At 45.8% G+C, this 1153433-nt stretch overlaps 3 protein-coding genes and 1 pseudogene across 4 annotated transcripts; 1 reads left to right on the top strand and 3 right to left on the bottom strand.

Moving 5' to 3' along the window:
• Positions 1-73337: 73337 nt before the first annotated feature.
• On the bottom strand, positions 73338-82408 carry LOC144827141 (uncharacterized). Its single transcript, XM_078685562.1, has 2 exons — positions 81999-82408; positions 73338-76140 (listed from the first exon to the last, which is right to left on the bottom strand). Exon 2 carries the CDS (start codon positions 75504-75506, stop codon positions 73836-73838), a length of 1671 nt encoding a protein of 556 aa, XP_078541688.1. The 5' UTR covers positions 75507-76140; positions 81999-82408; the 3' UTR covers positions 73338-73835.
• Positions 82409-273624: 191216 nt separating this feature from the next.
• Positions 273625-932486, bottom strand: TAF2 (TATA-box binding protein associated factor 2). Of its 2 annotated transcripts, XM_078686838.1 has the most exons (27): positions 932263-932486; positions 907518-907572; positions 888953-889113; positions 885027-885145; positions 867566-867707; positions 859045-859276; positions 853354-853538; positions 830651-830764; positions 819355-819454; positions 801039-801118; positions 762443-762578; positions 760979-761133; positions 746884-746998; positions 710425-710534; positions 672832-672897; positions 659117-659369; positions 622844-622984; positions 553100-553210; positions 510012-510205; positions 501371-501510; positions 427950-428019; positions 389168-389277; positions 383752-383978; positions 337109-337216; positions 322160-322265; positions 317658-317816; positions 273625-275128 (listed from the first exon to the last, which is right to left on the bottom strand). In XM_078686838.1, exons 1-27 carry the CDS (start codon positions 932337-932339, stop codon positions 274854-274856), a joined length of 3741 nt encoding a protein of 1246 aa, XP_078542964.1. In that variant the 5' UTR covers positions 932340-932486; the 3' UTR covers positions 273625-274853. The 2 variants fall into 2 exon arrangements, with proteins under 2 accessions (XP_078542964.1, XP_078542965.1); XM_078686839.1 differs by lacking the exon at positions 317658-317816 and having other exon boundaries at positions 274708-275128.
• LOC144828562 (cyclin-dependent kinase 4 pseudogene) lies at positions 304224-304913 on the top strand (annotated as a pseudogene).
• An 86987-nt stretch (positions 932487-1019473) lies between the features above and the next one.
• On the bottom strand, positions 1019474-1135726 carry DSCC1 (DNA replication and sister chromatid cohesion 1). The gene is made up of 9 exons (XM_078685560.1): positions 1135453-1135726; positions 1123741-1123909; positions 1094141-1094275; positions 1080067-1080157; positions 1074466-1074604; positions 1050669-1050721; positions 1039070-1039227; positions 1028712-1028860; positions 1019474-1020226 (listed from the first exon to the last, which is right to left on the bottom strand). The coding sequence occupies exons 1-9, from the start codon at positions 1135626-1135628 to the stop codon at positions 1020118-1020120; spliced, it is 1179 nt and encodes a 392-aa protein (XP_078541686.1). The 5' UTR covers positions 1135629-1135726; the 3' UTR covers positions 1019474-1020117.
• Between the last annotated feature and the right edge of the window lie 17707 nt (positions 1135727-1153433).

Genomic DNA, 1153433 nt, shown 5'->3' with positions numbered 1-1153433 from the left:
TAAGTGTTTTTATCACTCTCTCCTGGGTTTTGGGGATTTCTGTGGGCAGCGTGTGGCTTTATTGTTTAGCGCTGTTGTTTTTCGACCCCCTACAGGTCCCCTGATTGTCGCGGGACGCTTTGGCGCTCCTCACGCGATTTATTGTCCCAGTGGAGTGCGGTGTGCCTCAGGCGCCGCTAGGGGGCAGTGTTCTCTCTGCCTGCAGGCGCGCTATAATTCGCGTTTTTAACGCGTTTTTTACCGCGTTTGCGCAGCTTCAGCGCTGTCCCTGGCCACCCAATGCTGACACCCTGCGGGGTCGTAATTTAGGGTTTCCCTCCATTTTGACGCCCAGAGTGGGTTGTATTTTGTTACTGAACACCCTGGAAGGGTCGTAATTGGCGCTAGTGTGTAGCGCAAGGGGACGCTTTGCTGGGTGGTGCCCTAGTACATAGAGGGCTGTTGCGTTCCCTGGGCTAGTCCCGAAATTCGTGCCTCTGTGCCGCCATATCCTCTGGGTTGCCCAGTCCCACAGTGTGCCCTCTGGGGTTGTAAACAGCTGCGCCGTACCTCCCTTCTGTAGAGCTCAACTTACCTCAGTATGCAGGGGGAGTCAGGCCAGTACACGGAGGAAGACCCTCTAAATTGTACCCCCTGGGATGATGACTTTTACCAGGCGGTGGATGATTCCATCTACAAGGCGGTAGATCAGGCGATTGTGCCCCTGGAGCAACGCCTGACGGTGCGTTTGGACGAGGCGTACGCAAAAATTGCGGCCCTCATCCCGGCGCCTGCCCCGGCATTGGATCCTTCCCCGTCAGCGGTTCCCCCCCACCTAAGAAACCTTGTACTGAGGGGATTGATCCGGTGGCCTTGGATAGGGTTAGGAACGCCTTTAAGGCGCTTGAGGATCCTCTACCCACCCCCTCCCTACCGGTGGGTGCTCCACCTCCTACTCCCCGCACGATGTCCCCGGAGCCCCAGCAGGATGATGATTCTCCGGACTCGGAGGAAGAGGCCTGCTCTTCTAGGTCGTGGCTCCCTTCCCAGCCGTCCACCTCTGCGGCCCCTTCGGACATGTTGGACCCGGACGATATTGTCCACCCACGGTCCTCAGAATGGGTCCCGGGGGATGAGGTTGCTCTCTATGTGGCGAACCGTCTCCGGAAACCGGTAGACAAAGATGTCCGTAGCCGCCTTAGGGCGGAGTGCCCCCGCCCTTCCTTGGAAGGGAAAGTGGCAATGACCCCGGACATTGACCCGAAAATGGCCACTTTCCTCGCTAAGTTTGTTAAAGATCCCCGGAAGGGTATTGACCGGTCCTGGCGTACTTGCCAGGACAAGCTTTTGGACGCAGTAGGCCCCATGACCAAAATCCTCGACATGGCAGAAGAGGCCAAGGTGTCGGGGGATCTCATCTCTCCGGAAGTCTTGTCTAATTGGGCACAACGCGCCATTATTTTCCTTGGCAATGCAAACTGTGCCCTCTCTACAGAGAGGAGGAGGTCACTGCTGATTAAAATTGACCCTAAGTTGGGTGACCTCGCCTCTTCGGAGGCTGGCGCGGTGGCGCAAGGCGGTTTGTTTGGGGATCTTTTTATTCAGGAGCTCGGAAAATTTGTGGCTACGTTTACGTCATTGGACCGGGCCCAGTCCAATATCAAGAAGGTTTTTGCCCCTCGGGTTTTTGATGGGGCCGGACGAGGCAGGGGCCGCTCGTTCGGTCGAGGCAACCCCTCCGACAGAGGGCAAGGCTCTGGACGCGGGCATGGTCAAGAACACAGCTCCCGCTTCAATAATTTTTACCCCACGAGAGGTCAGAAGTTCCGGGGACGTGGGGTCTACCGAGGTCAGCATCAGGGTGGACGAGGTGAGTGTGCTACCCTCTGCGAGTTTGCGGGTAGTGGGGCACCTGGCGCAGTTTCTCCCAGCATGGCTTTCCCTTACCAAGGACGCCTGGGTACTACAGACAGTTCAGGGCTTCCAGTTGGAGTTCCATGGCCGTCCGCGGCAGCCCCAGCGTCCTCGTCCCCTTACTTTTTCTCAGCGCAATGCAGAATTGGTGCGCGACGAGGTTTCCGCCCTCCTTCACAAAGGGGCGATTTGCTGCGCGTGCGAGCCCCCGGACGGCTTCCTCAGCAACATATTTTTGGTCGATAAGGTCGATGGAGGCCGCCGTCCGGTTATCAATCTAAAGGAGTTCAACGAGTGGCTGGTCTACCGCCACTTCAAAATGGAGGGAATCCACCTCCTGAGGGATGTGCTGCGTCCGTCCGACTGGATGGCCAGGCTCGACTTAAAAGACGCCTATCTGGCGGTCCTGATTTTCCCTCCGCACCATCGCTTCCTGCAGTTCAGGTGGGACGGGCAGGTCTACGAGTTCACCACGCTGCCCTTCGGGCTCTCCTCAGCGCCGTGGTGTTTCACAAAGGTGCTGCGCCCGGCAGTAGAAGCCTTGCGGGCGCGCGGTGTCCGAATGATAGTGTACTTGGACGCTATGCTCTTCATGGACCAGTGTCCGAAGCGCTTAACATCCCAGCTGCAGTTCGCGGTGGACTTACTGCAGGGTCTAGGATTCGTTATCAACGAGAAGAAGTCTCTGCTAGTCCCGGCTCAGTGCGCAACCTTTCTCGGGTTCAGCATCGACTCGGTTTCAGCCTCCTTGAGGCTTCCTGCGCGGAAGATGTCGAAGATTCGAACGAGTTGCGCCAGACCCTGGCAAAGCCTCTGATATCCTTACGTCATCTGGCATGGGTAGTGGGCCTGTTGTCGTCTTCGATTCAGGCCATCTTCCCGGGCCCGCTTCATTACTGGGCCATGCAGCGGTTGAAAGCGTATCACCTTAGGAAAGGTCTGACGTACTCGCAGTTAATTCCGCTGTCGGAAGTAGTGAGGGACGAAATGCGATGGTGGCTGACGCACATGGAGGCCTGGAATGGTCGTGCGATATTTGGCTCGCCCCTGGGGTGCCAGGTGCGGAGAATTCTCCACGGGCGGCGCCTGGTCTGCCCTCGAGCAGTCATTGCATATCAACTGTTTGGAGTTGCTGGCCGGTTCCTTCGCGGTACAGTGTTGGACCAAGGACCGGGTCCAGTCGTGTGTCCTTCTACGGATGGACAACGTGTCCGCGGTCCGCTATATCAACCATCTGGGTGGGACCAGATCCAAGATGTTGGCGGATCTCGCGCGGGACTTTTGGCACTTCTGCCTAGACCATCAGGTCTCGGTCACGGCGGAGTATTTGCCGGGCCATCAGAACGAGGTGGCCGACTGGCACTCCCGGCACCTCCTAGATGCCAGCGTATGGAAGCTGGACCCGCGGGTGTTTTCCCAGCTCATGGACCGTTGGGGTCTGTTTTCGGTGGACTTGTTCGCCTCCAGGCTGGACCACCAGTTGCCGAGGTATTTCAGTTGGCGCCCGGACCCGTCGGCGGAGGCGACCGATGCGTTCCTCTAGGACTGGTCAGGAGAGCAGGGTTATGCGTTCCCTCCATTCTCAATGATAACGCGAGTGTCAGCGTTGCTGCGCCGTCAGTCAGCGCAAGTCGTGATGATCACGCCATGGTGGAGGTCTCAAGTGTGGTTTCCAGTTCTTCTGGAACTTTCCTGGGATTCTCCAATCCTACTCCCCCACTCTCCTCACATTCTCCTGAATCCGGACGGGAATCCCCACCGGCTAGTTCAGGAGGGCTCGTTGAGACTGATGGCATGGCGGATCTCCGGCGTCGCTGGTCTCTCCCAGGTCTTTCGGGAAAGGCAGAGGATCTACTCTCTAAGGCCTGGGCGGACAGCACCACCAGGAGATACCGTTCAGCGTGGCATAGGTGGCGTCGCTGGTGTCTGCGACGGAGTTTCAATCCCGTGGGGGCGGATGTAGTCCATGTCCTTAATTTCCTGGCCTCCTTGGCGGAGGAAGGTTTAGCCTACAGGTCTATCAATACCTTCCGCTCAGCCATCTCGGCGGGACACGACCTGGTTCAGGGTTCCCCGATTGGTGAGCATCCGTTGGTCTGCAGACTGTTGAGGGGGATTCGCCTCTCGCTGCCGCCTGAGCCACGGTATTCCGTCCTATGGGACGTGAACAGGGTTCTGAACTGATTTCTTTCTTGGCAGCCAAACAGGTTTTTGTCTCGCAAAGAGCGTACGGCTAAGTTAGCTATGCTACTATGCTTGATTTCCTGCAGGAGAGTCTCCGATGTGCGAGCACTTGATGTTACAGCCCGGGTATTTTCCCCGGAGGGTGTGTCCTTTACAGTGAGCAGGAGAACTAAAACCCTTACGAGGGTTATTTCTTATCCGGCCTTCCCGGATTCCCCCAAGCTGTGTGTGGTGCAGTGCCTCCGTGCATATGAGGATATGGCTGATGATACTCGCCCTTCAGGTGAGAGGCAACTTCTTATTGCCCTACGGAAACCGTACAAGGCTGTTTCTTCCCCGACAATCGCCAGATGGGTGCGTTGGGTTATGCAGGAGGCGGGGATTGATACGAAAAAATTTGGTGCTCACTCAGCGCGTGGCGCTATGGCCTCGAAGGCTTTTACCCTAGGAGCTAGGTTGGAGGACCTGATGAGAGCTGTGGATTGGTCCGTGGATTCCACGTTCAAGAGGTTCTATTTTAAGCCAGTAACAGAAGTGGCTCGGCTGGTTGTCGACAAGCTTTGAACTGGCATAATCCGAAGCCTCTGGTCCTGCCATAGAATGAGAATTTGCCTAGCTTTAGTGCTGGTAAGTTCCAATTCTATTAAGGACTCGGAGGCCAGGATTATCCCTCCCAATGACTTCCTCGAAGTGGACCCTCCCCGTACTGAATGTAAGTAACCTGTTCACGGGAATTCAAATGTTGGTAATGCTTTTGATCTGTATGCATTCAGTGTCACGTACCTTGCTATTCTCGAGACGATCGGAGTCTGACTGTGAGGTTTCTTGCAGGGAATGATGGTCCAAAACAGGATGCGTGAGTCTGCCAGAACATGGGCTTCGCGCGAAGAAAGAGGAAGAGGAAGGAGCCGCAATGCATTATGGGTGCTGCCGGAGCGTGGACACTAAAGAAGGACTTATGTTTCAAGTTCCTGTTTTTTCCCTGGTGTTCATGGGAAAAGTAGTTTTTGTATGTTTTTCTTGCTGCTGTTGAAAATAAAGTTAAGAAAGGAAGGCATAATCCTCGCCTCCGAGTCCTTAATAGAATTGGAACTTACCAGCACTAAAGCTAGGCAAATTCTCATTCCTGAAATGTTTACTTTACCTCATGGAATGTTGATCCTTGATGCCTAGTGTATCTATGCTCATTTTACGTCAGGCACTGCTCCTTCTTGCCCTAATGAAGTTCTCCCCATATGGTAAATGAAATGTTTATTGCTGGGCAATGCAGCATTTAATTTCCTTGAATGAAATGGTTATGCGTAGTTAATGAGGAAGTGCTGAGCCCTACTTGAAGCGATTGCTGACGGGTTCACTCCTGCATAAAGACATGGTTCTTCTTGCTCAATGAATTGGGTGTCCCCATTTAATGGAATGTTTATTTCTGCCTCAAGGATATGCTCATTTATCGTAGGCAGTGTTTATTATTGCCTTGATGAAATGCTCTGCAAATGTTTAATGAAAAGTTCTCTTGCCTCATGAGAGGTTGCCTGATTTTCCCTAAAGTGTGTAGGCCTGCAAAGGAAGTTGTTGACTCCTGATTAAGGAAATGTTTTTTTATTCTCACCCGATGAAAAGTTTTCATTCCTATCTAATGTCCAGGTTGTTCCTGCCAAGGAGTTTACTGAAATGTTCACCCTTGCTTAGTGAGAAGCTAATTGAGTTGCCTACTGAACATGTTACTCACCGGAAGACCTGTGGTCTCTTGCTACAGATATGCTCATCCATGCCTGATGAGCTGGTTGTCCATGCTAATTCTTTCAGGAAATGTTCTACTCTGGTTTAAGCCATGCTGATTTCTAATGCAATGAAATGTTTCTTGTGAAGTAATGGAATGCTAATTCTCTAATGAAATGTTATTGCAACACGCTACATTGATATTGAACTGCTTCCTTTACTCCCCTCTGATGTAATGCTTTATTGAGTAATTGATACTGTGATTTTCCACTCCTGAACCTTGATCTGAGATAAAAGTTGATCTTTTTAATCAAAACTCACTGGAGTGGCGTCAGTCATTGCGTGTGCGTTTATTGTCTCTACTGTTTAGTCACTTAACACCTAAGCTTTTGGGTGCCTACCTGCTCGTGCCAGGCTACCCCCCGGGGAACTGGTGACCCCAGTTCCTACACCCTGCTACTCATTTAATTACCAAGATAAATGTATCCTACTGCTTAGTAAGCAACAGAGTGGCCCTCATGTCAGACAACATCTTGCTTCAGCTTTATGATGTCAGCTTCTTAGGCAACAGGATGGCCCTCATGTCAGACAACATTCTAGCTTTGGCTTTATGATGTCAGAACACAAATGGACCAATCGTCTTTGCTAAAGCTGACCACACAGGAGAATGAGATTTCAGAAGTTATGCAGTAGGTTACTATCTGTATCTGTGATTGAAGGCCAAGTAGGAGGGAGAATGGTAAAGGACCCTAAACCACTCAAAGCATAGAGGACTTTTTGAAAGTGGGACGAGGATACAAAAACAGCGATTATCCTTAACAACAATCCATCTTGAGTATCAGAGTCCAACATACAGAGTGCAGGGGACGAGGTTAAATGAGCTTCCTTCAGTGAGAATGTAACACTATCGTTCTAAAGTGTGATAATGCATTTCAGCCTCAAAGGCAGCAATTTCATCAAATGGAACATTGCTTGCACCAGGACCTAAAGCAGGCTTTAGTAGCGTTGCAGGCAGTCAGTCTTTTATTAACTATCATGACCAACACAATGGGAACCATTTTACTACCATCTTAACAAATATATTGAGGGGCAGGCTCCAACCAGTAGGTAGTGAGGACATTCAAATGCCGTGAATGTCTTTTTAATGCCTAATGGAGCGATTGTGAGTTTTACTTACCATATAAATTGGTAAAATGATGCTGTATGCCGGAAGACTTGCTTTTTTTTTTCTTCAGTCTCGGCCATGCAGTGAAATTCTGTTGTGAAACACTGCCAAGGCTGGTCATTCAGTATAATCTGCAGATGGAAAAGTCCACTGTTAGCATATTTACTATAAGCAATACGAATAATCTTGATTTGTATAAAGGGTAAACAGATTAATACTATGGAGTCTGTATAATTGAGAAAATCAACAGCTCATTAGAAAATCCAATCCCAATTTTTGCATTTAACCTCCCATACGTCTCTGAATCCCACTCCTCACTTGCCAACACTCTCTAAACAACTGTGGCACGTACATTAGGACATAGATAAAAAGATCTCTTTGCCAGCCAAGTGGCAGAGTACCCTTCTCACTTCATTTGTTTTAGGATATGGTACACCAATAGCAATTCAGCCAGCTGATAAGTTGAGAGAGGATGGGTTATGCTACAGTTAATGGGAATAATAAAAACTATGAATGACTCATTTACCATCATCATTCTAGCCAATTCCCACCAGTTCAGCAATAGCAAAGTTGGGACTTATGCTCAAAACGTACGTTCAATCAAATTTAGAAGTCTCAAAAAATGCCCACATTTCTTTCATCTTACCATCTTAGTTTTCAGTTGGCCATCCTGTTCACCCTGCTACTCATTTAATTACCAAGATAAATGTATCCTACTGCTTAGTAAGCAAGAGTGGCCCTCATGTCAGACAACATTCTAGCTTTAGCTTTATGATGTCAGAACACAAATGGACCAATCGTCTTTGTTAAAGCTGACCACACAGGAGGATGAGATTTCAGAAGATATGCAGTAGGTTACTATCTGTATCTGTGATTGGAGGCCAAGTAGGAGGGAGAATGACAAAGGACTCTGAACCACTCACAGCATAGGGGCCTTTTTGAAAGTGGGACGAGGATACAAAAACAGCGATTATCCTTAACAACAATCCATCTTGAGTATCAGAGTCCAACATACAGACTGCAGGGGACGAGGTTAAATGAGCTTCCTTCTGTGAGAATGTAACACTATCGTTCTAAAGTGTGATAGTGCATTTCAGCCTCAAAGGCAGCAATTTCCTCAAATGGAACATTGCTAGCACCAGGATCTAAAGCAGGCTTTAGTAGCGTTGGAGGCAGTCAGTCTTTTAATAACTATCATGACCAACACAATGTGATGCATATGACTTCAATCTTAACAATTATATTCAGGCGCAGGCTCCAACCAGTATGTAGTGAGGCCATTCAAATGCTGTGAACGTCTTTTTAATGTCTAAAGGAACATTTGTGAGTTTTACTGACCATATTAATTGGTAAAATGATGCCGTATGCTGGAAGACTTGCTTTTTTTCTCTTCAGTCTCGGCCTTGCAGTGAAATTCTGTTGTAAAACACTGCCACTGCTGGTCATTCAGTATAATCTGCAGATGGAAAAGTCCACTGTTAGCACGTTTACTATAAGCAATACGAAAAATCTTGATTTTTATATAGGGTAAACAGATCAATACTATGGAATCTGTATAATTAAGAAAATCAACAGCTCATTAGACAATCCAATACCAATTTGTGTATTTAACCTCCCATACCTCTCTTAATCCCACACCTCATTTGCCAACACTCTTTAAACAACTGTAGCATGTACATTAGGACATAGATAAATAGATCTCTTTGTCAGCCAAGTGGCAGCGTACCCTTCTCACTTAATTTGTTTTAGGATATGGTACACCAGTACCAATTCAGCCAGCTGATAAGTTGAGAGAGGAAGGGTTATGCTACTACAGTTAATGGGAATAATAAAAAGTATGAGTGGCTCATTTACCATCGTCATTTTAGCCAGTTCCCACCAGTTCAGCAATAGCAAAATTGAGAGTTATGCTCAAAACGTACCTTCAGTCAAATTTAGAAGTCTTAAAAATGGCCAGATTTCTTTAATCTTACCATCTTAGTTTTTAGTTGGCCATCCTGTCTACCCTGCTACTCATTTAATTAACAAGACAAATGTATCCTACTGTGTAGTAAGCAACAGAGTGGCCCTCATGTCAGACAACATCTTGCTTCAGCTTTATGATGTCAGCTTGCTAGGCAACAGGATGGCCCTTATGTCAGACAACATTCTAGCTTTATCTTTATGATATCAGAACACAACTGGACCAATCGTCTTTGTTAAAGCTGACCACACAGGAGGATGAGATTTCAGAATTGATGCAGTAGGTTACTATCTGTATCTGTGATTGCAGGCCAAGTAGGAGTGAGAATGGCAAAGGACTCTGAACACCTCAAAGCATAGGGGCCTTTTTGAAAGTGGGACAAGGATACAAAAAGAGTGATTAGCCTTAACAACAATCCATCTTGAGTATCAGAGTCCAACATACAGACTGCAGGGGACGAGGTTAAATGAGCTTCCTTCAGTGACAATGTAACAGTATCGTTCTAAAGTGTGATAATGCATTTCAGCCTCAAAGGCAGCAATTTCCTCAAATGGAACATTGCTTGCACCAGGACCTAAAGCAGGCTTTAGTAGCGTTGCAGGCAGTCAGTCTTTTATTAACTATCATGACCAACACAATGTGATGCATATTACTACCATCTTAATAATTATATTCAGGGGCAGGCTCCAAACAGTAGGTAGTGAGGCCATTCAAATGCTGTGAACGTCTTTTTAATGCCTAATGGAACGATTGTGAGTTTTACTTACCATATAAATTGGTAAAATTATACTGTATGCCGGAAGACTTTTTTTTTTTTTTTTTTTCAGTCTCGGCCATGCATTGAAATTCTGTTGTGAAACACTGCCACTGCTGGTCATTCAGTATAATCTGCAGATGGAAAAGTCCATTGTTAGCACATTTACTATAAGCAACACGAAAAATCTTGATTTTTATAAAGGGTAAACAGATCAATACTATGGAGTCTGTATAATTAGAAAAATCAACAGCTCATTAGAAAATCCAATCCCAATTTGTGTATTTAACCTCCCATACTTCTCTGAATCCCACACCTCATTTGCCAACACTCTTTAAACAACTGTAGCATGTACATTAGGACATAGATAAATAAATCTCTTTGCCAGCCAAGTGGCAGCGTACCCTTCTCACTTCATTTGTTTTAGGATATGGTACACCAGTAGCAATTCAGCCAGATGATAAGTTGAGAGAGGAAGGGTTATGCTACAGTTAATGGGAATAATAAAAAATATGAGTGGCTCATTTACCATCGTCATTTTAGCCAATTCCCACCAGTTCAGCAATAGCAAAGTTGGGTCTTATGCTCAAAACGTACATTCAGTCAAATTTAGAAGTCTACAAAAATTCCCACATTTCTTTCATCTCACCACCTTAGTTTTCAGTTGGGCATCCTGTCTACCCTGCTACTCATTTAATTAACAAGATAAACGTATCCTACTCGTTAGTAAGCAACAGAGTGGCCCTCATGTCAGACAACATCTCGCTTCAGCTTTATGATGTCAGCTTGCTAGGCAACAGGATGGCCCTTATGTGAGACAACATTCTAGCTTTATCTTTATGATGTCAGAACACAACTGGACCAATCGTCTTTGTTAAAGCTGACCACACAGGAGGATGAGATTTCAGAAGTTATGCAGTAGGTTACTCTCTATATCTGTAATTGAAGGCCAAGTAGGAGGGAGAATGGTAAAGGACTCTAAACCACTCAAAGCATAGAGGCCTTTTTGAAAGTGGGACGAGGATACAAAAACAGTGATTATCCTTAACAACAATCCATCTTGAGTATCAGAGTCCAACATACAGAGTGCAGGGGACGAGGTTAAATGAGCTTCCTTCAGTGAGAATGTAACACTATCGTTCTAAAGTGTGATAATGCATTTCAGCCTCAAAGGCAGCAATTTCCTCAAATGGAACATTACTTGCACCAGGACCTAAAGCAGGCTTTAGTACCGTTGCAGGCAGTCAGTCTTTCATTAACTATCATGACCAACACAATGTGAACCATATTACTACCATCTTAACAATAATATTGAGGGGCAGGCTCCAACCAGTCTTTTTAATGCCTAATGCAGCGATTGTGAGTTTTACTTACCATATAAATTGGTAAAATGATGCTGTATGCCGGAAGACTTGCTTTATTTTTCTTCAGTCTCGGCCATGCAGTGAAATTCTGTTGTGAAACACTGCCAAGGCTGGTCATTCAGTATAATCTGCAGATGGAAAAGTCCACTGTTAGCACATTTACTATAAGCAATACGAATAATCATGATTTGTATAAAGGGTAAACAGATTTATACTATGGAGTCTGTATAATTGAGAAAATCAACAGCTCATTAGAAAATCCAATCCCAATTTGTGTATTTAACCTCCCATACGTCTCTGAATCCCACTCCTCAGTTGCCAACACTCTCTAAACAACTGTAACATGTACATTAGGACATAGATAAATAAATCTCTTTGCCAGCCAAGTGGCAGCTTACCCTTCTCACTTCATTTGTTTTAGGATATGGTACACCAGTAATAATTCAGCCAGCTGATAAGTTGAGAGAGGAAGGGTTATGCTACAGTTAATGGGAATAATAAAAAATATGAGTGGCTCATTTACCATCGTCATTTTAGCCAGCTCCCACCAGTTCAGCAATAGCAAAATTGAGACTTATGCTCAAAACGTACGTTCAGTCAAATTTAGAAGTCTCAAAAATGGCCACATTTCTTTAATCTTACCATCTAAGTTTTCAGTTGGCAATCCTGTCTACCCTGCTACTCATTTAATTAACAAGATAAATGTATCCTAGTGCTTAGTAAGCAACAGAGTGGCCCTCATGTCAGACAACATCTTGCTTCAGCTTTATGATGTCAGCTTGCTAGGCAACAGGATGGCCCTTATGTCAGACAACATTCTAGCTTTATCTTTATGATGTCAGAACACAACTGGACCAATCGTCTTTGTTAAAGCTGACCACAAGGAGGATGTGATTTCAGAATTTATGCAGTAGGTTACTATCTGTATCTGTGATTGCAGGGCAAGTAGGAGGGAGAATGGCAAAGGACTCTGAACTACTCAAAGCATAGGGGACTTTTTGAAAGTGGGACGAGGATACAAAAACAGTTATTATCCTTAACAACAATCCACCTTGAGTATCAGAGTCCAACATACAGACTGAATGGGAAGAGGTTAAATGAGCTTCCTTCTGTGAGAATGTAACACTATCATTCAAAAGTGTGATAGTGCATTTCAGCCTCAAAGGCAGCAATTTCCTCAAATGGAACATTGCTAGCACCAGGATCTAAAGCAGGCTTTAGTAGCGTTGGAGGCAGCCAGTCTTTTATTAACTATCATGACCAACACAATTTGATGCATATTACTTCAATCTTAAGAATTATATTCAGGCGCAGGCTCCAACCAGTAGGTAGTGACGCCATTTAAATGCTGTGAACGTCTTTTTAATGTCTAATGGAACGATTGTGGGTTTTACCTATCATATAAATTGGTAAAATCATGCCATATGCCGGAAGACTTGCTTTTTTTTCTTCAGTCTCTGCAATGCAGTGAAATTATGTTGTGAAACACTGCCACTGCTGGTCATTCAGTATAATCTGCAGATGGAAAAGTCCACTGCTAGCACATTTACTATAAGCAATACGAAAAATCTTGATTTTTATAAAGGGTAAACAGATCAATACTATGGAGTCTGTATAATTGAGGAAATCAACAGCTCATTAGAAAATCCAATCCCAATATGTGTATTTAACCACCCATACGTCTCTGAATCCCACACCTCATTTGCCAACACTCTTTAAACAACTGTAGCATGTACATTAGGACATAGATAAATAGATGTCTTTGCCAGCCAAGTGGCAACGTACCCTTATCACTTCATTTGTTTTAGGATATGGTACACCAGTAGCAATTCAGCCAGCTGATTTATTGAGAGAGGAAGGGTTATGTTAAAGTTTATGGGAATAATAAAAAATATGAGTGGCTCATTTACCATCGTCATTTTAGCCAGTTCCCACCAGTTCAGCAATAGGAAAATTGAGACTTATGCTCAAAACATACGTTCAGTCAAATTTCGAAGTCTCTAATAATGGCCAAATTTCTTTAATCTTAATTTCTTTAATCTTACCATCTTAGTTTTCAGTTGGCCATCCTGTCTACCCTGCTACTCATTTAATTACCAAGATAAATGTATCCTACTGCTTAGTAAGCAACAGAGTGGCTCTCATGTCAGACAACATCTTGCTTCAGCTTTATGATGTCAGAACACAACTGGACCAATCGTCTTTGTTAAAGCTGACTACACAGGAGGATGAGATTTCAGAAGTTATGCAGTAGGTTACTATCTGTATCTGTGATTCCAGGCCAAGTAAGAGGGAGAATGGCAAAGGACTCTGAACCACTCAAAGCATAGGGGACTTTTTGAAAGTGGGACGAGGATACAAAAACAGTGATTATCCTTAACAACAATCCATCTTGAGTATCAGAGTCCAACATACAGACTGCAGGGGACCAGGTTAAATGAGCTTCCTTCAGTGAGAATGTAACACTATTGTTCTAAAGTGTGATAATGCATTTCAGCCTCAAAGGCAGCAATTTCCTCAAATGGAAGATTGCTTGCACCAGGACCTAAAGCAGGCTTTAGTAGCGTTGCAGGCAGTCAGTCTTTTATTAACTATCATGACCAACACAATGTGATCCATATTACTACCATCTTAACAATTATATTGAGGGGCAGGTTCCAACCAGTAGGTAGTGAGGCCATTCAAATGCTGTGAATGCATTTTTAATGCCTAATGGAGCGATTGTGAGTTTTACTTACCAAATAAATTGGTAAAATTATGCTGTATGCCGGAAGACTTGCTTTTTTTTTCTTCAGTCTCGGCCATGCAGTGAAATTCTGTTGTGAAACACTGCCAAGGCTGGTCATTCAGTATAAACTGCAGATGGAAAAGTCCACTGTTAGTACATTTACTATAAGCAATACGAATAATCTTGATTTTTATAAAGGGTAAACAGATCAATACTATGGAGTCTGTATAATTGAGACAATCAACAGCTCATTAGAAAATCCAATCCCAATTTGTGCATTTAACCTCCCATATGTCTCTGAATCCCACTCCTCATTTGCCAACACTCTCTAAACAACTGTGGCATGTACATTAGGACATAGATAAAAAGATCTATTTGCCAGCCAAGTGGCAGAGTACCCTTCTCACTTCATTTGTTTTAGGATATGGTACACCAATAGCAATTAAGCCAGCTGATAAGTTGAGAGAGGATGAGTTATGCTACAGTTAATGGGAATAATAAAAACTATGAATGACTCATTTACCATCAACATTCTAGCCAATTCCCACCAGTTCAGAAATAGCAAAGTTGAGACTTATGCTCAAAACGTATGTTCAATCAAATTTAGAAGTCTCAAAAAATTGCCACATTTCTTTCATCTTACCATCTTAGTTTTCAGTTGGCCATCCTGTTCACCCTGCTACTCATTTAATAACCAAGATAAATGTATCCTACTGCTTAGTAAGCAACACAGTGGCCCTCATGTCAGATAACATTCTAGCTTTAGCTTTATGATGTCAGAACACAAATGGACCATTCGTCTTTGCTAAAGCTTACCACGCAGGAGGATGAGAGTTCAGAAGTTATACAGTAGGTTACTATCTGTATCTGTGATTGAAGGCCAAGTAGGAGGGAGAATGGAAAGGACTCTGAACCACTCACAGCATAGGGGCGATTTTGAAAGTGGGACGAGGATACAAAAACAGCAATTATCTTTAACAACAATCCATCTTGAGTATCAGAGTCCAACATACAGACTGCAGGGTAGTAGGTTGAATGAGCTTCCTTCTGTGAGAATTTAACACTATCGTTCTAAAGTGTGATAGTGAATTTCAGCCTCAAAGGCAGCAATTTCCTCAAATGGAACATTCCTAGCACCAGGATCTAAAGCAGGCTTTAGTAGCGTTGGAGGCAGTCAGTCTTTTAATAACTATCATGACCAACACAATGTGATGCATATGACTTCAATCTTAACAATTATATTGAGGGGCAGGCTCCAACCAGTAGGTAGTGAGGCCATTCAAATGCTGTGAACGTCTTTTTAATGCCTAATGGAACAATTGTGAGTTTTACTCACCATATAAATTGGTAAAATGATGCCGTATGCCGGAAGACTTTTTTTTTTTTTTCTTCAGTCTCGGCCATGCAGTGAAATTCTGTTGTGAAACACTGCCACTGCTGGTCATTCAGTATAATCTGCAGATGGAAAAGTCCACTGCTAGCACATTTACTATAAGCAATACGAAACATCTTGATTTTTATAAAGGGTAAACAGATCAATACTATGGAGTCTGTATAATTGAGAAAATCCACAGCTCATTAGAAAATCCAATCCCAATTTCTGTATTTAACCACCCATACTTCTCTGAATCCCACACCTCATTTGCCAACTCTCTTTAAACAACTGTAGCATGTACATTAGGACATAGATAAATAGATGTCTTTGCCAGCCAAGTGGCAGCGTACCCTTCTCACTTCATTTGTTTTAGGATATGGTACACCAGTAGCAATTCAGCCAGCTGATAAGTTGAGAGAGGAAGGGTTATGCTACAGTTAATGGGAATAAAAAAAATATATGAGTGGCTCTTTTACCATCGTCATTTTAGCCAGTTCCCACCAGTTCAGCAATAGCAAAATTGAGACATGCTCAAAACGTACGTTCAGTCAAATTTAGAAGTCTCAAATAATGGCCAAATTTCTTTAATCTTACCATCTTAGTTTTCAGTTGCACATCCTGTCTACCCTGCTACTCAATTAATTACCAAGATAAATGTATCCTACTGCTTAGTAAGCAACAGAGTGGCCCTCATGTCAGACAACATCTTGCTTCAGTTTAATGATATCAGCTTGCTAGGCAACAGGATGGTCCTTATGTCAGACAACATTCTAGCTTTATCTTTATGATGTCAGAACACAACTGGACCAATCGTCTTTGTTAAAGCTGACCACACAGGAGGATGAGATTTAAGAAGTTATGCAGTAGGTTACTATCTGTATCTGTGATTTCAGGCCAAGTAGGAGGGAGAATGGCAAAGGACTCTGAACCACTCAAAGCATAGGGGACTTTTTTAAAGTGGGACGAGGATACAAAAAACAGTGATTATCCTTAACAACAATCCATCTTGAGTATCAGAGTCACACATACAGACTGCATGGGAAGATGTTAAATGAGCTTCCTTCTGTGAGAATGTAACACTATCGTTCTAAAGTGTGATAGTGCATTTCAGCCTCAAAGGCAGCAATTTTCTCAAATGGAACACTGCTAGCACCAGGATCTAAAGCAGGCTTTAGTAGCGTTGGAGGCAGTCAGTCTTTTATTAACTATCATGACCAACACAATGTGATGCATATTACTTCAATCTTAACATTTATATTCAGGTGCAGGCTCCAACCAGTAGGTAGTGAGGCCATTCAAATGCTGTGAACGTCTTTTTAATGCCTAATGGAGCGAATCTGAGTTTTACTTACCATATACATTGGTAAAATGATGCTGAATGCCGGAAAACTTGCTTTTTTTTTTTTCAGTCTCGGCCATGCAGTGAAATTCTGTTGTGAAACACTGCCAAGGCTGGTCATTCAGTATAATCTGCAGATGGAAAGTCCACTGTTAGCACATTTACTATAAGCAATCCCAATAATCTTGATTTGTATAAAGGGTAAACAGATCAATACTATGGAGTCTGTATAATTCAGAAAATCAACAGCTCATTAGAAAATTCAATTTCAATTTGTGCATTTAACCTCCCATACGTCTCTGAATCCCACTCCTCATTTGCCAACACTCTCTAAACAACTGTGGCACGTACATTAGGACATTGATAAAAAGATCTCTTTGCCAGCCAAGTGGCAGAGTACCCTTCTCACTGCATTTATTTTAGGATATGGTACACCAATAGCAATTAAGCCAGCTGATAAGTTGAGAGAGGATGGGTTATGCTACAGTTAATTGGAATAATAAAAACTATGAATGACTCATTTACCATCATCATTCTAGCCAATTCCCACCAGTTCAGCAATAGCAAAACTGAGACTTATGCTCAAAACGTACGTTCAATCAAATTTAGAAGTCTCAAAAAATGCCCACATTTCTTTCATCTTACCATCTTAGTTTTCAGTTGGCCATCCTGTTCACCCTGCTACTCATTTAATTACCGAGATAAATGTATCCTACTGCTTAGTAAGCAACAGAGTGGCCCTCATGTCAGACAACATCTTGGTTCAGCTTTATGATGTCAGCTTCTTAGGCAACAGGATGGCCCTCATGTCAGACAACATTCTAGCTTTAGCTTTATGATGTCAGAACACAAATGGACCAATCGTCTTTGTTAAAGCTGACCACAAAGGAGGATGAGATTTCAGAAGTTATGCAGTAGGTTACTATCTGTATCTGTGATTGAAGGCCAAGTATGAGGGAGAATGGTAAAGGACTCTGAACCATTCACAGCATAGGGGCCTTTTTGAAAGTGGGACGAGCATACAAAAACAGCAATTATCTTTAACAACAATCCATCTTGAGTATCAGAGTCCAACATACAGACTGCAGGGGAAGAGGTTAAATGAGCTTCCTTCTGTGAGAATGTAACACTATCGTTCTAAAGTGTGATAGTGCATTTCAGCCTCAAAGGCAGCAATTTCCTAAAATGGAACATTGCTAGCACCAGGATCTAATGCAGGCTTTAGTAGCATTGGAGGCAGTCAGTCTTTTATTAACTATCATGACCAACACAATGTGATGCATATGACTTCAATCTTAACAATTATATTCAGGCCCAGGCTCCAACCAGTAGGTAGTGAGGCCATTCAAATGCCGTGAACGTCTTTTTAATGTTTAATGGAACAATTGTGAGTTTTACTTACCATATAAATTGGTAAAATTATGCCGTATGCCGGAAGACTTGCTTTTTTTTCCTTCAGTCTCGGCCATGCAGTGAAATTCTGTTGTAAAACACTGCCACTACTGGTCATTCAGTATAATCTGCAGATGGAAAAGTCCACTGTTAGCACGTTTACTATAAGCAATACGAATAATCCTGATTTTTATAAAGGGTAAACAGATCAATACTATGGAGTCTGTATAATTAAGAAAATCAACAGCTCATTAGACAATCCAATCCCAATTTGTGTATTTAACCTCCCATACTTCTCTGAATCCCACCTCATTTGCCAACACTCTCTAAACAACTATAGCACGTACATTAGGACAAAGATAATTAGATCTCTTTGCCAGCCAAGTGGCAGCGTACCCTTCTCACTTCATTTGCTTTTGGATATGGTACACCAATAGCAATTAAGCCAGCTGAAAAGTTGAGAGAGGATGGGTTATGCTACAGTTAATGGGAATAATAAAAACTATAAATGACTCATTTACCATCATCATTCTAGCCAATTCCCACCAGTTCAGCAGTAGCAAAGTTGAGACTTATGCTCAAAACGTACGTTCAATCAAATTTAGAAGTCTCAAAAAATGCCCACATGTCTTTCATCTTACCATCTTAGTTTTCAGTTGGCCATCCTGTCTACCCTGCTACTCATTTAATTACCAAAATAAATGTATCCTACTGCTTAGTAAGCATAAGAGTGGCCCTCATGTCAGACAACATCTTGCTTCAGCTTTATGATGTCAGCTTCTTAGGCAACAGGATGGCCCTCATGTCAGACAACATTCTAGCTTTAGCTTTATGATGTCAGAATACAAATGGACCAATCGTCTTTGTTAAAGCTGACCACACAAGAGGATGAGATTTCAGAAGTTATGCAGTAATTTTTACTATCTGTATCTGTGATTGCAGGCCAAGTAGGAGTGAGAATAGCAAAGGACTCTAAACCACTCAAAGCATAGAGGCCTTTTTGAAAGTGGGATGAGGATACAAAAACAGTGATTATCCTTAACAACAATCCATCTTGAGTATCAGAGTCCAACATACAGACTGCAGGGGACAAGGTTAAATGAGCTTCCTTCAGTGAGAATGTAACACTATCGTTCTAAAGTGTGATAATGCATTTGAGCCTCAAAGGCAGCAATATCCTCAAATGGAACATTGCTTGCACCAGGACCTAAAGCAGGCTTTAGTAGCATTGCAGGCAGTCAGTCTTTTATTAACTATCATGACCAACACAATGTGATCCATATTACTACCATCTTAACAATTATATTGAGGGGCAGGCTCCAACCAGTAGGTAGTGAGGCCATTCAAATGCTGTGAACGTCTCTTTAATGCCTAATGGAGCGATTGTGAGTTTTACTTACCATATAAATTGGTAAAATGATGCCGTATGACGGAAGACTTGCTTTTTTTTTCTTCAGTCTCGGCCATGCAGTGAAATTCTGTTGTAAAACACTGCCACTGCTGGTCATTCAGTATAATCTGCAGATGGAAAAGTCCACTGTTAGCACGTTTACTATAAGCAATACGAAAAATCTTGATTTTTATAAAGGGTAAAATGATCAATACTATGGAGTCTGTATAATTAAGAAAATCAACAGCTCATTAGACAATCCAATACCAATTTGTGTATTTAACCTCCCATACTTCTCTGAATCCCACACCTCATTTGCCAACACTCTTTAAACAACTGTAGCATGTACATTAGGACATAGATAAATAGATCTCTTTGCCAGACAAGTGGCAACGTACCCTTCTCACTTCATTTGTTTTAGGATATGGTACACCAGTAGCAATTCAGCCAGCTGATAAATTGAGAGAGGAAGGGTTATGTTAAAGTTTATGGGAATAATAAAAAATATGAGTGGCTCATTTACCATCGTCATTTTAGCCAGTTCCCACCAGTTCAGCAATAGGAAAATTGAGACTTATGCTCAAAACGTACGTTCAGTCAAATTTTGAAGTCTCAAATAATGGCCAAATTTCTTTAATCTTAATTTCTTTAATCTTACCATCTTTTTCAGTTGGCCATCCTGTCTACCCTGCTACTCATTTAATTACCAAGATAAATGTATCCTACTGCTTAGTAAGCAACAGAGTGGCCCTCATGTCAGACAACATCTTGCTTCAGCTTTATGATGTCAGCTTGCTAGGCAACAGGATGGTCAGACAACTTTCTAGCTTTATCTTTATGATGTCAGAACACAACTGGACCAATCGTCTATGTTAAAGCTGACTCCACAGGAGGATGAGATTTCAGAAGTTATGCAGTAGGTTACTATCTGTATCTGTGATTGCAGGCCAAGTAAGAGGGAGAATGGCAAAGGACTCTGAACCACTCAAAGCATAGGGGACTTTTTGAAAGTGGGACGAGGATACAAAAACAGTGATTATCCTTAACAACAATCCATCTCGAGTATCAGAGTCCAACATACAGACTGCAGGGGACCAGGTTAAATGAGCTTCCTTCAGTGAGAATGTAACACTATTGTTCTAAAGTGTGATAATGCATTTCAGCCTCAAAGGCAGCAATTTCCTCAAATGGAACATTGCTTGCACCAGGACCTAAAGCAGGCTTTAGTAGCGTTGCAGGCAGTCAGTCTTTTATTAACTATCATGACCAACACAATGTGATCCATATTACTACCATCTTAACAATTATATTGAGGGGCAGGCTCCAACCAGTAGGTAGTGAGGCCATTCAAATGCTGTGAACGTCTTTTTAATGCCTAATGGAGCGATTGTGAGTTTTACTTACCATATAGATTGGTAAAATGATGCTGTATGCCGGAAGACTTGCTTTCTTTTTTTCATTCTCGGCCATGCAGTGAAATTCTGTTGTGAAACAATGCCAAGGCTGGTCATTCAGTATAATCTGCAGATGGAAAATTCCACTGCTAGCACATTTACTATAAGCAATACGAAAAATCTTGATTTTTATAAAGGGTAAACTGATCAATACTATGGAGTCTGTATAATTGAGAAAATAAAAGCTCATTGGAAAATCCAATGCCAATTTGTGTATTTAACCTCCCATACTTCTCTAAATCCCACACTTCATTTCCCAACACTCTCTAAACAACTGTAGCACGTACATTAGGACATAGATAAATAGATCTCTTTGCCAGCCAAGTGGAAGTGTACCCTTCTCACTTCATTTGTTTTAGGATATGGTACACCAATAGCAATTAAGCCCACTGATAAGTTGAGAGAGGAAGGGTTAAGCTACAGTAATGGGAACAATGACAACTGTGAATGGCTCATTTACCATCGTCATTTTAGCCAATTCCCACCAGTTTAGCAATAGCAAAGTTGAGACTTATGCTCACAATGTTCGTTCAGTCAAATTTATCAACAAATGCCAACATTTCTTTCATTTTACCATCTCAGTTTTCAGTTGGGCATCCTCTCTACCCTGCTAGTCATTTAATTACCAAGATAAATGTATCCTACTGCTTAGTAAGCAGCAGAGTGACTCTCATGTCAGACAACATCTTGGTTCAGCTTTATGATGTCAGCTTGCTAGGCAACAGGATGGCCCCCATGTCAGACAACATTCTAGCTTTATCTTTATGATGTCAGAACACAACTGAACCAATCGTCTTTGTTAAAGCAGACCACACAGGAGGATGAGACTTCAGAAGTTATCCAGTAGGTTACTGTATGTATCTGTGATTGCAGGCCAAGTGTCAGGATCTGAACAGGTCAGCGCCTGCCTAAACTACAATTCCCATGGGCAGCGGGCTTAGAACTATGGTTCCCATGATCCTTTGCTCATCAGGATATAGCCAGGCAAGAACCAGGAAATAGTGCTCGTGATTTTGGCTGTGTTTGGGAAGGAGCCCGTCGGCTCCTCTATCTCCGTGGTACCTGTGGCGCTCGCCCTTCGAAATCATCCCTGAGAAGTTCTGAAATTCTGCGCTGCGAGGAACAGATGGGTATCGTAGTAAGCGCGCGCTATTGATTGTTTGTCCATTGACCTTTGACTGGAAGCTTTCTTGTAAGCGCCCCTTATTGAAGAGCCTCGCGGCTGCGAGGAGATTACTCTATGGTTAAGGCTCTCTTTGAAGGGAGTTATTAATTTTGTCTATGCAATTCCCGGCTGGGGGTTGTTCTTCATTTATTCAAGTGATGGATAGCAGGGGGAGTTTTCTCCGCTATGCCGGCATGAAAGGATATTCGTCTGGATACGGGCTCATTCTTGTTGTGGATTACAAATGCTAAAGCGGATGCTGGTAGTGAGGTTTAACTACAGCATGCCGTGTTTAGTGACTTACTGGATGTAAATGTAAATGTAAATGTAAATGTAAATGTAAATGTAGTATACTTGTAAAGCGCACAGCTGCCCCAGCAACGGGGCGTCCCGGCGCTGTATAACTCTGGGGAACCCGTCCTGGCTTTCCCTGTGGGATGGTCCCTGCTGGGAGTCCCCAAGGTGGAGCCAGGCATCCCCGGAATTGGTGGGGCCGTTGTGGAGATTAGGCAAGCTAATGCCCAGAGTTGCCGAGTGTGATCCCTGATTAGAGTAAGCACCGAAGCGAGAATTATCGAGTCCGCTGACCAAGGTCCACGACCCTGCCGCGTCGGGAATCGAACCCTGGTCCCGGGCCGACTTCTGCTCTCGGGTCTGCTGCCTCTAACCAGTGAGCCACACTACTCCACTAGAGAGGTTATCTGGAACCTGGTTTTGTTTCTCTAGCAGAGGAGGAGTCTGCTACTGATCTAACTGAGATGCCTTATGTTTGCAATACATAGGCAAAGAACTGCACATTTTAGATTACGTTTTTTTTGTCCTTTGGAGCTTCCCAATTCAGGAGTTTTTATTTCACAGGGTATGTGTATATTCGCTTCCATTACATAGGACGCTCTTTGTTTGTGGTGGCATTAAACATTTATGTGCTTCTTGTGTTGTACAGGGGGACAGGAGTGAAGACACTACTTATGAAGAGGCACATGCTGTAATTGTACAAGGTGAATCTGCTTGGGCATTATTAGCGAGAATGTAATGAGAGTAGCATTTATAACTTTATTAATACATTGTGCCTTTCTGTTGCAGCTTCATTTCCCCTGCTGTCCCACCCTTCTATTCGTTCCTTTCGGGTTTTTTCCCCTTTTGGGGTTTTCCCCTCACCGTATCCCCTAAACACCCTGTGTATATACGTTCAGGGTGTTTGGGAGGTCCGGAGGTGGAGCATTTCTGCTGCATGTGGATCCTGCGGAGTGCAACCGTGACACCAAGTAGGAGGGAGAGTGGCAAAGGACTCTGAACCACTCAAAGCATAGGGGCCTTTTTGAAAGTGGGACGAGGATACAAAAACAGTGATTATTCTCAACAACAATCCATCTTGAGTATCAGAGTCCAACATACAGACTGCAGGGGAAGAGGTTAAATGAGCTTCCTACTGTGAGAATGTAACTCTGTTGTTCTAAAGTGAGATAGTGCATGTTAGACCTAGGGAATCCTAGACTACATAGGGTAGCCTGGCACAGAGGGGAAACAGCTAACCTCCAAGGCTTTTGTGTAGTACTTACAGAACCCACTCACAGTAACTCAATGTCTTACCGCTAAAATAAATGACGCCACACCAATATAGAAAAATATGGACTGCTTTATAAAAATTTCTATGTACCTTAGCAGTATCAAATTTCTGTTCATTAAACAGCTCTGAATTTGTTTATCAGCGTCTGCACAATTTTTGTACAGCATCAATTATTCAACACATTACTGTTAGATTGTGGAACAATACTTTTTAACACCAATTCATAGGATTCCAACTAGTCTAAAGAAAGAATCCGGTTCCTTCAGGTTTTAATTCCTTAGCTTAACTCAGTAGATTAAGGTTCACCAATTTCACTGGGATGTCTCTATTAGCAGTTGTTTACCACACAGATTTTCTCAGCTTGTTTAAATACTGTACACTGGCAATAACATTTCCTTCTGTCTAGCTTACTCGGTTGAGTTAACCAATCTAGTTACCCAGAAAAGTGCCAACCTTTACACTTCCATTTTCCTCCCTCCTTCTCCTTGTTCACGAGGGTTTCCCCCTCCCAATGGCTTCCCTGAATCACGCTATTGACCAGCCAGTGGTTGCCCTAGTTTGTTCAAGTTTTCAATGTCACAGGCTCATTTACGCTTGGTCCAGCTTAACACTCGCTGGTGCACTCCCTGCTGCACAGAGTTCCTTTGCCTTGTTTGCCCACCAGGTTCCGTGGCGCAGGCTTCCCGTCCCTTGCCTGCCCCGGTTCCCTGCTTACTTGTTGAAAGGGAGTCTGTAAGCTCCAGTTCACCGTTCGCTGTCACCAGCGCTGCTGATCCACATCCACTCCCCTCTCAGGCCAAACCGCTCCTTCACAAGGCCTGGGGGAAGGGGAGGACGCTCTCGCTGACGACGCGCTGACTGCACCTCACCTCAGCTCTTCTCAGCGGTGCCGCAGCCAGGCTTGCCGTAGTCCCGCACTTCCGCCTCTGCGCGGGAGATTAGTGTCTCCTCTGCAGCGGCGCCGTCTGCCTCAGGACGCTGACAGGTGCTCCTCCGGACCCGCCCGCTAGCAGGATACACTCCGCTGTTGCTCTGCCCCTCTCTCCTGGGGGTAGTGACTCCCTCGCCCTAAGTCCTGCGCAAGACTGGGCTGCCAATCTCTCCCTTACTCCTCAATCCCGCTCCACACTCAGGCTCACACCTCGGGCAGCTCTTGTCGGGACAGCGCCTCACAGCCTGCAAGAGGTTAGTGAACACTACGGGGGTTTCAGAATGGGAGGTTCCTCAGTCCTGACGAGGGTTGTGAAACTTCCTCAGATCTCGGGGCTCGTTGTCTCTATCGGGTCCCGGCAGTTCCCCCTGCCCAGCCCACCAGTAGACTTGTGAGATTACCCTCGAGTTAAGGGGTGGATTTTAGAAACTCGCGTGGACCTTATGCCCAACTTAAACGAGTGTAAGACAGTGGGGCCAGGTCCCTGGTTAGTGGGTCGGTGGCAGTAGTAAGGCAGCAAACCCTAAGAAAGGAAGTCAACCCTCTGTGCGTCCTAGCCCTCTAGCGCCACAGCCTGAACTCCAACTGCTCTCCGGTCACTCCTAGTCACCTCTCTACTCTACAAAATGGCCGCCCTGGCCACTGGCCTTTTATAACCTGGCCTCAGACCACTGGAACCTGCTAGAAGATTCCAGAACTTTCCCTATACAGTCCAATGGGTCTTTCTCACTGAAGTGTCCGTTATGGCAGTTGCTGGACACCATTTTAGGTCTCAAGGTTTTCTCTCAATTTTGATGAGGAAGGCTAGGCCTCACAAAGTAAGGAAAAAGAATAGCGTCAAGGAACACCTAGCCCCCCCCCGTCAACATTAAAAATTCCTGGTGAATAATAAAAGTAAGGAAAACACGGGGAGGTCAAGGGTGACAAAATAAATAATAAGTGTGAGGGAACTCACAGGGGCAGACAGGTCTAACACGCGTCCCCCCCAGCTGAAAGTGGGGAGAGCTACCCAACCCCTTGGGAGTTCTCAGCACTAAGGCGGAAATACCTAGAGAGACCGTCTGCATTGGCATGGTTCACTCCAGGCCGACGTTCCACCCGGAAGTCCATTCCCTGTAGGGAGATGGACCATCTTAACAACTTGGGATTCTCCCCCTTCATTTGCATCAGCCAACGAAGGGGCCGGTGGTCGGTCTGAACCAGGAAGTGCGAGCCAAATAGGTATGGACGCAACTTCTTCAGAGCCCAAACCACCGCAAAGGCTTCCCGCTCTATAGTACTCCACCTCTGTTCCCTGGGGAGTAGTTGATAGAGCGGTAATTTCTTCTGGTAGTTTCTCAATGTAAAACCTCCATGCTACCTCTAATTTACCGCTCAAAAGGTGTTGGGCCCTTCACACCATGTATTACCTTCAGGAGACTTTAAATAAAGATGAACAGTCAAAATACAATTATTATTGTAAGCCAAAAAAGAGAGTTGTTGATTATTTTAAAGGGTTTTATTTTCTAGTCAAAAAGTTAATTTTTCTCTGACCCTTTATTCATTAGTAAAATATCAATCAGGTTACAGAATTTGGAAAACAGGAAAAATATCAATAATACAGAACACATTACAGTCTGCATATAAGCATTACATGTAGTTATGAAAATGTGGCGCAAAATTTCAGTCACAATTCTTAAAGAGATTCTAAGAAAAATAGTCTTGCAAAGCTAATCCAAAATAGTTGGCAAAAATCTCCCATAAAGAGAAATAAATGCATAAATCAAATAAATCTTTTTAGACCTAATTAATTAGTCAATGCATAAACTTAAAGTTTAGCATCTAATTCAAACCTGATCCACTGCACTCTCTGTCTGTCTGTGTCGAAAAGAGGAAAGCAGCCCCTCCTTCACAGGCCTCAAAGGAATGTGGCCTGAAGTGCCAAGATATGACGTGGGAGCATGAAACCTCCCCCTGAATCTCCTCGGACGCACCTCTGCCCCTTCAGCAATCTCCCGGGACGTTTCTCGTACCTAACCCATAGGATGTCTGGCCTAATCTGTTCCTTCTCTCAAGGGCTCACACACCCCTAATGAGCCTAGAAGCCAGCTGAGCTGAGATAGCCAGCCCCCATCCAGAGAGGACAGTATTTATACCCTAATTATTGGCAGATTACACAAAGATGTAGCATCTTTCAGGAGAACCTTACGTGATTGGTCAGTCATGATGGCATGACTTCTCACTCCCCCTGACTCATTCTAAAAACCTGACCTCACCAGTTTTAACAAAAGAAGCGCAAATGACTTAATACATTTTATATGTTTGCAACATTTACTAGGAAAAATGTTTCATTCTAATTCATCCTTCCTTCCACAGCGTAGTCAGATGGACACTTTTAACTAACACTGGTACATTGGCAGAATCACAAGAATGTATAGTTCAAGCTGTCCTTGACTGCTTTAGGAAAGCTGCCACAGCCTGCGCATGCTCCCTTCTCATTAAATTGCAAGCCATAGCCTTGATGGATTCACAGGCAGCCATGTTTTGTGTAGGCCCCAAAAATAAAACAAACACAAAGATAATATTAATTTCATGTAAATCAGTCCATTATGTTTCCCACGTGCATTATTAATTCACACATATTATAAAAAGAGGTGTTATTAACTGAAAATGTTTATCAAAATATTCAACAAGTCAAAGTCTATTAAGACAGGAATAATAAATCTAGATTACATGGATGAGCTGGGAAGAGAGAAACACATTCTATTAATCTTCAAAGCTAAAAAGGCCACTTTTCTCTACACTGTAAACCACATGTTAATTCAGCAAAAGCATTTTCAGACTGAAGTGAATAGGCCTCACTTTCATGTTTTTCATGTGCCATGTTTTTAACCTGCACCAAAATGTGCGTGGTAATTTAAATGCAGCCTGTCTGAAGCACAAAAAATAAAACAATGCATGACTGCAGATGAAATCTGCTCCATCAAATCCACCCTTCTGATGATTCAAATCATAATAAAATGATTTATAATTCATCACACATATTTAATTTCACAAGTGACAGTATTTATTTTTTATTTATTTTTTAATTGCAAAAGCTGAGCATATAACAATGTTACTTCTATTTCTAAGGCAAACACAAGTTTGGTCTGTAATCAGATCATATATAGCCAAGCTCAAATGTAGATCTGTAAGTAGCTTCTTGGAACAGTTAGTCTTCTTTAAAATAAATAACTAAAATAATAAAAAAAGGAATTTAACAGGACAGTTTCAGCATTTCTTTGCTCATTTGTCATCAGCTTGTCATTAGTATGGCTCATACTTTCCATGCAAATTGGACTACTTAGGTGCTGAGAAACTCTGACAGAGCACCATCAATCCTTTGCACTTTTTTCAACCAAGGCCTTTCACTCTTATTTTCACTTTGATCAGATTCAGATGTTTCACCACAGCATCTCTCAGATCAAAGCCGTTGCACCATCCATTATGCAGATCTTGTGTAGCAGCTGCAATCTGGTGAGAAACTGCACACTGTACATCAACCAGACCTACACAGCAATGGCTAGTGTTCTCCTCAGTGTTTTCCACAAGTGCATTTGCATATGCATTTTCAAGCCACTTTAGTGTTGCTAAAACACAGTCTTTTGCCAAAGGTAACTCAGTGCTGCCATTGTGTTGCTTTAGTATGCTTGACACTTCAGGCAGATAGCTACAATCCATTCCTTGTCCAATCTGTTGTTCTGCACTTATTATCTTTAAGCCCACATTATGATCTGATTTCAGAGAAACTGGCAATCTATACCTGGGCATCAGTCTTTGCAATAACACATTTGCCACTATGCAGTTGTCATTTCTCTCAAAAGCAGTTCTGATACAACCCTGTTGTGCTGCTTCAAAAACATTTTCTTGAGCCTCTTTTAATTCAACTGTGAAGATTCCATTGAATGTATATGCTAACAGAACACAATTTTGTGCAACTGAATTAGCATTTCTCTTTCCCATGACAACAGTGACTCCTAATTGAGCAGATATACTGCATGTTATGGTAAGGGCAAACAATTTTGAATTTTGGGCTGGGGTAATTACTAAAAGCCATGAAGCTTTGACAACATCATGTATAAGGAGCACAGCATGTGCTGCTTTTAATGTGTCACCTTTCAAACATGGGCCATCTTCAAAATGGACATTGTTGGGCTGACTCAGACGTTCATCTTTAAAGTCTGAATTTGGCTTTATGCATATTTTCATGATATTTAGACACTCATATTCAGTTTCATCATAATCCAATTCATTTGCTGACATTTCTGTGAAGTTAGGGCCAAAGGTCATTGGGCAATACATCACAGACCTTTGAACACAGTCATCTTTTTCAATAGGCAATGAGAGAGCGCAGCCCTCCCTCTCACTGCAAATTAGTGTATTTTCTTTCAAATAAACTTTCATTCCTAGTGCTGGGGCGCGACATTTTTCTCTTTCAACTCTAGGAATGCTTTTGTGCAGTTGTTGTCCAATGGAAGCGGATCAGACACACCTGAGTGTGTCAGCCTCAGTAAAGGCTTAGCCACTAGGGAAAGGTTTAGTAACCACTCTCTACAGCAGCTAACCATTCCCAAAAATTTCCTGACTTCTTTCTGAATTTGAGGTGGATTCATCTTGGAAATTATTTCCACCTTCTCTGGTGACACCTTTCTACCTCCCTTTCCAATTTTGTGTCCCAGATATTCATCTTCTTTTTGATAGTACTCCTGACTATTCTCATGCAATGGCACTGTGACATGAACTTGGCAAAAATCAATAAAAGTAAGCCATTCTTCAGCACATGGAATGTGAAAAAATATATTGGCTGGATTCGGTACCACAGGACAACATGGAAAGAATATGCTTTTAATCTCCTGCACTATTCTGTTCTTTTCATTTATTTTCTGTGAACCTATGATCAGAAAGTTACACAAACTTCCAATCAGTTCCATCAAAAATCTTTTTATTGGTAAAATTCCTGCAACTGATTGTGTTCCTGAATACATGTCATCTGGTTCAAATTTTAATAAGACATGTTCTGTACATTTTATTAATCTGGCATCCTTCTCTGTGAACTCTCTTATTTCTGTGTTAATTATTTTTTCCAAATCAGAAGGTAATTTTTCAACTGTCTTTTCTGAAAACAATGCTACAACTGTCTCTTTTTGGGCCATTTTAAAATGTACATCCTCATCAGGAATCTGAAAAATAGCATTAACTGGTGTACAGTAATCTGAGCTGCTTAATTTGCAAAATAATTGTTTTCCTGCTATGCCTGAGTCACAGACAACAGTTTTGCAGTTTTCCTCAAATGGGCCTATTTTTGGTGCACATTTTTCTAAAACTGGGTTTGTAATTTCTTTCTTTAAAACTCCTGCAACTAAATCTGGACTTTCCACTGCCTTCACAATGGACTTGGTAAATTCTGAATTGTGAGTGTTAAAACTCTCATTTGAAAACAGAGCAACCTGTTGAACTGGGTTCTGATGTTGTCTCTGGAAATAATTCACATTGGCTCTGGACAACTTATTTAAATTCATGTTGGCATTTTCCATATTTTGTGGGACCATCTGTGCTTGAAAAATTCCTGCCATAGGTACCTGTTTCTGAACTGACATTTGCATTTGCTTAACTGGCATATTTTGCATCTGCAATACTCCATGTTTTTGTGCATCATGTTTAAATTTATTTTCCTTCATCCAATGCTCAAATCTGTTATAAAGATGGCAAAAGGACACATTTTCCAGCAGTACAACATCCATACCTGAATTTGCACTAACCAAAACACCTTTACTTCCATCTTGTGTTCTTTTAATCTGTACCCAATCAACATCCTTTGCTGGCACTCTGCCCTTCAGGAAAATAATCACTGCTATATTTTCCTCCATAACAACAGAAAATGATGGTGCATTCATGCTAACCCTTTTCATTTCACTTGGCCTTTCCACAACTTTAGATTCAAACCACAATTTAGTCTGCATGGCAATGTAAAAGAACATATCCAAATTAATGCACAACTCTTTTAAAAAGTCATCAAATCCATCAACTTGTGGGTACCACAGCACAATTCTGTCTCTCAATTGTGGGAATGTGTTCAGAAATGCTGCAAGTTCACTTTTATTCTGTGGCATATGAACATGCACTTCTCCCACCATTTCTCTCAATGAGTAAGCAAAAGCTTCTCCCTCATTCTGCTTATTATTTTTCTCAATTATATCTGGTGGCTTCTTTTTCTTATCCATTTTCCTTGCTAGATCTGGTGGTTTCTTTTTCTTCTCATGTTTTCTTGCCCACTTGTCTCCTAATTTCTCAAGCTCATTGCATTTAAAACCATATTTTATTTCTGCAATGTGCAAATGCATTCCTGAAGAACACATTTTGTCATTTGCTTCCTCATCCATGTGTACCCTAAAACTTTTCTGAAATGGAAAACTTCCTGAAACATCAGTTTCATATTTTTGGGCCAAATCTGTCAGTCCATTATGTGTAGTTAATGCACATGCAGCTGTTACCTTACTCAGGAAAATTAATTCTTTTTCCTGACACTGGTTCACATTTTCATTATTTAAACAGCAAGGACTGTTAATTTCTTCATGTTCAAATGTTGAATGTAAAACACTAAGCTGTTTCTCTTTTTCAGGGCCTGTGTTAATATGTTCCCCCATGTTTTCTATCTTTTTAATCACTGCTGCTTCCTCAAAGCAGGTTTGAAAAATCCCATTTTCAATTACATTCATTTTATCCTGGGCTGCAGATGTTGTAAATACCATTTTTCTCTCACCTTTCAGTGCTTGGGGTAATTTCTGTTCAATAATCTCTGTATTCTGAGTTTCTGAAATAAACCCTGCCATAATCACTTTTTCTGCAGCTCTTTTAACCTTTTCAGTAGGGACCATATTAATTGGGACAGTCATAATTTTTCTAGGCATTATCTGTGCATCTGCAGTTTGCAATTCTTGAACTGAATCAGTGATATTTGAAGCAGTAACACCTGGAGGTATCACTGACAGTACTGAATCAACAGGTAGTGGGTCAATATAAAATGTCTGCACAGTTCTCTCAGTCTGTATTTCTCTCTGTTCAACAGAAGCAGTAGCCCCTGTAGTATTTACTGGTTCATTATTTTCAGTCTTTTTCATGGGAACCACATAAAGTGGTGGACACTCAGTTAACAATTCATCCATTATTTCATCCCCTGAATTATTATTTATTTGAGAGTCTTTTTCATCACTAATTTTCATCTCCTGCATCTGGTGCTTTACCTTTTTATCCTCACTTGCTTTTTCTCTTGCTGTCTTTTCCCACAAGCTTAAGGCCTCAAATTGTGCAGCTTTAGATGGTGTCTTTATTTCACATAACACTTCCCTTAATTTGTCAATAATTTGCAATTCAAAAGTACCATCTTTTGGAAACCTCAAAGCACCTTCTTTTTCAGTAATCTTGCACCATTGGTGAACCCACATACATGTGTTTTGTCCCAAACTGGTAGACATAAAATGCACAGGTGTTCCTTCAGGAGCATCACCAATAAAAAACACATTTTTCACTTTACCTCCTAACAGCTTCTTTAAACCTTCAAACAATTTCATTTTTGCAATAGTTCAATGCAATTTTTTTCTCCAAAGCTGTCAGTCTCAATTTTAGTCAGTTTTACTCCTACCACTGACCCTCCACAAAATCTTACTTCAATATTTCTCTTAATCAATAACTCTGTTAGTAACAACATAAATACATTCGCTACTCTGTCTGTTGTGCTAAATAAAGGATAGATTTATATTCACTGCGAGTAACACATTCCGCTTACCCTTCACAAAGTAAGACTTTCCGTTTACTCTTCAAACACTACAGGTAAATCCCTTCTGCTTACCTTTCACTCAAGCTCAGAAGAACCTGCTACCCATTTGGACTTATCCTTCAGGATATATCTTAGGCCAAAGTTTCACCAGCGAACCCTTTTGCTGTCAATCAAGCTCAGAAGAACCTGCTACTCCTTCGGTGTGACCCTTTCTAGGTGATATCAGACCAAAGTTTCACCAGCGAACTCTTTGCTATTAATCACTCAAACAGAAAATAGTCCCTAATGTAACACTGCCAGCCCTACCTAGCTTCTCAGTGTTATTCCAACAGACGAGTAACCTCAGTGCAGTGTGGCTTCCATTTACCACCCGCTATTCCTTCCCGGGATTCCACAGGTGTGCATACCTGCGTGTTCCAAACAACATAGAACAAGATACTAACTTAACATGAAGAGTTAAAACATGTAATCAATAACCAAAAAAGTATGTCCTATGAAATTACCAATATAATCAATAACACCATCAATTCAAAATGAGCCAAATGTAACCAACAATAAAAACTTAATATTTTCAACACTTCAAAAATACATGCTAGCATATTAACAACATTTCACAACCCTATTGATACTCACGCCACTTCTTGCATCACCTGCCAGTACTGCTTTGCCAGTCTTCAGGTTCTGAGCATTGGAGTCAGGAATCAGGACTTGGACATTTATCTAACTTGGGCAATTATTTTACTTCCCTCTTAAGGTCAATGATCCATTAGTTGAGTAGTTGATGGTGAAAGCAATAATCACTAATCACCAAACTAATCAATAATGACCATCCTCTGATTACCAAAAACTGATGGAGCGGTAATTTCTCCTGGTAGTTTCTCAATGTAAAACCTCCATGCTACCTCTAATTTACCGCTCAAAAGGTGTTGGGCCCTTCACACCATGTATTACCTTCAGGAGACTTTAAATAAAGATGAACAGTCAAAATACAATTATTATTGTAAGCCAAAAAAGAGAGTTGTTGATTATTTTAAAGGGTTTTATTTTCTAGTCAGAAAGTTAATTTTTCTCTGACCCTTTATTCATTAGTAAAATATCAATCAGGTTACAGAATTTGAATTTGGAAAACAGGAAAAATATCAATAATACAGAACACATTACAGTCTGCATATAAGCATTACATGTAGTTATGAAAATGTGGCGCAAAATTTCAGTCACAATTCTTAAAGAGTTTCTAAGAAAAATAGTCTTGCAAAGCTAATCAATAATTAAATAGTTGGCAAAAATCTCCCATAAAGAGAAATAAATGCATAAATCAAATAAATCTTTTTAGACCTAATTAATTAGTCAAAGCATAAACTTAAAGTTTAGCATCTAATTCTATCCTGATCCACTGCACTCTCTGTCTGTCTGTGTCTAAAAGAGGAAAGCAGCCCCTCCTTCACAGGCCTCAAAGGAATGTGGCCTGAAGTGCCAAGATATGACGTGGAAGCATGAAACCTCCCTCTGAATCTCCTCGGACGCACCTCTGCCCCTTCAGCAATCTCCCGGGACGTTTCTCGTACCTAACCCATAGGATGTCTGGCCTAATCTGTTCCTTCTCTCAAGGGCTCACACACCCCTAATGAGCCTAGAAGCCAGCTGAGCTGAGATAGCCAGCCCCCATCCAGAGAGGACAGTATTTATACCCTAATTATTGGCAGATTACACAAAGATGTAGCATCTTTCAGGAGAACCTTACGTGATTGGTCAGTCATGATGGCATGAGTTCTCACTCCCCCTGACTCATTCTAAAAACCTGACTTCACCAGTTTTAACAAAAGAAGCGCAAATGACTTAATACATTTTATATGTTTGCAACATTTACTAGGAAAAATGTTTCATTCTAATTCATCCTTCCTTCCACAGCGTAGTCAGATGGACACTTTTAACTAACACTGGTACATTGGCAGAATCACAAGAATGTATAGTTCAAGCTGTCCTTGACTCCTTTAGGAAAGCTGCCACAGCCTGCGCATGCTCCCTTCTCATTAAATTGCAAGCCATAGCCTTGATGGATTCACAGGCAGCCATGTTTTGTGTAGGCCCTAAAAATAAAACAAACACAAAGATAATATTAATTTCATGTAAATCAGTCCATTATGTTTCCGACGTGCATTATTAATTCACACACATTATAAAAAGAGGTGTTATTAACTGAAAATGTTTATCAAAATATGCAACAAGTCAAAGTCTATTAAGACAGGAATAATAAATCTAGATTACATGGATGAGCTGGGAAGAGAGAAACACATTCTATTAATCTTCAAAGCTAAAAAGGCCACTTTTCTCTACACTGTAAACCACATGTTAATTCAGCAAAAGCATTTTCAGACTGAAGTGAATAGGCCTCACTTTCATGTTTTTCATGTGCCATGTTTTTAACCTGCACCAAAATGTGCGTGGCAATTTAAATGCAGCCTGTCTGAAGCACAAAAAATAAAACAATGCATGACCGCAGATGAAATCTGCTCCATCATAGTCTCCTGGATTGGAAGACCACGGGTTGATCCAAGCCCTCATCATTTAGTTGCGATAACACCACCCCAATGCCATGTTCTGATGCATCTGTTTGGACAATGAACTCTCTGGAAAAATCAGGTGCCCTAATTATTGGAGCAGTACACAATGCTTGTTTCAAAGTCACAAAGGCTCGCTGACAAGCCTCCGTCCAAACTACCCGTCGGGGTTGTTTCTTAGAAGTAAGTTCAGTGAGAGGGGCCACAATGGTGCCATACCCCTTCACGAAGCGACGGTAGTATCCAGTGAGGCCCAGGAAGGCTCGGACCTCAGTTTGAGTCTTGGGGGGCTCCCAGGCCATGATAGCCTCGATCTTTGCTTGGAGGGGCTGCACCGTTCCCCTGCCCACCAAGTGGCCTAGGTACACCACCGACCCCTGCCCAATCTGACACTTGCTGGCCTTGATTGTCAAGCCAGCCTGCTTCAGGGCCTGGAGAACAGCTTGCAAATGTTGCAAATGGTCCTCCCAACTGCTACTGAATACAGCAATGTCATCCAGATAAGCAGCAGAGAAAGCCTCCATTCCAGAGAGGACCTTGTTCACCAGCCGCTGAAAAGTGGCAGGAGCGTTCTTGAGCCCGAAGGGCATCACACAGAACTGGTAGTGACCCTCAGGCGTGGAGAAGGCTGACCTTTCCTTTGCTCCATCAGTAAGGGAAATCTGCCAGTACCCTGAAGTGAGGTCAAAGGTACTCAAGTATTGGGCAGCTCCCAGCCGGTCAATGAGTTCATCCGCCCTTGGGATCGGATGCGCATCAGTCTTTGTTACTGAATTCAGCCCTCGGTAATCCACTCAGAACCTCAATTCGGGTGTGGCGCCCGGCGGGGCAGCTTTTGGTACCAAAACCACCGGACTGGACCAAGGGCTACTAGAAGGTTCGATCACTCCTAGCTCCAGCATCTTAGCGACTTCGCTATGGATGCTGGCCTTCACCTTGTCTGACAGCCGGTAGATCTTAGACTTCACAGGTGGGCTGTCTCCTGTGTCCACATCATGGGTACACAGGTGGGTTCTTCCCGGGACAAGGGAGAACAGTGAGGAAAATTGCTCCAGGATCTGGCGGCAATCTCTTTGCTGTTCAGGAGTCAGGGATGGTGAGAGATTCACTCCCTCCACCGACCCATCCTTTTCTTGAGACGAGAAAAGATCAGGGAGAGGTTCGCTTTCCTCTTCCTCTGCTCCATCGGTCACCATCATTAAGACAACCTCGGGCCTCTCATGGTGTGGCTTGAGGCAATTGGCATGAAGCACCCGGTGGGGCTGTCTCGGGGTCTTAAGGTCCACCAAGTATGTGGCCTTACCCTTTTTCTCCAATACCTCAAAAGGGCCTGTCCAACGATCCTGGAGGGCATTTAGCTCTCCAGGTTCCATCACCCACACTTTTTGTCCAGGCTCCAGTTCCACTGGGTGAGCATTGTGGTCATACCACTCCTTCATTACTGCTTGGCTGGCTTCCAAGTTGTCAGAAGCTTGCTTCCACAACTTGGCCATTTGGCTCCGGAAGGCCAGCATGTAGCTCACCACGTCCTGGGGAAGCTTCCTGGGAGTCTTTTCCCATCCGTCCTTCACCAGGTTGAGAGGACCCCGTACAGGGTGCCCATACAGAAGTTCGAAGGGGCTGAAGCCCACTCCCTTCTGTGGCACTTCCCTGTAGGAAAACAAGAGACAGGGTAGGAGGACATCCCATTTCCTCCGCAGGCTCTCAGGCAGACTTCTTATCATGCCTTTCAAGGTCTTATTAAACCTTTCCACAAGACCATTGGTCTGTGGGTGATAAGGAGTGGTAAACCGGTAGGTAACACCACACTCCTTCCACATAGCCCGCATGTAAGCTGATAGGAAGTTGGTCCCCCTGTCGGACACAACCTCCTTGGGGAAACCCACTCGGGTGAAGATCCCCATCAGGGCCCTTGCCACTGCAGGTGCAGTGATGGTCCTCAGAGGAATTGCCTCTGGGTACCTTGTGGCATGATCCACTAGAACCAGGATGAACCTGTGACCAGCTGAAGTCGGTGGATCTAATGGCCCTACAATGACGATGCCCACCCTTTCAAAGGGGGTGCTAACGACTGGAAGTGGTTCCAGGGGAGCTTTCAGCTTCACCCCTGTTTTCCCACTGGCTTGGCAAGACACACACGTCCGACAGTAGGTATCAGACGCCACTCTCATCCGAGGCCAGTAAAAGTGGGGGACAAGCCGGGCAAAGGTCTTGTCCTGTCCCAAGTGACCTGCCAAGGGTATCTCGTGAGCCAGTTCTAGAAGAAAGGCTCTAAAACATTGAGGGACCACCAAGGCCCTGGAGGAACCATGTCCGGGTGCCTTGGGCTCACTGTAGAGGAGTCCTTCCTCCCAGTAAATCTGGTAGTTCCCTACAACGTTCCCTGCTGCCTGGGCTTTGGCCTGTTGCCGCAGCCCCTCAAGAGTAGGACACTCCTTCTGAGCTTTGCAGAATTCCTCCCTGGAAGGACCTCCCTCCACATGCCACTCAGCGGGGATGGGTAGGTTCTCCAAGGAAATAACATTCTCCTCCGTGGACTCCAGATCCACCTCCGCAGGTGGCCTATCTATCTCACGAGGTAGAGATGTTGTGGCAGGTTCCTCCTGCCTACTGTCCTTCTCTTCTCTGGCAGCTGGCTGGGCCATTGTTCCAGGCTCCAGCGTAAGCGAACTCCCCCTCCGGGTAGTCGTGGACCTTGTGCTGACACAGGCCCAGTCAGGTGTACCCAGCATCTCAGAATGAGTGCGGTATTCCACCTCCCTCCAAGCATTGTGCTCCATGTCATTTCCTAACAGGCAATCAACAGGCACGGCAGGGCTTACGGCAACTCGAAGTGAACCTGCAACCCCTCCCCACTCAAAGGGTACCTCGGCCACGGGATAGTGGCCCAATCTGCTGTCAGCCATCACAGCAGGATGGAGTACATTTGGAATTACCTGCTCTGGAGACACCAGATTACTTCTCACCATAGTCATACTGGCTCCTGTGTCTCTCAGAGCCTCCCCTCTATGGCCATTGATGGTGACCCATTGCTCATACTTTGTAGTATTTGATGGCAATTGGGTCTTTGGAACCATCTCCTTATCTCCCAGGGACACTAAAGTGACACCCGCCCGCTCCCCTCCCTTACCCAAGGGCATCTCCTCCCCGAGCACTACACTAGTTATTCCCGGGGCTTTTCCTCCAGTGGGAGGGGGTGGTCTTTTTGGGCATCTCACATCTCCTTTATAGTGTCCCACACCACCACACTCGAAGCAATGGGCAACCCTTGGCTGCTGGCTTTGGCCAGGATTAGGGTTTCGGGGTGGGTTAGCCTTAGGGATGAATCCTCTGCCCCTTCCCTGAGAAGTATTTTGTGGACCTTTTGAGAACTCCCTCTTATTATCTCCCCCCTCTTTCTTCTGGGGGGCGCCCTGTCCAGACTTCTGGGAATCCCCTCCAGTCCCCTTCGAGGACACCCGGGTACTAGCCCAGATGTCCGCCTCCTCAGCAAGCTTCCTGGGGCTGGTCAGCTTGCTGTCCACCAGGTGTTGACGCAGCTTGGGAAAACATTTCTCGAGTAGGTGTTCCTTGAGTATGAGGTCATATAAACCTTCATAGTCCCCTACCTCGCTGCCTTTCACCCAACCCTCCAAGGCTTTTTTTGCATAATCCAAGAAATCCACCCAATTTTGTGTGCTTAATTTGTGACTCCCCCTAAACTTCTGACGGTATTTTTCCGGGGTTAGCCCAAACTTTTTCAACAGCGCCACTTTCATTGTAGGGTAGTGGGTTTGCTCATCCCGCTCCAGGGCCAACAATGTATCCCTGCCAGCAGGTGGCATGTATTTATACAGCCCACCCCCCAGTGGGTTTCCAAGATCCCATGGGCCCTTAAGGAGACCTCATAGGCGGCTAGCCACTTGGCAATATCATCACCTGGGGTGTAACTAGCAATGACATCCTTGGGCAAATAGGGTCTGGGTTCTCTGGTGATCTCTTTGTTTTCGCTACCACCATTGTTAGGATTGGGGGACCCTAATGTTAAGGCTTTAAGGTAAAGCTCCTTTAGTGTGAGTTCGTGGGCCAACCTCCTGCCCTCCTTTTCCATTTCTAATCTAGCTAACTCCAATTTCAGTCTCCTCTCTTCCCTCCTGTCCTCCAGCTCGGCTTCAGTAAGGCTCCTCACTGAGACACTGCTGCCCTCCCTTGAAAGTGACCTGGGACCTGTCAGAAGATTCCCCCCTTCAGTTTGGTACAGCAGGCCTGCCCCAAGGACAGTGTCTCTATCACTCTCTTCTGTTTCCTGTTCCTCCTCTGGGTGAGCTTCCACCCATGCCCTCAAGCTTGTCTGCAACTCGCTTTTCTTGGCACCTTTCTTGAAGAACACCCCCTGTCGTTGACACCACTCTCTAAGTTGGGCCACAGTGTAGGTCTCTATCTCTTCAAGGTTCAATTCCATTTTTCAAAAGGGTTTCAAATGGGCACTCAGGAGAGAACTTAAGAAGTGTAATTTGAGGACAACCTCCACCCACCACCAGGAGTAAATTTGGAAAATCAAAATATAAATTAGGAGACCGCTTGGAGAAAACTCCAGGTGTGGGCCCGTGGTAAGCACTGCGTTACTACTAAGTGAGTGTAAGCACAAATCCGTTATCCCACCGCTGAAACACCAATTATGTTAGACCTAGGGAATCCTAGACTACATAGGGTAGCCTGGCACAGAGGGGAAACAGCTAACCTCCAAGGCTTTTGTGTAGTACTTACAGAACCCACTCACAGTAACTCAATGTCTTACCGCTAAAATAAATGACGCCACACCAATATAGAAAAATATGGACTGCTTTATAAAAATTTCTATGTACCTTAGCAGTATCAAATTTCTGTTCATTAAACAGCTCCGAATTTGTTTATCAGCGTATGCACAATTTTTGTACAGCATCAATTATTCAACACATTACTGTTAGATTGTGGAACAATACTTTTTAACACCAATTCATAGGATTCCAACTAGTCTAAAGAAAGAATCCGGTTCCTTCAGATTTTAAATTCCTTAGCTTAACTCAGTAGATTAAGGTTCCCCAATTTCACTGGGATGTCTCTATTAGCAGTTGTTTACCACACAGATTTTCTCAGTTTGTTTAAATACTGTACACTGGCAATAACATTTCCCACATAGGCAGGGCAGATTAAACTGGCATCAGGTTACTGGGGGACTTCTGTCTAGCTTACTCGGTTGAGTTAACCAATCTAGTTACCCAGAAAAGTGCCAACCTTTACACTTCCGTTTTCCTCCCTCCTTCTCCTTGTTCACGAGGGTTACCCCCTCCCAATGGCTTCCCTGAATCACGATATTGACCAGCCAGTGGTTGCCCTAGTTTGTTCAAGTTTTCAATGTCACAGGCTCATTTACGCTTGGTCCAGCTTAACACTCGCTGGTGCACTCCCTGCTGCACAGAGTTCCTTTGCCTTGTTTGCCCACCAGGTTCCGTGGCGCAGGCTTCCCGTCCCTTGCCAGCCCCGGTTCCCTGCTTACTTGTTGAAAGGGAGTCTGTAAGCTCCAGTTCACCGTTCGCTGTCACCAGCGCTGCTGATCCGCATCCACTCCCCTCTCAGGCCAAACCGCTCCTTCACAAGGCCTGGGGGAAGGGGAGGACGCTCTCGCTGACGACGCGCTGACTGCACCTCACCTCAGCTCTTCTCAGCGGTGCCGCAGCCAGGCTTGCCGTAGTCCCGCACTTCCGCCTCTGCGCGGGAGATTAGTGTCTCCTCTGCAGCGGCGCCGTCTGCCTCAGGACGCTGACAGGTGCTCCTCCGGACCCGCCCGCTAGCAGGATACACTCCGCTGTTCCTCTGCCCCTCTCTCCTGGGGGTAGTGACTCCCTCGCCCTAAGTCCTGCGCAAGACTGGGCTGCCAATCTCTCCCTTACTCCTCAATCCCGCTCCACACTCAGGCTCACACTTCGGGCAGCTCTTGTCAGGACAGCGCCTCACAGCCTGCAAGAGGTTAGTGAACACTACGGGGGTTTCAGAATGGGAGGTTCTCAGTCCTGACGAGAGTGGTGAAACTTCCTCAGATCTCGGGGCTCGTTGTCTCTATCGGGTCCCGGCAGTTCCCCCTGCCCAGCCCACCAGTAGACTTGTGAGATTACCCTCGAGTTAAGGGGTGGATTTTAGAAACTCGCGTGGACCTTATGCCCAACTTAAACGAGTGTAAGACAGTGGGGCCAGGTCCCTGGTTAGTGGGTCGGTGGCAGCAGTAAGGCAGCAAACCCTAAGAAAGGAAGTCAACCCTCTGTGCGTCCTAGCCCTCTAGCGCCACAGCCTGAACTTCAACTGCTCTCCGGTCACTCCTAGTCACCTCTCTACTCTACAAAATGGCCGCCCTGGCCACTGGCCTTTTATAACCTGGCCTCAGACCACTGGAACCTGCTAGAGGGTTCCAGAACTTTCCCTATACAGTCCAATGGGTCTTTCTCACTGAAGTGTCCGTTATGGCAGTTGCTGGACACCATTTTAGGTCTCAAGGTTTTCTCTCAATTTTGATGAGGAAGGCTAGGCCTCACAAAGTAAGGAAAAAGAATAGCGTCAAGGAACACCTAGCCCCCCCCGTCAACATTAAAAATTCCTGGTGAATAATAAAAGTATGGAAAACACGAGGAGGTCAAGGGTGACAAAATAAATAATAAGTGTGAGGGAACTCACTGGGGCAGACAGGTCTAACAGTGCATTTCAGCATCAAAGGCAGCAATTTCTTCAAATGGAACATTGCTAGCACCAGGATCTAAGGCAGGCTTTAGTAGCGTTGGAGGAAGTCAGCCTTTAATAAACTATCATGACCAACACAATGTGATCCATATTACTTCCATCTTGACAATTATATACAGGTACAGGCTCCTACCAGAAGGAAGTGAGGTTGTTCAAATGCTATGAACGTCTTTTTATTGCCTAATGGAACGATTGTGAGTTTTACTTACCATATAAATTGGTAAAATGATGCTGTGTGCCGGAAGACTTGCTTTTTTTATCTTTTTCTTCAGTCTCGGCAATGCAGTGAAATTCTGTTGTGAACACTGCCACTGCTGGTCATTCAGTATTGTCTGCAGATGGAAAAGTCCACTGTTAGCACATTTACTATAAGCAATACGAAAAATCTTGATTTTTATAAAGGGTAAACTGATGAATACTATGGAGTCTGTAAAATTGAGAAAATAACAGCTCATTAGAAAATCCAATCCCAATTTGTGTATTTAACCTCCCATACTTCTCTAAATCCCTCACTTTATTTCAAGACACTCTCTAAACAACTGTAGCACGTACATTAGGACATAGATAAATAGATCTCTTTGCCAGCCAAGTGGCAGTGTACCCTTCTCACTTCATTTGTTTTAGGATATGGTACACCAATAGCAATTAAGCCCGCTGATAAGTTGAGAGAGGAAGGGTTAAGCTACAGTTAATGGGAACAATAAAAACTGCGAATGGCTCATTTAGCACCGTCATTTTAGCCGATTCCCACCAGTTCAGCAATAGCAAGGTTGAGACTTATGCTCAAAATGTACGTTCAGTCAAATTTAGAAGTCTCAAAAAATGCCAACATTTGTTCATTTTACCATCTTAGTTTTCAGTTGGGCATCCTCTCTACCCTGCTACTTATTTAATTACCAAGATAAATGTATCCTACTGCTTAGTAAGCAGCAGAGTGGCTCTCATGTCAGACAACATCTTGCTTCAGCTTTATGATGTCAGTTTGCTAGGCAACAGGATGGCCCTCATGTCAGACAACATTCTAGCTTTAGCTTTATGATGTCAGAACACAACTGGACCAATCGTCCTTTTTAAAGCAGACCACACAGGAGGATGAGATTTCAGAAGTTATGCAGTAGGTTACTGTATGTATCTGTGATTGCAGGCCAAGTAGGAGGGAGAATAGTAAAGGACTCTGAACCACTCATAGCATAGGGGCCTTTTTGAAAGTGGGACGAGGATACAAAAACAGTGATTATTCTCAACAACAATCCATCTTGAGTATCAGAGTCCAAATTACAGACTGCAGGGGAAAAGGTTAAATGAGCTTCCTTCTGTGAGAATGTAACACTATTGTTCTAAAGTGAGATAGTGCATTTCAGCCTCAAAGGGAGCAATTTCTTCAAATGGAACATTGCTAGCACCAGGATCTAAGGCAGGCTTTAGTAGCGTTGGAGGCAGTCAGCCTTTAATAAACTATAATGACCAACACAATGTGATCCATATTACTTCCATCTTGACAATTATATACAGGCACAGGCTCCCACCAGAAGGTAGTGAGGCCATTCAGATGCTGTGAACGTCTTTTTATTTCCTAATGGAACGATTGTGAGTTTTACTTACCATATAAATTGGTAAAATGATGCTGTGTGCCGGAAGACTTGCTTTTTTATTTTTTCTTCAGTCTGCAATGCAGTGACATTCTGTTGTGAACACTGCCACTGCTGGTCATTCAGTATAGTCTGCAGATGGAAAAGTCCACTGTTAGCACATTTACTATAAGCAATACAAAAAATCTTGATTTTTATAAAGGGTAAACTGATCAATACTATGGAGTCTGTATAATTGAGAAAATAACAGCTCATTAGAAAATCCAATCCCAATTTGTGTATTTAACCTCCCATACTTCTCTAAATCCCACACTTCATTTCCCAACACTCTCTAAACAACTGTAGCACGTACATTAGGACATAGATAAATAGATCTCTTTGCCAGCCAAGTGGCAGTGTACCCTTCTCACTTCATTTGTTTTAGGATATGGTACACCAATAGCAAGTAAGCCCGCTGATAAGTTGAGAGAGGAAGGGTTAAGCTACAGTTAATGGGAACAATAAAAACTGTGAGTGGCTCATTTACCATAGTCATTTTAGCCAATTCCCACCAGTTCAGCAATAGCAAAGTTGAGACTTATGCTCAAAACCTGCGTTCAGTCAAATTTAGAAGTCTCAAAAAATGCCCACATTTCTTTCATTTTACCATCTTAGTTTTCAGTTGGGCATCCTCTCTACCCTGCTACTCATTTAATTACCAATATAAATGTATCCTACTGCTTAGTAAGCAGCAGAGTGGCTCTCATGTCAGACAACATCTTGCTTCAGCTTTATGATGTCAGCTTGCTAGGCAACAGGATGGCCCTCATGTCAGACAACATTCTAGCTTTAGCTTTATGATGTCAGAACACCACAGGACCAATCGTCCTTGTGGAAGCTGACCACACAGGAGGATGAGATTTCAGAAGTTATGCAGTAGGTTACTATCTGTATCTGTGATTGCAGGGCAAGTAGGTGGGGGAATGGTAAAGGACTCTGAGTCTGAACCACTCAAAGCATAGGGGAATTTTTGAAAGTGGGACAGGGATACAAAAACAATGATTATCCTTAACAACAATCCATCTTGAGCATCAAAGTCCAACATACAGACTGCAGGGGACAAGGATAAATGAGCTTTCTTCTGTGAGAATGTAACACTATCATTCTAAAGTGAGATAGTGCATTTCAACCTCAAAGGCAGCAATTTCCTCAAATGGAACATTGCTAGCACCAGGATCTAAAGCAGGCTTTAGTAGCGTTGGAGGCAGTCAGTGTTTTATTAACTATCATGACCAACACAATGTGATCCATGTTACTTCCATCTTGACAATTATATTCAGGCACAGGCTTCCACTAGAAGGTAGTGAGGCCATTCAAATACTGTGAACGTCTTTTTAATGCCTAATGGAATAATTGTGAGTTTTACTAACCATATAAATGTGTAAAATGAGGCCTTATGCCGGAAGACTTGCTTTTTTTTCTTCAGTCTCGGCAATGCAGTGAAATTCTGTTGTGAAACGCTGCCACTGCTGGTCATTCAGTATAATCTACAGATGGAAAAGTCCACTGTTACCACATTTACTATAAGGAATACGAACAATCTTGATTTTTATAAAGGGTAAACAGATCATTACAATGGAGTCTGTATAATTGAGAAAATCAACAGCTCATTAGAAAATCCAAGCCCAAGTTGTGTATTTAACCTCCCATACTTCTCTGAATCCCACACCTCATTTGCCAACACTCTCTAAACAACTGTAGCACGTACATTAGGACATACATAAATAAATCTCTTTGCCAGCCAAGTGGCAGCGTATCTTTCTCACTTCATTTGTTTTAGGATATGGTACACCAGTAGCAATTAAGCCAGCTGATAAGTTGAGAGAGGATGGGTTATGCTACAGTTAATGGGAATAATAAAAACTATGAATGGCTCATTTACCATCGTCATTTTAGACAATTCCTACCAGTTCAGCAATAGCAAAGTTAGGACTTATGCTCAAAACGTACGTTCAGTCAAATTTAGAAGTCTCAAAAAAGCCCACATTTCTTTCATTTTACCATCTTAGTTTTCATTTGGGCATCCTCTCTACCCTGCTACTCATTTAATTACCAAGATAAATGTATCCTACTGCTTAGTAAGCAGCAGAGTGGCTCTCATGTCAGGCAACATCTTGCTTCCGCTTCATGATGTCAGCGTGCTAGGCAACAGGATGACCCTCATGTCAGACAACATTCTAGCTTTAGCTTTCTGATGTCAGAACACAACTGGACCAATCGTCTTTGTTAAAGCTTACCACACAGGAGGATGCGATTTCAGTAGTTATGCAGTAGGTTCCAATCTGTATTTGTGATTGCAGGGCAAGTAGGAGGGGGAATGGTAAAGGACTGTGAACCACTCAAAGCATGGGGGCCTTTTTGAAAGTGGGACGGGGATACAAAAACAGTGATAATACTTAACAACAATCTATCTTGAGTATCAGAGTCCAACATGTAGACTGCAGGGAAAGAAGTTAAATGAGCTTCCTTCCATGAGAATGTAACACTATCGATCTAAAGTGTGAAAGTATATTTCAACATCAAAGGCAGCAATTTCCTCAAATGGAACATTGCTAGCACCAGGATCTAAAGCAGGCTTTAGTAGCGTTGGAGGCAGTCAGTCTTTTATTAACTATCATGACCAACACAATGTGATCTATATTAGTTCCATCTTAACAATTATATTCAGGCGCAGGCTCCAACCAGTAGGTAGTGAGGCCATTCAAATGCTGTGAACGTCTTTTTAATGCCTAATGGAACGATTGTGAGTTTTACTTACCATATAAATTGGTAAAATGTTGCCGTATGCCGGAAGATTTGCTTCTTTTTTTTTTTTCTTCAGTCTCGGCAATGCATTGAAATTCTATTGTGAAACACTGCCACTGCTGGTCATTCAGAAACCGATTGCAGTGCAAGCGATTCTTTGGACAACCTAGGTTGGTTTCACCCGAACAGGAATATTTAAACCACCACCCCGGATGGGACGTCACTGCCGGTGACACTCAAGTTCCGGATTGGGGTAGCGACGGACTAGGTAAGAGGTGTTCTCGGCTCCATGCTTTTGACAGCCGCTAGGTTAGCCCGAGATTTGCCTGACTTTTTACCTGCAATTAGATCGGTTTGCCTGTTCGGGTGAAACCAACCTAGGTTGTCCAAAAAATCGCTTGCACTCCAACTGGTTTTGTTTTTATCTCTCTTAAGGTAACGCCTATACTTCATTGTTTTAAATGTGGATACTGATGCTTTGACTTCTTTTCCAATGTACTGTTTAACCAAAGAGTGTTGCAGTTGCTAAAGCATGCTCGGGTGACACTGCTTTAGATTTCCTGAGCAATACTTTGTTATGATGATTCCTATGCGGTACCTGCCGCCTCTAAGGTACACTGTTTCATCACTTTATAAGTTATCTGCACACACCCAGGCAGTACTACGTAAGGTGTTCTGTCCAACAAACCACATGTGTCTGGTCCACTGTTTTACTTTACAGTAATGCTTCCCCCAAACAGCAGTGTGTGTGAGCATTTTTCTTGATAAAACCAGTATTGACGCTTGGTTTTCTGTCATCCCATCCTAGTTGCACCCCTCATTAGAAACAACTTTTTAAATAATTTTTACTTATTTTTGGCAAATCGGCTCTTTACAAGAGCGTATGTTTTTAGCATCAGTATGTTAAAGATTATCACATGGGTTAGTTTACTTCTTTCCCACTTTTTTACAAAGCATTGCCTCACGCCCTGAGCGGTTGCCAGGAGAGGTGAGTCACTCCAGATTTGTAACGGGTAAGAAAAATTCTTGATAATGTGGTCCACACAGTATAGAGGACCTTGTCTAGCGTACATTCTAACTTTCATGTGCTGTTAGCCTACATTTATTGTTTGGACCAATGTCCAGATGTCTTTGTTTTCCAACAGGAGTGTAACACCTATGCCTTGGTGCCATCATATGTTGAGTACAGGTATATGGTTGTATCGTTCATATTTATTCCTTCTTTTCACTATTCATGTGCAGTAGCTACATCTAGGTCCTGAAGAAAGCCGTGGTTTGAGATGGCTGAAACATGTCGACCATACCATTAGTGCGCTCACACATTTATTGAGGGCGCCTTCTGCATGTTTTTACCCTTTGACACCATAGGAAATCGAATAAACATAATTTTCCTCTGGTAATCAATTTTAATTCACTCATCACTGCACTGCACTATACAGTCACTTTACTGTGCTATGCTTCATCACTCTCAGTTCTAACTTTGGATCCTATTTCCACACATCCACGAACTCCTACTCTGTTACAGCAAAGAGGTTTTACTCATTGGCTGCACCAGTATGCAGCCGACAAGAGATACACAAATGATGAAGCACATCACTTCAGTGACTGATGGGAATCTATCTTTCTAAATTGTGATCTTTTCCATTTGTGGTCACCTCCTGTTTTGATGCAATTCTGTTTGCGGGTCTTAACTTTAAAAATATTTTCCTTACCAAGACCCACGGATTTGTTGTTGTTGCTATATTCGAATAGGGGATTTATTCAGGCAGGTCTTTAAATATCCATTGGACCCTCTTCTCTCTATCTGGTTTTGTATTGTTCTTGAGCAGCTGTGGCTGCGGGTCCGTTTGTTACACACGGCACATTACTAAATGTGGACCGTTTTGACGCTCTAGTTGTTTAATCACTCTTTATTTTATTTTTACCTTTCTTCTTCCCTTCTTTTGATTATTGTAGGTTGCTACCTAACATTATACCATGACAGAATTCACAGGTCTGTCATTTGATGATGACATGGCCAGATCCATCCTGGACACCACTCGCAGTATCATTGATTCTACAACTACTATTGGGGCAGGTGTTGATGAGTGGGCCAAACTCTTGATTCTCAAGAAATCACACACCCGAACAAGCATACATGGCGCAATAATGACGGAATATCTCCGTTTGAACTGTTCCCCTACAGGCTTAATTGTCACCAATGCCCATAGGCTGTTCCTAGATGATAAACAATTTCTCAAGGACTGGTCTTTGAAAGCTTGGCGATGCACTAGAGACTGGTTAATCTTGATTATTAGTACTGCAAAACGCATAGCCAATGCCATTTTAATTGAAATTCAGATATTAGAGGGTCAAATTAAAACACTGACCAATGTATCTTTCAAGAAAAATCTAGATGAAAATAATAAATCAAATAAAGAATTCAAGGATGGTATCCTCTTGACTAAGATCGAGAAATTCAAAAAAGATTTGGCTCGCTTTTCACTAGAAAAAATCTATCCGTACACCCATGAAAGCTATGTACCACCAGAGTTTAATAAGGAAGATAGGAGATATGGCTCTAACTATTCATCATCAGGGTTAGAAGCCTGGTCTAGTGACTAGGAATCTGCTGAGCAGCCAGCATCAAGACCTCGAGGAAGGGGTGGTAATAACAGGAGACAGTGGAGAAGTCATCAACAAGCTCAGTGGTGGTCGCCAGAACCGTGGCAGTACCCGAATACGCCATTTCACCCCCAAATGGCCCGTTTAACCCACCTCCTCAATTATTTTAGACTCAGCCTTTTTTAGGACAGGGCCGAGGCCAATCCCGAGGCAGGAGAAGAGGGCAACAGGCCCAAGTGCATTGGAGTCCCCCTACGTCTCCACACAGCTTACGCAGTATGAAGAAGGTTCTGCCAGTGGCGGGCCCGAGCAGCGATTAGTGGTTAATCTGAGCAAACATGAGTTGACAGAGATTGAAGAAACGGTCCTCAACAGGGGTTTAGGATTTGTTCCCACTAATACTGGTGATCCTTTTCTCATCCAATGCGAGCTAGCGAACATTTTTAGTAAAATAAGATTCAATTTTTTTTCAAAAATCAGGCAGGTGATGACTTTCAGCCTCCTGTTGAAGTCATAGACAGTGGGTAAAAACCTCAATCCACCTTCAGTCCTCCCTGTCACGCAGCGCCTGATCAAGTTTTAACCTTTGAAAAAGCTGTTACCTATGATGTTTCTAATCTTAGTACAACATCAAAGAGTCATTACCACAATTTCCCGGCGATTGAGAAACAAGCATTAGACCCTCTGGCTAGAGATTCTACTATCACCAGAAAGCCCGCCGACAAGGGCGGGGCTATTGTCATTTTGGACAATGCTAACTATCGGAATGAATGCTTCAGGCAACTAACGGATGCTAGGTCTTCTCGGAAACTGTCCACAGATCCAACAGTCAGACTTACTAGAGAGATCACTGAGCTAGTCGAAGAAGGAAGGTCGGAGGGATGGGTGTCATCTCAGGAGGCTAATTATTTGTTAACATCTCATCCTGTGATGCCATATTTTTACGTGTTACCCAAGGTAAACAACCTTTACCACGAAGTTTTTACCACGCGGTACCTTTACCATGCGGCCGTTACAACGCAAGTCGTTACTACGACTTGCGCTGGAGGGCGCTGTGGGATAAGGAATTTTATAAATTTATATTCCAACACCTTCCCTACTGTTACGGGGACTGGTGTTGGAATATAAAATTATAAAATCCTAAATCCGCGCCCTCCAACGCAAGTCGTGGTAACGATTTGCGTTGTAGCGGCCGCGTGGTAAAGGTATGCGTTGTTACAACCTGCGTTGTAACAACGTACATCCGTTACCCAAGGTACACAAGCCCCAGCGCCCAACCCCCGGCCGACCCATTATCTCTGGGATAGGCTCACTCCTTGTAAATGTAAATGTAAATGTAGTGCTTATATAGCGCACATATCACCCCCGAAGGGATCTCAAGGCACTGTACACATACCGCTGTGGAACCCTTCCTGGCCTTTCCCTGTGAAGTGCCCACTCCTGGGCACCCCAAAGGTGAAGCCAGGCACCCTAGCGCTGTTGGGGCCATTGTGGAGATTAAGCAAGCTATTGCCCAGAGTTGCAGAGTGGGACCCATGCTTAGAATAGGAACCGAGGCGAGAATTATCTGTTCCGGGGAAATTGAGCCCAAGACCCGCCGAGGCAGGAATTGAACCCTGGTCTGGGCCAGACCTCTGCATCAGGGTATGCCACTCTAACCATTGAGCCACACTTCTCCACTCCTTGAGCCTTTGTCCACATTTGTGGACCATTTTTTGAGACCTCTGGTCAAGACTATGCCGACCTATTTACAAGACACAAAGAATGTCCTACAGCTATTGTCCCAGATAGATTTTAATGGGGAAACGGATTTTCTCGTCAGTTTTGACGTTGGATCCCTTTACACTTGTAGTCCCTAGCTTGAAACATTAGATGCGGTCAGGACACTTCTTGACGCTAGACCCAGCACCACAAGTACACCAGTTCCTTTTATTATGGAATGCGCCAGGCTGGCAATGACTGAAATTTTTTTCAAATTTGAAGATCATTTATACCTGCAAACATCTGGTACCTCGATGGGGAGTGTCTTTGCCCCCAGCCTGGTCAATCTCTACGGCCATCTTTTTGAACAGAACTGTGTACTTGTGGAGACCAATCCTTTCCGTAGCCACTTGATAGAGTGGGAACGTTATATTGACGATATATTCGTCATATGGAGAGGAGACCTGGACTCCCTTGGTCATTTCCACAGCTGGCTGAATGGACAGAACAACTATTTGAATTTTACGATCGATGCTAGTAAGACCAACCTACCATTCCTTGACCTCTGCATTTTTCCATCATGTAGGGGTCTTGAAAGTGAACTCTACAAAAAAGCCGATGGCAAGAAATTCACTGCTGACTTATGACAGCTTTCACCCCAAATCTTTACGTGGAGGGTTACCATTTGCTCAGTTCTTCCGTCTTCGGAGAAATTGTTCTACCAGTGAAGACTTCAGGAAATATGCCAGCGTGCTTTCCCAGAATCTTCTAGCCAGGAAATATCCCCAAAAATTGGTACGACAATCCTACAAGAGAGCCTCAAATAACAACCATGAAGCCCTTATAGATCCCTCGTTGCCAAAACCACCACTCACACGATTTACCTGTGTCAATACATTCAATACTCAATCTAATCAAATTCAAAAAATTGTGCGCCGACACTGGCGCATTCTGAATGTTGGTAGCAACAAAGAAGATACACAAAGTTCCCCGGGAGGACTGGGTGGAAAGGGACGTGTGTGTAGTGTAGAAGGAAAATAACCAAGAGGGAAGGGGGAGGGGGAATTCCCTCTTGGGAACTAGAACCCTCACACACCCAGCAAGCTAGGTGTCATGCTTCATCATATGGGTCCTGGTCCTCGTCAGACTGGCGCTGCAATGTCTGACGGGCACCCGCGAAGGGGCTCTTTAGCGGAGATCTTTTGTTCCAGCCATGTGGTGCATGCGTGTGAGAGGGTAGGTGAAAGTGTAGTCGTGGATAGGTGGTGGTTAATTAAAAAAGGTGGGTTAGTCCACAAGGAACTTTATTAATGTGGTTAACTCCCTTGATTAAAAATGGTGGGAGGAGAGATAGACGCCACGAGTATACGCGGCGAAGATATCTGCAACTCTCAGTTTAGGTCGACATGTTTCTTGCTAATCTAGCAATTCCTCAGGACCTTAGTGCTAGTACTACACAGTGAATGAAAACCTTTTAGTTATACAACCTTTTGTCTCAAGGTCTGTAGTGGGACAGGCCAACTGGTCCTGCCTGGAGTAATGCAACCCTAAGCGAATCCCTAAGATGCCTTGCAGTCTGCTCTGTGGGACCTGCACAGAAGAGTCAGGGATCCATGCGGTGCAAGGTCACTGCCTGCAAACCTACACCCACGCGTAATCCGGGAGGGATCTGGAGCGACTGGTCCCACAGAGCAGACTGCGAGGCATCTTAGGGATTCGCTTACTATTAGTGCGCTCACACATTTATTGATGGCGCCTTCTGCACGTTTTTACCCTTTGACACCATAGGATATCCAATAAACATAATTTTCCTCTGGTAATCAATTTTAATTCACTTATCTCTGCACTGCACTATACAGTCACTTTACTGTGCTATGCTCCATCACTCTCAGTTCTAACTTTGGATCCTATTTCCACACATCCATGAGCTCCTCCTCTGTTACAGCAAAGATGTTTTGCTCATTGGCTACACCAGTATGCAGCGGACAAGAGATACCCAAATGATGAAGCACATCACTTCGGTGACTGATGGGAATCTATCTTCCTAAATTGTGATCTTTTCCATTTGTGCCCACCTCCTGTTTTGATGCAATTCTGTTTGCGGGTCTAAACTTTAAAAATATTTTCCTTACCAAGACCCGCGGATTCGTTGTTGTTGCTATATTCGAATAGGGGATTTATCCGCGCAGGTCTTTAAATATCCCTTGGACCCTCTACTCTCTATCTGGTTTTGTATCGTCTTAAAGACATGCCTTTTTTTGTGGGTCTGGTGTGTGTTGGTAATGCAATGCACCCTGCAGACCTTTTTGGGGCCTGTGAATTTTCGTATTTGCATTTTGTTGCATTAAAAGGGCAGAGCAGTGTGCTTTGGCATGCATCCTATGCCTGGATTTTATAGGCCTTTTGTCAGCTCCTGGTGTTTCCCAGGTCCCCTGCTTGTTGCTTGTGATTTTTTGAGAGTCCATGTGGCTGGTGGCCTTTCTTTGTGTTGGGTATGCTCAGACGTGAGTCCCTTGCTCACTTTGCCACTGGATTCAAGCAAGCCGGGCTGAAGACGGCTGGAATGCCAGAAACCAGTCCTCGGAAGCTTGTTTCCGGTCTAAAGAACGGTGATGGATCAAACCCAGATCTTTTGACTGGGTGTGAGTGTTTGATTGGCTCAGATGCTCCGTCCATCACCACCCCCTTTTGTACCGCTTTGGCCGCCATAAGTGCGGCAGGGTATGCTCAGACGTGAGTCCCTTGCTCACTTTGCCACTGGATTCAAGCAAGCCAGGCTGAAGACGGCTGGAATGCCAGAAACCGGTCCTCGGAAGCTTGTTTCCGGTCCAGGGAAGGCATGGCTTGGCAATTCGGGCTTGACTGTTCCCATGAGGCACAGGGTCAGACTGATTTGCATATAGCCATGTCTGAACTGGGGAGGTAGAGTGGGCTAAAGAACGGTGATGGATCAAACCCAGATCTTTTGACTGGGTGTGAGTGTTTGATTGGCTCAGATGCTCCGTCCATCACCACCCCCTTTTGTACCGCTCCTGACGTAGGGGCATTTCAGGAAATCGAGCTTCCTGCAGACAAAGTGGAGCAAACCATTGTTTTGGAAGATCTATTGTCTTCCAGACCATCAGCAAGGAAAAGGAGGCTTAGTCCATCATCTTCTTCAAGACCCGCTTCTGATGACCGTGATGCCACTTGGCAGCCACCAGCGCAGTCTGAGAGTTATGCACGCCACAAGGCAATGCTTCTGAAAAGGAAGGTTCCTGAAAACCTTACAGTTATGGAGGTAGATGTAGAACAGGGGATGATTTTGATGTAGAGGACGAGCCTGTCATCACGCACATCACTCCCGCCCCAAAGGGAATGGAGACCAACATTCTCACCTTATCCAGAAAGGCTGCTACTGAGCGGGATGGAGCACGGATACCACTAACGCAGGTTACACCACCACGACCTCCAGCTGCCATATTTTCCAAGGCCCGGCAGGGACCTACATCCAGCTCAACCATCTCAGTAGGTCGTAGTAGTAAAAGTCACAGTGTAGCTGCACAGAGTCACATTCCAAGCACACCTTCCAGTTAATCTGGTATTGAAAGTGGCACATCCAGCACTGCCAGAAAGTTCTCCTCCCCAGTTTGGGACTTCTTTTCTGTTAGCACCAAGGAGGAGAACGTTGCAATATGCTCAATTTGTCGCACAGGTGTGCTGCGCGGTAAGCTTGCTACAAACTATGGTACCGGAGGCCAAGCAAGTCTTCTCAGAATATACCACACTATTGTGTGGGAGAATCACCTACTTCAGTTAAAACAAAGTAGAAAAACTAAACCCATTGAAGTTGGTCAGGAAGAATCAGGGGATGATATTATTGCGGTGGAAGGTGAAGGAGAGGGGGGCATTTCTAGCCCTGTCCCCAGTAGTGTAGTGGTACCACCCACATCTTCCTCAGTAACATCTGAGTGGCACCGTAGTAAGAGCCATACTCAGAGTCAGGCTGAGACACCAAGGCGTCCGAATACCGCAATGAGACAAACTGCATCGTTGACCCTAAGTGGGTCAATGAAAACAACAGCACCACAAAGGAAAGTAATCCAGCCTACCATTGAGAGCATGCTTAGGTTGGAGGGGCAGTTCCAAAGCAACCACCCAACGGCAAAGCTCGCTAAAATGTTAGCACTGGACCTTCTCCCTTTTTCATTTGTGGAAGGGGTGGGTTTCGCCATAAGTGTGGCAGGGTATGCTCAGACGTGAGTCCCTTGCTCACTTGGCCACTGGATTCAAGATAGCCTGGCTGATGAGGATTATGAATCCGAAACCGGTCCCAGGATGCTTGTTCCGGTCCGGGGAAGACATGGCTTGGCAGTTCGGGCTGGACTGTTCCCATAAGGCACAGGGTCAGACTGATTTGCATATGGCCATGTCTGAACTGGGGTGGCTGAGTGAGCTAAAGAATGGTGATGGATTAAACCCAGATCAGTTGACTGGGGGTGAGTGTTTGATTTGCTCAAACGCTCCGTCCATCATCCCCTTTTGTATCGCTTTATTCGCCCTAAGTGTGGCAGGGTATGCTCAGACGTGAGTCCCTTGCTCACTTGGCCACTGGATTCAAGATAGCCTGGCTGATGAGGATTATGAATCCGAAACCGGTCCCAGGATGCTTGTTCCGGTCCAGGGAAGACATGGCTTGGCAGTTCGGGCTGGACTGTTCCCATAAGGCACAGGGTCAGACTGATTTGCATATGGCCATGTCTGAACTGGGGTGGCTGAGTGAGCTAAAGAATGGTGATGGATTAAACCCAGATCAGTTGACTGGGGGTGAGTGTTTGATTTGCTCAAACGCTCCGTCCATCATCCCCTTTTGTATCGCTTTATTCGCCCTAAGTGGGGCAGGGTATGCTCAGACGTGAGTCCCTTGCTCACTTGGCCACTGGATTCAAGATAGCCTGGCTGATGAGGATTATGAATCCGAAACCGGTCCCAGGATGCTTGTTCCGGTTCAGGGAAGACATGGCTTGGCAGTTCGGGCTGGACTGTTCCCATAAGGCACAGGGTCAGACTGATTTGCATATGGCCATGTCTGAACTGGGGTGGCTGAGTGAGCTAAAGAATGGTGATGGATTAAACCCAGATCAGTTGACTGGGGGTGAGTGTTTGATTTGCTCAAACGCTCCGTCCATCATCCCCTTTTGTATCGCTTTATTAGCCCTAAGTGTGGCAGGGTATGCTCAGACGTGAGTCCCTTGCTCACTTGGCCACTGGATTCAAGATAGCCTGGCTGATGAGGATTATGAATCCGAAACCGGTCCCAGGATGCTTGTTCCGGTCCAGGGAAGACATGGCTTGGCAGTTCGGGCTGGACTGTTCCCATAAGGCACAGGGTCAGACTGATTTGCATATGGCCATGTCTGAACTGGGGTGGCTGAGTGAGCTAAAGAATGGTGATGGATTAAACCCAGATTAGTTGACTGGGGGTGAGTGCTTGATTTGCTCAAACGCTCCGTCCATCATCCCCTTTTGTATCGCTTTATTCGCCCTAAGTGTGGCAGGGTATGCTCAGACGTGAGTCCCTTGCTCACTTGGCCACTGGATTCAAGATAGCCTGGCTGATGAGGATTATGAATCCGAAACCGGTCCCAGGATGCTTGTTCCGGTCCAGGGAAGACATGGCTTGGCAGTTCGGGCTGGACTGTTCCCATAAGGCACAGGGTCAGACTGATTTGCATATGGCCATGTCTGAACTGGGGTGGCTGAGTGAGCTAAAGAATGGGGATGGATTAAACCCAGATCAGTTGACTGGGGGTGAGTGTTTGATTTGCTCAAACGCTCCGTCCATCATCCCCTTTTGTAAGGCTGAAGGAACTGGCAGGCTCAGGCCTGAGTCACTCCAGCTGCAGCAATTCAGGTTTACCGCCGGTCCCCAGCCCTCCCCCAGTGTCGTCGAGGATGGACAGTGAGTCCTACAACTCACAGGCAGACATCACCATGCTGCGATCTCCAAATCATTAGCCATATCACGCTGTGCAATTAGCGGGACACCGTGCAGTAGCCGCATGCCTGTTTTGCCATATTTGCACACAAGCTTGAATACACACCTCCTGCCAGCACCCAATGAGCACCATAATACAAGCCGTCAGTCTGGCAAGCGCCTGAGGTAAGAAGGGGGGGGGGGCACACAAACAAAGGGGGAATGTTAGGGGGATGAAGGGGGACATCAGATAAACGTGTCTGTTGTACCTCAGACAGCAGGCTCCGCAGCTCCTTCTCCCGGGGCACTGCAGTATTCAGTCTCCAGTGCAGCTCCTGAATGTAATGCAGGACTGTATAGGTGACGGGAGATGAGCACTGCCGAAGACATGGCACGTAGCAGGGCTAAAGGGCTGCTTAGCGGTGGGGCTGTTGAGGCTGCCACATCACCAGTGTCTCTCACTCCTCTCGGTCTTCCTTGGCTGCGGTAATGAATAATTGAATTCGACAAGGAGCTGACAGTACACAGTCTGTGGCTCGGGCTAGTGTGAGCTGCAGTAGGCAGCGCGATGCTGAGATCGCCAAGCTTGAATTTGGCGCCGCCTGCATAGTTTTCAACAAACTCAACTCCGGCTGGCAGCAGGATGTGACATCCTCCCTGCGGCGCCAAGACACAGTATAATGAATTATTTCTGCTACATTGTAGCAGTGAGTGTTAGCCTTCAGGCGAGCTCCAAGCCTGCCTGCGCCCACCACGGTAGGCGCGCTGCGAGCTGCCACACTTTTAGGCAGCCTTCAGTACAGTGAAAGATGCTGACACGCTGACTATGCATATGCCTGACAATTCATTTCAGTGCGGTAATGCGGAGCACCACACTGAAATGCGTTAGTCTAACGCCTGATTGGTGGTACTTGGAAGGACTAAAACCATTTGTCTCCGAGCCATGCAATTTCTGTCATCAGCACTACTCCCTTTTTCCACAAGAGCAGTTAAGCATGAATGGCAAAATATCCTAGTTTGCAAATGTTTGCTATATAATTCTGGTTCTGCACTATGTACAGCATAATGCATCATCTGCTGCAGAATTTGACGATTTTAACTAATAAATCGTTTGTAGCTCAAATGGATCAAATGTTGCTAAAATATGGGAATTGTGTTTCTGCAAAGTGGACGGCCCTTTGCAAAGGTTGACTGATCACCTTTGTCACTGCTGGATTTATATGTTACACTTGTACTACTACTAATAAGGCAAGATTTTTCCAGGTCCCAGATCGTACCTTAGGGGTCCCCCTATACTTTTTCTGTGACTCTAACATTTTTCCAGAGACTGTTAGCGTCGGTAAAAATGATAAAGTATCATAAAATATATTGCATTACATTCCAGCCTCTTTTTTGCTGCATAATTTAGTTAACACTGTGGCATAATTTTGTCCTCCATTGGTGCATAATTCCAGTGGCCCCAAAGCAGGCAGCACATATTAAAAGTGCTTGAGCATGAAGCAGAGCGACTGTGAAGATTGTGAACTTAGTTTGGTGTGCTTGCAAATCATTTATTGTCGACCCCTGGTGAGTTACAGCTACTACTGCTGAAACAGGGCCAACGGAGGGACCAATGGGTGAGGCGGACGGCCTCCAGGGCCATGGCGGAATGAGCGCTGGTGGAGCACTGTGCAACAATGTTTGTTGGTGCCCTCTCAATGGCTCCCTCCGCCACTGATTCCCTCACTACCACCCTTTACCAGTGTCTCCATAACCATACTCTCGCTCAGATGAATTTAAATTGATTTACAGCGCCGCTCATACCAGTGAAGGGTGGCAGAGCACTTTTCATCACACTTCTGACACAGAGACAATTATTCATATGTGTGTAAATCTTTGTATAGGAAATGTTACATAAGACAAAGGACTACAATGTGTAGGAGTGACATGACATCCATACTAGTAGGCAGTATAGTTTAATAGTGATTGGTTTGGAGAAGCACATTGAAATTAGAATGTAATATTATGATTGCGGGTTCTCTAATAACCAGAATTTATTTCTATTCAAATTAACTCTTTTTGCAACAATAAGGTAATCAGACTGGGGAAAACATGAACGTTAATTGCTTACTGTTCTATTTTAGGATTTTGACATATAAACTGCAAGCATCAAAAGGATCTCACTGACAAAAGCAGTAACCCACTGACCCATTTACATTATGTGCACTTTATGATCTGCATGGTACATGTTATTGGCAGCAGGCACATTAATCCTCTGAGCTACCTTTCCATGAGTCAAAACTTCCACTTGACAAAACTCCAGCTATCTCTAGGAAGAACATTAATCACCGGAGTTATCATGACATTTTTATTGTTGCCTAAAATTGCTAGCGGCCAGGCCTGCCCAGCGCTGTTCATTAATATTCTATCTCTGACGCATAGCATTTTAAATTTGAAGACGCAGTTGCATGCTCATATGTTAGACAATTTTAGCGTACAGGTGCTGCCTCATTGGCAGTGTACTTAAATTGCAGTATTGTCAGAGGGGCGCTAGAATACTGGACAAATGCACTTTAACGCTGTGATGTGGACACTAGCATTAAAATGCGGTAGTCGAAAGCCTGGTGCGGCCCTACCCTAACCCAGCCCTGAAACTGCATTTGTTAAAGTTTTCATGTTAATCGCAGCGCCCATCATGAGCTGAAATTAACATGAAAACTTGAACAAACGCACACAATCAACCCACAGCCCAGCTCTATTAAGAAAACAAATGCAGCAACATAGCTGTCAAGGTTTCAAATTGACATGTGGGACGGTTTCAAACCTGCCTTAACAACATTCACTTGGATCTGTTCGTGAGAAAATGCACCGTCTTTTCACTTTTTTAAGCAAGTTTGGAGTGATATTTGGCGCTGCACCCACACGCGCGGTCTGGTTACTGGCGCACATAGCCTTGGCTGCGGCGCACATAGACCTTACACTGCCGCACACAGAGGGAAAATATTAGAGGGAACATTGCCTACTACTGGCTGAACCCCCAGAGTTTGAGGATGAGCTATACTTCCCTGTCAATTAGACTTGCACTTATTGTCTTCCACCCTTTTTTTCCTTTATTTGTGTGTCTGTCGTTCCAGTTACAAATTTTGAATCACAACAAATCCATTACCACCATCTTCTACTCTTCTTATTTCAATATACAAGTTTCAGGTGTCTGCATTTAACAGTACAGTCCTCCAAATCCAGCACCTCCGCTCCATCATACTGAATCTCCCGCCTAAATCCATTGCCCTCATGATGATTGGATGATGGAAAATAGAAGAAAAAATAAAAACTTTCCTAGTCCCGCCAAAAGAAGTGGAACATGATGACTACTATAGCTATCCTCCTTTCAGAGCCGAGAGAGACTGCCCATGAACTGAAAATGAGATGGAACAGGTAATGATTGATGCCATGCATTGGACGCAGAGTCGCAGAATGAGTAATTTTGTTGTTGTTTGATGTGCATGAAGTTATGTCATTGTGCACTAATCATCTTTCTACAGTACACACTAAACGTAACTCAAGGTGAATTTTCCCCTTCTTGCAAATAAGAAATTTGTACGTCTACTGCAGCTTGATACATTGCTTTTGATTGAATAGAGGAAGGGGACTCAATCTGCGCACTGAGTATGACAACAGCACCGTCCATGATGATGATGGTGAAAAAGAGGGCCAGTTAACTTACGATGAGAAGGAACAGGTAATGAAAATGAATGGCATGCATTGGACACCTGACTCTGAGCGATTGGCATTTGGGTTTTTGTTGTTTGTTGTGCACGAAGTGAAGTCAAAGTGTACTAGTAGTCTTACTGTACACACTAAAGAGTGACTCAAGTCAATAATAGTTCTACTCTTGTTGTGTAATAACAAAATGTTACTTCTACTGCAGGCCGACATTCACAGTCAGTCAGTACAAGTATCGGAGATGATTGACGGAATAATAACAAGTCAGGAGGATATTTCATGAGTGGCATAAAAGCCTAAAGGTAAACACGTCAACAACAACCACAGCAGACCCAAATGTCTGTGTAGAAGTGGAGTCGAGTGTAGCGGTGGTATGACTGCGGTGCTTTTAATTAACTAACTTAAATTGTAAAATGCTATGTTTGGAATGGATATGTGCTTTGCCTTTGCCTTTGTCCATCTCTTTAAAAAAAAAAGTACTCTCAACGCAGGATGTGCTAAGCAACATGCCGTCAGGCCTGTCACTGTGGGCCTGCTCTGGCCTGTTGTTGTTGAAGGTCGATGCTGGAAACAGACTAGAGTAGAGATGATGCATACATGCCGCCTCGGAAAGTGTTCTTGTTGCACTACACCATAACTTGTGCATTTGTTTCAACTTTGTTTATCAATATCCCCTTTGTGTTTCCATCTACAATTACAGGCCGGGCCTTGCCCTATACATGGGAAAACATTACAATGCACACTTATCACTTACCAATAAATCAACATTTTTTTCCAGGCGGGCAGTGGCGATTGGCGACACCCAAGATTGATGGACAAGAGGACCAAGAGGAATGCCGAGATGCAAATCCAGTCCACATTTTTGACCAGGATAACACAGTAACAGTATCAACTTTCTTCTTCTTTTAAATAATTTCATTCATTTTTTTGTCTACAATCTTTACAACAGTGTGTTCTTGTTGTTGTTGTTATCATTAGGTTTGCTCTCTGTTTATGGTTCATCTCTACCAATATTTAAAAATTCTATTTGCTATTTGTAAAAGTATTAAGCCCGGAACAACAGAACAAGAAGTGTATGTAATCCGGGTCTCCTTATCAATCATCATCATGCATGCATTTGCTTTTTCTCCCTTAACATATTGATATGGATATGGTAGTCTTCAAAGATTGTTGTGTGTTTTTCCATGCGTGCCAAAAGCACTGCCCGCCCTCAATGCTAAAAATACATGTTGTGCTTTTCCAAGCACAACGTGACAGGCCCTGCGCAGAGCCTGCCACGTTGTGCTTTGAAAGGCAGGGGGGTACCATAGCATAGGTACCCTCCATGAGGGCCTGCAACGGGCACCCCAAGCATACTCCCCATGCCTTTCCATGGCGGCAATGCCGCCAAGGAAAGGCATTCCAAAATGCAGATTATATAGCTTAGCATAGCATATTGAAACTTTTTCTGCCCGGCCGACATGTCGACTGTGTGGAAAATCGGTGGACGGTTTCTATCTGCCGCGGACCCCCCAGCCATTGTAATATGACGGGGGTCTTTTCTACAGGGATGGTGGGAGGATTGCCCCTGCGGGGTCGGCGGTGACTACCACCGGCCCGGCGGGGGCAATCCGCCCGCCATCCTAATGGGGCCCTAAGTCTCAACAGTATAGTATACATACACTACACCCTTGCAGTGAGTGTAATGTCAACAATAGTTAAGGATTATGAATCTAACTTACCACCGCCCGCCACTGGTGCTGGCACTCCCCCTACCTCTCCATCGGTATCATCAGCAACTGCCGCATCCTCTCCCTCCGTGTCGCCTTGGCTGGCCCCGGCAATGGTGGTCGTGGGTAGTGCGCCTTGAAAACATCACACATTTTTTAGGCGTCATATACACCTCCCCCCATTGGTCAGTAGCAAGATTGAAAAATTAGTTAATAGTATAAAACATACATCACTAGTACAAATCAGGTAGTAGTTGAGTAGACACTAGTAGTTATATATGGTCCCTAGGGTCATTCTAGCCTTTGCTTAGTTAGCCAGAGCCATGCAACCATTTTACCTTTGTGTCTTTTATTTTTGCACATGTCACGTTACCTTGCAGCTTGTTGTATAAGACACCTTTGAGCCCACATGACCTCACACTGCTACTGTCTAAGCGCTGCGTACAAGCGGTCAACCAAAACATTAACAAGCCACTTTTTTATGAAGTTCTGGTGTACTGATAGTCCATATTGGTTATCCATAAATGCTGCACTTTTTGGCACGGCTGAGAAATGCTTGCAATATACTAACGCGCACCATTTCATTTTTCGCATTACAGACGGAAGATTCCCTTCTAGGAACCAGAGCTTTGCAGAGTTTATGATGAAACAAGTAGCAGTACTAGGTTCTTCTAAGGTGAGGGGTCCCTTCACTCAGAGATCTTCATTTATAAATTTATATAAAGTAAATTCCTACCTAGGGGATGGTGGTGCTTCCACCACTGTTCAGTTATCATGATTTAATTCCCAACTATAAGTAAGTATAACAATGTTTATTGTTTTAATGTTATTGATTTACCTGTTGGTGCTGCATTACAATAGAACAACGTACAGAGCTTGTCAATAAACATTTTGAACTTACATAGACTTGGTGGTATTTGGTGTGGACTTACATGAGTGAGCAAATTAAAGTAAGGGTGTGCAAGACATGTGCATTGCTTCCACGACTGAGAGGTTGGGTGTGTCATGTTATGTTCTGGGGTTGTCTACTTGTTGGGTATCTTGGGGGAGGGTTAGGAGAGCTAATAGTTATGACAAGACACTACTATAACTAGTCAGGCAGGGGATTGTGCTGGGTTCTGAACTTCTGATTGAGGTGTGTGAGGAAGGTCCAACCTACCATCACCAACATCCTATTTTCTTGTGCAAAGGTCTGTATGCGCAAAATCCCTACAACAGTAGTAGTATGTCCTATCATATCAAAATAGTAATAAATCTGCTTGGGCATTTGTTGGTGTGATTTGTCAAGGCCTCAAGATTAACAAAGACTCAAGATCAATAAGACTAGAAGTAGAACAAGAGGATGACCCAAAGGACTGGACTCAATGGCTAGAGCTACTGTTGAGTTTTATTTACAACCTTTTAAATAAATAGTGGACAAATGGGCAAGCTTAGCTACTACAGTACAGGCAGACTTATAGTAGTAGTAGTACAGAGAGTCATCAGAGCAGAGGCAGGGATAACAAGATTTTTGGAACAGTACAGATCGAAGGATAGTTGTTGGTAAAAAATTGCATTAGGAAACTGAAACAATAGTTTAGGAAACATGTGGTGCAGTAAAAGTTCTGGAATAAGGATTATAATTAAAAACAAGAAGACTTACTAGGGCCAGCAGAGGAGCCCTCGTTGGTGTCCTCCTGGTGTTGTTCTCCCACTGACTGTGTCCCACTCCCTGTCTGCCTGCCCCTGGGTGCTGAACAGGAAAGATATAAGAAAGAGACAAACATTGATGGATGGTGTCAAACAAATAATATATTTTTGAAGAACGGTCAAAAAACACTTATGTAAACAACCATTGCAATAACTAAATTGGCCGATCTCATCTGGTCAACAAGTAGTATCGGGGGATTCGCGGATCGACTACCTACTATTTATCAACACTAATCCAGTCTTCCATTCTGATTGCAGAATACTAACTAAGCATAAGTACGACGTACCACCCGACTTAGCCCACCTATTCCAGGCGTGCCAATTGTACATTAAGTATGCATTTCCACTTCTTTTAGTCCTCAACAATGCATATGGTCAAATGGAGGACACATGACTACATTTTTTGTATACACCAAATTTTGGGTTGATTGATTGATGCTGATGTTCTGCTAGTGCTAAGCCTATTACCACCACTCATTGAACAAAGTAGAAAAGGTTCTAATAAAGACTGGGTACTGGCAGCACATGACGTAACTGAGGGGGCATCACGCTTACACTAAAAAATTACCAACTCATACAAAGTAACTAAACCCAAGTATCAATCCGCCCATATCTCTTAGTGACAGGACAAAGTAAAGACTAGAGTCACTATAGCATTACGTAACTTAATTTCTCTAAAATAAACTCTTACATAATCACGCTAAGCGAGCGCAAACGCAAAGTTACAAACTAGTAAGATTAGTAGTAGCACAGAGGAGCACCTGTGTCATAACAATCACAGAAGACTTTTAAAGATAATTAACCTGGATGTAAGCAGCAGCATTCTAGCTGGTTGGAAGAAAAAAAGATATTCGCAATATATTACACAGAGCAGAAGAACAGACACAAAGTAGTAATAATTAAATAGTTACTCACCAAGACCCGGGACCTCCACTCCTGGCAGGTCCAGCAGGTCCTGCTCACGGTCCAGGATGTCGGACCACCGGTGCGTCAACTGCGCCTGGGTGTGCCGGACCCCAGAGCAGCAGAACACTGCCCGATGCACATTCCCCCAGCGCTGTCGACGCTCCCGGAACCCGTACCCGGACCCAGGCCTGCCACCTGCTGCCGAGGTTGAGGAGAGGTGGAGCTGCACAAAGAAGATGAGTGCAGCCAACTCCACCTCCCCAAATAAGGTCGCGGCTCTGGCTGCGGCGAGCCCTACCCTTCGGCATGGTTCTGGGGAGAGAGAGAGACGGGGCGGGAAAGAAAAGGTAATAGAATTTAAAAAGTAAGTAAAGGAAATAGCAGGCAATGGAAAGAGAGTGAAAAAGTAGCTAAAAAACACAAAAAAGTAGACAAAAATCAAAAATATAGAAGCAGGAAAATAGTTAGAGAGCTAAGAAATAAAAAGATCAAAAAAAGGTGACTTGAAACAAAGGACTGTAAAGATTATAGGGAAGATTAAAAATCAGGCCCCAGACCATGCAATAGAGTGAAAAACAAGATGGCTGCGCCCATTGCGACCACGTGCGCAAGTTCGAGCAATAGTTTCACCCCGAGCACGCAAAAAGCGCCGCGGGCAAGTAAAAGTGTCCTGGAACAGAAAATACGTACCGCGAATGGGCGCGAGCATGCATTTCGCGACCCGGAACAGGAAGTAACCATCGCAGGCGGGCGGGACAAGTAAAAACAAGATGGCCGCGCCCATGAGCCACCGCATGGGTAAATTGGCGAGCCGTGATCACGCAGAAAATACCGCGAATGGGCGGGAAAAAAACATCCGCGTCCTCACAATAGACTCCAGGGAACAGCAGACCTGTTCACCAAACAACCATCTTTAAAGTAAGGACTCTGTGACCTGAAGAACCGCTAAGCCTGCCCCGGTTCTACCTCTGCATCCAAAGTCTCCGGCCCAAACCCAAATGGTGCACCACTTCCAGCAAGATTTCCCAGTGCTCTAGAGCCCCAGTCCACAATGAGCTGACCTCTCCTGGACTCCTCAACATCGCCTGCCGCCTCTGTACAGAGACCCCATCAACCACAACCTTCTCCAAAAAGCTGTTTTTGACACCGAAAGGCTACCCTGCACCAGTCTGTCCTGGGCCTTGGTGAAGAGGACAAAAGGTTCACCTACATCCCCGAACATCACAATTTATCTCTGCAGCAGTTGGTTTCATGTGATCGGCCTCCTACCCTGAGCCTGAAGCTCTTGTTCAATTTGCCGATTTTTCATTGCATTGGGCACAAAATGCCCTGTTGGCACCCAACACCCGGCCGCCCCTGTGCTACTGGTGGTGTAGTATTGGTGCTGCCTTGGGGCCCATCCAGTGCTTGCTTCAACCCCTTGAGACTGGCCCCAAAGCTGCTGCCAGTTGCATGTATGCAGCTTCTGACTGATTGCCCCCAATCCTCATTGATTCGCATTAGGTGCCCTACCTCAATTTGAACCCAGCATCTGGCTGCCCTTGTGCTGCTGATGGTGCTGAACTGAACCTTGCCCAATACTGACCTTAACTTCTGAAGAATGGTCTTGTATGTCACTGTTATCCCTATGTATTCTAAGAGTTTTCTTCCTCCCATAGGTTAAAACTGCAAAGTCTGAAAATTGCACTGTTTCCATTTTTGAAACTGAAAAGTATTTCTTTTGAAAAAACCTATTTGCGGATGGCGAAGTTATGTGGTTCTACAAAATAAATATAACCAAGTTTTATTTTTATAAATTGGTCTGGGATTTATTTATTGAGTGTGTGCCTCACTTATTGCCTCTGTGTGTACAAAAAATGCTTAACTCTATCCTCTATATGCCTAACTGCTCGTCCACACTACCACAAAAGAGAACAATAGTATTATCTAATTTAGCCCCTGTAAAGCCTCTGGGGATCAACTGGACTCCCTGCACACTATACCTCTGTTTGGTAGAGTATATGGCAAGCCAGCTTCCTACATTGGTGGCCCAGTGGTGGGGTACTGTACAGTGGACAGTACATTTGCTGGACCACAGGAATAAATCCCAAAATTGCCTGTCGTTAAATTGATCGTTACAAACTGACTATTTTTTCAAATATTACATAAATTGTCAGTACCCTGGTTAGGTCCCTTTTAGCACAAATGTTTTGAAAGTCAAAACCTTATTGTACTTAGGAAACCATTGTTAGTTTTTTCCCCCTCCCAAAGAAGGTTCCCAACTTAGTAAAAATAATGAGTACCAAAAATAGTACTCTAGAGGACCTGGCAGATGTGGAGAAACTTGACCTCACACATTACCTGTCCTAGTCAATGAAGCAACTTTGAGGCTTGTGTAAAAACCTATGGCCACAAGACTGGTTCAACCCCTAACAAAGCTCAGCTCCAGGATCTTTTGACAGAGTATGACAAAGAGCACCCAGAGGATGACTCTGATCTTACAGAAGATGAAAACACTGGCACTGGGAGTGACAGCGTGACACCCCAAAACAGAGAATCACCCTCAGATGAAGAGCTTGTTCTGGAAAGACTAGCCAGGATGACAGCTCTAGTAACCTAACTTCTAGCTAAAGAAAGACAGAGGAAAAAAGATGGGCCTAGGATCCATCTCTTGGAGCCGCACAATCACAAATAGAGAGAGAGTAGATTTTTTAACACTAAAATCCCCAAAGGGATTGACCTCAAAATTCTTTGAGGGTGATGATATCACCAAGTGGTTCATTGCTTTTGAGGGGGCCTGTCTTAGCAGACAGGTCCTCAGGAAGTTGTGGAGTGCTACCCTGTGGGAAATGGTCCCAGTAAATTTCAGGGATATACTCCTGACACTCAATGAGAAAGAGGCTGAATCATGTGACCTCATGCTGGGCACCATAATTGAGGGCTTTGGATTGACCACTGAGGAGTATAGGAAAAATTTCAGGGAGTCTAGAAAAACCCAGAGCCAGAACTGGGTAGATTTTGTAGACTACTCGGTGAAACCACTATGAGGTTGGTTAGAAGGTAACAATGTGCATGGTTATGATGGACTTTATAATTTGATATTGAAAGAACATATATTAAGTAATTGTGTGTAGGAAAAGTTACATCAATACCTATGTCAGGATTCTTGCCACATCTCACCTCCCTTGACTATCACAATAATAGCTAGCTGCAGCTGTTGTTCTCCAGTTTGTTTGAAAAGGGTTAATAGCAGGGTGTCAACTAAGGAGGGGCAAGATGGCGTCTGATTAGCTGCCACTGCTGCTAGCTCTGCCGGTCCGACCCTCAAATTAAGGTCTAAAGCTCTGATTTAGCTCCAAAATTGCATCAAGATACATATAAAGTCCAGTATAATACATGGAGCAGCTGCAGTACCTGCATTTCGTGGTGGCGATTCCTGGGCAAAAAGAGCGAGCTACGGTGCACGCGAAGAGAAAGCACTTTCCCTGGTCATCGGCAGTCCCGACTCGCTCCGCTCCTGCATCTTCGACTTTCGCTGCTCTGCGGCAGGATTCTCTGGTGACGCGCTCCTTGAAGATACTATCGGCTATCCACAGAATACTGTTGATTGCGAGGGAAACAACACCGACCCGTAGGAGATGCGGCGCTCTCCGTAAGGTATCCAGGGTGCGGAGGATACATTGTAGCCTACACACAGAAGTGAAACAAGTAAGGATGACAGGGCGGGGGCGAAATCAATGAAAAGTAAAAGCGTACTGGCAGCCCCTGTAGGAAATGAACGAGCGCAACCTAATCCAGCAATAGCAGAAACTCGCCAGAAACGCCCTGATACTCGGGGGGCAAAAATCAGGGAGCATGGTGAAAAAACTGATTCTACAGAAAAAAACTGACCGGACTGTTAAGCAGAAAAGAGTACAAATAAAGAATATCAAAGGTGCTGATACTGGCCAGCCCTCCAGAGTGCTCAAACTGGTCAACCACTTATCTCTAATATTTTTCCTCCAGTTGATGGGAAAATGCATAATATGATGGCGGGGGCTGTGGCTGAAACCGAGGCTTTGACTGTTCAAACTGGTGTTATTGAGGCTGCTGCTCCCTTCAACAATGCACTAGAGATCAACACCCCTATTTTTCAATCAAGCACAGCTACCAGCCTTGGGTTGGTTCAGGAAGAGATCATCCATAAACTCCCAATCTCTTGCACCATAGACGGTTCACAAAATCTTAATAATCCTGTAGCTGAGAAAGCAGATACATTACATAAGGAGTTGGTGACTCCTGGTGAAAATGACAAGGCAAAAATCCATGGCCCCCGCGGAAAACGCCTGATAACATGAATACATTTTATTCACTCATGGATGAATCAGAAATATCAGACGCAAGTGTATCCGCCTCTAGCGAAGGAGGGAGTTATAATTGGGACAGCAGCACAGAGCATCCACAAGAGCTACCACACAAAAAAAATCCAGAGGAGGAAATCCAATCGACATAAGAAGTGTGAGACCCCAGAACAGGGTAGCACAACAGATCTCAGATGAGATCATTCTGCATCACAATTATCAGCTCTGATTGAACCAACGGTGTGCTCAAGGGAGAATCACACTCCTTCAGGAAGTTTGGACAATGGAGCAGCTGATCCCAAGAGTGAACCTACTTTGGCAGTAGTAATGCAATCTATTAAGAGCTTCCAAAAGGAGGTCAAACTATACAGCCGAAGATCGCACCTCGCCACGCAAAAGCTTCAAGGCACCGTAAGGAAAGTGGGCAAGACTTGTGTAGAAATTGCAGACAGAATGGCCTTGGTTGAAATACAGACTGAAAATCTTGAGAAAGATTTTGCCATTTTAAAAACGCAAGGAGGTGAACATGGTGGCATAGTTTAAGATCTTATGCTTAAAGTCGAGGAGCAAGAGAACAGATTAAGACATAATAACCTACATTTTCTCTGTATCCCGGAGGGAGCGCAGGGGAACAATCCCAAGACTTTTATGGTCACACACTTCAAGGGAGCTTTCCCGGACCTACACTCCTGGGATTGGGACAAGGCAATACAATTTGTACATCCCTTCCCACAAACACCATCCAAACGACCTAACTCCTCTTCGCAATATCCACGAGCTATATTACTATATTTTGGAAATTTCACTTTATGATCTTGCAAGGCCAGCAAACAAGAAAGAATTTAATGGCATTAACTTTTTCATATGGCCTGATTTCGCACATGCCACTTGGAGCGTAGATCGAGGATGAGACAACTTTTTATGCCATTTCAACAACTTGGTGCTACTGTGTATCTCCAGAATCCTCATATTCAAGGGATCCACACGCAGTTTCACATCTGAAATTCAGGCACAAACATACTTAAGTGAGATTACAGAACGTACATAAGACACAGCTAATGACCTAAGACTTAAAAACAAGCTCTAATTGTATTAATGCAGAGTTTGACACTCTCTATAGCTCCTGGCTCTATTATCTTATCTTTCTTCCTCTCTCAAAAAGTATATAACAACATTGTTTTTGAATTTTTTTTCTGATTAACTAGGAGAGGGATGGTTTTTGTGTTGGAACATTTATAAACAGTAATTGTCACTACTTAGAAATTTACAAATTGGTCAGGGTGGTATTGTAGAGGGATAGTGATGGCTGAGAGATTGGACAGGGGAGAGGCGAGGGGACACAACTGCTCAGATGCCCTCATCCTGGCTCAGCATGCGCCGGGTAACCTCAGTGGTAGGTGGTGGGAGGGAGGTGGGTTGTCAGGGGGAGTGGTTTAGGGTTAAGGGGGGAAGGGGTTGGCACTAGAGGGCTTTGTTTTAAGATGTCTGGCCTTCCTTAATTCAGTCGAAATTGACATCATTAACAAGTAAATTGCATATAGCAACAATTAATATTTGTGGCCTCAATGATCTTAAAAACAAATTCCTGGATGCCATGATGCAAAGGATGCACCACTACATCCGGTTCCCCAGCACACAGGCAAAGATGGACTTTTATCAGAAAGCACAGTTCCCACATGTATAGGGTGCATTGATGAGACCCACATACCAATCTGCCCCCACTGCTACTGAGTACATCTACCATAACTGCAAATCAACACATTCCATCAACGTACAGGTCATATGTGATGCGTCCCACATCATTACTGACATTGTAGCAAAATTTCCAGGGAGCACGCATGATTCCTACATCGTCAGGAACAGTGGGATGAATGGGGGTGAATTTGGAGAAGGATATCTGCTAGGTAAATAAATGTGACACACACTGATGTCTACCTTTGATGTATCTGTTGCTGACTGCGAATAATCTTTCTTCCTTTAACACCTAGGTGATAGCGCATATGCGGTGCGAGCATTTATCCTGACTCCATACCTCAACCCATCTACCCCAAGTGAAAGGCAATTCAATGCTGCACATAAATCAATGCGGAATGTGGTGGAGCCTACATTCGGACTCCTCAAAAGCAGGTTCCGTTGAATCCACAAAAGTGGAGGCGCACAGCAGTATCGCCCTGTGACCTGCTGCAAAATAATAGCAACATGTACCATGCTGCTTAACCTGGCTACAAGAAAAGGAACACCTGTTGAACTGACTGAATCAGAGGAAGAGGGAGAGGATTTGTCCACAGCCACAGCACAGGAGTCGCAGCAGCACCAGATGGGAGACACAGATGGGCTGAGATCACACACAACTATTTCTGAGTAAGTAATGAGACAAAGCCAGTAACTGCAATAGAGTGACGTTGTTTAATTGTCCTTCAGTCAGGCAATAGGACAGCACACCGCCACACCATGATGGCCTCACAGTGCCTCAACAACCACAACTTGGCATAGAAATTCCCCATACAATGTTCATAATCCCATCATTATGTCAGATGGGTTACTACACCCATCTACCAATGCTAGGCGATGCCTGGTTTATTTTCTGTGCCCACGTGCAGCACAGCTGGGTTCACTAGACACGCTGTCCTCCCTAGCGGTCTGTCCTGTGTCTGGCCATGCCTCCCACTGCGCCTCTTGGACTCCTGTAGTAGGGGAGTGATGCTGCTGCTGCTTGTTGCCTCCTCACTTTCCCTCCCATCCCCCGGATCCTGTGGCAGCGATTTGCGAGGTCTGCAGCACCTCCAGGGCACTGGTGACTGTGACCAATCCCCTTGTGGCATCACAGCTGGCCTTGGCCATCTCCAGCTGCATTGCCACTGAGCGCCTGCTGAGTACATGGGTGGCATTGCATAGCTGGTTCACTGCCTTGGTGTACCCTTCCAACCTCTGTCTGTCCCTGCGCCTTACCCCAAGTTCGATTTCCATCTTGCTGCATAACAGCCTAACAGCCTCTGACATGTCTCGCATGCCCTCAGCCACGGTGTTGTTGAGGCAGTGTACGGCCTCCTTCATGCTGCGCATGTGCTTGTTGTTTGCCAACATCTGGTGTTGCATTGCCCTCATTGTTTTGCCTTGCAGGTGCTGCACTTTCAGCATCTTCCCCTCCAGACTTGCAAAGACACTGGACTCCTCTACCTCAGGACTCTGTGCCCTTGGTCGGCGTCTTCAGGCACCTATGTTGCCAAGCTCCATGGGGGACTGTGTTCCTGCTGTGTGTTCATCCTCATCCTGCGGGGTCTATTGGGCTCCCATGCTCTCCTCCTCCGAGCCCTCCATCTCCTGGAGGTTAGCCACTGTGTGCCTCCTGGCTCTCGGTGGTGGTGGTGGTGTGACCTCTGCAGGTGACAGGACATCCTCCTCCAGTGTGTTGGGCTCCCTGGTTGCCTCATCTGTCTCCCCTCCTGTGATGTGTCACTTGTGGATACAGAATGTCAATTTACTCACATGTGTAGCAGCATTTGCCTTATAATAAATTAATGACCGCTAATCTAAATGTCTGGCCCTGCTTGCTTATCTAATGATATGTATGACATGCATTTGGGTTCAGTGGACTGACTGCTATGCTATTAGTTGATTGGGACTACATCTCCCATGATGCATTGCTGGATATTTTGGGCCAAGCATGGACTGGAGTTGGTTTCATGCAGGGCAATTGGGGATTGGGGTTAGGGAGAGGGGCACAGCATGCTGTGCATGCTTCTTACCTTGTCTGTTGGCTCCAGTGGCCGAACTGTCCACGTCTCCAATGCCAATGATGCTCTCCGGCTGGAGGGTGGACTCCACCATTTGTTCCAATGCAGTCGGTGCAGGCACTGTTGATGTTCCCCCACCTGTTTTTCTGGCTTGTTTGAGCCTGTCAGCCACCCTCAACTTGGCACGTTCCTGAGATCGTACCAGCGCTTCTTAAGTACCTCTATCGAGCGCTGGGTCACGCCGATGGCATTGATTTTCTGCTGGATCACGAGCCATATTTTCCATTTATGGGATTCGGGGACGTGCAGTGATTTTTTCCGAAAGAACTGGTCGTGATCCTTCACCACTTCCTCAATCAGTACCTCCAACTCCCTCTCACTGAACTTATGTTTCCTCTTCCTCTCTCCAGCATCCTATCTCTTCTCCTGGGTGTCCATGGTATCTTTGGTGGGTCAGCAAGGTGGTTGCTGGGTAGCTCCTGGGGTTTTGCTTCAGCTCCCTGCCTCTCCCACAGCTTCAGAATCAGTGTAACTGCATGGGTGTGGCCACTCCTGGTTGTGAGGTCATCAGGAAGCACAGGATTGGCTGATTCAAAGATGTGCAATTTTTGAAATACCGGATTCGCTAAATACCGAAACGGTAATAAGGAATCGCTGATGTTGAATCGGTAATAAGGATTCGGTATTTATTTTAGCGGGTATTACCGAATCGCTATCGCTCCCTACATCGGGAATTGCGAGTTCTTAATAGCGATTTGGTAAAAATCGCTATTAAGAACTCGCAATTTGGGTTTTACCTACATATGGCCCTAGATTTTATATTAGTGTCGAAGTGGATTTCTTCTACCTCGCCCAGGTATGCTCACAAAGGATGACCAGCAGTCGGAGGTAACTGTAACATAAAAAGATTTTATTGCGCTCGAGCGGGTACACCACCTCACAGCACCATGTGGCTATGAGAGAAGTGGACAACTTACAAAGGCATAGACAGCCTTATATACTTTTTGTCCTGGAATAAGCGTAGGTGGGAATGGATATACAAATCAGCAACTGCCAAGGATGATTAATGATCCCAGGACGGACCCACGTACTAGTCGGGACCAGTCACTCTGGAAATATGTATATTTGGCATTCAGAACGCAAATATAAAGATTACTCACTAAACCCCATCAGTCATCAATAATCTTGTGATACACAGAATAAAGCAGAACTATGCATAACTTGTGCCAAGTATAAACATAGGCGGGCCTGTGGTTACAGAGTCAGGCGCTCACTTGATTACTCATCCGGATATGGAACAAAAGGTTATGTCTCTTGTGTCAACAGTAATTTGTCACCATCAGCAGTGTTTAGTTAACTGTAATACATTGGCAGTAGTTAGATAGGAAAGTTAAACAAATGAGTCATTGACCTTTAAGCAATGCACCCTGCTCTACTTGTGTGTCATAAAGCAAAGTACAAACATATGCTCTGGGGTCAATCGATGTCTCAACATTTCTTTGTGCAGATGAAGCGGCCACGTTATATGTGCTGAAGTGGAAGGCTAGAGAAGATTAACACAAAATGGTTGCTGGAAAACACAAAATGGAGGGGCTTTCGTCCACCATAAAAACTGTATTTTCACAATCGACCCTTTGGACGCAAGGTCCAACATTTTGCTGCGGCCTAATGCACATGTTCATAGATAGGCCGGCTGTTACTATAGTGGGCTTCATTGCGCTCATTAACATAATCAACCGTATTGGTATCAGTGGGGCTGTTATCCGAGATATCGATATCCATCAACTGCTGAGTTACAATATCCCTCATTATAAGTGCGTTGGTCACTGTCACAGGGGGCATCGGGGGTGGTTTAAGCATTCGCCCCAAACACTGGCAGCACATGGGCAGACAATTAATGAGAACACAGCACCCAATCACCACGAGGAAGATAGTCACTAGAAACATCCCTATCTTCCAGCCCCAAGCAGATAAAGCATTCCAAAAGGAACCTACAGGATCCCAGGGGCCAACGTCACTATGGGCCTGAGCTCCTATATCATATAGCCTCTTGACAGCTTCTCTAACTGATGTAGATGAGTCAGGAACGTATGTGCAGCAGGAGGACCCGATCACCCTACAGACTCCACCCCGTTCTGCTAACATCATGTCTGGCCCAACCCTGTTCTGAAGGGCAACGAGTCTAAGAGCTTTCAGCTCAACTGTGATGTTCTCAATTACACCTGCGGTCTCCTCTATAGTCGCCTCTAATAGACGGGACAACCTACGTATGTTTCTGGAATTTATGGCAGGGCCATACCAAGGAACAAAGGCCTTTAGCACATCACCAGCTATCTCACCCACTGTATCTCCTTGATCAACACTCCTCCTGCCCCTTAGAGTTCTGGATGCTCTATTCACTTCTGCAGTACTTTTTACAGACAATGCTGGTGTTACAAGACCCAGGTGGCAGCAGCCACCCCAGTTCACTGGCAGCCAAATGTAGGCCCTGGAACCACAAATGAAATAGACTGAGTCACCAACATAAAGTGGAACAGTTATTTCCTGGGAAGACACTTCAAATGTCATATTGCAATTGGTACTATTCCCCATGTTGGCGGTACCGTTGCTCCTAATACATATACTCCCAAGTACACTACGCTGCCTCATTTTCAAAAAGGGTATCTCTCTGGTGTCCCTATGGAGCGGAGGTGTGCTATCATTCTTTACCAAAGACAGTGGGGTGAATATATTTGAAAATGGGAATGTTGCATTGGGCAAAATAACTTCAGAGCAATTCCCTGACTGGAGAATGTCTTTATCATAATGGGTATACAAGGAGGTAGTTGATGTTCTGGTGGTAGAACGGGAAGTTACTAAGCTACTGAAAACTCTTATTAACTCAACCTTCAGCATTGCAATGTGTAATGCATAACAGGACGCTTCAAATGGTAGGGGTACTTGGAGAAGGGGTATACCTTCATCTACATAAGCTGGGAATTGCATACAGATCCAACAATTATTTTTATCAATGACTTGATGGGTCTGATGAAGTAGGGTAAGGAAAGAATTGTGACGCATCTCCTCTCTGTGATCCATATCCTCTGGTGGTACTGTAACTGAGGGGACAAAGTCAGAGGGAAGCTCTGATGGGAGCGGGGCTGTTTTTGCAATAGGATGGTAGAGCTCTAGGAGATATAATAATCCAATGACCAAAGACATTATGCAAAATAACATACAAAATATGCATAGTTTGGAGTACCAGCGCCCCTTCTTGTTCAATCTAAGGGTGGAATATGTATCCTCCATCTCTAGTAAAGGAAGGTGTTTTGTTGTTCTTCCAAACAAATATACCATTCGAAATACTTCGGATTTTGAAATATACAATCTCACAAGTGCGGCAGTTCAACAGTGTTCGTTATAGGCCTCACTGTTACAGACCTTGCAATTGGTAGTATTAATACAAAGAATTTTTGTTTTTGACCTCACACCCTCTCCTCCTATGGGTCGCTGGGCCTCGGAGGTATTTCTTTACTTTCTTTTCTTTTCAGCTCAGAGTCGGCAGTGTCCTTATTTTACTAACCTCACTGCACAAGTTAGTCCTTCAAAGTTGGCACTATTCAGTGCGGCAGTTGGTGCTTGCTCCGTCCTAAGCACTCTTCAATTTCCTTGGGCGTAGATTGTATCCTGATGCAGCTGGTTGATCATTGATGCGTGCAGGAGTGCAGTCACCAGTCCTTCGGTCAGAACGGTCCTCTTCCGGGGGCAGCTCTGGCCAGAATGGTGGTGCTCTCTTCACGTTTGAAAGATGAATCCAGTTTTTGTGTCCGTCACATCGAACCGCCGTCTGTGTGACTAACAAAACTTGCGCTGGCCCTTTCCACCTGGGCTGTAGGCTGTTCTTCCTCACAAAGTTTTTGGTCAGGACCCAGTCCCCGGGCCTGATATCATGCCCTTCTCCTTCCAGAGGCGGGGACCAAGTGTCTCTGACCTGTTGGCGAATGGTAGACAGGGCAGAAGTTAGTTCTTTACAATAATCCAATAAAGCAGAATGCGTCAATTCTTGCAACTTTGGTGGAGAGGCAAACCCATATACATTTTCTGGTTTCCCCATAACGAGCTCATATGGAGAGAGTCTGTTTTTGGATGTAACAGTTGTCCTCATAGAGAACAAGGCTAAGGGCAAGGCATCTACCCAACTGAGAGTGCTTGATGCACATATTTTTTGCAGTTTATTTTTCAATGTAGCGTTGCAGCGCTCCACAAGCCCTGCCGCTTTTGGATGATACACTGAATGGAACTTTTGTTGCACCCCTAATCCTTGACATACTAGATCCATTATTTTATTCGAAAAATGTACCCCGTTGTCAGACCAGAGGCTTCTGGCCAAGCCATAGCGTGAGAAATACTCTTTCAACAACATCTTGGCTGTGCTTAATGCGGTGTTGTCTTTCAAGGGGAATGCCTCCACCCAATTACTGAAGCTACATATAACAACCAAAACATATCTTTTGCCGTTGGCAGGGGGCATTTCTATGTAATCCATCTGAAGGCATTCAAAGGGGTACTCTGGCAATCTGAAATGACCCGGTGGTACTTGTATCCCTTTTCCTACATTATGAAGGGCACAGGTCATACAGTTCTTGGATAGTTTTACAGCTGTCTTCCTAATATTTTTGTTGACCCATATCTTTTCAATGGTATTTGTCATTCCATCAGCCCCCAAGTGTGCAGGACCATGAACCATGTGAAGCATGGGTAGGAGAAAACTGTCGGGCAGGACCCACTTCTTCAAAGGTCCCACTGTATGCATCCAAGCCCCGAAATGTGTGTCAAAATAATATCCTTCCTTAACCCACTGCTTCTTTTCATCTTCACTTGCAAAATCTTGAATATCTTTTATCTCTTTGTATGGGTCAATGTTTGTCTCCTCTTCTTTAGTTTGTGACACTACATATGTTAAGGTGTACTCATTCAACGCAGTGTGTTTTGCTATTTCATCAGCAAAAGCATTTCCCTGACCTACATGGTCTGTAATTTTCTTGTGTGCACTACACTTCATGATGGCCAATTTAGTTGGTAATGCAAGAGCATTTAGTAGTCTTGTGATCAAGGTGCCGTGCTGTATTTTCGCACCTCCAGATGTGATGTACCCTCTTTCGGCCCACAAACGGCCGAAGTTATGTGCCACCCCCCAGGCGTATTGGCTGTCGGTGTAAATGTTTACGGCTAACTTCTCTGAGAGCTCACATGCTCTAGTTAGAGCAATCAACTCGGCTGCCTGAGCAGACATCTGTTCTATTTTACATGTTTCAACAACTGTCTTATTTGTTGTGATTGCATAGGCTGCAGAGGTAGTTCCATCTGGTCTCTTTAGACAAGAGCCATCCACAAATAGTGTTCCATCGACATTTTGCATAGGTGTGTCTGCCAAATCTACTCGACCTTTTGTTTCAGTTTCAGTAACAATCACGCAATCATGTTGTACTTCATCCTGCTCCAAAGGGAGAGGCATCAGAGTAGCTGGGTTTATGGTGTTACACCTCTGCAAGGTCACGTTAGTGGCCATTAGTATTAGCTCATACTGAGTCAACCTGGCATTAGTTAAATGTTGAGTTTTGGTTTTGTTCAGCAGTATGTCTACTGAATGAGGTACGTAAACCACAACTGGATGTCCAAGTACAATAGAGTCTGCCTGTCTTACTGCAGAAGCCGCCGCAGCAACATTTCTGAGGCAGTTCGGTAGACCTCTTGCTACCGGATCCAATGTTGAGGAAAAATAGGCACATGGTCTATTCTTCTCTCCATTTTTCTGGGTTAGTATAGCCATTGCGCATCCTTCTTTCTCATGTACGAACAATGCAAAGTTCTTAGTGTAATCTGGTGTGCCCAAAGCAGGTGCATTGCATAAAGCAGTTTTCAAAGCCACAAAGCTATCTTGATGCTCTTGATCCCAAGGAACAGGATCTTCCACATCTTTGTGAGTCAAGGACAGTAATGGTTTGGCCAGATAAGAGAAATTTGGTACCCATTGCCTACAAAAGGAGACCATTCCAAGAAATGCACGCACATCTTTTTGTGTTCTAGGTCTGGGAATGTTCTGCACTGTTTGTATTCTGTCAGATGATAATCTCCTCCCACCTTTCGACAGGAGATGACCTAAGTAGGTTACCTCCTGTTGACAGTACTGTAGCTTAGCTGGCGAAACCTTGTGTCCATGCGAAGCAAGAAAAGTTAGAATAGCATGCGTAGCTTGCTTACAAATTTCATTTGTTTCAGCTGTTAACAGTAAGTCGTCCACATATTGCAGTAATACTGTACCTGGTGGTAAAGCACAGTCATCTAGTTGTCTTTTTAATGCCTGACTATAGATGCTAGGGCTTTCTGTATACCCCTGGGGAACCCGACAGAATTTATACGATCGCCCTTGGAAACTGAAACTGAACAAATACTGGCTGTCTGGGTGTATGGGGATACTGAAGAAGGCGTTCTTCAGATCTATGACAGTAAACCACTGGGCTGAAGGTGGTACAGATGAAAACATTGCTGTAATGTCGGGTACAACAGGGTATTGTGGTTCCACTATTTTATTTATGGCTCTCAAATCAACAATCATCCTATATTTGACCTGTCCTGTTCCATCATCACGTTTAACCACAGGTACAATTGGACTGTTACAGGGACTGCTTGTAACTTCTTGTATTATCTTCTGTTGCAATAAGTCTGAGATAACTAATTTCAGACCTTCCTCACCTTCTTTTGATATTTTGTACTGGGGGATGCGAGGTAGTCTGACATTTGGCTTTACTGTAATATGCACTGGCTCAATATCCATTTTCCCTACATCGTTTGGTCCATGTGCCCATAAATTTGGATCAATATCTCGCAGTTCAGGTGGAATGTGATTTTTATCTGTAACCATGTATTGTCTAGACACTTTTTGTTTCTTACAAGTTAAGTAAACACCATCTGGTGTACAGTATATAGTAGCATGCATCATTTTCAAAGCTTTTAAACCAAGCAAATTTAGGGAACATTTCTCTGTTAGTACAAATGGCATACTCCCTGTTATAGGACCAATTGTGAAATCCAGTGGTCGCGAAATGGGGCTTGTAACAACAGCATTTGAAAATCCCACCGACTTATCTAATCTTCCCGAGAGAGGAACATGGGGGAGCAAGCAGTGGGAAATCGATGTATTAGTGGCACCAGTATCTAGAAGAAATTTCCTCTCTTCACCTTCAACTACCATTTTTACATATGGGCCTGAAGAATCCACTGGTATCTGCACTCGCTCCCTGTCCTCTCCTGGGCATCCCTATTGTGTCCAGTCCTCATTGTCATCATATTGTGCATAATCTTGAGTGAAGTACGCATTATTTCTATTGTCAAAATAGTTTGTCTGTTCAGCGTCACTGTAATTTCTTTGCTGTCCTCTACCTCTCCCTCTGTCTACACGGGGAGTTGAGTTTCCCCTGTAAGTGTTCGCATTATTTCTCATAGCTTGACCCTGGCCCTGTAACAAAGGGCACTCATTCCTCCAATGTCCCTCCTGGTAGCAGTTAGCACATTGATTGTATCCTAACCCTGCTCTCTGTTGCGCCGGAGCTGAAGCAGCTCGACCAACCCCACGACTACGTCCACCTGCCCTCTGAAAATTTGTACGTCCTCTTGTCCTTCCTCTGTCAGGAAAAGCTTGCTGCATTAAAGCTTTAGTCTTTAATTCCTTCATTTGCTTATCCTTCTTTCCCTTTTCTGAATTTCTCTTATTCTCATAATAGCAAGCCATTGTCAATAACTCAGCTGGGTCTTTAGCAGTCCATGTACTTTCGTATGTCTTTATTCTGTCCGATAAGTCAGGTAAAATGTTACTAACGAACTGGTTAGTGAAAATGCGCTTTCCTTGTACTGTCTGAATGTCTTGTCCACTGTGTCCTTTAAAAATGTCTTCTATTCTGCTAAAAAAATCAGTCACTTCCTCTCCCTCTTTCTGTCTACATGCAGTCATTTTATCCCAGTCTACTTTTTGTCTTGGCAGAATTTCCTGCATGCGTGCTATAATGTGTCCAGGTAAATCTTTTAAGTCTTGTGGCACATCCTCTCCTGCTCCTCTACCAGTATCCGCAGCTGCTATGGCTGCCCAGTTAATGTGTGCCGAATTATGATCCCTAACGGGGCGCCATAATTCCTGCGGTACCAAAAAATCGAACAGAAGGTCAACATCTTTCAATATCATGGGCGTCAAACTAAGAGCAGATTCAAGGTGTTCATAAAACACTTTCGGATTACTTCTAGGATCAGGCAACTCTTTCTTTAGGGCCAATAGATCAGCCCTCGTCCATGGGGTGTGCACATATTGTCGGATGGCGGGGCGAGCTCCACCCCTTGGATCAGGGATTGGGTGCACTTCTCTCATAGGGAAAGCTGAGGTATCATGCTCGTGTTCTGGACCAAAATGCTGGTTGATATGTTGACCGGTGGCGGTATACATAATAAAATCTAACTCTTTGTGGTAGTGATAACAGGCCTTAAACGCATCTTCACATTCTGTGTCTGTTAATATAGATTGTTCGCTCTGCCTCCATAATTTGTGTAACCACACTGGTATTCTGAAAGAAACGGTACTGTTCTCTAGCAAGAGTTCACAGTATTCAAGCAATCTAGTCGCCATACTATTAATAACAAGATTTCTAGCTCTCAGTTCCCTCATTCCTTCAAACGTTTCCCAGGCTCCTGTTTTTGTTTCTTCCCCAAGGTCCATCCATTTGTATGCCATCTTTTTTATAGTTTCCCTTTCTTTAAAGCCTAATCGGGTGTGTCTAATGTTTGTGTCTGGTGTTCGTCTACTCGTCATTGGTGATGTAAACCAAGGGGAATTCGGCCAAATGTTCCCTCTTTGTGCATTTACTGCGGGGGAATCACTCTGTGAAGCAAGTGGTGTCATTGGTGCTGGTAGTGTCTTGCTGGAAAGTGCTGGAGCAGACGGTGTTGCTGGGATGTTTCCTACAGATCCATGTGTGCCCTGCGAATTATTAGTAGGAGAGACTGTTTGTTGGGCTGTTTGTTGGGCCTGAGCTGGTGCAGCAGGGGCGGATGCTTGTTGGGCCGGTACAACGGGAGGGTGCACAGGCTGTGCTTGTGGTGGGGCAACAATGTTAAGCTGTTGGCCTCCAATTCCCGGACCTGGTGGGGGAGCCGGTATTTGGGCAATATTATATGGGGGAGGTTTGTCTAACAAGTCCTCTAATACCTCATCAAGAGGAGGGCAATTCCTTTGGTCTACTGCGACAAAGCATTTTTCTGTTTTCATCCTAAATTCTCTGTCATGCTGTTCTATATTCTCACTTATCTTCATATTATTATAATCTGCCACTTTGGCCGTAGTTGTTTTATTCTTTTCTCTCTCTCTATCTTGTTTTTGTTTCATGTTCCTAGTTCTAGCATATTTCTCCCATGTTTGAAATGCTTCAAACATAGCAGGTCGGACTTTTCGTTCCATCATACATTGCTGTAAATACTGTAACTTGGCTAAATCAAAGGTACCATCAATAGGAAACTGTAATTCTTTATCCTTTTTTGTGTAATCATGCCATATTCTATTGTATAAATTCACGGATATTCCTTTTTTTATCATTAATACCCAACCTGGACTATCTTCCATAGGGGCGGGGACGCTTTCGTCCAACCGGTGACCTGAATTTATACAACAGAACGTTTTAGAAATGCATTTCTTCATTGTTCCTATTATTTTTAGTTATAACTATTCTTTTACTGTTTTACCCACAACTTATTAAAACCTTTGGTTAACCAAACTTGTTTTTAACAAAACATGCAACAGAACAATCTCACCAATCTGTGGTGTGTCCTTGAATCGTCCGACTGTTGGTCTTCGGACAACACGTCTGTTTCAGAAGGGATCAGCTCGTGGACTTCTGCCGGGGAATCCTGTGTCAAGAGGCCAGTCGGGACTTCAGATGGCAGCTGCTGCGGAGAAACGCTGTCTCCTTCGTGCAGGGGGCCCCTACGATCATTCGGTCCTCAGTCGCACCTCTCAACCACGGACTCAGTTAGCCGTTGGATGTCCCACGGAGAAGTCCCTTCGTGGTCGCCAATTTGTCGAAGTGGATTTCTTCTACCTCGCCCAGGTATGCTCACAAAGGAAGACCAGCAGTCGGAGGTAACTGTAACATAAAAAGATTTTATTGCGCTCGAGCGGGTACACCACCTCACAGCACCATGTGGCTATGAGAGAAGTGGACAACTTACAAAGTCATAGACAGCCTTATATACTTTTTGTGCTGGAATAAGCGTAGGTGGGAATGGATATACAAATCAGCAACTGCCAAGGATGATTAATGATCCCAGGACGGACCCACGTACTAGTCGGGACCAGTCACTCTGGAAATATGTATATTTGGCATGCAGAACGCAAATATAAAGATTACTCACTAAACCCCATCAGTCATCAATAATCTTGTGATACACAGAATAAAGCAGAACTATGCATAACTTGTGCCAAGTATAAACATAGGCGGGCCTGTGGTTACAGAGTCAGGCGCTCACTTGATTACTCATCCGGATATGGAACAAAAGGTTATGTCTCTTGTGTCAACAGTAATTTGTCACCATCAGCAGTGTTTAGTTAACTGTAATACATTGGCAGTAGTTATATAGGAAAGTTAAACAAATGAGTCATTGACCTTTAAGCAATGCACCCTGCTCTACATGTGTGTCATAAAGCAAAGTACAAACATATGCTCTGGGGTCAATCGATGTCTCAACATTTCTTTGTGCAGATGAAGCGGCCACGTTATATGTGCTGAAGTGGAAGGCTAGAGAAGATTAACACAAAATGGTTGCTGTAAAACACAAAATGGAGGGGCTTTCGTCCACCATAAAAACTGTATTTTCACATTAGCATCGCATACTATTCTTCAGGCCCGCTCAATCAAGAAAGGACCACGAATATTGGCAGATCACTAGAACTCAAAGGGTTAGTGCCTAGAAATATGGCTAAGACTAATTGGAGTTTTGAACGAGCGCCACTTCTTAATGAGGAATACTGTGAATGTATGAGGAAGTTGATCCCCCAATTTTTTAAGGAGAACATAGGGAGGGTTGGGCTAGATATAGTCTGGGACACGCTGAAAGCAGGAATACGGGGAGAGACACTTAGTTTTTCACTGGCTATGAATAAGGAAAGGCAACGTCTGCTTAATGATATGCAGTGCAGCTTGGCTGCCACAGAGGAAGATTTGATTTTAGCGCTCCAGAATGGGGGAAATGCCTTTAGAAGCACATATAAAAGTGATGGTAGCCACGTCGGCTATTCTTGAGATAATAGCAAAAATAGCTGCAGATAGATTAGCAGTGTGGAGTGAGAAGGCTAATGAGTGCATCACCTCACAACTAGAGCTAGACAAAAAACAACGCAGAACATAATAGCTGAAATCAATGATCCTATGAGAGGGAGAGCCTGATCCAGAGGGAATTCGCAATGTGTTCTATTCATATTACCAAACACTATATCATGAAGGTACTCCTGGCCACTCTGGAGATGTTATTTCATATCTTAATCAAGTTCCAGGAGTACAATTTTCCCAAGAGGATCAACAACAACTTCAGGAACTTCCCCAATGGGTGGACATTTTGCTATGTATTAACAGCCTTCTGAGTGGTAAAGCCACAGGCTTAGACAGCATACCCTTAGAGTTTTATAGGAAATTCGCTCCACAGTTGAAAGATTGTATGTTACAACTATTTTTACATGTGTTCAAAGGGGAAAGGCCATATTCTTGGACACAAACCAAAATTATAGTTTTTCCTAAAAAAACATAGGACACCATTGGAACCTGGCTCTTATCGTCCTATTACCTTGATTAACACCAAAAGTAAGATTTATTCCAAAATCCTTGCTGCTTAGCTGCTGTCATTCACAAGGTTGCTTCACCCCGACAGCATGGTTTTATACCTGGACGTGGCACGATTGACCATATTAGAAGAGTCATCTCATTATTTGATGCTGCTAACATCTCTGGAGATCCAGCAGCACTTATATTGCTGGATGCCGAAAAGGCCTTTGACAGGGTCTCCTGTTTTTTTTATTTTTATGGGAGACCCAGGCAAGGGTCGGAATAGGCAAGGGATTTATACAGGTCTTTCAGATGCTGTATTTTCGCCCTAGTGCAAGACTTTTTTAAATGGAGCTCTCACAGACTCATTTGAAATAACTAGAGGTACTCAACAGGGTTACCCAAGCTCGCCGCTGTTGTTTGCACTATATATAGATCCCTTTTTACGACAACTCGAAAACTACAGTATTATTAGACCTATCGAATCTCAGGGCTGGAAAACTAAAACTTTGGCATACGCGGACGATATTGCTATTGTTACCCCTGATCCAGAAACAGCTATAGTTGAGATTGAAGCGGAAGTGGCGAGATTCGGGCAGCTCTCGGGGTATTCCCTTAATAGCACTAAAACCCTAATTGTTTGCAATAATATCAGCCTGGCTAATGATACAAGGCAGGTAGAAAAGGCAACATACCTCTGAGTTGATATCATGGCAAATGTCGATAAAATTGTTAATTGTAATATTGATCCTTTGATTGCTAAAACTAAAATCGAACTAACCAGATTATATAATTTACACATGTCGATTATCAGAAGAACTAATATAATTAAAATGCTTTTTTCCCCTACATTTTTGTATTTTTTAAGGGCAAACCCGGTAGAATTTACCACTATTTGTTTGAAAAAAATGGAAGATTTATTTTCTCGTTTTATTTGGGCATATGAAAAGCCCAGAAGAACATATACATTTTTATCCATGCCAAGAGAAAGGGGAGGCTTTGCCTTACCAAATATAAGACTATGGGCCCGATGTAGGTAAATATGAAATACCGATTCCTAAATACCGAATTTTACCGATTCGGTATTTAGGAATGGGTATTTCATATGTAGCTAAAAATTCAGTAAAAAATACTTAATCGGTAAAATTTGTTATTATCGAACCGGTAATACCAATTCGGTAATAAGGAATCACCTTCCCATTCATTCCTATGGGCCTGGAAGCCCATAGGAATGAATGGGAAGCCATTCACTATACCCTAAGGGCATATGGCACTGAGAAAAATGCAAAAAATTGCTTTATTTAAGGTGTTCGGTATTTACCACCAACTTGTAGTTGGTGGTAAATAACGAATCCTGATAGCAAAAATGCACTCACTTGAGTGCCACCTACATAGCTTTTAAGGATTCGGTAAATTACCGGATCCTTAAAACCTGCCTCCTACATTAGAAAAGGCTAAATACCGGTCGATAACGGGATAATTACCGATTTTTGGCTGTTACCGACCGGTATTTAGCTACCTACATATGGCCCTATATTACTGGGCCACTACTTTATTATTTAACTTAACCCTTATATGTGATAAGCCAAGAGATAATATAATGGATGAAATACCAACACCTATAGAACTTATTATGGTAAAAGATGCATGGGGGTGGGTCTGGAGATTTCTGAATGATAGCCATTACAAGAAGGTCCGTTTTAAATCATTATTAGGCGGGCAAAGAATTATGAAACTAGTTCAGAAACTGTTAGATCTGGGCCGCCTGAATCACTACACACCGATCAGAAATATTCCTAATTTACCAGAAATTTTTAAAGATCCTATCATTAAAAGATGGTGGGATGCAGAGTTATCCAAGCTTGGTGATTTCTATTCTCTAACCGATATAGTCAGCTTCGACAATCTTAAGGAGATATATAATTTCGGAGGGATTTCTCCAATTATCTAGAAAATTGAAGATTTTCTAAATAAAAAGGGTGGGGGCCCTATTGGTTTCACCCACAATCATATTATACATAGGTTACGAAAAAATAGTCCGCTTTCTATTGGGAACGTCTAGAATTTTTTTAATTCACTGATGCTGGATGATATGGAGGCGCGTCAAATAAAATGGAAGGCAGAGATAGGAATCCAGGAAAATTTCTTTTTTGACTCAGCCGATTTAGCATGGAAGAACCTAATTCCAGCTCGGCTTCAGGCACAATATTATGAATCCTGTTTTTCACTCTACTACACCCCAAAAAAGATTTCTATATAGGGGACAGGAAAGGGGACTCAATGCCCCCGATGTGCATTATTTCAAGTGGAGTTAAATCATATGATTGCTTCTTGTAATGCTTTAAGTAGTTTAAAGTAAGAAATCTCAAATTTTTTAAGGAGGCGCTAGGGGCTGACTATCTTCTTTCCCCGTCTTTGATCGGACTTGGGTTGGACCCACAATTACAAGGGAAGCCGGGGGAAACACTTGTGTTTATTGGCATGGCGATATTACGCTTATGCTGGCTTTGGCTTGGTTGGACCCAACCCCCTTGGATTTCACCAATGGCTGTCTCGCTTATTGGCAAATTACAAATTTGAGACAGCCATCTATGCAAAAAGGAGACTGTGGGCCAGATATAAAGGCTTAAGTATTTGGGCACCACTGACCAGATGGCTCGAGAAGAATGAGTAAATCTCAAAGTTTTTTTTTTAAACTATAAGGTAACTGACTGAAGCCAACTCCTTGTGGGTGGGGAGGGTGGGTTTTAGACTGGAAAGGGAGGGGAGTGGGATAAGTAAAAAAAAAAAGAAAATGTGCATAATGTCTATACTTTTTTCCTCTTTCTATTTTCTTGTCTGTTTTTGTGTTTAACTAGCAATGAATTGTAATAATTGGATATTTAATAGTCAATTATGCACTAATAAAAATTTTTTTTTTTAAAAGAAAAGGGTTAACAGCTTTTACAAATATTTTGCCATGCATATGCAAGGTCCGATTTCAGGCACCACAGAGACATCCAGAAAATCCACCAGAATAAGCATCAAGCCACCGGCATAGAGGACCTCAACAAGAACCTTCCGGAAGACAGCCCTCATCACATTTTCCCCCTTCACCTGTTCCTTGCTATAAGCAATTAGAATGTGACCTTTATGAACATTCTAAAACACCTTCTTAAAGACAGCCTCATCAAATTAATCATACGCACCCGTTCCTTACAATAAGAAATTAGAATGTGACCTTTGGGAATATTCTAAAACACCTTCTAGATGACAGCCTCATCAAGTTAATCATTTGTACCTACTCCTTGCTATAAGTAATTAGAACAAGACCTTTGTGAACATTCTAAAGCACCTTCTAGAAGGCAGCCTCCTCAAGTTAATTATTTGCACTTTCTTCTTGTTACAAATAATTAGAATGTGACCTCCTGAATGTTCTAAAGCAGCTTTATTTAAAGACTGTCCACACTCCTCCCCTTCGCTTAGCCTCCTTATCTGCCACTTACATGTTTCCTAGCTTCCAGGACTGTGTCTTGCCAGCTTCCTTGATCCTCCCGCTACGATATCACTACAAAGAATATTCTGCATTAGTCTTGCACCTGGATGGAAAAAGAGAACAAGAAGAAAAGGAGAGACGCATTAACAGACTCAATTTTACTACACGTGAGCTCAGTTGCAAAATAGTGCGGCAAACAAAGGTAACCAGTGTTTTTATTCAACTTGTACATACTGTTGCCAGAGCTCTACCAGAGAGGTCATGGGTGAAGTTAACCCCTTCCAAATTTGCCTGTGGGTTTGATGCTGAAATCATACTCACTACAGTTTCAAAAATTGTGATAAAGAAGCCTCTGCGGACAATGTAAACGAAAACAAACAAACAACAAAACTATTTTGTTGAGTAGACAAGTCACAGCATCTTTGACTCTACACGCTTTCTAGATCCCAAACTCCTTGCCCCAGGGAGTTGCCACCGGAGCAATGTCTTCTCCTGTAAACCGAGGTTAAATCGATTCAGGAACTAGCATTGCTGCCGCATTGGAATAATCTGGGATCCAGGTTGTTGGCTTATGACAGAAGGCTAAGCTACAAACCTAACATTCCTTTAGGGTGGCACCATGACCAGTCATGACCAAATATTCATGGGTGATCTAGCACGTGCCTTATTAGGGGACCTCAATGACGCTAACAATCGGTCTGAATTAATGCAGAAGTTGCAACTAGATCTTCATAGGATAAAAGCAGAAAATGCAACACTTAAGGAAGAGTTGCAACAAGAGAGGACTCATTTCACACAATGGAGGTATACTAAGCCCAAAGATAGTCACCAAGTTTTGACCCAGCCTGTGTTTGAAGAACCATATCAGAGAAGGGCGTTTACAACTACTGACCAGAATCTGCATGTTTCTATCTCTACACCCAATCCTCTGCACTTATATCACTACTTTTAATCAACTGGTTGCAGAAACGCTCTGGCCAGAAGAGAAAATAACATCCTTATTCTATTGAGGGTTAAGAGATGACCTTAAAGATTCCCTCTCGCACATAGTTGATCTGCCGGAAGATGGTGCAGAATTTGTTGATCGTGAGGTTAAGCTAGTTCTTTGATTGGGCGAGTGAAAGGGTGAACGACCCCGTGGTGACACCAGAGTAATTGTTCTCAAAACTGAGAGGAAGGATATTATTTATTTATTTTAGTGTTTTATAGAGCGCGAACTTGACCCGTTAGGGTATCAGAGCGCTTTACCGAGCCAAAAGTCATACAAGAGGCATGATAAAACAAGAGTATACTGTACATTCAGCGGGGGGGGGAGATTTACAAGAGGAATGGGAGTTACAGGGATAGACAATATTATAATTGCTGAAGACTGGCCCCTGGTTTCTTGGTGGCCCGAGGTTGAAGGAGGATAGCAATAGCCTCTGAGGTGGTTGTGGGACGGGGTTAGCCGAGGAATTTACCCATGAAGAAGGATTTAGCCTCCTTTTTGAAGCGTGCCAGAGAGGGGATTCTTCTAATGGCGGGTGGGAAGGAGTTCCATATTCTTGGTGCAGCCCCAGTGAACGCCCGATTATAGGTTGTTTTCTTTCGAAAGCGTGCAGGCTGGAGAAGGAGGGCATTGGCCGAACGTGAGTTTCTGCTACCTCAGGATATCACAAGTTTCTGTGTAAGATACACGGGGGCGTTTGAGTGTAGGGCCTTGTGCGTGATGCATGCCAGCTTGAGTTGAATTCTGGCCTCGAGAGGAAGCCAGTTCAATGCTTTCAGATGAAGAGTGGTGTGATCAAATTTCCTAGTGCCAGTGAATAGCCTGGTGGCTGCATTGAGGCAGGCTTTCAAGGGTGCTAGGGAGATCTTGGGTAGACTAGAGAGGGTGGAACAGACATATTCCAGCCTAGAGATGACTAGTGCTTGGACTGCAAGTTTTAGGTCGGGAGCGTCAAGAAATGGTTTCAGTTTCCATAGGTAGCTCTGGTGGAATCTGGCCGATTTGGCCATTGAGTTGATGTGGTCTCGCATGTTTAGGTTGTGACCCAAGGTTATTCCCAGAGATTTGGCCGAGTCTACAATGGTCGGGGGACAATTTAAGGCTGTGATGGCCTTGATCCATGTCTGGATCTCAGAGTTGCTTTTTGGTGGGGAGATTAGAAGGAACTCAGTTTTCTTTGCATTGAGTTTAAGTTGGTTGGAAGAGAGCCATTGGACGGTCAGCTTCAGGGCCTCATTCAGGGAGAGAATCTCCTTGAGAGATGAGATTTTTATGTAGATCTGAGTGTCGTCGGATTACATTTGGTAGGAGATATTTGCGGTGCGAAGGACTTCGGTAAGGGTTTCTAAATAAAGGTTGAAAAGGGTGGGGGATAACGTTGATCCTTGGGGGACTCCAACCGTGACCAAGGAGGGAGCGGACAGGTTACCATTGATTAGGAATCTTTGAGACCGGTTTTGGGAAAGGATCTAAACCAGTCAAGGACAGGGCCATCTAATCCCATCCTAAGTTTGAGGCGTTCTAGTAGCATCACGTGGTCGACCATGTTGTAGGCCGAGGATAGATCTAGGAGGATTAGCAGGCAGGTTTTGTCTTGGTAAAGGGCTTGTAGGGCATCTTCGACGATGTGGAGCATGGTGGTTTCAGTGTTGTGGCCAGGTCGGAAGCCAGATTGGCAGTCATCGAGTAGGTGGAAGTTGTTGATGTGGTGACTTAGCTGCAGTTGCACACACTTCTTCAGCACTTTAGCTAAGAGAGGAATGTTGGAAATTGGTCTAAAATTGTCTGGGGAGGCTGGATCCAGCGACAGCTTTTCAGAATGGGAAGGACTTGGCCCGCTTTCAGAGAGTCAGGGATTGATCCCTGCCGGAGAGAGGCGTTAATTATCGCGGTCCAGCTAGGAATAATAGATTGGGCGGCAGACACCAGACAGTTTGAGGGGAGCGGGTCGTTGAAATGGTTCTTCGGGTTTAAGGTGGAAAGGATTTTGGCGACAGAGTCGACGTCGTAGAGTGAGAAGTCGGTCCAGTGTGCTTGATTCTTAGGTGAGGCCTGTGGAGGCATGGGGGAGGAGGCGGAAGGTCAGGGTTCTGTAGCGGAAGTGAGGCAGAGCTAAGTTCATTACCTAAAGTTTTGATTTTGTTAGCGAAAAACAAGGAGAATTCATCGGAAGTGATGAGAGGCTTGGGGTTTTCTTTCGATGTTTTGGCCAATTTGTTCGATTGGTGTTTGACCTACTCAAAGAGTTTGCGTGGTTTGTTCTGGGCATTACCTAGTTCCGCTCTAAAGAACTCTTTTTTTGAGTTTAGGATGTTCTTGTTGTATGTGTTTCTGGCCTGGCGGAGAAGTTTTAGGTGAGCGGCTGAGGGTTGCTGTCTCCAGATTATTTCCGCTTGTCGGAGGGATCTCCTCTCATTGTTGAAGAAACCAGTGAACCATGGGTTTCTATCTTTGACTTGAATTCTTTTTAGTTTAAGAGGGGCTAGGTCATCTAGAATGTTTGACATAGTTGCAGAGTAGTGATCATTGAAGTCACTGACCGATGTGATATGTGGGGGGAGGGGAGGTCAGATTTGCAGCGGACCTCAAGTTCCTTGCGGTCCAGGTTTTTGGTGTCTCTGACCCAGCCTTTGAGAAGCACCGGTTGTGGTGTTCTTATCTTGTGGGTGCCGGGGAGGAGGAATGCAATGGCATGGTGGTCAGACCAGTCACAGGGGTCTATGGAGATAAGCTTGACGGTTGCCTCCTTCGAAATGATCCAGTCAAAAGTGGCCCCTTTGGAATGGGTTGGGAGTGAACAAGCTTGTGTCAGGGCTTGGTCGGCCAAGAGGTCTTTAATGGCGTTGACATGAGGATCCTTGGGATCGTTCCAATGTAGGTTGAAATCTCCTAGGAAAATATCTTTGGCGTTGGAGGAGCTCTTTGCTGTGAGAATTTCCATGAGGTGGTCAGTGAAGGAGTCGTTGGTACCTGGGGGGTGGTAAAAGATGTGGAGGTTGCATAGTTGGGTGCTGTAACTGCGAATTGAGAGGGCTAGGTATTAGGTATTCGCAACAATCGGTGGTATCCGCCAGAAGCTCAGTGACAAGGAGGTTAGAGCGATAGATGCAGGCGATGCCACCACCTTTCTTGTTATGTTGTCTGTCCAGCCTCGCAATGTTATAGTTGGGGGGGACTAAGAGGTCTAGGCATGGGGATGAGGAATCATTAAGCCATGATTCTGTTAGAATGGCTAAGTCGGATTTATTGTTGAGGATGAGAGCAGCGATATCGGCGGCATGCTTTACTGCCGAGCGGCAGTTAATTAGGATACCAGTCGGGGGGAGGGAGGCAGTGTCGGGCATTGGGGCAGCCAGGTGCACATGCGCTAGATTGCTTCTGATCACCCTTCTGTTACAGAGGGGAGCTGACCTGCAAGGGTTTATAGCGATCGTGCGGATGGGATGTTCAGCACTCACGTCTGATAGAAGTCTGATAGAAGTCCACTATCTAATGAGGAAAAGGAAAGTTGCCGCAAATTAAGCCTCAAGTCTTTATTGTGGCAAAACTGGTCATTTCACATGGGAATGTTCTGCAAAAACAAAAAGGGCTAAGGCTGCGGCTAGTGTAGAGGTCCATCAAGAACAGGGAAAACGGAGAGGAGGAGCCTAACCGACAACCATGATGGCCGCCTGATTCCTCGGCTCCGCCGACCCTCTCACCTTTCTCCCGTTTTCCGCTCTATCCTGTTGCCTATCCTCCTATTGAGTAACGTCGGCGGTACCGGGAGGCGACCCCGGATCTATTGGTGTGTTTTCTTGCTCGATCCCGGCAGTGAGAATACTGGAACGTCTCCGCCTCCTCCTGGCGCTGCGCGGCTGTGGCCGGGTCTTTGATCTCGGACTGGGGCCGGCCCTGCTCATAATAACAGCCACCATTACCGGCGGATCGGACACGGCGGCGTAAGGCTCGTCCTGCTCCCTGCAACCTGCTTCATCGCTTCACGGGCTCGCGCGCCACTGATGCGGGGAACACATTGTATCGTGTCCTTCACCCGGAGACGTCTTTGCTGGATACTTTGTCTCTCAACGAGCTGGGCTGGGCGCCATCTTACAGCCTGCTCTCCTTTCCTGGGACAGCGGACCCTGGGCTGCTACCGACGACACTGCTGTCTGCCCACATCACGCTGATACTTTGTGCACATGGAGTGTGCTTCCCCTGTGCCTCAAGCCTGGTTGTGCCATGGCTCGTGTCTGCGCGGTGCCCAGCTGCCTGCGAAGGGTGTTGGTGGACGGCTTATGGGACAGTGCTGCATTTGTTCGCCTTGCGTGCAGAAGACTGCTGAATCCTCTCTCCCCGATGCACCAGTGCTGATCGGTGACGTTTTGGGCTCCCTAGTTGCTCTGAGAGCGGCTCTACGTACTGCTGCCCGTGGGTTGGGCGACCGGCTAGATGTGATTTCACCTGCGACACCATTGCTTGATCATGGATGCCTCCGGGAGCAGGACACTCTGCCGCACTCTGCTTCTGCCTTCTGTTGTTCCTCCTCTCGGGCTGCTATCGGCACGCTGAGGGTGCGAGATCCTGCTATTTTTGAGGTGCCGGCTGTACTATCCTTGGGGCGAACTAAAGTTTCCGGAGATGCGATGTGGCTGGAGCCGCGCAGCCGGGCGCCATGTCTAGCTGCCCTTCCTGAGGTCCTTGGCACGACTTGCTTCCCCATCCTGACGCGGCTCCTATTGACTGGGCTTGTCGATTCTGGAGGATCTTTGTTGTACACTGTTCCTTCTTGTGCCACTGATATCTACATGGCTGTGTATCGGATGGACTTTCCTGGTCGTCCCCCCACTCGGATCTGGATACGTGGCTCGCTCGCCTCCTTCAAGATGTCCACCATGAGGCTGGACTATGTCGCTGCTTCGCATCGCAGGGGGCAGGGTTGAGTGTGCCTCCCATCCTGTCAGGACTGTTCTCACTTGTACTGCTGGGACACTGATGGACTGCCGGGGATATCGACCATGGGTATTGTATTGGTCGCGGGGTCTGGGATCGGGCGGCCGGAGTGATAAGTGATGGTAGTTTTGAGAATATCCGCTGGCCCTCCTCTGGTCTTCTGTGTATTATGTTTTTTCTTTTTCTTCTCTTCTTCCCTTTTCTGTTCTAAATTTCGGGTTCGGTTTGTGGGCGACAGGCACGTTGCTAGGGGGGGGTAGGCCGTAGCCTCTGCATACGTGCAGGGTGGGGGGTTGGGGGTAGGGATTTTGTTTAAGTTTCAGTTTCTATGGGCCTTATTTCTTTCGTCTTTTCTTGGTTCCTTTTTCTTTTTCTTCCTTTGGGTCAGTCAGGTGCTTCGGGGTAGTGATACCTATTCTCTCCGCTGTTGATACTGTCACTTTCGTGGATTTGGGTGTACTGAGTCCGTGGGGCGGGCGATGGCCAACATGTACTGTTTTATTGTGCAACTATCCTGATGATTATTATCCTTTGTTGCTTTTAATTTCTCTCCCTCGTTTTGTTGCTAACTCGCTGGCTCGTTGCCTGCCCTTTGCTTTCGGTGGATTGAATGCATCTGATCCTTCTTATCTACAAAACTTTTAAAAATTAACCTGATTCCTCCTGTCCCTAGCGGTCCCGTCTTATTTGAGTCACGTCTTGGACACTTATCGTATGGGTTTTCTTTGGGACTGCTGGGTTGATCTATTCTTACTTTTTGTGCTGCTGACTGCTTTCGAGGCCGGCCTGTATGGTTGTGGGCCCGTATTTGTACGCTTACTATGCACAATAAAGGTTTAAAAAAAAAAAAAAAAAAAGAACAGGGAAAACTAAGGCTCTCGACCAGAAGGGAGATCATCTCGTCGAGAGAAACCGTACAGATCTCACAATATCTGACCAAAGTAGGAACACGAATTCCATGGCATCTGACTATCCGAGTCAGAGTAATCCTCTCCTTACAGCAGAGGCACATAATATCTATGCTTATTGACTCAGGGACTACAGAAAATGTATTTAATCTGACCCTAGCTGCTAAGCTCAGGCTCACAAAAGTTCCCAAAGAAAAACCTGAGGCTGTGTGAGCAGTATATGGTTCAGAGTTTTCTGAGCTAATTTATTTTCAGACAGAGGCTCTAACCCTATTGATGGCATTCCAGATCGGTTGGTGGTGTGAGGAGAGGAGAACCGCACATAGCTTAGGTCAATGAGAACATCTCTCAGACCCGAGGGAGTTCAAGACAGCTAATTAAGTATCCACTACTGATGGACCATACTTTTGGATACGTTACCCCTGCTACTGTATAAGCCTGATCCTTATGGAGGACGTGAATGACCGACTGATCAGAGGAAGACTATAATCTCAGGTGTGTGTCCTCTACTTTAGAAAAAAACCTTATACAATCCTAGGAAATGCCATGAGACATTATCATTGCCCTGACGAAGCCCTGTTTAGGGTGAAACACCTTGGCTGCACGTGTAATGGACTGAAATTATTAAAGAAGAATTTTGTACATTAGTGAAGACTCAAGAACTTTCCTTCTGATACATGACTGTTTATGCCTGTTGCCTCTCTTTCTATTGTTTATTGTCTAGTATATTATATGGTCTACAAGCAGCAGAGCTTAGAGGTGGGCAATAGTCTATACAAAAATTGATTTGCTGAAGTATACTGAAGTAACTAATTGGGCTGTGCGGCTTTAAAATCCTTGGCTGCTTTTTTTGATAGTTTAGAACAATGGGCATACTGAACGACTTGTCTTTGATCTAATAGAGACTCCCACCTTTGGGGTAATTTTTGAGTACCTTGGCTAGAACACCATAATCAAAAAATTGATTGATACACTGCACCGTAACCTGGGACTCACCATTGTGCACTACTACCTGCAACCAAGAGGTTCCAGAGGTGTGATACCTCTGCATTGCTCCTTGGTCCAAGGAACAGAAAACCTTAAACTACCCAAAGAATACCAGGACTCTCAAGATGCTTTTGACCCTGTGAAAGCCACCCAACTGCCCCCACAGAGAGGCTTTGATTGCTGCATAGATCTCCTCTCAGGAGCAACACTGCCCTGCAGTAGAGTTTACGCATTGACAGAACCTGAAACTCAAAATCTATGCAAATAGCTGGATGAACTACTAGAGATAAGTTTTATACACCACTCCACGTCACCTGTGTCTTCCCCACTCTTCTTTGAACCCAAGAAAAAGGGGAGTTGAGGGTATGTGTGGATTATAGGGCAGTCAATAAGGTGACTATTAGGATCAGAAAATCCACTATTTACATGGAAGCTTACCACTTAATCTGTGTACGTGAAGTCGATGAATGGGAAACCACTTTTAGGATTAAGTTTGTTTGCGTATGATGTCGTGCCCTTCAGGCTATGTAATGCTCCTGCAGAATTTCAATATTTCATTAACGAGGTCTTGAGGGAGTTTTTGATTGTTTGTGCAATCGTCTACACAGATGACATTCTGATTTACTCAAATTCAGAACAAGAACATGTACAGCATGTGCGTGCCATCTTGCAGCTCCCTAAGCAAAACACTCTCTTCACTAAATTAGACAAATGTTCCTTCCATATACAGTCAGTAGAGATTCTGGGGTATCAATTATCTTTGACAGGCATCACTGTGGACCCCAAAAAGGTAGAAGCCATTACCAATTGGCCAACTCCAACAAATGTCAAGGAAATTCAACAGATACTTGGCTTTACCAATTTTCATCTTTGTTTCATCCTGTACTTTTCAGAGATAGTGGAGCCCATAATATAGCTGGTAAAACAGGGCAACCATTGTGTTGTCTCTAGAAGCCAATCAGGCATTGTGACTGTTAAAAACTAAATTCACCACTGCACCCATCCTTCAGCATCCCAATCCAGGCCAACCCTATTTTGTCGAAGCCGATGCTTTGCAGGTAGCCGTAGGAGGAATTTAACTCAAAAGAACCCAAGAACTGGCCACATGCATCCAATAGCCTTTTATTCCAAAGAATGTCTACCAGCGGAACAAAACTATACGGTGGCTGAAAGAGAACTTCTAGCCATCAAACTGGTGTTCACTGAATGAAGGCATTACCTACAAGGGGCTAAATATACAGTTACAATATTGTCAGGTCATAACATTGTACAATTCTTTAGCTCCGTTAGGGCTCTCAGCCCCCCAACCCATCAAATGCAATGGCTGCATTTCTTTAGTAGGTTCGATTTCATCATCACCTATCCCCCAAGGACCAAGCAGTTAAAGTCTGATGTTCTTTCTAGACTAGGGTATGCTCACTCTTCCCATTACACATCAGACTCCCCTACTATCATTCCACCAGAAAAGATAGTCACAGTCAGCAAGAGTGATACCTTTTTGGCAGCCTTACACGAAGAACAAAAAAACTAAAGGCCAAAGAATGGATCAAAATACCTAACCATTTATTCACAGACAAGCTGTTTCTTCATGTTCAGAAATTGAACATCCCTACTATAGAAGTAAGACGTCAGTTAATTCAATGGAATCACGACACATCATTAGCAGGGCACCCAGGTATAAAAAAAGCCTAAGTAATTGTCAAAAAACCTTCTGGTGGAACAACATGTCGAAGGATATTCAAGAATGCATATCTGGTTGCCCAACTTGTGCATGAAACAAGAACACTCACACTGCATCTGCAGGCTTAGTACAGTCTCTGCCTATCCCCCCAATTCCCTAGCACACCATTAGTCTGGATTTTATTTCTAACCTTCCAGCAAGCAATACCTTCACCCTCCATTTTAGTAGTTGTTGACATGTTATCAAAAATAGCACATTTCACCCCCTTCAAAAAGATACCCAGCGCCACAGAATTTAGTCAAATATTCATTGATCATATCGTAAGACTGCATGGTCTACCGACTGAAATCATCTCAGATTGCAGGGTTCAATCATATCTATAGGGGAGAAGAGTTAGCCTAATGGATAGGGCGGTCAACCTTAAATCTGGGGAATTGGGTACGAGTCTCGGCAATGACCCTGAACATCCTGCGATTCTGGGCGAATCACTTAATCTCCTCGTGCCTAACAAAAATGTAATGTGTCCTCATGTAATGCAATCGGTGCTATGTAAAACGCTGTGATACCCGATTCGGGTCAAGTTCGCGCTCTTTTAAACTTTGTGAAATAAAAAATTAAAAATTAAATTTAAATTTAAATTTTGGTGAGCACTCTGCATTAAGTTAGGAATAGAGGTAGCCTTGTCATCTGTCTTCCAGCCACACACTGAGAGACAAACTGAACGGGTCAACCAATCTCTAGAAACTACACTAAGATGCTTACTATCCACATACACAGGACAATGGGATCAGGCTGTACCCCTAGCTCAATTCACTTATAATAACAGCACACACTCAGCCACAAAATACACACCCTTCTTCTTCATGTCAGAACAACATCCTCGGGCCCTTCCCATTGATATATCAGGAGTTTCTACTATGCTACGTTCAGTCACAGAAAGATTAGAACAACTGTATGAGATTCAAAAACACACTAGGACAAGTTTAGAAAAAGCCAAATAGGTTATGAAGGCACAAGCTGACAAGCATAGAACCCCAGCACCTATATGCAAGGAAGGAAACAGGGTATGGCTATCAACATGACACCTACAACTAGAAGGCCCAAGGAAACTACTACCACATTTTATAGGTCCTTATGGCATTATCAAGATAAATAATCCTTTCACCGTCAAGCTACAGCTTCCCCCTGATTACACTATCCACCCAGTGTTTCATGTTTCACTGATCAAGCCATACCACCCCGCCACACGAAAAGATACCCGGCTTTCACAAGCACAGGAGCGATTTGTACGGTGCTCACTCATTAGATTTTCAGAGCCGTTCGTGGGCACCTTGAGATTTGCTAGTCAAACGCATGCTCGTGCAAGATTTTGCGGTTCCCAACACGTCATTCGGGCAAGGCAGCTACTTCCTGTGAATGTTTTCTGCTGTATGCGATCCCAAATGCGCAGGATCTACTGCGAGTGCAATCTGGGGAATATTCTCTCCTCAAGAGGCATCAAAATCTTCCCTAAATGATGATTTTGAGTTACAAATCTCCTTGAATGTCCTTTGGCATCGGTTTATTTTGTGCGTGGAGTCCTTTCTTTTTTTCCTTTTTCCCAACTGGAAGGAAGTGTCCCAGAGTCTCCAAATTCATGTTCCTGTCCAGCAAGCTCCTCCCAGTACTTTGTCCATCTCCTGGTCACTTTTCATTTGGATTTGGTGCTAGAAGGATCACTCTTTATGTCTGCTGCATATACCACTGGATTTAAAGACTTTGTTTTTGAGATTTCACAAGTAGGTTGAAAAACTGGTGTTTTTTGCTTGATAGAGATTATGTACCTGGATTTATTTGTACTTTTAATCAATTTATAAAATGTATTGTGGTAGGTGACCAGCAGTGTCAGTAGGGGCCTAGTTATTTCTTTGTAAGTCATTCTTCTTCTTTATAAAGGGAAAATATTGCACAGTTCACTACATTTTATCCATGTATTTTTACTAAATATGCAAAATTGATTTAATTCACTTTGTGGCCTAGTCTCCCAATCAGCCAGTAGGCCCAGTGCTAGTCATGAGTGCATGAAACAACTGTTTCTGTGGAGTCTGTTGAATTGAAACATCATTTAGGCCATGGATGGATTTGGATTAAAATATAAAATGTGGGGTTTTTGGCAGGTATTTCACGTTTCTTTTCTTCCTGCAAACACTGTTTAGGTGGGGTAATGCCTTTGGAGGATGTGTATTGTTGTAAATATTTTTAGCCCTGTTAATTTTCTGTTTTGCCAGTGCTGAATTAATGCTGTGTTCCCTGTGTTACCAATGCCTAATTTGTCTGGTATGTGTGTGTGTTTGCCATAGGCTACCATTTGGCTTTGTTTCCCATGTTGCCAGGGGTTTTTTGAATAGTCAGTGTCCATAGGCCTGCATGCATGTGTTCTTTGTTTTCCAGGCCACCTGCTTACCATTGTGACCATGTGGCTGGTGGCCATTTTGTGTAGGTAGCCAGTGTGCTTTTGCCATAGGCCTACATGTGTTCTTGTTGTGTCCATGCCTCCTTGCTTGCTGTTTGACCATGTGGTTGCTGGCCATTTTGTGTAGGCAGCCAGTGTGCTTTTGCCATGGGCCTGCATGTGTTCTTTGTTTTCCCAGGCCTCCTGCTTGTTGTTTCTTGTGACCATGTGGCTGGTGGTCATTTTGTGTAGCCAGCCAGAGTGTTTTTGCCATAGGCCTGCATGTGTTCTTTGTTTATGTCAACAAAAAAAAAAACTTGAAGGTCTGAATTTAGCTGAGTAATAAAGACTATCACCGAACGCGACACACTGGGAGTACAGTGCATCAACTACCACATGGTGGAGAGACACTTACGATACTGATATAAGTCCTATCAGCCCACCCATGTGGCGGAGCCTCATCATGTAGGACGTCTTGAACTAGGTCTGTGTGCACAAGCCCTGATGTATTGGCTTTGTATCACTAGGCCATAGTTCAGAGGATAGAAGTGTCCTCACCACTGGCGGTGCTGATGAAATGCAGTGCAGTGAAAAATGAAAAGTAAGTGGTGTTTTAAAATGACGGTCAAGGCAAATGGACAAATTTAATAATATTCACCTGGACGTCAGGTTAAAAAACAGTGTAGAGACAGTGTGAAAAAATCACTGTCAACTTTGCTTGGAAATCATTAAGGCCAACATGTTTCTGCCATTATGTGGAAATTCACCGGCATTCTTCAGGGCCAAGCTAACTAGTATGCTACTGCAAAATACACTATTGGAAGTGACAAAAATTCAAACGTGATTAGATGAAATCCCACAGACAATAGTTTGTCTGTAAGTAGTGAGAAAATGGTCAAGAGGACCATCCTACCGTATCCTCTTTATCGATGCGAATGTGGAGGATGCTATCCCTGTAGAAATCAGAGAGAGAAAGAATTTTTTGCTATGTCAAAGTACAGTCATGTAAGTTAAACTCACTTTAATAAAAGCACAATGAAATGAAAGTTGTAAAAACACAAGTGTGCAACAACATGATAGTCAGAAAAACTCAGCTTTGCCAATCATTACTATGATGGCCACAATCTTCTATATGCGCTCTAACGGCCGCAATCAGATAATCTGTGAATTTATAGAAAGTAATTTTAAATAAACTTACCCAACTGTGTGTGGGAAGATAGCCTCACCTCACCCGGCAACGGCTCGGAGAATGAGGCCCCGCTCTAAACATATAAACAGGGACACTTTCAAAGGCATGATAAATGTCACAACCAATGTCTTTATATATTTTTTCTTAAAACTCGGTTTTCTAAATTGCCCACCGAGCCCGCTGCGCAGTGGAAACCAAGGTGGTCACACTCAATGCTCAGAACTCTGAAAACGATCCTATAGCATGTCTAGACTAGTTATTGCCCCTACATAAAATGATGCAATACCCTCGGATATAAATGACAGCCTCTCTCAATAGCAAGCGTGTAAGTGCTAATGGGGGCTCCTCTAAATCCTGGTGATTATTTGAAAAAGGTCTACACTAAGACTCTAAGTATCTGCTACTGAAGCTCGAAATCTTGACACGCTGATAAGTTAAAAACAGCGCTACTGCTCCCAGAATCACGAAAATAACATAAGGTACGTGTAGCAAGCTCTCTTACCTATCCGTCGGTACCTCTCGGCGTGGTCCAAAGCCGAAGAGGAGGCACCGAAGGTAGGGATAGGCAGCGTCTTTATACCGCCGCTGATTGGAGGATTCTTTGTTTATGGCCATGCCTTCTTGCTGGTTGTTGTTGTTTTTTAATTGTTTAATTGTTGTTCATGTGATTTTCTTCTTTTGTAAAGGAAAAATGTTGCACAGTTTAGTACATTTTCTCTCTGTTTTTAATACATTTGTTGTATTCTTTTAATGCACTATATGACCTAGTCTGCCAATGGAATGGGCCTTCCAGCCAGTAGGCCTAGTGCTAGCCGTGGGTGCATGAAAAACAACTATTTCTGTTGTGTCTGTTAAATTGAAACATCATCTAAGCAATGGATGGCATTGGATTAAAATACAAAAAGTGTTTTTTGTGGTATTTCTTGTTTTTTTTCCTGCTGACAGTATATAGGCGGGGTAATGCCTTTAGAGGATGTGTGCTGTAAAATGTTTTAGCCCTGTTGATTTTCGTTTTTGGTACTGCAGAATTGATGCTATCTAACTATGCCTCCTGTGTGTGTTTGCCAAAGTCCACCATTTGCCTACGTTCCCCATGCCATATGGGCAGGCCCTTTTGAATATTCAGTGCCCATAGGCAGGCATGTGTTCATTGTTTTCCAGGCCTCCGGCTTCTTGTTGCCATGTGGCTGACATACAGTTTACGTAGGTAGTCAGTGTGTTTTTACCATACGGCTGCATATGTTATTTGTGGTAATGCCTTCTTGCTGGTTGTTGTGACCAAGGACCATGTGGCCAGTGGCCATTTTGTGTAGCCAACCAGTGAGCTTTCCCCATAGCCCTGCATGTGTTGTTTTTAGTTTTTGCCCCATACCTTCTTGCTTGTTGTTGCTTGAGACCACCTGGAGGACGGCCATTTTGTGTAGCCAGCCACTGTGCTTTTGCCATAGACCGGCATGTCTTTTCTTTCTTTCCTTGCCTTCTATTTCAGTGTTGTTGTTTCTGACCACGTAACAATGGCAGGCAGCCATTTTGTTCATCTAGCCGGTGTGGCCCTTGCCATATGCTTGCATGGATGTTTGAGCATTGAGATAGCAGTGTAATAAATTATTATTATTATATATTGGAGGATAACTTCAGGTATTTATACATTTTTTATTTTAATGTTTTCAATTTTAGTGTTTATTTTTTATTTTATTTTATTGTAAAAAGAATTGTTACACTTTTTGCATTTTAATTTTTTGAATATTTTTTATTTTTGTAAGCCATTTTCATAACATCTGCCATCAATGAATCAACCCCATGTTGCTATAGGTGCAAGCAGCATTCATTGCCTAAGGATTATTCCATTGTTATTTGTCATCTGCACCTCCCTGAGTGCCACATCCCACATGATGCACATAAAGCAAACAGTTAAATCGGTATGTTGTTGGTGCTCTTTCTTATCATTCCTGAGTGTACTGTCACCATGAAAGTTTATGTAGGTGTGGTCTTCTATTTTGCGAATGCATACACTATATTGTTAATTATTTATAATAGAATAACCAGTGGCCACAATAAATGATATTGTTTGCCTGTACAACTAATTAAACTGCAATAATGCCACTTTTCGTTGATGTCCTTTTTGCTTCTTTCCTTTTAGATGCACAAGAGAAAACATCAACCACAGTATTGCCAGAGAGATGGCCTGTGCCCGACGTGATGCGTGACCCACACATCACACAGACATATCTCTTGTGAAGCTAAGTGCCACTGCTAACTGACAGCTTCAAGAAGATGGCACCAAAGAAAGGTGCCAGCAAGAAAGTGGCCAGTGAGAGGAAGAAGGAGCTTACCACCACTGGTATGTTGACCCAGACCTTTTGGGGTAAAAAAAAACTGACAACAAAAAACACAACGTGGAGGAGGGTCTAGAGGGGAAACAAGTTTAAAGACCAAAAGTACACCCTATACCCCTAATCTAACTCACAATATACACAAAAGGGGGTGCTACTGGTCTAGAAAGGCTAGAGAGTGTCTGCTTTCTTATGAGGAGTGTGTGTACAGACTGAGAAAAGGAGAGATAGGAAAACCCATCAGCCCACCCATTGGCGGAACTTCATCATCTGGATTTTAAAGATGCAAACTGGTATCCACTAAGGCACTCACTCTCATTATTGTGAGTAGACCCTAGAAACAGATCCACCAGTGATGAGGGACCAGCGAGCAGTTGTCGTAAGAGCTGTGGGAAAAAGTTGCAGTGCTCAAAAGAATATGGATATGTGCTAATGAAGGGAATAGTGTATTAAAATTGACTAGCATGGTGCCTAAGAACAGACTTTATTATGGCGGTCACCATGATGACAAGGTTAAAAAACAGAGTGTGGATAGTGTTACAACAAATATTACTATCTAGGTGGTGAGGTTAACTGGTCGACATGTTTCAGCCTACAAAAGGCTTTCTTCAGGACCTCTGGTAACAACACTACTGCAACTGTGATCAAAGTGTAATAAGGACTACATACCAAGAATAAATACCATGAATAAATACCCTACCATCTGGCAATGTCTTGATTGGTAGGCTCAAGAATCATGATTGTGAAACTCCTCTCCTGAAACACAAAGTATGTATAGACATGTGAAAGCAACATGTATGATGCAAACAGAAGACAACCAAAGAGACATTCCTCATACTTTATTTTATCAAATAGGCGCTCACCCAGAATTTACTCGGGAGTGGCCTCACCTCGCCTGGTATAGATCCATTTCACAAGGATATCCCCTGTTGTCAAGAAGGTTTAAAAAGGACCGCAGTTGACATTCGAGGATATTTTGTCTTGTAGCCTTGCCTTGTCGCTCTCCACGGAGCACTCATGGAGGCTTTTCATTAACTACCCATGCAGCAACGTCTGGCTCTATGCCCAGGGTCCTTTAGACTCTTGTTCACGCACGGGGTACTATTTCTATGTACTTTGCCGTACAAATTTAGTTGCTAGCATATTGCATTATTTACTATTTTGCCCTACATCGTGGTGATACTCTTACAAACCCACTGATATTGAGAAATGCTGAACCATGGTGACAAACTGAGCGAAAAGTCTATACAAGCGTTATCTTTTTTACAAAGCTATGTGGCAACCTGATCTATGCTTGTGGCCCTAGTTATTTGTTTTCCAAAAATTGTTTTTCCAAAAATAGATTCTTTAAATTGTTAATCATCATTTGACCAGGCTAGCTGAGAACTGCGGTCCTTTTTAAACCTTCTTGACAACAGGGGATATCCTTGTGAAATGGATCTATTCCATGACAGTGATCCAATTGGTATCGTTTGTTTCCATTTCTGTAGAGCGGGGCCTCATTACCTGAGCGAGTGCCAGGCGAGGTGAGGCCACTCCCGAGTAAATTCTGGGTGAGTGCCTATTTGATAAAATAAAGTATGAGGAATGTCTCTTTGGCTGTCTTATGTTTGCATCATACATGTTGCTTTCACGTGTCTGTACATATTTTGTGCTTCAGGAGAGGAGTTTCACAATCATGATTCTTGAGCCTACCAATCAAGACATTGCCAGATGGTAGGGTATTTATTCATGGTATTTATTCATGGTATGTAGTCCTTATTACACTTTGATCACAGTTGCAGTAGTGTTGTTACCAGAGGTCCTGAAGAAAGCCTTTTGTAGGCTGAAACCTGTCGACCAGTTAACCATACCACCTAGATAGTAATATTGTTGTAACACTATCCACGCTCTGTTTTTTAACCTTGTCATCATGGTGACCGCCATAATAAAGTCCGTTCTTAGGCACCATGCTAGTCAATTTTAATACACTATTCCCTTCATTAGCACATATCCATATTCTTTTGAGCACTGCAACTTTTTCCCACAGCTCTTATGACAACTGCTCGCTGGTCCCTCATCACTGGTGGATCCGTTTCTAGGGTCTACTCACAATAATGAGAGTGAGTGCCTTAGTGGATACCAGTTTGCGCCTTTAAAATCCAGATGATGAAGTTCTGCCAATGGGTGGGCTGATGGGTTTTCCTATCTCTCATTTTCTCAGTCTGTACACACACTCCTCATAAGAAAGCAGACACTCTCTAGCCTTTCTAGACCAGTAGCACCCCCTTTTGTGTATATTGTAAAAAAACAGCCTGCTGCTCCAGCCTCTGGAGAGTCAGATGGGAGCAGCAACCCCACCTCTGTGGACATTCCCCAACCTAGGGCCAAACCCATGTCTGTCACAGAGGAAGACAGTATACTCACTGCAACGAGCAGTGATGGTGAAATTGACTTATCTCTATCACAAAGTAGTACCTAATTGTTGCAGGAAACTCAGAGAAGTGCACAACATCAGCTGAAACCACCAATAGTAGTTCCTCCCTAAGTAGGAGCAGTTTCAGAAGATCCATTGTCTTCCAGATCTCCAGCTAGAAAAAGGAGGGTTAGTGCATCAACTTTTTCTCCAAGCCCCCTTCTGATGATCTAGTCACCACTTGGATCCTGCCTCCGTCTGAGAGTGAGGCATGCCATGAGACGAGGTTAGGGAAAAGGAAGGTTCCTGAAAGCCTTAGAGTTATGGAGGCAGATGTAGAAGAGGAAGATGACATTGAGCCAGTCATCATGGATGTTAGCTCAGCCCCAGTGAAGACCGATGTCACGCAATACCAACTTGCTGGGAGGGATATGGCACCACAGATACCACCAACACTGCCAGCTGCCATATTTTCCAAGTCCCCGCAGCAACCTATATCCACAACCACCTCAGTAGAAGTAGGTACTGCAGTGAGTCAAACGTCAAAACGCCCACCTACTGCTAGTTCATCTGACATTGGCAGTGGCACAAGTGTCAGAAAGTTTACCTGCCCAATTTGGGACTTCTTTACGGTTAGCAAGAAGGAGGTGAACTTTGCAATAGCTCCATTTGCGGAGCAAGTGTTAGTCAGGGTAAGCTTGGTACAATCTATGGTGCAGGGGGCCAAACAACCCATTTGAGAAAGCACCATATGATCCAGTGGGAGGTGCACCTTAGGGGCCAAAAAACTGCAAGTGGTGTTGATGAAGGGGGGAGGTAGAGCAGGTAATCTATTCCAATGATTGTGGAAGGTGAAGAAGAGGAAGACATTTTCATTATGCAAAGCAGCTCTCTCCCCAGCAGTGTAGTAGTATCACCCACATCAGCAACATCACAACGGCACAAGACTCAGGTTGAGACACCAATGCAAGAGAGAGACAATGACTGCCCTGCTGAAACACACATTGAGCATACCATTGTCTGCTCTCAGGAAGTCACCTGCACCAGTGACATCAGAAAAAAAATTTAGGTTACTATTCCTGGCATGTTTAGGCAGGTGAGTTGGTATGAACGGAACCACCCAACGGCATGTTTGTAGAACTTGAAGCTGGCTAAAATGTTAGCGCTGGACCTACTCCCTTTTTTTTCGTGGAAGGGTTGGGTTTTCTTGAATTTGTGGCAGCTATCTGCCCAAAATGGAAGGTTCCTAGTCAGTCCTATTTTGCCAGAAATGCTGTTCCAGCGCTACATCACGATGTGCTAGAATTGCTTGGACAAGCTTTGCAGCAAAGTGCTGTTCACACTATCCACCTTACGACAGACAAGTGGACCAGTTGCCAAGTCACTGATTACATGTGCATCACTGCACACTGAATCTCTTTTGTGGGGGATAGAGAAAAGATATCTGCAGGTGTTGGCACTGCTAAGATTTTTAATGCAGCTCGGGAGCATGCACCAATGGCCATTTTGCCATGGAGAAATCCCATACTGCTACAAACATTTTTGCTGACTTTAGCAACAAGGTCTTCGAATGGGTGCGACCAAGAGGGCTTAACATTGGATGTGTTAAGACAGAAAATGGCAGTAATATAGTTAAAGTCATGGTCGATGATGGCTATTTCAGGATCCTGTGTTTGGCACACCGCATCAGCATCATTGTACAGGACTTTTTTCAAAAAATAAGACCAAGTAAGCAGCTTAATGTCCTCCTGCAGAAGAATCTGCGCTCATTTCAGCCATTCATATAAAGCCCGGAAACAGTTGCTGGTCATTCAGCGTGATAATAGAATGCTAGTTAAAGCACTCATACAGGAGTTGCCAACACTTTGGAATTCAACTTATTACATGCTTGAACACCTGTTTAAGCAGTACAGACCGAACAATGAATATGCCATGAAAGAGGGGATGCAACTGTGAAAAGCATGATCATTGAGATGGACCAAAGGGGCCTAGTCAAATGCCTGACAGATGCTGCTTCCTTTTGAGGTGTTCACACAGGAAGTCAGCAAGGAGGACAGTACCATTGGCCAAGCTATCTCGCTGATGCACATGTTACAGGAGCAGCTAAAGGAGGTATATGCAATGTACACAGGTGTGGAGGTAAAAAGATGCATACGAGTTGGTGGAGAGCTTAGTCCTTCACTTATCTGTCAATGCCAGGGTGAAAAGAGACATTGTGTCATCCAAACATTACATCTGTGTCACAATTCTTGATCCATGGTACAAACCATTACTGTCCACTTGCATTCCTTTTTCAGATGGGGATGTTACAAAATACAAAACATGGATAGCTGAGCAAGCCAGTGAGCTTTAAAAATAATGGCCGGGAATTAGAGGCCCACTCCTCCAGGGCACAGGTTCTGCAGGGCAGCCTTCAAGTTCAGAGCTTGAGGGTAGTGCTGTTGGCTCACAGCAGTCAAAACCAACAAGAACACCATCAACAACAAAAACAGGAGCATCAGTCCCAAAATCTGCAACTGATTTTTCTACTGGCAGGGCCTAAGTCCAGTGCAGAGGCGAAAGTAAAAGAGGTTGTGCAAGGTAGAGCACCAATGACCATTGAGCGGATGGTCCAGGCCTATCTGGATGACCTAACAGAGGTCTGCCTTGATCAAAACCCATTGGTGTATTGGTATAGGAAGAGGCGCCAGTGGCCAGTGCTCAGCAGGCTGGCAATAAACTACATGGCTTGCCCGGTAGCCAGTGTCTCTGCTGTGCAGGTTTTCAGTGCTGCTGGTGCCGTTGTCATAGTGAGAAGGACCAGACTCTACCCCCAAAACGTGGAGAGATTACCCATGTTTAAAATGAATCAGCACTTTATACAACTGGATTACTCCATACCTGAAGTACAACAGAAAGAAGATGAGCAATACTCAGGTCATGGAAGTAGTGTGTTAGATGATCTTCTTTTGGAGAAACAAGCAGAGTTTGAGGAAGAACTCTATTTCCCCGACCACTAGGCCTGAGGCAACATCCATAGAACTTTCTCTATCAGCCTATATCACTGATCTGCTTTCTTTCTTTGATGCAACAAAAAAGATATAGCCAGAGCAACATTAGTTAATGTTATTTGTTTGTGTCTGCTTGACACATTCAGCCCCACTGTCTTACTTTTAGACGCATTTTATTGCCAGATTGGAGTTGCAATAGTGTGCAGTGAAGAAGTACCCCCCACCCTACCCATTTCCCTCAAGGACATTGGATGGAGAGATACAAACAAATGTTGCCTGCCTCAAACCCTGGGCCTATACTGTCTATCATTTCCTAGTTTAATATTACCCTAACCAGGCTGCCCCACATTATTTGATTTAGACTGGCCAATGTCTGCTTCATGAACAATGAATCTACAATGTACCACGGTCACGGTAGCCATGCCTGAATAAGAAGAGCTGGCAAATTGTCATGGTTACGAGTGCATGAGGCTTCCGCATGCACACAAAGCGTGAACACAGCTTCGCGATGCAGGGTGGGTTGGCGGTCTAGCTGCGGTGGCCGGAAGCGGACGACACCTTCCACAGCACTTCCGGTTGCAGCGCTTATCAGCTGGCAACCTCCGCTGTTTGGTGCTTTGGATTAACGCCGTTGCCCTCCTCCTGGTAACTGATCCTCCGCGGATGTCGCCGGTGCTCTAGCGCTCATCGCGCTGGTGTGCCAGACTTTCGGACGAACAGCAGTTGTTCCAGCATTCTGCACATACGAGACTGCCAGTACGTGAAGGCTGTTTATTTCCCCCTCTGATTGCCTTGTTCGTCCGATTCCTGGAAACCGGTGTACAGGTACAGTTGGCTCTTAATTATTATTTGTATAGGAGCGCTGGTTATGTATTTTGGTCAATATTATTATTTGTGCAGGAGCGCTGGTTTTTGGTTTTGTTTTTCTCCTAAATCAGTTGTGCAGGAGCGCTAGTACTTGTTTTGGACCCCAAAGGCCGGAGCACTTCCACGGGTACTTCCAGGTGCAAGACTACTCCCCGGTGCTTGTCCTAGCTGCCATATTGATGACTTCCTTAGTGAGGCATACGGGGTAACCAAACTGTCCTGTTTGTGTTAAGTATCCCTTAGGGCAGGAGGTGTATTGGGGTGCATCTTTAGTAATAGCTTCCCCTGTCTTTACATTTCAGACCGCATGTCCTGAGGGTTTACAAGGACGTAGCAAGGTCCTTTGTCTGGGTCACAGGAAGTCCCCTCTTCTTCCGGTCTCCGGCTTCTACCCCCGGTCCCATCTCCACCCTGGTCGGTATTCATGCATCCACTAGGGTAAGGTAGGATAGGCGGTGGTGGTTCATGTCACCCCTGCGAGATCGCCTCACAAGTATAAGGTAAGATTTGTGGGACTCTGACATAAATGCTGAGCAATTGTTGTTTGCGAGCATGTTGAGATGATTCATGTGGTGGCAGGCAGTGACACTGGGTGATTGTTTATCTGTAACTAATATGCTTAAATGTGTTTGTGATGAATTGGAATGTTGGTGGCCTACCAACGGCTGATCACTTTTTCCCTGACGGTGAATTTTCCTTCCCCCTTTGAGAAATAGCGAGATTTCTACACCGGGTCCACTCCACACTGTTTTGTTGAATTGTTTTCTGCTTTATAGTTCATACTCCTCAAAAAGTCAGACCGACCAGTCAATTTACAACAGCTAATACTAACACAAATCTAGTCTACACAAAAAATTACTCAATGTTCCTCTTGTTGTGCAACAGCAAAATTGTCCTACAGGTCGATCTATTACATTTGAGCTGGGTGGGACACAGCCAGTATAGAGTTGGATACCTTACCCGAAGTCAGGAGGATCAAGAATGATGGAATGACTCAGGGCATGGGCATGACTACTTTGAGAACTGCCACCAGAAGAAGGAGTTTTCAACTTCACTGAACCCAAACGATTTGGTGATGACTTTAAAGTGGCCTAAACAGGCCTTTCCAACTCTGTGGAGTGGTGGTGCGGGGTGACAGTGGTGCGTTGATTTGACTTGATTGGGAAAATGCAATGTTGCTGGGTGTGTGTGCTCACTGCTGTCTGGCTCAAATTTGAGGCTAAGTGGTGGTTGGATGGGGGGCTTGTTGTTAAAGGTAACAGGAAACAGACATTTAGTCATGAATGATCATCACATTATGCATGTGCTGTTAGGTTACACATTATTGTTATGATTCATAATGATGAATTGATGATCATTATGACAGTTGCGAGTTTGATCAGCCAGATACTGATAGTTACATGCAGCCACTTTTTTGTGAGTTTTGTTTGCTGTAAAATTGCCCATAGGTAATTGTTCATACACCACGCGTAAATGAATGAGGGCAAACAAGACTATTCTTCTCTTCTCTCTTGCACTACCTCTAAGTCTTCCCGGTGCACTCCTTATGAAGTTTAACTTCTTTCTTTCTTTCTTTCTTTCACCTTGATTCTACAATATCATTTTTGTTTTCCAATCCACAGGCCTCCCTACCCTGCGCCACACTGGAAATGCAACATAACACTTATGCTTAACTTACCGGACAGCATCCGCCAGGTACCCACAATTGACAGAAAGTCCAAGAGGAATGCAGATACAACTACCAATATGGCAATACAGTATATTTTTTTCTTTTAATAGAACTGTGTGTGTTGTTCACTTGGATTCCTCCATAATTTGTAATATATTTGCTGTCTTTCAAAGCTAGGTAACACGGGACATTTAAATATATAATATAACGTGGGTCTCTCTGGGGACAGACAGACAATTTGGTTTTGTTTGCATTTAAGTTACCTATACTCATCCCTTCATTTCCTTTTCCTCCCAAAACAGATTTATGATGGTTAGCTACTCATTGCCAAGATGATTGTTGACCTTGTGAAGTGTTTGTCTTTGTCAAACCTTTCCCCAAATCCATCCTTCCCATCCATTCATCAAAAACCCCTAACCCTCTCCCCCCCCCGGCTGTATGATTTATTTAGGTTTGGCTTAATTTACACCATCAATGGTTCACACACTTGGTGGAGTGGATTTGGTGAAAGCAACACTAACTCAGTGCAGGATCTTCAATTTTACTACTACTACTTAAGCAATAGTCCACGCTGGCCCCAGTTACCCACCCACGCATAAAAGTGGTTGATATTTTACTTATAGAAGAACATCATTCATCAGTATCATCATTCAGGCATTGTGTGTTGCGTAAAAACTTAACCAACAATAACCATGTTTTCCAGACTTTAAGTCCTCTTCCTAACGAATCACATTGCAAGACTAAGAGTGGTCAATATAGTTGCAGACTACAGAGACTAGGAGAATAGTAGGCCAAAAGTACCACATAGGAATGGACATACCTAATTGTTGTTACACACTATCAGCACATTTTTTAAATAGGTTGTGCTAAAAGGCAAACTTCAAAAAGTAAAACACCCCCAAGACCTTAATTAGTCATTAAAGGCATAAATAAAGAATTTGTAATTTTTTTCTAGACAAACAAAAAATGCACCCCTTCCACCCACCCCAACAACCCTCTCCCCACAACAGATGAAATATCCCCATCCCCACCCATGGTGCACAAAAAAGAAAGTTCAGACACCCCGATGGCAAATCCTGCCTCTCCACCCACAACAACAAACAAGTCTCACCCACCAACATAAAAGTTATAAAAGGGGCAGAGAGAACTAAACACAGCGCAAGATCTCTAGGTGCCAGTCCATTCTTCTCTGCATGGCATCCATGCGTGCAAGCCTTGACAAGATGGAGCAGGGTAGGGTGCAGTCTGAGACTGAGATGGGACAGTAGCCTAGGTGGTTGGATGTCATGCAGCTGCCTGCAGTCTGTGATGCCAATGTTTTGGTTAGGATTGGGAAGCTGGAGGTGCTCGGACCTGGCTGGGGCCCTGGGCCACTGCCTCCTCCTACTCATGGGCCACCAGCCACTGGTATGCTGGCCATATTCCCTCCAGCTTCTGCTGCTGCAGCCGGGCTGCTCTATCCTGGCGAGATAGACGATGTTGACCAGGAGTAGCAAGAGAGAAAAAAAACAAATTGTAAACAACGCTCTGTCACTCTGTGCCAAATACTTTTTAAAATTATGTAGTGGGTGGCGCAGTAGCAGTATATTGATGTACCCCTAGAGCCATTAGATTTAATTAAAGTCACAGCTACGATTACCCATTGTTATAAAACTAAAGGCAAATATTAAAAGCCCCTACTGTCTGAAAGGAATTAAGGCAGAATAAACACAGTAACATGCAAATTTCATAAAACTGCTATATTTCTTTTCTTTTGAAGGATTTCCTACTAAAGTGCTTAGATGGTTTGGGGCTTCAAGAATTAGGCCCATTTACTATTGAATGGTCTAGTTAGCTACTATAATGGCTCAGACAACTTGAATTTTCTTTTAGCATCTCTAGTCTGACCTTTTCCATTTGTACATTTTTTATAGGAGCCCACTACAAACTGTCCAAAGTGATTGGACCTTTTTCTCATTCTCTGCGAGGTTTGGGAAGCCATTCTGTGAGGTTTGGGAAGCCTGTTGGATCTTGGGTCAAGGTATTTAGATTTTATCTTAATAGCTAATCATACAATCTGTCAACAGTGATTGCTAAACAAGAATCCTTGTGTTGCTAAGTGCATGATAATTTTGTGAGGACGTAAACGGTGGGAAAAGCAATGCACTGCAGTTCAGTCAGTAAAAGGATGAAGGACTTGGATATAGCTTTGGCACGTTAGTCACAGACTATCCCATCCACAGGAGTTAATCAAATTACATTATCCATTCAGCATTGTATTGTTCTTCTAGTAATCTTAATCTTCACACCTGGCTTTGAAATGCAAAATTTAGGCTTTACAATCTCCCATGCACTCTTTCGCTATAAAAAAATAGTCCTCATTATCCAAGCATAGCTCCTATCAAACCTTTTACCAACATCCATTTGCCCAGACATGCATCCTTACTTTCACCCATTCCATTCACCCATCCTGCTTTGCCTTAACTCACTTAAGCATTCCTTAGTTTCAGCCATTCTTCACCGAGCCATGCAGATTGATTCACATCATCACCCAACTAGCATCATTCCTTTCACACACATTTCCTTTCACTCATATATTACATACATCATAGCACCCATCCTTTCTCCTTCCATCCTGTTTTGTCTTTCCCATCAACCCGTCAGTCTTAAAGTTAATTTATAAACCTTTGTCTGCTGAGTTGCAGATAAAAAAGGATATCATAACTACTTAACTCCCACTGTATCTGCTAAAATGGGGTGCTGTTCATGAGTCAATCAACACCCTCTCAGTGAGTGTATTTCTATTTGTCAATAATCAAGCAGTGTGACTTACCACTACCCGCCCCTGCTGCCGCTGCGCCCCCCCTCACTTCTGACTGCTGCAGCTGCATCCCCCCACTGGTGCCACCGTCCCTAGCACTGGTGGTCTGTGCTGCTAGAAAAAAACATTACACAGTAATAATTTGAGATGCCAGATACGCCTCCCCGGTTTTTTTTAAGCAAAATATAACCACAAAACAAAACATCACTACAGTTTGGTTGCAGTTTCTTAATCTCAAAATGCAAAACATCACTTTGGGCATTTTGTAAGGGTGGGCGGTAATCTCTGCTCAGCTGGCGGAGTTCACAGAGTTTTTGACATTCCACACTCCGCTTGGAGAGTAGAGTTTGGCAAAAACTCCATCCACGCCATGTAGAGTAGATTACCGGCACCAACCACTACTTGCCTGTCCTCATAACAGTTGCGTATTGTGCAAGTCCCTACCTCCTTCCACTCCATGTGCCTAGCTGTAAAATACCCACTCTTTACAGTCACTAAACCAATTAACATGAGAGTGTATAGTGGGCATTGTGTTGTCTGTCTTCCGGAATACTCTCCTGCAGCAGCATTTTGCACTTGCTACAAGGAGCTTGAAATGTGTTGTGCACGCTTCCTCCAACTCTCGCCGAATAAGCAGCCGGTGTACTCCAGCTTCGACTGGACTCCTACTTCGCAAAGACACACAGAGGAGAGGGAGTCTGAGTCAACCCCAAAGAGGGCGGTGTTCACCAGCTCCTGTGCGTGGCCCTGCTTACGAGGCCGTAAGCTGCATGGTGCCCCAACACACACTGACGGTGGGCAGAGGAGCGCACAGGGGAGAGTCACAGGGCTGCAGGTAGCCAGAAAGGCATGGGGACACCGCACCTTGCAGGTGAGTGACCCACGGCATGATTTTCTGTGCGGAAACCCAGCTTTTCTCCAAGTTGTTCTGGGTTCATTCATATTTCTTAAAAATCAGACAGTGGCCCTTCCTGAGGAAACAGATGCCAGGGAGTTACACTGAAAGTCGCCCTAGGCGATCACATGGAACAAACACACAGTGGCAGAAACACATACGCACACGTGGGGCCACAGCTCCTCTCCCAGCCTTGTGTACGCACAGAGCAGGTGACCATGGCTGTTTTGGGGATTTTGGGGATTTTTATTGTCCTACACTCCCTCCACATCACTGGGTCACTACTGTTTTTACCGAGGGTAAGATCCTCCTGGTGGAGGCTGCATACCGAAAAATCCGATGATTATGCACACACGTGTCAGAAGAGCGGAGAATCAAGATATACCGCTTACCACGCTACCCTACACGTGCATGAGGGTTTAATTTTGGAGACACCGTTGTTCGATCTCCTGCATACCCTGGTTCACGCAGGACAAGTGATCCCTCCCTCTTGATTAATTGTAATTACCCAAGGAAACTGAGGGATCAGTACTTTCCTTCTCCCCCCTCCATTTGATTAGCATATTCTAAGCAGCGCACAGCTGTGGGAGAATTCTAAGACCTAGACTCTCCGGTAAACCTTACCAGATTGAGCCTATTGCCTTGGCACGAACCAACCATGGCTGAAAACTTCGGATTAAGCTACACAACCGAAGAGATCGACGCCATACTAGCAAAACCTCCACGTTTTTTGGACAGTGACCTCACTCAGACTCTAGCAAGCACCACAGACTGGGATGAATTGACCGAAATAAAAAAGGAACAAGTAAGAACTGCCGTCCACGGTATTATCATGACGGAATACCTAAGGGTAAATGCAGCTCCCAGAGGCCTCTGGGTTACTAATGCCCCACGTATCTTTCTGAAAGACCTGGCCTTTAGAAAAGACTGGTCGGCCATATCCTGGAAGTGTACAAGGGACTACTTAGTCCTAATAATCAAGACAGCATCAAGACTAACAGATGAACTTACTGTTAAAATTCAAATCCTTGAAACAAAACTGAACAATACGGTGAATGTAACCATCTATAAGAAAAGGCTTGAAGAGATCAATAAAGAAATGGACGACACTCAAGAATATCTCACGCAGACCAAGCTACAAAAATTAGCAAAAGAACTGAAGAGGTTTTCACTTGAACGCATCCACCCTTATAGTAATAAGGACCACAAATTTAATGACAATACATCAAACTATGGGTCAACCAGTGGGTCCTCGGTTGATGGATCAGACCAGAGTGGAGATGATTCTCCCAATTACAATAGAGGAAGACCACAAAACAGGAGGAACAATCGACGAGGCAGGAGCACATGGCGTCCTCCATTCTTCCAAGTAGACCACCAAGGAATTCCTTTCCAACCCTTCAACCCACATTTTCAAGGTTGGATGAACCCCTTCTTCGCGGGACCCCCGCCCATGAATCACCAAGGACCCCAACAACAAGGACAACATTTTCCATCCAGGGTTCCTTTTTTAGGGAGGGGCCAACCACAACAACGAGGAAAGAACCGAGGTGTAACCTGGTCGGACCAGACCCGACAGGTCCAAACGAGGAGTGTGACAAAAGCCAACACTGTTCCCTCATCGTAAATCTGACCGACAAGGTCTTAACCAAGGAACAGGAGGATGTCCTTAATAAAGGTCTAGGATTCGTCCCTACCCCAAAAACAGACGTCTTCAAAATAAAATGTGAACTGGCAGAATTCTGCCGAACCTTAAAACTAAAAGCCTTTTTTAAGGACCAACCGAAGTACATCCCCGAGGGAGATACCTCATTGAGGAACAAGTCCACTTTTTGCCCTTTACCCTCTCAAGTTCCGATTGAAATCGCAACCTTTGAGCAAGCCATTATGAGAGAAGTAGATGATTTATCATCCGACCAACGGAAACCGTTTCACAATGTAACGAGAGCTGAACAGACAGCGTTGGACGAATTAAAGAACGACGGCCAAATCATTATAAAACCAGCCGATAAAGGAGGAGGGGTAGTACTCTTGTCTGCAGAAGGTTATGACAAGCAGTGTCTTGATCTCCTCTCAGATGAGAAATTCTACAAAAAACTATCCATCGATCCCACCCCGAGGCTACAGAGAGAAATACAAATGATGATCGAAGAGGCAGAAGCTCATGACTGGCTTTCCAAAAAAGAAGCTGAATTTCTAGTAGCAAAGAACCCTAAAATTCCTTACTTCTACTCATTGCCAAAAATTCATAAGGCCCGAATGCCACCTCCGGGACGACCTATAGTGTCAGGCATTGGGTCAGTTTTAGAGCCTCTCTCACAGTTTGCTGATCATTACCTCAAACCATTGGTCCAGAGTACACCCACCTACTTAAAAGATACGCGACACCTTCTGAACCTACTCAAAGATGTCGAATATTCACCTGACACCATGATGCTTGTAGGACTTGATGTGGAAAGTCTCTACACAAGTCTACCACAACGAGAGACCTTAGATATGCTTGAACAAATTCTTTTTGAGAAGGACTGGATATACAAAACCCCTAGACACTTCGTCTTGGAATGTTGCCGCATGGCGTTGACAGAGAATCATTTTCTATACAAAGAGACACTATACCTACAACGCCATGGGACATCGATGGGCAGCACCTTTGCCCCGAGTGTGGCCGGGTTATATGTAAGCACCTTTGAGGGCATTCATATACACACAGAAACAAACCCTTATATTCGTCATATACTGCTTTGGAAGCGGTATATTGACGACATCCTGCTAATCTGGGCAGGCAGTGAGGAGGATCTAAAAGATTTCCACGCATGGCTGAACACAAAAGACAACTGTCTGAAGTTCACTTACAGTGCAGATAGAAAAAGCCTAGACTTCCTGGACATTACAATATATGCAGAAGACGGGCATCTACAAACACGCACCTTTTTCAAACAAACAGCTAAGAACAGTCTCCTCTCCTTCAAGAGCTTTCATCCTCGCCCTCTGAGGGAAAATCTTCCCTACAGCCAGTTCCTCAGATTGCGGAGGAACTGCAGCAAGAACACCGAATATCGGGCGCAAGCACAAGATCTTTGCACTAAACTCCAACATCGAGACTACCCAAGACGAGTGGTAAATAAATGCAAAAAAAGAGCCCAGCACCAGAACAGAGAAGGCCTTCTAGAGACCTTCCCAAAAACAGAACCTGAAGATCTCACTACCTGTGTCACGACCTACAGTCCAGTAACTGACAAAGTCAAAAAAATTGTGAATAAGAATTGGAGGATCCTCACCTCTGGCGCTCTTTCTTGGCCAAAACCGAGATTCGCCAACAGGCGTTGTAGGAACCTAAAAGACATCCTGGTGCACACGAGACCACCTGTAATAAAACGAGGACAACAATCCAACTTGTGGGGAAACCCCCCCATTATTGGACACTATCCCTGCGGTTCTTGCTCAGTGTGTAAATTGACCCAACCAACAAAGGAGTTACAACTACTTCCAAATCTTAAATGGAGAATGCTCAGACACACAAACTGCAACACGAGCCATGTAATTTACATGATCACCTGCCCCTGCCAACTGCACTACATTGGCATGACCTGCAGAAAAGCCAAACAAAGGATCGTTGAGCACAAGAGCAATGTTAAATGTAAAAAAAACACAACCAAGATGGCTAGTCATTTTTTGGAGAAAAACCATACAGTGGACGACCTCAGTTGGGTCATCCTAGAAACACTGGATACTAAGGACAGCAACGCAGAAAGAATCCTCTTTGAAAAAGAGCAACGTTGGGTCCACCGTCTGGGGACAGATACCAGGGGGCTGAATGATAATATCCCGTGGCTGAGTGTGTTGAAATAAGACTGCCTACCATGAGGCATATTCCACAATGTAAGATACCCCCAGGCTGTACTGTGAAGAAAAAACATCAGAGATGAATTATGTACCAAATGTGAGCATATTCCGAATGAGAGACACCCCCAAACTGCTTTGCGTAAAAAAAACACCAGAGATGATTTGTGCACCAAATGCTAACAAACTGCTCGCCACAAAATTCACTAATTTGTCAAAACTGTACAACTGACCACCATGATTTGGACCAGTGGTTCATTTCGCATTTTTCATTTTTCATTTTTTATTTATTTTTTCCGATTCATTTTCCAATTTTTGAAATAATAAGCGTGACCCCAAGAAGAGCGCCACTAAGAACACTATTAACCATCTCTCCAATACGAATAACGTAGGCTGTATTGTGAGGAACATCTAAGATGAATTCTGTACCCTTTTACTACCTAATTCACCAATCAATTGACTACCACGATTTGAAAAAATAATTTCTAAATTATTTAGCTTTTAAAAATTTTTTTATTATTATTTCAAAATCAAAACATTTTTTCCCAATATCCTTTTTTGGATCAGTAACTATGCCTTAAAACAAAGCGGCATGAAGAACAATATTCTCAGAGTTACAACTTTGTAAACACGCAGGACGACGAAGTCCTCTTTCTATTTCCATGAAAACAGCAGAAATACCGACCCGGAAGCTCAGCACTGTTACTTCCGGGTCGCAAGAGGCAGCAGAAGCGCAACGCGAAGCGCGAGGACAGGAGCTTTAGGTATTGCCACGAGACCCTTCTGTAACCAAAACCGCAAGTATACTGAGCCCGGCCTCACGCTAACAGTGCGTTATTCCTTCTGTTTAGCCCCCTCGAAGCCCTTGCCACACCCGAAGGAGGTGTAACTAATATATATCTCATGTATGATTTTGGCGCGTAGGGCGCACAGAGCACATCGGCATGATTGTTTTTCTCACCACGTGAAGCAACCATCATTAGCCCCAACATAGTAACAAACTGGATATATTTTCACGAATGAGTTATCTTGCATGTGATGTGTGAACAACAATGGCCACATATCTTGATTCACCACCATAGTCATTCTAGTGGACAGGTATTATCTTACTGTCATGGCATTTGCATATAAGTATATATGCCCCGGTTACAACGGAAGGAGGTGTAACTATTGTTTATTCCAGGTATGAATTTGACGCACAGAGCACGGCGGTATGAAAGATTTTCACTACGCGGGGCAATCGATTTCATATTAGAAATTGCACTTATGAATGAGCATTGCCTGCATGCCACATGACAAACAATTACCACTTATGACTTATCACGATAGTCTTCTGAGTGGTGGGGTTTTCTAGACCCTACAAATTTGCATATAAGTATGATTCATTGTCTATGAACCACTTTTTGCATGCATTAGCCTGTTGGAGAAAGAGAGAGTTGACACTGCCAATTACTGGGGGTTACGAAGTATTGCTATTTTAAGTTGCAACAATCTGCATTGATTAGTAGTGAATTCACTACATTATGTGTCTCCCTTACCCTTTTTGTGTATTTGTGTATGTCTGTGTATGTCTCTTATCATTATGTCTGAACTATAGGTACATCGTGACCTCGAGAACCAAGAAACAGGTTGAGAATTTCCCTTTTTCTACACACCTGCTTGCTATAAATATAATAGTCTAGCATCACTATCACCTTTCACCACGGGTCCTGAAGAAAGCCCTAAAGTCCGATTCACGGCATAGAGGGCTGAAACATGTTGGCCATTTTAAATTATTTTGAATGCTAGTGCGTCCTGAAAACTTAACTTTTTCAACAGAGCGCACATTATTGGAGCATTCCCCTAATGGGATCCACCCGAACCCAGATTTAATAAAAGTCCGTTTACTGGGTCTCCGGGAGATTTTTATTGTCCTACACTCCCTCCACATCACTGGGTCACTACTGTTTTTACCGAGGGTAAGATCCTCCTGGTGGAGGCTGCATACCGAAAAACCCGATGATTATGCACACACGTGTCAGAAGAGCGGAGAATCAAGATATACCGCTTACCACGCTACCCTACACGTGCATGAGGGTTTAATTTTGGAGACACCGTTGTTCGATCTCCTGCGTACCCTGGTTCACGCAGGACAAGTGATCCCTCCCTCTTGATTAATTGTCATGGCTGTAACTCGCCTCGTCGACCCCCTCAAAAAACAGTGAAACTAATTTGATAAAACAGCATATTAAGCATGCACTCATGTCATGAGTGTCGCTAACCTGGTGGTTCTGGAGCAGCAGTAATTGCCCTTGTAATGTGTTTAAAGAGGCTTTACCATGCAGAGAAGCCTTGCTCCCAGGGACTTTCAAATCAGGGTGGGCAAGTGAAGCAACTCCGTCCGCTCATGAAACTCTGTGGAACTCCACTGAGTTTTTATGCTACTCTACGGAAGTCCGCGGAGTGCAACTCCGTGAGCTCCTCCCACTCGTAGCATTTTGTTGGTTGGCAATCATTGAAAAGCAAGGTAGTCAAGCAAAACAAAAACTTTCTGCAATTATGGAGGGCAGAGCTACAATAAATCTGAGTTACTGAAGCGCAATTAAGTGGTTTAATAATTGGTCAATGAAGGAGATGTTGTCTTACTTGGCAATTGCAAACGGTGTTACACATTCTTCGCGAAGACATCAGAGGTGAGTAACAAAATGTGTGTGTGCCAGTGGAGAATATTCCTCATTGCCTATGTTGTGTTCCTTCCAGAGTCATTCAGCCATCCAGGAGTTGTATTCTCAGTTGATGGCTTGATGGGAGGAGACTGTCTGAGAGACTGAACTACAATTTCCATGATTCCTGCTGAACTGGAAGTATAAAAGCAGCTTCGGCGTTCAGCACGTTGCAGATTATTCTTGCCAGATCTCTGAAGCAGAGCTGCTGTGCATTTGTATCGGAGTAAAGTAAAGTAAAGTCCACATTTGTAAAGCGCACAATCACCCGTAAGGGTCTCTAGGCGCTGGGGGCCGTCGGGAAGATTAAGCGAGCTATTGCCCAGAGTCACATGGTGCTGGGCTAACCTGCCGCCGGAGCCGGGGATCGAACCGTGGTCCCCAGATTCCAGCGTCATTCGCCCTGGCCGCGGCGCCCTTCTTGTGGGTAAGAGTTCAGTGCACAAATCAAAGCTTGGATTGTGGAAACAGTGGCTGAGACAAGGTTACTCTCTAATCACCGCTAGGCTTTGTCCATTTAAACAAAGTGGACATTTATTTCTGTGTTGGGAAGGTGTTCCCAAAAACATATTTGTGGTGAAGTATTTGCCAGTGTTATTCCTAAGACAATTCATGGTTCTGTGAGTATTCTTCACCTTACCCAGATAACTTGTTTGTATCTGAGAACTTTGGTATTTGGGGGAGAGAAACAGCTGTCAATTGTACCAAAGAAAACACCAAACAACAGTGTGAAAGGATCATGGCTTCCCTGCAATATTTTGTAGACTTTCAGTGTATCTATTTTGTTACTGAGATAAAAAAAAGTCTTAAGGAACTTATGAACTTTACAAAAGGAAGTTGTGGTTATGAAAATGAATAATCACCAACTCAATGATTGCTATGACAGGTTTCTGTTACCGATTTGAACATTTATTAGTTCTTTTGTACTCTCTTTTCAATATCCTAACAGGGCATCATTTGAGTCCTTGTTGGTTCAATCCCTGTGAGGCTTGTCTTCTTGTTCTATTTGGTAGGTATTCATGATTATGGGAATGGTGAGGGAAATAATCCAGTACAAGTTTAGGTAGATACATTGTATTTTTATATTACTGTATTACTGTGAGGAAAGAGGATAGCGGTATACTTGGACTCTTGTCCTTGGACACAAGGTTATCCAGAGTTATTTTCTTTGGCAGATAAAAAAATTACATATACTAGTATTGAAGAATTTTGATGATCTTTAATCATTCAACATATATATATGACAAGCTCATATGTTCTTTTACAGATCTCCTTCCCTGCTGCTCCCTTCCCCTCCTTCCCTCACTTGATCACCTTAATAATCTGTGCTATTATAGCAATCGGATTTAAGGCTATCAAGAGGTGGACCACTTTGAGCAGTGAGCCGATCCTGAGGGACTTGATTATTGAGAGTCAACAGAATAATTTGCCCACAAATTATAACCCTCCTTTTCGGTTAGCTGTCTAAATGGCCACTCTAGATGATGTACGAGCAGCTTTAGCAGTGGTACAACAGGAAGTTACCTCCTCTAGGGGAGACAGCAGCACTACAAGCTGGGATGGATAGGATGCAAATAAATCCTTTTTATGCAAGTGATGGGAGAGGCCTAGTGGAGGCTACAGCTCAAATACCTCCTTTTATGGTAGAAGTTCCTCCGCCAATTGCGTTAGCCGCCCCCAAGAGATTCAATGGGGATGTTACTAAGGTACAGGTGTTTTTTACACAAATCTTATTGCAGTTTACATGCCGTCCCCAAGCCTTTCCTACCAATCAAGCTAGAGTAGCTTTTATGATATCTTATTTAAATGGAGATGCTGCTCAATGGGTAGTACCAATGGTCGGATGTGATGATCCTTTGTTGTATGACTGGGACGGATTACGTCAGGAATTTGAAAAAAATCTGTTTGATCGGCGAACCGTGACGTTCTCAGCAGACAGAGAACTGCTAGAGTTGGAACAAGGTAATAAAGAGTTAGTTGTATATTTGAATACATTGCAACGCTTACTATCAGAAACCAATTGGCTTGAAGAAAAATGAGCAGCTCTTTGTTAGCTAGGATTGCAAGATGAACTTGGGGGCGTGGCTGACCCGCGAACATGGCAGACGTTGTCTAGAGGAGCACCAAGCCCGGGCACATTATCCTGTTGTGTTGCCACTCACAGGAGCCCATCGGCGTCTGCTCAGAGGAGCAGTGCAGCTGCGAGACACGGCCAGATGCACCACTAGATCGCATGGCAGCCCCAGCTGGCGCGGAGCGAGATCTACGACGTAAGGCCTAATCGGCGGCTACATCGAGCTGGGGGGATGCGGCCGGCAGCCCTGCAGGACTGAGCGAGCCCGTGCAAATGTATGAAGTGAGAGCGCACTGTGGGAGGTAAAGCCCCTGCTGCCTGGCCAAGACCCGCAGGAGGGTGGTGGTATACTCCAATGACCCCAGGGATAATGTCCGGTGGCTAGATCCTTGTGGTCCTTTTCCAAGATAGCCCTAGACTTCGGAGCACTGCAGCGCGCGTCCGGTGCCCTAAACAGTGATTGTGGTACCTTCAAGGAGGCCCGATACCAGCTGAGCTGGACTCTGGTGGTGACCGGCGTGGACGAGCCGACTCCCACAGCGGAGAAGAGAGGCCTGGATGGGGCCCACCGGGGCCAGTTCTTCCAACTGCGAAGTGGGAGTTCAGTCCTAGAGACACTGCACAACACCCGCCACCCGCTCTGGCACCGCAGACCGAGCCGACTGGCATCGAGATTTGTAAACAGCCACAGCTGAATTATCAACCCTTTTTGAGAACATCGGTCGCAGGAAAGGGATACATTGGGGTACCATGGGGCACCCCAAAGGGAAGTTACCGGCGGCGGCCACCAGTAGCACATAACAAACAGAAGACCCAGAACGCAGCGCGATTCCACCCTCACTTACTTCTATACCACCCACAAACGAGGAGACCCGCCCCGGACAAACTCTATCTAATACTGCAAGAGGTCAGGGAATCCGGAAAGGCCATCGAGCAACAGATCGGCACTCTCCCAACCGGCTTCACCCTTCTCAAAGTGGATCATACTAAACTGGCAGACACAGTGAAAGCCCACAGTCTGGCACTGGTTGAGGTCCAGCACAAGGAACACACATTGAAAATCCAACAATTGCGGAAACAGGTCACAGGCTTACAGGACAGAGTATAGGATGCAGAAGGTAGGGCCAGACGAAACAAGGTGCGTGTCATAGAACTTCCGGAACGCAGCGAGGGCCCCAATGCTGCAAACTACTTGGAGCAGTGGTTCCAAGATCATGTGGCCCATGATGGACTATTGGACTATTTGTTTGTGGAAAGAGCCCACAGTATACCTACAGGGAGACCCAAAGCAGGTGCTCCACCGCGACCATTGATAGCTAGGGTCCTAAACTATAGGGACTGTGACGTACTACTCCCGAAAGCATGAGAACAGTCTCAGATGCGCTTTGAAAATTACCAAATATCATTGTATCTGAATTATACCCTTATGGCCCAGCGACAAAGGTCCTCCTTCATGACTGTAAAACAAAAAGCTAAAAGTCATGAATCTTAATTATGCCCTCCTGTTCCCTGCCTGCCTGAAAATCATATATGACCAAAAGACATACTTCTTCGAGAGCCCCGAAGATGTAGAGAATGGATCGAGATCATGGATCCGACCTCGTTTCAGGGGACCGCCTCCCAGAGCCTACCTAATAGACCCAGGCATACACAGGGCAGGCGGTCGCACCGCAACATGAAGTCAGCCCACAAATCACAGTCACACAGCCCAACAGAGGACTAAGTGCAATGGAGCAAGGATATAGCCTTTGCAACAGCGACCACGTTCAGAGACCGTGCACTCCATACAGCCTCTGTATCCTCGGATGGCAGCACAGTTAGATCGGATTCTGAGAGTAGCCTGACTTTGTTTCCCACAGTGACGCCCCAGACTGCGGATGGCTTACTGGACTAATGCAAAGCAAGAACAACTATCCTGATTGCTCAGATGAACGTTAAGCTTGCGGGCTGTGATATACAATTCACCGACATAACACATATCCTTTCTCTGTGAACTAAATGGCAGTGTATCAATATGTTTATTAGTCCTGGGCACCTATGAGCTCATATGTATGTATGTATGTATTTGCATACTTATATAGCGCTACACTGTCACCCAGAGGGTATCCTGGCGCTTTGACTCAGCATAGCCGAAACCACCGATGCAGAAATCACACTGCTCTTGGAAACAGGTGGGTTTTCAAACCTCTCTTAAAGGTTAGAAATTCACCCTGACTCCTCAGCAATATCGGGAGAGAATTCCAAAGTCTAGCAGCCGCAAAACTAAACGACCAACCTCCCATCCTTATCATCTGGACTCTGGGAACCGTCACCAGACATGCAGAGGAAGAGCGTAGGCTCCGAGAGGTAGAGTACCATGAAAATAAGTTCTGCAGCAAAACTGGACCCTGTCCATGCAAGGCTCTAAAAACCAGACAGGATGCTTTAAAAAGGATCCGTTGATGAACAGGCAGCCAGTGTAGATCCAATAGTGCCGTGGTGGAAGAGGCAGTGCGCGGGCGAGAAAGTGCCAGCTTGGCTGCCATATTTTGTACCCGCTGCAACTTGCCCACCAGCGTTCTAGGCGCCTCCAGAAGCAGTGCATTGCAATAATCCAGTCTGCTTAGGATGATACCCCGCACTACCTCTGGCCTAGCCTGCGCTGGGAGCAATGGTAGGACTTTACGTAGCATCCGAAGCAGCATCATACAGGTGGCTACGGTTTTATTAACGAAAATGTCCAGTTGCAGATTGGGGCCAAACATGACCGCCAAATTACGAGCAGACTCTGCTGCAGTCACTGCCCCAGAAAAAGAGGAAGGCCAGAAATCATCTGGCAGTGAGCGCAGGACGCGATCATTGGAGCAGTGCAGCACCTCCGTTTTTGACCCATTAAACTGGAGGGAGTTGGAACGAAGCCAATCCGCTGTAGCTGTCATACAGCGGTGAAATGTCTCTAAGGAGACGGCGTCTTTGCCCTCCAGAGAAAAGACCAATTGGGTTTCATCGGCGTAGTTAAACACCGAAATACCGAAGGAGCTTATCAATTGGATCAGAGGGCGGAGGTACAGATTGAATAATATAGGACTGATGGCCTTGCCCTGGGGCACCCCCTGCCCAACTTTCCGCACATCCGACCAAAAAGGTGGCAATGCCACCACCTGCTGCCTGTTGTTGAGATACGAGACTAACCAGTCCCTTGCCAACCCCGTGACCCCGATCTCCTCCAGCCTCCCGATAAGGGTGGAGTGGCTGACCGTGTCGAACGGGGCCGACATGTCGAGCAGCACTAGAAAGGCTGCCCGACCCGTGTCGACCCGCGAACGAAGATTGTCCAGCACGACCACCAGCGCAGACTCCGTCCCATGCGCTGGCCGGAAACCAAACTGGGCCACATCCAACCAAGTGTTATCCTCTAAGAATCTGGATAGAGATCGGGTAACCAGCTTCTCCATGATCTTAACCGGGAAAGGGAGCAAGGAAATGGGCCTGTAATTTGACAAGCAGGTGGGATCGAGTGTGGGTTTCTTCAGGAGGGGTGAGACCACTGCCAACTTCCAACTCTCCGGGACAGTCGCGGTGACAAACGACTGATGACAGATGGAATACAGTGGATGAAAAAGTTCTTTCTGGAACAATTTCCAGAATTTATGCGGGAGTGGATCCAGCGGCGAGCCTGATGACACAGTCTGCGCCAGTTTGCAAAACTCATCAAAAGGAGGAAGAGAAAAACGACTCAGCTGGGGTCGACTGGGAGGTTAATCCGGAGCTCCCAGACTGAGGGGGGAGCGACTCAGCTGGGGTCGACTGGAAGGTTCTTCCAGAGCTCACAGACTAAGGGGGGAACAACTCAGCTGGGGTCGACTGGAAGGTTCTTCCGGAGCTCCCAAACTGAGAGGAGAGCAACTCAGCTGGGGTCGACTGGAAGGTGCTTCCGGAGCTCCCAGACTGGGAGGGGAGCAACTCAGCTGGGGACGACTGGAAGGTGCTTCCGGAGCTCCCAGACTGAGAGAAAAACAACTCAGCTGGGGTCGACTGGAAGATTCATTCGAAGCTCCCAACTGGGAACAGCATGGAGGATCCTCTGGAGTACCCGACTAAATAGATTATCCGATGAAGCTGACATAGGCGGGGCCGATCCAGCAAGTCCGCTCAGGATAGTGGCGATCTTATCCTCAAAGGCGGCTGCCAGAGAGTCGCATAAGGCCTGTGAGACTGGAATATTATTCATGGCACCAGTCGGGTGGGAAAGATCGTTCACAATCTTAAACAAGGTCTGTGACTTGTTGGTCGCCTGATTCAGCATATCCTCCAGGTAGACCGCTTTTGCACACTTGATCTGTGCTTTATATTCCTGTAGTGCCAGCCTAAAGGTAACTTTCGCTGCATCTAAATAGTGCTTCCTCCAGGCCCTCTCTGCCCGCTTGCATCTCAGCTTCAGTTGCAAGAGGTCGTTGGTATACCAAGGCATAGCTCGGTTCTGTCTGTCCCTTGATCTGCGCAGTGGGGCCACCTTGTCCAAGGAGTTGGATATTTGCCGACACAGGCTGGCGTAGCTTTCATCAACACTACCTCCCAGTATAAATCCTTCAGGGAGTAGAGTAGGCAGAACTGGAGATTTTAGGAGTCTAGACCAAGGTCTGCCCATTTTGGTGTGTCTCAGCCCTGTATCACTCGAAGAAATCGCCGGTAGATAGAGATAGAAGGAAACAAGTGCGTGATCCGTCCAGCATTGGGGCATGATGTCATTCATCACTACCTGCTGAGCGTCAGCAAAAACCAGGTCCAGGACGTGACCCTTCAAATGAGTAGCAGAAAGGACCAGCTGTTGCAACTGGATATTGCTACAGGCCTGGCAGAGATCATTATAGGCAGTATCCAAAGGCCCATTCGGCCACAGATTAAAATCTCCCAGAACTAGCAGTCTGGTATGGGAGTTAGAGAGGTCATAGATGAGATCAATAAATTCCGAGAGATGTTGGTGGTACATTACCCGGCGGTCTATAGCAGAGAACCCCTGAATGTAACATTCTCTCCTGCCCTTTAAAGGAGAAGCCCATGAGCTCAAAGCCCGGTACCTCCTTGATCTCTAACTGCGAGAGTGCTAAGGTTTCCCTGAAGATGAATCCTATTCCGCCCCCTCTGTTCTTCAAGCGAGGAGTATGCCTAATTTTATAACCCGAAGGGCAGGCCAAACCCAGTTCTACCTCACTGTCCGCCCGTGTCCAGGTTTCCGTGAGGAAAAGCACATCCAGTCCACAGGACTCAATGAGAAGAACAATCTCCGTATGGTGCTTGCAAAGGGACCGTACGTTGAGTAAGCCACATGAAAGCTGCTCCGGCTTATCAGTAAGAATATCCTGCTGAGTACAGGGTGTCTGGTGTGGCCTAAACTGCAAAGGTTCTGCCCTAAAATAGACTATGTGTGGAATGATCGGAAGGGCAGAATAGCAGGCCCTAGGCGCGTCCGTTGCGCGAACGGGCGCAAACGGGCTTACCTCTGGCGCACCTCCGGCACGCCTACGTCGCGCCCGCTGCGCGCCAACATATATAAGTAGCTACAGAATCATGGGTGGCATGAGCAACTGCCCCTATTTGAGAACGCACTAAGTAAATGCAGCACAGTTACACATGTTGTGTGTTTTTTTTGTTTGGTCCGGCATAGTTCACTGACCGGGCTTTGCAATAGCAATTCGGGGGAGGGTTGGGGTTCTGGCACAAAATTGTTGTCCTGTTATGGATTGTGGCCTCTCTTTAATACCTGGAATGTCTACCTTATCTTCACTGTGCAACATACATGCTCAACTCATATAATATAATCACATGGAATGTTCGGGGTCTAGGGTCCATACAGAAGTGTCAGAGATCACGCACAATTACTCAGGTGCAAGGGGCAGATAGTGTTTATGTAAGAAACACACCTCACAGAATCAGAAGCAGAGAAAATGCGTACGAAATGAAGGGACAAATCTTCTCTACCAACTACTCTGCCTTTGCCAGGGGAACAATGACATGGATCAGACACAGGGTACCATTCATAGAAGTAGAGCGGCGTACGGACATGCAGGGAAGATACATACTCATACATGTAACACTTGATGGCGCACACATTGTATTAGGTAACATATACGCCCCTAACTTTGATCAGGACAAATTTGTTGCAGGGCTCAGTCAGACACTAACGGGATGGGAAGTATACATGTGGATCATTGGGGGGAATTGCAATGCAGTCATGGATGTAGTGCTTAATCGCTCACATCCTCCCCTGCATGGAGTGGGAACAGTCAAACAAGCAGAGGCCCTTTGTAGATTGATTGATGGGTGGGCCCTAAGTGATGTGTGGAGACTAAGGTATTCATCAAATAAAGAGTATTCCTTTTATTCTCCAGTCCATCAACTTCACACGAGAATTGATAGAATTCTATGCTCACTAACAATGGCTGCACAATTGACCCATACCACATACTTAGCTAAGACCTTCTCAAACCACAACCCTCAAGAAATTACCCTCACCTGGGCAGAATTCCCACCCCTGTATCCACATGGTAGCTATGGCCTCAAATGTTAGAAGATGCTGTGTTCCGCACTACCCTGGCTAACACTATCAGGCATTACTTTGCAGAGAATAGTAACACTGCGTCTTCCATCTCAGTCGAATGGGATGCGTTCAAGACAGTTATCCAGGGTACTGTGATTAGCACTACGGTGGGCGCCAGACAAGAAATACGCAAAAACTTAATAGCGGTCGAGAACAAGATGAAGGGACTAGAACAGGAGGCAACGAACGATCCAGAAAACAGGCCCCCCTACAAGAGGCACACATCCAACATGCGGAATTACTGGATTCTCTTAGAGTTACAGACCATAGGGCATACACCCAACTAAAACCTACAGACTCAGACAAATCTTTAACATTGCTAGCCAAAATATTAAGGGACGCCCCCGACCATTATAGTTAACGAAATTACAACACCTAGGGTAGACACAGTTATTACTCAAAAGGATATAAACAAAGCCTTTAGCCTGTATTATGCTGCATTATATGACAAACCACATCTAATAGACGACAGCCGCATAGACGTGTTCCTAGATAACTTACCCTACCCACAGCTCACTACAGACTCCCAGAAGGCATTGGCAGGCTCTATCACTAAAGCCGAAATAAAAGCGGCTATCAGAGGGCTCCCACGGAACAAAGCGCCAGGGCTGGATGAGTTTTTCGATACTTACGCGGAGGCCTTAATTCCCAAATTGGAGACTCTGTTCAATAGATCACTAGAACTAGGCCACCTTTCCCTAACCACAAAGCAGGCGTTAATCGCCTCACTCTCTAAACCGGTGAAGGACAGGTCAGACATGACTGGTTACCGGCCATTATCTTTACTAGCGACAGAGTATAAAATACTAAGCAAAATACTTGCAACTGGGCTCCTTCCATATTTAAATAAGCTCAACCATATAGATCAAATCGAGTTCCTACCAGCACGCAGCACATCCTTAAACATAAGGAGACTGCATCATATCATGTCAACAACCCCGGAACACTGTTATTTATACTTGCGCTGGAACCGCTGGCACTCAGGTTACGCACAGAGGCTCACCAACTTGGAGTCCTGATAGGTGACTCCACACACCTGATATATACCTACACGGACGACATAATAATATATGTGCGGTACCTCCTGGGATCGCTAGACCCCATCCCTGACATCTTCTGTTGGTTTGAACCCATATCGGCCCTCGCCATTAACGCTGCAAAATCTAATGCTTTCTTTTTCCGAGAAGGTACCCGCCCAAATGAGGTTAACTTAGGGCCATACCCCCTCGAAGTGGCACAGCACACTTTCAAAAATCTTGGTATACACATATACCGGTCCTGCATGGACATGCGAGAGGGTAACCTTACCAGGGCAATTAGGTCAATACTCTCTAATGTCACTTTCTGGACTATGCTACCTCTCTCTGCAATGGGCCGGGTGGCAATATCAGAAATGGTGGTCCTACCAATGCTTCTATATTACTTTACCAAGTTGCTGATTGTAGTACCTCCCGCTACTGTCAGAATTTTAGACACTATACTCTCAGATCTAATTTGGGGGGCCGGGAGGTTAGAGTAAGCCTTAAAAAACTACAGTTGGGGACCAACAAAAGAGGACTAGGGGTACTCAAACTCAGAGCATATTATTTTGCGAGTCAGCAGCAATGGCTGTCCTACTGGACAGCTGGCTGCAACTTACAGGAGATAGACTACAGAGCGTGTGAGGTTAACCAAGGTACTTTACATACATTACTACTACCACAAAGTAAAATCCCCCCCAAACCTGCCACTCCTGCTGAGTATGGCACTTCTGTGCTGGAAGGCAGTGTTACAATACACGTCACAATGCCACCCTTATGCAGGGAACATCCCACTAGTAGGAATCTGACTTTTCAGTGGTGGGCTCACAAAGCACAGGATAGGGGCCTGGTTAGATGAAGGGGTTGATATAATAGGGGACTTATTCAACAATATAATTTTAATGGACCACAAGAACTTTGTGCGGGAAACAGTTGTGCCAGGTTTACTTGTACATAGTACATGCTGCACTATTACAATACGTCAGGAAGCACTAGGCCCCCCCCAGAGAAACAAACCCCAACTCACGAATTGGTCAATGGGGAGGGGACGACATCTTATAAAATGATATAGGTAGGGATATGAGTACACGCTGCAGTAAAGCTAACAGACCTACGAGCCAAGTGGATGGAGGATATCGGGTGGGAGCTCTCAGACAAGGAATGGGCTGGAATTCTAGAGTATCCCAAAAAAGTGACTCAAAAACGCAAAGTTTAAATTCATACAAAGTATGGTACTCCACAGTGCCTATTTCACACCACAGCGACTGCAGCGGATGTTCCCAACTGCACAACATCATTGCCCTCACTGCCAAATGGACACAGCCGACATAAATCATATGCTATGGACATGCCCTTGCTTGAGAATGTTTTGGGAATCCGTTCGGCTAAACATATTGACAGTTACACAAATACACATGGAGGACACATTAGAGGAGTGTATTCTTGGGCTACGTAAACGTTCGACCAAACAGAAGGTACAGCTCAGATTCATGGATCTTGCCCTGATCCTAGCCAAACATTCCATAACTATTTGATGGAAGTCATTGAAACTCCCTACTGGATACACCTGGCAAAGTGAAAGGCTCCGTTGGGGTAGCTGAGAGTGCTGCGCTGCGATGGGAGGAGGCCAGGGGATTACGGAAAAATTTGATATCCATGGAATGGGATATTTTGCTGGAGGCCGTCAAAGGTGTAGCCTTGGATCCCATAGCTAGTACCCCGAACGCCTAACAGTCCATAACATAGTTGTAACACACAGACACACAGTTAATGACAGGTAGGAGTGACCGCCACAATCACTAAAATTATAGAACATTGATTGTTTAAATAGGACGGAAGAACATACACACAAACAACAGAAGTGGCCAGAGTGGAAGGGGGGATAGATGGGGTTTGTTTGCTAACAGATGTGTTAAACATGTACAAAATGCTTAATGAAGACATGGTACTGAGCAAATGTGAGACAAATGATGACTGTGATGCAGACGCTAATGGAGGTAATGGAATGTACCACAATGCTGAATATTATAACATGCATTATTAACGATTGATTCCATTGAATGGATAATCCTACCAAATGTTTAATGAAAATCAATAAAGTTTGTTTTAAAAAAAAGGATTGTGAGATGAACTTAAAGATGAGATAGTGCAAATAGATCCCCAACCCGACAACTGCACAGAGTTAATGAATCTAACACTGATATGAGATCATCGTCTGAGTGACCATAGAGAAGATAGAAGAAAGAGTGATAGGAGTGCACCACGATTAGAGAAACAGCGCAATGTGGGAGTGGGGTCAAGCTTCTTATGCAAGAAGAAAGAGAGCAAAGAAGGAAGAATGGTCTTTGTTTATATTGTGGAAAAATGGTCTACTATTTAAAACAATGTATGATAAAACCAAAGAATAGGGTAGGGTGGTCTAAGGTACCTGCAGTCAGTACAGACAAAAAATCGGAAAACTAGAATGCTCAAGGAAGGTGAAAGGGAGTACCTTGAGCAGTAATGATATCCCTTCTTTAATGGAGATAAACCAAGGATCAAGAGAACATTTCTTTCGAGCCATTAATTGACAGACTCATAAAGGATGGCAATCAATACAAGCCATGATTGATTCAGGAGCCACAGGAATGTTCATGGATGAAGAAATCACAAAATAATTACAATTGACAGTACTAAAAAAGGAAGATCCTGAACATCTGTTAGCGGTAGATGGGAGGGAACTCACCTCGTCCTATCAGATGCAACACTGGTTTGCTTTCTGTCAAAAGTAAAGAGAACCATGTAGGGACAATGCAATTCAATATCATCAAAGCACTTCAATATGGGGTAATATTTAGGTCACCTTGGTTGAAACTACACAATCCCACCATTGATTGGGCAGAACAAACAATCAGGTGTATCTCTCCTTTTTGTCAAGAGCATTGTATGAAACAAATAAACTCAGTACAAACATTAGCTATGGACATAGCATAGCTACAGATGTGGAGAAAGACACCACTTTACTGTCTCAGTATTTAGAATACCTAGATGTGTTTAGTGAGCAACAGGCAGAGAATATTACCTTCTCATAGACCATATGACTGACAGATAGACTTGGTTCCAGGAGCTGTGGTATCATGCGGAAAAATCTATGCTCTCACGGAACCCGAAAATGACCTAGGCCTGGGCATCAATTCCGTTCCGCTCGCGGAAATTGCATTAATTTGACATTTTCACGTTCCGCGAAAACCGCGAAAATGTAAACATTTCCGCAATCCGCATCTTACCGGAAATCTTTGTCTTGCTCGCGCTGTAAAAAAATACATTCTAGCGCGCGCGCGATCGTCTTACCTGAATCCCCGCGTTCGCCGCCAAGTTTTTCCGATCCGGTCACGTTCTCCACGAGATGTTGGATTGTGGTAGCCATTTTGCACTATCTCTCGAGAGTTCGCGGCCGCATTAACGTCATTCGTCGCACGATCACATCATTTGTCGCGCGATCACGTCTTTCTTCTCGCGATCCTGCACCGCGAGAGTATGAGATGATTGAGTTCTCGAACACGTCATTCTCCACCGCGAGCGAGAGCGTGAGGACGCCAACACGTCGTATCGAACGCGACAAGGAGCGAGAGAACCCAAACACGTATTTTCCAATGCAACAGTGAGCGAGAGAACGCGATCAAGTCATTTTGGACGCGCCGGCGAAAGTAATGTGAAGCTCGAGTACTCGAACATGTGACATTTTCAATTTGGAGAAGAATATCAGATCTAGCAGCATGAAACTTTCTGGAAATGATGATTTGGATGAAAAAAACTCCTCAGATTGACATTTGCCTGTTCTTTTTTGTGCAAGGGGTCCTTTTTTAAAAAGTTGGGGAGAGGGAGGAAGTGCCACAGAATCTCCAACTTCCTGTTCCTGTCCAGCAGGCTCCTCCCAGTGCCTTGTCCATCTCCTGGTCATTCTGCCTTTGGATTTTGAGCTGGAAAGATCACTCTTTTTGTCTGCTGCATCATTGCAATTGGATTTGAGGATTTTTGATTTGGATATTTTACAAGTAAGTGGTTGTTGTGTCTGTTTGATTGAGGGCATTGCAGTTGTTGCAACTACAATTTAATATTGGTAACTATCATTCCTTTTTTGTAAATGTTGTGGGTAGTAGTAGTCAGTAGTAGACCAGAGCTAGTCATGGCCTCATGGGTGTGTGCATGATGAAGCAACTGTTCCTTTGGTGTTTTTTTAATGTATTTCATTTTCAAGCATGATTTAGGGCCTGGATGGCATTTGATTGAGTAGGGGATGGGTTTTTTGGGGTGGACTTTCTATTGTTGGGCATGGCCTTGTGTCTGGTGGCCATTTAGAAGCCTAGGCCTGCAAGCTTGTCTGGCCTTGTCTGCCAACAGGCCTGCTTTTATCAAGTAGGCTCAGAGCAGGTAGCCATAGCTTTATTAATCAAGTGTTTCTGTGTGTGGTCTGTTGAATTTAGACATCATTTAGGGCATGGATGGCACTGGATTGAGTTGGGAAGTGTGTTTTTTTGGGGTGGGCTTTCTGATGTTGTTGGGCCTGGCCATGTGGCTGGTGGCCATTTTGAAGCCTAGGCCTGCAAGCTTGTCTGGCCTTGTCTGCCAACAGGCCTGCTTTTATCAAGTAGGCTCAGAGCAGGTAGCCATAGCTTTATTAATCAAGTGTTTCTGTGTGTGGTCTGTTGAATTTAGACAACATTTAGGGCATGGATGGCACTGGATTGAGTTGGGAAGTGTGTTTTTTTGGGGTGGGCTTTCTGATGTTGTTGGGCCTGGCCATGTGGCTGGTGGCCATTTTGAAGCCTAGGCCTGCAAGCTTGTCTGGTCTTGTCTGCCAACAGGCCTGCTTTCATGCAGTCGGCTCAGAGCAGGTAGCCACAGCGTTATTAATCATGTGTTTCTGTGTGTGGTCTGTTGAATTTAGACATCATTTAGGCCATGGATAGCACTGTATTGAGGTGGGAAGTGTGTTTTTTTGGGGATGGGCTTTCGGATGTTGTTGGGCCAGGCCAGGTGGTTGGTGGCCATTTTGAAGCCTAGGCCTGCAAGCTTGTCTGGCCTTGTCTGCCAACAGGCCTGCTTTCATGCAGTAGGCTCAGAGCAGGTAGCCACAGCTTTATTAATCATGTGTCTCTGTGTGTGGTCTGTTGAATTTAGACATCATTTAGGGCATGGATAGCACTGTATTGAGGTGGGAAGTGTTTTTTTTTTGGGGTGGGCTCTCTGATGTTGTTGGTCCTGGCCATGTGGCTGGTGGCCATTTTGAAGCCTAGGCCTGCAAGCATGTCTGGCCTTGTCTGCCAACAGGCCTGGATCATCCAGTAGGCTCAGAGCAGGTAGCCACATCTTTATTATTCAAGTGTTTCTGTGTGTGGTCTGTTGAATTTAGACATCATTAGGGCATGGATGGCACTGGATTGAGGTGGGAAGTGTGTTTTTTTTGGGGTGGGCTTTCTGATGTTGTTGGGCCTGGCCATGTGGCTGGTGGCCATTTTGAAGCCTAGGCCTGCAAGATTGTCTGGCCTTGTCTGCCAACAGGCCTGCTTTCATCCAGTAGGCTCAGAGCAGGTAGCCACAGCGTTTTTAATCAAGTGTTTCTGTGTGTGGTCCGTTGAATTTAGACATCCTTTGGCGCACGGATGGCACTGGATTGAGGTGGGAAGTGTGTTCTTTTGGGGTGGGCTTTATGATTTTTTTTGGGCCTGGCCATGTGGCTGGTGGCAATTTTGAAGCCTAGGCCTGCAAGCCTGTCTGGCCTTGTCTGCCAACAGACCTGCTTTCATTCAATAGGCTCAGAGCAGGTAGGCACAGCGTTATTAATCAAGTGTTTCTGTGTGTGGTCTGTTGAATTTATACATCATTTAGGGCACGGATGGCACTGGATTGAGTTGGGAAGTGTGTTTTCTTGGGGTGGGCTTTCTGGTGTTGTTGGGCCTGGCCATGTGGCTGGTGGCCATTTTGAAGCATAGGCCTGCAAGCTTGTCTGGCCTTGTCTGCCAACAGGTCTGCTTTCATCCAGTAGGCTCAGAGCAGGTAGCCACAGCTTTATTAATCAAGTGTTTCTTTGTGTGGTCTGTTGAATTTATACATCATTTAGGGCATGGATGGCACTGGATTGAGTGGGGTAGTGTGTTTTTGGGGATGGGCTTTCTGATGTTGTTGGGCCTGGCCAAGTGGCTGGTGGCCATTTTGAATCCTAGGCCTGCAAGCTTGCCTGGCCTTGTCTGCCAACAGGCCTGCTTTCATCCAGTAGGCTCAGAGCAGGTAGCCACAGCTTTATTAATCAAGTGTTTCTGTGTGTGGTCTGTTGAATTTAGAAATCATTTAGGGCATGGATGGCACTGTATTGAGGTGGGAAGTGTGTTTTTTGGGGTGGGCTTTCTGATGTTGTCGGGCCTGGTCATGGGGCTGGTGACCATTTTGAAGCCTAGGCCTGCAAGTTTGTCTGGCCTTGTCGGCCAACAGGCCTGCTTTCATCCAGTAGGCTCAGAGCAGGTAGCCACAGCTTTATTAATCAAGTGTTTCTGTGTGTGGTCCGTTGAATTTAGACATCATTTAGGGCATGGATGGCACTGGATTGAGTTGGGAAGTGTGTTTTTTGGGGTGGGCTTTCTGATGTTGTTGGGCCTGGCCATGTGGCTGGTGGCCATTTTGAAGCCTAGGCCTGCAAGCTTGTCTGGCCTTGTCTGCCAAGAAGCCTGCTTTCATCCAGTAGGCCCAGAGCAGGTAGCCACAGGTTTATGAATCAAGTGTTTCTGTGTGTGGTCTTTTGAATTTAGACATCATTTAGGGCATGGATGGCACTGGATTGAGGTGGGAAGTGTGTTTTCTTGGGGTGGGCTTTCTGATGTTGTTGTGTCTGGCCATGTGGCTGGTGGCCATTTTGAAGCCTAGGCCTGCAAGCTTGTCTGGCCTTGTCTGCCAACAGGCCTGGATCATCCAGTAGGCTCAGAGCAGGTGGCCACATCTTTATTATTCAAGTGTTTCTGTGTATGGTCTGTTGAATTTAGACATCATTAGGGCATGGATGGCACTGGATTGAGGTGGGAAGTGTGTTTTTTTTGGGGTGGGCTTTCGGATGTAGTTGGGCCTGGCGATGTGGCTGGTGGCCTTTTTGAAGCCTAGGCCTGCAAGCTTGTCTGGCCTTGTCTGCCAACAAGCCTGCTTTCATCCAGTAGGCCCAGAGCAGGTAGCCACAGGTTTATGAATCAAGTGTTTCTGTGTGTGGTCTGTTGAATTTAGACATCATTTAGGGCATGGATGGCACTGGATTGAGGTGGGAAGTGTGTTTTTTTGGGGTGGGCTTTCTGATGTTGTTGTGCCTGGCCATGTGGCTGGTGGCCATTTTGAAGCCTAGGCCTGCAAGCTTGTCTGGCCTTGTCTGCCAACAAGCCTGCTTTCATCCAGTAGGCCCAGAGCAGGTAGCCACAGGTTTATGAATCAAGTGTTTCTGTGTGTGGTCTGTTGAATTTAGACATCATTTAGGGCATGGATGGCACTGGATTGAGGTGGGAAGTGTGTTTTTTGGGGTGGGCTTTCTGATGTTGTTGTGCCTGGCCATGTGGCTGGTGGCCATTTTGAAGCCTAGGCCTGCAAGCTTGTCTGGCCTTGTCTGCCAACAGGCCTGCTTTCATGCAGTAGGCTCAGAGCAGGTAGCCACAGGTTTATGAATCAAGTGTTTCTGTGTGTGGTCTGTTGAATTTAGACATCATTAGGGCATGGATGGCACAGGATTGAGGTGGGAAGTGTGTTTTTTTTGGGGTGGGCTTTCAGATGTAGTTGGGCCTGGCGATGTGGCTGGTCGCCATTTTGAAGCCTAGGCCTGCAAGCTTGTCTGGCCTTGTCTGCCAACAAGCCTGCTTTCATCCAGTAGGCCCAGAGCAGGTAGCCACAGGTTTATGAATCAAGTGTTTCGGTGTGTGGTCTGTTGAATTTAGACATCATTTAGGGCATGGATGGCACTGGATTGAGGTGGGAAGTGTGTTTTTTTGGGGTGGGCTTTCTGATGTTGTTGTGCCTGGCCATGTGGCTGGTGGCCATTTTGAAGCCTAGGCCTGCAAGCTTGTCTGGCCTTGTCTGCCAACAGGCCTGCTTTCATACAGTAGTCTCAGAGCAGGTAGTCACAGCTTTATTAATCAAGTGTTTCTGTGTGTGGTCTGTTGAATTTAGACATCATTTAGGGCATGGATGGCACTGTATTAAGGTGGGAAGTGTGTTGTCTTGGAGTGGGCTTTCTGATGTTGTTGGGCCTGGCCGTGTGGTTGGTGGCCCTTTTGAAGCCTAGACCTGCAAGATTGTCTGGCCTTGTCTGCCAACAGGCCTGCTTTCATCCAGTAGGCTTAGAGCAGGTAGCCACAGCGTTATTAATCAAGTGTTTCTGTGTGTGGTCTGTTGAATTTATACATCATTTAGGGCACGGATGGCACTGGATTGAGTTGGGAAGTGTGTTTTTTTGGGGTGGGCTTTCTGGTGTTGTTGGGCCTGGCCATGTGGCTGGTGGCCATTTTGAAGCCTAGGCCTGCAAGCTTGTCTGGCCTTGTCTGCCAACAGGCCTGCTTTCAACCAGTAGGCTCAGAGCAGGTAGCCACAGCTTTATTAATCAAGTGTTTCTGTGTGTGGTCTGTTGAATTTAGAAATCATTTAGGGCATGGATGGCACTGTATTGAGGTGGGAAGTGTGTTTCTTTGGGGTGGGCTTTCTGATGTTGTTGGGCCTGGCCATGTGGCTGGTGGCCATTTTGAAGCCTAGGCCCGCAAGCTAGTCTGGCCTAGTGTGCCAACAGGCCTGCTTTCATCCAGTAGGCTCAAAGCAGGTAGCCACAGCTTTATTAATCAAGTGTTTCTGTGTGTGGGCTGTTGAATTTAGACATCATTTAGGGCATGGATGGCACTGGATTGAGGTGGGAAGTGTGTTTTTTTGGGGTGGGCTTTCTGATGTTGTTGGGCCTGGTCATGTGGCTGGTGACCATTTTGAAGCCTAGGCCTGCAAGTTTGTCTGGCCTTGTCTGCCAACAGGCCTGCTTTCATCCAGTAGGCTCAGAGCAGGTAGCCACAGCTTTATTAATCAAGTGTTTCTGTGTGTGGTCCGTTGAATTTAGACATCATTTAGGGCATGGATGGCACTGGATTGAGTTGGGAAGTGTGTTTTTTGGGGTGGGCTTTCTGATGTTGTTGGGCCTGGCCATGTGGCTGGTGGCCATTTTGAAGCCTAGGCCTGCAAGCTTGTCTGGCCTTGTCTGCCAACAGGCCTGCTTTCATCCAGTAGGCCCAGAGCAGGTAGCCACAGGTTTATGAATCAAGTGTTTCTGTGTGTGGTCATTTGAATTTAGACATCATTTAGGGCATGGATGGCACTGGATTGAGGTGGGAAGTGTGTTTTCTTGGGGTGGGCTTTCTGATGTTGTTGTGTCTGGCCATGTGGCTGGTGGCCATTTTGAAGCCTAGGCCTGCAAGCTTGTCTGGCCTTGTCTGCCAACTGGCCTGGATCATCCAGTAGGCTCAGAGCAGGTGGCCACATCTTTATTATTCAAGTGTTTCTGTGTGTGGTCTGTTGAATTTAGACATCATTAGGGCATGGATGGCACTGGATTGAGGTGGGAAGTGTGTTTTTTTTGGGGTGGGCTTTCGGATGTAGTTGGGCCTGGCGATGTGGCTGGTGGCCTTTTTGAAGCCTAGGCCTGCAAGCTTGTCTGGCCTTGTCTGCCAACAAGCCTGCTTTCATCCAGTAGGCCCAGAGCAGGTAGCCACAGGTTTATGAATCAAGTGTTTCTGTGTGTGGTCTGTTGAATTTAGACATCATTTAGGGCATGGATGGCACTGGATTGAGGTGGGAAGTGTGTTTTTTTGGGGTGGGCTTTCTGATATTGTTGTGCCTGGCCATGTGGCTGGTGGCCATTTTGAAGCCTAGGCCTGCAAGCTTGTCTGGCCTTGTCTGCCAACAAGCCTGCTTTCATCCAGTAGGCCCAGAGCAGGTAGACACAGGTTTATGAATCAGGTGTTTCTGTGTGTGGTCTGTTGAATTTAGACATCATTTAGGGCATGGATGGCACTGGATTGAGGTGGGAAGTGTGTTTTTTGGGGTGGGCTTTCTGATGTTGTTGTGCCTGGCCATGTGGCTGGTGGCCATTTTGAAGCCTAGGCCTGCAAGCTTGTCTGGCCTTGTCTGCCAACAGGCCTGCTTTCATGCAGTAGGCTCAGAGCAGGTAGCCACATGTTTATGAATCAAGTGTTTCTGTGTGTGGTCTGTTGAATTTAGACATCATTAGGGCATGGATGGCACAGGATTGAGGTGGAAAGTGTGTTTTTTTTGGGGTGGGCTTTCAGATGTAGTTGGGCCTGGCGATGTGGCTGGTCGCCATTTTGAAGCCTAGGCCTGCAAGCTTGTCTGGCCTTGTCTGCCAACAAGCCTGCTTTCATCCAGTAGGCCCAGAGCAGGTAGCCACAGGTTTATGAATCAAGTGTTTCGGTGTGTGCGGTGAATTTAGACATCATTTAGGGCATGGATGGCACTGTATTAAGGTGGGAAGTGTGTTGTCTTGGAGTGGGCTTTCTGATGTTGTTGGGCCTGGCCGTGTGGTTGGTGGCCCTTTTGAAGCCTAGACCTGCAAGATTGTCTGGCCTTGTCTGCCAACAGGCCTGCTTTCATCCAGTAGGCTTAGAGCAGGTAGCCACAGCGTTATTAATCAAGTGTTTCTGTGTGTGGTCCGTTGAATTTAGACATCCTTTGGCGCACGGATGGCACTGGATTGAGGTGGGAAGTGTGTTCTTTTGGGGTGGGCTTTATGTTTTTTTTTGGGCCTGGCCATGTGGCTGGTGGCAATTTTGAAGCCTAGGCCTGCAAGCCTGTCTGGCCTTGTCTGCCAACAGACCTGCTTTCATTCAATAGGCTCAGAGCAGGTAGCCACAGCGTTATTAATCAAGTGTTTCTGTATGTGGTCTGTTGAATTTATACATCATTTAGGGCACGGATGGCACTGGATTGAGTTGGGAAGTGTGTTTTTTTGGGGTGGGCTTTCTGGTGTTGTTGGGCCTGGCCATGTGGCTGGTGGCCATTTTGAAGCCTAGGCCTGCAAGCTTGTCTGGCCTTGTCTGCCAACAGGCCTGCTTTCATCCAGTAGGCTCAGAGCAGGTAGCCACAGCTTTATTAATCAAGTGTTTCTTTGTGTGGTCTGTTGAATTTATACATCATTTAGGGCATGGATGGCACTGGATTGAGTGGGGAAGTGTGTTTTTGGGGATGGGCTTTCTGATGTTGTTGGGCCTGGCCAAGTGGCTGGTGGCCATTTTGAAGCCTAGGCCTGCAAGCTTGCCTGGCCTTGTCTGCCAACAGGCCTGCTTTCATCCAGTAGGCTCAGAGCAGGTAGCCACAGCTTTATTAATCAAGTGTTTCTGTGTGTGGTCTGTTGAATTTAGAAATCATTTAGGGCATGGATGGCACTGTATTGAGGTGGGAAGTGTGTTTCTTTGGGGTGGGCTTTCTGATGTTGTTGGGCCTGGCCATGTGGCTGGTGGCCATTTTGAAGCCTAGGCCCGCAAGCTAGTCTGGCCTAGTGTGCCAACAGGCCTGCTTTCATCCAGTAGGCTCAAAGCAGGTAGCCACAGCTTTATTAATCAAGTGTTTCTGTGTGTGGGCTGTTGAATTTAGACATCATTTAGGGCATGGATGGCACTGTATTGAGGTGGGAAGTGTGTTTTTTTGGGGTGGGCTTTCTGATGTTGTTGGGCCTGGTCATGTGGCTGGTGACCATTTTGAAGCCTAGGCCTGCAAGTTTGTCTGGCCTTGTCTGCCAACAGGCCTGCTTTCATCCAGTAGGCTCAGAGCAGGTAGCCACAGCTTTATTAATCAAGTGTTTCTGTGTGTGGTCCGTTGAATTTAGACATCATTTAGGGCATGGATGGCACTGGATTGAGTTGGGAAGTGTGTTTTCTGGGGTGGGCTTTCTGATGTTGTTGGGCCTGGCCATGTGGCTGGTGGCCATTTTGAAGCCTAGGCCTGCAAGCTTGTCTGGCCTTGTCTGCCAACAGGCCTGCTTTCATCCAGTAGGCTCAGAGCAGGTAGCCACAGCTTTATGAATCAAGTGTTTCTGTGTATGGTCTGTTGAATTTAGACATCATTTAGGGCATGGATGGCACTGGATTGAGGTGGGAAGTGTGTTTTTTGGGGTGGGCTTTCCGATGTTGTTGTGCCTGGCCATGTGGCTGGTGGCCATTTTGAAGCCTAGGCCTGCAAGCTTGTCTGGCCTTGTCTGCCAACAGGCCTGCTTTCATCCAGTAGTCTCAGAGCAGGTAGCCACAGCTTTATTAATCAAGTGTTTCTGTGTGTGGTCTGTTGAATTTAGACATCCATTAGGGCATGGATGGCACTGGATTGAGGTGGGAAGTGTGTTCTTTTGGGGTGGGCTTTATGATTTTGTTGGGCCTGGCTAAGTGGCTGGTGGCCATTTTGAAGCCTAGGCCTGCAAGCTTGTCTGGCCTTGTCTGCCAACAGGCCTGCTTTCATACAGTAGGCTCAGAGCAGGTAGCCACAGCTTTATTAATCAAGGGTTTCTGTGTGTGGTCTGTTGAATTTTTACATCATTTAGAGCACGGATGGTACTGGATTGAGTTGGGAAGTGTGTTTTTTTGGGGTGGGCTTTCTGGTGTTGTTGGGCCTGGCATGTGGCTGGTGGCCTTTCTTTGTGTTGGGAGTTAGTAGTGTCCTGCTTTTGGCATATAGGCCTGCATGGTTTTCCTATTGGCTTACTGCTTCCATCCATCCACCCCCTTTGCCAGCAGCAGCTCCATGAATGATGTGATGCTCTAAGAATGTAATGGCAAATAGGGTCCACCCCACTTCCATTACATTTTTAATTTGGTGGTTCCTATTCTCTTTCCTATCCTTCCTGAGAGTGTAGTGTGTGTAAACACAGGAGTATAACATAGCCCCTGTCTCAGAAATGGCTAGACTATATCTTTTGTACAGTAGTAAGTAATTTAACCACACAACAACAAATACAACATTTCACTGATGTTCTTCTCCTGGCTTATTTGCTTTTATGTGCACAAAAAGCCAGAGGAGGAGGTGTCATCATCATCACCCGTTGTACTGCCAGCCAGACAAAAGTCCTGCTGCGCATCACGTCCACGTGTGAACACAACTTGTTGTGCATCTGCATCCTGCCTGACATCTGCAGAAGATGGCCCCAAAGAAAGGTACCAGGTCCAGTACCAAGAAAGTTGCTGGTGAGAAGAAGGAACAGAAAAAGGAAGTGCCATTAACCAAGACTGGTGTGCCGGCCAATGTTTTTTTGGGAGCAAAAATGTACGCCTGCAGCAGCAATGCCCAGGAACCAAGCTGGGAGCAGCGCGTCCGCACCAGCGGTCCAACCCCACCAACCTAGGCCCAAGCCCTTGGGTGTCGCAGAGGTAGCCAGTCTACTAACAAGCAGCGATGTTGAAATGTCATCTTCGCAAAGTAGTACACAATCAACGCAGGCAACTCAGCAGATAAGTGTGCAGCAGCAACAACAACAACAACAGCAGCAGCAGCAGCTGCAACAACAGCAGCAGCTGCAAGAACAACAGCAGCTGCAAGAACAACAGCAGCAGCCGCAAGAACAACAGCAGCAGCAGCCGCAAGGACAACAACAGCCGCAAGAACAACAACAGCAGCAGCCGCAAGAACAACAACGATTCAGAAAAGGGGGTGGTGATGAACAGAGTGTCTGAATTAAGCAGACCACTCTTACCCAGTCCAAAGATCAGGGCTTGATCCATCACCGTTATTTATCTCACTGCCCCATCCCAGCTCAGAACCTGGCTATATGCAAATTAGTCTGTCCCTGGCCCAGTGCATCATGGGAACAGGGCAGACCAAACTACCAAGCCAATTCTTCACCAGAAAGGAGACAAGCTACCGGGGACCGGTTTCTGGCATTTCAGCCTCTTCGGCCCGGCTTGCTTGAATCCTGATGGAGCAGTGAGAAAGGGACTCATGTCTGAGTATACCCTGCCACACCTATAGTGGCCAAAAACGATTCAGAAAAGGGGGTGGTGATGAACAGAGTGTCTGAATTAAGCAGACCACTCTTACCCAGTCCAAAGATCAGGGCTTGATCCATCACCGTTATTTATCTCACTGCCCCATCCCAGCTCAGAACCTGGCTATATGCAAATTAGTCTGTCCCTGGCCCAGTGCATCATGGGAACAGGGCAGACCAAACTACCAAGCCAATTCTTCACCAGAAAGGAGACAAGCTACCGGGGACCGGTTTCTGGCATTTCAGCCTCTTCGGCCCGGCTTGCTTGAATCCTGATGGAGCAGTGAGAAAGGGACTCATGTCTGAGTATACCCTGCCACACCTATAGTGGCCAAAAACGATTCAGAAAAGGGGGTGGTGATGAACAGAGTGTCTGAATTAAGCAGACCACTCTTACCCAGTCCAAAGATCAGGGCTTGATCCATCACCGTTATTTATCTCACTGCCCCATCCCAGCTCAGAACCTGGCTATATGCAAATTAGTCTGTCCCTGGCCCAGTGCATCATGGGAACAGGGCAGACCAAACTACCAAGCCAATTCTTCACCAGAAAGGAGACAAGCTACCGGGGACCGGTTTCTGGCATTTCAGCCTCTTCGGCCCGGCTTGCTTGAATCCTGATGGAGCAGTGAGAAAGGGACTCATGTCTGAGTATACCCTGCCACACCTATAGTGGCCAAAAACGATTCAGAAAAGGGTGTGGTGATGAACAGAGTGTCTGAATTAAGCAGACCACTCTTACCCAGTCCAAAGATCAGGGCTTGATCCATCACCGTTATTTATCTCACTGCCCCATCCCAGCTCAGAACCTGGCTATATGCAAATTAGTCTGTCCCTGGCCCAGTGCATCATGGGAACAGGGCAGACCAAACTACCAAGCCAATTCTTCACCAGAAAGGAGACAAGCTACCGGGGACCGGTTTCTGGCATTTCAGCCTCTTCGGCCCGGCTTGCTTGAATCCTGATGGAGCAGTGAGAAAGGGACTCATGTCTGAGTATACCCTGCCACACCTATAGTGGCCAAAAACGATTCAGAAAAGGGGGTGGTGATGAACAGAGTGTCTGAATTAAGCAGACCACTCTTACCCAGTCCAAAGATCAGGGCTTGATCCATCACCGTTATTTATCTCACTGCCCCATCCCAGCTCAGAACCTGGCTATATGCAAATTAGTCTGTCCCTGGCCCAGTGCTTCATGGGAACAGGGCAGACCAAACTACCAAGCCAATTCTTCACCAGAAAGGAGACAAGCTACCGGGGACCGGTTTCTGGCATTTCAGCCTCTTCGGCCCGGCTTGCTTGAATCCTGATGGAGCAGTGAGAAAGGGACTCATGTCTGAGTATACCCTGCCACACCTATAGTGGCCAAAAACGATTCAGAAAAGGGGGTGGTGATGAACAGAGTGTCTGAATTAAGCAGACCACTCTTACCCAGTCCAAAGATCAGGGCTTGATCCATCACCGTTATTTATCTCACTGCCCCATCCCAGCTCAGAACCTGGCTATATGCAAATTAGTCTGTCCCTGGCCCAGTGCATCATGGGAACAGGGCAGACCAAACTACCAAGCCAATTCTTCACCAGAAAGGAGACAAGCTACCGGGGACCGGTTTCTGGCATTTCAGCCTCTTCGGCCCGGCTTGCTTGAATCCTGATGGAGCAGTGAGAAAGGGACTCATGTCTGAGTATACCCTGCCACACCTATAGTGGCCAAAAACGATTCAGAAAAGGGGGTGGTGATGAACAGAGTGTCTGAATTAAGCAAACCACTCTTACCCAGTCCAAAGATCAGGGCTTGATCCATCACCGTTATTTATCTCACTGCCCCATCCCAGCTCAGAACCTGGCTATATGCAAATTAGTCTGTCCCTGGCCCAGTGCATCATGGGAACAGGGCAGACCAAACTACCAAGCCAATTCTTCACCAGAAAGGAGACAAGCTGCCGGGGACCGGTTTCTGGCATTTCAGCCTCTTCGGCCCGGCTTGCTTGAATCCTGATGGAGCAGTGAGAAAGGGACTCATGTCTGAGTATACCCTGCCACACCTATAGTGGCCAAAAACGATTCAGAAAAGGGGGTGGTGATGAACAGAGTGTCTGAATTAAGCAGACCACTCTTACCCAGTCCAAAGATCAGGGCTTGATCCATCACCGTTATTTATCTCACTGCCCCATCCCAGCTCAGAACCTGGCTATATGCAAATTAGTCTGTCCCTGGCCCAGTGCATCATGGGAACAGGGCAGACCAAACTACCAAGCCAATTCTTCACCAGAAAGGAGACAAGCTACCGGGGACCGGTTTCTGGCATTTCAGCCTCTTCGGCCCGGCTTGCTTGAATCCTGATGGAGCAGTGAGAAAGGGACTCATGTCTGAGTATACCCTGCCACACCTATAGTGGCCAAAAACGATTCAGAAAAGGGGGTGGTGATGAACATAGTGTCTGAATTAAGCAGACCACTCTTACCCAGTCCAAAGATCAGGGCTTGATCCATCACCGTTATTTATCTCACTGCCCCATCCCAGCTCAGAACCTGGCTATATGCAAATTAGTCTGTCCCTGGCCCAGTGCATCATGGGAACAGGGCAGACCAAACTACCAAGCCAATTCTTCACCAGAAAGGAGACAAGCTAAGCGTGGAAGGGTATACTCAGATGTGAGTCCCTTGCTCATTGCACCATCAGGATTCAAGCAAGCCGGGCCGAAGACGCCTGAAATGGCAGAAACCGGTCCCCGGAAGCTTGTTTCCTTCCCAGTGTAAGAATTGGCTTCTGTAGTCTGGTCTGCCCTGTTCCCATGATGCACTGGGCCAGGGACAGACTAATTTGCATACAGCCAGGTTCTGAAACTGGGATGGTGCAATGAGCTAAAAAACGGTGTTGGATCTAGCCCTGATCTCTCGACTGGGTGAGAGTACTCTGCTTAATTCAGAGACTCTGTCCATCACCACCCCTTGTTGTAAATAAGCAAGAACAACAACAGCAGCAGCCGCAAGAACAACAGCAGCAGCCGCAAGAACAACAGCAGCAGCCGCAAGAACAGCCCACAATAGTAGTTGTTGCTCCTGACGTAGGGGCATTTCAGGATATCCAGATTCCTGCACACAAAGTGGAGCAAACCATTGTTTCGGAAGATCTATTGTCTTCCAGACCACCAGCAAGGAAAAGGAGGCTTAGTCCATCATCTTCTTCTTCAAGCATCGCTTCTGATGACCGTGATGCCACTTGGAAGCCAACAGCTCAGTCTGAGAGTGATACAAGCCACAAGACAATGCTTCTGAAATGGAAGGTTCCCGAACAACTTACAGTTATGGAGGTAGATGTAGAAGAGGGGGGTGATGTTGATGAAGAGGACGAGCCAGTCATCACGCACATCACTCCCGCCCCAAAGGGGATAGAGACCAACATTCTCACCCTATCCAGACAGGCTGCTACTGAGCAGGATGTAGCACAGATTCCCTATACACTATGAAATAATCTCTGGACTGACCTATCTAATTTCAAAAGTTGGTATATCTCAAACAACCGTTTTTCTTCCAGGACAAAGCCCAACTTTATCAATATATGCAAAAAACAAAATTGGGGACGGTACCCTTGGACTATATCTGAATAACATCCCCATTGTGGGCCCTTTGGAACTCGGTTGTCTGTTTGTTCACTTTTCTAGATCCTTTGTGCATAGTATGTAAGAGATTGTATGTATGAGTAGAATGATTGGTGAGAGTGGCACGGGTGAATGAATAAAGCTGTTATATTTAGCTTTCTTTTATTATTGAATGTCTTGGTGGGGGTGCTATATGAAATGTTGTACTGTAATCTTATTTTGTAATGACCTTTTTTCCTTTTTTGAATACAGAAATGATAAAATGTTTATTGTTGCTTTTGTATGTGTAACAAATTTAAAAAATAACAGAAAAATGGCTTTTTGAAATGAATTATAAATTAAGAGAAATAAATGACAAATAAAGCCTAAATGAAAATTATTGTTTTTTGCATATATGGATAAAGTTGTGCTTTGTCCTGGAAGAAAAACGGTTGTTTGAGATATACCAACTTTTGAAATTAGATAGGTCAGTCCAGAGGTTATTTCATAGTGTATACTTCCTCCCCTCCTCCTCCTCTAGACCTAAGAGAAATATTTATTGGGGGTACCCTTAGCTGTAAAAGTTTTTTGTAGCACGGATGCCACCAACGCAGGTTATACCACCACGACCTCCAGCTGCCATATTTTCCTAGGCCCGGTAGGGACCTACATCCAGCTTACCCATCTGAGACGGTAGTAGTAGTAAAAGTCACAGTATATCTGCACAGAGTCACATTCCAAGCACACCCTCCAGTTCATCTGGTATTGAAAGTGGCACATCCAGCAGTGCCAGAACGTTCTCCTCCCCAGTTTGGGACTTCTTTTCTGTTAGCACCAAGGAGGAGAACATTGCAATATGCTCAATTTGTCGCTCAGGTGTTTGGCGCGGTAAGCTTGGTACAAACTATGGTACCAGAAGCCAAGCAAGTCATCTCAGAATACACCACACTATTGTGTGGGAGAATCACCTACTTAATTTAAAAGAAAGTAGAAAAACTCAACCCATTGAAGTTGATCAGGAAGAATCAGGGGATGATATTATTGCGGTGGAAGGTGGAGCAGGGGGCATTTCTAGCCCTGTCCCCAGTAGTGTAGTGGTACAGCCCACATCCTCCTCAGTAACATCTGAGTGGCACCGCAGTAAGAGCCATACTCAGAGTCAGGCTGAGACACCAAGGCGTCTGAGTACTGCAATGAAACAAACTGCGTCGTTGAGCCTAAGTGGGTTAATGAAAACAACAGCATCACAAAGGAAAGTAATCTAGCCTACCATTGAGAGCATGCTTAGGTTGGAGGGGCAGTTCCAACGCAACCACCCAACGGCACTGTTGTACAATGCAAAGCTCGCTAAAATGTTAGCACTGGACCTTCTCCCTTTTTCATTTGTGGAAGAGGTGGGTTTCCTTGAATTTGTGTCAGCCATCTGCCCTAAATGGAAGGTTCCCAGCCGTTCCTATTTCACAAGAATTGCTGTTCCGGCACTACATCATGATGTGCTGGAATTGGTTGGACAAGCTTTGCAGCAGAGTGCTGTTCACAATATCCACCTGACTACAGACATGTGGACCAGTTGCCAAGCCACAGATTACATGTGCATCACTGCACACTGGGTCTCTTTTGTGGGGGTTAGAGATAAGCTATCTGAACGAAGTGCTGTTGACACAGCTGAGATTTTTAAAGCTATTCGGAAACATGCAACTGTAGCCATGTTCGCCATGGAGAAATCTCATAGTGCTGTAAACATTTTGCAAGAGTTTTGCAGCAAGGTTTCTGAATGGCTGCGCCCAAGAGAGCTTACTATTGGTTTTGTTGCCACAGATAATGGCAGTAATGTACTTAAGGCCATGGATCTTGGTTCCTATTTCAGGGTTCCTTGTTTGGTGCACTGCTTAAACATTATAGTTCAAGACTTTCTGAAAAAAGAACCCATAGTCAGCAACTTACTGAGCATCTGCCGAAGAATATGCACTCATTTAAGCCATTCTTTTAAAGTCATTCAACTTGAATATAGGATGCCAGTCAAAGCACTCATCCAGGAGGTGGCAACACGTTGGAACTCAACGTATTACACGCTTGATCGTCTGTTTGAGCAGTACAGGTCAATCAATGAATATGTCATGCAAAGAGGGGATGCTACTGTGAAAGGCATGACCCTTCAGATGGAGCAATGGAGTCTAGTTAAATGCCTGACTGAGATGCTTCGTCCTTTTGAGGTCTTCACAAGTGAAGTCAGGAAGGACGACTGTACAATGGGCCAAGCTATCCCATTATTGCAAGTGCTAGAGCAGAAGAAGGTGTCTGAATTATACAAAGGTGTAGAGGATAAAAAGGAAGCCTTTGACTTAGTGGAGAGCTTAGCCCGTCGCTTAGCTGAAAATACAAGGATAGGAAATAAAATGTTGTCACAAGAACATTACATTTCTGCCACAATTCTGGATCCACGGACAAAATTGGGACTGAAGACATTCTATCCTTTTTCAGAGATTCATGTTGCCCGCTACAAAACTTGGAAAGCTGAGGCAGCGAATAAGTTGAAAAATGAATGGCTGTTAATTAAAAGCCCGCAAGATCAACCCACAAGAAGTACTGCAGAAGGGCATGCAGCATCAAGTGCAACTTTGGAGGCTGAGGGCAGTGCGTTTGGATCACAACACTCACCATCACTATCAACAACAGCAACAATAAATGGATCATCATTAGGCCCAGTAGAATCGTTAGGCGATTGGCATTTACAGTTAGGCATTAATAAGCGCAGTGCTGATGCACAGAGAAAAGAGCCCGAAAGGTTAGCAGCAGCACCCCTGAACATTGAGCGGATGGTCCAGGCCTATCTGGACGACCCAACAGATGTGTACATTGATCAAAACCCATTGCAGTATTAGTATAGGAAAAGGTCTGAATGGCCACTGCTCAGCAGGCTGGCGATAAGCTATCTGGCTTGCCCAGTCGCAAGTGTCTCTTCCGAACGGGTTTTCAGTGCTGCTAGTTCCATCGTAACAGTGAGAAGGACCAGTCTCTCGCCAAAAAACGTGGAGAGGTTAACAATGATCAAAATGAATCAGAACTTCATACCACCGACTTACACAATACATGAAGCAAGGGAGGAAGATTAGGAGGACAGCGGAAGTAGTGTGTCACATGATGATTACCTACTACTGGCTGAACCCCCAGAGTTTGAGAACGAACTATACTTCCATGACATTTAGGCTTGCACTTACTGTCTTTCTCCCTTTTTTATTCCTTTGTTTAGTGTGTCTGTCGTTCCGGTTACAAACTTGTGAATCACAACAAATCCATTCAATTACCATCGTCTTCTACTCTTCTTATTTCAATATACAACTTTCAGGTGTCTGCATTTGAAAGGACAGTCCTCCGAATCCAGCTCCTCCGCTCCATCATACTGAATCTCCCGCCTAAATCCATTGCCCTCATGATGATTGGATGATGGAAAATAGAAGAAAAAATAAAAACTTTCCTAGTCCCGCCAAAAGAAGTGGAACGTGATGACTACTATAGCTATCCTCCTTTCAGAGCCAAGAGAGACTGCCCATGAAAATGAGATGGAACAGGTAATGATGATTGATGCCATGCATTGGACGCAGAGTCACAGACTGAGTGATTTTGTTGTTGTTTGTTGTGCATGAAGTTATGTCATTGTGCACTAATCATCTTTCTACAGTACACACTAAACGTAACTCAAGGTGAATTTTCCCCTTCTTGCAAACAAGAAATTTGTACTTCTACTGCAGCTTGATACATTGCTCTTGATTGAATACAGGAAGGGGACTCAATCTGCGTACTGAGTATGACAACAGCACTGTCCATGATGATGATGGCGAAAAAGACAGCCCGTAAACTTAAGATGAGAAGGAACAGGTAATGAAAATGAATGGCATGCATTGGACACCTGACTCTGAGCGATTGGTGTTTTTGTTGTTTGTTTGTTGTGCACAAAGTGAAGTCAAAGTGTACTAGTAGTCCTACTGTACACACTAAAGAGTGACTCAAGTCAATAATAGTTCTACTCTTGTTGTGTAATAACAACATTTTACTTGTACTGCAGGCCGACCTTCACAGTCAGTCAGCTCAAGTATCGGAGATGATTGATGGAATAATAACAAGCTAGGAGGACGTTTCATGCGTGGCATAAAAGCCTAAAGGTAAACAAGTCAACAACAACCACAGCAGACCCAAATGTCTGTGTAGAAGTGGAGTCGAGTGTAGCGGTGAGATGACTGCGGTGCTTTAAATGAACTAACTTAAATTGTAAAATGCTATGTTTGGAATGGATATGTGCTTTGCCTTTGTCCAACTGTGGAAAAGTAAATTTTGTCATGTTCTGTGTCCCTACGTGTCATCCATCATATGTTATGTGTGCATGACCAATATGCATATGTTATTCCCCATGTCTGATTAATGACGCAATTACAGTTGTGTCCACCTCTAGTATGCCAGTTTCCAGTCCTCGTGAATAATACGAATATCAGGCCTATGTAAAGCTACGTTGCCACGTTTCTCAGTGTGCACGTTATTCCATTATAAAGTCCCCGTTTCTAGGCCTCAAAAGGGCCTGGACATCAGATTCAGCTCCTGTCTCCTGAAGCCTCGCTGAGGAGCGATCCAGCCCCCACCTGTATCCTCGACCTTTCACTTACTTCCTGCCTCGCAGTGCCCGGTGCAGCTTGGCTCTGCCTCTGAGTCTGCCAAGACTATGTTATAGTTCCAGTTATCAGTTCAGTCCTCCTTCTCTGCATTCCTAAGCTACTGAACTGCATCAATAGTTTCCGTCATTGTCTAGCCTTCTCGTCTCCACGTTAGAGAAATACTGCATTTAATGGTCATTTAATATTCTTCATCACGCACTACATGTAGAATAATGCATGGTCCAGTCTTAGAGTCAGTTAGCTTTTCCCCTCATGACTTCTAGTTTATATCAACATGTTCCCTAAACATCAGATACTAGATAGGGTTTAGGTACATGTCGCTCCGACCCTCCAGACTTTAGTCTCTGCTCCTAGCACAGAGTTCATAGCCCCCAGCTTCTCCTAGTGACACGTCATTGCCAGTTTGCGCGCACCATCAGGTTAGAGGTCCCGGCTCCTTAGGTAGCCCCCCCAATGTTTCCGCCCCATTCATGACATATTCTGTTACGTCTGCACCACATGTCTATGTATACGCCCAGTTACACCTACTTTTACTCTTATCTTTCGCGACTGCTACGCGTCACGCCTTCTGCTCCACCCACTGCTACGCCTACTGCAATGTAATGCTATGTGTTTGCGTTTTGTATATAAGCTCATGTATTGTTATTAAAAGTTAGCGCGCGCTCATCCCAGACCCAGCCCCAGCAGCTGCTGGGCCCCTGTCGTCCTGCTGGGCCCCTGTCGTCCTGCTGGGCCCCTGTCGTCCTGCTGGGCCCCTGTCGTCCTGCTGGGCCCCTGTCGTCCTGCTGGGCCCCTGTTCCTATGCAGGTTGTCCTGTTCCTGTCCTTATGCTGTATTAAACCTGCAAAACTCCTACTACCTCGAATCTTGACTCTTATTTATTGAGCTATCTGTTATGATATATGTCTAGTCAAAAATAGGGTATTATTTATTTATTTACCACATAATGGCGCCCGAACAGGGACTTGCCCTTTCCCCACGCGTCGGTGAAGCCACGCCGACCCCCTGACCCTCTTCAGCCGTGACGGAACCATACCGGCCACGTGCAGATATTTCTGCTTCAAGTATCCCTCAGGCCCACGGAGGAGACGGAGGAGGCGGTCCAGCATCCAAACGAGACGGTGGAGGAACGCGGCGAGTCCCGACCAGAGCCCAAGCCAAGAGTCCAAGGTCCGAGGTATCCGGAGGCCCACCCGTAACTGAAGTCCGAAGTTCGTCGTCCGTCGTCGTAGCAGTCCAGTCCAGTCCAAGGCCTTTCCGTTCTTGCTGCCCAGTGAGTACCATTGCTGGGGTAGTATCTAGACAGGGTCAATCTAAATTGACTCTGGTCCGTGGGTTGGTGGTACCCAGGCCCACTAACGAAGTGTTCACCTAGGTGGATACGGGTCTTGATGCGTCCCTTTATGGGACCGGTATGTTCCGTACTGTTTCAGCAGTGCATCCAGTAACTCTAGTCTGTTCCGTTCTCGAGAAATTCTTGTGTTTCTGTTCTTAGTATTCCAGGTAATATTTCTGTCCGAACTGTAATGTTATGATGTTGTTCAATGTATTTCCAATGTCGTGGTATGCCTGAATTGTTTTCCCAATTGTTATTGTTCCTCGTCTATTGTATTGTGTTCCGATTCAAGTTTACAATGTCTCTCTTTTCGAGATTACGTCAGTTAAAAACTAGAAAGGGTTTGTTAGAAGAAGCAGTTCCTGTTCCGCCTAGGGACAGTCCAGGTCACTTTATGTATCAGAAACATGGCATAAGCGCCATATTGTATCTAGATTTATGGGTAGATTATACCAAACAGTTAGAAGAAAAGTATAGATGGCCCGTATCGGGTACATGGGATGCCGAATGCATCATGCGAGTAGAAGAAGCATTATGGAAAAAGAAAGCCAGACAGTCACAGAAAGATGCCATCGAGTTATGGCGCAAAGAAGCTCATAAAAGAACCGAAAAAGAAATCAGAAAGTCAGAACTAAGTAGAGAATCCCAAGAACGAGCCCAAGAAAGAGAATTAATCGAGATAGGTGAACGAGTTAGAACTGAGCAATCAGACAGACAGAGGCATGCCCTTATTAAGGGTATGTATCCTCTTCTTGCTGAGGGCTTGCCAAAAGCGACCCCAGAGGCATCCAGTAATTTCCCGCCACCATTAGTTCCGACCAAGCTACGTCACAAACAGACCGCAGCTGATATTTTTATTTCGTCCTATCTGGACGACACAGTCCCCGAATATGCAAATCCTGTTCACGCTCCGCCCGTCCCTGTAAATCAGGTAATTCCTGCTCCTCCAGACACCGGGGTGCCCTTAACAGCCCCCCCGGGTCAGCCCGCCATACAAGTCCAGCCCACGTTACAATTACCGACCCTGCCAGGACGAAAAGCATCAGTTGATGATTCTAGTTTAGGGGCCGCAGGGGGAGGTCTTCCTCAAACCCCGCCGCCATACAAGCGTTTATCAGCACTCGAATTACATGCTCAAGCATCACAGCGTACTCCTAAAAGTAATAAGTCTGTTGCAGAAATCAGGCAAACCCTTGGCGAATGTGTCTATGACCCAGTCCCAGGCGAATTTAATATGGTTTTATATTCCGTACGCATAAGGAGAGGGACCGAGTATCTAGTCACCCTGCCGAATATGAAAGAAGATCTAGACAGAATATATCGTTTCATCCGTACAGGGGATGATCCAGAAAGTATTAGTGATGCCATGTCTCAAAGGAAAGCCGAGATTCAACGCATGATATTAAAGTTCTTAATTAACTGTCTAATAAGAGAACAAGATTACCCGTCTAAAGATCCAGCCGAAATGAAAATCCTGACAAAGTGGAGTGATAATATAGCCGAAGGAAAGCACAATACCATTAGTGCCATGGAAAGTATGTACAAGAAAATCCGTAGAGAAATAATAAAGATACACGAACAGCGTAAAACAGCACAAGTAAGCAAGAAAGAAAGTACCTCTGACCCTGAAGAGGAAGACGACGAGAATACTGCCAGAATAGCGTATGTAGGGAAACCTAGATTTCCAGATCGCCATTTACGTCTAGAACCCAAGTCTACTTTCCATCATCCAGCACCAGAACAAGGTTCCCTAGAACAAGTATTTCAAGCTACCGATCACATTCTGAAATCACGAATCGGTTACAGTGAGTTAAGTACTATGCATGAACAAGAACTAGTCCGATCAGCAGTCCGATGGATTACTGATTCTACCACTTTTCCAGACGAAATAGTGGCACAAATGTTTCTGAAATTGCCCCCAGCCGAGCAGCGACTGGTGGGTATGTATATGATTCAGCACCTCATTACTTTGTATGAGGGTCAGCACTCTGATCCAGGTCCGTTACATGATATCCTGAACGAGTTACTCCAGTACAAATGGAGAGGTCTAGGTACCGATTTAATTAGTGTCATTCTAGAACAGCGTCACAAATATAGAACATTCTTGAACCCGCATTTTGTTCATGTCTCACCCCCAGAAAGTAAATCATTCTACATAGACAGACAGAATCCGTTACGAGAAGTCCACCCAGTTAAAGGAACGGGTGGCGAAATGCAGCGAGTGTTTGTATACACTCCAATCACAAAGATGGAACTCCTTGAAATGAAGAAATTAATTCCCTGTCATGACAAAGATCCAGCAGGGTTCCATAGAGAATTAAAAGACATGCTCCGTATGGGAGAATACACTTACCCAGATATCATTAAAATGTTAAAGGTCCTGTTGCCCGCAGGGGTGTATGAAAAGCTAAAGGAAAAAGAATGGGAGGTGGGAGAGAAAAAGATCGATTGGACAGTTCTAGAAGCTGAAGACAAGGCACGAGTACCAGGTACCGGTCTTGGAGATAAATGTAAAGAATTACCAGAATTATTGATTCAAGTTTTACCCAGATTATTGACAACTAGAAAAGAAGACTGGGATGCAATCTCAGCCTGTAAACAGAAACAAGATGAAGATATTAGTGATTTTTATTCTAGATTTGAAAAATGTTTCAGTATCAACAGTGGTCTCAAGACAAGCAGTGAGTCATACCCTCACCTTTTTGTTACTAAATTAGTCGAGAATTCAAGTCCACCAATTAAAAACCGAGTTTTGAAAGTCGAAAGCACCTGGCAAGCTAATACTCCGTCCCAGATGCTCCAGATGCTCCAGTACCACCAGAATAGAATCAGGGAAGAGCAAGAACACGAAAGAAAACGTATGAAAGACACGAAAATGAAAGTGCTAGTTGCACAATCTGTTCCTCAAGACAGTCAGAAGAGGGGTCCGAATCAAGCCAGTCATCCTGCAGCTCCCGTTAAAGGGAACTGCAATTATTGTAAACAGCCAGGTCATTTTATAAATGAGTGTGCAGTTCTGAAACACAACATAGCTACTGGTAAGACTAAAGAAAGACCACGTCCGCCTAGACAAGAACAAGTTTCACAGACTCCTCAGTCACAGAATGCACCACAGACAGTTACAGTACCGCAGCCTATCGCTGCAACACAGCATGTTACATCGCAGATGTACCAGTATGCACAGTCTGAGTATCCAGAGTACCAGTCATATTCATGAAACAGCCTAGAGAGGGAGGTAGGCTTGCCTCTCATCGAGATACCTGTAGATCAAGAAGGTCCCTATGTTCACAGTCAAGTATTAGGGAAAGACAGAAAGTTTTTGATTGATACAGGGGCAAGTAGGACCACAATTAGTCACGCCGAAGTTCCAGGGGCTCCGCTCTCAGGCTCAAGAAATGTTTCCCTTGGATTTTCAGGAAAGCCTATCGTTAATGAGATTTCAAAGCCAGTTACTCTAGAAGTAGGTCCATTGTCCCGCACTACTGATCTGTTACTTACTAAGTCATGTCCAGAAAACCTATTAGGCATTAAAACACTGAAAGAGTTAGGTGCAGTTATATGTTGTTCCCCAGAGGGAATACGTCTGTTCCTACGTGACTTTAAGGGTCACTATGTATTACGAGATTTTGATTCCAGACTGTCTAATGTCCCGCAACATTTATGGGCGCAAGGTCCAACTGATGTAGGTTACATGCAAATCACACCCTATCGTGTGACTCTCAAACCAGGTGTAGTGTTACCACGAATCAGGCAGTATAGATTGCCACCCGAGGCTGTAGCAGCCTTATCCAAAATTATTGACGAGCTCATCGCTCAAGGAGTAGTTGTAGAAACTGATTCCAATGTATGTAATTCTCCGATCATTCCGGTCATGAAACGTACTGATCCTAATGCACCCCCAGTATATCGATTAGTGATTGACTTACGAGAGCTTAATAAATGTATTATTCCGCAGTACCCAGTTGTCCCAGACATCTCTTCCCTATTGACAGCCATTGATTCCGAAGCCACGTTCTTTACAGTAATCGACCTCAAGAATGCATTTTTTAGTGTTCCAATTCATCCAGACAGCCAGTTTCTTTTCGGATTTTGTTTAAATGGAAGGAGCTATATGTTTACACGCGCTCCTCAAGGTTTCACAGAAAGCCCTAGTATTTACAGTCAAGCACTTAAGAGACAACTAGATAATATTCACATGCCAACTGACACTGCCCTGCTCCAGTATGTCGATGATCTACTGATCACAGCCCGTTCTGAACGTGACTGCGAGCGAGCGTCACTCACGGTTTTGTATTTCCTAGCCGAGATGGGGCACAAGGTGTCACCTTCGAAGCTTCAATTCTGTGTCCAGCAAGTGGTATACTTAGGACACTTACTGTCCAAGAGGGGTAGGCAGTTGACACCAGACCGTATCCAGTTGATAGCGAGTTTTCCCCAGCCCAGGACCCAGAAGGAGGTACGTGCCTTTATCGGCCTTACTTCTTATTGTAGACAATGGATTCCCCAGTATGCATTCCTAGCCAAGCCACTGATACAGTTAACGACACAGGAGGCAGCCGTATCGACTGTCCTCCCTTGGACATCTGAACATACACTTAGTTTCAACGAGTTAAAGAAAGCTTTATGTCAAGCTCCAGTTCTAGCAACACCGAACTACAGTAAGCCTTTTACACTTTTCGTTACTGAACGCGAAGGTACAGCATTATCTGTTCTCACACAAGATCAAGCAGGACAATACAAGCCCTGTGCTTATTTTTCGAGCACACTAGATCCAGTCGCCCAGGCGTTGCCTGCGTGCCTCAAGTCAGTTGCAGCCACAGCACTAGCTATCAGACAAAGTGATTCCATAGTTTTAGGACACTCCTTGACAGTACAAGTCCCACATTCAGTAGAAGTTCTTTTAAACCGAACACAAACTCAGCACTTGACAATTGCACGTTTAACAGGTTATGAATTGACACTGTTTCAGCCACACATAGATATTAGACGCTGCAACATCCTGAATCCTGCTACACTGTTACCATCAGTTAGTTTAAATTCTGCCACACACGACTGTGTGGAAGTAGTCAACATTACGACAAAGCCAAGACAAGATCTGACAGATATTCCGTTACCAGATCCCGACCTGACACTTTATGTGGATGGTTCATGTATGAGAACTAGTACAGGAGAACTAGTCGCCGCGTATGCAGTGACTACTGACACCGAAGTTATTGAAACACACCGTATTGATACCCTGTCCGCTCAAGCAGCAGAGCTAGTTGCTCTGACACAAGCCTGTATACACGCCAAGAACCTGAAAGTTAATGTTTACACAGATTCACGTTACGCATTTGGAGTTGTACACGACTTCGGAGTGCTCTGGCAGGAGAGAGGTTTCATGACTTCTCATGGAACCAAGATTCAGCATGGTCTCCTCATTCAAGCTCTGTTAGATGCCATACATTTACCGACATCCATTGCTATCATGAAATGCAAAGCACATACGAAAGTTACTGACATTATTTCCCAAGGTAATGATCTAGCAGATCGCACAGCCAAGCTTACAGCACAGACTCCAGACATTCCAGTTAACCTGACACATACTCCAGATCCGATTACATGTATGACAGTTAAGGACCCCACTGAAGATGTCATAGATATCCAGTTACATGCTACTCCTGAAGAAATCAAGAAATGGTCTGAACAAGGAGGGGTCCAGACAGATCAAGGATGGTTAACAAAGGGTAGAGCCACATGGTTTCTCCCCGACTCTATGGTTCAAGTCATCATTAATACCGCACATAGTCCAGCACATTTAGGAGAAAAAGCTATGTTAGACAGTATCCAGAACATTTGGTTCAACAAGCATTTACGAGCTGCAGCCAAGCAGAAAGTCCGTGCCTGTATGATATGTTGTCAGTTTAATCCAGGTAAAAGTGTCCCGGTGGAACAAGGTGGTTTCCAGCCTCCTGACCACCCTTTTGAAGTCCTCCAGATGGATTATATTCAGATGGAGCGATGTCGAGGTTTCAAGTATGTCCTTGTAGTTGTATGCGCTTTGTCCAGATGGACAGAAGCATATCCAGTCCCAGATTACACAGCCGCGACCACTGCCAAGCAGTTGGTTCGTGAATTCTTCCCTCGATATGGACTCCCTAGAGTCGTATATTCTGATAACGGTCAGCCATTCTCATCTGAGTTGATGAAGCACGTTTCCCTGTTGTTAGGGTACCAGTGGAAGTTCCATTGTGTACGCCATCCTGAAGCAGCCGGTCTAGTCGAGAGACATAATCAGACTCTGAAAATTCGAATTGCAAAAATATGTAAAGATAAGGGTGTGGACTGGCTAGTAGCTCTGCCAGTCGCTTTGTTTTATATGCGCATGGTCGCACATTCCAGATCAGGTCTGTCCCCGTATGAGGTCGTATTCGGCCGCCCCCCTAACATGTGGGGTACTCCTAGACCCCGAAGTATTACTGATGTTTCATGTAATATGCTGACAGATTACCTAGCTTCCTTGATGTCTGCCCTCAACTCATGTCGTTCACAGGTTGCTGCCGCATTTCCAGACAATACCGAGGTGGCACCGCATGAAATCGTTCCAGGTTCCATGGTGATGGTCCGTAACTTTGACAGATCAAGTCCGCTGGAGCCTCGATGGAAAGAGCCCCGTCAGGTCCTCCTCACCACCCGTACAGCCGTGAAATTGGAAGGACGCCGCGGCTGGGTGCATCTTTCGCACGTCAAGAAATTCTACGGATTGAAGCCGGTCTCTAAAAACATTTTCCAGGATATCAAGACTTGTCAAAACATTGTTCCTAAGGACTGTCCCGCAAATGACATTGATACAACCCCTCCCTTGGTAGAGAAAACTCCGCAGCAGGAGTATAAGCAAAAACTCCGGTCTAGTAAAATAAGTCAGTCAGTTTGATTGTATAAGTCCTCCCCTAGGTGAAACGGTTAGACTGTTTCTGACATGTATAAAATAGACCCCCATAGTGAGAGAGCCAGTCAAAACTCAATCAAATGTATCGTTTTTCTAAGTTTCATATTGTTTCTCAGCATTATGATTTCCTGCACTAGTTACGCAATTTTCCTGTGTTTTCCAGTTCTTCATGTAAATAAGCCTGCTAATGCTACAGCAGAACACACGTTTAGTGATCTGCCTCCTCACGAATATTCATACCGCCTCGCTATGCGTAATAACTCATTTATCCGTATGTTACATTATTCACACCAGACCAGCAATGCCACTAATTGTTGGGTGTGTGGTCGACTCCCCCCTTTCCAGATACCGAAGGGAGTTCTGCCACTTTTTCCTTATCCGTTCTCACATAATGGTTCGTGTGGAGCATGGTCCACGTTAACGTCATCCTCAACAGATATGTCTTTTCTTAACAGCACATGTTTCCCAGACAAGCAAGGTCTTCCCCACAGAACCGGTTTAGATCTAGAAAATGAAGTGTATAATTTAGGTAACTATTCTTCGAATTTTATGGTCCTGAATGTTCAGTCTGATACTACTCCAGATTTACCCGCTATTTCAGTACTACCAGTCAAAGGCGAATTATGTGTCCGAAATAAGGGTTCCGTACACGTAGGACATAGTGATTGTACTACTATTATCAAGTATAGTGACAGTGGGAAATCTATTTTTAAAGCTTCACGTCATTCTTATTTTGTTTGTGGTCAAACTGCATATGTTCGTCTGCCCCTCGATTGGGAGGGAACCTGTTACATTGCTTTCCTACTGCCACCTGTTTTTCTAGCCCCACCTGACTACCATAGGAATTCCTTCCTAGTACATACTAGACACAAGAGAAATCTCCCGATTGTCGACTATACTGAAACTGCTGCAGAGCAATTCATTGATATTGATAAAGGTGTGTTCCCTTATTTAGGTACAGTTGTAAACAGTAAGCTAATTCGTAGATTAACAAGAACCCTTGAAGCTGTAGTAGATGAGACTGCCTCTGCTCTAGGTAACTTAACTGAAGAGCAATCTGCTATAAGGTTTGTCGTTTTACAGAATCGTCTCGTCCTTGACGTCATACTGGCCGATAGGGGCGGGGCCTGTAGAGTCATCGGATCTAGTTGCTGCATTTTCATTCCAAATAACGCGCCGTCTGTTTATTCAGCTATAACCAGACTTCATAAAATTGCCCATCTGTTACACCAGAATCCAGGCACCTGGACATGGTCCGGTTGGTTCTGGAATATAATTTCCGCATGGGGATGGAAAGTCCTGTCCTTTCTAGGTATCGCAGTAGCGATCATATTCAGCTGCTGCCTCTGTATACAATGTGGCCCTGCGATTTGCGGCATGTGTGCTACCTCTTGTATTCCTAGTCCCAAGCCCCGTTCTAAATCTCGTTCCAAGATAATTCGAGACGAGCAAATGATACTATATGAAATGATAGATGGTATCATGAATATTGATGTTTCCTGATGGAAACGTAGTGACAAGGAGGGAATGTGGAAAAGTAAATTTTGTCATGTTCTGTGTCCCTACGTGTCATCCATCATATGTTATGTGTGCATGACCAATATGCATATGTTATTCCCCATGTCTGATTAATGACGCAATTACAGTTGTGTCCACCTCTAGTATGCCAGTTTCCAGTCCTCGTGAATAATACGAATATCAGGCCTATGTAAAGCTACGTTGCCACGTTTCTCAGTGTGCACGTTATTCCATTATAAAGTCCCCGTTTCTAGGCCTCAAAAGGGCCTGGACATCAGATTCAGCTCCTGTCTCCTGAAGCCTCGCTGAGGAGCGATCCAGCCCCCACCTGTATCCTCGACCTTTCACTTACTTCCTGCCTCGCAGTGCCCGGTGCAGCTTGGCTCTGCCTCTGAGTCTGCCAAGACTATGTTATAGTTCCAGTTATCAGTTCAGTCCTCCTTCTCTGCATTCCTAAGCTACTGAACTGCATCAATAGTTTCCGTCATTGTCTAGCCTTCTCGTCTCCACGTTAGAGAAATACTGCATTTAATGGTCATTTAATATTCTTCATCACGCACTACATGTAGAATAATGCATGGTCCAGTCTTAGAGTCAGTTAGCTTTTCCCCTCATGACTTCTAGTTTATATCAACATGTTCCCTAAACATCAGATACTAGATAGGGTTTAGGTACATGTCGCTCCGACCCTCCAGACTTTAGTCTCTGCTCCTAGCACAGAGTTCATAGCCCCCAGCTTCTCCTAGTGACACGTCATTGCCAGTTTGCGCGCACCATCAGGTTAGAGGTCCCGGCTCCTTAGGTAGCCCCCCCAATGTTTCCGCCCCATTCATGACATATTCTGTTACGTCTGCACCACATGTCTATGTATACGCCCAGTTACACCTACTTTTACTCTTATCTTTCGCGACTGCTACGCGTCACGCCTTCTGCTCCACCCACTGCTACGCCTACTGCAATGTAATGCTATGTGTTTGCGTTTTGTATATAAGCTCATGTATTGTTATTAAAAGTTAGCGCGCGCTCATCCCAGACCCAGCCCCAGCAGCTGCTGGGCCCCTGTCGTCCTGCTGGGCCCCTGTCGTCCTGCTGGGCCCCTGTCGTCCTGCTGGGCCCCTGTCGTCCTGCTGGGCCCCTGTCGTCCTGCTGGGCCCCTGTTCCTATGCAGGTTGTCCTGTTCCTGTCCTTATGCTGTATTAAACCTGCAAAACTCCTACTACCTCGAATCTTGACTCTTATTTATTGAGCTATCTGTTATGATATATGTCTAGTCAAAAATAGGGTATTATTTATTTATTTACCACACAACTCTTTAAAAAAAAATACTCTAAACGGAGGATGTGCTAAGCAACGTGCCGTCAGGCCTGTTACTGTGGGCCTGCTCTGTCCTGTTGTTGTTGAAGGTCAATGCTGGAAACAGACTAGAGTAGAAATGATGCATACATGCCGCCTCGGAAAGTGTTCTTGTGTTGCACTATGACTACACCATAACTTGTGCATTTGTTTCAACTTTGTTTCTCAATATCCCCTTTGTGGTTCCATCTACAATTACAGGCCTAGCCTTGCCCTATACTTGGGAAAACATTACAATGCACACTTACCTTACCAATAAATCTACATTTTTTTCCAGGTGGGCAGTGGCGACTAGCGACACCCAAGATTGATGGACGAGAGGACCAAGAGGAATGCCGAGATGCAAATCCAGTCCACATTTTTTACCAGGACAACACAGTAACAGTATCAACTTTCACCTTCTTTTAAATAATTTGATTAATTTTTTTGTCTACAATCTTTACAACAGTGTGTTCTTGTAGTTGTTATTATTATCATTAGGTTTGCTCTCTGTTTATGATTCATCCCTACCAATATTTAAAAATTCTATTTGCTATCTGTAAAAGTATTAAGCCCGGAACAATAGAACAAGAAGTGTATGTAATCCGGGTCTCCTTATCAATCATCATCATGCATGTATTTCCTTTTTCTCCCTTAACATATTGATATAGATATGGTAGTCTTCAAAGATTGTTGTGCGTTTGTCCATGCGTACTGTTTTTCACTGTCAAACCTTCCCCCAAACCCCCTTCCCATCCATTCAACAAACCCTAACCCTCTTCCCCCGGGCTGTGTGGCTTATAGAGGTGTGACTAAATTAAATGTACACCAATAATTAATCACACGCTTGCTGGGGCGGATGTGGCGAAAGCAACAGTACTTCAATTTCAAGGCAGAGCGATGATCTTCTTCTGCTTGCCCACCCATGAGCAGTATATTTTAGAGGTGATTTTTATTTAATAAAGGAACATATACCTCAGCATTGATTGGATTTGTTGGCATTTCTCATACACAGCACTAACTGTTACGCTGTAGGCCTAGTCAAGTGACTCCACACAACTATAGTTTTTGTAACTCTGTCTAGTAAGCTATCCCCACCACCATTATGTTTTGTTGTAAAATATTTAGCATATTATTGTTGCTCGGTAAGTTCTGTACTGTACTTCATTCTACTACTCCTCAGACAGTCTCTCAAAGGCAACTGTCTTTTTCTTTTTTTGCAAATGCTGCTGCCCTGCCAGTGTCTACTATTACTACTACCACCACCACCCCAATCATGGCATGTTAGAAAAGAAAAAGGAAACCATCTTCACCATGCAGCCATGGCTGTGCCTAAATTAAACATCAAGCAAAGGTAAGAGAAGTTTGGGGGAGGCATAATTAATAATGGACATGTTTTCAATTAATTCACACACCCCTTTGAGTCCAGATAAAGAATGCATAGACTAGAAGAGAGAGACAAAATACTGGTAGGACAACTCAATCAGTGAGGGGCGTCGCATTTATCTGCTTGTGTCTTACACAGTCAGCCAATTATTTAAATCAAACACTGGCTATGGGCGGACCTGCACCAGCAAGGAAACAGTGTGATGTAAAACAGTAACCCCACCAACAAAACATTAACAACATTGCATGTATAGTATAAATATAGATTTAATTTACCGTAACAAAAATAAACTATGTAAAACGGAAAACAACAAAAGCTGACCCACCCCCCCTCCCTAACCCCAAACAATTTCCGTAAGAAGTTGAAGTCCAAGGGCCAGATGTAGGTCACCAACTACCGGTCGGAAACGGCCGATTTCGGCCGTTACCGACCGGTAATTGGTTTTCGAGATGTAGGGGCCAATATTTTACAGATTCGGTAAATTTACCGAAACGGTAAATTTACCGAATCTGTAAAATACCGAATCGGTAATTTTACCGATTCGGTAAAACCCAGATGTAGGTAGCACTGTTTACAGTGCTACAGGCCTTCAGAATTCGGTATTTTACCACCCAATCCAATTGGGTGGTAAAATACCGAATTCAGGTGTGCATGCACATCTGTGCATGCACACCTGTGACACGCATGTGTGCCATGTGACACACAGACAAGCCCTTAGGGCATGTCTGTGTGTCACATGGCACACATGCCTTTATTTGGTGTGCTAGAGGGTGTCAAAGTGACACCCCCTGCACCCTTGCTGAAATCGGTATTTACCAAATCTGTAAATACCGATTTGGTAATGCCTATTGAGTCCTATGGGCTTTGAAGCCCATAGGAATCAATGGGCATTACCGAATCGGTATTTACAGAATCGGTAAATACCGAATCTTAACGATTCGGTATTTACCGAATCTGAAATACCTACATCTCCCCCCCTCTATTTTACCACTTCTTAAATACCGAATCGGTATGATTCGGTATTTAAGAAGTGGTAAAATAAAATTACCTACATCTGGCCCCAAATGTCCAAAAATCCCCAATGCCCAATTCCCACCCACCCAAACAAGAATTAAAAAAGGAGCAGAACTAAGACAGGGACTGGCGGTGGAATTGGAGGACGACACGCATTTGCTCCTCTAACCGGCGGACACGGGACTTGAGAGTACGGTAGCAGGAGCAACAGTCGTGTGGGGCACCAGAGATGGTGTTGCGGCTAGGGCGGTGGGCGGCCGCCAGACGGTGGTGCCGTACCGCTGGAGGGCGGTGGCTGGGGCCCGGAGCACTGGAGGGGGCTTCAAGTGTTGCAGCAGTCTCTTCCTCCTCCTCTGCCAAAACAACCAGCCGCCGGTATTCTCGCTGTATTGCCTCCAGTTTCCGGCGCCGTGACTTGGCGGCCAACTCCTTCCTATCAACCTTGGAAGGAGTAACTGTATATCAAAAAGAAACAAGACAATTGTAAAATATACTCTTAGAAAAACAGTAAGACAGTAAGTTATAATTATACACATAGTGGCACAGTACATAACATTTATTAAATCTCGCCCGTTCTTCCTTCCACCCGTCTTTCACTTATTAGTTGAACACCAGGTGATCTGATCTGACTTTTAGTCTTCTACATAAAATTTTCAAAGCGGAGTTGAAATCACAGATAGATGAGGCCATTGGTTACTTAATACTCCCACACTATGCCAATTAAAGGGTGTCTTCTTCACTCTTCAAACGTTCACAACAACTCTTACTTACTTAGGACATCAGATGGCAGGCGGACTTTGTCTGCCCGCCATCCTCACGCTAAAAAGGGACCACCCGCCATACAGGCGGGGGTCCCGTGGGGACAATTAGGATGTGCCCGCCACTGTGGCGGGTGCATCCCATATTTTTAACACAAGCACAACGCAACATGCCCCGTACCATAGCATAGGTAGGAACCCTCAATGGGGGCCCGCAACGGGCACCCCAAGCATACTCCACATGCCTTTCCATGGCGGCAATGCCGCCATGGAAAGGCATTCCAAAAGGCAGATTATATGGCTGGCGGTGTGCTCAGACACCGCCACCATATTGAAACCTTTTCCGCCCGGTCGACATGTCAACTGTGTGGAAAATCAGCGGACGGTTTCTATCCGCCGCGAACGCCCAGCCATTGTAATTTGGCGGGGGTCTTTTCTACAGGGATGGCGGGAGGTTTGCCCCTGCGGGGTCGGTGGTGACTACCGCCGGCCCGGCGGGGGCAACCCTTGCAGTGAGTGTAATGTCAACAATAGTTAAGGATTATGAATCTAACTTACCACCACCCGCCACTGGTGCTGGCCCCCCCCCTACCGCTCCATCGGTATCCTCGGCAACTGCCGCATCCTCTCCCTCCGTGTCGCCTTGGCTGGCCCCAGCAATGGTGGTCGTGGGTAGTGCGCCTAGAAAACATTACACATTTTTTAGGCTTCATATACACCTCCCCCCATTAGTCAGTAGCAAGATTGCAAAAATTAGTTAATAGTATATAACATACATCACTAGTACAAATCAGGTAGTAGTCGAGTAGACACTAGTAGTTATATATGGTCCCTAGGGTCATTCTAGCCTTTGCTTAGTTAGCCCGAGCCAAGCAACCATTTTACCTTTGTGTCTTTTATTTTTGCACATGTGACGTTACTCTGAGCCCACATGACCTCACACTGCTACCAAAACATTAACAAGCCACTTTTTTATGAAGTTCTGGTGTACTGTTAGTCCATATTGGTTATCCATAAATGCTACACTTTTTGGCACGGCTGAGAAATGCTTGCAATATACTAACGCGGGAAACATCCTTTACAACGCAACTTTTACCACGCAGTGCTATTACAACAAAGGTTTTACAACAAAAACCATTACAGCGCATTGCGCTGGGGGGTGCTCTAGGATAGGGAATAGATTTAATTTACTATCCAACACCTTCCCTAGTGTCCACGTGGACTGGAGTTGGAATAGTAAATTAAACTATTCACTATCCAGCACCCCAAAGCGCTATGTGTTGTAATGGCATGCATTGTAAAAACTGCGTTGTAACAGCATGCGTGGTAAAAGCATGCGTTGTAACGTCATACATCCTACTAACGCGCACCATTTCATTTTTCGCATTACAGAAGGAAGATTCCCTTCTACGAACCAGAGCTTTGCAGAGCTTATGATGCAACAACTACCAGTACTAGGTTCTTCTAAGGTGAGGGGTCCCTTCACTCAGAGATCTTCAGTTATAAATTTATATAAACTAAATTCCTACCTAGGGGGTGGTGGTGCATCCACCACTGTTCAGTTATCATGATTTAATTAACAACTGTAAGTAAGTGTAACAATGTTTATGTTAATGTACAGAGCTTGTCAATAAACATTTTGAACTTACAAAGACTTGGTGGTATTTGGTGTGGACTTACACGAGTGAGCAAATGAAAGGAAGCATGTGATTGCTGCCACAATTGAGAGGTTGGGTGTGTTATGTTCTGGATTGTCTACTTGTTGGTATCTTGGGGAGATGGCTCGGAGAGCTAATAGTTATGACAAGACACTACTATAACTAGTCGGGCAGGGGATTGTGGTGGGTTCTGAACTTCTGATTGAGGTGTGTGAGGAAGGTCCAACCTACCATCACCAACATCCTATTTTCTTGTGCAAAGGTCTGTATGCGCAAAATCCCTACAACAGTAGTAGTATGTCCTATCATATCAAAATAGTAATAAATCTGCTTGGGCATTTGTTGGTGTGATTTGTCAAGGCCTCAAGATTAACAAAGACTCAAGATCAATAAGACTAGAAGTAGAACAAGAGGATGACCCAAAGGACTGGACTCAATGGCTAGAGCTACTGTTGAGTTTTATTTACAACCTTTTAAATAAATAGTGGACAAATGGGCAAGCTTATCTACTACAGTACAGACAGACTGATAGTAGTAGTAGTACAGAGAGTCATCATAGCAGAGGCAGGTATAACAAGATTTCGAAACAGTAAAGGTCGAAGGATAATTGTTGGTAAAAAATAGCATAAGGAAACTGAAACAATAGTTCGGGAATAATATGGTGCGGTAAAAGTTATGGAATAAGAATTATTATTAAAAACAAGAAGACTTACTAGGGCCAGCAGAGGAGCCCTCGGTGGTGTTGTCCTGGTGTTGTGGTTCTCCTGCCGACTGAGTCCCACTCCCTGTCTGTGTCTGCCTGCCCCTGGGTGCTGAACAGGAAAGATATAAGAAAGAGACAAACATTGATGGATGGTGTCAAACAAAATATTTTTAAAGAACGGTCAAAAAACACTTATTTAAACAACAATTGCAATAACTAAATTGACCGATCTCATCTGGTCAACAAATAGTATCGGTGGATTCGCGATCGACTACTTCCTATTTATCAACACTAATCCACTCTTCCATTCTGATTCCAGAATACTAACTAAGCATAAGTACGACGCACCACCCGACCTAGCCCATCTATTCCAGGCATGCCAATTGTACATTAAGTATGCATTTCCACTTCTTTTAGTCCTCAACAATGCATATGGTCAAATGGAGGACACATAACCACATTTGTTGTATACACCAAATTTTGGGTTGATTGATTGATGCTGATGTTCTGCTAGTGCTAAGCCTATTACCACCACTCATTGAGCAAACTAGAAAAGGTTCTAATAAAGACTGGGGTACCAGCAGCACGTGATGTAACTGAGGGAGCATCACGCATACCACTAAAAAAATTACAAAGTAACTAAACATAAGTATCAATCTGCCCCTATCTCTTAGTGACAGGACAAAGTAAGGACTAGAGTCAGTATAGCATTACCTAACTTAATTTCTCTAAAATAAACTCTTACATAATCACGCTAAGTGAGCGCAAATGCAAAGTTGCAAACAAGTAAGATTAGTAGTAGCGCAGACCTGTGTCATAACAATCACAGAAGACTTGTAAACCTAATTAACCTGGAATGTAGGCAGCAACATTCTAGCTGGTTGGAAGAAAAAAAGATATTCGCAATATATAACACAGAGCAGAAGAACAGACACAAAGTAGTAATAATTGAATAGTTACTCACCAAGACCCGGGACCTCCACTCGTAGCAGGTCCAGCAGGTCCTGCTCATGGTCCAGGATGTCGGACCACCAGTGCGTCAACTGCGCCTGGGTGCGCCGGACCCCAGAGCAGCGGAACACTGTCCGGCGCACCTTCCCCCAGCACTGTCGATGCTCTCAGAGCTCTTACCCGGACCCAGGCCTGCCACCTGCTGCGAGGGTAGAGGGGAGGTGGCGCTGCACAAAGAAGATAAGTGCAGCCAACTCCACCTCCCCAAATAAGGCCCGTGCCTGCTCCCCTTGTGGGTGCCGCCTTCCGCAAGGAAGGCAGTTGCGGCTCTGGCTGTGGCGAGCCCTACCCTTTGGCATGGTTCTGGGGAGAGAGAGACGGGGCGGGAAAGAAAAGGTAATAAAATGTAACAAGCATTGGAAATGCAATAGGTCTCGCATTAGGAAAGTTTGAGCGATTGGTATTGTAAATGACACTTTTTATTTATGTGTTGGTTTTGAAAATAGCAAAATTAATAGCTTTGTCAGTTACAATGTCAATAGTTTTAACTTTCGCAAATGTGACACCTATAGCATTTGTAATGCAATGTGTGTTGTATTTACGTGACTTAGATGTATTGATATTACAAATAACAATGGCTTTTAATTTTGTAAATAATTAATACTCAAATAAAATGTATTGTAATTTATAATGGCAATAGCTTAAACGTTTGTAAATAACTTTTGTGAAGATTATGTTCAGTGTATTTTATTGTGACGAAAATCCAAGAACATTGCATTTGCACCTACACACACACAGAGCCACACACGCACACACACACACACATACACACATATAGATGTGGTGGTGGTGGATCTGGGGGATATGGTGGTGGTGGATGTGGTGGTGGTGGTGATGGTGGATGTGGTGGTGATGGTGGTGGATGTGGGGGTGGATGTGGTGGTGGATGTGGTGGTGGTGGATGTGGTGAAAGTGGTGGTGGATGTGGTGGTGGATGTGGTGGATGTGGTGGTGGAAGTGATGGTGGGTGTGGTGGATGCGGTGGCGGATGCGGTGGTGGATGAGGTGGTGGATGTGGTGGCGGTGGTGGATGTGGTGGTGGTGGTGGATGGGGTGGTGGTGGTGGATGTGGTGGTGCATGCGGTGGTGGTGCATGCGGTGGTGGTGGAAGTGGTGGTGGATGTGTTGGATATGGTGTTGGATGTGGTGTTGGATGTGGTGGTGGATGTGGTGGATGTGGATGTGGTGGTGGATGTGGTGGTGGATGTGGTGGTGGTGGGTGTGGTGGATGTGGTGGTGGATGAGGTGGTGGATGCGGTGTTGGTGCATGTGGTGGATGTGGTTGTGCATGTGGTGGATGTGGTGGTGGATGTGGCAGTGGATGACATGGTGGATGTCATGGTGGATGTGGTGGTGGATGTGGTGGTGGATGCGGTGGTGGATGCGGTGGATGTGGATGCGGTGGATGTGGTGGTGGTGGATGTGGTGGTGGTGGATCCGGTGGATGTGGTGGTGGTGGATCAGGTGGATGCGGTGGTGGTGGATGCGGTGGTGGTGGAAGTGGTGGTGGATGTGGTGTTGGTGCATGTGGTGGATGTGGTTGTGCATGTGGTGGATGTGGTGGTGGATGTGGCAGTGGATGACATGGTGGATGTCATGGTGGATGTGGTGGTGGATGTGGTGGTGGATGCGGTGGTGGATGCGGTGGATGTGGATGCGGTGGATGTGGTGGTGGTGGATGTGGTGGTGGTGGATCCGGTGGATGTGGTGGTGGTGGATCAGGTGGATGCGGTGGTGGTGGATGCGGTGGTGGTGGATGCAGTGGATGTGGTGGTGGATGTGGTGGTGGTGGATGTGGTGGTGGTGGGTGTGGTGGATGTGGTGGTGGATGTGGTGGTGGATGCGGTGGTGGTGCATGTAGTGGATGTGGTGGTGGTGGATATGGCGGTGGATGTGGCGGTGGATGTCATGGTGGATGTGGAGGTGATGGTGGATGTGGTGGTGGATGTGGATGGTGGATGCGGTGTTGGATGTGGTGGTGGATGTGGTGGTGGTGGATGCTGTGGTGGTGGATGCGGTGGTGGTGGAAGTGGTGGTGGATGTGTTGGATGTGGTGGTTGATGTGGTGGTGGATGTGGTGGTGGATGTGGTGGATGTGGTGGATGTGGTGGTGGTTGATGCGGTGGTGGATGTGGTGGTGGTGGATGTGGTGGTGGATGTGGTGGTGGATGTGGTGGTGGATGCGGTGGTGGTGCATGTGGTGGTGGTGCATGTGGTGGATTTGGTGGTGGTGGATGTGGCGGTGGATGTCATGGGGGATGTGGAGGTGATGGTGGATGTGGTGGTGGATGTGGATGGTGGATGTGGATGGTGGATGTGGTGGTGGATGTGGTGGTGGATGTGGTGGTGGTGGATGCGGTGGATGTGGTGATGGTGGATGCGGTGGTGGTGGTGGATGCGGTGGTGGTGGAAGTGGTGGTGGATGTGTTGGATGTGGTGTTGGATGTGGTGTTGGATGTGGTGGTGGATGTGGTGGTGGATGTGGTGGTGGATGTGGTGGTGGTGGATGTGGTGGTGGATGTGGTGGTGGATGTGGTGGTGGATGCGGTGGTGGTGGATGCGGTGGATGTGGTGGTGGTGTATGCGGTGGTGGTGGAATCCGGTGGCAGTGGAAGTGGTGGTGGATGTGGTGGTGGATGTGGTGGATGTGGTGGTGGTGGATGCGGTGGATGTGGTGGTGGATGTGGTGGTGGTGGGTGTGGTGGATGTGGTGGTGGATGTGGTGGTGGATGTGGTGGTGGTGGCGGATGTGGCGTGGATGGCGTGGTGGATGTGGTGGTGGATGTGGTGGTGGATGCGGTGGTGGATGTGGTGGTGGATGCGGTGGATGCGGTGGATGCGGTGGATGTGGTGGTGGTGGATGCGGTGGTGGTGGATGCAGTGGTGGTGGATGCGGTGGCAGTGGAAGTGGTGGTGGATGTGGTGGATGTGGTGGTGGTGGATGCGGTGGATGTGGTGGTGGATGTGGTGGTGGATGCAGTGGTGGTGCATGTAGTGGATGTGGTGGATGTGGTGGTGGATGTGGCGGTGGATGTCATGGTGGATGTGGAGGTGATGGTGGATGTGGTGGTGGATGTGGTGGTGATGGTGGATGTGGTGGTGATGGTGGATGTGGTGGTGGATGTGGTGAATGTGGTGGTGGATGGGGTGGTGGTGGTGGATGGGGTGGGGGTGGTGGATGTAGTGGTGGTGGGTGTGGTGGATGTGGTGGTGGAGGTGATGGTGGATGTGGTGGTGGATGCGGTGGATGTGATGGTGGTGGATGTGGTGGGTGTGGTGGAGGTGATGGTGGATGTGGTGGATGTGGTGGTGGTGGATGTGGTGGTGGATGTGGTGGATGTGGTGGTGGATGTGGTGGTGGATGTGGTGGATGTGGATGTGGTGGTGGATGTGGTGGTGGATGTGGTGGTGGTGGGTGTGGTGGATGTGGTGGTGGATGTGGTGGTGGATGCGGTGTTGGTGCATGTGGTGGATGTGGTTGTGCATGTGGTGGATGTGGTGGTGGATGTGGCGGTGGATGACATGGTGGATGTCATGGTGGATGTGGTGGTGGATGCGGTGGTGGATGCGGTGGATGTGGTGGTGGTGGATCCGGTGGATGTGGTGGTGGTGGATCGGGTGGATGTGGTGGTGGTGGATGCGGTGGTGGTGGAAGTGGTGGTGGATGTGTTGGATGTGGTGGTGGATGTGGTGGTGGTGGATGATGTGGTGGTGGTGGATGCAGTGGATGTGGTGGTGGATGTGGTGGTGGTGGATGTGGTGGTGGTGGATGTGGTGGTGGTGGATGTGGTGGTGGTGGGTGTGGTGGATGTGGTGGTGGATGCGGTGGTGGTGCATGTAGTGGATGTGGTGGTGGTGGATGTGGCGGTGGATGTGGCGGTGGATGTCATGGTGGATGTGGAGGTGATGGTGGATGTGGTGGTGGATGTGGATGGTGGATGCGGTGTTGGATGTGGTGGTGGATGTGGTGGATGCGGTGGTGGTGGATGCGGTGGTGGTGGAAGTGGTGGTGGATGTGTTGGATGTGGTGGTTGATGTGGTGGTGGATGTGGTGGATGTGGTGGATGCGGTGGTGGTTGATGCGGTGGATGTGGTGGTGGATGTGGTGGTGGTGGATGTGGTGGTGGATGTGGTGGTGGTGCATGTGGTGGATGTGGTGGTGGTGCATTTGGTGGATTTGGTGGTGGTGGATGTGGTGGTGGATGTGGCGGTGGATGTCATGGGGGATGTGGAGGTGATGGTGGATGTGGTGGTGGATGTAGATGGTGGATGTGGATGGTGGATGTGGTGGTGGATGTGGTGGTGGATGTGGTGGTGGTGGATGCGGTGGATGTGGTGATGGTGGATGCGGTGGTGGTGGTGGATGCGGTGGTGGTGGAAGTGGTGGTGGATGTGTTGGATGTGGTGTTGGATGTGGTGGTGGATGTGGTGGTGGATGTGGTGGTGGATGTGGTGGTGGTGGATGTGGTGGTGGATGTGGTGGTGGATGTGGTGGTGGATGTGGTGGTGGATGCGGTGGTGGTGGATGCGGTGGTGGTGGATGCGGTGGTGGTGGATGCGGTGGATGTGGTGGTGGTGGATGCGGTGGTGGTGGATGCGGTGGCAGTGGAAGTGGTGGTGGATGTGGTGGATGTGGTGGTGGTGGATGCGGTGGATGTGGTGGTGGATGTGGTGGTGGTGGGTGTGGTGGATGTGGTGGTGGATGTGGTGGTGGATGTGGTGGTGGATGCGGTGGTGGCGGATGTGGCGGTGGATGTGGCGGTGGATGTCATGGTGGATGTGGTGGTGGATGTGGTGGTGGATGCGGTGGTGGATGTGGTGGTGGATGCGGTGGATGCGGTGGATGCGGTGGATGCGGTGGTGGTGGATGCGGTGGTGGTGGATGCGGTGGCAGTGGAAGTGGTGGTGGATGTGGTGGTGGATGTGGTGGATGTGGTGGATGCGGTGGATGTGGTGGTGGATGTGGTGGTGGTGGGTGTGGTGGATGTGGTGGTGGATGTGGTGGTGGATGCGGTGGTGGTGCATGTAGTGGATGTGGTGGATGTGGTGGTGGATGTGGCGGTGGATGTCATGGTGGATGTGGAGGTGATGGTGGATGTGGTGGTGATGGTGGATGTGGTAGTGATGGTGGATGTGGTGGTGGATGTGGTGGATGTGGTGGTGGATGGGGTGGTGGTGGTGGATGGGGTGGTGGTGGTGGATGTAGTGGTGGTGGGTGTGGTGGATGTGGTGGTGGAGGTGGTGGTGGATGCGGTGGATGTGGTGGTGGTGGATGTGGTGGGTGTGGTGGATGTGGTGGTGGAGGTGATGGTGGATGTGGTGGTGGATGCGGTGGATGTGGTGGTGGTGGATGTGGTGGTGGTGGATGTGGTGGTGGATGTGGTGGATGCGGTGGTGGTGGATGTGGTGGTGGTGGGTGTGGTGGATATGGTGGATGTGGTGGTGGATGTGGTGATGGATGCGGTGGTGGTGCATGTGGTGGATGTGGTGGTGGTGGATGTGGTGGATGTGGTGGTGGATGTGGTGGTGGATGTCATGGTGGATGTGGAGGTGATGGTGGATGTGGTGGTGGAGATGGTGGATGTGGTGGTGGATGTGGTGGTGGTGGATGCAGTGGATGTGGTGATGGTGGATGTGGTGGTGGATGCGGTGGTGGATGGGGTGGTGGTGGTGGATGGGGTGGTGAATGTAGTGGTGGTGGGTGTGGTGGATGTGGTGGTGGTGGGTGTGGTGGATGTAGTGGTGGATGTGGTGGTGGATGTGGCGTGGATGTGGCGGTGAATGTGGCGGTGAATGTGGCAGTGGATGTGGCAGTGGATGTGGCAGTGGATGTGGCGGTGGATGTGGTGGTGGATGTGGTGGTGGATGTGGTGGTGGATGTGGTGGTGGATGTGATGGCGGATGTGGTGGTGGTGGTGGTGATGGATGCGGTGGATGTGGTGGTGGTGGATGTGGTGGTGGAAGTGGTGGTGGATGTGGTGGTGGATGTGGTGGTGGATGTGGTTGGTGGATGTGGTTGGTGGATGCGGTGGTGGTGGATGTGGTTGGTGGATGCGGTGGTGGTGCATGTGGTAGATGTGGTGGTGGTGGATGTGGTGGTGAAAGTGGTGGTGGATGTGGTGGTGGATTTGGTGGATGTGGTGGTGGTGGATGCGGTGGATGTGGTGGTGGATGCGGTGGATGTGGTAGTGGATGTGGTGGATGTGGTGGTGGTGGATGTGGTGGTGGTGGATGTGGTGGTGGATGTGGTGGTGGATGTGGCGGTGGATGTCATGGTGGATGTGGAGGTGATGGTGGATGTGGTGGTGGATGCGGTGGATGTGGATGCGGTGGATGTGGTGGTGGTGGATGCGGTGGTGGTGGATGCGGTGGTGGAAGTGGTGGTGGATGTGGTGGTGGATGTCATGGTGGATGTGGAGGTGATGGTGGAGGTGATGGTGGATGTGGTGGTGGATGTGGTGGTGGATGTGGTGGTGGATGTGGAGGTGGATGTGGAGGTGGATGTGGATGTGGTGGTGGTGGTGGATGTGGTGGATGTGGTGGTGGTGGATGCGGTGGTGATGGTGGATGCAGTGGTGGATGGGGTGGTGGTGGATGGGGTGGTGGATGTGGTGGTGGTGGGTGTGGTGGATGTGGCAGTGGATGTGGCAGTGGATGTGATGGTGGATGTGGTGGTGGATGTGGTGGTGGATGTGGTGGTGGATGTGGTGGTGGATGTGGTGGTGGATGTGGAGGTGGATGTGGAGGTGATGGTGGATGTGGTGGTGGATGCGGTGGATGTGGTGGTGGTGGACGTAGTGGTGGTGGACGTAGTGGTGGTGGATGTGGTGGTGGTGGACACGGTGGTGGTTGTCGTAGACTTGTTGGTGGTGGATGTGGTGGCTACCTACTCTGTCAATAGCCTTTCCTTTGACCTGGTACAAAATATATTATTGTACTATGGTCTTGAGTATGTGCAGTTTTCTATCATATTACAAAGAGAAAAATAATGGCGTTACTCTATATTTTGCACCAGTGCAATTATTTCTAATATGGCAATGGGCGCATACGTTATTAAACTACACGCTGCCGGGGGGCGTGGCTAGCCAGGCAGCGAAATGGCCGCTCTGTGAGTGAGCTCCGCCAGCTGCATCATCTAATCCTGCATTAATCCTGCTTCTTGAACTTGTGGGCCCCTGCTCTATATGTGGGTCGGCAGCGGACACCCAGCGGATCCTGCCACAGTAGTTTGGAGCACGCAGAGCGCCGGGGGAGCAGAGCTGTCGCCGCTGGCGGATCGGCCGGACTGCGTGACTTCTAAGACCCACTGCTGCGGAGCCGGACCCCGGACGCCGCGGCCCACCGCAGCCCGCGGCTCGTGAGGCGTCTGGAGGACCTGCGGAACGCGGCGCGGAAACCTGCCATCGGAGGAGCCGCTGTCTCGGAGCGCGCCGGTGAGTCCCCGCTGCCCTGGGTAAGGGATCTGGGGCACAACTTACCCCGCGGGCGTGGGTGGCCTGACGATCTCCCCCTGGGCGGTGAACTTTGACGGGGCTCCTAAGACGGGTCGGCCATTTCGCCGGAGCCGGCGCGCACGGGACGGCGCCGCTGGTGATCTGCTCGGCGGTCGCGGCCCGGACCTGCCTCTGCCGATTGTGGAAGGAGAGGTGCGGAGAGGATCTGTGGGGGGGGCGGAAGCCCACCAGAGCCCCCCCGCATGCACGCCCTGCACATAGAGCGGACATTCTGGCTCCGTGAACCGAGGCTCGGCACTACACCGCACCTAAGACATTCACATATAGCCCGCGGCAATCTGGTGCCTGGATCGGTGCCCCTGCCACTGGCCCAGGCGGTTCAGCGGGCCGCACTCGGTGCTGCGCTGCCGCGCTGACGAGTTGGATGGTCCCGCCATTTTGTGATCGAGGAGCATACTGTGTTGCACACTTCGGGAGGTGAGAGCCCTGCGGAGCTGCGCGACGGGGATCTGGGGAGCCAGTCTGTCCAGACTACATATACACCCCCGACCTCTGCTAATACTGATACGGCACCCCACCAGGCAGTGCAAATAAAGCCCGCGCGGTCTCGCGGCGTGAGCGACCCGCCGAGTGCCACACCGAGTACACAGACATGGGGAAAAATGAAGCTAGGCAGCCCAAGATCAGTTTTCAGAACAAACGCCAAACTAAACAGTCTACCGCTGAGACGGATGGGGGCAAATCGTCGTCGCAAGGGGCTCCGGCAGACATTGACTTTGGGGCGCTCATAATGGAAGTCAGATCTAGCCTGAAAAGCATTGACACCAAATTAGATGCCATGTCCTCGCAACTGGAATCGGTAAAGACCAAAGTGGATGCCCATAAAACCAGACTGGATTGCTTAGAGAACAGGCAAACCGAATGCTGCGAATTTCAACAACAGGCCAAGAAACATATCACGAACCTTGAAAGGGAACTGGAGACTCTGCGAGCTAAGTCGGACGATTTGGAAGCGCGTTCCCATAGGTCTAATATTCGCATTACGGGAATTCCGGAAACGGCGAACACTGGCAAAATGGAAGTGTTTGTGGCGGACCTACTGCACGAACTCTTTGACCCGGCCCTCTCGTCAGTCTTCACGATCGAAAGGGCACATAGGTCACTTGGTAAGAAACCACCGGTGGGTGCACCGCCTCGTCCTATTCTAGCTAAACTGTTGAATTTTCAAGACAGGGACCAGATACTGCGCCTAGCCAGAGAGAGGGGAAAGATCACTCACAAAGGAAACAACATCTCCTTTTATCCAGACTTTACCCCCCTGGTGCAAGCGGCCCGAAAGGAATTCATGTCGGCCAAAAAACTGTTGATGCAGGCTGGTGTACAATATTCTTTGTTATAGCCGGCGAAACTAAAGATCATCCATGACAACACCACGCACTTCTTCACAGATGCGCAGTCCGCACTAAAGTTTGCAAAACACATCAGCGGCCCAGGGGCGCGGCGGAAGACGCCCAGACTGGAGGAAGGATCTGCGCAACTCAGCGACAATGACTAAATGAGCTGCTGATGCAAGAACTGTGCTGTAACTTTCTAGCTTCCTTCGCGCCTTGCATAGGGTGCTCTGTTGCCCCCGGCGCCATCTATGGTTGTGCTTGCTTTGGTTAAGTGAGGGGTGGGATCCGGCGGGGTCCCTATTACACATCTGCAGCTACTTGAGCCCTGCACCCTTCATATGTTTTGCTGAGGTGCTGATGTTCGACCCTGGGGTGGGGGTACCCTCTGGGTTCAGGAGTTTTCTACTTGCATACAGCCACCCTGTTAACACAGGGGTGTAAGCCGGGAGCACCACGCCCCCATGGGGTGTCTCCCACTGTTTCTGATGTTGGTTTTTCACCACGCTATGCGTGTCTTTCTATGGGGTAAGTCACAACCTGATTGGGGGGTTGGTGAGGGCGGGGGGAGGAGGGGGGTGTTTGAAGGTTTGTTGTTTCTGGTTCTGGAATGGTGCATTGTGAACTGTCATATATCTTCCTTTTTGCGCAAGGGATCACTGTGTGTATTTTGTGCGGGTTTTAGACGAACTACAGGGGTAGGAGCGGCGGGAATCCTGATACTTCTACGAAACTTCCGTAATGGGAGGGGTTAAACTGTGGACCTGGAATATTCGGGGACTTGGGGACTATAAGAAAGCTCAGTTGATGCATAGTGCGCTAGCCAGACATCATGTGGACATTTGTTTTCTACAGGAAACTCACATTAACACAACCCCGTCGCCCAGATTGAAGCATTCTAGGTGGTCACATGTATACTCCGCCATTTATTCTAACTATGCAAGGGGGGTGGCTATACTTGTACGCAGAGGGTTGGATTGGCGTGAACACGCCTGTGTGCTGGATAAAGATGGACGATATGTTTTAGTACATGGCTCGTTGCAGGGGCGACTGGTAATACTGGCTGCCATTTATGGTCCGAATGTGGATGATCCAGACTTCTTTAGGAACGTCTGGGCAAAAATTGCATTGCTAGATTGCCAATTGATTGTTGTGGGAGGCGACTTTAATGTTGTGTTGGATGATGACATGGATCGGAGAGGTGTGAGTAGGCCCACGCATGCTAGAGCGCGCCAGGCTGTACTTGATGTGATGAGGGAGGGGTTGCTGTCTGATGTGTGGAGAGTTCGGCATCCGGGGGAGAAAGTGGGGACTTGTTTCACATGCCATCAAGCTGCGTGGTCCCGCCTGAACTTCTGGCTTGTGTCGCCTGAGGTGGCGACGTGGGTGACGGAGGTCGACATCCAAGCTAGATCACTCTCAGATCACGCCCCGTGCATGATGGAGCTGTGCGTTCCCAATACCACGAATAGGGCATTCACATGGCGCCTGCCCCCTAACGCCCTGACAGATCTAGTGTTCACTGAGGAAATCCGGGCGGATATTGTCAAATATTTTGCGGAAAATGAGGGTTCAGCTTCCTCAGTGGCCATTGTATGGGATGCCTTCAAAGCGGTTATCCGGGGCCAATGTATAGCGAGGCAGGCGGGGGTGTTGCGTTCAATTCGTCGGACACTGGCCCAGCTGGAATGTGAGCTGAAAGATCTAGACCGGGCCTTTTGCCAGGACCCGACTTTGGAGGTTGCTGGCCGCTTAAAAGCCAAACTGCTTGCCTTTGATGAGGAGGCACAACGAGAAGTGAGGTTCCTAGGGAGACAGGCCGAGGCCCACAGATATGGAGAAGGGGACAGGCCTAGTAGGACCCTAGCTAGGTTGATAGCACCTCGTAAGCAGACACACTACATCCACACTATTCACAACAGTGAGGGGTCCCTAGTTGTAGGCCAGGAGGCAGTACTACACGCCTTCACTGACTTCTACACATCCCTCTACACTTCTAGACAACCCAATACCCCTGCCTCCCTAGACAGTTTCCTGGATTCTATTGCCCTGGTGTGGTTTAACGACCACCACAGACAGTATATGGACCTCCCCGTGACCGTTCAAGACATAATTCAGGTAATCAAGAGCATGCCAGCTAACAAAGCCCCTGGCCCTGACGGCCTGACAACGACCTTTTATAAGATGTATGCGGAGGAATTGGCGCCGAAACTACACTCTGTGTTTGTTGAGGCCCTTGAACTGAACTCCCTCCCGGACTCGATGCGTGAAGCCTTAATTATCACACTGTTGAAGCCTGACAAGGACGAACTGTTCCTGGACTCCTATCGGCCCCTCTCCCTAATAAATGTGGATGCTAAAATCTATGCCAAAATCATTGCAGACAAGCTACAGCCGATGTTGCCACTCATCGCACTCCCTGACCAGTCCGGGTTTATCCCTGGCCGTGCCACGTCGCACAACCTCAGGACCATCTTCTCTGTCCTACACTATCTGCACCCCTCTGTTTAGGCTGCTGTGGTGTTCCTTGACGCCACCAAGGCGTTCGACTTCTTGGAGTGGCCCTACTTGTTCAGGATTCTGGGTAGGATGGGCTTCAGCCGAAACTTTATGACTCTCATTAAACTACTGTATGATGCGCCCAGGGCTAGGGTGAGTGTGAATGGCCTCGTATCTAAACCTTTTGCCATCTCTAGAGGAACCAGACAGGGATGCCCGCTGTCTCCCCTCCTTTTTGCTATTGCAATGGAGCCGCTAGCGGCCAGGGTTCGACAGCACCATACAGCGAGGGGGATTGGATTAAGCTCTCGTAGTCTGCTGATCTCGTTGTATGTAGACGATGTGACCCTATACATCATCAACCCCGCAGATAACATGAATCCATTGCTCCGCGAATTCGTGCGATTTGAGGGCCTGGCGGGAGTGTCGATAAATTGGTCAAAATCTGTTGCATTTCCTCTAACTGACGCGACCAGTAGGCCGCCCTCGGACTATCCCCTGCGTTGGGAAACTGACGCTGTTAAATATCTGGGAATCTGGATCAGTCAGGACGTACAGGAGTTGTGGTCCCTTAACTTTGGCAGAGCAGTGGACTGGCTAGAGGGGAAGGTAGAAGTCTGGAACAGGCTTCCTCTCTCCCTGGTGGCGAGGATAGCACTGGCAAAAATGGTGATCCTCCCCAAATTTTTGTATCTGTTCGTCAATATTCCGCTGCCCATGACGGCGCACTTTCACGCGCGCGTCCGATCCCTGCTTCTGAGGCTGGTGTGGGTCGGAGGACAGGCAAGAACTTCCTGGGCTCTACTCACGCTCCCTTTACGGCAGGGCGGACTTGGGGCACCCGACTTGAGGTTATATTCGCTGTGTGCGCAGGCGCAATTTTTGCATTTCTGGGTCTTACCCCACCCCTTACCAACCGCATGTGGCGGTGGAATTGGCCGCCGTGGCCCCGTCGCCGTTACGCGTGGCGCTCTATGGTAAAGTCTCGCGCCCTTCAAAAGATGTGGACACTGTAGAGATGATCCGCTGGTCCTGGCGCGAATTGCGAAATAGAGCGGGGCTTTCCATGCTCTATGCGCCGGCAATCCCCTTGCGGGGCAACCCGATGTTACCTTGCTTGTGTGCCAGGGGAGACGCCCTCACAATCCGTGGGAGACGTGTGAATACCTTCGCGGATATATATCCTAATGGAACTTTCGGGGAATTGGGCGCTAGCACCGACGGCCACCCGGAATCCTTTGCTGATGCGCTTTTGTACCACTCCCTTAGAGAATCTTGTAAGAAGCTATGGCCCCAGTTTCCCGAGGAACCGCCGAAACTGGATGCCCTACAAAATCTACTCTCGAGACCCTCCCCCAAGAAACTGGTGTCTAGACTATACAATTGCATGCAAGAGCAGGCCCCGATAACTGTACCTACAGCCAGGCAGGCTTGGACTGCTGATCTGGTCAATCCTTTGACCGATGAGGTGTGGGAATACTGCTGTAACCAACTCACGGCGCTGTCTCCGAATTATCGATTGCGGCTAGTCCATTTTAAGTTCTTGCACCGGTACTACCGCACGCCGGTGCTGCTGCACCGCATGGGCATCCGGACCGATGCATCGTGCTGGAAGTGTGGCGGGGCTGATGCGTCCTTCCTCCATGTGGCATGGAGCTGCCCTAGAATGGGCGAGTACTGGTCGGACATCTTTACTGCCATTAACCAAATACTGCACAGAACTGATACACCTTCTCCGCTTCTGGGCTTGCTAGGATATGTTAGAGACACGGAACCCTGTGATAGACAACTGCATGCTTTGCTGCTCCTCTACGCCAAACGACAAGTGTCATTACACTGGGGCCGAAGAGCTTTGCCCTCATTCACCGCGTGGGTTAAAGATGTGACGTATGGTCATGCACAACTCACCCATTACTGGGAGACGATGCCAACCGCCTCCAGGCCTAACGACATTTGGGAGCCCTTCCTACAATGGACTAGGGAGCGTGCGGGCTCGGACGCTTCCGGTGACTCACCTGACGTGGGAATTTCTGATGATATGGGGTAGGGTGTTGAGGCCGAGTGCGCGATATCGCTGGTCTTGTAGCTCCTGCCTGTGCAGATTTGCTTTGGGACTGCGATATGCTCTACGACTGCCTTCATTTGAGAATTCCCAATGTTAGGCTGCCTTGACATTACTTCCCCCTCTAAGGCCATGCGACCCTCTGTTTTACTCTGCTCCCCCTCCCCCCCCCCTCTCCCTGCGGGAGAGACCTCGCGGTCATCCCGCCTCTGCCCCTGCCACTGGTTATAGTCCTTTTACAGTTGCCCAGCGCGAGAGAGCACGGCCCTATGTGTGCGTGAGGTGATGTGTGTTTGATATTACAGATCTGCACCAAAAGTTCATTGTTCTTCTTTTCTTTGTTTGTTGGGGTGGGATGGGTGAAAACAGTGCCCGTGGACATATTTCTTCAAGCTGCCGTTTCACCAGGCTACGGCTTGTTGCTCTCTACAGAGCACCGGGGCAGCACTGAGAACTTGAGATCCGTTTGGTTGTCTACGGCGCTGGGAAAAAGAAATGTGAGACCATTTACCATGCTATTGTTACACTGATTGGGTACATGCCCTCAACTGTATTACATGTTTCTTCTGAAGGTCACATGGCCTGATTTGTTGTGAGATCCTTCATGCTTTAATGCTTTCCAAGTGGCATTTGCCTGCATAGCGGCCTGCCCCCGGGTTGTTGGCGTGACGCAGTGTAACTTTTATTTTTGTGTATAATAAATGTCTTACGCCAAAAAAAAACAAAAAAAAAAAACTACACGCTGCCAAAGTAATCGGGTGAATTTGATTGTAGAAGAAGCAAATCGGATTTATGACGAGCAAAAATCTTGTAGAAAACAGGTACGAGTAAAACACGTGGAGCATCAACTTGACCACCAGATGGCGCTACATCGTGCCCGGTTTTAAGAAACATTCGAGTCAAACAAACTAGTAGAAGAAACAAGCATTCCTCGGTGGCGGCGTGGTTGTAAAGCAAGCCCTGCAGATTGCAGGGATCTGAACAGACTAATAATGTCTATGTAAATAAACAAAAAATATACATGACTATGCATGCAATTTATACCTGACCACAAGCTCATGCTCCCGTTGTAATGTATGGACCATGAGACATACTTGCATAACATACCTACACTCACTTTCCAAACTCTACCTCTGTAGAATGTAAGGAATGCATGCCAAGCTTATATGTGGCTGAACGTGCCTTCCTGTAATGTAACTGATGCTTATGTAAAGTGCCCACCTCTGTATCGAGTTTATGCTAGATAAAACAGCAAAGGGAAACAAGACGGAGGGCATTGCTGTGGGGAGGGGGGAGGAGAGATGCGACATGGGGCGGAGCGGGGAGAGCGGCGATGAGGGTGTGAAGCAGCAGGGGCCTTTGAAGTGAAGCTAAGCTTCACTTCAAAGGAGTGGGAGGAGTGCTGCTGGGGAACAGATGGCGATTTGATGATGTGCACGCGCATTTTGGGTCAATGCGCTTGCGCATTGACCTAAAAGCGCACGGGCACAGCATCAAATCGCCAGTCTAGGTAAACCTTGTTTAAGCCCCTATAGTCTCGCTCAATGCGCATGCGCATTGAGAGGCGAGACCTAAAAAGTAAGTAAAGGAAATAGCAGGGAATAGAAAAAGAGTGAGAAAGTAGCTAAAAAACTCAAAAAAAGTAGACAAAAACCAAAAATATTGAAACAGGAAAATAGTTAGAGAATTAATAAATAAAAAAGATCATAAAAAGTGGCTGGAAACAAAGGATTGCAAAGATACAGGGAGGTTTCAAAATCAGGCCCCAGAACCATGCAATAGAGTGAAAAACAAGATGGCCGCACCCATTGCGACCACGTGCTCAAGTTCGTACAATATTTTCCCCCCGAGCACGCAAAAAGCGGCGCGAACAAGTAAAAGCTTTCCCGAACAGGAAATACGTTCCGCGAACGGGCGCGAGCATGCCTTGCGCGACCCTGAACAGGAAGTAAGCAACGCGGGCGGGCGGGACAAGTGAAAACAAGATGGCCGCGCCCACGAGCAACCGCATGGGTAAGTTGGCGGGCCACGATCGCGCAGAAAATATCGCAAACGGGAGGGGAAAAAACTTCCGCGTCTTAGCGATATTTCCGCGTGATCGCGGAGATTTTTTACATTTTCATGATAGTTTGCGAAAGCAGATTTCACAAATTCCGCCCACCCCTAAAATGAACACCTAAAACAATACATCAAGAAATATCCAGCAAATGCGTTCATATGCCCTTCTAAGTCACCTGTTTCGTCAGCACTATTCTTTATACTCAAGGCGAATGGCGAATGAAGAATGTGTATTTTTTGAGCTCTTAACATTAAAACTGTAAAAAAAAACGTTATCGACGCCCGCTGATCCCAGTGTTAATGGAGCAGGTTAGAAATGCAGTGGTATACACTAAACTAGATCTCAAAGAGCATATCATTTGGTGAGAATGTCGGACCACCAGTGCGTCAACTGCGCCTGGGTGCGCCGGACCCCAGAGCAGCGGAACACTGTCCGGCGCACCTTCCCCCAGCAATGTCGATGCTCTCAGAGCCCCTACCCGGACCCAGGCCTGCCACCTGCTGCGAGGGTAGAGGGGAGGTGGCGCTGCACAAAGAAGGTAAGTGCAGCCAACTCCACCTCCCCAAATAAGGCCCGTGCCTGCTCCCCTTGTGGGTGCCGCCTTCCGCAAGGAAGGCAGTTGCGGCTCTGGCTGTGGCGAGCCCTACCCTTTGGCATGGTTCTGGGGAGAGAGAGACGGGGCGGGAAAGAAAAGGTAATAAAATTTAACAAGCATTGGAAATGCAATAGGTCTCGCATTAGGAAAGTTTGAGCGATTGGTATTGTAAATGACACTTTTTATTTATGTGTTGGTTTTGAAAATAGCAACATTAATAGCTTTGTCAGTTACAATGTCAATAGTTTTAACTTTCGCAAATGTGACACCTAAAGCATTTGTAATGCAATGTGTGTTGTATTTACGTGACTTAGATGTATTGATATTACAAATAACAATGGCTTTTAATTTTGTAAATAATTAATACTTAAATAAAATGTATTGTAATTTATAATGGCAATAGCTTAAACGTTTGTAAATAACTTTTGTGAAGATTATGTTCAGTGTATTTTATTGTGACGAAAATCCAAGAACATTGCATTTGCACCTACACACACACAGAGCCACACACACACACACACACACACACACACATATAGATGTGGTGGTGGTGGATCTGGGGGATATGGTGGTGGTGGATGTGGTGGTGGTGGTGATGGTGGATGTGGTGGTGATGGTGGTGGATGTGGGGGTGGATGTGGTGGTGGTGGATGTGGTGGTGGTGGAGGTTGTGGTGGATGTGGTGGAGGTGTATGTGGTGGTGGTGGATGTGGTGAAAGTGTTGGTGGATGTGGTGGTGGATGTGGTGGTGGAAGTGATGGTGGATGTGGTGGTGGAAGTGATGGTGGGTGTGGTGGATGCGGTGGTGGATGCGGTGGTGGATGAGGTGGTGGATGTGGTGGCGGTGGTGGATGTGGTGGTGGTGGTGGATGGGGTGGTGGTGGTGGTGGTGGTGGATGTGGTGGTGGTGCATGCGGTGGTGGTGGAAGTGGTGGTGGATGTGTTGGATGTGGTGTTGGATGTGGTGGTGGAAGTGGTGGATGTGGTGGTGGATGTGGTGGTGGATGTGGTGGATGTGGATGTGGTGGTGGATGTGGTGGTGGATGTGGTGGTGGTGGGTGTGGTGGATGTGGTGGTGGATGTGGTGGTGGATGCGGTGTTGGTGCATGTGGTGGATGTGGTTGTGCATGTGGTGGATGTGGTGGTGGATGTGGCGGTGGATGACATGGTGGATGTCATGGTGGATGTGGTGGTGGATGTGGTGGTGGATGTGGTGGTGGTGGATGATGTGGTGGTGGTGGATGCAGTGGATGTGGTGGTGGATGTGGTGGTGGTGGATGTGGTGGTGGTGGGTGTGGTGGATGTGGTGGTGGATGTGGTGGTGGATGCGGTGGTGGATGCGGTGGTGGTGCATGTAGTGCATGTGGTGGTGGTGGATATTGGCGGTGGATGTGGCGTTGGATGTCATGGTGGATGTGGAGGTGATGGTGGATGTGGTGGTGGATGTGGATGCGGTGGTGGTGGATGCGGTGGTGGTGGAAGTGGTGGTGGATGTGTTGGATGTGGTGGTTGATGTGGTGGTGGATGTGGTGGATGTGGTGGATGCGGTGGTGGTTGATGCGGTGGATGTGGTGGTGGTGGATGTGGTGGATGTGGTGGTGGATGTGGTGGTGGATGTGGTGGTGGATGCGGTGGTGGTGCATGTGGTGGATGTGGTGGTGGTGCATGTGGTGGATTTGGTGGTGGTGGATGTGGTGGTGGATGTGGCGGTGGATGTCATGGGGGATGTGGAGGTGATGGGGGATGTGGTGGTGGATGTGGATGGTGGATGTGGATGGTGGATGTGGTGGTGGATGTGGTGGTGGATGTGGTGGTGGTGGATGCGGTGGATGTGGTGATGGTGGATGCGGTGGTGGTGGTGGATGCGGTGGAAGTGGTGGTGGATGTGTTGGATGTGGTGTTGGATGTGGTGGTGGATGTGGTGGTGGATGTGGTGGTGGATGTGGTGGTGGATGTGGTGGTGGATGTGTTGGTGGATGCGGTGGTGGTGGATGCGGTGGTGGTGGATGCGGTGGTGGTGGATGCGGTGGTGGTGGATGCGGTGGATGTGGTGGTGGTGGATGTGGTGGTGGTGGATGCGGTGGTGGTGGATGCGGTGGCAGTGGAAGTGGTGGTGGATGTGGTGGTGGATGTGGTGGATGTGGTGGTGGTGGATGCTGTGGATGTGGTGGTGGATGTGGTGGTGGTGGGTGTGGTGGATGTGGTGGTGGATGTGGTGGTGGATGTGGTGGTGGATGCGGTGGTGGCGGATGTGGCGGTGGATGTGGCGGTGGATGTCATGGTGGATGTGGTGGTGGATGTGGTGGTGGATGCGGTGGTGGATGTGGTGGTGGATGTGGTGGTGGATGTGGTGGTGGATGCGGTGGATGTGGTGGATGCGGTGGATGTGGTGGTGGTGGATGCAGTGGTGGTGGATGCGGTGGTGGTGGATGCGGTGGCAGTGGAAGTGGTGGTGGATGTGGTGGTGGATGTGGTGGATGTGGTGGTGGTGGATGCGGTGGATGTGGTGGTGGATGTGGTGGGTGTGGTGGATGTGGTGGTGGATGTGGTGGTGGATGCGGTGGTGGTGCATGTAGTGGATGTGGTGGATGTGGTGGTGGATGTGGCGGTGGATGTCATGGTGGATGTGGAGGTGATGGTGGATGTGGTGGTGGATGTGGTGGTGATGGTGGATGTGGTGGTGATGGTGGATGTGGTGGTGGATGTGGTGGATGTGGTGGTGGTGGTGGATGTAGTGGTGGTGGGTGTGGTGGGTGTGGTGGATGTGGTGGTGGAGGTGATGGTGGATGTGGTGGTGGATGCGGTGGATGTGGTGGTGGTGGATGTGGTGGTGGTGGATGTGGTGGGTGTGGTGGATGTGGTGGTGGAGGTGATGGTGGATGTGGTGGTGGATGCGGTGGATGTGGTGGTGGTGGATGTGGTGGTGGTGGATGTGGTGGTGGTGGGTGTGGTGGATGTGGTGGATGTGGTGGTGGATGTGGTGATGGATGCGGTGGTGGTGCATGTGGTGGATGTGGTGGTGGTGGATGTGGTGGTGGATGTGGTGGTGGATGTCATGGTGGATGTGGAGGTGATGGTGGATGTGGTGGTGGAGATGGTGGATGTGGTGGTGGTGGTGGATGCAGTGGATGTGGTGATGGTGGATGTGGTGGTGGATGCGGTGGTGGATGGGGTGGTGGTGGTAGATGGGGTGGTGAATGTAGTGGTGGTGGGTGTGGTGGATGTGGTGGTGGTGGGTGTGGTGAATGTAGTGGTGGATGTGGCGTGGATGTGGCGGTGGATGTGGCGGTGGATGTGGCGGTGGATGTGGCAGTGGATGTGGCGGTGGATGTGGTGGTGGATGTGGTGGTGGATGTGGTGGTGGATGTGGTGGTGGATGTGGTGGTGGATGTGATGGCGGATGTGATGGCGGATGTGGTGGTGGTGGTGATGGATGCGGTGGATGTGCTGGTGGTGGATGTGGTGGTGGAAGTGGTGGTGGATGTGGTGGTGGATGTGGTGGTGGATGTGGTTGGTGGATGCGGTGGTGGTGCATGTGGTAGATGTGGTGGTGGTGGATGTGGTGGTGGAAGTGGTGGTGGATGTGCATGTGGTGGTGGATGTGGTGGTGGATGTGGTGGTGGTGGATGCGGTGGATGTGGTGGTGGATGTGGTGGATGTGGTGGTGGTGGATGTGGTGGTGGTGGATGTGGTGGTGGATGTGGCGGTGGATGTCATGGTGGATGTGGAGGTGATGGTGGATGTGGTGGTGGATGCGGTGGATGTGGATGCGGTGGATGTGGTGGTGGTGGATGCGGTGGTGGTGGATGCGGTGGTAGTGGTGGAAGTGGTGGTGGATGTGGTGGTGGATGTCATGGTGGATGTGGAGGTGATGGTGGATGTGGTGGTGGATGTGGTGGTGGATGTGGTGGTGGATGTGGTGGTGGATGTGGTGGTGGATGTGGTGGTGGATGTGGAGGTGGATGTGGAGGTGGATGTGGTGGTGGTGGTGGTGGTGGATGCAGTGGATGTGGTGGTGGTGGATGCGGTGGTGATGGTGGATGCGGTGGTGGATGGGGTGGTGGTGGATGGGGTGGTGGATGTGGTGGTGGTGGGTGTGGTGGATGTGGCAGTGGATGTGGCGGTGGATGTGATGGTGGATGTGATGGTGGATGTGGTGGTGGATGTGGTGGTGGATGTGGTGGTGGATGTGGTGGTGGATGTGGTGGTGGATGTGGAGGTGGATGTGGAGGTGATGGTGGATGTGGTGGTGGATGCGGTGGATGTGGTGGTGGTGGACGTAGTGGTGGTGGACGTAGTGGTGGTGGACGTAGTGGTGGTGGATGTGGTGGTGGTGGACACGGTGGTGGTTGTCATGGACTTGTTGGTGGTGGATGTGGTGGCTACCTACTCTGTCAATAGCCTTTCCTTTGACCTGGTACAAAATATATTATTGTACTATGGTCTTGAGTATGTGCAGTTTTCTATCATATTACAAAGAGAAAAATAATGGCGTTACTCTATATTTTGCACCAGTGCAATTATTTCTAATATGGCAATGGGCGCATACGTTATTAAACTACACGCTGCCAAAGTAATCGGGTGAATTTGATTGTAGAAGAAGCAAATCGGATTTATGACGAGCAAAAATCTTGTAGAAAACAGGTACGAGTAAAACACGTGGAGCATCAACTTGACCACCAGATGGCGCTACATCGTGCCCGGTTTTAAGAAACATTCGAGTCAAACAAACTAGTAGAAGAAACAAGCATTCCTCGGTGGCGGCGTGGTTGTAAAGCAAGCCCTGCAGATTGCAGGGATCTGAACAGACTAATAATGTCTATGTAAATAAACAAAAAATATACATGACTATGCATGCAATTTATACCTGACAACAAGCTCATGCTCCCGTTGTAATGTATGGACCGTGCAACTACATGAGACATACTTGCATAACATACCTACACTCACTTTCCAAACTCTACCTCTGTAGAATGTAAGGAATGCATGCCAAGCTTATATGTGGCTGAATGTGCCTTCCTGTAATGTAACTGATGCTTATGTAAAGCGCCCACCTCTGTATCGAGTTTATGCTAGATAAAACAGCAAAGGGAAACAAGACGGAGGGCATTGCTGTGGGGAGGGGGGAGGAGAGATGCGACATGGGGCGGAGCGGGGAGAGCGGCGATGAGGGTGTGAAGCAGCAGGGGCCTTTGAAGTGAAGCTAAGCTTCACTTCAAAGGAGTGGGAGGAGTGCTGCTGGGGAACAGATGGCGATTTGATGATGTGCACGCGCATTTTGGGTCAATGCGCTTGCGCATTGACCTAAAAGCGCACGGGCACAGCATCAAATCGCCAGTCTAGGTAAACCTTGTTTAAGCCCCTATAGTCTCGCTCAATGCGCATGCGCATTGAGAGGCGAGACCTAAAAAGTAAGTAAAGGAAATAGCAGGGAATAGAAAAAGAGTGAGAAAGTAGCTAAAAAACTCAAAAAAAGTAGACAAAAACCAAAAATATTGAAACAGGAAAATAGTTAGAGAATTAATAAATAAAAAAGATCATAAAAAGTGGCTGGAAACAAAGGATTGCAAAGATACAGGGAGGTTTCAAAATCAGGCCCCAGAACCATGCAATAGAGTGAAAAACAGGATGGCCGCACCCATTGCGACCACGTGCTCAAGTTCGTACAATATTTTCCCCCCCGAGCACGCAAAAAGCGGCGCGAACAAGTAAAAGCTTTCCCGAACAGGAAATACGTTCCGCGAACGGGCGCGAGCATGCCTTGCGCGACCCTGAACAGGAAGTAAGCAACGCGGGCGGGCGGGACAAGTGAAAACAAGATGGCCGCGCCCACGAGCAACCGCATGGGTAAGTTGGCGGGCCACGATCGCGCAGAAAATATCGCAAACGGGAGGGGAAAAAACTTCTGCGTCTTAGCGATATTTCCACGTGATCGCGGAGATTTTTTACATTTTCGTGATAGTTTGCGAAAGCAGATTTCACAAATTCCGCCCACCCCTAAAATGAACACCTAAAACAATACATCAAGAAATATCCAGCAAATGCGTTCATATGCCCTTCTAAGTCACCTGTTTCGTCAGCACTATTCTTTATACTCAAGGCGAATGGCGAATGAAGAATGTGTATTTTTTGAGCTCTTAACATTAAAACTGTAAAAAAAAACGTTATCGACGCCCGCTGATCCCAGTGTTAATGGAGCAGGTTAGAAATGCAGTGGTATACACTAAACTAGATCTCAAAGAGCATATCATTTGGTGAGAATGAGAAGACGGGATGAGTAGAAATCAGCATTATGGACATGTTATGGCCTTTATGAGTATACAGTATACCTTTTGGATTGTGCATTCCAATTCTTTCTCAACAATGTCCTACGAGAATACTTGGATGTGTTTGTAGTCGTGTACATAGATGACATCCTTATCTACTTAAACTTGATTGCAATTCATTCACGTCATGCATGTCTAGTGTTGCAAGCTTTGAAAGACAACAGTCTATATTGCAAACTGAGTAAGTGCAAATTCCATGTGTTTAAGGTGGAGTTTTTGGGAGTAATGTTGTCTGCATCTGGTCAGGAAATGGCAGAATGAAAGATCCAAGCTGTTAGTGAATGGACAATACCCGAGAATGTGAAGGACATCCAATGCTTTTTGGGCTTTTCTAATTTCTATCGGAGATACATAAATCAGTTTTCTAACATAGTGGCTCCTCTTACTCGTTTACTGAGAAACAATGTGCCTTTTATTTGGTCTGATGAAATGAATCAGCCATTCACCTAGCTAAAAGGAGCCTTTACTACGGCTCCTATTTTGGCGCATCCAAATACTGAGTTGCCCTTTATCGTTTAAGCAGACGCATCAGATATTGCAATTGGGGCTATTCTGTCTCAAAGCGATGAGTGAACTGGTCAAATGCACCCTAGGGCCTCCGTGTCTAAGAAACTGAATGAATCTGAAACAAGATATACCACTGCGGAAAAAGAACTCTTGACTATCAAAGATGCTTTCAGTGAATGAAGGCACTACTTAATGGGGGCACAACATACCATCACTGTATATTCAGACCACCGAAATCTGCAGTTTATGAGAGCTACTAGGCATCTATCTCCTAGATAGTTATGGTGGATGTTGGTTTTTGAAGAGTATGATGTTGTGGTGACCTACAGACCAGGCATGGAGAACAGAAAAGCAGATGCTCTTAAAAGGCAAGAAACCATGCAAGAGACTTCAGAGTCGACCCCTATATACATAATAAAACCAACTCGTATTTGGTGCATTACAAACAGATGCCTTTTTACAGAACATATTCAAAGAGGTCAGTTCTAACAATTGGAAGGAGTGGTTAAATCAACATCCTGAATGGCAGATAAAATGAGGTCTTCCTATGTGTGGGAAGAAATGGTTGATTCCTAACAAAGAAGAAAAAATGGAGGTGTTTCATTGGAGTCATGAGATACCCAGTGCAGGACATAATGGAGTGGAGAAAACACTAGATAGAGTATTACGACTATTTTGGTGGCGCACGATACGTGAAGACATACCTGTTAGAATACTCGAATGAGCTATGTGTGCAAAAGCTAAATCAGATCACAGGAAAGCACAGGGACTATTACAACCTTTGCCTCCTCCTGAGAAACCATGGGAGATGATATTTCTGAACTTTATCATTGGGTTACCTACTGATAAGGGTTGTTCAGTTATTCTAGTGGTGGTCAATGGTCTGACAAAACTAGGCCACTTTATCGTCTGTACTCAGGTTCCCACGGCTGGACAGTTGGCACAAATACTATGATCCATATAGTTAGATTGCATAGGTTACCTAGAATAATGGTGTCCGATAGGGAATCACATTTTACGGCTCATTTTTGGAAGGTGTGGTGCAAGGCATTACATATTACCTCCTTCAAGTTTACCAGCGTTCATCCTCAAACTGATGGACAGACTGAGAGACTGAATCAAACTCTAAAACAGTATCTTCACTGTTTTGTTGATATAAACACAAACTCTTGGGTGGGTTTCCTCAAGGTATCTGAAAATGCGTATAACAGTGCAAAACATAGCTCCGCGAACATAGCCCCCTTCTATAGCACTTATGTGTTCCATCCACGTTTCATAGATTTTTGGCATCCAGAATCTATGGAAAGTGTTCCTGAAGTAAACAAAAGAGTATCACACATATATCAGACCTTGAAGCAAACACAAGAAAATATGAATCACGGTAAAGAAAGGTATAAAAGCTATTAGGACAAGACTAGAAGATCAGGACCTCTATATCGTGTGGGTAACATGGTATGGTTATCAACTAGAAACATCCGCTTCAAGTGGTATAGCGTGTTCAACCCTCATTTTATTGGACCATACAAAATCCGTAGAAGGGGGAATCCTGTAGCAGTGAAGTTAGCATTACCTAAATCATTCAGAATCCATCCTGTTTTTCACATATCCTTGATTAAACCATCTTGGGTTAAGATAAGGTCGGCACCAGCCACGATTGTGGTTGAAAATGAGACCGAGAATGAAGTAAGAAAAATATTTGATTCTAAGTTAAGGGGAACTAAATTGTGGTATCTCATTTCTTGGAAAGGAAATAGTGTTGAGTATAATTTATGGGAGCCTGTGGAAAATGTGCATGCTCCAAGATTGTTACGGTTGTTCCATGCAACAAATCCAGGTAAACCTGGTCTGGACACGCCACCTCCGGGAAGCAAGTAACAAAACGTTTGTGTACCAGTGGAGAATGTTCCTCGTTGCCCATGTTGTGTTCCTCCCAGATTCATTCAGCCAAGCAGGAGTTGTATTCTGTTCGTATCTGAAATCTTTGGTATTTGGGGGAGAGAAACAGCTGTGAATTGTACCAAAGAAAACACCAAACAGTGTGAAAGGATTGTGGCTTCCCGCATTATTTTGATAGACTTTCAGTGTATCGATTTTGTTTCTGAGATAAAAAAGTCCTAAGGAACTTATGAACTTTATAAAAGGAAGTTGAGTTATGAAAATAATCACTGATTCCTTGATTGCTATGACACAAATCTGTTACCCATTGGAGCTTTTATTAGTTCTTTTGTATTCTCTTTTTGATATCCTAACAGAACATCATTTGAGTCCTGGTTGGTTCAATCCCTGTAAGGCTTGTCTTCTTGTTCTATTTGGTAGGTATTCATGATTGTGGGATTGGTGAAGGAAATCTACCAGTACAAGTTTAGGTAGATAAATTGCATTTTTGTATTACAGTATTACTCTGAGGAAAGAGGATCGTGGAGTACTTGGACTCTTGTCCTTGGACACAAGGTTATCCAGGGTTATTTTCTTTTGCAGGTAAAAGTGACATATACTAGTATAGGAGAATTTTGATGATCTTTAATCATTGAACAAATATATATAACAAGGTCATATGTTATGTTGTACAGATCTCGTTCCCTGCTGTTCCCTTCCCTTCCTTCCCTCACTTGATTACCTTAATAATCTCTGCTATTATAGCAATCGGATTTAAGGCTATCAAGAGGTGAACCACTTTGAGCAGCAAGCTGATCCCGAGGGACTTGATTATTGAGACTCAACAAACGGGCCGTCCTTATCATCACACTTCCAAGTTCCAACCATGCTGCACGGTCATTATCTGCTGGTATACCATTACCATTACCAAACAGGCACAACACTGGGGGGGGGTCGAATATGACCATGGCCACTCCCTTGTTTTACAGTACTATTTGAACATCAGCAAGAAAAAGAAAGCCTTCTCAACAAACATGCCTAAAATACCTTAACTGCATAGAGTCTTCAGACAGCAGTCTACCCTGCCACCTGTCTATAAAGGAAAAAGGGAAATCTTACTGACAAAGCAGAAGAAAAAGGAAGCTACAGACTACTACAGAGAGTTTTGAAGTCAGGTTAAGTACAGAAACTTGAAATATAGAGAAAATAAATTAAGTAATAAGTAGGATAATGTAGGGATAAGAAGGATTTAGGAAACAGCTCAAAGTGGAGTTGGAAAAAATTAGAAGATAGACACAGTAAAAAGGAAAAAACATATTGTAAATGTGGAGCAGTAAAAGAAGAAACAGGAAAAGACAGGAACATAAATACTATTAACAGGAGGACTTACTGGGACCAGCAGAGCCATCTGTGCTCTAGAGGAACCCCCATCTCCCTCACCCACCTGCATCGCGGGAGTGATACTCACAACTGTATCCCTCCTGCCCCTGGATGCCGATGTAAGAAATAAACAAAATAAAATGTAAAAAAGATTAGTGGTACAGTTAATCTCCCCCAAAAACATTTGACCGGGAGAGGCAAATGCAGTAACATTTGGTGTAACGTTTATAAATAAGATCTCCTCTCATATTACTTTTGTGCACCTATTCCTGAACCTACCCTATTCTAAATTTCCTAAACTACATTGGAACTACTAATAAAATACAATGATTGATCTTTGCTTCTCATCTCATTCTGAATCTCAGTCTCAACCTTTGACGAGTTACCTCAGTGTGTATTTCTTTTCAATGCATAAATGCTGATGCGTGTAAAGTTACCAGCTACTAATACTTTCTATACATCACTGGAAACCCCCCACTCCCACTACCACTACCACAAAACCTCAGCATCATCCTGGACTCCTCGCTCACCATGAATCACCGGATCAAAGCTGTCTCATCATCCTGCTTACACACGTTGTACCTGCTCCAAAAAATCAAGTGGATTCTCCTTGTGTCCAGAAAGACTGTCTCCCATGCACAAATCAGCAGCAGAATCGACTACGACAACGTGCTCTACTCTGGTATCACCCAGAAATTACTCAAGAAACTGCTAAACATTCAAAACGCCTCCGCTAGACTCATCTTCAACATCCCCAACCGCAGTCACATCATCTGCCATCTGAGAGACCTCCACTGGCTCCCAGTCAACAAAAGAATCACCTTCAAGCTCCTCACACACACCTACAAAGCCATATACAATGCAGGGCCTGCGTACCTCAACTACTGCCTCCACGCATTCCATGCATCCACCAGAGACCTCTGCTCCGCCTAACTCGCTTTGGCTACCGTCCTATATATCCACAAGACCACAGCTGGTGGAAGATCCTTCTCCTACCTTGCAGCAAAGACATGGAACACCTTGCCTCTCCTCAAGCAATCACCATCACTGCCTGAATTCAGTAAGGACCTCAAGACCTGGCTCTTCGACTGAACCACAGCGCCTTAGATGGACCAACAGCTCTCCCTGGCACCTTGAGACCCTAGCGGGTGAGTAGTCGCGCTTTACATCATCACTTGGGAGTTGGGACTGTACACGCTACAAAAATAAAGGCACGGAAAAGTGAAAGAAGAATGGACTAGCTCACTAATTAACACACCACTATCTCACTGACAGGACAGAGGAGCCACTCAATGACTTCTTAAATAAACAGTGCAAGTGAGAATAACAACACAACAAGGATTAGGTAGTGCAGCAGAGCACCTGTCTACTCTAGGATGATCATATAATATTTGTAACATAAACTTAACTTACCTGCTTGTGAACAGTATGCTTGCTAATTGGAAAAAATATTAGCATTGATAGAACACAAAAAATAAATAATTATTACTCACCAAGCCCTGCAACCTCCACACCCAGCAGGTAGCGCGGGTCCTGGTCCCGTTCCAAGATGTCTGCCCACTAGTGCGTTATCTGGCGAAGGGTGCACGTGATGCACAAACAGGGGCGACCCGCCTGGCGCAACCTCCCCCAGCGTTGCTTCCATTCAGGCAGGGTGTAGCCTCTGTCAGGCCTGCTGCCAGGGTTGAGGGGAGGTGGAGCTGCACGTAAAATACCAGTGCTGCCACCTCCACCTCAGTGAACAGTACACAGGGCTACACCCCTTCTTTGTATGGCCTATCGCAAGGTAGGCGGCTGCTGCTGATGGTTCGGGGGACCTGGTGCTGCCACTCCCCTGCTCTGCCTTGGTGCTGTGTTGCGGAAGAGAAGAAAGTAGAAGAATGAGAAAGAAGAAAGGAAGAACAAAGAAAATAAAGAAAATAATTGATCTAAACATAACATACAAAAACACAAAGACACAGGGTAAGGATATAATTAAAATGAGGGGTCGTAAGGTTTTAAATGGGTAGGATTAAGAAGATGTGAAGTAAATTTAAAAATAGGCCCAGCACCATAAACAGATCAAAAACCAAGATGGCCGTGCCCATGTGAACCCCATGGTGCTGTTCGCGTGTGATTTCGAACTTAAGAACGCACGTCACATTTGACGGAAAACACAACACGAACAGGCGCGGCAAACAACTCCGCCCGCTCACTGAATCCGCGTAGCTTGGAGAGTTTTTTAACCACATTGGGGAACTCCGTGAACTCTGCCCACCCCTAGTTATGACCCTTCAGAGAGTTCCTGGGAAGCGGCCTTCTCGGTTCATGCCCCCGTGTCTGGTGAGACGATTTAATGTCCTCCATCCCACCAAACCACGACCTGTTAGACTGCCTTTGGGAGGGGTGGCTGTCAGGATTCCTGCCACAGCTCACCTCTCCTGACAATCACAATAATATCTAGCTGCAGCTCGTGTTCCCCAGTTTGTTTGAAAAGGCTTAATCGCTTTTACAAATGTTTTACCATGCATATGCAAAGTCAGCTTTTAGGCGCCACGGAAACATCCAGAAAATCCACCAAATAAGCCTCAAGCAACAGGCTGATGGACTCAACGTGAACCCTCGGGAAGACAGCCCTCATCAAATGAATCCCCTGCACCTGTTCCTTGCTATAAGCAATTAGAATGTGACCTTTGTGAACATTCTAAAACACCTTCTAGAAGACAGCCTCATCAAGTTAATTATCTGCTCCTGTTCCTTGTTACAAACAATTAGACTCTGACCTTTATGAATGTTCTAAAGCAGTCTTTTATAAATATTGTCCACAGTTATCCCCTTTGCTTAGTCTCTTCCAGCAGTGGCCTACTGCATAGGCATGGGGACTATGCCCCCCTGGTTGGTAACAAGAATGATAATCTCTAACACCAGCCATCTTTATTTTCTCAAATATGTATGTGCATCGCTGCACAAAACAGTGCCTGGCTGACACTCTGACTCTCATAATGCGAGCGTCAGGCAACAGGACACATTTTGCAGTCACCTGCGCAAGTGCACAAGTGTCAGAAAATGTATATTTGCTTTTTTTCACAGAGGGCCTTATCTCTCATCATCCCAGTCCTTCCATTCAAACGGATCTCTAGGATCCACCCCACATGACGTGCAGCAGCATATTGTTTTCCAAGCAGTCCCAGGCACTCTGGGCCTCATCCCTTTACTGCCTGGGGTTTCATGCCACTCATTGCTGCCTCAGACCTGTTCTCTCTGCCCTTCCCATGTTGTCACAGGGTATGGAGGGGTCATCAGACATCACTGATCTCAAGGCATTCTGTGATGACATTGGAAAGGGTAGGTGTACAGATTTACACTAGAGTTTGTTCCGGCTGGGTTGCTGTAAAGAAATGTGCGAGGCCTTAGGGGAGAGTGGAAGTTTGGAGCAGGAGTACTGAATGACGGAGGGGCCTTAATCAAGTACAGGCATCTGTCAACAATGCAAGGAGTCTGCACTGTTGAGCCTTCTTTAGTGTTTTTTAATAATTTTCTTTTGATTTCCCTGTTCTTGCTTTTTTGTGCTCGTTTCCGCCTTCGTTTGTGCATTTTTTTGTATCCTTTCTCTCCATTTCTCTCTTTCTCTGTTACCATGTGCTTTGTTTTTATTTCCTGCCAATTATCTTTTTCTCGTTTGCCCTGCCTTCTCTTCATATTTCCTAATTATACTTTTAGTCTGGTGCCTTGTAATTACTACACTCAGGTCTGTGTGCATGTATAGAGAGGTTTCAGGGACCTCCTGATCCATCTGAGTGCAACAGCCAGACTATAATGCCTAGGATCCGACAATTTGGTTAAGTGGGAAGCCAGGATTGACCCTTGGTTTTCTTCTGTTACATTGAGGAGTTAAGCCACTAGATAGATAGTTCTATCACTGCCCTATTTTACAATGAAAGTATTTTTTTTGTCTCCCTCTCATGGCACATGAGATTAGAGTAGTAGGCAGGTGCCACATGAAGGCATTGCTCATTTTGGGCTCAAGGTCCCAAAGGACCCCAAACTTAGCCAGAGCCAGGCAGTTGGCGCGAGTTCTCAATGGCTCTCCCACTTCTACCTGTCAAATTTGGAGGTTGAAAAGTTATAAATTCTGCACAATATTTTTCAAGTTTTCCTTTAAAAATACCCATAACAAAAGTGCTTTCTGGATTATTTATTATAGACATTTTGCTAGAAAATGCACAATCTTGCATCACTTTTAAAAAAAAGTTCTCAGGGGGAAAACCTTGTGAACTCTCTTAGAAAATTTCAAGCTTGCTCGCATGTGTTCCAAAGTTCATTAATTGCCCTTAAACCCCACTAGTTTCAAATTCCACCAGCCACCACTGGCCTTTTCACCTGCCAGTTACCTATTTCCTGGCTTCTAGGACCAGCTCTTTTGATCCTCCCACTTTGACCTCACCGCAAAGAACGTCCAGTATTAGTCTAGCACCTGGATGGAAAAAAGAAGAAGAAAAAAAGATGCATTAACAGACTTTATTTTTACTACATGCTGAGCTCAGTCGCAACATCGTGCTGCAAACAAATGTAATCAGTGTTTTTGTTCAACTTGTAAATGCTGTTGGCAGGGCTCTGCCAGGGATGACTTGGGTGAAACTAACCCCATCCAAATTAGCTTGTCGGTTTGGTGCTGAAATCATACTCACTACAGTTTCGAAAATGTTGATAAAAGAGTCTCTACGGACAATCTAAATGAAAACATAACAACATAAAAATTAAAGGTTGGTTGGCATTTGAAAAACTTTCACGAGGTGACACCTTAAGAGATAGAGTTAATAATAGACTAAAGCTTTATTATTTGTTGGTTTATAGGTACCATATCGGCTGGTACAATTCATCAGACTGGTGTGAATGCCTGCTTCAGTGTTGCTGTTAAGTAGACGAGCCACAGCATTCTTCACTTTACATGCTCTCTCTATCCCAACCCTCTTCCCCTGGGATTTGCCACCAGAGGAGTGTTTCATCCTTTAAACTGAGGGCACGTCTCAGGAGGATTCGGGAACTAGCGTCACCATCCCATTGCAATCATCTGGGATCCAGGTAGGTGGCTTATAACAACCTAGTAGACCTGGGGCCAGTCTCTCCCCAAGAGTTGGAGAAGAAAGCTGATCAAAGGGTAAGAACCAGAGTGTTGAAAACTAGATATGGTGGGGGTGATCAAAAGAATGAGGCCAAAAAGATTCCCCCAGAAGAAGAAATGGGTTACTCTGAAAACAATAAAAGTAAGGAGTCCCCTGTAGCCCCCCAAAACTCCGTCCATGAGGTGGCCCACAGACACTTCACAAACTAACAATGTGTACCAGGGTGAGAACAGGGCCCCCAAGAAGGCTTGTCGCCTTAACTATAACAGGACAGGACACCTAGCCAGGTGCCTTTGCTGTCCTAGAAACCAAACCCCTAGTATAACTCCAAGGGTTGCCAGTGTAGTCTTTGACAGTGGTTCCTCAGATGAGGAAGTCCATATCCTCTAAATGGAAAGTGGGCCCAAAGGTGAGTTGGAGATTCCAGAGGAGAGTAGACACTTACACCACCTACTGGTGAATAGAATCTCAGCCAGTTCCCTGAGATATATCTGTGCCTGTCACACTGTTTTGCATGACAGGCTGGTACTCTCCAACCAGTATGTCCCAGGTGAGACAAAAAGAGTAAGGTCTATCCCAGGAGCAGTCACTATCAGGCCCATGGCTGTAGTTCCTCTAGAAATAACTAGGTTCCTTAGTTGGAGAAGGGTGGTAGTCAGTAAAGACCTCCCCTCTTGACTGTCTTCTTGGGAATTACCACCCAGATGTTTTTATGAGCCAACATGAGGTACTGGTCCAGTGCCTCACCCAAGGATTCTGGGGGTGGGTGAACCTACAGCTAGTGCAGGTTAACCCCAAAACAGATTAGGAAAGGTAGACAACTGTTAGCCACAGTCCCAGTGGCAAATGAGATTCTAAACCAGTAGGGGAGAACTCCAAAGTTGGCACTGGTGAAACCCTACTTGCCCACAAAAAGTCTGTGACTAGTCAGGCAATTGTCCAGCCTGAGCTTGTGGCTATACAGCTGACAGAAAAGAGAGTGGAAGTAGGGTGATCACTACCAGAGTGGTGACCCCCCACTCTAAAACAGCAGACAGGCAACCTGAACCCAAAGAAACCTGTAAGTTAGCAACTTCACCTGTCAATAAAGAGCTAAATGTGTGGTTCTGGTTACTGACAACTGTCAGTGGCCTCTGCTGGGTGTTAGTCTTTATGGCTGCCCTGTCATTGGCCTGGTGGTCTGACCCCATGCCAAATTGTAAGTTAGGCCCCCGGGCCCTGTTGGTCATGGTGGGGTTACTCAAGCTGTGGGTCCCCTCTTTGGGTAAGCTGGGTGATGCCCAGGCTAAGTTCGAATTTGCAGAGGTGAACACGTCTGATCCCAAACTAAAAAGAGTTGGTAAAGACACTTAAGAGTTAGAAAATGAGCATTGTAGGTTAGGACCTGAAACTGTTGAGGTATGCCAGCTCCCCAAGTGGACTGACCTGGACAGAAGGATTCTAAGCAGAGTAGGTCCTTTAACATTCAAACTATTTCCTCTGCTCTTCCTCACCTGACAGATAAGGAAGAATCGCCCAACTTTGACTGTAGAGTACTGGGACCCTGCTAACCAAGTTCCATGCACCAGTGTTATTTCCCTAAAACTATACCACAATTGGCACCACTTCATTTACCCCTATAAGTCCCTAGTAAGTGGTAGCCTTGGTACCTAGGGCATGGGTACTGAAGAGGGTCCTCTGGGGCTGACACCTTGGTTGTGCCACACTAAGGGACTCCTTACCAAGCACATGCACATAGCCACTTAGGCTGGCATATCTTGGTGCAGACAAAACTGAAGAGTCAACATGACACACATCCTTGCATGCCATGCCCATAGACACTGTATGCGATATAGGTATGACACCCCTCTAGCAGGCCCTAGCCCTAAGGCAAGGTGCACTATATCTCCTATGAGGGTATATCTGCCTGCGCAGATATGCCCCTGCAATATCCTTGTCGATTATGGACATTGTAAGTAACCAGGGAAGCCATAGTAAGTACATTGGCTGGACACTTGTCATTACGAGTTCCCCATCTCCATGATGGCTTCACTGAAATGTGGGATGTTTGGTACCAAACATCTCGGCTTAATAAACCTTCACTGATTCCAGTGTCAGATTTGTTAAAAAGTACACACAGAGGACCCCTTTAGAAGGGTCCCCTGGAACCTACCAAGCTTCAGTTTAGTCATCAACTGGCCTGAGGCAGCCTGCTACCACCAGCCAGTGTTCTGGCCTCATGGGGAAAGTGCCTGTGCTCTCTAAGGCTGAGAGCAATGTCTTTCCTGGTGGAGGTATTCACACCTCACCCCTGGTCAGGAAGAGCCATCCGTGGCGTGGAACTTCAAAGGCCTTGATGCCTTTATAATGTGTCCCACCTCTCATATTAGAGGGAGCAGGCACCCTGCCTATCCTCACCCCCTTTTTGGTAGGATGACAGATGGGAAAACTTAAAAAAAATAGGAGGTGTGCCCCCATCGGTCAACTCCACCCCTCAGGTGCTGGAGGCGAGGTGAAGTACTCTTTTCAGTGCCCACCGTCTTGAAGATGGTGTGACTTATCTAATCATGGCAAGTTCTATTTCCCCCTCCCACAGGAGGTGGGCATGATAGAAGGTGTAGACACCCCAGATAAGGGGGCCCATTGGCCACTAACTATCACTCCCTTTAACACCCCTTCATCTAGTATTTAGGTGGCATCCCCAGACCCTGAACGCCAGTTCCTGATGACCCAAGCAGAGCCGACATACAGAGTCACACCAGCAGAGAAGACTGCAGACACCAACTGACTTGGCCCCAGCCCTACAAGCCTGTCTGCAGCCCTCAATGAACCTGCACCAATAGACGCCCCGTCCTGCAGCCCAGCTACCTCCAAAGTCTTGGGAGGACTACCCGCCTCAAAAAAAGATCGAGACTCCCAAAAACAACGTAACAGTTCACCAAGCAACCATCTTTAAAGTACAGACTATGCGACCTGAAGAACCGTGAAGTCTGCCCCGGTGCCACCTCTGCATCAGACGCCTCCAGCTCGAGTCAAAGTGTTCCCCCTGTTCCAGCAAGGTTCCCCAGCACTAAAGAGCCCAAGACCACCATGAGCTGACCTCTCCTGAACTCCTCCATGTAGCCTGCCGCCTCTACACGGAGATCCCCCTCAACCGCAACCTACTTCGGTAAGCCATTTACAACACCAAAAGGCACCCCTGTACCCATCCATCCTGGACCTTAGTGAAGAGGACAAAAGGTGTCCCTACGACCCGAGCATCACAACTTACCTCTGCAGCTGTAGGTTTCTTGTGACCAGCCTCCTGGCCTGAGCCTGCAGCCCTTGTTCAATTTAGCCATTCTCTACTGTCTTGCATTGGGCACACGACTTGGTGTTGGCACTCTGCAGCTGACTGCCCCTGTGCTGCTGGTGGTGTAGAGTTGATGCCGCCTTGGGCCCCATCCAGTGCTTGCTTCAACCCCTGGAGACTGAACCCCCAAACCGCTACTACTTATCTGCAAGCAGCCTCTGACCAATTGCCCCAATCCCTTTTGATTTGCATTGGGCACCCAACCTCGATTTTGTACTCAGCACTGGCCGCCCGTGTGCCGCAGGTGGGGCACTGTTGGTGCTGAACTCAATCTTGCCCAATAACTTCTGACGACTGGTCTTGTAAGTCAATGTCATCCCTATTTATGCTGAATATTTTCTTCCTACCAAAAGTTAAAATTGCAAAGTCTGAAAATTTGAGTTTTGAAACTGAAAAGTAAATCCTTTGAAAAATGTATTTGCCCATGACAAAGTTATGTGGTTCTACAAAAGAAATCTAACCAAGTATTATTTTTATAGATTGGTTTTAGGATGCATTCATTGAGTGACTTTTTCATTAATTACCAATGTGTGTACAACAAATGCTTAACACTACCCTCTGATAAGCCTAACTGCTCGCCCACACTACCACAAAAGAGAGCATTATTATTTTCTACTTTAGCCTCTGTAAAGTCTCTGGGGATGCACTGGACTCTCTACACACCATAGGTCTCTTTAGTCTAGTATATGGAGAGACAACTTTCTACAGTGATGAATTTCCAGCACAGGACCATATAGCGGAATATATGGTCCACTGTCCCAGTCTTCTCCTTAAAGCCCACCCGGAAACGTGATACAAAATTCTGATCTGCGATCCACTCATGAATCCATATTAAGAGCTGGCGACAAAAGATCTTCTAACTGCAATCTATTAGGCTAATGGGCTTATAATTTTCAGGAGTGTCTTTCTGTCCTTGTTTGTGGATGGGGACTATTATTGCACCTCGCCTTGTTTCTGGGATTTCCTTCCCATGAGAAACAGCATTTGTTAGCATGTTCAAGTATTAGGCTCCAAGTTGAATAAAACCACATGAATGCTAACCCTGCCTGGGCTTCTCTCTTTTTTCATATAAAGGAGAGCATTACTAGTTTTGTCTAAAGTGAATGTTAATAGACGATCCTCCATATTGAGGTTCATATGGCTTGGAATCTGAGAAATAGACATATAGTGAGACAGCCACTTGCACCCTCACTATATAAAGTCTAAAAGTGCTCAACCCAGAGTTCTGCTGGGAAAAACACTTAAGGGGTAGAGTTACCACATCACTTTCCCATCACAACCAACCTCCAAAATGTTCTATAGTCATGTTTCCACAAGGAGTCTGGCTTCTGCAACCATTGAGATTTCTCTCAATCTTTTTGGCTTTGTCCAGACAGTACTTGTAAGTCCTTCTTGCCAAGATTATTTCAGGGTTGGAGCCTGACTTGAGTACATTTACAAAGTTCCCCTTAGTCGTCCAACAAACAGATGAGAACCAAAGGTAAGAAGTGGGTCTAGCTTGTGCCTTCCTGATCTGCTTGGTGAATAGAAGCTTTAAGGTTCCTAATATCTCCTCATGATTAATAACAAATTTGGGCCCACTCCCCATATGGTGTAAGGTTGGGTCAAAAGAATCACATTTATTGACTAGTGCCTTGTAAATGTCAGCCTTAATGCATTCATTTTTACCAATAATAGCCCACTTTATGTTCCTGAGGTTGTTTTTCAATTTCAAAAGAATTACAAATGGAGCAATATTATCTTCAGGAGTCTTCCCAAAGAAGTCCGTGCTAAACTCAGCGAGGATCGCATTATGATCGCTGTCTGTCCTGCTGACAACTATCATATCGACCATTAGTGACCAAAGCCTCAGGTCTAATATTGGATGCAAGCTCATGGATGGCCCATTCGATATCTTACTTGGCCATTAAGGTTGAGAATGGGTCAAGTGGTTCAAATTACATTTTGTATTCACCCCCTATGACCCTAGGCCAAGAGTGGTGCAAAGAATTCTCAACCAGGTGGTGCAATATGTGTACAGTCAGTGAGTCCATATCATTGTAGACAACGCATACATAGATGTTTAACAACACCAGGGTTCTCATTACGATGTCGGGCGGAAAGTATCCGCCCGACACCGTCTTGGAAGCGGGATCCGATCGACTGTCCCGGTTCACACACGGTCTAGGGAATTCCGAATGTTGGATGGAGGCTTTACACCCGACATCGTAATGAGGCCCCATATAATTATGCAAGCAGGGACTGTTATTAATAATGCGGGTACCTATTATATCTTTTAGGCCTGTTTCGATCACCTTAACCCTGTAGTCACACAAGTTTTACAGTCAGATGATTAAACTCCCCGAAACTCGAGCTGATGTAGCTGGAATGGCTTTAGCACAAAAGGTTAGGTAACCAGGCCTGTACACCGGCTCAGTGGCCCATGTTACTTGCAGTAAGATAATTTGGTGGCCACATATAAATTCACCCCATTCGGGATCACAGAACTTGACTTGCAGGCCAGCCAAATTCCATGATATAAGTTTGACTGTGGTTCCTGACGGTTCAGTTTAATAACAGGAGTTAGCGACAGGACAATGTGTGGAAGACTTGTACTGGCAGATGTGTTAAATGTAACTAAAGTGTTGATGGAAGCATTGGTAAAATCATTCATATTTGTGTTCTGCGTAGGTATATGGCAATGCGTAGGTACATGCTCAATCGTGTGACGTATTGGCTCACGGTTGGTGGAAGTATTCTGGGTCGGAGGCTCATGGAGTCAATCTACATTCAATGTAGCCAACGAACCAGCGCCTATCATCTCCTAATCCCGTTGTTGCACCTGTGGGTCCAAACCTGGAGTTAGTTACTTGGAAGAAGGTCACAGGAGGATTGATTTTGATGCGTATTTTGGTGGCATCATGTAAAGGGGTTCAACTCCACGGCAATTAGACCTCATTTATTTTATTGCTGAGAAATCTGGTTACTACTATAGCGTGTAGCTACTACAATGTCCTCCCTAATTATTGACTGGCAGTTCCGAACTTTGCGGGCCCAGTGGATAACTTTGTTCATAAGAGATTGACTGCTCTCTATTTGACCTTCAATTAATTTAGGGATGTTTATCAGGAAGATCTTATATCCCTGGTGGTTGCTTAACCTACCCTCCCTTTTTGCTAGGAGGCCAGGAGTCTCCCCCTTTCCTTGCTAGTTGATTACCCAATTTGGTCTGACCTGTCCCCCTAGTGTTGACTAATGAGAGGCGGAAGCACATGTGTTGGCTGTGTTGTGTGTCTAGCTGATTGGTTTTAATTTCCTTCCTATTATTAACGTCCACTTGTCTTGTACTCACGTTGCCACTCCTTGTGGGGGGTTTAGCGATAATATATGCATCATGGTTGGACATAGGGATCTCACAGGATTGATATGGGGACTTGAACCTTGGGGTTGTATTGCGATCACGTTAACATTTTGGAGTGGGTCAAACCTCCTCTACCCCCCGGTTTCTAACTAGCAGGACAGTTAGCTTTTCCACCTTTTCCATGAGTATCTGGAGCGCTTTCCTATTTTTCCTATTTTGCCTATTTCTCTCTTTAAAAGCCACAGCTGAGCAGCAGCGTTAGTGACATAGGCATCAGGGGTTACACCAATCTCTTTGGCAATGAAACTTGCATCATTCACTGATCGAGCCCCCTCACTTGGCTGAAGTGCCGCAAACCTATTGGAAGAAACAACATTAACCAAAAATGGGACCAGGCAAATTTCTTCCTGCTCTAGCGGTAAAATGGTTTTGACATTCTTGGGGTTAGGCGGCATCCCACTAACAGTGGTGGGAGTTGGATTTACTGCAGGGGGACTCCAATTCAGCCCTGAGCCATTCTTAAAACAAGACTTAATGCTTTTGGTCTGTGGCTTGTTAAGTGCAGGTTCAGTCCCTCTATCTTCTTTGCACAGCAGCCCTTTTACTTCCTCAATTGGCCCCTCTATTTCTTCTAGGGTGCAATTCGACCCTCATGCTTTGCCTGCTTTTTGGCCTTCTCCAAATCCCCTGCTTTGTCTGAGGCTTTTCATTTCCACATTTGCCCCAGGTGTGCAAAAGAGAAGGTGGGCTATTGGGCCCCAGACCCAGACTGGGGAAAATTCAAGCAATACTCCCATCACAGTTAAACAACACGTTAAAAAGAAACAGGTAAAGGAGGTAAAACACAGTCCACAAGCAGCAGCAGCAAATGCAACCGTCAAAAAGGCTACCTTGCATACAGCTACAGGAGCTACAGCTACCAGAGTTCAGAGACCTATTAATAGAGTACTATTACATCGTATTACATCCTGTAAAGTCCAAAGCTACTATATAAGAGCAAGGGAAGGAGTTAGCTGGATACCACCACAATAATTAAAGCACCCCAGCCCAGCCTGGACCTATTGAGCATGACCACACAACTTCAGGAGGTACAGGATGTGTAGACAGATGAAACTACTAAGTAGAGGATCCTTTGTATACAGAACTTACCTCTTCCCCTGGTCACTATTGATGACCACCGCCACTTTCACAAACACTGTAACCCCAATGTCTTTCAGTGTCCTTTCAATGCCTCTTTCACACATCCACAGTCCTTACAAGGAGATCACAAACCTCTGTTGCCCAATTATTTATTTCCATGAGGAATTCAATCTCTGCACTGGTGCATACATTTTCTACAAACTTTACCTCAGGCCACTTGGAATGGTGGTCTATAAGGACTATTATGAACCTCATCTCACCTCATAATTTCACCAATGATCCCACAATGTCTAACCCCACCTTTTGCCATGTACATTCCGCCCATTGTTTTGGTTGAATAGGTGGAATCTGGGTTTTGCAATTTTTATCGGCAACTTTGCATACATCACACTGTCTTACAAACCAATCAACATCTATCCCCGGCCACCCGTAGTATTCTTGCATTTGATTTTTTAATGCAGTCATGTCCCATGTGCCCGCGAAGACAGTTCTACAGTTTCACTTGTGGGATACATTTTTCATTACGAAACAGGAAATCCTCATTCAAGGATAATGCAGATGCAACCTGGGCAAAGGAACCTTGAATACTTGGCTACCCTTCCACAAGGTACATTTTGACCATATTGAGTTCAACATCCTTAGAATAGTCACTAATCCACATATCTTCATTGTCAATGCTTGCATTACCTCCACATACATCACTTACACTAGCCAACCCATCAAAATCCTCCTCCTCATTCATTTTGCCTCTTCCATCACAATGGGGTACCCTCGAGAGAAAATCTGCCGCTTTTTTCAATCGACCTGACACATAACTAATATCGAATGCATAATCCTGTTACTTGGAGGACAACCTGGCAAAACGGACAGTAGAATTTCTTCCACCTCCTGGAGACAAAATTGGTATAAAGGGCTTGTGATCTGTCACAATTGCAAAACAATTTCCCCACCCAAAATGACTAAAGTGAATTCTAGCCCGCACACATGCTAACAACTCATGTTCAATAACGGAATACTTGTGTTCCGCTTCATTTAATGTCCTAGGAGCATACGCTACCACACATTTAGATCTACCTGCTCCTTGCAACAACACAGCACCTAGCCTAAAAGCACTTGCAGCCAATGATATCACACTCTTCTGTCATCCTTGATCAGTTTGCCACATATACTCGCAATCTTTGCATAACAACGTCCTCAGCAGTTCCATCACAGTGGCAAAATCTTTCACAAATCTCTCATAGTGTTCACACAGCATGATAAAGGAATTCCGTTTCTCTTTATCATCAGGTGCTGGTGCGTGTGTGTTTGATAGCATCCACAAGACTCTCTTTGTGTACCACTCCTTTGGCAGATATTGTATGTCCCAAGTAATCCACTTGGGACTCAAACACTTTACATTTGTCAACCCATAAAACAAGACCTTTCTTGTACAGTCTCCTGCAAATCTCTTGCAGAACTCCAAAGTGCCTTTCCCCTATTTTGGCGAACACCAAGATATTGTCCTGCCAGTCTAAAGGGTGCCAGTCTAAAGGGTATCCTTTTGAACTGGTACACATCACAGGGTGTGATAAAAGCCATCAAATATTTTGACCTTTTTGCCATATTTATCTGATGATAGGCACTAAGTAAGTCTAAAGTAAAAAACCCTGTGGCACCATTGAGCATAGAAAGCAGGTCCTTTATATTTGGCAGAAAATGCCTGTGAACGATGATGTTTTCATTAACTACCCTCAAGTCTATGCAGTACCAGAGTTTGCCATTATTTTTCTTGGCCAAAACCAAAGGGGAAATCCAATCTGCTGTTTCTATCTCCTCGATGACGTCTTCTTTTACCATATGATCGAAAAGATCTTGCAATTCTATTCTTACACTGAATAGCACCATCCTCGCCTTTTTTTAACTGGTTCAGCACCACTTTTAAATGTATTTCATGTTCATACCCTTGCAACTTTCCCAATTCCTCACTAAATACTTCAGGAAAAGAGGGAACTATCTTTTCTTTAGCTTGTAGTTCAGGTACCACCAGTACCGGATCCAGAGCATTAGGATCGAGTTTAATGCCCCAAATAACCTATGAAATTAATGCGTCATCCATCAAAAGTGACCACTAAAGCATCAAGTTTTAACAAAGGTTCCTTCTTATTTTTGAATTTGGTTACAAAGTATGCCTGGGATGTTATAGTGAACAGAGAATCACAGTCTATCATAACAGACAACTCCGTCCCCAACACTTGCAGATTGCACATAGGTGGTTTAATAGGTTCATTCTTGTCTTTGCTGTTTTTTCCATGCACCATTAGCACCACGTTTTTCTCTGCAACATCATTGTCATCAATTTGAAGTTCTCTCAATGATGTGCCTACTGATACCAGCGCAATACAATGTTTGGGTTGTCTTTTCATATCTCTGCGCATCTTTGAAAAGGGACCTTGCTATTGAACGTTTTGCATTCTTTGATAAGTGCAGGACAATGTCTTAAAGATGAAAATAGTTGGGATCACTACATCTAAAGCAGTAGGTCTTGCTGTCCTTGCGCCCACATTTATCACTCTAATTTTTCTCATACTTTCCTGTAACTGCACAAACTTCATTCTCTTTTTGACTGAGTTGAGTTTCATTTACTTCCTTTACCTAGTTCATGGACTGTTCTATGGCTCTGGCTGCAACCATCACTTCATCCATGGGGGGATCCCCCATGATCTACAAACCTTCTTGGATATGTGTATTGTTAGTGTTAACCATGAATTGATCAGGTATCCTTTACTTGGGTGTGTTTCCAAAATTACATGTGTTAGATTAACTTCTCAGTGTAGTTAGAAATTCATCAATAGATTCTTCTCCTTTCTGTCTCCTCGTATACAAGTGACATTTCTCAAGTGTAGCACTAATAGGGGGCTTAAAGCGAACACCTAGTCTCAAAAGTGCTTCATCAAAATCATTTAATGCCTCAAGGGCCTTGGCTTGGACGCCGATGAGGACGGTCACGAGCTCTGCGCCGACCTCACAGCTTATCCTGCATGGAGAGTCGAGCTGGCTCTTCTGTGACCCTGGGAGGGTTCTTCCAGATGCGGGAGGCTGCACTGCACGAATTGGGTGCATTAATATTGCCTGAGCCAAGCCGAGCTGCGAAATTAAGAGGTGGAAGACCCGACCTGCGTGGAAAGAAAATGGCACCGACTCCATGGATCGCATTATGGGGAGTACCTGAGGAAGGCGTAGTTGCCCTGGAGGGACGAGGGCTCTCCCCCCTTGAGCGCGACAAGTGCCGGGCACCTGCGGCGAGATCCTGGCCCCCCCGTACACAGTGAGAAGAGTGCAGCGGTTACTGGCGGCGCGGCTCCCGGGGGGAACCAGGAGTGTCCGGCTGCAATGTCGCAGTAAGTTACTGGTGGAGGAGAAGCAAGGAGGACCGCGCCTTGTCCGGTCTATCGCTGAAGAAGACGGGTGGTGGTCCCGACATCGGTGGCCTGTGAGCGACAACTGCACTTACATCAGTGGTGAGACAGGCCCCCTGAGCTCGGCCGTGGCAGGCGGACTAAGCCACTATCTGATTATTTGGCCGCGAGTGGGAATCTGGCCCTGCCTGCGGTAAAACCCTGTTCTGCCCCACGGACTGAGGCGGGTACCTGCAGCGGGATCCTGCCCCCCTGTGCACTGAGGAGGGAGTGGCGGTTCCTGACAGTGCGGCCCCTGGCGAGGATATTGGAAACACGTGGCTGCCATAGTGCAGAGAGTAACCGGTGGCAGAGAGGCGTTTGACTGTAGCAGGCAGAATCAGCTGCTGCCTAATTACTGGACCGCGGATAGGGGTCCGGCCCTGCCTGCTGAGGGGCCCAGCTCTACACCACACTCTGGGGCAAGCAGAGAAGGCTGTGACGTGACACTGGGGGGCCCTGCCCTAATGAACTCAGGGTGAAGTGGGGCTGCCTGCAATTTGGCCAACAGACAGAGGTGTGAACTTGCCGGACACACCAGCTTGGGTGGCCTACTGTGGCGGAGCTGTTTGGAGGCTAAGGACTGACCTCCGGGGCAAGCGGTGGGGGCTGGATGCAGTGCGGCCCCCGGCTGGTGGCGCATGAGTGGACTGAAGTAATCTGTGGTGCCTTGGGTTGGAGGGGTGAACGGCTGGGTGCGCCGTGGTGATTGCGGGAGCGGTGACGCTGGTGGGCAGGAGTGGTCACCCCCTGTGGCTTGAAGCGGCTTCGGGTCCTGGATTGAGACACTCGCTCCGTGGATGACTGTTGGACCCCCTCCCGTCGAAGCTGGCTTTGTAGACTGGAGAACCCGCAGGACTATCTCCAGCGGGGGGTTAATGACAAGGCCGCAGTGGTCCAGATGGGCCTGTTGGTCCCTTGCCTGGCGGCTAGAGGTTTCGCCTGAGAGAAGACTGTCCAGTTGGGATGCCTACAGGAAGTAGAGATGGGTGAGGATACTGGGAACGTTGTGGACGGCGAGGGCCGATGACTCGGAGAACCCATACTTCCAACTAACGGGGGACCCACGTCACCAGATTATAGGAGGTGCTGGATTGTGAGACCAGGACTGGGGGCCAAGTCATCTGACACCCATGGGGAAGCCTTCGGCCTACGGGGAAGGGGCTCCCTGGGAACTGGAGGATGAGGCAGTGGAGTAGCGGAAGCGAGATGTTGTTGAAGCGCCCCAGAGGGGTTGATGCAACAGCAGGTGGATCAGATCCTTCGAGCAATTACGGGCACAAAAGAGGCACTCCAACAAGACATTGCTCAGGTGTCGCTGGGACTGGGACTCCTACGGGCTGATCATGTGATGCTGGCCGACCAAGGGAAGCAAGCTGAGGCTACCTTGGAGGTCTTAGAACCGGCTCAGAAAGTAATGGATGCTAAGATGGGGGAAGTCACTCGCAGGCTCTAAGTCCTGGAAAAGAGGGCCGGAGATGCCGAAGGGCGTAATAGACGGAACAACTTCAGGGTAGTGGGCCTTCCGGAAGGAGTGGAAGGGGACAGCATGATAGACTACCTGGAACAGTGGTTGCGCACTGACGTTTTCCCTGAGGGCCTTACGCCATTTTACACCCTTGAGATGGCGCACAGGGTGCCTGTCCACCCGTTGGCACCTGGGAGACCACCTAGGCCTGTGGTGGCCTGCCTGCTTCATTATAAAGATAGGGATCTACTGCTTCATAAAGCACACACCGCAGGCCCATACAGAGTGGACAATAATATTGTGTCACTGTTCCCGGATTTTACTTTTGATGCACAGCACCATCGAGCCTCGTTTCTGGAGCTCAAGAAGGCCCTCCGAGACGAAGGCATTCAATACTCCCTGATGTTCCCGGCGAGCTTGCGAGTGACTTTAGATGGCAAAACGTTCTTCCATAACGACCCCGATGAAGCATGGAGCTGGTTGGAAACCTACCAGGCGGAGACGGATGGAGGGAAAAAAGCCTAACGGCTAAGGCGCTCGACCTCGGACCTGGGGATCTGGGTTCGAGTCTTGGTAACGACGCCAAACATCCTGTGATTCCGGGCAAATCACTTAATCTCCCCATGCCTTACAAAAATGAATGTGTGTCCTCATGTAACATAACTGGTGCTATGTAAAGCGCTCTGAAACCTGATTCAGTTCGGGTCAAGTTCGCGCTATATAAAACTCTGCAAAAAAAACAAAAAACGACAGCGGTGGCACCGTGACCGCACTGTACGAGGCGTACCAGAAGACAGTATACTGTGACACAGAAGCCTTCCACGACACAGACAGAGAGAGAGAGCTCGGCGGCCCTGCAGGCCGTGACAGAGATCTCACAGGCGAGTGGCACTACGCTGCTGAGAGTGACCGACTCGGAAAAGGGGTCGGCGGGGACGGATTCTGATGGAACAGACGCGGGGAGTGTCACTCCAGGGACGGCGGAACAGATTGTTGATGCTTGACTTTATACACTGTCTCAAGTGGCTAGTAAGAGGGGTCAAATGGTCCTGGCAAAGTAGCCTTAGGGCAGGGGTGATTGGGTGAGCCTCAGAGGTTCGGTGGGCATGGGTGAGATGACATACGCACTGTGCAGTTAGCCATCTGTCTGGGGGCCCTCCTGCCTTTTTGTTATAGTGGGGTTTGGCGTCTGGATGCAGTGAGGCTGCGGGCCAGATCTTCTTGGCATTAGAGCTCCCCCTCTAGTTTCACTCTTAGAGTGAATCCCTGGTAGCTACCAGAGAGACTGTTAGTGGATAGTTTGGATGTGAACTAGCTGTTTAGAGCTTGTTCTGGGAAGGGGGAGGTGGGGACAATTTTGGGGTTGTTTTTGGGCTAGTTAGAGCCACTGGTGTGCCAATGCCGGGAGTACAGTTATGGAATAGAGATAATACGCACTATGGGGACATCACCTGAGTTCAAATGTATTACGTGGAATGTACGGGTAATGCATACAATGTTGAGACGCCACAGGGTCCATGCTTATTTAGTGCATAGGGGGGTACAGATAGCTTGTCTCCAAGAAACCCATATGGACCGAGTTGAACGCTAGGCATTGCAGCGCCGGTGGAGGGGGCAGTTTTTTTACATAACGTATTCTGCTTTTGCTAGGGGTGCATTGATTTGGGTGAGGGCGGGGGTTCCCTTCCAGCCGACTCAGCAGATAGTGGAACCTGAAGGGAGGTTTGTGGCTGTTATGGGGAAGTTGGATGGGAGGGATATGGCATTGTGCAGTGTGTATGCCCCTAATGTGGAACAGATAGCCTTTTTTGCTTGGTTATCAGGGAGACTGGTGTAATTCCTGACCTGTTCAGTGATCCTGGGGGGCGATTTCAACTCAGTCACAGATACTGAGATGGATAGGTCACATCCATCTCTACCCCAGGCACCCATACATAAGCTCTCAAAACTCCGGAGGGATTGGCAGGCAGAGTGGGGGCTGATAGATACGTGGCGGGTGCAGCACATGGGCGAGCAGGACTATTCTTATTTTTCTGCTCTACATGCCTTGCATGTGAGGCTGGATGCGGTGTTGTGTTCCCCGGACTTCCATGCGCTGGTCCGCCATAGTGAGTACCTGGCAAGGACAATGTTGGATCATAATCCGCTACTCTTGGTGCTGAGGTGGTCTCGGGGAAGGCCTGAAATCCCTTCCTGGCGATTACGCCCAGAGGCTTTGGAAGACCCGGGGTTTCGCACAGAGGTACAGGAGGGTATAGAGCATTATTTCCTTGAGAATGAAGGGACGGCATCGATCCTAGCCCTAGAGTGGGATGCCTTTAAAGTGGTGGTGCGGGCTTATGTATTGCTAAAGCAGCATGAGTGCGGAGAAAGCTTTTGCAAGATATAGAGCGGGAGGAACAGCGGCTGCATCAAGCAGAGAGGGCCCACTCTGAGTATCCGGGGACACAGGCCTTAGCTGCAAGAGAGGGTGTGGCGACGCAGGTAGAAAGGTTGCACTGCTTTGACCCCAAGGAGTATTTGGTGCGGACACACTCGGAGATAAGGTGGGTTCCCTCTTGGCATGGCTGGCCAATCCGGCTCCGCGGGGCACGCCCATCCTGGCTTTGGCCACTCCAGCGGGCGTACTGGAATATACCCAACAAGGGATTAACAAGATGTTCTTGGCATTCTATGCGGACCTGTACGAGAGTAAGTTGCGAGATGTAGGTGATGGATTAGATGAGTTCTTGGCTGAGGTACGACTGCTGCGCCTTGGGGACAACCAGGGGGATATGTTGAGGCAGGAAATCACAGTGGGGGAAATATGTAGTGCAATAAAACATATTGGGCGTAAGAAAACCCCGGGAGCAGATGGTCTACCGATTGAATTCTACTCAACATATGTCGTTATTCTGGCCCCCAAATTGCTGGCGGTCTATCGGGAAGCCTGGGACTTGGGGAGACTGCCAGATTCCACTAGCGAGGCTATCATTATCCCGTTGTCGAAACCGGGTAAGGACGCATTGTCTAGGTCAGCCTACCGCCCTCTATCAATGTTCACGACTACAAGATTTTGAGTAGGATTCTGGCGACCCGGCTTATATAGGACGAAACTGGTCCATTCTGACCAGGCGTGTTTTATTCAAAGGCGCAATACTGCGTCTAATGTACAACGCCTTTTGCGGACTTTGGGCGAGGACCATAGTGAGTCCCCTGCTGCAGTGGTTCTCTCAGTTGACATTGAGAAGACGTTTGACAGCCTAGCGTGGCCGCATTTATATCGGATCCTACGCAAATTCGGACTGGGGGATACCTTTGTAGGGTGGACAGAACTCCTCTATAAGTCCAAAGCTACTATATAAGAGCAAGGGAAGGAGTTAGCTGGATACCACCACAATAATTAAAGCACCCCAGCCCAGCCTGGACCTATTGAGCATGACCACACAACTTCAGGAGGTACAGGATGTGTAGACAGATGAAACTACTAAGTAGAGGATCCTTTGTATACAGAACTTACCTCTTCCCCTGGTCACTATTGATGACCACCGCCACTTTCACAAACACTGTAACCCCAATGTCTTTCAGTGTCCTTTCAATGCCTCTTTCACACATCCACAGTCCTTACAAGGAGATCACAAACCTCTGTTGCCCAATTATTTATTTCCATGAGGAATTCAATCTCTGCACTGGTGCATACATTTTCTACAAACTTTACCTCAGGCCACTTGGAATGGTGGTCTATAAGGACTATTATGAACCTCATCTCACCTCATAATTTCACCAATGATCCCACAATGTCTAACCCCACCTTTTGCCATGTACATTCCGCCCATTGTTTTGGTTGAATAGGTGGAATCTGGGTTTTGCAATTTTTATCGGCAACTTTGCATACATCACACTGTCTTACAAACCAATCAACATCTATCCCCGGCCACCCGTAGTATTCTTGCATTTGATTTTTTAATGCAGTCATGTCCCATGTGCCCGCGAAGACAGTTCTACAGTTTCACTTGTGGGATACATTTTTCATTACGAAACAGGAATTCCTCATTCAAGGATAATGCAGATGCAACCTGGGCAAAGGAACCTTGAATACTTGGCTACCCTTCCACAAGGTACATTTTGACCATATTGAGTTCAACATCCTTAGAATAGTCACTAATCCACATATCTTCATTGTCAATGCTTGCATTACCTCCACATACATCACTTACACTAGCCAACCCATCAAAATCCTCCTCCTCATTCATTTTGCCTCTTCCATCACAATGGGGTACCCTCGAGAGAAAATCTGCCGCTTTTTTCAATCGACCTGACACATAACTAATATCGAATGCATAATCCTGTTACTTGGAGGACAACCTGGCAAAACGGACAGTAGAATTTCTTCCACCTCCTGGAGACAAAATTGGTATAAAGGGCTTGTGATCTGTCACAATTGCAAAACAATTTCCCCACCCAAAATGACTAAAGTGAATTCTAGCCCGCACACATGCTAACAACTCATGTTCAATAACGGAATACTTGTGTTCCGCTTCTATTAATGTCCTAGGAGCATACGCTACCACACATTTAGATCTACCTGCTCCTTGCAACAACACAGCACCTAGCCTAAAAGCACTTGCAGCCAATGATATCACACTCTTCTGTCATCCTTGATCAGTTTGCCACATATACTCGCAATCTTTGCATAACAACGTCCTCAGCAGTTCCATCACAGTGGCAAAATCTTTCACAAATCTCTCATAGTGTTCACACAGCATGATAAAGGAATTCCGTTTCTCTTTATCATCAGGTGCTGGTGCGTGTGTGTTTGATAGCATCCACAAGACTCTCTTTGTGTACCACTCCTTTGGCAGATATTGTATGTCCCAAGTAATCCACTTGGGACTCAAACACTTTACATTTGTCAACCCATAAAACAAGACCTTTCTTGTACAGTCTCCTGCAAATCTCTTGCAGAACTCCAAAGTGCCTTTCCCCTATTTTGGCGAACACCAAGATATTGTCCTGCCAGTCTAAAGGGTGCCAGTCTAAAGGGTATCCTTTTGAACTGGTACACATCACAGGGTGTGATAAAAGCCATCAAATACTTTGACCTTTTTGCCATATTTATCTGATGATAGGCACTAAGTAAGTCTAAAGTAAAAAACCCTGTGGCACCATTGAGCATAGAAAGCAGGTCCTTTATATTTGGCAGAAAATGCCTGTGAACGATGATGTTTTCATTAACTACCCTCAAGTCTATGCAGTACCAGAGTTTGCCATTATTTTTCTTGGCCAAAACCAAAGGGGAAATCCAATCTGCTGTTTCTATCTCCTCGATGACGTCTTCTTTTACCATATGATCGAAAAGATCTTGCAATTCTATTCTTACACTGAATAGCACCATCCTCGCCTTTTTTTAACTGGTTCAGCACCACTTTTAAATGTATTTCATGTTCATACCCTTGCAACTTTCCCAATTCCTCACTAAATACTTCAGGAAAAGAGGGAACTATCTTTTCTTTAGCTTGTAGTTCAGGTACCACCAGTACCGGATCCAGAGCATTAGGATCGAGTTTAATGCCCCAAATAACCTATGAAATTAATGCGTCATCCATCAAAAGTGACCACTAAAGCATCAAGTTTTAACAAAGGTTCCTTCTTATTTTTGAATTTGGTTACAAAGTATGCCTGGGATGTTATAGTGAACAGAGAATCACAGTCTATCATAACAGACAACTCCGTCCCCAACACTTGCAGATTGCACATAGGTGGTTTAATAGGTTCATTCTTGTCTTTGCTGTTTTTTCCATGCACCATTAGCACCACGTTTTTCTCTGCAACATCATTGTCATCAATTTGAAGTTCTCTCAATGATGTGCCTACTGATACCAGCGCAATACAATGTTTGGGTGGTCTTTTCATATCTCTGCGCATCTTTGAAAAGGGACCTTGCTATTGAACGTTTTGCATTCTTTGATAAGTGCAGGACAATGTCTTAAAGATGAAAATAGTTGGGATCACTACATCTAAAGCAGTAGGTCTTGCTGTCCTTGCGCCCACATTTATCACTCTAATTTTTCTCATACTTTCCTGTAACTGCACAAACTTCATTCTCTTTTTGACTGAGTTGAGTTTCATTTACTTCCTTTACCTAGTTCATGGACTGTTCTATGGCTCTGGCTGCAACCATCACTTCATCCATGGGGGGATCCCCCATGATCTACAAACCTTCTTGGATATGTGTATTGTTAGTGTTAACCATGAATTGATCAGGTATCCTTTACTTGGGTGTGTTTCCAAAATTACATGTGTTAGATTAACTTCTCAGTGTAGTTAGAAATTCATCAATAGATTCTCCTCCTTTCTGTCTCCTCGTATACAAGTGACATTTCTCAAGTGTAGCACTAATAGGGGGCTTAAAGCGAACACCTAGTCTCAAAAGTGCTTCATCAAAATCATTTAATGCCTCAAGGGCCTTGGCTTGGACGCCGATGAGGACGGTCACGAGCTCTGCGCCGACCTCACAGCTTATCCTGCATGGAGAGTCGAGCTGGCTCTTCTGTGACCCTGGGAGGGTTCTTCCAGATGCGGGAGGCTGCACTGCACGAATTGGGTGCATTAATATTGCCTGAGCCAAGCCGAGCTGCGAAATTAAGAGGTGGAAGACCCGACCTGCGTGGAAAGAAAATGGCACCGACTCCATGGATCGCATTATGGGGAGTACCTGAGGAAGGTGTAGTTGCCCTGGAGGGACGAGGGCTCTCCCCCCTTGAGCGCGACAAGTGCCGGGCACCTGCGGCGAGATCCTGGCCCCCCGTACACAGTGAGAAGAGTGCAGCGGTTACTGGCGGCGCGGCTCCCGGGGGGAACCAGGAGTGTCCGGCTGCAATGTCGCAGTAAGTTCCTGGTGGAGGAGAAGCAAGAAGGACCGCGCCTTGTCCGGTCTATCGCTGAAGAAGACGGGTGGTGGTCCCGACATCGGTGGCCTGTGAGCGACAACTGCACTTACATCAGTGGTGAGACAGGCCCCCTGAGCTCGGCCGTGGCAGGCGGACTAAGCCACTATCTGATTATTTGGCCGCGAGTGGGAATCTGGCCCTGCCTGCGGTAAAACCCTGTTCTGCCCCACGGACTGAGGCGGGTACCTGCAGCGGGATCCTGCCCCCCTGTGCACTGAGGAGGGAGTGGCGGTTCCTGACAGTGCGGCCCCTGGCGAGGATATTGGAAACACGTGGCTGCCATAGTGCAGAGAGTAACCGGTGGCAGAGAGGCGTTTGACTGTAGCAGGCAGAATCAGCTGCTGCCTAATTACTGGACCGCGGATAGGGGTCCGGCCCTGCCTGCTGAGGGGCCCAGCTCTACACCACACTCTGGGGCAAGCAGAGAAGGCTGTGACGTGACACTGGGGGGCCCTGCCCTAATGAACTCAGGGTGAAGTGGGGCTGCCTGCAATTTGGCCAACAGACAGAGGTGTGAACTTGCCGGACACACCAGCTTGGGTGGCCTACTGTGGCGGAGCTGTTTGGAGGCTAAGGACTGACCTCCGGGGCAAGCGGTGGGGGCTGGATGCAGTGCGGCCCCCGGCTGGTGGCGCATGAGTGGACTGAAGTAATCTGTGGTGCCTTGGGTTGGAGGGGTGAACGGCTGGGTGCGCCGTGGTGATTGCGGGAGCGGTGACGCTGGTGGGCAGGAGTGGTCACCCCCTGTGGCTTGAAGCGGCTTCGGGTCCTGGATTGAGACACTCGCTCCGTGGATGACTGTTGGACCCCCCTCCCGTCGAAGCTGGCTTTATAGACTGGAGAACCCGCAGGACTATCTCCAGCGGGGGGTTAATGACAAGGCCGCAGTGGTCCAGATGGGCCTGTTGGTCCCTTGCCTGGCGGCTAGAGGTTTCGCCTGAGAGAAGACTGTCCAGTTGGGATGCCTACAGGAAGTAGAGATGGGTGAGGATACTGGGAACGTTGTGGACGGCGAGGGCCGATGACTCGGAGAACCCATACTTCCAACTAACGGGGGACCCACGTCACCAGATTATAGGAGGTGCTGGATTGTGAGACCAGGACTGGGGGCCAAGTCATCTGACACCCATGGGGAAGCCTTCGGCCTACGGGGAAGGGGCTCCCCGGGAACTGGAGGATGAGGCAGTGGAGTAGCGGAAGCGAGATGTGGTTGAAGCGCCCCAGAGGGGTTGATGCAACAGCAGGTGGATCAGATCCTTCGAGCAATTACGGGCACAAAAGAGGCACTCCAACAAGACATTGCTCAGGTGTCGCTGGGACTGGGACTCCTACGGGCTGATCATGTGATGCTGGCCGACCAAGGGAAGCAAGCTGAGGCTACCTTGGAGGTCTTAGAACCGGCTCAGAAAGTAATGGATGCTAAGATGGGGGAAGTCACTCGCAGGCTCTAAGTCCTGGAAAAGAGGGCCGGAGATGCCGAAGGGCGTAATAGACGGAACAACTTCAGGGTAGTGGGCCTTCCGGAAGGAGTGGAAGGGGACAGCATGATAGACTACCTGGAACAGTGGTTGCGCACTGACGTTTTCCCTGAGGGCCTTACGCCATTTTACACCCTTGAGATGGCGCACAGGGTGCCTGTCCACCCGTTGGCACCTGGGAGACCACCTAGGCCTGTGGTGGCCTGCCTGCTTCATTATAAAGATAGGGATCTACTGCTTCATAAAGCACACACCGCAGGCCCATACAGAGTGGACAATAATATTGTGTCACTGTTCCCGGATTTTACTTTTGATGCACAGCACCATCGAGCCTCGTTTCTGGAGCTCAAGAAGGCCCTCCGAGACGAAGGCATTCAATACTCCCTGATGTTCCCGGCGAGCTTGCGAGTGACTTTAGATGGCAAAACGTTCTTCCATAACGACCCCGATGAAGCATGGAGCTGGTTGGAAACCTACCAGGCGGAGACGGATGGAGGGAAAAAAGCCTAACGGCTAAGGCGCTCGACCTCGGACCTGGGGATCTGGGTTCGAGTCTTGGTAACGACGCCAAACATCCTGTGATTCCGGGCAAATCACTTAATCTCCCCATGCCTAACAAAAATGAATGTGTGTCCTCATGTAACATAACTGGTGCTATGTAAAGCGCTCTGAAACCTGATTCAGTTTGGGTCAAGTTCGCGCTATATAAAACTCTGCAAAAAAAAAAAAAAAAACGACAGCGGTGGCACCGTGACCTCACTGTACGAGGCGTACCAGAAGACGGTATACTGTGACACAGAAGCCTTCCACGACACAGACAGAGAGAGAGAGCTCGGCGGCCCTGCAGGCCGTGACAGAGATCTCACAGGCGAGTGGCACTACGCTGCTGAGAGTGACCGACTCGGAAAAGGGGTCGGCGGGGACGGATTCTGATGGAACAGACGCGGGGAGTGTCACTCCAGGGACGGCGGAACAGATCGTTGATGCTTGACTTTATACACTGTCTCAAGTGGCTAGTAAGAGGGGTCAAATGGTCCTGGCAAAGTAGCCTTAGGGCAGGGGTGATTGGGTGAGACTCAGAGGTTCGGTGGGCATGGGTGAGATGACATACGCACTGTGCAGTTAGCCATCTGTCTGGGGGCCCTCCTGCCTTTTTGTTATAGTGGGGTTTGGCGTCTGGATGCAGTGAGGCTGCGGGCCAGATCTTCTTGGCGTTAGAGCTCCCCCTCTAGTTTCACTCTTAGAGTGAATCCCTGGTAGCTACCAGAGAGACTGTTAGTGGATAGTTTGGATGTGAACTAGCTGTTTAGAGCTTGTTCTGGGAAGGGGGAGGTGGGGACAATTTTGGGGTTGTTTTTGGGCTAGTTAGAGCCACTGGTGTGCCAATGCCGGGAGTACAGTTATGGAATAGAGATAATACGCACTATGGGGACATCACCTGAGTTCAAATGTATTACGTGGAATGTACGGGTAATGCATACAATGTTGAGACGCCACAGGGTCCATGCTTATTTAGTGCATAGGGGGGTACAGATAGCTTGTCTCCAAGAAACCCATATGGACCGAGTTGAACGCTAGGCATTGCAGCGCCGGTGGAGGGGGCAGTTTTTTTACATAACGTATTCTGCTTTTGCTAGGGGTGCATTGATTTGGGTGAGGGCGGGGGTTCCCTTCCAGCCGACTCAGCAGATAGTGGAACCTGAAGGGAGGTTTGTGGCTGTTATGGGGAAGTTGGATGGGAGGGATATGGCATTGTGCAGTGTGTATGCCCCTAATGTGGAACAGATAGCCTTTTTTGCTTGGTTATCAGGGAGACTGGTGTAATTCCTGACCTGTTCAGTGATCCTGGGGGGCGATTTCAACTCAGTCACAGATACTGAGATGGATAGGTCACATCCATCTCTACCCCAGGCACCCATACATAAGCTCTCAAAACTCCGGAGGGATTGGCAGGCAGAGTGGGGGCTGATAGATACGTGGCGGGTGCAGCACATGGGCGAGCAGGACTATTCTTATTTTTCTGCTCTACATGCCTTGCATGTGAGGCTGGATGCGGTGTTGTGTTCCCCGGACTTCCATGCGCTGGTCCGCCATAGTGAGTACCTGGCAAGGACAATGTTGGATCATAATCCGCTACTCTTGGTGCTGAGGTGGTCTCGGGGAAGGCCTGAAATTCCTTCCTGGCGATTACGCCCAGAGGCTTTGGAAGACCCGGGGTTTCGCACAGAGGTACAGGAGGGTATAGAGCATTATTTCCTTGAGAATGAAGGGACGGCATCGATCCTAGCCCTAGAGTGGGATGCCTTTAAAGTGGTGGTGCGGGCTTATGTATTGCTAAAGCAGCATGAGTGCGGAGAAAGCTTTTGCAAGATATAGAGCGGGAGGAACAGCGGCTGCATCAAGCAGAGAGGGCCCACTCTGAGTATCCGGGGACACAGGCCTTAGCTGCAAGAGAGGGTGTGGCGACGCAGGTAGAAAGGTTGCACTGCTTTGACCCCAAGGAGTATTTGGTGCGGACACACTCGGAGATAAGGTGGGTTCCCTCTTGGCATGGCTGGCCAATCCGGCTCCGCGGGGCACGCCCATCCTGGCTTTGGCCACTCCAGCGGGCGTACTGGAATATACCCAACAAGGGATTAACAAGATGTTCTTGGCATTCTATGCGGACCTGTACGAGAGTAAGTTGCGAGATGTAGGTGATGGATTAGATGAGTTCTTGGCTGAGGTACGACTGCTGCGCCTTGGGGACAACCAGGGGGATATGTTGAGGCAGGAAATCACAGTGGGGGAAATATGTAGTGCAATAAAACATATTGGGCGTAAGAAAACCCCGGGAGCAGATGGTCTACCGATTGAATTCTACTCAACATATGTCGTTATTCTGGCCCCCAAATTGCTGGCGGTCTATCGGGAAGCCTGGGACTTGGGGAGACTGCCAGATTCCACTAGCGAGGCTATCATTATCCCGTTGTCGAAACCGGGTAAGGACGCATTGTCTAGGTCAGCCTACCGCCCTCTATCAATGTTCACGACTACAAGATTTTGAGTAGGATTCTGGCGACCCGGCTTATATAGGACGAAACTGGTCCATTCTGACCAGGCGTGTTTTATTCAAAGGCGCAATACTGCGTCTAATGTACAACGCCTTTTGCGGACTTTGGGCGAGGACCATAGTGAGTCCCCTGCTGCAGTGGTTCTCTCAGTTGACATTGAGAAGACGTTTGACAGCCTAGCGTGGCCGTATTTATATCGGATCCTACGCAAATTCGGACTGGGGGATACCTTTGTAGGGTGGACAGAACTCCTCTATAAGTCGACGACGTCTCGGGTGCGGACGGGTGTGACGATCTCATCAGCCTGCCAGGTGGGGCGGGGCACCCGTCAGGGATGTCCGCTCTCTCCGTTATTTGCCCTAGCCATTCAGCCTCTGGCTTCCCATGCCCGGTTGGGGACGCATTATCCAGGTTTGTACCTCCACGGGGACATGCAGTTTATCTCCCTTTATGTGGATGACTTGTTGATTTTTCTCGCAAACTCGGTTACGGCTTTGGAGGGCGCGCAACACTTGCTACAAGTGTTTGGGCAGTACTCGGGCTGAGGGTGAACTGAGCAAAGACCTGCTTGTTTCCAGTGACACCGGCTGTGCTGAACCCGTCGCAGGTGGCGGGTATCCATTGGGAGCCCCACTGTTTGCCTTATTTAGGCACCAACATTTATCACACCCCTGATGATTTGTTGGAGAATAATTTGGGCCAGGCCATGCGCGGACTTAGGGGCAGTTTCGCATTTTGGAGTACGTTGCTGCTATCGGTAGCGGGTCAGGTGGCGCTCCTGAAGATGGTGGCACTCCTGCGCTTATTGTATTATTTTTGGACGTTGCCGATCAGGGTGCTGGGCTCAGTCTTCCGACAGCCCCACTCTATGGCTGTAGGATTTATCTAGGGGTCGGGCAGACGGTGGGTTGCGATGGCTACAATGATACGTCCGAGAGCTGACGGGGGACTGACAGTACCGGACTTCAAATGGTACTATTTAGCAGCGCAATTGCAGTGGCTCACCCAAGCTGTGGCTCGGGAGTTCCAGGGCCCGGATGGCCCTGAAGGGCGATGGATCCCAGGCTATATCTTGTCCTTTATAGTGCTTCAACAGAAGATGCGTCTTGAACCGCTCCCTGCTGAAGAGAGGATGCTGCGGTTGTGCTGGAATCGGAGCCAACGTAGTGCTGGAGTCACTCGCTCGTATGCTCCAGCGATACCGCTGGGTATCTGCACGGCCTTCCCACATGGCGGGGATTGGACGGCACTAGCTAACTGGGAAGACATGGGAATACAAATGCTAGGAGACCTCTATGAAATTGAAACCCTGTTGCCATTTCAGGCCCTTCAACATAAATACGACTTCCTGCGAGGGGATTATTTGCTGCATTCAGGGTTTATTTCGGCAATACAGCTCTATTGGGGGATGGGTCTGTCAGAACCGCAGGCCTCAATGATATGCCAATAGGTGGTAATGGCAGCGGGAACTGTTAAGGCCATTACGTGCCTTTACAGACGAATGCTGCCTGAGGCCCTGGAGCCATTGAGCACGTTGCAGGGGAAGTGGGAAGTGGACCTTGGCAAGGAAATTCCAGAAAAACCATGAGCCCAGTTGGTCAGAAGAGCTTGGAAGAGCACGAGGAATGCTAGATTCCAATTGGTACAGTTCTATGTCCTGCATAGGGCGTACTTGACACCAGCCAAGCTTAATCAATATTTCAGTGCGGCGGCCGCGCAATGCCCGAGATGTAGTTTGGAGGTTGCCGACTTCCAGCATATGATGTGGGGATGTACGAGTTTGGGAACATACTGGAAGGATGTGCTGGAACTACTGTGCAGTACAACTGATCGCACAATAGAACTGGACCTGGGCACTTGTTCGCTGCACTGGTTCCCGCATACAGCTAAAACGAAAGTGACAAGTACATTTATAGATCTGGGCCTCGTATTAGCCAAGAGGGAAATCACTATGCATTGGAAGTCAGCGAGGGGGCCAGGTGTGGGGAGATGGCTGGTGGAATTGGTCAAGTGGGCACCATGCAAAGGTATGCTTTGGCTACAGCAGGCCCTACGTACTAATAATTACGAGGCACAGGAGGCGGCAAGGGCGTGGGAGGCCTTAGTTTCAATATTACAGGCTCCAGAACCAGGTTTGGAGGAGGGTTCGGACTTGGAGTGTAGAAAATTGAAACCTTCTCAGGGGCCCCACTGCTACTTGGTCCTTTTAAACCAACAAAGAAAAAATTTGCACAGAAGCTGAAATATAAAAGAGCATCTTTATTAACCTCAAATGAGTGAGACTACGTCACACAGAAGCCTTAGCAACTGAATGAGGCAGTCTCAGGAGTGCAGAAAACAGAGGCCTTATATATGCTTAGGGTTACATAGTCATCATAAGACCAAGGGGCAGTCCTGGCACATGTAAGCATGCAAAAATGACAAAGATGGGCATACAAGATCTGCCTGCTCAACAAAGTGGGAGGAGAGTTATTTCTCCATACAGCAGCAAAAATAGCCTGACAGTTATACTAGAGAAGCAGGTGCATTCTACTAACTAGGCCCTTCTGGGCATGTGCGAAGGTGGAAGATGCTAAATATAGTTTGTTTCTAGGCAGATTACAAGAGCAGTCAACACTGAGGGAGGACAGAGCACATGGCGAGCACGTGGCAGCATATGGCAAGCAAGATGGCTGCCAGAAATACAAAATGGCTTTCAGCTCATGCTAACAAATCCCTCCAATATTTTACAGGAGGACCGGCAGGATATAGCTGGCACTTTAGCACAAGGAGAGTGACCCAGGGTGCGATCAGTGGGACAAATGGTGATCTTTAATGGAAAATGATGCCCTGTACTGTATTACTGTTGTTCACAATTGCTATTGTATTGGATTCTGATACACCTTAATTGCTTAACAACCGTGCTCTTGAGGCACAAAGGTGGCGGGGGACACACTGAGAAGCAGCTTGTGATATATTAGATTGTCATCTATCCGTTTGTTACTGCACTGCTTCTCAATGACGTTGGTTGTTTGAAAATCAATAAAAAAAATTAAAACAAATCTAATTCATTTAATGGCTCATCTTCATTCCCATTCAAACTTTAGACAAGGACCTGAAGACTTCTTGTCCTTCAGACCCTAAACAATGTAAAAGGATACTTTTCCCCTTATAGCTGGCATTCTTATTCCCATCAATTGACTTTAAATATGCTAAAACCTCCTCCTTCCATTGTTCCAGGGTATAGATGGTTTACGTTTTATTAGTAAAAACTTTAAAGGAGCATCTAACTGCATGTTCATACTTCCTTTGTTTCTAATAACAGAAATAAATAGAGACCCTACAGTAGATGAAAGATATGTATATGAACAGCGCTCAGCAGTATTCATATGATAACTCAAGATGAGTATTCATTTTGTTTGTTACTAAACACTGATAAGTGGTGTTTTCTTCATACAGTTCGAATTGTCCCTCTGCAATGTTTACACTTTTTCAATCTTGCCGCTAAAAATAGTGCATCATTTATGTTGATTGTTTTTAAGTATAAAAATAAGAACTAACATGGCGCACCTCAGATTGAAAAAGGCAGTGTTACTGCCGAAACGTGTCTCTCTGTTGTTCCAGTGCCCTGTGTAACCTGACTGAATAAATAGAATGCAATACCCTGACTCCGAGTGCGATTCCATTTCTCAAGAAGGAGTTTGGGGAGAGTTTTCAGAAACACATTTCTGAATAAACCATCGTCTATGATAGTACTACTCTGAGTGATCGCTTTATTTAACCAGTGTATGGAGAAAACGTCCGGTGCGCTCCACCGGCTACAGCGATCCTCTGACAAGGGGAGACGAAAGGAGCACCATCAAAATATGGCGTGAGGAGCTGAATTCAAACCCTGGGATCGATTTTACAAAGAAAACGCTGCACTCCTAGATATCCAATATTTCAGGATTTATTCTGTAGTGATTCACCAACGCATTTCAGCTCTCCCTAGATCTGCTACAGCAAGGCAGGGAGGCATGGGTGGGGCTGTAAAGAATCTGCAGCTAGATAGAGTCTCTACCAGAAAATGCGTTACCAAAGGTAAGTAACTTTTTCATCTGATAGAGAGTTCTAGCTGCAGATTCCTTACCTTTGAATAAGATACCCGAGTCATACCATCCTAGCGGTGGGTTGGGGACTCTTGACCTAGACTAAGAAGTCTTGCAGGACTGAACGGGCAAAGTGCCTGTCCCTGCGCACTTGACCATCAAGGCAATGATGTTTTGCGAACGTGTGCAATGATGCCCATGTTGCCGCCTGACAGATGTCTTTAACTGGGACACCCCCGAGCCAAGGACGTAGTCGCAGCCTTTCCCCTGGTGGAGTGGGCCCTTAATCCCTCAGGGGGCTGCTTCTTCACTAAGGCGTAACAGATTTTAATTCAGAGAATGACCCAGTAAGAGATGGTCCTTTTCTGCACTGCCCTTCCCTTAATCGCTCCCACATACTCCACAAAGAGTTGGTCATCCACCCGGAACTCTTCTGTGCGGTCAAGGTAGAATGACAACGCTCTTGGGTTCAGTCAATGGAGACGCTCCTCTTCCTTAGAGGGATGTGGGGGAGCGAAGTAGGTGGGCAAAGTGATGGACTGACCCAGATGGAATGAGGTCCCAATCTTTGGCAAAAAAGATTCCAGGGTGTGAAGTACCACCTTTTCTGGAAAGGACATAAGATAAATGTAAATGTCGGAATTTGTAAAGCGCACAGCTACCTCCACCGGAGGTGTCCCTGCGCTGTCCGTATACCGCTTAGGAACCCTTCCTGGCTTTCCTGGGAAATGTCCACTCCTGGGCACCCCCCAGGTGCAGCCAGGCATCCCAGCCCTTTTGGGGCCGTTGTGGAGACTAAGCAAGCTATTGCCCAGAGTTGCAGCGTGGGACCCATGATCAGAACAGGCACTGAGGCGAGAATATCCAGTCAGGGGAATTAATGAGCCGGAGACCCGCCGAGGCGGGAATCGAACCCTGGTCCCTGGCCAGAGCTCTCCATCAAGGTCTGCCTGCTCTAACCATTGAGCCACACTTCTCCACAAGATAATGAGGTGAGCTGGATAATGCCTGCAATTCACTCACCCTCAGGGCCGATGTAATCGCCACCAAGAAAGCTGTTTTGATGGTTAACAGCCAGAGGGGACAATAGTGCAAAGGCTCAAAGGGAGAACACATTAGGTAAGCGAGGACCAAATTAAGGTCTCACTGTGGCATAACAAAGGGCGTGGGTGGAAACAAGTGAGTCAGCCCTTTTATAAATCTATTTGCAATAGGAGACTTTAAGAGAGAGGGCTGGTCTGGCAGCCACAAAAAAGCAGACAGAGCAGAATGGTAAACCTTGATAGTTCCCAAAGTAGAGCCCTGCTGGGCAAGGGTTAGCATGAATAAAAGGACAGTAGAAAGAGAGGCAGAAAGAATGTCAATAGACCTTTCTGCACAGTATAAAACAAATTTCTGCCAACGGCAGGCATATACCGTCATAGTGGAAGGCTGCCTGCCCGCCAGAAAAACATTACAGACTTCGGGAGGAAGGCCAAAAGCTATCAATTGTCACCGGTCAATATCCAAGCATGTAGGCGCAGAGTTGACAGGTTCGGGGGGAGAACCCTCCCCTGCTCAAAATCTTTGGATACCAGACTCTCCTTGCCCAGTCTGGTGCCACAAGAATTACTGAAACTGGGATGGTGCAATGAGCTAAAAAACGGTGTTGGATCTAGCCCTGATCTCTTGACTGGGTGAGAGTATTCTGCTTAATTCAGAGACTCTGTCCATCACCACCCCTTGTTGTAAATTACAAGAATTACTTGGACCTGGTCGCTCCTGATCTTCATAACCTTGGGCAGGAGTGGTAAGGGCAAAAAGGCATACAACAGGCCTGAGCTCCACTCGCACCAAAACGTGTCGCCAAGCGATAGCCGCCTTGGAGGCTCCAGCGTGCAGTACTGCTGAAATTGCACGTTCTCTTAGGATGCGAACAAATCTTACCAAGGTTCTCCCCACTGCTGAAAGAGACCTTGCGCCACCTCCGATTGGAGATGCATTTGTGATCCTGAGGGCATTGAGGGCTGAGATCATCCGCCCTGGTGTTCAGAGAACCTGCCAGGTGTTGAACCTCCAGGGATATTCCCTGCTGTTCCAGCCATGTCCAGAGATGTAGGGCCTCTCGACAAAGGGTCCACGACCCCACCCCACCCTGCTTGTTGCAGTACCACATGGCGGTGGTGTTGTCCATGAACACCTGCACCAGCTTCTCCTTCACAGAGGGAAGATATACTTTCAATGCCAACCAAATCGCTCGGAGCTCCAACAAGTTTATGTGGAGACCCGTCTCCGCCGGAGACCTCTCTCATGTGGCCGCTTCACCCCAAAAGTGACGCATCCGTCACAACTGTGAAATCTGGTTGGGGAAGGGAGAGAGGTCTGCCGCAGACTCAATTGCAGTTTGTTAACCATCAATGCAGATCCTTCGCAGTTCCTTCTGAGATCTGAACCACATCAGTGAGATTTCCCCAATGCTGTGCCCATTGGAACTTTAAGTCCCACTGCAGAGCATGCATATACCACCTGGCGTGTCATACCAACAGGATACAGGAGGCCATGAGACCCAACAGCCTCAGAGTCAACCTCACCGAAATCCAGGAAGAGGCTGAAATATCAGAATCATAACCTGAATATCCTGGACTCACTGCTTTGGAGGATAAGCCCGAAATTCCACAGTAGCCAGAACAGCTCTGATGAAAGGGAGTGTCTGAGAAGGAGTAAGCACATTTATAGAGACCCCCAGCAAATACAGGAGGCTCGCTGTAGTCTGAAGGTGGAGGACGACTGCCTGGGGCGAAGACGCCTTCTACAGCCAGTCGTATGAGAGGATCAGGGGTCCCTCTTCGCATTCTGCATGGTGGCCTTATCATTTTATGTTACACCACTGGGAATGATCGGTCTCCATTAGGGTCCAGGTGATCCTAGAACACCAGTCTGCCGATCCCACTGCAGTCTTAAAAAGGTGCAGTGTATTCCCACATTACAAAACCTCCAATAGTTGAGGAAGAAATTACAGTGTTTGCTTGTAATATGCAGTAATCAGGGTTCTGTGGCTCCTTCTTGCCCTGGACACGGTACCTATGCACCAGCTGCTCCCTGGTATCTCTTGTCTTCTGCTTCCCAGGGTACCTGTCCTATCACTCCTCACACCAACATCTCTAACACTCTCCCAAAATATTCAATCTCTGTAAAACAGATCAAAGCCTCACAGCCGATATGCTGCAGCTCAAAATTCAACCATTTAGAGGTGTTACAGCCGACACATAGGTTTGCTGTATTGCCTGTTTTACGCAGGCCTCACTGGCAGAACAATTTGTAAAATCACCCAAGGCCGATATTGTTTCCCCTTTCACACTTAAAACAGCAAAAAAATAAGACAATGCACTTCTAAATGTGTTCACAGTTGCACATTTATATGCGAATGATAATGGAAGTTAACAAAATCAGAAAAGGAATGGTTTAAATGAAAACAAATATCTTTAACATTAAGTTGTATTGCTGGGTCGTGGTATGTACCTTCTTTGATCTCTAAAATCAAACGCAAAGCACGATCTGATCAGGCGCAACAGGATGGTGTTCCAAACAGCAGTAAAACATATTTCTGCGGCTGACATCGAGCATATGGAAATCTAAATTACCCCATCCAATCAGGAGAGAATAAATTCTTGTGCTGCGTATTCTGTCAAGGTTTTATTCCAAACTCCCAGGATCAGTACGTTGCTCAAATGGGTCCACCTCTCCATCGCCCCACTCTCTGATGCTATAATAGCACAGAGGGTTGGAGTGATTAAGCGAGGGAAGGAAAGGAAGGGGACAGCAGGGAGGGAGACCTAAAACACAAGAAACAAAATATAATAGACTGTCCTGCTTTCACCATAACAATCTGTCCAAAACACAATTCTGGAAACCAATGAATTAATTACCTGTAAAGGAAAACAACACAAAGCCTTGTAAACATTTGTTGCTTCAGATGCCTTGTCGTCTGAAGGCTCTCTAGAGATAAGAAAACACCAATAAGCATGTGGTGAAACAATTCACATTAAGATTCACTCAATTCACTCATTCGTTACCTACCACGATAAGGAATTGATCTGGTGTCACAGGGGAGGTTGAGCACACGACACACACACCTTATCCCCTGCTACAAAGGGAAACATAAGAACAAACATAAAGTAGTGTCAACATCATTATTTCACTGTTAATTTCCATAGAGGCATTGGTTTCATACCCTTCACGATGTTGACTGTTTCAGCACAGCCCAATATCCAAGTGACCCAATAAAAGGCAAAAAGTCAGGAAATCAGTCTTCCACTACCAGCAGAATGAAGCACTCCATGCACTTATTGACTAACAAGTGTAGCAACCATAAATGTCAAGAAAGTTCTGCCCAAAGAATTTCAAGGAGGCTTGATATCTTTACCAAGCTTTATGAATTTCAGGAATGGTGACAGAGTCACCCTTACCGCCCTTGCAGTGTAGAAGAGTTTCAGCATCTCTGCTAAACTTGATTGAGCTCCTGCTCTGGTCCAACTCGGAATACGCAGAAAAGGAAGTGACACAGTCACCCGGTATTTGTCCTTCCGGGTGTTGCGTCAGTGCGTGCACATGTTTCTCAACGTTGCAGGAATGCCGGGAATTGTAGTTCGGAGCGAGGTGCATGTATGCAATATTGCCCTCGCACAGATTGTTTGGCACTAATGTTCAGGGAAGCATGAGACACCACTCGTGATCGGCCAAGTACTGCCGACTGAGACTGTCCATGCGAACATTCAGCTCTCTGGCCAAATGATTCGCAATAACACAAATCTGATGGTCATGAGCCCAAGACCAGAGTTGTAGAGCCTCCCTGCAGAGACGATACGACCCTACTCCATCCTGTTTGTTGATTTACCACATTGCGGTAGTGACCACGAAGTAAAGGAAGGAAAGCCGTGAGGGCCAAACCTATTGCCCGCAATTCCAGAAGATTGATGTGAAACAATCTTTCCTGTGGAGACCAAAGGCCTTTGACCTCCAGATCTCCCAGATGAGCTCCCCACCCTAGAGTGGAGTCATTCGTTATCACTGTGACCACCGTAAAAGGAGGTTGAAACGGCTTCCCTCGAGACAGGTTGTCCGAAACACTCCACCATAACAGCCCCGCTGCAGTGTCTGTAGAGATTCTGACCACCTCCTTGAGATCGCCATTCTGTTGAAACCACTGCCTGCGGAGGCACCATTGGAGGGCCCTTATGTGTCAGTGTGCATGGTTGACCAACAGTATGCAGGAAGCAAACAGACCGAGCAGGCGCAAGACCATCAGGACTGGAAAAGCTGCTCCATTCTGAAACAGTGGAATCCTAGCCTGGATGTCTTGAATCCTCTGCAGAGGTGGGAAGGCACAACTCACAGTAGTGTCCAGTACTGCCCCTATGAACAGGTTGTGCTGAGAGGGCACCAGGTGGGATTTGGGTCCGTTTATCAAAAAAAAAACAACAACAGATGCGTTGTTACTTGAAAATGATGCAGCGCCAACTCCAGCGACTTTGCTTTAAGCAGCCAGTCGCCCAGATAGGGAAAGACAAGAATCCCCGATCTTCTTAGATGTGCTGCTACCACCGCCATCACCTTTGTAAAGACCCGTGGTGTAGAAATAAGACCAAATGAAAGTACCACAAGCTGGTAGAACTGTAAAACAGAGATGCTTCCGATGCGACTTCAGGATGGGTATGTGAAAATACGCATCCTGCAAATCGATCTACACCATCCAGTCTTCCTACTGCAATGCCAGAAGAACCGGAGCCAGGGTCAACATCTTGAACTTCTCCTGCCGGAGGTAAAAATTCAAGACCCTGAGGTCTAGGATCGGCCTCAATCGACCGTCCTTTTTGTGAATCAGGAAGTACTGGGAGTAGCATCCCTGACCCCTTTCCTTCTCAGGAACCACCTTTATCGCACCATTCTGCAGCATAGATAGAACCTCATGTTGTAGAAGCAAAAGGTGGTCCTCTGAGCACCAACCCTGGCTATGGGGGAAAGGAGGGGGAAACTCCGGAATGAAGGGCATATCCACTTTCTACAAGATCCAATACCCAGAGATCTGAGGTAACAGACCTCCAATTTCAGAGCAAATAGGACACCCGCCCTCCCACGGAACCAACATGTTCTAGGATGGAAGAACTAAAGCGGCTTCCCCGCAGTATCAGTTGGAGGGGCGGGAGAGGAGGAGGAGGAGACTTGCTGCTGTGCTGTGCCTCGCAGACAACCTCTACCTTTTCCTCTGTACAACCTATACAGAGGGTTCGCCTGTTGCTGCTGTTGTGACTGCTGCTGTTGTTTGGCTCGAAAGAAAGAAGTCCTGCCAAACCCACGAAATCTACGGTACCCAAAACCTCTGGGTTGGGACTGAAGACACAACGATCTTGCTGTGGCTCTTCTATATTTAAAGCGCTGTAGCGCAGAGTCAGATTTGACACCAAAAAGACGAGAGCCATTAAAAGGCAAGTCCAATAGGGAGGCCTGTGCATCAGATGAGAACCCATACCCCCTTAGCCAAGCATTCCTCCCGGTTGCCACGAAGAACCCTTAACTCTGGTGACAGAGTCCGCCATATCAAGTCCTGACTGAATGACCTGACGGGCAGCAGCTTGGGTGTCCGATAGAACTTTTGCAAAATGGCCCTGAACATCCTACGGAAGCTTGGGGAGCACCTCCTTTGGGGAGTCCATTAGAGCGTCGATATAGCGACTCAGCAGACATGTTGCATTTGATGATTTCATAGCCATATTGGCCAAAGAAAACACCTTCTTTGCCGACTACTCCATCCTCTTGGATTGTCTGTCTGCAGGCGTAGATGGGAAAGAGCCTGCAGACTGTTTAGTAGAGCACCATGCCTGGACTACTAAACTCTCAGAAGATGGGTGAGCGGAAAGGAAAGCAAGGGTCTGCAGGAGCCACCTTATATCTCCTTGATAGTGATCTGGACACCGCAGGGGCAGTCATTGGCTTCTGCCACACCTCTAAAATGGGCTCAAAGCCTCACTAAAGGGAAGCAGAGATTCCGAAGCAGAATTTGATACTGCTGTTAAAATACTGGATTGAAGCTCTGCAGTAGGTAACAGCAAATCCAGTAGATTCGCTGCCATCCTTATTATTGAGTGATAAGAGGAAACCTCCTGCGATGATAGGCCTTTTTGTGAGAAAAGCTCCCATTCAGGAGATGTGTCCAATCTACTAGCCTCCTGCAGCCCCTCAATGGGTCAACAATCTCACCCTCTTCAACCTGCTGCTCCTAATATTCTTCCTCCTCCAGCTGCCTCTGTGCCTAACGTCTGTATTTCATTCTAGGGACCAGCGTCGGCAGCGCCATATGCAGTGCCGGTGACTTTGGGACCGGCGTCGATGGAGGCTCCACAGGAATAGTTGAAGGCACCAGACGAGGTAGTTTCGGCGCTGGACTGGAGCCAGATGGCGCCCGAGAATACCCTTTCAACTGCGCTCTTCCCTCCGGGGATTGCACCGGTGCGGAGTAACTCGGCGTCCGAAGAGGCCAACTGCCTGGAGCCATTGGCATAAAAGGTGCCTTTGTGAAGTGAGGTGGCAAAACTTCAAGGGAGTATGAAAGCGGTACGTCCCATGCGGCCAACCAGCGCACTAGCAGGGTTAGCCGCTCTGGCAAACATCGCATTCAGGAAATTCGAAGGTTCTGTACCTGGAGCTTTAAAGGATGGATATCTTGAATCCGGTACCGCCAGTTCAGAGACCACTGGAGGAGGCAGTCTAATTGGCTGTGGTTGCGGTACCAGAGACACTGGAACCCGGGATGGAGTGGCTGGAGGTGAAGACGTCACTTCTCTGGGTGGCAGTGAGACTCTCAAAGCCGGAGACTGTGCCGGAGTCACCTGAGACGAAGGGGAAGGAAAGACTTCATCCTTGGGGTTATGTTGAGGCACCGGATACCCAGACTTTGGTGTTTCATCCTTCTACAACTTACGTCTGGATACATGGGGTCGCTTTTTTGTGCTTCCTCAACAAATTTGAAGTATGCAGAATCGGTAACTTGGACTTGGATCTCGACCTCCTACAGCTCTTTTATGCTTTTTCGCCCTGGCCATTAACAGCTTGGCCTCCCTCTCTTTCAAGGCCTTCGGATTCATGCACCTGCATGACAACTTCCCCTCGACATTATGGTTCGACGAGGCACCAAAACAATCCTCATGGAGGTCAGTAATTTACAAATGACCCCCACATTCCCTGCACAGTTTAAAACCAGACTTCTTCTAGGTAGCCATGATCACTGCTACAATTACAGAAAAAACCTGCAACAAAGAAACTCCAGAAATGGAGAGCTATGGAAAAAAATGTTACGCATCGACGTCACAGAAAAAAGTGAACTGACATCAGCACGCTGACCAGGTGTTCGTATGGCTCCAATGACGTCATGCAGAGTCGCATGAGGAGCTGTTCCATTGTGACGTCCTCATCGATGGAGAGCTATGGAGAACAGTTTCCGTGGAATGCTGCACAAAGGGGGATTAAAAGGGGGATTCAAAAGGTGAGGAAGCCACAGGCAGATTTATCCATCAGAAGCACAAGTTACTACTTGTGTAATGGTATATCTGCAAGAGACATTATTTAGTGATAGATTCCTTACCTTAAAATATCCCCAGACGTCAGACTGGAACCGGAAATTTTTTCGTCAGCAGTACCCCTGCGCATCGGTAGGTGGTGTCGTGCAGCTTCACGTCCATCACTGGCATCGTAAGTGCCGAGATGACATCACGGAGACTACTTAGTCACCACCCATGCGCGCTGACGTCAGTTCTGTACACGACTTTACGCGCCAGGAACGCAGAGCTATGCAAGAAACTGCCCACTGGTGCCATGAAACTAGAGCCCTGAATGGGATGACCTTAACCGTAGAAATCAGTTTGCAGAAAGGGGAGGATGGGTGGGGCGGTAAGGAATCTATCACTAACTAATGTCTCTTACAGATATATCATTACACAAGTAGTAACTTGTGCATCTGAAAGAGACACATTAGTGATAGATTCCTTACCTTAGACTAGATACCCCAGTAATACCAACCCCGGTGGTGGGTCTGCGAATAAGATTACACCAGAAAGTCACAGAGAACAGAACGGCCAAAGAAGCCGTCTCTCTGGACTTGACTGTCAAGGCAGTAATGCTTGGTAAACATGTGCAGCGAAGCCCACATAGCTGCCTGACAAATGTCCTGCAAGGGAACGTCGTGTCCCAAGGCAGTAGTGGCCGCCGTCTCCCTGGTAGAATGGGCACACAGCCCCACAGGAGGCTCCTTCTTAACCAACGAGTAACACGCTTTGATGCACAGAACGACCCACCAAGAGATGGTTCGTCAGTGCACGGCCCGACTTGCCAAGAAAGAGCTGGTCATCCACCCGGAACTGTTGTGTGCACTTCAGATAGAACAAGAGCGTACGTTTTGGTTCCAGACCGTAGAGCCTCTCTTCTTCTTTTGAAGAATGCCGAGGCGGAAAGAAGGTGGGCAAAGTGATGGTCTGCCCGATGTGGAAGGGCGTGACAACCTTTGGCAAGAAAGAAGGACGGGTCCTTAAAATCACCTTGTCCGGATGAACAGAAAGGAAAGGAGGTTTAGAAGAAAGAGCCTGGAGCTCACTCACTCTTCTGGCAGAGGTGATAGCTACCAGGAAAGCCGTCTTTAAAGTGAGAAGACGTAAACGACAGTTATGAAGGGGCTCAAAATGAGCGCACATCAGATAGGTCAAGACAAGATTTAAGTCTGATTGAGGCATTATGAAAGGCACAGGAGGAAACGTGTGTGTAATGCCTTTCAGAAAACGGTTAACAACCGGGCACTTACAGAGAGAAGGCTGATCTGGAAGCCTTAGAAAGGCGGAGATGGCCGAAAGATAACCTTTGATAGTACCCAGAGCAGAGCACTGCTGGGCCAAGGATAATAGGAACAGAAGGACCTCAGAAAGAGGGGCAGAAAGGGGATCCACAGCCTTTGCTGGGCACCATGCCACAAATTTGTTCCACCTGCAGGCGTATACTGTCTTAGTGGAGGGACGCCTGGCTGCCAGAATGACATCATAGACTTCCAGAGGAAGATCGAAAGCTGTCAACTGTTGCCACTCAATCTCCACGCATGGAGGTGGAGGCTAGATAGTTTCGGGTGGAGGGGCATCCTCTGCTGCTGCGGCAGAACATCCTCCCGAAGAGGCAGTCAGATCGGGGGATCGATAGCCATGCTGAGTAGCTCGGGATACCAGTATCTTTGTGCCAATCCGGAGACATAAGGATGACTTGGGCCCGTTCACACCGAATCTTCTTCAGCACTCTGGGCAGAAGTGTTATAAGCGGAAAGGCGTACAACAGACCGCAGCTCCACTCGTGACAAAAAGCGTCGCTGAGCGAGTGCCGCCTTGGAAATTCCAACGTGCAGAATTGATGACATTGCACGTTCTCTTTGGTGTCGAATAGATCTAACCAAGGCTCTCCCCACTGCAGAAAGAGACCTTGCACCACGTCCGAGTTCAGATGCCATTCGTGATCCATCAAGCACCGGCGGTTGAGTTTGTCCGCCCAGGCGTTCAGAGAACCTTCCAGGTGTTGAACCACCAAGGTAATGCCTCGATGTTCCAGCCATGTCTAGAGGCGCAGAGCCTCCTGACATAGGGTTCATGACCCCACTCTGCCCTGTTTGTTGCAATACCACATGGCGGTGGTGTTGTCCGTGAACCCCTGCACTACACTTCCCCGGACAGAGGAAAGGAATGCCTTCAGTGCAAGTCGGATCGCCCGAAGCTCGAAAAGATTGATATAGAGCTGGGACTGCCGGAGACCAGAGGCCTCTGATCTATGCCTCTCCCAAGTGGCTTCCCCATCCCAGGAGTAACGTATCCGTCACCACTGTGTGCTCCGGTTGGGGAAGGGAGAGGGATTTGCCATTGACCCAATCGCGATTCGTGAGCCACCACTGCAATTGTCGTGCAGCGCCCTCTGAGATCTGGACATGATCGGACAGGTTGCCCTGATGCTGTGCCCACTGGAACTTCAGGTCCCACTGCAGAGCCCACATATGCCACCTGGCATGTTGCACAAGCAGGATGCAGGAGGCCATCAGTCCCGGGAGCCGGAGGGTCATCCTGACTGAAACCCGGGATAGAGGCTGACCCGGACTCGCTGCTCTGGAGGATAAACTGTGTCGAATCCAGAACCGCTACGATGAAGGGGAGCTTCTGAGAGGGACTCAGGTGCGACTTCAACACGTTGATGGAAAATCCCAGCAAATGGAGGAGGTCGGCCATAGTCTGAAGGTGGGTGATGACTGCCTAGGGTGAGCCCGCCTTCAACAACCAGTCGTCGAGGTAGGGGAAGACTGATACCCCTGACCTGCGCAGATGAGCTGCCACCACCGCTTTCGTGAACACCCGAGTGGCGCTAGTAAGGCCGAAGGTGAGAACGGCAAACAGAAAATGCTCCTGGCCTACCGTGAACCGCAGGTACCACCGGTGGGCCGGCAGGACGGGGACTTTTATTAAAACAATAAATGTAAACGAAACTCAATTATAACTATATTAGAAGCAACTAGAAAAATAACTTTAACAACAAACAATATTATAAACAAATTGTTAAATGGACTCCAAAAGATGTCCGATTGGTAATCTGCAAAACAAAAAAGAAAATTAGAGTTTAGAATTATGTAGATGTGAGTAAATGAGCTGAAGCATTACAGGTTTTGGTAACTCTACGGTTTTACGTGCGCAGTGTGCCTCGTACATTTCAGTTCTGTTATAGTGCCGCGTTCAAGTGGTGTCTATATGGAAGTGCCTACTGCGTTACTGACGCCCGTTATGCCGACTTATTTCGAATGCATTGCTATGAAGGCTTTGTAGATCTAGGCCTCTGTGCTTACCGTTGTATAAACCTTGCGGCCAAACACTTCAGGCAGTTGAATTCACAACTTATTTTCAACAATTCTTCTACACGTCCAAGCAGACAGCAGTGTCTATAAGTTTAAGAGAGAAAGAGAAATGATGTCACAGAGAGTGAGAGAGAAAAAGAGAGAGAAAACAACATTAAAACTGTCGCAGAGTCTGGAGTTGAGATTTTTTCTTGAAAAGTCAGACGTAGATTTACAAGCTCCTTGCGTCACTGTACCCATGTTAAAAGTGACTCAAAAGTGGCGTAATAAGGTTGTGGATCTGTTTGTCAGACTGTTGTAACCTATCTGTTGTCACTGCTCGGAGGTAATTATAGATTTTACAGAGAAGCTGCTGTACACTACGTACTCTGGGCCATATTATCAAGCCTGGGCGATAAAATTATTGCCACTTTATCGGCAGGAAACTGCCGCTAAAGTGGCGATAATGGGCTTGATAATATGCTCTATGGAATTCCAATCGAAGCTTATGTTAGATGTCCTTCACATCTAACATGAGCTTCGATTGGAATTCCATAGAGCATATTATCAAGCCCATTATCGCCACTTTAGCGGCAGTTTCCTGCCGATAAAGTGGCGATAATTTTATCGCCCAGGCTTGATAATATGGCACTCTCTGCTTTCACAAATAAAGGGAACACTACAGTTTTACGAGTGCAGTGTACCTGGTACATTTGACTTGTTATAGTGCCGCGTTCAAGTGGTGTCTATATGGAAGTGCCTACTGCGTTACTGACACAAAAGTGGCATAACAGGGTTGTAAATATGCCGACTTATTTGTAATGCATTGCTATGAAGGCATTGTATATGTAGGCTGCTGTGCTTACCTTGCATAAACAGTGCGGTCACCGGAGTTCACCACTCGACTTGAACTCTGTTTCTATACGTCAAAGTATATTCAATACGTTGCAGAGAATTCCATTGCTGGTGCTCGATAGGCTGTGATTGCTTCTGAAGGATGTTTGGTGAAGGAAACAAAAGGACATTTTGATTAGTCATCGTAAACTGAGTTGCGAAACTACTGTCAAAAGTGAATTTTAATGTGGGTTCTTAATATTCCGTACTTAGACTGTTGCAGCTCTTTGAGTCGCAGAGTTTGGAGTTGAGAGTTTTTCTTGAAAAGTCAGACGCAGATTTACAAGCTCCTTGCGTTACTTTACCCATGTTAAAAGTGACTCAAAGTGGTGTTATAAGCTTGTGGATCTTTTTGTCAGACTGTTGTAACCTATCTGTTGTTACTGCTCGGAGGTAATTATACATTTCTACACAGTGAAGCTGCTGCAGAATACTTAGTCTTTCCTTTCACAAATAATTTGTTGTTGTTTCGGAAACAAAGGGCCATTTTATCAACCAAGGGCGATATATTATCGCCGCTTTTATCGGCAGGAAACTGCCGATAAAGCAGCTCTAATGGGCTTGGTAGTATGCCCTTGTAAATTCCTATAGCAGCCCAGGTTAACACAAGAACCTGGGGTGCTATGGGAATTCACAAGGGCATATTATCAAGCCCATTATCGTCGCTTTATCGGCAGTTTCCTGCCGATAAAACAGTGATAATTTGAACACCGGTCCTTGATAATATGCCCCTGTTTGTATTGTGAATATATTCCGGACATTTCAGCGATCATAAAAACGTTACTGCTATTGGGGGGAAAAAAAGTAAATTAATACATTATATAGGAGTGCGTTCGTCTAAAATATTAAGTCACATTTTTGTATGTAGTCAGCTACAACCCTTTGACTCCTTCTGATGCGTACTCAAGTGTCACTGCTCACCTTTTGTGGAAACGAGTTTCTTCATGATGTAGTCACGATCTCCAACAAAGAAGTCTCATATGTGTTGCCGAGTCATGATACCTCTATGGCTCACGACATACTCGTGCTCCTATCATCATCATCATCACAGGTTCTTCACCCACTCAGTGCTTCGGGCACTACTAACTCAGTGACCAAAGAGGCCACTCATGTAGTAGTGTGCCCTTTATTCAGTGCTTTGGGAACAACTCTAAAATGGCGTACAACATGTGCGCTCCGTCTTTTTTATACATAGGGTCATGTGTGTAGTGACGGATACGCTGAATGGGTGTGGTGTGTGTGTATACCGGCCATGAGGGAGTGTGTGTGTCGATCTGACAACTAGACCTGCAACTAAGAAATCACTACAATGGAAGTTTGGGCCTTGTACTTTTGTTTTGTTTCCTGGTAGCGTAAGAGTGGCCTTCTTTTTTCTATGTGACGTTATCGAGTCACCATTTATGTGACCTATTTTGTGACGCATTTTATTGTACAATGCGTTTCAAAAACTAGTTGTGGTAGGGTGTTTTTAAATTAAACTGTGAACTCTGGTTATGAGTTTGTTGAGTGTAGAAGTATATATATATTTTTTCTATTTTGTATTCTATCATAATTGTGCTGACTTTTCTGCTTTAGCGTGCAGTACTATATTATTTTATAAAATGTATAACAAACTGTTGGAATCATGTTTGAAATTAGAATGGAAGCATGTAAGCTGCTCTCTGTGAGGAATAGCAATGTCGGCTCCCGTAGGAAGTGGGGAGCCGGCTTGGATCGTGGAGGCCTTGCGGCTGTTCCCACGGTCCGCAACGTTAGATTTGATCCCCGGGGATGGGGTCCTCGGGAATTATAGAAAATTAGTGATAAAGGCTATTTTTTTTCATGGTAGATTTTTCGTACGTGTACCAAGCACGTATGGACGATGTACAGCTGGAATATTGGAAGTCGTCCGGTAAGCGTACCTAAGCAAGAAAAATTAAAATTATTTTAGATATTTATGAAGTGTATTTGTTTATGTGTTGTGTGGCTCTAAAAAGAACCGTTGTGTTTATTGGGAGATTTTAGTACCTACAAGTAAGTACAGATGCCGAGTCTTAAGTTTATGAGGAAGACTCTTTTCCCCTCATCTGTAAAATGTACACCATCTCTTCTATAGATGCCATGCATATTGAAACGCAGATTGTTGTAATTGGACCCCATTCGATAGTCTCGGAGAAAGGCAGAAACAGATTTATTCACATGTTTCCTAGCTTTTTCAATCTGTTGACAATAGTGGTTGGACCAGTTCCATTCCTGCCTTTGGCATATATTAGAATATACAAAGGCAGTTTTGGGGAACAGTGTCATCAATTGTGCACAGGTGTCCTTCATAAGCATTTCCAGACCTACCCCAGTCAAAGTGCCTAGGTCATTGCCACCACAGTGCACAATTATGAGGTCAAGGTGTTGGAGATGCAAAAATGATTTCACCAATGGCATCAATTGGTTTTACTTTAACCCTCTCTGTCCAATCCATTTAATGTCTACATTTGGTAAACGTGGGTCTTTGTGAATTCCTTTCCGTTTTGCGTACCTTTGACTCCAGAAAATATAGCTGTGTCCCACAATCCACACTGTAAGCATCTTGAAGAGAGGTCTAGATGCACTCTGAAGGTCTCTGTAAATGAAGTGGCAGTTTGAAAAGTGAGTTTTTTTCTAAAATGGTGGACAACATGCAATTTTGAAAAAAGAAAAGGATTGATTAGTTGTTCGAGAATATCCTGCACTAAGCTACAATGAATGTTTCTGTGTTTTAAAAGGCTGATTTTTATTGGTTAAGAAAAAGTGTTAGCAAAGAACGTTACTTAAGATAAGCTGGTATATTCTCAAGTCAAGCATACTTGCTGTTTTAATTTGCAACAATGTATAATGAACTTTTCACCTGTGTGCTGAGTTAGGTGTTCCCTGAAGTGTTTCTATGGTAACTGGCAGATTGTGGAATGGAGAAAGGGTTGAAAGTTTTGTCAGTTGGAAAGGGTGCAAAAGTTCAAGCAATATAAATGTGTGTTTCGTTTTGAATTTAATATGGGAATAAATGTGATTTTTTATTTATTCGTATATGTGTGTAGATTGATCGGAAAAGTTTGCTATTTGCTATTGGACTTCCTGATCCAGTAGGACTGCTTAGGGGGATTTACAATGATGTCCAAGTTCAAAATCTTTGATGGCCTTTCTTGAGCCTTTGATGGCCCTAGGGAGCACAGTCTTCGAAGGTCGGCTCTTGTAGTGTTATAGGGTGCCTATTCCTGGGTGTCTGCTGTTTGCTATGGTTGGGCGAGAGTTCTCTTTGAAGTAGGAAAGCAGATTGTTTTTCGTCTGAGAGAGCAGTATGTAAGCTGGTTTCTCTGACCAAAAGCAATTCCGGCTCCCGAATGATGCAGGGAGCCGGCTGGTACCGGGGAGGATTTGGGGCTCTCCCTACGGTCTTGAACGTTATATTTGAGCCTCGGTGGATGGGGTGTCCGGTGATTGTAAAAAATGAGTGATATATGCTATTTTTTTTATGGTATATTTATTGTGCGCGTACAGAGCGAATTTTGAAAGTTGTTCCATAAGCGTACGTAAGCAAGAAAAATTAATTAAAAATAAATATTTTACAGATATCTATCAAGTTTATGTGTTTATATCTTTGTTGCCTCTAATGAGACCTTTTTGCTTTATTGGTACCTATAAGTAAGTGCTTATGCATAGTCTAAATTTGTTGAGGAGCAGTGTTTTATACAGTGCTAAACTTTTGACCTCTGTTGACAGTTGACTTTTGCATGATCTGTTGGGGGTAGGGTGGAAAGTTATGTCAGTTGGAAAGGTTTGGAATGTTAAACCAATAGAAATGTGTGTTTTGTTTTGAATTAATGTGTAAAGGATTTTAATTGCTTATTTATATGTACGTATGTGTGAAATGAGGGAAAATGTTCCATTTGACGGTTCTGCTGCAAACACTGAACTAGAGAGATTCTGTATAAGAATATCCACTGTGTGAGTGGTATTCTTCTTAATTTACAATTACATTTGAAAGGTGAGTTGATAAGTTGTATGGGAGTGTGTGCGTACATTAAGGAATTATGGGGTATATCAAGATAGGCGATAATATTATTGCCGCTTTATGGGTAGAAAACTGCCGATAAAGCAGCGATAATGTTATCGCCTGTCTTGATAATATGCCCCTATATTCGTCTGTTGTTAAACGTTTTATAGTAGTAAATGTGTTTTACTATAATGCATGCTGTTATGTTTTTTTGTTTAATATCAGTTTGTGCGTCTCTGTACATTAAGGGATTATGGGTCATATTATCAATAAAGGGCGATACATTATCGCCGGTTTTATCGGCAGGAAACTGCCGGTAAAGCGGTGATAATGGCCTTGATAATATATCCTTGTCAATTCCCATAGAAGCTCAGGTTATGGTGTTAACCTGGGATTCTATGGGAATTCACAAGGATATATTATCGAGACCATTATCGTCGCTTTAGCGGTAGTTTCATGCCGATAAAAGCGGCGATAATGTATCGCCCTTTACTGATAATATGGCACTGACGGGCATATTATCAAGGACCGGTGTTAAAATTATCGACTTTTTATGGGCAGGAAACTGCCGATAAAACGGCGAAAATGGGCTTGATAATACGCCCTTGTTAATTACAAGTAAAATCATAGCGATATCTAAAGATAGAGTCTGACACGCGTACCAAAAACCGTACAATTACGAGGACGAGCTGCATGCTGATTGGATGTCAACTGTCTGTGAAAACTGCAAACCAGGAAGTGTTGGCAGCCATTTTGTTTGTCGCTAGAAGCGAGTCACAAGAAAACAGTAAAACAAAGTTGAGAAATAAGGAAAGGGGGCAGGATAGAAATATCCTGACTCTCTAGGCTTGCTCAGGGGGTCGTACATGGATCTTTAGGCTCAATTTTAACTTTTTTTAAATAAAAAATCGCGGCGTACACGTATGGTACTCATACGCGGTGGAAAAGGTAAAAAAATAAACTAGAAGTACGTTTTATTCATTAGGTCTCGGAGGCCAAATTCCGGGGGCAATTTTTAGAGCTATATTTCTATGACAGTTTGTAAAACTTTCCGTTTTTTTTTCCTGCATCAGTTGTACTCTCTACGCATGCGCAGCCTTGTTTGCAAGTGCACTTTTTTTCTTTTTCTTCAAGTTCGCCAAGCAAACCTCTCCTGATTTTAGGTATTAAATTTGGCGCTTTCTTTTCCCGGGTCGTGTGTTTCATCCGGTGCTATACTTTTGTAATATATTAATAAACATATTGTATGTATATGCATTTGAAATGTAGTGTCGAGGCACTAAACGTTGATTACATACTCCGTCCAACCGCCATTTTAGTAGTTTTCCTCCGTTATTTTTAATATACCCTATACTTTCATTTTACTCTGCGCATATTTTCTCTGTGATCGATGAGATTTCCTGCCACAGACACCACGGTGTTTGTCCTTGGCCTCCGATCTTATCAGACTTGGTCACACGTATACCTAGAAACTAATTTGAAGGAAGTAAGCCGCAGCCATTACAACGCGTGTTCGTCAACAAAAAAACATTATTAAGATTATGCGTTTATCATGCGTGGTAAATGCATACTAGTTGTAAAAGCATGTGTGGTAAAGCAATATGTTTGCTAATGGTTTTGTGGTGATGATCACGCGTGCTTATGAACCGAGTCTGGGCGTGGTGGAGTCTAGGGCACCAGGCGAAGGGCCACGCAGCTCCATTCATACAATATAGAAGTAATATAGGATTTTTAAAAGTAAAAAAAAAATGATTTCATAATTATCCTAGATTAGGTCTTCTGTTAGTATGTTCATTAAATACATGAACATATGTTTTTAAACAATTAAAAACATTCCTGTCTTTCGCGCACGGGCGCGTACATGACGTCACACGGAAGCTTTGATGCGACGCGTAATGTCAAAGCGTATTCGTAGCGTATGCTGAGAATGATTAGCAGTACAAACTATGGTGCGATCACTCTCTCACTGTCAAATCAGAGCACAGGGCGCGCTATGAGAATGGTTAGAAGTGGTCACTCATTGGAGATCCAATTCAGGTGTGTGGCTTATCCACAGTATCATAACGTTATTTTTTAACCTGTTTAAGTTTGACGTTTGCATAAAATACTATGCTGTAGGCAGATATGGATGTTTAGGCAGTGCTTAGCTCCATGAAGCTTGGTTATTACCATTTACATATAGGTGCCTGAGGGAGGGAAAAGAAGTCTATGTGAATGGCGAGGATTGCACAATATCATCATAACAAAGAGGGGAGAGAGAGATAAAAGTGGATTCGATCTCCCTAGGCAGTATTTCATAAACAAAACAGAATCCACTTAAGAGTTACAGTGGCCCCTACAATGGTGGGGAGCACTCAGTGTTTTTTAAAATACCCCTCACACACCAAAAGGACCCTTAGTGTCATGCTTCATCATCGGGGTCTTCGCACCCCTCTACGGGATGCGGCGTGCTACTACCCACGGCTACGTGGGAGCACTATATACACAGACTATGTGTGGTGTGTGTAGGGTGGTGATTTTATGTGAGTAGTGGGGTCTGGAAGTAATAAGTGATTATTAAAAAATACCTGGCCGTGGGAAAAAGAAAACATTTTTAATATGTCCCCGGCTAGTATTGTTAAAATCGGAGTGGTGTGAGGTTAGTAATGTATAGTGATGTACATTAACCTCGCTATTGCGTCGACATGTTTCGGAGTCTAAAACTCCTTCTTCAGGACGGGGTTGCGCAAATCCCTACCTTACTCCCATGAGATAAAAAAGTGTATTATACAGAAAAGTGAAAGGGACTATTTGTACCTAATTCACAATGTATTCTTAGTTTCTCGCCCAGTTGGCGTTGCTGTAAAGAAAAAGGAGGGAATAATGTATTGTAATTATTATTCACAAAACTATTCACGGTTCTCCTGGCAAAGTGTCCACAGCAAAGTGATGGGAAGCCGATATCAAGACAAAGTTTGCCATACTATTAGTGATCGTGCCCCCTGTAAAAAAGAAACAAGGACAGGACAAACAACACACAAAACAAAAAGCACACGCTTCTATATTAACTTTCTTCCATGGTATTTTAGTTTTTTGCGAGGGTCAATGAATATTAGAGGTCTGCTTAGTTGGTTCTTACTTATTGTTTGAGCTTGATAAACCTCATGAGCCTCCTAGCGTTCTTGGGGGTTCAATCGGGCCATTATGCAACCTGTGGGCAAACAAGGATTTAGGCTCAAGGTTTTTACTTACAGGGTTCTGTTGATACCATCTTCCTTGTCGGTTAGTTACTCACGATTACTGAAAGTCGGGTCTGTCTCCCTCCCCTCGATGCGGCTCTACTGGAATGGGTTCCTGAGCGGGTCGCGCCCTTTATATATCTGAAGACTGTGATTGATTGCCAATCTAACGGTAATTGAGAAGGCGGAAGGGTCCGGTATCGTGCCCAAACATGGGCATGCCGGTAATTGTTTAGCTCCATGCGTGGTGAGGAGCTGTGGATTCCTCTGCGCGCATGCGCGATCGTGATTTCCAGAGATCGTGTTTCAGCGCATGCGCATAGCCGGAATATTCTGGGTGCGCATGCGCGGTTGTTGAAGGGGGACGTCTTGATTTGCGGTGATCGCGCTTCAAGGGCAATTAGTTTCGAAACATCAAGGATTTATTCTTAGAGCTATTGTGATCCAGTAAACACAATTTGGGAAAAACTCGCTCGTTTTACCAAAGGTGACAAAAAAACGATAAAAAACGATTTTGACAAATTGAAAATCGAGGTCTTAAAGATTAGTGAAATAATCTATAAATATAATGGGCATGTGGGGGTGTGATAGCCACTGGGGTGCAAAGATGTGATTGGCAAACCAGTGGCAAAGGGTTGTTGCCGCCCACGGAAGTTATGGATTCATTATGCAGTATGTAGAAAGGGATGGCGGTCAAAAGGGGTTCAGGGTAATTGCCCCCAAGGAATTTCATTGTTGAGGCCATTCTTGTTTGTACCCAGACGGAACACCCATCTCTGTTCCTTCTCGAATAATCCTACTTCAGATTGCAGTTGTTCAACTATTGTCCAGTTGAGGTCATTGACACAATGTTCAGCCTGCAGAAAATGAGCTGCCATTTTTGTGGTGCTCTTTTTGCACCTAATATTGCTTTTGTGTTCATTTATTCTTATTTTGGCTGCTCTGGTGGTCATTCCGATATACTCAAGGCTACAGGGACATGTTATCAGGTACACTACATTCTTACTGTTGCAGTTGGTGAATCTGCGTTGTTCCCATTTGCTACCATTCCTAAAGGTCAGTTCTTGACTTTTCTTGGTGAGGTGGCAACTGCTAATATATGTTGTTGTATTTTGTGAAGAGGCAGTGAGAATAAGTATTCATGGTTGTGTGTGAGTACTGCCTTCAATTAACAATGCAGACAGTAGCGTTCACAATTCAGATCGAGTTGCTATTGTAGATGATGCAGTCCTGTAAGAGAAGAGATTGCTGTAGTGCGCTCTGTCTGCACCACTCATTCGCATCATTGCAGGCTCTGCACATGGTCTTTGTGGTTTCACGCATTGAAAACTGTGGCGCTCAAGTCAATGCTATGTGGCTGTGGGCCCTTGTGAACTCTCTCTCTGGCCTATACTGCCGACAGCAGTGTTCACAATTGAGATCGAGTCGTTATTGTAGATGAGGTAGTCCTGTAGGAAAAGACATTTCTCCAGTGCGTACTGTCTGCACCATGTATACGTATCATTGCAGGCTCCGTACACCCTTTTTTGTTGCTTCGCTTACGACAAACTGGGCAGCTCAAGACACCTTACGTAGCTGTGGGTCCTTGCTGACCGCTCTCTGTGGCTTACAGTGCCAACAGCAGTGTTCACAATTCAGATTGAGTCGCTATTGCAGATGATGCAGTGTTGATAGCAATAGATATTGCTCCTAGTACGGCCCGCCTGCAGCACGCATCATTGCTGGCTGTGCACATGCTGATTGCTTTTGATGTGGCTATGTGAGTGCACTAGAACTGATGGAGCATTTATGATATAATCTTTTTGTGTATTATTTCAGATCTTTTGATTGTCTGTCAGTATACCACAAGTTGTGGTTCTTTTACGATAGAATTATTTCTGTATTATTTTACATCTACTGTCTCTACCTTACTGCAGTACAAATTATTGATTCTGTTAATATTGAATCTCTGTGTGTGATCCAATGATTACTGTTGTAGTTGATGCTAACATCAACCATTCCCTGAGGGTTGGTTTACACGCACCCCACACGCATCCAGCACAGACGTCACTGGATGTGACCCTGATAAAAAGGAGTCGAGCGCACGTGCCCATACCCACTTCCACTATCTATCTGTGTCCGTGTGTGCATTATGTATGCATGATACTGTCTCTGGGCGTACTATATTACGTATGCGTATGCAATCATGTTACCTCTGGTATTGGAGACAATTTTAGTAATGTAACTTTTAGGTGTATGGCTATCACAGGTGAAAGGCTACTTTACAGAGCATGAATATTGATGAAGATGATGGTTGCATGTTGTGTGTAGTGTAAGATATGTGTCTATTGCAAAAAGTTTAGAACAAAGCTCTCTAAGCAGAAGTGTGTCTCATGAAATGCAGTACAGATATTGACTAAAATGGGTGGCGTTTTCGAACTGTTACAATGGGAAATGTTATGAACTAATGAAATGCTTTTTTTTATGGTCACATGGCAATCGCGCACCCAGGTCACAATGAGACCGCACCCGATGTGATTTTGAGAAAATATATTTGCTATAATATAAGTTTATTTTAGGTAGGCTATTAAAACGTACCTCTTTCCTCTAATATAGTTTATTCTGCCGCTGCTATGTTGAGCTTTCTACCGTTGCAATCAGTTCTATCTCTCTGTTGTTGGAAGCGCCGGGACGCCCCTTTGCTGGGGCAGCTGAGAGCTATATAAGCCTCTATAACATAACATATTACAGTTAGAAAGCTATTAATGTTTAAAATATTTTTATTTATCACTTGCTCTCATATACACTTTAAAGTTATTTAGATATGGTTTTAAAATAAAAAGAAAATGAGGGAATGGCTTTTGCGGCGTGACACCATACGTCTATGACGTAACACAGATCGTGACAGCGTGCATTCGTCCCATTTGCAACTTGGAGCAGGTGCCACCCCAATATGTACAAGACGTAACGCGCCGCTTGGTAGTGCGTACCGGTCGCATACCACAGTAGCAGCTGGTGCGACCTTATACGTACATGTTGTTACGCGGGACGCAGTGTCACAAACCCGTCGGATACGAAATGCGCATCATTTAAATCTGGTGGATAGGATTTGCATGCTGATCGAGCTTGGTAGACTACCGGTACGGGACTGTAGTTTTCTCAACAACAAAAAAGATATACATATTTTGTGGGGAAGATATAAAAGATTACATAATTTCTAAAGTTTAAAAAAATATATATATTCACTAAAAAAACCATAGGTGTTACACACGTTCTAGATAGGAATTAGCATTTAAAAAACCTTGGAAATTCACTGAAAAAAACATAGGTTTCACACGTTATAGTTGGCTGGACATTTCACTCATACAAAACCATTAAAATTCCCCCTTTATAGTTAGTTCAGCTAACTATAACTCGCGTGCGTGCCCACAATGCACTGCTGATGACATCACATATTACATCACTCATGACATGGCCAGTGACATCACTCATGACATCACTGATGACATCTCAAATGATATCCCTGATGACATCACTGATGATATCATCCACTGAATGTGTGTCTTAGTGAAAAATAAATATTTTTTATATATGTATATCTAAAGGTTGTTGGAAAAATAAATGGGTAAATAAATGTCTAAATGTTTTTTTTTGTAAAAATGATTGCATAACTGACTTATTAAGCGTATCTTAGTGAATACAGGTATTAGCGACTAATGTTTAAATATGTAAATATCTGTATCAGTGTCTCACTTTGTCTATAAGTGGCTGGATGGGTTGGTGAGTAGCTACATGAGTGTCTATAAGAGTTATTAGTTGGCTTTTTGAGTATCAGTTTGAGTGTCTGTATAGTTCGGTGGGGAGTATTACTTAGCGCATAGATGCATGAATGAGTGACTCACTGTATGTGTTTTGAAGACAGCATATGTGCAGGACTGTATGGGTGGATGAGTGTGTGCATGGGTGTGTTAGTGAGTGAATGACTGTCTCAATAGTATCTTTATGAGTAACTACATATGTTTTAATCTACTATATGTGAGTATTGATGTATATAAGTGATTATATGTGAGTGTGACAGAATGGAAGAGTTCCTGTATAAATAAGTATGTATTTCTATAAATGATTGTTTAAGAGAGTAAGTATGTCTACGTTTCTGTAAAAGTAAGTGTAGTGGTGTGTGTATAGCTGTTTTTGTAAGTAAATGGATGTTTGATAGTTGATTTGCATGTGTGAGTATGTGTGTGAGTAACTGTATGGATGAGTATCGGTGTGTAACAGGATGTATAGGTGTATGACTACATATGAGTGAGTACATGTATGAGTGACTATATAGAACTGTTGGTGAATGAGTGGATGTGTATGTAGATGGTGGAATTACTGAACAGGTTGTTGTAACTGGTATTGGTATCTCCATTCTTTTCAAAATTGTAGTTTCTATTTTTGAATGTATGTATCAAAGGTTATATTATGGTGAGAGGAGGTCTGCCACTCTTTCACAAGGATGATGTCATCAGTGATTTCATCAGTGATATCATTTGAGATGTCATCAGTGATGTCACTGACCATGTCATGAGTGATGTAATATGTGACGCCATCAGCAGTGCATTGCAGGCACGCGAGTCATAGTTAGCTGAACTAACTATAACGGGGGAATTTCAATGGTTTTGTATGAGTGAAATGTACAGCTTACTATAACGTGTGGTTTTTTCAGTGAATTTCCAAGGTTTTTTAAATGCTAATTCCTAACTATAACGGGTGTGAAACCTATGTTTTTTTCAGTGAATTTGCAATGTTTTTTTAAATGCTAATTCCTAACTATTACGTGGCTGAAACCTAAGGTTTTTTGAATGAATATATATATATATGCACTGGAAAACTAAACACCCACTTCCTTTACAAAGAAATGGGAAGATTGCATCTCTGCAACCTCTCTAATTTTTCACCTTAGTCATCTTCCGCTCAATCAACACAACAACCACAAATACACACACCTACTTGCTACCATTCTTGGCTGAGCTTATCAATTATTCTTCTTTAATTCAAATTCAAAGTGCAGGCCCTTTATTGAGCCTTCTTGGTAACTACTACCCGGGAATAGCAGTGGGTAATTTGCACACTTCCGTCCTTTCTTGCATCTTTTCTACCACACACTGGGGCAGGTTTACAAGCCCCTTGCGCCACTTTTGCATCATTTTTCCCACGAGCTTGTAAATCTGCCCAACTGTGTGCACTAACTTTCTTCCTTAGATGTGGTACTAGTTTCTCTTGCTCCCACTGCGGAATACAACACCCTATCTGTGTAAAGACCTGGAAATTCAAAGATCCACTTCACTGACAATGCAGTGGGTAGTTTGCGTCTCTCCAGCCTTTCTTATTTTTCACGTTTTTCATCTTCCACTCAATCTACACATTATCCACACATACACACATCTAATTGCTGCATTCCTTAGCTGTGATTATCAATTATTCTTCTATTTTATATTCATATTCAAAGTGCAAGCCCTTTATCGAGCCTTTTTGTTGTAACTACTATTCCAGGAATTCTGCTCATACACAGACCTGTGCATAAAGACTTAGGACCTCAGTGAATTACGGTGTACCAAAACCCACCTTATTACACAAACCCCCTACCAGACTAGCAATCAGTGACTCATTGGTTCTTCGCCCTAGAGCAAAAACACCAATGACTAGTCAACCCAGAACATGCGACTTAGATTACATGAAGTTAAGTGGATAACAAGAGGACTCTTTCATTATAGTCTTACACCAGTCCAAAACAAGATGTAAATAAAGACATGTGCAACTTTGAAATGTTTATTTCTAACGCCATAATCTCATGCACAGTACCTTAGATAATATAACCAAACATATTACCAGAAACAAGGTTGTCAGCATTGTTACTATTCTATGAAATACAAACGGAAAAAGCATCCTATAATGTTAAAGGTAAACACATTTAAAATATACCTAAATTTCACCCTCCCTACCTAGCAGATTAGTTTATAACTACAGAAAGTCTCATAGGATTACATGGGCAGACTCATACCTCTGGTACTCAGCAGTAGTGGATCACATTCAGTGCTCCACAAACTGTCAAGATACGAATGTTCTCCAACTGTGTGTAACTTTTCCTCCACAATGCATTATGAAACGCGCAAGTATCAAAGGTGGCCACAGCTGCATATGTGTTATATCTCGAAGGTGCGAGGATCATTCTGAATAACAGACACAGTATTCAAGATAACCTTGATGCTCCATGCTCTCACTATACACACAAAACTAGCGAGGCAGTTTACAAATCTAGCATACCAAATTATTCTCATATAAAGCAAAATACTCAGTGTTCTCTAAACAATATCACAAGTACGTGTCGTGTGCAAAGCAGAGCAGGAACGCAAAAATAGCGTGTAAGCTTCTAATAAACCCATGCTAACTTAACAGGGTGTGAGTGCAAGTCTCAGCCCCACGGCACCCTTCCTTGATCGAAGCACGTGATGTAAACGTGGGCAAATTAGGAACGCAGAGTCCAAGCCTAAAAAGCAGAGTCAAGTTCACATTTCCCAAAAAAAAGTTATTCGCTCTTTGATAGAAAGCAGTAGCTAAATAATAAAGAATACGTAGAAAAATCAGAGTCTTAATCCAACAGCGTGTAAGCACAGTATGCAGCAACAGCCTCCAACAGGAAGTCATTGTACTCATCTGAAAACATTTCAGCCATCCAATTCAATAGTGGGAATGAACATACATGTTCCTCAACGACCGGAGCCTCTATCACCATCGGAGGGAAACTCGGGTCATCTTCAATGTAACTTTGTGCCAAGAACTCAAGCGCCGCTGCAAAAACATTCCAACGTCCCATTATTCCATGTATCGCTGCTAAGGCCATAATCCCGCCGCCAGAACAGAATTACAGAAAACTCTACAATAAATAAATCAAAACAATTCGAATTGGGATTTCATCTGTTCACAGTCTACACTATTCACTGTTCCTTTGTACTTGCAAGATGAATTTGGTCATTTTGATAAACCTATAACTCATCTAAAAAAGGTTCTTCAAGCAAGTATACTATAGCCTTATAGCCTGCCATGGCAGGCTATACCTGCTATTAAAGGCCCTCTACAGAGTTAAAGGCCCGAGCCGAAGGCGAGGGCCTTTAACAAGGGAGAGGGATTTTAATAGCCGGTATAACCCAGCTACGAAGGGCTATACGGCTATTAGAACATTTTGCCACTAGAGGGTAGAATGTTCTAACAAATAAAGCAAAGCCTTAAGGGAGCGCGAGGGGATTGGAATCTCCTCAGGCTCCCTGAAGCCTTTGTTCACAGCCAGAGCTGTGAACAAAGAAACATTGCAATGTTGCAGCTCCAGGCTTATACCAGCCGTTATAAGTCTGGAGCTACTCCATTGTTTTGCAATCGAGCTCCCAACATTCCAATGTTCTAATAAAACAATATTGTGCATATTTCAATAGGCGTTGTAGTTACTTATCTACTGGATTCTGTAACTAAACAAGCACCACTCGATCTGAATTGTGAACCCTGCTAACCGCAGTGTAGGCCAGAGGCAGTGGTCATTAACACCTCACAGCCACGTACCGTTGTATTCGAAAGCACGGAGTTGGTTGCACCTGATCAGAGGGGGTACAAAGGAATCATCACAAACTTTAACTTATGACATCCTCAATAATAGAATCAAGACCCCATTTCACTGTTCGGACCTGCTGTACCGCACTATACTCCACGGACTAGTTTCAACCAAGCCCAATAATCATGTGCAGCAGTTAGCAATGGAAGCACAAAGTGTGAAGCACCTCAACAGACGAAGTTCTGAGAAAAGCAAGCAGCAGGTAATATCGGACATAGTCCATTATGGGATCAAGACACCGTTCCACTGTTGGGACCTAGAGTGTGTTGCAGCAGGTCGAAGAGAATACCTTCATCTCCACTCTCAGATGCAGTTCTAACACGGTCCATTGTGGGATCAAGACACCAATCCACTGTTGGGACCTAGAAATGCTTGCACCTCATCGGAGGGGGTACACAGAAATCATCACAAACTTTAACTTCTGACATCCTCAATCATAGAATTAAGACCCTGTTTCACGGTTTGGAACTGCTGTACAGCGGTGTATTCCAGCGAAAGCAGTCAACTTAGTCCAATAATCATGTGCAGCAGTTAACTACAGAAGCACAGAGTGTGATGCACCTCAACAGAGGGAGTTCTGTGAAAACCAAGCAACAAGTAATATCGGACATTGTCCATTGTGGGATCAAGACACCGTTCCACTGTTGGGACCAAGAGCTTCTTGCATCTAGTCGAAGGAAGTACATTCATCTCCACTCTCAGATGCAGTTCTAACATCGTCCATTGAGGGATTAAGACACCGTTCCACTGTGGGGACCTAGAGTTGGCTGCGCCTCATCAGAGGGGGTACACAAAAATCATCACACACTTTAACTTCTGACATCTTCAATCATAGAATTAAGACCTCGTATCACTGTTCGAACCTGCTGTACCACTGTGTAGTCCAGCGACTGCAGTAAACCATGCCCATTAATCATGGGCAACAGTTAACTACGGAAGCACAGAGTGTGATGCACCTCAACAGAGGGAGTTCTGTGAAAACCAAGCAACAAGTAATATCGGACATTGTCCATTGTGGGATCAAGACACCGTTCTACTGTTGGGACCAAGAGCTTCTTGCACCCAGTCGAAGGAAGTACCTTCATCTCCACTCTCAGATCTAGTTCTAACATCGTCCATTGAGGGATCAAGACACCGTTCCACTGTTGGGACCTAGAGTTGGTTGCACCTGATCGGAGTGGGTACACACAAATAATCACAGACTTTAACTTCCGATATCCTCATGCGTATAATCAAGACCCCGTTTCACTGTTCAGACCTGCTATACCGCGGTGTAGTCCAGCGACTGTAGTCAACCAAGCCCAATAATCATGTGCAACAGGTAACTACGGAAGCATGAAGTCTAATGCACCTTACTGGAGGGAGCTCTGTGAAAACCAAGCAGAAGTTAATATCAGACATCTTCCATTGTGGGATCAAGACACCGCTCCACTGTTGGGACCTAGAGTTGGTTGCACCTGGTCAAAGAGAGTACCTTCATCTCCACTCTCAGATACAGTTCTAGCATCACCCACTGTGGTATCAAAACACTGTTCCACTGTTGGTACCTGTTGGACTACTGTGTTAGTAGTATACAGAGCACTCCACACTCCTGGGCCTCAGGCTGGGAGCTGTGTGCCTGTTTCGCGGTAGCCAGCGTTAATCTCAAGAGCCTTCCGAGGTCGCAGATCTCGGCCCAGGAGCTTACGCCAGCACATGATGGGCCCTCTTTCACATACGGCTGTGACAAAAGGTGAACTGTGTGGCATATATGCGTTGAAGCGGTCATGACAGTTTCTGGATACCAGCACACTGAAAGCATCTTTCACGCAGCCAACTTCGCTCACGGCATCAGCCTTGTGGCAGTATAAACTGCGCAGAACTGGCAGACACGTTCGCCAATCTGGAAGAGAACCACACCCAGAGAAACGTGCCTCTTCTTCATACTCCTACACTACCCTTGCGTACGCTGAGCCAGCCCGCTTCCCTAAACATTTTGGGGGGGGGGTGGGGGGGGGGGAGTCACGTACGTGCTACTATTCCGTAATCTTTCCTACTGACTATACTATCATGGTTACATCCACTGTCCACATCACTCAATAGACCATCATTGTATGTTGACATGTACATGTCTGTGCTCTGCATACTAACGTCTGTCCGGCACATCCCCTCAAGACTTCGCATTGTATACTTTTATGACCGAGAATTACTTGCCACCTTCGCACATACTTTGCTCCCATCTCTCCCTGCATTCTAGATTGTGTGGCAGAGGTGCCATGCCATGTTTGGTTTGTGTACAAAGCTAGCCATGGTTCCCACAGTACGTAGTGTTGTGTCTGCTAGGTGTACATTTAGTTTGTCATGTTGAATACGATTATATAAAGTAGCGCGTTTATTTCCGAGCAGTGGTTTCTCCCATTTACATATCGCTGTGTTAAAGAGAATCCATGGGTTTTTCTCACAGGTGAAAACTGCAAACACAATGGCAGTCATTCATTACTATCCAAGAATGTCCAACTACACGGCGCTTCTAAGCTTACAGCCCCCAATCTTGCGTCCTTTCTTAAAAGGACGCCAACTCCCACAATTAGATCAACATTCACACAGCTTTCTAACGGCAGTTATCTGTTTCTCAATAACATGCACTCCTACGGAATGTGAGCTGGCATACCGCATGTCCTTACTGTTTCAAACCGAATAACTTCCTGTGGCAATGTCTATTCCCACCCACACAAACTAACTCCCAAACTTCAACTTGGCCTTCAATCCCTAGTTTGAAAACTGAGTTCATGAAACAAACCAAACTAAAAGCGCTTTTGTTCAGAACAGATGTCTCCCTCACTTCTGCGAAAGAAATTTATCAACTGCAGATACCACGAACTTCAAGTAAAATACACTCCCTTTTAAATATGAATCGCCAATTACACTTTGTGCATCGTTACACAATTTTCAACACATCTCACACTCAAGGTCTGGCACACTTTTTTAACACAGTTTCCTATGGCCTTCTAACATGCTTTCAAACTGTTCTTCTTTTAATACCAAACTTCATTCATTCTATCATCTATGGAATAACAGGAACAGTGGCCATAATTCTCGCTCTCTTTGCCGCCATCTTACTACTAATTCTGCTTGTAAAAAATGGATACGCTCTCTGTGGTAACAACTATGTCCGACAGAATACGCCTCTACGCCGAGCTAAATTACTAAAAAAAATTGAAAAACTTTTCGGCTACCTGCCTCTATGATCGGAGCTAGCTATCGGAGACAACATAACATTTATCTACACTTATGCAATATGCGTACAACCATCGTTTGATTGCAAAACTTGCCCATTCGACTGGTGAATGGATCTATGCCTTGCCAACATCCCAACAATCGCTCCCGATATCCAGCAGGTAATGCAGTATCTTAAAACCATGAACATGATTGTTCTGGCAGTGAAGCAATGGTGAATGCAATGCACAAAGGTATCGTTGCGTAATGGGATTTCTGCGCAGCCGCGAAAGATCTCCTGCAACGTGCGACCTTTCACAACATCGCAAATTGCCTCCCTATTCAAATTGCCACTCAAACATTCGAGGAACATTACTGTCCCTTCGAGGATATGAATTGGATCGCTACACTTTTTTCAGACCATGGCAACAATAGCCTCTTGGAACATTACGCATCTCAAACCACTGAAGCACTCCTGGACTGCAATCTCCAAGACTTGTAAGAAACTCACGTTAGTCTTGGATGGATTTTTTCCATCTTTTTTTACTTTCCTTTACATTTTTTATAATATACTTCAATCCTACATCTTTGATTTAATAACTTTCTAGGTATACTCAGACATTTGAACTCTATCTTCATTATTGCCCTTCCGTCTCCACTCAAACCAGGGATCGGTGATGTATGGCCTATGTAAATACGCTATTTACTTGCTAAATTAGCCTAAACCCGACACCCATTTAGAAACCATGTCTATTCTTTGTGCACACGCCTCTCTGCCTGCCTGTTATTCACGAAGCCCTTTCACACAAATTTACTCATACTCAGCCTCTGCTCACAACCGGACGATAAAAATGAAAAAAGACGACTTTGTTTAGGAACTGGTTGGACCTGTGTGGTAATTGTATCCTACCTTCATTTTCATTATACAATCTAGTCATTCATGTCTAATAGCTATTTTGTATGTCACATAGAACTGTAACATATAATGTGGAATTCACTGATACAGGAGCTTCGATTTGACTACATCAGAAGCGGTTGGACTTTCTCTCAGCTCGATACCTTAGCTCTCTACACTAGAATGTTTTTTTGAAACAGCTGAAGACAATAATGTATGGTTTCACTAGAAAGATACCGAATGTGCTTCTCAGAAGCGCAATGTTTGTATTCATCCTCAAAGTTCCAATGTGGGTAGAACTAGTATCAATTCTGACACGCACCACATTGAATTTACTGTACAACAGATTGCTGACTGTTCTACTGTTGATAATTTTGTGTTACAAAGAAACACTGCCAGGGTACCTAAAAAGTTTGATGATTACATTTTGCAAATGTTTGTTTTTCTTTCTTTTTCTTAAAGGATACATGTGGTAATCGTATCTTACCTTTCTTTTCCTTATAGAATTTAGAGTCATTCAAGTGTAATAGCCATTGTTTATGTCACATGGAACTGTAACCTGTAACATGGAATTCACTGATGCAGGAGCTTACGTTTGAAAACAGCAGAAGTGGTTCAACTTTGCATCAGCTGGTTGCCCTAGTACTTGCACCTTTGGGTCCAATTATGGCACTTAAATAAAGACACTTTCTATATAATTTTAAAACTCCTTCCCTTTATTACACACATCCACTTTCTTAGACACACCTCATTTCACTATTTGTCTTCTGTGCCATTGCAACATTTTGCATTATATTCTTCACGATTATTTCTTAATTCCTGCTTGCTAAAACACTTCATTCCAGTCTTCAGACCGGTAGGGGTGAGTAGTTCGCTTCCCACTCCCTGTATAGTATAAACGTATACTAACAGTACTTACACAGGTATGCTACTGCGTCCAGTATCCTACAGCGCCCACAGCACATCACTTTACAGCAATAAACTCACAACTTACACTCACAGTTTCATTCCCGAGTCTTCAGACCGGTACCAGTGAGTAGTTTGCTTCCCACTCCCGCTATACTCTAAACTCATACTAACACCACCTTTACAGATATGCTACAACAGCCAGTATGCTATAGCGCCCAGAGCACATCAGTTTACAGCACTCAGCTCACAGTTTAGGCGCACAATTTCATCCCCGAGTTTACCGGTACCTCACCTCTGTACCATCTCACTCACAGGCAAAACAGCACTTTCACACCGATAAGGGTAAATACTTTGCTTCTGCCAGAATACTACAAAGCACTCAGCTCACAGTCTAGGCAGATGCTTTCATCCCGAGTGTACCGACACCTCACCTCCGCACCATCTCACAGTAGGCAAAACAGCACTTTCACACCGGTAGGGCTAAATACTTCGCTTCCCCCAGTATGCTACAGCGCACAGAGCACATCAGTTTACAGCACTCAGCTCGCGGATTAGACGCACGCTTTCATCCCAGAGTGTACCGGCCCCTCACCTTAGCACCATCTCACAGTGGGCAAAACAGCACTTTCAGACCGGTAGGGGTAAATACTTCGCATCGGCCAGTATGCTACAGCGCCCACAGCACATCAGTTTACAGCACTCAGCTCACAGGTTAAGCACAAGCTTTCATCCCCGACTTTACTGGTAAATCACCTCAACACCATCTCACTCTAGGCAAAACAGCACTTTCACACCGGTAGGGGTAAATACTTTGCTTCGGCCAGTATGCTACAGCGCCCAAAGCACATCAGTTTACAGCACTCAGCTCATGGTTTACATGCACGCTTTCATCCCCGAGTGTACCTGCACCTCACCTCAGCACCATCTCACAGTGGGCAAAACAGAACTTTCACACGGTAAGGGTTAAATACTTCCCTCCACACCCCCCTCTATACCACACCCTAAACACCCCACAGAGGTTACAGTGCTCCTACCCTCCTCTTTCCCACTTTTTTTGCCCTTTTTTCCACTTACTCGCTTTAACAGAATCACAAAATGGCAGCCAACACTTCCTAGTTGCAACCGCTCGCAGCCAATCAGCCGCAAGCTCGTGCTCGTAACGCCTCAGCCAATCAGATGGCAGAATTCCCAAATAACGATATCTGTAAATTTCAATATTTCTCAAAAACTACTGAACAGATTTACACCAAATAAACAAAAGCGTGCTTTCTAGACCAAGACCCTTCTCCCTGCCAAATTTGGGGTAATTCCGTTCACCAGTTTGACCTGTTTCCTATGGAAATTAACATGGAGAAAACACGTTTTGGGACCCCCATTTTTCTCTGCCCCCCCTTGACGAATCACCCCCATACTTTCAACATAGGAGCTGCTATGAACAAAGAATTAGTTTTGAAAATGTAATGAAGATTCATTAAACGACGCCAAAGTTATAAGCAAAACAAAAAATGCTCTTCCTATGGAAACTCGGTCCTAACTAGAACTACCTACTGGCGACCGATATACCGATATATATATATATATATATATATATCAAATACAACCTCATCACCTGTAATCAGGGGTGTGTACAATTCCTCTGTAATTGACGGACTGTTGATAGTATATGCAAAAGAGTAACATACAACGATCTACAATGTAAAGGTTGGTACAAAAAAAGGACTCAGGGATTCAAACCATAAAATACTGTATATACTGACAAATTAGATCATTGTCTCAAATTATGTCATTTCTTAAATGCATATGATGCATGCTTACCCGTGTTACACGAGGATAAGACCTCACCTCACCTCACCTGGCCGCGGCTCAGGAAAAAGGAAGCACCTCTCTGTGAAAAAATGTAGGAAAAGAGCAAGCCATGGTCACAATTCCATGCTTTTCACTATATCTCTATTCCTCTCTAGTATAGCAGGAGCACCGTGTACACAGACAGACATAGGAACACAGGTCTGTTTAAAAACCATACATAAACTTGCTCATATAATATCCATACTTATCCCCTGATCTATAATGGGGATCACAATATTGTTATATGTATGTTTTGAGAGTGAGAACCTGCACCGTCCATCATAGCTACCGTGACTGACAGCCCTCACCCCTACTCATATTCTCATATTTAACATGTGTCTCTACATATATATTTCAGGTAAAAGATAACTCCAATTCAGCCCGAAATAAAAGTGGACTCACTGGCTGTTTTTTCAAGGACATTCTGACATTATTGTCTAATCGTGGATCAAGCCATGATCGCTGTACATAATCATCGCAATCCAACCTTCCTTCTTTGTGCCTCAATGTTTATTCAATAGCTCAGCAGTGGAGCCAACTCCTGTCATATTACGCCTTGTGGCTTCAAAACCATGGGTGTATACTGCATCCACTCAGAGCTAGTAGTAGTCAGTAGTAACCTACACAACATTTGAAATTTGTCCATCGTCAAACAACAAGAAGACTACTCTGGGCTCAGTGCTACTATACGTGACGTGTTATGCTGTCCGTGAACCATGGAGCTAATATCAACCGGCTCAGAACTCCCGCACTCTGCCAAAGACTTCACTTCCATGATACCAAAGATCGTGCGGATGCTTTAATTTTAGAAAACATTTTAATTTAAGAACGTACCCACATATCAACAGGACGAGCTTACGGATGTGCTTACCTGTCCGTCAGTACCTCAGGCGGTCCAATGAGCTGTCTGGTGAGGTAACAATCGTCAGGAAACACCATCTTTAAAAAGATAGTTTGCATACCTACGTCACATGCAGTGTTTGCAAAACGCTCGATCACATGGGTGGTCAAATCTAAGGATCATGGGAATTGTAGTTAAGACAGTATATTTGCCGTTGTTCTGCTATTCGACGATGGAAATAGAAAAAAGCCTTATTTCTCTATAAAAACTGATAGTTTAAAAAATGAATCACGCTAATAATGCCCCGGAATATCATTACCCTGGAATATTTTAAACACCGACTCACTAAATATGTGACATACCTCGGGCCGCGCTTATCCAATAACTATTATAGGCATTACCCAATCAAGATCATAGGCATTACAAATACCAGGACATAAATGCATAAAACGAGAGGCAACAACCCAGGGGTTCATATCTCCTCTTACCTCATAAGCCAGCTGGCAAAGTTATTTCTGGCTCTCCTATAGGACTATATTCCCCATAACATCAAGTGCTACTCATTTTTTCCAAACATATGCTCTTTTTATCAAAGGAGCTATTTTTCTTATATCTTTCTTATATCTCAAGTCACTGCATTGACCTCTTGTCAATGATGCTGGATCGCTTCCGCATGTTAGGTGTATTGCTACTAGAAAGGCATATGTTACTCTTGCCTGTTTCTGGGCCTCATCTTCTTAATGATTATCCAAAATCATATGCCCCATATATCCTGCTAATCTTACAGCCTGGTTAAGGGGTCGTTTATGTTTGTATTGACCTCTTATCATTAATGCTGGATCGCTTCAGCACATCATTAGATGTATTGCTACTAGAAAAGCATGTATTATTCTTGCCTATCTCTGGGGTTCGTCTTATTTCTTATTAATGCCCTAAGTCATAAGCCTCATATAGCCTACTAATCTTACAGCCTGGTTCTGGGGTTGTTTGTATTTGAATTATCTCACATATCATTAGTATGTCCGTGTATCTATCCTAAGGGTACCACTAATAAAATCATCATAGCTTAAATCTTGTCTCATCATGTGAATGTCTTTGCCAAACAACTGGGGGGACATATTCCTGCGTGTTCGGTGTATATATATCTCATAACTTAAGGCAAAATGTAGCCCGTATCACATTTCATCCACAGTGGAAACCTTATCTCAAGACTGCATATTTAATTACCACATGAAATGAAATGAATTCTTACTTGTATAGCGCAGTTATACCCTGAGGTGTCTTGGCGCTGTACGCATACCGCTGTGGAACCCTTCCTGGCTTTTCCCTGTGAAATGCCCACTCCTGGGCACCCCCAAGGTGAAGCCAGGCATCCCAGCGCTGTTGGGGCCTTTGTAAAGATTAAGCAAGCTATTGCCCAGAGTTGCAGAGTGGGACCCATGATTAGAATAGGCATCGAGGCGAGAATTATCAGGTCTGAGGAAATTGAGCCCAAGACCCGCCGAGGCGGGAATTGAACCCTGGTCCCGGGCCAGACCTCTGCATCAGGGTCTGCCGCTTTAACTAATGAGCCACACTTCTCCGCAAGGCAGGTTTGACTCACAATATAACCCAAGGTATTGCGTCGTTCAGTCCTGATTTATCTCTCTGTAATTTAAAAACCCATTTCTGTTCTTTGACAAGTAGAAACCTAGAGATGTCTGTGACATCTTCATGAATGAACGGTTGTCCTAGTACAGTCCATCTGAAATCATCCGGACGATGGTTCATTTCAAGGAAATGACTTGTCAATCTAGTTGCCTGTTTTTTACATCTCACCATGCTTTTGTGCTCAAGAATTCTCAATTTTACCCTACGAGTGGTCATGCCCACATATTTTTAATTATATGGACATGTAATCAGGTAAATGAGTTTGTCACTATTGCAGTTGGTAAACTTTTTTGTAATAGCAATAATTTTGTGGTCCTGAAGAAGGCATAGGATAAGCATGTCCGTTTATGCTGAAACATGTTGACCCTTCACATTCAGACAGTCATTTGTTGAAAACTGTCATTTGCACTGTTTTTAGGTTTGATCTTTGAGAGATATTAATAACAGTTTTTATCTCTCAGCGGTCAATTTTAATTCACTACTTCACGGTATTTTTGCACTGCACCTAGTACTCCCACACAAATCGATTACTCACATCTGTAGGTCCAAATATATAGTGTTTTATTGCTATCATTGGCATAGCTTTGAAAAAAACATCTGCGAGCTCCCCTTTCCTTTTAGAAGGGTTGCAGCCTTTAGGGCCACTAGTGTGACACTAGGAGGAGACCCAGATGATGAAGCATGTCACCATTGGTGAGTGATGGGAATCCGTCCTTTTATAGGATTTTTCCTGCTGTAGTATGCAAGAGGTGAGTGCTGAAGGGTCTGCCTTTAACGCTCGTTTTTACTGTGTTTTTACTTTCCTTTTAAAACTATTTGCTGCTAATTGCTAAATCCTCTTGAGAAATACATTGCTGCTATTTTCCATCTATTCGCACTTTGCACTGGGAACGGGACTCTCAGTTGGGCTCTTCTTTACATATACTGCCACAATTTTAATATTGAAATGAAATGTTAATGTTTATACGCTTGCTGTATTTTTAACTTTTCTGGTGCCCTCGGTCCGCGGCGGTTATTCCGATTGTGCGGAAGGGCTTCCAAGACACTCCTCCCCACCTCAGGTGTTCCGGTGGGAGGAGCATAGCGCGTTGATCTCCTTCCGGTCAGCAATAAATTCCACATACTGAACCGGACGCGCCGCTGGCGCGCCTAAGATAAGCCCGCTGCGCCCGTCCGCGTCCGGAACGCGGCCACGGCCAGATATGCTGCCGGTCATGGACAAAACTATTGTTACTCTGGTGAGGAATTAAGGGTTTTTAATATGCCGGCTAGTGATTGCCATCATCATCTCCACCCAGACAAAATAACAGGCTTTGCATCCTGCATAAATTGTCATTTTGAATATAGTTTAGATGCCAATACTATCTCTATTCCTGGCAATATCCACAAAATTAATCCAAAGTAGGATCTTAGACATTTCTGTTGCAGATTGTTGAATGTTAGGTAACTAGGAAAACATGCCATGCATATTTATGATTTAGTTCTGAATCTTAATCTAGATGGCCTTTTTGTCACGGAAACATGGCTAAAAGAATGGTCTAACCCTGATATTGTTCAGTCTCTCCCCTCAGGTTATACCATGTCCAGAAGAGACAGACCTGTAAGGAGGGGGGAGGTCTAGCAATTATTCACAAGGACTCCATAAAATGCTTAACATTTGATATCCCGGAGATTAAGGGGGCTGAAAGTCTGGGCTTTTGCTTCCAACTATCCAGCACAGTGTTTTTTGCAGGAGCCCTGGTCTACCGGCCCCCAGGGGCAAGCTCTGACTTTGTAGATACCCTTGCTGATAGTCTTAGTGCCCTGATTGTCAGATATTCGAACTTTACAATACTAGGGGACTTTAACCTCTACTTAGAAACAAATAACTCTCCAACCTCTTAAAAAAAATGTGGAATCCATAAAAACACTAGGAAGAAAGCGGTTGATAACTGACCCTACACATGAGGCTGGACATACCCTTGATGGAATCTGTACAAATATTACCAAACTTACAGTGGATGCCCCTACCACACTTACATGGTCTGACCATAAGTATATCCCTTTTAGGATTGCATAGTACTTCTCATGCAGCCAAACAAAAGCCAGAGCCACGTTTTAAAACTAATAGGAAATGGAACAAAATGTTATCAAATCCTAATCTTCATATGTTGGCAGAATTAAGTAAACCCACACTAACAGGAGATCCGGTTATCGATACAGGCATCTTCAATGACTGGCTGACCATGTTAGCCAACAAAATGGTCCCAGTGGTCACATGTAGTAGAGCCTCTCAGGGGAAAACCTCCGCCCCATGGTTCACCCCTCAGCCTAAAGAGCTACAAGGCAAATGCAGGAATCTTGAGCGTAAATGAGGGTGCAATATAACAATAATGATCTCACTATCTTCAGAACAGCACTGAAAGAATATCATAGGATGATCAAATACGAAAAGAAACTTAATTATACTAATCTTATCAAGCAGGCATCGTTTGATCAAAAAATGATCTTTAAAATTGTTCAATCTTTCACCCATCCTAAGATTTTTAACCAGGAAATTCCCCCATCACAACAACTATGTGATCAGATAGCGGAATATTTCGATAACCAGATCAGTGACCTTAAAAAGGATTTCACAACAGATACCCCATTTACTGAAGAGTTAAATCATAATCCAGAAAATAGACAGTTGTTGATTCATTTTAATGAGATCACCCTTGAACAGTCCAGACAGGTCATCTTAACAAATAAATCTGGCTCGCCAGGCGATCCCTGCCCCCCAAAGTTCTACATGTGCTGATCGATACTGTTAATCTCATGATTAATCAGATTATCAACTCTTCATTTAGACAGGCAGTAGTACCAGACAGTTGGAAAGTTGCTTCGGTTAAACCTCTTCAAAAGAAACATCTTGCGGACACTACCACTCTGACTAAACTTAGACCTATTTCATTATTGCCATGTTTAAGCAAGATAACGGAGAAACTTGTAAATAAGAAAGTAAATGACTTCCTGTTATTAAACAATGTGCTACATCCCAGGCAATCAGGTTTCAGGGCTGGGTTTTCAACAGAATCAGCGCTGCTACACACTGCGGAGACGCTAAAAATCGCATTGGATCAGGGAAAGATGGCAGTGCTGATTCTGTTGGACCTCTCAGCCGCATTCGATACTGTCTCCCATGGCGCCTTGGATAAACAGTTGGGAAGAGTAGGGTTTTCACAGAGGGCACTGGCTTGGCTAACATCATTTTTGGAAAACAGAAGACAATCAGTTACACTCAGCAACTATACTTCAACAGAGAAGCAGCTGCACTCGGGTGTGCCTCAGGGCTCGATTCTGAGCCCTGCACTTTTTAACATTTATATGGTGCCCCTGCTAGAGCTAATATCATCTTTTGACATCGAGACTGGATCTTACGCTGACGATACACAGCTCATTCTTATCCTGGACAAAGAATCAACAGCAGCCGAAGAAAATTTCCAACACTGTCTTTCGGCTGTCTTCTAATGGATGAAGACCAACCACCTAAAATGTAACAGCCAAAAGACGGAGATTCTGCTGTTCGTAAAATGTAACATCTTCTCACCCAAAATGTGGTGGCCAACAGACACAGCCCCACTCCCTAATACGGTGGACACTGCAAAACATTTAGGAGTACGTTTTGATACCTCCCTTTCTTTTCACCAGCAGGCTCTGTCAGTTGCAGGACCTTGTTTTTATTGGATAAAAACTTTGAAAACATTTCTTGATCTCCTGCCTGCCATTCCTCGCAAGTCCGTGGCAGTGGCTACGATCCTATCGCAATTGGATTACTGCAACAGTCTCTATGCAGGCATAAATAAGAGTAATCTAAAAAAGCTGCAGACTGTTCAAAATACAGCTGCCCGAATGGTATTGAATTTACCAAAGGGGTCCTCTGCCTCTGAGGCTCTTCGGATCCTCCACTGGTTACCTATACACAAGTGAATTATCTTTAAAATCCTTGTGATCACCTTTAGAGCTGTAAAACAAAATGGCCCCAAGTATCTCAGGTCCAGATTGAAAGTCTATGTACCAGCTCGCACCTTGAGATCCCCTAAGGAAAATCGGCTAGTACCCCCCCATTTCCGTTTGAAGTCCAGAGGAGGAAAATTCATGGCTGTACTAGGGACAAATGCCTGGAACTGTTTACCTACGTACTTGAGACTAACACAGACTGAATCTATCTTTAAGAAAAAATTGAAAACCTGGATCTTCACAGTTCCAGATAGACTGGCCCTTTCTCTCACATAATTTCACAGCGACATTGGAGACCACACTCCTCTGACACCCACCCCTAGCGCCAATATGCTCCATTGGAGTGAAAGCCTGCACTTTATAAATGCTATCATTCATTCAAGAGTTTTATAGGTTAATGGTTACGGTTTTAGGTCTAAGGACCTCTTGCAAAGGTTCATGGACTGAAATATGGTGCTTAGGTGGCCCGGATATTGTAGGCTATGTTTGTGTAAAATATAGCCCTTCCCTAATTACAGTGATGACCCATGTATCTGTGTTTATTTGGGTTCCAAGCAGGTTGGGGAGAGAAAGTTTTATTCCAAATGGGGATAAGTAGGCCTCATGAGATGGAGCAGAGTAGAGTGGCTTTTCCAGAACAGAGGAACATGCTTGCTGTTCCCCCCTAAGGTGTCTCCTATTTGCTAGCCTGCATCCTGAAGAGGAGGAAGCACTGTGTTCTTGGGCTAAAAAGAACTCACCTGCCTCAACAGAATGGAAGGTCTTTTCCGGCTTGAAAAGAAAAAGAGGACAGGCTGGCACTGCTTTGATGGCACTTACTATTTAGTTGCACTTATCTTGTATTACTGGAAGACATCATCCGTGGTGGGATCACAAAAGTTATTTGCATATAAAGGAAGACTACTGACATTATCCTGGGCCACTGGATTCTGGTCTGAGGACTTGAACCGTGATGACTGCTGCATGGAAGGAACAGTGTTTGGGGCCCTGGTGGACTTATCAATGAGGACTCTAGTGATCAGCAGTTTCTGTTCTGTAGATTGTTTGCATGCAATAAGCATGAATGGGTACTCTTTATGGGCAACCCAGGATGCAGGGAGGCACATCAGATAAACTCATGCCACAGTTGGAGAGTGTAGAGGCCATAATAGCACTGCCTGGAAGATGATTTTTACATTAATCTCCACACACTTCCAAAAAGCCATCATTACAAGACATTGGGGTTTTCAACATTATACAGAATGTTCTGTTGTGATCCGGCATTCAGTTACCTGAAAATCCCAGGTTCTCCTTGACCTAATTGAGGACTTAGGGCTCTATAACCATGGCTGGTCATATTTGGAGAGTAACTAAAGCCTCAAAGGTATAAATGTGGGGTGTGACAAGAGGGCCTAAAAGGTGGTTCTACAGAGAAATCAGCTACCATGAATGACCAGTAGTTAGAGCTGGGATTGAGATTAAGGCTGGTACATTAATCAGAGGTGGAAGGGATGTGGTGCTGTAGGGTGATCTTCAGCCCTCATGGAGCTGCAGCTTGCAAATGTAACACCCAGTTGGAGATTTGAACTAGAGGGTTCAACAAAGCGTAAGTTCTTGACCCTTAACGATACACTGTTCCTGGGTAATTCATGCCTTCTAACTGGACCTTGATAAGTCATCATGTACTTTGGGGGTGAGAGGAATAGATGTCTTTGTGACCAAGTGCTTTCATCTGTCCTGGAGTTTCTCGCATCACTTGTGTACAGCGAGTAAGGGTGACCTCCAAGAGATTGGCTCTCTACCTCATCGAGGCAGTGGTAAATGGGTGCTGTGTACCATGCCCGGTAGCCTAAGATGTGAACATATCTCCTGTCTTTACTTCTTAGTGATCTGCTTTCAATAACGGTGCATCCTGGCTCTGCATGTAAGTCAGGCAATTTTGGAGGGTCCCCACACCAGTGGTAGCACACAGAGGGGAGGTGCCTCTTGTCTTTTTCACAGACAAAAGGATAAGAAATTATGCAGGTAAACTGCTAATATCAGAAAGTCCATGGCATGAAGCCGGAGTGTTGCAGCATAAGCCAGCCAAAGGAAGAAGGAGATAGGAGGCAGAAATAAAACCATATAAAAGGCGCAAACCCTCTGGCAGGAATCCAAAAGCTAGGGCAACGCCTGCCTCAAATGTTCTGGATGCAAGACAAGCAGTTTTCTGATTCAAAATGGAATTTGCAAGGTTGAGCACACAGAAGTGGGGTGTCTCTTGTATGGCACAAGCATTTGTACATGGAATAACCGTGCAAAATTCTGAATTTTAAAGAGGTATAGATGCAGTTTCTGGTCCTGCCACGAAGGGGCAAGGATACCCACCAGTTAAGCATGGGTAAGAGCCATGACATATGAGACATAGGGCAATCTGACTTATTTCTTACATACTTTAGATGTACGATTAACAACGAATGTGACATTTTTCAAACATAAAAAGACAAAGGAATGTACATATAAAAATTATTTAATAAACATGTTTCCTTGAATGCAATTACTAAAATGTTGCACCATCAAAGTAAGATACATAGGATACCACAATAGAGAAGTTTTATTAATGTTTTTTTCTGAACAGTTAACAAGGTTATCAACACAAATTACAGGTAGAAAAGTAAAAAAAAATTGCATCTCAACAGCACTTTCAGAAAGAGGGTTGATCAAAACAAAGATCTTAAACAAAAAGCATCAGCCCTATTGTATGCCTAATTCACCACCATCACAGAACTGCAAACAAAACCATCTTGCCATGAGAAGATAAAATCAGCGCAAATTTTTAAATAACATACAATAACACAAGTAAAAATAGCATTAACTTAAAAAGAAAATTGTAACAAATCAGGGGCAGTGTCTTACAAAGCCAATGTAAATTTAGAACACTGTTGTTAAAATTGTGTGAAGTCAGCACAGTTGTCATACAACACTTACAATTTCAAATACCTTTGGACTCAATAAAGACAAAAGGACTCAGCAAATCGATGATTTTATCTAGCGGCAGTGTTAGACTGCACACCATCTAACTTAGTAAAGATTCTGGTAATCCAAATTTAACCAGAGTACCATTTGAAGATAATACAGGTCTGCTTACATCAGTAATGTTCATTGTGTAAACATGTGGATTTAGTGGAAAAATACACCATTTTCCTCAGCTTCTAAACACACGTTATTTTATGTTACAGGTTTTAAAGAGAATAGCAATCTCAGTAATTGCTACATTACTGCAAAAAACATTTACTGTGCATAGAAGTATATCTTTAATTAAAAAACAAAATATCCATAAAAATGGCTTGCAATTTTTAAAAAATTCAAGAAAACTCTTTACTGATTTTTGACTTGCATGGCAAAAGTTGTAATGGTAAAAACAAAAAGAATCGCAGAAGTTCTCAATCTTCTCATACCTTCCATGTTGATGCAACCAGTTTCGTCAGAGATTGCACTCACCACCCTCAGGCAACGGATCTTTCTCAGGGCGTTTACAGTACATTTGACTCAGGCAGCATGTATGCCTCACAGTTCTGCACGTCGGCTGCCTCCATCCATGAAGAACGGTCTACCTCCCATTAAAAATGAAAGGATGACACAGATGAAACCGTGGAGCGCAGCAGAGCAGTTACCAAAACACGAGCCCCAGGACACGACTTCAAATACATTCCAGACAATCAGAAGACTGTAGAAACACTTTCTAAAGTCCTGTCAGAGTTTAAAGTAATCAATTCTTCGGAAGCCTAGCTCGAGCCCTTCGCCCGAGCAGCAGCGGGATTCCCCTCAGTCTGACAACGAAGGAGAACGGATGGAACGCCCGCTGGCAGGACTGTTGGTGAAGGTGAAAGGCTCACGCTCCTTCTCCTTGCTTTCGTGCTTGTGCTTGTGTTTATGCTTGTGCTTGTGCTTCTTCTTTTTCTTTTTGTGCTCATGGTGGTGGTGATGGTGGTGGTGGTGGTGGTCACTGTGCTTGGATGAGTTTAGTTCCTTGCCGAAGAGCGGGTGGGGACTGAAGGGGACTGGAAGCATGTGCAGATCCAGAGATGACTGGTCTTTTCCTGGGAGGAAAAAAAAAGCAAAATATTAGAAAAGAGAATGTTTTATACGTGTTGGCCATACAGAAATCACATACTCTCCCTTTATAAACTAAAAACCGGTATCTATTCTACCAGGTGTATTATTTCAACATGAATTGTTTCCAAACTACATTCTAGTTTACATCATAGCTGTGCGTGTTTGGGTTTTCGGTATGGAAACATTGAACAAGGACAAAGCACATAGATGGAAAAGCAAATGGAAAATAAAACCGTGTCTGCGAAGGCATCTATAGCTGGTTTAAAAAATGCATATCCTCCAAAACATTGTAAATCTGCTACCTGGTCGTATGATTCAAAACAAAAACACCAGCAAGAGTGCTAATGTTTTCTCGTATGAACGCTAGAAAGTATTGACAGGGCCAATGAAATTATCCGGCAGAAGAGGGCCAAATTATGAGGCAAGGTTGAGCAAATTATGTGGCAAGAAAAGCCATATTATGTGGCACAATATGGCACATTTTGTAATAGTATTACTTTGCTATTTTGTCATTTTTAGGTCTCGGCCTGGGCAGCGCAAGCGCTGTCTCTTCGATACATGCTGTATCTAGTACATGGACTTCAAGCATCTTCCATGTTTCTATTGGCTCCTTTTAATGTCCTTTGCACATGACTGCTTCTGATTGGTGAATATGGTAAATTTGTCCCGGCTTTTGCTGTTTTGGACCCTACGAGCATACATAGGTTTTTCCATTTTTTTAAAATGTATTTTCCTTTGTGGCACTATTTTCTTTTTTGTTTGTCTCAAGCGCTTGCTCCCACCTGGGCAGTGGAGAGCACTCATAGGAGGCTGCCGGGAGATTCCAGATGCCTCACTTGTTTTTACTGTTTCCTGTGTCTTTGACTTTTGTCTTCATTTCCATCTGCGACATTCCAGATGCCTTGTTTTTATTGTTTCCTGCATGTCTTTAGCGCTTCTTTACAGTTCCATCCAAGATACACGCACAGGAGACTCCGGGGAGATTCCTGATACCTAGCTGTCATTGTTTCCTGTGGGTCTTTGGTGCTTCTTTACATTGCCATCTACCATGGACGTATAGGAGGCTGTGGTTCTCCATTGCTATTTGTCACACTGAGAGCCTTTCTATCAAAGACAGACTGCACTATAATTTTCCTCAGAGATAGACTGCAATCAGTCATAGAGCTCAGCGGCAAAGAGTGGCACAATGCAACAAAGCTAGTTTATGACACAGCTGGTTTTATTTTACCTTCACTTAATGCTTATTTAGAGCGTTAAATGGGACCCAAAAACCTAGTAGTAAGAAAGAATCATGATATTTAATTCCTGTGAGAAATAAAATAGGAGCTTGCAGGTTCATACAGGATTGTGGGTATGCAGATATTTCACACAGGATTGTGGGACTGGAGACATTATTTCCTTCACAGCTTAAATTGAGGTGGCTCCCCCCTTCCTTCATTATCTCCACAACCAGTGGCTCCTCTTAATATCTCTCATACATGGCAGGGTTGGAGGAGCCCGGGTACAGCGGCTCTTTAAGGATTGCTGTGTTCAATGTTATGCCAGAAAAGGGCCATATCTGTTGCGGAACTCTCATCTTTCTCGCGCAGAAAAATTTGTGCATTTGTTTACTTGAAGGTTCGCATCATGCCACTTAACCATGAGCCCTGCAATATAAATACATGTTCTATTTCCAGAAACAATTAAAATTGTAATGAATGAGAACAAAAAATAACACCTTGTCACTCTCCAGGAATAGCAATAATTTTATTTTTCTGCTCATTCGAGTTATAGAATAAGCACAAGAGGCAGTGACTGGATGTCCCTGTCTTAAGCGTGTGAGGGTGCAGTACTGCAAGTCATTACTAGATGTCCCTGTAGAGTCAGCAGTACAAGGTGCAGTGCAGGAGGCCATTACTACATGTCCATGCAGAGTCTGCAGCACAAGGTGCAGTATGAAGTAGTATTCCCACAATAAAATGTAACACTGGCATACATTTTATCAAAGTATTCCTAAAGCTTAGTTGTTAAAAATGTGCTGCATGGCTACACTTTCTTTCTTTTAAAGTCGCTGCTTGTTTGGTTTACATCTTCCCTTGGTAGTCAAATATATTGCAATTTACAAGGCCAAATGAAAAAATGTGAGACCTATTGCATTTCTGATGCCTGTTAAACTTGGCAACACTGTCTGGGCCTTGGCTGTCCAAGTCTAACACCCAAATAGAGCAATAAGCAACAGAAAGGTAAAAAGTCCAGCTATGCGAGGGGCCTCTCACTGTGACGCGACACGTGTTGCTGCATTTTTAATAACTTTTAAATCGAGCTAGAAAGAAATAGTTTTTTGATAAAATCTGCAGGTTATTCGTCAGATGGATTAAGTGGCAAAACTTTCATTGTGCATAAATCGCTGCAAACGAACAATCGGATAATTCCAGTGGCCCTGCGTATAGATAAAAAACACAATTTGTAAGTCACACCCCGCAGGCTTCACCTCCACCCCGGGTACGCACCACTGAGCACTACTTATAGCATAGGAAAGCAGTGGGGTACCAGCGCACAGACACTGTGCTTCCGTCATACACACACTACATGGTCTTCTTCTGAAGTGGTTGCTGGAGACCAGTCGAGGTGGGCAGATAAAACAGTGACTGTTATCCACCGGCAGCTGTGCCAGTGTACAGTAATACCTGCACACAATGAGCTACTCATTGCTGTGCAATTCCACTTCCACATCAATTGTATTTAACCTCCATAACTGTCATTCATAAGGTACTTTTGAAAATTATCAATCCTGGCCAAGTAATGGTATTTTCTTACTAACCTAGTATGGCAGTTAAAGAAGACCAAGAGAGACACTGTGGTAAATACATGTTTTTTCAACCTGTTCTCTTATTTTCAGCACTATTAAATGAGCATGTGTGCTTCAGCTTATGTACTGGTATTCGTTTCGATGATTTTACACCAACACATTTTTGCAAAACTGTCTTAATGCATAAAACTGACTGGCATACTTTAATCATAAAAATGACTGAATGGCTGCATGAATGAATGACATGATTTCTAAAGGACAACGGCAACTCCAAGGAGTGTCCTGGAGCTAACAAAGCAAGGAACTAGCAATAGTGAGGCAGGCTAGCAATATGAAAACAGACACATTTGTAATCGTTTTCTGATATGCAACTCATCGTCAGTATGACAGAATGCCGGAGGAAGATGGCTCCAAGCCTTGGTTGCCAAGAAAAAAGAAAAAGATCACCTTCCCCTTCTGGAAAGTCACATCCTAGGAATCTAAATAAACGTGCATCAGATCTCAAAGTTCTAGATGGAGTTGAAGACTGGAGTCGGTTAGACAGATCATTTGGACCAGAAATAAGAACTCTGGTGCTAAGGGTTTTTGCCTGAGCCCCACATATGAACCACAAAGCACATGGCTTTGCCCAGGCGTAATGGTAATTTAAAGTACACTAAAGGTCCTCAGCAATTTAGAAATAATGTCGGAGCTGCTGTAAAGATTTAGATACCCGATTGTGTCCTATTAGTAAGAGTTGGTTGGTCTGCCAAACGTAACATGTGCAAATATCCGCACTTAATGCTTCCCACTGCTCTTGTAGACTCAAACATAACTGTCTGCCCAGGTAGGTGGTATTGCCAAAGACAAGCACTCCATGACTGACTATTTTCACTTTGTGTACAGATTTTCTTGGGATTATGTATACGGGCAGCTGTCTTGGAAACCTCCAACATAATATCCACACCCTCGTTTCCCAATGATGCCACATTTCACTGACGCTTTGACAATGTTGCAGTGCTGTCTCGTGAAGACGCGTTCCACACGTCTTTGGCTATATGTACATAGAGAGTTGTACAGTCGCAACCCACCTGATGAATGCCCAATGGGTGAATAGAATGCAACTGATGGGGAAAATCTTGTTTCCCATAACTGAAACAATGCAGCCAGCACAAGGCTAAAGGAAAGCCATTTTTACCGCAAACTGATCTGCTGCAGAATTGCTATATGGCCTAGTTTTATGATGCATCTTGAATTTGTGTTTCTTAATTAATTTTGGGAGGTATAACAAATTCAAGATTGGACAGAAACTTTCTCCCAGTCAGAACCTGGACAAACTGTTGTAAAATCCTTGCCCCAGTTCCAACCTATAACCTCCACCACTCCCTTGGCCATGAGCTTTCCCATAGTACACCTTCCAAGTGTAATTAAAGAAGAGGTAAAGTTGTGAAAGAAGAAGATGGCTGCTGGCACTGGCTGTCTCAAGATTACTCTTCCAATTGCAAAAAACAATGCTGCTGTTAGAAAAGCTTTAATTAATTAATCGTAACTGATGCGTACTAAAATTCTAATTTGCAGTATTGTTAACTTGCCTTGTAGATTGCTCTGCTTAAACCTCTTAATATCTATTGGCAACCAAAGGGCATTTGGTTTTCCTATACGTCCGTAGGGAACCTGTTGAACTCATCAAGATGTGGCATCTTATAGAGACTCCTGTGCACATGAATGCGAGAAATTACCCCCTGGGGACATATTTTGTGCAAAGACTAGGCTTAGAGGCGGGGGTCCATCATTCACCAACTACATAAAGGAACTATAAACATATTATGGTAGGCTGTTCTTGACCAAGTACACCTAGGTAACAAACAATTTGACATGTCAAGACAGGTGTTAGGAAATAAATATGACTTCATTTTAGACATTGCTGGGACCGCAAAGCTGGCTGGACCTAAATGAGAAGAAAGACATATGATATAGGTAAGAGCAGGGCTCTGTCTCCTTGCCAAATGACCGGGACGGCGGATGCAGAGAAGGGGTTTTCCGATACAGCAGAAGTGTTGTGTATTAACAAAGTTCTGCTACGTGACCTGATGGTACAAAATTACTACAAGGGCATTAGAATTTTCTTCTGCGGGGGAAACTGTTGATCTGATCCAAGCCGTCAGCTGGTTTTGGGACTATTGGTGAATAGGACAGCTGCTTGTTGAAGGCAACAGTGATGAATAACAAAATCTTCCTTCAAGAGATTCATCCAAAAAACGGGTGCTTTGCTTTTCTAAATACCATCTCATTTTCTTGGGCTATTCTGAGTAAATATTTGTCATCTTCTCTGTGAACATCGTCTTCATTGTTCCTAAAATTGTAGTGCCCCGAAGAAGAATCAAGAAAAAGTCCAAATCTGCCCTATTTCTGTGGAGAACATTTTCTGCATGGGCTCATTTTTCAAGACCCCAAAAGTATTGTGTTCACAGTTTAACAGAGCTTTGAGCGCAAGCTGGTCTGAAACCTTTTGCGCTGTTACTGTGCAACTACTTCCTGTTTTGATATTCCATGCTGGCTGTATGAAAACCCTGTAATGTCTCGTTGGAGCTTGACTGAAGGTAAATATCTTGGCTTTCGGATGGATAGTTTTAACTGCAGATTCCTCACCTTTAGAATAGATATCACATCAGTATCTCCCCCTTGGTGGGTCTATGGAGTGACTCAATCAATCAATCTATGTTCTGCTACAGAGTGACTACTCACCCGTGAGGGTTTCAAGGCGCTGGGTGGAGGATGGCTCTGCGGTTCAGTTGAAGAACCAGGTCTTGAGGTCCTTCGTCAATTGCGATGAAGGTTAGGGGTAGCTACAAGGGATTTCGTTTGTTTCTTAATTTTGTAAAATTCTTAGGTTAGTTGTCAAAGATCTAACCCCAATGTGTCCATAGGACAACACTCAAGCTCTTGTATGCTTAAAGCAATCAATACCAAGCAGAAGAATGGGAAACAAAAAACAAAAAACAAACACACGGAAAAGTAATTTTCTAAAAAAGCTATTGTATTGAATAAATCAGCAAATTAATATACGGGGATAAAAAGAACAAATCAATGTTAGCAAAAATTTTATGGACAGAAGTTTGTACAAATCAACATGTCAGTTCATAACAACTCATCAGCTCCCTTGATTGGTGAAAGATAACCAAGTCCAGTAATGTGCGATGGTTAGCTTTTGATGCAGATGAATTGCTTTGGAGTTGATGATGGAGTCAACGGTTCGGTCGGTTACCGATCCAGTGACAGAACACGCCGACCAACTAAGAATTGCATTTATCCTGCCTATCTCTGCTGGATTGAACTCGGATACAAAAGCTCCGTACCAACTCGGAATCACTAGAGATCAGAGCCCACCGGTGAGATCTCGACAAGCGACTCGCCTTCTCTGAACAACTTCCACATACGTGCATAGGGGCACCTTTTGCAAAAACAATTTCTGTCCTGATGATGGTCTTATAGACTTCAGCTAACAAGACCGAAACGTTGACTCCATCATCAACTCCAAAACAATTCATCTCCATCAAAAGCTAACCATCGCACATTACTGGACTTGGTTATCTTTCACCAATCAAGGGAGCTAATGAGTTGGTATGAACTGACATGTGGATTTGTACAAACTTTTGTCTATAACATCTTTGCTAACATTGATTTGTTCTTTTTATCCCCGTATATTAATTTGCTGATTTATTCAATACAATACCTTTTTTTGAAAATTACTTTTCTGTGTGTTTGTTTTTTGTTTCCTATTCTTCTGCTTGGTATTGATTGCTTTAGGCATACAAGAGCTTGAGTGTTGTCCTATGGACACATTGGGGTTAGATCTTTGACAACTAACCTAAGAATTTTACAAAATTAAGAAACAAACAAAATCCCTTGTAGCTACCCCTAACCTTCATTGTTTACTGCCCAAGCCTACAAGGGTCAACTGGGTTACCCATCTCTCTTCTACTTCCTCAATTGCAGCAGTGATGGTGATTGCCTGATGTGCAGACGCAGGGAGTTCCAGGTCTTCGCAGCCAGGTAGGAGAAGTATTATCTTCCAGCCGTGGTCTTGCGGATCTTTGGGATGGTGGCAGTGGCCAGTTGTGTGGAGCGGAGATGCCTGTAGGTACGGTGTTGTGGAGGGCTTTGTAGGCGTGTGTGAGAAGCTTGAGGGTGATTGTCTTGTTGACAGAAAGACAGTAAAGGTCTCTCAGGTGGCCAATGATGTGGTTGTGGTGTGGGATGTTCAGGATGAGTCTGTTGGAGGCGTCCTGGATGGTCTGCAGTTTTTAAGGTCGTTTCTGAGTGGTGCTGGCATAGAGTGCATTGCAGCAGACGAGCGCATGGGTGACCGTTTTCCTGGACTTGGTGGGGATCCACTTGAAAATCTTATGAAGCAGGCGTAGCGTGTGGAAGCAGGAGGATGAAACAACATTTATTTGGCAGTTCATTGATAATGAGGAGTCCTGGATGATGTTGAGGTTTCATGCATGGTTCGTGGGTGTGGTGAGATTCCGAGCACTGCCGCCCCCAAGAGTCGTCCCAGGCTGAAGGGGAGGAGCCCAGAATGAGGACTACAGACTTGTCTGAATTAAAATTTTGGAAGTTGTCCTTCATTCAGGTGGTGAATGCCTTCATCCCATCGTGGAAGTTGCTCTTGGCAGATGTGGGTTTGTCTGCGAAGGAGAGGATCAGCTGGATGTCGTCAGTGTAGGAGACGATATTGAGCCTATGGCTTCTGACGAGGGCTGCAAGCGGGGCCATGTAGATGTTGAAGAGGGTGAGGCTCAGGGAGGATCCCTGAGGCACTCCATAGGTTATCTCTGTGGCTTCTGAGTTGAACAGTGGAAATCTGACTCTGCATTCAGCTGGTGAGGAAGGAGCAGATCCATTTTAGGGCTTTGTTGCAGTTGCTGGCGTTGTGGAGTCTTGCACAGAGTCTTACTCAGATCAAAACATCCTGTATTATTGTATGGTCAAAATGCCCTTCGTGTCAGACATGGCTGTCAAGGTGGTAGTGCTATGGGTATATATGCAAAGATGACCACATTGCCGCCTGGCGGATATCCAGGACAGGTACTCTGTGTGCCAATGCAGTGGTAGCAGCCTTGCCTCTGGTGCAATCAGCTCTCAACTCTTTTGGCGGTTGCTTCTTGGCCACAATGCAGCAGGTCTTAATACAGAGCACTATCAATCTGGACAAAGTCAGTTTCTGCATTGCCTTTATTCGCTCCAGAGAACCCGACAAAGAGCTGATCGTCTACGCAATGGCATTTGGTACAATCAATGTAAAAGCTGAATACTCTCTTGGGGCCAAAGGATGGAGTTCTTCCTCCTCTTCGAAGTAATGAGGTGGGGCAAACAACATCTGGAGAATAATGGACTGTCTGACATGGAAGGAAGTTACAGCTACCAGAAGAAAGGCTGGTTTAGTCCTCAGCACTAGTTTGTCCAGGAAAGAAGGTGGTGTAGGGCAGCTGGACTGACACGCAAATTGCTGAAGTTATCCAGATGAAAAAGACAATTTTCAGGGTGAAGAGATGTAGGAAACAGCTGTGCAATGGCTCAAAAGAAGAACACATAAGGAAAGTAGGGACCAAATTAAGGTCCCACTATAGAATCACAAAGGTTTAGGGGGAAACATTTGGGTCAAGCATTGGAGAAAATGCTTCACAACAGGTGATTTGAAAAAGAACGGTTGGTAGGTAAACGCAAAAGGCCGAAAGGGCTGATAATTTAATTACAACAGTTCCCACTGCAAGTGTTTTCTGAGCCAAAGACGGAACAAACAGTAACACATCTGACAGTTTAGCTTGCAATGGGTTTGTGTTACGTGAATTACAACAAATTGCTGTGCATGAATTTGAAGGGGCTACACATAAGCAAAGCCAGGACCGAATTAAGATCTCCACAGTGGCATCATAAATAGTTTAGTAGGGAACAGGTGTCAAAACTTTAGTAAAATACATCTCAGCAGGTGATTTAAACAAGGACAGCTGGCCTGGCAAATAACCTTCAAAAGTGCACACTGCAAGCCTTTACTAGGGCAAGGAAAACACAAACATAAATTCATCCATGAGTTTGGCCTTTAAGGAGCCTCTTTTGCATACCCTGTACCAGGCCACAAGTTTGTCCCAGTGCCTGGCATGGATGGACTTTGTAGAAGGGCGCCTAGACGCTAGGAGGATATCCTCAACCTCAAGTAGCAAATCCTGATTTGATGATTGACGCTCAATTTCCATACATGGAATGTAGATTGTGCAGGTATGGCGGCAAACCCCCACAGTGGTAACCTGAATACAGGACAAAGGCTCAAGCCCAGAAATTCCAGGTAGCAATCTCCCCTGGCCCAGTACATCGCCACTAGGGTGACTTGAGTCCTGATGGTCCCGATCTTCTGAACTCAGGACAGGCGAGGGAATGGTAGAAAAGTGTACAAGACTCCTGTGCTCCACCCTAGCCTGAATATGTCTCCTAGAGAGAGTGTTCTTGGAAACTCCAATAAGCAGAATTCTTAACACTGCATGTCCTTAATGCAGTGAAAAGATCAAGTCAGTGCACACTCCACTGTCGGAAGATGTCCTGAGCCACCTTTGTGATCAACTAGTGACGGAGGTGTTTAAAGTTTCCGCCAGGAGGTTTACAATCAGGAGAAAACCCTGAAGCTCGAGCCATCTACAGATGTGCAGCCCCTCTTAGTACAGGACACCACGCCGCCCTTCTTTTTGCACTACCACCTGGTTGTGATGCTGGCTGTGGGAAACTGCACTGGTCTTCTCATTATGGATGACAGGAAAGCCGTCAACACCAGGTGGAAGGCCCGTAGCACCAAAGGATTTATGTGGGGCCAGGTTTATACCAGAGAACAGTCTTCTGAGCGCCACGTTTCCCAGATGTCCTCTCCAGCCCAGAAGGGGGACATCTGTCACCACCATCAGCTGTGTGTGCGGAAGGGAGAGGGGCCTGTCGCTGATCAGGGGATCAGGTAGCAGTCTAGCACCCACCACTATAGATCTTGTGCAGTCTTCTCTGAAACCTGGATGAAATATGGCAGGTTTCCTTAGTGCTGGACCCACTGAGACTTCAGATCTCACTAAAGAGCCCGCATATGCCACCTGGCACAGTGGACAAGCAGGATCCATGAAGCCAATAGATCAAGAAGCCTCAGAGCTGCTCTTACTTACTAGGGTGCATGACTAAGTCCGAAACATCAGGATCATAGCCAGCCTGAAGTCGTTAGGGAGGAAAGGCCGTTAACTTCACAATGTTCAGAAGAGCTCCTATAAAAGGGAGTCTCTGTAAAGGTGTGACTTTCACTGGTTGTTCGAGAACCACAAAGATGTCACAATCTTCGCGGTCATTTGGAGATGGTCTACAAATGACTGTGGCAAGCCAACTTTCAACAACCAGTCACCGAAGTAGGGGAAAACTGGTATCCCCAACCTCCAAAGAAGTGTAGCGTCTACTACCTTCACTTTTGTGATCACTTGAGGGGAGCGATATTAATTGACGCCTTGACCCCTTCCCGACAGACAGTGGAGGAATGGGTCGAGCCTAGTTTCAAGTTATTATGTTTCTTCTTAGATTTGGACTTACCGGACGACTTTGACTGAGAAAAGGATCTGTTGCAGGTGTGGCCTTGAGTGCGAAAATGAGCCCAAACCCTCAGCTTGGAGCGGCAGTCACACAAGGTCCGTGACTTCTTTCAGCATTCAGCGACATACAACATTGACTCATCGTCCTGGATAGCCTTTAGATGCATTAGGGAACAATTACTGAACTCAAAGTGGTGCTCTGATCCCAAACACCAGAAGCAAACCTCATGCATGTCCATCACTGAAATCTGTTTACGACAGGCACATCACAGTTGAAACCCTGCAGTCTTCGTGGGAACATCATTAACTTCCATACCGGAAATGAATTTTAGAAGGAATTTGTCAGCTGATGAATAAGGAGCAGAGCTCCGGATCTGCGTACGGAGGCACAGCAAGAACAAAACTGACATTCGATCACAGGGGTGGCGTTTGTATGCAGATCGGCTATGTCACTTCCAGGACAGAACAAAGCCAGCGCAGAGCTGCAGGGCGACAACTAACAACACACAGGAGAAATGCTGTGAGAAATTCTTGATCCAGTCTGACGCATGGGGAAGATTTTAAAGATGAGGAATCTGTGACTGGAAGTATCCATCAGAAGTGAGTCAATGGAGTGTAGCTTTTACTAAAACATCTGCTTGAGTTGTGTAGAAAGTTCCTAGTGGCTAGTCACATCCTAGGCATAGGCTAACCTGCAATTTCAAGGAAGCTTAGACACCTCTAGCATCGTATAGCATTAGCGCTTCGCCTTATTCCCGCATTGATAGAGAGTAGGAGTAGTACATAGGCGTAACATGCAGTTCTTTGCACACTATAGGCATTTGCACTTTAACCAGGGTAAAATCTAATTAATGACTTGTTTGCCATATGTTGTATGTCCACACAGAGCCCAGTCTGTATAACTAAGGAACTATAAATATTCTTGGCACTTTATAGCATTTACACCTTATCTAAGTCGAGATCCCGACATGAGTTGTTCTTTACACCTAGCCTGGAAGTTAAAAAAAAGAATAATGTTTTAACCCCTTCAGCGCTAATGACAAGGGTAACTCGTCATGGACTTTCCATTGATTTCAATGGAAAGTCAATGGACCTCGCACACACCCCTTAGCAGCCAAGTGGTTAATACTTTTAATGTTCAAATTGGAAAATTATCTACCTGTTTGAAAAAAAGCCTAGCTTTTATACACTGAATATGTATAAAACGACTGCCTAAAGAAATGATTACTGAACTGGTGGCATTTCTCTTTTCTGAATGTCTACTTGTTTTTACTGTGTATCTTTTATGGTTTTATAAACCGAATAAGGATTTTTTTAATTGATATGCCACCCCCACTTATTGCTTGGTATATGATGTGATTTCGACTGAAAGTGCACTGAGCTCCTGCTAACCAGTGCCAGAACTCTTTCTCAAAAATGTGCATTTGTTTACCCAATTGGCAATACCTTTAGTATCCTCTGTAAGTCTCTAGTAAATGGTACCCATGGTACCTATGTCTTGAGATACCAAAGAGGGTCAAAAAGGGCTGCAGCACAAATTCTGCCACCCTAAGGGACCCCTCCTCAAGCTCATGCAAACTGCCACAGTAGGCTGCGTGTCTTGGTGCAGACAAAATTGAAAATACGACATAGCACACAGCTTGTGTGCCTCGCCTGCAGACACTACATGCGTAATAGGTTAGTCACCCCTACAGCAGGCCATACAGCTCTAAGGCAGGGTGCACTACACTACATGTGAGGGCATGACTGCATGAGCAGATATGCCCAGTGCTGGTTAGTTCCATTACTGCCAGTACAAGTGAACAGGCAAGGCGATTTTAAAGTATGAGCTAGACACTGGTGAAAACAAGTTCTGCAGCTACATGAAGACTTCACTGAAAATAGGGATGCTTGGCATCAAATGTCTTGTATGCATAAACCCATACCAATGCCAGTGTCGGATTTGGTAATATGTGCACACAGAGGGCACCTTGGAGGTGCCCCCGGAAAACCTATCAGGTGAGGGCCTTTGCTCTAGGGTGGTCAGAAACCAAGCCTGCTCAGGCCCCCTCCCACAGGATGACCTGCAGATTAACATTCCAAGGCAGGGAAGCCTCAAAGGGCCCCCGCCTTTGGTATACAAATCTGGTTTCTATCACAGGAGAGAAACCAACCCGCTTTGTACATTGCCATTTGGTCAGATAGGCGTGTCTACCCTCAGGCTAGTGCCACCCCTAAGTTGGGCTATCTGAAGTCGAGTCGCCTTTTCAAAGTTATCTAAAGCACGAAAAGGACAACTGACAGTCATAGCTCGAGCACCAAGATCTGGTCGGGTGTTGCAGATGGTCGTTGCTGGAGCTTCACTTTGGTGGTGACCTTGGTCTGATGTTGCTGTAGTGCAAAATACAGATCTTGCATTGCCGGTCATTGCTGACGGTCGCTGTAGCATCAAGAGTCAGTTCACTGTAGCTTCACATTGCCAGTTGTTGAGGGTGGCCGAGTTTCAGCACGACGGGCCTGTTGGCAGTAGAGAAGAGACAAAACTTTAGGATTTCTCCTTGCTTTAATAGGAGTGCACTCTGATGCCAGCCATGGGGTCCGGGACCTGAGTGGCGCCTCTTGGGGATCAGGAACTCACTCTAGCTGAGGCCAGCAAGTAACAGGCAGATCCAGTTGCAGCAGATCAGCTGGGCAGTTGCAGTAAGGCCTCTGCAGCTTGGTGAGTCCCTGTAGCTCAGAACAAAAGGACAGGCAACTACCCTTTGGAGTCACGTAGGTCTTCCTGTGAACAAGGGGGTGATCCAGTTCTTCTGCAAAGCAGGCCCCAAGCAGGACAGTTCTCTTGAAGTCCGAGCAGGCCGCTAGCAGCAGGGCAGTCCCTTGGGGAATAAGGCAGTCCTTTTGGAGTCTTACACAGGTGCAGGAGTGTACTGACGAGTTGGTCTGAGGGACCAATATTGATACCTTGTGCCAGTGGGGGGAAACATCTAGGTTACCTCCACATTTGGTTCTTGAAACTTCTGTTTGAGTGCTGTAACTTTTCAGACACTCACCCCAAGTCACAGATCTGGGTTGAATCCATCATCCTTCTTTAGCTCACTTTGCCACCTCAGTTCAGACTCAGCAATATGAAAATCAGTCTTGGCCCTGTGCCTCTTGGGAACAGTCCAGCCCAAACTGCCAAGCAGGGTCTTCCCTGGACTGGAAAAAAGCATCCTGGGACCGGTTTCAGGGTAACACCCCTCATCAGCCAGTCTAGCTTGAATCCAGTGGCAAAGTGAGCAAGGGACCCAAGTCTGGGCATACCCTGCCAATTTGGGGCGAACAATATACACACAAGGAAATGATGGACAGAGCGCAGCAACTTTTCAGACACTCACCCCCAGTCACAGATCTGGGTTGAATCAATCATCGTTCTTTAGCTCACTTTGCCACCCCAGTTCAGACCCAGCTATATGCAAATAAGTCTTGGCCCTGTGCCTCATGGGAACAATCCAGCCCAAAATGCCAAGCAAGGTCTTCTCTGGAGCAGAAACATGCATCCTGGGGCCGGTTTAGGGGTAACACCCCTCATCAGCCAGGTGAGCTTTAATCCAGTGGCAAAGTGAGCAAGGGATCCTGTCAACACTTAGTCCCCCTTTGTCTCAGGGTCTAGAAGAAATATACAAAGGCCAACAGCCAACTATTCACAGGCATGTGACCCAGGACACAGGCTGTAGTCACCAAATGGTTAGGACAAGAAAATGCCAACTTTCTAAAAGTGGAATTTTCAGAATGAGGACTTAAAATCTGACTTTACCATTAAAGAAGATTTCATAATACAATTCTTGTGAGATTAAACATGACATTTCTGCCTGTTCCCAATCAAAAGTTAGCACTTATTAAATGTACTAAGGTAACTCAATATCCTATAGGTGAGGTAGGCCTCACAGTAGTGAAGAACAAGTTCCTTACATTCGGTAACGATGTATCTGTAAGAGACATAGGTTAGTTATAGATTCCTTTCCTTAGAATATCCCCCAGGCGACTGGATCTGGTGATTTTTTCTTAGCAGTACCCCTGTGCGTCGGTAGGTGGCGTTGGTAGACTACGCGTCCGTCGTGGGCATTGTGGTCGCTGGGATGATGTTGCGGTGCCTACTTAGATGCTACCCCTCACACTGACGTCAGTTCTGACACGACTTTCACGCCAGAAGCGCAGAGCCATGAAAGACACTGACCACTGGTGCGTCACAACTAGGGCCTTGTAAGGGAGTGCCTATCCCTAGAAATCAGTTCACAGAGCGGGGAGGGTGGGTGGGGCGGTAAGGAATCTATAACTAACCTATGTCTCTCACAGATAAATTGTTTCCGAAGGTAAGTAACATGTTCATCTGAAAGTGACAGTTAGTTATTGATTCCTTACCTTAGAATAGGTACACCAGCAATACCAACCCCGGAGGAGGGTCTGCAAACCAAGTTCACACCAGAAAGTCCTGGAGAATAGAGCGGGCAAAATTGCTGTCCCTCCAGACTTGACTATTCAGGAAGTAATGTCTGGTGAATGTGTGCATAGATGCCCACGTTGCTGCCTGGCAGATGTCCATGAGTGGAACTCCACGTGATAAAGCAGCAGTTGCTGCCGTAGCCCTATTGGAATAAGCACGCAGCCCCACTTGAGGTTCCTTTTTGGCTAAAGCGAAACTCATTTTTATACAAAGGACAACCCATCTTGAGATGGCACACTTTTGGACAGCCCAACCTTTTTTGGCACCCACGTAGCCAACAAAATGTTGATCCTCCACCCAGAAGTCTATTGTGTGGTCAAGGTAGGACTGCCCATGTTTTGGGTCCTGAAGGTGGAGTCTCTCCTCCTCCTTGGAAGGGTGCGGAGGTAAGAAAAAGGTGGGGTGAGTGATAGTCAGTCCTAAGTGAAAAGGTGTAACTACTTTAGGAAGGAACGAGGGTCTTGTCCTAAGCACCACTTTGGCCGGATGCACACTGAAGAATTGGGGCTTAGAAGAAAGAGCCTGAAGCTCACTCACTCTGCGAGCAGAGGTGATGGCAACAAGAAAGGCAGTCTTCAGAGTGAGGAGCCTGCGAGGACAGTTGTGAAGAGGCTCGAAAGGAGAACACATAATGTAAGTCAAGACAAGGTTCAAGTCCCACTGCGGCATTATGAAAGGAGATGGAGGAAAGATGTGAATAATGCCCTTAAAGAATCTATTTACAATAGGGGACTTGAATAAAGAGGGCTGATCTGGTAGCCGAAGGAAAGCAGAAATGGCTGCCCGATAGCCTTTAAGAGTGCTCAGAGCAGAGCCCTGCTGGGCTAAAGAGAAAATGAACCAGAGAACCTCAGAAAGAGGGGCAGAGAGGGGATCCACAGTCTTTGCTGTGCACCATGCAACAAACTTGTTCCATCGACAGGCATAAACAGACTTCATGGAGGGACGCCTGGCTGGCCAAGATGACGTTACAGACTTTAGGCGGAAAGTCAAAAGCTGTCAACTGTCGCCGCTCAATCTCCACTCAATCATGGTCACGCTCCAGACACCAAAGGCACACGAGGTGCGGGTCCTTCACAGACATCAGTTTCTGACATGCCTCGCAGGGTTTGAAACCGGTCCAACAATGGGGCATCCCTCGAGCAGCTCAAGTCGAGGACTCAAAAAGAACCATATGTATGCTTTTCTATTGCATCCTACTTATGTATGGCTTTAACAGCTAGGAGATGGGCTGCCTTGTAATTTTATTTTATTTGGACTAGGCGTTTTTGCTTATTATATTATGAATTGGATTAAGCTAGTATGTATTAAGAGGGTTTTTAGCTTCAGTTCTTACCTATGGCTTTTATTTTTATTTATCTGTTGGAATTGTAATGTATTATTGAATATGTATTTTATGACGTACTGTACTGTTATGATCTTATTCTTTAAGATCGAATAAAGTTAATTAATTGAATTGACTCAAAAAGAAGTCGACAAAAAGTCGTAAAAAAAGCTTCATCAAAAAGTGACTAAAGGGCTCTCTCCAGATCTGTGCTAGGCTGGCGCGGAAAAAGAAATAACGGACGTCAGCGTGCAGGAGAGGTGTCTAAATAGGAGCCGCAATGTCTTCCCGGCAACCACAATGCCGACGAAGGACACCAAGTCGACCGACATCACCTACTGACGCGCAGGGGTACTGCTAAGAAAAAATCTCCAGATCCAGACCGACGCATGGGGGAAATTCTAAGGTAAGGAATCTATAACTAACTGTCTCTTTCAGATAAAAGAATTTTAGAACTGCACCCAGCTCTATGGCATTTCAGAGCCAATCCTAGGCTCTGAAATGAGACTTTGGCTTGGTAGAGGAGGAGGAAGATGAGCCTGTAGTTTGCAGGTTAGTTGGTCCACTGAGGGTTTCTTGATGGGGGTTATGATGTCTGAGAAAGTAGCAGCTTAGAGGCTGAGAATGGGTGTAAGGGCTAGGCAGATGGTGTGAGCTCTTTGGCGAAGATGTAGAGCAGACACAGATCCAACAGAGTTTCTGATGGATGATGTTGGCTGTCTAGCAGGTCAGTGCAGGCTCCAGGGTGTTTTTGTCGTTGGCGTGTAGGACTTCGAGGGTGGAAAGGAGGTCCGGTGGCAGGAGGATTTGGGAGAGGACAACTTGCTCTAGATGGTGTTTATTTTATTTGTGAGGTAGTGCAAGTGTTGTGTGCAGGGCTCCTGGAATACGGTGAAGGCCATGAAGCTGATTGGTAGGGACATGAATTCCTTCATAATGGTGAAGATTTCTTTGGAGGTATTAGAGTTAATTTGGATCCTTTCAGTGAGGACTAGGGTCTTGGAGGTTTTGAGGTGCTGGTGGTAGATCAAGAGAGATGTGGAGTGGCACCACTGTCATTCTAGATGCTTGCAGTGAAGTTTAGTGCGCTGGAGATCCTCACTGTACCAGCCTGCTTGCAGCTTAGATCAGAGAGTAGGGGTGGTTCTTAGGGGAACCAAGGAGTCTACGAAAGAGGTAATCCACCTGTTGAAGTTGATGTTGGAACATACTAGGGCGGCGGGGTTGGGGGGGTGTCTGGGACCGGAGCACAGAGATCCAGATGTCCTCTGGGATTTTGTTCTATTGGCATCGGTTCGTCTAGGTGTAGGCGGTTATGGGCTGGCTGACCAGGTGCAGGGTGAAGCAAATGAGGAAGTGGTCCATCCAGGTGAGTAGAGTAGGCTTGTCTACCTTGATTCTGGGATAATTGGTGAAAATGGGGTGAGGAGGTGTTCGGCCACTTTAGTGGGGTCATTCCTTCGCTGGGTGAGTCCTAAGATGCTGAGATATTTCAGGAGAGTGGTGGAGTTGGGGTTGTTCTGGTTTTCTAGGTGGACACTGAGGTCACTGAGTAGGATGGAGTTGGATGTAGGGTCCAGAGGGGGATGAGGTCAGCGAGAATAGAGATGAATTTTGATCTGGGTGAGGGGTTCTCCCAGGGTTGCGGTGCTCAAGGTACTGATTTAAAAAGCCATGTTTTCTAGCTGACAGCTTGTCTGAGCAAAGGTGGTGGAGCAGTTGAGGTCCTTTTAGTAGATGATGGCAAGTCCACCTCTGGGTTTGTTGGATCCGTCTTGTCTTGCGATACTCTACCTGGGGAATCTGCTGCTGCATCCAAGATTCTGTGAGAAATAATAGGTCTGAGGAGAAGTCGAGCATGTGGTTCCAGACTTCTAGCATGTTTGGGGAGGGAGCAGGTGTTCAGGAGTATGCAGTTGTGGTTGGGGTGTATGCTGTGCGAGGTAGCAGTGTGCTTGTGTGGTTATGTCTGCAGTGTGCTGAGGTGCTGGATGGTGGTGGGTAAGGGTTAGAGTGGGGCAGCAAAACCTGAAGGTGGGGAAGGAGAACACACCTTCTGTCTGCATTGGGGATGTCCTTGGGCACAGTGTGGATCGGGCATCTGGGGTTGAGCGAGCACATGGTTTCAGTTGCAGTGGATGGGTAGTCAGTGGACAAGAGGTCCTCGCGCTGAGCACGGACAGGCACAGATAAGCTTGCATTTGGTGTGCTTTCAATGTGCCAGCGGTAAGTCTACTTTGGCTGCCATTAATAAGGCTTCTGTGAGGGAGGAGGCTAAAAGACTAGTAGAGAGCTCTATTATATGCCGACGACGCGGTGATCTTAGCCCGAATCCCAGTCCAACTCCAACAGATTTTGAACAAGTATTGCTCATTTATGGCCAGCCTGAGTCTCAAAGTAAACATAAAAAAGACGTACGTGATGCATGCTGGCATAAAGCGAAAAAAAAACAAGAGTATCTACGTGGATAATTTACCCCTTGAAAGAACGGAGACATATCCCTATTTAGGGATTTTAATTGACGAGGCGTTTAAGTGGAGGGAAGCAGTCAACTCTCGTAAATTAGCATTTTTAAGGGCTGTTGGCGCACTGAAGGCTTTTGCGCTTCGGCTAGGTAAAAGACCTCCGGCAGAAATGCTAAAAATATATAACGCAAAATGTCTCAGTATTGCGACCTATGGAGCAGGGGTCTGAGGGGGTGGGGCAAATGTAGATCAGCTTCAAAAAATGGAAAACTCTTTCCTAAGGTTCTTGCTGGCAGTCCCAAAAAGTACCATGACATATGGTTGTCATCTTGAACTTGGTTTGGATTATGTTTCAGACATTATTAAAATCCAACCGGTCATGCTGTGGCGAAGGATCTGGGCAACGGAACAATGTCATCTCACGAGAACTATTGTCCAAGACTGCTTGAAACTCGACAACATGAGAAAGATTAGATGGCTGGATTACGTTAAGACATTTCTTGCAGACATTGGATATGCAAGATTTTTTGACGACCCCCCCTCAGTAATAGACCTCTCAAAAAAAGATTTAAAAACAGTTTGTTTGTCTCATTTGTCCCAAATGCGTTTACTAAGTGAGATAGGGAAACCAACTGTGCAGCAATGTTTATTAATACAATTTGTTCCCACCATCCAACCGTACCTACAGTTTAATTTAAATTACTATGGAAAGTTTTTGTTGACCCGTTTTAGGTTCAACATGTTTCATCGTATGATTTCTTTTCCCGCTCAAAATGACTGGTCTCCCAATCTATCCCCTTGCCCTTGCGATTCAACATCCTCACAATCTACTATTCATGTTCTTCTTTTCTGTAAATTGTATGTTTCACCACGTAGACCTTGTATAATACCACTTTTGAAGGTTCTGAAGATGCGTCAATGTCGTCCAGCTTATCTGGCCTTGCAGTTTTTGGAAAATGAACTTATGGCAAAATCTATAGTACATTTTCTTAAATTTTGTGTCAGACATCGAACAAATTTGTGAAAAATGGACCGAATTGTTCAACGTGCATAAGAATACTGGTAAAGAAAAGCTTTTAATTATTTGAAACTTAAAAACTTTGAATGTTTCATCCTTTTAACAAGTTTTTTATGAACTTTTATGGTCTTTCAAAAATAATGGAAAACCGAATAAAGATGATTTGATTTGATTTGATTTGACTAGTAGAGAGAATAGAGGCGTAAGAGTCTGAGTGGCACAAAAGTTGAGACAGTAAGAGGTAGAAATGAAGGGCAGGAGGCAGAGGCACAAACAGAGAGATAGGAATTGTAAAAATACTGCAGACAACAAAGGGTAGTAGATGAGAAGAGACATAAGAGGTACAAGAAAGAGTCAGTGAGAAGCAAGATAAGAGAGAAGCATTATGATGGAAAAACTAGGAACAGTGAAAGGGACAAAAGAGGCGGTAAGAGGAGTAAAAGGCACAAACTGAGAAACATCAGGAGTCAAAATGTGGCACAGAAGTGGGCAGATACATTGCAGTACCAAAAGGGAGAGGAGTCTTGGTTGTGGAACTCACACAGGGGGTGGGGAGCTGAAGCACTACCCAAAGATAAGGATCACGCAATCAGGCAAGTGTCAGGTAACCCTCCTTCAATAAAAAGATACATTGATCTTTCAATCCTAGTAGAGACTCTTCCTAATTTTTGCCTGGCAAAAGATGCCCCTGGAAATAACACAGAGGATTCTGAGAGCCCCCAAAACAACGGAGGAATGGAATAACTAGTAAATTATAATAGGGTAACTTTGCTTGAGATCGTGGCTGAATGGTCTCTGAAAGTCTCCGCTCTTTTGTGTAATCACAGGGTAATAGCAGAATGCTTGTTGTGGGATGTGGGATGCTTGTTGTGGGATGTGGTATGGCTTCCTAGAGCATCGCAACCCAAGCCTACATTATAGCTGGATTGCAAGCAAAGCAATGGACATCTGGGCTTCTATGACCAGTATTTCGAACATCATGATTTACATCCCAACTGATGTCCATTGACAATAAGAAAAATTTCACACCAGCCAGTGAAGGGTAAAGGATTTAAGTAATGGTGGGATGTAAACAGTAGGATATTAGCAGATTGTAATCAAGGAGGCTAAATCAGGTCTTTTGAATTCTGAAAAATGGCTTTAGTGATGGCAGAAATGCAGCAAAACATTAAAGAATTTGGGTAACCCAATAAACCCTTGTAGGCTTGGGCAGTATACAGTACAGGGTGAGGATTGTCTACAGGAAATTTTATTTGTACACTAGTTCAGTTTATTTGTTAGCATAAGTCATAGAGTTTGTTATCAGCAATCTAACTCAAATGTATCCATAGGATAACAGAGATATGTATTCATATTGATCACAAAGAAAAGAGAAGAAGCACACGGGAGATCCTATTTGTATGAAAATATATTATATTTTATATATCAGAAATCAATTCAAGGGGATATATCAAGTAGTTAATTATAAGCAAAATGTCATGAACAGATGTATAAAACAAATCAGCAAATCAGTTCATAACAAAAAATCAGCTCCTATAAATGAAAAAGAGTAACTGAGACCAATAATGAACAAAAGTTACTCTTAAGAACATAAATTGCTTGGGAGAAGATGAAGAGGTCGACGTTTCGGTCTTTGTTGCAGTTGTCTGTAAGACCATCATCAGGACAATTGTGTATTGCAGAGGAAGCCCCTTAAAGAATTGTGATGGAGGTGGAATTGCTAAGTTCATATAGCTAATGGGTGGAGATACGTAACCGCAGAGATCTGCAGACTTCTTGAAGACAGTATTAATTAATTCGGGCCAGCGATCCAGCACCAATGAAGGAAAGCTCTTCAAGTAGAAAGTTGTCCGTATAAATTCACGGCTTCAACAGCACACCGATAGCGATCCAGCAACCAGAAGCGTTTTCGGGAATGCAGCAAGAGATTCTGATATCAACAACTGCTCCACTGAGCATTGCACCTAGTTAACAGGGCTGCTGAAATGCATGAAAATAGTCAACGCATCGGTTTACAGTAAGCTGCTGTAAACATTCACCATTAAAAAATATTGCCTCCATGAACTTAACTTCACACAGTTGCACTACGTTTAAATTTTTTTCTTTCTCTCCTTTATTTCATTCTCTCTCTGCCTTTCTTTCCGACTTTTTTGTTGTGTTTCTGTTTTCCTTGTTTTTCCCCTTGATTTCATCTTGCTCACCTTTCCAAATGTAATATCCTCTTATTTGTCCTCCTTTATCTCATTTCCTTTGCTTACTCCTTTCCTTTTCTTCCTTTTCCTTCTTTCCTTTTTTCCTTTTTTATTTTCTGTTACTCCTCTCGCACATAGTCTTTTCTACCTTTTCAGTCTTTCTTTTTGTCTTTCTGCCCCTTTCTTTCTTCTAATGTCCTTCTCATTTTCTATCTCATCCTTTTTCTTCCTCTAATCTTTTCTACCTTTTCTCTTTCTTTCGCCCTCCACATCTAGCTTTCTTTGCTTCCTTTATTCCTTTCTCCCTTCATTGCTCTATTCCCTACTTCCTGTCTCCATTCCTCTATTCTTTCCTCTCTCTGCATTAATTTCTCTTTCCCTTCCTCCCTGTTTTTTTTATCGTGCTTTTTTCCCAACTTCCCTTTCTTCTGCAAGTGCGACACTGCTTGTCTATTCTTTCCTCTCTCTGCATTAATTTCTCTTTCCCTTCCTCCCTGCTTTTTTATCGTGCTTTTTTCCCAACTTCCCTTTCTTCTGCAAGTGCGACACTGCTTGAAGTCTGAAATTTCAGGAGACATCATCACCCTAATAGTATATTCTCAAATGCATTTTAGAAAAAGTTAAAAACAAAAGGAAACTGGATATGTGTTTCAAGGGTGGGTGAAAAAGCACTGATATCAACACGCACAAAAGCGCTTTATATGGCTCCATGACAACATGTCCTAAGACTGTTCTAGAGCTGGAGCCCTGCAGTGCCACCTGTTCTGTTGGTGCTAGGGAGCAACTGCAATTTCCCAATCTAATTTGGAGGATGAGAAGGATTCATGAGGTAAGTAATCTGCTAGTAGCAGTATCTATCAGAAAAAGTTTAACCACAACAATGTTAGAGTAAATGCCAAAAAAGAGTTGAACGATGTAAAATCACAGCTGTTTCAGAGACTATGACTCCCTGTGCTGATGGTGCCCTCAATTATCCAGATGTACAACAATACATGATGCCACTCACCCACCTTGTGACCAGAGGGACAGATTAATAGACTAAGAGATTTTCATTACTGAATAACCTTATCCTGCACATAGTTATATGAACACATGGATCTCTAGTATGCCAAGGCTCAAGAGACCTGTCCTCAGCCCATGCGAATACTGCAACCTTTTTAGTCAACTTCTCTCATCCCAGGATAAAATATTCAATAGGAAATAGTGCCTGCCACCTTCAGAACCATATCCCTAAAGTTAAACAATATTAATAGGTATACACAGACAAAACTTCAGCGGCGGGCTGTTAATGCTGCACCTCAATCCAAATACATCAAAATAGGTGTCCCCTGCACAATTCTTCCGGCACTTGCCGCTGTTAGGTGCCACTGAGAACCAGATAAAAACAATTCAACAATAGGAAGGCGCACCAGGAAAGAAGTTCATGTTTAATCTGATTGTTCCATCATCTTCTTTATTATAAATATATAGTATATAAGTTAAAATCCAGCCAACGGGTTGCGTTCCATGTTACAAAGGAACTTCATCAGAGCTCAAGAGCAATGTTGTGTGGAATTCATGTATGCCATTTGTGGTACAATATCACCACCTATTAGGAAACACTCTTCTTCTTATGTTCAATGGAACAAAACGCGTTGGCTGGCTTTTAATTTATATGGTATATATTACTAATAGAGAAGATGATGGAAAAATCTGATTAAACATGGGCTTCTTTACTGGTGTACCTTCTTATTGTTGAAAAAATATTAATAGGTATACCTATGATAAACACCAATGCAAAGAAAATACATCTGGGGGAAGACAATGATCAAGTTCTCTAACAGCTGCCATTCCCGGAGCTCACTGGCAGTTTTTGCTTGTTGTGTGGTGGGCAAAGCGCACAAGAAAAAAAACTCAGGAAGGTCCTGACAAGACGATAAAATATGTAGAATGAATCACTGTCTTGAGTATTCTATCATTCAGATTGGTAAAGATGTTTTGGGGGAATTTTAACAATTCAACAACAAACTGATTTTCTTCTGGGTTGAGAGTTTCATTTGCTTTGACAACAGAATCCCAATTGCTCAAAGTAGGTAGCTGGTTCAGTGACTAATGACAATTAAAGTTATTGCGCAAATTCAATTGCCCATATGCATTCCTTTTCACGGACATCAGGAGGGCTGTCTTCAAGCTAAGCAGGTAGCCGCAAATCTCTACTATGCATCACAAGTAACTGTGTCAAAGTATCAACAGGAAGACCTGCTATCTTGCTGTCCAATTGTGGATAGAAAAGCTCTTTCCTGTAAGGAGACACCTACCAAGTGTAGTTCCAGCATCCTATATAATCCTATATATCCTATATAATCTTTCTTGATTGAACTCAAAAAGGTCCTGGATTCTCTTCTGTTATTCTTTAATACAAAAAATTACTTTGAGTGTAAGCAGATAACCATGGGAATGATGGGGACATGTGGGACAACAGAAGGAGGGAGGAAATACTGCTTCTCTAAACCGACCCTTTTGCTGAAGTGAATATGGCTTTGTTTCTGGATTTTTAAAATCTTTTGTTGTAGGTTTCGTAAACCAATCACAAAATCAAACTTCAGCAAGAAACAGTTGCTCTAGAGGGAGCCAAAGACAAGGCTTACTTTTCCCATCAATGTATAAGCTTAAATATTAAGAGCACATTGAGAAGCACATAGGAACATCCAGATCTGGGCCCCATACCGAATAGCAAACCGCTCCACACTCTCAAGCACACCTCTCAAAGACGTATCCAGGATCACGCTTCCAGGCCATGTCGACCTGTGTGACGTGCATTTGCGAGGTCTGAATGGCATCTCCCCAGGACTTATTGAGTGGGTAGCATTTAACGTGGTGATAAGGGAGCGGGGGGTGTCCATAGATACTACAACGGGCGCAAGGTCTCCAAGAATTACAGCATGTTTAAACATGGTTGGGACCACTTGAACATGCGGCAGCACATGACCCCACACAACTAGGAGAACTTTAGAACACTAGAATAGAACATGTTGAGCTCCTAAAGTAGCTGAGGCTCCTTGACCATAAATCATATACACAGAGGATGCACTTCGAGGGAGATAGTGCAGGAACATTACTGTCTCGCATGATATGTCAACCAATGTCTCCTACCCCGATCCGGAAAGTTGTATATACTTCTGGGGTATCCTATACCACACAGGTGGACATAAATTAGGCTTTCCGCTCCTACTATAATGAGCTCTACAGATCCCGACCCACCCCACCTGTCCCAGATAGGGATGCTTTCCAGAGCAATCTGAGACCCCCCTGGATCACGCTGACGGAGTGTGAGACAGTAGAAGCTCCTCTGGGGAATTACAGAACGCCATAAAGGAGATGGCACACCATAAAACGCCTGGCATGGACAGCTTGCCCATCAAAATTGACTCTACCTTTACCTCCCAACTGGTTCCGAAACTTGAAAAAATAAGTAGTGCTTCCATGGAGGCAGGAACATTGCCTCCGACCACCAAACAAGCCCTTGTCACCTCCCGGCTTAAGTCTAGCTGAGCCTCTGATGATCTGTCCTCGTATAGACCACTCTCCCTTCAAACTATTTAATATAAAATTCTTAGCAAAGTATTGGCATGCAGATTACTCCCTTTGCTTTCAGGCCTGATCCATGTAGATCAATGTGGCTTTATCCCATGCCAGAGGACATCACTTAATATTAGACAACTATATTGGGTAATGGAAACAGCACACAATATCTTCCCCAACGCCAGATGTCCGTCTTTGGATACCCAACAGGGTTTTGATTGGGAGTATATGTTTACAGTTCTGCAGATCTACAATATACCTCAGTCTTTATTAACTGTGTTAAACTATTACATGCAGTTCCCACTGCAAGGGCCAAAACAGGTGCATACATCACCGTGGAGTACACAATAGGTAGAGGTACACTCCAGGGATGCCCATTATCAACGTTGTTGTTCAGTCTAACTATGGAGCCTCTGGCACAATAACGTCGGCAGGAGGCCTTGTTAGAGGCCCCCAGGCACATGCAAACTCCTTATACGCCAACAACATGCTTGTCAATACCCATAACCTGAATTATGGATCTTACGCCGATCACTGCGGTCATTCGGGGGCCTTGTCCGGCCTCCAAATCAACCATGCAAAATCTTATGCATTCTCCTCTCAGGACACTATCCAGCATGACACCACTGACATGAGTGCGCAGACCGTACCACTTGTACAACATACATTCCGCTATTTAGGCATTCAGGTCTATAGCTCTCCTACTGACTTATTAGAAGGGAACCTACTTAAGGCTATTTTCGCGCTAGGGCGCATGCAAAGTTTTTGGTCACACTACCCCTGTTGGTGACAGGCCACCTAGCCCTTTAAAAAATGGTTATACAGCCCAAATTGCTTAATTATTTTGTTAATCTACCAGTACTTATTCAATGGCGCCCTCGATTCCCTCTTACTGGACCTAATTTGGGGCCCAGGTAGATGGCGTGTTAGCCTTAAAAAAAATCACAAACTACCTACGGACGGTGGCGGACTGGGAGCCCCTGACTTTCGGTCTTAATGTTTTGCTGTCCAATTGCAATGGCTCTTCCCCTGGCTTGAGGGATACATTTACAGGAAATCGGCTATGGACACCCTACATTGTACACTGGTCAGTTACATAAACTGCTGCTGCCAGGAGTTGCACGCTCCCCTGCACTTCCTCTACTTCGTACCACACAAAACACTATGTCTTATGCCGCGAATGTGCCTTTGTACGGACTGCCTACCCCACTGGGCACTCACGTTGGCGAGATTGGCACCGTGGGAGGCGGTGGGGGTTACCATCGTTGGTGATATCTTTGAAGACGGCCTGCTTTTGAGCCATCAGGACTTTATACAACTCCACGGGCTGCCTGTGACTCTCTTCATTACATACGTAAACATTATACGCTATGTCCGTAAACACTGGTCACCGATGGTCTCGGAGCTCACAATACATGCATTTATTCAAGCCGTAAACGATATGAGAACTGGTACACACTTAGTCAAATGGCTCTTTATGGGCTCCCACTTGCACGTTTCACTTATTCCCCTGAGGACTCAATGGGAAACAGACCTTGGCCGCATACTCCATTACAAGGAAAGGAGTTTTTCTGTAGAAAATCCAAGTTTAATACCCCACAACACGCGGTTCAAGTTCATCCAGTTTTCACTTTCACTGTTGCACAGGGACACCCTCCAAATTACACAAGATCTTCCCTACACTCCCATCCGTGTGCCCATCCAGTGACACTGAGGAAGCAAACTTATTACATATGTTGTGGTTATTACCCATACAGCTCCCTTATTGTGAGGAAGTTAGAGAATTCCTTGAGTCTCTTACAGGATGAATACACTAGGCACAGTGGAGCACTGTATATTAGGACTCTACCCTAAACCCAAATCATTAAAGAATGAAACACGCTTTGTGGACTTGGCGCTTCTTCTGGCCAAGCGGCAGATCACACACCGCATGAAGACGTCAACTGCGCCATTGATGGCTAGTTGGCGAGATGAGATCTGGTGATGGAACTCTGCTGAAAGCAAAGCACATCGCTACGCAGGGAAGAATACCGAGTGCTGCGCAAACAGCTCGTAGTCATGGAATGGAATGCAGTGTTGGAGCTCTACAGGGCTCAAGGAGAAGACATTGACTGTTGGGCTGCTGTTGATTGTTGGCTGCCCAGATCCGATCTTCCACTCCTAGCGTTTCCCATGCCCAACAACATTGACAAGTTGTATATTTGCCTTGACTATTCCAACACAGGGACCCGCACTACTCTAATTGTGTAACTACATCATGACCACTGTTCCCTGTAAGGTGAACGAGCGTGCACCTCTGACCCCAGAGCACGCAGTGCTGTGTGTGCAACGCGCACACAAAGAACACCCCACAAGAGAGTTTGTGCAGCTGCTTTTAACAGGCAAGCGGCACACAAAATGGCCATTTCCTGGTTGAGGAGGAAGATGCCACAGTGAAGAGGACACAAAGGAGCTGCAGGTAAGTGTGTCTCTTGAGGCTCGTTGGATTATGGAGGGCAAGCATTCACCAGCAATTGGCTCTTGCGCTTGCTGCATTCTTTTGTTTAAAGAGCGTGGCTGCGGTTAGATTATGTGCTTTTGTTTAAGTATTCATGTTGATTACAACGCCAGTCACGAGCTACAATTAACATGAAAACTTTCACAAAAGCTCACAATCTGCCCCGCAGCCGGGCTTTAGTGACAAACGAAATTCAGCAAGTCTACAAACACGGCGTGAGCTTTCAGAATCCCCTGAACGCACACACTGTGTTTGTAGTCTTGCTACTTTTCTTTTCTTAATAGAGCGGGGCAGCAGGGTGATTGTGTGCATTTGTTAAAGTTTACATGTTAATTGCAGCTCATTATGGGTGCTGCGATTAAACATGAAAACTTTAACAAAGGCACAAAATTACCCTGCATCCCAGCTCTATCAAGAATAGAAATGCAACAACATAGCTGCCAAGGTTTCATATTGCTATGTAGGACGTTTTTATAATTTTAGTGTACAGTGTACAAATTACCAGGCACTTTTAAATTGACATATTTTTCCCTTTCTCGCTCATCATCCAGGTTCACAGTATCATCTGCATCAAAAGATATACACACAGGTTCTATCACAAATATGAAATGGGGGATCCAATCTGACTGAAAACTTATAAAGCTCTCAGCTGGATACATACAGTGTACTGTACGAAAATTTCAATCAGAGATATGTGGTAAGGTCCTGATCCACATGCTCAAACACCAACGTCACCTTGGTTTCTCGGTCTGTTCGGGCTGTGGCACAAACATCCATTAACCTGACAATATTGGGGTGGTCAAAATGCTCCAGGCGCTTCAGCAGAGCCACCTCTCGTACTGTTGAAAGGGGAAGTCCATTTTCATTAGTCTGAACGCGAACATTTTTCAGTGCAACAAACTTCCCACTCTACAGGTCTCGGGCCTTGTACACCACGCCATAGGCAACAACTCCAATTTCCGCCACAGGTTCATACTTTGCTTGGACTTCCTTCGCCATGCTGACCCTTGTGAACGCGAGACCTCCACAGCTGGACCCCTTTAGCTGGTCAGTAGGCAATCTTCCTTTTATTGAGAGGAGAGGCTGCTCGCAGCCATTTCCATCGCATGGCTGGTTCCCCTCTGCCTCTCCTCTTCTTCTACCTACCTGGATAAAGCACCAGCACTAGGGCTGCCTCAGGATACTATTAAGGATCTAATGAGGCAGTTCCTCAGCGGTCTGGATTTTCTGCACTCAAACTGCATTGTGCATCGTGATCTGAAGCCAGAGAATATCCTGGTTACCAGCAGCGGGCAAGTGAAGCTGGCGGACTTTGGGCTGGCTCGAATCTACAGCTGTCAGATGGCTCTCACTCCTGTGGTGGTCACTCTATGGTACAGAGCACCTGAAGTACTGCTCCAGGCAACATATGCAACCCCAGTGCACATGTGGAGTGTGGGCTGTATATTTGCCGAGATGTTCCGACGGAAACTCTATTCTGCGGGAACTCCGAGGTGGACCAGTTGGGCAAGATTTTTTATATGATTGGATTGCCTCCAGAGGAGGATTGGTCAGCAGATGTGAATTTACCACGATGTGCCTTTATGCCACAAGCATTTCAACCTGTAGAAAAGTTTGTGTCAGAAATTGACAAGACGGGTGCTCAGTTACTTCTGGACATGCTGACCTTTAACCCTCACAAACGGATATCGGCTTTCAAAGCTCTTCGTCACTCTTACTTAATGGACCGGAGCTCCACTTGTTCCAAAGACAGCACCTCTGATCTGTCAGGTGCCTGGTCCCAAAATGGAGACTGAGGAACGGATGTTACATTGCACAAAGAAGTACAGCCTCGCCTAACCATACCCCGACCTTTTAGAATGCCTGCAGCGAGATGATCTCAGTTTTTCTTCACATCAATACTGATGTAATTTTTATGAGTTTTAAAGGATAGCTTCTCCCGGTTGTGCCTGCAGCCACACATAGTGTAGGAACCTGGGGACCCTCTATTATGAATATAGCAGAAACACCCCAAACTCGTTTTCGGGTTGTGCTTTTAAGCAGAAAAGTTGTTCCTGGTGAAAATGGATCGCGATTCCAAGCACCTGTCCATTCCTACTTAGACCCTTTTATGGTGGAATATAGGATCAACAACCTGTCCTGCATTTACAGAGTTTCAGTACAGGTAAATCTATAGGACTGGAGCTGGAATTCCTATGCAGTTGTAAAGGCATGTTTGGGAGCTCAAAAAAAGGAGTTTCGGATTGCGTGTTTTTAGACTGCACATCCGGTCTCGGCCAGTCACGTTTAGATGCTGAGAAACCTTGAGATTACTGTAGAGGAGCTAAATCGTCATTATTTCGTGAAAGGGGATTCTTGGCACGTGGGGGGGTCGTGTTCCATTTTCACCAAGAACGGTGTTTATTTTTCTCATTAAAAAAATAATTCCTGTCAAAAAGATTGGGATTATTTCCTACTTTTACATTCACCTGAGGTCAGGGCAACGTTCTATTTATCTGGTAAAAGGAAGTTTTACAGTGGTGGAGATGGCCTTTCATTTACATTTTCTATGCTGCCTCATCCACGTGTCATAGCCAGTGCTTTTGGATGAGGCTGTTTTCTATTTTGTTGACTCTAAATAGGCACTGCCATAGGAAATTACATTGTTACGACTGGAGCGCACAAGAAAGTACTGTGAGCATAACGAGGAGTTACTACTGTATATCCCTGAATTCTCCGCACCAAATGCCCCTCAAATGGACAATATTGCCTGAAGGTCATACGTCCCGTGCACTGCGAAATAATTCAGCCTGGTTTCACCTTTACAAGGTGGCCTTGAACTTGGATCAGAAGTTTATATTGTATCAAGGATACCATTGGTTACAGCAATTGTACCCTCGTCACTGCCTTGGAGAAATGTTATGCATCATGCTAAATGCACAAGATTGGACTGGTTTCACTACACCTCTGCTCAAAGCGCTCTTCTCTTTCACAGGGTTTACTTTGTGTTGAAGTTGATCGTGTCTGTGGACAATGGTTTCACCAAGAGTCTTTTATGAAGATGTGGGAGCCTCCTGAGAAAACAAATAGCAAGATGTCCAGGATCAGGGATTGCAATCTTTCTACGTAGAATTATGCAAAACTAGTTCTTAATAAATTGTTTTCCTGCTTTAGTTACAAAAAAAAAGAGATATGTGGTAAATGTATGTAGATGCTATTGATTCATGGTTGCAATTTTACACCTTTACAGTGTAATTATGAGCAGGGCTTTAAGTGGGATGACAAAATTGGGGGGGGGCCTCTATGGCCAACAAAATTAAGGGCATGGCCTGAACTCTGCCTATCAAGGAATGTTGAATAGACCTGAAAAATGCATGAAGTAATACGTCAGCTTACAATTTTAGACCTACCCTGCTGTACACCACGGTGTAGATGAAAAAATTAGTGAGTCCTCTCTGGGTGCGAGCTCTTGGGGGCTCAGGGAGAGGTGGCAGTAATTGATCTGACTTTGCAATTAATGCCTACAGGGCAGTATAATCACAGATGGCACCAGCAGTTCCCACATGGTGCTACTAGCATCCTTTCAAAAGTAGGCCTGAGGTTTCTCTGCATGGACAGTACATGTTCCTGTGCACCTGCACCCTAGCCTTTGAGGTGACGTTAAAAACAAGAATAGATTATTTTGCTTAAAGTGCTGAATCAGTATCATGTCTGACCTTTACACCAAATTAAAATGTTGACAAGGGGTTGGTATTTGTGTCATAAAGACGTGATAATTTTGGGATAATAAATAGGTTTGTTGCAATCTGGTAAAGCATTTAAGACTAAGGAGGGAATATTGTGTGATCTGTCATTGCAATGATGGATACAAATGACAATCAAGTTTTAGGCACAGAATTATTCCATCAATGACTGACTATACATTATTAAGAAATCCTTTCTTTGGGAGTATTTTGTTACCACTTCATACCACTCATCCCACAAGCCTGGCCATGGACAGGTTGTGAAGTGTGAAATAAACAGAACTAACAGATCAGGAGTTTTACAAACCAGCTGCAGGCTTCATGCAGTTGAATGTGTCTCTTTACCAAACCACAGCGCTGCAAAGACACCGGCATGCAGTGAGTAGCCAGTGTGTCATGGCCTAAACACAGAGCCCGATAGGGACCCATCTCAGCACCTGCTTTTTTGAACTACCGGGGCTGAGCACCTGCAAGACCGGGCCCACTTAAAGCCCTGATTATGCTGGTGGCGCCCGGTGGGACAATGTCTGTTGGCGTGCCCAGTGACCAACTCTGCCACCCTTTAACAGTGCCCTCAAGTCTCCATAACCGCTCTCTCTGATGAATTTATTTTGTTTAGTAGCGCCACTCATACCAGTGTAAGGTGTAAGCACTTTACATCACATGACATTACACAGAGACACTAAATCATAGTGTGTAAATCAATGAATAGTATATGTTACACCAGACAGAGAACTACAAGGTGTAGGAGTCACAAGTCATGCATACTGGTAGACAGTATAGTTTAAAAGTGCTTGGCCTGAAGAAGCCCACACTGAGAATTTAAAACGTAACACCATGGTGGGGGGTTGGTTTTACTAATAAGAATTGATTTCTACCTAAGTGAAACCTTTTTGCAACATTAGGATAATGAAAGACTGAGGGGAAAAATCATAATGCTCTAATCTATACCTTGCAGTTTGTATGCAGTTCTTTGTTGCTACTTAATAGCTCACTGTTCTATATTAGGATTTAAACTCATAAACAGCAAGTTACAAAAGGGGCTCTCTCACTGAAGCAGTAAAGAACGGACCAATTTACATTGTATGCAATTTCTGATCTGCATTGTTCACCTGCTTTGCATCAGGCATCTTAACCTCCAGCGCTACTTTATGATGATGAATTAAAAATTCCACTAGACAAAACTTCAATCTCTCAGTAGCAGGTCCATCAATCCCCAGAGTTATCTTGATATTTTTAAGTTTGCCCAGGTGCGGTGCGTCCATTGGGGCGTAGCCCCACTAAGCCCCATGGACCTACCGCGTCGTCACTAAAAGCCAAATACAAATATTTAAAAAAATTGCGCTATCTGCCGGCCGGGAAACCGGGAGACACCCGACTTTCCCGGAGTGTGCAGGGGGCGGGGGATGGGCCTGCTGCAGCTGCGCAAGTGTATTTTTGGGCACAAACATGCCCGCGCATGCGCAGATCGTTCTCCTGTGAATTCCCCCTTGAAGAGAGGACCAGGGGGCGGGCCGCAGCCCCCGGGTTACACAGGGCGACTGGGCGAGGAGTCATGGTGCCCCCCCAGCCAATCCTGGCACTGCATACAGCGCCAGGATTGGCTGGTCAATACATAGCCCGGGTACATAACCCCCTGTCTGGGGGGGCAGAGCTCTCTCTCCCTCCCTCGTACTGCGGCCTCTGTATGGGGTTTGATTGAAGATTTGACCTCTGACCTGACCGGACCCAGGAATACCACAAGTACCGAAGGAACCGCTCGGCCAGGGAGACCCGGCGTTCACACTCAACTCAGGTATGATCAGAATTCAGAGTGCTAGGATACGGCCCCGCCGAACCCCATCACCGCCACATAAATAATGAATGTGCACTATGGTGCTCCTGCCTCTTGTGTGGGCCTATTTCATGGAACAGTGGTCGGGAAAAGTAAGGACTCAAGTTTGGAGCACAAAAGTTAGCACTGTTCTGCCTCGACAATAAAGCGACCTCTTAGCAGTCACAAAGCGTGCCCGTGGCTCCTTCGCCGTGTCTGCCAATGCAGAGAGCGGCGAGGCGTGTCACGGGAGGTGCATAAACATAACATAACATAACATAACATAACATAAACATAAATTCGCTAAGTCCTCAGCATCTCAGGCACCACCTCACACTGCAGAGTACAGCCTCCTAAGTCCATGCAGCATCAGACGCTGCCCTCTTTAGTGACTATCAGCGCATTACAAAATGAGCTCGCATGGGAGAAAGCGGGGATTCCCATTTTGGTGTGTAGTTCAGTTGTAGAAATGTATACATGACTTTGGGCTCAATATGTATGTTCCGATTTTGGTGTGAAGTTGTAAAAATGTATACATGACTTTGGTGTGAATATGTACCTTCAAAACTTCAGGGCCACACCAAAGGGGAGAGGATGTGGTCTGACGGTTAGTGGGGCTGACTTTGGTGCTGGGAAACCAGGTTCGAGCCTCTTATCGAGCCATAAAAATGTATACATGACTTACTTTGGTGTTAAATAAATAGATATTTTAAAAAACAAATAAAAATGATGTTCCGACTAAGGTGTGAAATTGGTGTCGAATAAATACATGTTTTAAAAACAATTAATATTAATCATGTATCATTGGTGCTGGAGTACAAGGTTCGAGACTGGTATTGAACACTGACAAGCTGTGTGCAAGTTATATGGTCATAAAAATACATGAATGATGGATGGATGATGGGTGGATGGGTGGGTGGATGCATGAATGGATGTAGGATGAATGATGGGTGGATGGGTGGATGGATGGATGCATGCATGAATGGATGGGTGGATGCATGAATGAATGATGGATGCAGGATGGATGGGTGGATGGATGCAGGATGGATGCTGGATGGGTGCAGGATGGATGGGTGGATGGATGGATGGGTGGGTGGATGGGTGGATGCATGAATGGATGCAGGTTGGATGATGGGTGGGTGGATGGATGGGTGGGAGGATGCATGAATGAATGATGGATGCAGGATGGATGGGTGCATGAATGAATGATGGATGCAGGATGGATGGGTGGATGCATGAATGATGGATGCAGGATGGATGGGTGGATGGGTGGATGGGTGGATGGATGGATGGGTGGATGGATGGATGCATGAATGATGGATGCAGGATGGATGGATGGATGGGTGGATGGATGCATGAATGAATGATGGCTGCAGGATGGATGGGTGGATGCATGAATGAATGATGGATGCAGGATGGATGCAGAATTGGTGGATGGATGGGTGGATGCATGAATGAATGATGGATGCAGGATGGATGCTGGGTGGGTAGATGCATGAATGATGGATGCAGGATGGATGCAGAATGGATGGGTGGATGGATGGGTGGATGCATGAATGAATGATGTATGGATGCAGGATGGGTGGGTGGGTGGATGCATGAATGATGTATGGATGGATGCAAGGTGGTTCGGGCTCGCTCGCTGCGGTGCAATATGCAAATTAGTTTACGCCCACCACTTTCAAATGTCACCAGCCGCCCCTGTGTTTGCCTGAAAATTGTTGGTGGCAAGGAATGCGGCAGCTGATGCTTTTAAAACTGTATTGTACCTTATGACCCTTCTCGTGGCACTGCATGTGTGGAAATGCATTGTCTTCACTTTTTTAAAGAAAAGTTTGGAGTGATATTTGGCGCTGCACGCACACACGCGGTTTGGTTACAGGCGCACATAGCCTTGGCTGCAGCGCACACAGGGCTTACACTGCCGCACACAGAGGAATAAAATTAGAGGGGACATTGGTCATGACGCACGTTTCTTTTCTTTGAGCGGGTTTTTTTTGGGGGGGGGGGGTGTTTTGAAAAAAACGTGTTATATCTAGTTTTGCATTGCCAACTACATTCTCATAATGCGTATTTAATTAAACTATCTATCTTCTCTGCTGCGTACAGACACGCTATGTATATGTTAACTGTACTTATGATACGGATAATTCCCAATGTTCCTGAGTGTCATTGTAATAAAATCTGATAAATGACTTGTTCTTGGCTGATCAAACAATAAAATGCATTTACATTAAAGAAAACTACAGTGATTACCTGGATAAAGATCCCCCAGCAGTTTGCATCCCCCCGGCTTGCCATCTCGCCATGAACATACGCTTGTCTATGTCAAGAAGGCTGGTAGCCACCAGATCGACAACCGCCGGGAGAAGGGGGTTTGCACAGTACCATCCGGATCACACTTTCCTACACCCTTACTACCATACAGACCACATGCAGGCTCGATGACTCTAGCTGCAGTCCTGCCGTCAAATTAACTGCCAGGCTGTCTGCCCCAGGGTCTTCTACCAACAATCTCTGCTCCCAGTTTTCGTCCACTGTGCACCAAGCAACCATGTGTTGAAGCTGCGCCATGAGGTAATAGAGCTCGAGGTACGGAAGTCCCAATCCACCAAGGTCAAGGTCTCTCTTCAGAACCCGAAGCTCCTTGGTATCCAGCACGGCATGTTCTGCAGGGCAAACAAACATCCACCACCACCATTTTTGCAAGTGCCACTAGGCCAGCTATAGATAACGGCAGTTTATTTCAAAACATCAGCGATCCCCTCAAGCCCTTGAGGGCGCTCCTTATGTTGTAGTCATATTGTTTATCCGGTGTGTGGGCCACCAGTATGCCCAAGCAGTGGCACTTGTCCAGTTCCCACCGTACCTCTAGCGCTGGAAGGAAATCCCGCAATTTATCCTTCAGTCTGGCCAGCGGGAAAGCCAGTTACTTGTCCGTATTGATTTATAAGCTAGAGACCCTCTCATATCTCTGCAACTCCTGCATTAATAGCGGCACAGCCACATCAGGACTGCACAGATATGAAAGAGCATCATTGGTGTGCACACATGTTCCAAATCACATCTTCCAGTCATCCAGCGCAACATGTAGGTGTTCCGCCACTGGTTCCTTAGCTAGCACAAATAGGAGAGATGAGAGGGGACATACCTAGTGAGTACTCTGCTCAATATCCCAATTTTACGAGGTACATCCTCCCAACTGGACTAGAGCATTCAGCCCTATGTATAATAGTTGGACCCAACCTAAGAACTTGGGGCCAAACCCAGTTTGATTAAGACTGCCCGTGAATAGTCCCAGTATACTGTATCAAACGCCTTTTCAATATCTAAAGCTATCAGCACTACAACTTCCTTTGTCCCCTGCACCGAACTCATGATATCCGTCAACCGTCTGTTATTGATTAGGGTGCTTCCAGCCAAAATAAACCTGCACTGATCCTCGTGAATCAAGGAGCTCACCACACCCTTCATCTATTTGCCAGCACCATAGCCAACACTTTAACATCTGTCTTCATCATAGACAAAGGGCGGTATGCAACCAGGCACGGATTTCAATCCGGTTTTGGGAGCATTACCATGACTGCCTCACACATGGTTGGTGGGAGTGCCCCCCCCCCATCTCCAGCTTCCAGGAATACTTGCAGTAGTGTGTCTGCTATGATTCCCATAAATGTATATATTAACATTCAGAGGGCAGGCCATCCAGTCCTGGTGAGTTTCCCATGGTCATATCCTTTATGAATTCATGATTTCTTCCCTTGACAAGTCCCTCTCCAACGTCTCTAGCTGATCTCCTGTGATTCTGGGCAGTCGCAGCAGCCCTCAAAACTCCTCTAACCTTTTAGGCGGGCCCTTTCCCCAGTCTGTACAAAGTGGTCCGGTGGTGCCTAAGAACAGTGATGAGGGCAGTCTGGGTTGTCGCCCTTTCCCCCTCGCCATCTTCCGGCACAATGATGGAACCAGAAGGTCATTCCCGACGCAGCTGCCAGGCTAACAGTTTTCCTGGCTTCTCTCCCTCCTTATGAGGCAGCTGTCTGTAATCCTTCTTTGTGAATATGTCGTGTCTCCCCTACTTTGCACCAGGCTTCCAGTTCAGCATTTCCACCACCTTCCGGCGGATCCTAACGCTGAAGCTGTGCCAATTCCTTTGCCTTGTGATGCTTCCGAGGCAACGACTGAAGAGTCAGGGCAGCACCAAATGGGTCTGCCAGGTCCAAATGTAGTCCATTAGGACCCGGGAGGGGTCCTATAAGTAACGGCCCAGATGCTCAACTTTCTGCCAAGTCCACCTAGCGAGCGGGACAGCAAGATCCTGTCAAGCCTGCTATAAATATTGTGAGTAGAGGAGTGAAAGGCTCTCCATAGATCTACACAGTCCAACTGCGACATGACCCTTGTCCTGGAGCTCGTCATACCAGATTTAGTGTGGAATCTCGGGGTGAGAGATCCAGCTCTCCATCTAGGATGCGGTTAAAATCGCCCACCCAGATTAAAAGAACGCCTTGACATCGCAGTTTGGTGCGTGGACATTAAGGAGAGATCCATCTCTACTGTCTAACTGTCTTGACTTGTCAGCAATAGATATCTGACCTCTACATCAGCATGGGTTTCCTGAAATCTAAAGGGAACTCCTGGAACTTCTTTCAGAGCTTCTTCGCCTCTGCCAACATCAAATGGGTATCTTGGAGGAGTGCAATGCCCACCTTGTACCGACTCACGTAAGTATGAACCCTATACCCCTCGTCAAATATGTTATTTAAACAATATTCTGTAACCAACTCACCCCCACCTCTCCTGGATAAACACCCCCAAAAACATGTGCGTGCTTTTTACCCATAAGCAGAGCCACAATTTGATCCACCTTAAACACTCCCTTCAACTAGTGACATGACCCCTTTCCTCTTGATTCCACCCTGAACCAGCTGGCAGAACCCACCACCAGCTGAAACTAATAAGAAAAAATAACAAAATGTGAGAGCTACCCAGGTGCCTTTGCTCTTGTCCCGGGCTAAAAAAGCTCTGACTAGAGTGTGAAGAGCAGGTGATCCTGGAAATCCCACCAAAGAGCTCATTATTGCACCTGTTGGCTACTCAAAGTTCACAGGTGCAGCAACAATAGATAGGAGGGCAACAGAAAATAGATATAGATGGTAGGTAGAGCACAGACAACAAAGATGATGCATGTTACGTCCCCCCACTCCAGTTGAATACCCTTGTCTTCTAATACCCGCTGCAGTATACTCCTCTTTTTGGTCAGTATGCAGCCTCTCTCACACCAGCAGCTCTCCCCCCACACTTGAACATTCCCCTTCCCAACCGTCATGTATTCTTGCCTGCCAGGTGGGCAGACCACAGCTCAACATTACTCTTCTTGGCCCTAGGCAGTATAAGCCATCAATCAATGGAGGGACAGGGAAGAGACCCCCGTCTGGGCTCGACACAGTCTGATTGTCCTCAACCTCCATTTTCTACTCTCTTGGGTGGCAGGCTGTGTAGATTCTCTCTGTTCTGATCCATCTGTTCCTGCCCAGGTCTCCATCTATTCCCACACCTCCTCGAGTCGTTCAAAAAAGTGGGCATGTCCGCCGTGTAGCATCTTGAGCTTGGCAGGGTATAGTAACATATATTTCACATGAGACTGCGCAGATTCTGTTTTACTAACAGGTAGGATCAACATTTTTCCTGCACTCTGTGTGCATAGTCCAGAAAAATCCTAATAGTTTGGACCCCAATCGGGATCTCCATGATTGCGGGCCCACTTATGTAAATCATCATTGTCAGTGTACTTGATTAGCTTCACAACAATCGTACTCAGGCCCCCCCCAGAGGGGATGCGGGACCAGTGCTCTGTGGTCTCTCTTGGTGACAAAAAAGGGCAAAAATAGATCCGGATCCATTACTACTTTAAGCCATTTCTCCAAGAAAGCTTTGGGCGTATTCCCCTCCCTTCACTCTAGGAAACTCAGAAATCGGAGGTAACACCTCCGTGCTAGGACCTCAACTTCCTCTACTCGGGAATCCTAGAATTGCACCTTTCCTGACAGCAAGCAGATTGTAGTCTTTAGGTCGCGCACCTCCTTAGTCTGGATCTCCACTTTTTTCCTCATTCTCTGGTGAGCAGTCTGAAACTTTCCACAATTCTGCTCAGAGCATGTCCATATCGAGAGTTCACTTTTTGCTCCAGCGTCTGCTTTGATCATTCAATAGCGGCCAAAATTTGGGTGCCAGCAGGTTCCAGCTGAGTCGGGAGGCTGTTCATTCTAATGATGGGCCGTGCCCTTAGCTGCTCCCGTAAATTCGTGCATGCATGTCTGCTACGTCTAATTGGCACTCTGATCACACCCCATCGAAAAGCCCAATGTCAAGCACAGTCTCCCTGATGACACAAAATCTTCCACCTCAGGACACCAGGGAGGAACGTACCTGTGCTCGTATGTCGCGATATGTCCAGTAAGGCCTGCATCGCTCCATATCGGGCTGAAGCCATTCTTCCCCTCTAGACTGGTGTCAGCATACAGTTCTCAGTGCAAGAGCTCAAAAACATCAGCTCCCAGTTGTCTCTGCATAGAGGTTCCCACTCCCTGCGGTCCACTTAGTAAGATTTAGTGGGCCTGTCCAGTTCACCAGCCAGAGACTGTCACTAGAGAAGGAGGCCACTAATGAGGTGAGAGTCTCAATCAAGGAAGCTTCCACCGCACCCAGCCCAAAGTGTGGCTCCCCAATCAGTCTACTTCTCGGTTACAGCTGGCAGCCGCTTCGCCATGTGTATTCCTCATTTCAGAAGCTGGCTGCTCCTCGCCACCTGCACTGCAGATCCACTAGAATCTAATGCAGCCACTGCGGCCTTGGTCCAAGGCACTCCCCTCTGCTTCCGCCGTCAGGGGATACCGGAAGGCCGCTCTCCCGTTCACCTGCCCGCAAAGTCGCAGCACAAATCCACAGCATCAGGGGCCATCTTGAGGGAGCATGGGGCGTGTTAGCTCTGGGGTCACAGCATTACTCGGCACTGGGCCCAGCTCGGGAGGCGCTCAACACTGCAATGACTTTGTGGGCCATACCAGGCTCATCGGGAGGGCAGGAGGGGAGCTCCACACTTCTCATCAGTCCACAGTGGGCGGCCTGGAGCCCAGGCCACCTGCATCTCACTATCAGCCAACATCTCGTTTTTTAACTGGGGCCCAGCTCTCCACTTAGAGAGCCCATCGGGAACCCAGCATCCCACACCAGCACTTCTCCAGCCTCTTTGGGGCTCCTCCAACCTCTGCAGGACATCAACCTGCAGCGGGGGACCTGGATGTTAACGGATTACAGAGGGAGTGGGGGGGAGGGTCTATGGAGCTTTCACCTAAAGCGTGCCTTCAGTCATCTTACTTGGCCACGCCCCTGTCTTGGTTGTTAATAGCAGGCTTCATCCCTTTAGTGAATGTGCTATGCCAATCTGTTTGGACTGATTTTGCTTTGATCAAACCGGAAGATAGAAATAGTGGAAACTGTTCCATTCAGGGAAAGGATAAGGAATTGTGAAGTCAACTGATCATTGACTGCTGTGGCCCTTGAGAGGACAGCACCTGAATATTGTCCTGCCTGGTATTTCCTGGTTTTCTAGTGCACTTGTTTGGCTGAGTCCTTTCCAGAGCTGAACCATATTATGCCAATCCTGTCAAAAGACCTTTAAGATAACAGTAGAAATGGATTGAAATGTTTGTTTTTGTAATGTTAAGTTGATAATAATACATATAATTTTACTTTATCCATTCCGACTTCTGCTCTAAAGGTGGGGTGGAAGTGAAAGCCATCTGACAGAGACAAAGTCACTAGAAAGAAACTGACCACGGAGAAGATAAAGTCAAATTGCAAAGAGAACATTTTAGCCTAGCCATGTTTAAAAGAGTAGATAGTAGTTGTCAGTCAGCAGCATGCAAGTCTACTGCAGAGAATGCAATACCATTATTTGGCAATGAAAAGTGTAGTAGTTAAAACACATAGTCAAAGAAAGACAAGTACATTGTAGTTGTTGCAGGTGCTGTATCCACCAACGTTTGGTCTCTGGAGGTAAGGAAGATTCAAAATGGAAAGGATCCATCATCTTTGTTATTTATTTGGTGTCATGCAGTCACCACACAAGTGGACACTTGTCTCTCAATTTCAGTTGATGAGTATCTTTTAAAATCAGAAATTCAAGAGATAAAAAAGTGGCTGATATTGACTACAGTGTCAAGAAATTTAAATGCGTATAGAGCCATCAGTGAGAAGATTTTGAGGTTGGCTGTACAAGATTTTTTGAGGTTTTACCTTATACTTATTGAAAAATATATTCCTAACAGCAAACAGTATAATGTCTTGATGGTTGAAGAGCGCTTCAATACAACTATTAACTAAAATTAATCTATTTTGGTGGTAAAATAAGCACATCCCCAATCAGAAGTAAAGAACACAGCATTCTGAATGAGAAGGAACGGTAAGCGTAGGCATTTGATCCTATAGCTCCTCATTTCACAACCGAAGGGGAAAAGACCACAAGCTCTTCTTATTTTCTCAGCCATGATATCTGGTCTCTGCAACTCTATGTTAATAGTAATAAATGTCTTTATGCTTTGCAGTTATGGGTAGTGCTTCTTGCATGGCTTCTGAAGTACAAAAAAAGAGAGAGAACGTCTAAAAACCTAGCAGTTTCCCGGGATATCCCTGTAGAAGCAGAAAATAGTACTGAGAGTATTATGAGCAAGTGCCAGAGGACAGGAGCATATTGACAGCTTTAGGACTGGAAACCAAAAAGATCACTACTTATGACTTTAAGAAGCTATTGAAGTGAAACGTACTTCTGAATGTTGCAGAATCCTCTGCCTGCAGCCAGGAGATTATTGAAACAGCATGAAACTAATTTATAACCCAACATGTAACAATTCATTTGTGACGCTGGGAGTGGGGGCATTAGGGTTATCTTTTTATAACATCCTGTTTTCTCAGTTCAACCTGGCAGACTAGTTATAGGTCTCCTGGAGCAGAATTAAAAAGAGAAATAATTTGGACTTGTATAATTTACTGATATCACATATTCAACTTCTCTGACTCTTACCACGTTCACCTTGCGGTGTAGACTTTCCAATCCTGTTTAGAAGGTTCATGTAAGCAGTTTCTGATGCACCTTGAATTTGACATGAAAGTAAAGGCAGATCTCGGCTTAGCAGTTTCTTTTGGAAATCTGAAGACGGGAGGGTGGAGCTATCCCGTTGGTCTAGATAAGTTAGGGCAAATAAAAAGAGATACTGTTTTTCATGTGTGAAACCTGAATGTACATGATTTCAGGGGCTGAAATGCGTTTTCCAGACTTGCTTAAAAATGAATAGAGAACCTGTAAGATGTATTATTTTTCATGTTTTATCATTCATTTGATTACAAGAAAGAATACATACTACACAAATGCAGAGATAGCAGCTATGTTGACAATGTGTTTTGGACTTCCAGAATGTAATTGATGAGGGCAAAGAAAAGGACATACATAAGACTATACTTTTGTCATGTATTGATTGCAGTACAATATGCACATTTACAAATCACCACAGACTTGTTTTTGACACTAGCCAGGTGTCCTTACGCTACTTAACTCATTTTCAAACAGTTCAAATTTGTATTTTTTCTTTATGAGGTTTGTTCTTTCCACACCATACTTATATAAGATGTCGGTTCTTCACAATAACTGCCCATCATGTGTGCTAAAATTAAGCTAATAGCTGCAGCTCTAACAAACAAAAGGTTGAGATTTGTATCAAGCAATACTCTCATTTGCCTACTAAAATTTTTAATGATCTCCCTCTGATACTAGATGGGCTGGGGAAACATGGTAAAGTAAGTAAAGTAGCTGCAGTTATGACTAGTGCTGCTACCGTGATTGACACTTACCCTCCAACCCACTGATCAGAAAAGTTATAAAGAGAAATAATTGGAGAAGAAAGCATTTTGTGATTTTTAACAAAGAAGAAACTATTAGTTTAGCGTCTGGGCTCGGATTTGTGGAAATCAAGTCTACAAAAACAGCAACTGCGTATTTCCAGATAATATTGTTCAGTACTGCAAAGACAAAAAGTTGCTGGCCTTTCCCAAAGAAGGGAATTTTCATGTGCAAAAGTAAAACCATGGAAAAAATAATCAATACCATTGCAAGGGCTGGCACCAACCCACTGACCTTCAAAAGACACCTTCAAATGTTTACAGTTTTTAATATTTTCTTCAATGCAGTTGAAGCACAATTCAACCTAATGCCCTGTCCCTCTACCCCAATCAAGATGACGCCTTGGGACCTTCCATGCTGGTGAAAAATTATGTCTATAATATAAAGGTAACAATCTTCACAGGGGTGCGTCTCCAAGCTCTATCAGCCACATGCACTTAAGAGTCAGATCCCATTTGAATTTTGTCAAGCTGAAAAAATCTATAAAGAGACTGTTGGTAGTCACCTTTCACCATTAGGTAACATCGATTTTGTAAAAATTCCATTGACTTGCTAAATCCATTTCTTCTAGCTTTATTTTACCGTTGAATATTTTGTGATGCCATTTTTTTTTATTTAATATACTCAGTTGGTCCTACATTTGTAATTTATCAAATGTATTGCTTATTTGAATAGCTCATCTTTACACGCACAGTATCTCTTGACCTTCGACTTTGCTGCTAAGAGGCGACACAAGGACATTTATACACTACTTCAGATTATCACGGCATATAAATGTTTTTTGTCTGTACTCTCTGAGCTTGGCTAGTCAATTTGGTACACTTGCCAAAAGGTAGCCTAAAATACTAACAGGTAAATGCAACTATTTCATTGGGCACGTTCGCTGAATTAGAGCAATGTGACCATTCATATCCGAGATAATTTTTCTTAAACTGTCAAGTGTTGAAAAGCTAAAGATCTTAACATGGCTGCAACGTACACATAGTGACTAGGAGAAGGAAACTCATCTCCACCCACTGTATTTCTTGCCATAGCCATAATTAAAGAATTGTTGGTTGTAAAGGAGTAAAATATGGATGGACACACATGCAAGAAAAGCAAGGACGCTTTAGTAGATATTTCAATACATCAAAATGTATGTTGGACCGTTCACCGATAATAAGCATGTGTTTAATACCAAGTACATTTACATGGAAGTTGCCTTTTAGAGTTTGGTCGACATAACAATTGCCTTCCTAAAAAGTGATCGCTAAAGAACCTTATATTTGAGTACTGTAGTTTTGAGAATCATATGACTATTATTGGCTGAAAGCTGAGGAATAAATTAATATTTTATGGCAAAAATTTTGAGTATTTTGGGACTAGGAATATAGTTTATAACTGTTACACACTTGGGCAATATCACTGTTTATAACTATACTACACGGGAAAATCTGTAAATGTTGTAAATGTTGTTAACACGCAAGGAGAAGTTTCTTCTAAAGCGATCAGCACAATCAGGGTATATCCTAGCTGCTGGTTAGTTGTTCCTGCACAGATAGGGAAAAGGAGCAGGAAAAGGTGGGTGTAAAAGCAAACAACAAGATTACTTGCCTCTGTATGCCAATTACATTTGCTACTATAACATGATCCCTTGACTTAAAAAGGCTTCAAAAACACTCAAACACATAATTCTCCAAACATTAACAGTATGGAAGAAGATTTCCCAATATGCTGGGGATCATTTTCACATAAGAGAACAAGAACATAGCAATTGGTATGAGTCAGCATTTACAAAGAAATTATGACCTGGAGTAACACCCACTGCGAGCTTTAACCCAGAATTAATAAGAGCTCATATTTTGTAAGGCCCACTCCTTTTAATTTGTTTAAAATATGTCAGAAACCAGCAAGGACTGTATGATTCTGATATTCTTTTGTACTCCTGCAGTTTTATGTAACTGTAAAATGCTTGTTAGTTCATCGGATGATGTTTTAAGAACCCTAGGATAGCTGCCTATGGGCCAACTTAAGGTGTGCATTTCTAAACATCATTTTCTTGAAACACAGGCTTTCTGAAGTATACATTTCTATATCATTGCGCAGTTCTCTATATCATTGCACAGTTGGGTGGTGCTAAGAAAGATGGATTTCCATTTCCAGCAGTAGAGCCAGAAGGAATGATTAAAACATTTTCAATGAGCACACAGGCCTTTTCAGGAATGTGTATTGAGAGTAGAAAGGACAAGCTAGTTGGCCAACTTTCTAAACTGACATAAACATCATAAAAAAAGATGCACTGAGGTAGGGGCAGCCAATCAAAAATCTACAGGAAGATAAGATCTCTTTCTGTTTTTGCAATGCACCAGTCTGTGTGGACTGTTGTCCTTGTAGAGTTTTCTATAGAAGTGTAGGCTGTACGCAGCTGTGAATTCTACTAAAAGAGAGATATTTTGTGGACAAGTCATTGAAGAAGGTAGTAATCTAACAGAGGTTCCACAATTCTCAATTGCTAGTTAATATAGCTACGTTGCCTACATTGGTGGATTCTGTGCCCTTAATGTACAGATATGTGCTTTAATTAAAATCAGGCCCTTACCTTGGTAAGTGTGTGTTTCTTAGTCATATGTTTGCAGCAGTAAGTGAGGAGGACTTTTTTCTGTTCTATTAAGTTTCAGTGATATGGCGGTGAATTAATTGGAAAGTTTGGGGCAAGGATGTGTTGCCTTGTTATGTTTTTTCTTTTTTTAAATTACTCAAGATGTGGGCTTCCTCCTAGCTTGAGTGCCTCCAGAACGAACATGACAGTGTTAGACTACATGCTTATGCATAGAGGGACAACAATTTACAAAAATACTAAATGATACTCAGTATGCAGAACCCACAGCCTGGGGTCAGGAATGGGCTCCTAAACATTCCAGTGGTTAGTAAGCCTGTATAACTTTTTGAATCCAGGTATTACTTGTCCAGAAAAAATAGAACTCATTCTAAAACCTCTGCTGGGACTGAAAAGTAGTGCACAAAGTGCAAGTATATAAAGATTCTCTGTTTAGAACCTTACTGCTAGACTCTCGTCGCTTTGAGGAGTACACATTTAATATGTTATCTGAGAAATAGAATTAGAGTATCAAGCAGACCGTACTTGATCTCTTGTATGCTTCATACAATATAGAATATATTCACACTTATTGCCCTAAAAACATTATAGGGATTTTAACCGGAGGAGTTTCGCTGAAAGGTAAATCTGACATTATTTTTGCCATCCCCTAGACATTTTAGAATTCAAGAATAACATGTAAAAAACGTACAAACATTACAAATTATAGGTGAAAAAAAAAAACTATGTTTAATGGATCACAACATGTAAGATGAAACAAGCAGTGTGTTGAGTTTGCATAACACATTACAAGCATGTCCCTTTGTATGATATAGCAGTATAGGTTTATTAGAAAAGTTTAACATTGTACCACAAACTAACATTCTGCAATTGTTGAACAATGTGCTATATTCCTTCTCCTTCATACTAGTCTATTGTGTTTCTCTAAGCCACCCTGTTGCTAGTTTGCATCAATAAACGAGACATTTAATTTACAAAATACATATGGGCTTGTCTGGCTATCAAAGATAAATGACTACCTAAGGGTACTTACCTGGGGTCTGCGGTCTTTCTGGAATATTCAGATGATGGTAGATAAAAGCTTGACTGTCATGAACAGTATCCATGTCAATCTCCTCTTCTTCTTGAGAGTTTGAAAACTAAGAAACACAAGTTAGAAAAGTGAATTTGTAAATTTAATAAAGAGATTTTCGCCGACAGACTTCACTTTCTATTCAGAATGGGGAGATTATTTTTCAGCAAAAATGTGAAAAACAGAAAAATCTCCCATACTTTCTCTGCAAATCTTGCTATTGTCCTTGTCAATTTCCAATAAAAAGCAATGTAAGAGAAGACAAGCATTGGAAATGCAATAGGTCTCGCAGCATTAGAGTTAGTGCTTTTAGAATTGTTTATGGGTTTTTGTGTAAATCTTTAGCATTTTTGTTTCCTGTAGCCAATGCTAAAGAATAAAAAAAAAAAGCCATAAACATTTCTAAAAGCTCTAACTCAAATGCTCCGAGACCTATTGCACTGTGTGAGGGTGAGGGGTTGAGGGTGAGTGAGGGTGAGTGAGGGTGAGGGTGGGTGAGGGTGAGTGAGGGTGTGAACGTTCTAATGTGATTAATAGTGGCTTATTCTATCAAAACTGAATTGATAAGTGGTTGAGTAGGTCTGTTAAAGTGATGCAAAACCCAGCCGCTCCCCTCTAGGGGTGTTATTTGGAGGACTAAGACTGACCCTGTATTCTACAAAGTAAGCCTGCCTAGTTGGGTAGACTCATAGTATTGTTACTAGAGATACAGACCGCTTTTAATGCAAGGACCTGCAACACTCTATGCTTTTTTTAGTAACTTTTGATCTATTTGATTGGGAAACACATTTTATTTGCAGATTTTACCAAATATGTATCTAGTGAAGGATTGTATGCCATAATTATGCGGAAAACGCCACATCTCCTAATTACTGTGGCCCTGATGGTAGGGTGGCTAGTCTTTGCCGAGGCTCGACTCATGGCCTGCAGGTCACTGCTTTTGTCGGTGGCTTGAGTGATGGCTTGAGTGATCGCTCGAGGGGATTGCTGGCTTGCCTTCATTGGAGGGTTTCTGACCGGTTAAGTGTAGTGCAGTGCACATCCTGTGATTGTCCCGTCAAGCTTGTATTGCTTGAGTGGTAGTTGCTGATCTTGCATTGCCTCTGGTTCTTGAGGCAGAACAGTGTTTTGCGCAGGATTACACGTTTTGCACGTGGGGAGGCTGGGGTGCATCGGCGTTATAGCACATCTCCGTATAGAACGGTGTATTAAGTATTTCTGTTGACTAGATAAAATGCCCTCCCCAGTACAAAGCATTTTTATCTGCATTATTTTGGGTGGGTACGTACTGTTTTGGTGGAGTGCTTCGGCTGTGTTGATTACGCATCAGGCTTCGCCCTCCTTGGAAGACATTGCATTGGCCCAACCACCACCCCTGCATAGGACACCACATGCAGCACGCTGCGTGGGGGCGGTCTCCTTGACAGGTGTTGACCAAGTTCGGTCTGTATTGTGCAGCACCGCCCCCTCCCTCCCGCGCACACACATGGATGCCCCCTACCCACAGAGGTGTGTGATGTTTGCCTCGAACACAGAATGTACTGGCACTCGCTGGCTGCCTGAACACCCGGGGGGGATGGGGGGAGAATCCATTGGCATGGCAACCGGGGAGGTGGAAGGGGGCATGACTCAAGAGAAAACACAGGGTGGCTGCCATGTTTTGCAACAAACAGTACGATTGCCAAGACGCTGGCTGAGACCGAAGCCTGTTCTAAGAAGCGCATGCAAGCCCTGAAATAAATCACCTGAGCACGTGCGATTTACGATTTTAATGTCTTATTTTTGCTTAGCACTCGCTTTTAGTTTAGACTCTCCTACATACCTGGTGCGACCTGTCCCTTTCCAGGGCGCTGCGCGCGGGGAGCATGATTCGTTGGGGTCCGAAAACCGGACCAGATGTGTTTGCTGAATGTCTGCCTGTTCGTCAAGGCGCTTTCAGCTGTTAGAAGCCCCGTTTGTTACAAACGAGACGCTGTTGTCAGTCTGATTTTAACCGATGCGCCTCCGGTGCTTGCCAGGGTCGTGTCGTCTAGTCTTTTGTTGCAAGAGCTGAAGAGCATCTTAAAACTGTTCGGTTACTGAGTTCTGGCGGCCACAGTGAGAACATCGCTGAAATTGTGTGTCCGTAACTTTGCAAGAAGTGAACTTTGTTTGCCAAGAGAGAACCGAAAAGTGCCCTGGAGTGGAGGAGGGGGGAGGAGAGTAGGGGAGGCACGGCCTAGCGGCCGTGCAATCAAGTAGTGAGGGGGCGGAGCTGGGGGAGGCTGTGGAAGAGAGTAGGCAAGGCGACACGGCGGGAGGGGGCGGAGCGGGTAAACAAAGACGGACATGCACGCGCCCGTGACTTTTAAGGTCAATGCGCATGCGCATAAGCTTAATGCGCATGCGCATTGACCTTAAAAGTCACGGGCACTGCAAGGAATCGCCACGATTCCTTGCAGTGTGGATAAAGAGTGGATAACTCGCAATACTCTCGCCTTGCTCGATGCGCATGCGCATCGACAGGCGAGACCTAAAAAACACTGCCACCTCAAACAGATCTTCTTGAGGAGAATCGAGTCTGTGTACTGATGAACAGAGGGGGAACTATAACCGTAATACAACTGAAACAATGAAGTTATCTGAAAGTCTATTTCTTGAATGATTGAATAAGCACACAGCTAACAAACATGGTTTCTTTAGGTCATGTTCAGGATGACAACATTTTGTCTTGCTCAGCTAATGCAACAAAATGTGAGAGGCATCAAGAGCTCTGCTTTGTGTCCATTTGTATCATTAATGAGGAAAAACAAAGGATTTCAGCAAAAACATAAAAATATAGCCATGCTTTAAATATGTATCAGGGCCACATGTATCTTTAAGGAGGAATTGTTGAAGTGTTCCACAGAAGACACTTTGCCAATAATCAGCTTGTACTATGTTTTACCAGGCAAACAAAATGTCTTTTTAAAGTTCTGGCGAGTTAGTGATCAGGGAAATGACAATACATTTTTGGGGAGAGCAGAAAAGATGAGTGGTTGAATGATGAAATAACAAGTTAAGTAATTAGAAACAAGTTTTGATAAACGTGAGGTGAAACTTTATTTCTTTGCAGGTGGTGGGATAGGTGGAGGATGGGGTGATTGTGAGAAAGTGCCATCTTTCTTGCATGGTTAGCCCCCACTTTTTGCTCAATTGCTGATGTACTTTGACTGAGTGTGCCCTGGGTTCCTGCCAATCAGGTACCCAGAGCCTGTGTTCCTTCCCTAAAACTGCATTGAAGCCTAAACCCAATTGGCATATCTGGATACAGGTCAGCCCCTGGTACATGGTACCCTAGGTACCCAGTGCACTGTGACCAGAGAAGGCCCCTAAGGGCTGCAGCACTTATTGTGCCATCCTTAGAGGCCCTGTACCCTGACACACACACACACGCTGCCTTTGCAGGCTGAGGGTCTTGGTGCAGAACTAAACATAGAGTCGACATGGCACACATCCCTGTATGCCATGCCCACACACACACACACTGCCCTGGCATACCTCAGTCACCCCTCTAGCTGGGTGCCATATGTCAGTGGTGTGGGCACAGGTGCATGAGCCCTGTGCCCCTACAGTACCCAGGGACATTCCTGGGCACTGTAAGTGCAGTGATTCAATTAAGAGTATATGGTGCTGGGAGGTTGTCATTACGAACTCCACAGCATCATAATGGCTACACTGATGACTGAGAAGTTTTGTATCAAACGTCTCAGCACATTAAACCCGCACTGATGCCAGTGTGGGATTTAATGCCAAATGCACGACAGAGGGCATCTTAGAGATGCCCCCTGAAACCTAACCAACTCCCAGTGTCCTGACTGCGTGGCTATCGAGGCTGCCACCACCAGATATGTTTCTGGACCCCTGGGTCAAGAGCTTGCCACTCTCAGGGGCCTGAAACAATGCACATCCTGGGACGAGGTGCCAAGTCTCCTCCTCCAGGATGGGCAGGGGAAACCTCAAAGGCATGCCGCCTTTTAGGAGCCACTTGCTGTACTCAGCAACTGGTCCCCGCCGGTTCTGACCCCCACTCTGGCGGGAAGATAGGCAGGAAACCCTAAGTAAGGAAAGGGAGTGTGCCAACCTCTGCCAACCCCAGCCCTCAGGTGGGAAAGGCGAGGTGAAGCAAAACTCCAGGCTCTCGCCATTGTGAGGATGGGGAGCCCTACCCAATCAGACCTAGGCTCCTGCCCACTCCTACTAGAGAGTGGCAGGATAGGGGGTGTACTCACCCCAGGAAAGGGACCCATTGGTCCCTGTCCTTGCCCTACCAGTAATGCCCCTAAATTTAGTATTTAGGGGCTCCCTGAACCTTCCTTCCTCAGATCCCGATTTTGAAACAAGAAGAACAAGAAGAAAGAAGACCTGCTGTGCAGCTGCTAACAATAGGAGGACACCAACTGACTTGTCCCCAGCCCTACCGGCCTGTTGATCCTTGAAAGTGCTCCTGCTAAACTCCGGCGTACCCATCGGTCAGCAACCTCGAAAACCCCAGAGGACCTGACTGCCTTGCTCATCTAAAGAGTGGGACTCCCACGAGCAGTGGTTCTGCTCAAACAGCAACAACCCCTGGTGCCACCAGGAACCGCAAATCCAGCACACTCTGCACCCGCCGAGCCCGGCCTGTGCCTAAGTGAACAAAGACCACGAGGACGTCCCCCTGGCGATTGTGACCACAAATCCAGTGCTCAAGGACCCTCCCCAAGGCTCCTAACAATGCCTGCAGCCTCACAACAAGGGACCCCTCCAACCACGACCAGCTAAGGGTAAGATTTCAAGACACCCAAAGACACCCCAGCACCCGGCGCCCCACGGCCCCCTGTGCCCAACTCCTGGGTGGCTACCTAACCTCCAGCTTCCCAACTTACCTCTCGAAGTGGTGGTCACACCTGAAGAACCTCTGTCCCTGAGTCTGCAGCCTTTGTTCAACATCCAGCTTTCCTATTGAAATAAATTGGGCGCCCGATGGCCTAAAAGCACCCTGCACCCAGCCGCTCGAGTGCCACTGGAAGTGCAGCAACTATCCTATCTTACTTCCCCACTTGCCCTGTGTAAGTGACCAGGAGCTCAGCTCCCACAGCTGTGTGGTCTGCCTGCTAGCAGCCACCAACCAAAGGCCCCCTATCCTCCATAGGATAACATTGGGCCTACCCACTCTGCACCCGGCTGCCCCTGTGCCGCTGAGGGTGTAACAACTGTACTTACCTGGCCCTAGGAGACCCCGGAGTCTACCCCCAGAACCTTAACTCTGCCACCCGAGTACTCACCCAAAGACCGATAACTTGATTTTCTCCATAGGGTAACATTGGCTGGGTTTCACTCAGAATTTCCTCTAAGTGTCCAGTTTTGCAACTTTGAACTATTTTGTGTTTAACTTGTGCTGCATATTGCAACAACTGTAACTATTGCATTCTAAAGTCTATTGCTATTTGAAAGTATTCAATTGCAACATCTCATTCTGAGAAAGTATTTATGAGACCTACTCTGGTTCTAAAGTACGAGTTACTTACCTTCGGTAACGATGTATCTGGTAGAGACGATTCTAGCCGCAGATTCCTTAACATAGAATTATCCCCAGGCGTGAGACTGGATCCGGAAAACTTTTTGCCGCAGCATCCCTGCGCGCCAGGGGGACGGCATCACGCGACTCCGCCCATGCGTCGTCCGCGTACGTGACGTCAGGGAGGTCTCGTAAGTCCCACCCCGGCGCGCCTACGTCAGTTTTCTTCTGAGAACTTTTACGCACCACAACGAGGAGCCAACAGAGAAACTGTTGAAGCATGGAAGCATTGTGAAGCGGCGAACCCCAAGGACTCAGCCGAGTGCCACAAACAAGAGGTGGCCCTAGCCAACACACATAAGGTGTTAAGGGCCCGCAGGGCAGCGCTTGTCGAGGCGAACATGTTGCGCCCCCAAGAGTCCAGCCAGAGGGCCTCTCGGGACGGTGGAGTAAACTGAGGCGGCAGGGAGGGAAAAGCAGTCCATAAAAGTGGTCTTGAGGCAGAGGGGTGGAGGGAAAGACACGCCGGGTCACGCGGCGCTGGAAGGTGCCGTTGCAGAAGGTGTGGCGGCATCGGATCCCCTGAGGTGGGGCGCCTCCAAGCCCCCATCAGGGAAGAAAGGAGCGTACCCTCAAAGGGAAGCAATAGCTCCCTCCCACCAGATCCCTGGAGGAGAACCTCCAAGAGATGGTCCGCCGGGAAATGAGCAACCGGTTCCCCCATGCGCAGAATACCCACAGCCGTGGACACTGTGGGGGCGAAGGCCGCACCCGCCTCCGTAGGTGGCGGAGAAAGCAGCTCCTCAGTAGGCAACGGCTGTAAACTAAGGCGGCCGTCTCCGAAGCCAAGAGGGGCGGGCAAAGGCCAGACCTGGAAGTCAGAAGGAACCAAAGAGTGGGGGGCCTGTCGCTCCTCCGGTGAACACCTGGGCCTCGGGAATGGCGAGAAGCCGCCCTTCGATGACGCCGGTGAATAAGCCACCATGGCAGTCTGTCTCTGGAGAGGATGACACCAGTAGGCACCCAACCTCCGGAGAAGAGGGAGCGTCCGAAGACAAATCCGTGACTCGATGCCTGTCTGGAGCCATAGAGTCCGCCGCCTGAGGCAGGACGTCAGCACCATCCTGCGCCGAAGGAGACACCGGATAGGGCTCCTCCAAGCCACACCGTGCCGGGAACCAGAGCGGAGCCGGAGCCAAAGTTGCCAAGGAACGGTGCAGGAACGACGCCGACTAGACCTCCGACGAGGCAGCCGCCTGCGTGAAGGGACGAGAGGGGCCCTTAGGAGGACAAGAGTCCCTGTCCAGCCTTGACCCAGAGTGGGACGAGGAGGGTCCACCAACCCCTGTGGCAATCCCAGTCCAGCAGACGCCGGCGCCTTGGCGGCATCAGCTCAGCCGTGGACAAGGCCCACTCCTGTCCAGAGGGCCGAGCGGGGCTCGGGGATGCGACTTGAGCCCGGGCGACCTGCTGCGACACCACAGGGACTCCCACGGGAGTTTGCGGCGAGGCAGAGGAGCCGCGGTCCGAAGGAGGGACCCCCAAAGGGCCACACCCCAACAGCACCACATCCTCCAAACCTGGAGCCGAACCAGTCAGCGCGAGGCCGGAGCCGCCGGCGACGCCGCAGAGGGCCCAGCGCAAAGCAAGGGATCCGCTGACGCCCCAGGAGGGGAAGGAGGAGGAGACGCCAGCGAGGCCTGCAAAGCCGCCGCATATGTCTCCATCTGGACTCTCGACGCCCCTTCACCACAAAACGGTGAATAGGAGGCCAAACAACAGCCCCCGGGACCAGCTGCAACACTTACCCACCGTCGAGCGACGCTCTCGCAACATCAGAGGGATGAGGACGCCGACGACAGCCGTTTCTGAAACCGTCTGCCGAGGCTGATAGAGGGGATGAAGCCGACCTTGAGAGACGCGCCAAGAGTATTTTCATTCGGCGCTCCCGTCGCGACTTCGGCTTCAACTGTTGGCACGCCTCACAATCAGTGGTGCCATGATCCTCCCCCAAACACCACATGCAAATGAGGGGAAGGTTTGTCGCCGACATAAGACGCCCACACGACATGCAGGTCTTGAAGCTTGAAGGCATTAGCACACTGTTTCACCAAAGGATATCACAATGATGAAAGAAAAAGGGGCCCAAACAGGCCCGAACAGAGACCGGAGACGCGTTGCACATGGAAAAGGAAAAAACTGACGTAGGCGCGCCGGGGTGGGACTTATGTGACCTCACTGACGCCACATACGCGGACGGCGCATGGGCGGAGTCGCGTGATGCCGGTTCCCCTCGGCGTGCAGGGATGCTGTGGCAAAAAGTTTTCCAGATCCAGTCTCACGCCTGGGGATAATTCTACTTTAAGGAATCTGCGGCTAGTAGTCTCTATCAGATATAATGTAACTATATATTTTTATATACAAAACAATTGGCCTAGAGTTCAGTTCTTGAGTGTATGAGACCATTTGCTGACTGAGTGTGGACAACAAATGCTTTACACTGTCCTCTGATACTGCCTTACTGCTCGACCAAGCTACCGCTTTAGAGAGTAAGGTTATATCTAACTTTAGCCTTTGCCATACCACTGTGGACTCTGTGCACACTGAACCTTACCTTGGTGCAGTATATACAGAGCCACTTTCTTACAGTGATTTCCAGCCAAACAGAACCAAAGTGATGCAGTGCTTTTAGTTACAGCTGAGAAAGCTACAGAGGCTCTCATGTCAGTAGTCAACATGATCAGATGTTGAGAGGGTAGCAGGATCTTCTGGTACAACTCTGTATGACTGAAAGAAGTAAGATATCTTTCTATTTTCATATTTTTAGAAGGTTATGGACTGGCTCCCTATCAACCCAGAAAAAAGTTGATGCAAGTAAACACACACATACAAACCTAATCTAAAACATAAGAAATGGGGGCGTGGCCAAGATGGCGACCGAGTAGGACGTGCCTGCTTGTTGCTCCGTCTTGCCAACAGGGCCCGTGGACACAGCCTTGAGCAGCGGGGCGGCAGTGTCGTATAATAGCCCTCAAGCGGTGGCCCATACCGGAGGCTACCCAGCAAGGTGCGGGAAAGGAAGGAAGTGATTGGTGTCCGCCGGTGAAGACAGGAAGAGGCGCAGCGCGCTGAGACCGGACCGCGGGAGCTCCAGTGAGCATACCCACTCACTTAGAGAGGCATGCCAGCTACTGGAAATCGACGAGGATACTGCAGTAAGTCCAACACGTTCTGAAAGAGCTCCTGAGGGCTACGGCAGGAACAGGTGGGGGGTGGCCGGATCCGGTCGTGTCGTGCACCGACTGGACCCAGAGACTATGGCAAAAGAAAGACAGCCGGTCCTAGCCACCCTGGGAGAAGATTCCGCCGGCAAGGCTTGAACACAACCATCTCCCATTTGCATGCTGTCCCTTGCGCCAATATGGTCACTGCGGCCCGGGGCAGACACCGCTTGGTGTCCGTGGGCCCAGGGGAGGCGGTACGTACCGGGCCACTTCGACCCTCTTGCCGTGGCCCTGACCGCCCAGGACATTACGACTGTATTATTATGTTGTTTGTTGGTTAATTTTTGATTTCTAGGGGGTTTCTCTCTCCTGCGCTCCCCGAAAGAATATGTTTGTACTGCTCTCCTGCTGCCCACTCGGCCCTTATAGAAGTACGCCCCACTCCGCTGCCACAATGCCTCTATCATTCTCTCTACAAGGCATCTTCACAGTAGCACACCACACGGGATCTGATGCCCCAGACATTTAAGATACTCACCCTGAACGTTAAAGGACTTAATAATCCAGTGAAATGCTAAGCCGTACTTTCCTACCTAGAGAATACCGGTGTGTATATCTGCCTCCTCCAGGAGACCCTCCTCCTCCCGGATTCGCTCCGAAGCATTTCCTCAGCAACTATTCTCCTCTCTTTCCACTAAATCTGCGGGAGTACCTATACTGATATCAGCCTCCTTTCTGGGAAAATTGGACCCTAAACAAGCTGAACTCAAAGGGAGATTATTAGCGCACTCCTTCCAGGTGGGCTCGCACTATCTCACTATTGGAACTATCTACGTCCCAAACGATAAACAAGAGAAATTCATTCAGTCAGCGGTAGCGGAGGTCGGCCTTTCCCCCGTCAGATTGTTAGTGATAGGAGGGGACCTGAACCTGACATTCGACAACGCCCTAGACAGATCAGTCCTACGACATGGGCAGACAGGGGCGCTATCTGGATGGGGATGGGGGAGGGGGGTGGTGACAGACCCTGAAGAGCGCTGGACTGACGGACATCTGCAGAGATGTGCACCCCACTGCCAGGGAATACACATTTTACCCCCAAACTCATAAAACCTATGCCAGAATAGATGACCTCCTAGGCACCCCCACCTTCAGATCGTGTGTCACACAGGTGGATATACTCCCCCGCACTCTGTCAGACCATTCGGTCACGAAGGTCGATTGTACACTGCCTGCTGCAAACTTACCCCCCACCCCACCCCTGGTGCCTGCGAGACACACTGATGTACCGCCCGAGGTGGTAGAGAGAATCACTAAAACCATAAAGTATTACTTACAGATAAATTACACCCTGAGACTTCAACTGCAGCCCTGTGCGACACCTTGAAGGCGGTAGTAAGAGGGGAATTCATAGCTGTCGCAGCTTCCGATAATAAACTGTGCAAGGAGAAGAGGCACCTTATTATGGCTCAAGTGCAAGAACTACAGCGTGTGCATCAGAGAACCGGAGCCCCGATGGTCTGGAGGAAGCTAGAGGTGGCACGCATTCAGCTGGCTGCGCTAGATATGGATAGAGCAGAATAAGCAGCGCTTAGGCTAAGACACACCTTTTATGCGCAAGGTGACAGAAGTGGAAGATTATTTGCTAATAGATTGAGAATGCAGAGACATGCAGGCTGTATTGCTTCGTTCTATGCATCCAATGGGGCGCTATGTGAGTCCGACCAGCTGATCACAGACGCCTTCCATCAATACTACGCAGAACTATACGGGGAACAGAAACTACTGGACAGGACACCCTCCAGGTACTTGCCGGGGGTGGCCACAGCCCAAACTGACGCCTGACCATGCTGACACCCTAGAATCTCCCATTCAACCTGAGGAGGTCATCACGGCTATTGCAAGGCAGAAGCTATTAAAATCTCCTGGAGCGGATGGGTTCACAGCCCTTTTTTACAGAACGTTCTGTCAGGTTCTGACGACAGCTCTCACTAGAGTGTTTAACGCTATTAGGACATCCTTGCAGATCCCACAATCCATGTTAGTGGCCTCAGTAGTGGTGATCCCAAAGCCAGGGAAGGACAAGAGACTGTTCCTCTTATAGACCGATCTCTTTACTCAACACAGATTTAAAATTATTCACCGGAATCTTGGCAAGTCGTCTGTCCCCTCTCCTTTCAGGTCTGATTGATCCTGATCTGGTGGGATCTAGAGACTGCTGCACATACTAGATGAAGCAAAACCATAAGGCGGGGAGTTTCCACAACGAGCACATGCTGCTTTCTGAGGGCGCTGAGAAAGCGCTTGACAGAGTTCACTGGCTCTATTTAAAAGATACCCTGGTCCACTTTGGGTGCCCCAACAGATATATAAACTGGGTGTTCAGTCGTTACACAAAGCCGACGGCTTCTGTCAGAGCGAATGGCTACCCTTCCTCTCCTTTTCCGATCCCTAGAGGGACCAGACAGGGGTGTCCTCTTTCCCCTCTATTGTTCGCCCTCTATATGGAGCCTATGGCTCAGAGAGTGCGAGATGACCCACATATCAAAGGAGTGGCCTTCAGAGGAGATAGGCATACCCTAAGTGTGTACGCCAATGACGTGATCGCCTCGCTGGAGGTCCGCCAGGTGTCCCTTCCAGCGTTTTTGGACGAGCTAAAGCGGTTCCCCAAGCCGCAGGCTTCAAAATAAACATTCAGGAATCACAGGCCCTTCCTTGGCCTTTCACTTAAAGCCTCTACGTAAGAGAACCTTTGCGAGACATTTCTCATCCAATGGGTGCAGGCCGAAATTCCATACCTGGGAATTAAGCTTGCTGCTTCTCCACAACACACTGTATTGCTGAATTACACCGCACTGCAACTGCAGATATAGGCACACCTTAGTTGTTGGAAATCATACAAGCTTTCCTGGATGGGCCGCATAGCGGCGATAAAAATGACAATACTACTCAAAATCGTATTTCTTTTCCAGACAATGTCGTTAGAGCCCCCACCAGGTATCATCCACTCTCTTCAACAAGATATAGAGTGGTTTATCTGGACCGCTAAGAGACCCCGGATGCACCGGGAACTAAGCTACAGGCCCCCAGGGGAGGAGGGCCTGGGGATTCCAAACCTTCAGAATGACTTTTACGCAGCTCAGATATGATCTTTTGTAGAATGGTCCCGTTCTGAATCTGAAAAGCACTGGCTATTCATGGATAAGGCACAAGCCGGGGTGCCCCTATTGAGAATTCTCTTTCTTCCTAGGCAAGCGTGTCCCCCAAACCTTTATCTATCACTGGTTACACTGACTCCCTTAGCGGTGTGGGACAAGGTAGCTGGAAAAAAGGCCTTCACAACGTCCCCATCTCCTCTGAAGCCCATAGTAGCTACCCCAGATTTCTCACCCGGGATGGGCATGAAAATCTTCCATGAGTGGACTAGAGAGGGAAGTAGGTCCATTGGGCATTTCTACGACGACCACGGGCCCCTTACATTTGAGGGCATTTGCCAACAACAGGGCCTCCCGGAGAATGACCGATATAGATACCAATAAATTAGGCATTGGGTAATGCAACCAAGTATTCGCCCACAAGCACAGCGCCACCTGACAGCCTATGAGAAGTGGCTTCTAGCCTAATTATCCGATACCCTCCTAATTACGGAACTTTATAATTTGTTGAAGCTCCCTCCAGCAACTGTTAAATCCCGCAGTCAGCGAAGATGGGAACACGAGTTGGGCCGGGAATTAACAATGCAAGAGTAGGAAGATATCTATTATAGAGCTTGACACACAGCTAGAAATGTAGTTGGTGTTGATACAGCCATCAAAATTGCCACCTATTGGTATCTCACGACTGTTGGGCTCCACAAGTGGAATCCAACTAGGGACCCCCTCTGCTTGCGGAGTTGTGGGGCTCAAAGAACCTTGATGCCTATCCTATGGGACTGCCCGAACTTAGCAGGGTACTGGTATCAGGTTATCAGCGAGAGAGATGTATGCTTTGATATACAACTTCCTCGCTTTCCGGCCTGCACCCTCCTAGGACTACCCAAAGCCCTTATGTTCCCCCTTAAATCTTGCAGAGGCCGACAGATAGGCCTGGCTCTTGGGGCTACCTTAAAACATATCCTAGCGTTATGGGGCACGACCCACCCTCCCACACATACTGGATGGCTACATCACATATGGCATGTCTTAGGCATGGAGCGCATCTCTCTATCACTTGCTAATCAGGGGGCTTCATTCCCGGATCTATGGAAACCATACATAAAAATGCTCTCTGCAGAGTTGAACAAACTCACATGCCCCAAGTGTCTACGAATTTTAAGGCTCACGAATCAGGGATTGCAGAGACTTACACTGATGGGAGGGGAGTAGGACAGAGGTCAGGGGGTAAGGGAGAGGGGTTCAGTTTGGGGGGGTGGGGGAATGTTATGTTTCTGTTTCACGCTTAAACAATTATTTGCCTTGATGTGCATCAGTAGATCCAAGATGTTTGGTTTTTGCTGTACAAATGTGTTTTAAGAATTCAATAAATAGATTATAAACCTAAAACATAAGAAATACGTAAAGGGATGAGGGGGCATTGAACAGGAATCATTCGTACACAATACACAGAAGAAGTGTTAGAGGAAAAAAGTGATGGACAAAGTGCACAAACCTTGCAGAGTAGCTGAATACAAATATTAACGTTACAAATGCAGCATTCCAAGAAATAATGACATTTTAAAAGGTAATATATAAAATTAAACCAATGTGCTAAGCAAGCCACATGGACTCCATCTGACAGCAGTACAGTGTATGTAATCTTCTTTATGGCTATGTCATTGAAAAAAGCTAGACTAGCGGAAAAGGTGAGAGCATCTGAATGGTAGTCTAAACACAAACTACTAAAGGGAAGAAAAAATGAAAGGTAAAGTAATTAAAATATTGTGCCTCAGCGTCAAACAACACATGAAATGTTGATTTAAAATAAAGCTGGCAATCTTTAAAAGTCCCTCAACTTATGCTCATTGGTAAACCATGGCAAACTTAACATAAGATAGTTGGGAACTATCATGGCCGAAGAGCCTTATAGAGATGGGTTCAGATGAGGTATCCAGCCTTTATTTTAAGCTGTAACAAGATCTGGAATTACACAATGATTGGAAAGCATGTTACACTCCCTCAACAGTGGTCAAGTTTAGGTCAAACATTGCAGATACTGTGGCCAACAGGAAGCAACTCAATTGGAATGGGAGTGTTCATGGTAGGGGATGATGATGAAATTGAACAGGTAGGCTCCAAAAGCAACCAGGAGTAAGCAGGCCCTTCCACTCCCATCCTTTGGATCAGCAGAGCATGATGCTCTTATTGAAGATAAACAGAAGTACGTAGGATGAAATGAAATGCCACAGAATGTATGTGTAATGGGAGAAGAAGAGTGTATATGGCTGTTTAGTTTGGCGGTTTTCGAATCTGAACTATTGTGATGTCAAGAATTTGTTGTGTTTGAACCTTTAAAAAAGGTTCTTGAGAAAACAAAGAAGAGCATTAAGGATGCTGTATAAATAATATTCCACAAACAACCCAAAATATAACAGACTGTAATGCCTACAGCTTTAAAATGAACATCATGTTAGATTTTGATTTGGAAATCATTATCTGAGGCTCTCACAGTAAGCATTTAATATGATATTTTAAATCATTAAGCTGTGTTGCTCCTCAATGACAAAGAAAACTACAGCAATGTTCCCATGCTTATTATATTTGATCAGTTTAATGAACTTCATCCACAAATGTGTTCTATTTTCTATGTCTACATAAATTTTTGCTGAGCTTCAAAATGGACCGTAGGTCAAACAAAATCCACAGAAATTCGGTTCTATAATGCACCAGTTTAAAGTATTAGAGTTGTTTAAATTGAGTAAAACACATTGACAAAAGGATTCCTGAGTCAGATGAATCTGTTGTAGTAGGGAAGAAACCGATCTCAAAATCCAAGTTTGAGGAAGGAAAGGAGAGGGTTTGCGTTTGAAAAAATATAATCAGAAAAGATCAAGTCTGTCTGGATTCTGGAAAAATGTCAACTTAAATGTAAATATGTCTTTACAATAATTGTATGTGGACTAAAGTCTAATGCTGCATAAGAAACACTGATTTTAGGTTTGATATTACTGCTGTCATAATGTTTCTCCGCTACCTGACCAGGTTCCACTGGGGATCCAAGTGGAGACTCAGCTTTTCTTTTCACCCCTTGCTGATGGATGGGTACAGCTGATGGTGCATCTTTGCCAAATGGATCATCATCCTTAAACAGAAAAAGCATGGTCAGAATCTTACATAAAATAATATTACACTGCACTTTCATATAATGAAAATTACCACTATTTTTCAAATCCTGGAGACATGATCATCAAATGCAGCACACAGAACGTTTGACCACACTGAGCATTGTATGTGAAGTATGGAGAACATTTGATTTGACTTTACTTTGCATTATAAATGTGGCAAATTTCAGGAAATGGCAACAAAAAATGTGACATGATCACAAATTGTGATCTGAACTGGTGCAGCCTTGGAAACAGAGAAAAAAGAATCAACACCTTTAGAAACAAGCATTTACAATGCAACGGTCTCGCCTTTGCAAAAGTTAGAGCTATTGGAATTGTAAATGAATTTTCTTTTATTTATGTGTTGGTTTGGAAAACAGATAAATACATGGCATTGTAAATGCCAATGCCAATAGCTTAATCTCTCGCAAATGCGAGACCTATTGCTTTTGCACCCACACGCACACACACACAGAGAGCCACACGCACACACACAGAGAGCCACACACACACTCACACATATAGATGTGGTGGTGGTGGATCGTGTGGATGTGGTGGTGTTGGATGTGGTGGCGGTGGATGTGGTGGTGTTGGATGTGGTGGCGGTGGATGTGGTGGTGGATGCGGTGGTGGACGTGGTGGTGGTGGATGTTGTGGTGGTGGATGTGGTGGTGGTGCATGTGGTGGTGGTGCATGTGGTGGATGTGGTGGTGGTGGATGTGGTGGTGGTGGATGTGGTGGTGGTGGATGCAGAGCAGTGGCGCCGCCTTTCTGTTTGAAGTCAGGAAGCGCCATCGATTTCTGCTCCTTTACACGCTTCATGGCACACAAACTCTAGTATTGAGACCAGTATCTCGGTTAAGTTGGCGACGTGAACTGCTGGCCAACAAATTAAAGAGATCCCTTGACTTAGGGTGAACAGGCGTCCCAGATTTGCCAGGACGGTCCCGTTTTTTCACCAGCTGTCAGGGCAGATTTCAAGAAATGTAGCTCATGTCCCTGTTTTTTTTAGAGAGGGTCGAATGAAAACGGCGTGAGGTGCTTTTTTACTTTTTACAAAGCAGGGTTAGTTAGCAGTTGTTTCAAGACAGCAATGTAATTAACAGGCATGCTACTGGGTTTAAAAAAATGCATTTTATGTATATTCTAACTGCCTGTTCTGTAATTCTTGGCTGAGGAGCGCTGTGCGCTAACTTGAAGTAAAATTGTAATTCTTCTTCTATTTTTGTGAAATGGCCCGGTATTTGGCTTTAAAATTCCGGTCACCCTAATTTTATGTATGTTCTTACTGCCTGTTCTGTAATTCTCTGCTGAGGAGCGCTGTCAATCTGTGTGCTCCCTTGAAGGCCAAAAGAGGAGGTGCTCAGAAAAGTTCAGAAATGCTGCTGGTCACCCCAGAATGCAAAGACAAGCACTTCTAGGGCGGTAAAGAAACGGGGCGTTGCGGCCTGCCCTGGAAAACCAGGCTGGGGATCCAATTACATTTCATTTGGGACTGAACGATGACATAGTTTTTGTTGACTTAAAGTGCCACCGCGCTGTTTACCTCCTCTTTGGAGCACAGCGGCGCAGCTAATGAACAAGTCAACAGGACTGTTTACCTTCAGCCTCTCGCGCCTTTACATTTAAGTACATTCATCCTGTGTATTCCACCCGCTCGTCCAATATAGTTTTTTCCTCCCTCCCGCCGCCTGACAGAACGTGCCTTCTTTGCTTGTCACTTGAGGCCTGACCTTACTACACTCAGCCTAGTAGCAGGAAAAACTAGTTAAATTCTCATTGCACTAATAACCAGTACATGAAAAGGCCCATTGCTCCACAATTATTGGTAGTTTTACTAGCCAACACGTTTATTTAAGTAGTCCATTTTGCATGCTTCCACTAGGCCATATGGGATCCTTTGTGCACCACTGACCGTGATAACACTAACTCTCCAAGGTTATACTAATCGAGCACTGCGATGGCTGCAAACACCAGGCATGCCACCAGTAACGGTGGACAGCACGTATCAGCCCTCATTCAATTTAACAAAATATGCATTCTTCATTCAGAGCTGCTGCTTTCAGAATGCAGTGGCTCTCACTACGCATTTGTGATGAAGGACAACAGACGAGGAGCTCTGATTGTGCCAAACAGTTCAGAAGCAGAACAGTGAGTGCTGAGTGGTAGAAAAGACTAAGATTTACAGTGGCACTGGGGCCTATGAGAAGATGTGCGCACAGCACACCAACTATGAAAAACTTTTACATGCCAACCAGGGAACCCTAGGCATGTCTTTTTGTTTACATTGACACCCAATTACTCTTATACCACTGCTCAAGTCCAGGGGTGTAGTAATACAGGACCGAGTCATAGGAGGAATACAGAGCAGACTAGGGCAGGTCTCAGCCTCTAAGCACCACAGTGGGAGAACTGAGAGCAATTGTGAACCAGCAGAGATTTAAGGATTTTAGCCAAAAGAAAGTGTACGTGTGGTGACTACGAAAGGTGCGAGAAGCAGGGTCCTCATTCTACAAGTTTGTGTGCGTCGTGTACTAATGCTCCACTACTAAGGCAGAGGTGCACAACAGTGCTACAGAGGGACTAGGGGGTACATGACATGGCTGGGTTGCTTGTCAGTGAAAGAAAGAGTGTGCAGCGCACGACTGGCGAGAATGACGCTGCTCTAATGTAGTGCAAAACAGTTGTACAGTTGTACTCCAGTGCTACATAAAGTGGTGGGTGGCTGTACTACACTCGGGGTGTCCAGTGGCGCTAGAACTGTGTACTTCAGTGCTCTAGAGGGGAGAAAGGGCAGCTATAATGAGAATGCAGCTTGCAGGGTAGCTTGGAACTGGTGCGGGGTGCACAGCAGCTCTAAGGTGCACAACAGTGCTGTAGATCGGTGCACTCATATCTGAAGTACTCGTGTGCACGGCATGGCTTCCGTGGAGGGTTAACTTCTAGACCCACTAATGTATTTATGCGCTAGAATATTTTAAAAAATAACAGAAAAGCATTGTTGGTGCATAGTTTGGCTTTCAGACGGTCCAAAAGAACAATATCTGTATGTACTTTTTGTTTTATATATTAATGCGATCTAATTGTCGTTGATTGAGATGGATGTTTGCACTCGGTCTCCCTAGCAGGCGCTATGAACTTCATATTGTGTTAGACAACTGAAATATGAATAAAAGAGATCCGTTTTGAATTCTATGAATGTGCGTGAAATAAGCATCAAAACATAAGGATAATAACGTCCTCTAATTCCAAAGCTGGGAATCAGTAGAGTTTTCGCAGAGGCTACTAGAATTCAAGCCATAAAAGGGATGTTTGCGTTAATCACTCGGAATGTTCTGGATGCCATTCACAGACGAGGAACCACGAAACGCTCCCTAAAACCTCCAAAGAGTGGAAAAATGTGTCACCTGGACAAATATACAACGAATGGTGGGATTATGTCACATTTGAACATTAAAACGCACGGAAAAGCCAATTTTAAATGTGAAATATAAATTTAAGCAAAGTTTTCAATGTGTGAATGGGCGTATGTTTGGTGGGCAAGGCATCTGAACAGTTTTCATAAAATGGAGATCAGATTGGGCGTGAGAAGAATTCTGGCGTCCTTAAAAATCTGGCAAGCAAGACCGCCAGCATCGACAAGAGTTTCTCATGTCGATGTAGAGCATGACTTTGATATTTCAGTAGCGCATATAAATTGAACAAGAAGGCGATGAGATTGCCAGATGTATTAAATCAAACCATTTCTCTAAATGGATTGTAGCATTTATAGACCCTGCTACCGAAACTCGTCTTCTCTTGTTTCCCTCGGAAACAACGGTGGGTGTTTTTTTCAATAAATAGATGTCCCATTGTAGTTGGTTGAGCGTCTCTTCCCTTGAGTGCAGCCCCTGGCAGAGCTTTGTGTTTGCCATCTTATAATTAGTTACACATCACGTCAGTTCTAGGTGTTGGCAGTTGGAGCGCGTGCCGCCTATTTTCCCACCGCGTGTGCCACCGCTCTGCGTATATTTTGCAGCTCAGCTGACCAGGAAGGGAGGAGAAAGGGGGCAGGAGTTTGCTGCCTTGATTACGGAGTTCTGTAAACAATACTGTGCTCGGACAAAAAACACAGACTACGGTTTACGGCTGAGCGCATTATAGGTCGACCATCGTAGGACAGTTCCATTCATAAACAAGTTCCCCCTCTGTACCTGGGCCGGGCTGCGCTGTGTGGAGTGGAGGCAGAGTCTGCTCACGCTGCCTGCACGCGCCAGTCGGCCCTCTGATTGGTTAATAAGGAACACCAATCAGAGAGCTGACTTGAGCGTGCAGGCAGCGTGATGAGGGGCTGCTCTCTGCCGATGATGTCAGGGAGAGAAAGAACACCAAAACCCCCCCCCCCGAATCCCGTCTTGAACTGAGTGACGCCCCTCTCCTCCAATGGCTGGCCTCCGTTTAGGAAGCCAACCAATGGAGAAGAGGGGCGGGTTCAAGCCCCCACACTGTCAACATAAGATCTTTCGTTGCAACTGCGCAAGCGCAGCCTACGCAGGTCTCGACCTAAAAACTATTTAGTTGTAAGAAGTTTCTGTTTTCATTAAGGACACACATTTCTACTTAAACACAAGTGTGAGGTGCCCTAAACACAAACACACATGACACAATGTATCACTGCACTGGGTTATTTAACAAAAACTGCTGCAGACATTACTCTATAGAATGAATATTTAACACAGTACAAACATAAGTATTTTACTGAACTAGAGAACCAGTTACTTACCTTCTGTAACGCCTTAACTGGTAGCGACTATCTAGCCACAGATTCCTTACTTTACAATTATCCCCAGGTGTAAGACTGGAGCCGGAAATTGTTCGTGAGCGGTCCACATGCATGCCAGTAGGTGGTGTAGTTCACACTCCGCGGGCCTTTGTAAGTGCAGAAGTGATGTGTGAGGTGCCTATATAGGCGCATCCCCGGGAGACTGACGTCAGTTTCTTTTTGCGACTTGCCACGCCAGGAGCACGGAGCCTCTAAGAACACTGACCACTGGTGTGTAAAACTAGGGCCCCGAAAAGGAGAACAGTCCTGTCCCTAGCAATCTGTTCGCATAGAAGAAAGGATTGGTGGGTCAGTAAGGAATCTGGGGCTAGATGCAGACTCTACCAGATAAGGCGTTACCAAAGGTAAGTAACTTGTTCTTCTGATATAGGGCCTTATTATGAGTTTGGCGGTCTTGGAGCGGCCTGCCACACCAGCGCACCGCTACAAACCCGCCGCACAAGTTACTACTTGTGTAACAATATATCTGTAAGAGACATTAGTTAATGATAGATTCCTTACCTTAGAATATCCCCAGGCGTCAGACTGGATCCGGAAATTCTTTGCATAGCAGTAACCATGCACGTCGGTAGGCGTCGTCGGTGCCGTGATGACGTCGTCGGAGTACTTAGACGCCGCGTCCGCGTGCTGACGTCAGTTCTTATACACAGCTTTTCCGCGCCAGAAATGCAGAGCCATGATAAAAACCAACACTGGTGCCATGAAACTAGGGCCCTGAAAGGGGATGACCTTAACCCTAGATATCGGTTCGCAGAACGGGGAGGATGGGTGGGGCGGTAAGGAATCTATCACTAACTAATGTCTCTTACAGATATATCGTTGCACAAGTAGTAACTTGAGCATCTGAAAGAGACACGTTAGTGATAGATTCCTTACCTTAGAATAGATACCCCAGCAATACCAACCCCGGTGGTGGGTCTGCGAACCAATAATCACACCAGAAAGTCCTGGAGGACGGAACGGCCAAAGAAGCCATCCCTCCGGACTTGGCTGTCCAGGCAGTAGTGTCTTGCGAACGTGTGCAGCGAGGCCCACATAGCTGCCTGACAAATGTCCTGCAAGGGGACTCCCCGGCCCAGGGCAGTAGTAGTCGCCGTGGCCCGAGTGGAATGGGCCCTCAGCCCAACAGGAGGTTCCTTTTTAGCCAAGGAGTAGCATGCCTGGATGCACAACACGATCCACCGGGAGATGGTCTGTTTGTGCACCGCCCATCCCTTCTTAGCGCCCACGTAACCAACAAAGAGTTGGTCATCCACCCGGAGCTGGCGTGTGCGATCCAGATAGTATGAGAGCGCACGTTTTGGGTCCAGACGGTGGATGGGATGCGGAGGCGGAAAGAAGGTGGGCAAGGTGATGGACTGCCCGATGTGGAAGGCTGTGACTACCTTGGGCAGGAAAGAGGGTCTTGTCCGCAACACAACCTTGTCCGGATGGACAGAAAGGAAAGGAGGTTTGGAAGAAAGAGCCTGGAGCTCACTCACTCTCCTGGCAGAGGTGATGGCAACCAGGAAAGCAGTCTTCAGAGTAAGAAGGCGGAGAGGACAGTTATGAAGCGGCTCAAAGGGAGCGCACATCAGATAAGTAAGTACAAGTTTCAAGTCCCACTGAGGCATCACGAATGGAGCAGGAGGGAACATGTGTGTGATGCCCTTCAAAAACCTATTTACAATAGGGGACTTGAACAAAGATGGCTGATCAGGTATCCTTAAGAAGGCAGAAAGGGCAGAAAGGTAGCCCTTGATAGTGCCCAGAGCAGAGCCCTGCTGGGCAAGAGAAAGAAGGAAGAGGAGAACCTCAGAAAGGGGGGCAGAGAGTGGATCCATAGCCTTTGCTGTGCACCATGCCACAAATCAGTTCCACCTGCAGGCGTATACCGACTTTGTGGAGGGACACCTGGCTGCCAGAATTACATTACAGACTTCAGGAGGCAAGTCAAATGGCCTCAACTGTCGCCGCTCAATCTCCAAGCATGGAGGAGGAGAATGGAAAGGTTCGGGTGGAGGACCGTCCCCTGCTGCTGCGACAGAAGGTCCTCCCGAAGAGGCAGACGAATAGGGGGATCGACAGACATGCTGAGTAGCTCTGGATACCAATATCTTCGTGCCCAGTCCGGAGCCACAAGGATAACCTGGGCCCGGTCACGCCTGATCTTCTTCAGCACTCTGGGCAGAAGTGGTATAGGCGGAAAGGCGTACAATAGACCGCAACTCCACTCGCGACGAAAAGCGTCTCCGAGCGAGTGCCGCCTTGGAAATTCCAACGCGCAGAACTGATAACATTGCGCGTTCTCTTCTGTGGCGAATAGATCTAACCAAGGCTCTCCCCACTGCTGAAAGAGGCCTTGCGCCACGTCCGAGTTCAGACGCCATTCGTGATCCATCATGCACCGACGGCTAAGTTTGTCCGCCCTGGCGTTGAGAGAACCTGCCAGGTGTTGAACCACCAGGGTCACGCCCTGATGTTCCAGCCACTGCCAGAGGCGCAGAGCCTCCTGGCAGAGAGTCCACGACCCCACCCCACCCTGTTTGTTGCAGTACCACATGGCGGTGGTGTTGTCCGTGAACACCTGCACTACACTCCCCCAGACAGAGGGGAGGAATGCCTTCAGTGCAAGTCGGATCGCCCGCAGCTCCAGAAGATTGATGTGGAGCTGGGACTCCGCCGGAGACCAGAGGCCTCTGATCCCTGCCTCTCCCATGTGGCCCCCCCAGCCCTGGAGGGACGTGTCCGTCACAACTACGTGCTCCCGCTGGGGTAGGGAGAGGGATCTGACGCAGACCCAATCGCGGTCCGTGAGACACCACTGCAACTGTCTTGCAGTGCCCTTCGAGATCAAGACATGGTCGGACAAGTTGCCCTGATGCTGGGCCCACTGAAACTTCTGGTCCCACTGCAGAGCCCGTATCCGCCACCGGGCGTGATGCACCAGAAGGATGCAGGAGGCCATCAGCCCCAGAAGCCGCAGCGTCAACCTGACCGTAACGCGAGATAAAGGCTGAAAGATCGGAATCAGAGCCTGAATATCCCGAACCCGCTGTTCGGAAGGATAAATCCGAAACTGCGCCGAATCTAGAACCGCTCCGATGAAGAGGAGCTTCTGAGAGGGACAAATGTGTGACTTCGGGACATTGATGGAGAACCCCAGCAGGTGCAGGAGGTCGGCCGTAGTCTGGAGGTGGCTGACGACTGTCTGGGGCGAGCCCGCCTTCAACAACCAGTCGTCGAGGTAGGGGAAGACTGAAACCCCTAACCGGCGCAGATGAGCAGCGACCACCGCCATCACTTTCGTGAACACCCGTGGGGAACTGGTAAGGCCGAAGGGGAGCACGGTAACACCGGTGGGCCGGCAGGACGGGGATGTGAAAATAAGCGTCCTGCAAGTCCAACGCTACCATCCAGTCTCCAGGGTCTAGGGCAGCTAAGACCTGAGCCAATGTCAGCATCTTGAACTTCTCCTTCCGGAGGAAGCCGTTGACGTTCCGTAGGTCCAAGATAGGGCGTAGGCCCCCTTTGCCCTTCTTGAGTACCAGAAAGTAGTGGGAGTAACAACCACACCCTACTTATGGCCCAGGAACGCGCTCGATGGCCCCCTTGGCCAAGAGGGCCTTAACTTCCTCCTGTAGAAGTCTCAAGTGATCCCCCGACACGCGGTGGCACTGCGGTGGCATGGCTGGAGGGGACGTCTCGAAGGGACGATTTTGCAGCACCCACCTGTCCGAAGTGACAGTGCGCCATTGGTGGTGGCGATGGCGAACCCTGCCCCACGCTAGCGTCACATGGGCCTGAAAGCGCGGACTAGGAGGGTTTTGAGGCGGATGCTGCAGGGGTAGGTGTGAACTGGCCTCGCCGTAGTCCCCGACCGCCGCCACGGCGGTTTCCATGTCCGCGCTGGATGGTAGTCTGCGGCCCGTGGCTGGCAGAACGTGTGGGGGCGCCCCTTCCTTGGCCACGAAAGGAGCGAAAGGCAGCAGTTTGCTGGCGCGGGGCAGAGAGGCCCAAGGACTTGGCCGTAGCCCTGGAGTCCTTAAAGCACTCAAGTGCATGGTCTGCCTTGTCGCCAAAGAGGCGACGGCCATCGAACGGCATGTCCATAAGTGGGTTTTGGACATCAGCCGATTAGTTGGCAGATCTCAACCAGGCGTGGTGACGAATCGCCACCGTCGTTGCCATCGCTCTGCCCAGTGAGTCAGTAGTGTCCAGCCCACACCGGATGGAATAACGCGCCGCATCTCGACCCTCCACAAGGGCTTGGCCGAGTTTAGCCCGGACCTCCACCGGGCATTCTGGCAGCACGTCTGCGACCGTATCCCACAGAGAGTGGGTGTAGCGGCCCAAGAGGCATGCGGTATAGACTGACCGCAATCCTAAACTTAGGGAGGAGAATACTCTCTTTCCGTATTGCTCGTACCACCTGGATTCCCGGTCGGGGGGATCCGACGGGAATGCGGTCTGGGAATTAGAGGCCTGGATGACCAGGCTCTCGGGAGTGGGGTGGGTAGACAGAAAGCAAGGGTCGCCCGGAGCCGGGCGGAGGCGCCAGGCCACGTTCCTATCCACAGGCTGACCTGTGGCGGGCTTGGACCAAGTGCCCAGAAGAATGTCTGATAGGGCCTCATTAAACGGCAGCAGAGGCTCGGCCGAGCTTGCCTGCGGTTTAAGGACCTCAGTGAGGAGGTTAGTCCTCACGGCCGCGATGGGGAGTTCAAAGCCCAAGGCCTTGGCCACCCTCATCAGCACCACGCTATAGGCAGCCCCCTCCTCCGTAGCCACGCTAGGAGGGGAGACAAAACCAGTGTCGGGCGAAGTGTCCAGACCACTGGCATCCCCAAGCTCTCCTGTCCAGTCCGTAGAATACTGACACTCGCGTGCCAGAGGGTCCTCAGACCCCTCCCAGTCCCCCTCGTCACCCATCGCCTGGTATTCAGGCTCAAAGGATGGGGTCCGGTCATAGAAATAGAAATCTCCCATCGGTGTCGAGAGCGGTGCCGCTCCGACGCCGGACCCAAACCCGAACCGAGGGCAGGACCAGGGACGGCGTCGTCCTGGGACGGCGCCGGGGGCGACACCCTTGGGGCCTGCGCCGGCGAGGTCGTGAGGTCGACCGGCGGCGACCCGGATCCAGTGGGGCCCTGCGGCATCGGGACCGAAGTCGCCGAAAGCGCCGGGGCCGGAGCACCCGGCCTGTGTGGGGACCCAGTCAGGACCGCTTGGCCCAAAGGCGCCGCGGTACCCGACAGAGGAGCGAGCGACCTCATGGCCATGAGGAAGTCATCAATCTCCCCCGGCGTCGTGTTCTGCCCAGGGACTGGCGGGTAAGGAGCAGGCTGCGACACCTGCGGCTCCAGCGGAGCCGCGTGGGCGGTGTCGCCCGAACTCCCGGCCACGTCGGGGGGAGTCGGAAGAGCGATGACGTCTCTTTGACTTCTTGTGCTTACCTGAGGAGCCCGAACACCGTGGACGACTCCCGAAGCCATGGTGACCGGTCCCTCGACCTCCTCGCGGACCGGGACCTCGAGCGGCGAGGGCCGACTGCCGGAGCTCGAGTCGCTTGCGGGACCGGTCCCGCCTAGCCTTAGACGTCAGGGCTCGACAGTCGGAGCAGGCCTTGTCGTCGTGGTCGAGGCCTAGGCAATGAAGACACCGACGATGGGGGTCGGTCACAGTCGGCGCAGGGTTTGAACCCGGGCATCCCTACCGGCACCGTCGGAGTCATACAGACTTCGAAGCAGATCAAAAATGACCGAAAAAGTTTAGTCAAAAATAGACTAAGGGTACCACTTTTTCTGGATCAGCGCTTGCTGGCGCGGAAAAAAGAAGAACTGACGTCAGCACGCGGAGGCGGCGTCTAAGTACTCCGACGACGTCATCACGGCGCCCACGACGGAGGCGAAGCCGCGGACGACGCCTACTGACGCGCATGGGTACTGCTACGCAAAAAAATTCCGGATCCAGTCTGGCGCCTGGGGATATTGTAAGGTAAGGAATCTATCACTAACGTGTCTCTTTCAGATAAACCCATATTGTGACCGCCTGCCGGATTCCGAATAAAATCCAGGTTGGGCAGTCCGGTGCGGCTGACCCAGGGCAGTGTGGTGCTAAGGCTCATACGTTCGATTTAGTAAGGCACGGCAACGGGACGTCATTGCAAGCACCTGCACAGCATGGACTGTTAAATCCATGCCCTGCAGGAAATAGGGGTGAATGTACCCTTTGGCACAGAGGCAACAGGGAGCCCTGCAGAGACCCCTTAGTTTCCTCACCGCCACACTTTTCATTGCAGTCGGACCGCCATGAAAATTGTGGCAGTGAGGAAACTGCCACCGCCAGCTTACCAGCCTCACACCTTTGTAAGACCACCATGAATTGCGGAATCCCTGGTGGTAGCAGTGGGTCTGTGGCGGTTTGACTGCCAAAGTCGAAATATGGTGGGTGGAACCGCCACTCTGGCGGTCCATGGACCAGCATCATGACTACGGTGGTCCAATGGACCACCATAGTCATAGTAAGGCCCAGAGACAGATTAGGATAGATACCCAAGCAATACCACCCTGGAGGTGGGTCTGCAAAACTATTTCATACTAGAAAGTCCTTCAGGAACGAATAAGCAAAGTGACCAGGCAGTAATGCTTTGTGAACGTGTGTATAGAAGCCGACGTTGCCGCCTGGCAGATATCTAGGACCGGAACTCTAAGTGCCAACATAGTAGTCACATCCTTCACTCTGGTTGAATGAGCACACCAACCCTCTAGGAGTTCCTTCTTGGCCAATCAGTAATAGATCTTAATGCAGAGAACGGTCCATCAAGAGATGGTCCATTTCTGCATGGTCTTTCCCTTCTTTGCTCCAACAAACCGCACGAAGAGTTGGTCATCCACCAGGAGCTCTGTCATGCGGTCAAGGTAGAACGACAATGCTCTTTTTGAGACCAGTCGGTGAAGTCGCTCTTCTTCCTTAGGAGGATGTGGCAGAGTGTAAAAGTAGGCAGGGTGATAGACTGCTCTACATGAAAAGGAGTGGCAGCTTTCTGCATAAAAGAAGCTCAAACGCGAAGAACCAGCATTTCTGTGTAGATGTTCAGATAAGGAGGATTGAATGACAAAGCCTGACGCTCACTGACTCTCCTGACAGATGTGAATGCACCTGAGAGGACCATTGTGCAATGGCTCAAAGGGAGAGCAAATCAGAAAAGTTAAGACCGTATTACAGTCTCACTGAGGCATGATTGAGGGCGAAGGTGGAAACGTGTTGCAAACCTTTCAAGAACCTATTTACAACAGGGGATTTGAAGAGGGATGGCTGATCAGACAACCACGAGAATTTTGAAATGGCAGAAAGATGGTCCTTTAGGGTGCCCGAGAGCAGAGCCCTGCTGGCAAGAGAAAGGGTAAGGAGAAGGACCTGAGAGAGGGGAGCAAAAAGAGGGTCAGCCTGTTTCTCTGCACACCATGCCACAAACGTGCCCCAATGGCAGGCGTATACAGTCTCAATGGAGGGACACCTAGCTGCTAAAATGACAGTGCAGACTTCAGCCAGAATGTAGAAAGCTGTCAACTGTTGCCGCAGGCGGAGCGTTGACAGGTTCTGATGGAGAACCCCCCCCTGATGCTGCAACAGAAGATCCTCCCAAAAGGGCAGCCTGATCGAAGGACCGATTGCCATGCTCAACAGCTTGGGATACCATTTACGTCAAACCCAATCCGGAGCCACAAGGATGATTTGGGACAGGTCGTTCCTAATCTTCTCGAGAACTCTGGGCAGGAGTAGTATGAACAGAAAGACGTACAGGAGGCCTGAGCTCCACTCGAGACAAAAAGCATCTCAGAAAGAGATCCACCTTGTAAACTCCAGTGTGTCGAACTGCTGACATTTCATGTTCTTGGCGGTGACAAACAGATCTTACACCAAGTCTCTCCCCACTGCTGAAAGATACCTTGCACCACCTTCAGAAGGAGAAACCATTTGTGATTTGCTAGGCATCTTTGGCTGAGTTTGTCAGCCCTGGCGTTCTGAGATCCCACCAGGTGCAGAACCACCAGGGATATGCCCTGATGTTCCAGCCACGTCCAGAGATGCAGAGGCTCTTGACAGAGGGTCCTGACCCTAACTCACCCTGTTTGTTGCAGTTCCACAAAGCGGTGGTGTTGTCTATGAACACCTGCACTAGCCTTTCCTTGATTGAGGGAAGAAAGGCTTTCAATGCCAGTCTGATCGCCCAGAGATCGAGGAGGTTGATGTGGAGTCTGGATTTTATCAGAGACCAGAGTCCTCTAATCTCCACCTCTCCCATATGGCCGCCTCATCCTTGGAGTGACAAATTTGTCACCACCGTCAGATCTGGTTGGGGAAGGGAGAGTGTTCGGCCGCTGACCCAACTGCGGTTCGTGAGCCACCACTGCAGATCTTTTACAGTTCCCTCTGAGATATGGACCATGTCAGAGAGGTTCCCCAGGAACCTTAAGTCCCACTGCAGAGCCCATATATGCCAGTAAACATGAGTCACAATCTGGATTCAGGAGGCCATGAGGCCGAGCAGCTTCAGAGTCAGTCTCATCCAGAATAGAAGCTGAAACATCAATATCATAGCCTGAATATCCGGGACTCGCCATTCAGGAGGATAGGCCCAAAACTGCACAGTACCCAGAACAGGTCTGATGAAAGGGAGAATCTGACAGGAAGTCAGATGTGACCTCAGCATGTTGATAGTGAACTGCAGCAAGTGCAGAGAGCCTGCCGTAGTCTGGAGGTCGGAGATGACAGCCTGGTGCGAGCCCACCTTCAACAGCCAGTCGTCGAGATCAGGGAAGACTAGCACCCTTGATCTCAGATGAGCTGCAACCACCGCCTTCACCTTGGTGAACACCTGAGGGGCGCTGGTAAGGCCAAAAGGAAGAAAGGCAAACTGAAAGTGCTTGCAGGTGGTGCCTGTGGGCAGGCAGGATGGGAATGTGTAAGTATGCATCCTGCAAGTACAACACTACCATCAAGCCTCCCAGGTCCAGGGCAGACAGGACTTAGGCGAGTGTGAGCATTTCAACTTTCTCCTTCTTGATGAAGAAATTGAGAGGGCGCAGGTCTAGGATAGGTTGAAGCCCCCGTCCTTCTTGAACACCAGAAGGTAGCAGTAATAACAACCACAATCTACTTCTGGTGTTGCCACCTGCTCTATGGCTCCCTTGGCTAAGAGAGCCGTTATGTCCTGGAGAGCAAGGGAAGATGGTCCTCCGTCAGCCTGTCCCAAGTCGGTGGCATGGGTGGAGGAGCAGTCACCAGGGGAGGGAGTAACCCCTTCTGTCAATCTAAAGAATCCTGCCTCCCAACGGGTGCTCATGATGGTAAGAAGGCAAATTAAGGGGTTTGGAGGCTGCGGCCTATGTGGGAGTGGTGAACTGTCCCGACCGCTGGCTGCCCGACCCACGGGGTCTGTGGGTACCATTTCCTCTGCCACGCAAAGGCTGGGAAGCTTGTGTGCCGTGATGGCTGGGCTGATAAAGACATGGCTGGACGCCCCTTCAATGGCCACAAAAGGAGTGAAAGGCAGCCTGGAGTTGGCGTGGGCCATGGAAAGGTCTAAGGACCGATGAGCAGACCTTGTCTCCAAAAAGAGAGCTATCAAATTGCATGTCGATATGCTACGCTTGGACATCCCCAGAAAAGCCAGTTGTTCTCAGCCAGGCATAGCACTGTAAGGCGACCAATGAAGAAACCGCCCTGCCTAGCGAGTGAGTTGTGTCCAGCCCATATTGAATCGTGAACTTCGCTGCATTTCTCCCATCAAACCTACTTCTGGAAAGTATGGCCTGGGCCTCCTCTGGGACCATGGACAGCACCGGCGCAACAAAATCCCACAGGGCATGGGAGTAATGTCCCAAAAGGCATGAAGTGTTCACAGACTGCAGTGCCAGGCTGGTGGAAGAAAACATTTTCTTTCCTAAGATGTTCAGGCTCTTGGATTCCCTATCAAGTGGAGTATTAGGGAAACCACCAGGATTTACAAGGGAGGTGGAGGTTTGGACCATCAAGCTCTCTGGGGTAGTGTGTTGCTTGAAGAAGTTGTGGTCCTCTGGGGCAGGGCAATGGTAGCAGGCAATCATCCTGTTCATAGGAGCCCCTGTGCAGAGAGATGTCCAGTCCGCTTGTGTCCGCCAATTTCTCACACCAGTCCAAGTTGTGGCCTAGGAGCTGGTGTTCAAGGTCCAGCGACCCCTTCGAATCCTCCCCAAGTCTCAGCCCATAATAATAGGGCTGGGAGGACTCAGGCCTGGAAGGTATGGCTCCATTCAGCACCAGAGTCGGACGCCTCTCTGGCTCCGTCTCGGAGTTGGGGATGAGAATTGGGACTACGCTGCCGGAGGCTTCAGGAGTGTCAACATCGGGACTGGCACCAGGGAAGGCCGAGGTAGTACGACCATCATCAGTCCAGATCCCCTGTGGATTCAAGGGTCCTGACTGGAGCTGGAACTGCCGGTGTAGAACCAGTGGGGGGCCTCCTGAACCCAAGTGGCTGTAGAAGCACAAGCAGGCCGCCCAAATAGGAGTTGCATGGCTTAACAGAACGCACAAAGTTGGGCGGCGTTGCTCTATTTCCCTGAAAATCGGGGAGGCGAGGAGTCGGCCTCAAATGACAACACTCCCTCGTCTAGTTGGATGACTTACACAGCAGACAAAGTCGAAGACCTCTTCGACTTCTTATTCTTCTTGGGGAACTTACCCAAAGATGTCTTGGAGGGCGACAAGGATCTTGGGCGCTCATCGGGTGGCAAGTAGCTTGAGGAAGCAGAGCCTCAAAGCCCAGGGGTGCATGGCGCAGCAGTCGATGTAGGTTGACGCTTCGTGGTCACACTCAAGTCACCAGAAACAAACATGGTGCGTGTCCGAAATCTGCTGATGACAGGCACCGCAGGGCTTTAAGCCGGCCTTCCCAGTTGACATCCTGCCACACCAGGAGAAAAATCTCAAAATAGCTTCATCAAAAAGACGAAAAAGGTCCGTCAAAAATTGACTGGGGGTAGCTCTCTCCAGATCTGCAGTGACTGGCAAGTGAAGAAAATAACTAACGTCAGCACGCTGCTCTGGCTCCTATATATCGCACTAGAGTTCTGGCACAGACGACGCCACGCAGAGCCGAAAGACGCCACCTCCCGGTACGCAGGGGTACTGCTGATAAAAATATTCCGGATCCAGTCTGACGCCTGGATGTATTCTAAAATAAAGAATCTGCGAAGAGAAGTTCCTATCAGATCTCAAATGTAAGCAATTTTATCTTTAGTATTTTTTAGAGCAAAAGGTGATAGGGCAATCCAAAATACTGTCAGTGTAGTGTTTTTCTTTAAAACATTAAGTGTTTCCTCTGTTTTTCCAGATATATTCAACTTTCTGCAAATTCCTTATCTTTTGAGATCCCTCCAGAAAGTAGACTAGATTCAGAAATCTTCAGTTGAAATGGGCACCAGAGTCCCTGCATCTCCATGATAAAGGTGCTACTTGACAGTGGAGAGGACATATTCACTATATATCTAAATGAAACCACATTTACCACTTTAACTAGGCCTCCAACAATTTCCCCACATCATAGCAATAGCAACTGGAGAGCGGTGGAATGAATAATGCAATAGCATCCCAGAGAAAAGGGAGGTGAGTGGAAACCTATATGTGGGGGATGTATCAACCAGAAAACAATATACATACCTTCCCACAAAGTTTTAAAATGTGAAATGTTCAGGCTATAACTGTGACTCATAAGTATGTCATTATAAGGCTGTTTTGTGTACATATGCTTAGAAATTATGACTGCTAACGCTCAAGAAATGCCAATGTCCCAGTGATAAAGGGATTATGAATTTACAGATCTATCATTTGTGATATGTAATGCCATCAATGATGTTATTGCGATTGGTAGGTTTAGGATATATTTACACTGCCAACTAGAACTGGAAAATTTCATAGGGTTTGGGGTTTTGAATTCTAACAATATCCTTCCTTTGAAGTGAAATTTTCCCAGTGGTATAAGGTCTTACAATGTAGGTTGATATATGGCTTTAGGCAACCATTGCATTTCTGAAGCATTTTTCTATGAATTCCATCCTTTTTGCAATTTTATTGATGGAACCGGATGCTGTGTCCTGTATGTTGCACCAACTGGGAATATACTTTGAGCACGTCATATGACCACTGTATTCCAGGTCAAACACAGAAAGTTCTGGCTATTGTAAACCTTGCATAAAGGTTCTGCCAGCTGCATGCGACATCCACAAATGGTAAAGAAAAGGTATGGCGTGCTGAAGAAAAACATTTTTTTAGCTACAGATACCTATCCAGTTGCAGATGAACTTTAGATTGGAATTCCTGGTAGGAATTAGGAGTGACTTTGAGCCAATGGAGACGACGTGAATCATCAGTGTCATTATAAAGTCTACAGCCGGGCTGAGAATGACCTAGAATTAAAGGTATAATGTAAACAATTAACAGCAATGGCGAAAAGGACGCACTCTGAGGTAAACTGCAGGTAAGTTGAGAACTGGCAGAAGTGAAAGGGCTGAGCTGGACTTCATGTGTGCGAATCCCTCATGAAGTTAGATAACCAGTTTAGAGCCAGAACTGGAAGGCCTGACACTCAAGATGGTCCAACAAAACTCGCATGGTCGACCGTATCAAAGGCAGCAGAGAGGTCGGGAGGACCGAAGCTGTGACCCAACCAACATCGGCCTCTAGCCTTAATCATCAATTAATAACAGCATCACTACTTCGGTACTGTGGTCTGAGCGAAAACCAGCTTGCAGCGGGTGTAAGGAGTTAGAGGCATGAAAATAAATATGCAGCTCCTGGGCGACATATGTTCCCAGAATTTTGTCCGAGGGGGAAAGGAGAGAAATGGGGCAGAAATTCTTCAAAAATGTAAGAGGTGGTACAGTCATATTCGTAATTGAGGCACACGAATATCGGCAGACAGAGGTATTCTATTCATGGATAAACTTTCCAGCAGCAAACGCTGTCACAAAGAGTTCCACTATTATAAAATAGAGGAACCACCGGATGAGTACACTCCTTTCGAGGAGGTGGAAATACCATTAAAATACCAAGAGCACCTGCTCTGGTTTAAAGGCGCCCTAAAACATAATGATCACATCACCAGGCTCGGTCCACTAGGTAGACCAGGAGCAACGTGGCCGGTTCTAGCGAGCTACACACCACATCCAGACATTGAAAAAATGTCAATACCAGAACTTTTAGTACAGCTAAAACAACTGATTAAAATACATAGACAATTAGTCCAATATGTAATGCGGACTTCAACAGTCCAACCAGCTATTAAAATTCCACAGCTGACCCCTCATCAGGGGAACACAAATAAAATAACACCACAGAACATACAGTCCTGTCTAGGCAAAGTACCCATTAAACGGGAACAAATTCCATTCTGGTTAGCACAGAAAATCACTCAAATAGAGGCAGTATTTCCAGATACTACCCCTACTGAGAAACACAGAATTCTGACTATCTGCCTTCCAATGGGGATCGTTCCACATGTGGAGGACTGTGACACTTGGGGCACAGTCTTTGCTTCCATCTACACAAAAACACATGGTGTTCCGTCCATGGCGGTAATACCAGATGTGCTAAAACAGATTCAAAATGAATACGGTCCAGAGCCTGCTTTAACTCTGGGTATGAAATTACTGAAAGACTTCAAGCAGGTCTCAGCTTTATTGTTATCCAACATAAAAGGAGAAGCAGCATCTGTGGCGATCCGCCAAAAGTTGAAAGAAACAGATATAGCAGAACAACCATTTGAACTTGCCAGAATCATAGAAAAATCCTATGAAGAACTAGGAAGAGATAGTTTGGGTGGGAAACCAGTGAAACCCCAACTAACTGAAAATCCTGAAAAGGTATTTATTAAAAATAATCTGAACACTCCAAAAAAGAGCTGGGATGGAAATAAACAAACCACTCCCAAAGAAAAAAGATTCCAGTCCAGAGGAAGGTCTCCTCGGCGGAGAGAAAGATCTCCGGACCAAGGACACAAGTCTCCCCAGAGGGAGCCCTCTGAGAAAAAGTACAACCTTAGAAATAGGGATAATTTGAAGAAACCTGATAGATATCAAGATATTGATACACGTCCCTCTCGATCTTTTCAGACTTCCTCGCAGAAATCGGAAAGAAGAGGACGGTCAGAACAAAGGGAAGAGCACTTGAAGTCCAAAGACAAGGAGCCTGCTCATCAAAGTAAAAAGTTACAATTTCCAAAGAAGAAGGTAGCCAGTATTAAAGTAATCAAACATGCCGAGGATCCTGAGGACACAGCTGAAAAACGGAGAGTGGGCTCAGACAATGCTAGACAGCGCAGCAGAAGTGAGCATAGCTCGCAAGATCCTGATGAATCATCTGGAGACAGTGGACACGAATGAATATATTCAGGTGGAAAGTGCAGATATCAGAATTAGCAAACCTCATAAAATATACGAAATAACATTACGTATAGAGGGAGATAAGACTAGGAAAATAAGGGGTCTATTTTGGGATAAACTCTCCAAAGGCTATGACATCCTTTTAGCTGAAAAAGACTGGCCACTGGAGTTTGTCAGGGAGTGCCCTCATGGCGAAGAAATGATTATGCCTGCCTTCTCAAATCACATTCCAATTCATAAAAAATATACACTTGCAAGAAAGTGGGCAGTAGCCCAAGCTCCTGCATTATATAAAAACCATGTGGGATGGGATGAGGACTCTTTTCCTCACAAAATCCAGTTAAAATCTCAACCAACTGCACAAAGGCAGTACCCAATTAAGCAAGAAGCAAAAAAACAGGTCAGGGAGATCTTAGATCAACTTAAATACCAGGGGGTGATTGAAACATGCACCTCACAAATGAACAATCCTTTGTTTCCTGTCTCCAAACCAGATGATTCATATCGTCTAGTTTTGGACTACAGACACCTTAACTCATGTTGCAAAACTTTTGCAGTACAAAACTCACACAGTGCAGCACTAATGAATAGCATAGTGCGCAAAAAATACAAAACAACATTAGACATCTCTAATGGATTCTTTTGTCAAAATATAGCACCTGAAAGCAGATATTTGACCGCTTTCTCAATAAATGGCTCGCAGAAAAGTTTCTGTCGTTTGCCACAGGGGTTCAAGAACAGCCCAGGATTATTCTCAGCGAGAGTAACAGAGTTACTACAAATATATGATGATGAGGCATTATCTTATGTCGATGACATCTATCTAACAGATGATGACTTGGATACTCACTTGAAAAGAGTGAACACCATAATACTTGGGTTCGCAGCAGAGGGTTACAAATTCAAGTTCAAGAAGTCAAGAATTGCCCATCTAACTGTCCTGTTTTTAGGATATGAATTATCAAGTGAAGGCAAAAGCCTGGCAGACAATTTCCTAGAGAAATGTGCCGTAATCCAAGCACCAAGAACGCTGAAAAACTTACAATCAATTCTAGGTTTCCTGAATTTCGGTAGAACTTACATTCTAAATTATGCAGAGAGAATTAAACCTCTCTATGACCTAATAAAACCAGATTTTAAAACAATCAATTGGACTAAAAAACACAGAAATTTTGAGATCATTACAAACAGACATGTTAACTAAAACAAAATTGCAAACACGTGATAACACACGCAACCTTGTGATTCGGGTCATCCCAGGAAGATGCGGATTCACATACCTAACCTCTAATGAGGGAGAAACGGTACCAATAGCATACAAATCACACTTGTACACAGAAGCTGAAAAAACATTCAGCATTAAGAAAAACATTGTTCATGCGGTTCAAACGGCTGTAGCAAGAGAAAGAGACCAAGCTGACGGCAGACGGATTACAGTCAGAACAGCAGAATCAGCCTTTGAGGCATTAACAAGCCCATGTAATTTACCTACTATGGCATTAAATCCAAAATGGATACAATGGGAAAATTCTTTTGCTACAGACAGAGTGAAATACTACTTTGACCCGGAAATGAAAAAATTAAAAAATCTAGAATATGAAAGAGAATATCCTCTGCCAACCGACATTCTGCCCATACGACAGTACGCCTGTGTAATATATACAGAAGGACATGCACAACCCTCGGTTTGGGGAAGCAGGCCTATAACGCCACATGCGAAATTGTTAAATACGTGTGGCGCGGAGGTAAATTGAGACCTCTGGTAACTAAAACACATTCAGTGGAAAATAATTCAGAACAACAAACTGAAATAATAGCGTTAAAAATGGCACTAGATAATGCCGATCGCAAATTCCCGACACTAATAGTGTGCGAATCATATTACTGCGTCAAATCATACAATAAAGATTTGCAGAACTGGGTTCAAAACGGTTACAAAGATGACACAGGTGCCACAATAAAGCAAAAATCGCTTTGGGAATAAGTAGTTCTTTTGCAGAAAGAACTACCAAAGACTCACGTGATACATTCATTGAGTCATCAGCGTGATGGCGTTCACGCTGCAGGGAATTCATTGGCTGAGACAGCCACAGCGGAAGCAACTAAATCGCCTCCCGTAGCTACAAAAAAGCGTTCAGGAAAATACGTTGACGGGGAAACAATGCTGGCGGTGAAAACGTCATCAAAAGGCGACTGCTCAGCGCTACCCATCACCTATCCACTCAATTATACATACATAATCGATGCAAACTCCGTTCCTTTTGCTCAAATCCCTGGAGTGGGGGATAGAGTAATTCCAAACACGAACAGGAGAGGCTTGTTAATAGCAGACGCACATATGGGTGAGGGTCTTAGACACCTCAAGCTTAAAGATTCTCTGGAAGAATTGCAATCCACATACTGGTGGCCAGGAATGAGCCTGCAACATCCCATATTTGCAAAAAACTGTCCAAACTGCAACAGACATCGCAGTGGCGACCGAGACGGTGTTTTACCATGGCGTTTTGCTCAAGACGGGATTAAACAATAAATATATAAAACCCAGTATGATTAATGCGTCAAATTAACATATAGAGACTATCATCACTTAAAATGTAGACCCCAGCTCTCGGCTGACGTCTGAACTGTTATAAAAAGATTTGCGAGTCTATAATGGCATATACGCATGGGGCATGCTACATTCTGACCATTACCCTGCTTTTAGCTCTCGAGCTTATGGGGGGGCATGGCCAGCATGGGCATTGCATTGCGGGACTCTTATCACTTCCTTCCTGAGGGAAACGGGATGGTGTAAAGAAAAAAACCAAGGCATAGAGCAATCTATAACAGTAAAGGTATTAGGTTCGGGAGCTGGGTGGGTCAAACATTTAATAAGTGTCCAACGTAGTCTTAATAATCTGCCAAGAAATTCTCTGAGAGGTCTCAGTCCGTACGAACTATTGTTTGGGACTAGAATGTTAATCCAGGACCTCGATACTCAAACTTCAGTGTTTAAAGAAAAATGCTTTGATATCAAAGATCGTTTGGCTATTTTACGGGACTTAAATGAAACAAGAAAAGACCTGAGCAACATAAAGTTGAAACAACAGCCAACAGTCACTGAAGAAAAACCACCTGTCCCAGCAAGGCCTGTCTGGATTCCAAAAATCGGGGATCTGGTCAGAGAGAAGATCGCGGTAAAGAAGGAATTTGGGCCTTCTTACAGAAAAGCAGTACCTGTCTTAGCTATCAACGGAACAAGATCAGTTGTATTACCGGCCCTTGCTGTTAAAAAGGAGAACCGATTTGTATCAATCGACCTGGTTAAACCACAATCATGTGGCCGATAATAAGTAGTAGGCCGAGTGGACTCCCAAGAAATAGCAGAACACCAAAGTTTGCTACAAACACAGAGGTTCAAACTGAGAGACTAATCACATTTGATAAACCTACAGTGAATCAACAAGGACTATGCAACAAAGCCATGGAACTTAAACCTCTTGAAACCCAAATCCAAATCTTACATCAAGAAACACCAGTCTACAATGATGTAACCACAGACTATGCCAATGAAACAAAGAAAATTCTAAAAACAAAAAGGAATCCAGAAGCAATTGAAACAACTGACAGAACAGCATCAGGCTACTTCATCAACTTCGATGATTTTTCTGAGGATCAAAGCGAACCTGAGGAACAGCCGACAACATCAAAGACTTTTAAAGACAAAGCAAAAGAACTCTTTCATCAACTACAAGAAACCTATCTGATTTCTCCATGGATTGAATTTTGGGTGGCACAAGGTGTATTTATCCTCATACTTTGGCTCATCCTGGTACTATACTTGGGTCATTTCATTGAGGGAAAATATGTTACAATGGACACAGCAAGTCAGAAAATCAACTTGGTCCTAAAACCACACAAGTCTTCACACATCGAGAAAAGAGAACTTTCTTCAGTAAACTTCACAGCCAATCCTATACCCGGTGGAGTAGCATGGGACAAAACTGATTACGAAATCTATGGCCCTGTCGAGCTCCTGAAGTATCCTCATCAATTCAAGATTTCACTAAGTGACTTTGTAAAATCAAGCACATTCGCTGATGATTGGGACTTTGAAAGTATTAATGATATGATGTCAGATCTAGTGATGTCAGCTAAATTTACAGAACATGATTATTTACAGGGTTCATCTAATTATGACCAGATGTACTGTTACAACCACTATGGTAACCATTATCTGCATAAATCTGCTCAACCTAGAAATGTTTTTAATTATAACCAATGGGAACATTGTGCAACTCCACCAAAACATTTTATGAAAAATTTCCATATTTCTCAGGGTTTAACACGAGTAATGCAGAAACGTTTTATTTCAAACTGTTAAATAAGACAGGAATGAAAACCATGCTCACAAATACAAAATTAATCTATTCAGAGACATTTTTTGACAAAATGAACACATTCGGTTTTGATTTCTGGAACAATAACATTGAAACAAAAACAATCTGGGGTACAAAAGATTGGCAGGTCAAAGGTATAGAATCATTATTTAGAGCCTGCATGATCCCAGAACAAATTATATTCTTGAATGACACAATTCAACAAACAACCTGTTTTGGCCTAGCCAAAATTAAAGACTTAAACAAACCGTCTATTCCAAAGCCAACACCTGACAGTAATAGCACTACAGATGTTGAGATAGACGTATCCCATATTTTTAACCAAAACAGAACACATCCTGATTGGAAAAAATGGTTGATCTGGCCCACAGACACGAATAACTGTCAAGATAGATTCCTGAAAAAAAAACAGGGGTTCACAATAACCAGGCCAGACCCTAGATACTCCCAGAGACAACATCCAGGGATTGTAACTACATACAGTGTAGGGAAACTCTGCCTCGAATGAATACGAACATCCACACTGGCAGAAATTAAGCAACACTTGACTTTACTTAAAGAAGGTGCTGACTTGCGTGATTTCATTATGGGACCACGCAAACAGCGTCAAAAACGTTTCATAACGGCCTCTATATATGCAGCTTACAACGAAGCTTGGAAAGTAACTCAAATTGAAACAGCAGAGAAAATACGGGAAATTGACCGTGTTAATTTGGAAAAATCACTTTCTGTTGTGGACAATGGGTTAATGACTCTGTCTTCCAGAATATATTCACTGGACAGTATTGTATCATCTGCAATCGATATAATAGAGCAAGACTTACTGATGTTACAACACGGTCAGTCTCAATTGCGTTCTATTGTACAGCTTGGCTGGACGTTACAAAATCTGCGTTCAGGCTACGTGCCTTGGCGTTTAATCAACACAACGTCATTATTCGGTATCTTTAACCTTACTGATACACAAATCAAAGCAGTCCTGGGAATAATTCCCAATTTCGTCCATTCTGACTTTGGCGGAATTCCAACCCTGTTGGGACTCGTAGCAGGCATCTTATTTTTGCTACTCCTGCTTCATTATGGCAAGCCATGTCACAGACAAGACTCCAGCAACAATGGAAGAAACGATCCTAGCTATACGCTACCGGGACCGCATAACTAAAGTCCTTGGATTAGCCCGGCTACGAGATCTGAATATGACCTGGTTTCTTTCGTTCCGTCTCATATGGCAGAATTGTGTCTTACCTGTATTAAGATGCATGCTGTGCGGTGAGGAATGCGTGTTGGACACATGTCTTACACTACAATCAGAAGTACCATTGGATGCAGATACTTTGTTGGGTCCAGTAAAGGCTCATGCATTGTGCTGTCCCCAGCGGCTACCTATCCTGATGACGGCATTCGTGGAGACTTCACCACTACGATTAAAGGGTAGTGAAGTACAGGATGAAAGCAGCATCAACCAGGTACGGCCTTCTGTAAGCAATACTGATCAAAACATCACTGAAAGCGAACATGCGCACGACTGCATGGTAGCGACATTTTCCAACTTGGTCGAACTTTCACCTGAAGCGGTAAACAGTTTTTTTAAAAATCTGTCTGAAATGATGTTTTCACCAGAACAGAGAGAGTGACTTTAAACAAACGTGCACACAGCGTTCCCTGAACTCTGAATTTGGCCTTCAGTTTTAGAAACAAACAAACTGAAAACATTTTTTTTTTCTTCACTGAAAACGAGAACTTTTTTCCAAAACCCAAAATATTTACCTTTTGGCACTTATCTTCTGTTTAAATTAGAACTATTCCTAGAGAACAGAGCTTCTATTTTAGGAACTCTAGAGACAATAATTTACCTCAGCCTCTAGCACATATACAAGTAACTGTATTTATATGTGATGAAGTGGTCTCGCACTTTTTCTTCTGTATTAAGAGCCATTTCATGTGTTATTTTCGCAAATCATTCATGCTGATATAAATTGTGCATCGCCTTTTTTGAATGATTACACTGCTTGAATGCATACAGTACCTATACTCATTTTCGTGTATTTCGAATATGCCTATTTTTCAAATGCAAAAAATGTATTTTGGGGTGGTTCGGTATACACATGCACTATTAGTTATGTTTACTATTGATTAGGTTAGTAAATATGGACATGAATTCGTGGAGTGGGTGTAGTGTGTTTATATAGGGACCTGTATCGATACTCCAATTTCTGACCCTTGTCCGGTTATAAATCACTAATATCCATACAACGGCACAGAAACCAGTTTCATAAATCAGTCATAGCGCATGCTGTCACATTAAGCAAGCACTATTCCTCCAGCCCCCTAGAAAGCACACCGAGTTCTCTAAACAAACCAAGCCTCCAGCAAACCTGGGAAATCCCCGCTGCTATTGTTTTGATTTCGTTCGAGAACTCCTGCAAAGAATGTAAGAACGACCAGTTCTTAATTGACGTCTTATGTCCATCCTTGCGTCAAACCCGGCACCTCTCAGGTATAAATATACCGACACTGCCCTAAGTAAAGACACGGTGGTGATGAGCTTGGAGCAGCGACTACTTGCCGGAGAGCCCAGCTGATGCGAGAGCCCACGGACGCTGCCCCTCCCCTTTTGACGCGCTGAGGAAGACGCTGTCTTTTCTCTTGCCGAGAAATCCAGCCTCCAGCGTTTCCAGCCCACCTTCGCGGGTGACTGGAATATCGAGTCCTGAGAAAGAGATACCAGCCCTCCTGCCTTCTAAATCCCAGGTACTGAACTGACTAACCACTTACAGAGAATTCTTGAGTCAGACTCTTGGCAAAACAAACTTAACTTAAACTGCTACTTACTTACTCCCTCCTATGTATTAGGCTTAGGTCAGGTACACCAGGGTAGGCGTAGTTAGAAGCACCAGTTGAGTACGATTAGTCAATGTATATATGTATGTATATCTTTTATCCATTTTAAAGTAACATATGGCTAAGAAACCATATCAATGCTTTTACAGTATTATTTTATAATCCTGCTCTTACTGTATGCATTTTACTTAACCATCAGTATTACAATTGTAGCAATTCATTTCTCTTGTATGAGAAAATAGACTGATCAATAAATAACACCTTTTATTGAAAACGCCCGTCTCTTCTTTTCTCTACAATCTGGTGAAACTAAGTATGCACGTATTGACTGAGTAAAATAGCTGTCTTTTGTTTTCACACAACTCTAGAGATACACTCTTGATCAGGGAGAGCAAAGTTGTCATGTTCTATGGTTGTCAGAAACTAAATCCCTTCTTGTCTATCCAGGGAGGTTAAAATCCTCCTCGCCTATTCGAGAAAGTTTCTAGTGAACTCTGAGCTAGCTGGCACACAAAACTTAAGTCTAATATCGTCAGTAGAAGACCTAGTTAACCTCTGTCCTACGTCTATACTATTGAAGATATTATTCCAATGCGCAGAGCCCATTGGGAATATAGGAACTACACTACAGGACCAGCAGCCAACAGCATCACAGTCCTAATCAAAGGACTTGAATGCATAGTAAGCACACAGAATACACACAAGGGCAACTCGCCCCAACAGAAGAACAACTCCCAAATCCAGATCAACTCACAGATCACTGAGGGGAAGAAGAAGGAGGAGGAGGCCGAAGCCCCACCAAGAACCTCTGAATGGCCGAATCCGCAGGGAGTGGAACAAAAGAGCGCCATCGAAAGGAAGGTCCACCAGCCGTTCTCGAACGTTCTCCAGGAACACACTGTCCTGAAGCCAGGCATGCTGACGAAAGGAGACCGAAGAAGCCATGGCACGACCAAGCACCTCCGAGATGCCCAGAGCGGAGCGAAAAATAAAAGCAGCCAGCTCCCGGCAATCCAATACATGGTGCAGCAGATCAATACAGGCACCCTCCTGAGAAGCGGCAGACATAAGAGAATCCGCCGAGTCCCACAAGCAAGAAGTGGCACTAGCTAAAACACACAGAGTGTTAAGGGCCCTCATAGCCGCACTGCTGGAGGCGAACATATTGCGCCCCCAGGAGTCAAGCCAGCGGGCCTCCAGCGACAGGGGAGACAACAGCGGTGGCAGAGAGGGGAAGGCATTCTGCAAAAGGGGGCCTCTGGTAAAAGGGTGGAGGGAAAGACACACAGAATCACGTGGCGCAGGATGGTGGCAGTGAAGAAGGTGTTGGGGCACCAGGTCCCCCGTGGCGGGGTGGCCCCAAGACCCCAGAAGAGAAGAATGGAGCGAACCCTCGAAGAGAAGCAGCAGCTCCCTACCACCAGAACCCTGATGGAGGACTTCCATGAGATGATACATGGGGAAATGGGCAGCTGAATCACCCATGGGCAAGATTCCCACAGCCGTGGAAACAGCGCGAGCAAAGGCAGCACCTGCCTCTGTAGGGCCCTGGGGGGAGAAAGCAGCTCCTCAGTAGGTGACGGCTGCAAGCTAAGGCGGCCGTCCCCCAAACCAACCTGAGGAAGGAAGGGCCAGGTCCGGAAAGGAGGAAGAGGGATCGAGTAGTGGGGGACCTGCGGCGCCTCCGGCGAAGACCGTGGCGGAGGCGAGGAGCCGTCCTTAGATGACGTCCGGGAAAAAGCCACGACTCAGCGGCCCATCTCCGGCGAGGATGAGACCAGAAAGCGCTGAACCTCTGGAGAAGAGGAGGGGTTCGAAGACGAGTCAACGACCCGACATCGGCCTGGCGCCGTGGAGTCCGCAATCTGACGCAGGACATCATCGTCGTCGTCTTCCTCCTGGGGAGACGCCGGAATGACCTCCGGCAGAGCGCACGGCGCAGGAGACCGGGGCTGGACCGGGGCGGCGAGGGAACGGCGCCGGAAAGGCACCGACCCGACCTCCGACGAGGCAGCCGCCTGCGTGGAGGGGTGAGATGGACCCGGGGAGGGACGAGGGGTCCCCCGCCAGCCTCGGCCCGTAACGGGACGAGAAGGGCCCTCCGCCAGCCCCTGTGGCGCCGCCAGGGCCAGCATCCGCCTGCGCCTAAGTAGTACCACCTCGGACGAGGCCACCGCCTGTCCTGAGGGCCGAGGGGGGGGGGAGAGGGGCCATGGTCCGAAGGAGGGACCCCCGAAGGGCCGCACTCCATGGCATCACATTCTCGGAACCTGTCGGCACTGAAGCCACCGCGGAGGGCCCCACACATGGCAAGGGATCTGCAGACGTCCCAGGAGGGGAAGGAGGAGGAGGGGGAGAAGCCAGCGAGGGCGCAAGGCCGCCACATACGTCTCCATCTGGGCTGCAGACGCCCCCACACCAGGAAACGGCGGATAGGTGGGCGACACGCGGGACGCACCACCCGCGGAGAGCCCGGGCCCCCAACAGGCCGGGAACCAGCCCTCGGGCACATACTGCGACACTTACCAACAGGGGAGCGACGCTCTTGCGGCCTGGGAGAAGGACGATGTCGAAGACGGAGGTGGTGAACCCTGAAACCCTCCGCAGGGGCCGGACGTGGCGACTCCGCCGAGCTGGACATCCGGCGCTCCCGCAGGGACTTCGGTTTCATCTGCTGGCACGCCTCACAATCAGTGCAGTCGTGGTGTTCTCCCAAACACCACATGCAGATGGGGTGAGGATCCGTAGCCGACATCTGGTGTGCACAAGACGAGCACGTCTTAAAGCCCGAAGGCATTCGCACACTGTTCAGACACACACGCAACAAGCGAAAGGAAAAAAGGGCCCGAAACAGACCAGGAGCACGATCCTGATCCGCGTTGCACGCGGAAAAGGAAAAAACTGACGTAGGCGCGCCGGGGAGGGACTTATGCACTACGCTGACGTCACGTAATAGGACATCAGGGCGGAGACGCGTGATGCCGTCCCCCCGGAGCGCAGGGATGCTGGGCAAAAACATTTCCGGATCCAGTCACACGCCTGGAGATAATACTACATTAAGGAATTTGTGGCTAGTAGTCTCTATCAGATAGGGGATCCACAGCCTATGCTGTGCACCATGCCACAAATGTGTTCCATCTACAGGAGTATACCATTTTAGTGGAGGGTTGCCTGCCTGCCAAGATAACATTACAAACTTCGGGAGGAAGGTGGAAAGATGTCAACTGGCGCTGCTCAATCTCTACACAAGGAGGTGGAGGCTGGACAGGTTCGGGTGGAGGGCCGTCCCCTGCTGCTGCGACAGAAGATCCTCCCAAAGAGGCAGTCTGAACGGAGGATTGATGGCCATGTTCAAGAGCTCAGGATACCAGACTCGTTGTGCCCAGTCCGGAGCCACAAGAATGACTTGGGCCCGGTCGCACTTGATCTTCTTCAGCACTCTGGGTAGAAGTAGTATAGGCAGAAAAGCGTATAGAAGACCACAATTCCACTCGCGATGAAAAGCGTTGATGAGCGAGTGCCGGCTTTGAAAGTCCAATGTGCAGAACTGCTGACATACGTGTTTTATTCGGTGTTGAACAGATCTAACCAAGGCTCTCCGAACAGCTGAAAGAGTCCTAGAACCACCTCCGAGTGAAGACGCCATTTGTGATCCATCATGCACCGGCAGCTGAGTTAGTCAGCCCTGGCGTTCAGAGAACCCATCAGGTGTTGAACCACCAGGGACATACCGTGATGTTCCAGCCATGTCCAAAGACGAAGCGTCTCTTGACACAGGGTCCACGACCCCACCCACCCTGTTTGTTGCAGTACCACTTGGCGGTGATGTTGTCTGTGAACACCTGCACTACCCTTCCTTTGACATAAGGAAGGAATACCTTCAGTGCCAGACAGATCGCCCGGAGCTCCAGAAGATTGATGTGGAGCCCAGACTCCGTCGGAGGCCAGAGGCCTCTGATCTCTGCCTCTCCCATGTGGCTGCCTCATCCCAGGAGTGATGCATCTGTCACCACTGTTTGGGGAAGGGAGGGTGATCTGCCGTTGACCCAATTCTGGTACGTTAGCCACTACTGCAATTGGTGTGCAGTGCCCTCCGAGATCTGGACACAATCAGAAAGATTCCCCTGATGTTGCACCAACTGGAACTTCAGGTCCCACTGCAGAGCCCGCATATGCCACCTGACATGGTCCACCAGCAGGAGGCCATGAGGCCCAGCAGCCTCAAGGTCATTCTCACTAAAACCTGGAATGGAGGCTGAAACATCAGTATCATAGCTCGAATATCACAGACTTTCTGCTCGGGAGGAAGCCCGAAACTGCGCTGTATCCAGAACTGCTCAGTTGAAAAGGAGCTTCTGAGAGGTATTCAGATGTGACTTCGGCACGTTGATAGTGAACCCCAGTGAGTGAAAGAGGTCCGCCGTAGTCTGGAGATAGGAAACGCCAGCCTGGGGCGAGCCGTCTTCAACAGCCAGTCATCAAGATAGGGGGAGGACTGGAACCCCTGATCTGGGCAGATGAGCTGCGACCACCGCCATCAATTTTGTGAACATCCGAGGGGCGCTTGTAAGGCCAAAGTGGAGCACGATAAACTGAAAATGCTCGTCATGGACGCAACACCACAGCATAGGAGGCTCCCTCCTCCATGGCCATGGTAGGGGGAGAAAGCATACCAAGGTCTGGGGAGGTATCCAGACCACCGGCCTCACACCACTCTTCTCTCCAGTCTGGCTCTTGAAGCTGGTCTGCCAGAGGGTCAACAGAACCCTCCCAGTCCTTCTCATCCTCTTCTAGCAGCCATTTGGGATGATAAGGAATACCAGGGTAGAACAGTTGTACAAAAGTGCCAGTCCTGGCGTCTGTCGATGCTTATCCGGCTCTGTGTCCAAATCGAGGGGGAGGCTGGGGTCGACGCCGGACGGGGACCCAACCGGCGTCGGAGGTGGCGGAGGTGTCGTCAGAAGGATCAGCACCGGGGGAGGTGTCGTGAGGTTGACTGGCACCGATCCAAATCCAGGCCTGGATCCCTGGGGACCCTGCGGCGTCGGGACCAGAGCCAACGGCATCGAAGGCCTCAAGCTCCCAGCAGAGTCCTCGGGGCCCTAAGACGCACCAGTGGAGTCGGGCTGCCCAAAGGTGGAATTGAGGGCTTCATAAAAGGCACAAAGCTGGGCAGGGGATGCTCCGGCTCCCGGAAAGGGAGGGAAGCACGGAGTCGTCCCAACATCCCCCGTTGCGTCGGCCGATGGACGGGGAGAAAGCGAAGAGCGACGGTGCTTCTTTGCCTTCTTGTGCTTCGACTTACCCGATGACGAAGACTTCAAGGAGGAATGATGGTGGTGACTCCGCGACCGGTCCCACAACCTCCCTCGCGACCAGGACCTTGAGCGGAGTGGAGCCGACTGCCCGGCCTCCAGAAGCTTTCAGGATCGCTCCCGCAAACACTTTGGGTTCATGGCCAGACGCTCGGACCACGACTTCGGGTCATGGTTGCGCTCCAGGCACCAGTGGCACACGAGGTGGGATTCTGTCACCGATATCAAATTGTTTTTTTTTACAGTCTCTTATATAGCGCAAACTTGACCCGGTATCGGGTATCAGAGCGCTTTACATAGCACCAGTTGCATTACATGAGGACACATTCATTTTTGTTAAGCGCGGGGAGATTAAGTGATTTTCTCAGAATCAAAGGATGTTCAGCGCCATTGCCGAGACTCAAACCCGGTTCTGCAGATTCGGGGTCGACCGCCCTAGCCGTTAGGCCAACTCCTCTCCCAGGTTTGAAGCCGGTCCAACGATGGGACAGCCCTACGTGCACCAGACGTCGAACAACTGGAAAAAGATGTCGACAAAAGTTGAAAAAGAGTTAGTCAAAAAATGACTAAGGGTACCACTCTCTCAGGATCTGCGCTGGCTAGCGCGGAAAAAGAAGGAATTGACATCGGCGCTCACGGGCGGTGTCTAAGTAGATACTGCAACGTCATCCTGGCGATCACAACGTCGACGATAAACGCGGAATCGACTGACGCCACCTACCGATGCGCAGGGTACTGCTAAGGAAAAAATTCTCTGGATCCAGTCTGACACCTGAGGGTAAATCTAAGGTAGGGAATCTATAACTAATAGTCTCTTTCAGATCAGTAGTTCAAGTAATGGGTCAACAACTTCTTCAGACAAGGCTAGCATGGAGGTCGGAGAGCAGAGATCTTTAGAGGATCCTGAATCTACCTTATGCATACGAGAGATGAGTGTGTCATTCTGTAGTGAAGAGAAGTGGACCAGGGGTTAAATATTCCAGTCACTAATCCCCTCTATTACATCCATCTGATGGAGAAAGGAATTAACGGTAATGCGTTGCTTAATTAGATTGGCTTGATCAATGACAAAAGTATTTAAGGAGTCACACAGTTCCTCGGAAGGCTCCAATTCCAGCCAGAGTGATTCTCTTAGAGCTGGATAGTTCTTTAAGTTTTTTAAAGAATCCTTTTGTTTGTTAGCGGCTTCTTTTATATGGGTACTAAAAATAGTGGACTTCATATTAAAGTAACAATTATTTAGAATTCCTCATGCCCTATTTAAATAATTGTAGTTTTGTCATATGATGTAAGTGATAATTTCGTTTCTGACCCAAGCACGAAATCAAGAGACAAGTGTGTTGGGATATAAAAATAATGCAACTTATACCACCTGTTGCAGTTCGGATCTCATCAAGCTGTGTAACAAACAAAATATATTATTAATGCAAGATTTTATGTAAAACATAAGGGTTTGAAGGGTACCTTCGTTCATGCTCTTTGGGCACTACATACAGAAAAGGCCAAGCAGGGCATCACCTTCACCATGCAATCAATGGAGAATGCAGGTAGGATGCCCTGTGCACACAATATACAAATGCGGCACCCACAATTCAAATTTTATGTCAATATCATGTGGGCATGTATAAAGGGAAGGATCTGTGGTCATGCTCTAGCATGGTTCATTTACTAGTATTTTCCAGACAGGCAAGCCTGGTGTCCAAGAGAACCTTCTGGATTATACATTGATCCTTTGACAGGGTATGAATGGCTAGGATACCATAATATATTTCGCCAGGGTTTTGTTGGTTTATTTTGTTATACTAGTGCCAAATAATTATTTCTCAAGTGCTCTTTTGTGGATCGGGGGGCCTTGTGTAGGTGCAAAAGAAGATGACCCCAGAAAAGAGAACTTAGGCCCATTCGACTTTCACCAGACTAGGTTCAAAGCCCAACCCATGAAGGCTTATTTAAATATTAGAATCATTACATAAAGCAAAAAGTCAGATCAAATCAAAATGGAAATAAAAGCATGTTTTCAGTCTGTATTCTAATTATAAAGGCAGAACCAAATCCTATCTAGCACAGGGCAAATAAAGTATAACTCTACTCTGTTCAAAGGCAAGGGAAAAATCCTGAAAAACATCCAAGTATCGAGTACATAAACAGACTAATGTGGAGTCTGTTCTCTAATGAAAGCCAAGAAGGTCTCAGGAAACATTCCAAAAACAGCATGCTACATAGTTTTTCAAACAGAGAAATCGCACTGTTGGCATGTGAAATAAATAATACAACACAATATCTAATGGTAAGGGTAAACACATCAGATGGTAAATGACTTTTGCACTACTACTAATTAATAACCCTGTATTGTGAAAACAAAGGCACATTTGAAATTACACACACAACCTCTGCCAGCCAGAGAAAGTAGCCTTGTAAAGAAAGATACAGTCCGGTCAGCTCCTTCCTCCAGAATGCATTTTAACGATGCAAGTAAAAACAGGAAAGTAAAACTGCTTGAATTAAGAGTATTTTACAAAATGCTGAAGGACACATTTTTATCTCAAACTGCTAAGAGAGAAACAAGAAACTATGCTAAAATATGCAATGTACAACAAATGCAAATACATTGGAGGCATGACTAGGCCTGTCTGATTTAAAAGCATATTACGTCAAATACTGTTCAATTAAATTATTTGTTACCAGCTAATGTTAATTAAGCACAATTTATTTATTAATTCTAAATTAAATTCTGCAGTTTTCACAGATCCTAGTTTGGATCCGCGGAACCAAAATGGTTGCCAGAACAAAAGTAGCCAGCTCATTGCAGCCACAGCATAGATCTACACAATTGTTAGCATTTTTCTTCTGCAAATATTTCAAAATCGTTAGAACACATGTATATCTAATAAAAAAAGGATTGCAAGTTCTGTAAGCGCTGCATTTTGTTTAACTATGGTGTCATTCTGCTTTTGTGCAGTCTTTGACAACAAATTCTCTACGTGTTTTAATGTGAGATACCGTTTTAGGACACCTGAGAACTCCTAATGACCAATTAAGACAAAACTTACCAGAATTAAACTTTAGTGGAGCATCTTTCTTAGGAACGTTTTGTGCGGATTGGTCAAAGAGGGTCAAAGTTAAGCAACTGAAAAAATGATTCAACCTCAACTACAAAGTGTTGTTGGTGGCTGCGTATGTTACTTACATTTGCTAAAACTTTATGTAACCGCAGATTCCTTAATTTGTGAATTCCCCCGCACACAGGCACCAGGCTGGATCTGGAAACGTTCGCAGCAATTCCCTCATGTTTCGGCAGGTGGCGTTGTGCGGCTCCACGTCGGGTATGTCCCAGACATGATGTTGAGGCCGGTGTATCTGTGCCACCTCTGTGTGCTGACGTACGTTTCTTTCTGATCTGGGACTGCGCTGGCAGAAGCAGAGCCACTGAAATCAGAATATGGAAGTGTGCAGACTTTCAGATTTGGATCTTGTTAATGGGTGAGGAATCTGTGGTTAGAGTCTCTACCAGAAAAGGTAACTTGTTCTTCTGACAGAGAATTTTAACCGGAGGAGAGGCATAAAAAGAAGACAAGGTAATAGATTGCTCTATGTGGAAAGGCGTGATTATCTTGGGCAGGAATGCCGCTTTTGTTCAGATGACCAATTTATCCAGAAAGGAAGTGCCTGGTGAAAGTAATGACAATGCCTCGAGTTCACTCATTCACCTGGCTGATGTTATGGGTTGAACTATTCCGTTTTGAAGGTAAGCATATCTCAGAAGACAGAAAACAGCCTTTACCACGCAGTCTTTCCCACAAAGTGCCTTTATCGTGTGAGAAGGGCACTTTACCAAGCTCCCCTGTGTATCGGTTCAAAGGGAGTTAACATTAGGTAAGTGAGAATCAAATTAAGGTCCCATTGCAGCATCACAAATGGTATTGGCGGGAACATGTGGTTGAAAACCTTCAGAAAAAGCATCACAACAGGTGACTAGGAGGGATGGGTGATTGGGTAAACGTAAGAAGTGCGAAAGGAAACCGTTAACTGTTAAAACAGCAAGACAGAATAGAAGAATACGTGGTTACTTTACACTGAGGGTTGAATCTTTTGGGAGGAACACCAGACAACAAACTTATCCCAGCGTCCTAACAGAGAGATTTGGTAGAAAGGTAGAACTCCGTCAACTATCACCGCTCAATCTCCATGAATAAAGGTGTAGGTTGTGCTAGCTTGGGTGGAAGACTCTACCCTGCTGCTGCAACAGGAGTTCCTCCTGAAGGGGCAGCCAAATCAAAGGACATATGTTCATGGCCAGCAGTTCCCGGAGAGAGGTTGGGGCTTATGGAGGTGTAAAAGAGTCCCAATCCCCATTGCTGTTGGTTGGCGTCTCCGAGGGATGACTGCTTTGGTAACTCCAACGTGCAATTGTTTAGACATTGCACTTCTCTATTGTGGCAAATAAACTTAGTCCGTGTTCTCCCCATTCCTGGAAGATACCCTGTGCCACCTTTGAGTAGAACTGTCATTCGTGATCCGCTAGGCAATGTTTGCTGAGTTCATCCACCATGGTGTTTAAAGAGCCCACAATGTGCTGGACAATCAGGGAGATATCCTGAGAGTTCAGCCACTTCGAGAGGCGCTGGACCTTTTGGGTACAGGACCTACGACCCCACTCCCCCTTGTTTGTTGCAATGCCACATAGTGGTCATGCTGTTCCTGAGAACCTGTATCATTGTCTCTTGATGGTCGCGAGGAACACTTTTACTGACAAGCAAATCGCTTGCAGCTCCAACAAGTTGAGATGAGGGCAAGCCTCAGATGGAGACCAAAGTACTCTGACCTCCTCCGCTCCTAGATGAACTCCCCAGCCCAGCAAAGATGCATCTGTTATGACTATTAGCCCCAGGTGGGTTAGGGAGAGAGGTGTGCCGTCAGCCCAATCGCAGTTGAGTAACTGCCACTGGAAATCATTCACAGTATCCTTCAACGCCTGGATGTACTCTGAAAGGCCCCTTTGGTGTTGAGTCCACTGGGACTTCAGATCCCACTGCAGTGCCCGCATGTGCCACCTGGTGTGGTGCGTGACCAGGATGCAGGAGGCCAAGAGGACCAGAAGCATCAGATCCTGTCTTACTAAGACCTAGGCCAAGGGTAGAAACATCAGGATTAAAGCCTGAATGTCCTGGACTCGTTGAGGCAGAGGGATGTCTCGGAAAAGCACCATGTCCACCATGGATCCAGCAAATGGGAGCTGTTGTGAAGGAGTCAGGTGGGAAAATGAGAACAGCCCAGTGATGTTTACAGGAAGGCTGTCAGCCAGTTGTAAAGGAATAGGAAGACTAGTATTAACAACCTCTGCAGATGGTCCGCGATCGTCACCATCACCTTTGTGAACACTGAGGTGCTCTGTTAAGGCCAAAGGGGGGCCAATGAACTGAAAGTGCTCTTGGTCTACCTGAAACCACAGGTAATGTCTGCGGGACTGTAGGACAGGGAGGCGAAAAATGTGTCTTGCTAGTCCAGCATTACCATCCAGTCTCCGAGATCCAGGGCAGACAGAACTGGGGCCAGGGGGAGCATTGTGAACTTCACATAAGTTGTTCAGAGAGAAAAGTTCTAGGATGGGGCAGAGGTCCTGATCTTTCTTCAACACCAGAAAGTAAAGAAAGTAGCAGCCAGTCCCGATCTCTGATGTGGGCACCCTCTTTATTGCTCCCTTGGCCATGAGAGCTTGAACTTCTCCATGGACTACGGACAAGTGGTCCTCCTGGAGGTGTTGTGGTTCAGGTGGCATGGAGTACGGTAGGACAGAGAGGGTAAGCAGTATCTGTTTCACATGATCTGGAGTACCCACTGATCGGACGTAATCCCCACCAGCTGGGAAGGTGAAAAGGTTGATCCTGGGCCTCCCAGAAGAAATTAAGGTAGATTTGCAGTGACTGTACGGGGAGGGGAGTGGCTGGGTTTTGGGTATCTTGTTGCTGCTGGGGTCTAGGATGCTGTCGGCCAGGACCTCTGAAGTGCATATCGTCTATGCCTCTGAAAGGGTCACTGTTGTCGGGGGAACTGCTGGACTGGCAGAGCTAAGCAGAGAGAGTGGGGGTTGTCCTTACTCTCCTGAAATCTTTCAATGACCAAGTCTGCCTTTGCTCAGAACAGCCTAGAGCCATCTAAAGGGATGTCCATGAGGGACTGATGAACATCGGTTGAGAACCCCATTGAGTGAATCTAGGTTTGGTGCCTAAGAACCACTCTGATGCTAACTGCCCTACACAGGCAGTCGGTATTGTCCAGACCAGATTTAATTCAGTATTTTGCAGCACACTTTCAGACTAAAATAAGCCTCTGCAAGGTTGGTCTGGGACGACTGACAAGATGTCCAACACTCTGTCCCATAAAGCATTTGTTGATAGAGTCACTCTTCCGAGGTTATTATATTATTTTGGGACCTTGTCGATCTGGACACTGGCAAAATACTTCACACAGCTCTGATCGCTGATCATCGGCTTTATCTGGGGCACTGGTAGATGTAGGGTGGCGCTCGCTACACCTATGCGTTGAAGAGCAGAGGGTGGTCTAGTGGTCCCTGACTACGAGACCTATTTGGCAACACAATTTCAATGGCTCACACTGTGGATAGCGAACGCCACCAGGGGGGAAGACGAGTGCAGGGAGGAATTCGGGATCATATTGCTACTATCCCGCATTATCCTGCGGCTCCCTATCAAAGACACAAGCATAAAACTAGAACTTAGCACAGCACGAAAATGCTGGAACAGGAAAATGCTGGAAAAGATATCTGCGTCGGACAAACTCTACATGCCCCTATGCGCCGGAAATCCCCGTACTTATGTGCAGAGCCCTGCCCTATGGAGGTACCTGGCAGAGGCTGGGGACTTCAGCGGAACAGGGGTTGGCTAGCATAGGAGACCTATATGAGGAGAGAGCCATGATCCAATTTAATGATCTACAAGCTTGCTATGATCTACCCGGGGGAGATTTCCTACTGTATACAGCCCTCACTGCAGGTATCCGGAAACATTGGGGAGGGGGCCTCAGGGAACCAAAGACATCACTTGGCTGCCAGTACGTGGTAATGGCGGCAGGTACATTTAAAGGAGTAACATGCCTATATAGGCGCATGACGCTAGAAGCATTCCTTCCCCTGTCTGACCGGAAAAAGGGAAACTGATCTGGGGTAGGCCATTCCGGAAAAGTCATGGGGAGAATTGGTGGAGAGAGCCTGGAAGAGTACCCGGAATGCAAGATTCCAGTTAGTGCACTTCCATATTTTACATAGAGCATACCTTACTCCAGAGAAGCTCCATAAGTACTTCCCTGCCCACTCAGCAGCCTGCCCGAGGTGTAATGCGGAAAGCGCAGATTTGAAACATATGCTCTGGGATTGTGCGTTTTTAGAAAGCTATTGAGAAGATCTGACGGCGCTACTATCTGATCTGACAGACCGAGAGTTAGACCCGACCTTACAACACTGCATTTCACACGAGTTTCCCCACACCTGAAAGAACAAAGTTACTAGCACATTTTTAGATTTGGGTCTTCTTCTGGCCAAGAGAAACATAACCATGCATTGGAAGGCGAAACAGAGTCCAAGCATAGCACGGTGGAAAGCAGGGTTCCTTGAATGGGCCAAATGTGAAGGAGTGGCCAGGTTACAAATAGGAGTGAGAAGGCCCTTGAAGGGGCAAGAGCTTGGGAAGCACTTGCTGTAGCACTCAAATCCCCTGAAGACATTGCAGAAGATGCCTCCATAGGGGACCCCACAGTGGTCACAGACTAGAGCGTGGACAGTAACAGGAATATCAGGGACTGAAGCCTCACTGCCAGAGATGACTTTATATTCCCAAGCTGGATCGAGGTCCATCACAGCACTATCCCATTCAATGTTGAAGCCCCACTGAATAAGTTGGGCTACTGTACTTTAACAATTTGGCCTTAAGTGACACGCCTGCGGGGTGGGAAGGGTGGGGGCAGTTGGGGAAGGTTGTTTTTGCAGCTTATAAAAATACACATCATGTTTGAGTAGACAGGAATGGTTCGAAGCCATGGATACTATATGTTGCCACACTTGTATCTCAAATAATCTGAATGTAACTCTCCTGTGGCAGGGGCGGGATGCTTTGTCCCCATACTTGGTGTATGTATGCAAAATCAATAAAATCTGTTAAAAAAATAAAAATCAAGCATTTGTTGATAAAGTGTAAGTAAGGGCTGGAAGCGGAGAACATTCATTCCCTGTCAGAAGAAGTGGTTTAGAAAGAATTGGGGTTCAGGAGGGTGGCAGAAGCAGGCCTGTGCCACATCAGTATTAGTCTATCAACTGATGAGCAAAATCCTGGTTTGGTCCAGGAGCCCACCAGCATATCAGTCAGGGCCCCATTAAAGGGGATTAGAGGCTCATGGCTGGCTTATGCTGGGTTGAGGACCCCAGTTAGCATGCTCGTGTTTACTTCTTGAGTGATCAAAGTAAGGTCTAGCACCTCAGTCACTCTTCAAATTACTGTTGCAATGGAGGCCGACTCTATAGTAGCCTAGTGTTAGGTGAAGACAGACCAATGTCTGGCTAAGTGTCCAGACCCCTGGCATCCTGGAAGTCATCAAATATGTTGCCCATACTGGTTATCACCATCATAGTCAGTATCCTCCAGTGTCATATTGTGGGGAATACATGTCTGGTTCAGCATATTGTTGAATCATGGGCAGCGGCCATAGGTTTCTGAGTCCAGAACTATTGCTGCCATTCCTGGCATCTGTGACATTGGTACTGGCATCGATACCCGAGGCGGTGGGGTCGTTTGTAATGTCGAAAGTGGTGTTGAGTGTGGTGCTGAAGGTGGATTCGAGGGTGGCACCTGAGCTGGCAGTGCTGAAACCAAGGAAGAAGTTGACCTCTGCGTGAGGTCAAGGAAAATAGTAGGTGTTGAGAAAGGATTCGCAGGCAGTAACTGGGCTGGTGGCCCCCTCTGATCCATGGGGACCAGAGCCCCCCCCACCCCCCGCCAGAGAGATCCGGGACAGCACCAAAAATGTCTTCCATGGCTACCTTCAGTTGCTTTAGATACTGTGGCATCTAAGTCCCTTTGAAAAAGGGACAAAGCTGGACTGCTCCACTCATCTTCTCCACATGAGTGGAGCAACTCCTCTGACTCGAGGTGCCTGGAGCATCGCATGACTCCGAGTGGTGGGTGTGGTGGGACGAAGAGGACCCATTCTTCGGATGTTTGTTTTTGGTGTGACTTTTTGGACTTTCCTGGGCCCTGTGATCTCAATGATGACTGATGACAGGAGCGGCCTTCGGAGCACATCTGTGCTCTCAATTTTGACTGGGACTGCTGTGCCCCCGGGTTTGACTGTGGGTTCTTTCTTGATCAACGAAGTTCGGTGACAGTGAGTTTGCCATAACAGTTGCAGATGGCTTTCTTATTCATCTTGGCTACGATGTGTACTGAGCAATGCGGTAGTGTGAATTATGGTGTTCAATGTGTGCTGCACATGATAACTGGTGAATTTATAAGCTTTTCAATTTTGTGATCGCTTAATAACTACCGACCATTAATTGTGTTATTTTCCAATGAATCTGAAAGTTTTTTATGTTATGTACCACAACCCCATGGAAATGCCCATTCCGCTCTGTGTGCTTGTCAAAACCAACAGAAACCTAGCCCTCATAAAATATCTGCCAAAGTTCGTGGAGATACATCAAACAGTGTGAAGTGCTGTAAGGAAATCAGTGACATGGAACTTACAGTGATCAAAAAAGAACAAATCACGTACAAGCTTTATTTAAAATTATGCACCTTCTTCGCTATCTCTGATCTGGCAAACTTCCCTCACCCGATCCTCCGGGTTTTAATCACTCACATCCAGGATTGTGGCGTTCTTCTGGGCGGGGCGGTTGGAGGGGATCAGTGTCACAATGGGTGGCCTCTACCTCTGCAAGAAAGTCCTCCTTTGACGGAGCCGTGGAATGACTGACATTTATAGGTGTTACCTCGCTGCATACCTGGTACTGATTAAATGAGGGGTTTACCAGAGATTGGGACGACCCCGCTTACCGCGCTGAGTTACACCTCATGAGCCTTGAGGATCTCCTCGGTTTCCTCTATGATAGCCGGATACCGGATGCTCTTCCTTCCTGTACCTGAGTGTCATTACTCTGATGGAGAGCAGACCAGCGTTTCATCCATTGGGATTTTCCTCTTACAGGAGTCCCGCCTCTGTGGCAGAGTACATGGCTTACCGAGGGGGGGCGCTGATGTCGTTTCAGGAGCTGCGAGAACTTTATCGCCTCTCCCACATGCAATTCTTTTCTTACCTTCAATTACGTCATGGCCTGCTTGCCTACATCTCAGTAGGTCCCCAGATCCGCAAGTACAATCCTTTTGAAGCTAAACTGCTGATGGGAAGCTCGGGCCAAGGAGCCATTTCAATGCTTTATCATTTCCTGATAACCAATGTACTGGATCGCTCCTCCTCCTGAGACATAAGTGGAAGGGTTGGATAGGAGAATTGGATGATGATGACTGGAGGGAGGATTGCTTGGCCCCAAGAGAATTGGTGTTTTCTTCACACCTTCGGATTGTCTAAATCAACTATCTCCATGTTAAATATTTGCCCCACCTCCAAAACATTGCAGCGGATGGGCTTTGCTCCCCCGGCAGCGTGTGTAAGGTGCACCCTCCCCGCTATTTACTTTTTCCATATTGTCTGGTCTTGTCCGGCATTGTCTGACTTTTGAGGAGGGATATGGTGGGAAATCTCTGCGGTACTGAGGTACACATTGATCTTTGTCCAGGGATGACTGGGTCTCCTGGAGGAAGTTGGGAAGCAGCAATCAGAAAGGGCATTTATTGGAGTAGCCACATTGGTGGCCATAAAGAGACATTGCCCGCACTTGGGAGGCTGCCAGAACCCCCTTCGTTGGCAGTATCGAGGAAGGGAGTGGACTAGTGTGCGGCAGGAGAAGTCAATCTATGAAGCACAGGTATGCTCCCAAAAACATGAAAAGATATGGGGTGGGCATATCATAGATTAATGGTGTGATGCTGTTGTTGTGTACAGATATTTGTACTCTGTTCCAATATCCGATAGCAGTGTGATGATGTTAATCGACTGTTGGTAGATGCTGCTGCTAATTGTTAAAATTAATAAAATGTGGTGAATAAAATATTAGCTTGATGCCTTCATCTTCAAATGTTTCACATAACAGGAGTTCGTCTGTGATTATTCAATCATCATCTTTTGAATGACCAGGCCAAGTGAATTCATTTTCTTGGCCCATGTATTTATGTAGTATTCCTTTATATCTCTGTTCATCTACAAATGGGCATAACACTAAGTTGACTATTTGTCACCATATATTCAGTGGATTGGATTTTATTTGCAAGCTTACGTGTATTTGCTATCTTTTGTTTGTTCGTCACTTAACCTTCACGAGCACTGCACTGTCATTACTCACCTAATGAACACCCTTGTTTTTGAATATATGTTGTGTTACTAAGAGAATATAAACTTTTCTATGAATTGATGTGTATCTTGTTTCTTATTGATTAAGTGTTTGTAGAGGACTACTGCTTAGCTTTTAGGTGGTTGATTATTTGAGAGGATGAAACTACTGCAGGCCTTTCCGAAAGCCACTGATTTTGAAAATAGAGGAAACTGACTGACAGTCCACTCAACTCTACATCAGTCCAAAGGACAATACAAGTTAGACCATAAAGAAGCAATCCCCATGTTTCTACATTCAGTTAAGCAGAGGTTCCCGACGAGGGAATGAGTTAGTAGTGTTGGAATTAATTAGCTTTTCCAGGGCGCTTGCTGGTAGGAATTTATATGAGGTATAGTGGATAACAATGCGTCAAGTAACAGCAGTCTAGCAGACCCTGGAAAGAAGATGACTTCAGTGTTACAAATCAACCTTTACTCTCTTCCTTGAGGTTTTTCCAAACCTTCACCATCTCCCGCTTTTACCCTTGTCAGCCCCACATGTTTTCGCCAACCAAACTGTATGGCAATATCGGATCAATCAAGATGGGAAAATGACACTAGAGTGAAATGTTTCCCTTTACACAACCGTAAGAAGGTTATTGTTTCATACCTCTTAAGTGACTTTATTGCTAAATGCAGAAGAACCGAATACTCAAATGCGGAACTTTGACTGGTCACTTTTTTCAGTCTAACTGGAAAATATATCGACCTTTGAGCAGGGTGCAGTGTATGTTTTACAGATCTTGGAGAAAGATCCCCAGATGTGTACAGCCTGGAACCCAAGAAGGGTAGCCATGTCCTTTGGGGATCCTTTAAGAGGAGAGCGAAAACAGTCCTGTGTCTTCAGGGAAATATACAGCTTAATGGTGAGTTGTTTACTAATGCTATAGGGCATGGCATATCTACAATGTAAATCTAGGATAGAGCTACCACTTTACTGAAGCCACTGTGTTGACGGGTGCAAGAGACATAGTAAACACATAAAAAAAACACTTGCATTTTCCCATTAATTAAAAGAGAACAATATTTTTGGTAATTGGCTTAGAAGAAAGGCTATCTATGGGACAACGTCAGCGACTGTATATAAAAAATATGACTCCTGTTAATGAGTTTGGAAAGGAGTCTACCTCCAGAGCTTTTAAATCCACTGAATCCTTACTCAGACAAGTAACTTTGGTAGCTGCTGTGAAAATGCAAAAAATAGCCTGGTATCTTAAATTAATAAATAAATGCTGCAAATCACTTTGGGCCTTATGTACAAATCTATTGCGTGGTTGCAAATGCTGTGACTCACAAAATATGTATGTGTGAAACCGCAAAATAGTTTTTTTTCTATGTACTAACCTTATTTTAGGAGTTAGAATACTTTTACTGACCCCTAAAATGGGACTGCAAATGTCTACCAAATCAGAGCATGGAATGGGAGTGTTGTAGGCGTCCCTTTCAAAATAAGAATTGGTATGTGAATACCAATGTTTATGACCATAATCCGATTGCAAAACACTGAGAAATTACAGACTCCTGAGTTGGGGTGGTAATGAATTCGCAAAAGGGAAGGGGTCCCAATGTAACCCCTTCCACTTAGTGAATTATAAAAAAAACGCAGCGCTGTTTCTTTTAAGTTAATACAGTCTGCATTTAAAAAAAAGCTTACTTTATTTAAAAGTGATCACCGACATCTTGGCCTGCTGACCACAGCAAGCAACCATCCATGTGATGGCATCCAATTTCAGTATTTACACTTTGCGACCTACCTCAATAAATTTCATGCAGTAGATCAGATTGAGACCCACTCCGAATGGGGATATGGCAAGTTGACCCACTAGTACATAGATCGCTTGACTAAATTCAACACTGGTTGCAATGTTTGAATAGTGTTTTCTACATGAGGCTCTTACCTGTATAACTGGAATCATATGTGCTATTAATAACGATGAGATTACTTAAGCCAATTGCCATATGTGGTATGAACCAGAAAGATTAATAGAATGTGTGTTTTGGTGTGCCCAATGTTAATGGTATCCGAAATGACAGTGAAGGGTACATTAATCACAGGTCAATGTGCGCCAGTAACAGCCTCAAATCAATATCACAGTATGTAGCCACTCAAGAAAGATTTCACTGATGTGTGATACACCTTAAAGTCAGTATATGTGCCAGTACAACCACTAATAAAATCACAGTATTTCTGTAATACCTCATGGAGTAAGGGTCATATATGTCAATATTGACCTTTTAAACTAATGCACCGGGACGTCTACAATAACTTCACATGCCCTATTTGATTATTCCTCTAATAATTAGAAGCCAATAAACAAGCATACTGTATCTGCAGTGTCTTCAAATGAGAATCCTGTCAATTGAACATCATTTCCCAGTGCAGTGTAAAAGTAAGATTCTAATAAACACCACAATAGTACCACAGGAAGCCTGAAATACCTCCTAGGTTAGTGTTTCTTTATATCTAGTCCAACCCTTAGAGCAGGGTTCTCCAAAGTCAGTCCTGGAGGATCGGATCCATGCCCGATTTTTATCATATCTACATTCAGATAAATGTAGTTCTCTTAAATATCTAGGAAGGATCCGAACCTCCAAGGGGAGAGGAGTTGGCCTAACGGCTAAGGCGCTCGACCTCAGACCTGGGGATCTGGGTTCGAGTCTCGGTAACAACGCCAAAACCTCCTGTGATTCTGGGCAAAAATGAAAGTGTGTCCTCATGTAGAAAAAACAACAAAAAAAACGTAACTTGTGCTATGTAAAGAGCTCTGATACCTGATTCGGTTCGGGTCTAGTTCGCGCTATATAAAACTCTACAAAAAAAAAAAAGACTGTCTTAGGAGAACCCTGCCTTAGAGCACTGTTGTTGCAGGAGTGCAATATGCTTACATATATTTTGCAACGTCTATGCGCCTGGTTTAGAGTTTGGTGGATGGTTACTCCATCACAAACGTGACAGATATCCCGCTCACCTCATTATAAGCACACTGCATCTTAATGCACTCGTAATAAAGTGGACGTGATATCTGTCACGTTTGTGATGAAGTACCGGTCCGCCAAACTCTAAATCAGGCCCTTAGTTTGAGACCAATAAGCCCGATCAGCGAATAAACACTCCCAGTACAGTATCCTTGCATGTGTTTAAGAAAAACAAAATTCATGTATCATCAAGTGTAACAACCAACACAAATAGCTCTCTTTTGGACACAAAAAGGTTTTTTTGCAAAAAATATTCATATCAATTAAAATGTAAAAGATCCTTACAATGATTTGAAATCCCACAATCTGTCCGAGATTAGAAGGAGCGGGCATTATTTCTTGACCACTCATTTGCTCCGGGATGATGGTAGGGTTGAGAACAGTCTTCTTTTCTTTTAGATTAACGACCAATCCAAGCTCAGGTAAGGGCAAACACGAAGGCCTACTGAGGCCAAAAAGTATATGATACAAGTCAACGGAACCGCATCTTAATCTCCAGTCATGGCAAGTACCTACAACCAATAACACAAAATTATGTTTTAAGGAGTTTTCTGTAAAGTAGCTTATTGTTTCAGAACAGATGACAACTTAATTCTTTGCATGAGCTGTCAAACGTTATCTGAAAATAGAAAGTTTGTGTTAAGTAAATAAAAGCAAGAGGTTCCGATTAGTCATGCTAAGTTTGTAATAATGAACTACATGTAAAGTGAATGGACTATAAACACCAACTTAACTGTGGCAGATATGTTGTTTTGAGATTCAGAAATATTATGCTACTTAGCGATATGAGGGTGGAGCGCGCACTTTATTTTTCCTTACAAGTGATTGTGCTGCTCTGCAGCATTTTCTGGCACATTTCTTAAAATGAAAATGGGTCAATTCACAAAACATTTGAGAAAAAAATTGACATTTGCTCGCTGTGGTTTATTCCTATGCTTGAAGCAAATTCCTTTATTTTTTTAGGAATGCTCAAATAATTCCTGGACTTCTCCAGGCAATCTGTGAAAGACTCGGAATTATTTCATCTTGTGTCAATGTAATGTAAAAGTCTACTGACACTTGTAAACTGTTTATGATTCCTCCACGGGAAAAATAGTTCATCCTGTGTTAAACTCCCGCTCTGCGCCCCCTTCAATGTTGCTGTGACTTCTCCACATACCTTTCATGAAAATACATATCCTCCTGCCCCTGCCAGAAGTACAATTTCAAACGCTTTCATTTTTAAAAACGATCTACAAATGTTTGCCAACACTGGCCATATCGTCCCCCCGTTAGTGATGTTCAACAACTGTCGCTGATGGGCGTAATCAGGCTTAACCCCCAAAACCTGCGGCAAGTAGTAGATGAGGCCACATGCAAATTCCACCTTACTGGCATAATTTCTGTTTAAAAAGCAGGAGCAGAATCTGAACAATCTGAACATTGCTGATTCTGTGAATAAGGGATGAAATGTTTCCCTCTCAGATGCCGTTATTTGAATACCGCAGATCCTGGTGGTGGCAAAAACTTTGTGAATTGATCCCAGTGACATCAAAGTAAAACACTGACAAAACCAATAGTTCTTAACAATGCTGTAAAATTATTTAGAAGCTAGATCCTTCCAAAGAACAAGTTTCTTACCTTTTGTAACAAACTTCCTAGTGGATACTCCAGGTAACCACAGATTCCTCAACTTGTGAATATTGCCCAGGTGGATCTGGAAATTTCAAAGCAGTACTCCTCTGTGCTGATGGGTAGCATGGTGCGGTGCGGTGCGGTTCTGTGTCAATGTTGTTCCGCTACGGAAGTGACAAGCGGAGGCGCACGAAGTGCAACTCATTTGCTTTCTCAGGCTGTCTACACCCTCAGGCGCAGAGTATCTACGGCTAGATGTCTCTATCAGATAGAGTATTTCACTTTCTCTCTTGCATTAGTAAAAATAGGCTGTGTCTTTAATATGGAAGGAATCTGCTCCCCAGCCGGGCACTAGGCACCGATACTCTGGCAACGTCTCTGGCAGAGGAACAGAAGGTGCCCCGTGCACCAAAGCAGCTATGTGGCGGATCTGTAAAGGTTGATCAGCGTCAAGGCAGGAGGCAGCAAAAGATCTTGTGTAGGATATGAACATTCCATGGGCTTAGAATGCCCACCAGAAAAGATGGAGCACATCAGATCTGGAGCATGGCCTGAGTAAAGTCTGTCACCTACTCGAGTTCAGCAGACCGCATTGGAAACTAAAAAGTGCAGTCCAAGGGTGCTGTCGCCTTTGGCACACTTGGTGACATACCTGATCCAAGTGTTGTTACTCTAAATAGATGAGTGGGTGTTATTACTGGGGTGAGTATGAATGCAGAAGTAAAAATTGTTACTCTAGGATCATTAGAACGGAATCTTATCTTTTGGAGCCTCAATGAGTGCTAATGAAAGATGCATTAAAGTAGTAAAAACGCATATTATGGACACAAAAATAAACGTACGTACACGTTTGTTAATAGCTGCTGCTGGTGAAATGGTGCAAAAACTGAAATAGTGCAAAAAGTGCACAAAGAATCCAATAGAACAGTCACATAGACAAATTAATCATGAGCCCGGACGTAAACAAGTTCAGGGGTTTAGTGTTCACAATAAACGACTAACCAAGAAATAATCTGTTGGTGTTTCAAACCACAGTATTACTTTGAATAGGTCTTCCACAGGAAAAAAGAGTGAATTGCACATAACTTGCTTGATATATGACAATGCATTTGTTTTTGCATGCCTAATCATATTTAGACGGCTGATTTGTCTTCATATTAAGAGATGAGCTTAGAAATCAAAAAGATGACATTTTGATAAAGTACCTCAAGTAATATTGGCCAAACTAGTCTCTTGTTCAATCAGTCCTCTATCTCCTCAAGCCACAGCAACAAGTTAGTGAAACCTGCACACCTCCGTGATCCTCTAGGGGCCTCTCTGGGCTGAGACTCGTTTGGGCAGTAAATTTCCTCATGGCATTAACACCTTGCCAAGTGTCTTAAGATGCAATACATGCAGCTGCGTGACTCCAGATTAGTACAGCTTTCCTGACTCTCAAGGGCCTTTACTTGAGCAGGTGCAGCAGTTACCTAACATCCAATTTCCAGTTGCTAGTTTTAGTTATAGATGCTTTTGGTTCCGGCTGCCCAAGTGGCACATTCTGCAAACCACATAAGGAGATGATTCCATCTGTCATCACCACCTGCTGGGCGGTGGGTGTAAAAGCTAGTGTCCTTGTACTGTGTCTCAGGATTGGTACACACCAACCGTTCTCCCTTTCTGGCTGAGATTTCCCTGGCCCATTGGTATCTCACTGCCCCTATTGATAGAGCAAACAGGGCGCTGCCATGGAGCACAGCCACCTCTCAACTATTCCACCTGGGTGCCAGCTTATCTCCCGCATATCCAGTTTGGGGGTCATATTTTGTTCAGAAACCAACCTCAACTCTCAAACTACCAGTACCCCAACTCAATCAGTTGGGGGGGGGGACGTCCACTTTCCTCCTCACCTCTGCTCCACATTTCAGTTTCTGACCAGACCCCAGATGTATAATCTTTTCTCTGGCGTACTAGGAGGCTGCTGAGCACAACTTTTGTTACAAGCGGAAGGTGCAAGTACCACTGCCATATTCAGCCTGGCAAACTGACTGCTACTCATACTCATGTTGAGCGTCCAGATGGCCCTCTACTAGTGATCAAGCCACAGAGTTCTTGGCAGCTCAATGCAGTTTCAAGCTGAGTAGCTGCACAAAATCTACCCAACTCAGGTAAAAGGAGCAGCACTGAGATTTTCCGTAGGCAGGTAAAATGGCACAGCACTGCTACCATACTATTTTCCTACCCAACTTACAGCTGCAATTGGGCTCTGGAAAGCTTAGCCTCTCCAAGTTTTCCAACATCTACTCTGGCAAGTTGTGTGGCCACAGGGTTATTCCAGGCTGACGAGTGATGGTATAATGCCATGTGCGAGTGGAAAACAGTCTTCACATGTTTCACTCCATGCCTCCCCCCCATGCTTGAGCCCTAAATTTCAACATTAGCCTTTAAAATGCAAGGGTCTACAGCAATAAACAACATAATGTAGCATACTTAACTTTGTTTGACCCTTGCATCGAAACATAATCCTACCAATGTTCTTGACTAAAAATAGACATCTCCTCAAATACGGCAGTGGTGATATTAAGGGAAGCATTAGGAAGGCAGTCCACTGGTACAGTTGTAGACTTGTACATTTGGCAGATATCATTGAACTTTAATAGTTCTCGCTTCCCCTTAAGGACAACAGCTGAAAACATTTATGGCATTGCTAAGAGTGATGTAAAAATAGAACAAACAGGCTATAAAAACTGTATCCATAAAGCAGACACAAATACTTTGGTCACACAAGCAGCGTGGTGTAATTTGGGCACATGGAATGGAAAAAAAGCTAAAATATTAATTGAATTTTCAAGAGGCTGCAACAGAAGTCGACTAGTTTTAAAGGGCATCAGTAAGCATTCTAGAAACACAGATATGCATGTTTCTACCAAAAGAAGTTCTTATTTATATCCATATGGAGCGCTTCAGGTATTTTCTAAGTAAACAGAGGGAAAAGCTGTGGAGTGGGTGTCTGTGTGTGTCCACACAATTTCCAATGCAACTTCTAAGCCCCACTGCCTTAAAACCAGCCCACCTGACAAATGGCTCCACTCCCTGACTTTACCCAACCTCCCTACATCTCAGTTCCTTGTTCCATTTGCAACTAGGACTCAGATGAATGACACTTACCTGGACAACCAGCCCACTGCAGCCATAAGGGTAGCAAACACATACTACTAGGCAAATCAGCTATTAAAAGAACAGCAGTCATGTATCCATTTCACCCAATCTTTCGATATTTTTAGGGCAGCAAGCGGGATTTACACAAAAGTAGGTCACAACTTTCCATATTCACTAAATATTCTAGAACTGTCTAGATCAGTGGATCTTAACGCTTTGACTTCTGTGGACACACACTTAATCATAACTTAAACTCAGGGTCCTCAACTGAACCATTATTGGAGTCTGAGGATCTACAATAAGTCGTTACTGGAAGCCGAGGAACCCGGGTTCAGCATTTTCAATGATTTAAACGGTAGAACAATTCACAAAAAAAAGCATTCATTAAATGCACCAATGATAAATTATTGTATTTAATTAAAAAAATACAAATATATATATATATACATATACACATGCACACACACACACACACACATATCTATATCTATCTATCTATATATATCTATATATCTATATCTATATATACATTCATAGAAAGGTTTGAGCTTTGGATCCACTAGCAATGGCCCCACGAATCAGTCTGAGGATACTACTTTAATTTATAGCCTCCATTTTTAAATTCCTTCACATTTACAGACATTTCAAACAAATTCAATTGTACATGTTGCTTCTTTATTTATATATACGTTTTTAATCTGTTATTTAATATTTTTTTTAAAGAGTTGCAGACCCCCTAAGTAGGATTTATGGGTCTCCAGCGGGTCCTTGGACCATTGTTTAGGAACCACTGGTCTAGAGCAAAGCCAACATTGTCCAACCATATACATGCATGGGATGGAAATCTGGGAAAGAAGCCTTTTTGCTCAAGTATGAACCTAATCCAATATGCTCTCACAACACACTGTATGCTTTCAGACAAAAAGGTTAAAGCTAGAAGAACTCTAACCTGAATTCATAAGATTCCAAAGCTGATCCACTAAAGCTTCATTGCACAATGGGGTATCAGAGGTCTTCGTAAACGGTGGGTTCTTGGTTAACATGCTCAAGATTTTATGCCTGAAAAAATGATCGGATTCCAAAATAAAAGTCATTATACATTATATTCTCACTGCTGTTGCCCAGTATTTATACTCTCAAATGTGTTATTGTTTAGTTTAAACAACAGAAGTTTCTAAATGTCTAGTGCAAACCAAAATAGTTGCTTACATTACAAATACCAGTGATTGAAAAGAATATACATCCCTCCCAAAAACATGACAGGAATTATTTCGCATTCATTATACAATTTTACAAAGACAGAAATATGTAGTTTATATATGTTCAGTTTTCCTTATTAACACCTATTTCTGATGAATATTTATTCACACAAATGGCTCACCTTATGATTATCCTTGGACATCAGACTGAATGCAGAATCCTTTCTTCGAGCAGGAGCTCTTTGAAGTAGCTTTCCAGTGCTCCTAGGTGCCACTACATAACTCCACCCAACCCACAAGTGAGGACACCCACCTATGTATTGTGCCGCCTGGCAAGCTGGCTTCAGTTCCTATTTGTCTGCACATTACCAACAAGGGTCCAGAGCTCTTCTTCATTTTTTTTATTATTTCATTTTTCCATGACGCTTGCTCGTCAGAGTAGGTCAAATGCCACCCCTGAAGATGTCAGGATTTAAACACTGTAGATGCTCTTATAAGCAAATCTCTGTCCAGTTCGCACTAAATTGGTTTGAGATAACTGGGACTTGATACAGATCCTTCAACATGTGGTTCCTGCATCTACATGTATCCAAAGGCCAGCAGGGAGCAGAGACCATGCTGATCTGGGACCATATCCGTAAGAAGAGAACCAATGAGTCCCTTTCACCTCCTTTTCAAGAGAAAACAAAAAAAACACCCATAGGAAGTCCTCGTCTACCTCATCTAGGAGACAGCTGACTACACACCATTACGGCCTCAGAGCTCTGTCTGGGTAATCACCTCAGTAAAGATAGCAGTTCGCCAGGCACTGGGGTCACTTTCAACATTACCCTTTCTGCATTTTTTAGAGCTACATTCAGTGCCTTGTCAATCCTTAAAATTGACAAAGATTCATCCACTAGCTAGAGAAAAGATGTAGGTGTCTTTTAATGATCAGAATCAAACTGACCCTCTGCCCAGGTGGAGAGACTGGCATGCATTGGTACTTTGGCTCAGATTCAGACATGCCCAACTTAGAGCTCCAGTGCCCTTAGGAAGATGATTAGGAAGCTCTTTCTCCCTTATCATATCTACTTTGGAATGTGTCCGGAGTTTCCAAAGGCAAGCGGTGTCATAGATTTGTGAAGGGATAAATACCATAGCTTTTGCTGGCTAAGGCGGTATGTTTCCACCATGTGAGAAATGGCAACATTGGTTTCCATGCATGGAGCCCAGTCTTGGACTTTTATGGGATGGCTCTGATGCTTTTAAACAGATTCTGAAATATTATCTGTATTCTTCTAACTTCATGGCAGGTTCTTTGTAGACGCCAGAGACCTTGAGCAGGCATGACTGGATGCAGGCAGTATGATTATTTGGAGACATCCAGATTGTATTGATGGATATGCTATTGTAAAACAAAACACAAAGAAGAAAAGAGGACTCCTCTATGGAGGAGTCTAAAAACCTGGGTGGACGAGCTCAGCTGTCGATGCCTAGCCGGTCACGAGTGGCAGTTGCATCTGGAGGTGCTGCAAGGTCTCTTAGAGGAATGGGGAGAACCTTGGCTCGATCCATTTGCCACTGTCAAGAATGTGCAATGTTAGTATTTGAGTGTTGGAGCTTCCAAGGCATCGCTCACTAAGAGGTGCATTTTGCCTAGGGTGGAATTAAACCCTATATGCCTTTCTGCTGATACCCCTGCTGCTCAGAGTTCTAAAGAGGATAAGGGTTGAATGGGCAAAAGTCATTCTGGTAGCCCTGGATTGCGCATGAAGAGTATGGTATCCAGAGCTCTTTGACATGAGCTTCTATCCTCCAACCAGGCTGCCCCTCTGGGGTGATCTGCTGCAGCAACGGAGCAGCGTTCTGCATTCAGACATTTGCAAACTGCACCTTCATGCCTGGAGATTAAGCTGCGACGGCTGGTGGTAGAGATGGTTAATGCCATCTTTGTTGCAAGAGGTGCCTCAACAAAAACTGTACTTGCCCGTTATTGGGATACGTGTGTGGTTTAGTGTGGCACATGGCAGATAGAACCCCTCCAGGCAAAGTTATCTTATGTTTTGCTCCTTATTTTGTCTCTCGCCTAGCAAAGCTGTGCTCTGGGCACAGTAAAAGGCTATTCTTTTGGCTCCTTCTGCCTTTTATTGTTGCCAGACCAGAAATCATTATTCAAACTACCTGCAGTGATGCACTTTTAAAAGGTTTGCAACATCAGTTTTTTCTTTCTCCCTTTCTCATGTCACATTGGGACCTTAACTTGGTCCTTCCATATTTGATGTGCACTATCTTAGAGCCACTACACAGTTGTGCCTTGTGGCTTTTTAAATTCAAGACAGTATTCCTCATCACCATATCATTGGCACAGCGGGTGAGTGAGCATCAGGCTCTGTGTTAACCCACTGTATACCTCCATCTTCCAAGACAAACTGGTTCTGCTGGACACAGGCATCCTTCCTGCCAATCGCTGTGGTGCAGTTCCATGTCAGTGAACATATCACCTTACCGGTGTTCTTTGCTCCACCTCACCCCTCTTGGGAGGATAGACTCCATCGCTTGGACCACAAAAGAGCATTGAGGTTTTACATTCAGCATACCAGAGACCACTGTGTTGGACAATCAGCTCTTTTTCGGTAGAGCAAAAAAATGCAAGGCCATGCAGAAGAGGACAATTAACTGCTGAAATGTGCTCTGCATTAAGATCTGCTACACATTGGCCAAAACTCAGACTCTGGAAGGTGAAACAAAGCCGCTTCCACTGCATTGGCACACAGAGCTCCTATCCTGGACATTTGCCAGGTGGCTACGTGGAGGTGCCTCCATACATTTACGAAGGACTAATATAAGGACACCCAGATTCGCTGAAAGGGCACTTCGCCTGCAGTTTTGCCTGAAACAGGTCCAGACAGTCACCGTTCCAAACCATAAACTAGTCCCATCGTCCAGCATACACCAATTTTGTTGAAGGATGCCTGGCTTCCGGGATAACATCAACTTCCTCGAAGGAAGGTCAAGTACTGATTGCGGAGTGTCCGGTGCTGTACTCTTGCTGGGGGGTCTGCTGCTGGTTCAAAGGCGCCCAAGCAGCCACCACTGAAGATCTATTGCAGCCTCCACCGACACCTGGATGGAATCCAAGAGGTTCCCATGTGCTCAATGACACCTCAGATCCCACTGCAGAGTTTACATATGCCATTGTGCACGGTATGCAAGCAGGACAAGAAGCCTTGGAGCTATACTAACTGAGACCCTACATGGAGGGCGCGACAATAGGATCATTACTCAATGTCTTGAACTCGCTGGTCTGAATAAAAGGTGTGTAAGTGCACAGTATCCAGGATGGTTCTGATGAAGGCAAGCCTCTATGAAGGAGTCAGGTGTGACTTTTACAGATTGACTGAGCATCGCAAAGATGTAAGAAGGTTCGCCATCGCCTGGAGGTGGGTGATAGGCAACTAACTGTGGCAAGCTCGCCTTCAACAGGCAGTCGTCAAGTTAGGGAAGGGCTGGTACCCCCAACCTCTTAAAATGAGGAGTGACCACGGCCATCACCTTTGTGAACACCTAAGGGCACTGATGAGGATGAAAAGGAGCAGGGCAACCTGAAAGTGCTTGTGGCTCACTGTGAATTGCAGGTAGCGTCTCTAGACCTGCAGGAAGCGAATGTGAAAATTGCATCTTGCAAGTCCAACATCACCACTCAGTCTAAGGGATCCAGGGCATAGAAAACCTGGGCCAGTGTGAGCATTTTACATTTTTTCTTTGAGCAGAAAGGCATTGAGAGGGCGAAGACACAGGATAGGAAGGAGGCCTCTGTCCTTCAGCACAAAGAAGTAGTGGGAGTAACGCCCAGTACCTACTTCAAAGGCCAGTGCCCTCTCTGTAGTTACTTCGTCCAAAAGTGACTTTTTGGCATAAGACGGACCAGTGGTCGTCCAAGAAGTGGTCTGAAGCAGTAGCAGTGAGTCAAAAAGAAATGGCAAGAGGTATCACAGTGGAACTATTTGCATGACTCATTTATCAGATGTGATTTGCTGTCACCCCTGCAGGAGTTGACTGATCTTGCCTCTTAACTAGTAGATGTGTGCTGGTAAGGGTGCAATAAAAGACCTTTGAGTTTGTGGCTTCAAAGGCAGAAGATTGGGATGATCGCCCCTAGTAGTCTGATCTTGGTCTGTTGGGCCTGTTGTGCAGGCAGAGGACCCTAATGCTGCCAATGTGCTAGGCCCCTGGCATATCCCTGAAAAGGATGAAACTGTTGGAGGTGGGGGGGATTGCCTGACTCGAGCTCAAAGGCCCAAGGAGTATACCATGGCCCGGCTCTCCTTAAAGCACGTTCGGGACGATTTTAACTTCCCACTAAACAGGCACTGAAAGGCACATCCATCAAAAATGCATGGACATCTCCCAAGAAGCCAGTGTGCCTCATTCAGGAGTGTGGTCTGAGCACCACTCTAGTTTTCCATAGTCTTACCTATACATTCCTTGCTGACAAGGCCTGAGTGGATGACAAATTTGGCCATATCCCAACCATCCTGAATAATTTGCCATAAAGTAAGTCTTTGGGGACCATGGACAAGAGCTCACCCACCATGCCCTACAGTGCATGGGTGTAGCAGCCTAACAAACAGTTTGTGTTGACCGATTTCAAAGCGAGGCTGGCTGAGGAGAATATACGTTTCCCCATTGTGTCCAGTCGTTTTTACTCCTTGTCAGGGGTTTGTGGTCCGAAACGAGTCAGGTTGACTCTACTGTGGATGCCTTTACCACCAGACATTCATTGGTTGTATGATGTGTTAAGAAGTATGGATGCTGACGCACAAGTTACTACTTGTGTAACGATATATCTGTAAGAGACATTAGTTAGTATTAGATTCCTTACCTTAGAATATCCCCAGGCGTCAGACTGGATCCGGAAACTTTTGCGTAGCAGTACCCTTGCGCGTCGGTAGGCGTCGTCTGCGGCTCCGCTTCCGTCGTCGGTGTCGTGGGCGCCGTGATGACGTCGTCGGAGTACTTAGATGCCGCCTCCGCGTGGCTGGAGGAGTCGCCTCGAAGGGGAGGGAGTAGCCCCTTCGGAAGATCTGCAGCACCCACCTGTCCGAAGTGACGGTGCGCCAATGGAGGAGGTGATGGCGAACCCTGCCCCCCACTGGCGTCACGTGGGCCTGAAAGCACGGACTAGGGAGGGTTTTGAGGCGGATGCTGCGGGGGAAGGTGTGGACTGACCTTGCCGTTGTCGCCGACCGCCAGGACGGCGGTTCCCACGGCCGCCACCGCGTTGGGTATTACCCTGTGGAGCGTGGCTGGCAGCACGTGCGGGTACACCCCTTCCGTGGCCACAAAAGGAATGAAAGGCAGCCGATTGCTGGCGCGGGGCCTAGAGGCCCAAGGACTTGGCCGTAGCCCTGGAGTCCTTAAAGCGCTCGAGCGCATGGTCTGCCTTGTCGCCAAAGAGGCGACGGCCATCGAACGGCATGTCCATCAAGGTGTTCTGGACATCGGCCGAAAAGTTGGCGGACCTCAACCGGGCATGGCGTCTGACCGCCACCGTCGTTGCCATCGCTCTACCCAGTGAGTCGGTGGTATCCAGCCCACACCGTATGGAATATTTGGCTGCATCCCGGCCCTCCACAAGGGCTTGGCCGAGTTTGGCCCGTACCTCCAACGGACACTCTGGCAGCACTTCCGCGACCGTATCCCACAGAGAGTGGGTGTAGCGGCCCAAGAGGCATGCGGTGTTTAAAGACCGCAGTCCCAGACTTAGGGACGAGAAGATCATTTTGCCGTACTGCTCGTACCTCTTGGATTCCCTGTCCGGTGGTGCCGACGGGAATGCGGTCTGGGAATTAGAGGCCTGGATGACCAGGCTCTCGGGGGTAGGGTGGGTAGACAGGAAACATGGGTCGCCCGGGGAGGGGCGGTGGCGTCTGGCCACATTCCTATCTACGGGCGAACCCGTAGCCGGCTTGGACCAAGTGCCCAGAAGAACGTCGGTCAAGGCCTCATTAAAGGGCAGCAGAGGCTCGGCCGAGCTTGACTGCGGTTTAAGGACCTCAGTGAGGAGATTAGTCCTCACGGCCGCGACAGGGAGCTCAAGGCCCAAGGCCTTAGCAGCCCTCATCAACACCACACTGTAGGTAGCCCCCTCCTCCGAAGCCACGGTAGGAGGGGAGACAAAACCAGTGTCTGGAGAGGTGTCCAGGCCACTGGCCTCCCCAAGGTCTCCTGCCCAGTCCTCATGAGACTGACACTCTCTGGTCAGAGGGTCCTCAGACCCCTCCCAATCCTCTTCATCACCCATCTCCTGAAACTCAGGGTTCTCAACTAATGGGGCCTGTTCATAGAAGTGAAACTCTCCAAACGACGTCTGGAGCGGCGCCCATCGGGGCCGTCCCGACGTCGGAACAGGAATGAAGGGGGCATCGGGGACGGCGCCGCCCGAGGACGGCGCCGGAGGCGACACCTGATGGTCCGACGCCGGGGAGGTCGTAAGGTCCACCGGCGACGACCCAGATCCCGAAGAAGGTCTAGCGGCGTCCCTCGGCGCCGGGCCCGAAGGCGCCGGGACAACTGGACCCCGCGGCGCCGGGCCCGAAGGCGCCGTCGGGAGAGCGGGAACCTGCGGCGCCGGGCCCAGAGGCGTCGGCGGCGTCGGGGCCGAAGCACCCGAGGGCGTCGGGGCCGAAACCCCCGACCCGCTAGGGGTTCCAGACGGGTCCGCTGGGCCCTAAGGCGCCGCGGAGCCCGTCGGAGGAGAGAGTTTCCTCATGGCCATGAGGAAGCGCTCGATCTCCTCCGGTGTCGCGTTGAGCCCAGGGACCGGAGGGTGTGGAGCTGAACGCGGCGCCTGCGGCTCCGACGGAGCCGCGTGGGCGGTGTCACCCGAACCCCCGGCCGCATCGCGAAGCCGGGCATCCCTACGGCACCAATCGGAGTCGAAAAGACTTCGAAAAATGATCAAAAATCGATCAAAAAGTTAGTCAAAAATTGACTAGGGTTACTGCTTTTTCCAGATCTGCACTTGCTGGCGCGGAAAAAAGAAGAACTGACGTCAGCACGCGGAGGCGGCGTCTAAGTACTCCGACGACGTCATCACGACGCCGACGACGGACGCGGAGCCGCAGACGACGCCTACGACGCGCAGGGGTACTGCCACGCAAAAGTTTGCGGATCCAGTCTGACGCCTGGGGATATTCTAAGGTAAGGAATCTAATACTAACGTGTCTCTTTCAGATTGGAGGATCATCACATGTTTGAGCCTCGATGCCAGGCACTGAGTCAGTGAGTGTTTCATTGAAGGGCAAAATAGGTTGGTTGGTCCTTGGCTAGGCTGTAGGAGCACTATCATTGAATTTGTCTTTGCCTCAATAGTGGGGAGGTGGACCTCAACAGCCCTGCTGATCATTGTAGCAAATAATGTGCTTTCCTCAGGTGGTGGCGTGAGGAAGGAAGAGGCAACGCTGGCTTGGAGTTAAACACCACAATAGGTTACGGTTCGTCTTCCGGCACTTATGGCGGATTTCTTCAGAGGTCACCATTGACACAGAACTCGAAACAGGTTCAAGGGGCCCAGATGATGCAGAGGATGAACCCACTGGTGGTGACCAAACTGGGAGACCCTGCGGATCATAGGGCCCAAAGGTTCAACAAAGGAAACCAGAAGCGTGCCAAAAATAAGCAGCATGGCCTCACGAAAGGACTCTACCTGCTGCAAAGTCGCTGATGGACATAGGAACTCAGGGTGCATCAGGCCAGAGATGGAATCGAATCCTCCATGGAAAAGGACCGAGACCTGGAGGTACAGTGTAGCCCTTGTGCCTTCTCTGGAGATCGAGAGTAGGGGGAAGTGGCAGAGCTCCACTTAGGACTGTTGCACAAGCCGGACTTACGACTTGGATAACAGTCTATTGGTCGATTATGTCTTTTATCTGTACAGGTGTGTTATGGTAAAGTAAAAGTTTTAATGATCTTTTATTTGTTTCTTCTCCTTGCACAGATGCCTAGACGTCTGGTCCACCAGTTCATGGATCATCCCTCGGAGGAAGGGAAAAGACCACAGCTAAATGGACAGGTTGAGGTGTACTTCACCTTTACTCACGTTAGGGGCTAGTGAAGGATTGTTTCCCAAAGCGTGTTATCATGCCACAAACACCATCACCCAGTGTATACAAACAAGCATTGGCCTAGCCAATAGAGCTCACCTTTGGGACCTTTTAAGTGTTTAGTTATGGGCCAATTTTTAGGTCTGACATGTAATAGCGCTGGGGTGAAGAGGAGGGAACTGCTGATCAAGAGGAGCATTCATTAATATAACAAACCTAATTATTAAAACGGCAGTAAACAAATCTGGAAAACGTTATTACTGATGTGCAATTAAGTTCACTTCCTGGCTGGAAGTGGGTGGCAAAGTGCATGCGTGTGCAGGTGGAGATGGAATAGGCTAAAGTCCTACTCTCATTTCCAATAAAATAAAGGACCACAAGGTGATCACGTAACAGTTCAATTTTTAAAAGGGATAACCTATCAGCAAGGTCTGAAATGATGTGTGTTCAGAGTTGTCAGGTATTTAGATTAAATCACGAGAAGATACGTCACTCCGGGGCCCTCCGTTTTTCGGAGGGGGGGGAGAGGAGGTGTTAACAACAGATAAAAATCGGAAGGCTAATTTTTTATGAGGCTATGTTAAAAAAATTAATAAACTTTCAGCCATTGGTTTCTTCGAATCATTACTCCACTGTATGCAGACAATACAGTTACCAGCAAAGAGTACAATAACTTCCAAAGGTGTGTTGGGGGCAGGGTGTGTGTAAACAATGCAGATTAATATAAGGGATATATGACACGCGCCTTACCAAAAGGTGGTATGGCTACAAGGTACAGCAAATCAAGCACGTAATAAAAATACCTAAAAAAATCGCTTGATAACCAAACGAAACCAGTCGCCCACGAGGTAAAGCGCACGGCTCGCACAGAGCCTGCATCGTTTACAGTGGGCCATCCAAAGGAGCCACTTCTAAGGAGCAGTTCAGTAGCCAGACGGACCAGGCAAAGGGAGCCTAGCAGGCATGCTTGCTTTTCTCAACATCCACTTGAGGAACAGATGCATATATATAGGGATTAAAGAGGTTTCAGTGAATGACGGATGTGGTAGAGCCGATGTTAATGACCAGTCCGTAAATCTGGCCAACGGTGTTCCATAATAACGAGATTGCCAATAATGGCAGTTACAACAGACTATTATTGGCAGGGAGGCAGTGGTCATCACACGCACTTCCATGGCAGGGCGACAGAAATGGCGAAACCTAGACCATAGGACAAGTTGAGTGGAACACATTGTATTTAAACTGCCTCTGATAAGGCAAACTACTCAGCAAACCAAACATAACTTTGTCAGTTATGGATCGCTGATTAATTGGGTTCGCCTAGTGGCACAACAAAAACATCTCATGTGCACACTAAACGGATTTGTTTTATTGGTGGGTGGCAGCAGCCGGCCAACCGGGGAACGACCACTATGTACGGGAAAGGAGGAGGCACTAAAAGTGCAGTTGTACACTAGGTAGAAACCCCGCGCGTTGCAAACGGGAATCAGCGATTCCCCTCCCACAATATCAACACACTTGAACAAACAGGCAGACACAAGTCTTTGGAGAGGTATGAGGTAGAAGGGGACTCGCTGCACCACGCCACTTAAAACAAGCTCGCGCGCCTCGCGCGGTAGCAGGGGGAGGGGCGAGAGGAGGGGGCCTGCGCGATTTCTTTGCGGGAGCGAGCAGCAAGGCACGATAATTGATAACATATGGCGCCGCTGCTCGCTCCTGCAAGGGAATCACCAAACGTGCACGCGTTGCCATTGAAAGCAATGCAACGCGTGCACGTTTTTGGCCGAAAAAGGGAACCGATGGCTAAAGGTCTTTTTCCTATGCAGCGCATGCGTGCTGCGTAGGCGAGACCTAAAAAGCACCATGGGGGCGTGGCTACGGCGCCAACCGTAATGGGTGCACATTAGAGGAGCTCCGCACCTGCTCGGGATTGTTTAGGAACCAAGGAGGCGATCCATCACAGCGGTGGAGTAGGCTTGTGGCCCTTCCCTCGCCTGTACTGAAGCCTTGAAGCGAATGCCTGGGAATTACTCAGGGAAGATACGACTACGGAGGAGCGGAAAGCGAGGGCTGCTGGAAGGGGTAGGAAGAAAAAAAATTGATTGAGTGCATGGTGAGGCCAGGCAGATAGAGCCACCTTGGGAGCCACAGAGTAGCAGAGAGACACACAATAGCGGCTGGCAGGACAAAAAGGAAGGTAACAAGCCCTGAAGAACACCCAAGGGTGGGGCTGTACCCCTCCTTGTGATGAGGCCCTAGTGGCGTCTGCTTAGATTGCCTGGCGCAACGACTCCCAGAGAAGAGCAGCTACACAGGCAAGTGGGTTAACTAAAAAGATCTGGACTGCTCAGACTGCTTGGCACAAAAACTCCAGGGGATAAAAGCTACACAGGCCAGAGTGGCAACTGAAGACGGCCTGGGGACCCGGCGGCGCAGACTTGAAGAAATGGGCAGAAAGAGCCTGGGAGCCAGAAGATAATTTGACTCTGGCAATACACTAATCGCACTACAACCGTGCAGGAGGTGATCCCTGAAAAGCGTGAGGTGTAGAGGCAACAGTGTGAAGCAGGGGAGAAGACATGGGAGCCTGGCGGGGTTGACTCCGCTTAGGACAGAGAAGCAGACATGGGCAAGCCCAAGCTAAAAAAGTGGACAACTATGCTGTGATTAGGACACGGGCGGTGAAGGTGGGGACCAGTCGGAACACAAGGGACTAGTGGAACCCACTCTAGGAGCAATAATGGTGGCAATAGCAGATCTAAAGGGAACATTGAGCCTAAATTTGATGCAGTGACATCAGATGTTAGTCTCCTAAGGGCAGACTTCCATAAGATCTCGGATAAGGTCTCAACAGCAGAGGTCAATATAACACAGTTACAATCATCGGCAAAGTGTGAGTAGATCATCTAACTAAACAACAAGTGGTCTTGGCAGTGAAGCTGGAAGATCAAGAAGGAAGGGCCTGACGGAATAACATACGAGTGGTGGGAGTGTCGAAGGGAGCGGAAAGCTCGATTGTCTACCTCTTCTTGGAAGATCTTATCCTTAAACATCAGCACAATTGCAACCCACCCGTTTGTCTAATTTTTTCTCCGTTGAGCAGGCCCATATGGTGCCAGTCCCTAAGCCACAATCGGGAGCGTCCCACATACAATCATAATCCAGATCCAGATTTATTGAGATAGAGACGCTATCCTGCAGGCTGCACGTTCACATGGGGACTTGAAAAATGAGAATACGATAATCCGTTTTTCCAGGATTTTACTCTATAAGTCCAACGCCAGAGCAGATCGATTAAAGCCTTGAAGAAGTAGCTTTGGGCCAAAGACCTTAAATATATGATGTTCCCTGCCAGGCTATGAATTGTGGCAGAGCGGAAAATGTGGTATTTTAACACGCTAGAAGAAACGTGGGAATGGTTGGAGGGCTGGCGAACAGTGGGGCGATGCACGCCCCGAAAGGCAAACAATGGAGGGGCCCCCGGGCGCTGTGCCGCATTGAACCGAACAGATGAGGACCACAAGAGACAGAGGATCTACATGACGAGGGGTGGAATCCACTAGAGAAGAAATACTGATGGTGGCACAATCTAACAAGAGGACAGCAGGCCGAACATTGTGATTAAACCCAAGCGATATCCTTTGGTTTGGTGTTTTTTGGGGGGTGGGGCGGGTAGAGGGGTGGGGAGAGGGATGTAGGGAGAAGGAAAAGTCGCAGCAGGTACTCCCGGGTCAGGACTATAATGACCCTGCTGCGGTCTTAAGCAAACCGGGCAGCGTAGGTAAACAGAGGTCGGACCTAGACCACCCTAAAATAGTTGATGCTAGTTATTGGGCGACAGGCACTCTGCACGTTGGGGGGGGTAGGGGTAGTACTAAACCCACTAGTCAGGGTAGCAGGGAGGGGGGAGTTAAGCAATGGGAAACGTTATAGACAATTTGTTTTCTTTGTTTGTTAGGTTTGCTCTGAACCTGCTAATGATAGAAAACAGGGACCAATACATGGAACAAGGGGGAAGGGTGCTTAAGCCCAGCGGCCCAACAGGTACAGAGACACTGGGACTGATATGATTAACCCATTGATGGAGATACAGGCAAATGGTGATAGGTGAGCCCATACCCCACTGGGTATCCAGGGGGGAGAGGAGTTGAGAGTTATGTCTTAGAAGGTAAAGCGGTTGGGGAGCAAGATAAAATATACAGTAGTCCTACAAAGCATCAAGAGACATGCTCCGGACGTAGTCCTCCTGCAAGAAACTCACCTGAGGGATAACTACTACAAAGCACTGGATCGATATGGCTATACCCTGCGGGCACATGCGGGTTACACTTCTGGCTAGAGGGGTGTGGGCATCCTAGTGAAGGTCTCCACTCTTAGTATTAGAGCATAAATGGCACAATACACTGGGCAGATCTGCTGCAATCACAGGAACATGGGAGGGAGTAACAGTACATTTCTGCTCGGTGTATGTTCCCCCCTGGCTACATGGAGAGACACTTCTGGCACTGGGACCCCTTCTGCTTGAACTTCTGCGGGGAGTACTAGTACTGGGAGGGGACTTTAAAGGGACCATGGATCTAGAAAAAGGTAGAACCTCTAGCCTCGAGTAGGGAGGAAGCCTTTGCAGGGTTTCGTAGAAGCCATGTATCTAGCGGATATTTGGCGTGAAAACAATCCCACACAGCAGCAATACACATACTATTATGCCTCCCACAGCACCTATGCAAGGCTGGACTACAATCTTACACTATAAGCACACGCAGGTCAGGGGCCTCGGCGGACAAAAAGCTTCCCCCGAGATTAGATGCATGGAAATTCAAGGACAAAAACATCCGGCAACAGGCACGGGAGCAGCCGAGGCTATATATATATTTTTTTAATGAAGGGTCAGTTACATGTGCAGATTTGCTGTGGGAGAAAATAAGGCAGTCATACCGGGGCAGGCAATGATAGGAGGGAAACGAAAGGAGAGGAAGTTGAAATATGAAGAGCTTGAGAAAAGAATTACAGAACTAGCCGCCGGGCATTGGCCGAAGGCACGGAAGCAGCGACAAATGCCCATCCGGTCCGGGTGAAGCAGAAAGAACTGAGAGACCTGGCTGAGAATAGTGTCAGGGCTTATGCACTGGCAACACAGAGGAAGCTCTACGATGTAGGAGATACGGCCAGGGAAATATTGGCATGGCTTGAGAGGAGGAACCAGGCTAGGAACTGGGTGCAGGAAGATGGGACACTTTACAGGACTGGGAGGGAAATAGTGGGAGCCTTTGCAGACTACTATGAACAACTGTATGCTCCAGTCTCAACACGCACCACAGAGGACTGCGTGGAGCTCTTGCAAGATATAACACTCCCAGGGCTGTCCGTGGAGGACAAGCAGATCCTGAAGCACGGCCTATCTGAGGAGGAGAGAATAGGGGCTATCCAGGACCTACAATCGGGTAAGGCCCCAGGCCCGAACGGCCTACCAATCGAACTCTATAAAGGAGTGGAAAGCTTAGTGGTAAAACATATGCTCAATATGTTCCAGACGGCTTAAGACAAGGGGCACTTGCCAGATGATCAGCGTAAGCTTTAATAATAACTATTTCTAAGCAGGAGAAACCCCTGGAGCTATGTAGCTTTTAGCGACCTACATCCCTACTTAACTTGGAGGTCAAGTTATTGGCGAAGGTCCTTGTGTCTAGGCTGTCCACAGTGATATCTTCGGTGGTGCATCCAGGCCAGTCAGGCTTTATACCACAAAGAAGCACTAGATTAAACCTCAGGCGTTTATATGGCGTTCTACATATGACCCAAGATAGACCAGGGAAATAAGCTGTCCTAATATCGCTAGAGGCCCGAATGTCGTTTGAGCACAGTGAGTGGCCGTACCTAATTTGCAGTATTCGAGAAGTGGGGATTTGGGCAGGGGTTCATCAGCTTTGTTAGGTTATTGTAAAGAGACCCGAAGGCGAGAGTCTGTGTAAATGGGGTAGTATCCAGAGCCTTTAGATTAAGACAGGAGACAGGACAGGGATGCCCACTGTCCCCGATGCTGTTTGTACTAGCGCTAGAACCTTGGCAGCATAGGTGAGGGCTGATTGTATGGTGAGAGGCATTGGAGGCACAGAGGGGTGGGAAGAATGAATCTCGCTGTATGCGGATGATATTCTCCTATTTGTCACCAGACAGTACAGCACAGTGGCCAGACTGCTCCACATCTTCTGCTTTTTTGAGAGCTACTCCAGCTACCAGATCAACTAGGACAAATCCCTCCCGCTTCCCTTATCAGGAGATAACCCACCTAGACTGGCGACAGACAAGCTCCTAGTAGTGCGGATGAGTTTTAAATACTTGGGTATACAGATCACCAGTGACACACATGGTTTTCTAAGAGATAATCTTCTTCCACTGATCGAGAGACTTGGGACAGACATGGCGCTTTGGAGGGGCCTCCCCTATTTAAAGTGAAGGCCCTATCCCGCTTTCTTTATGTTCTACAAATAACCCCTGTGGGGTTCCTCCTGACCTCTTTCAGAAGATAGACGGAGAGCTACGTGGGCTCCTCTGGAATTGGGGCAGCTCTAGATTTGCACATTCAAAGCTGCAGTGGAGGGTTTACAAAGGGGGGTTGGCAGTCCCAGATATTAAGTACTACTACTGGGCCGCACAGTTGATATGGTTAATGTGTGGGTGTATGCGGATAGGGAAGACCAGCATACAGGTAGATCAACAAGCGATAGGCGACAGAGGCTATCCATCAGTGCTATACCGAAAAAAGGGATTATGACAACTCCCGCTGCACACCCAGACAGTGACCTAAGTATGGTATGAGGTCAATCGATATCTGAAACGTGCAAATACCTTGACAGAAAGAACCCCCCTATGGGACAGCAACTTGCTAGGGGAAGTACTGGGAATAGAATTGCTGGGGGATGTGTGGTGGAGCCGAGCTCTAATCACATTCCAGGAATTGCAAGAAGAATATAGTATGGTGAATACTGAAAGGTTTCACGATCTACAACTGGAACTTGCACTTAGGACACATATTCAGAAAGGAGAGAGCCTACCAGAGTGCATGCCTTTGGAAGATTGACTCCTGCTGGACCCTATGGAGTCCAAAGCAGTCTTGTTGACATACAGGAAGATCCTTAATAATTCATCAGACTCCTTGGTCCCACCGCGAGAGGCATGGGTTGCAGAAGTAGATATCTTAGAGGACGATGATTGGTCAGAAGCCCTACAGGGACTGAAGGAGGTGGCCATAAGATCCTGCTTCAGGTTACTGCAGATACGAATACTAGTTCCTTTAGCTCACTCCTATATAGGCTGGGACGTGGGGACACAAGCGTGCAGAAGGGGCTGTCAGGAGGTGGGATCATTCTTCCATTTTTGTGGGAATGCCCAATTATCCAGGGCTACTGGAGAGGTCACCAAAGCTTTGTCATAAGTAGCAGGCAGGGCAGTCCCATTGGAGCCGAGATGGCTTATATTATGTATCTTAGGGGAGAAGCTGTGGCCCAAATATCAGAAAGTGTGGCTTATGATGGCGGTAATAGTGGCCAAGAGAAACGTGGCTAGGGTGTAGGGGGGCTCTCCTCTCAAGCGTAGAGGCTTGGGGACAGGATCTCAATGGTGCAGTCAGGCTGAGAAGATCATCTATCAAATAGGGGCTGACCAGGGAAATGGACAAAGGTCTGGGGAGGGTGGGTAGGTGGCAAGGCTACAGGGGACAAAGAAGAGATTCTCCAGCTCCCTCAGCATGAGACGTGAGCTGCTGTTGGGCTCGCTCAGATAGTCCACCAGTGGCGATACTAGGCACCAGCATTCCTTTGCTATTCCACGGGCATGGGAAGAAAGGCAACAATGGGGGTTTTAACCTGTGTTTAATTGACTGTAAATAATAAGTGTAATGTATCTGAGCAAATGGTTGAATAAACAGAACTTTAAAAAAAGATAAGCATCACAGGAAATAAGAACACCAAAAATTCATACTTATGGTTGAGTAATTATTAACTCAAAGCAAACAGGATTGCCCAGTACAGACTATCAGGCCATACCCAAATCATACATAGATTCCACTCGGGCCTAGATTAGCAATTGATCCTGATTCAGACTATGTAGTCTGGGTTTGCTCTTTACTTAAATTGTGGTTTATTCTGGGGCAGGATAGCTCGCTCTATCCTGACTCAAAGAAGAAAAAGAACAGAACCGCAACGCATCACCCACGAAGTACTTGGTGTATCTTCACTTGATGATAGATTGTTAAAATGCAGCGCAGTGAGAGAATATACAACAGAGCGATTTTTATGGGGGCATACAGCCTACCAATCGCCTTAAATGACCAGTATCTTTGCATTATCATCGGAGAGTCCCAGTCCCTACCCACCCTATATCTGCTCCCTCCTGCCTCCCTTGTCTTCCCAGTATCCGAGGGCGTACTCGAGACAACCACGCTCCTCCAGGAGCGAGGCGCTGCGTTCGAACAGGGGCCTCCTGGATTCTCAGTAGCTTCCTCATCTCGTGTTGCGCTGCCTGTCTTGATCGTCATTGTGTCCGACTTGGGAAGGGAAGTCTCACACACCAGGGCTTCTTTGTGACGGTTGCGTCCTTTCTTCCTAGGCTCCGCTGGATCCAGGCACCAGGATGAATCCAGATTCTCAATCGGCATGCGTTCCATGGTTACATTTGCGGTCGTTTTAAAAGAACTGTGTCCCATTGGTTCTAGTTTCATCTCTACCCACTTCCAATCAGCGTGATTTGTGACATACCTTCAGTATGTCCCTCGCGCTGGTGCCTGAGCTACTGGAGTTGCCAGCTGTAAGCAAAAACAGGAGTTTCAATGGGCGAGTCAACATTGCCCGTCATGTGCCAGAGAAGATCGTTGTCCAGGCCGTCCTTAAGGTAATCCATACCCCTGTCATCCTAACATAGACTTCTTGTGTTTTATCTTTAAATTACTCAGAACTTGACAGCAAGGAATATCTACCTCAGGAATGACTTTGATATCTGCTCTCACCTTTCAATCAATCGATCAGGATTTATAAAGCGCAGAAAATCACCTGTGAGGGTCTCAGGGCCTACCTTTGACCTGTAGTGGGATCAGCATGGAGCCTTCCAGTGTTTCACCATATAGACTTTGCCTTATGCTCACGGACAGTCTTAAAGTGCATCTGGGTGCAGTTGTTGTACGTCATGGAGTTGTGAGAAAAACTAGACACCTGAGGTACATCTTGTGGGGATCTGCCACAAATATCTGTACAACAGTCTGTGCAAGCTTTGAATTCTTGAGCAGTACCCCATGTGCACTGGTAGGTGGCTTTGTTTGGCTCTGCGTCTGCTGCACTGGAAGAGATGTGTGCTGTGCCTATATAGGCGCCACCCCAGTGTGCTGACATCAGTTTCTTTTTGCGACCTTTCCACACCAGAAATGCATAGCTACGAAGAACGCTGATGTACTGGTGTGCAGCAATAAGAGCAGCAGAAAGGTGACCCTATGCTGATATCATTTCGCAGAGTGGGAAGGATCTGTAAGGAATTTGCAGCTTGATAGAATCTCTACCAGATACGGCATTACTGAAGGTAAGTAACTTGTTCATCTGATAGAGACTTCTAGCTGCAGATGTTTTTTCTTGGAATAGATACCCAAGAAATATCTTCCACTGTTGGGTCTGTGAACAGACTACACCAAAAACATCTGAACGGGCTAAGTGCCCGTCATGATAGACCGGACTGTCCAGGAAGTATTGCTTAGTAAATGTGTGCAGAGATGCCTGACGGATGTCCTGGAAAGGGACTCCTCGAGCAAATGCAGTGGTCGCAGCCGTAGCTCTATTGGAATAAGCAGGCAAGCCCTCAGGGGATTGCTTTTTGGCCAGTGTCTAGCAGATGTATATGCAGAGAGTAATCCACCATGAGATGATCCTTTTCTGCACAGCCTTCCATTTTTTGGCCCTGACATAGCCAACAAAGAGATGATTGTCCACTCCGAACTCTTAAGTAGAATCAACTCCTTTTGGGTCCAGGCGCTGGAGTCTCTCCGCTTCTTTAAAAGCATGGGGAGGAGCAAAGAAGGTAGGTAGGGTGATGTTTTGACCCAGATGAAAAGATGCCACTACTTTTAGGGGAAATGAGGCCCGAGTTCTCAGAGCCAGTTTGTCTTGGTTGAATGTCATGAAGGGAGGCTGCACAAAGAGTGCTTGCAGTTCACTGATCCTCCTGGCCAAATTTATGGGCACCAGTTGTTTTAATAGTGAGTACATGGAGTGGACAGTTGTGTGGTGGGAATAGATGTTGGAGTCCCTTTAGGAAACGAGTCACAACGGGTCACTTGAACAAAGAAGGTTGGTCCGTCTATGGCTAGAATGCCAAAATGGTTCACAGATCACCTTTACCAGTGCCCAGATTTCTGTTGGGTCAGAGAAAGAAAAAACAATACAATTTGGGATAAGAATGCAGAAAGAGGGTCAAACATTCTTGGATTTATGTCCCAAAAGCAGGAGTATACTGTCTTTGGTGGTGGGACTTCTGGCTACCAGAATAATATTACAGACTACAGGCGGAAGGTCAAAGTCTGTCAACTGTCTCCACTCATTCTGCAAGCATGAAGGCAGAGCCCCCTGCCCTGCTGCTATAACAGAAGATCCTCCTGAATGGGCAGCTTGAGTGTAGGACCGGTGCTTATGCGCAGGAGTTCAAGATACCCAACTCTCTATGCCCAATCCGGAGCTACAAAAATGATTATGTGGGAGCTGCCTTGAAAACTTGAATGTGCAGAGCTGCTGACATTGTGCTTTCTAGGCAGTGGATAACAGATCTAACCAATGTTCTCCCCAATCTCAGAAGAGACCTTGCACCACCTCCCGATGGAGGCGCCATCTGTGATCTGCTAGGCATAGACGGTTGAGTTTGTCTGCTCTAGCACTCAGACAGCCCGCCAGGTGTTGAACCACCAGGGAAATGCGATGCCGTTTCAGCCATGTTCAGAGATGCAGGGCCTCTTGACACAGGGTCAACCAACCTACCCGCCCTGTTTGTTGCAGTACCACATGGTGGTGGTGTTATCTGTGAACACCTGCAGCAGTCTTCCCTTGATCGAAGAAAGAAAGGCGTTCAATGCAGTGAGATCACCCATAGCCCTAGTAAGTTGATGTGTAGCCCAGAGTACTCTGAACTCTACCTCTCCCAGATGGCACCTCAGCCCATGAGTGACACATCTGTCACTATAGTCCGCTGTGGTTGAAAAAGGGGAGAGGGTTCTGCAGCTGACCCAATTGTGGTTTGTTACCCAGCACTGCAGTTCCCTGCAAGGTCTGAACTAGGTCGAAGAGATTCCCCTGATTCTGCACCCACTAGACCTTCATGCCCAACTGCAGAGCACAATTATGCCAATGGGCATGTGTCACCAGCAGGAAGCGGAGACCATGAGGCCCCATGGCCTCAGAGTCAGTCTCACCGAAATCCAGGATAGAGGCTGAAACATCAGAATCATTCGGAAGGATAGGTCACAAACTGCATTATGTACAGAAGAGCTCTGGTGAAAGCGGGAGTCAGGTATGAGTGCAGCACATTGATAGTGAACCTCAGTGAGTGCAGGAGGTTCACTGTGGGCTCTCCCCAGGTGCAGAGCCATCTATGGAGAGTCCACCTTCAATAGCTAGTCGTTGAAGTTAGAGGAAGGCTGAAACCCTTGACCTCCGCAGGTGTGCCTCAACCACTGCCATCAGCTTGCCACACATCTGGGGGCGGCTTCTGATAAGGCCAAAGGGGAGCACAGCAAAATGATAAGGCTTGTGGCCTACTGTAAACTGCAGGCAATGCCTATGGGCAGACAGGACAGGGTTGTGTGAAGTAGACCTCTTGCAATTCCAGCGCTACCATCCAGTCTCCAGAGTTAAGGGCAGACAGAACTTGAGCCAATGTAAGCATCTTGATCTTCTCCTTCTTCAGGTGGTGGTCTCACAGATCTGTGGTAACCACATTAGTGGCCTCGAAAAAGCTGGGAAGCCTCTTAGCTTGCCAGCTAGGTTAGAAAGCATTTGGTTGGTAGCCCCTACCGTAGCTCTGGAAGGAGGAAAAGGCAGGCTAAGGTTGGCAGGGGGCCTTGAATAGGGCCAAAGATCTGGGCGTAGCCTGTCTTTATAGCGCTCCAGCACTGAGTCTACCTTTTTGCCAACAACTTGAGTAATCAAAGGGCATGCTCATGAGGGAAGTCTGGACATCAGCTGAAAAGCCAGTAATTCTCAACCAGGTGGGACATCTAAGTGCCACTGACGATGCAATCGCTCTGTCTAGAAAGTCAGTCATGTCCAACCCATATTGAATAGTGAACTTTGCTGCATGTCACCTATTAGCAATAGCTTGGGTGAGTATGAGTCAGGCCTCCTCTGAGACCATGGGCAGCACAACTGAATCCCACACACTGAGGGTGCAACGGCCCAAAAAGCATGCGGTGTTTACCGACTCCAGTGCTGGGCTTGCAGAAGAGAACATCCTCTTGCAAAAGGTGTCCAGCAGGAGTGGTAGAGAATGCACCAGGGTTAATTCGGGAGGTGGAGGCAAGGACCAGCAAGCTATTTCAGGTGGGGTGCTGGGTAAGGAAACTGGGGTCCCTAGGAGCAGGGCGATGGCAGCGGGCAATTGTCCTGTGCACAGGAGCCCCTGTGCAGGGCTTGGGCAAGGCCCCAAGCATGACGTCCAAGTGGGCTTCAATAAAGGGTAGTCAAGGTTAGTTGGGGGCAATTCCCAGCTGAAGCGCCTCCACGAAGACAGCCACGAGGGCAGCTGAAGGTTCTTCGCACCACCATTGCAAAAGAGGCTCCCTCCTCTATAGCCATGTGGGAGGAGAGACCAAGCCAGTGCTTTCTTGAGTTTATCGTATCAGTTGTCTTCTGGTTCGTCAAGGGGGTTGTGATATCCATAAGGGTCACCAGACCCCTCCCAATCATCCCCCTCTCCAGGCCTATCAAAAGAAAAGTGTACTGGCCAGAGTCTGGTGACGCCGATCTGTTTCCATATCGGAGTCAGGGATGATGATGGAGGTCGGCACTCCTGCGGGGCGTCGGCAGCACAAGTAACAATGGACCTGAAACAGGCTCCTTGGAAGGTCACAGCCTTGCGGGCAGAGCCAATCAAGATCCAGCACAGATCCGTAGGGCCTGATTGGCACTGTGGAAGAACACACCAGTGGGAATCCAGTAGGGGTGCCTTCCAAACCCATGGGGCCCAAAGGAGTTCCAGAGGGGTCAGCCACCCAAATATGATGTGCATAGCCTCATAAATCTCCTTGTGGAGGGTGGAGTCGCTCCAGTTTCAAGAAACTCTGGGCCACACGAAGCGGAGCATACCCGGACACAGGCTCAGCGGTGGAAGCAAGGCCTCGAACAGTGTTGTTCCTGTGCCTCTTCCGAGGACTTGGACTGGGGCAATGAAGTTGAAGGGCACTTCTATTTGTAGGACTTACTCGATGACTTGCAATAGAAAGACTAATCTCGGGACCAGTTACGTGAGCGGTCCCGGGTCGTACAGCACAACAGGGGTTTTGAAAGTCGCTGCGTTGTCCGACTTCGGCAGCGAGGAAATTCAGACAGTGTTACTGCAGCACCTTAGGATTCAGGGTGCAGCAGTCCATGCATGTCTTGGAGTTGTTGTCCCGCTCCAAGCACCACAAACAAACCAAGTGTGGGTCTGTCAGACATCTGCCTGTGGCAGCTACCCTAGGCTTTCAGACCTGCTGGTTTCTTTTGGGATATCCCTAGCAAAACAGGAGAAAAGTTTCTTGAAAAAAACGTTTGACAAAAGCTAGATTAAAAGTCAGTCAAAAACTGAGTGGGGGTACCCCTCTCTGGATCTGCGCTGACTGGTGTGGAAAGAAAAGAACTGATAAACAAGTTACTGACCTTCGGTAATGATATATCTGTAAGAGAGACATAGATTAGTTATAGATTCCTTACCTTTAGAATTACCCCGAGGAGTCAGACTGGATCCGTAGAATTTTTTGTCAGCAGTACCCCTGCACGTTGAAAGGTGGTGTTAGACGCCGCCCTCGCGCGCTGATGTCAGTTCCTTTACAAGACATTCCACGCCAGAAGCGCAGAGCCATGCAAGACACTGACCACAGGTGCACAAAAACTAGGGCCCTGAAAGGAAGTCCTTAACCCTAGAAGTCAGTTCGCAGAATGGGGAGGATGATTGGGGCGGTAAGGAATCTTTAACTAATCTATGTCTCTTACAGATATATTGTTATCGAAGGTAAGTGACTTGTTCATCTGAAAGAGACAATTAGTTATAAATTCCTTACCTTTAGAATAGATACCCCAGCAATACCAACCCCGGAGGTGGGTCTGTGAACCATGTTCACATCAGACAGTCCTGGAGAACAGAACGGCCAAAGAAGCTCTCTGTCTGGACTTGGCTGTTCAGGAAGTAATGTTTAGTGAATGTGTGCAGAGATGCCCACGTAGCTGCCTGACAGATATTGATGAGGGGAACTCCCCGTCCCATAGCAGTGCTAGCTGCCGTCGCCCTGGTGGAATGGGTGCGCAGTCCCACTGGAGGCTCCTTCTATGCCAAAGAATAACAAGCTTTTATGCACAAAACAACCCACCTAGAGATGGTCCGTTTGATCACGGCCAGACCTTTTTTTGGCACCCATGAAGCCGACAAGGAGCTGGTCATCCACCCGGAATTGCTTGGTGCGATCCAAATAAAAGGAAAGCACATGTTTTAGATCCAGACGGTGTAGCCTCTCTTCCTCCTAAGAAGGATGCAGAGGCGGAAAGAAGGTGGGCAAAGTGATGGTTTGACCAATATGAAAAGAAGTACCCACCTTGGGAAGAAAGGAAGGTCTGGTTCTTAGGACGACCTTGTACAGATGAAGAAAGAGCTTGGAGCTCACTCACCCTGTGAGCAGAAGTGATGGCAACCAGAAAGGCAGTCTTTAAAGTAAGAAGTCTGAGATGACAGTTATGAAGCGACTCATAGGGAGCGCACATAAGATAAGTAAGAACCAAGTTCAAGTCCCACTGAGTCATTACGAAGGGAACAGGAGGGAAAAGATGAGTATTGTCCTTAAGAAAGCGATTTACAACACAGGACTTGAAAAGAGAAGGCAGATCAGGAAGCCTAAAAAAGGCTGAAAAGGCTGAGAGGGAGCTCTTTAGAGTGCCCAGAGCAGAGCCCTGCCGGCCAAAGAAAGGATGAACAAGAGAACCTCAGAAAGAGGGGCAGAAAGGGGATCCACAGCCTTTGTTGTGCACCATGCCACAAATTTCTTCCGTCTGCAGGCGTATACCGTCTTAGTGGAGGGACGCATGGTTGCCAAGATAACAGACTTTGGGAGGAAGGTTGAAGACTGTATACTATCACCGCTGAATCTCCACGCAAGGAGGTGGAGTCTGATCGGAGGATCGATGGCCATGTGTAACAGCTCGGGATACCTGACTCTTCGTGCCCAATCCGGAGCCGTAAGAATGACTTGGGCCCGGTCGCGCTTGATCTGCTTCAGCACTCTGGGCAGAAGTGGTATAGGCGGAAAGGCGTATAGAAGACAGCAACTCCACTGGCGATGGAAAGTGTTGCCAGGCGAGTGCCGCCTTGGAAATTCCAACGCGTAGAAATGCTGACATTGCACGTTCTCTTCGGTGGCGAAGAGATCTCACCAAGGCTCTCTCCACTTCTGAAAGAGACCTTGCGCCATCTCACAGTGAAGAAAACATTCATGATCCATCATGCACCTGTGGCTGAGTTTGTCCACCCTGACGTTCAAAGAACCTGCCAGGTGTTGAACCACCAGGGATATGCCCTGATGTTCCAGCCATGTCCAGCGAAGGAGAGCCCACCCTGCCCTGTTTGTTGCAGTACCACATGGCGGTGGTGTTGTCCATGAACACCAGCCCTACTCTTCCCCAGACAGAGGGAAGGAATGCCTTTTGTGCAAGACGGATCGCCCGGAGCTCCAAAAGCTTGATGCGGATCCCGGACTCTGCCGGAGACCAGAGGCCTCTGATCTCCGTCCCTCCCATGTGACGGCTCCACCCCAGAGTGATGCGTCGTCACCACTCTGTATTCTGGTTGGGGAAGGGAGAGGGATCTGCCATTGACCCAATCGTGGTTCGTCAGCCACCACTGCAATTGTCGTGCAGTGCCGTGATGCTGTGCCCAGTAGAACTTCAGGTCCCACTGCAAAGCTTGCATATGCCACCTGGCATGATCTACCAGCAGGATGCAGGAGGCCATGAGGCCCAGCAGCCTCAGGGTCATTCTGAAGGAAACCCGGGATAGAGGATGAAAGATCGGAATCATAGCCTGAATATCCTGGACTCGCAGCTCGGGAGGATAAACTCGAAACCGAGTCATGTCCAGAAGTCAGGAGTGAATTCGGCACGTTTATAGTGAACCCCAGCAAGTGCAGGTGGTCCATCCTAGTCTGGAGGTGGGAGACGACTGCCTGGGGCGAGTCAGCCTTCAACAGCCAGTCGTCGAGATAGGCGAAGACTGGAACTCCTAATCTGCGCAGATGAGCTGTGATCACTGCGATCACTTTCGGGAACACCCGAGGGGCGCTTGTATGGCCAAAGAGGAGCATGGTAAATTGAAAATGCTCGTGGCCTACCGTGAACCCCAGGTAGCGCCGGTGGGCCGGCAGGACAGGGATGTGAAAGTAAGCATACTGCAAGTCCAATGCTACAATCCAGTCTTCAGGGTGGAGAGCAGACAGAACCTCAGCTAGCGTCAACATTTTGAAGTTATCCTTCCCGAGGAAGCGGTTCAAGTTCCTGAGATCCAAGATAGAATGCAGTCCTTTGTCCTTTTTGGGCACCAGAAAGTAGTGGGAAAAGCAACCACGTCCAACTTCTGGGGTTGGAACTCGCTAGATGGATCCCTCGGCAAAGAGAGACGTAACTTCCTGTTGGAGAAGGGCCAGATGATCCTCCGACATTCAATGGTACTAAGGTGACATGGCTAGGGGGCTAGTCTCGAATGGAGGGGGTAGCCCCTTCGGACTAGGAGGGTTTGGAGGCTGGCCTGGCCTGCTCGTTGGCCCCCTGACTCATAGCGGTAGGTCCCACGTCTTCAGCTGCGCAGGGGCTTAACAGCTTACGCCAGCCTGTGGCTCTGGGTGGAATGTGCCACAGGAGAAGTGTGGCTCACCGATTAGAGCGGCAGACCCTGAGGCAGAGGTCTGGCCCGGGACCTGGGTTCAATTCCCGACGCGGCAGGGTCTTGGGCTGAATGTCCACGGACTCGATAATTCTCGCCTCGGTGCCTACTCTAATCATGGGTCCCACTCTGCAACTCTGGGCAATAGCTTGCTTAATCTCCACAACGGCCCAGACAGCGCTGGGATGCCTGGCTTCACCTCGTGGGTGCCCAGGAGGGGTCATCTCACAGGGAAAGCCAGGAAGGGTTCCACAGCGGTATACAGCGCCAGGATGCCTGAAAGGTGATAGTGCGCTTTACAAGTATACATACATTTACATACACACTTACATTTACATGTGGCGGGGCACCGTTCCGTAGTCACGAAAGGGATGAAAAGCAGACAGCGCGGGCAGATGGTGGAGCGGCCCAAGGACTTGGCCATAGCCCGAGAGTCCTTGAAGAGCTCTAGCGCACTGTCTGCTTTGTCGCGGAACAGGCGACGGCCATCAAAGGGAATGTCCATGGACATGCCAGGAAAAACCTCAGCCAGGTGTCGCGTTGAAGGGCTACCGATGTTGAATTTGTCCTGCCTAGCGAGTTGGCGGTGTCCCGCCAACATCGTATGGTAAACTTCGCTTCGTCTCTCACCACGGCGACTGCACGAGAGAGCACGGCTCTAGCCTTCTCCAGGCACAGGGGCAGCACCTGCGCCACTGTAACCCACATAGAGTGGGTGTAACGGCCCAGCAGACATGCAGTGTTTACCGACCGTAGTCCCAAGCAGGTGCAGTAGGGAATGCGCCTTTGGACGTTGACGCTTGGATCACCAAGCTCTCAGGGGTGGGATGTTGGGAGAGGAAAGTGGGATTGCCCGGAACTGGACGGTGGCATCTGGCATCCATCCTATCCACTGGAGCCCCTGTGTTGGACCTGGACCAGGTGCCCAAAGGATGTCAGTTAGGGCTTCATTAAACAGTAGTAGGGGCTCGGAAGAGCTTGCTGCCGGTTGAAGCACCTGTGTCAGGAGGTTAGTCTTGACTGCCACCGTAGGTAGCTCGAGGTTGAGAGCCTCGCCGCCCTATGAAACACCACTGCATAAGAAGCTCCCTCCTCCGTAGCCACTGTAGGAGGAGACAAGATGCCAAGGTCTGGCGAGGTATCCAGACCACTGGCTTCCCCAAGTCCGGATCATACTCCAACTGGTCAGTTAAAGGGTCTCCAGACCCCTCCCAGTCCTCCTCTGGTTGCCAATCTGGCCTGAAAGGAACACCAGGGTAGAACAGGGGTACAAAAGTACCCATCGGTGCCGGATCCGGCGTCTGTTGACACCAGTCGCAGCTCTGTGCCCACATCAGAGTGGAAGCCGTAGTAGACGTCTGCTGGGGACACAACCGGCAACGGCAGCGGACATGGTGCCGTTGGAATCGGGGCTGGGGGAGTTGTTATGAGGTCGACCGGCACCAATCGGGATCCAGGCCTGGATCCAAGGGTACCCTGCAGTGCCAGAGCTGCTGGCGTCGAAGGCCCAGGGACCCCAGCCAAGTCTGCGGGTTCCTAAGGCGTGCCAGCGGAGTAGGCTGCCCAAAGATGACATGCATCGCTTTGTAACTGGGCTGGGGTCGCTCTGGGTCCCGGAAAGGGAGGGAAACTCGGAGCTGACCCTTCGGGCTCCGCACAAGGAGCTGTGGGAGGGGCATCACACGCATCTCTTGTCGTGTCAGCCGACGGACGGGAAGAAGTCGAAGAACGACGATGCTTCTTCGACTTGTTCCTGTGCTTCGACTTACCTGAGGAGTGCGAAGACTTCGAAGACAATTGGTGGCGGCGGCTCCGCGACCTGTCCCTCGACCTCCCGTGCGACTGGGAACTAGAAAGGCACAGAGTGGAATGTTGGGCCTCGAGAAGCTTCAGGACCGCTTCCGCAAAGACTTTTGATTCATGGTCCGGCAGTAGGAACACGACTTGGGATCGTGGTCGTGTTCTAGGCACCAAAGGCACAGGCGGTGCAGGTCCGTCACCGACATCAACCGTCTGCAGGAGCCGCAAGCCTTGAAACCAGGCATCCCTAACGTGCACCAGTGTTGACAAAAGTTACAAAAAGTCAGTCAAAAAGTGACTGGAGGTACCGCTCTCTCCGAATCTGCGCTGGCTGGCACGGAAAAAGAAAGAACTGACGTCAGCGCACGAGGGCAGCATCTAAGTAGCTGCTGCAATGTCATTCCGGTGACCACGACGCCAGAGACATTCTACGCGCAGGGGTACTGTTGATGAAAAATTCTTCGGATCAGTCTGACGCCTGGGAGTAATTCTAAAGGTAAGGAATCTATAACTAATTGTCTCTTTCAGATAAAATCTCTTTGGGGAGCACATACATAGGCACCACACACGTCACTTCCGGCGCGGACAAGGCCGATGATGAACCTACCAGCCACAAGGATACTGTTCAAGAATTTCAAGATCCAGTCTGAGGTCTGGGATAATTCTAAGGTAAGGAATCTGTGACTACAAGTCTCTATCAGATGTCTGTGCATATGGGTGGCACTTACATGTTGCTCTGTTTGCCACTTCCGGAGCGAAAATGTGGCAAGTACTTCTGATGTTCCCGGATTCAATCCGGAGTCTCAGGGAAATTCATATAGTGAGGAATCTGTGTTTAGAAGTATCAATTATAAGATTGGTGGATGTGTCACAGCAACGGTGATAGAGAGAATTCATGTAGGGATGCTCTCATGGCCACATTGTGGTGGTTGTGATAAACCAACACAGCGTAACAGGTATCTTGCCTCTCTGTGCTCACAGAGGCAGAGCTTCCCTGAATTTATGTTACGAGTTACTTACCTTTGGTAACATTGTATCTGGTAGGGACGTTGTCTAGCCGCAGATTCCTTAACTTAGAATATCCCCAGGTGTCAGACCGGATCTGAATTCTTTTTTGCAGCAGCACCTCTGCACTCCGGGAGACGGCGCCACGCAACCCCGCCCTGACGACGTCACGTACGTGACGTCAGCGAGGTCATACAAGTCCCTCCCGGTGCGCTGACGACAGTTTTCTTGGGAGAAACTTTCCGTGGCACATCACGGAGTCACCAACAAAAACTGTGAAAGTATGGGAACAGTGTGCGAAGGATGAAAAATCCGTGAAATAAAGGAGGATGGTGCAAGACACCATTGTAAAAGACAGAATCAGACACTGTCTACATATAAGTGAAAAAGCTGTGAGAAAGAACCCAGCAAAGCAAAGCGGAAACCCTTCCCCAAGTGCCACAAGGGAAGAATATCTCAACAGATAGAAATAGACTGTTACCATGTAGAACTTGTCCGTACAGAGAGAACGGAGCACAGAAAGAACAACAGTCCACTGCAGGAAGGTATGAAAAGACAGGAACTTCCCCTATAGTAATGGAGGTCTGAAACAGAGCTCAAAAGCCCCCAAAAGAAGACGCCTATAGAGGAGCCAAGAGCCCTGAGTCAATAGAGAAGGCAGGAGGGAGGAAAGGCAGCAGTAGAAGAAAAGAAGAAAAAGATGAATCTCCTGATGAAGGTGAATCAAAAGACACAATTTTTACAGGAAAGAAGCCCCTTGGAGGGAGTCAGCCGCATATGGCAATTCTCAAAGGGGCTCAACAATGTGAGCACCCGTGAGAAAAAAACCAATGGCAACTGAAAGAGGCAAGTGGAGAACCTCACTAGGCAAAGTCCTCGCAGAACGTGGAGGATGGGTGGGCATTAAGGCTAGACAATGCTCTACCAGATACATCGTTACTGAAGGTAAGTAACTCGTACATCTGACAGAGACATGTAGTGGCAGATTCCTTAACTTAGAATAGATACCACAGCCAAACCCCAAGGGGGTTGGTGAGTCGGCAACAGAACAACAGAAAGTGCCCAAGCACTGAGTCGGCAACAGAGTGACGGACAATGGTGGAGGCTGTGGCAGGACAGCCAGACAGCCACTCAATTAGCTCAGAAGAGCAAAAGATAATGGGAAGCAAGGTATCCAAAAAATGGCAGAATGGTGGTGGGGGGGAGGAGGAGGGGGAGGAGGGGGAGGGGGAAGAGAGAGAGAGAGAGAGAGAGAGAGAGAGAGAGAGAGAGAGAGAGAGAGAGAGAGAGAGAGAGAGAGAGAGAGAGAGAGAGAGAGAGAGAGAGAGAGAGAGAGAGAGAGAGAGAGAGAGAGAGAGAGAGAGAGAGAGAGAGAGAGAGAGAGAGAGAGAGAGAGAGAGAGAGAGAGAGAGAGAGAGAGAGAGAGAGAGAGAGAGAGAGAGAGAGAGAGAGAGAGAGAGAGAGAGAGAGAGAGAGAGAGAGAGAGAGAGAGAGAGAGAGAGAGAGAGAGAGAGAGAGAGAGAGAGAGAGAGAGAGAGAGAGAGAGAGAGAGAGAGAGAGAGAGAGAGAGAGAGAGAGAGAGAGAGAGAGAGAGAGAGAGAGAGAGAGAGAGAGAGAGAGAGAGAGAGAGAGAGAGAGAAAGGCCTGTACCAGCCATATCCGGCTAAGGAATCAGCAGTATCCAAGCAGAGCGGATCGTAAATTCAGCAAGGTCACAGCCATCCCGGAGAAGATGAAGGAGGTCAACACGAGTACCTTCAGAGGTGGCAGAAAGCAGAGACTGTGAGAGTCCACAGGGCAGAGGTAGCCCGAGCCAGGACACACACTGTATTTAGTGACCGTAGGGCAGCACTAGTGGAGGCAAAGATGTTATGTCCCCACGACTCAAGCCATCTGGACTCCCGGGAGGGGGGAAGCATTAATTGAGGCAAGGAAGGGAAGGCTGTTTGCAAAACAAACACCTGCACGTCAGGATGGAAAAATAAGCAAACTGGATCATGTGGAGCAGGACGGTGGCGGTGCAAGACAGAACGAGCCACCGGATCACTGGAAACTCGCCGAACACAGGTGCCCAAAAGGGCATCATAAGAGAAGCTTCAAAGGGCAGAAGAAGCTCCACATTCCCCAACCCAGACAAGGGGACTGAAGGGGGATGCATGTTCAGAATATGAGTGGCCAAGGAGACTACTCTTAGAAAAGCCGCACCAGCCTCGGTAGCCCTCCGAGGAGGGGACAGCAACTCCTCTGTAGGTGAGGGCTGTAAACTAAGCCTTCCAAGACACTGAGATTGCGACCAATGCTCAAGGGAAGGGAGTGCCATTGACGAATTGGGATCTTGATGGGGCTCCCGAGGAGGCGGGGATCCTGCCGGGTCCACAAATTCTAAGGGGGGCACAGGCAAGGATATATCCGGCGTTGCCGGACGTGAAGGCATCACCAAACTCTCTCCAGAGGCTTCCGGAGAAGAGTCAACCACCCGGCGTCGATGCAGCGCCAAACCGACTTCTGTCGGTGCCGATCGTGCCTCGACCGGCGCTGACTGGCGTTGAGTGGGACCCATCCGGCGCAGATTCCACGTCCTCCACGACAATCTCCGCTTCTGAAGAAGGGGAGGGAAGCCTCCGGTGCCACACCGGCGCGGACTCAGCCTCAACTATCACAGGCTCCGACCCAGAAGTAAGAAGCGGAGTCAAAGGTGAGTTTACGGCACTGGAACGGCGCCGACCCCAGCTCCGGACAGGCGGCCGTCTGCCCAGGAGGACGAGGTGTGCTCGAAGCAAGGCTTTGAGCACCAGCAATCACCTGCAACGCCACAAGGAGCCCCACAGGACTATGTGGCACGGCAGGGGTGCTAAGGGTCCTAGAGGGGTCCGAGTCACCCCCGCGCCCGGAGAGGGTGGATAGGGGAGGGGCGACTGTCGGAGGGTTCTCGGAACCAGTGCCCCCGACAACAGACGAAAGTGAGGTCGGGAACCTCGGCGACATGCGCTGCGATTTATCCATAAGGGGCGAACAACATCTCCGGGCCCCTGAGGGCAGACGGAGCAACTGGAAAATAGAGGGGCCTGCCGGCAATGAAGAGGCCGGAGGACGAGATGACTCCGACCGGGACAGGCGAGCCAAAAGAAGCTTCATCCGGTGGTCCCGCCGGGACTTCGGCTTGAGGTGTTGGCAGGCGTCGCAATCCGTCGAGTTGTGGTGTTCGCCAAACACCACATACATATAAGATGTGGGTCCATCATGGACATTAGCCGTGAACAGGAGGTACACGTTTTAAAGCCTGAACGCATCGCACACTGTTCCAGACGCGAAGCATCAGAAGAGGCCTGAAAACAGGCCAGAGGAACCGCTTACTCTGGATCCTCGCTGCACGCGGAAAAGAAGGAAACTGACGCAGATGTCAAATACGTGGACGACATCAGGGCGGGGTTGTGTGGCACCATCCCCCGGCGCACAGTGGCGCTCATGCAAAATAATCTGACATCTGGGGATATTCGAAGGTAAGGAATCTGCGGCTAGATCTCTCTATCAGATATGTTCCTCTTAAGTGTATGGCTCTAATGCAGTGATTGAATTGGATCATGCATGTATTGAGAGAAACTAAAAAAGAAGTAAAGAGAGGCATATTTGACTCAAGAGAGTCAGAAAGAGCAGGCTGGTGGTGGGGATGAACATATGTGTGTTTTGTTGTGTGTTTTGTGGGACTAAAGTGAGGAAGGGCATTTTGAGGTTTGGTCAGATTCAGAGGGTGACCGAAGTTGGTGGGCAAGCCAATGCTGGGAAACTGGCCCACGGTAAGGATTAAAATTATGAGAGTGGAATCAAGGTTGGCAGGTATGATGTGTTGGATGCCGGTGAAATTCAATCTGGAGGATTTTGCTCCTCAAGTTCTATGTTGAGTGCTGTACATTGTGGGAGAAATGATGGGAGAGGTCTGGATCCTGCTCTGAATGAGGATTCTCAAAGTAGGTTAAGGACAAGGTTTGTGTCCTTTTGTGAAGTGCTTGTTAAAATATTGGAGTTATAATGAAGTGAATTACACGCCAATGAAGAACACATTAAAAGTTCAGAAGTGAAACAGTCAAAGAAAAGCGTCAAAAAATATTTAATATCTACGAAGGAGGATATAAAGGAGAGTGCATACAGGGGGGTTCAACCAATAGTATTGGAAGCACATTTTTTGAATTGATGTGAAGTGACCCATATCAACCAACTGCAGTATTTAACATGCTCAAAGTTGGAGCAATCGCCTTTCTAAAAAAAGCATTTGCAATACTGCCAACATAAGCTTAAAACATCTTCAGCTCGGATGCACAACATGCAGCTGCTGTTTCAAAAACAGGAAGTGCTCAAAATGTAATAAGGTATAAACGCACTACTACCCAGGCAATGTAAGAGAAAAGGCGGCGCAGTCACACCAGCAGCCAAGATCTTTCTTGTCAGCAATAAGTCCTTACTTAAAATATTTGGACATGGATTAAAACGAAATTATGAGACAGATGTGTGCTTTATTTAGTCGATTGTCTTACAGTAGAGTAGAGTAGAGGAAATTGTAAGAGAAATTGTAAGCGTCCTAAACACATCAATATTGGAAGATTCTTTCCTAAATATGGAGATGCTATTTAGTAGTTCATGAATGCCTTGTGTATTACTGTCTGGTACTTATATTTTTCATTCAGTCAGCTTGAACATGTATCTACACATACTATGGCTCTGATTACAAAGTGTGTGAACTGAAATTCCTATATGTAAATCTAGATTTATGTTTTTCTTGTACTGTGAAATACCGCCAGAAGCAGGAATGAACATCAATCCCTTGATTAGTTGATCCAAATATCTGAATTTAGTGCAAAGGGAGACATATGTGCCTATAGTAAATCTGCTGTATAGTGATAAAGACTGTCCTATCTTCATGCCCTTGACATTAATGTCAAAAACATGGATCGATTACGAATAATGAATATTAAAAATCTTAAGGTAATGCAGGTCAGTGATTTAGTTCCTCTTCTATTTCACGTTTTGCTTAATCTTGCATTCCCAAGTGTTAGCTGTTTCATCGTGTTGTGTTTCTGTATTTTTTCAGTGCATCTTATTACTCTTGCATAGTGCATACTTTGCCTCATGCCAGGTGTTTATGAGGGGCTTTGACTCAGATCTCTGTTGCTAAAGGTGAATGCAGAGCAAAGTGCCTATCAATTTGGTTGGCCTCTTTGCAGAGCACACAGAACAACAGTCATGTATTCCAATGCAATTGAGATTTTGTAGAAATGTGTGTGAATTGGGAACACTAATGTCAAAATATTTAAAAGGGAAAAGTAAAGGTGTGGGTGCTTACCGAACCCTGGTTAGTTTCTTCCAAAGTTGATGCTGCATGCAGTGCAAGTCACTGGGCAAGCTTAAACTTTAATGAGCAGAAGTTGTTGTGCTATACAATTTCCACATTGCAGTAATTGTTGAACATATTAATGCAGTAAGATATGGGGCAGTTATTAATGTGTTTAATATTTCAAGACTATATGTTCCCCCTGCTTTATAAGCCTTGCTTTATCACACAATTCCTTTTCTTTAAAATGCACCATTTGCCAATCTTTTAAAAATTATTTCTCGGGAGGACCCACCCTGGACCTTCTGTTTGTCCATTAAGCGTGCTCGCGTCGCAGACTACATAAAAGTCATACCCAACTTTTGTGCCGCACCACTTAAAAATGTCACCAGCTGCCACTGAATCAAAGTATTGTTGCTTATGCTTAGTGTCCGTGGATCTTGGTTTTTATTTTTCCTGAGAGTGTTGTCTAGTGTTGTACTATGACCTGTGCTCTCATTGGTTAAAAGGGAGGTTGGATATGTCTTCAGAGCTCTGCTTTTGAATGTGGAGTTCTGGAATGTGTGTGCTTGGTTGGGCTGGGAGGTTCTCTCGGCAGCTGGGAGCAGATGTGGACAGCAGAAGACGCTCTTTGCTGCCATGGCTGTTTCTGTTGTACCTCATTCTTGGAACAGATCTGTTTGACTCTGGCTCATCTGAATCTGTGTGGTCGGCTCTTAAATTTAACAGTGAAGTCCCATGTCCTTGACGGTATTCTATCCTAGGTGTATAGAATAGAGTCCATCAAAACAGACCACTCACATGAAGTTGCATTTTTGGCAAGGTGGGCTGGTAGTCCAAATGTGATATCCTATTACTATGTGTATAGTATGCGATGCCTGATACAAAGGTCCACGCTGCAGACAAAACAGGCTCTGTTGTTTATTACCACATCCTTCCTGTGAGGGTGCAAGCAGGGGCATTAAGCTGGTGCCTCAGACACCATGTTAGGGGAGGATGACCAAGTAGAGACGTGTCAGAATGCAAACAAGTCACGCTAAGTGGCATTCGGCAAGATGAACACATCGGTTTTTATGTAACGGTTCATTTGAAAACTCAATAAACATTAATACAAAAATTACTTTTTATGGAATGCTTCATAACACAGGTCTACTGTCTCTAAGTGGAATAAACAACTGTTACCATTATCCAATGTATGGTACTTAATTTACCGACCATGGAAGGATAGAAGGCTGTCTGCTTCCTACAATTAAAACGAGCCCTGTATATCAAATACCATCAGACCACTGAAATAACTCAGCAAAACTGTCAGTAGTGAACTTCCTCTCAACCAGGACTAATGTCAGTGTGCATTTTACAGTGCAAGCCTCAAGATAACGCTGCACACAAGGAACTGGTATCAGCATGTGCAGGGGTGCTGAGATACTGCTGCAATCTCATCAGAGTACATTTGCAGGCAGTTAAAATGTGACATTGTTTGGAATTGAATGTGGAGTGGAAGCCGCCAGGAAGTAAACAACTGCTTCTATTGGATAGTGATATCTGCTGGCAGGCGGGGAAATTACTCGTGAGGGCAAACACTGGAGGGAGAGAGGGGAACAGGAGCTATAGACCGGACGGGAAAGTGGAGACCGTGGAGTGGCAGTGTGGAGGAAGAGAGAGGGTGCAGATGATCAGCAATCTTGTTCCATCATCCGCACCGCCCTCCTCTGAGCTGGCCCTCCTGTGCCTGTGGGAGGAAAAGTCTGCACCCTCAGAAGCAGTTTGCTTCTCTGACTCTGCACAGACACAGAACTTCTATCATTTAAGCAGTCATCTTACAACAAATGTATTTTCTGATTCACAGAAGAAAAATGCACACAAAAGAATTGAAAATTGTTATCTATAAATCATCTTTTAAGCTTGTAATCGTATTACTGAGTTATTTCAAAAGCCAAACATTTCATTATATCGTACATCACGGAGCTGTTCAAGGTTTGCGAAGTTCGCTTTCAGTGGCTGATGAGTGCCGACACAGCCAGTGGCTTATTTTCCTGAGCATCTTCCCTTGGTAAAGTCCCTCAGATGAGTTTACACTCTGAACAAGCATTTGCAATGCAATAGGTCTCGCATTAGGTAAGTTTGAGCTATTGGTATTGTAAATGACACATTTTTGATTTATGTTTTGTTTTTGAAAATAGCAAAATTAATAGCTTTGTCATTTACAATGCCAATAGTTATAACTTTCGCCAATGTGACACCTATAGCATTTGTAATGCAATATGTGTTGTATTTACGTGACTTACATGTATTGATATTACAAATAACAATGGCTTTTAATTTTTTTTAATAATTAATACTTAAATAAAAGTTATTGTAATTTATACTGGCAATAGCTTAAACTTTTGTAAATAACTTTTGTGAAGATGATGTTCAGTGTATTTTATTGTTACGAAAATCAAGTACAGAAGTGAAATATTAACATCTTTTTGTTAGATTTGTAATAAAGCTTGAAACTTTGAGAGAACATATTTGAACCAGTTGTTGTTAAATGGTCGCACAGATTGATGCTGTGGGGGTGCTGAGTGATGTTGTGATGGCGAACGAGTGATGCTGTGGCGTTCAGTGATGCTATGGTAGCGCATAGTGATGTTGTGGTGCCCCTGAGCGATGCTGTAGTGGTGCTGAGTGATGCTGTATGCTATGTTTTGTTTTGCTATCCTATGTTTTGTTTTGTTATGCTATGCTATGTTTTGTTATGCTATGTTTTGTTGTGTTTTATTATGCTATGCTTTGTTTTGCTATGCTATGTTATGATGTTATGCTATGTTTTGTTGTGTTTGGGATGCTATGTTATGTTTTGCTATGCTATTATATGTTTTGTTTTGCTATGCTATGTTTTGTTGTGTTTTTTCAGAAAAAAAATACTATTTTGCACTGGCTCGTTTGTTTAAAGCTCCTGAATACCATCTGGTGCATGTGCGCTGTTTATGACTCGTAAGTAAGCAAAGATTCTGCATTGCCTGTAGCCCAGTACTGAACCAACCCCTGAAGCTGCTGCTTAATTCCCTGCAATCGCAAGCAGATGTGCCAGGGTACTCCAAAAACAAGCTCTGGCATTGCGCGGAGGGGGAGCGGCTTCCTTTGAAGTCTGATTGGGGGTGGGGGGGGAGCTGTTTCCTTAGAAGTCTGATGCCGCGGCATGATGTGGCTGGCGATGTGCACGTGCCTGCCTCACGAACTGTATCTAATCCGATATTTGGGGAGACTTTTCGGAAGCCCTACTATAAATCTTGCCCACCATCCCTACGGGATGGCATAGGCTTGACCTAAAATACCCTGCATGCATTGGCGGTGCAAGCTGGGGTGGTGGGATCTGGGATGCTGGACAGACAGAAATGCCTGTTACAGACAGCAGGCTGCGCGCAGGGCAGACAAAAAGGAAGCACTACTGAGGCATAGTGAATACGCAGATCTCCCCAATAAAGTAACACAAGCCACATACAGTCAGACAGGTATTTAACCACCTCACTCAAGGACATTACCAGCACTGTCTCCAGTCCTGAACCTTTTGCTCACATACCATTGTTATCAGGTGTTTTAGTTCATTAGATGCAACAAGACTGTAACGCCCAGAATGCATTAGGTTATTTACTTGGAATTTCAGGACTGGACATGTATCCGTAATGACCTGAAGAGCAGTGGTCAGCCTAGATATAGATTTGTTGTGTTAATATAGCATTTCTAGCACAAGCAATAAAATAAAAAAGAGTTTTTGGAACATATATATTCAAACACTTAACTACATTGAACTTCAATTAGTTAATTAGCACGTTGAATGTGCTTCTGTTAATGGCGGAAACCGTTTTCTCAAGCTTGCTTCCACATTCCAGCAAATACTCCGACAATATAAAGAATTCACCTCATGAATTGTGATAGCAATTTTGCCAGGAGGCAGAGCAACGCATCCAACCGCCAATAGCATGACGGTGAGGGAAGTATACTCCTAGGGGCGACTGATACAGTCTTAAAGCAAGGGCTGACAAGAGCTGAGCCAAACAAGCAACGTTCAAAGTGGGCTGGAACAAAAACCACTCACTTTATACGTGCAGAAGAAGATGGTTTTCCCAGATCTAAATTTGTTTTTTTTTAACTTAGAAACGGACATGTGAAATATGCACTCCTTGCAATAAATATTTTAGTATGATTCATGAAGCCAGTGTTCATGGCACATCCTGTTATCACAGTCCGTCTGAAAGGCTTGTGAAATGTGCTACTAATAACAATACATATTATTTATGCATTGCAAGTCTGGACATACTTTTGAACAAACTGAATACTTTATACCACACCCTAATGTATAGTGCTGGGGAAACCAAGTTAATATTTCTTTTCTCCCACTGTTCGATGAAGCTATATAAAATACGCAGATCTGTTTTAGCTAGTGAACTTACTTGGTCAATTGACCACTGCAATCCAGAGACTTCTGCTTCACAGGCTGTGAAATATACTTGTGTAGTCCAGCCTGAACTCACTAAAGCTAGCATTCCCTCTGGCACTCACCCCTCCGTTGTGCGCTGCCTTCTTAAACCATCCCCTTACTTGCCATAGCCATCGCTTTAAGAACCCCACAATGTACCTACCCTATTGCCATTGGATACCCGTGCTTTAATAATCAGTGAGAAAAAAGATCGCCAAAGTGCTCTGATTTCCGAGTACAGATGATCAAGGTGTAAAGTCTCTGCAAGATGGTAAAAAATTTTTTATCCCCAAGGCTTTAAAAAAAATATTTTGTTAAACATCATGTGTGCCATTTCATACCAAGGTTCTCGCACTTATTCTTGTTCCTATCTTTATCCAGTCTTTACCTTATAAACAGAGCTCAGCTTTACATTTTAGAAAACAAAAAATATATCAAGCCTAATATTAAGGCTTAGAGGCATTTTTGCTTAATTAATCAAAGTTATTGTTGCATGAAATCCATAACTCACTGAAAGTTACCAAGAGGTGTTCAAGTGCACAGCAATAGATTTTGAGGGTGCATGCCTTTAGATTTTTAAGCCAATTAAAGAGGTGACTATGAAAACAATGAATATGAAGTTTAATTTCACAACATTTATAAAGTGTGAGAGAGGCATCCTAAAATGTTACAAAACGAATATAATAGGTTGCAGACAAAATGTTTGACCCACTGACCTTATGTAGGGAACAGTGTCATTTTGAGCCATGTCCAGCAGCCACTGGAACTCCTCATAGCTTCTGTCAACTACAAACCAACATGTAATAAAACATATATTACTTAACAGCGAAAACAAACCTAAAGAACAAATTCTGTAATTGGCAAACACCAAATAACACATACATTTAATTTACATCAAAATACCGACAGGCACTCTTTCATTTAGGTTCAACATTTTCAAGATGAAAATCGGCAATATGGAATAAAATGCACTTATAAAATAATAATGTGAAATATGGAGCTACTTTCGGCTACCAGTTATCTGCTTCATGGGACTGTGCGATATGGGTCCCAACTAATGGAAACAATGCTTTCTTTTTGGAATAAACTTTGTGTGCATGAAACGGAGTAAGCACAGGAACACAATTTACTGCGCAAGAAACTTTTATTTATCTCAGAGAGTCAGACACTTTTGCATGTCGTCCATATACAATTGCAAATGTCGTTGCAAATAAAACTTGTATAGGGCCCCCTCTGCATCAGTCCTACTGTCGGTGACACCCAAATGATTTCCTTTTTCTTTCTTGCTCTGTGGTGTGGTAGCATGTTTCAAATCTCTGAATATGAGAAGTATCCTATTCAGCAGTGTGAAACATGCTACCACTATAACACAGCAATTGGTCAATGAATTAAAGCTCCATCACGTTGATATTTACTGAACGTGAAATCATCTACTTCACCTCTCCACTGACAATGGCATCATCATATATCGTTTCGACATACTTCATTCCCCTCTCACCTTATGTTTGCAACTTACATATCTAACACAAAAGCAATATGTGACTCCCCAGGATTATAGTTTCAACTGTCAGTAACAACTTTTCTGTACCCTTCTGCTGCTTCATAATTTTAGAAATATCCCCCATGCGAAATGGGGATCCAGAAAAAAACTTTACATAGTATAGACATTGAACCAAACTCTTTAGTGCACAGCCTTTCTGATGACTACTTCCACACAGTAGCGGCTCCTTCGCAATGGCGGAGGAGTAATGCCCCACTGCCTGGCTCAGAGCCAGCAAATGGAGAAAAAGAAACAATGGTATAGCATTGTTTTATTTTTAATTTGCCAGCACTGACCCAACTTGTGCAGTGAGGGGCTGGGCGGGGCATGGGGAGGAGTGCTACGTGCACTCCCTGAGTGCGCATATGTGTTTTGCCGGCCGTCTCAGGCTGAAGAAAACACACATGCGTACTTAGATTTCTGCAGCCTGGCTGCACTGAACAGCAGGGCTGGAGAAACCTCCACGGACTCCCAGGTCATAATATGAGAGCAGCGCGAGGATTGCACAGGGAGCCCGTGACGTTGCCCCAGTGCTTGCTGGAACCAGGAAGGAAGAGGCGCGAGTGGGCGTCAGCGCCAGGTAAGGGTTTATTTTTTTAATAAATATTATTACCCCCCCCATGCGCTCCCCCGCTCCCTTGCACCCATCCACCCGCCTCCCAACCTTCATCGTGGCAGCCAACACTGCTTCCACAACAAGACAGCAGACATCTACAGCAACTTCGCAAATGACGTCGGCCACCTCCTGTCACACACAGATGATCCCACCCCCGCCTGCTCACCGACTTGACATCGCTCTTCATGCTGACCACCACAGCCATCAGGACCTCGATTCACTCCGGAGCACCGACCAACCCCTGCTACCACTATGCCTTCAACCTGGGACAGAAGGAAATCAGCAGCGCACTCACCAAATCCACACCTCATTCATCACCACTGCCACCACACCCGACGCATGGAAATCTGCATAGGTTAACCCCCTCCTGAAGAAGCCCTCCGCTGACTCCAGCGAGCTCAATAATTCCCGCCCGATCTCGCTGCTCCCATTCACTGCAAAGATCCTGGCGAAAGCCATCAATCACCAGCTCACAGATCACCTGGAAGGAAACAACCTACTCTACACTTACTAGTCTGGCTTCCGCAACAACCACATCACTGAGACCGCATTGATGTACGAGTTACTTACCTTCGGTAACAATGTATCTGGTAGAGACGATTCTAGCCGCAGATTCCCTAACGTAGAATTACCCCCAGGCGTGAGACTGGATCCGGACATAAAACTTTTCGGCTGCAGCTTCACTGAGCGCCCATGGGAACGGAACGGCACCACGTGACTCTGTCCTGACATCGTCCGCGCTGGTTACGTCAGCGAGGATACATAAGTCCCACCCCTGCGCACCTACGTCAGTTTTCTTCAGAGAACTTTCCTCGCCACAACGCGGAGCCATCACAACAAAACTTTAAGAATACTGGAACAGTGTGCGAAGACCCAGTTATACAGGAGGGAAAGAGACAAAAGGTGAGGGAAGAGCATATCCAGAATAAAGCAAGGCACTAAGGCACCAAGTCACGGAATGAAAGAATAGAGCGCAGCCATTGTAAGCAAGCCTGCAACCAACCGAACAGCTTCCCTGGAAATAGAAAGCATGTGAAAAAGGGCACAGGCAGACGAAAAAACCTGCAACCACCAGTCGGAGCCAAGAAAGGGTGCAAGGTCAGAATGGAAGCATAATGACAATTCATCCCCCAACACCATCAGCAAGGGGAGGTGGTGGGGGGGGACTCTTAAAAAGAGCAGAGGTCGAGACCCAGCTAGGGGACCTCAGCCCCAAGGACTGTAAGAGTCAGAAGTGCAAGCAACACAAGGAAGCAGGGCACAAAGAACCCTACATTAGAGACCATATGCATTGGCGCAGAAGTGCCCAGGCATTCACCCACCAATCACCAGAAAAGAAGGAATGGAGCAACGACAACAACAAGGTGAGCATCCCCCAGGGAGGGAGCAGAAGAAAGCACTCGCAGAGGACCACCACCCTGAAGTAGGCGAGCGTAGAAGACCGAGAAGGGCCCTTGCAGAAACGGAAAGGAAGGGTGGGTTGTTAAGGAATCTGCGGCTAGAATCGTCTCTACCATCGTTAACGAAGGTAAGTAACTCGTACATCTACTAGCCGCAGATTCCTTACCATGGAATAGATACCCTAGCCATACCCCAAAGAGGAGGTGGATTCTGTGAGAAGACCTCTCCAGCTCAGACGAGCCCAAGACCCTTCACAGGGGACCTGCTACGGGACAAGGAAAAGTAGCCCCGTCCACCGCAGCAGGGAAGAGGCACCAGCCCTAAACTGAAGAGAACCTCAACATCGTGGAGGAACACCTGCCCCACAGGGGATGTGTTAAAACGAAAAAAGAGGCAACCCAGCCTTCCCCAATAGGAGAAAGCAATACGAAGGGGGGGGGGAAGGCAGAACACCCCAAGCCCAGTCACAGTACCAGGGACCTCCACTGGAAGCCCAAAGGTACAGGCAGCGCAGAGGAAGAAGTGTCACCTACAGACTCCAAGGAGAAAGGCCCAAAAACGGCAAGCCATCCACCGGGAAACATACCCAGGAAGAGGACCGCCGACCCCATCACAGCTAGAAGCCTAAGACAAGACTGAACGACGCCTCTGCTGTAAAGCAATATAGAAAGGTGCAAGCAATGGGATTTATTTGGTGGTATCTAAGTTACAGGCAGATGGTTAGTCAATATTTGAATGGCTTTAGACCAACTAGAATCAATTCAAACCTGTTCTACTGGTTTTGTCACTTTCAATTATGACAGAATGGTAAAAACTCAACAAAAAATAAGCTACACGGGAAATGGATATTATAGAAATATCTTTTTATATAAAGATTTCATGATAAAGGGTACAGTTTTACAAAAAATGACAAATCATCCATAAACAAATGAACAAGAAAAAAATTAATTATTCTTCAAATCCACTTGCGCTGTGTTCCACTCTTAACAATTTATAACAGCCTATCTTGCTAGCTATATACAAAGATATCGCTGCGTAGAATAAATCTGAATCAAGAGTTATGAACAAGAAAGTCGACGTTTCAGCCTTATATTTGTTAAAAATCCTTAAGGCTATCTTCAGGACCTTCAATCTTTTCAGGATTGTGACCCCCTGTAAACGATACAATAACCATATTGTTACCTTTAGAACACATAATTCTTTTTACATTTCAAAACCCGTGAGCAAAAAGTAATTTGAAAACATTCAATGTGCAATTAAAATACTATGTACAGTTTCCTTTTTGATGAACTTATGATATATGTGGTTGATGTCACATACTGATTAAATGGCGTGTTTCTTTGCTACTCGAAACATTTTTAAAGATTTCTAAATTTGGAATTCTTAAGAACAGGCATATGGCACTGTCTACATGTTTCAAAAGACAACCTATTGTTGTTTCCAATTAGTAACGTTGAGTCTTCTGCAGAGGTTAATCCCTGTCATTGGTCACTCCTTACAAGGTAGTGTAATTTCAGTAAGCCTTAGTCAGTGGTCAAAAATGTATTTCAAATACCTGTATGTCCGATTGATGTCACCTATCACGCAATTCGTGTGGGACCGATACTTGTAACACGCCTGACAAGGGGAAGATGAAATTGTATTTACTACTTCACGTTATATTTATAGCATGTGTTCCAACACTTGTCGGTTGGTAAGTCAGAAGATTTTACCTTATTTTGACGAAGTTTGAGTACAAGAACAGGACCGATGAAACATGCCCAATCCACGACAACAATGAATGTCTAGAAAACAAAGTTTTTTTGTATTAGCTAAATAGTTGATTTAACTATCGATTCCTACCCAAACCGCACTTGATATAGCAGTTAATATGGCAGTTAAAGGTCAAGAGTAAGGAAGCCATCATTAACGCTTCTCTTTTATTAGCTAAATTTCCAAAGCCATTTTGGATCTACATTCGTATATTGGAGGTATGTATTACATTAGAGGCAATGCTAAGAGGTGAGCTCTCGTCATTCTAGATTCAAGCGTCGAATTGATACGTTCACCAAAAGGGCATTTTAAACAAGCTACACCTTGCTTCGGTCTTAGTGATAACATATCTATTCGAGGCGCCTTAAGTTTACGTTGCATTTTGCTCAGATGTTTGTTGTCATCTAGAGTTTAGAATTCACAAATCTAAAGTATGGCTTACATTAGGGGCAATGCTTTTGTGCTACAAAATGAGCCCACCTCCTTGTTGCTTTAAGTAAATGCTTGCTTCAGCGTTAGACAAGTATGCTGACCCGAAGGCCATTATTTAATCACACGCTATTCTATGCTTGGTTTAAGACCACAGAAAAGCGAAACCACTCCACAATGCATGTAACTGACTTACTTTCGAATGAAGAAAATACGTCCGGCATGGCGTCGTAATTCCAAGAATTGAATCAAACGTTACCAGCCCTCCTCAGTTTTTATGCTCAGTTCCTGATTTGACTCCTCCTTACGGAGAAAGAGAAGTGGGCCGGCCATGTTAGAATGGCTTTCTCTAGAGCACACAGTGTGATGCTCGATTGTTAAGGGACAAAGTATTACTATTGTCCCTATCACCTCATCAAACTAATAGAAATGTATCTTACACTTGGTGCATATTGTTATTAAGTGTTACAAAATGAATACAATGATTATTCATATTAAAATTTGCCTACTGAAGCTGTAAAGTAGGGCAAAAAAGTGTTCTCAAAGATAATCATAATAGAACAAGGGGACAATCCTATAGTTAACAGATTCAGTGATACATAGTTATATAGACCTTTTCAGAACAGTTAAATTAAATTGAACATGCCTACATTCTAGCATATCAAATATCAATTGAATCTACATATATGTACAACTAAACGTGCCACAGTCAATAGATTAGTAAGAAAATTACTGTAACAAGATAATCCTAGACTGTCGACCTTCATGGTGCTCACAATCTATCTAGTAGATATTAGAAACAGTATTTAAACCTGAATACAGACATATTTAGGGAGACCAATTTGGGTTTACCTAAGGCATGCTAGAGTATGCCATTCTGTTGTGGAATTTAATCCATGTTTGATACTGTCGGCTACCTCTATCCATCGATTTTCTTTTAGGGTTAGTATCTGGTCCATGTTTTTTTGACGGATGGTAGGCCTGACTACCTCAATTACCCACCATTCCATGTCCTTTTCTGAATGTCCTAAAGATCTGTAATGGTCTACCAAAGGGGCATTCTCTACTTTACATCGTATGCGCGATTGGTGTTGCAATATTCTGCATTTGACCATCTGAGTTGTCTTTCCTATGTAAAGCAGTCCACATGGACATCTCACACAGTACACCACATTTGTGGTCTTGCAGTTTGAGAATGATTTGAGCTCTGTCATATTGCCATTCAGTATAAAGTTCTTTTGTATTTTTGGTTGTTGAACAGGCCGTACAGTTATCACATTTAAAGTGCCCCTTAATCGGTATTAGTTGGTGCATATTCTCAACAATATTTGTATTGTTTTGGTTGTCATATGCTCAAACTAGTTTATCTCTCAAGTTTTGGCCACGTTTGAACGCAAACATGGGTTTCATCTGTAATTCTGGCTGATTGTCAAGTAGGGACCAGTTGTTAATCACTATCTTTTTTAGTTGTTGTGTCATGGTCCCAAAGGTGGTAACGCACACTAGGGCCCTTGGTGTTGTCTTTGCTTTAATCTCTAGCAGAGCTTCCCTGTTGTTATACCAGGCCTTTTTTAAAGAGGTTTTAAGAAGTTTATTAGGATAGCCTCTTGCCGCTAGTTTGGCCTTTAGTTTCTTGGCTTCAGATAAGTAATCTGTCCGTCGTGTACAGTTACGCCTCAATCGGAGAAATTGCCCAAATGGCAAACCATCTCATAAGGCTTTAGAGTGATGGCTCGTATACTTGAGCAAAGTGTTCCTTGCTGTTGGTTTTGTGTAGAGAGTAGTATATAAAGTATTATCCTCTCCTACTTTAATGTTATATCTAGAAAATTCATTTCTCTAGTATTGCTTTCCATAGTGAATTTAAGGTTAGGGTTCCTTTCATTTAACCATAGATGAAATTCGGCTAACAACTCTAATGTTCCTCTCCAAATCAGGAAAATGTCATCAATGAATCTTAGCCAGCATGAAATATTGGCTGAGAAAGGATTGAGTGCATTATTGACGTATTGTTCTTCAAAATTGGCGACATAAATATTAGCTATATCAGGCGCGTAGACCGCCCCCATTGCTACTCCTTTGAGTTGTTTATAAAACGTTTTTTCAAATAAGAAAAAGTTTTCACAAAGGGAGATTTTAATGCAGTCAATTATAAAGTCAGTTGGTACATTATGTGGTTTAGGACGGGTGTTTAGTATCTCTTCTAATAGGGTAAGGACCTCTATTTGCGGAATATTAGAATATAGACTTTCTATATCCATGGTGACCATTATCTCTACTTCGGGGTCAAACTGATGATGTTCTAGTCTATTTATGACCACAGTGGTGTCTCTGATGTAACTATTTGCACCTACTGCAAAGGGTCTGATGAAAAAATCCGAATACTCTGCTAGAGGTTTCAACGGAGAATTCAAACCTGAGACTATCGGCCTCCCGGGTGGGTGTTGGGTATCTTTATGCACCTTCGGTAGAATGTAAATTGCTGGAATAGTAGGTGCTTGGTTTATTCAAAAAGATGCATCTTTGTCACTTAACCACCCACCTTCCAGTCCCCTTTTACTTAATGTACTTATTTCTTTCTCTAGTCTTTTGGAGGGGTCAGTCATAAGTCGTTGGTAGTTGGTTTCTATATTGAGTTGTTTTAGCATCTCCATTCTATAGGCATCTTGATCCCATAGAACAATCCCCCCGCCTTTATCGGCTGGTTTTATTATGGTATTCTTGAGAGATTGTAAATTTTTAAGGGCAAGATGTTCATCTTTACTTAGATTATTTTTGACAAGTATATAGTTACATCAGAGACACCACTGTGGTCATAAATAGACTAGAACATCATCAGTTTGACCCCGAAGTAGAGATAATGGTCACCATGGATATAGAAAGTCTATATTCTAATATTCCGCAAATAGAGGTCCTTACCCTATTAGAAGAGATACTAAACACCCGTCCTAAACCACATAATGTACCAACTGACTTTATAATTGACTGCATTAAGATCTCCCTTTGTGAAAACCTTTTCTTATTTGAAAAAACGTTTTATAAACAACTCAAAGGAGTAGCAATGGGGGCGGTCTACGTGCCTGATATAGCTAATATTTATGTCGCCAATTTTGAAGAACAATACGTCAATAATGCACTCAATCCTTTCTCAGCCAATATTTCATGCTGGCTAAGATTCATTGACGACATTTTCCTGATTTGGAGAGGAACATTAGAGTTGTTAGCCAAATTTCATCTATGGTTAAATGAAAGGAACCCTAACCTTAAATTCACTATGGAAAGCAATACTAGAGAAATGAATTTTCTAGATATAACCATTAAAAGTAGGAGAGGATAATACTTTATATACTACTCTCTACACAAAACCAACAACAAGGAACACTTTGCTCAAGTATACGAGCCATCACTCTAAAGCCTTAAGAGATGGTTTGCCATTTGGGCAATTTCTCAGATTGAGGCGTAACTGTACACGACGGACAGATTACTTCTCTGAAGCCAAGAAACTAAAGGCCAAACTAGCGGCAAGAGGCTATCCTAATAAACTTCTTAAAACCTATTTAAAAAGGACCTGGTATAAAAACAGGGAAGCTCTGCTAGAGATTAAAGCAAAGACAACACCAAGGGCCCTAGTGTGTGTTACCACCTTTTGGACCATGACACAACAACTAAAAAAGATAGTGATTAACAACTGGTCCTTACTTGACAATCAGCCAGATGAAACCGATGTTTGCGTTCAAACGTGGCCAAAACTTGAGAGATAAACTAGTTCGAGCATATGACAACCAAAACAATACAAATACAAATATTGTTGAGAATATGCACCAACTAATACCGACTAAGGGGCACTTTAAATGTAATAACTGTATGGCCTGTTCAACAACCAAAAATACAAAGAACTTTATACTGAATGGCGAAATGACAGAGCTCAAATCATTCTCAAACTGCAAGACCACAAATGTGGTGTACTGTGTGAGATGTCCATGTGGACTGCTTTACATAGGAAAGACAACTCAGATGGTCAAATGCAGAATATTGCAACACCAATCGCGCATACGATGTAAAGTAGAGAATGCCCCTTTGGTAGACCATTACAGATCTATAGGACATTCAGAAAAGGACATGGAATGGTGGGTAATTGAAGTAGTCAGGCCTACCATCCGCCAAAAAAACATGGACCAGATACTAACCCTAAAAGAAAATCGATGGATAGAGGTAGCCGACAGTATCAAACATGGATTAAATTCCACAACAGAATGGCATACTCTAGCATGCCTTAGGTAAACCCAAATTGGTCTCCCTAAATATATCTGTATTCAGGTTTAAATACTGTTTCTAATATCTACTAGATAGATTGTGAGCACCATGAAGGTCGACAGTCTAGGATTATCTTGTTACTGTAATTTTCTTACTAATCTATTGACTGTGGCACGTTTGGTTGTACATATATGTAGATTCAATTGATATTTGATATGCTAGAATGTAGGCATGTTTAATTTAATTTAACTGTTCTGAAAAGGTCTATATAACTATGTATCACTAAATCTGTTAACTTTAGGATTGTCCCCTTGTTCTATTATGATTATCTCTGAGAACACTTTTTTGCCCTACTTTACAGCTTCAGTAGGCACATTTTAATATGAATAATCATTGTATTCATTTTGTAACACTTAATAACAATATGCACCAAGTGTAAGATACATTTCTATTAGTTTGATGAGGTGATAGGGACAATAGTAATACTTTGTCCCTTAACAATCGAGCATCACGCTATGTGCTCTAGAGAAAGCCATTCAAACATGGCCGCCACACTTCTCTTTCTCCGTAAGGAGGAGTCAAATCAGGAACTGAGCATAAAACTGAGGAGGGCTGGTAACGTTTGATTCAATTCTTGGAATTACGACGCCACGCCGGACGTATTTTCTTCATTCGAAAGTAAGTCAGTTACATGCATTGTGGAGCGATTTCGCTTTTCTGTGGTCTTAAACCAAGCATAGAATAGCGTGTGATTAAATAATGGCCTTCGGGTCAGCATACTTGTCTAACGCTGAAGCAAGCATTTACTTAAAGCAACAAGGAGGTGGGCTCATTTTTTAGCACAAAAGCATTGCCCCTAATGTAAGCCATACTTTAGATTTGTGAATTCTAAACTCTAGTTGGAACACATGATTTAAATATAACGTGAAGTAGTAAATATAATTTCATCTTCCCCTTGTCAGGCGTGTTACAAGTATCGGTCCCACACGAATTGCGTGATAGGTGACATGAATCGGACATACGGGTATTTGAAATAATTTTGTGACAACTGACTAAGGCTTACTGAAATTACACTACCTAGTAAGAAGTGACTAATGACAGGGATTAACCTCTGCAGAAGACTCAACGTTACTAATTGGAAACAACAATAGGTTGTCTTCTGAAAAATGTAGACAGTGCCACATGCCTGTTCTTAAGAATTCCAATATAGAAATCTTTAAAAATGTTTCGAGTAGCAAAGAAACACGCCATTTAATCAGTATGTGACATCAACCACATATATCATAAGTTCATCAAAAAGGAAACTGTACATAGTATTTTAATTGCACATTGAATGTTTTCAAATTACTTTTTGCTCACGGGTTTTGAAATGTAAAAATAATTATGTGTTCTAAAGGTAACAATATGGTTATTGTATCGTTTACAGGGGGTCACAATCCTGAAAAGATTGAAGGTCCTGAAGATAGCCTTAAGGATTTTTAACAAATATAAGGCTGAAACGTCGACTTTCTTGTTCATAACTCTTGATTCAGATTTATTCTACGCAGCGATATCTTTGTATATAGCTAGCAAGATAGGCTGTTATAAATTGTTAAGAGTGGAACACAGCGCAAGTGGATTTGAAAAATAATTTATTTTTTTCTTGTTCATTTGTTTATGGATGATTTGTCATTTTTTGTAAAACTGTACCCTTTATCATGAAATCTTTATATAAAAAGATATTTCTATAATATCCATTTCCCGTGTAGCTTATTTTTTGTTGAGTTTTTACCATTCTGTCAAAATTTAAAGTGACAAAACCAGTAGAACAGGTTTGAATTGATTCTAGTTGGTCTAAAGCCATTCAAATATTGACTGACCATCTGCCTGTAACTTAGATACCACCAAATAAATCCCCTTGCTTGCACCTTTCTATACTGTATACAAGCCGAAGCTCGCAAGGGTTTATTGGCTCACCCACCTTTATATATCTGCTGTAAAGCAGGCAGAAGAATAAGAACAGAAGCCCACAATGGGCCCACAGGACAAAGCAGGAGCTCCAGGGCCCGCGCCAAGGTCGCCGGCCACAGAACAGAAGAGCAGGCGGGGGCAGCCAGCTGCTGACAACGCCACGAAACTAAAGGACTGGACCACGGCGGACTCAAAACAAGGGCAGGGCTAGTAAACCGTCCCGTATGACCCCTAAAAGGGACCGCTCCGGACAGAACCAATCCACTAAGCAGTGAGAGTAGCTAGAAGATGAGAGGAGTAACAAGTAGGACATACCAGGCCATCAACACAGGAAACTATGCCCTCAGAAACCCCAGACAGAGGCCCAGACCAAACAGTAGGCAAAGGCAAAACACTGCGGCACAATGCCGTAGATGGCCAGCCACACCCCCGTAAGGACCAAAGACCGCACAATCGTAATACAGCAACACCAGGAAGGGCGATGAACCTGCCAGGGGGAGTCTACACTCTCATCGCATAAGACAGAGCTATACGATAACTACACATACCCCACATAGGGTAGGACACGTCCTAAGAAGGCATGAGAACCACTCTTAGGGAAAAAACAATCCCGCATCAGAGGACAAAAATCATAGACCTGAAGCAGAAACCACAGGAGGCTTAGTAGTCAACCAGAAAACACATTTGTACCAAAAAAGGGCTGAACCAGCAGCAAACTGAAGAGCGGGGCCAACCAAGGACCCCGAGGACACAGTATCCCTCACAGAAAGTGTAACACCCGTCTAAAAACCAAATATCAGGAGCAAGTGGGATATCGCCTCCCACCAAGCCCCGGAGGATCAGCAGACCAACCTACTGAGGATGAGGAGGAGGAAGAGGACAGAGCCCCGCAAGAAGACGCTGAATGGCGGAGTCGGCATGAGTATTAAACAGGACCCGTCAAAAGGGAGGTCGACCAGACGCTCTCTAGTATTTTCAGGGAAAACAGCATCGCGTACCCAAGCATGGCAAAGGAGAGGCACAGAAGTGGCCATAGCACGGCCAACAGCATCGGCAACATCCAAAGCCGCACGCAGAATAAACGCGGCCAACTCTCTGCCATCCAACACAAGGCCCCGCAGATCAGCATGGGCCCCCTCATGAGCGATATGAGAAAGAAGGGACTCTACAGAATCCCACAGGCCAGAAGTAGCCCTGGTCAACACACACAAAGTGTTAAGCGCCCTCAAGGCAGCACTGGAAGAAGCGGAGACATTACTCTCCCATGAATCTAACCACCGGGCCTCCCGTCCATCCCCAAGTCCAGGGGGAGCAGCCAGCCCCTGCATGTAGGAGGATCCACAGAGGATTGGGGAACCTGAGGGGCCCCAGGGGAGGGCGGAGATGCCAGTGGAGAAGCCAGCTGCGAGCCACGGAAAGAAGGGTTCAAGGATTTAGGCCGTGGGGACGGCGAAGAGCCTTCCCTGGAAGTTGCTGGTGAAACGGCAACTACACAGCGCCCTGTCTCCGGAGAGGAACACACCAGCAGATGACGGACCTCAGGAGAAGAAGGGGCCTCAGGAGACGTATCCAGAACCAGACGCTGGCGCGGCTTCGTGGAGTCCACCATCGGCGCCTGATTGGCGTCGGCTGGTGCCGGAATGGGCCTCCGTGGCACCGGGCCAACTCCTGCCATCACGTGCTCTCCAGGGGAATGGGGCGAGGCCGGCGCCGAACCGGCGCCAGCTCGACCTCAGACGGGGCAGCCGCCCACGCCGAGGACCGAGATGGACTCAGGAAGGTACCCCAGGCCCCAGCCTCCACCCGCAACTCTACCAGAGCTGGAGAGGAAGGCTCCCGGTGCCGAAACAGCGCCGGCTCGACCTCTAGTGAGGCAACTGCCTGCTCAGAGGATCGAAGGGGACTCGGGGCAAAGCCCGGAGTCCCGGCGATCGTCTGCGACACCACAGGGAGCCCCATAGGGATTTGCGGCAAGGCAGGGACGCTATGCGCAGATGGAAGCCCGGAAGGACTACACCTCGACGACGCCACTATCCTACAACCTGAAGTCGAAACCTTCAGCCCTTGAGCCACCGGCAACGCAGAGGAAGTCCCCGCGCAAGGCAAGGGAACCGCAGATGTCATAGAAGGTGGAGGAAGGGCAAAGGAAGCCTCCAGCGCCACAGAGTAGGCTGTCATTTGGGGACCTAGTCGCCTCTGTGCCGGGAAACGGCAGGTAGGGAGGCGACGAGCGGGGGCACTTGTCCCGGGGTAGCCGGCGCCCACCGCGGAAGGAGGACAAGGCCTCGGAGACATACTGAAAGACTTACCAGCCGGTGAACCACGCCCAAAGGGCCGCATGAAAGGCGATTCCGCAGACGAAACCGGCGGCTCCTTGCCTCCGAGGCAGGGGACGGATGCTGGGACAACACCAACCTGGATAAGCGCGCCGACAGCAACTTCATCCGGCGCTGGAAAAGCGCGCCGTGGTTTAGGCTTAAGGTGTTGTTAGGCGTTGTTGTCAGGTGTCTCAACTCTCTGAGTCATGGTGTTCATTCAGACACCACATGCAAATTGGATGAGGGTCCGTCGCCGACATGGACGTTCACAGGAGGTACACGTCTTGAAGCCCAAAGGCATTCGCACACTGTTCCACTAAACGGCAAAGCGTAAAAAGAATGGAAGGCCGGAAAACAGGCCAGGACAGTAATGCGGATTCGCGTTGCACGCGGGAAGAGAAAAAACTGACATAGGTGCGCCGGGGTCGGGACTTATGTATCCTCACTGACGTCAACAGCGCGGACGACGTCAGGACGGAGTCACGTGGTGCCGTCCCCCCTGGCGTGCACGGATGCTGTGGCAGAAATGTTTCTGGATCCAGTCTCATGTCTGAGGGCAATTCTACGTTAAGGAATCTGCGGCTAGTAGTCTCTATCAGATAGCTGTAACTGACAACATCAGATCCATCTTCGACCAAGGCGAGACAGCAGCCCTGATACTCCTCGACCTTTCACCAGCTTTCGACACGTTATCCCACCACATCCTCATCACCAAATTTCACCACATTGGCATCAGAGGAATTGCCCTAAGGTGGGTCACCTCCTTTCCCACAGGACGCACACAGAGAATTCCCCAACGGCCCTTCACCTCTGAAACCAAAAGCATCATCTGTGGTGTCCCCCAAGGCTCTTCCCTCAGCCCCACCCTCTGCAACGCCTATTGGACTCCACTGGCCGACATCATCCACACCCAAAGATTGAATATCATCTCATACACCGATGACCCCCAGCTCATAATAATAATAATAATAAAGCCATTTCTAGAGCGCCTGGCTACACTCAGAACAGTGTGTCCCCGCGCTAGATTGCTACTATTTCTCAAAAGGCAGCTGTTAGAGAAAAAGAAAGCCAAGGTCAAAGAGAAGAGGGTGAATTAGATGACTGGAAACAGGTGAGTTTTAAGTTTTGCACGGAATCTGGTTTCTGAAGGTTCCATTCGGAGGTCAAGCGGCAGTTCATTCCAGTGTTTAGGAGCCAGATATCTGAAAGAACGACCACCCATCCTGGCTCTGCGGGTACGGGGGAGTTTAAACAACATAGCTCCGGTCGACCTCAGATTCCGAGTGGGGCGGTGAATTGTGAGGAGCTTTTGCAGATAGCCTGGGCCTTTGCCCTGGGCGATGCGGTGTGTAAAACATAAAGCTTTGAATTTAATGCGTTCCTTGACCGGAAGCCAGTGAAGTTTCGCTAGCGCAGTCTTCCCAGATGCTCTACGAGGCAGATTAAGTACCAGGCGGGCAGCAGCGTTTTGCACGCACTGTAGTTGGTGCAGGCCTTTTTTACTTAAACCTAGGAGCAGGCCATTGCCATAGTCAAGGTGGGGTGTGACTAAGGCGTGGACAAGTGTCTTCCTGGCATTGAAGGGGAGAAGGTCAAGGACTTTACGGAGGGATTTCAATATGCTGAAACACCTTCCCGTAACTTTACTAACTTGAGATTTGAAAGAGAGGTCCGAGTCAAGCATCACTCCAAGATTTCTGACAGAGTCCGTGGGAGAGGGAATATTGCCCAATTCAGTAGGCCACCACATATGCGACCAGGCAGAGGGGGATTTACCAACAACCAAAAGTTCTGTTTTTTCGCCGTTCAGGCGCAGACAGTTGTTATTCATCCACGTTGCCACTGATGACAAGCATTTGGAAAAGTTAGTAGCATCTTCCGTGTGGTTGAGCGTAAGCTTGATCATCAGTTGGGTATCGTCAGCATAAGTGACAATATCCACCCCGAAAGCTTCAACTATATGAGCCAGGGGTTCCATATAGAGATTGAACAAAGTAGGGCTCAAGCTAGAGCGCTGTGGAACCCCATGTCTCAGCTTCCGGGGGGAAGATTTGAAAGGGGGACAGTGCATCTGAAAACTCCTATTTTCCAGGAAAGATTTTAACCAGGCATGGGCAGATCCCTCCACTCCCATATCTGAGAGGCGGGACAGCAGCGTTGTGTGCAGCACGGTGTCAAAAGCTGCACTGAGGTCTAATAGAACCAACGCTGCTGTCTGTCCTTCATCCACCATCTGTCTAAGACACTCAGTGGAATAGAGAACGGCTGACTCCGTAGAGTAGCCGGCTCTGAACCCCGATTGTGTGGGGTGGAGGAGGGATTCCTCCTCCAGATATTTCATGAGTTGCCCATTTACCACTTTTTCCACTATTTTCGTACAGAAGGCAGGAAGGGATATGGGACGAAGATTTTGAAGTAGGGAGATGTGGACATTGTTTTTTTTTTCCAGAGGGATAACCTGGGCTGTTTTCCATGCATCAAGCACATGGCATTCTTGGAAAGTAAGAGTGACGATATGTGTAATCTGATCGATCATACTCTCCAAGACTCCCTTACAGCGATTGGGGGGACTCACGTCACAGGGGGAACCAGACTGTATGCTGTTAGCAATGTTCAGCAATTCCTGCCTATCTGGTACTTTAAAGCATGTCAGACGAGGTTTAATGGTAGAGCTGTCTCTTACTACCACGTGCTTACTCAAAGGATCAACGTCGTCTGTGAAGGTGGCATGGATTTTGTGGACCTTGCCAACAAAAAGGTCAGCTATGGAGTCACATAGCTCGCTGGAGTAGGTGTCTTGGACTTCGAGTCTGGTCGGGACCGTTAGTTCTTTATAAATGGCAAAGAGTTCCCTAGTGGGGTTGTCTGCAGATTCTATTCTACCCTTAAAGTGGGCGCCTTTAGCTGATCTTACAAGTTTATGATATTTTTTTAGTTCTGTTCTATAATGTGACTTACATTCTGGTTTGTAACTTTTCCTCTAGTATCTTTCCAAATTTTTGCATTTTGCTTTGGCTACTTTGAGTTCTTTAGAGAACCAAGGGGCAGTTTTGGTCTGTCTTGCGGGAGGTTTGAGTGTCCAGGGTGCTACCATATCCAACGCATTGGACATCTATTTTTCGTAACTATTCCACGCCTCCTGCAAAGTGTTGCTAGGGGGCGGGGGTTTCTCAAGTAGGGCAAGTTTAAAGGTCTCCTGCTTGAATTTCTTCCAGTCTCTACATTTCTGGGGTAAGGGTTTGTTAGTTCTAATTTCTGAGGGGATACCTTCTATTTCGAACGGAATGATAAAATGATCAGACCAAATCGTTCTGATCGGGGAGGAGACCTTAATACCCTCCCAGTTAGAAAAGATAGGGTCCAAAAGATGCCCTAATTGGTGCGAGGGGGACCTAGATTGTAGGTTGAGCTCTAGGGATTTCAATGCTTCTGCCACAGCCTGTGCCTCCCCCCATTCAGTATTTTCAAAGTGAAGGTTAAGGTCACCCAAAATAAGACATTTTTTGTATCGAAGTGCCGGCTGGGTTATCAGTTCTGTAAGTTGGTCACAGAACTGTGCTGCCCCTCCGGGCGGGCGGTATATAAGCAGTCCGTTAATGATGTTTTTGGGTCCTGCTGTATTGTGAAGAAACCACTCTCGCTATTAGGTAGCGTAGCCTTCTGTAAGGTACATTCTAAGTCTGTCTTATAGATAAGAGCTAACCCCCCACCTCTCTGTCTCTGTCTGTCTAATCTGAGCAGGCAATAGCCTGAGGGAATGGCTTCGAGAGCTTCAGGCGACGAAGCTTCGTCTAGCCACGTCTCAGTTAGAAACAGCACATCAGGGCCACTCTCCATCAGTAAATCATGTATCTCTATTTTATGTTTCTTCATAGATCTACAGTTCAGTAGCGACATTTTTAACTTAGCTGTCTCCCGCTTTTCCCTCTTCGAGAATTGAGAAGTGTAATTGCAGGTCTCACAGAAGAGAGGTAAAGAGTCAGCCTGTAAAGTATGGTAGCAGCTATCTTTAAGTTTCGGACATAGAGATAGTAGTTCCTGTTTAGTATAGTGTGAGCTGTACCTGTTAGTTCCCACCATGTCGAAGGGTACAAATGAACAAGGGGGTCCAGCCCCGAGCCCCGTCCGGTCGTGGACGGGCGCTAACGGGCTGGACTCTGGCTTGACTCCGGCGCGAGTACGGCGCGCCCGCTGAACGCGTCCGCTGCGCGGAATCATGGCCATATGCTTATATAGTGGTGACTAGAGCGCCAGGAGTGGGGAGCCCTACCCAAAATGGCCGCCGCTGATTCACTCAGCCCGGGACCCGTGGAATATTGGCCTTAGAATCGGCCAGTCACCGCAGGAAAGAGGAATTTAAAACTGCCAACACAGGGCAGAGTGCAGTGAGTGAAGTTAAAAATTAAGTAAGTCCATTCACCATAAGATCGGTGAAGAGGGCAAAAGCGCAGCGCTAGAATCCGAGCGCTAATGCAGAGGGGGGGAGCGGACACAAAGGAGAATGCACAACAATTTTATCTCAGAAGATTAAAATAATGCAACCACCCGGCTCAAGCCTCAGGGGTCAAATAAGCAGCAATCATCCTCTCGCTGACAGAATACACCACCACCAGCAGATCCAACTTCTGAAACGCCATGACCAACGTCGCCGACTGGATAAGGTCCAAGTGCCTGAAGCTTAAGACCGACCAGAAGGAAGTGCTCTTCTTTGGAAGAAACACCTCCCTATGGGATGACACATGGTGGCCCTAAGCTCTGACCCTCACCTATCCCCACCGACCAAGCCTGAAAACTTGGCATTATCCTGGACAGCGATCTCTCTATTAAGCGCTAGGTAAAAGCAGTAGCCTCCACCTCCTTCCACATCCTCTGTATGCTTTGTACGTTCTTCAGATGGATCCCTGTCAACACACTGACTCAAGCCCTAGTCACCAATCGACTCGACTACAGAAATCAACTCTACATTGAAACCACCACCCATATCCTCAAACGACTCCAGATCACACAGAACGCCGCAGCCAGACTAATTCTCAACCTCCCCAAATGGACCAGCATCCTCGACCTCTCCGCCCCTTTTGACACGGTTGACCATACCATCCTACTGTCCCGTGTCAAGGCGGCTGGAATCGAGGGATCCGCCCTGGTATGGCTTTCCTCCTTCCTGAGGGACCGCACCCAGGCGGTCCGGCTAGGAGACTTCACAACCACCCCACTCCCCGTCACGTGTGGTGTCCCCCAGGGTTCCTCCTTGTCTCCCCTACTATTTAATCTTTACATCTTTCCTCTTATCTTCGCTCTTCAGCAGCTGGAGGTCACCGTGTATAATTACGCGGATGACCTCCAGCTCATTTTTGATCTATCTTCTTCCCCTCACTCTGTCTCCAGCTTTCAGCACACCATGATATTCATCAGGGACTGGATGAACCACAACCACCTTAAGCTGAACCCGGATAAGACCGAGTTGGTTCTCACCGGTGGTTCTTCCAGTCCCTGGAATTCTCTTTTCTGGCCCAAAACCCTTGGTCCCGCCCCCACCCCTTCAACCACGGTGAAAACACTGGGGGTTAAAATGAATAATCAGCTCACTCTTCACTCTCAAATCAGTTCTGTAGTTTCCTCTTGCTTCCTTACCCTCCGCACTATCCGCACTGTCTCCCGTTTCTTCACTCCCCAGGCACTCAAAATGATTATGGCCGCCCTTGTGATATCACGGCTGGACTATGCCAACGCCATCTATAATGGCATACCAGCATATAGCCTAAGGAGACTACAGTTGGTTCATAACCAAGCTGCCCGGCTGGTCTTTGGTCTTCCACGCTTCCACCACTCCACACCCCTCCTCAGGGAGCTTCATTGGCTACCTGTCAAGGAACGTTCCCTGTTCAAAACCGCATGTATGGTTTTCCAGGCCCGGCAAGGCACCGCCCCTGCCTTTATTTCTTCTCTTATAAAAGATTACGTTCCCCCAAGAGATCTTCGATCCTCCACCAAGTCCCTTCTTCAAATTCCGCGCTTCAGGCGTAAAAAGTGGGGGGGTCCAATTTTTCTACCTTAGCCCCCACTTTTTGGAACTCCCTCCCTGACCACCTTCGCGCCTTTACCCATTATGTATCCTTTCGCAAGGAACTCAAAACGTTTCTTTTTAAACAGGCTTTTCATGCGTAACCTTTTCCACTTCCCGGCTCTGCTACCGGTTCCCTTCTTGTCTCAGTAGTTAATACCCTCCCTCAGCGCCAAGAAACCGACAGGTGTACGCCGCGCTTTACAAATGTTTTAAATTAGAAATTAGAAATTAGCATCACCCCACACCTCAGAAGCCTCCACTGGCTCCCTGTCCAGAAGAGATGCCAATTCAAGCTGCTGACCTACGCCTACAAGGCCCTCCGAAAAACCAGACCTTCCTACATCAACCACCGCCTGACCTTCCACTAACCAACCAGCCTACTCCAATCCACCTCCTACACCCTCGCACATGTCCCCGCATCCGTTGTAGCTGCAGTGGATTTCGTTCTTTCTCCTACCTCGCCGCCAAGTTTTGGAACGACCTCCTGCTCCACCGCCAAACATCTCCTTCACTAAACCTCAGCGCCAGGATGCCCCCAGGGTGAGAAGCCGTGCAATGCAAATCAACGCGACTCCATCTTTACCTCCAGCAACAGGGTCTAATTCACCCTAGTCACTGATCTCACCTGGATCGACCACACCATCATCCAATTCACCATCGCCGACTCGCAGGACATCGGCAAACACCACTGCCCCCCACCCCACCCCACCGAAGCTGGAGAAATGTTACCGAGATTCAGTGGACTCAGGCCCTCAGCACCATAAAGCCCGAAACAGCAGTTGACCTCGGCCAGGCCATCTAAAACTTCTCTGAGTAGATCACCAAATGTGCCGAAAGAGTCGCCATGTGGAAACCAGCTAAAGCTAACAAAACCTCAAAACAAGCTAGAAGGTACACCCCAGAGCTCAAAAGCATCAAATGCAACTGCTACAGACTAGAGAAGATATCGTATCCCACTTAGAATCCCTCTGACAGAGCCGCTAACAAAGAAACCCCCAGAAATTACCACCTACGCCTCAAGGAAGCCAAGAGGGCAGCCATCACTGCCCGCATTGATACCGTGGCAACCACATGAAGGAGCTCTACAAAATGGCCAAGGAATTCTCTAACCCGACAGCCACAGAGAACAACATTCACCCCTCCCAAACCCTCTGCAAAACCCTCTTAGATTACTTCTACAGTACAATCAACACTATCTACAACAACTTCGACCCCCAACCAAACTCTTCCAGTCTCTGCAACCTCAACTTCCCAGCAGAGTGATCACAACCTGTCCACTCACTACTCAGTCCACCACAGCCATCATGTCGCCCCTCAGCTCCAGGGCACCCACGAGCCATGCGCCCACCATCTCTTCACCCTCAGAACCAACCTTATAACCACCGAGCACACCAGCATCAACACCTCCATCTCCACAGAAACCTTCCCGGAAAGATGGAAATATGCAGATGTCAGACCCCTCCTAAAGGAAACTGTTAGACCTGGCATCATTGGCGTGGGTTTCCACTGTATTTTTTGCCTCCTGTTATTTTGCTGTGTGTTGGACTTCGTTTTTGCTGGTGTAGATGCTTTGGGCACTTTGCTACTGCTGTTCAGTGCCAAAGTGCAAATGCTCTCTTTGTCAATTATTGTTATGGATTGGTGTTTCCAGGATTGGTTTATTTTTTTTACTGTTAAGTCCCTAGCACACTGCACTGTGTGTGCCCAGGGCCTGTTACCCAAATGCTGCTAGTAGGCTTGCAGCACTGATTGTACCTGCTACACAAGCAGCCTTGCAACGAGGTCTCAGACCTGCCATTGCGGTGCCTGTGTGCAGTCTAGTACTGCCATGTCGATTTGGCAAGTGCACCCACTTGCCAGGCCATAACCTTTCCTTTTCTTACATGTAAGTCACCACTAAGGTAGGCCCAAGGTACCCCTACGGGCAGGGTGAAGTGTATGTGAAAGGTAGGATATGCCCTGATGTATGTGGCATGTCCTGATAGTGAAATACTGCCAATTTCATTTTTTACTACTGTTAGGCGATCTGTTCCAGATGGATTGAATATCATATTATGAGCATTACTGCGCATGGAAACAAGATAGGCCAATATAGTATGATATGTGGAGCTGTCATGGCCTACCAGTTTAGGTGCACCCCCCACACCGAAAGAAAATATAAAAAGCCTCGGGTGTGGCTGGACAAATCCCTGACCTTGAATATACAAGCAACTAAATTGTCAGCGACTTGCTTTGGTCTCATCAGGATGATGAAAAAAATCCTCCCGCTCCTACCTTTTGATGCCAAGCAGGTAGTTATTCAGGGTCTAATCCAGTCTCGCATTGACTTCAGTAACGCCCTGTATCTGGGGCACCTGAATACTGCCTGCAAAAACTTCAGCGAATCCAGAACTGTGCAGCACGCACACTCCTTGGAATCCCCTGCAGAACCCCGATAGAGCTGGGGCTGAGAGCTCTACATTGGCTCCCTGTCAGAGAAAGAATTAAGTTCAAATCCATGTGTATCACCCGTCAAGCTTACTGGAAAGTTGGCCCAACAATCAGCCACCCTCTGATCACCCCTTACTATCCAAAGAAAGAGCTTCGCTCCTCCCATGCTTTTCTGGCAGCAGTCCCTCGGATCCGGAGATCCAGAGCAGGAGGCCGGTCTTTTTCCTACAATGCGCCCAAGCTATGGAACTCGCTCCCCCTGCATCTAAGATCCAACCCCAATCTGTTGACCTTCCGAAGACAGCTTTAAACTTTTCTTTTTAATTAATTAAGCCCACCCTTGGACCGACTCACCTGAAGGCTCAATCTAGTTCCTAGCGCCTGGACGCCTCAGGGCAGCTGCTGCGCTTACCAAAACCTCTTTTCATTTCATTTTCATTAGATTATGTGTAAATGCAGAATGTTAAGATGAATCTTTTAGTGAGGGTAATTTTTACATGCTGGCTTTGAAAATATAACTTTTAGGAAGTAGGTATTTTCTTGCCTAACCATCCAGTGTACCTCTTCTAGGTTGTGTATTGACACATGGCTTTGGAGTGACAGGGGCTGGGCATGTGCATTCTGTTTAGACAGTCACTTGGGGGGTTGAGGTGGGTCTTGTCTTTCCAGAGTGAGTCAGGGCTGGGCTGAATGGACCTGGGCTGCATGCAGAGTAGAGGAGGAGATTTCTTTCACACCTGAATGGACCGGTCTGCCTTATACAATGCTGTCTCCACCACCTGCCAGGAAGCCACATCAGAAAGGACAGAACTGGTTTTGGCTGGGCAAAGAGCTTCTCTGCCACAGACAACAGAGAATTTGGATTATAAAAAGAGGACCCAGAATTTTAGATTCCTTCTGGGAATCAAGAGGACCCTTTGCCAAGGAGAAGAGCTGGAGAAACTGAGGAGCAATACTGCCCCTGTGCAATTTGCTGTCTGGGGTGGACCTGCAGTGGCTACTTTCTGCCAAGGAAAGGGAAAAGGATGTTGCTATTTGCTGTGTCTCACGCTTGAGGAAGATCTCCAAGGGCTTGAAGAAGAGCTTGCCTCCTGTTCTAAAGTCTTAGGGACACAAAGACTTCAACCACTGCTCCCCTGAACTTCCTAGCTGTTCTGGGCCTCTGGAGGTTGTACTGGCTGTTGGGAGCTGGAAATGTAACACAACGACGAGAAGCGCGACGCATCCATACCTGTTTCTGACGCATCGCCGAAGATACCGATGCATCGCCTGTCTGTGGCTCAAGAAATCGCTGCACGCCACATCGAGTGCACCGGTCTCCTCAGTCCAATATCACTGCACTCATTCTGATGCAAGCCCTGCTGTGCGGCTGCAACAACCCCGCGTCGTTGCATCGTTAGAGGATGCAGTAAGAAACCAACGCATCACCTCCCCACGCAGTAAGAAACCGACGCCTCACCTCATCTCCAGTAAGGAACTGACGCATCACCTCTCTGGAGCAAGAAACCCACGCATCACCTTCCTGGAGTGTAAGGAACCGACGCATCACCTTCCCTGCAACCCTTTTTGTTTGTGTGCGCGACACATCCAAGGCACTTTGTGTGAAAAGTGTTGCATCTGTAATTTGCTTTGAACTGAACTATTTCTACCATCTGAAAGTCATATTTTTATTATTGTAATGTGGATTTTTGTCGTTTTGGTATTGTTTGGTTTAGATAAAGATTACTTATTTTTCCAAACTGGTGTGGTGTCCCTTTGTAGTGTATTACTGTATGTGTGCACAAATGCTTTACACACTGCCTCTGAGATAAGCATGTCTGCTTGTGCCAAACTATCAAGGGGGTGAGCAGGGGTTAATTTAGAAGAGTATCCACCTTACCATGACTAGGAAGAAGGGCCCCCACTTGGACAAAGTGTTGTGTGTCAATTTAGATACTGTATAAAGATTTCCCGATTCATGCCTTTATATAGGTATAATTCACATTGCCCTTATTTAGGCATAGAAATCCAACCCTTATTTAGGCATTGCTCATGCTAACCAAATACAGGCATGGTCAACTACATCCGATCCTCTTCGTCACAACGAGTTCTTGGAAAACCAGACTCTTAAGCCTTTAGGACTTCCCCCTGCCTGGATATTGATTTCTCCAAGAACTCATTTATTATGCATGAACTTCTATTCCTTAGGGGTTCATTCATGACGTTCTTATGTCCGACTTGTACGTCAATACTGGCATTCCTAAACACCTTCAAGGTATAAATATACCTTCTCTTGCTATGGCAATGCATAGTGCGGTTCGGCTACTTACTTCCACGACGCGGCTCGTCACAGTAAGTCCTGCAGGAAGTCAAGTCCCCAACTGATGGACTGACCAGACGCTGCCATCCTCCTCCCTGAAAATCCAGCTCCAGTGTTTCGGACTACCCTTGCGGGGTGTTAGAGATCGAGTCCCGGGAAAGAGATCCCAACCTCTCTCATTCTAAGGTATGAAGCGGATTAGAACCTAGAGAAACTTTTGGCAATTCTTGGCAAAACTAAACTAAACTAAACTATAGCTAAAACAGCACCTACTTCTTCCCTCGTACTATACTTAGGTTAGGTACACTGGGGTAGGATTATTTTAGAAGCACCAGTTGAGTATTTTAGCCTGTGTTATTTATGTATGTATTTTTATATAGGTCATAGCTACAGACCATGCTATTGCATTATTATTTTATCTTACTGCTAACGCTGTACGTATTATACTTCGCATTCTGTCTTATGATTGTAGCAGTTCATATCTCTTGCATGAGAAATAGTACTGTTCAATAAACCCTTTTATTGAAACGCCCGTCTCTATTTCTATGCAACTCTGTAGAAACGAAACATGCATGATTGACTGAGTGAAACTGTAATCTATTGTTTCCACGACTCTGAAGATATTGTTCCGACTCTAAGGGAAACAGAGTTGTCATGTTTATGCAGTTGTCAGAAACTTTTCCCTTCTTGTTCATTCGAAAAACTTTCTAGTGACCTCTGAGTTCGCTGGCACACACAAGTAATTAAGTTTAATGTACACGATAGAGACATACTGACCTCAGTCCTATGTCAAAACTATAGTGTATATTATTCCAATGCGCAGAGCCTATCAGGGATATAGGAACTACACTACATGGCGCCCAACGGTTTGGTAAGGCACTAATTTAACGCTAGATACTGAAGTAACTCAGTTGTGCTTTTCTCAGAGACCCTCTACTCATAACACTCCATAAGACGTCTGGAGTGGGTAGGGATAATATCCACCATAGCTGAGTAGGACGAAAAATCCTATGTATTAGCTTTTTAGTTTGTTCAATGTTGAAGGATACAGTGTTCCAAAATATTGTGCACCTTATCTTTGTTCCTTTGAAACTTGCTCTGCATTTTTCATTAAACAATGTCTAATAACAACAATAACACCGAAACCGGTGGAGCTGAAGGCGACAACACCGTACCAGCTTTTAACTTAACAGGTTTTACTGAAACCGATCAGAATGCTATAATCATTCCACCAAATTTAAGGAGAGCCATCATTCTAAAACTTATAAAACATGGCCTTACATCAGGAGGTGGTAGAGCAGTTTTTGTAATGGAGGCACATGAATATCAGCAGACAGAGGTATTCTACTCATGGATAGTATTCCCTGAATCAAATCCCGTAACACATTTGTTTCACTTCTACAAAGAAGATGATCCACCAGAGGAATATACTCCTTTCGAGGATATTGAAATTCCACTCAAATACCAGTAGCATGAGCTCTGGTTTAAAGGCGCCCTAAAACATTTAAATCACATTACCAGGCTGGGTCCACTAGGTAGACCATGAGCAACATGGCCCGTTTTAGCCGGCTATACACCTGATCCTGACATTGAAGTAATGTAGGATGGTGAATTACTTAGTAATATACAAAGATTAATAGAATTATACAGTTAAACCACAACTTTCTGAAAGTCCTGAAAAGGTCTTTAATAAAAACACTCCTACCTCTTCTAAAAAGAAGTGGGAAAATAATAAACAACATTCAAAAGAGAAAGATTCTCAAACCTGAGGCAGGTCTCCTCAAAAGGAGCCCTCTGAAAGGAGGTATAACCGCAGGAATAGGGATAATTTGAGATAACCTGACATGTGTCAAGATACTGATACACGTTCCTCTCGTACCTTTCCGATATCGTCACAGACATCCGAAAGAAGAGGACGGTCAGAGAACAAGGAAGAACGCGTGAAGTCCAAAGACGATCATCATGTTCAGAAAAGCAAACCAAAACTTCAATGCACCAAAAAGAAGGTAGCAGGTCTAAAAATCGAACATGCCGAGAATCTTGAGGACACAGCTCAAGAACGGAGAATGGGCTCAGACAATGTTGGACAGCGCAGCAGAAGTAACAATAGCTCGCCAGAGCCTGAAGGGACTTCTGGAAACAGTGGACTTGAATGAAGACATTGAAGTTGAAACTGCAGACACCAGGGTTAGTTCTCCACATAGGTTATAGGAAACAACACTCCGGATGGAGGGAGACATACCAAGAAAATTGAAAGCACTCTTTTGGGAGCGACTTTCTGGGGTTATGATATACTTCTAGCTGAACAAGACTGGCCACCAGAATTTGTCAGAGAGTGCCCACATGGCGAAGACATCATTATGCCAGCCTTCTCCAACCATATTCCAGTACATTTAAAATATACTTATGCCAGGAAATGGGCAGTTGCCCAAGCCCCAGCATTATACAAAAATCATGTAGGATGGGATGAGGACTCACCTTACCACAAAATCCAGTTAAAAAAATCAACCAACTGCACAAAGGCAGTATCCACTTAAGCAAGACGCTAAATAGGTCAGGAAGATTTTAGATCAACTTGAATACCAAAGGGTGATTGAAACATGCACCTCATCAATGAATAATCCTTTGCTTCCTGTCTCCAAACCACACAATACATATCGTCTAGTTTTGGATTACAGACACTTAAACTCTTGTTCCAAAACATTTGCAGTGCAGAATGCACACAGTACAGCATTAATGAATAACACTGTGCGTAAAAAATATAAAACCGCATTAGATATTTCGAATGGTTTCTTTTGTCAAAACATTGCACCTTAAAGCAAGTATTTGACTGCTTTCTCAATAATGGGGACCGAGGGTCAATTCTGTCGTCTCCCTCAAGGAGTGCTGGGTTATTCTCAGCAAGGGTAACAGAGTTACTAGAAACTTATGATGACGAATCATTGTCATATGTCGATGATATCTATCTGACAGATGATGACCTGGTAAGGCACTTGAACAGGGTGAACACCATTATACTGGGCTTCGCCTCTGAAGGGTACAAATTCAATTTAAAAAAATCACAAATTGCCCATCTTCATGTCTTTTCTCTAGGATATGAACTAGCAAGTGAAGGCAAAAGCCTGGGAGACAACTTTTTAGAAAAGTGTGCGCTGCTCCAACCTCCAAAAAAGCTGAAAATCTTACAGTCGAATCTAGGTTTCCTGAATTTTAGAAGAACTTACATTCTAAACTAAGGAGAAAGGGTTAAACCTCTCAACGAATTAATCATACCTGATTTTAAAACAATAAATTGGACTAAAGAACACACAGAAATTTAGCGTTCACTTCAAACAGACATGTTAGCAACAAAACATTTACAAACACGCGTAAACATACGCAACTTAGTGATCCGAATAATTCCGGGTCAATGCGGATTCACCTACTTAACTTTTAACGAAGGCAAAAAAGTACCAATTGCATACAAATCACATTTGTACACACAAGCAGAAATGAAATTCACTTCTACAGAAGAAATTCTGACAGCAGTTCAAACCGCTGTAGCAAAAGAAAGAGCCGGGGAAACGCATAATAGCCGCAACTTCTGTACCAGCCTTAGAGGCAGTGACTAAAGCGAGCATTCCGAATGCTAAAGCTTTACATCCAAGATGGATACAATGGGTTAATTCTCTTGCTGCAAATGATGTTGAATACGTTTTTGATCCTTACTTAAAAAAACAAGCATTCCTGCAATATGAACAAGAATGTCTTCTGCCTACTGAAATTCTACCGCTAGAAGAATATGAATTTATAATTTATACTGACGGATCTGCACAACCCGCTACGGGGGGTAAGGAAGCTTATAGTGCAGCGTGCGCGATCGTTAAAGGTCGGATGCGCGATGGCAAGTTCAGACCTATGGTCACAAAAACGCAATCTCTAGGAGATTGTACAGCTCAGCGAGCTGAACTACAAGCATTCATAATGGCACTTGAAAATACGGATCGTGAATTCCCCACACTCATAGTGTGCGATTCTCCATTTACTGTGTTCAATCTTACAATGAATATTTACAGAATTGGCTTCAAAATGGTTTAAAAGATGCAAAAGGTGGCACAATCAAGCATAAAACACTTTGGGAACAAGTAGTTCAGTTGTGAAACGGACTACAAAACACTCACGTGATACACACGCTGAGTCATCAACGTGATGGTGTTCACGTTGTAGGGAATTCATTGGCTGATGAAGCCACGAAATGGGCTGTGCAAACGGCTTCCGTAGCTGCAATCACTCGTTCAAAAACTGAAATAGACAGTGAAATAATACTGGCTGTCAATGCTACAAGCAAAGGCAGTGGTGCAGCATTACCTAAAGGGTTTCCACTCAAATACTCATATATAACCGAAACAAACAATTTTCCGTTTGCTCGAATCCCTGGAGTGGGGGATAGGGTAATTCCAAACATGGAACATAGATTAGGACTAATCCTAGCAGCACATGAAGGGCTCACCTCTGCTCATGCAGGTGTTTCCGCCACAGTCTCATTATTAAAACAGAGGTTGAAGAACCGGGTCTTATTTAGAACCGGCGGTGCCAGGGACACACCCGATATTTTCGGATTCACCTGTCTTGGCAAACAGAGACACGGAATACTTCTAGGTGGCATCGGAGATCAAATTTATTAGCTGCAGCTAGTAACAGTGAACCAAGCAATACAACACGGTGTATAACTCAGGAACCTGCTCAATTTGTGTAGAGCAAGACATCTTCTTTTATGCACAGTTTCAACCCATTACAAATGCACACCCATTGCGGCAAATTCTGACCAATAGAAACACATTTCTATACATTATCACATTCCAAAAAGCTCACTTTACACTGTACCAACCCACATGTTAAATATTAGCACTGTCCCAAATTCGATTACCAAAAGCCGGACAAACCCATAATTGAAAGCACTACCCATGTAATGAAAAGACATAAAGAAAAGAGCAATTCAGATGTAGAGTAGGATAAGATATGTGCAAGAAACTAAAGGCTAACGATATCCTGAACAATGATTGGATTTCCAGATTACTATCAGCTAACAAAACTAGTTTCGTGGAAGGGTCAGTTTCAGGTGAAGGGGTCAGCATCTTGCAGTTCACTCGCAAGTCGAAAAGGTCCACGTTAATATGTACATGAACAACGAGGCCCATGCAACTTCGTTCGTTCGTTTATCCCTATGGCCTACGTGAGGGCAACACAAAATGGCGTCTTCGAACAACGCAAAACAAAATGGAGTCCAGTCCCGAAAACCACGGAACCTCAAGGTACTGGTGGCCAGGCATTAGGAAACAGACCCAGAACTATGTTTTGGACTGTGAAATATGCCAAAAGATGAAAGTCTCTACTGTGAAACGTCCTGCGCAGACACCCCTGTTAATCTCAGATATACCACTAGACAGTGTTTACCTAGACCACTGTGGTCCCTTACAAAGGGATGGTAACTATAAATATATTATGGTCACAGTGGATTTGTGATCAAGGTTCCTTTGGATGTGGCCTGAGCGCTCGGCTGATGCTCAAACTGTTATAAAAGATTTACGAGTCTTTATCAGCACATACGCAATAGGCACACTACACTCTGACAAGGGCCCTGCGTTTAGCTCTCGAGCTTACAAAGAAGCCATGGCCAGTTTGGGTGTTGAATTGCAGTATTCTTCTCCATTCCATCCTGAGGGAAATTCTGTTGTGGAAAGAAAAAACCAGGACATAAAGCAGTCGATAACAGCTAGGGTATTAAGTTCGGGTGACGGGTGGGTCAAACATCTCCTCGGGGTTCAACATGCACTTAACAACTTGCCAAGAAGTTCTCTAGGGTGTGTCACTCCATATGAGGTCCTATTTGGGACAAGAATGTTGGTTCCGGACCTTGATTGTCATGGAACAGTGGTGGAAAATAATAATTTTGATATCAAAGATCGTTTGGCTGTTTTACAGGCCTTAAAGGAACTAAGATCAAAACAAAGTAACGTTTTCCTGAAGCCAACCACCACTGGGGAAAAACCACCTGTCCCAGCAAGGCCTGTCGGGATCCCAAAGCTTGGTGATCTAGTCAGAGAAAAGATCGCGGACAAGAAGGAATTTGGGCCTTCTTACAGACAACCAGTACCTGTCGTAGCAATCTACGGAACAAGAACAGTGATACTGCCGCCCCTTGCTGGTAAAAAGGAGAACAGTTTTGTATCTATCGACCTGACCAAACCACACTATGTGGCCGATACTAAGCAGTAGGCCAAGTGGACTCCGCCAATGTACCAGACACACTCCTCTAGCTACAATCCAAGAGGTTCAAACTGAGAGACTCATCACCTTTGAAGATTCTACAGTGAGAAAAGAAAGACTAAGCAACAAAGCTGTGGAACTTGTTCCTCTTTAGACCCAAATAACAGTTCGTCCAGATACATCTGTCTACAATGAAGTAACAAGTGATCAAGTGGTTCCAGTGATTTCAACAAATCTTGATGCAATTCCAACCATTGACAGAACTGCCTTTGGCTATTTCATTAACTTTGATACATTTTCTGAGGATCCCAGCGAACCTGAAACAACGCCAGCAAAAAGAACTTTCAAAGAACAAGCAACAGACTTTTTTCATCACATGGAAAAAACGTATCTGGTTTCACCATGAATTGAACTTGGGAATATGTTTCTTTATACTATGGTTAGCACTGGTAATAACTCTGGGTATGCTGATAAATGGAAGATCTATTCAAATGGACACATCAAGTAAAACAGTGAACTTACTTCTCCAGCCACACAAATCATCCCATCGTGAACAAAGAGACTTGTCAGCAGAGAATATCACAGCAGTTCCTATACCAGATGGTATAGTTTGGGACAGAACTGAATATGACATTTTTGGCCCGTCGGAGCGGTTGAAGATTCCACACTTATTCAAGATTTCATTAAGTGACTTTATTACCTCTAGTATCTTGTCTGATGATTGGGACGTTAATAACATGATGTCTGATCCAGAAATGTCTGCAGTATTCACAAATCATGAATATTTAGAGGGTTCATCAGACTATGAACAAATGTATTGTTATAACCATTATGGTCATCATTTCTTGCACAATTCTGCAATGCCTAGAAATATATATATATGTATAATCAATGGGAACATTGTCCTACTCCTCCAAAGGGTAGGTCAAAAACCTTTGCAATAAGTTTCCATATTTTTCAGGGTTCAATATATCCAATCCAGAATCATTTTATTTTAAAAATGTGAACAAAACAGGAATGAAAAATATGTTAACCAATACAAAACAGATTTATTCTGCAGCCTTTATTGCCCAACTGCCTAGACAGGGTTCCAAATTTTGGAAAGACAACATTGAGACAAAAACTGTCTGGGGTACAAAAGATTGGCAAGTGCAGGTGGTAGAAGCTATGTTTAGAGCCTGTATCATCCCTGAGCAAATTATGTTTTTGAATGACACTGTCCAACAAACGTCTTGCCTTGGGTTAGCCAAGATCAAAGACATAACACACCGATCATACATGTACCTATAAGTGATAGCACCACACGGAGAGGGGCAGGGGGGTTGGGGGGGGGCATCCACGAACATAATATTTTGCATCACAACAGATCAGATCCAGATTGGAACACATGATTGCTCTGGCCAACAGACACAAACAACTGTCAAGATCGATTCCTGAACAAAACACAAGGTTTCACTATCAATAGGCCAGACCCAAGATATGTTCAACAACAGCATCCTGGGGTAGTAACAACATATAGTGTAGGGAAACTGCCTTGATTGGCTACAGACATCTACACTTGAGGATGTAAAACAACACTCATCTTTACTTAAAGATGGCGCAGACCGTAGGAAATTCTTGCTAGGACCAAGAAAGCTGCGTCAAAAACGTTTCATATATGCCAGTGTATATGCTGCATATAACGAATTATGGAAGATTACCCAAGCAGAGACTGTAGAACAAATGCGAGAAATTGATTGTATTAATTTAGAGAAATTTCTCTCTGTAGTAGACAATGGGTTAACGACTGTCGTACCGGATATATTCTTTAGACAGCATTGTGTCTTCTGCCATAGACATCATGGAACAAGACTTGGTCATGTTGCAACATGGTCAGTCTCAACTACGTTCTATCATGCTAATAGGCTGGACGCTACAAAACTTGGTGCAGGCTATGTGCCTTGGCATTTAATCAATACTACGTCACTGTTTTCAGAATTCAATCTCACTGATAGACAGATTACACTGGCACAAAGGGGAGCAGACTATACGGTGCTGAGCATTGCAAAACTGGAAAGATTACCATTCGCAGTGGCAGAAAAAATAGCTACTGAGTGGATCATACATGGTAAAATCACTCTGTCTGTTACAATTTTCCATTTTCAGTATTGCCTAAAACACGTACCAGCACGCAAATATGAAAGGTTGGGTAAAGAATACATTAAGACATCCTGGAATTTACCATGCACACACAGATGTTGGAGTGGGGGACGTGAAGTGTTTCTTAGCGGCACAAACTGTGAAAACACACTAAGCGGTTCTCTCCTTTGGCAGGGTATTAATTTACACGGGCCTGCAATGGTTCCACTATGAACTTATCCTGTCACCTGCAAGGTTCACCAGCTGCAGTGATTAATCCAATTTTTGGACTACTTTCTAATGGGAGCTACCTAATGTTGAATGATCACAGCTGCTGTTGCATGTTGCCAGGTATTCCATATCTAGTGACCGTTTCATCCAGGGTCACTTGGTGTATGCAAGAATTGTTTCCACAAACCAAGACAGCCAGGGAGTCGCCTTTATGGCCTTCACTGAACATCTCTTCTATACGAATTGATACTCTAAGCAGAATGAAAGCCATCCTTTTGCAAAAAACTGTGCCACTGACCTCGGCCAAAGAAACCTATGCTCTACAAATTGCAAGGACTTCTGCATAGATACATGCCCTTTTGAATACAAACTGCCCTATACATTTCTCAGAAATGCTGGGACGTATCTTAAACATGTCTGATAGGAGCGGTATAGTACATGTATTTAAGAACGTGTGTACAGAACTGTTAGCACCTTTTCAAGCAGTCCTCTGAATTATTCCAAACTTCGTGCACTCTGTGTTTGGCGGACTGCCACTACTTTTTGGACTCGTAGCAGGGATCCTATTTTTTATGTTTTTGTTTATGTTTAGGAAATTTGTATTGCGCACAAATACCCTGGGGTGTCTTGGCGCATAGGACTGTGAGCCAGACTAGAGCACACGAAGGACTCACTGATTAAATAGCCAGGTCTTAAGTTGTTTCCTAAAGATTACGAGGGTGGGGCTACTTCTGATGGAGATGGGGAGGGTATTCCAGAGTCTGGCAGTGGCAACAAGAAAGCGTCTGTCTCCCCAGGAGGAGGTTTTAGTGCGAGGAACTGGGAGACAAAGGGCCGTGGAGGAACGGAGTGTTCTTGGGGGGGCGTAAGTGACGAAGGCATTCCTGAGAAACTGAGGCCCTACGATGTTAATGGCCTTATATGCGATGCAAAGGGCCTTGAACTTGATCCTATTTCTGACCCGAAGCCAGTGGAGATGGCGAATAGCATTAGTGGTGGATTTTTGCTCCTACTGTTCGCGCGGAGAGAGCTCTGCTGGAGATGAAGTGTCGTGAGGGCATTGTCCAAATTTTGGGCTTACCTAGTCTTCGAGAATTAAATACCACATGGTTTCTGTCATTCAGACCAATCTGGCAAGATTGCATCTTACCTGTTCTACGCTGCCTGCTTTGTGGTGAACAATGCGTGCTAGACATCTAACACTCACATCAGTCATGCCTACAGATGTCGATACTCTGCTGGACCCTGTAACAGCCCATGCTCTGTGTTGTCCCCAGCGGCTACCAATCTTGATGAGGGCATTCATTGAGATCTCGCAAATTGCAACTGCTGAGGTACGAGAGGAAACAACAGGCGCGCAAGTAACATCCAATACGAACATTGCTGATGCGACCAATGCTGAAGGCGATGCTTCTCATCTATGTGCGATTAGTCTTCTAAACGAGGTAATCCAACTTTCACCTACAACGGTAGACGACTTTTTGTCTACAGGATTAGAAGATTTCATGTATTCGCTAAGCCCTAACACTGACTTTTGATTTTGGCACACAGTGTACTGAGATACTATGAATTTGACCTTCATTTTTCAAAACAAGGTACTAATTTTTGAACTTTTTCTATGATTATTTTTTTTCTTCCAAATTTGTATTTTTCATTTTTGGCACACGTAATCTGCTTATAGTAGAACTATTAATAGAGAATAGAATTCTTTGAATACTTCCAGAGACAATATATGACCTTGTCCCCAAACAGTTTTATGTAATCTGACATGAAATGGTTTCGGTCCTTTTTTCCTCTGTATTTACGAACCATTTAATGAATGTATATTTTCATGATTCATTCAGTTCGCATTCAAATGTCAACACTTGCTTAGAATGAAATATTGCTTTAATATGTACAGCACCAATGCATTATTTATGCTTACAACCAGTTCTAATTTTTTTATTTTTTATTTTATAAAGGCATTTCACAATGTATTTTCGACATGTTTTTAACACTTTGTGTGTAGATATATTTTAGATATGTTTAACATGTTTAGGATTTAGTAATGTCGTTCATACAGTAGTGGAGTAGGTGTTGGGTGTCGATTTAGATACTGTATATAGATTTCCAGATTCATGCCCTTATATAAGTATAATTCACATTGCCTTATTTAGGCATTGCTCATGCTAACCAAATACAGGCATGGTCAACCAGATCCGATCCTCTTCGTCACAACGAGTTCTTGGAGAACCAGACTCTTTAGCCTTTAGGACTTCCCCTTGCCTGGATATTGATTTCTCCAAGAACTCATTTATTATGCTTGAACATCTATTCCTTAGGGGTTCATTCATGACGTTCTTATGCCCTACTTGTACGTCAATACTGGCAACTTCTAAACACCTTCAAGGTATAAATATACCTTCACTTGCTATAGCAAGGCATGGTGCAGTTCGGCTACCTACTTACATGACGTGGCTTACCACAGCAAGTCTCGAATGAAGTCAAGACCCCAACTGACGCACTGACCAGATGCTTGGAAGTGGAGAACCCATAGCCCTGATCCTCCTTAACCTCTCTGCTGCATTTAACGCAGTATCCCACGACATCCTCATCGACAGACTCTACAACATCAGCACACAGCGAAATGCCCTCAAGTAGGTCGCCTCCTTCCTTACAGGTCTCAACATAATCTCCTAAGCAGACAACACTCAGCTATTCCTCTGACTCACCGAAGACCCTTCCACCGCCAAAACCAACTTCTGCAATGCCATGTCCAAGGTAGCTAATTGGCTGAGAGACAACTACCTCAAACTCAACTCTGACAAAACATTAGTAATGATCTTCAGGAAGAATTTCTGCACATGGGACCACAGCTGGTGGCCAGCAGAACTCGGACTCACACAGACCAACCATGCAGGCAAACTCAGCATCATCCTCTACAGTCAGCTGTCCATGAAACGACAAGTCAACGCAGTCGCCTTCTCCTGCTTCCACACCCTCCGCAGAATCTTTAGATAAATCCCAATCAACACCAAAATAAATGTCACAGGGTCCTCGTCATCAGCTGCTACGGCAACAATCCCCACCCAGCTCCTCGCAAGACTCCAGACCATAAAGAACGCCACAGACAGACTCATCCTAGACCTCCCCAAACAGACCCACTTCACTCCATACCTCAGAAACCTCCACTGGCTCCCCATCGAGAAGAAATGCCACTTCAAGATCCTCATATATGCCTACAAAGCTCTTCAAGATGAAGGATCATCCTACATCAAACATCGCGGCACTTCCATCAGCCCTAAAAGATCCTGCGCTCTGCCTCACTCTCCCCCGCACACAACCCTGCATCCGACACAGCTGCAGCGATAGCCACTCCTTCTCCTACATCACTACCAAGACCCAGAACAACCTACCCCTCCACTTCCAGACAGCACCCTCGCTGGCTGACTTAAGGAAGAAACTCAAGACCAGGCTTTTCAGATGGAGACAAGGCACCCTCTGCGCCCAGATACCCTTAAGGGTGTCAGTGCTGTGCTTTACAAATTACGGATTGATTGATTCAAATAATGAGTTATTGATGCATGTAGCCCATTAAATCGCGTCTCATCAATTCCACTATTTCTTTGTCCCACGGAGATCAAGAGTATAGAAGAAAGCAGGCTAACACAATAGAAATCCCCAGGGTGTCCGAGCAGAGCGAGGATGATGATGTTTTTGCTGAAAGATGATTATTGACCAAAAATGTAATTGAAGTGCAATCTGATATTCAAATGCATGATTCTCCCTGTTGAATTCTTTGCTTAGTAAAAACTTCCAAATAACTGTTCAACAAAAGAGAAATGCTCTGCATGGCTAAAACGAATCATTAAAATAAGCACTTTTGCAAAAACACCCGCCAAACCGTGCATCATTTCAGGATAACAGGGTAGATAATAATTCCTGGCCTATGTGAGAATGGCAGCCCAATTAGGCAAATTGAGAGGTTGGAGGTTTTTGTGGATTAGTGAGGGAAAGCGACCTTGTCTTAAAGAAACACTCCTAGAGGCTCCTAGCAGAGGTGATCACAAAAAAACAGCACACTCTCAAGAAAAGTAACTAAATGGAACAATAATGATGAGGTTCAAAGGACCACCCAGCCTCAATTTTAATGTCTTAAGGTAGGCAGGAATTTGTGTGCTGGCACAAACGGCTTTAGTGGGCATTGTTAGGAAAATCTAAGATGGAAAAGACAAATGAAATCTTACTGGAAATATCTACTAGTATCAGTGTGCAAGCCTTGGTATCCACCATCCCAATTAAAAGACTGCAAAACGTTGTAATTGTTACCTTAATCTCAGCGCAGCAAGAGTTCCAATATTAAACAAATCACTGGTCAAATCATGCAGACTAAACCTAATTCCTGGATTAATTGGTGAACAATAAACATATTTGTACAATTAATGCTCCTTTTTTTAAGATGACTGAAAACTGTTATGTACTCATCGTTTGCACTGCTTAACTGCTATAATGGTTTAGCCAATCATTTGGAAGTAAAGGCTACTTTTTAGGCCTCGCCTACACCTTGCCATTAGCAACAAACCTATTCTACCCACTACAGACTTAGAGTGGACCTTGTGTATCCCCCTTGCTCCTGACTGAATGGCTTTCTAACCAATGTATGTTTGTGCTGCCCAAGGATTATTTCAGTGTCACCCGTTTCAATCAGATGAGCAGTATACAGTGCTGGAAAGAAACAATTTACTCTTAGAACCCATACATTGGGAATAAAGTGGGGTGGAAACAGATAGGGAGCAGAGTCACAAAGGGGTGCAGTTACATGGAGCAGAGTTCGACAGTCAACTTGTAAATTACTTTTTAACTATCCCCTCCACTGAAATTGGCACCATGAACAAATGTGATATTATATCTGTTCGTTTTATTTAATTGGTCACAAATACATTTAAAATGGCTAACCAGATTTAGGCACCTGCTATAGAGATCTTTGAGGTCCGAGCAAGGCAAACCGCATAATAGCAGTAAGAAGACTCTGGTGGTTAATGCACTTGCTTGAGAGCTCTGTGTGAATCTAATCTAGGTTTGACTCATTATGACATTTAATAGAGTGTTAGTTTCTGAGACATTAAGCAGTGCCTTGTGCAAGGACAGGTCCGCCTTTAGGGACAGCCTAGCCATCCTCTGCCTATACATATCTGCAATATACAGGTGCATGCTCCCTCACCGTATTCCACAGGGGACAATATCATTTTGCTTTACCAGTGTTAATTTGCCGAGGTAAAGCATAAGCTGTAACATGCAGGTCACAGAGTAATAGTTTATGTAGATGGCTAAATGGGATGGTGCTTATGTTGCAGATAACCTGGAGTTACCGGCAGGTCACAAGTTCCAATTCCTTGTAATGTAACTTAGTGAGCATAATCAATTATGAACTGGCACCAAGGAGTTGAATGCATATTGCACAGCTTAAGCTGCGTTAGTCACAGGTTATTCAAATGTTACTACACACAATTCCTATGGGTAATAAATGCTTTTGTAGGGCTATTAAAATGGTTATTGATATAGTTACACCGAAATTCAGCTACATCTGGTGCAAGTAAAAGAGAGAGTCCCACCCAAGGGTGTGAAAACGTGACTTCTGTGTTAGTGGGGGAAGACATAGATGGCACGTCCTCTGCATTAAAGATGCTTAACAGCTTCCGCAATTTTTTATCAAACCATTTAGTATGTTAATTAGACACCTCATTCTGGCTTTCTCTGAGGTGCTTATTTATTTATTTTTTACATTTCTTAAGCACACTGTTACCAACCGGTGTCCTGGCGCTGATGGGTCTTGGCTAACTTTCACAGTCGTCTCAATAAAGTGGCCTGGTAAAAAAAAGGTGCCACAATACCACAACTAATATTACTGTTATGGGTGGCACTACTATACAATTATACGTTTTGAGCCCGGAATGGACACTAGCGTATGCTTTTCCTAACTACCATTCCTTTGTCCAGACATACATACCAGTTGTAAAACCTAAATTTAGCAGCTGAAAATGTGCATGGAAATACCAAGTCCTCTTGTAATGGGTCACACAAAGTGGTGGCACCAGATTTTCAAACATCTCAAGAGCCATGCTATAGTGAGAATTCAAGTCTAATTAATTTCAAACTCTGGTCATTGTCCCCTTCATAATCAATGGAGGCATTTGGTCTTTAGTTACCATATTTATCACACAACCTGCCCCTTTAACTAGTCTTCTTCCCTATTCCCTTGCTCACTCCAATTAAGAACCACAGCTAAAAGTTCCACTGAAATGAAGGCCAAAGAGCCAATAAACTAATACATAGTCCTCAGGATAATAGATTTACCTACTCTTCTATGAACTGGTTTAACGTTGCTTTACCCAATTCTCCCTTAGGTGACGCCTAGTCAGTTTTAATAGGAGTGGACATCTTACATTTTCTTTGGCTTAAACTTTAGAGACACTTATCTAGCCTAACAGATTCATCGACATCATGATTTGGTTGCTTTCTCTGGCCTTTATAGTGAATTTTGAATTTAAATCGCCTCTCAGTAAGACCCTACAGAAAATAGCTTCTTCCAGCAACTAGTTTAAATTATTATATAAAATTGCCAACTCCCCAAGGTGGATGTAGACAATAAATATCCTGATGGTATAGGCTTGATCCTTACTGGAAATGTATAAGAAATGTATAACAAACTCAACACTCACATTGCTGGTATAACCTATCCATCTAACAGACATACCATTTTGATCTTCACTATATTTAGCAGGCTTCCTTGTATTCACCTCTTCTTTGCTAGTCTTGTTGTTCTGTTAAAGCTCGGAACCCTACAAAGAGTTTACCCAAGACAATGCAGTATAAGTGTAAGTAATGATCATGTTTCATGACTACCATTTCTAGCCACATGGCAGTTATGACCCTTTTAGTGGCCATCTGGTTATTCAGATTTCCAAGAATACAGTCTTGCTTGCCTTGTCTTTTATCAACATCTAAGCAAGTCTAGGAATGGAGCCCAGATAGCTTGGGGTATAGAGGCAAGGGGCATGAGTTCCCAGAATGGAGATAGTTGTTCCTGACAAAATGCAACATCTTTTATCCAGGAGTCAATGGACAGGCCCTTGTGGCTCCCCAAGGGTATTGTTAGTTTCTGCTTGGCCAGCAGCATCGCGACTAGCCTGTGGTCAGCATAGGGGGCTTCTTTGACAAAGCCTTGGAGGCCTGCGGTCAATATCCACCCCTGTAATGCCTCGCACTGTGCTGAACACTTTGGTCCAGCAATCCACTATCAGCAGGCAGTAGCATGGCAAATGGAGAATTGTGGTGTCTGGTAACTTACATTTCCAGTAGTTGCTGCCTATCCGTAGACCCATTTGCAGGAGCTGCAAGGGTGTTCTATACAGTTGGTGAAGGAACTTGAAGTGGATTAACCTTAATCTGTAGTTGGGAGACAGCAGCTCCAGCTGACTGCAGCAGTAAATCCATTGTTCAGCTGGGACTGGGGTCTTGAGATCAGAATTCCAGGTCTGCAGCCATTGCAGGTGGATTATTGGGTGCGCTCGCTGTGTGGCAGCATATAGTCAAGTGATTAGTTTGCGTAGTGACGCTCCTGTCAATAAATGTCCCAGGGGAGCAAGGGTGAGGCCGGAAATGTATTATGCAATTTTCTGCAAGTTGCTCACAATTGGTAGTAAAGTATCTGATAGATTTGGGGTGGTCTCGGTCTATGACTGAAGGGGGGCCATAAATCCATCATCTGAGTAGAGATCTGCAAATTTAGTAATGTGTAGGTTGCTTGCCCGCCTTGTTGCACCACTATCCTGTAGCATGGGGTAGTGCGGATTTTGTGCAAGTGGGAAGGATGGGTCATACAGATCGGCAAGGCCTGCTCTCATCCGTAGTCCATTCCATCCCCACTTCAGAGTCTCCACTGTATTTATTTCATTGTTCGGATGCTTGTATTTCTGGTACAGTGGAAGTGGAGCAGCATTGTCTCTTTCTATAGCTATGTGACGTTGGAATGCAATTGGGTATATATAGTCAATGGTGCAGAAATTGAGCTTGTGCGCAATACGCGTATAGGTTGAAGTCTGGTGCTTCCAGCCCCCATGGCGTAGTGGCAGTGTCAGAACTTCCCAGGTTATTCCTTCCAGCCCAGACAAAGGTAATCATGTTGGATCTGAGTCTTCTAAAGAAGCCAGAAGTTAAGGGTATGGGCAGATTTACAAGTAAATATAACAGCTCGGGCAGAATCTTAATTTTTGCAACTGCTATGCGACCTGCCATCGAGATAGGCAGTTATGTCCAGATGGGTATTAATAATAATAATAATAATATATAGTTAACTGTATAGCGCAAACAGATGAATAGATTGGCACATCGTCTAGACCTAGCCAAAGAGCCACGTCTTGAGGTTCTTATGGAAGGCGAATTCAGAGGCCAACATGCGGAGTTGTAGAGGTAGTGTATTCCATAGCATAGCTGTCCAGACCGTAAAGGCCCTTCCTCCCTTTCAGGCTTTGACAAACCGGTGTATTCTCTCCCAGCATAGTTCTTTCATATCTCTGCGAAACCATACACCCAGGTATCTGAATGGCCCATCAGCCCACTGTAGTGGGTAGTCCAACGTCAATGGTCACGTAGTGTCAGTAAGAGGAAGTAATATGGACGTGGACCAGTTGATAAGGATCCCGGAGAGTTGGCCAAATTTGAACAGTTTTCGAATCATGGGATTTAAATTATCTATTGGGTTGCTGACAAAGTGGAATGTCGTCTGCGTATAGGGATGCCACCAGACCCCTGGTTGCAAATCCTAGGCCACTGTGCGCATGATGCTGTCGCAGTCTTGCGGCAAGGGGTGCCATTGCTATAGCAAAAAGCAGGGGCGACAATGGGCACCCCTGTCTTGTGCCATAGGAGATTATAAATGGTGTGGTCACTACATTGTTAAATCTGGTCTGTACCATGGGGTCCGTATGAGGCCTGTATATAGCAGTTGTATTTACAGTATGAATTGTGCACTGAGCCCAGTACGGGCCAATAGAGCAAACAGATATGGCTGCTCCAAGGTGACAAACGCCTTGAGGGTGTCCAGCAGGGCAACGATTGCAGGCACTTGCAGGTGTAAGAAGTGTAGCGCTGCAAAAAGTGTATGCAGGTTTTGAGGTTATCTGCCTGGGATGAAGCCAGATTGATCAGGCCGGACCACTAGAGGTAGGAGCGGCTGTAGTCGAGAGGCCAGTAATTTTGTGCATATTTTGTTGTCTACATTAATCAGGGACACCGGGCGATATGAGTCGTTTACAGATTTGCCAGGCTTAACTATTGTAATTATTAATGCCTCCGCATAGATGGTGGGAGAGTACCCCTCTCAAGGGCTTCTAGGTAGACTTTAAGTAAATGTGGTGACAGTATCGGATCATATGCCTTGTAGAAGGAGGTTGCGAGGCCATCTGACCCTGGGGCCTTCTCCCCTGGCATACCTTGGATCACGTGTATAATACCTTACTGGATAAATGGACATCCAGTTATGTGCTCTAGCTAACAATATTACCCCTATTGTGTCCCAATAATCATTTAGTGTGGTTGAATCATGGGAGGAGCGAGAGGTGTACAATTTCACATAGAACATCGTGATGATCTCTGGAAGGATGGCTGGGTCGCATACCGGATTGGAGTCTTCATCCAGTAATTCCGCTACATAAGTGGAAGATTGAGGGTTTTTTAGCAGAGTAGCTAGAGTTTTACCCGATCCGTCCCCCTCCCCATATCTGCGGGCCTCTTTGCAGATTTCTTCTTTAAAGGCAATATCTACTAGTGCCTCTGGTGGGAGCTGCCACATAAGGGCTCTCAAGCTGTCTGGGAGAGCAATGATTTGAGCAATACTGGTGCATGGTCCAACAGTGTGTGTGGCATGTGTTCAGTTTCCATAGTCCAGGAGGCAGAGTCTTTGGTCAACAACCAGAAGTCTAATCTAGACCACGCTTTGTGGTGCGTGGAGAGTGTGTCTGGGTGCAACTGCCTTCAAATGTCGACAAGATAGCTCTTATTAAAGTCACCCTCCCCCCCCCCCCAAATCACAGTATCAGTACCTACTTTTATGACCTCTGCCCATACCCTGCAATAAAACTCAGGGTCATCTGTATTAGGGAGTATACCACCATCAGTGTAATGCGCTTTCCTCCAATGTGTCTGCCCACTATGACATATCTGCCTTCTGGATCTAACAGGGATTGTATTGTGGGCCAGCCCAAGTCTCTGTGGAGGAGCACCAACACTCCCCTGGAGTAGTTCGAATATGGTGCTGTATATGCATGGCCCCCAGCGTCTGGAACGCAACCTAGGTAGTGATTCAGTCGTAAGATGAGTTTCCTGTATGAAGCACTCCTCAATTTTGTACCAGAGTAAATAGGACTGTACCAGTCATGCCTTCCTGTGGTCATTCAGACCGCAAATGTTCAAGGTAAGGAACGTGATTGATGTCATCTTAGGTTATGTGATGTGCGATCCATTGTGGACAGTCCCAGTGCTGTACTTGTGGATGTTGTGTTTGCCTCCCATGTCCACCCTGTCACTCAATTCCTGACCAGTGCGTTCATTGATTGTTCTGGACGAATGCTCGGGCCTCCATTTACCCTAGCATAACAATAGACATTCAACTCTCGCATGACCATAAAACAACTTCAAAAACTGTCTCCCCTACCTGCCCACACCAACCCCTCCAATCAAGTTGAGGCCCATACCCACGTCCCACCCCCACAATATAACCTCATGCAAACATGCGAAAACTGGAGATCTCCCTTGGGGGACTAGGTGTCATCAGCGAACACCCTCATCACAACCAGTGAGGTGGACAACCATATCAAGTGCCCGGTGTACTCCCAGCTGTGCTCATTACATTCTGGTGCGGGAGATAGTCATGCGTTGCATTTTAAGTCACCAGGATCAGGATCGGGCCTCAGCGCGGACTTTAAATTTTTATCCGGGTTACTAGGGTGCTTGCTATGTTAGGAATCAGCAGGCTAGAGGGTTAGTCATTGTCATTCAGAGTGGCATTTGCCCCAGCTCTGTGGGATGTTGAGGAGGAATGTTTAGGACCACATATGTGTTTGGCAAATTTCAATGCTGACTTAGCATCTGTAAAATAGTGCGATTTACCCTCATAGGTGATACAGTTTCGCTGGATAGAGAAGAGCATAAGGGGTGCCTACCTGATGGAACAATCTTTTCACAGGGAGAAAGTCTCTGCGGGCTGCCTGCACCCCGGGGCTGAAGTCAGGGTAGAAGGCCACCTTGATGCTGGATAGTGCCACGTTCTCTTGCCCGGCATAAGACGACATCTTGGTCTCTGTAATTTAGTATTCGTGCAATAGTGGGCCGAGGGATGGACCCGACCGGGGGGGGATTAGGGCCCAGAGAGCGATGGACTCTCTCCGCTATAAACACAGTGGATAGATCTGTGCCAAACAAGTCTCTGAGCAATGATTCCACGTATTTCTCCATTTCTCCATTGACATAGCGGTGGTTTCAGACACACCCATGACGCGCAGGTTATTGCGTTGGGAGCGGGCTTCAAGGTCTTTGTTCTTGGCTCTTGTAACTGAGAGGACTTTCTCCATGTGTAGCATCTGTTCCTTGGTGTCAACTTGGTACTCATGTGCATCACATGCTCTGTTCTCTAGCATATCCAGCCTGGTTTGTTGTATATCCACTCTTATCCCTACTTGATTCAAGTGGGTAGTCAAAGTGACCAGTTTCCCGTCTATAATCTTGAGGCTAAACTGTACCTTTAATAGTGTACTACGAAAGTCCATATCTGATTGCACAGGTCGCGTCGGTATCCTACAGCACCTCCACATCCGTGTGTCGAGTCTGACTTTTATTGTCAAAGCTGAGTTGTGACTGCTCAGCATCTGTTTTTCCCATCTTGTGTTCGCTTCAACAGAATGCACAGCGACCACGACCCGTAATATGTGTTGGCCCCAATGCGGTCCGATATTGGCAGTCCCCCAACACTGGGTAGCAGCTCCTCCCCGTACCGACAATCCACGGGGATCTGGTTACGGCACTCGGTGCATATCATCCGCTTGTCAATCCTTGCAGGACATGGGAAACATTCGCCCCATGGTTAGGAGCTGTGCCACACAAATTGTTTCTGTTTGTTCCAACTAAATCTGCTCTTTAGGGTGTACCGGCTCCCACAGCCGAGCCCCTACAGGTGGTCTTTGCATAGATTTCTCTGTTTGTGTAGGGCTGGGATGTTGAGCCTGTGCGCTACTAGGGCAAGTATATACCTGATGTCCTCAGCTTCTGTGGCATCTTTGGCTCCTCATCACTCAGTCGTCATCTTTGCAGACCTCCTTCATCTGCTGCATGACCACGGGCCATCTGTCCCATTGCACCCGACGTACCCCCCTCACACTACTCGTGGCCCGCCCTAGTGCAGCTCTCCTCCTCACACTATTGTGCTCCACAGATCTCGCTGTATAGGTCAGTCCAGCACTAGCTACTATTTATCAGCCTTGACGCCTAGCACAACAGCTGCAGCAGTCCCGAGTCGGGGGTGGGGATGAGAGGACGCCGCTTACCTCTCCTGCTTGGATGTATGGCCGGTTTTCCCCCTGCAATCACGGAGTGTCAGGTATGTGGCGCAGGAGATCTTTCCCCCCAGTTCGACATCCTCCGGCGCCCCACACTGAGGTCCCACGGCCTACCTTCTGCGTCTCAGGCCCGTCCCAGCGGCAGCTTTCCCAGCACCGCTGTTCATGTTCTGGCACCAGGGATCGCAGCTACGGGGTCTGCACACACCGTTCCAGCATTGTGACTATCTGAATTCTTCCTGGCAGTGCTAATAAGTGAAGGATTTTCCCTTAACCAATAGAGCTCTCTTAATGAGCAGTCATTTTGCTGTTCGACTAAGCAACACCCCCACTAATGCGTTTCTTTTTTTACAGATTACCTCATACAATTGTCTCAGAAAGAGGTACTTCATCTACTACATTTTCAGAAGGCTTTCTGTAAAGCATTGGGAGTGTGTCACTGGGACTTCGCCGAGGATGGACGGGGTGGGGACATCAATGACTGTTCGTTTCCAGCCCGTCCACAGGACACGTGTGGCCCCTTTAACGCGGCTTGGGCTTCCCCGGAGGCGGAGTCCACAGCCCTGACGTCATCATCAGTGAGCCTGTCAAACCCGGAAGAGGCGGTTAAAGGAATATCAGCGGGAGGCGAAGGCGCGAAAGCCGGAGGACGAGTCGGAGTTTGAGAGCAGGAGCCGGAGGAGTGTAGTGGAGAGAGTGAAAGGAGAACGTACGGAACAGGAGACGGCGGGGTCAAGAGGACCAGAGAGCCAGGAGGCCAACGATACCACGATTCGCCCCGCCACGCTTCTGGAGAAGTGTGGCTGGAGACGGTACGAAACCGTATACTGCGCTTTACCTTTTCACGGGGAGAGACTGGGAAGAATAGTCTGGGGAGTTCACAGGGCTGAGTTTCCTTTTTTTTTCCTTTTGTACTCACCCTCCTTATTCTCTACATTCTTTTTTGTTGGTTGAATAAGTGTATGGTGGCAGCCCTTGGTGAATCTTCACACCCCATCCCCTTTTTGAAACCCAGTGGTCGTTGAACCCAATCCTTAAACATATGGTCTCTCCTCCTATCACGCCGGAGATAATACGAAGACCACTTCCCTGAAGAGGCGAGACCACGTCAAGGACAGCGGATAGAAGGATCGTCCTTCCCCTAACCCCAGAAGCAAGTCTGCCGTGCCCATACAAGTCTTCGGATGGATGTTTTGTCCTTTGTGTTTTCAAATAAAGACCCTGAAACCTAGTGGTGTTCGGCCGGTCATTGCTTCGCCACCCAACCCCACCCCACTCCTCCGCGACAGAGTTAAACAAGCTTTAGCACAAGGTCATGATGCCAAATCTAAGGGATAAAGAAAGAAAATCAATCAAGAGCTTTGAGCAATATTTGCTACTCGAAACGATTAGGCTTGTTACTTGCCTGCCGTAGAGTTTTCATACAACAGCGCAACTCAGAATACTACTAAAATGTCACCATTCTTGTGTATACAAGATTTTCATTTGGGAGTTTTTCCATCTTCTACTTGAATGGATTGTTTGACTCCTGCAGCTACGTAATACTTGATTCATTAGGAGACACTGCTTGTTTCTAACACTTTACATCATTCATAGATTCTTCTGGAAAAAAACGTGCTGATAAGAAAATATCAGGGTTTGTTCTTTTTTGTAGAGGAAAGAAGGTTTGGTAGTCTGCTTGTTTTCTCCTAGTTAATACTATAAAAGTTAAATTGAAACCCAAATTCCTTGGTTCATTCATGATATCTTGTCAAATGAAACCTGTCTCCTTTCGGTTAATTTTACACTGCACTTGGGAGAATCTTTGTTTTTCATTTTTCTCAACTGAAGCCATATATGCAAGACTCTTTTTCAACTTCCATCATAACCTCCACTAGTATTGGTACAGGGACAACCTGAATGTGATGTTTAAGAGATGTGTGACTCTCAGACGTTTTAGCAAGAATTTAGTTTTTGATCCAGCAGAAGGGCTGCCCTCTGAGTAAGCCATTCTTAGAAGATCTTCGTCAGGTTATACACGTTTGTTGGCCAGTTGTTTTTTCTCCATAGGACCCGGATAAACCTAGAGCTCCTGCACACCTTATCCTATGTGGGGCTTCTTTCTCATCGGACCTTCTCCATTGTTGCTGCACAAACAAAGACCCAGAGGAGTTTCTCAAAGCAATAGTGGCGTTCCAAAATAGCATATGGTACCAAAATGTCTAACTAGGGCTTCTCCAAGGTAGAGCAGACACTATCAGTTCCCAAATACAGGTAAGGAGCTTTTCTTTATACAATGCTGTTTTTCCAAGGACGTGGTGAGTTAATTGGTACTTAATGGAATTTATCAATCCAAGATGTGCCAGTTTCTTCCTGGATGGTCAGTTCCTGTTTCAAGCATATAAAAGGCAGAACTTGAAAAAGCATGATGTGCCACAGCACATCTTGTTCCATTATTTTTTGCCACTCTCAACAAACACTTGTTACTCTTATTTGAGTTTCCGTGACACTTTTTTCTGTTTGGATTTTCGCCACTCTTGTCATCACTTCTAGACGTGCTGCTCATATTAAATTCAGACAGCCCTCATACATACTTATCCAGTCTGCTTCGTGTAAACGACTCAGTAGTATGCCCTTTCACACTTATTTTAGTATTTTTATTTAAACAAATTCAAATATTTTGACCGTTTTGGTTCTTACTAAGTCCAAGCACTTATATAAATGTGGGAATTTAGAGGTAATAATTTGCCTTTAGGACCACAGAAGGTATCTTAGCTAACACAGTTGTTAGAAACCAATGTTTATTTTTTCAAAACCACAAAATGCATTATTTTTCAATGGTTTGCCGGTAGGAATTGTTTAGACCCAAAACCTCAATTAAATAATGTAATTTTTAAACTAATTTAGCTATCAGAGGTATTTACATCAGTATGTTTCAGAAACACACTTCATCACAATGACAGTCCCAAATGCATACAAAATCATACTTTGTCTACATAATTGTAGTCACCTCAGACTAGAAAACACATTCTGCCTGATGTACCATCCCGATAGCAAACCATGGATATGCAAATTACACACCAACTGGGTTTGTAAATAGGATTTAATTTGCAATGTGACTTATGTGCTAATAGATCGCTTTGCAAAATGCCTGTTTGCAGGTGATCAACAAAAACAACTGCCTAATGAATTTTAATGACACAGTTGCAATGTTGACCCTCTGTGAATGGCTGTGAAAGCAGGGATGGTGGCCTGCAAGGGACAGCAGGCCACCATCCTTGTATTTGCTTTCTAAAAATGGCAACAATTTTTTTTTAAGTAACTCAAGCAATTAAAAGGACGATTCCTGCTTTAAAAAACGTTTCCTACTTGGAAACAATTCAGTGAGTAGTAATGGACTACTTCCCTTTCCTCCCTAAGGCAGTCTGACATGACTAACATGATATCGGCTCACGATGGGTCCCCTTTCTGAATCAGTTACTACCTCTTTGGAGGTGTTGGTGACTTTTTAATAGTTTGCACCTGCAGTAGCACTGATACATTACGACTTCTAAATAGGAAGAACGTCCCTTTCACACAGCCTCCAAGCATTTGCAATGGTTCGCAAAGGACAAGTTACTTACCTTCAGTAACGCTTTTTCTGGTAGATTCAGTATCTGCCTGTGGATTCCTAACCTTTTGAATTTACCCCAGTGCCAGTTCCAACCATTTTTTCCATGCCTTTGAGGCTAATGGGTGAACCGACAACATATTGCAAGTATACACAGTATATAATATATACACAAATATACACAGTATATGAATGAGAGAAGAAAGAAAACAGGAAAAGCTAAAGCCAAGACATTTTCCTAACAACCAGCACCATAACAACGAAATACGATAATGTCATGCCCAAAAATCTTTTCGTATACATAGGTAGACAATGGAGAGGAGGGTGAGAGAGGGAGGAATCCACAGGTAGATACTGTATCCAGCAGAAAAAGCGTTACCGAAGATAACATTCTTCTGAAGGATGCATCTGCCAGTGAATTCTTCACCTCTTGAATTGAATCCCCAAGCTGTCCCCCTCCCAGAGGAGGGTGTCCACCTAATTATTCCCCAAAATCCTGCAGCAAAGAACGTGCAAAATGGCCGTCCCTCCTCACCTCCAAGTCTAAGCAATAATGCTTCACGAAAGTGTGGAGTGAGGTCCAGGTTGCTGCCTTAAAGATGTCAATCACAGGGACACCTATAGCCAAAGCTGAAGAGGAAGATTTAGTTCTAGTAGAACAAGCTCTAATATCTTTAGGTGGCTCCTTCTTGGCCACGGTGTAGCCAATTTTGATGCACAAGATGATCCACCTGGAGAGAGTTCTCTTGTGAACAGCTTTGCCCTTCATTCTTCCCAGGTAACCAACCAAGAGCTGATCGTCCAGCCTCAAGTCCTTGGTTCTGTCCAGGTAGAAGCTGACCGTGCTTCTAGGGTCCAGGCAGTGAAGTATCTCCTCCTCCTTGGAAGGGTGAGGGTGAAGATAGAGGGTAGGCAAAGTGATGGACTACCCAGATGAAAAGGTGTAACCACCTTAGGCATTAAAGCAGCTCTGGTCTAAGAACCATCTTATCTGCATGGATGGTTGTAAAAGGAGGCTTACAACTAAGAGCCTGAAGCTCACTTACCCTCCTGGCAGAGGTAATAGCAATTAGGAAAACAGTTTTGAATGTAAGAAGCCTCAATGGACAACTGTGAAGAGGCTCGAAAGGAGACCCAATTAAACAGATTTAAGTCCCACTGAGGCATACTAAAGGGAATGAGAGGAAATGTATTAGTGAAGCCCTTAATGAAACTCATAACTATGGGAGACTTAAACAACGAAGGCTAGTATGGCAAACAAAAGAAGACTGATAAGGCCGAAAAGTAACCCATAACAGTTGCCAGAGCACAACACTGCTGGGTCAAAGAAAGTTAAAAACTAAGAACTTCAGATAAATGGGCCTTAAAGGGATCAATCAAACTCTCTCCACACCACCTAACAAATATAGCCCACCTACAGGAATGAACAGATTTGGTGAAGTGTCTTCTGGCTGATAAAATAATATCCACCACATCTGGTGGGAGAGAGAAAGTATTCAGGTTGCCCCGTTCAATCTCCAGGTATAAAGGTGCAGGCTCTGGAGGTGGGAGTGTAGAACCTGCCCCAGCGAATGCGAGAGGAGGTCTGCCGAGAGACAGAGAGAGAGAGAGAGAGAGAGAGAGAGAGAGAGAGAGAGAGAGAGAGAGAGAGAGAGAGAGAGAGAGAGAGAGAGAGAGAGAGAGAGAGAGAGAGAGAGAGAGAGAGAGAGAGAGAGAGAGAGAGAGAGAGAGAGAGAGAGAGAGAAGAGAGAGAGAGAGAGAGAGAGAGATGGCGCAAGGCAACTGAACCAGCCATAGTCCGGCGGAGGGTGCGAAGAGAGGTGAAGTATGTCTGTGTACCACTCCCTTCTTGGCCAATCCGGAGTGATCAAAATGACTTGGACCCGGTCTTGGCGAATCTTCCCCAGAACCCGAGGAATCAAGGGTATGGGAGGAAACGCGTAAAGGCGTTGCGAGCCCCAACCCAACTGAAACGTGTCCCCCAACGCTCATTGCATCGGATACAGGAGACTGCAGAATGACGGGCAGTGCGCGTTCTCGTGAGCGACAAAAAGGTCCAACTCAGGACATCCTGAAGACGTGATGGACCACCCCTGGATGAAGCAGCCACTCATGATCGGCCGAGAATTGCCGACTGGGACTGTCCGCATGTACATTCAGCACCCCGGCCAGATGATTTGCAATCACACAAATCTGATGGTCCTGAGCCCAGGACCAGAGCCACAGGGCCTCTCTACAGAGATGAAACAACCCAACTCCTCCCTGTTTGTTGATGTACCACATCGCGGTGTTGTATGTCAGGACTAGAACCAACTGACCACAAGGGAAGAAAGAAAGGCATTGAGAGCCCAACGTACCATCTGCAATTCCAGAAGAATGATATGAAGCAATCTTTCCTCTGGAGCCCAAAGGCTCTTGACCTCCAGGTCCCCCAGATGAGCACCCCACTCCAGAGTGGAGGCCTCCGTTATCACCGGAGAAGGAGCCAACTTCTGAGATCTCCATTGTGTTGAAACCACTGCCCGCAGAGGCACCACTGGAGTGCCCTTATATGCCAGTGTGCATTGTTGACCAACAGAATGCAGGAAGAGAACAGACTGAGCAGACGTTAAACCTTCAGGACTGGAACTTCCACCCCTTCTTGAAACAACTGAATCTTAGCCTGGATGTCTACAGTCCTCTGAAGACGCGGGAAGGCACGATTCACAGTAGTGTCCAGTACTGCCCCAATGAACAGATTGCGCCGAGAGGGCACCAGGTGAGATTTGGGTACACTTATCAAAAATACCCAATTCGAACAACAGCCAAGCCTTTATTTGCAGTTGATGCAGCACCAACTCTGGAGACTTCAATTGAGCAGCCAGTCGTCCAGATAGGGGAATACTGGAATCACCGACCTTCTGAGATGAGATGCAACCACCGTCATCACCTACGTGAAGACCCGAGGTGCCAAAGTAAACTGAACGGAAGAACTGCAAACTGGTATTTTTGAGATCTAACCGTATAACAGAGATACTTCTGATGCGACTTCAGGATGTGGAAAGACGCATCCTGCAAATCGATCAACACTATCGAGTCTTCCTGCTGCAGCGCCAGAAGAACCTGAGCTAGGCTCGACATCTTGAACTTCTCCTGCTTGAGGTAAGAATTCAAGACCCTGAGGTCCAGGATCGGTTTTAACCACCCGTCATTTTTGGGGATCAGGAGTAACACCCCAGGCCCCTTTCCTGCTCCGGAACCACCTCTATTGCACCTTTCTGTAGCAATGACAGGACCTCTTGCTGCAGAAGCAACAGATGGTCCTTGGAACATCAGCCCTGGCAAAGAGGGTAATGAGGGGGAAACTCCTGGAAAGGTAGGGATTACCCATTTTCTACAAGATTCAAAACCCAAAGATCTGATGTAACAGATTTCCAATTTTGTAGAAAATGGGACACCAGGCCTCCTACGGGACCAACATGCCCAATATGGGGGATCTAGAGCTGCTTCCCCGTGGAACCAGTGGATGGGAAACAGTAGCGGAGGAGGAGGAGGCCCCCCGCAGACGACCTCTTCCCTTCCCTCTGTACGACTTGTACAGGGGTCCTGCTGCTGCTGTAGCTGCTGCTGATGGCCTCGAAATGAAGTCGCCTTCGCAAATCCGCAAAATCTCCTGTAACCATAGGCCTTAGGCTGGGACTGCAGGATCTCGCTGTAGCCCTGCTTTCCGTGAAACATTGCAGAGGAGAATCCACTTTTGGCCCAAAGAGCCTGGAACCATCAAAAGGGAGATCAAGCAGAGTGGCTTGCACATCCGGGGAAAACCCCAAACCTTTTAACCAGGCGTGCCTCCTGACAGCCACCGAAGAGCCAATCACCCTGACAACTGAGTCCGCCGTATAGAGACCCGACTGGATCAACTGATGGGCTGCAGCCAGCGTATCAGCAACTGATGGGCTGCAGCCAGCGTATCAGTCAACACCTCCAAAAAAATGTCCTTGAACATCCTCTGGCAGCTTTGGAGCTACATCTTTGGCTGTGTCCATCAAAGCGTGGATTTATCTTCCCAACAAGCATGTGGCGTTTGTAGATTTTATGGCCATGCTTGCTGAAGAGAACACCTTTTTTGCTGACTGTGCTAGCTTTTTTGAATCCCTATACCCCGGAGTAGAGGGAAGGAACCTGCCGACTGCTTGGACAAAGATGAAGCCAGAACCATCAAGCCCTCTGGTGAAGAGTGAGAGGTTAAGAAAGCCAGATCCTCAGGAGCAGCCTTATAGTGTCTTGCTACAGCTCGGGATACCGCCGGGGCAGGCATAGGTTTCTGCCACACTTCCGAAATTGGCTCCGTTAATGCTTCATTGAATGGTAGCAAAGCCTCTACCACTGAGGAATGAGAGTGCAAAACCTAAGTCAGAATGTTAGATCTGATGTAGGCAATTGCAGATCCAACAGGTCAGCAGTCTTCCGATAACAGTATGATATGGAGCCACGTCCTGAGAAGACATTCTCTTAAGGGAAGAAAGTTCCCACTCCAGGGAAGTGTCCAAACCACTGGCCTCCAGAAGACCCTCATCCTTACGCTTCTGGTCCCCCCGCTTCACTAGCTCTCGCTTGCCTGTGTTCTGTACTTATCCCACCGCACTCCATGTTGCTTCTGATACCGCCCTCAGTGATGTTTACCCCAACTTGCCCCCTCGCTGTTGCTTCAAACCCCAACCCAAGCATAGAGGCAGAACAACTAAAAAAAGAGTTCTCTCTAAATATAAATAACATGAACAGTAAGAATACATGTAAGAGGCGCAGTCCTCCTGGGATGATACACATTCTAAAAGGAGGGACTACTAAGTGTATTCACCAGTGAGCATTTCTAAAGGACAGCAACAGGAACCAATGAAAAAGATGGGCATTTTTTCAAGTTCATATCCTAGATGCAATATGTCTCGATGAGACAGTACAATCCTGATTGCCTTGCCTGTAAAATATTTAATTTTTTGAGGTATCGCTACACACAGCTCCGGCTGTCGGCCACAGACAGCACCTTATGTAAAACTCTTCCGAGCCAATTCTTGCTCCAGATTAGATGGCTTTCATGTCAATCTCAGTTGCTGTGCTCTTATTTGTTCCTTTCCTCTCTTTCAGTGTTCGACCCCACCCACAGGAGCATGAATGCATTATTGTATTTTTGAAAAGAGAGAGCCACATGTAAACAATACAAGTTTGCTGCATTTCACTGCCACCTAGTGGTCACTAGGAAACCTGCAGCAGAAAAGTGGAAGATACAACATATATTTTGGCAGACACTGAAGTCCCTTATAAACAAGCATTGGCAATGCCAATCGGTTTCGCTTGTACGTAAATGCTAGCCAGAATAACGGGCATTGGCAATGCTTGTTGTATTATTATTGCAGTGACTGCAGTCCTAGAATACAAAAGTGACATTTTGCAGTAGTCAACTGTCTCTATACACACAGCATATTAGGCCTTTCCGCTCTATTAAGTCTTAGCACTCTCTGCTAAAAAATAATAGTAATTTGAGGACCATTCTATTTTTCAGCCATTTCTATCAACTTAGAGGGCTTCCAGATAATCTTTTAGATTTGCTTTGCTTTGATTGTGTATTGGCAGACAGAACTGATTTGTTATGTTTCCTTTATATTTTCTTTCCGTTTATAATACCCCACTGGAAACCAAGAAAAATAGGTTCCAATAATTGGTCCTCATTACACTATATGCACTTATTAAGTACAATTGGACTACAGACAGGGAAGCTTCTGGGGATGGAAGATTTGAGGAAGCAAATGAATGTTCTGAGTTGGCCAAAGTTCCAGTGGTTGATAAGGACTGGTTTTCTTCCCTCTGCTGTGAAATAGCTGGCCTTGGGTCAAAATATGAGGACAGTGACTGGAAGTTGTTTTATTTGAGATGTAACAGTTTGGTTCTCTGAAACCAAATACCTCTGGAGTTAATTCATTTTTATAACCACTTACAGTATGTGTTGAACAGACTTTGTGTATCAGTTCGTTCACATTATTTTCAGTTGCCCGATGCAACGATCCAGTGTAGTGACTTCTAAATCCAATATATTTCTTTCTGAGCAACCAAATATTCCAAGGCATTCTGGTGCACTGGAAGCAATATGAAGATTATGCTAATGTGGATAAGGTACAAAAGAGGAGCTTCAAGAATGTGTACAGCACTTTAATGCAATGGATAGAAGGATACATTTCATTGTCAACCCTATGACACCGTGAGTGCATTGTATGGATAAAAATGTTAAAAAAATTGAAACAGCTGATAGGGAAATCATTGAAAAGGGAAGCCAGTATTACTCCCAGAAAAATGCTTAGTTTGTAATATAAACATAGTTGTCCCAAATCAGTGTAATTATTTAAATAGCTGAGCAAAATGAATAGGATCTGAGGCATTGTGTATGTAACAACTGCCATTTTAGGGACAGAATTCTTTTTGTGTAACAACATGTGCTGGCTTACGAATCCTGAAGGACACTTGTCATAATAAGGACACGACAGGCAGGCCTAATTTGAGACCACCTGCAGGCAAGAATGCCAGTTCTCGTGTGGTCACACATTTCACCTTCACATTAAGCAAATTGTTAGACAAATCAGGCTACCGGCCTGAGCCTCAGAAACACTAACGTCTCATACATAATAACACTTCCATCAACATCTCTCTCAAACTTTCTTTCGCCTAAATATTCTACACTAGCCCGTGGCTTATACACAAACAACGTTAGCAAACTTCCCTACATATTACTGAAAGAGCGCTCGCTCCCAGGTCACCTCTGGGAGGTTTGAAGGACATTTTTTAAGAACAACTTACTTACCTTTGGAAACGCATTGTCTGGTAGAGACTATCTAGCTGCAGATTCCTTACCTTTGAATTTCCCAAACGTCAGGCTGGATCCGGAAACATTTGCTGAGCAATTCCCCTTGCACCCATTGGGTGGCTCCATTCGGCTCCGTGTGACGCCGTTGGTAGCGTTGGTTATGACGTCGTGGTGACTATATAGGCGCCACCAGGCGCGCGGACGTCAGTACTTTTCGTATTATCCAGGCCAGAAGCGCAGAGCCACGAAGTAATTGATGTAGTCATGTGAAACAAGCATTGGAAATGCAATAGGTCTCGGATTTATTTGAGTTAGAGCTAATGGCATTGTAAATGGCAATGTCTTTTAGCCATGTGTTATGGAGTGTATGCATGTGGTGTGTAGTGGAATTATGTGGTTTGGATTGGAATTGTTCACCCTACACACTCACACACTGTTTACCCTGCACACTCACACACTGTTCACCCTGCACACTCACACACTGTTCACCCTGCACACACACACTGTTCACCCTGCAAACACACACTGTTCACCCTGCAAATACACACTGTTCACCCTGCAAACACACACTGTTCACCCTGCACACACACACTGTTCATCCTACACACACACACTGCTCACCCTACACACTCTCACACTGCTCACCCTGCACACTCACACACTGTCACCCTTCACACTCACACACTGCTCACCCTACACACTCACACACTGCTCACCCTACACACACACACACTGCTCACACTCATACACTGCTCACCCTACACGCTCACACACTGCTCACCCTGCACGCTCACACAATGTTCACCCTGCACGCTCACACAATGTTCACCCTGCACGCTCACACACTGTTAACCCTGTATACTCACACACAGCTCACCCTGCACGCTCATACACTGCTCACACTACACACTCACACACACTCTGCCCTCAACAGCACTCTGCCCTCAACTGCACTCTGCCCTCAACAGCACACAGCACTCTGCCCTCAACAGCACACAGCACTCTGCACTCAACAGCACACAGCACTCTGCACTCAAAAGCACACAGCACACTGCCCTCAACAGCACACGGCACTCTGCCCTCAACAGCACACAGCACTCTGCCCTCAACAGCACTCTGCACTCTGCCCTCAACAGCACTCTGCACTCACACAATGTTCACCCTGCACGCTTACACACTGTTAACCCTGCATACTCACACACTGCTCACCCTGCACGCTCATACACTGCTCACACGACACACTCACACACTGCTCACCCTACGTAATGCGAAAAGACCTAGCTCTGCCCTTTGGCCTGTGCTTTAATCGTACAGTAGGTTGTGAGTAGTTGCGCTTGATTGGTTGAGGCGTCCCCTCCTTGCTGCTCCCCTCACAAAGGGCCGGCTGCCTCAATGAAGCTCCCAAGACACGTGCTCAGCTGTTCTTTGTTTGAGCTCCTGTGTGTCAGTGCACCGTGTAAGCGCACAAGCATACCCTGCTCTCTCTGGAACAGTCACTCTGCCCTCAACACTCTGCCCTCAACAGCACTCTGCCCTCAACAGCACTCTGCACTCAACAGCACACAGCACTCTGCCCTCAACAGCACACAGCACTCTGCACTCAACAGCACACAGCACTCTGCACTCAACAGCACACAGCACTCTGCACTCAACAGCACACAGCACTCTGCCCTCAATAGCACACATCACTCTGCCCTCAACAGCACTCTGCACTCTGCCCTCAACAGCATGCACTCAACAGCACACAACACTCTGCCCTCAACAGCACACAGCACTCTGCACTCAACAGCACGCAGCACTCTGCCCTCAACAGCACTCTGCCCTCAACAGCACTCTGCCCTCAACAGCACTCTGCCCTCAACAGCACTCTGCCCTCAACAGCACTCTGCACTCTGCCCTCAACAGCATGCACTCAACAGCACACAACACTCTGCCCTCAACAGCACACAGCACTCTGCACTCAACAGCACGCAGCACTCTGCCCTCAACAGCACTCTGCCCTCAACAGCACTCTGCACTCTGCCCTCAACAGCACTCTGCACTCACACAATGTTCACCCTGCACGCTCACACACTGTTAACCCTGCATACTCACACACTGCTCACCCTGCACGCTAATACACTGCTCACACTACACACTCACACACTGCTCACCCTACGTAATGCGAAAAGACCTAGCTCTGCCCTTTGGCCTGTGCTTTAATCGTACAGTAGGTTGTGAGTAGTTGCGCTTGATTGGTTGAGGCGTCCCCTCCTTGCTGCTTCCCTCACAGAGGGCCGGCTGCCTCAATGAAGCTCCCAAGACACGTGTTCAGCTGTTCTTTGTTTTAGCTCCTGTGTGTCAGTGCACCGTGTAAGCGCACAAGCATACCCTGCTCTCTCTGGAACAGTCACTCTGCACTCTGCCCTCAACACTCTGCCCTCAACAGCACTCTGCCCTCAACAGCACTCTGCCCTCAACAGCACTCTGCCCTTAACAGCACACAGCACTCTGCCCTCAACAGCACACAGCACTCTGCACTCAACAGCACACAGCAGTCTGCCCTCAACAGCACACAGCACTCTGCACTCAACAGCACACAGCACTCTGCACACAACAGAACACAGCACTCTGCCCTCAACAGCACACATCACTCTGCCCTCAACAGCACTCTGCACTCTGCCCTCAACAGCATGCACTCAACAGCACACAGCACTCTGCACTCAACAGCACGCAGCACTCTGCACTCAACAGCACTCTGCCCTCAACAGCACTCTGCCCTCAACAGCACTCTGCCCTCAACAGCACTCTGCCCTCAACAGCACTCTGCCCTCAACAGCACTCTGCCCTCAACAGCACTCTGCCCTCAACAGCACTCTGCCCTCAACAGCACTCTGCCCTCAACAGCACTCTGCACTCAACAGCACTCTGCACTCAACAGCACTCTGCACTCACACAATGTTCACCCTGCACGCTCACACACTGTTAACCCTGCATACTCACACACTACTCACCCTGCACGCTCATACACTGCTCACACTACACACTCACACACTGCTCACCGTACGTAATGCGAAAAGACCTAGCTCTGCCCTTTGGCCTGTGTTTAATCGCACAATAGGTTGTGAGTAGTTGCGCTTGATTGGTTGAGGCGTCCCCTCCTTCCTGCTCCCCTCACAGAGGGCAGGCTGCCTCAATGAAGCTCCCAAGACACGCGTTCAGCTGTTCTTTGTTTTAGCTCCTGTGTGTCAGTGCACCGTGTAAGCGCACAAGCACACCCTGCTCTCTCTGGAACAGTCACTCTGCACTCTGCCATCAACACTCTGCCCTCAACAGCACTCTGCCCTCAACAGCACTCTGCTCTCAAAAGCACACAGCACTCTGCACTCAACAGCACACAGCACTCTGCACTCAACAGCACACAGCACTCTGCACTCAACAGCACACAGCACTCTGGCCTCAACAGCACACAGCACTCTGCCCTCAACAGCATCTGCACTCTGCCCTCAACAGCATGCACTCAACAGCACACAGCACTCTGCCCTCAACAGCACACATCACTCTGCACTCAACAGCACACAGCACTCTGCACTCAACAGCACACAGCACTCTGCCCTCAACAGCACTCGGCACTCTGCCCTCAACAGCACTCTGCACTCTGCCCTCAACAGCACTCTGCACTCTGCCCTCAACAGCACTCTGCACTCTGCACTCAACAGCACTCTGCACTCAACAGCACTCTGCACTCAACAGCACACAGCACTCTGCACTCAACAGCACACAGCACTCAACAGCACACAGCACTCTGCACTCAACAGCACTCTGCACTCAATAGCACTCTGCACTCAACAACACTCTGCACTCAACAGCACACAGCACTCTGGCCTCAACAGCACACAGCACTCTGCCCTCAACAGCACACAGCTCACTGCACTCAACAGCACACAGCACTCTGCACTCAACAGCACACAGCACTCTGCCCTCAACAGCACTCTGCACTCTTCCCTCAACAGCACACAGCACTCTGCCCTCAACAGCACTCTGCACTCTGCCCTCAACAGCACTCTGCACGCAACAGCACTCTGTACTCAACAGCACACAACAATCTGCACTCAACTGCACACAGCACTCTGCCCTCAACAGCACTCTGCACTCTGCCCTCAACAGCACTCTGCACTCAACAGCAGTCTGCACTCAACAGCAGTCTGCACTCAACAGCACTCTACACTCAACAGCACACAGCACTCTGCACTCACCAGCACACAGCACTCAACAGCACACAGCACTCTGCACTCAACAGCACTCTGCACTCAACAGCACTATACACTCAACAGCACTCTGCACTCAACAGCACTCTGCACTCAACAGCATACAGCACGCAACAGCACTCTGCACTCAACAGCACACAACACTCTGCACTCAACAGCACTCTGCACTCAACAGCACTCAACACTCTGCACTCAACAGCACACAGCACTCAACAGCACTCTGCACTCAGCACACAGCACTCTGCACTCAACAGCACACAGCACTCTGCACTCAACAGCACACTGCACTCAACAGCACACAGCACTCTGCACTCTACAGCACTCTGCCCTCAACAGCACTCTGCACTTAACAGCACTCTGCCCTCAACAGCACTCTGCCCTCAACAGCACTCTGCCCTCAACAGCACTCTGCCCTCAACAGCACTCTGCCCTCTACAGCACTCTGCCCTCTACAGCACTCTGCCCTCTACAGCACTCTGCCCTCTACAGCACTCTGCACTGTACAGCACTCTGCCCTCAACAGCACTCTGCACTTAACAGCACTCTGCCCTCAACAGCACTCTGCCCTCAACAGCACTCTGCCCTCAACAGCACTCTGCCCTCTACAGCACTCTGCACTGTACAGCACTCTGCACTGTACAGCACTCTGCACTCAACAGCACACAGCACTCAACAGCACTCTGCACTCAACAGCACACATCACTCAAAAGCACTCTGCACTCAACAGCACACAGCACTCTGCCCTCAACAGCACTCTTCCCTCAACAGCACTCTGCCCTCAACAGCACTCTGCCCTCAACAGCACTCTGCCCTCAACAGCACTCTGCCCTCAGCAGCACTCTGCACAATACAGCACTCTGCACTCTAGAGCGCTCTGTACTCTACAGCACTCTGCACTCAACAGCACTCTGCACTCAACAGCACTCTGCCCTCAACAGCACTCTGCCCTCAACAGCACTCTGCACTGAACAGCTCACAGCACTCTGCACCCAACAGCACACAGCACTCTGCACTCAACAGCACACAGCACTCTGCACTCAACAGCATACAGCACTCTTCACTCAACAGCACACAGCACTCTGCACTCAACAGCACCTAATGCTTATAGAGTGGTCTGTATTCCGGTTTGTACGGAGGACACATGGGTTGTCGACAAAGGGAAAGAAGGAATGGAAAGCAACAAAAGTGCCCAAACGCCTTGGATGGCATCCCTATGAGGCAAAAAGGGGCCTCGGAGAGGCTCTGTGGCACTGGCATACGTATAGTGTACAGGGGCCACTTTTTACAGACGCCTCACCTTGAATCCAACTGGTACAGAGTTTGAGGAGGATAGCATAACCTCACAGCGATCACACAATGAGCCAATGGAGAGCCCAGGATTGAAACTGAACATGGGGCCAACACTGGGGTTTAAGATGCCAAGGAAAAAGGCACAGGTGGGATTAAATGCACAGAATGCTCGTACATTTATTGTTTAAGCGCTGAGGTATTTCACAGGTACGGAGTAAGTGTTAGGAGGCTCAGGCAGGAAGGGTAGGGTTCACTTCATCCAGTGGGTTCTCTACTGTGTAACCCAGACACCAGGCTAGAGGTAATTTGTTAAAGCTTTTGCAATAAATTACAAGAAACACACCTCTGAGAAGCACCAACATTTTTTTTTTCATTTGAAGCACTGATACCCAGTAAATACCCAATACAGGAGATAACAACAATATTGAAGTAAAGTAAAGGACTGGGATGCGGCCGTGCAGGAGGGACTAGCACAGAGTTCAGGTCTGGGAAGGTTATTGACGGAGGACGAGTGTCTGCTCACAATTTGGAAGGCGTGTGGGGCCCTTGGGTTTCTGTGGCTGAATACATGATTTTGTTTAGTTGTGTCTAAATATGTTTTCCTGTCCGTAGAGCCTCCCCCTGCACCCGAACAACGCACGCAGAATAAATTATTATCTTGAAATAATATCACTGTAAGTAATCTCTGTGACCCCCCCCATTTCTCACATGTGGTCCTGTTTTAGATCTAAAATAACCTTTTTTTATGGATGTTACGTTAAAGCAAACATATTTCTCTGCAAATTGTCTGTAATCGACACTCACACACCACTCAGAAAATTAAATCAAAGGAAAACGCAATTGAAAACAATCTGTTTAAAGAATTTTTCTGGGGCATCAGGGCAAGGTCTCTGCAGAACAAAGCTGGGTGGAATCAGTGTGCGCAATATATAATTGTACTACTGTGACTGGTATGGTAGAATTGCTGCAGCTGATACAGTGGAATTCTTGATCCGGAGTTCGTCCGGCTTCTTGCCCCGTTCACCTTTTCAGCAGTGTTTAAAAAGCTCCATTTGTGCCCGTGCCGGGTGGCAGAGGGCATCTAAATACCACGCCTACTTGCCTCTGGCAGCTTTGCCGAGGGGGTTGTGTCTCCTCCCTGCTGCTTGTCGCTATCAGCTGCCATTTGTTGGAGGGCTGCCCACCCAGCTGTGCAGAACGGGATCTGACAAATTAGGCTTGGAAGGAGCCACTCATAGACGGCTGGGGGCTGCTTGCTGCTGGGCTCAGGCACACTGGGTGCGTCGGTGGGGCCGTGCAGGAGGGACTAGCACGGAGTTCAGGTCTGGGAGGGTTAGTGACGGAGGACGAGTGTCTGCTTACAGGTTTAAAGGCGCGTGGGGTTCTCTGCTTTCTGTGGCTGAATTGCAAGATTTTAAAACAACACAGTATGATAAAATGTAATCTTCAAAAAACCGATAAAATATAATCTCGAAAAACGGACATACATTAAGCAGCTGCTAATACAACAAGGAAGCTGCGCGCTGAGCGCTGCAGAATTGTGAACGCGCCCGTTCACTAACGGAGGCACCCTGACAGCTCCTAATTATAATTTATGTACTTCTTTGCGCGAGCACGAACGAAATATGCCCAAAATGGCGGAACAAAACTACATTTACCCTATCACTTCAAGCCTATTAAAACGAAAACACAAGGAAGACGAATCACTGACCAGATGACAGAAAACGCTAAGGAATGTGTGGAATTCCTCTCACCAAGGCCCTAGGAGATACTTCTTCTTTTTTTTCTCCTTTAACATTAGTTCTCGAAACTCCTCCCAGTTTCACTGGGAGGAGTCAGTCCGAGCCCTAAAAACTAAGGCCCTGAAAAGGGGTAACAATCCTAGATCTACTACATCAGTCCACAGGGTAGGGTGGCATGGGTGGGGCTGTAAGGAATCTGCAGCTAGATATAGTCTCTACCAGATAATGCATTACCAAAGGTAAGTAACTTGTTCATCTGATAGAGACTTCTAGCTGCAGATTCCTTACCTTTGAATCATATACTCGAATCATACCATTCCGGCAGTGTGTTGCGGACTCATGATCTAGACTAAGAAGTCTTGCAGGACTGAACGGGCAAAGTGTCCATCCCTGCGCACTTGACCATCAAGGCAATAAAGTTTTGTGAACGTGTGCAATGATGCCCATGTTGCCCAGACAGATGTCTTGGACCGGGACACCCCGAGCCAAGGCCATAGTCGCAGCCTTTACCCTGGTGGAGTGGACCCTTAACCCCTCAGGGGGCTGCTTCTTCGCTCAGGCGTAACAGATTTTAATGCAAAGAAGGACCCAGCGCGAGAAATGGTCGTATTCTGCACTGCTCTTCCCTTCTTCGCTCCCACATAGCCCACAAAGAGTTGGTCATCCACCCGGAACTCTTTTGCACGGTCAAGGTAGAAAGACAACGCTCTTTTTGGGTCCAGTCAGTGGAGACGCTCCTCTTCCTTAAAAGGGATGTGGGAGGGCAAAGAAGGTAGGCAAAATGATGGACTGACCCAGATGGAATGGGGTCACAACCTTTGGCAAAAAAATGCCCTGATGCGAAGTACCACCTTGTCCGGAAAGGCAAGCTGGAAAATGCATGCACTTAATTTACCCTCCAGGCCGATGTAATCGCTACCAAGAAGGCTGTTTTGATGGTCAACAGCCGGAGGGGACAATTGTGCAAAGGCTCAAAGGGAGCACACATCAAGTAAGTGAGGATCAAATTAAGGTCCCACTGTGGCATAACAAAGGGCTTGGGTGGAAACAAGTGAACCAGCCCTTTTAGAAATCTATTTACAATAGAAGACTTGAAGAGAGAGGGCTGGTCTGGCAGCAGCAAAAAAGCGGACAGAGCAGAAAGGTAACCCTTGAGAGGGATAGAATGAATAAAAGGACAGTAGAAAGAGAAGCATAACGTTTTTTGTTGTTTTGCAGAGTTTTATATAGCGCGAACTAGACCCGAACCGAATCAGGTATCAGAACGCTTTACATAGCACCAGTTACGTTACATAAGGACGGACACACATTAATTTTAGGCATGGGGAGATTAAGTGATTTGCCCAGAATCACAGGAGGTGGGTCAATAGACCTTTCTGTACAGTATAAAAAAAATTCTGCCAAACAGCAGGCGTATACCGTCTTAGTGGAGGGCCGCCTGACCGAGAGAATAACATTACAGACTTCGGGAGGAAGGTCAAAAGCTATCACTGTCGCCGCTCAATCTCCACGCATGGAGGCGCAGAGTTGATAGGTTCGGGTGGAGAACCCTCCCCTGCTGCTGCGACTGAAGATCAGTCCAAAGGGGCACCCTGATTGGAGGATCGACACTCAGAAGCTCTGGATACCATGCTCTCCTTGCCCAGTCAGTTGCCACAAGAAATGACTTGGGCCCGGTTGCTCCTGGTCTTCTTCAGAACCCTGGGCAGAAGTGGAATGGGCAGAAAGGGATACAACAGGCCTGAGCTCTACTTGTGACGAAACATGTCGCAGAGCAATAGCTGCCTTGGAAACTCCAGCGTGCAGTACTGCTGACATTGCACGTTCTCTTCGGAGGCAAACAATTCTAACCAAGGTTCTCCCCACTGCTGAAAGAGACCTTGCGCCACCTCTGACTGGAGACGCCATTCGTGATCCTGAAGGCATTGACGGCTGAGATGGTCCGTCCTGGTGTTCAGAGAACCTGCCAGGTGTTGAAACACCAGGGATATGCCCTGCTGTTTCAGCCATGTCCAGAGGCGCAGGGATTCTCGACAAAGGGTCCACGACCCCACCCTGCCCTGCTTGTTGCAGTACCACATGGCGGTGGTGTTGTCCGTGAACACCTGCACCAGCTTCCCCTTGACAAAGGGAAGAAATGCTTTCAATGTCAACCGAATTGCTCGGAGCTCCAACAAGTTTATGTGGAGTCCCGTCCCCGCCCGGAGACCAGTGACCCCTGATCTCCACCTCTCCCATGTGGCCGCCCCATCCCAGAAGTGACCCATCCAACAAGACTGTGAAATCTGATTGGGGAAGGGAGAGAGGTCTGCTGCGGACCCAATCGCGGTTCGTTAACCACCGGGTGAGATTTCCCCGATGCTGTGCCCATTGGAACTTCAAGTCTCACTGCAGAGCCAGCATACACCATCTGGCATTTCTTACCAACAGGATGCAGGAGGACATGAGACTCAACAGCCCCCGAGTCAACCTCACCGAAATCCAGGATAGAGGCTGAAATATCAGGATCATAACCTGAATATCCTGGGCTCGCTGCTTGGGAGGATAAGCCCCAAACTGCACTGTGTCCAGAACAGCTCCAATGAAAGGAAGCGTCTGAGAAGGAGTCAGGTGTGACTTCGGCACATTTATAGAGAACCCCAGCAAAGGCAGGAGGTTCGCCCTAGTCTGAAGGTGGGAGATGACTGCCTGGGGCGAAGACGACTTCAACAGCCAGTCGTTGAGGTAGGGGAAGACTGACACCACATACCGGCACAGATGAGCTGCAACCACCGCCATCAGTTTGGTGAACACCTGAGGGGCACTGTAAGACTGAAGGGGAGCAAGGTAAACTGAAAGTGCTAGCTGCCTACCTTGAACCGCAGGTAACTCTGTGGCCCGGCAGGATGAGAATGTGAAAATACGCATCCTGCAGGTCCAACACCACCATCCAGTCTCCTTGGTCTAGGGCAGACAAGACCTGAGCCAAAGTGAGCATTTTGAATTTCTCCTTTTTGAGGAAGAGATTGACGGTCCGAAGAGTCAAAATGGGTCTAAGCCCCTTGTTCTTCTTCGGAATCAGAAAGTAGCGGGAATAACAGCCACTGCCTACTTCTGAAGCTGGGACCCTTTCTATAGCTCCTTTGGCCAAAAGAGCTATAACTTCCTCTTGGAGCAACTCAAATGATCCTCTGCCAGCCATTCCTGACTTGGTGGAATAGGAGGAGGAAAAGAAAGGAAAGGAAGAGAATAGCCCTCCTGGACGATCTACAAGACCCAATTGTCTGTTATAGATCGCCAGTGGAGGAGATGATGACGAATTCTCTCACCCACTGGAGTAGTGTGGTCCTGCAAAATCAGCCTAGGAGTGCTTGGAGGCTTTCGCTGCCGGGGGCAATGTGGTAGACGAGGAACTAAGCTGAATAGTAAGAACCTTGAGTACAGAGGAAGCCTAAACACAGGAGAAACAAGATACCTGGATTGTAAGAGCAGGAATAGAGGGTTAGCAGGAAACAGGGAAAGCTCCAGCCTATACAAAGCCAGGATGGTGATGGTGTCTTTTATCGGAAAAGAACCGAACCACCGGCAACTTTGTATGGATGGGCTTCAACCCAACGTCTACTAGGGAAGCTGTGTGAATGCTCATGGCTGTGAAACTAGTTTGCTCATTCCTACAGAAGGGGCTGGGAAGCAAAACGTTACAAATTCTGTGAGAAACTGTGCAGCACTCCTGCCTTTATGAGGGCAGATAAGAGAAAAGAAACATGGCTAGCCTAAGTTAAATTGCATATAGATGCAAAATTCATCAGCCATGCCTCTTTAGTCCAAAGGGCAATCCCCTTCCTAAGGGTGTCCTTCTGTACTAGCCCTCCTTCCCATACTGCTCCAAAGTGGCAACATGCCTCACATTTGGCGCTCTGCGCCGGCCTACGATATCATCTGGGTAATGGAATTTAAGGTTGAGGTTCAAATGCAATATTTCGTCAGTAAAAATAGAAAATAAGTTAAAACGGATCTGGAATCTCTTTGCTCTATCATGGCCAAGCAAACACAACCACGGTGGCAGGTGTGGTGAGGAACAGCTTCCAAATACTTCAGGGCTGTTGTCGTGAGGGAACATCTATGACTCCATGATCCAGATGACAACTGCTTTGTTTCACTGACTCCCTTGGTCATTGAGCTTGCCTGCACCTCTCACCTGCTGGCCAATTCAGTCCATTGTGGCAACATTCTGGCATATCTTTTGTCAACTGGTCCTCTGAAGAAAGCTGGCTCTGTATATACTATACCAAAGGGAAGTATAGTGTGCACAGTGTCCAGTGGAACCCCAAAAGTAGGCAGAGGTAAAATTAGATAGAACTTTACTCTATATTTGTGGTAGTGTGGTTGAGCTGTAATGCAGTATCAGAGGACAGTGTTAAGCATTTGTTGTACACACTCAGTCAGCAAATGAATTCACACACTCAAAGACTGAACTTCAGACCAATTGTTTTTGTATACAAATATTCTTTTAGTTATTTTATTTCTAGAACCAAGCAAGCCTGGCACAGGTAAGCAATAAATACTTTACAGTAGTAAATGCTGATTGTAAAACAGTTAAATTGCAATTGCAAATGTACTATGGGTTGACTTGCAGTATTGTTTCAGAGAAATACAGTCACTTGATAATACAGTACATGAATGGGATTTGCAGTAAACTAGCAGGTAAGTTACTTTTGGATTACTTTTCTCACTCAGTGCTGTATGCCTGAATGCAGCATTGGGACATTTCCTGTAAACAGGTGAGTAAAAGTGTTTTTTGTTAAATAGTACAATTTTAAAGAATTTCTTTTGGTTTCAAAACTCCACACAGAAACTTTTTCAGGAAAAAGTGTCAATGTTATCCTATGGAGGTGAATCTGGTTATCGATTTTTAGGTAAGTATTCAATAGTGGGATTTGAGGTTCTAGTGGTAGACTCGGGGGTGCCCCAGGGTCAGTGATGCACTCTTGTTACACCCTCAGCGGCACTAGGGCAGCCGAGTACAGAGTGTTGAGGCCCATTGTTATCCAATGAGGGGTGCCTTTTGATGTTGGATCTTCTAATCAGCTTCCGGCCACATTTATGGGGGCCTTCTGGATTTAGACTGCAGGCGTCGGCTGGAGGCTTGAGGCAGGTATGGGGTCGCTGGATCTCGGTTCAGGATCGTCGGGGTGACCTCCTCGTGCGGTTTGCCCACTCGAGCTTAGGCTGTGGTCGCCGGGTACAGAGTGGGGCGGATCTGCTGTTTCTGGCTGCTGCCAGAGGTTGCAGTTGAACAAATCCGGTGTTCACAGGAGAAGTCTTTGGAACTGAAGGCAGACGGGTCCTCTGGGGTTTTTGAGGTTGGTGGCTGCAGGACACCAGGATTTCGCAGGAGCCGATTCGAGGGGAAAACAGGCCGGTGGGGCTGGGGCCAAGTCAGTGGGCGTCTTCCTCTTGTTAGCTGCTGCACGGCTGTCTGGTCCTCCTTCTATTCTTCTTGTTTCTTGTCTGGATCTGAGGAATCAAGGTTCAGGGGCGCCCCTAAATACTAGATTTATGGGCTTTACAGGTAGGTAAAAGGAAGGGACCAATGGGTCCCTTCCCTGGGGTGGGTACACCCCCTATTATACCACCCTTCAGTGGAAGGGGGCCATGTGACTGTCCCTGGTTGGCTGAGTCCCCTATCTTCAAGATGGCATGGAATGAGAGTTGTGCTTCCCCTCGCCTTCCCCACCTGAGGGGTGGAGTTGGCAGAAGTGGGCACACCTCTCTTCATCACTTGTTTTTCCCACCGGTTCTCCCTCCCAAAGTGTGGGTCAGAACCAGTGGGGACCAGTTGCTGAAAGCAGCAATTGGCCTGGGGAAGCTCACAAAGGCGGCAAGCCTTTGAAGCTTCCCCTTTGTGAATCCTGCCCATCCTGGGGGAGGAGGTTTGGCACCTTGTCCCAGGATGGGCATTGTTTCAGGCCCCAGAGAGCAGCAGACTCTCGACCCAGGGGTACAGAAACATGTCTGGTGGTTGCAGCCTGGACACTAGTGGTGGGTTGGTTTTCAGGGGGCATCTCTAAGATGCCCTCTGTGTGCATTTTTCATTAAATCCCACACTGGCATCAGTGTGGGTTTAATGTGCTGAGAAGTTTGATAATAAACTTCTCAGTTTTCAGTGTAGCCATTATGGTGCTGTGGATTTTATATGACAAACTCCCAGCACCATATACTCTTAATGGCAGCACTGCACTTACAATGTCTAAGAATGGACTTAGACACTGTAGAGGTACAGGGCTCATGCACCTGTACCCTCACCACTGGTATAGTGCACCCAGCTAGAGGGGTGCCTGATCTATGCCAGGGCACTGGTTTGTAGGCATGGCACACAGGGATGTGTGCCATGTCGACTCTTCACTTTGTTCTGCACCAAGACACGCAGCCTGCAAAGGCAGTGTGTGAGTGTCAGGGTACAGGACCTCTAAGGGTGGAACAATAAGTGCTGCAGCCCTTAGAGGCCTTCTCTGGTCACAGTGCCCTGGGTACCTGTGGTACCATTTACCAGGGGCTGACCTGTGGCCAGAGATGCCAATTGGATTTAGGCTTCCATGCCGTTTTAGGGTAAGAACATAGGCCCTGGGTACCTGATAAGCAGGAGCCCAGGGCACACTCAGTCAAAGTACATCAGCAATTCAGCAAAAAGTGGAGGCAACCATGCAGAAAGAGGGCACGTTCTCACACAACGCCTCCGTCCCCCAAACGAAGAGGATGAGACTAACCTTTCCCTCAAGAGTCTTCATTTTTGTAAGTGGAAGAACCTGGAAAGTCCATCTGGATTGGCATGGGCAGTCCCAGGTCTGTGTTCTAATACAAAGTCCATTCCCTGTAGGGAGATGGACCACCTCAACAGTTTAGGATTTTCACCTTTCATATGCATTAGCCATCTGAGAGGTCTGTTGAAGCCCACCAACAGCTAACTCAAAAATAGTAAAGGACAAAGGGTTTTTGGAGACCATTCCGGACCCAACCACTAAATGGCAGAATAACGCACAGCATGTGAATCCAGAAAAGATTCACATTGCAAAACTTCTGTTTCGTCTCCTCTTTCGAAGCATGTCTATGTTCTTAGTTCCTTCCACCTTTCCTCATTATCCTTTGTAGATATTCAACCGCATCAGGGCAGCTAATGCTTTTGCTTCAGAACCTAATGGCTATAAAAAAGTATCTCAAGGTTCGGGAAATGCAAACGGGAATTGTGGACTTACGCTCTATGTCACAGAGTCCAACTATGTTTAAAGCCCTAAAGAAAAAACGTAGCTTACTTAGGATATTTCCAGACCTAACCACTTGATGGCGTAATAACGTAGAGCATGTGAATCTAGTTGAGGTGCTCGCTTCCTAGCATGATTTACTCATAATATTGCTAGTCTAATACATACTACAAAGAGTATGGGAGTTTTGGAATTCAGGTTTAGCTTGTTGACATTCAGAACAAATAATACTGGTAAAATGCTTTTAAGCATTGTTTGTGCACTGCATAGAAAACATGTTGCACTTTTACAAATTTATGTAATCATTAATAAACACTGTACTTCGCAATAACATCAAACTTTAATTTGACCAGCGATAAAGAAAATGAGAGATTATATGTAGAGCAATAAATACTTGCTATGAAACACTATCTTTTGATGTGGCTCGGGGAAGGAAAAAACTGAATATACCATGGAATAGGCCAAGAAAGGCAATGTTACTGAACATCTAATTTAAACTACTATGAAGGAACTTTGCAAATGAAAGAAATCAGCACCAAACTCTGGCTCATGGACCCTACAAAAAGGACAACAAACATACTTTTCACCCAGGGAAAACACTCTGATATCACCAACTGCAACTGCCACCTAACCTTAGGATTACTAGAATTTAGACAACAGAAAAACCACATGGACTGCTTTCTCATCCCCTAATTTGTAACAACATCAATTACTCAACCAAGTTGCTGTATGCAACGTACATATTACTGTCTCACATCACTTGGGTAATATGAAAAAATCATTAAAACTTATCTTCGAACCTTATCTAGGGACCTTTGAGTGGACGTTTTAGTATTTTAGTTAGATTGGTAGGTTTGGGTTGATAAATATGGTAACTGTACAAACGATGGCTTTGATGGGTGCTTTCAAAGAGATGTTTTTAGGGTGTGTCTGAACACCATGCATGTGCTGTCAGCAAACTCTACTGTTAACAAGAAAAAGCTTAAAACAGGCGTAGAGCCCGCCCATTACTTACCATTGGCTGGCTTCCAAATCACTCATTTCCTTGTTTCTGATTGGTCACCGCCTGCTGATTCTACCTGCTTCCTCAATGCGCTTCAATGTGTGCCCCTGCTGTGGAGCATGGACCTAATACAGCTTTGTGCATGCGGCTAGTGTCCTTCCACTGCCCGCCGGAACTTTTTTATTTTTTTAACTTGTATTATTAGCACCCCCTTAACAGTGCATGTCTCCAATCACTCCATGCTCCTATTGTCCATGCTCTTGCCTTATCCTCGCTCTCCCTTCTCCTGTCATGGTTCCGGCCGGGGAGGATTAGCAGTGTGTATGGTGGTCTGTATGGTGGTTTCCAGTATATGGTTGATATGCAGTACTGCATGTCTGGTCAGCGGTCTAGCGCTCTTACCAGGAAGTGCACCCAGTCAGGTGGGAAGCACTACTGGGTGAGACCGCATAAAGCTGTGTTACTCAAACCCTTCAGCGCTTCCAGTACTGTTCCTTGGTTAATGCCTGCCGCTAGCTACCTGCCTACGGACTCTGAAGTTCACGACCAGCCCGAGACCTCCGCCTTTGGAGACGCGTGCAAGCGTCTCCCTTGTCGGCACCACCTCTGAAAAACATCCCTGGTGTATGAACACGCGACACTCATAGAAACGCGTGGTCGCAGTCTTCTTGGCATTACCTCACTGCGAAGGAGCTCCATGTTCTCTGTGACCCCGCCACACTCTATGGAATCCCGGGGTCGCAATTTCTTGTTTGTTTTTCACAGCGCTGGAGCGCCTTGTTCTTTGTAACCCCGCGACACGCTCAGGGAACGCGTGGTCGCTGTTACCTCCTTGTTTCCAACGGCGTCGGATCGCCTAGCAACATAGCCCTCGCGACACGCACTGGAAGGTGTGGTCGCAGCTTCCTTTGGTTACCTCACCGCGTAGGAGTGCTCCTTGTTTTCTTTCTGTTTCTAACCTGCTACCACGCAGGTGAGTGTGGCAGCCTTTCCCTCTCCTTTCAATGACGTTGGGATCACTGGTGCCACCGTCTTCTGGTGCTTCAGGAACTGGAGTATATCTTGCCTGCCTTCAAGTTGATCCTTCTTCAGCCTTTGTTTCCAGGTGACTATGCTGACCTTTAAACAACGTCCCTTGCATTGGTTTGAGTGCTGTATGTGTATGATCCGGGTAGAAGGGTGGGCAGACGCACTAACCGATTGGTTCTTCTCTTATTTAGCTGGCGATTCCAAGATGAGTGCCCTCAATCTAGTGAGACTCTTCACCAGGTCTTCACAGATGGCGTCCCTTCCCAACACCTTTAGACTCCTTCCCCTGGTCCCATCCTTGCCTTGGTCAGTATATTCACCTTGATTAGGTAATGAAGGGGACGGTGGAGGTTGTTCGCGTCGTCCCTGCGAGATAGACACACGAGCATACCAGGTAAGTCTTGTGGGGTTCTGACATCTCCCCTGCACTTATCTCGTTTTCCTTTCCCCATACCCCCTACCCCTCCACCCGCTGCCTGTTATTGCTGCTCCCACTCCCTTGCGTTGCATTTCTCATGGATGGATGGATTGAAGGATGGGAGGGTGGGTGGATGGATGGATGGAGATATATATATATATATATCCAGAGGGGAGAAAAGCAACGCAAGGGAGGTGAAGGAGTGGGAGCAGCAATAATAGACAGCCAGTGTATGTAGGTATGTGTACATGTATATATCATTTTTTTATATTGCTTTGGACAGTATTTTTACTGTCAGCTACTATTTCCATAAGATTTGTTTATAATGTTATAGCCCTATCATTATCAAAGACTATTTGCGTGGCTCCATAACTTGCTACAGTTTTCAATGTTCCTTCTCATAGACATAAAAAAAATGGTGACATTAACCTAAATGTTTTAGAGCCAGGAATGAGAAACAGTTGATTATACTTTTCAATTCAAACCATCAAAAGCAAACAATCACAAAGATAATTACCTCTTGTATAATCTACAACTGCATCCAAGGCAGCAACACGAACATCTACAAAGTGTCCAAACTCTGCATACGATTTGAAGAGAGTAGGGTCACTGGGAACATGGCCATTCTTCTGTAAGATACGAATGGCTCTCAGGCAGCTGCAAAGAGTGAAAGACCACACCCTTTACTGCACAATTCACAATGATCACACTAACAAGTGCATTTTAACTTTTGAGCAATAGCTTTTAATACATTTCTATAGTGATTACTTTACAGCTTTGTGACTTAAAACCAAACAGACCTGAATCCAATTAGAGGCTTCAATGAAAGCATGCTGTGCTCTTCTTTCATTTTGATATCTACCATCTTTAGAGTAGAGGTGGCAAGAGTTTAGCTTGTAGCATTGCTGACAATGATAAGTCACGTCCTGGGGTCATCTAAAGGCTTGGAACACTCAGTTTAAAAGAACAGACTGTGATATCGGCCTTTATGTGCACCGCTACTCCCTCCTGCAGTGACCAGCAAGGAACCGATGACCAGGAATTTTGCTGAATAATACTAATTGTATTTATACAGCACTTATGACCGCTGAGGAGACGTTGAGGTGCTTTTCAGCGAGTAGAACGCTACTCCGAAACCCAAAATGGATCACTGGTGGATTAGCATATGTGAATATAAATTGTTAATTTGAGCAGTGGACATTCAATTCTGTTAGATGGATTGAAAAGGAAACAGAATGGATAGAGGAGGGATGAAGCTAGATTAGTAAAATTAAGTTTGGGATGAGTCAAAGAAGGGATAGAGGAGGGAAGATTCTAGAAAGGATTATTAAGGAGATAATAGTAGTACAATGAGGTTAGGGATGAGTCAGAGAGTGGAGGTAAAGTAATAAATATATAGATACATAACTACATAGAAAGGTACATAAATATTAAAAATAATAAAGATATATTAAGTTGTATTATATAAAGTCCCACATGTGCATGTATGGATAAATAGTTAGAAACTCAAACTTTCAGTGTTGCTGTACATAAGAATAATTTATTTGTGTATTTTTATTAATTTATGACATTTTATGTATTTTATTGGTTTATTTATTAGTATTTCTTTAGTTTTGTTGTATATTTTCCCCACTATTTCAATAGTCAAACTCTTATACAATTATGATTATATTTACACATTGTGAAAGATAAAATAAAACAGAGACCCATAAGCATATAAACAAATAACATATGCACACGATGCTGTGACCTATATACATATTAAGCATGAATATAAATATTATTTTTACCATAAATAATCTCTACATTTTGTTATGCAGACACACACACACACACACACACACACACACACACACACACACACTTTCAGCTACATTATAGTTTGGCACAGATTACCCTCAGACAAAACCAGTAAAATTCATCAGTTATTGTTACCTGACCTAACTGTAAGGATAAGTTACTTACCTGTAATCCTAGTTCTCTTGCAGGGGTATCCTCATCAGTCATAAGTACGTGAATATTCCCGCCCATGCGCGGGGACCCCGGAAAAGATATAAAAATTATATACGAAAACATATATATACAGCTCTATATATAAGCATATACGTTTTCAAACAATCAATGCAGCCTCCCCGAAAAACAAACGCATAATAAGCTAAGCAATGCTGTGAGACCCTGTCTTTGCACATACACAAAAAAAACAGGAAGACCAAAAGACACTTGAACTCCTTTTAATGAACAGCAGAAACGTAGGCCTGCAAAGAAAAAGGCAGGCATTGTTAGCCCATAGACTGCATTGAAACTTCAACAGCATAGAAACTGAAAGCAAATGTAGAAACTCAAAACTGGCACCGTGCCTTTAAGGCAGCCAACACCCCCAGCTTCCCATCATGACTCAAGGGGGACAGTTAAGTCAGTTGTTTTTTTTGCGGCAACCCGCACGAAGAGATGACATAATTTTGAATCATTTGCCCAGGCAGGTTGGTGAGTTGCTCATGACTGACGAGGATACCCCATGAAGAGAACTAGAATTACAGGTAAGTCACTTATCCTTCTCTTCCCGGGGATCCTCAAGAACAGTCATAAGCACTTGAATCGAGTAGCAAGCCCATCCCCTCTTCCTTCGGGCAAATGACTTCCATAAATGACAGTAACATTAAAGAATAGCTCCAAAAGACTTAAGCATTGAAATAAATTCATTAAGGAGACTTGGCCTACTTGAGTATATGCTCTGCAATCAGAGTTGAGCCAATAGTGTCTTGTTAAAGTATGTACCGATTTCCAAGTGGCTGCTTTGCAGTTCTCAGCCATCAGTACATTGTGCAGAAAAGCTTTTGTAGCGGCCTTCCCTCTAGTGGAATGCGCTTTGGGAGAAGCCAGAAGGGGTTTATTTGCCAATCGATAAGCAAGGTGGATTCAAGACACTATCCATCTGGAAATGGAACGCTTGGAGGCTGGAAAACCTGTTCTGACGGAACCATAGTTTAAAAATAGCTGATCAGATTTCCTAACGGTCTGAGACTTATCTAAGTAGAATTTCAGAACTCTTTTAAGGTCTAGGGAATGGAGAGACCTCTCAGCTGGCGTAGATGGATTGGGAAAGAAAGAAGGTAGTTAATACTTTGATTGACATGAAAATCCGACACCAACTTCAGAAAAAAGGAGGGGTGGGTTCTAAAAACCACTTTGCTGCTGTGAAAACCTGTGTACAGTTCTTTGGAACAGAGCGCCTGAATCACGCTTACTCTATGAGCTGAAGTAATTGCCACCAAAAAGGTGGCTTTCCATGTAAGGTGCTGAAGGGTCGCTTTGTGAATAGGCTCAAAGGGGGGATACATAAGCTTAGAAAGAACCAGGTTCAACTCCCAAGGAGGTGAAGGAGGCCGGAAAAGCATAAGCAAAGGTTCCTGACCAGTCGATCAAAAGGGCATTTCCCTATCGATCCTGGTCGGTAAAACCTTGACGCGAAGGTTTTACATTTTTTGTTTGACTCGTCTGCAAAGAGATCGTTGGTTGGACAACCACATTGTTGAAAAATGTCCGCCACTACTTTGTCGTGTTGAACCCAGTCTTGTTGATCATCGAAGTGACGATGTAAGCGAGTCCGCCTGAGAATTTTGCTCCCCTGGCGGATGGTCTGCTGTGATTGAGAGGTGCCTAGCAAGGAGCCAATGCCAGATTGCCTGAGCCTACAGGGACAGTGGGTGAGAGCGAGTTCCCCACTGCTTGTTTAGGTAGTACATGATGGTCGTGTTGTCCGTCTATACTAATATGGACTTGGACTGTATGGACGGGTAGAACACCTTGAGGGCTAGATGCATGTTTATGTGTTATGCTTCTTCCTTGCTCGACTACCTGCCCTGAGTCTGCAGAAGACCCATGTGTGTTCCCCAACCCTGAAGTGAGGAGTCTGTGATCAAAGATTGCGTCGGAGGAGGTTGGTGGAAAGGTACTCCTACCAGGAGTTTTTCTCAATGAGTCAACCATGGGATAGATATTCTCGCGGCATGGTAAAGTAGTATCCGGTCTTCCCATCGCGCCAACATCTGATCCCATTTGTCCTCCAAGTCCTGCTGCAGAGATCTCATCCTCAGTCTGGGGTTGGGGACTAGAAAAATGTAAGGTGCCATCAACCCCAGGAGCGATCCAACCTGTCGAACTGAGGGCTGATAAACTTGAAGAAGATAATTGCACTTCAGCTTGATTGATAATAGTCTCTCCTCCAAAGGAGACACTTTTCCTGTGCAGGAGTCCACAGTAGCACCCAGGTAATTAATTCTTTGAGTGGGCTGATGGATTGACTTCTCCATATTTACATGAAGGCCCAAGAGTTGTAGCAATTTCAGGCAGATTTGATAGTGGTCTTTCACCGTTTGAGGAGATGAGCTCTTTAGGAGCCTGTCGTCAAGGTACGGATAGACGAACAGACCGTGTCGACGTAGAGCAGCTACTACTACTGCCATGCATTTTGTGAGTACTCGAGGTGCAGATTTTAGGCCAAACTGTAGGACTATGTACTGATAATGCTTGGAGCCTACCAAGAATCGCAGGAACGTCTGGTGTCGTGGAGCAATTGGAACATGGAAGTACACATCCTGAAGGTATATTGAGCACATCCAATCCCCTTTCTGCAGATGGAGATATATTTGATGGAGCGCCAGCATACAAAATCTTTCTTTTTGGATTACTTTGTTGAGGGAACGAAGATCCAGATTAGGTCTGAAACTCGCTTTTTGACCCCTCTTTTGTACAAGGAAAGATCTGGAGTATACACTCCTTTTCCTCGATGTGATGGAGCAACCTCTTCTATGGCTAGTTTCTGTAAGAGAGTGGATACCTCTTGACGCAACAACGCCAGTTGGTGAACTCTAGTCTTAACTGGAAGAATGCACTTTGGAGGAGAGCAGAATCGTAGCGCATCTCAATTTTGCAGCATATTCAGCACCCATTGATCGTTTGTAATGTTGCGCCACTCTTCTATATGGCAGGTGATACTTACTCCCACCGGAGTGGGTAACGCCGATAGAGGAAGTGAATGTTCATTGTTTGCCAGTGTTTTTGACCGTGGAGGAGGGCTGTTGGGGCGCACCTCTACCCCTGGAAGGTTGACGTCACTGTTAGTGAGACTTGGACTGGTGGTACTGCCTCTGGGACCATTGAGGGGCTTGAACCCTCTGATGGAATGGTCTACGATCATAAGGACTGTACCAGCGTTTGAATTCCTTACTTTTTCTAAACCCGCAGCCTTAAGAGTGTCCAGTTCCGATTTTATCCTGGCCATCTCTTCATCTGTGTGAGAACCAAAAAGAGAATTCCCAGAAAATGGAAGGTTCACGATGCGCTGTTGGGCTTCCAGCTTCAAGGCTGTAAGCCGTAACCAGGAGGATTGTCTTGCGCAGATGCCATGCGAGTAAGAGTGCGCAGTTAGAGATGCTCCATTAGCTGTTGCACTGATCATCTGATTACCAACAAGGGCTCCCTCCTGGAGAATCTCTACAAAATCTTGGCGGTCTTCTTTGGGCAGTTTTTCTTTGAAACGCTCTAGTGAATCTCACAAAGCCCTACCATAATGTCCCAAAAGGGCTGCAGCACTAGAAACTTTCAAAGACGCAGTGGCAGAGCTGCAAGCTTTCCTCTCAATGAATCCTGACCTCTGCTCTCCTTGTCCAGAGGGAACAATTAGGAAGAGGCTACTGCATGGGTCTTCTTTGCAGCAGCAATAATCACTGAATCTGGTGGGGGGGAGGGGGTGGGGTCTGCCCTGAGGAACAGAGGATCTTGCTCCGATGGTCTATATTTCTTTACGATCTTTGCTGGAGAAGGTTTGAGCATTGCTGGGGTAAGAAAAATGCCCATTACTGGTTGCAAGAGGCCAGGAACCAATGGCAGCAGAGGCCTCAACACAGACCTCTGATGCAGAGTCTCAGAAATGACAGACGTAGACGTCTGAGGAGTGGACATTTTGTCCCCCTCTTACCAGCACATCATGAAATGTGTTGATGTCATCCACAGGTGACACTCTGGAGGGTGGACTGTCCGTTAATGTGGGTGAGGAATCCCTCTTGGAGGAATGAGTAGAGGAGGACGACCAAGAAGGCGATCACCGCCTCTTGTGACGGCCATGGAAGGTGGATCTCCAACCGGATGGACATGGAGACCGGTCCCTTTGGCAACCCCTGGATGGAGTATTAGGTGAACGATCTACTGCCAGCACCAGACGAGCCAGAGGAGATCTATGGAGAGGACTTGAATAATCCAACGGCAGTTGTACCTGTGCAGATGATGTTTTCTGCCAGTGATGTATTGGGGGAGCCACCTGGGAGAAAGAAGAACAGAAGGAGATCTGAGCTCTTCTGCTCATTGTGTAGGGGGAACAGAGATCTGTGGAAAGGAGCTTCTCGACGTCGACGTCGAGATAACCTGTGGAGATCCGGCCCTGGCACTGAAGGTTCAGAGAGGCCCTTTGATGCAGAGCGGTGCCTCACCAAGGTCGAGTGATGTGTCAACACCGATACCGGAGTGTCTTGACGTCGAGCAGCTATGAGCCACTAAGACCTGTGAGTCCACCGACAGAGATCTTGCCCTCGACGTCGGTCGTGTAGCCTCCTTCTGTTTGGATGGCGACTGATGCCCTGTAGATGGAGACTTGTGCTTCAACGTCAGGAAAAGAACGTACGCCCCGCAATACACTGCTTAAGACCTTACTCATGATATGATCAGTGACATCCCTGATCATATCCCAAATTATATCACTGATGACATCATCAAGCGAGTAAGGGTTTTTAAGAGTTTATGGGAGCTAAATAAATATACTAACCTACAAAAGCTTGATTAGTATACTAGTTGTACTACGAATGAGTGATACCATCTCTAACGTGTGATCTGAGTTGGTGTGCGAGTGGCTGTATGGGTCTGTGAGTGCATGCATGAGTGACTGTATGGGCGAGTGGATTTCTGACTAGGTCTGTAGGTGTGTCAGTGGTTATATGGGTGTGTGAGTGGTTCTGTGGTGTGTGAATGGCTATATGGGTATGTAAGTTGGTGTATAAGTAAGTATGCGAGTAACTGAGTGGGTGTGTGAGTGACTAATTTGCTGAGTGAGTGGGTGTGTCAGTGACTGTTTCAGTGAGTGTTTGGTTGTGAGTTGTGTGAATGGTTGTATTGGAGAGTGAGTGTGTGTAAATGACTGTATGGGTGTGTGAGCAGATAGGAGAGTGCTTGTATGGATGTGTGAGTGGTTGTGTGAGTGTGGGAACTTATATGGGTGAGTGGCTATGTTGAAGGGCTGTATGGGTATGCGAGTGGGTATGTGAGTGGTTGTATAGGTGAATAAATCTGTGTGCAAGTAGCTGTATGGATGAGCGTATGGCTGTGTGAGTGGCTGCAAGGGTGAGTGACTGGTTGTATGAGTGGCTGCGAGGGTGACTGAACGGTTGTGTGAGTGGGTGTGTGAGAGGCTCTATGGATGAGTGAGTGGATGTGTAAGTACTGATATGGGTCTGTGAATGGGTATGTGAGTGGTTGTGTGGGTGTGTGAGTGAGCACAAAAGAGGTTGCATGGGGTTGAGTAGGCATGTGAGTGGTTCTGAGGATGATGTCATCAGTGATGTCAATTGAGATGCCATCAGTGATATCACTGACCATGCCAAGAGCGATGTAATATGCTAGGTCATTAGCAGTGCAGTGCAGGGGTGTAAGTTATAGTTAGCTCAGGTAACTATAACTGCGGAATTTCACTGGTTTAGAACAAGTGAAATATGAATCTAACTATAACATCCCTGAAGCCTTTGGCTTTTTTCAGTGTATTTCTATGTTTTTTTAAAAATTCTATTTCCTAGCTATAACGTCCTTGTAACCTTTGCTTTTTTAAAGTGAATTTTTATGTTGTTTTTTTTATCTAATAGTCACGTTTGCAGAGTAGTGAAGAAAGGGGGACGGCCTATGACCGGCTCACAGCAATCCCCCTATGTGGGACTTTCTGGAGGTAACAGGAGGGGTTGTTGGCTCCTAAAGGACACTCAGGAGCCAAGAGAACTTAATCTCCCAACATGTTGTGCACCAGGAGGCCACTTTGCAGACTAGTTAAGAAAGGGGTTGGGACCTCCAGTGACTTCCCACGGGCGGGCCTTAAAAAGAAGTGTTTAATCTTTTATGGGGGTGGGGGGGGGGGGAGTGGGGCTGCGTGCCCCCAATCCCCATCTCCGCGTTCCCAGGCTGATTTTGGCCCTGGGGATGACATCCTCTGGGGCCTGGCTCTTTGCAAATGGAGAAGGAGGGTTGTGCGCCCCCCCTGCCTGGGACGAATTCAGCCCCGGGGACCCAATCCCTATCTTTCTATGAGTGCTCCCAGGTCACCCACTCTCCACTAGAACCGGAAGGGGAGCCTGAAGTGCCCGCGCTCCCTGCAAGCTCTCCGCCTCCTGTGGGAGGCGATGTTGCTTTCAGACATGGGGCGATGCTAAACATGCAGCTCCCTGTGTCTGAAAGCAATTCTGCTCTGCTTCCAGCAAGCAAGAGCATTTTGTTTGCTCTTGCTTGCCATACGCAGAGCATTTGCTGTGGCTTGGCGGGAGCGGTAAATCTCCCGCCAAGCCACAGCAAACAGATATGTTTTAGCAATTTGCAACACATAGGAAGAGCAGAGTTTCCTCATATTAAACGTCCTACTATTTTTTTAATAAAGCCACAGATGTGGTTTCAATAACGTAATCACTAATTATAACACAAAACCATGAAATATGCGTTCGTCTTGCAGAATGATCCATTGCATGTACATGGATTCCAAAACAAAATAAACTAACTAAATACACTAATCAATGAAGATTTAGGGAACACATAGTGTTGTGGGGATCTTTCCTGAGGAAACCATACTTGTGGACATGTTGTGCTCATAGGACACACAGTTTGATTTCATGCATGATCGATAAAATAAGATTCCTATTTCTTCAGAAATAAGCGCAATGAAATCAAGTATTTGACACAGTTCTACAGAACTTTGGAAGAGGATCAATTAAAGTGAACATTTGGTACGACTCTTTGAAGCAAATGCACCGTATTTTGAAGGTATGTTGCATGTTTTTTGCAAGACTAGAAGATTCATTCTGCTGACATTACATTAAAATGTAATACAACTATTATTCCTCTTAGAGTTCTCATACCTGACTGTTATGGTGTGCCGATAGCTCGGCAGGAGTTTTTCCATATTTAAAAAGCGAGTGATTTCCTCCAGAATGAGACGCACATCAGAGTTCAAGTTATCCAGCGTCCGACTCTCATTGTTCACACTCACTGCAGGAGTTACAGAGTTTGAGAGGGCATCAATCAATTCGGCACGATAGTAATTATCTGAAAACTGAAGCACAGAGGGATGAATTCAGGCCACCTGAATACAAGACAACAATTAGCTTTAACCATATATCAATTTCCTTCATTAATAGATCTATTTCCTTCACTAGATTCCACTAAAAACTTACATTTTTTCATAAGAAAACCTACTTCTCTGGAAAAAGATTAATGATAAAACTATCTAGGGTGACTTAGTGACCCTTACTCAGAGCCAATAGAATTATGTAACACGGAAGGACCATACTATTTTGCAAGGTTGAGTAAATTATGCAGCAAGAAAAGGCAAATACATAATGCAGCACATTTACTGATGGAAATGCCTCATTATCTCTTCTTATATACATGTTAACATAGTCTGGCTAAAGATTTCTCCCCATTACTATCAGTTCAGTTTAACAACCAAGTACAGTAATAAGCAACTGAAAGGTGAGCAGTTACCCTTTGAAAACGGCCTTCTAGTGTGTCACAATAGGTGTTGCTGAGTTTTTAATAACGTCTGATCGTTTTGAGCTAAAACATTTTGTTGTTAAAATCTGCAAACTAAGCAGCATATGATGGATTATGTATCACGTGTGGAAAATCTTCAATAATGCGAAAAAAGCAGTGGCCACAGAATCGCCTAATTCCAGTCGAGCCGGCCTCAGTCTATTGACTCTTTCACATTAACTTGTACTACAGCCAGTGGTGGAACACAACATTTCTTACCTCGAGGTTAAATGCAAAGCCTTTGTGTGCTTGCAAATTTAAGGGGGGGGGGGGGGGGGGAGGAACAAGAGTGTTCTTTCTGACTGGTAGCAGAGAGCACTGATAATGGCAAAAAGCCTACGAACTTCGTGCAAGAAAATCTGTATAAAGGTAACTTTCTGTTCTACCGACCTGGGTCATTCCCAGTCCCAACTAACAGGTAGATTCCACAGCAATCCTAAAAGAAAAACAAAGCAGCATTGGGAATTTTAGGCCTAGGCAAACAGGTTATGTTGAACCGCCGTGCAAATATTTGTTTTGCCTTGAGAGGACGCCTCAAGAGCGTATTCATGGCAGAATGCATGTGGGGTTTCTGGCATAGCAGCCCAACAACCGTTTTTCACAAGTACATACCTGTGCCAATACTATAAAGCCTCACCATGGATAAAGAAAAGAAATGCCACCGAACACGGTAGCAACACACTGGGCACTGTGCACTGGTGTCCCTAGGGACCTCAAATGATTATTAAACAATCAAATAGTTATCAACTACCGGTCAAAATTTAAAACAAAGGCAGATAGACATTATAAATCCATTGTTTTCATCAATTGAAATTGAAATCAATTGTGGAGAAGCGTGGCTCAGTGGTTAGAGGCGGCAGACCCGGAAGCTGAGATCGACCGTGGACCAGGGTTCGATTCCCCGCCTCGGCGGGTCTCGGGCTCAAAATTCCACGGACTCGACAATTCTCGCTCCGGTGCCTACTCGAATCACGGGGTCTCACTCTGCAACTCTGGGCAATAGCTTGCTTAATCTCCACTACGGCCCCTCGCGGCGGGATGCCTGGCTTTCACCTTGTGGACACCCTGCCGGGGTTTCTCACAGGGGAATACCAGGACGGGTTCCCTAAGCAAGCGCCAGGATGCCCTTTGGGTGACAGGTTTGCGCTATATAAGTACACCTACATTTACATTTACAATTGTATTCATCAATAAAATTTGATTTGACGTAACACATATATATTACATCAACAGTAATGATCAACTCAAGTTCTTCAATGTACAGTCATTGCATCATGAACAGTACTTACAGTTTCCATCAATTTGAAAAAAAGACCAGATTTTTTCGAAGAGCCCGATGCATTTCGGGACGGCGACGTCCCTTCTTCAGGGGAAATCTATAAAGGGAACAAAATTAGGCAAACATGTAGTACATCATAATACGATGATAGGAGGGGCGTGGTTTGGACGCCGACGGGGTTGGCGGCGTGAGCCAGAAGCTCCGTGCCCGGTCCCGCAATTTATCCTGGTAACTCTAGCCTACGCGCTGCTTACAGCGTGGGCACTCTGCACGGAGCACCGGGGTAGCGGAGGAGCGTACATTTGGGTCAACGGGAAGCCGAATGCTGCAACAAGGACCGATTTCAGAGTGGGAGGTGCTGCGTCCTGTTTACAAGATGGCGGCAGCCCCGACCCTCAGAGACTGAACTGCGCTGTGCGAAGGACCGTGGCTGGGACGAAATGGACCCTCACATCTGACGGAGTGTGCGGAGAGGGGTTCCCACCGCTTGTGGCTTCCTGGCTGTGGTTGCGACGGAGAGCGCTCACGCCACATCAGAGACGCACGTTCGAGGCGCCGATCCCCGCTGTCTGTCATGGCGACCGCAAGAAGAGGTCTTCGCTCCCTGACCGCAACCCGAGACGGGTGATGCCGCTGGGCGCCCGACGCCACTGAGCTGTGGGCTTGAGAAGAGGTACGCAATGGGGAGGATGCAGAAATATGGACGGGTGACCCACCGCCCGACCTCGTGATCGTTCGTTGCCACCAAGCAAGGACCCTGAGGAGGCGGCACTTCCTGCATAGGGCGACCGCTCACAAAGGCGATCTCTGCGCTGTGAACGGAGTGGGCCCGAGCAGGCGTCATCGGTTGGACGAGGAGACGCGGGACGTCGCCTGTTGACGGGGTTGGCGGCTGGCAGCGGCAATCTAGCACCGCACGGCCACACAGACGGTGGGTGTGCGGGGATCGGGTTGCGCTGGAGATCTGTACGCCGCAGCGGTACGGCGCATCACCCAACGTGAACCGCGGAACGCGCAACGCTGCAATTGTCTGTTGGACCTGGGGGGCACATTTGGCTTCTTTACATGTTTCCTTTGGAACTTCCTCGATCCTGCCAAGGGGTCATAGTGGGCCCATAGTGGCCACAATGCACTGAGCGGCGGAAGGCTTTTGGGCTGCTGAGTACTTAGACGTACTGCCGGGGTGGTCGCTGCCCACCCGGAGTGGGGTATGTTGGATAGTGACCGGCCATTTTGACCACGAGAGTGAGGCCTTCAGGCCGCCGGCGTTTTGATCCTAGAGAGTGGTGGGCGCTGCTTAAGGGGAACGCCGTGATTACTGGGCGGAGAGACGGATTAGGAGGCAACCAGTGCTCGACGGATGGACGTAGGGACCGGAACATTCCCTAGAGGCGAATCCGACACGGCGATCTCGATGATCAAGATGGCCGCTAGTGGTCCTGAACTGGAAATGGAACGGGGACATGACCGCGCGAAAGTGCCGGAAACAGATAGTAGGACCCATACAGACCCAGAAGGCTCAGCGCAGGAACAGAGACTGAATAAAAGGCTAGATGGAATATTGGACGCGATAGCCGCGACCAAGGAGTCCCTGCATCAAGATATAGCGCAGGTCGCCACGGGACTGGGTCTCTTGCGGGTGGATCATGCTAAACTGAACGACAGAGTGAAGGAAAATGAGCTACTGCTTCAGGAACTCAAACCGGCGGTAGTGACTGCAGAACACAAGCTGGCAGACATCCTTGGTCGCTTGGCGACGCTGGAGAAGCGAGCAGAGGATTCCGAAAGCCGAAATAGAAGGAACAACGTGAGGGTGGTGGGGCTGCCGGAAAAAGTTGAGGGGGGTGATGCAGTGGCCTACATGGAGTCCTGGTTTAAAACGGTCGTGGCCCCAGAAGGTCTCTCCCCTTTCTTCTCCCTGGAACGAGCACACAGGGTCCCGGCCCGACCGCCCATGCAGGGCCGCCATCCCAGACCGATGGTGGTCAAAGTACTGCATTTTAGGGACAGAGACCTGCTCATACAAAGGGCACGCTCAATGGGCCCCTTCCAAGTGGACAACAGCTCGGTCACGGTTTTCCCTGACTACACGCAGAAGGTCCAAAGACGTAGGGCCTTTTATCTGACCGTGAAGAAATAACTGAGGGATGAGGGAATACAATATTCCTTGCTCTTCCCGGCCAAGTTACGAGTGATCCTGGATGGAACGACCCAATTCTTTCAAACTCCTGATGAAGCGTGGTCATGGCTCGAGTTGTATCGTGCTGGTACGGATCGCAAAGGTAAGGGAGAGAAAGAGAGACAAAAGCCGATCCAGGTGCGAAAATCACAACGTATCCGCAAGCGGGACAGACTTAAGAGAGCGATGCAGGACGGCCAGATGGCGCCGGACAAACAAGGAGCTTTGGCTGCGACGGCGATCATAACCGGCTCACAACAGGAGGGGCAGTCGATAGGCTCGGACTTCGAGGACGACGGAAGAAAATCTGGAGGAGACATCTCAGACACTGATAGCTCTGGGGGGCCGGTGGTCACCCCACAGACAGCAGATGGACTATTTAATGAATGACAATTGGGGTGAGGACCATGTCCACTTTTCCTGTTGGACGGATTACCCTGGTGCTCTGTGGATTTGCAGGTACTGTGCTGAACCACCATATGGGGACATGGGCTTGGGGCGAGGGCCTTGCCTGCCCCCGGTCGGGTCCGAATCACCCTCTCGTTGCCCTTAAGGCCTTCTGTGGTGACGACCGCAGAATAGTAGAATGTGTGTTGTGTTATTGGTTTGGATGGAGGCTGATGTTGCGTTATCAGGTCCTGTTCTGGGGAGAGGGGTTTGGGTTTTTTTTTGGGGTGTTTTGGGTGGGGGTTTCTGCTGCAATGATGTGGGTGGCCGATTAACACTGTCAGGATGGTTGGGAGAAGGCTGCGATGGGGACGTTACCTAATTTGAAGTGCCTTACATGGAATGTCCGCGGAATCCGAACGATGTCAAGACGATACAAGGTGCACGCCTATCTGTTGAGGCGAGGCATTCAAATAGCACTGTTACAAGAGACACACTTAACCAAGCAGGAATGCACTGCAGAGGAGGTGGCATGGCCAGGTGTTTGGCACGTCGTACTCGGCGTTTGCCAGGGGGGTGCTGATATGGGTGACAGCGGGGATCCCTTTTCAGGTCACGAGCCAGCTGGTAGACCCTGAGGGTCGATTCGTAGCGGTGGAAGGAAGGCTGTTTGGTCGTGACGTGGTTCTATGTAGTGTGTACGCCCCTAATGCGGACCAGGCCCGCTTTTTTGATAAATTAACAGGCTCGCTGGCACATTTTTTAGCGGGCCCCATCATACTAGGAGGCGACTTCAATTCGATCACCGATATCTCACTGGACAGATCACACCCACCATTAGCCGACTCTCCGGTGCGCAGGTTGGCCACACATAGGAAAGATTGGCAGAAGAGGTGGGGCCTTAATGATGTGTGGAGGGAGCAACATCCTGATTTTAGGGACTATTCCTTCTTCTCAGCACTGCATGCCTTACATGTTAGGATAGACTCCATCTTATGTAGTGGCCCCTTAGCTGCCATGGTAGCACACACGGAGTACCTGGCTAGAACCATTTCTGACCATAACCCCTTGCTGATGACTGTGCAGTGGCAACGGACGAGATCGGCGGTTCCGACATGGAGACTACGGCCAGATGCTTTGGAGGACCCGGTGTTCAGTGATGTGGTCCTCCGGGGCGTCGAGCGATACTTTGATAAGAACGAGGGCTCAGCTGCCACGAGGTCGATAGAATGGGACGCAATGAAGGTGGTGGTGAGGGGCGTCTGTATGGGCAGTTTTTCGAGTGTGAGGACGACAGTTTTGGCCGATTTAGAGAAGGCGGAATGTGCGTTGAGAGATCTAGAACAGCGTAGGCCGGAGCGGCCGGACTTACAAGACCGGCTGCTAGAAGCGAAGGAATTGGTTGCGACAGAAACAGAGCGACTGCGGTGTTATGATTACAAGCTGTATACCACCAAGGTGCATGCGGAAAGGGATAAGGTGGGAACACTACTAGCTAAACTTGCCAATCCGGAACCTAGAGGTTGCCCGATCATGTGTATAAAAACAGCGGCAGGAGAGGTAGTCTACTCGCAAACCGCGGTACTGAGGCGCTTCCTGTCGTATTATACGACTCTGTATGAGAGTCGACTGGAGGCGGATGTCACCGCGATTGACGACTACCTAGGAGCTTGTTCATCTCCCGGTGCTGGATGACGAGACCGCGAAGGTCTTGGGCGGTCCAGTAACGGTATCGGAGATTCGGGTGGCCATCAAACAGATGGCTAGAAACAAGACGCCGGGGGTGGATGGCCTACCGATAGAATTTTATGTGAAGTTTATCGATATCCTGGCACCCAGGCTGTTAGCGGTGTACGCTGAAGCCATGAAGATTGGGCATCTGCCCCGATCAATGAGGGAAGCACTGGTGGTACCGTTGCTGAAACCCGGTAGGGAGGCCTCTGATGTGTCGTCGTACAGACCTCTGTCTATGCTAACGGTGGACTACAAGATTCTGAGTCGTATTCTGGCCACTAGATTGCTGCCACACATGACCATGTTGATCCACAGAGATCAGGCTGGGTTTATTCCTACCAGGAACACTTCTATAAATGTCCGTCGCCTGGTACGCTTACTGGACGGCACCTTGGACTTGGATCAAAAGTCGGCAGTGTTATCGGTAGATATTGAAAAGGCATTCGATAGCCTGGAATGGAAATACCTTGATAGGGTGCTAGAGAAGTTTGGCCTAGGGGACGGATTTGGGCGGTGGACGAGGGTTCTCTACTCCTCTGCTACAGCCAGGGTACGACTGGGGTCTGTTATATCCTCTGACTACCCGGTGTGTAGGGGAACGAGGCAGGGATGCTCGCTCTCTCCCCTGTTGTTTGCCTTAGCAATGGAGCCACTAGCAGCGTAGGCGAGGACGGGGGCGTTGTACAAGGGTATCCGACGTGGTGGGGAATCTCATCATATTTCACTGTACGCCGACGATCTGTTGTTGTACCTGGAAGATACAGAGGGGGCACTAGAGGGGGCTGTGGAGATGTTATCACGCTTTGGTAGTCTATCAGGCCTCAGAGTGAACTGGAATAAAACTTGTGTTTTTCCGCTACGGGCGGATACGCCACCTCCCCCTCTTACGGTAGATGTGGTCTGGGAGGGTACATGCTTCACCTACCTAGGGGTACGTATTTACCATGATGCCATGACTCTGCTGGAAGGAAATATAGGGCGCTGCATTAGGGCTCTGAGGGGGTGCGTGACCTTTTGGGGATCCCTCCCTTTATCGGTGCAAGGCCGGGTGGCGCTGTTGAAGATGGTGGCTTTGCCAAGGTTGCTGAATTACTTCCGTACCCTACCGGTGTGGGTTCCTCAGCGGATCTTCAAAGAACTGAGGACGATGGTCATTGAATTCCTTTGGGGGCGCGGTAGACGCAGGGTGGCCTTGAATACTCTGATACGACCCAAACTAGAAGGAGGGATGGCAGTCCCCGATTTCGAATTGTACTATCTAGCGGCTCAACTACAGATATTGATGCAATGCATTGCGAAAGAATTTCGGGGCCCGGACCAAGACCGGGGGACCGGTATCCAGAGACATATATTGGCATATATAATTTTGCAGCAGAAATTGGAATTGAGAGGTCTATCCCTGGAAGAGAGAACCCTTCGGTTGTGCTGGCTCAGGAGTTTGAAGAGAGCGAAGGCGGCAAGGCCATACGCGCCGGAGATTCCTTTGGGGATGTTGACGGCGCTGCCGCATGGAGGCGATTGGTCTCCACTGTTGGAATGGGAAGATTTGGGCTTACAGATGGTGGGAGACCTATTTATTGATGGGATGCTGGTCCCGTTTAGGGTGTTGCAGGACCAGTTCGGTCTCCCGGAGGGGGGCTACCTCTTGCATGCGGCAGTGGTCGCGGAGATGCAGAAGCACTGGAAGGGGGGCTGGTGGAACCGGCCACGACCAGGGCCTGTCAATATGTAGTGATGGCTGCGGGAACGACCAAGGCGGTGACATGCCTCCACTCTAGGATGCTACATGAGGGCCTAGAACCGCTAACCACACTAAAAGAGAAATGGGAGGAAAGTATAGGCAAACCCATACCAGACACGGTCTGGGGACATATTCTGGAGCGGACATGGAAGGGCTGCAGGAATGCCCGCTTATAGCAGGTGCATTGTTTCGTACTGCATAGGGCCTATCTGACCCCGGGGAAGATTAAACGGTACTTCAGAGTACAAGATGCTGCGTGCCCGAGGTGCTTAGCGCCTGAGGCAGAGCTTGATCATTTGTTATGGAGTTGCCCGAAATTAGGGTCGTATTGGCTTGAGGTAGGAGAGCGTCTGAACGCAGTTACTGACCGGGAAGTGGAGTTCGACATGGCGGCATGCCTACTGCTTTGGTTCCCCCACACGACAAGAACAAAAATTACGAGCAAATTCATTGACCTCGGACTCATATTAGCACAGAGAGAGATTACCTGGCACTGGAAATCCAAAGAGGGTCCGTCAGTTAGGAGATGGGTGAATGAGTTGCTGAAATGGTCTAGGTGTGAAAGTGTGATTCGACTGGGGCAGGCTGCCAGGACCGCTCACTACAAGAGCTTGGAGATGGCGAGGGCCTGGGCGACGATAGTGCAGGCTTTGGAAGATTCTCTGATAGAGGATGAAGAGTAGTGACGTCCGGAGAGTGGGGTTCCGTTAGGCTTGTAAGAACGCATGCATAGAACCGACTAGTAGCGAACTCTTGTGCTGGAACCTACAATCTTAGCCCACATCAGCAGCAGTTGGGGGGAGGGAAGGGTAGAGGGGAGTTCTTAGGGATCCGCTGTAGTAACAGGGAAGGCCCCTGCGGGAGGGACCGGTAGCTGGCAAATGAAGGGAGAGGATACCCGGGCCCGACATTTTGGATACACGTAGATTGGCTATTGTTAGTCTCCGGAGAACTCTACCACAGGGGGGCCTCAGAGTAGAACTAATGGGGCGGGGGCTGGTGACACTGGCATCACCCACACTGGATGGCTGACTGTACTTGGCGGTGAGTTGGGGAGGGGAGTTTGATGGTTATAAAATGCGGATTCTAAATTGTGTTGTTAACCGGACATCTCTATGGGATGATCACATCGACATTTTTTGCTGGAACGTACTGATACGCCGCCCAGCCTCCGGGATGTGGGCTATATGGCTGTGTGCGATTTTATTGACGTTGATTTGTTTTGAGATGTCAAGAGTGTGACGGTTGACCTACCTCGATGCTTTGTTTATAATTCTGCAATAAAAACATATTTAAAAAAAATAAATAAATCATCATACGATGATAGGCTAATACAAAAGTATAACTTCAGACTTCCAATATGGCGGGAAATACCACCTCACTATGCAAAAAGTTAATGTCGCCACTCAATCTCCAAGCATAAAGGTGGAGACTGGACAGGTTCGGGTGGAGGACCGTCCCCTGCTGCTGCGACAGAAGGTCCTCCTGAAGAGGCAGACGAACCGGGGGATCGACTGACATACTGAGTAGCTCAGGATACCAGTACCTTCGTGCCCAGTCCGGAGCCACAAGGATAACTTGGGCCCGGTCGCGCTTGATCTTCTTCAGCACTCTGGGCAGAAGTGGTATGGGCGGAAAGGCGTACAACAGACCGCAACTCCACTCGCGACGAAAGGCGTCTCCGAGCGAGTGCCGCCTTGGAAATTCCAACACACAGAACTGATGACATTGCGCGTTCTCTTCTGTGGCGAATAGATCTAACAAAGGTTCTCCCCACTGCAGAAAGTCAGAGTTCAGACGCCATTCGTGATCCATCATGCACCGGCGGCTGAGTTCGTCCGCCCTGGCGTTCAGAGAACCTGCCAGGTGTTGAACCACCGGGGTCACGCCCTGATGTCCCAGCCACTGCCAAAGGCGCAGAGCCTCTTGGCAGAGGGTCCACGACCCCACCCCGCCCTGTTTGTTGCAGTACCACATGACGGTGGAGTTGTCTGTGAGCACCTGCACTACATTCCCCCGGACAGAGGGGAGGAATGCCTTCAGTGCTAGACGAATCGCACGCAGCTCCAAAAGGTTGCTATGGAGCCGGGACTCCGCCGGAGACCAGAGGCATCTGATCTCCGCCTCTCCCATGTGGCCTCCCCAACCCTGGAGGGACGCATCCGTCACAACTACGTGCTCCGGTTGGGGACGGGAGAGGGATCTGCCGCTGACCCAATCGTGGTCCGTGAGTCACCACTGCAGTTGTCTCACAGTGCCCTCCGAGATCAGGACAATGTCGGACAGGTTGCCCTGATGCTGGGCCCACTGAAACTTCAGGTCCCATTGCAGAGCCCGCATCCGCCAACGGGCGTGATGCACCAGAAGGATGCAGGGGGCCATCAGCCCCAGAAGCCGCAGCGTCAACCTGACCGAGACTCGGGATAAAGGCTGAAAGAGTGGAATCAGAGCCTGAATATCCCGAACCCGCTGTTCGGGAGGATAAACCCGAAACTGCGCCAAGTCGAGAACCGCTCCGATAAAGAGGAGCTTCTGAGAGGGGCACAGGTGTGACTTCGGCACATTGATGGAAAACCCCAGCTGGTGCAGGAGATCCGCCGTCGTCTGGAGGTGGCTGACGACTGTCTGGGGCGAGCCCGCCTTCAACAATCAATCGTCGAGGTAGGGGAAGACTGAAACCCCTAACCTGCGCAGATGAGCTGCGACCACCGACATCACCTTCGTGAACACCCGTGGGGCGCTGGTAAGGCCGAAGGGGAGCACGGTAAACTGAAAGTGCTCGTGGCCAACCGTGAACCGCAGGTAGCGCCGGTGGGCCGGCAGGACGGGGATGTGGAAATAAGCGTCCTGCAAGTCCAACGCTACCATCCAGTCTCCTGGGTCCAGGGCAGCTAAAACCTGAGCCAGTGTCAGCATTTTGAACTTCTCCTTCCGGAGGAAGCCGTTGACGTTCCGTAGATCCAAGATAGGGCGTAGGCCCCCTTTGCCCTTCTTGGGTACCAGAAAGTAGTGGGAGTAGCAACCACACCCTACTTCTGGCCCAGGAACGCGCTCAATGGCCCCCTTGGCCAAGAGTGCCGTAACTTCCTCCTGCAGAAGTCGCAAATGATAGCCCGATAGGCGGTGGTATTGCGGTGGCATAGCTGGAGGGGTCGTTTCGAAGGGGAGGGAGTAGCCCCTTCGGACGATTTGCAGCACTCACCTGTCCGATGTGACAGTGCGCCAGTGGAGGAGGTGATGGCGAACCCTGCCCCCCACTGGCGTCACATGGGCCTGAAAGCACGGACTAGGAGAGTTTCGAGGCGGATGCTGTGGGGGAAGGTGTGGACTGGCCTCGCCGTTGTCCCCGACCGCCGCCACAGCGGTTTCCACGGCCGCCACCGCGTTGGATGTTAGTCTGCGGTGCGTGGCTGGCAGCACATGTGGGGGCGCCCTTTCCTTGGCCACGAAAGGAGCGAAAGGCACCCGTTTGCTGGCGCGGGGCCTAGAGGCCCAACGACCTGGCTGTAGCCCTGGAGTCCTTAAAGTGCTCAAGCGCATGGTCTGCCTTGTCGCCAAAGATGCGACGGCCATCAAACGGCATGTCCATGAGGGTATTCTGGACATCGACCGAGAAGTTGGCGGACCTCAACCAGGCGTGGCGACAAATCGCCACCGTCGTTGCCATCGCTCTGCCCAGTGAGTCGGTGGTATCCAGCCCACACCGGATGGAATACCGTGCCGCATCCCGGCCTTCCACAAGGGCCTGGCCGAGTTTAGCCTGTACCTCCATCGGGCATTCTGGCAGCACGTCCGCGGCCGTGTCCCACAGGGAGTGGGTGTAGCGGCCCAAGAAGCATGCGGTATTGGAAGACCGCAGTCCCAGCCAGACTCAGGGAGGAGAATACCTTCTTGGAGTATTGCTCATATCTCTTGGATTCCGGATCGGGGGGAGCCGTCGGGAATGCGGTCTGGGAATTTGAAGCCTGGGTGACCAGGCTCTCGGGGGTGGGGTGGGTGGACAGGGAACAAGAGTCGCCCGGGGCGGGCGGTGGCGTCTGGCCACGTTCCTATCTACAGGCGGACCTGTAGCGGGCCTGGACGAAGTGCCCAGAAGAACGTCAGTCAAGGCCTCATTAAACGGCAGCAGAGTCTCAGCCGAGCTTGACTGCGGTTTAAGGACCTCTGTGAGGAGGTTAGTCCTCACGACCGCGACGAGAGCTCAAGGCCCAAGGCCTTGGCCGCCCGCGTCAACACCACAATGAAGGTTGCCCCCTCCTCCGAAGCCACGGTAGGAGTTGAGACAAAACCAGTGTTTGGTGAGGTGTCCAGACCACTGGCATCCCCAAGTCCACCTGTCCAGTCCTCCTGGGACTGACACTCCCGTGTCAGAGGGTCCTCTAACCCCTCCCAACACTCCTCATCACCGATCTCCTGATAATCAGGGTTGTCAAATGATGGGGCCGGTTCATTGAAGTAAAACTCCCCAAGCGGCGTCGAGAGCGGCGCCGCTCCGGCGCCAGAACAAGGGGGGCATCAGGGACGGCGCCGCCCGAAGACGGCGCCGAGGTGACACCTGAGGGACCGGCGCCGCTGAGGTCGTCAGGTCAACCGGCGACGACCCGGATCCAGAAGTGGATCCAGCGGAGCCCTGCGGCGCCGGGCCCGAAGGTGCCGGCGGCATCGGGGCCGAAGCATCCGCCGGCGTCGGGGCCGAAGCACCCGACCCGCTAGGGCCCCCAAACGGGTCCGCTGGGCCCGGAGGCGCCAAGGAGCCCGCCAGAGGAGTGAGGGACCTCATGGCCATGAGGAAATGCTTGATCTCCTCCGGCGTCGCGTGCTGCCCAGGTACCGGACGGTATGGGGCAGGTCGCGACGCTGGTACCGGAGGGTATGGGGCAGGTCGCGACGCCTGCGGCTCCGACGGAGCCGCGTGGGTGGTGTCACCCGAACCCCCGGCTGCGTCGCGCGAGCGTCGGGGGGGAGTCGGAAGAGCGATGACGTCTCTTCGGCTTCTTGTGCTTACCTGACGACTTCGAACCTGAGGAGTGATGGCGACTCCCGGAGCTATGATGACTCCGACCCCGCGACCGGTCCCTCGACCTCCGTCTGGACCGGGACCTCTCGCGGCGCGGGGCAGACTGCTGGAACACGAGCCGCTTGCGGAACCGCTCCCGCCTAGCTTTCGAAGTCAGGGTCCGGCAGTCGGAGCAGGTCTTGTCATCGTGATCGACGCCGAGACAGTGGAGGCACTGGCGGTGAGGGTCGCTGACCGACATCAGTCGAAGACTGGAAAAATGATCAAAAGGGATCGTAAAAAGTTTAGTCAAAAAATGACTAAGGTACCACTTTTTCTGGATCTGCGCTTCTGGCGCGGAAAAAAGAAGAATTGACTTCAGCGCGCAGAGGCGGCGTCTAAGTACTCCGACAACATCATCACGACGCCGACGACGGACGCGGAGCCGCAGACGACGCCTACCGACGAGCAAGGGTACTGCTACGCAAAAATTTCCGGATTCAGTCTGAGGCCTGGGGAACTCTAAGGTAAGGAATCTAATACGAACTACTGTTTCTTACAGCTATATCGTTACCGAAGGTAAGTAACTTGTTCATTAGTTATGGAATCAAATGACATCTTATACTATGGGTGCTACTTCCCCTTAGACAGAAATATAACTGCAAACAGTGGGGGGTGGGGAGAGCACTCCTTTTTGATTAATCTACATGTAATCCTACTCTGAAATCTGTGAATCAATGGTGCTCCGGTGCAACACTTGCTGTCTCATAAGGGTAAAAGGACAAAGAAAAGAAATGCCACCGAACACGGTAGCAACACACTGGGCACTGTGCACTGGTGTCCCTAGGGACCTCAAATGATTATTAAACAATCAAATAGTTATCAACTACCGGTCAAAATTTAAAACAAAGGCAGATAGACATTATAAATCCATAGTTTTCATCAATTGTATTCATCAATGAAATTTGATTTGAAATACGACGTAACACATATATATTACATTAACAGTAAATGATCAACTCAAGTTCTTCAATGTACAGTCATTGCATCATGAACAGTACTTATAGTTTCCATCAATTTGAAAAAAAGACCAGATTTTTTCAAAGAGCCCGGTGCATTTCGGGACGGCGACGTCCCTTCTTCAGGGGCAATCTATAAAGGGAACAAAATTAGGCAAACATGTAGTACATCATCATACGATGATAGGCTAATACAAAAGTATAACTTCAGACTTCCAATATGGTGGGAAATACCACCTCATTATGCAAAAAGTTAAGGAAATTAAACAGAAAGATGTGGCACCCTAAAAAAATATAATATATAAATGTGGGATGGGTGTAAAGCCTCAATAAAGTGTAGAAATGAATAATAGATAAACTGTAGTACCAAGAACATGCTGTGCAACACATGGGGGACATGTGTGACTAAAAAAAGTGATACAAGCAATTCAGACAGAACAAAGAAACACCCGTGTGTGTTAACAAATAGAACAATAAGGCACACATAGTCAGTGGCAAATACCTGGCTGAATGTACCTGGCGCGTACTAAAAAAAGGAAAGGAACCATGATGACTATTAGTGCCATTGTCAATAAGCCTCTTATACATGCCTCAAACTGTGCACCAAAAAGGTACACCCACCTTATCAACAAAGAAACTGCTGTGCGTCCTGGAGTCCAACAACGCAAGGATATATGGGTAAACTGTGAAAAACACAAGGACCTCATGTAAGTCTCACCCAACATGGCCCACATACTCAAAATCTCATATAAAAACAATAATCCAATGTAAAAATAATCACTCACCGAAATCTGAATCACAAATGATTAAGTCAACAGAATTGCTAAGCCCACTAGTGTATTCTAATTGCGCTGTTCTACTACTGGAATGGCGACCTGTGAAGTCAAAATGTATCGTTTAGGATCACCCACTCGTTGCACACTTATGCGCCAAAAGGTTGCTATTCAAGTGTATGAAACGACATACAAGAGGCAAGAACTTACCCAAACTAACAATTTCGGCCCGTTCACAACGCTCACGCAAGTCTCTCCATCAGGGAGTTAACCGCCCCGCCGCAGCGGATATACTTAAAGCGTCCAAGAGGATTTTGGGTAATGAACATCAACGAAGGGCTAGTGCGGCTGGATTACAGACGCCATCTTGAAATGATTATGAACTCCGATCCAGTCAAAAGAACAGAGAGCTAGGCGGCCGAATGAAGCTCATACTAACGAAAATAAAGAAAATTATTAACCCTTAAACATTGTTATAACGAGAGGGAGTAATGTGAGCGCCATAATGAAGCTGTGTGTATGGTAATAAGCCTGGGCTAAAGACTGCAGATTATATGGTATTATTATGAACGGCTTTCTAAATATTTAAATGATACTGGTGTGTGATGAGAGTGACTGATTAATGCGTAGAAACCATATTATGACAAAAACGAAAACATAAAGTAAGTGCCACCCAAAATAAAATATAAGGTGTAATTAAAATGAGATAAGGATGAGCAACAAGTACCGTGCAGGATTCGGACCACGTAAAGTGCGATAATACTAATGAGACCCTGTAACCACTTATGTAAACCCTGAAAAGAAGGAAAGAAAACTAGAGTGCCACAGATGAACCGTGTATGTAAACATATATGAAATATGGCTAGTGAACCAATACAATTGAAAATATGGGTTTAGATACAAAAAAACAAGCAGGTACGAGAAACTGAAATACCTCAGTAAAACGTTACAATAAATATACTCATATGATTAAAAAATAAGCATTTCAATACAAAAAAATACAAACACAAATACCAGAAGGTCTCAATGACCATTTTGATATGTCTTGCTTCTTGTGAATGTTCATGTCGTTAACAAAATTTTAGACGTGTTCTTGGGTGATTGAGTTAACAGCATATTCTTAATCATGTTCAACACTTTCTGTTACTTCTCGTAATGTTACTATGCTATATGTTAAACTTTATGTATGTCATTTCTTTGTATTTTTTTGTATTGAAATGCTTATTTTTTAATCACATGAATCATATGAGAATATTTATTGTAACGTTTTACTGAGGTATTTCAGTTTCTCGTACCTGCTTGTTGTTTTGAATCTAAACTCATATTTTCAATTGTATTGGTTCACTAGCCATATTTCATATATGTTTACATACACGGTTCATCTGTGGCACTCTAGTTTTCTTTCCTTCTTTTCAGGGTTTACATAAGTGGTTACAGGGTCTCATTAGTATTATCGCACTTTTTCACGTGGTCCGAATCATGCACTGTACTTACAGCTCATCCTTATCTCATTTTAATTACACCGTATATTTTATTTTGGGTGGCACTTACTTTATGTTTTCGTTTTTGTCATAATATGGTTTCTACGCATTAATCAGTCACTCTCATCACACACCAGTATCATTTAAATATTTAGAAAGCCGTTCATAATAATACCATATAATCTGCAGTCTTTAGCCCAGGCTTATTACCATACACACAGCTTCATTGTAGCGCTCACATTACTCCCTCTCGTTATAACAATGTTTAAGGGCTAATCATTTTCTTTATTGTCGTTAGTATGAGCTTCATTCGGCCGCCTAGCTCTCTGTTCTTTTGACTGGATCGGAGTTCATAATCATTTCAAGATGGCGTCTGTAATCCAGCCGCACTAGCCCATCGTTGATGTTCATTACCCAAAATCCTCTTGGACGCTTTAAGTATATCCGCTGCGGCGCGGCGGTTAACTCCCTGATGGAGAGACTTGCGTGAGTGTTGTGAACGGGCCAAAATTGTTAGTTTTGGTAAGTTCTTGCCTCGTGTATGTCGTTTCATACACTTGAATAGCAACCTTTTGGCGCATAAGTGTGCAACGAGTGGGTGATCCTAAACGATACATTTTGACTTCACAGGTCGCCATTCCAGTAGTAGAACAGCGCAATTAGAATACACCAGTGGGCTTAGCAATTCTATTGACTTAATCATTTGTGATTCAGATTTTGGTGAGTGATTATTTTTACATTGGATTATTGTTTTTATATGAAATTTTGAGTCTGTGGGCCATGTTGGCTGAGACTTACAAGAGGTCCTTGTGTTTTTCACAGTTTACCCATATATCCTTGCGTTGTTGGACTCCAGGACGCACTGGAGTTTCTTTGTTGATAAGGTGGGTGTACCTTTTTGGTGCACAGTTTGAGGCATGTATAAGAGGCTTATTGACAATGGCACTAATAGTCATCATGGTTCCTTTCCTTTTTTTAGTACGCGCCAGGTACATTCAGCCAGGTATTTGCCACGGACTATGTGTGCCTTATTGTTCTATTTGTTAACACACACAGGTGTTTCTTTGTTCTGTCTGAATTGCTTGTATCACTTTTTTTAGTCACACATGTCACATGTGTTGCACAGCATGTTCTTGGTACTACAGTTTATCTATTATTTATTTCTACACTTTAATGAGGCTTTACACCCATCCTGCATTTATCTATTATATTTTTTTAGGGTGCCACATCTTTCTGTTTAATTTCATTAACTTTTTGCATAATGAGGTGGTATTTCCCGCCATATTGGAAGTCTGAAGTTATACTTTTGTATTAGCCTAGCATCGTATGATGATGTACTACATGTTTGCCTAATTTTGTTCCCTTTATAGATTTCCCCTGAAGAAGGGACGTCGCCGTCCCGAAATGTGTCGGGCTCTTCGCAAAAATCTGGTCTTTTTTTCAAATTGATGGAAACTATAAGTACTGTTCATGATGCAATGACTGTACATTGAAGAACTTGAGTTGATCATTTACTGTTAATGTAATATATATGTGTTGCGTCGTATTTCAAATCAAATTTCATTGATGAATACAACTGATGAAAACAATGGATTTATAATGTCTATCTGCCTTTGTTTTAAATTTTGACCGGTAGTTGATAACTATTTGATTGTTTAATAATCATTTGAGGTCCCTAGGGACACCAGTGCACAGTGCCCAGTGTGTTGCTACCGTGTTCGGTGGCATTTCTTTTCTTTGTCCTTCTACCCTTGTGAGACAGCAAGTGTTACACCGGAGCACCTTTGTATCACAGATTTCAGAGTAGGATTACACGTAGATTAATCCCCAAAAAAAGGAGTGCTCTTCCCACCCCCCACTGTCACCATGGATAAAGCATGCCACGACACCAGATGGAGTTTTTCCCCTTTGTATATTGCAGTAATGGGGTGTGGACGTAAGCTGATAACCATCTGGCAATAGTATCATCATTCATCCAGTTACAAAAAGCTGTCCTAACGTCCTGAATCCATGGGTCCAATCCAGAGAATGTGCCCCATTAATGTACGGATTATGAAATCTCTTCAGCCAAGGAGAGACAGGGCTGCTGAAAGAAAGTCGAAAGAACCATTCCTACACGTCATTGGAATGCTAAGAATAAGTTAAGATGGAAAGAAAGAAGAGTCCGAAGACCCACCCTGAGTCAATTTGTAAGCAGCTCTTGGAGAACACCTATGAATTTAGCTGATTATGTGAACAAGAGAAGAACAAGCTGCTTACCTTCGTAACACTCTTTCTAGTGGATACTCTACCTAATCGTAGATTTCTGACCTCAAGTAATATCTCCATTCGCCAGACTGGGACCGGAGACTTTCATATGTGACGTTACAATGCATGCCATTACATCGCATGCCGATGCAACGCCAAACTTTACCCCGACTTTCTGTTGGGGGAGCGCTAGAGGTTGGAAGAGATTAATTTTCTATTACAACACCAGTGTGTGCACCAGTAGGGAAGGTGTTGGAGTTAAATCCAACACCTTCTACCCACTGCTGCACAACTTTTTCGTTGCAACAGCATACGATGTAATGGCATGCGTTGTAACTGTTGTGTTGTAAAGGCTGTTTCCCACTCCCGGGCACCGGTACCTGGTTCTATGTGGTTCCGCATTGACTTTGTTCAGCTCTGAAAGTAATGGAGCAGAGCAGCATACAAGCACCCTTCCCCCCACTCCCTCTTCTGCACGTCGACATCAGTTTCTTCTTGACTCTACCCGCTCCCTCGGACGCACATCTCGAAATAAATCATCGGTGCCAGTGTGTAGATTTCTAATTTGAGACTTTTATAGATGGGAAAAGTGAACATTTCATAGAACAGTAAGGAGGAAGAACAGTGAGGAATCCGCAGTTAGATAGGTTACTCACCAGAAAAAGCATTATCAAAGGTAGCGTGTGCTTACGGATCCTTCTAACTGCAGATTACCCATCTTTAGAATAGATACCAAGCAGTACCTCCCGAGGTTGAAAGTCTGTTTAATAGGCTCAGACAACAAAATGTCCAGCAAGACTGAACAGACTAAATGTCCTTCATGTCAGACCTCACTGTCAAGGCAGTAGTGCTTCGTGAATGTGTTCACTGACACCCACAACACAGCCAGACAAATATCCAGGCCAGGTACCCAGCATTCCAACATAGCAGCAGCAGCATGGGACCAGGTGGAATGAGACCTCAGTCCTTCTGGAGGCTCCTTTTGGCCGATGCGTAGCAAATCTTAATGCAGAGCACTATCCACCTTCACAAGGTGCTTTTCTGCATCGCCTTACCTTTCTTTGTCCTCAAAAAAGCAGATAATACACCCAATGGGCTTTGGTATGATCGATGTAAAAGCTCAAGGCTCTTTTGGTGTCCAACAGATGAAGTATCTTGATCCTCCTTCAACAAGTAAGGCAGAGCAAAGAACACTGTGATGGAATTCCGAATGTAAAAAGGAATCATCGGTGTTGGCAAAAAGGCCCCCCTGGTCTTCAACACCAGTTTGTCTGGAAATAAGGTGGTCCAGGGCGGCTGCACAGAGAAAGCCTGAAGCTCATTTAAGGGATGAGCTGAAGTAATCGTGACGATAAAGACAATTTAGAGTTTAGAGTCAGGAGACACAACAAGCAGCTGTACATTGGCTCGAAGGGAGTACATGAGGAAAGTCAGGAGTAAACCGAGTTCTAAATGTGGCGTCAGAAAGTATTTGGGAGGAAAGGTGCCCCAAACCTTTTATAAACGTCATCTCGACAGGTTATTTAAACAAGGACGATGTGTCCGGCAAACACAAAAAACAGAAAGGGCCATCAAATAACGTTTAATGGTGCCCACCGCAAGTCCTTGCTAAGCCAAATACAAAACGCACAGAAAAACATCAACATCCAACAGGTTTTCTTGTTACGGGTCTGTGTTGCTGAATCCAAACCACGCCATAAATTTGTGCAAGGGGCCGGGATAATTGGAATCTGGAGCCACTTTGATGACATGGGCCAGCCATTCCTGATGTTCTTCAGAACTCAGGACAGTAGAGGCAGAGGTGAAAGAACATACAGGAATCCCATGCTTCACGTTAGCTGCAATGTGCCTCCCAGAGAAAGCCTTCTTGAGAACTACAGGGCGCAAACGTTTTGGCACTGAGCATTCTTGATAATGGCAAAAACATCCAACCAGGGTTCTCCCCATTGCTGGAAGATGCTGTGTGCCACCATGGGGTGTGACCGCTAATCGTGATCGGCCAGGAGCCACCGTTTGAGCTGGTCTGCCCTGAGTTCAAATATCCAGCCAGTGCTATACAACCAGGGAAGTTTGCCCTGTCCTCAAAGATCCCGCCAAGTGGTATAGAACTAGGGAAGTGCACTGACGCACAGCCAACTCCAAAGGTGAACAGCTTCTTGGCACACGACGAAACACTGTCCTGCTTGTTACAGTACCATATGGCAGTGTTGTCCTTGTGAAACTGTACCAGCTTCGCTTTGATATATAGTAGGAAGGCCTTCAACACCAGACAAATGGGCAGCAACTTTAACAGATTTATCTGGAGCTAGGTTTACATCGGAGACCAGAGTCTTCCGATTGCCACCTCTCCCAGATGACCACCACAACCCAGCAGTGACACATCGATCATCATCATCAGCTCTGGAAAGGAGAGGGATCTGACACTGTTTTAATTGCGGTCAAGCAGCTACCACTGCAGCTCTTTTGCAGTGTTGTCCAAAAGCTGGATGGGATCCGACAGGTTCTCTTGGTGCGGGGCTAACTGAGATGAAAGAATCCTCTGCAGACCCCGAGAATGCCACCTGGCATAGTCAACAAGCAGGATGAAGGAGGCCAATAGGGCACGAATTTTCAGAGCCACTCTCACTGAGACAAAGGACTGAGGGAGGAACACTGGGATCAAGGCCCAAAGGTGTTGAAGGGAAGGCCCGAAATTGCACAGTATCCAAGATCGCTCATATGAAAGGGAGCCTCTGAGGTGTCAGGTGACACTTTGGCATGTGGATTGAGAACCCAAACAATTTCAGGAGGTGATCTGTTATCTGCAGTTTGTCTAAGAATTACTGTGGGGAGCCCGCCTTAAACAGCCAGTCGTTAAGGCAGGAAAAACTGGTATCCCTAATCTTCAAAAGTGTGCTGGACCACCGCTATCACTTTCATGAACACCTGAGGGAAAATGGTCAGGCTGAGGAGCACTGCAAATTAAGAACGTTACTGGCCTACCTTGAATTGCAGGTAGCGTCTTTGGGACTGCAGGGTAGGCACATTAAAGTATGCGTCCTGCACGTTCAAGGCCACCATCCAGCTGCCTGGATTCATGTCATACAGAATCGGAGGCAGTGTGAACATTTTGATTTTGTCCTTCTGCAGAAAGATATTCAGAGGGCAAAGTTTTAAAATAGGATGAAGGTCTCTGTCCTTCAGTGCAAGGAAATATTGGAAGTAACAACCAGACCCTATTTACGAGTTTGGTACCCTCTCTATGGCTCTTTCGGCCGGAAAGTACTATACCTCTTGCAATGGGTTGGAAAATGTTCCTCTGAAAACCAGTTTAATGTGGGTGGAAGATGCAGAGGGTTGGAAAGGCCAGAAAAGGCATAGCCCCGTCGGACGATCCAAAGGATCCATGTGTCAGATAGTATACTCACTACCCCTGAAGTAAAGGTTTGATTCTGCCTCCTGCAGGGTGGTCATGAGCAACTAAAGCAGCTTGGAGGCTGATGCCAAAGGGGTGGGTGCTGGAAAGGTCTCTGCATCTGGTGAACTGTATATTGTCTGCCTGATCCCAGTCTCCAACTGAGAATGGAAAGGGATGTCTGCTCCTGTGGCGGGGAGCACTGTCTCTATGTTAAGCCACTGACGCAGCCTCAAAAGGGACGAAATTGCTCAGAAAACGGTCTGGCATGGGTCGAGAGGCCCTAAGAAACTGCTATGGACTGGCTCTGCTTGTAGCGTTCCAGGGCCGGATCTGTCTTCTCACCAAACTGGCAAGATCTGTCAAAAGGCATAGTCATAAGGAATGCGTCAACATAACCAGAAAAGCCAGTAGATTTTATCCAAGCATGGCATCAAAGCACCACACTGGTGACAGCTGCTCAGCTCAAGCAATCCGTCATAGCCAGACCATATCCTAGAAGTTGTGTGTATATTTTCTACGTAAACAACTATGTGAACCTATCTTAAGGCAAGGCTGGCCAACAAAAACATTTGTCTTAATCCCCTTTGACTCTCTGTATGGGCAGGAGGGTGGGGGCGGGTGTTTGTAGGGGATGGGGATGGTTATTGTTGACGGGGTTGTAAGGAATGAGTTGGAGTCCAACTTGATGGTGGAAGCCTGGACCACCTTACTATCTGGGGTTGGATGTTGAATCAAAATGTCAGGATCGCCCGGTGCCAGTCTACGGTGTCTGACTACCTGCCTGTCCACCGTTGAGCAAGAACAAGTTTGCAATTAATGTGTCATTAAAGGCTTCACTGAATAGGAGTAAGGGCTCAGAGGAAGCTTGTTCAGGCTGTTGAACTTCTATGAGGACATTAGTTTTACCTTCAACAGAAGGGAGTTGGAATCCAAAACCGCAGCTGCGAGTCTAATGACTACAATAAAGGAAGCACTTTCCTCGGTTGGTGGTACAGGGTTTGGAGGGGGGGGGTAGGGATATCAGCATATCAGGGAAAATATTGAGCCTATTAGTCTCATGTAATTCCATGTATAGACTGTAATATTCATAGTGTATGAGTAAGTCATTCTGATCATCATCTCCAAGTGGTGGTATAGTCTGATCAGAGTTTGAGCCGAAACGCTGGTGGAGCACCTGAGTCTGCTCCGTGGTAGAGATAGTGTTTTCTCTGAATATGCCTGTATGGAAACTGGGTTTGCCAGGGTCAGTGGGCATCCTAAAGGGGTTCAAGAAGCACAGAAAGCATCAGTAGCTATCCAATAGGACGCCACTCTGGGTTCTTGAGGCCCGAAGAAGCACCAGATTGGCAAAGAGGAGCAATAAGGCCTCCTTAAAGGCCTTGATCTGCTGCAGCATCGCTGATAAAGAAACTCTTGGTTCATCTGGATCAATTGTGGAATCAGCTCCTCGACGAATATTGGGAACGAGGCAGAGTGGGACTTTGATGCGCTCACAGCTTACCCAGAAATAGACTTTAGCAGGATGGGTCAAGTCCCTGTTAGCCTTCTTGTTTTTACGTTACGATTTGGACTTACCAGAAGACTTTAAAGTAATGAGGGCCTGTTGCAGAAACAGCCTAAGAAACTAGTCAGCACCCTCGACTACGAGTGGGAGTTTCATGGTTTCTTCCAATATTCTGTAACTTACAGTTTCACTTCATGATACAAGATTGCTTATTAGTTCATAAGGCCATACTGCTCACACAACTCTGACGTTGTGTCCAAACCTAAATACCAAAGGTAAGTCTTGCGAGGATCTAGTCATCAACATTTGTTTATGACAGTCAAGGCATGAACTGAACCCTGAAGTTTGTGGAGGGGACATTGTTCCTTTGCACACTGGTTTCTCAAAATGTTTTGAAGTAAAAACGTGTCAAACCAATGAGATAAAAAGGGACAAGGGGAGATCTGGATCGGCACCCAAAGGCATGGAAAGAAAGCAACTGATTTGGGCGCGCAAGGTGGCGCTTATCTGGGGCTGAGCTCATTCACTTCGGCAGAATTATGTCAACCCTGAGCTACACTGCGCCAGCTCCCAGTGTGCTTGAGCACTGCTATAAAAGTTTCCTGATCCAGTCTTTCACCTTGGGATGTTCGGAAGGTGAGGACTTAGTGATTAGAGGTATCCATCTGAAAAGCTGTTTTCCAGGAAGTGGGCCCCAATTTGTGCATCCACCTGTTGAGAACCAGACAATAACCCCAGGTGTTAACAGGATCCTAACTGGACAAAATAATTGCCTAAAGCTCTACAGATGTCTCTTGAGCAGGTCTCCCAAGGCCTATTCTGGCTGGCCCATATGACCATTATGTCGTTTTGCAAGTGTACATCTGCAATCCTGTCTCTCTCCAGGTGAAATGAAAACAATATAACAGCCCGTCTAACACATAAAGCGGTTGAAATTCCTCACCAATGGTTCAGAGTTGGATCTTGGGCAACTTGGTCATGTACTAGATTCTGGCAGAGGATTTACTAATGGCCAGCAGGGCTTCCAATATCTATGAGCACAGCCATAGATGTGAAAAGATTAACTTCTCAGCAACCAGGTATTCAAGCTGAGTTGTTAAAAGGAGTGGTGAAACTCCACTATTCCCACATGATGTGGATATCTCAGTTTCTCTGTTCTGGTGAAGGTACAACAGAGCAGAGTACCAGACCTAGCTAAGCAAGGCTGGTGCCATAAAGATCACTGTATTCCTTGGACTCTCCCTGATCTTCTGAAAAACCCGCAGATCTAGGTGAGTCAGATGAAAGGCTGACAAGATTCCCCATTGCAAAAGATTGTCAGGCAGACACCCCAGAGTCTGGTTCCAAACCCATCTAGGTAGGGTTAACCCTCTCGTGTTTAGTGTTCTGATGAGTTGCAAAGGAGTCTACGAGAGGTCGACTTCAAACCCCGAAAATGGGATCAACGACTTTTAGGAGAATTTCCTTCTTGTGTGATAAGTAGAGATGGAAACACAGGGTGTTCGCTCTGGCATTGTCAAATCTCTCAGGTGGGATACAAGCAGGAACATGACAAGTTGCACAGCCCTGTCCCACAGAGCTGTGTAAGCTGAGACCCTATTAACTCATGATGGAAAAGAGGGCTGTGGTATTATCAGTCACCATCACATCATGGATATTAGCATCAAAAGAAAGACCATCATCAACAAAAAGAGGGCTTTAAGCTCAACATACTACATTCTGAAGAGTCAGTGGTGACTACAAGGTGGCAATGGTTCAAACAGAGAGAACACTCCAACCGGAAGGCTGAGAAAAGTTAGCATCACAGCTAGATGGATTGGAACAGGTTTAGATTGCTTGTTCGCTGCTTAGCTCAGTACTCTGTTGAATGCAATTGCAGGATGTGCACATGGAGCTTGGCCTGGGTACCACCCGAAGCAGAATCCTCTGGACCACCAAGCAGACACTGTTATCTTGGTAACTGGGGAATGCATTTCCCAGGCTGTACTCCAAAAGTGATTCAGTGAAATGAATACTTCTGGAGGGTATTGTGGAGCATTTTTAGTAGTTTATGGAGAACCCAAGTTTGAAGTGGGTCTGCAAAGTAAGGGCTGGAGGAAGTGACAGTACGGAGCAGTATGTAGGTGCCACTCCTGCAAGTTGATGTCTGTGCTCTTTTGAATCTCTTCCACAGGCGCAAATCAATCATGACTGATCGTGACATCAATATGCAAAACCTTATTTGGAATTTGTTTATAATCATCAAGTCCACTCCACAGAAGGGGAAGGAGGGAGGACAGTGAGAAATCTGCAGTTACACGCATGTCCACCCAAAAAAGCGTTAACAAAGTAACTTGTTCATCTGAAGGATAATTCTAAAAGCAGATTCCTCAATCTTTGTATAGATATCAAAGCAATACTTCGTAAAAGGAGGAGGAGAATTACACCCAAAGTCCTGCAGGAAATAGCAAGCAAAATTGCAATCCCTGCTTACTTGAGACAGTGATGTCTGGCGAAGGTGTGGACACATACCTATGTGGCAGTGTAGTAGATGTCCAGTACCAGAACACCTCTCGCCAATGCCATTATGGCAATCTTGGCTCCCATGGCGCTCAGGAGGATGCGTCTTTGCCAGGGTGTAACACACTTTTATGCACAGAACATTCACCTCAACAAGGTTTGTTCCTGACCTGCCTTTCCTTGATGGACTGCCCAACATAGAAGGACAATACTATTTTTGGTAGGAAAGATGACCAAGTTCGAAGCACCAATTTGTCAGGGAAAGAGTAGGCGTATGGTGGTTGTAGTGACAGTGCCTGCAGCTCACTGACAAGGTGCACAAAGGTAATCATTCTTAATGCAAGTCTTAAGAGTCAGCAACCTCAGGAACATCTGTGAACAGGCTCAAAAAGCGTGCACTTAAAGTGAGGAACATGTTAAGGTTCCATTGTGGCATGGTAAAGGACACAAGTGGAAACATGCAAGTCGTTTCAAAAACCATATCACAAGTGGTGACTTAAACGATACAGTTGATCAGGCAAACATAGAAAGGCCTAAAAGGCAAACAAATAATTGTTACTGGTGCCAAAAGCAAAACCTTCCCAGGATTGTGACAATCAAACGTCAGAACCTCGGATAGCTTGGCGTAAGAGGATCAGCCTGACAATCCTCGTACCAGGCCACAAACTTTTCTCAACGACTACAATAAACTAACTTGATAGACAGGCACAGAGTCACCAGGATAAAGTCCATTATTTCAGCAGCCCCAATCAAACCACTTCAGTTTTTCCCAATCAATCTTCACGCATATAGGTTTAGGTTATGGACGTTCGGAGCAGAACCTGCCCTGTTGCTGGGAAATGAAGTACTCCTGAAAAGGGAGATGGAACAGAGGACAAATGCTGAGGTGGAAGTACCATATTCTCCTGGTACAATTCGGGGCTAACAGGGTGATCTAAGCCCAGTCCTTCTTGATCATCTTCAGAACTTGTGGCAGAAGTAGCAGTGGGTAAACCGCATACACACTGTAGATGGAATGCGTCTAGCAGGATGCCTTGAGGTGGAGACACCAGCACAAAGTAGTCACCACACTGCTGCTTCCCAGAAGTGCTAAAAAGATCTATCCAAGACATATCCTACTGGGCAAAGACGCCTTAAGCCGCCTCCGGGAGCAGGCATAATTTGTGGTTGTGTCCTCCTTTTAAGGAATCTCTTTCTTTGGCATTATTCAACTATTAATGTAGGGATTAATAGTAAATACATATCCACAAATACAATCAAGCACATAAAAAGGAACATTATGGCATGAGTTGAGGCTCCATTTAAAAACCGAGCGTACCAGTATTTTGGTTGCTAGAAAAGTTACTTGTTGTCTGCTGAGCTTGTCTGCCTTTGGCATTTAGCAAGCATTCCAAATGACTTGCCTTCAGAAAGATCCCTTGGAGGTGCAGTCATCAGAATCTTAGCGCTTCCCTGCAAAATGCCCGCAACCCCACACTGACCAAACGGTTGTAGTACTACATGGCTGCTCTCAGGGGCAGGCCTATTATGCCTAGATACTAACTGGCAGAGTGGAGCCACCTTAGACCAGGTTCAGGGCCGGACTGGGAACCAAAACCGGCCCTGGCAAAGTGCACGGCCCGGGGGGTTGGGGGTGCCGCCGAGCTCTTAGCCAGGGCCGGTTTTCGGCCGATTTTGTTGCAGGGCCGATTTTGCAGCTATGCTGCAAAAACGGCCCTGTAACAAAACCGGCCTCCACCAGTGCGGTGCACCGGGGGATTACCCGGTGCCCGCTACGGCCAGTCCGGCCCTGACCAGGTTGCTGCCAAACCTTTTGTTGGAGGCTCATTAAAACGCAGAAAGAGCTCTAAAGTTGGAGTCCCAGGCTGTAAGATCGTAGTTAGTAGATTTGACTTGGTTTCTACTGTGGGCAACTGTAGCTCAAACACTTCTGTGACTCTGCGGATCTACTACTGCATAAGAGGCACCCTCCTCTGTAGGGAACCACAGTGGCGGATGCAACTCTGTTTGAGAAGTATCCAGGCCTTTGACATTTGGCAATTCTAAACATGCGCCTTCATCAGTATAATGAAGGGGCAGTAATTCATCTGCTTTCTCGCCATCTTCATCAAGAGGAATATTCTCAAGGCCCTGGGTAGTATCTGAATCCGATCCAAATAAAGTCTCTAGCCTCCCGTTGTACGGGCATAGAAGTAGTGGCACTTCCCAAGTAGACCTCCCAGATCAGAGGCAGCGCCTTAGAGATAAAATACTAAAGATGGTACAGTTCCTAAACGAAAGTGAGAGGCCGGCAGCCTATTATGGTAGCAAGTCAGGATAAGGTGTCTCCAAAGACTAGGAATGAGTCTGTCAGAGTGGGGAGTGGTACTCCTGTGTGTGTTGTGCCCTCACACACCCTTTCGAGTGTACAGCATAATTATTGGGCACTGATCCTCGACGGGGAGGCGCTGCAGTCCCTCACAGGTCCTCCAGGAGGGCACTCTGGTGGGGATCTTTCAGGAGTTGCCGCAGTTGTGCATGTGGGCCAAGTATTGGGTGTAAGTGAAGATAAAATAAAACGTTAGTACCCCAATGTATTTATTAGAGGGTCCTCAGGGATGAGCTAAAATCTGGACAGAGCTGGAGATGCACTTTATGCTGATAGAGAGGGATAAAAAACAGATATATTCCCACTTCTCTCAACCCATGTGACAGTGCTAGTGGGTGTTAAAAGTGAGAGGTGGTCAACATGTTTTGCGCTGCTAATGGGTCCCTAAGGGATCCCGGAGCGCTTCATCAGGCCCGTGAGAAGTGATAGGGAAAAGGCACCCTATATTCCTACCATACCTTCATTGAGGATGTATAGAGAGAGAACGTCTTATTCGTGTACTCTGGTTCAAACCCTCCCCGAGGTGGAATAGAGCTTCTTCGGCGCATAGCGGTCAAGTGAGGAGGGAGAGTTAACACCCTCCAACCGATTCCTGGAGACCTACCAGCCTGCCAGTCCGCCTTAGATATTCCATAATGAGACACTGGCCTAGCTTGGATGGAAGTTGGCTCTGGATGAGCGGACTGGAGACCAGGCAAGGGGCCCAACGGGGACAGTCCACTCCAGAGCAGGCAGATATCCGACTGGTGGATCCAGTGGAGCCTGAAATAGTCTAAAAGACTTGCATCATAGCCTCCTAGAATACCTCTCCTAATGCAGGGTCCAAGAAGGCCAGGGAAACTATGGCCATATTGGGGCCAATCTCTGGATTGGCTCTGAATCAGTTGAAGTAGACAGAGTTGGAGGGGGGCATGGCTTAGCTGACGACCGGAATGGGCTAAACTCTCCCGGTCCAAGTTACTCATCCGGACACCTCCCTGCCACAAATGCGGGCCAAACCCGACATACAGCTGACGGAACAGTGAGGCACTGGCTGGGCGAGCTGGGAACTGGCGCCGCGACCCTGGTGGCGACGATATTCATGCCAGAAGATCAGCGGCGCGAGGTCGCGCTACACAAGATGGCGGCCTGAGGCGAGCTGCGTTCCCCTCCGACGGCGTAGAGGAGTGAGGAGCCACACCCAGCGCTGGGCGGTGCGGTGAGTGGGGACGGTGGACCGGTGTGGTCGGGGCCAAGCCCTGAATAGCGGGCGGGGCCCTGCGGCGACATAGTTACATCGAACCTCCGGCGCGAGGTCCGCTTCAACGCCTGCTGCACGTCCCTGCAACAGCCGGGCCTTCACCGCGGCGCCCGCGAACCCTGCCTGGGCCGGGATCGCGGCAATTGGCGGCAAGCTACCCTGACACTCCTATGCCCTGGGGCGGCTGGAGCGCGCGGGAGCCGAAAGTGCGCCAGGCCTCCTCTTCCCCCCGCCCTCGAGTTTCCAGATACCGAGGGAGCCCCCGGACTGGGTTCCCCCTGTTGCAACCTGGGCATGCCCGCCTGGCCGGCTCCACAGAGGGCCCCCTCCACCGTTCTGCAGGCCCTACTGACGCCCTGCATCATTTCCTGGTACCAGACCTCATAGTGAACACAACACCTGCACCGCAAAGGGAATAACTTGTTTGCGCGCCACAGGGCAATTCAGAATCAGACCACATTTACTACACATACAGACCCATTATTGCGTGATTCTATATACACACTGCACCTTCACGGGCGGTGGATAGCGGAGCGGCCTGATTGGGCTGGAACTACGCCTGGAGTTGCTGCAAGGGTATCAACACGGCAGGCAGGACCCCCACTGAGGGTGCTCCACGGAAACATTACAAGTGATACCCCCTATAAGATCCGCCGAGGATCGTGCGGCATGGGCTGCAAGACTTTGAAACAGCGCCAACTCCCTTTTGAAAAAATTACAGACACCACTCGAGACCCACCTAGCGACAAGTGTGTAGGCATCACATGCACCAGCAGAAGATACCACCCAACTGGGTCCTTTGGTATTAGAGATGAGGGCAGGATTCAAGGCGCTAGACGTTCGCTTTGATACCCTGGACAAGCACATGGCAGAACTTGGGGCGAATATCCATGCGCATGACAGGCTCCTTGACGTGGTGGAGTCCCGGACATCCGACTCGCAGGACGGAATGGCCCAGTCCCTGAAAAGGGTAGATCGAATGGAGCGCATACTGAAGGAGGTCGCAATAAAAAACGAGCATTTAGAAGCAAGGAGTCGATGCAACAACATCCGCCTCCTGGGCGTTCTGGAGTCCACGGCCTCTGGGCGCATAGACACCCTGGTGGAAACTATACTCACTGACCTTTTTGGTAAAGAACAAACAAAATTGCCTGACAGATATTATTTTTTTTCGTTTTTTGTTCCCACTCAGTCAAATTGTACTGGAGGGTTGTCTTTTATTTTTTAAATTTTTAGAAAAACTTCCATCACTTAAAAAGTATGTCATCAGATAGACAGTTATCAAGCAGTGAAAAAAAGTACATAAAAACAACAGATGTGCAATAATGTGCAATAATAAACTGTACAAGTGCTCGAAGAAAATATGTGTCAATTGATGCAGGCAACACAAAACAATACATAACAATATACCTAACGATACATTCTCATTAGGAACCAGTCCTTGTTATTAGGTACAGAAGACAAGCGGGCCTCGGGTTACAGAGAACTGCCTGCCTGCCTTACTTGAGCCAAGGATCAAAAAAACTGATTGAGGTGTTGCACAACTAGGGGACACACAGTGTGGATTTGAACAGCCCTAGTGGCACGCTTAATATTTTTCCAAGGCTCAGGGTCAACGCGTTTCGAACCACCAAGTTAGTATGGGTTCTCCTCAGGACACGGACTGGACGAAAGCCAAAACTGGAAGTGACAAGGTGTGCCACCGAAACTGCTTTCGATTCCTTGGAGTGGCCCTTTTTTCTTTCCATAATGCAAAGCATGGGAATGCCCCAGGGATTCATTGCCACTACCGCTCTGTTATATACACAACCTACAGCCAGGCTCCGACTAGACGGCACCTTATCGTCCCCCTTCACACTATCACGGGGCACATGGCAGGGCTGTCCACTCTCCCCTCTATTGCTAATTTTAGCAATGGACCCACTGATACGTCATTTTCAGGAACAACATTTACACAGGGGATTACAATGCAACACGGGCCCGCTAATGGTATCCCTCTACGCTGACGACACTATCCTGTATGCTCGAGATCCTCAAACAAACCTGGATCCTCTCCTCAGAGAGATCCTTCGATTTGTCACGTTCTCAGGGCTAGGGCTAAACTGGCATAAATCAGTTATATTTCCCCTAACGGCTAGTACAACCCGCTGGGCCCCGGAATTTCCCTTGGACTGGTGTGAGGACTCGGTAAAATACTTAGGGATAAATATCCATTTAGATACAGACCAGATTATACGTCGTAATTACGGAGTGGCCATTTCCAAATTGGAAATGCAAATAGACTCCTGGCTTAAACTTTCCCTTTCCATGGCGGGACGGGTCGCATTGATAAAAATGATTGTACTCCCAAAGTTTTTATATTCTTATCATAATATACCAATCCCACTCACTAACACATTTTTCAACACTTTGAGGTCGCACCTGATAAGACTGGTATGGGGTGACAGGACACCCAGGGTAAAATGGCAGGTGATGACACTTCCCTGTGACCGAGGAGGTTACGGGGTCGCGGATCTTCAATTATACATTCTGGCCGCTCAATGCAGTTTTGCACAACCATGGTACCATCCAGACGCAAGGATTACATACCTACGCCCAGAATCTGATTTTGTTTTGCCCAACACACTTGCTACCGTTCTGGCCAAAGGTATCCCTAGAGACCCCAAAGACATACAGCCAGTCTCCACCACCAGCTGGGCATGGCTTAAGCTGTGCTGTATCGCTCGCACACAAACATTGTGCTCCTCCTCTCTCCCGCTTCATAATGCCACCTTCCTACCTATAACTAGCGAAAAGCTGGTACAAAAAACTTGCACCAAATTCAACATTAACATGATAGGTGACCTCTATCCGGCTGGCTACATTTTTGACCCGGAGGATATCTCCACCTTTTCAGATGCCACGTTCATGGACAGATTTATTTTGGCCTGGTGACGGTCTGCACTGCGAGCCCAGCTCCCTGAATATCCATTAGAACCTCCCTCATTTTCCCCACTCACACTGGTAATAGCTAGCACCATAGGGTTCCACATTATATCTCAATTGTATAGGGTGTGCTCTGCCCTGATCCCAGTGGACGATGACAGACCTCGAAACGCATGGGAACAAGACCTAGGCAACCCAATCAATGATGAGCAATAAGCGGCCTACTGCAGAGTTACTAAAACAGTATCCCTCAACAGCAGACATCAATTGATACACTTTAAATTTTTACGTAGAATTTATATCACACCGGCCCGAATGCACAGGATAGATCCCACCAGATCGCACTGCTGCCGGCGCGGTCAGGCTCCGCAGGCTGACTTCTCCTATCTCGCATGGACCTGCCCGCAAGTCCACACTTTTTGGGTAGAAGTACACGAGCTACTAAGTAAAATGATACAGATTCCTCTGGTAAAACACACAAGATGATGGACGGATTGTTGCACAATGGCAAAACATTCACCCCCAGTCACAGATCTGGGTTTAATCCATCGTTATTTTGCTCACCAAGCCACCCCAGTTCAGACATGGCCATATGCAAATCAGTCTTGACCCTGTGCCTCAAGGGAACAGTCCAGCCCGAACTGGTGCCTTTGTCAGAGATAGCCCTCCTGGGATATATAGTCCTGATCCGCCGTTTCGTCGCTATCTCCCTACTCCTAGCTAAACGATAGGTCGCAGTTTGTGGGGTGGCAAGAGGGCGCCGGCGACAACTGGTTGGATCCAAAGCCTAGCGAACTGCTCCACGAAGAGCGACCTGTATGCTCGCACTATCCCGCCTTCCTCCAGGCCAAAAGACGTATGGGGCCCCTTCCGAGCTTTCCTTGCGACACAGCGGCAAGAACCTTCCTCGCAACGGGAATAGGGTATTGTAACGACAGGGGTGGGATAGAGGAATGACCTACATCCAGATACGCACCTTGACACACTCCACGAATACACAACAAACGGACCAGTAGTGGATTCTGGTATATGCGGACGAAGGGGGTCTTGGAAGGGAGACAATGGATTGATACAATGATGAACCGCTTGTATAGGTTTAAATGTGTATCTAATATGATATTGTCATCACTTGAGTGTTCAGTCGTGCCTTCACTGACCTATTGTGCTGATTATGTTCAAAATGTACCCTACGTATACTGCAATTGAACTCTGTGCTCTGCTTTACTTTTCATAAAAATGCTAAATAAAGTAAAAAAAAAAAAAGTAGACAGAGTTGGATCCTTCAAGTGGCAATTGCACAACTTCTCCTTGGAGCGGAAGTGACAGGAGAAAGAATAATCCCATTATGCTAATGGCAAAGCTTGTGTTTTGGCTTCATTTTCGACTAACCAAACATGGCAGCTATGGATGGGAAAGGTAAGTGGAGCGGCGTGGGACCTGGACCATAACCGGTCTTGCTTCTTGTGCTCAGTGACGGATTACTGTGCCTTCCACACCCTGATGGACTTTGGTTGCATCAGGATGGATTTGTTGAGGGACTTCCGGTCATGATTTGACCCTAACACCACAGGTAGAAGCCATGTGGGTCTGTAAGAGAAAACTGCTTATATAATCTCGGCAAGGTCTGAAGCCTGTGGTCTTCGGTAATCGCATACTGTTTTAAAAGAATTTTGGAGCCAGAAAAACCCTGATAAAAATTTAAAGAGCGAAGATCCAGATCGACGTTGCAGGACGTCGGAAGAAAGGAACTGACAGAGCACAGGGATAAAATGGAGTGCTGTCACTTCAAAGGCAGAAGATGGCGGAACCTACTGGAAAACAGCAACAATTGCTAAGAAAGATCCCGGTCAATCCAGCACCAGAAGGAAATTCAAAAGGTGAGGAATCTATGGTTGGAAGTTCCCACCAGGACTAATAGTTTAGGTTTCTCCCTATGAAATGGAGGTGCTTCCTGTGCTCCTCTAAAAGGGGCATAAGAAAGCAGGCTTCCAGAATCAGACTAAGTAGTTTAAAGCATTTAGGATAGCGCCTCCAATAAATTAGCAATGACTGCCTGGTAGTTCTTGTGGCCTCCAATGTCAGTCACCTGGTCAGTGTCTGAATGTCCAAGGAAAACATTCTTGCAGGGAGGTTGCAGCCTTATGCGATGGGGGAATTGTTTCCCTAACACAATACTTATCACTGCTCCAGTATACATGGGCCACCTTTTTTGATTCATGTGTGTTTTTGTAAGTGTAGAGATTCTGAAACTCCTGTGATAATTTTTACAATATTATTTTTTTTTAAGTTCCTTTGCTTCTGTGATAAACCTTCGAGGGTCGATGTCCACTGTGTCTTGTGAGTGCGCAAAGCAAATTCAAATTATTTTTCAATAACAAACACAGAGTATTAACAGAGACAATATCTTTGAATAACTTCTACTGAAGTTTCATTAGATTTTGTAATTCAGCTCGGACTGGCTCAATGATATCAGATGGCTTTGCATTTGTGTTGGAGTAAGCAAGAAAAAATATATATATTTAATGCGTGGCAAAACATGTTAGGAAAGAACGCGTACAATACTGTGGCAATTCAGTGAACTGGGTTGTTCTAATCGGCAGAAATTAGATTTTAATCAAAAACAGGAATCACAACTAATAAAATCTGGGCCTCATCATATTCATCCGCAACCAATGATATTGACCATGAGATTGTGCATTCTAATACTTGGGAGCCCAATGTCTTATTGCTTGTAGATCATTTGCATTTTTGGAACATCCACATTTTGTGACTATTTTTCTCCTTCTCAAAAGGTTACATATGAATAAGTATCAAGTTATGACAGCTTTCGTAATCACAGAAAGGATTACTGGGTGGGTAGGGGTGATGGGCTTTAAGCACTCTTGCTGGGCTGAGGAGGTCGCGCCCACAGGGCTGTGAAATCCTCAACCTGGCAAAGTTCAGCACGGGAAGCTAGAAGCCTGTGGATTTAGTGCATGTCTAGCTCCTGGCTGCCTAATCTGAACAAGAAGTGTGTCTGCCAGGCTGACCTTTGTTCAGCCTAACAGACACTCTTCTTGCCTGGAAAAAGGTGAGGTGCATGGCCCTTCAGCCCGCACGGATAGGCTGCTGCTAATAAAAATAATATCACTGCGGCCCAACATAATATATAGAATCTTAGATAAGTAACAGTGAATTAAGGGGATGTTCTTCACCAAAGTCTGGGGGCGGATCAGCCCTGAGGAACAGAGGATCCTCCTCTGGCGAGCGGTACTTTTTGAGAATCCTCGCCGGCGCAGCCTTTATCGTTGCTGGAATGAGGAATACCTCCATCACTGGCTCTATAATCCCAGGTACCAAAGGCAACAGAGGCTTGTGTGCCGACCTGTGATGCAGGGTTTCAAAGATCACTGAGCTCTTGATCTGGGGAGCTGTCAAGAGCACTCCCAGTTTCAGTGCCTCTCTGCCCAGAATGTCCTGAAAAGTGAAGATGTCATCAATTGCGGATATCCTTGATGGAGGAGTGTCCGTCAAAGTAGGCGAGTAATTTCTATGAGAGCGGGTAGGAGAAGAAGATGTAGTTGGAGATCTTCATTCCCTTCTCCTGCTCCTAGATCTGGTTCTCCGTCTGCTGGAACGCACCCGAGAGCGTGATCGTTCTCTGGGCCGCACCTGGGAGTGTGATCGTTCTCTGGGCCTAGAAACCGGCCTGTATTCTTGCATCCTGGCTGTGGTTTCTTTGTCTGGAGCCCAGTGATGAAGAGGCCTACACCATCTTGGAGACAGCCTGATGGAAGGCGACTTCTGTGCGTTGTCCCTCGCTGGTGAACGTGCAGGTGTTACATCCTTTTGCCCATGCAGTGAATGTGCAGGGGAACGCCTTGATCTCTCACTGACAGATGAATAAATGACCACATCCAGAGACCCATGATGGTGAGAAGAAGAGCCTGACGAGGATGAAGAAAGGCTCACATGAGGCGTTGGGGATCTTGTGTGACTCCGAGAACCACGATCCTCTGAAGCTTTCTTCTATTTAGCAGGATGGCTCATGCTCACTGGAGAGCGCGCCATTGATCTAGATAGTCTCCCTAAGACAGATTCTCCTTCCGCAGCTGAACCCGATCTTGGAGATCTATGCGACCGAGGCCCATGACCTGGAGACGGAGTTGGCAAACTCGGCGTCTTGGTCTGCTGCGACACTGCTGGTTGAGACTGTGCCGAGGGATGACGAACTCTCTGCGTAGACTCTGTCCTCTGGGATCTTGCTGGAGAGACTGGTCTCGACGATATATGCTTCGACGTCGAACTCCGGGTGAGGTGACGTCGACAGAGGCCTTCTCGACGTCGAGCACCGATTGCTGGACGCCGACGGAGGGTGTCTCGCCGCTGAGCGCCCTTGACTGGACACCGATGGATGCCTCGATATCGAGTGCTGATGCCTTGGCGACGACGGAGGATGCCTCGACGTCGAGCGTCGATGACTGGACGCCGACAGAGGATGCCTCAACGGCGAACGCCGCTGGCTGGGTGACGACGGAGAGTGTCTTGCGTCATGCGTCGATGACCGGACGCCGACGGAGGTTGCCTCGATATCAAAAGCCGATGACTGGGCTTCGACGGAGGAAGCTGCGACGTCGAAGGCTGGATATGAGGTTTCGATGGCAGCTGTCTCGACGTCAAGCTCCTAAGCTCAAACGGAGACCTCTCTCTCGACGCTACATGTCGCCCGGTTGACGGCAGCGGAGGTACCTTGACTCTCGACGCTGAAGTCTTCGTCGTTGAAGGAAGGTGGCTCGTCGGTGTCGGCAACTTCGATGCCGATCCTGACGCCGAAGGAGAGCAAGTCGGGACATCTCTCGACGTTGATCGCGTCCTTCGCTTTTTCTGTCTCTTAGGAGACCTACCTCTCTCAGAAAGACCATAAATTTGAATTCTTTCTCTATCTTTGAGGGTTCTCCTTGGCAAAGTCTTGCAACTCCTGTTTCTTCTTTGTTTCTGGTTTTTAGTGTTGTGTTATGTCCACCTTTCCCTGCGCCAGGACGCTCCTTCGCTGGAGCATCTGTGCGCATTAAAAATAATAATAACATAACATAACATAACAGTGTTCACATTTTTCAGCAGAATGTGTCTCAGGGAGACAGAGGATGCACACAGGATGTGTATCAGTCCTAGCCTTCTTCTTCCCACAGGAAGGCCAGGGGTCAAAAAGCGAAAGGCATTTTGACACAAATTAGCCTTTTTTGAAGCTCAAAAAAGGCAGCAGTATCTCTCTAAGGTCAAAAACCGTCGAGTAAAATCAAAAATTGAAGAAAATCACCAAGAATTTCTGACAGAAAGTCAAAAAAGGTGGGACCTGTTAAACCAAGGTCCTGACAGAAGGAGCCGGAAAGAACAACTGACCTAACTGTCACCTCTGAGGCATGATGGGAAGCCTGGGGTCATGGCTGCCATAAAGGCACAGTGCCAGTTTTTGTTGAAAATACTTTCATTTTCTATGTTATTGCTTTTCAATGCAGCCTGTGGCTAACAATGTCTACCAATTTTCAGGATTTATGAGTGTTTTTACTCATTAAAACACAAAGTTCAAGGGCTATTGGACCTAATATGTTTTTTATTTCCTTGCTAATTTCAGTGCATGTATGAGTGATTACATTGTTTAGCCTCAGTTTTGGGGCTGCACTGGTATGAGAAAAAATAATATATGTACATACATATATGTGGAGCGAGATATATATGTTTTTCCATATATATTTTTATATTGTTTCCGGGGTTCCGCACATGGGCGGGAATATTCAGTGCTTATGACTATTGATGAGGATCCCTTGGAAGAGAACCGGATCTGTGCTTACTGGTGCGGAAAAAGAAACTGAAGTCAGCATGCATGGGTGGCGCCTAAGTAGTCACCTACCGACGTGCAGGGGTACTGCGGACAAAAAAACTTGCCGGATCCAGTCTCACGCCTGGGGATATTCTAAGGTAAGGAATCTATCACTAACGATTCTCTTTCAGATGCTCCTTTTCTTTAGAAGGATGTGGAGGAGCATAAAAAGTAGGCAGCATGATAGATTGGCCTACATGAAATGTGGTGACCACTTTTGGCAGGAAGGGTGCCCTTGTGCAAAGAACCAATTTGTCAAGCTAGAATGAGAGGTAAGGTGGCTTAGATGATAAGGCATGCAGCTCATTCACTCTACGGGCAGATGTAATCTCTGCAAGGAAGGCTGTTTTGACTGTAAGTAGCCCGAGGAGAAAGTTTTAGAGAGGCTTAAAAGGAGCACATAAAAAAATTAGAACCAAATTAAGATCCCACTGAGGCATAATGAATGGCGATGGGGGGAAAAAGGTGAACGAGACCTTTCAAAAATCGATGTACAATAGGGGATTTGAACAAGAAGGGTTGGTCAGACAGTTCTTATAGTTACTATGAATATATATAATAGTTGAATATGCTTTCCCCGTTACTGCGTTTAGAATAGAACCAAGTAAGGGTTGGATCTGCTGGGGTTGAAAGGGTGTTACATTTTGACTTTGATAGCAAACTTTAACCAGTGGAGTAGGAAAGCTGCTGTCTGAGTGTGCGCTAGGCATTGTCGCTTGTTGCTGCTCCTGAACAGTCAGTTGTCCAGATATGGGAAGACATGTACAGCAGTTTTGCACTGGTGTGCTGCTACTACTACCACCACTGGGCACTTAGTGAACATCCCTAGAGCAATAGTGACTCTGTACAGTAACACCTTGCGCTGGTAGTGACGTATAGTTTCTATGAATACAAGGTAATGGTGATGTGTTCGGTGGCTTGGTAAGTGACATTCTGCATCATTCAGATAAAGCAATGACAAAGTCACAAAGGCAAAAGAGAGGGATGACATCCTGCAGGGTGACTATATGAAAGTGTTCAGAGATGATGACCACGTTTAATGGCCAGAGGTTTAGGAATGGCTGAAGGGAGCCGTCCATTTTGGTGATAGTGTAGTAAAAGGAGTAGACGTCTTTCCCATGTTGGTGTGCAGGCACTGGCTTGACGGTGCCCATTGCGATGAGCACTTATTCCTCTTCCTCTAAGAGCTGGTGGTGGTCTCAGCAGAAGAAGTGGTGACGGGGGGGGGGCGTTGGGTGGCATGGTGTGGAAATCAAGGCATTACCCTTCTCACACAATGGAAAGCATCCACTGATCTGAGGTGATGTCTTTCCACTGAGAGAAGTACCCCCTCAGGCTTCGTCCCAGCAGGTGATATGTGATCAGGGGTCAATCGGGAGCTACTGTTTTCCGGCTAAGGTGCCACTTGCGGGGTCACTTCTGCCATGACTATTACACCTGTAGGCCCCAGCGGGAAATGTCTTAGTTTGCTGGGAGTTTTGAAAGGGCTGTTGGTGCTGGTAATAAAGTGGTCAATGACCTAAAACCACTGGTTTACACCACCCTTGGCTTGTCTTCTGCGAAAGACCGACCTGGGACTAGGACTAGGAGACTACAGAAATGCTCTACAAATTGTGCACCTCTGTACAGTGTTGTGAATACGCTAGTCACACTAAAATAAGTCATTGAGTGAAAGGGCATACAATGGACTGGCATATATAGGAGTGGCATGGATAGATGGAGTGGTGTGTAGTAGAGTGGAGTGGCAAAGTGTAAATTTCTCCTTAAAACCCAGAACACAGACTAAGTGTGGTTTAAACAATATTTTGCCTGTACAAAATTAAAAGTAAGCCATATTGTTTAGGTCACACTTAGTCTGCGTTCTAGATTTAAGTGGAAATATATTTTCTTTTATTTTTCATACATAACATTTTTGTTTTCAATTTCTTTATGTCCTGTGGTACTCTTTAAACTTTAAATACAATATATACAAAGTGATAAACTACTTTTCCCTACATTTACAAGCTTATACACTTATAAAAAAGTAGTACACTATATCTTTCCTTAAAACCCAGAACTAACTGCGATCTAAACAATATGGCTGCCTTTTAATTCTGTAAAGGTTCACCCAATCATATACTTTATTGTCATCTTCCTGTACGGCAAAATTACCGCGGCCCATTACATCACTATGTTTTTGTGCCTTATAACTTTAAAAATACTGAACTTATTTAGATCTACTACCAAAAATGATTCTTTCCACACCATAATCATAATATATTTCTGCCAAATGTCAAAATGCGTTCAGCTATTTTGGCGTTTTGCCCGAGTAAAAAGTCTATGGAAAATGCATGAATAGAAAATCGTGTTTTAAGACCCCCATTTTTTCTTTGCATCCAATTAATAACTAATCGCCACAAACGTTGCATCATCAGCCAATGTAGAAACAGGAATAGGTCTGCAAAGTTTTGAGACGATTCGTCAAACGGTGGCAAGGTTATTAGCAAATATATATGTGTGTGTAAGTAGGTTTGGTAATAATGGGAATAAAGAGCATATTACACTCTGTGTGTGTGTGTGTGTGTGTATTAGTTTGGGGTCAAACAATTTCTGATTAATACATACCAAAATGCCTTTTTGCATTTGAAAATGGCCCGAGTCAGCGAACATCTGGTCCTTCGTTTTAAACTAGTGAGCCACTGATATACAGGAGGCCTTCGTGCTGCAAGGACATTAGAACCACAAAGTTCAGATGATACGACAGCACAGGTAAAGCACAGTGTCAAACATTGCTCTCATTGGCTCCGTAGGACAATGTTAACCTACTTTTGGTAGTGCCCATGCTGGTTAATACAATGGTCACTGGTGACCTTTGCAATTGTTGTCATGACGCGTGAGGGTTCATCAAATAAAATGCCCTCAGAATGCAGAAACTGTGCCATTAATGTGGTCTCATCACCCAGTTCCAAGAAAGAATAAGAACACATCTCCTGCTGGTGCAATTGGTTTCCAATATTTATCTTGGTTAACAAAATTTGCTGAATTTAGGGCAAACTTGAGATTGTGTGAGTTGTAATTTTGAATTTGCAACCACAAAGTGGAGAAAGTTGAGCAAACTATTCTGTCCCTCCCATGGAAGCATCAGTAGTTGCTAAACGTCAGTTAGGTCATAACCGGACTCCCTACTGCATGGAGGCTAAGACTGAACCAGTGATCGTCTCTTAAACTTTGACAAATAACTGTTTTTTAGCCTTTAACAGGTATAAATTGTGTGGACCCTTTCATATTATGAAGTGAATTGCGTAGAAAACCATTCCTGGAATCTGAATTCCTCTAGTACTAATCTGCCAACTTTAGGTTTTCTGAATCTCTGTAAAGAGTTCTGGATTTTTCAGCAGCGGATGTTGGAGTGATGTGTGAAGCTCACTTAGAATTGAAAGTTTGAAACTATAATCTAATGAAATGATGCATGGTGGTTTAGATGCTGAGTCCAGAAATGTATACATTCCATGATGAGAAAGGCACAGCCCTTCAAGATGGTACTCCTAGGCCTTTGATTCTACTGGGGAGGTGTGAATGTGGCAAAAATGACACCTGTAGATCCCATCAACAGCTTAGCCGTGTGAAACCTAGAACTTAGACTGGTGGCAGTGTGGGCACAAAGGCCGATTAGCAGCTGTTTATGCTCTGCACAAAAACACCCTCCAGCGGCTGCCACATTTCCATATTTCCCCTTGTATTCAGTGTTTGGGCATGTAGAATCATTTTAGCTATGGAGCAGTTTAAATTCACTTCACTGAATTCTTCTCCATTTATGAACACTCATTCACAAATAAAATGTTTGTCACAGCGCCACAATGCAGCTTTACCAGTCGCAATAGTATTATGGTAATAATACCATACTTTTCTTGCCATTTCCTTCGGTGATAAGCCTAGAAGAGTTAGATTTTCCCTGACAGAAGACATTTTTCAGTAGTGAAATAAGGCAAAGTGGTATATGACTCTATTAAATAAAGCCCTGGATGTCTCAGGCTAAATACAAAAACAAGCTGAGTTGCTTTTTCATGGCACTTTAAAAAGGGATATAATGAAGGTGGGACTGGCCATTCAAGCGGTCTGCTGTTTTCCAATTAGCAGGAAGCCTAGACGGTACTCGTAGGGCGGATGTGCAGCCATGATTTTCCTCTGAAAGTATTTTGTGAATATATTTGAAAATCTGTGCCGTCATTTCCACTTTTTCGATGCAATTTTCTTATCTTCTTTGAGGCAGAGACGATACCCACATAGGGAGGATCAAGCACGAACTCTACCAAGAGCCGTATGAGGCTTATTTTACTGTACCTTGCGCGGACTCCCTAAAATTAATGCTATAATATGGCCTCATAACTTTCACTTATTACCAATGAGCAAACAATATCAATTTAAAACACACAATTCAAGACATCTCCGAGTTCAGAGAGTTTCCAGTACAGAAATCTGACTCTTGGAGGACTTCTGCGTATAAAATACATGTGTGAAATAGACAAAAAATAAGAGGTTATCTCAATTACCTTGAGACTTTCTCAACCTAATGTCAACTATAACTCTTGTCATTTATTTTTTACAGCTGTTTGCTATACCTTTATTCTTATATTCTTACAGGACCGAAAGTTGTTTTCCTTCAACATTTCTTTCTAGCATGAAAGCTCAATATGGAACAAAAATGATTTTTGGAACTTCAGGATCGATGCTAAAATATGATAATAGATTTTAAATATTTATTATTTACAGCATTAACTGTTTGCATTTGAAGAGAAACTATTATGCTCACCTTATTTTTCCTGTTGTCGTTGTACTTGATTAAATCCAATATAAATGACAAAACATCTTTGGGGCAGAGATTGTGAACATCTCTCAGCAGTGCCATAGCGACAGGCATGGTCTATGAGGAAAATAAACATTTTAAAGATGTTGAAGCACAGATATAGTTACTGAACAGTTTTTTCCTTATCATGGCAGCAATTTTCTACTATAGAACGTTATAGTTAAAATGATGGAATCCACTAAACTGGTTGATTTTGAACAAAAGGAACATATATAATAAAAATAGAAAATTCTGCCTAGAACATTGATCTGCTTTAGAACTAGGATTCCACTAGGTCTCTGTTCACCTCTGTAGATGAGCTATTTCTGTTTTCAGGACTCTCTGTGGCTTCCAAATAGAGCCAGTGAAGATATACAATGAAACCAGCATTATCAAAGCTGATAGGTCTAGTCCAGGTGAAATGTGTTTTTAATCAAAGACAATATCCTTTTTTAACAATTATTTAATGCGAACGTAGCAGTGCGGTGTTTTGGAGTGTTATCAGTGATATTGAAATTAGTGCAAGTGGTATTGTTCGCAGCTCGCTACATGACTGTAAAAAAAAGTGGTTAATTGACTTTACCAGGTATTTGTTTTACTTTCAAAACAGATCTAAAACAACATTTTTGGGTTCCGGAATAGCGTGCTACTCACCGAAAAACGCCTAAACACCTCATCAGGGGTAGGAAACGCCATATAAATGCAAACCTTTTCCCTCTTCTATCCCTCCACTATCCTTCTCAATCCAAATAACAGACTAACATACCCACCACTCAAATTACTTTATACTTCACTATACTAATTTACCACTAATCCTTTATGGGTTCCGGAGTACCGTGCTGCTCACCCACAATTTGCTGCAACACCTCATCAGGGGTAGCAAGCACTATATAAATGCAAACCTTTTCCCTCTTCTAACCCTCCACTATCTTTTTTGTTTTTTTAATTTTCAAAAACCTTTATTGTGTACTAGCAGCCCGTCCCGACGTTGTCCGGGTACGAAATAGAATGTGTGTAATGTGTGTATTTGGCCAGGGCAATTTATTTTAAAATCTCGCGGTAGACAACATTTTTTGTTTCATTAGAATAGGGACGGAGAAGGGCCAAATGCAGCCCTGGTTGATGTCATCAGGCGCGTGTAATTAGTGTACTGATCCGCCGCCTGAGCCCAGCTAGAGCTCTGGTTGATGGTAGCAGGCGCGTCTAATTTTGTTGAATGAGAGAGTTCAGTAACAGCGCGCAGGAGAGTCAGCAGTAATGTTACTTACCAGGCCTCCAGCTGAACACGTTTGTCATGCCCCCAGGACACGGCCACAGCAGACGATCTTCTTTTTTAATGTACGACCCACATGGCATGAAGGGCGGAACGTAGCACACGCCACCAGCGTTTCTCACACACCCAGCGTGCCCCTTGATGCGGCGCAATTGCGTTCACATGGCATGAAGGCCGGACACACGCCCCCAGCGTTTCTCACGCGCCCAGCGTGCCCCTTGATGCTGCGCAGCAACGTAATTGGCGCTTGTATGTACGGCTCACATGGCATGAAGGGTGGATGCACGCCCCCAGCGTTTGTCACGCCCCCAGCGTTTGTCACGCCCCCAGCGTTTGTCACACCCCCAGCACACGCCCACAGCCCACGATGTGATGGCCGTACCACACGCCCCCAGCGTTATTCACGCCCCCAGCCCACGCCCATAGCTTAACGCAGACACGCCCACAAGGGACTACTTTGCTGGCACGGTTCTTTTACCTTTTAAATGTATATGGTGTCCTACGCTACAATTGTATGTCCTTGCACTGTATGATTGTGATGAACACCACTGTTTCTTGAAAAGTTAATAAAAACAATTAAAAAAAATTTTTATATGGTGGCCGTCTGCATAGCCTATGTCCTTCTGCTGCAACTGCCCTTTCCAACGCTGTATTGGGTGTTGTGATTGGTGATGTAGTTACTGAGATTACCCGCCTCAAAGATTTGGGCTCTCTCTTTATAATATTAGTATGGATAAGCACTGTACATCAGTGCAATAAATTTGAGCCATGTCCATTCGAGTATACATACAGAATATGAGCACCTTCTCGTGCATTGCAACATACATTTGAGCATATGAACTTAGATAAGGAAAACAATCCCATTCCCTCCCACCCTCAAAACAATGCTCATAGTGTTCCGAAGGAGGCATTAAACTGTAGTGGAAAAACACCAATAGCAGCTTGGCATAGTCTACACAACATACATGACGGGCTCGACCAGCCATGGGCATTGTATTGGCATTGTTCTGTGGTAAATAAAATATTACCCTGGCAGAATTTCTAGGCATTAACAAAGTATCATGCATCAAATGAGAGACAGGATCCGTGGTGTCCAAGTTAAAATGGGCTTTATTCCAATAACTCGAGTCAAAGGGAGAATATGTTCCATCACCACTGAGGTTCAGGAAGAGTAATCTAACATTTAATAACAATGAACAGAATATATACATTTTACTCCTTGTACATAGGGCGGAGCGCTCCAGGCAGAGCAAGAAAGAAAGAGATAAGAGCATGTGGGCGTGTATGAGGGTGCATGAGGGTGTACACTTGATGAGTCATAGGTAGGTGATAGCTAGGTGTCATAGGTGGGTGGGTACTTAGAGGAGGAGTTTGCATGACCAGCTGGAACTCTGCCCTAATTGTGCAACTTTAAGCATGGCGTGCAATTGACGTGTAACTGGGAGGAGAGCTGACTTCCAGCCTAGCAGAGAAATCTCTTGTGTCAGGGCGAAAAGCACATCTTGTACAATCTGATATGATAGGGGATGTATTGTCTGAAGCAAAAGGTTGTTCACTAAGAATCAGAAAAAGCATATATTTCTCCGTTCATTGCATGGGGGCTGAGACAGAGGGCTAGGCCTTATCTGTCGCGGACGGGTTCTGTTTGCTTTTCCTCACCGGGCAGGGATGCCACTCTGTACTGAAAACAGATAACTGTTATTCATAACACTGTCTTGGCAGGCTTCTTGCTGACGTGACTGCAGTTTTCAGTGTGCCAGGAGTCATGAAAACAATATTTCAGAAAGTGGTTTCAGGCTCAAACCACAAAATAAAAGGTTCAGTACGATATTTATTTTAAAAGTGCACAATGCAAAGTGCAAAAACATGGGCCCTCATGTTAGCTTAATGTTTGGGAGACTTGATGACTTGCAGGACATGTTTGCAGAGGCCTAGTGATTCAGGCCACTACGAGAAATATGCATGGGTGACATGCACATGAATGTAACATAGGGTGTATGTAGTGGACATTTTTGGTCAGGGAAAATATCATTTTCCTCATTCCCTCCTTGTCACCTACATAACCCTTTAGGATACATCTATATTCATGAGACCGTATAGTTGATCATACAGCATCATTTGCTCGTCCTTAACCCTTTGAATACTTGGATGTGGAACACATGCAGTTGCACACAGGCCGCAAATCGCCAGGCCACACTGCAGACAGAGACAGTATCATGGCAGACTGTTCCTGGGTCAACTGCTTCAAGGGTTCTTGTTAACTTGCGTATTAGTTGAGTTTGTCTAACATGTTCTAGTTGTGAATCTCTGTGATAATGGGATGGGGCCAAGGAAACAGGTGGCAATAGGAATGCTATATAACAAGTCCCACCCCAGTCTAAGGGCAGATGTACATAAGCTGTCTGACCGCAAATGAAATAGGTATGGCGTGACGTTATGAAAGAAGAAAGTCCTTCTGAGAGTGAAGTTCCTTGTAAATAGCTCCTCGTAAATATGGTTTATGAAGAGCATGTCATAATTATAACTTGTTGAGTTTCTTGTAAATATGGCTTGTGAATAGCGCCATGCGGATATGGTTTGTGCAGAGTATGTTGACATTACGTTAGGCAGGAGAGAGCTGGATCTCTTTCAAGTGCTTGGAGAAAACGTTTTGAAGATGTGCGTACGTGTTATGTGATAACGTGGAGAGATGAGTTCATGACTTTCCCATGTACAGCAGTCATTGGGGAAAGATTGTGCTTCAGCTGCCAAAGAGTTGATATCTTGTATTGGGAAGGCAGTATTTGTTTTAACATGCTGTTTAACAAGGTGTTGAGGGATTTTGGCGTTGTTTGGCGTTTGCGGGGGGGCGTGTTTGTGAGCGGAAATTCGTACCCGTTCCAGTGGAGGGATTTGGTTGCTTTTTGGTGAGGATTTAGGGCATCGCTTGGACTACTGTGATGCCAAATTTGAAAAGGATCTGAGCTGTGGAAGTGGTAGAAAAAGCATGTTTTGTGCGGAGGTGCGATTTGCCATGTTATCCAATGGGCGTTTTTTCCGAAAATTTGAGAAATTATTTCGGCAGAACTCCCTTTGTTTTCTGATAAGGGGGTAGTTGGCCACATACCCAGCAATCAGTTGCATTGCTGGTCTGGTGAGAATGGTGTAACATTTGAATAAAAGTATCGTTACGCAAGGCAAATCGATATGACAATTCATGAGGTGGCAATACACTAAATGTATGCTCTATGGTACTGTTACTGGAAAAGTATATATGTGAAGAAATGGGAAAGAAAACATGTAGCAATAACCTGACACAGATTATAACAATGCACAGAATAAAAAGAATGATCAAGGTAACAATACATCTACTGCGTAATATCTTGCAGAATGTTTCCTTTTTATCTCTCTTCTTGCTATTCTCATATGTGATCTTATACATGTCAGAAACTAGTCTAACCGATTCACCACCGGGTGGGCTTAAACAATTAAACTACGTCTGACTTACTAGATCTGAGCTTGGACCTATACTCTTGCTGAGGGGTCTTTTCAAGCAAAGGTGGCACAAAGTCTGTATTGTCATTAAAGTCAATGTTCTTTGCAAATGTTCCACATTGTCCAAAATACCGCTTAACGTGATAGGCATGGATCCAGCCCTTGCGTCCCTCCACTTTCAGCGCGGTCCTCGTGGTAAGAAGCACCAATTTCGGGGTCTTCCATCGCGGCTCGAGGGGGCTGGAACGATCAAAATTCCGGATGCACACAAAGTCCCCTGGGACTATGGCGTGTTCCTTGACCTGGGTGTTGTCAGGGAAGGCGGCAGCAACCTGTGAACGACAAGAGAGTAGTGCAGACATCAAGGAAGCCAGGTAATCTGTCAGCATGTTACTGTCAACATCAGTTATCTTTCTGGGCATAGGCGTACCCCACATATTTGGCGGTCTACCGAAAACCACTTCATACGGAGATAGGCCTGTTCTGGAATGTGCTACCATGCGCATGTAAAAGAGGGCAACCGGCAAGGCTACCATCCAATCCACGCCTTTTTCTGCACAGACCTTTGCTAATTTTGTCTTGAGGGTCTGATTATGTCTTTCTACAAGGCCTGCTGCTTCTGGGTGTCGGACGCAATGGAACTTCCATGTATAACCTAACAAAAGAGACACTTGTTTCATTAATTCAGAAGAGAATGGCTGGCCGTTGTCTGAATAGATCACCCGAGGTAATCCATACCTGGGGAAGTACTCGCGCACTAACTGTCTGGCTGTTGTTACAGCAGTATAATCTGGAACTGGATAAGCTTCTGTCCATCTAGATAGTGCACACACTACTACCAAGACATACTTGTAACCTCTACATCTGTCCATTTGGATATAATCCATCTGGAGAACCTCAAAAGGGTGGTCAGGAGGATGAAATCCGCCTTGTTCCACCGGGATGCCTTTACCTGGATTGAACTGACAACAGATCATACATGTTCGTACTTTCTGCTTCGCTGCTGCACGCATGTGCTTGTTAAACCAGATGTTCTGTAAGCTGTCTAACATTGCTTTTTCTCCTAAGTGTGCTGGACTATGGGCTGTATTTATGATTACTTGTACCATAGAATCTGGGAGAAACCATGAGCTTTTTCCCTTAGTCATCCAACCTTGGTCAGTCTGGACCCCTCCTTGTTCAGTCCATTTCTTTATCTCATCTGTGGTGGCATGTGTCTGTATGTCAAGTACATCTTGTGTGGGATCCCTGACTGTCATACTTGTTGTCAGTAATGGTGCCTCTGTCCTTGTCGTGTCTGTTGGTGTCTGGGCTGTAAGTTTAGCTGTCCGGTCTGCCAGGTCATTACCCTGGGAAATGGTGTCTGTAACTTTGGTGTGAGCTTTGCACTTCAGGATAGAAATGGCTGTAGGCAAATGTATGGCTTCTAACAGGGCCTGAATAAGCTGGCCGTGCTGGATCTTGGTCCCATGGGAGGTCAGGAAACCTCTCTCCCTCCATAGTACCCCGAAATCATGAACAACGCCAAAGGCATATTGTGAATCAGTATAAATGTTTACTTTCAAGTGCTTAGCTATTATGCAGGCTTGTGTCAGAGCGATGAGCTCTGCTGCTTGTGCTGACAATGTGTCTATTTTCTGTGTCTCTATGACCTCTGTAGCAGTGGTCACAGCATAGGCTGCTACTAACTCTCCTGCACTCGTTCTCATGCATGATCCATCTACATAGAGCGTTAAGTCTGGTTCTGAAAGTGCAATATCTGTCAGGTCTTGTCTTGGTTTCGTCACTATATTCATTAGTTCCACACAGTCATGTGGTGGTGCATTTACTGTACTTGAGGGCAAAAGTGTTGCAGGATTCAGAATGTTACAACGTCTGATCTCTATGTGTGGCTGGAATAATGTCAGTTCATATCCTGTTAGTCTTGCTACAGTCAAGTGTTGTGTCTGTGTTCTGTTTAAGAGAACCTCCACTGCATGTGGAACCTGTACTGTCAGAGGGTGACCCAGCACTATGGAGTCACTTTGTCTTATGGCTAGGGCTGTTGCTGCAACTGATTTCAGGCATGATGGCAGAGCCTGGGCCACAGGGTCTATTGTACTGGAAAAATAAGCACAAGGCTTGTGTTTTCCTGCTTGATCTTGTGTGAGAACAGATAACGCTGTTCCTTCTCTTTCAGTTACAAAAAGCATAAAAGGTTTGCTGTAACATGGAGTCGCTAACACTGGCGCTTGACATAAAGCTCTTTTTAATTCCTCAAATGCCAAGGTGTGTTCTTGTGTCCAAGGGAGGACAGTCCCCCCTGCCTCCTGTGTAGTTAACTGTATGAGTGGTTTGGCTAGAAAGGCATACTGGGGAATCCATTGCCTACAGTATGAAGTGAGGCCAATAAAGGCACGTACTTCCTTTTGTGTCTTGGGCTGTGAAAGGTTAGCAATGAGCTGTATACGTGCTTGTGTTAGCTGTCTCCCCTCTTTGGAAAGCAAGTGTCCAAGATACACCACTTGCTTTTCACAGAATTGCAACTTCGAAGGCGACACCTTGTGCCCCTTGTCTGCCAGAAAATGTAAAACTGTCAATGAAGCATTTTCGCATTTTATTTCTGAACGTGCTGTAATTAGGATGTCATCTACGTACTGGAGTAGGGCAGTGTCAGTAGGCATGTGAACACTGTCTAGTTGTCTTTTTAATGCTTGACTGTAAATACTAGGGCTTTCTGTAAAACCTTGTGGAGCTCTTGTAAAGACAAAGCTACGACCTTTTAATGAAAATCCGAACAGGTACTGGCTGTCGGGATGGATGGGAACACTAAAGAAAGCATTTTTCAAATCGATAACAGTAAAGTAAGTAGCCTCTGAATCAATAGCAGTCAATAATGAAGAAATGTCTGGCACCACTGGATATTGTGGTACTACACATTTGTTCAATTCTCGTAGGTCAATAATCAATCGGTACACTGGCAGTACACTAGGATCAGATCTTTTAAGGATAGGAATGACAGGCGAGTTACATACATTAGAGACTGTCTCTACCACTACCCCCCGTGCAATAAATTCGTCAACTATTTTCAGTAATGCTGTTTCGGCGTCAGGTGGTAACTTGTATTGTCTAATACGTGGAAGTACTACTCCTGCTTTGAGTGTGACATGGTGCGGCGTTATGTCCATGTAACCTACGTCAGTCGGTCCTTGTGCCCATAGTGTCTGTGGCACATTCTTGAGTCTGTGGTCAAAATCAGTCAGTACATAATGTCCCTTAAAATCACGTAAGAACAGGCGTACTCCTTCTGGAGAACAGCAGATAACTGCTCCTAGATCTTTTAATGTCTTCATACCAAGTAAGTTTTCTGGACATGACTTAGTAAGTAACAGGTCAGTGGTACGTGACAGTGGACCAACCCCTAGGGAAACTGGTTTTGATACTTCATTAACAATAGGCTTTCCTGAAAATCCCAGGGAAACATTCTGTGAGCCTGAGAGAGGTGCCCCTGGAACCTCGTCATGACTGATGGTAGTTCTGCTCGCCCCTGTGTCAATCAGAAACTTTCGATCCTGACCTAGAACACGACTATGTACATACGGACCCTCTTGATCTACAGGAACCTCAATAAGGGGCAAGCCTACTTCCCTCTCGAGGCTGTTTCATGAGAACTGTTGATATTCTGGATAGTCAGACTGTGTGTACTGATACATTTGTGGTGTGGCATTAACAGGCGGTGGTGGAGGATAATTCGCTACTGTCTGTTGTGTGTTCTGTTGCGTGTTCTGTTGCGTGTTATTCTGTCTAGGAGTGTACTGTCGCTCTTTTGTCTTGCCTGTAGCAATGTTGTGTTTCAGGACAGTGCAGTCCTTTACAAAGTGACCTGGTTGTTTGCAATAATTACAGTTCCCTTTAACTGGTGTTGTGTTATGTTTGTTTGAAGTCGCCGGTACCGTCTGGGCAACCAGCACCTTCATTTTGGTCTCTTTCATGCGTCTCTTTTCATGATCCTGCTCTTCCCTAATTCTGTTCTGATGATACTGTAGCATCTGTAACATTTGTGAAGGGCTGTTTGCTTGCCAAGTACTCTCAACCTTCAGTACTCTATTCTTGATCTGGGGTAAGGAATTCTCTACTAATTTGCTCACAAAAAGATGTGGAAATGACTCGCTACCTGGCTTAAGGCCACTATTAATAGTAAAACATTTCTCAAATCTAGAATAGAAATCACTAGTGTCCTCGTCTTGTTTTTGTTTACAGGCTGAAATAGCATCCCAGTCTTCCTTTTTAGTAATCAATAATCTTGGCAAAACTTGTATCAGAAATTCAGGTAGTTCTCTAGCTCTTTCTCCAAGACCAACTCCTGGGAGCCTGCCCTTCTCTTCTGTTTCCAATGCATCCCAACTCAACTTTTTCTCACCCACTTCCCAGTCTTTTTCCTTAAGCTTTTCATAAATCCCTGCAGGTAACAGTACTTTTAATAGCTTCAGAATGTCAGCGTATGTATAATCTCCTATGCGGAGGATGTCTTTTAATTCACGGTGAAATCCCCCTGGGTCTTTATCATGACAAGGCAACATCTTTTTCATTTCAAGAATCTCTAATTTCGTTAAGGGGGTGTAAACATACACCCGTTGTAACTCATTGGCCGCATTCTTGACGGGATGAACCTCTCGTAGGGGGTTCTGTCTGTCTATGTGTACGTTATGTCTGTCATGGTGTAAGACTGGAGGCATGTATGTAGTCAGAGAATCTATGTACTTATGTCGTTGATCCAGGATTACATTAATTAATTCAGTACCTAAACCTGTCCATTTATCTAGTAAAATGACGTCAAGTATTTCATGCAAGTGACCAGGAACAGAATGCTGACTTTCATACAACGTTATCAAGTGTTGGACCATGTAAATACCAGCCAAACGCTGTTCGTTCGGTGGAAGGCTTAAGAAGGTCTGAGCCACTATATCACTGCTATATATATTGGCATTGGACACCCACTGGGTGGCTGACCGGGCCAACTCTATTTCGTGTTGTGTGGGAGGTCTCTCACTCCCTATCCAATGTTTCAGTGCTTTTTCAGTAGCCTGGAATAGAGCTTCAAGGGAATATCTTTCTTTTATAGCTGGCCCTTGTTTACAGTAATCAAGGCACTTGGGTCTGTCAAACTGTCGCGCTTTTCCTACATAATTCATTTTGTCTTTTGGCTCATCTACTTCTTCTGTTGATAACTCACCATTCTCCTCAGACTCTTTTCTGTGCCTTTCTATTATTTCCTTTCGTATTTTCTTGTACATGGCATCTATCTGTCCCTGTTTCTCATGTCTACCGGCATCTATGTGCTCGCTCCATTCTATCAAACCTGGCTTTACATCTCTGTCTCCTTCGTCTTGTTCCCTGATCAGGCAGTTAATAATGAAACGTAAGATATGATTCTTAACCCCTACCTTTCTTTGTGCCATGGCTTGTGCTATACTATCTGGTCCCTCCCCCGTTCTAATAAAACGATACATGCTATCTAGGTGATCTTTCATGTCTGGTAATGTCTCTAGATATGCAACAGCTTGTCTTAGTCTACGTGAAATCACGACCATTGAACCCTTTCCTGGTTCTGGATCATATACACAAATTGGAATGGCTGCATCTACAGTAGGCACCCCTCCCACTGCCCCGGGACCTACGTCATCTTTTACGGGCTGCTGCTGAAGTTGCTGGAGTTGATCTGCTGGTGGGGGTGGAGGAAAACCTGCATTAACGTAGTCTGGAAGGGACTCGTCTAGATACGAGGAAATGAACGCATCTGATGCTGTCGGCTTTATTCTATGTACTCTATATGGTATAGGTGGTGGCGTTCGCGGCCTACTGGATCTTTCTGAGGTGGTCACTTTAGCTAGTTCTTCTGACAGAACGGGATAAATACCATTAACAACGGCGTTTCTTTCCCTATCAGTCTGTTCTGTTTTGACACGTTCCCCCTCCTCCCGCAGTTCCTTTTCTCTGGCTTTTTCCCCAGCTTGTCTAGTTCTATCTGCTTTATTCAATTCTTTCTCTGTTCTCCTATGTGACTCTTTGCGCCACAATTGGATGGCATCTTTCTGAGAGGGTCTTGACTTCCTTTTCCATAGCGCTTCCTCCACCCTCATAATACATTCAGGATCCCATGTTCCCGAGATTGGCCAGCTATACTTTTCCTCCAGGTCCTTTGTATAGTTTACCCATAAATCTAAAAACAAAATGGCGTCTAATCCATGCTTATTATACATATAATGACCAGGTGTGTCTCTAGGCGGGATGTTAACTGACTCTTCTAGTATACCTTTTCTGGTCCCTATCTGACGTAACTTTGAAAACAGTGGCATGTTTGAAACCAATATTCACAAAAATAGACTGAAACAATCAACAATCATTCACACACAAACAAATATTAAACACTAAAACAGTTACAACCTAAACTGACACAGAGAGCTAAACATGTACTTGAAAAACTTTATGCACTGAAATACAGTACAACCATACCGGTCTCAAAAATGAGACACGTCTTTACCGTTCCCACGTTTACCATGGGCCCGTCTTGAAACTTGATGCATTCCCCATAGTGGTACTCACCGGGAAGCAGGACTTGAAACTTGAAGGCCTCGAACTTCTACGCATGCGCCTTGGAACAGGTGGACCTCTGGAGACCTCGGACCTTGCTCTCTCACGGACTGGGCTCTGATTTGAGACGATCCGCGTTCCTCACCGCCTCACATGGATGCCTGGTCGCAGTCCGTCCTCCTCCTGGGCCTGAGGGAGTAGCGGGAAATCCCAATGGCGTGTACACTTTAAAGTCCGTCACGGCTGTGGAAGGGGGCAAAGACTAGACCTACAAACTCCGGCGAGTGGGGAAAGGGACATGTACCTGTTCGGGCGCCAATTAATGTGGTAAATAAAATATTACCCTGGCAGAATTTCTAGGCATTAACAAAGTATCATGCATCAAATGAGAGACCGGATCCGTGGTGTCCAAGTTAAAAATGGCTTTATTCCAATAACTCGAGTCAAAGGGAGAATATGTTCCATCACCACTGAGGTTCAGGAAGAGTAATCTAACATTTAATAACAATGAACAGAATATATACATTTTACTCCTTGTACATAGGTCGGAGCGCTCCAGGCAGAGCAAGAAAGAAAGAGATAAGAGCATGTGGGCGTGTATGAGGGTGCATGAGGGTGTACACTTGATGAGTCATAGGTAGGTGATAGCTAGGTGTCATAGGTGGGTGGGTACTTAGAGGAGGAGTTTGCATGACCAGCTGGAACTCTGCCCTAATTGTGCAACTTTAAGCATGGCGTGCAATTGACGTGTAACTGGGAGGAGAGCTGACTTCCAGCCTAGCAGAGAAATCTCTTGTGTCAGGGCGAAAAGCACATCTTGTACAATCTGATATGATAGGGGATGTATTGTCTGAAGCAAAAGGTTGTTCACCACTAAGAATCAGAAAAAGCATATATTTCTCCGTTCATTGCATGGGGGCTGAGACAGAGGGCTAGGCCTTATCTGTCGCGGACGGGTTCTGTTTGCTTTTCCTCACCGGGCAGGGATGCCACTCTGTACTGAAAACAGATAACTGTTATTCATAACACTGTCTTGGCAGGCTTCTTGCTGACGTGACTGCAGTTTTCAGTGTGCCAGGAGTCATGAAAACAATATTTCAGAAAGTGGTTTCAGGCTCAAACCACAAAATAAAAGGTTCAGTACGATATTTATTTTAAAAGTGCACAATGCAAAGTGCAAAAACATGGGCCCTCATGTTAGCTTAATGTTTGGGAGACTTGATGACTTGATGACTTGCAGGACATGTTTGCAGAGGCCTAGTGATTCAGGCCACTACGAGAAATATGCATGGGTGACATGCACATGAATGTAACATAGGGTGTATGTAGTGGACATTTTTGGTCAGGCAAAATATCATTGTCCTCAGTTCGGTATGGTTCACTACACAGCTTCCCAGAGCCACATTGTCAGTTCGGTCCCCATGCTACCCAACACCTTAAATATGTCATCAGCGCAGTTAGTGCAGACCAATACCCATGTCAGAAGGCAGCGCACCTGTCCCCGCCCGAGTTGCTACACCAGGCAGTAGTTTAGGGGTTGCCATTATGCCTGCCCTCCATCCCTTCCGCCATTTCTTCCTCACTTGCCTGTTGCCGAAGGAGGTAGGATGTTAAAGGGCCCCAAATGTCTTTCGGTCGTGACCTCACCGGTAGTAGTTCCGCATATGTGTGTAATTGGTCTTGCACGTGGTCATGGTCATTATCCAATCTTTAAACTTGGGGGCACGTCCTCTTCCCCACCGGCACGCCACCAACCTTTTAGCCAGTAATAAACTCATTGCCAAGAACTTTTTATGTATAGTTGCAGTGTTTTCAACAAGCCTAGCAGCGTCAGCAGCGGGCACGGAGCTACAGCCATGCCCAACATGTCAGAAATCCCCGCAAAGACAAGTGTCCAGTATTCAGCAACCTTAGGGCATTCCCAGGACAAGTGTATGAAGTCTGCCCCAGCCGCCCCACATCGCAGGCAGCAGTCCGTCTCGCGCAAGTGAAACTTATGTAATTTAACAGGGGTGTGATATATTCGGTGCAGAAATTTATAGTGTATGAGACGTAGCCTATTGTTACCCGTAATGGCGTTTGTTTGTGTGCAACTAGTTTCCCATTGTTCATCCGTCAGTGATATGTCAAGGTCTTTGTCCCAGTCCAGTCGGGCCCTTTGGGAGACTGTTGGTGGTGCGTTTTGTACCTGTTTATAAAGTAACGAAATAACATGATGTGGGGCCTCTGCCTGTAGTACTGCATGCAGGGGCGCGAGGGTTTCAGGCGCGTCTGGGAATGAGGGAGCAATAGCTCGGACGCCTTGCCGGAGGCGAGTGTACAAAAAGGTATCCATTATTGAGGGCCTGCGCTCCCCGAAGAACTGCTCTGCGGTGCAAAACTTGCCCTGTATATAGAGGTCTCCCCACAAAGAGTGCCCAAGATCTAGCAGCATTTTGTGACAGATTACTGCGCAGGTTACCTGCAACCGGGGATCATTCACCAATGGCATTCTGAATGAGTATAGGAAAGGGCTGCCCATGGCTTGAGCTATGCGGCCCCAAGCTGCTGCAGTGCAGTCCACCGTGGACGGATTCCGCATCCTGGCTCCCACCTGTGTGTATATGTAGCCAGACTTTAACACTGGGGACATGTAACCATCTTCCACCGCCAGATGCGCCATATACGGTGGCGGGTGGAACCAAAATGAAGCGAAGTGGGCCTGCGCACAATCATAGTAACGCTCAAAGTTGGGAACGTCGAACCCACCTTGGTGATATGGCAGCATAAGCGTGTCGAGGCTAAAAGGTGCCTGTTTCCCTCCCCAGATGAGTCTCGTTAATTGAGTCCTTAATGTGTGGAAGAAGAATCTCCCTGGGTTATACGGGATATTTATGAAGCGATACAGTAGTTTCGGTAGCAGCACCATCTTGGTGAGGGCGATTCGGCCCGCCATTGAGAGTGGAAGACGTAGCTATTTAGTGATGCTATCAGTGATCTTATCTATGGCCGTGCCGTAATTAGCTCGCATCAGGGTATCTCTCTGCCTGGTGATTCGTATGTCGAGGTATTTCAACTCCTCTAGTTCCCACACGAGTGGGTAGTCGAGCTGGTGCGGCTGCGTCTTATCCGTCAGCTGGAATATTGCGGACTTAGTCCAATTAATCTGCACGCCAGCAATGCCCCCAAATTTCGTGTTCTCTTGCAGCACTGGATTGAGGTTATCCTGGGGTTTCTTAATATACAGTGTCATGTCATCTGCATAAAGCGAGATGAGCAGCTGACGGGCAGGGTAAATGAGAGCGCGTTGATTATGACGCTGCCGGAGTTTCGCGGCCAGGGGTTCAATAGCTATCGCAAAAAGAATGGGGGATAATGGGCACCCCTGTCGTGTGCCCCTGTGAATGTTAAATGGTGCAGACCTAGAACCGTTCAGTAGCACCGTGGCTGTTGGCTGACAATACAACAGCCCCACCCAATCAATGAAGCTGAAAGGCATCCCCATGTGTTCCAGTGTGCCCAGCAAGTAGTCCCACTCCAACGAATCAAAGGTCTTGGTGGCGTCCACTGCCTCACAATTTGGTTTAATGTCTTGCAATACCGCGTGTAGGGTGCGCAGGTTATGCAAGGTTGCCCGGTTTGGGACGAATCCGGCTTGGTCCGGCAGGACTAAGCACTCTATCAGGAGATTGAGGCATGTCGCCAATACTTTGGCCAGTATTTTAGTGTCACAGTTTAGCAACGACAAGGGCCTATAGGAGTCACACAGCGCGGGGGACTTGCCGGGCTTGAGCAGGGAGGTTATCAGTGCCTCCCGCATAGTGCTGGGGAGGCGACACTCCTCCAGTGCTGCATAGTACACTTTTTTTAAAATAGGGGCCAATAGTGGAGCAAAGGTTTTATAAAATTCTATCGGGAGACCATCGGATCCCGGGGCTTTACCAGACTTCATTGACATGATGGCCTCAGTGATCTCGTCTAGTTCCAGTTCCAGGTGAAGGAACTTTTGCTGGGTGTCCCCCAGCCAAGCCAGTGCTACATCCTCAAAATAGGTGGGCAGGTCTAGCAGTTCCCCTCTGTGGGAGGAGTAAAGTGCGTTATAGTGTTCTTGGAAAATTCGAAGTTGGTCCGGGAGGATCCTGTACACGGTTCCCTGGTGATCTTGTATTTCAGTGACGTAGTTGGCAAATTTAGGGGGCTTGGTCGCGTTTGCTAAAGCCAACCCTGGGCGGTCCCCTTCCCCATAGATGCGCGCTGCGTGTGGCTTCCCACGAAATGCGCACTCCCTATGTGCTACTGTCTCGTATTCAATTAGTTTGTCACGCATGCAGGCCTTGACTGTACTGTCCTCTGGACTACGGTGCAGGGAGTCCTCCAGCTCAGGCAGCTCGGTTTCTAGTTTGTGGAGGTTGCTGCGCAGGGCCTTAAGGATCCTGCCTCCCTTGGCAATGCACTGATTTGCATATGGCCATGTCTGAACTGGGGTGGCAGAGTGGGCTAAAGAACGGTGATGGATTAAACCCAGATCGGTTGACTGGGTGTGAGTGTTTGATTGGTTCAGATGCTCCATCCATCACCACAACCTTTTGTACCGACGTGACCCGACAAGGCGTACGTGCCGCCATCTTTCTTTAACTTCGCATACTTCAAATTGTTGGTTAGTTTCAGGGGGCAACTCTAAGTTGCCATCAGTCGTGCATTGTACATTAAATCCCACACTGGCATCAGTGTGGGTTTAATGTGCTGAGAAGTTTGATAACAAACTTCTCAGACTTCAGTGCAGCCATCATGGTGCTGTGGCGTTCGTGATGACGACCTCCCAGCCCCATATACTCTTAGGGCAACACTGCACTTACAGTGCCCAGGAATGGACCTGGGTACCGTAGGGGTACAGGGCTCATGCACCTGTACCCACACCACTGGCATAGGGCACCCAGATAGAGGGGTGACTGAGGTATGCCAGGGCAGTGTGTTGTGGGCATGGCAAACAGGGATGTGTGCCATGTCGACTCTGTTTTGTTCTGCACCAAAACACTCAGCCTGCAAAGGCAGTGTCCGTGTGTCAGGGTACAGGGCCCCTAAGGGTGGCACATTAAGTGCTGCAGTCCTTAGGGGTCTTCTCTGGTCACAGTGCCTGGGTACCTAGGGTACCATTTACTAGGCGCTGACATGCGCCTTGACGCCTTCGGGCAAAGTAGCGCTTTTACAAGTCTCAATTCAATCAATCAATCAATCACATGTGGCCAGAGATGCCAATTGGGTTTTGGTTTCAACACAGTTTTAGGGAAGGAACACAGGCCTTTGGCAGCTGATTGGCAGGACCCCGGGCACACTCAGTCAAAGTACATCAGCAATTCAGCAAAAAGTGGGGGCATACCATGCAAGAAAGATGACACTTTCTCACAATACTCATTTAGAACTCGTTCAAATGTTCATTGTTTCCTGTTACAGCTATCATATTGATATTTCTTCAAATCGATGCTGTGGGAATCACACATGTCACAAACTTATCAGCAGGCGTATACCAACGTGGTGGAGAGACGCTTTGCTGCCAGAATAACATCACATACTTCGGGAGGAAGGTCAAAAGCTGTCAACTGCTTTTATTTCAATCTCTACACATGAAGGTGAGGGGTGTGCATTTCAGGTGCAGAACCCTGACCTGTTGCTGAAACAGAAGATCCTCTCAAACAGACAACCTGATCAGAGGACTGATGCTCATGCTCAACAGCTCGGGTACCAGACTCTCAGTGCCCAATCTGGAGCCTCAGGAATAACTTGGGCACATCATTTCTGATCTTGAGAATTCTGGGCAGCAGTGGTATTCGCTGAAAGGCATACAGGAGGCAAAAGACAAAAAGCATCTCCAAGCGAATTAGCCTTGGAAACTCCTGTGTGCAAAACTGAGGACACTGTGCATTCTCGTGGTGGCGAACAGATCTAACCAAGGCTCTCTCTATTCCTTCCACCACCTCCAACTGGAGATGGCATTCATGATCAGCTAGGCATCTTCGGCTGAGTTTGCCTGCCCTGGCATTCAGAGACCCTACCAGGCTTTGAACCACCAGGGAAATGCTAAGACGTTCCAACAATGTCCAGAGACACAGATCCTGCTGACAAAAGGTCCACGACTCTACCTATCCCTGCTTGTTGCAGTACCACATGGCGGTGTAATTGAGCACGTGCACCAGCATTCCCTTAAACGAAGCATGAAAGGCTTTCAATGGCAAACGAATCACAAGAAGCTCTAACAGGTTTACATGGAGCTCAGACTCTGCAGGAGACCAAACTCATCTGATCTCCACCTCTCCCAGATGGCTGACCCATCCCTGAAGTGACACATAGGTCAATACAGTCAGCTTTGGTTGAGGAAGGGCGAGACGTCTGCCACTTGCCCAGTCGCGGTTTAACAGCCACCAATGCAGATCTTTCGCAGTTCCCTTCGAGATCTTGACATGGATTTATCTGATGCTGCGCGCACTAGGACTTCTGGTCCCACTGCAGAGCCCGCAGTTACCAACAAGCATGAATTACAAGCAGGATGCAGGAAGTCATGAGGCCCAACAACATTAAGATAATTCTCCCTAAAATCGAGGACAGAGGCTGAAACATCGGTATCATAGACTAAATATCATGGACTCGCCGGTCAGGAGGATAGGCCCGAAACTACACTTTGTCCAGAACAGCTCCAATGAAAGGGAGCGCCTGAGGTGGGAGTCAGGTGTGACTTTGGCACATTGATAGTGAACCGGGCGTGCAAAAGGTTCACCATAATCTGGAGGCGGTATATGACTGCTTGGGGGAGCCTATTTTTAACAGCCAATCATCATGGTAGGAAAAGACTGGAACCCCTAACCTCCGCAGATGAGCTCCAACCACAGTCATCACTTACGTGAACACCTAAAGGACGCTGGTAAGGCCAAAGGGAAGCCCACTGTGAACTGCAGATAACTTCTGTGGGCAGACAAGACAGGAATGTGGATACATTCATCATGCAAGTCCAACCCTATCAACCAGTCTCCTGGGTCCAAGGCAGATAGAACTTGCTCAAGGGTGAGCTTCGTGAATTTCTCCTTAAAATCTCTAACTTACAACCAGGAAAACGCCAAAAGCTATGGATTGCATTGCTTCCACAAATCATATTAAAATAATATTTTCTGTCAGACACCATTGGCAAGCTATTTTACTTCACTTGAAATTAATGTAATACACTCTGTGTAAGTACATTAAGTGGAAGGTTTCCAATGTGTCAACTTCCCTCAATGAATCTCTTAAGTACTTTTCGGAGCCCGCCCCATCTCAGAATTTCACATGAGTTTCACAAATGTCTTGCATCTGTTAACAAGTAATGTGCAGTCAACTTAGGAACTTTTTTTTTTTAACAGTCAAGCTTATCGACCATGGTGTTTGCTTCCAAAGTTTTGAAGTTGGGTTGTGTCTCAACATCTTTGAAATTAAGGTCAAGACTGTGACACGTCTGTAGCAATCTGTGCAAATGACTTCTAAGCAGCTGGTATTCTCTCTGCAGGTTGCCGCAGGGAACAATTTGGTTTGGTGTACTACATATCTCAAATTGAAATTGTCTATGTGGTCTCACTCTGCAAAGCCCTGCAGATCCCAAACCTCACAAGCCAGGACCCTGGGCTAAGAGGCATGCACCCAGTTGTAGTTAGAACATCTCGCCAGGCTTGGACTACAGAGTGATTAGACTAAGGGACGCAACCCTTTATTTGCCCCTACATAGGCACGTAGGTGCCAAAAGGACAGTCCCTTACAAAAACAAAATGAGAGGTCTAAACTCTAGCCACCTGTAAACAACTGATGTATAACATTTAGTTACTAAAATTATGGGGACACTGCCTGCACCAAAGGATCAAATGGGCTACGGATAAATCAAAAACAGTAGTCACGGACTGTATACGAGCAGTCCTGGAGCAGGTTTAATAGTCTTGAACAGATCAACCTTGTTCATAATTTAAAGAGAAATAGCATGCTATTTTTCACGATGACTTAAGAGATTCAAGCAGTGAGATCATGTAATGTGCCAAGCTCATTGATTCATTTCTGCCAATTAATATGTCCAGGTATCTGAAGCTATTGGGTTCTAATCAGATAAGTGACTGACATACCCAGCACCCCAAAAGTATCCCGGACTCCCACAATCTGTCTTAGCATTCTATTCCCTTCTGCTCAACTACGACAATAAAATCCTTGCTTTGTCCCCACATTCGGAAATGTATCTTGGAGTCACCAGCCAACAGAATATGGCATCGTTAAGTATTATCTGCTTGAAAGTTAGATTGTTACACTCCAGTTCCTATAAGCTGTCCCACTGACCCGTAGCAAGGTAACACTATTCAAGCTTGAACATGAGTGTCTAGGTTGCACCATGCCCCTTACCTCTGATTATTCTTAGCAATGTTTGCAAGATAAACTAAAGTCCTTACTTTCAGAACTGGCTTGAAGGCCTTCTACAGATGGTGTCATAAATTGACCACTCCCATTTTCAGTCGGAAACAAAAATCTGCCTTTGCGCATATTTGTCAAATGGTAGAAAAGTTATTAAGAAACCCAAAAAAGTTTTTTCAATGGAAAGTCCTACTTAATCATACCTACAGAAGCATTATTACCGCCTCTATAATATATATATATATATATATATATATATATATATATACATATATATCTGTTTCAGTTGCAGCGTTGTTTTAATTGGTAGTGGGAAATGGATTGTTCCTTTAAATTGACACTCAGTCTCATGAAACTCTATGACCCTGTTGAAGGCTATGTCCGAAACGCTTAGGTCACATATTCTTGCACCTTGGAGCAAACAAAATAAATAAATACTAAAAAATTGCTGGTGATTAAAGGACCTGTGATGCATACTTTCTATCCACTAGAAAAATCGCTTGGGAACATCTCAAGGAACACAGAAGCCTGGAGAGTATACTTGGAAATATATATATATATACACACACACACACACACAATGTGAAGTTGTGGTTTCGGAATAAATTATGTGAGGACTCCAGTTATACTGTGCTTGATGGATGATTGGGGAGGACAGTTGCAGTGCTCAACTCTGATGGCTATGGGTTTCGCTGTTGCTAAAGCACAAGTTAATTGTAACGATATATCTATAAGAAACAGTAGTTAGTGTTAGATTACTTACCTTAGAATATCCCCAGGCGTCAGACTGTTCTCCGGAAAGTTTTCGTCAGCAGTACCCCTGCACGTCGCTAGGTGTTGTCTGCGGCTCCGCGTCCGTCGTAGGCGTCGTGATCGCCGGGATGACGTAGTCGGTGTACTTAGACGCCGCCCTCGCGCGCTGACGTCAGTTCTGTACATAGCTTTACGCGCCAGGAACGCAGAGCCATGATAGAAACCGACACTGGTGCCATACAACTAAGGCCCTGAAAGGGATGTCCTTAACCCTATATATTGGCTCGCAGAACGGGGAGGATGGGTGGGGCGGTAAGGAATTGCACACTAACTACTGTTTCTTACAGATATATCGTTACCGATGGTAAGTAACTTGTGCATCTGAAAGAAACAGGTTAGTGTTAGATTCCTTACCTTAGAATAGATACCCCAGCAATATCAACACCGGTGGTGGGTCTGCGAACCAAGATCACACCAGAAAGTCCTGGAGAACGGAACGGCCGAAAAAGCCATCTCTCTGGACTTGGCTGTCTGGGCAGTAGTGCTTAGCAAACGTGTGCAGTGAAGCCCACGTAGCTGCCTGACAGATGTCCTGCAATGGGACTCACCGACCCAGGGCAGTAGTAGCTGCCGTGGCCCGAGTAGAATGGGCACGCAGCCCCACAGGAGGCTCCTTTTTCGCTAAGGAGTAGCAAACCTTGGTGCATAAAACAATCCACCGAGAGATGGTCCACTTGTGCACCGCCCGTCCCTTCGTAGCGCCGACGTAACCAACAAAGAGCTGGTCGTCCACCCGGAACTGGCACGTACGATCTAGATAGAAGGAGAGCGCGCATTTTGGGTCCAGAAGGTGGAGCCTCTCTTCCTCCTTCGAAGGATGCGGAGGCGGAAAGAAGGTGGGGAAAGTGATGGACTGCCCGATGTGAAAGGCCGTGACTACCTTGGGCAGGAAAGAAGGACGAGTCCTCAGAAGAACCTTGTCCGGATGGACAGAGAGGAAAGGAAGTTTTGAAGATAGAGCTTGGAGCTCACTCACTCTCCTGGCAGAGGTGATGGCAACCAGGAATGCAGTTTTAAGAGTCAGAAGACGAAGAGGAAAGTTATGAAGTGGCTCGAAGGGAGCGCACATCAGATAAGTCAGTACAAGGTTCAAGTCCCACTGAGGCATCACGAAGGGAACAGGAGGGAACATGTGTGAGATGCCTTTCAGGAATTTATTTACAACAGGGGACTTAAAAAGAGAAGGCTGATCAGGAAGCCTCAAGAAGGCTGAAATGGCCGAGAGGTAGCCTTTGATAGTGCCCAGAGCAGAGCCCTGCTGGGCAAGAGAAAGAAGGAAGAGGAGAACCTCTGAAAAGGGGGAAGAGAGTGGATCCACAGCCTTTGCTGTGCACCATGCCACAAATTTGTTCCACCTGCAGGCGAATACCGTTTTTGTGGAGGGACGCCTGGCTGCCAGAATCACATCGCAAACTTCAGGAGGCAAGTCAAATGGCCTCTACTGCCGCAGCTCAATCTCCACGCATGTAGGTGGAGACTGGACAGGTTCAGGTGGAGGACCGTCCCCTGCTGCTGCAACAGAAGGTCCTCCTAAAGAGGCAGATGAATCGGGGGATCGACTGACATGCTGAGTAGCTCGGGATACCAGTATCTTCGAGCCCAGTCCGGAGCCAAAAGGATGACTTGGGCCCGGTCTCGCCTGATCTTCTTCAGCACTCTGGGCAGAAGTGGTATAGGTGGAAAGGCGTACAACAGACCGCAGCTCCACTCGCGACGAAAAGCGTCGCCGAGAGAGTGCCGCCTTGGAAATTCCAACACGCAGAACTGATGACATTGTGCGTTCTCTTCGGTGGCGAATAGATCTAAAACAGGCTCTCCCCACTGCTGAAAGAGACCTTGCGCCACGTCCGAGTTCAGACGCCATTCGTGATCCATCATGCACCGGCAGCTGAGTTTGTCCGCCCTGGCATTCAGGGAACCTGCCAGGTGTTGAACCACCAGGGTGACACCCTAGTGTTCCAGCCATTGCCAGAGGTGCAGAGCCTCCTGGCAAAGGGTCCACGGCCCTACCCCGCCCTGTGTGTTGCAGTACCACATGGCGGAAGGTTGATATGGAGCCGGGACTCCGCCGGAGACCAGAGGCCTCTGATCTCCCTCTCTCCCATGTGGCCACCCCATCCCAGGAGGGACGCATCTGTCACCACTACGTGCTCCGGTTGGGGTAGGGAGAGAGATCTGCCTCTGACCCAATCGCGGTCCGTCAGCCATCACTGTAACTGACTCGCAGTGCCCTCCGAGATCAGGATGTGGTCGGACAGGTTGCCCTGATGCTGTGCCCACTGAAACTTCAGGTCCCACTGCAGAGCCCGCATCCGCCACCTAGCGTGATGCACCTGAAGGATGCAGGAGGCCATCAGCCCCAGGAGCCGCAGCGCCAACCTGCCCGAGACTCGGGATAAAGGCTGAAAGATCGGAGTCAGAGCCTGAATATCCTGAACCCGCTGTTCGGGGAGATAAAATCGAAACTGCGCTGAGTCCAGACCCGCTCCGATGAAAAGGAGCGTCTGAGAGGGACACATGGTGTGACTTCGGCACTTTGATGAAGAACCCCAGCGAGTGCAGGAGGTCGGCCGTAGTCTGGAGGTGCGAGCCTGCCTTCAACAACCAGTCGTTGAGATAGGGGAAGACTGAAACCCCTAATCTGCGCAGATGAGCTGCGACCACCGCCATCACTTTCGTGAACACCCGTGGGGCGCTGGTAAGGCCGAAAGGGAGCACGGTAAACTGAGAGTTCTAGTGGCCTACCGTGAACCGCAGGTAACGCCGGTGGGCCAGCAGGATGGGGATGTGGAAATACGCGTCCTGCAAGTCCAACGCTACCATCCAGTCTTCTGGGTCCAGGGCAGCTAGGACGGGAGCCAAAGTTAGCATCTTGAACTTCTCCTTCCGGAGGAAGCCGTGACGCTCCGTAGGTCCAAGATAGGGCGTAGGCCTCCTTTGCCCTTCTTAAGTACCAGAAAGTAGTGGGAATAGCAACCACGTCCTACTTCTGGCCCAGGAACGCGCTCAATGGCCCCCTTGGCCAAGAGGGCCATAACTTCCTCCTGCAGAAGTTGCAAGTGATCACCCGGCATGCGGTGGTACTGCGTTGGCATGGCTAGAGGGGTCGCCTCGAAGGGGAGTGTGTAGCCCCCTGGGCCGATTTGCAGCACGCACCTGTCCGACGGGATGGTACGCCAGTGGGGGAGGTGATGGCGGACCCTGCCGCCCACTGGCGACGAATGGGCCTGAAATGCTGGACTAGGATGGCTTAGAGGCGGATGCTGCAGGGGCGTGTGTGGACTGACCCTGCCGGTGTCCCCCCGGTAACCACGTCAGCGTTGAACCTGGGTCTGCGGTCTGAGGCTGGCTGGACGTGTGGGGGCGCCCCTTCCTTGGCCACGAAAGGAGCGGAAAGCGAAAGTTTGCTGGCGTTAGCCTAGGCCCAAGGACTTGGCCGTAGCCCTGGAGTCCTTGAAACACTCCAGCACACTATCCGCCTTGTCGCCAAAGAGGCGACGGCCATCAAAGGGCATATCCATGAGGGTGGCCTGGACATCTCCCAAAAAGTTGGCGGACCTCAGCCAGGCGTGGCGGCGAACCGCCACTGTCGTTGCAATGGCCCTGCCCAGCGAGTCCGTTGTGTCGAGTCCACACCGTATGGAGTAGCGTGCTGCATCCCGCCCTTCCGCAAGGGCTTGGGCGAGCTTTGCCGGGGCCTCCTCCGGGCACTGTGGCAGCACCTCCGCAACCGTATCCCACAGAGAGTGGGTGTAACTGCCCAAAAGGCAGGAGGTGTTGACAGACCACAGCCCCGAACTCAAGGAGGAGAACAGTTTCTTCCAAAACTGATCGTACCTTTTGGATTCCCGATCCGGAGGAGCGGTCAGTAATGCGGTCTGGGAGGTAGAGGCCTGGATCACCAGGCTCTCGGGGGTGGGGTGAACGGACAGGAAGCTAGGGTCACCCAGAGCCGGGCGATGGCATCGGGCCACGTTCCGATCCACAGGGAGGCCTGTGGAGGGCTTCGAGCAGGTGCCCAGCAGAACGTCAGTGAGGGCTTCGTTGAACGGCAGTAGAGGCTCCGAGGAGCTTGCCTGCGGTTTGAGCACCCCAGTGAGGAGGTTAGTCCTCAGGGCCGTGACAGGGAGCTCAAGAGCCAAGGCCTTGGCTGCCCTGTTCAATACCACGCTGTAAGCAGCCCCCTCCGCCATAGCCACGGAGGGAGGAGACACGAATCCAGTGTCAGGCGAAGTGTCCAGACCACTGGCCTCCTGTAGCTCGTCTGCCCAGTCCTGGCTCATCTGGCACTGCTGTGCCAGAGGGTCCTCAGACCCCTCCCAGTTCCCCTTGTCATCCATCTCCTGATAGTCAGGGAAAAATGATGGAGCCGAGTCATAGGTGAATTGCTCACCAATGCCGGACCCGGACCAGGGCTGGGACTGGGGGACAGCGTCATGGGCGACACCCTCGGGGTCGGCACCAGCGGAGGAGTCGTGAGGTCGACTGGCGACGACCCGGATCCGGGCCCGGATCCTGCGGGGTCCTGCGGTGTCGGGACCGAAGTCAACGGCGGTGCCGGGGCCGAAGCCGCCAACCCGCTAGGACTCCTAGACGGACCCGCGTCGCCCGAAGGCGCCTCGTCAGGGTCCGACAGAGGGAAGTGAATCCTCATGGCCACGATGAAGTCACGTATCTCCTCCGGCATCGCGTGCAGCCCAGGGACCGGCGGGTGTGGAGCTGGACCGGCGGGTGTGGAGCTGGACGCGGCGCTTGTGGCGCCAGCAGAGCCGCGTGGGCGGTGTTGCCCGAACCCCTGGCCGCGTCGCGCGAGCGTCGGGGGGGGGGAGTTGGAAGAGCGATGACGCCTCTTCGACTTCTATTTCAAGTGCCTCGACTTACCTGAGGACTTGGAGCCTGACGAGTGGTGTTGACTCGTCAAGCGGTGATGACCGCTGCTCCGCGACCGGTCCCTCGACTTCCTCCTCGACCGGGACCTTGAGCGGCGCGGAGCCGACTGCTGGAGCTTGAGTCGCTTACGGGACCGCTCCCGTCTAGCCTTCGAGGTCAAGGCCAGGCAGTCGGGCGCGACTTGTCATCGTGGTCGGCCCCGGGACAAGGCACCGATGCAGACGGACGCGGAGCCGCAGACGACGCCTAGCGACGCGCAGAGGTACTGCTGACGAAAACTTTCCGGATCCAGTCTGACGCCTGGGGATATTCTAAGGTAAGGAATCTAACACTAACCTGTTTCTTTCAGATAGATATATCGCACAACACTGGATGTCTGAAACTGACTGCCCGTTCCATCATTGCATAGACACATGGAATGGACTATTGTGCTGAATCTAAACAATTTGTTTATACATCTAGGGACTGTCTGGAAAAGCACTGCAAAATATGGGGTGACTGGTGTACATATTTTGCTGATTTTAAAGTATAATATGTTCAATGGCTACTATATGCTATTGATGATTTTCTAAGTGGATTACTGTGACTGCCATATTGTTTTATTTGTTTCTATTCTTATGGCTCTTCTGCCTTAAAAATGGCAATAAACAATGTTATAAAAATAAATTCTTTGAGGATGCATTTACAATATGGCTCATATTCCAAAGTACACCTCAATGAATTCAGACTTGTAATCCCGAATCCTAAACAAATGCTCCCTGTGCTCAAGTTTTTACAGGTTCTGACTGATGGAAGTATTAAAAGACCACCCGTGGACCCAAATTGCTCTGGTTTAGTGTATGTATGTATGTATATATGTGTGTGTTAGTACTGGGATTTCTGGTTGGCTAAGGCTTGCGCCAAAGCCAGGCAGAAACCACCACTCTAGTCAGGGCAAGGGAGCTACACGCCAAAGATAACCCCTGCTCACCCCCTTGGTAGCTTGGCACGAGCAGACAGGCTTATCCCGGAGGCAATGTGTAAAGCATTTGCGCACGCACACAGCAACAACATCCCAGACACCCTACAAAAGGAACTCCACAGAAGGTTATATAAAAATAACTTCTGTATTCTCCAAAACACATCAGATGGTAATCAAACAATATACATTGTGCCAACTGGCACGGGCAATCTTCACAAGGGATTATTTACACAGGACAGGGCCACGGGGGCCACTATCAGGATCAGCACTTGGTAGAAATAGCACTTAGTATAACTGTAGCACCAAATAACAATTGTAGAACACAACCAGTAACCACTGGTAAAAGGTAAGTACACACTACGCAATTCTAATCACCATAGTCATAGATCACGCAGGGACACATAACCTCACTAGTATAAACTATACTATGCAAAACAACCTCCTAAGGATAAAACACAGTTAGAGGTATCATAGGCATAACGGCATTGCACATTACGCATAAATCACATTAGGCCTAACCAGTATAAATACAGTAGGCAATCAACTTGCGCCACATTTAGAGCACATAAATCACATTTAGGGCCTTGCGCCCTATCCATAAACCAGCCCCCCTGGCCAACTGGCCATCTCAAGAAGGGGCTCAAGTGCCCTGTGTCCAGAATGTCAGGGCGCGCTGCCAAAACGCAGCGCCTGTCAGGGGTGCGCCACCGGTGCAAGTCTAAACGTTGCAGCTGCCCACTACTTGCTGGGCAGCTGAAAACCAGAACAGGACCTAAACGCTGCATCTGGCACTAAGTGCTGCGCAGCTGTGGAAGGTCAAGGTAGGGGCGAAGGAGTGCGACTCACTCCTGAGTCCAAAAGAACATGTCCCCTAGAAAGAAAGACCTAAACGGTGTAGCTGCCCACTACTTGCTGGGCAGCTGGGAAAACAAAACTGCGACATGGGCCCTCACTGGCCCTTGGAACAAAGACTACGCCAAAACGTTGGAGCCATCTAGGCTCTGTAAATACATACTGCGCACATGGGTGAGCCATCTGGCTCTGAAGGATAACCATGTCCCAAGGAGCACTCTGGCTCCTAAAATAACAAGGCGCCTCTAGCAAAAATAAACTTGCCCCCAAAGCGTTGGAGCCGCGCGTAGGCTCTTAAAATGCACATGCCCCCCTAGAACTGGGGCTTTAAATGACATATGCCCTCAAGTCCCTCACAGGGACTCTAAGATAACTGGGGGCCTCGTTGGAGCCATCTGGGCTCGAGAACTTCTGCCGGCACACGGTGGAGCGGCCCGCTGCTAGATGGGGCCGCTCGGACTGCCACAGGGCCCTCACTGGCCCCTCATCCTGGTGTAGCGCTCTGGTGCCAACACACGCCCGGAGCCCCCAGCCCGCTTCTACTTACCGGGCTGCTCTCCTCCGGCAGGGCTCCTTCGGGCAGGCGGCAGCACGTCTCTGGCGGGGCTCCATTCGACTCCAGGGAGCCCCGCACCTCTGATGGCGGCCTCAGCCGCCAGCTTGGCTTCACCCGGGCGCCCTCCTGGGACCCAGGACTTTCTTCTTTTCTCTGCGCCACCGCTGGGCTCTACCCTCTCATGGGAGCCCCACGTCGACACGCGGCATCACTTCCCCTTCCGTCTGGTGGCCCCGCCCACAACCAGGCGGGCCGCGTACGGCTACTCGATTTAGGGGGACAATGAGGGGTAGGCTCCCTCTGGGCCAGCGATACATCGAGGGGTGGGCACCCGCGCATAAAGGGAATTCAGAATGGCGGTCATGACGCGAGGTGGACACTTGCCAGACCCGCTAAATTAAATTAAAGGCGCACATCATGCAGGGTGGGCACCTGCACTATTAAACATAAAAAATAAGCGGGGTGGGCACCCGCGCTGGCAACAAAAGGGCAGGAGCGCTTCCCCCGAGGGAAAACGACAGCGCTCTGCCCCTAACTGAAAAATAAAGCGCTCACGAGGCGCTGGGGGCACAGCAACCACCAAAGGCCCCAGAAATGACCCCTACAGCAAGAAGGGTCCCAGCAACACAGTCCTCACAGGTGAAGAGGGCAGAAGGGTCCCAGCAACACAGTCCTCACAGGTGAAGAGGGCAAAAGGGTCCCAGCAACAAAGACCATCAGGCATCCAGCGGCTGGGCAGGGCCCAGCGCGGCAAGTCTTCACCTGGGCCCCAGCAGAAGCACCGCCCCTGGTAGATTCAGGTAGGAACAAGGAGCTTTTCATGGGGTCACAGCCCCCCTTTTAAACACAAAATCCCTTTGTTTCAAAAGGTGCAGGCGAAGGGCGAACCAGATGCAACTGGTTCTTGATCACTTTGTTTTGCTCAGCCCCTCTGCCTATTCACAGGATGGGTCAGGGACATCAGACACACCACAGGGGTGGAGCCAGCATTGTGGAGGGAAGGCCTAGCCCTTTTCAGGTCCCAAAGCTGTTTTGGGAAAGGCCTAGGGGGGGCAGTGTGTTTCACGTTTCATGTTTTTTCTTGTGACTCGGTTCAACCGAGTCACAATATGGCTGCCAACACTTTCTGGTTTGAAGTGTTGGCAGCCAATCAGATTTCAGGCACGGGATGCGAAGGGTTTGCGGATCCACCGCGGCCACAGTTGTATATCTGAGATTTTTTTTTATTTCTTAAGGACTACTGAACGGATTTACATCATTTAACAAAAAGAGTGCTTTCAGAACCAAGAGTTACCTTTTTGTCAAATTTGGTATAATTCCGGAAGGACTGCTGGGCAAGGAGGAACCACCGTGGGACCCAGCTGCTGCATCCTGGTCCCTACGTGCTGGTCTGCCTGTGCCCAGCTCTGCCCCTTTGCATTTGGGACTTAGCGCAGTGACCGGAGCCCCAGGTGGGGGCCCACACTGCCCCGAGGAGTGCCTGAGGGGTTTTGCGCTCGAAAGAGCTGTGCGGCAAAGCTGAAATAGCCCCTCCAAAGGAATCCCGGTGTGGGGATTCCATTGTGTTGCCTGGAGGTGGGACGGACCGCCGGAAGTCAGGCAGGGGGCATGCCAATCAGAATCATGAAGCCGGAGCCCACACCGCCTTTGTGGGCGTCCAGGGCTCCGGAGGCCAGTAGTCAGGCAACTGCCCACCTGGCTGTGGGCGGGGCCCACAATGCCGAGAAGTGCCAGGATCGATGGAGGATTTGCTCCCGACCGGAGGAAGAGCAGCCGGAGCGGAAGACAGGCAAAGCTGCATGGTCCAAGGCAGGGCTCCCAGAGTACCAAGGAGAGCAACACGTGCAGTCCAGAGCCTGACGGAGCTTCGCTGGCTCCCGGCCTCAAACCAGTCCTGTTTGCTGAAGTGATGGCGAGAGAGAGAGAAGGCTCCGGTGAGCGGGGCCCGAAAGGCACATTGTTGGTGCCTGCTTCCTTCCACCACTTCAAGACGGCTGGGAAAAAGGAGAAGTCTGGTGAGTGGGGCCAAGAAGGCACATGATTAGTGCCTACTAACTGCACCAAGGGAAGCCCCGAGAAGGGGGGCTCCCCAAGCACGGTTTGTGCCCGCTGTTGTGCCCTTTTCTTTTCTGCAAGGAGAAGCCCCGGTGAGGGGGACTTAGGAGGCACGCTATTTTTGCCCAGTGGGTGTCACAGCTGCGCCGCCAGATTGCGGGCAGCTGCAACAACAGGGTCATTTCTGTTTAGGTCCAGAGGAACAAGGGTGAGTTGCACCCTCGCCTCCATTAGAGCACGGGCTGGTGGAAGCTACGTGCTCCTAGAGCCCCGACTTTGTGGGACAAAGGGCATTAAGGACAGCGCAAGACGCCCCCCCTCACCCCCCCTCTCCAAGGAACCCCCCACCGAGGAAGACCAGTGGGCCTGAGATTACATTGTGTTATGGTAGGTCGCAAGGCCCCAAAGTGATGTATATCCACCTTGTGAGAGTTACTATGGTGCACTGTTGACCAAATGTGATTACTGCATAATGTGGGTGATGCCCAATGTGACTGATGTATAATGTGCTTGTGCTAAGTAGTTACTGGTTGTTTTATTACTTACCAGTACTGATGGTTTTGACAGCAGCCTGATTGGCCCCGTCCTGTATATAATTCCCTGTAAAGTATAACCTAGTGGCAGGTGGCACAGTGTACATTTGTGAGTATGCCCTAATGTGTTTTATGAGTAATGCAAAGGCTACGTTTACATAATCCTGTGTGGAGTTTCTTTTGTGGTGTGCCTAGTGTGTTACTGCTGTGTGTGTTGCGCAAACGCTTTACACATTGCCTCTGGGATAAGCCTGACGGGTCTGCCAAGCTACCAAGGGGGTGAGCAAAGGTTATCTTCAGTGTGTAACTTCCCTGCCCTGACTAGAGTCCTGGTTTCTGCCTGGCTTAGGCACTTGCCCTAGCCAATCAGAAATCCCATTTCTAACACATTAATTACTAGGCTTCAAGATTTTTTTTTTTGTTTACACTGAATTCTGACTCCACTTTGATAGTAGGTAGTTGATAGGAGCAGCCCATACAGAAATGGTTCAGGTCCCGAAGAAGTCTCTAGATCAAAAATTATTTACCTGCATTTACTTGTTGCTCTTACCAGCTAGTGACAGCAATAAATTAATTATTTTAGCGAGAAGGAAGTGTTAATCCAGTTTACCCTTTCTGGTTTCCTCGTTTTCCTCACTAGCTTGACTAATAGATAAGTTGGAAGTAGTAATAGCTACCCTATATGGGGTGGAGTCTATATCAGTTAGAAGACTCAAGCTTACGAGAGAAGCGGGACTTATGATGAAGTGTTGCACCAAATGGTGGGTGAGGCTAGTTCGTCCTTTTCACAAAAGTTATCATCATAGCAATCACAGATTCTCTATCATTCGGATAACAATGAACAGACTAAGCACTTTTTATCTTACAGTCGGTGTTTTGGTCGCCACCCAAAAAAGCACTTGGTGTGTGCAGATGGTGTATTAGAAGGGCGATCTCCTGAGTTTGTTCTACTCCATTCCCCATCAGTGGTATTTTTAATGTATTGCCACCAAGATGGCAAGGCTCACTCAGCCTTTTTGTTCCCTCTCGTTAACATAAACGCATTTGATTTGCAACTCTTCAAAAGTCATATAAACTTCTATATTAAAATAAAATATATCAGGAAGACCTAGAATATTTTAATAGACCTTGTCCAAAGGTCAAAACATGATTTCTTTCAAGTGGGAATTGTAACATGACATACTCCTATTAAACTTTTGATTTGGGGGGGAAACGGGTTTACAATACTTTTCTTGGTTGAATTTACCTTCAGAGTTTCTTAACGCGACAGCCTTCAAATCGCTGTAGAAGGGTTAGGCACATAAGGATGCATTTTAATTATTTATTTTATCTCTTCGAAAATGCATGCACGGCCAAACATTTTTTTGCAATTTCTCATGCAATTTGGGATCATATGTTGGAAACGTTGCATTTTGTCCAAATTCTTTTTTTTAATTATTAAGCTTTTACCGCGTGGAAACAGCCGTGTTGAAAGGGCTGTTTCCCTGCACAAACGTGCATCCATGTGTGCGCATCCGTTAGCTGTTAGCACTTTGAACCAAGACCAATTTACCTTGCCAATGCTCTTTACTGATTGTTGTAAAAGACAACTGCAACACACAAGCAGTGCGTGTTGCGCTATTGTGTATTTGGCAGCACCAAGTCTGTTTGTCTAGGTTCAGAACAAAATGTAAAGGATTCAAACCAGCCTCTTCACCTGCGCATCATTAAACAAGGTGAGCACCCACCGACAGGTGGACGTCATGCTTGATAGCCTTCACCAGCCTGGCTCAAGAGCAGGCCGGTTGGAAGCACACCGCACAGAGCTCAGGTCATGAGCAGAGCAGGACGTTCGGGCCGTGACGCACCGGCCGAGGCCAGTTCCGCCCCCGGCTGCGCACAGCGAGATCGTATCACGGGGAGCGGTCACCATTTGGCGGCCTTTGAGCAGCAGGAGTGAAGTATTAACTCCGTGCGCCAGTGACTTATCACTGAACTTTAATGAATTCACCGGGTGGCCGTAAGCAGCTAAAGAGATGAAGGTAATGCAATTTTAATACACACGTCATTTTCAACTGTAAGCCACTCGGCTATATTGTGATCACGCAAACGTCATTAACATGCTAGTTATTTAGACACAAAGGTGGTCTAGTGTGTAAACGATAAAAACCCAAGTGACATAAGGGGTTTCCAACACTGAAAAATTATTGGAGATTTAAACTGTAACTTTGGTCAAACAGTGTAAGAAACCCGACAACAATAATTAAAAGAAGAACATTTATGTGATATGGATATATATAGTCAAAAACGATACTGGGCAGTACATTATCTGAACGTGCGTCAGTGACCTAGTATTTTTCGTGCAGGTACTCGCAACTTTAGAACCCCAATCTTCCTGGTGCAGAGGTCACATTCCTTAGCACCCCTCTATTCACACAAGTGGAATAGTGTCTTACTACCGCTTTCCAATGAAGGTTTCCTCTCACACTGGTAACTAGCATTGGCAAAGCCAATAGGTGTCGCCCATGCGAGACCTATTGGCTTTGTCAATATGTTTTGAGGTTTCAGCAGATTCATCATCTCAAAAGGACTTGCAAAGCAATTACTGTGCAGAGGGTAATGTTTTGTGAAGGTATGTGCTACTGGCCACATGGTTCATAGTGCACACACAGCTATCTTAACCCTAGTACAATGCAGCCATATACATCTGGATGGATGGCTCTTTACCACTTCAGATCGGTATAACGCACTACCTGTCCAGATGTTGTTGGCTTCCTTAAACCCCTCTTCTTCTTAGTGCCCGAGAAGTCCATGAACTGCTGCACATCATCCATGTACTGATTCAATTTCTTTATGCAATTCCACAAAACTCTCATAAGATGCAATACCTCTTTCAATTCAGGTGGATGGCGGAAAACTATGCAGTGCTGCATTCTGGGAAACATGGCAGTGCCTGCACCTCCCCCACGCTTAAGGCCAAAGATAATCACCTTCAAAGGGAGCAGCAACATTGAAAAGCAATGAAAAAGTACAGATGGAAAAGAGTACCACATCGGAAAGGCTAGACCCAGATTATAGACCCATTCCAGAGAAAAGCAGTTTGTAGCAGGAAAGGAATTTTGCAGTGCTTTTAGTATACTGGACACCACTGGATTTTTGGAAACATCAAGCATATTCCAGAGTGAATGTGAAAGCAGAAAATGCTGTGAGATGTGCTGTGAGAAGTACTTTGAGCATTCCTATACTGAGTCCCTCTTTGGCTATAAAGTTAGAAAAAAATACAACATTACAGGCAGGCCTGCCAAAAGCAGACGTTTGTCATTTGCACGGTACCAATATATACAATACTTAACTTCTCACACCTCGACGTTATACTCTGTACGGAGTATTGTGTCTTAGCATTTGCCCCTCAATGTACATGCTGTGTGACAAGTGGCAGGCGCATATGAGACAGAGTGGAATGGGAGGAATAGTTGGCTAGCACCCGACGTCAATTACATAGGTACGCCTCTAGTATAGGAGGGTTTCTAGGGTCAAAGTTTACTTTAATCACAAATTAAAGACAGTTTCTGTGTGGCCGGAAAGCAGATATTGGACATGAACTGTACTTAAATTCTAGAAACAGAACTCCTCTGAATCACACAGACACCAAGTTGACTCAAATCAGCAAATACATGCAGACTTGCACTGCCCATAGCAACTCAATTTTATTAACAGACCACAGTTAAAGTAATTTCATACAACGTTTGGGGTGCTAATGGCCAAAACCAAGGAGAACATATTCTCTTATCTGTGTGAAAAATGGCAACTGACATATGTATGATGCTGGAAATTCATCTATTAACAAATAACACAAACGGACTACCTAAGACACTTTCCGCTACCACTATGTTCAACTAAGAAAAGTAAGACCTCTGCAACTAGATACAGGTCTGCCTGAGCGATAAGAAGCCCAGATGGATGCTTATGAATTGTCGTCTTGGAGAAAACCCCAGTCCCCTAGCAGTGATTTACGTCCTGCACACAAGATAAGCAAACTCTGGGACATCTACTCTGCATGCCATTTTAGGCTTCGCAACTGATCCTTTAGTGATGAATGGGCATAAAGGTAATTCGCGTGAGCAGTTTGGAGGACGGCTGCTTTACCCTGATGAAGCGAGCTTCAGAAAATATTTTATTCTGACTTGTGGATTCAATTCCCTATAACATGAACTAATCAATTAATGAATTGTTGCATGATTTGTTTGATTAATCCAACCTAGATTAAGTTTGCACCACACATGAACACGCGGGATCTAATAACATGGGCTCTTGTTGCATTTGCAAGTCTGTTTTGTAACATATGATTAATATTGTTTTGTTTGTCATGTTTGTCCTATTGTCTTTGTCACTAGTAATATGCGGCTGATCATTCAAGGCATGTGCTTCATTATATGTGCTTACATGTTTGTCTTATGTTGTGATTGTCTGTCTGTAAAACATTTAATTATCTTTTAATTCTTTCAGATTTATAAAGCTGGACTATATGAAGAATGGTAGTTATTTTATGTGCCGCTTTATTTGTTTGCTTCTGCTAGTTGTCATTTATTAATGGGTTAATCACTAGCAGGGAAGGGTGGGTAACAGAAGGGTTTGTTTTACCTGAATTAATCACTCTTTTTGTGTTTGTTTAAATATTAGGCCTAAATGTGGTTTGAGGCCTAGCTTTGGTTCTGGTTCTGAAGAAAAGTTGGTCGGCCTGTACGTGAGCAGAGTTGGAGCCAAGTGCAGTCATCTTGGAAACTTTCCATGGAGAGTTTTGTTTTGCTTATTTCGTTGAAAAGACTGTGGCTCTGACATTTAAAAGAAAAAACTGTGGCTCCTCTAACAATGGATCTTGTTCACGAACTGCTCTGGATGTTCTTTTCTCAAGGCCGAGGAAATGGCAGGGATGATTTTGCTGAGCTCTGGTGGAAGTCAGAGAAGCAACTTTTTTAATTTGTTGCAAAGACACTCGGAAGCTGATGTCACTCTATGTCAATGAACAATAGTATGGTGACGCTTACACCCTGGACGAGGTGGTTTTGGTGGTCTGACAGACAGCAACCAATCAGAGTGCTGAACTTTCAGAAAGAATTACATTTTAGTTAGATTAGCAAGCAAATAGGGTATAAAAATTGGCCTCTTGAAGGGATCGGGGCTGACTGTTTCCTGAGGGCGAAGTGCTGTTCGATTTTCCATGGACTTGTAAGCATTCAACTGTTTATTCATTATTTTCCTTTTCACGTCAGAAAGCTAACTTAGGGTTTAGAGCTATGTTTTCTTTAAATTCATTATTTCATACAATGTTGAACTGCCAGAATTTGAACTAATGATTAATGCAATAAAGCATACTTATTAAAATTAAATGTTTGATATTAATAAAGAACTAATAAAGTTTATGCAATTTTAAGAATTTTAAAATAAACTTTTAAAATGACAAGCTGGTCTTGTTTATTGAAAAGAGTTTAATAACAACATATCAGATCCATTTGCCTCAATGTTTCAGCTGCTCTGTTGTTTCTTATGGGCCTGGTTTTGATTGGTAAGTGTAATAATAGATTGTGACGTCATTTATAAAGAATTTCTGTTAGAGCGCTGGAACAATTTTTGGTAGCATTCAGACGGTTTATATGTTGTTTTTGACATACATGTTACATGCATGACACATACATGTTAGTATAAGTCCTAGGATTAATGTTTAACAAATGTTAAGTTTTTGATTTTGTCAGATTGTTATATGTAGTATGTAATCTTTAAGGGTTTTTCCAGCTGTGAAAAATTCCTGGTTTGCCATGGCAAGAGTAGTGTAGCTAGAAGAGTTACACAGTGCATTTGTTCTGTTTCAAAATTGTGGTATAGAATATATCACGTGTTGTGGATGTATAACACAAGTTTAGGGACCTTAGATTGACTGGTTGAATGTATAGTGAGGATTGCCTATGAAATTGTAGCATTAAGCAGAGGGACCTGGTGAGCCTGTTTTAAAACTTTTTGTGAAAAGAGTAGTAGGATTTATCCAAGCTTGAGAGAAGGTTGAGATAGCGTCGTCTATTTTTATCAACGCCTGACGTTTTCTGTGGTTGGTTCAAGTCCTGCCAAGAATTCGTGTATGTATGATCAGGGTTTACTGTCTGGAAGTGCGTGAATGATTGAGATTTGTTAGAAGGGTAGAAGGGTAGGGTAAGAATTACTCTATTGGCAATTGAGACTATTCTGTGAGAATAGCGTCGTCTATTCCACGCTGAGGATACTTGAATGAATGTATAAAACTATCTCTTTGTTTAGAGAAACAAACAAATGGTTTCCTTTTATGTAGTTATTAATTACGTTTTTTTTTTTTTTTAGTAATTGAAAATTGTTTTTAGCTCTTCTGGGTAAAGTAAAGGCATTAAAAGGTGTTTTACGCTATTTAAATACCTTCAAAAAGCATTGCGCGCTAAATCATTAAATCATTGAAAAGTGCCCCGATCGAAAATTGTGAGGGAGGGGCTGATTTAGGAGTGAGAGCGTGTGGGGAGAGCCTGCAGCCGCAGCTTCTGTATACGTCAGAGTCTGCCGCGCTCGGATTGATTAATATGCCTGGAATGTTAGAGCAAAGCAGTGCTCTCATTGGCTAAGGTGTGATTAATAGTTTAAAGTGATTCCTGACTTTGCGGATGTTCCCCCGTTTTGGGTTCTGCTCATAGATCACACTTACTGATTATTTGCATATCGTATGTGGCGAGTGAGCTTTGTGCGAAGAGAGACTATAGCAACAGTAGTGACAAAATTAGCTACAGCCGTGTGGTAATTGGCTGAGTTTACAGGGACAGCGCGCTGATTGACTGCCTGGAGCGCTGTGCTGTGATTAATTTTGACATGTTATTGATAAATTGTATTCCGAGTAATAGATTAAACCAGCTGCTTTGGTTATCGTTGAAATTGCATTGTCCTAGAGTGCGGAGCATTTTGTGAAGGAGGGGGGCTGCTAAGGAGCGAGTAGGAGAGCTGTCAGCTACAGCGGCTGTCTACGTCAGCCGCCGCGCTGTCATTGGATAAAAGGCCGACGCGTCATACACGGAACCGCGCTCTGATTGGGCGAAGCTCCGTGTGATTGGGCCAGGTCTAGAATTGTATCTGAAGGTTCCCGTATTGATTTGTTGCTTCTGTCTCGGCATTTTCGGGTGTTGCGCGAGTTGAGAGGAGCGCATGTAGAGGGAGACATAGAGGCGGATCTCTGTTGAGGTCCTGGCGCGTCATAGAAAGGTCACGCACCCATTGGCTATTGATGCGTAGTGTCACACAAGGACCGCGACCTTATTGGTTGAGGCACCGTGAGCCGCGCTCTGATTGGGCGAGGTTTTCCAATTGAGTTGAGCAGGTCCCGAGTGTCACGGAGGAGCTGGCTGTGACGTGTGCAGTCACGTGTGAGGAGCCGCGACCTGATTGGTCAGAGCTTCGTGTTTTGTTGTGCGCTGGCTATAGTGATGGGCGCTGGCTCTGAAGCGATAGTGAAATCGCGCTACGCTTCCTGAATTTAAAATTTCATTAGGAGGCTTGGTTGAGGGAGGTTTGTTTGTTGTTGCTCGAGAAGAGCCGTATCCTGATTGGCTCAGACGGCGCAGTGTCATAGAAGGGCCGCGACCGGATTGGTTAAGGCTTAGACAGACACTGTGGTTGGCTGAATGCTGTGCAGCCACACGCTGATTGGCTAAAACACTCGTGCTGATGCACATTGTTTACTTTTTGTCGAATGTTTTATTTTCTACGCTGGTAATGCCCAGAGCTTTAATTTAATAATTGATTATTTCTTATTTTAGCCATAACATTAAAAAGTGGATTTTCTATAAAGTATTAAATATTACAGCAAGCAGCTATCCTAATTAATAAATAACAGCAAAGGTGATTAGAGCTTAGTAAATAAAAAGCAAATAATAAATAGTTATCATTAAAATTGCAATTTGAATAAAATTTATAACAGTAATAACAGTTAAAACATCTTTAACAGAATAGCATTGTATCATAAACATGAGTTATTGGGATGATTATGAGAAGAAGCCTTCTTGGTTTCAAAAGGTGAAAAATTATTTTAAGCCTGACAAGAAAATTGAAACGCGTGGTGGTAAATTACTTCATAAGTACAAAACACCGGCAGCCTATATGGAAGGTGAATATGGCTATCATACTGTAATTTGGTTTGATAATTGGATGCATTATACTAGAAATGATGGCGTATTAGCCTGGCCAGAAGATGGGTCATTTAATTCAAAAATTTTACAAAATTTAAGGAAAAAGATGATGGATCTTATGCCAAAGCCAAGACCTACACAATTTGAAGCCTTAGTTGAATGGGAGGTTGAGATGATGGAACTTGAACGCGAAAGCAAGTGTTCAGCACCTAAATATTCAAAATATATTATAAATAGAGAAACACATGAGGAAAAAGTAAAACGCTGGAGAAAGGCAAACATGAATGATGGTCTGTATCCAGTGAGAATAATGATTACTGAGGATTTACAAGAAAAAATAGCTGGTAAGAGAATTGATGAGGAATTAGATGATGCAGTTTTAGAAGACATTTATGCAGCCAAACGCAAACCACCACCTTATCAAGCAGGTTCTCATTCTACCCCGAGAGTTTCTACAGAAACTTCTCCAAGTGCACCTCCTAGAGAAGTTGAAGAAGGTTCTCCCAGATTTTTGAAATTACCTGAAAGAGTAGGATCAATAAATAATTGTAGTACACACAGAGAGAGCAGAGTCCCACAGGAAAATAATTTTGTGAAAAATCAAGAGAGAATACCTGTTAACATTCCAGAAATTTCTAATTATAATAAAGCAAAGGAAGATTTAATTCAACAATTGACAAAAGGCATGGAAGCAGTGACAGTACCAGTTACTATTGGTCCTGTTGTACCGGTTTTTGATCAGGGAGTCAATAGACAAACAGCTTTAACAGTTCCATTAAATGCAGAAATTCAAAAGGTTGCTGAGAGATTTTATTCAGAACTTTCAGAGATTCATAGAGAAAATTCTATGATGCCAAATTTAAATGGAAATCTGTCAAGTTCACAAGTACCATCAGTGGCAGTTTCAGATTCAGGTCTGTCTGAGAAAAGTCTGGATAGAATAGAATTATCACAAATTGGAATAAGCCATGAAGTTCCTGATTATAAAAAACTTGATGTTGCTAAATTAAAAGCTGATCTGGAAGAATTGATCATTGGCACAATTGGTACTGACAATTTGAAATTGTATCAGGATGATGAATTGTTATTCATTTGTAAGAGTATTCAGTGGAAAGTAAAAAACAGGTATGAACAACTGGAAGAAATGGCTGCTGAATTAGAAATTGATTTAAGTAAACAGAAACATTTGCAAAAACATTACAGAGTGGATTTCTCTGAAAAAGACATTAACTATCTAAATGCTACAGGAAGAATGACACATATAAAAGAATTAATACGTTTTCTCAGAAAATTAGGCGAATTAGGTAAATGGAGAATGAAATGGTCTAAGAAAGATCAGGATAAAAATTTAAGAAAATATGTAGTTTCTGAATTTCCAATGAGGGAAATAGCTGGAGGAGGGTATGTGCATGTTCCTTGGTCCAGACAGGATATTCTCCTGTTTACTAATGATTTTCCAAGGTTGAGGGAAAAGCCAGTGGAGTGGTATCGTCAGGTAGACAGATTTATAAAAGTATCAAAAGTTCTGTGGATTGATCTAGATGGATTCTTTGACATTGTTGTCCCATCAGATCTTTGGACAGAATGCAAGATTTCTATAGATTGGCCAAAAGAAGAACCTCCTCGAGATCCGGTTACAGGTGCACCAGCAAAGGATGTCATGGACATTTATAATAAAGTGATTTATTGGTTGAAAGGGAAAATTCCCCCAAAAGAAGTGGATTGGGTTAAAATTGATAGAACAAACCAGGAACCAAAAGAATCAGTTCATTCATTTTATGAAAGGACACTGCTAGTCTTTAAACAGTACAGTGGCTATGAAAAATTAAGTGAAAAGGACATGAGCCACTTTATATACAGATTTGTATATGGCCTGAGACCTGAAATTGGAGACATGATTAGAAATGGGATTGTCTGCTGGCAAGCACTTTCAGTTGATGACATCCTAAGGAAGGCAAAATATTGCAGTGATGAGATAGATATGAAGCAGAAAAATCTTAAGGAGAAGGCGATGTGGGCACAAGTGAAGGTAGCAGAACAGCAACAACAGCAGTTAGCTTCTATGCAGCAGCAGAATCAAGGGAAATTCAAAAAGAATTTTAATAATAATAAGCCAAAATTTAATGTAAATGTTGAAGAACTGAAACAAAAGCTCCCATGTTTTAATTGCGGCGAAATTGGACACTGGAAACGAGAGTGTAAAAACCCTTCCAGAAATTTTAAAAATATTTAATTGAATCCACAGGTGCAGTGTGAGTTAAATCCGCAGCAACAGCAACAGCTACAACAGCAGCTGAATGAGTTAAGTCAGCAGCGACAGCTACAGCAACAGATAGCGAATCAGCAGAGCCAGATACAGCAAAGCCAGTTTCAGCAGCAGAATCAGGTACAGCAGAATCAAATTCAGCAGAGTCAGATACCTCAAGCACCATTTCCTGGTAGTGCTAACACACTGAGATTTTCTCCTGAAACAGGTTTCTGTGGAAGTAATTTAGTCAAAAATTTGTCAAAAGTTAACATGTTGAATGCCTCTCAATTTTGGTTAAAAGACAAAGGAGAAAGTGATTCTTCAGAAGATTATTCATGACGGTGCCTGAGAGAGGAGGAAGAGTGCGTGCTTGGACCCACTCTTGAGGTAGATCAGTCTGGTCCATTTGTTAATGGCAAAGTGAATGACAAAGATATCACTTTTCTTGTGGACACAGGTGCTACCCGTTCTACTGTTAGATCAGTAGAAATAGAAAACCTTCCTCTCTCTGGTGAGTCCATCAAGTTGTAGGTGTAGCTAATCAGCAAATTAAAACAAGTTTGACAGAACCAGTGAAAGTGGAAATAGGGAACTACAAAGATAAACACAGATTTCTAGTTTGTGACAGCAGTCCTGTGAATCTGTTGGGTCGTGATATATTATGCAAGATGAATTGCAGAATATATTGCTCACCTGATGGCATTGAAATGCAAACAGCAGAAGAAGATGGGCTTTATAAATTGACAATGCTAATGATTGAAGAAGAAAAAACTTCATTATTTCCTGTATTTGATAAAAATGATTTGCCAGAAGAGCTCAAAAAGCCAGTTAATCCAGTAATTTGGGATCTAACAGGTAATGATATGGGTCTTATGAAAAATATTGATCCAGTAAAAATCACTGTTAAGCAGGGAATTGATTTTCCAAATGTTCCTCAGTACAAAATGAAAGCAGAGACAATTGAAGGTGTCATTCCAGTGATTGAAAAATTCACAAATCAAGGTGTGCTAAAAGAAATTGAAAGTAGCCCATGCAATTCACCGATTATGGGTATTAAAAAGTCAAATGGAACATATAGAATTGTTCAGGACCTGAGAAAAATCAATCAGATTGTTGTTCCATGTTGTCCAATTGTTCCAAACCCTGCAGTAATTCTTTACCAAATTCCACATGATGCAGAATGGTACACGGTCATTGACTTGTGTAACGCCTTCTTTACTGTTCCTTTACACCCAGAAAGCCAGCAAATTTTTGCTTTCAGATTCCAAAATAGGATCCTAGCATGGTGTCGTATCCCTCAAGGGTATACTGAGAGTCCATCTATCTTTAATCAGTTGTTAAAGAAATCCCTGGAAGATTTGGTGTTACCTGGCAATTCCACATTGGTACAGTACATCGATGATTTGCTTGTGGCAGCCAAAACACGAGAAAATTGTGTTATTGATACCATTACCCTATTAAATCGTTTGGCAGATGAATGACAAAGTGTCACCTGCAAAGTTGCAATTTTGTAAGCAAGAAGTGAAATATCTTGGTCACAGAATTGCAAAGGGAACAAGAAAAGTGACAGTTGAGAGGATCAGAATGATTCGAGCAATTCAACCACCAACAACTCAGAGACAGGTGAGAATGTTTCTGGGAATGGTTGGTTACTGTCGACAATGGATTAGTGGATTTTCAGTAATTGCAAAACCTTTGCAAAGATTAACAAAAGCAGATGAAAAAGATCCAATTACCTTGTCAAAAATTGAACTAGAAGCTTTTGAGCAGTTAAAAAAGAGCTTATGTGAAGCTCCTGCCCTGGGTATGCCAGATTATGAAAAAGAATTTGAACTTTACTGCAGTGAAAGGGAGGGTTGTGCATTGTCTGTTTTGATTCAGAGACATGGTAAGTTGAGAAAGCCAATTGCATATTTCTCGGCTGTCTTGGATCCTGTTGCAAAGGCTTTGCCAGGTTGCTTAAAAGCAGTGGCCGCAACAAGTGTAAGTCTTGATCAAAGTGAAGGAATCATTATGGGGTTTCCTGTAAAAGTATATGTACCTCATTCAGTTGAGATTCTACTTACCAGAAGCAGGACTCAGCATCTAACAAGTAGCAGACTGACAAAATACGAAAAAACAATTCTGGGTTCAGACAATGTATCAATTGTAAGGTGTGTGAACTTGAATCCTTCCACACTATTACCAGATGGAGTTATTACTGAGGTAAGTAATGAAATTGACATTGATCATGAATGCCTAGATGTTGTAGATTACTGTACAAAACCAAGACAGGACATAAAAGATGTTCCTTTACCTGAATCAGACAATCTATTTTGTAGATGGGTCTTGTTTGAGAAATGATGAAGGGATTCTAAGGGCAGCATATTCAGTGTGCACAGTCTCAGATGTTGTTGAAGGTTCACCTCTGGATGGAATTCGTTCTGCACAAATTGCAGAGTTGATTGCCTTAATTCGAGCATGTGAAAGAGCAGCAGGCAAAAGAGTAACCATAGTGACTGATAGTCAATATGGTTATGGTGTTGTTCATGATTATGGACAACTGTGGTCCCAAAGATGTTATTTAACTTCTGCAGGAACACCAATCAGAAATGCAAATTTGATTAAGAGATTGATTGATGGCATTCAGTTACCAGAACAAATTGCTGTAGTTAAATGTGCAGCTCATAAAAAAGGTGATGATTACATCACTAAAGGAAATGCATACGCAGATAAAATTGCAAAGTACTGTGCTAAAAACAACATCCACTTGGAAAAAGGCGAAAGTCACACAATGAATTCCCTCATGCTAATTTCTGTAGTTGAAACATGGCAGGAAGTAAAAGACTTACAAGATGAGGCAAGTGAGGAGGAGAAAAACACATGGTTAAAAAGTGAGTGCAGACCAAGAGAAGAAGATGGAATTTGGGTACACAAAGATGGAAGGCCTGTAATGCCGGACTGCATGATTGCTGATATGGCACGGATGTATCATGGTCCAGGACATTTAGGAAGAGATTCCATGATAAGATTATTCAGAGAAACATGGTTTAACACAAAGTTTAGAATAATTGCGGAGTCTCTTTGCCAAAGATGCTTGACCTGCCAACAGATGAATCCTAACAGAAAAACTGTTGTAAGTTCGGGAACCATAGGACGGGAGGGTGGTCCTTTTACCAGATTACAAATGGATTTTATTGAGATGCCAATGCACAACAGACTAAAATATGTTTTGGTATTTGTTTGTCTGTTTTCAAGATGGGTGGAAGCTTACCCAACTCGTCATTGTGACTCAGTCACTGTGGCAAAATTACTTTTAAGGGAGATCATACCTAGGTACGGATTTCCAGTGACTATTGAAAGTGATTGTGGAACCCATTTTGAAAATAGGTTGATGAAACTGATTTGTGGAGATTTAAACATTGAGCAAAAGCTACATTGTGCTTACAGACCAGAAGCATCAGGAGTTGTTGAACAGATTAATGGCACAATTAAGAACAGAATTTCAAAAATGTGTCTTGCTACAGGAGTGAAGTGGACAGATGCACTTCCACTTGTTCTAATGTCAATAAGAAGTACTCCTGAGAAAATGACAGGTCTTAGCCCACATGACATCGTGATGGGTAGAGTGATGAGGCAAGCATTTGTTCCAGTTGGCAAACTAATGAGTATTAATGATAGTGCAATCATTGAACATTGCCAAAACCTGTCTGATGAAGTGAATTCTATATTTCATCAGGTGGGAACAGATGTAATCTCTAAGGAGAAAGTCCAAGCTCATGATTTGTTACCCGGAGACTGGGTAAGGACCAAAGTTCATCGAAGAAGAAACTGTTTAGTCCCAAGGTGGCAGAAAGCAAGACAGGTTATTCTAATTACAACAAATGCGATCAAATGCAAAGGGTTAAAAAGGTGGATTCATCCAAGCCATACAATTCGTGTGCCACCTCCTGAAAATCCTGATGAAGACGGAGATACAACAACTGATTCAGATTCAGAAGGAGATCCAGAAGATCCTGATTCTGATGATCAGCGAAATAATCAACATTTGAAAGATCTACAAAAGAGTCAGAACTTGAATGAAGAAGATCTGAATTTCGAAACTGGAGATCGAAGTGTTGATGATGATCTGTTTGAAAAAGAGTCTCTAGAAGAAAAAAGAGATTCAGAAGAAGCAGAAAAATCTGAACAAAACAAAAATCTGAGCCAGAGTATTGAAAGGCAAAAGAGTAACTCTGTGAACAAGAGTGAAAAGCCTGAAACTGGGAAGCTGAAGGTGATTTCTGAAGGAGAAGAAGAATTACCAAGTACCAGTAAGGATATTGTTCCAAATGGAGTGAAGCTGCCGAGTACAGAAGTTCCAAGGTACAGATTTGAAGTTTCAGATACAGACACTGATGAAAGTGATGAAGATTCTGAAATAAGAAAATTCAGAAAAAGAGCTTGGAAAGCTGAAAGTAACGAAAACGTGCCAAAGAAGAAAATCCTGAGAAAAGGGGATATTTGGCCTGAAGACAATTTGAAGTTCAAATTGGTGAAAAAATCAAAAGAGCAGGTCAACGAGATATCAAGTCAAGAAGGTGATTCTGATAAAAAAGAAGAGAAAAACAAGAAAATAGAAGTAATTACTCGTAAAACAAGAAGAGTAATAAAGCCAAATCAGAAATATAAGTCTCCGGAATGGACATACATCATAATACCACCAAGTGCTGAGGTGGAATCTAGTGGCCAAGAAGATTTAGACATTGCTGAAATCAGTGGCAAGGATTGAAGTCATTAAATTTGGATAGGAGTTTTTGATTTCTGGCATAAGGCTGAAGAAAAATTTTGTTAGGTGACTTTAGGTCGAAGAAAAGTTGTTTAGTTGGAAAAGCACATGTTTTTGTGACACAAGGTCGAAGAAAAGCTGTTTAGGGCTTTATTAAAAAAAAAACATTTAAAAAAATGTATTTCTTTTTTTAAAAGGGGGGATATAGTTTGTAGTCTACTCACTACTCACATTTTAAATTTGAAAACATTTTTTTTTTTTTTTTAGAATGCCTGGGTCAGATACTTCTAGGTGTTCGATTCTTAAGAGATGTTGTAAAATGACTTCAATTTGTGCGATATTATTAATTCTACTTTGGTTAATTCTAGCTGTGGTCTATCCTTTTGATGTTAATAAGCAGAAATCCAAGACTAATATAACTAGCAAGGTTGAGTCTAAACATGAAAAACATGCTGGCAAGTCTAGCGGAGTTATTGAGCATAATCCAGAGATTCATCAAGACAGATCTGTTGGAGATTTCTCAAGCAATTCATTTTCAAGGCTTTTATCTGAATATGTTAAAGTAATGAATGTTAAGGATTGCTATGTCTGCGTAAAATTGCCTGCTTCTGTTTCAGAGGGTGTGACTTATAATATGTTACCTCCCACTTATGGCATTACTTGCAGTGTGATTGCTAGCTTGTTTTATGAAACTGGACGTCTGGAGTATTATTACTCAGACTTTGATGAGGTTTTTGCAAATCTCAAAATTGCAAATAGCTTAAACAAAGTTAGCCCTGCAAAGCAGATGAGGGAATTCTTTTTAGTTACTAATGAACTCAATTATGAATACGCTTATAGAAATAATTTAACTTGCAAAATGAGAGCTGAAGAGAAAACTTTCCTGAACATGGTTGAGGAGAGAAGGGCTGTTTATTGTTATTGTTAGTTTAGATTTATAGCGCGCCCAATCACCTGCAGGTCTCTAAGCGCTTGGAAATCGATGTTATTACAATAACTTGGCTCACTCCTCAGAGAGACGCAGCTGCAGGACTATATTGCGATCAGGGCTCTTCCAAACAGCAGTGTTTTCAGGGATTTCCTGAATCGTAGGAGATTCACCTCCCTGCGTAGCCCCTCAGGCAGTTTGTTCCATAGCTGGGGGGCCAGAACAGAGAAGGCTCTCCCTCCTTTAGTCACCAATTTGTAGCGAGGGCAGACCAATAACTGAGAATCCGATGATCTAAGTATTCTCTTCGGGTTGTATACTTCCAGGCGAGCTTTGATATAGACCGGCGCATGACCGTAGATCGCCTTGTGCGCTATACAGAGGCTCTTAAACTCAACCCTCTCTTTAACAGGGAGCCAATGAAGGTTTCGGAGAAGGGGGGAGGCCTTTGTTCGTCTGGGCAATCCGAAGATTAGCCGTGCGGCGTCATTCATTACGACCTGAAGTCTGTTTGTCAATATTTTTGGGAGGCCAGGGTACAGGGCATTCCCATAATCGACCCGCGAAATGACGGTTGCTGCTACGATTGAGCGCATCATGGAATGAGAGAGGAAGGGAGCTAACTTTCTCAGTTGTCTGATGATGCTTGTGCAGGTTCCAACCACGGTGGAAATTTGGCTGCACATTGACAGGTCACAATCTAATTTAATCCCCAGGCTCTTTACGTTAGTACTAGGTTTTGGGGCTGATCCAAGCTCTACAGGCCAATACAGGTCACTCCACGGTGAGGTGGTAGATGGAATTACCAATACCTCGGTCTTATCCGGGTTGATTTTTAGTAGATTTTTCGTCATCCACCCTACGGTGTACCTCAAGATGTTTTGAGCTTGGATTTGTGCTGTCCCTGTGTTATCGATACTCAGCAGTAGCTGAGTATCGTCAGCATAGTTGTAAACTCTACAGCCCATCTCGGCCAGGGATGCAATCAAAGGCTGCAGGTAAAGATTGAACAGAAGTGGGGACAGTGCGGAGCCCTGTGGTACTCCGCACTCTAAGGACCCCACTTCAGATATTGCCTCCCCTAATTGTATCCTCTGAGTCCTTCCTAAAAGGAAGGATTGCAGCCACTTGAAGGCCAAGCCTTTGATCCCAAAGGCCTCCAGTCTTCCCAGGAGCAGGTCATGGCTGACGGTATCGAACGCCGCTGACAGGTCTAATAAAATCAGGGCGCTCGGTTTTTTGCCGTCAGCCATGCCTCTCAGTTCGTCTAACACCGAGAGCATTACTAACTCGGTGCTATGGTGTGCTCGAAACCCCGCCTGTCGCTCATGCAGTAAGCCATGAGATTCAAGGTACAGAGACAGGGACTTCAGCACATGTTGCTCCAGGACCTTTGCAAAGAAAGGCAACTGGGAAATCGGCCTATAGTTCTTCAAGGCAGCCGGATCAGCGCCTGATTTCTTCAATAAGGGTCTAACTCGCGCCTCCTTGAGGTCACCAGGTAAATACCCTGTTTCTAGGGACCTATTAAGGAGAGAGATGATCCGAGCTTCCAATAGCGGCCGTGCCACACGGAAGATACTCGGGGGATATGGGTCCGCTGGGGAACCAGATTTAGTTTTCCCCATTAGCTGCTCTAGGCTCAGCTCATCCAACTCAGGGAACTGTACTATAGAGCAGTGAGCAGGATTATGGACCACAGAATGTATAGTATCACAGTTCACCATACTATTCTTAATTTCCAGGATGATAGTCTTTACCTTTCCTAAAAAATACCCCTGGAAGGTATTACAGTTTATGGGAGACTCAGAGTTCTCCTGTTTTTTACTCAACTCCGACAGGATTTGGAACGTCTCCTTCTGGGTATTCCTGGCCTTCTGCAGGCGAGACTCATAGTACTCCGCCTTGGCTTGTGAGATAAGTTTTTTATACATATGGAGTGAGTCTTTATATTGGTTCCTTGCTGTGTCCTTACAAAAGAAATGAGATGTTAAAGCATGCTAAGTCTAAGTACTGGCAAAAGGAAGATGCTAAATTAAATGGTGTTAACACAAATGCTGCAATTCACATAAATGAACCAGTTAGTGGTAAATTTTGCATTAGAAGAGACAATACGTTGCATGATAATCTTTTTGTGGGTGCTAGTCAATGTGAGGATACTTATCTTATCACAGGGGGTTGGGGATTTAAAGGTGGTAAGGATCCAATTTTTCCTGGGATTTATTTTATCTGTGGTAATAAAGCATATTTTAGTCTTCCAGACCACTGGTACGGGACATGTTATATTGGCCTGGTCTTTCCAAAAATATTTCATGTTGACAGAAATGAAAGGGGTACATTTGAATTTGGTGAACATTTGAATAGGTACAAAAGAGAAAGTTTTTCAGAAATCCTGGGAGACATCTTTGGTGCTGTTATTCCTATGGTGGGAATTACTATGAATTCAATTAAAATCAGAAAAATTTCTACAATTGTGGATAGATTGTCAACTGATACTGCGAGTGGTTTCCAGTTGGTTAGCACAGAACTTGTTGCTACCAGAAGCATGGTTATGCAGAATCGTCTTGCATTAGACATTCTGCTTGCAAAAGAGGGAGGAGTTTGTGGGGTCTTGCATGTCCAACATTGCTGTACTTATATACCTGACAAAAGTCGGGATATAGAGTTGCTTGTTAAAAACATTACACATTTTCATGAAGAAATAGAACCCATGGAGGAAGAAAATTTTACCGAGAAAATTGGGAAGAGAATGGAGGCTATCAAAGATTGGTTTTCTGAAATTGGTAGTTCAATCATTGGCAAAGTGCTCTATCCAGTAGTTGTCATTCTTATAGTGATAATGCTGCTAAAAATTAGTTGTTTGATTCACAAGAGGAGAAAGCATCAGAAGGAAAAGAGAAGAATTTATAAACTCAGAAAGGAACAGGAGAAGGAATATGAGTTAGAGGAAATGCGAAGGGTTCAGTTTGGAAGAGATGATCAGACAGCAGAAACTGGGGTTTAGGGAGACTAATATCGAGAGAGTTCAATGTGTGTAGTCTCCAAAAGTGGGTAAAAATTTCTTGAAATTTTTGGGTGTTATTTGGTGATTTTTAAATCACCAGATGAGGGAGTTGATGAAGCGAGCTTCAGAAAATATTTTATTCTGACTTGTGGATTCAATTCCCTATAACATGAACTAATCAATTAATGAATTGTTGCATGATTTGTTTGATTAATCCAACCTAGATTAAGTTTGCACCACACATGAACACGCGGGAACTAATAACATGTGCTCTTGTTGCATTTGCAAGTCTGTTTTGTAACATATGATTAATATTGTTTTGTTTGTCATGTTTGTCCTATTGTCTTTGTCACTATTAATATGCGGCTGATCATTCAAGGCATGTGCTTCATTATATGTGCTTACATGTTTGTCTTATGTTGTGATTGTCTGTCTGTAAAACATTTAATTATCTTTTAATTCTTTCAGATTTATAAAGCTGGACTATATGAAGAATGGTAGTTATTTTATGTGCCGCTTTATTTGTTTGCTTCTGCTAGTTGTCATTTATTAATGGGTTAATCACTAGCAGGGAAGGGTGGGTAACAGAAGGGTTTGTTTTACCTGAATTAATCACTCTTTTTGTGTTTGTTTAAATATTAGGCCTAAATGTGGTTTGAGGCCTAGCTTTGGTTCTGGTTCTGAAGAAAAGTTGGTCGGCCTGTACGTGAGCAGAGTTGGAGCCAAGTGCAGTCATCTTGGAAACTTTCCATGGAGAGTTTTGTTTTGCTTATTTCGTTGAAAAGACTGTGGCTCTGACATTTAAAAGAAAAAACTGTGGCTCCTCTAACAATGGAACTTGTTCACGAACTGCTCTGGATGTTCTTTTCTCAAGGCCGAGGAAATGGCAGGGATGATTTTGCTGAGCTCTGGTGGAAGTCAGAGAAGCAACTTTTTTAATTTGTTGCAAAGACACTCGGAAGCTGATGTCACTCTATGTCAATGAACAATAGTATGGTGACGCTTACACCCTGGACGAGGTGGTTTTGGTGGTCTGACAGACAGCAACCAATCAGAGTGCTGAACTTTCAGAAAGAATTACATTTTAGTTAGATTAGCAAGCAAATAGGGTATAAAAATTGGCCTCTTGAAGGGATCGGGGCTGACTGTTTCCTGAGGGCGAAGTGCTGTTCGATTTTCCATGGACTTGTAAGCATTCAACTGTTTATTCATTATTTTCCTTTTCAGGTCAGAAAGCTAACTTAGGGTTTAGAGCTATGTTTTCTTTAAATTCATTATTTCATACAATGTTGAACTGCCAGAATTTGAACTAATGATTAATGCAATAAAGCATACTTATTAAAATTAAATGTTTGATATTAATAAAGAACTAATAAAGTTTATGCAATTTTAAGAATTTTAAAATAAACTTTTAAAATGACAAGCTGGTCTTGTTTATTGAAAAGAGTTTAATAACAACATATCAGATCCATTTGCCTCAATGTTTCAGCTGCTCTGTTGTTTCTTATGGGCCTGGTTTTGATTGGTAAGTGTAATAATAGATTGTGACGTCATTTATAAAGAATTTCTGTTAGAGCGCTGGAACAACCCTCTGACAGTTTTGGCATGGATTCAAGACAAAAAGCTAGTAGATGCTTGGAGGTTTAAACTCCAGATACAGGCTGCTTTAATTACTCTGCAACCCTGAAAATGTCTTTGGATGGACTATTACTGGACCGCAGATTGGTGATATTAACAAATGAGACCGAGTTAGGTCCTATGACCCTGACAATAGGCCAGTCCAATTCTCTTAATAAAAGGTACAAGGGGATTTTGGTGGGCAAAAGACTCGCTACGGAAGCTCGTATTGACAAGGACAATACTTGACAACAAATCCGAGACTATCCCCAGAACAAGGAAAGGTCTGTAGCTTGGGATGCACTGGAAGCAGTTGATAGGAGATGCTTTATAGCTGAACCACCAGACTGAGATGGATTAGGGCAGGGGTGTACAATAAATTGAAGGTCAGGCAGAAAGTGCTGCAGACTAACATCTGACAAACAGATCACCAAAGAAATGGCATAAGGTCTTGGGCATAAGAGGCCAGATTAGATCCCTTGAAAAAAACAACATTGGCTAGACCACAACGAAAGGACTTTGCAGTGGGTAATAAGGCCTGCCGAGTTTTTGCTATGAAACCCTGGTTCCTACAAGTTTCCACGCACTAGGAGTGAAAGACAATCCTAGTGCAACACATCATTAAGGTAGGAAAACGATACCAATTTCACCATTTCCAACAAGAATTGTAAAAGGGAGCCCAGACACTGTGAAGCAAAATAACAACACCCACAGAAACCATTTCGCTAAGGAAAAAACTACAGGCACAAGCTTTATGAATAGAAGAATCCTTTGTGAAAAATGTCAAATGTCAATCCCTCAATGAGACACAACACTGTGCCTGCGATCCTGGAGCCAGCAAATAATATAAAATAGTAGAGTAGTTATCCAGAGGCATAAAACTTTTAACAAAGTATTATTTATGCCCCTATAACTCCTATATCAGTTGGCTTTCATCACAAGGAGAAAATCCGAAGACAATCCTAAAAAAATACATACCTACATAATACTGATGTTGCCAAGCACAACAAAATGGAATTTTTAAACTGCTTGCTCAACACTGAAATTGCCTTTTAACAGGCTAGACTGGGCATCCTTGTCTTCAGCCCTGGGTACAGAGAATCAGGCATAGCTTTCTAGCCCTGGCAAGGTATAATATCTAAACGGCAGAGGTTCAAGACAAATGGTTGATTGTCACAATAGGTCCAAAAAATGAAAGGCATGGCTCATTGATGTCTACCTCTTCTATTTACCATCTCCATCAAACCATTAGCACAGATAATTAGAGCATACAAAGACATAGGGATCAAACTGGTACAGGCTAATAAGGTACTGTTAGCTCAATAATGGTACCATCATTTTACCAACTATTTTAAACGCTTAATTAATTAATGTATTAGACACTTTTTGTTGCCAGGAAGTGCTGAAAACATCGTTTAGTTTGCCTGGATATAATATTTTCCACTTATCTCTTACCTTTTTCTTTTATTCATTCATCTCTTTTTTTTCTCTGTAATTATGTTTTCTTTAAACCTTAGTATTTCTTTCTAGTCTCAATTCCTGAAAGAATTACACCAGGATATGTCCAGATTCACAATTGCTATGCAAGATCAAAAGCATGAGCCAGACAAATTAAAGGATCTGTTGAAACATATCCCCCCTTTAAATATTGAAACAAGTCCCTGAAAGACACAAATCAAACATGTCCTGTGGTTTCACCAGCCACCCTCCATCCAGAATGTATATGAGCTAATTATCCAAACTTCATGTAGAACTTCTAAGATCAGATCACAGATATCTTCAATCTCCTGAGATGGGACAGTTGCAAAAACTAACTTGACGGTCTTGCCAAGGGTCCCCTATCTAGTTCAAACACTCACTATCCGACTCAAAGAAACCCTAGGAAAAATGCAACCATGTTCACTGACCGGGAATACCGAACATGATGCACTCCAGGGGCAGATATAAGGGGTTCCAGACTTTTCAAAACACTTTCAAGCAGTTTAACTCCATTATCTTCTGGACTGAACGAGTAGATAAACAGGGGAGCTGGAGTGCTTTGTAGACCACACCCTAACAGGCAGACCACTTTGGAAGGTATCTTGGATTCAAAAGAAGTAAAACATGGAAGAGATATATATATATATACATCCAGCCACTAGTCCAACCCTACAGATATGGAACATACTACGGGAGGCGTTTATACCACTTTTCAGCAATGTAAAGTTTTATGATGAGAAAAATATAAAAGCCTAGAACATATGCTGCACGAACATAGGGAAAGAATTTAAAAGAGTGTTTTGCCAATACGGAATATGAAAATCACATGTACAAAATATTTATGGTACACAATGGCAGTCATAATTCCAACCCTAGCCCCTTTTCTTAGTTCCTAACAAAGGCTACAAGGTTCATACATATGATCATCGCACAGAACTTAACCAAATTACCTCCACCACCTACTGGATCTGGTGCTCACTATAGGTACCTTCATTTTACCAACTATTTTAAACGTTTCATTAAATATTTAATGTACTAGCCAATTTTTGATGCCGGGAAGTGCTAAAAACATCATTGTTTAATGTATGCAATTGGCTCTGTATATATTATACCAAAATTAGGTATAGTGTGCACACAGTCCATGGAGTCCACAGACGTATAGCAGAAGATAAATTAGGAAAGTACTAACAGCTCTCTTTGTGGTAGTGTGGGCGAGCAGTTAGGCTTATCCAGAGGGAGTGTTAAGCATTTTTTATGTTCACTCAATCAAGACTGATGACCCACACTCAGAGACAGAATCCAGACCAGTTAGGTAAGTATAACATGCATTTTCAATGCAATAGGTCTCGCATTTGCAAGAGTTTATGCTATTGGCATTGTAAATGACAATGCCTTTTATTTATGTGTTTTTAAAACTAACACACATATAAAAGGCATTATTATTTATAATGCCAATAGCTCAAACTCTCGCAAATGCGAGGACTATTGCATTGAAAATGCTTGTTATACTTACTCTAATGGTGGCTGCGCCCCTTGTTCAAGGTACAGTGAGCAGTGGCTAAAGAAATGGGTGTGGCCAACATTAAAGTGAAAGCACGGTATGGGACGCCCAAAAATAAAATATAAAGAAACAAAGGTTCGGTAGCAAGGCCGCTAAAGTTAAAGCAGACCGCGCTGGCAAATTAAATAAAGAGGCGCAGCCGCTATAGTTAAAGGGGACCCGCAGCCATTACTATTAAAAATATTAAAGCAGGCGGCGTGCTGCCTTGTAGGAAAGCACGTTGTGGGTGGAATAGTGGAAGATTAATAAAGAAAACAGTGCTCACAGACTAGATAAAGCAGACTGTGTAACAACAGAAGTAAAAAGTCCAGTCCTTGTGGGAGGTTACAAATGCAGACTAGGCGGTACCAAGGAGGGACTACTAACCCTTTTTATCATTTAAAAGCAACCATTTTGAAAGGACAGTAACAGGAGCCAATAGAAAAGATGGGCGGAGCTCTATTAAATACCTGAATACGGCATGCCTCACAGTGTAGCGCATGCGCTGCTCAGGCTCGACCTAAAAAGGTATATTTATGTTTTATTTTAGAACCAAGCTGGACTTGGCGTAGGTAAGTGATAACTACTTTCAAAATGCAAGACTGTTCAAGGTAAAGCATTTGTGCTTGAAAAGACAATTGTTACAGGTTGGTAAATGCTTTGAAGATAGTTTCAATGACACAGTAATTAATTTTTCGTTCCTTTTGAATTACTTTGGATTACTTTGAGCACTGGGGGTGGTATACCTAGAAACCACACCTTAAGATCTCTAAATACAAGGTAAGTATCACTTTTTCTACTTTGCAATTCAGTTCACTTTTACCCATACATTAACAGTTCCACACTTAGAACAATTTTATGCCCTAAATCTTACAGCATGGGTTCCTATGGGAGAAAAATGGTTATCGGTTTTGGAGGCAAGTACTCGACTTACGAGGGTGAGCTTTGGATGTTAGGACCAAGGTTCCTCAAGGTCTAGATGGGCACTGAGTTTTACCACCAGCGCCACTGGGCAGCCGGGTGCAGAGGCCCAATGTTAGCCAATGCGGCTAAGAGGGTTTTCTGCTTAGGGGCTGCTGATGAGGAGGCCACTCGGGTGTGGAAGCAAAGCTCCGAGGGTTAGGGTCAGCACTGCAGGGGCCAACGACCAGCACAGGAGCTGCATCACCAGTAGCACTGGGGCGGTTGGGTGCAGGGTGCAAAACAGATGTCGGGGACCTTGTGTTTCCCAATGAAGACCTTCCGTTTAACAAAGTTGCTGCCCGCTCAGGCAGGGAGACCAACCGTTGGAGAGGTAAGTTGGGATCTTGGTGGATACCTGGACACCATTGGTTGGGCCACCCAGTGAAGTGGGGCATCGGGTGCAGGGTTGTCTTCTGGCGCTGGGTTTTCTTACCAGTTTCGGTCGCGGGGAACCTTCAGGTAGTGGCTGCAGGCGTCGTCCTGAGGGAGGTCAGGGATCACCAGATACCAGGTCAGGATCACTGGGGAGATCTCCTTGGGGTGTTGTGCGTCGGGTGCAGAGTAGTGCAGAATCGTGGAGTTATGGGAATACGGATGTGAGTTTTTGGTTGAGCAAATCCGGTGCTCAAGGGAGAGAGAGTCTGTAGGAAGGTCGCAGGGCAGGTCCTCCGGGCTCTCGGGGTTGCTGTCAGCTGGACTCACCGGGGTTCTTGCTGTAGCCAGGGCGTAGGCAGGACAGGCCGGTAGGGCTGGGGGCCAAGGCAGTTGGTGTCCTCTTCTCCTTCCTGGGTCAGCACTGCTCTTCAGTCCTTCTATTTTCCTCGAATCTGAGGAGGCATGGTTCAGGGTCACCCCAAAATACAAAATTTACAGGCGTTAAGAGGGTGAGCAGGTCGGGACCAATGGGTTCCTTTCTTGGGGTGGGTAGATCCCCTGTTATGCCACCCTCCAATGGGAGGGGGCATGAGCCTCTTCCTAATTGGCTGAGTCCCCTCATCTTCAAGATGGAGGGGACTGAGATGAGTGCTTCACCTCACCTCCTCCACCTGAGGGGTGGGGTTGGCAAAGGTGGGGACACCTCTCTTCCTAGCTTGGTTTTCCTGCCTATTCTACTGCCCAAAGTGGGGTACAGAACCGGTGGAAGCCAGTTGCTGAGGGCAGCAAAAGGCAGGGACAGCTTCCAAAGGCGGCATGCCTTTGAAGCTTTTGTGGACCTAACCCATCATGGGGGAGGAGGCATGACATCTCTGCCCAGGATGGGCTCTGTGTCTGGACCCGGAGAGCAGAGGCTCTCTACCCAGGGGTCCAGAAACCTGTTTGGTGGTGGCAAATGGCGGGTAGCCTTTCAGGAACCACAACAGGGCTGGTCCATTTTCAGGCCGCATCTCTAAGATGTCCTCTGAGTGCATTTTACATTAAATCTCACATTGGCATCAATGTGGGTTTAATGTACTGAGAGGTTTGCTATCAAACTTCAGTTTTTAGTAAAGCCACTATGGAGCTGTGGAGTTAGTAATTACCAACTCCCAGACCGTATACTCTTTATGGCTTACGCACGTTCCAGGTATTTTCCCCAAAAGCCAATTCCAACATTCACTCTTCCCCTTATGGCGTACCTCAGGGTTCTATCCTTAGTCCCCTATGTTTAATGTATATGTTAGACCCCTGACGTAGACTGCAGAGAAGGCTGAGTTGTCCTTGTTTTCCTATGCCGACAACACCCAGATTATCTTCTCTCTCTCTGCGGAGAGGGCATCTGAGTCATCTGCTCTCCAGTTGGGGTTGAGTAAAATTGCATCCTGGATGCAGGCCAATTTTCTAAAACTTAATGGAGAGAAAACTGAGGTTCTGATTTTGGGGGAAAATAAAGATCAGAGTGGGCCCCAACACTGGCCTGCGGTAATGGGTGCTCTACCTCAGCGCACCCGCCAAGTTTGCAACTTAGGCTTCATCATTGATGATCAATTATCAATGAGACAACAAGCCGTGAAGGTGGCTGCAACCTGTTTTACCATCTTGAAATGACTCAAGAAGATTATTTGGATGCTGCCTAGCTCCATCCAAAAAAACGTGGTCCAGGTTCTTGTCACTTCTAGACTGTACTACAGTAACATTCTCTATTTGGGGGCAAATAAGGATGTGACACGCCATCTGCAGGTGGTGCAGAATTCCGCCGCCAGACTACTCTGTCAGGTCCCCAGAACTGCCTCCATCTCTGGCTCTCTGTGCGATCTACACTGGCTCCGGGTAGAGAACCGGATTAAATTCAAAGCCCTGAGCTACATGTTTAAGATCAAGTCTGGTGTGGCCCCTCAGTATCTGCTAGCCCTGGTCCATCCATACGTACCCGCACGTTCTCTCAGATCGACTACTCAGGCAAAATTCTCAGTTCCCAGGATTAGACTGTCATGTATGGGGGGGGGGGGGGCGATCTTTTTTCTACTTAGGTCCCTCCTTATGGAATTCTCTTCCCATACCACTCTGCAACGCAAAGGTATACATTAACTTTCTTAAATTCCTAATAACTTGGTTGTTTAATCAATAATTTTCTGACTTCCTTTCTGTTCCTCTCAGGTTGGCGCCAGGAAACCCTTTTTGGGTAGCTGATGCACCCGACAAAATTAATTAACATAACAACATATGGCTTTACTACACTTCCAATGTCTAAGAATGGATTTAGACACTGTTGGGGTACAGGGCACATGCCTGGCACAGGGATGTGTGTCAAGTCAACTCTTCACTTTTCTCTGCATCAAAACACGTAGCCTGCAGTGGCAGTGTGTGTGTTAGGTGCAGGGCTTCGAAGGGTGACACAATAGGTGCTGAAGCCCTTAGATGCTTTCCCTGGTCACAGTGCCTTTGGCACCTATGGTTCCTTTTACAAGGGGCCTACCTGTGGCCAGTGATGTGCCAATTGTGTATACAAAGGTACAGTTTTGGGAAAGAACACAAACCCTGGGAACCTGATTGGCAGGGACTCAGGGAACATCAAGTAAGGTTGCATTAGAAGTCAGGCAAAAAGTGTGTGTGGGGGGGAGGTAACCAGGCAAAAAGGGTCACTTTCCCATATGTAGTTGGCCTGGATACATGATTTTCCACTTCCCTTTTTCCTTTTATTCATTCATCTATTTTTCTCCTCTGCAATTGTGTGTTTTTTTAAACCTCAGTTTTTCCTTCTCATTTTACTTTATGGATGTGAAACAAAAAGTTACTTATCTGTAAACTTTGGATCTCCAGTATTGATATCTTTCATAGATTCACATGCTTGAATCAGTCTTCAAGGTGAGAGTCCTGCAGAATTATAGTAAGTATTAGAGCACTGGAATGTTGGGAGCTCCATTGAAAACAATGGAGTACTCCGGGGTTATAATGGCTGCTATAAGCCTGGAGCTCCAACATTCCAATGTTTCTTTGTTCACAGCTCTGGCTGTGAACAAATGCTTCAGGGAGCCTGAGGGAATTTCAATCACCTCGTGCTGCCTGAATGCTTTGTTTTATTTGTTAGAACATTTTGCCCTCTAGTGGCAGAATGTTCTCATAGCCTTATAGCCCTTCGTAGCAGGGCTATACCGACTATTAAAGTCCTGCCGCCTTCGGCTAGGGCCTTTAAAGCTGCAGCAGGCCTTTAATATTACAATGGAATGTTGGCGCTTCGGAATTCTAATGGCTGGTAGAAACCCTGAGCGCAAACATTCCAATGTTGTCCTTCACAGCTGTTGCTGTGAACAAAGGTCTCATGGAGCCGGAGGGGATTTCAATCTCCTCGGGCTCTGTGAGATCTTTGCTTTATTTGTACTTGTGTACAGGTTGGCTAAATCCTCGAAAGAAGTGGGAGAGTTGCATGTGAATCTATGAAAGATATCAATACTGGAGAACCACAGCGTACAAGTAAGTAACTTTTTCATTCTCCAGTTTTGAATCCTTCATAGATTCGCAGGATGGAATCCGAATAGAAATCGTAAAATACTTCACAAAATATGAAGAACATTCGTAGGAGGGAAACATACATTATTAAAAGTATAAACTTTCCATTTATAGAAGAAAAAAGAATAAACTGTCATGCAATTATATTCAATAGTGCAATGTGTCATTTTGTATAAACGTTTGGATTGTATTAACTGAAAGTGTGATTATTATTATTAGGTTGGGTACAGCCATATAACAAAACAAAAAAACAGTTAAATGAAAGAAACTGGTATGTTTTGTTTAGAAACACACAATCACCTACTGAGCTTCAGGGAAAACAGTGTCAAGGAGCATAATAACTATCACCACAAACTGCTGTAAAGTCCCTAAAGTCCAACTCCATCTTATGTAGGCCCCAAACCCATCTTGACTAATGGAGGTCATCATCTTCCCACTTTCTAACAATGGAAGTCACCATCTTTATCGATGTATGCATAATCATAGCCATGTCTGCACTTGGATGCAGATGTTGTCTGACCTTGTCTTACTGAGAACTGAGATAGCGTCAAATAATTAGATTAATGAGATAGATATAACACAATGCTCCACCTGGGTCAAATTTCTACTCTTCACCATGTCATGGTTTAATAGGAATATACGCAGCTGTATAACTAAAATAATATAGTCTGAATTGACGTCCTTTTAATTGATATGTTCATTAACCCTGGGCGAAGCACTACGCTACGCTCGCGTAGTTTGCGCAACTTCGCACTACGCGAGCTGCATGTAGCACAGTGCGAACACGCGTAGCACAGCGTAGCGTAGTGCAGCGGTCATTTTTTGCATGTTCGCGGTCCTCAACGTCATGTTCGCGACCGCGAGCAAGCAAAATGACATCCCGGCGAGACTCTCTCAACGTGGGAAGGTCAGGTTTCTCATTGTGAGTGGTCGTGCATGCTTACGAACGCTGCGATGAGAAACTACCAGTTCGTGTTGAGAAAGCTGCCGCTCGAGTAAAAATCTACTCGAGCGGCAGAAAACTACAGCTCGCACTGTGCAAGATGCCGTTTTCAATGATTGCACAGTGCTGGATGCTTGTTCGCACTGTGCAATCATTGAAAATGCATCTTGCATAGTGCAAACATGTTACTACGCAGCTCGCGCAGTGCTACGTGAAGTTCGCGAAGTGCACTCCGCGTAGCTTCGCAAACTAAGCCCACCCTTAATGTTCATAAGGAAACATCTGTGACATACACCTTGATGCACATAATCTATGTCAGACATCTCTAAACTTATGTCAGACTTACAATTTCTGATAAGGTTTAGTATACAGGAAATCCTACTAGTCAAGAGATGTCCTTTGTCCAGATTATTACCTGAGATTCTGCCAGAGATGTTCTCACCTACTGCCAACACACTTCGCAGACGCTACATCGCGGGAACACTGTTTCCATGCCTACGCTGATAAAGACAGCCTTTGCTGCCAATAAGGTATGCAGCGTGTCTCTTATCGCTAAGAAACTCAAGACTGCAAAATACTATGCCTTCCATGTTCTCTTAATGTAGCATATAGAAATAGGCATTAGGGCTGTGGTTCCCAAACTGTGCGCCGCGGCGCCCTGGCGCCCTGGTGCGCCGTTATCAGGAGCCAGGGGCACCGCGCGCACGATGTGGGAAAGGAAGTGCGAAAGTCACACTAAGAATGTGTCACTTTCGCCCCCCCTCGCCTCCGAGATGAATAGGTTGCTCTGCCCCTAGTCTCTGCCTTTCTGAAGCAGAGCATCATGGCGGCGGGGGAGGGGGTGGGGGGGTGTGCACAAACAGCGCGCACAGGACTCGGCTACAGACATAGCTGAGAGGCCCGCCTGCCAATGAAGATCCAGGCACTTCTTACTCAAAGGCAAAAGATGATGCCCATAATCCCGCATTTTGGCGCCTGGCAGTACTAACCATTTAAAAAGGCAATCAACTCTTTCAGCTGCTGATGAGCTGTGTAAGAGATGCCGGTCAGTGGCAGAAAGGAAGGTGTTGCAGCACAGGAGGGGGTCATGCTCCTTGTGGAGTCATGAGCACCTTTGGTTATTTAGATGCAAATAGCATTGAAAGAGTAAATGAAACTAATTTTTTCATTTTTTCCCCTCAATTTTTATATAGAGCAAACTCAACCCAAACATATTGAAGTGCTTTACATGAGCACTAATGACATTTCATAAGGAGTGAGTGCAGAGTCAGGGGCCTGGTGGAGAGCGTTGGGTGGGTGGGTGCGGGGTCAGGGGCCTGGTGGAGAGCGTTGGGTGGGTGGGTGCAGGGTGGGGGTCCTGGTGGAGAGCGTTGAGTGGGTGGGTGCGGAGTCAGGGGCCTGGTGGAGATCGTTGGGTGGGTGGGTGCAGGGTGGGGCGCCTGGTGGAGAGCATTGGGTGGGTGGGTGCAGGGTGGGGGGTCTGGTGGAGAGCGTTGGGTGGGTGCAGGGTCAGGGGCCTGGTGGAGAGCGTTGGGTGGGTGGGTGCGGGGTCAGGGGCCTGGTGGAGAGTGTTGGGTGGGTGGGTGCGGGGTCAGGGGCCTGGTGGAGAGCGTTGGGTGGGTGGGTGCGGGGTCAGGGGCCTGGTGGAGAGCGTTGGGTGGGTGGGTGCAGGGCCTGGTAGAGAGCGTTGGGTGGGAGCAGGTTCAGGGGCCTGGTGGAGAGAATTGGGTGCGTGCAGGGTGAGAGGCCTGGTGGAGAGCGTTGGGTGGGTGCCTTATGCCTTGATGCAGCCGCACTCTGCCAGCTTCTGTCTTTGCCTCACTCCTCGTTGAGGGGCCGTCACTCGTGACTGCTGCATGTTGGAGAGTGTGAGGGGAGAAGGGTGCAAGGCAAAGGGGAGAAGGGTGCAAGGCAGAGGGGAGAAGGGTGCAAGGCAGAGGGGAGAAGGGTGCAAGGCAGAGGGGAGAAGGGTGCAAGGCAGAGAGGAGAAGGGTACAAGGCAGTGGGGAGAATGGTGCAAGGCCGAGGGGAGAAGGGTGCTAGGCAGAGAGAAGGGTGCAAGGCAGAGGGGAGAAGGGTGCTAGGCAGAGATAAGGGTGCAAGGCAGAGGGGAAAAGGGTGCAAGGCAGAGGGGAGAAGAGTGCAAGGCAGAGGGGAGAAGGATGCAAGGCAGAGGGGAGAAGGGTGCAAGGCAGAGGGGAGAAGGGTGCAAGGCAAAGGGGAGAAGGGTGCAAGGCAGAGGGGAGAAGGGTGCAAGGCATAGGGGAGAAGGGTGCAAGGCATAGGGGAGAAGGGTGCAAGGCAGAGAGAAGGGTGCAAGGCAGAGAGAAGGGTGCAAGGCAGAGAGAAGGGTGCAAGGCAGAGAGAAGGGTGCAAGGCAGAGGGGAGAAGGGTGCAAGGCAGAGGGGAGAAGGGTGCAAGGCAGAGGGGAGAAGGGTGCAAGGCAGAGAAAAGAATGGTGCAAGGCAGAGAGGAGAAGGGTACAAGGCAGTGGGGAGAATGTGCAAGGCAGAGGGGAGAAGGGTGCAAGGCAGAGAGGATAAGGGTGCAAGGCAGAGGGGAGAAGGGTGCAAGGCAGAGGGGAGAAGGGTGCAAGGCAGAGGGGAGAAGGGTGCAAGGCAGAGAAGGGTGCAAGGCAGAGGGGAGAAAGGTGCAAGGCAGAGGGGAGAAGGGTGCAAGGCAGAGGGGAGAAGGGTGCAAGGCAGAGGGGAGTAGGGTGCTAGGCAGAGGGGAGAAGGGTGCAAGGTAGAAAAGGGTGCAAGGCTGAGGTGAAGTAGGGTACAAGGGGAAGGGAGAGAAGGGTGCAAGGTGGAGGGGGAAAGAGTGCAAGGGGGATGGTGATGAAGTTAATAATTTGCCCCCCCCCCACCCCCCGAAAACATTTCTGCGGATACCCATGATCAGAGCCCACCTCACGTAAACTTCTTGTAACGCCACAGAGCTCCTTGAGCCTTTCTCTAGCCTGGTTACTTTTAGTGGGAGTGCTTTATACTACTCTATGTATGCATTGAAATCTACTTTATAAGATCTTTGTGATTGCAAATAAAGTTTTATGACAGTGATGGCTACTCTCTGTATCCTTCATCATGTCTAGGCTTGATTCTTCATGTAGACCAGTGGTTCCCAAAGGGTGCGCCGCGGCACCCCGGTGCGCGTGTAAAAAAATGGTGGGGAGCCACGGCCTACTGCCAATTAGGTCAAGGGAGCCACGGGTCAAAAAAGTTTGGGAACCACTGCATTAGGGTATTAGATTTTAGATGACATTTTAAAACATGCTAGAAATGTTCATTTTATTCTTGCTATTTATAACGTTTCTGCTTACTGTTTTAATAGTATTCTGTGTATTTGCTTCAGATGTACTGAGGCAGATTATTCCTGTCGTAATAAATACTTTTTACTTTAAAGTACTCACTCCTTTTAGTACAGGGTGTGTGAAAATGTGAATAGCGAAACAAGGTCTGTTACTGGTACCACAGTGCCCCTGATCCCTTTAAAGGATAGTTAGTAATCCACAAGCATTGAACAGTGATTTGCGGTGCTACAATAACCTGTGTTTAACATTCATATTTGGTGAATTGAACCAAGCTCTCCCATGTCACCCGTGAGTGGAAAAGCACCCCTTGTAGAGTTATGCCAAAGTTGTAACTTAGGCAACAAAACTATACCTTAAACCATACTAAATAGGAGTGCATCCCACTCAGTTACAGGCAACAGGGTGAACAGAAATCATAACAAGCATTGGAAATGCAATAGGTCTCGCATTAGAAAAGTTGGAGTTATTGGTCTTGTAAATGACATATTTTATTTATTTGTTGGTTTTTAAAATTGCTAAATTGATGGCTTTGTCATTTACAATGCCAATAGTTATAACTTTCGCGAATGTGACACCTATAGCATTTGGAATGCAACATGTTTTGTATTTACGTCACTTAGATGGCAGCTCTGGTCGTTAGGCCACATCTCTAGAGAGCAGGAGAGTGCAGCAGGGGAGAGAAGCACAGCAATGCAATAGGTCTCGCATTAGGAAAGTTTGAGCTATTGGTATTGTAAAGGACACATTTTTTATTTATGTGCTTGTTTTGAAAATGGCGAAATTAATAGCTTTGTTATTTACAATGCCAATAGTTTTATCTTTCGCAAATGTGACACCTATTGTAACACAATATGTGTTGTGAGGGTGAATGAGGGTGAGGGTGAGGGGTTGAGGGTGAGTGAGGGTGAGGGGTTGAGGGTGAGTGAGGGTGAGGGTGAGTGAGGGTGAGGGGTTGAGGGTGAGGGGTTGAGGGTGAGTGAGGGTGAGGGTGAGTGAGGGTGAGGGGTTGAGGGTGAGTGAGGGTGAGGGGTTGAGGGTGAGGGGTTGAGGGTGAGGGGTTGAGGGTGAGTGAGGGTGAGTGAGGGTTTGAGGGTGAGTGAGGGTGAGGGTGGGTGAGGGGTTGAGGGTGAGTGAGGGTGAGGGTGAGTGAGGGTGAGGGGTTGAGGGTGAGTGAGGGTGAGGGGTTGAGGGTGAGTGAGGGTGAGTGAGAGTGAGGGTGAGTGAGGGGGTGAGGGGGTGAGGGGTTGAGGGTGAGGGGTTGAGGGTGAGTGAGGGTGAGGGGTTGAGGGTGAGTGAGGGTGAGGGGTTGAGGGTGAGTGAGGGTGGGTGAGGGTGAGGGGTTGAGGGTGAGTGAGGGTGAGTGAGGGTGAGGGTGAGTGAGGGTGAGTGAGGGTGAGGGTGAGTGAGAGTGAGGGTGGGTGAGGGTGGGTGAGGGTGAGTGAGGGTGAGTGAGGGGTTGAGGGTGAGTGAGGGTGAGGGTGAGTGAGGGTGAGGGTGAGTGAGGGTGAGAGGGTGAGGGTGAGTGAGGGTGAGGGGTTGAGGGTGAGTGAGGGTGAGGGTGAGTGAGGGTGAGGGGTTGAGGGTGAGGGGTTGAGGGTGGGTGAGGGTGAGTGAGGGTGAGGGGTTGAGGGTGAGGGGTTGAGGGTGAGTGAGGGTGAGGGGTTGAGGGTGAGTGAGGGTGAGTGAGGGTGAGTGAGGGTGAGTGAGGGTGAGTGAGGGTGAGTGAGGGTGAGTGAGGGTGAGTGAGGGTGAGGGGTTGAGGGTGAGTGAGGGTGAGGGTGAGTGAGGGTGAGGGTGAGTGAGGGTGAGGGGCTGAGGGTGAGTGAGGGTGAGTGAGAGTGAGGGTGAGTGAGGGGTTGAGGGTGAGGGGTTGAGGGTGAGTGAGGGTGAGGGGTTGAGGGTGAGTGAGGGTGAGGGGTTGAGGGCGAGTGAGGGTGAGGGTGGGTGAGGGTGAGTGAGGGTGAGGGGTTGAGGGCGAGTGAGGGTGAGGGTGGGTGAGGGTGAGTGAGGGTGAGGGGTTGAGGGTGAGGGAGGGTGAGGGTGAGGGTGAGGGAGGGTGAGGGGTTGAGGGTGAGTGAGGGTGAGGGTGAGGGAGGGGGAGGGTTGAGGTGAGGGTGAGGGTGAGTGAGGGTGAGTGAGGGTGAGGGGTTGAGGGGGAGTGAGGGTGAGGTGATAGTGAGGGTGAGTGAGGGGTTGAGGGTGAGGGGTTGAGGGTGAGTGAGGGTGAGGGGTTGAGGGTGAGTGAGGGTGAGGGTTGAGGGTGAGTGAGGGTGAGTGAGGGTGAGGGTTGAGGGTGAGTGAGGGTGAGGGTGAGTGAGGGTGAGTGAGGGTGAGGGTGAGTGAGGGTGAGGGTGAGTGAGGGTAAGTGAGGGTGAGGGTGAGTGAGGGTGAGGGTTGAGGGTGAGTGAGGGTGAGTGAGGGTGAGTGAGGGTAAGGGGTTGAGGGTGAGTGAGGGTGAGGGGTTGAGGGTGAGTGAGGGTGAGGGGTTGAGGGTGAGGGGTTGAGGGTGAGGGGTGAGGGTGAGGGGTTGAGGGTGAGGGGTTGAGGGTGAGTGAGGGTGAGGGTGAGGGGTTGGAGGGTGAGTGAGGGTGAGGGGTGAGGGTGAGTGAGGGTGAGGGTGAGGGGGTGAGGGTGAGGGGTTGAGGGTGAGTGAGGGTGAGGGGTTGAGGGTGAGGGGTTGAGGGTGAGTGAGGGTGAGGGTGAGGGGTTGAGGGTGAGTGAGGGTGAGTGAGAGTGAGGGTGAGTGAGGGGTTGAGGGTGAGGGGTTGAGGGTGAGTGAGGGTGAGGGGTTGAGGGTGAGTGAGGGTGAGGGGTTGAGGGTGAGTGAGGGTGAGGGGTTGAGGGTGAGTGAGGGTGAGGGGTTGAGGGTGAGTGAGGGTGAGGGGTTGAGGGTGAGTGAGGGTGGGTGAGGGTGAGTGAGGGTGAGGGGTTGAGGGTGAGTGAGGGTGAGGGGTTGAGGGTGAGTGAGGGTGAGGGGTTGAGGGTGAGTGAGGGTGAGGGTGGGTGAGGGTGAGTGAGGGTGAGGGTGAGTGAGGGTGAGGGTGAGGGTGAGTGAGGGTGAGGGTGAGGGTGAGTGAGGGTGAGTGAGGGTGAGGGTGAGTGAGGGTGAGTGAGGGTGAGTGAGGGTGGGTGAGGGGTTGAGGGTGAGTGAGGGTGAGGGGTTGAGGGTGAGTGAGGGTGAGGGGTTGAGGGTGAGTGAGGGTGAGGGTGGGTGAGGGTGAGGGGTTGAGGGTGAGTGAGCGTGAGTGAGGGTGAGGGGGTGAGGGTGAGTGAGGGTGAGGGTGAGTGAGGGTGAGGGTGAGGGGTTGAGGGTGAGTGAGGGTTTGAGGGTGAGTGAGGGTGAGGGGTTGAGGGTGAGTGAGGGTGAGTGAGGGTGAGTGAGGGTGAGGGGGTGAGGGTGAGTGAGGGTGAGGGTGAGTGAGGGTGAGGGTGAGTGAGGGTGAGTGAGGGTGAGTGAGGGTGAGTGAGGGTGAGTGAGGGTGAGTGAGGGTGAGGGGTTGAGGGTGAGTGAGGGTGAGGGGTTGAGGGTGAGTGAGGGTGAGGGGTTGAGGGAGGGTGAGGGTGAGGGGTTGAGGGTGAGTGAGGGTGAGGGTGAGTGAGGGTGAGTGAGGGTGAGGGGTTGAGGGTGAGGGTGAGTGAGGGTGAGGGGTTGAGGGTGAGTGAGGGTGAGTGAGAGTGAGGGTGAGTGAGGGGTTGAGGGTGAGTGAGGGTGAGGGGTTGAGGGTGAGTGAGGGTGAGGGGTTGAGGGTGAGTGAGGGTGAGGGTGAGTGAGGGTGAGTGAGGGTGAGGGTGAGGGTGGGTGAGTGAGGGTGAGGGTGAGTGAGGGTGAGGGTGAGTGAGGGTGAGTGAGGGTGAGGGTGAGTGAGGGTGAGGGTGAGTGAGGGTGAGGGGTGAGGGTGAGTGAGGGTGAGTGAGGGTGAGGGGTTGAGGGTGAGTGAGGGTGAGGGGTTGAGGGTGAGTGAGGGTGAGGGTGAGGGTGAGTGAGTGAGGGTGAGTGAGGGTGAGGGTGAGTGAGTCTGAGGGGTTGAGGGTGAGGGGTTGAGGGTGAGTGAGGGTGAGGGGTTGAGGGTGGGTGAGGGTGAGGGGTTGAGGGTGAGTGAGGTAACCTGGCATGGTTACCTGAAAAAAATGTGGGTGTGAGCCATGTGAAGGGGTCTGCGGTGAGCGCGAGACCCGAAAAGGCAGAAGTCCGGAAGGAGAGGCTGCGGGTAAGGGTATGCACGAAAGTAAAATGTGCACAAATAGGGCCATGCGGTGGGCGAACAAAGCAGAAGCGTCTGGCAGGATGGTGGTGCCGGAATAAGCTGTGCACATGTCAGGCCATGCTTCGAGTAACTTAGAGATGCGGCTGACAGGATAGTAGGGTTGAGAGCAAAAGCGCCAAAGGGGCGCCTGTGTATATGCTGCTAATAATTAAAAAATGCATATGAGAACTGTATTATCGCAAATGATGGAAAAGATATCTCACCTGAAAGAAAAACAAGAAAGGAAACAAGACGGAGGGCATTGCTGTGGGGAGGGGGGGGGGGGGAGAAATGCACACGGCGGGCAGGGGAGGGGGCGGAGCGGGGAGAGCGGCATGAGGGTGTGAAGCAGCCGGGGCCTTTGAAGTGAAGCTAAGCTTCACTTCAAAAGGTGTGGGAGGAATGCGGCTGAGGGAACAGACGGCGATTTGGTGATGTGCACGCGCATTTTAGGTCAATGCGCTTGCGCATTGACCTAAAAGCCACGGGCACAGCAGCAAATCGCCACAGTTAGGTAAGCTTTGTTTAAAGCCCTATAGTCTCGCTTCTCTCAATGCGCATGCGCATTGATAGGTCACGAGACCTAAAAATGCCTAATGCCCCTCAAAGGATATTCCATAGATCTGAGACTTTTTTCCTAAGGAGATATACTATTGGAAAAATGAGCCAAACAACTAATGATTAAATATCATATTGTGTGAAAATATGCTATCTGGCGAAATAATCGAGAGGAAGTTGAAAAACATAGTTAAATAACTCCTGAGAATGTTTTCGATCTCTGTTGGGCCACAACTTTGGGCATTATAGCACACTGGGGATATATGATTTAATATTCAATTCTTTTTCATCGCTGTTCACAAATGTTATTTATGAATTTAGTTATTCACTTAAATTCTTTTGAACTGCACGGGAATGGCACATTCTTAGTAATTGTCAGACTTTTTGGGTAGCATAACAAGATTTCAATGGTTTCAGTACAACATTCTGAGTGGGCTGGTTCCTTTAACAATGGGTCTCTGTGGAAGTAGTGGAAGTAGCATGGCTGCAACATGTCTCCTCGAGCAGATGTGCTTTCAGACCAAAGATTTGGGATGAGTTCCAGAAAGAATGCAACAAGTCCCAGGGTCTAATTCTAGCACTTTGTTGATTCTTTCTATGTTTTATACCCTTGGCCAATTAGTATGGGTTTAATTTGGGACTAACACATACAGGTATTCCAGGCTTCTAAACTGGAAGGCTCAGCAGACTATGCATTGGAGTCGTTATTCTTTTTCCCAACAAAAGCCAGTGGAGATATGGTAAGATGGGGTTGATTGGGATGTGCATAGAAATATCGTGGTGGATCATCTGGAGTACCTACAAGTCTCTAAAAGAATGCTGTGATATTCTGAAAAAAATATTTGAGTCAATGAAGACCTCGATATGTGTTGCCTTCTATTCTATAGTGATAATTCGTCAACTTCATGGAAGCACTACACTGGAAGAGGGGTATCAGAAAGGTTAATGACATACAATGTTCTCGGTTTAGGCTTCAATTAGGTGAGCAAGTTGAATCTCATTCTGTATTAGGTAGTCTGTTGGTGGGGAGTGGTCTTTACTTTGTTCATTTGGAATTGAAATTGCATGAAGATCTCTGCCAAGAGCCTTATATAGATATTTAAGGAGATAATAGGGTCTCTTGGGAAAACAGATGTACCGATTTGATTAATAATGTTCATTTGCCAATTCTAGTTTATTGATTATTTCCTGATAAGAATACAGTAGAACAAATGAAGGGCTGTGCTAGAGATTCCAAATGAATTAGAGTCTTTCCAGGAGGCTGCTGTAATCAAGAGTCATGTGCCAACAAGAGTTGAGGGACAGGTAAGAACTTTCTGCTCTCCTGAATTGAATATTAAGAGAATTCTCCAGTATCTCTACAAGAGAAGATTTGGTACCTCTAAACAGTATGATTCACAATTCACGGTCACAGGGTGTAATTGACACGGTTTTGAGTTGTGGTGTAATTTCACCAGCTTTGATCTTGCTTTTAAGGGTAGTTTGGATATGGGGCAGTAGTGGTGATCAATACAAAGATATCCTTAAACCAAAAACACAGGGAAGAACATAAATAACATGGAGAAATCAGAAAGAATTACAGAATGCGATCATACACAAGACTGTAGAGGGTTAATGGTAAGAAATTCTGAAGCAAAACAAGGTCATCATGTTGTGCTTTCAATAAATACCTTTTCAAGAAAATAGCTTTGAAAATTCATAAAATTGTTGGTTTTCACAATGTTTGGACAACTCTTGCAGCAAAACATTCGGGTAAACAGGGACTTCATTGCTGGTGGTCCGGTCCAAGTGCTAACCATGGAATTTGCAATCTGTGTGAAAAAGGTTAAGACAAAGGAGGATTACAATCAATGTGACTTTATTTTTATCATGAGCTAAAACACAGGATGAAGAACAATTCAAAAAACGTTTTCCCCCTTGTAAGTGTCTGTATTATGTTATCACATTTATCTTTTTCTAACACAGAGGTCTTCAAACTGTGGGATGCCCCCCTATGGGTCTGTGGCAGTATTTCCAGGGGGGCATAAATGCCTCAACTAGTACTTGTAAATGAAGATGGCCTGGAAGAGTAACTTTGTTTAAATAACACATTTCCAGGATGTGATTGAATTGCTAAACAATACTATGGGAAATGTGATCCGGAATGCTGTGGTGGTAGGGACAAAAACGTGACTAAAAAGAATAACATGTCCTGTAGGTGTCTTGTTTTTTCATCTTCAGATAACGGATTATAAAATAAGCACAATCCTTAAATGAAAAATAAATGCAAGTTAAACTAATCGCTGAGAACTGCTCTTTTCCCTTACGAAATCTCAGTTGGTTAGTGCGAGCACTAAAGATGACTCTTTGTGATCAGAGTCTCACAGAATTGGATACTGTTTGGTGCAGTTGAGAATAGTGACTTGTGTATTTATAGTGCTCACAAATCCCAGTCACTAACAGAAAGCACTGTAAATGTATTGTACACAGTTTAATATAAGCTGCTGCAAAATCATTAACGTCTAGATTTACCATCGCTTTGCGTCAGGTTTGTATTACATTTGTAATGCAAACGATGTAAATCCCTATCTATGGAGAATTGGAGACAGAAATTTACACCAACATCCTACGCTTCCTTGTTTTTCCTACTTTCCATTGTAGAGCACACATACCAAGGTGGAAAAAGCCTTAATGCATAGTTGTTGCATACTGCAAAGGGACCCTTCTAGTACAAAACCTATGCTTTAGAAAGGGCAGATACCCTTTTAATATGGTTCAAGGGTATCTGCGTAGGCACACTGCTGCCAAAAGTGAGCCAGCTCAGGGAGAGAGAAGAACAGCACCATATCGTAGCAGATATGGTGCTGTTCTGCTGTCTCCCTTTCACAAAATGCAGCTCAGCAACTTTAGCTGATGCACTGCATTTGTTGCCTTCTTAGTAAATCTGACGCCCTGTGTTTAAGACATAACAAGTGCTTTCAAAGTATATATTATAGTAAACACAGGGACCCTTTTTCCTTTAGGGAAGATGGCACGCTTGTGCACAGGGAAAAGGGCCCAAGCAACAGGTGGCTAGTTGTGGGGGTTTTCCCCCTTATTTTTATATTTACACAAAGTTTTCTGCCTCAGGCCTAGGAGTGATACACAAAATGAGTGGACAGATGAAACAGCCAGTCAAGGTCCAACTAACTCACAGTTATGGCTGTTTTACCATCCTTCCTTGCTTGCATTAGGGTCTAGTACACCTTTGCTGTGCCAGTGTTGATATGGTCCCAAGGGAGAGGAACGGTTCAAGAGAGGAAAAAAATTAAGAAGAGTAGACACCTTAGCTGGCCCTCAGAGAGATGGCAGAGAGGCGGTTGGGGCTAGATGGGGCCCATACTTTTAACAAATGCAGAGAAAACTACCCACTTCGCAAGGAAGTAGCTATCACTAGTAAAGCAGAAGCAGTGGCATGGAGCCTAGGAATGTGAGGGGCTCACTGCATCGCAATTATGACTGTGTCTTTACAAAAGAGGCATGAAGGCTCATTTTCCTTGCTATGTTTAGGGCCAGTGGCTCCCTTGCTGCAGAAAGGGACAACATGTGGAAGCTATTTTTTTCTGAAATGGGCAGTCTTTGTTTCATGGTTGGAGCGATGGCCAGGTATGGTCACACAGGGGTGAAAGAGGCAGAGGAGACCGCCTGAAACTCAGGGTGACAACTATCATTAGTGCAGCAAAAGGGCCCAGGGGGATGAGGGGCTCACAACAAACTAATTGTGGGGAATAGTGTGTTTTGGTCAATTTATGTTTTTGTTTGACACGTTTGCTCTTTTAGAAGTGCCACATTTTGTGATGAGTATGAGCTACAGAAAATGTCCCCTTAAAATCTCATAAGGCCTGCCCACTACATTCAACTGTGCCCCTCAGGGAGTTATTGCTGGAAAGTTTTGGAGAAGGGCCCGCTTCAATACATTTTGCTCAGGGGGGCTCTGAGCAAAACCATATATAGGCCTCTGCTATAACACATTTAGATTTATTCAGCACAAGGGGCAATACAATTGAAGCATAGAGCTATAAAAAAAAACGTTACATTGCAGAGGCATAAACGTTGCCAGGCAAGGCTGGTCAAGAACATGACAATCTATGTATTTGAACACACATCTAAGAGCTTTCCCTAGTAGTTTTGCCAAACTCTATGTGTAACACACTCAGTGCTGCATCCTAAGTAAGTACAACCATACAGTATTGAGACCTTCAGTGTCTGGTCTGTCGGCATAAATGGTGATGGGTCCCACAGCATACTCCTGCCACTTCCTCAGGGAAGGTCCAAGGCCTATGCAGCGTCAATCTGAGTTCGATCCAGGACTGAAGACCAGCCTATGTTCAGAATGCGCCTCTATAATCAACACAATATTTGGCTGGACCAGCATCAATGGGAAGCCCACGAGCAAGGCGATTCAACTCCTCAAAAGAGCCTAGCCCAACAAGAAGCTGGAAAACACGGGGACTGGAACTGCAAAGGCAGATCATGTCCCGGCACAACCCTCCAAACTGATTCTAGTTTATGCAGCGCAAGTGTGTCTTGCTCCCCTTTTTAGCGTTGCAAGACGTCCAATTTATCTGAAAAAAGGGAGCCGGGGACAAAAGTGTATTATCTGCTTATGATTGTTAGACAGATTGTTGGAAATTTGCTCTTTCTGCACTCCCTCTGGATTTTATTTTGCCTTTTTGCTTAACGATATTTTTGCTGACTACAGAACTCTGCTCTTTACCCCTGCTAAACAGTGTTCATCCTTTAAACATGGTAAAATTGGTATACTCCTGATTGGCATATTTAAATTACCCATAAGTCCCTAGTATATGGCACTAAGTGTACCCAGGTGCTGTAAATCTATTGCCATCAGTGGGCTGCAGCACATATTGTGCACCCACTGCAGTGGCACTGCAAAAACCTATCTCAAGGTTTACAATTGCAGCTAGGATGCACAGTTTTAAAACTGCAAATTTGACCTGTCAAAATTACTCCTTTTGACAGACCTTAACATTTATTTTAAATATTCAGTCACTTCTAAGGATTGCACATAAGGCAGGGTGCATGGTTTTTAAAGTAGGACACTACAACTAAAACATTTCTAAGGGTTATGTTACTTACCCTGTAAGCATCTGTTCTTGGCATGTAGTGGTTGAGGTTTACATGCTATGCATACTCCTGTCAATCAGTGTTGGGTCTAGATCTTTGCAAGTTGTTTTTCTTCAAAGAAGTGTTTTGAGTCACGAGGTAGAGAGACTACTCCTATCGGTGATAATGCGCATGGGCAACAACTCCATTGTTAGATTGTTTTCCCGCAGGCGGGTGAGAATGGAGTGTAAAGTAAGTGTAAGTAAAGAGATGCTCAGTCATATGAAAAAGTAAAGGAACTGCAACACGTGTCCGGAGAGGAGGATGGGTGCATGTGAATCTACAGCACTACATGCCAAGAACAGATGCTTATAGGGTAAGTTGCCTAATTGAAAAAGTAACAAAGAGCTGTTTGGTTTTGAGAAGGTCTTTAGTTCAGTCAATGTAATACATAAAGGCTCTCCTAACACTTAATGTAAGGAGAGCCTTTTCCGCAACGGAGTCTGGTTGAGAAAAGAACACAGGTAACTCAACTGATTGATTAAAGTGGAAATGAGAGACCACGTTTGGAAGAAATTTTGGTTTGGTGCCCTATCTCTATGAAGCCGAAAGAAAGGCTCTTCTAAGGTTAATGGCTGGAGCTCACTAACACATCTGAGTGAAGCGATGGCAATTAAAAAAGCAACCTTCCAAGATAGGAGGGAGCAGTTATACAATGGTTCAAATGGTGGCCCTATAAGTCTTGTGAGGACAATGTTAAGATTCCAGGTAAGTGTAGGTGGAATCCGGGGTGGGATCACTCTTTTAACACCTTCCATAAAGGCTTTGAGGACTGGTACTTTGAACAAAGAAAGGTGTTGTCTATTCTGCAAATAAGCAGCCACTACAGTCAGATGTAACCTTAAGGATGTGAATGCAAGGCCGGAATGCTGTAAATGCAGAAGGTAACAAACATTAATTTGCATTGTAGCATTAAATGGATTGAAACTCTTATGCTAATATTAGACAAATCTTTTCTAGTGGTGGCTGGTGAGGAACGGTGGCAGGAGGCGGAGGAAGTTGGGGGGTTAGGAAAAGAAAAATTACCTGGTGGTCGCCGTCTGCAGTTGCAAACAGATCTCTTTGTGGAAATCCCCACTTGTGGAACTAAGGGAGTAGGGCTCAAGGATGGAACTCGTTGTTTCTGTATTCTACTGAGAAGGTTGGCAAAATCGCTGTCTGTTCCAGGGAGGTGTTCCGCTAACTGATGAATGTTCTGATGGACAGCTCGACGCCAAATGGTCTGAGATAGGTGTGATAACTGTAGAGAAGGGGTAACCACACCCGCCCGCCCTATTTTTGTAAATAGTGCAAGGGTGTCATATTGTCTGCCCGGACAATCTTGCTAATCAGATGAGGCATACACTCTTTTAACGCTCGGTGAACAGCTTGAAGCTCTAGGTATCTGATATGGAGACCCAGGTGTTTGGTGTCCCAGAAACCCTGGACTGTGAGATTTTGTAAGTGAGCACCCCGGCCTGTCAGTGATGCATACGTTGTCAGAATGATGTGGGGAACAGGGTCTAGGAAAGGCTGCACTTTTAACAGATTGTTTGCGTTCCATCATCGCAGAGAGCGATGAGTGCGGCTTTCTATCAACACTAGATCATCCAACTGAATCCTGTGACTGAGACCGCTGTTGTGCTAGGCATTTCTAAGTGGACACATGTGTAGCCATGTATGTGGCACTATGGCGATGAATGAGGCCATCATAGCCAGTAGTCGCATGACAGTTCTGACGGTCAAGTGTTGATTGGCTTGGAAATGTGGTAGTAGAGTTTGGAAATGTTGGATTCTTACTGTACTGGGAAAGGCTAATACCGCCTGTGTGTTTAGGACAGGCCCTAGATACGGTTGAACCTGTAAAGGATGAAGATTAGGTTTTCGTTCACTGATGGTGAAGCCTAGTTGATGAAGCGTTTACGGTATTTTGAGTGTGTTGTTGGAAGAAGAAGAGTTCTGGCGTTAATAAGCCAGTCGTCGAGATGCGGGAAGACATGGATGTTTTGTCTGTGTAAATGTGCTGCTACCATTGCTAGGCTTTTTGTTAATACTTGAGGTGCGAAAGTCACCCGAACGAATGGACTTTGAATTGGTAATGTTTGCCTGCAATCACAAATCATAGGTATTTGCGATGTTCTGGATGTATTGGAATTTGAAAGTAGGCGTACTTTAAGTCTAGGGCTGACAGAAAGTCACCTTGTTGGAGAAGTGGAATCACACTGTGGAGAGTACCACATGGAAATGCTCTGACAGGATGTAATGAATTAACGGCTGTAGTTGTAGAGGGTACGGGTTCTGTAGCTCCTTTCAGCAAGAGAGCTCGAACATCCTATTTGAGTAGTGTTTGGTGTTCCAGAGAGAGCCTGTGAGTGGGAGGTGGAATGTTTGGGGGTGTGGAAATGAGCTCCAGGTAATAACCAGGTTGGATAATGTCTAACACCCACTAGGCTGGTGTTAATGATTGCCATATGGGCAAAAAAACTGTAATTGTTCCCTCACAGTTGTTGAGTGTCCGAGGGGAAGGAGAAGGAATTCATTGGTTTGTGGTGGGTACAGCACCTTGTGGGAAAGTACATTTTCCTCTACCCATGGCATTGTTGCCCCTGTAGTAACCTCAGGGACAGGAGTGGTGACCCTGGCCATGTTGGTATGAGGTAGAGGCATCGGGGGAGGTGGCTTTCGAACCAGCTCAGTAGGTGGAGCAACAAAAAAAGCCACAAGGACTAGGTCTCTGAAGTGAACCCATAGACTTGGCAGTCTCCGTATCCTTTTTCATTTTTTCCAGGGCCAGGTCAACCTGGGGTCGAAAATATGGTTTTATCGAAAGGTTCTTTTAATATGCTTTGTTGGCCTTCTGACTTAAAGTCAGATATGCGGAGCTAGGCATGGCACCACATCAAGATACTAGTATTGATCCCCATTGCAGCGGTATCTGCTGCATCTAAGGTACAGCAGATAGAGGTGTTCGAGATGAGATTGCCTTCGCAGACAAGCTCCTGACCCCTTTTCTTGTGCTCCTCTGACAGATACTGGAGGAGTTGCTCCATTTTGTTCCAGTGGGCAAAGTCATACTTTGCAAGTAAACCCATTGAGCTGGCAATACACCAATGGTTGGCGGACTGAACTGCATCGACAGCTTGCAAGCATTGGTAATAACAAGCGAGTCTGAAGGAATCTGTCCCCTGATGTGGATGGGGTCAGATGGAGAGGCTTTATTTTTTTTTTCCTTGAGAGTCAATAAAATAGGAGGTCCAGAGGTCAGTAGGCAGTGGTGTGGTACAGAAGGTGTAATCCCCTGTCCCATGTTTACCTGTTAAAGAGCGTGGGCACCCTTGAGGTGTAATGTCTAGGGTATCTCCATGAGAGTGAGGTGGAGAGGGTGAATTTGTTGAAGGTGGTGTAAAGAGAGGTAGTGGTGGTGGTTGAGGAGGCAATAAAGGAATGGTGGCCTTTAACCAACTTTTCCCCTATGGCCAGCACAGGTAGGTTAATAGCTTCTCCAAAAAAGAGTTGGCTGAAGCTGTAGCAAGAATGCGCCCAGTACGAGGCTAGATATGGATTTGCTTTTGGCGTGCATCCAGTTTCTCCAGCATCTTATGGCGAATAGACTCCACAAGCTTGCCAGGGTCAGATTTCAGAGCCGGTTTGGAAGGTTTAGGAGCAAAGGTGAGTTTTGGTTTCAGCGCCAAAGTGGTCTGTGCCGAAGATGAACCTGGTCAGCTTTGCACCGGAGGTCATCTCGGTACGAGGTGGTCGACGTCTATGGCTCTGGTTGGTGTTTCGGCAACAAGCCCGAGGGTGGAGCTTCCAAATCAGTCTTTCGATGCCAACTATGGCCTGAAGGCAGTGGTGGACTGGGAGCCTGGTGTGCGGTCAGAACAAAATGTATTTTACGTTGAGGGATAGGGGCTTCTGTATTCACGGCCCAGTGAGCCGGTGGAAGGTCATGATCTGCAAGTCGACCTTGAGCTCGGAATCGAAGCTGCCATCAATAGAGAATGCCTCTTCCTATCCCACGGAGGCCTCAGGGAGTTCTACCTCCTCTTCCTAAACATCTTGTTGGCCGTAGATGTCGGGATTATCTTCGATATCCCTTTGCTACAGTTCTCTTCGGTGTGCACGAAGGACTCGTAGAGTCTTTTTTGAGAGGAAAGAGCAACAGGCCTCGCAGTCCTCTGCTCTGTGTTCCGGTGGCAAACACATGTTACAGACCAGATGGAGATCATTCTAGGGGTATTTAAAGTGGCAGCTCGGGGAGAAACGAAAAGGCGTCTGTTCCATCACCACAGAGCATTCTCAGGTGAGCATTGAGGGGATCGAAATGTAGGCCCCATAGGGAAAGGCCTTTGATGATGTAGTGTAGTTCCTATTATCCCAATAGGCTCTGCGCATTGGAATAATATCTTCAATAGTATAGACCTAGGGCAGAGGTTAACTAGGTCTTCTACTGACGATATTAGACTTAAAGTTTTTGGTTTTGCCAGCTAGCTCAGAGTTCACTAGAAACTTTCTCGAATAGGCAAGGAGGAGTTTAACCTCCCTGGATAGACAAGAAGGGATTTCGTTTCTGACAACCATAGAACATGACAACTTTGCTCTCCCCTAATCAAGAGTGTATCTCTAAGTCGTGTGAAAACAAAAGACAACTTATTTTACTCAGTCAGTACGTGCATTCTTAGTTTCACCAGATTGTAGAGAAAAGGAAGAGACGGGCGTGTTCAATAAAAGATGGTATTTATTGATCAGTCTCTTTTCTCGTACAAGAGAAATGAATCGATATTATTGCGATACTTATGGTTAAGTAAAGTGCATACAATAAAAGCAGGAGTATAAAATAATACTGCATAAGCATTGATATGGTTTCTAAGCCATATGATATTTAAAACTGATAAAATAGATACATACATATATACATTTGACTAATCGTACTCAACTGGTGCTTCTAACCACGCCTACCCCAGTGTACCTGACCTAAGCCTAATACGTGGGCGGGAGTAGATAAGTAGCAGTTTAAGTTAAGTTTGTTTTGCCAAGGGACTGACTCAAGAATTCTCTGCAAGGGGTTGTTCAGTTCTGTACCTGAGGTCTAGAATGATTGAGGGCTGGTATCTCTCGTCTCTGGTCTTGATATTCCAGCTGCCTGCGAGGGCTGCTTGGAAGCGCCGGAGCTGGATTTCTCGGCAGGAGAAAAGCAGCGTCTCGTTCTCAGCGCGTCAGGAAGGCGGGGCAGCGCGTGTGGGCTTCGCTCTCTGCTGGGCTCCTCAGCGCGTCTCGCTGCTCCGATCTCGTCACCACCGCGTGTGTTTGCTTAAAGCAATGTCGGTAATATTTATACCTGTAAGGTGCCGAGATTGACGTAAGGATGGACATGGATACGTCAATAAGGATGTCTTACGAACGGGCTTGTTCGCACATTCTTTTGCTGAAGTTCTCGGTGACATCAAAACAATGGCCGCAGGGATTTTCCCAGGTTGTCATAGGTTTGATTTGTTTTGAGAACTCCGTATGCCTTATCAGGGGCTGGAGGAATAGTGCTTGTCTAATTAGATGGCATGCGTTATGACCTAATCAGATAACACGTTTCTGTGCCGTGGTGTGGCTTAATCAGATAACGGTTTTTGCACTGTGGGTTGGCTGCTAGTTAATTATTAACCAGAACAGGGTCAGGAATAGGGGGATCGATACAGAACCTATAGGAATACATCACACCCACTCCACGCAGACTATGTCCATATTTACAAGATCTAGGCATAGTAAATATACTAGTAGAGCATGTGTATACCGTACCACCCCAAAATATATCCATATGCATTTTGAAAACATGAAATATACGAAAAGATATATATATGCATTATATGCACTCAAGCAGTATAACAATGCTAAATAAATCACGCATATTCATACATCATTATTAATAAAATATGAAAATTACACATGAAATGGCTCTTAAGACTGAAGAAAAAAATGCGAGACCATTTCATCACAAAATAAAATATATTTGAACATGCCAGAGGGCAGCTAATGTCTCTAAAGTTCCTAAAATAGAAATTTAGTTCCCTAAGAATAGTTTCTACTTTAAGCAGAAGATAAGTGTCCTGAAAAACTGCAAAATATTTTTGGGGCTGCTGAAAAAATTATGTTCCGCTGTCCGTAAACTGGAAAATTGTTCATGATACTTTATTATCAAAGTTGAAGGCCAAATTCAGGGTGTTGGGAACGCCGTGTGCTAGCCTGCTCAAAAGTTATTATTTCTGCTCTGGTGAGAACATCATATCATTTAGACTCTCGAAAAAACTGTCAACAGCTTCCTGCGAAAGTTCCATTAACTCGGAAAAAGATGTTACCATGCATTCATGAGCATGATTGCCTTCATTGATGTTTTGATCAGCATAGCTGACAGAAGGTCGTACCTGATCGATGCTGCTTTCATCTTGAACCTCACTACCCCTCAATCGTAGTGGTGAAGTCTCCACGAATGCCGTCATCAGGATTGGTAGCCGCAGGGGACAGCACAATGCATGAGCCGTGACCGGACCCAATAAAGTTTCTGCATCCATTTGCGCATCCGATTGTAGCGTCAGACAGGTGTCCAACACGCATTCTTCTCCGCATAGCAAGCACCTTAATACAGGTAAAACACAGCTTTGCCACATTGGTCTAAATGAAAGAAACCAAGTCATGTTTAGGTCTCTATGCCGGGACATTGCAAGGATTTTAGATATCCGGTCCCGGTATCCAATGGCTAGGATTGTTTCTTCCCTTGTCGCAGGTGTTTTGTCTGTGACACGGTTTGCCATAGCGAAATAACAGAATCAAAAATAGGATTCCTGCCACTAGTCCCAAAAGGAGAGGAAGTCCACCAAAGATGGAATGGACCAAGTCCGGAAAAATACCCAGAATGGCTTTTAATGGTGTTAAAGCCCCCGAAAACACTGTCTTAAATACATTTGAGACTCCACTGGTATCAGAAATATTTAAGATTTCGTTCAGGATTTCTGCGAAATGTATGGGGGAATTAGTTGATAACAATGAATGAATCTCTGCCGTTGTCCTTGCAACTTGGAGATCATACGTTTCTTTTGATGACGTGAGCCTGGTCGGCGTCTGAAGGAGCACTGTTTTCATTCTGCTTAAAGTATCAACTCGAATGGAAGCAATTTTCAAATTCGGCCATAACCTTGCCTCCCTGTCTGGCATTGCGCTGGGGAACAATACTCGTTCACAGCACATAACCTTCGCAGTCGTAGTTATGAGATAAGCTATTCCGGGCACCAAGCTACAACATCTGCGGTCTACGATTATAATGTAACTCCCGTTCGATAGTCTCCTAAAGAATGGTTCTATTTGTGTCGCAGGTGTGCCTAGCTGGTGACATGAAAGGTTATTTGAGGACCCTTCACAGGCTCCGTGTAAACTAATACCATTACACAGAAGTGTACCGCTTAGTGACATTGCACAATTATCGCCACTAAGAAACACTTTCCGGCCTTTATTACTGACACAAGCATGTGAATAGGGCAAGTTCCATGTTGACTTAATGTACCCTTTACCCAATTTTTCGTACATGCCAGCCTGTATATATTTTTGGCAATATTGAAACCTGAAAGTAGAAATTGGAATATCAATTATTCCATGTATTATCCATTCACTGACAGGTCGTTCTGACATTGTCAATGGTAATCTCTCGAGTTTCTCAATGCTCAGGATTGTATAATCAGCACCCTTCTGTGCCATACTGATTTGTTTATCAGTAAGGTTAAAGATATTGAACAGTGACGTTGTGTTGATTAAACGCCAAGGCACATAGCCTGAACGCAGATTTTGTAACGTCCAGCCAAGTTGTACAATAGAACGCAATTGAGACTGACCGTGTTGTAACAACAGTAAGTCTTGCGATATTATGTCGATTGCTGAAGACACAATGCTGTCCAAAGAGTATATTCTGGAGGACAGAGTCATTAACCCATTGTCCACTACAGAAAGTGATTTTTCCAAATTAATACGGTATTCTCTCTGATGTTTCAATTTGAGTTATTTTCCAGGCTTCGTTATAAGCTGCATATACAGAGGCTGCTATGAAGCGTTTTTGACGCTGTTTGCGCGGTCCCATAATGAAATCACGCAAGTCAGCACCATCAGTAAGTAAAGTCAGGTGTTGCTTAATTTCTGCCAGTGTGGATGTTTGTAGCCATTGAAGGCAGAGCTTGCCCACACTGTATGTGGTAATTATCCCTGGGTGTTGTCTTTGGGAATATCTAGGGTCTGGCCTGGTCAATGTGAACCCTTGGATTTTGTTCAGGAATCTGTCTTGACAGTTATTTGTATCTGTGGGCCAGATCAACCACTTTTTCCAATCAGGATGTGTTCTGTTTTGGCTTAATATATGGTTTACGTCTATCTCAACATCTATAGAGCTATTACTGTTCATTGATGGCTTTGGAATAGACGGTTTGTTTAAGTCTTTGATTTTGGCTGGGCCAAGACAGGTAGTTTGTTGAACAGTGTCATTCAAAAATATAATTTGTTCTGGGATCATGCAGGCTCTAAACAATGATTCTATACCTTGTACTTGCCATTCTTTTGTACCCCAAACACATTTTACTTCAACATTTTTGTCCCAGTATTCAAAACCAAATGTACTCATTTGCTCAAAAAACGAGTCTGAATATATCAATTTAGTGTTTGTAAGCATGGTCTTTGTACCTGTCTTATTTGATAATTTGAAATAAAATGTTTCTGCATTGCTTGTGTTGAACCCTGAAAAATATGAATATTTGTCATAAAAGGTTCTTGAGCTACCTTTTGGAGGGGTTGCACAGTGTTCCCATTGATTATAATTCAAAACATTTCTAGGTTGTGCAGATTTATGCAGATAATGATTACTATAGTGATTATAGTAGAACATTTTATCATAATTAGATGAACCCTGCAAATAATCATGTTTTGTAAATTTAGCATACATCACTAGGTCAGACATCATATTATTAATGCTTTCAACGTCCCAATCATCAGCAACTGAGCTTGGTTTTACAAAGTCACTCACAATGAGATCTTGATTTGATGTGGATACTTCAGGATTTGAACCGGACCATAGATTTCATAATCAGTATTGTCCCATGCTACCCCACCGGGTATAGGATTGGCTGTGAAGTTGACTGAAGAAAGTTCTCTTTTCTCGACGTGTGAAGACGTGTGTGGTTTGAGGACACGGTTGATTTTCTGGCTTGCTGTGTCCATTTTAGCATATTTTCCCTCAATGAAGTGTCCCAAACATAGTACCATGATGAGCCAAAGTATGAGGATAAGTGCACCTAAGGCCACCCAGAATTCTATCCACGGAGAAATCAGATAGGTTTCTTTCAGATGTTGAAAAAGTTCCTTAGCTTTATCTTTAAAGGTTTTTGTTGATGTTTGTTTCTTTGATTCACTCAGGTCTTCAGATGAATCACTGAAGTTGATGAAGTAACCGGATGCCGTTCTGTATATTGTTCCTATAGTTTCAGGATTGCTGTTTGCTTTATTAGTGTGTTTTGTTGCAGCAGCATAGTCATTTGTTACTTCATTGTAGATTGGTGTGTCTCTGCTAAATGTTTTTATTTGGGTTTTTAGAGGTTTAAGTTCCATAGCATTGTTGCATAGTCCTTGTTGTTGTTCTGTTGGCATTTCAAATGTGAGTAGCCTCTTAGATTGAACCTCTGTGTTTGTAGCAAACCTTGGTGTTCTGCTACTTATCGGGAGTCCACTTGGCCTACTGTTTGTTATCGGCCACATGACTGTGGTTTTATCAGGTCAATTGATACAACCCTGTTCTCCTTTTTACCAGCAAGGGGCGGTAGTACTACTGATCTTGTCCCGTTGATAGACAAGACAGGAACTGCTTTTCTGTAAGAAGGCCCAAATTCCTTCTTTACCGCGATCTTTTCTCTGACTAGATCCCCGACTTTTGGAATCCAGACAGTTCTTGCTGGGACAGGTGGTTTTTCTTCAGTGGTCGTTGGCTGTTGTTTCAACTTTATGTTGCTCAGGTCTTTCCTTGTTTCGTTTAAGTCCTGTAAAATAGCCAAATGATCTTTGATATCAAAGCTTTTTTCTTTAACCACTGAAGTCTGACTGTCAAGATCTAAGACCATCATTCTAGTTCCAAACAATAATTCGTACGGACTGAATCCCCTCAGAGAATTTCTTGGCAGGTTATTTAGACTACGTTGGACACTTACTAGATGTTTGACCCACCCAGCTCCCGAACCTAATACCTTTGCTGTTATAGATTGCTTTATGCCTTTGGTTTTTTCTTTACACCATCCCGTTCCCTCAGGTAGGAAGTGAGAAGAGTCCCGCTATGCTATGCTCATTTGGCCATGTTTTTTCATACGCTTTAGGGCAAGAAGAAAAAACATTCAGCCAGACGTAGCATGCCTCTAGCGTATATGCCATTATAGACTCGCAAATCTTTTTATAACAGTCCAGACGTCAGCCGAGTGCTGGAGTCTTACTTCATAAGTGGAAATTAGTCTTTTTATGTTAAAATAACGCTTTTTCGTGATGGGTATATAATTATTGTTGTTGTTTTTCTGGAGCGATGTGCCATGGTAATAGTCCTCCTCGCTCGCCACTGCGATCTCTATTGCAGTCTGGGCAGTTTTTTACAAAAATCTGATGATGCAGGCTCATGCCTGGCCACCAGTACACTGATTGTAATTCTTCCAGAGAATCTTTTTGTTTAAGGTGTCTGAGACCTTCACCCATATGTGCGTCTGCTATTAACAAGCCTCTCCTGTCCGTGTTTGGAATCACTCTATCCCCCACTCCAGGGATTCGAGCAAAAGGGACTGAGTTTGCATCGATTATGTATGTATAATTGAGTGGATAGTTGATCGGTAGTGCTGAGCAGTCGCTTTTTGATGACGTTTTCACCGCCAGCATAGTTTCACCGTCAATGTGTTTTACTGCACGCTTTTCCTTGACTACGGAAGTCGATTCAGTTGCTGCCGTTGTGGCTTTCTCAGCCAATGAATTCCCTGCAACGTGAACGCCATCACGTTGATGACTCAGTGTATGTATCACGTGAGTCTTTGGTAGTTCTTTTTGCAAATGAACTACTTGTTCCCAAAGCACTTTTTGCTTTATTGTTGCACCTGTGTCATCTTTGTAACCGTTTTGAATCCATTTCTGTAAAACGTTATTGTATGATTTGACGCAGTAATACGAATCGCACACAATAAGTGTCGGGAATTCGCGATCGGCATTATCTAGCGCCATTTTTAACGCTATTATTTCAGTTTGTTGTTCTGAATTATTTTCTACCGAGTGTGTTTTTGTAAGTAGAGGTCTAAATTTACCTCCGCGCCACACTTCTTTTACAATTTCGCATGTGGCCTTGTAAGCCAGCTCTCCCCAAACTGAGGGTTGAGCATGCCCGTCTGTATGTATTACACAGGCGTACTGTCGTAAAGGCAGAATGTCGATTGGCAGAGGGTATGTCATTTCATATTCTAGATATCTTAATTCCATTAATTCTGGATCAAAGTAGTATTTTACTCTGTCCGTTGTAATTGAATTCACCCATTGTATCCATTCTGGATTCAACGCTGTTGTTGGTAAATTACATGGGGTTGTTAATGCCTCAAAGGCTGACTCCGCTGTTCTGACTGTGATACGTCTACCGTCAGCGTTGTCTTTTTCTTTTGCTATAGCCGTTTGAACTGCATGAACAATGTTGTCTTTAATACTGAACTTCTTTTCAGCTTCTGTGTACAAGTGTGATTTGTATGCAATTGGTACCTTTTCTCCCTCATTAGAGGTCAGGTATGTGAATCCGCATCTTCCTGGGATGACTCGAATCACAAGGTTGCGTGTGTTGTCACGTGTTTGTAGTTTTGTTTTAATTAACATATCTGTTTGTAAAGATCTCAAAATTTCTGTGTGTTTTTGAGTCCAATTGATTCTTTTAAAATCTGGTTTTATTAGAACATAAAGGGGTTTAATCCTTTCTGCGTAATTTGCAATGTATGTTCTTCCGAAGTTTAGGAAGCCTAGAATTGATTGTAAATTTTTTAGTGTTCTAGGAGCTTGGAGTACAGCACATTTCTCTAGGAAATTGTCAGCCAGGCTTTTGCCTTCACTTGATAGTTCATATCCTAAAAACAGGACTGTTAGATGGGCAATTCTTGATTTTTTAAAGTTGAATTTGTAACCCTCTGCTGCGAACCCAAGTATTATGGTGTTCACTCTCTTCAAGTGAGTATCCAAGTCATCATCTGTTAGGTAAATGTCGTCGACATATGATAATGCCTCGTCATCGTATGTTTGTAGTAATTCTGTTACTCTTTTTGAGAATAATCCTGGGCCGTTCTTGTGCCCCTGGGGTAAACGGCAGAAACTTTTTTGCGAGCCATTTACCGAGAACGCAGTCAAATATCTGCTCTCTGGTGCTATATTTTGACAAAAGAATCCATTAGAGATGTCTAATGTTGTTTTGTATTTTTTGCGCACTATGTTATTCATTAGTGCAGCACTATGCGAGTTTTGCACTGCAAATGTTTTGCAACATGAGTTAAGGTGTCTGTAATCCAAAACTAGACGATATGAGTTGTCTGGTTTGGAGACAGAAAACAAAGGATTGTTCATTTGTGAGGTGCAAGTTTCAATCACCCCCTGGTATTCAAGTTGATCTAGGATCTCTTTTACCTGTTTTTTAGCTTCTTGCTTAATTGGGTACTGCCTCTGTGCAGTAGGTTGTGATTTTAACTGGATTTTGTGAGGAGGAGAGTCCTCATCCCATCCCACATGATTTTTATATAAAGCAGGAGCTTGAGCTACTGTCCACTTTCTAGCAAGTGTATATTTTTTATGAATTGGAATATGATTTGAGAAGGCAGGCACAATTATTTCTTCGCCATGAGGACACTTCCTGACAAACTCTGGTGGCCAGTCTTTCTCAGCTAGAAGGATGTCATAGCCCTGGGAGACATTATCCCAAAATAGTCCCCTTATTTTTCTAGTCTTATCTCCTTCTATACGTAATGTTATTTCATATATTTTATGAGGTTTGCTAACTCTGGTATCTGCAGTTTCCACCTGAATGTATTCATTCGTGTCCACTGTCTCCAGATGATTCATAAGGACTTTGCGAGCTATGCTCACTTCTGCTGCGCTGTCTAGCATTGTCTGAGCCCATTCTCCGTTTTTCAGCTGTGTTCTCAGTATTCTCGGCATCTTTGATTACTTTAATACTGGCTACCTTATTTTTTGGAAATTTTAATTTTTTATTTGGATGAGCAGGTTCCTTGTCTTTGGGCTTGACGTGCTCTTCCCTGTGTTCTGATCGTCCTCTTCTTTCCGATTTCTGCGAGGAAGTCTGAAAAGATTGAGAGGGACGTGTATCATTATCTTGATATCTATCAGGTTTCTTCAGATTATCCCTATTTCTAAGGTTGTATTTTTTCCCAGAGGGCTCACTTTGGGGAGACCTGCGATTTCAGTTGGTTGGTCTGCTATGTCTGTCTCTTTTAACCTTTGGCGGATCGCCACGTTTGCTGCTTCTCCCTTTATGTTGGCTAATAATATAGCCGAGACCTGCTTGAAGTCTTTCAGTAATTTCATACCAAGAGTTAAAGCGGGTTCTGGACCATATTCATCTTGAATCTGTTTTAGCACATCTGGTATTACTGACATGGATGGTACACCATGTGTTTTTGTGTATATGGAAGCAAAGACTGTACCCCAAGTGTCACAGTCCTCCACGTGTGGTGCGATTCCCATTGGAAGACAGATAGTCAGAATCCTGTGTTTTTCTACCGGGGTGGTGTCTGTAAACATCGCCTCTATTTGAGTGATTTTTTGTGCTAGCCGGAAAGGTATTTTTCCCGTTTTGCGGGTACTTTACCCAGACAGGACTGTATGTTCTGTGGTGTAATTTTATTTGTGTTACCCTGATGAGGGTTCAGCTGTGGATTTTTACTTGCTGGTTGGACTGTTGAAGTCCGCATTACATATTGGACTAATTGTCTATGTATTTTGATTAGTTGTTTTAGCTGTATTAAAAGCTCTGCTGCAGGCATTTCTTCAATGTCTGGATGTGGTGTATATCCGGCTAGGACCGGCCACGTTGCTCCTGGTCTACCTAGTGGACCGAGCCTGGTGATGTGATTATTATGTTTTAGGGCGCCATTAAACAAGAGCAGGTGCTCTTGGAATTTGAGTGGTACTTCCAACTCCTCGAAAGGAGTGTAGGTATCCGGTGGTTCCTCTATTTTATAATAGTGGAACTCTTTTGTAACAGCGTTTGCTGCTGGAAAGTTTATCCATGAATAGAATACCTCTGTCTGCCGATATTCGTGTGCCTCAATTACGAATATGACTGTACCACCTCTCGATGTCAGTCCATTTTCTATACGTTTTAAGGTTATAGATTTCCTTATGTTGACCGGGATGAGTATTGCATTTGGGTCATTTTCCAGCAGCGTATTGTCTGCTGCTAGGAGTTCAGCTGCTATTCTAGCTGTCTCCCTTTCTTCATCACTGTCTATCATTTTACCGACAGGAAGGTTATTCTGTTTGTTTGCAGATCAGGTTTCTATGGAAACAAAGATTAGATGCACAATATTTTGGAACAGTGTATCCTTCAACGTTGACTAAACTAAGAACCATACATAGGAGTCTCCTCCTGCGAGGTTTGGCAGATATGACCTTTCACCCACTCCAGACGTCTTTGGAGTATTATGGGAAAAAAGGGGTTCTGTGTGAAAAAGCACGACTGAGTTACTCTAATGTCTTGCGTTAGTTTTATCGCCTATCCAAACGTTTGGGCGCCATGTAGTGTAGTTCCTATTATCCCAATAGGCTCTGCGCATTGGAATAATATCTTCAATAGTATAGACCTAGGGCAGAGGTTAACTAGGTCTTCTACTGACTATATTAGACTTAAAGTTTTTGGTTTTGCCAGCTAGCTCAGAGTTCACTAGAAACTTTCTCGAATAGGCAAGGAGGAGTTTAACCTCCCTGGATAGACAAGAAGGGATTTAGTTTCTGACAACCATAGAACATGACAACTTTGCTCTCCCCTAATCAAGAGTGTATCTCTAGAGTCGTGTGAAAACAAAAGACAACTTATTTTACTCAGTCAGTACGTGCATTCTTAGTTTCAGCAGATTGTAGAGAAAAGGAAGAGACGGGCGTGTTCAATAAAAGATGGTATTTATTGATCAGTCTCTTTTCTCGTACAAGAGAAATGAATCGATATTATTGCGATACTTATGGTTAAGTAAAGTGCATACAATAAAAGCAGGAGTATAAAATAATACTGCATAAGCATTGATATGGTTTCTAAGCCATATGATATTTAAAACTGATAAAATAGATACATACATATATACATTTGACTAATCGTACTCAACTGGTGCTTCTAACCACGCCTACCCCAGTGTATCTGACCTAAGCCTAATACGTGGGCGGGAGTAGATAAGTAGCAGTTTAAGTTAAGTTTGTTTTGCCAAGGGACTGACTCAAGAATTCTCTGCAAGGGGTTGTTCAGTTCTGTACCTGAGGTCTAGAATGATTGAGGGCTGGTATCTCTCGTCTCTGGTCTTGATATTCCAGCTGCCTGCGAGGGCTGCTTGGAAGCGCCGGAGCTGGATTTCTCGGCAGGAGAAAAGCAGCGTCTCGTTCTCAGCGCGTCAGGAAGGCGGGGCAGCGCGTGTGGGCTTCGCTCTCTGCTGGGCTCCTCAGCGCGTCTCGCTGCTCCGATCTCGTCACCACCGCGTGTGTTTGCTTAAAGCAATGTCGGTAATATTTATACCTGTAAGGTGCCGAGATTGACGTAAGGATGGACATGGATACGTCAATAAGGATGTCATACGAACGGGCTTATTCGCACATTCTTTTGCTGAAGTTCTCGGTGAAATCAAAACAATGGCCGCAGGGATTTTCCCAGGTTGTCATAGGTTTGATTTGTTTTGAGAACTCCGTATGCCTTATCAGGGGCTGGAGGAATAGTGCTTGTCTAATTAGATGGCATGCGTTATGACCTAATCAGATAACACGTTTCTGTGCCGTGGTGTGGCTTAATCAGATAACGGTTTTTGCACCGTGGGTTGGCTGCTAGTTAATTATTAACCAGAACAGGGTCAGGAATAGGGGGATCGATACAGAACCTATAGGAATACATCACAAGGACCGCTGGTAAAGAGCGTCGATTCAACAAGCGATGAAGTTTTCCATACTTCGATACACAAGTTGGAGTACGTGATTGAACGCATTATCGATGAGGGAAAAGGTGAAGCACGACCAGAAAAGAGCACCAAAACGGTCTTGGCCCAGAGCGCAAGCACACACATCCAAACCGGACGACACAAAGAAAACAATCTAACAATAGAGTCAATGCCCATGCGCAATATCACCAAGAAGAGGAGTCACTCTACCTTGTGACTCAAAATACTTCTTAGAAGAAAAACAACTTGCACGCATCTAGACCCAACACTAGATGGCAGGAGGAGGCAAAGCATATGTATCCATAGCCACACACGCCTTGAACAAGCAATTTTAACTGTAGCAGGGTTCCACAGAAAAGTATAGGGAAATAACGTTAAGTTTAATAAATTATATCCTCTCCTTTTTTCAACTTTTTGAAATAGTTCTTACAAGCCAAATTCAACGGTGAAGTCGGATTTGTAATAAATATTTTGGTAAGGTGATTTTTAGAAAACTACCTTTGCCCTGCCTGAAATCCCTGGAAGCTAAATCTGCTCTTTGCGCTTCCTCTTCTGCCAGCCAGTCAATAGAATGTCAATAGGTGCAAATGAGCTATGACCTTGCTCCTAGGACAGGGCCAAAATACCTTGGGTGTATGGAGGTGGAGTAGTGCCCTTGACAGGATGACCTGTAGGCCGGGTGCTAGGACTCAAAAATGACCTCCCTGTCACAAGCAGATGTAGCTAACATCCAGGCCTGTACTATACTTTTGCCCACCCAGCCAAACTAGCCCCATCACAGTGTCAGATCATGAATGCTGAAAACTCCAGCATTATTCTACCAGACTTCAGTCTCAGAGGTTGTTGTGGGTGCAGGGGCTGCCTAAAACTGGATTTTGGTGTTAGATATGGGAGGACGGAAGATTACCATAGTATACTCTCCACGCACAGGCCCAGCCATCGGAGCCCACGTTTAGCATGGCCGAAGAGCACATCTATCTTGAAAATGCCCTAAGTGGGTAGGGTTAGCCCCAGGAACCTTTATCTCACTGGTAAGAGCTTCCACAGAAGTCATTACGTCCGACTAGCTCATGCCAGATATAAATGTGGCGGCTCCAGGCATCCACTTCAGAATACTCTTGGACCATTAGAAGATCAGAAGAGGAATTAACCTTTTGTATGAGACCTTAGAAGAGCAATAAAGGATTGGACCTGCTCTCCCTCTTGTACCCATGGACAAAGAAGTAGACTCCAAGGGTCAAAAGGCTTATCTCCTCTTAAATCTACATGTACATAACAAGCGGCAAGAGGACTTTTCTTGCAACTGCCCAGTTGATCAGTGGTAATCTGGACTGGACTGGACTGGACTCTGCCTGCCACCTGTAAGTATTTAAGTAACTCCCTAGGTCATTGGGAGCTCTAAAAGTTACTCCTGTGGTGGATTGGGACTTAAAGGACTAAAGTCAGAAGGTAAAATTTTAAAAAGATAAACATTGCTACTGTACCTGACCCATGGTCCATCGTCGTCCGCATCAAGTTGCACCTAGGTCCAATTCTTCTGCGACCATTGACTACCATTAGCTATTTCTACTTAAAATATTAAAAATTCATGTCTTTTGGTTTCCTTTATTAGATTTTTGTCATTTTGGTGTCAATTGGCTTAATACATTTTACTCTATTTTTCTCATTTATTTTGGTGTTTTAATTGTTTTTCATTTCAACCTTATTACTATTTTAGTATTGCATAAATACTTTACACATTACCTACAAGTTAAGCCTGTTGGCTCTGTGCCATAGCTACCAGAACATGGAGGTCAGGTCTATTTTGTGACTTTAGTGGTTCACCCAGACATGGATTATAATTTACTTGAGATGAATTTGTATCCCATTCAACTTATTCCCCAATTTCTTTCACACATATAGAAGAGTACTGTGTGTATTTGTAACTTATATTAAAAGAAATATGATAATCTTCCCTTTTCCAGCAATTCACACAGAGCATGTGATGAATGTTTTGCAGCAGGTGTAAATTGCAAACTGTCTTAAATTGCTGAAAAGGCTTTGTTTGAGTAGAGAGTAACTTGAACTGTGTCTCCGGCGCTTGATTTTAGTAAATCAATAATCATAACTTTTCAAAAAAGTTATTTCCTTCAAATTCCATAGGCCCTGGATGTGCAATCTAGGTCTAGGAAGATGGGATCCAGACCATTTTTCAAGGCTATTCACTTACGAGCATTTAATGTATTGAATCTAGACACAAATATCAGACAAATTCTTGTTCATTTTTGTCTGCTAGACAATGCTGGTATTTAGAGTGTGCACACTGTGAAACCACTGACTCTGTCCATGTGTTCCTTTTAAAACAAAATACTAAGACATATTATATGCATGCTAATCAATGCATGTATGGTGCTGTATTCAGTTTCTCACCCACGGGTGCATAACAGGTCTGGCCTTTGCAGGACAGACCTGTTGATTCCCTTGGCACAATCTCACAGGGATCTACAGTCCCAAAAAAGGGATAGGGTGAGAGCCACCTTCCTAGGAGGCCCAGAAAGGAGATAAGTGAGGAATCGGAATTGGAGGGGCTAACCCACTCCTACAGTACACCTTTAAACAATTTGCAAGGCTGGGATTTGAGAACTTGGGGTATGTATGTTCGCAACCTGCTTTCCATAGACGCCTAAGATCAGTTTAGGTGAGACTAGCCTTGGCATTCAAATTGGAGGGAATCAATGTAATGGGATTGTGGTCTAGGGAGTTAGAATACTGGTTTCATCACCCCCCCCCCCCACACACACACACACACACATTGCACCCCAAAACCTCTGTTAGGGGCTACACATGAAGGTGTTTCACATCAAAGCAGGAAACTGGATTTGAGACAGTCATAGTTCTTCTGCCTTTAGCTTGCTTGTTAGGCTTAGACACAAACCCTCTCAAGTGGGTGAAGGTTGTGTTTGGCCTGTTAGCCAGAAAGCCCAGACTGGTGAGGTCCCATAGTACAAAGTGTAGATGAGAGTCTCAGAAGATAGACAGAAGCATGTTTGTGAGGTCTAGGACCTGGAAGTGGACAAAGAGTGCAGGACTGTGGTTCAGAGTGTGACCCACGCTGACTAAGTCTTGTGTTTTGTTATACCAAAGGATTAGTTTTGGCTGCTCCCAACTGGTTCTTTTGGCACATTCAATGACATCAGAGAACTCTTCTTAAGATACACACTAGTTGTAACTGGTCTGGAATTGGACTTGAAGAATTGTTTTTCAGATTTGCCTTCATCAGAAGCCAAAATGGCTGCATAATGTGGAGTTTTGTGTCCTGACTCACAATCGCATACAAGCACAGTGGCCAGGCAGCCCCGGTGGGGGTGGGTGGAAATGGAGTAAGGAATGCTGAGTTCTACCAGGCCTGGGGGAGGGGGAGGGGGAGGAAACCCTTGTTGAAAACCAGCATGGCTGAGATACATTGTTACACCATTACATCCTGTGCATGGAGACGAGCCTCAGAGACCCAACTACAATAGGGGCTGCCAGTGACCCTGAGGATATATACACAGTTTGACGATCAAGGCTGCAGGGGTAATATTATGACTTAACTGTTCGATCTCAAAGCCAGCCTTGAAACTATAGAATTCAAAACTGATAGCAACATCCCAACTAGACAGCCTGATGCAAAGGATAGCTAACAAAATATTAGACTAAATGGAGCAGAACAATGAATGTTTGCTCTAGAAGATTACTCTACAGCGACCTCAGAGAAACCAGAGACAATGAGGAAACTGGTCAAAGCTATTGGAGCTTAGAATAAAGATTTTGAAGTGTGATCCTGTTGTAATAATATAACAATTATATGCATTGCCAAGTTACTGTGATGGGACCAGATTCCTTTGTTGAAACCCTGCTGTTTGAACTGTTCGACTGGGCCAGGTTTGTCAGAGACATTCTGCTAGAGCAAGCTCACCGCTCTCTTGGTCCACGACTGCCTTAAGGGATGATCCCTAACCAGTTATTGCTAGGTCATCCAACTTCAAAGACAGGGCCTTCATATGGCTAGAGAGAAGGGGCCACCACAATTCCAAGGCACAACACTGGCCATCTACACAGATGTTACAATGACGTTCCAGGGTAGAGATGTAAGTTTGAAGTGGTAGAATGTACCCTCTGGGCTAAAGACATTATATAAGCAATGATGTACCCTACAAAGCTAAAGACTAAACTGAACAGAAAACACACATTGCTACAAGTGCTAAAGGGGAAACACATTTTTAAAGAAACGTCAAAATAAAGAAGTCATAACCTACACCAACCTTCAGAAAAAGGCCAGATCCCACAGCAGGAAAGAAATTAGCAAGTCTGTTGCAGTGTCGTCACACAGAAACCCGGCGCACTTACAGGTCAGGGCTAGGGGAGTCCAGAGATAACAGTCCAGTGTTTAGCTGACTGGTTGCATCTTTGTTTTTTTAAAAGATATAAGGGAGTACTGTGTAGGCAATAGAGCGACTTCAGTGATACTGAAGTGTGATTACTTTGCCATCCACCGAATGATACAACACTATCCTTCAAAGAGCATAGAGATGGTGTGTATACCACACCCTTAAGTGTGTACCACCTCTGCAATGGTTGGGTGTATTGATTGTTTTAGATATTTGGCACCAAAAGTTGGGCTGATCAGTGTGGGGAGGGGGAAAGGGGAAAGGACTAAAGTTGCCTGGTAACAATATGAGCCAGATACAGGTGTTTACACCAGAGCATGCTGGTGAAAGGACATCCCTAGACTGCAGACATAATAACTTAAGAATCCAATTGCATGACCCCTTCTAAAACAAAACTTGCTTTGCTACAGTGGAGCTTTATCGGCCTAAATAATCCACATAAAGTGAGGAAGGTGCTGGCAAACTTAGATATGCACAGTACTGACATGGCCACTCTTCAGGAGACACACGTAGCCCCAGAGAGTCCCTCAAGTTTTGCTAGAAGATGGGGTAAACAAAGATGTTCTAATTTTACAGCACTTATTTCAGGGGAGTGCAATTGACAGATTTCAAACTGACCCATAAATATGAGGGCTAGGAGGGCATATATCTTATCCTGGTGTGGTCCCTTGATAAGAGGAAGCTGATACTAGTTGATACATATATACATATGTCCAAATGTGGGCAGAATTTTTCGATACCATTTTCAACTCACTGAGACATATTGACATGGAAAAGGGGATGTGGGGCGTGGGTAATGTCAATTTAGCCCTTAAACCTGAGCTAGGGAGATCCTTGAGAAGAGGCTTTCAAAACATACAGTCTGCAGAGGTGCTAGATGTTATCATAGGTATGTTAAACCTGACAGATACATGGATATAACAACACAGTGATGACAAGGACAATTTGCTTTACTCCTCTCCTTACAAGATGCTATCGGGAATAGATTAATGGCTGCTGTCACAAGCGATAGTGCTTTGAAGGTAAGATATCTTCCTCGGACACTTTAAGAACATTTCCCCTTAAACCAGCACTACTAATGTCCTGCTCCAGACTAAATATCCCCAGCTAGAGATATCCCCTTGGCTCCCCCTTAGACCCAGCATTCCTCGAGGAGCCTTGTATTGCAAATGCAGAATTTTCTCAGTTTAATATAGGCTCAGTAGCTAAGTACGCAATGTTGTGGGAGGCCTTTAATGTCTATATAAGGGGCATACTAATGGCTAAATATGGTGGAATACAGAAAGATACACGAACACAGCTGCAGTACATAGAATAAATCTTTTAGGGTATAGTCACTATAATAGCCTAAGATGCTTACCTCTGAGAAAAGAATATCCTATTACAGAAATACTGCGAGCTAGCTGACAGGAGGCATCCCTGGGGAGATTTGCACTTGCTAGACACTATGGCGAAGGACCTTGTAAAAAATTAGCTTCGCTTCTGAAGAAAGGTGTGAGGAAATGCCTCTTTTGGTATGGTCGCCCTTAGAGATTTGGACTGATGTTGCTTGCTTCATCTCAGAGTACACCCTCGGCCTGCTAACTAGACCCCAGTGCCAGTGCCGAGAATGTAAACTGTGTATGTTGGATTGACTTATACCCAATTGGCATAAGATAACTTGCCTGCAAGTCCCTAGCATATGGTACCCAGGGCCTGTAAGTTAGAGGGTCACCTCAGAGAATGTAGCACTGGTTGTGTCACCCTGCGGTTGGCAAAGGTAAAATATGGCTCCTAGTCTGCCACTGTAAAACGGAAGGGAAGTTTTAAACTGCCAACTTGACTTTGCCATTTAAAACCATTTAAAACAATAGCAAAGCAAGTCTTCCCTTTATAATATATGTAAGTCAACCCTAAGGTAAGCTTATCGAGTCCTAAAGGCAGGTTTCTGTGTTAAAAATTGGAACATGTGCTTTTATATGTTCCAACAAAAAAAAAACTGGCAATTGTTATTTTTAGTGTAGAAAAGGTTAGCAGCCCCATTGGCGAGTGCAGATTTACAGGCTGCCACAGTAGCCCTAACTTTTGACTGGGACTGCTGAAGTTGACACAGCAAAGTATAAAACAACCTGTTACATTAAGCCCGACTTGAAGCCCAAAATAAAATTTAATGTAGCCAGTTACAGTGTACAACTTTTACAAATGTGCTACTTTGTTACCCAAAGTCTCCTGTACCGTTAACGGTTACACACAGGGTCTATTCCTGAGACAGCTTTCTACTCTACTTGGGAGACGTGCAAACAGCGTCCAGGAAAGGACACAATAGAAGCCTGTGTTGGGGAAGAGGTGTTACCTCTCTATGGCAGGAAGCCACACAGGTGTTGACTCAAAAGCAAGCTTCAAAGGAAAAGCCACCTTTGAAGGGAAAACAGGAAACACGAGAAAAGGGCTGCTCTATTGCTTAGGCCAGCAGGCCAGCAGGCCATCACTTGGGACAGAGAGGGGAACCAGTTGTCAAACTGTTTTGTCAGGGCGTGTATCCCCCTAGGTAGCTAAACTGCTGGGTTGGACTAGGGAGCTCTACATGCCAAATATAGGGGTTCTGCAATTTTGAAAGTGGGCAGGGTGGTAAATTCTGGGTTAGCTAGATGCCTCACTTCGCAGGAAGCGGTCATCAGTAGGGAGGAACCTTAGTAGCCTATTGGCTACTGCCTGCGTCCTACCCTGAGGGCATTTTCAGGGCGTAAAAAGGGAACTCCTAGCTCCCAGAACACAGATCTCATTGCACTGGAAAAGTGGACCGAAGAAGGGCTGTCCAGCTGCACCAAGGACCGACAAAGGAAGATTGCCCCAGCTGAACCTGGTGGCTAGCAGAGGAGAAGGGACCGTGCCTGCTGCGTTCCTGCTCTTGGAGAAGTCAACTCCTGAGCCCAGCCGAAGTAGACAACTCCAAGGGTCAGCTGGCTGACCTCCTGTATGCAGCACATGGGCAGTGACATCTTAAGGATTTTCGGGGCCCTGGGCCAAATGTATTTTGGGAGTCCCTGTTCAGAACAGCTCTGAATTTATGATTCAATTCTAGCTTTTTCATCCCTCTTTGGCCAGGTCACTGTTCCAAATTCTAAATGTTTTTATATCTCATATTCAAGGATAAACACATTTTTCAGCAAAATGTCTGTAATAGACTCACACATCACCAACATTAAAAACACATTAAAGGAAGACAGTATTTAAAACAATCTGTTTAAGAAGGATTCAAGTTCATCACGGCAAGACTCTTTGCATAACAGAGCTGGCTCTATCAGGGGCCCCCCTGAAGGGCTGGGACCTTGTGCCAGAGCCCATTTTGCCCACGCCTTAAAATGCAAACAGCCACAACAGCTGAGGAAGACTGCTGGGGTGTGTTGGTGGCCAAGATCTTCGAGTCGACGATCCTTGTCGCTGTACAGCACCAGGGAGCAGGACCCAAAGCTCAAACGGTGCCCCTGACTCTGCTTGACCTGGGAGAGTCTTTGCAGTGGAACTTGCTCACTTAGAAGGCAAGCAATCATCCAAGAAATGATTCCAGTTTGACCATGATACTTGGCTACTGGTAGCCCAGTAATGACTTAATGCCTGCCAGGCTCGAGAGGACTTCGAAGGATGTTGATCCCTGTGGCCAGGACTGACTCACCAAGCCATTGAACCGAGGAGTAGCTGCAGGACGGCCCCAATCGACTGCATAACATCCTCAGCATCCTTAGGCATCTTCAGCATCCTGTATCCTCTGCATCAGGACCACTTCGATAGGAAGCTATTGCAAGGGGATTAAACACCCGGAACTGATGGAAGACTGCTTCTTTTATGGATGTAACTGTTTCTGAGGTCCTTGCTGGTACCACTGACTGGCTCCCTGCCGGAGTTCGTCACCCAAAGTAACTGCATTGATGCTTATCCAAGTTTTGCTTGAAGTGTCAGATTTGTTGAATTTGCAAGTGCTTGTTCTCAGTTAAATAAAAAGTGTATATTTACTGTACCTTATAAAGGCCGTCCTGTTTAAATGCTTTACATGTGTCCCTTTGTGTAAGCCTGACAGCTCAGAGCCACAGCTACACAGTATTGAGCTAAGGGGTTCACAAACTAAACCTACTGTTCCTAAAGGGGATGGTAAGTATAATACATAGTGTGGTCGCACAACCACACCATATAATATACCCCATTTCCTCACATCAAGGAATATAGGCAATTGTATAACTTGAGGAGACCTGCAACCCAACATCAAACTGAAAAATATCTGGATGAGATTGCTTTGGCAACAGAATTAACCTATATCCATGGATATATCCACTTAGAGCCTAGTAGACGGCAAAGCGTCAGGCTTAGGCAGCCTTTTGTCTATTTCTATAAAGCTTATAAAAATATATTAGCCTTATACCTTCTTGATGTTTCCATGAGGCTCTGAAATATGGTGAGTTACATCCCCCCTCACTGCTGAAGGCTAATATTTCAGTGCTCCTGAAGTTGGGTAAGGACTCTAGTAAATGTGCATCATATCGCCCACATTCACTACTTAACGTGGACAATAAGATCCTGGCAAAGATGGCAGGGAACCATATGTCTTTACTGGTGCAAATATCATCTATCTTATTCAAATGAGTTTCAACCCACATTGATCGATCTGCGGCAGTTAACTTGCGTACTGTGTTTGTGGTTTGACATCATCTAAACCCTGAACAGCAGGTTGCAGAAATCCTTTTGGAATCCGAGAAATCCCACGACTCTCAAAACCATGGCGTGGGGAAAATTGTTTTTTTGCAGTTTATATCACGTTTATACTTCAAATCAGTTTGTGCAAATAGTTTCATGTCGGAGGTGTTTCCAGTGGATGGAGGGACTAGACAAGGCTACCCAGTCACCCTTGAATTAGTCATAGGCCAATTAGTCCCCCAGAAGATTGAATTTCATCAGCACATGGGCAGCCATTTCTGCTCTGGTTGCCTATTGCTCTATATGAACACAGACGATATTCTGATATTTGTCCAATAACAAGTTGATATATCTCCCTGATAAGAGAGCCAGACTATACCCCCTTAAAGTAGCATAGTTAAAACTGTGTTGGAATTCCCTATCAGATGGGTGGAAGACTCGGTCAAATACCTGGGGTCATGTTGCACAGTGACACAGAAGCCACTGCAAAGCTGTACTATGGTCCAGCATTGAATAGGCTAGCCCACCAAATAAAAGGCCTCTCTCCATGGCTGACCGAGTAGTACTAATAACAAGCATTTACAATGCAATAGGTCTCACAATTACATTGTTTTGAGCTATTGGCATTGAAGATGTTATATATATTTTTTTCCCTTCGTGTTGCATTGATCAAATGTTGTAATTGAAAATGGCAATAGCTCACTTTGTTGTAATTACGAAATCTATTGCATTGCATTTGTACTACAGTACATTCTCTCTAGAAACTCGATATTCTTTTACAACACATCAGCAAATATACCAATATATCTATAGCCGGTGTATCAGTTACACCTGGAGGCAGAATTGACATGTCTTATTAGGTGTAGCCTTACAAACTAGGAATTACTGGTGGAATCAGTAATTCTGTACCTAATTCCACGAGCTATTTCTCATTTTACTGGGACAATTAAGTTTTCATCAGAGTAAATATCTGGTTAATTGCATAGGATCCGTGGTGATCCCACAGAGCTTGTTATTTCAATTGGGCAGGTAACTAAAGAAGTAAGAGGGCACTGGCAATAAAGAGTCACTGCATCATTTTTGGTAGTATAGTTACATTTTTCTGAAGTTGAAACGGGGGCGGAGGGGGAGTTAATGTATTCACTTTTTCACTACACTAAAATGTCCACTCCCATGGCAGTGACACTCTCTGAATAAAGCCCAGTAGGCCGGACTACTTTCTTTGGAAGCTCCCCCCCCCCTCAGAGGTCCTCAAGGGTTAAAAAAAAATTCCCTTCAGAGAGCTGAGGACCTGCCCCAACAGAAAGTTCTCAGCAAGTTAGGCAATCTAACTGTTTGTCTTGACATCTAGGCAACAGTAGGGGGTTCTTCATCAGTTCTAGAGTCAATCTTGAGTACTTAAAGGAGGGCAGAAACAAAATCCCGTCCCTGATCAAGTCATTTGTTGTGTACTGGTAAAAACCTGAACCAATGTAGTTTACACGACCAGCTTACATCGGATGTAACTGTAGTTAGCTACAGACCACCCAAACCAGTCCCTTGTATTGTGCAGCACTAAAAACATTTGGAGGAACCCCATAAAACTCAAGGGCATTTTTCTTCATGCATGATCTAGCAACCCATAATGCCCCCTAAGGTGGCCCATTCATTCATCTTCGTACACTGGCAAGAGGATACATTGGGAAAGGGGCATTTCCTGGAAGCACAAATGGTCAAACTCCGAGCTCCATCTTTGTTTAAGAGTTGCCCCTACAGAACTGGTACTGTGCAGCACTGCTCGTGCATCAGACTGTGGGAGTCATGAGGGAGCGTGTTCTTTGTTTTGTTTATTTATTTGTGGGTTTCTATAAAGCGCGTACTTTATCCAGAGGTGTCGGAGCGCTTTGTTTCTCTCACTATATAGCACCCCGCTTCTTGGAGGTGCACGTGTGAGGGAGAAAGGCGTCGAGAGACCCTCAGTGTCTGCCTGTCCCTCCACAGAAGTGTCAGACGAGAGCGCCTGGAAGAGGTCTCAAGACCCTCGTGGCTCTACCTCAATCTCAGGCACCTCCACCACCCCTGAGTGGCCAGTCCACCCGCCACTTCAAGTGCAATAAACGTGATACCGCGGTGTGTCTGTGTCTGCGGCCTGTTGCAGGGTGACAAGCCCATGATTCATGGGTGGGGGCGGAGGTCTGTGCGAGCGGCCAGGACTGCGGGGAATGCGGTGAGGGAGCCACAAGCACACAGAGTCATTCTTTGCGAAGATAATACCCTGGGGGGACAGAAATGGTATGCCCTTGCAGATACTAGTGAATAACAGGAGGCAACACTGGGTCTTTTGTGATCACTGGCCAGTCCCAGGCTGAACCGTGATAGGCCCTTAAACATAAACATCTCCGGTCCTCCCCCAGCTCACCTAATTCACCCGCAGCCTAGCTGCCTCACACTGATAAGGGTGTTGTTGGTGAGCTAGCAGGGATATGAAGGATAATAGAAGGCAAGAAAGAGGGAACAGGGGCTAAAAACCCCACCCACTGTATGATAATGATGGATGAAAAACACATTAAACCGGGAAATCTGACAGAAACTGACACGCAGGGATATGGACAAGGCTGGAGCAAGATGAGAGGGGCGCTGCCATTTGCACAAGCTCAATGCACACAGCTCTGTGCACCCCCCTAAGAATATTGGCCTCCTGGGCCTGGGCCCAGTTCGCCCACCCTACAAGCCAGCCCTGCATGCTCGCAAAGCGTCAAATGGAGGTTATTAGGGTGCTCTTGTAACTTCACATGCACGTCATCCCTTCACGACTGTCTTCGTTAATGTCCCCGACTTCTGTAAATCCTAATTGCGATGTCTAGCCATGAAGGCGGGGCAAACGTCATTCCATACAAGGGTCACCTGGCGACCATTAAGACGTGTCTGCACCCGAGTCTTTCTTCACCATTTCACAAGACCGCAGCGCCCTCTTTACACCTAGGAGGGCCGGTGCTGCTGCTGCCCACAAGGCGATCCCTGCTGGTTATTAAGCAGGTTAAGTGCGATCGATGACCCCACCGCCGCATCCCGCCCCAAGCCCCAGATCGATCCCTCTGTACTCTATTACCAGTGGGAACGGAGGCAGCCATCATGCAGCAGGAGGACAGGTGCATTTGTCTTCTCCGAGGTAAAGCCTGATGCCTGGCCAATAACTACACGATATTTAATGCACGCTTAATATAACTAACTCCCGCCACTTACGTTTTATGTTCTGTTTTATTCACAACATTAAAAATGCAACTTGTGATCCATTCTCCCCGACGAATCAATAATCGTTAGGTAAAAAGTGACTACAATGCTGGGTTCTGCACACAGCAGTGCAGTTTGTCCCTAAATTACTTATGATTTTAAGGGAAGAGTTCTTCTGTGGCAGCTGCTTGTAAACAAAGCTCCAGCGACCCCCACAGGCTTTAGCTACTGATGAAAAAGACGGGCTCATTTTTACCGAAGGACCTCGGTGAGAAGGAAACGTCTTCTTGGCAAAAGGTGTCTCGCGGCGCTAAGGGAGCACACGTTTGCCATGACGGAAAAAGACTACAATCTAGACCATCTGCTGCAAGCGCTGACGTATATTGTTCTCTTTTTCTGCCGTCCCACTTGGACGGGCTTGCCTGCTTTCCTTTAGAAGGAAAAGGTTTGTTATCTTTATGAGGCAATGTGTTTGGCCCCATAAAGATAAGAAATCTTTTACGCAGAAGGATGGTAGACAAGCCTGTCCAAGTGGGACAGCTCAAAAAGAGAAAAGTCTACGTCACCAAAAGTTTTTTCCCAATGGCTGGCCACCGTTTAGCATAGACTGTGACGCCGGCCAATGGGAAAGAGGGGCGGGGCTTAAAGCCCGATACGCAAAGCTAAAGAAAAAACATAAAATCTCGCCAGCGAGACTGCGCATGTGCGCAGGCTCGACCTAAAAATGGTAGTGCTTCCGAAATTTCTTTACCTGTTCTTGCACATTCTTTGGACTCCTCCACTCAAAGAGTGCAAGGTGTTACAAACTCTGACCAAAGCTGAAATTGGCCACCCCTATGTTGAAGGTAACCAATACAAGATCAAATGTGACTACCACTCCTCTGTATATATTCACTTATCTCTGACTACGACATATCACAAAGGAGATGATCTGAGGGTTTCCTGAGGAACCGTAGGATTCCGGCCCCTAACCCAGTTAATCAGATCCCCAGATTTCACAAGATGGGTATTAAAATTGGAATATTGCTGTACGTAGAACAGGTTGGTATCCATGAATTTCAGGCATATGCTACTTAATTTCAAATTTCCACACCAAGCATATTTCAAACCTGCAAAGCATCAAAGGATAAACCCTGCAAGGCCATACCATGGCCCGTGTCATCAGGCAGTTCATGCGGGGTTCCCCAAATTAGCCTGGTCTTGCCCCCCAATCTTTGAATACTGGTGTGAGATTACAAGTGTTATCTCCAGCATGATTATAGGCCAGGTGGAACCACAAGCAATAACAGCTTTGCTGGCCCATGTCAATGGAACCCAATGGTTCACATCTATTTCTGGCTAAGAGCAGAGTTGCAATGAATCAGTGTAGAAGTACAAGAAAGTGATTGAAGGACCAAGCTATACGCAATGACAGAATGGAGGTGTATACAACACTGCAACCCACATACCGATAGGCCCATGGACATATGGGGCTACTCAGGGCTTATTTGACACAAGATGGCCAGGGAGATTTCAGCAAATCAGGAGGGAGACACTGCTAGAGCTACTGGGACTTCGCATATTGGTACTGTGATTACAACACACTAGACATAGTTACATTAGTACAGGCACCCTGCCCCACAAGGTAAAAGAAAAGCAACTGGGCTGATCACAAGATGTTACAACAAATGTTCATGGGGGGTAATGTTTGTTTTCAGCTTTAACATTTCTCCATCATTATTCGTTAGAGATGTAAGAAGGGAAACCACTCTATCGTCCTGCATTCAGGGTATTGTGCACGGCATGATATAGTTGAAGCATATGTAACAGTCACTGTTCGGCTCATTTGTAAATTACTAAACAAAAATAACAAATGATTTGTTTTTCAACCTGGAAAGTGGGTGACAAAGCTAACTCACACTAACTGAGAACTGGTATTCAGAAAGAGGCCTCTCCAGGATAAGTCAAGGACTTTACGGACAAAAACAGGAATTGTAGTGGTAGCTGAGAAGGAGCAGGGATGCCACCTGATGTCTTAGGCGGACTCAAAAAAACGTGAGGGTTTCTATCTGCTGTGGCTATGCAAGTTAGAAACATCCACACAGGAACTCAGTGGTTTGGAAGTTGTGAATTGTGCCTGCCTGCACCAGAACTCTGACTCTCATCAAGCTACTAAAGGCTAAAGGCAGCCGAGAGCTGGTAGTCCTGCTGCGTGACTGGAGGGAGAAGAAGCCTCCCATGCCTTGTTGCGAGTGTTGAACAGGAACTTTCAGTGACTGTGCATATAGAATGAAGATACCATGCTGAAAGGAAGTGTCACTTTGAAAATGAAAACTCTCTAGTGACTGGTCTATTTTTGTCACTTTAGATTTATTTTAATCGTAAAATAGATTTTGGCTTAACCAAATGAGTCTTAGAGTTTTTCTAAGTGGTTTCTTGATCCAAGTGTAATGCATATACTGTTACCCCTAAACACAGACTTCCTGAATTTGGCTTCCATCTTGCTCCTTCACTACTAAGGGGGGTCTTAGAGAAAGAGTGTTAGTCCAACTAGTAGCTGGTTCTGCACAGTGGTGGGAGAAGTTGCCCCACTGGGCCACCCAGCTTCCTACAGAACCCATTTACAGCATGCAAAAAGAAAACTGGGAATTTCCCTTTCATATATTCAATGGGACACTAGACTAAGAAAATAAATTAAAGACCCACTCCATTCTAGTGGAGCTTTTACAACAACAGCCATTTAGAGACAAAGGTTGCCATTTGTCTCTGTTGTCTGTACCTCATTCGAGCTCACAGCTCAAACCTGCAGCAGAGTGCTGAGGGGAAAAAAGCACAATAAAATACGAGCTAACCGAGGGTACACAAAAAAGTAGATATGAAAATCCTAAAAAACGTACATAATAAGCACTAACATGGTAGACATGGAAAACATGAGCAACATGGATCACAATAACCTAAAACTAACTGCTCAATAAGATTTAGGGTAATTCTCCTCTGATGGAGATGTAACATAGGGTCTCATTACATTTTTTTGGCAGCATTCAATTTCTAAATGGCTCCATGGGTTGTTTCAGCATGACAGATATAGGCTGTGTTCAGCTATGATTCTGCCATGCTGTTTTGCAGTGGAGCTTGGTGTCAATGAGTAATGTTACTATAGGACTTGTGAAACAGTTTGCTTAATGAGGTCTAGGCAAAGTTTGTAGAAGTATCATCTTACTTTTCTAACAGAAAAAGTAAGGCAAATACCACAGGGACTGCCTTTTTTCCACTGAAATTTCACATGCCATTTCCAGTGTGTCTCGAATGAGTAACGTTTGCTCTTGGGTAGAGCCTCCAATTCTAATGTGTATATTAAAAGAAGTCCTCCTAACAGACAGAACTAAGATGGGCCTCTTTGTTGCGAATGCAAAGCGTGCACTTGCAATCTAAATATTAAAGTACCAGGCAAGCCATTTCAATAAACATGGCAGTTTTGCTGAAAACATATTTATTCATTCAAACACCAAAACCTGCATTCACAATTCACTCAAGAAAAACTACACATGTGACTGAGCCACAATAAATTAATGACTCCCAGATTTCTTGTAGTCTACGCAGGAGGTACATTGTATTTTAACCATCTAATGCAGTGAATTGCTAAATCTTTTATTGAATTGTCTTACAATTTTTACTTTTCAGAAAAGCTGCAAAAATAATAGCAGGTGCCTAAAAAGCCTATTGCGAATTGTTCTCTAAAGAGGCAACATTTAGTGTTACACGGTCTCTGTCCCATCTTCTCAAATAGTAAAGGTCTCTGTTGTCCCTACTAGTAGTACAACATTGAAGTCCCCCACTCCAATTTCCTCCCCCATCAAATAAGCATTCAGTGGTAGGATAGGGCTAGAGGGCTGTAAAGAGGGTTACCTCAAGGCCCACGCCCATCCTTATATCACTTATCGATTCAAGGGGTGCAGCGGAATTCCATGGCAGAAACAGGAAAAGCCCGACGAAAATTGCTGTGTTGCGTGTTGCAATGATTGGGAGGTCACAAGAATAATAATAATGAGCTCAGAATATCTTTATATAAGCTAGGTCATGTAACGTTTTAGGCGATGACACACCTCTTAAGTAAGGACTGGGATCATTTTGGTTGAGAAAATAATGAGCAGAATCTCTCTTTCAAGCACAGTCATATCAGATTTCATCCCATGCAGCTATACTGTACAGGATTTCTATTAGCCCCATGCAGAAACAATTATCAGGCTGGTTACCCATATTATACATTTTGTTTTCATAGCTTATCTTTAGATTTCAAGCAATTTAAAAATATAATTCATTAATTTTGTTCTGTGATCCATTATCTTACCTTGGCCAGACAGAAGCATGCCATCATTCTTACTCGATAGAAGCATTGCTCTTGCTCAAGTATATCAGTCAGAGCAAGCCTGGATGCAGGGGTGGGAAATGTTTCCAAAGCTAAAATGGATTCTTCTTGTGCAACTACATCACGCTCATAACGTAACTGGTACTGCCACATGAAGTCAGCTTGCTCGAACTCTACTTTCCTTAACACAGACATGTCTGGGTCGATTCTTATCCAGAGCAAAGGCGAGTCCGCACTAAAGAGAAATAAATATTGCGTTTGTGAAATCTCGACAGAGAAAACTTTATTAGAAGATGTATCCACAAACACTCTTAGAGTGACAGGTCGAACATACCACATTCCATAATGCAGGGTCAGAAAATCTGAAGCCTAAATTCAAACAGTACGTTGCACTGCATTGCTAATATCTTCATCTCATTAAAGTTTAGTGGGGTCTTGATTTAGGGGAGTCTACAAAGGCATCAAAGATTCATTTGAGATTGAATCTCACCTTCTGAACTGTGCCTAATGCTGATGAGGTGCAACATGGCTTGGAACTCTATCAACTTCTGTTCCACCCGCTGTGAGTCACCAAGTTTTGAGAATGGAGATCATCTAATGATCACTGTTGATTAATATTGCCATTTTTCACTGGTAGAAGTTTGTTCATTCATCACACATGAAAAAGGTTATTGAAAGATTTGATGGCATCTTTGCAACATAGGGTGTGCCTGTGATCTTGAAATTTGACAACCGCCCGCCCTTCAATAGTCGAGAGTTAAGAATTATATTATTTTTTTGCAAAAACATTGTTACGTCATCCTTTTTCGTTATCAGTATACACAATTATCATAATTAGTATGACATTTTCCACATGCTATAGTTTTTGCTAATAGTCTTTTCATTAGGCAGATTTCAACAATATAAGAACCCCACTCCAAGATGGCGCCCGTTAGGGATAAAGGGCAGCCAGAATTCTTGTTGTATGAAGCCACGTGACGAGATTATTAAGTAGCATAGAACAGCTAGCGGGCGGCTCCGAACTCGAGGAACGTAATGGGCCTTCTTCACATACCCCCGTCTTGTAGCAACATAAAATATTAATAATCATCCCTTTATTTAAATTTTCGGGAATGCCGAGCCGTGAACTACATTGTGACAACAGCAGATGCAACGTGTGTACGCAGGTCACTGACACGCTGTCATGTGACATTGCGCAGTGGTTAACGGTGCTCTGAGCGGATATATAAGGAATCCCTCTGGTGGGACAGCTTATCCATACTCAGAGGGGTATCGGAATTGAATGGCGACAGGGCGTCCATTAGAGGGGTGAGTGCTATACACAATTAGGCGCGATGCCAGTAGAGCTAAGGTAACGGTATTAGACCCCGACAGGTCAGACCTGCCATAGCCGAGTGTAGGAAGCATCTCACTGATGAATATATGATATTACCACGATTACAAGTTCCACGCATGGCATTACCACGCGAATTTTAGTTCGCAAGTGGCTTTACCACGCTGGAATTTGCAACGAAGGATTATACCACGCATTTTAACGTCCTTTAAGCACAAACGATAAAGATTAATTTCTTACCTGACACCTTCCTGTCTTTCACCAGCAGCCCGTACTTCAATTCACCATCGAAACAAGCGTCAAAACACGTCTACCAAAACTAAAAAAGGACTGCTATTTTCACGTACACGGCACGTCTTTGGGGGAGGCACTTTCCTTTTTCTTCGGTGGTACTAAAGTTCATTTTTTTAATTTAAGTAATCCGCTCCTTTGTTTGTTTTTTGGGGGGGAGACCCCCCCAGCCCCCCTCCGAGCCCCCCCCCCAGCCCCCCAAGCCCACGCCCCCCCCTGCCCCCCCACCCCCTGCCCCCCCAAGCCCACGCAGAACGACTTGAAGGAATACCACGTCTCCCCCCCAGCCCGTGGTAAAGACGTCGTGGAAGGTACCCTCGTTGTAAAGACGTTTGCGTGGTAAGTGTCACGTGGTAAACGTTATTAGTGGTAATGCGTTCGTGGTAAATGATGTTTCCCCTCACTGATATCACAGCCTAACTAGTAGATATCAGTCTAAGAAGCAGTTTTTCGGATTCTTAATTTCACCCCCAATCCACCATAGTGGATCATAGTGAGGCACAGTTTCAATGCGCTTAAGCATTTTCTCCCGACAGGCAGTCCTTAGCTTGAGAGCACGCAGAGGGGACGTTTTACCTGATACGGGCAACTTGAAAGCGGGGCGAACTCGAAACGCGTATGCACGCAGTGACTGTGAGCACAGAGCAAGCAGAGCGGTCTTGTAAAGTAGACTTGATAGCAAATCACGTATGTGTTCTCACATATAGGTAACGGAAGATAACCCTCTTCACATTTGTGAAATCTACGACAACAAAAAGAAAGAGATAGAACGTTTTTGTAAGAGGACAACCAGAACAGCGTAAAGCCTCATAGCAAGCAATAGCTGGTAAGAACAACCAGTCTTTTTTTCTTGGTCCTTTTCCTCCTCCTATAATTCCCTAATGTCATGTCAACACAGTCATCAGTACCACTGTTATAAGACATACTTATGTTTTTTAGGAATCCTGTTCTCCAAGATGATGGCCCAGAACTAGATCAAAGTAGTAGGGAGATGCTGGATTGCGATCTGACTCTGATCGAGATTAAGATAGCGCTTCAGGAACTAGCAGCTGGTAAGGCGGCGGGTCCTGATGGGCTCCCCGTAGAAGTATATAAATGCTTAGAGGAGGAAATTGACCCAATATTGTTGGATTTGTTTACTGGCATAGTGTGCTCGGGCTCTATCCCTGATTCCTGGAAAGAGACAAATATTGTCATATTTCACAAGAAAGGCAAACCCAAGAATAGTCCAGGTTCGTATCGACCGATTTCTCTTATTAATGCGGACACAAAGTTATACTCCAAGGTGTGGGCGAAAAGATTGGGGGGGATCATCGGTCGCTTAGTATCCCCGTGGCAGCATGGGTTTGTGCCAGGTCGAGGCACCACGGATCATATAAGGCGAGCAATAGCATTGTTCGATGCCCATGCTGTCACGGGAGGAGACATGGCCATGAACCTCCTCGACGCGGAGAAAGCTTTAGACCGTGTGACTTGGGATTGTTTGTGGGGAATCTTGGCCGGAAGAGGTTTTGGGAATAAGAGTATAAGGGCAATTAAGGCGATGTATAGTGATCCGGTGGCTAGGGTAATGGTTATGGGCCAAAGCTCAGAAGAAATAATAATTAAAAGAGGGACGCGTCAAGGATGCCCTTGCTCCCGATTCTTTTTTCGCTGTATATTGATCCCCTTATTCAAAAAATGTTATTGTCTGAACAGATTACTCCAGTGACACTGAATGGCTACACGACTAAACTTTTGGCTTACGCTGACGACCTGGCAATTATAACAACGGCCCCCCAACAAGCTATGGTTGAGATATGCCAGCTGGCTAAAGATTTCGGTATACGGTCAGGGTATCGTCTGAATGAGGAAAAGACACAAATCATATGTACAAGTAATATTAATAAGCTAGATCAAAGATATGTGGAATCAGCGGTGTATCTGGGGGTAAGGGTGAATGCCAATGTAAATATGATAATTGCGGATAATTACATGCCACTGATAGATTCAATCACAAAGGAGCTTAAGAGGATAGATATATTGCACCTCTCACTGATTGGTAGGGTAAATGTATTAAAAATGACCATGTTCCCTAAACTCCTGTATTTATTCCGGGCCATCCCTTTGCTGTTGGAAGAATGGATGATCAGGAAAATTGAAGCAATGTTTATCCGTTTTATCTGGCAATATGGGAAAATTAGGAGATCAATTGCTCACATGTCCCTACCATTTGAGAGGGGTGGTTTGGAGATGCCTAATATCAGGTTGTATCATTGGACATGTCTTTTGGTTCAAATGAATGTATTGTTTCAATATGATCTGGAAACAGTAGAATCCCAGCCAGGTAACCAGGTGCTTCCCTCCATCTTCGAGCTCTTAGTGGGTAGCAAAGCAACAGGGTTATTGATCTGTGAAATTGACCGGAAGTATTATAAGAGGGCCAAATACAAGATACTAATGGGGGCATGGGGAACTTGGAAATCGGTAAGAAAATTTTTGAAAATTCCAAAAATTCATGTTAACATCGATCTCTGGAAATCAAGTATCTTTGCCCACCTAGGCCAAAATAGAAATAGCCGTCTTTGGTGGGAGTTGGGAGTTAGGTGCCTAGGGGATGTTATGATAGGCAATGAGATTCTTAGTTTTAATGTTCTTCAGCAAACATTTGGGCTCCCAGCTAGCCAGTGGTTTCTATATGGGCAGATTATACAAACTATCCGCTCATTTAGGCCTAGGGTATCCCTTATGCTGAGCAACCCAATAGTAGAATATTTGAAAAGGGGAGGGAGTAAAATTGGAATCGGGTATAAAAATCTCCAACAAGAACTGGAGGATGATATGGAAAAAACAGAAACTACCCTAGCTCAGAAACTTGGTGATCCAGATGTGGATTTAGATCTAGCCCTAGTTTTGAATAAGAAGATCTTTAGGTCCTCAAATTTGAGGGCCCAGCATTATAAGACCCTTTTTAATCTATATTTTACACCAGCAAAATTATTTGCCTGGGGGGTTAGAGATAATGATAGGTGCCCCAGATGTAATATGGGTCCAGCTGATCTCCTCCATATGTTTTATAAATGTCCGAATCTAACACCGATTATTAGTGAGATACAGCTATTTCTGGAGGGGCTGCTAGAACAAAACATCGTTCTATCCCCTGCCGTTGTTTTAATAGGTATTGATGGCAAACTGAGAGCAGAAGCTGGAGTTGAAGCCTTGGTTTTTATTTCAGTGGCTATATTGCGTCTATTAATTTCCGCTGGATGGAAAGATCCTACAGCACCTACATTTCAGCAGTGGTTAACTAGGCTATTAGGAATGCACAATATCGAGGAATGCCTGTATGATTTTAAGGGTAAGAAAACACGAGAACTGGGCAGAAATATATGGGCTCCTGTTAAGAAATGGAGGGTGTCCAGACAATGAAAATATAAAGGCGTAATAGGAACTGCTTATGGTGTATGATTAGCCTATCTATGCCTACTGCAGTATTTTTCTCTGTAACCCTGTTTATCTAATTTATGGTATTTATCATCTATTGCTGTATTTGTATTTACTGTATGTATCTATATTGTCCATTGTATTTATTCTGATTGTGTAATGAAATGATATCTGTAATGTTTTTTTTTTTTTACCTCTTTTATCCGAAACATCTCAATAAAATAAAGGAAAAAAAAAAAAAAAAAGGAATCTTCGTGGTCAAGCATATGGGACAGGAGACACACCACATACGCCCTAAAGAGATCCCATCAATATTAATCTATGCCGTGAGAGGAACTCTTTGAGACATATACCTATGGTAACTATAGACACACAACTTCAAAAAGTAGTCTTTTTTCTGGATCTTGAGTAACACTGCAAGCTAATATAGCCTGTTTATATGATATCATTCACAGAGAAGATAAGGCTCTCAGCATATGGAGTCAGTGGCCATACAGAAGACACAAAACCTTAGAAGGCCCTGCCTTTTGCCTGCACAGTCCCGGTTGGAGCATTTCTCTTAGTTCCCCACCAGGTATTAAACCTCAATGTATTAGATCATACAGCAGTAGAGGTATAGAAGGTACAAGAGAGGGGAATTGAGACCTAAGATCGAAGTAGGTCACTATCACCCAATAGCATTTAGCTATTAATATTGGATTAAAAAACTGTTTTTCATACCTAGTCACCTATTGATCAGTTGCTCAAATCGATACAAGGTATGCCTCTAAGCAAAGAAAAGGGAGGTATTGAGAGTGACACATCCTTTAATTTTAAAGTTAAACTTCACCCTAATGAGCATGTAACCTTCAATATACTGTAGCTCAGGGTTCTGTATGGGATTTAAATTAGATATACCCATCAGATTTTAATGGCATTCTATATAAGTGCCATTCTTGGTATTAGGAGGTGACGTATATCATTTTTTTCACATCTTTCTCACATTTCCTTCACTCTTTTTTATTTCCTTTCACTAAGGTGAAGGTTTCCATGACACGCATTAACACGAGTATTCATTTGTTTTTAAAGACACTGTAGAAGGAGCAATGTAACCAAAATCTCCTTGGGGCATGTAACCTTCAATATACTGTAGCTCAGGGTTCTGTATGGGATGTAAATTAGATATACCCATCACATTTTAATGGCATTCTATATAAGTGCCATGCTTGGTATTAGGAGGTGACGTATATCATTTTTTTCACATCTTTCTCACATTTCCTTCACTCTTTTTTATTTCCTTTCACTAAGGCGAAGGTTTCCATGACACGCATTAAAACGAGTATTCATTTGTTTTTAAAGACACTGTAGAAGGAGCAATGTAACCAAAAACTCCTTGGGGCAAATACAAGTATTTGATAAAGTAATATTTAATTGACAAAGAAATAAGAAAAACAAAATGGACAAGTAATTAAATAAATATCTGTTTTGTTTTTTGTTTCCCCACTACTCCCTACCCTTGTAGATCCCCCAAACTTGTTACCCGTCACAAACAATTACATGTAAATCTAAAGGTCCTGATGAAGATGGAGACCATTGATACTGTCCATTGAAACTTATGTCAGCCAGAGAGTTTGACACCCCAGACATCAGCACAGCAATCAAGGGTGAATGATGCCACCCGGCTTTCTATCCATCTGTGCATGCAGTGTTGGTCTGGGGAGTAGTATGGTAGTGTGAGTATGCTAGTGATATGGCTGCGGATCATTTGAATGAGGTATGAGTGCAGGGGATTGTTGTTGTTTTTCCTTTTTCTCTTTTTTGTTCATTCTGTATAGTAACAGTTTGCATATTCCGAACACAAATGTAAAATTGTATTGTGATTGTTGCACAAAATGAAATGTCGCTAAAGTTAATTTAAATTTTTTTACAAATGTGTTTTCAAAATATTAAAAAAACAAAAAGACAAAATATAATAAAATATGAAATAACAACTATCAAAGTTGGTTTGTGGAGAGTAGTACTTTAGCATGCCCCATGTTTGGAGTCTAGAAAGCCACTGTTAGAGAAATAGAGGTCGTGTGGGAGAGTGTTCTTGAAATTATATTAATTACTTTCTCAGTCATCACAACTTAAAGCATCAGAAAAGTACTCCTCTTTGGCCCCAGGCCAATGGCCTGGTAGAATGTTTGAGTAGTACTTTACAGAAAGCTGTGAAGTGTACTGCATTAGAGAAGCTCGACCTCAATGTTGTTTTGAAAACCACTCTTTGATCTTACCAATTGACCCCTCACTCGAACACAGGAGAAAGCCCTGCAACCTTAATGTTTAGGAGAGCAATGACAACCAAGTTACATACAATGGACCAACCTCAGATAAAAAATTGAGAAAGATATTTGAACAGAAGATTCTGATCGCAAACAGAAAATGAAAATCTATGCTGACAAGCGACGTCATGTGAAAGATATCAATTTCAAGAAAGGAGATCGAGTCCTAATTTGACAATCCAAAAAAACTAAAATCTGATGTTCCTTTCGAGGCAGAGCTCTTTACTGTCACAACCAGCAAAGAACACATGGTGATTCCCCAACGTTCTGGGGAATCTCTTAAGAGAGATTCTTCGCACTTTACACATGTAGCTCATCACTCACCAAACATCTACGTCATCGGAGAGACTGGGTCCAGACTGTTAATGACTCTGCTCACCGGATTTTGTTTAAATCACTGGTTCTCTCCTTTCGTGCGACCCATCAGCTCGGCCCTGCGTACTTGAGGAAAAGGTTTACCTTATATGTCCCGAACCGCTGCCTTCGCTCGGCCAATCAGTGCCAAATGACTGTGCCTAGATTTAGGTACTCTAGACTAGGAGGCCAGTCTATCTCTGTTAAGGCCTATAGGGCCTGGAACTCTCTTCCTCTGCATCTTAGGGTTGCCCCGACTGTCACTGCCTTCAAGAAAGGGCTGAAAACTCATTTGTTTCATATGATCCTTTAATTGTCAGCTCTTTTTTTCCACTACCTTCTGCAACCTCACACTCCGCGCCAGGATACTTGCTAGTAATGGAGCGCGATATAAAAGTTTTTATAACATAACATAACATAACAACTGCTGTTGTTTCCACCTCACCAATGCAGATCACTGACACTTCGACTGCCAGTTCCCAGAATCCAATAACCCAAACAAGACGTGTGGTTCAAGCGTCACGAAGGCTCATTGAAGAGTTATAAGTTCACAGGTATTTGTAATTATTTGTGTATTAATATATTCATTTATTTATTGTAAAAAGTTGTAACTTTTTATTTAACAAAGAGGGAGATGTAGTGTTGTGTAAATAAAGAATGACAGAACTCTTTTGGTTCCTGATGGGCTCCGTAGACCTGTGATGTAAGCGTTGAAGGGTAATAAAGTGAATGCAGGTTTAGAACGTGAGCGTCTTGCTTACAGACTAAAGAATAAAGACATGTATAACTACTCTCCATGTGGGGCCTAGTCATTGATGAGTACCTGGGCTAGGTAGCAAGCTGCAGTTGATTCCATCTAGAGGCCATAGATGATGGGAGGCAGGATGAATCCCCTAGAGCAGTGTTTCCCAAACTGTGGTCCGCGGACCCCCAGGGGTCCGTGACACATTCCCAGGGGGTCCCGTAGGCAACAGTTTTAAAAGCACAGAAACATTTCTTGTATAATTAGCAGCTTTCCAGCAACAATAAAAGTGTCAAGAGAATGCCAGTGATTAATGTACCTGCTGGAGTTGAGGAGAGTTTTCTTCAGTTTCAGCTTTGATTGAACTAATGTAGCACAGAGGGTTAATGTGCCTACTGCAAAGAATGTGGATCTTGCATCTTAAAAATCAGTATTTTATGTGCATAGGTTCGTGGTTTCTGCTTTTGTCACAGAGATTATTTTGTTACTGTGTACTTCATAAGTGACAATCGTAATCTAGCAGAGGGACCTATAAACTGTGATCAAAGAGCCGCTTGCAAACTGCATGGTACCAGTTAGTAACTTATATTTTTTCCCAGGTATTCATTATCCTGATGCTGCTAAAAAGATTTATTTGGGTGGAAATACATTTTTAATGTTAAAGTCAGTGCTAGCCACTGTGTTATGTTCTGAATCCTGAGTTTGTGCTTTTCCAGACCGGGCACTCTTTAAACATTTTATATACACACTGATTTACATGTATGCTTCAATGTCTCTATATGTGTGTGATGTAAAGTGCTCTGACATCCTACAATGGTATGAGAGATGCTATAAAACAAATGAAATACATGTGACAGAGGGGCTAATACTTCAATATAAAATACTAAGCGCCAGATGTACAATCTGTTTTTATATGCGCGAACGGGTTCGCAAACCCGTTTATGCATGCAAAAACCTATTGAGCCATGTACATAGCCTGTTTCGCGAGTCGCAATTTGTTTGCGACTCGCTAAATAGGTTTTGCAACTTGCTATTTGGAAGGGGCATTCCCTTCCAAATAGGGAGTCTCAAAACCATGTACAAATGTTTTGCGGTCGCAAACCAGTCGCAATTACCACCTACTTCAAGTAGATGGTAATGCATTCGCAAATGGGAAGGGGTCCCCAGGGGACCCCTTCCCCTTTGCAAATGCATGCAAAATTATTTTTTAAGGGCAGGCAGTGGTCCCAGGGACCTCTGCCTTCCCTTAGAAAATGAAACGAAAACGTTTCATTTCATTTTCTTTTCTTTTTTTAATGCATGGTATACAGGCTGCATTTTATTTTTTAAACTGCTTTATTTAAAAGCAGTCCGAAACATGGTGGCCTGCAGAGCCCAGCAGGCCACCATCCCTGGGAGGGCTGGCATTCCCAATGTGCTTGAAAATTGCGAGAGGCTCATTAATATTAATGAACCTCGCAATTTGCGACCCCATTGGGAATCCCAAACAGTGTTAACCACACTGTTGTACACTTCATTTAGCGACTCGCAATTTGCCACTCGCAATGTGTCGCCAATTGCGAGGAGCAAAATTAACTGGTCGCACATCTGGCCCCAAAATCCTTAGTACTTTGAGTATTTGTTTTGTGTGCACACCTGTGTATTTTTTTCGAATTACTGTTTTAATTTAGAAATTTAACTCATACAAATTGCTTGGGGGTCCCCGGCTTCCAGTGGTGACTCAATGGGGGTCCTCAGGAGTCAAAAGTTTGGGAACCACTGCCCTAGAGAACCGGAGTTGGTTACAATCAGGGCATAGGTGGATTTTGAAGCAATGAATACGGTAAGAAGAGGTGAGGACGATAAACAGTTTTGATGAAGAATGAGAGTGAGATGTCTTCCTACGAAGAGACTTTGAGGTAGTAAACCCCCCCCCCCAGAAATCCTCCCTCAGTGACAAGAAGAGAAAATAGATGTGGTGAACAAAAGGTCAATCTAATGAGAACAGACTTAAAAACAAAATCAGAAAGAGAATGGGCACTGCAGAGTCACCGAGGTAGTGAGTCACAGAGGAGGTAAAATCGCTGAAATTCTGTACAGTGAAAGCCCAATCTGAAAAGAAACTGATGGCTGCAAGGATGGATGAAGAAGAAAGAACAGCAAGAAACAACATTTGATTGCTTTGGTGCATAACTCACATAGATCCCAATTATAGAAATAGTTCTTGAGGACTGGATTTGAAATGTACTAAACCAAAGGCCTTATTTTTTTCAGTGGAGCAAGCACATAGTGCCCCAGTGCTGCCTCCTCATAATTTCTCCTCTCTATCCCTGCTCGTGTGTACTATGGGTGCCTGTCTACTATACTTCAAAGACAGTTACATCATACATAAAATGGCACAGCCCTGTCTTGTATGAGAACATGAGCACAGTACTGTCCACATACTTTGCCTTAGCAGTGCATAAACATAGACACAGTTTTGTTGCACAAAAATGATCCCCGCAAGAGAGAGCCTTTGTAATATCTGATGCTATTCTCAGCCTTGCTCATAGGGCAAGTCCTGGCATTTGTAGTTCATGGAAGAAGTGGGGGAATGGTTGGATGTCTTCCAAAAGATGGAGGCAGAAAGGAGACTGACTTCTAGTGACATTGATGACTTTGCTGGTGAAAAGAGGACTGAACAGATTAAAGTTGCGAAAGTGGCAGACTTGGTGGCACAGTGGACAGCTCATAGACTGGGACATGGAAAGAGCAGCTGACTGTAGACAAAATACTTTAGGCTGGGCTGAATTTGAGTAGTCGTGCTACGCAAAGCTCTGCGAAATGGTAAAAAATCTCCGCAAGCATGCCGAGTTCCGTGAACACGTAGAATTGCCTGTTCCACCCGTTCGTGATGCGTTTTTCCTGTTTGCGAAGCTGCGGAATTAATGGCAATTCCGCTTTCTCCGCCAAATGCGAAATTACCCAAATTCCGCAAGCGGAACGGAATTTACCGCCCAGGCCTACAAATATCACCCCTGTCAAAGTCAAATACTTTATTGTATATGATTACTTAAAATCGTTACAGTGTACATTTCTTAAAAGAAAAATTTTGAACTTAATCTTCCATTAAATACTTCTTTTCAGTGTCATGGTTACCAAGATTTTAAAATCTGAAACAACATTATAATACACCTAAAATGTAATCTAACATTTTAAAACGATCTGTGCGGGTTCTAGTAAAAAGCTTTCACAATGGCGCAGTGTCTGAAAAAGTCCTGGATTACTTTCCGCTAGATCCAGTTCGAGATATAATGTCCAATTTATCTTTGTCATATATGCGGCGCCCCTGTCGTCCTTGATCATGCTTTATTTGTGGCGTCTAGATCGGCTTGCATTAAAAGGTTCCTTACTTTTGCTAGGTATTTGACACCCCGGCAAGCCAAGATAACTGAGGATCCTTCCAGCCAACGTATCACTACTTGCCTACAAGTGTGAATATTCAATTCGTTAACCACTGATTTGCAGGTCACCAATCAAATTGGCTGCCACATGGGGGACTGAGTCCTAAAATTGACACTGAACGTCTTTGTTGATGGGGGACTAAGTCCCGGAGTCCTAAAATTGACACTGAACGTCTTTGTTGATGTTGTCCCTGGTTGATCTACCAGTCCTGCTGCACTAGATATCTATACATTGTAAGCCTGAATCTCTCAAAAACTACTGAACCAATTTACACCAAATCACAGATGCATGCTCGATACATATGAAGAGCTAAAATAAGTGATGATGACGTTGCTCAACTAAATGCTTAATCTTCCAGCAAAACACTTTTGTTTTAAAAATACCTTTTTGTTGTGCAGTTTTCACTATGTTCACTTATCACTTGCACTGTGCCGGTTTTCCATCAGAGCACCTCACTTAAATTAGTTTTGAATGAAATGCTACCTATGTGTTATGTATTTTAAAATACCAAGTATTAAAGATGCATGGGATATGTATTTATCACTGCACTCTCTGTGCCCCAAATACATGACCTGACCCTGGTTGAGTCATTTATTGTTATTAGATGTGTACTGTAAACCTTGTTGAAAAGTAATTCTCTGATTCAGAGGTTTCTTGAGAGTGCAGTAACTAGACCCCGCCCCTTGTATTAATTTTCGTTAGTGATTCTAATAGAACCATTGTGTTTTTGCAAGATTTTAAAGTAGCAGATATCTGGGAACTTGCGGCAGCACGATGAACACCGGGGGCAGGGGGGTTGTTGTCGCTTGGTGAGGAGAGCCTCTGAGGCTGAAAGCAGCACAGAATGCTTGCATATTGCTCTTTTCTGATCCAACCACTCCTATTATCCTTTCGTAAAATATGTAATACTTAAAATTGTATTCATAATATTAACAGTAATGCTGATAATAAGAAATGATCGTTTGCACCTCAAATGTAATAAAATCACAATTCTTCACATTTAACTACATCATTTATGTTTGAGCACTAACTACTGGTATAATCTGTAACTGGTTCTTGTCCACAGTAGAGGGTAGAGAAGCACCATCTACATGACACTTCTCTCTGCTGGAAACTTTGTCCATGCCTCCTACCTTCTTGTTATAGTGAGCTTACTCGAACATACATTTACTTTTCTGGTTTGATTTAACCGCTACCGCGGTTTCCCGCTGTACGCGGGAATTTAAAAAATGGCTTGATCGTGACAAAGCCAGCTCGTCATCCGCGCACCGCAGGTAACGTTGATGACGAGCTGGCTTTGTCATCAGCATCGAAGGGGTTAAAAGATTCAATAGATTACTTTTTTTTTAATTAGCGATCACAATAGAAGTGTGTTTAGTCATGGTTATCATACCTTCAAAACTTTTTTGCAACATATATTTTCTTATAAATATGGACATCATGCTAATAACACAAATGTAGTTCCAACCACGATTTAACATTCATAGAAAGATCTTATGCATGAGTAACACTTTCCTTCTGATTTCCAACTATGCAAGGTTGCTGTGCTATACTGAGTTTCCTGTGCTGCTTTAGCAATATTTCTTTTTTAAAATACTGGTATGTAGCACTTTTTCAGTGACAGAACAACTAATTATGTAGGTATTGCTGCCAACATTCAGATTTTTAAGCCACACTGCCAAAAGCGGTGCCCACAAGAGATTCTTACACTCAGTCAAACATTTTTTTCATCCCACATAAAGATTCTTATGTCAGCGAGGAGATTGTTAAATGAAGAAATGTCAAAAAAGATATGAATTTTCTCTAAAAATTGACCAGATAAACTTACTCCATCGCAGATAAATCCATGTCCACTTCTTCTCCATTCATCAGTGGAATCTTTTTCTTCTTATTCCTCAATTGAAAAAAAAAAAACAATAATTAATTTCCTCGATCTGTTTTTTGGACATTTTTGTTGTTTCCCAATGCGCACACACACTTATACTGACGGCAACTGATAAACTTTGATGTACCCAAAGTTTAGCAAAACGAGATTTTTTTTCTAAATTTTATTGACATTTTGTAAAGTACAAAGAAACCGTGCAGTTTAATTTTGTGAATGCAAAGGGACAAATACATTGCAATTCTTCCTCGCTGGGCTGGTTTCCAACAAAACTTAATAACCCATTATATGTCAGATTATTCAGTAAGGGCAACGTCACTCTATCGGAGAATATGTTCATGTTTCACACTAAATAAAATGTGCACATCGAGCATCTGAAGAGATACCACATAAAATACAAACTTCACAAGGTGTCGCATGACCATACTTTAGCCCCAATTAATCGGTTATGCATGATCATTCAAGTTTTAGCCGACTTGCTAACTCCTAGTCTGATAACCCCACTCTTGAGTCTGTCGTAGTGCAAATTCAGGAGGTTTATCATAATTTTTTCACCTAACTACAGGTGTATTGCATTCCAAGTACTTATTTGATTAATTCCCCATTTTGTTTTTTGTTGCACTACCAAAGTCCATCTCTGCATCGGTCTACTATAGTAACTTACCTTCTCCAGTGTCCAACCTGTGTAGCGTTATATATAGGGGGTCCCAGACCAAGAACACAATTCTTATTTTGAAACACACACTATTTAACTAAATTTAGAAAACACACTAAATGAAGGTGACCAGTGTTTTTAATGTTCACTGTACCAATCAAACAGTCAATGTTGAAAAATCAGACGTAAAATATACAAAATTCAATGCGCCCACAAAGAGGGAGGGGGGGAGGTGCAGGGAGGGGGATGTATTTCACTGGATTATACATCACTAGTTAACATTCAAAAACAACATAATGCATAGTTCAAAACATAATTCCACATACATGAAAGGCCGTGGAAAGTGACATATATCATAACAAAAAATTCACTAAGAAGATACTCCTATCATGATTAATATATCAAACTAGGGTTAGGAGTTCCTGGTTGTAGGGTGTAGATGTCTACGTTTCGACCCGGATGATGTAGGACAGTGGATCCTTACTGCGTGGGTCTTCGTCAGGACGCGGTGGGTGAAGGGGGGGGTTGGGGCGTTTAACTCTGCGCAAAAAAATATATAATAAATGGTGTTACTCAACCGGTCTCAGATGAGTCCCGACACAACTACAGAATTATGGACAAGATAGTCCATTCTAGGAAAATCGAAAAAAAGTCGAAAAAAAGTGTGGGAGGTTCATAAAGTGAGAAATACTTGGTGGGCTGGAAGGCCCTTTCAGCCAAATAGTTATCTCGTGCCGCGGGCGGCAGCCATACAAAAAGTCAGCCATGTGCGTTTAAAAGACATTAATACCAATGTGACCCAGTGGGACAGATAGGAGTTACTGGAGTATGCTTGATACGACACAACATTTAAAAATTAATTACCTGGCACAACGGGAGGGTCCCGTCAGTAGGTTATGCAAAAGGGTCTGCCACGTGTGGAGTCAAGATCTGCCGTGTAAAATCAAAATCAAAACCACATTTGTAATGAATTCCCAAGTGAGGTAGAGAAACTGAAGTAAGGGTGTGTGGATTAAGGGCCCTACCTTGTTGTAAAGACAAACAACATGTAACCAAAGGTTAATTCCTGGGTCGAGGCATTACCGGCTACATCTGAAAACAAGGTTGAACAGCGTGTCAAAAGCGGAGTAGTTTTTACAAGTGATTCCGTAAAGGAGACTCAAACAGCTCAGAACTCACCCGAATGGGATGTAGAACGAGCAAAGCCAGCGCCCAGCTCTTTATCCAAACATTTATTCCAGTGACGCGCTTTTTCAAAAATACCTCCGCATTATAAATATCTGCAAAAACACAAGTAGATAAACAGCTTAAGAAGCCGCCCAGTGTTAACAAACACGCATGTATGCTCCCAGCCAGAGGGAAGACTCACCCACAGTATTGTTTGAGGCGCCAAACCGGCTTTTTTCCAAAATGACCAAATCAGGGAAGTGCCTCGTCGGTTTACAATAGCCGCGCATCAACATCTGTAAAGACACGGTGATAACATACTTAGACGGCCGCCCATTACCTTACAGAACGCACGGATGCAAAACGCCAGAGGGGGAGACTCACCCGCGCTGCTCATGGAGAATTCCGATAGTGGTGCGTGCGCGCCGCGTCTCCTGGAAACAGGAAGTGTTGCCCCGAGAGACGGTGTTATTTACTACTTTGGTGAAGACAGACTCGGGTTAGTTAGTTAGAGTCTGTCTTCACCAAAGTAGTAAATAACACCGTCTCTCGGGGCAACACTTCCTGTTTCCAGGAGACGCGGCGCGCACGCACCACTATCGGAATTCTCCATGAGCAGCGCGGGTGAGTCTCCCCCTCTGGCGTTTTGCATCCGTGCGTTCTGTAAGGTAATGGGCGGCCGTCTAAGTATGTTATCACCGTGTCTTTACAGATGTTGATGCGCGGCTATTGTAAACCGACGAGGCACTTCCCTGATTTGGTCATTTTGGAAAAAAGCCGGTTTGGCGCCTCAAACAATACTGTGGGTGAGTCTTCCCTCTGGCTGGGAGCATACATGCGTGTTTGTTAACACTGGGCGGCTTCTTAAGCTGTTTATCTACTTGTGTTTTTGCAGATATTTATACTGCGGAGGTATTTTTGAAAAAGCGCGTCACTGGAATAAATGTTTGGATAAAGAGCTGGGCGCTGGCTTTGCTCGTTCTACATCCCATTCGGGTGAGTTCTGAGCTGTTTGAGTCTCCTTTACGGAATCACTTGTAAAAACTACTCCGCTTTTGACACGCTGTTCAACCTTGTTTTCAGATGTAGCCGGTAATGCCTCGACCCAGGAATTAACCTTTGGTTACATGTTGTTTGTCTTTACAACAAGGTAGGGCCCTTAATCCACACACCCTTACTTCAGTTTCTCTACCTCACTTGGGAATTCATTACAAATGTGGTTTTGATTTTACACGGCAGATCTTGACTCCACACGTGGCAGACCCTTTTGCATAACCTACTGACGGGACCCTCCCGTTGTGCCAGGTAATTAATTTTTAAATGTTGTGTCGTATCAAGCATACTCCAGTAACTCCTATCTGTCCCACTGGGTCACATTGGTATTAATGTCTTTTAAACGCACATGGCTGACTTTTTGTATGGCTGCCGCCCGCGGCACGAGATAACTATTTGGCTGAAAGGGCCTTCCAGCCCACCAAGTATTTCTCACTTTATGAACCTCCCACACTTTTTTTCGACTTTTTTTCGATTTTCCTAGAATGGACTATCTTGTCCATAATTCTGTAGTTGTGTCGGGACTCATCTGAGACCGGTTGAGTAACACCATTTATTATATATTTTTTTGCGCAGAGTTAAACGCCCCAACCCCCCCCTTCACCCACCGCGTCCTGACGAAGACCCACGCAGTAAGGATCCACTGTCCTACATCATCCGGGTCGAAACGTAGACATCTACACCCTACAACCAGGAACTCCTAACCCTAGTTTGATATATTAATCATGATAGGAGTATCTTCTTAGTGAATTTTTTGTTATGATATATGTCACTTTCCACGGCCTTTCATGTATGTGGAATTATGTTTTGAACTATGCATTATGTTGTTTTTGAATGTTAACTAGTGATGTATAATCCAGTGAAATACATCCCCCTCCCTGCACCTCCCCCCCTCCCTCTTTGTGGGCGCATTGAATTTTGTATATTTTACGTCTGATTTTTCAACATTGACTGTTTGATTGGTACAGTGAACATTAAAAACACTGGTCACCTTCATTTAGCGTGTTTTCTAAATTTAGTTAAATAGTGTGTGTTTCAAAATAAGAATTGTGTTCTTGGTCTGGGACCCCCTATATATAACGTTATCGATCACCCAGGTCCCACTGACTATATGGGTATAACCCCCCTTGTATAACACAACCTGTGTAGCAGCACCAAATGCAGAAGGAACCTAATCATCTTACCTTTCGAAAGCTATTAAAAACTTGGCTTTTTCCCTAGTTATTGGTTTCTGCTGCTTGTCGCTATCAGCGCTGGGATGCCTGAGGCTAGCCATGCGCTTTATAAATGTATCTTTCATTTCATCTCAATGTCATGGTCAGTTGCTGCTGGGCCAGTGCCCTAGCTCAGTCCACCAATCTGCCCTTGTGCTTGTTTTACTTTGTTCGTGGTTGTACATCCAAGAGGCAGCATTTATGGTTGATAACAATTGAAATGTCCACCAGTTGCTCCGTTGAGAGTACTACCTTTGACATATGAGGACGTATGACTAGGCAGCATCAGAACATGTATGGGCCATCGAACTCAAATCTGGGGAACAGGGTTCGAGTCTCGGCAATGACGCTGAACATCCTGTGATTCTGGGCAAATCACTCAATCTCCCTGTGCCTAACAAAAATGATGCTGTCCTCATGTAATGCAACTGGTGCTATGTAAACCCCTCTGATACCAGATTTGGGTCAAGTTCGCGCTATATAAAACTCTGTTAAAAAAAAATGGAAAACAAAAAATAAGATCTTCCTTGGCAGTGTGGCATCTAGGGCATTTTTCAAGTTTTCACTGATATTTTGTGTAAGCAGGTAGCTCTTATATGTGTGGTGTAATATAATTTGTTGCATTAGTTTGAATCCTGCTTCTTGACAATGAGTACATATAACATGAAAAACTATTAAGAGGAATCAATAAAATATTCTTAGATTTTGTTACTGGAAGGCAATCATGGATAATTACAGTGGCACCTAGCAAGGTTCAGAAGAGGGCAGCAGGCAGCTGGAGCCACGCAGAACTGGGTGGGTGTGATATAAACGCCAGTGGGGTGGAATCTGACAATCCATGGAGATCTGCTTAGAGGCACAGGACATTTATCTGTCAGGTTGCGGAGCTCCACTCATTCTTAGCCCTGTTGCGGAGCTCCACTCATTCTTAGCCCCTCACTTCAAATGTCATGCTTACTTTAAAGATATTGTGTGTGATCACCTTGTGCAACACTGCACAGACGTAGGCAGCTATAGAACATTGGAATACCACCATCTGGGAATCTGCTTTTAGGTTTTTAGTTGAGTCTTCAAAAATGTGGTAACGTTTTCATCCTGTATATGACATTATCCCAGAGCTACTCCGCCTTATAGTATGCGATGCCAATGGTCATGTTCACTTCCATTGATGAGAGAACATGTCCTTGGAGCGGGCATGACTAAGTAGGGAGAAGGAGTAGTTTCTGTCCTGTAACTCCAGTTCTGTAGTAGGGGTATCTCTGTTATAGTCATAATCTAGTGAATAGTCCCGCCCATGTGCGAGGACCCCAGCAATCAAAAATAATCTCTTAAGTTGTCATAAAATTGCAGAACTGCAAAGACACTTAAGAGAGAATTTAAAGACAAATAATGCAGCCTATATCCACAGGCTACACTGTCCAGTACTTCAACTAGAAATTCCACCAAAAATCCACAAACAGCAAAGCCTGTCCAGATTTCACTTGCTTTAACAGCAAAACCCCTCTGGAATGATAGAGAGGAAGGCATGGACCATTATGTGGCTTAAATAGGGTACTGTGCCTTTAAGAGAACTTTCCAGAACTTCTCCCAGTATCCCAGAATGCATAGCAGGTCCCTCTCACTTTCAGTTCTTTTTGAAGGCGTAATACGCCAGACCTGTCGCATTCCTTAAATGAACCTCTCTCTCTGTACCGGGGAGGCGGGAGGGCGCATATGACTATAACAGAGATACCCCTACTACAGAACTGGAGTTACAGGACAGAAACTACTCCTTCTGTAGTAGGGGATCTCTGTGTATAGTCATAATCTAGTGAATAGAATGGCAAGCCCATCCCCACACCAAAGCGGCGGTGGAGGAAAGAGAATTAACACCACTATTGCGCGAACAGATTTTGCAGCGAAGCCTGCCCAACCTGAGCGTCTGCCCTGGCATCAGCGTCCAGGCAGTAATGCTTAGCAAAAGTATGGACCGACTTCCAAGTGGCCGCCTTGCAGATTTCTGCAATCGGAACATTACGGAGCAATGCTGTTGTGGCAGCTTTGCCCCTGGTGGAATGAGCCTTAGGCTTACCTCCTAAGGTCTTATTAGCTTTTTGGTAACATAACTGTATGCAGGACACAATCAACCTAGAGATAGACTGCTTAGAGGTCGCAAGACCCGTCCTGACTGATCCATAATTGATAAACAATTGGTCAGACCTACGAATATCTTTGGTCTTATCCAGATAAAATTTCAACACCCTCCTAACATCCAGGGAATGTAACGACCTTTCCGCTGGAGATGAAGGATTCTGAAAAAACGTAGGCAAAGTTATGGTCTGGTTGACATGAAAATCAGAAATAACCTTGGGAAGAAATTTAGGGTGAGTACGCATAACAACCTTAGCAGCATGAAATACAATATAAGGTTCTTGGCAACACAGCGCCTGAATTTCACTCACCCTGCGGGCCGATGTAATGGCCACGAGGAACGTCGCCTTCCAGGACAGGTGCTGCAACGAAGCCTTATGAATAGGTTCAAAAGGTTCCTTCATCAACCTGGACAGCACCACATTCAATTCCCATGAAGGCGAAGGAAGCCTGGCAGGAGGGAACACTTTCTTCAAGCCTTCCAAAAAATCTTTGATCACAGGGATCTGGAAGAAGGAAGTCTGCAAAGGGCATTTCCTGTAGGCAGTCAAAGCAGCAAGATGAACCTTAATAGAATGGACATAAAGGCCAGACTGCGCCAACTGTAGAAGATAAGGAAGGATAACATCTTCCTTACAAGTCGTCGGATCATAGTTCTTAGACTTGCACCAGATACAAAATCTCTTCCACTTGTACGCATAAGAAGTCCTAGTGGAAGGTCTCTTAGACTCCTTCAGTATGTCCATACAATCTGCAGGGAGATTCAAATGACCATATTGCACTATCTCAGGAGCCATGCTGCCAAACTCAAAGACGAGAGGTTGGGGTGCAACATCAGCCCCCCGAACTTCGTGAGAAGGTCCGGCCTGCACGGCAGCCGAATGTGAGGAAGGAGAGACCGGTGAAGCAGGTCCGTGAACCAACACTGTCTGGGCCATTCCGGGGCAATCCGTATCATCCGCGCCCTGGACTGGGACAGCTTGATGAGAACCGTCGGAATCAGGGGAATGGGTGGAAAAGCGTACAGAAAGCTGTTCGACCAGTTGATCCATAACGCATTCCCCAGCGTCCCCGGCTGGTAGTACCTGGAGGCGAAGCCTCGGCATTTGCTGTTTTCGGCGGTGGCGAACAGATCTACGTCTGGAGTCCCCCACCTTGCGAAGACTTCTCCTACTACTTCGTCGTTTATGACCCATTCGTGGTTTTCCTGAATCAGTCTGCTCAGTGCGTCTGCCTGAACATTCTGCACACCTGGCAGATGGGTAGCCGTTATCGTCAGTCCTCGAGCCAGAAGCCAGCGCCAGATCGCCTGCGCCTCCTGCGACAGGGTGCGTGACCTCGAGCCTCCCTGCTTGTTGAGGTAATACATTGTGGTCGTATTGTCCGTTTGTACAAGTAGAGAGTTGGTCTGGAAGGACGGGAGAAAGGCCTTCAGTGCCAAGTGAACAGCTCTGAGTTCCAGGAAATTGATGTGGTACGTGGACTCCGTCGGGGACCACGTCCCTTGAATCTGTAGGTCTCCGGAATGCGCTCCCCAGCCCTGGAGAGAAGCATCCGTCACGATAACCTGAGTGGGAATGTCCTTGTGGAAGGGAACCCCTCTGAGGAGATTCTCCGCTGAACACCACCACTTCAGAGACTGAAGAGCATGCAGAGATAGACGTATCTTGTCGTCCCAAGATCCTCTCCTCTGATCCCACTGATCCTCCAAGCACTCTTGCAACGGTCTCATGTGCAGCCGTGCATGGGGCGTTAGGAAGATACATGAGGCCATCGATCCTAGTAGAGAAGACACCGTCCACACTGTCGTGGATGGAGTGGTCATAAGAGCCCGAGCCTTCCGAAGCAGTGATAATCGTCGCTCCTCCGAAGGAGACACGCTTGCTGACAGCGTATCGATGGAGGCTCCCAAGTACTGAATGCACTGGACTGGGGTCGGAACCGACTTGGACATGTTGATGTGCAACCCCAGCTGGTTCTAAAGAACGCACGTCTTCTGGAAGTGCGCTTGCGCTTCCGTGAAGGAGGAGGCCTTGATCAACCAGTCGTCCAGGTACGGGTAGACAAACACCTTGTTCCTCCGTAGGTGTGCGGCTACCACCACCATGCACTTTGAGAATGTTCTCGGCGCAGACTTCAGTCCGAATGGCAGTACTGTGTATTGATAGTGATTGGCGCCGACTTGGAACCGCAGGAACTTCCTGGGTTTGTGTGCAATGGGCACATGGAAGTAAGCATCCTGGAGGTCTATGGCACACAGCCAGTCTCCCCGTTGCAGCTGAGGATAAATCTGATGCAACGACAGCATGCTAAACTTTTCTCTGCGAATCCACTTGTTTGCTTGTCGCAAATCCAGAATGGGCCTGAACTCGTTCTTGTCCTTTTTTCGAACCAGAAAGAACCGGGAGTACAGACCTCTTCCTCTTTGAGACAGAGGTACGACTTCTATCGCCCTTTTCCTTAACAGGATGTCGGCCTCCGCCTGGAGCTCGCGCAGTTGATACTGCGAGCTGACCGGAGGAATCGATGGGGGCAGGCTGGTGAACCGAAGACTGTATCCATTGCAAACAATATTCAGCACCCACTTGTCCTGAGTAATTTTTCTCCACTCTGCCAGAAAAGATTGAATGCTTCCCCCCACCGGAGCGGGTAACAGTTGCAGGGGAAGTAAGTGCTCAGGGCCTAGACCCGGCCTGGCCCTTAGTCGCTGGGGCCGACTGATGGCCGCCTCTGCCTCTCTGGCGCTTCTGGAACGGTCTTCTAAACAACTGCTGCTGTTGTTGCTGCTGTTGTCCAGAAGACTGGCCACGCCCTCTGCCTTGACCACCGAACCGACGTTGGAACGGACGGTACGACTTCTTGGTCTCCTTGGGCTTCTCCAAACCCACCGCTGTGAGCGTTTCGGCCTCCGCCTTCATGCGGGCTATTTCATCATCAGCGTGCTTCGCGAACAGGGTTTCGCCAGAGAATGGCAGATTGGCAACCCTTTGCTGAGCGTCCGGTTTCAGAGACGTACGGCGGAGCCATGCATGTCATCGCTGGTTAATTCCGTGGCAGAAACCATGCGCCCCCAGCAGAGAAGAGTCGGCTGCAGCGCTGATGACTTGATTCGCCACCAACATCCCTTCGTTCAGCACCTCTTGGAAGTCTTCCCGCTTGTCCCGCGGTAGGAGCTCCACAAACTGTTGAAGGGATTCCCAGAGGGCTCTGTCATACCGACCCAACAAGGCAGTGGCACTAGCTGCCTTCATTGAGGTCGCCGAGGTCCCACAAACTCTTCTCCCAGACGAATCCAGCCACCTAGATTCCTTATCTGGTGGAACTGTGGAGGAAGGTGCGGTGGTATGCTGTTTGCGCGCCGCCGTCACAATCACCGAATCTGGAGGGGGCTCCATCCTTAGAAAGGCTGGGTCCGAGTCCGGAGCCCTGTACTTCTTCTGCAGTCTGGAAGGTGCCACCTTAGTCACCGCAGGGGTGAGGAAAAGATCCACGGCCGGTTCCTCCAGACCCGGCACCAGTGGCAGTAACGGCCGAGACAAATGCTTCTGGTGGAGCGTCTCGAAAATGACTGATGTCTTGGGAGTGGGCACCGTCAAAGTAATGCCCAATTTCGCCGCACCACGTAACAGCTCGTCCTGGAAGGACACCAGATCATCTATCGGTGACACCCTTGTGTCTGGCGAATCCGAGAAGGTCGGGGAGTAGTCCCTGGTCCCAGACGACCGGGTCCGGGAACGAGACCTGTGTCTCCTGTGGCGCCGTCTAGATCGTGTGGAAGACCTGTGACGCGAACGTTCCCTTCTCCTGGAGCGGGAGCGCGACCTCCCAGCACGTGGGCGCTCCACCGGTTTCCGTGGAGGCGGCTTCCGTGGCCTATCCTGGGGCTTCGGAGTAGGCGTACCCTTAGGAGGTGTCGGAAGCAGAGGCAGCGACACCGACCTCGGTGGTCTATGAGGTGGGACCGGCGGCGGAAGTTGCCCCGCAGGGGGGAGCGGAGGAAGGGAAGGTAGCGGCGGATTAGCCGGAGGAGCCTCCTTCGGTAGAGGTGGAGGAGTCGCAGGCCTTGGCGGTGTATATACCACCGAGTACACCGAGCCCGGTGACTTCTTCGGGGGAGGGGCCTGTGATCCAGACCCTCCAGAGCGTGAGCGACGCCTCCGACGTCCTTCACCAGATCCAGCGTGACTTTTGGCGCCAGAATCCCTCCTGCGCCGCTTAGGGGAGGTTGAGAACCTCGGGGACGCTGATCTCTTCCTGCTCGACGTCGAGCGTCTTTTTACAGGCGTGGAACGGCGATCCCTCGACTCCGGCGTCGAACGTCGCCCCCTCGACGACGAGCGGTCAGACCTCGACGGCGAGCGTCGACTCTTCCTCCTCGATGACCGTTTCCTCACAGTCCTCGACGCCGAGGATCCCCCCGACGGCGAACTGCTCGACGGCGACCGGCGGTGTCGCTTCGACGGCGAGCGCCGGTGCCTTCGTCGACGGCGATGCCTCGACTTTGACGACGACGTCGACGACGCCGTCGGCGATAATCTCGACGGCGGACTAGCCAGGCCTCTCGACGTCGATCTTCCACGCTGTCTCAACCCGGAGCCCCGGAGAAAAGGGGAACACACCGTCGTCATCCCTCTCGACGTCGTCGTCGATGCTATCGACGGAGACCGGGACCTTTTGCTGGTCTTCCTGCCTCTGGGGAGCCCCCCAGAGGCCTCAGCAGGGGCAGAGGGAGCCTTCCCAGCCTGCCCAGACCCACCTGCAGCCTGCAGTCGCCTCTCTTCTAGGCCTTGAAGCCTAATTCTCAGCCTTTCCCTCAGGGTCCTTGTAGAAAATGTCTGGCAGATGTCACAATCTTCAGGGACATGCTCTTCAGGGAGGCAAAGAATGCAGACGTCGTGTGGATCAGTCTTGGTCTTCTTCCTTCCACATGCTGGGCACTTGTCGAATAAAGCAGGCATTTTAGATCCCTAAAAGCCTGAACAAACACACAGAAGTGAAAAGGAATTACCAAGAATCAACTGAGAACACTTTTAAATCCAAAAAGTGAACAAAAACTCCAATAAACCCTTGAAAAGGGAGAGCTCAATGCACCAGGGTCCTGTAAGCAGGAGCCGGAAAAAAGAACTGGAAGTGAGAGGGACCTGCTATGCATTCTGGGATACTGGGAGAAGTTCTGGAAAGTTCTCTTAAAGGCACAGTACCCTATTTAAGCCACATAATGGCAGCCTATGGGGCTTGTCTGTCCATTCCTTCCTCTCTATCATTCCAGAGGGGTTTTGCTGTTAAAGCAAGGGAAATCTGGACAGGCTTTGCTGTTTGTGGATTTTTGGTGGAATTTCTACTTGAAGTACTGGACAGTGTAGCCTGTGGATATAGGCTGCATTATTTGTCTTTAAATGCTCTCTTAAGTGTCTTTGCAGTTCTGCAATTTTCTGACAACTTAAGAGATTATTTTTGATTGCCGGGGTCCTCGCACATGGGCGGGACTATTCACTAGATTATGACTATACACAGAGATCCCCTACTACAGAAAGATTAATCAAAGATCATGGCTTGAACTAGAGTTCAGCTTGCTTGGGGCCTACTCTACTACAACACCGCATGTATACTCTCTTGGCTAGGTCGTGGAGTTACCCATCGATGTGCATCATGTACACAACAGTGCACTTGCAAAATTGTTAATTTAAGAATAATGATAACTGGAGCATGGCAGAAGAGAAACAAATTGGCTGCAATACATATGCGCTCCAGTGCTGTTCCCCACTTTCTGAGCAGAGTGAGAGAGCCTTGAGCACAGTGGAGAACACCAATGAAATTAGCGGGACATTTGCAGTAATGCTCGGAGGAATTTTGAAACCGATCCCTCAAAACACGCTGGTGACTTTCCTTATCCTCACTCCCTTTCATGCGGAGGGTGTGCAATCACACACACTGCCAGACAAAGTGAGTCGTGGTGAGCCGTTTGCCTCCATGGACTGTGAATCTTCTCCAGAAATGCAAATGGCACAAACTTCCTATCTGGGTTTCGGGTGTGGAATAGTGGCACGTGTCATTGGGTATTCCGAAGCTGAACTGGAACCACAACAAAGATTTTGGCAGTTTCAAATTCTCTGATTGCAGGCGGAGAGGTGCATATTTGCAGCTGTGGCTGCACGGTTTCAGCAATGCTGTCCCACCAACGATGATGAGGGCTCTAAGTGAGAGGAGTTGGCCTAACGGCTAGGGCGCTCGATCTCGGAATCTGGGTTCGAGTCTCGGTAACGATGCCAAAAACCTCCTGTGATTCTGGGCAAATCACTTAATCTCCCCGTGCCTAAAAATCAATGTGTGTCTGTCCTCATGTAACGTAACTGGTGTGTAAAGCGCTCTGATACCTGATTCGGTTTGGGTCTAGTTCGCGCTATATAAAACTCTGCAAAAAAAAAAAAAGTGCGGATGAGTGAAAAGCTAACTCTACTCGTACCCATGAATGTGACAGTTGAGAGAAGGCATAGGGGAAGGGTTAATCCCGGAGCTTCGAAGCAGATAAGCCAACAGAAAAGGTTATTTATCTTTGGTGATGATAGTTGTGGGTGGATTTGTAATTGAGGCCAAAGATTGAAAAGCCACCAAGAGGAGTCACTCTTATTTTATAAAAGAACCCTCACTCACCAAGCTGGTTGGTGACATTCTTCATCATTGGGTTCCCACCAGAGAGGCCGAGTGCCTCTACGGTGTGCTACAATGCCTGATTACAGCGGAGTGGGATTTTTTTAATTCGTGGATGTGAAAAAGTGATAGTGCAAAAAGTTAAATTGCCTTTATTCACCCAGGGTAAATTTAATGGTGACCAGTTAACTCCTAGCGTAAAAAAGAAGAAGTGGTACCCTAGGATGTAACTAGTTAATCTATCCAGCCCAAAACATCCACCTCACTTTTTTTACCTCTTGCCTTATTTTTCCACCATTAAATTTACTCTGGGTTGGGGAGGAGCCAAGATGGCGATCGGAACAGTCGCATAAACGCCTCGCTCCGAGATCCCTTCCTCCCCGCCGCCTATCCTGTCTTTAATCCTGATCGGGGTGTTCCGAATTTGGTTACCTGGGAAGAGCCTTCACTTGCCGTCTTTTTCCGGGGCTCTGGCGTGCAGTGGTTTCCTCGTTCTGCCCTTGTAACCTTGCTGGCCTTCCCGGCCCTGACGCCGGGGCCTCGAGTGCTGTGTCTGCCCGGAGGTGTTCGGAGTGCCGGCGGCCCGGAACCGCTGAAGAGACCCGATGGTGGGAGCCTGAGAGCCGCGAGCCGGAAGCGCCGGAGCGGACCCACCCCCGATGGTGGGCCACCCCGCATGCCTGATTGTCTGCCGGCCCGAAGAAGAGAAGCCGCGTTGTCCGGCACCCCTCGGGTGAGAAACCCACTCCTGTTGATTGTCCCGCCTGGGATCCGGTGCAGGGCTCCCCCGAGTGTTGTGGGGAGCACGCCCGTTCTTCTGGTGACTCTCCTTTCTCCGCCGAGCGCCATCCGCCGCGGATCGGCTGTGTGTCCTGGGGCCTCCGGCACTCCTGGCGGGCTTGGTGGCGGATGCGACAATGGCGGCGGGCGATATGCACAAGATGGCGGATGGCCCCTCGGAGTGTCTTCCTCCTGGAGACAGGGACGTTGCTGCATTTGCTCTCCCCAGACCTCGTTTGATTCGGTCGGCCCCTACACGGAATGCTGTCTTGTTCGCCCTGGGTGCTCTGCGGATCGACCTGTCCTTGCACTGCCGGGACTTGGAGTTGCGGATCGCCGCCATGGTTGTTCAGCCATTTTGTGACGCGGTGTCGTCTCCCCGAGTTGGTCTTGTTGAGACTTCTCCAGCTGCTGTGCTGGGTTATCCGGCTGGGTGTTCGATTCCATGGGATCAAGTGGACCCGGTGCCGATGCAGCAGTATTTCCTACATCCTGATTTCTTTGCTTTGTGCTGGACAGCCCGGACTTTGTGCTTGGCCACGTGGATCTTTGGGTTACTTTTGCATTCTGACTGCTGCCGAGTTTTCCTGGCTGCTTTTTGTTCGCCGAGACGGTGTTCTGTGAAGATCCCACTTGCTTTCCCTGACTGGTATGGACCCACTGTGTCATGCTGTTTCCTGGCCGTGGCGGGGTCTGGCAGCTCTGCTTTTCATAGAAGTGGCCAGGGGTGATCGTGCCTGGGTGCCTGCGGGACTTTTGTTTTGTTAATTGCCATCTCCGTGCCTCATCATTTGGACAGTTCCTGTCTTCATCCTTTATGTAGGCTTTTCTCAGTATCCCTTTTTTGACCTCGACTAGTGATCCGTTATTGCGGGTGGGGTGGTGTTCTGTATTTCGATCGCTGGCTCCCCTCCTCTCTTCTCTCCTCTCCTTCTCTTCCCTCTTTTTCCTCTCCTTTTATCCCTTTCTCTTTTTTCCCTTCGTTATTTTTCCCTTTCTCTTCTTCTATATTTCGGGTGACTCTGGGCGACAGGCACGCTGTTTAGTGGGATAGGCCATAGCCATTACAGTGATGTAGGGTGGGGGGGTGTTTGTTATTTTAGTTTGTTTTCTTCTATGGTCCCTTTTTTGCTTTCTCTCTAGGGGGTGGGCTATGTCCCTTTGTTCTTTCTCCTTCGTTTCGTAAGTGTCTGCACTTTCTCCTTTTTCGGGGCGGGAGGGCGGTCTATGCGGTGACCCATTTACTTGTTTGCTACGATTTGTCCTAATTTTTTTACCTTTGATGGGCATTGGATGTATCTGGGCTTTGCTCTACTGTGGTTATTTGATTGCGTAGGGGGCTGCATCCCTCTCGTCCCCCCCCTCTTTTTCTGAGTATGTTGCATGACACACGGGTAGATACGGCTTCTGCCTCCTCTATACATCATAAAATGAAACCTTTCTTATCCTGGCGCTTACTGTGTACTCGTCTATCCTGTATTCATCCTACCGTACACATTGATGTTGTTCTCTTTTGACTCTCCTGATTTTGCGGCCGGCCCTTGTGGTTGTAGGCCTGCGCTTGTACTTATACCTGTTTCTCAATAAAGGTTTTAAAAAAAAAAGTTTACTCTGGGCGAATAAAGGCAATTTTAACGTTTTGCACAATTTACTATTACCATTAGGTAATGGTAAATAAAAAAGAAGGAAAAAATGGAGCCAAGAGTGGCTCCATTTTTTCCTTTACCTGCTTTCTCCTTTTTTTTTAAATATATGAATTTGTAATTGTCCTGCAGATTCCTTCCCAATCTGCCTAGCTAAAAATGGTAGAGGTATAGGAAATCAGAGGAGATCTTGACAGTGGAGGTCAAGCCGCCTTGACCCTATTGGATCTCTCGATGGCCTCTGATATGGTTCACCACAGTATCTTTCTGGACTGGCTTGAGTCCATAGGAGTGCAGAGGTAAGCACTCACATTACTGCGTTCCTTCCTTTTAGATAGAATGCAATATGTTGAACTAGATTCCTTAACTTCCAAGTCCTTTTCTCGCCCCTGTGAAGTTCCACAATTGTCTTCGATCAGTCCAGTTTTGTTCAACATTTTTGTCACTAAGCTGTCCCCCATAATCAGATCCTTCAGATTCACGCTGACCTCTTATGCGGACGATACGCAAATTGTTGTTTCCATCTCCAATGAGGACACAAATATTAACAACCGCTTCCATGATTGCATGCTAGTGGTCAGTGCCTGTGTCCTATTTGTAACAATCCCTCCTTCTGTTCTCCCTCCTGGGGGCCGGCCTGCAGACCTGGGCTCAATCCCAACTCCAGCCACAAAAGTAAGAAATTTAGGAGTCATCATGAACCATAGACTTACCTTTAGAGACTGGATAATTCGGTCACCTCCTCGACATTCCTTTTTTTCAGAATGTTAAGAACAATTCTGCATTTCATACAGCTAGATGCCTGGAAATCCGTAGTGTCTTCGCTCATTCCGTCCAGACTAGACTACTGTAACAGTCTGTACTTGAACATGTAGCAGCAACATCTTCATAGGCTTCAAGTCCGCCAGAATGTGGATGCCAGACTTCTTTCTGGAACTCCTAAATCCAGTTCCATTAAACCTGTGATCGTGGACCTCCATTGGCTCCCTGTCATAAAGAGAATTAAATAAAAAGCAGTCTCTATAGCTTTTAAGGCTTTCCAAAATTCTAATCCTGCCTTCAACACACAAAAGATGGCCAGGTATCTTCCCAGTGGAACTCTTCGATCCTCCAGTGCAAAGCTCCTGACAGTCCCCGGGTTAAACAAAGCCAACTAGGGAGGCCGGAGTTTCGTCCTGGGCGCTGTCAAGATCTGGAATAATTTACCCCTTTCCATTCATTCCGCCTCTAGTGTTCCTGTCTTTCAAGAAGGCCTTGAAGACTTAGCTTTTTTCCCCATTAGTCCGACCAAGTCTGGTACTAGCTAGCGCCGGGATACATTCGGGTAGCTGTGCGCTTTACAAAAACCCAATAACATTAACAATATAGCACAAAATGTTTGCAAACCTAGGGATATTATTAATCACATCACTAGGTGCCAGAGGAGGGCTGTGAGGCATCAGTAGAAGAGTACATCATTATTGAAGGGAACTTTTCCTTCTGATGGATTTCTTATCTTATGAAAGAGCTCCAAACAATAACTTCAGGAAAATGGTGCTGAGGAGTTCTGATTATCCACAGACATCATACAACATAGCTTGGGCATGGTACCCATCACTGGGTGTTTGAGCTGTGAGACACTAGTGACTGGCAAAAGTATGTTTGGATGACCATGCGGCAACTGAGACACTTCTAGTTAGGGCCATAGAAGTAGCCTAAAGGAATGGGCTCAAATACCCACCTGAGGAGTTTTCTTGGCTTTGACAGAGAAATTCTTAGTAGAAAGGGTAACGCAACACGAAATAGTGTGGTTGGTCATCACCACCCCCCTCTTGACCCCAGCAAAGCTAACAGTGTTGAAATGCACTCAGTCTAGAAGTTTGCAATTGAAGTCAATATAAAAAGACACTGTACAACATGGGGTCCAGTTATGCCACTGTTCTACATCCTTGGTTGGATGCAGAGGAGGGAAGAAAGATCGAAAGGTTACTGACTGATGCATATCAAATGCACATACCACCTTAAGTAAGAAGGATAGGGAGGAGCGTAGGATCAACTCATCTGAGTAGAAAAGTATGAAAGGTGGCTGAATTGAGATGACCTCAAGCCTCTGACCATATGAGCTGAAGTAATTAGCATCAGCAATACTATGTTCAATGTGAGAAGGCGAACTGGGCTAATGTGATCAGCTCAAATGAGTAAGCCATGAAGAAAATAAAGCTAAGAGTGAAATAACACTAAAGAACAATAAATGGAGTGAAAGGAAACACAAAGTAAACCTTTCAGAAAACCCACCACTAGTGGATATTTAAGCAGGGATGGTTGGTCAGGAAGACACCATGAAGGCAGACATGTTATTTAAGTAGCATTTAATCGCAGCCACTGCCAGACCAGGCCATTCAATGCAAATCGCAGGATAACATAATGGCAGGATTTAAAAGGGATTTTCCCAGTGGGACACAATCCACCATTTCCAGACCTGGGTTAATGAGGGGTGGGAAAACGTGATGATGCCAACACACTAACTTTTGACACCTAATATACTCCGGCCTCATCATTTCCAGAGACAGAATCCCAGAAGACGTTGCATGGTGCCACCTAGAGGCACATGGTTAATAGTGAAATTGCTGGCAAAAGTTTCCAGGACCAGTTGAAAGCCTGGAAGGATAATTCATATGGGGAGGAATCTTCGATAAATATGTGTTCATCAGAAGGCACCATAACATACAACAGTGTCTTGCCTTTGATGTGTTTTGTTACTTTGAAAGATTGGGAGCTGTTAAGTGGCAATTGTAATTGTTGCAAGTCCATACACATATACGAGGATTGCATGTTTAGCATCCTTTCTAGGTAAGGTTACAACAACTAGATTAGAGTTGTGTTCTGGGCAGAGACACTCACAAATATCTCACTTTGATAATTGCATCACCATAATGAAGGAAGCATTGCTCTCCTGTGAGCCCAGACTTTAAGTAAACACCCAGGCATGAGTTTAGTATAGCTTACAGCATGGTAACAGTTCCTAATCTGCAGCTTCAAAACCACAAACAACTATCTACAAAGTAAACACTTAATTAGATGCCAACCTATTTCTCTTTGTTGGTACTAGCACACCCATTCCAGGCCTGGATGAATAATCAACTTATAAAACTGATTGGCTGGAAACACTGTCCTGACAGGTTACATTATTATTCCAGATAATTTTACTTTCCGATACTGAGTTTCACTTATCAGAATCAGTAATAAGAAAAACGTACTCAACTTTAACTACAGTTTTCTAGCACTGGTTTCTTTCACATGTGTGAATCATTTGCATTAAAAGTAAGGTCAAATATCTGTAGAACCACATTAAAAAATATTTGCGTTGGTATCCTATTCACTTTGGTATAAAAGATCCAAAGTCCAGGTGAAGACATACCACCCTCAGAGAGGGCACCATATTGACGCTCTTCTGTGGCACATGTGTGAATGAGGAAATATAGAAACTTCTAACTGGGAGGGATCAAGTGAATTTATGAATAATACAAACATTGGAGGGCAGTAGTTACAGGTAACTTATCCTATACAGAATTGGATCCTCTCATGCTTGAATGAGAGCAGCCAGTAGCATCCAATCCGTAAGATGCATCAGAGAAGCAGAAAGACAAAAACTTTAGGAAAAACAAATTTCCAAGGACTGCTTGAACCACTGCCAAATCCCAAAAGGCCTCTGTACCAGGAAGTAGTGCTTCACAAACATGTTGTGGCTCTTTCATTTTGTCAATCTGCAGATTTAAGTTAGTAGAACACTGACATAAAATGCTGCTATTGCACCCGATCAAGCTAATTGGCGCAGCTTTTTCTGAATCAGTCGCGCTTTTCTAATCTTCTACCGAGAGAAACTCCCAGTGCATTGTCACTGTTAATCCACAAAGGTATTCTGCAATGCTATGGCTGTGGCATAAAATTAATTGAGCCCCTCTGGCCTACCTACGTACCCCATTGGATTGACAGCCTGTCCTCACATTGAGTACCCGGACGGGTCCTCATGTGAGTAAACCCTTTTACTCTATTCTTCATGTGTGGCACATCATTTTCACAAGGCTGCGCAATCATAAATGCAGATGTCCCTTCATCAATAGTCCTGAAGAGACCCCACATTGTTTTGAGGGTCGATACACTGTTGACAAACAGAAGAAGCAAACCATTTTCTCAGCACATATCATAGTATATAGCTGCTGTTCACATGGAATTATTTTGATAATGGTTGACTTGTACAAACTGTGGAAACCTTGTATATAATATTCACATTGTCACTTAGGTTCCCTTTGTCACATGGGACACTATGCACAAATGTTGTTTTGATGTATAATGTTTACTCCTAACTTTATGGTTAAAAAAATCCATACAATAAACTACACTGGAATCGTGTGTTAGTGGTTCCTTCACGCTCTGTCATTATCTAACCCTCTATATTACGATTGTGCTTATGTATCATAACCTCATAGTATATCATTCCACAGGAACCGCTGTTATATATGTATTGCACAGGAGGATAAAACAGATGATTTTAGGGGACGAGAAGTTTTAAAATGGCATTAGATAATAGAAGAGGCCATCCATCTAGGTATCCCCTGTGTGGAGATATGGGGAGGTCAGAGGCCACTAACAATTGAGCATATCTTCTAAATGCTGTTGTTTGATACAGAGAAAGCTTCAAGCATCTATGAATATCTACTGTGTGACTAGTACTTTAAGCCACTACTGTGCATTCTAGAAATAAGATTTAAATGACACAGGTTCATTCAAATATAAACAAAGTTTGCACACTGTCTTTTTGAAAAGGTAGGCTCTTTCAAAGTAATTGCCTTGTTGTCCACTCTCCCTCCTCCTGTTAGCTCTCTACATGGAGCCTATGGCTCAAAGAGTTTGAGATAACCCTCTTATAACTGGTTTCCACTTTGGAGGGGAGAAACATACCATCAGTCTCTACGCGGGTGACTTAATAGCTATCCTAGCTGAACTGGAGTTGTGTGCACGGCCAGCAGGCTTCAAAGTAAACATACACAAGTCTCAAGCTCTCAATCTCTCACTTCAAACCCCTCCGCTGCTTGAGCTACAGTGTACCTACCTGTTAGACCTGTAGGCCTTTGGGTGGTCCCTCCTATTATTTATTTATTTTGTCCCTTTTTGCCTCCTAGAACTTTTCTTTTTTTTTTATGTCCACTGAAATTTTTAGTGTTGTCCTAGGGGGTGGGTGCTACCTTGACCTCATAATTTTATTGAGGCCTAGGTGTCCCTTCTAAAGATGAAAATTTAGTCATACAAAATGGTGGCTGGTAACTGCCACAACTGATTATCTCAGGGACTGGCCCATAGACTTATATGGGGGATCTAGAACCTTCTGGCCTGTTCTGGACACTTGGGACTAGGGGTATATAAGGCCAACTGGAGGGCGGCCATTTTGTCATACAGAGAGAGTCAGCTGGAGTACAGGCTGTGGCGCTAGGTGGGGTAGGACATTCAGAGGGTTGACTTCTTTCTAAGGGTTGCCTCCTTACTGCTATCACCGCTCCCCCTTCCTGCAGACCTGACCCTGCTAGATTGCGTTCCTGTTGTCCCTGGACAGAAGGTCCTCACGAGTCAAGAAAGACTGACCCCTAGCCGGGGGTGAATTTGAGAGACTTTAGGGGCGTGAGCTGAGAGGAAGTTCTGCCCCGCTGTCCAGTGAGTGAACACCAACTTAGAACTTTTGAAAGCCCTGCCACGATAGAGAAAGGACAGTGAGAGCGGATTTGTCCCCCCTCCTTTTTCAACCATATTCCGCCCACGCTGTTCCCAACTGTCCTCCCCCTCACCTGTGCTTAACAGCGCTAACGTGGGATCGCTTTCCACGCGCGAGACCTGGTGGAAGGTAGCGGGGCCCCCGTGGAGTAAGCTGCCTGTCCCGCAGCCCTAATCCTGGTTGCGTAGCCAGGGACGGAGGTAATTACTGGATGTGAAGGAGGGGAAGGAATTAGTGGCGGAGACACTCGGAAGCTGTTGGCCGCTGTCTAGGGAAAGGCGGAGTGAGTGGCCGGGGAAGTTGTGAAGGCGCGGTTCTGCGCAGGCCCTGTATAGTGACAGCTAATCACTGAAAGGGGGCGGAATGGCAACAGGAGATCTGCCGCGTATGAGCAGGACCGGAGAAGAGCCGCTAGTCTCCCGCGCCTGCTCACTGGTGCCGTTCACTAAGAAGGCGACGGAGGCGGCTTATCGAAAGGCGGTGTGGTGGTAAATACCACAGTTCCATTCTTCCAACGCGACCTCCCCTCGGTGTCGGCCTTGTGGTAGATCGGCCTGACCTGCGAGGGAGGCGCCGTTGGGAGCAGAGAGTAAATACCACAGTTCCATTCTTCCAGCGCGACCTCCCCTCGGTGTTGGCCTTGTGGAAGATCGGCCTGACCTGCGAGGGAGGCGCCGTTGGGAGCAGAGAGTGGCTGATTGAGAACTCCGGTCACCCTCAACTGACAGAGGCGGTGGAGTCGGATTCAAACACTATTCCCCACAAGTAAGGAGAGATCTGGGGGCTGGTATAGGACCTGAGATAAGAAGCTAAAGGTCCCAGGGGTGAGACCCCCCCCCTCTTCCCCTTTGTGAATACTATTTAACTTTGTCGTGCTGGCCGTAGGAGCCATCCTGGCAAGACAAACAAACTGAGACTGTGAAGCCACCTGATCTCGAACTTGAGTTGAATAGTAAAGTAAAGAAGGGTGCTAGTACACAACGAGTTTACCGAACCATTATAATTCTGAAATTGCTTAAGATTGATGTCTATTCTTTTCCTTGCAGAGGGGGAAGGGGAAAATTAACTCTGGCATTTCCTTGTCAGTCACCTAATTCGATTTAACTTCCCAGGTGTTATTAAGTGATCTACGATCTGAATGCGTGGGGTTACTTCCCTGTTCCTATGAAGGTGAAAGACTCTTTCTTCCTAAGGTGCCAAGTCAGATTAACCAAGAAACTGCCTTTATTATAAAGTTTATAATGCATTTGTTGACCCCATTGAGTTTAAGAAACGATGGATTGTTGAATTGATTGGGGGGAGAAATACTTGATGTGAATAGCGACAAAACAGACTGATGGAATAAGAGAGCACAAAAGAACTTTTATAAAAGTGAACCGTATTTTTCTAAACTTGTGTAGTGTCATTTTTGAGTGAATGGACGCTGGGTTCCTGTGAGGGTGCGACGCAAGCCACTTTTGCCTTTGGAAGGACCTTCCTACTCTGTGTCAGGCTACCCTATGTGGTCTGGTAACCCCAGGTCCAACACTACCCTATACAATGAGCCTCTACATCAGTTTCCTATCTCGGGATTCAGCTCATGGCTAACACCCATACGACGGTATCCCTTAATTATAAAAAGCTGCTTTAGCAGATGCAGCCGGACCTGTGTTTTTTGGAGTCCAAGTAGTCTGTGACTATATTGGTGAAGATATGGTTTCTCTTTCAGGTGCTGCCAGTACAGCCCCCCACAGGAATACTTCCTACTCTCCAACAGGAGATCAACTGGTTTGAATGGGCAGACAAGCAGCCCCGGAAAAATAGGGATCTCCGTTACAAAACACCAGGCGAGAGAGGATTGGGCATACTGAACTTGCTCTGGTACTACCAAGCCACCCAACTTAGGACTCTTGTGGAGTGGTCCTGCTCTGAATCCGAAAAGCACCAGCTTTTCATGAACAGAGCAGTTGCGGGGCAGTCCCTATGGAAGATTACCTGCCTCCACAAATAGTCACCCCTGAAAAGCTTGTACATTTCCCCCCGTTACGAAGGCCGCTCTTGCTGTGTGGGACAGAGTGGCCGTTCAGGGTGGATTGACGTCCTTTCCCTCACCCTTGACACCGATTGTAGGCAGGCCTGGGGGTGTTGGGCAGTTTTACAGGTTTGATAGTGAAGGTCTACGAACATGTATTTCCTTGTATTGCTCTGACCCACAAAGTAAATCCCTGGGTTTTATTAACTCACCTGCCTGATGTTAGTGGCAGTAAAATAGCTATTTTCAATGTAATGACTGATCTACGTATCAGTTTAAAGGATGGTGCCACTAGCTGTCCAAGAACGATGATCAGGTATTAAACTGGTGGTGAGCATCGTATAGGCAGAAATGCTCTTGAAAGTCCTTTAATGAATTGTTGGATATTCTAGTGGCTAGTAGGAAAGTGGAACCTAAAAAAAAGCATAAAAATAGTGATCATAGCTCCCAAATTAACTTTGACGTAGAGTGTTTAATAACAGACTTCGCTATCTGATGTGGTTCTCCAGTTATAGAATGCACACCTACGAAGTAGCCCCTGATGCAGAACCTCTTCCACTTAGCCTGATAAGCTCTAATTGTTGATGGAGTTCCATCTTTCCATCTTGATGTAGTATAGTTCAATAAGCTGAAGAGAGATATCCAGCACGGAGAACTCCAAGCATGCATGAATCATGCAGTTTGATTAAGAGAGCCCATATTTTGAGGAACAATTTAGCATTTCTCTCTGGATAGGATCTTATTAATTGCCTAAGTAAAAGCAATGGGTTTCTGACAAATGGAGAACGATCAGTGAACCAAAACTGACAAGGTCATGCCCGAGCCATGAGAATCATATTGCACGGTTCCATCTAATTTTTCCAATTACTCGTGAGGGGGAGCGCCAAGACACCTACGGGTATTCGTGAGCTTTACAAGTTGCTAAACTACATAAATAAATAAAATGTGCATGCAAAGATTTTCGGCTAGGACATAAAAAATGCATCCCCCCCTTAATCCTGGTTGCTACTGCCTGTGTGCAAAGATCCAGCATTTCTTGTTCTGAGCCACTGCAAATGCATTTAGTGCTATAAGGCCCCAGTTTTACAAGATCACCTCAACCAGATCTTGATGCAACTCGTACCTGAGACTAAAGTCTGACTTTCTGTTGAGCGCATGCACCCATGAATTTTCCCCCGTTAAGTGCTCTACTGCCGGCAAAATACCATGAATGACAGCCCACGGTCAAAGATGCTGCGACACCTCTGAAAGTGCCTCAGGAGTGGGGCGTAGCCGAGCCGTGGACTGCGATGGCCGGACGGAGCTGACTCTCTCCTGGCTGAAGCGACATTCGGGCAGTTCCCCGATCCCCAATGGGGCTAAAAATCATGATGCAGCCTTGAATTGGTGGCTACAACACTCCGGCATAACCATCTGCCGTGTGAAGCCCCGGTGAGCTGCGGAAGGGGCAGAATAGCCAGACGACAATTCTGAGAGGGGTTCAAGATGGCGGGGAGGCGGAGGCTGAGAAGGAGAGAAGCAGACAGGGAGTGATCGAGCGGCATTGCACCCGACTTGTGGCGGTGTGGTAAGTCGCGGGTTGGGCCCCAGGCGTTACGAGACCGCACACTCGAACAGCGAGCGCTTCCCTGTTCGGGAAGTCTGTTTGACCTCCTACGGGGCGCTACTCAGGGAGCCTGGCAGAGGCCTGCATCGGTGCGAGTGGGGAGAGGGCCTACTGGCACGCCCCGGCTCCGGCCTTGCACCAGGCCTTGGCAGTCCCTTGCAGGCCAGCGCCTTGGAGAGTGCCATTCTCACAGTGTTCTGGCTCCGGGGCTGACCCGCGCTCCCCCCCTCCCCTCTGGTGCGCGCCGAGACCGTGAATCCTCCTCTCCGCCGCAAAGAAGCAGATTTGGCCCCGCAACGACCGCAGCTTAAGGAGCGGTCGCAACCATCTTCGACACGGCAAAAACGGTCCATTTCACCAGAAACAGGCGACTACCCGGACCCCACATTTCTCTGCCTTCCTCCACAAACAACCTGGTGCTCACACCAACGCCGCATCTCCTCACAACCTTCACTAGGCGCGGCTCAGATCCACCCACCGGGCAGACGCGCAGAAAGGGACAGATTGGCTCACCTACCGTGCATTTAGTTATTCATCGCCTCGACCTCCTGCACTCTCCCTGATCACTGTCAGGGGCCATTACCACGGTCCTATCAGTCACTCTCCTGCGCTACAGCAGCATGGGCCGCAGAGATCCTAAACGGCGATTACTCCCTTTCGAGATAATCACAGAGACCACTACTGACCCTCCCAGTGACATGGCGGACGGCGGTCAGACATCTACTATCCCGGAGGACTCCTCTTTCCAACTAGGCACGCTGCTACAGGAAATGAGGCCGGGTTTCATAGCCCTGGATGTGCGCTTCCACACACTGGATAAGCACATTGTGAACCTTGGCTCAAAGATCACGGTGCATGATAGGCGCCTGGACGCTGTGGAATCCCACACATCTGACCTTGAGGATGGGATGGCGCAATCCAAAAAATTGACTGCATGGACCGTATTCTCAAGGAAGTTGCTATAAAGAATGACGACTTGGAAGCGCGCAGCCGCCTCAATAACATTCGCATTTTGGTGGTACCCGAGTCTACAACTGCGGAGCATATGGACACCCTAGTGCAGACGATCTGGATTGATATATTCGGGAGGGAGGCTTTTCGGGGTTTGTGGTGGAACGCGCCCACAGATCGCTGGGCCACAGACCCAACCCTGGGTGCCCATCTAGGCCCATCATCGCTCGAGTGATGAATTTCCGAGACAGGGACACCGTACTGCGACTGGAATGTGAGCGTGGAGAGACACTGCGGCAGGGTTCCAAACTGTCTTTGTACCCTGACTTTACAGTAATGGTTCAAGAAGCAAGGAGGAAATATCTAGGGGTGAAGGCGACACTTCGGAATTTAGGGCTGAAGTACGGGATGCTATACACGGCTAGACTACGAGTGGAGATAAATGGTCGAGCATGTCTCTTTGAGAACCCCACAGAGGTGCAGGAGTTTTGCTGTACCTATAAACACAATAACAGTACATCTTCCGAACAGACTTTCTCCTCCGCGCAGTGGGTCAGATGCAACCATCGACTTGTTTTCTGGCTCGGGTACCGGCTGATCACTTTGCTGTATTTTTTGCAGAGATAGACCGCACATTTGAATGTTCATTGTTTACGTTGGGGAACTGATTTATTGTGCATAATATATTTCATTATGTTGCTATGCCGCTGGAGAGTGACCGCCCTCTCCCCCCCTTTGGTGTTCACCTCGTAGAACTCTAGAAGTGAACAGGATGTACCTTAATTGTTGCCTTTCTTTCGACTTGCTAAGTTCATTCATGGCACAATGCAATGGTTGGTTTAATTTGGTATTGCCTCTCCGATTGGGCGGGCAGGCTGGGTGGGGGGTGGTGGGTGGGAATTGTTCTTTGTTGCTTTGCACTGGATCTAACACAGACATGCACATGGTGGCGTCTTGCAGACATACACATATACTACTCATCGTCGCTCGCCCTAACATTACACCATGGCACAGATAGGCCAGAACTCGGGCCCTTCAGGCGTTACACTGGCCACTTGGAACATCCGGGGTTTGAATGACACCCGTAAACGAAGACAAGTAATCCATTATTTGCTAAGGCACGGAGTCGATGTGTTTATTTTACAGGAGACTCATCTCTCCCCTAGTGACCCGGCCCGCTTTGCCGCCAATTGGGGGCCAGGGGCACGGCCATACTCATTCACAAACGCATCCCTTTTTACTAACATTCCTCAGTATGTGACCCCGAAGGCAGGTTCGTGATAGTGGTGGGCACGCTGTTGAGCCACAAGATGGCGTATTTTTGCGTATATGGTCCCAATACAGACTCCTCTGATTTTTATCACTCATTGCTCTCTAAACTACTGCAGGTTGGCCCTGTTCATCTGCTGATAGGGGGGCGATTTTAATATCGCTCTTGACCCTCCCGTAGACATCACTTCGACTGCACCAGATCCCAAACCCGAGCGCGCAAAGCCTTGAGGTCCTTATGAGATCAGCTCTCCCGATAGACCTGGGTCGTACCCGCGACCCAGGACATAGCACGTATACCCATTACACCAGCCCCCACAACACTTGGACAAGGATTGACTATTGGCTTGCTACCCCCGAGATCTCCAACTGGTTCCATGGCCTTCAGACACTTCCCAGAACTTACTCTGACCACTCCCCAGTTCTGCTATCCCTAAGAATCCCCCGCCCGGAGGGGTTTGAGAGGCAGTGGCGCTGCCCCAATCGCACACTAGAGGACAAGGTTTTTTGGCAGGATATCAGGGAACCAATAGAAGAATACTTCACTATAAACACAGCTGGGTTGACTCTGAGGCGGTGTTATGGGAGGGTTTCAAGGCCTACTTGCGAGATGTGTGCATTTCCAAGAAAGCCGGCGTGCTGTGGAACATTCGTGGCTTCCTGATGCCCCTGGAGGGAGAGCTAGGGGCCCTGGATGCGCGACAAATGCAGACATTGAGCCCAGGACTAGATAAACAACGAGCGTCTCTACTCTTGGAATATAGAGATACTGCTGAGAGGGAAACCCTCTTTATGGGAAAGTACCAAAACGCCAAGATCTATGGGGAGGGCGACCGCTCGGGTCGGGTCCTGCCCCAAATGATTAGACCCCAGTACGCGAAGGCATACATTACCAAGCTGCAGACCACATCTGAGCAATTAACTACCGACCCATTAGAAATCCAGAGGGAATTCCTTTCCTATTTTAAAACATTGTACACCTCCAGACTAGGGCAGGATCGAACAGGTCAGGAGGCCTGTCTGTCAGAGATTGCATTAGTGTACCTTGAAAAGTTCATGCAAGATTTCCTAGCGGTACCCATATCTGAAAAGAGCATAGATGAAGCCATCTCTGCCCTCACCTCATCCACTGCTCCTGGCCTTGACGGATACACAGGAGAGTTCTACAAGGCATACAAGGATTTATTGATTCCCCGTTTACTGGCGGTTTATGCTGAAGTGCTGGAGAGGCAGGTTTTACCCCCCACTCTTCGTGAGGCAGTCATAATACTGCTTCCTAAACCCGAAAAAGATCCCCAATTGTGCGACTCATATAGACCCTTATCGCTCCTAAACCTCGACTACAAGAACTTGGCTAAGGCTCGCGCTTGCCACCTCTCCTTATTAATGGAGGCTATAATATCGCCCGCACAATCAGGCTTTGTGCCCTACCGCTCCACTGCTTTTAATCTATGTACATTGTTTAACACCCTTCACAGAATAAACCCAGAAGTCCCCGCCGCGGCAATCCTCTTGGACACAGAGAAGGCTTTTGATCTACTAGTAAAAATAAAAAGTGCCCCGGGAGTAAAGATTACAGTCTTCATCAGACTGCCTTAAACTCCAGAGCATTTATGGGAAGTTGTATTTCTGTGTCCAACCAATTGCCTTGGGCTCCCAGGTGCTGCAAGTGAGAGACTCATTCATCTAGAGATACATTGGGTAGCTACTTCTGGATGGAAATATACACCTAGTGTTATGTTGGATGATATCTTTCCCTTTGTGTGATATAGAATAATATTTTTTCCAATTCCGGTGTGGTCCTGATTCTGGATGTGACCTGAAAGATCCAGATGAACTGATTTGGGTGGAGAAGCACACCTATTTACTGTATTTTACTGCGACTAACTGTATTAAAAAAATTCTTTACAAGCGTGCTGCTGAGGTGGCACGTCTATCCGCACACCGTGCCTCAACAAATGTACCTCCTAACTTGAATCAACTGGCCACTCAACCTCTGCGCACTGTTGCTATATGTGAAATATTCACAACAATCTCAACTGTGAAACCATATTTATGCTCAAAATACATTTAACTTAAACATAGAGTTTTTAACACTCTTATACATGGACATGTACTCAGGTTTTACTCTACAAACGTAATTTTTTAATTTTCAATTTGATTGTAATCATCAATTCAACAAAACATTGACATATTACTGTTTTTCCACATAATTGTTAACAATGTAACTTTACAATTCATGCTCGCTCCGTTTCCCCTTAACTCCGCTGTCGTTCGTTATGATAACGAACGGCAGCGGAGTTAAGGGGAAACGGAGCGAGCACCCATGTGGTGTATACCAGGTGTCGGAAGTTTGTTGTTGTGAAGGTAGAGGCGGATTGTTTGTGATTCATCATAGATAAAGACAGACGGAGTCAAAATTTGTGGTGTGGAATTTTCAGGCCCCTGAGGAAGAGTCCTTTTGGGACTCGAAATGCATCGGGCAACATCAACATGTCATACCTTCATGAATTGTAAAGTTACATTGTTAACAATTATGTGGAAAAACAGTAATATGTCAATGTTTTGTTCAATTGATGATTACAATCAAATTGAAAATTAAAAAATTACGTTTGTAGAGTAAAAACTGAGTACATGTCCATGTATAAGAGTGTTAAAAACTCTATGTTTAAGTTAAATGTATTTTGAGCATAAATACGGTTTCACAGTTGAGATTGTTGTGAATATAGCAACAGTGCGCAGAGGTTGAGTGGCCAGTCCATTCAAGTTAGGAGGTACTGAAAGATCCAGATACCTAAAGGCGGTGAGCATCCAATACTTCTTCCAAAGGTTGTATTTTAAGATTGCAGTGAAGAATCAAGCAAATGCACAAGCACAATATTCATAGCAGTGATTGGAAATTCCTAACTGTCACTGTTTTCAGCCATTAAATTAGTGGATCTAGAAGCTATAATTGTTAGTGTGACAGGAATGCTTTTTCCACCAGTGCCTGCAGTATCATCCCTGGAAACTGAATGCAGTTCAAAGATTACAGGCAAGACTTGAGCATGTTGGGCAAAAGAACCATCTTTATCTTATAAAAGATTCTTTGCACCAACTTAAATCAGAAAAGCATAATCTTGCCCTCTACTGGCCCCCTGTCTACTATGAACAACAGACATATGCTGTGTTTGGGGACTATTTGAAAATGGGAAATATGATTTCTGTAATATTATGTGTTTGCCATTCCGGCACAACTAGAGTGTATCCTGCATTAATTATTACTATCCTCAAAGTTTGTTTTCTCTGGTACCTGTGGAACTGACAGATTTAAAGTGGGTTGTTACTCTTCCGACTTACTTTGCTTGGATTTGGGAGAGGATGATACCCTCCCTCGCTTAGCAATCATAGAATCAATCAGCACTTCCATTAGTCACAGATGTTGATGGGTAGTCTTCCTTAGTGGGGGTTAATTATCTATTTACAAATTGGGCAGTATACCTATAACGGACCACTTCTTAAAAACATTTGTCCATGGTAGCATCCTCCTTCTGACGATAGAAAGTGGAGATTCCTCCTTCCAATGGGCTTGATGAGGCAGGAATAATCTTGGAAGTAGCTGGGGTTAGCAGCACACCAATGGCGGGGAAATTATCCTTATATATTCGATTGGCCTCCACGGTTCCTACAAGACTGCTGTTTGCCATAGGAAGAAGAGGACACTGAACATTGCTGGAATCGATAACACGATTGACAAAAAATGAGGTGTACATTACGTTTGTTACATTTGTGGTTGATAGCCTTCTCTGAAAGATTAAATACCTCTGCCTGTTGCTCCAGGAAAAGGAACATGTCTCCTGTATTGCAATGTTACGAGGGCTTAAGCTATATCTATGCCCAATTTTACTGCCTGCACAGCATCATCCACATGACACCCAATAAGATGCTCTAATTGGGTGTCTCGAGAAGAACACTTCTAGAGATACGAAAGAGGCATGGGAAAGAGAGGAATCATAAGAAACCCGGGGAATGCTGGAATACACTCAGGCTCTCAAATCCAAGATAGGAAAGCTACAGGATTTGGCGTATTCCAACCTGGAAAAGAAACAAGAGAATCAGAGGAAATTTTATGACAAAGAAAAGAAGTGGAGGAGACTGGAGGTGAACAATTGGGCGTTGGTTTTACTTACCTCCTCCTCTAAGAAATTCCAGTCGAAATGGACGAGTCCCTATAAAATCATAGGGATGATAGGAAGAACCCGCTACAGAGTTAAGATAACAGCCAGACTTACCACATTAACCTACTAAAAAATGGCTGGGTCCCCTCCCAAAATGGCGCATCTCACCTTACCCACTCATGCTTCTGCCTCCTGTACGTTGGACCAATTGAGGGTCAATGAGGATCTGATGATAGAAGAGAAGGCCTCTTTCAGAGCGGCCCTTACACCATTTCCCCCCCCTTTTTTCAGACAACCCAGGGAAGACATCCCTAGCGGATCACTGTATCAAGACAACCCCGGGGAAAAAGGTAAAACAACGCCCCTATAGGATTGCCGCAGTCAAGAGGAAAGCCGTCCAATGTGAAGTTCAAGACATTTTAAGGATAGGGGTAATTCGAACCTCCAAAAGCAAATGGTCATCAGCGATAGTGATGGTCCCTAAACCCGATGGCACCACCAGATTTTGTATGGACTTCAGGGCGCTGAATGCGATCTTAGTTAGGTGACACCCATTACATCACTACCGTGGACCTCACAAAAGGTTACTGGCAGGTGCCATTAAGAGAAGAAGACAGGAAGAAAACAGCCTTCTCCACACCAGACGGATTGTACGAGTTTACGGTGCTCCCTTTTGGGCTACATGGAGCACGCGCAACCTTTCAACGCCTCATGAATACGGTGCACCAGGAATACCAGTCTTTTTCATCTGCCTATATCGATGATATAGTGATCTTTAGCCCCGACTGGGAGACCCATTTGAAACATCTTCAAACCATCCTTCAAGCATTGCAAAAAGCAGGCTTACATGTCAACTCAAAAAAATCCAGAGTAGGATACCAAAAAGTCAAATACCTAGAATACATGCTAGGGCATGGGATGATAGAGCCTCAGACCGAAAAGGTTAAAGCCACCACCGAGATCCCCTTTCCCAGCACCAAAAGAGAGATGAGAGGATTCCTAGGGTTTATCGGATATTATAGGCACTTCATACCCCGATTCTCAGAGTTGGCAGACCCCTTGACCGATACACTCCGGAAAGAGGTAAAAGCCCAATGCCTGTTACAGCCCTCCAAGCAGATGTGGGAGGCTTTCAAATCCTTGAAAAAGTCAATCACCACTAGTCCCGTATTGTCTTCCCTTGACTTTATAAGAGCAGTCGTTCTCCACACCAAAGCGTCAAACTATGGGATACGGGCCATCCTCTCACTCGCCGGAGGGGGTAGAACATCCCATACTGTATATTAATCGTGAATTATTTCCCAGAGAACTCAAATACCCAACCATTAGACTTGGATAATATAGTCCAGTAGCCACCTCTTTTCGAGGATAGTTTACCATAGAAGTCTTGATTTTAGGCGCTCCAATACACATAGCTGCTCTTTTCCTGGATGTGTTTTAAATAAACTTGCAGGCTTTCTTCTATGCGAGTATTAAAAATCGCTTGTCTGAGAATTTTGATCCGATTATTTTAGGGACGTTCAAGCCAACACTGTATTATAGGATGACGCTTGGCCACTGAGCTAAATAAATGCTGGTTGGGTGACGCTATTTTTTAATATTTTAATTTATAAATGAAGGGAGAAATGCAAATATATACGTGCTATGGACAATAAAATTGCTAATAAATCTCCTCCTTTAACTCTGTGCCGTCTTATGCACAGAATTGGCTGTAATGACATTTTTTTTATATTTTTCTAAAAACACTGGGTAAGGGGTAATCTTTCCAGAACTAACATCTGAATAAGGAGGCATACTCTGTTATATCCCTTTCATCTATAGCGCATTGGAGAACAAGGACAGCTTATTGGGACTGTTACACCAGTGGGCGAGTTTCCGTATTATTGATATACAAGAAACAAAGAAAAAAGAAAAATAATTATAAGGTATAGATCCTTACAAAAGTAACTGCCTTAGAATAGATGTACCTAGATATCATGTCTGTGCATATTGAAAATAGGGGCCTTTTAGTAAAAAAATTTAACCTTCTCTCATATAACAGATAATCTAGAGCTACATTGGACCCTACTAGGGAGCCATTGAAGGAATCTATAAAGAACACAGAAAATTATATCTTTCGGTAAAGAATGCTAACTTTCTATTAAAGGATATCCTTGAAGGAATCTTTATTAAATCGCTCAAGTTTGCTAGCCCACCTGACTCTCAAAATGACAAAGAATCAGTTAGAAAAGGAAAAGAAAACATCCCCATGGTGGTGGTATATATTCTATTGGCTAGGTAGATTGCTAATACTATTATGAAATAGTTTCAGTGGAATTACAAAAGTATTGTATTGTGAATTAGGATAGTTCTACATCGCGTAGAATGTTTTGTAAATATTGTGCAATTTTGTAAAATGTAGTAAGATGTATTGTAATTTATAAACTGAAAAATTGTATAAGCTGTAAACATTATGAGTGAGTATATGGTTTGTAAATAATTGTTGTACATATATGTTATTTGTAGCCCTGAAGGAGTACGTGAAGGGCGAAACGTGTTGGCTACGGTCTGTTTTTATTGGAAGGAAAATTTATGGAATAAAGAATATACTACAAACAACTCCACAAAATCTCTATCATCTGTATTGAATAATTTCTGTTAATACATGAAATGATTGTTGTTATTTGAGCTATAATTACATTCAAGTGTGCTGGACCAATGTATATTGTTTAAGAATATATAAGGAGTTTTAACCAAGAAAGAGAAGCATTTAACCTTAGCAGCTAAGAAATACGCTCTTCAAAAAGCCAATTCTGCCACCGAGATTCAGGTCTTTTGCTAATTAAATTTCCAACCCATGTGCTGATTTATTGCACACTGTGTTCCATTTCTCAAACACAACTGGCATTACTCATGTTTTTTAAACTACTGGCTAGGACTTACTGATTGACTTCAAGACAAATTTTGGATTCATTCTTTCTGTTTTGTTTTTTTGTTTTCAAATCCTTTTGGTGCAATATTAACGACTATCCTCATTTTAGGGTGCATAATTTGTCTTTTTCAAGCACGAGGAAGAATTAACTTGAACAACAATGCACCCCATACAACTGAATATCAATGTTGCAAAGCTATTGCATCCTATCTTGAAAGAGAATTGCTTATTAAGCTAAGCACACTGGGCTTGGTTTTCTAAAACTTCAACCTGCTGCAAATCAATCTTCACCTGCGCTGACATTCATGAGTCTAATAATCTCATTATTTGGGGAAACACTGTGTTGCTTCACGAAGTGCTTCAACACCTGCTAATGCACCTTTAATTTTGCCTCTGATTTCCTACTTATCTGCGATTGTAATGTCTTCAATTACACCTCCTCGTCATCAAGTAAAAGTATCACTGCACATAGATCCAACATCTCTGACTTCTGACTTTTCTGATACAAATGATACTTTTAAATACCATGTCATATTTCGTTACCATCTACTTTTAGAGTGATATGAACACAGTAAAACAAAATAAAGATAGTAATAGCTGCTGCTCTTTCTCTATATAGCTGTCTTTAAGCCGGCTTTAGGCTTTGTATCCCTTTTCGATTAATTTTTGATTTAGCAACATCTGCATAGTCACATTAGGCACTAGGCATTTTTGCCCAGCTTTCTCGTTTATCATAGCACATAGAAGTATAGAGAAGTATATACATATATGTTGATTATAATGATTGCTCTATCACTACGGTAAGGATGTAATCCTTGTGCTGTCTTGCTTATGTACTCCCCATTACATTTCATGTATTTATTTACTTGAGTTCACAAGGTCCTTTATAAACGTGTGCCTGTTATGTTTAGTATTCCTTACACAAGTACAACATATAACATTTGCTTTATAATAGTTTGATATTGCATCAGTTTTTAATGTATATGTATTCATATGCTTTATAATGTGTGACAGAACTCAGTAACGGTGCAACAAGATTAATATGTCAATCCTTGCATTTTACATCATTCTGCAAGATGCTGGCCCTTCCTAAATAACCAGAAACATGTATTTACATTTGGTACAGACATTCTTTCGGCAGAGAGGCATTGTCAACTTCTGGGAGACTTCGTTTGTGCAAGCTGTAGCTGTAATCATCCTCTGCGAAAGCTATCAGCTTGTTGGTGCCAGCCCAGCCTTACTGGCTTGATTGGGAACACCATGTTGAGGCAAAGAACAAGAGAAGAACCTACTCAATGTACAGAACAACAAGCCTTTTGTCTAGCTAATGTACGTGGGTTGGAGGCCACCTCAAGAATCTCAGACAGGTACTTTTGGTTGTTCTAAGACAACTTTGCTATGGCTAGAAGGGACAGACTGAACAACAGAGGTGGATTTCATCTACAATGAATTGAACGTATGCAATGTTGTCACAATGTTGCACTTTTTTTTAAAATGCTCACACCACTTTGTGCATCTATTATGAGTGCCCCAAGCTAGACAAAAGCTGCATCTGGAGAGCAGCAATGGACAATAATAGAAAGAACCTCAACAAACTCTTTCTGAAAATACAAACAGCTGATCTAGATCTCCTGTCTGCTTTGACTGAATAAAAGTGGGACCCATTTGCCCACTTTTTGAACCAGTTGCAAGTTCTCTATGACCATCAAAGGAAGAGTTCCTTGAAATAATGAGTAGTGAGCGTGTCTGACAGCAAGCTTCTCAGAGGTGAGGAGACATTACCTGAATTCACCCTTTCTTGCAAGAGTTTATTACATGTCCTGAAATGCCTATAAACAAGCATGCATACCGAGCAAGAGAGAGAACCTGCCAACCATGCAGGAGGAGTGAATGTCCAGGAAGAGTGAGGTGTAGGGTGACCCTTAGGGGGTGGGCCTACAGAAGCAGAGAACTGTAAAGATAGCTTTCTGTGTGGTCAGGTGTCTGTATGCCCCAGACTCTCCAGTGAGATTCCGGTTAGGAATCATGAAACTGGGACATGATTTGGCCTGCCGAGCCTGATCTATGAAGTTGTGGCGTGACTTGATATGGTGCACCCATATCATAAAACTGCAGCACGGTTGGAGCTGCTGCACATACACCTAGTCGCAGCGTCACCAAGAGCTACGGGGCAACCTAAGACCTTGGTGTGCCTGAAGCCGCAGTGCACCATCTATCTAGCGAGGCATTACCATCTGCGGTGATTCGGAGCTAAACAATCTAAGCTGGCTACACTGGGTACCCACTGATAAGCCATGAGAAGATCTACCAAAACTCTGCACAGCCGTCAGACACCACAGCTGCATCAACCAGATACAAACACAGAGCAGGCATAGAGGAACTGCAGGTTAATGGGTAGCAAGGAAAAGGATTGAGGGATCAAGCAGTGGAGGATCAAGGCAGTTCTTCAAGGAGTTCTGGCCCATTCACAGACTGAAAGAGACTTATTGGGTGACAGTCAGTGAACTGAGTTAAAAGACTGGGCACTAAGACAAGAGTACTGGAGTAATCTGCCCATGAGCCTAAAAAACTGGACCTGGAGAGGGAACTGTCAGAACATAAGGGGATCAGGATCAATAACAGGACGAGGCAATGACATACTCTAGCACCTGGACACTAAACTGCATAGCGTACATTTTTCTGTGTGAAATATTTAATTCTAGTGTTTATTAAAGTACTTTTCTTCTTCAAAGCCAAGCACTTGTTTGGACAATCATTTATTATACTAATGCGCATTTCTTTGAGTGCAAGCTTGAGCACCCCCACACCACCTCCATGAGAAGCCTGTAACAACTTGCCATCCCTACATCTGAGAGGCAAGTGCTAAAGTGGTTGTAATTAGCCCAGTGGTGACATACTATGAGAGAGCCAGAAACATTCAAGTCAAATGTCCATAAACCCCAAAGTTGAGGCCCACTAGCGACTGCTTGCACCGTGGCCTCACGAACGGGATCGGACACAAACCACTTACCTGAATAAATTACTTGTGCACAAGAGTATCTCCAAAACTTCCCAGGCAAATCATATGCAGAGCAGGCTATCATCGAAAGTTCCAAGCATTGCAGGGGCAGCGCCAATACAAGACCATAGACTATCGAAGGAGCATGCCATGCATGAGATTGTGGTGCCAAGGGCGATTCGCCAAATTTGTGACAAATCTCCCCCAAATCACAGACCAATCATCATCTCTTAACTAATAACATACAGGCACCTACAAAATGCTATCAAGCAATTCCTCCAGTCACCGAGATGGCATTTCCATAGTCATACAAAGGTACACCTGCATTATGATACATTATTATACCATATGAATATGTATCATATAAATGTGAACATAACATAACATCTTCCTTTTACTCGAGGATTACAATACATTGCTCCCTTCCCCAAAATTTCTAATCCCTCCCCATCACCATCATATGATTTAATGCCATTTAATCACCTTTGCAAATGTCATAATATGCACCTTTAAGCTCACAAGTGTAACACATACTCCTGTTAATACCCATAACTAAAATATATAAATAATTAAAACATGAAAAAGGATCCACTTGACCCATACCTTCTGCTCTTCGAATGACATGGTATGTCATGTTTGAGACTGTTTTCTTCAATCTGCAAGGTGTGGTTGAAAGACCCATCAAGTTCCTGCACAGTTACTTTTAGGGGGCCCTATGAAAAGGACAAGAGGATAATTAAAGAAGTAAAAATTCATGCAACTGCACCACAACTGTCAGGCAACTCTTAACTACATTAAAACTGTTTTACAAAAGCAATTGCGCCAGGGGCAGGACTGCATGTCTATGAGAAACTACACTGGATTCCCAGCTTTGTTTTATGAAGGACGAACAGTTGAACAGGCTAAACGTACAGCATCAGTATGGGTGCTCAATGTAACAATGCTAATATGGCTGAAAAGTGGGAAAGGATGCACTAAAACGAAATGAGTCAAATCATAGTTGGGAAATAAATAACATGAAATATGAGATTCTTAAAAAAGTTCCTGAAATAATTAAACAACTGGAAACTTATACCGGCTATGGAATCCTCCAGACGCCCAGAGGGTACAATAAGTCATGAGCTGAGATATTAAATGAATGTGTATAGCTTTAGTTATAAGATAGATGCTACATTTCCAAAGTATAGATAACGCACACCACATACGTTTAACAGTAACAAAAAAATCAGACTAAGAAGGTGATTTTATATTGGATACATATCATGGGGAAAACAGGCTCCAAGGTTAGTACTTAAGGCACTGGAAATGCACTTCATGCTGTTAGCATTAGGAACCTTTAACCAGGCATATCCTGTTGCAGTTCAGTTGAAAATTGCCAGAATAGTGGTAGTTACTGCTATGTCTTTCTACAATGATACGTAGGAGCTATAAACTACATAAATGAGACATTAATAGATAAACTTATACACACAAATTAGAGTACACATCATTGTACCCAACACAAAAGCACCCGTTTTAACCTCTACTGAACAACCAAAAGCCTCTTGAGGAATTATGTGTACCTCAAAGAATGTCTCCAACTTTAGTACCAATTGGCTCCTGCGGAAGTCCTGTATTATATATCCTAAAAGTGCATCTACAGATGTACAAAGCGTATTATGCCATGTATTACAAATGCTGAGTGCATGAGTGGGTTTGTGAGTAGGTGTGAGATTGTCTGAGTGGATCTGTGAGTGGGTGTGTGAATGAGTGTATCAGTGTCTAAGTTGGTCTGTTAGAGGGTGTGTGAGTGCCCGAGTAGGTGCCTAAGTGTCTGTGTCAGTAGCTGTGTGAGTAACTGAGCCACAACGGAACCACGCCTGCCCCTGTATTCAACATGAGTCCACAGTTTTGCATAAAATATCTACTCAAGTGGGGTACCTTTTTAGGTCGAGCATTCGAGACCTCTTGTATACTTTAGTATACCTCTTGCTTACTTGAATGTGGACACGAGTCGGACGCACGCTTTTTCAGTGTCAGATTTGTCCTTGTGAGCGCGCTTTTGCTGCTGGCTGTTTGCTGTGAATGTGTGCGAGCGCTTTCGGTTATGTCCTTTCCCTCACCCGTAGCTGTTAAAACACTCTGCCCCTGGCCCACATCAACCACATCGTTTTAGTAATCGCTGATGTTGCTCCAGACGTACTTCAAAGACCCTCTTCTGTATTTGGGCATTCTTCCCCGTGGTTACCGACTCTTGTTCCCCCAACCCGTTATTTCTCCCTCGCCCATTATTATTAACGCCTCCCAGCCTACTGCTACCTCCTCCGCCTCACTGTGCGCCCCCAGTCCTTATGTCCTCAGACCCCCCTCATACTGTTGCCACCTGACAATCAGGCAGTAGGATAAGTCCCGCCGGCTCTGCCCCTTCGCTTTCAGACCATGGTCGCTTACCTCCCCCGCAGACTGAGCTTCGGCTTTCCGGTTCCGAGAGCTGCTCCTCGGCCCCAAGTCCCGTTGAGTCGCGGCCCCTTTATGGCTGGGCCACCGCGGCCTGGAACAATATTGCTTTCCTTTCCAAATATTTTGTGATACAAAGGTAAAGCGCCAGGCAGTATATTTTTTAACTCGTTTTTCTCGCTGTACGTTCGTTTCCTTTTGTGTCTATCCTGCTTTCATGATGCAGCACTCGAAAGTCCCTTAGGGTATATTCACGCTACACAAAATGAATAAGCTAATAAAATAGAATCATGTTCTATTATTGTGACCAGAAAAACATGACGCTTCAGTATATTCGTAAATCATGTAAGGAAGAAGCTGTCTGCACGCCACTGCAGACTTCCTAGTTAGCAAAATTCTTAGCTACGTATGAAGTTTGAATCAGCAACTACAACACATCAGATACAAATAGGAATAAACCGATCACGAGGGGTAGCAACTTTCTTTCACGCCTTTAATATCTTGCATTTACAACGTGGAAGTAACGCCACCTTGTGGAAAGTACTAAAATGTGTAGAAAGGAGACAACAGAAGAATGGATGTGTAGAAAGGAGACAACAGAAGAATGGACTTCTTGGGGGTGTTTGTTCAGCAAAATGTTGACCTCTGGTCAGTAAGAAACCGTTGACGAGTTCCCCACTGCATGTGCCTTTCCCTGAAACACGGAAACTGTTTTTTGCTGAAGGCTTGGTATATTTGACATCTCTATAAGTCCACTTGAATGTGCTTATAAATAGTGCAGGCTGTTTAAATGGTGACTATCGTCCGTGTATTTATTTGGGAAGTCTGTCCCTCACATTTGGAGGTAACCCAGCAACATGACGTTAAGGACTGTCATGCAGTTGGAGTCAGATTTAATTTTCATTATGCATGTTTCAAATGTGACTTTTATGACTTGCCATGTTTTCTTTCTTTTTCGTAATTGGTCTGTGCTGGTGGCCTTCGCTGTTCCTTGTTTTTTATAGTCATTAATTTGCGGTAGCAGGACAAAGACACCCCCTGCCATGGCTTACATCCACAAATAGATGTATTTCGCCCCCATCCTTCCCACAGAAACCTTGTCTTGCTTGATTCACGTGGCTCTTCTTTATAGGACTAGAAGTCTAACAGGAACTATCAGTACTGTATTAAAACAGCCTGCATGGCATCAAGGTGTCTTCTCACAGTACCAGTACTCAGCGAAACACACTTTGATAACCGAGGAAAGATGTTATTCCTTTATCTCATCAGGCTTGTGAAACAGCCCTCCTCCCTCCCGGGGTGCTGTTCTGAATTAAGACACGCACTCTGTTGTCAGACATTCCTTTCAGGTTAGAGGCGTTATTCGGGATAAGAATCTCGACCTACCCAAATCTATCACCCTTACTCTATCTATCTATCTATCTATCTATCTATCTATCTATCTATCTATCTATCTATCACCCTCACTCTATCGCCCTCACTCTATCTATCGCCCCCTCACTCTATCTATCTATAACCCTCACTCTATCTATCGCCCTCACTCTATCGCCCTCACTCTATCTATCGCCCTATTCTATCACCCTCATTCTATCTCCCTCACTCTATCTCCCTCACTCTATCTCCCTCACTCTATCTCCCTCACTCTATCTCCCTCACTCTATCTCCCTCACTCTATCTCCCTCACTCTATCTCCCTCACTCTATCTCCCTCACTCTATCTCCCTCACTCTATCTCCCTCACTCTATCTCCCTCACTCTATCTCCCTCACTCTATCTCCCTCACTCTATCTCCCTCACTCTAGCTCCCTCACTCTAGCTCCCTCACTCTAGCTCCCTCACTCTAGCTCCCTCACTCTAGCTCCCTCACTCTAGCTCCCTCACTCTAGCTCCCTCACTCTAGCTCCCTCACTCTAGCTCCCTCACTCTAGCTCCCTCACTCTATCTCCCTCACTCTATCTCCCTCACTCTATCTCCCTCACTCTATCTCCCTCACTCTATCTATCGCCCTCACTATATCTATCACATCACCACAGCATCACTCAGCACCACCACAGCATCACTCAGGAGCACATTATGTGCTACCAAAGCATCACTGAACGCCACAGCATCACTCGTCGCCACCACAACATTACTCAGTGCCACCACAGCATCAATATGTGCAACCATTCAACAACAACTAGTTCAAATATGTTCTCTCAATGTTTCAAGCTTTATTACAAATGTCACAAAAAGATGTTAATATTTCACTTCTGTTCTTGGATTTTTGTCACAATAAAATACACTGAACATAATCTTCACAAAAGTTATTTACAAAAGTTTAAGCTATTGCCATTATAAATTACAATAACTTTTATTTAAGTATTAATTATAAAAAAAAATTAAAAGCCATTGTTATTTGTAATATCAATACATCTAAGTCACGTAAATAGAACACATATTGCATTACAAATGCTATAGGTGTCACATTTGCGAACGTTAAAACTATTGGCATTTTAAATAACAAAGCTATTAATTTCGCTATTTCCAAAACCAACACATAAATAAATAAATAATTTGTCATTTACAATACCAATAGCTCAAACTGTCCTAATGCGAGACCTATTGCATTGCAAATGCTTGTTCTGGTTAGTTAGTAACTGCTACCTTGTTGGGTAAATGTCCAGTGCGTATTCTACACTACATCTGAATAATGGACCAAGAGGAAATGTCTCCAGTGACCTTGTGTGCATTTAGGCAATGTGATTGTTCCTGCTGCATCTGTATCCGGAAATATGTGATAACATGAATCCTCCTATAGAGAGGACAACAAGACTACAAAGAGGTAAATCTTCATCAAACAAGGGTACTTCCTCTTAGCTATATGAAGTACGTGCTTCTTTGTTTGGTGAAGATGTCCTCATATACCTCGGCATTTAGAAAGAGTCACCAAAATCGGCGGGAAACGTGATGGGAGGGCCACAATAATGTTGGGGTGCCAGGGCCGATTTAGGTCCCTGGGGCGCCAGCCTGGAAATGCTGGGTGCCCTGGACCCCACCCAGGGCACCCAGTCAGCACGGTTGTGGACCAAGGGGGGTGGAGGGGATCCTGAATGTCACTCTGGTCCCTGCCGGTTCCCCGCCTTCAGCGGGAGCCGGCATTGCTCTCACACACAGGGAGCTGCTAAACATGCAGCTCCCTCTGTGTGACAGCAATCATTTTGTCTGTTTCCAAACAGACTAAAACTCTGCTGCCAGCAAGTGGGAGCGGTTTGACAGCTCCTGCATGCTGGAAGCGGAGTTCATGTTTTCTCTGAACTGGCGGGAGTTGTCAAAGTTCCCCACCAAGACAGACCAACAGCTATGTCCTGGAGGTGGGCACCCAAGGACAAATGGAGTCTGCCCTGGGCGGTCCCCAGGGTCATATATGGCTCCAGCTGGGGGGACCATGCAGCTTCCCTTCTTTGTTGTGCACAGGCCGCCCCACGGAAGGGGGGGCTTGTGGCCCCTCTCAAAGCTTACAGTTTGTATTTCTCCCCTGGAAGGTGGGGGTCCCCCAGGGCCCAGGGAGATTGCTATCTCCAGGACTCAGGGAGGTAGCGGCCACCAGGGCCTACGGAGGTGCCGGCCACCAGGGCCCGGGGAGTTGGCGGCCACCAGGGCCCAGGGAGATGGCGGTCCCCAGGACCCAGGGAGGTGGCGGTCCCCATGACCCAGGGAGGTGGCAGTCCCCAGAACCCAGGGATGTGGTGGGCCCCAGGGAGGTGGCGGTCCCCAGGGCCCAGGAAGGTGGCGGTCCCCAGGGAGGTGGCGGTCCCCAGGGCCCAGGGAGGTGGCGGGCTCCAGGGCCCAGGGAGGTGGCGTCCCCCAGGGCCCTGGGGATCCACGCAGTCCACTGGCATATTATTAAATGTTGCCCTAGTGAGTTGGTGATCCCTGGGGCATATCAAAGTCCTAGGAGGAGGCATGCGCAGCTCCCCCCCACCTGAAAAGCCCCGGGAATTGGTGGTCTCTGGAACTCAGGAGTAGGAGGAGTGGGGGATCCACTTCCCCGTCAACATTAAAATAGAGCCCTAGGGAGGTGGAGGTTCTCAGGGCAAAAAAAAGGCCTAGAAGGGGGGCCTGTGAGCCAGCTTTCTGTTATTTTTAAATGCCCGCATTTCCCCGGGACCTGGCCCACCCGGGGCTATAACATAAAAAAGCGCGGGAGACCACACTTGGTTTTTTTTCTTGTTTCTTTTCACAGCTCTGTCCCGATTTTGTGCCAATTATTTTATTTTTAAAGTGCCTTTGTGCCATGGCGGAGTCCCTCTGGGGCCCATGGCCAGGGCTATGGGGTCAGGGTATTCCTACCCTGCCCCCTCTTCTTTAAACGTTTTTCTGGGACTCGGCTGAAGCTGAGCCTCAAGATGGCTACTAACATTCCTGGTTGAAGTGTTGCCAACCAATCAGAGCACGAGATTGGGAGGGCTCGCAGAGTCTTTACGCCCCTAGATATCCAAAGGAAAATGCTACTTACCAGTATGCACCTGTTCTTGGCATGTAGAGCTGTAGATCCACATACTTTTGCATAGATCGCCATCTGGTGTTGGGCTTGAATGTTTGCACTTTGTTATTGTAGAAGTCTTTGTAGTCACGAGATAGGTGACTCCTCCTCTGGTTAGTAGTGCACATGGGCATCAACTCCATCCTTAGATTGTTTTGCCATGAAGGGTGATGATGGAGTTAGTTAGAAATAGAAAGATGTCCATGTGTAATGTATCTAAGTAAGATAGTATTGCAACACATATAGGTGTCCGGAGAGGCGGGTGGGCGCAGATCGCATACTTTTACATAGACTATACAGCAGTTCCCCAGTTAGCATTGGCTACCTGTATGCGTTGCAGTAGTTTGAAAAAGTGTTCTTAGTACAGCCTGGCCCACACTAGCTTGTTGTTTGGCCTGCCCATGTGCACAGTAGTGTTTTGTGAAAGTGTGTGGTGTAGACTATGTCGCGGCTTTGCAAATGTTATCCATGGGGATGTGTCCTAAGAATGGAATGGATGCCCCTATTTTGTGTCTGGAATGCGCTTTAGGGGGAATGAATAAGGTATGCTTTGCTTTTTGGTAGCATATTTGAATGCATTTAACGATCTACCTGGCAATTCCAGCTTTTGATATAGGATTGCACTTATGTGGTGGTGAGAAAGTTATTTAGTTTTCCTGAAACTTTTTGTCCTTTCAATGTAGTAAAGAATAGCTCTTTTGACGTCAAGGGTATGAAGAGCCCGTTCAGCTAGAGAGTCTGGTTGAGGGAAAAATACTGGGAGCTCAACAGACTGGTTAAGGTGGAAAGCTGAAACTACTTTAGGTAAGAATTTAGGGTTTGTCCTAAGTACCACTTGGTTGTGATGTATTTGCAAAAATGATTCTTGTATGGTTAATGCCTGGAGTTCACTTACTCTTCTAAGAGATGTGATGGCCACAAGGAAAGCCAGAATACATTTGAGGAATTGCAATTCACATTTATGTAAAGGTTCAAATGGGGGACCCATGAGCCGAGTAAGGACAACGTTTAAATTCCATACCGGAGAGGGTAGAATTCTGGGATGAATTATTCTTTTAAGGCCTTCCATGAATGCTTTGATGGAGAGGTACCCTAAACAATGATACATTTTGTCTGTTTTGTAAGTAAGCTGCTATAGCTGCAAGATGTAATATTATGGATGTGTATGCCAGATTACATCTTTGTAGATGCAGGAGATAACAGATAATGCTTTGAGTTGACTTCTTTCTTGGAACAATGGTCCTTAGCATAACATGTATAAACAAAAACAAATGCAATATAGAAAGGGTAAACATTACGCATATGTCAGTCGGAAGGTTGGAAAACCAGTGAGGTGGCGGAGCTTACGGATAGATTGAGAGAGAGACAATGGTCCGGACCATTGCGTCTCTCCCAATCTATCGAAGAAAATCTCCTGTATTATTCAGGCTATTCCTCTATCCGTAAGCTCCGCCCCTCACCGGTTTTCCAACCTCCCGACTGCTCTCCACTTGAGGAACCTTTACCTTTGCCCTCAAGGCAATTTTTTTTCAAAATACCAGGGAAATCAATTGTTGTAGTCCTGATGATGATCCCTTTTAATTATCAGCTTGGGATCGAAACGCCGTCGACATACTGATTAGTGCCATTAATTTCTATTCTACATATGATTAATGTGGTCACTATGTGGGCTAGCTTGCTTCATTGTATGACCAATTCAAGCACCCAATGCTCAAACTATTGCCTGTGTTCTTTTGTTTTGTATGCGTAATGTTTACCCTTTCTTTTGTTTCCTGAAAATATTGGGTGCAGGACTGTGTCCCGTTATATTGTTCTTGTTTCTAATGTAACAAAATCACTTTTATTCTGGAAATTAAAATTCTTTGTCCGGCTGGGCATCGAAATACTATAGTACCCATTAAGGTCTATATTGCATTTGTTTCTGTCTATACATGTTATGCTAAGGACTATTGTTCCAAGAAAGTAATCGATTCCCGGGGTCCTTAGTTACTCTTCGGGCTCCCTTCTTTGTTTAAAATAAATGTTTTGAGTTGAAGCATCTAGTGGATTGATTGTGTTGTTATTGCAGTAAATAACAAATATTTTCTATTTAGCTGCATAGCATGCCCTAGTGGTAGAATGTCTAGCCTCTTTAATGACGTTCATACAGTCTGGTGGAAGATTAAGGTAACCAAACTCTTAAGACTTCAGGAGCCAGATTGCTAGGTTCAGTTGAGCTGGTCTGGATGTCTTCACTCCATGGTTCTGTGTGAGAAGCTTTGGGGATAGGTGCAGTTTTTGGTGCAGAACTACTGAAAGTTCTAACAGTGTCGTGAATGGTGGTTGTCTGGCCCATGTTGGAGCAACCAGGATCATTGTGAGAGACTGTTGCTGGAGTTTGTGCACCAGTAACGGAATGAGTGGGAGAGGCGGAAAAGCGTATGCAAATCTGCCTGACCAGTTCATCCATATAGCTTTGCCTTTGGACAATAGGGGTGGATACCTGGAGGCAAAGTTTGGGCATTTTGTGTTTATATGTGTGGCGTACAGATCTATGTCTGGTTGGCCCCACATTTGAAATAACGGAAGAAGAACTTGCGGATAAAGTTCCCATTTGTGAATCTACTGTTGTTGACAACTGAGCAGATGCACAATTTGATTGTGTATCCTAGGTAGATGCTCTGATAAGAGGTATATCTTTTGAGGAATGGCCCATCTCCAAATGCTGTGTGCTAGGCGTGATAGCTGCAGAGAGTGTGTCCCCCCTGTTTTTGAATATAGTACATTGCTGTCATGTTGTCTGGCCGGACGAGGACAGCTTTGCCTATGAGATGTTTCTGGAATTACTTTAGGGCGAGAAATATGGCTAGTAACTCCAGGTGATTGATGTGGAGGAGTTTTTGTTGAGGGGTCAACATACCTTGAATGGTGTGGTTTAAGAGATGAGCTCCCCAGCCAATGAGCGACGTGTCCGCTGTTAGTACTACTTGTGGAAACGGGTCTAAGAACGGCCGCCTTTTGGTAAGATTGTGTGTGTTCCACCATTGCAGAGAGCGATATGTGCGGCTGTCTACCAACACCAGATCTGTAAGAAGACCTTGAGCTTGGTTTCACTGTTGTGCTAAACATTCTTGTATGGACGCATTTGGAGTCTTGCGTAAGGGACAATTAAGATGCAAGAGGCCATCATCCCTATTAACTGCATGAACACTCAAGCTGGTAGCGAGTGTTGCTGTTGAAATTTTGTTATGATGGCTTACATAATGGCTATCCTGGCTGGATTGGGGTATGCTAGGGCTTTGGAAGTATCCATTGTTGCGCCTAGATACTGTTGGGTGTGGGACAGTTGGAGATGTGACTTGGTGAGGTTTCATGTGAATCCTAAGTTGTGCAGCAGCTGGATTGTGTACTGTGTTTGTTGTAAACAACTGCTGCATGACTTGGCTTTTAGGAGCCAGTTGTCCAGGTGAGGAAACACATGAATGTGTGGTCTTTTTAAATGGGCTGCTACCACTGAGAGGCATTTTGTGAAGACTCTGGGTGCTGTTGTGATCCCCGAATGGAAGGACTTTGAATTGGTAATGTTGTCCGTCCACCATGAACCGTAGGTATTTCCTGTGAGCAGGGTGAATAGGAATGTGGAAGTAGGCGTCCTTGACATCTAGAGAGGCAAGGAAATCGCCTTGTTGGAGCAGTGGGAGGACCTGCTGTAGCGTGACCATGTGGAAGTGGTCGGATTGTATGTATAGGTTTAGCAGTCTGAGGTCTAAAATTGGCCTGAGAGAGCCGAATGGGAATGAGGAAATTAAGGGAGTAAAGCCCTGTGCCTTGTTGGTGTAGGGGAACCGGTTCTATTGCATGTTTTTGCAAGAGAGAGAGAACCTCTTGCTTGAAAAGCGTTAGATGTTCTGTGGACACTGGACATTGTTTGGGAGAGATGTGGGGGGTAAGTTCCAGGCAGTAACCATACTGGATAATTTGTCTTACCCTCTTGTCCGTGATGATTGGATTCCAGACAAATAGGACCTGTGATGGTCTTCCGCTGACCGGAGTGTAGTGGTCTGTGGGGAGTGGAGGAAATTCACTGTTCTGTGGTGGGGGAGTTGCGGGAGTTAGAACCATGTCCTCTTCTTCCATTGTTATAGCCTCTGAAAGTCCCTCTAAAATATCCTCTGTTAGGGGAAGTCTGAGCTTTTATAAGTGGAAGAAGTGTCTGTACCAGTGGTCTTGGAGGCGCCCCTATAAGAGGAGCGACGGAAGGAACCTTTACTAGTTGTTGCTTGTAGAGCCCACATGGATTTGGCTCTATCAGTATCCTTTTTAGGTCGAGCGACCTATCTCAATGCGCATGCGCATTGAGCGGGAGCGAGATATATAGGGGCTTATCGAGAGTTTACCGAACTGGCGATTCCAATGGCGATTCCATGCAGTGCATGTGCTTTTTAGGTCATTGCGCAAGCGCAAGCCCTAAAAAGCGCGTGCACAATGCCACCAGCCGCCTGCCTGCCTGCCTCGCATTACCACATCAAAGGCAGCCCTCCCAGCGCATTTCTCACCCCCTAATTATTCACGGCTGGTCGGTCGTACTTTCAGTTTCACGGCCGCGTCTCCTCTTAAAACTTGTTTAACTTGTTTTTTTATCTTGCCTCCCGCAGCGACGCAACTTAAGATCCCACGCCCCTTCATGAGAGACCAAACGGAGTTCTTAAATGTACACCAAGCAGGGTGAGGCTCTGGGGTCGTGCACTCCTCATCGCCTGGGCGTCATGCTTCATGTTTGAGCAACGATTCAGAAAAGGGGGTGGTGATGAACAGAGTGTCTGAATTAAGCAGACCACTCTTACCCAGTCCAAAGATCAGGGCTTGATCCATCACCGTTATTTAGCTCACTGCCCCATCCCAGCTCAGAACCTGGCTATATGCAAATTAGTCTGTCCCTGGCCCAGTGCATCATGGGAACAGGGCAGACCAAACTACCAAGCCAATTCTTCACCAGAAAGGAGACAAGCTACCGGGGACCGGTTTCTGGCATTTCAGCCTCGTCGGCCCGGCTTGCTTGAATCCTGATGGAGCAGTGAGCAAGGGACTCATGTCTGAGTATACCCTGCCACACCTATAGTGGCAAAAAACGTTTCAGAAAAGGGGGTGGTGATGAACAGAGTGTCTGAATTAAGCAGACCACTCTTACCCAGTCCAAAGATCAGGGCTTGATCCATCACCGTTATGTAGCTCACTGCCCCATCCCAGCTCAGAACCTGGCTATATGCAAATTAGTCTGTCCCTGGCCCAGTGCATCATGGGAACAGGGCAGACCAAACTACCAAGCCAATTCTTCACCAGAAAGGAGACAAGCTACCGGGGACCGGTTTCTGGCATTTCAGCCTCGTCGGCCCGGCTTGCTTGAATCCTGATGGAGCAGTGAGCATATAGCCAGGTTCTGAACTGGGATGGTGCAGTGAGCTAAAAAACGGTGTTGGATCTAGCCCTGATCTCCTGACTGGGTGAGAGTATTCTGCTTAATTCAGAAACTCTGTCCATCACCACCCCTTGTTGTTAAATATTTTGTCCACCCTAAGCGTGGAAGGGTATACTCAGATGTGAGTCCCTTGCTCATTGCACCATCAGGATTCAAGCAAGCCGGGCCGACGACGGCTGAAATGCCAGAAACCGGTCCCCGGAAGCTTGTTTCCTTCCCAGTGTAAGAATTGGCTTGGTAGTTTGGTTTGCCCTGTTCCCATCATGCACTGGGACAGGAACAGACTAATTTGCATATAGCCAGGTTCTGAACTGGGATGGTGCAGTGAGCTAAAAAACGGTGTTGGATCTAGCCCTGATCTCCTGACTGGGTGAGAGTATTCTGCTTAATTCAGAAACTCTGTCCATCACCACCCCTTGTTGTTAAATATTTTGTCCACCCTAAGCGTTGAAGGGTATACTCAGATGTGAGTCCCTTGCTCATTGCACCATCAGGATTCAAGCAAGCCGGGCCGACGACGACTGAAATGCCAGAAACCGGTCCCCGGAAGCTTGTTTCCTTCCCAGTGTAAGAATTGGCGTGGTAGTTTGGTTTGCCCTGTTCCCATCATGCACTGGGACAGGAACAGACTAATTTGTATATAGCCAGGTTCTTAACTGAGATGGTGCAGTGAGCTAAAAAACGGTGTTGGATCTAGCCCTGATCTCCTGACTGGGTGAGAGTATTCTGCTTAATTCAGAAACTCTGTCCATCACCACCCCTTGTTGTTAAATATTTTGTCCACCCTAAGCGTGGAAGGGTATACTCAGATGTGAGTCCCTTTCTCATTGCACCATCAGGATTCAAGCAAGCCGGGCCGACGACGGCTGAAATGCCAGAAACCGGTCCCCGGAAGCTTGTTTCCTTCCCAGTGTAAGAATTGGCTTGGTAGTTTGGTTTGCCCTGTTCCCATCATGCACTGGGACAGGAACAGACTAATTTGCATATAGCCAGGTTCTGAACTGGGATGGTGCAGTGAGCTAAAAAACGGTGTTGGATCTAGCCCTGATCTCCTGACTGGGTGAGAGTATTCTGCTTAATTCAGAAACTCTGTCCATCACCACCCCTTGTTGTTAAATATTTTGTCCACCCTAAGCGTGGAAGGGTATACTCAGATGTGAGTCCCTTGCTCATTGCACCATCAGGATTCAAGCAAGCCGGGCCGACAACGGCTGAAATGCCAGAAACCGGTGCCCGGAAGCTTGTTTCCTTCCCAGTGTAAGAATTGGCTTGGTAGTTTGGTTTGCCCTGTTCCCATCATGCACTGGGACAGGAACAGACTAATTTGCATATAGCCAGGTTCTGAACTGGGATGGTGCAGTGAGCTAAAAAACGGTGTTGGATCTAGCCCTGATCTCCTGACTGGGTGAGAGTATTCTGCTTAATTCGGAAACTCTGTCCATCACCACCCCTTGTTGTTAAATATTTTGTCCACCCTAAGCGTGGAAGGGTATACTCAGATGTGAGTCCCTTGCTCATTGCACCATCAGGATTCAAGCAAGCCGGGCCGACGACGGCTGAAATGCCAGAAACCGGTCCCCGGAAGCTTGTTTCCTTCCCAGTGTAAGAATTGGCTTGGTAGTTTGGTTTGCCCTGTTCCCATCATGCACTGGGACAGGAACAGACTAATTTGCATATAGCCAGGTTCTGAACTGGGATGGTGCAGTGAGCTAAAAAACGGTGTTGGATCTAGCCCTGATCTCCTGACTGGGTGAGAGTATTCTGCTTAATTCAGAAACTCTGTCCATCACCACCCCTTGTTGTTAAATATTTTGTCCACCCTAAGCGTGGAAGGGTATACTCAGATGTGAGTCCCTTGCTCATTGCACCATCAGGATTCAAGCAAGCCGGGCCGACGACGGCTGAAATGCCAGAAACCGGTCCCCGGAAGCTTGTTTCCTTCCCAGTGTAAGAATTGGCTTGGTAGTTTGGTTTGCCCTGTTCCCATCATGCACTGGGACAGGAACAGACTAATTTGCATATAGCCAGGTTCTGAACTGGGATGGTGCAGTGAGCTAAAAAACGGTGTTGGATCCAACCCTGATCTCCTGACTGGGTGAGAGTATTCTGCTTAATTCAGAAACTCTGTCCATCACCACCCCTTGTTGTTAAATATTTTGTCCACCCTAAGCGTGGAAGGGTATACTCAGATGTGAGTCCCTTGCTCATTGCACCATCAGGATTCAAGCAAGCCGGGCCGACGACGGCTGAAATGCCAGAAACCGGTCCCCGGAAGCTTGTTTCCTTCCCAGTGTAAGAATTGGCTTGGTGGTTTGGTTTGCCCTGTTCCCATCATGCACTGGGACAGGAACAGACTAATTTGCATATAGCCAGATTTTGAACTGGGATGGTGCAGTGAGCTAAAAAACGGTGTTGGATCTAGCCCTGATCTCCTGACTGGGTGAGAGTATTCTGCTTAATTCAGAAACTCTGTCCATCACCACCCCTTGTTGTTAAATATCATGTTTGAGCAAAGCACAGCGCATACAAACAATGGCGGGCGAGGCTTTTTTTCCTCACAGCAGGCTCCCTTAAATTTCAATTACTCATGGTTTTTTAACCAGCTCCGCACTTGCGCTTCAGCAGTAGTGCCGCTGCATATGTTTATTTTCAGCACCTTTCACTTTCAACAAGGCGGCGCACGCCTTTCTTTCAGTATGGCGCTTTTTTAAATCTTGCCTCCCAAAGCAACACGACTTAAGATACCACGCCCCCTCATGTGAGACCTTCACACCCTCATCGACGCTCTCCCTGCTCCGCCCCCTCCCCTGTCCGCCGTGTCGCATTTCTCCTCCCCCCTCCCCACAGCAATGCCCTCCGTCTTGTTCTCCTCCGTCGGCTGTTCCTTACCCCAGTTTCCCTTCCTCCTCGCCTCTCCTATTTATTTATCTAAGCCCCTCGTATTCACTATAATACAGTCCACGTTGATTGGGCACAGGGTCAAAGAAAGGATTATTGTCATTATAATGGAAATGAAAACAAGGCATGCGCAACCCACCATCTACAACCCTTACATTAACATCGGTCAGTGATTGGTACAAAATAAGTACCCCTCTGTATATAATAAAAATGTCATGCCACATCCACCACCACATCCACCACCACATCCACCATCACCACCACATCCACCACCACATCCACCACCACATCCACCACATCCACCACCACATCCACCACCACATCCACCGCATCCACCACCACCACATCCACCACATCCACCACCGCATCCACCACTGCATCCACCACCACATCCACCACCACATCCACCATCACCACCACATCCACCACCACATCCACCACCACATCCACCATCACCTCCACATCCACCATGACATCCACCGCCACATCCACCACCCCATCCACCACCACCACCACCGCATCCACCACCGCATCCACCACCACATCCACCGCATCCACCACCACCACATCCACCGCATCCACCACCACATCCACCATCACCTCCACATCCACCACCACCTCCACATCCACCATGACATCCACCACCACATCCACCGCCACATCCACCACCACATCCACCACACCCACCACCACCACATCCACCATCACCACATCCACCACCACATCCACCACCACATCCACCACACCCACATCCACCACATCCACCACCACATCCACCACCACATCCACCACCACTTCCACCACCGCATCCACCACCACATCCACCATCACCTCCACATCCACCATGACATCCACCACCACATCCACCACCACCACCGCATCCACCACCACATCCACCATCACCTCCACATCCACCATGACATCCACTGCCACATCCACCACCACCACATCCACCACCACCACATCCACCACATGCACCACCACCGCATCCACCACCGCATCCACCACCACATCCACCACCACATCCACCACACCCACCACCACCACATCCACTACATCCACCGCATCCACCGCCACCACATCCACCACCACCACATCCACCACCACCGCATCCACCACCACCACCGCATCCACCACCACCACCGCATCCACCACCACTACATCCACCACCACCATCACCACATCCACCACCACATCCACCACCTCCACCACCACATCCACCACCACATCCACCCCCACATCCACCCCACATCCACCCCCACATCCACCACCATCACCACCACATCCACCACAACCACCACCACCACCACCACCACATCCACCACCACCATATCCCCCAGATCCACCACCACCACCACATCTATGTGTGTGTGTGTGTGTGTGTGTGTGTGTGTGTGTGTGTGTGTGTGTGTGTGTAGGTGCAAATGCAATGTTCTTGGATTTTCGTCACAATAAAATACACTGAACATAATCTTCACAAAAGTTATTTACAAACGTTTAAGCTATTGCCATTATAAATTACAATACATTTTATTTAAGTATTAATTATTTACAAAATTAAAAGCCATTGTTATTTGCAATATCAATACATCTAAGTCACGTAAATACAACACACATTGCATTACCAATGCTATAGGTGTCACATTTGCCAAAGTTAAAACTATTGACATTGTATCTGACAAAGCTATTACTTTTGCTATTTTCAAAACCAACACATAAATAAAAAAAGTGTCATTCACAATACCAATTGCTCAAACTTTCCTAATGCGAGACCTATTGCATTTCCAATGCTTGTTTTAAATCTTGCCTCCCAAAGCAACACGACTTAAGATACCACGCCCCCTCATGTGAGACCTTCACACCCTCATCGCCGCTCTCCCCGCTCCGCCCCCTCCCCTGTCCGCCGTGTCGCATTTCTCCTCCCCCCTCCCCACAGCAATGCCCTCCGTCTTGTTCTCCTCCGTTGGCTGTTCCTTACCCCAGTTTCCCTTCCTCCTCGCCTCTCCTATTTCTTTATCTAAGCCCCTCGTATTCACTATAATACAGTCCACGTTGATTGAGCACAGGGTCAAAGAAAGGATTATTGTCATTATAATGGAAATGAAAACAAGGCATGCGCAACCCACCATCTACAACCCTTACATTAACATCGGTCAGTGATTGGTACAAAATAAGTACCCCTCTGTATATAATAAAAATGTCATGCCACATCCACCACCACATCCACCACCACATCCACCATCACCACCACATCCACCACCACATCCACCACCACATCCACCGCATCCACCACCACCACATCCACCGCATCCACCACCACCACATCCACCGCATACACCACCGCATCCACACCACATCCACCACCACATCCACCGCATCCACCACCACCACATCCACCGCATCCACCACCACCACATCCACCGCATCCACCACCGCATCCACCACGGCATCCACACCACATCCACCATCACCACCACATCCACCACCACATCCACCATCACCTCCACCATGAGATCCACCGCCACATCCACCACCACCGCATCCACCACCACCACCGCATCCACCACCACATCCACCGCATCCACCACCACATCCACCGCATCCACCACCGCATCCACCACCACATCCACCATCACCTCCACATCCACCATGACATCCACCGCCACATCCACCGCCACATCCACCACCACATCCACCACACCCACCACCACCACATCCACCACCACATCCACCACCACATCCACCACACCCACCACACCCACATCCACCACACCCACCACACCCACATCCACCACATCCACCACCACATCCACCACCACATCCACCACCACATCCACCACCACATCCACCACCACATCCACCACCACATCCAACACCACATTCAACACCACATCCAACACCACTTCCACCACCACCGCAACCACCACCGCATCCATCACCACATCCACCATCACCTCCACATCCACCATGACATCCACCACCACATCCACCACATGCACCACCACATCCACCGCATCCACCACCACCACATCCACCACATCCACCACCACATCCACCGCATCCACCACCGCATCCACCACCACATCCATCACCTCCACATCCACCATGACATCCACCATGACATCCACCGCCACATTCACCACCACATCCATCACCACCACATCCACCACCACCACATCCACCACATGCACCACCACCGCATCCACCACCACATCCACCACCACATCCACCACCATATCCAACACATCCACCACCACTTCCACCACCGCATCCACCACCACATCCACCACACCCACCACCACCACATCCACCACCGCATCCACCACCACCACATCCCCCACCACCACATCCACCACCACCGCATCCACCACCACCACCGCATCCACCACCACCGCATCCACCACCACCGCATCCACCACCACCACATCCACTACCACATCCATCATCACTTCCACCACCATTCCTTCCACCACCACATCCACCACCACATTCACCACCACATCCACCACCACCACATCCACCACATCCACCACCACCTCCACCACCACCACCACATCCACCACCACATCCACCCCCACATCCACCACCACATCCACCACCACATCCACCACCACCATATCCCCCAGATCCACCACCACCACATCTATGTATGTGTGTGTGTGTGGCTGTGTGTGTGTGTGTGTGTAGGTGCAAATGCAATGTTCTTGGATTTTCGTCACAATAAAATACACTGAACATAATCTTCACAAAAGTTATTTACAAACGTTTAAGCTATTGCCATTATAAATTACAATAAATTTTATTTAAGTATTAATTATTTACAAAATTAAAAGCCATTGTTATTTGCAATATCAATACATCTAAGTCACGTAAATACAACACACATTGCATTACAAATGCTATAGGTGTCACATTTGCGAAAGTTAAAACTATTGACATTGTAACTGACAAAGCTATTACTTTTGCTAAAATAAAAAAAGTGTCATATACAATACCAATTGCTCAAACTTTCCTAATGCGTGACCTATTGCATTTCCAATGCTTGTTCATCTTTTCTAAAGATGTGTCCACAGTGGGTCCAAACAAGTGTTCCTGATCTAAGGGTTGATTGAGGATGCACCTATTGCTTAAAGCCCGATATGTGCAGCCACGCATGTCTACGTAATAACAAGCTTGTATTACCTACGCAGGATGCAGCATCCAGGGCACATTTTATTGAGGTGTTCATGATTAGCTCTTGTACTCATCTGGAATATGTTGCATGAGTTTTTCGAAGTTCATCATAGTGAGCCCTATCGTACCTTGCAAGTAAAGCTTGTGAGTTAGCAATGCACCAGAAGTTTGCTGCAACCCTTTTACCTGATGCGTCTAGGAGATTTGATTCTTTGTCTGGCAGAGAGGCATCACCTGTGGTTTGGGAATTTGCCAGTTTGCGGGCATTTGCTACTACTAATGAGTCCGGAGGGAGTTGACATTTGATGTAAGCTGGAAAGCTTGGAGCTAGCTTGTATTTTTCTCAATCCTAGGAATAAGCAACCTAGCCCTGACAGGATCTTTAAAAACCTCAGGGGCATGTTTAATCATCCCCTTGAGCATAGAGAGAGTATTTGTAGTTTTTTGTGGCTGGGAGAATGTCTCGAGTAAAAAATCCTCCTCTAGAGGGTCTGAATGGAGTTGAACCCCATGGTATTGTGCAGCTCTATTTATCAGTTGCGCAAATCCTACATCCTATTATCATCTGGAGGGATGGTCTAGAGGAATATACATCTGGCTCAGGCACATCTGGGACATTGTAGTCATATCAAGAGTCATGAGGTGGGGTACTGTGTGTGTCATCATCAGTATCTGTGTGATGTGGGTCTATTCCCTCATCCTCACCCCCTGTGGTGTAGGTGAAAGAGGAGGCACTGGAGAGTGTGCTGGAGAGGGTATAATGTTTGCTGGTTGTAGAGGTGGAGAAAATGGCCTCATAAGTGTGGTTGATGAGTATTTTTTCTTGGAGGGTATATCTCAGGAGTTTCTGAGGTGTCCAATTTTCCTCTTTTTAGGTGGTATAGAGGAGACGTGGCAAGTAATGGGGTCAATATGGAGTGTTTTTTTGCTTAGGATCCGGTGAATCTGGATGGAAAAGTTCTTTGGATCTGCTGTCTTTTTTGGGCGCCGAGGACTTTGGCTCAGAGTGGTGTTTTGGCCTGTCTTCCTTAGCTTTAGGAGGGTTTTTTGTTTCCTTTTGCTTAGGTGGAGTTTTCGATTCTGAGAATTTAGTTGTTTTTTTCGGGTCTGAAGACTTTGGTTGAATTTGCTTCGGTGCCGAAGAGTCTGTTACTTTTGGTTTTGGTTCCGAAGATTCTGGAGTCGACGGGACCTTGGTTTTATGTTTCGGTGCCAAAGATGGTTTTTCATCACCGTGGTGTGGATGGCTCGATCCTGAGCTGCCTGAAGGCTTTGTGGGCTTCGGAGCCGGGTTACTGAAGACTTGTCTCTGTGTCGACCCAGACCCGAAGGTGAAGGTGTTACCGGAGCCTTTTGTGTTTTCGGGGCCGGGGTGTCGACGTCAATACTCACACTCCATTGACTTGGGGTAATCGTCTGGTCTTCTGAGTTCGATTTGTCGGCTTCGGAGAAGTTGGCCTGTTCATCTCCTGTCTCTGGTTCGGGATCTTCGGTGCCTGCCTCTAAGTTGTCTTCCGGCACCAAAACTGTTGATCTGGACATTTCGTTGACGTCTAGCCCAGCGATCACGTATGGTCTTTTTAGACCTGAAAGAGTCACGGGATTGGCATTGTCAACTCTCGTGTTCTGGCGAGAGACAAGGTTGCAGCCCTCAAGCAGATCTGTGTATGGGAATTTAGCCCCACACTTGCATTTTTTAAATGGAGTCCTTTCCATATGCTGGTTGATGGCACCGATCGGCCCAATGGCCCACGTCGACGAACGGACTCGAAAAGTTTTTGAGGAACTAGATACGCGTCGAGAGAGATCGCGATCGAAACAATGTTGTCGATCGGTGAGAGTTTTGCGCGTCGAAGGAGAATCGAAACGACTTCGACCTGGAGGGCAGTAAATTACTTCCGAACCCGATGGCGGAAAAAACAATCTAAGGACAGAGTCGATGCCCATGCGCACTACTAACCAGAGGAGGAGTCACCTATCTCGTGACAACAAAGACTTCTACAGTAACAAAGTGCAAACATCAGACCCAACACCAGGTGGCGATCTATGCAAAAGTATGCGATCTACAGCTCATATTCCTCAAACTTTTGTTTTCTTTAAATATCTCAAAAACTACTGAATGGGTTTAAACCAAGTCGCTTTCTGGACCAACAGCTACAGTTCTGCCAAATTTAGTACAATTCCGTTTAACTGTTCGAGCTGTAGTTGTGTCTAAAATTCCTATGGGAATTAACATAGGAAACACACTTTTTTTTTACGCCTCCTTTTTCTCTGCCCCACTTGATGGATCACCTTGAAGCTTTCCATGCACAACAAGACCCAATTTGACACTTGTTTTGGGTGAAGGTTCGTCAAATGGCTCTGAAGATATAGCCAAGTCAAAAAAACGCTTTTCCTATGGAAACTAGGTACTAACTACCTACTGGTATAACACAAGACACACACACACTTCAGCTCCTAACATGCCCTATGGGGGATGGAGACATCAACACTGGTGGAACACCCAGTGAAAAATATGCAACTCAGAGAAAATAATAAAATAAAGACACTCATTCAATCTGTAAATGTGCAGCTAATCCCTCTATTCCATAGCCCATCACAGATTAAATGGAGAAGATGCGTGTCAGACATGGCAGCTTTGATCGCATAACAACCAAGCAAACCAGACAGTGTGAAGTAGAGTTACAACATAAATGACAGACAAAGTTTGAATACGGCGCGGTGAGTGCAATCCTGGAGTGGAGGTAATGAGCCCAGTGTACATAATAAATCTGCAAAGAACATAAATACATGAAAACAGTTAAAGTGGAGGAAAACACAACACACACAATTCACCATATTGATAAACTGAAGTGAAAACCCTACCTACACAATTGGCTGTCCATCCCCAACACCACGTACCATAACAAAACTGTGTGCAGGAAGGAGTAACAAGTATGCAGGGATTTCAATAACAAAAGAGTAGTGTTCCAAGGCAAAGACTGATATTAAGAGAGATACCCAAGCCACTAACAGACCCCCTTGGGAGTGAGGCCCAAGTGGGCATTCACTTATTGCAAAAAAATCAGAGCTCCAGAGGGTGATATATGTGAAGGAAATAAATGGATGTACGGAGAGATATGAAACAAGCATTTACAATGCAATGGTCTCGGCATTGTTAAAGTTAGAGCTATTGGCATTGCTCATGACATTATTTTTATTTATGTTTTTGGTTTTAAAACATAAATAAATGGCATTGTCATTTACAATGCCAATAGCTTAATCGCTCGCAAATGCGAGACCTATTGCATTTGCACCCACACAGAGACACACACACCCACACACATACACACACACACACATACACGCACACACACATACACGCACACACACATACACACACACACACACACACAGAGCTACCCACACACACACACACACAGAGCTACCCACACACAGAGCTACCCACACACAGAGCTACCCACACACAGAGCTACCCACACACAGAGCTACCCACACACAGAGCTGCCAGGGGCAGGTGAGCAAGCACAGCGCTGGGGCAGGCAAGCAAGCACAGCGCCAGGAGCATGCGAGCAAGCACAGCGCAAGGGGCAGGCGAGCAAGCACAGCCCCAGGGGCAGGAGAGCAAGCACAGCGCCAGGGGCAGGAGAGCAAGCACAGCGCATGGGGCAGGAGAGCAAGCACAGCGCCAGGGGCAGGAGAGCAAGCACAGCGCCGGGGCAGGAGAGCAAGCACAGCGCCGGGGCAGGAGAGCAAGCACAGCGCCGGGGCAGGGGAGCAAGCACAGCGCTGGGGAATTGTGTCAGGAGAAGAGAGGTGCTGCTGCTACAGAGTGTGAGGTGAGGTGGGGTGGGGGGGTGAGGGTGGGTTGCAGTGCAAACGATAAAAGACAGAGCGAGTGGGCGGATGCGCGGGGCAGCTGTCGGGCGGGTGTTTGCTGGGGCTGGGAGTTTGCAAAAGGGGCCTAAGGAGGGGGGTTGTCTTGATTGAGGAAATAATTGCATGAAATAAGTAGATGGATGGGATGCGGGCAGAGGGGAGAAGGCTGGGGCAGGGACTCAGCAAATGGTAAAGAGTGTGGGGGGTGGGTATTCACCACAAGCGGCGCAGGATGGCATAACAAGGCCAAATACCGTTAAGGAGACCCCGGTCCCTGCGCAGCGTTCAGCAGACAATAACAGGTGTGGGAGCCTTCAAGGCCGCAGCAGCGGAGAGGGCGGGGGTGCCCGGTGAGAGAGTGCAGACTCCGCAATACAAAGTGTGCAAGAAGGTTTCACGCTGGAATTGTGGTTGTGGCCTCCGTGCACCGCAATAGGTGCGAACCTGTAGCAGGGTGCTGGGGGGGCACGTGGTGTGAAGGTGATCAGTGTACCCTTGGCAGGCAACAATGTGCACAAAAAAGCGTGGACGGAGTCCTTTGTTAGAAGTGCGGGATGGACTCTTTGTACAAGGTGCTACACCTGTGGGTAGAAGTGCTGGATGTGGTTGTGCTGTTGTTGTGCAACATGGTGGGGGGCGATAATTGTGCAGGGTGCAGGTCCAGTCTGCGTGCTCTTGGCCTTTCGTCCGACTGAGGCGGGGGGGGGTCGAGGGCAGTGCCGGGTCGGACGCGGTGCTTGCGGGCGCTCGGGGCAGACAGAATAGGGCGCGCTGGGGCGGTCTGTGTGGGTCGGGCATGGCGATGAGAGAGTGCGGGGGGGATGGCGGCTTGGGCGGCACGGATAGAGGACTCGCATTGCTCAGAAGGGGGTTTGGCGCACACGCTTCCTCGTTGGGGAGTGGGTGGGTTCGGACAGGCAAAGCGGGGCCCTGGCCTGCTAATGGCTGTGGCATTTTGCATTTTGGGGGGGGGGGCTCAGTCGTGTCCCGTTTGTTGACCTGGTTGGTGTGCATGCATGACATGGTCTTGAGTAAAAAATGGGGCATTTATAAAGCCCTTCGCCCGCTCTACACTTCATGTAAGGTAGTCATTAAATGCCCCCAGCGTAACTTAAATGCCGGAATGGACGTGCCCCCATCGCCCTTGACTGCCGTAGGTGGTGATGGGCATCGAAAGTGCCTAGCGAGGCAGCTCCAAAGGGCTGTAATTGAGGTCCGGTAGAGTGTACAGCGCCTTGAAGACCAGAGGCACTGTCCCGTTGAATTGTACTTTGAGTTTGGGGCAGAAGGGGGAGAGCACTTATACAAGAGACCCTTCCACCTAAGGAGTAAGTTTGCAATTCAGCGTGGGCATGCTGGGCACGGAGGGACACGAGGACACGGAGGGATAGACGTGTGGAGAGGTGCGCAGCCAGCGGCGGGCGGTGGGGTAAAAGGGGGGCGCTTGCGAATGGTTAGAGGCTCGTTTAGGGGTGTGGATATGGGGCTGGGGCTCAGGAGCAGAAGATGTGGGGTAACAAGACGGGGGGGCTATACTTGGAGCTGGGGATCAGACGTCTGAGGGACGCTGGGGGCACAGGAACAGGCACAGGATGCGGCTGAAGGGGGATGGGTGCAGGGTGGGCGCTGGTGAGGGGAGGGTGCCCCGGACTGCGGGTGTTCAAGAAAAGTGAAGGAGTGGGGGGGGGGCTGGAGCACGTAGCGGTGGAAGGAAGTCACGGTGGGGTGGGGTCTACTTCTAGACAAAGGTGCAAAGATAGCGAAAACCGCGCCAGGGGCACTAATTAGGGACTATGGCAGAGGCAGCCTCAAGTCGGATAGCAGCGTAAAGGAGGGAGGGACCGGGTTTGGGGGGAAGGGCCGTCCAGGAGAAGGAGGAATGCCTAGAGATAAGGATATAGGAGGAGATATCGGAGCGGGCGAGTGATGATCAGCCAAACGGTGTAGGGGGGAGGGGGAGGTCGTCAGGAGGAGATCTGGGGGGTGCGGGCGCCATGGAGTGCCTGCTCGGCTTTGTGTGCCGTCACGATGGTGTGCCATGGTCCAGTGGTCCCTCCCTCGCACTGTTATATAATGCAGACTTTACCCGAATGTGTCGAGCGTGTCACAATGGGAACAATAGGATACATGAAAAAATTACAAGTGAACAAATTACAAAAGGAAAGGTTGGGTTGCATGGGGCAAAGGTGACAATTGTGAGCGAATAAAAATACAAGGGGTCGGTTGGCGTGGGGGGGTTGCGGGGCGAAAAGAGTGGTGAGCATAGACAAGTGCTGCCAGGGAGTTGGGACCCTCCTCCCACCCACTGTGGAAGTTAAATAAGGGGGCAAGTGTCAAGACAACAGGGATTCGAAGGTCTACATGACAATGGGTACATGACAATTTGGTTAGTTAGGAGGTTCAAATGGGGAATAATTAATAACAGCCCTCTGCCTCTCGATAGCGTGAAGATCCCACTCAAAATGGGACGTCGGGCGAGATTTAGCCAGGGTGCCTAGCAGAACTTAACCAGGGGCAGTGAGGGGGGGCATGCATGGAGCGGCCGATGCAGTTCGGAGGCGACTGTGCGCAGGAGCAGAGGTTGAGGGAGGAGACTGGTGCATGAGTTGGAGGGGCATTAGTCACAGGCCTTTCATCCTTCTGGGGCCGATTGGGATGGGGGTACGTAGGCGATGGTGGCACTTGTGCAAGTATAATAAAAATGTGAGAGGTAGCAAAGAGTGTGTTACAAGAGGAAAGTGGCATGTGCAGGTTACAAAAGAGTACCAAACACCGCTCGAAAAAGGGGGTTTGGAAAAACATAGCGGGCTTGTGGATAGCCTGCTGGGAGTGGGACAGGTATGGGCCAGAAGAGATGGGCTTCAGTTGCGCGGCAGATCGAGTTCTAGGAGGGACGTTAGGATCCCGGTCTCTCTTGTGGATAGCTTGCTGGGAGTGGGACGGGTACGGGCCGGAAGAGATGGGCTTCGGTTGCGCGGCAGATCGAGTTCTAGGAGGGCCGTTAGGATCCCGGTCTCTCTCGGGCAGTCACACCGAGTGCCTCCGCTGCACGTAGCACCTTTAAAGACGTTCATGCCTCAGGGCCAGTACGGACGGCCTGCAGACGGAGATCTGGTGTGGGGCCCCCTTAAGGGAGGGAGGCCCGCGCAGACGGAAGGCACCAACGTTCTCTCTTGCTTCTCCGGTGGCGGTTAAGCTGAAATGGCTTCAACAAAGCGCCAACATTTTCCGATTCGGGGGCGTGGTTTTCGTTCTCTCCTCTTCCCATTGGCTGTAAAGTAAAATTCCAGCCAATGGGAAGAGGAGAGAAAGAAAACAAGAAAGAAGCTAAAAAAAACGCCCCCAAATCGGGAAAAGACTGGGCTTTAACGGAGTGACACCCCTCTCCTCCAATGGCTGGCCTTCGTTTAGGAAGCCAGCCAATGGAGAAGAGGGGCGGGTTCAAGCCCCCTACTAAGAAACATTAAATCTCGGAGCGAGACTGCGCAAGCGCAGCCTACGGTCCGAGACCTAAAAAGGAATAACAAATAAATAATACAGTTAGTCCGAGGAATATAATATGTGTATAGCTCCTGTGGCCACCTTGAAAATTGAGCACCAGAATGTAAGTAGTTACAGGAAAAGTGCAGCATGGGGATCATTAAACTGCCCGCGTGCGTCACTCAATGATGGTGCAGTGCCTCGGGACCCCAGAGCGACTGAACACCTTCCAAACATGCAGATAGATGGCCCACATAGGTTACAAATATAACATTCACAAAATGAGATAATTCATGTAATTGCTCAAAAACAATTTTGAACAAAGGAGAGAGCTTGTGTTAAATGACACTCAAATTGGAAACTCTTTAAAAAATACACTAACTTCCTACTTCATTTGAGGCAAACAAACAGATATCAGTGCAAATAATAAACTAAAGAGTCTTGAAATAAATATAAATAAAATTAATCAGCGGCCAACAGAAAGTCAAATAATCCAGCATACAATTACCACAATAGATAAGACATTGATAGACAAGTGAAAAAGATCTTATCTGAAGAGCATCACTTTGTTATTCACTTCATGAATAGGTCATCCATGTATCTTGACAATAGAATGATCTTTTCCAGCTAGTGTTAATTTTGTAATCCCCAGGCAATTTTCTTCTCCCACCAGTCTCCCAAAAGGCTGATGGGAGAAGGAAATTGTATTAATGTTATAGCATGGTACTGAGCTACAATTTATGGAGTACAATAACATCTTTAATAACAACGACATAGGTTGGATATTTACTTGCACCACCAGTAGAGAGAAAATGTATTAGCTAGATGTCACTGCATACATAGGAGACAATATGATTGAAACCACGGTATAGAGGAAACCTACCTCTACCCACACTATCTTATATAGAGATAGATTTCATTCTAAACCACTAATAAAAAGAATTTCAATTGTATGCTATTGTATAAATTTGCTGTCTTTTATGATGAATAATCGAAATAAAGACTTTTTGAACTGAACTGAATTTCATATGGAGAATTACTGAGAATGGGAAGAATGTGTGCCAATGATCCTGATTTGACCAGAGAAAGGGACAGTTTCAAAAGAATGTATCAATACAAAGGGTAAGATGTCAAAAAGGGTCTAAGAGAATGGAAGAAAAAACACGAATGGGACCATTTATTCCAAAACAACAATTTGACTCTACACAAATGGAGGACAATCTAACTATATTGATAATAAAAAACAGCAAAGAAAGCTCTGATATTGTAAGAGTTTTTAAGAGACACTGGCATCTAATCAAAAAAGATCCTAACATAAGAAATACAACTGTTGCACAAAAGGTACACTGTTCTTAGGAGATTCTTTTGAATACTCTGTGGTGTAACTCTCATGAGTCTACATAGAGTAAACACTGTTTGCAGCACTCAGTTCTCTAATGTTTATCAACTTCCTTTCTTAATGTAGGTCCGGTGTGTGTCAGGGGTTTGATACATTTAAAATCTGTCTGAAGTGGGGCATTTGTTTTGGAATTGGCATTCACTATGTTGGCTTTCTCTGAGCAGTTGTATACAGATTGAACACCTTACTCGATGAGGATTTCTCACATATCTGTGGTGGATTGTTAATGTGAACTATGATACCTGTAAAGTGTATGCTAGAAGGTTAATGTTGCACCTAGGGGAGTTCTTTCTGTGTTGGTAGTAATGATGCCTGATTTTATGGCACGACACGGAGGCCATATTATGCAAATCTCCTTTATTACCACAGCTCAGTAGCAACAATAGAATGTAGAACATCAATGAACATTCTGAGTAAGAATAAAGTCCCATAGAAACCATCTCTCATCCTTCTTTGTTGCTGCTGCTCAGAAAGATAAGTACTCTCTCAGACATCTCCAGATTTATTTCCTTATTTGATGCTTATATGTGGATATTGTCTTGCTCCCTGGGTGGCAACTGTGTTCTACTGTGGGATCTCTCTTCCCCCCCAAACAGTATTGAATAATGTTAGTCTTCATCTATTGAATAATGTTAGTTTTTTCAACTACTACACCCTTTTCCTAGAATGCCTGTTTATTCATAACCTTTGCCTATCTAATTCCTAATGCTTCATGAATGCTTCTTCACACCTGCGTTAGTGAAAAGATTGTCTCCGGACCTATTTCGGACCGGATTAGAAAACGGGTTTACTTTCGAATAGTCAGCGCGAGACCTGACCTCCGCTCGCTCCCCGCCCTTACCTTGGCGCCCTTCACCCCTTCGGTCGCCCGCTAATACCGCGTAGCCGAGTACACTCTGCACTCAAACCGCGTCCCGTTTTTTACCGCTTTGGACACTTCCTTGAACCCCTCCGACATCGCGATGCGGTGGAGGAAAGGTTAGAGAAATTGCACTAAGGAACGGCCGACGCACGTCACTTGCGTGCGTCGCGGCCATTTTGGACCTTTGGGATGCCCCCATCACAATGTATTAGACGGCCATTTTTTATAAATGGGATCCTTTACCTCCTCGATCCAAATGACAGTTACACCGATTCCCTCACGGGACATCGCGTTTTAAACAGCGTTTTCCTCGTTTCCCTTCAGCGACTCTCTACTCTTTGATAAAAAATCCTTTTCTCATCACCAATTTCGATCTTGATCACAACTACACTCTTATAATGTCGGAACCTATTTCTAACATGGAGGGTCAATTAGAAAGGATGGCCTTTGAGAAGGTCCTTGTCTCCATTGATGAAAACATCAATAAAAGGTTTGAAGCCTTGACATCCCCACGCCCATCCACTAGCGGAAATCAATCAAGAGCTAATAAGGCTCCCAAAAAACGGGCAACTGGAGGATCAGAACACAAAGGTTCAAAAAAAACCTAAGATTACCTCCGCCCCTTCACGCCCTCGGGTGGTGACAACAATGGTACCTCGGGCACCCCATTCGGGCAAATTGAAGGCCCAGAGCCCCCTACCAATATTGATTCCCAAGAAAATTCAGATCAAGAAATAGACCTATATTACTCGTCTGAATTTAACACCGATGAGGATGAGGCACAAAACAGGGGAACAGGGAGCTCTGATGGGACATCTAAGGACCTAAATAAAAATGTAGCCCTACTAGACCCCTTTGGAGACCCTATGTTCGTCCCACTCCTAATTAAACACCCTCTATCCCCCGAATGGGCTCCCTCCCAACACGTAGGAGAATACCTCTCATTCTGGTTACGAAAGGAGATCCCACAAGAGGTCAGGACAAGACTTAGGTCCGAATGTCCCAGACCTTCCCTACCTAACAAAATTACGTCTACACCTGAGCTTGACCCTAAAGTGGTAGCGTTCATCTCAAAGACGGCTCGAGATCCTAGAAAGGGACTAGACAAAGGCCTTAGGTCCTGCCAAGACCGCCTACTTGACTCGATTGGGCCAATAACAAAAATATTTGAGATGGCGGAAACAGCATACTTAGAGGACCGACAGGTCGACCCTAAAGAATTAAGAGAGTGGGTCCAGAGGGCTATTTGTCTAATTGGTAATGCCAATACTGCTCTATCTATTGAAAGAAAGAAAGGGATCTTATTCAAGATCGACCCCAAACTAATAGAGTTGGCAAAAAACGATGGGGGCCAAAATACTCAAGGCTTCCTCTTTGGAGAGGAATTCATTAAAGACATGGCGAGGTATGTCGGAGCGTTTAGCTCGATACAAAAGTCGCAAAAAGATATAAAAAGAGTCTTTCAAGATCGTGTTTTTACTCGGGCCAGGAGAATGCGGGGTCGCTTTCCCGGCCGCGGAAATTCCAATTCAAGACCCTTCATGTCTCGTGGAGGAGGCAGGTTTAACACCAACAACTCCGGCAACTTTGGACAATTCTATCCCCAAAGACCAAGATCTCGTGGCAGAAACTTCAGAGGGGAGAGAAGACAACGTTCCTTCCCTACAGGTAAGAACCTTGTCAGACCCTTCAGATATCCCTCCAAAGGTGGGAGGGAGACTACTCCAGTTTGCTGGGAACTGGAACCTAGTGACCAAAGACCCCTGGGTACTCAATACCGTAAAAGGTTACAATATAGATTTTATAAACATTCCCTTTCAGATAAGGACACCAAGAGAGATCACCTTCTCTGCCAAGGACAAGATGTTGGTTTCTCAAGAAGTCCAAGAACTCTTGAAAAAAGGCGCAATAATAGAGACCTTTTCTGTGGGCTTCCTAAGCAATATCTTCCTGGTGGAAAAGAAAAACAAAGAACAAAGACCTGTGATAAATTTGAAAGAGCTAAACCAATGGGTGGTTTATCATCACTTCAAAATGGAGGGAATCCACCTCCTAAGAGATGTTCTAAGGAAAGGAGACTGGTTAACGAGACTCGACCTAAAGGATGCATACCTGACAATTCCTATCTGGAAACCCCATCAAAGGTTTCTCCAATTTACATGGGAAGGCCATCTGTATCAGTTTTGCAGCCTCCCTTTCGGCCTCTCCTCCTCCCCCTGGTGCTTCACCAAGGTACTTTGACCCGTCGCGACTTGGTTGAGACAAAGGGGAGTGAGGATGATTATTTACCTGGACGATATCCTCTTAATGGCCCAATCAAAAAAGACTGTCTCATTCCATACGGATCTTGCAGTACGCCTCTTACAACACCTGGGTTTTGTTATAAATCTAAAAAAGTCATGTATAATTCCTTCTCAACAAACCCAATTCCTAGGCTTTCTAGTAGACACTGTGAAAACAGAACTCCGTCTTCCGAGCGACAAAGTGAGGAAAGTGAGGAAAGAATTGAGGAAAACACTTCGTATGAAAGTCTTTCCCCTAAGATACCTAGCGAAAATCCTGGGCCTTCTTTCCTCCACGATTCAAGCAATATTTCCAGGACCCCTTCACTATCGGGCATTACAAAGACTCAAGTCAAGACACTTGAGATCCAACGGATCGTACTCCTAACTAATCTCCCTAGACCAAGAATCCAAAACAGAGCTACTTTGGTGGCTCAAAAATCTAGAGGCATGGAATGGAAGAGCCATTTTCGGAGAACTACCAGATTTAATAATAGAATCAGATCGAGTTTAGAAGGCTGGGGTGCCAGATGTGGAAACTCGTCAACAGGGGGCCGTTGGACCCAACAAGAAAAAGAATTACATATCAACTGCTTAGAGTTACTAGCAGGTTCATTTGCGGTTCGTTGTTTCACTCAAGACTCAATGAAATGTTGTGTAACTCTACGAATGGACAATGTGTCAGCAGTTCGCTATGTCAGCAAACTCGGCGGTCCTCATTCCAAAGATCTGACAGACTTAGCGAAGGGCCTATGGTACTACTGTTTGAACAAAGGTATTTCAGTTGTTGCGGAACATATTCCCGGACTGAAGAACGAAGTTGCAGATTGGTACTCCAGGAATTTCAGGGACTCCAGCAATTGGAGACTGAACAGAGATGTATTCCTATCCATCCAATCGATTTGGGGCCCATTCACAACATATCTATTTGCAGACCGTATAAACACCCATCTGAAAGACTTCTTCAGTTGGAGACCAGACCCTCAGGCCTCGAAAGTAGATGCCTTTTTACAAGACTGGACAAACCTAGCACCTTATGCTTTTCCTCCCTTTTCAATGCTCCCTCGACTTCTCCTCCATGCCCGACGTTACAATCAGAGCATGGTCGTGATAGCCCCTCTTTGGAGATCCCAAGCGTGGTTTCCAATTATTCTGGAAATGAGCATAGATTTCCCAATTTTAATTCCTTCTTTCAAGGAAATTCTTCTAGATCCAGAGGGTCATATACACCCCCTTGTAGAGCAGGGCCTTCTAACTCTGACGGCATGGAAGATTTCAGGAGACAATGGAGAGTCCCTGGACTTTCGTCAAATGCTTTCAGACTCATTTCTGAGTCATGGGCACCTGGTACAAGAAAAGCATATAGACTGGCATGGAATAAATGGGTTCCCTGGTGCATTCAACGATGTTACGATCCCGTTTCAACTGATCTAGTCAATGTTATCAATTATCTTTCAGATCTCTTTACTTCAGGTCTATCTTACAGAACTGTTAACGTTTATAGATCGGCGATCTCAGCCGGTCATTCCCTAATTAATGGATTATCAATCGGTCAAAATCTTCTAACTAAAAAGATAATGAGAAGCATGAGAGTTCTTAACCCTCCTGGCCCAAAATATACCACACTTTGGGACGTTACTCTTGTTCTTAGGACTTTGTCTTCATGGGGAGATAATACTTCTCTTTCGCTCAAACGCATCTCTTTTAAAATTACTGTTTTATTGTGTCTGGTATCTTTTCGAAGAACTTCAGACGTTAAGGCTTTAGACATTTCAAGCAGGGCTTTTCAACCTGAAGGAGTTTGCTTTTACCTACAGAAAAGAACTAAGACTCTGTCCTCTACTATTTTCTATCCATTTCTCTCTACGAATGATAGACTCTGCGTGGTTAATTGTTTAAAAGAATATGAAAAAAGAACGAAACATTTAAGAATGAATGAATCACAACTCTTAATTTCTTATAGATCTCCTCATAAAGGGGTCTCTTCCCCAACTCTTGCTCGATGGGTTAAGAATGTTATGCATGAAAGTGGTATTGATATATCCATCTTTGGTGCTCATTCATTAAGAGGCGCCTCAGCCTCAAAAGCTTTTTGTTTAGGAGGAGGATTACAAGACATCCTTAGAGCTGCAGATTGGTCAAATGATAGTATGTTTAGAGCATGTTATTTCAAACCAATACCTAATGTGATTGACAATGTTCTTAATGCACTTTAAACTTGCATAATATGGCCTCCGTGTCGTTCCATAAAATTTAGATTTTTCACAGCCTGCTGGGCAGAAAATCTGGATTTTATTAAGGTCACGGAGGCTAATATTATCCCGCCTCTTTAATATACCCTCCCATTTAGAATAATTTATGATGTTTACTTATTTTCTTTCAGAATAACGTGATTCTGGATTTTAACTGTGGAATTTGGATCTTCAAGTTTTTGGATCCTCAAGTTTATCTCACGTTGATCTTTCTTCGCAGTTTTTGAACAAAGAAGGATGAGAGATGGTTTCTATGGGACTTTATTCTTACTCAGAATGTTCATTGATGTTCTACATTCTATTGTTGCTACTGAGCTGTGGTAATAAAGGAGATTTGCATAATATTAGCCTCCGTGTCCTTAATAAAATCCAGATTTTCTGCCCAGCAGGCTGTGAAAAATCTAAATTTTCTCCTAAGATATTTTGTACTTACTGTCAGGCCTCTAATGCCATGGTAAATTATACAGTAGTAAGTGGGAAAACAAAGCTTGGATGAAGCCATCAATGATGTCATTAGTTTGTCACAAATGATGTCAGAACATGTAATCAGTGATGTCATATGTGAGGTCATAAGCAGTGCATGGTGTGTGCGCAAGTTATAGTTAGCACTGCTAACTATAACTGGCGAATTGCTGTGTATTTTAGTTCAAAACATTAATGTTGTCACTCCCAAACTACAATGTTACTTTAATTTCTTATTTTTAGTGGATTTCTAGTTTTTTTAATGTAGAGTATTATTTAATTACCATGCATGAATGCAACTGCCTGCCGCAGCCAAAGCCCCGTATACAGCCAATCCCATGCTGGGCACGCTCTTTGGCAGTACGCAGTGGGGGGCCGGCCATAAGGCATGGGTTGGGGCCCCCATATCCCAGGGCTGTTTTTTTGCTTTAAATTAAAGGGTAGGGATCACAAACACCCCTTCCTGAGCCCTTATTAGCACCGCAGACCCCACCCTCCAGTGCCACTTATGTAAATAAAGGGTAGAGGGAACATGTGGCCCCCCTCTCCAAGGCTTGTTAGGTCCTTGAGATCTCATCCCCCAGTGCCACTCTTTTATCCACATCCCTTACGGCACAGCTTGATTGTTTTGGGAGGGGGCCTGTGGCCCCTCTCACTGGACAAATTGTGGCCCCAGGTCCTTGCACAATGTTTATGGGGAGGGAGGACACGTAGACCTCCTCCTCAAGCCAATTTCAGCCCAAGGGACCCCATCCCCCTGGAGCCAGCTGCTATTTTTTATGGGGAGGGAGTCCATAGCCTCCCTTCCCGGACAGATTGTGGCCCTGGGAACCCTATCCCTCCGGGCCCAGTAGCATGTTAAAGGTGGAAGTAGGCATGGGGCCAATTTTGGCCCTGGAGGAATTTCAAAGTGGGGGCACGCAGCCCATTCCCTGGGTCTATTTCAGCCTAGAAGACCCCATCCCCCGGGGCCTGGCTCAACAAAGGGTGCAGGCCAAGGTGCCCACCCAGGGCACCCATAACTATTGTTGGGGCCCGCAGGGGGAGCCGCAAGGCTCGCACTTCCCGAGCTGGCTCCCCACCTCCAGTGGGAGCCAGCACTACTCCTGCCTACAGGAAGCAGCTATAAATGCTGCTCCTTGCGGGCCGAGAAACAGATCTAAAGCATTTTTGAAGCTCCCGCAATCTGGGAGCGGACTCGGTGTTTGCTCCCGCTTGGCAGGTGATTTAAAAATGCTCTAGCCAAGCGAGAGCAAACACAGATGTTCCTGCCAGCAGCACTGCGGGCAGGGAAACCGCTATGTCCTGAGAGTGGGCACCCTGGGACATAGCTGCTGAGCTAGCCGGGTGGGCTCCCCAGGGGAAATGAATGGCTCAGGGAGGGGTGCTGTGCGGCCCTCTTCTATAAAGTAATCAGCCCGGGGAATGGACTCCCGGGGCCTTTTCAGGCTGGGAGCCACTCCAAATTTTGTGAGCATCTCCAGCGGTGGGCATCCAGGGCCTTGAGAGGCTCGGAAGGAAGGTTGTATGGCCCCTTCTCCATAAAAATAAATGTTGGCCCCAGGAGTTGGCTCACCGAGGCCTCTTGAAGTACGGGGAGGGGGAATGTGTGGACCCCCACCCCATAAATGCTAAGATCGGCCCCAGAGGGTGGGCTTACTGAGGCCGCTTATGGCTCAGGCAGGGAGGGTAATGTGCCCCCCCCCCTCCCCATACAAACTGTATTTGGCCCGGGGCCTTTAATGCTGGGGAAGGGGCCACACAGTCCCCCTCCCGTTTGTAAACATAGCGCCAGGGTTAGGCTCCCCGGTGCTTATAATTAATAAATGCCGCTTGTGGACCATTTTCTGTTTCGTTTTTTCGATACCGAAAGAGCCTCATGGAATTAAGGTATTTCTTGTTTTTTTTCTCATATTTGGTCCATGAGCTCTAGGGGGTCTGGTTATCCCTGCCCTCGCCACATACATCTTTTTTTTCATAACGTCAGGACAGGGGAGTAACTCCCCAAGTCCTGTATGCTTGCCAGGAACATTTTTCTAATGTTGCTGGCAGCCAATCAGAGTGCTCACTCTCGTGGGCGTCTGATTACCGCGGGAGCGAGATGGCCCAAGGGAAATAAAGCTCCCTGGGCCAATCAGAATGCTCTATTTTTAAACTGGCACTTCCGCAATACTCTTGTAGACTCTCGCAAGCCTAAGTATCAAAATAAACAATTATTTTTGGCCATTGATTTCTAAAAAACTACCAAAGTGATTTACACCAAATCCCAAATAGCACAATATGCATATGAAGATCTAGCTTCCTGCCAAATATGCCCCCCCACCCCCACCGCGCATGACCAAGCACTGTGTACAGCAGGGATGGTCGCCCGCAGAGGGGTTGGGCATAAGACATGGCCGGAGGCCAGACCCTGCTGCAAAGCCCCCACCACGATGGTGAACACAGTCTGGCCTGTGCAAAGGTCATATACAGCAAGTGATTGGGCGTCTGTTTGGGGTTGGTCACCCACGCCCAAATAGCTGCTACGCAACACCAATGGCCATGAGCAGTTCATTGAATAAGATAAAAATACTAAAAGTCTCTGAAAAACCCCAAAGATTAACGCGGCATTATAGATAGGTATTGTAATACTATCTTATCTTGCATGTGTCACTGAAAACACATCTTCTGCCAAGCACTACGGACAACACACAGTAGTTTTGTTAAATACAGTATGCACGTTCCTGAGTAAACTATAACATGTACATTTCTGTGCTGTTTCATTTTTAAACATTTATTTTATATCAGTTTGACACCTGACCATAATAAGCAACAGCAACAATTTTTTTTTCTTTCCCTAAGATATTCTCAACACATAACAAAGAAAAAACAGATGACATTTTTAAATAATGTAGTTGTCAAATTCACTAAAAGATAATCAGTACTGACCGAGAATAGGTAATGATTATTAAAAGAATTCTTACCACATATTTCTGCGTCCCCGGAGAAGTGTAATCCTGTTTTATTTCCAGTTCTAGAACATTGCGTTTTCGATTGAATGCAAAAGTGCCATAAAACTTTACCACGCCACTTTGGTCACTGAAACAAAACGGTTAAGGAACCATAAAATCATTATAAAGGTCCCCCTATTAGATCAATACATCTGAAGCAAAATGGATACATTGATATGGTCATGCCTTCCAATCCATATTAGAAATTGCTGCTTTATGGCATTTCCTGGTGGAGACACATTTTTTGAGGAGCACAAAGAATATTCATTAGCACTTACAAAGTTCTAGTCTTAGGTAAGAAGACTGTTGTACTCTACAGAGTCCTACTCCTCTTGAAAAGACCACAATCTAGGAGACATGGAAGATGACAGCAGACTGCAAGTCTGGTCTCAAGACCAGTAGGATTCAGCAATGAAGTAGATAACCTGTTCTGTATACTGAGTTCTACAAGTCATTTTTCAACTTAAACTTATATCTCCTAAGGAAGCCTTGGTGACCCACCTCAGTAAGGTAGAGCAAAGTTAAAAAAAATTACTAATTTGTTTGTGCATTAGAAAATCTTTGTAATTACTAGACACTTCAATATTAATAAAGGGTGTTGTGTAAATTTATGAAATTAACAATATCAATTTCCTCAATAGACATGTAATCCAAGAACTCTCAATAAGGGAAAGCAGTACACTCACCAATATATACTAAAAGTATACTAACATTAATTAAATGCCAGATAAACCTGTCAGGTGGAAGAATGGCTCCCCACAAATTGAGCATTTACTTAAGCATTGATGATGTGCTTCTTACATTCTACCATTTAGTGTTGTAAAATGCATTGGGAATTTTGTGGATGTCACAAGGTTCAGTGTTTATGGATGTTCATAACATTCCCAAATTGTACCTCTCTCTATTCTTGAGAATTCCATTTTGCACCTGTAACCAGGAGGCGGGGCGCTCACCCCCTGTAACCCAGAGTGTGCCTGTAAACTGTGACCCCCCCTCTTGTCTCCACAGGTGTCTGAGCAAACAAGTTGGAACCACGTGGAAGATCAGTACAGCTGTGATGAGGAAGACATGGAACACGGCTCCTTTAACTGGCCCCGACCAGGTGACAAGGAGGAGGAGCCCGACATCCCCTTAAAGGACGCCCAGCTGCCGGACCAGGTGTGTCTTTACACCGGGGGAGCGGTCAGAGCGGAGTGGAGTGGAGGTGCGGCGTGGAGCAGAGGAATCGAGCAGAGCAGAAGAGCAGCGTGGAGCGGAGGAGAGGCGTGGAGCGGAGGAGAGGCGGGGAGCGGAGGAGAGGCGTGGAGCGGCGTAGCCGAAGGCAACAGCTCCAGGGAAGGGAGCGTGGTAACAGCGGAGGCGTCAGCAGAGACCGAGGGCGGCGGCGCTTCAGGAGCGGCATCTGTATCAGGAGTCTCACCGGGAGAGGAGGAGAAGCCGGGAAGAAGACGTCTCGGATTCCTACAGAATCCATCGGGAGCGACGGATCCAGGAGGACAACGGACCCACGCTTCGCCCAGCCACTCCCCCGGAGGGGCGTGGCTAACAGAGGTGCGTGGAAAGGTTGCGGGGTGGTTACGGTTCCAGAAGAAGGGAGAACCCTAAGTCCTTAGAGTAAAGTCCTGAGCACGTCCCTCACATACCAGACCGTAATAAAAGCACTGAGTGTTCCCTCACCCCCTTTCCCCAAAGCCACAGTTGTGTCTTACCGAGACCTGATACCTCCTCTGTTTCTGTCTCCCCCTTCGGTGAAACCTGGGCCACGACGGATCCCGACGTGAAAGGAAGGCGGAGCCCGACCCGGCGCAGAGAAGAGGGCGTCATCCGGAAAAGCAGGAAGGAAAGAAGCCGCTCTCCGCGTCAATTTCAGAGCAGACAGACCTGTACAGACAGACTGTTTAAGTCAATAAAGCCAAGTTTGAACCCTACTAAGACTCGTATCTTGCCTATCCCCACACAACCGGTCACAGTACCCTTTTCTCAAATATATGACTTGGAAAACTGCACTCACCCAGTGAATGTTCACCAGTTGAAAGTTCACCCTATGGCTATCAATATTCTCAAATCCAGATTCTGTGGTAATAGATGACACATTTTGCACATCTATGTGAAACATGGCAGTGCAAGATATTTGGAAATCCAGTCTTTAGTGTTCTACTCTATTTAGCTATCCAATGTTGAGCATTACATTGTTTCTCCCAAATATTTCCTCACATCTACCATGAAGTGTAAAAGGGCCATCCAGTGCAAACAGAAAAAAATCAGTTCTCGTTGTCCAGTTTGTGTATCTCTAACAATCAGCCACAATAGACTTTCTACAATGTTTGTTTGTCTGATGATGTCAGCTGAGGTTTTTAGGTCTACTGTGACATCATTCACTATATAGCCCGTTTAAACAATGCAGCATAATGGTTTGCATTGTTTGTTCTAGCATTCGGCTGGTCTTCATTGCGTACAATTTTGTCTTTGGCACTTACCTAGCTCTCTCCTCTTAGGCACCTCTGTCCAAAGAATGCAGATTATTTAACAGCTTTTTATGTCCTGGTGTTTTTCTTTGGGCACCTTACAAGCAGTGAATGGAGAGAATCATGAAATATGTGACTAGATAAGCCCAGACAATGAATGATCCAAGAGTAGACTGAATAATAAAAGCAGAACATATATGATTGGAAAATTGCTTTATGAAGTTAAAGATATAGTCCGATGATCATGTGAATAGGGGAATTACGTACCAGCAAAAGTCCTGATATATATTCTTTCATCCTTGCCACCAAGAAAAAACATGTGCAAAAGTGGTGGATGCGCATCACTCTGTGTATTAGGCAAATGAGAAGATTTTCTGCAAAGTAATTTGTGGAGCAGGCATCGGACATTGCATTTGATCTAGTACTGGATAAATAGCCGGTTAAGGTTCCTCACTACTGGATACCATGGATTTGCAAGGTTGCCATATTTTTGATTCTCTGAGGTGATTAAACATTTGGAGAAGGACGGCATACGAAAAAGATGTTGCAGTCTAATTTAATAGTTATGATGTTTTAACCACGCTTTAATTGCTAATCTGTGCAAAAATTGGAGGATTTTTTTTTATGACCGTCATAACATGTTTCCCATGGTGTTTCCAATTAGTTTGTTAATAGTCAGATTTTAAAATATTTGGCTAAAGTGAAACTGGCTCTGTATACTGTGGTGGTGTGCATGTAAATATCTCAGAAACCTGATTTCAGGCCATTTATGTGGTCGTGGCTGTATGAAACTCTGGAAAATAACACTGGATATTAACTGGCACAGTGGTAACACATGTTTCACTTTCTATGAAGAGGGAAAGGTAATCGTAAATACAGTACCAGAAAGGTGCCTTATCATGTTTTACAGTGCCAAAGAGATAATATCAGAATTAATCAACTCATTTAGCTCACTCATTACCTTCTGGTTTTGGCTTCACTATTAATTTAAACAACCAGTATTAGGTTTTAAAATTCAGTGCAACATGTTAAAAGCAGACTGCTTTCCTTAAAATGTCTGTGCATTAAAATCTTACTTCCTACAATTAAGTATTTTACCATTGAAAGTCTTCTCCTACTGACCACATATGTACGCACATATATTTGTATGCATGTGGAATTTGTATAGCAGAGATCTGTCAGAAAGGAGTCAGAATGCTGTTCACGCTCAAAGTCAGAGATACAATCAGTGGATCTAGGAGTGGACTGCTGGGTTGTTCATGGAAGTGTATGTTTATGCCTGATGAGAAGCTATCATATACCTTAGAGGTGCATTAGGCAAAATAAATCACACCTCTTAAATGATCACATGAATTATAATTTTTTTGGGGGGAGTCATACTGAACCACTATCATACAGATAATCAATGTATTTCCATGGAAGTGTGTGGTGTAAAGAATTAGAGGAAGAAGGATAGACTATGGCAATAGAACACCAACTGCATTCCTTGCTGTAAACGGAATCATGAATTGACAGATTTTGATCAACATTCATGTTTGGACTTTGACAATTAGCATCTTGCTTGCTTCATCATGATTTTAAAATTTGTGTTGAGAAAAGCAAGTGTTGTTTGCATGTTTAATGATTTTCTTGATTTAATTGATTTCTCCTGACAAATGGAATGGGATATTTAGTTCTTCATGGAAAATTAGGATTACGTTGACCAAATAAGAAAAAAATATTAATTGACTGAGAAACTACTTACTCAAATTTTATATTGAAAACTTGAAAACATTCTTGGTAATTTTCCTCAACAAGAGAGGTTATTGTGTGACAGTGAATCTTGAAAGAAAGCGAAGACTTTAGGAACAACATTGCAGAACACTCTACATTCATTACTCTAGAGAACCTTATGTCATTTTTTTTTTTTTACTTTTTTTTCCGTTTTACATGAAAAAAAAAAGAAAAAGAAAAAGAAAACAAACATTGAGATTGCAATATGAGAACATAAAATGACATTTGTGAGGAATCTGAAAAACATATCAAGTAAAATATAAACACACATCATAATGGCCAAAAGGGCACTGTGATACATAAGCACTGACACTAACAAATATACCATACTTAATGAAAGATCCATCTCATGACAAAACTGCAAACAATAGATGCTGTCGAAAACAGAGACCAAAAGCCAAATAAATGCAGTGTCATAATTTCCCCGCTGTTCCTTTCCAGAGTCTTAAGGGAACTATCCCACTCCGGTGGGGGTAATGCCGGACTGTAACTGAGAATCATGGGCTAATTGGCGCCGGGAGATATAATCTCTATACGGGCCCCAAATATCGGTTGGCATGGAAGAGGTGGGGAGTAAAGTACTGAATTCTTCGCAATTCACATTGCAGAACGGTAAGCTGTTTAACCAGGAGCGAAGAGTAGGGGCGCGCCTACTGCCCCACAGCAATGCAATCTCCCTTTTGGCTAATAGGAAGTCAAGAGCCGCTAATTTACGAACCTTCTTTGGGAAGTTCTCAACATAACCCAACAGTGCAATTTCAGGTGTAGGAAGGAGCGGCATGGACAATATATCACCCAGGGTGGAGTGGATTTCTAGCCAATACTGGTGTATTTTGGGGCAAAACCAGGTTAAGTGTGCGAAATCAACAAAGGGCGCAAGACATTTCTGACAATGGTGCGGCCGGGAATTGTCAATTCTGTGTGCGCGGGCCGGAGTAAAATACATCCGACGAAGAAATTTAAACTGAAGCAACTTATGACGACTGTTCAAAGAAACATCTGTTGTGGTCCTGCAGCAATATGCCCATTGATCATCAGAGATACGCCCACCCAAGTCCCTCTCCCATGCAGCCCTGAGCTTAGAGTCATCAATTGGTTTGAGTGTCCCACACTGCATTATTCGGGTTCTGAATCACCAAAGTGAGGGGAGGGGTCTCAACCGGGGCCAAAGGGAAGGAGGGGAATCTCGCCCTTAAAGCAGAGCGTATCCGGGTGAGAATGTATGTGTCCATAAAGGAGCGATCGCTAAAACGCGCCTCCTCCGACAAGGAGAATACATGCCCATCTGGGAACAAGTCCCCAAGGGTACATATGTTGAATTTCGCCAGGGTGCGCTCGACCAAAGTTTCCCCGAGAATAGGGAAAAGGGAGGCATTGGGCAGGGGTAAGGCTGGGGAGTATAAAAGATCTATTCCCAAAAATCTATGCAATTTAATCCAAGCCCAGCATGTGGTGAAGACTGTCTGGATGTCTCGCTGGTCACGAGGGAAGCCAGTGGGGAGAATCGTAAGAAGCCGTCTCGGGAGAACCAGATCGGCCTCTGGCCGCAAATATGGTATGCGAGCGTCCGGATGGACCCAAGCGTATGCATATCCGCACTGCGCGACTAAATAATACAAATAAAAATCTGGCACACCCAACCCCCCTCTGTCCGGTGGTAAAGTTAAAACTTTCCAACTGACCCGGGGTGTCTTGTCTCCCCAGATCAAGCGAAGCAACAGTGAGAGGAGTTGCGTGAAAAATACCTTGGTTAAGGGAACGGGAATATTATTGAAATAATACAAAAAGCGGGGCAATACTATCATTTTAATAATTGCGATTCTACCTGCCATGGATAGGGGTAAGCGGAGCCATCGGGTGATCTGTGATTCCAATGTGTCGATAGCGGAGCCATAGTTGAGACGGATCACCCATGCAGTGTCTGGATGAATGTGGATACCCAGATATTTAATAGAATCATCGCACCATTCCAGCGGAAACTCGAATGACCAAGGTGCAGTGCCGTCTGTAAGTGGAAAAATGACCGATTTGTGCCAATTGATATGGAGCCCGGAAAAATTGCTGAATCGTATGATTTCCCGAATCAATGGTGACAGATTATCATGAGGCTGTCGAACATATAATACCATGTCGTCCGCGTACATGGACATCAACAAAGGGCCAGTGCGAAATTGCAACCCACGCTGGAGGTGGTTCTCCTGAAATTGCAGAGCTAAGGGGTCCATGGCTAAAATAAATAGGAGAGGGAAAGGGAAAGGGGGCAGTCCTGCCTGGTGCCTCGTGACAGCGGGAAGGGGTCAGACAAAGTGCCGTTAAGACGCAACCGGGCAGTGGGTTTAGTATATAAAAGAGTAACGGTGGCCACGAAACATTCCGGCATACCCATTCGGCGCATGACTGAAAGAAAAAAGGGCCATTCAAGGGAGTCGAAGGCCTGTTTCAAGTAAAATTGCGGCGGCAGGCATGGAAGGGTCAATACGGTGCAGTAAAGTGAATAATGTACGAAGATTGAGCAAGGTGGACCTGTGTGGAACGAAGCCCGATTGCACTGGGGAGATGACAAATTCCATCAATAGTGATAGACTAATGGCGGCGACTTTGGCTAAGATCTTGTAGTCCAAATTTAGCAATGATAGTGGTCTGTATGAGCCGCATTGCATTCCCGGGTTTTGGCAGTAGAATGATCACCGCTTCCCGAAACGTCAGGGGGAGGATACCCACCTCTAAAGCCTCCGCATAGACCTCGACCAAGCGAGGCACCAGAAGGTCCTTGTACGCTTTTTAAAAGTCAGCCGAAAAGCCATCAAGCCCGGGGGCAGATGACGCGCGTAGGGCATCGATCGCCTCCACAATACTGTCTGAGGTGATGGGGGTCAGAAGGAACTCTTGCATGTGTCGCTCCAGATACACCAGAGCCACCTCGGATAAATAATCTTCCTGACCGCCGGGATCCCCGGATAGGCGCAAAGAATAAAGGGTCTTATAATAAGTAAGAAACAACTCACAGACCGCTGGGGTAGAATGAATGGGGGAGCCGTCTAGTCATGACATGGAGATGATATAAGTGGAGCCCCTGGGGGGGCGCAGCGTGTTGGCCAATAAGCGACCCGGACGTTCGCCCTCCCCATACCTCCGAGCCACACAATGTTTATTAAGAAACGACAATTCCCTATCAGCCACGTCCCGAAATTCGACACATAATTCCAAACGGTGGGCGGAAAGAGAGTCAGAGGGAGAAGTGAGCAATGCACTGTCCGCTGCAGCGATTTTCTTCTCGATCTGATCTAAAGTAAAAGGCAGATCACGAAGGACTCCGGCATGTTTAGAAATGCAGACACCCCTTATGTAAGCTTTAAAGCCCTCCCATAAGACCGCCCACGTGTCGACAGTGCCCGTGTTCAAGTCAAAATAATCTTCTATAGCCTGTCGCTGAAAGCGGGGTCCCTCAAGGCCCTGCCGGAAAAACGCCACTGTCGCTCATAACCCCCCCATGAGGAATAAACAGCTGAAGAAGAACCGGGCAGTGATCGGAAAGAGTGCGAGGGAGAGTTTGGACCGAACCTAACCAGCCAGCAACTCCGGCGGAAACCAGCCAGTAATCAATTCTGGTCCAGGTGTTGTGAAACCCAGAATAATGGGTAAAGACAGGATGGTGTGCGTGCAGATGAGACTCTATGTCTACTAAGGAATACTGCATGCAAATCTCATGAAGGGCTAGTCAGGTAGGGGGCTTGGAGTCAGGAGTGTAAGCAGTGCTGTCTCTAGAATGGTCCAGAAGGAGGTTAAAGTCCCCACCCATGATCAAGAGCCCAGTGTCTACGGCGAGGAGGCAAGTCAACAGGGAGTGATAGAATGAAGGAGAGTCAGTGTTTGGACCATACACGCATACAAGTGAAACCCTATGTCCCATCAACAGACCAGTGACAATCAAGAACCGGCCTTCGGGGTCACGTTGTGTGGCATGGTGTGCAAATTGGATTCTTTTGTGTACAAAAATAGCGACTCCTCTTGAACATGAGCTGTAAGTAGAGAAGTACCTGTATGGACCCCATCCGGAAGCTATTGAGTTGGCGCCTGTGTCTGCCAAGTGGGTTTCCTGCATGAAGAGGATTTCAGTCTTATGTCGTGCTACATAATTCAAAACCTGTCGACGTTTCCTATTATTATTCAGGCCACGCACATTCCATGTTAATAACAAAAGCCCGGAAGGACCGGGCACATTTCCTAGCTGTGCCATATATACAATACAAAAACAAGCATTTGCAATGCAACAGGTCTCGCATTTACACGAGTTTGAGCTACTGGCATTGTAAATGACAATGCCTTATATTTATGTTTTGGTTTTTTAACCATAAATAAAACGCATTGCCATTTACAATGCCAATAGTTTGAACTCACGTAAATGCGAGACCAATTGCATTGCAAATACTTGTTCAAAGTAGGAAACCAGTCATTAAGTACACTTCCTGAGCATTTTACACATCTCCATAATTTGAAACGGGAAGAAAGCATGGCAGCGGAAAGAATGATGTTTTGTAACCGAGAGTTGGTCTGGAAATGTGTTAATTCTATTAAAAAAACGCCTGACTAAGTTTCCTAATTGCATTAGAAACCTGGTATGAAAATGCAAGTGGAGCAAGCAGGGTTGGCTCAAACAACATGTAAACGACACCCAAATAAAAATCTACTTTTGAGTAACTTAGAAAACACAGCAAGCTTACACACGGTGTAAACAAAAGTTAACAAAAGCAACACAATCTGGTCTTTTAATACCCAGCACCCCCATCATGTGTTCCTCCCAACACACTTTGCTGCTTGCAGTGTGAAGCTGAAGGCATGTTGAAGGAGCAGGAACAAAAGAAGAAGGGAGGAGTGTGAGCGAGTAAGGAGGCAACAAATGGGACAAACCTAGTGAGTTGTAGAAAAAAAAAATCACATTGTATCAGCCCAGTGCCTACCGTCATAATTATAAAGCGGGCGCCCGGTATACTGTTGACAAAGCTAATAGCTGCAAGTCTGCAGCCCAGCCTTGCAGTTATTGGCTTTGTCAACAGAATACTGGCGCTGTGCTGAAAGTGCAGCGTCTGTTTTGTGAAGATGAAAGAGGGCGCCATGCTGAATCAAAGCACGGTGCCAGTGCACATGGAGCAAATGCCATAGTAATATTAAAAAATGAGTAGGGGTCGAATTGAGGGTTGGGGTGTGTTGTGTGAAAAAAGTGGAACTAAAATCGCTGCACGGGTGACAAAAGAATACTTTAGAAGGGCCCGCTTGAGAACTCTGAGCCAGTCACTCCCGACATGGATATATATTAACATAGCTAAATACACATACATATATGAAGACTAAACACCCAGCCAGACAAGATTTTGCGATGAAAGCTTAAAAAAACGTATTACACTGTGTATGAATATATATGGTTTTCTGTATGCAGAAAGCAACTGTGCGCTCGGGCAGTTCCCAAGAAAAACAGAATAGCAGTGCATGGCTACGTAGGGACCACGCCATAACACAAAGAGCACGAGGGCATATCAAGCATATGGACAAGTTAAAATTTATATAAATAAACCAAGAGAGTGCTGGAAAGAGAGAACGCACGAAATTGGGGAGGGAAGACGAGGGAATGTGGGGCAGGGAATGCTAGAGTGAGAGACAATGCGTCATAGACAGCGAGAGAACGATAGGAAAGGTAAGGAGGGGAAGAGACAAAGAGCGAAGTAGAGGGCGACACAGTTTGGAGTAGGAGAGAGAAAGTGATTCCACTGACGGAGACTACAGTCACCAAAAGTCATCCCGCAGCGCCCGGATCGCCTCGTTCCGCCCTGAGATGCACATGCGTACCCCTGTCTGACGGCTATCTATGCCTGCACTTGCAGTGTTAGTTTCGGCGGCGCCGTTGCCTCTGCGCTGCTTTGCAAAATACGGCCGGTGAAAGCGCACCGAGAATGTTGTATCGACCGAAAGCATTGAGCCGGTTATAGTTCCTGAGGCGGATCGGGGACGGGAGAACAGCTGTGGATGTGAACTCAACTCAATCGCCGACATTTCGAAGTAACTCAGAACTCCCCATTACATGAAGATACAGTTGTTAGCTGAATTTCTAGCGCTTGGAAGTATCCCCGGATGTGACCTGCATTTTCGTCAGCCTGCCGTATCCGCGGATGTTTTTTTTTCTTCACCACATTGAAGTAACCGCTGGATGTAAACTGTGCCCCCAGCAGATCGGGATACTTAAGTATAGCTGTTGCCCACTCTTGGAGGCAAAGCTGTCCGACAGGTCCTGCTGACACCATGACCGGGATGCAGCTGAACTGGACTCGAGAAAAAAAGGAAGTCAGGCATCCCTGTCCGTGAGATGGGCGGGGACTGTGACGCGGCCGGAAGAGGCCGGTGTTGCTCATTCATGGGGGGCTCCCATCATGGAGGGAGAGCCCCGCGGTAGCATGAAAATCCACAGAAGAGCCCCGCATGTGGAGATGCGCCGGAGAAAAGGAGTGCAGGGAGGCGACGCGACAAAAGAGCACGGTGAGTGGAGGGGGGGATATGTGTGTCTGTGTGCATCTGTGTGTGCGAGCGTGTGTGTGCGCGTGAGTGGTGGTGGTGGTGCTGGTGGTAGGGGAGGGGGGTGCGCGTGTGTGTGTGTGTGTGTGTGAGTGTATGCCTGCCTGCCAGGGGACGGGCACGGCGCCAGCCTGGGCGTGCGCGCCCACGAGGTGAAGTCGACGCTCGTGCCCGGCCCCTGTCTCACATTCCCCCAAGACGGCTGACTATAGTTGTCGATCCAGACAGCAAAGTCTAGGCTCGACCTAAAAAGGAAGTCAGTGTAAAAATGCATCACATCATATAAAGCAAACCTCATCGTCTGTAAACTAAAATATCCATCATAAAACAAAACAAAAACCCCCCACCACCCCCCATCCACCCTCTCACTACCCAGAAAGAGGAACACCCTAACATTAGATCCCAAAAAATAAACCATGGAGGTATTCACCATGGGGTATGGCGACGCCACGCCAGTCGGGCAAATCAGCAATCAAACAACAGAACAATCAAATAGCAGGTAAGCGTGCGAACGAGCCAACGTCAATGAAACACTACCAGGGCCAATGAACAAAACAAGACTGTACTCGGCCGTTTCCCGTCTGGGAGCAGAGGTCCACGCTGCTTTGTGAGGTCTGCAGTGGAGGGGAATGGGACCCGGAGCCACCCGACGCCCCACTTCAGTTGTTCTTGAAGTCTCGAAAGAATTACTGTGCAGCATGCGGAGTGTCGAAGATCCTTGGCCTGCCATCAATGTCCACCTTGAGACGAGCTGGATAAAACATGCCGTATCGGAGCCCCAAATTTCTAGGCATGGCCTTGAAACTTTGATACTTGCGCCTGGCCTCCTGCACCACGACCGTGAAATCCGGAAAGAATGAAAGACTGCAACCCTGCCACTGGATCTCGCCCTTCTCGCGGGCAGCTCAGAGGGCAGTGTCCTGATCACGGAAGTTCATAAGTCTTGCGACAATTGGTCTGGGAGGTAAGTCTGGTTTGGGGCGAGGGCCTAAGGATCGATGAGCTCGCTCAACAACAAGCCTTGGGTGAAGGATTCTCTTCCAAACAGGTCAGAAAGAAGCACCTCCACGAATGGTGACCAGTGGCTGTCGTCTCCGGTACGCCGAGAATGCGTATGTTGTTGCGACACCCCCGGGCCTCCAAATCTTCGTTCTTTATAGCCACTTCCTAAGGATCTTCTCGACCCTCTCCAGCCGCTTCAGAGAGGAGGAGGGCCCATCTTCAAGATCCGAAAACTCAAGATTCCACCACATCAAGCCTGCGATCGTGGCCCTGGACCTTCGCGTTCATGTCAGCCAGTTTCTTATCCAGGTCATCGAACCGAGCATCAAGGGCCTTGAAGCCCGCCCTCATTTCGGCTAGCATGGCAGCAGCCAGGGGGGCTGAGTCGATTTCTTCCTGAGGGGTGTGCTTTCCGTGGCCGAATCCGCAGCGGGGTTCGACGTGGCAGTCGGCGGCTTGTCCAATTGGAGCTTGGGCTGCCTATGGTCTTTCTTGACCATCGTGGCGAGCAAGCTGCAGCAGAATTGCAAGGAAGATGACCAATATTGAGTTCTTCTAATAGGGCAACTGTGGCGGAAGGTGCAGCCAGGCCAGAGGGCAGGAGCAGTAGCGGTAGCGGGCCACAGATCCTAGGGCAGGGGCAGAACCGCCCACGTGGTCAACACTGCAGGCTCTATGGGATTAACGGTGAAATCCAAGCCCCCAAGCAAACAGTGTACCGGCAGAAGCAGAAGCGCCACCAGGAAGGAGCAGCAGGAAGGACCAGTATAGCGCCAGATGGGACTGTTGTCGCCGTGTGAATATGGCAGAACGGCCAGGGAAGAGTCATGTGGCGTTCCGCTGTGGCTGAAAACGATTAATATTCGCCCAGTTGCGGGATGGGCTCAGGGCACAGCAACCCCTAAGGCCGGACCAGGAACAAATGTAGGTCTAATCGGCAAGGATGGCCGCCTATCCGGGAGTCGTGGCAGCCACTAGCACAGCCGGGCGATCGGGCCTACAGATGCGACCCAGAGGGGCCCCAGATCGGAAGGAAGGGGGGACTAGGAAGGCCCTCGACCCAGCTGGCCACAGAGCACCCTCCAGGCGCCGAGGGGGGGGGAAGCACAACCGCCCACCTCCTCAAGCCCACCACCAATCCCGGACCCCCACCCCAACCCCAGATCACCTCCCCCGCCGCCCGCACCCAGGTCCGGCCTGCTCCCTTACTCTAGGCCCCGGCTTCTGCAGCGTGGTAGGCCCGAAGGCCAAGGGGTCCGCGCTAGCTGCGGGGGCCAGGCAGGAGAGAGGGGACTGGGTAGCGGGCCGCGAGAGCAGGCCCCAGGGCAGGCAGGAGCAGAAAAAAGTGAACGGGCAGTGGGAGGGAAAGGGCTAAGACTCACCCCGTCACTGGCGGCACCGAGATGGAGTCAGGTAGGCCCAAGCCGGGGCCCGGTGGCATAGGGCGCCAGCGAAGTCCCGAGGAGTGTCCCAGCTGCTACGGCGGCATCAATCACCGGCGCCGGGCCCCGCGATCACAGGGGGAAGGTTCCGGCGTGTGGAGAGGCCCGCTCAACGCAGGATCGAGGCTGCGGACATCGCCCGACCGGCAGAGCTCTAGTCGGATGTGGCCATCTTGGTCGCCTCCGTAGCCACGCCCAACCTTATGTAATTTATTCCACATGAAGTGCTTTGCAACTATTTTTTGTTAAACATCTTTGAACTAACGTATTCTACATGGACTCAGCAACAGTCTACCACTGAATATGAAAACATGTTAGTGTTATAATATTGCCTGGTTCTTGTATTTGTCATTTTGCATGTTTTGAATTAATGAGCTTATCAAACTAGGAATACCAAAAATATATAACTAAAATACAAAATAACTAGAATCTACATTTTACCATAGAAATTTGTAAGCGGTTTAATTGAAGTGTGCAATTTAAAGGTAGTGATACATTCCATTTGACTGTAACAACTGGAGCAGAGATGGCACAGCAAATTATCAGAAAGGTTTACATTGAAACTCAAGACTTGTTACATATGAGAAGCTTAAGGTGTAACGTGGACTCATTTTTTGTGAAACTAAATATACTTCAGGCCCAGAATGATTGTGAATTAAATGCTGCTAAACACAGAGTAGATGCGCTTTTGAAAGAGGCCTTCTTATATGTAATGTTGTTTATCATTAGGGTACTCCGTATATTTCTGGTCCCTGAGGCCTGCCAATGCAATAGCACTTCTCTTTAGCACAATTCAATAAACTTCACCTGAGCAAGAAAGGATACACCCACTGCTTTATTAATGGCTGAATGTCTTTGCCAGAGACATTGGAAATAGATTTCAAAAATCCTGATGTGGAAACCAGCATCTGACTCCACATATGGGACTGGAACTTCTGAGAGGAGGCAGTGCTGGCCAGACTCAATAACTTGTTGAAAACCTACAATGACAAAAAAAACTTAATATATGCATTAGCATTTGATATGCAATCATTAAATGTGTAGAATAATGTTCATCCAAACAAGCATCTCTCTTAAAAAGAAAACAATTAAAATCTTTCCCAACATTTGAATATAGAACTGTAGTAATTAATTCAACAGATCAGTAGAGGTGTTTATGTAGCTCTGAAAACGATTATTTAAATAAGATGCAATAGAACTCCGATATATAACGACCTTCCTTGGTATACACTCTTTCTGTTTGCTACAGTGGTCCAAGACAAAAGTGTTGACAGGAGGAATGAGAGGGGGGAGAGATATAATTCGGGATTGTGACTAATTACAATGGGAATACCCAAGCTAAAGGACTGAGTTTTTCAATGCCATATTAGTTACCACAGGTGTCTTAAAAAGAGGATTTGTCTTAACAAAACCCACTGTGAGCAGTTAGTACTAAAGACTGAAAAGTATAGGCATGCCTTTGTGATAGGCATTTCTCCTCTCTTATGTGACAAAAACTCTGACTTGGCTGGAACTAAATGTAAAGGGCTAATAGATGTAGTGCTAAACTGATCAAGTGTGGAGCTTTTAACCACCTGGCATTTGACAAACCCTGCAAAACATATGGTACACGAGCACACTTGTCTTGTAAAGTGGTGCACCAGACAAAAAAAAAAAGATACTCCACCTTTTACAAATCTTGGAACAGCCTAACAAACTAATACATATTAACAAGCTTCTACTGTATTTCTTCACTGTTGCAGATATGCAAGAAAGTGCCTTGCTGTGTTCATTAACAAAACATTTTTACTGCAATACAGCACACTACAAGGTTCAGATGATTAAGTCTTCCGATGTGAGGACTATCTTTATCTTCTCTACTAGGAAACTACTAGATAGAAGCCCATTGTGTTATCCATACTGTCACAAGATTTAAAAAAAAATCCCAATAATGAGATCAGAAAATACTAAGTATGAAATTATTAAAAACAACTAGCGACCGCACTTACGCTCAATAGGCAAAAGAACACATAAGCATTCAACCAAAGAAAAATACGTTTTTCAGCAGATGAGGAATTTCTGTGATCATATAAATACCATCACAATGTAAAAACATTTACAAACTCAGTGAAACAATCAGTATTCAGATTCCGAGAGTTCAAGCTTGATAAGCTAAAGTAAAGGGTAGAATTGTACATAGAAATTATCACAGCAGATATACATGCTTGAAATACTAGACATGGTGTAGTCACAAATTGGTAAAAACCGTTCCACAAAACATTTCTGGTGGGCAACATCGTGTCTACGTACTTGTAACATAAATTCCATACTGATCCGGTTTTCAATCAGTCGCATGACAAGATGGGCTTTGCACTGGAACATCTTGTAATACTCCCAAGACATAGTGTGAGGATGCTTTATAGAAAAGTGTAGATGTGATGAAGGGCTGGAATAGACAGTACATAGATAAAAATCAATTAGTGGTCACTTATCTTCTCACTTGCGAGAAGAAAATAAACATTTAAAAACAAATTAAATTCACAGAAAGAAATCAATTCAAATTTGTTTAGTTAGACATAGTGATAACAATTATGGAGGGGAAAAATGTAACTGTCATTTGGACAAACCATAATACTGCATGAAATGCCTGCGAGTTACAACCCTCTCTGACTCTTTTGAGTTTCAAGCTATCAAGAGTATCTGGTAAGTTGTATATTCTTGTGATGCTCACTGGTGAGAGTGTGAGGAGTCATGAGTGCTGTCAGAGGAGGAAAATTATGATGAGGAAAGTGGCTAACAGCCAGGACGGAAGCAGAGAGACTTTAAGTGGTAGATGGTGGGTAGCTATCTCAGAATACCTGCTTACTATCATCTGCCCTCTGCCTTCTTTGCCTGGCAAAGGAGATAACCAGGTGAGCAATGGACAAAATAGAACCATTCTAAAAACTTGGCACTGCAGGTCCGAGGGTAACAGAGGACTGACTGGAAAGGTCTCCTTGGGGGAAACAGAAAGGTAGCCCTGGCTGCCTCCTCAGGATATATCTGGAGTGTCAATGAATTGCACTAAGACCATGAAGAGCATACACACCAGAAGGGGGCTACCTACAAAATACTATCATTGCCCTTGAACAACAGTTTTTCTGCAGTTCGGACGTATGGGTCGCCTGGTGTAGTAGATGAGTAGAAGCTATTGGGAGAACTGGAATATTTTATATGGTAAGAGCCTTGGAGACTTTCATGGAGTTTCTGAAGAGAAGACTGGTCTGCAATGGCACTGGTCCATGCCTGTTTAACATGAACATGTGCCTAGTTTTTAGCTTGATAAGACACTTTGAGTCATTCTTGGGACTCCGACCCTGTTTTAATGTACTTCTGTGGTATGGCTCCAAGTTAATTGGGTCCCGTGGGACGCAGATCCCAACTAGAAGAATATATACAAAGGGCTAAGGTTGTCTCCAGACAGACAGGAGGGCCTTCTTTTTCCCCCACACTCCACACTTCCTCCACGAGGTCAATGACCATCTTATAGCTTTATTTACTTACTTCTCCAACATTTTATTACTATCCCTTTTCCTCATTTCTTTTCACTACGATACAGCATGCAGCCACCTCATAGCTAACATACTAGGTGCTAGTGTAACTTCCCCAACTTCAAACAGACTGCACGCTGAGGTGATTAGAAATTGCATCACACCCGCCTACTTCAGAGGTTTGACATTTCTGTTTGTCGACAAAATGAACCACATTAAACCATTGCTCACAAGTTCCCATTTCATTTCTGACCCATTGATGGGATGGTTGTGAGCTTTTCTGATAGTGCTGTTGCAGGGATTCTGTACAAGCACAGAACTATGCGCTGAATTATGGGATCTTAATATGTAGGGACTGAGTTATTCTACCACCTTAGTACCCATGAGCCCAGGACCGACTAGCTCTAGTGTCTCATTCGCCTTCATACTCACTCAAAGAGGAATAAGTGATTAGACCTACCAGAACATAACACTCCTGACTCTCTCAGGAATTGCGGTTGCAAGACACACCCTTTTGTACACACCATTTTATTAGTTCACAATAAGATCTGACAGAGACACAAACAAGTTTAAAGGAAAATGCTACTTACCACTATGCACCTGTTCTTGGCATGTAGAGCCGCAGAGTTACACACTATGCATAGATGGCCACCTAGTGTTGGGGCCGGATGTTCGCAGTTTGTTTTGTTGTAGAAAAGTCTTTGGAAGTCACGAGATAGGTGACTCCTCCTTTGGAAGATACTGCGCATGGGTTTCGGCTCCATCCCCAGATTGTTTTTCGCCATTAGGGAAGTGATGGAGCAGTACAAAAAGTAGTGATGTAAATGTAGTTTGTATCTAATTAAGATAATACTGGAACAGATAAAGGTAGCCGGGGAGGCGGGTGGGCGTGTGTAACACTGCAGCTCTACTTGCCAAGAACAGATGCATATTGGTAAGTAGCATTTTCCTTTCGAGGCATATGAGCTGCAGATTACACACTATGCATAGATTGTATAGCAGTACCCACCTTAGCGGCGACCACCCCCATCTGTTGCAGTTGTTTGAAATAGAGTTTTTAGTACAGCCTGGCCCATAGTGGCTTGTTGCTTAGTTTGCACATCTACACAATAGTGTTTTGTGAATGTGTGCAGTGTAGACCATGTAGCTGCTTTGCATATGTCATCTAAGGGAATGTTCCCTAAGAATGCCATAGAAACCCCTAACTTTCTTGTAGAATGGGCTTTTGGGGGAATTGTTAACGCACGCTTGGCTTTCTGGTAACAGATTTGTATGCATTTGACAATCCACCTTGCAATTCCAGATTTTGATAAGGGATTTCCTTTATGTGGTGGTGAAAAGGACACAAAAAGCTGTTTTGTTTTGTGAAAACTTTGTGTTCTTTCTATGTAATAAAGTAGCGCTCTTTTAACATCGAAAGTGTGTAGAGCTCTTTCAGCGACTGTTTGTGGCTGCGAGAAGAATACGGGCAGCTCCACAGAATTGATTTAGATGGAATGGTGAAATGAATTTTGGAAGGAATTTAGGATTAGTACGAAGAACCACTTTGTTATGATGCATTTGCAAGAAAGGTTCTTGAATGGTAAATGCTTGCAGTTCGCTTACTCTTCTAAGAGAAGTAATGGCTACTAGGAAAGCTACTTTCCAAGTTAGGAATTGCAATTCACATTTGTGTAAAGGTTCAAAGGGCGGCCCCATGAGACGTGTGAGAATGACGTTTAAAGTTCCACACTGGTGAAGGTGGTGTTCTGGGAGGGATTATTCTTTTCAGCCCTTCCATGAAAGCTTTTATAGCTGGTACTCTAAAAAGAGATTGATGTTGTCTATTTTGTAAGTATGCTGCTATAGCAGCAAGGTGTAACCTGATAGATGTGTATGCTAAGTTACACTTTTGAAGGTGTAGGAGGTATCCTATGATGTGTTGAATAGACACATCCAGGGGGTTTATGTGATTGTTTTGACAGTATATCACAAACCTTTTCCACTTAGCAGCATAACATGCTCTGGTAGTGGGATGTCTAGCTTCTTTGATGACGTTCATACATTCTTGAGGAAGGTTAAGGTAACCAAACTCTATGACTTCAGGAGCCAGATCGCTAGGTTGAGCTGAGCTGGGTCCGGGTGTCTGATCTCTCCATGGTTCTGCGTTGATAAGCGTGGAGATGGGCTTAGTTTTTGGTGTGGCACCACAGATAGTTGCAGCAGTGTGGTGTCCCACAGTTGTCTGGCCCAAGTTGGAGCAACTAGAATGAGTGTTAGGGAATGTTGCTGTAGTTTGCGTACCACTAATGGAATTAGTGGGAGAGGAGGAAAAGCGTACGCAAATCGTCCTGACCAGTTCATCCATATCGCATTGCCTTTGGACAATAGGTGTGGGTATCTGTTGGCGAAGTTTGGGCATTTTGCATTTTCGTGGGTGGCGAAGAGGTCTGTCTGAGGCTGTCCCCATGTTTGGAAAAACGGTTGAAGAACTTGCGGATGAAGTTCCCACTCGTGGATCTGCTGTGTCTGTCGACTTAGTAGATCTGCCAATGTTGTTTTGTACTCCTGGGACATGTTGGGCTAAGAGGAAGATCTTTAGAGGTATAGCCCATCTCCATATCTGCTTTGCTAACTGAGAGAGCTGCAGAGAGTGTGCCTCGCCTTGTTTGTTTATGTAGTACTTTGCTGTCATATTGTCTGTGCGGACTAAGAAAACTTTGCCTTACACTTGAGTTTGAAATGCTTCTAGGGCTAGAAAGACAGCTAGCAACTCTAAGTGGTTGATGTGGAGTAGCTTTTGTTGTGGTGTCCACCGGCCTTGCATGGTGTGATGCAGTAGGTGAGCTCCCCAGCCGGAGAGCGACGCGTCCGCTGTCATGATTATTTGGGGAACTGGCTCTCGGAACAGTTGGCCTTTTGAAAGGTTTTTTGTGCTCCACCATTGCAGAGAGCGATGAGCCCGACTGTCTACCAACACTAGGTCTGTTAGTTGACCAGGAGCATGGTTCTACTGTCGTGCTAGGCACTCTTGAGGTGGATGCATTTGCAGTCTTGCATGAGGTAATATAAATATGCAAGATGCCATCATTCTTGGCTGGAGAGGGATAAGCTAGTGTTAATTGGGTGTTTATTGTAGCACCGAGGTATTGTTGTATGTAGAGGGTAGCAGATGTGACTTGGTGTGATTTACTGTGAATCCTAAGTTGTGGAGTAGTAGAATTGTGGCGTGAGTGTGTTGTACACACTGGCCGTATGAGCTTGCTTTTATGAGCCAGTCGTCCAGATATGGGAAGACGTGAATCCGTTGTCTTCTTAAGTGTGCTGCTACAACTGCTAGGCATTTGGTAAACACTCTTGGTGCTGTTGTGACTCCGAATGGGAGCACTTTGAACTGGTAGTGCTGCCCGTCTAGCACAAATCTGAGATATTTTCTGTGCGCTGTGTGGATAGGAATGTGGAAGTAGGCGTCCTTGAGATCTAGAGTTACAAGGAAGTCATTTTGTAACAGGAGCGGAAGGACTTGTTTAAGTGTGACCATATGAAAATGGTCTGACTGTATGTAAATGTTTAGAGTTCTGAGGGCTAGAATAGGTCTCAGAGATCCGTCCTTCTTTGGAATTAAGAAATATAGGGAGTATACTCCCTTGATATGCTGATGTTTTGGAACTATTTCTATTGCATTTTTCTGCAGGAGAGATACCACTTCCTGTCTGAGCAGTGTCAAATGTACTTGTGACTTTTGACGCTGTCTGGGTGGTATGTTTGGGGGGGGGGGGGTGGTTGTTAGTTCTAAACAGTAACCTGGCTGGATTATTTGAAGCACCCACCTGTCTGATGTGATGTTTTCCCAGGCTGGTAGATATTGCTATAGTCTTCCCCCGACCGGAGTGGAGTGGGGCGGGGGAAGGGGACGGGAGTCATTGGGTAGGGGTGGAGGCAGAGCGGGAATTGTTGATCTTGCCTCTGCCCTTGTTGTTGTTACCTCTGTAACCACCCCTTTGGTAGCCCTTACTATATGTAGATTGTGTGGGGGCTTTGTAGGCGGTGGAAGGTGTGTCTGAAGCATATCCTCTGTTGTTACCTCTATAGGATGAGCGTCGAAATGAACGTCTGGGAGCCTGCAACTGCAAGGCTCCCATAGATTTTGCTGTGTTTGTATCCTTCTTCATTTTTATGAGGGATACGTCCACATTGGGTCCGAATAAGTGTTGCTCATCAAAGGGTTGATTGAGTATAGCACTCTGGACTTCAGGTTTAAGACCGGATATGCGTAGCCAAGCATGTCTATGCAACAAAACACTTATGTTAACTGCCCTGGAAGCGGTGTCTGCTGCGTCAAGTGCACAACGAATTGAGGTGTTAGTAATATTTTTCCCTTCCTGGATAAGCTCATTAGCTCTATCTTTGTACTTATCTGGGAGGTGCTGAATCAGTGACTCTAGTTCATCATAGTGTGCTCTGTCGTAACGTGCCAATAATGCTTGTGTATTGGGGATACACCACATGTTTGCTGCTTGTGAGGCAGTTCTCTTTCCTGACGCATCAAGGAGTTTAGACTCTTTGTCAGGTGGGGGAGCCTCACCTGACGTTTGTGAGATAGCCCTTTTGCGTGCGTTTGAACTACAAGCGAGTCTAGGGGAACTGGGCCTTTAATGTAAGCTGGATCTGAGGGTGCATCTTTATATTTTACTCTATTCTTGGGTTAATGACCCGAGTTCTAACTGGGTCTTTGAAAACCTCAGGGGCGTGTTTAATCACTCCTTTGAGCATGGGTAAGATGGATGAATATCTTTCTTCATTGTCAAATGTATCTAGTAGGAAGTCTTCCTCTACTGTGTCTGTATGCATATCCACCCCATGATATTGCGCAGCTCTGTGTACCAACTGATTAAAGCCCATAGTGTCTTCTGGCTGGGAAGGCCTGGAGGGGTATATGTCGTCTTGAGGGACATTTGGAACGTCTGGCGTGTTATATTCGTCCCATGGGTCAGGTGAGCCTGGGGGAATAGATGGATCATCTGGGTTACCCCCTATGTCATCAGAGCTATCATCCCCATTATCATCATGAATGATAGAGTGTGTAGGGGAATGCTGTGGCAGGGGAACAGGTGGTGATGGCATAAGTGGAGGAGAAGGGGAAGGCACTGTTAGCGGGGAAGTAGCTATGTCCTTCTTCTTTGGAGGAGGAGCCGGTGCTGGTGTTTCTAGTGGTCGTTTCTTTGAGCTTAAAGTTAGTCGACCATTAGTTGGATCTTTCACCAAAGTCTTTTGTGCAGGGTCCGGGTGAAATAAGTCCTCTGCAGAACTGTGATCTTTTGGTGTGGAGGAAGGTTTTGGCACCGAAGTTGCTTCTATTGGTTTTTTGGTAATGTCTTTTACTGGAGAAGCTGGGGTCTTTTTCAGCTCCGAATGTTTTTTCGCCTCCAACGCTTATTTCGGTGCCGATGAAGGTTTCGGATCGGGTTGTTTCTTCGGATCTGAAGCTTTGCCTGGCTCGGACCTTGGTTTCGGTGCCGAGGTAGTAACTGCCTGTTTCGGTGCTGATGGTTTCGATGTGGGCATGGCAACCGATGGTGTCTTTTTCAGTGCCGGTAGTTGTGCGTCGGCACCGTGTGGAGGTCGACTCGAGCCCGAGTCGCCTGAAGGCTTAGTTAGCTTCTTAACAGGGCCCGAAGGTGGGGCAGTATAAGCAGTGTCTCAGTGTGTATCCGTGCCCGAGGGCGAGGGTGTGAATGGAGCCTTTTTGGGGTGTGTCGAGGAAGGGTCGGGTCGACGGTCTTACTTACGACCCGCTGCGCTGGAGTGATATCCTCGACATCGGAATCTTCTGCCTCAGAGTTGCTGTTGACGCCATGTTGTTCTGGGACGTCGACGTCTTCCTCGAAGATGTCGTCTGGAATCGGAGCTGAAGATCTTTGAGCCATTGTTCTCCGACCTCTTCGGTCCCGGATCGTCTTCTTGGAGCGGAAGGAGGCACAAGCAGAACAATCTCTGGCCTCGTGCTCCGGGGAGAGGCAGAGGTTACACACCTCATGAAGGTCGGTGTGGGGAAACTTCAACCCACACTAAAGACACTTTTTAAATGGTGTCCTTTCCATGAGCTGGAGTCGAGGCCTAGTTGGGCCCGAAGGCCTTCGACGACGACCAGAATCGAAGTCCTGGATGTTGATAGAGTAACGTCCACTGGAAACGCGTTCTAAACTGAATTCCCGAAGGTGGTGAGGATTGTGCGCCGACGGAAATCGGTTCCAACACGGAGCGCTGGAAACACATCCGAGCCCGGTGGCGGAAAAAACAATCTGGGGATGGAGCCGATGCCCATGCACAGTGTCATCCAAAGGAGGAGTCACCTATCTCGTGACTTCCAAAGACTTTTCTACAACAAAACAAACTGCAAACATCCGGACCCAACATTAGGTGGCCATCTATGCATAGTGTGTAATCTGCAGCTCATATGCCTCAAACATATTTATTTTACCGTATGTGCTCTAGTATACAGTGTACGTGCCACAATCAGCAGAAAAATGCATAACACAAATACTGTCAGCATAGCAAGTAGTCCGTAAATCATAAAAGGAGCAGTCATGATGAATGACAGCGTAACCTAAACTCCCTCTCCTTGTATAAAAGCAAGATGATTATATATTAGAAGATCTCTGGGTGTTATCAGGACACCCATACCTCAGTCTATAGATGGCAGATCTACATCATAAGTGCCGTCATGCTCTTCTCCCTGGAAAGGTCCCTCTCCAAGTGTGCCCCACCTAACCGTTATTCCAATAAGACCAAAGTACGTGTTACCAAACAACAGCTACATCTGAATGTTTTGTCTAGGTGTTAGGGCCTGACCAGAACAGAATAACAAGGGACACTGTTGTTCGACCTTGTTCACAATGTTCAGACTAAATCCCAGGAACCTGCAAAGCGTGAAAACAACTGTTTGTTCTTATCTGAAAGTTTCAGAAAGGCACTTGAAAAATAAACACATGTAGTATTGTGCGCAAAACAGCAGCCAGTATGCTGCTTGCTCATGCTAACATAGGGATGACAACAAAGTCCCGTTGGCCATATGCCAGTGCATTTCTCATGTTATTAATCCCTGGATGACATTCAAATTGCAAAGAGACTGCACTTATGTAATCATTCATGGTACTTATAGTAAAAATAAAGCTGAAATAGAAAAAAAACTAAAATACCTTGTCAGGCTAAGTTTTCACTACCTTTGTAACTCTAAACTAGCACAGTGTTGTAGTAAATCGCATGATTTTTGCATAAACTCAGAAATTCCTGTAAGGTTCACTACTTTGCACCACACTTCAAACCAAAGATCCAAATAAGGTGACAAAGAAGTTTTCAAATAAACTTCAGAACTACATTCTAATTTAGGTATAGCAATTAAAAAGATTTAAAATACCTTGAATGTCCTGTGGATCATGTTCGAGATGATTATGATGCAAAATGTGAATGACTATCTGAAGGAAAGTAGGATCTGCTTCTTATGGTTATCCCCACTTTTTGCTAAAGGTAATACTGTTTTGACTAGTCCGACTGGGATCCTCCTAATCAGGACCCCAGTCTATTGCTTTCTCCATAAACTGTAATGTTATGTGCTTAGGTACACTCCTGACTGGATACTGTGGTACCCTTTTCAGTCCCTAGTATATGGTGCCCATGTACCAAGGGCATAGGTACCCCAGAGGCCTCTCATGGGCTGAAGCATGTATAATGCCACCCATGAGAGGCCATGCAAAATGTAACAACATGTCTGCCATTGCAGCATGTGTAAGTTGGTGCATGCAGGTTTACTATACCTAAGGGTCACTACAATTAAAACCTATAAGTTACCCCTATAGCAGGCCTTAACAATCCTGAAGGCAGGGTGCTTGGTTCCAAGTGTGAGAATGCCACTGACTGAGCTGCCACCCCTGCAGCCAACAGAGTCCATTCTCGGGTTGTTAGTGAAGCAGCCATTTATGACATATAAAGTGGCATTATGCGACCGTGTGATGACCAACGGCTGAAACAACCCTATCGTGTTTGCTGTCAAACATGTTGGATTCATACCCCTACACGGGTAACCTGTGTGGGAGGTATGATTCCACCACTCAGAAGTGAGCTTTGTTGGGTCCCTGGTGTTCCCTCTACCAGCCTTCTAGTCCCGGACACCACAAAATGTTTGCTGCCGACCAGAGACACATTTCTGCCCTCCTGCTGCTGAGCCATTCTCGAGCAGGGGAAGGCAGAACAATAGGCATCCTGTCACAGGGAGGTGTGACCACCTCCCAGACAGGATTTAGTGTATTAGGGCTCGGTGGGAGCGTTTGCAAACGACAAAGTCTGCAGGAGGGCCACATTTGGTGTCCCTGTGCATAGTCCAGTTCAAACCAGTCCTGGGAGCCGTTGGCGCCCGTTCTGGAGTGAAACTGGACAAAGGGCTTGCCTGGCTGTAGGACCCTAGATTCTACGTAGACAAGATTCTGAACCAGAAACCACTGAACTTCAACCGTCTGGACACTCTGGACTTTGCTGGACTTTGTTTGGGCCCGACTTTGTCCCCCTCTCAGTCTGAAGCATCATCTGTGCCCGTGCACCATACAGGCTCCTTGCAGGACCTGTGGGGCATTAAGAACAACTGAGGATATCTCCCTTGGAGTGAAGGAGTCACTCCCTTGCATTCGCAGGCACCGCAACACCGCTGTCCGGTCTGCTAACACTGAGCTCCTACGGACTCTGAAGGCTTCCGCAACAGGTGGGTTTCTATGTTCCTCGAGGTCCGAGCTGCCCTCTAACCAAGTTTGAGGTCAGAATCCCTTGTGGGGGCTGCAAAACCCAAAACCCTGTGCACTGTGTACATTTGCAGGTGCATATGCTTGTTGCCGTTTCCTGAACAAGTGCATTGGGCTACGAGTAACCCCAGCCTCTGGCGCCATTTCCTACAAAGAACTTCGACCTCCTCGCACTGAGTGCTCCGTGGGCTGTTTGGTTAAATCGCTCAAGGTCCTCTCACGACTCCTGTTTCCCTGGCCTGTGAGTCCACTTGAGGGTCAACTTTCTTGAGCTCCCCTGGCTGCTCCAGGCTTGCCCTGACTCCCCTTGCTGTGGTGAGTCTCCTGGGCCTTGCTGGTCCAAACCGTAACCATCTTTGACCTTCTACGCGAACTTGTTGGTGCTCCCGCCGGACACCGATCCCTCAGCACTCAACATCCCTCGTGGAACAGCTCGCATCCAGCTCCTGGTCGTCCGAGAGGTCTCCTGGTCTCTGCAGCTGCAAAGTCAACGACTCCCTCAACCAACCTAAAGCATCTTAAAATCGATGGGCATTCGTCTACCGGGCCTCTGGTCACTCCTGAGTGACCCAGACTCTGTCCCCCCTGCTTTCATGTACTCTTCGACCAGAATCCACATTTGGATTCCAACTGACACTTTTCGTCCTTCCAGCAGCGGCTCTTCTTCGAAGTCCCCCATTGAGTTTGACGGCTGTTTCCGACACCACTTCAGACCTATGCACCTGGCTTCTCTGGGATAGGTAACTCGGGTACTTCGGTATTCACAGGTGTGGTGGCTCTCCAACCTTCTGTGTTCCAGAGGGTTTCTTCGAAGTCCCCTGGGAAGGGTCCTTAAACTCTAAAACTCCAACCGCGACTTTCTCAAAGATTTATACAGAGCCCGCAGCAATGTTCCTACACTGCACCAGTCCACCGTGGGGTCCCTACATACTCACCTTGGGTGGTTCCTTGGGGTCCCAGCAATTCTACGACACGTAGACACTGTCTTTACTCGAGTCGTGGTTCTTATAATGCTATTTTAGTATATGGTTTAGTCCCCCTTGGGGCACACTGTGTATTAGTGTTGTTTACTTTGTTTCTGTGCTTTAGTATTGTGTGCTTTGTGATTATCTCCATGTAGGAGATACTGTGTCGTACTAGATAGTGCTCTATTAATAAATACATATTTTTATATAACTACTGTGTGGTTCTCCTTTCATTTAACCAATACTATAAGGTTGCATTCCGGTAAAACAAGCTGCTTAACATTCCTTCAAGACTAAGCCTGAAGGCTGCTCTCCACAGCTACCACTTAGATAGCTTTCTTTGACCTCTTAAATCACAATAAGGGTTGTTTGGAGTGGTGCAAGGTGCCCACTTTAATTAGTTGACAGCATATACCAGGCCAACTTCTCACACTATCCATCCAAACTAGAAATGCGAGAATGAAGGTGACTTATCAGAGCATCTACCAATACGCCAATGGTAACGTAGAACAAGCTCCACAATCTAATGGTCAAGAATGCTCAAAGTAAGCATGTAGCAATAAGCACAACACAAATCTGGCTTGGCAGAAGGGACCACCAATCACAAACCCCTACCTTGAACTTTATTGGATGAGCGAAAAAAGAAAAATCAGGTGAATCTGTAAACAAGTAGCAAAACTGAAATGGGACTTAAAAATAAAAGCAAGGTGTCATGGTTGGCAAAAACCCACTACAAAACATTGCACAAAGGACATCAACCATACTATAAAATGATACATCTAGTATAATGGAGTGACACAGTGCCCCTCAGAACCTGGGTGTACAGGAATGTGGAGAAATTTGGTTCTGTCGGATCCCCGACAGAACCAACTTTCTCCACACACTACGAAATAAAGCATGTCTAGAGCATTTGTCAAGATAGAAGGAACTATCAATTAAACAAAGCAGAGAAAAGTCTTTAAGGATAATCTGCTCCTTCTGCAAGAAAGCTGAATGTAGGAAATATCAACAGTGTGGAAACTTAATGTGAGGACTGCTAGAGATGTGAACCACAGAAAGGAAAACACAAAGGATTCTGTCTAAGATGCAACGACTCCGCGCTCGATTATTGTCTTGGCGGATGGGATACTCCATCACAAACATGACGGACATCCTGTCCCCCGTTTTACAAGATCCATAGGATATAATGAAACTTGTAATGGTTTGCCAGTATCCCATCCGCCAAGATCGTAATCAGGCCCAAAGTGTGACTCGGAAAATGGCAAAATCCTTAACAGTGAGGAAAGTAGTAGGCAAATCACATTTGCTCAGGTCTTTAATTTGACAGAAAGAAGTCTTTTGCAACAAAAGAATCGTGAAAATCGGAAGCTCATGAGGCCTTACATAAATGCCAATCAAAAAGATAAGAAAACGTTAAGGTTTACTAACAGCACAAATGATTGTGGTAAACAAAACTCATTCTGTGGCAGACCTATACACCAGCCACCAATTTATAAATTTCACTGACTTGTTGTGAACTGAAGTATTGTTAGTTTTTCTATTTTTGCAATTAAGGGGACAATGTTATAACTGTACAAACACAGAACGTCCATGGAAAGCCCATCTATTTAACAGTTGGTCAGGTGTTGTCACCTTCAGTGCCAACCTATGCCCTTTCGTTCTACTCCCTCAGCCTCAAACCTTGTTCTCATCATTTACCTTTGTGTTCTTTTCAGGCAAGTAATGTGGCCTAGGCTTCAGAAAGCCTACTATAGCACAGCTTGCAGAAAATGTGAACAAAAGATGAACACTAACAGGTATTCCTGCTATTTGAGTCATCGCTGTTATACTATCAACAATAGAAACCTCATTGAGTGAATCCCATTGCGGTGGGGAAGCAACAGCACGTGTAATTAATGGTTTCGCATTGGTGTGCCTCTTAATATATAAATTATAATACTCATTTGCACACCTATAGAAGCAGAATTGCAGGAACCTGTACAAACATTCTAGCAACAAATCTACAATGGTGCATCTTACTTTTCCTCCACCTTCCCATGACCACATCCTCTCTCTGGTTTAATACACACAATCAAACAAGGAATCTTCATTTGGGACACAGACAAGACATACAACTTACTTAAACAAAAAGTATCTCTGCACACAGAGGAGAAAAACCTGCTCATCAAGAAAGTCTATTTATGAATAAAATGTATCGTTTTTTGAGGATCTGTCTAAATTAAGAATGTGTGCTGGAGCACTTTGGCACTGACTTCATTCTACAGTAAGAGCAAAGTATACCTCTTGAGCTTAGTCGCTGGCCGACTTTCCCTACTTTATAGGTCATGGTTAACGTTCCTGAAGCCAAATTCCATCTGTACTTATGAAGCAAGTAGTACTTAGTGAAACAGCAATTTAAAAGCTACTACCAATGACGCACCATTTCAGGAGAAAATCCAAGAACAATTTGAAGTTGGCAACGACCATCAAAAGAAAAACTGCTTGGTTTCAGGAACAGTCAGTAATACAAATCTGTTTTGCCAAAAGCAGCAAGAAGTAAAATAGTTTATGGCCAAATTCCAGGTATAAAAAAGTGACTGCTACCCTATTACAGTTTGCACCACTACAACTACACGTTATACTAGGCTACATAGCGTTCACAAGTCGAAATAGTACTTATGTACTGAGACATGACAAGGTGTGCCTGCCGACAATCTTAATTTATAAATCGTAAAATATGGTAACAATTTCACAAATTAGCACGTCAGCTTAATTTTACAAGTTTCACCAACTATACACAATAATACAGAAATTGTGTGCCACTTACTAGATTTATAGAGCACTTTTCCACTTTAAAAGGTATGGAGGTAACATAGAGCAAACTGAAAGAGAAAGAGTGGCTAAACCCTTACAAGGAATAAGAGATGGGCACGTCTTGCCATGACAGTGGTGGCAGATGAGCAAGGGATATGTCAAAAGATCAGAAGCAGAACTTGGAAATCAGAAGTGAGGAGAATGGCTAAAACAGAGTTATGAAGCAGACTCTGACAGGTCGTTTAACAACTTGTTGGGGAGAGTGATCAGGTCAGCCTGTGACAAAGAAAAAAAGAGGTCATTTTATAGGCTTCCATGGACGTACAGTGAAATGGGTTACATTTGCATGTTAGAAGTAAGGAATTTCTAGATGGAGAAGACATAAATTGTTTGGTTTTAGAGCTGAGAGACAGAGGAACCTTTGCTTTTCAAGCTCTTTAACAAATGTAAACAGTAGGCTCTGACTGACTGTGTTCTTTAAGAACTGGCATGAATTGGGCAAATGTCCCATCTCTGTAGGATGTCTGGAAATAAAGGTAATAATAGCAGCTAAGGGAATAACGAATGATGGTACATTTAACAGTGCACAATGTGGAGTCAAATGCAAAAGATAACTAAAGTCTGGATCACGGTTTGAAATACCACAGACAGAACAGCTAATCTTTATTCGTGGGCGATTGGAGGTTGCACTTTTCCGATGTTACAGTACGTTTATGTGTGCATGAATGGTTAGATACAAGCACAGAATAAAGTTCAGTGATTCCACATGTGGAACTAGTAATAAAGTGAAGTCCGTTCTGATGGAGTTAGCAAGATATTATAGCTTGAACATGTTCGTGTATTGCTGTGAATATAGAAGTAATTCGTTTTTCTGGGTTTTTGGCATAAGGAAATCACTTAACAAAAAGAGCTGTTTTCTCCAGGAGGGATGAGAAGAGGTGTATGATCCCAATAGATGATGTGACAGTCAAATATCATTGAATTGTGGTGAACAGGGGCTGCCTGTCTCGTACATAAATATTCTCAAATGCTCCATGCATTTATTGAACTAAATGAAGCTAACAAGGAGCCATGAAGGGTTCTGCACTTAATTTTGGCAGGCTCTATGTTTGTGCTTTCAGTTCAGACCAATTACCATCTACTACGTAGATAAACTGGTAAATAATTAAGGACCTTGAGTCAAAAGTCCATATCTAGTGTCCAGTTCAATCACCCTAGTCAACTGAGGCATGAGCTACATCTCTCGAATAAGCACAATGGACTATTATATTGTGAGTAGCAGGGTTATCACTGAAGAATGGAAGTCAAATTGGTAGTGAGAGAGGAGTTTCTATTCTTCAATGTACGTGGCAGGCTGGATAAGGACTGATTGTTGGAAAGATGGTGGTGGCATGGTGGAAGTTACTTAAGATTTTAGGATGCAGCTGGGGCTTCTTGTGGAATGCAATTACTTGGGCCATTTTGAGAGCATACGCAAAGCTGCCATGAACTGGTGAGTAATTTATGATAAAGCACGAAGTGCTGCTAGAAAGGGTTACTTCTGAGTTTATGGTCTTGTCTGGAAAGTGATCTGCAAAGTTATTTGTGGATGTACAGTTATAGCATATTTTGGTTAGTTATAGATGTGTATAGGGGGAACGCTGAATAATGAATACTGGTTTGAGTGGCAGGTCATCAACTTTGGGGCTGGTTGATAACTGATTTTGGCTCAAAGAGTGGTGTAGGTAGAGCCCGACCGAATGTGAAGTCAAGCACCCTTATTTAACATTAGTCCAATACCGCTGTTGTTGAATTAGAGGATGGCAACAATTGTGAAGCAAAGCAGAGTTGAGGGTATACCACAGCATCATTACACACACACAACTCTTTTCTCCACTACAAAGGCACATAAATGCTCAAAATACTTAAGAAACAAGATTACTAGGCAACTTCTTTTTATTCTTTTGGTTGGAGGGGCCACCATTTTCTTCTTTGGGTTTTCAAAAGAAGATTCCAAGCTATCAGAATTTTAGAGATAACCCTTTTGGAGGTATCAGTTTTGAGCAGATCTAATTTCAGCTGTGTTTCTGTTCAGGCAGAACGAATATACATTTTCACCTGCCCATCATTAGCCTCAATAGCTGAAATTGATATTTGGCTCAAGTTCTTTTCTCTGGTGGTCGTCCATCATTAGTTGAATATTTGCCATTTATGTAAATCTACTCCTAAGATGCCCTGGAAGACTAGTCTATTCAGTTGTGCTTTATAAGCAAACACGTTTTACGTCATGGTCTGTTGTATTTCTTTTGCTCTTTTTGGCGTTTTTGTTCAAACACAAATATGGATACTGAATAAGAATATCCTAGATGTCTTGCGTAGTAATGGGAAATATTTTCAACATGTACTGGAAAACTGTAAGTATCTTAAAGCCAAAATCAATGCGCAGAGCTGAAAATCAATAAATGCATAAACTACTCTAATGACCATTGTTCCCTTTGTAAGGTCATAGGATAATATTTTGAATTTTAGGCCTCATGTGAGTTGGCTGTGGGTCAGCCCCTTTCAACCATTGACTTGTTTTGCGTAGGCACTTTCAGTACATCTTAACTGAATTTTCCTTCAAATTTTGGGTCATTCCATAGCATTTCACAGATTTACACTTTGCACTGCTAATGAGCAGATTCTCCAGGACCACACATGTTGTTATTCTCTGTTATGCATGTGCCGTGCTCCATCACCAAGTCTGCAGCCTCCTTACCATGGCCCAGTGAAATTCACCGCTGTTCCTTTAATCCTAATTTCAGCCCGTGACCTGTTGGTACTGGTCACTGACCATCCCTCATCTCCAGTTTCGACCCCATTTATCACTCTGCGTTACCACCTCACACTTCCTAGCTGCAATACGATAGGTTAGCACAGGATATAACAATTTTGCAGTTCATCATTATAATGTTGTATGTTAAAAAAAATAGCATTTTCTCTGCATCTACATGGAGAACTTTTGATTAACCATTACATTATTTGACAGGGTTTTTAAATAACATCATACAAAGCAAATGCAAGCATGTGCACTTCTGAAGTCGTCATAGGTGATTTTATTATTTAATTTACATCTTTAAAATGTTGTCCTTTCCAGGCTTCAACTATGATCAATTATGGACACATGTTGTGGGAGGATTTGGCTGCCAAGTGGTTAATCGTGGGGTAGTGAGGCTAGTGATAACACTGGTTACCACTGAAGAAAAATATGGGGTCATGAAAGAAAATGTTCTCCATGGATTAGGAAAACTTTGAATATTATTTTCATTCTTTAACCTGCATTGCCATTCTACTGTGTGTTTTATACAAATACAAATTCATTTGACAAAAGCAGTAAATAAAATGTGTTACTTAAAGGTTTGCAATGAAAAGCAAGTATACACTGTATACAAGGAAAGAATGAAACATTTATTGACCAAAACAGGAATACATGAAAGGGAAAGACCAGCGGCGGCTCTTTCGCTAAGGCGGAGAGTCCCCCAACTGCTCTCTGAGCAGTGCAAAAAATTTTTTTTTAGAAAGGAGCCAGGTTAGGGCTGGGCTTGGCTGTTGTCAGAAGGAGGAGGACTGGTTGGTACACCCTAAGTGCGCATGGCGGTTTGACCGGCCATCTTGGCCCGCCCAAACTGACATACACACTTAGATTTTCTCCACCTGGCTGTGTTGCACAGTTGGGTAGAGATCAGTCCTAGACACTGTCTGAGCGGCAAACCAGGTCGCTCAGACCAATCACAACGCTGCTGTCATGCTGGTGACAGCAGTGTCGTGATTGGCTTTGGGGAGTCTGGGAGCCTGTGTGCTGCCGGGAGTCAGAAACAGAGGGAGGACGGAGGAGAGGCAGCGAACAGCAGGTAAGTCATCTTTTCTTTCTTTAATTCCTTTTTAACCACCCACCACTACTGTTCCCTAGCAGCCACCACTGGCAAAGACTGAATGAGGAAGTAAAAGGAAAGAAAGCGCATGCACAAGTCTCTTTTTCACCAGGCTCTTAATTCTTTTTTATACACCATTGTTAGCACCATTCCATTCAGTTAAGCAGTATGACAGTATCGGGCAGAGGGAGAGTGTTTGAAATTTTGACTGAACATGACACTTTTTATAGGATTTGGAAAAAAGATAATTAGGAACTAATATTTAAACAAAGGACAAAAACGGACTAGTGACAGCAAGAACTATGAGTGAACAAGATGCATGGTACAAAATTATGGATTTTATTTTATTCAATTTTCATTATAATAAAAAACATTGTTGTTTAATTACAAATGGTTATTGTGTGCATGCCTCCATTATACATGTGACTTATGATCTACATATATATACATCCTATTGTATCCTGTACATATTTCAAGATAATTGAATTTAACTTGAGATCTCAACGGAAGCTTGTTTTAGCACATTAATACATAAAAACATGGCTAAATATGTCATCTACGCGCGTTTCGGCTGAGGGCCTTCATCAGGGAGCCATGTGGGTATCCAAAAATAGACCTGGACATATAGATGGTGTTGATTCTCGCAGGGAGGAGAAGGTAAGAGTAATCTGGGTTGGCAGGAAGTCTGTCTTGGGGAAGTGGACACTTTAGCGTATTATATTAGTTAGTTTGTAATTTTCTTTCTCCAAGTTTCCTTTTATTTAAGGGTGGGGTGCGCTTAGTTAGCTTAGGGTTTCTTCTATATAGTTGGGAAGCTACATATTACTTGTTTCCAGGTGAAGATCCGAGGATAACCTGCCAATAGATCTCAAAGGTTCTTTAGGCGGGGATCTGTGGACGGTTCTTGTCGCGCTGACAGTCTTTAGTTCGTGTCCACTGGTTGTATATTGGGGATCTGTAGGATTCTGTCCGTTCAACTGACGGAGTCCGTCATAGTGATGGTGGTACAGAGACACTCTAAGTGGCTTGTGGTCGTCTCTTGGTCACCTTCCAATGGGGGGGTCCTGCCGGCGTGTGTGGAGCCAGGGTCTGGACTTTTTATAGGATTCACACGTCATGTTGTGTAACTTTTCAATGGATTACATATAGGAGACCTAATTGTAAACTTGCAAGACTGGAGAAATTTCACATGGAATACATCTTTCATTGGATATGGTCACAGATTGGGAGAACATATTGGATAGGACTCTCAGGGTTTCAAGAAACACCACATTTAGGCTGATCAGCTTCTACATGTTACACCGGGCATACCTCACTCCAAGTCGAATTAACTGCTACTTCCACAGAGAAGATGCGGTATGCCAGAGATGTGGAGAGGTGGGAGCGGACCTTCTACATATGATATGGAGTTGCCAGGATCTAACTCCTCATTGGCAGGCAGTGATAAATGAAACAGTCTGAATCATCGATCAAGTGGTCCTGTGTACTCCGGCATACTGCCTCCTTAGGTTATTCACCCACACAGCTAAAACAAAGGTCATCGACAAATTTCAGGACTTGGCCTTCATTCTAGCCTAGCGTGCAATTACTAGCAAGTGAAAGGCACAGAGCGGCCCAAGCATAGCTGGATGGAAGCAGGAATTGGAGAAGTGGGCAGGCTGCGAGGGCAGGATCCTGCTTAGAAATGCACAAAGGGGTCTGGGAAAACTTGAGAGGGTCAGGGCATGGGAGGCACTGGTAGAGAGTATGAGACACGCCAACCAGGGATCAGGAATCACTACACCAGGGACACAGTCCAGACAGGGAAGTCCAATATGACACAGTCCAGAAAGGGTCTTAGATCAGGGACCACCAGCTGAGGAACTCTAAGATAAACTGGGGAGTCCAGAGAAGGCTCAAAGACGAAGATCAGTACTAGGAGAGACAGGCATCCACACAATAGCAATAGCCGATAAAGGGCGCCACATACAAACATAGACAATCACTAATGGCGACCTGCAGTGGGGACATGAGAAGGAGGGGGTAAGTTGTTGGGGAAAATCGCCACAGGAGCAGTTGTGAGTTATACAGATTATGTACTAAATAAACATGTAAATGAGAATGCAAGCGAGTGAAAATGGTATGTAATGGGCTAAATGTACACATCATTGGATACCGTCATTTCTCTGGCAATAATGTTCATGTGTCTTTCCAGAGAAAGGCAGTCAGCTAATGACGTCAAGTGGGTCAGCACTACTGTTCCCTGATGCTATGCCTCGAATTCATGCAGACCTTTCAACTAGAAACCCACTGAGAAGGAAGTGAGAATGCGGACCATATCCATAGGTTCCCAGGATCTAGCGGACCTGCTTTGGAGGCTTGAGGGAGACGGAGTAGTTTCTGTCCTGTAACTCCAGTTCTGTAGTAGGGGTATCTCTGTTATAGTCATAATCTAGGGAATAGTCCCGCCCATGTGCGAGGACCCCGGCAATCAAAAATAATCTCTTAAGTTGTCAGAAAATTGCAGAACTGCAAAGACACTTAAAAGAGAATTTAAAGACAAATAATGCAGCCTATATCCACAGGCTACACTGTCCAGTACTTCAACTAGAAATTCCACCAAAAATCCACAAACAGCAAAGCCTGTCCAGATTTCCCTTAACAGCAAAACCCCTCTGGAATGATAGAGAGGAAGGCATGGACAGACAAGCCCCATAGGCTGCCATTATGTGGCTTAAATAGGGTACTGTGCCTTTAAGAGAACTTTCCAGAACTTCTCCCAGTATCCCAGAATGCATAGCAGGTCCCTCTCACTTTCAGTTCTTTTTGAAGGCGTAATACGCCAGACCTGTCGCATTCCTTAAATGAACCTCTCTCTCTCTACCGGGGAGGCGGGAGGGCGCTTATGACTATAACAGAGATACCCCTACTACAGAACTGGAGTTACAGGACAGAAACTACTCCTTCTGTAGTAGGGGATCTCTGTGTATAGTCATAATCTAGTGAATAGAATGGCAAGCCCATCCCCACACCAAAGCGGCGGTGGAGGAAAGAGAATTATCACCACTATTGCGCGAACAGATTTCGCAGCGAAGCCTGCCCAACCTGAGCGTCTGCCCTGGCATCAGCGTCCAGGCAGTAATGCTTAGCAAAAGTATGGACCGACTTCCAAGTGGCCGCCTTGCAGATTTCTGCAATCGGAACATTACGGAGCAATGCTGTCGTGGCAGCTTTGCCCCTGGTGGAATGAGCCTTAGGCTTACTGTTAGACCTGGCATCATTGGCATGAGTCTCTCCTCCGTTTTTTCTGTTTGCCTCCTCTGTTTACGATGTTTTTGCTGGTATATGCTTTGGGCACTGTGCCACTGCTGATCAGTGCCACAGTGCAAGTGCTCCCTATGTGAAATTGCTGTATTGATTGACTTCCATGTTTGGCTTATTTGGTTTACTATCAGTCCCTAGTAGAGTGCACCAGGAGTGCCAGGGCTTGTAAATACAAATGCTGCTGGTGGGCCTGCAGCACATGTTGTGCCACCCACAAGAGCGGCCTAGTAAAAGTATGTCTGAAGGTCTGCCATTGCCAGACCACGTGCAGTCTGACTGTCACGAGGACTGCGCAAGTACACCTACTTGCCAGTCCCTAAACCTTCCCTTAACTTCATGTTAGTCACCCCTATGGTAGGCCCACGGGCAGGGTGCATTGTAAGCATAAGGTAGGACAAGCCTGACAAGGTTGGCATGTCCTAATAGTGAATTACATCCATAGTCGTTTTTCACTATTGTAAGGTAGCCTGCTCTCCATCAGTTAGAATGGGCTGCCAGGATTATTAATGTTATAATCCTAGCGGGCTCGGGGAGCATGGTGCAATGTCGAGTTTGGTATCCCTGAACTCAGGGTTTAATAACGCATCCGTTTGTGTGGATGGTTTTTGGACTCTGTGTTTGAAAATAGCACTTTTAGAAAGTAGCTATTTTCTTGTCTAACTGTCTACCGGTCTCTGCTGGTTCTGGTGTGTGTGTGACAGGAGCTGGGTGGCTCCAGAGAGTCTGAATGAGTCAGTGTGGGATGAGTGGGGCATTTGCATTGAGAGTAGGGGAAGAGTAGCTCTTGATAGCCTGCCCTGCCTGATACAATGTTGGCTCCGCCCCCCTGCCAGGCGACTGATGACTCTGTGCTTGCCTGGGACTTTCCTGGCCTGCCTCCTGCCGGGCAGCTGATGGCCCTGCCCCTGCCAGTGACAATGCTGGCTCCGCTCCTGCTGAGCGGCTGAGGACTCTGCCCTGCCCAGTGAATAGGCCAGGTGCTCTGGCCTGGCAACACCCACAACAAACCCAGGATGGGGGGAAATTCCCCTGCATGGACAAAGGGATCAAAGCCAAAAAGGGGTATAAGAGAAGGACCCCTGAACCAAGAATTCAGATCACTTCTGACAAGGAAACCTGAACCAAGTTCAAGAAGCCTGCTGATCTAAGGACTGCCTACCCCTTCTGCCAGAGTGCTGTTTGTTGGGGGAATCCTGCATTGCTTCTTTATTTTTGCCAAGGAACCAGGAGAGAGGAACTTTGTGTGTACTCTCACTCTTTGCTGAGAAAATCTCCAAGGGCTGGAAGAGTGCCAGTCTCCTGTTGAAGTCACAGGGCTAAAGGACTTCATCTGCTTAAAGTGCTATTTGCTGGAGTTTGTGAATCCAGCACCTCTGAAAGAATCCAGCAATCTCGACGCCGACGGACGCCGCCGAATCCAGCTCGACATCGTGAGTAACGGCTCCAGTGTCCCGCTTCCTCGACGCCGGCCGCCGGGCCCGATCGACGCCAGCAGCAACGCCAGTGAGTAGTGAGTTCGGCTCCAGCTCCAAGTGACCCCGTGTCTGCACCGCCGCTGATCGCATCGACTTCGAGCCCTCTCGACGCCGTGAGCGCTGCTCACTCTTGCAACATCGACATCAACGACGCCGTATCCTGCTTCATCCCGTGAGCGCTGCTCCCGCCTGACTTCGGTCGACGCCGCTGCAGATCGCCCCGACTCCGAGGCCCGATCGACGCCGGAGACGCGACGCCGGACATCTCGACGCCGCTGATCATCGAGTGCTTCACTTTTCCAAGGTACTGTGTTGTTGGGGTCTGTGCGACTCCGGGCTCGACGTAGCGCTCCTCGCGGTCGACGCCGAACCTTTGGATTAACTTTGCCTCGACGTCGTGTGACTCCCGTGTGGGTTACATTGTTGCCAAGAACTGTGTTTTAGAGAAGAAGAGTTGCTTTTGATACTAAAGACTTTGTGCTAAGAAGAAACCGTGCTTGAACTATTATTTTTCCTTCCAAGAGTATTTATTGAGACTGTGGTATATTTTTGTCGTTATTTGGTCTTGTGCTAAGCCTTATATAAAAATACTTATTTTTATAATACTACTGTGTCGTGTCCATTTGTAGTGTATTCACTTTATTACTGTATGTGGTCATAAATGCTTAACGCACTGCCTCTGAGATAAGCCTGTCTGCTTTGCCAAGCTACCAAGGGGGTGAGCAGGGGTTATCTAAGTGTGTGATCTCCTTGCCCTGACTAGAAAAGGTGTGTCCCTATTTGTCAGAAGTGTATACCTCTGCCAACTAGAGACAGCCGCTTCTAACATTGGTGGCAGCGGTGGGATTTTGAACTTTGCATTTGTGACCCATGTGCAGTGATTAGTGTGCGCTACATAGTGAAAGCAGACCATAGCACAGCCACAATCTACTTGGTTGGATATTCTATTTTTGTTCTCCGCTTTTCCTGAAGCTTGATTTTTTGAACACTGCCAGTTTTAACCATGAGTGATACCGGAGTCACTCCCCTTGTTGTTGCTGAGGAGGAATTTGATAGAGCCAAGATAGGGACATACGAAAAGAAGCAACTGCAATACTTTTGCAAGCAGTTTAAAGTTCCTACCAAAGGCATCTCCCGGAAAGGAGACTATTCCAAAGCATTGGAGGCCTGGTTAGCGTCCAGAGACCCCTCTGCCCCGGTGGTGGTACCGACAGAGGAAGGGGAGGAGGAAGTGCCCGTGACTGGGCCTGTATCCCCTCCTGGCAGCAGTGTTTCCTCCAAAGGTCTTTCCCCTGAAGAAAGAGAAGAAAGGGCGAAGGAGCGAGCATACAACATGGAAATGGAAAAATTTAAGATAAATGGGCAGTTGGAATTAGAGAATGCAAGAGGCAGGAGAGAAGCTGATTTGGAGATCAAAAGATTAGAGTTTGAAAGAGAGAAGTTAGCTTTTGAGCGTGATACCAAGTTGAGGGAGTTGGAGCTCCAAGCTAAAAAGTTAGAATTGAATCCCTCTGGTGGCAGCGTCCCATCTATGCCTGCAGAAAGTAGGTTTTATTTTCCCAAAGATGTGATCAAAGATTTTCAGAAGAATGAGGATATTGGTCAATGGTTTAAAGCATATGAGTTAGCATTGTTGGCCCACCGGGTCCCTGAGAAGGATTGGGGAGCGGGGTTGTGGGGTCGCTTTGTGAATGAGGGAAGAGATACCCTGTTAGACATGCCTGTTGAGAATAGGACGTCTTATGCTCATATGAAAGATGCTTTAATGTTAAGGTATGGCCTAACCCCAGAAAAGTACAGACAGGCCTTTAGAGAATGCAAGAAGTTGCCTGGTACCACGTGGGTGGAGTATGTGTCATATTTTTGCAGAGCCATGGATGGTTGGGTAAAGGGCAGCAAAGTGGAAAGTTATGATGCTCTTTATGATTTGTTTGCTTGGGAGCACTTGTCTAATAACTGTTTTCCAGAGCTGCGCCAGCACCTTATTGATAGCAAGATATCTAACCCTAGAAAACTTGCTGAAGAGGCGGACCGCTGGGTCAGTACCAGGGTCCACAAGGGTCCAGTGGGAGACTCAGCCAAAGGTGGGCAGGGTCCCCAGCAGAAGAGTGGGGGGGACAGGGGTAAACAGAAGGAGTCCCAGAAAGGGCCCCAAAGTAATCCCCAAGGGAACCAAGGGAAAGGTTCCCAGCCTCCCCCTGTGAAGAAATCAGAGGCCCCGCCAGGTAAACCTGGTCATAGGGGCCCACTGACCTGCTTCGTTTGTAAGCAGGTAGGACACCGTTTTTATGACCCTCAGTGTCCCTTGAAGAAGTCTGGTGCACTACCCAGTGCACCACCCCGTCAGTTGGCTAGTGTAGCTCTGGGAGGGGAGGAGATGGTTGCCCATGGTGGGGAGGGTCCCGCGGAGATGTCCCTGGTCTCTCTAGGAGACATGGAATTGGTCCCTCCACCCCCTCTGCCTAGTAACACTAAAAAATATAGGCAGTGGGTGACCATTAATGGCCATAGAGTGGAAGCTCTCAGAGACACCGGAGCGAGTGTGACAGCTGTCAAGTGTCACTTGGTGTCCAGAGAGCAGGTTGTTCCCCACGCATTCTACCCTGTGATAGCTGCTGACAACTCCCAGAGAGAGTGTGAGGTAGCTCAAGTTTCCTTTGAATGGGGGGGAGTTTCGGGTACTCTTCAGGTTGCTGTGAGGCCCGCCATGCCTGTTGATTGTCTCCTGGGCAATGATTTGGAAGACTCCCCTTGGGCTAAGGTGGAGAGGGAGACACATTTGAAAATGTTGGGTGTGCCAGAGTGGGTGTGTGCAACCACTCGATCCATGACAGCAAGTAAGGGTGTTGATGGGGTTCTGGAGCCTGAAAGTATGGCCCAGGACCCAGCTGTGAAGAGAAGAGGCAGGGGGCGCGGGAAACCGTCCCCCGTAGTTCCCGTGGTCCAGGAGGAGGCAGACCTTGAGGGGTATGCCCTGGAACCCACAGGTGAGCGAGTTGCTGAACTGGGAGACCTGCCCGAGCTGACCCACTGGCAGCAGGATGGTGGTCCCTCCAGGGAAGAATTCTGTGCAGAACAGAAAGTGTGCCCTTCTCTTGTGGGTATGAGGCAGCAGGCCTCAGCCCAAACCTCAGGTGATCAGTCAGGGTCACATTTTGTTTACTGGGAGAACGACCTCCTGTATAGCGAGCCTAAGGCTGCTGAGCCTGGGTCAGCCCGTGTGCTGGTGGTACCCCAGCGCTTCAGAGCCTTCCTACTGGGTTTGGCTCATGACGTTCCTTTAGCTGGACATCTGGGGCAGGACAAGACCTATGACAGGCTTGTCACCCATTTCTATTGGCCTCAGATGCGAAGGGACACAGATGTTCATTGCAAGACCTGTCAGACTTGCCAGGCAAGTGGGAAAAGCGGGCGGAAGCAGAAGGCTCCCCTCCAACCTTTTCCCGTGGTCAGTACCCCCTTTGACCGGGTGGGGATTGACATTGTTGGGCCACTGGACCCCAAGACAGCCCTGGGCAACAGGTTCATCCTGGTCTTGGTGGACCATGCCACACGGTACCCGGAAGCCATCCCTCTCAGAACAGTGACTGCCCCCGTGGTGGGACGGGCACTGATGGGTGTTTTCTCCCGAATGGGGTTCCCCAGAGAGGTGGTGTCAGACCGGGGCACCAACTTCATTTCCAACTATATGAAGTCTCTGTGGAAGGAGTGTGGGGTAACTTATAAGTTCACCACTCCTTACCACCCTCAAGGTAATGGGTTGGTTGAAAGATTCAACCGTACCCTTAAAGGCATGATCATGGGTCTTGAAGAACCAATGAGGCGTAAATGGGACGTCCTCTTGCCATGCCTGTTGTTTGCTTACCGTGAGGTGCCACAGAAGTCTCTAGGGTTCAGCCCCTTTGAGCTTTTGTATGGTCACCCGGTAAGAGGACCTTTAAGTCTGGTCAAAGAAGGCTGGGAGCAATCTCCCAGGAAACCTCCCCAGGATGTATACAGTTACATGCTGGCCTTTAGGAACCAGACTAGGCGCTTCAGGGATCTTGCTCAGGCAAATCTGGAGGCCAGCCAGGAGGAGATGAAGCGGTGGTACGACCAGAAGGCCACTCTGGTAGAGCTTCAGCCTGGACAGAAAGTTTGGGTCATGTCCCCTGTGGAACCTTGTGCGCTCAAGGACAGGTGGACTGGACCATTTGAGGTTGTGGAGAAGAAGAGCGATGTCACCTACCTGGTGGATTTAAAGTCTCCTAGGAACCCCTTGCGGGTCCTGCATGTCAACCGTTTGAAGCCCCACTTAGAAAGGTCCGAAGTGGGCATGCTCCTAGCTACAGATGCTGGAATGGAGGAGGAGAGTGAGCCTCTTCCTGACCTCCTGTATGCAAAAGAGCAAGATGGGTCAGTGGATGGTGTTGTCCTCTCTGACACACTGACCCCTGAACAGCAGCAGGATTGTCGCCATTTGTTGGGGCAATTCCCTGATCTGTTTTCCTTGATTCCTGGTGTTACTCAGTGGTGTGTCCATGATGTAGACACCGGGGACAGCACTCCTGTCAAGCACAAGGCTTACAGAGTGACTGACAAGGTCAGAGCATACATCAAGGAGGAGGTCTCCAAGATGTTTGCCCTAGGGGTGGTTGAGTCCTCTAGCAGTCCTTGGGCCAGCCCCAAGGTCTTGGTTCCAAAGGCTGCAGCGCCTGGTGCTTCACCGGAACTTCGGTTCTGTGTGGATTACCGAGGACTCAATTCAGTCACCAAGACTGACGCGCACCCCATCCCCAGAGCTGATGAGCTCATCGATCGGTTAGGGGCTGCCCGGTACCTTAGTACGTTTGATCTAACGTCTGGGTACTGGCAGATCGCCTTGACCGATGGGGCAAAAGAGAGGTCAGCATTCTCCACACCAGATGGGCACTACCAGTTCCGGGTTATGCCCTTTGGGATGAAGAATGCCCCTGCCACCTTCCAGAGGTTGGTCAACCAGGTCTTGGCTGGGCTGGAGGATTTCAGTGCTGCCTACCTGGACGACATCGCAGTGTTCAGCGCCAGCTGGGAAGAACACTTGTGCCACCTCCAGGAAGTGTTGTTGGCCCTGCGCAGAGCAGGCCTCACAATCAAGGCCAGTAAGTGCCAGATTGGGCAGGGTTCAGTGGTGTACTTGGGGCACCAAGTAGGGAGCGGCAAGGTGGCCCCCCTGCAACCCAAGATTGATACCATCCTGGCATGGGCACCGCCCAAAACCCAGACTCAGGTGAGAGCCTTCCTGGGTCTCACGGGTTACTACAGGAGGTTTGTCAAGGATTATGGTAACATTGTGCACCCCTTGACTTCGCTGACTTCCAGGAAGCAGCCACGACTTGTGAACTGGACTGACGCCTGTCAGACGGCCTTTGACACCCTGAAAACTGCAATGTGCACAGCACCCATACTCCAGGCACCCGACTTTTCGAAAGAATTTGTTGTCCAGACGGACGCTTCAGAGCATGGCGTGGGGGCTGTTCTAGCTCAGGTGAATGAAGAGGGCCGAGACTTACCTGTAGCCTTCATCAGCAGGAGGTTACTTCCCAGGGAACAGAGGTGGAGTGCGATAGAAAGAGAAGCATTTGCTGTGGTCTGGGCACTGAAAAAGCTGAGACCCTACCTGTTTGGGACTCACTTCCGGGTGCAGACAGACCACAGGCCCCTCAGATGGTTGATGCAGATGAGGGGTGAGAATCCAAAGCTGTTGAGGTGGTCCATTTCCCTACAGGGGATGGACTTCACGGTGGAACACCGCCCTGGCACAGATCACGCCAATGCTGATGGTCTGTCCAGATTTTTCCGCCTTAGTGATGAGGACTCCCTAGGGTAAGGGTAGTTCTCCCCACATTTCAGCTGGAGGGGACACGTGTTAGACCTGGCATCATTGGCATGAGTCTCTCCTCCGTTTTTTCTGTTTGCCTCCTCTGTTTACGATGTTTTTGCTGGTATATGCTTTGGGCACTGTGCCACTGCTGATCAGTGCCACAGTGCAAGTGCTCCCTATGTGAAATTGCTGTATTGATTGACTTCCATGTTTGGCTTATTTGGTTTACTATCAGTCCCTAGTAGAGTGCACCAGGAGTGCCAGGGCTTGTAAATACAAATGCTGCTGGTGGGCCTGCAGCACATGTTGTGCCACCCACAAGAGCGGCCTAGTAAAAGTATGTCTGAAGGTCTGCCATTGCCAGACCACGTGCAGTCTGACTGTCACGAGGACTGCGCAAGTACACCTACTTGCCAGTCCCTAAACCTTCCCTTAGCTTCATGTTAGTCACCCCTATGGTAGGCCCACGGGCAGGGTGCATTGTAAGCATAAGGTAGGACAAGCCTGACAAGGTTGGCATGTCCTAATAGTGAATTACATCCATAGTCGTTTTTCACTATTGTAAGGTAGCCTGCTCTCCATCAGTTAGAATGGGCTGCCAGGATTATTAATGTTATAATCCTAGCGGGCTCGGGGAGCATGGTGCAATGTCAAGTTTGGTATCCCTGAACTCAGGGTTTAATAACGCATCCGTTTGTGTGGATGGTTTTTGGACTCTGTGTTTGAAAATAGCACTTTTAGAAAGTAGCTATTTTCTTGTCTAACTGTCTACCGGTCTCTGCTGGTTCTGGTGTGTGTGTGACAGGAGCTGGGTGGCTCCAGAGAGTCTGAATGAGTCAGTGTGGGATGAGTGGGGCATTTGCATTGAGAGTAGGGGAAGAGTAGCTCTTGATAGCCTGCCCTGCCTGATACAATGTTGGCTCCGCCCCCCTGCCAGGCGACTGATGACTCTGTGCTTGCCTGGGACTTTCCTGGCCCGCCTCCTGCCGGGCAGCTGATGGCCCTGCCCCTGCCAGTGACAATGCTGGCTCCGCTCCTGCTGAGCGGCTGAGGACTCTGCCCTGCCCAGTGAATAGGCCAGGTGCTCTGGCCTGGCAACACCCACAACAAACCCAGGATGGGGGGAAATTCCCCTGCATGGACAAAGGGATCAAAGCCAAAAAGGGGTATAAGAGAAGGACCCCTGAACCAAGAATTCAGATCACTTCTGACAAGGAAACCTGAACCAAGGACAAGAAGCCTGCTGATCTAAGGACTGCCTACCCCTTCTGCCAGAGTGCTGTTTGTTGGGGGAATCCTGCATTGCTTCTTTATTTTTGCCAAGGAACCAGGAGAGAGGAACTTTGTGTGTACTCTCACTCTTTGCTGAGAAAATCTCCAAGGGCTGGAAGAGTGCCAGTCTCCTGTTGAAGTCACAGGGCTAAAGGACTTCATCTGCTTAAAGTGCTATTTGCTGGAGTTTGTGAATCCAGCACCTCTGAAAGAATCCAGCAATCTCGACGCCGACGGACGCCGCCGAATCCAGCTCGACATCGTGAGTAACGGCTCCAGTGTCCCGCTTCCTCGACGCCGGCCGCCGGGCCCGATCGACGCCAGCAGCAACGCCAGTGAGTAGTGAGTTCGGCTCCAGCTCCAAGTGACCCCGTGTCTGCACCGCCGCTGATCGCATCGACTTCGAGCCCTCTCGACGCCGTGAGCGCTGCTCACTCTTGCAACATCGACATCAACGACGCCGTATCCTGCTTCATCCCGTGAGCGCTGCTCCCGCCTGACTTCGGTCGACGCCGCTGCAGATCGCCCCGACTCCGAGGCCCGATCGACGCCGGAGACGCGACGCCGGACATCTCGACGCCGCTGATCATCGAGTGCTTCACTTTTCCAAGGTACTGTGTTGTTGGGGTCTGTGCGACTCCGGGCTCGACGTAGCGCTCCTCGCGGTCGACGCCGAACCTTTGGATTAACTTTGCCTCGACGTCGTGTGACTCCCGTGTGGGTTACATTGTTGCCAAGAACTGTGTTTTAGAGAAGAAGAGTTGCTTTTGATACTAAAGACTTTGTGCTAAGAAGAAACCGTGCTTGAACTATTATTTTTCCTTCCAAGAGTATTTATTGAGACTGTGGTATATTTTTGTCGTTATTTGGTCTTGTGCTAAGCCTTATATAAAAATACTTATTTTTATAATACTACTGTGTCGTGTCCATTTGTAGTGTATTCACTTTATTACTGTATGTGGTCATAAATGCTTAACGCACTGCCTCTGAGATAAGCCTGTCTGCTTTGCCAAGCTACCAAGGGGGTGAGCAGGGGTTATCTAAGTGTGTGATCTCCTTGCCCTGACTAGAAAAGGTGTGTCCCTATTTGTCAGAAGTGTATACCTCTGCCAACTAGAGACAGCCGCTTCTAACACTTACCTCCTAAGGTCTTATTAGCTTTTTGGTAACATAACTGTATGCAGAACACAATCCACCTAGAGATAGACTGCTTAGAGGTCGCAAGACTCGTCCTGACTGATCCATAATTGATAAACAATTGGTCAGACCTACGAATATCTTTGGTCTTATCCAGATAAAATTTCAACACCCTCCTAACATCCAGGGAATGTAACGACCTTTCCGCTGGAGATGAAGGATTCTGAAAAAACGTAGGCAAAGTTATGGTCTGGTTGACATGAAAATCAGAAATAACCTTGGGAAGAAATTTAGGGTGAGTACGCATAACAACCTTAGCAGCATGAAATACAGTATAAGGTTCTTGGCAACACAGCGCCTGAATTTCACTCACCCTGCGGGCCGATGTAATGGCCACGAGGAACGCCGCCTTCCAGGACAGGTGCTGCAACGAAGCCTTATGAATAGGTTCAAAAGGCTCCTTCATCAACCTGGACAGCACCACATTCAATTCCCATGAAGGCGAAGGAAGCCTGACAGGAGGGAACACTTTCTTCAAGCCTTCCAAAAAATCTTTGATCACGGGGATCTGGAAGAAGGAAGTCTGCGAAGGGCATTTCCTGTAGGCAGTCAAAGCAGCAAGATGAACCTTAATAGAATGGACATTAAGGGCAGACTGCGCCAACTGTAGAAGATAAGGAAGGATAACATCTTCCTTACAAGTCGTCGGATCATAGTTCTTAGACTTGCACTAGATACAAAATCTCTTCCACTTGTACGCATAAGAAGTCCTAGTGGAAGGTCTCTTAGACTCCTTCAGTATGTCCATACAATCTGCAGGGAGATTCAAATGACCATATTGCACTATCTCAGGAGCCATGCTGCCAAACTCAAAGACGAGAGGTTGGGGTGCAACATCAGCCCCCGAACTTCGTGAGAAGGTCCGGCCTGCACGGCAGCCGAATGTGAGGAAGGAGAGACCGGTGAAGCAGGTCCGTGAACCACCACTGTCTGGGCCATTCCGGGGCAATCAGTATCATCCGCGCCCTGGACTGGGACAGCTTGATGAGAACCGTCGGAATCAGGGGAATGGGTGGAAAAGCATACAGAAAGCTGTTCGACCAGTTGATCCATAACGCATTCACCAGCGTCCCCGGCTGGTAGTACCTGGAGGCGAAGCCTCGGCATTTGCTGTTTTCGGCAGTGGCGAACAGATCTACGTCTGGAGTCCCCCACCTTGCGAAGACTTCTCCTAGTACTTCGTCGTTTATGACCCATTCGTGGTTTTCCTGAATCAGTCTGCTCAGTGCGTCTGCCTGAACATTCTGCACACCTGGCAGATGGGTAGCCGTTATCGTCAGTCCTCGAGCCAGAAGCCAGCGCCAGATCGCCTGCGCCTCCTGCGACAGGGTGCGTGACCTCGAGCCTCCCTGCTTGTTGAGGTAATACATTGTGGTCGTATTGTCCATTTGTACAAGTAGAGAGTTGGTCTGGAAGGACGGGTGAAAGGCCTTCAGTGCCAAGTGAACAGCTCTGAGTTCCAGGAAATTGATGTGGTACGTGGACTCCGTCGGGGACCACGTCCCTTGAATCTGTAGGTCTCCGGAATGCGCTCCCCAGCCCTGGAGAGAAGCATCCGTCACGATAACCTGAGTGGGAATGTCCTTGTGGAAGGGAACCCCTCTGAGGAGATTCTCAGCTTAACACCACCACTTCAGAGACTGAAGAGCATGCAGAGATAGACGTATCTTGTCGTCCCAAGATCCTCTCCTCTGATCCCACTGATCCTCCAAGCACTCTTGCAACGGTCTCATGTGCAGCCGTGCATGGGGCGTTAGGAAGATACATGAGGCCATCGATCCTAGTAGAGAAGACACCGTCCTCACTGTCGTGGATGGAGTGGTCATAAGAGCCCGAGCCTTCCGTAGCAGTGATAATCGTCGCTCCTCCGAAGGAGACACGCTTGCTGACAGCGTATCGATGGAGGCTCCCAAGTACTGAATGCACTGGACTGGGGTCGGAACCGACTTGGACATGTTGATGTGCAACCCCAGCTTGTTCAAGAGAACGCACGTCTTCTGGAAGTGCGCTTGCGCTTCCGTGAAGGAGGAGGCCTTGATCAACCAGTCGTTCGGGTACGGGTAGACAAACACCTTGTTCCTCCGTAGGTGTGCGGCTACCACCGCCATGCACTTTGAGAATGTTCTCGGCGCAGACTTCAGTCCGAATGGCAGTACTGTGTATTGATAGTGATTGGCGCCGACTTGGAACCGCAGGAACTTCCTGTGTTTGTGTGCAATGGGCACATGGAAGTAAGCATCCTGGAGGTCTATGGCACACAGCCAGTCTCCCCGTTGCAGCTGAGGATAAATCTGATGCAACGACAGCATGCAAAACTTTTCTCTGCGAATCCACTTGTTTGCTTGTCGCAAATCCAGAATGGGCCTGAACTCGTTCTTGTCCTTTTTTCGAACCAGAAAGAACCGGGAGTACAGACCTCTTCCTCTTTGAGACAGAGGTACGACTTCTATCGCCCTTTTCCTTTACAGGATGTCGGCCTCCGCCTGGAGCTCGCGCAGTTGATACTGCGAGCTGACCAGAGGAATCGATGGGGGCGGGCTGGTGAACCGAAGACTGTATCCATTGCAAACAATATTCAGCACCCACTTGTCCCGAGTAATTTTTCTCCACTCTGCCAGAAAAGATTGAATGCTTCCCCCCACCGGAGCGGGTAACAGTTGCAGGGGAAGTAAGTGCTCAGGGCCTAGACCCGGCCTGGCCCTTAATCGCTGGGGCCGACTGATGGCCGCCTCTGCCTCTCTGGCGCTTCTGGAACGGTCTTCTGAACTGCTGCTGTTGTTGTTGCTGCTGTTGTCCAGAAGACTGGCCACGCCCTCTGCCTTGACCACCAAACGGACGTTGGAACGGACGGTACGACTTCTTGGTCTCCTTGGGCTTCTCCAAACCCACCGCTGTGAGCGTTTCGGCCTCCGCCTTCATGCGGGCCATTTCATCATCAGCGTGCTTCCCGAACAGGGTTTCGCCAGAGAATGGCAGATTGTCAACCCTTTGCTGAGCGTCCGGTTTCAGAGACGTACGGCGGCGCCATGTATGTCGTCGCTGGTTAATTCCGTGGCAGAAACCATGCGCCCCCAGCAGAGAAGAGTCGGCTGCAGCGCTGATGACTTGATTCGCCACCAAAATCCCTTCGTTCAGCACCTCTTGGAAGTCTTCCCGCTTGTCCCGCGGTAGGAGCTCCACAAACTGTTGAAGGGATTCCCAGAGGGCTCTGTCATACCGACCCAACAAGGCAGTGGCACTAGCTGCCTTCATTGAGGTCGCCGAGGTCCCACAAACTCTTCTCCCAGACGAATCCAACCACCTAGATTCCTTATCTGGTGGAACTGTGGAGGAAGGTGTGGTGGCATGCTGTTTGCGCGCCGCCGTCACAATCACCGAATCTGGAGGGGGCTCCATCCTTAGAAAGGCTGGGTCCGAGTCCGGAGCCCTGTACTTCTTCTGCAGTCTGGAAGGTGCCGCCTTAGTCACCGCTGGGGTGAGGAAAAGATCCATGGCCGGTTCCTCCAGACCCGGCACCAGTGGCAGTAACGGCCGAGACAAATGCTTCTGGTGGATCGTCTCGAAAATGACTGATGTCTTGGGAGTGGGCACCGTCAAAGTAATGCCCAATTTCGCCGCACCACGTAAAAGCACGTCCTGGAAGGACACCAGATCATCGATCGGTGACACCCTCGTGTCTGGCGAATCCGACAAGGTCGGGGAGTAGTCCCTGGTCCCAGACGACCGGGTCCGGGAACGAGACCTGTGTCTCCTGTGGCGCCGTCTAGATCGTGTGGAAGACCTGTGACGCGAACATTCCCTTCTCCTGGAGCGGGAGCGCGACCTCCCAGCACGTGGGCGCTCCACCGGTTTCCGTGGAGGCGTCTTCCGTGGCCTATCCTGGGGCTTCGGAGTAGGCGTACCCTTAGGAGGTGTCAGAAGCAGAGGCAGCGACACCGACCTCAGTGGTCTATGAGGTGGGACCGGCAGCGGAGGTTGCCCCGCAGGGGGTAGCGGAGGAAGGGAAGGTAGCGGCGGATTAGCCGGAGGAGCCTCCTTCGGTAGAGGTGGAGGAGTCGCAGGCCTTGGCGGTGTATATACCACCGAGTACACCGAGCCCGGTGACTTTTTCGGGGGAGGGGCCTGTGATCCAGACCCTCCAGAGCGTGAGCGACGCCTCCGACGTCCTTCACCAGATCCAGCGTGACTTTTGGCGCCAGAATCCCTCCTGCGCCGCTTAGGGGAGGTTGAGAACCTCGGGGACGCTGATCTCTTCCTGCTCGACGTCGAGCGTCGTTTTACAGGCGTGGAACGGCGATCCCTCGACTCCGGCGTCGAACGCCGTCTCCTCGACGTCGAGTGCTTCTTCCTCGACGACGAGCGTCGCCCCCTCGACGACGAGCGGTCAGACCTCGACGGCGAGCGTCGACTCTTCCTCCTCGATGACCGTTTCCTCACAGTCCTCGACGCCGAGGATCCCCCCAACGGCGAACTGCTCGACGGCGACCGGCGGTGTCGCTTCGACGGCGAGTGCCGGTGCCTTCGTCGACGGCGATGCCTCGACTTTGACGACGACGTCGACGACGCCGTCGGCGGTGATCTCGAAGGCGGCCTAGCCAGGCCTCTCGACGTCGATCTTCCACGCTGTCTCGACCCGGAGCCCCGGGGAGAAGGGGAACACACCGTCGTCATCCCTCTCGACGTGGTCTTCCTGCCTCTGGGGAGCCCCACAGAGGCCTCAGCAGGGGCAGAGGGAGCCTTCCCAGCCTGCCCAGACCCACCTGCAGCCTGCAGTCGCCTCTCTTCTAGGCCTTGGAGCCTAATTCTCAGCCTTTCCCTCAGGGTCCTTGTAGAAAAGGTCTGGCAGATGTCACAATCTTCAGGGACATGCTCTTCAGGGAGGCAAAGAATGCAGACGTCGTGTGGATCAGTCTTGGCCTTCTTCCTTCCACATGCTGGGCACTTGTCGAATAAAGCAGGCATTTTAGATCCCTAAAAGCCTGAACAAACACACAGAAGTGAAAAGGAATTACCAAGAATCAACTGAGAACACTTTTAAATCCAAAAAGTGAACAAAAATTCCAATAAACCCTTGAAAAGGGAGAGCTCAATGCACCAGGGTCCTGTAAGCAGGAGCCGGAAAAAAGAACTGAAAGTGAGAGGGACCTGCTATGCATTCTGGGATACTGGGAGAAGGTCTGGAAAGTTCTCTTAAAGGCACAGTGCCCTATTTAAGCCACATAATGGCAGCCTATGGGGCTTGTCTGTCCATGCCTTCCTCTCTATCATTCCAGAGGGGTTTTGCTGTTAAAGCAAGGGAAATCTGGACAGGCTTTGCTGTTTGTGGATTTTTGGTGGAATTTCTAGTTGAAGTACTGGACAGTGTAGCCTGTGGATATAGGCTGCATTATTGGTCTTTAAATTCTCTCTTAAGTGTCTTTGCAGTTCTGCAATTTTCTGACAACTTAAGAGATTATTTTTGATTGCCGGGGTCCTCGCACATGGGCGGGACTGTTCCCTAGATTATGACTATACACAGAGATCCCCTACTACAGAAGTTGGGAATTCTTCCAGTTTGTGCCCACGCATATTTGATAACTCCACCACTGTTGCCTCAGGCCCTTTCTGTCAACTGTGTCTGGGAAATCATGGTCATTTTTGAAGGACAATGGAGTTTAAGGGGTTAGGAGGGGTATCTAACATATACCACCACTTCCCCTTAGATGTGACGCCAATGGTGTGTCTTCTGTACTATCCTAAAACGAAGCAGGGTTGGGGCAGTCCTGGTGGATACAGGTGTGTTGTTCGAGATCTAGAGTGCATATATGAAAAGGGCTTGTTGCTTTTTTTGTTTATATACTTCTTTGTCACCAGTCTATTTATGTTCTGGCTGTGCTGAGAGCTACGACAGATGATGAGCCTGTCATCCAGATAGGCAAGTGATAGCTTTGTCGATGATGCAACTGACTTTGAAGATGGTGCAGGCTGACAAGGGCAGGGAGTGATGCATCATTTTAAACAGTAGACCTACCCGTTTTTTAAAATGTACTGCTGCATTTTGCAGTGAATTATGGGTTTTGTTGAGAAAGGGACTCGGAGCGCCTGAATTCTAGTGATTTTGGCAAACCTCATTCCATTTCCATACTCACACACCCCTCCGGCTGTACTCATATGCCCCTACCCCCATGTACTCACATGCACCCCTGGGAGACTCTCACACCCCTCCGGCTGTACTCCCATCCCCCTTATACTCACACACCCGTATCCCCACTGTACTCACATGCCCCTCTGGCTGTACTCACAAGTCCCTTCTACTCACACGCCCCTTGTTTATACCCATACGCGCTTCTGGCTGTATTCATATGCCCGTCTAGCTGCACTGACACGCCCCTTGTACTCACACGCACCCCTGGCTTTACTCACATGCCCGCTGGGTGTACTCTTGCTACCTTGCACTCACACATCCATCCCAGGTACATGTCATGACCTGGCCCCCCTCGGCCTCGTACTCCCATGTCCTTGGCGGGCAGGTTCTTCCGCTCCACGATTAGGATGGTGAGGGAGCTTCTCTTCGCCATGCTCCGGCGGGCTCCCGGCTGCTATCTGGGGCGAGCTCGGCGTGTGCCGCCTGCGCCTACCGGTGACTGCTGACGCGTGAATGCTTGGTGAAACCATGCTACTGCTGAGGGAGGGCCTGTGAGCCTGCGGGGGGCACCTTCCCCTGCTTGCTGTGCATCAGGGGCTAACCCTTTAGGTGTGCTTGTGGTGTCTCCTGTTCTTATGCACCTGCTTCACCCTTATAAACTGCTTGCTCTGATGGATTTGGGTCCTTGTGTGCTCATGCTTTATCTGCAGGTGTCTTTCGTTCTTTGTGTGCTTGGTCGAGGGACGAAGAAAGGTAGCTTGCTCGGTCAGTACAGTGGAGTGACTATGGGAGGCGCGAGAACGTCCCTCAGCGCGTGAAACTGAAAGCGCGGTGAGAGCGCACGAGACGACGTGAGTGTGCACATCGGCTGTCCCGGAGCAAGCTGAGGATCGACGGAGAAGACACGGCGTTTACCTGCCCTGAGGCTCAGAGTCTGAATTGGAGGTTGAACTGTCCTTGAGCCTGGCCTGCTCCTAAGGCAGCACGGACAGCGTGACGGCGGCCGCCTGGGCTGAGAAGTACACCGAGCATGGCGGAACGACGGTAAGGAATGTGGGGAGAGAGTAGCTGTTGGCAGATGGCGCATGGCAGGCTGACACCGGAGGGGGTGCAAGGAGAGCTGGGGATTCAGGAGTTGTGTGTGTGTGCGTGGGTGTATGTGCGTTCGTGTGTGTGCGTGCGTGTGTCTCTGTGTGTGTGTGTGCGTGTGCGAGTGTCTCTTTGTGTGTGCTTTCAAGGGAGACAGGAGATGGTGCGCTCGCGACCTGATCCGATTCCGGCGTGATGCGCGTCACCATCTCTTGTCTCCTTGGAAGCAGAGTGGACGGCTATAGGTCTCGCGGCGAGAGAGCGTTTCGCGTGCTTTTCGCCAGGGCGCGACCTAAAAAGGAGTTCCCTCACCATCTTTTCTCTTCTAATAAGCGGTTGATTTACGGTGCTTCAGGGATCATAGGCGGCACGGAGAGGAAAATCTGCAGGCTCAGTTTGGGAACAGTGCAGACATACTGCTAGCCGTCCAGCTCTGCCTCAGGAGCATCACTTAAAACATTTATTTCTCCATCATAGTTAAGGAATAACCATCTATCACAATTCTCAGGCAATATAACAGTACACATTTTCTTGCAAACCCATGAGTGAATCTCACAATTTTTTGAGGCCATGTCAAGCCCTAGGATCCAAAAGCCTGTTTTTACAACGGGGAACAACTTAAGCCATATAAATATATACACAGAATAAAATAGCATACCTTTCTTTTTCCTTTCCAAATGTTGGATGCAACAAAACTCCACCAGTTTTCAATTCATAAATCACCATTTGGTCCAACTCCTAAAAGAAGTATTAATAAAATTTAGAAATTCACCAATTTTACAGACCAGAAACAAACTATAAAATAATAAACAATACAGCCTCATTCTAAGTGTCTTGTTAATGTCTGGCATAAAAACCAATAGATTCCTTATTGCGCCAGGTTATTTGTTTTGCTGTTTGTAATGGGGAATAATGTACAAAAATGGTCTATACAACTATTTCTCTGCATGGTACTATTCCTACAGCATTGATTTGCCTGCACAATTTCTTGAAGGTCTAACCTAGAGGAAATTATCCTTGGAAAACCCAGGAAGTGAGGCCCAATTTGCATTAATCGGAACCAGTTTGTGACTCTTTTTATGGTATGGCTTGCAAGCGCAGCTGTCGCCAGACAATTATGTGAGTACCACTAGGAAGGGGTTTTGGCTCCGCCTACATTTTGGGAGCCAGGAGTACACGTTTTGATTGCGCAGAAGTTGTGTGTTTCCACATTAAAAGTGTCAGCCTGTGGGAAGATGGCTCTTTATATAGTGGGCCAAAAAGGAGGTACCCTGTGTAAAGAGTCCAAGCAAACCCCTGTCGGCTTATAGAGGCACAAATGATATCCCAAATGCTCTCTTTTGTGGTAGTGCAAGTTAGCATTTGTTGAGAAACAAAGAGGCAATAAACGAGACACAGACTCAAGAATAAATCCGAGACCAATTTAGAAAAATAAGAAATATTTTTAGATACATTTTGATACCAAGAGCTTTGATAGCAAGTAAGTACTTTTTACGATAATGATTTTATTAGGTAAGTAAAATGTTCAATCAAATGCGTGTTTACGCGCAATGCTTTCCTATGGGAGAAAAGGCATGTATAGAATACAGTTAATTGTGTATGGTTTCTGGGGTCTCCTTCAGAACTTATGGTCATAGTGGGCCAAGGTCCAAAGTACTACCAGCAGATTCTCGCTACCTGCCCTGGGGCGTCTGGATGCAGAGATGCTGGTTGCGTTTGAGCTGTGTGCGCTAAGTCAGTAAAGGGAAGGAGTAGGGGCCCCATAGAAACAGGCAGTAGAGGGGGACTTCGGGAAAAGTCTGGATGCCCAAAACACGGGCTTGGTTGCTCCAGTGCAAAGTGAAAAGGTCAGCTGGCCTCTGTGCGCCTTTGAACGTCTGGGCTGGTGCGTTGCAGGTCCTTGCAGTTGTTAGTCTTGCCGGTTGAGGGTGCAAAATCAGGACAGTTGGGCCACTCTGAAATTGGGTCTTTGTGGTGCTGACGTCCCTAGATGGCTGCTTTGTCTTGGAGTCCTGACTGGACTGTTACGGTCTCAGTTTGCTGCAAGGGGTCTGGTATCCCGGGTATTGGTCCTGTGGGGCCCTGGTTGGTCTTAGTGTTCTCTCACTTTGTGGGGAGACAGATTTGACATTTAGGAGCAGAGGGCCCTCTTCCTGGGTTTCAGCGGCCTCAGGTTTGATACCAAACATCTCTAGTTCAGTGAATCCTTTAAGTAGCTGGGGAACTTGTAAACACCAGTGTCCAGCAGATGTACTTACAAATTGGCTTCCCTGTTCACTTGTAGTATCTAAAAATCGAAAGAGACATCACAGGGGCACAACTGCAGATATGTCCACACATGTAGGATAGTGCACTCCATCTTAGGGCTTTAAGACCTGCTGTATGGGTGTCTTACCTATACTGCATTCAGTGTCTGCAGGCATGGCACTCAGGATGTGTGCTATGTTGTCTTCACTTTCCTCTGCACCATGACACACAGCTTACAATGGCAGTCTGTCAGTTGCTGCTGAGGGGTCTCTTAGGGCAGAACAATACATGCTGCAGCCCTAAGAGACACTCTTTAGCACTCCATATTCCATGCCCTAGGTACTAGGGCTACCATTTACTAGGGATTTACAGGGGTGTGTGAAAAGTATTGCCAATTGAGGAACAACTGCACAGTTTTAGCGAAAGAGATTTGACACTGGGGACCTGCTCAACAGGAACCCAGTGCACTTTCTGTCAAAATTGGATCAGATGCCAAGCAAAAGGTGAGAGGGACCATGTCAAAAAGGGGTACACACATGACATTTTAATGCTGTAAAAGAGTCTAAGATAACTAGATAATTTATGGTGTTTTTCTCTGCCAGCAGCAGAGGAGGGCAGTCATTAAACTACATGGATTTTTAGGTCTGGCATGACAGTGCAACTGCCACTTGACCACACCAATATTCTTTACTTGTAATGATTCACATTACCATGCAAACATTCCTTTAAAGCCAGACCTATTGGCATTGCCAAAGCTTGATCGAGTTTGTGTCCACCTCAGAATAAACCCAAGCGTGTTTAATATGAACCTGGTATAACGTGAGTGATTAAAACTCTTACTGCTGAGATCTTGGCATAATTAGAAAAACAGTCTGCAAAAAGTCAAAGGACTGAAAATCAGGGAGATTCAATTCAGAGTTTCAAATCAGAGTCTAACCCTCCTGAGGCTGGTAAATGGATAACATAAATTGATGATTTCAAAACAGCTGCTATTTTCAGTGCTGCAAAATGCTGGATTCTAGGATATTCACTCAAGAGGGACAATGGACAGACAAGGTGTAAAGATTGCTCAAGAGAGAAAATCAATGGCTTTGTTGCAGACATCGAGAGAGGCAGCTTCACATCTGCTGGCAATTCAAATTACCTATGACCACAAGTATATTCAAATCACACCATTATAATATATTGACATGGTGCTATTTAAATACTCATTAATATCCAGTATAATATATAACCACACAGACGGAAATGTAAGGACTGAATGCTGAATGTAATAGGTGCAGAGATATATGAATTAGCATCAGCTGCTTACAGAAGCCCAAAATCAACGGCTAAAACCCAGAATGTTTATTTGACCAACCGCATATGGAACAATTTTGACCACATTCCAACTTACATCATGAAACAGTGATGCAAAACACCACAATTTCTTCTTTTTTCTAACCAAATGAAAGTACAATGTAAATAAGCATAATAAACCACGAAGCTTTGAGAACAAATATTACAACATGAAATACCAAAAATACATGCACGTACGTCTCACTCCGAACTAGTAAAAAATCAATTAGACGATAAAAGGATGAACAAAAGCTTGTCCATTCTATCAATTGTGTGCCCTTTTGCTTCTTGCATCTGTTAATCTTTGAACCCTCTCTCATGCTTGCCCTTTTCACTATTTCCGTCTAGCCCACCTGATCCAACCTCCAAACATTCCATCATGGGTCACTTAAAAATTCACAAGCATTAGTGTAAACTTCCAGCACCTCCACAAGCTTCCCAAACTTTGATAGTCCTTTAAATACAAAGGATCCTTAACGCTCACTCAATCTTCCGATTGAACCCTACTCTCTTTTTTGAGTTATCTTTTTCTAAACATAAGTTCCCTTCATCTGCTTTGGGTCATCTCTCTAACACCACCTTCTTCCTTCCTCATATTCTCTCACTTCCTCAACCAATACTGTGCTAACTCCTCATGCCTTCAAAATGAGCTGTTCCAGTCGCAATGTTTGGTGGTGTTCTATACTACGAAATCACACTACACACAGCTTTACTCACTACCATACAACCTCTCAACCCCAACTACATGGACTAAACCACAACCTTTGTTGAATCTCTCAACTAAACCAATGGCTTGAGAATAATAAAGTGTTACCCTCAAATTAAATACTCCACATTGTTTCAAAAGGCTTTCCATTTTAAACTGGATAAAATGGTTGTAGTGACCGATATATTCTTATGAATAATCGGGTCGATTATGACCATTGCCCACTACCATCTAAGTGTATTTTGTTATAATATAGTGCTGTGTAGGCCTGTGTAACACAAATTAGTTATAAAGTAGGGCTTGATGATGACCATTCTGTTTCCGACTTTATCTTTGCTTAATGGCAGGGCTTGCTTATTGGCTTTGGCATGATGTTATGCCTTCTTGCATACTAATTTTGCCCTTTTGCGGGAATTGAGGCCTATGCTCGAGCAACTCCATTTTCTGAGCTATTGCCATCTAGAGGCTATGTTTTACTTTCTACTTGTTGTGCACTCTTCTTAAACCAGAGGGTTCTTGTCGGAGGAATGTGCTCACTCTATGCCGAAGTCATAACAGACGCCTTGCCAGCCGCTGCTGTGTCCTTGGCACGGAGTGGTACGTAATCTGATGGGAAAAGGAGGCAAGGCTTGCTAGAAGTTTCGACTAACGCTTCCATTTTGTACTAAAGGAGGTGTCTGAGCTCTGGTAGTCTGGTAGTCTGGTATCCTGGCAGTTTGGTGATGCATCACGTTGCAGACGTGCAGGTGTGATCGTGGAGCAGAGAATCCTGAATAGGTCAGAGAGACGGGCCCCCTCTGGAAGCAAGATGTGTAGGAACTAATTCTTATATTCTGACTGTCTTTGCCTAACTATCCCTTTTATTTTCAGGTTCTATACATTTATATACATATAAGTTTTAAATGTGTCTTACTAATTGCATTTAGCAATTGCTTAGGTGTTATTGTGAAGAAGGCCTATCGTGACATATTAGTTATTTCTTTCTTTTGTCATTCTATCATTGTGTAATAAAGAAACCCCGAGCATAATATAATTTGCTTGTGTTCCTTGGGATGGGAGGTCAGACCCTTTCTGATCCAAGTGCTGTCACATCGGAAGGATGGTAAGTTTCCCTTCCTGCAGGTAATTGTAAAAGGAGAGTTGTTCCACTCCCATCTAGGGAAGTATAAATTCTAATTATTCTACCCGAGGCATTGTTAGGAGAAGCATGCGTTGTGATTTCCGAATCCTCTCGTATGGGGAGGTGTGCGTTACCCGAATCCTCTCGGAGGTGGAGAGGTGTGCGTTGTGATTTCCGAATCCTCTCGTATGGGGAGGTGTGTGTTGCCCGAATCCTCTCGGAGGTGGAGAGGTGTGCGTTGTGATGTCCGAAACCTCTCGGAGGTGAAGAGGTGTGCGTTGTGATTTCTGAATCCTCTCGGAGGTGAAGAGGTGTGCTTTGTGATTTCCGAATCCTCTAGGAGGTGGAGAGGTGTGTGTTGTGATATCCGAATCCTCTCGTATGGAGAGGTGTGCGTTGCCCGAATCTTCTAGGAGGTGGAGAGGTGTGCGTTGTGATTTCCCAATCCTCTCGTATGGGGAGGTGTGCGTTGCCCGAATCCTCTCGGAGGTGAAGAGGTGTGCGTTGTGATTTCCGAATCCTCTCGGAGGTGAAGAGGTGTGCGTTGTGATTTCCGAATCCTCTCGGAGGTGGAGAGGTGTGCGTTGTGATATCCGAATCCTCTCGTATGGAGAGGTGTGCGTTGCCCGAATCCTCTCGGAGGTGGAGAGGTGTGCGTTGTGATTTCCGAATCCTCTCGGAGGTGGAGAGGTGTGCGTTGTGATTATTTGCGAGCTCCTCGGCAAGTATAGCAATAAGGCCAATGTATAATGGCCTTATAGCTTTAGTTTGTTGTTAGTGTTTATTCCTTTCTTAGGTATGTATTGTGAAGTGTGGAGTTCCTTTGGGTCCTGAGAAGGGATAAGGTAAGCAATGCCCTGGTGATTGGCAGAATTACAGAATTATCAGGACATTACATCTTGGTGTCGTGACTCACAGGATCGAAGAGATGGATTATAGGGGAAAAAGATGGATTATGTTTTTTAGGAAAAAAAAGGTTGACTCTCAATTGTCAATGGAAATTCCCGGATGGGAATCAACTCCGTATGGAGTGCTGGCTCATGAATGGGCTAATGCTGCTGGTTTGAGTGAAAACTGGAATGCGTGTTTGTTAGAAGCCGAACCGGCTCAGGTGGTTTCATGTTTGCAGAAAGTGCCGGTAACAAGAGGAGAAGAGCTTCCTATATTAGGACGGAGAGGATGGGTTTAGTTAAACGCTTACAGAATAATACAAAAGAAATATGCAAAATTGCAGCGTGAGTGTAAAGAGTTGGAAGAACAGTATGTTGAAGTGAAGAATGCCACAACGCTGTTAAGATGTCAAAATAAATTACTGCTGAACAAGATAGACACTTATCAAACCATAGCGGAAAGGGCTGCAGTGCGCATTGCGAAGTACAAATACAGGAACAGATGAGGGAGAATTAATAAAAGGAAGGTACACTTAGTCATTGCAAAGGCAGGACTTGACTGGGATCCCGAGAAGTGGGATGGAAATTTTGGGGATTCTTCAGAGTTTTCAGGTTTCGGTGAGGAGGAGGACAGGAAAGCAGAGCCTACTAAGACTGAGAATGAAAATAAATCAGAAGAGCGTAGAGAGGTGCATGCGCAGCCGATACATCGGAGAAAATTGCAGGGTGGTCCACAGCATCCCCAGGGAATAGCTTTGGATAGTTTAGAGGATTTTACGCAACAAGAAATTAATTATATTTTGGACAGGTTTCGGCAGAAATCTGGCGAGAACTTACTTACATGGATGGTCCGCATCTATGAGCTGGGTGCTGCAGGCGTGATGTTAGACCAGGGAGATGCAGTGAAATTTTGTACAATAAGCACAGACCCGACAATTCAGGAACATTTTAGGAACTACGGGCCTAATGATCAGATTAGCCTGCTACAACTGGCTGTGGCTGGATGTAGTCACAAATACCCGACTGAATCAGACTGGTCAATGAATGAGAAACCATGGTATTCGTTGAGAGACGCTACACAGAGATTAAAGGAAGAGGTGATGAAAACCTCTATTTTCTTAGATTCTGCACATAGACTAATGGAAGGACTACTTAATACTTCTGCAAGAAATAAAATCATTTGCACGGCTCCTCCTGCTTATAAGCAGGTAATGATGACACTGTTAATAAATCAGACAGGAAACACACTAGCTCAAGTGATCGAAGTGGTTCATGAATTGGGTGAACTGGGGGCATGGAATAAGACAGAGAGACCATCTAGACCTGAGATTCGTACAGACAATAATAGATTGACTAGACGAGATATGGTTTTGGCCCTAATAAAAGATGGGGTGAGTAGAGAAGAAATAGATGGGGAACCTACTTCGAAGTTATGGAGCCTGTTTCGAAAAAGGGGTATAGACAGGAAAGAAGGGAGCAGAAGGGTTAGTAAACAAAATCATGAGTGGAGATACTCAGACGGAAGCGGTGACGAGTTATATGAAGGGAGAAGGGAAGAATCTCCAAAATATAGAACACGATATGAGAGAGAGGAATCTGTAGACCGCAGAATTAAAAGTGAGAGGTAGATCTCCAGAACTGAGAATGAGAAATGAGCGAGGGAGATCCCCTGATCGGAGATCGCAGAGTGACAGGAACATGAGAAATTCTTACTATGAAGAAAGAGTGTACGAAGAAGATGTGCTTCCTAAACGATACGAAAGTCTTTACCCTGATTGGTCTTGGGCACAAGACAGGAACAAAAACAACTAGGAAATAGGTCCAGCTCCAGTACAGAATTGGGCTTGTAAAGATCATAGGCCCTATGTAGATATAGAGATTTTCTGGAAACATCATAATGTACAACGGACCCGAGCCCGAGTGGATACTGGAGCGGAGGCCACTTTGATATATGGAAATCCCAAGAAATTTAGAGGACAGTAGTTTACAATTACAGGCTTAGGTGGCAAAGAGACCCCAGCAGTGCAAACTAATCTTCAATTAAAAATAGGAAGAATACCAAAAAGAGAATATAGTGTGTTAGTGGTGCCCCTTTCTGAATATATTATTGAAATTTACATTTTGAAAGGAATGACACTGAGCTTAGATGATGGGTATTATCAGATGGAACAAAACGTTATATTTCAGCTAACTCTGTGAGTAGGTTGGTTGAAAATTCCTCCTGTAAAGGTGCCTCAGGCGACTAAAGTGATTTTGACGAAACAGTACAGAATCCCTGGTGGGCATGATGAGATCACTGCCACAATTCAAGATTTGATGGATGCAGGGGTTGTGATCCCAATTACATCTGCATGGAACAATCCTGTATGGCCGGTGTGCAAAAGTGATAACTCATGGCTCATGACAGTTGATTATCACGAATTGAACATGCATACAACGTCTTTGACGGTTGCTGTCCCTGACACTGTTACTTTAATTGAGAGAATTCAGAAACATCCAGGGACTTGGTACGTGACTATTGATATTGCCAATGCTTTCTTTTCCATTCCTATAGCTCCTGAATGTCAGGAACAATTCAGTTTTTCATGGGGTGGCAGACAAATGACATTTCGAATTCTGCCTCAGGGCTATTTGCATAGTCCGACAATATGTCACAGGCTGGTGGCAGATCATTTAGATGAGGGAAAGATAATTTCTGGAGTGCAGATTTGTCATTATATTGACATCATATTGATTCAAGGCAAAACACAGGAGCAAGTGCAAATTCAATTAGACCAAATTGTAACCTATTTGCAAAGTAAAGGATGGGAGATTAATCCTGATAAATTACAAGGTCCAGCACAATGTGTAACATTTTTGGGTATTCAGTGGCATCAGGGAAATCGAGAGGTGGTCCCGCAAGTGAGACAGAAAATTAAAGAATTTGCAGTACACCGAAATAGGAAAGAGGTTCAAAGATTCATTGGGTTGTTTGAATTTTGGAGACAGCACATTCCCCATCTAAATCAGATATTTTGGCTCCTTTGTACAAAGTGACACGAAAGAAAAATGTGTTTGAGTGGGGTGAGCCACAACAGACTGCATTTGAACTGGCGAAAGAGGCTATTCAGCATGCTTTGGATTTATGGCCAGTGCGAGATGGGGATGTGGATTTGAATGTGACTGTACAGGGTCCATATGCGAGTTGGAGTTTATGGCAAAAACAAGGTAAAACCAAAGTACCCTTGGGATTTTGGACGAAGATGTTGCCTGACGCTGGCGAGCGGTATATACCGTTTGAGAAACAGTTACTTGCATGTTATTGGGCTTTGGTAGATACGGAACAATTGACTTTGGGACATTATGTAATTTTGAGGCCTGAGATTCCAATTTTGCAATCGGTTATGAGCTCTCCTAAAACTCACAGAATTGGTCATGCACAAGAAGCTAGGGTAATTAAATGGAAGTGGTACATACAGGACAGGGCTCGAGTGGGCCCTAAGGGTACAGCGATGTTACATGAGCAGGTGGCGCAGGCGCCAATAGAAGAGACAGACTAGGAAAACCACGTACCTATGGTACAGGAATCTCCTGTTAAGTGGGGTAAGCCGTTTAGCGATCTCTCTGTGGAGGGGAGAAAGCATGTATGGTTTACGGATGGTTCAGCTAGGTATGTTGGAGCAAAGAGGCATTGGAAAGCAGTATCTTACAAACCTGTTACACAAAAATTGTTGAGTACAACTGGTGAAGGAAAGAGCAGTCAGTTCACATAACTTTATGCTGTTTATCAAGCTTTGAAACAGGAATTACCAGGAGTTTGCCATATTTATACCGACTCCTGGTCGACTGCTAATGGATTATCTACATGGCTTCCCACATGGCACGCGCATAATTGGTTAATTAACAAAAAAGAATTATGGGGAAAAGAATTGTGGAAAGAGGTGTGGGACATGCTCCCCCAAAGTGTTGTGTCTGTGTTTCATGTTGATTCACATTCTTCAATTGATTCACTCGATAGGTGGTTTAACCTCATTGCAGACGACCATGCTAAGATCTCTGAGGCAGAGGTGGAGACACAGAATTCTGACCTGGTTGGATTGGCGAGGTGGGCACATCAAAAGTGAAAGGATGTGGAGAGGTGTGCGTTGTGATTTCTGAATCCTCTCGTATGGGGAGGTGTGAGTTGCCCGAATCCTCTCGGAGGTGGAGAGGTGTGCGTTGTGATTTCCAAATCCTCTCGTATGGGGAGGTGTGCGTTACCCAAATCCTCTCGGAGGTGGAGTGGTGTGTGTTGTGATTATTTGTGAGCTCCTCGGCAATGGCCTTATAGCTTTAGTTTGTTGTTAGTGTTTATTCCTTTCTTAGGTAAGTATTGTGAAGTGTGGTGTTCCTTTGGGTCCTGAGAAGGGATAAGGTAAGTAATGCCCTGGTGATTGGCAGAATTACAGAATTATCAGGACATTACAATGGTCTATGATAACAGTTCTAGGAAACCTTCTTTCACAAACCCCTATTTAAAAATATGCAATCAATTGCGCTTACATGCTCCGCTTCAAAACTTTATCTTGACCCACCTAGTTAAATAATAGGACATAATAAGCAAAATAATAAGCCTTAAGTGTTCCAGCAGCATAATAAATCTCTAGCACTGCGTACTTCACACCTCCATACTGTCTTGTTCACATCCTGATCAATCCCTGGAATCCTATATTGCTCTCACATCATCCTTTTAGTTATCATCATCCCTTCATAAAATTTATATGATTCACTTATAATCTTTTCTCACAATGCACAAGGAGAAATTAGTTATCAAACTAGGTTTTCTGCTACCTTCAAATAACCTTATAGTAGCAGTTCAAGACGTTTCTCTCTTAACTCAAAGATCATCCTATGTCTGACCTCCCTCAACACTACAAGTAATGTCCACTGATACAATCCACTCCTCTTAACTCAAGCATATGACCACATCTATCAAGCATTTCTCCACTGCCTCCTTTTCTCAAGCTGCATCTTAATTACTTAAGGGTAACTCTAAATGGCATCCTGCCCTCAGATATTTACACACAAATATATATTCCACCTGGTAATTGAATTGTAACAACACAGTCTAGCTAGCCTTGTTATGGACATATCAGTTCTATTTCTACATAAGATATCTAAGGACAGTCTGTGATGTGCCCTCAGAACAACATGTCTTCCCCACAAATACTCTTGATTATTTCAAATCACCTATAACTAGCAATATTGCTTTTTCAGTCACCAAATATCTCTTCTCTACTTCGCATTACAGGATGCATAGCATATAGTATGTCCCCTTTTCAGATCTTTGAGTTAGAATAGCACCCAGCACACCCACACTTTTTAAACTAGGATACTAGTAATCCTACCATATACATGTGTTTGCAAAACAGGTGTCGCTAGAATCTATTCCTCTGTTACTGTTGAACTTAAGCGGACAGTTATGTATTTATAAAGATATCAACCCTTGTTTGAGAAGGACCTAAAGCATTCTGTGATATTTAACAAATTCCAGAAGAACATGGCATATATTTTTAAAAAATCCCAATAAACAAGACCAGTCCTTTTCTATATCAGATTGACGGTGCTGCCATAATTCCTGCAACTAAAATCTGGTCTGTTTCACCAATTTGCATCAAGCAAGTCTTGGTTAATCTACTTCCCTTGTGCCAGAAGGACAAGTTGCTTGCTTTCGGTAACACTTTTCTGGGGGGATGCTACTTCAACTCACTATACTCCTCAAGAAGCAAAAAGGATCCCAAATACTATCTCAATTACTAGATGGTATCCTCTGGCTCTGTGTTGACCCACCACCACCCTGGAAATGTTGGCGCAGAGCCATACTTGTGTGCCAATGTAGGATTCTTGTTTTTTCCCCCGTCAATAATTAGTACCACTGTACTGAATACCAACTCTGGCCTTTTTTAGATTTCAAAAAGAGGCCACTCCACAGAATGGGAGGTGTGAGGAAGGTGAGGAATCTGTAGTTGGAGGGAGTAGCTAACAATAAGAGTGTTACAGAAGTAACATCTTGTTCTGATGGATACTTCCAACCATAGATTCTTTACATTAGAATAGATATCAATGTTGAGGATCAGTGGAGTGGACTCCGACCAGAAAATCTTGAAGGCCCAAACCGGAAAATGTATTCCTGCCGCACCTAACTGTCAGAGAAGAAGTAATGTCAAGGACGTGCAATCCATATGCCAATGCAGTATCAGCCTTAGCCCTAGTGGAATGGGCTACTTATTGGCCAGTGTGTGGCAGATGCCAATGGAGAGGACAAACTACTTCAGCTGGGTCCTCTTTTGCACAGTATTCCCTTACTCATAAGCATATAGGTGTTGAATGCGCAGAGTTGAGTGGAGAAGTTTGCTCTTTTATTGAGATCAGAGCTCCTTGCAGGAGGTCCTGATCGGAATACAGATGCTCATGCCAAGAAGGTCTGGGTACTACATTCGACTTGCCACAAGGATGACGGGCCTGGTAATTTTTTATCTTCTACAGAATATTGGGCATGAGAGGCAGGGCAGGAAGGACCACCAAACACCATTTTTTCCTTTCTTTTGAATATTCACGGCTTATTTTAGAGACCCAACCTCAACTGTGGTAAAAAAAAAATTCCAAAGAGAAATTAATCCAACAAATGTTACAAAGCCAATATGAATTCTACTATTATTATTAAAAAATACTACTAGTGATGTTGGGGAAAAAAAGATGATGAAATTCATGACTAGCCTTTAGAGAAAGGCAAAGTAAAAAGAATGGCTATAAAATTACTGTATGAGAAGCCCAAGGAATGAGGTAGCAAAAGTTTTAATTAATTCCTTTGTATGCAATACATTAACTCGCTAGGGGTATAATGATAAATTTATTTGCAAGCAAAAGAAGTCTTAGTTACTTAAATCAGGACTGAATTTGCTGCTGTGCTCCGATTCTGGAGGAGGGAGGGACGCATGTGATTCTATGAACGATACCAATGCTGGAGAACTGGAGTGTCAACATCTTCTACAGACTCATATGCTTGAGACAAAAAATCAAGCAATATATCCCATTCGAAATTGGTGAAACATGCAGGCCAAGTGTAGAGTAGGTTGTTACATTCAAGTTGAGGCAGTAGTGCTTCGTGATAGTGTGCTTGCTTTTTCACGTAACTATGCTGCAGATGTCCAGGAGCAGAACTTCCGCATACAGAGCAGTTGTCATCAAAATGCTTACAGAATAAGCCCTCAACCAGTCCTGAAGCTTGAGCTTACTGCGGCAGAAAATGATACAGGTAGAGATCCAGCAGCCAACAAACTGCTGAGATAGCTGGCGGCCCCGGCCTTGACAGAAAAAGAAAGAGCTGATCAGAAGGACGTAAGTTCTTTGTTCAGTCCATGTAAAATTTGATGCACCTATTTACAACCAATAAATGCCGATATAATGGACTTTGGAACTAAAGAAAAAAGAAGGATTGGTTCATTCAGATGAAAATGTGAGGATACCTTGGGAATGAATAAACAATTGATGTGTGAGATGACTTTGTCCTTTGAGAAATGAAGGTATGCTTCCTTGGAGCTCAACAACTGTCCTTGCCTAGGAGTAGAGGATCTTTCCACGAGAAGTATTTGAGATGTGTCCTATGATAGGCTTAAAGCAAGGTAACATCAGCGGACTGAGCACTGTATACAACTCCCATATACTGGAGGGCTTCTACAACGAGGAAAAGCCCCACAGAGGGCTTTAACCCGTTGGCTGCTGCCCTCGGCCAACGGTTGTCGCATGCACTACCTTGATAGTGCTGCGCAAGTCCGTTGGCAGACGCTGCCTCACCCGTTTGCAGACGCTGTCCCACCCGTTTTTCAAACGTTCAGCACTGGAGCTGAACTTTCGACACAGCCAACAGGTTAATGAACTGGCTGATGATCTTTTGGGAAAATAATGGACAAGCATTCTGAGTTTTTCTGAGTCTTGACATTGTCGCTAGATGAACCCTGACCTAGAGTACTTTAATCCTTCCTGTGGCTAAATTTAGCAGGTATGGACGCACTTACAAGGGTTACATCACAATGGGATACATCCCTTTATCCTTTCACCACACACAGAAACCTTTTTATTAAGGATTGTAAGATTTTGTACTGACTGGGGAATGTGCTGACCCCAGTATTTCCCTGTGCTCAAAAACCAAGCTGTCAAGCTAAGCAACTTCAAGTCGTGGTGGAGGATATGAGTGCTGTATCTGGAAAGAATCGTAGGGTGGCCCTTCAACAAAATTGGAGGCGATCAGAACAGACACACTAGGTCAGTGTCACAAAATTGGTATGGCCAGGCAGGCAGCAATCAATATCAGCAAAGAAAGGACTGACCCTGAATCCTGGTTAGGGCACCTAGGTGCACAGTATAGGCATTTCTTGTTCTACAATAAGGAAAACAAAGCCAGTTTCGGGTGAACCCCCGTTCTCAAAACATGCTGTAGCAGGCCCTGATCAAGCTCCCAATTGTAGAAATCTGACAGGGAGGGAAAGAGAACATCCACTTGATTGTTCTGAGCCCCTAGTAGATTCTACAAACAATGAACTTGCACTTCCAGTGCTGGCTCTGACTCAACATACTGGTTCTAATACTTTTTTTGAGAGAGTTGACTGAAGGCTCTTTTTTCCCCCGTGTAGTAGATCTTCAAACTTCACACAGCATAACTGCCCTAGTAGAGTAATGACACCGTAGGCGATTATAATCCGATGCAGCCCAAGATATATAATCGAAGCTTTCTTTGCTACAGTTATTCATGAGGTGTTCAAAACAGCCAGAGTAATACTGCTGAGAAAGAAGCTATCTCTTGATCTGAACAAGCCAGTGAATTATTTATGTCTTTTCTGCCACTCATCACCAAGTTAACATAGTCAATGGAAATGTCCCTGTGACACCATTTTGTGGAGAATTACCATCTGTTAAACCATCTTCAAATGAGCTTCAGACATGACCACGGCAAAGAGTTGGTAGTCGTCTAAGTGTCAGACAAGTTAAGGTTTATTGAGGACAATGGTTGTGTCAGGCCTTGACTCGGTTAGATCTGTCAGCAGCCTCCAGTACCATCCACTACAGTATCCCCGTTCTCATGTCTAGCAGAGTTTGGCATTTGAAGCATAATCTTGAAGTGGATTTTCTCCTTTCTTTTGGGAAAAACATTCATGTACAACTATGCAATTTGTCTCAGAACCTAGGAATCTACTTTGGAGTTTCCCTTTTGGCTTCAGGCTATCCTCACCCCCACTATTTAATTGTTCCTGCAGACACTAGCCTCCTTATCATAAGTTAGGTTTTTCCTTCCAAATATAAGCCAACGACATGCAGCTACTGATGTATGTAAGACTGGGTTGGAGTAGATCTGAAGGCCATTAATTGCTAAGTGAATAACAGTTCCCTGAGCTAACTATAACTTACGCCACGCAATGCACTGCTTATGACCTTATATATTACATCACTCATGACATGGTCAGTGACATCACTGATGGCATAATCCAGTGAGTGTGTTTTCTGAACGTTTATGAGTCAAACATATATACTAAGCAGGCCTCAAAAAATCTACTCCGCCACATGCAACTGCAAGTAAAATGTTATCAGGTCGAGCTATAATTAGTACCTACTTGTCCCATCTGGCAAATAAAATTAGGCAGGAAAGTGAATGAGCAATAAAGATTCCATTAAATCTTGGTTTATCTTGACACATTTGTTGTCTGTACAAGGAAAGAGGTCAAATGTCAGTTTGTTTTTAACTAATTGCTGTTTGGAAAATGTGGTTTATTTTTCACTCTCTTACTAGAGTAAGAGGTTTTTGTCAATTGAGATGTCTGGATGTGACACATAACATTTAACATTTCAACAAATAGCCTGAAAATAAATGCTACAAATATTTTAAAATATATCAGGAGTTACAAAAGCAACATTGTTTTGTAATTAAGACGAGTGATGTTAAATGGGAGCAAAGCAAACCAGAACAATTTACATGCTGATGTGCAAATAACACATATGTGCAGAAACTCTATTTCCAAACATTATTATTTGTACACTAAATAGTTTGGAGATAAAGCTGGATGTCAGTGGGAAAGTTTGTCGTCATTTCAATGTAAAATCTGCTGACAGTGTGCTACCACTTCATGCTTTAGTAATGAATTTATTAAAAGAGATGTAAGAAACATTCCTGCCCCCGGCCAGATGAAAACGCTGAAAATGAACTAAGAGGCAAGTCAGGGGGCATGTTTATCATATATATGGCTAGATTTGTATTATATAAGGAAAGAAAGTTTCGTCTATTAAATCAAACAAAAGAGTTTTTTGTACAGCAGACATGCTGAACACGCACATTTGAAGGTACTCTCACATATGATAATGAAGAAAATGGAGGCTTAATGAATTACATTATTTGCCCACGATCACGTCATTTGAAAGTATAAATAGGTTGAGTAGATTATTTAAGTCACTAGAACTGGAGGTCTAGTAACATTTTTATGATTTTTCCTGTCAAGCTACCACAAAAGTTGAATTAGTACACTAGTATACATTTCTAATATATATTATGTGAGTGGATGTCTGACTGTGTATTTGTGTGTAAGTAAGTGTCTGAGTGGCTGTATGGGTGTGTGAGTTGCTGTATGGGTGCATAAGTGGGTGTGCAAGTAGCTGTGTAGGTGCATGAGTGGCTGAATTGGTGAGTGAGTGGGTGTGTTAAGGGCTGTATGGGTGAGTGAGTGGCTGTATGCGTGGGTGTCTCAATGGCTGTATGAGTGAGTGACAGGGTGTGTAAGTGGCGGTATGGGTGAGTGAGATGTGTTAATACTTGTATGGATGTGTAAATGGGTACCTAAGTGGCTGTATGAGCGAATGTGTGAGTGCTTGTATGTGTGAGTGAGTGACTGTTGAGAGTCTGTATGGGTGGGTGTGTGGCTGTATGGGTGAGTGACTGGTTGTATGAGTACCTGTATGGGTAAGTGAGTGGTTGTATGAGTGAGTGTATGAGTGAGTGAATGAGTGGGTGTGTGAGTGGCTCTATAGATGAGTGAGTGGTTGTGTGAGAATTTATATGGGCGTGTGCATGTGTATGATTGTTTGTGTCAGTGTATAAATGGTTCTGTGGATGTTGTCATCAGTGATGTCATTTGAGACGTCATCAGTGATGTCACTGACCAGGTCATGGTCATGAGTGATGTAATTTGTGAGGTCATACAATCAAAAATAAGATCCCACCTGACCTGTATTTCTTCCTCTTAGCCTATACAGTGGTGGCCCAAGAAACACTTAACAGTTGACAAACTAATTTCTACAAACAATTGTTTGTTTTATTTTTATTTTTCAATTCACTTAATATCACCAATAAATACTTACGTCACATATTACCAATAATTTCACAATATTGGACATATATTTTTTTGAAAAACACATGTAAGATAAATTACGACGAAATCCTGTGCACATAAGATAGTATAATCCCCCATCCTACAATCCACTCCCCCATACAGTCATCAGATATGACCTACCATACCATCCATGCAAACCAAGCCAATACACACATACACAAGAAGAAAACAAGTGGAAGAGATGCTCTATTTCAGCCGTTCTGGTGTAATGGTCAGGAATAACTCCTAAAAACGGTCAACATACGTTTCAGTGGGAACATTTCTTTCATCCAAACACTTTCTTCGGGACCACACAAAATAAACCTACTTCAAAAGATCACCAGAGGGGAATAATCAGATTTATCTTGTGCTCCTCACTCTGAGGGAGTACTTCTAACTGTCAGTAATGCTGCTGGTTGAGCATTCAACCGTCGGGCACCTTGATTTCAGGGAGACACTTGAGATATTGGATATGTGATATTTACAACAGAACAAGACAATACAAGAAAGATCTACGGGTCTCATTACTGACCGTTAGAAGCACTGCCTCGGAGTGGAGGATTATTCCCCTCTTGCCACCTTTTGAAGTACGCTGCCACTGATGTTAGCTGTGATTTATTGTTTACATTTTCCTCAGTTAATGCATTAATTACTTTTTATTCTGCTCTGGAAATCTATTCTCGCACTACAACCCACTTGCGATTCGCAGGTTGTAACTTTGACGCACTGGGTTGGGACTTTCTTCAGGGTTGCCTGATGTAGAGACCCTTTGCCTAAAATGTTGAACTACTTTACTGTATGCTATTTGTTCCCTTTGCATTGATGGCTGCACTGGATTGCATTCTTTTGCCTTCTGTGGGGTTAACTAGTATGCCATCCTGTTGTATTGCATACTGTGCTATTGGTGAATAAAAACAAGATAAAGAAAAAAAAGATTATAAACTCAACATTTGAGATAATTCACTTACATGTCTGGATGATAACGAGATATTATGTAGGTGGCATTGGCACTGCTTGGGCATGGAATATATACGACCCTGTATTCCATCACTGTTGTATTTTCGACAAAGTGTAACGAAATGGAATACATCTGCTAAACATTGCCTAGAAGTGACATTTTAATCACACTGCTCTTAATAACAATCTTATCATTCTGACCTCCTAACTAAAAGAATTTCAACTTTTTTCTGGCCATAAAGGTTTAATTAAATCATCTGCTGCCATGTTTAAGGGACATTCCAAGATGTCATGGATCCTTCTGGTAAAAAACATTTGTTTGCCTAAAATACAATTAATGTCCTCACCTCTTTAATCCAGTGTCGGTATTGATTGACCCCAAATGTCTTTTTCATCCAGAGGCCATAAATATACCCTGAGATTCCCTTCAATACCCACTCATCTGACCTGCAAAAAAGCAAAATAAAAAGAGTTTGTTACTGCTCCCATAACCTGAATATTATTTTCAATAACTAAATGAAAACGAAATCGAAAAGAAAAATGAAAAATACTTTTTTCATGCATGACAACTTAAGATATTACAGTCTGCTATAATATTATTACTTCTCACAGGTAACACAACACCAAGATTTGATTTAACATGAGAATGAAAATATAAAGGCTTTGATTTGCCAAAAAGAGAAAGCTCAGAAACAAATGTGCATTACTCGTCTACTCTACAGCCCATATCTATGCTTGATACAAGAATAATTGCAAACAAGCATTTGCAATGAAATAGGTCTCGCATTAATTAAGTTGAAACTATTGGCATTGCTAAATATTGCAACACCAATTGCAACAAAAGTCTATAAATTGTAGGCCAAAAAAATGTGTTTGTTTTTTTAGCAATGGTGGCATGCTGCGCTTTAGATGAATATGTTATTAAAAGTTAAGTGCGTCATACTGCGATTGCTACAATAGTTAATTGTGGATACGTTAACAATTGATGTGTGCAGTGATCCCTGGTGGTGTGTGTGCCTGTAGAAATTGTGCACTGATGGCTGGTGGTGTGTGTGCCTGGTGGAAGTGTGCACTGCCGGCTGGTGGTGTGTGTGCCTGGTTGAAGCGTGCACTGACGTGCTGGTGGTGTGTGTGCCTGGTGAAAGCATGCACTGGCGGCTAGTGGTGTGTATGTGCCTGGTGAAAGCATGCACTGACGGCTGGTGGTGTGTGTGTGCCTGGTGAAAGCGTGCACGGACGGCTGGTGGTGTGTGTGTGTGTGTGTGTGTGTGTGTGTGTGCCTGGTGAAAGCGTGCACTGACGTCTGGTGGTGTGTGCCTGGTGGAAGCGTGCACTGACGGCTGGTGGTGTTTGTCCCCGGTGAAAGCGTGCACTGACGGCTGGTGGTGTTTGTGCCCGTTGAAAGCGTGCACTGATGACTGATGGTGTCTGTGCCTGGTGAAAGTGTGCACTGACGGTGTGGTTGTGTGTGTGGTTGTGTGTGTGTGTGGTTGTGTGTGTGGTCGTGTGTGTGGTCGTGTGTGTGGTCGTGTGTGTGGTCGTGTGTGTGGTCGTGTGTGTGTGTGGTTGTGTGTGTGGTTGTGTGTGTGGTTGTGTGTGTGGTTGTGTGTGTGGTTGTGTGTGTGGTTGTGTGTGTGGTTGTGTGTGTGGTTGTGTGTGTGTGTGTGGTTGTGTGTGCGCACATGCACATAATGTTTTGGCATGAAAAGGCGCATCGATGGCATTAGGTCTCTCTCCTATGCAGCGCATGTCTGCTGCGTAGGCGAGACCTAAAAAGGTCACCTGGAAGATTAAATGGTTCAAACTCATTCAATTAAATACATATATGATTGTGAGCAATAAATATATATGTTCTAAATAATGAAAATGGTAGGAATTACAGGAGTGTAACCCATAGACCAGTTCAGGACTGGGTAAGTAAGGTGCATTAAGAAACAATGTCCTGATCGGTAAGGATGTGTAGGCAATTAATTATGCATGCATACAGCATTACTCACAAGGAAAGAAGGAGAAACCACATTAATTTGGAAAAAGATAGTTAATCATCTTTATATTGCAACATAAGTTATGGTCGTAGAATATACAGTTAGAAGCAGCACTACATAAATAAATTGGAGACAACCATAGAACACTTGGTGCTTAAAAGTGATTGTGATGAGAGTGGAGACGCAAGTGAAGAAGTGAACAGCGAGAACGGCGCACTGTGACAAAGTGCAAGTAATTTACAATGAGTGGCTCCAAGGCAAGTGACAACGTGATATCACAATACACAAAGTTTTTTCAATTGGTTGTTGAGCCACAGAAGAGGAGTACGCCTGTTATTATCCCCAGGAGGCGTGCTGACACAACGGCTGATCACAGACGGCAGCGTCAAGCATTGTTTTTGTCAGGTACGTCCCATCCAATTTTTCAGTCCCTCTACGTAACGATCCGAATTCTAACAGGGAGTATTATTAATTCCAGACCGAACACACGCATACCGTGCGGTAATTACGGTTGTACAAAGGCGGCCGTTTTCTTAAGTTTATGACTTCCCTGCTTAACTCCAACCTAGCTTGCCTTACTGATCCCCCCCCCCCTTCTCCCTTTTCCCACAGTGCCCTAATGCAGACCTCGGATCACCTTGACTTGGGGAACCAGATTACTCCTTAGGCTGTCCCCTACCGATTCATGGGAACCTCCGAATAAATTATGAGCTTTCCCTACGCACGGAATTGAACCAAGGTAAATAGACTGTAACCCTTTACCTATTCTTCCGCGGCCAGCCCCGAACCTTCCCTGATTCTCTTTCCCTTCCTTGCAGCACGCCCCAATTCAGACAACCAAGTCCTGATGACGATCCAAACCAATATAGATCGAAACGCCGTCGACCTAACAGCGTAATAACAGGCGTACTCCTCTTCTGTGGCTCAACAACCAATTGAAAAAACTTTGTGTATTGTGATATCACGTTGTCACTTGCCTTGGAGCCACTCATTGTAAATTACTTGCACTTTGTCACAGTGCGCCGTTCTCGCTGTTCACTTCTTCACTTGCATCGCCACTCTCATCACAATCACTTTTAAGCACCAAGTGTTCTATGGTTGTCTCCAATTTATTTATGCAGTGCTGCTTCTAACTGTATATTCTACGACCATAACTTATGTTGCAATATAAAGATGATTAACTATCTTTTTCCAAATTAATGTGGTTTCTCCTTCTTTCCTTGTGAGTAATGCTGTATGCATGCATAATTAATTGCCTACATCCTTACCGATCAGGACATTGTTTCTTAATGCACCTAAATAATGAATATTCACTGTTACAATTAAAAAGTTTGGCAGTAACTGGCCTCACTAAAGCAGCTACATTGAATCGTTAGTCATGGGTAATCTCCAGTACATATTAAAAAGCAATATTCTACAACTCAATCCTTTGTAATATAGCATCAGTACATTTTACAAACCACTTGTGAGTTGAGGGTCTTGCCCACCTAATCAAGACGTTACTACAAAAGCAGAGTTTTGTATTCCTCGTCTTGTGAAGGGAAATTGTAAATACATTCTTCATTCTTCATTCGTTTCGAAGCTTGAGGAAACAATAAGTTACCCTTGTAAGAAGGTCTTTGATGTTATTATAAAATCTACAGCAGCCTGCATGGTTTGGGTTTATGCACACATGGCATCCTTGCTCCTAAGAGAAAAGCCCAGAACCTTAATTCTAAAAACAAAAGATAAGAAGCAGGTCTAACAGATATGTCTACAGCTTACTGCAGGAGTAGGCGATTAGCCCTAGCTCAGCATGTTTTCTTTCAGCAACTAGTTAGTTCTACTCAGTGTGATGTGTCATTTACACCATGTGCCAATCCAATATTTCATGCTGAATGCAAATCCAATGATGTTAGTATGTAACCTTAGTATGTAACCTGAATAATCAGAGCAAGCTACATGGTTCACTTCCCAACATCTTTGAGAGTTTCCCTGCAGCACAGGCCAAAGTGCACACAAATATGCCCAGGCTGCATCTAGGATTGGTTTTCCTACTGGGCCTGCAAGGTGAGTACATAATGTGTGTGCAAAACATATTTAAGAAGCAGCTTTCAGGTTTAGCGATGCTTGTTGATAATAATGACTACACTTTATCAGTTCAAATAATCTTTATTTCGGTCATAGACCATAAAAGATACAGACATTTAGGCCCCGATGTAGGTAAAATAGATTTACCGATTTTTAATTACCGAATTTTACCGATTCGGTAATTAAAAATCGGTAAATCTAAGGGGTGGATATGTAGGAACATCCAGATGTTCCTTTTACCGAATCGGTAAATATCTGTATTTACCGATTCGGTAAATACCGACCGGTAAAGCCCCATTCATTCCTATGGGCTTTGAAGCCCATAGGAATGAATGGGGCATTAACGGTCGGTATTTACCGAATCGGTAAATACAGATTTTGACAAGGGTGCAGGGGGTGTCACTTTGACACCCTCTAGCACCCCCAAAAAAGATTCGGGGGCCATGTGGCAGGCATACCTGACCTAAGGGCAGGTCTGCCTGTCATATGGCACAGGTGTGCATGCACACATGTGCATGCACACCGGAATCGGTATTTTACCACCAAATATATTTGATGGTAAAATACAGATTCGGTAAGGGTTGTGGGACTCAGAAGAGTCCCACCTACATAACAAAATTACCGAATAGGTAAAAATACCGATTCGGTATTTCACAGAATCGGTAAATTTACCGATCTTACCGATTCTGTGAAATATGTGGCCTTACATACCATTTACTGAATACCGGTCGGTAACGGCCGAAAATACAGATTTTCGGCCGTTACCGACCGACCTACATCCGGCCCTAAGTCATTAAAAACAACATTTAGCACATTTCTGCATCCATATACAAAAACATCCGACTGGAGATTATAAAAACCTAAACAATGGTTAAAAACATTATACAAAAGGTTAAAAGTATTTAAAATGTTTAAAAAAAAGAGGAAGAAGAAAGACTGTGCAAAATGAGCATTACAGGTGTAACAGACCAGAAAATGGGCTGAGGATAGCAATTTCATCAGGGAATATTATTAATAAATAAGCAGCGCCTGCGCCACATGGCGAGCAAGAAACGGGAAACTGAAAATACAATAGGTGGAGAAGTCTCATATTTCAAAATTCTGAATGCCTGCTGATAAAGTTTGAACCCCAGGTTTCTACATAGCTGGGCAAGCCAGCGCTGTCTAATGAGCTTGTAGTGAGGGCAGAAAAAGAAAACATGGGGCTCAGTTTCCACCAGTTCTCCACAGGCTGGGCATTCAAGGAGCCTAGATTGGGGTCATTTATGTGAGATAGCCCCGAGTGGTAATGTACCATGCCTAAATTGTACGCAGAGTTTCCTTGCTGCAATTGGCACAATCATATCCAAAAAGGGCTCCATTCTGTACTCCTCTTTAAAGCTAAGGAACTTTATTGTTAAAGAGCCCATCGCAGAATTGCCTAGGGTATCCATCATCTGATGTTTTCGATGGAGTCACATCAGGTCAGCACGTAACATCTCTGCGCAGGCTAGTTCAGGGTTACTCCATAGTTCCAATTTGCCCAAACTCTTGCTCTGGTTCTTTATATAGGCAAACCACTGCAGTCTTTCTGACCCAGGCAACCCCATGAGTTCTTTTACTTCCATTCTGAAATGGTGCAATTCTGGGGTGGCCCACAGTCTGCGCCAGTATATTAATGGGCATAGACCGATTATTTTATCTATTGGTCTGATTCCTAGGTCTATTCTCAAGGGAATCAGGATCGTACTGGATGGTAAAGCAAGTAATGATCTTACAAAACAATTTTCTGCCTTGAGAATGTATTCTGATGACGAATGGCCCCACAGCTCAGCCCCATAGGTTATGGCTCCTCTGGCTTGAGATTTGTAAATTTAAAGAATGGAGGCAACTGGTTTGGAGGTGGACTCCCTATGTAATTTTAGGACTCCCCCAGATATCTGTGCCAATCTAAGTTTGGCCTTAGCAATCTGGGGGCCCCAGTCCATACTATCTGTAAGCGTGACACCCAAATACTCAAATATCGTAACCCTCTCCAAAATACATTTTATGTTGAAACAGACCATGGTATCTGTAGGGTAGTAATGTCGCGAATGCTTGACAGTTCATACACCACTGCCCTGGGTTCATGAACTTTTTGCCAATTGTGTTTGTTGTTTTTATTTATTTTCACTGTGCATGTGAACAGCAGTTTGATGATGCTACATGTCGCTACTAATTCCATTCAATATGATTACGTCAGTTGCTTATTGTAATATTTATATCAAGCTCCACTCCTGCTTTAGAGATCTAAATCTATGGTTGACCAAAGCAGCCCATGAGTCTGCTACATAGAGGCTTGAGAAGAGAAGGGTGAGCACACAGACTGGTTTCAACCCTCTATAAATATTGGTTCTAGAGGATAAAGCAGAGGCACTCTTAAGCTTCTTTTGAACTGAGATTCTACTGTATAGCTGCCAGGCAGCTTTTAACAGTATGGAATTCCTCGGTTATCAAATATATTTCACAAAAAGTTCCTATAAACTCCCACAAATGTTGTGTCAAAGTTCATGAAGCAAGCTTGTAACAGTATGGATTTCCTCAATTATTACATTTATTTGATAACAAGTTACTATTAATTTCCTCCAAATGTTGTTTCAAAGTTCATGAAGCAGGCATACAGTAGTTCCCCGGCATTGGAATATTTGCCACCATAGGCAGTGCTAACATTTTGTCTGAACAGGGACGGCCTTAGGCATGTGCAAGCTGTGCACCTGCACAGGGCCACCAAACCCCAGGGGCCACCACGCCAACATATAGTCTTAATATAATAATCCTCTGAGGATGGATACATATTTGCGTGGCGGCCCCTGGCAGGGGTTTGGCGGCCTCCGGCTCTGTTCCACTTCCAAACACCCTGACCCCCCCGCCCCCCTCTTCACTGGCCTCCGCGCTCCGCCCCGCCCGGACCCCCTCTTCCGGGGCCTCCCTACCTACGCTCCCTGCCCAGGGCCGCCATGAGCCTAGAGCCGTCCCTGGTCTGAAGTACCATCAAGGAAACCTATTTAAAGAATGGCAAAAGATTCTGCTGTGCAACCTAAGTTTGTGTTTCATGTAACACCTTCAACTCTGAGTAGTGTCATTGGTAAATAGTTTGATAGGTCTGTGTGGGAGGCTGTTTTATATAGCAGGCACAACATTGATTTTTGCCTACTTCCCTCATGCATATTCATTGCCCAGCCAGGCGTTTTCATAGCCCTCTCAGGTTGAGAATCCTGGAGCCGGGACTGCTGGGTAACAGCGTGAATGGAGAACATAGAATTTAGAATTCTGGTATCCCGTGCTTTCCACCCACACATTATAAAAGATGCTCTGGAGTTTTGGACTCGTCCTTTGGCACTGTGAATTGACCAGCCTTAGGCGCTGTGCACGCATCAACGCTCCTGGCTTTCATGCTATTACAACATAAATAGGGATATGTCGAAAGCTGTACTCCTGCGTATTTTCTTGGACACTTTCTGCAATGGTCTCTATACATCTGAAAATGAAAGGTGTCTGTAGCATGGAGGCGTAAACGTGCCTCCTTAGGCTGTTTTTAGATAAATGGAATGTGAAGACAGGAATACATACACACGTTTATTTTTTTCTCCTGCTCATGTTCACCCCGGAATCGTTTTTTTTTCTTCTAACCAGCCAACACATTTTAACAGAAAGGGCCCGTATGCAGCCGGGTTCTCGTATTCGTGTGTTATCCAATGAACAGTTTGCTGACGGATTAAACAAGAAAATGAAATCTGTCTAGGGCTGAAAATGCTATGTGTAGATTCTGGATACACAGGCAGCATTGCCCTTGTGATGCGGTTGTTAGGGTGCTGGGCATCTCTCAATGCCTTATTTGCATGTACATGTCCTCTTTGATGCGCGCGCCTTAGAGCATGGTGCTGAGCGTCTCTCAATGCCGTATTTGCATGAACATGTCCTCTTTGCATGTACATGTCCTCACTTTACGCTTAAGAGAGATCCATCTGCCACAACATCTGGCGCCTGTCAAAGCAGCCGCATATGTTATACCCCTGTTGTAGCAGCATAAGTCGTGCTTTTCAAGAAAATGCATCAGAAGATTGCCAGCGTGTCTAGAACATCTGGTACACCTGCTTCAATTACTCACTCACGCTAACGGCACAGCTCTTCGTTCTCTGGAAGGAGTTTCCAGACTATAACAAGAGAGTCTGCCGTGATCGAAAGAAAACGAGAGAGTCCTCAGAATAGTATGCCGACCTACTCCGAGAAAAAAAAACAAGCATTACCAAAAATACAGCCTGAAGAGCGACCTTGGAAAGACACGTGTAGATGTGCAGTGTTAAAAAAAAAAAAAGCATTTAAGATCTGGAGAGCATCTCTCCCCCTCATGTGGCTGCTGTCTGCTTGCAGCATGTTTCTAACCAGACATATCCATACTAATATTATAAAGAGAGAGCCCAAACCTTTGAGGCGGGTAATCTCAGTAACCACACCACCAATCACAACACCCAATACAGCGTTGGAAAGGGCAGTTGCAGCAAAAGGACATAGGCTATGCAGATGGCCAGCATATTTATTTTTTATTTTTTTGCAGAGTTTTATATAGCGTGAACTTGACCCAAACTGAATCAGGTATCATAGCGCTTTACATAGCACCAGTTACGTTACATGAGGACACACATTCATTTTTGTTAGGCACGGGGAGATTAAGTGATTTGCCCAGAATCACAGGATGTTTGGCGTCGTTACCAAGACTCTAACTCAGATCCCCAGGTCCGAGGTCGAGCGCCTTAGCCGTTAGGCCAACTCCTCTATACATTTAAAAGGTAAAAGAACCGTGCCAGCAAAGTAGTCCCTTGTGGGCGTGTCTGCGTTGTGCTGTAGGCGTGGGCTGGGGGCGTGACTAACGCTGTGGGCGTGTGGTACGGCAATCACATCGTGGGCTGTGGGCGTGTGCTGGGGCGTGACAAACGCTGGGGGCGTGTGTCCGCCCTTCATGCCATGTGAGTCGTACATACAAGCGCCAATTACGTTGCTGCGCAGCATCAAGGGGCACGCTGGTGGGCGTGTGTCCGGCTTTCATGCCATGTGAACGCAATTGTGCCGCATCAAGGGGCACGCTGGGGTGTGAGAAACGCTGTGGGCTTGTGCTACGTTCCTCCCTTCATGCCATGTGGGTCGTACATTAATCAGAAGATCGTCTGCTGTGGCCGTGTGCTGGGGGCGTGACAAACGCGTTCATCTGGAGGCCTGGTAAGTAACGTTACTGCAGCCTCTCCTGCGCGCTGTTACTGAACTCTCTCATTCAACGAAATTACATGCGCCTGCTACCATCAACCAGGGCTCTAGCCGGGCTCAGGCGGCGGATCAGTACACTAATTACACGCGCCTGATAACATCAACCAGGGCTGCAGCTGGGCCTCAAGCGGGGGAACACACGCCTGCTAACATCAAACAGGCCTGCATCTGGGCCTCAAGCGGGGGAACACGCAAATGAGCATGTCTGCGGGGACAATTACTGCAGCCTCTCCTACTCGCTGTCACTCAACTCTCTCATTAAACGGATTTACCCACGGCTGATAACTCTCTCATTCAACGACATTACACGCGCCTGCTAACATCAACCAGGGCTGTAGCCGGGCTCAGGCGGCGGATCACTACACCAATTACACTCGCCTGCTAACATCAACCAGGGCTGCAGCTGGGCCTTCTCCGTCCCTATTCTAATGAAACAAAAAATGTTGTCTACCGCGAGATTTTAAAATAATTTGCCCTTGCCAAATACACACATTACACACATTCTATTTCATACCCGGACAACGTCGGGACGGGCTGCTAGTCCCCTATAAAAACAAAACGTCAGCGTTTAGTTGCTTCGCCCCGTGAAATGGATCCCCCCCAAAAAAAAGAAGCTCGAGAGTGGTGCGCGCGCGCTCCACTGCGAGCATATGTCTTCAATTATCGTGGCCCTGTCTGGCCGCGATAATTGAAGACATATGGGCTTTGGTGCGTAACAGACACCAATAGGCCATAGGCGGAGCAACCCTACCGCCTATGGCCTATTGCGTGTTCTGTTAAAAAAACAGCACGCACGCAAAGCCCAATCAAAATGGACCTTGGAAATAACACGCACGAGCTGTGTGGAATTTCCAGGTCCATTTTTTAAACCCCCCTCATAAGGGCTCTTTGCTTTGCGAGCCCGAAAAGGGGTTTCAAAGAACCTCTTTGGTTATAGATATATTCTTGGATAGATTAACACCAAGCATGAGAATGAAAATAATTGTTGGATAAAAGGTTATGATTGTCATTAGACACATTTCACAGATGGTAGACAGGTACAGCAGAAGGCAGCAGCCAGTTTTTCTCCACATGACTAAAGATAGGTACTTTCACATAAAGAGTCATGATAAAACTGTTCAAGATACTGCCCCATAAGCATTAAGAAGAAAAGTAAAAGAAGAAAGGCAAAGGGAGAAGTGTTTAAGAGAGAGAGTTGATCAAAAGGGAGGGGAGAGGAGAGACATAGGGAAGTAAAGAACATGTAAGTAAGAGCGAGGTAGTGGGAAAGGAAAATGATTATGAAGAAATGTATATAGAAATTAAAGAACGTGCCAAAAGTGTTGAATTTACAGTGGATTCAAAGTTAAGTTGGGGATAGCCACAAGTAGCATAGAAAAAGTCACACAAAAAGAGGTAAAAAGGTCAATTTAGCAAACATTGAATCACAAAAAGTCCAGCTAAAACCTTTCAATGTGATGGACATTCACAAATATGAAGTTGAGCTAAAGAGTTAAATGAAGAGCTATGAAACAATACATGAGAACTATAAGGAAAGGAACAAAATGAGAGGCAAGGGAGCAGAACCCAGTAATTTACAAGGAGCGTCAAAGAAGCACTACGTTTGAATCATGGCATTCTCAATTTTGGAAGGCATGTGTCATGATTTACAGCAAGATCAAATAAATTGCCTATCATAAAATTAACAGTATATGAAAGCTAAGAATAGAACCCAGGTCTCCTGGATCCAAAGTCAACACCATAGCCAAAGAAAAACACTTCTCCTTCAAAGAGTGGAAGAGTACAAATGACCCAAAGACAAGGGGAAAGTCTGTCAAAGAGGGAGATAAATTGGAAATAAGGGATAAATATGGTTAATAAAGAGGACCTATTTCTGAATCCATGGGCTACAAGCAGGCCATTCACCTCTTTATGTAACCCGACCTCTGTCCAATTAAGTGAAAGGACTCAGAGCTTCAACGCCCTACAGAGGATGAACAGCTCAAATGTTATACTGCACTTGTGGGGGACACTACTCTGTTAACATTGACTATTGAGGATTCCCAGCCTGACAAAATCGAGCTTTCAAACATGCATATTTGAGAAAGATATAATGGTGAAGAGCATAGTTGTACAAGACCTTTCTACAACATGCCTTTAAAAAATTGAGGAAAACTTAAAGATTTCAAAATGTGTCTTTTATTCTTGGCTGTGTGCACATAATTTTTAGTCGAGGCGAACCTTGAGGATCTTTAGATAACATAATGCTAAATAAGGCTGGTGTTCATTTCATGGTTACTGCAATGTTCAATTAAATTCTATACATACTCACCAGGACATCCTGGATATGAAGCAGCCAAAAAACTGCTGTGCCAATGCTTCAGCCAAACATCTTCTAGTCAACGGAGTCTGGTCAATAATCATTGCACTGTGCAACAAGTTAGTACTGCATTGAAAGAAATCTAAGGTTAGAAGAGGAACATTGTAAGGCCTTGGTGTTCAACACTCAATGTTAATATTTGAGGTGTTACCTTGAACCTGTCCCTTCCTTTAAACATGAGGAACCCACATTAGGAAATCACAGGTTCAAGCATAAACTATGAATTGTCTGTACCCTTATACCTGCGGTCCTTTCTGTTCGTTCTGCAAAATTATATGCCTTGTAGCCACTTCCAAATTTCCCTTTGCAATCTTCCACCTAACTTCACCCCAGTTGTGTTGATACAGACATCCACCTTTTCCACAGTTTTTTGTTTTATTTTAATACAATTTAAAACCTTAAAAATACCTTTACCTGGAAGCCTCCCATTCCCTTTTCTCTACCACTGTGAAACGTTTTGGTTTGAAACAGAACTACATCAGCAGTGTATTAGATGTACTTTTTTTTTATTTCAGTATATTTTATTAAGAAAAATTATATTTACATGGTGCAGAGGATATACATGATATACATGGGACTGACTGAGGAACAGGAAGAAAAAAAGAAAGGGGGGGGCCAGGGGGGGGGGGGGGGGGGGGGGTTTAGTAGTCATTTGCAGCCTCCGTTGTCCATTTTGTTTCTCGTTGCTTCATAGTTCCTTTGGCATTCCCCCTTCCCCTTTGCTGACACTGTCCAAATGTCCTTCCGTTCTCCCGGTGGCGTTTTTATTTTTTTCTCCACTGACCATACGTCACCATCGAACTGAGAATGGTTAAGTGCAGTTATGAAACGTAAAAACAAATCTAAAATTGATAATTGGTTATCTGCCCAGTCCTGCCTTGCAACGCTGAAATTAGTCACCTTCTTCAAACCTGTATGTGAATTAACTTCTTTAGAACCATATGCTCATTATTTTGTTTCACTATACCATTCCTTGTAGCTAATGTTCCCTACTGTTTAGGCTACGTATATATGAGGTAATTTTAATGTGTGTGCGAACGATATGAGCAACCAGAAAAAAAGTGGGTTGGTATGAAATTATATCTCTATTTAATCCCTGTCCAATACAAATTTAAATATAAAGCAACATGTGATGGCTGAACGTAACACATTACATAAGGTAGAACATGCATGTCTGAAGAGGAGAGAGAGAGAGAGAGAGAGAGAGAGAGAGAGAGAGAGAGAGAGAGAGAGACGAAGAGCCATGACGTTAGATGTGAAGCCTTGCAGTGGTCATGATCTCTCCCACCCAGTGCGCTACTCAGTAGATTACAGGCAGCAGGCATAACTGGAACAATAATAAAATGGCTTACTTCGTTCCTCAAAAATAGAACGCTTTAGGTATGTGAGGAAGGTATACTATCAGAAAACGACACCTTGTAATGTGGGGTCCAGCTGGGATCCTCACTAAGTCCCATCACTGCACGGTGTGCATGTCCTCTCACGGACAAAATCATACAAAACTATGTTTTCTCTACAACACTGTATGCTGACGACACTCAGATCGCCGACTCACTCTCCAATCAAATAGATAGTACATCTAACCATCTCAACAACTGCTTTAAAGAGGTGCTAGATTAGATAACAGAAAGCAGTTTCAAACTAAATGGGGAGAAAAGTGAGGTGATGGTGGTGGGAAACAACCTAGGGAGGTGGCTAGAATTGAATTGCCTGATTCTCTTGCCAATCAACCAACTCCTAAGACTCAGAAGTCAAGATCCTGGAGAGGTACAGCTTGATAACAAGCTGTCAATGGCAAGTCAAGCAAAACAAATGGTATACAGTTGATCCTGGGATGGCTGACAGAATCCCTCGAGAAGGATTACTGTGCAAAGACTGGTCATATCCAGACTATGGCAACTCCCTGTACCTGAGTAATCCCAAGTCAGTCATAAAAAGACTTCAAGTTATTCAAAACGCCACAGCTCGTATATTGTTGAAAATTCCTAGAAATCATTCCATATCAGTGGTGTTGGTGGACCTGCACTGGTTACCAGAGACCAAATGATCCATTTTAAGGTACTGTGCATGGCACATCGAGTAATGCATCAAAAGAGTCCCAAATTGATTCCGAAATTTCTCACCTGTACGACCCTATTAGGTCGCAACACTCGTCTAGACAGCAGTTGTTTAAAGTCCCCAGAGTCAGGAAATCCACGAGTGGGTGATGTTATTTTGCTTTACAAGGTTGGAGCTTTTCTGACTTCAATTGAGTTCATCAATCGTCCATACTATATTCTGTTTGATGCACTTGCACTGCTTCCACAATCAATCTTAATTTTTGTCCTATAACTTCAAATTCCTACACACTTCTAGAACGTTTTCTAATTTATTTCTTCATTTATATGCACTTTATTAATATGTTCATATTTAATTTTCTAAGCAGTCTCGCCCCCTTGAGTAGATGTTGCGGCTCCCTGGGGTTCCCGTACAACAGGTTAAAAAATACTGAGATAGAGTATCCACCAGAAAGAGCGCTTCTGAAGGTAAGTAACGTGCCCGTCTGATAGCTACTTCTGACCGCAGATTCCTCACTGTGAAAATCTTCTTCTGCAGATGTAGAACCTGGTGATGCAATAGAATGGTGTTGCGGGGGGAGTTCTAGGGAAGGCTATCAGTTGAAGAAGCTGGAGGTTACTCTGAAACTGTAAAGATATACTTATGAATAAACAAGCTTCTACTAACATACCACTGTGTGTGTGGTTACTACAAACTTTGGTGACGAGCGATCTACGTACGGGGTAGAAGTTACTCTGCACTCTGTGCAGAGTGCAGAACCTGTAAATGTTTATGATAGGGGAGAGGGGTTGGCCTAACGGCTAAGGCGCTCGACCTCGGACCTGGGGATTTGGGTTCGAGTCTCGGTAACGACGCCAAAAACTCCCTGTGATTCTGGGCAAATCACTTAATCTCCCCGTGCCTAAAAAAAAAAAAAAAAATAAAATGAAAGTGTGTCCTCATGTAACGTAACTGGTGCTATGTAAAGCGCTCTGATAACTGATTCGGTTCGGTTCTAGTTCGCGCTATATAAAACTCCGGAAAAAAAAAATATATATGTCATTGCAAACGTTAGAGAACCATTTTACGCCCAGACAGTGTGGTTTTTTAAAGGAATACATTTATAGTTTGTCGATCACAAGCTCATGATGAGGACATAATGACTTATGTTGCAACATTACGAGGTCTGGCAGTAACATGTGATTTTCAAGGTTTGTTGGAATCTCGAATTAGTGACCAAATTATAAGATGTACCAGAGACAAGAAAGTTAAAGAGAGACTTCTATCTTTGGATCCCACATTGGACGAGGCAGTACAGATTGACAGGCGCATGGAGCACACCGCGGTTTGTTGAAGGAGATTCGTAAGGGGAAATTGAGTGTGAAATCTCCAGAAAAAGAGGTTGTTGCACTTGACGTACAAGAAGTTACGATGTAAAAGTCTACTAACGTAGTAGTGCCTAATACAGATAGAGTGGGCGAAAGAAGAAAAATCATGTGTTACAGGTGTGGTTGTCCTGGAAACATTGCTTCTAGCTTTGCATGCGAGGCAAGAAACATGACGTGTAGGTCATGTGGGAGGAAGGGACACTTAGCTAAGGTGTGCAGATCGAAGTGACAAAAGCATGAAAGTAGTAGAGAACTTTGGAGTAGTTCAAGAAGAAATTGTGCTATCTATTGATGAATATGACATTTCTAACCAAGATTTCAAGGTGCAAAGCAATGAAAGTACGAGTATACAATTGGAAAGTGCAGGAAAACTAGAAAAGCCTCATTGTAGTATTACTTTAGGCACTACTCAGATCAAGATGTTAGTAGATTTGGGTAGTTTATTCACTCTAATTTCTAATGATATTTATGATTAAAAAAAAATTAAAAAGGCATGAGTAAGTTGCAACAACCTGATATAAAACCAGTGGGTTATGGTGGCAAGGCAATTAACATTGTGGGGATGGAATGGATGAATATATTCTTCAAAGGTAATAGTGTACATGGCAGAATGTACGTAACAGAAGATGGTTCTAATCTCTTGGGGGTGGCGCCACCAAAAATATTTAAACACCATTCTTGATCCTAATGGAAAGGAGCCAGTGATGGTGGTGGAAACTATGCAGGAGTGTGAGTTGCCTGTAGCCGACATTGATTTAGAACGGGTAAAGAAGTTAATGTTATCCTTCCCACATGTGTTTAAAGATGAATTAGGTATGCTGAAGAAGTTCACTCATCACATCATCTTGAAGAAGGGTGTTGTCCCAGTAGTACATAAAGTTATGTCCATACCATTGTTGATGAGGGAGCCTCATCAGAAGGAACTTGATAAATTGTTAGAAGGTAAGATGATTGAACACATTGAGTCATATGAATGGCTTGCTCCAATAGTGGATTCTCCTAAGGAAGGCAACAAAATCTGTCTTTGCATAGACTTGAGGGACTTAAACAAGAATATATGGGTCGGCCGTCAGCCACTTCCCAATATTGAAGAGCTGTTGAGTTTGATGGGAGGTGGAAAACTATTCAGCGTTTTAGACATGTCTGCGGCCTATCTCCAGGTGAATTTGCATCTGGAATCACGTCCTCTGACTTCTTTTGTTACACCGCTATGGGCCTTACGTTATTGTCGAGTGCCATTCGGGTTGGCGTCGGCCTCAGCGGTATTCCAGAGGATTATGCAGAATATTTTTCAGGGGATGGAAAGGGTCTTTTGTTTCCAGGGTGACATTATGGTGGTGGGTAGGTCTTTTGAAGATCATGATGAATTGTTGTATGAAGTGCAAGGGGAATTGCAGAACATGGATTGACTATAAAAAAAGAAAAATGTCGACTGAGAAGGGAACAAGTGAGTTATCTGGGGCATGAAATATCTGCCGGTGGGATTAGACCAAAAAAAAGTATTGTGAAAGCAATAGTTGATGCTCCTCAACCTGCTGACAAAGAGCTATTGAAATCGTTTCTTGGCCTTGCCGAGTACTGCTCTAAGTTTGTATCTAATTTTTCTGATATTGTAGAACTTATGAGAGAGTTGTTAAAGAAAGGAGTGCTGTTTGAATGGAGCATGGCGTGTGAGATGGCATTCAATGATATTAAGGCATCGCTGGTTTGTGCGCCTACTTTAGGTCACTTCGATGTTAAGAAAAAGACCACAGTGACGACTGACACAAGCAAAGTGGGGTTGGGTACCGTGTTGACCCAGAGAGTTGATGATGAAGAGAAGTGATTGGTTATACATCGTGTCATTTGCAGGGTGCAGAAAGGTCATTCTGCTATTGAGAAGGAAGGGTTAGCTTGTTGTTGGGGAAGGAATCACTTCAGATTTTACTTATGGGGTTTACCTTTCACACTTAGAACAGATCACAAGCCCTTATTGCATATTTTCAAAGGCAGTAAAGGTCTTGAAGGAAACGTGATTCCACGTATTTCCCAATGATTGTTGTCTGTGATGGATTTGAATTTCGCGATTGAATTTGTCAGAGGTAAAACAAATGAGTTAGCTGATTGCTTATCACTTATGCCAGTTGATGTAGAGGAGGAAGTTTCTCTCATGACTGAAGTAGACTCATTGACAACTCTTGTTGATGGAGAATTGGCTTTGACGCACGAGGAGTGGATGGAAGCATTGAGTTCAGATGAAGAATACAGAGAATTGAAGGACGTTATAGGTGATGGATGGCAAAATACTTCAGTTTTGAGGGAGGGATTGAAGCAGTATGTTAAGGTGAAGGATCAGTTGAGCGTTCAAGCAGATAAGGTTTTGAGATGCAACCGCATAGTTCCGCCTAAAGCATTGAGAGGAAGACTGATTAGGATTGCGCATGAAGGACAATTGGGGAGGAGCATGAGTAAAAGGAGATTGAGGCAGTGTTTTTGGTGGACTGAAATGGACAGGGAGGTGGAAGAGGTTGTTAAGGATTGTTATGCCTGTAGCAACAGTGACAAGAGAAGGGTGGTCCATTAGCTTCCTTTGGGTTGTGTAAAGGTACCTTATCGACCCTGGTAGAAATTAGCTATGGATTTCCTGGGTCCTATAGAAAGAGTGGGTATCAGGAATAGATTCTTAGTTGTTTTAGTGGATTACCATAGTAAATGGTTTATTGTCAAGTCTGTGGAGCACATTACGTCCATGAAGGTTATTGAGTTTCTAAAAGGGGAGTTCTTGTAGGAAGGGATACCTAAGACGTTAGTCACAGATAATGGGGTACAACTGGTTTCCACAGTTTTGACGAAGTTTCTTCCAGAGTTGGGAATCAAGCATGATTGAGTGGCATTGTTTAGGCCACAGGCTAATGGATTGGTTGAGAGGGTCAACCGTATTATTGTGGAAAATATCCAATTATCCCTGGCTAATGGATTGGCGTGGAAGGAGGAACTGGACAAAATGATGTGGGACCATAGAGTAACGCCTCATTCTGTCACTGGAGTTTCTCCATTTGTTGCACTTAAAGACAGGGAACCTGCAACTAAAGAGTCTCCTGTGTGGTTGCAAATGAAAAATAAAGTTTGGGTGGTTGGTGAATGAATTGCAGCTAGAGTGAGAGAGCCTCATTAGCGCAACAAGGCAGGCTATGATATGAGGAAAGGAGTAAAGATTGTTGGAATGAAATGTGGTGATTGGGTTGCTATGAGAAAACAGGTTTTATTAAGATGGGAGAAAGAAAGTTTTCTCAGCCACAAAGAGTGGTCAAAGTGATGAAGTCTGTGGTCAAATTAGATGATGGAAAGGAATGGAGTATGGGTAACTTGTGTAAGGTTAATGCTCCAAATTTTAACAAATTAAATGTAGTTGAATTTTCTTTTCTTTTTGCACATTTCACATGTGGAAATCTCTTTATCTTTACCATTATGTTGTTAATTTTTTGTTTTTTGCTATGTTAAGTTTAGATTGGAAATGTTATTATTACTTATTTTATGTTTACTTTATCTATAGTGATGGAACTCTTTGTAAGAGGGTTAGATGTGTGGAAATCGTCTGCAATTGTAGAACCTGGTTATGCAATAGAATGGTGGTGCGGGGGAGTTCTAGGGAAGGCTATCAGTTGAAGAAGCTAGAGGTTACTATGAAGCTGTAAAGATGTACTTGTGAATAAACAATCTTCTACTTACCACTGTGTGCGTGGTTACTACACTCACCTTGTGAATAGAAACCAAAGCAGTATCTCTCAGGTGGTAGGAGTGTTAAATGGCTTAGGCCAAAAGATCACGCAGGACTGAGTGGGCGAAGAGCACGTCTCAATGGAGCTGGATGTCTAGACTATAGTGCTTTGTGAATGTGTGAACTGACGTATACATAGCAGCCTGGCAAATATTCAGGAGAGCCATTCTGCATGCCAATAGAGGGGTAGCAGCCTTGACATAGATGGAAGGAGCCCACAAGCTATTGGGTGGCTGCTTCTTAGACTGTGTGTAGATTGATGCAGAGAACAATTCAGCAGATGTTTTTTCCTCAAATGCATTGCCTTTCTTCGTTCCACCAAATCCAACAAAGATCTTATCACCACAAGATGTTCTTTGGTGTGATCAAAGTAGGAACTTAGGACAACTTTAGGATAGTCTCTCTTCTCCCCAAGAAGGGTGAGGTAAGGTGAAGTTTGCCGGGAGCTTGATCATTTGCCAGACATGTAAAGGAGTGACCACTTTTGGTAGAAAAGAAGCCTGCCTCCTTAGCACCAGCTTGTGTAGAAACAATGTCTTGTACGAAGGGTTGACCAAGAGGGCTTGTAGCTCACTAGCATTCTGCGCCAATGTTATGGCAATGAGGAAATTTGTCAAGAGTGAGGTAAGACAATGGACAACTGTGTTGCGGCTCAAATGGAGTACACATCCAGTACACATCAGGAATGTGAGGACTAAGTTAAAGTTCCACTGAGTCATGATGACTGATGTAGGTGGGAGAAAATGCTGCAAACCTCTCAAAAACACATCCCAAAAGGTGTTTTAAATAAGGAAGACTGATCCAGTAACCATAAAGAACTGAAAGAGAAGATAAGTAACACTTAATTGTGCCCAAAGGAAGTACTTTCTGGGCTACAAACAACACGAAAAGCAATACTTCGGATAGTTTGGCTTGCAGTGGCTTGATCGGCTGAATGCCGCACAAAACCACAAACCTATCCCAATTACAAGCGTATAGTGTTTTAATGGAGGGAAGCCTTGCTGCCAAGATAACATCTGCTTCATCAGGAGTAAGGTGGAATGCAGTCAACTGTAGCAGCTCATTCTCCAAGCATGGACATGAAGAGTGCCGAGGCCCGGGTGAAGGTTACTGCCCTACTGACGTGACAGAATAGCCTCCCAAAGTGGCAGCCTAATTGGAGAACAGATGCTTATGCCCAGGAAGCACAAGTATCACACTCTCCTTGCCTAAACCACGGTCATCAGGATTACTTGGGTTCAGTCATTCCTAATCTTTTCCACAACTCAGGCAAGAGAAGTAGAGATGGGAATACATAATGGAGTCTCAAGCGCCACTCTGCACGGACTGCAAGAGCACTGTCTTGGGAATTCCAAGCAAAACCAAAGGGGATGATGGACGGAGTGTTGAACAATGCAAGCACTCACCCCCAGTCAACTGATCTGGGTTTAATCCATCATCATTGTTTAGTTCACTCCGCCACCCCAGTTCAGACATGGCGATATGCAAATGAGTCTGACCCTGTTCCTCTTGGGAACAGTCCCGCCCGAACTGCCAAGCCATGTCTTCCCTGGACCAGAAATAAGCATCCAGGGACCGGCTTCTGGCTAATCAGCCGTCATCAGCCAGGCTAGCTTGAATCCAGTGAGCAAGGGACCCACGTCTGGGCATTCACTGCCAACTTAGGGCAAACAAAGCAAAACCAAAGGTGATAATGGACGGAGTGTTGAACAATGCAAGCACTCACCCCCAGTCAACTGATCTGGGTTTAATCCATCATCACTCTTTAGCTCAACTGATCTGGGTTTAATCCATCATCCTTCTTTAGCTGGAGTGAGCTAAAGAATGATGATGGATTAAACCCAGATCAGTTGACTGGAGGTGAGTGCTTGATTTGCTCAAAAGCTCCGTCCATCATCCCCTTTGGTATCGCTTTGTTCGCCCTAAGTTGGCAGGGTATGCCCAGACGTGGGTCCCTTGCTCACTTTGCCACTGGATTCAGGCTAGCCTGGCTGATGATGGCTGATTAGCTAGAAACCGGTCCTAGGATGCTTATCTACCGTCCAGGGAAGACGTGGCTTGGCAGTTCGGGCTGGACTGTTCCCATGAGGCACAGGGTCAGACTGATTTGCATATGGCCATGTCTGAACTGGGGTGGTGGAGTGAGCTAAAGAATGATGATGGATTAAACCCAGATCAGTTGACTGGGGGTGAGTGCTTGATTTGCTCAAACGCTCCGTCCATCATCTCCTTTGGTATCGCTTTGTTCGCCCCAAGTTGGCAGGGTATGCCCAGACGTGGGTCCCTTGCTCACTTTGCCACCGGATTCAAGCTAGCCTAGCTGATGACGGCTGATTAGCCAGAAACCGGTCCCAGGATGCTTGTTTCCAGTCCAGGGAAGACATGGCATGGCAATTCGGCTGGACTGTTCCCAAGAGACACAGGGTCAGACTGATTTGCATATGGCCTTGTCTGTACTGGGGTGGTGGAGTGAGCTAAAGAATGATGATGGATTAAACCCAGATCAGTTGACTGGGGGTTAGTGCTTGATTCCCTTAAACACTCCGTCCATCATCAACTTTGGTATCGCTTTGTTTGCCCTAAGTTGGCAGGGTATGCCCAGACGTGGCTCCCTTGCTCACTTTGCCACTGGATTCAAGCTAGCCTGGCTGATGATGGCTGATTAACCAGAAACCAGTCCCAGGATGCTTGTTTCCGCTCCAGGGAAGACATGGCTTGGCAGTTCGGGCTGGACTGCCCATGAGGCACAGGGTCAGACTGATTTGCATATGGCCATGTCTGAACTGGGGTGGTGAAGTGAGCTAAAGAATGATGATGGATGATTAAACACAGATCAGTTGACTGGGGGCGAGTGTTTGATTTGCTCAAACGCTCCGTCCATCATCCCCTTTGGTATTGTCTTGGGAATTCCAGCATGCAAAATTACTGACGTTGCACGTTCTCCGCAGTGGAGAAGAAATCAAGTCAGGGTTCTCGCCATTTGTGAAAGATACCCTGTGCCACCTCTGGGTTTAACTGCCATTCATGACATGCTAGGCTTCACTGACTGAGTTTGTCTGCCCTTGTGTTTACAGATTTCGCCAGGTGCGCTGCCCCACAAGGAAATTCCCCTGGTGATCCAGCCACTTCCAGAGGAGTTGCACCTTCTGACACAGAGCCCAAGATCCCACTGCCCCCCTGTTTGTTGCACTATCACATGTCAATTGTGTTGTCTGTGACTATCTGCCCAGCCACCCTGGGATGGTGGGAAGGACAATGGCCTACAACTCCAGCAGCTTGAAGTGGAACTGGGTCTCTGCCAGAGACCAGATACCTCTGATTGCAACCTCTCACAGATGACCTCTCCAAAGCGGGAACTGTCATTGACCCAATAGCAATCCCGAAGCCACCACTGCCGATCGTCTGCATTCTCCTCTGATGACAGGAAGTTGTTGGAGAGATCCCCTGGGGCTGTACCCACTGGGACCTCAAATCCCACTGCAGAGCCCACATATGTCATCTAGCATGCTTCACCAGCAGGATGCCATATTCCAGTAGTCATCCTTACTGAGATGCTGGACCAAGGCCAAAACATCAAGATCATAGCCTGAAATTCCTGCGCTTTGGGGGGGAAGACACACAACTGTATCTTGTCCAGAATAGTTCAGATAAACAGAAGCATCTGCAAGTAAGGTGTGACTTTGGCATGCTGATAGTCCTAAGCCGTTTCCCCCAGTTTTCAACCTTGCAAGACAGACCTGTGAATAAATACAGATTTGGGCACCACCTAGGAAATTTTAAAGATTACTTCATATAGATCTCACACCCTTTTTCCCTAAAAACTGCTCCATTCTAAGAAAAGAGATTGCAGCATGCCTAGACCCTCAGAGCGTTGGGAAGAACTCGATTATGAAGCATGTATAACATTCAGTGAGTGAGAGTTCCTTTAAGAAAAGGTATTTCCCCTATATCAAGTAGACCCACCCTAGATGACTCGAGGCTGGCTCTCACTTGGTTGTAATGACTAAACTAGCCAAGAAATGTGCTAAAATCTGAAATCACCTGTTTTTATGTAAGTGGATCAAGCACGTCACATCAGCCCGGAACACTACTTCCTCAACTGTCTTTCCAGATGTCAAAGGGAATAGGGAATTATCACTGCAGGGTAGTATGGATGAGTACACAAAGCCTAACCTGTTCACAAAACAACACTTAGCCTTGTTAGTGGCTAAAATTGTGCGGACTTTAGAAGGAGACAATCAATTGCATGGCAAGAAAAGTTCGCAGTTCCCTCAAATCTACAGCATCTTCAAAATCAAATGCATCCCCTCAGATATTGCACGTAGCATATAGAGGGGACGGGTGTGAAACAAAAATTCTGTAAAATTAACCACAGCAGCATAAAAACAGAACTTGGGATCAAGGACTAAGACCCGCTTGTCTCTATGGCACCACGAGGATTTTCACTTGAATTATGGCAGTTAGACACAAGTAAGGGGGCGAGGAGGTTCGAATGCCTCCTTTCCAGTCCTTGGAAACTCTTTGTCTGCAAATAACTTTTTGTTTCATGGAAGAAAGCACAAAATAAGCATTTTACGTTTTTGTTTTTATGCACGTTGCACTTAATTGCTGGCATGCTAATATGGGAATATGGTACTGCAGCTTGATGGTGGTATTTTACCCTAATATTGATTTGCCGTTAGTAAGAGTTGAATTTGGTAGTCATTTGACTGACACCTACGGGTATCTGTGCAACGTTTACAGCGGTGGCGAGGGGCAAAGACTTTTGAACAGAAACAAGACATGGCACTGAGGAGATTGAAGGGCAGCCCATTCAGGGTGGAATTATGAGGAGGACTGAAATAATTATGGCCATCCTTGAACGAGATACTCAGTACTATCGTTTTTTTGTCTACGCAAGACTAATATTGTATTGGCTCATTTGGGACAGTATAAATGAGGAATATAAAAAAAAATGGATTATATGAGTACAACAACATTCCAGCATGGCCGCCGAAATACAGTATGTAAACTGTAATGGCAGTAGTCCTTCCTTGTTTGCCATGATGATATCATCCAACAGGAACAGTTCAAATGATTTTTAAATGCATGTCATTTACTTTGCAGTGTTGAATTTACGAGCATTGAGGAAGGCAAATTGCCGAAACGTGTCTGCTCATAGAAGTAAATGTCTAATAAGACCCCGTGAGTGCTCCGTGTTTGTTTTGGAGAGAAATGTATGTGAGCCCAACCTCACGATAAAGGATGCACCCGCGATAGATAGATAGATAGATAGATAGATAGATAGATAGATAGATATAGATATATATATAGATATATACATATAGATATTGTTAGAAACTGGATTTCTGGTTGGCTAAGGCTTGTGCCAAAGCCAGGCAGAGACCACCACTCTAGTCAGGGCAAGTGAGTTACACGCCAAAGATAACCCCTGCTCACCCTCTTGGGAGCTTGGCACAAGCAGTCAGGCTTATCCCGGAGGCAATGTGTAAAGCGTTTGCGCAACACCCACACAGCAACAACATATTAGGCACCCCACAAAAGGAACTCCACACAAGGTTATATCAAAAATAGCCTTTGTATTATCATAAAATACATTAGAATAGTAATCACACAATATACACTGTGCCAACTGGCACTGGGCAATAGTTTCAGGTTATTATATACACACGACCGGGCCAATTGGGCCACTGTCAAAACCATCACAAAGCACAAATTGTAAATGTAGTACAAATAGTAAATGTAGAGCACAACCAGTAATTACTGGCAAAATACTGTACGTAGTATTATATCCTGCAACATAAGGAAAATGCTACTTACCAGTATGCATCTGTTCTTGGCATTTAGAGCTGCAGAGTTGCACACTGTGCATATATCGCCACCTAGTGTTGGGCCGGGATGTTTGCAGTTCGTTTTTGTCCTGAAAAGTTCTTTTTTTTCGCCATTAGGGAAATGATGGAGCTTTGCAAGAGAAGGAAGTATGTCTGTGTAAACTGTATATAATTAAGATAGTACTGGAACAGACAAGGGTAGCCAGGCGTGTGCAACTCTGCAGCTCTACATGACCAGAACAGATGCATACTGGTAAGTAGCATTTTCCGTTCGAGGCATATTAGCTGCAGATTGCACACTGTGCATAGATTGTATAGCAGTACCCACCATTAGCGGTGACCACCCCTATCTGTTGCAGTAGTTTGAAATAATGTTTTGAGAACAGCCTGGCCCACATTAGCTTGTTGCTTGGTTTGCACATCTACACAATAGTGTTTTGTGAATGTGTGCGGTGAAGACCATGTAGCTGCTCTGCAGATGTCATCTAGGGGAATGTTACCTAAAAAAGCCCCTATTTTTCTTGTAAAATGGGCATTAGTAGGAACAGATAACGTTTGTTTAGCTTTGTGGTAGCAAATGTGTATGCATTTGACAATCCACCTAGCTATCCCAGATTTTGATATGGGATTACCCTTGTGTGGTGGTGATAAAGACACAAAAAGTTGTTTGGTTTTACAAAAAGGTTGTGTTCTCTCAATGTAGTATAGCAATGCTCTTTTGACATCTAGGGTATGAAGAGCTCTTTCTGCTACTGTTTGTGGCTGCGAGAAGAAGACTGGCAGTTCCACAGATTGATTAAGGTGGAAGGGCGAAATGACCTTGGATAGGAATTTATGATTAGTACGGAGAACGACCTTATTTTGATGCATTTGCAAGAAAGGTTCTTGAATGGTTAGTGCTTGTAGTTCACTAACTCTCCGTAGAGAAGTAATAGCTACTCGGAACGCAACCTTCCATGTTAAAAACTGTAGTTCACATTTATGTAAAGGTTCGAAGGGAGGTCCCATTAGCCATGTGAGAACAATGTTCAAATTCCACACTGGTGAAGGTGGTACTCTGGGAGGAATTATTCTCTTAAGGCCTTCCATAAAGGCTTTAATAGCAGGCACTCTGAAGAAAGATAGATGGGGAAACATCCTTAACAATGAAGTTTAAATTACGACTTACATGAACAACGAAGTCGAACAACAACGACTTGCCTAAACCACGACTTTAGTTAACAATGAAGCTTAATAGATGCTTCTGGCTTCTGTCATCAAGATACATTGAAAAAAATACCACTAGATGACACTGCGCTGTCAAAACTGTTGAAGATGGACAGAAACATTTCGAGGCATTCAGTATTTACAAGGGGAATAATATGTCTGGACAACGAGGAGTCTCTGACAGAAACGTTAACCTCTTTGTAAAAAATCGAAGTGCTTGTTTGTGCCGGCCTGGCGGTACCGTCGTTTTGTAACTTGTGGTGAGGCAGCAAGTAATATCATCCTTGAGAACATATAGATATGTCATATGACGGATGATGGCTTGATGACTATGCAATACTAGCCTGGAGTCTGGGCTCGGCTGGAAGGTATTAATAAAGGGGCTGTGGACCACTCATTGCAAAAAGAAATGCGAGCATATCTGTGTGCGGTGTGTCTTTGAAAAATATGGTACGCAGCCTGTGCTGCATAAATATAAGTTGTAGTCCTGTTTCAATTAAAGGAATTATGATAATGTAGATTTATGTTTTTTGTGTACACTCAATATAGAATTTAGTTGCTTCAAGGAGCTTCCGGCCTCGGCATTTAATAAGGCATGCGTTTTAAAATGTACAGGCAGTATTCCGGTCGGGGTACTAGTTGGAAAGCATTTTTTTAACACGCATTCCTTTACAAAGAAAATTTGTGGTAAAGGAATGCGTAGGAAAAAAAATCGTGGTTTAGACGGGGTCGTGGTTACGAACTCGTTGTTAGGGAAGTCGTGGTTGGGGAACTCGTTGGTCCAACATACAACCGATAGATGCTGTCTATTTTGAAGATATGCTGCTATGGCTGCAAGATGTAGTCTAATAGATATGTAGGCTAAGTTACATCTTTGGATGTGCAGTAAGTATCCTTTGATGTGTTGAATAGACATGCCTAAAGGATTATTATTGTTGTTGTGACAATATATTACAAAACGTTTCCACTTAGCTGCATAGCATGCTCTAGTGTCTGGGCGTCTAGCTTCTTTTATAACATTCATGCAGTCTGGAGGAAGGTTAAGATATCTAAATTCTAGGATTTCAGGAGCTAGAACGCAAGGTTGAGCTGAGCTGAGTCCGGGTGCCTGATCTCTCCACGGTTCTGTGTTAAAAGGCGTGGCGACAGGTATAGTGTTTGGTGTGGCACTACAGACAGTTGTAGCAGTGTGGTGTACCATGGCTGTCTGGCCCACGTTGGAGCAACTAGGATGAGGGTTAGAGAATGCTGCTGTAGTTTGCGTACTACTAGTGGCATGAGTGGTAGAGGTGGAAAAGTGTATGCAAATTTGTTTGACCAGTTGATCCATATCGCATTGCCTTTGGACAGTGGGTGTGGATAGCTTGGGCATTTGGCGTTTTCGTGGGTGGCAAAGAGGTCTATCTGAGGTTGTCCCCACATCTGAAAGAATGGTTGAAGAACTTTCGGATGAAGTTCCCACTTGTGGATCTGTTGTGTCTGACGACTTTACAGGTCTTCTATGGTATTTTGAACTCCTGGTACATGCTGGGCTAAGAAAAATATGTTTTGAGGTATAGCCCACCGCCATATGTTCTGTGCTAGCTGAGAGAGTTGCAGGGAGTGTGTTCCGCCCTGTTTCTGTATGTAATACATGGCTGTCATGTTGTCCGTGCGGACTAACACAGCTTTGTTTGATACTTGCTGTTGAAAAGCTTTCAGTGCTAGGAATATAGCTAGTAACTCCAGATGATTGATGTGGAGTAACCTTTGTTGCGGTGTCCACCTGCCTAGCGTGGTGTGTTGCAGTAGGTGGGCCCCCAGCCGGAGAGCGATGCGTCCGCTGTCAAGATTATTTGGGGAACTGGCTCTAGGAACAGTCGTCCCTTGAAAAGGTTTTTGGTGTTCCACCACTGCAGAGAGCGATGAGTCCAACAGTCTACCAACACTTGGTCTGTTAATTGACCTTGAGCCTGGTTCCATTGACGTGATAAGCACTCTTGGAGAGGACACATTTGAAGTCTTGCATGGGGTATTATGAAAATGCAAGAGGCCATCATCCCTATAAGCTGCATAAACACTTGTGCTGGAAGGGAGTGTTGTGGCTGAAACTTTGTGAGAAGAGCTTGCATGCTGGCTATCCTTATTGGAGTGGGATAAGCTAGCGCTGTTGAGGTGTTTATTGTAGCACCGAGGTACTGTTGTACTTTGGATGGTTGCAGATGAGACTTGGTGTGGTTTATTGTGAACCCCAAGTTGTGGAGCAGTAGGTTGTGGCATGGATGTGTTCTACACACTGGTTGTATGAGCTGGCTTTTATGAGCCAGTCGTCGAGATATGGGAAGACATGGATGTGCTGTCTTCCTAAATGTGCTGCCACTACTGCTAGGCACTTGGTGAATACTCTTGCTGCTGTAGTGACTCCGAATGGGAGTACTTTGAATTGATAGTGCTGCCCATCTATTACAAATATGAGATACTTCCTGTGAGCTTGGTGAATGGGAATGTGGAAGTATGCGTCCTTGAGATCTATAGTAGCAAGGAGGTCGTTTTGTAATAGGAGAGGAAGGACTTGTTGGAGTGTGACCATGTTAAAATGATCTGACTGGATGTATATGTTTAGCGGTTTGAGGTCCAGAATAGGCCTTAGAGAGCCGTCCTTCTTTGGGATAAAAAAGTATAGGGAGTAACCCCCTTGTTTTGTTGGTGCAGAGGAACTGGTTCTATTGCACTTTTTTCTAGCAAAGATATTACTTCTTGCTTTAACAGTGACAGATGTTCTTTTGACATTGGGCGCTGTTTGGGTGGTATGTTTGGGGGGGTAGATGTTAGTTCTAGACAGTAACCTGACTGAATAATTCACCCACCTCTCTGATTTTATGTTGATCCAGACAGGAAGAAATTGTTGCAGTCTTCCCCCACAGGAGTGGAATGTTGGGGGGGAAGCGGAGGAAAGTCATTGGGTAGGGGTGGAGGCAGAGCGGGAGTTGTTGATTTCGCCTCTGCCTTTGGTGTAGGTGAATGATGTGGTGGAGGAGGTGTAGGAAGAGGAACAGTATGGGGAGGTGGTGGAGAAGGGACCCTTAATGGAGAGGTTGCAATGTCTCTTCTTTGGGGGAGGAGGAGGTCCAGGCGCCTCTTGGAGCTAAGAGCTAGTTGGCCAGTATTAGGATCCTTTACAAGAGTCTTTTGATTAGGATCTGGTGTAACAGGCTCTTCTGTGTCTGGCAGATCCTTCGGCGTCGAAGTTTTCGGTTCCGGAGGTTTCTTCGGCACCGACCCGGTAGCTGGTGTAGAGTCTTTTACCTTAGAAGTATGACCTTTTGAAATGTCTTTTACCGGAACGTGTTTTTTCGATTACGGTTGTTTTTTCGGTTCCAAAGCGTGTGAGTCTGGACCTTTAGGTGTTTTTTTACTGGGCTCCGGGTGCGGTTTCGGCATTGATGAGCCGGTGCCAGTCTTCGGTGCCGAGTGCTTAGGTGTCGGAGCAGCAGTCGGCGTGGTTGAGGAAGATGGCTTCTTTTTCAGTGTCGGTATGGGATCGGCACCGGGAATAGTCGGACTCCAGCCCGAGCTGCCTGACGGCTTAGTGGGCTTCTTTGCCGGGCCCGAAGGCGGGGCGTGGGAAGCAGTCTCTCGGCATGCACCTGGGCCCGAAGGTGAGGGTGTGACCAAAGCCTTTTTTGAGGGTGCCGAGGAAGGGGTTGGGGTCGACGGTCTTACTTACGACCCGTTGAGCTGGAGTGATGTCCTCGACGTCTGAGTCTTCGGGTACAGAGGAGCTGGCACTTTCTTCGGCCTGCTGGTGTTCTGGCACGCCGACTCCTTCTTCAAAGATGTCCTCAGGAATTGACGCTGACGAGCGAGTCATTGTTCTTCGAGCTCGTCGGTCCCGGATCGTCTTCTTGGAGCGGAAAGAGGCACAAGCGGAACAGTCTTTGGCCTCGTGCTCCGGTGAGAGGCAAAGGTTGCACACCTCATGTGGATCGGTGTGGGGAAACTTCGATCTACATCGAGGACACCTCTTGAATGGCGTCCTTTCCATGAGCCAGAAAGTAAGGCCTAGGTAGGCCCGAAGGCCTTCGTCAACGACCGGAATCGGAAACTTCGAAGTTGTGAAGAGTCGCGTCGATGGGGATCGCGATCGAACAATACCGTCGAACTGGGTGAGGATTGCTCGCCGAAAGAAAATCGGTTCCAAACTGGAATGCTGGAAACACATCCGAGCCCGATGGCGGAAAAAAACCAATCTGAGGATGGAGCCGATGTCCAATGCGCAGGATGGTCCAGAGGAGGAGTCACCCATCTCGTGACTTCCAAAGAACTTTTCAAGACAAAAACAAACTGCAACATCCGGGCCCAACACTAGGTGGCGATCTATGCACAGTGTGCAATCTGCAGCTCATATGCCTCGAACATCATTTTATGTAATCAGCATCACATCAGGCACAAAACACATTATGCGCCAACCTCATAAGCATAAACCTATTATGCAATAACCTCCTAATCATGAATCGCGCTAGGGGCATAAATCAAAGTAGAAAGTAACCTCATAACATAAATCCCATTTAGCATATCATCACGTAAGGGGCATAAAACACAGTATGCACCAATCACTAGCATAAACGCATTATGGGACTTTGTAGAGCCTGGCACTCTACCAATCTCCCCCAAAATGACCTTAGGCCAACTGGCCTTCCTCTGGGGCGTAAATGCTCTAGGTACAAAATGTCAGGGCGAGAGGCTGCCACTTGCAGCTACAGGGAATGTACGTGAAGCGCTGGGGCAGGGCAGAAGTGTCACTCACCCCTCTCTCCCCCAAGCTAAAGACCCCCAAGGAAAAGAATGGGGCTGGCACTACTGTGCCTCCTGAACCCACACTGGGGCTCCTAATCAGCAAATCCCCCAAAGTTGCAGCTGCCCGCTCTCTCTTGCGGTGCAGCTGAAGAATTTGGTGGGGCACCACTGTGCCTGGGGATCCCCACTCTGGGACTCCCAAACTAAAATCGCCCCAAGCCCCACTCCGGGACTTCTAAAAAGAAATGGCCCACGTATTGCAGCTGCCCACTGTCCGGCGGGGTAGCTGGGAAAATACGCTGGCACTCACAGTGCCTCGAGAGCTTCCTTTATTGGGCTCCTAGTGCCCTCAATCATCACAACCACTGCTCCACCTTTCAATCCCCACTCACCGGGGGCTCGTCCCGACTCCTCTGGCCTCTCGCACACCATAGGGAGAAGGCACCAAAAGTGTGCCTCAACCTGGCAGCCCTCACTCACCGGGGACTTCTCGTGGACTCTGCTACTTTCGCTGGGAGACTTCGGCTGGCCACACCTCGCTCCTCTGGGTGATTCCGGCCGGTGCAGCAACATGCGGGACTCTCCCTTCACCAAGGGAGCCCCGCGGATAAGTTGCAGCCTCTCTCCTCCCTTACTGCGGCTCTCCTCCGACCACGGGGGCAGAAATGGAGCCCGCGAGGCTCTCGCATTAGTCGGCAGGCCCGCCCACAGTCAGGTGCGGGTGCCTGACTTCTGGTGTTAGGATCGGGGCGCGGCGGTGATTTTTCAGCAGCGGCGCAGTGCGAGGTGGGCACCCCGCTTCCAGATACCATAAGTTAATCAAAAGCATAAAGTGAGGTGGGCTCCTGCTCATTTTGGCATTAAAAATGCGGGGTAGGCTCCCGCAAAAGGGAACCAAAACGCGTGGTCGGCTCCAGCTCTCCTTCCGCGATGCGGGGGAATCCCCACATCGGGATTCCCTTGGCAGATGGCGCAGCTCAGCACTGCGAGGCCCACACGCTCCCCTCTCCTTAGGCAATTTAAAATTCAGCTCTCACAAGACACTAGGAGCCACCAAGTCTTTTAGTAGGCAGGAATAACAAGTGCTTGGGGCTGGGGATACCCAAGAACAGTGCAGCCAGGCAGGCCAGGACGCAGGGACCGACAAGAAGCTGCAGCTGGGTCCCATGGCAGTTCCTTCTGGTAAAGTGTCTCCCCTAGCCCAAGTAAGCACAGAACAGCACATTTTCATGGAGTCACAGCCCCTTTACTTATACTACTTCCCTCCTTTGTCCCCTGTATAGGGCTCGATGAAGCAGATGCAACTGGTTCAGGGGGGATTTGGAGCACTTTGTTGTCCAAGCTCCTCTTCCCCTTTGTCAGTTGGGGGCTAGATGATCAGGCGCACAATGGGGGGGTGGAGCCAGCATTTTCCAGGCTGGGCACAGTCCTATTCCGGGTCAGGGGATTACTCGTCCCACTACTCCATGCCCAGATGTTACATTCAGCCTACTGCTGACTCACCCTGCCCCTCCTGGAGCCACACACACCTTCCAGCTCCTCTCACTCACAAGCCAGACATGCAATTCACATCAGGCAGTCAGACACAGAGCACACAGAAATGCCAACTTCTAAAAGTGGCATTTCTAAAATAGTCATAATAAATCTGTGCACACCATTGTTTAGCATTTATTATTACTATTCCAAACATACTAAACTTGACCACACTGCTCCTCTCATAACATGAATTACTACTGACACACTCATCAGGGAACCCCCCAATGAATTCCTATGGGAGGGCAGGCCAATCTCACCAAATGTACCTCAGAGCGTGCACAAACTTTACACTGGATAGCAGCGCTAAAGTGCCCAGAGTCCTAAAACCACTACCACCAGGTCACAGAAAAAAGCTAGGAGAAAAAAGTTTAGGGATGAACCTGCCAAAAGGGAAAAGTCCCAACAGATACAGAGATCGATATATAGAGAGAATGGCTACGTCCTCAACTGTCCTTCAAACATTTAATGTCACACCTCATTCTTTCAGTGATTTGACAGCTTACCAAAATGAAGTTGTCCTTTTTATGATACACAACTGGGTGATACAGCTACTGAAAAGAAAAGACTAGGAGCAGGACAGGTATGTTTCCTGAAGTGTCACTCTTCGTTTGACTTAGTAATCTTGGTATTGTCGTCAAGATGCCTATGGGATAAGATAGGACTTCCTATTCTCTACACCCCTGGAAAAGGCCCAGGTTTGTATCCTGCTTTGCTTTTTGCAATCTTAAATTAAGGCAATATGTCACTGAAGCTTTAAGGCAATGAAGAACAGTGTATTTCTTTATCTGAAATTGAACTCCTTTATCATATGCCTATTTACTCCTTTACCAAAGAGCTTATGGTGGAGTCCTGCCTACTCTCCGAGCCGCATGCAACTATAAACATGGTGCTAGCGATTTAGGCAAGGGGAATGATGTATTGTTGGATATCCTGCACCCAACACTACATCACGTAGGTGGAAGAGAAAGTAGCTTCAAAGCAACTACAAGCGCCCTGCAAAGAACATGATGCTAGATATGGTAGGACAGAGAGAAGTGGTCATAATGAAAATATGACTGGACAAATCAGAGCATCTGCCAATGTGTGGGAAGAGTATTTTCAGAAATATTTTTAGTGCAGGTCTTGTTATGGAATTAGCATTAGCAGTACAGGGCTGATCGAGATTAGAGGGACAAGAAGTGAAAAGGTGATAAGAGCAGATTGTCACGGTGAAATAGTATTAGTGAAGTAAGGGAGAGCAACCTAGTAGGCATCTTGCATCAGTTAACTCTCCATCAGCACCTCATCAAACTGCTACATAGTACTGCTGGCAGTATTGGAGAAGGGGTTCGGACTAGAAGGGAAGTATATAAAGGAAGGAAATAAACTTCTGCGGAGTTCGTGAGAATTGAACATACAAATTACAAAATGAAAAATAAATAAAGGAAGTAGACACTTGCTTAACACCTGGAATATATAAGTAAAGCATAGAAAGACATCAGTTGCACTCTCAAGCAGAGTCTTCCCCTAGTTAACTGGGGGACAGTATCAATCTCTCATTTCAAAACAAATTTTATAAACTCATTTGTGGGTTAACAGAGTTTGAGGCAGAACAAGCAACCTGAATGTAAGAACTTGTGAGATTGACAAACAGCCTCAGGCAACCCTAGGGTAATGAGTAGGGAAATTAATTTAAACATGAAATAGAATAAAACAACTGGTTGCAAGATCAGAGCACTTAAGAATTCGATCATTCTGAATCCAAGGATAGTCCTGGGATTTCCAGCCCAAATGAAAGGCAAGGATGCCACATTACTTATGACAAAGTAAGATATAGGGTGGCTACGCCATGATTGTCAAAAGGGTCCCAATATGTGTTTAGATACTATAGAATTAAATACAAGAAAGGTGAAACTGCCAATAAAAATGGAGGTGGATAGCGAGTGACAGCAATCAGGGACCCAGAAAGAAATATATATATATATATATATATATATATATATACACATTTTTTTGTTTTTATTTTTAAATAGAAGTTTCACTATTACATTTTTCGACTGAAACCCTTGCATATCCGTAGCAAGAGACCTCTGTAATGAATGTATAACTTGATGAGTACAAACATGTGACTATGTTCTCACCAACCTGAAAATACTCATTGAAGCATAAGCAGCTACATCGACGTAAGCTTCATCTATGAAGACAGTCTTAAAACAGGAGTATGGGTAGCGACAGGTGAGAATCTCCTCATAAAATTCAAATACCTCATGGAGGTAGGAAGTTGTATGCTTCAAAAGAGGCAGAAGCTGTGGTAAGCAAAAATGAGTAACCTAAAACGAAAAGTAACAATGCATTAGTAAAACAATGCCTGCAATCTCTACAGAAATTATTGACGTAGGAAGTTACACACGTACAAAAGACGCACAACTCAAAAAGCATTACAAATGTATTTATTTGTAGAGCATTAAACACAGCAGTGAGACAGTTTTTAAACATTATATCAAACAAGATATTTAAATAGAGTATACAATGAGATAGAAGATAGGCAGGTAGAGAGTTAAAGGGAATTGTCAAATGACCGCATAGTCTTTGGAGCAGAGAGAAACGGTTCTCATAGTTAGTATTCCTTTCCAGAGTAAAACTACAAAAACGTAAGTGAAAATACCATTTAGCATGATATTGCCTATGTAACATTTCTCCTTATAACTGGGCAAGCTGTGAAACCATACACAGAGAGCCACATAATTAAGTGTAGTACATAATTTACTAGAGACATTTTTTCCAAATATTGTAGTGTTAACACTGGATGATAGTTCATCCATATTAAAGTATGCCTTGAATATAGGGTAATGTTACTCACTTGTATTTCTAGTTCTGCATTATAGGATTCTTCCCCAAAGTCATAAACAGAGAACATTTATGCTTGCATATGGTGACCGGGAACATTTCAATTCCAAACGTAGAATATGTATTCATGAAAGGAGAAAAACTGTCATTTCCCAAATGCAAGCAAAAGCCTCCACAGCCTAAGCAGGATCGATTTTCCCCCAAAATCTTTAATTGTTATTTTGAATAATACATATGGGAATGTTTCAATATGTTTCTACCCAAAAAAAACTAAGCTCATAGATCAAATAATGCACAGCAACGAAAAAACCCTAATAGACTAAATGTCCAAAGAACTGAAAATATGCATTGTTGCTTCCCCGGCAGCTTCCATTGCCCAGCATGTCTTGTTCTGGCACTGGCCTCCTAGGCTTAGCTTTTTCTCTTTGGAAAGCATGTCAAACTGTATTTTTGATTGACTACATATTTGCAGTTCAAATATGGAAGGACCGGGGAGGTGGGAGGGATATTACATTAAGATTGCTAGAATACAGAACTAAGATTATAAGTAACATTTCCAACTGTAACTACAGTGTTGACATTCCTAGAACAAAATAGTAAACTCATCCAAAAAGCACAAGGGTGATAATCTTGAATGGCAAAGCCATCAAGAGAGGAGTAGAACCCCATTGAAAATATTCCTTAGGGGATCTTGACAAACTATAGTATCTGACAGAGTCTGCATCTAGACAATGCTTGATAAGAAATAAAAATAGTCGTTCATGTATCTGCTCTATAAATATCTGGAACTGGGACGATTCTTAACAAAGCAGCAGTAGCCATTGTGTGATGTGCTTAAATGGACACAAGCTGAACGGTCAAGGCTACTGGCCCAGTGCCGGAGAAATATTAAGGGTCAGCCAACAGACACATAATACACAATTTTGCAGGATTAAGAAGCCAGATCGCTTGTGAGACCACCTTGGAGGAGTCATTCAAAAGACCAGAGAAAGCATTCAGGACTATGAAATCAAACTACAGGGAAGACAGATGTCCTGATACCATGGCAGAGTGACAAAAGTGATAAATGTTTAGCTGCATAAGAGTTGCTTACGGTATTTTATTTCTGTAATATTGTACAGTACCAAAGAACATACAAACGGTTATAAACTGAGCATAATACCACGTGGCAGATGCAAATAATAGCATGCTGGGACTAGTACCAGCCAATTGTAAAGATCTTGCCAACTATGGTTGCACGGACTGTGGTATGACTGTTAAAATATAAAAGTTAAATAAAGATCTATTTAGAAAAGTAGCAGTAGCCATTTTCATTATGCAGAAAGAGCTTTTGTTTTATCAGAAAGAGGCTAATTGCGTAGCAGATCGCAAAAGGAAATGAAATACAAGAGACCATCCATCAGGAAATGGATTGCTTGGAGGAAATAAAACCAGTCTGCAGTGGTTCCCAGTTAAATAAAAGCTTGCTAGATTTCCTTATATATTTTATTACATTTAAATAAAACTCAAATAGTCTCCTCACATCAAACAATATAAGGACCGTTCTGCGTGATATGTGGGAATACTGAAGAAAACTGGCAAAGGTATTCTTCGACTGGCGTTGGCTAGGAGGGTAAGTCTTATTTAATCCCTCCTAAAACCATTCATGGCCAGGATTTGGAACACCAATCCTAGATCAGGGCCTTTCCTGTATGCCCTATTGTGGAGGGATGAGTGGAAATAATCCTTAGGAGGCTTTTCTGGTATTGTTTTACGAATGATGGTTTTATTGTTAAAAAGAGGGGGGGATCTTTGTGATAGCAATGTCTTGTATAAGCTCTTTCTTGCACATCCTATACTCTGTGTTGATGACCTGGAATGTTTCTTCTCTTTTTCTTTGTAGGATCGTCTTAGTTGTGCCACCAAGTGCCCTTGAGAAAAGAAGGACAACTAAGGTAAGTAACTATTCATAGTATGATGTTACACCTTTTACACTGCCTGCTTGTCCCTGTAGTCTCTCCCAAACCTGCTGGTCATGAGACTGGAGTCATTATGAAAGTATTATCGCTATTAACTCGTCTGAAGTACCAGGTTCCCTGAGCTGTGTCTTCCCTCCTCCATCAAGTATTGTGACCCACACTATGAGTTTGTGATGAGGAGCCTTCACCCATTTTCAAGAAATCTCAAAAGCAGACGTTTGTATGCCCCAAAGTCCCATCTTTGGGCTAAGGTATATATATATATATATATATATATATATATATATATATATATATATATATATATATATATATATATATATATATATATATATATATATATATATATATATATATATATATATATATATATATATATATATATATATATATATATATATATATATATATATATATATATATATATATATATATATATATATATATATATATATATATATATATATATATATATATATATATATATATATATATATATATATATATATATATATATATATATATATATATATATATATATATATATATATATATATATATATATATATATATATATATATATATATATATATATATATATATATATATATATATATATATATATATATATTGCCTCATTACAGTACGTGAAACAAAACAATAAAAAAAACGAAATTAAAATTTTCCCACTTTCACTGTCCATCAGGAAGGAGAAAAAAAACAACTCCTCCAAAAAGAGTAAGAAAAATTACCCAATAAGTGCACTGTGCTTTATCGCAGGGCTCTGGCGGGAGCCAAAACGCGAGTAAACTTCCATAAGACCTTACCTTTAGCTCCCATAGGTAGAGTAGCCTTGGCCAAAATGATCTTAGTGCCGCAATTCCTCTACTACTTTGCCAGTACCCCCGTTTTTCTCCCACGCTCCTCCTTCCGAGAACTAGATACCCTACTGAGCTCCCTTATATGGTATGGCAGACGCTGGAGAGTTGCCCTTACAAAATTGCAACTTCCGATAGATCAAGGGGGATTGGGAGCACCATCCTTGGAGGCCTATTTCCTTGCTGGACGGCGGGGCGTCATTTGGCAGAGACTGCCTCGGAGGGAGGGTCCATGTCAATACAAGCCCTGTGCCGACTGCTCCTCCCAGGCACCCACCCTATGGCTACACATTCTGTGCAGGTGAAGGTGGCACAAACATGTATGTTGCGCCTTCACCGCATCTCTGGTGAGACACCCCTATATACCCTCTTATACCGTCTGGCCTGCCTGCCCAGAAGCGAAAGATTGTACTCCGCTCGGGCAATGCAAGTTTGGACAGAACACGCTGTCCTGGAGGTGGGATCCCTGTTCGCGGAGGGTCAGCTAATGCCATTCGATTGTCTCTCAGATGAGACGGGCCTCCCGCCAAGGCAGTTTTTACTACACAGACAAACAGTCCTCAGCAGCTTCCGCATTTGGGATCTTTCTAAGGGGGAACCGGCGACGCACCTAGTACTACACACAATCCTCCACCTGGGTCTGGGGCGACACTTAATTACATGGCTTTAAAAAGTAATCCCAGACCTCACTGCCTCCATGCTCACCGCGCTGCGACAAAAATGGAAGGAGGAGACAGGACGCCAATTACATGACAAGGAATGGGGGAGCGTCCTGAAATATCCCAAGAGTGTGTCTCAGAACGCCCGTTTTAAAAAGCGCTTTTACCCAGGCACACAATTTGCATGCCCGAGATGCCAATCCACAGATACAACATTCAAACACATGTTTTAGCTATGCCCCACAATCGAGCCCTACTGGAATGCAATACATGAGACGCTGCAGGAATTAACAGGGCCCCCTGACATCAACACTTGGGAAGCCAGCGGGATAGGGATCTTCCGCAGACGTAAATCCCTTAAAGTACAAGCACGTTTTGCTTCCCTAGCTCTCTTGCTGGCAAAGAGAGGGATCACAACGCATTGTAGAACCCCGTAGAGACCCCCATTGGCGGCCTGGGGGGGGGGGGGGGGGGGGAGTGTTTGGAAAGTGGGGTTCGGTAGAAGAAGACACAATCAGACGGGAAGAGGCCCAGGGAGTGCACAGAAAACACATATCTATGGAATGGGCTACAATACTGCACCAATTCCGCCACCACATGGCCAACACTCAACAACCACCATCACTACCGACTGCACTAGAAAGACCGAGTCAGAATACACAACGCAAGTCCCCCACACACCCATGCAAACGCAGTCACTTCCAGGCCATGTCAAGAAACATGACCCTGCAGCGCCCCCGAGTATAGAGCATCTATAAAGAGCCCAAACTCGATTGATGCTCCTGGAGAGCCTCATTCCCTCCCCACCTCCCTCGTAAAGGCATGTAATGACAGGATAACTCCTATTTTTAGACGCCCACGGGGCTGATTCTAGTCCGCCCAGGTCCGTTTACTCCAAGTTCCAATCCCCAGCTAGCCACACACACCAACAGTTTAAAAGACCGTACACTTTTCAAAAAGATAGCCCCTTACTGGAAATACACTGAGGCCTACTATTATACCACATGATGGCTACAAAGTGTTCAATAGCCAAACCTGTTACTTTAATATATTACCCCATGCTTGAAAGGTCCAGGAAAATGTACTGCACAACTGTATCGCTTAGGCCAATCGTTATGTCTACATTCATATAAAGCAATAAGAAAAAACAAATAAAAATTGTTGTTTTTTTAAAATGAAAGGTTACAGAGTTTCATATATCATAAGTATAAGGATACTACAAAAATACACATGTAAAGACTAAAATGTTACAGAACTAAAACAATGAACAGAAAGCCTTCACATTTCTACATGTACTTAGCAACAGTATACGGAACATCAAAGTGAAGGCGGTAGGAGTGTAAGAGAAACAACATCAACTAGATACGATGTATAAGAAAACAAGTTGATCTATTGTGCATGTGCCCGTTTAAAAGACCAAATTATTCTAATGCAAAAACGCAAAAAATGTGTACACAAAGCAAATTATGAATCACTACCTGTGAAGCCAATTACCTCATGCATATATGGATCAACGAGGATTTCGAATGGTCCCACTGCTAGAGCAATGTTTGGAGATGCAGTTGGAATGGTCAGCATGTAATGGAAGGTCTTCTTTCTCATATCATGAGTGTAGATGGTTTCTATTAGATCCCCATTGGAGACAGCCACCATAGCTGCATCAACAGTGAACTCCAGTTTCCATGTGCATAGCTCTGAGTAAGAGTCTACACAAGGGAACCAAAATCTGTTGGGGAAGAGGAAGCACATTAAATATCACACTTTCATTTACCACCTTCAAAAACTTCAGTAATTTGATTTTGTATACTCCAGTTTTAACAATTAACCATTCTGCAGTGTTTTGGATCAATGATAATGAAGCATTCGAAGACTGGAAAGCCTTCAAGCATAGGATTACAAAATTGAAGGTGACGTGGCACTGTGGACAGAATTACACTAAGCCAGAGGTCTTCAAACAGTTTTGCTCTGAGGTCCCCCTGACCTCCCCCCCCCCCCCGCCAAAGCAAAATGCCTGTAAATCGGGACCCCCCAAAACTTTATGGCACAGACTGTGAGAGCAGGAGATGCATGGCCAGCGCTTTTGAGATCATTTCATGGATACTTTTTCTGTAGTCTGCAATTCACGATAAAGGTGACACTAACAAAAGGCTGAAATCTTCTGACAAAAACTGAAATTGACTAAAAAAAATGAGCTTCCCATAATTTGAGTGTAGTGAGCCCTCATACTCCTGGGCCACAATGGAAGTGCAACTAATGCACTAATGATAGCTGCAGCCCTAAGTAGCAGTCATCTCCTCTGCCTCTTTCATCCCTTCCCCACCATCCCTGACCCCCACTCCAATATTGAAACATGCTCTTTTTTTTTTTTTTATAGAAGGAAGAGTTTTATGAAGTGCAGACTCAGGTCTAGGGCATCTCACATGAGCACTATTTACATTACACAAGGTCAGATTCATTTATTTTTTTAAGCACTGGCCGATTAAGTGATTTGTTCAGAATCACAGAAAATTGAGCTCACACCAGGAACTGAGCCGGGTTCCAAAATAGGCAGCTCCCACCATTAGGCCACATCTCCATTTTAGGAAAATAATGAGCTTCAACGTGTTGTCCCCGCCTTTTCGCAGCAAAGGTGGACTCAGCTTTATGATCCCAAGGAAAAGTAACCCGCTGTCATAGTTGTGATCCAGGGAATCCCTCAGACCCCGGAACCCAGTGGGTCCTGCAGACCTGCTTCACTAATAGCAGCAACACATCTTTACTAGAAGCGACATCGACGCTTGAGCAAAAACGGGGCTTTTTATTTGCAGCTATCGTGCTGTAATAGGATCTTTTTTAAAACACGAAGGTTTGCCATCGATGCAATCTCTTCTAAGCACTGTTCGGTACAAATATATCAGAACATGTATGCCCATTATAAAATTTGAAAGTTCGCCATCAAAGCAACTTATCGCTGACCTTTCTGATTGTTTTTAATCAAGAAACCAGACATTGTGACATCAAACTATATAACCGTCATATATATAATAATCATCGGCCATCAAAAATTGTAAAATTTCCCCGCGTGCATTTGCTTCAACCTGTGGTAGAACCGCATCAGATATTACAAGAAGTTTCAGTGGCCATTCCTGACGAAGGCACTGCTGGCGCCGAAACACGCGAAGTTTAATTATTGCCACTTTTTATTGTTACTTTCAAACTGTTAATACAATATGTCAATTGTAATTAAACAAATTAAAATGTTATGATCATTGAGAATGTATTATGTATTATCGATAATTTGATATATTTTTAACAAGATTTTGTCTTTGTGTCTTTTTTTAAAAAACTATATGAATTTTACTTGTATTTGCTATAATTAAAGTAAATGGTTGAATACTCCTTTGTTAGTTACACTGAGCTTTTTTCTTATTATTTTCACTGTTGTGTATAACTTGTTCCATTGTGACAAATTGTAGATTGCCTAGAAACGTTATTTTCAACTGCATATTTTCCCTGTCCTAGGAACTGTACTTGTGTACGTACAGGGGGTCCTTGATACCAACTTTTTCTCCATTCCCCTCGCCGCCATCTCTTAGATGCTCAAACTAAGGTGTCTCCTCTGGTTGAATTTTCTCCACCTGTGGGCCCTTGTTCTGTAGCCCAATGCAACACTAACTTAGCAAGTGTGCATTGCCCCCCCCCCCTTCCCCCATACAAGCAAGGAAGGATGGTAAAACAGCCATAACTGGGGTCAGTCAGAGCCGTTGGAATTATGTAATTTGGGGGCCACTGTTTTTTCTGCATAATTATGGATTTGCCGTATTTGCCACATACTTAACATCTGCTGCATAATTTGTAGATTTGAACAAAAAATCGTTTCGAGTTCACACAGATCAAACGATACCATAAACACTGCAACATGTGATGCTGCTCAGAAGAAAGCCCTTCGCAAAGGATGACTGGTCACCTTTCTGATGCTTATTGCTATATTTGGGTATTAAACCGGTATTAATGAAGTGGACCTATGCCCATGTTACCAAATGTAAAAAATACCAAAGTAATATAATCACGAAATGTGCTGCATTATGCCGTATAATTTGCCTTTTCTTGCCACATAATTTAGTCAACCCTGCCACATGACTGGGTCTTCCCCTGGTGCATAATTCCAGTGACCGTGGCTTAATCTGGTCCCACATACCGATCTACCAAAGATAAAAGCTGCCTGGGAAACAGTATATGCTTTAACTGATGGAGTCACAGTGCTTTTTACCACAGGCTGGGACCTTGTAGCAATATACATTCACAAGTTGCTATTCCCAGTGTGAAAACCAGGATTCAGTTTGGTGGCTCTCTACTCACATACACACATCTCAAGTGACTGCATTAGCTAAACATGGTTTATAATGTAAAAGGGTACATTTTCAACAGATTAGTTTAACTTGCATTGATTTGTTCATTTAATGTGTATGTGGCAGTGCTTAATTTGTAAACCTATTGCCCCTGCCAGCACTGCCAATGAGGATACCAACACAACAACTAACCATCACACTCCTACAAGTGTGACAGTTCAGACTATTCCATGCCACCCAAAGCTATAAGTATAGCTTGGGCAGCAGGTATTAGCCATTTTTCATTAATATTAAATTATTAAATAACTGTTTTATGTTCATTTCAAAATTGCACAAACAGCACCATCATGTGGCAGACTGTGATAAGTACCATTGTTGACAATTAAATGTAGATGAAGGGAGCCTGGAAACACGTACGATAGATAGCATTGTTGCTTCAAGATCATCTTGGTTTACAGGTCCTTGCACAAGCATTTGCACCCCCTAGAAATGCAGTCAAGGACTCCCCGGGTGGTGCGCCCCACAGTTTAAAGACCTGGGCACTAAGCCCTTATTAAGAATTCGACAGGTTTTATTACAGGGGTACTGGCGGGGTGAATTTTCAATTTCTGGATGGTATTTGAGCACCAATATCAAACAGAATTTGAAATAACAGGACAGACCAGGAAATATTGCATCCTTCGTGTGGGTTTTCCAATTCTGGTGTAAAACCCACAGAAAATGTCTGCCTGTACTGTGCAGTTGGAATATGTCTGGAACAGTCTGGTAGGGGCTGGTGGGTGGGGCAGAGGAGAAAGGTTTGAGTCTGGCTGTGGGGAGCAACATCTGGCCCCTCCATACTGCTGCAGGGGTCAGGAGAGGGCAAGGCTGCGATGCTGCCTACACAAAAAGACAGGCCCGGCGACTCCAAGTTTAGAATTAAAGTGTCCAACGATTGCAGACCCATAATTCCAGACCCAAAGAGACCTGAAATTCAGGATGATGGACACTCACTGGGTGTTATCGCGATGGGTGGAATTCTACCGCTCATAATAAGGGTGTTAGTGTGAAATCCTGACTACTAATGCTCAAATTCTTTTCGCATTGGCAGTAAACAAGTAGTTACTGGTCTGGGCCGAGATTCCCCCTTGAATAGGACATCCTCCATCAATCTCTGTGCTTGCCTTTCTGAGCACATCAATATTGCTTTTGTCTTTGGTACAGTCTCCAGAACCAGAGCTGGTGTTGGTACTGGCATTGGTGGAAGCACTATTGTTGAACTCTGGGTACTGTTGCGGCTTGAGCTAAAGCTGGAGGAGTGCCTTATTGAGGATTCCTTAAGTTGGATGCTGCTGCAGCTTCATGGGACCCAAAGGTACACTAGAGGGAACTGGGGTGCCATCAAACAGCGCCAGAGTGGCCTATGAGAGGGCTATCACTGTCGATCGTTTGGCTTTGGGCACTGATAACTGGAAGCAGGATTGGTGCTGGGGCAGGGATCGACACAGAGGGCTATATTGGTTATTTCACTCGCTGGAGTGATATCAACCAACTCCAACCGGGAGGAGAACTCTCAGGGCTTGAGGAGGGGATCGGCCCCAAGAACTACCACGACAACAAGAATGACATCAGGGCATGGAGTAGTCTAGCTTGCACAGCTTTTTATGCTCCCTCTTCTTTTCTTTGAACAATGTGGAGGAGGGGGACAATACAGACTTGGACTGCGACCTGGAACAAGAATGGCACCACGATCACAGTCCATCGCCCGCACTATTAATTATCTCGACGTCAATTTCCTTTATGGGTTTGGAGTGCATGAGGCTGACAGCACAACTTGAAGTCATGCTTAGGCACCAAGCAGCCCCTTGGGGTCTAGAAATGAACATCTGTCCATAGCAGGAGTGACCTGGTTTGCATCCAGGCTTCTCAGGTGGTGACATCCTACCAAGCAAGAAAAACTATAGTACTATTTAGAATGTTTGTGAAAGATGTTCCATAGAGAGCCGTTCTGGATCCACGTTGAAGGCACGGAAAAAAAATCTATATGGTCCAGCTGATCTCATGTCTAGAACTAAGCAGGAGCTAAATGCCACCTGCCGGTGCAGAAAAGTGATTTCAACGTGTCTGGATCCAATCTAGCATCTCAGGATATTCAAAGGATGAGGAATATGCAAGTAGATCTTTTACCATGCAATAAGAAAACTACTACGCCAGAGACTGTCACTGTACTTAGAGCAGTGTTCTTCAATCTGTGGGGCGCGCCCCCCTGGGGGGGCGCGACACCTTCCCAGGGGGGGCGCGTCCTCCACTGCAAACCCTTTGTTCCCTCCATGCAAATCTTAGAGGACTCCGGTATGTGGAAGGGGGAGGGGGGAGATCGATGGGGCAGAAGGTGCCCGTCCTTTTGTCTGGGTAACTCTCCCAGGAGGGGGTTAATTCACGGAGCTGTTAGCTTCAGCTAAAGTGTGAGGCAAGGAGTCTCCTCTGCTAAAAACGAAAACAAACAGACACGCTTTCGGTTTTAGCAGAGGAGACCCCTCGCCTCCCACTGCAGCTGAAGCATTTCAGCTCTTGAAATTAACCCCCTCCTGGGAGAGTTAGCTCTTCCCAGAACAGAGACAGTTTCCAGAGTTCGAGTCTCGGCATTGAAACTGAACATCCTGTGATTCTGGGCAAATCACTTAATCTCCCCGTGCCTAACAAAGAAAATGAATATGTCCTGATTACAGATGGACACATTCATTTTTAGGCATGGGGTGAATACTTGATTTGCCCAGAATCACAGGATGTTTGAGCCTCCCACCAGATTCAACCTTGGTCCCCAGCTTCAAATTCGGCCGCTCCAACCGTTAAGCCTCATCCTCTCATGGAAGGAAGACAGTTACACAAGACTGCAGATAAGGCGAGGAATACTTTTTTATGTATATATTAAAGAATTGCTGACAATGCATTTTGCAGACAGCTGTGGTGTCAACCAGACCTAAAAAGAGACTGGCAGTTCACTGTGGCTCATGTCGCTCTTAAGGGAGGGTTTAATTGTGAAGATTTCACAAATGTCATGAAAAAGCGTTTTTGTTCAGTGCTGAAAATAGAAATATATGTACCTTAGAGACCCATAATTTGAGGACGATGGCATAAGGGAGCGGAGTGAGGGGGGAAGAGTCCAGAAGAGCAGCAGGACGAGAAGCGGAGTGAATTACAGACACCCTATCATTTAATATATATTTTTTTTTTTTACATATGCTGCACAGAAGTGTCGACGGAAAAATGTGATGGGCAAGCTTTTCTAACTTCCTTACTCTGTATTAAACCGACTGCATTTTAAGCTTGCTTTGGAGGTAAAGGCACTTGCTGCGTAGGTCTGTGTGCATCCAGCAGGTTTCAGGGTGTGATACTGGTGAGATAACTCTGGTAAATGACGCATTTGCTGGAGAGATCAGAGTGCACCCGTTTGACATGTCAAAATCATCACAAAATAGCTCAGAGGGTTAATGTACCTTTTGCAGAGCTCTACGTTTAAGCTACTTATTTTAATGTTTTGTTAAGTAGTTTGGTGGGCTAATGATTTTCTTTAAGAGGTCCTTGTGTAAACTGCAAGCTTACACTCTCAATAAAATGACCCAGTCATGTTCACTCTTTAAAGGACTCCATGTAGCCTGCGGAGTCTTAACTTTTAAACTCAATATTTTGATATTGTAAGATTGTTAATATGGGTTTTAATGGGTAGTGATAAATACTTATTATGTGCCAAAAAATGCAGTTTGTATCATCTGTTCTATGAACGATTATAAATAATGTACCTGCACACATTATATATATATATATATATATATATATATATATATATATATATATATATATATATTCTGCGAGCGCATCGGTTCAGGCTTCCCGGGAGTTGCAGCGCTCGTCATGGGTGCCTCTCCCTACGGCGGAACCACGCTGTTTTCAATATTAAACACATTACTTCTTTTATGAAAGATTTGGGGCGCACACCTTAAGTTTTCTACTGCAAAGTGCTTAAATTCAGGATCATATCATCATTACAGGATAAAAGCGAGTGATTTATGCGTTTCGGGGCACCTTGGTCACGATTCTACGCGTTTCAATGTCCCTGTCCCCTTGGTATATATAGTATTTTTGCTGACCATGCATAGATGTCATGTTTTACACAGTTACACAAGCTGAGAAAATAAATCAATTTCTGTAAATCTCAGCAACGTATGGATTTACGCTGCAAGGGATTTCTTTGGTTCTCTTGCTAGGCTGCTTGGTGCGGTGGCCAGGTATGATATACAGTTTATTATCAGTCATTGATCAATCAGGCAGCCCTAGAAAACAAGTGGTGTTTTGAGCTGTGTAATAAGCCTCTGTCATTTCACCACACCCACCCACTCACAAACCTGCAGTTTACTAAACACTCTTATTGTATTGAATGGTATTCGCTGAATATGCCCGGAATGTGCGAGTGGCGGTCGAGTCCAGAAATTTCTGTCAGGTGGTGGGGGGGGCCAACATCTAAAAAAATTCAGCTGGGGGGGCTCAACCTACAAAAGTTTAAGACCTCTGACTTAGAGGAACGTGAGAGTTTCCATTTGCTTTCGCATTACCTAATGTCCCACCAAAGCAAACAACGGTGCAGGGAAACAGCACATGATTTCCAAAGTGAGAGCGAGGCTAGTGTAAAAGAGCAGACAGAAAACTAAGAGCATAGAGGGTGATGTGTAAAGAACTACAATACAACAAAATAGCAACATATACGGACAAAAAATCGACCTGTGCATGCAAAAATTACAAGAGCTTGTAAATGCTGATATGCAGCCGTCTGCCTTCCCTTGAGTTCAGTCTTAAATAAGCTATAAGAAGTCATATCAGCATTCTGATAATTTGCCCATCATAGACACTTAGGACTAGGGATTGGAAGAAAACATTTTATCATGTTTAGGGTCCAATTTGATAAACCTTTCTCTGTAACCTAACAACGTGGGGCCAGTGCCAGTGGTCATTAATGATTGTTATGACAAAGTCATCCAGTAACAACTAATTGGTCACATTTCCTTCAAAACAAACAGGCATTGGCAAAGCTAAAAGGTTTCATCTTTGAGACCTATTGCTTGTGCCAATGCCTTTGCGTGATGCTGTACAGCATCTGCAAGATGCTGTGCAGCGTGGCCAAAAAGCAGGGGGGAAAAATAAAAAAGGAACACAACACGGCCAAAGCAGCCGGGCGTAATTTTGTAGAAGCAATTGCATGAGGATGTATAAGCATTATTATGCATGTGCTCCTACAAAATTATAGCAATAATACATATAGCCCACAGACCGGTTTGTAAACAAATCGACAATATCTAATAGTCAGAATTGGAACGGACATGATCCAACTCCTGACAACAGGGGTCCCTACACACATCATTTCTGTAGAAGAAATCTAGCAGTGCTCGATTAATTTAACATGACATTTGATTATATGAATGGCAGCCACATACAATAGCTGACATGAAGTGTATAAAATATATTTCCTGCACACTTTGTCTAACTAAAGTCACCTCATTGTACCCAATCAAAAGCAATATTATGTTACTTCCGATACTGTGGTGCCCTGATTCCAACGTTAGAAACATGCCGCAGTTTACGTATTTTGAGTCTGATAGTAGGAAAAATAAATCACAATACCATGAACAAATAAAAATAAGCCATGCCAACTTTACCTTGTAGAATTCTGATATCCATATGAAAAGACATGTGCACTCCTTTCAGCCATGCTTCCTTCCACATTGGGCACAACAAAATGGAGACCACCTTTGGGCTGGTCCAAAGAAAACTCAATGTACACTTTCAGAACCTTTAGCTCTACAACAACAAGCAAAACAAATGTTCTTTATTTCACATAAATATACATTATTTTGTGCAACAATTTTATTAAAATGAAATCAATCAATATTTCTGATAGTCTTCCAACCACAGATTCCTCACCTTTTGAATACTTCTCAGGTGTCAGTCTGGATCTGGAAATTTGTAAGCAGTACCCCTGCACACCATCACGTGGCACCATGAGACTCCACTCTGGACGTGAGGTGTGCAGCCCTAAATAGGTGCCCCTCATGCCCCCAAGAGACGCAAAACCAGAGCTACCTTTTTCTCTCTCGAACCATTTTATTTCCCAAAATATTCTACCAGTGTCTAGAAGAAAATTTCACCTCCCAAATTTACCGGGTTCAAACCCTGTGTGGAATGTTGCAGACAGATGTCTGGGTAGGACCAACACATGGTTTGACTGTTGAGCCTGGGGTCAGACCACGACACCATGGACTGCAGCAACTGACCCTTGATGCACCTCAAACCCATCAGAGACCCCGACATGATGCTCTTGGAGCCAAAACATCGCTAGACCCCGAATCGCAATCTATCAAATTCCAAGGACAGGTTTCAGTCCTGCTCCTCAAGCTGTTGCTGTGACAGATCATCATAGCAATTCAAATCTTTGGGTAAGTGTAGGAAGTTGTCTCTTTATATGGTGGACCATAAAGAGGTACACTGTGTAAAGAGTCCAGGCCAATCCCACAAGAATTACAGAGGCACAGATGACACTACAAATTCTCTCTTCTGTGGTATCATGGGCGAGCAGTTAGGCATACCAGAGGGTAGTGCCAAACATATATATATATATAAAAAAAACAAAAACAAAAAAACACACACACACACACACACACACACACACACACACACACACACACACACACACACACACACACACACACACACACACACACACACACACACACACACACACACACACACACACACACACACACACACACACACACACACACACACACACACACACACACACACACACACACACACACACACACACACACACACACACACACACACACACACACACACACACACACACACACACACACACACACACACACACACACACACACACACACACACACACACACACACACACACACACACACACACACACACACACACACACACACACACACACACACACACACACACACACACACACACACACACACACACACACACACACACACACACACACACACACACACACACACACACACACACACACACACACACACACACACACACACACACACACACACACACACACACACACACACACACACACACACACACACACACACACACACACACACACACACACACACACACACACACACACACACACACACACACACACACACACACACACACACACACACACACACACACACACACACACACACACACACACACACACACACACACACACACACACACACACACACACACACACACACACACACACACACACACACACACACACACACACACACACACACACACACACACACACACACACACACACACACACACACACACACACACACACACACACACACACACACACACACACACACACACACACACACACACACACACACACACACACACACACACACACACACACACACACACACACACACACACACACACACACACACACACACACACACACACACACACACACACACACACACACACACACACACACACACACACACACACACACACACACACACAAAATCCGACACCAATTTAGGGTAATAACACATACTTTTATATAAATTTAGATACCAAGATCATCATAATCTGGTGAGTAGTTATCAAGATACGAATTTTTAACATTTTCAAAAATCAGCAATATTATCCTATGGAGGAAAAACATGTATTGAATTCAGGCACTTAGCAGCAACTTAGGGTTCTTCAGGACGTAAAGTGAGTATGGGGCAAGGTCCAAGGCCACACTAACAGGTCACCTTGGAAGGCTAGGGGGTGTCCAGGTGCAGAGGTGTGTCACGACGTCGGGTTTCCCATTTACTTCAAAGGGAGAACAGTCCAGTCAGAAAGAGGCTGCAGGAGACGACTGGAAGTCTAGTCTGGGCAAACCCAAGGGCAGGCTTAGCTCTTTTAGGTCTCAGGTCCCCGTTGGCACTGTCATTTTTCAGAAGAGGGGCAAATAGGGCTGCTTGGCCACTCACAAAGTGGGTCTCACTGTCCCTGAAGTACCTTGCCGTACAGGTTGGTCTTACTCGGCGTTGGTATCCGGACTGCGCACAACAACTCTAGCCTGCAACAAGGGGTCCAGTTCACGGGTATTGGTCCTGGGTGGCTCCAGTTGGTCCTGGTGCCCTCTAACTCAGTGGAAGGACAGATCAGACCTTCAGGGGTCCGGGTCCTCTTCCTGGGGAGCTGCTGCATCGAGCTAAGGTGGTAGGGAGGAGGAGGAACGACAACTCCCTGGACCGCACCATGCGTCTTTGATGCAAGTGTCTGCAGGGGAGTAGCTCCTCTACTCTAAGGGAGTTTATTCAGGCAATTGGCGTAGCACTGGCAGCCCTCCAGTTTCTTGGAGACTGCACAGCAGCAGGACGAGCAGTAGGACGAGTCAGCTTCTTTTACAACTGTTGGGGGCAGCAGTCAGGCAGGCAGAGCTGGAGCCAAGTCAGTTGTTGCTCCTCTGTTCTCGTGGCAGGACTCTTCTTCATCCACTCCTCTTCATCCGTCAAAATGTGAAGATCTGGCATCAGGGGGTCCCCTAAATACTCAATTTAGGGGCATTAAGAGGAGTGATCAGTAGTAGCCAATGGGCTACTTACCTCAGGGGTCACTACACCCCTTAGATGGCCACTTCCTGTGGGGAGTAGCATTCACCGTGTGCCATAATTCCTAAATCCACCACACACAAGATGGTGGAATCTCTAAAGTCGTATTCACTTCCAGCAGGTCACCCTAGAGATGGGAGATGCGTCTAGCCTGGCAATGCAACACGCCTACTGCATAGCTAATTTTCCCACCTTGTCCAGGTGCCAAATGGGCCAGGTCAAGGGGCTTGGAAGTTTGGCATACTCTCCTGTGAGGGAAGCCAGATTAGCATACCAAAGGCAGTGGGCTCTTTGAAGCTCCCTGCCTTGGTATGGTAATTTGCAGGTCATCCTGTCGGAAATGGTGTAAACACCCTCTGCCAGAGCAGGCTTTGTTTCAGTCCGCCTGAAAGCAGAGGCCCTCACTCACGAGGGTCAAAAACTCGTCTGTGGCAGCAGGCTGGCTAAAACCAGTCCATCAGCACCTTAGTAATTGTTAGGTTTTCATGTGGCACCTCAAAGGTGCCCTCTGAGTGCATGTATGAATAAATCCATCACTGGAAATCAGTGTAGGCTTAATAATACGAGATGTTTGATACCAAACACCTTATGTTTCAGTTAAGTCATTATGTATCTGGGGGAACCCATTTTTGACCAGTGCCCAGTACATACCTTGAGATGGTTTCCATGCTCACTTTTAATATCCAGTAATAGAACTAGACATCACAGGGGAATATCTACTTATGCAGATATGCCCTCACATCAAATATATTGCACACTGCCTTAGGGCTTAAAGGCATGCTGTAGGAGTGACTTACATATATCAGATGCAGTGACTTTGGCATGACACACCGGAGTGTGTCATGACACGTTTTCGCTCCTGGTTTGCAAAATGTCACGCATCCTGCAATGGCAGTCTGTGTTGGATTTGTATGTGGGTCCCTTAAGGTGACATAAGATATGCTGCAGCTCTTAGGGGCCCTCTTCAGTAACCATGCCATAGGTACCTGGGGTACCATTTACTAGGGTTTACAGGGGTGCTAAAGAACTATGCCACTTGTAGCACAATTATACATCACCTTGTTTTAGGGAAGGATCACTTGCACTGAGGTCTGGTTAGTAGGCCTCAGTGCACTGTCACAGTGGAAAATCAGCATCTAGTAGCTAAAAAGAGGGCAAAGAGTGGGGGAGTAACTGCAGAAAAATCCTAGTCTTCTACAGTAAGTCCATGCAAAAGCAGTACTGGGACCCATCCTGCTACTCTGGATCACTTGAGAAGAAACGAGGGAATTGGGTTGCACTCCCAAAGTGATTTCACTTCCGAGCAGATTACAACCCCTGTCCTACCGCAACCCGAATTTCCCAGGCCATAGCGACACCGCAGAAAATTAAGGTATTTTGTGAAGCCATGCTGCAGCTTTTTGGTACATTACTAAATTCCTCTGGTGCGCCTTCAGGCCCAAAGCTGCCAAGAGCCGGGCCTCCCAACTGGGTATCAGTCGGCAGGGCCACTCTCGGTGCAAGTTGGGGTCTCTGGCTTCATTTTAGGGAGCAGTCTAATATCGGCGCTGGTTCCTTGGCCAGTGCCACATCCTACGATGTACACTATCCACCAACGCTGGAGCCATCGACTTCGGACAACGGACTACCCATAGTGCTGTTATATGTTGAGACCAGGCTGCACACACATTTAACTGAGACACAGTCCTTCGGTCACACTTCTGATTCTGATTCAGTACCTTTGCCGTCAGGAAGAACCCTTGATCTTCACTAATTATTTGGCACAGACTCTGACAATTGTAGCTATGATGGTGGGAATAATTTGCACAGCCATACCACTGTTTCTCTTTGCAGGCACGCCACTATGTCATCCACTGGCCTTTCAGGTAACAGCCAGGCCAGTCTCATTGACATACAATTTGATGGTAACAGACTTTTTGGGAATAAAGCAAACTCAGCCCTAGACGCTTGAAAGACAGCATGGCCACAGCATGCTCCCTGGGTTGCACTGCTCCTACATGCTAGCCACATCAGCAATTTTGCCCTCTCTGCTATATTGGGGAATTCGAGTATCACTTACAACCTCAGCTAGTACAAAAAGACACACAAACGATGGACAGAACGAGGAACAAATCAAACATTCACCCCCATTCAAGAGATCTGGGTTAAATCCATAGTTCTTTCGTTCACCATGACACCACAGAGTAGACCCAGTCATATGCAAATCAGTCTTGACCCTGCTCCTCATGTTTATGTTTAGTTGCTTATAAAGCGCTCAAATGCCGAAGCGTCTTGGCGCCGAGGTGTGAGGGCAGAAAAAAGTTTGTTGACGAGGCCTATGTGGCTGTAAAGAGGCACGTTTTTAGACTCTTCCTGAAGAGCTGGAAATTAGGTTGGAGTCTCATAGACAGAGGCAGTTTGTTCCAAAGCTTGGCCTACACAGTATGCTATAGCTCGGCCCCCACATCTGGCCCGTCAAATCTTCACAGTTTCAATGAGACCTTGACTAGCCAATCTAAGAGCGCGTGAGGGAACATATGGTGTAAAACGTTTTTGAAGATCAGCTGCACTACCCCCGTTAATCGCCTTATGTACCAGAGTTAGAGATTTAAATTCTAGGCGCTGTTTGATGGGTAACCAGTGAAGTGATCTGATTCCAGCTGAGGTTGGCTGCCCTCTGTGTAACCCCAGGAGAAGTCTGGCTGCCGCATTTTGTAGGGACTGCAGTTTTTGCACTTGGAATTTATCAATTCCCAAAAACAGTGCATTCGAATAATCCAGTTTTGACAAAAATAGAGCTACCATCACTGTTTTTTGGAGCTCTTGGGGTATGAAAGGGAACATTTTTCGCAAAGTTTTTAAGAGGAAAAAACATGAAGAAGTAAGGCTCTTCATCTGCGCACTGAAATTGAGTTTGTTATCGAAGATAATCCCTAAATTTAAATTTCTAACCTTTTCCACTGGGCGTGGGCACTCTCCGGCCTCCGACGGCCACCAGGACCGGTTCCACAGGGGTTGGCCTGGCCCAAACTCCATCACCTCTGTCTTATTTGTATTCATTTTCAGATAACTCTGACACATCCAGGCCATAATGTCAGTGAGAAAGGCAAGAAACCTGGCTGATGTGGTCTCTGGCTGGTTAGTGATGGCAATGATAAGTTGAGAATCATCAGCTTACGAGACCAAAACGAAGCCATGTCTCCTAACTAGGTTGGCTAACGGGGTGACATACAGATTGAACAGGGTCGGAGAAAGCGCAGACCCCTGTGGCACTCCTCAGGGGAGATGAAAGCTCTCTGACTTTATGCCGTACCAAAACAGCTTCTGCTCCCTTGCCTCCAAAAAGGAAGACAGTAGGGACAGGGTGGTCCCTCCGACGCCCATGTCCCTCACCCGTTGCACCAGAACAGTATGGTTTACGGTGTCAAAAGCAGCTGATAGATCAAGGAGCACAAGGACCGCCTTTCCCCCATCATCCACAACCCTGCGGATCTCTTCAGCTGCAAGGATTAGCGCAGACTCCGTAGGGTGACGTGGCCGAAAGCCATTTTGTGAGGTGTCCAGCAGGTTATTTCCATCGAGATAGTTTGTTAGCACTCTATTGAGTTGTTTCTCTACCACTTTTGCAGTGATAGGGAGACCAGCAATAGGGCGATAGTTCTTAGGATCGCTGGGGTCTAGACTTGGTTTCTTTAAAAGAGGTGTAATAGATGCCATTTTCCAGGTTGTGGGATAGCAGCCGGTGGCTAAGACTTGGTTCAGAATAGGGGTAAGATTTTCGCAGATCTCATGTGCTACATGATACATGATGAAAGGGGGGCAAGGATCAGTGGGTGCACCATATTTTATGGAGAGTAAAAGTTTTTGAACCTCTCCGCTATTCATTGGCTGAAAGCAGGTCAGCTTGCATTGTGGGCTAGTTCTGGTCACTATCATGTCCCGAGGTCTAGAAGAGCTTGAGAAATTGTGGTAAATTTCTTGCACCTTCTCTTGAAAGTAACTCGCCAATTTATTGCATAAATTTTGATCTGGCCTGAACACTCTGTCTTGCTGAGGTTCAGCCAGCAGATTAACGGATTTAAACAATTTCCTAGTGGAATTGCCCGCCTCTTATTTTTACAGTTTTTTTGCGGCAATAATTGCTTCTTTGTATAGTAGAATAGTGTGATTATAGGCGACTTTCTTTTGATTGCCATCATTTTTGCCGCCAGCGGCGCTCCGCTCTTCTACAATCGATTTTTAAGCTTTTAAGTTCTGGGGTATACCAAGGTGATGATGATTTGACTATTTGCGCCGTCACTAACTTCTTGGGCGCGACTTTATCAGCTGCTCAAATTAACCAGTAGTTAAGCTGCTGAGCTGCCTTATTGTTGTAAGAGTCTAGGGTCATCGGGAAAAGGTAGAGTGCCAACTCAAAGTCGCCATCTTTGATTTTATCCCATTGCCTGATTGATACCTTAGAAGCTTTAGCTTGTGCTCTGGGTTGTATCTGGGTGATTTTGAAATTAAAATGAATGGCCTTATGGTCTGTCCATGGCAGAGATTGTAGGTTGGAGGCTGTGATTTCAGGATCACCAGTAAAAATCCCATCCAACGTGTGACCTGCTAGATGGGTAGGTCCAGTTACCAGTTGTCTGAGGTTGAAAGCCTCAAGATTGTCTAGCAACCTGGCAGTATCTGCATTGTTGTAAGCTTCTAGGTGGTAGTTGAAATCTCCTAGAATAGTGAGGGAAAGCGAGTCAGTGTACAATTCCAGGAGTGTCAGAAGGGCTTGGGAGAAAGCCCCTCTGGTTCCCGGAGGGCGATAAATCAGTATCCCTTGAAAGATCTGAGAGTTATTTAATTTAATGCGAAAATGCAGTGCTTCTGCTGGGAGGGCAGAGATCGTCTCCAGCTGTACTTTGAGATGATCGCGATAAATAATCGCTTTCCCTCCCCCTTTGCCAGTCATTCTGTCTTGTGAGAGGTACGCATAGCCCTCTGGAATAGCAATGTTCCAGTCGGGCACTGAGGTGCTATCTGTCCATGTTTCAGTTATAAAGACCAAGTCTGGTAGGGAGAGTTGGATAAGTGCTTCCAAATCATATTTATGCTTAGCTAAAGAGCGGACATTAACTAGCAGACATCTACCATATTCTGTTGCTGTTGCCTTAAGGTTGTTGATTTTCTGCTCCGTATGCCCCTTAACCTTTCTCTTTTTTTAGTACCCCTGCTTCTGTCATTGTAGGGCTCTTTTTCCTCCTACCCTTTCCCTGATTTGCGTGTGAGCATGGAGCCCGCCCCAATGTTAGAAAAGAGTCTGAAAGCGCAGTTTGTGCATTGAGCCCCTGTTTTGGTATCATATTGGAAACAGTCCTGCCCGAACTGACAAGCCAGGTACTCCCTGGACCAGAATCAAGCATTCTAGAACAGGTTTCAGGTTTCATCAGCCAGGCTTGCTTGAATCCAGTGGCAAATAACGAAAACTGTCACTAGCTTTGTATTGCTATCCTAACGATACTTCTTCATAGCTCTCGTTGTCAAAGGAATAGATGAGCAAAGGATTTCTGCTTTAGGATAAGAGATGGTAGAGAAAAATTAAGAATTATCCAATACTTCATGAGGGATGCAGACAGATGATGTGCTCCCTATGAAAGACGTGAAGGACTGAGAGAACACCACCCAGTAGCAGCAGATTTAAGCCACTATGACAAGTAAGAATCCAAGCAGTCATTAATTCAGAGACCAAGAATAGACAAAGTAGTAACTTTCATGTTCAGTCCAACAGCAGGAAAACCCCAAAGATCAGTATTCCTTGTTCAGCCATTAACCAAAAGACTAAGTTACGTATCTTCAGTAACGCGTTATCTGGTAGAGACTATCTAGCTGCAGATTCCTTACCTTTGAATTTCCCAGGCTTCAGACTGGATCCGGAAACATTTACTGAGCAGTACCTCTTGTGTGTGCAGTCGGGTGGCTCCATTCGGCTCTGCGTGACGTCGTAGGCGTTGTTAGCACCGGTTATGATGTCGCGGTACAGGTGCCAATCAGGCATGCGGACGTCAGTACTTTTAGTTTTCCCCACACCAGAAGCGCAGAGCCACAAAGTAACTAACGTAGTCATGTACAAAACTTGTGCGCTGAACAGGAGAGTAACCCTACCTCTACAACATTAGTCCGCTCAGTGGGGAACAATGGGTGGGGCTGTAAGTAATCTGCAGCTAGAGTCCCTACCATATGAGGCGTTACCAAAGGTAAGTAACTTGTTAATCTGATAAAGTCTTATAGCTGCAGATTCATTACCTTTGAATTAGATGCCCCAGCCATACCCTGCCGGCGGTGGGTTGCGGACTAATACCCCAAACTAGGAAGTCCTGAAGGACTGAACGGGCAAAATGCCCTTCTCGGTCTACTTGATAGTCAAGGCAGTAATATTTGGCAAACGTGTGTAGGTGATGGAGCAGATTTCACCTGGAGTCAGGCATTGTTTTATTTTTGTGCTTCAGACAGACTGCATTTAAATTGCCACACACATTTTGGTGCAAGTTAAAACACATGGCCTATGAAAAATATGAAAGTAAGGCCTAAGTCAGTCTGAAATGCTTGTGGTGAATTCCCATGTGTTTTTGCAGTGTAAAGAAAAGTGGCCTTTTTAGCTTTGAAGATTAATAGAATGTGTTTCTCTCTTCCCAGCTCATCCCTTGTAATCTAAATTCACTATTTCTGTCTTAAGAGACTTTGGCTTGTTGCATATTTTGTAAACATTTTCAGTTAAAAACACCTCTTTTTATAATGTGTGTGAATTAACAAATGCACCAAACACTACACATGGGGCTAAATGCTTTTTTGCATGAAAAACTCTCTAAAACACTAAAGCATGTTGCTGTGTGCGCTGTATTAACTGTGTGCGCTTTATTAACTGTGTGCGCTTTATTAACTGTGTGTGCTTTTAAATTTTACACTAAATGCATAATAATGCTATGTTGCACATTGCACATTTATTTTGCATGTTGTCATAAATAATAGAAAAGCTACTTGAAACTAATAGCTTGGCTAGGTAAACATTGATAAGGGGTATTAGTATGAGGGAGGGAAACATAATGGGCTGAGTTACATGAAATTAATATTCTCTTTGTGTCTGTTTTGTTTTTGGGCCAACAATTAAATGGCTGCCTGCGAATCCAGCAAGGCTATGACTTGCATTAAAGAGAAGAGAGCATGCGCAGACACCAGCTTGACTCAAACTGCAGAAGGAGTCAAGGCCACTTTGAACTTTGAACATTCTTGTGATTGTGCCAATGTACCAGTTAACTAAAGTATCCTTCTAGCCTGCACTGTGGAAGGAAGAGAATTAGAATTAAACGTTTTTACTAGCATATGTTGCAAATTTATAAAAATGTATTTACTCATTTATGCTTCTTTTGTTAAGACTGGTATGCTCTAGAATTTTCAATGAGTCAGGATAGTGAGACCTCATGACATCATGTTTGACCAATCACGTACAAGTTGTCCTGAAGATGCAACATTTTTGTGTAGTCTGCCAAGAATTAGAGTATAAATAATAATAATAATAATAATAATAATAATAGGGAGTCTTGTAAAGCGCTTGGTGACGCACAACGGCGTGTCGCCGCGCTAAGAGAGGTGCGAGAGTTAGCAAAGGAGAGTACTTGAGCGTGGGGCAGCTACCGGACGTACAAGAATGTCTTTAGCTTCGCTCTAAAGATGGACTCTGAATGACCTCTTTGGAGGTGTGGCTGGCTTTTTAGCTCACTCTGGCTTCTTGCTCATTTTGGCTTAGGCTCGGCTTCATTCACATGGGTTAGGTACCAGAACGTCGCAGGAGATAGCTGATAGGGTGGTGATTGCTTCTGAGGGGAGGTTTTTTCAAAGAGTCGTTGCACGTCATATTTTTGCACGGCAGGCCACATTCCTTTGAGGTCGTGTATAGGGCGGGCTGCTTGCTCTTTAGACACAGACGGAACAGAGTGTGCAGCTGATTAAGATAGAATTAGATGCTAAACTTTAAGTTTATGCTTTAGCTAATTAATTAGGTCTAAATAAAACCCTTTAAAATACTCAACAACTCTCTTCATTGGTTTAAATAATAATTGCATTTTTGACTGTTCATGATTATTTAAAGTCTCCTGAAGGTAATACATGGTGTGAAGGGCCCAAAACATTTTTCAGCGGTACAAAAGAGGTAGCATGAGGGTTTTGCATTGAGAAATTACCAGATGAAATTACCGCTCTATCAGTTTTTGGTAATCAGAGGATGGTTATTATTGATTAGTTTGGTGATTAATGATTATTGATTTCACCATCATCTGTTCAACTAATGGATCATTGACCTTAAGAGGGAAGTAAAATAATTGCCCAAGTTAGATAAAATGTCCAAGTCCTGATTCCTGACTCCAATGCTCAGAACCTCAAGCCTGGCAAAGCAGTACTGGAAGGTGATGCAAGAAAGTGATTGCTGGAGTGGGGTGAGAATCAATAGGGTTGTGAAATGTTGTTAATGTGCTAGGATGTATTTTTGAAGTGTTGAACATATTAAGGTTTTTTTTTGCTGTTGGTGAAATTTTGCTCATTTTGAATTGATGGTGTTATTGATTATATTGGTAATTTCATGGGACATAATTTTTTGGGGGGGTTATGGATTACATGTTTTAACTCTTCATGTTAGGTAAGTGTCTTGTTCTATGGTGTCTGGAAACACAGGTATGCACACCTGTGGGAGAATCCCGGGAAGGAATAGCGGGTGGTAAATGGAAGCCACACTGCACTGAGGTTAAAGGTCTGTTGGAATAACACCGAGAAGCTAGGTAGGGCTGGCAGTGTTAAATTAGCGACTATTTTCTGTGTAAAAGTGCGAGTGATTGATAGCAAAGGGTTCACTGCTAGAATTTGGTGTGATATCACCTAGAAAGGGTCAAACTGAAGGAGTAGCAGATTCTTCTGAGCTTGAGTGACAGCAAAGAGTTCGCTGGTGAAACTTTGGTGTGATATCACCTAGAAAGGGTCACACTGAAGGAGTAGCAGCTTCTTCTGAGCTTGAGTGACAGCAAAGAGTTCGCTGGTGAAACTTTTGTCTGATATCACCTAAAAAGGGTCACACTGAAGGAGTAGCAGGTTCTTCTGAGCTGGATTGACAGCAAAAGGGTTCGCTGGTGAAACTTTAGCCTAAATATATCCCAGAAGGGATAAGTCCAAAGGAGTAGCAGGTTCTTCTGTAAAGGGATTTACCTGTAGTGTTTGAAGAGTAAACGGAAGGACTTACTTTGTGAAGGGTAAGCGGAATATGTTACTCGCAGTGAATATAAATCTATCCTTTATTTAGTGGGACAGAGTAGCGAATGTATTTATGTTGCTACTAACAGTTATTGGTTAAGAGAAATACTGCAGTAAGATTTTGAGGAGGGTCAGTGGTATGAGTAGAACTGACTAAAATTGAGACTGACAGCTTTGGAAAAAAGAAATTGCATTGAACTATTGCAAAAATGAAAATGTTTGAAGGTTTAAAGAAGCTGTTAGGAGGTAAAGTGAAAAAAAAATTTTTTATTGGTGATGCTCCTGAAGGAACACCTGTGCATTTTATGTCTACCAATTTGGGACAAAACACATGTATGTGGGTTCACCAATGGTGCAAGATTACCAAAAAAGAAGGTGCTTTGAGGTTTCCAAAAGATGGTACTTTTGAATTGCAAATGATTGACAAATTAAGGGAAGTGTTATGTGAAATAAAGAACCATCTAAAGCTGCACAATTTGAGGCCTTAAGCATGTGGGAAAAAGCAGCAAGAAAGAAAGCAAGTGAGGATAAAAAGGTAAAGCACCAAATTCAGGAGTAGGGAATTAGGTATGATAAAGAGCGTCAAATAAATAATGATTCGGGGAATGAAATAATGGATGCATTGTTAACTGAGTGTCCACCACTTTATGTGGTTCCCATTAAAAATACTGAAAATAGTGCACCAGTAAATATTACAGTGGCTACTGCTTCTGTTGAACAGAGAGAAAAACAGATTGAGAGAACTGTGCAGAAATTTCAGATTGAACCATTACCTGTTGATTCAGCACTGACAGTGATACCTCCAGGCGTTACTGCTTCAAATGTGACTGATTCAGTCCAAGAATTGCAAACTGCAGATGCACAGATAATGCCTAGAAAAATTATGACTGTCCCAATTAATATGGTCCCTACGCAAAAGGTTCAAAGAGCTGCAGAAGGAGTGATTATGGCAGGGGTTATTTCAAAAACTCAGAATTCACAGATTATTGAACAGAAATTACCCCAAGCACTAAAAGGAGAGGGAAAGATTGTATTTACACCATCTGCAGCCCAGGATAAAATAAATATATTTGATAATGGGATTTTTCAAACCTGCTTTGAGGAAGCAGCAGTGATTAAAAAGATGGAGAACATATTAACACAGGCCCTGAAAAAGAGAGACAGTTTAGTGTTTTAAATTCAACATGTGAACATGAAGAAATTAACAGTCCCTGCTGTTTAAATCATGAAAATGTGAACCAATGTCAGGAAAAATAATTACTTTCCCTGAGTAAGGAAACAGCTGCTTGTGTGTTAACTACACATAATGGACTTACTGATTTGGCTCAAAAATATGAAACTGATGTTTCAGGAAGTTTTCCATTTCAGAAACGTTTCAGGGTACACATGGATGATGAAGCAAATGAGAAAATGTGTTCTTCAGGAATGCATTTGCACATTGAAGAAATAATAAAATATATTTTCAAATGCAATGGGTTTGAGAAATTAGGAGACAAGTGGGCAAGAAAACATGAGAAGAAAAAGAAACCACCAGACCTAGCAAAGAAACTGGATAAGGAAAAGAAGCACCAGATTTAGTTGAGAAAAAAACTAAGCAGAATGAGGGAGAAGCTTTTGCTTACTCATTGAGAGAAACGGTGGGAGAAATGTATGTGCATATGCCACAGAATAAAAGTGAACTTGCAGCAATTCTGAACACATTCCCACAATTGAGAGACAAATTTATGCTGTGGTACCCACAAGTAGATGGATTTGATGAAATTTTAAAAGAGTTGTGCATTAATTTAGAAATGTTCTTTTACATTGCCATGCAAACTGAATTGTGGTTTGAATCTAAAGTTGTTGTTCAAAGGCCAGGTGAAGAGACCATGAAAAGGGTTTGCATGAATGTACCATCATTTCCTGTTGTTATGGGTGAAAATATAGCAATGATTACTTTCCTGAAGGGTGGAGTGCCAGCAAAGGATGTTGATTGGGTACAGATTAAAAGAACACAGGATGGAAGTAAAGGTGTTTTGGTTTGTGCAAATTCAGGTATGGATTTTGTACCGCTGGAAAATGTGTTCTTTTGCCATCTTTATAACAGATTTGAGCATTGGAAGAAGAAATATAAATTTAAACATGATGCACAAAAACGTGGAGAAATGCAGATGCAAAATATGCCAGTTAAGCAAATGCAAATGTCAGTTCAGAAACAGGTACCAATGGCAGGAATCTTTCAAGCACAGATGGTCCCACAAAATATGGAAAATGCTAACATTAATTTAAATAGGTTGTCCACAGTAAATGTGAATTATTTATAGAGACAAAATCAGAACCCAGTCCAACAGGTTGCTGTGTTTGAAAAGGAGAGTTTTAACCCTCACAATTAATTCAGAATTTACCAAGTCTATTGTGAAGGCAGTGGAAATTCCAGATTTAGTTGCAGGAGTTTTAAACAAAGAAATGAAAAACCCAGTTTCAGAAAAATTTGCACCAAAATTAGGCCCATTTGAGGAAAATTTCCAAGTTGTTGTCTGTGACTCAGGCCCAGCAGAAAAACAATTGTTTTGCAAATTAAACAGCACAGATTACGGTACATCAGATAATGTTCATTTTCAGATTGCTGATGAGGATGTATATTTAAAAATGGCCCAACAGGAGACAACTGTCGCAATATTTTCAGAAAAGACAGTTGAAAAATTACCTTCTGCTTTGGAAAAAATAATAAACACAGAAATAAGAGAATTCACAGAGAAGGGTGCCAGATTAATAAAATGTGCAGAACATGTTTTATTAAAATTAGAACCAGATGACATGTATTTAAGAACACCATCAATTGCAGGAATGTTACCAATAAAAGGATTTTTGATGGAATTGATTGGAAGTTTATGCAACTTTCTGATCACAGGTTCACAGAAAATAAATGAAAAGAACAGAATAATGCAGGAGATTAAAAGCAGATATTTTTCCATGTTGTCCTGTGGTACCGAATCCAGCCAATATATTTTTTCACATTCCAGATGCCGAAGAATGGCTTATTTTTTTTTATTTTTGCCAAGTTCATATCACAGTGCCATTATATGAGAATAGTCAGGAGTACTGTCAAAAAGAAGATGAATACCAGGGACACAAAATTGAAAAGGGAGGTAGAAAGGTGTCACCAGAGAGGGTGGTGGAAATGATTTCCAAGAAAAATCCACCTCAAATTCAGAAAGAAGTCAGGAATTTTTTGGGAATGGTTAGCTGCTGTAGAGAGTGGTTGCTAAACCTTTCTCTAGTGGCTAAGCCTTTACTGAGGCTGACACACAAGGGTGTGTCTGATCCGCTTCCATTGGACAACAATTGCACAAAAGCATTCCTAGAGTTGAGAGAAAAAGAATGTCGCGCCCCAGCACTAGGAATGAAGTTTATTTGAAAGAAAATACACCAATTTGCAATGAGAGGGAGGGCTGCGCTCTCTCATTGCCTATTCAAAAAGATGAATGTTTTCAAGGGTCTTTGATGTGTTTCCCAATGACCTTTGACCCTAACTTCACAGAAATGTCAGCAAATGGATGGAATTGTGATGAAACTGAATATGAGTGTCTAAATATCATGAAAATATGCACAAAGCCAAAATCAGACTTTAAGGATGAACGTCCGAGTCAGCCCAACAATGTCCATTTTGTAGATGGCCCATATTTGAAAGGTAACAATGGCACATTAAAAGCAGCACATGCTGTGCTCCTTATACATTATGTTGTCAAGGCTTCATGGCTTTTAGTAGTTACCCCAGCCCAAAATTCAAAATTAATTGCCCTTACCATAACATGCAGTATATCTGCTCAATTGGGAGTCATTGTTGTCATGGGAGAGAGAAATGCTGATTCAGTTGCACAAATTTGTGTTCTGTTAGCATATACATTCAATGGAATCTTCACAGTTGAATTAAAAGAGGCTCTAGAAAATGTTTCAGAAGCAGAACAACAGGGTTGTATCAGAACTGATTTTGAGAAAAACGAAAACTGCATAGTGGCAAATGTGTTATTGCAAAGACTGATGCCCAGGTATAGATTACCAGTTTCTCTGAAATCAGATCATAACGTGGTCTCAAAGATAATAAGTGCAGAACAACAGATTGGACAAGGAGTGGATTGTAGTTATCTGTCTGAAGTGTCAAGCATAATAAAGCAACACAATGGCAGCACAGAATTACCTTTTGCAAAAGACTGTTTCAGCATCACCAAAGTAGCTTGAAAATACATATGCAAATGCACTTGTGGAAAACACTAATGAGAACACTAGCCATTGCTGTGTAGGTCTGGTTGATGTACAGTGTGCAGTTTCTCTCCAGATTGCAGCTGCTACACAGGATCTGCATAATGGATGGTGCAACGACTTTGATCTGAGAGATGCTGTGGTGACACATCTGAATCTGATCAAAGTGAAAATAAGAGTGAAGGCCTAGGTTGGAAAAGAAGTGCAAAGGATTGATGGTGCTCTGTCAGAGTTTCTCAGCACCTAAGTAGTCTAATTTGCATGGAAAAAGGTACAGAATACCACGCTGTACGAGCCATTCTGACGGCAAGCTGATGACAAAGAGCAAAGAAATGCTAAAACTGTCCTGCTGAATTCTCCTTTTATTATTTTAGTTACTTATTTTAAAGAAGACTAACTGTTCCAAGAAGCTATTTACAGAACTCTGCACTAAAACATTTGAGCTTGGCTATATATGATCTGATTACAGAAGACTTGTGTTTGCCTTACATGCAGGAACCCATACTACCTATAACAGAAATGCTAGAGACAGGCCACAACAAAGTTTATTATAGATTGTTGGGCGTTCATAGAATAGAGTGAGTTGATACTGTAAACTTGGCTAAGTGTGAAAGTAACTCCCTTGAGTACACAAATGCTGTGGTACAGAATTCCAAAGTGAAAAACAGAAGACTAACCGTTAATAAGAATGTACATTAATGTGCAATCTCTGTTTTATTTATGATTTGTAACATCCAGATTTGTATGGTTAGCAAGTATAGTGAACAGATAGGACTAAATGTACTTGTAGAGAATGTATAATCCAAAGTAAAATGCCAATAAAAGGATGTTTTGAAAAAAAGAAACTATGAATAAAGATGAACAAAATGTCTTAAAAACAAATGTCTAACAGATTAAACTTAAGTGAGGACGAACCACTGCCTCATGTACTTTATTGCTTCTGGATCCCAAGATCTAATTTTGCAGTGTGTATTACCGTCAACATGCTTCCACAGTTCGGAGGGGACTTTAATGCATAGCTCTCCATTCCCAGCATCTGGGTCCACAGCACTGACCGCAGCAGCATACGCATTCGAAAAATAGTTGAGATTTCTTCTGCAAAGAATAACAAAAAAAGTCACTAAGGAAACTGATTTTCACATAACTGTTGTCTGAAAGCATACTCAACATGTATAGTTGGCCCTCAAATTTATCAGAAAACTTAAAAAATCTTAAGATTATCAGAAACATCAATTGCAGCTGCCGCTTGTTGCACTGCTGCCACGTTGCACCACACAACATGGAAGGAGCGCTCACGTCTGCTGTGCTGTCATATTGAGCTTGTCTTCCAGAATGATTCCTAGGTTTATGATGTGGTTGCTTGGCGCGGGTGTGGGTGCAAACTCTGATGGTCACCAGGTGAAAAAGGATGAGCTGGGTGTCATCGGCGTCAGATATGATGGAGATGTTTTGTGACCTGATGATTTTAACGAGCGGTGTCATATACTTGTTTAACATGATTGGGCTGAGCGATGAACCATAGGGGACTCCGCAGATCACAGTCTTGAGTTCAGATGCACAGGATTGTAGCCTGACTTGCTTTGTTCTTCCTGTGAGGGAGGACCTTATCCAGTTGAGGGGCAGACCTTAGATGCCTCTCTCGTTCAGTCTTCTGATGAGTGTGTGGGCTGGAGTGATCCTGGGTTTTTGGTTTCAAATTATGCAATTCAGTCACTAGATGGGCAGAGGTGGACAGAGTAGAAATAGGCCTGGGCATCCAAAACCAAAAGTGCCCATATTTGCAGGTAGTGACTTTTCAAGAAGAATTGCTCAATTAGCGTATTTTAGGAGAACTTTATGGTAAAGAAATCCTTTTATAGCTTGCATGACCTCTCGGTCCGGATCTGCATAGCGCTAAGACACCCTTGAGTAATGTGCACTTCATAAAACTACCTCATTCATTCATGACCAGTAACATGGTCATGACTGAAAGCACCATGATTTCACTAGTTTTCTGACACACATTTTCAGGTCCACAGATCTCCTTTAGCCCATGCTTTAATTTACATCTCTGAGTCTCCTATCGATAAACCCCTATAGTTTCTAGTCATATGTGGGCAAAACTTGGCAATTATCCCCTACCTCTGGGAAGCTGGTTGTCAGGCAGACACCTGCTCTGGTTGTACAACAGTCCTAGGAGTACTCTGTGAAGTGGTCTGCATAATCTGTCCTTAGACATAGAGGACTTGGAACTGGTACAACAAGTGGGTAACTGAGACCTACTTTTATACAGTAAAAGTAGACAGCAAATATGTATCCACTATCTGCACTTTCAAACCTGATTTGAGGTGGTTCCCCTTCAAGTGTTATTTTTAGGCTGCTCTAAAGACAAAGCCTTTCTGTAGTGATTCTTTTCACAACAGGATCACCTCCAGCCTGGAGTACTCACAACAGATACAGAAAGAGGTGTGAGATTTCTTCATCTGGCTGCATTTATCCAAACTAAAGAAATATTCAGGAAAAGATAAAAGGCTCTGCCTCACACATTGCACAACAGAGCCTGCAGTCTCAGCATTCACCGCCAATACATAGCAAATGGCAGTGATTCAGTAAAACTAATCCACAGTTCTTTACTAAGCAAAAGGCTAACTGAATTTCTAAAGGAGCCCCATTCCCTCCCGCCAACTTCAGGAATGTCAGCTATACACTTCCACTGTCTAGCAAAACAACCTTACCTCTGTCTTGTGCGAAAGGGCAGGCAAGGGGCATCCAAAATGGATCTCTAAGGACATTAAAACTCTGGTTTGCTCAAACATCCACCAAATAGGCTACACACCCAAACATGCAAAACAAACATTTAGAATGTTAGATCTAGGATCTGGGTAAGTGCACAGAAGCAGAACTTTACACCAGTGAGCCATTACATCTCCACTGCAGCAATACAGATAAGCACGCCTGGTCACAATTATAGATTCACCAAACATGGCACACCCCTACTAAACCCATGACAGGTATATAGTAGGCCACTGTCTGTAAAATAGGGCACACATGGTTGGCTTCTCCAGGTCACAGGATAGGTCCAAGACCTAACTCATGTCAAGAGACAGGTTTAGGTCTCGTCTCTACACATGCACTAGATTAGTGTGAGGTTAGGTCCAAAAATCAAAAAACAGAATTCCAGATACACGCAGTTGGGCACTGAGGGCAGGGGAACACAATTGTATACCAAGCAATTAACATTCCCACCCCGACAACACGTATACATTTTCTTTGGGAAATCAGGACCACTGAGTATCAGACACGCCTGGGAAAATGAAATCTCACAAGTTGGCTTAAATTTATTGGAATGAAGGCAAGCAATACAATTTCTTAAATTCATCAGAGAAAACCGTCAGCAATTTGAGTCAGATCAGATAGCATTTCAACAACATACTTCAAAGTAAAACAAGGGAATGGCGAGATAAAACTGCTGTCAAATGGCAATGATTCTAAGGCATTGGGCCCTCTGCAGGGAAATATCTCCTCAGTCCTCTTCTACCACCTGGTAAAAGCAGTTCTGATATCTGGTGGATGAAATTTGCATATCGTGTTCCACCAAAGGTTTTTCTAGGATCAAGAAATGTTTTCATGACCATTCTCTTTGTGCCCATCTCGGTTAAACATTTCTTATAGTGTCTATCTTGGTTAAGTAGACATGGTTCTCGGACTTCACAAGAATGTTGGTGTCTATTTAATAACACTGCACCTGCCCTAAAATTGCTTCTGAGTGTTATAATTGAAAGTCATAGGAACTGACAAAGGGCTCATGAAGGAGAAGCGAAGATGGTATGGACTTTCATTAAAGGCCATGATGTGTACTGTAGAGTAGTAACATTTATTTAAAACTATCCTACCACAAATGAATCACAAGGCTCTAAAAGTATGGTCACGCAGTAGCTACTCCGTTCGTTATGTTTTGTTGGAATAGTATTCATTAAGGTGTAGCCTATGAGTACTATGGTGATGTAGTGCATGAGAAGCGGGGTGTGGGATTTCGTCAAGTTAAGGGATTTGTGATGAGGTGTTAGAGCAAGCAGACGATTAGAAAACAAGCAGATATCTTTGACTGAGGACTCATGTTTTAGGGGTTTAGGGGCTGCAAGCATAGAAGGAAATACAAAAATAAAAAAATCACAGATGGTTGTGGTTACTTAGAGGCAAACATGATTGCAGGGAACAGATCCCATTTCTTTGCAGAAATTGTAAACAGGCATGTTATTTGATAGTTATGGCTCAAAAAGACATGCAAAGTTGTTGTAGCCAGTGATTTAATACATCAGCAAATGAGCCACCTAACTTTATTTTATGGATTAAAAATGGAAAAAAGTTTGTAATCAATGGGCCTTGGTTCAGGTTCCGTCATTTGAAATCTGTATGGATAACATAGCCAAATTGGCTAAAATATAATGTTCTGCTTATCAAACCTTGGGTACTTAGAGCCCCGTGGTTACTAATCTTTACAACTCTGATACTGGAATAAGTGTTCATTAAACCTACAGCACTTAAGAAATATGCAAAAAGGAGACAGAACGATACTGTGTTTATTAGGAAACCGATGTGATTGTGCAACATCAAATACATCCTAGTTTCCTTGAATGCACCAATAAAACAGTATCATATCATAAAGCCAACTGTCAAGATTCAAAAACAAGCTTCTACCCCCTGACCTAGAAGATCCTAGATAACCTATTCTAGAACACCATCAATCAAAAATAAAGGAACATTTTTTTTTTTAAAGTTAGATGGTCAAACAACGGGGGCCTAACACTTATTAACATTATGCAGATCTTCATCATAAATTGCTCTCTTACTAAATGTTTTCAATAAACTCCCCACCACACCATGAAAAAGGCAAATAACTTCATTAAAACAGTTAGCACTTACTGTTTTGACTCATGATGACAGACTTCCAGCGTGGGATCATTGTAGATAAATGCTGCTTCTAGATCATTGACCCGCACTCGGTAGATTCGACACTGTTTGCTGTTGAGTTTGATTCTGTTCAAATTGCCCACTGTCGGGAATATTGTCAACTCCACATAGCCCTGCAGAGTGGAACATGGGGCAAGGGACCATGTGAATTTTACGGTTACTCTTAACATTCAAAATGAATAACATTACAATTCAAAAGACTACTTACTCAAATGTTACTTATCAGTCAGAGATAGTTTTACCTCAAACCATTCTAGTACAGTTGTTAAGCGTGCCAGGAGAAGCATTTACTAAAGCTTTATAGCCAGCTGCCAAGGGCTATACCGTTTGTTAAAGGCCGGAGTTATAGGCCAGAGCCGCAGGGGAGGCCCTATAAGGAGAAAAAGGGCCTTTAACAATTGGTATAGCCCAAGGCAAAAGGGCTTTAAGGCAATTAGAACATTACAACCACTAAGGGTAGAATGATCTAAATTAAAAAGGAAGAAACATGAAAACAAACCTTGGAATGTTGGGGCTCCGGGCTTATACCCGCCATTGTAAGACTGGAGCTACTACATTATCTTCAATAAACCTCTCAGTGTTCTAATACAGCCTTATAGCCTTCCGTAGCGGGCTTAATAAAGGGTCAGCTCAGGCCTTTAACAAGGGACCAGTACTTTGATGCTGGTATACCCTGGTACTTTTTGAAGGCTTTAAGGCGATTACGACATTCCACCCTTAGAGGGCAGCATGGTCTAAGAAATAGAATAAAGACCTACCAAAGCCCAAGGGGGTTGAAATCCCCTCAGGCTACGCGAGGCCTTTGTTCAGAGCAACAATTATAAAGGACAAAATTGAACGTTGAAGGTATGGGCTTCTACCATCCATTAAACGCACAGAGCACTACATTGTTTCAATGGAGCTTCCAACATTCCAATGTTATAATACATGAAAAAATATTTTCAGCACTTTATAGGCTCTTTCTTTTGTTCCCTTTCTACTCACTGCAGTGTGCAAGGGTATAAGAATCAGAGTAGATTCCATCCAGAGGGGGCTATCCACTGCCCGGAATGCTGGATTTTAGCTGGATGAGCAAAGGGATGGCACTTGGGCACATAATGATGTAAATAAGAATTATAGATGGGTAGCTATCAACAATTGTATGGTTATAGAGCACTTTCAATACCTCCTGCGGTTGTGTTTTTCACCAATGAGTTATGAGTGACTTCTTAGACAAAGCAAGCAAAGCTGGAGTAGTCTGCAATGTCATTCAGAAACCATAGTAGAAACATATACCATTTATAACATAATTGTTACTCACCCTTTTTATGTGGGGTAGGAATCATACAGGACCCTATAAATATAGGATATGATGCATAATACTGTAGCCTAAGATATCCCACACAACTTTGCCTACCAGTTAAACCTATACATCACCAATTTGTCCAGAGAAAAACACAACAGCTCACTATTCTACCACCTTATTCTGGTATGTGGCACCCAGGTCTGGCAAGAGGTAGGAGCTTGTTCTTCCACCAGTTGTCTGCAGCCTATGGAGATCTAGGCAAGCCACAGGAAGATAGAGGAAGCAGCCACTCCAGTTCTGAAACTGGAGCAGTGAAAACCAAGAACGCAATTTCCCACTTCACTATGCTATTGATATGGAATCCGAGGAGTTTTCCTTAGATGGATTTGTGAATAAGATGGAAGGTCTTTAAAATGATTTGAGCATTCACCTGGAATACTTTGTGTGCTGTGTACCAACTTACAATGTACTACTTACCACTGTTTTGCTTTCTTGTTACTCTAATTTCCTTGCACGTTATTTGATGGCTTTCCTTCCGCCTCTTCTATCTGTGCCACCACTAGAAAATAGTTTCTTTTCCTTCATGTTGATTGGATGGTTTGTATCGTTCCATCATACTGTTCTACACCATCACAAAAGGGAACCACTTTTTTTTCAGCACTCCATGCTAGTGCATGCCTTTTCTTGCTCTCAATATCCTACTCCCACTACCCTACCAACCAAGGGCCGGACTGAACACCGAAGTCTGCCCTGGCAAAAATGTTAAAGGAAGCCCAACTGTACTGGAATTTGTGATTAGAATGAAGCAATGGAGACATATTTGGGTCGTGAGGGCCTATCATGGTCTGAAAGCAGACTCTTACTGTGCAGCTCCCCACCAGGGAAATGCCAAAGTGGCACAATGGCCTGTCCAGTCTTGCTTCCCCCTTACATTCCTGTACTCTCTGTGTTGCTCACCCAATGTTCAGCCATTTTTACCCTACAACCACAACTTGAGTGCTTTTACTCACATTTGTTCACTGCGTTTGTTTTTATTTTTGCCAGGTCTTCGTTTCATGTTTTGTCTTGCTTTTTGGCTTTTTTGTTTAGCATACTGCATTTCCTCTCTTCTCAATCCAGAAGACCCTTGTAATTTTCACCTGCTCGCCTCACACCAGCAACCATAACATTAACACTGGTCAGATTGTTGCAAATATGTTTTCTCTCCATGCTACTGCAGTGATCAGAATCCTTTGTGTAATGTGTCGGCCCTTATAAACATGATCTCAAAAGACCATCAAGTGTGGTTACTGCATGTGCTTTCAGTACTTCTTAACAACAGCACTTTCTTTTTAGGTGAAGCCTAGGCAGCATACATGCACTGTTCCTCGACATGCTGTATCTACTTCTATGGGGTTTTACCATGCCCATCACTTTCATTGGTTCCTTACCCTACCATTCAAAATTCTTTTGGTTACTTTGATAAATGCTTTACATTTGTCCCGGCTTTTGGCTGCTTTGTTACTGCCCTGGAGACTGCCCGTTGCTTGGATCAATTCACTTCTGGTAATTTATTTAGTTTCAGCGCACTTGTTTTTCTTTTGCTCGTGCTTTTAGTTTGTGTTCATGCTCAGCGAGGCACCCACTTCACGTCCAACGAGTTCCATCACACAGTATGGCGGCCTGACAAAAACTTGCTGCTTCCTCAAGAGGAGTTGCAATGTTTCACTCAAAGCAACCCAGACTTCAGTCATGGAGCAGGAAGCCTGACTCATCCTACTGCTGACACACAATAGAAGGAGTCCTTTTCTAAGATATTTGTCGGTTTTATTGTACCAGTGTGGTTTTTATCAGATAATATGAGCCTGCCTCTAACCAGCCCCGCGGGGCAGTAAAAAGAGGGAGCGCTGCGCCCCTCAATGGAGGAAGTGTTTACAATGGGAAACCGTGAGGTCGGTGCAGTGAGGCTCCTCGTGGGAGGGAAGGGGGGTCTGTGGGCACCGCACAGGACACGTGCTGGGGCCACAGCAGGGCACACGCGACCCGTTATCATTCAAAGTAGATAACAAGAAGACAATCCAAATGGGTAATAACACACACCCTGACCAGGAACTGCAGATGCTTTACATGCATAGCCCCTACCATTCAATAGAACAGAAACCACAATCGATACAGTCAAAAAGTGCCTGGAGGTCAGCTTGAGGTGAGCGAAACTGGAAAACTCTAAGTCCCCAGTCCCTGGCTTACTCATTCACTCATTTATTAACTCTTTCAGTCACAGTGATCGCTCACCCATTCTCTGAAATGGTCACCGTCAGCCACTCTATTTACGGAATCCATTTCAGCTGTGCACCACTTTTTCAACCATTTAACCTTTTCACTAACACACACACAGTCACCCTAGACTATTAACAGATACCTTCACTCACCCACATACACTCACTGGGTGTCAGTCACATGTTGTCCCAGCCAGGGATACCCCCACTGGTCTTCTTTATTTGATACTGTATTATATTAAGTATATATGTTCGTGATGTGACTTGATTTTAAAAAGTTTATAGCTTGTTCAAATGTTTTGATTGCATCTTACTGTAAGGCACCTAAAAGCTGTGCTCCTGGCGCTTACTCTGTGTGTGTGCGCTATAGTTACTGGGTCTGAAGCTGCCCTTAGGCACACTGAAACAAACTAATACACATACATGTGCGTGCACACAGGCAGCATACATAATATATATGCATGCTTGCATGCATACATGAAAATATATACACATATATTTATATATATTATATGGGCTCTAACACACATTATACATAGGCACACCCAGAAACACACACACTTACCTATAGATATGTCTCATATATGCACACTCACAAGATAAACAAATACACGACTGACACCCCCCACGCCCGAGGTTCTTCCACTAGGCACAAATAGATACAAACGTTCTGTTATAATATTAGATTTCGTTTTTGATCTAGTGAGAGGGCCACCTGCTTTCCTAAAGACCGGGTCTCTCTTCGAAGACACAGACCAGCACTGGGCGTTAGACGTTTGTATGGCTGCTACCACCTAACAACATGAGGGCGTTGTGCAGCATGAAGGGCACACGTGAGGTAGGCTAAGGTGCATCATCGCGGGGAGGTGCTGGGTTACACTCCGCACTTGGTTACGGAGACTGAAGTCACCCACAGACCACGTGGGTGGAGCTCTCCCCAACATGAGTCCACATGCATGACTCAGGTTCCCAAGCTACCCAGCCCACCGTGCCTGTCCTTCCATGCATCTCATACCATGCGTCTCATACCACCTCATCCTTTAAGTGTACCCCTAATTACCCACAATCTGTACACACGAGTGCCTCAGCTTCTCACACTCAAAACCCCTGTGCGTTTTTATAGACCCGGTCAAGCTCAGGCATGTAGGAGTAATTTACAGATAACTTTTATATTACAGCAGGAGCATCTGAAGCACAAGGGGATCTTTACAGACCAGCGTGGTGCGAGGGTTCGGTTGTTATCCAGTTAACTTATTAACATTAAAATCATGACCCTTTGCAAAGCACCATGTGGAAGACAAAGGGCATTAAGTGTTATGCTATTTAACTATATAGTCCATACTTCAGCCATTGCTATAGCTCAAGAGTGCCCTCAAATTCTGGCATCAGTTAATCCTCCCTGATATCCTTCCGCTACTCAAATTTTATTTCACAAACTATTTGCCAACCTCTATCCTCCCGTTGTTTATATCTCCCCCTAACCTAAAACAAACAAAAAAACTATAGCAACCATTAGAATAAGCAGAAAAAAGTTGCCAGCATTCCCCCAAAAATTAAAATAAACATTAAACATTTATATTAATTATTTTTTTAATAAGATCGTTCAGTTATGCTTATAACACTTTTTTGTCATAACTTTGCAATATGCTGCACACAAGTCACACTGCTTGATAACATAGCTTAAACAGATTAGCAAGGCCAATAGTTCTGGCTAAACACTTATAAGGTCCCAAAGGCGAGAACTCTTGGCTTTTAAAATGCTTGTTTAAATACGTCACATTTTTAAAAAGCTGTGAACTGCAAACAGAAAATACTGTTATATTAATATGAGATAAGATTACTTCATGGAGAACCACAACAATCTACCCCTCTCGTTCTTTCCTTCTAGTTCCCTTTTCAGTCATTTTGTGCCTGGTGTGCTCCATTCTTTACATGTACTCCGTACGCCAACATGCCACGCCTCAGCCTGGTTCTCACATGGGTGACTCCTATTTTCCGCACGGGTACTATTCTCTTCCAGTGAAGTATAATTAGTGCTGCTAATACTTTCAGTTTTGTTTATTGTACAATTTCTTTCCTAAAAAGAGCAGTAAATAAAGAGGCATTTTGCATTTATCTTGCCGCATTTGATGTGCTTCAAAGAAAGAGGTCAAATGTCATGCTATGTTTTCTGGACACATTGCTGCTTATTCTTATAACATAAGGATTTCTTTTTCTTTTTTTTGTCTGACTGCACAGTGACAAACACAATATAAATACCAGTAAAATTAATTGTACACATATTCATCAGCAGGTAGGAAAGGAAAAATGAGGCATTTATTTGTAATTCTCAAGTGTGATGGAAACAAAGATTTAAATAGGATCAGAACAAATCAAGACAGTTTTACACAGTGATACGCAAATTAATATTCACTGAAACCTGATTTCCACATATTATCCTTTCTGTACTATATAGTCTTATCAATAAATATGTATGTCTGTACAATTCTAGTGCACAATTCAAGGGAAAATGTGCTGTATGTAAATGACAATGCACTACAATGCGATGCTTTACTAGAATGTATGTCGGTATTTTGCATGCGTTTAGGAGTAAAGCATTCCGAACGCCGTCTTTCGAACAAACGCGTATTTAAGAAGCATCTTTTCGGCACTCAAGTCGTTTTAACGACTTGCCTTAGGGGGGTGCTGGATGTTGGAATAGTTTAATTTACTACTGCAACTACAGACTGCACAACAGAAGGGAAGGTGTTGGATTTTACATCCAACACCATTCCCCGAATGCGCCTCCCTAAAACCAAGTCGTTGTTAAGACTTGTGTACAGAACGAATGCTTGCATATGTTGCATTTGTTCCATTGCCGGCGCTGTGTTGGCACAGCGTGATTCCAGCTTCGTCAGAAAGGATGTTTCCCACTTTACTAGCATATTTGTGACAAAATGCTTCAAAATGCACCACCAGCTACATACTATACTCTTATTCTGAATACATGTGCTACATTTTGTGTGAAGCTATAATATTTAACAGTCCCTAAGACTTCCGTGATGTAACACCCCTTCTCTGAAAATTGTTCCAGCACCACTAGTGCAAGGGTGCTGAACTATGTGCCTAAGTGCAGTTTTAAAACAACCCCTTGCAAGTGTTCCCAAGCAAGACTCAGGGTGAAGCTTCTAGTATTCTTAGCTCTTGTTTTGTTTTACTTCACAAAGCCATTTCAACAGATAATGTGTTCACTACTTGTGTATGACTTGCACAAACAAGTTGAAAAATATGGATATGGCATTACCGCAAGAGCTGCTGAGTTTGGATCAGTGGAAGCAGGTTTGAGTGCCAGCATGGGCTCTGCACAAATCACTTAATCTACCGCCTGAGTTAACCTGACCATATGTAATGTAATCTGGTGCCCATATAAAGCACTCCATTGCCCTTGGGCTATATAAACCTGCAATATACATAGTATAACATCCAAAATGCACAACTGGGCCTCATTTTAACACACAAATGGATATACGGCATTACCCCATACTCTGCTGCAGAAGGGTTTTTTAGATTTGTTAAAATTCGAAGGCATCAACACCAAGATTTTTCAGAAGTCTCCTGATTTGTACTTTAGTGACAGATACTGAACAGATACCACAAGCCAGTACCCCATTCTGAAAAGTGTCATAGATCCAGTGCAGTTCACCATCTACCACTTTTTTGAGCAGAGTTATGTTATGTTATATGTTAGCAGGATTTGTAGAGCGCACTACTGCCCGGAGGCGTCTAGGCACTACTCAGCTCCAGTTAAGTGTGTTACAGGACTGCAGAATTATCAGGAACTAAACAACCAGGAATTTACAGCTGTCCTGAAGGCAAGAAGACTGCGAGCAGTTTATATGCAGAGAGGTAATTTATTCTATACTATGGATGCTTCCCGCACAATGCTCTTGACACCCCGCCTTACTCTATTGAATCTTGGTAGTACTGCTAATTTTGCATTTGTCAAGTGAAGGTTTCTGATGGGGACTTACCACCTTTTAAAGCTTTGATTCAGAAAATCAGGGCTGAGATCACGAAGTGCCTTATAAGCTAGACCTTGCACCAAATTAATATTTAGGCCACAGTCTGATAAATACATATCGAAGAGCATGGTCAAGGTTGTGACATTTACAAACAATTGATGTTAGAGAGGAATATAAACAATGTTAAAGAGTATGCTATTTGGGAATTCACAGCCTTTTGACAGAAGGTCTATTATTACATCTAAAACTCCCACCCCACTCCACACAACCTCCCCATTACTGCTGCCAAGATCAAATACCTATTTTCAATGCTATTTTCTTACATGGCATAAAATAACCTGCCTCTGCCAAAGGATCCCTTGGTATGCATACAAACATATGTTTTCTACACCAAAAGAAGGATGAGAAGCAGGGTAGAATTCATTTACAGTCCTTTATTTCTTTTTAAGTCCCCAAAACCATTAAGGATCCCTTTCCATTGAACAGTGCAGCGTGAACACAATCGTCATTAAGCTGGGCTGGGCTATTTTCTTTTTTGCTGATGTTCTTCAGCATCAGCAGTAAATCGTGTGTCAAAGAGCATCGGCAAAAAAGCATTGGCAACAAAAATGGTGAGATCTATTGGCTTTGCCATTGAATGATTAATGTACCCATGTGTGTTTTTTTTTTAGTTTTCTTGAACTGTTAAGGAAGAAAACAGACACTGCAGGTATGGAGGAGAAAATGACAGTCTGCATTAAAGGATGACCAAATGTTACAGTATTTGCTGAAAGACAAATTTCACATCTTAGCTACATCACAATGGACAAATGTATGCTCAAATTGTTAAAGCTTTGGAGAAAGAGGGGTATGTACTCTAGATGCAATCATGGCTAAATTATCCACCTATTGAATAACAACTGGTCTTAGGAGTCTAACAAAATATTTAGTTTATTCTAACATTTCACACCCAGGGAACGCCTTTCCGTGGTAATCGTGTGCATTATAAAATGTTCAATCTATAAATTAATCATTCTACCCTGGTGGATGGGATCTTAGTATTTGATGGGGCCCTAAGCACGACAGAAAAGGCACATGTAGAGGTCCACTACCTAAAATAATTACTTTTGTGTATGGGTAGTAGGCCAGCATGGCTGGTTGCAAGCTTCAAATAAGTATGTGAGGCTGGAACACTTCTGCGAGTTAGTTGGGAGAGTGGCCATACAATGATTTGAACTGTTACAGTTCTCTGAGCGACAACCAAAGCAAGGCTGGTTTTTAGCGCAGATGTGAGGTGATGATTGTAACCAAGGTCAATAATGTGCTGTGCTGACTGGTTGTGCGTTCTTTGGAGCTCATGATGGTAATGTGTGTCAGTCTGGCATCTCTTCAAGCACGCCAGACTGACAACCATAGCTTGGTGAAACTCCATTTTGGAGACTTTTCAAAATGAGGTAAACCACCGTTTACAAAAAATTAAGGCCATTCAACCAGAATAATAACCGAAAAAGGGAAAAATAAAGTGCTACAAAAAAAAATTTAATGCGATTACAGGCTGAGGAAATAGGGAGTGGTAGAGTAAATAGAATATAGCAATGTCTTAAGGAAACAGAGATAGGTAGTGGTCAAGATCTGTGTGAATAAATGAGATAGAGGTACTAGGCTAAAGGCCTTCTAGGATACAGGTAACATTAGTGGCAACAGGGGGTTATTCTTATGTGACAAATGATCAGGATCATGGAGAAAGAATCACTAACTGATTTCTTATACCTTAACTACCTTTTCCCACAGAATCACTAACAAAGTTTGCTGTGATAGATGCAGGATACTACTATAGCAAATCAGGGAAATTTTGAGGTAGTTGACGTAAGGGAAGAATACCCTATGGTAGACCTGTGTATTGGGAAACAATTATTTAATTCCTTTGACTGCAACCACTCCTTTGTATATTAAACGGGATTTTCAAATTAGGATTTTTTAAGAGCAGGCATGATATTTTGTCAACTGAGGCAAAGGGAAGAAGCGCTGGAGCAACTGCATTCACCCCCAGGATATCTATTTTCTCGCCATCTAGGTGGAGATTGCTGTAATGCAGTCAATATCAAGTGCGCCAGTCAAACTATGACCAATTTTATAACTGCCATGGCTCCCGTTTAGGTTGAGGTGGAGTTGGCTTCCCTCACACGAAGGATAAGGTAAGGACATTACTATAGAAGGACATTGACGTGGAAACACAAACCCTGCGACAATTAAAACATGAAAGGAAACTCAGGCGTTTCTTGGTGCTTCCTGCTGCGCAACATTAACTTTAAGGTAGACATATAAAAAAAGTCTTTAATTTTGAAAAAAAGACTGAAAGAAAGATAAAAGGAAATGCCCGTCATTACAATATGTTCCATTAGAAACGGGTACATTACAAAACATTCATCACAATTTGATTACCTTTGCAACACATTTTGACATTGTGTTACTGTTACATCACAGCTTAGTTGATAATAATTCATGTTTCTAACATGTGTGCGTCTGTGTGTATATGTGTATGTGTGTGTGTGTATGTATATATATATATATATATATATATATCACCCAAACACCTCCCCAAACTCATTAGAGAGCCAGCCGGCACTCGAAGTAAAGGGATAACAAACATCCTGTTTATTCAGTCATGCCACACGGACACAGGACCACTAGAGAGACGCGTTTCTGCAGAACCTTTGTCTTTATCCATCTGGAGTGCGCCATATTGTTGCTCCTTTTAAACATCGTGATAAACACAAATGATGCACCCAGTTCTAGCAGCACCACATTAAACATGTACGAACAATGCAGGGAATAATATCACGCTCAATTTAAAAGCTAATTAATACTCTAAATGAGCAAATTTACAGGATATCTATGGATTCACAGTTAATCCGCATTGGAGTAATACATGTAGTAGACATAATCCATCCACAATATTTAAAAAATCCTGTATTTGATAATGTTTCTAACACCGACATACACACACGTGTTTGTGAAAAAAAAATATATATATATATATATATATATATATATATATATATATATATATATATATATATATATATATATATATATATATATATATATATATATATATATATATATATTCAGCAATCCTGTCCGTGGAGGACAGAGTGACTCGCACACCTCGTGGCAATTTTAAAATTTCTTTATTTCTTTCCGTAGAGCTCCATTCATCCTTTATGCATTTCGGCCAACCTTTGGCCTTCATCGGAAGGGGGGGAGCTTGCATCTGGCATTACTGCTGACTTCCTCTGACCCGTTCGCTGCTTATGTCTTTTTAATAATTTCCCTCAGGTGGGTTTACAATGACGTTTAGTGCAGTGCCTTCTGGTCCAGGTAGTCAGGAGTGCAATTATTTCCCTTCGGTGGGTGCCTTTAAATATGCTGTTCAATGTTTGTCACGAGACTCTTCACGTCTATTTCGTTCGTGAAAAGAACACTGCCAGGGTCCAGTCCTTGGTGGCTGCCGCTGCCCTGTTCTCTTTCAAGATATAAACACACGAAGTCCATTGCGGGCAGTTTTGGCGCTCTTGCGTGATGGTGCGGTATTCCATGGCGGGACAAAGCCATAATTTATTCAGCAATCCTGTCCGTGGAGGACAGAGTGAGTCGCATACCTCGTGGCAATTTTAAAATTTCTTTATTTCTTTCCGTAGAGCTCCATTCATCCTTTATGCATTTCGGCCAACCTTTGGCCTTCATCGGAAGGGGGGGGAGCTTGCATCTGGCATTACTGCTGACTTCCTCTGACCCGTTCGCTGCTTATGTCTTTTTAATAATTTCCCTCAGGTGGGTTTACAATGACGTTTAGTGCAGTGCCTTCTGGTCCAGGTAGTCAGGAGTGCAATTATTTCCCTTCGGTGGGTGCCTTTAATTATGCTGTTCAATGTTTGTCACGAGACTCTTCACGTCTATTTCGTTCGTGAAAAGAACACTGCCAGGGTCCAGTCCTTGGTGGCTGCCGTTGCCCTGTTCTCTTTCAAGATATAAACACACGAAGTCCATTGCGGGCAGTATTGGCGCTCTTGCATGATGGTGCGGTATTCCATGGCAGGACAAAGCCATAATTTATTCAGCAATCCTGTCCGTGGAGGACAGAGTGAGTCGCACACCTCGTGGCAATTTTAAAATTTCTTTATTTCTTTCCGTAGAGCTCCATTCATCCTTTATGCATTTCGGCCAACCTTTGGCCTTCATCGGAAGGGGGGGGGAGCTTGCATCTGGCATTACTGCTGACTTCCTGTGACCCGTTCGCTGCTTATGTCTTTTTAATAATTTCCCTCAGGTGGGTTTACAATGACGTTTAGTGCATCGCCTTCTGGTCCAGGTAGTCAGGAGTGCAATTATTTCCCTTCGGTGGGTGCCTTTAAATATGCTGTTCAATGTTTGTCACGAGACTCTTCACGTCTATTTCGTTCGTGAAAAGAACACTGCCAGGGTCCAGTCCTTGGTGGCTGCCGCTGCCCTGTTCTCTTTCAAGATATAAACACACGAAGTCCATTGCGGGCAGTTTTGGCGCTCTTGCGTGATGGTGCGGTATTCCATGGCGGGACAAAGCCATAATTTATTCAGCAATCCTGTCCGTGGAGGACAGAGTGAGTCGCATACCTCGTGGCAATTTTAAAATTTCTTTATTTCTTTCCGTAGAGCTCCATTCATCCTTTATGCATTTCGGCCAACCTTTGGCCTTCATCGGAAGGGGGGGGAGCTTGCATCTGGCATTACTGCTGACTTCCTCTGACCCGTTCGCTGCTTATGTCTTTTTAATAATTTCCCTCAGGTGGGTTTACAATGACGTTTAGTGCAGTGCCTTCTGGTCCAGGTAGTCAGGAGTGCAATTATTTCCCTTCGGTGGGTGCCTTTAATTATGCTGTTCAATGTTTGTCACGAGACTCTTCACGTCTATTTCGTTCGTGAAAAGAACACTGCCAGGGTCCAGTCCTTGGTGGCTGCCGCTGCCCTGTTCTCTTTCAAGATATAAACACACGAAGTCCATTGCGGGCAGTTTTGGCGCTCTTGCGTGATGGTGCGGTATTCCATGGCGGGACAAAGCCATAATGTATTCAGCAATCCTGTCCGTGGAGGACAGAGTGAGTCGCACACCTCGTGGCAATTTTAAAATTTCTTTATTTCTTTCCGTAGAGCTCCATTCATCCTTTATGCATTTCGGCCAACCTTTGGCCTTCATCGGAAGGGGGGGGAGCTTGCATCTGGCATTACTGCTGACTTCCTGTGACCCGTTCGCTGCTTATGTCTTTTTAATAATTTCCCTCAGGTGGGTTTACAATGACGTTTAGTGCAGTGCCTTCTGGTCCAGGTAGTCAGGAGTGCAATTATTTCCCTTCGGTGGGTGCCTTTAATTATGCTGTTCAATGTTTGTCACGAGACTCTTCACGTCTATTTCGTTCGTGAAAAGAACACTGCCAGGGTCCAGTCCTTGGTGGCTGCCGCTGCCCTGTTCTCTTTCAAGATATAAACACACGAAGTCCATTGCGGGCAGTTTTGGCGCTCTTGCGTGATGGTGCGGTATTACATGGCGGGACAAAGCCATAATGTATTCAGCAATCCTGTCCGTGGAGGACAGAGTGAGTCGCATACCTCGTGGCAATTTTAAAATTTCTTTATTTCTTTCCGTAGAGCTCCATTCATCCTTTATGCATTTCGGCCAACCTTTGACCTTCATCGGAAGGGGGGGGAGCTTGCATCTGGCATTACTGCTGACTTCCTCTGACCCGTTCGCTGCTTATGTCTTTTTAATAATTTCCCTCAGGTGGGTTTACAATGACGTTTAGTGCAGTGCCTTCTGGTCCAGGTAGTCAGGAGTGCAATTATTTCCCTTCGGTGGGTGCCTTTAATTATGCTGTTCAATGTTTGTCACGAGACTCTTCACGTCTATTTCGTTCGTGAAAAGAACACTGCCAGGGTCCAGTCCTTGGTGGCTGCCGCTGCCCTGTTCTCTTTCAAGATATAAACACACGAAGTCCATTGCGGGCAGTTTTGGCGCTCTTGCGTGATGGTGCGGTATTACATGGCGGGACAAAGCCATAATTTATTCAGCAATCCTGTCCGTGGAGGACAGAGTGAGTCGCACACCTCGTGGCAATTTTAAAATTTCTTTATTTCTTTCCGTAGAGCTCCATTCATCCTTTATGCATTTCGGCCAACCTTTGGCCTTCATCGGAAGGGGGGGGAGCTTGCATCTGGCATTACTGCTGACTTCCTCTGACCCGTTCGCTGCTTATGTCTTTATATATATATATATATATATATGTATATATATATATATATATAAACACACACACACACACACACACACACACACTTATATATGATATAGCTTTTAAAGAGTGCGACAATTGCTCGAAGGCGCTAACGTATGAATGTGTGTGTGTGTGTGTATTAGCATACATATATATGTGTATGTGTGTGTGCACACGTTATGTTAAATGGTCTTGTTAAGCGCTCAAATGCCCACATGTGTCTTGGCGCTGGTTGAGAAAACCGCAAAAGAAAAGATCCCGGAATAGTTTTAGCAGGTCATGAAGAGCCAGGTTTTTAATGATTTCCTGAATGCCAGCAGTTTTTGCCATGGATTTGATATGAAAGGGAAGATTGTTCCAGGCTTTTACGGCACCCACCACTAAGCCTCTCCTGCCCCAAGAGGCGCGTTTATACCTAGGGCCTGACACTAATTTAGCAGAGGTGGAGCACAGTGATCTGGGAGGTGAGTACTAAGAAAAACGGTTCTTAAAAAATTCGGACATTGACAGTACAAAGCATGTAAACAGTACAGAGAGCCTTAAAGAGCACCCTCTGCCTCACAGAGAGCCAGTGAAGCTTCCTAATGGACCCGGAAACCGGGAAATATTTACGGATTTTTAAAATAGTACGACCTACGGCATTCTGCAAAGTCTGTAGTTTCTTTAAAACATGATGATGTGCATTTAAATACAGTACATTTGCATAGTCAATCATCGATAACACCAGCGAGGTGACCACTGAATTCTACAGATGTGTGGGTATAAAAGGGAGAATTTCCTTTAATTAATCTCAGTCGAAGTGACTGCTTTTGTCTGATTATGAAGATATAGCGCACAGTTTATAATAAGTCCCACGTTTTTTGTTTTCTTCACCGGCATAGGGAGTGAGCCTAACTCTACAGACCACCATTCTGGTTTGACCTATAAGAATACCACTTACATACGTATACACTTACATACTTATAAGAATGTAACATATCTTCAGAGGATTTGGATGACAATTTGATTTTTTAGATGTGGCCTTAAAGGAGTGACCAGATTAATTCTAGGGAAGTGACTGAAATTCTCACCCACTCTCCCATGCTCTTAAGCACCATGTTCTGATCCACCATTAAACTGGTTGGGTAGACAGAGCGAGGAGTTCTAACTGAGGTATACCATCTAAGAAAGTGTGCAGCAAAAAAACCACTGCACAGTTTCAGTAACCATTATATTCTCATATATGCACTAAAGAGGTTTCATTTCAGATTTGCGAATGGAATAGTTCCAATATACACTGCTGTAAGTGATCCATATTCAAATGGACTATTGCACGACTTCGCGGAGGGTTTTCCCCAGATACATAGATACAAAAAATCCAGATTCTTTTAAACAACACAGCGTACCAGTGACACCTACACAAATTCCCAACATAAGAACCAACCAATGTTAAAAATGCCACATTCCCAGCTTGGGTGAGAGCAGTGTCAATTTCAGAATTAAACTGCTTTGATTATGATGGTAAATTAATGGATAGTATTCAACAACTATGTCGTGGGGTCAAGGATGACTTGGGGGTGGAGATACGCCTGGGGCCCGACTGACCTAACCTCCAAGAGCGAATATGGGTAACCTTGGGGTTGATGGTGGCGAAGCATAATAGTGTGAGATTGTGAAAGGCTCAGATCCCGCCAAGTATAGGGGATTGGGGCAAAGATATGGACTGATGTATGGTCACAGAAAATACAAAATACGAAGCTAGGGGGTGCCCCACCAAATAAACACGGGTTAGGGAAAATTGGAACACCCACAGGGGAGGGATATGTGAACCTCCTTTGACAAGGGATGAAATCGTTGCACAAGGTTTGAGCATGTTAGAACTGTGATTACATTATTGTTGTTTTGTAATTCTCCTGCTCTATGCCTCCCCTGACACATAACTTTATTGGTACTGTAAATGTACATGGTTTACACCTTTCTTTTCATATGTCATACCTTGATTACAATCAAAAAGAATAAAAAAAAATGTTTAAACACGGGAGCTCAAAGTCCAAAAAGAAGGCGCCTCGCAAAGCCGGATGACGTCTCCAACCCCGGACCAATGGGGAGAGGAAACCAGGAGGACGAAAGCGGAAAAGGAGGCTGGAATGACGGCTGAGGTGAAAGCGAACGTCGGACAACACGAAGAGTGTCAGCGGAACCAGAAAGCGTGGACGAGAGCCGAAATCCCCTCGCCTATACAACGCGGGGAAGAGATCCCGGAAGACGAGGAGACGCCAGGAGGCCAACAGTCCCATGCTTCGCCCTGCCACTCTCCTGGAGGAGCTTGGCTGGACAAGGTACGGTCCCGGCTGTGGAGCCTTATGGGCCATTGGGCAGGGAAGGCAACCAAATAAGGGGAGGACACACCTTTACTAAACTGGAGTGCTAACCGGGTTACACTTGGTGGTGGTCTATTGTTTGGTTGTGGTGAAACCTCCGGCATGAGACCCCTACCCTTCAGCCTATCGTCACTGTCCCCGATAGTTACCAGTGGTTTTATTATTTCTTTCCAAGAGGCGCCTGAAATCCATGATCGACCCAGTAGCTGTCCAAGTTGAAGAAAGGGAAGAAGCATTCCTAACCAAAGCCTATCAGCCAGTGAAACGACAATATAGAATATAAAGAAAACAGACCTCTGTAACAAATTTAAAATAGAAAAACGAGTAAAAGAACCCAGTCGCCTTTAGATTCCTTCCAGGGCTTAATCCCTTCATTGAGCACTTGTGACAAACTAGCAAAATAAAAAACAATTAACAGGAGAGTGTTCAGATTGTTCCATCCTGGCTCTATTTACTGATTTTAAATGTAAAACAGGCAAAACCTGCTGTGGTCCTTTTCTTTGAAAATTGATAGTCAAAAGAATTAGACCCCCCCCCCCCTCCCCGATTCCAAATTGTGCATAACAGGGTGGTGTATTCTACCACACCAATATCATAACTCCAGATAGAGGAACTTACCAGGTGTGGTACGTACCTTCAAATCCAAGTTGTTTTTAACTTACAAATGAGGCATAACATGTAGAACCGGCATTTACGAAACAGAATTTCAAAAGCTTTGCCTTTTAACACAATATATTTCGACAGGTGTGACCTGCAGGAATCTGTTACGGAAAACATGATAAGTTTCAATCAAGTCATAATTCTGATCGGTAGTCTGGTGGGTTAGGGCCAGATGTACGACCCATTTTTGTGGCCGCAAACGGGAGATCCTACCGTTTGCAACCGCAATAGAGGGCAATGGCATGTACAAATGCTATTTTGCGAGTCACTGACTCGCAAAATAGCATTTGCGACTCCCGCTATTAGGAAGCAGTGTCCCTTCCTAATAGCGAGTCACCATGCCATGTCCAATAGTTTTGCGACCGCAAAACACTTCCAGTTTACCACCTACTTCAAGTAGGTGTAAACCACTCGCAAAAGGGAAGGGGTCCCCAGGGGACCCCTTTTCCTTTGTGAGTATGTAAGAAAATATTTTTTTAAAGCAGGCAGTGGTGCCCTTAAAAAAATTAAACGGAAAAGTTTCATTTTTCTTTTTAAATGCAGCCCCTTTTCCTTTTAAGGAAAACGGCTGCATTAAAAAAAAAGGCTGCTTTATTTAAAAGCAGTCCCAGACATGGTGGTCTGTTGACCCCAGTAGGCCACCATTCCTGGGAGTGCTAGCCATTCCTACTGGGCTGCAAATTGCACCTGTCTCCTTCATATTCATGAGGCATGCAATTTGCGACTCAATTAGAAATCGTAAACTGTGTCTGAGACACTGTTATACATCCCAATTTGTGAGTCGCAAATTGGTGGGTCATACATCTGACCCTTATTGGACTAATGCGTCCACTGTAGGGGCCTGTGTTCGACCTCATGGTCACAAGTTCAAATCCCTGCAGAGCATCTCAGCCTTCTGAAGTCAATAAAATGAGTACCATTGAGTTAGGTAACAAACATCGATTATTCAACGCCAAGATACCCTTGAGTCAACATGGGCTTTACAAATATACATGTTATCCATGTGCAAACTTCTATCTGTGTAAGGATTGAAATATAAGCCTGAACTTGTAGTTGGGGCTTCACTCTGGGGTTATAGAAAGCTAATGACTGGATTTTAAAAGTTAAATAGTTTTGAAAGAATTTTAATTATAAAATCTATTAAAATAATGTCCCAGGATAACAGTCTTGTTCTTGTTTCGGAGATACAGAAAAATCCGTTTTTCATAAGGAAAGGGTCCCTGCATATTTTAAGTAGAGAGGGCAGAAAGCCTGTTAACCCTCAGATCTCCTTCTTGTTCTTAAGAAAGACAGGGATGTCAACAACACATACAAATGACCATCATATAAAACAATAGGTAACCACCCTCAATGTAGTATAAAGTAATATTTCTTAGGATGACAGTTCTGACTAGCCAGTCATTATACCATAGCTTTTAGTAAAATTCTTTGATTTTCATAGGTCCCATGAATGCCGCTTCCAGATGTCTCAAATGTGTGATATTTGTTTATTTAAAACTTTTCCTGTCACATTTTTTAGTGTCGAGACAACAGAGCATGTTCAAGATCACAGAGAGTATCCAAGGGATGCGAACTCTAAAAGGGGGATATCTGCATTTGTATTGAAGTCATTTAAATTAAATTATGCAAGCATGTAAACATAAGAATTATAAATATGAACAATTATACTTACAACCACAGATTTCCGCTGAAAGTTTATATTGTTGATGCAGACTATCTGGTGGGTTGTACAGAGGAGAAAAGAAAAAATTTACAATTACTAACTCAAAAAACATTGTGTCTTTTTTAACGTAGTTGCATTGCGTAATAGTCATGTCGGTGGAAGCGAACTTGAAAAAAGCTAAAATAATTGATGGTTAGTGTATGCTTATTGCTTGCTAGTATTTAAATGCTATGAAAAAAATCGAAAAGGACCAATTTAATCAATAAAATTGTGTTTTCGCAGGAAGCATGTATTGTTTACTTGTGTGTCCAGGAACCTCACTTCTTTTCCGAATATTCAAGACACTTTATGTAAAAAACACAAAATATTAGGTTTAGATTCCAGTTTCCTGATGTTACCTGTGACATGTGTATAAAGACAAACATGATTTCCTAAATTATAGTTTTATTTTTCAGTGAAAGCATGCTTCTTTAAAATAAGCAAAAGCCAGTGTTGCACAGCAGTGTCCACGACAAACGAAGATAAGTTGTTCTCGGTGTATAATAGCCACTGTCCTATAATTTGGCAAAAATGCAATCCTACTGCGCTACGCAACAAAAGAAGACAATTTACACCAAATTGACATATGCCCCCATGAATCATAATGTACTGTTGGGTAAATAGATTTGCTGAGGCAGCTAAAACCTAACTTTTTAATTTTGAAACCAGATTAGCAATTCTTTTTAAGTCCACACAGTGTCCTTAATTTATAGGTTTACAAACTGGAGAAACGTGGAAGTATAATCAAATGAAATTGTTAACTGTTAAACTACAATAATAAATTTAGATCTCAAAAATAACTATCAACCTGGTCCCAACTTTGGGTAGGATCTTTAATTTAAACTCGCATCTTTGGAACGAGTTGTCCCGTCAAGAAAAATCACCCGCCAGGGAGTACTTACTAGACTCTAAAGATACTGGGACTGTCCGACCTTTGGGCAATCTCTACAGATCACCAGAGTTTTAAAAAGTTTGTAACAAAGGTAACAAAAAGGGTATGCTTCTTAGAAACACTGGCTAACAGGGCTCATGGCTGGACAGTACTCAGCGACTATAAAATTCTTAAACGGCAACCTTACCTGAAAACAGGAGTAAAACTGTGGGTAAAAGAAAAATACCTAAAGCCCAGCTTTGGTATCTTGCCAATCATCCCACACCTCCCGCCATGGAAAAGGAGAGTGTGTGTGCAGTCCTGCCGTCTATGCAGCAGAGGAAACAAGGACCTTGTGCATATCATGTGCATTTGCCCCATCTGGAGGGACCTTACTTACTTCGACCAATATTTGAGCAGAGCGGCATCAGGACCTGTAGGCAGGCAGTAAATCTGTGCTTTAATATGGCTTAAACACAATTAAACTGCCACCTCACAAAATATATTGACTTAGTGTCAGAGAGACTTAACCACATATCGCAAAAAGACAATAAATAAAACAACCGTGCCTGGTCTCTATCCTTGCATAACTCTGCAATGCACACGTAAGCCTGCCGACGCACAGGCACTTTAGATCTGATGAATTGCACAGACCATAAATACGACCTTTAACACAATGAATAAGGAGGGTTACATGAAGTATTATGATGGTTTTCAACTGCTGTTTTTTTGGCAAAAGTTTTAGCTAGTTTACTTATTCGATGTATACGCATTTTCGATCCGGCGAATTGTACAAGCCGCAAAAAGTGAACAACGTTTAGCACAACGATGTTTTAACTGATGAATAATTATGGGTTTTACTGTTGTTTAACTTGGTAAAGCTTTGCTAGCTCACCTACAATTGAAGCACGTGCACTTTAGATCGGATGAACTGCATATGCGCCAAGATGATAATTTTAACATTATGCATAAGTTTGGTTTTAATGTTGTTTACCTTGGTAAACCATATGACTGGAACCGTTATAGCTACGCATATGCAACGGTTTTAATTAATCATGCATAAATAAATGAACTTGTCCTAAATCTGAAAAACTGAATTTTTGAGTGGCTCAAAAAATTACATTTGCTTTTGAATGAGTCATTTTAGTGCCAGAGGTAACTGACAATAGAAAGCAACTACCACTGGACACAGAAAGCACTAATATTACCTCTAACTCTAGAAATACTGATTGGCTGGCGAGTAACACTCTTATTTAGCAGATATTAGGAATTGGTATACACAGTAGAATATACTTTGTGAGATGTTGGTCTAGGGCCAAAGAGAAATCCAGTTGCCTTGTTAGGGGTTTCTGTCTGCATTTCGGACCCTCTCCCTTCTTATTTCACCTCCATTCCAATGGGCATCCCCTGGGCTTGAAATGCATCCTTGTTGCCAAATTGTAATATTTACTGTCCACAGGAAGGAAGGTTCTTTTGATTTAACTATTTATAAATTTAGGATCAACTTTTGGTAAGAAACCTCCACCGAGAGCTAGATGTTAATTAAGCTCAGCCCTTCTCTTAATAATCTTCAGATTAACTTTGGGAGAAATACTCACACATACTGCAGTAGATGATCCATCTCCCAGTCAACCCACTCAAGCATTTGTCACACAACCAATATTTCACACTTATGCACCACAGGTTTCTAACTTGGGGGGGGGAATACTCAAGTTTTGAAGGAAGCCAGTTATCACACCCAGGTTTTTATTAACGAAATGCAGTTGTACCAAAAAAAAGTCACAACACAGCAACATCATTCCTAAATATATATAAAAGAGGTGGGTTCATTACTCGCAGTATCAAGCTGGCGGATGTAAGTCCACCATTACCCACTCCGTGGAGATAGCATGGATTGCAGCAGCGATCCTTTTGAGTATTACATGAGCACTTGTCAGTGTGCTCTTCAGTCAGAGCTGCATAGCACTTTGAGAAATGGAGTGCGGGAAGAGTTGCATTTAGAGTCATAGACCAGCAGTATCATGATTAGGTATTTTTAATGAAATATTCAGATTAGGAAATCTCCATCACAAAAAAGACAAACTTGTGAAAAAAGAACTGCTCTTCAAGAGGGTGGGTAGTAGCCCTCATTGGTACATTCACTTGACCAACCAGAGGTGGAGTCCAATAATGAAGCATGCCAACCTTGGATAGGTAAACGATTTCATCCTAAGAAAGAACATTTTCCTTTACTCTGAAGAGATCCGTATGTCCACATTTGCAGTTACAGCTGAAATACTAGTTGTTGCATGGTTCTGTGAAATGGACTAATGGAATGGTAGGGCCCTGATCGTATTCAACAAGCAAGCAATCTACATGGCTGCTGTATATATTCCATTCAGTTCCTCAAATAGATTAATTAAATGGACCCAACCTCAAATCCAACTTTGTCAATGATCTCTGAACATATTTCCACTTCACGCACCCATTGACTAGTTCAACATACGCAGACTATGAACATTTCTTGGTAACAATGTTCTAAATACTAACTTGGGACCTTTTCATATTTTAAAAAGAGGCCACTCCACAGTACAGAGAGATGCAAGAACAACAAGGAATCTGCAGTTAGATAGAGCATCCAGCAGAAAGAGCGTTAACAAAAGTAAGTTACTTGTTGTTTTGATGAATACTTCTAAATCGCACATTTCTCACCATAAACTATGGAAGTTCTGTGGAGTGTGCTCGGACAAATATGTGTTGGACAACCGAACAGGCAAAATGTCTTTCCCGTCGAACCTGGATGACAAGGCCATAGTGCTTCGTGAATACATGCACGGATGTCCATGCCGCAGCCAGGCAGATGTCAAGGATAGCTGTTGGTAACGGCCATGGCCCTGGTGAAATGCGCTCTAAAACGTTCTGGGGCAGCTTCTTAGCCAGTGAGTAGTATATCTTAATGCAGAGGGCTAGACACATCGACAACGTCCTCTTCTGCACAGCCTTCATTTTCTTTACTCCAGAAAACCCTAAAGAAGACCCTATAAAAAGTTGTTCATCTACTAAAAGGTCCTTGGTACAATCAATGTGAAAACTCAAGGCCTTTTTGCGGTCCAACCAATTGAGTCTCTCCTTCAAGTGGTGAGAGGGAGCAACTAATACTGGTAGAGTGACTGGATGCCCAATGTGGAAATAGTCAAAACTTTCAGTAAGAAGGTCGCATGAGTTGTCAGCACCAATTTGCCTGGACAAAATGTGGTGTAGGGTGGTTACACTGAAAGTGCTTGCAGTTCACTCATGCAACCAGTTCATATAATCGCATTGAGGAAGACAGTCTTCAAGGTCAGAAGGTGCAAAGAGCAGCTATGCACTGGCTCAAATGGCATACATGAGAAATGATCAAGTTAACGTCCCACTGTGGCATCGAAAATGGCTTGGGAGTAACGTATCAACCCTTTAAAAAAATCCTATCACAATAGGTAATTTATATATGGACAGTTGGTCCGGCTAGTGTAGAAAAACCAACACTACAGACATCTTTTTAGGACAGATTGGGACTGGTCGGGCAGATTGGGACTGGTCAAGCACTACTGCAGATTAAGGGCCGTCTCCTGCAAGACATGGATGGTGTTGGAAAGGCAGTCTTGATCATGGGCCCGCTAGGATTTCAGACTCCACTACAGGACACCCATGTGTGTCACCTGGCAAAGTTAATAAGGAGGAAGCACAAAGGCCCATAGCCTAAAATCCTCCCTCACCTTCATCCGGGATAGAGGACTGAAACATCTAGATCATAACCTGAATGCCCCACACTTGTTGCAGTAGAGGAAACACCTTCTACTTCAGTTTTGAGAATCACTCCAAATAATGGAAGCCATTAGGTGGCACTTTGCTGGGTGATACAGGAGGCGACCAAGGGAGCTACGGGCACACCGCACCACCCTTACAGGCTTCAAGGACTCCTCTTAAGACACCAGGTGGGGAGTGCTGTGGCTGCCCGGAATGACAAAGCTTGTGTGCCGGGTTTATTGAAACACTGGCATTGGGACTGTGGAGGCCTCAGGACCTTGGATGTTGGGTCTTACCATTGCAATGATTTTTCAGGGTGTTGACTCTTAGGGAGGACAGGTTAGATCATTTGGAGGCACGCGCCTAGACTGTGGTGCTATAAAGTGGTGGCTGCAATTTCTTCCCGCACCGATTTCTATTTTTGGTTGGGGGTGGCTGGGTCAGTGTGTGGGGCCAGTGCTAAGTGTACTTTTCCCTGTTTTGAACTCTGTTTAAGAATTTGGCCGGCTGGTTTCTTTCCCTAACTGACTGATTCAGAGCTACTTGGCCCTTCTTGATGAGCCTTAGTTTGTAGCCATATTTTGTTGGACAGGATGTATTCATATAACAGTGTGAGCGGGGGTTTAGAGGAGATTTTTTGTATTTTCTTGATTGTTTCCGGTTTGTTCTTCCCTCTGGGAAGGTGTGTGTAGCGAGTGGCACTGTGTTGCGTAACTGGCGACTGATGTTTTGGAGATTTGGCTGGCAACGTGTGCTGGCGGAAGCTTTTTATTGAACTGCTGGAGGGTGCAGAACCCAGATGCCCTGGAGTACTCCTTCAGGTCTGGGCTGCATGATTTGGAGGTACTAAAGGCCGCTGTGATGCGATGTATGAGAGAGTGGTAGACGTGGAGTAGTTGGCGAGAACTTATTCAGATCATTCCACCCTGCTCTGCACTTTCAGATGTTCACCACGTAGTTCTTGTATCCCCACTTGGCAGTTAGACCCGGCTCTGCTCAATGAAGTGGTTTTTCAGGCCTCACTGGGTGAGCAGGTCACTAATATCTGGCTCGACAATGAGATTCGGCGGTGGGGGTTGAATGAGAGGTTGTGAAGGTGGTGGTGCAAGGTTATTGCATTTCTAATAAGATAGGGGCGCGCGCCAAATTACACTCGGACATTAGACAGCAGGAGGCAGTCTTCAATGGGCCTCCTCAGGATCTGAAGGAGACATCGAAGGGCAGTTGGAGGTTGCTTGCTGAATGCGAGAAACTGCTTACAGTGGTGGAGCGTTTGCAGCAATATAATTATAGAGCATATACTGCTAGAGCACACGTGAAGAGGGGACAAATAGGGGAGCATGTTATCCTGGCTCCTGCAGGAAGAGACAAGGGGGCATACTATTCCTCAGGTTCATGACTCAGCAGGCCAAGAAGCGTTTGCTCAGAAGGAAATTAATGCTGCAATCCTCAATTACTACCAGGACTTGTTCTCTGTGATCACCACAGTTTGCGAAACTGATGTTTTTAGTCATATCGCTGTCTTCTCCCTGTTGGTGCTTGAACTTGGTGCAAACATTACTGAGCAGGAGATGCAAGGCACAATTAAGGAGATGGCTAGGGGGAATGTCCCAGGATCCGACCGGTTGTGTGTAGAATTCTATAATATTTATGCCATTGACTTTGTCCCTAAATTGGTGGAAGTTTTTAACGATGCCTGGCAGCAGGGGGGGTTCTTTCACCCTCTCTACGAGAGGTCACAATTGTGTTGCTCCCCAAGAAGAAGCTGATGTGATCTTGCTTGACTCTTATCGCCCCCCTCTCTATGCTTAACGCTGATTATGAAATCCTGACCTAACTGTAGTCCCTTACCTAACATCGATAAACTGATTCATATCTTGGAGCAGAGGGAGCACTTTCCACAAGATTCACTAGTGTTATCTGTAGATATTCGGAAGGCATTTGATTCTCTCCGCTGGGAATTCTTGTATGCCACTCTCTTTGGGAGTGGGTTATGGACTGCCCTTAGTCAGGTGGATGAAGTTGCATACTCTATCAATGGCTAGGGTCAGTACTGGGTCAGTGATCTTGGAGAAGTGCACAGTGGAGCGGGGCACTCAGAAGCGGTGCACCTTTTCCTCTTTGTTATATTCTCTAGCCTTAGAATCGCTTGTATGGACGGTTTGGCAGGGCGGACATTATCAGGGCCTGCAGGTAACAGGACACAGTCTGTACATTTATTTGTTCGCAGATGATATGCTGTTATATATGAGTGACACTTCTGATTTGGAGGGAGCAGTAGCGGCTTTGTCGGATTTTGGGCACTTGTCTGGCCTATAAGTTAACTGGCACAAACACTGCACTTACCCACAGCAAACAAATTTGGGGGAAGCGTAGCCCATTACTACTGTACTGGCGCAGCAGTGGGAACATGATACCATTCACTACTTGGGAGTCGCCATTTATCATTCTGAGGAACTATTCTTTGAGGGTACCTTTACTCGGGCCGCTGCTGCCTTGAGGAGGTCGGTGGCATCGTGAGGTACCTTGCCCCTGTTGATCAGTGGGCGATAGCCCTCTCTAAGATTGTAGTTGTGCCACAGTTCCTTAACTTGTTTGCGTCCCTAACAGTGGATCTCCCAAGGGTGTACTTTCAGGAATTGCATAGCATCCTTCTTACATTGTACTCGGGGTCCTCGAGGCATCGAGTGGCATTGCGAAAATTACGTTAGCCAGTGACAAGGGTGGAATGTCAGCACCAGACTTAAAGCTTTATTATTTAGCCACCCAGTTACAATAGGTAGCTCGGTGGCGGTCAGTGCTCTGGGACACGGTAAGCCATCAGGAACGTGGGTTGCCTTCCAAAGCTCTCCTGACAAGCATTTTGTTAAACCCGGTCCCCACAACAATGGTGCGCAACAGGAATGAGTTAGTTAGGGCGGCACGCTAAGTGTGGGCACCGATGTTACAGAAAATGTCCATCAGGGTCCCGTACACTGATGAGCTTCCCTTGACGATCAGTTGGTACTAGTAGCACCCGGGGATTGGTTTGGCCTACAACAGTGGACGGAAGCGGAGCTTATTATACTGGGTGATCAATTTTCTATGGGTGAAGCTAGTTTCTTCTTAGACTTGTGGGAGACGTATGACATCCCAGTGGGATACTTCCTGTTGCGTGGTGCGTTGATGGGCAGGGTCCGTGAGTGGTTGTGGTGGGGTCCTGCTGAACCATCGGAACAGAAGTGCCTTCGTTATTTGTTCCTCAGAACTGGGAGAACGAGAGTGGTCACGTTATTTTTTTAGGGTTGTGATGAAGTGAGTTCAGCCAGACCTGTCTCAGCTGCACCAACTTTGGGAGGCTGTGTGGGAGGGCTCAGCAAATATATAAACGCAGAGGCTGAATGTATTTCTGAATGTTGCCATTTATTTTATTTTAGCGTAAAGAATAAAAATTGTTGCAATGTATGCCGGTCTTTAATCAGTCCGTCTTTGTTCGTTTTTCTTCTATAGGATCCTTCCCTCAGAATAGCTCTACCCGGAGGCTCAAGGGAATGAGAAAATAAATGTAAATATGAGGTAGGAAATATCCATTTCCTTATCCGTCCCCACACTTGTATGAGGATCTTTATAGCTGGAGTATGAATTTATATGGGAGCGGGTTGTGCCTGGGTTAGAATACAGCAAGCACCTCTTTGATTTGTGAAGCTATAGCTATAATTATTCCGATTCATACAGTCCTTAGACCTCCTCTCCTTCGTATCAGGGCTGAGGATAGAAGCCAGATTAAGGATTGGTGCCCACATTCTGACTGGTACAAGGTCCGGAGCATTGGTCTTTAATACAAACAGGCTTTGCAGTTGGTGAAATAAAACAAATGACCCTCTGTAGGAGGCTGGCTTAGTATATGGTTCACACGTATTCAAGATAAGCACCTTACACTAATCCAGGAAACCCTTTTGGTGATTTTGGCGGTCTTTAATAACCTTTGAAGGCTCTCAAAGAGGTAGCTGTGGAGAGCAGCATTCAGGCATATCTTGAAGGAGTGTTAAGCACCTTGTTTTACCAGATTAATCACGTAGGGTAGGTTGAATAAAAACGACCCAGACAGTGTATATATAAAAATATGTCTATTTATTACACAACACTCACTAACACATTAGTATATCTCCTACCCGGAGATATAAACACAAATGCTCACCAATTCTTCAATCGCAAATAGTTAAGTAAGCACAAAATACAGTGGTATCCAGGGGAAGACGAAACCATATACTAAGAAAGTGAAATGCGAACTGCAACCGAAGTCGGGACTTGGACCAGGAGACTTAGAGGAGCTGGGGACACAAGGAACCACCCATGGTAAGTACCCAAGAACCCCATGATGCACTGGGCCAGGGACAGACTAATTTGCATGTAGCCAGGTTCTGAACTGGGATGGTGCAGTGAGCTAAAAAACGGTGATGGATCAAGCCCTGATCTTTTGACTGGGTAGGAGTGTTCTGCTTAATTCAGATGCTCTGTCCATCACCACCCCCTTTTCTGAATCGTTTTGGCCACCTCAAGTGTGGAATGGTATGCTCAGATGTGAGTCCCTTGCTCACTGCACCATCAGGATTCAAGCAAGCCGGGCCGAGGACGGCTGTAATGCCAGAAACCGGTCCCCGGAAGCTTGTTTCCTTTCCAGTAAAGAATTGGCTTGGTAGTTTGGTCTGCCCTGTTCCCATGATGCACTGGGCCAGGGACAGACTAATTTGCATGTAGCCAGGTTCTGAACTGGGATGGTGCAGTGAGCTAAAAAACGGTGATGGATCAAGCCCTGATCTTTTTACTGGGTAGGAGTGTTCTGCTTAATTCAGATGCTCTGTCCATCACCACCCCCTTTTCTGAATCGTTTTGGCCTCCACAAGTGTGGAAGGGTATGCTCAGATGTGAGTCCCTTGCTCACTGCACCATCAGGATTCAAGCAAGCCGGGCCGAAGACGGCTGTAATGCCAGAAACCGGTCCCCGGAAGCTTGTTTCCTTTCCAGTAAAGAATTGGCTTGGTAGTTTGGTCTGCCCTGTTCTCATGATGCACTGGGCCAGGGACAGACTAATTTGCATGTAGCCAGGTTCTGAACTGGGATGGTGCAGTGAGCTACAAAACGGTGATGGATCAAGCCCTGATCTTTTGACTGGGTAGGAGTGTTCTGCTTAATTCAGATGCTCTGTCCATCACCACCCCCTTTTCTGAATCGTTTTGGCCACCACAAGTGTGGAAGGGTATGCTCAGATGTGAGTCCCTTGCTCACTGCACCATCAGGATTCAAGCAAGCCGGGCCGAAGACGGCTGTAATGCCAGAAACCGGTCCCGGAAGCTTGTTTCCTTTCCAGTAAAGAATTGGCTTGGTAGTTTGGTCTGCCCTGTTCTCATGATGCACTGGTCCAGGGACAGACTAATTTGCATGTAGCCAGGTTCTGAACTGGGCTGGTGCAGTGAGCTAAAAAACGGTGATGGATCAAGCCCTGATCTTTTGACTGGGTAGGAGTGTTCTGCTTAATTCAGATGCTCTGTCCATCACCACCCCCTTTTCTGAATCGTTTTGGCCACCACAAGTGTGGAAGGGTATGCTCAGATGTGAGTCCCTTGCTCACTGCACCATCAGGATTCAAGCAAGCCGGGCCGAAGACGGCTGTAATGCCAGAAACCGGTCCCCGGAAGCTTGTTTCCTTTCCAGTAAAGAATTGGCTTGGTAGTTTGGTCTGCCCTGTTCCCATGATGCACTGGGCCAGGGACAAACTAATTTGCATGTAGCCAGGTTCTGAACTGGGATGGTGCAGTGAGCTAAAAAACGGTGATGGATCAAGCCCTGATCTTTTGACTGGGTAGGAGTGTTCTGCTTAATTCAGATGCTCTGTCCATCACCACCCCCTTTTCTGAATCGTTTTGGCCACCACAAGTGTGGAAGGGTATGCTCAGATGTGAGTCCCTTGCTCACTGCACCATCAGGATTCAAGCAAGCCGGGCCGAAGACGGCTGTAATGCCAGAAACCGGTCCCCGGAAGCTTGTTTCCTTTCCAGTAAAGAATTGGCTTGGTAGTTTGGTCTGCTCTGTTCCCATGATGCACTGGGCCAGGGACAGACTAATTTGCATGTAGCCAGGTTCTGAACTGGGATGGTGCAGTGAGCTAAAAAACGGTGATGGATCAAGCCCTGATCTTTTGACTAGGTAGGAGTGTTCTGCTTAATTCAGATGCTCTGTCCATCACCACCCCCTTTTCTGAATCGTTTTGGCCACCACAAGTGTGGAAGGGTATGCTCAGATGTGAGTCCCTTGCTCACTGCACCATCAGGATTCAAGCAAGCCGGGCCGAAGACGGCTGTAATGCCAGAAACCGGTCCCCGGAAGCTTATTTCCTTTCCAGTAAAGAATTGGCTTGGTAGTTTGGTCTGCCCTGTTCCCATGATGCACTGGGCCAGGGACAGACTAATTTGCATGTAGCCAGGTTCTGAACTGGGATGGTGCAGTGAGCTAAAAAACGGTGATGGATCAAGCCCTGATCTTTTGACTGGGTAGGAGTGTTCTGCTTAATTCAGATGCTCTGTCCATCACCACCCCCTTTTCTGAATCGTTTTGGCCACCACAAGTGTGGAAGGGTATGCTCAGATGTGAGTCCCTTGCTCACTGCACCATCAGGATTCAAGCAAGCCGGGCCGAAGACGGCTGTAATGCCAGAAACCGGTCCCCGGAAGCTTGTTTCCTTTCCAGTAAAGAATTGGCTTGGTAGTTTGGTCTGCCCTGTTCCCATGATGCATTGGGCCAGGGACAGACTAATTTGCATGTAGCCAGGTTCTGAACTGGGATGGTGCAGTGAGCTAAAAAACGGTGATGGATCAAGCCCTGATCTTTTGACTGGGTAGGAGTGTTCTGCTTAATTCAGATGCTCTGTCCATCACCACCCCCTTTTCTGAATAGTTTTGGCCACCACAAGTGTGGAAGGGTATGCTCAGATGTGAGTCCCTTGCTCACTGAACCATCAGGATTCAAGCAAGCCGGGCCGAGGACGGCTGTAATGCCAGAAACCGGTCCCCGGAAGCTTGTTTCCTTTCCAGTAAAGAATTGGCTTGGTAGTTTGGTCTGCCCTGTTCCCATGATGCACTGGGCCAGGGACAGACTAATTTGCATGTAGCCAGGTTCTGAACTGGGATGGTGCAGTGAGCTAAAAAACGGTGATGGATCAAGCCCTGATCTTTTGACTGGGTAGGAGTGTTCTGCTTAATTCAGATGCTCTGTCCATCACCACCCCCTTTTCTGAATCGTTTTGGGGTAGAATACAGCATGCACCTCTTTGATTTGTGAAGCTATAGCTATAATTATTCCGATTCATACAGGCCTTAGACCTCCTCTCCTTCGTATCAGGGCTGAGGATAGAAGCCAGATTAAGGATTGGTGCCCACATTCTGACTGGTACAAGGTCCGGAGCATTGGTCTTTAATACAAACAGGCTTTGCAGTTGGTGAAATAAAACAAATGACCCGCTGTAGGAGGCTGGCTTAGTATATGGTTCACACTTATTCAAGATAAGCACCTTACACTAATCCAGGAAACCCTTTTGGTGATTTTGGCGGTCTTTAATAACCTTTGAAGGCTCTCAAAGAGGTAGCTGTGGAGAGCAGCATTCAGGCATATCTTGAAGGAGTGTTAAGCACCTTGTTTTACCAGATTAATCACGTAGGGTAGGTTGAATAAAAACGACCCAGACAGTGTATATATAAAAATATGTCTATTTATTACACAACACTCACTAACACATTAGTATATCTCCTACCCGGAGATATAAACACAAATGCTCACCAATTCTTCAATCGCAAATAGTTAAGTAAGCACAAAATACGGTGGTATCCAGGGGAAGACGAAACCATATACTAAGAAAGTGAAATGCGAACTGCAACCGAAGTCGGGACTTGGACCAGGAGACTTAGAGGAGCTGGGGACACAAGGAACCACCCATGGTAAGTACCCAAGAACCCCACGGAGGCTGTGTGCAGAGTGGAAACACAGCCGCGTGTCCAACAGAAGTCAATGGGGCAGTCAAGGTTGCAGTTTTTTAAGAAGTTCCCTTCCCAGTGAACCCTGAAGAAACCTCGTGGAAGACAGAAGGTTAGAGCGGTACCCCACCCGTGGATACCCCAGGAACCAGGGTACCTACACTAGAGAAGCCGGGGTGGGGGGGAGGGAGGGGGATGAAACCACTGTAGACCACAATGGAGGACTTCAGGAAAGATGCCGCTGGATTAAACTGTGCAAGTGTTTAGTGGAATTCAAAGGTGGATTCTTGAAGTAAAGAATCTGTAAGCGGAGGGAACAGAGTCTATGCCATTCCGAAAGTGACCGGGAGGCACAGAAGAGCAATGCCCACCGATGTCAGACAGTTAAGAAGAGTTGACAGTGGCCTTGTCGCTGCAGTGGGGAGGACCATGCGACGCGGAGGAAGACTGGGAGCTGTGCACGAGCTGTCCTACATCGGAAGTCGAGAAGAAGAGGGTAAGTGTCTGGCGGTAGCACCAACAAGCCTTGGCACCTGCAACAGGCGTGAAAAGCGAAGAAGGAGCAACATTGGGTCCAGCAAGGTCAAAGGGACTCACCACAAGCAGGAGAGTCAAAGCAGGCCCTGAGCAAGCAGGGGGGGGCACGGAAGCAGGAAAAGATCCTCAGGAGGACCAACAGGCCAAAAGGCACAGGAGCCGCAAGAGGACCGTGAGGAGCTCACCAAAAAGGAAGGCCAACAGTGCAGAGGATGCAGTGAGGACGCTGCACTTGACAGTAATAGATGCTGGAGGCTAGAGCTTCTTGTAGCCCGAAGATCTATGGAGTGCAGAGCCAACACGCCTTGGCAACGGCAGGTCAAAGCAGTGCACAGGGGTTTGGGCCTAGCAGTTCCAACGAGTTATACTGCCCTCAAAGTTGCAGAGAGACAGGTCAGGCCTCAAGGGAGTTACAGAACCACCACCTGTGTTGCTGAGCCTTTCAAAGTCTGTGGGATGTAAGGAGCAGCAGACCGGTCAGCTTTGTTGCGGTGCCTGCAGATGTAGGGGAGTGTCTCCTTCACTCCAAGGGGGATTACTTTGGGTGTCCTTGATGCCCACAGTTTTGTTTAAGATCCTGGAAGAAACACAGACGACGAAGAAGACTTGCAGAACAGCCTAACCAGTAGCAGCAGGAGTCTTCCTTGATTCAGTCTTGAGTCCAGGCGAAGTGCAGTGGAGTCCAGATGTCAAAGAGTGACATGGTTTCAGGGTGGAATCTTGTCCCACAACGAATCTGAAGACCCAAACACAGGTGAGCCATTAAGTCCCCCAGGGAAATGTAGGAATTACTCCACGGTCCCTCCCAGAGGAGGGGCTGGACAGAGGGCAGGATACTCCCATGTCCTTGGTCCACTGTCGTGCAAGAGCGGGAGCCAAGGGCTCCCTGAACTGGTTCAAGCTGGAGTATGCAAGGAGGGCACCAAATGTGCCTTTCAAAGCAGTCTGGTGGCGCTGGCAAGCGCCCTCACCCCAGCCCAATACACTTAGTCCTGTCTGGGAGGTGGTCACACCTCTCTGTGACGGGAAACCCATTGTTCTACCGTCTCCTGCTCGAGCTTGGCTCAGCAGCAGGAGGGCAGAATCATGTATGTGGTCGGCAGCAGCACTAGCTTGCTGTCAGACCCCGAACGTTTGTAACCAGGAGTACAGGGGGTACCCCAAGGAAGCCCCCAGTCCATGGGATCATACTTCCAAAACTGGAATCGGTGTTGAAGTACAATTCCAACATGTTTGATGCCAAACATGAGCTGGTTCTGTGCAGCCACTATATAGTTACAACAAACAAATGATGGACGGAATGCTGACAATGCAAAAATTCTCCCCCAGTCAAAAGATCTAGGTTAAATCCATTGTTCTTTTGCCCACTACGCTACCCCAGTTTGGACCCAGCCATATGCAAATCAGTCTTGACCCTGTGCCTCATGGGAACAGTCCAGACCGAACTGCCAGGCCAGGTCCTCCACTATATAGTTAGGCATCTCATAATGACAGATGTTCACTATATGTAATGTAATGTAATAAGTTTTTGTATAGCGCAACTATCACCCTACGGGCATCCTGGCACTAAGACAAAGATGGGACAACTGTACCTGCAGCTCAAGAGTGATGATAACAGATTGACTAACTTCTAGGAAACAATAGGGTTTTCAGACCCTTTCTGAAATCCATCACGGAATCGGCTAACCTAAGATTCTGTGGCAGCCCATTCCACAATTGTGCAGCTGCTACACTGAAGGCCCTACCCCCCAGTCTGGATCGTTTAAATCTGGGAACCGATATTAAGCCTGTGTTAGCAGACCGTAGGTGTCTAGAAGGCTCATACCAGTTGAATTTATCCTGCAGGGGTAGTGGTCCATATCCATGAACCGCTCTGAAAACGATGCATAGTGACTTGAAGCTTATCCGCTCTTTTATTGGCAACCAATGGAGATCCCCCAGTGCCATAGTTGTGGAGGAGCTCCATGATCTATTCAGAGCCACCTTAGCTGCTGCCGACTGCACCCGTTGCAACCCCTGAATGATATACTGGGGGGCCCCCAAATATAGGGAGTTGCAGTAATCCAGCCTGCTTAACACTATGCTCCTCACTACCAATGCCCGGGAGTCATCTGGCAGTAGAGGGAGGGTCTTTCGCAGCATGTGGATTAGAACAAAGCAGACTTGAATAGTTTTGTTAGCTTGGGACACAATTTGGAGATTGGCGTCCATTAGTACTCCGAGGTTTCGTACGGTATTATTCGGGCATAGAGAATCTTCCTCTCGAGTGAGCCTGAACTCAGTCGTGGGGTACTTTGGAATTTTTGCAGCTGAGCAGTACATCACCTCCGTTTTCCCCCCATTAAGTTGAAGGGAATTACCTCTGAGCCAGCCAGCCGTTTTCCGCATACACTCCTGGAAGACCTCAAGCGATGTCTCCTGTTTACCCTCTAGAGAAAAAATCTATTGGATATCATCCGCGTAGTTTATCACGCTGATACAAAAAGACTTAATGATGGACAATAAAGGTTTCAGATAAACGTTAAACAGGATGGGACTAACTGATGATCCCTGTGGGACTCCTTAATGGACAGGGGAGACTTTTGATGTAAACTGTCCTAAAGTCACCATCTGATGGCGGCCCAGGTGGTAAGATTACAGCCACTCAAAAGCTCTTCCTCTCACCCCGCTGTTCCACAGTCTTCGCATCAAAACGGCATGACTCACAGTGTCGAAGGCCACCGAACTATCGAGAAGGACAAGAATCGACACGTCCCCTCTGTCGGCGCGCAGTCGAAGATTATCCATCACTGTGGTCAATACCGTTTCAGTACCATGCGCTGGTCGAAAACCAAACTGGAATTCGTCCAACAGCTGGTTATCCTCAAGATGTTTAGATAGGATTCTGCTAACTGTTGTTCTGCTAACTGTTCCAACATTTTTATTGGAAAGGGGAGAAGAGAGATTGGCCTAAAACTGGCTGGTACTGTAGAATCCAGCGATGTTTTTTTTAGTAGCGGAGAAACCGTTGCTTGCTTCCATACCGCTGGGACCACGCCTTCTTCTAAAGACTGGTTGCAGATTTTATGAAGCCGTGGAAACAGAATTTTACCAAATTGTTTCCTAATTCTGTAGGGAACAGGGTCTGATGGGGAGCCTGAAGTGATGCTATAAGCTATGCTGCCAAAAGAGTCCTTTGTAAATGATTGAAAAGAAGTTAGCAAGGAGTTGTCACTTAGCTCAATTACTGGCTCCTCCAGTTCAGTATCTATAGACTGAATATTATGAGAGGCTAAATTCCCGACAGTATGTATAAAAATGGCTGACTGCACTTACAAAGCCTGGAGAATCGACTTCGGAGTTTGTAGGGGTGTCCTACTCATTCAGTGGCACCCTCACACTTATAATCAAGCACCCTGTCTTCAGGACTGAAAGGCCTGCCAGAGGGGTAGCATAGGTTTTAAGTGTAGTGGCATCAGATATAAGGAAACATATATCTGTCATGAGAGGTGCAAACACCAACTCACACAGGCTACAATGGCAGGCCTATAGCCACAGTTTGAGTGGTCTCTCATGGGTGGCCCAATACATGCTGCAGCCCATGGTAGACCCCTGGTGTACCTATGCCCTGTGTCCCTTAGTATCATATACTAGGGACTTACAAGAATACCCCATTAGCCAATTTCGGATGTACAACAGTACTTATCATGGTCAATTTAGGGAGGAAGCATACGGACTGGGGTCCCAATTAGCAGTATCCCTGTCAGACTAGTCCAAAAAAAAAAAAAACATACTGACACCGGCAAAAACTGGGGGTAACCATGAAAGCAGATCATACTTTCCTAAAACCCTTGTGCTTAACCCCACACCGTGACCCTTCCTACCCCCCCAACCCCAACCATTATACAAACCCTCCCCTCTGACACTCACCCAGGTGGCTCTCAAGTATCCTTTGGCGGCATCCACAACTCCAAAAGTCAGGAGTCTCGTCCAGGCCGGCGGTGTCTCCCAACACATTGACTGCACTGGATGGCTTCTCACTTGGTTGCTCCGCCTTCTTCTTTTCCGGTTTCCCTCTCGTTTCCTGTCTGTCTTGCTGTGTCGTCCTTACTGATTGTAACTCTGCTCCACAGCCCAAAGACATGGTAGTCCTCTGTTAGTGTTGTTTGTAGTAATCCTTTTTCTCTTTCCATTATAGGTTTTCCGGTGGATACGGGAGACGGCTGTGTGGACTCGGGGACAAGCACATAGTAAAGGGGGAGGGCAAGGGGTGGTTGCTGGTGTCTGCCAGTTTCCTCACAGGCAGATTTAGGCCCCTAGTTTGGGTGACTAGTTGGGGCCCACCCTCAAGGTGTCCAGAAAAGCCAGGTTCAAACTCATACAATTTTACTCCATGCATAGAGTGTACCTCACCCCCAGATTTCTACATGCCATGGTCCCTAGTGCTTCATCAGCGTGTCCTAGAAGTCACGCAGATGACGCAGGATTTTATCATATGGTATCAACTTGTCAGACTTTGACTCCGTACTGGGTTACTGTAGAACATGTTTTTGCCAATCCACAGATAGGTGTTTTGACTGTACCCCGCAACTGTGCTCAATAGGCCTGCATAGTTGCTGCATGGCCAGAAAGTCGATGGACAGGTTTACAGATCTAAGACTCATCCTTACCCGCAGACAACTGACAATGAGCTGTAAATCTCTCAGTGGTCTCGATCTGTATAGAATTAGGGAAGAAGCCGGTAAAGTTGGCGGATTGCGAGAGGGAGGCGATTCCAAAAAAAGAATCTAGAGGAGTGTATAGGGTTCCAATGTTACCTGTCTGGAATGCTAGATTAGTGGCTTGTTCCACAATAGATGCCCTTGGACAGATTGTGGCTGGGGAGGTGCCCTCCGAAGTTTCCTCGCCGGCCACTGACGTGTTCCCACTATCCCCAGACCTTACTGCGGTTACCTGACTGCGTGTTGACTTGGATGTGTAAATAGCATCAGCCCATTTGTCGGATGAAGTTGGAATGAGAGTGGATGTGGAAATCACTGGATACGTATCTGGTACTGTATTCTCAGCTACCTACCGATGATTTTGACTGTACTTGTGAGCCGCTGCGTCAACCTCTCCCTGCTGTTCAAACTCACTGCTTACTGTTCCATCTGATTTTTACATCTTGAACGAAAGCTGCAATTTGCCTAATTGGCCACATTCGCTTGTTCCACTATGTTTTGCAGTGTAGAATTGTTACACTGATCTTAGCCCCTACAATACCACGTGTCTCAGGCTAGTTTCTGTTTTTAAGCCTATAAGCATTTTTTGGGGCAGTGGCTTACACAGTGTGTGTGTGTTTTCTTTCAATGTTCTCCAACTCCAATTACCTTTTTATTGTACTCAATTCACCCCTACAAGGCTGGAGAGAATTCTCTTGGGAATTTCCATTCAGTCACTTCCCACCCATTCTGTGCAGTAACCAGCAGAGGTCTCAGTGGACGGAAAACCTCCACATGTTGAAGTTAGGTCAAGAACCTCATGAGAGCCTCACCTTTGTGACAGGACGCCATCCAGTATTCTATTTATTTAGCTAGAACATTTCAGGAGGAAGAATACCCATTAAGGCAACTCACATCCGTGGTTGTCGCCCCCCCTCATTTGGGAGCTCTCATGACTGTAGAAAATGTGCCTTTTCTGCATGATCACTCCAGTTTTTTGGGTTTTTTCTTGTCCACATATTTTTTCTAGCTTTAGAACTCTGTGCACTTTATCCCTGGTAACCAGTATTAAAGTACTTGTCCTCCCCCTTTTGACATAGTCAAATTGCCTTACTCCTAATTGGTATATTTAACATTCCTTAAAGTCTCTATTATATGATACAAAATGTATTTATTTGCCTGGAATTTAAGTGCCACTAGTGAACCGCAGCACTTATTATACGTCCAATAGAGTGACAATGCAAGCATGGCTTCAGGCCTACTACTGTAACTTGACTGTAACAGTGCAAAATATGCACTGTGGCAGGTCAAAAAAAAAACCTTCTCAACAGGGAGAAACCTCCTTTTTAAATATTAATAAGTAACCCCTATGTAGGCAGTGTAGCTCACAAGGCAGGGTGCATGATTTTTCTAAAAGCAGCCCGCGTGGAAATTTAATGTTATCAAGTCCTTACAGTGACGAGCAGCTAAAAGCAATTTTCAGTGAGGGTGACCAGCCTAAATGTTCTATATAGAAAAACAGAGTACATACTAAAATACTAATGCAGTATCTAGGGAGTGGTACCACCTAGAAATATAATTAAACATCTAATTTTAAGTTATTTAAAATCTAATTCAATGGTGAAGTCGGATTTAAATACACATTAAGGAAAAGTACCTTTTAGAAAGTTACCTCGTCCCTGCCTAGCGTTCCTGGAGACTAGTGTGCATTGGCTCTATAGCTTCTCCTAGCCAGTTATTAGTCTTGAATAGTTGTGAAATGTTTCCCAGAAGCAACCAATAAGCTGGCTTGAATATGGAGAAATGACTCCTCTGAACCCCACAGAAAATGCAGGGTGGGGTGTGGGCATCCTTTTTGACAACATAGTTTAAAATCCTGCTTCAGCGTCACATCCAAAGTGACAAGTCTACTGGGTTCACATATAACACTTAGCAGACACTTAAAACTAGACAGAAAAAGATGCCAACACAATTCTTGTGGATCCACTGTCTGGTTGCTGAAGGACTCTATATATATGTCCTACCAGTCTTTTGTCTATGGGTTTATAATGGGCACAATGCCTGCCTCAAACTGGATTTTAGAGTTAGATGTGGGAGGATACTAGGATTACTATGGCACACTCCCACTGACACTCCCAGCCCTCAGATCCTAAGCTTAGGGTGGCCGAAGACTTTAGCCATCTTGAAAATGCCAAAAGTGGGTAGTGCAGTCCCAGAGAACTTTTAGTTCATTGCTTAGGGTTTGCCCAGGAGTTATTCCCACCCAGATGCTAGTACCAGACATAAATGGTCACCACCAAGCACCCACCTAAGAACAGTTTATGGACCTACAGAAGATCAGAGGAGAACTGGATCTGTTGTTCGTGAAACAAGAGGAGCCCTGGGGAACTGGAATTGCTCCTTCTTGTATCCAGGACAAAGAAATTAACTCCAAGTGCAAGTTAACTGACCTGTGTAAGTTTCAGGACCATAATGAGCTGCAAGAGTCCTTTTTGTAGAAAGAACCCAGCTAACCAGTGGCGGGTGGACCCAGACTGGTTGCTGCTGGTGGCCTCTGCCTGACACCGTCTGAGTCTCTAAGTACCTACCCTGCAGTGCTTGGTGGGGGGGGGGGGTCTTTAGAGGTCTATTCCTGTGGTAGTTTGGGACTTAAAAGACTATGTCAGAACGTAAAATCTTTCACCAGTACAAACCAGATTGGAGAATATGACCCACATTCCATTACGGTGAGCCTCAATTTGGAACTAGGTCCCAGCTATCAGTGGCGCTTAAAACGTAAAAAATTCATATCTTCAGTACCAATTATTGGATTTTTGCCATTCTTTTAAAAAGAATATAGTCTATTTTCTAGGTCTGTTTGGTATTTTAAATGTTTTGCGCTTTGACTTTATTACCGTTTTGGTACTGCATAAATACTTTACACATTGCCATAAGTTAAACCTGTCTCTGTGCTATAGTTACCAGGGCGTAGCGCTCAGGTTAATTTAGTGACTTTGAGGGTTTTCTCTGACTAGGCTTGTGGTTATTCCTTAAGGTGCATTGTCACCCACCCAAATAATAATCCAATTTGTTACATAGACAAATTGTTTAAGGAGTAAACTCTGTATGTACATCCTTGTAAAGAGAAAGCAGGCAGTTGCAAAATCTGGAGTAATGGATCAAGTATTCAAGCCTGTGTTCCAAAAAGGTCTGTTCTTGAGTAAATTCCTTTACACAGTGTCAAAATTAAAAAGTTAATCCAAAATAAAGTGAATTCATTCCCCCCCACAATCCTTCTGTTAGAGTTGTGCTGTTTTTTAAAAGCAATAAGACATTAAATAACAAGCACTGGCAATGCAATTGGTCTCACATTTGGTTGAGTTAAAGCTATTGGCATTGTAAATGACAATGTGTTTTACCCATGTGTTATGGAGTGTATGTATGGGTGTGCAAACCAACTCTCCAAAGGAAGTTAAAAAAATTCAAATCTCGGACTGAGAACCTGCCCTACAATTCTTGCCACTAAAATGAATGTACGATTAGTTTATTCCAAGTGCCTGCATATCAAAACAATATATACTTAAGAAGAATACCGCTACATGCCCACTGAACAGGGGTTAATAAGGATTATCCAAACAGTTGGTTGGGACTCATTTGAATGAGAAAACCTTGTCTATTCGTTGGAGGAATCTACAATCTAATTGACAACAAAATTGTATTTCAACCTAATCCCGTAGAAGAAAAAAAGCCATTCTCAGAATTCCAGCAGCTGACAAGCTTTGTTTATGCCACAATTATATTAAACAAATACATACGAGGTACTGTATAATAACATGTGATACATATGGAAATTGTGCAGACGACGCAGTGCTCACAGTGATCATATATACAACATATAACACATAAGACACTGTACAATACCCAGTGGTTGTATAAATCGGTACAAAAAGAGAAGGGTAGTTCAAGCGAATCTACAGTTCCTTTCTGTTGTTCGTCAATGTCAACCAAATGGTAGAGTTTGCCCGCGTTTTGACTCCAAAATGTTTGTAAGATCTCCTCAGGACACAGGGATCAGTAAAGTGATTAAGTAAATGGTGTTTGGGAGTAAGAACCATAAAAAAAACAGTTAAGAAATGTTACACAGAAGGTGTCATCTTTTTGTCATCCCGGTGAAGCACAGGGTAAAACCGACTCTGTGATGATTTAATGTGCATGTTAATGAATGAGAATAATAACTGGAGATGCGTTATTCCTTTTTGTCATTTCAAGTTACCTCATACTGCTCTGGTGTGTTAAAGGCACACTTCATGCACATTTCATCCACGGTCACCTGGTAAACACTGCTAAAAACAGGTGACTGCATGCACTATTTTCTGTGTCAAGTAAACATCGGTACCAGGAGAATTAATAAGTTCACGCTGTCTGAGCAAATCAACCAACAGTAAGGAAACTGGATGAAATGCGTGCTCGCAAACGAACCAGGGAAACACTTCTTAATAAATCAGGGTTAATCGTCAGTAAAAACCTTCCTCTTGTTCTCAGGCGGCAGCAAGAGGATTCGGAAACAGCATGCAAAAGCACGTTGAACAGTCAATCTTTAAAGTCACAACCAGAGCCGCTATTAATAATACAGTTAAAGATGAAACTCTTTGATGCTGTTCACGTTTCAAAGCATTTCCTATGGGCAATTATGTGATATGATCATTCGGAGTTAACAAGAAGAGTTCAAGTGCACCCTTATTGCATCTCACAACCAGGACATGCATAGAGACCGTGGTGTCTCACAGAAATGGAATCGATTGCACAGGCATACACAGCCAGGCGTAGACATAGACACACAATGGTCTACTAGGCCATATACAGACACACACCCTCATGCATACAACCTTACATACTCAAACACATGATCACACGCAAACACTCACAGGCCAAAAAAAATGCAGATAGACTAACGCATAACGCACATGTAGACAGATACACAATCATATACAGATCAAGCCAATAAGTTTATCTTTTTGATGTTAGTGCTTTTAAAATTATTTACAATTGTATGTGTGTCGTTGTGAGGCTAGATTTGTCGGAGATTATAAACATTGGTCCATGGAAGGATGTGTGAGCGGGTTTAGGGATGAGTGAATGCATATACTAAGTGAGTGAGTGAATAAACATCTACGCTCCATCCTGAAAGCCCCGCACAGTTTAGCTGCAGCTATTGCACACAGGGAGCTAGGGATATCCTACCTGGAGGACTTGGTGAAAGTCAGACCCATTTTAGCTTGGTTAAAAATTTGGACAAATCCCGAGGCAACCCTAAGTAGGGAAATAATGAAGGATTGCTTGGGCAGAAAAAAATGGACGCGAATCCCGTGGCTCAGTTATGTCAAGTCTGTTTTAGACACACTGGGCCTCGGGAACCTCTTTTCTGACCCGGCAACAATCACCCCTCGCCATAAGACGACTGTCCAAAAAGTGTTTTTGGCACACAAAGCCACCCAAAGAATAGAGTCAGATAGGGTCAAATCTACGGTGTGTGCCTATAACCTGGTAAAGACTGGAGAAGGAATGGAACCCTATTTATATTTAATACATAATGCTCAAGACAGGTTTTTAATGAATCGTTTTAGGCTCAATCTTTTACCATATTTATTGGGATCACCTTTAGGGCATTCCACCACAATTGAGCAGAAGGGAACCTGCTACTGCGACAATAGGTCTCCGCAGGATTCCCTTCATTTTGTACTGTTATGTTCATTTTATTCTGTACCTAGGCGCAGATTTTTAGTAGACATTTTTAAAAAATCGAACATAAAAAGCGCCCGAGATGCTCTGATTTATTTACAACAGGCGAATGATCCACTTACACTGTGTTGTATTATTAATTTTATTAAAGTGGCTGCCCGATTAAGGGCCACTAGAGGGGGGGTGGAATTGTGAATTGTGAGATTTTGGATTCTGGTTTTAAAGTTCCATAATGTCCCTTTTTTCTTAATACACTGTGACATAGTTGTATTAATAACATGATTCATGTCAATTTAATTGTGTTTTAATGATATGAGTGTATATTGTTTGTTTGTACCTTTTATGGTGATTTTTAATCATCGAATAAAGAATCCTGACTGACTGACTGACTGAGTGAGTGAATACAGTCATATGGTAAGAAGAATAGCACATTTTATGGATGAATAGGTGAATGAGTGCAAGGGTGCTTCAAATTATATCTGAGTGAGTGCCCAGATGGGAAGTGATATTGGTGGCAATATAGAATTCTTCACTTACCATTCTATTGCTCTCACTCGCCCATTCATCCATGCGAAATTGCAAAAAACAGCATTCTTTAACGCGACCATCTATATAATCCTAACGCGCACAAACTCACTGATATATTGCTAGACACTTTCACTAACAAAAAAAACACTAATCGACTCTACCAAAACCTGTTCCTCGTGTATAGATCTCCGACACCCTATAGTCTGGTATACCAATTATAAAAGCTATTAAATAAATATACAACTAAATATTGTATCCTGCTATACTTAATAAAAGGAACCTGCGGTTCTTGATCCCTTTAATTGTGCATTTGAATTAGTCGTGGCACGCAATGAATCACAAGTGCTATGTAGGTAAACTACCACTGAAAATACAGTCTAACTTAAACTTTACAATAACATGACTTAGACTGGGATATAATTTGCTAACGTTAACATCATACCAGTAGAAATAATTGTCACTTGAAAGCTAGCTTGTAGTAAACTACTCCACTCCAAATATTAGTACTCCTCTGGCGCCTATACTGCTTTGGGAGTGATATGTTCTTCTGTCTTAAGAGTTAATGAATGAACAGGTGTGCGAGACGATGTGAACACACAAAGAAGTATACTTATAATTTATAGGGGCGGGGGCTTTCGAAGCCCTTTTCTCCTTTCTTCCGGTTCGTCTTGCAAAGCTGGACGGTCTGCATTGGAAAGCTGCAAGGATTTCAGCCTTCCTTTCCGTGTTAGATTCTTCTTCATGAATTAAGCGGCGACAGTGGGAAGCAGGGTTACAAGAACAACGCACAGAAAATGAAACAGCCTGTCCCCTAATACACAAGCACCAGTACATTCAACTTAACGTCTGTAGTCCGTTATTGATGTTTCAACGAATGACATTTGTTCATAGATTCTGTACTTCCGGGTCAAGTAAGAGCTTTTGCAGCCATTCCGACGGCTGAACAGCCGCTAGAGCTGGATGACTAACTGTATGGCGGTCTGGGATTGGAGCACTGGGTCACCACAGCCAATCCATGTGCGCTCCATAGAATTGGGACGTGGCTATTGGCTGTCAAGTTCGCACGTGCCTCTGTAGTGTATAAACACTGTCAAAGCTAAAGTAGACAGCCAAGCTGTGTCAGCTGCGGACACGATACAACATTTTCAGCTACGCCAAGCATATAGGAACATTCTGGTAATTCTTCCGCTTTACCGCACGGGGGAGAAAGTGTGGCTTAACGCCTAGAGCAGCCGACTTTGGAATTGGGGGAACCAGGTTCGAGTCTGACGGGAGGCTCGAACATCCTGGGACTCAGGGCAAGCCATTTAATCTTCAAGTGCCTAAAAAATGAATGTGTACGTCTGTAATGCAACTAGCTTGGTGCTCATGTAAAGCGCTCTGATGCCTTCGGGTCAAGCTCGTGTTATATAAAACTGCACGGAAAAAATGCCACCGAATTCTCACGCAACTCAACAGTTAAAAATACATTTTCCTTGCCTGTGCATTATCCCCACCTCTGCAGGCTCACTGAGCAAATGAGAAAGTACGGCAGGGTTATTATGAATCTCACTCTACCCCTTGCAGTCTCTAAGATAAAGAATTGCCCTTCTCTCCCAGGGTTGATTGTGATTGGCGAGTATCCGATATTGCAGGCTCACACATGCAAAGTAAGACAGCAGACAGTTGTACCTGCCCATATATATGTCTTCTGATGTGTGCGTGGGCTGCAGAACAAGGGGGACTAAAAATCGAAGGACTTAGACCAGGCTTCTCCAACATGTAGCTCTCGAGCTACCTGCAAATATAGCTCGCCTATGTGCAAGTCAGCCTTCTATAATAGAAGATTTTGCTTGGTTGAATATATGTGTACCCAGTGGTGGCTGGTGACGTTTGAAACTGGTGAGGCGTAAACTTTCTTTTGGAGTGCAAAGTAACATCCTAAGCTTCTCCCCTGAGAAAATTTAGTAAAAAGAGTGCGTAAATGGTGCATTTTCAAGTATATTTGAGAAGCAAGAAGCAATTGTGAAAGTGCAGTTATTACATTAATACAAGGATGTCATATTTCCCTCTGCCTTTCCACTTAGTCTGTAAAGAATTATCCCGGAGGTGAGTTTGAGTCCTTCCCCTTTTTACTTTTATCAGTTTCCTATTACAAAGCCAATGTCCTCCTGTAAATAAACCTATTGAGGTTGTTTGTGATGGGGTTACAGGAGAGGAGCTGTGAAAAATAACCCACTCTTCCCTAATGTGGAACCGAGGCACACTGCACAGCTCAGCTCACCAGCACGAAGTTTTCATTTCAGAAAAGCAATGCATGGAAAAGAAACAGGGTAATGTGGAAAAAAGGTTATATTAACTGGTTCCATAGGGGACTTTCAATAAGTTTGTCTCGTTTGTACATTGGATAATACACAGAAACTGGAGAATGCAGTTTTAAACGACAATGGTGTATTGTCTTTATGTGAAAAGAAAACAGACACATGTTTGACAAACTAAAGCCTGCAAAACAGAAATCTATCTTGGAAACCTGTGGTCAATCAAAACATGACCGTACGAGCAGGTATTCAGCATTTCATTAACACAGGAGTCCCCAGTCATTAGTAAGGCTCGACACGAAGACAAAGTCGCTCCTTTGAACGAAAGAGAGGATGTGTGCCTAACTAATATAAACATTAGTTATTTTATTTTATATCCTGCAAGGACACACATTAGCAAATTCAGAGGAGGCTATGGAATGGTTTGCTTGCAGACAGCTATAAACAGGTGCCCGGTAGTCGCCTCACAACTACCATTACCACAAAGACAACCATAAGAAGGGGGCACTCAAACCAACATGCTGTAAACCACACAGCTCCCTTAAATGAAGCCTTCCAGGCACAATAAACGGTATGGAGTAAGAGGCCTGTGTGGTTGACGGTCGGGTGTATGTAAAGCCCAGTCTTGTTTCTCAGCCCAGGCAGGCCAGAGGGGGTAAAATTGGCGATGGAATTGTTGGCTAAGCATGGTACTAGTAACTATAGCGCTTTACTGCCGGTGCGCAGTACTGTGTATGCTCAGATGTTCAGTGCGCCGCTCGCCACCTACGGCCTGTGTTGCTTTCACCCTTGGCCTCACTGCCCTAACAGACTACTCAATAGTAGACAGAGCTTGAGGTTATTTTTTGTGTGCTTGCTAGTCGCTGACTAGTGGACATAACTAACTTAAGGAGGACTCGATCTCCTCGCAAGTTTTCCTAGATAAAGCGGGGGAGGGGGGTGTTCGCGCAGAGGGTGGGTGGCTGGGAATTAAAAAAATAATATAAATATAAAAGGGAAACTTTAACTTACCTCAGCCGGTCCTTGCCACCTCTGCTGCTCCCCTTGCGCCTTGTACACGAACAGCCAATCCTCTCAGTTCACGAACAGTCAATCCTCTCAGCCAATACTGGCGCTGCCAGCAGCGCCAGGATTGCCTTAGGGCACGGCTATTCTTCTCCCGCAGCACGCCCATTAGGAGCCCGAGGTGCTCCAGATGGGCATGCGCAAAAAAGGAAAAACACAAGTGCGCATGAGTGAGCACGGTGCGAAAATTCGCCCTCCGTCACCACTCATGCGCACTTGTGTTGTGCTGCTGCCTGTTGTCCCTGGTGACGGTCTCACAATCATGTCAATCAACATGACGACAGACTGCCCACCCCCTTCAGTCTCTGAAGGGGGTGGGCGGTCCGACATCATGCTGACTGACATGATTGTCAGTTCTCCCTCGGCGTCTTTCAACTACTTGAGTTCAAAGACGCCGAGGGAGCTGCGGGCAGGGGGGGGGCTACGCTCCCACGCCCCAATGGACGCACCGCGCCTGTGTGTACCAACATTGTGAGTGATTCAAGCTAGCCTGGCTGATAAGTGGTGTTACTCCGAAACCAGTCGCAGGATGCTTGTTTCTGGTCCAGGGAAGCCATGGTTTGGCAGTTCGGGCTGGACTGTTCCCATGAGGCACAGGGTCAAGACTGATTTGCATATAGCTGGGTCTGTACTGGGGTGGCAAAGTCAGCTATAGAACAATGATGGATTCAACAAAGATCTGTGACTGGGGGTGAGTATCTGAAAAGTTTCACCGCTCCGGCTATCATCTCCTTGTGTTTACTTTGTTCACCCTAAGTTGGCAGGGTATGCTCAGACGTGGGTCCCTTGCTCACTTTGCCACTGAATTCATGCTAACCATGCTGGCTGGTGAAGGGTTTTACTCTATAACCAATCCCAGGATTAAAAACTGCAAGCGCTATCTGCAGACATTTCTGAACCCCAAACTGATGATTTGTAAATGTTTTAATGCATTGATTAAAAAGTTGAAGTGGACTGCCTTCCCTAAGGGGGAGGTACCACTTCCTTGAAAACTATGTATCGCAAACTTTTAGGCACTTAATACAAGTCTTTGCCCCAAAACTAAAAACAAAAAGAATCCCAGGATGCTTGTTTCTGGTCCTAGAAAGACATGCCTTGGCAGTTTGGGCTGGACTGTTCCTATGAGTCACAGAGTCTAAACTGATTTGCATAACGCTTTCATTGCATGTGCCTAACACATGCCATCCGCTCGCACCTGGATAGAAATTCCTCCATCCCGGAGTATTCCCCTGTAGAGGATAGGCTATTATTAGACCCTATATTAGAGAAGCCCACATCCACTATCTATCGTAAACTCATAAACAATATGCCGGACCCCTTGGTGAAGCTCAGAGCAACATGGTCCCGAGACATAGGTGCCCTCGAAGATGATGATTGGCAGGATGCCATACAGAGCCCACGTGAGATAGTAATTCGTCCTAGGTTCCATTTGGTTCAATTAAAAATACTCCACCGTATATACTACCCCCGCACACGTTTATATGAATGGGGCAGGAGTCCATCAGCCCTCTGGGGGGTTGCCAGGGGGAGGGTACTTTCTACCACGTACTGTTGGAGTGCCCAGCATTAGTCCCTTTTTGGACCAAGGTTGCGGACACGATGTCAAGGGTTGTGAGCGACACGGTTTTGCTGGAGCCAAGGTGGCTCTTGTTGATGATTAAGGGAGACACAGATTGGTCAAGACACGCTGAACTGTGGCTTGCTTTGGCTGTAGGGATGGCCAAAAGAAACATAGCCAGGGGCTGGGGCTCACTGACGCCCCCGTCCTGGGAGCAGTGTAGGAGGGACCTAGAGTGGTGCCAAACAGCCAAGGAAACCATCTATAAGAGCAGGGGTTGCAGGAAGAAATGGAAAAAGGTTTGGGGACCATGACGGAAATATAGGGAGGCGGGAGGGGGTTCTGAGGAGTAATCATGCACTTGTTTAACCCACTTGTGTACTGTTGTGCTATTTTTCGTTATTCACCACGATGCAATTTTCTAATTTGTCTATTGATTATCGGCAACTGTGAATTGGTACTAAGAGCAATGTTCAATAAAAAGAATTAAAAAAAAAAGACTGATTTGCATGTAGCTGTGTCTGAACTGGGGTGGTGAAGTGGGCTAAAGAATGATGATGGATTCAACCCAGATCTGTTACTGGGGGAATGAGTGTCTGAAAAGTTTCAGCAGCTCTGTCTATCATCTCCTTGTGTTTGCTTTACCAAAATTGTGAAGCATGAATTTGAGATGATAAATCATGCAGGGTAGAATGAGACGTATTATTACTTTGAAGCAAGGGAAAATAGTGGTTTGTGACAATTTTTATTGAACATAAATAGTTCTTATTACAGAAAAGGTTGGAGACCCCTGACTTAGACAGACAGAGAGCTTTGTATCACTTACCCACTGTCAGATTGGTCACAAATGCTAACCAAGGGACTGCAATCGGAGCCCTAGCACCTTGTAGTGAGGGTAGAAAGATGTTACATGCCAGTCCAGGAGCCACTCCTGTACGAACTTTCAGGCACAGTATACACATGGGCTAAGTTACTCATGCGTTGTGTTCCTATAGTCACAGCTGTTCCATTATCTCCCTTTGTATCTCTTTTACAAATACCCCCGCTCTAGTCTGTCTCCTCTTTCTTTAATCTTTTCAAGCCACTCTTGCTCTCTCCGTGTTTATAACACTTCAATCACGCAGCTTAAATCCAATCTCTAGGGGCTTCTGGTAAATATTCTAAACCAAAAGCCTGACTTTGAATACTCCAATGTTCAAACATATATTTATTTATGATATATTTATCGAGGTCACGGGCCACACTCTACCCAGTTTCCACCCTAAATAACTAGTTCGCACTGCCAAAAGGCATGAATAAATTAAGACTGGAGTGCATCTCACTGGGGCACTTGAGCTACCATAAGTTGAACTTCTGTTTATTTTTCATATTCTGTGTACTGTGCATATGACGCTATGCAAGAAAAGAGAAAGGGGTCCATGTCATTACTGGCGTTGAATAGTATTTGGTATTCCATGAATTTGTAGACGTCAAATATCGTATTTACTAAAGCTCCCTCAGCAGGATTGTAGCTAGCATTTGTGCAGCAGGTTCAGTGCACCAGGGCACTTTTAGCGCTGATAATTGATGTATTTTCCTACTCCAACAGTAATGAAATTGGCCATTTTCTTAGCTTGCACTAGGGCCCTTGACATGATTGCTACGGTGCTGTCTCTCAGCCTGCACTGTATGTTGGTGGCTGTGTGTAGGATGGGGTGATGTTCCCCTCACTGTAAATTGAAACTGGCTGATCCGAACTCTACTTCTCATTAGAAGGTTATCTTAAATTGAAGTTAGCTGTTTAATACTAGCTCATCCACTTGACATAATGTATAATTGTTGACAGAATGAATGATCTGACTAAATATTTTTTGGAAGCAGTTGGAAAGTAGAAAGAAATGCAGGTATTCTGTGGGTTGGAGGATAAGCCCTTGAGGGTACACCATGGACAGATTTATTGGACTCCGATCAACAGATAGCCACCTACTTTCTACACAGACAATATATCAGACTGCCAGCTGACTTTCACAAGATAGTCAATGCCTACATACACAAGGAGCATTACATGTGTTTTAAGCCTTTTTCAACATTTTGTGTTATACAAAGAGATTATTTTTGAAAATGTTTGCAATACACGGTTGGAACTGTTCTGGCACTCAGAGTGTGACACATAAAGATTGAGATGTCACACATAAGTACACAGAGAACATGGACATGTCAAACATAAACCCACAGAAAACTTGGCAGCTATGCATTTGCATATAGGGGCATGGGAGATTTTGAAATGAAAATTGGGGGAATGTATTTTTCCCATTGACTTCTTTTGCAGCAGAGGCGAGAGACAACTAAAATGAAGACATTTTTAGCTTAAAAAATCATGAGTCTCCCTGCTTGAGTTGGGTCTGCATGTATGGCATGGCTATACATTTGCACTGTCCATATATATGCACTCTCGGCGTAAGCACATCATGCAGGTGCCGCTACCAAGTATGGTTGGGAGGAGGCAAGGAACTATTAAGGATGCAAAAAGTGGGCGTCTCCAAAATGGGCAACGTCTATGTAATTAAGGGTGTGGCTTAAACACAAACTTCATTTATGTGGTTCCCATAGTGTGCTAACCTACCGGTATTCTTGGTTCCTTTCTGGGTTTTGTGTTATCGCATCCAAATATATAACACCGCAACTGACATACAGTTAAACCAGCCAGGACCATTGGCTTTGTCAATGGTTGTTAGATGTTTAAACTAAATGAATAACAACAATCTGATTTTGTTGTAAATAACTAATATTAAAAATGTTTCTATTGTGAGACTGGGAATTAAACATTACTGAGGTCTGTCGAAGTGGTAGCGGTTTTCAGTGTCTAATCACTCACATTATGTTCACTCTATGTTACATGTATGTACTTTTTCTCTCCATATCTCCTCCATCTGTATATCTGAAATATCATATCTATCCTCTTTTCCTTCTATCCTGAATACACATCTGCGCATCTCCTTCCTTTCTCCATCCCCAAACATACAACAGACCCACTCATATGTGGACGATACTCAGCTAGTGGTCTCTCTCACGCAAAAGAACTGCCAGCAAGCACAGATTAGTCTGACTACCTGCTTGGAACAGGTCAAGAGCTGGATGACGAGGTCGTGTCTCAAGCTCAACGGAGACAAAACCGAGCTTATGCTTCTCGGACCACCATCTCTTTCTTTCATTGACCTCTCATGGCCCACACCCTTGGGGGTGCCCCACTCCTAGAGACCACATAAAAAGTCTTGGGGTGTGGCTGGACAAATCTTTGACCTTCAACACCCAAGCAACAAAATTATCAGCAACTTGCTTTGGACTCACAGGATGATGAAGAAAATGTTTCTGCTTCTACCTTTGGAGGCCAAGCAAGTTGTTATGCAGGGCTTAATTCACTCCCACCTTGATTTTAACAACGCCTTGTATCTAGGGGCGCCTGAATACTGTCTGCAAAAACTTCAGCGGATTCAGAACTGTGCAGCACGCACATTGCTCAGTCTTCCACGTAGAGTCTTGGTGGAGCCTGGGCTGAGAACTCTGCACTGGCTCCCTGTTAGGGAGAGAATTAAATTTAAGTCTATGTGTATCTCTCACCAAGCATACTGGAAATCTGGCCCAGAAATTAACCACTCCTTGATTACCCCTCACCGTTCTAAAAAACAGCTTCGCTCCACCTATGCCTTTTTAGGAGCAGTCCCCTGTGTCAGGAGATCCAGAGCTGGAGGCCGGTCTTTCTCCTATAACGCAGCCAAGTTGTGGAACTCACTCCCTCTTTACCTAAGATCTAATCCTAATTTGATGGCCTTCCGCAAACAGCTTAAAACCTTATTTTTTAATAAATCAGACTAGCCTCTGGGCTGACCACACCGGGAGGTACTAACCTGGATCTTAGCGCTTGGACGCCCCAGGGCAGCAGTCGCGCTTAACAAAACTCCTTTTCATTTCATTTCATTTCATGTAAGCACTGCATTTTATTTTCGCCATGTCAATATTATGACAACTGTGTACCTCCTTCATAAACATTTGCGAAGAACCACAATTACAACAGGAAAACATGCTGTGTGCACTCTGCAGAGAGGCTAAGGATTTGAGAATCAGGCGTTCTCAACACCTTTTTTGACCCGCTGACAGGCAATGAGAGAAACTCGGAGTGTCTTGTGTCTAGTTATAAACACCTCGCAGCGACTCAGATCAAAGTGTAATGTGGTACCCAAAAAAACCTGTAACAGAACTTCCTGGGAAAAACAAACACTCTTGGGCAATCCAAGATTAAGTAAAAAGGTAAGGAAATAAATCGCTGACATGGATTACCTTAGCTTTTTTTATATTAATTGTTCTGAAGTCGATCAGTGTTATTAGCCAGCAAATTAAGAACATGAATATAGTAGAGCCTGAAGAGACCTGTTTCAATGCCCGTTTTTCATTAATAAAATGTCAGTTTTTCATTACTGCTGGGTCTCAGACCCGGAAGGACCTGGTCCACTTTAAGCCCTCGGAGGAAGGGTGGTTGGGAGGCGGTGGGCAGCAGTAGTTTTTTTTTTGTCCTCATTTGCCTTGCTTCCACCCTTCGTCCTTCTATCGATGCCAGCCTTGGGTAATCTAACCTCATATGCTATGACAGGGGTAATAGGGTCTAGGATCCCAAGATAGCAACCATGTCACCTTTATCGAAACCTCCTCCTTCTATCCAACACAGACCCTTCCCCATGTCCTTCTGCTGGCGCAGAAAAGGCTGTACACAGCAGAAGCAGAGGAAGGCTTAATCATTGGATCAATGCCTCCAAACATAAAGTTCCCCTAGACACAAAGGGAGTCCAAAATTCATATCTTCTTTTCCCCTGATCCGAAATGTCCAAATTAGCAGAATAATGCATAGATTTCAGCCAATCCTCTAATGTTGGAGGTGTCGGAGATACCCACAATTTACATATCTCCCTACGCTCTAAAAGCATGGCATAAAAACCCAATTTTGCACAGTCATTAGTAACAAAACTTTGACATTCCAAAGCTCCAAAAATAATCAAAACAGCGCTTACCTTAATTTGCAGGTTTAGAGCGCTCGCCAGACACTTACTTACTGCCTCCCAGAAGAGCTTTAACTTCTGACAGTAGAGAAACATATGTAGGTCATCGGCACTCTGACTGCGGCACTTAGGAAATACCACCGTTCTTCCTGACCCAAATTTAGAAAGCCTTTGTGGTGTCCAGTACGCCCTATGTACGGTAAAAATGGATTCCTCCTCAGATATGCGGGTTTAACTGTTTTATAAAGTGTAGACATAGATACTTGCCATTGGTCTTCCAGCTCGATCTCTGGCAAGCATCCTACCCACAGATCCACAGGCAAGGTAAACACACCATCCTCCATCTCCAGGATCATCAAGTACCATAGTGCGATTTCTTTTTTAAAGACAGAAGCAGAGAGCAGCTTTTCCTCAAGTTCATTTGGTTCTCCTAACTTATCACCCATTGTCTGAAACCAACTTTAAACCTGGAAAGCCTTCAGCCCACTACCTGCTCGCACCAGTTCCACGACACCAGCTGACCCTCCAACAGCAAGTGCTTCGATCTTAGAATGCCCACTTCTTTCAGGGGTAAAGCCAATGAGTCTTTTGTCCATTCTGGAGAACCTGGGGCAACCCAGATCGGGGCCCAATGACTAAAATATGGTATATTTAAAACTTTTCTAATTTGAAACCATGTTTCCGCCATCTCCCTCAGAATCTTCAACCTAACCTTCTTAAAGTATTTCGGATCAGCAAATTTAAACATGAAACCAACTCCAGCTCCCTTCTCCTTTATAAGCATCACTCTGAATCTAAGGGGATATGCAGGTGCATTCTACCATTGTTAGAGAAAAGGCCCAGAAGTAAAGCCTAAAATCTGGAAGAGCTAAACCTCTCTTCAACAGCCTCCGTTTGAGTTTGCGCCAAGATATTCATGGCCCTTTTGATGCCCAAATAAACAAACTTATATCACTCTGTAACTTAACAAACCACTCTTTTCTAAATGATAAGGGGATCGAATCAAACAGTTAATTTCGGAAGCAAGATCATCTTTACTAAATTCACTCTCCCGAACAAAGTTAGCCAAGGTGCATCCAACCCTGAATATAAGCACAGATCTCTTTTCTAACCCGGTCAAAATTAACCTTGGTGAGGTGAGCAATATTTTGAGTAATCCTTACTCCTAGATATCTAATTTCACTTTTAACAGCAATCCCCGTCTCCCCCATATTCCAACTCATCACTTCTGTCTCGTCTTCGTTAATATTATAACCTGACACTTTGCCAAACTCAGTTGTTAATTCCATCACAGCCCTCATGGTTTTTGCAAGGTTCGTTGTAAAAATGAAGAGATCATCTGCGTACAGCCCAACCTTCTTTATCCAACCGTTAAACTCAAAAGGCAAAATACTGTTTGTTGGACTTGGCCCTTTTCCCCCAAAATTTTTCGCTTTTCGCCCCCCTAATTTAAGGATGTCTCCCCCATGGTAAAGGTTGCTGTTTAGGCCACGTGTGGTATGAGATGCCCTGTTTTCAATCCCTTCTCCAGTTCAGAAAACAGGTGAAGACATGGTTGTTCAACCAGTAATGAGTCCTTACGGCTAATTACCGCTACCACCCAGAGATCCTATGCTGTAATCTTAGCGCCAAGACGCCCACGGGCATAAGTATGCGCTTTATAAATTGTATTAATAAATAAATAAATGTAATGTGACAATGCAATGCAATGGTGTGCAGTTATTAACCATCCATTATAGAAATGTACCCTGATAGAATGCTGCATTTGTGTTTTGCATTTAAAATGGCTGCCTTGGTCATGCGTTGTGCCATCTGAGTGCAGAAGGTTAGAGGTCTGGTTGTTAGGTACCCAGCCAACCCTGCATTTGGAGCGAAAGCCTGGCACCCAGGGTGCTCTACTCCTCCCCCTGAGCCAGTTAGAACTAGTTTGCCTGTCTGAGGTGGGTTAGCGGTCTAGTTGTCTGGTACCCAGCAATCCCAGCATTTTGAGGGACCTTCTAGAAGCTTCCAGTCTTTCTGGTATAGGGAGAGCAGTTGAGATGTGATGGGAAGAGACAGAGCTGGGACAGGAATGTGAGGGGACCTGCTGCAAGGGGATACCGCCACTTGGGCCTGTGTGCTGGGCCCTGCACCCATCTAGGACCCCCATACTGTCTCCAGGGCTTGTGAAGCCCCACTTCAGGAGTTCAGGCTGCCGTGTGGGAGGAAGGCCACGCTGCAGTGGGGATGGTGAAAGCCTATCACCTTGCTTTGATGATGCCCCCACTATCTGCTGTCTGGCCCAGTAGTGCCTACTGCTCTGTCCCCCGGGCCCCTGAGGAAGGAGGGCCCCCCTAGGTCCCTGGAGCTGCCAGGACCCTGCGCTACGCAAGCGTTGCGCAAAGAAGTGCCCAGAAGGGAAGGAGCATCTGGGACCCCGCCACCCAGGAGGTGAGGAGTGTTATCCTGGGCCTGCTGCTGGGACTGTCCACCCCCCTTTCGCTGTGCTCCTGGACGTGCTGGGCCTGGAGGAGGCGCTGCGTGCCAAAGCGCTATAATCCTGGAAGCGCTGTGCTGCAGAAGCCCTGGGTAGTCCTGAAGTGCCTGAACTGTACTGCCTGCTGTGTGCCTGCAAAGCGCTGCTTCAACAAAGCACTGGACTGTTGGAAGGGCTGCCTGGCCCTGGATAAGTGCTGCCTGCTAAGCGCTTTGATCTAGAAGCGCTGTATGAGGAGCTGGGCTGAGGAGAAGCGCTGTGTGGTGGCTAGCGCTGCGCAGCTGGAAGAGGCTGCTTTTGTGTTCCTAAGCGCTATCGCGCCAGATCCTGTCACCTCTCAGCCTTGTAAATAGGGCATGAGCCTACCCAGCCTCCGCTCGGGGAGCAGTGTCTGCGTCTGTCTGCTGAGGCCTCGAGGCACATTGTCGGTGCCTGCCTCCCACCCTACTGCCCAGGAAGCCCGGAGCGAGGAGCAGAAGCGTGGAGACATTACCAAGAGCCCGGTGAGTGTGGGGCTCAAACAGACTGTTGGGGGGGCGTCGGGGCATATGGTCGGTGCCCGCCCCCGGGACTAGTGTTTGCTGCAACAGAGGCCGCCCTGCCCCTACTGGGAACTATTGTTGGGCTCCATTGGCCCCCGAAAGGAGCCAGAACTGGGCCAGAACCCTGACAAGGCCCTGGGGGACTGGGTTTGAGGAAGAGTTACCCCCCCCTGGCTAGGCAGGAGTCTGCTGCAATATTTGGGCTGCTGATGAATTCCTGCAGAGTTCCCTGCCTAAGGTGTTATGCCCCTGTTGGTAGGGAGCCTAATATTTCCCACGCTAAGGTCCTGCATAATGTTCTGAGGTCTAGTGGTTCTTTGTTACCTGTGTACGCCCTGTGCAGGGTGTGGATGCCTATGCCCCCTCCTGGTTTTGCCCCTAATGTAATAGCCTGATGGTGCCCCTGGTAAAGGTGATTATGCCTGCCTAGGCTTGTTATTAAGGCTGTTGCCTATGCGCATGCCTATGCCAGATGTTAATGCCAGGTGCCCCATGTTTCTTTTCACAGGAGATGCAGATGCAGGCCCTAATGTGAATTTACTGTCTAATGCTTGAGTTTACGCTTACAGCTACTCCGAGGTGAGTCCAAGGATTAAGGCCTGAGTTGGCCCTGCATATTGACCTTGGGTTTCAGCATTAGTATTTCTTTCCCTCACGTATTCTACTAAAGATTCATGCCAATGATAACACGTTTTTATTTCAGCCATGGACTCAACCTTTTATTCTTTTCCCCCTTTCCTTGTAAATAATCCCCCTGATATACTTTGCTCTGGCGCCAGTTGGCGCCCTATTGTGATTACTGCTGTTATTGTGTTTTACCTTTGCAGGTTGGAGATAATACAAAACGTATTCTTTTTCCAACCAGAAGCGGTGTTGTGTCTCTTTTGTGGTGTGCCTGGTGCGTCGTCTGTGGGTACTGCGTGAATGCTTCACACATGTCCTCTGAAGTTTGGCCTGCCCGCTCTGCTCCATGCTACCCCCTGTAGAATTGTCAACCCCATTTCTAACATTGGTGGCAGCGGTGGGATAGGACTTGTGTTTGCGCAGTACCACAGCGGCCACAGGTTACATTGCAAATAGAGCACTGAGAAGTAATCACAGTTTTTGGGGATTATCGTTTGGCTGATTATTGTGGTTTCTTTATCATTATTGCTTCCTCCTGAACATTGTTTTGGAATTGTGTCCCCTTGTGCACTGTGGGTGGTGTGTCCCGGGTGTACCTTTTCAGGATGGGGTTGGTTTATAATGAGGACGACCTCATGGATTACACCGACCGGAAATTTTCTTTTTCTGCAAGGAGAGCGGGATACCCCCAGTAGGCAACATTAAAAGGAATTTGTTCCTCTACGAAGCTCTTGAGAGGGGGGAACCCTTAGAGCCCTGGGGAGACCTGTCTGATTACCCCTCCGCATATCCGCATACTTGAAGGGTGGATTTGGTAGAGACCAGAGGGAGGGCTCCCAGTCCATAACCCCGGAGTATGGTTACTCTGATGAAGAGGAGGAAGAAGTATATAGGGCAGAGACGCCAGTAGCTGAGGAAGACACCATAGATAGGGTGTCCCGCACTGGGTCCAGTCCCGGGGGCACTGCCCCATCCCTTTCCCGGTCCCCAGAAGAGTGGGTAGACAGAAGGGAAGAAAGGGAGCAGCGGCTGGCACTGGCAAAGCTCAGGCATGCCAAGGAGTTAGCGCAGCTGAGGGTGGAAGAGCAGAGGCTAGAGACTGAGATGGTCCTAGCGCAAGAGAGGATGACAGAGACTAGCTCAGGTGGGTAGGTTGTCCCCTGAGAGTGGTTGTTTGTTTGGTCTGGATTCACCGGTGAGGGTGGGATCCAGTGGTGGCAGCGAGAGTAGGTCCAGTGCAGGGAGTCCCACTCCCAAAGCCGAGGAGACGGTGCCTGATTCCCAGGAGGAGGGGGACGGGTTAGTGTTCAGGGGCAGGGGAAAGCTGTCCCACCAGTCCTGGAAGGAGTTTGTGGAGGAGTGTTGGACTGCATTGTAGGGTTAGTTGGTGGATCGCGCAGTAGATGATGGGGAAGGGTTGTTTCAAGTAGTCATCAAGGAGCGCCTGCTACGCAGTTGTTTTCCCCAGTTGCGGCACCACTTGTTGCAGTGTAGGTTCTCAGACCCCAGGGAACTTGCACGGGAGGGAGACCTTTGGGTAAGTGCCAGAGAGTCTGAGACGACATTGGGGAGTGATCCATAAGGGAATGGTGCAGGGATCTTCCGACCCAGCGAGGCGGGAGAGGTGAGGAATAGCCCAGCTGGGTCCCAGGATAGTGAGAGGGTTGTAGGGCCTCACATCCTATCTACAGGAAGGAGTGAGACGGGGAGGTGTCCCGAGGTGCCCCAACCGCAGTCACAGGGCCTGGAGAGTTTCAGAAGGGAACCCCAGGTTGGGAGCCTATGCTGTCCTGATATGCCTTCCAGTGAAGGGGATCCCCTCGTGTCAGGAGAACCCGGAGTATCTGTAATCGGAGCTCCAGAGGTTCGGGGGTCTGACCAGACACAGGGTTTAGATCCTGGACTGGGGTTCCAGGTTCAGGGGTTGCCTGACCTGGAGGGTGGGGTACCTGTAATTAAGGTCCCCACTGGTTTGGCTTCCAGGGGTACTTCTCTAGGTAGGGGGGTGCGGAGGGAGGAAGGACTCTCCTCTGGCACCTGCCCAGCCACAGGGCATAGATCCTGGACTGGGGTGCCTGGTTCGGGGTTGCCTGATCTGGCGGGTGGGACATCTGTAATCAGAGTCCCCCCGGGTTTGACTCTCAGGGGTACTACTCCAGTTAGGAGGGTGTGAAACTCTGGGAGGGGGTGCAGAGGGAGGAAGGTCTCTCCTCTGTCACCGGCTCAGCCACAGGGCGCAGATCCCGGGTTGGGTGGCCAGGTTCAGGGGATGCCTGACCTGGCAGGTGGGACATCTGTAATCAGAGTCCCCCCGGATTTGACTCTCAGGCGTACTACTCCAGTTAGGAGGGTGCAGAACTCTGGGAGGGGGTGCAGGGGGAGGGAGGACTCGCCCCTGTCACCGGTTCAACCTGAGGGTTTCGACTCCAGGTTGGGGAGAGAGTGGTGTTCTGAGGGTGTCCCGCGCAGGAGGAGAGGGCGGAACCCCAGAAGGAGAGGTAGGGGGAGAAGAGCCTCACCCCTGAGTGCTGGTCAGCCTGAGGGTTCGGACCCCAGGTGGGAGGACCAGTGACAGTTTGGTAGGAGGAGAGTGGTCAAAGGGTACTATGGGCCTGAGGCTAAAGCCTCCCACTCTGTGAGAGAACGAGGGCCAGAGACTTCTGGATGGCCTAGAGGCCAGTCCTGGCCACATCCCACTAGAGAACACCAGTGGGGTGGTTTGGTTGGTAAAGGGAGGTTTGAGAGAGGGAACCATCGGGTTCCGGAATGGTGAAGAACCTGCAGGTGCTCCTGTAGTTGAGGGCCTGCGTCCACCTGTTTCCGCCCCAAGCAGGGAAGCCCATCAAGGCAATGATTGGTCTAGCCTGGCTTTTGACTGGGGTGGAGTTGTGTTGGACTTGGCCCTTTTCCCCCCAAATTTTTCACTTTTCGCCCTCCTAATTTACGGATGTCTCCCCCATGGTAAAGGTTACTGTATAGGCCTTGTGTGGTATGAGATGCCCGGTTTAATGTGACAATGCAATGCAATGGTGTGCAGTTATTAACCACCCACTATAGAAATGTACCCTGATGGAATGCTGCATTTGTGTTTTGCTTTTAAAATGTCTGCCAAGGCCATGCATTGTGCCACCTGACTGCAGGAGGTTAGCAGCCTAGTTGTTAGGTACCCAGCCATCCCTGTATTTGGAGGGAAAGCCTGGCACCCAGGGTGCTCTACTCCTCCCCCTGAGCCAGTTAGAACTAGTTCGCCTGTCTGACGTGGGTTAGCGGTCTAGTTGTCTGGTACCCAGCAATCCCAGCATTTTGAGGGACCTTATAGAAGCTTCCAGCCTTTCTGGTATAGGGAGAGCAGTAGAGATGTGATGGGCAGATACAGAGCTGGGACAGGAATATGAGGGGACCTGCTGCAAGGGGACACCGCCACTTGGGCCTGTGTGCTGGGCCCTTCACCCATCTAGGACCCCCATACTGTCTCCAGGGCTTGTGAAGCCCCACTTCAGGAGTTCAGGCTGCCGTGTGGGAGGAAGGCCACGCTGCAGTGGGGATGGTGAAAGCCTACCACCCTGCTTTGATGATGCCCCCACTATCTGCTGACCTGGCCCAGTAGTGCCTACTGCTCTGTCCCCCGGGCCCCTGAGGAAGGAGGGCCCGCCTAGGTCCCTGGAGCTGCCGGGACCCTGTGCTACGCAAGCACTGCGCAAAGAAGCGTCCAGAAGGGAAGGAGCATCTGGGACCCCGCCACCCAGGAGGTGAGGAGTGTTACCCTGGGCCTGCTGCTGGGACTGTCCGCCACCCTTTCGCTGTGCTCCTGGACGGGAAGGAGCATCTGGGACCCGCCACCCAGGAGGTGAGGAGTGTTACCCTGGGCCTGCTGCTGGGACTGTCCCCCACCCTTTCGCTGTGCTCCTGGACGTGGTGGGCCTGGAGGAGGCGCTGCGTGCCAAAGCGCTATAATCCTGAAAGCGCTGTGCTGCAGAAGCCCTGGGTAGTCCTGAAGTGCCTGAACTGTACTGCCTGCTGTGTGTGCCTGCAAAGCGCCGCTTCAACCAAGCGCTGGACTGTTGGAAGGTCTGCCTGGCCCTGAATAAGTGCTGCCTGGTAAGCGCTTTGATCTAGAAGCGCTGTATGAGGAGCTGGGCTGAGGAGAAGCGCTGTGTGGTGGCTAGCGCTGGGCAGCTGGAAGAGGCTGCTTTTGTGTTCCTAAGCGCTACCGGGCCAGATCCTGCCGCCTCTCATCCTTGTAAATAGGGCAGGAGCCTACCTCACCTCCGCTCGGGGAGCAGTGTCTGCGTCTGTCTGGTGAGGCCTCGAGGCACATTGTCGGTGCCTGCCTCCCACCCTACTGCCCAGGAAGTCCGCAGCGAGGAGCAGAAGCGTGGAGACATTGCCAAGAGCCCGGTGAGTGTGGGGCTCAAACAGACTGTGTTGGGGGGTGTGTCGGGGCATATGGTCGGTGCCTGCCCCCGGGACTAGTGTTTGCTGCAACGGAGGCCGCCATGCCCCTGCTGGGAACTGTTGTTGGGCCCCGTTGGCCCCCGAAAGGCGTCAAAACTGGGCCAGAACCCTGACAAGGCCCTGGGGAACTGGGTTTGAGGAAGAGTTCTGGGCGGTGCTTGATAACGTTGGCCTCCAGGCACAGCTACTCCCGGTCTCAGCTTCTCCTCACTCGAACCTCCTCCGTCCTCCGTAGTCTCCGTTCGCTCTCCTCTCTTCTCCCAGGTGTCGGGACACACCTCTCCTTCCTCTTCCGGCTTCTTGTCCACTCCTCGCGATGCCACGTCATCAGGGGGCGTGTCTACGGGCTCCCAGCTGCTTGTTCCACACAGCAACGCGTCATAGGGGTTTGTCTCTTCCTTTGCAAACCCCACCTCGTTAAAGGAACAGTCTCCACTTCGTAGGGGTTGTTGGTGCCAGCATGCTTCGGACTCCGTCTCCCAGGTGTCCTGAGGCGGTGAGAGAGAGGAGGTGTAAGGTCCTTCGGTCTTCCACCAGTCCTCATTGGTGGTGTTCCCCGCCACCCCGTTACACTCCTCCCCCCTTAGACTATCCCGATCGGGGAGAGGACATAGTCTAGAAAGGTAATCTGCATTACCATGCTCCCTGCCCTTCTTATGTAGGATAGTGAAGGAGTATGGTTGCAAGAAGAGGAACCATCTCAGGACCCTCTGGTTCTGTGATTTTTGTCTGTACATCCACTGAAGTGGGGCATGGTCTGTAAACAGGGTGAAGTGTTTCCCCTCGAGATAGTACCTTAGTTTTTCCACTGCCCACCGTATAGCTAAACATTCTCTCTCTACGGTAGGTTATTTCCTTTCTCGAGGGTGTAGTTTCCTGCTTATGAACAGAAGCGGATGCTCTAGCCCGTCTTTTCCCGTTTGGGACAGGACTGCTCCAATTCCCGTATCAGAAGCGTCTGTGGCTACCATAAAGGGTTTCTCAAAGTCAGGGGCTATTAACACTGGGCTGGTGGTGGTTGCTTCCTTCAGACCTTTGAAAGCCCTCTTCGCCTCTTCTGAGAGGTTTAGGACCTGTTTTGGACTTACTCCTTTCTGGAGGAGACCTGTCAGGGGACCAGCCACTTCTGCAAAGTTGGCAATGAACCTTCTATAGTAGCCTATCAGGCCGAGGAAGGCCCTCAGTTCTTTTTTTGTAGTGGGAAAAGGTGTATCCCTTATTGCTCTGACTTTTTCCTTCTGTGGTGCTATAGCACCTTCCCCCAGCATATACCCTAGGTATTTGACTTTCGTGTAGGCCGCCCTGGATTTTTTTGCATTCACGTGTAATCCTGCGTCCCTTAATGCTAGTAGGATTATTTGTAGGTGTTTCAGGTGTTCCGCCCAGGACCCACTAAATATGACGATGTCGTCTAGATACACGGAGCAAAAGGCCCGGTGAGGTAGGAGTATACTGTGCATTAGTCTTTGAAAGGTGGCTGGTGCTCCGTGTAGACCGAATGGAAGGACGTTAAATTCGAAAAGTCCTTCATCAGTAGAGAAGGCTGTTTTGTGTCTGTCCTGTTCCCAGAGGGGTACTTGCCAATAACCTTTTGTGAGGTCTAACGTCGTTATGTAGCATGCTTTCCCGATGCGTTCTATTAACTCATCTACCCTTGGTATGGGGTAGGCATCAAAGGATGAAATCGTGTTGAGTGCCCTGAACTCCATACAGAACCTTGTGGACCCGTCCGGTTTGGGCACCATCACAATCGGTGAAGACCAACTGCTACGTGATGGTCTGATTACCCCTAAGCGCAACATCTCCTGCACCTCTTTTCTCACTGATTCCCGCCTTGCTGCTGGAATTCGATATAGTCGTATTTTTACCTGTTTCCCTGGTTCAGTATCTATTCTGTGCTCGACCAAGTGGGTACAACCTGGTATATTGGAAAATAGATCTGAGAAGGGTGTGAGAGTGTTTTCTAGTTCCTGTTTCATAATGGCACTAATTTCCTGGTTGATGGGCAGGGCCCCCAGGGTGGTGGTCTCTATAGTGGAGGGCAAAGTGAACTGGGCATTTCTAGGTGTAGGCCCCAACCATTTCTTCAGTAGATTGATGTGAAAACATTGTTTTCTGGCCGGGGATATCTGAAGCCTGTAGGTCGTGTTTCCTATCAATTCGACAACCTGATAAGGGCCCTTCCATTCTCTTTGGAATTTGTGTGCTGTAGTCGGCAGAAGAACCAAAGCCCGGTCCCCTGTCTTTAGGTTTCTCCATCTTTTCCCTCTGTCGTACGATTTCTTTTGGCGTAGCTGACTACGCTCGATGTTTGAATATGCGAGGTCCCTCAACTTCCCTATCTTACTCCGCAGGAGTTGTGTATACTCTAGAAGGGACCTAGTCTCTTCCTGCTCTTCCCTTTCCCAGGCATCCCGGGTTATTTCTAATAGAGACCTGGGTTGTCGCCCATATAATAGTTCGAATGCAGAATAGCCAGTGGAGCTTTGTACCTGTGCCCTTAAGACATACAAGGTCAAGGGGAGTAATCTGTCCCAGTCTTGATTTTCTAGGTACAACATTTTACTCAACGTCGTCTTGAGTGAACGATTATACCGTTCTACCAACCCATCGGTCTGATGATGGTAGGCCGATGTGCGGATCTGTTGGATATTTAGCGACTTGGTGACCTTCATTAGTTTGGAAACGAATGGGGTCCCTTGGTCGGTTACGATCTCTTTGGGGAACCCCACTCGGGAGAATAGTTCTAAGAACTTCTCCGCTATGTTCTTTGTTGTGGGCGCTTTTAGAGGAAAGGCCTCTGGGAAGCGGGTGGCGTAATCCACTATCACTAACGCGTATGTGTTTCCTTTTGAAGACCGCAGCAGTGGCCCTATGATGTCCATTCCGACCCTCTCAAAGGGCTGTCCTATTATGGGCATCGGTTGTAGTAGAACGGCTGGAGGTCTCTGTAGGTTCCTCCGCTGACAAACCTCACAGGTCCTGCAAAAGACTGTTGCCTCTTTGTATAAGCCAGGCCAAAAAAAACACTTCAGTATGTTTTGAACGTTTTCTCCGCCCCAGTGTGACCTGCAGTTAAGTGTGTGTGGGAATAATATAGGACCTGTTCTCTGAAATCTTTGGGCACTACTGGCTGCTTTGGGTCTCCTTTTTTTCCCTCCCGATATAGTAAATTGTTTTCTATAAGGAATCGAGGGTATGGTGTCTGAGGATCACCCTGTCTTGTGTGAGCAGCGTCCCACGCATTGTATAGGGTGGCGTTGTTTGCTTGTGCGAATCGAAAGTTCCGTTCCAGAGCCCATGGTTCTGCTGCTAGGAGAGTGTTTGTAGCTTCCCCTCCCGGTACCTGTGTCTGTGTTTGAAACATGGCCACGAAATCGGGGTTGTCGACCCCCAATATCAGGTCTTCAGGTAGCGTCTCCACTGCTCCTACCTTTACCTTACAAAGGGTCCTACCCAAGGGATGTATCATAACCTCGGCCATTGTATAGGGTACAGGTGTGTCCCCATGGACACACCTGATAAACACTTGTGAACCGGGTATGAGTTGTTGGGGGAGTAACAGGGCGGTTTGAATTACCGACTGTCGGCAACCCAAATCTAACAACGCCCTAACCCACTTCTGGTTAACCTTTACCCTTACGTAAAAGGAAGGACCCATCTCGGCTGTATACATGACGGCTCTAGGAGCATAGCCCACTTCCATTGGTTCCTCGCTTTGTTTCTTCCTAGGGCACATGCGGGCTATGTGGCCCCATTCTCCACAGTCGAAACACTGGGGTCCCCTCATGAGTGGGTATTCGACTCGGTGTGGCTTTAGTTTGGGGGGTTCCATTCCGGGTTTTCCTTTTCTCTCTGGCTTATGTACCGCCTGAACCTTTGGTTTCTTTGTCTCCCAGGGACAAGTCTTTGGTTGAGCCCGGGCATAGGTAGAGGCCATCTTGATTGCCTGGGCTGGCGTTAGCCCTGAGTGTTGCCTCAACCACCTCTGGGTCCCATAAGGCAGGGCCTCAATAAATTGTTCCAAATAGATACAGTCCATGATCTCTTCTTTGGTTTTTCCCTCAGGTCTGATCCGCTTATCGGCTTTATCGGCTGCATTCTTCAAACGAAAATACAAGGTCTTCAGATTTTCTTCGACCGCACCTTTCTCTCTGCGAAAGCGGACTCGGTACGCTTCTGGGTCGATACCCAGGTGGTCCAGTATAATGGTTTTAATTTGGTGATAGGGTGTCACCCCGGTAGCGTTTGCTACTTGATAGGCCGCTTGTGCCTCGCCTGACACTAACGGTGCTAAGAAGACTTGCCATTTCTCTTCCGGCCACCCACAGGCTCTGGCAGCCCTCTCAAAGTTCGTCCGAAAGGTGTCCGGGTCGTCCCCGGGGTGGTACTTCTGGAGGGATACCCCGGAGGAATGTGGTACTGGGGCTCTCCTCTCTTTCAGGTGAGTGCTACCAGGATACTGTAGTGCTTTCTGGAGTCCCTCCATCTGTGTAGTCATGGCTGCCTTGAACGTCTCACGGTCAGCCTGCGCCGATGTCATCTGGCGTTCGACCGCCCATTCCAGTTTTTCTTGGCCCTTGATGATATGTTGGATGAGTTGGTCCATCTCTGCTGACGGGATTGAAGGCTCAGATCCCACTTCTGACACCAGTTGTGGCGGTTCAGAAGGAGGGACTAGGACACTAGAGCAGGGTAAATGTGGTTTTATTTTTATAAAGGTCTTTTTCTTCCTTTTTGTGAGTCTCTCTCGAGCTAGGGCTGCCGGTTCCAAGGTGTCGGTAAGAGCGCGGGGTCTTCTTGGACAGGTCCGCCTCGTCTCCGCATCTGGGGATTCCAGTTCTCGATCTCTTCACGGGTTCCAGCGCCGCATGCGGGAGAGGAAATGAGAGGGCTTTTAGCACTTTGAAATACTGCCGTAACGTACCCCCAGGGTACCAAGGAAGTGAGGACACCGGGTGATTGTGATCTTTACAGTCTAACAGTGCTCAGGACTGGTGATGTACGTTTAGAGTGAGGAAAGGAGGTAGGGGGGGTTTGGGAACAAACAGGTAGGGAAGAGAGCACGATATATACACTAATTACACGGCGTTGCCACGCTGTCCCAGCCACCCCGTAATACGGTGACGGACCTGAGTGAGCCACACTCCTCCTTGAGCGTGGCTGGGCGGTGCTTGATAATGTTGGCCTCCAGGCACAGCTACTCCCGGTCTCCGCTTCTCCTCACTCGAACCTCCTCCGTCCTCCGTAGTCTCCGTTCGCTCTCCTCTCTTCTCCCAGGTGTCGGGACACACCTCTCCTTCCTCTTCCGGCTTCGTGTCCACTCCTCGCGATGCCACGTCATCAGGGGGCGTGTCTACGGGCTCCCAGCTGCTTGTTCCACACAGCAACCCGTCATAGGGGTTTGTCTCTTCCTTTGCAAACCCCGCCTCGTTAAAGGAACAGTCTCCACTTCGTAGGGGTTGTTGGTGCCAGCATGCTTCGGACTCCGTCTCCCAGGTGTCCTGAGGTGGTGAGAGAGAGGAGGTGTAAGGTCCTTCGGTCTTCCACCAGTCCTCATTGGTGGTGTTCCCCGCCTCCCCATTACAGGGGATTTCCCAGGTTTTAAAATTAGGGTTATAATAGCTTCCTTCCAAGAATCGAGAAAGGCAGTGTCTGTCTGAAATATTGTGTTAAAAAGATGGCTTAAAACAGGAATTATAGTACCGGTCAAAGCTTTGTAGACCTCAAGAGGAAGGCCGTCTGGCCCTGGAGCCTTCCCACGCCCCCGCCCCCTTATCACCTCTTTAAGCTCCTCCACTGTGATCTTATCATCTAGGGCCTCCATTGCCTTCTCAGGAAGAGGCTCTAAGTGCTTCAGCCAAGGCAAAACAACCACCTCATTTATAACCAGATCTTCTTTGTATACTCTCCCAAAGTATCTAAAAAAGCCAAACTAATCCCTTGGCTATCACTCATCACTGCCCCTGAACATTCACAAGGGATCTCTTTTATAACATTTCTAACCCGATCACTCTTCGCCTTCCATGCTAATAATTTACTGCATCCTTCGCCGTACTCAAAATGTGCCAACTGACTGCCCTCCCACCTCTTTCTAACACGATCACTTAGAACTCCTGTCAACTCGGCCCTTAGCTTCGAGATTTCGGCCAGCTCCCTCTCGCCTTCCTCCAGTCCACCTAGGTTATTCAAAACCCATTTAACTTCTGGATCTGCTCTTCTAATCCCAGAACTTTTCCATAGTATGCTCGCCTTTTATTTGCCGCTAGAGTACCTAGTGTTCCCCTTAAATAAGCTTTATAAGCATCCCAGACTGTCCAAATCGTGGCAGAACCTAAATTACTTAAAAAAAATTCTTCGGTCTCCATTCTTAAAATCTCAAAAAGCTCCTCCTCCAATAAAATTGTACGATCTAGCATCCACCTAGAACATACACTCCTTTCTCCTAACCTCAAATGAAGGAGAGTGGCTGAATGATCAGACAGGTGTACACCAATGTGTTTAACTTAGACTACCACGTCCTTTAGTACCCTGTCGATCAAAAAGTAATCAACACGCGATTTATGTTTATACTTTTTGGTGTAATAGGTAAAACCAAGTTGCGACCCTGCCATACACCTCCATATATCACACTGGGCCATAAACATCTGACTCTAGACGACATTTTAGGATTACACACCGCTCTACTGTGCTGGGATCTATCCATTTTATGGCCTAAAACGGTATTAACATTTCCTGCCATTAAGATCTGATCTGGGAAACCTAAGATCTCATTTTACCCGCTAATCGAATGGACCTGTTTCATCCCGGTTCGGCCCATAGTATACTACCAAAGTATAGTTCTGACTAAAAATATTTAACTTTGCTACCAGCCACCTTCCTGCAATATTAGAGACACTTCTTTCTACTGAGATATTTGTTCCGTGCTTAACCAATAATACTACCCCCTTCGTAACCAATGTCTGATTCGTATAGACAGCATGTGCAACCCACCTCTGCGATTTAAAGAACTCCCTACTTTCTTCTTCTGTAAGATGTGTCTCACGCAGGATAATAACTTGTGCTGGGCAATCTGTTACATACAACATTATCCTGTCTCTCCTGCTCTTTACCCGAAGCCCATTTACGTTCCATGCTAAAATCTTCATCTCGTTAACCCTATTTCTAGACATCCCCTAAAATAAAATAAAAAATAGAAAAGAAAAGGCTAGCATTGCTGACTGAATTGGTGTAAAACAAGATATTTGAGGTATTTTTTTCCCTTTATGCTCCCCACCCTGTGCTCCCCCCACACCACCCCCCCCCCCCCACCCTTGGGAAACCCTAACCATCTTTCCATGGCCAATGAAGGCCATATAGGAGAACCCCAAGGCGTGCAAACGGATTTTAATCAAATACATACAAATATATACAGAGTAGAGCAATTTAGGCGGGATCTTTCTACTAGACCTCTGATTGAAGCTCCTCAATAAATTTGTCAACCTCCACAAATCGGAAAGAAAGCATTTTGTTGTTTAACATCACCTTAAGTAAAGCTGGAAATTTCAATTGAACCGAAGCTCCCAACTTTCTCAAGGGCTCCATTCTTTTCCCCAACTCCCATTGCCTATTAGATGTTGCTGCTGAGAGGTCTGATCTTATTTCAATTTTTACCCTGTCCAGATCTAGCGATTTATTCTTCAGAGCCTTGGCCAGGATTTTTTCTTTTAAGGAGTACGAGAGGAAACTAAACTAAAATTTTCCTAGGTTTGGACCTATTTACATTGAACCTAAACGGGTCTCTGTGAACCCTTTGGATGTCTCTAGCAATTTCATCTTCCGATTCCTCCAGCTGAAGCTGTAGTGACAGAGTTTAAAGAATGATTATCCAACTGGGGCCTAGGCCGGTTTGATGACCGGCATATGGGTTACAGAAGAGGTCGGATACTGTTGCATTCCAAGGCGTGGGGGCATGTTCAGAATTTATTAACATGAATATTTCATTTCTATGCCACCGGTTCGATTCGCATTGTGCAGCTGCCACCTGGCCTGAATATATCAGTTGAAACCCAGTAGCAGTTCACATTCTGCAATGCATTCATGCATGTGAGAGAGTTTTAATTAAATGCACAATAGTATTAAACCAACACGATTAACATGTAGTTGAACCCAAGACATGATGTTGGAGAAACTGCGCTTATCTCAACATTGGTCAATGTAAGCCTCATTTTGAAAATGGTGTTGCTTGCAGCCATCTCTCCAGCATGTAATCACCTTTCTGTCTCTTTCTCACCTTGCACACAGACAGTTCATGCACATCCTATTTTGTAAACAATGTTTGAGATATTATGCCACTTTCCCAGGTACTGAATGAAGGTTTGTTTTTTGTTTTTTTAGTTTTGTAGCGTTTTTTCCAAGGTCTTACCTATTGGGGCCACAGTGTGATTCTTCATTATGATAACTTAGCATTTTATATTCTGTAACAACATTTGTACTAACTATTAAGGCGTCTGTAGAGCACGAGGGATGGGAACCGTATTTTGGTGAATCTGGGGGATAATGTTGAAAATATGAACTCAGAAACTATATTGTTCTTTCTTTTATGTGATTGGTTCCAATCATGCAAATCTTGCACAGTTGTATTCGTTGTTTAGCTTCCATTGTAAACACTTTATAAAAGTAGTCCCTTCTTGGGAGTGTTTGGCTTATTCTTCCTTGACTTTTAGAAGGCAGCATCACGTCAGTCTGGCCTCTGGTTTATAACTTTAAAAAAAATCTTTTTTATTAAAGTTAGGTAGTCATATAGCAGATGTTAATGGCAGTCATTATATCTGATAATCAAAAGACAATTTCGAATTACTTTCCTACAATCAGAACAAAACATTCATGACCGATTGGATTTCCTCAACATTTTCGTTCTTGGTACCTCCCTGCCAGCAGAATCAATCCGGGGTTTTAGAGCGCACTACTCACCCGTGAGGGTCTCAAGGCGCGAGGGGGGAGGTGGTGCAAGCAGCTCCGTTGGTCATTCGAAGAGTCAGGTCTTTTTTTTTTGGTTTTTCTTTTTTTTTAAATTTATTTTTTTAACATAAATATATTCCCCCCTCCTCCCCCAGACAGGTAAACATTCTACACATTAACATCATGTGCTTTACATTGTTCTTGTCATACATACATGGTCATTATAGAAAATTTACAAAATATATTCCCGGCATCACAGAAAACAACAAAAGCAATACCATACATTCATAACAGCATTGATAATGATTAGTTTTGTGCGACTCGCCATTGTGTAAGAGGAGTCCAGATTTTCGTACCCCTTTGCGTCGCGATCTGCCTTTCCGCTTATATATAGCTATCTCGGTATTATACATAACAGCATTGATAATAATAATGATTAGTTTTGTGGGTCTCGCCATTGTGTAAGAGGAGTCCAGATTTTCATACCCTTTTTGCGCCGCGATCTGCCTTTCCGCTTATATATAGCTATCTCAATATTATACACAGCTAAAAGTCTGGCTAGCCACTGTTGAAAGGAGGGTGGTAGCGGGTCAGGCCAAGCCAAGGCTAGGCATAGCCGCAGGACTGCCATAGCAACAAATTTAAAATCGTGGCCACTCTCGAGGTTATCTAGGTCTTCTGCCCCAAGTACCATTGCTTCATGTGACAGAGCGACATTTCTGCGGAGAACTGAGGTTAAGAACCTCTCTATATCTTGTGTCAAAGGTATTAACACTGGACAAGAGGCAAAGATATGAACGGAGTCTGCTTTAAATAACTTGCATCTCGGGCAGCAAGTCCCCTTGCCGGTTCCCCATTTTGCGATCTTATCGGGTGTAGAGTAGAGAAAGAAGCAGGTTTTGTAAAATTGTGCCTGGAGTTTGGTGGAAATGAGAATGGTTTGGGCTAGCTGATAAGAATATAAAAATCCTTCCTTTGAGATTTCAAGTTTACTTTGCCACTTCATTGCCGTTTTATCTAAATCGTCCGGGAACATGTCCAGCAATGAACCATAAACCCCACCTATTGAGTGTTTCTTAGAGTATATAATTGTCTCTACTACCGTTCATTTTTCCCCGAGTATCCTTGCCCCAAGTTTATGAATTAAGAAATCCCTTATTTGGAGGTACTTAAAAAAATCCCACCAATCTAAGTCAAATTCTTCCTTCAGAGCGTTAAAAGATTTAATCCCCTGAGTAGTTTAAAAATCCCCTAATTGTGTTATTCCTAAATTATACCATTTGTTTACGCAGTTATCTTTAAAAATTATTTGAGGAAGAATAGGATTATTCAATACCGGAGTACAATGTGAAATTGGTCCTATTCCTAACATTTTCTTTACAGCCCTCCATACCTTAAAACAGCTATAGAGAGTCTTAAATTTGACCTTTTTGTGGTAGCTGTCGTGTATGTGCCTCCAAAAGTAGCCATAGCTGGAATTCCCCACCAGTAGCTGAAAGATTGAAGCGGTCTGTTCCTCTGCGTTTCCCCCCCCTTGCAGTAGTTCCTTACTGTAGAGTAATACACATGACCAATAATATCGCCTTAAGTTGGGAAGAGATAACCCACCTCTGTTCTTAGGAAGGGTAAGGTATTTATATGCCCGGCGGGGTTGTGCATATGACCAAATAAATCTAGAAAAGATACGTTCTATTACTGTAAACCACTGACTCGAAAATTCTAGACAGACTGCCCTGAATAAGTATAGTATTTTGGGAAAATACACCATTTTAATTGCATTTGCCCTCCCAATAATGGACAAGTGGAGATTATCTAAACGTCGTAGATCCTTTTGTATTGTGTTCAACATTGGCTTAAGGTTTATGTCCACGACTTCCTCCAGCTTTGAGGAAATTGTGACTCCCAAGTATGTCGCTTACTTCACCACCCTTGGATCATCCATCACAATTTTTGGGTTTAGAACGATTTGTGTCTTCCCTTGGTTTAGCGCGTAGCCAGAAACCAGCCCAAATTTCCTGGCCTCGGCCTCGATGGTCAGCTTTGCTACTATGGGGTCTGCGGTGACTATGGCAATATCATCAGCATATGCTAATGTTTTTGTAGCATACCCCTGTGATCTAATGGGTGTTATGTTGTTCTTTTTCTCCAAATAGCGAATAAAGGAATCTATATATATTGCGAAGAGCAATGGCGAGCATGGGCATCCCTGGCGGGTTCCCCTGGAAATTATAATTTCCTTGGTTAGACTTCCATTAACAGATACAACAGCCCTAGGATTAATATACATTTTTTGTATCGCCTGAATAAATTTGATTTGAAATCCCATTGTCGCCATTGCTTTCCAGAGAAACTGCCAGGAGACCCTATCAAAGGCCTTCTCTGCATCCAACAGAATTAGGGCCATAGGGTCTCCTGTAATTTCTGTTCCGTCAAATAGCGTGATCACTCTCTGGATATGATTTATCGTTGACTTTCCGGGAACGAAACCGTGCTGACTTTTGGCAATTACCTTGTGTATTATAGGTGCAATTCGGTTTGCCAAGATTTTGGAATATATTTTGGAATCAGCATTTATAAGGGTTATGGGGCGATATGACCCTAGATGTTCTGGGGGTTTCCCTTTTTTAGCGAAAATTAAAATTTTGGCCCTGGACCAGGAGCTGGGCGGTTCCCCCCCGGAAAAAATATGGATAATTAGATCCCTTAAGATATATTTAATTTTGTCTATGAATGTAGCATAGAACTCCGAAGGGATGCTATCCAGACCTGTTGCCTTCCCTTTAGGGAGGCTCTTGACTGCGGTCAATACCTCTTCCATGTTAGGAGCTTCCTCTAGTGTCTGCTGCGTATTTACCTCAAGGCTTACACCTTCACAATTCTCTAGGTACCTTTTAATTTCGATCATGTCCCCTTTGCCATTCTCCGTATATAGTTCTTTATAAAACCTCCAAGATGCTTGCCTAATCAGTTCTGGGTCTTTTAACTGCCCTGCCACTGGATCTATAATCTCCCTAATCAAGTTTGCATTGACCTGTTGTCGCAATCGTGCCGCCAGTTGATGGCCTACTTGCTCATTAACTTCATAAATTAGTTCTTTTCGTGCCGTGGCTTTCCGGATTGCCTTATCTGTAAATATGTTAGTGATCGCTGCCTTGGCAATTGCTACTTTGGCTAAGGTGCTAGAGATATCCCCAGTAGTGTCCCTATTACCGGTGGCATTTACGAGTCCTACTTCTGCTAACATAAGCTCATCCTGAAACCTCCGTATCTCCTTTTTCTCCTGCCTGTTTGACCTAAGTGAATATGATATTGTCTCGCCCCGGACCCCAGCTTTCAAAGTATCCCAAACAATCTCTATTGACATGCTACCAATGTTTTCAACTAGGAACTTGGGAATCCAATCTTTCATATGGAGACGATACTTAGGGTCATTCAGTAAGCCTTTTTCGAATGTCCTGTGAATAGGCTCTGATTTAGTTGGTCTAATAGTCAGTGTACGGAAAAGAGGATTGTGGTCAGATAATACCCTGGGCAATTTAACTGTATGGCAATTCTTACTTAGTGAATTTGAGAGTAATATATAATCAATTCTGGCATGTGTGTGGTGTGGATTTGAATAAAAGGTGTAGCCAGGGTCACCAATATTAGTATTAGAAGTCTGCCAGCTATCCACCAGTCCGTGTACAAGACACAGATCCTTGAGAGAACGAAATACTTTGGGTTTACGTCCTTTATACACCCAGTCATCGTTCAAGGACCAGTTTGTCGGGAGGTTTATATTGAAGTCCTCACCGACCATCAATGGAAGAAGCCAGTGTGACAATTCGTTAGAGACCTCGTTGAAAACCCCAGGGTCGTCTGTATTGCTCCCATAAATAGCACAAATTGTCAATTTCTGCCCTGTTTGGTAGCTGCATTCGGTGATAGCCCAACGGCCAAACTTATCAGTTTTAGATTTATTAAACACCAGTCCACTCCCTTTACCCAGAATAGCAACCCCCCGAATTTACGCACCTTGTGAGGTAGCACACACCAATTTATACCCTAATGTATTTAACTGCGGACTCTGGGACCCTTCAATATGCGTCTCCTGCATACATATAATATTAGCTCCCCAATTTTGTAGGCCAATTGCAACTGATTTCCTGTTTTTAAGATCGTTCAGACCACAAATATTCAGAGATAGTATTTTTATCCCAGCCATGCTACTAATTGAAAAGTGCCATAATTTTTATCCCAGGCTTTCTGGTTTCCTGTGATCCCTATATGTATTTCCCTTAACCACTTGGATGCTAAGGCACTTTCAGATTCTTCATTGAATTTCCATTGAAATCAATGGAAACTCCATGACGAGCTGAGCTCGTCATGAGCGTCCAAGGGGTTAAAGTTTTGCTACCCTGTGTGTCTAACCTGTCCTGCCTTCCCCCCTCCCCTTCCCCACCCCCCACCACCTTTGAAGGTTACCTGGGCCTGTCTGGACCAGGAGTGTGACCTCCGCGAAAGCGGGCCCTGCGGACTGGGCTAGATTGTTAATATAAGTGATATACTTATCTACTACCAGTTGAGCCAAAAACTTAAATACTCTGATAATGTCTCAGACTTAATTTCCACAGGCTGCCCAACCATTCCCCTTATAGTCCACATTTCCCAATGTAAGTTGAAATAGTTAATTCAACCTATCCGCTCCTTCTATCACGTTTCATTAATATAATTAAGATTGTTTCCCTAGGTTCCGAGAACCGGACTCGGAAATTTCACGTAGATAGTCCTCCGCCTGTATTTCGCTGTTAAAGCTTCTTGTTGTGCCTTTGAATATTATTTTCAAGCGTGCCGGATTTTGCAAAAATACTTTTGCTCCAACTTTTTCAAAAGGTCCAAATAGCTGACGCATTTTCCATCTTCGCTCCACGGTAGCGTGAGCTAAGTCCGGTCTGGCCAAAAATTTGAACCCCTTGTAGTCTCTTTGGGCAGTGGGTTTTGCTAGATCATAAATTTTTTCACGAAAAAGGAAATTACCAAAGCAGACCAGCATTGCCCTGGGATATTGATTTTGCTTGTTGGAATGCTTTGATAGCATTAAGGGAAAACGATGGACCAGCTGTACTTCCCTTTCCATATCCCAGGCTTCCAATTACTGAAATGACGTTTTAAGAATGTCAATCATTGCCCCTCTAGCGTCGCTTCCCTCAAAGTTCTCCGGAATTCCAAGAAACCTCAAATTGTTCCCTCTGGATCTGTTTTCCTGGTCTTCCATTTTAACCATGAGATCCCTTATTACTCCATCTTGTTCTTTTCCTTTTTTCTGGAGCATCACAACATCGGTTTCAAGGTTCTCGGTACGAGTTTTCACCATGACCATTCTCTCAGAAATCTCAGAACAAATACTGCCCACTTTTTTCACTGCGCCTTGTAGTTTTTCAATGGCCAAGCGATTCTTTTGACTATCTTTCTTCACATCCGCGTGAAAGTTTTTAATTGAGCTAAGCACCTGGCTCAGTAAGGGCTCCGTTGTTTTTTGGTATCTGTCTTTATTCTCTTGTGAGTTCGAAATTTGACGTGGTGTTTCTCCTGGTGATTTATTCCTTGGACTCCTTCGGGGAAAATTGGGTCTGCTTTTGACATAGTCCGTATTATTACCAGGGTTTGTAGTTTCCTCGTTCAGCAAGTTTTGTTCTCTTTTGTGTTTTGACCTTTTTTTTACCCCACTCCTTTTTTTTTCCTGACATTGATTTCGCTGGGTAGTCTTGAGTCATTGGAGCCAGAGATCTCCAATGGTGCTGTGTCCATTTGTGCGCTTGGGCTAGATTCTCTTGAATTGCTCAATTTGCTAGAACCACTAGAATCACTTGAGTTGCTTGAGATAGACATCCCTGTCTCGTATAGATCTGATTCGGAGTCTTCATCTGAAAGAGAGTGATTTGGTGAAAGCGGCTCTTTCCCAGCGGGAGATTCGACCTGATATGGAGAAGGGTTTAGGTCCCCCCCATTCCTCTGGTGTATTTTTTTGATCAGATAGTTCAGTTTGCTCTTTCTGGTTAGATAAAATTACGTCTATTTCTATGAATGCCCTTGTCTCTTTACTCCTCATATTTGGTTCAGCATTTGGGTCAGCATTCCAAGTTCCTTCGCTGGGCCCTGTAGTTTGACTTTCCTCCGAGTTGGTTGGGGGCATGCATTGAACATCTTTACTGCTTCCACTCCACTCTTTAGAGGTCTTGTTCTGGATTGCAATCTGTATTTTCGCATTAGTTATTGCATCATTCTGATAATCCTTATGTAGAGGGCTGAATATATTAGACATTTTTGGTTGGGATGACGCAAGTATACCAGTATTCTTTGCTGATGCTTTTAAATTTTTTATAGTCTCTAATCTCTGTGCTTTTTTGGCCATTAGTTCCAGTTTGGCATTTTCTTCTGTTTCACCCCCAGTCTCCTCCCTGTGTTTAACTGCTTTCTCCTTTTCTTTCTCCTTCTCTTTCTCTCTCTCTTTCTCCTTCTCCTTCTCTTTCTCCTTTCGCTTAGTTTTTTCTCTTTTCCAGTTTTTTTTCAATATTTTTATCTTTAATTTTTCCTTTTTCTTTTTCTTTTTCTTGAAGCTCAATTCGTGTCTGGTCTTTTACCAGGTATTTCTCCTTTGCTCTGGTTCCTCTAGTTTCCGGGCCTTTTATGTCTGTTAGTTATGTGTTGGACAGGTGTCATCTCAGTTTCTGCGTTCTCCAGATATTGTAGAGTTGGTATCGGTGTCTCTTCCTGTGAGAGCTCGCCTACTTCGCCCCCCTTTTCATTGTTTGCTGCAACTGTTTGAATTTTCTGCCCTTTCTGTTCCTTCTGTGAGGTAGCCCCTTCCCCTTCGTCCTCTCTGGTGCTCCTTTCTATGTCTGTACTTTGGGAGGGCGTCACAATATAAATCAGACAGTTTACTGGCGTCTGTAAGCACCGCTGAGTTCGACCTTGAGACTTACTCTTGTGCCTATAGTAAAACTCTTTCAGAACAGCATTATGTCTCCTCTGGGCTCTCGTGTCTTTAATTTTCTTTAAGCAGGTAATTTTCTTTAAACAGGTAATTAATTCGCCCTGTGAGAGGCCAATGGTGCGAGGGTGACGCTTAGCTAGCTTAGCTACTTAAAGGTTTGCTCGAGGTTTTGCTGGTATATCAGATATAAATACAAATTGTGATTAACAATCCCTGATCCGGATAAAGCAGATAAAGCAGATAGACCAGCCCCAGTTCTTGTTCCAATTTCACTTCCAAAGAGCAAATGACAAATAAGCCCTTTTTCCCCTGCTTTAAGTCTGTTTTTGAGCACCATTCGCTCTTCCAGTTTCTCCCCCCCCCCCTCTTCTGTGCCGACGTCTCCCTGGCAACGGGACACGTGGTACACGCTGAGACACGCTACGCGCGTGAAGCTAAAGGCCCGTACTCCCGTGTCTGCAGATGACGTCCAGGAGCCAAAGCGAGCAGCCAAGGGAGCGGGACTCCGGTCATGTAGGGGAGAGAGGGGTGATCAACAGCACGGCAAGAACAAGTTTGCGGCTTTCATAGGTGAGTTTAAAGTTTGAAGATCTTGTTACTGAACGATCTTCGAGGTCTGCCAGGAGAGTAGCGGGTAACGTACCGAATAATGCCGTAGGCGCGGGCAGCCAGCAAGTTTAAAGAGCGCTTAGTAAGGTATTTTGGACAAGGAAACTTTTAGCAAGCAATGTCAAATATTCATATGAAGCACAGAGCGCTAAGTGGCTGAACGGGTGAACAAGTGTGCCAGATAGTAGAGGATAATGCAGTCGATACGGGCAGCCTGCAAGCTAAAAAAGCAAAGGGCAGTATCTCCAAAAAAAAAAAGGACAGTCAAAGGCAGATAGCACACAGTACACAGCCCATGGACCTGACAATAGCTGCCGATTACTGCCGATTACCGCCGTTGTTTCACCCAGTACCACGACAAAGCGATAAAGCGATGCAATTCGATGTGGTTAGTATGTAGCAATGCCAATGTCAATGTCAAATATTTCAAATATCAAATGTAAAAAAAAAACAATCACTTGCGGCCAAGGCTTATCTGTCAAAATCCATCGGATTGAATTTCATCTGAAGTGCGATATCGTGCATTATCATGACGTGACGCTGCTCAGCATCTTCTTCGCCTTTCTTCCCCCAACTGCACCCTTAGCACTTCGATATCTTGAAAAGTCGCAGATTGATACAGCAGTTAACACAGCAGTTGATAAGGCCAGGCTGATATTAACCAGAGTTTTCAGACGCAAAGCAGGTCCAGAGCGGGTCCAAAGGGTGCGGGAATGTGGAGTCTTAATCACTCGTTCAACGTACAGAAAGCATTTTCTTAGTAGAATACAGCCCAGCGCCACAGAGCACCGTCACTGCGACCGCTCACGCTGACGCCATCTTGCCTTCTCAGTCGGGTCTTGAGGTCCTATCTGAATTGGTGCAGTGTCAGACTTCATCGGATGCGGTGGGGAAGTTCGTTCCAGTCTTGGCCGCGAGGTTGGAGAAGGATATGACACCTGCTCTGGCCTGGTGGATGCAGGGGACCTTGGCTAGGGCGAGGTTTCTCTTGAGGGCATGGAAGGAGTTTCATTTGTTATAGTATTGGGGTTGTTAAGGGCTTTGTAGGCGTCTGTGAGCAGTTTGAAGGTTATTCTTTCGACGGGGAGCCAGTGGAGGTCGCGGAGATGTTGGGTGATGCGGTCATATCGTGGGTGGTCAAGGATAAGTCTGGACAGTCTAGAGTTTGCGGAGTTTTTTTTTGTTGATTCCGGCATAGAGAGTGTTTCCGTAATCCATTCTGCTGGCGATGAGTGCATGGGTGATGGTATTCCTGCGGTGGGCTGGGGGAATCCATTTGGACCTGTTCCCTCGTGTGGAATGCAAAGTACAAATATTGCCCCATGAGCATTCCATTTGCTCCATATCCAGTCCCACTTCCAGCGGAATCCCGTTTTCTCAGTCCACTTTTTCTGCCAACATTCGCCAGTCCATATCTCGTTTCCATTCCTCTAATTTCAGCGATTTTGTTGCTCCCCACCTTCGGGCTATATTTCGTTTCGCAAGTGCCAGCACTAGGGTGACCAAATCTGCTCCATATGTGTCATGTCTGTTGTCTCCCACTTATTAAGAAGACATAGTCTTGGCTTTAGAGAAAGATTCCTCCCACACACTTCTCACAACTGAGACACCATTGCCTCCCAATCTAGTTTAATTACCAGACATTTCCATAGTATATGGTAGAACATACCCTGTCGCACACACCATTGTTTACCTAACGCATTGTCCCTTCTTCCAATTTTGACCAAGGTGTCACAGGAAAAATAAGTTCTATGGAGTATGGTCACGTCTCTGTGTGTAGTGGGGAGCAAATGTTGCATGGTTGGCAGTCTAGCTCTCCACACGAGCGCAGTACCACAGGTCACCTCCTGCACTTCGGGGTGACGCCGTCAAAACCCCGCAATGCCCTAACACAGTGCTTCTGATTCCGAAGCCGACGCTATCCGGAACTCTGTTCTTTCAAGAAGAGTAAGTGCCGGCGCACTCGCTCTTCCTCAATTCCTTCCACGGTAAGCGCAGGAGCGCGTCACCGTTCTCTTTCAGTCGCGGTAAGCGCAGGAGCGCGTTACCGCTTTCTTCCTTTCGTGGTGAAAGCTGGAGCGCGTCACCGCTTATTACCTACCACGGTGAGCACAGGAGCGCTTCACCACTATCCTTTTTTACCATTTACCAAGCCCAAGCGCAGGAGCGCATTGTTACTTTCTCCCGTTTCCACACCACGGTGAGCACATCACCACTATCCTTTTTGCCCTATACCGAGCGCAGGAGACCATATGTTACTTTCTGCTGTTTCCACACCACAGTGAGCGCAGGAGCGTATCACCGCTTTCCTTTTATTTGCCACGTATCGAGCGCAGGAGCGCCCTGTTACTTTATTCCCCTTTACGGTGAGTGCAGGAGCGTCTAATACCGTAACCACTGTGTAAGGAACCCCCTGTTACTCCAAGACCGTGGTTTGCAGCGCTGGTGCGCTACCTGTCCTTTCCTAGGCCCTCATTTACGAAAAGTGACGCATCATTGCGCAGGCGCAGGGATGCGCCACAATTCCTTACGACGCGCTGCATCAGAAGTTTGCGACGCGGATGCGTCACATTAATGGAATGGCGCATCATGTCGCAAGTGATGCCGTAAGCCGGAAAATAGACACGCAGACGCTGGCGTCCTGACGTACCGGAAAGTCACGCAAGTGCGGGAAAAGTGCCGTAAGTCGCAATCGCGGAACTGACGTAAGCTTACGCATCGCTGCGTCACATTTACGTTGCGTCACAATCCGGAAAACGCCAAAAATACACGCATCCATCTCCTAATCCTCCCGCAAATGGAAAAAATTGTTACCATGGAGCCTGAAGGACAGAGCAGCAGCCAAGGGAACCTTCCACATGGCAGCCAGGATGTCCAGCCACATGGCACCCAGGATGCGCAGCCTGAAACACAGGGAGAAACCCATGTCAAGAGGAAGAGGAAAATTAATTTTAGTGCTGAGGAGAACAACATACTCATAAATGAGGTCACAGACCACCAGCACCAGCTCTTTGCTAGTTCCAAGTTGCCACTATCAAAAAAAGAGGCAATTTGGCTGTCCATATTGGCAAAGGTCAACTGTGTGGCCCAATCTAAGAGGACAGTCATTGACCTGAAGAAACGGTGGAACGACATAAAGCGCCGGACTAAAGAGAAAATGGCAAAAAACCGCAAAGAAGCAGCGGCGACAGGAGGAGGCAGCCCATCACAACAGGAAGAGCTGGATGACCTTGAGGAGCGGGTTGCGGCGATCATCCCAGACGAGTTGGTGGTTGGCATTCCAGGACAGGACAGTGCAGAGCATGAGGAACCGCAAGACACACAGGGTAAGTCCCTACAAGGGGAAATGTGCAAAGAAGGTAATGTTGTGCAGTCCATAAAGTAAGGTAGCCGGCTCAATTACAGACGTGTAGTGGAAAGAGTAGTCATGCAATGTCATGAACTGTGAAGGGTCTACAAAAAGTAATGTACCAGGGACATGCACATGTCACATTTGGTAAACACCTACCCCAGTCAAAGTAATAACATATTTACTAAGTGAAGTCCCAGCCCACTGCTGCACCTGACAAGTGCCACACACAGGTGCAAATATCCAACTACCCTCATGAAATACCATGATGTCATTTTGATCATGTAGTGGTGTCACAATGTGCCACACCCACAATAATAGGCCACAGACAGCCATGTAACATAGTACAACATATCATGTCATTGCACCATTCCCACATTAAAGTGTGAGAAAGCGCAATTCCAGGGCTGTTGCTGGGGGTGTACCCACAAACATCCATGTCCAATTGAGAATGTCCAATAGCAAAGTCAAACTGTAACAATGACGCTGTGCCACAAATATATGCATCCACAGGGTCTGTGTAAGGCATGCACAACCTCAAGAAATACAAACTGTTCCCTCTCGGATATACCCAACATATAGCTTTTGCATGCAAGTGGACACATAGAAAGCGGAAAAATATGTAGATGACTGCATCATGCAGGAATGTGTCCCTTCCATGCACACAAACACTGATCCCCTGCACCGCTGGACCCCCTGCAACATGGTGCAAGTTTGCCTGGGTCGGCGCATGCCAAGCATTGTGCACCTGTGTCGTTGTGAAGGACAGGTGACACCAATAAAGAGACCCTACTCATAGTCACCCCATGCAGGCCCAAAATCTGTCATTGTACTACTTTGTGCATGATGGTTTCAGCCACATCATCTGCATATGTAAGGGAAAGTACTCATGAATGTTACTCAGCATGCGAAGCCCTGTGCCACATTACACAAGCATCATGTATAACGTATGCATGGTGGGTCTGCACATCCAAATAAAAATATCAGTAGTGGTGATGTGCAATCATTACAAATTATTTTAATACATTAGCATCTCGCAATTGTGTCAGTACCTCACACCTGCATCATGGTAGGTATAGGGGTGAGGCAGTGCCACTGGGAGAGGCCTGCACCAAGGTAACATGTACTTGAATGATGCTCCTCACATGAATGCATGACTTAAGCACTGACCAGCTACGTCTGGATGAATAACGTATATAACATGAATAACAACATGTAGTGACATGCAGTGAATACAGCACATCTATGTTGTCATGACTTTGGGGAAAACATAAGTGTACCAATGGTGTTCTTGCAGTGAAAGAACATCCAACATCAATAGTTTGCAGGAATGTGCACCATCTCACCAAAGGCCTCCATTCATGATCTGTACCTATGCATGCACTGCAGCACACCTATATTGCAAGGTGCGCAGTGCAGATGATAAACATCCAGCAAATATGCACCATAGTTAATTATACAAATGGATCATCAGCGAGTCTGCAGCACTGTGGGCCTTATTGATGAAGGCCTTGCACCTCCGGTGCGCCACTTTTAAAAATGGAAAAAGTGACGCACCGGCGGCACAAGTCCTTCAGAAATGAGGCCCCTGAAATGTAAAACACATACATGGACGCAATGAGGGAGTACCACAAAAAAATAGTCTACGATAATGCCAAGTCCTGCAAACTCGTCAAGGTCCTGCATGAATAAAACAACCTATGATGCAAAGCTACAGACATCACCCTGGCACTACAGACCGGTGATAAGTGTCCAACAAAGTTCACCATAAAGTAAAAAATTTCACTACAACAACTTTGCTGTACACAGGAGATGCCACAGGCAGCACCACGCAAACCTCTTCCAACACAACAGCCATACTACCATACCCACCGGGACACCAGTCAAAGCTCAATGCACCCCCTCCAACATGAGATACAGCCACCTGTGGGATCACTACAGCCCTGTCCTCATCACATCAACAACAGCACCAAGATCACCCTATTCACAGCCACAGGTGACATCTGCACCCTCCGGGACCAAGAGCTGTGAGTGTGCTCCGACACAGACTAACACCACACAGATTTGCTACACTACATGAAGCAGGATTCCAAGGAACAACGCTTAACTGGGTCACTCATCCCAGCAAGAGGTCCAAGGATCCGACTGACAACCTTCGTCTTCATAATCATGTCATTCCAATGCAGAATGCAAGAGGGACAATTCTATGTGTCTGACCCTTGTCAACATCAACAGGGCTGCCTCAGCGCCATTTGAAAACAAACACAGCCTCAACATTGTATCCATTGCTGATGACAGACAGGTCATACTCTCTCACACCTAAGACTACACCAACCAAACACTTGAAATACATTGTGGAATGCATTACGTTGCAGTCTGCATGAACCACAGCTGCTTGAAAAATAATTCATAGATTACAGAAGTCTGTGTCCTTGGAACAACTCTTTCTGCATGTAAAAACACCTGTTGGATCTCCCACTCTGATGGGAAGGGGCTGCGGCTACCGCTCAAAGAGACAGCTCTTGATGAGTCTTCTGAATGGGAGTAGGTCCTGGGTCTGCCGTAGGTGGGCCAGGAGGGTGTGCAAGGTTTTGGCGGCGAGGTAGGACAAGGATCTGCTGCTGGAGGTTGGTCATAGGATGCGGTGGACAGTGGTGAGGGGGAGGCTGGTGGAGTGGACCTGGCGTGTGGGGGTGTAGAAGCTGAGTCTGCTGTACAGGTAGGCTGCTCCGGGCCACTGGAGTGTATTGTGCGTCTGGGTCTGGAGCTTGAAGCTAATCTTCTTGCTGATGGGGAACCAGTGTAGGTCTCACATTTGGGGGAAGATGTTGCTGCGGTGTGGGACGTTGACAATCAATGAGCCGTAAGTGTATTGGATGCGTTGCAGTACTTGTAGGTGTTTGTCAGGGAATCCTCAGTACAGTGCGTTGCGGTAGTCCAGTCCGCTGCTGCTCAGCGCCTGCGTCACACTAATGTCAGTCTGGGGTGGGGATCCACTTGTAGATCCAGCATAGCATGTGGAGGCAGTTGTAGCATGAGGAGGACATGGCGTCGACCTGCTCAGACATGGAGAGGGAGGAGTACTGGATGTATAGTAAGTAGCGTGCATGGTCAGTGGGTGTTGTTGCTGTTCCCAGTGTGGTTGCCCACCAGGAGTCGTCCCAGGCTCAGGGTGTGGGTCCAAGGATGAGGACCTGTGTCATGTCCAAGTACAGTTTCAGACTGCTGCTCCTCATCCACTTGGTGAGGGAATTCTGTCCCTCGTGGAGGTTTGTTGAGGGTGTGTGTGGGCCCCTGGTGATGGAGAGGATGAGCTGGGTGTTGTTGGTGTAGGAGATGATGTAGAGGCTGTGATGGCGGCCCATGTGTACGAGGGGGACATGTACATGTTGAACAGTGTTGTGCTGAGGGATGACCCCTGGGGTACGCCGCAGATGATGTTGATGGCGTCCCATTTGATGGATGGGATTTGGAGACTCTGGACGCTCTGGGTTCTGCGGGAGAGAAAGGACGTGGTTCAGTCTAGGGCCTTCAATTGGAATCATGATTCTCGGAGGTGTGTCTTCAGAGTGTGATGGCATACCGTGTCAAAGGCGGTTGACCGGTCCAGGAGGAAGAGGGCTGCTGACTTGGTGCTGGCTAGTTGGTGCATGATGTTGTCTGTGCCGGACATGTGGACTGTCTTGCTGCTGTATGTACGTATGAATCCGGACTGGGACGGGTGAAACATGTAGGGGTCTACCAGCCCGCGGCCCAATAGCATGTACATCATTACCTAGATGACCTTCGTTGGGAACGTGAGCAGGGAGATGGGCGGTGAGTCCCCGAGGGCCTTGGGGTCTGCCTTGTGCGTCTTGAGGAGGGCATTGCTTGTGGCGTGCCTCCATATTTCATGGAATGTTGCTGCATTGAAGAAGATGTCGATGAACTTGTGTAGTTTTGGCATGATCGCTTCCTCTGCATTTTTACAATAAGTGGTGTGGTGATGGTACTGGTGGTGATCCAGAGTGTACGGAGTTCATGACCTTGTGTGTTGCGTCCTTGTCGACGTAGTACCAGGATGTGCTGCGGTTGGGGCTGGTGGTCCTCGCTGGGGAGGTGGAGTCTGGCATAGTTGTTGTGGATGTGGTGGTGAACCTGTCGTCGATGGCACTAAACGTGCGCTGTGAGAAGATGGACAGTGAGCCCCACACTTCTTGTGATGGTGGGATGTTGACAACGTTTGCGCATGGGTTTCTCTGTTCAATAACGATGCAGAAGACATCATTGCTGTTGTGTGCATTGGTATCCAGAAAGGTTTGGAAGGAGGAGCTCTTTGCCAATCTGTTGAGGTGGTGATGTATACACGTGGCGTCCTTGTGGACTGTGTGGTTGTGCAGTGTGTGTCCATGGAGCCATGTTCACTCCATCTTCCGGCATGTGCGTTGGTAGGTCTGGAGGTAGTCGGTGAACCGGGTGGCTCTGCTGCAGGCGTGGCTGTTGGAGGGCAACGTGAGTGAGGCAAAGGTATTGGTGCAGTCCTACATACACTGTCATAGTGTATTGGGCACTGGCGACTGGGTTGGTGGGGTTGTAGTTCGGGCCCTGGCTGAGGGGTGTGACCAGCTGGTCTACGTTTACTTCTACCCAGCATTGGTGAGGCAGCAGTTGTCTGCAGTGGTGTGTGGTTGATGAATAGAAGGTAAAAATGATGCTGCGTTGGTCGGTCAAGTGCAGGTCAGTGGTGTGGTTGGAGGTGACGTGGGTGCCTGTTGAGAAGACGGGGTCCAGCTTGTGGCTGGCGGCGTGGGTTTGGTCCCGAGTAGTCTGCAGCCGGGTCTGGTGAGGTCGTTGATCAGTATGGTGGAGTTGTCGTCGTTGTTGTCCTTGAGGTGTAAGGTCAGGTCCCACAGGATGATGTGGTGCGTGGAGGGGAGTGTGTGGGTGCTGGGGAGGTCATTGATGGAGCAGCATAACTGAGCACAGGGTTGGTGTGCTGTACACGAGGGTCCTCTGAAGGTGGTGTTGGGTGTCGGTGTGGATGTGTATGTGCAGGTGGTTGGCGGTGTTGATGGTGTTGTCTGCATGGGTGCCGACCTTGAGGGTGGACTTGTGGTCGATGGTGACCCATACACAAAATCAGTCAGCGCAATCCCTGCGGTTCAACTTCTAGCTGTCTGGGATGTCTATGGTGATGTTGGTTGCAGAGGAGTAGTCCCACCAGGTCAAGTTTAATGATCACACATCTGGGGCGGAGGTGTCAAGCACATCCCAGAGCCACATGGGCTGTGTTCGTGTGGAGTGGGTGTTGTGGATAATGCATCAGAGGTGGTTGGGTCCACTCCATGGGGGTTTGGTGGTTCACTTGCATGTGAAGCTGCATGTGCGGCAGGAGAAGGGTCCCGTGTGTATGTTATTGTGGTGGCCTGGAAGCAACTGTTGTGTAGGATGGCATTGAGTGCATGGAGGGTACCGGCGTAGTACTTGAGTCTGGTGTAGTGGCGTTAGTGGCCACAAGGGGTCCTGGCACTGGGCATGGTCCAGGCGCAGATGGCTGCAGACTGGCTTGCTTAAGGTGTGTCTCTGGTGCGCAAGTAGCACAGTCGAGCACAGTTTGGGACATATGGGGATGTGGGAGGGAGGAGCAGCTGGTAGGCGGGAGCAGCAAGTGTGCATGGGGTGGTGGAACAGTGGCACTGAAACCAAAATGGTGTGCAAACAGGGTGTAAAATAGTTGTAATGAGGCCACTAATGGGACACTAATATGGTGGTACTGCACACCTGCCAGTGTGTACTCAGCAGCGGCAGCAGGGGCACACAGGGGGAGCTGGGTGTAGGTTGAGCAACATACCAGGAGCAATCTGTATTATCAAAATGTAACGTAATTAGCATGAAGACACAGGAAATGGTCCACACACAAACAACACAGCTGTGATGGCTATGACAGGTGGGATGATGGGAGATGGTAAGAAAGCCATGTCCCCAATCCTCAGTAATTGTGGCCTGATACCTGTTGCACATATATAGAGTGCAAAAAGCCACTTGGACTTGCTACTGTGCTGGAATGTGTCCCCAATATACACCAACAAAACAGACATCAGGACATGCACTCAAGTTGAATGTTGCAAGTGTGCAAGCACTGTGTGGCCATGTGCCATGTTTTTGGACAAACATTTTGAATCCATCAAATGATTCATGCCATGTCATTTTAGGTAACATGAGTGATGATGTGTAGCTTTAACTTTGACATGTTGACACACATCAAACTCAAAAAGGGTAGATGACTCAGAATTGTGCATCTGTACACCATATGTCAGACATGATCATAAACATACATCTATTTTTTATTTCAGAGCATGGCACACATCATCATGAGCAGGAACAAATGTTTAAATCCGATGATGACGGCGTGGAAAGTGTACCAAGTGTGGACACAGACGTCATCCAGGACCTCTTACTATCAATACAAACTCCCTCTCCCCGCACCAGAAGGCAAACCAGCACAGTGGGATCTCCGCTTGCCCAACCTGGAAGCACTCCTACGCCACCTCCCACAACATCTCTGCCTCACCACTCGCCAAACACGCTGAATTCCTTTGAACAACGTGTCGTGGATGTACAGGGGCAGTTGGCACAGGAGGTGCGTAAAGGCATTGAGAGCATGGCAGGCACCCTAGAGGGAGTGCTCCGTTGCCTATCATCCAATAGTGGCAGTGAGGAAACTGGTAGCAGCAATGATGCACCACCACGTACTTTGTTTCACGCCATGAATGAGATATCAGAGGTCATGCAGCAGAGGCACAGACAAATGCCTAACACAAGTGGCAGTCTTGAAGTGGCCAACAGGCTGAGGGAAATACAGGACACCCTTAAAGAAATGAATGCAAAACAGGATGCCTACCTGACCAAATTGGCTAACTACCAACGTGATGTAACAGCTGTGCTTGAAAATCAACAACTCATGCTCAGTGCATTCATGCGGTACCTGATGGGCATTGAACATGATGCTGGTACAATCCCATCAACATCTGCAGCCCCTGATGTGTCTATGCCTCCCGTGTCAACTGCACCACTGATTCCACCATCAGCTGTGACAACAAACACATCTGATGAAGAAGAGTCTGAAGATTGTCCAGTCCTCCGCAGAACCATGCGTTAGCATGACATATTGTACATGGACAATACATATACATTGTCTGGTGCACATAATACTGACATTCTACCACAGTAATGATGAACAACAAATTACTGCTAGCCAATGGATGTACTATTAATTATCTGTGGCCTCCCTCCATGAGGTGAACATATGATGTTGACACTCCCGTCTCACACAATAAAAACACTACTCACTCATGCATGTCTCAAATGTCATGTTGATGTATGGACTGTGCATGTACAAACTCAACCCTACTGTATGTGTCCCTTGATCAGAATAGTCCTGTCATACCTTGCTAATTGCTAACTTGTGTCACTTACATAAATGTGCACCCACAACATGCAATGTCCAACTGGCAACGTTCATAAAGGGACTAGTAACGTGTGTACAACAGCATTGCTAATGTGCAACATTACGAATGATGACTTTAGTTTGAATGAGTAACAGTACAACTTTGTACAAGGAGGGGGTGACTGGGAACATGAGATATGCTTGCACGCTACCATGATTGTGGGTCAGTCCAAGGTGTATGTATGTGATGATGAAATATCTGACATACCACATGTATGTATGAAAGGAAAACATCAGCAGGTGGCTGGCATCAAAGGCACATCCTAACGTAAGATGAGTAGCACACAATTTTATTCACTTAAGCATGGGAATAGGGACATGCTTCACACCAGTGATTGAAACAACATCACTCAACACTCACATGGTGTCTCATGTATGAAGTCCTACAAAAAATTCAGTGCTGCTGCAAAGACTGTGGCCCTCATGCCTCAATGCCTTTGATACACACTTGGTACAGTCTCCTACCACTAGATCATCAAAGTGAATGTCAACTTAGATGAACATAAGCAAGGCATACCACACAACACCTTAGCCCAAGGAAGCCACACTACACACCATCCTCTGGTGTCCACATGTCTACATGTTTCACATCACAAACACCGTGATGGACATACTTTAAGGAGCACCCACACACCCCTGCCCACAGCACATCTTCCACAGGGCTGCATCCCCCATAGCACACAAACAGTGACAGCACATGGCCTCCACCATTGGAACATGCACCTCCACAGTAATAGCAAATGCTGAGAGCTACATGACATTAGCAGTTACACCCCTGCTGACCAAACAGATGTCAAGACCCACAGGCACATCTTTCCACACACATATGCAGTCAAAATCATCAACCAGAGGGTCATCATGCACCCAGTGATGTTCATAGGAACATAGAGCATCCCCAATCCTCCGCCATGACAAACAACAGCATCCAGAGGTCCCTCCTACATGCCACAACAACATCCACACAATCCTCAAAGTAGGTCACACTGGCACTCCATATACACAATACATCGCATCATTGCAAGAAACAATGTTCCACAACACACTAGCAGTTAGACTCCACTATGGCATGAGGCAAGGTAATACACCACACTGGAATGTCTCCACCCTTGCAGACCGGAGCAGATGATTCAGCCTAATACATTTCACAGCACAACACACAGAGTACTGATGCTGAGTTCCTCAGGGACTGTCCCTCAGTACCTTTGTCTGCTATGTCTACATGGCTCCGCTTGCTGAGGGCATCAGTGAACATGGACTCTGCATAGTACCCTACGCCTAATACACCCAGCTCTGCCTCTCCCTCACCAAGGTACCCAACATCACAGGACACGACTAACCACAATGGATGCGAGATGTGCCAACAAGTATGTGCCTCAGCTGGACAAATCTCCATTTGTTGTCAAAAAAAGTCATCATAATCCCAAGAACCACTACCACATGGAACTATACCTGGGGGTACCCTGGGCTGGATAAACAGTTCTGCACTCATATGTGCCACACAAACTATACATTGTACAGAACACATCCCTCACCCCGTCATTACGGATAATAGCAGTATCCTCACCATACTTCTTCACCCTCTGCTAACTCTGCAAGTGCATCACAATTATTGCCAACTGATGCATTGATTGGATCTGCCACACACCCATCATCATCAGCCTGTGCAATGTGAAAGCCCTCAATAACATTATCAAAAATACCCTCAGTACAAAAAAGATGAATGTCCAGACAACCGTAGGTAGACGTTCCCTGTGGCTCACATGATAATACCACTTCCGCCTGCACATACAGGAGCTCTACTGCATCCACACCCATACAGATATACTGACACTCAAGGAGCACACACACACCTACACAGTCAGCCAGAACCCTGGGCCAGCAAACCTCTACCAATGAATCTGCTTCTAGGCCCACAAGACATACGTCTGCAATACAGACCTATCCATGGTCACATTTCCCTGCATCTACATAGCCAGGCTGTAAACCAGCTTTCTTTTCCACTTGCAGGAAAGACGTGGGTCATACTGGCCCTCAGCATTGGGAAACACTGCAAACATTGAGGTGCAGTCTCAATACCAGGTGGTCCAATAAATGACGGCCCTTGTGCCATCTGACCCTCACTTGTTGTGACGTTGTGTGACGCCTAACCCTGCCTAATAGTCATCATCCATCACCAAGATGTGATGAATGATTAACTGAGAGGTGTCCTTTCCTGTACAAGTCTGATGTTCACTGCAAGGCAGACACACTTGCCCCATTGTGCAAAGGTGACTGCGTTAGCGATGAACAGGACATTGTGCAACAGTGCTGGTGAGAACAACAGGACTGCGCAGTAACTAGCGGATACGGCACGGTCCTGCACTTAATCCTGCAAAAGGGTAGCGCTACAGGAAGGCCTGCTGTGCTCCACTACGGAAAAACGTCATGAAAGAGGTCCCAGTATCTTTACACATGATTGTTGATCACATGGCCTCACCTGAGACACATTACCTAAAGTCCCTCAAGGGTGAGTATTGGCCTGTATGATTTTGTGATAGTGTAATGAACATTTGGCTTACAATAGCTAACATGTAACGGTAATCTCAGATAAGAGATCATTGTTGACATTACTTGGCCAGCAAGGGTAAGGCTCACCCAGGGCTGATTTCTCTACTTCATATGCATACAAGTACAACTTATTGTAATTGAAACAGATATTTTATTAACAAAAATTGTTCAGAGTGTTTAAATGTTATGCTAAACTACACTACACTATACAAAAATATTTATAAAATCCTACACTAATCTAATCTAATGCACTAACATCTACACTTATCTTGTCTAACTGTTCCTATACCTACCTCACACATACTACACAACACACAGATGACCCCCCACCCCCTATTCAACAATCACACATCAGGCATACATACACTTAATCTAAACACGTACTAATTAACCTACCTAACTAAACAATGATATATATATTTAATTTTTTTTATTTTTTATTTTTACATCTAAAAATACATTTAACATACACTATACATCAACCCCCACCCACTCCTAATAACTTAACACTTATCCTAACACTATTCCTAAGTACTACAACTATCCTAAATACTATCTAACTATTTTAAAAATATAAACAATAACAACGTTCGTAACTTGACATGTCATGGACAACTACCACAGTTGTTAACTCTGTGTTCATTCCTGCTCGTCCATTTGTTCAATGGTGGCCTTCATGTCGGCAACCATGGACAGCAGGGTGGCCAGCTGCAGTTCCATACCCGCAACCTTCAATGTCAGTTCTTTTTGGCCTTTTTCAAAAATTTCCATTTGGCCCTCAATCTTAGAAATTTTGGCCATCAGGAGCACACCGTCGATCTCAGGGGGAGCTGCTGTGGTGGGTTGCGATTTTGTAGCAGTGGTTATCACTGGGGTCATATCCGAGGGATGTCCAGAAGTGGATTGAGTAGCAGATCCTGAACCAAGACCAGCTGGGGGTGCAACCAAACCAGATGTTGATGGTGCTGATGTCTGAATGCCTGAGGGTCCACTCTGTGTAGGAGATACAGTGTCCATCTGGGGATGTTGATCTTCACATGATCCAGTTGGTTGTCCGGAGTGCACGCGTGAGGTTTTAGCCTTTTCCTTCCGGCTCCGCGTGTTGGATGGTGGAGTGGGAGTTGGTGATCTCCATGCTCCATCAGCACGTGAGTGCTCATGTCGGCGTCCCATCTGCCTGAATGAACGACCAACATTCCGTATGTGGCGGTATCTCTCTAGACGGATGCGATATTGCCTCTCCTCATCTTGTGTCATGTTTTCTGTAATGGAGCAATGACATCCACATCAGTCTGCACTAACACATTGACACCTGTACACATGCACATTCATGCAATCTTCAGTAAAAATGATCAAGGGGCTATCGTTAACAGGGCATCAATTTAAAAGCATGGTGGCATCCACATCGATGGTCATACACAGGGATGCTAAGTGATGTTGCATACTACCTAACATGATAAATAATCTACATGACATGTAAGGCCTCAATACATATGAGATGGTGCATTCCAATGCATTTGTCCTGGCCATGTACCCAATGCTCGCCATTCACATATGCAGGCCCCTTCTCAAAATGATGCCAGTGCATCTGTGTGCAGGCAAGGTTTGTATAGGCATTGTAATTGTGCTCTTCATACGCAGATACATAGCAAGGTATATGGAACATCATCCCTGTATGCTGCACAAGCCTACACACATGTAAAATGCACCATGGAAACAAAACATGGCCAAATTAGGATTGTGTTTCAAGGAAAGACACAGGTGTGCACTGCTATTGATTTGTGCACCGCCTCCTATCATTTAACTCTTGTACATGGGGTGCTGCTTGGAAGTAAATATGTGCTGCATTTTCACACTACGCAACACAGACTGCACAACACTTTCATGGTAGACGCATCTTGACAGGGGACGTCATATCATGGCCAGCATCAAGGCCTGGTATGTGAGTTGACTATGCATGATTAAAGTTGCTATGGCCATTTATACACATGTACATCAATGCATATTTACTACTGATGTCAATAGTCAAATCTGCCGGTGGCCCTTTTAATTGCAACTGCATGCTTATTGTGCTAATTGATGATGGACTTGCAGCACTGTTGCATCCCTCTAACAATGGCAAGTACTGACACACGTGGGGCACAAGGAAATTCTACTTGTAGGAGGTATGTCTATGTTGTACTACAATTAGCATGTGTCATGTAGCCATGGTCTACATACACTGACTGTCACGTACCCCAAGTCTCCTTGCTCAGCATGACACTCTTCGACATCTCCATGTGCACACTTGCCACCATTGCATGCACACACCACCACAACATACAAACCTATGCCAATGACACCCATCTGGTACGGTCCCTCACCCATGACCCAGCCACAAACAAAAACAACCTCCATGAAGGAAAGATAGACGCTGCAGAATGGAAGAAGGTCAGTCAGCGGATACTGTAGACACACAATACAGAGGTTTTCATTCTTGGCAAATCAACATCCGCCAGGGACGACGCCTATTGGTCCACAACAATGGTCACTGCAAGAACACCCACGGAGCATACACCCCACTTGGGATTCTTCAAGGTCTACTCACTCACAACTAACATACAAGTGGACGTCATGTCATCCTTATGATTCTACACCCTGCACATGCTCGGATAGATATTCTGGTGGATCACCACCGGAACGTGTGAGACGGTCACCCAGGCCCTCATCAACAGCCAATTGTACAACGGGAAGGCCCTATACACAGGAACCACTGCCAGACTTCACTTACAATTACTACCCATAGTAAATCCATCGGCACGACTTATCCTCGACGGCCCTCACCACTGCACCATTTCTACAGGCCATATTGACCAACACTGGGTCACCGTCAACACATGGATCACGTTCTGCCTCCTCACCCACACACACACACAGACACATGACATGGGCCCAGAATGACTCCTCAACCGCCTCTCGTTCTCACATCCTACCCGCCACCTCCGCTCCACCAGCCTCCCACTGGCCACCATCCCAAGGATTGACTCATCCACCACTGGACCTAGATCATCCTCCTACCTGGCCACCAAGACATGAAAGTCCCTTGGTGCACAACTACGACTGACCAGGACCATCTTACCTTCATTAAAGAACTGAAGAGCTGCCTATTTCATCAGTAGCAGCACACCCCCTCCCTTCAGTGCTTTCAGACCCTCACACCTGAGTATGTTGCTCTATGGAGATATAGATGTATTGTTTGATTGTGGTCTAATTTTATGTGATAGATACTTACAGCAGCACAAGATTTTTTACTGTGTCCCTTGCACACTGTAACACCTCATACATGTGACCCTTATCATTGAGTTTATGGTTTTCCACATGGTGCCATTGAGTCCTTCACACTTCCATGCACGTGATGTGTAAACATGCTGCATGCAAGAATGATGATTTTGGCACTGTCTGCATACTTGACATGCATGAGGAGACATTTTAAGCATACAGACAAACATAGTAAGGATTTCACACTCACCAATGGCCTTAGGATCCTTGAAGGACTCCACCTCACCCCTTGTGTATGGTGGTGGACCACCTACAAGGGAAAGACAATAGTGCAGATTCTCAGCAAATGTTGCATATTTCAACACAGTACAGAGATTACATGAGAGTCAGTGGTATCTTCAACATTGGCTTACGATGCATCCCATGAGGCAACCTGATTCATACAACAGTCTCTGGCTAAGGACTTCACATGTGAAGCACACTCTTCCACTGCATGTATGACACACATGTGATCCTTTGTTTGTGGTGTCACATTGAGATGGCATTTGCCAAATACTTGCACACTTGTCCCATATCGATTATATGTTTGCATTGTGTAGATGTATGTGATTGTGCTTTTATGGGGGACTTCATTAATAATGCAGCACACCATGGTGAACAAACGGCACAGATGCGCGAGGCATCTGTGCGGGAATTGTGGGCCATTGCTGGAGTTGCGTCGCAAGCGCAACGCAGCTCCAGCAAGGCTCGGGGATGCACCATCTGCACAATGCTGCGTCAAGACCTACGCCTGCTTCAAGCAGGCGCAGGGTTTTTACGCAGCATTGCCCAGAAAGTGACTGAGTGCAATTTCATAGATTTCACTCAGCCACTTTCATGAGGGGTTCCTGCGCAGGAAGCCCCCCGCCCCCCTGCGCAGGAACGCCTTCTTATGGCGCAGTGCTTTACAACGTTGTAAATATGGCGCTTTATTTGCGCTGCAGTTGGTCAAATGAAGTGACGCAATTGCGGTGCAAAGAGGCACAACTGCCTAATTAATCTGCCTTTATGTATGTTGCATTTTGGTGTAGCAAAATATGTTAGATATTTAGCAAATTAACACCAACCTGTAGTTGATGGTAAGGTGCATTTTGTTCCAAATATGCACAGTTTTGCTTTTAGGAAGGTGGCAGGTGATGCACACACATGGCCATAGGGCATGTATGTGCACCATATGCACACACATATACTTTTGAGGGCTGCAGCAGTGTGTCTTTGAGACACCCCTGCACCCTTGTAATAATTCACAAATGTCGATTAGCAAATAGCTGATTTGCAATAAGTGTTTTTAATGCAAATAATTCCTATGGCCCTCCTGGGCCATGGCAATGCATATGTAATTATCCCTTAATTGCAAAGTATAAACATGCTAAATTGCACATACGAAAGATTAATGATTTCCTAAAATAATAGCGATTTTTCTTAATACATACCATTTAGCAAATCTTAAATAGGGATTCCTTGATAATCTCAAGTTTAGATTAGCCAAATGGTTTGTTGATAGATATGGCCCTATATCTGATGTCACAGCCGTGCAAGGGGATCATCAGTGAGGCCCCTGTAGTTTCACAATGGAATAGCTTCACCTTACAATACAGCTGTTAATAAATGAAATAAAAGTAATTTGACTTACCAATTGTTCCCTCGACCTCGATCCAAGGTGGTCCAGGAGATCCTGCTCACGGTTGATGACATCAGCCCACCGATGCTTGTACTGTCTGAGGGTCCGGTCCACTCCAAATATTCGCAACATCTGGTACCGGACCCTCTCCCACCTCAGCTTCCTTTCTTGGGTTGGGTAACCCAGCAGTACCCTGCCTCCACTCCCAATCATGTTTGGGAGGTAGTGGACAATCAGCCACAGTAGCCCTCCATACTCCTGCTCAGTGAGGTTCCTAGACCTGGGTGACATTGTGACAAAGCACAAGCCACGCTGTGTGAATGCAACAAAAGAAATTGTGTCTTTCACAGGAATCCCCCTAATAGTATAAATCCACTAAACAGAACACTAATCCCCCTATTATCAACTTTGAAAACCCCTTAAAACAACACTAATCCCCCTATTAATGAATATTAAAACCCCTAAACAGACAGACACCCCTTTACACACAACACACAGGTAGACAATACACAACACTACAGAGACTATTTGGACACAGTTAGCAAGACACACACTGTAAAACAACTGCAGGACAGGACGAAACTCTCAAGCACTTTGCAAACACACTCCTACACCTCTCTGAGACTACAAAGGAGTGAAAGAGAAAGCGAAAGTATTATATAACTTCCTGTTTGTGAGCAGGGCAGGCTGGTTACATCATTTCCTGTTGCGATGCGACTCGTTTCCGTCGATGCGTCATTATTGGCATGCGAATAAAACGTAATTATGTTGCATCGTTGACTTGAAGCATGGTACAGTTAAAATATTTCCCCTTACGGTGCGAACAGTTCCGGTGGAAGCGTCATTATTGTCATGCGACACCATCTTTATTATGTCGCATCATTGATTTGTAGCATGGCTGACTGATGACATATTTTCCCCTCAAGGTGCGAACTGTTCTGGTGGAAGCGTCATTATTGTCATGCGAATGGGTAGAGTAGCCTCCAAAGGAGTTTGTTGTAGAAAGTAAATTAGTAATTTGTAGCTTAATTACAGGTAACTTAATCAACCTGAATAAAATTAATTTGTTGACAGTTATATGGACAAATAAAAAACTAACTAGACAAAACAAGATACAACAATGAAACAGTGCACTTTTGAACAAAGACTATTAAACATGTGTATAGGCAAAAAATAGATTTTATCACATTCAGTCATCAAGGGAAAAATACAATACAGAAAAATATGTGCAGCAGGAATACAGGATGAAAATCAGAAGTAAATCAAAATCACTGTAAAGCCTGTAGAACACCTATCCAAAAAGATGTAGACAATTTTCTTTGGATAAGGTTGGGAGTCGACGTTTCGGTCTTTATAGGTAACTCTCTAAGACCATCATCAGGACGAAGGTAAATTAATATTGTAACTCCCTTTCAACGAAAAAGGACTCTCTTCCTATGTTAGGAGGATATGGTGCATTTAGCCCAGAAGAGTGTTTCTCTCTTATTGCTTCAAGAGCACACACAAATGAAGGAGTTGTGATAATTGTGGACCACCCCGCTTTTGAGAATTTTTTGAAAGATTTCGAAGTCGTTACAAATCGACAATCTGTTCTCTTATCGAAGGGGGGAAGGTATCAGCCGTCATTCTGCGGCTGATACCTTCCGCGTTCAGTGAATGATCAAGATTCAGACAGATTGTTCCTTCCCGAGCACTTCCTTGAAATCATCAAAGAGGGAAGCTTGTTGCAGGCTTTCCCCCCTTCGATAAGAGAACAGATCGTCGATTTGTAACGACTTCGAAATCTTTCAAAAAATTCTCAAAAGCGGGGTGGTCCACAATTATCACAACTCCTTCATTTGTGTGTGCTCTTGAAGCAATAAGAGAGAAACACTCTTCTGGGCTAAATGCACCATATCCCCCTAACATAGGAAGAGAGTCCTTTTTCGTTGAAAGGGAGTTACAATATTAATTTACCTTCGTCCTGATGATGGTCTTAGAGAGTTACCTATAAAGACCGAAACGTCGACTCCCAACCTTATCCAAAGAAAATTGTCTACATCTTTTTGGATAGGTGTTCTACAGGCTTTACAGTGATTTTGATTTACTTCTGATTTTCATCCTGTATTCCTGCTGCACATATTTTTCTGTATTGTATTTTTCCCTTGATGACTGAATTTGATAAAATCTATTTTTTGCCTATACACATGTTTAATAGTCTTTGTTCAAAAGTGCACTGTTTCATTGTTGTATCTTGTTTTGTCTAGTTAGTTTTTTATTTGTCCATATAACTGTCAACAAATTAATTTTATTCAGGTTGATTAAGTTACCTGTAATTAAGCTACAAATTACTAATTTACTTTCTACAACAAACTCCTTTGGAGGCTACTCTACCCATTCTCATTACATTTTACCCAAGCCCCCAAAGGTTTATTGGGTTGCTCACTAATATTTCCTATTATTGTCATGCGACACCATCTTTATTATGTCGCATCATTGATTTGAAGCATGGGTGACTGATGACATATTACCCTTCCGGTGCGAACAGTTCTGGTGGAAGCGTCATTATTGTCATGCGACACCATCTTTATTATGTCGCATCATTGATTTGAAGCATGGCTGACTGATGACATATTACCCTTACGGTGCAAACTGTTCTGGTGGAAGCGTCATTATTGTCATGCGACACCATCTTTATTATGTCGCATCATTGATTTGTAGCATGGCTGACTGATGACATATTACCCTTACGGTGCGAACAGTTCTGGTGGCAGCGTCATTATTGTCATGCGACACCATCTTTATTATGTCGCATCATTGATTTGAAGCATGGCTGACTGATGACATATTACCCTTCCGGTGCGAACTGTTCTGGTGGAAGCGTCATTATTGTCATGCGACACCATCTTTATTATGTCGCATCATTGATTTGAAGCATGGGTGACTGATGACATATTACCCTTACGGTGCGAACAGTTCTGGTGGAAGCGTCATTATTGTCATGCGACACCATCTTTATTATGTCGCATCGTAAATTAGATGCATGGCTGACTGATGACAAATTTTCCCCCCAAGGTGCGACCAGTGTTAGTAGATGTGACTTTATTGGCATGCGTCACAATCTTCATTAAAGGCACATTGCAGTTATCTGACAATGTTGTTGCATATCTTAAGTACTGTATGTTTTGACGCTGGCCAACAGATGCGTGTTTACGCTTAGCGTGAAAGTGTCTCAACAGGAACACAAAATGTTTGTGTGTAAATATTTCATGTTTCTATATTCAGCTGAGTCAGACTATGACATGTGTTGACCAAAGTCACTTTTGGTCCTTGTGTAACGTCACTTTTGTGCGTGGAGTCAGGAATGCATGGGTCAGATTGTGACGTACGCAGACCCAACGTCACTGTTGTGTGTAGAGTCATGAATGCATGGATGAGATTGTGAAGTATGATACACCTACTTCATTTATGTGCCTGCCACATTAGTTCTATAATGCAAACTTGGGTGAGCACTGAGGTCAACTTTTTCATGGATGGTCATATTTAGCCTCACATCCACTGTGTAACATAATAATGAATGTAATGTTTATCCTATTATTGATTTACCTCCAACATGACTTAGCAACATACAAGAAATGTTTTATATTTTTACCTGCTGTGTGATTTCATAATGTGGACTCATCTTCACCTGTGCTTTTATCATTTTCTGCACCACTAAATGGGGATGGTAAATGTTGGTTTTTGACTATTGTGAATTTATACCCTAATTTATGATGTTTTTGTGTAGATTATTACAGCATGCATTCCTGCGGCACTTCCCTGCAGCAAGCTAATAGGGCAGGAAGGTGCTGTGTCTTTGCCATAGGGGAGATTCCTGTGCTTTTCATGTGCGCTGACTCACAATGGCCGGCCTGCCTACCTGCACTATGTATGCTGTGTTGCATGGAGGAATATTTTAGTACAGGAACGTTCACCTTCATACACATGTGCATTCATACCCTGCACACAGACACACATGCACTATGGTGCCAGGGTACCTGTGTTGAACATACACTGGTGAGTGTGGCCATTGCAGGTGAAATTGCAAGGCAGTACAATGTAAATGGATGTGTGGCCTGATGTATGTCTGATGTCAGCCTCCAGACATGAGAGTAAATGTCATGTATACCTGGTGACCTATCCTTAGGACACACCCGCGCCGCACGGCCACCAGCTGTCGCGTGTGCCCCCCGCCTGATTGCCACTGCTCTCAGCCTCGCTGAGCTGTCCTTCCTCTGGCCAGGCACCCCGCCGCTGCTCGTTCTCCCGCATTTTCTGCCTTTTGTTGTTTAGTTTGTAACTGTACAGCATTCCGTATTTTATTCCTGTTTTGCACTCTGCTTGTACTGGTGTCCCCCCCTGTGTATTTTGTCCCCCGCTCCCTGCCACCGGGAGTGTGGACACGCCCCCTCCCTTCTGTGCCCTCCCCGCTCCCGCCTCCCAGCTGCTCCTCCCTCCCTGCACTTGGCCATAAATGGCGACCGTGCGCACGCGCAGCGTTGACGCACAGCGTTGACGCACAGCGGGAGCGCCGAATGTGTGCCGAAGGCGCGCCAAAGGTAAGCCCGTCTGCGCCCGTCCACGCCTGGACCGCGCCCAGTGCCAGGACCCCTGGCTCCCGCAGACACCAGCCCACCCGCCGGACCTACGCCAACGCCAATTTCTACGCACTCAACGCCGGCCGAAGCCCAGCCTGGTATTGAGCCACCCCGAGACGCACCCACGGACCCTTCTGCTGCCACTCCTGCAAGTTCACCTGCATCCAGACCTGCACTACACCAGCACCGACCAAGCCGAGCACCAGCAGCAACCACCTCAAGTGCATCCTGCTCAACACCCGCTCCATCCACAGACACGCCGTCCAACTCTGGAACCTGATCGACAACACATCTCCAGACGTCGCCTTCCTCACAGAAACCTGGATGAACGCCTCCTCAGTGCCCGACATCGCCATCGTCATCCCGGACGGCTACAAGATCATCCGGATGGACCACGTAAACCAGACAGGAGGTGGCATCACCATCATCCACAGGAACTCCATCCGCATCACGACCAACACCGACGATGCCCTCGCACACGCCAAACACCTGCACTTCCAGATCCACATCAACCCCGAGACCACCCTCAGAGGCACCCTCATCTACAGACCCCCGGGACCACGCACACAATTCAGCAAAGACATCACCAACTTCATTAGCCCGCACGCCCTCCTCTCCGCTGACTACATCCTCTTCGGGGACCTCAACTTCCACCTGGAGAACAAAGATCGCAACAGCACCACCCTGCTGGACAACCTCCCCAACCACGGTCTCAAGCAGCTGGTGACCACCCCCACCCACTACGCCGGACACACACTCGACCCCGTGTTCTCATCCAGCATGGACATCACCTTCAGCCACGCCACCGGACTCCACTGGATGGACCACAGCTGCGTCAACTTGAGCTTCAAAAGGACCACGATCCACCACCACCAGGAACAGCTAGCACGCAGAAGCTGGTACAAGATCACAGCCGACCATCTTGCGACTTCCCTGAGCATGAACCCTCCCACCAGCGCAACTAACCCAAGCCAGGCCGCCACCAACCTCGCAAAGTGGAGCATCAACTGCGCAGACGACCTCGCCCCTCTGCAGACCCCACCTAGCAGACCCCGCAGCAAGAAAGCCCCATGGTTCACCAACGAACTCGAGAGCTCAAAGAAGAACTGCCGAGCACTCGAGAAAGCCTGGCGCAGAGACCCAACACCAAACAACATGACTGCCCTCAAGCTCCCCACCCGAAAACACCACCAACTAATCCACGCCACCAAGAAACATACATTCAAGGAACGACTGGACAGCAACGCACACAACAGCAAGGTACTCTTCAACATCGTTAAGGAGCTCTCCAACCTCAATGGCGGAAACAACGACATCACCCCTTCGCAAGACCTCTGCAAGTCCCTCGCCTCCTACTTCCACAACATGATCACGGACATACACTACAGCTTCAGCACTCAACCAACGCTCGCCACGACTGAACGAACGCCCACCACCACCACCCTCCGCGCCTGGACCCCGATCAGCACCAAAGACACCATCCGCACGATGAACTCCGGATCTCCAACCAACCCCTGCCCTCACCACGTATTCAACAAGGCCGACGCTGTAATCGCACCCCACCTGAGGGACATCATCAACGCCTCCTTCGACACCGCCACCTTCCCGGAGAGCTGGGAGCACGCCGCAATCAGCGCTCTACTAAAGGAGCCTTCATCCGACCCCACCGACCTCAAGAACTACCGCCCCATCTCGCTGCTCCCGTTTCCTGCTAAAGTCATCGAGAAGACCGTCAACAAGCAGCTGGCCGCCTTCCTCAAGACGAACGGATCCCTCGACCTCTCGCAGTCTGGCTTCTGGGCCAACCACAGCACCGAGAGGGCCCTGATCGCAGCCACCGATGACATCCGAGCCCTGCTAGACAGTGGAGAAACAGCGGCACTCATCCTCCTACACCTCTCCGCGGCCTTCGACACTGTCTGCCACCGTACCCTAGCGCAGCGCCTCAGCAACGTTGGACTCCAGGAGAAGGCACTGGAATGGATCACCTCGTTCCTTGCCGGAAGGACACAGAGAGTCCGCCTCCCCCCGTTCAGATCAGAAGCCACCACAGTCATCTGCGGCGTTCCCCAGGGCTCCTCGCTCAGCCCAACCCTCTTCAACATCTACATGAACCCCCTTGCAGCCATCGCACGCCAACACAACCTCTACATCATCTCCTACACCGACGACACACAGCTGATCCTCTCCCTTACCAACGACCCCACCACCGCCAGAGCCAACCTACACGAAGGGATGACAGACGTAGCCATGTGGATGAAGAACAGCCGCCTGAAATTGAACTTGGACAAGACGGAAGTTCTCATCCTGGGATCCTCACCCTCCGCCTGGGACGACTCCTGGTGGCCCCCCGCCCTGGGCAGCGCACCCAACACAACAGACCACACACGCAACCTGGCCTTCATCCTGGACTCCTCCCTCTCCATGACCAGACAAGTCAACGCAGTCTCCTCGTCGTGCTTCAACATCCTGCGCATGCTACGTGAGATCTTCCGGTGGATCCCCACCCAGACCAGAAAGACTGTTACCCAGGCCCTCGTCACCAGCCGACTGGACTATGGCAACTCCCTCTACGCAGGAACCACTGCCAAACTCTACTAGACACTCCAGCGGATTCAGAACGCCTCAGCACGACTCATCTTGGACATTCCCCATCGCTGCCACATCTCCGGACACCTGAGAGATCTGCACTGGCTCCCGGTCAAGAAGAGAATCACCTTCCATCTCCTCACCCACGCAGACAAAGCCCGACACAACCAAGGCCCAGGATACCTCAACAGCCGCCTCAACTACTACGCTCCCACACACCAGCTTCAATCGACCGGCCACGCCCTTGCCGGCGTCCCACGCATCCAAAGAGCCACCACAGGAGGAAGGTCCTTCTCCTACCTGGCCACCAAGACTTGGAACTCCCTCCCGACCCACCTCCGCCTGACCCAGGACCACCTTGCCTTCAGGAAGTGGCTCAAGACCTGGCTGTTCGAGCAGTAGCGGACCCCCCCTCCCCTAGCGCCTTGAGACACTCCGGGTGAGTAGTGCGCTATATAATAGCTTTGATTGATTGATTGATGATGTACTCCACATATGAGATTGTCATGCAACTTGCAGTGTAAATTTTGGAAAAATAATCATGCACAAGGGAGTAAAGGTTGTATGATGTATTTTTATTAGTCCAAACAAAAATCAAAATGCATGATGAGGATGTTATTTTTCACATTCTTAAAAAAAATTATGCACTATGTCAGCACGTCTGCGGATGCCTGCTGCTGTGCTTTGGTTTACAGGAGCATGGCCGTCCTCCTGGTCATCCTCTGGCATTTGTGGATTTAAATCAGGTCCCTCATCCCAGGGGACTTTTGTGAGCACACATATGTTGTGCAGTATTGCACAAGCCAAAATTAATATGCACACTGTCTCTGGTGAATACAGCATACGTCCACCAGACTTGTCCAGGCGCCGAAACCTGGCCTTGAGCAGACCAAATGTTCTTTCAACAATGTTCCTGGTCCTGCAATGTGCTTGGTTGTACGCTACTTCCTGTGGCGACTGTGGGTTTCCATAAGGTGTCATCACCCACGGCTGGATGCCATATCCCTGGTCAGCTGTAATGGAATAAATGAGAAGGTACAATGAAATGCTTGTAATGGTTCTGGTCGAGTACAGGCCATATGTTGTGTGTAATATTTCATTTGGCAGTGTCCATTGGCCATGGATGTTGCAGAGAACACACCCAGTGACTCACATGCAAGACACCTTTGGCACATAGTTATGCTGGGAAATGGACACAGATTTGGACGGACATGCATTGAATCCCTATATGCCTCTACATGACCTTGGCACTCATTTATGAAGGACTTGTGCCACTGGTGCGTGACTTTTTCCCATTTTTTAAGTTAGGCACCAGCAGCGCATGACCTTAATTAATTATGCCCCTTCTATTGCTGTATATGTATATGCTAGTGCAACATTATTCCATCCATGTCCTCATTTCAGCGTAATTGAAGCAATATTAACAGTATGGCAGCATGGATGGTGTATTGTATCATACTCTTTTGCTTACCTACAAGTAGGCCATTGCCATACTGGCCATTCTTGAAGCGGTCATTTATGATGCAGTTCCGGAATATGAAGGCATTATGTACACTGCCAGGGTATTTTGCCAGCACATTGGTAAATAGTCCACGGTGATCCACAATGGCCTGTACATTGATTGAATATGTATGTTTGTGATTTATGTACAAATGTGCTGTTGCTGCCGGAGGTACTAATTGCACATGTGTACAGTCAATGGCACCCAGCACATGGGGTAAGCCTGCTATGTCATAGAATCCTTGCTTGATCTCCATCTGCTGTTGTGGATTGTTGGGGAAACTGAGGTAGCGAGGTGTCAGTTGGATGATGGCATCCAGGACAGTTGGTAGGAATGATGAGAAAGCTGGCTGGGATATTCCTGCCACTTTGGCAACTGTTGTCTGGAAGGAGCCCGACGCTAGCATATGCAACACAGCCAGGAGCTTTGCCTGTGGCGGTATGTTGGTAGGCCTGTTGGTTCCTACCTCTAAAACACACGGAAGGTACAGAAGGTCTTAGAAATACAGAGGGAGAGAAAAGAAAATTGCAAATCTCTCTATGGGGACCTAATAGTGTCCTCTTTACATGCCCAGAATACACAGTTAAACTGGAAACAGCCAAGAAAACAAAAACAAGAGAAGATACACAAGGAGAGGAAAAAGATACCCATCAGCCCACTCATAAGTGGAATCTCGTCATCTGGGTATATGTTGGTAAATGGTGTCCTCTAGGGTCTGCCTTGGAAACAATCCATAGGACTGCCTAGTGATGGACCCAGAACATTTCACCAACAGATGACAGTATATGAGCGGGAGGGGTTGAGGTTGCAGTGCTCAAAGAAAAGGAAGAAGAATAGGAAAATAATCAAAGTGATTCTAAAAATACCTACGATGATGTCATGAAATACTTTATTAGGGCTGACCATCAAAGTGGTATGGTTAAAAACAGTATGCTGATAGCATGTAAGGAATTGCTACCCACCAATGTTGTTATTCGGTCAACATGTTTCAGCCTCAAGGGCTTTCGTCAGGACCTATGGTGCTACTGCAACACTTACTTAAGTGATGTGAAAGTGGGATCTACATCTGCTTTCCAAACTGAAAAGAGTGTATCTTCTCCCTTATTGTGGGGAGAGAAAACCTCACCTCACCTGGCCACTGCTCAGGAAGAAAGGGAGGCCACGCACTCTCCGTCGTTGCCTCGGAGTGAAAACTGAGCCTCCCCCTCGGCTCAGTTTTCACTCCGAGGCAACGACGGAGAGTGCGTGGCCTCCCTTTCTTCCTGAGCAGTGGCCAGGTGAGGTGAGGTTTTCTCTCCCCACAATAAGGGAGAAGATACACTCTTTTCAGTTTGGAAAGCAGATGTAGATCCCACTTTCACATCACTTAAGTAAGTGTTGCAGTAGCACCATAGGTCCTGACGAAAGCCCTTGAGGCTGAAACATGTTGACCGAATAACAACATTGGTGGGTAGCAATTCCTTACATGCTATCAGCATACTGTTTTTAACCATACCACTTTGATGGTCAGCCCTAATAAAGTATTTCATGACATCATCGTAGGTATTTTTAGAATCACTTGGATTATTTTCCTTTTCTACTTCCTTTTCTTTGAGCACTGCAACCTCAACCCCTCCCGCTCATATACTGTCATCTGTTGGTGAAATGTTCTGGGTCCATCACTAGGCAGTCCTATGGATTGTTTCCAAGGCAGACCCTAGAGGACACCATTTACCAACATATACCCAGATGACGAGATTCCACTTATGAGTGGGCTGATGGGTATCTTTTTCCTCTCCTTGTGTATCTTCTCTTGTTTTTGTTTTCTTGGCTGTTTCCAGTTTAACTGTGTATTCTGGGCATGTAAAGAGGACACTATTAGGTCCCCATAGAGAGATTTGCAATTTTCTTTTCTCTCCCTCTGTATTTCTAAGACCTTCTGTACCTTCCGTGTGTTTTAGTGTCTAGTTGGGGGACTAGGTACCAGTAGGTCTATAATAATTTTTTTCCCCTCGGACCCCCCCTTAACCGTTTATCTCTCGGTTCCTACCTCTAGCCTTGGTCCAATGAGTCGCAGTAGATGTAGTATGGTCTGCTTCTTGAGGCGAAATAGACTTATGACCTCCTCATTCCTGAGGCCTCTCAGGACGCTCCTTTGACGGAATAACCGCTCCTTTCTGCGGCGTTGCCTTGGGGGGGGGGGGGGTTTGTGGGGCAGGGGGTTGTGGTTGGATTGCTTGTGCTAGTCGTCCCCGTCTGGCAGCTACTCGCAGCATTACCACCTCCATGGTGTGGGGATAGTTGCAGCAATGTCCACTGTGGCCTCTCCTCTTGATATGTGCAGATGCGTCATTTCCTGCGCGTCCGTTTTGTAGGCGCACCAATTCTGACGTAACCGCAACGATGCGCATTTTCCGCAACAGATGCGACAAAAGTGGATAAAGTCATTAATATGGATGCGTCACTTTTGCGCGTGTTTCTCCGTAGTAACGCCCACCTTGCATACATTAATACTTACGTGTCGCAGGGCATTTTGACGCAGTGGTTTTCCGTGCGCAGTGGGCTGAAAGTGGCGCATCGTCGGAGATGCGCCACTTCATTAATATGGCGCATGCGTTGCGCCGACGATGCGCCATTATTTTTGACGCACCGGCGGTGCAAGCTCTTCATAAATGAGGGCCCTAGTACCTGGGTGGTAGGCGCTCTTACTGGAGGTTCCTGAAATCATCACTTCCTTCAGGTGACTGTCATTCTCTTCTACCATCTTCTTGATGAATGCATGGGTATGTGTGTATACCGGTTGAGGCAGTAAAGTGACCGACTGTTGGTTATCCTTCCAGACTCCAGGTCAGGAAAGACAACAAACTCCACGGAGGGTCCATTATCGTTTCGCCACACCTTCAGGCACGTCCCTTCCCAGGATTCCTTCCCTCAGTCTTCACCACGCCCCAGTCTGGTACTGATTAAGGTAGGACAAGGGAGCAGGTGGGAGACGGTGGAGGTTATTCATATCATCCCTGTGAAACTACTCTATAGGCAGACGGTAAGGCTTGTGGGGTCCTTGACAAGTATTTTAAGCTGTATCAGTGTAAGTCGCTATGTAATAGCTATTTCCTGTGGAAAGGAGAGCTCTTCTTGCGAGTCCTCGTCTTCTAGGTCCCCTAGGTGTTTCTGCCAAAGTGAATGGTGTTGTTTGAGGGGATCAGGTAAGTTATGGATTTCTTTTTGGTATGCCACGGAGATGGCTCTTCATTCCATGTGATCTGTTGGGAGTCTGTCTTCCAGAGGGGAAGCTTCCGACAGGACCCAGTCAGGCGGGATCATTGCCATCAGCGCATGTTGTATTTGTAAGTATCTAAATGTCTCAATTTCTGACATTTCTTATTCTTTTTGTAATTCTGAGAATGGGTGTATGTACCCCTTTACCCAAAGAACACCCACCCTTGATATACTGATGGTGTTCCATTTGTCAAAGCCCGAACAGAAGCCAAGTCTTCCCACCCTCGCCACCTCCCAAAGTGGGGTAGCTTGTGTCACCTTGTTGTGCCATCCCAGCTTCTTTGTCACTCGATGCCACAGGGAGAGTGCTTGGGTTGTTGGGCCAGTGAGGTATCGATGTTTTGGGTTCGTTCACAAGGCGGTTCTATAACCCCACTGGACCCATGAGTCATCTATCCATCTGATATGATGGTTTGACATGTGGGCGGTGAACCCATTGATCTATGACTGTCAGCTAAGCTACCCAGTAGTGTGCTCGGATGTTGGGCAACACGATTCCCCCCATATACCATCCCCGGGTCAGTTTATGGACCGCAATGTGAGGGTCTGTCCGTCCCAGAGTAGTGTCCTGACTACGCGCTCTATCATGTTGAAATAAGTCTCAGGGACTTTGTATGGTGTATTCGGCAGGACATAGAGGAATCGAGGTTGCGCCATCATTTTAAAAAGAGCAGCACGGCCGAGTAGGGACAAGGGTAGGGACCTCCAGTGGCGCAGATCACTTTGTAGGCGTGTAAGTGGGCCCATGAGATTGTGTGTGTAGAAGAGGTCAGGATCAGCTGTAACAAATATCCCCAATATGTCATTATTGTTGCCCCACAATTTAGGGGCAGGATTGGGGCGGGACCATGCAGCAGCTGTATTATGGATTTTGACCAATTTATTGAATATCCGGAGTATTTGCCAAAGTTGGTGCAGATCTGGAGAATTCTGTTAATTGAGGCCTGTGGCAATGCAACGTAGACAAGTACATCATCTGCATATAGGGATATTTTATCTTCCCACCATTCCGTCCACGGACCAGTGGGTCCCTGTGTATCCAGATTGCCAGGGGCTCCAATACGATGAGGAATAATATAGGTGACAGGGCAGTCCTGCATTGTTCCACGACTGAGAGAAAACAACTGTGACGTATGTCCATTTACCACTACCTGTGTCAATGGCTCCGCATAAAGCAGGTGGATCGACACCATAAAATTTGGACATAGTCTCATATGTTCTAGAACTGCAAACATATAAGTCCATTCAATGGTATCTAAGGTCATGTGGGTGCCCAGCGAAAGTATTGCTGCTTCCTCTTTAACTGTGTCCATGAGACCCATTACTCCGTGCAGCATGAATCCAGACCTGTCAGAGTGCACCAGTCTAGTTGTGACATGGAGCAAACTTGTAAAAAAAATTTTGGCCAGGATTTTGACCTCCACGTTCAGCAGAGAGATGGGGTGGTATGAGCTCGAAATGCATTGGAAATGACAATATCATAATGATGCCTCATGTAGAAATTTTGGTATATCCTCAATGAACTCTTTTCCTTGAAATGCAAAGGAAGCAATACATTTTTCGTTTACATCAGTGACAAAACAGTGTGGAATCCTCTTATTTCAGTAAGAGGAAAAACGGATGTTCCCCCAGGGATGGTCCCAGTGTTCCACTGGAACCACATTCATGTGATTACAATGGTGTTTTAAGGGTAATAACGCCGCCTGAGGAGAACCTATAAACATTTGAAATTAGAATACAACTTCAGCTGTGCATCCAACCAAACATATACCGTGGTATGAGCTCTTATCATCTACTGGTTTGCCCTTCTTGTGTATCACCACTATGGAGGCTAGTCCTTGGTGGGGCGTGGCCTGCTGGGGCAGCATGCGCACGCGCTTTAGTCTTGCTCCGCTATCCAGCCCCGTAATACAGTATAATTATCCGGCATCGCATCAGCATTCAGCCCTAGGGTTGAGTCTGTAGACCCAGTGAGGCCCCCAGGGGTACGTGGAAGCACGGATCGGGCAGTGTGAGCCCTCGAGCGGCTGCTGCTTCGAAGCACTGGAGAGCATCCGGAAGGCCGCAATTGCCTCCAAATGGACTGGGAGCCTGTGGTAGGGCCCCGGCTCGCAGCTGCTCGCAGAGTACGAGTACTGTGGGCGAATTGACCCATAGAAGTGACATGAGACCCATCGGGGACTGAGGAGCTGTCTCCGGGGTTGGCGGAGGTGACCGGTGGCGTCGGCCGCGTTGCAACTGGCAGCACAGCAGAAGACGGAGGTACATGGGACGGGTCCGTTCCCCACACCATTGGTAGTGACTATGATGCATTGGTGACGACTCATATATAGTTGGCCTTAGCCTGCGAGGTCTGGGGGACCTGGTGACTAACGGCAGGCGGGAAGAGCGAGGGCTTCTTCAGTAGGGCGTTGATCTCGGCGTGCTTCCAGCTCTCAGGGAAGGCCGCGGTCTCGAAGGAGAGGTTGATGATGTTGCGCAGGTGGGGTGCGATGGAGCTGCCGGCTTTGTTGAAGATGTGGTGTGGAAAGGGGTCAGATGGCGAGCCAGAGTGGATTGTGCCCATGGTCGGTGGGGTGTGGTGGGTCCAGCGTGTTGGGGCCTGTTAGGGTCGTCCGGGGTTGAAGCTGTAGTGGATGTCGTTGATCTTGCAGTGGAAGAAGGTGGTGAGGGAGTCGCACAGGGCTTGCGACAGCGGAATGTCATTGGTGTTCGAGCTGGGGTTGGAGAGTTCCTTCACGACGTTGAAGAGCTCCTTGCTGTTGTGTGCGTTGTTGTCAAGGCGGTCTTTGAAGGAGGTTCTCTTGGCGGAGACACCAGCAAGAGAGCCAACTGCTTCACCCTGGAACTCCTAGCGTCAAAGCGCACCTGCCGGAAGTTGGAGAACATATGGCACAGCGAGAAGTCGCCGAGCAGCCGTGCAGCCCACAAAGACGCCATCCGCAACCACCACCACCACCTCATCAGGACCGCCAAGAGAAAGTGTGGCAGGGTATGCTCAGACGTGAGTCCCTTGCTCACTTTGCCACTGGATTCAAGCAAGTCGGACTGAAGACGGCTGGAATGCCAGAAACCGGTCCTCGGAAGCTTGTTTCCGGTCCAGGGAAGGCATGGCTTGGCAGTTCGGGCTGGACTGTTCCCATGAGGCACAGGGTCAGACTGATTTGCATATAGCCATGTCTGAACTGCGGTGGCAGAGTGGGCTAAAGAACGGTGATGGATCAAACCCAGATCTTTTGACTGGGTGTGAGTGTTTTATTGGTTCAGATGCTCCGTCCATCACCACCCCCTTTTGTACCGCTTTGGCCGCCATAAGTGTGGCAGGGTATGCTCAGACGTGAGTCCCTTGCTCACTTTGCCACTGGATTCAAGCAAGCCGGGCTGAAGACGGCTGGAATGCCAGAAACCGGTCCTCGGAAAGCTTGTTTCCGGTCCAGGGAAGGCATGGCTTGGCAGTTCGGGCAGGACTGTTCCCATGAGGCACAGGGTCAGACTGATTTGCATATAGCCATGTCTGAACTGGGGTGGCAGAGTGGGCTAAAGAATGGTGATGGATCAAACCCAGATCTTTTGACTGGGTGTGAGTGTTTGATTGGTTCGTATGCTCCGTCCATCACCACCCCCTTTTGGGTGGTGAGAGGAGCACGACAGACCGGAAGGGCTGAGTGATGCCCCAGCGCCCCTGAAATTTTGGGGACACCGGCCAAGACTGTTGCCTGCGGAGGAGAGCCGTGGAGGAAAGTAGAGAGTGGCCTATAAGACCAGGCAGGCGCGGTGAGCGGACGGCGAGAGCCGGTGGGCCCTGCTGAGCGGCTCAGGCTTCGTAGCGGAGCTCGGCGAAGAAGGTGATGGCCCCTCGGGCCTCTTGGTCAGGGGACAACCAGAGCGGAGAGTAGCACTGCAGACACAGAGTGACGGCAAGGGCCAGCTGATGCTGGATGTGGCCCCTGCAAAGGGCATGATCGGGCACTGGCCTGCTGCGACATGGATGGTGAGAGGCGTGTGACAGGCTGGGAGGGCTGTGTGATGACCTGGCACCCCCTGAGAAAGTAGAGGAGAGCCACTGATCAGGTCTGAAAAGGGGAGACGTGAAGGGAAGCAGAGCGTGGCCCACGTGAACGGGCAGACACGGTTTGATGATGGTTGGAGCCAGTGGCCCTGGGATCTGTGCGGATTCCCTTGACACGGCTGAATGCGAGCGTTTGCCCTGTCGATAGGGGAGGTTTGTTGGAGGAATTGTGATGCGAGACAGCTTGACACCGTCGAGACCCGAGGTCATGCCTGTTTGACATAGGGAGACTACTAGTTGGATATGGGGGTCTGATCCACGCACATGGCCAGCAAGAGGCACTGTGAAGTTGCGCCACACCTCATGCGCTGGTTGTGCATTGGAAGGCTGGTGTTCAGTCGACGGTTGGTTCCACTCGTGGTGGCATCCCCTTGCATTGTACGCAGGGGAATTGTGCACCCGGCGGGCTGATCTACCTCACTGGCTGATCCGAGACCCCGGTGACAAGTAGAGCTGCTGGTTCGAGGGCCTCATTGCAGCCTGCGGGCACTACCGAAGCGGAGCATTCGCAACACGTGGAAGGTCAGAAGACCTCAGAGGACCGTTTGGATGCAATCCTGAACGCTATTGAATGTTCTTGTGCACTGATAGAACCCATACTGGACAAAATGGCTTTGGACCACAACCTGCTTCATGTGGACAATCGGAAAGTGAAAGAAAGGGTCACTGTTGTGGAGCAAGAGCTAGCGGAACTGAAGCCGGCCACAGAATTTCAGGAAAAGCAACAGAATGCTCATAACGCCAGGATCCGATATCTTGAGGAGCGGATGAAGGTTGCGGAAGGCCGCTCCAGGAGGAAAAATGTTCTACTGATTAGACTTCCAGAAGCTGCGGAAGGCCAAGATGCGGTCACCTTCATGGAGCGCTGGCTCATGGAAATACTACCAAGCACAGAGTTTCCTCCATTCTTTACTATTGAGAGGGCGCATCGGGGTCCCGGGCAGGAAGCCGGCCCCAGGTGACAGAGCGCGACCGCTCATCTTTAAAATGATGCACTTTAAAGACCGCAATGTGATCTTACGAGAGACGAGGAAAAGGGATGAGGTTAAATTTGAGAACGCTAATGTGTTGTTTCCCCCCCCGAATACACAATGAAAGTCCAGTACCAGCATGGGTCCTTCTTGCCTGTTAAACAGCAGCTCTGGCAGCTGAGTATTTCTTACTCACTGCTGTTTCCGGTTCAGCTCCGTGTGGTCTTTGAAGGAAAGTCGAGGTTCTTTGATACGCCCTAGGATGCCTGGGATGGGCTTGAAATGTTGGGTCAATACTCGAGCCCATGGCCTACAGGTATCAAAGCTGAGTGGGTTGATGGGTCAGGCGGAGGAGGCCCCTGGCGGCGGCGACCTAGGAGGCGATTTCTTGGCTCATCTGCGGGACAGGGTCCGGACTAGATTCACGGAGAGCAACAGGCGGTGGTACGCATCGCGGAACAGATGGCTGCTGTGGCGGAGCCAGAGGATAAACCGGACACTTCCCTTCGTTCCTCAGGGGCCAGAGGGTCCTCGGTGGCAGACTCATTATCAGACAAGATCTTGCTGAGAATGCCAGATGTCATGCCCCAGACGGCGGATGGTATTGTATGAAAGAGACTGGGCCTGATACTCAATACAAGTAATATCGCTTGAACAGCAGTGGGCGAGATCTTTGCATGTGGTTATCTACAAGGGATATGTTTTGGGCTATGGGGTTGTGCATGAGGTGTGTCTCTGTGCTCCTGGGGGCTGCCTCTTTGTTGCAATTTCTTTTGGTGCTGTTTAACTTGATGTTACTGGGGGATTCACAACGGTGCACCTTACATGGTTACACATCCCTCTGCCTCTTCCATATCTTGGGAACTGGTAGGACATGCGTTTGCGCTGTTGTCTATCAAGTTTGGTCGACCCCTCAAGGTTGTGGGGGTGGCCCATGTGATGTTTTTTCTCCACCTTGTTGGCTTATCCCTTTTTCCCATTATCGCAGGAATCTCCCGGGGGTCATTGAGGATGCTGCAGTGCATACCCGACTATCACGTCGGGGTGTGTGGTAAGGCCGAGAAGCTATTTATCGCTCACATAAACTAGTTCCGGGATGGGTCACATGATAGTTACGTGGAATGTGAGGGGAAGACCATCCGCAGATATGTGGTTTACTCTTATCTTAAGCGACACAACATGCGTATAGCACTCCTACAGGTGACGCACTTGAATGCGGTAGAAACAACCAACTGCAGCGTAGATGGAGGGGCAAGATATATGCCACGGACTACTCTCTATTTGCTAGGAGGGGTACTTATTTGGGTGTGCCCGGGGGCGCTGTTTGAGACTGACGAGGTCCAGACAGGGAGGGTAGATATGTGCTCATAAGAGGCAAATTGGACGGGTGACACATATTGCTGGGAATTTGGATCAGTGTCAGTTTCTCAGTCAGTTGTCCCTTGCAGAAATGGTTGCTGGGTAGGGACTTTAACAGTGTCCTAGACTTAGGGGTGGATAGATCCTTTCCCCCGCTCCTGGGAATGGCTGCCACTGCAACTCTGTAGTGCTAAATGGTTGAGCAAATGGCTGGGGTTTAATCGATGTCTGGAGACACCGTAATGCAGGGGTGAGGGTGTCTTCCTTCTTCTCAGTGACACATAATCTGCATGTCCATCTAGACAGGTTTTTTGGATCTCCCTCTTTACTTCCTTACATTTCTGACTCTGAGTATTGGGGATGTTCACACTGGCCTGGGAGGGTGGATTTCCCGGGGTCCCTACCTGGAGATTGCAGCCGGCACTGCTGGAAGACTCAGTCTTTCGGGAGGCAGTCAAAGAGGCTATAAGGGAGTACTTTTTGTTTAACTCTGGGACTGCTTCATCCTCTTCAGTCGAATGGGCAGCCATGAAGGTCACTATGAAAGGGAAGTGTCTGGGACTGGGATGTGTGTTGCGGAAGCAGGTAGAATCCGACCTGATTGAGTCAGAAAGGAAACTGCTGGTGCTGGAGTCACAAGCGATTGCTCATAATGCAGAAATCTCCTCTCTGTTGGAGGCGTGTAAGAAGCATGCAGAGCTCTCAGACCGAAAACGTTGCCTCAACTTTGCGGCACTCCGCTTCTGTACATGCCAAAGCGGATGGGTCGGGCCGCTGTGTGCATGTTTGATCAGGCAGGAGCAGTCGGCTGGGCCCATTACAGCTCTTTGCTCTCTGGATGGAACGCTCAAATTTACGCAGCACGAAATACACGTCGAGCTGTCACGCAATTATACAGATCAGCCCGGAGGATTCCTGAAATAGCGATGCAGGAGTTCCGATGGATTTGGGCCCAGATCTTTTGACTGGGGGAGTGTGTGACATTGATCCACATTCAGTCCATCACTTGTTGTTTTTGCAATTGCCGCCCTAAGTGCGCTGGGGATGCCCAGACGTGGGTCCCAGGCACTCCACACCACTGGAATCAAGCTAGCCGGGCTGAAGAGAGGTGTTACCTTGAAACCGGTCCGGTCCTCGGATGCTTGATTCCGTTCTGGGAAGGACATGGCTTTTGTAGTTCGGACTGGACTGTTCCCATGGGGCAACAGGGTCAGAGCTGATTTGCATATCGCCATTGTCTAAACCAGGGTGGTGTGGAGTGCAAAAAAACGATGGATTTGGGCCCAGATCTTTTGACTGGGGGAGTGTGTGACATTGATCCACATTCAGTCCATCACTTGTTGTTTTTGCAATTGCCGCCCTAAGTGCGCTGGGGATGCCCAGACGTGGGTCCCAGGCACTCCACACCACTGGAATCAAGCTAGCCGGGCTGAAGAGAGGTGTTACCTTGAAACCGGTCCGGTCCTCGGATGCTTGATTCCGTTCTGGGAAGGACATGGCTTTTGTAGTTCGGACTGGACTGTTCCCATGGGGCAACAGGGACAGAGCTGATTTGCATATCGCCATTGTCTAACCCAGGGTGGTGTGGAGTGCAAAAAAACGATGGATTTGGGCCCAGATCTTTTGACTGGGGGAGTGTGTGACATTGATCCACATTCAGTCCATCACTTGTTGTTTTTGCAATTGCCGCCCTAAGTGCGCTGGGGATGCCCAGACGTGGGTCCCAGGCACTCCACACCACTGGAATCAAGCTAGCCGGGCTGAAGAGAGGTGTTACCTTGAAACCGGTCCGGTCCTCGGATGCTTGATTCCGTTCTGGGAAGGACATGGCTTTTGTAGTTCGGACTGGACTGTTCCCATGGGGCAACAGGGTCAGAGCTGATTTGCATATCGCCATTGTCTAACCCAGGGTGGTGTGGAGTGCAAAAAAACGATGGATTTGGGCCCAGATCTTTTGACTGGGGGAGTGTGTGACATTGATCCACATTCAGTCCATCACTTGTTGTTTTTGCAATTGCCGCCCTAAGTGCGCTGGGGATGCCCAGACGTGGGTCCCAGGCACTCCACACCACTGGAATCAAGCTAGCCGGGCTGAAGAGAGTTGTTACCTTGAAACCGGTCCGGTCCTCGGATGCTTGATTCCGTTCTGGGAAGGACATGGCTTTTGTAGTTCGGACTGGACTGTTCCCATGGGGCAACAGGGTCAGAGCTGATTTGCATATCGCCATTGTCTAACCCAGGGTGGTGTGGAGTGCAAAAAAACGATGGATTTGGGCCCAGATCTTTTGACTGGGGGAGTGTGTGACATTGATCCACATTCAGTCCATCACTTGTTGTTTTTGCAATTGCCGCCCTAAGTGCGCTGGGGATGCCCAGACGTGGGTCCCAGGCACTCCACACCACTGGAATCAAGCTAGCCGGGCTGAAGAGAGGTGTTACCTTGAAACCGGTCCGGTCCTCGGATGCTTGATTCCGTTCTGGGAAGGACATGGCTTTTGTAGTTCGGACTGGACTGTTCCCATGGGGCAACAGGGTCAGAGCTGATTTGCATATCGCCATTGTCTAACCCAGGGTGGTGTGGAGTGCAAAAAAACGATGGATTTGGGCCCAGATCTTTTGACTGGGGGAGTGTGTGACATTGATCCACATTCAGTCCATCACTTGTTGTTTTTGCAATTGCCGCCCTAAGTGCGCTGGGGATGCCCAGACGTGGGTCCCAGGCACTCCACACCACTGGAATCAAGCTAGCCGGGCTGAAGAGAGGTGTTACCTTGAAACCGGTCCGGTCCTCGGATGCTTGATTCCGTTCTGGGAAGGACATGGCTTTTGTAGTTCGGACTGGACTGTTCCCATGGGGCAACAGGGTCAGAGCTGATTTGCATATCGCCATTGTCTAACCCAGGGTGGTGTGGAGTGCAAAAAAACGATGGATTTGGGCCCAGATCTTTTGACTGGGGGAGTGTGTGACATTGATCCACATTCAGTCCATCACTTGTTGTTTTTGCAATTGCCGCCCTAAGTGCGCTGGGGATGCCCAGACGTGGGTCCCAGGCACTCCACACCACTGGAATCAAGCTAGCCGGGCTGAAGAGAGGTGTTACCTTGAAACCGGTCCGGTCCTCGGATGCTTGATTCCGTTCTGGGAAGGACATGGCTTTTGTAGTTCGGACTGGACTGTTCCCATGGGGCAACAGGGTCAGAGCTGATTTGCATATCGCCATTGTCTAACCCAGGGTGGTGTGGAGTGCAAAAAAACGATGGATTTGGGCCCAGATCTTTTGACTGGGGGAGTGTGTGACATTGATCCACATTCAGTCCATCACTTGTTGTTTTTGCAATTGCCGCCCTAAGTGCGCTGGGGATGCCCAGACGTGGGTCCCAGGCACTCCACACCACTGGAATCAAGCTAGCCGGGCTGAAGAGAGGTGTTACCTTGAAACCGGTCCGGTCCTCGGATGCTTGATTCCGTTCTGGGAAGGACATGGCTTTTGTAGTTCGGACTGGACTGTTCCCATGGGGCAACAGGGTCAGAGCTGATTTGCATATCGCCATTGTCTAACCCAGGGTGGTGTGGAGTGCAAAAAAACGATGGATTTGGGCCCAGATCTTTTGACTGGGGGAGTGTGTGACATTGATCCACATTCAGTCCATCACTTGTTGTTTTTGCAATTGCCGCCCTAAGTGCACTGGGGATGCCCAGACGTGGGTCCCAGGCACTCCACACCACTGGAATCAAGCTAGCCGGGCTGAAGAGAGGTGTTACCTTGAAACCGGTCCGGTCCTCGGATGCTTGATTCCGTTCTGGGAAGGACATGGCTTTTGTAGTTCGGACTGGACTGTTCCCATGGGGCAACAGGGTCAGAGCTGATTTGCATATCGCCATTGTCTAACCCAGGGTGGTGTGGAGTGCAAAAAAACGATGGATTTGGGCCCAGATCTTTTGACTGGGGGAGTGTGTGACATTGATCCACATTCAGTCCATCACTTGTTGTTTTTGCAATTGCCGCCCTAAGTGCGCTGGGGATGCCCAGACGTGGGTCCCAGGCACTCCACACCACTGGAATCAAGCTAGCCGGGCTGAAGAGAGGTGTTACCTTGAAACCGGTCCGGTCCTCGGATGCTTGATTCCGTTCTGGGAAGGACATGGCTTTTGTAGTTCGGACTGGACTGTTCCCATGGGGCAACAGGGTCAGAGCTGATTTGCATATCGCCATTGTCTAACCCAGGGTGGTGTGGAGTGCAAAAAAACGATGGATTTGGGCCCAGATCTTTTGACTGGGGGAGTGTGTGACATTGATCCACATTCAGTCCATCACTTGTTGTTTTTGCAATTGCCGCCCTAAGTGCGCTGGGGATGCCCAGACGTGGGTCCCAGGCACTCCACACCACTGGAATCAAGCTAGCCGGGCTGAAGAGAGGTGTTACCTTGAAACCGGTCCGGTCCTCGGATGCTTGATTCCGTTCTGGGAAGGACATGGCTTTTGTAGTTCGGACTGGACTGTTCCCATGGGGCAACAGGGTCAGAGCTGATTTGCATATCGCCATTGTCTAACCCAGGGTGGTGTGGAGTGCAAAAAAATGATGGATTTGGGCCCAGATCTTTTGACTGGGGGAGTGTGTGACATTGATCCACATTCAGTCCATCACTTGTTGTTTTTGCAATTGCCGCCCTAAGTGCGCTGGGGATGCCCAGACGTGGGTCCCAGGCACTCCACACCACTGTAATCAAGCTAGCCGGGCTGAAGAGAGGTGTTACCTTGAAACCGGTCCGGTCCTCGGATGCTTGATTCCGTTCTGGGAAGGACATGGCTTTTGTAGTTCGGACTGGACTGTTCCCATGGGGCAACAGGGTCAGAGCTGATTTGCATATCGCCATTGTCTAACCCAGGGTGGTGTGGAGTGCAAAAAAACGATGGATTTGGGCCCAGATCTTTTGACTGGGGGTGTGTGTGACATTGATCCACATTCAGTCCATCACTTGTTGTTTTTGCAATTGCCGCCCTAAGTGCGCTGGGGATGCCCAGACGTGGGTCCCAGGCACTCCACACCACTGGAATCAAGCTAGCCGGGCTGAAGAGAGGTGTTACCTTGAAACCGGTCCGGTCCTCGGATGCTTGATTCAGTTCTGGGAAGGACATGGCTTTTGTAGTTCGGACTGGACTGTTCCCATGGGGCAACAGGGTCAGAGCTGATTTGCATATCGCCATTGTCTAACCCAGGGTGGTGTGGAGTGCAAAAAAACGATGGATTTGGGCCCAGATCTTTTGACTGGGGGAGTGTGTGACATTGATCCACATTCAGTCCATCACTTGTTGTTTTTGCAATTGCCGCCCTAAGTGCGCTGGGGATGCCCAGACGTGGGTCCCAGGCACTCCACACCACTGGAATCAAGCTAGCCGGGCTGAAGAGAGGTGTTACCTTGAAACCGGTCCGGTCCTCGGATGCTTGATTCCGTTCTGGGAAGGACATGGCTTTTGTAGTTCGGACTGGACTGTTCCCATGGGGCAACAGGGTCAGAGCTGATTTGCATATCGCCATTGTCTAACCCAGGGTGGTGTGGAGTGCAAAAAAACGATGGATTTGGGCCCAGATCTTTTGACTGGGGAAGTGTGTGACATTGATCCACATTCAGTCCATCACTTGTTGTTTTTGCAATTGCCGCCCTAAGTGCGCTGGGGATGCCCAGACGTGGGTCCCAGGCACTCCACACCACTGGAATCAAGCTAGCCGGGCTGAAGAGAGGTGTTACCTTGAAACCGGTCCGGTCCTCGGATGCTTGATTCCGTTCTGGGAAGGACATGGCTTTTGTAGTTCGGACTGGACTGTTCCCATGGGGCAACAGGGTCAGAGCTGATTTGCATATCGCCATTGTCTAACCCAGGGTGGTGTGGAGTGCAAAAAAACGATGGATTTGGGCCCAGATCTTTTGACTGGGGGAGTGTGTGACATTGATCCACATTCAGTCCATCACTTGTTGTTTTTGCAATTGCCGCCCTAAGTGCGCTGGGGATGCCCAGACGTGGGTCCCAGGCACTCCACACCACTGGAATCAAGCTAGCCGGGCTGAAGAGAGGTGTTACCTTGAAACCGGTCCGGTCCTCGGATGCTTGATTCCGTTCTGGGAAGGACATGGCTTTTGTAGTTCGGACTGGACTGTTCCCATGGGGCAACAGGGTCAGAGCTGATTTGCATATCGCCATTGTCTAACCCAGGGTGGTGTGGAGTGCAAAAAAACGATGGATTTGGGCCCAGATCTTTTGACTGGGGGAGTGTGTGACATTGATCCACATTCAGTCCATCACTTGTTGTTTTTGCAATTGCCGCCCTAAGTGCGCTGGGGATGCCCAGACGTGGGTCCCAGGCACTCCACACCACTGGAATCAAGCTAGCCGGGCTGAAGAGAGGTGTTACCTTGAAACCGGTCCGGTCCTCGGATACTTGATTCCGTTCTGGGAAGGACATGGCTTTTGTAGTTCGGACTGGACTGTTCCCATGGGGCAACAGGGTCAGAGCTGATTTGCATATCGCCATTGTCTAACCCAGGGTGGTGTGGAGTGCAAAAAAACGATGGATTTGGGCCCAGATCTTTTGACTGGGGGAGTGTGTGACATTGATCCACATTCAGTCCATCACTTGTTGTTTTTGCAATTGCCGCCCTAAGTGCGCTGGGGATGCCCAGACGTGGGTCCCAGGCACTCCACACCACTGGAATCAAGCTAGCCGGGCTGAAGAGAGGTGTTACCTTGAAACCGGTCCGGTCCTCGGATGCTTGATTCCGTTCTGGGAAGGACATGGCTTTTGTAGTTCGGACTGGACTGTTCCCATGGGGCAACAGGGTCAGAGCTGATTTGCATATCGCCATTGTCTAACCCAGGGTGGTGTGGAGTGCAAAAAAACGATGGATTTGGGCCCAGATCTTTTGACTGGGGGAGTGTGTGACATTGATCCACATTCAGTCCATCACTTGTTGTTTTTGCAATTGCCGCCCTAAGTGCGCTGGGGATGCCCAGACGTGGGTCCCAGGCACTCCACACCACTGGAATCAAGCTAGCCGGGCTGAAGAGAGGTGTTACCTTGAAACCGGTCCGGTCCTCGGATGCTTGATTCCGTTCTGGGAAGGACATGGCTTTTGTAGTTCGGACTGGACTGTTCCCATGGGGCAACAGGGTCAGAGCTGATTTGCATATCGCCATTGTCTAACCCAGGGTGGTGTGGAGTGCAAAAAAACGATGGATTTGGGCCCAGATCTTTTGACTGGGGGAGTGTGTGACATTGATCCACATTCAGTCCATCACTTGTTGTTTTTGCAATTGCCGCCCTAAGTGCGCTGGGGATGCCCAGACGTGGGTCCCAGGCACTCCACACCACTGGAATCAAGCTAGCCGGGCTGAAGAGAGGTGTTACCTTGAAACCGGTCCGGTCCTCGGATGCTTGATTCCGTTCTGGGAAGGACATGGCTTTTGTAGTTCGGACTGGACTGTTCCCATGGGGCAACAGGGTCAGAGCTGATTTGCATATCGCCATTGTCTAACCCAGGGTGGTGTGGAGTGCAAAAAAACGATGGATTTGGGCCCAGATCTTTTGACTGGGGGAGTGTGTGACATTGATCCACATTCAGTCCATCACTTGTTGTTTTTGCAATTGCCGCCCTAAGTGCGCTGGGGATGCCCAGACGTGGGTCCCAGGCACTCCACACCACTGGAATCAAGCTAGCCGGGCTGAAGAGAGGTGTTACCTTGAAACCGGTCCGGTCCTCGGATGCTTGATTCCGTTCTGGGAAGGACATGGCTTTTGTAGTTCGGACTGGACTGTTCCCATGGGGCAACAGGGTCAGAGCTGATTTGCATATCGCCATTGTCTAACCCAGGGTGGTGTGGAGTGCAAAAAAACGATGGATTTGGGCCCAGATCTTTTGACTGGGGGAGTGTGTGACATTGATCCACATTCAGTCCATCACTTGTTGTTTTTGCAATTGCCGCCCTAAGTGCGCTGGGGATGCCCAGACGTGGGTCCCAGGCACTCCACACCACTGTAATCAAGCTAGCCGGGCTGAAGAGAGGTGTTACCTTGAAACCGGTCCGGTCCTCGGATGCTTGATTCCGTTCTGGGAAGGACATGGCTTTTGTAGTTCGGACTGGACTGTTCCCATGGGGCAACAGGGTCAGAGCTGATTTGCATATCGCCATTGTCTAACCCAGGGTGGTGTGGAGTGCAAAAAAACGATGGATTTGGGCCCAGATCTTTTGACTGGGGGTGTGTGTGACATTGATCCACATTCAGTCCATCACTTGTTGTTTTTGCAATTGCCGCCCTAAGTGCGCTGGGGATGCCCAGACGTGGGTCCCAGGCACTCCACACCACTGGAATCAAGCTAGCCGGGCTGAAGAGAGGTGTTACCTTGAAACCGGTCCGGTCCTCGGATGCTTGATTCCGTTCTGGGAAGGACATGGCTTTTGTAGTTCGGACTGGACTGTTCCCATGGGGCAACAGGGTCAGAGCTGATTTGCATATCGCCATTGTCTAACCCAGGGTGGTGTGGAGTGCAAAAAAACGATGGATTTGGGCCCAGATCTTTTGACTGGGGGAGTGTGTGACATTGATCCACATTCAGTCCATCACTTGTTGTTTTCGGAGTTCCTAGATAGCCTTTCTTTTCCGGCCCTGACACCATAACAGCGGATGGAGCTGGATGTCCCGTTCACGTTGGAAGAAGTTAAAGGCACAATGAGGGCCCTGCCATCTGGAAAGGTGCCAGGACCTGACGGGCTCCCTCACGAATTCTACAAATCATACGCTGAACCTCTGAGCCCGCAATTACTCAAAGTATACATGGAAGCACTAGAGAACATCTCCCTCCCTACCTCAATGCCGGAATCTACACTGATTACTCTTCCCAAGCCGGGTAGAGATCTCACCTCTAGGGCCGCATACTGCCCCCTGGCGTTACTTAACGGAGACTACAACATTTTGGTGGGCATATTAGCAGTCAGTCAGCAGTCAGATTGACGCCGGTTATCTCACAATGGGTTAACCGAGACCAAAATGGGTTTGTGTCAGCTCGGAACACATCACTTAACATTTGTCGGCTGCTCCGGGTGATGCGCTGTGCCACAGTAGACTGGCCTACAGCGGTTTGCGTGATGTTAGACACCTGGAGAAGGCATTCGATACGGTTGAGTGGCCATATCTGTTTGCCGTGCTCCATTGCTTTGGGCCATACATACTAAGCCTTATTAGGTTGCTATATGGCGCTCCTACTGTTCGGGTGTGTCTGGAAACACGGTTTGCCAAATCTATACTGATAGAAAGGGGTACCTGACAGGGGTGCCCTCTGTCCCCGTTAATTTTCGTCTTGGCAATTGAGCCGCTGGCGATGGCGCTACGAAATTTGGCGCCTGATTGGGGGATACACCTTGGGGACGGCCTCCACGCAGTCTCACTCTACGTAGACGACATCCTGCTCTATGTCAAAGATCTCTGGGCACACTCCGGTCATTTACTTTATTATCCGGGCTGGGTGTACACTGGGGTAAATCTGGTCTTTTTCCCGTCATCCCTTCACCCCTGGAATGGAAAATCCTCATCTAGAGGTGGATGGGACAGTGGTTGACTGGCAACCGGTGGCATTCCAATACTTGGGTATACACATCTATCACGATGACCGTGATCTTCTAGATGGCAACCTCTCTAGGGCAGTCACAACGCTCAAGTCCCAAATCGAATTTTGGATGGTTCTCAACCTTTCTGTTATAGGCAGGGTGGAATTGATAAAGATGGTAATGCTGCCACGTCGTCTTTATTATTTCGCCAATCTCCGGCTATCTACCGGCTTACTTCCCTTGAAGGGATCATCAGGGCTTTTATCTGGAATAACACGCGGTGCAGGGCATCTGTACTTGCCACGGTCGCAGGGTGGGCTGGCCTTACCCAACCTAGAGCACTCCTTTTTGGTGTCCCAGATATTGTGGGTGGCGAAATGGGTGGAGGAACTACACTTGACAGACTCGGCTGAACAAGAGCTTCTGTACTCCTGAGATAGGATCCTCTTCTTATTTCATCCCGCAAACAGATCCTCTGAGTCGCTACCTTTGCTGGTCCGGATTGCACAGAAATGTTTTCGCAGGGAGCTGCACTTCACCAGGCACGTTACACCGTATGCACCCCTTCTGCCTGTACTAGGTATGCCGACAGCAAGGGGACGAGTCCGGGCAACGGATCTCCCCGACTGGTTGGAGGCTGATATAACCACATTGGGAGATTTGTACGGAGCAGGCGCGCTACGGCCGTTCCTCTCCTTAACAGAAGAGGAAGGCCAGTTCCTGAATCATGCCGCCTTGACGGCCATGCTAAGATTCTGGAGGGGTGACATTTCGCAGGCACCCCCTACACATCTCTTAATACAATATGTGCACGTAATGGGCACAGTCAACATCTGGTGAAATGGTTCGCTGAGTTGATCCGGGAACACACCATGGTGTACTTAACACTGCTACGCACCAAATGGGAAGCGGATCGGGCGAGACCATACTCAGACAAAGAATGGTCCACGGTTTTGGCGAGCACCAGATTGATCCCTAGAACCGCTCGCTTCAGACCAATCCAATTTTATGTTGTACATAGTGCATACCTATCACCAGACAAGATCAATAAGTATTTGAATAGATTAGATGAGTGATGTACTTGTTGCGCGCTAGTGAATGCGGATTTGTTACACATGCTCTGGCCTAGCTTTGCATTGCAATCGTATTGGGATGGGGTTATCCGTGCGTTGGCTGCTAGCACAGATAGGGATTTGCCGCGGACATGGGAGGCATGCATAACAGGGATGTTCCCAAGAAGCAAAAAACATAAAGCCTCTTCTAGGTTTCTGGATTCAGGCCTAGTTGTAGCCAATCAGCTTATCACACGCCTGTGGAAGGCAGAGGAACCCCCGCCGCTGACAGCAAGGTTTCACTCTATGTTAAACTGGGTTATGGCTGAGGCAGTCTCGTTAATAATAGAGGATATGTTGGGTCTTCATCAGTTTCCCATCTCTACGGCATGGAATGTAATGGTGTGCCTGCCACAAGGGATGCTAACTCCGGATGACCCACCCAACAATCCTATCACTATTTAGTATTGCTTTCCGTATGTATCGTACTGTGGCCTGACTTGTGAACTGAACACTATGAAGTTCCCCATATACCCCAAATTGTCGTTTATTGATTTCAGGTATTTACACTATGCAAACGCACGATTGTATGAACAGCATTTTCTGCCCTGATGTATGATAACGTCCTTTTCTGTTATCCACCTATGTGGTGATCCTGCTTTCCTTCCTTACCCTTCCTTATGGTTCTGTTCTTGGGTTTATGTTATCTAAAAGATCGTTTGATTGTTTGGTTAATTGAACTCACATGGTGGATTAAAGCCATATGAAAATGTATATATGCAACCAATACGAGCCCATACAATATGTTCATGCTGCATTGCAACCAGGACAAGCTGTAGAAAAAGATTTACTTGTGTATGTAACCTGGTGGATGATATCTGCTGTTACTGAGTTTGTACTGATGTCAGCCGGGTTGTCATGTCCCTGCAATGTTATGTTGGGCACTCTACCTTGTGGACTACCTACTGTACTACTCAATGTAAAAACTTAATAAACAGATCAAACAAAAATAAATGGAGGCTAGTCTTTGGTCCTGGGGCAGTATGCCTCGCTGTTTACTTTCAAGGTACATTTGTCGTACATGTGGGGTTACTTTGATGGCTGTTAGTTTATAAAATTCTACAGGGAGGCCGTACGGCTTCCATCGCCTTTCAAGATTGTATGCTGCGGATTGCAGAAATGATTTTACCATCAGTGGGGTCAGCCTCAAATGTCTGCTGCTCTTCTGTGGAGTCAGAATTGGGAGATCTACCAATAATTCTCTGGACTCCTGGGCAGTGGCCGGGGCTGCAGGGAAATTCAGTTCTTCAAAGTATGCCGTGAAGGCGTCCGCTATTGCCTGTGTGTCCTTCAGTATCGTACCATTAACTTCTTTCATGGTGGTCACCCAGCGTTTTGCCAATTCCTGCCGGTCGAGCCATGCGAGCAGCTTTTCCGCCCTGTCTCCGAGTTAATATATTTTGTGTTGTTTCGCTAAATGCTTGGCCCTCGCCGCCTCCGTTAGTAAGTTATTATATTCCTGTCGCTTTACGTCTAGTGTATGTTTGGCGGTCCCATCTGGGGTGAGTGTAAGATTTAGTTCACAGGATAGTAAGTCTTTCTCAAGATCCTGCAGCTTCTTCCTCTTTTATTTTTTGTTACCCGTTATAAGCAAGAGAGCCTCTCCCATCAGTACTGTCTTGAAAGCCTCCCAAAGAATCTGGGGTGAATCCACTGACCCAACATTTTCTCCCAATAAGTGAGACCTCCAGGTACCAAGGGTTGATTTAAATTGTCAGGCGCATGGGTGGTGTCCCTAGGGACTACCGTGCCCAAATTGGGGAGTGATCCGAAATACCCCTTGCTAAATGCTATATGTCTGCAGTTTGTAGGCCAGTGCTATAATATGATCTATTTGGGAGAGACTGTTACGAGCTCCGGAGTGGAATTTGTATTGCAATGCAAAAGGGTTGATCCCGCGCCACACGTCCACGAGTCCAAGAGTGGCCATACAGTCAACCAGGTTGATTCTGGAGCTAGGGGAGCCTCTGGGCGGGTGGTGATCTTTCTGATCACAGAGCATTATGTTTAGGTCTCCTCCTATAACCAGATCGCCATCTGGTAGGCCTATTGTCATTTTGCTCATGTCTGGGAGAGCAGCCCTGTGAAGTGTTGAGGGGACATATGCTGACATAATGTTGTTACATCTTCCCTCCCAGCTGCCTCTTATGGCCGCAAAGCAACTCTGTCTGTATGGGTCGGGTCTACCATAAAGGGGAAGTGCTTGCGCAAGAGTATACCCGTTACTCTAGACCCCGATGTGAAGCCCAAGTGTGCAATTAATCCCTGTCCCCCATCCGTCGAGCACTTTGCATGTGTTCCCGACTAAATGGGTTTCCTGGAGAAGGACAACATCAGGGGAGTACTGGAGCACAATCCCGCTTTTAAGTTTGTCTCCTAGCCTGTTAACATTCCAAGAGAGTAGTTTGAGCGAGGTCTCTGTACCCCCTATCCTGCATGTATGGGCTTGCTGGGATCCTTGTGGAGGTGACTGCGTATTGGTTTCGCGTGCCGGAAGTATTTTATCTGCCAAGCTCTCAAGTTTATTTGATTTGACTGTTTCTATCGGTCAGTGAGATACGATACGTTTAGGGTCAAGTGATGCGATGCATGTAGTCTGTGGAGGAAAGCTCCCCGTCGTGACTCCTTGCTAGTACACCGGTAACTATAACTATTACCAACAACCTGAGAGTACTCCCACCCTGCCTCCCTGCAGGACGGTGTCTGAACTACCCCTTCCCCAACATTGCAGGGCAGCATTGCTACCTACTGGTCCCATCCCACGATCCCCAAAAATGTATAATAATAACAAGACATGGTGTGAACACATTACAGTGTTTGTTCTTTTTGTCTTCTCATAATATGACACTCGTCACAGTATTCGGATATTTGGATAGGTGGCCAATCACTGTGAGTCAACATCCTGGAGTATTAGTCCATACAGACCATGACTGTTGCAAGTGTGGATAGACGGACCAGGTTTAAGCCATCTTTTTCCTGGTGGAGTGTCACTATGAAGCTGATTTTGCTGCGCTTACACGTTCTTCGGGCCCTCAGGCATTGTATTCTCTGTGGGTTGTACCTCGTCCGGGCGAGGGTCTACTCTCTTCTGGGGCTTCCAGATTCGCTGCATCTGCCTATCAGGGGCGCCCGGGTCACCAGCTCTGTGCCATCCATCCAGCCATTCCCATGTATCCTCCTGAGTATTGAAGAACCATGTTTTGCCCTTCGCCTCTACCCCTCAGCTTGGCAGGGAACAACATAGCATATTTAAGTTTTTTGTCTCTAAGGGCCTTTTTGATGTCGAGGAAACGTTGTCTCTGTCTTTGCACCCTCAGGGTGAAGTCTGGAAAGATGGTTATGGTGTTATTCTCGTATTCGACTGCAATATGATATCCTTATCCCTAAAGTTGAAGACCCAGGCTAATATTGATCTCGGTGGCGCGCCCGGTTTAGGTTTGCCTGCCGGTACTCTGTGTGCCATTTCTATTGAGAAATAATTGAAGAGATTTTGAGTTTGTAGATAATTTAAAATCAAAGAGTTCTTCTGTTGCTGGGCCCTCTGCTCTTTCAGGGGCACATGGAATTTGAACGCTGTTCCGTCTAGACCTGCCTTAGAAGTCGTCCAGTTGGGCAACAAGTAGCTAACAAGTGGCCTGCAACTAATTAACTTGTTTCCTAAGAGCTGAAGTTTCTGCCACAAGCGTGTGTGTTGTGCCTTCGACTTCTTTGACCCTGGTGCCCATTTTCCGCAGGTCCGCTCTTTTGAGTGAGACCTCCGTTGATACGGAGTCCATGTGCGATTCAGGGGAGGTGCGCCCATTGGCGATGTCTGCCATTATATTGTGTAGGGAAAGGTCACCCTGTTCCGCTGCTGCTTGAGACTGAGATTGTGCTGATTCCATGTGGCTGTCTACCACTTCCTGGTGTTTCTGCCTAGAAAATGTGTCTAGTTGAGGCTGGTGGGAGGCGCGACCCCCCCCCCCTTTCCACCTGTCATTGCGCTGGTTGAGGCGCTGCAGCTCCAATATGAGCTGTCAGGTACTCACCGCAGCCTGCCTAGGGCTTGTCCCCCCTAGCAAAAATGAGGGTATCCCCAAGCAATCTAGTTTGTGCCAGAGGAGGTGCCTATCCTCGCTGAGAAATGCTGCACTGCAACCAATCAAATAGTGTAATGACTGACAGCACAACATTCAGCATGGATTCACCAGGGGTTAAGCGGAAGTCTAAAGCAGGTAAAAGTTTATGAGCTTGGTTCATTCACCTGTGTGTTAATAAGTTGTTTACTCTCCTTATGTAAAAGTGCAACCATCATGTAGTTATCTGGCGTGTGTCCTCCTTTTAGGTCTGGCCTATTGTTTTCCAAAACATTCATAAATAATATACTGTGGGACTATTGGTCAGAGGGCTTCATCCATTGATCTGCTAGATTGTCATTCACATTTTGCTTCTGCCCACCACAGCATACATCATGGAGTAATGGGCCAGCTCACTTTTTCCCATTAGTTCACTTCATTTTGGTTAGTCGACAAGGCGTGTGCACACGGTTCACATCCGCATAGTGACAAAGGTTCTCAAAGAGTGATTTTTTTATTAATTTTGTATATTGGCTTTAAATAGTGATTATTTATTATGCCTATCATTAGAGTGCCTGCTTAAATGGCGATTTATTTAAAAGTTATAAAGTGTTCACACAATCTCGTAACTGCTTGTGATTTGGGTGCATTATTGCGTAGTGATTTATTATGGTCTCATTCACAAATAATAATAAAATAAATAGCACAACTGAAAAGTTTGTCATTTGAAAATAAAATTATTTTTTTTAAAACTTGTGAAACAGCCAAATCAGTGAATGATTTTTATATCTAAAATGTTAACACAAGCATGCAGCATCCACATTTAGGTTTTATGTTTATGCTTTTTTTTAGCAAATAATTAACCATTGTACAGCATGACAAGGCCATGCAAATGACTGCTTATAGAGGACAATTAAAATACTCCCCTGCCATGACTCTTGTATGAGCTTGGAACTGGAGAATGACTGAAATACCGGAGTCAAGAGAGACACCCATGGTTCTGGGTTCAGTAATCAATATGCCGTTGGTGAGGGTACATATGTTCTAGTGCGATGGGTTTTATTTTTCAAATTCGCTTGAAGGCCATGGTCTTAACTGCACGTTTTAGGGTGTTCCACATTTGGAAAGCACTGGAGATCTATTTTTAAATTAATTATTTTTTCTTAATATATCCCAAAACAACCTAGTTGGGGATCGTAAATGGACAAGATATAAATCTTGGTGGGCCCACAAGCTGATCTTCATAGACAAGATCTTTTATACCTGCCATGTAGAAGTCCTGCTGCCCTCCCACCCCACAACTGATTGGCATACTTAATTAAGATGAGTGTACAAAATCATGAATCTCGTCATTATTTGAGTTGCCACTGTGGACTAATTTCTGAAGATTTGTGGAGCTGTTTGACTTCATTTCTCTACTTAATCGAGAGCAAATGTGCTATGGCTTTATTGTTTGAAGTTGTTGTAATACACACCATAAAACCTTTTTACTTTAAAAAAATAATAATCAGACAAATGATGGATAATTACGTGGCATCTTTTGAAAATAAAAAAGTACTGGGATATAATATTCCACTTAAATCCCTTTTCTCCACCAGGAAACCCAAACTGGACTATTCCACAAATGTTTATCCCCTTTAGCCAAAAGTAATACTGATACAAAAACGTGCAGGAATATTTGCTATTCAGAAGAAAAAAAGTCCCTTCAAAATACAAAATAAACTACACAGATGTTATATTCCATTCAATCTGTTGCATATTGTTTGCAGAAGCTCAAACATAAATTCAAGATTAACAATTAACCTTTAAACATACTGAAATACACACAAATTGATAATCACACAGTATTTTTATTTCGCGAGTAAAATACAATATGGTTATTTAGTGTGCAGTTCACTCACTTGTATAGAACTACAAGTATCATTCAAAACGTGTGTCGCATATTGTGTGCAGAAGCCTAAACATCAGGGTTGTATTAGTCATAAAAAATGTTTTCAATTCAAAATTAACAGTTAGCATCTAAACAAAATTAAATAAACACACATTGATAATCATGCATCATTGTTTTCATTTTTGATGCATAAACTACAACTTGGTTATTTGGCATATAGTTTATTCACTTGTATAGAACTACAAGGATCACTCAAAATATATTCCAAGTTTTCTTTTTTGAAAATGTAAGGCAAGTATTTATTAGCTATGATGAAGTAGTCTTCTCCATTAATGACCTAATGTCAAATGGAAAGAAGAAGAAAAGTCATAGCATTACATCGTACAGTTACCTAATAAAACAGTACATCAACATTGTACCCTCGTGCATATTGAATTTTTGAAAATGCCAAATGCTTTCCAAATAGCTAGCATACACAGTAGTAATTACTGTGAATGGCAATTTGATTTCCTCCTTGTACTAATGTATGTCGTACAAATAATAATGTTTCATAAAAAGTATTCGTCAACAGTAATCATTCCCATTACTGTATCGGCCGTCTTGAATTATAAACCTTGATGCCATTCTGTATCGATGATCGAGCATATTTAGTCAGCAGGGCTCCTATTGTTTGCTTCTCTCCACACAAGTCTCTGTTTAACACAATAAGAAAAGAGGTCAATATAGAGCAATCACTATCAAAACAAACAATCTGTAGTCACAGCTTTGAATTAATAACTAGGTCATAGCCATTATCATATTCCATGGCTGTAAACATTCAAATAAGAGCCATTTTGGGAGGCCATCTGACTGCATAGGCTGTCACAGGGATCATGTTTATTACCTAAATAAAAAAAGGTTCCAGCTTTGTGGAGCTCAAACTGCTTTTTTTAATGTTAATTGTATTCCCAAATAAGCAAGAGACAGCCTTAAAGAAAGAACCATGAAAGCTCACACATTTTGGATAGTAAAATGGTTAAAAAAAAAAACAATTGTATAAATTTGACGTCAAACTTTATTCCACTCACAATCAATGTAGAGAGATTGAAAAAAGCTCTACTAAAGCATACAAAAAGTCAAGATATTGGCGGCATCAGAAAGGGTTGCATAGGATGACTTATAACCACTGTAGCTGCATTGGACTAGTGGCAATAAAGATCCCCGCAGACATGACTGTGAGGAGCCAATGATAGGCTCAGCCCGCAACGGAAGGTGGTGTTAAGTGCAACTGCCCTGCGGTGGGCCGTGGATAAACTGGAAGCTATAGGCGGATTCTCCAACAGTGTCTTAAATCTGCTGTCTTCTGTACCCAGTGAGGACGTAGCATGAAGGGTATAGCCCTTGCCCATGTGTCAGGCACACCGGGGTGCCTTTCTGTAACTTGGGCGGCTGGGCCCACTGATGTTGGTCCAGGAGTGATCCTCGCGGGTTTGCCAGTAAATTGACTGCAGGCTCATGGGCTACGACTATACAAACATTTAGCAGCAGAAGCTGAGCATTTTGTGTGCAGATTGGGGAGAGACTTGTGGGCCTTATGAGATATACCCCTTTAGTTCTGGCTTCCACTGGCCACGGATGAATGGTACTTTAACAAAGACAACTGATATGGTTGTGATACTGGGGGGCTTTTCACGATTTGTAAAAGTTTGGTGGCAACCATTGGACCTATATGTCTGGTTCTCTGTATTGTAATTAGAAGCGTAATCGATTGCTGGTCTGTTCGACTGATGAGCAAATGTTCACTGGAGAATTCGCCCTCTGCACACCTAAAAACAAATTGTCAGCATGTCTGCTTGTGCCCTGTAGGAGGCAGGCCTGTGCTGCCGTTGTGTTGATGATGAAGTACTACCTTGAGCCCCTGCTGCGTGATGATGCAGCTGGGGTTTCAGGGAATAAGACCCACACAGCTGTGAAGCTAGGTTTCCCTGGACCCAATAGGCTTCTAGTACCATATGTAATGGTAACTCAGTACGAGAAGAGGTTTCCTTTCTTTGTAACTGGGCCAGGAAGGCAAAGCCGGACCCAATGAGGGCCCGGGACAAACGCCGTCCGGGGGCGGGAAGCCCCTCCCGGCCCAATTTACATAGCCCGCTAGAGGGGACGACCAGGATTGGTCCCCCTAATCCAGGGGTGAGCTGAACAGAAGGAGGGGGGATAAATAGGGGCAACAGGCCCACAAGAAGCATAAACCCTGCCCTCACAGAAGAGACAAACAATCAGGAATCGCTGACGAAGAAAGGACAGAACTGCTCCGTGGATCGCCGGTCGGAGGCATCAAGGACCAGCAGGAACCGGATTACGTGCCGAGGGGCCTACCTGAAGTCAGAGCGGGAGCAGGCAGCTTTCGGAATCAGCCCGGATCCCTAGCATCCAGCCGTAGAAGGAAGCGCAACGGATCGAGCAGCGGACGTTTTTCGGCCTCCCCCCCCTCCCTTCCTCGGGGCACATCGCAGCAGCTGGTCTTTTCCGGAAAGGAAAGAAGCATAGGTTCAGTGGCAAAGCGGCGTGGAAGTGGCTTCATAGCAACCCACGCCAGGAACGAAGGACGACACACGTCTGAGGGCGGGCGTGGCCAGCTTGGAGGCGAGGCGCCCTCTTAAAGACACACAGCCTTTTTTGCCTGCATTAGAGTGGATAGCGGGCCGTTCCGAACCGGAGCCTGCATCGGCCTCAATTTCCCTGGCAGCTGGGGCAGTAAGGCAGCCTGAGACCAGCAGGAGGTTTTCAGGTTGCCGCAAAGGGGATGAAAGGGCGCGAACAGCGTCGGGCCTATTTCCGGGGTCCGGCAGGGGAGTGAGGAGGAAGTCTTAGACTTCATCGAGTGGGCCTTCATGTCGGGCAAGACTAAACCTTGGGCCCAGACACACTTGAACACAGTAGCATATTACACACAACTGGCAGCAGCAGAGGACCTGACTAGGTCCTTCCAATGCAGGATGGCACTGAGAGGCTAGGGCAGGTTGCAGCAAGCAAAGAAGGATGCAAGGCGTCCCATCCACTTTAGCATACTGCAGCGGAAGATGGGGGGTCTTAAAGGGAGTATACTCCTCGGGACAGGAAACCATGCTCTTTGGGGCAGCGTTCACACTGGCATTCTTTGGGGCTTACAGGATCAGCGAGTTGGTAACCCCATCAGGGACTTATTACTGAATCCCAATACGAATATGTACATTATTTAAATTTGACTAGAAGGGTATGACCTCGCTCACAGATAGTAACCTGCTGCACGTGGGATGCGAGAATCCTGAACATCGATGTTCTCGATGTGCAATACGATATGGTTCAGCGAGTTATTATGGGATCAGAAGTCTAAACTTTACTTAGTAATCCACGATAGTGGACGAGCCATCTGAGGTGTGAGCCATTGAGAACTACAAAGAGCGGCTGGCTTGTAGTTCCGATGCAACACCATACGTTAAGTGCACAGAATTATTTAATCTCTTCAAACTTCTCCTTCTTAAAATATAGTTATTCATATTTTTTTTAACCGAGACCTACATAAATATCTAATTTCATTATATATTGAGAAACGTGTCATTCCAATATAGCAGGGAAATGCGGGTATAAAATCAATTCGAAAACTACCAATGTCTGTGATGTAGTTTTGTAGTTCAAGGTGACGCAATCAGTATACGCCGGCATCACGCCAATCAAACAATACCGGCAATTATTTGCATTTCAAAATAAAAAGACAGTCCGTGTCTCGTTTCCTCCATCCCAGCCATGTCGAAGCTGGAGGCAACGACAGACAGGTAAGGGGAATGAGACTTCTACAGGGTGTAATTTTGCTTTTTTCTTAAAAAAAATAATCTAACTTTGATATGTTGAGAGCTCACTGCTTCGCTACCGCGTACTCTGCCGTAGATCACTCACTACCTTGCAATCTGGCTAAAAACGTTAGTACCCAAGGTAGATAGCGAGTTACATAGTGGGATAGTGCCGGTTGTTAACATACCCTATTCATGCGTCTTTTAACACACTCGGTCTAAGTGTATGCTAGCAGCGATATGACTGTTGTTGCCGAAGAGCATGGCCTAATAACGCTAAAAAGGTGACCGTTCCCCATAAAAACGGGGCGGCTGTACGAATGCAACGGCTGTCTGTCGTTAAGCATATTAAATGACTCGACTGTCATCTTTATTCACTTTTTATTTTCTGCTTTTTTCTGCTTAATTTGCCATAAATGTATAAAATAAATTTTACACTAAATTCAAATACTAGAAAACTATAAATACAATAGAAACACAAATCTTTTATTTAAAATTAGTTATATGCTCAGCCCTAAATAAGCCAAGATATGGTTGTTTCGAAGAAGCACATAGTATACAAGAATGCTATGTAGAGTAAACCATGTAGAATAAATATACACAGGTTTAAAGAATTACATACAGTAAAGATACTGGTCCGTAATCTGATCTTTATTATTGGATTATGATTTTTCCATAGAGCGAGCCTCTTTGACCAAAGCTGGTTGCCAGGTGAGGTGAGGTCTATTCCTCGTGTTACATTTGGTAAGCAATTCTTGTTTTTCCAACCTTTTTTTTTCTTGAGTAAATGAAAATTGAAAAAAAGATTGTATATCATGAAGTATGTTTATTAGTGGTATCCTCACTTTTTTCCAGATGTCGTATACATCAAGTGCACAAGGAGGATCAGAATACGGATTACACATGGTAAAACAGTGTCCAACTAATATGTAAAAAACTTTATAAACAATGCAGTGACAAAGTCTTTGTACATAACGGTCCTGAAGAAAGCTAGGGAGAGTTAGCCCGGAAAGCTGAAACATGTCGACCAGATAGGCAGTGAATAATTATAACTGCTTCTTTGTCTTCCTCTCACTTTTTTAAGTAAGAATCCAACTTAGAGATGAGAACTAAGAGGAACACTCCATGTCTCCATTGTATATCCTATTTTAATACACTCTCTTTTTTGTTGCACTGCACTTATTGGAAAATAAATCCTTTCATCTACACTCTTTTCTCACTTATAAGAAATCCAACAAGAGGATACAACTCATTACTAACAGTTTTTCTCCTGGATGGAGAAAAGAAGAGTAAGAGTTGTTTGGAATCCCAGATGATGACACTGTGCACTTTATGTGTAATGATGGGATACCATCTATCCTAAAGTGGATTTCTTTTCCTTCAAGTCACTTTTGAAAATGACTTCATACTACATCTTGATTTAGTCTATTTACACCTTTTTTTACACACTCAAGAATATATAAGATCACAGATTATTTATTTTTTGATTACAGTCTAAAACAGGCCAGGTAGGCAGGAGGAGGAGGAAGACTATAATAAACTATAATAAACTGCACTAGGGGCAAAGCCTGCTGCCCAGTGTGCTTACTGCGGGAATACTTGGGACCAGGAGACAACGGCCAAGGGCCTCTGTTCAGGCATGGGGACAGGTCGTTCCTCAGCCGCTTTCAATTCATAGCAGTGATGAGAAAGACTCTAGAGGCAGTGGGGCTCCCTGCTAGAGAGTTTGGGTCCCACTCTTTCAGAATAGGGGCAGCCACCACAGCCGCAGGGCTAGGTTTAGATAACAGACAAATCAAGGGGATAGGGCGCTGGGCATCCAGCGCATTTAAGCGTTACATACGCCCAATGATGTACTGAGTCCGGTTTCGTCCTCTCCACCCCCCCTCTTCCCCCCCCCCCCCCGCTCTAGGTCTGACCGAACCACAGAAGAAGGTATGGATCCTGGGTCACTCCTGAGTGACGCGGGCTCAAAGAAAGATGGCTGGCAGCTAGACGTGAATTCGGCAGCGTCTGGCTGAGGGACACCGACGTAGCCTGGTTTGGGCGTTCTGGAATGAAATGGGATCAACTGCTCCTCGCGGGGCGGGAGGCAATAGGGCAAGGTGGCAGACCGGACGCAGTGGTGGTCCAACTGGGAGGCAATGACTTGGCAGCCTTGGGGAGGAAGGTCCTCCTAGAAAATATGCAGAAAAACGCCTCACGGCCTTGGCTCGAATGATACGGACAGCTGACGTAATTTTTCCAGAAATAATAGTATGGAAGGCATGGCGTGGGTCCATGGACTTGGGGGCGGTGGAAAAATCCAGACTAATTCTAATTTTGTGATGAATAACCAAGTAGGGTCTATCAAATACATCTGTCCACTAATCAGATGGTACATTATATTGTAAAAGCATACGGGTCAAAATTGGTAAGTGATGTTTGAAATTACCAGCAGTTATTTTGGATCACTTCAATTTCTATGTTTTCCTCAAGTTCCCATTTTATTGGGCTGTTGCATATACCAGTTTGCACTTTTTGCTCATGTATTCAATAAATGTGTTGAACAATCATGATGTGCAATGTGAAGCCATGTTTCTTTTCCGAACTAAAATGAGTCTTTGGCTAGACTTTACGGATTGTTGTCTGTTACAAACTTGCAGAACTCTGACGCTCAGTTTAGCAATTTGGAGATTTCTCTATGGTTTTCCTAGATTTTTCGCCTTTTCATGGATTTAATTTTGCTGGTATACTGACTCTGTGCACTGGGACCGTGCCATTCATTGCCAGTGTGCATTCCCTGTCCATATAAACAAGGTAAAATTGGTTCCACCCAATTGGCTTCTTAAACTGTACAGTAGGGCCATGGTAAGTTGGTACAGGAAATGCACCTTTTTCACTGAAGTTAAATACCATGCAGACAGTAGTATAGGTATACCATCTACATTTGTCATTGAAAAGGCCTTACTCCATTGACTCCTAGCGCAGTGTCAAAGGGCTTCTCCGCGCCACAGACTGTGACGGGTCATTGATGCCTGCACTCGCAATGAGGTGGAACAGGTACTTGAGGTTTAAAGAAGCTTTTTGACCTAGTAAAAAGCCATCTGGTCAGGTTGCACCAAGGACAGCAACAGTCTACACCCTGGTGTTCGGCAGCATCCCAAGGATACTAGCCCAGTATAGGGGCCAGTAAGATCAACGCTTCCCTTACAGTTGGGGCAAATCTCCTGTCCTTCTGAGCAGAAACGTACATTTTGCGGACTTGTGGTATAAGTATCACTTTGTGTGCATCAGTACTCTGTTGAAAGCCCATACAAGCCAGGAGTCTTGTGCCTGCTGAAAAGCAGGTAGCTGCTCTTATCGGATGTGTGGTTAGCAGCACTTTCAGAGTTTCCCTTTGCGCCTAACAAAATATGGGTAGGTGTCGATAAAATATATATATCATTATGTGTGGCAGCAGGCTGAAAGTTATGAAAGGAATAGTGATCAACAAGGATAGCAGTGATCTCTGCCTGGGTGCAAACTTGGGTTCCATATTCATGGCAAGACAGTCATTCCAGGCCTGGAGTTGTCAGGGTACAGCAGATATGCAGTTTGTCTGTCTTTTCTCCTACATACTGTCAGAGGGAGTATGAATGAATATCAAGGGTTCACGGGTCTCCATAGAAGTGGCGTTTTCAGCACCAGCTTTCTCTGAGCCTAGCGCCAAACCTGCATTATGCATACGAAAGAGTCAAAGCATCCCGAAGTATGTGTGCACAGTACCATCTGTCATGCCACCAGTTTAGTTACAGCTGCCCCATTCCTGGCCGCCTTGTTGCGTTGTAATGCATCTCTGCGGATTTCAGACCATCTCATCAATATTGATGGAAGTAAGCGATAGGCCAGGTACCTTCGCATTCGCTGCAACATCCAACTTCCAGTATGATTTATTAGATTGGGAGGCTGTCTTGCTGGGGATGACTGGAGTTCCAGTGCAACCCCACAAGACCACTGTTGGGTTTATGGTTTCTCACCACCCAAGACTCTGTCCAAGCGCATGCTGCAGCTGCATTGGTGAAAAACAGACCACACTATTTACAATCACGTTCAGTTTGGCTAGTCACAATAGCAAGTACTTGAATGGCGCGTATACTTGTTTGAACCTTGGTGATTAAACTCACTGCGGCTGAAATGCTTATGCACAGTTGAGAAGATAATTACTTGTGTGTTTTCAAAATGCAGTGGGCTCACATGTTTTGCCATGTTACATATGTGGCCACGTGCTCAGCCCCAGGGTTGGCAAGAGTATTGCTCAACAGCGAAACATTTGGATAATCCTTTTCACACCAGTGACATGGATAACCAGTCCTCGAGTTAAAACTAGGGCCCTTAGCAAATTCAGACAGACCCACTGCTCTTAAGTTATGGAGTTTGGATCAGCCCTCATCATCCTCAACATAAAACTCCAAGAACTTCACTTGTTCTGTAGTTCCTCTAGATATTCCTGTAATTCAGCAAGTTTGTACTAGTCACTTTAGTCCACCACAACACCTGCTGGGAATATGCTTTTGCTCAAGGGCCCCGAAAGTACAGGCTCAGCCTCTAGTAAGGGCTTTATTTACTGCTCCAACATGAGTTGGGGCTTGTGAAGTGGTTTTGTTTCCCCATCTCAAAAACAAGCAAAGTCAAGAAAGTGCAGATGGGTCTGGTCTTGCACCCAGAGTGGGAGATGATGCTGTGGATGAAAGGGCCACTAATATAATACCAAGTGTCAGTATCTCAAGGGACTCAGAGTTCAGCAGCCAACGTTCATGATCTCAGGAGGGCAAGAGCTTCCTGGGTGCCCTTGAAATAGATTTAGCCCTGTAGATTTGCAGTGCCAGTAAACATGCTGCACCACACCCAAGGGTGCATCTCCTGTGGCAATTCAGCAAAAGTAAATAAAGGCCCCGGCTACCGAGCAGCCACAGGCACTTCCTATCTAGTGTCCCTGTAAGCTCTAGTTATGATAGACTATTCATAACTTTAGGCCCATGAAAGGATCACTCCTTCAATGTAGTATTGCACGGTAATGTGAACAGCTGTTTTTGATGGTAATTGTTACAAACTGAAAGACAGTGCACAAAAGGCATTACTGAATTGTATTGTCTATGGAGTAAACTAATAATTATATTTTAGAAAATATATGGTAATTCGTTTTATGGTAATTGTAGTTATTGGGCTAGATATGTTCCCTTCTCAAAAGGTGAGTTGTACTATGTTACAAAACAAATTTTCAGGGAACAAAATGTAAGGATAAAAGTCCTTTTTCGTATCCATATATAAAACTGCTAGGACCCAAGTGACATCCAGTCTCCTACACACTAAAGTATATTACTCAAATAAAATCTAGTTTTAAGTCACTTACTGAATATATGGTGCAATGTCAACTTCTGACCACTTCTCTCGGATGCCAAACAAGTAGTTAAATCTGTCCTGGGTGTCTTCTGGCAAGTCTTCGGTCTTTAATATACACACAGTTTCCGGTCTGGAACTTCGATCTAGCAATGCCAAGCCCTTATTATGGAAAACAAACATGTTTTGTATTACTGAATATATTCAGAGATTTCTCTGGATCTAACCTACGTTTGGTTATGTTAGGAAATGTTCCACAAGTGAGCAAAGGAGAAGAGAGAGAGAGACTGCCAGAAAGACCTGGATGTCATTAAGGGGTTGCCCCTTGTGACCCCTGGCACTGCTTCACAACTACAAAATGTAGTAACTGTGATTAGAAATAAATCAATATAGCGTACACTCCAAATATGGTCTGCATGAATAATTTTAGGTGGATAAAAGCACTTTTAATTTTTATGTCTTTTCATGATAATTGCCAGTATATATTGGTCTTGAAGTATTCACTAGAACAATACGTCATGACGGTTTATGATTAAAATAACTTGGGTTCTCAGTATTTCCTCTTTCAACAAACTCATATCTTTTCATTCTTCACACAGTAAAACAAATCAGAAATATGTAATATTCCTATCACTTGAGCACCTTATTTAAAAAAAGATGGTAAATTATATGGACATTGATCGGGTTTAAAAGCTGTTGTGTTATTATATAATTGTGGGAATTAGGGGTTCTTACCTTCAACAGTGTCAATTACTAGGATGTCATCAAGGTCACATGACATCACTTCCAAGTAGAACTCTCCATAAAAAATCATACGATGTCACTTCCAGTGATAAAAGGAACAAATGATAGACGGAATGCTAAACAATGTCAAATACAGAGATCTGGGCTTAAATCCATTGTTTCTTTACTCACCCCACCTTTCCAGCTTGGACCCAGCCATATGCAAATCAGTCTTCACCCTGCTCCCCATGGGAACAAGACAGCCCGAACTGCCAGGCCAGGTCCTCCCTGGACTGGAAAGAAGCGTCCTAGGACCGTCCCGCTTAAGGCGACAAAAGCAAAAAGAACAAATGATTGATGGAAAGCTTAACAATGTTAAACATTCACCCCAGTGCAGAGGTGAGGGCCTAAATCCATCAGTCAAGACTGGTTCGCTTTGGGCTGGGTCCAACCTGGGGTGGCGTAGTGAGCAAAAAAACAATGATTAAACCCAGATCTGTGATGGGGTGAATGTCTGCATTGTTCTGTATTCCGTCCATCATCTATTCTTTTTGCTTTTGTCGCCCTAAGTGGGATGGTTATGCCCAGACGTGGGTCCCGTGTTCGCTGAGTCATTGGATTCAAGATAGCCTAGCTGATTAGGTGCGATGCCCCCAAACCAGTCCCAGGATGCTTGTTTCCAATCCAGGGAGGACCTGGCTTGGCAGTTCAGGTTGGACTGTTCCCATGAGGGTCAAGACTGATTTGAATATGGCTGGGTCCAAACTGGGGTGGTGTGGTGATCGATAAAACCATGGATTAAACCCAGATCTGTGACTGGGGGTGAATGTTTGCTTTTTCAGCATTCCATCCCTCATCTATTCTTTTTTCTTCCAGTGATGCATTGAGGCAAAGGACGGGTATATGGTTGCACTTTCCCTACCCCTGCCATTTTGGTGAATCGACGTGTATGGAGGAACAGTGGGTGGAAGGGGTCGTTGAGAAGAGACAGTAAAGTATGAACATCTTGAAAGACAAGATAATGAAGTATCGGCAAATACAACATTTGGAAATGTAAAGCCATTTTATATTGCACAATACAGTTTTATTTCCACGTTTAAACAGTAAGTAAAATAATCCTATTTTACATTGCGTATTTTTTTTTTTTAAATGACAAATATGCTTTTTTTTCTAGAACAGCAATAAACCACAATAAGATTGCAAACCACTTTAGTAACCCATGACCCTGCTTGCAGGTTAGGCCGCCCCCCACACCGCACAGCTCTGCCTGTGTGCGCCTGCCTTTCGAACCAGCTGCTGCCGCCTCGTGAGTTCGCCGCACCCCCCCTCCTGCTGGTAAACTGTACTGTGCCGTTTTTTCTTGTTCTGCTGTTTTTACTCTGTTGACTTAAACTATACTGTGCCATTCTTCTGGTTCTGTTGTTCTGTGCTGATTGACAGTATTGCGCCCCTGCCCCCGTTCCCTTTTGCCTTCTGTATCTCCCCGTCCCTTCCCGCCGCTGCCTCCCTCTGGCCCTGCCCCCCCGCTCTCCCATTTGCCGCCCCGCTCTAACCTCCCAGCTGCTTCTCCCTCCCACATCCCCTTATAAGGCGCACCTAAGGCAAACCCGTCTGCGCCGGTCCGCGCCTGGACCACGCCCAGCACCAGAACCCCTGGACCCCGAAGACACAACAACACCCGTCTGCACTACGACGCCAGCACCCTCCACGCACTCAACCCCGGACGAGAACACACCTGCTACGGGGCCACCCCGAAGAGCACCCAAGAACCCTTCACATGCCGGAACTGCAGCTTCACCAGTATCCGACCCGCGAAACCACCAACCAACGAACCCAACCACCTGAGGTGCATCCTCCTCAACACTCCGCCCGCAAACATGCCGTAGAAATCTGGGACTTCCTCAACTCAACCGCCCAAGATATCGCCTTCCTGACTGAGACCTGGCTGAACCCCGCCTCAGCACCCGACATCGCCTTAGCCATCCCGGAAGTCTACAAGATCGCCCGCAGAGTCCGCACCTACGGAACAGGAGGTGGAATTGCCATCGTCCACAAGAACATCCTCCACACCGACGACACCCTCAGCACCACAGAACACCTGCACTGCCAGATTCACACCGACCCAAACCCCACCCTCAGAGGAACCCTAATCTACAGACCCTCTGGACCCAGACCACAGTTCAGCGACTCCATCGCCGACCTCATCAGCATCCACGCCCTCGCCTCCACAGACTACATCCTCCTCAGGGACCTGAACTTCCACCTCGTGAACAAAAACAACGTCAACTCCACCACCCTGATCGACAACTTCGGACTCAGACAGCTTATGACAACACCCACCCACGCCACCGGTCACACGCTAGACCCCATCTTCTCCGCAAGCCCCCACGTCTCCTTCAACCACACCACCGAACCCCACTGGACCGACCACCGCTGCATCCATTTCACCTTCAGGAAGCCCACCACACACCGCCAAACCCAACAGATGCCTCGTCGCTGCTGGGGCAAAGTCACCGAAGAGCAGCTAGCCTCCGCCCTAGCCCAGAGCCCACCAGCCGACCCCACCAAACCCGACACCGCTGCCCTCAACCTTCGACAGTAGATCGTTGACTGCGCCAACACTCTCGCCGCGCTCAAGACACCCTCCAACAGCCACACCAGCAAGAAAGCCACCTGGTTCACTGAAGACCTCCAGACCTCCAAACATACATGCCGGAAGCTGGAGAAGAACTGGCTCCACGAACGATCAGCAGACAACTACACGGCCCTCAAGAACGCCACCCGCAGACACCATCAACTCATCAGAACTGCCAAGAGGACCGCATTCAAGGACCTCCTGGATAACACCGCACACAACAGCAAAGAGCTCTTCAGCATTGTGAAGGAACTCTCCAACACCAACGACATACCCCCTTCGCAGGACCTGTGCGACTCACTGGCCACCTACTTCCACCGCAAGATCGCAGACATCCACGACAGCTTCAACGCCACGACCGCCCCACCAACCACCGAGACTCTCACCGCCGCGATCACCAGCCGCCTGATCACATGGTCCAAGGTCAACGACGATGACACCATCAAAGTCATGAACTCCGTCCATCCTGGATCCCCGTCTGAACCATGCCCACATCACGTCTTCAACAAAGCCAGCACAATCATCGCCCCCCATCTCCGGAAAGCTATCAACATCTCCTTCGAGACAGCAACCTCCCCGGAGAGCTGGAAGCACGCCGAGATCAACGCCTTACTCAAGAAGCCCAAGGCGGACCCCAAGGACCTCAAGGACTTCCGTCCCATCTCCCTGTTCCCGTTCCCGGCGAAGGTCACCGAGAAAATCGTCAACAAGCAACTGACCCGCTACCTCAAGGACAACAACATCCTGGGCCCATCCCAGTCCAGTTTCTGCAGCAACCACAGCACCGAAACCGCCCTCATCGCCACGCCCGACGACATCAGGTCCCTGCTCGACAACGGAGAAGCAGCAGCCCTCATACTCCTGGACCCGTCAGCCGCCTTCGACATGGTCTCCCACCGCACACTATGAACACGCCTACACGACGTCTGGATCCAAGAGAAGGCCCTGGACTGGACCACATCCTTCCTCTCCGGCAGAACTCAGAGCGTCCGCCTCCCACCCTTCTGCTACACCACCACCGAGATCATCTGCGGCATACCCCAGGGCTCTTCCCTCAGCCCAACGCTGTTCAACATCTACATAGCACCCTTCGCCTACTTCGCAAGACAGCACGACCTCAACATCATCTCCTACGCTGACGACACTCAGCTGATGATCTCCCTCACCAAAGTCCCTCACACCGCCAAAACCAACCTCCACGAAGGAATGAAGGCCGTCGCCGAATGGATGAGGAACAGCCGACTGAAGCTGAACTCGGACAAGACAGAGGTCCTCATCCTCGGCTCCACCCCTTCAGCCTGGGATGGCTCATGGTGGCCGACATCACTGGAAACAGCCCAGACACCCACTGACCACGCAGGCAACCTGTCGGTCATCCTCGACTCCACCCTCTCCATGACTAAACAGGTCAACGCCGTCTCCTCATCCTGCTTCAACACCCTACGAATGCTCCGCAGGATCTTCAAGTGGATCCTAACCGAAACAGTCACCCAGGCCCTCGTCTCCAGTAGGCTGGACTACGGAAACGCCCTCTATGCAGGAACATCAAACAAGCTCCTGAGACGGCTGTAACGCATCCAGAACGCCTCGGCACAACTGATCTTCAACATCCCCCGCCGCAGCCACATCACACCCCGCCTGAGAGACCTACACTGGCTCCCCGTCAACAAGAGGATAACCTTCCAGCTCCTCATCCACGCACACAAGGCCCTCCACAATGCTGGCCCAGCGTACCTCAACAGACGACTCATCTTCTACGCCCCTACCCGCAAGCTCCGCTCCGCCGGCCTCGCCCTCGCCACAGTCCCGCGCATCCAAATAACAACCGATGGCAGCAGATCCTTCTCCCACCTCGCCGCCAAGACCTGGAACACCCTCCCCAAAAACCTACGGCAGACCCAAGACCTCCTGGCCTTCAGAGGACTTCTCAAGACCTGGCTCTTCGATCAGTAGCAGCACCCCCCCTCCCCCAGCGCCTTGAGACCCTCACGGGTATTTAGTGCGCTTAACAAATGCCCTGATTGATTGAGTAATAGGCAGGTTGTAATGTATTGTAAAAAGACATACCATTTACAGATGTAATTTCTATTGATGCGATTGGGTGAACATTCTGTACCAAACAAGGCACTTTAGCCACAGCATATTCTTTTGAAATGCTGTTTCTCACTTACCCGTGGAGTTATCAACTTTACTCAAAGTAAAATTCAAGCTTTCAACCCTGCTCATGTGAATGAAACGTTTACAGAAACATTTTTCACATGAAATACGTATATACAGATACATGCATATGCTTTTATTTTATTTTTAACATGACACTCATTGCTAGCTCAGTAAATAATGAAGCCTCGTTGTCCTTCGCTAAGGTCGTTAGTTGATGTGTGGTACTGTCCCATAATTAAGGGCCTCAGTCAGAGATGAGGGGTACTGGCACTTAATACCCGTTAACACCCTACAACAAATAGGCACTTCGACCAATAGTATCCATTGCCCAATGTTACCTAGCACAGGCAGACCAGCTGTGCAACTGACCAAGACTGCTTCCTGGTCCTGCTTCACAGGCGCTTTGAAGTTACAATGTAGGCCTGACACAGTAGGTACTGCTTGCACCCTGAATGCCTGAGCCAGCATTGTGAGCTTCTAGGATAAGCACCGGTGGGACCAAGTAAACATTACAGAGCCTGGAGAGAGCAGAACTTTGGGAGACTCTGCACACAAGGGGATATCTGCACTTGCAGAGATGAATCGTTCCAATTATTTCGGTATGTTTTACAGGAATGGAGTGTGCCCTCCTCGCTCTTGCATGGGGCACCAACTATTTGATAAGTGTTTAACGATCGATGATCGATTAATTCACACAACTCACCTTTACTTTTATCCCTTGCTGTGGGCACCTCTTTTGGCATTTGTGCCTCACCGAAAATAAAAACCAGACTAAAGTTTCTCAGCAAGTAGTTGCTTTCAAAATGCTACTGTAGATTCAAGAGCCTTTTATATAAACTTTGAGGGGCAGATTTATGTTAACTGGCGCATCCCCAGGGATGCGCCAGTTAATGTGCGCCACAGTGCGCCACAGCTCCGCCACCCATGGTGCGACGCATTTACAATGCGGCGCACCATGGGGCAAAAACGGCACAGATGCGTGACGCATCTGTGCCGTAAAGGTGGCGCATTGCTGGAGTTGCGTCGCAAGCGCGACGCAGCTCCAGCAAGGCCTGGGGGTTCCCCTATCTGACCAATGCTGCATCAAGACCTACGCCTGCTTCAAGCAGGCGCAGGCTTTTGACGCAGCATTGGCCTGAAAGTGACTGAGTGAAATCTTATAGATTTCACTCAGCCACTTTTGCGAGGCGCACCTGCCCCGGAACGCCCACCCTGCGCCGGAACGCCCACAAGCGGCGCAGGGCTTTACAACGTGACGGATCTGCCTAGATGCGTCACGTTGTAAATCGTTCGTAGGGATGCGCCACGTTTACACCGCCTTGCGTGACACAACAGCGGCGTAAACGTGGCGCAAGGCCTTCATAAATCTGCCCCCTTGAGTTTTTGAGCAATGTCGCAGTGGACTGTGATGGCTAAAGCTGGGCGGTGCAAGTTCGTAACTTTAGCTTTGTAAACCGGAAAAAGATTAGATATAATGAGTTTTTGTTTTGGCTTATTTTCAAAATGGTCTCCGGTCTCAGCATAGTTTCACAAAGTAAACTGCATCAAAAACATAGCTTATGAATGCGGATATAGCCCATGCGTTATACAGGGCACAAATAAGATCTTCTGAAGTGTCAAACATATAAGAATTAATATGGTTTAATATCACAAGCCTTTCATTAGTAACCAAGAACCTTCCACAACAGTACGTAAGTTATGTCGAAATCAATTCAATTTTCAGTGTATCTGGGATGGTGCTGCAATTAGGTTCCCCACCTACCAACATTATGCGGCAAAAACTGCTACTTCACTGACTTAGAGAAAAAAAGGCAGCTATGTATTTTACAAAGTACATTCACGTGTCTAGTCAGATACCAATAGAAGAACTAATTTCTTACGGTTAACAAGTTTAAGGGATTCTTGAAAGCCTCATACGAAATAAAAATCGCAATGTTCACTCAGTAGGTATAAATCCGAAGAACTTATGGACTTAATATGCGTCTGTCGTCCAATGCTCAAAGAGAGGTACGATCTTATATCTCTACTAGCAGCCCGTCCCGATGTTATCCGAGTATGAAATAGAATGTGTGTATTCAGATACGGTCATTCGCGTGTTCCCCCGCTTGAGGCCCAGCTGCAGCCCTGGTTGATGTTAGCAGGCTCGTGTCCCCCCGCTTGAGGCCCAGCTGCAGCCCTGGTTCATGTTAGCAGGCGCATGTAATTAATGTAGCGATCCGCCGCCTGAGCTCGGTTACAGCCCTGGCTGATGTTAGCAGGCGCATGTAATTTGGTTTAATGTGAGTTCTGTAACAGCGCGCATGAGAGGCTGCAGTAATTGTCCCCGCAGACACGCTCAGTCTCACGCTTGAGGGCCAGCGGCGACCGTCTAACAATTAGATTTGTGTGAGTCTTGAAAGATTGTTTCCCGCTGTTCTTATTTTTTTATGACCCACACCGACGCACTTCGGCCCCGAGGGCTTTTTAGACGCACCCAGGCCAAGCCACACACTGCGTTCGGCCCTTTCAGACGCACCCAGGCCAAGGCACGCACTGCATTCGGCACCCCCAGTATGTGCGACATAACGGGCAGTCCCCCAAGGGAGTCTTGCGAATGGTTACTTACCACGCTTCGAGGGGCGGACCGTAGCACACACCCCCAGCGTTTGTCACGCCCCCAGCGTGCCCCTTGATGCGGCGCAATTGGTGCTTCACATGGCATGAAGGGCGGACACACGCCCACAGCGCGGACACACGCCCAAAGCATTTGTCACGGCTCCAGCGTGACACGCCCCCAGCGTGCCCCTTGATGCGGCGCAATTACGACTCACATGGCATGAGGGGTGGAACGTACCACACGCCCCCAGCGTTTGTCACGCCCCCAGCACAGGCCCACAGCAGAACGCAGACACGCCCACAAGGGACTACTTTGCTGGCACGGTTCTTTTACCTTTTAAATGTATATGGTGGCCGTCTGCATAGCCTATGTCCTTCTGCTGCAACTGCCCTTTCCAACGCTGTATTGGGTGTTGTGATTGGTGCTGTGGTTACTGAGATTACCCGCCTCAAAGGTTTGGGCTCTCTCTTTATAATATTAGTATGGATTTAAGGATATCCAGCTACGCTTTTGCACACAGATACTTTAATTCTGTTTCACGGGCTCTTTGAATATACTGTGTGGTTAACTGGTTACATTTGTTTCATAATTTGTGTCAAAGCCTAGAGCCTCAAAAATCATCGTTATTGATTAAAGTGCTGGAGATACTTAGTGGTGCATCCCAGTGCCCCTGCTGTGACTAGTCGGTATCAGTGTTTAGTTCTTCTAGTAAGTAGGCCCAGGGAAACGCGCTAGTTCCATACGGCTAGATAGGTTATTAGAATTATCACAATGGTAATGGCTTATAGATATATCTAATATTTAAGTGAAATACTTAAGTGCACATCTGTGGCTTTCTCCTTTTTTACAATCAGTATTTAGGGGCAGACACTGTAAAAATGTAATCTTTTTGATTGGTTTGTATGTCATAATTTTATCGTTTGGTAATGTTCTGAGGGCTTGTTTCTCATGGTTTCTATGAGTCAATAAATTAAGTTGTTTACTTCATGCATGTGCACAGGAGGGCATTAAAAAGGGAACCATCACAGGATAGCTGCCTTGTAGTCAGCGATATGATGTGTTGCTTTGGAATGGTCGACTGTGCACAGGGGGGTGGGGCGTGGGTTAGGGCTGTGACAGTTATAGGGATCAGATTGTATCTGTATTGCTCTTCATTTTCTCCTGAAAATATATGAAATTGGACAAATTCAATTGATATGTATTGATGAGGCAGAAGCTTCTGAGCCACAGAGCTCTGCGTCATATGTGATGTTTTGACAAATAAAATGTGTTTAAAAAAAAAAAGGAAGCCATTGCCTTGACATTCCTTATACCTACATAAAAAGGGAGGAGGCTTTGACACCCAATGACAAAAAGTACAAACACCTTTGACCCTCCAGGCAGGAGACTCGAGAAAGTGGGTGGCACCTTGATGTAAGGAGTGCAGTTCCAAAGCGGCTCATATCTGGTCCATCCAATGAGAAGTTGTCCCTGAAGGGCATAGGTCACAGACTGACTTCTGTTGGTGAGAGAGCTGCCAGTGCCAGGGCACTAGACTAACACTGCCTAGGTTTGTGACTAGTTTTGGGGCAGTTCTTTCCTGACAATATACGGCAGAGACTGAGATCCTGCAGACCTTGCGCTTGACACCAGTCACTAAAATACGATCCCTGGGGAGTCAGAGGCTGCAATTAGACTAAAGCTTGAGATGCTCTCTCAAAGGGGTTGTTCTTTCCCTTGTTATCGGGTTTATTACTCCATCCTTGTTACTTATTTATGTTGCTGTATGCTATTGATGATATGCTAGATTCATTCCATTTATCCTCACCCTTGCTATGGCAAAGATGGACATAACGTGACGTGATGAGGGATTGGGAATACTCGGAAAAAATCAATAAAAAATTACTGTTAAAAAATAAAGAGTCGGAGGCAGCGAGAGTGGTGTGGCCGATGGACAGTGAAGACACTTCATTTCTGCTCCTGCAGCACCACGAAGGGAGCCCATATCATGGGTCACACCAGCATCTCTGATTTGCAGTGCAGGTATCCTGTGACCAATCACAACTCCACTGTAGAAACCGGTCTCCCAGGTCCTTCACTGGTCAGACAGCTGTAGGGGATACCTTACCCAAAGCTCAGCACTGATGCCATGAAACTGTTTTACAGAAGTACATAGAAACGGTGGCAAAGTGTTAGGATCACTAGAATGCCATTTTCTCATGGAACGTTAGAGCTTGATAATCAGTCTAAATTGTAGAAATGATCTAAAACTGATTACCTTGAGCTGGTCCAACCTGGTAGTCATTCCCTCTGGAACGCTCTGCTGCCAAACTTCCTGAAACTCAGAGAGGTTGAACTTCACTGCATTCTGCAGGAGCATTTGCGCTGTGGCTCTACATATCTTATCTTCATTTAAGGCAAAACAAACTTTGCCTGCTAAAAAACAAAAACACACTCGAAAATGCATTTTTTATATTATAGTAGCATAAAACACGATAATACATTTGGAGAGTTCACGATTTTCTGTTGTAGTAGAAATGATGTAAGAGAAATGAAGTTCACAAGTGTCAATTCGGGGTAATCTTAAACAGCTTTTGATGTTAAAAAATATGAATTTCTTTCTAAAATCTAAATACATTGTTAATTTGTATTTATTTTGAGACAGTGGAATAGATCCCTGTGGGCATCATGAGAGCATAGAACAAAATTGACCAGTGGCTCTTCCATGCACTGAATGTAAGGAAAACAATAAAGAGCAATTTTTACATAATTCAGAGAAGTGATTTTTTTTCTCCAAAAATGTAAAACATTCAGCATTACCTTCAGATAAAAGGGCAAGGATATTCAACATATGGTAGAGCCCAGAATAATAACCAGACATCGAAGAGGTAAAGTAGATAAACTGCTATGCTTGCGGTCTGTGGGATATAGATTTTAGATGTGTGGTGTGTATACGTACAAACAAAAATACATCAACTTGAAAAAAAACAGTTAAAGTGAATTGATCCTTACAAAACAAACCCTAAAACCCACCACAATTCACTGGTTGTGGTTAGGAGAAATAACCATAACTCAAACCGTGCCATGCACTGCTTAGGACCTAACATTTGACCACTCATAACATCATTGATGACATTAAAACTGGCGACACTGATAACCACATCATGAAACTACTGTTGGCATTGTATAGATTTTTATTATGATATATGTAAGGACGTCTCTTTTTGTATGGTCACCCCCAGGTTTTTGGACTGCTGTTTTATCAACTCAGAGTACATTGAGGTCTGCCAACCAGACCTCAGTGCCTATGCCCTGACCTTAAAATATGTTTGTTGAAATGGCTCACATCCGATTGGCATAAGCTAACTTACCTATGAGTCCCTAGCATATTATACCCACGGTACTCATGGCATGTAATTTAGAAGGTCACCTCACCTCAGGGATTGCAGCACTGGTTGTGCCACCCTGTGTGTCACACGGATAAAAAGAGTCTCCCAGTCCACCACTGCAAACTAGAAGATCTCTTTTGAGCTGCTAGTACGACTTTATAATTTAAAGAAATGGCAAAGCCAAGCCTTCACCCCTATGCCAGGCCTACCGAGCCCTAAAGCAGGGTGCAGCATATATCAAGGGCAGAACATGTATTTTCAATGTTCTAATGATGAAGCAAGATTTCGCACATTACGCGACTTGCTGAAGTCAAGAACCTCGATTCATGTATAACTCTGTAATCCAATCGTACGTCTTACTAATTTCCTTTATTTTTACTCTATACATGTATCCTAGCGATGCTTGCCTATGTGTTTTACTAATACGATTAATTTGTATCTTTAACATGGCCGCCGTTTAGAAGATTGCTTCTGCGCATGCGTTAGTCACACTCATGTGACGTGACGTAGTTGTGATTTTGGAGGGAAAGGGTGCGCATGCGTAATAGCCACAAGATGGCTGCTTGTGTAATAATATGGTGAAGCTTGTGCAGATGCTCTCGTGTTATTGTGTATTGCACTAATAAATAATTGCATAGTATATTTTTATAGTGACAATTCATAAGTACACAATCATGTTATGTAGTTTATTCATTTATTTCTATGTTTTAATTTGTTTTCGCTTACTTTTCATGTATCCTCGATACGGAGGGGTGATGGGGTGCTTGGGAGGCCGTGCTGGAGTGCAGTACCGCGCAGAATCAGAAGTAGCGAGGTGGCATTGACACAGCGCCAAGAGAGAGTCGCTGCCAAGATGTGCATGGGAAGATGCACCTTCACCCAGCCAGAGAAACTGAAAACTGTTACTTTATTAACAATGTATTCTTCCTATTGTATTCAGTGCGACTTCTCATGGGAACCCCAATCTTGCTAGGCGGTACCCAAGAATGTAAATTTAGGCTTGCAGTAGTCTGTTCTGATTGGTGTGTTAACCTAGCCTACTTGCGACCAATCGAAATTGTGGATTCTGACACTTTGCAACATTGGGGGGTGGTACACTGACCCGAAAACAGTATATCTAGCCTAGGTTTAGCTATAGAATTTGTCCGACTTGTCTGAATAGCTGACCTGTCACTGACCCAACGCACTCAATAGGTGACTGAATTTACAGAGCGCTGCCGAGCACTCTGTCCGAAAATAGACCATAGACTTTTAAGGTTTTACTAGACCTTAAGTGCTGGCGGAGCACTTTGCTGAGGAGTTCGCTAACCCAATCGGGGTTCTGACTGATAGCTGCAGAGAGGGTGGAGCGCAGGCGTTGCTTCCAAACGTGCCTTGGTGGTCCTGTCCTGATCCTAATCTGGGTTTCCTGTCCTGTCCTGGGGTGTCCATTCCCAGTGCCCATTGACGACTGCTATTCCTTGGGGTATTTCCTGTCCTTGACTGATCCGTGGCCAGGGTTGGTTTTCACACCATTCTAGGTAAATATATAGATAGGGCTGAGAACTCTATACTGCACCTTTCTATTTTCTGTCTTTGCTTCAATAAAGACATACCTTGCACATGTTATATTTTCCATGCTTTCCGAAATCTACCATATGGAAACCTATTGCATTTTATTCTCATAGTATGTTCCTATGTTATCCTACTGTTTAGAGAAAATTCTCTTCCATACTGTTTATGAATTTAGATGTGGTTTATATTGTCTCCTGAAATCTATTCTTGAAATAATAATAATAGAATTATAGCGTGTTCCACTTTCCACCCCTTTGATAGATGTATAAGATTCCTAATTTTTCACTCATTTTCATGAAGTACATTCCAATAGTTTAATTCTAGTACATGCAAATAGCTTGCTCATTTATAGATGACTATTCTTGAATTTCAGTTTAAGTCTACTTAGCGTGTTCCCTGTCACTCTATTTACAAACTTAAATGATTGCCATTACACTTTTCTTGTATGGTTATGTGCTTTTTGTTATCTTGATGATTAATTGCCTTTTAACTGTAAGCCTAATACTCACAGATACTGATTACTAGATAAAACCTTTAAAACTTTTCAGTTGTCCGTGGTCATTTTATGAATATCAAAGGTATTTTTAAAGTTGAGTTTGTATTTTGCCTGCCTTTCTTCACAGCTAGCTCCCTGATCCATTGTGGTCATATGTACCCGTAACAGTGGATTGGTTAGTCGGGTACACTAAAATAAAGGGAAGGAATCAGGGTGCTGATGGTAGATTGTGAGGTCGCCTGATTAATGTATATGGTGAATTAAAATTTATGGGCCCGAAAACTATATGGTGAAATTATTGGTCAGGTGACCCCCGATCTCTATCACTAACAGTGAAAACTCGAAACTTGTTTCTACTGTGGAATAACTTGGTCGCCCCATACTCCAATATATCAAACAACTTGTTACAATAAGCCTCACAAGATTCTCTGGTCGAAATTAATTTAACAGGTTGTGGTGTACAACGGTTACAAAGTTGGCATTGTGTTGCCTTTAATCTCATGTGCCCTTAACAGTTGCACAAGGAGCCTCTCCCTGAGACAGCCTTCTGCTTTCCTGGAGTGACGTGCTAACGACTGTTAGGAAAGGAGACAACAGAGGTCTACACTGGAGAGATATGTTACCTACTTCCTGCAGGAAGCAGCACAGGCATTGACCTAAAAGGCGAGCTTCAAAGGAGAAGCCGACTTTGCAGGGCAATTGGGTAAAACTTGAGAGAGGGGCAGCTCCATTGCCTAAGGAGAAAGGTTGGCACCAGGAAAGGGAAGGGGAAACCCGTTGCCTAACCGGTTTTCCAGGGGTGTGTAGCCCATTTTTTAGCCACACCTCTGGGTAAGGCTAGGAAGCTATGGATGATGAGAGGGGGGGATTCTGCCATGTTGGACATGGGCAAAATGGTGCATCTTGGGCTAGCCAGTTGCCAAACTTCACAGGAAGTGGTCATCAGTTGGGAAGAAACCTGATAAACAAGTTACTTAAATGCCTTATCTGGTTGAGACTATCTAGCTGCAGATTTCTTACCTTAGAATTATCCCCTGGAGTCAGACTGGATCTGGAATTTTCAGACTGGATCTGGAATTTTTTCGTGAGCACTGCCCTTGCACGGCAGTAGGTGGTGTCAGCATCCACGCCAAAAGATATGTATGCAATGCCTATGTAGGCGCCACTCTAGAGCGCTGTCCGGTACATATTGTGGCTTTCCATGACAGTAGTGCAGCGCCATGAAGAACACTGACCATTGGTGTGGACAACTAGGGCCCTGAAAGAGGAAAACTCCGGTCTCTAAAGCGGGGAGGATCAGTGGGTTGGTAAGGAATCTGCGGCTAAAAAGTGTCTCTACCAGAGAAGGTAAGTATCTTGCTCACCTGATAGAGACTTCTAGCCTTAGAATACATACTCACGCAACACCTCCCAAAGGCCGGTCTGCGAAGCAATTTTACACAAAAAAATCCTGCAGGAACGAACAGGCAGAGTGCCCATCCAGACTGACCGGACTATCCAGGCAGTAGTTCTTGGGAATGTGTGAAGAGAAGCCCACGTTGCTGTCTGGCAGATGTCCAGGACCGGAACTCCACAAGCTAACGAGTGGTTGCAGCTTGGACTGTAGTGGAATGAGCACTCAATCCCACAGGGGTGCTTATTGGCCAGTGAGTAACAGATTTTTATGCACAGCGGGATCCATCTAGAGATAGTCTGTTTCTTCACAGCCTTCCCCTTCTTTGCTCCGACATAGTCCATGAAGAGTTGGTCATCCACTCGGAACTCTTTTGTGCAGTCAAGGTAGAACGACAAAGCTCTTTTTGGATACAGTCGGAGTCGCTCCTCTTTCTTAAAGGAATGCGGCAAAGCATAAAAAAGGTAGGCAATGTGATGGACTGCTTACAGGAAAGGAAGTGCCAAATTAGTTACACGTGATATGTCTTTTATACCTAGGCATGATTTACGTGAAACAAGGAATTGTCTTTTATCATCATATTATACTGCTCTCTTGAGTATCCTAGCAGTCTTGCTTGCCTGAGTGGCTGGATTTAATCCATATTGTGAATACACACAGCCCGGTTTCTGATACAGGATTACAATATATAGATATCGCTAGATATATATTAATAATAATTGTGACTAGGCACCAGTCCCCCCTTTAAAGACTATAGTACCAGTCCTCTCTTTAAAGACTACAGTATTAGAATAGTGTTATGTTTACATCGAACATTTTCTCTCTTTTTCAGATAAATTTATCATTATATCGAAATGATAGTTGCTTTTTAATCAATTACCCCGATTTGCTGATAGAGCGTTCGAAGTAAGTAATTAACTTTGTCCTCTAAAAAAAATATATATAGGCTTTAAATTTATAAATTCGATATACATGAGTGCCACCGCATCACCAGTCATGTAGATATCTCTGCCATAATCCTGATAAGTTGGATTCTCTGCAACCAGGCGACACTAGTGGTAGACCGATTGCATGTTAATAATTATAATGTTTGAAAGTTGGTCCTAAAATGAGCACTAATAAGAACTTTACTTTAAAATAGGCTTTATTTATGGCAATTCTTGTGTTGTTAATCTTTAAGTGAGAGGCAATGAAGATACCTTTCTTAAATCATTTAACTATGTGTTGTGTGAATGTTTATAATACATGTGATATGTTTTGTTCTTAATAAAATGTATTCTAATTATGTACTTTTTCCAGGTATTACGTGGCTATTCCTGAAGGAGGTGCTGGTTCGCCGAAACGCGCGTCAAATTTTAATTGATTGTGCCACTTGCTGTGTTTTTTATATTTTGGAATTTTGTTGTTATAACATTGCTAGCTCCATATTGTATATGGAAATAAGCCTGTGTTTTTTATGAAATATGTATTTTAAATTATAATTGTGTTAATAAACAGCAGAACCCTAGTTATTTTTTTGTTGTCTCTTATAGTTGTCATCGTACTATCAAAAGAATATAATTACCTAGGTGGTTATCTTTCATATATACAGGAAAGGAAGTGACAGCTTTTGGCAGAAAGAATGCTCCAGAGCGAAGTACTAGCTTGTCTGGAAAGATGGTTAGGTAATAAGACTTAGATGACAAAGCCTGGAGCTCAATAACCCTCCTGGCAGATGCTATCCCCACAAGGAAGGCCGTCTTGATGGCACAGAGCTTGAGATGGCACGGAGCCTGAGAGGACAGTTACATAACAGCTCAAACGAAGGACACATCAGAAATGTAAGTACGATATTGAGGTCCCACTGAGGCATGAAAAGAGGGCGAAGGTGGAAACATATGTTGAAGACCTTTCAAAAACCTATTTACAACAGGGGATTAGAACAGGGATGGATGATCTGGCAACTGCAGAAACGCTGGGATGCAAGAAAAATAGCCCTTTAAGGTGTCCAAAGTAGAGCCCTATGGGGCAAGAGGAAGAATAAACAGAAGGACCTGAGAAAGGAGGACAGAAAAGAGTCCACTTTCTTTTCTGCACACCATGCCAAAACCTTGCAGGGCAGCAGGCGTATATCGCATTGGTGGAGGGATGCCTGGCTGCCAAGATAATATTGCAGACTTCGGGGGGAAGATCGAAAGCGGTCGACTGACTCTGCTCTGCACACATGAAGACCTAGAGTTGACAGGTTCGGGTGAAGAACCCTCCCCTGCTGCTGCAATAAAAGATCCTCCCGAAGAGGCGGGCTGATGGTCATGCTCAGCAGCTTGGGATACCAAACTCTCCGAGCCCAGTCTGGAATCACAAGGATGTTGAACCACCAGGGATATGCCCTGTTGTTCCAGCCATGGCTAGAGGCTCAGGGCCTCTTTACAAAGTGTCCACGAACCCACCACGCCCTGTTTGTTTCAGAACCAAGTGGCAGTGAAGTTGTACCTGAACATCTGCCCTAGCCTTCCCTTGATGGAGGGTAGAAAGGCACTCAATGCCAGACGGATCACCCGGAGCTGTAGTAGGTTGATGTGGAGTCTGGATTCACCCGGAGACCAGAGGCCTCTCATCTCCATATCTCCCAGATAGCCGCCCCAGCCCAGGAGTGAAGCATCTGTCACCACTGTCAAATCTGGTTGGAGAAGGGAGAGGGGTCTGCTTCTGACCCAATTGCTGTTCGTTAACCACCACTCCAGATTTTTGCAGTTCCCTTTGAGATCTGGACCATGTCTGAAAGATTCCCATGATGCTGCACTCACTGGAACTTCAGGCCTCAATGCAGAGCCCGCATATGCTAACGGGCATGTGTCACAAGCAGGAGGCATTGAGGCCCAACAACTTCAGAGTCAGTCTCACAGAAATCCAAGTCATTATTTTCTGCCTTAAAGAGGCACCTGGAATCAAACATTATTATTTTTTCTCCCTTCCCATCTCTTTGTGACAAGGTGGCTCCTACGCCTTTAATAGACGCATCAGTGGTAAGGATTGTCTTTTTAGTGGGGTCAAAAGGGCCTAATGCAGGTGAATGCAAAATCTCCTCCTTCAAAGCATCTACAGTGCACTTGTGCTGGTCATGCCATTCAAAGTCTTTGTTTCTTTTAAGCAGTTCAAGTAAGGGATCACACTTGGACGCAAAATCCTTGACAAACGTGGCCATGTATTCCTCAAGACAGAGGAAAGACTTAAGTTCGTCTTTATTCTTTGGGTAGGGAGCGTCTTTGACCACTTTCAACAGGTTGTTCCTTGGTCTAAACCCTTCTTCAGAAATAAAATGCTCCAGGTAGTCGACTGAAGTCACCCTAATTTGACAGTTAAACTTCTGCACCATCAACCCGGCATCCATCGACTTCCTGAATACCAGTCAGAGGGTGCGGTCATGGTCTTCCACTGAGCGACCATACACCAGAATATCATCCTGGAAACACATGGTATGGTCTGCATCTTATAGGATCGGATGCATGATCTTCTGAAATACCGCAGCGGTGGATGCCAGCCCAAACGGAATCCTCTTGAACATGAAGGCTTCTTGGGGGGTAATGAAAGCAGTGAGGGGCCTTGAGTCAGGGTGCAGGTCTACCTGATGGTAAGCCATGGACAAATCAATGACACTAAAGAACTTAGCCTGACCCATGGTGCTGAGCATTTCGTTTATGTTGGGGAGTGGGTACCTCTCAATCCAGATGTTCTCGTTTAAGCTGCGCAAGTCCACGCATAAACGGATGCCCTCCCCATTAGCCTTGGCCGCGATTACAACAGGCCCCAATCATTCAGACATGTCTACAGGTTGTATGACCTCCATCATGCACAATTTTTCCAACTCTCTTTTCAGAGGCTCTCTCATTTGGTGTGGTTCAGGACGCAATCGGTGTACAACTGGTTTAGCATTCACTTTGAGTTTAATTCTGTGTTGATAATCACGAAGGAGACCTAACCTGTCCTTAAACAGTTTGGGAAACTCTTCACAAATGTTGGTACTTAGCACACTGTGGTCCGTGAGCAGGACCTGTTCTTCCATATTTGGATTAAGGATGATGCCTAGCTCCTTTTGGTGCTGCTAACCTAACAAATTCGAACCTGTCTCCACGAGTCTACAGTGTTTCTCCCTTTGAATTCGATTAGCATTTCTCTCATACCTAAAAGGGGTATAGGTTCTTTGTTATAACCTGTGGGGAAAACGTCAGGTTTCTGTAAGGCTTTGCTTCCCTGATTGTCAATGCCTTCAAAATCTCTACAGTTCAACAACGTAAAAGGAGAGCATGAATCGACAAACATGCTAATGATTTTGTTGTCCAACTTAACATCACACTTGGCATAAATTACGTTTACGGTACCAGAACTTTCTTTAAGTTGAAAAATGTACTTTTTTCCCTCACTGGGCATGACACATTTGACTTCTTTACTCATGGTGCCCTCTGCACTTGCACCCTCAGCGTAATAAGGGTCGCCTTCTCTGCATACCCTTCCAAAATGTCCCCTACTATTGCACTTCTTGCACGCAACACTTCGAGCAGGACAATGGATGTTGTTAGCAAGATAGTTGCTGCTACCACACCTGTAGCATCTGTAATTCCTTTCATTCCCGGGAGGCTTGTGTACGTTATTCTTATTTTGTACCTTATTTACTTCACATATCTCCACCTCCTCTTGGATAGTAGCTACTACTTCTGTTCCGGTCTTCATCTCTTTTATGCATTTAACAGTGTGTTCCACTGATTTGGCAATATTCACAGCTTCACACAGGCTGGGATTCTTTGCAAACAGTTTTTCTTGGATGCGCAAATTGTTAGTGCACCTTACTAATTGGTCTCTGATCAGAGAGTCCGTCAGATTGCCAAACTTGCACAGTTGGGTGAGACCCCTTAGAGCTGCGATATAGTTGGTCACCGACCCTTGTTTGCCCTGGGATCTGAAGGAAAACTTGTGCCGTTCTAATACTACATTTATTTTGTCCCCAAAGTGTGTTCCCAACTTTATCATGGTTGTAGCAAAATCATCCATGACTTCCACTACCTCACCGTTGGGGTTCTCCGGTTCGGGCAAAGTCTCATAGATTTTGCACCCCTGTACACCTAGATTATGAAGGAGGATATGCTGTTTACGCATGGCAGTGAACCGTTCACCGCCTATGGCAATTAGGTACGACTCAAAAAGTTTGACCCACTCCTTCGAGCATATTTCATGTTCTCCTATTTAGTTTAGGAATGGAGGTGGCTAGCTCATGCTTGCTGTGCAGCCATCATGGTGTACTGAAGGTCACCTGTCAGAGAAGATGAAGAGAAGGTCTAGGAGATACGGTGCAGAGGAGAACCAAATATGAGGAAAAGTACTTCTTAAATGCCCAAAAGGTGTGGAATCACATGGCAGAGTATATGCACACTAGTCCTGAACACCAAAGTGCATATCTCTTCAGCCAGAAACAAGAAAAAAGTGTGCGCAACAGAGCCTCCTATTTGCACAATGGACTTAATACATGGTACATTATTACATTTCACTCACAAGTTACCCATTCCATGTGCAAGTAGAGCTCCAACTAATGTTGATGGAAAGGACCCAGTATACTTCAATAATGTAGCTAAAATGGAGAAGGCAGGTGCGCTCGTCACAACAGGAATGGTGCGCTCAGCTCACAAGCAGATCTTAATCTCGAGCTTAAGTACAGCTTTATTTACTATTTCTATGGCAACAGACGCAGCGATAAAAAAAAAACGAATCAGAGCACAACGCTGAACTCTTTAGTAAGGATCTGCGCATGTTCCAGGGAGAAGTGTCTGCAGAACTGCGTCTGCACACACACGCGCCTGAGCAACAATCTCCAACGCTAGTCTGACAGGAAACTCGTGCTACAGAACTCCCAGGGTGCGTTTCTCCTGGCACTCTCAATTGCCTCACACAGTTGTCTGAGCACGTCTCACTGCTCGCTGGCAATAATCTGCTTCCACAGACTCCTCACACTCGAAGATTCGCTTCAGGGAATGCGTAATTCTTCCACAGCACACCAATGGAAGAACTGTGCCTGCCCACACTCACCTGAGAACGATCTCCAACGCCGGTCTGACATGGAACTCGCGCTACAGAGCTTCCCGCTGCGTCTCTCCTGGCACTCTCTTTTGCCTCACACAGTTGTCTAAGCACGTCTTACTGCCTGCTGATGGAATCCGCTGCCACAGACTCCTCACACTCGAAGATTCACTTCAGGGAATGCGTGATTCTTCCACAACACACCACCGGATGCCTCTGTCATGCAAGTGCGATAACAACACCAGTTATCCACAGATCACCACGGAGGATCGTAGCGAGGGACTCACCGCTACACTTTCACAGATGTGGGTAACTGACTCTGCAACCCTTCTGGCACTTGTTGATGGGATTGAGGTTTTTCTCCCGGTGGCAATGCTCCCAACAATGTCCTTTTGTCTCCAGCATCTGTTTCCCATCGATGCAGTTTCTGAATGCTGTACAACAAATTTGGAGTATATGGAATATCGTCCTTCGTCCTCGCTACTTCTTCCTTTCATGAATGGAGAGAGCACAGAAAGGGGAGATGGCCACAGCTGCCCCCTTTGCAGCAAATCGTCGCCAGTGTTGTAAGTAAAAGCACAGGGAAACGGAGAAGGTTTCAGGTCTGCTTTATTAGCCATCCAACTCTCCTCAACAACTGACACTTGTCAACATTCTAAACCAGGCTCCAGCGGAACATTCCAAGGTAAGGAGAAAGGAAGGGGTGGTTGGAGCGTACCAAAAGAAACAATGAGGTTATAACAGATGCGTTGCGAGTTTTCCAAAAGAACACGAAACAAAGTCCTTGGTGCCATTTATATAACAACTCTGAGCTCTATTTTTTTTTTTTACAACAAGCAGAAAATGTCACCTAATATGGATGTCAAAAATAAACCACAACCGGAAATAAAAATATTAATTACAACTTCACATGACATAACTAATGGTATGTGCTGCAGTTTCCCTAAAACGTTGACATATCTGATACTACAATGGCAAAAAATATACTGCTCAAACTTACCATCATCCGTATATTTTTTCCCATAGCACATGAGACAATGTTCTATCATATTGCTGAAAAGTAAAAATATGTAAAGATATTTAGCATTACTATTCTACCAGTATGCTTCTAAACTAAATTACTGAATTGTAATGTATTTACATTGGGCACAACCCCGGTGGACATCTAAACATTCCAAGATGACAAAATATGTTGCACTACAAGAGACCCATAAACATGAAGGCGCAAAAACATCATTTATATCAAAACAAATGTCAATTTTGAAAAGTAAACATTAGTAGGAATCATAGAAATCAGCATGAAGAGGCTAAGAAGTGAAAGTGTGTGTGGTCCAATTATATTTAGTATGAACTTCCCTTTTTGTAGCGGGTCACAGATTGAGTTGCATACTTTGGTGCCTTTCTTTAACAGCAGACAAGCTAAAAATGAATAGGACCTCTTAAGGCGGTTAGCTGACCTTGAAGGAAGGAAGCAAGCAGTGGAACTGAGGAATAACCAGAACATTTAATTGTCATGCCATTTCTTTGTGGGAATTTACTCATGAGACACCATTTTACTGTAGGCCATTTAAATGTTGGCAAATTCCAGTGGGTAATATATATATATATATAAATATTTATTACACATATAAGAAAGTAATATCCAACACTGCTGCCCACGATGCATAACAGGTGAGGTGGGGTTTCTACTCAGGATTTGGGCCTGCCCTCACCTTATTGACTATTGGGGAAAGGTCCGGGCTACACTTGGGGAGATCACACACCTCACAATCCAAGACAACACTCTGGAGAGCTTGCTGGGACTCCGCAGGCGCACTAATGCCATGAAGGTCCAGCTACGCTTTCTAGACCTCGCCCTTGTATTGGCTATAGGCCCGATCACCATGAGATGGAAATCGCCCAGATGCCACCCATTGACCGCGTGGCAGGACGACATGCTTAGATGGGGCTGCGCTGAAAGTGCGGCCATTCGACGGGAGGAGGTGAGAGGGCTGAGAAAACATCCCATCTCTATGGACTGGGACATTATGCTGGAGGACTTTAGGCAGAAAGACCTCCTACCTACACACCTCAACCCCATTCCATATTCCACCCAGCAGCCCCTGTAGGTACAAGGCACCGAACGCCATACCAACTCTATTAGCTCTCCACCTGCACGTCAGCACGGTTAATAGACATTACTGATGCATAACTGCAATTGGTTGTGACTTATCCAGGGAAGGGCAGACCAGGAGGCAGGGTGGGGGACGGAAATAGGATTTAAGTTACTGGAATTGTTTTAAAATTGTGAAATGTACTTATTTCTAGAGTTATTGCGGCTTATTGTTCGACATACATTACCTGTATTATACTCGTACTGACTACATTGAGTTGTATTGGCATAGGAACCTTGTTGGTTAGTCTGTACTAAGAGGTGATTTGTGCACGATTGTAAAACAAAAATGTAAATCTCACAACGTCCTTGTTAGGACGCATGGCCGTTATGATGTATTACTTAATAAAGTAAAGTAATGTAATGTAAGACATATTTTTATAGCGCGAACTGTCACCCAAAGGGTATCCTGGCGCTTTGACTCTAAATACATCACGGACAGAACGAGATCACAAAGCCCTAGGAAAGAGATGGGACTTTAGCCCATTTTTGAAAAAAGACAGTTCATTCGAACTCCTCAGGAGGAGTGGAGGGGAATTCCAGAGTTTAGCAGCCGTGAAGCCAAAGGAGCGACCACCCATCCGTATCCTCTGGATTCTAGCAACTGCCACCAAATAGGCAGAAGAGGAGCGTAAAGGTCTGGCTGCCGAATACCATAAAAAGAGTTCCTGAAGTGCAATGGGCCCTTGTCCGTGTAGTGCCCTGAAGACAATGCAAGAAGCCTTAAAGCAGATCCGCTGATGAACAGGCAGCCAATAAAGGTCTCTAAGTGCCAAAGATGATGAGGCTGAGCGCGCCCGTGAAAGGGCCAGCTTGGCTGCCATATTCTGGATCCACTGCAGTTGTCTAATCAGGAGCTAGGGCCACCTAGGAGCAATGCATTGCGGTAATCCTGTCTGCTGAGTATGATGCTACGCAGTACTTCAGGTCTGGCCGATGCAGGTAGCATGGGGAGGATCTTACGCAACATTCGTAACAACATCATACAGGTACCAGTGGTCTTGTTTACAAAGGCATCCAACTGTAGGTGTGGATCAAAGATGACACCCAGGTTGCGTGCAGCATCCGCTTCTTCAACCGTAACCGAGGGGGTGGGGGGCCAGACGTCTGGGGCCAGACGTCTGCAGGCAGAGGGCGAGATATTTTGTCCAGTGAACAGTGCAGCACCTCTGTCTTTGATCCATTGAACTGAAGGGAATTTTGTCTTAGCCAGTCCGCAGTGGGGGATATATATATATATATATTTACTGAAAAAACCATAGGTTATAGACCATATATAGTTAGGAATTTGCATTTACAAAACCTTGAAAATTCACTGAAAAAACCATAGGTTAGAGACCATATATAGTTAGCTGGACATTTTATTGATATAAAACCAATGAAATGCCATATATAGTTAGTTGCACTAACTATATATTTCGCGCATCCGCAATCCAATGCTGATGATGTCACTTATTACATCATTCATGACATGGTCAGTGACATCACTGATGACATCACTGATGACATCTCAAATGACATCTTTGATGGCATCACTGATGACATCATCCAGTGTCAGTGTGTTTTTGTAAAGTTTAAATATGTTTTACATATTGAAGAATAAGTGGATGTATAAGAGTATGGATGAAGGATTTGATTGTATAAGTGAGTAAGTATGTGTTAGTATATCTGTGAAAATGTAAGCTGTTCTGTGTTTAACTGTATAGATGAAGAAATCAAAGTGTGATTGATTCTTTACAGGACTGACTAGGTGTGTGAGTAACTCCATGGATGAGTGGCAGTGTGTGAGTGTCTGCATAGGTGTATGAGTGCATATGATAGTGTTGTAATGATGAGTGACTGTATGTACGAGTGATTGTATGGGTCAATGAGTGAATGTGTGTGTAGACGTAGGAATTAGTGAGTGCGTATGTAGTTACTGGTATTGGTGTGTCAATGGTTTCAAAAATGATACTCTGTATTTTACACTAGGTGTAACAGTGGTTATATTAGAGTGTAAGGAGGTGCATTGTATTATCACATGAAGTATATCATCAGTGCTGTGATCATTGATGTTAAATGAGATGTCATCAGTGATGTCATCAGTGATGTCATTTGAGATGTCATCAGTGATGTCATCAGTGATGTCACTGACCATGTCATGAATAATGTAATATGTGACATCATCAGCATTGGATTGCGGATGCGCGAAATATATAGTTAGTGCAACTAACTATATATGGAATTTCATTGGTTTTATATCAATAAAATGTCCAGCTAACTATATATGGTCTCTAACCTATGGTTTTTTCAGTGAATTTTCAAGGTTTTGTAAATGCAAATTCCTAACTATATATGGTCTATAACCTATGGTTTTTTCAGTGAATTTCATTGGTTTTTTAAAAGCTAATATCTATAGCTGTAAAATATATTCTTTATTACGTGACGTTTCACGTAGCCACGTGAGACGCCTCATGACGCGTCTCATAACCGTGACGTATCGGCTCTGCAGCGCAAACAAAACCCGTAACGTAAGCGCGCCGGAGCACGCTTCCAGATATATATATTTTTTTTAACCTTAATTAGACAAAATCCACACGTGCACATATCTTGAGGCCTTGCAAAGGCACATCAAACAAACAGTCCCTACAATTTTGCCAAGTTTGGTGGAAATCTATTCCCTTAATTTTTTTTTTACTGTTTCTCTTGGTTTTCCCCTTGTTACGCTTACCGGGACGCTACCTGGTACGCGAACCGGACGCTCAAAAAACACAAGATGGGAGACTCCCGTTGCGCTGCCGGTTAGCTGCCCGGTTCGCGTACCGGGAAGCGCCTCTTTTGCAAAAAATTATTTATTTATTTTTTTTGCCCCGCGGGGCACTTTAATATCCCCCTCATCAATCCTAGGGGGTCAGGAGGGGTCTAACTTGCCCCCTTTCCTTCATTTCCCCCTTCGTTTGTCACCACATCTTGTCTCTCGATTCTACCGAGAGACAAGATGACGGCCGCTCCGGACTGTTTACAATGTTGACAGCCAATCAGCTTCTCCTCAGACTCCCGTTACGCTGCCGGTTAGCTGCCCGGTTCGCGTACCGGGACGCGCCTCTACGGCGAAAAAATCGCAAAAAAATTTTAGTTTTTTTTTTTTGCCCCGCGGGGCACTTTAATATCCCCCTCATCAATCCTAGGGGGTCAGGAGGGGTCTACCTTGCCCCCTTTCCTTCATTTACCCCTTTGTTTTTCACCACATCTTGTCTCTCGATCTTACCGAGAGACAAGATGGCGGCCGCTCCGGACTGTTTAGAATGTTGACAGACACCGGAGAGCCAATCAGCTTCGCTTCGCGAAGTTCCGTGACGCGTCCGGTACGCGAACCGGGGAGCTAACCGGACCGCTGTCACAGATATATATATTTTTTAAAACGTTAATTTCTCAAAATCCACTGGAGCACATATATTGAGACATAGCAAAGGCACGTCGGGAAACCCATATCTACAATTTTGCCAAGTTTCATGTAAATCCATTCAGCCGTTCGAGCTAAAAGTGAGTCCAACCGCCCTATGGAAATTAACATGGGAAAACGCGTTTTGGGACCCCCCTTTTTTCTCGGCCCCCCCTTGACGAAACCCCCCCAAATTTTCAGGGGCTGCTCAGAAACAAAATGTGCCATTTTCCTGACAATTTCAGCCAATTCCGTCCACAAACGCCAAAGTTATTAGACATCGAATTTTCAGAAATCCCATAGGAAAAAAATCCTAACTATATATACCTACTGGCTATCGCCAGTAGGTAATATATATATATCTCCCCAAAGATCCAAGGATGCTACTCCACAGAGGACGGTTTGCTCCGAAACGCGTCAGGGAATGGAAATAATTGGAGATGTCAGCATCAGTTTCAAATAAAGGGTTTTGTCAAACCATCCTCTGTGGAGTGGTTTGACATCAAATTGATTTGACTCTTCATGATCTGCAGATGTTAGGAGAAGTGTCTATGCATTCCTGCACCAAGTTCTTACTCCCTGACCATGCCCAAAGTGTAGAACAGCAGCCAGAAGGCTCCAGATGTTGAAGGTTTGATCGCTCTCACGAATCTGCGTCACAGTGACAAAGAAGGACTTGGCATTAGTGACAAGAAGCTTGAAATCGAGAAACCGAAAGTCAGAGGAGACAAGATGGGTTGGATAAGACTGCTAGTTAAGCCAAAGTTTTAAAGATCTACCTAAAGTAATTACCGAGGACACAATTGATAATCAACAGTGCCTCTGGGGACATTGGTTAAAATGACATTAACCCTTTTCTGAGTTGGGACAGATGCATAAAGGGGCCCTGTTTCACAAGGAGTTCCAAATAAGTCAGTCACCTTACTTATCCTACTTGTATAGACGCAACAGCTCTTTAGTAAGGGAATGATAATCTGAGGGACTCAGAACATTAAAGGCAGGACAGACTTAATCAAGGATATAAAATGTTTACCCAAGACCTGCAACCCAGGAATACAATAAACACATACAAAATATGCCCAAGTAGTGAGGGAAAAAACTTTCAGCTAAATGAAAACAAGACACAGTGAAATAAATCCCAATAGTGAAATACCACAGAAGATCCATTGTACACAGATCCTCTTGCAAAATGAGTGAGAAAGAAGAAAAATCAAAATGGAGATGAGGCTGCTTATTGATTGTATTCTTCGAACCCCATATATGTAGTTTGATACAGAGGAATATCTTTCTATAAAAGTAAACAGTGATTAAGTCAGGAAGACCTGAAAAGAAATAGAGTTGTCCCCCAAGACGCTCCGATAAAACTATTTGATTCCTGAAAGTAATCTTGACATTTGTATTCATATTCCTGTCCCCCAGCCACTCAACAACCAGGTTCTAGAAAGGAATTGTGTGAAATGTTAATTATAAAAGTTACAGATATTACCTCAGGTGAGTCACATGTAAGTTAAGGAGGTAATGTTAAGTGCACAATTTGTTTTAGGATATCCTCATATAATAACTCTACATACAATGAATCTAAAGCAAACTTATTGATTGTATGTAGCACAATATTTCATATGTGGGTAACACCTGCGTTAAACCTCCCATAGCCATAATGAACACACACACACACACACACACAAGGACTCCCAAGTTTAGTTGGAGAGCAGCTCCTGTATAGAGCACCCTACGCACCAGTGACGCTCTGAATCTGCTCACCTCAAACGTCTGTTTTTCTAGCAAAGGCATTAAGCGTAGGATCCACGCGGAGCTAGAAAGGGACAAAGTATTTTGCCATTTTTACAACAAAGTGTTTAAGTACAGGATTTGCACAGTAACATCCACGCTGAGCTGTAAAATGACAAAAGCCTTTTATCACTCCAGGCACAGTATTACCACTTTGGATTGGTAAAATACCATCCAAGCCAACTGGGAATTAATAAAAGCAACCCCTGACACGTGTTTCGCTGTCATGACAGCTCTTCAGCGAGGTTTAGCTTTCGCCAGACACAAGGAAGCAACAAGTAAAGTCAAAAAACAATACATTTTCAGGCTTAGAGTGCCTCATAACCTATGCAAAAAAAAGCAGAGAACTCTAGATTGTTCCCAAGTTTAGGTGGAGAGGAGCACCTTCGTAGAGCACCCTATAACACCAGCGAGATTTTAAATCTGCTCACCGCAAATGTCTGTTTTTTCTTACAGCATTTTTAAGCATAGGATTAGCACAGTGCCATCCACGCTGAGCTAGAAAGGGACAAAGTATTTTGCCATTTCTACAGCAAGGTTTTTAAGCATAGGATTAGCACAGTGCCATCCAAGCGGAGCTGTAAAATGACAAAACCCTTTTGCCACTCCAGGCACAGTATTACAGATATATAATGTCATAATAAGATGCCGCCAGGCCCCATTCATGACGTGTATATACACAATACTTTTTTTTTATCTCATTGGCCTGTTACCTATTTGTTTGTCCCTGTGATGGGGGACAAGCATATCCTGGTCCTGTGAAGGAGTCTGACTGTGTCTGATCATTTCTAGGCACTGGCAAACTTCTGAATAAGGCGGCCTGGTGCTCTCTTCTGGGCCATCACTATTGCTGGCACATGCTTATCAAGTGGGCCCGGGAGAATTTCCTAACCCATCCCATTTAAAGCCAAGGATCGAGCTGCTTGGCAAGGATACAAGAGTTGACTAGGGCAGGTATTACTGACACAGCTCCTGCATATCAATTCCACCATCTTGATACAAGATTTTCTGTTAATGGGGAAGAAGGAAGGTGGTAGAGAGGACTGGAGGAGAAGCCCAGTGTTCTGCCTCCCTCTTCTTCCCCGACATCAGCTGAGGACATGATCCAGGAGGTAGGAATTGAAAGAAGACTAGGATTGTTCCTAGTCCCTTTACTTCTAATTCCCAGTTCTTCATTCATTTCACACAAGGTTCTCTATCCATAGGAAGCCTTCTAAGAGGAAGGAGCTTTTTGTCAGTGCCCCAAGAAGGAGCAAGGCACTGCTTGGACTTTTTCTTAGCATAACAAAAGGAGCTAGAGGTAGTTTGGATTTCTGCTTAGACCAAGAAGAATGGCCTGAGAAAGAAGCCATATGCAATTTGGATTTTGTTTGTCTTAAGTAAAAAAAAAAAAATCCCCTCCTTGTCTGCCTCCACGCTGGGGCACAGAATTGTGTGTCATGCCCCAGCAAGAAGCCAGAAACGGTTTGGATGTAGTCCGAGGAAAATATCCAGAAAACGTCTGGTTCCTTTTACAGGCACAGACACACCTTTTTGTGATGCAGCTCGAAACAATTACATATGTTAGACTTCTCCAACCGAGTGTATATAGTGTGTGTGGGTTATTCAAAAAACCATAATACCCAGATCTAACTATGGAGGTGTGGTTTTAAATGTTTTGTCAGTGTGTACCAACCACACATCACTCGATAATGAAAACTAAAATTAACACAAATTGGGGGTGAATAACATTTAAAAAAACAAGCATTGGCATAGCCAATAGGTCTCGCTTGTGGGACCTTATAAGTATTTAGTTTTGCAGCACAATATCCGAGTTGCATAATCGGATATTGTGCTGCAAAACTAAATACTTATAAGGTCCCACAAGCGAGACCTATTGGCAATGCCAATGCTTGTTAGATACATGAAGCCAAAATTACAAGTGAGCATGTTACAAAAGCAAACGTTACGTTACATGAGACAATAGTGACAGTTGTGCAAGTATCAAGAGCAACAAAATACAAGAGGTAGCAAACGATATGTTCTTAGAGGAAACAAGCTTCTCGGCATTGCTGGTTGGGGGAGTGGGGGGGGTGGGCGGGGGAGCAGCAGGCAGATGCGAGTGGAGCACGCGCTGGAGAGGGAGGGGGTGGGAGGACTAGGCAGCGGGAGAGAGGGAGAAAGGAGCGCGAGGGAGGCGTTTTTAGATACATGAAGCCAAAATTACAAGTGAGCATGTTACAAAAGCAAACGTTACGTTACATGAGACAATAGTGACAGTTGTGCAAGTATCAAGAGCAACAAAATACAAGAGGTAGCAAACGATATGTTCTTAGAGGAAACAAGCTTCTCGGCATTGCTGGTTGGGGGAGTGGGGGGGTGGGCGGGGGAGCAGCAGGCAGATGCGAGTGGAGCACGCGCTGGAGAGGGAGGGGGTGGGAGGACTAGGCAGCGGGAGAGAGGGAGAAAGGAGCGCGAGGGAGGCGTTTTTAGATACATGAAGCCAAAATTACAAGTGAGCATGTTACAAAAGCAAACGTTACGTTACATGAGACAATAGTGACAGTTGTGCAAGTATCAAGAGCAACAAAATACAAGAGGTAGCAAACGATATGCAATAGCATATCTGAGGGAACACGGCCTGGGGGAAGCTGGCTGGGGAGGGGGAGGAGAAATGAAAGGAAGGCTGTGTTTGCGGGGAGAGAGAGGGGAGGTGCTGGTGTGGGAGGGGGGAGGTGCTGGTGTGGGAGGAGTGCTGCTACGGCAAGGCTGTGTTTGCGGGGAGAGAGAGGGGAGGTGCTGGTGTGGGAGGGGGGAGTTGCTGGTGTGGGAGGAGTGCTGCTAGGGGAGGAGAAGCCCAGGCCGTGAATGCTCGTGCATGTTCACGTGAACTGCAAGAAAACGCCGGGCTGAAACCCCTTAGTTTGAAGAGGATTTTGCCGACATGAATTCGATCCTATCCATTCCTGCGGAATGGGACAGGCTCGACCTAAAAATGTCCATAACAATCTGGGTGTACACATAGGGTGTTCTTTGAACCACTCCTGGCGCTAGATTATCTATAATGGCAGTTAATTTTGAGGAAGTTTTAAAAAATGTGTTAGCGGGCACCAATTTACAACAGGAAGCCAAAAAAATGGAGATTCAAAACATTGTAGTGAAAGTCCTTCCATCCTGCATTCCCACACTTATTCCTATTAAAAGAGTAAAGGATGCATTGCAAATGTCAAACCCTGGTTCAAAATTAGAATGCCCTCACATTTCTGAGAGGGAAAGTTCTGGAGATTTTGGGGAACAACAAAAGTTCCAACACATGTACTGATAAAAACAGTACCTCATTGGTGTGCCAATTGTAATGCACAGGAACAGACAATAATTCTGACCATGTGACATCAATATATCTGTCAATGTGGTCTTCACGTGGTCAACATTTTACCTTCTTTCTGTCCTGTACAAGACCCACTCACAAATGCTAGGTCCAATTTGCCAGTAATATGCTTATCAGAAAAAGTGCGAGAATGTTGGTTTGTTGTGACTTTTGCCATTTGCCTGTAATTCTCTAGTTTTCAGTCCACAAAATGTTGTTGGTTTTTTTACCCATACTTTGGCATTTTTAGGATTTTCCGGTTAATTACACATACTGCGATTCAAGCAAAATACATCACCCTGATCCCATGGGTCACCTCCTCTGATAAAGGTCTAGTGGGCACATGCATCAACCTATTTAGGAAGTGCAAACGGTGCGAATCGGTAAATTCGGCCGTTTGCGCTTCCTAAATACGTTTTTGGGATGCATGAAACAGAGTTTCAAAATTCGCTATTTTTTGCATTTCTTTAAAATGCAAATGCATTTAAGGAATCGCATTTGTGCGATTCCTTAAATGCGATGCATCAATTTTTTAAAAATAGCAAATTTTGAAATAGGAAGTGCAAATTAACACGAGGTTGACCCTCGTGTTAATTTGCGAAAATCTTTAAAAAAGCAAAAAAATGCATTTTTTAAACTTTCATGTTACAGACACACATGTCCTTAGGACATGTGTGTGTGAAACATGCACTTTAAAATACATTTCAGGGGTGCAGGGGGGGGGGTCCTTTGGACCCCCCTCTGCACCCTTGCAATGCATCAACAAATTGCGAGTGCCAAAAAGAAAAAAATGCAAAACGGTATTGATTCCTATGGGCCTCTAGGCCCATAGGAATCAATGTAATGCCATTGCTTAATTGCGATTCGCAATTAAGGAATCGCAATTTCCGAAAATTAAGTAATCCTAAAAACTTTTAGGATTTCTTTTTTTTTTTTTTTTGTCCTCATACATGCCACCAGATAATGTCAACTCTAGGTAGGCGCTCTCCTGGCCACAGGCATAAACCAACTGTTCCGGCCCTGGGGTCTATGGATAGCCGATGGAGGTCACCAAGAGGTAGGTTGTTTCCTAAGCCAACTCCCATTCACGATGTAGCTTGCCACTTTGGGAGAATAGGACCACTAACCTCTGGCATAATCATTGGACTCATTGGATGTTATCGTTCAGTCCATGCATTCAGAGCACACCAGATCTCATTGGCGCTTTCTCCACCACACAACATATCTAAGCGACTGACCGCCATGATGTTTCTAAGGCAGTCTACGAATCTGGGAGGGTTAATAGACTTCCACTCCCTACAGATTTCTCTCCTGGCAATAACGATAACATAAAAAATAAACTGCGACACACAATTTCGAGTATTATAATCATTAGGGAGACCAAACACAATCAATCTGGGGCTGGGAACAATTGGGGATGATACCACTTCTTCTATGAATTCACACACCTCACTCCAATAACCCTTGATAGACGGACAATCGAAAAACATATGTCTATCATCCGCCGCTGGAAACTTACATCTTGGGCAAAAATATACTTCTGCAGACAGCTTAGCTAGTTTTGCTGGAGTCCAATAGACCCTATGCAATGTGAATAGGTGGTTTCTTCTAAGATTGGAAGGTTTTATAATTTTTTGGGAGAGTGTAAAAGAATCTATCCAGACCTTCAGGACCTCCCCAGCATCAGGGTCTAAAAGGTCATTCCATAGCTTAACAATTTCAGATTCTAGATTTTCTTTAACCCCCACAAATTTATTATACCAATGCGCAACCTCACCTTTCCATCCCCTGTCCCTATTAATTAATTCCAATGAGAGTATTTCCTTATTATAGGCCCAACACTGCCTCGCCCACCACGAGGACAATTGATAAAATTTGAACCTAGTAATAGTACCCTCCGTTAGGTTCGAGAGGGATTCCCAACTTAATAAAGCCGAATTGATACACAGGTCCCCCCAGTTTGTGATACCTGCCGCCTTCAAAGGTAGCGCTAATCGGTCCAAAAGGCATTCTGGTGTGCCTGGGGAGTCCCAGATTGGGGCTAGGGAATGGTAATAAGGTATATTAAACATTCGACGTAATGTTTGCCAGTTGTTGAGTGCAGTTTTTAGGAGCTTCAGTCGAACCTTTTTAAAAAACTTGTGATCCCCGAATTTGTAAAGAAAAGAGTCTAGGGCGTGTGGGAGATCAGAAAGCATAGCCTGAAAGAGTATACCCTGAGATGAAGAATCAAGTTTATTTGCTAAAAGTCTGAAGTTCTTAAACTGAAAAGCATAACAATAAAGAAGCAAATCAGGAAGAGCCAGCCCACCCAACTTCAACCCTCTTCTCAATTTCCTCCAGGCGATCCTTGGAGATTTAGTTGCCCAGATGAAGGAACCAATTCTTCCTTGGAGATTAGCAATATCTGTTTTTTTGAAATTGAGGGGGATGGAATTAAATAGGAAGGTGATTTTCGGCAAGATGATCATTTTGACCAGATTGACTCTACCATAGATATTAAGCGGCAAGGTATTCCATCTGGTCAATAGTTTCCTCACTTCCTTTACTACAGTCTCCCAACTTACTTTCGTGACATTATCCAAATTATGGGTAACATAAATTCCTAGGTACCTGATTTTTTGTTTAGCTTCAGGTATCTGTACTGTATTGTTCCAGCTCATAATGTCTGTTTTATCTTTATTTATTTTATATCCAGACACAGCGCCAAAATCCTCCGCTAACTCAAACAGCCTAGGGATAGCCTCAACCGGATTGGACGTATATAGGAGGAGATCGTCAGCATATAGTGCTGTCTTAAGCGTCAAATCCCCTATTTTAAAAGGTAGAATTACTGGATCTGATCTTAAGGAACACACAAAGGGCTCAATATATATATCAAAAAGGAGGGGAGACAGGGGACAACCCTGTCTTGTTCCTCTTGAGATGTTAAACCAGTCTGTAAGGCAACCGTTGACCAAGATTTTGGCCCGGGGATTCCTATATAATGTTATAATGCCCTCGATAAATACATTCGGGAACCCAAACTTCGCCATGGTTTTCCACAAAAATGACCAGTTCACCTGATCGAAGGCTTTTGCTGCATCGATCGCAACGATAGCAAGTGGCAGCCCCCTGTCTGTTGCTATATCTATTGCTCCTAGAACTTGGAACGTGAGTTCATTAAGTTGACGGCCAGGTATGAACCCCCTCTGATCCGAATTGATAATAGATTTAATTATTTTAGCCAACCTAGATGCGAGTATTCCGGAATATATTTTCTGGTCACAGTTAAGCAAGGAAATTGGCCTGTACGATTCTATTTCTTTGGGATCTTTGTTAGGTTTCACTATCAAGGTAATCGTAGCCTCAGACCAGGATGGTGGTGCTTGATCTCCCTGCAGGAAGATTTTATTAAACAGAGTTAATAGGGGTGTTAAGACTTCCTCCACATTATCTTTATACACCTCGGATGGCAGACCATCCGGACCAGAGGCCTTATTCCTAAACATCTTTTTTATCTGGGCCCGTATTTCTCCTTCAGTAATCCCTGTACCTAGGAAAGCTATGTCACTTTCACTCAGCTGGGGTAGCTCTCTCTGATCCCACCACTTTTCAAGCTCCTCTAGTCCACAGTTATTTTCTTCGTGGTAGAGCTCCTCCATGAATCTTCTTGCCTCTATCCTGATTTCTACATCCTTTGTTAGGAGCATCCCAGAGTCTTTCTGAATAAGCAAGCTTATGTTATTCCTACTTCTCTCGGTCCTCGCCTTCCAGGCCAGGAGTGAGCCACACTTTTCTCCATATTCAAAATTGTGAAGCTTGCTAACTTCCCACTTATCTTTGTTTACCTTATCAGCTCTAGCCTTAAAATCTATCTGTAGCTGTAACAGCTCTTTTTCAAGTATGGGAATCCTGTCTCTTTCTTCCAAGACGGCTAACTGCAACTGTAATTCCTTCTTTTTGATTAAGTCGAGGACCTTAGTATTCTCTATTTTCTCCAGTTTTCTTTTTAATGCCATATGTGAACCAAGGATACCCCTAAGATAGGATTTCAAAGTGTCCCAGACTATTTGCTCTGAGGCAGTCCCAACGTTAACTGAAATAAATTCTAAAAGACTAGCTCTGATTTTGGTTTTAATCTCGTCATCGAGAAGAATAGTTCTATCCAGAGTCCACCTGAACTCCGAGGAGCTAAGCTTGAAGTTGATATTTAACTCCACAGCAAAGTGATCGGACAATCCTGTGGGAATGTGTGAGACTGAAGTAATGTCAGGCACAAAAACACGATCTAGGAGAAAGAAATCTATTCTGGAGTACTGTTTATACTTCTTACTGTAGAAGGAGTACTCTCTGAGGTTGCCATGTTTTACTCTCCATACATCAATTAACGAGAAATCTTTCATGATATTTTTAAGAGCTAGGAGGGATTTATTTGGGGGATTATATTTAGCATTTGAAGTACGGTCCAGCTGTGTGTCTAATAGAAGATTAAAGTCCCCTCCTAAGATGACTGGAGCTGAATGTAGAATAATATGTTCCTCTAACTTCTGAAGATAATCTGGGCTGTCCTCATTTGGACCGTAGTACACAGCACACTGAAAAGTAAAACTTCCGATAGAGAGGACTGCCACCAGCCATCGACCCGATCGATCGGTTTCCCAGTTCTGAACCTTAATCCCCCTGTTCGCACGCACAACTAAAGCTACTCCTCTAGTAGAACCCCTCTGTTTAGAGCAGAGAACTTCCTGTACCCAACTAAGTTTTCCAAATATTTGAGCACAAATCTCCGCCTCAAGATGAGTTTCTTGCAAAAGGTATATATACGCCTCGGTATTTTTTAGAAACTCACATATTCTTTGTTGTTTCCTCAAACTTCTTATACCATTCAAATTCCAGGAAAGGAACTTATTGTTGGAGACTGTATTAGGAATCATCAGAGACTATGACCAGACCTGCAGCTAATAGAAATTTCTGTTTAAGCTCTGTGTTGCAAAATAGCAATTTATGGCATATGAGGACATTTTTATATGATTTTTTCCCCTCTCCCCTGACCCCCCCCCTGACCCTCCCCCCGAGGAACCCTCCCCTTATACCTGGCGTAATCACGCCTTAAGGAGCTCTACACCCTTGAAACACCATCAGTGTCTGAAAAATAAATAATTTTTCCCATTTACTCGGTGCTACATCTGACCCTTATCTATGTGTAATTTATTTTTATTCTTTGTATATATATAAATTTTTTTTTTTTTTTTTTCATTTTATCACATTTTTTTTTATTTTTACGCAAAGTCAGTTGCATCCTATTATATAAACACAAAAAAAGAGTAAAATTTACCTCTTGAGTGTTCCTTACAGAATCAAGCCTAGAAAGTAAAGTGAGTATATGGCCTACGTATGGATATTAACTTACATTTGACTTCGTATTAAGTCTTCCCAAATTAAATTAAATCATATGAGCCTAAAAGGGTTATAAGGGATATGAATCTTTCTCATTTACCCTCATGCCAGAGGACTGGAATTTACTATTATCTCTATTTTCTCATTTTTTGAAGCAGTTCATCTACCTCCTCTGGATGATTACAATTGAACATCTTATTGTTCCACATAATCTTGAGTAAGGCGGGAAACTTCATTTGGACCTGGGCACCTAATGCTCGAAGCTCTGGCATCCTTGAACCCAACTCCCACTGCCTGTGGGCTGCCTTCCCCCCTATATCAGATCTAATTTAGTAAGGGTTTGCACGATAATGGAGGGAAGAACATGCAAGACATCTAGTCAGGATTAACTCCTTAACACTATATGTCTGGAAGTAGACTAAGATTTTCCTTGGAGCTTTACGGTCTGCATGCAGTCTAAAGGGATCTCTGTGTACACGCTGGATCTCAGCCTCTAGATCGATATCTAACCGGTCCTTCAGTATGTCCTCTCGCAATAATCTGCATACAAATCCCTTGATATCTTCTACCTCTTCACCTTCTGGTATCTTAAGAATTCTTAGATTGTTCCGACGACTCGCAATTTCCAGTCTCTCCAAGTCCATAGTGAGGGTTCGATTTTGAGCTTTGATAGCGTCAATGTCTCTGGAATTCCCTGATGATGCTTCTGACAGTGAGTTAACTTTACTCTCCAACACACATGTTCGAGTTGCCAGCCCCTCCAGTTTGGCCTCCAGAGCGTCAAATCTATCATGCAACCCTTTCTGATTGCTCTCTGAGATTTCAAATTTCCCAAGCAGGTCTCCTCTTAAAGTCTGGAATAAAAGACCCAATCTATCGACTTCGATCTCTGCCTCAGCTGGTTCAACTGACGAACTACCAGTCTGCTGCACAGTGACTTGTTTATCGGAGGTTGGAAGGGAGAGGGTTTGCGACTGGAAGGCAGTGTTACCTGTCTGTGAGCAGAGAAGGATACTGTGCGACTCTGTCCCAGACAGAACCCGAGCTAAGGGTATCTCAGAAGTTAAGCTGACTTTTAGGATTTCTTGATGCATAGGATTTTGCAATTCCTAAATTGCGATTCCTTCATTTTCGCAATTTAGGAAGTGCAAAATCCTACAATGATGCATGTGGGGGTAGGTTTCCTTGTGAGCCAAATTGCTCTTGGTACAAATACCAAATATATATCCCTAATGGAAGTTACCCCATCAAAAATGTTCCCTGTGTATAAATCACTGTTCAAACCCATTGAAAACCTGTGCCCACGGATACCAATATTCTCAAAAGGCCCAAGGAACACAGATGTGCAGCCTTGACAGTTCTATATTCCTATGTGAGGAAAATTGAAGGGCTTCAGAACATTTATGGAAACAAACTGCAGGAAATCTGGTTGTTGCCCTGTGAGAAAAACCTTATGATGCATATATATATATATATATAGTGATGGAGCAAAACTCCAAATAAAAATTAAAGAATTAAATGACCAAATCAAGACACTGAATGAAGAGACCTTAGAGAAGAGAATGAGAGACGAAATGTCAATTCGGCTGGCAAAAGAAGAAGAGATAATTAAAAAAAGAAAAACCTTCAAATTTCAGAGGGACAAACTGGATTACCAGAATGGGCGTATTTATACGTTCTCGAAGAAATATGATCCCCAGGTAACAAGTAAACCATTACAACTGGCACAGGCAACCACTAGCCAGGAATGTTTTTCCATTTCTTCTACAGATGTCAGCTCAGTACCTAGTAGTGACTCGGAGGCGGAGCAACGTTCGACAGTTGGGCAGTTGGGGTTTACAAAGCGGTCGTTGGGTCAGGAAGTGGAATGTCTGCGACACGACCGCAAACAATCATTAAGATCCCATGCCACAAAATCCGGCGAAACAAAAGGAACAACATCAAGCGCAAACAGCGGAGGAAATGTAGGTCAGCCAAATCAAACAACAAGTCAGGCGACAAAAAAGAAAACCTACAAAAGATGGAATCGCCGATGAATTCACAAGTAAGTGATAACATGACTATTGTGAATTTAACCGATGTGCAACTGAGTCCTAAGGAAATACGTACGCTATCATTGGGGCTATCATTTTGCCCACCATGCACTTTTAACTATGCAAAGACCAGAATGTGAGAAAACTAAAATTGAGGAAACTATTTCTGGTTAACAAGCATAAAACACGTAGTCCCCCAAATATCATCACAGGGGAAAATGTGACAGCAACAACTATGTCAGTGAGGGAATATGAGCTACAGTGTGATTTGGTAGATCTTCTGAATGAGGGGGATTTCGATGGTACACAGGAAACCGAGAATACAATTAAAACTAATAGCCCTGGAAACACTTCATTCAAGCCCAAATCAACATTTAACCCAGTGATGGCACACGACAACATTGATGTATTCAGTGATTTGGTAACAACAGAAATCAAAAAACTATAAAAAAAAAAAAAAAGTTGGAAGACACAAAGACATTGAAATATAACAATTCTTTTGGCAGCCTAATGAAGAAACTTCAAGACAACAATAAGATAGTCATTAGGCAATCGGACAAAGGGGGAAATATCGTCCTTTGGCCGATGCACTCATATTTGGAGGAAGCGTTGAAACAACTAAATGACAGGCAATGTTACAGTAGGAGTGATTGGCAAACGACTAAGCTGGCATGGGAAAATTTCAATACCAAGCTGTACCTATGGAGAGGTCAAGGTCTATTAAGTGGGGATGAACTGAAGTTTTTGAAAACTAACCATCCAATAATCCCGGTATTCTATCTAATTCCAAAGATCCACAAGGATAGTAGCAAACCGCCGGGTAGGCCCATTATATCAGCACAGGGCGGGACATTTGAAAATGTATCCCGATATATTGATAATTTCCTTCAAGACTTTGTGAAATCTCTGCCACCTTACATAAAAGACACTATGGACTTCTTGCAGAAAATTAAAACAATAATGTGGGAGACTGACTACCTTTTAATCACACTAGATGTGACTGCTCTTTACACGAGTATTAATCATGTTGATGGTTTAAGAGCAGTTGCACATTTTCTAAACAAGAGACCAGTCTGCATGTTGGAGCATAATAAAATGCTTATGGAAATGTTGGAAATCTGTTTGAAGAATAACTATTTTCTTTTCCAGAATCAAATGTTCCACCAACTGAGAGGAGTGGCAATGGGGGCTTGCTTCTCCCCCAGCTACGCATGTTTGCACATGGGGCTGTGGGAGGAGCAAGTCCTCGGGGTTGCCTTTGCAGAGGTCATATCCAGTAAAATAGTGTCATGGTACAGATTCATAGATGACCTTTTTATCATCTGGAGGGGGTCGTCTAGGGACGCAGAACAATTCATTGTGGATATCAATGAAAATGAATTAAATCTTAATTTCTCAGGTACAATCAGCGAGAGTAGCGTTACTTTTTTGGACGTAGAAGTCCATGTAGAAAACGGAAAACTGCATACTAAATTGCACCGCAAGGAAACTGCGGGTAACGCGATCTTACATGCGTCCAGCCAACACCCCAATCATCTGATCCGAAGCATCCCCTACGGGGAGATGCTGAGGATCAGAAGAATTTGTAGCACTGACAACGCCTGTTCAATAGCACAAGACGCTAGTAGAACCAGGTTTCTTGAAAGAGGCTATGCAGAGAGCTTGGTACAAAAGGCGATGCTAAGAGCCAATAAAGTTAACTCTTTTTCCAGCACAGATGGTATCACGGAGGCAAAAAATAAAACAACAAATAACTTGAATAGCCAACCTAGACTCATTACGGAGTACAGTCGCCAACATAGACAAATACAAAAGATTGTCTGAAAGAACTGGCCTATAATCACGGGGGATCCGGTGATAGGCAAAACTTTGGCGAATTACCCGGCAATTACCTATAGTCGGGCGAGATCTATGAATGACATGCTGGTGAAGAGTAGCCCGGAGGTACAAAATAGGGACAATTGGCTCAAAAAAAGTAAAGGTTTCTTAAAGTGCGCCGTGTGCAAGGCATGCACCATAGGAAAAAATAAAACATCCTATAAATCCCCATTTAGTGAGGCTCCGATCTCAATTTCCAAGAAAATAACATGTAAATCAGATTATGTCATTTATGTTATGGAGTGCGCTTGTGGACTATGTTACGTTGGTAGCACGAAGCTACAAGTACATAAGCGCATACTCCATGAGAGCGGTAAATAACAAAGATGAAGCTTACACTGTGGCCAGACATGTAAACATGTGCCACAGAGGAGATTTGAATTGCCTCAGATATTATGCTATTGATATGGTGCTACCATTACGTAGAGGGGGTAACAGGGAACCACATTTAAGGTTACTTGAAACAAAGTACATATTAGAGCTCGACACCAAAACACCAGGTGGCCTCAACGCGACAGAGGATCTGTACACATGTTTGTAATTATGAAACTAAAAATCACATGTGTCTTGAAAGTGTCCAAGTCATTTCATCCTACCTGAGAGTCCGTAAAGAATTTTGGTGTTAGATCAGAACTTCAAAAACTGCTTTTTAATTAGATTATTATAATTTATTTTGTCACTATGGGAAATCACATTTCTTTTCTTAAGCACATAGGTGCAGGGTACATTATGAACTCCCGGGCAGTGTAGTAGCAGTAGTCCACAAAAATGCCCACTTGGGCGTCATACCATCAACTCTTCATTTTTTCTTAAAAAATCCCACTGGGGCGTTGCACTACTATCCCTTTCCTCCTGTACAATACGGTCCAGACTAGATAGATTTCAGTTTAGCAAATAACTCCATATTAAAGGGAGATTTTGTATAAATCTTTATCAAAGAAACAAGATCAATGAAATTCAATGTATTATATATGGATATAAGGTCTATTTTTTTTGATAATTACAAAATTGTGTACATATAATTAATTATTGTGGTACATTTTTTACATTATTTGTACTCAATGTTTTTTGTATTTGGCAATTTTGCACATATTTATATGTATATATGTATATAGATAGTATATTTTTTTATATATATGTATTTTATCTACTTATTGTGAATTGTGTACACAGGTCTGGATAAGGAGGTTGTAAAATATGTAAATACGATAAAACCAACAATATTTATTGCATTGATATATGATGTATAGAGATAATATTGTGGACTAGGCTGAAGTATGTTGTTTAGTTCTATAGGCCCGGGGTCATGTGACCATCACCTGCACCTTAAAAATCATGTGGTGAAATCGACCATGTCATGTGATCAAGGGCTCCAGGGCCCGAAACGCGTCATGGCGAACAAAAGGTTGCACGAATAAAATCTGCGCTGAATATACCTGTTTGGGTCCGGTTTGTTTCTTGTTTGCAGTTTTTGGGTGCAGCGACGAAGTTTCCGGCATATATATATTTCAATATAGCCCAGTGAAAGGCAGGTTCCCCCAATCGGCAGTATCTTTCAGTTGCTTTCCAAGTCTTGGAAGGGATATGTACCCACATAAGAGGAGTCTGGGAGAGATTTCCATGTTTTAGGGAAAAAGATAAAAGTCTGACCAAAGTCGCGTTAAGCGTGTTTTCCGAGTCACCTAATCAGGTCAAGGGGTGTGGGTCTGGCACCAGCAGCTGAAATGCAGTATGTGCAGATGTTAAAATATACGGTTGCACTACGATTCCATAAAGCTCAAGGGTCATTCCAAATGATAGATAGCAAAAAAAAAAGCATTTCACTTTCAGTTACTTTCCAAAATTTCCCAAATGCACTTCACCAATTATGACGCCTTTGGACACCCAAAGCCCATTGAAAATTCATGTATACGTAGCATGCTTACAGGCAGGAGACCCAGAAGAACAGAGATGGTGGCTATGCGCTAGGAAAACTGAAGGGAATTACTAAGTTTTGGGACAGGAAAAACCTGATAAATGTCATAAGAGTTCATAGTTTACTACTGGCCAGCTAACTTGACAAAGGAGGTCTGGCTTGCATCAACAGACTCCTTAAGAAATAAAGAGCTAGAAAAGACTAATATCGGGCATCAGATGAACGGTACACCAAAAACTGTGATTCTACTACAATTTAGTGATCTGCGCTAAGATTATATAATTGATAATGCAGACTAAATTCCGTAAGAAAACTCAAACATATTTGATATTCTTGGACACTCGACATTCAGGGCAACATTTCCTTGGTTAGCACTCCGAGATGTATATTTGCCCATTAGCGAAATGCAACAAAATACCCAGCATATCTGTTAAAAAAAGGGCATCCACTTCACCTTCCGGAAACCCACCACACACCACCACACCCAACGGATGCCTCGCCGCTGCTGGAACAAAGTCATCGAAGACCAGTAACCACCACCCTCGCCCGCCGCCCACCCACAGACCCAACCGACCCAGATGCCGCCACCCGCAACCTCAGACAGTGGATCGACAACTGCCCCAACACCCTTGCCCTGCCAAGAAACCCCCAAATAGCCACACCAGAAAGAAAGCGAGCTGGTTGTCCGAAAACCTCCAAGCCTCCAAGCAAACCTGCAGAAAGCTAGAGAAGAACTGGATCCATGAACGAACACCAAAAAGCTACGCAGCCCACAAGAACGCCACCCGCAGACACCTCCCCCTCATCAGATCCGCCAAAAGGGCCTCCTTCAAAGACCGTCTAGACAACAACGCACACAACAGCAAAGAGCTCTTCAACATCGTGAAGGAACTCTCCAACCCCAGCTCCAACACCAATGACATCCCACCTTCGCAAGACCTGTGCGACTCGCTGGCCACCTTCTTCCACCGCAAGATCGCAGACATCCACGACAGCTTCAACACCGCGACCGCCCGGGCAACCACCGAGATCTCCACCCCCACGACCTCCACCCGCACCAGCCACCTGATCTCCTGGACCAACATCAACGACTATGACACCATCAAGATCATGAACTCCGTCCACTCTGGATCCCCGTCAGACCCATGCCCACACCACATCTTCAACAAAGCCAGCACCACCATCGCACCCCATCTCCGGAAAGCCATCAACATCTCCTTCAAAACAGCAACCTTCCCGGAGAGCTGGAAGCACGCCGAGATCAACGCCTTACTCAAAGAACCCAAGGCGGACCCCAAGGACCTCAAGAACTTCTGACCTATCTCCCTGCTCCCGTTCCCGGAAAAGGTCAGCGAGAAGGCCATCAACAAACAACTGACCAGATTCCTCAGGGAGAACAGCATCCTGGACCCTCTCCAGTCTGTGTTCGACAGCAACCACAGCACCGAAACTGCCCTCATCGCCGCCACCGACGACATCGGGATCCTGCTAGACAACGGAGAAACCATGGCCCTCATCCTCCTGGACCTGGCAGCCACCTTCCACGCGGTCTGCCACCACACACTACGAACACGCCTCCACGACACTGGGATCCAAGAGAAGGCCCTGGACTGGTCCACCTCCTTCCTCTCTGGCAGAACTCAGAGTGTCCGCCTCCCCCCCCTTCTTCTCCGAAGCCCCCGAGATCATCCCTCAGCCCAACGCTGTTCCACATCTACATGGCACAATTGCCCACGTCGCACAACCTCAACATAATCTCTTACGCTGATAACACCCAGCTTATCCTCTCCCTCACCAAAGACCCCCACACCGCCAAAACCAACCTCCAAGAGAGAATGAAGGCCGTCGCCGACTGGATGAGAAACAGCCGACTGAAGCTGAACTCAGACAAGACGGAGGTCCTCATCCTGTGGTCCACCCCCTCGGCCTGGGACTACTCCTGGTGGCCGACCACACTAGGAACAGCTCCAACGCCCACCGACCACGCAAGCAACCTGGGGGTCATCCTAGACTCCACCCTCTCCACGACGAAGCAGGTCAACGCCGTCTCTTCCTCCTGCTTCAACACCCTTTGCTTGCTCCGCAGGATCTACAAGTGGATCCCCACCAAAACAAGAAGGACGATCACCCAGGCCCTCGTCAGCAGCAGACTGGACTACGGAAACGCCCTCTACGCAGGAACCTTGGCCAAACTCCTGATCGGCTCTAACGCATCCAGAACACCTCCGCACGACTGATCCTCGACATCCCTCGCCGTAGCCACATCACACCCCACCTGAGAGACCTGCACTGGCTCCCCGTTAACAAGAGGATAACCTTCAAGCTCCTCACCACGCTCACAAAGCACTCCACAACACCGGACCAGCATACCTCAACAGCCGCCTCAGCTTCTACACCCCCACCCGCCAGCTCCGCTCCACCGACCACGCCCTCGCCCCTGTCCCCCACATTTGAAGAGTGATCACCGGCGGCTATTCCTTCTCCCACCTCGCCGCCAAGACATGGAACACCCTCCCCATCCGCCTACGGCAGACCCAAAATCTACTGACCTTCAGAAGACTCCTCAAGACCTGGCTCTTCGAACAGTAGCAGCATTCCCCCTCCCCTTAGCGCCTTGAGACCCTCACGGGTAAGTAGTGCACTTTACAAATGCTTGATTGATTGATTGATTGATTATTTCTCAATAGGTTTTAAGTTTGCAATAAGATACGGATGCAGGGTTTACATCGATACGAATTGGATGACTGCACAAATGGATTAAAGAAATACACGTGTTTAAACAACCAAACGTCGATTTCTAGAAAAAGCTCAAGCACAGAGGTGCGCAAACACCAAAGCAGTGAAAGGGTTAAATACTGAACCAAAAATAAATCACAATTACTCACGGAGGCTCCAGAGTTTGAAGTTCCTGTAGACACACATCCAACGGTACTCTGCTGAAAGACCAGGACTCGGAATCCACGAGCTGTGTGATATGATTCAGAAGTTTCATCTCATAATCAAACTCAAGAATTCGCCAGCATCCTGCCAAAAACATATTTTTCATGTTAACTTAATTCTTTACATTAGTTGACCTTAATTCAAGAATCCTAGTACAAAACGGAGATTTAGAATTTACTTGAGATTTATTTCTATGTCTATATTTAACCATGTTTTAAGCTAATGCTGGCCTTATCTCCAAGGAAGCTCCACTTTGTGTCCAAATGTGTGGGAGGGTGTGCATTAAAAGTATCGATAAGGTGTGCAAGTCAGGTCTTGTCTCACTTGCTGATGCATACTGATCATCTGTCATAAGTCAGTAAACAAAACACAGCTTAGGATCCCACTGGGAAAAAGAGGGTGGGAAGAGAGGGTAGTGCTGGAATCAAGTGCCCGTGCCAAATAATACGGCGTATAGAAGTCACCCTTTTTTCCAATCAGTCATAGGTTATAACATACAACTAAAAAACACCCTTCTGCATAACTGATGCAGAATTAAACCATACTTAACCCATTGAGTAAACTGGGTGTTTCCTAACAACATTACTAAATAAAACTAAGTGTGTATAGAAATTAGCTTATAGGAATAATGGCACAGCAATTGTGAGGGAGTCCTATTGGAGCTACGATTAAGTGGTCAAAAATTACTATTTTTTTATTATACTTGGTCCATCAAAGAAGAAAGGAGGAAAAGTAGGGAGAAAGATTATTCCAGGTTCTCAAAAAAGGAAATTTGATAGCAAGAATGACAAAGGTAGGTAAACAAAGAGGATAAGTAAGAAGATGTCAAAATAATAGCAAAGAAGTGTCAATAGTTAGTGTTGTAATTTTGATCCAATAGACAGTAACGCCAATTGAAGTGCAACACTGATATGTAAATCAGATCCTATACAAGGGGCAAGCAAACAATGGAATCTGATCTAAACTACTGTAGCAACATTTGAAAAAGCTTTCATTCTTGAAGGCTGTTCAGTGTTCCACTTTGAAAGAGCTCTTTCAAAGGAGTGAAAACAGAATAAGTGAGGTTTCTGGTTTTCAGTTAAAACAGATTACAACCAATAAGACACCACTGAATGGAAGACTTTTTCTTTTCAGTAGAAACTGGACAATACCATATTTAGTTGCATTTTTATTGCTTTAGTGTTCTGTAGATTTAAAACATTATAAGTGCAGCCTCTATGACCCACTCAGGACATCGTAAGCCATTTAGTTGGCCTCAAATTTCTTGGAGTCTATTTTTAATCCTGTATGAGAGCATGGCACAACTCATATGGCTTCAGTTCAATATCAAATGCATGTGGTTGTGTAATGGCCAAAGCAAATGTCATGTATTCCTATAGGTTCTGAATCGATCCCCCTATTCCTGACCCTATTCTGGTTAAACTAACTATCAAGTTAACTAACAGTCAGCCCATGAGGCAAGAAAAGCCCCCATGATGCAGATACCGTTATCTGACGCAGTCACACTACGGCACAGGAACGTGTTATCTGATTAGGTCATAACGCTTGAGATCTAATTAGACAAGCGACATTCCTCCAGCCCCTGATAAGGCATACGACGTTCTCATAACAAATCAAACCTATGACAACCTGGAAAATCCGTGCGGCCATTGTTTTGATTTCACAGAGAACTTTAGTAAAGAATGTGCTAACGAGCAAGTCGTATGACATCTTTATTGACGAATCTATGTCCATCCTTACGTCAATCTCGGCACCTTTAAGGTATAAATATTGCCGATCTTGCCCTATGCAAACACACGCGTGGTGACGAGACGGAGCAGCCATACTTGCCGAAGCCGAGAGCAGAAGCAGACCCCGCTGGCAGCAGCCCCGCCTTCCTGACGCGCTGAGAGACGCGCTGCTATCTCAAGCCGAGAGACCCAGCACCGGCGCTTCTGGGCAGCCCTCGCAGGCAGCCTGGAATATCGAGAGCAGAGAAAGAGATACCATTCCTCATTCATCCTAACTTCCAGGTACAGAACTGAATAACCCCTCACAGAGAATTCTTTAGTTATTCACTTGGCAAAAACAAACTTAACTTAAACTGTAACTTTCTATTCCCGCCCACGCATTAGACTTAGGTCAGGTACACGGGGTAGGCGTATTTAGAAACACCAGTTGAGTACGTTTAGTCAAATGTATATGTGTATGTAAATATATTTTAATCATTTTAAACATCATATGGCTCAGAAACCATATCAATGTTTTTACAGTATTATTTTATACTATTGCTTTTAATGTATGCACTTTACTTAACTATAAGTATTGCAATAATATCGATCCATTTCTCTTGTACGAGAAAAGAGACTGATCAATAAATAACACCTTTTTATTGAACACGCCCGTCTCTTCCTTTTCTCTACAATCTGATGAGACTAAGAATGCACGTACTGACTGAGTAAAATAATTGCCTTGTGCTCACACGACTCTCGAGATTGACTCTTGATTAGGGGAGAGCAAAGTTGTCATGTTCTATGGTTGTCAGAAACTAAATCCCTTCTTGTCTAATCAGGGGAGTTAATTCTTTCCTGAACATTCGAGAAAGTTTCTAGCGAACTCTGAGCTACGCTGGCAAACCCAAAACTTAAGTCTAGTATCGACAGTAGTAGACCTAGTTAACGTCTGGCCTAGGCCTTTACTGCTGTAGGTATTATTCCAATGCGCAGAGCCTATTGGGAAGATAGGAACTACACTACACAAACACAAGGAGATGATGGACGGAGCACTGACATTTTTCAGACTCTCACCCCCAGTCACAGATCTGGGTTGAATCCATCATAATTTTTCATCTCACCTCGCCACCCCAGTTCAGACTCAGCCATAAGCAAATCAGCCTTGACCCTGTGCCTCATGGGAACAGTCCGGCTCGAACTGCCAAGCCAGGTCTTTCCTGAACTGGAAACAAGCATCTTGGGACCGGTTAGCCCTGGAAGTAAGCAGGTATCAAGACTGCAACAACAAGATCACTGTGCATATGAACCCCTCTAGAATCAATGCAATGTCCTGTAGCCGAACTCCTTTTCCTAGTTTTAAATCGCGATGATCATAAAAGCGTGCCTTTGTTAGCCATATCTTCTTATACAGAAAGACAAGGTTCATATTATGAACAGCTTCAACAACCATGCTGACGCCCAGAAGAGGTCTATGCTGTTTTTGCTGAAACCGAGCTGCCTGCAACACAGAGATTAGCACAGAAAATCTACAAGTTTGTTTATGAGCTGCAGACATCACAGCTCAAAATCATAAGACACCGCCATAGCTCTCTCCATTTCCAAATATGTGCTGCACGCAGCACAATTTGAGAGAAAGCATGTGATGGAACCAGCTCTGAACCTGTACACTGAAGTAGGACATGTTAATGACACACCCCCAGATCACCAAGTTCAAGTTTAATTTCTACTGTCTCAATGTGAAAATGAAGCTTGGAAAGCTTGGAACCTGTAGAGCTGAAACAAGGCCTGACACTGGATAAAGTCACCTGTACAAACTATGGCAACATACTTCATGTGATGGTAGAGCTGTGATAGTTTTTTTTCTCCACGGAAAATGCACTAAAACAGTGAGCAAAGGAAGGAGCACAGGCCCGCCACTGATTTCAAATAAACAAAGGCCCACATGCATGGCAAAAATCAATTGTTAGCCGTCTCTTTACTCACTTTCAAATAAGCACAACATTCCATACATGTAGCCCAATAATGTCGAATAAACAATTCATGGTGTGAACTGCAGAGGCAGGAAGTTTCATCACTACGTCAGAGGTGATTCTTTATACAGTTGAAGAGTTTGCTCCACCAAAGACCCCATAACTAACAGCATGCACATTCATTCCTCAGCAGACCTCTACCATATTATCTTGTAGAATAGGACTAGGCACAGATAACCACATTTATTTACCCGTTCCTTTCTTGGTATCTCGAGATAAAGAACTGAACTGTGCGATATTGTTTTGACATAACAGAGCACAGACCACAGCGCAATGTATATCACATGTCCCAAGCAGAAAATATTCATTCAGTCGATCTTTGAAAATCAAGCAGCAGGAAAAAGTGTTTAATGCCCACCATTACCATTTCATCTGCTGCAATCAAATATTAATGATTCGCTAACATATCAGCATTCATGCTCACTCTGAACATGAGGTGGGGCTAGACTGAACAGTTATTTGGAAGAGCAAAGTCAACGCAAATGTAAAGAGAAAGGATTTAGGAGAAAGAAAGAAAGTAAGGAAGGAGGAACTGGCAATAGGAATGAACGAACAAATTAACTAAAAGCCACATTATTTAAAGGACTAGAAAACAACATGTCTATGATTTTGTACGGCACAAAAAAACGAGTAAATACGGATAAACATTGATTTGTACAATTTTTGAAAACAAAGGAAAGCACTGAAGAAAACCCATTGAAATTCACAACAAACAGAAACCGAAAACAGGAAAGCCCAAGACTGATCTGAGAATGAACAGAGAAGCCATATTTGGAATTGATCTTTGTGAATTTAATTTTAATGACAAAGGGAGTTCTTCCACTTGTGCCAACAATGAGGTCTGTAATGATATGTGTCTATGAAACAAAGACCTGTCATCCTTGAAAAAGTCTGATAATGTGAGTCTTTGTCAGATTTACTGGAGGGAAAAGATGATGGAGCGTCCGTAGTTAGTAAGCCGAGGGCAGTAATGATCTGCAGGGACCTTCAACACCAAGATAATGTGGTAATCAATGGTGCCAAATGTTGCATTACACAGGTAAGAGCATTTTTCAAGTGTTAATGGAAACCAATGCAAAATGAGCAAAGGGCGAGGAAGACTGATGCTTCTCAAAAGATCTGCTGCAAAAATTCCAATGCAAACCACTCAGCGAATCAAACTTGCCTATCACAGGCCCTCAAAACTTCTGGTTCACTTATCACATTAAGTCACACAGTCTAAAGGAGCCATGTTTTCATTAAGTTCCCATTCCTTGACCCAGATTCAGAGTGTACAATGTCACTTCCGCTACTATGACATTATGGTGAACTGACAGTAGTGTCCTGCTGCTCTATATGTCACTGCAACATAATGTAGTGGCAAGACACGGTACTACTGTGAGAAAAAACAGAACCTATATACCTTTTGCCTTGTATTAAAATATGAAGGATGGTCCTGAATGCCATGCATCTACAAGTCATTCTTATTGAAAAATGTATAAACAGTATTACTATGATCTAGGTGGTGTGATTTCCAGGTTGGCTACACAGACCCAATTAGGAGAGACACTCTTACCAAACCAAACAAATGAGGAGAGAAGCAAATGTAGGTGGCACAGGCAAGGATGTTTTTCTTTAATGTACAATTATTTATCTAAAGCGTGCAGCACATATTTCAGCAGAAGAAATAATGAGCGAAATTAGAATTTGTAGAAATTGGATTGATTCACTTCAGCGAATAGAGAATGTGAACTGCAAGCAAAAGCCCTCCACGTCTAAAGAACCAGCTCATAAGATTTCCCAATTATTTTGCATGGCATCATACCTTCAATTTTACAGGCATGTATAACTTGCAATTGGTCCGTTAGCTCTTGCTCACTGGCTTGAATCTGGTTTAGCAATTCTTCAGTGGTGTACTGTATGCAAGAGAAAACAATGCATTGGTGTAAAACAATAAATATATGGAGGTAAGAATATGCACTCACATTCAAGAAAATATCGGCTCATCAAAATCAAATGTTACAATTGTGTCCTGCTTTATACAAGAAATACATGAGCGTGAGAAAAAAACACCAAACACACTGGCAACGCCAAAATGTCTTGCGTAATGTGCTAATGAACACAAACAGGCAGGCACAAATGCCCATAGACTGTTATTGATTCAGAAAAGGGGGTGGTGATGAACAGAGTGTCTGAATTAAGCAGACCACTCTTACCCAGTCCAAAGATCAGGGCTTGATCCATCACCGTTATTTAGCTCACTGCCCCATCCCAGCTCAGAACCTGGCTATATGCAAATTAGTCTGTCCCTGGCCCAGTGCATCATGGGAACAGGGCAGACCAAACTACCAAGCCAATTCTTCACCAGAAAGGAGACAAGCTTCCGGGGACCGGTTTCTGCCATTTCAGGCGTCGTCGGCCCGGCTTGCTTGAATCCTGATAGAGCAGTGAGCAAGGGACTCATGTCTGAGTATACCCTTCCACGCTTATGGTGGACAAAATGATTCAGAAAAGGGGGTGGTGATGAACAGAGTGTCTGAATTAAGCAGACCACTCTTACCCAGTCCAAAGATCAGGGCTTGATCCATCACCGTTATTTAGCTCACTGCCCCATCCCAGCTCAGAACCTGGCTATATGCAAATTAGTCTGTCCCTGGCCCAGTGCATCATGGGAACAGGGCAGACCAAACTACCAAGCCAATTCTTCACCAGAAAGGAGACAAGCTTCCGGGGACCGGTTTCTGCCATTTCAGGCGTCGTCGGCCCGGCTTGCTTGAATCCTGATGGAGCAGTGAGCAAGGGACTCATGTCTGAGTATACCCTTCCACGCTTATGGTGGACAAAATGATTCAGAAAAGGGGGTGGTGATGAACAGAGTTTCTGAGTTAAGCAGACCACTCTCATCACCACCCCCTTTTCTGAATCATAGACTGTTCTTGCCACTGTGTAACATGTTGGGTCACACCACACTCTTGAGGAAGTAACTGTGCCCAGACTTAAAAGACAGAGTAAGAGGCTGGTTCCTCGTGGATTTCTGCATGCCTGTGTTTATATGTATTAGCACATTGAAATAAGACCTTTTATCTTTGGTGATGCTGGTTTCACTCTGTAAGATGCACCAAGTGCAAAGGGTATGCCTAGACATGGCTCTCGTGCTCACTGTATCAAGGCCAAAAACAGTATCGGGTTGCTAGTCTTCCTGCTCAGAGGGGATAAAAGTCAACACTGCAGGCTGACTATTGCATGTGGTTGGATTAGCTCTATGGGGGCACTGCGGTTTCCTACGTGGTCTGTGCTGAGATAGAAGCTGTAGTCACTTTTGCGGTTTCTGCTGTGCTTGCAACTATTGAAATGGTGGTTGAGGCTACTGTGGGAGCTGTTTTGGCTGCTATGGTCATACTAGTGTGGCAGCTTTTCTCGCAGTTGTTGTGCCTACTATGGGTAGAAGTCTGGTCACCGATGGTGGCCCCAGCACTTGCTGACAGCAGGTGTTACTCCCATTGCGCCCTTGCCACTTTGGCAGCTGTGATCAATATTGTGGTTCGGGCAGTGGTATCTTCTGTGGTCTCTGCTGTGCAGGCAGAGTCGTGTCCCACTAATGGTGGCCTGGTCACATCAGAGTTTCCTGTAGTGTTCAATACAGTTGTTATTGTTATTGTTATAGCAGGTTTATATAGCGCCGAATCACCTGCAGGTCTCAGGGCGCTTTTGACCACAAAACATAACAACCGGGATACTGAAAAAAAGGGAAGAGGGAAGGGGCAGGACTTAAGCTAAGCTGAGTGCTGTTCTGAAAAGGTTGGTTTTCAGGGCTTTCCTGAAGCGGAGTAGATTACCCTCCTTACGGAGTGCCTCCGGCAGGGCGTTCCAGAGGTTCGGTAGTAGGACCGAGAAAGATCTCCCTCCCATTGTGGCCAGTTTGAAACGTGGGCATACAAGGAGTTGGGCGTCTGAGGACCTGAGGTTTCTTTCCGGTCTATATATCTCAATCCGTTCCTTAATGTAAGCCGGGGCCTGCCCATAGATGGCTTTATGGGCTATACAGAGGCTTTTAAAGACGGACCTCTGCCCGATTGGCAGCCAGTGTAGACTCTTTAGTAATGGAGAGGCATGTGCTCTCCTCGGGAGATTAAAGATGAGTCTGGCGGCATCGTTTAGGACTACCTGAATTCTGTTTATTAGCATTTTTGGCAGGCCTAAGTAGAGCGCATTTCCATAGTCGAGTCTTGACACTATGGTGGCAGAAACCACTGTGCGAAGCATCGACTGGGAGAGGAGAGGGACTAACTTGCGCAACTGTCTTAAAAGACCAGTGCAGATACCAACCACGGTAGAAACCTGGTTGGTCATAGAAAGGGCACTGTCTAACTTAATGCCAAGACTCTTGACTGTGGCAGCTGGCTGTGGAGTTGGGCCCAGCTCCTGGGGCCAATACATGTCGCTCCAAGAGGAGCACTTGGATGGTACTATCAGCACCTCTGTTTTTTCCGGGTTGATTTTTAACTGGTTGGTGGCCATCCAGTGGACTGTGTATCTGAGTATGTCCTGGGCGTGTGACTGGGCTTGTACGGTGTCGTCTATGCCCAGCAACAGCTGTGTGTCGTCGGCATAGTTAAACACTCGACAGCCCATCCCTGCTAGTGTGTTAATCAGAGGCTGCAGATATAGGTTAAACAGGAGTGGGGATAGTGCTGAGCCCTGGGGGACACCACAAGTCAGACCTCCCACTCCTGATATGCTGTCTCCCATCTGGATTCTCTGGGTTCTCCCAGATAGGAATGATTCCAGCCACCGAAGAGCTAAGCCCTGAATCCCAACCCCAGCCAGCCTGTCCAGTAGAAGGGTATGGCTGACAGTATCGAACGCCGCTGATAGGTCTAACAGAATCAGGGCGCTCGGTCTCTTACTGTCAGCCATCCTTCTGAGCTCGTCCAGCACCGAGAGCATGACCAGCTCGGTGCTGTGATGTGCGCGGAAACCTGCCTGCCTCTCATGGAGTAGATGGTTAAACTCCAGGAAGTTTGACAGAGATTTTAGCACATGTTGCTCGAGTACTTTGGACAGGAAAGGCAGCTGGGATATGGGTCTATAGTTTTTTAAGGCGTTGGGATCTGCCCCCACTTTCTTTAGCAGCGGTCTTACACGAGCTTCTTTAAAGCTAGTGGGGAGCCTACCAGTGCTCAAGGATTTATTTAGTGTGGCTAGGATGTGGTCCTCTAGAATAGGACGTGCCAAGCAGAAAATACTTGGGGGGCATGGATCTGCAGGGGAACCAGATTTTGTCTTCCTCATCAGCAATTCGAGGATTAGTGGGTCCATAGGGGGAAATGAAGATAGGCAGCTGGCAGCTGGGTTTAGAGTGGCCTGCTGCTCGATTGGGCCGTACCCCATACTTTTTATTTCGAGCATAATGGTGTCTACTTTATCCAGAAAATATTTTTGGAAAGTGTCACAATTTATGCTGCTTTCTGCATCCTGAGCTCTTTTAGTTAGTTCCTTCAGGATTTTGAACGTTTCCTTTTGAACATTGGTCGCCCTATTTATTCGGGTCTCATAAAATGAAGCTTTAGTTTCCCGGGTGGATTTTTTATAGCTGCGAAACGCCTTCTTATATTGTCCACAGGTATCTGTATCCTTATTTTTCCTCCAGTTTCTCTCCATATTACGCAGAGCCTTCCTTTGATCCCTCAAAGCGGGTGTGAACCATGGGGCTCCCTTTTTTCCACTATTTTTTGTTTGGAGTTTCTCAGACGCTATCTGATCGATGGCTTTTGGCAAATAGTCCATCATATCCTTACAGTCTTGATCTACATCATTATTAGGTGTTATCGGCTGGACAGTTCCCCTGAGTGACGTGTTCAGTGTGTGTTGGTCCACATTTTTCCACTGACGGGTCAGTCTGGGTTTAGGTGCTGGGCGTAAGGGTATAGTATCCAGGGGGATGTCACAGTAGATCAGATGATGGTCTGACCAGATACAAGGGAGGATTCCAACTAATACCACCCTGAGATCGGTAGTCCATATCAGATCTAGGGTGTGGCCTTTTGTATGAGTAGGGGCGTTTACGAGCTGCCTGAATCCCAGGGAGGACATGGTTGTCTCTAGGGAGCTAGCTGCTGGCTGTTTCTTTTCTTTGTCCCAGTGGAAATTAAAGTCTCCTGTAACTATGATATTTCTATATCTGGAACACATGTCAGACACAGAGGTCATAAAGGAGTCATTAAAGCCAGGGGTGGCGTTGGGGGGGCGATAAACTGTGAGAACTGTAACACACATGTTATCAAACATGATTTTTATCGCCAGCAGGTCGGCCAAATCCACTGACTCAGCCAGTATTTTGGTCACTGCTAGATGTCTCTTGAATATTATTGCCACTCCTCCCCCTCGGGTGTTCCCTGTGCGATTCTGCCAATGGATGTCATAGTTTATAGGGACGGCGGCTATGATGTCTGGTAGGGAGTTGTCCCCCATCCAGGTCTCGGTCAGGGTCAGGATGTCAATGTCTTCGCCTTGCAATAGAGTGAAAATCTCAAGACTATGACAACATAGTGACCTAGTATTTAGGCTAACCAGCTTTAGGGTATGCGGGGGGGCTGGGGACCTACCTATCTGCAGTGCCTGGATGGACAATTCCTCTACACGAGTGAGTGTAGCCAGGTCTAGAGATGTTGTGCCCTCATTCAGTTGACGGATTTCCTCCCCAGAATAAGTAATCCGTTTGGTGAGGGTCCCTGCCCCTGCGCCCGTCCATGCGCGGACAGGCGCAGACGGGCAGGACTCTGGCACGACTCCGGCACAGACCCGGCGCGTCCGCTGACCGCGTCCGCTGCGCGGAGACATGGCCGACCGTTATTATAGTGGCAACTACAGCCCAACCAAAGATGGCCGCCACGTAATCCGGGACCCGGGGCTTCACCAGCCCTGTCGAGCACCTTAGGATCGTGGGAAGAGGAAAGTGATAATCCTCAAACTATAGCGCCAGTTCCCCAGGTAGAAATATGGTTTCCCCAGAAATACGAGTGGGAGAAAGTGCAATTGTGCAAAGCAGCGAGGGGTTTCTAAAAAGGGGTCGGACACAAGGGAGAATACAATGTTTAAAAGTAGCACAGGTAAAATAAGCGATCCGCCCGATTTCAATCTCGGGGGTGTAGTAAAGCGATCTCTCGCGTTTAGGCTCCCGCCTCCCCTTTTATAGTGGCAACTACAGCCCAATCACTGCTTTGACCCCTGCAGTGATTACTGTTGTGTATGTTGCTGTTGTCAATGCTGCTCCTCTGCTGTAGTGGCAGCTGTGGTCATTATTGTGGTTGTGGCTTGTGGCTTTATTCCCATCGTAGTGGCAGCTGTGGTCCCAGCCTTGTTGGAAGATGTGGCATAAGCACTCACTGCATTGCTTGCAACTACTACTACAGCTGTTGTTGCTGCAGTAATGGTGGTTGTGCTACTATTGTGGCTACAGCTGTTTCTAGTTGGTAGAAGCTTTGTCTTTGGTGTTGTTGCTAATGTGGTAGCAGCTGTGACAGATGCTATTGTTCCTGGTGTGGTGACAGCGGTCATCCCTGAAATGTCAGCATCAGTGGTCACTGCGGTCAGTAAATCTATGGTCACTGCTTTGGTGCCTGTTGTAGTTGCAACTGTGACAGCTATTGCTCTGCACACAAGGCAGTGTGGGTGTGTTTGTGGCAACTGTGGTCAAAACCATGGTGACTTGTCATCCTTGACTTGCTAGTAGCTGTTGGTGGTGTTATCCATGCCATGGTGAATCTCTGGTCACTGCTGTGATCCCAGCTGATATGGAAGCTGTTGCTGCTAGAATGGTCCCCGTTGTGGTGGGAGATGGGGTTGCTGCTGTGGTCAAATCTGTGGTTGTGGTTATGGTCATTGCCTCTGTGGTAATTGTTACTGCTGTAGTTCCTACTCTCTTGACAGCTACTGAGAGAGTGATTGTCAATACATTTTCCGTGCTGCTGTGACAGCTGCGGTCTCTGCTTTGGTTGCTGCTGTTGTTGCTTTGCTGCAGCTGTGGTGGAATCTGTACTTGCAATAATTGCTGCAGCTGTTGTTACTACTATAGTGGCAGTGGTGTCAGCGGTTGTGTCTACTGCCACGGATTCTGGCGCTGATGCGGTCATTTCTATTTTGGTAGAAGCTATTGTTGATGAAGAAGTGGCAGATGTGGCTGGCTGAATGCTGTTCTGCTGGGGTTTCAATTATGGTTACTGCTCCCTGCTGTATTGGGAAGCTGTGGCCCTAGCTAGAACTACTGCTGTTCTCCCTGCTGTGGCAGCAGTTGCCATGGCGAGACAATTTCTGTGTTCACTGCTGTGCTCTTTGATGTAGCTGTAGTCAATGCTGCCCTTATAGATGATGTCACTCCTTGGGTGATGAAAAAAAAGGTACACAAATAACTTTAATGTCAGTAGGATACTACTTTACCCCTGAATACACAGAGTTGCGGTTGGGAGAGAGGGGGGACAAAGAGAGAGGGGGGAGACAGAGAGAGAGGGGGAGAAAGAGAGAGGGGAGAGAGAGGGGGGAGAGAGGGAGAGAGAGAGAGAGAGAGAGAGAGAGAGAGAGGGGGAGAAAGAGAGAGAGGGGGGTGAGACGGAGAGAGAGAGAGAGAGAGAGAGAGAGAGAGAGAGAGAGAGAGAAAGGGGGAGAAAGAGAGAGGGGGGATATCAAGAGAGATGGAGAGAGAGAAGGGGGTGAGAGAGAGGGGTGAGAGAGAGAGGGAAACAGAGAGAATAGATTAAATAATTACAGTAACACATTTTTGTGAATTCAGAGTTAAGATCTCAGGCAGAGAATGAATACCCCCTCCAAACACATCTCTTTAACCCCCCTCAATGCAGAAGGTCAAGTGGTTGCGTCCAGGTACTGATGCTAGAGAGGCTTGTTAAACGTTAGTGGTGCTGTGCAACCAACGTTTTGAAGAATGCTTAGCTGTCACTGCAACAAGACACACTAAACCCTTAATTCGCAGCTTATTGTCCATGCTCAAGAATAATGCACTGAACAACAAGAATGTCTTAAAATGTTCGAAGCTGAAGTGAAAGCCAGTGTATGCCTTGCATTCAGTCCTAATGAGTGTGACACAGATACTACAATGAATTCGCCTTACCATTTATGTGACTCAGCAGCACCAAAGAGCTGTTAAGCACTTGATTCTTCCTAACTGCAAATATTAAGACAGGAACAAGTGGGTGTTGCGTGCCAGCTGAGGCTGTGCCTCTCATTTATTGTCACTTCAGGCCAGTGCATGCTGTGTATAGAACTCCTTCAATCACAAGGATTTCTTGTCACTAGCCTCATAACGTGCCCTATCATAGTCAAGTAAGTGATTTTAAAGGATTAGTGGGATAACAAAAGTAAACTCTTGAGCGAATTCTCAAAGCTCAGCGAGGTGGTCGGCAAGGTTCACCACCTATATGCATCCTACTGAAATGAGACTTTTAACTGCACAGCACTAGATTTAAGGATAACGGGGTTTAACATAATGGGTCGATTAGCACAGGATCTGGACAGGGATGTATGCTGAGATCAATAGCAGCTATATGCTGCGAAGGAATAAAAAAATCGGTCTCCTACAAGAATTAGCTTTTATTGATCTGATTTTTGTTTCTCTGAAGTCACTACAGAGGGATTTTGCTAATGAAACAAAGCTCTCATAATCATTCTAATAGCTCACAAATAGATCAGCAAAAGGAAGAGCATTAACAAAACAAACCAGCTTTTCTGTACAAAAGATCCCCTGGCTTGGAGCATATTTACTCAATCTCATCCATGTCTTAAAAGATAGCCCTGTCCCACATGAGAATAAAATATAAATCTCTGGCTTCGAAATTCAGAAGTGCAAACTTTACGTTATATCCTGACATTAACCTTCACAGTGTATCATCTTCAACAACTCAAACCTCTCGCCAGAATGACAAGACATCCATTTACTCAAATCCCAATCACACCATTACAAACTCTTCAAACCTCTACCTATGTTTCACTAAGTACATGGATCCTATAAATACGACACAATACACTAATACATCACTGAGGAATTCTTCATCAGCGTCTAACAATACTACAATACAGGGGACATTGACCACAATGAGGTTTGGGAGCCCTGAGTTCTCACTCACTCACAAAACACCCAATGCACTGTGCCAATCTTCATTCCCTCCCAAGAACAGGGATATTTCAATCTCACTTTGACATCAAGATACCTTACAGTTTAGCCACAATAACAGCATAGGGTGTATCCTTTGAGAAACACAAGAGGCTGCAGTAAGAGTATAACTACAAAACAAAAAGGTGCTCCTTGGGCAAAGAAGACTTGAATATATAAGAAATATATTTAAAAATATATAGTTCCAGTACATCATAATAATCAATCTTAATAAGAGAATATATTTAGATAGTATCACTAGTTAATACAAGAACAGTCATAAAAATTACAAATATAATACAAAATATGTCTGCAACCTTATTGGTAGCCCCATTCTTCAACCCTAACAAACATAAAATCAGACATACATTTAATACAAATAAAGCTAACAAGAAAGGAAGAAACAGTCATATAGTTAGAGCAAAAACAGTAATACTTTCCTCAGAGCATACAGAGGAAAAACCCATGGACAATATTCTAAACACAATTCAACCTCTCCGACTTATAAATTAGTCAATGTTTCTGTCCCTTTTAAGACTTCTACAGAAAAAGAAGAAGGCACCCGGACACCTAGCCTGCCACTTGCCTGTGGCCTCCAGTTCAAGCTTGTTCCAGACTGATCCAGTGACACAGATGATCCCCAGGTTTCCTTTTCTGGGTTTTCCCACTCACGGTTCTTCCTGCCAACAGATGCCCCACCCATCCCGGACCTACTTAATAAATGTCGCAGTGCGACTGCTTCGCTGGTGCATCACAGACTGGTAAAAGGCAAGCCGGTCTGTGCTGGTCTGCAACTGGACTGCACCCAGCACCACGACCCCCGCCCCCTGAAAGGGGGACCCCAGATGCCGCAATAAACAATGCCACTGCACCGACCCACACTCCCCAAAATGACCTTTCACCTGTGCCACTTCACCTGCCACAGCACACACACCAGCCCACTGACCATCCCCACTCCAAACACACCACAGGCACCACCTGTACAAAAACACCAACTCACATACGCCCTTCTCAACACACGCTCACTATGCAAGCATTACACTGAATTATGGGTCCTGATTTACACCATCGCACCCGACATAGTCTTCCTCATCGAGACCTGGCTAAACCATTTATCCGCCCCAGAAATTGCCACAGCAATCCCCGATGGATATAACATCACTCACCAGGAAAGCAGCAACAAGTCAGGAGGAGGAACAGCTATTATCCACAAAGAGAGCATACAGGGCACCACCAACACCACCACCCTCCTGGACCATCTCAACTTCAAGCTCCACACGGACAAACAACCATCAGAGGGCCCCCTCGCATACCGACCCACAGGCCAGCGCTCAAGCTTCTGCAACACCATCGCAGACTTCATTGCGCCTCTAGCCTTAGACTTCAAGGACTACATCTTCCTCAACTAAATAAATTTCCACGTCCACTACCCCTGTGACAACACTGCACACCTCCTTGAGAGTATAAGCAGCCTCAACTGACCCAGATTGTCCACAACCTTACACACACCACAGGACAAACGCTGGACCCCATTTTCACCTCCAGCAACAGTGTCAAATACAGTAACATCACAAAACTCATATGGACTGATCACTCCATCATCCACTTCAGCATCTCCAGCCCCCACACCACTACCATCCCCAAGACAACCAGCAACCCCACCGGAAGTAGAACAAAATCTCAGAGACCAGCTGGACGGATGCCCTCTCCAACTCCGCTACCACCACCAATCTCAAACCGGAGTGAAGAACTTCAATGCCTGCATCACCAATTGCGCCGAAAGCATTGGCCCCATCAAGGGCAACATCCAGAGAAAATACTCCAAAAAGGCCAGCTGGTACACCCAAGAATCCAGAACAGCGAAACGAGACAGCAAACAGCTGGAGCAGAGATGACACGCCAGCAAGGACACCTCCGACAGGGCAGCCTTCAAGACCTCCCTCACCCGCTGCCACCACCTGATGAGCGCACCAAAAAATACAGCTTAGCCACACACATCAAAACCAGCAACACTAAATAACTTTTCAACATTGTTAAGGAATTCTCCAACCTGGCTGCCAGCGAAAACATCACACTCACAGAAGTTGTGCGACAACTACGCCGACTTCTTCAATGACAAGATCACAACCATATTCAAAAACTTCGAACCTCAATCCATACCTATGGACTTCCTCAACAGACACGCCACCACTGCAACCGACACAAACCACAGACTGACTACCTAGAACATCATCTCCACCCAGGACACCACCTCCACCATGAAATCCATCCATTCAGGAGCTCCCACAAACCCATGCCTGCACAAATCTTCAACCTCGGAAACCAAAGGATCAGCCAGGAACTCACCACCCTGCTCAACAGCTCTATCATCACCGCAACATTTCTCAATGCCTGGAAATACTACGAAGTCAGACCACTACTCAAAAAACCCTTCGCCGAACCCAGCAAACACAAAAACTACCAGTCAATCTCCCTGCTCCCATTCTCAGTGAAGGCATTGGAAAAGATAATTAACGAGCAACTCATGACACACTTGGTGCTGAACCAGCTACTCAATGCCTCCCAATCTGGCTTGCACAGCAATCACAGCACCAAAACCCCCCTGATTGCAGCCACTGATGACATCCGAACCCTCCTTGACAGAAAAAAAACAGCAGCTCTGATCCTCCTTGAGCTCTCTACAGCCTTTGATATCTTATCTCACCACACACTGATCGAAAGACTCCACTACATCGGCATCCAAGGGGATGCGCCCAGATGCATCACCTCCTTCCTCAAAGGAAGAACCCAGTGGATCCACCTTCCACCTTCGAACCCAAGGAGATCACCTATGGTGTCCCCCAGAGCTCATCCCTCAGCCCTACGCTCTTAAACGCATATATGATCCCGTTGGCCAACATCGTCAAATCCTGCGGTCTCAACATAATTTCTTACGCAGAAGACACCCAACACATACTCACACTTACCGACGACCCTACCACCACCAGAACGAACTTCCATAAATGCATGACCAGCGTCGCTGACCGGATGAAGAACAACTGCCTGCAGCTGAACACAGACAAGATGGAAGTACTGCTCTTCGGCAACAGCAGCAACACATGGAAAGACTCCTGGTGGCCATCAGATCTAGGACCCAGATCCACTTCTTCCCACCACGCCAGAAAACCTCAGAATCATCACGGACAACTAGCTCACCATGAAATCACAAGTCAACGCCATCTCCTCCGCCTGCTTCCTCACTCTGCGCATGCTACACAAGATCTTCAAGGGGCTACCCCTACACATGAGATGCACTGACACAAGTCCTCATCACCAGCTGACTGGTCTACGGCAACACCCTCTAAGAAGGAATCGCTGCACACCTCCTAGGCAACTACATACCACACAGAACGCTGCAGTCAGACTCATCCTCGCCCTTCCCCAATTAAGCCACATCACACGCCACCTCAGACAACTCCACTGGCTCTCCGTACAGTAGAGATGCCAATGCAAGCTGCTGACCCTTGCCCAAAAGGCTCTATGCAACCATGGACTCTTCACAACAACCACTGCCTGAACTTTCACCAACCATCGAAAAGACTATGCTCCGTCTCCCTCTCTCTTGCCCATACTCCCCGCATCTACCAAAGCATAAGTGGAGGATGCTCCTTCTCCCGCAACACAGCAAACAGCCTGCCCAGGCAACTCATGACATCACCTCACTTCTGGAATTCCGAATGGCCCTCAAGACCTCTGGGATCGGCAAGCGCCTGGATACCCTATTGGGTGATTAGCCACACTCTATAAATCCTGATTGATTGACCATCATTAGGACTTGGCGAGGGTCATTGCATATTTTTCAAAAGATTGCTCCAGCTGCCCTTCATTCATTCTTCTCCGAGCATTCTTAAAAAATACCCCCTTGATTTGCATTTAAACAAAGCACAATAGGGCTTACAGACTCCAAAATGGTGCAGACACCTGATTGTCTACAGCTTCCAATAACTGTGCTGTTTATTTCTTTTGCTGGCAATGCAGTCTTAACTTATGCAAGCTGAGAGATCAATCCCAAACGGCACACACAATGGTTATGGGGGGTCATTCATTATACTTAAAGAGCAATACTCAGAACCTCTCATTCACTGACACAGTCTTGGACCTCAAGACAACATTTGAAAATGCTGTGCCGGCGCGCTTTCCAGACATCAATGCTAACCTTCTTTGGTCAGCTGGTGCGTGCCCTTGGTAACCAGGTTCTCTGTTCCAATTGCTCCTCGCGGCAGGGGCCTACTAGAGGTATGCTGTACCTGGGGCCTTTTAGTGGGACATCAGTTCCCTAATAATAATCCCCATCATCTAAGCAACCGCTGTCAGCTGCACTCTTTAGTGTGCCTTCTCAGATCCATTCTTGCAGTGACCACCTCGCATTACATATCGGAGAGGCCTTCTGATTTCCCCCCTGGGGATGTTCTCCTGTAGCCTTCGGCGTTCCCTCTGCAGTTGTGCCATCATTCTTAAAGTGATGCCCACACTGGGTCACTCCAACTCTTCCTCAAACTCTGGTCACGCTTATTTGGCTGTGGGTCTTGTCATGATCCCAAGTCCTAAGAGATCAAAGCAACTTTTCAGTTTGTTGTTAAGTAGAGGCTCCCCACAGGGATAATCAAGATACAAGTCTGGGCACCTGCTTAGTAATCACTCCTTGCCTATCACATGTCCCCATAGCCTGAAGAGAGGGCTTTGATCACCTTTACAGTATACAAGTATATACGGTGTGTGCACAATAGAACTAGCTGAGTCTAACACACAGAAGGCGTCCAGAGGTCTTGGAGAGGTTGGGTTCAATGGGGGGACAAAGGGTGATGCTAAAACTAAACAGGATGAGACAGCTGCCCGGTCAGTACAAACACTTTTATTCTCAAATAAACTGGTGATTTCGAAAAAACAATTCCATCTGTTAACATGATCCATCAGTGCTTATGAATATCTCAAGACAGAACAACTGTGTTTTAAAATAGCTGAGCAACAATTTTGGTACAGGCAAAAGAAATGGCAGAGCCACGTAACACCATCGTTATGTAAAACCTTTTACAATTCATACCGGCCACCCTCTATGAAGGTAATTTAACAGGCTGAAATATAAGCAAAGCTCATAACCGTCTGACTAGACATCGCAATGTCGCATTGGCCATAAATCTTGACAAAAACCATGGACCTGAAATTGCCAGTAGGCCTTTCATACTTCCTTCAGGAGCAAAACTGTCTTTGGTGCAAACCCAGGGAGTTGTAGAAAATGTTCAAGACCCCTTTTTCACGGCTTCCAGTAGAAAAGATTTTTATCTGCAGCAGAAGCTTAAGGTGGCCTTTGGCAAACAACTGCACTGTGGGAAACAATGTAATTTTTACTATTTTCAATTAGTGCTCATTAATACAGCTAGGTCTCACTGATAGGCCTGTAATGAGTGAGGTAGCCATGGTTTCCCTTCATAATTCATTGGAACAGCGGGTAAAGAATATGGGTTGAATCTCTCACCCAATGAAAACCCCTGAAGATCCGCCTAAGACTGGCCAAAGACAGGTCCCAAAAGAACAGATTAGCATGGTGTGTGGAAAATATTGATTTCCTTACTGGCCACATAAGTGCAACAAGATCCTCAGAAAAGAATCCCCAGAAGCATTTTCAAGACGAAATAAGAACGTGACCATAAAGTAAGGGTGCGGATGACCACGACAGAGCTTGCACATGCACCAGGAGCATTACCGTGACACCCGCAGAATCTCTGTTACGTTCCACATCTGGGCCTTCGTAGGTATTTTCCATCAGAAGCTTTTTTAACTTCTTGACTTTGGGTCTGCATCTTCTTAATTCCCAATAATGGTTGGAGAAACCTGAAATCTGATTTTAAAAGTATATGAATGAATACCATTTCTTTAAACACTTCAGTGACAGACTTTAACATTAAGAATTCAAGGCGTAAACATAATGAAAACTAAATAACGCAGCCCATCAAACAATCTACCATACATACTACTACTTAAATGCAGAAACCTATTCTCCTCTTGTTTACAAATCCTTGACAGCTAGGAAGGTATGCAGCGGCAACATCCCACAATACGGCTGCTTTGGAGACTCATGCGTGCAGTTTAGTGCAACCGAGAAGGATGTAGCTAGGTAGTTATGTGTGAAGGTTGGTGGCCAATCTCAACTTGCATTTATACTTTTCTTTTTTTAATTTACTTTTAATTGCCGTTCCCTGATTTAACATGATCTTTCAAAGTCTCAGTTTCTGGCAAGCTGTACAGTTTATGTTTTCAGATGTTTAGGTGGGAACACCAGACCCCCATAAGACGGTCTACATATATCTTAGCTTCCAGTGCACTGTAAATCAATCGTGTTTCATAGCTTGCAAATGCTGCCTGATCAATACATGCGATGTGTTCTTGCAGGTCCTTACAAAATCGGTCCTATAACACTTTTACATGGTACTAGCAACATGGGTGTTGGAAGTAGGGGTCCTAGCTGTGCTGCAGCACCCCCAAAATAAACATGTTGCAGTTCAGAAGGTAAATGACTATTAAAGATGCCTTTACCTTTTGTTTTAATCTGGTCCCATTTGCTGTGTCTTCAAAGAGAGAGGTCAAATGTCAGCTAGGTCTACTGACAAATTGTTGTTTATCCTTTTAACATGAAGAATGGTTCTTAGAAATTCTCTGACTGCAAAGTTAGAGTATTTTGTGAAGCAAACTATCTGACAATATTGCTGGGACACAGAGTGGAGTGTGAAAGAAATAGCGTGTCAGTTCTTTAATATCGTTTATAACACAATAACAATGCGATACCTGTAAATGAACTGTGCAAGTATTTTTAAAACATTTCAGCAGTTAGGAAAGCACGAATGTAATTCTGCATATTTTGTTATTCTGAAGTGTGATGAAAAAAAATACTAGGATTTAAACAAATCGAGGCACTTGGCGATGTGCAAATTATATTTGCTGAAAGACTTCCACACATTATCGTTGGTGCGCTCTTTAGGTTTCTCAGTAAATGCAGGTGTGTGATGTTTTTTACCATTTCAATGGAAAAAGTGCGGTCTGTAAATGACCATGCTCTCCCACACCATGCTTTAATATTATATTTGAAACAGTGTGCTCCACTGCCAAGGTCCTGGTGAACAGGGCCGGACTGGCCATAGCAGGCACCGGGCAATACCCGGTGCGCCGCACGGGTGGGGGGCCGTTTTTGCAGCAAATCGGCCCTATACCAAAATCGGCCGAAAACCGGCCCCGGCAAAGAGCTGGACGGCACCTCCAACCCCCCCCCCTCCCTCCCCCGAGTGGGGAGGACGGGCCGGCCGAGCCCTTTGCCAGGGCCGGTTGTGGTTCCCAGTCCGGCCCTGCTGGTGAATAAACCTGGCTTATGTGCTATACTCGTTCTTTCCGTGATGCTACCCTTTTTCACAATCCCTATAACGTCCGTGATGTAACATTGATGCCAGCATCCCCACTCTGAAAATTGTTCCAACACCAGTGACAAGCAATGAAACTGATAGAAAAACAACAGGTTAGAATGGACTTGTAGCTCCCGAGCTGGCTTTATCCATGGAGCTGTGCATGTGATCAATGCTTGTGATATATGCTCGTGTAGGAGTATAGTTGGTTTGCGTGCCGAGCCATGCCTCTGCCGCCCATCTTTATCTCATATGCCACACAAGTCAACTCCAATCCACACAATGCCACTACACTACACTCAAATCCACTCCATGCCACATAATTTCACTAGACAGTGCCGCCCAATTCCACCCCACAGCCATACAGTGCCATACAATTCCACTGCATGGCGCATAATTGTCTTGTGCCCCAGCCACGAGGAGGCCGGTAAGGGTGTGCAAAACTCTTTATACTCCGCGTGATCAGTACAGTGCATGCAGGCACCTCCTTCTCCCCTTGAGGTTTCCTGCAAGTGATTATGTCCCCTCTCCTTGACCGGAAGTGGTGTCTGGTGTCCAGTCCCCTACCCATCTCGTTTGTGCAGGGTCTTACTCCGCACCTACGCACGTTGTTCCAACAATAATGGCACACAATTCCAATCCACAAAATACCACACAACTTCACTCCATGCTACACAATGCCACACTGTGCCACATAGTCCCACTCCACACAGTGCCACAAATGTTCTCTCTACCAAACAATTCCGATCCACTCCCCACCACAATTACACTCCATACAATTGCACTCCACTCTAGTCAATGCCACACACTTCTTCTCTACACCACACAATTTAGCCCCACTCCCCTACACACAATGGAATACAATTTCACTCCACTCCACACAATGCCACTCCACTCCACTCCAATTCATGCCACACAGTTCCACTCCACTCAATGCAACAAGTCACACAATTTCACTCCACACAATTGTATTCCAATCAATGCCACACAATTCCTACCATGCCAAACGATTCCACTCAAGGCCATGCCACATAAAAACACTCAACACAACTGCACTCCATTCCACACAATGCCACACTATTCTATTCCACTCTATCCACACCACTTAATTCCAATCAGTTCACACAATGCCACACAGTTGCACACCACACAGTTCCACTCCACACAATGTCACAGTTTTACTCCATGCCACAATTCCACTCAATTCCACTTCACCCCACACAATTCCACTCCACGATACACAATGGAAGAGAGTTCCACTCTACACAATTCCACTCCACACATTGAGAGACACACAATGCAGTGCAATTTCACACCACACAATGCCACTCCACAGCATACATACCACACAATTCCACTCCATTCTACACAATACCACTCCACTATCTACACCACATAATGCCAAACCACTGCAGTCCACACAATCCCACATAGTTCCACTCAATGCCACACAATTCCACTCCACACACTTCCAATCCAGCCACACAATTCCACTCCACACAATATCGCACATTTTCACTTCACGCAACATAATGGTACAATTCCACTTCACTCCACACAGTACCACACAATTCAACTCCACTCTACTACACACAATTTTACTCCACGCCACACAATGCCACTCCACTCCATTTCACACCACACATTTCCACCACATAGTGCCACACAATTCCACTCCAATCCATGCCACATTATGAAACTTCCACTAAACTCAATTCCAATCCACTCCACACAATGCCACAGAATTAGGATAGGATAAAGGATAAGAATTACAATCCACATCATACAATGCTATACAATTCCTCTCTAGTTCATACCACAACACACTATTTGACTCCACTCCACACAATGTCACTCCATGCCACACAATTCCACTCCGTTCTACACCACACAATTCCACTCCACACCACACATTTTCACTCCAACCTACACCACACATTTTCACTCCAACCTACACCACACAATTCCACTCCACATGATTCTATTCCATGCCACACAATTTCACTCTATTCCACACAATGCTACATAATTTCAAGTCACTCCACACAAATCAACTCCACAATGCCAGTCCACACAATATCACTCAATGCCATTCCACTCCACATGTCCCTACACTCCACCTCCACACAATGCCACTTCACCCCGCTCACTTGCCATTCCAAGTCACAAAATGCCACATCATTCCACTCCACTCAATGCCACGCCACACAATATCAGTCTACTGCATTACACACAATGTCACTCCACTCAACACCATGCCACTATATTCCACACAAGGCCCTCTACTTCATGCCACACAATTCCACTCCACGCCAGGCAATGCCACTGTACTCAATGCCACTCTACTTAATGCCACACTCTACTCTAAAGCCTATAGATCTCACCAGGCGTCGAGACCTATTGACCTTGCCAATACTGGTTTGGTAATGGGTACATTATTATTTCATTATTCGCAAACATGCAAGCCACCTTTAGGCTTTTTACTTTTTAACTTCAAATGCTGATTGAATAAGTTTGCAAAAAAGAAAGGAAAAAAATAGTTAAAAAAAACAAGAAGAAAAAATACTTTGCAGACTTAGCAAGACTGGACCTATTGACATTGGACAATGCTTGTTCATGAAATGTGGTTTGGAGATACAATTAGAAAAGTAGTTTGTAAATAAAGCCAAGAGCAGTTTAGCTGCTGTGACTCTCGGTTACAGACTACTAAGACTAATGAACGGCACAAAATGTTTTGGGATATTGCAGTGCTGTGATCTTAAGAAATGTATCTGGCTCAGGTCGTTGTATGCAACTGCAAAGAAGAATGAAACCTAGTGAAAATATTCCCTTTCCCTTTGGCCACTCCTGGTGAAAAAAATGTTTGTTAGGTTTGCACCCATCCTCCCGTTCCCCAAATCCCCAAAACGTTTTAGAGTTTAATTTTTTTTTCAAGGGCAACCCTCCCCTTCAATTTCTTCTTACTCTGATGATCCAGGTCTCTATCATTTCTTCCCCTCCCCCACTTCCCTACTCTATATATAAATATACATACACAGGATGATGGTGTTTTTATAACATGCTGCACTTGGGAGGTGGTTGGGGAACCACACTTCGGTATTAGCTTGTATCCTCGTGCTCGATCTACAACAGCTCAGAAAATATGGAAGTTGGCAACTAACTACAGTTTGTCATCAGCGACCTAAGTGTAAATCTTTCTGTCCACGAGTCTGTATTTTTGTTGGAAGGACACTGTTCACAAGGTTAGGGTTCCCCAAGATTTAGAATGCAAGTTCAAGGCTTAAGCCAACATGGCTTCCTCGTCCTTTTTCAGGTTCTCTTTAGAGTGTGGAATCCTCTCCTTAAGAATTTTTCCAATGTTCGCCATAATTCGTTATAGTGGCTCTAGGAGTCCTTCAAGGATGGAGAGCTTCAGTTTATGAATCCCTTCAGATGAATGTGACTCCCAGACATCTATCACTGGGTGACATTTTACCTCCCGTAAGTTCCACCGCTCTCTTGAATTTCCCCCACCTCAAGATGCTGCTCCATTTATCTAAAAGAATTTTTGTAGTGCTAATTCAAGCTTAAAAGTTCTTCCGTTACTGAAGAGAACAAACCAGAGGTCCTAAACTAGATTCCTTATTCGATTTACCTTTCAAAAGATCCAGAGAAGGTGGCCTGCTGGTTGTTCTCTGACACTGGACGCAGCAATCCACCACCATGGTTGAGACGATGAGGGGTTTTGGAGGTGGGGGGGGGGGGGGGGGGGGGGGGAGGGGTAGCCGACCGCAGAGAGGTCTCCCCCTCGGGCGGTTTGGGAGGTGCAGCCCCCCGCTGCCTCCATTTTGTGTTTGGGCTCTTTTTAATGTAGCCCAATTGTAGCCCAACTATAAGGGCGGTGTGCGCTTGCTCCCAGCCACCATTTTAGGTTTGCTGACTTGGTGGCTGGGAGCGTTTGCTGTAGTTTAATTTTTTCAGTCAGGCCTTAGGTAGGTGGAGGTTTTGTTAGTGCAGTATTAGTGCAGGATAATTAGAATTGATCGTCTACTTACCTTCTGATGGCGGACAATAGTGTGCTGGAGGCTTCCCAGCTCTTAAGCAAGGCTGGGCTCATTGACCTCGTGATCACTGAGGAGGTGGAGCCAGTGCATCCTTCGTGGCAGGCGTAGGCCAGTGTAGCCGCGGCTGTGGCGGCATACACGTCGCCCTAGCGTCATAAATCGATGTCGGTGAGTGAGCGGGGCCACTCATATGTCAGGAGAGCGGCCCCAGGTACATCCGTCATGCCAGGAGTGGGGGATGTCTTTGAGGCGGTTGGGGCGGGGGGGTGGGTCGAGCAGCAAGCCCACAAAAAATAGGGCATCTGCCACTGCCACTTAGGAGCCCGGAAGGCCTCCGGGGCAGCTAGGAATGCAGGCGTTGAACCTGTGAGAAGCCGTAAGGGGAGCGGGGGCGGGGCCCTGCAAGTAAAGGGGTAAAGAAGGCCCATATGGTCCTGGAGCCTGGGGCGCCTGGCATGCCTTTGGAGGCGCGTCAATTGAGAGGCCCCACTCCTACTGATAGGGTGAAAGGGAGTAGGAGTAGGGCTATGTTGCAGGGGGTGGTGCGCCAGCTGTTCTCTCCCCGGAGCCTGGGAGGCCTTTGCCAGGCGCCTGGAGCAGTACATTGGAAGACCCCTCTTCCGAGAGGAGCACTCATTTGGAGCAAGACTCGGGCAGGAGCATGGGGCGGGGCTAGGTCACATTGCAGGACTGGGAGCCCGAGATTGAGGCCACAGGGGGCTGGCAGCCTGATAGGGCTGTGGGGGTACGTTCCTGTGGGGGTACGTTCCTGGGGGGAGGGGCCAGTGGGGGTTGGAGGGTGGGCCCAGCAGATAGGACTGCCTGTGGGGGGACTTGGGTTTTGAGGGAGGCCCCGGGCGGTCTGACAGTAGGGCAGGGTCAAGGGACTACGACGGGGGGGGGCCTGTATTTAGTGGCATGGGGGGGGGGAGATGGCCATAGGAGGGGGAGGGTGGGTAGGTTCAGATGAGGAGCTGCCTGGAGAATTGGAGCCGGCTGGGGGGGGCAGGCCTGGGACAGGCTGGACATTTTTACGGCTTGGAATGATTAGGTGAAGGGTCTGGACAGGGTGGGCCAGATAGACATGGCGCGGGTGGTGTTTAGCGACGGGAGCGCCGTCCTGGGGACAGGCCGGGGGTCACAAGGGGTATGGGGTCCCAGGGGAAGGAGTTTGCCGGGAGATCGGGTCGCAGACAGGGACAGTCTTTAGCAATGGTAGCTGCCATGTTGGAGTGGAGTGGGGACGAGGATGGGGGGGAATCTCATCCTATTTGGCCGGTAGAGAAGAGGGGGCAGGAGGGTCGAGGTATAGAGAGCCATAGGGGATTTGGGGACCGGTGTAAGGGAACCAGCACATCAGACCAGACGTTTTCATTGCAGGGCGAGAAGCAGCGCAGCATAGCTGACTCTGCAGGGTTGGGAGCGGCCCATTGGCACAGAGGCGAAGCAAGGGTGGAGCCTGCCGCGCGCACCCGCTAACGACGGGGGAGCCCGGCGCGGCCAGCAGACGAAGGCCCAGAACGACCTCGCTGGCCCAAACAACCAACGGGTCACAGTGAGCCGGCGCGCCATCAAGGAAGGATATTGAATGGGCAGGGGCCCTGGGGGAGTACAGGCGTGTACAGTCTGCTACATCCAGAGGAGTGTGCAGCGGGTCCGGTAGGGCCCGCAGGGAAGAGTTGTTTCAAGGATGGCCCCAGGTTGGGGAGCCAGTGGAGTTAGATTACGACAAGGAGAGCCTTGAGGAAGGGGAACTGCGGGAGGACGAGGTTCAAGAAGGGAGGAGAGGCAATCTCACGTCTTGGCTAGTATTTTATAGGCACCGGTGGTGAAACCGCAGAAGGAGTAAGGGCACGCAGTAAGAGCACCGATGGAGTTCTGGACTTTATGGTTCCGTCCAGAGGTGTCAGGGAAAACACCCGAAGACCCCGGAGTTCAACCTGTCTCGGTGCACAAACAAACAGAAACACGGGCTTCTCGATGGTGGCGTCAAAGACCAAAGGTTTATTACTGCAGGGACACAGAAGTCACAGAAACTGCACACGGGCAGTGTCTAGGAGCCTGTTCAATTTGCACAAAGAGGGTTGTTCCTTATATACTAAATATTCTGCTCGGGGCAAATTCTTTACATGTTACCACAGTTCTAAACATTCGTGTCTTAAACAATAAATATTTGGCGTTGCACAGGAATCGTCAACAGTATCTGATGTCAAAACATTACGAATGAGGGGTTCCCACTAGTCCATCATAATCCCATGTCAATTCTTCATTCAAGACCCGGACCGCCTCATCGTAAATTTCGTTACCTCCCCCTAATAAAGGCCCAGAAGGAAAGGAGCAGAGCCAGGTGTGGAAGATAGAAAGACAGAATAAGAGATGTTTGTGGGTCGTAAATGGGCACGGTTACCAGCTTCGGCCGCCTAATCATGATCAGGCCAACGAACACAAGAACCAGTATAGCAGGACTGGCCTCAGGCTGGGGAGGCAGCTCTTGCCGAGTCATGCTGCCACAGCGTTGCTGGCCTAAGGTGCACGTGTCACTCGCAAGGTGAATCGCCGGCTAAAGCCTACGTGTCCTTAAATAAAAAGAGGTCATTGCGTGTCCATTGACTATGTGAGGGCAAGGAGTACAAAATGGCTTCCGTGTCTAAGATGGATGCCATGGGTAGAACAGAAATGTGTTTGTAACAGGAGTGCTCTTGCTCGTAGCATAGCGAAAACACCAGGATATACTAAATGGATCATTTGCGGTTCACTGATACCAAAATTATGTATTTACGACAATGTTACAAACACGAGTAAAATCGTCACGGAACCTCAGACCCTCCTTTTGCCCTTACATAGGCAATTACTCAGTCTATATCAGAGTCAGAGTCTAATTCTATGCTCATTAGGTCAGTGACATGTTGTTGTATCATCATCCTGTCTCGTGCCTTTTCTCCTAATGCAGGTGGTTTTCTGAAACAGGTTGCAGCACAGAGACTACACAGAGCGGGACCACATTGGATAATAAGACAGCACGAGAACAGAAATACTAGGATGACACCAATGACCATCAGAACCTTCCATCCCCACGCTGATACCAGAGTCCAAAACCACTCCATGAAGGACCAGTTTCCCTTATCTACGTGTATAGAGTCGGAAATCTTGTGAAGCTTAGAGATCGCTAAGAGACTGTTGGAGCATTATTTGGAATAAAGACACAGCAGCTCGATTGGATCATTCTGCATACCCCACCTCGATCTGCAAGTATTACGTCTAGAACCATACGGTTCTGCAACGTCATGAGACGATCCGCCTGAAGCTCAGCTGTTAAGTTACTAAGGGCACCAGCAGTTTCTGTAATAGTAGATTCAACTACCCGTGTTAGTTGACGTAGATTTCTACTATTGGCCATAGGCCCCCAAAACGGAAGGAAACCTTTGAAAAAGTCTCCAGCTTCTTGACCAGCGGTATCTTCCTTGCTGAAGACACCTCTTGCTACTCTGGTCTTGTGATAATCTGAAGAAGCAGTGTATGTCGGAGGTAACAATCGAGCAATATAACATGAACCTGAAAAGTCAGCAGGCAGCCATGTATATGCTCTGTCCTGACAGATGAAGTAGGTACCCCTAGCAGTCAGGAAGGCAGGGGAGGAGTTAGACGGAAATACGTAAGTCTCAACGCACTCACTCCTCCCTAGCTGAGCTCTCAGATTTCTCCCATTTCCTTGCAAACAGACCTGACCTCGGTGAGGCACGACCCAAACTGAAGTGGAGCTTTTACGCTTGCTTTCTCCCAAACTAAGGCGATACTCTGTAGAGTTCCAACTCAAATACACCCGTAATTCATCTCTAGGGTAAGATGGAGTATTATTGACGTCTTTAATCATGTCAATAATTCCCTGGACTAAAGCTTTGTTGGCTGAGTTGTATTTAGTGGACCGTGGTGGACGCGGAGGATAGGTCTCAAGGGCATATGAAAAAATGGTCTGAAAGGCCCGAAATGATCCATTGTAGCTAAAAGGCAAGACTAGATAGGGAATGCCTTTATCCATAGTGTGAGGTATCAGGCCACACACCCAGCAGTCTGTAGTATTAACTACCAGTTGGTGTTGATGCAAGAGCTGTACAAATGTATTGTTAATAAATTCTGAGCGTCGAGCTTGTTCGTGTTCAGGAAATGAGTGAAAAGAATGCATAGAAGAAACCGTAGAAGTAGTAGGATCAAGGGGAGGTACTGTAGTTACTGGCATAAAAATCAAATGTACACCAAAGACGATTCCACCCACCAACGTTATCAAAACAATTAAAAATGTAACTGCACATTGCATTAGAAAGCATTTGCTGTGAAGTATTCTGTACAGTCTATTTCTGCGAACATAAATTACATTTTCTCGTTGCAGCTCAGGAAGCTCCATCTTCTACGACCGTTCGCGACCACTGATGACGTGTACGTAGATGAAAATGCCTCTATCAGCCCTGGGAGTTCCCAGAACTAACAGAAAGATCGACCTTGTGTCTGACCCCCGCAGATTCAACTAGGCACACAGCCACGACCCTACGGCTACCCAGACGGCAAGGCAATTTTTAAAACAAAAAGAAACAATACAAAGTTTTAGCAAACTTCCTGGCTGGAGGCAGTGTATAGGAAATTCAAATCTGAAAATAGGCAGTTTCCTGCTTTATTTGTCCATATTGCGAGAACGTAAGTTGTATCTCAGTTTTGCAGGAGCTGTCTGGTCTGGAAACAATGTATTTTCAGCCGACGTTGCAATGTTCACGTTTTCAGATGACAAATGTTCTTTTGGTGCAGATGGCAAATGTTCGTTGGGTGAGGATGACAAATGTTCAGGGTTCAAAAGAGCAGTTTCAAGAGGAGAGTCAGAATTTGGTGAATCAGTGATCAGTTCTGCATCGCTGAAAGGTATGAACCTGGGGACTTGTTCCGTTTCAGAGGCACCGATTCCTTTCTTTACCCAGTTGTCGTAAGGAAGTGGCAAAGGCACACGTTTGACATGTGTCGTATGGATCCAGTTCTTCCTTCCGGCCACACGAATAGCAGTTCTCGTTGCTAGTAGGACTTGGAAAGGGCCAATGAATCTGGGCTGAAGATTTTTCGTTCTTGCAAAATTTCTAATGACCACCTGATCACCCGGTTTCAGCTGATGGCCTGGACTCTCCGGTGGCTTTGGCAATGCATCGAAAACCTGTTGGTGAATAAGACTCAATTTAGCAGTCAAGTCGAAAAGGTAATCAATTAACATTGGGTATTCCAGCTGCTTGAATTCTTTTGGTCTAGGTACCCCCCAAACATTTGCAGGACGACCAAAAACTATTTCATAAGGACTAAGCCCTACTCTAGAATGTACAGTTGCTCTTGTTGATAGCAAAGCCAAAGGCAATGCGTCTGGCCAGGACAAACCCGTGGATGCTTGTATCTTAGCAAGTTTCAGTTTAAGGGTGCCATTGTAACCCTCGACTAAACCCGCGGACTGGGGATGATTCGCACTATGAAACTTCTGTCTAATCCCTAGGCCGGCACACACACTCTGCATAACTTTCCCTACGAACTCACTTCCGTTATCTGACCATACAATCCGTGGCATTCCGTATCTGGGGAAGTATTCTTTAAGAAGAATTTTGGCAGTGGGTAAGGCAGTATTGTCCTTTAGCGGGTATGCTTCGATCCATCTGGAGAAAGCACAAACTACCACTAGGACGTACTTTAGATTATTACAACGATCCATGTGAATGAAGTCTAGCTGGATCACTTCAAAGGGGCAGGAAGGAGGAGCGAAGTGACCTGCAGGTGTGGGGATTCCCTTGCCAGGATTATGCATCAAGCATACCATACAATTTCTCACCACTCTCTCTGCACACTTACTAATCCCATCATTCTTCCAGACCGGAGCCAACATCTTACAAATCCCTTTTGAGCTGATGTGCGCTGTTCCATGTGCCATTGTCACTACTGCAAGCACATACGCATCAGGCAACATCCAACGCTGTTGTTCCGACAAGTCAATCCAACACCCACTCGAGTCCAATTTACCCGTGCTCTCTCTCCATGCAAGTTTTTCCTCCTCAGTCGCCTCTTTCTGAATTTCTTTCACGCTTTCTACTGTGTCTTCACACATTCCAGACTCAGAAATCCATCTTGCAGATGTTGCAACATACATTCTACTCATCATATTTCTAGCTGTCTGTTTTGCAGTCTCATCGGCAAAAGCATTCCCACGACCAACATCATCCGTGATTGCTTTATGAGCACTGCATTTCACAATCGCAACTTCAGTCGGCAAGGTTAGAGATTCCAACAAGTCATTAACTAGCTGGCCATGTTGAATCTTAGTCCCATGGGACGTAATGAAACCTCTCTCTTTCCACAAACGGCCAAAACTATGGGCCACGCCGAACGCGTACTGACTATCTGTGAACACATTCACTCTCTTTCCCTTAGCTAAAACGCACGCTCTTGTTAGCGCGATCAATTCTGCAGCCTGGGCAGAATTCTGACTCACTCTTGCAGTCTCCACAATCGTACTCAAGGTCGTTACTGCATAAGCAGCAGTCACATCACCATTCTCCAATTTGAAGCAAGACCCATCAACATACAGCGTGCCATCTGGATCTGACAACGGAGTGTCTTTTAGATCAATTCGTCCTTTTGTTTCTTCCTCAGTTTTGAAATAACAGTCGTGTGGTTCGGAATCACTCGACTCTTGGCTAGTCGGCAACAATGTTGCTGGATTCAATACATTGCATCTTTTGATCTGAATATGACTAGCTAACAGTGTCAGTTCATAACCTGATAATCTAGCACTGGTAAGGTGTTGCGTCTTGGTTCGGTTCATGAGTGTATCCACCGCATGAGGAACCATAACCACTAGCATGTTGTTCATTACTAAACCAGCAGATTGTCAAATGGAAGCTGCAGCTGCGGCTGTAGCTCTCAAGCAACTAGGCAACGCTCTAGCTACTGGATCTAATGTTGATGAAAAATACGCACAAGGGCGTTGTTTATCACCAAATTTCTGCGTCAACACACTCAATGCACAACCTTCTCTCTCGTGGACATAGAGCGTGAATGGCTTACTGTAGTCGGGTGTACCCAATACAGGTGCTGAACACAGTGCATTTCGCAATTCAGAAAAACTCTGTTGACATTCTGCAGACCATGGTACCGGACTCGGAACACCTTTCCCAGTCAAGGCTACCAATGGTTTTGCTAAAAGAGAAAAATTTGGGATCCATTGCCTACAATATGAGGTAATACCTAAAAAGGCACGTACTTCTCTCTGCGTGCTAGGAACATTCATCTGCGTAATTGCTTTTATTCTTTCTGGGGTCAACTTCCTTCCCTCCTTTGACAAGAGATGACCTAAGTAGGTCACTTCTTGGCAGCAGTATTGCATTTTTGAAGGTGACACCTTGTGATTCAAATTTGACAAATGATGCAATAAAGAAATCGTAGCTGTTTTGCAAGTTTCCTTGTCATCAGCAGCCACTAGAAGATCATCAACATATTGTATTAAAGCAGAACCAGGAGGAAGTACGAAGGAATCTAACTGGCTTTTTAATGCTTGACTGTAAATGGATGGGCTTTCACAATAGCCTTGTGGAGCGCGTTTAAACCTGAAGCTTCGTCCTCCTAGAGAGAAACCGAAGATATCTCTGCTTTCTTCGGCTATCGGAATGCTGAAAAAGGCATTTTTCAAGTCGACAACCGAAAACCATGCTGCTGTGGCAGGAATCAACGTTAACAATGCAGTAATGTCTGGAACCACAGGAAACTGTGGAATCACAATTTTATTAACCTCTCTGAGATCAATTACAAACCTATATACTGGAGGTTTTGTAGGGTCAGTTCGTTTCAAAATAGGCAGTACAGGACTATTACAGACATTACCTCTAGTTTCTTCTATAACGTCTTTCTCAATCAGATCATGCACTATCAGTAGGAGCGCACGCTCAACTTCACTAGAGATTCTGTATTGTGGAATTCGTGGAAGTTTGACATTTGCTTTCAAAGTTACTACATAGGGTGGAATTTCCAATAGACCTACATCATTAGGACCAGTCGCCCAAAGAGTATCAGGGAGTGAACGCAGCTCTGGTGGGAGCGCATCCATCGACAAGTACATCGGAGAGATTATTCTTTTACCCAACGTAAGCTGTACTCCTGCTGGAGAACAGTACAATGTCGCGTACAGGCGTTTTAACAAGTCTAAACCAAGCAGATTTTCGTTACAACCTGTCGTCAAAATCAGGGGTGCTTTCAAGTGGCAGGGTCCAACAGAAATAGACAAAGGACCAGAAACAGGGTTATGAACAGGGGCGCCCGAAAAACCTACTGAAACGTTTGTTGAGCCAGACAAAGGTGCGCCAGGGAGTTTCGCATGTATGATAGAACTTTTTGCTGCACCAGTATCCAACAGAAACGGTTCGACTATACCTGATGTTGCTACTGCGACATAAGGCCCACTCTGATCTACTGGAACTGATACTACTCCCTCTCTTTGTCCATGGCTGTCCTAGTACTCACTTTGCTGAACTTCCTCACTAGCTTCATAATAGTCTTCAACATGATATTGTGGAGACCTATTCTGTTGGGCAGATTGTCCATTTCGCTGGTCGAAATAATTAGAAGGGCGATCACTCGTCTGCGGAGGCATAGCACCTCGTCCTCGACCTCTAGAGTTTTGCATGGAACTACCACGACCTCTCTGAGCTGCCGCAGCATTATTTTGTGCCCGAACTGGACACTCATTTTTGTAATGACCTTCCACTTTGCAATAAGCACATTGATTCCATTGGTATTGTGGTCTTTGAAAATTATATTCCGTTCTTTGATATGACCCTTGCTGCATATTAGTCTGATTAGTGCGAGGCGGATAAGCTTGCTGTAAAAGTACTTTAGTTTTTAAATCTTTCGTCTTTTTATCTGATTTTTCCTTCTCTTCTTTATCCCTATTTTCATAGTACTGGGCAGTCGCAAGTATTTGCGCAGTCGTAGAGACAGCCCACGCACTTTCAGAATTCTTTAATTTACCACTAAGTTCTGGCAACAGATTGTGCACAAATTTATCAACAAATAATCTCTGGCCTCCTTCTGTGCTCATATCTTGACCACTATGATCCACGAAAGTCTCCTCGAATCTTGTGAAAAAGTCGGAGACGCTTTCGTCTTTCTTTTGTTTGCACGCGTACAATTTGTCCCAGTTAACGCGCAATGCTGGCATCAAAGTTTTCATTAAATCGATTATCCTACCAGGCAAATTAGCAATTAAGGGTTCAGGTTTAGAACCACCTATTTGTTGACCATCCGCTGCAATTATAGCTGCCCAGTCACCACCTAGGGCAACTGGATGATTCTCTTTACGAATTTTAGCCCAAATTGGTTGCGGTAATACATTACCAAATAGCAGATCTATGTCAGCAAGATTCAATACACAAGCGTCAACTGTTTGAGCCAACTCTTTGTAGTACCCTGCAGGATTTTTACGCGGATCTGGCAAGGCCTGTTTCACTGCTAATACTTCAGCTCGCTTCCATGGAATATGTATCCATACTCTCTGGAATTGGGCCGGAGCGGCTGCAATACCAAGGTTTGCATTAGCTTGCACAGCTTCACGCCAAATTGGTGGAACCTCTCTCATTGGGTATTGACGATTTTGTTTCGTACTGCGTTTCTCTAACTCTCTCGGTGAACGAAGGGATGAGTCGGTCCTATAACTTAGAACCAGTTCCATCGCTTCTTCTATATTTTGACCGACTATCATACCTGCAGCAAACTCTTTCTGAACATTAATTAATTCTCCTAGATTTGATTCAGGGTCATCCTCTTCCAATTCCTCACGTAGAAGGAAACACATTTCATCGAACACATATCGTTGTGTCGGTTCATTCCATTGCATAAATGTATCTAATACATCTTGTACATTATATCTTCCAACTTTCGAAACCCATCTAAGAGCAGTGGAATCTAATATTCCTCTTTCTTCAGTACTGGGAAGCTGACTACGCCTCTGTACAGTGTCAGAGGTAGGAGTCTTAATCAGAGTTTTATAGAAGGGAGATAGAATATTGGAGACAGAATCAGTGATTCTCCGACGAACAGAAAGCGGAGTCATAATATTAGCAGAAGCAGTAAATAGAGTAGCAGTTGGAACAGATAGATTAGGAACAGTAGGAGTAGCAGGAAAAATAGCTTGTGAAGTAGCAGGTGTGAGCGACACAGGCATAGGTAAAGAAGCCGGCAACCCTGGAAGAGGGGTTGTCGAAGGAACATTAATATTGACCACAGGAGGTACAGGAACTTGATTCAGGGGAGCGGGAACAGGGACACCGTGTTGTCCAGCAACCGGTAATTGAACATTCGGTATAGGTGGAGCCGTAGCACCCTGTGCATACGGTGGGGGTGATCGTAACAAGTAAGACAACAGGGGATCCTTTTCAGGGTCCTCTACTATCTTAGCCGTACTCGATGGTAAAGCAGGATAGCACTTGTCTATCGCTAAATTACGTTCTCTATTGGCCACCTCCATCGCTTTCTCAGACTCGTTGAGTTGCAGCTGCCTAGCAGACTGTTCTAAAGTCAACTCTTGCTCTTTCTGTTCTTTCTTCAACTTTTTAATTTCTCTCTGTTTAGATTCTTTTCGCCAATAACGGAAAGAATCAAACATTGCCGGCCGGGCTTTCTTCTTAAACAACCTTCTTTCTAGATTATCGAGAACGTCAGGTTCAAAACTACCATGTAGTGGCCAACTAAGGACACCATCTTTCTCTGTGAAGCGGATCCATACCTCGTTATAAGAGATAGGGCCCACACCAAATTTGCAATATAGATCATAAAGGGGAGTTCCAATCGGAGGAACCAAACACGAGTCCTCCAACTGGGAATCACTGTTGCAACTAAAACAAGACAACATACAATTTTTCCGACTTACCATTTTATAATCCGGAACACAAAACAAACAAGACACAAACAGAAAAGATGCGCACTCAAACCAAGAACTTAGGCCTACCAGAACTGATAAACGTATCGATACCTGAACTGAACAGAATGATTATCGTAACCAGAATAACCAGTGATAATCTTACAGAACTGAACTGAACTGAGAACTAAAAGGATTATCCAAACAGGAGCAACCCTCACAAAATACTTAACTGAGGTACTGAAGACGTCACCAAGGAGAAACCCGTCACGTCTCGCCGTACTAAGGACTGCACCTCGGGTCCAAGACAGGGCGACGGTCAAGGCAACGGACCACTGCAGCCGTCTGAACGGGAACCCTCGCGGAAGAGAACGTCGGGGCCACTTTTGCGATATGCCGGGATCGATGAAGTGGGGCGCCTCCCTCTGAAATCTTCACACGAAGCTCCTCGAACTCTTCAGGCTTTTGGACCGGTACCGAATGACGTCGCCCCACGTTGGGCGCCAATTGGAGTTCTGGACTTTTTGGTTCCGTCCAGAGGTGTCAGGGAAAACACCCGAAGACCCCGGAGTTCAACCTGTCTCGGTGCACAAACAAACAGAAACACGGGCTTCTCGATGGTGGCGTCAAAGACCAAAGGTTTATTACTGCAGGGACACAGAAGTCACAGAAACTGCACACGGGCAGTGTCTAGGAGCCTGTTCAATTTGCACAAAGAGGGTTGTTCCTTATATACTAAATATTCTGCTCGGGGCAAATTCTTTACATGTTACCACAGTTCTAAACATTTGTGTCTTAAACAATAAATATTTGGCGTTGCACAGGAATCGTCAACAGTATCTGATGTCAAAACATTACGAATGAGGGGTTCCCACTAGTCCATCATAATCCCATGTCAATTCTTCATTCAAGACCCGGACCGCCTCATCGTAAATTTCGTTACCTCCCCCTAATAAAGGCCCAGAAGGAAAGGAGCAGAGCCAGGTGTGGAAGATAGAAAGACAGAATAAGAGATGTTTGTGGGTCGTAAATGGGCACGGTTACCAGCTTCGGCCGCCTAATCATGATCAGGCCAACGAACACAAGAACCAGTATAGCAGGACTGGCCTCAGGCTGGGGAGGCAGCTCTTGCCGAGTCATGCTGCCACAGCGTTGCTGGCCTAAGGTGCACGTGTCACTCGCAAGGTGAATCGCCGGCTAAAGCCTACGTGTCCTTAAATAAAAAGAGGTCATTGCGTGTCCATTGACTATGTGAGGGCAAGGAGTACAAAATGGCTTCCGTGTCTAAGATGGATGCCATGGGTAGAACAGAAATGTGTTTGTAACAGGAGTGCTCTTGCTCGTAGCATAGCGAAAACACCAGGATATACTAAATGGATCATTTGCGGTTCACTGATACCAAAATTATGTATTTACGACAATGTTACAAACACGAGTAAAATCGTCACGGAACCTCACCGAGGACATCTGAAATGAAAGGCCGACTGGTGAGGCATACTGCAACTGTACGGGCACCCTCCTTGAAGCCAGGTAAGGCTGATGGGGTGCGGGAAAGACACATGATGGTGTCAGTAGGGACAGTTGGGGTGGGAGGGACAGGGGGAAGGTAGAGGAGCGTTTAAGGAAAGGAAAATATGTAGTTGAGTTAGGGTTAGGGACGAAGAACGTTGAGGACACAAAAGGTACAAAAGTTGAGAGCAGAACTAACACGGACAAAGTCACAGGAGGAGGGGACAAAACAGGAGACAAACAAGATGGCCTAGAGAGTAAGGAGTTGAAAATTAAAAAAAAACTCCCTTATATGGGAGTGGCAAAACCCCTGGGGGAACACTTAATGTTGACGGCAAAAGAGCGCATACGGAAGGGGGAATATGTTGAGTTGCTAAAGCTCCTGCATAGAGAAGTAAGGTCGAAGGAGGGATCAAAAGAAGAGGAATACGAGCTGGCCAAGAGACCAAAAGTTACCTCTGACAATAGAAAATTGGACGGCGCCGTTTTTGATTTACGCCAGTGTATATTGCAAGAAGTGCCCAGAGCTTTATTTAAATACATGGACGTGATTAGAAGAGCTCAGATCACGGGGGTGGATAAACATGGGCACAATATGATGAGGAGTTCAGAGCGCGAATGGTGTGGGACCCAGAGGCAAAATTAGGGGAATTAGACACAGATCTGTGGCAACACACCATGGGGATGGCAAAGGGGGGATAACCCATACTTACGGCCAGCGGCTTACCCATAGTATACCGGCCCTTTCAGGGAAGGCCCACCCAGAGAGGGGTGGGGGGCATTGGAAAGACTCAGACTGGTTCAGTAGGGGCGTGCTGGGACTTTAACAAAGGCCTGTGCACACTGGTGTTTTGTAGGTTCCCTCACGATTGCTCCAAATGCGGGTGCCGCCATGCATTGGTCAACTGCTGGGGCAGACAACAACAGGGAGGCCAGCAATTTGATTTGATTTGATTTGATTTTGTGATTTGCAGAGCGCGAGAATGCCCGAGGACGTCTTGGCGTCAGCCAGGAAATAGCACAGCAGGACACCCGCAGCAGTTCACGGGCAATAGGGGGGTAAGGCGCAACAGGGACCTGGGCCAAAAGGCTTGTACACCAGTTAAACTTGAGACGTTGGAGGAGGGGCTGCGAGGGTATGAGGACCTGAGAGCAGCACAAGTACTGAGAAAGGGGTTCAGATGGGGGATTTGGTTGGGTTACAGGGGTCCGAGACAGAGAAGATGGGCTAACAATCTGAAATCAGAGGAGGAGCTTGGCGGGCATCCGTGATGGCCGCGTGAGCACAGCGCTCTCCGGACCCCCGCCACTCCCGGCATGATATCCTGAACATATCCTGACTCTTCACGAGGATTTATGTAGAGGACGCTGGGCTGATCTTCCTGTGATTTTTGGAATTTGATTTGGACCCGGGGCGCCGAAGATATGGCGATTTGAACTTTCGGGGTCCGCCCTTGGGATGTGCCCGGGACTGGGTGAGGTTCTCTGGCCGACTCGGAGTTGAACAACAACGGCAGGGGGATTGGACTTGTGGGTCCCCCTCTTAAGTTTCGGTTTCGATTCTGCCTCAGACTGAGAAATCTGGCAGGGGAGTCTGGCCTGGGCTGGGTCCGGCACGCGGTACGGCTGTCGGGCCTTTGGCTGGCTTATTCTCCTTTCAAGCTGGTCCTCTCCTAGTGGTACCCTTGCAGCGGCCTTCTGATCCCGACGCCCTACTTTCCTGTGGCCATTTCCATCGGGTCGAGTGAGTCTCCTGGTGGCGCGGTTTCCGACATGGCGGGCAGAGGGGACCGAGAGACACGAAAGACCAAGACGCCCCTGCGTGGGAGCCCGGTCCAGTCTAACGTTATGGACCTTTACACCCATGCGAAGGGGTCCCCCGGAGCCGCCCTGCCTGGCCCAAGTGCGGTTGATCAAATCGTGGACGCATCAACGGAACCGTCCTTGCAGGACATCATGGGCGCCATTTCTGGCATAAAGGAAACGATAGGTCAACAATATGAAGCTTTGGCCCACAAAATCGACACCGTGGCCATTGATGTGAACTTGATTCGGGCCGACCTATCTAAAACCAATGAGAAGGTGAAGTCATTGGATCTCAAGTCATCCAGCCTCACGGCAGACGTCTCGGAGATACAGACAGAGATTGGCAATCTCCGTAGGGTGAACGATTTCATGACCCGGCGCTTGGAGGACTTTGAGAACAGGGCACGTCGCTGTAATGTGCGTGTGGTCGGCGTTCCGGAGAATCCAGAACCGCACTCTGTTGATCTCCTGGTTGAGGACCTGATCCAGAACTACCTCTCTCCGTCTGGGCTGAGTAAGTTCTTCGCAGTGGAGCGTGCCCATCGTGTTCCGGGAGGCCAGGGTAAGCCTGGCGCCCCGCCGAGGCCTATTGTTGCGAAACTCTTCCACTATAGGGATCGGGACGCTATCCTGCAGGCATCACGTGTGAAGGGCCCGGTGGCCTTTGAGAATGCCACGGTGAACTTTTATCCGGACTTTTCTCAACAGGTGCAGAAACAGCGTATGGGATTTCGTGGAGTCAAGAAGCGTCTCCGGGACATGGGACTGCGCTACGCTATGCTTTTTCCGACCAGGCTGCGAGTTGAGTACAATGAACAAACCTTTTTCTTTGATCGGCCTGATTCTGTGAATGACTGGCTGGACTCCCTGCCGGACCGACCTCCTGCGGCTGAGTCCGCCGCCCACCCGGGTGGTGCTGAGGGTGGTGTAGAGAGCTGAACTGTTTGTTTCTGCCCGGGTCCTCGTGTCAAGTAACTTCTTCTGGGGTTCTATGCCCAAGTGCCTCTGCTGTCTGAGTGATCTCTTTGTTATTTTTCTTGTTGGGGTGGCGGGTGGGTCAGAGCCTTTCCTCCTCCGGGGTCTTTTTGTAGAATGGGGGTTCTTGGGCGACAGGCACACTGCATGTTGGGGTGGCTTTTTAGCTTCTTGCAGGGGTGCAGGGTGGGGGGTGTTTTCTTGACTGTTGGGGGGTGGGTGGATGGGAAGTTTGATGTTTGTGTGTTATGTTCTCAAGGCGATTCTATCTTGTTAATGATGTTTTTGATGTCATGCTCATTGGAGGGGGGTTGCGGCGTTACTTTATGGGATGGGGGGTAGCGGGTTGAGGTTTATTTCGTGGAATGTCAATGGTCTGGGGGATCGTATTAAGCGGGGTGTGGTGTTGCGATGTATACGACGTTTGTCTCCAGATATTGTTTTTCTGCAGGAGACTCACTTGGTAGGCAATACATGTCGTGCAATGAATAGGTGGGGCTATCGCCTCGCCGCATATTCGGGGTTTACCACGGGTTCCAGGGGGGTGGGTATCCTTGTTCGGGCTTCCCTCCCCCTAGCTATTGATGATGTGATCCTCGATGATCGGGGGCGATACGCCGTCCTCGTGGGTCGCTATGAGGGTCGAACTCTTTCCTTGTTTGCCGTTTATGTGCCCCCCGGTCTACAGACCTCCACCTTTTCCGATTTGGGCCGTGTGTTGTTGAACCTCCCTGATAGTACTCTCTTCATAGCAGGTGACTTTAATTCTGTGCTCTCCGGTCTACATGATCGTCACCCCCCTAGGGACACCCCTTTGTCCCAACAGTGGCTGGGTGGGTTTCTGGATACGTTCGGCTTGGTGGATTGCTGGAGACTTATGCATCCTACTCAGCTTCAATACACTTTCCACTCTGGGGCCCATGGGAGTCTGTCTAGACTGGATTATTTCCTGATGCCTGCGGCGCAGTCGCCAGCGGTTCGTGAGATTAGGCACCTTCCCCAGGGCATCTCTGATCATTCCCCGCTCTGGCTTTGTTTTGAGGTGGGGGTGGAGGCGGCGGGCCGGGTGGCTCCTATCAACCCATGGTACCTCACCTCCCCCGAGACCCGCAATCTCTTGATTAAGTCTTTGGACAATTATTTTTTGGACAACGAGGGTTCCGTCTCCTCTGCTGTATCCCTGTGGGAGGCCTTTAAGACAGTGATTCGCGGGCAGGCCCTCGCCCTTATTGCCGAATCCAAGAAGGCGAGGAATCGGGAGGTGGTAGACCTTGAGAGGGAGATTGCTGATATAGAGGCGGACCTAGAATCGAACGTTACATCTGATAAACTCCACGCCCTGGGTCTGAAGCAATTTGCTTATAAGTCTTTGGTCACAGATGCGGCTAAACTGATGTTTCGGGAGCAACAGGGTCGTTTGTATGATGTGGGGGACAAAGCGGGTAAATTACTGGCATGGTTGGATAAGACGGAGAGGGCGAATCGTGTGGTGCCTGTGATTCAGACTTCGAGTGGCGTGGGAGTGACAGACCCGGTTGAAATAGTTGAATGTTTTGCGGATTATTTTCGTACGGTTTATACCCCTGTGTCTGAACGGGATGTTGATGACTCTCGCCTTTTGTTGCGTGATATAGCTCTGCCCAGTGTCTCCGATTTAGACCGAGTCTCTTTGGAGTCCCCTTTTACTACGGACGAGATAGCGACGGCCATTCGCTCACTCCGTTCGGGCAAGGCTTTGGGCCCGAATGGATTGCCAATTGAATTGTACAAGCTACGTCCTGACAAGGTGGCACCCTATCTTCGTGCCATGTTTTTGGAATCCCGCGAACGGGGTGTTCTCCCATATGATCAGCGTTTGGCTACGATAGTTGTTATTCCCAAAGAAGGTAAACCTCGGGACCTTTGTTCGTCTTACAGGCCCATTTCCCTTTTGAATGTTGAACCCAAGGTCCTGGCTAAGCTCCTGGCAACCCGCCTCTTGACGGTCATTAGTGGCTTGGTTCATCCGGATTTATCCCACATCGCAACACGGCTCTCAATCTACGCCGTCTCCACGGAGCTGTTGCGAGGGCGGGGCTACTGACGGAGCCGGCCATTTTGGCTTCGCTGGACGCCTCAATGGCCTTTGATACGGTAGAGTGGCCCTATCTTTGGGCAGCTCTTGAGAAATTCGGTTTTGGGCCTGAGTTTATTGGTTGGGTGAAGTTGTTATACGCCGAACCCTTGGCACAGGTAGTAGTAAACGGTCGAGTTTCTGTCCCCTTCTGTCTTGGTAGGGGGACCCGTCAGAGGTGCCCCCTGTCTCCGTTGCTTTTCGCGCTTGCTCTGGAACCGTTGGCTGCGTGGCTTCGATGGGAACCTTCACTCAAAGGGATCCGTTGGTCACCGGATTTTGAAGACCGCGTCTCGCTTTACGCGGATGACATTCTTCTGTATCTTACTTCCCCGCGTAAATCTTTAAATGTCCTATTCGACGTTCTTACTTCGTTTGGTGCTAACTCGGGTCTGGTTATTAATTGGGCTAAGTCCTGTGTATATGTTCTCTCGGGTGTTTTGCCCCCATTACCGGACAGGTTTCCCATCCAGGTTGTCCACTCTGGCTTCAAATATTTGGGGATTTTTATCACGCTGGACTCCTCACTCCGGTTCGAGCGTAACCTCCTTCCCCCGCTTCTTAGACTGCGACTGGATGTGGCCCGTTGGCGTAAGCTACCCCTGTCTCCTCTGGGCAGGGCTGCCCTTTTTAAAATGATGTCTTTGCCGCGATTCCTATACGCGCTTCAAAATTCTTATGACGACATTCCCGCTACCTATTTCCGGGAGATCGAGAGTCTTCAAAGGCAACTGATCTGGGACCGGCGTCCACGTATCGCCCTTGCAAAACTTACTATTCCTTGGTATGACGGGGGCATGGCGCTCCCCGATATCAAGAGATATTATTGGGCTGCCCAGCTGTCTGCCATTAACCACGTAATGTACTCCCCGGGTCGTGATCCGGCCTTTGAGATGGATAGACTCCAGCTGCCGGGAGGGGATTTTAATAGAGCGCTTTATTCCAGATCGACCGGGCGCCATCTTGTGGGCCCGTCCAGGATCGCAGTCAATGTGTGGCGCGCCGCGAATGTGAGTTTGGGATGGGAGAACCGACTGACAATGGCGACCCCGCTTTATGCTTCTGAACGTTTGGGGTGTCTCTGGTCTACTAAGGGCTTTGACCGCTGGGATATGATTGGGATATGTAAAGTGGGTGACGTCTGTGTGCAGGGTAGAGTGAAGTCTTTCCAGGCCCTTAAGGCAGAATATGACTTGAGTGATAGAGAGTTTTTTCGGTATTTGCAGGTTCGGCACGCCCTGGCCTCAGTTCTGACTCCTGATGTGACCCTGCCCGAGTCCTCTCCCCTTGAGGATCGTATACTGGATGGACACCTGCCCGATAGCACTATCTCCCTTATCTACAAGAAACGTATTAATAATCGCGCTGACTTATTGGTCCGACTTCGGGAGGTTTGGGTCGATGACGGATTGGACTTGGATGACGAGGATTGACAGTCGGCACTCTCTTCTCCGAAAGAGGTCGCCATCCCCGCCCGTCTCCGTTTGGTTCAACTTAAGATCCTCCACCGGGTGTATGTAACTGGTCCGCGTCTGGTTGTGATGGGTTTTTCCCCGGATGGTCTATGTAAGCGTGGTTGTGGGATGAGTGCCACATTTCTGCATATTCTTTGGGAGTGCCCGGTGGTAGCAGCCTACTGGATTGATGTGCTTGCGGTGATGACTGTTGTGACTGGTATTACCCTGCGGCCTGAGGCCCGATGATGCCTGTTGAACGTGTGGGAACCCACCGACTATTCTGTGGCCCAGACCAGATGGGCGACCTTGGGATACATGGTCGCGAAGCGGGACATTGCGCAACTTTGGGGCGCATCCAGACCTCCCGAAGTTTCGGTGTGGGAGGATAACATGGACTGGTCCATGTTCCGAGAGAAGACCGTCTATGTGGCTAGGGGCAGACCCAGGGCGTGGACGAAGATTTGGGGTCAGTGGAATGCATATCGTGGAGATATTTGTGCCCCTCCCCTGGTTGACGCTCCAGATGTGACCCTATCTCCCTAGGCTGACGTTCCCGAAAATTTTTCATATGGTTTTAAGATTTTCCTGCCCTCCCCGCTGGCCCCCCCCCCCCGGCCATGCCGAGTCTCATTGCTTTGCTTTTGTCTTCCTGACTAGTCGCTTTCCCCTCCGCCTCCAGGGCCGACTTGATTACTGTGCATTCGCCTTGTTTTAGAGTTTGTTGTTTTTATGTTTATTATAAAAATTGTCATGTCCTGTCCTATGCTTGGAGCAATATTTGGTACCTTCCTTGTGCCCGGCCACGGGAATGATCGTTCGCTACTTATGTTGTGCGTTGCTACTAGCGGCCAGCCCGTGTGGTTGTAGGCCCATCTCTGTAACTCTTATCTTATTGCTCAATAAAAGTTTAAAAAAAAACAATCTGAAATCAGCAACAGAACACAGACAGTTAGTGTGGGACAAATGGAAGAAAGAAGTGCAGGAAGGGAGAATGGCTGGCCCCTTTGACAACTGGCCAATAGAGAACTTGATTGTCTCGCCAATAGGAGTAGTGCCCAAAAAAGAAGTGGGGCAACTCAGATTGATTCAACATCTGTCATGGTCAGAAGAGACTTCGGTCAATGACTTTATTGATGAGGAGGCAGCCTCCATATCTTACTCATCAGTTGACGTGGCCATGTCACTGGTAGTGACCGCGGGTGCAACTGCACCAATGGTAAAATGTTACAAAGTCGGCTTTTTTGGTTGCTTCCAGTCCATCCAGATGATTGGGATCTTCTGGGTATCCATTTCGAAGGAAAATGGTACGTGGACAAACACTGCTGATGGGTTGCTTTATGTGGTGCGCATTGTTTGAGTGCTTCAGCACGTTTATGCAGTGGTTATTCACTCGGCGCACAGGTCACCGACTAGTGACGCACTATCTAGACGATTTCTTCCTCGTAGGTTCGCCGGGCTCCACCGAATGCCAGGCAGCGCTGGACAATTTCCATGAGCTAACGGAGGAACATGGGGTGCCTTTGGCACCTGAGAAGACAATGGGACCCATTACGGCTCTGTCTTGGGCATAGAAATAGACTCTGTGGCAATGTGGGCTCGCCTGCCAGAAGAGAAAAAAGGGAAAATGTTGGACTTGCTAAAAAGCATGTTGTCCAGGGACAAAGTCAAGGTTAAGAACATTCAGGTACTGTTAGGATATTTCAACTTCGCGTGCAGGGTGGTGCGGGCTGGGAGGACTTTTTGTAGGAAATTGGGGCGTGCACTGGCAGGGCACCACTTACCCCACCACCATGTATGCCTTTCGGCTAGAGTGAAAGAAGATTTAAGGATGTGGACTGTGTTTATTCAGTCATTCAATGGAGTGCCATTGGCGAGGGAGGACAACGTCACATGGGACGTGCACATTTTTTCAGATGCGGCAGGCAGCGAAGGCTTTGCCTGTTTTGGCAGCGAAAAAGGTGCGGAGAACAGTGGTCGCCACTTTGGAAAGGTGGGGGCAGAAGCATAACCTTTTGGAATTTTTTCTCCTAGTTTTAGCAATAACACATGGGGGGAGGAGTTAGCTCACAAGAAGGTACTGTTCAGAGTGGACAACATGGCAGTGGTCGAAATTTTGAATAGACAGTCTGCAAGGGACACGCAAATGCTGAAGGTGTTAAAGGCCTTCGTGTTGGGGTGTCTGAGACATGATATTGCTTTTAGGGCTTTACACGTACCTGGTGTGGACAAGGACTTAGCCAATGCCTTGTCTCGTTCACAGTGGGAGAGATTCAGTGGGCTGGCCAAGGAGGCAGACAGGACGCTGACGCCAATGCCCGCTCATTTGTCGGACGTGGCAACGTAGGATGCTACAATTGGTGGTATGCTTGTTGTCCACATACACTTGGGCGTCATGAAGGGAATTCTTGGCATCAGGTGCCCAGCGGCACGTTGAGGTCTGGTGGCGGTCAGAGGATGTCATTCAGTTTATTCTGGATCTCATTGATCGGGGTTTATCCAGGGTGAAAATCGCCGGGAAGTTGGCTGGGATAGCTTTCATAGGTAAATTGCTATGAGGTTATCCTCCGACATTGGGTGAACTGGGGAGGAGAATACTTGAGGGGTGAGCCAGGGAGAAATCCGGGGGCGGCAACTCTGGAAACCGCTTTCATGGTGGACTTTAGCTCGGGTGATTTAAGTTTTACTAGTGGTGTGCAGGGATGATTTAGAGTCTTGTCTGTTTCGACATTAATAGTATGGATGTTCTTTGGGGTGTTCAGGGTGTCAGAACTACTAGATAACAAGGACGGTGGGGGGGGGGGTAGGGTGGCAGGACGTGACGCTACAGGGGACATGTTTGCAGATTTGGTTGGCCAGGTCCAAAACAGACAAAAGGGGTAAGAGTAGATGGGCCAGGTTGGAGGCAGGAGTTCCACAAGTGACATGTACCCTTCAGTGGGCCCAACGCTGGTTCAACATGATGGGCGGGACGGGGGGCGGTGTTTAACCATAAAAATGGACACAATGTGACGGACTACCAGCTACAGGTTGTGTTGCGGAAGGCTTTGTAACACATTGGGGGGATGTGGTGCTTTTTGGGACTCATTCTTTTTGGATCGGAGGTGCAATAGAGGGTGCAATAGGGGATGGGCACGGGGATATCATGCAATTGAGGCGCTGATCTTCTATTGTTTTAGGCGCTATGTTGTACATGGGAGGCGCACGCGTCATCCCCCTATGGGTCTCATTCCAATTTTTCTAGTTTCAGGTTTGGTGCCCAACCCTCAGGCGGAAGAATTGACCATTTGGATAGTGGGGCACTCTTTTGTCAATGGGTGCAAGTTCAAGCACGCAAAAGTTATTTTGGGGTCCACCTGGGTTTCAATGAACGTTTGTTTAAGGTTGTCTGGTAGGGAATAGGGGTATGCGCTGGAAGGAGCTGATCCCTTGTCTCAACAGCTGTGGTAGGTGCCCAGATATTTTATTGGTTCACCTTGGGGAAAACTATTTGTGCAGGGAAAAATGGGTTGTTTTGATGAGGATGACGAAGGATTTGGCCTTGATAAAGGAGCAGTGGGCAGGTTGTCATGTGATGTGGACGGAGTTTGCGCCACGCAGGGTGTGGAGGGTTGCCTTGCACCCGAGCGCCATTGACAAAGCCAGGCGAAAGGTAAATACCGAAATTCCCCATTTTCATAGAAGCTTAGATTTTGGTCGAGTTAGCCATAAGGACATTTGTTTTGAGTCAGTGGAGCTTTTCAGGGATAACGGTGTGCACTTGTCCAGGCTGGGTATGGATTGATACCTCTTAGAGATCAGAGAGGTTTTGTCCAGGTCTTTGAATGTTCAGAAGCACTCAACATAAGGACACAGGGATTGCGTGCAGGTTATGGGGCAGAAAGTGGGGAAGAGTCTCTCCGCCCACTTTCTTGGTGGCAGGGTTATTGAAAGTTTGCCAGGGTTGGCAGAAGTTGGGTTTATGGACAGGGAAAGGGTAGGCAGGTTATTTTACGTTCAGTAAAACGAGTTTGCGGATTTACTGTTGTAGAGAGGCAGGCATAGGATGTTGGTTAATTGAAGTGTATAATTAAAGGGTATAATTTTACTGCAATGCTTTGTATTGTTGTTTAAATGGTAAAGTCAGGGTGGGGGCGTGTTCAGGGGATCGTAGGGGTGGGGTCAGGTATTTGGATTTATTAGTGAGGCTTTAAGTTCTGTAAGGCAGTTGCCAGGGATGTTCATTGTGACGTGCACCTGTTTCAATAAAGCGGCCTTTTTCACACATCAAAAGGGTCTTGTCTGGTCTGCTCCTTTCCCCCCTCCCAACAGAGAATTCTTCTTTAACCCCTTCGACGCTCATGACGAGCTGGGCTCGTCATGAGGTAGCCTCCTCGCACGCTCATGACGAGCCCAGCTCGTCATGAATAATGGGTTTTTGCATATTCCAGCACAGCAGGGGAAAATGCGCCGCAACGATGCGGTTAAAACGCTCCTGATTGGCAATCAGGGGTGGTAACATCACAGCAGTATGCAACATTTGCCACGTACATTTCACCAGCAGACAGTCCCAAGGATAGTGGGTAATGACAAAAGCAAGACAACATACACTGGGATGCTGTGTACCCATAGAGTATTGCAAAATAAACCTTCAAGCAAAGAAGCTGAGAAGTGCCAGCTTGCAAAACTGTTCACTCAGGAAATGACGATTATATGTAATAAAGAAAGTTCACTAGCCCAATTCACTAGTTTACTGAACACGGACAGGCCCATGGCAGTCTTAGGTTCTAACGACATGCAGGCCAAATCACATCTAACAGTAATAGATGAAGGAAACCATACTTCTGTTGGCCTTAGCCAGAGTATTACTAGAATAGGTGAATCTCGTAAAGACTCGTGGCTCTAATACAATAAGCATTTGCTTACAGCATCACTCAGTTAGGGTTACCTCACTCCAAGGGCAGGTGGTCATGGAGCCCAAGAGCACTATAACGTAACAGAAGAGCCGTCATTACATGGAGATTACACAGAATGCCTCCTAGAACACCATTACACATTCTAAAAAAGTTGCACACTTTAACTAACAGAATTAAGAATCCAACAAAGCTCAGTTTACCTGTGTGTGAATTAGATTCCGCGTTTCCTTATCTGCAGTCAGCTGCTCTGGTGTTCCACAACCAGGAATAAAAAGCAGTAAATTTGAAGTATCTGCTATTTTCAAGTCATAGGTTTTGTCTCCACTGCATAAAACTGCATGCTCATTTTTGTCACCTCGGATTATAAGGCTAGAAAAAAGGGAAACACGTTATACAAAACATATTTACTTTTGTACAAAGTATTGGCATAAGGAGCCAAGGGATAGATCTCAATCTCAGGGAATAGGAATATGAATATAATTGCAGGCACTTTACCGGGCATGTCACAGGAGTACTTTGGGGCCTTCCCACTTTGCTAGGCCTTCCCACTTTGCTAGGCAGTGACTGTAACCAAAGTTTTTCTAATAAGGTGCAAGGACGTCACATCAATTAAACATAATTTAATGAATTCTACTTTTACTGATAAAAGTGAAAACTAACTTATTATGCACCCTATTAATGTTTAGAAGAATCAGAAAATGACAGGTATGAGATAATAAAAGTATTCAATTTAGTTCTTCTACTAACCCAGTTGGGGAAAGCATTCTACCTGTGAGATCCAGAGCCCAAACGTTGGAAACCCTCCAACATGACACCACACACAATAACATACACAACATGGCTGAAAATTCCTTCTGTGAATGGAGTCTATTGGATTGTCATGGCAGGATAAGATTGAGGACTTGATTAACAGCCCACACAGTGGAATACTGAGGTTCCAGGGGCAAGGAGAGATCTATACAACGCACCAACCTGCTCACAAAGGGGTGTTTTCACACAGGGGAGCCATCAATCAGAAGATGGCCCGCAAAAGTAGTGGAGCAAAAAGCATTGATGGAGCGATATGCCAAACATTAAGAGGACAAATCTCGCAAAAAATGCAAAATATGACCCAAGTCTGCGTCCGTGGGATCCAGTCCCCGTCGTACAAACCAACCCATCCATCTTGTCCAAGCTGATCCATACCGTTTGTTCGTGCAGTATGCCCATGCCTTGGACAAGGGAATTTCAGCCTGGCTCTAAAGTCACAGGATTTTCCAACGTTGCCTGTAATCTGCCAAGCCATGAGGCGGAGAAAGCCTTCTGCAATCAAGCAGTGCAGCACAAAGTTCGGATTGAGTAGGAGAAATTGAAAGCAGGGAAGAAGAATTGTAGAATTCCAAGAAAGTTCCATCTGAACTTGGAATCAAACTTGTGACCTCTAAATTGGTTTCACCAAGACCACTTCCGCCTGCTGCCGGCGGACTGCTGCCTGCTGCCGGCGGATAGTAAACAGCCCAAACAGTTGCCTGAAAATCCTTTCAAGTTACCAACATTTCCCTTCACAACGGTTACTCAAACCCACCAAGCACCTGTCCACACAACTTTCTCTAAACTCAATATTCCCTCTCCATTAAACAACCTCCTGTTAACATAACTCCTTCTTCCTTCATAGTGTGTGCTCTGACTCGCGCTTTTCTGAATAACGGCGTCTCCCTTCCTAACCTTCATGTGTTTAAATAGCGTATCACGTGACCCCTTCTCTCTTAATTAACCAATCCTAGCAATCTGACACATGGACTACCATCCCCGTACCTTCTGCCCCACAATGCACTATTCCAAACTAGATTCCATCCCGGTTTCCACTACCCATCCACAGTTCGTGGCTGATTACAGCTGTTCGCGGCGGCCACTACTCATGCCCAATATAAAACTATGCCCCGCCCTCCCCTGTGATGTTCTCTATCATGCTACTCTGAAAATGATAAAAATCATTATTATGGACTGTTCGGTCATGTGCAAACGAATACTGCAATTACATAGGTGATAGATACGACTATTGACAGCGCCTCAATTGCAAGTCCATAGTTCACAGTGCAACCTGGTGTTTACAACAAAGTTCTTTTTCGTACTGAGTTTTACATCTCGCGTGTGAGTTCATGTACATCTCGCGTGTGAGTTCATGACGGTTTGTTTCCTCTCTTGTTCTTGTAATGGTTTTTGGGTGCAACACGTAGTTAGGGCAGAGTCCGAACATAATTTCCATTGAAGTGCTACTGTGCACACCTTCATTTGACTTGTTTCTGCATTTCCTCCTTGGTAGTCAACTGAGCGTGCAACCCGATCACGTGATCCGCCCCGATTCACGCATAAGTGAACAATAGAATAAATGGACCGTGGTGGCGGTCCATTCAGAAGAAGTGTCGAATGATCCTCCATCATGCGATCGTAAGAAGATGGCATGGAGGGGTGGGTAGTCTTGAATGGGAGGAAGTAGCCTCTTTGGCTATTTGCAGAACCCATCTGTCCGACGTGATGGATTGCCAGTGGAGGAGGTGATGGCGTATCGTCGATTCAGCTCGCTGTTGATGGGCCTGAAACATCAGACTAGGAAGGTTTGGAGACTGCTGCAGGGTGGGGGCTGGGGGGCAAGAAGGTAGACTGGCTACCTGACTCGCGAGGACACTGGGTCACACATCCGCGGCCAAATAAAGTCTGGACAGTTTGTGTGACTCTGTGGCTCCGCTGAACAGGGCGTGGCTGGGCGCCCCTTCCGTAGCTACGAAAGGGGCAAAAGGTATACTGAGGTGGACGTGAGGTAGCCGCGAGGCCCAAGGATCCTTAAAGCACTCGAGCGTTGAGTCTGCCTTGACGCCAAAAAAGGTGAGTGCCAACAAAGGGAATGTCCATCAAGGAAGACTGGACATCCCCTGAGAAACCCTAAGTCCTCAACCAGGCATAGCGACATAGCAATCCTTCTGCCCGGTGAGTCGGTGGTATCCAGTCCACATTGTATGGTGAATTTGGCTGTGTCTCTCCCGTCTGCTACTACTTGAGAGAGAAAGGCGCAGGCCTCCTCCTCCAGGCACTGAGGCACCACCTGAGCAACCATATCCTGGATAGTATGGGAGTATCAGCCCAAGAGGCATGCAATATTCACCAACTGCAATGCCATGCTGGAGGAAGAGAACATCTTCTTCCCAAGATGGTCCAGCTTCTTGGATTCCCTATCTGGAGGAGCAGAATGGAATGCGCCTTTTGATAAAGTGGCTTGGACTACCAAGTTCTCAGGGGAGGGGTGTTTGGTCAGGAATACTGTGTCACCCGGAGCAGGGTGGTGGCAGCAGGCAATCGTCCTATACCCTGGAGCCCCTGTGCTGGGCGTGGACCAAGCGCTCAGAAAAACATCAGTGAGGGCTTCACTGAACAGCAAAAGGGTTTCAGAAGAGGAAGCCACGGGCTGAAGCACCTCTGTCAGGATGTTAGTCCTAAATGCCACCATAGGGAGCTTGAGGCCCAGAACCTTGGCTGCCCTCCTCACCACCACAGCATAGGAAGCTCCCTCCTCCATAGCCACATTAGGGGGCAGAAAGCAGGCCAGTGTCAGGGGAAGAGTCCATACCACTGGCATCATCCAAGTCCATTCTCCAGTCCGGTTCCACAAACTGATCAGTTAAAGTGTACAGTGGCCCCTCGCGGTCCTCTTCCTCACATTCTGGCCCAAAAGGAACCCCAGGAATGAACACAGGAATGAAAGTCCCTTCCGCCATCGGAATCGGCGTCGGTCCGGCTCCATTTCCACTTCGGGGATGAGGGTGGGGTCGGCGCCGACCGGGGGCATGGTCGATGCCAGGAGCATTGTCGTCAGGATAGACATCGGGGAAGGTGAAGTGAGATCGTCTGGCGTCGATCCGGATACAGGCCTGGATCCACTGGGACCCTTGGAGCTGGGGCCAGAGCCACCGGCATCAAAGTCCCAGGGCCCCCCGACCGACTCCACAGGGCCCAAAGGCGCGCCGGCAGAACCGGGCTGCCCAAACATGAGGTACATGGCCTCATAGAACTTCTAGATCTAGGCAATAGACGCTCTGGCTCCAGGAAATCTACAACTGACTGTCTATCAGATATGGTGATACACCAGTCATTCATTGAATTACCTGAGATTTATTACCAGGCATTGACACCCGGCTTGTTTGTCGACCAGGAAATGACTGCTGAGGAAGACCTTGGGATGCGGGGTGGTCTGGCATATGGCTCCTTTGTCAATGAAGGTTGTAACCTCTGTAGTTATCAGGTAGCGCTCTGTGGAGGAAAAAGTTAGTTGTCAGGGCCACACTCGCTGGTGAGTGACCTGTAGAATTCTATTTGAAAGCCTTGAACAGCCTGAAGTACCCAAGCATCTGCCATGAGAGACACGCATGTGCGCAAGACAATTATGGCCCTCTGAGCCCATCCAGAGAGGACGTCTGATGATATATGGGATTCCGAAGTCTTGACCTCTTCTGCCATATCTAAGATCTCCGTCATGGGTCCGACAACATCCTGGAGCTTGTCCTGGCATGAACGCCGTGACCCATTGGGATCCCTGATAAATTTAGCCAAAAAAGTGAGTTTAATTTGGGAATAAGGGCAACTTTTCCATCCAGAGTGGGCGAGGACACTCCGCTCAAAGGCGGCTGTGTGCTTCCTTTTCTAGGGGCTTACGCAGACGGCCAGCCACATACTTTGCCTTCCTTCGCCACTAGGGCCCATTCTACCGAATGTGGATGAATGATCTCATCAGGGTTCAGTATGTCTGTTGTCTCAGGTTTGGATCCAAATTGGCTGGTGTGGCGGGGGTTATAAGGTCTCCAGGGGCCAGACTCCTCATCAGAATCCCCATGAGAATCGTCTCCATCTCCTAAATTGGGAGAAATATGGAGGGGGATCTAAGAGCGGCTCTGCCGGGTCAAAGGATCCCTCAGGGGAATGTATGCGGGCAAGGAAAGCCATTTAAGCCCATACGAGTGTCTGCGTATTCTGTCGCAATTTGCCAATATAGGTGCTGCTCAATGTGCGGCTATGGCCTCTGAAACTGCTCTGTGTACTGAGGCATCAATGGCCTCATAAAAAGTATCATCCCACAGGATGAAGGGCATGCCCTCCTCTTTAATATAAGTGTTCTCTGAATCCAGGGATGTGGAATTCCTATAGCCCAATGCCCAGGATATGTTGTTTGGGGTCAAGGGCAACAGGTTTTCATGCATATTTAGTCCTTGGGACAAGTAGGCCCAAACCCCTACAGCACAAACCTTTTGGCAGCCAGTTTGCATTACTACATTGTGGATCAGAGAAGGGCACGGTCTGTAGTTAAGGTAACATTTTTGTCCATATGTTAATGCTTTTCAAACTTGTATTTATAGTTCATTAATTGAAAGCCTTTATTATTAGGGTGAGCACTCTAAGTAAATGTTGTAAGCTCTGACTGCACTACTGACAGTAGTTCTAGTATAAAAAGGATTAGCAATATGAAGCTATGTATAATGCTCCCAGAATTCTCTCTGACTGGACGCAAATATTTGCAGAAGCTTGAAAGCAAGATTGATGATTCTTTGCTTTCAAAAAATGTTCATAAAATATGAAAGCAGGAAAAAAACATTTTGCAATGCTTCTGTGCAAACAGAATTATTTTAAACATGGATGCTACTGGCAGAAAGCAACTCTTTTAGGTTCCGCCTATACAGCACATGCACTGCCTCTGAGAGACATGCCTCTGTGAGACAACCTGCCCATAGCTTTCCGTATGTTAGCTTCAGAGTCGCTCTCATTACATATGTCCCAGTTCGTCACCACAGGTAAGCGCTGTCTTCTTGATTTTGGCCCATCCCTGGAGCAAGGACCAAGTACTTGTGTCCATCTACTGCTCCTGTTTTTAGAGCGACTTTTTGGTTTATGCCTGTATTTTCAGTCCATCTCCCATATCTTTGTACATGAAGCTTCTTTTTGCTCCCATCCCCCTACCCTGTACTCTACGCCACTGCACACTAATCTGCACCACCCCACTCTACACCACTGCACTACATTGCAATGTACTCTGCACCACTGCACCTTACGCCACCCTATGCCACTAAACCCTATGCCACTCTGCTCTTCTCTGCACCACTCTAACCACTGAACCACTCTGCGCCACTGCCCTCCATGCCACTCTGCTCTTCTCTGCACCATTCTATGCCACTGCACTCTGCTCTGCACCACTTTACGCCACTATACAGGCCAGTCTGAGTTGGATTCAGGATTCGTAAGGAAGCCAATTAAGGACCTTCGGGTGTGTGAGATGTAGTCAAATTTTTTCAAGCCCGTTATGAGCAACCTGCTCTTTGGACAAGTAGATATTTTATTGAATTCCACACCCCTGCAACCGCAACTTGGATTAATACACATGACACAGAAGCAATAGTCCGTTTTTACTTGTTTGGACGTATTTGACAGACCGTACAGCACCCACTTTACACCCGGAGGATTGACCATGCTTGCTTGACGTGATTGGGAAATAAATGTTGCCGTACTGGTAAGAATACTACAAATGTATAAGATTTTAAAAATAGATTTATTGGAGATTTCAGATAGCGTTGAAGGTTAAAATAGTTGTAATTAATTATGTTTCACATGTGATTCTGTTTGAAGGATGAGGCTATGAGGAAACAATAATTACATCACAAGGTGCACCATGATATATTCCAATCGAAACTAAGCTTGAAAATGGAAAACGGAGCCGAGTGCATGGATTCTTAAGATACTTTCGGCCATTACTTAAATAATGTTAAAGTCTGATCGCAGTTTTGCATATTTACAGAAAATACACACAGAACTCTTATGTCTATACCGGGACAGGATCACAACTAGATTTAAGGTATGGTTTCCCTGCATCAGTCAGGCAAGATGTTTTGTAAGGTTGTTATCAATATGGGATCAAACCTTTGATAATTAGATGGTGGTATTGTGGCTCTTTTTTTTTTAATCCGTTTTGCCAGGAACATTTTGACAAACAAACAGGTATCTATTAATGGCGATCATATTATTTCATTCTAGCAATGCGGTTACATCATTTTGCACATAATAAAGAATCACAATTTGGAATACGATACCTCCACAGTGCTGATCAGCGCATACGATTAGTTGCTTAGAATTGATAATGTATCATTTACTGTTACATAGAGCACAACTTGAACATTCATGAACTCTATGTTATATGAATATGCATGGGTTTCCACTAAAATGTCACTAATAAGAACTAATCAGCGGTGCCACACCAATGTCACCACAATTAAGGTGCAAATGACTAGAAAATAAAGTGTCACATTACAATGGAATACATTTTCTGAATTCTTTTAGCCCTGAGGAAGTCCCAGTTTTTTCCCCTTATGCGACAAAACGTGTGTTGACTTGGTGGCTAAGGACCAAAGAACAGGGCTTTGGTGGCTAAAGACCAAAGACTTGAACACAAAGATTGAAAGAATAAAAAGAAACCTGTGAAAATCTCAAACAAATACAAAATAACTTGTTGCATTTGATGGTAGCGTGTGCTGGAGGATTAAAGATTACTATATTCAGAGAAATACTTTGTTAAGAAAAGTTTCCGAATCCTGGAGCGGTTCAATAATCCATCCCATTTTTAAGAGAGGGAAGTCAACCCAGCCATGTAATCAGCGCCTGTTATCCCTTTTGGATATTAAAGCAAAAGAATTTGCAGATTTACAATAAGAAGATCTTAAAGTCTGGGCAGAAGTAAAAGGGTTAAAACCCCTGAACCAGACTGGGTTCCAACAAAATCCAGGCTGTCCAGGCTGCACCTCAAACCTGATAGCAGTCTTGATTCTTATGAACAGGGATGTTCGATCAAAGTCTTTATCATGAATGTGCATTGTTGATTTTAAGGCAGCAATGACTGAGTTCCAAGGAAATCTCCATTGAAAAAGTTATAATTATGGGCAATCCTCATAAAACTTCTGAGACCCATTGAACAACTATATACAGATACGTGAACAATGATAAAACTGGTTGATGGCAGTTTTCTCCCTCGAAAAATGAACACCACAATAGGGATAAAACAAGGGCGTATTTTGGCACCTTTGTTATTCAATCTGTACATGTTGGACTTCACTCTGGCATTGGACTCTGTAAATGCTCATCCCCCAAGTTAAGGGGCAGGCAGCTATCAAATCTGCTGTACGTTGATGACCTGGTGATGTTAAGCAAAACAAGAGTGGGTCTCCAGCGGCTGATTAACAAACTTAGTGAGTACACCAGATTTAACAAACTCGAAGTCAATTTGGCCAAAACAAAAATTTTTGTTTTTGGAAAGAGAATTAATAAACCCGGTACCTGACTAGGTGGTGAAGACATCAAAAAAGTGTATTTACAATTTGTCATAAGCTGAGGGAATCAAAGCCACACACTCTAGACCTCGTTAGCTAGCAGGAACCAGCACGCCGACCCTACAATTTGGCCTATTGCCACTACATGGAAAAAGGCCTAGACACTACAGAAGTGAGGGAGGCATGGAATCTGGATGTTATCCACAAAGTGCTAAAAAGAAACACCTTAATAACCAGCGCACAAGAGCTGAGCAGATTTAAGGATAAAGACTCAGCAACACAGCGCAGTCACTCCTGGATGGCGATGAACACTTATAATAAGAAAGAAAAAAAGCGATATCTGGGAACCAAATATTCAACTCAAGTTTAAGGCATTCAGGCACGGAGTCTGCCAATGTTGGTTTTTCTTTCGAAGTGACTAAATCAAATCGCAGATCTAAAATGCAGACAATGCAAAAAAAGAAACAAAACATTTATGCATCTTGTATGTCTGAGCCCCGAGCTCTTAAAAGCTTGCAGGCCGTTATCATGTAAATCATTCAACAATTTGAGGGTGTGACCGTGCAGGCAGGCCATTTTGAGGTACATTGGACTGGTTACATTTCTCCCTATATTCTTGAACAAGCTTCGCACTAAGTTGTACAGTAAGCACTAAGGAAGAAACAACTACCTCGTCCAGTTTGGAAAAAAATACCATATTATACACTTATGTAATTTATGTACATTTGACTGATAACTTAGAACCGTACAAACTAAGCAAGAATTTGCCACCTGCATGAACTTTAGTGACTATGGCAGTTGTGGCAGTGGATTCTACAAAGAAAGCAGAGGAATTTGCTATATTCTTTGACGAACAAGTGAAATCACATGTGGATCAGGTCAGTCATCTTAGCCATCTGGCAGAACTTTGACCCCCATCTCCGAAGATGCCCTCCTCAAATGCATCCTCGAAACAAAGCCCTCCAAACATTCTCTTGACCCCATCCCTAGTGCCATTGCCATTGACTTCTATACCCATTCTCTGTCCTATTGAACCACTTTGGTTTACCTCTCCCTCTGTCAAGGCTCCCTTCCTGTTTCCTTCAAAACTGGGCAGGTCACCCCTCCGCTTAAAAAACCCACTGCTGATGCGAACGACCTCAACAACTTCCGCCTCATCACTAACCTACCTTATCTTGCGAAAATCACAGAAAGATGTGTAGCGAAACAACTCTCTCGTCATATCAAGGACAATGATCTTGACAATTTCCAGTCCGGCTTCATTCAAAAATGCAGCACTGAAACAGCCCTGCTGCAAGTGACTGATGACGCGCTGAGGATACTCGATTCTGGGGAGTCTTGTCTTCTTCTTCTCCTTGACCTTTCTGCAGCCTTCGACACTGTCAATCACAACACTCTCCTTAACACCCTTCAACAGAGAATGGGCATGGAGGGCACTGTGCTTAAATCGTTTGCTTCCTTCCTCTCTGATAGATCCCAAATGATCAAAATAGCGAATAGTCTTTCATCTCCTTTGGTGGTAGGTCAAGGTGTTCCTCAAGGCTCTATACTTCCACCCACATTGTTCAATCTCTATTTAGAACCATTGGGGAATCTCCTAAGTAAATCCGGGATCCACTATCACCGCTATGCGGCGACACTCAAATCTACCCAAGGTTGCCTCCACTCTTGAGCTATCCATCCTTAGCTCTACTCTCGACTCCATTCAAAACTGGATGTTATCTCATCAAGTGATTCTGAATCCCTTTAAAACTGAATTCCTCCTCACTTTCTCCTCCCGGTTCAATCATGGATGGATCAGATGAATCTACTTAACAATAAGCCCATCATTGTCGACAGCGCAAAATCCCTTGGTGTCATACTCGACACAAAACTCAATCTACTCTCCCACATAAATTCCATTGCATAGTCTGCTCAATACCAACTGCACTTTCTTTGGGGGATTCGTCGCTTCTTCACAGAGCATGACCTTAAAACCCTGGTCCAATCGCTGGTTCTCTCCAGACTGGACTACTGAAACTTTCTTCTTACTGGCCTCCCCAAATCCCACCTGTCCCCTTTTAATCTGTTCTCCATTCTGCAGCTGATTTCATATATGGGGCCAAAAGAAGCAACCACATCACCCATTTTATCCACCCTCCGTTGGCTTTCCATCGAGGCAAGATCTATCTACAAGACTGCCACGATCACCCACAAAGCCTTGCACTCCTCCTCTCCTCGCTACCTGGTGAATAAACTGAAACTCTCTGGAGGCTCTAGACCATCACGTAATGCGGAAAATCTATTGCTTGAACCTCCCACTTTCAAGAAGGAAAGGTCGATGGTCCAATCCTTTTCAGGCAACGCGGTGAGAATCTGGAACTCACTTCCGCCTGAGCTCCGGACCACCACCTCTTCCCAGTCCTTCAAAACTGACCTCAAAGCTCTCCTCCTTCAAAGACACTTTAAAATTTAATTCACGCCCTCTCTATTATCTGTAGGAAGTCCTTACATTATAGGAAATTCTGTCCTACATGACTATAGAAGTGCCTTCCCAATGTGTTCTTGTGGTTTGAGAGTCTGCCATGAATTGCAGTATTATACTTCTGCTTGTACTGTGTACTCCTTTGTAACATGCACACGTCACTTTCCCTCTTGTAATGTATCGTTTGCTACCTCTTGTATTTTGTTTGCTTTTGATACCTGCACAATTACCACCGTTGCCTCATGTAACATAACGTTTTTTCTTGTGTTTTGAGTATCTGCCATTTAGTGCAGTTTTATACCTCTATTTCTATTTTGTACGCTTTTGTAACATGCACACGTCACTTTTTTCCTCTTGTAACATATCGTTTGCTACCTCTTGTTTTTTGTTTGCTCTTGATACATGCACAATTGTCACTATTGCCTTATGTAACGGAACGTTTGCTTTTGTAACATGCTAACTTGTAATTTTTCCTCATGTTTCACTACTGTTCCTATTGTGAAGCACTCCGACACCTTCGGGTGAAGTCCGCACTACATAAAAAAGCATAAAATAAAAAAATAAATAAAAATGCACTCTTCGAACACTATAAAAGGCAGGTTTTATAAATCATTTTTGTTTTTTAAGATTTGCAATGGTTTTACCAGACTGCTTTACAATGATTTTAATTAATCGCACAATATATACATTGTTATTGTTTTATGGAGGGATGGGGGGGGGGCGACTTCACTCATTTTGTACCAATAGTCCGATTCCCAGAATGCAATAATTTGTTTAATGCAAAGTCTGGACAGGGTTTGTAGTGTCCCATTGCTGCTGTCACCTGTCCCCATAGGAACCTACTTAGTGGCAGCATATTTCAAATGTGCAACCTTCAGCCACTTTTCGCTTTTATGTCAATCATTCTCTATGCTCGTACTTTTAAGTTCATATTTTTAGTGGTCAAAGACGAAACGTAAAGTAATAACAGAGCAAAGTTCGACTGGCTAAAATGCCAGCACGTGCTTAAGATGTCACAGACGACTTGGGTCCACTTGACATTAATGCAAGGATAAGGTGCAAGAGAAGGAATTTTGCGCTACTGGGCTGACAGCAACACTGAACACTGTATGTACCTCTGGCCGCGCTGCACGCTTTCGCAGAGCGTGGGGTCCAGTTCCAGCAGGCTGTACTCCCCGGAGGTCACACTGGGGCTGAAGCTAAGGCAATGCACGGTGTCCAGCAGTTCTTCCGGAACTAGCTTAGCCACCTGCAGAGTAGCGTTCACCTCCTCCCGGGTGCGGCGATCCATGGCGCGAAAGTTCTCTCAGGATCGCACCGGGGAACGGAACAAGATGTGCTTCACAAAGTCCATACAAGAAAGTACGCGCATCCTCAGTGCCTTCACGTTCTCAAGAGGCGGCCATCTTAAAATCAGGCAAAACAATAATGTTCTGTGTGACGTCACTAAGTTGTGAGCGCGCCAACCTCTGCTGCTTTGAACGTGTATTTCTTGGTAATGAGAGGGGGACGTGAGTGTATTGACCTTTCTGGCCAGAGGTTTTTTTACCTGATCCACGTAGAAACTGCACTACAGGAATATAACAGATGATCTCATACATTTTCTATAGGCTGCGCTATCAATTATTAATCAAGGTCAAGCTTCGATGTGTTACTAAGGGGACAGATTGGCCTATGGGGCAATAAGGTAGTGTCCGAAGGGCTGGCTTGACAGGTCAGTGTGTGGGCTGGTTTCGGTTTTTACCTGTTTGATGGCGTTTTTTTACAGGTTGCTCGGGTAACACAAAATGATGGCCTCCCTTGCAGAATGTGATGAGGTGACCCTGTGTTTTGCATAGCTCACAGATATTCATTGAGTCTGGGCTTAATTAAGGAGCCCCTGGAAGTGTTCTCTCCCTGCGGTGCATGCCTTACCACAATGGTCTGCTGTACCATTTTTTTTCTCACTATTGATTATCCTGATATTAAAACAATACTTTGCCTTTAGCAAACTCAAATCCACGCAGTCTTCAATAATTTGCAAAACACATACAGTATGTCTTTCAAAGTTAAAACTGGCCCAATTTGCAAACACTGGCCACTTTTTAGGTCTCTCCTGCGACAGTGCATATGCTTTCCCTTGGAAGACTATAGGCCTAATTTAGCTGTTGGTCGGAAAGCCATGGCCGCTGGTCGGAGCCTTTCCGACTGACATTGTAGGTTTGAACACCTACCTCTGTATTACAAAGCCAGCGGTCAAAGTTCAAACCGGCAGGGGAATTCGACTCAGTTCCGATGGGCTCCTGTAACAGAGGGCGTTTCTGCCTTTGGGATTATGATGGCACTTTCCGACAGCGGTTCGAGGTCGGCCTTTCCAACATGGAACTGTGTAGTACTGGGAGTAGAACGTGGTAGCTGTTGTTTCCTTGGCATCATTCTCTTCCAGGGATTCTGGTGTACTGTGGAATGAGGTCAGGCTACGAAATGTAATGGTTTGAAGGACAGGCGGATTCAGACAACGGTTTGAGTTGCCTGAGAAGGTCTCTTTCTACTGTGTAGCTACAAATACATTTCTTCAACTTACCTACCCTCACCGGTGTCGTCGTTACTACAGTATTCTTGGCAACAACCTGGCTACACGCCAACATCGCAACCCCACACGTGCAAAGACCTTCAAGTTGCTGCTGTTTTGCCTCGTCTTGCCTCTGAGTCCGAAGACTCCTCCTGCTGCTTGACGAACTCTGTTCTGAACCTTTTGGTTGCTAACGTCTAGTCCCTCCCGCTGTGCAGCCGCTGTGGAGGTGTGCCGAGCTCAGCAAGCCATCTTCTCCACTTTTACAGTGGACCGCAGTGCATTATTTTTTTCTTATGGTTTCCGCGCGCTGATCTTCTTTGGGCTGGGAACTTTGTAGATTTATTCAGTGTATTTTCTAGATTTTCCTGGCTCGCTGTGGGAGGGTCAGCGATGATGTCACCAGGACAAGCTGTTGGCCTACGTCCTCGCTTCCCTGCAGAGTTACCCTAGCAATGTCAGCAATGTCGCGTACCTGCAGCATGTCTTCACACAGACAGTGTTTCTTTGTTACCAAGGCGACTGCATGCTGTGCCAGGCTCTGGAGTGTATCCAGAGTTACACAAAGGCTGTACTGCGCTCTTACTTGCAAAAGATAATTAAATGTTTATTTGGAAATACGTTTGTCAACACGGTCCACTTCCTGAAGTGCACTATCTGTCTCCACATCCTTCATTGCCAAGCGGATTACTTTGATTCGCACACCAATTTATTTCTCTTCTCCCAACATTGAATTGTAAGGATTTGTTACCTTCCTCCACCTTTCTGCAGTGTGGATCGCGCTGATTCACACGCCTTTCTCTTTAAGTCTTGTGTCAGTATTGGGTTCACATGTTTCAAGATATTTATTTGAAGCTAAATGGGAGACAGGGACCTCCTCAGCCAACACAAACCGTTGTCTGAATCCGCCCGTCCTTCAAACCATTACATTCCACAGCCTGACCTCATTTCATGGAAACACCAGAATCCCTGGGAAAAACTGGTATGATTAAAAAAAGGAACCAAGTGGGTTCCTTTGGCTTTGGGTGACACAGATCGCATCAAGTTGCCTGTTCATGTGAAGAAGGGCCAAAATAGGTTGGTTCACCCACCAATATCATAAAAGTGGGGAGCAATGGCGTTCAGGAGGATGGAGGGTGAAGCAGCGGAAGGCAGTGTTTTTTCTTTTTTTGCCACTACTTTATGACAACAACGTTATAATCACCTCAGCTACCACAAACCTACCAAATAACAAAGTTTAGCCCATATAGCCTCAAACAACACCAATTTCAGTCTAATTCACAACATTCAAGCTCCGATAGATCTTTTGATTTAGCTAATAAGGACTCAGATAATAAGAGACGAAAGGACACTTCCTCATGAGGACATGGAATAAAGAAGTGCCTACCTAGCAACACAATTCACATATAATATCCAATAACCAGACATTAAATAGTGACATACACATATAAAAAAGGAAATATTTATCTAAACTTCAAGTCGAATGGTCAAGAAACCAAAATTCCTGTAGAATCATTTAATATCAGTTATCAATTTAGTACATGTAAATTACAATACATCACAGTTCAGAGCCAAATACATTTCTAATCAATACCTGGAGAGAATGAGAGAGAGAGAGCGAGCATAACGCAATTTTTTAGAATGCAAACATGAATCATACAAACCAAAAAATCGGTTGCAGATTATTAGGACCGGGGGTCTCAGGATGAACCCCAGAGTGACTCTAGATCACATCGTGCCAAAGGCGCAGACATTCAACCCTTCAGCCGAAAGGTTTTGCCTACTCAACCTCACCAAGAGGCAAAGTGCAGGAAATAGGAGAGTTCAGATCAAGGAAATCAGAGATCAGTCCAACAGCATGTCAGGCATATAGGAAATTTTTCAAAGATAGCTGGCCACAGGCCTTTTTTCACCGGACCGTTATACTTCATCATTTTACCAACATTTTTATTTAATTCCTCCTCTGAACTAGGAAATCCATTTGTTTGTTATCATGTCTGTTCCCAAGTGCTCTCTTCTGAGCTTGTAACATTGTCGACACAGTTCTGTTCTAGCAGAAATGGTGTCCTTTATTCAAAACTAGAGAAAAGGATATCAGCCCTCCTTTTCGCTGACGATACCATACTAATATCGCAAGCGCCCAAGGGACTACAATGCCTACTAAACTCTTTCCAAATTTACTGTAGCAAAAAAGGTCTTGAGATTAATACTAGCAAGACCAAATATAGGGCCATAAATCCCCACAAAACCTTTAGTTCCTTTCTGTGGGCCAATGTTTACTGCATGTATTTTGTGCAGCTTCAAGACCTTTCACTCGGCATGGTGGCATTAAAGGAGTTTTATGTGGGCAGCAGATAAGGTTATACAAGGTCACATGGGGAGAGAATGTCACTAGAGCCGCCGACTATGGAGAAGCGGGTTCGAGTCTCGCCGTCTGCTCTGCAACTTGTGACTCTGGGCAAATCACTCAATCTTGCGATGCCTATTTTATTTATTTATTTATTTATTTGAGCAATTTTTAGAGCGCGCAAATACCTCAAGGGTGTCTCGGCGCTGTAGTTGCAGAACTTCCAATGGATCGGGGAGTATTCAGGCTGGGAACAACCACGTTTTTAGTTTTTTCCTGAAGTTGAGGAGTGTCGGCGCGGTTTTAATGTGGAAGGGGAGCGTGTTCCACAACTTGGCTGTAGCGACAGAGAAACGTTTGTCTCCCCAATTAGCTCTTCGTGTTCGAGGAACTCTTAGTAGATGGGCTGTGGATGAGCGTAAGGTTCTGAGGTGTTCGAGCGGCCGGAAGGCTTGTCTTAAGAATAGAGGGCCTTGGTTGTGGATAGCTTTGTATGCTATGCATAGAGCCTTGAATTTAATCCTGCTTCTCACAGGTAGCCAGTGTAATTGTTTGATGTAAGGGGAGATAGATGCAAACTTAGGGATGGATAGCAGTGTCCTGGCCGCTGCGTTTTGCACCGTTTGCAGTTTGTTGAGAACCCTTTGTTGTGCGTTCAGTAGGAGGGCATTGCAATAGTCTATTTTAGAAAAGACTAGTGTACTGACTAAGGTTTTGCCTACTGATGGAGGGAGATAAGGGATTAGTTTTTTAATTTTTTTTAGGGTGTAAAAGGAAGAGGAGACCACTGCATTAGCATATTGCTGGAAGGACATCTTGTTGTCGAAGATGATGCCTAAGTTTCGTACCTTGATCACTGGTTCAGGAGGTTGTCCCATTTGAGACGGCCACCATTGCAGAGACCATGTAGGTTGCAGCCTCCCGAATGTCATCACTTCTGTTTTATCAGAATTCAGTTTTAGACAGTTGGATGACATCCAGGAGCTTATTGCGTTCATTCCGTTTTGGAAATTGGCTGCTACAGAAGTGCCGTCATTATATACAGACAACACTAATTGTGTGTCGTCAGCATATGTAGTAAGTGAGATTCCGTGGGATTTTATGACCCTCGCCAAGTCCGACACATATATATTGAAAAGTGTCGGGCTTAGCGAGGATCCCTGCGGTACTCCACAAGGTAAGGAAAAAGTCTGAGAGGTATAGTTGCCCATCTTCACTGTTTGTGGGCGGTTGGACAGAAATGAGGCAAGAAGATCTTTAGCCTTGTCCTTTATTCCTATGGCCGCGACACGGTCGATCAAGGTGACGTGATCGACCGTGTCGAACGCTGCGGAGAGATCTAGGAGTATCAGAATTGCTGAGCCTCCGTTGTCCATGGTGGACCTTATCTCATCCGCTGCTTTTAGAAGCGCAGTCTCTGTTCCGTGGCCCTGTCGAAACCCAAACTGGGTGTCGTCCAGCAAGTTGTTTTTATGTATGTAAGTTGACAACTGGATGTTCATGATTTTTTCAAAAATCTTGGCAGGGAACGGGAGAAATGCGATGGGCCTGTAGCTAGCAGGAAGAAGGGGGTCTAGGGTAGGTTTTTTTAAAAGAGGTTTGATGGTAGCTTCCTTCCATACAGAAGGGTAAATGCCCGTTGTGAACATTGCGTTACAGATGGTGGATAGTGACGGGGCAATGGCTTCAGAAATGAGATTACAAATGCCCGGAGGGCAAGGATCAAAGGGTGAACCTGATTTGGTTTGGGCTATTAAGGGTTGAACAAGTTCTTGCGTGGGGGCTTGAAAAATTGAAAAAACTGGGTCAGTTTCGGTGGTATCTTGCGGAGTGAAGGTGAGTGATGAGTCCGGGAAGAAAGTAGTGAAGATAGTTCTAACTTTATCTTCAAAGAAATTGGCCAAGGCATCTGAGAGAGCCTACCAAAAAAAAAGCATTGGCATAGCCAATAGGTCTCGCCTTTGGGACCTTATAAGTGTTTAGCTATGCAGCAGTTTATGTTGTTGCACCAAGGATATTGTACTGCATAACTAAATACTTATAAGGTTCCAAATGCGAGACCTATTGGCTATGCCACTGCTTGTTATACACACAATCCCTTTGTCTCTGAAGGCAGAGAGTGCCTGTACTTAGTCCAAACCATCTCTGGGTGCATTCTGCCAGTGCACAACTTCTTCCTTTGTCAGTGTGGGCCAGGGTCATCAGACGCACCACAGAAGGTGGAGCCAGCATTGTGAAAGGCAGGCACAGCACTATTCAGGCCCAGGTGCTACTCCTCCCACCACTCCCAATGCAGATAGGTCTATTCAGCCTAGTGCGGACTCACCCTGCCTCCTGGAGCCACCCCAGCCCCTGTCACTCACAAACCAGACATGGCTTACACAACCTAGCAGAGGCAGGCTTGGATCGTTAGGCAAGAAAATACATACTTTCTAAAAATGGTATTTGTAGGAGAGTGGGGTCTGCAATCCTATGGTCACCCCAGATTTTTGCTTTTTGCTTCACTGGTTTACGACTTTCCCTGGCTGTGGGCCTGCTAATCAGACCCACAGCCTAGCTGTTCTCTCTCTAAATTGACATCCATGTACTTTAGGTGCATTTACCAATTGGTATTGGGACCCCTTATCAGCCCCTGTACAGTGTACCCTAGGTACCCAGGGCATAGGTGAACCCAAGGCCTACCAGGGGCTGAAGCATGTATTATGCCACCCCTGGCTGGCCACCTAAACAGACACAACTGGCTGGTAAGACAGCTGGGGCAAGGTGGTGTAATCACCCTTTGCTGTAGATATAGTATACCTATATCTAACCCCAAAATGGACACATATATTCCTATCAGTCACTCCTATGGCAGACCTTATCAATCCTGAAGGCAGAGTGCTTGGAATTATGTGAAATGGGGCTCTAGCATGAGCTGAGCCTGTCTGCAGCTTGCGGAACCAAGTCCTTATAGCTGTTCCATATACTCTTAAGTGCATTATAATTCTCGCGGTTATTGCTAACTTTGGTATAGCATTATCAAAACATGTCAAGTAAGGTGTCATACGAATTGGAATACTACCCCCTCGCCAGTTCTGGCGACGGGGGTAGCATTCCACCCTTTTAGAGGAACACGACATGTATGTAACTGTGAACCCCAGTTAAAGTTAACCCGAGCCTCAGCATCACAAAATGGATGCTGCCACCACAGACACAAGTCTGACCTCCTGCTGCTGGGAGTCCTTCCAGCGAGGGAGGCCTGGACAAAGGGTTTCCTGCCTTGGGAGGTGCTAGCACCACCCCAGACAGGATTTTGTGTATTGAGGTAGGGAGGCCTGAAAGGAATGAGACATGCCTGGGGCACACAAGGTGTCCCTGTGCATACACCGGTTCAAACCAGTTGCTGGGGCACTCCAGCCCCAGCTCTGGCGCGAAACCGGACAAAGGATAGGGGGTGTAACCACCCCCCTTCCTGGTCCCACCCATGGGAGGGACCTAGTCACCAGTACAGCCCCCTTTAGCAGGATAAAGGTAGGGGCTGGTACCATTCCAAATTAGATTATCCCGAACAACTTTACAAGAAGAAACTCTGGACTTCGACGTTCTGCTCCACAGAAGACTGAAGAATCTCCCTTGTGGGCAAGGAGTGTCCACCCTGCAACTGCAGGCGCCATCAAGCGTCCTAGCGTTCCACTTTGTCGTCCTTCCTGCCGGATCCAGACTTCAGAGCCCGACGAGACCCGGACTCCCAGACCTCTCCGACCTCTACTCGCATCTGCAGCACAGCTGAGACCCGTGGGTGCAACGAGACACGTGGGACCGGCCATCTTGAAGAGACTGCACTTCACTTCCAGCACGACTTCTGAGGCATCCTCGAGTAAGTGCTTTGGGGGTTGAGAAGCCCCAGCCCCGAGCAGCTCCTGCACCAAAGACCAGCCCTACAGCATCCACGAGATCTGCGTGGGGCCCTTTTGCTTGATTGCTGCTCGACGCGTTATCTGGTCACTTGCCGGCTGGCTAGTGACCTCCTAGACGACGATCCACGAAATCTACACTGCTGGTCTGGTTGCTCCAGACTGGCCCTTGCTCCCAAAGGAGGAGCACCCCGGACCCTCCTGGTCCACTCCAGACGCCGTTTCCACTCACCGCGTGGGTTGCCTTTGCTAAGGCCTGTTGACTCCAAATCCGGATCCGACACCACCGACAGCAAGAGCCTGCGTGGGACAGCTCGTGCCTCCATTCTGGTCGTCGAAGACACCTCCTGGTCCACGTGGCTGCAGAGACAAGCGTCCACTCTTCACCTGATCGGGACAACAGCATCTGGTTCCCTCCTGGTTCCACACCGGTCACTGACTAGTGACTTTGAACACTGTCCCCTCTGCTTTCAGGTCCTCTTCTTCCTCGATCCACCCTTGGATCGCACCGAACATCTTCCTCCTGGTCGCCTGCAGCATCTTTTCTTCAAGGCTCCATTGACTTCAAGGCGGAAACCCGACACACTTTCACACCTATGCACCCGCAGCCCGTGGGTGAGGTAACAAGAGCATTTCGGTGCTCATAGGTAGATTGACTCTCCTAGTGTCCAGATATCCAGTCGTTTTAGTCCTAACTAGTCGGAACTGCCCGTTACTTACCTTTTCGTAATTTGTTCTGCCCATTGACTTTGTTCCGCATCTCGCGTGTGAGTTCACACTCTGCACACGCGTCCCGTGGGCCTCCTGATACTTACCTAAGGTTAGGGTAGGGTAGTCCCAGCGAACCTACAGACTCTGGGCATCTTCACTTTCTAAATCGTTCTACTTATACCATTTACTTAGTATATGGTTTGCCGTGTCCCTAAGGCACCATTGTAATTTTGTGCAACTTACCGTATTTTTCCTAAGAGATTGTCATGTGCTTAGCCCTCTGATCTCATAAAGAGTTCAGAGGTGTTTGTTATTAATAAATATATTGTTTATTTTCATAACAACCTGTGTGGTGTCCTTTCATCGGGTATTCAAGGGGTTATATGTGGTAAAACAGCTGGCTTCACATGCCAAAAAAGTTTAGCCTAAGGCTGCTTTGTCCATGCTACCATTAGGATAGCTGGTCTATAAGGTTGACTTACAACCAATCACCATAAGGGTTGTTTGGACTGATACAAGGTGATCACTAGAACTAGTGAGCATCATATATTAGGCCAACTTCTCACAGTATTTTCAAACACAGAATATTAAAACCAACTTCACTAAAAAAGGTATTTTATCATTCTGAGTTCAGTCATACTAAATTCGAATTTCTACCTTGTTCCCTGGGTCAGTTAGGATTATACGATGTTATAATAAAACTGCCCATCCTGGCCTATGGGAACAGGTAGCCTTGCAATAGTAAAAAACGAAACTGGCTGTAATTCACTATCAGGGCATGCCACACATATCAGGGCGTGTCCTACCTTTTACATACAATGCAGCCTGCTCATGGGGGTACCCTGGGCCTACCTTAGGGGGGACTAACATGTAGGAAAGGGAAGGTTTAGGGACTGGCAAGTGTGTGCACTTGCCAATTCGACATGGCAGCCCGAGACTACACACAGGCTCTGCAATGGCAGACCTGAGTCACACTTTGCAAGCTGCTTCTGTGGGTGGCACAATCAGTGCTGCAAGCCCACCAGCAGCATTTGATTCACAGGCCCTAGGCACACATGGTTCACTGTACTAGGGTCTGAAAAGTAAATCAAATAAGCCAATCATGAAGTCACTAATCCATTACAACAATTTACAATAGAGAGCATATGCACTTTAGCACTGATTAGCAGTGCTCAGAGTCATAAAACCACCAACAACAGGTCAGAAAAATACAGGAGGAAGGCAAAAAGTTCAGGGATAACCCTGCAAAAAGGGCCAAGTCCAACAGGCACCATCATTGAGATGCATCTGAATCGCTCTGATTCATCTGCAACAAACATCATGAAGACCCCTGCATATTTGAATTCATTTGGTCATTTGTATGGAAACTCATATTCGTATTGTACCTTTGCACTTGACCATTCATATTTGGCATAGAAGCTTGAGGCATTCCCTGACCCTATCCTTTTCCTACAGACATCAGCTGATTCTGATTCTGCGGATTCATTATTACACTTCCCATTTGCAACTGCCTCAATCCATCTACTCCTGGTGTGGTGGCAAGCCTCAGCCAGGCCTACCAGTGCAAGGGATTCGCCCTTCTCTACACAGAGTCCTTAGACCAATAGCAAGAAGTTGGCACAGAAACTGGAATAGAAAAGACAGAGTTTATTAAACCTCATGAGGTGGAACTACATTCTCACAACACCCTTCGGTAGAGTATGAGGTAGCACACTGACTGGAAGGAGCTTGGTCCTTTTATACCCACACAGGGGCTCAAATAAAGGCGATACAAGATACAGAATGCTGGTTTCAAATACATATAAGGTCATACAGAGAGTGTGCTAGCAACAAGTGAGAGGGACTGACAGTTAGCTAATTCTGGTGGACACATCTTGACAGTTACAAGTTGGAGACAGCTGCATGCTCAACTGAGCATGTGCAAAGCAGAGGAGACTAAATATATCTTGTCTCTAGGCAGATTTCAAGAGCAGTTGACAGGAAGGTAGGACAGAGCACATGGAGAGCACATGGCAAACAAAATGACCGATAGAAATACAAAATGGAGTCCGTAAACGGACAAGATAGTCTCTAAATACAAGATGTCTTCTGCTAATGCTTAACCTAATCATTGCTAAATTACAACAGATGACCCTTTCAGCATTTGCTGAAGACATTCGTCTATCTGGGGTAATCTAGATCTACATCCTGTACATTGATATTCATCACATCAGTAATTTCATAGTTTAACATTTGTTGTTCTTTTGTAATATTTCTTTTGGTAGGTGTACAAACAGTGATGCACATGGAGCAAAGCATAGGACCGCATTGTATACAAGTACAGCATGTAAATAGTATCACCAGTAGTATACATAGAATAGTCAGTAGCTGCCAGCCCCAAGTAACAAAGAGTGTCCATATCCAGTTCGAAAATGTCCATGTACCAGTCTCTTGGTGAATGTCTGCAGCAATCTTATGTAGTTTAGAGATTGCATCATAAACTGAAGGTGATTGATCAGGTATAAAGACGCAGCAACTGCTACCAATGATGCGACATGCAACACCTCGATCAGCCAAAATCACGTCGAGCACCATCATGTTTTGGAGTGCTACAATTCTTGCAATTTGCAGTTCTTCTGTAATGCTCCCAAGTGCCAGGGCTGCCTGATTGGTCACAGCTTCTACAACACGAGTCAATCGTCTGATCTTTCTGCTATTCAATGCAGCACTCACAAAGAAGAGCAAACCCAAATTGAAATCGACATATTGTTGCAAAGTGGTATCTGTCTGGTCCACCGCATCTGTACTTATTGTTCGCTTGTATCTATTCTTAGAAATATCATTGTACAACTTCAGGTCAAGATGATATGATGCAGGTGCTAAAAACACAGGGGGTAACAAAAATGATATGTAACATACTCCGGACCACCCAACAGGTAATTGATCCTTTATTACCACACACAAAGTAGGTGTTGTGCGATGATGTAAAACTACTGTTATTAGCACCTTCAATGTTTAACGTAGTTAACCGCATGCGCGCTAGCGGAATTCTGCTCGAGTGCTGAGATTTTTAAAAACGCATGTTTCATGACGAGCTGGGCTCGTCATGAGCGTAGCAGGAGGCTACCTCATGACGAGCCCAGCTCGTCATGAGCGTCAAAGGGGTTATACATTCACTTCGTCCTACGTGAATTCTTCCAGCACTGCCAATACATAAATCTGCTTTAGCTCTGGTTACAGAAATCACAAAGGGTCCAATGTTCTTCATATTCCTCACATTTGTGAAGACATATGGTGTCGAAATATTGTCCGGTTGGTACTCTTCCCATTCTCATTTAGTCCCTTTAGCTTGAGGATAACCATCTTCATCTTGGTAGCATTCTTTATTCAACCGAAAAATGATTCCACCTACTGAGGGCTTTCCGAAAGCAAACAAAAGGGCATACCAAGCTTGACATGAGCCATTATGGAAAAACGGTAGAGGAATAAAGAGCGTTCCTCCTTTCTTTTGGTGTGCAGGTATCATCCCACACACTCAACAATTGGTAGTATTCGTAGCATTGTGTGTATGATGCAATATCTGGATGAATGTGTTATTCAGGTAGAATTGTCGATGTTTCTGCTCATGATCGGGAAGTGTATAGTGGTGGTGCTCCAGTGGAGCTGGAGTTGTGGCAACAAAAAGCTGTCGAGCAGGAGCTGCTTTCTCAACAAACCAAGTGGTTATTGCCAAAATCACTAGGGCAACAACAAACCCTACAGCACAAATGATTCTTTTGTTATTCATTTCAATGACAGCGATGATTGATATTTCTAAGAACCTGTTGAAAACAATAGTTGGAGCTCATCTCCTTGGGTATCCGTTGATTTTTTCACCACGGCCCAAGACGGGTGTCACTACACTAATGCAAGGCTGACCCCCCCCCTTGCCACATTGGCTCTCCGTTTCACAAACCCAGGGCGGTAGCTCAACCAGCCTTGTTCAACACTGCAGATTCTTTCCTCGGTCTCAAGTGGTATCGCGATGCTCCAGGAATCGTGTGGTTTGGGAAGACTTCCGTAGATTCACCAGGTGAGATAGCTTGACCTTTCTCCGTCTCCAGAATTTCTCGATGGTCGTTCAGCGCAGCAGGTTCCACCAAGGCGGGCAACACACGCTTACAATGCATGGTGTGCAGCCAATTCTTTTTGTTTGTCACTCGAACTGCTGTCCTTGTAGCCAACAGCACCTGCTCCGGACCTCGCCACCAAGCTGTTCGATTTGTCGAAGACCTTGACCATCACGTAGTCGCCAGGACGGAGTTCATGTGCCTCACCTGTTGGTCTGTCAGGAAGAGCTTCTCGAACCTGTTGATGAATAGAGGTCAAACTGTCGGTTAACTGTGCCAGTTAATCATTCAACAGAACACAAGGTACATCATGTATGGGGTGTGGCTTAGAAACTCCCCAAATGTTCATCGGTCTCCCAAATACCACTTCCTATGGTGTAAGACCTGATCGTGAGTGTGGCATAGATCTTATGGATAACAATGCCAAAGGCAGTGCATCTGGCCACTTAAGAGACGTGGAAGCCAGTATTTTTGCCAGCTTCAATTTTAAAGTAGCGTTATACCTTTCCACCAATCCTGCTGATTGTGGGTGGAAGACTGTATGGAATTTCTGTTTGGTCCCTAACCCTTTCAGGACATACTCAACAACTTGCCCAATAAAATGAGGTCCGTTGTCACTCCACAAAAGCTTACAAACACCATATCTTGGAAAGAATTCCTTCAGAAGCACCTTTGCTGTGGTAAGAGCAGGATTATCCTTTGTAGGGTACGCCTCTATCCATTTACTGAAGGCACATACTACCACTAGGACGTATTTTAGATTATTGCAGTGTTCAAGTTGGATGTAATCCATCTGCAAAACTTCAAAAGGTGCGGTTGGTGTAGCAAACCCTCCTGTAGGAGTTTGTGTCCCTTTTCCCGGATTGTACTGCCAACAGATCAAACAGGACTGTACTATTCTTTTAGCTGTGCTGGCAATTTCAGGATGCTCCCAGACTTGTGTAACCAATTTAGTTATTGCTAGAGCTCCAACATGTGCCAGCCCATGTGCCATTTGAACCATAGGCTGTAAATAGGCTGCATGCAATTTCCATTTATTCATTTCTTTGTTACGCCAACAACCCTCATCATCTAACATTCCTTCTTTGGACCATTGTTCAAGTTCTTCCACAGAGGCAGATCTCTGTATATCCAATACTTCCTCTCTAGCATTATGCCAATGCACAGCTTGTGATTTTACTACGTACATAGATGTAGTGTTTCGCTGCATTGCAGTTTCGCGGGCTACACGATCTGCGAAGGCATTGCCTTATCCAATTTTGTCAATGATTTTCTTGTGTGCGCTACACTTCATAATGGCATCTTTCTTCGGATATGTAAGTGCACTCAAGAGATTATGTACTAATTCTCCGTGCATTATCTGCATCCTGTGGGATGTAAGAAAGCCTCTTTCTTTCCAGAGTAGGCCAAAATCATGTACCACTCCAAAAGCATAGCGGCTATCCGTGTAAATGTTCACACATAAGTCAGTACTAAGCTCACACGCTCGTATCAAAGCTATTAGTTCAGCTGCTTGACCCGACTTCTGTGGTATACAAGCTGTTTCCACTACTGTCTTGAGTGTGGTGATTGCATATGCAGCTGAGGTTGTGCCATCTGGTAACTTCAAACAGGACCCATCAACCCACAGCTCCCCATCTACATCTGGAAGGGGCGTATCTTGCAAATCGATGCAACCCTTTGTCTGTTCCTCAGTAAGGAATATACAATCGTGAGGCACCTTTCATTGAGACTGAGTCGCAGGATATGGCAACAAAGTGGCTGGGTTTAGTGTTGCACACCTCTTCAATGTAATATGAGGTGCTAACAATGTCAATTCGTATCCTGTCAGGTGAGCACTAGTTAAATGCTGTGTCTTAGTCTGATTCAAAAGGGCATCTACTGCATGGGGTACTAGCACCAACAGTTTGTGTGACAAAACTATCCCTTCACTCTGACGTATAGACACAGCTGTCGCTGCAACTGAACGAAAACATCCAGGCAACGCACGAGCAACAGGATCAAGAACTGCAGAAAAATATGCACAGGGATGCTGCTTGTCACCGTGTGTCTGTACTAAAACTGACAATGCACATCCATCTTTTTCGTGTGCATAGAGTGTAAAAGCCTTCGTGTAATCTGGTGTGCCTAACACTGGTGCAGAGCAAAGAGCTTGTCTTAACTGACGAAAAGCATTTTGACATTCATCTGTCCATGGAAGGGGGATCGGAGTGTTCTTAGTCAAAAGTGCTAGCAAAGGTTTAACAATGTGTGAAAAACCCAATATCCATTGCCTACAAAACGAAGTCAAACCAATGAATGCACGGACATCTTTCTGGGTGGAAGGTACTGGGGTGTCTAAAATTGCTTGAATGCGATCTGCTGTCAGCGCACGTCCCTCCTTAGACAGAAGATGACCTAAATAGGTTACCTTCTGTCTAGAATATTGCAATTTCTTCTGTGATACTTTATGGTTGTGTGTAGCAAGAAAAGAAAGTAATGACAAAGTACATTTTTCACACTGTTCAGGTGTATCAGCTGCCAACAAGATGTCATCGACATATTGTATGAGAGCCACTCCTTCAGACAAAGTAAAGGAATCGAGTTGTCTTTTTAAGGCTGGACTATAAATACTCGGACTCTCGGTGTACCCTTGAGGAACTCTACAAAATCTGTATGATCTGTTATTCAAAGTGAAACCGAACAAATATCAGCTATCAGGATGAATAGGAATCGAGAAGAAAGCGTTCTTCAAATCCACTAATGAAAATATGGTTGCTGTTGGAGGGACCAGGGTAAGCAATGTCATTATGTCAGATACTAAAGGATACTGTGGTACTACAATCTTGTTGACTTCTCTCAAATCGATGATAAATCTATAAATCCTATTGTCAGCATCTTTTTTCAAAATGGGAAGAATCTGACTATTGCAAACATTATAAGCAACCACTTCCATCACCCCCACCTTAATCAAATCCTGTATAATACGTGTAAGTGCTTCTTCTCCTTCTCGAGAAATTTTATACTGAGGCAATCTCGGCAGTAAAGCACCCTCCTTGATACTAATATGTACTGGTGGAATAACCATTTGTCCTACATCGGTGTCTGAAGTAGCCCACAAAGTACTAGGGAGTGAAGCTAGTGCAATGTCCTCTTTAACAACACAAGATCTCTCAATCATGGGGTAGTTGTCATTTAAAATAACCCGTACTCCTTCCGGAGAACTTCGTATCGTAGCCCTGAAATATTTGAGCATGTCAAGACCCACAATATTGTCTGGTGTATTTGGAGAAATTAAAAACGGACATGGAGCAGTAAACTTATCAACATGAAGTGCAAGTGGCTGTGACAATGGGCTAAGGGAAGATGTTCCATCGAAACCTATTGATGTAATAGTTAAGCCAGACAGGGGATCCCTTGGAATCAAGTGTTTAGACAAGGCGCTACGAGTAGCTCCTTTATCAACCAGAAACTGATCAGTAGAACCCAAAACATGTGCTGTAACATAGGGACCCCTCTGATGTACTGGAACTTCAACTGATTCCTTACCCCATCCTAGGCAATCCTATGCATAAGCAGAATCTTGCAAATCAGACGGCTCATAGTCGGACATTCGATATTGGTTCAGTCTGTCAAAAATATTAGACCCCTCTTGTCCATGTGTATTAGCATCAAACCTAGCATGATCATTTGTGTTTCCTCTAGGCCCTGAATATCCTGAACAATTTCTCATTTGTCCCCGACCACGTGAACCCTGCTGAGCACGCAGTACTGGACAGTCAGAAAGCCAATGTCGAAATTTCTTGCAATACGCACACTGATCAACAGACACATTTGAACGAGTATAGGGAGGAAAGGACGAAACATGGGATCCACGTCCACCTCTATTATTACCTCTAGAAGGTGGGCCATAAGCCTGAGCCATCATAACCTTTGTTTTTAACTCTTTAGATTTTTTATCCTCCTTACTTTTTGCTTCTAATTCTTGTTGTTCATAATACTGAGCCATAGTTAAGAGAGAAACCGGAGAGGAGGTAGTCCATGAACTTTCACTCGCCTTTAGGCGACTAGCTATTTCTGGCAAAAAGTTTGTGACATATTTATCGACAAACAGATGCCTACCCGTGTCATCTGTCAATGACTGGCCACTAAAATCGTGGAATGCTTCTTCAAAGCGTGTGAAGAAGTCTGAAACTGATTCATCTATCTTTTCCTTACAAGACGCTAACATAGTCCAATCTATCTTTTTAGGGGGAATAATCGTCTTTAATTTATCCAATATTGCTACCGGAAGATCCAAAATTAACTGACACGGTTTCTGTGCAGGTTTTCTATCTTCATGTAACTGTTCTAAATCTTTCCACGATGCCCCAAATGCCACACGATCATCAACTTTACGCACAGTTCTCCACATATCAGGCGGTAATATTAATCCAAAAAAACAAATCAATATCAGACATAGTCATAGTACAAGAGCTAATAGCACCCTCAATTTCTTCATAAAAGGCTGTCGGATTCTTTCGCGGATCAGGCAATGCATTTTTAAGAGCCATAACATCTGCTCTATTCCAAGGAATGTACACCCAATTATAAATAAAGTACCCTTTCGCGTCGACAGTCTTATCATCACTTGTACCTGTTCCCTTAGGAGGAACATATAAAGGCGCGGCTTCCCGCATAGGTTTCACATTTACAACATTCTTATCTGTTTCGGGCGTCGAAGCTCGGCCATGTTGATTCGAGATGTTTGTGCAGCTGCGTCTGCTGCCTTTTTCTCCTCCCGCAAACGGACTGCTTCATCACGTAGTTTATCTAAGCGTCTGATCCTGTCAGCCACCTGGGAGAAGACAAAAGAACCTTCACGTAATTGCTTACAATCAGCTACTATATCATCTGGCTCTACTTCCACCGAATATTTCCTAAATCGTTCAACAACCTCTGCAGCAAATATCTTGGTAAAATATTTGTATTCCCTTTCCGACCAATTCTTAATAGTATCTAGAAGTTCAGAAGCAGTGATAGTACTACGATCGGCTTTTAGCGCTGCGGATCTAATGTCAGAGGAACGTTCGGTAGTTAACATCGAGCGAGTGTCTCGGATTTTATCCTGCTCTGTAGGAGAGTCCTCATCTGACTCATCAGGAGCAGAGGGAAGAGTATACGGAGGTGGACAACGATCTAATAAGAGGGAATCATCTTGGGGTTTATTAAGAATAGGATAAAGAGGCCTACGAATAGGGTATTGGCCATTTACCTGCAACTGACGCTCCCTATCTTCCCTTTCTTTAATTTCTTTATTTTTCATTTCTAATGCTTTCGCATACACACTCTTACGTTGTTCTTTTTCAATCAAGGCCTGCTCACGCTTTATTCGCTCATGCACTTCTTTCTCCCACATTCGCACACAATCAAACATATCTTGCCTAGCCTTTTGCTTAAACATCTGTTGCTCCACATACTGAATCTTTTGTAGATCAAATGACCCATGCATAGGCCAACGCAACTCAGGATCCTTACGGGTGTATTT

Source organism: Lissotriton helveticus, chromosome 4_1 (assembly GCF_964261635.1).
Source record: "Lissotriton helveticus chromosome 4_1, aLisHel1.1, whole genome shotgun sequence".
NCBI classification, from domain to species: Eukaryota; Metazoa; Chordata; class Amphibia; order Caudata; family Salamandridae; genus Lissotriton; species Lissotriton helveticus.
Note: the sequence above shows the minus strand (reverse complement) of the source record. Positions and strands in the feature narration are given on the sequence as shown.

What these genes read in the sequence shown, in the direction of transcription:
- LOC144827141 (XM_078685562.1), bottom strand. Translation starts at nt 75,506, where the DNA reads ATGGTATATTTGTTTGGAAGAACAACAAAACACCTTCCTTTACTAGAG.
- TAF2 (XM_078686838.1), bottom strand. Translation starts at nt 932,339, where the DNA reads ATGCAGACCGTCCAGCTTTGCAAGACGAACCGGAAGAAAGGAGAAAAG. An exon ending in TGTCATTCGAAGAGCAGAAG is followed by an intron (nt 672,898 to 710,424) that starts GTATGGGTCAAG and finishes TTTTCAATTGAG; the next exon opens with GAATAAGAAGAAAAAGATTC. An exon ending in TTGGAATCTTATGAATTCAG is followed by an intron (nt 383,979 to 389,167) that starts GTTAGAGTTCTT and finishes TATTGGTTGTAG; the next exon opens with GTACTTGCCATGACTGGAGA.
- DSCC1 (XM_078685560.1), bottom strand. Translation starts at nt 1,135,628, where the DNA reads ATGGATCGCCGCACCCGGGAGGAGGTGAACGCTACTCTGCAGGTGGCT. An exon ending in CCAGGTTGGACCAGCTCAAG is followed by an intron (nt 1,028,861 to 1,039,069) that starts GTAATCAGTTTT and finishes TTCCATAATAAG; the next exon opens with GGCTTGGCATTGCTAGATCG. An exon ending in GACATTGCACCATATATTCA is followed by an intron (nt 1,020,227 to 1,028,711) that starts GTAAGTGACTTA and finishes TGTGTTAAACAG; the next exon opens with AGACTTGTGTGGAGAGAAGC.